At 43.5% G+C, this 1,149,916-nt stretch overlaps 14 protein-coding genes and 6 long non-coding RNA genes across 31 annotated transcripts in view; 10 read left to right on the top strand and 10 right to left on the bottom strand.

The window, feature by feature from the left end:
• Positions 1-36,081, top strand: part of NEB (nebulin) — a 96,706-nt gene extending 60,625 nt beyond the window's left edge. The window contains exons 104-152 of the mRNA XM_085067186.1: positions 857-961; positions 1,228-1,332; positions 2,431-2,535; positions 2,823-2,927; positions 3,517-3,621; positions 3,838-3,942; positions 5,924-6,028; positions 7,703-7,807; positions 7,903-8,010; positions 8,338-8,442; positions 9,054-9,158; positions 9,279-9,383; positions 10,040-10,144; positions 10,233-10,343; positions 10,545-10,655; positions 11,105-11,206; positions 11,322-11,420; positions 11,929-12,027; positions 13,851-13,961; positions 14,110-14,214; positions 15,038-15,142; positions 16,271-16,375; positions 17,122-17,232; positions 17,700-17,810; positions 18,744-18,857; positions 18,973-19,077; positions 19,492-19,596; positions 19,707-19,811; positions 20,594-20,686; positions 21,790-21,882; positions 22,997-23,089; positions 23,568-23,660; positions 24,664-24,756; positions 25,238-25,330; positions 26,171-26,263; positions 27,742-27,834; positions 28,266-28,358; positions 28,697-28,789; positions 29,299-29,391; positions 30,069-30,161; positions 30,915-31,007; positions 31,323-31,415; positions 31,669-31,761; positions 32,104-32,211; positions 32,485-32,668; positions 33,232-33,324; positions 34,239-34,391; positions 34,623-34,732; positions 35,485-36,081. Coding sequence (XP_084923312.1) covers positions 857-961; positions 1,228-1,332; positions 2,431-2,535; positions 2,823-2,927; positions 3,517-3,621; positions 3,838-3,942; positions 5,924-6,028; positions 7,703-7,807; positions 7,903-8,010; positions 8,338-8,442; positions 9,054-9,158; positions 9,279-9,383; positions 10,040-10,144; positions 10,233-10,343; positions 10,545-10,655; positions 11,105-11,206; positions 11,322-11,420; positions 11,929-12,027; positions 13,851-13,961; positions 14,110-14,214; positions 15,038-15,142; positions 16,271-16,375; positions 17,122-17,232; positions 17,700-17,810; positions 18,744-18,857; positions 18,973-19,077; positions 19,492-19,596; positions 19,707-19,811; positions 20,594-20,686; positions 21,790-21,882; positions 22,997-23,089; positions 23,568-23,660; positions 24,664-24,756; positions 25,238-25,330; positions 26,171-26,263; positions 27,742-27,834; positions 28,266-28,358; positions 28,697-28,789; positions 29,299-29,391; positions 30,069-30,161; positions 30,915-31,007; positions 31,323-31,415; positions 31,669-31,761; positions 32,104-32,211; positions 32,485-32,668; positions 33,232-33,324; positions 34,239-34,391; positions 34,623-34,732; positions 35,485-35,658 — 5,184 coding nt within the window. The 3' untranslated portion in view covers positions 35,659-36,081. The remainder of the gene's footprint in view (positions 1-856; positions 962-1,227; positions 1,333-2,430; positions 2,536-2,822; positions 2,928-3,516; positions 3,622-3,837; positions 3,943-5,923; positions 6,029-7,702; positions 7,808-7,902; positions 8,011-8,337; positions 8,443-9,053; positions 9,159-9,278; positions 9,384-10,039; positions 10,145-10,232; positions 10,344-10,544; positions 10,656-11,104; positions 11,207-11,321; positions 11,421-11,928; positions 12,028-13,850; positions 13,962-14,109; positions 14,215-15,037; positions 15,143-16,270; positions 16,376-17,121; positions 17,233-17,699; positions 17,811-18,743; positions 18,858-18,972; positions 19,078-19,491; positions 19,597-19,706; positions 19,812-20,593; positions 20,687-21,789; positions 21,883-22,996; positions 23,090-23,567; positions 23,661-24,663; positions 24,757-25,237; positions 25,331-26,170; positions 26,264-27,741; positions 27,835-28,265; positions 28,359-28,696; positions 28,790-29,298; positions 29,392-30,068; positions 30,162-30,914; positions 31,008-31,322; positions 31,416-31,668; positions 31,762-32,103; positions 32,212-32,484; positions 32,669-33,231; positions 33,325-34,238; positions 34,392-34,622; positions 34,733-35,484) is intronic.
• A 612-nt stretch (positions 36,082-36,693) lies between these two features.
• Positions 36,694-61,766, bottom strand: RIF1 (replication timing regulatory factor 1). Of its 2 annotated transcripts, XM_085067184.1 has the most exons (35): positions 61,536-61,766; positions 60,185-60,263; positions 59,519-59,615; positions 57,971-58,101; positions 57,498-57,592; positions 56,299-56,488; positions 55,534-55,626; positions 55,301-55,439; positions 54,207-54,358; positions 53,490-53,613; positions 52,177-52,350; positions 51,836-51,946; positions 51,532-51,594; positions 50,760-50,860; positions 50,434-50,520; positions 49,721-49,794; positions 49,427-49,607; positions 48,759-48,866; positions 48,364-48,513; positions 47,334-47,433; positions 46,406-46,670; positions 45,402-45,444; positions 44,896-45,098; positions 44,652-44,751; positions 44,203-44,346; positions 43,740-43,882; positions 43,150-43,239; positions 42,989-43,043; positions 39,833-42,415; positions 39,474-39,611; positions 39,137-39,214; positions 38,926-39,041; positions 38,497-38,650; positions 38,128-38,236; positions 36,694-37,849 (listed from the first exon to the last, which is right to left on the bottom strand). In XM_085067184.1, exons 1-35 carry the CDS (start codon positions 61,676-61,678, stop codon positions 37,563-37,565), a joined length of 6,900 nt encoding a protein of 2,299 aa, XP_084923310.1. In that variant the 5' UTR covers positions 61,679-61,766; the 3' UTR covers positions 36,694-37,562. The 2 variants fall into 2 exon arrangements, with proteins under 2 accessions (XP_084923310.1, XP_084923311.1); XM_085067185.1 differs by lacking the exon at positions 39,137-39,214.
• Positions 61,767-63,961: 2,195 nt separating this feature from the next.
• TNFAIP6 (TNF alpha induced protein 6) lies at positions 63,962-75,846 on the bottom strand. The gene is made up of 6 exons (XM_085067182.1): positions 75,293-75,846; positions 70,134-70,271; positions 68,615-68,776; positions 66,441-66,669; positions 65,594-65,634; positions 63,962-65,116 (listed from the first exon to the last, which is right to left on the bottom strand). The coding sequence occupies exons 1-6, from the start codon at positions 75,384-75,386 to the stop codon at positions 64,953-64,955; spliced, it is 828 nt and encodes a 275-aa protein (XP_084923308.1). The 5' UTR covers positions 75,387-75,846; the 3' UTR covers positions 63,962-64,952.
• A 6,753-nt stretch (positions 75,847-82,599) lies between these two features.
• On the bottom strand, positions 82,600-90,083 carry LOC146434961 (uncharacterized). The gene is made up of 2 exons (XR_014853319.1): positions 87,089-90,083; positions 82,600-82,848 (listed from the first exon to the last, which is right to left on the bottom strand). It is a non-coding gene; the product is annotated as an uncharacterized LOC146434961 (long non-coding RNA).
• A 754-nt stretch (positions 90,084-90,837) lies between these two features.
• NMI (N-myc and STAT interactor) lies at positions 90,838-100,282 on the top strand. Of its 4 annotated transcripts, none has more exons than XM_085067181.1 (11): positions 90,838-90,964; positions 91,072-91,190; positions 92,166-92,216; positions 93,567-93,635; positions 93,911-94,048; positions 94,871-94,978; positions 95,469-95,637; positions 96,135-96,241; positions 96,352-96,547; positions 97,142-97,244; positions 98,462-98,599. In XM_085067181.1, the coding sequence occupies exons 3-10, from the start codon at positions 92,172-92,174 to the stop codon at positions 97,231-97,233; spliced, it is 924 nt and encodes a 307-aa protein (XP_084923307.1). In that variant the 5' UTR covers positions 90,838-90,964; positions 91,072-91,190; positions 92,166-92,171; the 3' UTR covers positions 97,234-97,244; positions 98,462-98,599. The 4 variants fall into 4 exon arrangements, with proteins under 4 accessions (XP_084923307.1, XP_084923306.1, XP_084923304.1 ...); XM_085067180.1 differs by having other exon boundaries at positions 90,841-90,964; positions 94,871-94,969; positions 97,138-97,244; positions 98,462-100,282; XM_085067178.1 differs by having other exon boundaries at positions 90,841-90,964; positions 97,138-97,244; positions 98,462-100,282.
• A 551-nt stretch (positions 100,283-100,833) lies between these two features.
• On the top strand, positions 100,834-106,161 carry RBM43 (RNA binding motif protein 43). The gene is made up of 4 exons (XM_085067177.1): positions 100,834-101,206; positions 103,595-103,793; positions 104,349-104,443; positions 104,525-106,161. Exons 1-4 carry the CDS (start codon positions 100,910-100,912, stop codon positions 105,245-105,247), a joined length of 1,314 nt encoding a protein of 437 aa, XP_084923303.1. The 5' UTR covers positions 100,834-100,909; the 3' UTR covers positions 105,248-106,161.
• A 94,583-nt stretch (positions 106,162-200,744) lies between these two features.
• On the top strand, positions 200,745-214,742 carry RND3 (Rho family GTPase 3). 2 transcript variants are annotated; one of them, XM_085067176.1, is made up of 5 exons: positions 200,745-201,109; positions 201,399-201,486; positions 208,514-208,623; positions 209,999-210,133; positions 212,682-214,742. In XM_085067176.1, exons 1-5 carry the CDS (start codon positions 200,960-200,962, stop codon positions 212,931-212,933), a joined length of 735 nt encoding a protein of 244 aa, XP_084923302.1. In that variant the 5' UTR covers positions 200,745-200,959; the 3' UTR covers positions 212,934-214,742. The 2 variants fall into 2 exon arrangements, with proteins under 2 accessions (XP_084923302.1, XP_084923300.1); XM_085067174.1 differs by lacking the exon at positions 212,682-214,742 and adding an exon at positions 212,160-212,660.
• LOC146434958 (uncharacterized) lies at positions 201,493-207,794 on the top strand. The gene is made up of 2 exons (XR_014853559.1): positions 201,493-206,825; positions 206,879-207,794. It is a non-coding gene; the product is annotated as an uncharacterized LOC146434958 (long non-coding RNA).
• An 85,777-nt stretch (positions 214,743-300,519) lies between the features above and the next one.
• MMADHC (metabolism of cobalamin associated D) lies at positions 300,520-308,815 on the top strand. The gene is made up of 8 exons (XM_085067169.1): positions 300,520-300,577; positions 300,891-300,940; positions 302,382-302,526; positions 303,377-303,594; positions 304,592-304,697; positions 305,177-305,307; positions 306,953-307,039; positions 308,508-308,815. Exons 2-8 carry the CDS (start codon positions 300,932-300,934, stop codon positions 308,700-308,702), a joined length of 891 nt encoding a protein of 296 aa, XP_084923295.1. The 5' UTR covers positions 300,520-300,577; positions 300,891-300,931; the 3' UTR covers positions 308,703-308,815.
• Positions 308,816-311,646: 2,831 nt separating this feature from the next.
• On the bottom strand, positions 311,647-343,783 carry LYPD6 (LY6/PLAUR domain containing 6). Of its 3 annotated transcripts, none has more exons than XM_085067172.1 (5): positions 342,898-343,783; positions 319,550-319,698; positions 318,077-318,175; positions 315,492-315,622; positions 311,647-313,549 (listed from the first exon to the last, which is right to left on the bottom strand). In XM_085067172.1, exons 2-5 carry the CDS (start codon positions 319,653-319,655, stop codon positions 313,352-313,354), a joined length of 534 nt encoding a protein of 177 aa, XP_084923298.1. In that variant the 5' UTR covers positions 319,656-319,698; positions 342,898-343,783; the 3' UTR covers positions 311,647-313,351. The 3 variants fall into 3 exon arrangements, with proteins under 3 accessions (XP_084923298.1, XP_084923299.1, XP_084923297.1); XM_085067173.1 differs by lacking the exon at positions 342,898-343,783 and adding an exon at positions 339,397-339,826; XM_085067171.1 differs by lacking the exon at positions 342,898-343,783 and adding an exon at positions 339,384-339,824.
• Positions 343,784-364,569: 20,786 nt separating this feature from the next.
• Positions 364,570-398,294, bottom strand: LYPD6B (LY6/PLAUR domain containing 6B). The gene is made up of 6 exons (XM_085067168.1): positions 398,188-398,294; positions 371,328-371,428; positions 370,039-370,178; positions 368,874-368,972; positions 367,310-367,440; positions 364,570-365,415 (listed from the first exon to the last, which is right to left on the bottom strand). The coding sequence occupies exons 3-6, from the start codon at positions 370,136-370,138 to the stop codon at positions 365,251-365,253; spliced, it is 495 nt and encodes a 164-aa protein (XP_084923294.1). The 5' UTR covers positions 370,139-370,178; positions 371,328-371,428; positions 398,188-398,294; the 3' UTR covers positions 364,570-365,250.
• A 1,908-nt stretch (positions 398,295-400,202) lies between these two features.
• On the bottom strand, positions 400,203-467,891 carry KIF5C (kinesin family member 5C). The gene is made up of 26 exons (XM_085067167.1): positions 467,641-467,891; positions 448,833-448,923; positions 446,100-446,173; positions 440,679-440,783; positions 438,802-438,850; positions 437,495-437,550; positions 436,562-436,649; positions 435,276-435,400; positions 433,374-433,478; positions 432,633-432,781; positions 429,014-429,162; positions 424,227-424,402; positions 422,460-422,528; positions 419,227-419,433; positions 418,300-418,446; positions 415,972-416,160; positions 414,679-414,796; positions 413,943-414,019; positions 412,808-412,917; positions 411,906-412,007; positions 411,310-411,370; positions 411,082-411,153; positions 410,477-410,581; positions 407,934-408,150; positions 406,839-406,952; positions 400,203-404,150 (listed from the first exon to the last, which is right to left on the bottom strand). The coding sequence occupies exons 1-25, from the start codon at positions 467,764-467,766 to the stop codon at positions 406,846-406,848; spliced, it is 2,874 nt and encodes a 957-aa protein (XP_084923293.1). The 5' UTR covers positions 467,767-467,891; the 3' UTR covers positions 400,203-404,150; positions 406,839-406,845.
• A 7,073-nt stretch (positions 467,892-474,964) lies between these two features.
• On the bottom strand, positions 474,965-510,098 carry EPC2 (enhancer of polycomb 2). Its single transcript, XM_085067165.1, has 14 exons — positions 509,681-510,098; positions 496,092-496,251; positions 490,736-490,881; positions 488,117-488,323; positions 487,341-487,489; positions 486,990-487,122; positions 485,878-486,066; positions 485,546-485,635; positions 484,940-485,085; positions 484,511-484,854; positions 480,802-480,938; positions 478,997-479,156; positions 477,577-477,910; positions 474,965-476,287 (listed from the first exon to the last, which is right to left on the bottom strand). Exons 1-14 carry the CDS (start codon positions 509,831-509,833, stop codon positions 476,215-476,217), a joined length of 2,421 nt encoding a protein of 806 aa, XP_084923291.1. The 5' UTR covers positions 509,834-510,098; the 3' UTR covers positions 474,965-476,214.
• On the top strand, positions 509,629-512,293 carry LOC146434951 (uncharacterized). Its single transcript, XR_014853558.1, has 4 exons — positions 509,629-509,752; positions 510,863-510,953; positions 511,504-511,728; positions 511,972-512,293. It is a non-coding gene; the product is annotated as an uncharacterized LOC146434951 (long non-coding RNA).
• A 12,878-nt stretch (positions 512,294-525,171) lies between these two features.
• LOC146434950 (uncharacterized) lies at positions 525,172-529,895 on the top strand. Its single transcript, XR_014853557.1, has 2 exons — positions 525,172-526,477; positions 527,354-529,895. It is a non-coding gene; the product is annotated as an uncharacterized LOC146434950 (long non-coding RNA).
• MBD5 (methyl-CpG binding domain protein 5) lies at positions 529,766-633,363 on the bottom strand. 3 transcript variants are annotated; one of them, XM_085067163.1, is made up of 16 exons: positions 632,844-633,363; positions 591,678-591,775; positions 575,037-575,175; positions 574,229-574,343; positions 572,007-572,193; positions 568,898-568,955; positions 560,374-561,058; positions 556,853-556,955; positions 556,303-556,483; positions 551,956-554,070; positions 543,297-544,280; positions 541,868-542,133; positions 539,053-540,204; positions 534,880-534,953; positions 532,342-532,417; positions 529,766-530,358 (listed from the first exon to the last, which is right to left on the bottom strand). In XM_085067163.1, the coding sequence occupies exons 7-16, from the start codon at positions 560,484-560,486 to the stop codon at positions 530,287-530,289; spliced, it is 5,136 nt and encodes a 1,711-aa protein (XP_084923289.1). In that variant the 5' UTR covers positions 560,487-561,058; positions 568,898-568,955; positions 572,007-572,193; positions 574,229-574,343; positions 575,037-575,175; positions 591,678-591,775; positions 632,844-633,363; the 3' UTR covers positions 529,766-530,286. The 3 variants fall into 3 exon arrangements, with proteins under 3 accessions (XP_084923289.1, XP_084923288.1, XP_084923290.1); XM_085067162.1 differs by lacking the exon at positions 574,229-574,343; XM_085067164.1 differs by lacking the exons at positions 572,007-572,193; positions 574,229-574,343.
• Positions 633,364-633,479: 116 nt separating this feature from the next.
• ORC4 (origin recognition complex subunit 4) lies at positions 633,480-645,632 on the top strand. Its single transcript, XM_085067161.1, has 14 exons — positions 633,480-633,714; positions 634,865-634,936; positions 635,670-635,746; positions 637,240-637,330; positions 638,756-638,831; positions 639,166-639,251; positions 640,386-640,434; positions 640,930-641,081; positions 642,382-642,555; positions 642,928-643,014; positions 643,940-644,048; positions 644,455-644,550; positions 644,633-644,700; positions 644,878-645,632. The coding sequence occupies exons 1-14, from the start codon at positions 633,646-633,648 to the stop codon at positions 645,064-645,066; spliced, it is 1,395 nt and encodes a 464-aa protein (XP_084923287.1). The 5' UTR covers positions 633,480-633,645; the 3' UTR covers positions 645,067-645,632.
• On the bottom strand, positions 645,628-696,284 carry ACVR2A (activin A receptor type 2A). Of its 2 annotated transcripts, XM_085067159.1 has the most exons (12): positions 694,531-696,284; positions 665,463-665,670; positions 663,558-663,667; positions 662,121-662,275; positions 656,273-656,296; positions 652,601-652,744; positions 651,799-651,942; positions 650,983-651,128; positions 650,409-650,523; positions 649,975-650,113; positions 649,600-649,730; positions 645,628-649,103 (listed from the first exon to the last, which is right to left on the bottom strand). In XM_085067159.1, exons 1-12 carry the CDS (start codon positions 694,583-694,585, stop codon positions 648,909-648,911), a joined length of 1,566 nt encoding a protein of 521 aa, XP_084923285.1. In that variant the 5' UTR covers positions 694,586-696,284; the 3' UTR covers positions 645,628-648,908. The 2 variants fall into 2 exon arrangements, with proteins under 2 accessions (XP_084923285.1, XP_084923286.1); XM_085067160.1 differs by lacking the exon at positions 656,273-656,296 and having other exon boundaries at positions 694,531-696,283.
• Positions 696,285-696,465: 181 nt separating this feature from the next.
• Positions 696,466-889,225, top strand: LOC146434945 (uncharacterized). 2 transcript variants are annotated; one of them, XR_014853318.1, is made up of 4 exons: positions 696,466-696,778; positions 697,145-697,246; positions 786,048-786,094; positions 889,122-889,225. It is a non-coding gene; the product is annotated as an uncharacterized LOC146434945 (long non-coding RNA). The 2 variants fall into 2 exon arrangements; XR_014853317.1 differs by lacking the exons at positions 786,048-786,094; positions 889,122-889,225 and adding an exon at positions 707,526-707,930.
• On the bottom strand, positions 794,149-795,549 carry LOC146434946 (uncharacterized). The gene is made up of 3 exons (XR_014853316.1): positions 795,499-795,549; positions 795,209-795,393; positions 794,149-794,707 (listed from the first exon to the last, which is right to left on the bottom strand). It is a non-coding gene; the product is annotated as an uncharacterized LOC146434946 (long non-coding RNA).
• Positions 889,226-1,149,916: the final 260,691 nt, after the last annotated feature.

The raw sequence follows: 1,149,916 nt of genomic DNA, 5'->3' as shown, positions 1-1,149,916 counted from the left end.
CAGAATAAATACAAAGAGGACCTGAGGTGGCTGAAGGGCTTGGGTTGCTTCCTGTATGACACTCCTGACATGGTTCGTGCTCGGGATCTCCGCAAGCTCTGGGTAAGACTTTTCCTCTGGGAACCAAGCATGACAATAATTCATTCATTCCTGTGCATGCAGGAAGTGAAACACGTGAAAATGAGCAAAGAATGGCAGAATTTTGTGCCATGCAGTCAATGAGTTGTTTCAAAGCACGGTTGGGTTGCAGTATAAAATTTCCTTTGTTAATACTGCTTTTCCTTTCCAGTCTAATTACATCTACACAAGTACTGCCAAGAAGCTGTGGCCTAAAGTCAGTGTGGTGTTGGATACTCCTGGATACAGAGCAGTGCAGGAACTAAAAACCCATCTGAGTGAGGTAAATTCTGTTATTTCTGCACAATTTTTTAGCTGGAATTAACTTCTCCCTGTGCTTTTTTCTGGAATAGATGGGATGTTATAAGTGCAAAGCTGTGATTGTGCAGCTTCTAAATAACAGCAGGAGAAATAATTCCTGGACCTTTCTCTTTCCAGCTGGTTTACAGAGCTGCAGGCAACGAGCTGAAGACAAAATACACTTCCATCCTTGATACACCTGACTTGATAAGAGCCAAGACAGGACAAAAGATACAGAGCCAGGTGAAAAATTTGTGCTGTTATAAAACTCAGTCAGGATCCTCCTTAATATATTGTTAAAGTTCAGTAAAAGCTTTCCAGGCCATTTCAAAGCAATGAAATTTGTCTCTACATTGTGAATTTTCAGCTGTATTTTAGAGACATAAAGAAAAGTTTTGTTGAAGTGTATATTGTTTTGATTATTTTCTTCTTGCTGCAGTACTTGTATGTGGAACTTGCCACGAAGGAGAGACCTCACCATCATGCTGATGGTCAGACTCAAGCCTTTACACATGCCAGGAATGTCAAGGATATGATCAGTGAGGTAAAGTCTTGGTTTTTTAATTTGCTACCACTGTGCTGAACTCTTTAGAAGTTTTATTTCTAATTTTAGTGGCAATTTCAAGGCTCAAATCTGTTTGGCCTTAGTTTTTGATTTTCTCTCTTAAGTTCCATGTTTCCTTTGTAAGTTCTGGTAAAATAAGGCATTCTGAAAATATGTTGTAGTATTTTGTAAAATAAGCTTTTTTTTGCAGATTGGCAACTTCTAAAATTGCCATTATAACTCTTTCCTTTTGCTGTCTCTCTTAGAAAAAATATAAAACCCAGTATGAGAAGATGAAGGACAAATACACCCCTGTCCCTGACACCCCAGTGCTGATCAGAGCCAAGAGAGCCTACCTCAATGCCAGTGATGTGAGTACTCCAGGAGCTCTCCCACTGCTGCTTTTCCTTGGATTCCTTTTGGAAATAACAGGAAAAAGATCAATGGGAAGCAACCATGCAAAGTATAGGATAAGTCTGTGGGGATCATAAACATTTGCATGTCCATTTCCATTTGATAATAGGGACATTGATAAGTTTTGATTTGATTCCACTGCAATGCTTCCTTTTTAATTTTTTTTTTCAATTATTATAATTCATTTTCATTTCCCATTGCACTGAAGTGTGGTCTTACAACAAAATGAAAAGAGATTTAAAGTAATTTGCTTTTTCAAGTCTCCAAATAGAGCAGCCTGGAGTGAAATGATTGATGCTGGGGCCATGATAGAATAACTTTTATCAGCATTTTCATCTCAGTTTTGTGTTAGAAGTAAACTGGCCTGTCACTGAGAATGTGTTCATTTTTAAATTCAGAAGTAGATTAGATAGAAAAATTACCTGAGCTGCTGCACAGGAGGTTGTTGAGGTGAAATTGATTTTTTTCTTCAAGCGTGGAATGGTTATTTGTGATTCAAGGCAATGCAAAAGTGCTCATTTGTGAGAGATTTTCCATGTATTTCAGAACCAGCAGGATAGGAAACTACATGAACAGAGCTGGTGTTTTGTTCTAGGGTTATTTAGCCTCACTGCTCTAAGAGTGATTTTTAAATACTGCAGAGGAGCATCCCAGCTCTTCTGCTTGTGGGGATTTCTCCTCTGGGAAAGTCTTTCTCCACAGACTGGGATAATCTTCCTGCTTTCTCCTACGTGAGGACATGGAAAAAGGGATAAGTAGTTTTTTATGGCAGAAGTGCCACTTGTGCTATTCTAGAGAGCAATCCTGTGATACAAGGATGTTTTTTCCTCAGTCTGAATGTGAGTTGGATGAAATTCTCTCTAATTTTCACCAAAAATCTCAGTCAAATTACAACTGTTAGTAAGCAATTGCAGCCTCTTAAAATTCCTCAGGGCTTGCGTTGGGGTGTCAGACAGCAACATATCCCTGGATATGATTCCTGAGAAGTGAGAAGTTTAACTGGAACAATTCTTGGCACATTAATCCCTCCTTTTGGGTGTGTTTTTTCTTCCCAGCTGCGCTACAAAGAAACGTTTGAGAACACCAAGGGCAAATACCACACTGTGAAGGATGCTCTGGACATTGTCTATCACAGGAAGGTCACTGATGACATCAGCAGTGTATGTACAGCATTTTCATTCCTAATCAGTGTTTGTCACTTAATAACCTAGAACAGGCCATTTTTGCTTTTGTTCCATTTAAAAGTGTTGATTCATTAGAAAAATACAGCATTATTAGTGATGATTTCTTCTCTTCTCTGGTATATTGGCTGCTGTTGATGTTACAAATTCATCTCATTTCCACTCCTTTAGTTCTGCTCTTCCAGCAAAAGAAAAAAATTGAACTTTTGTGTGGTCTGGAGTGTTCTCTTAAAATGTTTTACTCAATTCTTCCATTTCCTCCGTAGATCAAATATAAGGAAAATTACATGAGCCAGCTGGGAATCTGGAGATCAATCCCAGACCGTCCTGAGCACTTCCACCACCGCCTGGTCACTGATGCCATCAGCGATGTGAGTGCCAGCAGCTCCTGCAGGGGACAGGCTGAAAGCTGGAGCTCCAAAATGAAACCCAAACAGCTCCTGCAGGGGACAGGCTGAAAGCTGGGCTTCCAAAATGAAACCCAAACAGCTCCTGCAGGGGACAGGCTGAAAGCTGGAGCTCCACAATGAAGGCCAAACAGCTTCTGCAGGGGACAGGCTGAAAGCTGGGCTTCCAAAATGAAGCCCAAACAGCTCCTGCAGGGGACAGGCTGAAAGCTGGGCTTCCAAAATGAAGCCCAAACAGCTCTTGCAGGGGAAGGCTGAAAGCTGGGCTTCCAAAATGAAACCCAAGCCTTCTCCCTCACCAAAGGGAAAAGAGATGAAATACTGGATATACAGTAGCTCCTTAACTTTACAAGATTATTTTTAATTCACACCGATAGCTAATGATAGATTATGTGTGTGAGTAATCTGAGTTCATCACAAAAATATGAGGAACTAATTTATTTCACAATGGAATAATAATGGATGTGACTCTGTTTGCCACACCTTGTGTTGAGGTGCCATTTCAGCACTGATCATCTGCTTAAAACTGAGGCTTTTTACTTCTTTTCTAAAGGTTAAATACAAGGAAGACCTGGAATGGCTCAAAGGCACTGGCTGTTATGTGTGGGACACTCCAAGTTTTGTCCTGGCAGAGAAGAATAAAGTGCTATACAGTGGGGTGAGTCAAACACTCTGAATTGTTGCTGAACCTCTTTTTGATATTTACTCTACATTTACAACGATTTGTTGTTTGTAGAAAAGTTAAACACACAAATACAATAATTCCACCATGGTTTTGCTACAGGTTCTCTCTAAAATCATGTTTTCATTGCCTTCCCCTTCTTTGGATTAACACTGGAATGGTTTTTGTGTGTTTGGTTTTCTTTTGCTCCAGTGTAAGTACAAGGAGGATTTTGAGAAGACCAAGTCCAAGTTCAAATATGTGGCTGACTCTCCAATTAATGAGCATTTTAAATATGCAACTCAGCTGGTGGATGAGGTAAGTAAAGACTTCTGCAGTCTCAAGCTTCAGCAGTAAGTCTGTGAGTAAATACAGAGTTGAAGGTTGTCCTTCTTTATATTTAGGCTTAAAGATGCTTTAAGATCAAACTAAAATCATGAAAGGCAAGGTTGTTGTTTTTCTGAGTATTAAGACAGAACAGGTTTGCAGAGCCTAGAAAGTGAAATTCTCACCTGTTCCATTAATTTTCCATGGCAAAGGAACTTTCCCTCTGCTGAGTGGTAAATAAATGCTTAGATAATGCTGCTGGTGCAGCACTGGAAGCATTGTTGGCTTCCATCTGAAAAAGGTGTAGATAGAATTCCAATTGCTTTCCTAAAACATTGCTAAAATCTTTATTGGTGTAAGGAAGACAGTGGTATGTCTAAAGTTGCCATAGCTTGTTTCATTTCAGTTATTTTACCTTGAATTCTTCCTCTCTACCACACACTTTTTTCCTATTTTCCTCCTTTAGTGCTAAAGAAGTTATTAGTAGTGAAGGGGGTTAATGCAAACCCCTGATTTTAGAATTCAAATCACCACTGCAGTTTGCAGGATTAGTGCTCTACACCCCAGGACAAATTCCATGGAAAACACCAAGTTCTAGGTGATTCCCATCAGCTTAGGGTTGGCATAGCACCCCAAACTCTGATGCTTTTCATTGAAAAAGCAGATATTTAAATTTATATCTTGGTGTTTCATTCTATTTCACCAGCCATTATCTGTCAGTAAGTTTGTTACTGTATTACCTGTTCCAGGTAAGATAAGCTCTTTCAAAAGAAATAACAGAATTTTAATGGAAGATTGTTCAGTCTTCTTATTGTTTAGTTGAGCAAATAAGGAAAAAAATAATATCAGAAACATAAATAGGTAATATATTAGCAATGGGAGCTCCATACATGGAAATGAACTTGCTTAAATATCTTCTGTTATATAAGTGATGTTTTTTTACTAATGTCTCATTGTGTTCTCTTTGGACTCAACTCAGGAATCTGCAATACAGAGTTACTTCTGCAGTTATTTTTCATGAAGCAAGTCAATCATAAAATTGCTTATTGAAGGGATGGAACATAGACAGCCTTTAATTGTAGGCCTTCCAGAAGCAATTTAGAAATGCATTTACCATTTGGAAATAGTCTCTCTTATTTTCTTTTTTTTTAATGATTATTTTAATTTTTAATGTATTTTTCTCTTTTGGACGTGGACTTCAATCCCAGCCTGTAAAGAGGTTAACCCAATGATTTCTCTGTATCTTAACTCTCTCTTGTAACACTGTATTATGCTATTCTGAGCAGAAATTATATAAAGCTGCCTATGAGAAGCTCAAAGATAGGTACAGCGTTATTGTGGATGATCCCAGGAGTCTGCTGGCCAAGTGGGGCAGCACCCTGAGCAGTCAGGTACTGTGGGAGCACCTGGAGCAGCTCTGTGTGCTCCTTTCACACCCAGCAGTGTCACAGCCCTGTGATATTGTCATGTTTCTTCACTCAGTCACTCAATCTCCATCCTGCCACCCAAAAAGGAGTTGTCACTTTTTGTGTGAGCTGCTCTGTTCATCTGTCCTGTATGTATTTCCATTACTGTGCATCAATGGACATCAGAAATCCAATCCCTCTTGAAGCCACTGGAGAGGGTTGTAAAAAAATGCAGAATCAAGCATTTATTTTTTATTACCTCTCTTTTCAAATCTTTTTACTCATTTCTAGACAAAGCAACAGGGACACATTTGCGTTAATCTCTTATTTACTCTCATCTCCCCCCAAAATTAATAATTTCCTTAATGGGAGACTAGGCAATTTTTAAAATATTTACTCTTGACAGTGCTAATAATTCAGATGTAAATTGTATGCACATGTGGATGAATACATACAGCACCTTGCCTAAATCTCTCCACTCTCCAAGTGCCTGGGATCTAGAGCTGTGTCACTGTTCATGTTGTTCATGAGTCTCTCTTGTCCTTGGTTGCCATTTGCATGGACAGAAAAGCTATAAATCCTTTGCCAAGATGCTCCTGCAGCACGGATGCAATGAGATTCTGAGGCCAGATATGCTGACAGCACTCTACAACACATACCTGTGGAGCCAGGTAATCTGCAGAGCTGCTGCTCTAGGACACCTTAGACACCCATTTTAGCTGCTTGGACTTGTCATATTTACTGCTCCTTATATTTCTGTGGATTTCAGACCCCAAAGCTTCCTCAACGTGCTTAATGCTGGCTGTGGTAAAATAAAACAGAATATCTGAAACAGTATTTGCTGTCACTGGGGCATCACTCAGCTCAGGCTGAGCTTGTCCCCATTTTCTCCTTTCATTAGAAATAATTGTTATGCATTTTATGTAATTATGTAAAAAATCAATTTCCCATACATTTCAGATATTGGATGTTAGCTCTTCCTGATATTTCCCTAACCCAGTTCCCATTCTGACACCATTCCTTGGCCTGACCAACTCTGATAACCCAAAATCCTTAATTCAGGAAGAACATGATGGATCTGGCAAGGAAATCACAACATTTATCTGCCACTCTGCCCAGAATGGTGTCAGACACAGGACAGTTATTTCTGATGTCAAATCCCACCTACTGGCAATAACCTCACCTTTTGCAGTGGGAAAAATCATACCTGGTCATGAAAATTATGAATTTCATATAAATTATACACTGGAAATACAACAGTAGCAAACAATTCCATGAGAGGGAGAAGTGTGGAATTCTTTGTTATTGCCTGTGCCAATAGTGACATTCTTCAGTAATAAACCACTGAAGGGCTTTTAAACATCTGTGTTCCATTTTTCTGTGGATTTCCATTATTTCATTAAAAACTCCTTGCAGGTAACTTTAAGTATGTTTGAATTCAAGCAAGAAGTGTCTGACCTGCATGTCCACCCGAGTTCACTTCATGTTATCATTGATTATTTGTTCATCATTTTTCATATTTTGTCTGTCATAGTCCCATTTCAAATGCATGGTTTTGTTTTCTGATAAAGGGTAGAGCATGAAAATTCTTTTTAAAAAATGTTTTAATTTTTTAAATTGTTTTAAATTAAATTAAATTAAATTAACATATAATAAATGTTAAATTTATTTTTTTAATTTAAATTTAAAAAATGTTAAAATTTTTCTAACCTTTCCCAGCTGCCTTTAGGCTTCCTACTGTGAGTTCCCATTCTTGGTGAACAGTTTGTTCTCCCTGAACTCTCTGAAAACAGGTTTAGAAAGGCAGATTTCTTTAAGAAAATTAAGAAAATGAAGAAAAAACGGCAGATTTTCTTTAAGAAAATCATTACCAGGCACAAATCCTGCTGCCAAAGCCTTTAAAATATGCTGGCATTGTGATATATTTGGTGGATGTTTTTATCTTCTGCTGTGTAAAACAATTTACATTTCTCTTCATTCTGATCACAGAATTATTAAGGTTGAAAAAGACCTCAGAGATTGCCAAGTCCAACTTTTGACTGAATATGATGAATATTTAAAAGTTAGATATTGCCCATTATGAAATTAAAAGTCACTGATCTGCCAAGACTGATTTTTTTTAGCTCAATCCTGGAGATTTTAGCTTGAAATAACCATAAAATTGATCAGACAAACAGATAGGCAGCCTTTTTGCAAGGAAGGGATTTGCAGTTCAGCTCGTGGTGCATGTTGGGCTTTCTCTGGCTTTGTGGGAGGGTTTTGGAATTTAATCCATGGCTACAATCCCACCTCTGGAAGAGGTTTTGTCCTGGTCTGTGTGACTGAGAGCCTTTCCCCATCTCCAGATTCAATACAAGAAGGACTATGAGAAGAAGAAAGGCAAATACACCACAGTTCTGGACACTCCAGAATATTTACGAACCACAAAGGTCAACAAAATGATCAGTGATGTAAGTGTGGATCCTTTGGGATAATCACCCCAGGGCATTCCCAACTAACACCAAAGATTCCAAGAAATAATCCTACCTCCAATTTGCCCCTTCAGATTATTTACAAGCTGGAGTACAACAAAGCCAAGCCCAAGGGTTACACCACCATCCAGGACACGCCGATGCTGCTGCATGTGCGCAAGGTCAAGGACAGGATCAGCGATGTGAGTCAATCCTCCTGGGGCATCAAAACCACACCAAAGGAACTTTTTAAAATTGATAGCCAATGTTTATAATTCCTGTATAGTTCCTCCTTTTCCATATTTACTAAATGTCATTAATGGAGGTATAAAATCTTAAAGATTTCAAGGGAAAATCATCGTCTTGTTAGGTCATATTGGCCTGTAAAACTACATCTGCATTCAGTGCTTTTTCAAAAAGATTTTATCTTGACAGGAGCGATTTTAATTAAGCTTTTCATGTTCTGATGGTTTTCTTCTGGATGCTGATATTGTCTTTGTAAACATTTTTCCATCTTTGCCTTTCTTTAGCTGAAATACAAAGAGATGTATGAGAGGAGTAAATCTCGCTGCAACGTCGTGGCAGATTCAGTTCATATTAAAACTCCCAGACATGCCTACAAACTGAACAGCAATGTGAGTTCTGTCCTGCTCATCTTTTCGTTTTATTCTGGAGAGTGTTGGGAACTGGCAGTGGCAGCCACAAGAAATTATTTCCAGTTCCATTGAATTTTTTTGGGCACCGCTTCTAATCCTTATGCTGCTGGAACAAAATGTATTTTAATTGATTTCATACTGAAGTGCTCACTCTGGCAAGTTGTCCTCGAGGTCCTTGGATGTCACACATCCTGTTCTTCTCACTGTCCTGTTTTCCTAGCAAAGACACAACTGTCCCAGGAATTCCCTGTGGTGATGTTTGTGTGGACAAAGCAAGAGATTTATGGGAAACTTCCCTGTATTTTCCATTTTTGGTGCCCAATACTCATTTCAGCAGGAAGGATTTGAAAGTTCTCCCCTTCTCCAAAGTCAGGACATCATTTCAGACCTCCACATTCCTTTTTTCCACCCAGCAGTGGAAAAACTGGAGTGAATTGACTGTGCATGGCCCAGAGGAAAGCCCTAGTCTGATGGAGATGCATTTTCCTACCTCTCCTCACAGCCCAAAAGAGAATTGGCATCTATAAGTCATGTGTAAAGTACTCAGCTTCTAATGAACCCTCTTTTTGTGTGTTTTCCCCTGAAAACAGCTGGGTTATAAGAAGAAATATGAAGAAGCCAAGGCTCACTGGCACCTGATTGCTGACAGACCTGACTTTGTCCAAGCAGCCAAGTCCTCTCTGCAGCAGAGTGATGTAAGAAAATCAGAATTCACTGAATATTCCCCTTTCTCATCTCCCCTGCTCACAATTTGTAAAAAATTAGAGAAGATCTGAGACTCTCTTATTTTGTCTTTTATTTTTTTCTTCCTGCAGTACGAATACAAACTGGACCGGGAATTCCTCAAGGGATGCAAACTCTCTGTCACAGATGATAAAAACACAGTGTTGGCCCTAAATAATGCCATCCTGGCCAGTGATGTAAGTACTGAACTCACTTCTCTCAAGTTCTCTACTACCACTTTACTCCTTACATAACTGTTTTATTGGAAATATAATTGAATTAACAATGAGGCTTTGAACGGTTGTTCCCAGTCTCGCTTCATTATTTGAATTGATCGATTTAATTAACAAATTGACTGAATAAATTTGAATAAATTTGGTCCTGTAAGTGCCACTAGCCCAGTTCATGGATTAAATTAATATTCAAAGTTAACATTGTCCAGACCCCTAGATTCTGTATTCCTGTTATTGAAATGGAGATGTCTGCAGAAAACAACCAAAAAAAGCTGCAGGCATGAATTGGGAATAGCACAAAATACCTTTAATGATAACAACACAAAACATCTTTAATAATAACACAAAATATCTTTAATAATTACTAATATTAATATACTGACTATGTTATGTGTCTTATTAATATACTGAATATGTTAATATTCAGTATATTGATTGCATTCCAAATGAGAGCCACTGGAATGCATGGACTAGGCTGAATTCATCTTGTAAAACATTAAAATACAGGATTTCCTGCAAAAATTTGCACTCACAAACAAACACAACTTTTATAATTTCTTTTTAATCTGCCAGAAGACAAAACTCACATCATTTAAACTGAGATCTTTCCTTCCTGCTAGATAAAATACAAAGAGAAGCACAACAAAGCCCGAGGGACCTACCGGGTTGTTCCAGACACCCCTCAGATCCTGCTGGCTAAGAATGTCAGCTCCCTGGTGTCTGAGGTAAAACATCAGCACTTCTGGATCCATTTTAATTTAATTGATTTCCCTGAACTGCTGGGTTTGAGCTGGTTTTGCCCTGTGCTTGCAGAACAAGTACAAAGAGCAGAGCAAGAAGCAGCTCCCCCATGGCTCTTTCACCACCCTGCCCGAGACAAGGGACACTGTCCATGTGAAGGAGGTGACCAAGAATGTCAGCGAGGTGAGTTCAGACTCAGCTCATCATCCCCAAAGAGGATTTTGCCATCTAAATCCCAAAAGCTGCTGCCCACACCTTTGGGGGATGAGGTGACTCCTCTCTATCCACCTACAGCAGTGTCAAGGAGCTTTTTGCCAAGTTTCAGTGGCATTTCCCTCCATGTGACATTAAAAACTCACACGTGGCCCTTTGTGCTCTTGACAGACAAACTACAAAAAGAAGTTTGTGAAGGAGAAAGGCAAATCCAATTATTCTGTCATGCTGGAGCCTCCTGAAGTGAAACATGCCATGGAAGTTGCTAAAGCCCAGAGTACAGTAAGTTTGCCTTCTTTTTCCAGTAATTGAGTTGGTTATGTAAGCAAATTCAGCTGGAAAAGCCCATCTTTATGGATTTCTGAATGTCCTTCAAGCTTCTGTGTTCAGGTGTATTTTGAAAGATAAAGGTAAAAATATTTACAAATGTAAAATTGCACTGAAATAAAGGGTTTGTGCTTAAATCCCATGGTTGGATTTCAAGTAATCTGGTGCAAATCACATCTGATAATTTTTTCATCCCTTCAGGTACAGACAGAATTTCCCACATTTATTTATTTATTTATTTATAGACAACTGGCAAATCCAGATTCCCAGATCCATTCTTTGTGAATTTATTTCCAAAACAAACCCATGCACTCTCTCAGCGACATTACTGTGTCCTTCACTGATAGAGTCCCCATGAATAAACCTCAGAAATTTCCTTTCTTCTCTCTATTTTCATGGATTAGATTGAATACAAGAAGGATGCCAAGTCCAAACTCCACTACACACCCATAGCAGATCGACCAGATATCAAGAAAGCAACTCAGGCTGCCAAGTTAATCAGCAATGTAAGTGTTTTTAAGTCTTTTGTAGAATCCTTTAGCATTGCTTTCGCTCCAAAATCCAGTAGAATAGTTAAAATGGGGATGTCATCACTCCTAGATGATTTCTTTCTTTCATTAGATTGAGTATAAGAAGCGAGGAGCAGCAGGAGTGGGTGTGACCATGCTGGGACGTCCAGACATCGAGCTAGCCAAGGAGGTGTCCAAACTCACCAGCCAGGTAAGGACAACAGGAAAAGTTGGTGAGACTTCAAAGCAGAGAGAGAAATGAGAGATAAAATTAACTTACAGAGTGATGACATTGTTACAACTGAAATTGTTTCCAGATCAGGGGGAAAGGGAAAGGAAGGGAATGTGGTAAAGTGAAAATGAAATACCAGCACAAGGTATTCATTTGTTACACTTTTCTACTGATTTACTAAATGTCATTAATGGAGGTATAAAATCTTCTTATAATGTTGCTGTGACAAAAATCCTGAAGCTGAAGTGTTTTCCCTGTTCTTTTTAGCTCTTCTGGGTATTGGCTTTACCAGAACCAACCTTTACCTGACTCTTACTTTCCATCTTTTGAACGAACACTCAGTTTCTTTCCAACACTTTCTTTTCCCTTTGCATCTTTCAAAGAATCTTGTGCCAGGGCTTCAATCCATCTTGGTTCTTTGTCCCTCCTCATGTTTTAATTCTGGATTTTTGCCCTTCTGACCTTGCTTTCTTGCTGCTGCTTGTAGGCAGAGTACCTCAAACAACACATGAGAGGCCATGGAGCTGCATCCTATGACACTCCCTGGATGAGAACCTTTAAGAAAGCTAATATGCTAAGTAGTCACGTAAGAGAACTTTAATTAAGTGATATTAATGCCACTGCTGTGCATCTGTGTCTTGCTTGCATAATTATCTTGCAATTCTGCAGCACCACGTGAAGTCTGAAAGGTCTTTCTGTCCTTTGTCATGGTTTTGGAGCTTCCAGGTTTTTTAATGGAGGCTTCCAGTGCACTCACCTAATGTGAAAACTCTCCCTTTTCACTCAAAATCCCTAAAATTTGAGCTGGCATTGTCTGAAATGGCAAAAAAAAAAAGGGAAATATATGTGTAAATATATGTGTAAATATATGTGTATGACCAATCTGAACAACAGTGCTGGTAATTTTCAGTGAACAGTGAGCAGAACTTCATTTTAATTCTTCAGACTTCCATTAAAACTTCATTTAAACTTTAATTAAACTATTATATTGGCTGGAATCTCATACTGGCACAGCAGAATATGACTGAATCAGTCCCACTGAGAAGTGCAGTACTGGTTTGAGGGCTCATTGTTTCTTAGACCTCTTCCCACACCAAAACCTTTGGAAAATAATAAAATCTAGAGCCTGGATTGCCCATCAGACCCACAGACAGGTCTGTGCCATTTCAATTTTGCACATATATTTCCATGGGGAAAAAAAGGGAGATTTTGGTTTTTCCATGTCTGGCTGTGTCTGCTGCATGTAATGTTTGAATGTCCACCAAGGTGTCTCCAGGAAAACCAAGGAACTCCTCAGAAGTTAAAATGATCTACAGGAAAAAGAAGAAATTCTGGCTATTCCCATTCAGTGATGAGATCCTGGTTTTCCACGCTTTTTGCCACTCTGGGTCTTTTCAACATTCCTTGCCAAGACTGTTTTGATTCTGAGAGAAAATGAGCTGCTGGAGGGGCAGTGAGGGAGCAAAGAATGATTGGCATCATCTTTAATTTTTTGGTTTTTTCTCTTGGGCATCTCTTCTCATAAACTTTGTAAAGCTTCATGTCCTGTTTGTTTATCCAGCTGAGTTTTTTTAGTTGGTTTTTGTCTGTCTGGTTTGCTTGCTTTTAATTTTGCGTAGATCTTCCAGCAACTCTTCTTTTGGATTTAAAAAAATTCTCATTCTCAACATCTCTGTGCCTCCAGCCTGGATCTGCTGGATTCTGATGGCTCATATTGTTGTGTTTGACTCTGGCTGATGCTGATGTGGTTTGGAAGTGTTACTAACCCTCTTGTAGAATCTAATTAATTCTTTCTCATTAGCAATTAACTGTGTCACTGGTACCTTTGTGATAATTTCTGTCCTCCTTTATCTCTAACCCAGTCAGAACACACTGTGTGAATAACAATGTAGGGGAAAGTATTTCATGTATTGACATCTTCAGTGCTCTTAAGTCTTGAGGTTGTTTTTAAAGCTCTTACTTCTCTAAAGATTTCTTTTAAACACTCTTCCATATACTTTTATTATATTGTATCTATTATATATATAGTATTTTATATATATAATTTTCTTGTATTTTACTCTTACTATACCTGTTTTTATCTCTTTGTGAAACATCTTAAATCAATGGATTATTCCCATCGAGTGAAAAATTCTTCACCTCCAAGGGTCACAATTTTGACAACACAATTCTCTTGACTGTTTTATTTTTGCAATGAGCAGATGTAACCTGTGCACTGGGAGAAAAATTTCAATAGCTACAGATGTAGATATTCTTTGAAATGTAGATTTTTTTTTTGAAACTGTCTTTATTCCAGTGGATGCCTTCAAGTTCTGCACTTTTGTTCTTCTCCCAGGCAGCCCCACTGAGGGTCTCTGTTTGTGCAGCCAAACAAGGGAGTTCTCTAACACCAGGTTGTTCTCTGTTTAGGTGAAATACAAGGAGAATTTTGCCAAAGAGCTGGGTAAAAAGCCCAAGTACGATTTGAAGGAAGCCAAAATCTACAAGACCCTGAAGGATGCTCACAACATGGCCAGTGAGGTACGTTTGCCTCTCCTTTTCCCAGGAGGGGGAAATCCCAACTTCTTCCCAAGCCTCCTCTGTGCTCTGGGAACATCCCCCAGCCTGGCTGGACCAGCAGGGCCATCTCCTGATGGGTTTGTCCCTGTCCCTGTCCCTGTCCCTGCAGGTGAAGTACAAGGCAGACCTGAAGAAGCTGCACAAACCCGTGACAGACATGAAGGAGTCTCTGCTGATGAACCACGTGCTGAGCACAAGCCAACTCGCCAGTGCTGTAAGCTCAGGGTGATCCCACAGTTCAGCAGTGGGAATTCCTCTTGGAATTCTGGCTGCTAGCTCCTCCTGTAACCATTGCTCCCTGTGTTACCTGTGTGGACATCAGCTGGTAGTGATCTCTTCCTCTGTCTCCTAATGATTCCTCCTTAACCAGTGCCTTCCCCACCTTTGTTCTCTGGGAAGGGAAAGCTTTGTTAGCTGCTAATGTTTTAAACACTCTGATAATTTTTACTGGATTGATTCTTGGGCCCATTTTAACTGAGTGCAGAACTGCTAATATTTTAAACACTCTGATAATTTTTACTGGATTGGTTCTTGATGCCATTTTAACTGAGTGCACTACACTAACAAATACCTTTTTTATATTTTCCCTTTTTTTATTGATTACTATATTTAATTTTTTTACTTTTTATCTGTTTTTTTTTTTTTTTTACTTCATGTTTGTTTAACAACTCCCTATTGCAAATATACATAATTATGCCTAACAAAATAATTGATCATTTTAATGAGAAAAGGCAAAACCCTTTATTGCCTGGTACAGCCTTTTCATGAACCCACTGTGTTTTCTCTTTCTTTTTCTTCTTTTAATCCTGGTTTCGAGACAACCTTTGTTGCAATCCAAATACCCATAAAAAAACATAACTGTTCAATCTTTAACCCCCAATGCCACTTCTAAACTTCTTGGTTTTTGTTTCACTTCTTGCATTTCTAATTCATCTTTGATGTTCCATTGACGTGTTGCTTTGATTGGACCTAAGAAGTAAATTTGCTGAGGGATTTTTTTTTTTTGATTGAGATGATTTTTGACACCTTCCCTTCAGTACCAGTACAAGAAGCAATATGAGAAGAGTAAGGGTCACTACCATGTGGTGCCAGATAATCTTGAGCAGGTTCACCTCAGGGAGGCCTCAGAGCTCCAGAGCCATGTAAGTTGGTCGTGTGTTTGTCGTTATCCCAACTCACTGAGCACCAAATCCTGCCAAAATCATCCCAGTAAATCCTCCAGGCTGGGACATTCCCTGTGCCTCTCTGCCTCACCAACACTGCTAACCTGGGGAAGGAAGCCAGGGGGAAATCCCTGCCCATTTGCAAGTTTATAAAACACTAAATAGACAGATAAAATCTCTGTGTGATTCCTTCATTCCAGAGTCAATCCCAGTTCCCTCTGCTGCACATGGATATTTTTACACAGGATAATACACTTATTATGAGGATCTTTTTCTCCATAGGAACAAAGAACCTGGAAATCACAGAAACTAGGAACTGAAGGAGCTAGGGTTGTTGCTGACAGTGTGTTTCCAATTGCTTTGAGTGATCCAAAGGAGAGCTCTGCTCTCATTTTCTGTATCCAAAATTGCTTTAACCAAAACAGCACCTCCTGCTGCTTTTAAACACATCAGGAGTTTTTCCCTCCTGAATAAAATGCTGAATCACTCCAGAGATTAATATTTATAGTCTGATTTGGTCTTTGATCCTCTCTATTCCAAGTATTTCTTGGCTATAAAGCAATGGAGAAATTACTGCTGGAACACCAAGGGACACAGCTGATTGTTCTGATGCTCTGCACAGAATTCCAGAATGGTTTGGGTTGGAAGGGACATGAAGGATTATCCTGTCCCTGCCATGGGACACCTTCCACTATCCCAAATTGCTCCAGCCTGGCCTTGGACACTTCCAGGGATGTTCAAGGCATGGAAGGGCAAAAAGGTCACACAGCAAAGGAAATGGTTCATCAGGTTGTAGTTAAATTTTAAATCAGTGCTTGTTGCTCCAGTTTGGGATCAGACTCTGACTCAGCCATGGCCACAGCATTTCCTCATTCAGCACTCTGAAAATCTGGATAATGGGATTGGAGCAGGAATTTCTTCATCTTTGTAGACATTTGACTTCCTGGACACCAAATTTTACATTTTCTGGTCAATAATACAGATTTCAGGAAGGCAAACAATATCAGACATTAATTTTTTACCACAGAACTGCTGACAGCAGGCACTTACTACTCAATTAATTAGTTCTATTATTGAGGAAGGTGACTTTCTGTCTTTTCTCCTCAGGTGAAATACAGAGAAAAGTATGAGAAGGAAAAAGGAAAACCCATGTTGGACTTTGAAACTCCCACTTACCTGACTGCAAAGGAGTCTCAGCTCATGCAGAGCGAGGTAAAATCAATACTGACAGACTGAAAAAAATTCAAATTTAATTATTAAACTTTAATGGGGATCTAATAGGCAATTCTACTTCATCTTGTGCATGCTGATAGACTGAGAAATTAAATCAGATTTCTTTGTATTGGTTCATAAATGCTGCATTGAACATTCATGACACTTTCTTGTCATGAAGTGGATTTATCTGGAATTTTTATCAGCTGGTAGTTAAAGAGGCTTAAACAGATCTTTGAGTAAGCAATGTAGTATGAAATTAATTTCACTTTTTCAACATGACACATTGTTTGTGTGTTATCACAGGACACAGAAACTGCCCTACTTTTTTTCTACCTCAAAACTCCATTTTTTGAGAAACTCTTTGATTCCCTGACCCCTTTTCTTGAGCAGCTTTTTTGATGTTTATTTGCAGTATAATCCTGTTCTGGCACAGATGGAGGCTGCAGAGCAGCTCTGAAAGGCCATTAGTCCTTGTGCTCCTCTGAATGTTTTCTCTGCATAGACAAATCAGGAGAAAAATAAAAATAAAAGCAGGATCAGGTTTCATTGGAAAGCAATCAGCTGTTTCACAAATTTTGGTGGAAAGAGGATTTATTGCTTTAGGTGCCCATTTAGCATCAACTAAACATTGATATCCTCCCAGCTTTGCACAGAATGAAAAATATTGTAATAAATATTTTCTATTTTGCTTCTTTTTTCTTTTTTTTTTTTCTTCTTCTTCCTCTTCTTCTTGCTCTCATTAGAAAGAATATAAGAAGGACTTTGAAGAGTCCATGAAGGGCAGGAACCTCACTGGCCTGGAGGTCACACCATCCCTCTTACATGTCAAATACGCCACCAAAATAGCGAGTGAGGTATCAGCTCCTCTGGGCTCCTTCCCTCTGCCTCCTGCAGCAATTCCAGCCTTCCCAGCACCACTTCTTCTTCCCCACTCTCCTTCCCAGCCACACTGAGCATGTTTACATCCATTTTGTGCTGTGAGCTAATTTGCCCTGGACATGTATTCCTTGTCCTTTAACTGTATTCCCATTTCCTGTCCCTCTCTGACTTCCCTCAGCCTAACTGGTTCATATGTGTGTGCCTTGGCAATTTATCTTCCACAATAATCCCTATCTTTTGTTGGAATAGTTCTTCCATAACCCTCTACAAAATTCTTTCTTGTTTTCCTATTTTCTTTTCTTTTTTTTTTTTTTTTCTTTTTGAGCTTTTGGAATTCTTTTTTCTTTCGTTTTCTTTAATTTTTTGCAATGACCTGACAGAGTGTAAAACTCCCTTTGAGTCTGGCTTTGCAGTTTTTTTTCCCCTTCTCTTTCTCCTGCAGAAAGAGTACAGGAAGGATCTGGAGGAAGGAGTCAAAGGGAAAGGACTGACAGCCTTGGAGGAGACTCCAGACATGCTGAGAGCCAAGAATGCAACTCAAATCCTGAACGAGGTATGGAAAAGCTGTTTGGAAAATGCCTGAGTGGATGGAACAGCCCTGTCCTGGGCAGGGACATCTTCCACTGTCCCAGGTTGCTCCAAACCCTGTCCAGCCTGCCCTTGGACACTTCAGGGATCCAGGGGCAGCCACAGCTTCTCTGGGAATTCCAGCCCAGCCCCTCCCCACCCTCCCAGCCAGGAATTCCTAATTCCCAATATGCCATCCAACCCTGTCCTTCCACTGGTGGGAACTTCATCATCCCCTAGAAACTCTTGAGTAGAGAGAAAAAAAGAACATGGATGAGTGGCTAAGGATCAAAATGGACTGTAAAGTGAGCTCTTTCCTAGCATCAGTCACTGTCAGGAATTCAGATGGAGAACAGGAGCTGGGACCAACAGTCACTCCAGGGACTCGTTTAGTTAATTAGTCAAGGGACTAAACCAAGATTTAAATCATGAAGCACATGCTGAAATAATCTGAAATTGTGTAATTTGTGTGCATAATTATGAATTTGTATTAGAGGTATTCCTGGTTTGGGATGGGCACTATTCTTGATTTGGGATGGGTGGTATGCCTAGTTTGGGATTGGTGGTATTCCTAGTTTGAGATTAGTAATATTCTTGGTTTGGGATTGGTGGCATTCCTGGTTTGGGATTGGCTCTATTCCTGCTTTGGGGTTGGCACTGCTCCTGCTTTGGGGCTGGCACTGCCCTGCTTTGGGGTTGGTACTGCCCTGCTTTGGGGTTGGCACTGCCCTGCTTTGGGGTTGACACTGCCATGGTTTGGGGTTGGCACTGCTCCTGGTTTGGGGTTGGCACTGCTCCTGGTTTGGGGTTGGCACTGCCCTGCTTTGGGACTGGCACTGCCCTGCTCCGGGGTGTGTTTGTGCAGCTGCAGTTGTGCAGGTGATGCCATGCCATGCCCCACTCCTGTGTCCCTCTGCAGAAGGAGTACAAGAAAGCCCTGGAGCAGGAAATCCGCGGCAAGGGGCTGACCGAGCTGGCTCTGGAAACACCAGATTTCGTCAGGGCCAAGAATGCCACCGACATCGCCAGCCAGGTCTGTGGGCTTCCCTGAGCCCTTCCTTGGGGAAAACTGGGGTTTTTCTGGATAAACCAGTGCAGCTGTTGTGCAGAGATGCTCGAGGCCCCTAAACGTGAGCTTTGCCCGACAGATCAAATACAAACAATTGGCAGAAATGGAGAAAGCCAACTACACCAGTGTTGTTGATACTCCAGAGATTATTCATGCCCAGCAGGTCAAGAACCTTTCCAGCCAGGTATCTTGAGTGATCCATTAATCCTGCTCACGTGGGAACTGCAGGAAATACTAATTGAGCACCCAAATAACCACCTCACAACCTTCAGGAGATGCCAGGGAGCAAAACTCGCCAGAGTTCTGGAGTTCTACAGCAATAATCAAATTAATTTTACTACTGTATCAAATGACACAATAATTCCTCTTGCTTTGCAAAGCTAATTCTTTTTTAAAGCAGATTCTTCTTACTTTCCTACTCCTTAACAACCTGCTGTCTAAAATAAACCTTGCACAGAGGCATAATCTCAGTTTCTGTCAGGCAGAGAAGAGCTCACCTCTCCAGAAAAACAGGCATTACTCAGCAATCAATAACTCCAGTTTGTTCCTTGCTGCTTTTGTGTTTTTCTATTTTAATCCATTTGGGGTCTCCCATCAGAAAAAATACAAGGAAGATGCAGAGAAGAGCATGCCTTACTACGTGCCTGTGGCTGACACCCCAGAAATGCAGCGAGTCCGAGAGAATCAGAAGAACTTCAGCACAGTAAGTACAGAAATAAATTAAAAACACCCGTATTTTTCTCATTTTTGAAGAAAACTGTGAGTAAATTTGTAGAGCATAAATGTGACATTTGACTTCTCACCTTTTCACAGCTTCAATATCAGTCAGACCTGCAGAACAGTAAAGGGAAAGTCACAGTGGTGCAGGACACCCCAGAAATGCTGAGGGTGAAGGAGAACCAGAAGAATTTCAGCTCGGTATGGTCACCTCTGTCCTCACTTCTCAGCTCAAAAAAATAGAGATTAATACCTCTAATAAAATCACCATTTTTGGTGCTTCTCTCACAGGTGCAGTAGGTTTAGCAGGGATTTACAAAGTGCTTTTCCCTGCTGTTTTTTGGGGTGATTGCCCTCTTTCACATGCACAGCTGTGACAGAGTTAATCCCTCCTGTCATTAAGCTAATTAATATCCATTTTCCCTTGTGTTGTTCCCACGTCAGTCCCTCCCTGTCCTGCTGCCCCTCGTGCTCTGTCTGCTGAGTTGTTGCCCAGTTCTGTGTCCATGGAGTTCCTCAAGTCTCCTTTGGCATTTTGCCTCCTGCACCATTAGCAAAGCTCATGACAAAGTGGAAAATGGTTGCATAAAATAAATTACAGCAAATAATTGTCTTCAATCCTAAAATTAGCCCAGAAATGTTTTGATTGTGGAATTGTGGAATGGCTGGAAGGGACCTAAAGCTCATCTTCTTCCATCCTGCCATGGGCTCCTTCTAGTATCCCAGGAATGTTCTGCTGAAATGTATTTGATAATTTGATTTCTTATACAAATTACTTTCTATTTAAAGTGCATTAAATATGAAAAATCAGCTCTTTCTTTCCACAAATGGTGCTCACTTTGGACACCTTCAGAGAGGCCATGACCAGAGCTGATCCTCTGGATTGGCTTTCAGCTGCTCTGCTGTGTCCAAATCCACTGTCTGGGAGCAAGAATGTTGTGTTTTGGATGCTTAACCTTGTTGTCTTCATTCTGAACGTTAAGATTTTGTATAAAGAAGATATTGGAACTGGAACTACAATTGAAAAGACCCCAGAGATGCAGAGAGTTAAACAAACCCAGGATCATATCAGCTCGGTACACAAGAATTGATTTTTGATACTCACTCTACCACTGCTAATTCAACTTGAAATAATATTTTTTTTTCTATTTTTCTTTTCTTTACATCTTTCTAACAGTGGTTTGGCAATAACCCACCCAGTCCAGGGTGACTTTCTGAAAGTTTTTTCCAACCTCGTTACTTTAACAGTAACCTTTCTAATGATTAACGTTCCATTTCTTACTCACAACCCATTTCTAAACCATGGAAGATCTTGCTGTCGTTTTGATCTCATCCCAGATATAGTTTGGACAGAAAATAAAACCCGTTTAGGTTGGGAGGGATGTGTTGATATCATCTATTTGGAGCAGTTTGCTGTAGGATGAGTTGAGTTTTGAGTATCCCACAGGAGGAAGATTCCACAACCTGTTGCAGGGTGTGACCATCGCCCAGGAAAAAGTGTTTTACTCTGCTCAGACTGAATTTTCTGTTTTTTTTTTTGTTTTTTTGGTTTTTTGTTTATTTTTGTTAGGGTATTTTTGGGGTTTGGTTTTTTTTTTTTGATTTGTGTTGTCCTGCAAACTTCAACATTATCTAAAAGGTCACAGCACTCTAAAATTGGAATAATTAAACCTATTAATTTTACTTCAAAGCTCCTAAACCTCCTCCATGCTTTTTTTTGAGTGCTGATGTCATTTAGTGTCATGCACTAACACTGCTGCCGGTTTGTTCATGCAGGATGTGTCCGAAATGTTCCAAATGTTCTCGTGAAAGGCTTTTTTTGTTGTTATCAAAGCAGAAATGCAATGGCACAGTCACAGCTGAAATGTTGTGTGATGATGATTCCCACCTTTGTGAAACATGAGGGATTCTTACACATCCCAAATTCTCCTGTGGTTGGTAGAAAGGCCAGATAGGATCAGGTTTAAAGGATTTAACAAACCCTTTTAGTTTATTCCCAGTGACTCAACAGCTGATCTGCCTTGTCACAAATCCCTTGGGAAGGTGAGGGGAAGGTGCCGAAATCCATGAGATCCTTTAAGCTTTCCTTCTCCATGAGCTCAGGATAAAGCTCTTCATGCATCCACTGACTCCTTCCCTGCAAATCCTCTTCCCTCCCCTAATCCCTGTGCCTTTGCAGGTGAAGTACAAGGAGAGCATCGGCAAAGGAACTCCCATTCCCGACCTGCCCGAGGTGAAGCGAGTCAAGGAGACCCAGAAGCACATCAGCTCGGTAATTTCCCTGTTTCCTGCCCCATCCATGCCCTGCTCCAGCCTTTTGTTGCTGGCAAAGCTCCAGCTCTCCCAAATCGCTGGGATTTGGAAATCAGGGAATTGAAATACTTGAATTTTACTGGAATTATCCCAGTCGGTCACTTGCTGTGTTCCTTCTGTGATCTTTTCTAAACACAGAGCTAGGAACAAAAATCCCCAAATCCCCCAGGTGATGTGTTACAGTTTGTCTGGGAGAAAAGAGTTCTGTCAGGAAAACAGAACTCTGTGGGGAAGGAAAAAAACATAACCATTGGAGCCTTTTTTGGTGACAATTATAAGGGAAAACAAAACCTTCCCATATCCAGTCAAGTGGAGATTTCACATGTGTTTCACAGCTCACTTTGCACAACAGTTTTTCCAAATGATTCCTCAGTTTTTCTAACCTTTTCCATAGGTTCTTTTCCCTTGCTGGAATTGCTTTATTTGTTTCAATGATATCAAGCAGTGAATTTTTTTTTTTGTTGGTTTGTTTTGGTGCCAGGTTTGTTTTGGTACAAGTATTTTACTATTTTCAAGAAGAGCTGTGAATGCACTTCTCAGTATTCCCACGAGGTTGGGGTTATTCCACAACATCTCCTTTCATGAAAAATACAATTTTTAAAAAATCAAGTAGTTATAAATGAAATTAAACCTCTTAACATGAGTGGCAACTCAGCTATTTTTCTTCCTAGAGATTTAACCCGAAGTAAAGTAGTTGTGCAAACAAACAGGCACAGAATTAAAATTAATAAAGCCCACAATGAAATCTGTGTGCACTGAACAATTTTCTAAAAAGTTGTTTATTAATCCCATAAAGAAATGCTGACTGCCTGAAAAGCAATTCTATTATATTTCCTAAAGTCAGATGAAAAACAAAATGTCCCTCTCAGGGCTGGCTCAGCAGAATATTTAAATTTTTGTCCTTTACATGGAGACCCACTGAAGGTGAATTACTCTGAGGTGGTGACTGTGCTTATAAAGATACTGATGAATGTAAATGATGCCCTTATTTGTGTATAACCCCAGTTTATAATGGCAGTGAGCAGGTCAGGGATGTCCCCAGGGAGGTCTCACCGTGGTGTTGTGTCCCACAGGTGATGTACAAGGAGGAGCTGGGCACAGGCACCCCCACCCCTGTGACCCCCGAAATGCAGCGAGTCAAACGCAACCAGGAGCAGATTAGCTCGGTATTTACACCTGCAGGACTTATAACAACCGGCTGTTGTTATAATCCTGGGCTCATAACACCCTAACCTTGTTCTTCCTCAGGGGGTTAGTCCTGGCTGTGCCCTGGCAGGGTTTTAACTCATTGATCTTCCACTGACTGTGCTTTTGGGGGATTTACACCTTCACCTGCTTTTCTCCTGAGAACAAAACTGCCTGGAAATAACACTGGCATTTCCTGAGCTAAGCTGGGAAGCAGAACATCCCTTTGGAGTTGTGGTGTTTTTTCCCTGAGCCTTCATCTCCTCTCTGCAGTGCCCTATTGACAGAATAATCCAGCAGAATAATCCAGCACAGCCTGTCCTTAATCCTTGCCTCTGGACCGTGTGCCATGATCCCCGAGCGATCCTAACGCTGCCCAGAACGCGCAGAGCAGTGGGATTTGGGGGATCTGGCCTGTGCTCAGCGGGGCTGTTGTGGCAATGCTGTTGTCCCTCGCAGGTGTTGTACAAGGAGGGTTTAGGGGCAGGCACGGCCACGCCGGTGACCCCGGAGATGGAGCGAGTCCGACGGAACCAGGAGCACATCAGCTCGGTACTGAGCGATCAGCCGCACCCTCCTCCCTCCCAACGCCCAACCCAACCCCTCTAACTCCTCCGTGTCACATCCCTGCCATCCCTGGGGAGCTGGGAGCAATCCTTCCTTACTCAAACCACTAAACCTCTGTCAGCATCCCGACTGGTTCCATTTCCCCTCAGTTCAATTCATGCTGTTGTTCCACCCGGGAGATTTCCTCCTCATTGATTAAATCACTGGGGCAGGGCCTTCTTTTACTCCCCAAGGAAATATAAACGGTGGGAATGGTGTCCCTGCTCCTCAGGAGCAGAGCCCACCCTTCCAGCCCTCCAGCCTCAGCTCTGCCCGTAGAAAAGGATTCTGAACCCTTCCTGAGTTCTGGGATCAGGGGATGGTTTGGGCTGGAAGCAGTGAGGTGTCTCTGTTCTGCTGTGCTGGGGCTCTCTGTGTCCCCAGGGGACATTCCCAGCTCGTGGCAGTGAGGGAACATCAGGAACACTCCGTGGAGATGGGAAATTGCTGCAGGAGTGGATTCTTGTCTGTCTACTCCTGACTCATCCACTCCAAGCAGCAGCCTGTCATCCCTTTGTTCTGTACTTCTGTGCTCGTTTGGGACCCATCTGGGCTCCCTCTGCGCCAATCCCACTCGGAATTCAGATCCCTGGGACTCTCAGGGACATTTCCCTGGCCTGGGCTGCCAGCAGCTCCCTCAGCCTGGCTGGAATTCAGAGAGGCAAAGCTGCCACATCTGTGGTTGGAGTGGGGAAAGCCCTTTGCCAGGGAATTTTCAGGTGCCTTGGAATATTGGCCCTGGGGGAGGTGACAGTGACATTCCCTGGTTATTCTTACTGAGGGTTTTTTTACTCAACTTTGACCAAGGCTGGCAAAACTCTATTTTTCCCACTTCACAATTCGCAATATTCAATTCTTTCTCTTCTCTCTCTCTCCTCCCTGTCCTCCTCCTTCCTCCCCTTTCATTTTATTTTATTTATTTGATTTTCCCCCTCCCTGCTGCCCACAGGTGTTGTACAAGGAGGGGCTGGGGGTTGGCACCCCAATTGCTGTCACTCCTGAGATGGAGAGGGTCAAACGCAACCAGGAGAACTTTAGCTCGGTATCTGTTGATCCTTGCAGAAAAACCCAATTCCCTCTAACTATTTAATGCCTGCAAACTATAAATGCTCCCAAATTAACTTAAAAAAACCATCCCCTTTCTGCTATTTTCAAGCATTATATTTTTATACTTTTTTAAAAAAGATTTTTCTTAAAATTTTAACACTCAATGCTTCATATGCATTAATTTTTTGTTCTGAAGTTTAAGCTGTTTTGCACTTTTAAACCTATTTTTAAATAATTTGCTGAATTCCCTTCCTGTAACACTTTGTTTCTCTTTGCAGCCTCTCCAGTCAGTTGGCTGTGCATTCCCAGCTGTTCCTTCCTCTGACTTTATCACAATGAATAACCAATTCATGCTCTCCAATTTCTCCTGCTTTCTAGTACATTTAATGGGCATAAAATTCCATGAATTCCCTCCTTGAAATGCAGAATTTTTTTTAGTGGTTTTGCCTCTTTTTGACTGCCCTGTTGCCCCACAGGTGTTGTACAAGGAGGAGTTGGGGACAGCAACTCCCACCCCTGTCACCCCTGAGATTGAGAGGGTCAAACGCAATCAAGAACACTTTAGCTCGGTATTTTCAATTTCAAAACAAACCAAAAAATCCCTTTTAATCCATTTTTAAATAATCTTAACACCAAAATAATTGATTGACACAAGAACATCCCATTCCTTGTGTTTTGCCATTTTTTCCTCCATAATCACTGACTCATTTTGATTAGATCCATCCCACTAATGATTTTAAATTCCTCATCCCCATCTTTTTCTTGATACATTTTTTTATCTGTTTTTCCTTTTATTAATCACTTCAATCCTTGATTATTGTTTTTTTTTTCCCTGTTTTTCCCATCTATAAAATCAACATGATTTCCTGCCTGCCCCAAATCCATGGCTGTGCCCTGAGCTCTGCTCCCTGACCTGCTGGGATGGTGTGGGATGTGCAAATCAGCTGGAATTGGTGCCTGGACTCCTCCTGAGTGGGATTTGGTGCCTTTTCCTTTAGGAAATGTTTCATGGAGACACTGGAAGTGTTTTGGGGGTGTTGGGATGTGTGGAAAGCTGAGGGAAGTGCCATTAAAAACAGGAGAGCACTAGAAATTATAGATATTTTTTATAATTATAAATATACTCTAAACAAATAATAGAAATATAATAGAATAAAAAATAATGCTATATAAAGAAATATAATATAAATATAATACAAATATATACATATAAATATATAAATATAATTCTATTTATTAGTAATATCCCACCTAAATCCACCCTCCTTCAGCCTCAATCCTACCAAAATTTCAAATTATTTTTTTATTTCTAAGGATCTTTAACCCCAAGCCATGTCAGCCTCCCCTCTGTGCTGCTCTGAGTGCTTTTGGTGCTGCTTTGATTGTGTTTTTTTCCCCACTGCCCACAGGTGTTGTACAAGGAGGAGTTGGGGAGAGCAACTCCCACCCCTGTCACCCCTGACATTGAGAGGGTCAAACGCAACCAAGAACACATTAGCTCGGTATTTTCGTGCATTTCAACAGCAAAACCAAATCCCTCTTAATCTATTTTTAAAATACTTTTTAACCCACAAAACGATATTTTCTTCTTTCCTTATAATTCACTTACCTAAAAAATAATATCCTGGTCCTTCTCAGAATTTTTTTTTCCCTTTATAATTGTTGCTTACATTGTTCTTATTTTTTTTTTTAATTACATCGTTTTAGTAATTGAATTCCACCTTTTGAGTGTGATTGCCTTTTTTTTTAACTCTTAAAACCACCCCGTTTCCCTCATTTAGTCCCAAAAGTCCTGGTTTTTAACCCTCAAAAACCCATCATTTTCCTTATTTAGTGCCAACAATCCTTTTTTTTTAATTCTTAAAAACCCACTCTGTTTCCCTTATTTAGTCCCAAAAGTCCTGTTTTTTAACTCTTAAAAACCCACCCTGTTTTCCTTATTTAGTCCCAAAAGTCCTGGCTTTTAACCCTTAAAACCCCACCATTTTCCTTATTTAGTGCCAACAATCCTTTTTCTTTAATTCTTAAAAACCCACCTTGTTTTCCTTATTTAGTGCCAACAATCCTTTTTTTTTTTAACTCTTAAAAACCCATCCTGTTTTCCTTATTTAGTCCCAAAAGTCCTTTTTTTAACCCTTAAAAATCCACTCTGGTTTCCTTATTTAGTCCCAAAAGTCCTTTTTTTAACCCTTAAAAATCCACTCTATTTACCTTATTTAGTCCCAAAAGTCCTTTTTTTAACCCTTAAAAACCCACCCTGTTTTCCTCATTTAGTCCCAACAATCCTTTTTTTTTAAACTCTTAAACCCTCGCCCTCTGTCCTTATTTATTCCCAACTTCACTTTCGTTCTGTGCAGTGAACTTCTCCCATTTTACTCATTTTACCCACCAGAACTAAACCTTGCCTGGGTGTTCACACTGGGGTGATGCTGTGGGATCTGCTGGGCTGGGAGAGGAACCACAACTACTTTATTTGTTATTCTTTATACTTTACATTTCCGTTTTTACACTTCAACAGCTTCTCCTGCAGGTGCTGAGCAGAGCCTGTGCGGATCAGGATTTCATTCCTCCCTCTCATCCCAAACTTTCTCCCCAAGCAGAGGCTCCGTGTCCCGTTTTATTCCCGTTTTTATTCCCGGTTCATTCCCGTTTTTTCCCGGATTATTCCCTGGTTTATTCCCGATTTATTCACAGTTTTATTCCTGTTTTTTTTTTCTGGTTTATTCCCTGGTTTATTCCCGGTTTTATTCCCGGTTTATTCCCGGTTTTTTCCCGTTTATTCCCGGTTTTATTCCCGGTTTTATTCCCGGTTAATTCCCGTTTAATTCCCTGTTTATTCCCGGTTTATTCCCGTTTTTTCCCGGTTTATTCCCCTTTTTTCCCCGGTTTATTCCCGGTTTTATTCCCTGTTTATTCCCGTTTTTTCCCGTTTATTCCCGGTTCCCCGCTGTCTCTGGCTGACCCCGCGCTGTCCCCGCAGGTTCTGTACCGGGAGCAGCTGGGCTCAGGCACTCCCATCCCTGTCACCCCCGAGCTGGAAAGAGTCAAACGCAACCAGGAGCATCTCAGCTCGGTATTTCCGGAGGAGTTTTCCTTTAACTCCACTCAGCCTTGGTTAAAAACCACAATTCCTCTCCTTCTTCTGTCTAATCAACTCATCAATACATCCTCTCCTCCTCACCGCGTTCTCCTGACCTCCCACTTCTTCCCTGCTGGAATTGTTTACAAATATTTGATGTTCTCCTGACTATTTTAACTGTTTTATTCCCTGTTCCGACTTCCTTTTTGGAATTGTTTACAAATATTTGATGTTCTCGTGACTATTTTAACAGTTTTATTCCCTGTTCCGACTTCCTTTTCCCTTTATCCCTGGGGGTTTTATACACACAGTTCTTTGTTTTTCCCGTGGAAGAGGGAGGGTGTGACTTCCCAGGAGGTTGAAATCTCCCATGCCCCAGGGAATTCGGGATTTCATGGATCTTGAGGTGGTTTCTCGTTGTGCAGGTGTTGTACAAGGAGAATGTGGGGTCAGGAACACCAACTCCTGTCACCCCCGAGCTGGAAAGAGTCAAACGCAACCAGGAGCATCTCAGCTCGGTATTTCCGGAGGAGTTTTCCTTTAACTCCACTCAACCTTGGTTAAAAAACCACAATTCCTCTCCTAATCAACTCATCAACACATCCTCTCCTCCTCACCGCGTTTTCCTGACCGCTCACTTCTTCCCTGATGGAATTATTTACAAATATTTGATGTTCTCCTGGATATTTTAACCGTTTTGTTCCCTTTTCCGACTTCCTTTTCCCTTTATCCCTCGGGGTTTTATGCTCACAGTTCTTTGTTTTTCCCGTGGAAGAGGGAGGGTGTGACTGCCCAGGAGGCTGAGATCTCCCATTCCCCAGGGAATTCTGGATTTCACGGGTTTCTCGTTGTGCAGGTGTTGTACAAGGAGAATGTGGGGTCAGGAACCCCAACTCCTGTCACCCCCGAGATGGAGAGGGTCAAACGCAACCAGGAGATTTGCAGCTCGGTACTTTGCCAAGGGCCAAACTTCCCTCTAACTCTTTAAACGCGGAGTTGTTGAAACCTTTTAACTCTTGAAAAGCACTTTTTAACCGTGTGGAGAAGTGGATTTGTCCCTTGCTCACCCCTCACTCGCGGCTTTCTCAGGTTGAGATGTTAACTTGGTTCAGTTCATCTTGGTTTTTAAGAGTGATTTTAATGTCCTGGTCTAATCCCAAACCCCCTCAACCTCCTCTCCTTTTCTCTGCAGTGCTGACATTTATTTTAGAGCAGTTAATTCGATTTTCTTGGCGTGCTCAGCCCCGCCGGTGGTATTTTGTGCTCTTTGATGCAAAAATACTTACAGAATTTATCACAAATACTTCAAGCCAGGCTGCCAAACTACTCCTCTACTAAAACAGTGCCTAGGACCTGCTTTAAAAACACCCGGGAAAATAAATCCAAGGGAAAAGAACTGTGCAGGGAGAGCTGTTTATTGACTGTCGCTTTCTCTGGCTCCTTTCTCTCGCCCCACAGGTGTTGTATAAAGAAAACATAGGCAAAGCCACCCCCACCCCCGTCACCCCCGAGATGGAGAGAGTCAAACGCAACCAGGAGATCATTAGCTCGGTACTTCCAGCAGGAAAACCATTCCTGAAAACCGGAGTGAAGTGTTTAACCCGACTGGAGCATCAGCGACTTGTGCTTATTAACTCCTCACCGAGTTCCCACCCTGAGCTCACAGAAACCTCACCGGCTGCTCCCTAACGCTGCCCCAGGCAGGGATTTACTAGGAAAAAATCCCTTTTTTCGGGTGGATGGTGCTCTCCTGATTTAATTTTCGTAACCCTTTCTTACCCCAGCTGTGCTTCCCCGCAGTTGATTCCAGCCAGGGCTCATCCCTGCATCCCAGATTAATGGCAAAGCTCCAATTCCTCCTTCTGTGCTCAGCTCTAACTCAGTGCAACGACTCCAAAGCTCTTCTGTCTTCTGCTTTTTGGGGGTTTTTGGGGTTTTTTTTTTTGTGGCTTTTTGTTGGGGTTTTTTGTTTGGCTTTTTTGATTGTTTGTTTGCTTTTTGGTTTTTTGGTGGGTTTTTTGATTGTTTTTGGTTGGTTTTTTTAGTTTGTTTGGTTTTTTTGGTTTTTTGTTTGGTTTTTCTTGTTTGTTTGTTTTTTGGGGTTTTTTTGTTTGTTTCTTTTGGGGTTTTTTTTGTTCGGTTGTTTTTTGGGTTTTGAGTTTGTTTTGTTTTTTGGTTTTTTTTTTTTCCTTTTCAATGACATTTGGATACTCCCTTGTATCCTGTAGGTTTTGTACAAGGAAAATGTGGGGAAGGTGACCCCAACCCCCATCACCCCCGAGATGGAGAGAGTCAAACGCAATCAAGAGATCATTAGCTCGGTACTTCCCAGAGATTTCTGGTTTCCTCTCTGCTTCAGCTTAATCAAGTAACAGCCTAACTCCCACTCAAAGCTGGTTTTCATTTAAAAAGAGGTGTATTTCTTTTTTTCTGCACATTAATTGCTCCTTCTAAACCCAAATTACTGTGGTGTTAATGGTGTGATCCGGAACTTTAGACCTTTTTTTCAGTTTTGTTTGTGAATTTGTGGGTTCTATCCAGACAATCTCAAGAGCCTGGATCCCTTGGAAATCAGGGAATAATGTTTGGGTTGACAGGGATGTAAAACCCATCTCATTCCCTGGGCAGGGACACTTCACAAGTCCAGGTTTTTCAGGGATATTCGGGTTTCTCTCTGTGTTTAGTGTTTCGACTTCCACTGGATTTTCAGGCGGATTTGACTTCAGAGGAAAACACCATCCCTGACACCTTCATTTGGGGCAGAGAGGCAACAAAACTTCCACCTCCCTCCCCAAAAAGGCCAGGAATGGCTTCAAATATGGCTAAAAAAGCAGATAAAGCATTTCTAGAACAGCTCAGTAGGGCCAGAGGCATTCCTGAGCCTCTGGATAGAGCCTGGATAGAGCCTTAACCCCAAACCCAGCTTTCCTCTCTGCTCCTCCTCTTTTCTCACCCCTCCTGGCAGCACTAAACGTTTGCCTTTTTGAACTCTGGTAACCAAATAACAATGAGTGTTGGAAAGATGGTGCTTTGGGGTCATTCCAGCCCTCGGGTCCCTGTTGTGTGTCGTGCAGGTGTTGTACAAAGAGAACGTGGGGCAGGCGACCCCCACTGCTGTCACCCCCGAGATGGAGAGGGTCAAACGCAACCAGGAACACATCAGCTCGGTATTTCCCAGGAAAACGCTTCCCGCACCTCCCCCTGGAGTGCTTAACACCCGAGGATCTCACAGAGCACTTCTGAATAACCTCACTCTGCCTGCTTTTCTTTAACCCTCTAATTTTTTCTTTTTCTTTCCAAAGTCACCTCTTAAAAAGTACTATCACTTTAAAGGATTTTGGAGGTTTTTTTGTGGTTTAACTTGTGAATATTGTTTTCCTGATTTTTCTTCCCCCTTTCCTAACGGCTGGTGTTGAGTCTAAACCCAGTAACACCCAGTTTTTCAGTTTTCCCCCAGTGACTGAGTTCCTTTGTGGTCTTAGGTTGCATACAGGGAAGGTTTAGGGAAAGCCACTCCCAGCCCCGTCACTCCGGAGATGGAAAGAGTCAAGCGGAACCAGGAACAAATCAGCTCGGTACCTTGTGTCAAAAATAACCATCCTGAGCCAAACTCCACCTAATTCAGCCTTATTTTCCCAGTTTTTTATTTTTGCCTATTTTCCCTTCGATTTTTTTTTAATTTTCCTTTTGCCAATAACGTTTCAGCCGCTTTGTTTCCCGAGATCTTTTCCTCCCTGCAGGGCTGATTTTGCTTGAACAATAACCCCAATCCCAGAAAAAGCTGGAATTCTTTCCCCCTGAGCTGTGTCCCTGTGTTTGTGGCTGCAGGTGCTGTACAAGGAGCACATGGCCAAGGGAACTCCAACCCCACTGACCCCGGAGATGGAGAGAGCCAAACGCAACCAGGAGAACATCAGCTCGGTGGGTGCTGCTCAGGGGGAGAAAACAGAGAAAAATATTATTTCAGCCCTAAAATCCTCACTCAGATGGGAGATGTTTGCAAGGGTGAAGTAACCATAGGGGATTTTTTAATACTTCCTGGTGCAATCAAGTGTTTCTGTGATGAATTGTGTTAATTTGGGGGGTTGTAAACAGTGAAATTTCAAATTACTGCCATAATGCTCCATGATACATAAAATCATGGTTCTTCATCAACAGTCTCATAAAAAAATGTATAAAATTCTGAGACTGCCCCTTCTCCAGACCCTTCTTTACCAGCCTGGTGCTCCAGAGGTAAATCCTGTCCTCCTCCTCCCCTGGCAGGTTCTTTACTCCGACAGTTTCCGAAAGCAAGTCCAAGGAAAAGCTGCCTATGTGTTGGATACTCCTGAGATGAGGCGTGTGAGGGAGACCCAGAAACACATCTCCACTGTAAGAGCACTGCAGAGGGGTCCTTCACCTGGGAATAAAATATTCATATTTATATAAATGGGTGGATATAAAAATAATAATATAAAATAATGTAAAAAATAATAATACAAATAATGGCAGCGAGGACAATGTGTCCCACCAGGTTTGGTTATCCGAGCACCAAGTTTGGGCTTAGGCTCCCTCAGGAATGGGAAAGCCAAAGTTTGGGAGTGTTCCCAGCTGGAAATGCCCTGGAGGGAGGCAGGAATCCCACAGCCCCGTTTGGAATTGCAGGTGAAGTACCACGAGGACTTTGAGAAGAGCAAAGGCAGCTTCACGCCTGTGGTCACTGATCCCATCACGGAGCGCGTCAAGAAGAACATGCAGGACTTCAGTGACATCAGCTACAGGGGCATCCAGAGGAGGGTGGTGGAGATGGAGAGGAAACGTGTGGATCAGGACCAGGAGAACCTCACAGGTGAGGCTTCACAAGCACCTGGGGACAGCATTTCCCTGAGCAGAGCTGGAGGAGGGGTTGAATTTTAGCTCAGCCATATCTATTCAAACTCATCATCCCTGGAGATGTTTTCATGAAAGTCCTTTTTGAAAATATTCTCTTGCAGCAGCTGTGAACCACCTGGGACTTGCCTTTATAATGTCACACTGGGTTGATGTTTCTTACTTCTATTTTTAACTTCATGTGTATTAGAGAATAATATGAGAAATGCCTTGCTGTAGATTAATAGCAAAAAAGCCAAATCTGTGCTATAGAATTGAGAAACACTAATTTATAAAATGAGGGTGATTTTTCAAAGAATCCCAGGCTGGTTTGGGTTGGAGGGACCTTAAAGCCCATCTATTCCATGGCAGGGACACCTTCAGTATGCCAGGCTGCTCCAAGCCCTGTCCAGCCTGGCCTTGGGCACTGCTGGGGATCCAGGGCAGAGCACAGCTCCTGCTCTTTGCCCAGCCTGCTGCTCAGGCTCTCCTGGAGCTGCTCAATTCCCAGCCTTGCCTCAGGAAATTCTGCTTCTCCCACAGGACTCCGAGTGTGGAGAACCAACCCAGGCTCTGTCTTTGACTACGACCCTGCCGAGGACAACATCCAGTCCCGCAGTCTGCACATGATCTCAGGTGTGTTCCATGGGGGGAAAAATGGGATTTCAACCCTGCTCAGGTGGGGTTTGGGTGCCAAACAGGGCTGGGAGTTCACAAGTGACACAGGGGACTGAGGAGGAATTGGCTGTAGCTGCTGCTCACCAGCTTGAGTTAGATTCAAAAAAATATATTATTAACATTACTCTGTAAAATGACCCAGCACAGGTGTGAGGAGGATTGTTTATATCCACATATATCCACATATTTTTTATGTGGGTATTATAAATGTATAATGTATATCTATATCTCCACAAATGTATATATCCACATATGTTTATATCTACATATTGTTTAAATACCATGATAAAAAACCTGTGCTTCCTTTTGAAACAACTGTCATGCTGTTCTCAGTGACCTTTCTTTTAGCTCCTCTTTGAGAGGAAAAATACCTGCATAGTAGAAAATGTTGGGGATTGTTCAGAGCTGTGTCAGGAAGAGAAGCAAAGGATAATTAGAACAAAAATGTTGGAAGTAGCCAGGACTAAGGGGAAAGAGGCTGGAGAAAGAATAAAACCACTGAATATTGAAGAGTAGAACTTCAGTGTGGTGCCCATGGAATGCTTAAAAAGCAGTGGGAAATCCCACTGTGGAACCATAAAATTACACTGTGATCATGGAAAAAATGGAGCTTGGCTGGGATTTTGTGAGATGATTCTGGAGAGGGTTCTGTGAGCTCCTGACTGCAAGGGTGGTGACTGTGTGACCCCATGGTGGTGACTGTGTGACCCCAGGGTTGGTGATTGTGAGCCCAGGGTTGGTGACTGTGTGACCCCAGGGGTGGTGGCTGTGTGACTCCAGGGGTGGTGACTGTGTGACCCCATGGTGGTGGCTGTGACCCAGGGTGGTGGCTGACCCAGGGTGGTGACTGTCCTGTGTCCCCGTGTCCCCAGTCCAGGCGCAGCGCCGCAGCAGGGAGCATTCCCGCTCCGCCAGCGCCCTGAGCATCAGCGGCGCTGCCGACGAGAAATCCGAGCCGTCGGAGGGCACTGACCAGCGCCTGTCCTACTACAGCAACGGGGGCTTCTTCACCACCACGGCCACAGGTACAGGGACACCCTGGGGGACACATGGGGACCCTGGCTGCTCATGGTCAGCAGTTCCCAGAGCCAGGAAAAGCCACATCTCCAAAATGCTGAATTGTGCACAACGAGCAGCTGTAAATCTGCATTTTAAAGTGCCTTTGCCCCACCCCAGTGGTGCATCCCTGATCTTTGTCCAGAACAGCTTCATCACAGTCCCATAATAACCCCAAACGCTCTCTCCTCCCTTTGCAGTTGGCTACAAGCAGGTGAAAACCATCGAGTTGCCGCAGCAACGCTCATCCTCGGTGGCCACGCAGCAAACCACGGTGTCCTCGGTCCCTTCCCACCCCTCCACTGCTGGGGTGAGTGTCCCTGACTGATCCTGGGCTCAGGACACAGCCCCGAGGGCATGGGGGGCCTGGGGGGGTCACAGCCCCTGGGACAGATTAATTAGTTGTTATTAATTAATCCAAGACTGAGTTGGTGACATTTCAACCTGCGGGGATGAAGTGCTGTATGGAACCAGGTGATGGTGTGAGAGTGATGAAGTGGGACAGATCCTCCCTTGGGCCTGGAAACTTGGAATTTGCACTTGGAAACTCTGAATGAGCTCTTCTTCCTAATTAACACTTGCAAATTTAGGAATGGGAAGAAATGCTCATTTAGCAACTGGGAATTTACATTCCCAAATTCAGAGACTGACTCTGGAGTAGATACAGAGCAGTGGGAATGGCATTGCCTCCAAAAATTGCTGGGAGGCAACAACTGAAGTTACACCTGGAGCTGCTGCTGCTCCAGTGCACCCTGAGGACACTTGGCTCAGTCAGTGTCACCTGCACCCCCAGGGGTTGTGGCACTCAGGTCACCAAGCTGCTCAGGGAGGGAGAAGCCACAGCCAGGAGATTCAAAGGAGCAGCCAGAGGCTGCAGTGACACCAATTCCCCAGTCGTTGGGATTTGACCATACCCCTGTGTCCCTACAGATGACATTCCAGGCCATGTCAGGGTTGGACCATGTCCCTTCTATCCCATGTCAGGGTTTGATTCTGTCTCTTTCTGTCCCCTCTGTGGCCCCTGGGGTGTGACCCTGTCCCTCCTGTCCCTTGTCCCCACAGAAGACATTCCGGGCCATGTATGACTACACAGCAGCTGACGCAGACGAGGTGTCCTTCAAGGATGGGGACACCATTGTCAACGTGCAGGCCATCGACGAGGGCTGGATGTATGGCACTGTGCAGAGGACAGGCAAGACTGGCATGCTCCCTGCCAACTACGTCGAGGCTGTGTGAGCTCAGCCCTGCGGGGCTGGGACACCTCTGCTCCTGTCCCTCACTGTCCCCTCAGCCATGACACAAAGGAACTGCAGAGCAAAACCCACCTGCCACATTTCAGGTTTGGAAAATGCAGAATCTGCACAATGCAGAATCTCCAACATTCTGTTACTGAACACTAAAACACACATTACTTTATTCACTCTTGCCCCCAGCGAATTTTCTGGGTTATTCTAAAAGGTTTGGATCTTATCACTTCCTTTTCCATATAAGCCACGTTTAAGCTTTGTATTTCAAACCAATTTATCTGGGGACGGAAAAGCAACCACCCTTCTGCTCCTGCTTGCTGAGCTCCCATGAATGTGTTCTGCAACTGTTCTGGGGGCAAAAGCTGTGATTTCTTGTAAATTAGTGATGAATAAAGCTGAGGTTTCTGCAGTATGGATGGAGTCACTGGTGCTGGAAAAGGGAACTGATCCCACAACCAGGAAGGAAGTGGGAAGGATCCAGGTCTGGACAGGTTATTTCACATCTGAACACATCGGTTTTATGCTTCATCTACTGCAGCAGCTGGTGGCAGCCACTTGCCAGGAAAAAAGAGAATAAAAATCACTTACTGTGTCTAAGATAAGCCTAAATCCAAGAGCAGTTGTTAACATCACCCCTGAGGAATTCAGAGGGAATTCCCAGCACAGCCAGCCTGGAAAGGAAATGTCCTTCCCCAGGCAGGATTCAGGACTGCCAGCAGTGGGAGTTGGGATTAACACCTGGAACATCCTTACCTGTTCAGCTCCCTTTAAAAGCAAAACCTCATTTTCAGGAAAGCAGGAAAACCTGCAGAGAGCTGCTCCTGCTGTAGCTCCAAGGCACACAAACACAAGAAAGAATACCAAGTTTTGCTGCTCACATCCCACTCTGTCCTCAAGGACCTTTTCCACCTTCCAGCAGCAGTGAGGATATTCCAAGGTCCCTCCCAGCCTTGGGAATCCAAAGTTGAGGGAAGCTGAAGAGAGAAAAATCTCAAGCTCCAAAGCACGAGGCCATGACCAAGTCTGGGAACTATTTGCTCTTTTATTTGCCCATGTAGAAGTTCCAAAACCACCTGCAGCAGTTCCTTTCAATAAACATCAATCTGGATAGCTACAATATATACAGATCAGAATTCCAGAGGAAAACCTGGCAATTCTGGCTGAAGGTCTCCAAGAAGCAGCAATGCAGTCCATGCAATTAAAACTCCATAAATTATTACCCAACATCTGCTGTGAGTCTATACACAATATACAAAGAGCTCTCATCCAATCCATCCATTTCCCCAGGGAAAAGTCTTTCCACAAGAACTGCTGCCAGTCAAGGACATGGGGCAGAGCCTGGGAGGCTTTGCAGAGTCTCTCTCCTGTACAAACATATTTCCTCAGCACTCCTCAGCGTGAGTTGTACAAAAATACATGGAAAAATAGATCCAGTACAAATCCCAGGTTCCTGCTGTAAGGAATTAAGCCCAGCTTACCTCACATGTGCTGCAAGAGCCACTCTGGCAGAGTTTGAGCAGGAGAGGAGCAGAGCTGCTACTCCAGCTCAGCCCACAGCAAGAGTCTGCAGCAGTAAGAACACTTTGGATTTGAAAAAATAATTTAATTACTCTGTTGGTTTGGTTTTCACAGTCTTTGCTATTGCACAGCTTCGTCAGGTTTTTCTTTCACTGCCTGAAAGAAAGATGCATAGCAATCCCATACAAACACCTCTGCCAGGGAGGAAACAGTCCCACAGATTAGGGGGGAAAAACAACCAAAAAAAGAAAAAAATTTATGTAGGTGTCAAAACCACCTCCTACAGCACGAAATGCAGAGTTTAAGGAGTGAGGAAAACAAGAGGGGGGGAAGTTGTGCCCAACTCCTCCTCAGTGAGCTGTGAGCAGCAGCTCCTCAGAGCCCTGGTGGGGCAGCGACTGGCAGTGACTGCAGAGTCCTCAGGATGAGTGAGAGCATCCCAGTCAGGTCCCCCTGCATCTCCTGCAGCTTCCTCTGCACCTCCAGCAGCTTCCCCTGCAGCTCCAGCAGCTGCCTGGCGGAGTATCCTCGGAGATCTTCAGAGCTCTGCTGGGCAGCCACAGCCTGGAGCTGCCCTGCCACAGCCTGCAGCTGCCCCAGCACATCTGCCAGGGGCTGCTCACTGCTGCTGCTGGTGGGGATGGCAGCAGCATCGACCAGATCTGCAAGGAGGGAAGGAGACAAGTGGAGGGAAATCCGAGCTGAATTCCAGCTGTTTCTGTACAACTTCAAGCAGCCTCCAAGGTGTTTATTCCATGGGATACATTCCCAGCCCTCAGAACTCCACCCTACCCTTCTTCAGGGTGAGTTTTGCAGGGTTTGATTGGAATTGCACAACAAAATTAAACTCAAAAAAAGGATGAGGTGTTCCCACCAGGAGGGAATGAAGACAAGAGAGCAGAACTCTCCAAATTCAAAGCAAAAAGCCACCAGCAGGTACCTGTTGCAAGTTTTTCCTCATCTCCAGAAAGAGATTTATCCTCCACATCATTGGCAGGCTTTTCAGCATCTTCAAGCACCACGTTTTCCTCCAAGGCTCGAGATTTGACCTGGGCAGTTTTTGGGGAGAGAAAACATTTTCAGATCACAAAACCAAAAATTAGATTACACAGTGAGGTATATCTTAGCCTCAAATCAAATCACTATTCCTGTTAATAGTTTAACTCAGTCATCTTCACCTTGAATTCATGCTCCTGAGGCAAGCAGGGATTAGGTTTTAAAGTGCTGTTTTAATGAGGGAAAAAATCCATCATTCCTCCTGCAGTTGATTAGATCAACTGGATTCCTAGATGCTGAAATTCAACTTTACCTGTTGCTCATGGTATCCTTTCAGAGCTCTTTTGACATTGGAGACTTTGGGGGAGCGGATGGGGAGAGTTTTGATTTCTGAAGCTGTCAGAGTGCTCAGGTCTCCCACAGTCTTGATGTTCTTGGCTCGGATGAGCTGCCCCAGGCCTCTGGCACTGCAGCAGGGGAGGGAAAACGGGTTATTCAGAGAACCAGGGGATATCCTGAGCTGGAAGAGACCCACAGGATCAGCAATCCAACTCCTGGCCACCCCTGGTCCAGCTTTTCAGTCATCAAAAAACTCCTTGAAGAATTCCAAAAGTCAAGTCTCTCCCTCACCAAACCAACCCCACTCCTTTGAAAGAATTCTGGCTAAAATTCAGGTTTTGTAGGTTCAGTATGAATTCACTTTCTACTGCAATGTCACCTCCAAAAGCAACGAGGCACTCACCAGATGTTTGATGTGATCTGAGGTAAAATGACATCCACGGGAGCTTTGCAGCCAGCCAAGGCAGGATACACAAATTCTGTAGGGCAAGGCAGAGATTCCTTGGCCATTTCTGTGATCTGGGAGAGCACAGGGAAAGTATTAAATTAACTGTCACACACTGAATACAGGGAAAAAAATATAGAAGAGAAACATGAACCAAAGCACTTCTTACTAAACACTTCTTTGAGCTCTTAAATTTAAGGGTACGAGATCCAGGGGACAGAAATCCTTTGGTTGGAGTGGTAATGTGCTGGATAGAAAAAGAGGAAAAAAATATCTCTCAGGATGGTAGGAATTCAGTCAATAGTAGGAATTCAGTTAATAGTCAGATTTTAGCCCCTGAAACCTCAGAGTGTGCTCAGAGTAACAGAATGAGTCAGTTTTCTTACACTTGTGATCCTCAGCTCTTACAACTGGGTGTAAGTGACTACAAACATGCACTAAAGCCATGCTATTGATGAGAAGTACAGGAATGCTTGGGACACACAGGATATTGGAAGAGAACTTACCTTGACCTGCGTGTTAGAGAGGATTTTAAGACTTCTGGAAGAGGGTGAGGAATGGGATCTGATGACAGGACTCCTCCTGTCAATGTCATCCGCCAGGCCCTCCTGGAAAATGGGATTTGCAAAAGACACTCGACGGATCTGGGGAGGAGAGAAGGTTTTAGAGTGGCAACTAAGTCTGAAGGGAATTAAATCTGAGGAAACAAAAAGGCTCAATATGAAATGAAATCATTAAAGTTTTCTATGTCCTCAGCTTTAGCATGAGGCTTTTCACAACAAAAACCAGTAACTCAACATTTTTGGAGCTATTACAGTTCCCCATCCCAGTTTTGAACCAGGATCACCCAATTCCCATGGAATACCTTATTAGCAGGGGACAGGGAGTCATCCTCCTGGCTCCTTTTGACTCTTCTCTTGAGGATGCTGGTGGAGGGGGAGGCTGAGGGGGACCACGTGCAGCAAGCCTGCAGGCTGGTGGGGCTCTCAGTCACCTGCCTGGAGGATTCACCTTCTGCCTTCAGAGGGGAATCCACACTCCCATTCTCCAAGGCCACGTTTTCAGGCACTTTTATTTCTGTTTCCTCTAGTTCCTCCTTCATCTCCTCATCTGGAGCAACACAGGTTTCCCCTGCAGTGTTCTCAGCTTCTCCTTTCTCCTGATTTTCTTCTAGTTCCTTAATCTCTTCTTCCTCAGGTTTGCTATCAACATTGAGCTCCTTGGGCACCTCTTCCTGCTGTCCATTTTGATTTATTTCCTCCTTTTCTGCAGCTGCTGGTTCCTCCCCTTGGTTCCTTGTGTCCAGGCAGCTCTCCATGGGCTCTTCTGGAACACCCTGAGGCAGAACCTGTTCTGTTTGCTCCTTCTGCTCAGCAGGTTCCTGGATTTCCTCTATGGACTCTGTGGTTTCCCCTGCTGAACACTCTGCATTCTCCTCCCCCACCTCCCTGCTTCCCTGCAGGTTATCCACAGACATCCCCTGGCTCTCCAAGCTGGAGCTGCTGGGCTCCTTGGGAGGGTGCAGTGGAGTGCTCATTGCACAGGGAGCCAGGGACAAGCTCTCCTCCAGATCTGAGGCACCAGAAACATTCTCAGGTGTCTGATCTGGGGTGCTCTGGGGCTCCTCCAGCTCAGGGCCTTTCTCCTTTTTTGTTTCACCCAACTTGGGTTCAGTTACCTGCAGCTTTGGCTTTTTAAAGCAGCAATCACAGCTCTTGATTTTCTTCACCCTTTTGCTTCTCTTGTTCTGACACTCAGGGCTTTGCACAGAGGAAGACTCAGCCCCTGAACCATTTGCTCCTGGCACACAATCCCCAGTGCTGCTTTGCTTCTCCTCCTGTTTCAGCTCCTCTGCTGCTCTCCCATCCTGCTCAGACACACAGGGGCTGCTCAGGGACTCCATGGAAGCATCACCCTTGCTGTGCTCCATGCTGCTGTCCAGTGCAGCAGCTGCATTCTCTGAGCTGCCAGACCCCACAGCTTCTCCAGCAGCTGCAGGAATTCCCTGCTTTTCCAGGCCACACTGCTCAGCCAGCCCTGCAGCACCTGAGCTGATTTCAGGCTCACCTTCACTCACTTCCAGTGGATTGTTACTGTCATTTCCCTGAGGAGACACCTCCTGGCTGCGGCTCCCTGCCTGCCCCTCCTTCAATTTCCCTTCAAGAGAATCACTTCTAGTCCTCATTTTTGTGTGTTTTTTCTTCTTTGCACTTTCCTCCTTGGCCTCAGAGGTGTCACCCTCGGAGTTCTCTATGCTGGACAGCAAACCTTGGGAAGCTCTCCTGGTGTGATACCTCGGGCGCTCCAGCACCTTCTGCCCTGCAGTGCTCAGGCTGTCCTGAGCTTCCCCCTCAGCCCTGGGGGAATCCTCTGCCCTCCTGCCAGCTCTGCTCCCCTCCTCATCCAGGCCCCCGGGAGCAGCAGAGTCCTTGGAGCTCCACTCCTCTGCCACTCTCTCAGCTTGGCTGCTTTCCTTTGTGTTTTCCATTGTTTTCCCAGGAATTCCTTTCTGCTTCTGGGATCCATCATCTTTACCCTGTGACAACTTCTTCTGCCCAGGTTTCTCCTCCTCTTTCCTCCTGTCCCTCTTTGGCAGCCCATCCTCCTTCTCCTGGCTGCCTGAGGAGCTCTCCGCAGTCTCCGAGCGTCTCCTGGAGGAACGCCGCAGCACTTTCTGCTGAGGGGACACCTGTGGCACCTGGCTGTCCCCAGCTGGGGGCTGCTCAGAGCAGGAGCTGCTGTCTGGGGGGGTGTTCTCCTTCGAGTCCATGTCCAGCGCCCGGGCCTTTTCCATTTCCATGATGGCATCCTCGGCTCTTTTGATGTCTATTTCTGTGGAGTGCAGAGCTTGGCGCTGGCTCAGCAGGCTGTGGTCCACATCCTCCACTGCAGAGACAAGCTCAGCACTGCTCTCCATGCTGTCAGAAGCCTGGGATTCCTCTGCCCTGCTCAGCACCTTGGATTTACTCCCTTGCAGCTCCATCCTGCTCTGCCGGCGCGTCACCCTGCGGCCCACGGCGAGCCCTGCCTCAGGCTCCGATTTGACAGCGTTTTTATTTTCCTCCCCAGATTTCTCTGCTTTAGCCTTGCTGCCACTGGTGTTTTCCTGCATGGCTGTCCCAGCAGCACTCCCAGCCAGCTCTGGCCCACAGCTCAGTGGGGCTGGGCTGAAAGGCCTGCTCTCTGCAGCCCCGAATTTCTCCAGGGTGATGAAGGACTGCCGGCGGCTCACGGGCTGAGGGGTGCCCGAGATGATGTCGCTGGAAGCTGAGCTGTTGCTGCCATTTGAGGAGCTCTCCTTCCCTGCTGCTTCCCCAGAACTTGTCTCCAATCCCTCTCCACCTGATGAATCCTCTGGGATCAGCTCAGCTGTCACATATTTTGATTTCTCACTGTTGCAGGTTGGGCTCTTCTCTGTGTGATCTCCTTCACTCTCTGCGTTTTCCTCCTGCCCCAAAAATATGAACAGCAAAATATTTGTCCCATGAATATTCAAATATAGTAAAAAACAACACACCCACAAGGCTTTTCCAGCCACCCTCCCTTCAAATTATTTATCTACTGGTAGCTATAAAAGAAACTTTTTAAAAAGCCATTTAATGCCAAAAAAAAGAACTCCAAAAATGTTTTAAAGTTTCGCCAGAGATAATCAAACAAGTTAACAAACTTGCTGTATTTTACCCAATCTGAGTGGCACTACAGTTCTTATAGCAGCTGCTCAGCCAATTTCCTCTCCAAAAGGAATTTAGGATTTGCAATCTTTACCCCAATAAAATATTTTGGCAGCACAGGACACGAGTGATCACGAGGTGCTCATATAAATCCTCCCAGTTTTGCAATCAAACACCCCATGCTTGGGTCTGTCAGGTATCAATGGCAGAAAGCACAACACAGCAGAACCACTGCAATGGTGTTAAATTCTCTCTCATCTGGTGCTGAGAATGGAAAACAAACCCCAAAAGCTCTCATGTTATGGTGGAAACCCTGATATCTCAACCACCATCAGACAATGGGGAATTACCTGAGGCTTGGCTGCAGTGTCTTCTTTGGCGTTTTCTACAGAAGGTGGAACTTCCCTAAAAGAGAATTCCTGTAATTAGTGCTGTTGCAAAAGAAAACACCTTTAATGAGACACTTTTAATGAGACACCTTTAATGAACAGAGCTGGTCACTTCTACTTACAAGGAATCCTCCTGGCTTTGAGTGTACTGGGAAAAGGAGGTTGTGTCCTGTGATGCATCCAGGTTGTTGTACATGGCAGGAATATCAACCCTGAACAAAACGAGGAATGGGAAGTCAGGCTCTGCTTTGGAATTTATTATCTCCTTCTTTCAAGGCCATTGTTTCCAGCTGCATTAAATCTTTATTTTTGGGGAATAAAGGCTGTGATTGGGATCCCACTGTGCAAAGAATTCATCAGCACTTGATGACAACCCAGAGGAGTTCCTGCCACACAAGTCTTCCCCAAACTTTTCACATCCATGATTTATGAAAAATGACATTTTTATTTCACGCTGCAAGTGAGTCATGAAATAAAAATCTAAACTCAAAATTATCAAACACTGAACAGACTACAGAGACTATTTAATCAGACAGGAAATGCAGCTGCAGGGATAATTTGGCTGCTTTGAAAAAGCTTTAAACTTCACTTTCATGGAAGAACAAGACTCAATTACCTGTGGTAGTGTGAGAAACAGGAATTGAAGTTAAGTCAAGCTCAGCTACTCAATGAATGACATTTCACATTAAGTTTAAAACACTAAATCACAGACCTCTTTGACCTAAGCACTTCTTTTTGATGTTCTGTCAATATTCTTGTTTTCGTTTCTGGAGGAATAAACACAAAATCAACAGATTTCTCCTCTTCCAAAAGCGTCTCACTTGTAGTCTTGGCAGATGGAAATTCCAGTTTCAACTGCAGAAAGATAAAAAACCCAAAGCTTGGGTTAGGAACAAGAGAGAAACCAAAAATGAGGAATTCCTGAAGGACATGACCTGTCCCTGTAACAGATCTGCCAACCCCCAAACCCACCAAGACCCAAATCTGAGGTTTTTATCTGCCACCCAGCCTGATTCCTCCCATAAAACCCAGCAGAGAATTCTGACAGGAGTATTAAATTAGAGTGTGGTGGACAGCCTGAGTTGGAAAGAAATACATTCCAGCATCACCAAACTCATGATTTTGTCCTGGACATGCTGGATTTGATTCCAGGACACCACCTGGGAACACTTTACCTTTGCAGGGGTTACTTGCACACTGCTGGGCTTGTCTTTCCCATCATTTTTTTGGTCACTTGTCTGTGCCAATATTGAATCTCTTTTTTGTCCCATCTTCACTTCCATCCCACTGATCTTTGCATCCAGCTGGGAATTCTCCATCTATCCAAAGGAAAATATACTGAAGCAACTCCAAGCTCACAAAGCCATTCTGTGGTAATTTCTAGAATAGAACATCCCACACTCCCACTTTCCTCCAACTTAAAAAATTACTTCAAGTAAATTGGTAGAACCCAAAATTCACAATGCAGAAAGTGGTAAGAATCAGATCAGATTTTTGACAGTGCTGACCCAGCACAGTTTATTATTCTAAAATTGAATCCAGTGCAGGTCAATCATATTAAAAATCCCAAATCACCTTTCACTCCCTGCTGAACAATTCCCACAAAATCCAACAAAGTATTTACCACGTCAGAGAAGGCACCACTGCACTCCTCAGAGATCTCAATGCTTTCAAAACCAGGCAGCAGCAGAGGGATTTTCTTTTTGGCTTGGCTTAACACAGACCTGCTCAACAAAAAAAAATTGATTTTCAACTTATGGGAGAGGGGAAAAAGTGCATAAAAAGAGCAGCAAATCAGGAGAGAGAGCAAGAATGATACAACTCAACTCTTCTTACACAGATATAAATAACAAACTCCTGTTCCTTACTTTAACTGCTCAGGATAGGTGAGTGAGGAGGTCTTGGCAAAGGTGGAGTTCCAGAGCTGAGCACACTGGTGGCGAATCTGTTTGCTCCTGTGCTGGAAACCCACGCAGAGCACAGGGCTGAGCTGCTGCAGGAGCTCACTGTCCCACGAGCCTGGGCAGTGACACTGCAGGCACTGCAGGATCTCTGCCAGCAGCTTCTCCAGCTTGGGGAGACAACAAAAAACAGGCCTTGGATTGAGACTTTCCAACTTTTTAAAATATCTCCAGTATGTAAATTATAACCTTATTGAACACTTGATTATTGCAGCCTGAATGAACCACTGGAAATGTCACAGCACAGGGAAGTCTAAGTGCTCCTCTTTCCCCTCAAGAAAACAGAATTTAAAAATTAAATCTCTACCCTCATCACATTTAGAACTAGTTGTTTTTTTTTAATACAAGAGGAATGGCAAACTCAGGTGGTCACACATTTTCCCCAAGCCCAGTGATTTCTGTGGCAAATTTACCTTGTTGTTGAGATTGCTGTAGACTTTAGGTACCTCAGGGAGCCTGTGAAAAGAAATGAAATAAATTCATATTTTGCTGCCTCATTTCTCCCAAGCACAAAATTGAACACAAAATCCATTCAAGCACTGCACATTTGTTTTAGTGAGTAACTTGAGGGAATCATTGTGTGAAATGAGCCTCAGTTGGGTGATTAACAATTTCCTAGATTATCCTTTAAATTCCATGGATGCTGATAGGATTTGAAGAGAAATTAATGGGAAAGTCAAGAGTAATTAAAAAGAAAATTAAAGCTTTTCTTATGAATGAATTTTTAATTGCCTTTTTAATGCTCTCCCCAAACACATTTCCCAGGCCCCATAAATATTTGCCTTAAAAAGCTGAATTACCACTAAGCAATTCCATAGAAACAAATATATTCCATATATATAAATCTTTAGGTAAAATCATCCAGAAAAATTTGAGAAACTGCATTTAGTGACTCTTTTTATAAGCCTTTTTCCTCTAAGCTGAAGAGGTTCCCAGATTTTTATTTGCTTCCATATCTTTCTTTAAAAACAGATCCAACTTCTCCCTTTTCAGGGAGAAGTTGATAAAAAAAGCAATGCACAAAAAAAAAAACCCTTTTCCATTTGCACAAATAAACCTAAGGAAAACAATGGTTAGGATAAAATGCACTAAGCTGAGTTTTTCTCATTATTTCCTTCTGCTTAAAAACTTTCAGGATTTGAGTGTACCTCAAGTAATTATAATTTATTTCCTGTAAGATTTCTAGTGGACAGGAACTGCATAAAAACAATTTCCTGCTCATAAATATCTTCTGTGCAGGGAAAATGGACAGCAGGTGGAAACCAAACCTTCCAGCCTCGCAGAGATGCCAAGAGAGTCACTCTGAAGACATAAAAATTTTGAAATGAAGAGCTTTTTTCAAGTCCTGCAAAGCCCTGAGCTCCATCCAAGAGCACACAGAGTTCCCCCAATTCCCAACCATCCTCCAAACACTCACTTGGTTTTTTCATAGAACACTGCCAGGGGCTGGGAAAAAATGGCAAACATGGTGCCAATGACTGAAGGCAGGGAGATGTGGCTGATGATGGAGTGCAGAGCAGCCAGCAGGGGAGAACCCAAGGAGATCAGGGATTCTGAGTGGATTTCTTTGGAGCTCAACTCATGGAAAGAGTTCAGGAGCAGCAGCAGGAGTTTGAAGAGAGAGGCAAGTTTGCCAAGAGGCTCCTTCTTCTTCTTAGCCCAGTCTGTGGGTGTTTGTGGAGCTAAGGTGCCAAAATAAAAAATAAATTAATTTTTCCTCAGGCAATATTGCTTAACACAAAACACAGCTGAACATTGAGTCTACATGAGAGGCAGAACTTTGTTTCCCAAACTGTATCTCTAGAGAAACAGTTGAAAATTTAACTAATTAAACACATTTTTAATGCTTAATTTTCTCCTATCATTACTGGTTTCTATTCTGATTTATATCTATGGCTGGTCAGACTCTGCTTTTTAATGCCTGCTTGAAAATAAACAACAAGCACTCCTCAGATACCACCTGAAACATAAATTCTAGAACAGTGAACAGGAGGGAAAGAGAAATACAAATTTTTATTTATTGATAAGTGAAGTTTATATTGTTTTTCCTCATCAACATTTCCAATTAAAGCATTTCGTTCCTTCAGCAGCCCAACACTACTTTACTAGTTTTACTACTTTACTGCTTCATTTTTTTTACTACTTTAACGAATTCCCATGGGGCAGAGAAATTATATCTTACTGATTAATGCTGTTTTTAAAATTATTTCTTCATCTTTACAGGTTTTAAGTGGGAATAAGAAACAAAACAAAGACTATTTTATATACAATGACCCTAAACTCTCATTTTTAACCAAATCTGGAAGCCACACAGAGAAAACCCCCAAATCCAAGTATTTCCTTACATCTATTTTTTGGCTGGAATTTAGTCCCATAGGGTGCAAAGTTGATGCAATCAACCATGACTGACACAACGTGGGTGAGACCTTCCAGCACTGGAAACATCTGAGGAGCAAACAGAGAGCATCAGGAACACAAATCAACCAGCAGAAATAAAAATCAATCAGCAGCAGAGCTCAAAAGAGCAAAAGTGACAAAAAAATCCATGTTGGGTGTTCAAGACAGCAAAGCAACAGATTGGATGCAATTATTCTTCTAAATAAAGGCAAACTTGCTTTACAAGGAACACTGATATTGCAAGAGAAAAAAAAGTTTCAGTATTTAAAAAGTTTTGAAAGTTACACACTGAACTTTTAAATTGGCTTATTTAGTAATTGATTTTTGAAAGTGATGTTTATCATCAGAATGCAGCAGCATCCAAGGTAAGTTATAATGATGTAATCCTCTACATTCCAGGTTTTCAAATTCCATTTTTTTTTCTAATTTGTTTCTTTCACAGTGTTTTTTCCCAAGTGAACTTTAAGCATGAAGGATTTTATGTCCCAAAGTGGATGTTCAGCCCAGCTCCCCTTGTGGTGTGGCTTTGGGAGGAAACAATTTAGATAATATAAAAGTTTATACAACTTTAGAAACAAAATCTTTACATTTTGGTGTGCAAGGCTGATGGTTCCAAGCCATGTCTCTACTCCTCCCTAATTTCAATGCCTGATTTCTGGTATTTGTGAATCCCACCTGAAGTTACCCCATCTATAAACACATTTCAAATCCCATTTACCACCATGATGACTCTCAGTCATTATTATCAATTAATTAGAAGACAAATCTAAAGTCTGCTTAATTTCTTGAATATTTTAAGCTTTAGAAATAATTTTACTCCCTTCTTTCATTTCTCTACCAACTCCTGCCAGCAAAAAGAATTTCTTACAGCTTCAAGTCTCACCCAAACCACACTACAGAAACACCACATTAGAGTTCACAACCCATTCTTAGATCTAATTTCAAAGAGATCTGCTAAATTATATATTTTATACTCACTACTGGAGTTTCACCTTCTAGCCCAGATAGTATTTTGGCACAAAGTTCTTCACAGCACAGGTTTTCTTCTGCTGTTGCAACCAGAGCAGCACAGCGAGCAAAAGCTCGATAGAGGTCTGACCAAGTGCGCAGCAAGGATTTCAAAGTTGGCTTCAACAACAGGGAGAAAAAGTTTAGAAATGTCAGGATCTGTGCACAGAGGGAAACTTGATTTATGTTTTCTTCTTCTGTCAAAAGTTAGGTGATTGTTTAGGGGTTTAAACTGGAGGTTTAGGTTTTTTAATCCACTGGGTGATGTGGATTTCTACACACCAGTAGAAAAGTCTGCTCTGAGAGTTCTGAGATTTTATAAACCCCACATGGTTTTTAATCAAAATGTATGCATTTGGTGTTACCTGTGGGAATCCCTGAGTGGGGAAAATGTGGGCTACTGGCAGCAACAAAGCACTGTACACAGCACTGAAGTTGTGCTCCAGGGCATCCCCCTGGTTCACCTCGTTAGTCTGCAACAAGAAAGGATTTCTGATTAATGAAGCTGCAAAATTGGGATGACAAATAAGGCTGCTCCTTATCCTCTGTAATAAATACAAACTGCCAGGTTGAGATCAGATATTCTGTTCTTTCAAGAGGATCCTGCTGCAAAAGGCATACAAAGCTCTGCTTCTAAATCCCAAAATAACTTCAGCAATTCCTCCATTAGAATTAATGTATTTCTAGTAAGTAAATGCAAAACCTCCTAAATATTCCAGTTTCTATGGCTTTCATTAGGGCTTCTACTCAAGAAGTCTAACATTAGTGAGAAACTAATTACATCCTGAACTAATCACATCCTGAGCATCCCAATGTGGGATTTATTACATTTTCACACCAAGCACACAAACCCATAGTATTTAAAAGCTATTTTTAACAGCAGGATTATGCCAAGGCTATCTAATTTCACTATCACTTCAAGACAGCTAATTCCTAAAAAACCATTAAGATAAATGCTCAGCACCAAGTTCTCCTGTGGGGTTCTGGGGTTGAGGAGGAGAACCAAAAGGCACTGATGAATGAATGAATTCACCTGATTGATCCACTCAGTCAGAGGATTAACAACAATGCTCCACATCCTCCAGAGATGCTCCTTGTTCTCCACTTGCTTTGCACTCTGGTCAATGACTCCAATCACAGACTCACTGAAAGCCAGGGCAGAGGTTGGACCAGACAGGACATAACCCACCAGGGTTTCCAGGATGACAAAGAATCTAGGCAAGGAAATCGCACAGGTGAGAGATTAATTTTTTTTCGGCTGAAATCAGGAATAAAATAAAACTTCAGTGGTACTTTTTAAGCTCAATACACAGGAAGCTTCACCTACCTCTCATCTGTCACACAGCATTCCAAGAGGTTATTATGGAAAGGCAGCTGGATTAAGAACAAAGCTGGAGTTCCCTTGGAAAAGAAATTGAAGAGGTTAGAAGAACATTGATCCCATGAAATGGATTCTTCACTTACACAAGTATTTATATATTGCACTGAACTCTGTGCCAGAAATTCACAATTAACAGCTGTAAAAACTGGCAATTCTAACACATCAAAATCAAAGTCAGAGGGAAAATGGGAACCTGAAACTGCTGCCAGATCCTGGGAGATCTTTTGGATACTTTCTGTTCAAGTATACCACAAAGATTTCAGGTTTGCTGATGCTTAGAGTATTTAACAAAATGTATTTAGTATCTGCCAATCAAAACTTCAACTGGCAGCACATTCCTTCCTACTCAATCTGCTCCTCTCCAAACAAAAATCCCAAAAATTCAGCACCATTTCAACCTTTTTTCACAGGTTTGGTTTATTTTTTTATTATTTTCTAGATATTTTATCATTTGTTCCTCCCTCCTGATGCAGAACACAGCACGTGACATTCATTAATGAATATCAGCCTTTTTTCTGCAGTAATTTCAGGGTTCAGTTCATTAATTAGAGACATTTAAATTACTCCTCACAACAAAGTCTGCACTCTGGAAGATGAAATAATTTGACTTCCCAACACCCTTCAGCATTAATAAAGTCCCAGAATTAATTCAGACTTACATTTAAAAGATCCATATCAGCAACCTGGTAAGCTGGAGATCCCAATACTTTTGGAGGCAATTCCTTGACAGTGATATCAATGAGGGACTAAGGAGGGGAAAAGAAAAAAAAGAAAAAAAAAACCCATAGATTTTTTTCAGAGGATTTAAATATTTTAAGCAACACCAGAAATAAAAGCAAAATTGAAACAATTCCCTTCAGTAAAAAAACAAACAAATAAAAAAATCCCATCAAGTAGGTCTCCAAACTGGTTTTTTTGAAGCACAGGAGAACCATTTACCCAATTCTGCTGATAAATCTGGAAATGTTTTTAAAGAAAAACTTACCAGGATTTTCTGCACAGGAAGAGAATTTGATGTCACAATCTTTTTTAAGGCCTGGAGTAACATAGTCAGTATTTCTGAGCCTTGCTTTTCTTTCTTATTGCCTGGAATAAAGAACATTTCCAGTTAGAGCAGAATGGTCACTAAGCATCATTCAAACTTTTACTGCAAAAACACAGAAATTCTGGGTATATTTGCAAACATTTATTAAATACTTCAGAGATTCAGGTATCAATTCTGCTCATAACATAACTGAAATTTCCAAGTTGAAATAAAAACCTCCAAGTTTAATTCATAAATGGAAAGACCTTTGTTTCATTAAGGACTTGAATTTTGATACACTAAAAGAAGTTGTGGAATTTTGTATTCATCCAAAAAATGCTCCTTCATTTTCAGATAGATTTTCAAGATAAAAGTTTTCATTATTAAGAATATTCTGGACTGTTAAAGTCTTTACAGCATAATGGACATTTTTAAAATATGAAACAAATTTTCTCTATATTTTAAAGTAAGAAACAACTTTTCTATATCTACATATAGACACTACAGTTTACTATGAAACAGAATTTCACTGAAGAAAAAAAGGCACCAGAGTCAAAAACTTTGAGTAATCCACTCAATGCCTCCATTTCTCAGGCTTTTTTTTCTTTTGAAATTGCTTCAAAACAAAACAAAATTATTGATTCAGACTAAACCCAAGCAATGAAGCATCAACAATTTATGATCTGGTCTTTAAAAAAAAAAATATATATATAAAGAAAATCACACTTTTTACCTGCTTCAATTGCTGTTTTTACATATCCATTTATGTCCTTCCAGATAACATTGAGTGAAGAATCTACAAAGTAACAATGGTTTTGTTCAGTTTGCAATAAAAATAGTCAACAAACTTGCAGCTAAAATACAAATTGTGTTAAAGGACAGATTTTGATCGAAGCCAAAACTGACTCAAGTTTTCAATGCAAGTCAGACAAGCTCTACTCAATAAAACATCAGGGTATTAAACAAACTGCTTATTTCTTTTTTCCCCTTGCCCACTTGTTCCAGAAAATATTTCAATTTCACCACTAAATTCTTACCAGGAACTTCTTTTCCAACTGCAATAAAGCCATCCTGAACAGCATTTATCAGAGTGCTGGCATGCTTACAAAAAAAAGAAGGGCTACTGATCAGTGGGTACTGGAGAGGCTCTACAAGAACAAAAAAACACATATTCCACAAACCTGTTATTCTGCAGTTTACTGGTAAGACAAGCCTTAAAAATAATCAAATATATGTGTACTGGCAGCATTTAAAACTAAGAAAACTCATCTTCAAAACCAACATTTTAAATGTTTAAGGCATTTCATTCCAATACACAAAAATGGAGATGATGCAAATGTTTGAAGTAAATAAATAAATATAGAAATGACTCACATACCTAAACTAAGCACGAGTTTGTTTTGTTTTGCAAAATCTACAACTTGTGGTCCCATGAAGAAGTGGAGCAGCATCTCAATGCCCAGGAGCTGGATGGAAGGGAACAGCACCACTCCTGCTGTGCTGCTGTTCAGGGCTGTCCTCGGGGTCCCTGGGGTGACAAACAGCTGAGCACCTGCAGGAGGGGACAAAAGGCACATTCCAGGGAAAAGGAAGATCCAGCAGAGCAGATCTCCTAGGAAAAGGATAAATAGTGCTGGCTGGAAGGCATCTCTGACAGGAGGGTACCTCAGAGGAGTGGGGTTTGCTACTGCATCAGCAGTTTCAGCATTTTAGCACTGCACAAGGTCTGGAAAGCCAAAAGAAGTGTATTTTAAGCAACAGAAATGATTAAATAGCAGGACAGAAAAATTTGATGAAATTATTATGCTTTCTTCTAATATATTTTAGCTTAAAATTCAACTAATGGCAATTTGCAAAACACGATCTCTGGGTGTTTTCCAAGTACAAATATCTGCTGCAAAGTGCAAACTCTGGGACACCAAACTTGATTTTGGTCACACAAATCTCCATGGAAGCTGTGGTTACACAGTCACCAAACACTTGTTCAGCTCTGCTGCTGGAAAACAATTCCCACTGACAACTTTCACATGGAACACACATGTAAGAGGCTTTGTGCAAAACATTTTGACCAAATCAGCTGTGATCTCACAGGACTAGAATGAACTTTTTAAAGGAGGGAACACAGGAAAATCCCCACATCCAGGACATTCCTGAGGCTCCTGAGCACAGCAGTCTAGAATGGCACAAGCTATGGATTCCAGGCTTCCAAAAAGGGAAGAAAAAGCAGGAGTTCCCCACTGGATATTTAGAAATAATGCTCAAATAATGTGGTTTCACATGCACTTTGAGTACTGAAAACTATTAATGGATCATCTTCACTGGGTAGGTTTAGATGGGATATTGGGAAGGAATTCTTGGCTGGGAGGGTGGGGAGAGGTTGGAATGGAACTCCATGGAACTGAAGGATCTTTAAGGTTCCTCCCAACCAAAAATTTTATCCTATTCAGGCAGAAAACTAAAAATGCTACAGAAATAAAAGGGTAACTACAAACAGCACATATATGAACTCATGAAAAAATAAGTTTTACCCAATATAAATAATTATCTCTAAGTCCTGCAGCAACCACACAGAAAAATCACTGCTTTCAATAATAATTAGAAATGAAAAAGCATAAAGATGATAAACAGAACAGATGTGTCTCTGCATCTGAAACCCAGTTGGATATTTCCATTATTTTGCTGTTTCAGTACCTGGTTTCTGCCCAGGGGTTGCTGAGCCCAGGCTGGGGTTGCTGGGAAGGCGTGAAGGTGTTCCTGGCAGTGCAGCAGCAGCAGGATCCAGGCTCAGGGTACTCTGGATTAATGGGACACAAACCTGCAAAAGGATCACAGCTGTGACACAGCCAAGCCATCAAACACACATTTGGAGTATCACAGACTGGGCTGCTGCTCACAAATCTGAGTTTCTGGGCTTTTATAATGAATTAGAAATGGCTGATTAAACAAAAACCCGTTAGATACAATACAGTTGGATCATCCTAAGAAAATACTTTTCTCCCCCTCTACTCCCCACCCCAAAACTTAATTTACTGAAATTCAGGTGTTGAATAGAAACTTGTTCATTCCAGTTACAACATGAGCAAAAATGAAACACCTGGATCATACTGCTTTCTATCTCCCTCAATATTTATGCTCTTTTCATCAGTTTTGGCAGCTTTTTCCAAGCACACATCTCCTCTGTGAAAGGCCAGAATAAGCCTTAACAGAATGTGCTGTTCCCTGATTGCACTCAGGGGAGATTTTTTACGAATATTTTGGAACTCCAAGCTCCACACAGTCCCAAGTATTCCTTCTATCCCATCTCTAAGTCACACTCCAGTCCAGTTTGGTTCCTTGAGGGAGGGAAGGGGAAGGGGAAGGGGAAGGGGAGACAGGCTGAGGTATCAGGGCTGCTCTCAGCTGCATTACCTGTTCAAAGTTGGAAGGCAGGTGAGATCCCAATCTCATCAGCAAATACCACCACACCTCCAGTTTGGTCAGTGCCAGAGCCTCTGTCCTCACGTGGATGGAGCTCAGGGGCTGCATCAGCAGTTTCAGCCTTTTAGCACTGCACAAGATGTCTGGAAGACCAAAAAAAAGTGTGTTTTAAGCAATATAAATGATTATATCACCAGACAGCAAAATTTGATTAAATCACTGCTTTTTCCTAATATACTTTAGCTTAAAATTCAACTAATGGTAATTTCCAAAACTCAAACACAGCAACCTTTCAGGCTATCTTACTGCTCTAATTATTATCTGGAACAACTCTGGAAAAATCAAGTATTTCTTTTTAATACCAAGACTGAAATTAAATTTTCTCAATCCCAACCTGACCCTGCTTGAGCAAGGAGGTTGGAATAGGTGACCCAAACTGACCCATTCTGGGATTCTGTGAGGAACAGGAAGAAATTCCCTCTTGCTTGCTGTTAGGACCCATCTGCCCCAGGGAAAGGAAAATCAAAGTTTTCTCTTCAGAACACAGACAAGAACAATCAAGGTAAAAAAATACTGTATTTTGACATAGGGTAGACTAAAAACTTGTCAAGGTTTAGGTTACACCTTCGAAACAACTTTTTGTAACACCTCTGGAATCCTGAAGCATTTCCCTTAAACCACAAAGTCCAAAAAAAGATATACAGAAAGTTTTAATCTCTATTGCACTCTCGTTTGGATAATTATAACATTACAAAACACAGTTTAATAATTTCATTCTATTCCTAGCAGAAAAATTAGGATAGAACAAATGAGCAGAAAAATTAAGATAGAACAAATGATCAAACTATCACTTTGCCTTAAAGAAAACAAGAATAAAACCACAAAAAAACCCCAAAAACATAAACATAAAAACCACACAAACAAAAAAAAAAAAAGAAACCCCAAAAGCTGAATTTTAGCTATGTGTACACACCATGTGCATATCCAGTGGTATCTACCACAGCGCTGACCACGAACAGAATATTTTTTTCAGTTATGTGGTGATAGTAGGCAAATCAATTTAGATTATTTTTTTTTAAATCTACCTGGATTGAGAGCAAAATTATCAATGAGGCTCTTCCATGCAATGAAGGCAATTTTCTTCACCACTGGGGAGCCACTGCGAAATCCCAGCTCCTCCAGCTGCAGCAGGGAGTTGATGAAGCTGCCACTGCGATGCAGAGTCTGAGGAGAGGGAAATTCAGAATTAAAGAGATTTTTTGCTGTTCCAAACTCCCTTTTCTTAAAGGATTGGAAAACTTCCTGCCTTTGTGCTTACCTTGCCAAGCAGTCTGACAAACAGGGGCCACAGCTTTAACACGAAGGTCTCGTTTTTCGCGGAGAACAATTTCTGAAGTTCAGAAATTAATTTCTGCAGACAGAAAGAAACACAATTTCTACCAGAAATTTATTTAAAATATTCTAAAAACTACACACTCCTACCGAAGTCTGGAGACACAACCAACATGTTTCTACATCAGAAGGATTTCATTCTGTACCACAGAGCATTTGCTACCACCTGATTCTCCTTTGAGCCGAAATTTATGGTTGTTATTCTGACAGTGCCAACCAACAAATCAAATTTCATTGCCTAAAATATCTGCACTGCCTCTAACTCTAAAGTCAAAACACATTCTGACCCTAAACCCCACCTTTTTTGGGGATTTTTTTGTTTTTGCAGCAGGCAACATGGCAAAATAAATAAGCTAAGTCCGTAATTTTGGCAGTGCAGAGGAACATGAAAAGCTTCATCAAAACCACCAAGGTGCTGCTGCTGGGAAGGATGGGGAATCTCAACAACCATGGAAAATGCTGAATATCCAACACTTTCCTGCCTCCATCTCCACTCTCAGGCCTCCCACCTCTGTCTCACATCCCTTTTGCTGCTGAGCCCACAGGCAGCACCTTTTTGCAGTGCTCTGTATTTGCATTTCCATCCCTTTTTGCCATTAAAACCTCTGCTTTCATGTTGCTGTCAATGCACAGGAAATCAAATTAATTCCCCCCCACCCACCCAACACCCCCCAAATCCTCCTGGACTCACTGTGGTCATCAGATGCTCGGTGACAGCTGCCACTTCCTGCTGCTTCTGCAGGAGCAGTGGCATTCCCATCTCCAGGGCAGTGGCACCTCTTAACTGCACTTTGTGAGCTGAGTGGACAACCAGAGGGATGATCAGCTTTGCCCACCTCACAGCCTCTTCTCCCATCCGGCCTGGGGTTTGCTCCATTAAGCTGTTTCCAAAAAAACCCCAACAAAAATGGGGATTACACATCTCCAACAGGCTGCTCAGGCACTCAAATTATCCTTATATAATATTCCACTTTCAAATCAATTTGCGGTTCAAACCAGATGCCAAAAGTTAAAGAAAATACTTAAAGAAGAGTAAAGATACAAGCTCAATGTAATTACTAACAGAGAAATTCAATTACCACTAAGTAAAGATAAAATTGGAATATTTTAGTTCTGCTGATCAAAACAATGAGCTCTCAGCAATGGTTCTAAAAAGCCACCTTTGGAATTAGACAGGAATCTCAAGAGTATTATGGGAAATGTTGCACTAAAATGTGTTGCCAAGGAAATACTTTTAAATAAATCCCCAAATCATGGCAGAGAATTTCTCAACCAGGCAGGTTCTGGAAAGAAAATGCAAGGACATGGCTTGGGAAGAGAACAGGTGAAACTTGGGAAATAATTCCTAAAAAGCCATTAAAAATGAAAGCAAGGCTTTCATCTGGATATTTTCTGATTTCTGCATCGGAATTGTTGTATTATCAAGGCAATCTTCTGCAATTATAATAACACACAAAGTATTATAAATAATTATAAACAATACACAAAAAATTAGAATAACACCCCAAAAAAGCAGTGCCTAGCAGCTCCCCAGCTCCCATCTGGGCATGATGCCATACCCTATGGAAAATCCCCTTGGATCAGCTGTGTTCCCTCCCAGCTCCAGTGGGGTGAGAAGCTGCCAAGTCCTTGACTTGGAGCAAACACTGCTCAGCAGTGACTAAAACTCCTCTGTTATTATCAGCATTGCTCTCATCCCAAATCCAAACAGCAATCACCAATCGCCTCTAGCTCAGCCAAAACCACGACAACACTGGAGGAAAACAGTCCTTGAAATATTGAACAATTCAAACAGCATTGAAATCCTTTTCCTTTGTATATTTTGGGTTTTGGATGAAGAGTTTCCCCCCCAAAATTCAGGATCACAACTGGATATTGCAGAGCACTCACCGTATAATGACATTAAGTGCTTCATATTCAACCACAGCAGATTGGATTTCTCCTTTAGTCAGGATTGTTTCCAGGGTGGAAAGAATGTTGGACACCTGAGGAAACAAGAGAACACCACAGTGAGCACCTAGATACAAACAATTCCACGAGGAGCTGGAATGATGACATTTCATCTTCCAGGATTGTGTTTGGATTATGCCAGGTCTTGTTTTAAACTGGAATATTCATCATCTTTTTCTCCTGTGCTGTTTCACTGCTTTCTAATAGAATTGCTCACATTGCACTCCCCCCATCAATGAAAGCAGCAATTTCTGGCTCGAGTTTGCCAAGAATTGATGCTTGGCTGTCAGACTTGATAGGAAATAAATTTCAGATTTCAGATTCAAAAGCTACTGAGTGGATGGAGAGTGACCAAGAATTTGCCTCCTCTCCCCAGGAAATGAGGCCAAAAAGAGAAAAGTGGAGAAACTCACCTCCTTCTTAACAATGTCTGGAGGAAATGCCTGCTTGGAGATGACCCAAAGTGCCCGAGTGCGAGTGTTCTTGTCTGAGGATTTCACAGCAGCACTGTTCACTGCTGCCAGCAGCTCCTGGATCTCAGTGGCTGAAAGCAGAGCACACAAACCTTCAAATCACAAATGTTCACCACACTCCAGGTCATTCTGCTCACTTAGCATTGCTCAGGAGCCATTCAGCTACAAGTCCCAATGATTTATTGGCTCAAATGTTATTTTGGAGTAGTTTCTCTCCCAATGAAGTAGCAAAAAACCTGGAATGTGTTTATTTTACACACAGATTTGAATCCACAGAACTAGAAGACAATTTTAGTTAAATACACCAGAGCTAAAGATTAAGTAATCATTCAGAACTTCTTAGATTTCAGGTGAATTTAGCAGCACTTTGGTCAACCTCACTGCTATACTGACATAAATAAATTTATTTTAGGGTTTACAAGAGGCTTTATTATTGAAGGTGGTGATAAAATTGTAACTCATGACATAAAAATGAATAAGGTTAATATAGGACCTGCAACCAACTAGGAACACAGAAGGAGAAATCAAGTCTTCCTTTAAAATTCAAGGATAGTAAGTCTGATTTGTTATAAATTTGCACTCTGTGGGTGAATGATCTCACAATCAGAGAAATATAAGGACAAAGTCACCCCTCTCCCTCAATCTAAAGTACACACAAAGGCACATGAGCTGCTTGTCCTCCCTCCCTCTCCTCTGTTTGCAGGACTTTCTTATTTCTGGAGCCTGACAGACATTCTGTAATAAAATTGACTGGAGTTTATTAACTGGTTAAAAAAAGTGAACTATGAGCAAAGAGAAAGAGACCAAACAGACATTACCAGAGATGCTTCATTTTTACAGGAAATCGGGGAAAATTCTGCACAATAGGGAAGCAAAACACACTGGAAAAATTAAGCAGAAGAACCAAAAAACCCAATTTCTAACAGGAAAAATGCCCCTTCCCCTGCTACCAAAACCCTGTGGTTTTACCTTGAGGCAAAGCCTCGAGTTTTTAGCAACAAAACCTTTTGTAAAAGGGATTTAGCACTTTCTAGGAATGCAGGTCATGAGATTTTGGATTATTTTAGATTAACCTGAAATATTTGAGGTTGGACTAGATGACCTTTAGTGGTCTCTTCCAACTCAAACCACTCCATGATTTGATGGAACAACCAGGAATCTCCAAGTAAAAGCTGGAAAACATGGAAAAGCACTACTGTGCACACCCAAGTCCTACCAATAGGCTCTGCACTCTCTTCCCTCTGTGAACATTTCTTTCTGATCACTAATTCCACACAACTAATTGCTACCAAAGCATTTAATGAAACTAGGAGTCAATGAAAGAGAATTAGTGTAAAAAATATCACCATACTTGTGTACAGTAAGTAACTAATTAACTGATCCCACTGTTGATGTTAGAGACAAAATCTAGTCAAAATTAAAATAAATGCCAAGGAAGACATAAAGAACTCTGATGTATACATTTACACTCCCAGTTTGTTTGCTCACCTGATAATTCAGCTGTGTTATTTGAATTGAAAGTGCAGAATCCCAAGGCCTGCAATGCTGCATTACTGAGCTCCAAGTTTGGACTAGCAATGTGTGCCTGGAAACAAAACCCAAAGCCACAGGATCTCAGGTTATCAGGAATCTCTGCAATTTAGACTGAAGTAAATCCTAAACATCCCCAAGTTCTTCACTTTGGCTACGTATGTTATGTTCTATCACTCGACTCTCCAACTGTTTTTAAACTTCTGAAACAGAAGGAAAAGTTGGCTAAGAACAATCTTTAATCTTTAAAAAACCTTGACATTTACTGCATATTCTGAATAAGGGTTTCTAAGGCAGCCACAACACACATTCTCTTCTGGCTGGAAGATTAGATTTGACTGTGATGCTGCCTGAACAAATCCAAGACCCTACATTTTACTTTTTTTCTACAGGAATTCCTCATCTAATTTGCAAAAAAAAACCCCAAACTCTTCCTGCTCTGTCACTACCCTGCATTCCTATTAAAGGTTGGACTCCATGACCTTGGAGCTTTTCTCCAACCTTAATGATTCTGTGACTCTACAAATGAACTTAAATTTGAGTCTCACAATGCCCACTGACCTTGCCCACCAAAATGTGTATTTGTTCAGTGGAGTGTAGAGAACTGAATGGAAAAGAACACACCTTAAACACCTTGCAGAGTTGAGGGAAATGTTTCCTGACATCTGCAGTGAATGCTTTGCCTTCTTCACCAGTGATGCGACTGTAAGAAGGGAAAATAAACATTATTTACAAGTTAAACACGTTGTAACTGCCTTAAGCTTCCATTTCAGACACACAGCAGTGTATTTTCTTGAAGGAAACATACATAACACTGAAGGAGTTAAAGAGCAAAAACCACCACCACAACATGGTGTGACCCAGCAGTAAAATATTGTGTTACAGTGCAGTGAAAAAGGGAACTGATGACTTCTTCTGTGCTCATAGAACATTTATAAAATGATTTATGACTTTTTGATCAACTTCTACAAAAACATTAAAAGCTGCCAGGCAAACTTTAAATGCCTTGCTGCGAATTAGATAAGCAGAAACACAGGAGCTGAAAAAGCACATTCTTCATAAGCAGCTCCCCAGTGCAGGAAAATCCTGGTTTGCCAAGCAGCAAGGATGACTTTGCTCCGACGTGAGGAACATCCATCCAGGAGAGCTATAATTATCCCATAAAACGTTAGCAGTCAGTTTCTCACAGCAAAACCCAAACCGTAGTTAAATTCAGTCAGCCAGGGACAACCTGAGAAACCTGTTGCTGCTGAATACTTAGATCGGGACTTTTGTTTGCTGTCAGTTATTTCTACAAACCTGCAAAATGGGGTATTTAATACACAGCTACAGCTTTAAAAGTCACTGCAGAATGCAAGGGCAGGAACTCAAGGGAGACACTGGGAGATCTGCCTTTGCACATGATAAACTCAAATGCAAAAGATGCAGCTAAAGGCACAACCTCGTGGGGGGAAAGCACCTTCCAGAAAGAAACGCAGTTAAACCCAAGCCACGATCGCTCCGAAAAACACAACTGAAAACTTCACCCTTCCAATCATAAAGCTGCACGGCAGTTCCTCTGGTTTTTGTCATTAAAAGAAAGTTGTTATTTCCCAACGTTCCCACGCCTGATGATTTCTGGGGAAATGCAGGAGGGGAGGCTCTGGGATGCGCAGACCCTGTGAAGATGCACTCCTTCCTTCCTCCCTCCCTCCTCTTCCTCCATCCACTGTTCCCTCCCTCCCTTCCCTCCTTCCTCCCTCCCCTCCCTCCCCCCAGACCCGCATGTCTCCCGCGGTCTCCCCGCGGCCACGCCGCCCGCAGCTCTGCCTGCCGATCGCAGCCGGGACAGCGCCTCACGGCCCCGATCTCCCTGCCGGGCCCACCGATAGCTCCCCACGCCCGCCCGACCCCGCCGCCCCGAGCCCTCAGGGCCCTCCGAGCCCTCAGGCCGCCCTCTCTCCGCGGGCAGCGTGCGCGTCCCCCCCGCGCTCACCTGACGATGGTGAGGTGCGCGTCCGTCAGCTCCGCCGGCGGGGCGGCGGGGTCCTGCAGGGTGTGGAGCAGCGGGCCGAGGCTGGAGGCGGCGGCAGGCGCGGCGGGCTGGGCAGCGGCGGGCTGGCGGTCGGGAGCGCTCATGGTGGCACCGCCGCGTCCCCCGCTCGGCCGCCCCTCAGCGCCGCGCGCCTCCCGCGCTAAGATGGCGGCGCGCGCGGGCCCGGCGGCGCGCGGGCTGCGGCCAATGGGAGCGCGGCTCGGAGGTTCCCGCGCCCCGCGGCGGCCCCGCCCCTCGCCGCTGATTGGCGGAGGCGCGGCGGGAAGGGCGGGGAGCGGGAGGGGCGGGGCCGGCGGGGCGCTGAGGGCGCTCGGCGCGGTGGGGCCCTGAGCGCGCCAATGGTGGGTTGCCGTGAGGATCACCCATATCCGACCCTCGGCACTGCCCAGACACCCCAACAGTGCCTCCCTGGACATCCATAGGAGAGCTGTCCAAACGCTCCTGCAGCTCTGGCAGCCTCAGGCCGTGCCCATTGCGTGCGGAGCCTGGGCAGTGTCAGACCACCCTCTGCTGGCAGAGCCTTTCCCTATTCCCACCCCAAACATGCCCTCGCACAGCTCCAGCCCTGCCCTGCTCCCGTCCCTGCTCGCAGGGAGCACAGACCCCACTGTCCCTGCGCTGCCCCCCGAGAGCAAGCTGTAAGTCAGCTCACGGCAGTCAAATCCCTAATTAATGACGGAAATTAACCCTACTGCTGGGCTCCAGCTCCATGGGAAGCTGCCGGCACAGCCCGCAATTCCCGGAGCCCCGGGCGGGATGGAGCGATGTGGGCTGCAGGGCTGAAATAGGAAATACCGCCGCCGGCAGCGAACCCAAAATGTGGGGAAAAACCTGGATTTTGGGGACAGAGCCAGCCGGAGCAGTCACTCAACGGGTGAGTCGTTCTGTCACCTGTGTCCTTCCCTGTGTTAAAAATATATCAGGTTAAAAATTTTGTATAACTTTAGTCAAAGGTTCTGTTTGTCTTTACCCCGAGAAATGAAATTTTAAGTTTCTTTCAGGGTATTGTTCTGCCAGATGAAGTCTGATGGACTCAGCATATCAGCAGATTGGGAGTGACCCGAAGATAACCAGAGAGATAAAGGCTATTAACAGAACATCCGCGGGACATCAGTGACTATCACAGACATCCACCCCAGAGCACCTCCAGCAGGGATGGAGACATCTCATCTGGAAAAGAATGATAACAAAAATTGAAGAATGAAAAACCTAATTAGCATCAGAGGCGAGGAAATTCGGATCCAATGGGAAACTGGATGTTTAGACCAATGAACACTGACCCAATGCTTTCCTATGTATTTTTACTGTATAAAATATCTGAAAAATCGCGTAAAAGCTATGTATCCTGGAATGATTCTCTCTGCACAGCCGGGCTGTGTGTGGATGAGATGATTGCTGTGGTACATCCTGGCCAGAACAACATCCTGGCCAGATAATAAAGTAATGCCTTGACTCTCTAACATTAAAATGTTGGAGAGTTTTTGTTTTTCCTGCAGATTCAGTGACACCTGGAGATGCCCAGCGGGAGTGACTGTCCTGGGAAAGGTCTCTTCCCAAAATAGCATCCCGTGGGGATTCCAGGCAGGTATTCCCTGGACACCCCTGGGTCTCATCCCTAGCATTCCAAGACCTGTTGCTTCTCAGGTAAAGAAAGAACAAATACAAAAACAAAATCAAGACCAAACAACAACAAAAGAAGAAAAAAAAACCCCAACCAAAAAAACCAGACCAAACAAAAAAAAAACACCAAAAAAAAAACCCCAAAACCAAACTAACCAAACAAAAAAAAAAAAAACCAAAAAAAAACCAAAAACCCACAAAAAAAACCCCCAAAACAAAAAAATCCACCACACCCCGAGGTCAAAAATAAAATGTTATCAATTCTTCTCGTGCTTTTCCTTATTCTCTTCCCTATGAGCAAGCACTTGCTTGGAAAACGGGAATGGCATTGTACAGCAGGCACTGTGAACACAAGGTGGCAGGATTAAAAAGCACAATTTAGAAAGTTATATCCCATAAATGTGGTGATACAGAACTTGTCTCGTTGGGCTCACACTGAGCACGAATAAAGTCTTGGAAATAGGGGAGAAACTGCAATGCTCTTCTCCAGTGCAGCCAGAAAGCAGGATGATATTCCCAGTGAAATTGCAATAAAAGCTCAAAAAATGAAATAAATTTAAAGAACTGAGAATTAGAAACGATAAAGCAAAGATGGGGCTGATTAGCTTAAGATCTTGTGCAAAACCATTCCTGAGGAATTCAGATGCTGAGGAATACAACTGCTCCTAATGAAATGTAATTCACAGGATAATTCTCAGTAGGCATTAAAGTTCAGCAGATCTGGAGTCAAGAAAACACTCAGCAACCAACTTAAAACTTATTTACTGCTTTAAATAAAGAAAAGGCATCAAAGTCTGGAACGCTCACAGGAAACAAAAACAATTCATTGCAGACCTGGTGTGGTTAAAACAGAGGTAGCTTTAATGCTGCTTCAGTTAAAAACACGTGGAGAAGGATTTCAGTTCCTCAATTTAAACTAGAACAGTCTGAAATCTGTGTAAACAATGAACAACACCTCAGCAGTGTCTTCTGACCATGCTGGTGCTCGGGGAGAAGTTTCTCCTGGTGCTTCATCTCACCAGTTTTGTTCTCATGACGAAGTCATTCATTTAATTTGTGGAATCAGAGAAGTGAAAGGACTTCAGGAACTTTTCTCTGGATGAGGAAACCCTGGCAAAATCCATCCAGCAGTTTCTGATGATCAGACAATAAAATTAAAGTGTTGATTCGATTGATTCTGTGCTCTTCATGCTGCTTCCCAATCTTCACATGGGTGGCTGCCAGGCCATCCACGAGATGAGTTTATGTGTCTTAAAAAAATAAGCTTACTCTAAAGGCCCTTAGAGTTCAAGAAAATCAGTTAATTTAAAAAAGAAATAATGTGCAGAGAAGAGGAAAAAGCAAAGCCACAGTCTAAAAAATAAATATGTGGAAATCAAGGAAAATAAGGAGAGAAGAGCCTGTTAAATTTAAGAATAATTGGAACAGTTGCACAAAAAAGTTCATTCATATGGTGCATGAAATGAGGAGAAGGAGCAATTTATATAGAAAAATAATTCTTTTAAGTCTTTGGTAGCAATGAATTCTTCAGATTTTTACAGTACTTGTATTCTAAAAATAGTTTTCTATTATTCATGTAAGTATATTTTATAATTTATTTCCTAGTGTAGTTTATTAACAAAACATAGAAAAGCCGAAGAGAAAAATTCAGAAAGAGATGAAAAAAATGTCTTATCCGAAGGCACAAATATCTGAATTGAGTCCACTCCAAGACATTTCTGTATTTGGCTACTGGGCTCACATAATACCAAATTTTCCAGCTAGGAAGTTAGTTTTCCCTTGGGCTGTTGCATTCCTGCCATCCCCTGCCCTGGAAGGAGAGTCCATGGTGGTGTATCTGAGCTGAAAACCCCCAGCAGTCACTGAGGCATCCGTCAGGAACTTCAGGGTCATGACATTGCCTGCCACAAGGAAAACAGAAATGAAGGTTATGGGTTTGGGTGGCATCAAAATGGGATGGTTCAGATGGATTTTTTTGGTTTTAAGTTTTTTTTTTTTTCAGATATATTTTTTAGCTCTTTCTTGCTGAGTTTCTGAGATCTTTCCAGCAATCCACTGGGTGTCTCTGATTCCAAGGTGGGAGGATTACAGATCCTGGAAAACCAGGCAGATGTTCATCTCAGTCTGCAGAGCCCAGAGGTTGAGGAAATTTTGCTTTAATGTCCTCTTCAACCCAACCCCTTCCATTTTTCTGTGACTCCAGGAATTCAATTTTTCTATTCTCTTTCTGATGAGTTTCCACACAGAATATCCCTAGACTGTCCCGAGGAACAGAATCCAATCCCAGGGGACAGTACCCTCTAATTAGGCTGATTTACATTTATTTAAAAGCACTTAATTGCCTTTTTGATTTGCTATAAGGAGTGCAAATACATTACCTGTGCTAATGATGTCATCTGGCAACTCATCTCCACAAAACCTGGAAAAACATGGAAAAGGTGAGGATTAAATTATGCAAAACAAGAAAAAAAGCAATTTAACAAGGGGTTAAGGGAGCATGGCCCAAGGCTAAAAAATGAAAAACATTGCAAAAAACCCCCTCAAACATTTAAAATTATCTGTAAAGGCAAACCAGAAGGGCTTTATCCTTGCTTTGCTGTCCATGATTTGCAGAGAGGGTGTGAAAAGTGGCAGGAATTAGGAAATGGTTTCTATCACTTTTTCTGCTTTATTTTTTGTCCCGGAAAATTAAGGTACTTCATACCAAAATATGACTGATAAAGAGTAAGGAAAACTGTAACACTGAAGAAAAGAAAGTGAAAATTAAGCAAAGAAAAAACAATCTAATGAGTGAGGTGAAATATAACTCTTGTTGTGATATTGTTAGAAAATGACTCTGTAGCAGACAGTCACTTAAATATATTTTTGTTGACAGTTTAACATCTTTCTCCTTTTAATTAAAGCAAACACCAAATGCTGTTTGAGGTTGCCTAGAGAATTAGGGGTCCTTCCTAGAGAATTAGGATAAGCAGAGAACTAAAAAGTCTTGCAGCTGTCTTTCATCTAATTTAACAAAGCAGAAAAAGGCAAAGCTCAATTTCCTGACACTCCTAGCAGGTCAGTGTTAATGACATTGAAGTAAATTACCAGGAAAGATAAATCAGGGAATATTGCTACAGCAACTGGGGGCATCTCAGTGGTGCTAATGGGATAAGGTGATAGTGTTCTTCTGAAGGAGGGACAAATTAAACATTAATCTGCATATTAAAGCTGGCTGTGCTTTACCTGCCCACAAAGCCATTGATGTCATCGTAGCTGTCATAAATTTCCAAGAAATCAGCCATGCAAGCAGTGTCATCCTCCACATCAAACTCCAGGAACTGCAGGTGGATCCTCTGGCCATACTTGACTCTGATGTGCCAATAGCAAATCTGATCGTTTTCATACTCGTTTGGGTAGCCTGGTGACTTAAAAACATGCTTGGAATCTGTGAAGACACCACCACACTCCTTTCCTAGGAGAGAAATAAAACCAGAAGGGTTTAAGAATTAATTCTGGCTGTGGTTTGAGTCTTCAGGCACTTTGACCCAGGGGATCTGTGGGAAATCACACAGGAACATGCAGAGGGATAAAGCTTCTCATGTATTCAGGCACTTGGTGAATGCAGCCATTCCTAGCTTTTGGAAGAGGATATTTTGGAAGCAAGAGGTGTGATCCAAAACTCACTGAATTCAGAGGAAAAGCTTTCATTGATTTCAGTGGATTTGGGGCCAGAGCTGTGTGTTTTGTGTAAAAGGCATTTGGGATTTCTGGCTCTGTCAAGCTTTACAGCTGTACTTGCAAGTCACACTGACACTCAGGTTCATCCTTTCTTCTTCAAAAACCTCTTGGAAGTGTGTCTTCTACAAAAAAAGGCTTGTGATCACAGACACAGTGTTGTACTCCTGTTGTTCCTGCAGCTCTTTGCTCCCTTCGGGATAAAAAACACTTCAGGTTTGATTCAGTGGCTCTGTGGACTTTGCCTGACAGTGGTGCTGACCAAGCTGGGGACCTCATCCTGCCTGAATTTGGGGTTTGTCCCAGTTCAGAGCTGGGGAGAGGGAGGTGCTGTGTAAAGGCATTCAGGGCACAGCCCTGGAGCAGCCTGGGGTAGTGGGAGGTGTCCCTGCCATGGCAGGGGTGACACTGGGTGGGATTTAAGGTCCTTCCAACCCAAACCATTCCACGATTCCATCGTTCTGTGACCACTGCCAGGTGGGATGAACACTTCAAACACCCAAACAGATCCACAAGTTCCACCTGTGGCCTCCTGGAGCAGAGCACAGGCTCAGTTCAGTCAGAGCTTTGTCTCTGCTCATGTCCCACCTGCAAACAGCCCTGCCAGCTCCCCAGACCGTGACCACAAATCCTTTCAGAGCTGGAGACTCCTGTCTGTGCAGTTCTGGCTGCTCTGCTTTCCTTTTGTGCTCTGAGCAAGCAGTGTTTGGCCAGCAGCTCCCTCAGGCTCAGAGGAGAGGGCTGATGGAGGAGAAAGTCACATGCAGAGATTCTGAGGGCAGCAGTGATTCTCTCGCAGCTCTCTCTGTGTGAGGAACATCTGGGAATGGCCCCCACCCCACCGAGCTATTTGATGAACACAAACAAGCTCCAGCCCTGGGAGCACAAACAGAATGAGCACAGCTGTGCAGACGTCATGGACAAGGCTGACTCTGCCTCTGCCAGCTAGGGCAGAGCAGCAGCAGAGCCAAGGTCAGCTTTGCTTCCCTCCTCGGTGCCTCCTTGGTGGCTGCTTTTTCCATCTGCCCTGCTAAATGAAGTGACACCGAGCTCAGCTGGGCCAGTGGCCACGGGAATATTGCAGTCACCTGCAGGGCAGGCTGGAGGGAATGGAGACATGGCTCTGCTGAGGTTCTTGTCAGTCATGTTTGAGCTGTGGTCTGCTCTGGAGATACACTTTATCCACTTTTCCCCATCTAGTTACACACAAGGCACTGCTGGGAGCTGCATCTGGTGGGAGTTTCAGTCATAGAATTACAGAATCCCACACTGGTTTGGTTGGAAAGGACCTTGAAGCCCATCCCATCCCATTCCTGCCATGGCAGGTACACTTTCCACTACCTCAGGCTGCTCCAAGCCCTGTCCAGCCCAGCCTTGGACACTTCCAGGGATCCAGGGGCAGCCACAGCTTCTCTGGACACCCTGTGCCAGGGCATCCCCACCCTCAGAGCCACGAATTTCTCCCTAGGAGATGCTCCTAAGAATGCCAGTCCCAGACATGCCACTCCTTTTCATCTTCTATCTTAGCCACAAAAAGGAAAGAATAAGGGTTAACACTAAATTTTGCTGGATACCTGGACAATGGTTCCCATGTGAAACCCCTCAGATTATTCAGATGCAATTTGGGCTAAATGCAAAGCCTCACCCCAAAGAGGACACCCCCAGCAGCTGTTGGCACTCACCGTTGGGGTTGTAGCAGTAGGCATCCCACCTCTCGCTCCTGTTGAGGCGAATCCCATAGTCAACAATCCCAGTCCTGCCAAAGCCACAGTTGGCTCCAGCTTTGACTATGGGATAACCAACTCTGCCCTTGGCCATCCAGCCAGCAGCACACACGTGGAAACCTGTGACAGAGGGCAAACCAGACGTGGATGGGATCAATCCCAGGCAAGAAATGCTGCTTTTTATTCAGCAAAGTCTGATGGCTCAACGAGCTGGGTGTAATTGGCCTGATAGAAATTGAGCTACACGGAAGAATGGGACTTTGAGAGGATAATTTTAAATAGTGAGGATAAAATTGAATTGTGTTCTCCACAATGTGATTACTGGTTCTTCATCTGAAGCCCAAAATCAAATGCAGATGGACTGCACAGTCAGTTTTAAGTGCTCTACCAGCACTTGTAATCAAATTATCCAGTGGATGAGTTTTCCAAGGGTGTTCTTTGTTTCCCTTTTGAAGTCACACAAATTTCCTCAATCACATCTCAAGAGTTCTCAGCATGAAGTTCTAAAAATACATAAAATACTACGGACAAATACTACAGACAGCTAAAATCCCCAAGTATTTGCTTAAAACATTTTTGATTTAAATTTAAATACCTGAAATGCCTCAAGTATTTCATGCCAAACAAAATGATCCCATTAATGCACTTTGTGGCTGAGAACTCAACCCCAACAGCCAAAGAATGCAATGCTGTTCACCCTCTGGTGGAGACCCATCCAGTGTTTTCATGGAGAGGAACTGGAACAAATTTGTGGCATCTTAGGGCTCTGAGCTCCTCAGAAGAAACAAAAGTGCCCTTTTGACATGTGTGCTGCTGCTGGGAGCCAGCTTCTGACTCAACAGCAGAGGGAAAAAAATGTCTCGAGTGAAGGATATTTTCCATTGTTTTCCCAGCGCTCTGAATGAATGAATGAATAAATAACTTATTAGGAACCAACTGGAAATACAGTGGACCCCTCACTCAGCTGCACTTTCACTCCAAGCACAGAACTCATTCCCTTGCAGTGAAAATATTGTGATGGAAACAAAAGGTGTTGGAATGAGTCCAGAGGAGGACATGGAGCTGATCCATGGGCTGGAGCCCCTCTGGAGCCAGGCTGGGAGAGCTGGCAATATTCACCAGGAGAAGGGAAGGATCCAGGGAGAGCTCAGAGCCCCTGGCAGGGCCTAAAGAGGCTCCAGGAGAGCTGCAGAGGGACTGGGGACAAGGGCTGGAGGGACAGGACACAGGGAATGGCTTCCCACTGCCAGAGGGCAGGGATGGATGGGAGATTGGGAATTGGGAATTTTTGGCCATGAGGGTGGTGAGGACCTGCTACTCCTCACTCTCACTTACCAACGGGGCAAACCATCAGCAGCTTAGACAAAAACCCACGGAATTCTCACCTCTCCCAGCCCCAGAGCTCACAACAGACACCAACACCCCACTGCCCACCCCGTGAAGGAGCCCCAGCAGAGTCCCCTGCCCTTTTCCACACCTATTTTCCTCGCTGCCTCCAGCTGCTGGTAGGTGGCCAGGTGTCCTCCCTCGTACTCACACACGGCCTTGGCCTCGGCGTAGGTGAGGCGGTACTTGCCGGAGCGCGACTCGCGGTGATACACGCCGGCCGCTCGCTCTGCGGGACACAGCGGGACAGCGTCAGGGCTCTGCTCTCACCAGCTCCAGCATTCCCCCAGCCCTGTGTGGGACTCACAGCTAGCCTGCCTGTGCTCACTGACATTGCCATGGTGCAAGCAGCTTCGTAGTCGTGAGGAACAGAAGTGAGAAAGCAAAAGGAGACCAGGGAAACAGCTTGGGATGTGACACCTGCGAAAAGGAGTCTGTTGTTCACAGAGTATGTGTGCTAGGAATAGCCCATCCATGATGCTGTACAATAGCTTCATGGCACAAATGTTAGAAAATAGTATAAAAGAGACTTTGTAGTAATAAACAATGGTTATGCCTCCCTTTCTACTTGGCCTGGAGTTGTGTCTTTGTGTGTCGTTCCTGTCTCAAAACAGCACCAGCCCTGCACCTCGGGCTGCTCCTCTTCCACGTGGAGAGGGAAAGTTCAGCTGAGCCTCGTGGGAAGCATCAGGAAAACTCAGCCCTCTCTATCCCAAGGGATATGCTTGCAACCCAATTGTAGGATTTGGTTTGGGAGCAGTTTAGAACAGAGCGAGTCAGTGCTTGGAGAGTTTGTGAACAACAGAAAATCAACAAATGCTGGGAAGGTCTCCCCCGGGATGACTCCGAAGGCAGTCGTTATGGGAACGGTCTGGAGTCAGCATCCCGAGCTCTGTGTATCCTGTCTGACTCGGGGGAAGCTCCTTCTGGATCCCTATAGCAGCATCCTGCTGGCTCCAACTCCAAGAGCCCTTGTAAGATGAATCAGAGCTTTGTTTTGAATCTCCAGAGAAGTGAAATCACAGCTACTTGGATAGAGGAGAGGCAGAAATGAAAGGGGAGAAAAATGTGATATAAAAATATCTGAGCGTGTGTCACAAAGGGCAGGACCAGAACAATTGCTGGCTGACATTTCTGCTGCACAGAAAATTAAAACACTTTCTTCATTATTTTTTTTCTTTACATCTTTTTCAGCATAAAGCAGCTTTCCAAGGAAACCTAGAAACTGCCAGTGCTGCTACAAGTTTTCTAATCTTTGCATGTTGCACTTGTCTGGTGCCATATGTATGGAAATCTGTCTCAGAGGCAATCTGCATATCTAATCTGAACGGGCTTTTTGTTTAGGTCTCACTTATATTTAGCATAATCTGAGAGGAATGGCTGTTTGCAGCTCTCCCCAGCCGACGTGACTGAGAAGAGATGGAAAGCAGGGAGCATTTCTACAGTAGTTGTTTGTAGCAGAAAAATAAAGAATGTATTTTCTAGGGACATGCTTGGAGTCAGTGCTTTTTGGCTGGGTTAGGGTAGTTTTTAAAAAAAGCCACGGTCAGCACTGAGCTGTGGTTAGGAATGGTGAGAGCCCTTAAATAGACACAGGATGACGTTTGCCAGGGTGGTTTTTGGACCTGCAGTCACTGGCCTTGTGCCCAGAGAAATAAATTATGTTGCTGACAGCAGTCTCAGGAGAGGGAGAGCCTCTCTCTGCAGCATCGCTGGGAATGTCACTGGCATGGGCACGAGATAAGAAATACTCCACAGAAAAATCTTCCTGAAGAAGTTCCATGAGCCACAGCAACCCTCAGCTGGGGGATAATGGCACATTCTATTACCAAGCCTCTATTTTAATTAAGGATTTATTCACAGGAAGTATTACTTTTCAGTCACTCGATAGTCTGTCATGTCAAAACTCATGAGAAATCAAGCTAAGTCAGCTTCCAGTGTGTGCAGAGTTGGGGATGCTCTGTTGGATTGGGAATGCTGGACTGTAAAGCTGAGTCCCTCAGTGAGCAGCACAGTGCTGGGCATGGCTGCACCCTCCAGGGACAGCCTGGAATCCACATTTCAGGATTTTCAATCACAATTATTGATTGAATCAATAATTCAGTGCTTTGTTGGATTGGGAATGCTGGACTGTAAAGCTGAGTCCCTCAGTGAGCAGCACAGTGCTGGGCATGGCTGCACCCTCCAGGGACAGCCTGGAATCCACATTATTGATCCCTGCAGGGCACAGGGAAGGGAATGGAAGGTGATTGGGAAATGCTGATTGTATTCCTTGAGCTGTCAGAGCTGTCACTAAAACCTCACTGGTTTTTGTTATTTTTTTCACCTGGCAATATAATTTTCGAATCTTACCCCTCTAAAGGTATTATCCTTTATCCTAGATCCACTTGCTGCTGAAATGTCACTATGGACAGGCACCACATTTCCCAGGATATTGCTGGAAAGATCAGCCCTTCCTGGTGTCTGAAGGGCTGAAACCAACAGCAGCACCCTGCAAGGAGCACCCAGCCTTCCTCTCTTTTATTCCTCTGCAACATAACAAAAGTAGCCTTTGGACAAACAGACCACACACATCTACTCTCCCCAGCTCAGAGATTTGCTGCTGTGCTGCCTCCCTGTGCCTCAGTTAAAGGACACAGCATTCCCTAACAGAATATCCTAATTACCTGATGGGATCTTGCATTGGCAATTTTTGGCAATTTTTCCCCCCCTCCCTCTGAATTCCATGTGGTGCTGTGCAGGCAGATAAACTCCATCATCAAACACAGGCCTGGGTCAGAGCATTGCACTCCTTAGCTCTTCATTTCCATATTTAAGTCCCTGGATACACTTCCATACATATATTCCAAGGAAAATGCCCATGGATTGCTAGTTCTGGAGGTGAGCTCATGGCCGGGTGGGCAAACCTGCAGGAAATGTTGGTTTTTCTGGCAAGCACAAGCACATGCCAGAGAGCCACATGGCTGACAGGACCTGTTTCTCCCAACTCACACTTCCTAAAATGCCTCCTCGGAGCCCAGAGGCAGCAGGATGTGCAAGGACAGTGACCCTCAGCTCAGCCCCAGCAGCAGGAGGTGCTGAGATGAAGCCAAGCTCTTCTGCACACAGGCTGCAAGACATTTGGCCTGATAAAGTACCTGCAATCTGCAGGGAGCAAATGCTAAATGCTAAATAGAGAGGCATATTTCACTTTGAAGCACAGGGTGGCCACGCAGAGCTGCTGGCATGGGTTCTGCCACTCAGAAAACAACACCAAATGGGGTTGGTGCAGCTCCTAAACCCCCCTGACACACGGGGTGGGAATGGCAATGGAATTCTGCACAGAAAACCTGGAAAACCTCCACCTGTGGCACTAAGAACTGGCACTGGAATAATCCTGTGAGCAAATCCGGGCAAGACTGGGCCAAGCCTCTCCTCAGCTGACAATAAACCTTCGGTCATATCGTGCTGGTGTCAAAAATGAGCAACATGAAAATTCCACTCGCCCCAGGAATACATTCCCAGGGAGGTGATGGAGCCAGCTGCAGCAGCACTGGCTGAGGAACAAGAGAGGTTTTGTGACAAGCAAAAAGGTAAAAGCCAGGAGTGTTTGCAGAGTGACAGTAATTCAGGATTTTATAGATATACATGCTAAAGGTTTGTGAAGGGAGAAGGTAAAATGGGAATTTTCCTATGTTTTTTAAATTTGGTGCTTTATCAGAGGAGATAAGCAAAGCTCAGATGTCACTGTTCAGCCCCAGGTTTTATTCCAGGGAGGGATCCTGCTTTTGATGCTCAAGCACAGTGAGGCTGAGATTGGGGTGACTTCTTTTACTATTCAAGTAACTCTTTTATTTTAAATACAAAGAATGAACCAGACGTCTGTGAATTTGCCAGTTTTATCTTCATTTATCTAAGGTGCCACTAAATTCCATCGGGAATTCAATTAACTGCACTTCGAGGTTCATTTCAATAATGTTATTGCTGTGCTTACACAAGATGGTTCATTTCTATTTCGGTTTGTTTATTTAGAGAAAGCCATCAGTTTTCTACCCCCTGGTTTATTTTTATTTACTCTCATGGTAAATGCTCAGAGGTGTAGCCAAACAGGATTTGATTATGCATTCCAATTAGCCCGCAGTTGCTCCATTTTAAAGAATTCAAAATATTTTTCTTCAATTCATGCAACTGCCCAAATGATCACTGCTACCCCAAATTTTTGAAGAGCAGCCGCTCGAGGTGGAGCCTGGAGCTGCCAAGCTGCTCTTCCTTGGAATTCTCCCCACCCTCAGGAACACCCTCAGGAACTGTGGGATGTCCCAAGGTTGAGGGGCAAGGAGAAGTCATTAAAAATGTGCAGCCGAATGGAAAACACCCCAGACCACTTCTGTGCCTCATTTGTGCTCCCGGTGGCTTGCAGGGTCCTCTGAGAGGGGCTGGAGCCACGTGGAGGCTGCAGCAGCTGGCAGAGTGTGACTCCAGCCCCTCCTGAGCCACCTGAGCACAGCCAGCTCCAGGGATTCCTGAAAATCCTTAGGGAAATGCACAACTTTCTATGGGGGATCAAGGATTTGTAAGCATTTATCTGGAAAACAGAGCACCCGGTGCATGCCTTGATTTTGGCATCTTTTGTGAGACTCTACCCTGAAGAAGTTCTCTGTTGAATTGGATAATTATAAAGAGCTATAAAAGAGCCCTCAGAGCTCTTGAAACCCACTTGAGGTACAAGAAATGATTCCCACAGCATTCTTGTCTTGCCCTTCTGAAATCTCTGCACTGCTAAATGATGTGAGCAAACCAATGGCCCAAACACAGCCATTTCTGCACTTTCCCAGAAACCCAGGACATATTATCACCATTATTTCCACACCATTTAGTTTCATATGCAGGACCCCAGGCATGGCAAGTATGTTCATGCAGAAAGTAATTCATTCCCTTGGCAAATGTTTCTTTTCAGGCTCGTTTTCCTTCAAAACAAAGCAACTGTTATTTAATGAATGCAGTTTTCACTTTACCTCCCGCTGCAGGAAAATACATTCAGATGAAATGTTCTGTAATTGCCTTTTCCTGCAGTTCAGCGAAGCTGTAAAAATTGTGAGCTTGTAAAAAGTGACAGGTAAAGTGATTTCAATCAATTTCAGTGCAGGATTTGGCTGCTATCGACACCCAGCTCAGTTCTGTGCTGCTGGATGCTCATCCTTCCCCTGCTGGACAAACTCTCTGACCCTGCAGCAGCAGCAGCACATTTGCGACCGTCAAGTTATTCCTTACCTAACCAAATGGAGTTGTGCAGCACTCCATCCTTGAAGCCCCACGGCCTGGCCTCGTCCCACAGCAGGGCAGAGAAGAAAAGCAGTGCAATCATCTCCTGGGAAGGCAGGCAGGCAGGCAGGCAGTGAGGGGCTGTGGATATTCCCGGGCTGTGGATATCCCGGGGCTGTGGCTATTCCCGGGCTGTGGCTATTCCCGGGCTGTGGATATTCCCAGCTCGCACCCTCCTGGCTCTGCAGCTGGCTCGATGCTGCTGCAACATCTGGGAGGCAGATCTTAAATAGCGAGCTGGGCTGTGAGGTCAGCGCGGCTGCTCCAATTGTGCTGCTGCGGCTCTTACACAATTCATCCCCTGCGCTGCCTGCAGTGGCCCATGTGACTCCCTGCTGGCTCCCCTCCTTCCCAGCCTGGCCAAGAATCCCTTCCATCCTCACTGCTGCGGCACACACGGGCACTTCCCCGGCCAAAGGCGCTCAAATTCCGTGCAATAAAACCAGGAGCCAGACTATCTGCTGAGAGTGTTTCCAGTCACACCATTTATGGGATCCAAGAGATCCCACACACTCCCTCTCATTCTCATTTAAACGTTCTCTCCCTTTATACAGAATTTGGGTTATTTTCACACTAGATTTATTGTCACAAAGGGTTTGTTTTCGCAGCGACCCAATCAATGAAAAGGAGTCGGGAGAATATTTTGCAGTGATTATTTGAATTCCGTTTCCCTGCGAGGGATCTGTAATTGCAAATCAAACTCGCGGATCAGCACAAAACTGCAAGTGTCAAAAGCAGCTGCTCTTTGTTCTGCAAGTGGGAAATCAAGCTCGAAACTTCCCCTCCAAACCACAGTTGAAAATCTGATTCACGGCGTGACAGCTGTCTGCCTGCCTTCCCTTCTGGCTGCAAGTGAATCCTGCAGCTGCTCCTCGCGGGTGAGTGGGAGAGGAGAAAGGGGGGAAGATGAGAGGATGGAAACATGGTCTGGTGCTCCACACTCCCGAGCAGCCCTCGGCAAACCGTGCCCTCCAGCTCTGATAAGAGTGGTTAATCTGTGAGTCAGGAGCTCCAGACAGAGATGTGCTCATGCATGCAAACGATTGAATGAATGAGCTCAAAGACAAGAGAAGGGTGGAGGTGTCTGTGCCACTCACAGATACTTGAACGCAGATGGTTTGTACCACTGAGGAAGGAAGGAAGGCTCTTCATCACCCCAGCGCTGAGTGATGAATGCCTGGCTGCACTCGTTTTCTGCCCTACAGAATCCCAGGATTATTAAGGAAGGAAAAGCCCTCCCAGCCCACGGAATCCAAGCTGTGCCCAATGCCCACCTTGTCCCCAGCCCAGAGCACTGAGTGCCACAGCCAGGAATTCCTTGGACACCTCCAGGGATAAGCACTCCAAACCTGCCTGGGCAGCTCCTTCCAATGCCTTTCCAACAAAAAATTCTTCCTGAATTATTGCCCAATAGATATAAATCAATTTTTTGTTTTGAATGACACCTGATTAAACTTTATTCTGTGAATGGAATAAAGACTGCTATGAAAGGAACAGATTTCTACTGTGGTAGAATTCTATTGCATTCTGAACATTAATCCCCAAGACATTAATACTGAGGTTACCTGGGATGTGAATTGGGAAGGTGGCAGCATAAACCTTTGGGGTGTTTGGCCTGGAACATTCATTTCTCATCAGCTGAATGGCACACAGCCTTTGCTGGTTGGGAGCTGTCACATCTGGAATTTTTTAGGAACCTACAAATGATAAAGAGGAATCAGGGAAGGAGTGGAAACCAAGGGAAAGTGAAAATTCAACAGCAATGTAATTCACTGGTAATCTAAAGAGAGAAATTCTTGATTCAGATGAAGAGAAAGAAGCATGATGTGGCTATGGATGTCTTTCCCTGCACAGGACGCCTTTTCTTTCTGCCATTCCATGTTGATACTGCAATGTGAACTGAGAGTTTAATGATCCCAAGCAGAGCCAGACGTCTGCACCACAGGGGATTTTCTGGCCCGGGGTAGGTGGCTGCCAGTCCCACAAAATCCCGAAAATGTGAGAATAGTGACTTAGTCAGAAGAGCAGGGAGTGCAAAGCAGCTGGGAGATGATTTGTCACACACTGACACACTGAAATTGTTGAGAAAGACACTCTGGCAATCATGGATAAAAAAAGATTCATTACTGAAGTTAACTGCTAATGGTGAAAGGCCTCAGTTGGAAAAAGCAACTTAATAGAAAAAGGACATAAAATAGAAAATAGTGACACTGTTTGACAGTTTCCCTTGATTTGTGCATGGTTTGATGTTTGAATGAATAGAGACTCATGGAATTGTTAAGGTTGGCAAAGACCTCCAAGGGCACCAAGCCCAACCCTCAACCAGCACCACCACGGTCACCATCAACCAATGTCCTCAAGTGCCACATGCACACTTTTTTGAACACTTCCAGGGATGGGGACTCCACCACTTCCTGGGCAGCCCATTCCAGTGCCTGCCAACCCATTCTGTGGAGAAATTTTCCCTAATATTCAAATTAAACCTCCCTTGGTGCAACTTGAGGCCATTTCCACTCATCCTGTCACCTTGTAGCTCTTTGGAAGAACAAGACTGTCTCTTCAAAAGTCCAAGAAATGCAGTGGCTCATGGATCAGAGAATCAGGGAATTACTGAGGCTGTGGGGCAGCAGGAAAGGTCACCCAGTCCTGGAGTCAGGACTCAGATGTCTATTATCATCTCCTCTGAAGAATCCAGCAAGGGAATAAACTTCACCTCTGCCAGGCTGTAACAAACCTCAGCAGCTCCCTGACGAGAGGTGACCTCTTCTCCCAGGGAACAGGGACAGGAGGAGAGGGAACAGCCTCAGGCTGGGCCAGGGGAGGGGCAGGTTGGACATCAGCAGGAATTTCCCCATGGAAAGGATGGTCAGGGATTGGAATTGCCCAGGGAGGTTTGGATTCCCCATCCCTGCAGGTGTCCAAGGCTGTGACACTCAGTGCTCTGGGCTGGGGACAAGGTGGGCATTGGGCACAGCTTGGATGATCCCAGAGGGATTTTCCATCCTCAGCAATCCTGGGACTCCATCAAAAGCCCTGCAGGTTCAGCACATGTTTTATGGTGTACAATGAATATTTTGTAGCGACAATAAAGTCTCACCTCCAGGTCTGCACTCCCCAGGGAGCTGGAAAGGAAAGTTCCCACCTGCAAATCCCAGCAGAACCTCTCACCACCAGGAAGACATTCCACAGCTGGACAGAGGCATCCAGCTGACATTCTTCAGCTCTCTTCCAAGTTTCCCACATTTAAATATATCCCAGACAAATCTTATATGAATTGGAGGGGGAGAGGGGACTTTGTTAACTCTTTCTTAGCTCTTTGCACATTCAGAAATAGTTGGAAAGTTTTTCTCTGGGTTTCAGCAGCACTCAAAATAAACCCTGAAGTTGGAGGTTCCCAAACTGGTGTGAGACCCACAGTGATAAAAGAGAGGAAAAAACCCCGCAGGGGCTTAATGAATGAACCACTGAGGATGAAGGAATTTTTAAAAAAATGTGTGTATGTGGGTCATGAATCTCTTTGCATTAATTTAAATGCTAAGCACCTAAACTTTTCTTTATTCTTCCATTTATACACACAGGGAAAATATTTATAGCTGATTTACAGCTTTTATATTTTGTTTTCCTGTCTTATTATTGGTGGTATAGAATATATTACAATTATATCATTTATGGCTTTGAGAATGATCCCGAGAGCAATCCCAAAAATGATTGATTTAAATGGAAAAAATGCAGTGAAAAGCCTTTCACTGGGAGGTTTTTTTGCAAGAAACTGCAATCTCATTCAGAAAAAAATTACTTGGAGGGAAGTGTAGGAAAAGGAGTGCAGGGAAAGAGGGAGAATGAAGGTTAAGTTTTTCTTATGAGAAAAAACTAAAAATAACTGCTGTGAATTTAATTTACTGATGGAATTTACACAGGGGGAAAGCTGGGAATGGAGGAAGAGCTGTTGAACCTAAAGAGAGGAAAAGTCCAACAACAAAATTATCCCATCCCATCCCATTATCCCATCCCATCCCATCCCAAAGAGTTAAATTTAAGCTGAAAAGCCAAAGAAAATTTCAATAAGTCGAGATAAACTTTTGAACAGCCAAACAAGAAGAACACCAGATTATTCTGGATATTTGAGGAGGAACTTGGACTTGCTGTTCTTTCAAAGACCATTTCCACCTCTCTGATCTTTATCCCAACTTAAACTAATTGGATCTTATTTCAAACTTTTTTTCATAAACTGAGGTACAAGGTCCAAGTTGAAGGGTTGCCCCACACTCCAGGACCTCCATGGAGAACTAAGAACCCTCAAATCCCAACCAAATGCCACATGGCAGAAATAATCATCAGTACCTGAATTACTCCTGATGGAAAATCAAACCTTCCTTCCTCAATACATCTTGTATTAACTCAACCTGTCCTGCTGCAGCTTTAACTTATTTCTTCTTTTTTTCTTCAGCAAAATAACACATTTTTTAATGCCTCTTCATAGCAGGAAAATTATGTTGCAACTCCTATTGTCTCTTGCTTTATGTCTCCTTAAAAACAACCAGGCTGCACTTTTCATCTTTCCTGCAGCTCATATTTTCCGGGCTCTGGGATCATTGCTGCTCCTCTCCCTGCTCCATTCCCAGGTGTCCTGCATCCCTCTGGAAAGGCCATGCCAAGAGCTGAACACGGAAATCCAACAAAATACTCAGCCTGGCAGGGCAGGGCTGAGTCATGTCTGCTCCAGACGATGTTTTGACGTTTTTAGCTGCTGAAATTCCTGTTAAAAACAATGAATTGGGTTTTAAAAACATCTTTTCCACTTGGAGTTACTTGGATAAGGAAATGCTCCGAGTAGGAAAATGGATTTGGAGGGAAAAAATCCCATGGGATTTGGCACCATCTGGAAAAAATCCCACCTGGATTTATCAACCTGCTTTTCCAAGCTTTTGGATTCCTTGTGCTTCAGCGAAAGCCAAAAGTGATGCAGAAATGGTGGTTTTGGGGGAAAGAATTGATGAAATTCTTACATTTATGGTTTGGACTGGCGAGAAAGTCACTATTTATAAATTTACACAGTGGGATTTCTAAGTTTTTCACACATTTGTTGCACTTGAGGAAAGACAGGAGGAATTTCTAATGAATTTCCCCAACTTTTTCTGTCCCTTATGGGCTTTGGATGATGCAATTTGAGAAGAATTCGATAACGTGAGAACTTCTTGGCCAATGATGTTACTATTTATTGTCCCAGGGTTAAGCTAATCTTTCAGAGAGGATTTTCTCCCAGAACTAAATATATTTAAACCTTCTCTCCTTTGCCTTGTAGTCCAATTCTCCTTGAAACCAATTCCCATTTTTATCAGCGACATCAATGAGAGATGAAAATCAACCACTGTGTGCAGCAGTGCTTTGGTTTAAGAACAGCAAACCAAAACCTTCATGTGAAAGCAGAACAAACCCCAAACATTTGGGATTATTAGGAGCAGATGTGAGCAGAGGAGAATGGATTCACTCATAAAAAACCTGAACGTTTGCCAAGCGCAAATATTTGAAATCCTATAGTGAGAGTTGCTCTCAATAAAAAAATATATCTATTTATATATATTGAATAGATATAAAATTACAAATGTCTCGTGGCTGTCCCTCTGTGATTACATGAACAATTACAGAAATGCATCCAAAAAGCACCAAATGTTGTAAACAGAGTGTTTAGCCTGAGATACTGAGGAATAGGTAATGGGGTTGGGGGATGCCAAGACAAACAGACTCCAAGGATTGCCAAGAAACTCCTGAAATTAAAAACAACTTGCAGCTCCAGGCAGGGCAAAGCCAACTGCAACAAATTTTTTGTTTTTTTGGGGGGGTGGTTATGAAAATATTAATATTCAAATGCAGAATTAATGTATGGAAAGAGTCAGATGTACAGAATTTCGGCCTTTAGGAGCACAGGAGGTGTGAGATTTGTTCCTTGGGTATTAAATAGACAGCAAAAATCAGAGATTTAAAAATCACCTCCTTTCATAATATATATTATTTCTTTCTATATATATTATATTTCCAAACAAATACAATATGGTAAATATTTGACATTTGCTGCTGGTGAAATTTCCTTTAGCAGTAAGTCAGGTTTTAAAAACACCTCTTTCACTTAAAATGACTTTGACAAGAAGATGCCTTAAGCAGGAAAATGCATCCAGAATGAAAGCATCCAATGGGATTTGGCAGCCCTAATATAATATATGTTTATACAACATATATTATGGTTTTATATATATATATAAATATAAATATTACTACCTGGCAGATGGATATGAAACATCTGGTATTTACATGGCAGGAATTTTGAAAGCATTTTATATTAATTATTTTCACAGTGGTGAAAGGAAGACTGGAGTCGAATCACTGGTGACCATTCAAGCTGGTGGGGACAAATTTTGGGAAAAAGACTCTCTGTTCAAGCAGTTTGGGGGAATAAATATTCCTGTAATCTCCCATGCTTTAAAAATGGGGAATTCTAAGAAACCCTCCCACGTGTGAAATAGTAGAGATAATTATTCATGCCCACAAAGGCCAGTTAATAACTGCAAGGAATAATTACTTCTGAGAAAGGAATAATAATTCCTTTCACCCCCAAAGCTGTGCACAGGCAGGTAGTGAGTTTTCAGAAGCAAAATATCCCCATGAGTTTGTGCACAAATAATTGAGAAAATTTGGACAGAAAATTTTCACAAATACTTTGGGAAAAATTGGAATTTTTAGCCATCATCGAAGTGTCTCCTGCTCTTCCTGATCAATATTCCTGGTAGAGAGATGAAAATAGGAATTTATTAGCCCCAGGATGGAGCTGGACAGCCCAGCATTCCATCATTCCTCCCTAAACTCTGCATTTTGGAAAAGCTGGAGGGCACTGAACTCCTCAGGTGTTTTATCCACAGCAATCCAGAAGCACCATGGCTGGGAGAGACCTTCAGGATCAAGAGACCTTCAAATCGAGAGACCTTCAAATCAAGAGACCTTCAAGATCAAGAGACCTTCAAGATCAAGAGACCTTCAAATCAAGAGACCCTCAAGAGACCTTCCTCCTGAATCCCAGCGAGATGGATTTGGTGATGAAACACCCAGATTATCTCAGCTCATTGCCCAAAATGTTCCTTTATGTCTGCAACACTCATTTCCTACCCCCTGCCCATGGATTTTCTCTCCTCCCTCCTGCTGTCTGCTCCAGCTGCTGAGGAAATCAACTTGCTGTCTTCTCCTGATGACTCAAGATTTAACCAGCATTTTTAAAATTTTATTTTATTTATTTTTGCATGACGTGAGATATCTCTGTCACCCATTTCCTAACTTCTGTGAAGGGTTAGGCTGTGGATTTCCCTATAATTCCCATCCTGTGGGATCAGGAGAAGCCAGCTGGTGTCTCTGTCATGGCTTTAGAAATGCAATTCCACGATTGCAGCATCCAGCGTGGTGCCGACTCATGTTCTTGGCATTGCCTCCCAATCCTGGAAATTCCTGCTTGCACAGCTTGCCTGGAAATGGGTTTGGAAAGGTATGGGTTTATAAAGGTATGGATTATAAAGGTATGGATTATAAAGGTGTGGATTTATAAAGGTATGGATTCATAAAGGTGTGGATTTATAAATATAGTGATTATAAAGGTATGGATTTATAAAGGTATGGATTCATAAAGGTGTGGATTTATAAATATAGTGATTATAAAGGTATGGATTTATAAAGGTATGATTTATAAAGGCATGGATTATAAAGGTATGGATTTATAAAAGTATGGGTTTATAAAGGTCTGATTTATAAAGGCATGGGTTTATAAAGGTATGGATTATAAAGGTATGGATTATAAAGGTATGGATTTATAAAGATATGGATTATAAAGGTATGGATTTATAAAGGTATGGATTATAAATATTTGGGTTTATAAAGGTGTGGATTTATAAAGGTATGGATTACAAAGGTATGGATTATAAAGGTATGGATTATTCCCTCTTGTCCTGAAATGATGTTTGGGATTTCTCCTCTAGGTGGTCACAATTGGTATCTCTGCTAAGGAATGACCTGCTGGAGGTTTGGGCTTCCAACAGAGGCAAATCCAGCTTTTCAGCCTGGTGGAAAGAGCAAGGAGTAAGTTACTCATTACTTGCTGTGAGTAACTCACACTTTCCTCTTCTAATCATCCTGTGGTTTAGATATTTCTTTATTTCCTGTGCCTGTGAGCCACTGTCTCCTTCCAGGATTATCCATGGGTTTTCATGGAGTTGGGGTTTTTAAAGTCTGTTTTTTAAAACTTGCTTTTTAAAGTCTTTTTGCTCTAATCTTTCTCAATATGAAAAAAAATGGGATATCCTATCCCACACTAACATCTCTCCATTAAAGCAGTTTTTACACGACTGTGGTCTAAACCTGTCCTTTACACATTTATTAAAATTCCCCTTTGCTTTGTCCACACACTTGGCAGTTTGTGACTGATCACATTTCATTTTTCCAGTATTAATTTGTCTTTATTTTTCATGCTCTGCCTGTGCTTCTCCTAATCTGCCAGCTTGAGAGCCATTAGAACACTTCACTCCTAAATAACAACTCCCTCTCAGTGAGATTAATTGAATTGTACAAATACATCCATGAACTTTAAATCAACATCATACACAATGTGTCAAAAATGGATCAAAATAACCCAGCTAATTGCTCTTAAACATTCCCAGTCATTCCCAGGCTTCAGCGGTGTGTGAATGTAAAATGCAAATTCCCTGTTATTTACAAAAGAATTGATTAATATTCCTCTGATATTTATCTTGCCGGACGGTAAATATTATTAAATACTTAATTTACCACTCCAGGCACTGTGGAAAAAATATCAGTAGGATAATAAATGGAAAATGATATTTCTTGCCACTTGAAGATGAAAAGGTAAAAGAAGAACTCTTGCAGATCTCACAAAATAAATAAAAAAGATTCCCTCTCTCAGTGTGAGGAATTTCTAAATAGCACTAAAGTGCCTTAGTGGGATATGAATTGGTATAAATTAAAGATGCATATCAGTGAGTTTACAATTTTAGGCAACCTTTGCACTATCCCAAATCCAGTGTGTTGATTCAAGTGACAAAAGTGGGATTTGCATCCAGGCCAAAAGCAGGATGGAACTTCAGCCTGAATTTAGTATTTTGGAACGAGAAAATAATTTTAAGTCCCTTCCAACCCAAATGGGCCTTAGTGTGACCTTTAAATAGCCAAATCAGCCTCCCAAAAAATTGATAATCAAAGGCTTTCCTTGATAGCATTGCCATAATGGATTACCCTAATGAAAATTAGATTAACTTTGTTTCCTTCTGGTTTATTCCAGTTTTCCTATTTTTTCCATGTCCATGCTCCCATCCTGGTGGGATATGTGTGGGGTTTGATATCCAGTTGTTTAAAAAGCAGATCCAGGTCTCTTCCAGGAACCCCTGAGCAGATTTTCAAAGCTCTCAAGCTGGCAGTGTCATTCCAGAAACTCTGTTCTGTCTCGTCCCTCAATAGTAACAGCTGCATCCCATTAAATAAATCAATATCCCAAATTTAGAGCTGGATGATGAAGCTGGAAAGCTGAATGAATCATCTTTCCCAAAAGCTGGTGATACAGATTTACCAAAATTTACTGTCTGTGGAATATCCTAAGCTTTGATGCAACTGTTGCTGCCATGACACTCATCCCGGGAAAGGTAATTCCTGAGGAATTCTATATATTTCAACATTCTTTCTTTCCGTAACTGCTTTTTATCCAAGTATTTTAAAGTTTTCTCCTCCCTAAAACTTACTTGGTTTTTGTGTGGTGAAATAGTAAAAACACAAATTCATTCACTGGATTTTAAGGCTGTGGATAACAGCATCACAGAAGATATTTAATGTTGAATTAACATGAAACCTGCCAGATCTAAACCGGAGTAGCAAGGATTAGGAGTCACATTTTTAGATTTGGACACAGCAAAGGAACTCCAGCCAGAATCAAAGCCATAAAAAACAGTTTAAAAAATCCTGTAAAAACGAAACAGCTTTTAGGAGTTGGTAACACTTGAAAATGAGCTGAGCTGAGAGTTGTGTCTTTATCCCCAAAAAGTGCTTTATGTGCAAGAGGAAAGGGAGAAATTGAAATGAGAGTGCATTCAAAACAATTAAAACCTGGGTTATTTGGGGGGAAAATGGAGAAAATTAAAAGGGAAAGGAAAAGAGGAAAAGGAGGGAAGGGAAAGGGAAAGGGAAAGGGGAAAAGGAGAGAAGGGAAAGGGAAGTTGGGAAAAAAGGGAAAGGAAAGAAGGGGGGAAAGGAAAAAAGGGAAATGGAAAGGGGAAGGAAAAGGGAAAAAGGGAAAGGAGAAGGAAAAGGGAAAAAGGGAAGGATGGGTTAAGGGGGAAAAGGGAAAGGGAAAGGAAGACAGAAGGGGGTAAAGGGAAAGGTAAAGGAAAAAGGAAAAGGAAGGTTAAAAAAAGGGAAAGGGAAAAAGGAAAAAAGGGAAAGGGAAAGGGGAAAGTGAAAGGGAAAAGGAAAAGGAAGAAAAGAACCCCTGCAATCTCCTCTATTTCCCCTGTCTGCAGAGGTGTCTCCGCGGAGAAGGCAGTGGGATTCGCCCAGCAGGAAGGAATTGCCATCCATCAGTCCTTGGCTTCCACGGAGCCTCCCAGCACAGCCCAGGGCAGAGGGAGGATGTGGAATCTCCCGGGCAGCGCTGGCCATTCCCAGCTCCTGCTCTGCCAAAGCCTTCAGACTGGGGCTGGAGGGAGGTTCTGCATTCCCTAACCACAGGAGCTTTCCATCAGCTCTTGTGGGAGATAAGGTTGGGAATGTCAGTCTATAGGGCAGGAAATCCCAGGGTTTGTTGGGATCTGGGAATGGGGTGAATTAAAGCAGTGGTGTTAATGAACCAACACCAAGACATTCAGTTCTCATTAGCAGCTTCTCAGAAATGACCTCTGTCACCACTCAGGAGTTTTTCCAGGAATGTGTCAAAGCCAAAGCTCCATAATACTGGGATTACTCTCCTTCCTAGAAGTATCTACATGAGCAATTCCCATGTTTTAACTTGCACATATTCACTTTTTAATTTATCTCAGCTGCACCATGGCTTTCTACTTGAGACTTTCTCTTTGCTTGACACTCAGTAAGTGTTTCTTTCAGGAAGAATGGATTGTGTAAGATAATTTTTGGAAATTAAAAAATGGGGGAAATACTACAATTGCTTTCCAAAAACCATTTCTAGAGACTAAGGCAGAAAAATATTATCTTGGTATTCTTCATTCAGAATTATATTCCTTCAGAAATCCTATTGACTATAAAGTTTGGCAAGAAACAGAGAAGACTTTTTTTTTAACAGAACCATGGAATTCCAGACTGGTTTGGGTTAAAAAGGACCTTAAAGCTCATCCAGTGCCATGAGCAGGGACAATTCCACTGTCCCAGGCTGCTCCAAGCCTTGTCCAACCTGGCCTTGGACACTACCAGGGATCCAGGGGCAGCCACAGCTTCTCTGGGAATTCCATCCCAGTCCCTCCCCACTCTCCCAGCCAGGAATTCCTTCCCAAAATCCCATCCATCCCTGCCCTGTGGCAGTTGGAAGCCATTCCCTGTGTCCCACAGAATAATACTTTTGTCAGGCACATCTCCACACCTGCTCTCCTGCTTTCCTTTCTCACTGACATCTCAGCACAAAATGTTCTGCACTTGCAATTTATTCTCCCTCAATAAACCAGTAACCCTCCCTGCTACCTGAAACAAGCATTTCATTACCATGCAGTGATTTTCCAAAGAGCAGGAATGGCATTCAGGCCTGACAATGTGCATCTCAGACGATTCCTTGTGCATTGTTTGCCTTCAAGCAGCCGTGCTGGGAGTGATTCGTGGCGCAGGGCATTGCCTCATAGCACTGCCTCTTGGGACACACAGCCCAGGGAAGCTGGAACATCCCCAACTCCTGCTGGACACGTTTCAGAATCCTTCCTGTGGATTGGCAGAGAGCATTCATTTCATCCTTCTGCTTGTGTTGGAAAGGGAATTGCGCATTTATGTCAGGCAGCTATTTGACAGCTAAACTCAAGGTGCTGCATGTCTCACGTCAGGTCTGTTTTTCTCTTTTTCCTTCCTAGAAAAAAGGGCTGGAAAAAGGACTGGTTTGTGCTGCCTACTCTGCTGGCCCCTTGAAACACCATCTGGAACTTGTGCTGGGGTCCCCTATCTCACATCAGAGGAGACTGAAGCCCTGTCATCCCAAAATAAATTATTCTTCAGCCCCACTGAGCTGACCCTGCTGCATATCAGCCCCCTGGGATGGCACAGGAGAAATGAGCCAGCTAAACCCACCTTTATTCAGGGTTCATTTTGAAGCTGGTTCATATCCCAGTCTGGACTGGCAGGTGGCTCCATGAACACTCAGGAGGCAGGAGAAACAGGGAATTGAAGGAAAGGACAACTTGAGGGATCCACGTGTTCTTGGTGTCTCGTTGGCATCAGGGTCTGGTAACTCCAGATTTTGGGATCTCAGCGGTGAGATGCAGAGCTCTCACCTGATTAATTATTCTTTTTGAAGCAGAAGTTATCACCTACAGATCCTGAGAACACAAGAATTGTAAGATCCCAATCTCCTCCACTGGCATTGCACCACGGACAGAAAGATTTCTTTGCCTGAGGTTTGTATTTGTTTTTTTCCCAGTAACTTAGGAATCACTGAGGATGATATGTGGTCCAGCAGCCATCATTCCCTTTGGGGTAATTCCTGGAGAAAATGCAAAGGATTGGGACTCCTGGGTGGGGAGGTCAAACCCATTTCTCCCAGTTGCTGGAACAGTGCTCTGAGCTGATTGTTCTGGCACAGGAGATCTCTGTGCTCTCACTCAGAATGTGTGAAAAATTAAAGAGCACAGGAGAAAAAGCACTGATAGACAGGAATTGTGATTGTATGCTGCTTGTGTGATAACATGCAGGTCCTTAAAGAAAAAACTGGAAAATTATTTCCTTTTTTCCCAGGCACTGATAAACTACAAAAGCATGGAGCATTTTCCAGACTCTGGAAATCCTGGAGAGGAGCAGGGAAGACACTACTAATTCCCAGGCACCTAATTTCCATTCACTCTCCTCTTTGAATCTGTTTAAAGATTAAAATCTGCAATTTAAAATGTAGAACTTTAAAGTTGCAGATTTAAAACCTGTAACTTTAAAATAACTCAAATTTTCTCCCACTGAATGTAATGCCATGAGATTTTTTACAGTTACTGTCCAGAAACTGAGCTATGCTCAAACAGCTTTGGTGCCAGCAAAGGGCACCTTATGCCTGTAAAACTTCCTCTTTAATCAGAATATTTCTTGCTGTGGATGAGTCCTAATCATCACTTTCTTTTCAACTTACTGGTTATTTTCCAGCTTCCTGGGTTTGTCCAGAAATTTTCAGGCTCTTGAAAAGCAAATTTGGAATCAATGCAGGTGGCTCAGAAAGTTTTAAAGCTTCTTGTATTCCATGCTGTATTTCATTCCTCGATTTTCCCCTTTAGCTGAACTCCTCAGTTATAAAATCCACACTTTTCCCTCTACTCTGCTTCACATGTGGTTAACACCATAAATCCACAACACCCAGAAGTCCATTAAGACATCAACTCCAAGTCAACCCCATTTCAGTAAAGGAACTTGGCCCATTCAGCATCTCCAATAAATTTCCTTTACCAAACAAGCACAAACACATTGTTCAGCTCAAATCCCAAAGCAGGCCATGTAACCAGACTGACGTTGCTCGTTCCCTGGAGTTCAGGGAAATAAAGCTCCTTCAGATCCCAACATGACCACGGTCACTGGAGAGCAGCCCACCACTCTGACATTTGAATCTGAAAATCTGCTGGACTTAGGTCATAGCAGAACCACCTCCTCCTCCCTGGCTACTCCAGCAAACCTCTCCCTTTTACTCATTAGTAACCAGCTTTGTGTTTATAAAGCAGTAGTAAACATTGTTAGCCATTGTCAAGGCAGAAAACAATAATAAAAATAATAACAAGAAACCCTCAAACACAAGGTCAGGGTTTCAGAAAAAAAACCACATGAGGACTTTTGAAGCTGCCATAGCAATCACGGGGTGGGTAAAACTCCTAGTGAATGCAGTGGCATGAGGTGATTTCTATCCAAGCAGGGGGCAACCCAAGATTCCTTTTGTGGCGCCAGTGAAAACAAAAATTCTGAAAGCCTAGAACTGGCTGCTCCTGCACAGACCTCCTCAAGTGTGCACAGAGACCAAGCAATTCCACCGCAGCATTTCGTTCTTATCCAGCTCCATCCGCTCTTCCTGCGAAAGCAGAGTCCACATCTGCGAAGTGACAAAGTCAGCGTTTACTCTTTCCCCAACTATCTGGCATATTTTGAATTTTTGAGGATTAATTTCTTGAACAGTCAGCGCTGTTCGACTGCAACCCATACAAAATCCTTTGGCCAACGCGTACAAGTCTGTTTGCAATTTTGAGGGTAACACTTAAACGATCAGTCAGCTTCGTTTGAAAGGAAATGTGAAAGTAATACACTCCTTTTTTTCCTTGCTCCAGGATATAGACTCCTTCCTTTAGTTATTTACATAAAAACATGGAGTGGTTTGGGTTGGAAGGGACCTTAAATCCCATCCCATTCCATTTCTGCCATGGCAGGGACACCTTACACTGTCCCAGGCTGCTCCAACCTGGCCTTGGACACTGCCAGGGATCCAGGGGCAGCCACAGCTTCTCTGGGAATTCCAGCCCAGCCAGGAATTCCTAATTCCCAATCTCCCATCCATCCCTGCCCTCTGGCAGTGGGAAGCCATTCCCTGCGTCCTGTCCCTCCAGCCCTTGTCCAAAGCTCCTTTCCAGCCTTTTACCCTCCCTGAACGAGAACCCAGCGCTTTCTCCTCCTCACAGTGATCACCGCTGAAATCAAAGTCAGTTTATTTCTCCCAGAAACTTCTTTAGAGGTCACATTTCGGTGGCAACCTGACGCTTGGTTCTCCAGAATTCCTCTATACATTAATTTCTGGGAATGCGGAACCTCCACCCGCAAGGGCTCCTTCTGTCACGGGACGCTTTTTGCCACAGAAGAAAACCGCGTTACTTTTATTACAAGCACCGAATTCCAGAGGGTAATAAACAAATAAATAAATAAATACACAAACAAACTCAGCAGATTCCGCTAGAGGACGCCAGGTTTGTGTCACTTGATTTTACACCCGAGCGCGGCCGGGCCGGGCGAGCAGCGGCTCCGCCGTGAGGCGATGCACGGCTGCCCTCAGCCCGCCCTGAGGGCGCCGCTCCAGCGCCTTTCCCAGCGCCCCGCTCCCTGCCTCTTCCCGGGATTTCCCCTTTTTCTCCACATTTCCACCCCTGGGCTCCCTCAGGGCTCGGCTGAGGGACGGAGCCTCGTCCCTCACGCCGCACGGAGGCAGAGAGAGTGACCTCGCTACGCCGCCAGCTCCCCGGCCGTGTGATGGGGCCGGGCGGCTGCGGCTCCTCCTCCGCGGGCGGAAAGCGAAAGCGAAAGGTGGCGCCGGGAGGTTGTGCAGGCTGTGAGGGGTGTGCAGGGCTCTGAGGAGCCGCGGGGAGCTGCGGGATCCCCGGTCGCTCCCTCCGCCCGTCCCCGGCAGTGCCCGGCGGTCCCGCCCGGCAGGTGAGCGCTGAGGGAAACCCTCTGCTCCCCGCGGCGGAGGAGTCGCCGTGGATAAACCAAGTGAAGCCATTGTTCATTTATGCTTTCACTTTCCTTTCTTTTTTTAGGAAACGGTTCAAAACTCTCTAAATTGTGGCTGCTTGGTCCAGACCAGAGGGCCTTCCGGGATCCATAAGCTCAATTTCAAGCCTCTGAGTGAAACGGGTGGTGTTGGGTGAGAACCAAGGTGAGGATTTTCCAGGTGAGAGAATCAGAGCTGCCTGGACGGCTCGGGAATTTGGGAATCCTGCTGGGATCTCGTGGTCAGACTGTCCGACCTGTGGAGTATCCAACCTAAATCTCAGAGGATCAAACCTTGCCCTGGCAGCCACAGGTTAGATTGGCTTGGGAGCCTCTGCACCTTGGTATCTCCTCCTGGTCAGTGGCCTGGGAACTTCCCCAAGTTCCTTTTCATCTGCCTCAGCAAAATATTGTGGCTACAGATTCCAAATTTTAAGTTACCTGCTGCCTAAAAGTGTTTTCATTTGTGTTAAGAAGGTTTCACAGAATCCCAGACTGGTTTGGGTTGGAAGAGAATTTAAAGCTCATCTCATCCCACCCTTGCCATGGCAGGGACAATTCCACTGTCCCAGGTTGCTCCAAGCCCTCTCCAGCCTGCCCTTGGACACTGCCAGGGATCCAGAGGCAGCCACAGCTTCTCTGGGAATTCCATCCCAGCCAGGAATTCCTAATTCCCAATCTCCTATCCATCCCTGCCCTCTGGCAGTGGGAAGCCATTCCCTGTGTCCTGTCCCTCCAGCCCTTGTCCCAAATCCCTCTGCAGCTCTCCTGGAGCCACTTTAGGCCCTGGCAGGAGCTCTGTGTTCCCGTTTTCTCCAGGCTCTCAAGCACAGAACATACAGGCTGTTCCCATGTGTATCACAGCACAAAAGTATCATAAAGGCAAATACAGAACTACAAGAATAGTGAGGTTGAGTTGGGCACTGCAGAATTCCGCACATCTGTCTCTGGCTTTTATTTCCTAGTAAGGAAGGGGGTTTTAGATATCCAATTTCTATCACGTTTGCTTATAAAATGATACAACATTTGTGTTTAAAGACTCTTTCAGTTCAGCACAGCTTCTGGTATTCCCAATATTCTGTTGCATAAAAAAATCCCCAAACAATACACACAATGTTGTCATTTTTTCCTGTTCCCTCAGGTTTCAATGGATTTTACAAGCCCCCCATTATCTCTTCAAGACAATGGTTTTGTAAGTATTTCCTGATGTGTTGCCTGGGAGTAAAATCTGTATTTGACTGTTGTATCTGACTGAAGGTTTGTGCTACCACTGCTTCTGCTTGTCTCACCTTCTTCCACCCTTTAATACTTGGGATATTCCTGTTTCCACCTCCTGTTTCCATGGGGGGATTCCATTCCAAAGTCTCTGTGTTACACATCCTGTTAAAACTTTCTGTTCTGCCTCTCTTGCTCCTCTGTCTTCGTGGAGGTTTTTTTAGGGGAATTTCCATTTTCCTGGGATTCAGTTCCAGCAGTGCACAAGTGGTTTGGATGGGACTTTCCCTGGCTTTTATTGTGTTTTCCTGGCTATTTTTTTTTCCTTCTTTCAGATTGGAAACTGTTGTGTGAGACCATTTTTTTTAGTAAAAAACAAGTGCACTTTTTCTTAGCAGCTTCCAGCTGTTGGCTCATGCATCCTTCTGCTTTCCTGCACTCAATCCCTGGAGTGAAGGAATATTTTTCCCCTTTTAAGTAAGACCCAGATGGATATTTCCCTGTTGCTTAATTTGAAACTGGACAAAGTAGTGCAAAAAAAGATTTGATATTTTATTGTTTTTAGGAAATACGCAGCATTACCAAGAGAATTGACGAGATTATCTAATTCAGACCTTTTGCATAGATTATCTAATTGAGACCTTTTCCATGCCTAAATTTCATGGTTCCCATTCCAGTTTCATGTAATCTTGAGGAAAAGGGAGGGAGTGTTTCAGCACATTTCTCTGAATTTTTTTTTTAAATTTTATTTTCTGCAGAATGCTGCAGTCACAGAAACAAAACAGAACAGAGATTTTCTCTCTGGGTTTTATCCAGATGTAGTTTCAATGCCTTTATGAACTTCTGTCTTGAATTTCAATTCTAAAATACTTCTTTTATCACCTTCCTTGGTATTACCTTTTATTATCCAATCTCACAGAGCTTGGAAGCTCAAAATCCCATTTTCACTTTTTTTTTTTAATTGACACCTTCTCCTGGAGGAACTTCTGAGAAAGCACAGAGCTAAACATTTGTGGGTTTGAGTGGCTTAGTTCTGTGTGGAAGAACATGGACACAACTTGATTTATTATTTATCTAAATATTATCCTGTGGATTTTAGCAGTTGGATAATTACCAAATAATAATGGCTGGGTAGTAACCCACATTTTTGTAGATTTTTGTCCTGTCCAGAAAACAGACCAATTATTTGGCTCAAGTGATTAATTTTTTTTTTTAGTTTTTTTTAATAGTTTTTTTAAAGTTTTTATTTTTTTTTAATAATTGTTTGGGGTGTCTCCTTTGTTGCCCAAGAGAGGAGAAAACCAGTGTGTTCCTCTTCTCTCTGCAGAGTATGGTACCCCCTGAGCCATCAGAGCAGCAGATGGAAAGACTTAAGGAAGAGCTGAAGATGTGGAAGGCAAGTTCTGTAATGGAATCATGAAAATATGCTGAAAGATAAAGATTAGTCCATCCTTCTAACACCAAATCAACTCCCCCCAGATATAACATGTTTAACTTGCTCTCTATTCTTCAATGCTTTGTGCCTCTGTTCATCCCAGTGGTAACCATGCTTGTGAGTTTAATATTTACCCAAAGTGTTAAAAATAAATATAAAGGTTTACTCAAGGTTTTGTTTGTTCCTGTAGAAATAATAGAAAAAAATTTAAAAATATTTTTCTTTTTGCTATCCAGGAAAGAATTGAAGAGGCTAAAAATAGAAATGCTGACCTTCGTCTCTCCATATACAGTGCTGAGGAAGAGTGTGCTAGAGCAGAGATGAAGCTGAAGGAGCAAGAGAAGCTGCATAAGGACAGAATTACCATCTTTGAGGTATGGAGAAGCTGTTGGTATTTGGGGGGTTGGGAAGGAGGTGTGGATGTGGAAAATGGGAGGAGTATTTCCAGTTTCAATGGCTTTACCAGTGTGCAGATTGTACTGGTGGAATGTTCTGCACATTTTTTTTCCTGCACTTTAGTTTTTCACTGGCAGGCAAAGAAACAGTGCAACAAACCAAGTCTATTTTGGAATAAAAATGAAACCAATCTTCCTCTTCCAAGATTCTCCCCCAGTTCTGAGTTCCAGTTCTGTGTGATGTGGATAAAGCTGAGTGGGTTGATTGCACTGCTTTGGCAACTCCATGTTCTGTGAGAGGTCACAGCACCCAAGGGATCAGCATTTCTTAGGTGCCACTGAGCTGGGCAAGAGGCAGGACCTGTTTGAAGAGGGTTTTTCCTTCTGGAGCTGCTTAATTCCAGAGCCAGTTGGTTCTTTCCCTCAATATTCCACATGCAGTAACAGGAGAAGGTTCCACAGGCTGACAAGGAGGTGCTTGTAAATCACTCACCACAAATTATTTCTTCAAACTATTAAAATGTAATTAGTAACTTGAATACACTCAGGTTGGTGAGAGGTTTTCTGGAAGTTGATTTTGGCTCTTTAATCATAAAAGTTTGGATTTTATACCAAGGGAAGGTCGTTACTTTGTGCCTAAGTAGGATTCATTATGGAGCAAGCATGGAGCAGCTAGGAGGAAGGACAAGAACACGAAGAGGGCAGAGCAGCAGCATGGCAGAAACTGCCCAGATTTGGCTGAAATATATTTCTGTCTTTATTTAAGTGTTTGATTTTGCATTTCTTGTTTTTGGCCTGTAGAAAGAGCTTTTCCTGCTCAACCAAGAAAACGCTGAGCTGAAGAAAGACATTGAAAAGCTCAAAGAAGGACTGGAAGAATACAGTTCCCAGGATAATCCGGTAAAGGAGGTGAAATATTTGTGAATTTATCTTTTAGAGGGGCAGATTTTTATTTTCATAGAAGGTTTTGGGTTAGGAGTGACCTTAAAGCTCATCCAGTTCCAACTCCAGGGACACCTTCTACTATCCCAGGCTGCTCCAAACCCCGTCCAGCCTGGCCTTGGACACTTCCAGGGATCCAGGGGCAGCCACAGCCTCTCTGGAAAACCTGAGCCTCCCCCTGGATTTGTCCCTCCTAGAGTGTGGGGGCAACTTGTTCAGCATTTGAACCTCTACTAATTTCAATTTAAAACAAAGCTGAATGTTTCATTTTCTTACTTTCCCTGGCAAGACAATTTGAAGCAGGCTGAGGATGTGGAAATAAATACAAGAATGTGAGGTACTGAAAGCATGAGAGGAATGGAGAGAAGCAGAAATTTATTAAATGGAAGACACTGGAATAAAAAATATTCATAGCATTGGTAATTTTCAAGTCTTATTTTTCCTCTGTCAATTCTAGAATCAGATTAAAAAGGAGGTGGCAGAAATGAAACTGAGGTTCACTTACCTGGAAGACATGAAGGAGGATTGGTCAGATATGGACACTCACTGTGTTTTTTGGGCATCTACAAAAATCCCCTTCAAACTGAATCACAACCAGGCACTGCTGACTTTTGAAGATGAAAAAGGTATGAGGCATATTTGAAGTATAAAATTCATGTCTCTGACATTTCATCAGGTAGTGGTGTGGCTGTCACCCAAAGATATTTTGCATTAGAGGGGAGAAGTCTTATCTTAATATTTTATACAATAAGCACCTTTGATAGCATAAAAGTTTTACTATTCTCACTCAAAATTTATTTTTAGATATAATATATTATTAATATTTGTTATATTTTAATGTATTATTTATTAATATTTATTGTTTGTTATTAATAAAGTTGTTAGAATATTTTGTCTGTTATTATATTATTTTGCCTACATATAACCACTGAGATTTTATGGAAATGGACATGAATGGTTGGGATCTGGTTGCTTAATTATTTATTTATTTTCTCTCTCTGGTTGCTTAATTATTATTTATTTCTCCTTTACTGATGGAAAAGGAGATTCTGCATAAGAGACTGGGGAATAGTTTTGGCTTTACAATGATTAAACAAAGTTTTTCATATCTGATTTCCCTCAGTTGCCCAGAGACTGACCAAGATGAGCAGACACACTGTGAACCTGGACAACAGAACAGAAACTGTGACAGTGAGGTCTTTTGAACTTGACATGGGATTCCAATTTGAGGTAAACAACTGAAATATGCAGCTGTAAAAATCCGAATTCTTTAACAGTTTTAAGTTCTTTTTTTTTTGGCGTTTTCAGTCACAAAGTGCACAAAAATTTGATATTTTTAGCTCCACGTCACTGTCTCTGGAAAGAAGATCAACGTTTCAGAAATACCTGAGCTTCCCATTCCTGAAGATTGGATGAAAGACAAACTTGAGCTGAATTTCTACAAAACTGAGCAGGCAGGAAGAGGAGGAGAAATAGAAGATGTGACCTACGACAAGGAGTCTGGGACAGCTGTCATCACATTCCTCAGACCTGGAGGTAGAGTTTGGAATATTTTCTTATCCAAATCCAGAACTGTCCATCCTGGGTTCCATTCTGGGTTAACCACTGAGTGTTGCAAATTCTTCCCATGGGGAGTTCAAATAAAGCAGTTTTCCATTACATCCCTTTTTGAGCAAACAGATCACAGCTCATGAGCTTTATTTCCTTCAGAACTTTTTTTGAAAGTTTTTTTTTTCTTTTGCATCGCCAGACACTCATGTTGCAAACAGAAAATGAGGAAATTGTGTTTGATTTTAGCTCCTGTTGCACAACAATGAAGTTAGACAGGCATTCCTATTGCCCAACTGGATGGAATTCCATGATCAGTGGAGCCACATCCACTTAGAGCAGCTGCTTTAGATTGATTTCAGAAGCTTTTGTGGGCATTTCATGATTTTGCCTTTTTGTCTTTTTTTTGGACATGCCAAAGAAACTTTTTGCAGAGTGCACATGAAGAATCTACAAGTGTGCCATCATATATCAGTTTCCACATCCAGAAAGATGAGTCTGTTCTTTGAAATGTTTATAAAATACAGTTTAAATTCTATGAAATCATTAACTCTTCTTTTTCTCATTCTCCATTACAGCAAGCAACAACTTTGTGGGATGTACTAAATACTCCTTCTGTGCAGAGGGAAAGTCCTTCAGGCTTTCTATCTCCCCAAATGTTGCTTTTCACTTGAGAAAGTTTCAGGTAAAAGAATCTACTGCAGGCTGATAGAACAGATAAGTGGGAAACAGGAGATGTGGGCAGAATTTTCCATCCCGAGCCCTGCAGAGGCTTTTGTGTCATGGACTTTGTGGAACTTAACAGCAGCTGTGAGTGTGAAATAGGCTGATGAGCTCATGTTTTGCAGTGTGGAAGCTGTAATTTATTTTTACAGGGTGTGCATGTCTTTTCTTGATCAAATTATCTCAGCACTCCCCACATGCCTGTGTTGGGCAGGAGGGATTTTTTGGGAAGGGGGTTGATCACAGACAGAGTTTTCTGAGGCTCAAAGCACTGTCAGGCTGATCCATTATGAGGATCCCTCAATGAGAGTCCCAGCAGAGACCCAACAAATGGAACATTTTCTCATTCACTCACTGATTTCGTTCACCCAACCCAAACAGTGACTCTGTCACACACAGCTTGCTCATCACATCCTCCCTCCAATTGTCTGCTGCTTTATGAACAGATGCTAATCAAGTCAGTATTGTGTATATAATCAAGCCTTGGTAATTAAGGCATGGGCTGGATGTGTGCAGGACACCCAGCAGAGTCTGTGCAGGTGTGGGGTGTGTCCTGGCAGGGATTTTATGGAGTGGTGCTGTCTGGAGCCATCAGAGATCCCCAAATCCAGCGTGGGTGCATTAAGGAGTGTGGGATGCACCAGTTCAGGAATCCAGGTGGATTCAGAACCATGGAGTCACAGAATATCCTGAGCTGGAAGGACCCACAGGATCACTGATCCAACCCCAGCCCTGCACAGACACCCCAAATCCCACCCTGGGCATCCCTGGCAGTGCTGTCCAAACACTCCTGCAGCTCTGGCAGTGCCCAGCACCCTCTGGGGGAAGAACCTTTTTCTGAGATCCATCCCAGATCTCTCCTGGCACAGCTCCAGCTGTTCTTTCTCTGCTCCTTCCTTGGGAGGAAGCTCCAGACCAGGATGAATCTCCCCTCACTCTCCTCCAACAAACCAAGTGCCCTCAGCTGCTCCTTGTAAGGCTCCTCAGACCCTTCATAGTAATGCATGACAGAAATCAGAATTCCTGCTATTTCCAGTGACAGAAATATCCCCACTATCCAAAACCTTAACCCTGTCAAAGATCCCAGCCATACCTGAGCAAGGAATTTAATTCCCATCTCACTCTGTTCCTTTGAATGCACAGCAGCTGTATAATCCAAGTTTGTTCTTTCCTCCACAGCCATACTGTGGGGTTTCCAAGAAGACCATTCTGCTGAAAGGAATCCCAGAGGTGGAAGAGGATGAAGAAAGTGTGCAGGACATGATTGAAATTCACTTCCAGAAGCCGAGTAACGGTGGTGGGGAGATAGAGAAAATCAAATACAACTCCAAAGGAGAAGCCTATGTTTGTTTTGAGGAGGATACTGGGAATGCAGCCTAGGAAATCATAGGGAACTCAGGAAGTTCTGAGGTTTTGTTCCTTAGAGGCACAGGAATTTATGTAGATAATGTGCTTTAATGTTCTGAAATTGATATTGTAAAAGAGGAATTCCCTGCCTTTCTGATTTGCCTCATGGCACTGATTTTGGATCAAAGTCAGCAAAACTCCCAGCTTGTGTTCCAGATTAGAGGCACAGACAAAGCCTTTATCAACACTTGAAACATAATCTAAGATTTTCTGCCAGTTTGTGTATTTTATACCTTGCAGATTGTAAAGGGCTCCAAAGTGGGATAAGTGTATTATTTCATACATTTTGAATACAAAACCATATTTAATCCCAGCCCAAGCCTCTTCACAGACCTGCTTTGTTGGAGTGCCAGAGCTTCACGAGAGGCTCTGACACAGCTCCAGTCCTGCTGAGGTAGCTGAGTGTCACCAAACTCAACTACCTGAAGGAACCCTGTAATTTCATAAAACCCACGTGATCAAATTAGTGAGAGAATTAAAACACAAAACGGGAGATGCAAAACCATCAGAGTTTTAAGAAATGCCATGGCGTTTGCTGCCTTTAGCTGTTGAGCTTCTGCCAGGTTCATAGTTTATTGTTTAATATTTGTTTCCACAATTAAATTTTTCCTCATCTAAGTTCATGATTTTGGTTATTTTAAACTATTACAGTGAAGGATTGAACTGATGCTTTATCTGCTTTGTAACAATGCTGGGGGAACAGCCTGAGGGATCTGGTGATCCCAGGCTGGTACTGGAGAGAGTTATTTTCCCAGGAGAAATGTTTTTCCTTTTCTGCTGTCATCCTTGGAAAATAAATCCTCCTCTGACTTTGCACTTTTGTCACCCTCAGGAGCTGAAACGGTTTGGCCCCAACAGTGTTAACTCCAAACTAACACGAGCCTGACACTGAAAATAATTTATTTTCTGGGTATTTGACATCTTGGTATGCAGGAAAAGGACAGTGCACTGAGAAAGGCTCTGCAAAAATACCTCAGGGATTATTATTCCAGAGAAACTTGTAATTGGCAGTGGATAAAAGTTGAATATGGAAAATTACAATGCTGCAAACACCACAGTTTATTTTGAATTTGCTGTCGAGTGAGATACATGTGACTGTAGCACCTCTTACTGCTTAGGGCATGCAAAGGCAGGGATTGATTATCTGACCGTTGTGAAATAATAATTAATTCAAACAAAGTACTGAAGAATTTCTGGAGATTGTGCACTTTTGCATGCTCAAAAACTTGGTAAGACCAGACACCTTAAAGAAGGGGGGGAAACCTGAGAAAGGGAAAAAATGTAATGAATTTCAACTGTACCTCACTGATAAGTGTTCAGAAGTAAATCCTAAAAAAAGGAAAAAGTTTAAAATTCTCATAAGGTATCACAGTGTAAGGGAGTAGTGAGAAGCTGCAGGTTTTAAAGCACAGAAAACCAATCTGAGATTTTAACATTTTAAGACAATGTCTGTAAATGTCTTGCTTTTCTCTGATGAATTATGGTTTGTGATGATTATACTGTTACATTTTAAAGCAGCAGTGGTGCTTAAAGTCTGGGAACAGTTTTTAATTATTAAAAATAAGAATACAGCATTTTCAATGTTTTTATAAATGTCAGGGTCCTTTTTCCTTCCTGCTGGAGTGACTTTTCTTGGGATGGCAGTTTGAAGAGCTGGGAGGTTTTTCTACCCACATTCCACACATGGACATTCTCCCAGCTGCAGCTTTCACCCAAACCCTGGTGTTGAGTCAAACCTGGGCTGTTTGAGGCCACGGGGGCTGTGCAGGGACAGCTTTGGGGTGCCACGTGGGTGATATGTGTTATCTGCCATGTGTGTGCTTCGTCATGTGTGTCCCTGTCCATGCATGTCCCTGTCCATGTGTCCCTGTCCATGCGTGTCCCTGTCCATGCATGTCCCTATCCATGTGTGTCGCTGTCCATGTGGGATATTGGGAAGGAATTGTTCCCTGTGAGGGTAGGCAGGCCCTGGCACAGGCTGCCCAGAGAAGCTGTGGCTGTCCGTGCATCCCTGAAGTGTTCCCTGCCCATGTGTGTCCTTTTCCATGTGTGTCCCTGGCCATGTGTGTGTCCCTGTCCATGTGTGTCGCTGTCCATGTGTGTCCCTGTCCGTGTGGGATATTGGAAAGAGCGCCTCGCTGTGAGGGTGGGGAGGCCTTGGCACGGCGTGCCCAGAGAAGCTGTGGCTGCCCCATCCCGGGAAGCGTTCCCTGTCCGTTCATGTCCCTCTCCTCGTGTCCCCATCCATTGATGTCCCTCTCCATCCGTGTCCCTGTCCCTCCCGGCTCGCTCAGCCCGCTGCCAGCCCCGCAGTTCCCGCCGGGCAGGCGGGCCGTGCCGTGCCGTGCCGCGCTGTGTGCCTCACGGCTGGAGGCGGCTCAGGGGAGGTCCCGCCGCTTCCCCGCGCTTTCGCTTTCGTTTCCCCGCCGGGCCGGGCCGGGCCCACCCGGCCCCGATCGCTCCCCCGGTGGCATCTCCTTGCCGGCGAGATCCCGTCCCGTCGGAGCCGCGGCCATGGCAAGTGCCGGGAGCGGGGAAAGCGGGGATTGCGCACCGTGAGGGGAAGGGCCGGGAGGAGCCGGGAGGAGCCGGGAGGAGCCGGGAAAAGGGCAGGGAAAGGGTGGGAAGGGAGTGCGGGGAGACTGGGGACAAGGGATGGAGGGACAGGACACAGGGAATGGCTTCCCGCTGCCAGAGGGAGAGATGGGATCTTGGGAATTAGGAATTCCTGGCTGGGAGGGTGGGGAGGGGCTGAGCTGGAATTCCCAGAGAAGCTGTGGTGCCCCTGGCAGCGTCCAAGGCCAGGCTGGACAGGGTTTGGAGCAGCCATGGCAGGGTGTGGGACGGGATGGCCTTTAAGGTCCTTCTCAGCCCAAACTACTGTGGGATTTGCCAATAAACCCCAGCAGTACCCCCCTGTCCGCGGCTACAGGAACAGCAGAGCTCCTGCCCCATCCTTCCCTCCTGCCCATCCCTCCCTCCTGCCCCATCCTCCTCCTGCCCCATCCCTCCTGCCCCATCCCTCCTGCCCCATCCCTCTCCTGCCCCATCCCTCCTCCTGCCCCATCCCTCCCTCCTGCCCCATCCTTCCTCCTGCCCATCCCTCCTCCTGCCCCATCCCTCTCTCCTGCCCCATCCCTCCCTCCTGCCCCATCCCTCCCTCCTGCCCCACCCCTCTTGCCCCATCCCTCCCTCCTGCCCCATCCCTCCTCCTGCCCCATCCCTCCTGCCCATCCTCCCTCTGCCCATCCTCCTGCCCATCCTCCTCCTGCCCCCCTCCCTCCTGCCCCATCCCTCCTTGCCCCATCCCTCCTGCCCCATCCTCCTGCCCCATCCCTCCTGCTCCATCCCTCCTCCTGCCCCATCCCTCCCTCCTGCCCCATCCCTCCTCCTGCCCCATCCTTCTGCCCCATCCCTCCTGCTCCATCCCTCCTGCCCATCCCTCCCTCCTGCCCCATCCCTCCCTCCTGCCTCATTCCTCCTGCCCCATCCCTCCTGCACCATCCCTCCTGCCCCATCCATCCCTCCTCCTGCCCCATCCCTCCTGCTGCCCCATCCCTCTTCCTGCCCCATCCTTCCCTCCTCCTCCCATAGCACCCATTCCTGCTGGGAGCAGCTGCTCGGCACAGACATGTCTCAGGAGTGATTCAGCACAAACTGTGCTTTCATGGGTTTTTTTTTTCCCCTAACCCCACTAGCAGGCACGAGTGTTGCTCCCAAACACCAGCTGGGAAGGTGTGAGGTGCTGTCTGGCAGCTGAGCTCTCCGGCTGTGCCAGGCGTGAGAAAATCCTGCCTGGATCTTGGAAGCTCCCTGTTTGTATTCCCTCCGTGCTGCCTCATTAGAGAGGGGACTTGCTCTCACACGAACTTCACCACCAGGATAATTGGCTACTGTAATTAATTAAAGCTCCTGGCTCTCCACGTTTGCTGGGGGATAAAAGGAGGTTGCAGAGTCTCGCTGGATTTGCCTCCAGAGCCGTGGTGGTCCCCAGGACTTGGGACAGATGTCACCCCCTCGGCAGCACATTCTGCTTTGGAACTGGAGCTGGGATTGTGTTTTAGGCAGCCCAGGCCCAGAGAAAAAACTGAGAGAAGTTTCAAGAATTCAGATGGAGTGACTGACCTCAAGTACAGTAACTGACAGCTCGTTCCCACGCACGCTGCCGTGCAGACAAACTAAATTTATTTCCTTTCCTCCAAAAAGTCAATGAACTGTTACTAAATTTAGTCAGTGTTCTACAATTTGCAGTGATTTTGCTGTGATATTCCCAGTGAAATGTTACTGTTTATGTCCGTGTAGTAAGAATGGAATGAAAATCTGCTCTTCCTAACAAGACATGGATGCAAATCCTGTTTGGGATGGGGTTTGGGATTGCTGCTGGGGGTTTGGCTCTGATGGAAATCATGTGTGTGGTTGGTTGTTTCATGCACTGCGAGTCTGGGCTGACTGGGATTATGTTCTCCCAATTTAACAATAAATAAATGGAGAGAGATGAGTCAGAGCACAGCCCAAGATCCCAGCTCTCCTGAATTTAACAAAGCATCTGCCCCTTCCACTCTGCAAGGAATCCTTGCTAAGCACCACATGCAGTTGCAGTTTTTCATTCTCTCCAAATTTTGAATATTAAAATTGTAGGAAACCACGTTATCAGTGTGACACTGCACCTTCCAGTTGAGAAACCTCAACTTAGTGCTCGTTTTTGCTGCCCTAAGGAGATTCTGAGAGGGTGGAAATGGCATTTAAAGCCATTTTTTAGTGCTGAGGAAGCCTGGCATGTGCTAAAATCTGATTCAGCAGGATTAATTAACTCCTAAATGCACGTTGCAAAGGGAATGGGAGTCACTGCAGGGATGGGAATGTGGGAGTTAAACTCTGCATTTACCATGTGCCACCTCTGCCCAGGCCACAGGCCAAGCTGCCAGAGCCACCAGGACCATTGTCATCGCTGGTGTCCCAGATGGCCTCCTGCAGGATGAGGTCATGGCTGACATCCTGACCATCCACTTCCAGCGGTCCAGGAACAACGGTGGGGATGTGGAGGAGGTCAAGTATCCCACAGGGAATAAAGGAGTTGCCTACATAACCTTTGAAGACCAAGAAGGTATTTAGATTAAAGTATCAAAGTACAGCCATCCCCCAAAAAGTCAGCCCCAGGAGGCTGATAAATTGTTTACAGGTACTGGGGTTTTATAGAACTTATATCAAAGTACAGCCATCCCCCAAAAAATCAGCCCCAGAAGGCTGATACCAAACCAAATTATTTTAAATTGTTTACAAGTACTGGGGTTTTATAGAACTTATCTAGAGACTGAAGCCTCTCTGCTAATCAGTCCAAGTTTGAGGATTTTATTCCTCCTCGCTGAAGTAATGACTCAGTCATCATGCAAAGCATTATGTTTGTTTTGCAGGAATGAATTTATACAGTGCATAACATATTATTTTGGTAGTCAGGCTTTGGGGAATAAATCTCTGCCAATTAATATGCTGAGACAGACAGGGTTCTGTCTCTCTGAGCAATTTGGAGCAATACATAAAATATTAGGTGAAAATACCGAGTGGCCTGTGTGTGTGTTTGGGAAATGGTTACATGAAGGGTTCCAGCAGGCCAGAGGTGACTGTTTTACTGCTCAACAAGTGAATCTGGGTTTCTTTTTAGTTGTGGAGAATGTTCTGAAGAAGGATCAGCATCTCCTGGAGGACAGGAGGCTGTCCAGGCACTACCCCCTGACCGTGACCCGCTACTGTGACAACGTGAGCTCCTCCCTAATTCACCTAATTATGCTTCCACTGCCTTATTAACCACTCCTTAACCTCTCTCCCTCCAAATTCCAGCCCTTCCTCTGTGTCACATCCATCCTCAACCTGGCTGTCTTCAAAGATCTCTTGGTTTTAGAAGATCTGGTGGAAGAAATGAGAAAGCAGAGCCCGGCTTTGGGCTTTGGGCCTTTGCAGCCTGATGGGCTCATCACTGTCCAAGGCTCCTTCCCAGCACTCCAAGGGCTGAGAGATTTCCTCTTGTCAAAGGCAAAATCCCTCTCTGAGAAGGACAAAAGAGAGGGAAGTGAATCCCAGCAGAGGCTGAGGAGGAGGCTGCAGGAGCACAGAGGTGTCACGGAGGTGAGGAATTCCCTTCAGGATGCACATGGGGAAAAAGAAGTGGTTCTTCTGGACACAGATATCTATCACTACATGAAGCACTTCCATCCCAAAGCATTCCAGGCCAGTGATGTTGTCATTTCTGGGGTCACCAATGGTGACATCACGACAGTGTGTGTGGAGAATGCTGGGGGAAAGGCTGATACTGCACACACACTAAGGGTCAAGAAGAAAATTGAAAATTATTCCATAAAACTCCTTAAGATTTTACATAAGGAAAGGATCTGCTTCAAGGAACATGGCAGAGGTGAGAGGCAGAGATACAAACAGGTCTGTGAAAGACTAAAACCCCTTTACCCTGACGTTTTGATCATTCCTTACGACACCCACATTGATGTTGTAGGAACTGCTTCAGATGTTTTTGAGTTTGCAGAGGAAGTGAGGAGTCACTCCAGGTAGGAAGGGAAGCTCCTGAAGTTGGAATTTCTCATCCAGCTGTGGCCCTGTGGGACTGCAGACCTCCCCCTGTGGCACTGGGATGTCACCTCAGTCCCAATCCCTGGCAGCTCTGCTCAGGAGGGTGACCAAGCCTGGCCCCCCAAACACCAAAGCAAGGTCAGAACAAGAAACCAATGATCTCTGCACTCAGGGAGCAAAGAATTTAAGCCTCTTCTGTCCAGAAACAGCCCCATTTTCCTTCTGTTAGCACACTCAGCTCATCCCAGCTTGCTGTCAGGGACCACACGATGAGAAAAGAGATTTTTTTGAAGCTGGGTGGGCCAGCCTTGGAGCAAACACTGCAGGGAGGTTCTGTGGGGAGTTATGCAAGGAGGTGACCACAGCAGGCAGCAATGGGGACCTTTCCTGTGGCCTTTCTCTGCAGAAGGACCTTCTCACCCTCACAGAGGTGTGCAGAGAAGAGAGCTTTGACACTTGGCAGAGCAAAAATGCACATTAAATGTGCTTGAGACAGAAAATGGCACTGAGAATTCTTCCCTGCATCTTGCCCTGAAACTGGCAAGTTTGTTTGCACAGGAGCAATAATGGGGTTTTTTTTCCAGCTGTAAAGGCTTCTGCAGCATCTCTTGACAGCACATTATTTAGACATGAAAGTATGGCCAGAGGTTTGATGGGAAAATTTGGGGGCATTGAGAGTTTGGAGTCAGATTCTGTTTGTGCAAATCTGTTTCTATATCCATTACAAGGGCACAAAGCCTTTTTTTTTTTTTTTGTTAACCAATTTAGAAAACTGCCTTTATTTTGTGATATCAGTGTGTTTAGAATAGTTTGTCAAAACATACAGAGCTCTTTTGTCTGATGTGAAGGGAAAGTTTTTAGGGGTTTGTGCCATTAAAGGAATGAGTTGGACAAAACATCATGTCTGTGTTATTTTAACCAAATCCCAGGTTTTTGGTTGGGAGCCCAAAACCTGAAGCCCAAGAAATGCTTGAGGTATTTTCTTGTCATGACTGATTAGCCATTGCAATTATGCCAATGAAAGATGTTAAAGCAGTGTGTTAAAAATTACTGTCAGAGCAGCAAGAGGATGAGCTTAAGTGCTTTGCAGGATTGGGAGGAGGGGAGTAATATTTAAAATTTAATCCTTTCCAAGTTCCCCTGTGCACTGGGGGTTCTCCAAGGGGGTCAGGGATGGAGTGGAAGATGGATGCTCTGCAAAACCCCCCCTGGGGCTGCTTTGGGTCATCCCCACAGCACTCAAACAGAGATGGGAAGTTTTTCAACCTTGTCAAAGAGAAAATCCTCTATGAAGGATAATCCTTTAATGAAATTAGTGCTCTTTTCCAATGTCCACACTGAGCTTCCCATCTTTTTTTTTTCCCCAAAGAGCCTATTTTTTTTTTCTGATTCGGAGCTTTGGTATTTCCCCTTTGCTCCACTGGCAAACCAGTGGCACTGGTGTTTGTGTGAGCCCTGACTGGTTGCTGCTGGCTGAGGGTGGTTTTTGAGTCCATTTTGGCAGCAGCACTTCAGGTGTCCTTCAGCTCTGGTTTCCTGCCAAACACCTCATTCTCACCCAACCATTCTCACTCGCGACCTCAAAAACCTTGAAAATCGCAGCTGAAAATCAAATGTTCTCTCTGAATCCTGGCTGGGCTGGAACAGCTCCTCTCCACACTCCCTCTGCAGCCCCCTTGCCCCCACGTCCTTGGCACCCCTTCAGCATTATCCCATTGTTCCCGGGGCTCTCCCATCTGCCGCTCTCATTCCCAGCATGTCAAAGCTTCTGGAGACAAAAAGAGCTTTGCTTGTTTGCTTTGTGGAGAGCCTCGGGAAGAGGCTCTGGGGGTGTCACTGAAACTGCAGGATAAACAAAAACAAAAACCCTCCAACAAGATTTTTAATGTCAGAGAGTCAAGGCATTACTTTATTATCTGGCCAGGATGTTATTCTGGCCAGGATGTACCACAGAAATCATCTCATCCACACACAGCCCGGCTGGGCAGAGAGAATCATTCCATCACACATCATTTTACCCAATTCTTCAGGTATTTTATACAGTAAAAATACACAGAAATGCATTGGGTCAGTGTTCATTGGTGCAGAGCTGAGCAAATCCCCAGTATTCAGTTCCCCATTGGATCTGAATCTCCTCACCAATGATGTTCATTAGATTTTTCATTCTCCAATTCTCCTCTCAGTCCTTTCCTGCCCAGATGTCTTCAGCCCTGCTGGAGGTGCTCTGGGGTAGCTGTTTGTAGATAGCCACTGCTGGCTGCTGATGTTCTGCTGAGAGCTCTTTAGCTTTGGGTTCCTCCAGTCTGCTGATAGCTGAGTCCATCAGACCTGGTAGAACAATGGCCTGGAGAGAAACCTAAAATTCCTTTTTTTGGGGTGAAGACAAACAGAACCTTTTGACTAAAGTTGTACAAAATTTTTAAACTGGTATATTTCCCAGCAGGGATGAGTGGGTGGGGAAAGAGGAGCTGTTGGTTTGGTTTTTTTGGATTTGGTTGGAAAAGCCCCACCTTTAGCACCTGGGATGGCTCCAGGGCAGGGTGGTGGAGAGGGGTCAGCCCAGAGCGTGCTGGAAAAACACAACCAGCCAGAAAACATCACATATCCCTTCCTTCACTGCACAGATTCCACAGAAAACAATGAATATTTAGCTCAAACGCCTCCAATTTGGTCATTGCTGTGAATATTCCAGTAAACACAACCAAACAAATCCGTGTTAGGGTGGTCAGAGACCTGCCAGCTCTGCTTCTCACAGTTATTTTTACAACGAGCAAAGCACTGCTGTCTCTATTCAATTCCACACGGAAAATATTTGTGTGTGTGGGATAATATCTGGGGAAACATTTCAGCTGTTATTCCTGCATCTGCTGATTGACTCAGGACTCTCAGGTTTGCACGTTAATTTGAATAAAGGACTTGCTCAGGAGAACTCAACAAAATATTTGTGCTGTGCCCTCGCTTGCTGCCCTTCCCCAGAAGGGGATATGGAAAAGCTGTAAAAACACAAAGCCTGATTTTGATTTGAGGCACAACTCCTATTGAAAAATCCTAAAAAAAAATAATTTAAAAGGGCAGAAATAGTAGCAGAATTTGAGCCCAGATCCTAGCAGCACCTTGCTACAGTCGGTGGGTAAAACACCTTAAAAACGCCTTAAAAACACCTTAAAAAGGCCTTTAAAACGCCTTAAAACCACGAGGATTTGAGAGACATCCCTCAGCAGGAAAACATTACCCAGTTTGGAGGCCAAAGCAATCTCGCAGCTGTCCGGAGGGGCTGGGGGAGGAATGATTGACTGGAATCCTTCAGCAGCCCTGACACAAAGGGCTGCTCCTGCAGGGCAGCGAGGACAAAGCCTCCCTCGCTCCCCATTGTACCTGAGCGTCTCATTATGCTGCGGGAAGGATGGAAGGAGGTTTTTCCGGGAGCTAAAAGCCCTTCCTGGAGACTTCTTGGCACCGAAGCTGCCCCTGCCACCTCCGGGCTGCACTGGAACTTCGTGTTTTCGTTGCAAGAGCACCAAAGTACAAAAAACCTGTCACATCTCCTGGGAGGTTGTAATCCCACAGGGATATTCTGAAGGAATATGTTTCCCAGAGCCATGTGTTTTATGTAAAATAACCCCTAGAACGCTGTGGAAGAGAAATAAACAGCATTAGTAAGAAATAACTCATTATCTGAGACAAGTTTCACACTAGCAGCTTTATCAGGCCATGCTGGAGGCTCAGAAGCATCAAACCCAGGTGAAAATGGAAATATCTCCCTCAAACCTACTGTGGCTGGTGTTACAGGAGCCATGGCTTCCATCCAGTTTAATTCCAAATAACTCCTTTGGGTTTCTTCCCTTCGATCACTGCAGTTACCAATGAAAGAACCTTTCCCATCCCTCTCTTTTAAATCATCACATGGAAATCACAAGTGGATATTTTACCATTTTCACCCAAACTAGAGGATGGGAGTCTTCCCTGATTTCTGCAGCAGCTGCCTGAAGATAACCAGACAACCTGGCTAAGGGAATAAAAAATAGTCATTAATTTTAATCATGATTTAAAACAAACCAGAAAAATCGAGTTAGACTGCGCAATTGAGAGCTGACAGCACCTGGTCTGCTTGTAGTTAATTTTTCCTTGGTTATAAGAGTTGTAGAACATCTGCTGGAAAACAAATCCCTTTTTCTGCTTTGCCTAACACAGCTTTCCTTTGTCTCCTGACACCCACTAATGACCTTTGAAGAAATCTCCTAAAAGTGACTCAGTTCAAGGAAAACACCATTTTTGCAGCCACCAGAGCAGGGGTGTTCCATTAAAAGCAGTTCCCAGGTGGATTTCCCCTACCCTTTCTGCTCCTGCCTTTGCCACAGGAGCAATGGGGATCAGCACCTGCCACCCAGAATCCCAAAGGAAAAAAAACCCAACAGGATAAAATACTGGAAAAACAAAGTTCTGCTGTGTTTGTCCAGCTGAAATAGTTTCACAGAATATAGTTCCATAGAAATGGGAGCTCTGTCTGAGTCTCAGCTCATCGCTGATGGCACAGGCTGGAGCTGCACATCCCATTCCCCATTCCCTGTTGTGCTCTGGGATCAGCAGGATGATCCCTGCGGCCCAAAGGTGTCCGAAGGCACAGTCAGTCCTTTTCGGGTCATTCTTGGCTCCCAGCTGCCGCTGGGTCCCTCCTCGGGCTGGACACGAGCAGTGCCACCTCCGCTTTTGTCCCCTCCGCTTTTTCCTGCCGCGAGCGGGGAACACAAGAGGGAGCCAGACGCTTTGCAGCCGAAATCCCAAGGTCTGCGCCGGGATCCTGCCCGGCTGCGGCAGGACGGGGTGTCGGGAGCTGATCCTGCTCCATCCCTGAGCTGCTGGAAGGGGAATTCAGCTCTCCTTTCCTTGGAGAAGATCCTGCTCCATCCGTGAGCTGCTGGAAGAGGAGCTCAGCTCCTGTATTTCCTGCAGGAGATCTCAGGAGCAGATCCTGCTCCGTTCCCAGAGCTGCTGGAAGAGGCACTCAGTTTCCCCTTTCACTGGAGGAGAAGAGGAATTCAGGTCCCATTTTTCCTCCAGGAGATGTCGGGAGCAGGTCCTGCTCCATCCCAGAGCTGCTGGAAGAGGAGCTCAGCTCCCTTTGCCTGGAGAAGATGTCGGGAGCAGATCCTGCTCCATCCCTGGGCTGCTGGATCCAAGCTCAGCTCCCATTTCCCTGGAGAAGATGTCGGGAGCAGATCCTGCTCCATACCAGAGCTGCTGAAGCAGACCTCAGTTCCCATTTCCCTGGAGAAGATCTTGGGATCAGATCCTTCCAATCTTTCCTTGCTCAGGATGCTCTCCCAACTCCTCCCCTTCAGGTTCTGTAAAAACAGGATTTCACGCTGGAATCGTGGATGGCTGAGAGGACCAGAAGGCTGTAATTAATCCCCTGTTAACATCATGTAATTAAAGCCTGCTGTAATCAATCCCATGTCAAACCCCATTATTTCATCCCTCAGAGCCAGGTGGGCTCCACCCGGGGCAGGTAGCCCTGGAATGACCACCGTGCTGAGGGAGGAGGGAACTCCCAGCTGGAAGAGCATGGAATGAGATGATCTTAAAGTCCTTTCCACTCTGCTCCCCTCCATCTCCCATCCCTCTGGGATCCCAGCCCACCTGATCCCCTCCGGATCTCTCCAAGCACACGGATTTGGGAGCAGAGACACCTCCAGCTCCCAGCTGCCACCACACTGAGGAATTTAACCCTTCCTGCACACGAGGATTGTCCACCCCTTCTCCCCCAGGTGTGGCTGGGGCTGGACTCAGTGAGCAGCACAGGGTTGATTTCCAGTTTAGACACCCTTAAATAAAAGTGTAAAAATCTTCGCTTCTGTTTTGATGTGGATCATGACGAATTTTTCCTGCCATTGCAACAAAAGCCACTTCTCTCCTTAGTGTTACAAATAGATGTGCTCTGCCTGGCCTGCACTGGGAGCTTGCTGTGCACAAACCAATCATTTCCACCATCATCTGGGTGCTTTTATTTCTTACAGCTGTGGGTACAGCCAGTCCTGAGCAAGTGGAAAGTTTTAATGCCCACTTTGAACCCCACTGAGAGCTTTTCCCCCCTCTGCTGTGTGAACATCACCACGAGTGAAGAGCTTTGGCATTTCTCTCAATTCTCACCATTTACATTCCCCAAACTTTCTGAATAACACGTCGAGAGACTCAAGCATCTGCAGTGCCAACCCAAAAGGGGGAAGGAAGGATTTCTGTGCCTCATTAATCCTGGCACTGACAGGCCTGGAGGGGCTGTGATTGGATTTCCATAGGGGACAGACAGGCCTGGAGGGGAGCGCTGGGATTTGCAGGAATTCCTGCAGGGAATGGGGCTCATTTGGATGCAAAAGGGACACCAACAGTGAGCACAGTCTGACTTGGATATGGCTTAACCTGTGCTTCCAAAAACACGCTTAAAACCACGGCTGGAAATGCTGGTTTTTGGAGGATTTTCCCCTCGTGTGGAGCTGCTGGAGCTCAGCTCCATCAGCCACCGCTGAGATCAAACCAGGGCGAGAGAAACACCGAGCTGAAGGGGGAAACATCAGGAAAACACACAAAACATCAGTATTTAACCCTCCTGAAGTCCGAACAGAACAACTGCATTCATTGTCTGCTCGCTGCTCTTTGCAGCGCTGTCCCCAAAGCGCCTCCATCCCCTCGGCATCCCGGAATCCTCCTCCCCAGGAGCTGCCGAGGGCTCTGAAGGAGCTGCTGGCTCTGTTCTCGTCTCGCCAGCGCTGTTTGCATTCCCGGGAAGCGCTGGCATGGCCCGGGGCTGTGCGCGGCTCTGATGCTGCAGGAGCAGCGCCACTTGTCACCCCCGCCCTGCTTGGGTACCAGCCTGGCCTCGCTGCGCCATAGCATCGGCATCAGGGGCACTTAAAGTCTCGTCATTTGGGGCTTGTTACATTTTAAACTTTTTTTTCAAATTATTTTTTTTTTTTTTCCCCTGTGTTCTCAGTTTTTTTTTCAATGGGAGTAACCTTGAAGAGCTTCCAGACTCGCAGCGCTGCCACGGGAATCTCAGATGGAATACCTAATCAAACGAGAGATCCTCCAGAGTTCTATTTGTCTGAGAATGAGAATAAATCTTGGGTTGGGAGGGACCTTAAAATCCATTTTGTTGCAGCCCTGCCATGGGTAGAACACTTCCCACCACCCCAGCTTGCTCCAAGTCCTCTCCAACATGGCTTTTTCTTATTTTCCCAGAATTTTCCAAGCCATTTCCTTGAATTAACTCTATTTTTGATGAGGATAACCAGCCTCCCCTGCAGGATAATTTCTCCCACTTAGGAACGGGGGATGTGTTGTCTTTTACCTCTGCTCCCTGCTTTTCCCCATTACAACCTGTAATTTAGGCAACTTTGCTAATTCCAGGTGGGAATTCAAGCAGGGCTGCTAGGAGAGGCTGAGAATTCCTTGGAAAACTCAGAGCTCTATGGAGAGGCTGAGAATTCCCTGGAAAACCCAAAGCTCTATGGAGAGGCTGACAATTCCTAACCCAAAAAACAGACAGAAAAGCACAGGACTGTGTTTCTAAATTTCTGGGGAAAAAACCCCTGCATTTTTATATCGTTCAGCTCAATGAAACATATTTTTATTTAGAGTGTGATTTTGTTTTTGCAGCTCTGGTGCAGTTTGAGGGATGGTTTTCCTCCCTTCATGTGGCACATCCATATTTTCACCAATTACTTTGCAAATCATTGGTGTTTCTTAATGGGAAGTTAAGAATTAATGGGCAAAATGCAGCAGAATTGTCAAATATTTCTGCCAAGTGGCTTTTGCAGATCCTTCACTGGTGAATAAATAAAACAGTGATTTTCATTTGTCTTAATGGTTTGCACTGGTGAGCTGAAATAATTCAGCTACTGGGCTGGGCAAACCAGATTTGTGGGAATTTGGGAAATTCCTGGTGATCCATGGAGCAGTTGTGCTCTGCACTGAATTTATGCTTTGGAAAAAATATAGACGTTAAAAAATAAAAATAAATATGGAAAATGAGGAGCAAAATTCCTGACCCCACACAGGTGAGTCCCAGTGTGCCATCGCCCCAAAAGGAGCACAGATCTCATTGAGGTTTGGGGTTTGGGTATCACCAGGAGCTCCTCAGGGATGGAGCAGACACAGGGAAAACTGGAAAATTGGTTGGGAAAAGCAGCTTCCCTCAGGAAATCCCTCCCATGGGATACATCCCCACGAGGTGCAAAAAAATTATAAATTTTATACTGCATAAAAATAAAATTGTACGTTTTCGTATGCAATATACTTCTAGTCCATATATATTACATTTTATGTAATATATTTTATTTTAAAATATATACATATAAATATATAAATATATTATAAACATACATAAATATATTATAAATATACATAAATATATTGATATATATATAGATATATATAAATATAGAAAAATATTTTTACATTTATATGTTGTTATATGTGAAAATTTAATGCTATTATCATAAATATATTATTTCTATTAACTTCCCTCAGTATGAGCAGCACTCTAAGGCTGAGCTCCACACCACTCACCCCACCCAGGAAACCACCTGGATATGCTGCATAAATTCAAATATTTCCACAGGCTGAAAAGGCAGGATTGTCCTGGACAAGGCTGGAAAAATCCCTTCTGGTTTTTGGGAAAACCTGGCAGGGAAAATCTGGTTTTTTTGGTGTTAAAAATGAGATTTTTCAGGAAAACTTGGGGGTTTTTTGGTGCTAAAAATGAGATTTTCAGTTAAAGTCCAGCACTTTAACATGGAATTTGGGCTCCTGGAATAACAGGATTTGGTTTTCCAGGGATGCCAAAGGTTTGCTGCAGCCTCAGGCTGGAAAGTTTGTGTTCCACCTGAATTTTATCCTATTCCTCTGGAGGTATTTCCCATGACAGTCCAGCACTTCACCATGGAATGCCTCAATTGCTTGGAAAAGAGAGCATTTTGTGAAATCAGTGTAAATGTTCTGTGTTTTCACCACTGCCAAAGTATTGGAATTTCTTTGTTATTTCATGGATTGAAAAATGGATGCAAAGAGGGCAAATTGCTGCTCGGGGCTGTGCACTGGATAAATGGGGAGAATAAAAATTGACAATAGCAGAGTGAGGTCAGCCCAGGGAAATATTTATTAGCACTTTGTCAGCCTCAGGGATTGGGGAAGTGCAGATTTGGGACAGCAGACCCCACAGCATGGCTGTGGTCCTAAATCCCCTCTGCTGGGGTCTCTGCTTTGGGAGGTCTGCAGAACACCCCGAAAATTCTGTGCATTCCCAGCTTTTCCACGGAAAAGATGAAAAAGGCTGAAAATTCAACCAATGGAAAACGGTGGCAAATTCCACTGTGGGAATCTGGTGTGGAATTGTGGCATCAAAACCCCCCTGAGGCTGAGACCAGAGGGACTCAACCCCAGCACTGCCAAGGCCACCATGTCCCCAAGTGCCACAGCCACAGGGCTTTGGGATCCTGCAGGGATGGGGACTGCACCCCTGCCTGCCTGGACAAGGATTTTGGGGAATAAATCTTCCCAAATATCCAACCTGGCACAGCTCAAAGCCTGGTTTTGCTGTGTTTGCCAGGATATTTCTGTGCTGAGCTCTGCAGGAATCCTCCTTGCTGGGCTGGGAATTCCATGAGCCCCAGCGGGGTTTGGGCTCAGGGGGAACACCAATTCCAGGGTGAATCCCACATTCCAGCAGAAAGGCACTTCCCACCCTCCCCAACCCCATTAATGACCCCTAATTAATCGTTTTGGAGTTAATGGGATATGGGATCCTCAGGGTGGCACAGCCCAGCTCTGCCCTGAACCAGGAATTGGGATTTTCCAAGGAGCTCCACGAGTGGTGGATCCCAGAAAAGGTGGGAGCACCTGAGGGGTTTTCAGCTCCATGTTGCTCCACCACCTTCTCCACCTCTGGAATTCCCAAATCCCAGGGAACAATCCGGGAGTGTGGATGGCAGAGCATCCTGCCTGTGCCTGAAACCATGGCAACCCTCTGGAAGCATTGCTGGGCTGCTTCATTCGGCCTAAACACTTTCCAGGCATTTTTAAATATTTTTTTAATATTTTTTTCCCCCTCCAGCTATTTTCATATTTTCATTTTGCCGTGGATTTTAATAGGCTGGGCTGAGATCTTTGTCTTTTCCCGCAATTGCATTTTTTTGATGCACTTTTAGGACATTTCTCACTGAAAATCTTTGGGTTGAAAACAACTTGGCTCAGCAGAGCATCACACCTCCATCCTGCCACCTTTCCCAACCTCTGCCAAAGCTCAGGCTGAGGCTGAACCCACAGAGGAGGAGCTGAAGCTTCATTTTCTGGGATAATCCAAGTCCCCCCTCCCTCCCCACTCCAGTCAGGTAATTATTGTTATTAAAGGAAGAGCAGCAAAGCTCAGGCGCTGAGCAGGGAGATGCTTTTTGACTTCTGCAGACACTTCATTTTATTTTTTTTATTTTAAGATTACCCTCCAGAACAAGAGAGCCCATTTAATTCCCAGAGTAATGACTCTCCAGCAGCCCCAGTTCTCCCATTTCCAAGCACATTTAGCTGCCTGATCTCCAGATTGCTGGGAAGACGTCGTCAGGTGCCTGGGCTGAGTGTCAGCAGTAAAAGCTTAATAAGTGACATGCTTTACATTTTTTTGGTGCAATCCAACCTAAAAGCTTCCACTCAGTTCAAATTACCAGAGGTAATTTCAACACAGCTGTCAAGGCTTTTTTTTTTATTATTTTTTTTTCCATTATTTTTTTTTCCTTTCCCTAGAAATGGGAGTTTTTCCCTAATGTGTTTTTGCTGAAGGGACTCGTTTTTGGGATGATTTCTTTGTGTTGAGGTGTTGCCCCTGCATGCTCAGATTCCCCTCTGGGATTTTTCCAGCTCTACAAAGGAAATCCAATCCAAAAAATCCAAAAGGATTGGATATTTGGCTCTGCAGAGACCCAAAACTCCAGGCTCAGTGGCCTTTGCAGCATCATCCTGAAATTGCAGATCCCAATTAAGGCTTTCCTCCACTTCCTAGGTAAGGAAAAGGAATTTGTGTTGCAAGGTGGAATGGCTGGAATTCAACAGGAAGAAGTGTCCTGATGGGATTTTTTTCCCCTCATAAAACCCTTGGGGAAGAAGGCTAGAAAGACACCAATATATTTTAAATTTTTTTTTGGTGAAAATAAACATTCAACCAGGAAAAAGAGGGAAGAGGAAATGTGGGAAGGAAAATTTGGGCTCATGCTCTGTTCCTGCCCAGATGGATTGGAAGAGCTGCTTGGAAAGGTCTCACCTGGAAGGGAGAATTCCCAAAAACCAGGGAAATTCCAGGGAATTCCAATTTGATTTGCCCAGAAATCCTCTTTACTGAGTGCCCTGAGTGCCTCTGTGACAGCAGGATATTGCTGATGGTTAATACTTTATAAACTCCTTTCTCCCAAATATCTTTAATTTCAGCTCGAAGCCTTGGAAGGAAGGAGGGAAAATGGGAATTTTGGTTGTTTTTTTTGGGATTTTTTTTCCCAGCAAAAAGCAGGAGTTCGGGGTGGAGCAGCAGAGCTTTGTCCCACACCCCTGCCTTGGTGATGGCAAAGGCAAACTGATTATTAAACTGATTTCTTGGTCTAAAAATAGAATCCCAGCCATCCCTGCTGGCAGGTGGATAATGCCTGGGATTTGCACGGCTTGACACACAAATGACAGAGCTGAGGATTCAAAACTTTCCACTTTTCTTCTGCTTTAAATGTTTTTTTTTCCCTCTTCACCTTTTAAGCAGCTCTTTCTCCTGCAGTGGAGAAAATCCCACAATTTTCACCAGTGGGATTGATTTTTTTTGGAACCCCCAAAAGAGTTTCCACAGCACCATCCTCCTCCTTTATTTAATTTTTTTGAGAAAAATTATTAATTAAAATAATTAACGAATTACTTTAGTTTAGAAGAAGTTTCCAAACAGCATAAAAGCAGGAGAGGTTAAAAAATAAATTAAAAAATAAGAGCAAGAATAGAAATTTCAATATATATAAGATCAAAACAAGAGGAAAACGTGATGGGAGTGGAATGGATGGAGAGGAAAAGTCTTGAGAGGGTGGGAAATCTCTGTATCCAGGCTCTGTTGGGTTAGAGATTAAAATAAAAGTTATTTAAAGGATCCAGGGAAAAGCAGCTTTTTGAAATTTAGCAGGAATTTAAGATATGTAGGAATTGAACTTGAAAAAAAAAAAAAAAGTATCATTTTCAATACAATTTCCTTGGCCCTGCAATGAGAAATTCAAGAACTGGAAGGATTGGAGATGTAATTTTGTTTAAAACTAAAAAAACATGGAGAATTCCAAATTTAGCAAAGGGAAAACAGAACAGTGATGTTCCCAGAGAAATCCTGGAAAAATCAAAAGGAGGAAGGAATGGGAAAAGTTGGGATTGAGATCCATGGAAAGGCAGCTGGGGAGCAGGATCACTGTAATGAGATTAGCAGTGATTAGAAAACGGAGCAGAAATCTCATTTATTGGGCTCTGACCTCTGCCCTGGGCTGGGCAGGTTAAACCAGGATGGAATTTCTTTGGAGGAATTTTTTTTTTTTGGAGGAATCCTGGCTGGGCTGGAAGGAATTCCTGCATTTCCCGAGGTTTCTGGAGCAGGGATGAGTTAGAAAAAAGGAAACTCAGCCCAAAAAGAAAGGCAACTCAGCCCAAATTCGAAGTTCATGGTGGTCCTGTTGGGGTGGAGGGAATGGGAATAAATTGGGAATAAATATCCTGGGAAGTTTGGGCTCCAGGACATCCTGGAAACTGGGGGAACATGGAATTTGAGTGTCCAGGACATGGAATTTGTCCCTCAGCTCAGGCTGAGGATGCACAGGTGAGGCTGGGAATGTTTCCTGAGGGGATTTTCCACCATGAGAAGATGCAGAAACCTAAAATTTCCTTGGGATGTCTTCTTTTCCCTTTTTTTCCTTTTCTCCCCGCCTTTTACCCCCCTTTTCCCCCCTTTTTTCCCACTTTCCCCCCTTTTTTCTTCCTTTCCCCCCATTTTTCTCATTCCCCTCATTTTTCCCTATTTTCTCTCCCTTTTTCTCCCCCTTTATTCCCCCCTTTGTTCCCCTTTTCCCTCCCTTCCTCCCCTTTTCCTGTTTTCCTCCTTCCCTGCCTTTTCTCCTCTTTCCATCCACTTTTTTCCCCATTTTTCACCCATTTCCCCTCGTTTTTTTCCCCTTTTCCCCTCCTTTTCATCCCTTTTTTGTGCCACCTTTTTCCCCATTTCCCCCTTTTTTCTCCCATTTTTCTCCCTCTTTTTCCCCCTTTCCACCCTCCTTTCCCCCCTTTTTTCTCCCCTTTTTCTCCCCCCTTTCTCCCCCTTTTTCTCCCCTTTCCCCTCCCTTTTCCCCCCCTTTTCCACCCTTTTTTTCCCCCTTTTTCTCCCCTTTTTTCCTCCTTTTTCCCATTGCCTGGCTAATGTTAACATTCACCAACATTTACTGCCAAATGCCCTGGAAAGCAGCAAGAGGCTGAAAAGAGGCTCCTGAGAATAAATAAACTCACCTCCAAGATTTCCTACTGGGGGAAAACTTGGATATTCCAACACTAGAAATTACTTATGCAAGGAAAATTAAAATTCTCCCATCACAATTAGCATATAAAGAACAACAATCAGCCAGTGTGCTGCAAAATGGGTGTTAAATATGTACCAAATATATAAATAGATATAAATATATGCATTTATTATTGTATGCTGAGCAGAGAGCAGGGAGAGTTGGATATTAATAGATTTTTCCCATCCCTATATTTTATTATCCCATAAAAAATAACGACTTTTCCTGGGATAATACCCTGAGTTCTGCTGGCTCTGCCTGAATTAATTGCTAATAAAATACCCAATGGATGAACCAATTACTAAATTAGTAAATTACTGAATTAATTACTAATAAAATACCCAATGAATGAATTACATTTCCAGTGGATATTTCCCATTGCACAGGCTTGGAGCAGGTAGGGCTGGGAAAAACCAGAAAGGATGGAATTTTGGGCAGGAATAACCCAGATCAGGCAGATCCACCTTCCCACCCAGCCTGAGCCCAGTGAGGAATAATTAGGAACTCTCTGCCCATGTGGAAATCTGATTTTATGAGGAATTTCTGGGATTTTAAATATCAGAGTTAAAATCTGATTTTATGAGGAATTTCTGGGATTTTAAATATCAGATCTAATGGGGAAATTCAGTTTATTCCTATAAAATGTGGGATGAGGCTGAAGGACAGGGATCAGCTCAGGTGTCTGGGAACTCCAGTTCCTGGGAAATTCCATTCTCCAGGAGACTCGAGGAATATTGGAATATTTTTACCCCTCATTCCAAACACATCCCAAATGTGCTTTGAAAAACGACCTCCAAAAAATGTGATTTTTGAGGGAAACTCCCATGATTTCAGGAGGATTTCCATGATTTTTCTTTACATCCAACAGCAACGTTGGCTGTGCTCGATTTCTGTAGAAAAGCATATTATGGAGCCATAAAATGACCAGAATTGGGTTGAAAAGCTGAGAAAAGGTGGGGAAAATCAGGTTTTATCCCAGATTTTTTGTGTGCCCAGGTGATGTTCACAGATGGAAGCAGAGGGAGGTGGGATTGGGATCAGGCTGGGAGGGAATTCCGAGCTCAGCCAGGGCTTCAAAGGGAATGGGCTGAGATGGGATGTAAATTCTGCGTTTAATAATTAAGGAGAACAATCTGTAAGCTCAAAGTGCTGCCATGATCAGCCTAATTGCCACTTGCAGAGTGGGAATCCTCAGGGGGAGGATGGGGATTCCAGGAGAAAGGTTGGAAAGGGGAAGGAGAACCAACAGCTTCTGGAGAGATCTTCCTGCACTGGAGGCCTTTTGGTTTATTTAACGTGGAAAATATGAGAGGGAATGGCTTCAGGCTGAAGGGATGTTGATTTAGATGGGAGATTGGGAATTAGGAATTCCTGGCTGGGCTGGAATTCCCAGAGAAGCTGTGGCTGCCCCTGGATCCCTGGCAGTGTCCAAGGGCAGGGTGGACAGGGCTTGGAGCAGCCTGGGATGGTGGAAGGTGCTGGGAATGGAACTGGGTGAGCTTTATTAAGGTCTTTCCAACCCAAATTCCCTGTTCCTGTGAAAACAAGGCTGAATTCCTGAATCACCATCAGCACCAGCCCTTCCTTCCTTCCTTCCTTCCTTCCTTCCTTCCTTCCTTCCTTCCTTCCTTCCTTCCTTCCTTCCTTCCTTCCTTCCTTCCTTCCTTCCTTCCCACAGCTCATCGGAGCAGTGAGGAACAGGGAAACCAAAACAACTCATTCCCACCCAAAATTCCAGCTGATTTTTGTTAACCAAGGTCAACTGGATTTCCCTGCTCTTCCATCCCGTGGCTTTCTCCAGCTCCTGTCCTCATTCCGTGTCCAGCAGGAATTGCAGGCATCATCCCAATCTCTGATCAGCGCTAAAGCAGTTGCTGAGCAACCAGAGAACTTCCCTGCAGCGCAACTTGGGCACAAAATCTGGGATTTGTGGGAAAAGGGGACAGCTTTGGGAAGGGAAAAATATCCATTCCCTGCCTGCCTGGCTGGAGGGTGTGGCTGTCAGGAGTCCAAGCCCTGCTCTTCCCAGCTCTTTGGGGGATGATGCACCTGGAATGAGGGTTAGATCCTCTTGAGGTTCCTGGGAATCCAACCCAGAGTTGACCATGCTTCCTTCTGGAATGATATCCCTTTAATTGGGATTAGTCCTAATTAGTTCTCTATGAGTCCAACCCAGGGTTGACCATGTTTTTCCCAGTTCATTCTGGGATGATACAACTGGAATGGGGATTAGGTCCTCATTAGGTCCATGGGAATCCAACCCAGGGTTGGCCATGTGTTTCCCAGTTCTCTATGGGATGATACAACTGGAATGGGAATTAGGTCCTCATTAGGTCCAACCCAGGGTTGGCCATGTGTTTCCCAGTTCTCTATGGGATGATACAACTGGAATGGGGATTAGGTCCTCATCAGGTCCTTGGGAATCCAACCCAGGGTTGGCCATATGTTTCCCAGTTCCCTCTGGAATTATATCCCTTTAACAGGGATTAAATCCTAATTATGTCTCTGTGAGTTCAAACCAGGGTTTTCCCAGTTCCTTCTGGGATGATATCCCTTTAAAGGGATTAAATCCTAACTATGTCTCTGCAAATCCATCCCAGGGTCTGACCAGTTTCTCCCAGTTCCCTCTAGAATGAAACCATTTAAATGTGGATTTTGTCCCAATCCCCATTCTCAAGAAGCCACAGTGCCATCCAGTGCTGGTGGCACTTTGGATGGCCTCACTCCAGCTGAGCCATAAATTCCTCAAAGGGTGAAACTCGGTGGGAGGGGATGTGCCAACCACTAAACAGCTTTTGGGGCCAGAAAATGGGGAGAATCCCAAGGTTTTGGCAGCTGGGATTGCCATGAGGGTGCTGCTCCTGTGAACTCCAGACAAGGAGCAGAGCAGCTCCCCTCGGTGACAAATCATGTGATGTGACAAAGAGGAAAACTAAACCAACCTCTGCACAGAAATTATTGATCCCTCTGTGCTGTAGGAACATGAATTTTTGGGATTGCTGTGTCTGGGGCTGAAGATTTAGGGATCTGCATGAGGTGGTGCAGGGTTTTGTTTGAGGTGGAGCTCCTCCTGGGACTGCAGGCTGGGATTGACTGCACCTTGCGGCAATAATTTGGGGTTTTTAGCATTCCTTGGTTAATTTATGAGGAGGATTTACGGAGCTCCAGGGACAGGAATTGCCTGGGGAGCACGGAGGGAGGGAAAACCCTGGAGCTGTGGTTATTCTCCATGGGATTGAATGCAGGAATTTTTTTTTTTGCCATCAGACGTTTGCCATCCACAGGTGGAACACTTGGGAAGAAAGAAACCAGATATTCCCATATAATTTCCCATAATTTTAGCACATGGCTAAACCCTGGCATTTGTAGGAATTATTATTTACAATTTTGGAGTTGCCTTTGGAAACCTCCCGGGAATTCCAAGTCCTCCTGATCTTTCTCCTGCCAGCTAAGGCAGCACAGGACTCCACATTGATCCTTCTCTTAATCAAACCTCCGAGTTTAATTAATAAAACCTGGGAGTTTAATTAATTAATAACACAATTCCGAGAGGAGGAGCTCCGTGCTGTGCACGTCAAACCTGCTCAGGGAATTTGGGAATCTCAGGATCAAACCAGCCCTGAGTTCTTCCCAAGCTCTGTGCTAGGAAGGTCCCAACTCCGTGGAAAATTCCCAAATATTAATTGGGATAGGGCTGGGAATGCAGGTGTTTTCCTCCCCTCTGTTCCCAGCCATCCCTCATGAGGCTGCTTGGCTCTTCCCATGTTTTCCTGCTGAATATTCCACATGCAGGGATCCAGCTGGGAGGAGATGTGTCTGAAAATAAAGCAGAATTCCAAAGTTTGGGAAAAGGAAGAGCTCATTCCAAAATCCTTCTGGCTCCTGACCCCCTGCAGGGGTTCAGCACTCAGAGACTGCAGGGAGAAGGGAAGGTTGTAGTTGTTTTGATTAACTACCAGAACTGATCTTTTATATCAATTAATTCTATTTATTTTTTGCTAGTTAGAGAGAGAGATCACAAACCCCTGGCTGTGTTATTCTGCCCTTTCTGAGCACACAGGACTAATCCCAGGAGTTTTGGGAGCTGGGATAGAGCAGCAGGAATGGCAGGGAATGTGCTGCCCGCTGGAGCCTGAGGGTTGGGCATGGAGTTAAAAGGTTGTTTTCACCCTTTCCATGAAGAACAGAATCCTTCCCAATGCCCCTGCATCGATCCTACACCCACAGTGAAATTATAGGATTTTTTAAGGATTAATCTGTCCCTGGGAGTGTGGGGTGGGAGAAAGTGCTCTTTGCTGTGATACTGAATGAAAATAATCAATTAATCTACACTGATGGATTACAGGTTGGCATTTCTGCCAGGAAAAGGATGTCCTGAAAATTCCATAGATCCACTTATCCTCAAAATCCACAGATCCACACACAAACAGTTGGCACCATCTGGGGCAGCCCAGAAGAACCTCTCTGAAGAAAAAGGGAGGAAAATGCTTCCCTTAACTTAAAAAAAATAAAAAAAAATCATTAAAGCTTTTAAAAATCCTTCTGTTCGCTGCTTGTTGTGACAATATTAATTTTTTCCTAGTTTTTCTTCCCCACCACCCCTGAAATTTTGATTATCTGCAAAGCACTTTCTGCAGGCATTGCTGTGGGGTTGAGAAAGCTGCAGAACCTCCAGCTCCAGGCTGATATTTGAGCAGCATCAAGTCCCACCCGGAGCCCTGGCGATGGGTTCCAGATGTTTGCAGCTGTCACGTGGCAGCAGTTGATTTTATGAGTAACAGAGCTCCTCGAGTATCTGATTTTGGCAGCCAGCCCCACTTTTGTCCACAGAGAAACTGCAGGAAGTTAGAAAGTACAGGACAAAGGAGTATTTTTAGCCAACTCAGCTGTGAAGCTGCAGAGGGAGGAGGAGCAGGATGGGGATGTGCTGAGGGCACAAAATGAACATTTTCCTTCCCTTCCCAGTCTCCCAGCAGGGACAGTCCCAGCAGGACTGTTCCTGCAGCAGCTCTGGGGTTTGCTGCTCTCCATGGTGGCTTCACCCTTCTCCTGGCCCTGCCTGTGTGGACACAAGGCAAGCAGGGTGCTGTCCTCATTGCCAGCTCCCAACAGCTTCCTGAGAACCCTTTTGGTGGTTTTCCTGTCAGTGAAGTGACATCTTCTGACAGCAGGGCTGATTTCATGCAGATCCTGGAATTCCAGACTGGTTTGGGCAGATTAAAATCATCCAATCCCATGGGCAGGGACACCTTCCACTGTCCCAGGCTGCTCCAGCCTGGCCTGGGACACTTCCAGGGATCCAGGAGCAGCACAGCTTCTCTGGGAATTCTGTGCCAGGCCCTCTCCACCCTCCCAGCCAGGAATTCCTACCTAATATCTGACTAAATTTCTCCTCTTCCCATTTGAACCCATTGCTCCCTGAATATAATTTGTCCAGAGGCAGAGCAGCTCCTCAGCCGTGTCCTTGTCAGGTGACAAATCACCACAGCTGAAAGGCTGGTCTGGATTCGGGAAGAGGGGTCTGGAATTGATCACTGGGTGGTGAGAAACGGCCTTTTAAGAAATTTATTTATTTATTTATTTATTTATCATTATTATTAATTATTATTACCACTATTATTCTTAATAATAATATAATTTTATTATTCGGTTATTATATGTACTAATATACTATCTATAACTATTCTTATCACTATTATATATAATTATTTTAAAATTATTACATGATACAATATAATGTGATATAATACAATGTGATATAATATAATGTGATATAACATATATAATATAATATAATATAATATAATATAATATAATATAATATAATATAATATGATATGATATGATATATGATATGATATAATAATTATATAATAATATTATTATTGTAATCATCATTATTGTTATTATTGACCACTTTTATTGTATTACACTATATTTTCAATTATTAAACTGGTCTTACATCAACAAAATGTTTAATTTGGCTTCTCCTCCCCATTCCACTGGGATGAGGGGGAAGAGCGAGCAGCTCCGAGGAGTTTCATCTCCAGCTGGGCTTAAAACCAACACATGGTGCTGTCACCTGCCATGGTGGTGGCACCTCGTGTGGTGGTGGCATCTTCTCACAAGGGCACCTTGCATGGCAGTAGCACCTTCTGTCACAGCGACAGCTTGTGGGGTGGTGGCACCTTGAGTGTGGTGGCACTTTCTGTCATGGTGGCACCTTCCATAGTGGTGGTGACTTGTGTGGTGGTGGCATTTTCCATCACGGTGACACCTTACAGGGCGATGGAACCTTGCATTGTGGTAGCACCTTCCATAGTGGTGGCACCTTGAGTGGTGGTGGCATCTTCTCACAGTAGTTCCTTCTATCACGGTGACACTTTGTGTGGTGGTGGCACATTCCACTGAGAGGTTTCTTCTCCCTTGGTGGCACCTTGTGTGGTGGTGACACCTTGAGTAGTGGTGGCATCTTCTCGCAGTAGCTCCTTCCATCACGGTCACACCTTGTGTGGTGGTGGCACCTTCCACTGAGAAGTTTCTTCTCTCTTGGTGACACCTTGTGTGGTGGTGGCACTTTGGTGGTGGCATCTTCTCACAGTAGCCTGTTCCATCATGGTGACACTTTCTGGTGGTAGCTCCTTCCACTTAGGGGGTATCTCCTCCCTTGGTGCCACCCTGTGTGGTGGCATCTCCTCCAGCCTCTGGTGCTTCTCCAGCTCCAGCTCCTGGCTCCAGCTGCGCCTGTCCCCAAGGTGCACCCATGGCCACCAACCCTTCCCTGTCCCACCCATCCCTCATCTCCCTCCCATACCCAGGTGGAAAAACCCCTCAGGGATTCTCTGACAACCCTCAGCCATCACTCCCAGGTGTTCCCACCACCTCCAGGGTGTTTTCTGGACACGTCTGACCACCTCTGGTGGCACCACGCTGGAGAAATCCTCTGTTTGCTGACAAAACCCTCGGCTGACGAGCAGAGTGTCACAGGAGGGGTGATGGCACAACAATCCTTGACAAGCTTGGCAAAAAGCCATCGTGATTATCCAGCCTGAACTCCGTGTAAAACAAGCCTGAGGACTTTTCCATTTGAACCAAAGCTTTAGGTTTGGAAAGGGAAAAAAAAACGAAACCTCTTCAAATCAGAAGATTTCTCAACGGTTGTTTCAGCGCTTAACAACCTGCGCCACTAAAAAGGTGCTTTTAATTCCGATCTGAATTTTTAATCTCGCAGGCAGCGGGTTGGGTGTACTTTCATCTGCCTGGCCAGGGAGCCCTCCATTATCACATTGAAATTCCAGAAGTAATTAGAGGCTGCCAGCCGATCCTCTCTTAACCTTCTGTTCGTTAAGGAAAACAAATTGAGTTCCCGGCGTCTCTCATTATCGGCCGAGCTCCTCCGCCGTCCCCGCGGCTCTGCTCCGAAAATGCTCCCATTTAATGATTTCCAGCGCTGCTGGGGGGTGGCTCCTTCCACCTACAGCATCCCGGGGGTCCTGCTGTGGAAAAACCAGCTCAGTGATTCCCGTGGAAAACAAAGAAACGCCGTGGAATGGTTGGGATTGGAGGGGAACTTAAGGATCCTCAAGTCTGAGCTCCTGGCGTGGGTGCAGCCAGTCAAGGGAAAGCAGGAGCATGTGGCAAAATCTTTATGGATTAGATTGGTGAATGCAGCTTTTCCAGAAGCATGGAGGGCTGGAATGCTCTGGTGTCTCTTGGCATCCTGGCAGGTCTTTGAGCCGTGGGCTGCTCCATGGGAATGGCAGCAATCCAGGGAAAAAGGCAGGACCATGGCAGGGTTGGGTGTGTCCAGCTGGAGGCCTCAAGCTGGGGATAGCTGGGCCACCATTGCTGTCACCTGGGCCACCATCAACAGCACAGAGACACTTCCTGTGCAGATCTCCAGGAATGGGGTCATTATTCCTGGGAAAAGGGGAAGTTTTCCTGCCATTCAGCACCTCTGGGTCACTTGTGGTTGCACCAGGCAGAGATGGATTTATAAAGCAGTGGAGGGAGAGTATTCCTGTTGGATGGGAAACACTGGATCCAGCAAGGAGGAAACAGTGACAGCCAGCCAGGGCTTGTCATCGTTGTCATAGAGACCTGGAATTGCAGCTCTCTCCGGGATTTACATGGATCACTGAATCCCAGAACGGGTTGGGATGGAAGGGGCATCAAGGATTATCCAACTCCACCCTTACCACGGGCAGGGACAGTTCCACTATCCCAGAGTGCTCCAAGCCCCATCCAGCCTGGCCTTGGATATTCCAGGGATGGAGCAGCCACAGTTTCTTTGGGATATAAATCCACAACCCGCAGTTTCTCTGGGATATAAATCCATAATCCATGCCATGGATCACTGGGGCAATCAGGCAACCCTGTCTCCACACGGGAAACAACCTGAAAGCAGGGAATTCACTTGCCCTTTAAATGCAGATGATGTTATTAAACCCAAAATGACTAAAAGCAGGAGAGGAGAGGCATTAAAATGGAAACGAAGCTCTCCGAGCGCTTTGATACGACGATAAAAGCGGAATTTTGATTGCGGCTCTCCCAGCGGTATCTGCCACCAGCACAGGGACCTCGGGGACTGGGAGCTTCAGAACTGCTCCTGGCACACTGGGAATGTGTGGAGTCAGGCCAGGGAGAGGCTGGGCCTTTGTGTTTATTGGGGAATTTAATGAGGATGTTGGAGAGGGGAATTTGCCATCCCTTGCAGAGGATTGCAAGTGGGTTTTCCCATGGATTTGGGGGTTCACAGGGATGTGGGAGGGATGCAAGAGGGTTTATCCCTGATATATTCAGGATTTGAGGTGTTGGTTATCAGAAACCCTGTTCTTATATCCAGACCACACCAGGGAATCATTGCTTGGTTTGGGGAAATTTTCTGTAATTATTATTGCTGTGATTATTAGGATTTACTTTGAGGGTGGTGAGGCTCTGGGATGGAATTCCCAGGGAAGCTGTGGCTGCCTCTGGATCCCTGGAAGTGTCCCAGGCCATGCTGGACAGGGCTTGGAGCAGCCTGGGACGGTGGAATTGTCCCTGATCATGGCAGGGATGGAACTGGATAATCCTTAATTCTCTCCCAACCCAAAGCTCCCCTCACTCACCCAGAAGCAGCCACCAATTTGTGTTGGGAAAGCACAGCAAAGCCAGACCCACGGTGCTGGATCTAAAAATACAGAAAAAAATCAAAAAGCATAAGAAACACCAACAAATCAGGGGAAAATTCAATGTTGGAGAAGAGAAAGCAGAAAAAGCTTTAAGAAAAACATTTCCTCTTGCCAGTAACGCAAACCCCACATTTATTCCCATTGCTGTGTAAATAATATGGATATTTACCAGGTGATTTATGGCAAGGTCTGTCTCCCAGCAAATAAAACCCTGCGATGAGGAGCTGTGATTGCTTGAATTTGCAGTAAATGCGACTCTCCCAGCCCTGCGCCAGCAAACGGCTCAGGGAGCTGCTTAAAGTCCTCATAACCTGAGCCACATCCCATAATTTATACAGTACATATTGGTACAGCGTGTTATAGCAGAGTTTATAATCATTTATTAGGGGAGAAAAAGCTATCGCCATTAATAATTGATTCCTGATAAATAATGGATTAAGAAATGCTGCTTTGATTTAAAGCCCGTGCTGGTAATGTATGCTAAATTCTGGGGCTGTTTGACGGCAATAAATCCAGGGAAATTGGGGATATTTGCATCCAGTTTGCCCATTTCTGCTTTGGAGCTGCGGAGGGCAGGTGGGAACCTGAGGGGAAAGGATGTTTTTTTATGGAATTGCCATGGGAAATGTGGGTTGTGGGGTGGAAACATCAGTTCCTGCAGGTTTTTCACACCTGAATCTCAAGCCCTTCCTACTTTTCCCTTTCACTCTCCACACTGATGTTATTGGGATAAAGCAGAAATGAAGGAGGGAATGTGAGGAAGTGCATTCCACTTTTCCAAAAAGCATCTTTCTGATAAAAATTGATGCTTTAAACATCCCAGATCTCAGGGTCTGTCAGGAAACACTGACAGGGATTTGTCAGCAGAGATCCTGAGTCAGCCCTGGCTTTCCAAAGCCACTTTTCATTCATTCATTCATTTATTAAAAACAATAATCCTCGTTAGTCTGGGAAGCACAGGCTCTGCACAAGCTGCACGAGCAGATGGAGGAATTTAATTCCTTTCAACTCTTGGAATGGTGACAGGTAGGACACGAAACCCAAACCTCCATCTGCTGCTCACACACCTTCACACGAGGCCATGCTGAGGCACAGCTGGGAAATTTGGGATTGCAGGACATTTTTGGGACTGAAAATAGGAAAAAAACAAAGCCTGCAGGTCGTGGTCCACAAGCATCAAGAGAAAATCATGTCACGTGGCAGGACTGGGTCACTGTTTATTCATTATATTAATAATAAAAGGCTTTTTTCCTGTGGCTGACTCTCGTCTCTGTCACAGAATGACATCAGCTTGGGCATTGAAAAGATGTAGAAATCTCTTTGCTGGTTTTCCCTCCTTTTGCCCAAATCCTGGTTGGGATCTAATCCATCCCTGCTGCTGGCTGCAATGCATTAGGCTAAAAAAGCCGAATTTTTATGAGCCATCCCATTGGCCCAGTGTTTGCAGGAGCTTGTCAGTCCCTAAAAGTGTGTTTTTTAAGCATTTGACTGAACCCCTCCTTTCCCAGCCCTCAGTCTCCTGTGGTATTAAAATCTGAGTTTCCTTCCCAATCTCCCCGGGCTGACAAGACTTTAATTTCTAATTTGAAAACTGAGATAACATTTATTCTTGGAAGGGAGGCTTGGCTGTAAGTTTGCTTTGTGCAGAACGAGGAAGGGAAAGGGGGTAAAAATGACTGTTTTCATTCCTGAGACATTTCCCTATAAAACATGGGAACATTTCCTCCTACATTGGCTCAGCTGACGGATGAATTCATCATCTCTGCACTTCCAGAACTTGCAAATTGTGGAATTCCAGACTGCTTTGGTTTGGAAGGGACTTTAAAACCCAGCTAATTCCACCTCCTGCCCTGGGCAGGGACAATTCCACTATCCCAGGCTGCTCCAAGCTCTGTCCAACCTGGCCTTGGATATTTCAGGGATTCAGGGGCAGCCACAGCTTCTCTGGGAATTCCATCCCAGAGCCTCAATTCCTAATTCCCAATCTCCCATCCATCCCTGCCCTCTGGCAGTGGGAAGCCATTCCCTGTGTCCTGTCCCTCCATGCCTTGTCCCAAATCCCTCTCCAGCTCTGCTGCAGCCCTTTAGGTGCAGCACGGGGACGATTTTCATTGAGCTCCCGTTTCCTTTATTAATTTCTAATGGGTAATTTGGGATGCACAAGCACTTGCTGTCAAACCCCAGCCACAGACGCTTCCCTGGCAGGCACTAAATCCCAGCTCCGGGATAATGAAGGGAAAGGGAGCATTTATGGAGCTCTCAGTAAATTTACAGTCCCTCCCGGAGGTTTCTCCTCCTGCTTGATTTAATCCTTTGAACCTCGGAGTGATTCTCTGTGCCAGAATTCCCTGGGGATGGGCGCTGAGGCTGAGGGCACAGGGGCTTCCCAAACCGGGATTTCTGCAGAAATTCCCGACTTTTTCTCCTTTAAAACCTCAGGGAAAGTTCCCTCCCTCGCTCCGTTGTTCTCCGCAGTGCCAGCATCCCTCCCCATCCCGAAATTCCAGCGCTTCCAAACCACAACCAGCTCCTCCTGAGGTCTTCCCCAGCATGATTCCCTGTGCCAGAATTCCCTGGGGATGGACGCTGAGGCTGAGGGCACAGGGGCTTCCCAAACCGGGATTTCTGCAGAAATTCCCGACTTTTTCTCCGTTAAAACATCAGGGAAAGTTCTCTCCCTCGCTCCCGTGCTCTCACAGCGCTCAGCATCCCTCCCCATCCCGAAATTCCAAACTACAACCAGCTCCTCCTGAGGTCTTCCCCAGCATGATTCCTTGTGCCAGAATTCCCTGGGGATGGGCGCTGAGGCTGAGGACACAGCGGCTTCCCAAACCGGGATTTCTGCAGAAATTCCCGACTTTTTCTCAGGGAAAATTCTCTCCCTCCCTCCCGTGCTCTCACAGCGCTCAGCATCCCTCCCCATCCCGAAATTCCAAACCACAAGCAGCTCCCCCTGAGGTCTTCCTCGTGGATTTACAGAGCTTTACGGATTTACAAACAGAGGAAATCTGATCGGGGATCGCAGGACCTGAGAGTGACATTTCCATCGGCAATCAGCTGCCGGGGGTGGCCGGCTGGAGTCACCTCCCCGGGAACATCCCTGGGGACAGCCGGGGCTGTTTGTTCCTGGAATGTTCCTGCCATTGATTTGAGCAGAAACACGAGTCGGTTCATTATCTGTGGCTTTGTTTTGTCGCTCTAATGGCCGGGGCTGCTGTGACCGAGCGCTTTAATGGCTTTCGCATGCCGAAGGTCGCATTTCAAGCGCGGACCACCGGCAGAAAACACAAACTTGTTGCCGCTTTGAGGCTGCGAGAAGCAAAGGAAAGGATGGTTTTTCCCCAGCCCAAGCCCCCGATGTGTTTTTGTGAGCTGGGTTTGTATCAAGAGCGCGTTTTCCTGATGTCACGATGAGAACTGCTCTCGTCCCCGCACAGGTACCTCTAGAAATAATTCGATGTATAACATTTCCACAGCTGTGCTCTGCCAGATGGTTCTGCTTTTTTCTGAAGGCTTCAAGCGACTTCCTTCCTTTGCAGCGGGAAAAGCCAACTCTGTCAAGTGCTATAAACTCATCCTTTCAGGAGCAGACAGGTCCTGGAGACCTGGCTTTGAACCTGGAGGAGAAGAAACTTCCCAGGGATGGAGCAGCCGCGGGATGAGCCCTGAGGAGGGCAGGGAAGTGTGGGAAGGGCTCTGGTCCAGCCCTGTCACATCCAGATGTTGGCAGGTGATGGTGGCAATGGCCACTGCAGGGAGCTGAGCTGCCCTGGACAGCAGGACCCAGCTCTTCGTTAGGGCTGGAACTTGAAAATAATATTATTAATTGGGTAATGGAGGTGGGAAGGATCTGGAGCACCAGGAGAGGCTGAGGGAGCTGGGAAAGGAGCTCAGCCTGGAGAAAAGGGGGATCAGGGGGACCTTGTGGCTCTGTGCAACTGCTGACAGGAGGGGACAGCTGGGGGAGTTGGTTTCTTCCTCTCTCCTTCAGGGAATTCCTGCTTCATAGAATTCCAGAATGGTTTGGGTTGGCAGAGAACTTAAAGCTCATCCAGCCCCATCCCATTCCATGGCAGGGACACCTTCCACTGTCCCAGGCTGCTCCAAGCCCTGTCCAGCCTGGCCTTGGACACTGCCAGGGATCCAGGGGCAGCACAGCTTCTCTGGGAATTCCAGCCCAGGGCCTCAGCACCCTCCCAGGGAAGGATTTCCTCCGAATATCCCATCGAAATCTCCTCTCATTCACTTTAAAACCATTCCCCCTGTCCGGTCACTGTGTAAAAAATCCTTCCCCAGCTCCTCCTGCTGCAGAAGCCTGGCAGGGAAATGTCAGGTTTTTAATGCCAGTTACCTCTGCCATGGCCAGGGATGTACAGGCAGAGCAGAATGACAGAATCACAGAACGACAGAATCACAGAATTACAGAATCACAGAATGACAGAATCACAGAACGACAGAATCACAGAATTACAGAATCACAGAATTACAGAATCACAGAATTACAGAATTGCTGCCACTCGGCCTTGGGTATAAATCCATGTTCTAGCCTCGGCCTGGGATGGGAAGAATGGATTTCCCAGTTTTTCCCCACTGTTCCCTTCCCAGGGTCTGGCTGCTTTCATCACCCCCACTCTGCCAGGCTGTGGGAGCAGAGCCAAGCCAACCTCATCCCATTTCTCTCTCCTCCCCGGAATTCCCTGACAATCCAGCCAGCAAAAGGCCTTTGGAAGGCAGGCAGGAGCTGCAGAGGGGCTGTCCAGCTGCATCCCAGCACCCCAATTCCCGGGATGTGCCCAGTGACCCACGCTGTGCTCTTTCCACCACACTGGCTCCGATTACCTGGGCTGGGAACTGACGACCAGCACTCGGTTTTTAATGCATCCCTGGTTTTTTCCATCCCATCATTCCCATCCCTGCCTCCTAATGGGGTGTAATCCCTGGATAACCTATTTTCTGAAGCTGTCACACACAGCTGCAGGCCCAGGTGCCCTGATAGAGAATTTTTTTGGTTTGTTTTGGTGCTTTTCAGCACTGAGGGTCTCTGTGCTGAGCTCAGGGACCAATTGCCAGTGATAGGATGAGGGGAAATGGAGAAAACCAGGAGAGGCTCAGGTTGGATATTCAGGAAAATTTCTTCACTGAGAGTGGTTAAGCACTAGACCAGGTTGTGCAGGGCAGTGGTGGTGTCACCATCCCTGGAAACATTAAAAACCAAGGAGATGTGGCACTTGGGGACATGATTTAGTGGGTGAAGGTTGGAGGTCTTTTCCAGCCTTAATGATTCTGTGATTCCTCCTGAGTTCCAGCCTGGATTTTTCCTTCAGTCCCACTGAAGATGCTCAGCTCAGAGAGGGAAGGAGCTGAGGGTCCCAGTTTTGTAGGAAATGGGTTGATGCCTTGTGCTGGGGCTGTGCTGTTTCGGGGTCAGCAGATGGGAACCTTTATCTGCTGCCCCCAGCCTGACCCCACAGATATCACACAGTGCCACAGGGATAAATAATTTGTGCACATATGGGATAAATAATTTGTTTTCCTCTTTCCGAACCTCCCAAGACGCACCTTTGAAAGGCTTTTTGTGGTTGCAGGAGGACGGCATGGAAAAATCAAAAAATAGAATAATTTTAAAATAAACTCAGCCACTTCATTGCTCTTTTATCCTCAGTTTATAACCCTCCTGTTTTGCACCAAATTTGTGCTGGGGACACAATGAAAATCTGCAGTAGGGGATAAACTGGAGTGAGCTGAGCTCTGTTCCAGGTCCCTGAGCCTTTAGGGAGGGAACCCCAAAAATCCCTGCAAAGGGCACCCAGACACAGTTCTGCCCTGCCTGTTCCCACCAGCACTGCAGGTTTTCCCGGCTCCAGAGCAGCAGGAATCCAGGATTCTGGATGTTTAATCCTTGCAGAGAATACTCAGTGATTTTGGCAGAGAAATCCCCGTGCCACGGGTGGCACTGGTGTCCCTGCCATGAGGGGTTGGGGACACGGCCCAGAGGTGGCCCTGGCAGTGTTGGGTTCATGGTCAGACTCAATGATCCCAAAGCACTTCTCCAACCTATAGATTAAAAAATTCACAGCTCTACCCATTAATTTGCTTTAACCCTTCAAATGCTGTTTGATGTTTTCCTGTGAAGCCAAAACCACGTGGATTTTGTGGTGGATTCCCAGAGCTGCAGGTATTTCTGGAAGCTCAGGAAGGGGAATTTTCTGCACCTCCCAACTCCCTTTGCCCAACATTCCAGCCTGAAGATGCTCCTGGATGATTCCCCAATCCCAGTGTGGGCAACAATGGGAGCAGGGAGAGCTGGGAATTAGCTCTTTGTTATTCCAGGGAGTTCAGAGGTCAGGGAGGGAAGGGCTGAGCCTGTTCCATGGCAATCTCTCCTCGCGGATCGTTGGCAGGAGGGGTGCAGAGGGCACAGCTGGGCTCAGCTGGAGCTCTGCTGGGGACAGACATGGCCTGGGGGACATGTCCTGCTTTAATGTCACCTGGGCCACGCTGCCTGCTGCCCCCAGCCATCCCCAGCACCCAGCAGGGCATTGACTCTCATCCAGGGCAAACCAGGAATGCCAGCTCTGGACGCGCGACGAGTTCTCTCTTTTTAATTAAACAATCCCGCAGATTATTTAATGATTTACCCCCTGCTTTAACCTCCTGCGAGTGGTGGGAGGGGGCTGGGGATAAATCAAACCCTGGGGCCCCGCGAAACGAATCCCAAATCCCGACATTTGTTTTGACACATCATCTCCTCGCGTGCCGCAGCCGCACCTGGGGCCGCGGGGCTGAGGTCACCAGGCAAAAATGCGAGCGGCCTGCTGGCAAATTGATAGCACATGGCCTCAATCCCTGGGCTCTCGGGCCTAAGTTCAAAAAAATAGAGATATAAAACTCGGCTGATTTACTGGAGCTTTCCTGGACTGCAGTGATTAATGGGCTGATTTACTGGGACCATTTTTTTTTTTTAATGCCGGGGCCGGTACATGAAAATTAAAGGCAGTGCGGAGGAAATGGTGGTCACAAATGCCTTTCTCGTGTTGCTGAGGAGAGGAAAATGGTCTTGTGATGGATAGATTTTGAAATATTCATTTTCTGATTTGTTTCGGCGCCTGTCGCGGACAAGCTCGGCGCTCAACGTTTGAGGGATGCGGTTCCTCGATGGGAGCCAGTCAGCTCCTGTTAAAATTCCCTCTCCAACCAGCCAGAAATGCTTCCAGGCCATGATGGGAAAACACCTCTGAGCCCAGAGCGGAGTGACAGCAGCTGGCACAGCGTCCAGCTGAGTCAGGAATGTCATCCTGGGTGTTTCTGTGATGGATGGGAGATGGAGAGCACGGGATTTGCCTTTGGGGTGTTTATTTGGGATTTGTCTTTGGGGTGTTTCTTTGGGCAGGAATATCCCAGCATGGGGATATTGCAGATGTCCTGAGGGGAGCTGGGTGCACTGTCCTGCTCTGGGGGTGACACCTCTGTCACCAGAGGTCACTGAACCCTCTGTGCAGCACCAGCTTCCCACCTGAGCTTTGCAATGGCTACATCTCAGCTCAGCATCAGGATGAGATCTCACGGGGTTTGTTTTCCAGCTGATCCCAGGGAGGAATTCTTCTCCTCTCAGAGATATGTTGTATTCCTTTCTCGTGGAATCACGGAGTTGTTGAGGTTGGAAAAGCCTTCTCAGACCATCCAACCATTCCCAGCACTGCCAATCCCATCCCCAACCATGTCCCCAAGGGCCACATCCACAAGGCTTTTAAACTCCACCACTGTGCCAGGGCTGGACAGCCTTTCCATGGAGGAATTTTCCCAAAATCCATTCTAACCCTCCTCTGCTGTGTTCAGGACAGGACATGGAGCATGGGAAGCAGCTGGATCTGCCCCTTGGAGCTTGGCTGGGCTGCTCCCACCTTCAGAGCAGGGTGATTCCTCTCACATTTCATGGATGTATTGCAACAGGCAGGATATTTAAATGCTTACAAAAAATAATAAATAATAAATTCTTACACAGCCAGGTTCAGATTCTCCTTAACCCAGCAGAAAAATCCACCTTGATTTCCCAAGCAAAGGGAAGAACACCAAGTTATTAAAAATGAATTTAGGTGAGTAAGGGGTTTGTCTTTTTCCTTTTTTTGCAATGTTGCTGGCTGATCCTGGCAGGGATTTCTCCATTGGAAACGCAGGGAAGAGTTAATTCCCTCAGTTTGGAACATCTATCTGTCATGTGTGGCTGCTCTGTAATTATGACTTTTTCTGCTTCTTAGAAAAAGGTTATTACAAGAGCCTTTTAATCTAAAAGGCCAATTATATTAAAACAGTGGCTTCCATACTTAGATCCCCCTTTACACACACGCTATTGTGTTTGGGATAAATTTAGCAAATTATAGGGAAGCTTGGCTTCGTGGGAGCTTCAAAACACGATCCCTGCCTGCATCAGTGTGAAAACCCTGAGAAAACAGCTCTGGGATTTGTTTAGTGCAGCCAGGAGCCCCAGATTTAGGGATATCATCCAGAACCAGGGGCTCAGCACGCCTGTTTTGCACTGCTGTGTGCTGGAAAAGCTGCTGGCTGAGGGTTTGGGAGATGCTGGGATGAGGAATTTGGAGCTGATGGGTTCAGGTGAGGTCTGCAAGCCGCAGGGAAAGCACCCAAAATGTTCATCCAGGCGTGAAAGCCACGGTGATTCCAAGCCTTGCAACTACTGAAATCCCACCTTTAAAACCTTCCCGAGGTTTTAAATCACCTTTGCACCGTCTGTGAGGGGAAATGCTTTCTTCCCAGTAAAATAATGGTGTTTTCCTGGAGTTGGGATCTTCTGTGAGGGATAATTGGCTTGAAGGACAGGTGAGGGAAGGGGTGGAGTTCAGAGCATCTCCTGGATGGTGGGGATTGATTGCAATTCCCATTGATTCCAAGCACAGCTCCTTGGGAAGGGAGGGGTGCAGACAGCATTCCTGGGTATGGGAATGGGAATTCTGCAGGAAATTTAGGAAAACATCCTCCTGTGGTCCTGTGAGCTCCATCAGTGCCTAATGACTCAGTTTCTCAGACTGGGGTAGGTCATTTGAGAGAATCCCAGAATCCCAGAGTGGTTTGGGTGGGAAGAGACCTTGATTATCCCATTCCATGAGCAGTGATACCTCCCACTGTCCCAGGCTGCTCCAAGCCCTGTCCAGCCTGGCCTTGGACACTGCCAGGGATCCAGGGGCAGCCACAGCTCCAACCAGGTTATCCCATGGGAACCCACAACACTGCTACCCTCAGGAATCACCTGGATTGTGCCAAATTCCCATGGGACACAGAGCACTGAACCCCTTTGGTTGTTTGGGAAGCTTTAGGAGCTCCCACAGCAAAGCTCAGGCTGCTTTATTAACACCGTGCTCATTATTAGGGTCAGAAAGGAAATTGCACCATTTGATTTCAAAGGCTTTGGGTGAGCTGACAGATGATTTGAATTTAGAATCACAGCTTTGGAGTCTGGAGCCCCAAAATTGCCTCCCTTTGCCTTCACCAAGTTGCTGGGTAAAATATTCGCTGCCTACATCTTTTGGTAATGCATTTATTTAATCTCACCCCAGCCAGGGAGGTGTTTTAAGATTGAAATATTCCTTCTCCTCCCAAGTTGTGATAAATATTGATGCAGCATTTCAAACAGGCCGTGCTGTGCTCAGGCAGGTCAGGGTGAGGACTGGAGAGCAGCCAGGACTGCCTTAAAAAACTTCAATAAAAAGCAGCGAGGGCTCCAGAGGGTGAAGGTGAATGGTGAGCACAGGCTGAGTATCCAGTGAGTATCCAGTGAGGATTCCCAGCAGGCAGCCAGGAAAGGCTCCATGCAAATTCTGTTTGACTTTCCATCAGTGCCGTGAATTGGCTTCACAAGATCAAATGGAAATATTGGGAAATGGGAGATATCATAATCTCAGTAGCAAGCCCAAGGCTTTTGTTTCTAATAAATGGCCAAGCTCCTTTAAGCCTGCTAATTAATCTGATGGATCTTTTCAATTTGATCAGCCCCTTCTGTGACATTATTCTTTAATCTGCACGGCTCCAGCTTTCATTAAAAACAAACCCAGTGACAACGAGGTAAAACTGCTCAAAATGCAGCCCCCAGTCTCTGCTGCTCGGGCAGCTCCCTGGAATTGCTTTTCAATGGAAAGCAGCATCCCCTAGGGGTGTCAGAGCTCCTGGAGACTTTAATCAGGGGCTTTACAACTTCCTACAAATCTTGTGTCAGGAGAGAAGGACTTGGTGATGGTCAGGATTTGGGAGAAGTGTCTGTTTTATTCCCAGTTCTTGTTGTTAAATGAAATTATGGCCTCCAGGGCAGGGGGTGACACATTTTAGTGCTTTCTCTAAAGGACATTTGTGGCCCACCTGTGGCCCCAGGAGCAACCTGGCCCAGCAGAAAATGTCCCTGCCCATGGCAGGTTGTGGAAAAAGGTGGGAATTAAGGTCCCTTCCACCCCAAACTGTTCTGGGGTTCCCGAATTCAATGCAGGCATTCCAGCTGGAAACACCAGAGCTGAAATTCAGGGCTCTCCATTCCAGGCTGGAGGTGATGCCATCAGAATTCACAGGCAACCATCAAAGCAGAAGAGAAAAGACAGGAATCCATGCTTTGAAATTGCTTTCCGGGCAGGATTTATTGGCATTTTTTATGAGGGAAGCTGTAAAGGTTCAGTGATTCACGGAGCCTTTCGTGGTCAAAAATGGGGTTTGTGGTTCTTCCTCTCATCAGCCAGGCTCAGGTGATGAATTCTGTCATTCCTGGTCTCCTTTTTGGGATGAATTCTGTCATTCCTGATCCCCTCTGTGGGATGGGACAGCAATGGTGATGTGGGGAGGAGCAGGGTGGCTGTCCCCAAATGTCCTGATGATGCTGACAGTCACTGTCCCTGCCAGCTGCACCAGGAGCTGACTGAAGTCAATTAAGCTCCCGAGTCAATTCAATTAAGGCCACCTTAATTCTGAAAAAAGGCTGTCTACACCGGGCTTTAATGAAGTTTAACTAATCCACTTTGGAAATTAATTCAGATGGAGTTCTCTGAGGGTCCCCAGGTAGGCAGGCTGGGAGGAAGGAAGGACAAGGACATTCCAGAATGAAATTGGTCAAGGTGAGAGGCTTTGGTGGTAGAGGTGAGCCCAGGGCTGCCTGAAGCCCTCAAAAAAGCCAAAATCCACTCAAAGCAGACTGGCAGCTTTTCCTGGGAATTCTTCTCACTGACCAACTGCATTTATGGGGGAAAGGGAGGAAAATCTTCCACAGACCAAGTCCCTGTGTTGCTGAGGAGGTGACACTTGCCAGGGCCACCTCATGCTGCCAGGCCGAAAGCACCTTTCTTCTCCTTTCTCCTTTTTCCTTTTTCCTTCCCCCCCCTCTAAACACCAGACAGGAAATGTCTTGATGTAATATTTAACATGGGGGCCTGAGGGACTCACTGTGATTGAAGACAGGATCTTCATTTTGACAGCTTAATGCATTTTACATGCCGCCGCCGCCGCATCCTCCGATCTGTGCCAAGCAATCCGGGGCTGTGCCTCCTTCCCTAGTCCTTCCATGACATCCAAACCCTGTCCCTCTGCCCTCCTGACCCTTTCCCTTGATGAGCTGCTGCTTGCCTCAAATCTGGCAGGGTTTCTCTGGGTGTAATCTGGTGATAAGGAGGAGGAGAGCCCAAGCAAAGCCAGGTTTTCCTGATAATTCCTTGTGTGACATCTGCTTACAGGATTACTGTGGGAAAAGCCTTGGGATGGAGTGGATTAACCTTATCCATGCTTTGATATGGGCAGTGAGGCATTTGCTGAGGGTGGGTTTGGGGTTCTGGTCAGATCCTCTGGAGATAAGAATGGCAATGATTGGGAAGTTCTCTCACAAAGAGGAATTTGGGGCTGCAGTGATCACAGTGTGTGCGAAGCCTTTGCTCAACAGCTATTGAAGAGAAGGAAATAATTAAATTTCCATGTCTATAAAGAGAATTGACTGAATCTAGGCTAATTTGTCTCATTATTGGGTCGGCTGGGTGAATACATCACACACCTCCCTGGCCATACCTCGGTGTGTGTCTCAGCCTTTGTGTAAGGGCTGCTCCTGGACTCTGTGACAAAACAAACCCCAAAAAAGCCCAAATTCACCTCATAGAAAAATCCTAAAATGGTTTAAGCCCCCTTTAGCCTAAATCATCTGAGCCATTGAAACCTGTCTGTTTGCCTGCTGTAGGAATATTTTGGTGTAGGAAGTGCTGGTCAGGGAGGGAGAACTCCCAAAAATTGCTGGTCTGACATTCATTGTTTTTTCCATGAACACAACCTGGTTTGGGGATTTTGGAGCTGCTGGAGGCAGAGAAGCCCCACAGATCTGTGATGTGGCTGCAGTCAATACTCGGTGAGCAGATCTGAGCCCCCAGCCCCTGTCCCCTGCACAAAGGCACCACTGAAAAGCAGCTGCTGCCGGGGAAGGACCTGGAGCAGGGGAAAAAAAATGTCCCTGCAATCCTCGATGAATAAATCCAATCTATTCCATATAAATCTCTCGTTATAGCCTGTTTTATTGAACCAACTGGAATGTTGCTCCTCTGGAGAGGCTGTGGAGAGCCTTATTTATTAGCACTGCAGCACGAGAGCCTCCCGGTGCCTTTGTCTGCTTTATCTCGCTTGTCACCGTGCAGCTCTGGGCCGCGGTTTTGGGAGGTTTGTCATTCATCCATAAAACCTTTGTTCCTGGGGAATGGGAGGCATCAGCCCTGCTGGTGTTTGCCTGGGGAGGGAGGGTGTGTAGGGCATGGATGGGGGAATTTGGGGGTGAGCTGGTGGGGGTAATCATGTTGGAAAATATAGCAGTTTAAAAATGTTGTATAACTTTACTCAAAGAGTTCTGTTTGTCTTTACCCCGGGAAAAGGAATTTTAGGTTTCTCTCCAGCCCATTGTTCTACCAGGTGAGGTCTGATGGACTCAGCTATCAACAGACTGGAGGAAGCCAAAGCTAAAGAGCTCTCAGCAGAACATCAGCAGCCAGCAGTGGCTATCTACAAACAGCTACCCCAGAGCACCTCCAGCAGGGCTGAAGACATCTGGGCAGGAAAGGACTGAGAGGAGAATTGGAGAATGAAAAATCGAATTAACCTCAGAGGTGAGGAGATTCAGATCCAATGGGAAACTGAATACTGGGGGTTTGCTCAGCTCTGCACCAATGAACACTGACCCAATGCTTTTCTATGTATTTTGGCTGTATAAATATCTGAAAAATTGGGTAAAATGATGTGTGATGGAATGATTCTCTGTGCACAGCCGGGCTGTGTGTGGATGAGATGATTTCTGTGGTACATCCTGGCCAGAACAACATCCTGGCCAGATAACAAAATAATGCCTTGACTCTCTAACACTAAAAATGTTGTTGAAGGGTTTTTTTTCCCCCGTAATTTCGGTGACAATGGTGACTCTCCAGGTGCAGGGATTGGATCCAAAAACAGCATCCAACACCTGGAGCTTGGCAAGGAGAGCTCATCACCACCTCTGTGTCTCTGTGCTCATAAAACCTCACATCCCAGGGGGAATCCTGGTGCATAGACTGCTGTCAGGGGTTGGAACAGCCTGTGGAATCCCTGGAAGTGTCCAATAAATGTGAGGATGTGGCACTTGGGGACAGGGGTTAGTGGTGACCTTGGAATGGTTGGGCTTGGTGGCTTTTCCAGCCTGAATGATTCCATGATTCCACCTCCAGGAAATGGAGCTCTTTTCTCCTCCTGGACGTCCAAAGTGAATTTTCCCTTTGGAGGCCAAGGTGTGACCTGGGAACACCTGGCTGGCAGAAATCCTCTGTCTCCTGGCAAGGTGAATCTTCCTAGGAAGATCTGGGAGCCCAAAATGATCCAACAATTATCCCTCTGGCTGCCAGACAGACCCAGCTCTCCAGTGGTCAGAGGATGTTCCCTCCATGGGCACACAGGAGGTGACAAATCCTGGTTAAACCCTCCAGCACCACCAGCCTTGGAGCTGGGAAAGAATCCAAACCCAGGGAAATTGGAAGGAGAGATGTCCCAAAATCCAGGATTTCCCACCAGGCCCAAACCTTGCTGAAATTCCACCTTCACAGGGAGCACCGGGGATGCTGTGGGAGTCAGCATTCTGGTTTTTATCTCCCTCATCTGCTTGTCCTTCAGGAAGCACAGCCAGGAATGTCAAGGACTGGGAAACACAGAGCAGCCTCTGGCTGTGCTGCTGAACATGATGAACGCAGCAAAACCAGCGCTGACAGCTAAAGCCTTTCACCTGCTGATGCAAAGGTGCAAAGTCCTGGTGTAATCAGGCAAAATAATCAGGCAAAAATTAACATTACAGCCCTTAATGAGGCAAAAATTAATGTTACAGCGCTCTGGCTTTTAAGCATTTTTCCAGAAATCTGTGCTGGATGTTGTTGCTGAGAGCACAGCCTGGGAATATGAGAGGAGATAGACACTTGCTCCAGATTTATATTAGGTTTCCAGCAAACGGAGGGAATATCAGCCTGTCTGACCCGATATTATGTTGATTCCCAAGTAATTACATTTGTTATTTGCAGGATCTGTAGTAAATCGAGTTGTGGCAGTTATGGGGCTGCTTCACAGAAGCAATTTCAGAGATCATTAAATATATCTTACATTGGTTACACATCACATTAACCCCTCCGGCGCCTCCAGACACACGACATCCCCTCAGCAAAGAGGCAATTTGATGGGATTAGATGCCAAAGGCAATGCAATGGAGATAAATTCTGGAAATGCATGCAATTACTGCTGAGTTGTTCACTGTTTCTGTTGTTCACGAGGAAGACATGAGGATTAAAAAGTTTTTGCAAGGCTCAAGCAAACTCCAACCTGATGCTGACATGGGGTGAACAGGATGAGGAGCCTGGGATGGCTCTTCCCATCCTATCCCATTCCAGGATTCACCTCCCTGCCTCAAAAGCAGCAGTGGGAGCAGTGAAAAATAACATTTGAAAAGTCTAACCCTGCTGCCCACCAGCTCCCCCCCAAACTCAACACATTTCTGCTGCCTGTTCAGATTTTAAGATAATTTAAAAATACCCAGGGTGTGTTCAGAGGGTGAAGGGGAACATGAACTGCTGTTTCCTGCAGTTTGGGGAAGTTTGCTGACCACAAAACCCTGGCTGTGCAGAGGCTTCCCTGCTTCCTCCTGCCAGTCCTAGAGGGCTTTTCCAACCTAAACCATCCAATAATTCCATGATATCCTCGTGACAAATATTCAAAGTCTCACCTCATGCAGGTGTGGAAAGGATTGGGGTCCAAACCACCATTAGAGAAACTCTCCCAAGACCTGCTTTGTTTAGTCTGATCGAATTCAGCTCTTGTCCAAGGCAAGGTTTAATGTGATAACACAATTTTGGCCCATCCTTGTGGTTTGCTCAGCCTGGCTGGGCTCTGCTTGCCTCAGGAGCTGTTTTTATTGTTGGGTGCCAGTTTAATCCCCGTTCTCATCAATTGCTGAGGTAACAATGGGATGAGCAGCCTTTTCCTGGGGTCTGGTGAATGTGCCCTGGGATTCCCACTGCAGAAAAATGCTGAATTTCCAGGAGATGCACACAGCTCTGCCAAGCTGAACTTATTGCCAGCCTTGCCCCTCTGATCCCAGGCCTTGGAGTGCCAGGGAAAATAAAATCTCTCTGGTGGCTCCAGTTATTCCATTCTCCCTCATTTGTCCATCATTCCCACCATCTCCTTGAGCTATAAATCCCCAATGGCTACACCAAGCAGGGTTTCCCCCCCCAAAATTAACCCAGACCACGTCTGCTGCCTGCCAGAATGAAGCCACAACCAGTGGGGACATTACTGGGAATTTTTCACAGCTCTGAGGAGGTTTTTTTGTTGCAGTTGGTGACCCTCAGGGCTCTGTGTGGCAGGAGCTCCTTCCCTGCTCCAGGCTGGGTGAGGGATGCCCAGCCCAGCAATGCCATCCATCCTAGCAACACAAACTGAGGCTACAAACACCCAGAAATATCTTCCTTCCCCATTGCAGAGCCTCAGCCTGCAGCAGAAAGGGGAAGTCCTACCCTGGAGACCCAGAATGCCACAGAAACTACAAGAAAATAGGAAATGGGGAGCAGGCAACTCATTTTATTCAGTTTGCTGAACTCATTTTTTGGCAAAACCTCAGGTGTCTCACACCTCCAGCTCTGAGGTATTTGCCAGCCTTTGGGCTGGAAAAATATTCCCCAAACCTGCCAGGTTTTGCTCCCCCCAGCTCTGGGTGTCGGGGTTGGGCACAGCTGGGTGTTGAACAAGCAGAAATTATTTCAAGGTTCCCCTTTACCCTTTTTGAGCCACATCTGGGCTGGGTTTCCATAGCTCCCTCTTTGCTGCATTGCTCACCCTGCAAGATTTAAACAGAAAAACCCCTCGTGGCCATAATTATCTGTACCCAAAAACAGGAGTTTGGAAGGTTTGGGGCATGAGGCAGATTTTAGAGATGCTCTGCACGCTAAAATCCAGCTTTTAACATTTGCTGGGAGATGAGGACCTAAAGGAAATACTGCATTGGAGAGGAGGCAAGGACAAAGAGCAGCTGTGAAATCCTCATTTCTGAGGCTCTTGTCCTGACCCAAAGCAGAGCTGGGGCTGTCCTGTTCCATGGGGTGAGGTCTGCATGCTCAGGTAGTGCCAGTGGGGCTCCAGGGGTGCTAAACTTTGGTGTTTGCATCTTTCCTCCCCTCAAACCCAGGTTCTGATGGCCTTGTCACAGACTGCTGGGCCAGAAGGAAAATCCCAGCTTTAGTCCCAGGTATAATCATGAGCTTCCAGCTCTTGGTCCAACATCAGGAGGATGTGGAGCTGCTGGAGAGTCCAGAGGAAATCATGGAGCTGCTCTGGAGCCAGGCTGGGAGAGCTGGGAATGTTCACCAGGAGAAGGGAAGGATCCAGGGAGAGCTCAGAGCTCCTGCCAGGGCCTGAAGGAGCTCCAGGAGAGCTGCAGAGGGACTGGGGATGAGGGCTGCAGGGACAGGACACAGGGAATGGCTTCCCACTGCCAGAGGGCAGGGATGGATGGGATCTTGGGATAAATCCTTCCCTGTGAGGGTGCTGAGTCCAGGCAGGATGGGCTGAGCTAAATTCACCCCTTGGGGTGCTGAGGCTCTCCTTCCTCATGGCTTTAATTTTGCTTTTCCCCCCTTAACTCTCCTGATGAGGAACATATTCCCAACAATGCCCTCGGAAGGAGCCCTGGGTGATGGAGTGCTGAGGGTGTAATTTGCCTGCTGCTGAGTGTCGTGTTTCAATCCTCGCCGAATTTTGTGCCTATGATTTATGAGTTAATGCTTCCCGTTGTAAATTATATTGAAGAGAAAAAATGAGCCTTATTTTATTTCCCCCCCTGTTTTTAGCAAACTGAATGTTTATGCTTCATGTGCCATCAGGAGGAATAAAGCACTGAGTTTTCCAGACCGTGTTTTCAGCAGGTAAAATGCAATTATTCAGAGCAGGGAGCTCTATTTGATACATGAATAGGGGAAAATGAAAAGGCATTCAAAGGCTGAGCCAAAGCCTCTTTAAATCTTCGGGAGCCTTTTTTTTTTCCTCGGGATTATAGATCCAACCCCCCCAGCCACACAAAGGGCAACGAGATCCACGCTGTTCCTCTCTCCACGGGGCTCTGCCATGGATTTTATCCTTGGAAAATGTTGATTTGGAGTTCCCAGTTTTCCCAGTGTTTTCCCAGTGTTTTCCCAGTGTTTTCTCAGTGTTTTCCCAGTGTTTTCCCAGTGTTTTCCCAGTGTTTTCCCCGTGCCTGTGGGGAGCAGCCAGGGAGCCGCGGTGCACTTTTCCCATCACATTAGTGGGTGTGGGAGCTGTTGTGACATTGTGCTGCGGCTCGTGGAAACACGAGCGCCATCCCGACACCTTCCCGGGAATGTCTCACCCGGCACGACCCTCCCCGCCGGGATCTGCGGTCCCCAGGCTGTCACCTCCCATCCGTCACCTGCCCAGGTGAGCAGGAGCCCCGCGGGACTCAGTGCTCAGGGATGTCCTGGGAGCACCCGGAGCTCTTCCTGCCGGGATCCCGAAAATGCTCCGTGGGTGTTGCAGCTGCTGCACCCTCTGGATTGCAGGAGGTTTCCCAGTCCACGAGACACCCCACTGATCACTTCCACACACATTCCTGAGGGAAGGGAATATGAGGATTGTGGATCCAACTCCTGGCCCTGCCCAGGACACTCCAGTGATCCCACTCTGGCATCCCTGGGAGTGTTTTCCAAATGCTCCTGGAGCTCTGGCAGCCTTGGGAATGCCACCATTCCCTGGGGGAATTCAGTGCCCCAGCAGCCTCTGGGGGAAAAGCCTTTTCCTGAATTCCACAGAATTTTAGCAGGAATTTATCAGTCCATGTCCCAAACTTCAAATCACTCCAAAAGGTGATTCCGACATTCCGCAGCCTCTCCTCTCCATTTCGGATCGAACATGGATGCATCCAACTTTCCTCGAGGGCCTGGAGGTGTCTGCAGTCCTGTCTTCCACTGAGCAGCACCGTGAGCTGCTGAAACCAAATATTCCATGGAAAATGGATTTGTAACGGGATGGAAAATTGGGAGCAGGAGACACAAAGGTCACGGGTGAGCATCTCGTGCTGGAAAACAGAGCCCAGCATGGGCTGAGCCACGGGGTGACAACTGCTCCTCTCATATCTCACCTTTCACCTTTCATAGTTCCCATTTCACCTTTCATATTTCATATTTTGTATTTCATGTCTCATGTTTTAGGTTTCATATTGCATATTGCATACTGCATGTTGCATATTTCATATTTCACATTTCATGTTTTATGTTTCATATTGCATATTGCATGTTGCGTATTTAGTATTTCATATTTGTTTCATGTTTCGTAGTCATTTATTGGGGGCAGAATGAGGGCTCATGGTTTGTCAAACTCATTGGTGTTGCTCTGATATCTAGCTTAGCTCAGTTTTAATTCTCTGAAACATTTCCTGAATTTATGCTGGAAAGCAAAATAAAAATACACCACAAGCGACATCCAGATTTTAAAATGGAATTAAATTTTTTTCCTTTTGCAAAGAAATTGTTTCCTTCCTGGAACTCTTTGCTGGATCCACCAGGAATGGTTAATGGTCTCCACGCAGCTGCAGACTTGACACATTTTCAAGGGAATTCACTGTAAAGCCAGTTTGAAAAATTCCATTGAAATTGTGGATATTTTTACATTTCATTTTGTCTTCCCTGCGGCTATTTGTTTCTGTAGTTGGTTTTGTTTTTTCCCTGCAAACTTCAGGCTGGTTTTTCTGAGAGTGAGCACCAATCCAGATTCTGCAGAAAGGGAGAAAAAAGACATTTTTTCTGATTTCCTTATCCCTCGCCAAGCTCCTTACAGGAATTTTTAACAAGCAGACATAAACTCCGAGTGATCCCACCTTTGTGTTGAATAAAACTACTTGCAGAGCCTTAACTTTAAATATCTCCTATTTGTTTCTGTCACAGAGTTTGAAGATGGTTATAGCCTGGAGAAGTCCATGACCCAATTCAGTCAGAGCAGAGCGGAGCCGAGCAGGAATTGGCCCCGCCATGGCCTCGGCACAAAATCCCACAAGCAGGAAAGTTTGGGGGAAAAATCCTTGTTTTGAAGAGTATTTGTCATGAAGTTCTCGGGGGGGTTTGTACAGACAAAACAATGGAGAGAAGGAAGTAGGGAAAATCCCAGGGGAAGGGGGTGCTGGAGGGAAAGGGGAGAATAATTTGGAAGAGTTTTTCACATCATCACATCCCTGGAAGTGTCCAAGGCCAGGTTGGATGGGGCTTGGAGCAACCTGGGATAGTGGAATTTTGAGGTTTAATGTCCCCTCCATCTCAAACCATTCCATGATTCTGGAATTAAACCACTGGGCTCTCCCACAGCTGATGTGTGAACAAAATTTAATTTTTATTCCTCCCAACATCTTCTCCCTTGCACTTTCAAATGTATTTCCAAGGTGCTGGGTTGGGTTTTCAGGGGACAAGACTTTGTCCCTGTACCTGTGACAAGTGTGAGGAAATCTGGATTTATCCATTTCAAATTCCTGATCCCAAACTCTTTATCCAGGGAAACAAAGCTGCCTTTGCCCAACTCCCATCCCTGCACAACCCGGTGGTAGCAGACGAGACACTCCAGCTAATTAATATTTTATGGGCTGATAGACTTTTTTTTTTTTTTTTTTGCCTCGGCAGCTGGTCTTAAATAAAGACCAATTTGCAGAAGTGTTAATTAACTCTAATTACAAAGCCGTGCATTGTAGCTGCTCCGAGGATTTCCGTCTGGAGAACGACATGGAGCTGCTCAGCCCCTCGTGCCCAGTGAGACGTCACGGCGGCTTTTCCTCAGGATTCCGTGCACGTTCCCAATTCCAAACAAACAGACCAAACAACGGAAAATAGTGAAAATAAATAGTGAAAATAAATAGTGAAAATATTGAAAGCTGGAGAGGGGACAAGGGATGGAGGGACGGGATAAGGGGAAATGGCTTCCCACTGGCAGAGGGCAGGGAGAGATGGGATATTGGGAAGGAATTCCTAGCCAAGAGGGTGAGGAGGCCCTGGGATGGAATTCCCAGAGAAGCTGTGGCTGCCCCTGGATCCCTGGAAGTGTCCAAGGCCAGGCTGGATCACCCTGGGACAGTGGAATTGTCCCATCCATGGCAGGGGTGGAATGGGATGGGATTTCAGGTCCCTTCCACCCCAAACCTTCCATGATTCCAGGGATTTCCCCTGAGCAAACTCAACTCATTGTGCTTCTACACCACAATTAACACAAACTCCCCAATTAACTTCCCCTCACCCCTTTCCCTACCTTTCCATTCCCAACGTTCCCCACCCATCTCCCCATATTCCATGCCCAGATTTGCAGCGCTTCATCCCAAATCCATCCCCGCAGCAGCATCGCGGCGTTAATGAGTTGGAAATCAATTAGCAGCCGCGCCACGCGGCGATGGCGCAATTAGCGCTGTCGCCGGCGATGCCACAGCGGCCGTGTCACTTCCAGCCCTCCCCTGGCTCACAGCGCTGCCACTCTGGATGAGGATGACAATTCCCACTTTCCTGCCGCTGGAAAGCAGCCGAGTGTGGGATTTCCTCTGTGCTGCCTTTAATTGGCAGTGATCGGGCCTGAGTGGGGCTGCGGGGCTTCATTTCCAACTGGTGTTGTCTGAGTGCTTCAAGCCCCTGGGGAGGATGGAAAAAGATGGTTTTACATGGTCCCAGCCAACCTCTGGATGTCCCTTTAAAGTCGGCAATTCTGTGATTTACGTTGAATAAATTATGATCATAATATTTTATATTAGTGTGGGAAATGGTGATGATGGTAATGATGGTGATGATGGGGTTTGGAGCAACCTGGGATGGTGGAAGGTGTCCATGGTGAGGGGTTGGAACTGATGGGCTTTAAGGTCTTTTCTAAACCAAACCATTCTATGATTCTATTACTATTATTATTATTAGCAACATCATCATCATCATCATCGTCATCATTATCATCATTATTACCATTATTTACAGCAACTTTTATACAAATGAGCTGGGAGAAAAGTCACTTTGCAGTTCTACTCGAGGCCATGTAGACACTAAAAATTCAGACTTTGAGCTCCTTTCTTTTTTTGAGCTAACTTTGGGCTACCAGCCCAAATTCTTCTCTCAGCTCCACAGTGCAGTGATGTCCTGGAAAGAAATAAAAGGACGTGTGACAATCTAGGCAAAAAATCCAGTTTGAAAGAGGACGGAGGAGAGGTTTTGGTGTGCTGAAGCGTGTTTCTCCTTAAATTAATTTCCCAATAAATAGATATATTCAGGGCTGTTAAACAGTCGGTCCAGCCGCCTCCACAAAAACCCCTTAGAAACAGCAAAAAAAAAAAAGAATTAAAAAAAAAGCCTTTTGCAGCATTAACTCCTCCAAACAAAACAGCAGCACATTAATAAGCGCCAGGCGTGGGGGTTCCCTATTGAGCAGCATCCCGCATTGGGAGCTGCATTATCCCGCTCATCCCAAATCCCAAACCCGGGATGGGGCAGGTGGGAAGAGCTGCCATTCAGGGAGTGGGTGGCACGGCTCTTAATTAGCCGCGCTGCCAAAAGCAGCCTCCTTTTGTCCATATGCACACGCTGCTTTTCAACTTCCAAAGGGCAATTCAGGAACTGGGAAAGGCCTGGCAAATTAATAATAATGAGCTAATTTCCATGCCATCTGCTAATCGCGCTCCTCGGCGGCGCTTGGCTCCCAAAACAGGAGTTTTTCCCACTCTCCTTCTGTCTCCCAACAGGAAATAATGACATCCAACCCAACTCTTTTGGAAGGGATTTGCTCGGTATTTTGTGCTGCTTCATCAGCACGGAGTCGTTGCACAACCTCCCTTTCCTTGAGGGAAAATTCTCCTCAGGAAACGGAGGGATGGGTTTGGAAATGTGGGGTGGATCCCTGTTCTGTCCTCCTTCCCTAAAGTGACCCTTTTTAAATTGGGGTTGAATTTTGTGAGTTGGGATCTGCAAACAGGAGGTGGAGGTGGTGGGCTGGGATGGAAAGCAGGGTGCTGCATTTATAGGGTGTGGAGACTGCGGCCATAAATGCCAACTGCTGATCCTGAGAGGAGCTGACTTGGCTTCCCGGTGCCTGGAAAGGTCAGGGCCATCCCTGCCGAGGGATGCAGGCAGCTCAGGAGGAGGGAGGAATTATCCAGAGCATCCAACAACCCCTCCTGACCCTCTGAGTCTGTGGCACTGCTGGGATAGTCACAAAATCATGGAATTCCAGCTGGTTTGGGTTGGAAAGGACCTTAAAACTCATCTGGTTCCTCTCCCAATATCTTCCACTATTCCAGGTTGCTCCAACCTGGCCTTGGACGTTTCCAGGAATCCTGGGCAGCCACAGCTTCTCTAGGAAATCCATTCCAGGACCTCCCCACCCTCCCAGCCAGGAATTTCTTCCCAATTTCTAATTTAAATCTCCTCTCTTTCAGTTTAAAACTTGTTCCCCCTTGTCCAGTCACCACCTGCCCACGGAAAAACTCCCTCTCCATATTTCTATGTGCTTCCTTTATTTATTACGATGCAGTGAAATGATGCCTGAACTCCCCAGTGCATTGAGCATCATTCCCATTCCCTGAGGCTCCAAAATCATCTCTTTTCCCACATGGAGCATCAGCTTTGAGTTGAGAAGTTTCCCCATTTGGGCTTGAAACTGGTTTTAGGGCTAGGGCATGACAAAATTCCTGTTGTTCCCAGTTTTTCCAGGGTTTTTCTTTTCCTCCTTTCCTTCCCCTCGCAGCTGCTCACTAATGGGAAGCAGCAATAGGATTTTTCCCTCCTCCCTGACTTATTGCCTGCGTGTGTTTGTAGGCTCAGGATATTACCCTGGGGATCTAGGGATTGGTTTATTCGGTTTATATGGAATTTGGGAGAGCAGGAAACACATTTAACTCCAGTCATCCTGGGAATAGGTCACACAGCCCGTGGAGTCATGAACCTTTCATAACAAATATATGTGGCCAGGTGTGAGGGAAAATGGATTCCATATGTCCAACATGGACCGGGCCAGGAGGAATTTCCTGGAAACCATAAATGGGATGTGTGGCGACTTTCTCCACATCTACGTGAAATTAGGGATAAGCCAAAATTGATCCTTCCCTGCCAATTACAGCCCTGGTTTGATAGGATGAGTTTTGGATTATCTTTTCCAAATGGCTCCCAGTTGTCTGGGCTCTCCTGGAGACGAACCCATGGATTGAAGGACTCCCGGTGCTGCCTTTTCCAAGGGCTTGGGCTGTTCCCTTGATTATCTGCTGGCTGTCATCATGCAGGTGGAAGTGAGGAAGGGTTTGAGGCTCTGTCAGGTTGTTCCAGCATGGAGGAGAAGGTTTGGGAGCCAAACCAGGAGCAGCAGGATACGGTGTGGGAGCTGTGCAGCTCTATCCATGAAAAATGGGGAAAATCCAACAGCTCTTGTGCTTCTAAGCTCAGCTTTTCCCACTAAATATCACTTGTGGCTCCAGCCTGAGAGCTGGGCATGCTCTGCATCCATGTGGGATGAGTTCCTGCCCAGCAGATTTGGGATGTGGGCAGTGGGAAACACCAAAGCAAAGCCTGGATCTGTGGAATCAGCATGGCTGAGGGTTGGATCATTTCCCATGGATTCCAGGAGAGATGTTCCTGAAGAATTCAGCCAGGCTCTCCACGAGGCAAAGGTGGGAAACAGTGCTTGTACCCCCTGAGAATGCCTGAAAAAAATGAAATTGGGATGGGCCAACAGCACTTCCCACTCTGTGGATGCTGCTGGTTTGGGGAGGAGAGCAAATGTCATGGGAGAACCCATGGATATAGGAATAACCACCATGAAAAGATAACTGGGAACAAACTGTGGATTCACTGCTGGATTTATTTCATCTTTAATGAATAAATATCAGGGTTTTTTTTGCAATGGAGTAACTGAGAACTGCCAGGTGAAGAAAACAGGTTTGTAAATAACATCTGAACAACTGGACATGGGGATCTTAAAGGTCCTTGTAAAAACACCATTTCCCCACTTTTTTACTCTGGATTAGTCCTTGCAATGAGCTCTTTGTTGCTTTTGTTTTCCTCTGCCTCACGAGGGGTCTCGATGCAGATCCAGATGTTCAAGTGATGGCCCAGATGTGCTGTGCTCACCTGCAGCCAGCGCTGGGACCCCATGGAGTGATAACATTGTTCCCAGCAACCTCCTGACAAGCAATAAGGGCTTGGATATTTCCCCCGGGAAAGGAGGAACAATGCCAGAGGAAAAAAATAAAGGTTGAGTATAAGTGGTTTCAGGAAAAGGTTATTGACTCACAATTGCCCTGAGGGCTCAGGACGGGGAGGAGGAAGTTTGGGATCCCCAGGGGCTCTGCTTGTCCAGCCCATCCCATCCCATCCCATCCCATCCCATCCCATCCCATCCCATCCCATCCCATCCCACTGGAATCTGGTGCTGGGAAAAATGGGGATTGGGAGGGACCCCACTTTCAGCATTTTCTGTTTGTAAAACCTCACACTGTTTATTTTTTCTATTATTAGCATTAATTACTGTAGAATTTCCCTGTTCTGAGCACTATCCACCCTCCAAAGTGAATTCCAAGAGCTGGCTGGGAAACACTGGCAGCATCCAGCAATTCCAGCAATGCTCCATTCGCCCAGGGAGCTGCCCAGGGAAAGAATTTAGAACTGGGTATTGTTTAGGCTGGAAAAGACCTCCAAGATTATCAAGTCCAACTTCTCCTCCAGCACTGCCAAGGCCACCAAGTGTCACATCCACATGGATTTTAAACAATATGGAGTTTATGCATTAATGTGACACTGGTTGTACTGTGGGGGCTGAATTATTCCCTGCTTGGCACTAAATAAACTACAGAAAAAGGTGGGAATAACCTCAAGGAATTTCTCTTTAAGGATCCAGCACTGGGCACAGAGCCTGAACCAGTTGCAGGCACAGACTGGGATGCTGGACCAGAGAATTCCAGACTGGTTTGGGTGGGAAAGGACCCTAAAGCTCATCCAGTGCCATGGATGGGACACCTTCCACTATCCCAGGACTCCAGCCTGGCCTTGGACACTTCCAGGGATCCAGGGGCAGCCACAGCTTCTCTGGGAAATCCATTCCAGGGCCTCTCCACCCTCACAGGGAACAATTCCTTCCCAATATCCCATCTGAACCCATCCTCCGGCAGCCCTGCTTCTCTTATTTTATTTATTATTTCATTTAAAAGGGAAAACAGCCTCTCTGCTTGTCAGAGCAACTGATATGATATGGAAATATTCACAATATTCCTGCAAAATGTGCTGTTTACCTCGGGCTGCATCTGCAGCTCAGATTCCAACAGTGCCTGTGTCAGCGAGGGTTTTGTTTGGGGCTTTGCAAGGAATTTCCCAAATTTTAATGGCTGAAACCTGTGGAACTGGGATGTTTGGATCATTTATTTTCAAGGGAAGGATCTCCAAGCAGACAAGGAAATAAGTCCAAGGGGAAAGCACAAGGATGGAGTGCAGGGAAAGCTACTCTGGGTTCCTTCCTGGCTCTTCCCTGATCTCTCCAGTTCCAGTCATCCCAGCCGGTTGCAAGAGGGAAATAAACAGATGGGAGAGTTTTTCCACAAAAATGCAAATAGGTTGTAAAAATGTCTGCAAAAATCTAAATACTCAGGGAGAACGTGCCAGTTGGGATGAATGTTTTGACAAGGGAAAGGGAAAGAAAGGAGGAGAAGTTAAATGATGTCAGAAGAGATTGTTTGGGTTTCCCTGATAAAATCCTGCAGCAAGAGATGAAGTTTATTTAATTAAGGCTTTGCACCCTGTTTAATAATATAAGAATCTATACAGAACTAAATTCAGGAGTCAAATTGAAATGGGCTTCAATGCTGCTAAATTAATTTATTTCTTTAACATAAACTAGGGGTTTTTTTGGGAGGAGAGGATTGATTTTCCCAGGAAAACCCAACCATGACGTTCTGGAGTGTTGTCCCCTGCAGAAGGGGGATCTCCAGATATTTCAGTGGTGTTGCAGCTCTGTGAGGGTGTCTGTGGCCAGAAATTCCTACTGGATTTTCCTAGGGAGGAAAACCAAACTGTTTAACTTCCTGGCCTACTTTTGCTTTAACCTTTTCCAAATTATTCTATTTTTCTGGATTTTTTTCCTTCCCCAACCCTAAAATTTAAAGGTCTTTTCCAACCTAAAGGTCCTCTGATTCTCTAATGGAAAAACCTATTTGTAGAGGTGGGGAGGGATTCCCTGTCCTGCTAGGAAAGCCTGTCCAAACTGGGATGTGATCCCAGATCTGCTGGGTTTTGGGATGGGCAATGCCCATGTGAGGAGGAGGTCTGGATGGCTGGAAAACCCTCAAAATCCCTCAGGAGCACAACTGCAGAAGGACAGGGAGAATTCTCAGGCCCAAATGCTCAGCCTGGGCTGAGGGAACTGCTGGAAATATATTCCAATATTTTGACTACAAAACTGGCATTTCTTCCTCCACAGATTTGGGACGTCACCACTGGCCTGGGCAGCTGTGCCAGGGCTGGACAACTTTTTCTATGAAGGAATTTCCCCTAATATCCAACCAACCTGCCCTCCCCTGGCCCAGCCTGAGGCTGTTCCCTCTCCTCCTGTCCCTGTTCCCTGGAGCAGATCCCAAATCCCCCTGGCTGTCCCCTCCTGTCAGGGAATTCCAGAGATGGAAAAGGTCCCTCTGGATCCTCCTTTTCTCCAGGCTGTGCTCCTTTCCCAGATCCCTCAGGAATTCTCCAGCTCCATTCCCTTTCCTCAACTCCTCCAGCCCCTCAAGGTCTCTCTTGCCACAAGAGGGAAATAAAAAATGGGAGAAAACATGAGGGAAAAAAACATTGAGGGAAGTTTGGGGAGGGCTTTTCTGCAGAGATTTTTCCTTTCTGGATCTTCCTTTTCTCCAGGCTGAGCTCCTTTCCCAGATCCCTCAGGAATTCCCCATCTCCGTTCCCTTCCCTGGACTCCTCCAGCCCCTCAGGATCTCTCTTGTCATGAGATGGAAATAAAAAATGGGAGAAAGCATGAGGAAAAAAACATTGAGGGAAGTTTGGGGAGGGCTCTGCTGCTGAGTTTTTCCTTTCTGGATCTTCCTTTTCTCCAGGCTGAGCTCCTTTCCCAGATCCCTCAGGATTCTCCAAGTTGAGCTCCTATCCCAGCTCCCTCAGGATTCTCCAGCACCTTCCCAGGTCCATTGCCTTCCCTGGACTCCTCCAGCCCCTCAGGGTCTCTCTTGCCATGAGGGGAAAATAAAAAAAGTGGGAGAAAATGTGAGGGGAAAAAAGTGAGGGAAGTTTGGGGAGGGATCTACTGCAGAGATTTTTCTTTCTGGATCTTCCTTTTCTCCAAACTTTGCCCTTTCCCAGCTCCCTCAGCCGCTCCTGGTGCTCCAGGCCCTTCCCAGCTCTATTGTCCCTCTCTGGACATGGATCCTCCTATGGATATTTATGACACAATTCCTTTGTTGAGCAGTGATGGCACCAGGATCCTGGTCATGAGGAAGGTGATGATGTCTGGGGCAGCAGATTTTGAAAGGAAAGAGCTGGAATGTGTGAATTTTTCCCTGGATCACCATCCTGAGGCCTGCAGGACCGTCAGGCCCAACTCCCAACCTCCAGCTGGCACAACTGCTATTTTCCCTAAGTGAAAAAACAACAATTCCCTCATAAAATCACATTCTGCTGGGAAAAATAAAAAACCTAAACCAAGCCCACTCATTGCAGGGGAGCAGTCAAAACAATTCTCAGCGCAGATTTCCAAGTCATTATCCCCCGAGGTGACACGGCATGGCAGGCACAGCCCTGTCACAGCGTGCCATCCCCTGCTGCGGCTGATGGGAGGTGACAGCAGGGCTGGGGACAGTCCTGCCCACCCTGGGGACAAACAGGGAGCTCGGGGGGTTCATCCCGTGGAGAAAGGCTGGAATTTCACACTGTCCCCTCCACGCTTTTCCTGGTGGCACTCAGAGCCACAGCTGTGCTTTGGGATATGTGTGTGTGTGCATAAATCCTGATTTTAAAAAATCAGGAGGCAGAGAAATAAATAAAAAATTGGAATGAGGAAGCGCAGCTGATCGCATTTGAATGCCTGGTTTTGCTTGTGTTGGTGGTGCAGGCAGCTGGTGCAGCAGCCCAGGGATGGTGGCGTGACCCACATCCCAAAATCCCACCCTGCAGCACAGTGGGACTGCAGTGAAAGGGAAACCATCGGAAAGAAACTTTGGGAATTCAACTGGGAAAGCTCTTCCAGAATATTGGGAGGGCTCAAATCCCTGCTCTGTGTGTGGAGTTACAGCAAAAATGATGCCAAGGGATCCCAATCTGAGGGCAGCTCTTGGCACTGGTGCTTCCATTCAGAGCAGGAACAATGAATTTGCATCCTAGGAAACAAATGCACTCCACATGCCCTGAAACAAATAAATGGAGATATTCCTTTCTTCCACAGCCAGGAATCTTAATCTTGCTGATAAACAAAGCAGAGAAAAAAAAAGTCTCTCTGAATGTAGGTTTTTTTCTGTGTTTTCTTCAGTCAGAGACCTGAATGCTGAGGAGAAAATAAAGTGAGCTTTGTGTGATAAAGGCAGGGCCTTCCCTTTGGGAGCTGAGACAGTTTTTGTCCTTCCAGCTTTTGGTTTTCCTGCTGGAAAAGCAGCTGGTGGGATAGGGTGGGATGTCCCCATGTCCCCAGGGATGAGGGGAGCTTGGAGGTGTCTGCACAGCATCCCCCAAATCCACTCCAAAGAACCAGCTCTGTCCCCAACACCCAGCAAAGCACTGACTTCAGGATATTTCATCTGCTGTCATTTTCCTCTCATTCCATCATTTGCCTTGAAGTCAGGAAAGATTTCTTTGCTGAAAGGGTGGCTGAGCTTTAGCACAGGGCAGTGGGGGAATCTCCATCCCTGAAAGTGCTCAAAAAACCTATGGATGTGGCAATTCCTGCAGCATTCCAGGATAAATCTCCTCAGGTATCATGAAGGTTTTATTCCCCTTTTATTGGCAGGTGGTTTTCACTTTTTCTTGTGATTGTCCTCATTTCCCAAATTAATTTTTTCCTTTTTTTTTTTTTGCAATTCTTCAAGACTGAGCTACTTCAGACCATGTCCAGTGGCTTTTAGCCCTTTTAATTCTTATTTTCCTCGTGTCACTTTGGGCAGGATGCCACCCACCTTCTGCTGAGCTCTGCTTTGTAATTACAGGGTCAGAAGTTCACCTTCCTACCATTGCTCCTCCCTTTGAAATTCCAGCCGAATTATCCAATTTCTTGACCTGGCAAAAGGAAGGTGCCCACCTAATTATGATCCTGTTTCACTTCCCAGAGATCCTTTGGCCCTCATTACGAGAAACAACAATTTCTAAAATCCTTTCTCAAGTCTAAAGTCCTTTAGCAACTTTTCCCCTCAGGAGAGAAGGTTAAACACAAGTGAGATCTGAGCTGTCCCAACTCAGGGGCAACCCAGAAGTTTTCCTTTCCCACCACCATAAAAAGGGAAGACTAAACCCCCTTCTAATGGAATAAACTTGAATTCTCTCCAAGAAAAGCCTCCATCAAGGGGAACAGATTGCTCCCGAGCTCCTGCGCAAAGCCTGCCTGGATTGCGACAGAGACAGAAATTCCTGGACTGTGGCTCAAGCTTCAATCAGGGAAAAATCCCACTGAACTCGCTGGGAATCTGAGGTCTCAGCTTTGGCCCAGCACTTTTTGGTGGCTGCAGATCCCTCCTGCCCTGAGCTGTGCTGCTGGAAGCTTTCCCTTCTGCTCTCCCACTGCGGGATTTGACGCTGCAGCGTGGAATCAGCCGCATTAAGATGCTCCACGCCAAATTATTTCCTTATTAATTAAACCACAAACTGTTCTGCTGCTTCTCCCTGTTCAGCTGAAGCAGAGCTTGGATTTTTTTCCCCCTGCACATCCCAACTCAGCCTCCTGCTCCAAGGAGCTGGATTTTCTGCTGTGTTTTGGTTTTGGATTATGAGTGATGCTTGGTGTCCCCTCACCCCCAGGGGGGACAGACCCACCAGGCTGGGCCAAGGTCACCTGAGCGTGGCACATCCAGGCCTCTCCATCAAACTGGAACCTCAGGAAAATGGGAATATTTTCTGTTTGGACAGGTGCAATAAATTAATCTCACATCTGGCCGAGCTCAGCCGGGGCTCCGTCAGGCAGGGCCATCCATCAGCACTGGAAACGCAGCATCCTGGGGTCAGGAGAGGCAGGAGCTGCCCCAGCCCTGCTCCAACAGCTCATTTCCAGCCCCACGGAGACGGGAATTCCACCTCCAGGAAGATCCTGGTGTGTGGGGGACAGGAAAATCTCAGTGACCTCGGGTGGGATGAGGACAGGTAGGATTCTGCTCCAGGCAGGGAATGCTCTGGGATTGCGAGGCAGGGAATGCCCCTGGGATAACTGATTTATCCAAAGCATCCTCCCAGCTGGAGGCTCCAGCCTGTGCAATTCCAGCCCAGTGTCAGAGCTGAGGGCCACACAGAGTCCCCCAGAGTCCTGAAGCAGCTGACACCTCCAGGAGAAAGGCAGCCTGGGGCAGTTTTTGTTAAAAACCCAAAAGCATAACCCCTGAGGCAGAGGTTTCACCACCACCCTCCCAATGTCCCGTTGGAATTTGGCTCCAAAGGCTTTTTGGCTCCACAAAATCAGGAGAAAACAGAGGGTTAAAAACACACTCCTTGGATTTTCACGGCCACGTTTGGGACCAGGAATTGCTTTGGAAACGTGGATTTGAACATGTGCTTATCATCAGCTGTGACCCCTTGGAAACCCAGAATAAAAAGCCACAGTAAAATTGCCCTGACCTTTAATTCCCCATTAGAGCCTGCAGTGCTGAGCAATTCCTCCCCAAGCCCGAGGTCTTGAGGGAGGTAAGAACCAGATTCCTTCCTCTCTGCAATCATGGCAAGGAAAAAGGAACAAATAAACAAACAAACAGGAAAGCTGCTCCCAGCTGGAGCGCAGGTCCGGAGGGGGAATCCAGGATTATTTAAAGCTTGGAGAAGTTCCTCCTTCCAGCCACGCTTGCTGGAGGGGAAGTGAGGCCAGTTATTATTAGCTGGAGTGGCTGGAGCTGGGATATCACAGGATATCACCAGGATATTCCCATGGGAGAGGCTGCTCCTCAAAATAGGAATTTTGAAGGGTGTGAGGAGGCTGACTTGTGGCTGGTGGGATCCAGGATCAAATCAAGTTGTGAAGCTGCTGTTAACAGAAGGATGGATCCCAAAAGTGCTGGAAAAACAGTGCAGTGAAAGAATTGTCCTTAAGATCTCATTTTCCTACCCCCTCCCTGCCTTTTTCTCACGATGTCTCTCAAATCTTGATCCTGGACCAGAGCAGCACATGGAATTGTGGATGTTCACCTGGAGAAGGGAAGGATCCAGGAAGAGCTCAGAGCTCCTGCCAGGGCCTAAAGGGGTGCTGGGGACAAGGCATGGAGGGACAGGACACAGGGAATGGCTTCCCACTGCCAGAGGGCAGGGATGGATGGGATACTGGGAATTAGGAATTCCTGGCTGGGCTGGAATTCCCAGAGAAGCTGTGGCTACCCCTGGATCCCTGGAAGTGTCCAAGGCCAGGCTGGAGCACCCTGGGATCATGGAAAGTGTCCCTGCCCATGGCAGAAGAGCTGGAATGAGATGATATTTAAGGTCCCTTCCAACCCCAACCATTCCATGATTCCATGAATCCCAGCCCCAGCTCCATTCCCTGCATGGGGATGGCAGGGTTTGGAGAAGTGATAATTCCTGCTAAAATCCAGCAGGGATGAGCCATCCCCATCCTTTCCTAGATGAGCTGTCAGAGCCCTCCTGGAGCTCCCCATGTCCCACTTCCTGTTTTCCTTTGGGATTCTCTTGTCAGCTCTGTGCCAACATTCCCAAAAAGGTGTCAGGGGCTCCTGGCTGTGCCCAGGAAGACATCCCAATCCCAACCAAGGGATTCTTGGATGGGACTGGGATGGAATCCTGCTGTGCTCCCCGTGGTGGGGGAGTCAATGACTAGATCAGGGAACAACTTCCTCTGGAGGAGACAGATAATTCCCAGAGAGTTTTTTGCCTTTTAAAAAAAGCCATCAATATTTCACAGGCCTGCAGGAAAAAAAGCCTGAATAGTTCCTACCCAGGGAACACGGCGTGAAATCTCAACACCACCAGTGCTATTTTTACATCTTTTTTTTCCATATCGCATAAGTGGCGACTGATTTTCTGCTCCATGGTTAATTTAGACATGGAATAATGGAAATCCAGGAGCACTCATCCGGTTCAAAGGGCCAGAGCAGATAAATAATGGATGTTTACATAACTGCAGTATCAATCTCGGTAACAATGATTTGTAGGAAGGCAGAGGGAATGGGAAGAGCTAGGAAATGCTCCTTGGAGGCAGCAGGAGGGGCTTCGAGCAAAGCATGGCTTTGTGCTGCTCCTTACCCTTGGATAAATCATGGAATGGTTTGGGTTGGAAGGACCTTAAATCCCATCCAGTGCCACCCCTTCCATGGCAGGGACAATCCCACTGTCCCAGGCTGCTCCAAGCCCTGTCCAGCCTGGCCTTGGACACTGCCAGGGATCCAGGGGCACCACAGCTTCTCTGGGAATTCCATTCCAGCCCCTCACCTCCCTCCCAGCCAGGAATTCCTTCCCAAGATCCAAATTAAACCTCCTCTTTCAGTACAATGCCTCATTTTACATGGGGAAGTTTGTACAAATTCTTTTATGGGGATTCTTTTATGGGTATTTGTCAAGCATCACTGAATTCCCATTTCAGTTTTCCTGCATTTCAGAGGTATTCCTGGAGAACACCCTGCACCTTCTTAGCTGGAGCAGAAGGCTTGGGGCTGGAAACAAGAAGTCAAAAAGCAGCTCCTTGATCTGCAGAGCTGGAATGGAATTTGGTCTTCATTCACCAGCAGCTCCAAAGTCTTCCTCACAAACCCACAAATCCATGGGGTTTTTTCACCTGTGCACACCCAGAGAGATCCCCCATGGCAGGGACACCTCCCACCATCCCAGGTTGCTCCAAACCCTGTCCAGCCTGGACTTGGACACTGCCAGGGATCCAGGGGCAGCCACAGCTTCTCTGGACAATCTGCACATCCAAACAAGAAACCCCTTTTCTCCAAGGTCTCTTCTGCCCCAAACCATTCCATGACTCTGTGACTGAATTATCCAGGCACTGCTTATCGCTGACCTGCTGAAGAACACATTGCTTACGATTTATTTTCACCAGAGTTGAAACCACTCTGACTTCCCTCTTTGCCTCCAAAGTTGGAGTTCTGCAATTCTTTTTTTTTTTTTGCAGGAAACCAAATCTGCTAAAACCCCGTGGTGTTTGCATATTTTAATACAGCTGAGCGAGGCGGTTCTGGCCACTTGCTGATGTGAAATGTCAGGGTAGGTGGTTATATAAATGTTATTTTTAGCTGTGATTAAAAAACCACATTCCTTTAATGCTAACACATTTTTTCCCCCCGCCAGCTCGCCGGAATTAAAAGGCTGTTTAGATATTCCAGGATGGGATTGCATTTTGCTCGTGGCATAACAATTGAGGCAGCCTAATTGTGCATATGTTAATGGTTTGTTTTTAGAGAGAACTTCACCGGGCTCCGAGGCTGCTGAGCAATAATTTGGCTTTGCCCTGCACAGACCTTTCCCTATAAAACTCTTTTATGACCTGCACAGCAATCAAGGACTAATGGGTTTTGTCCTGCTCTGCTGTGGGGACCGAGTCAGGTCCCTGCTCCTCCTGTTGGCAGAGAAAAAATTTCATTTGGAATGTTTTATTCAGCTTTAAACCCATTTCGGGGGGATAAAAGAGAATAATAAATAGAAATTTGGTGGGTGGATAGAGCTGCTTGGAGTCTCATGTAGGGGGGTGGAAGGGCAGATCCTGAAATCCAGAGATGGATGGGATGGAGAGGTGGAGGGGCAGATCCTGAAATCCAGAGATGGAGAGGTGGAGTGGAAGATCCTGAAATCCAGAGATGGATGGGTGGAGAGGTGGAAGGGCAGATCCTGAAATCTGGAGATGGATGGGATGGAGGGGCAGATCCTGAAATCCAGAGATGGACAGGATGGAGAGGTGGATCCATGTGAAGCTCATGAGGCTCTGCAAGGTCCTGCCCAAGAGTCAGGGAATCCCAGCACAAATCCAGGCTGGGTGGAGAAGGGATGGAGAGCAACCCTGGGGAGAAGGAGCTGGGGTTGCTGATCAAGCAAAACCTGGATCAGCCTCGACCATGTGAGACCCAGAACCTCTCAAATCCTGGGCTAATCCCAGTGTGGGCAGCAGGAAATTCTGTCCCTCTGTCCCCTCAGGTGACACCCCAGCCCTGGGCCCAGTTGTAGCTGCTGGAGAAAGTCCTGAGAGGCCACAGAGATGCTCCAGGGCAGGAGATTCTCTCTCAGGAGACAAAATGTGAAGCAGCCAGAGCAGCTTTTCTGTGCCCATCACGACTGGGATAATTTCATATTTATCCCCTGTGGAATTCACCCACAGATTTGGAATTTCCTCTCTGTTATTCTGTATTTCGCATTTCCTTGGGGTGTCCTTTCCTGTGGAGAGGCTGAAAAATGCCTATTTTTATTTTTCTCTTTCTCTACTTAATTTTAAGAATTTCTGTGGTTGCTGGACAGGCAAATAAATTGGGATAAATAACTTAACAAGGTGTCAGGAGCCAAGAAATATTCCAATGGCAGTCAGGCCTCTTAGCAATGGAACATCAATTCCCCCCAAACACCAGAGATATTTCTCCTATTTTAGGTGATTTAGGGAAAAATGATGATTAGTTTCTGAGTCCATAATCCATCCTCAGCAGCTTCAGTTAATATTTAAAAATCTTTATGAGTTTAGGGTACTAATTTTGTGATACTCTGTGTGTACTGGGGTGTGATCCACATCCACAGGGTCATTTTCAGTGGGAAAAAAAGAGGAGATAAAGGGATTTATTGCATCTTGAGCACTCATTAAGAAGGGTGTTAATTAGGATGTTAATTAGTGGGGGGTATTTGTGGGATGAGCCTGATTGGCTCAACACACAGAGTGGTCACTGATCTGAGAGGGAATCCAAACCTTTTCCCAGCAGGTGAATTCACTCTTCTTCCATGCCCTGGAATAAAATTGGGATAAATCATGAGGGAATTTGGCCTGCAGAGCCTTGGGGTCACTCAGTCTTTCCCCAACAGGACACTAACAAATATTTACCAGACGCCCTGGAATTTTTTCTGGTCTCACCCAAAGGTTTTTAAAAATTAAGTGGAATTCCTGTTCCAGGCTGGGTGAAACAGAACAAGCCTGGAGGGACTGGTCTGGGCTTTCAGGTGAACGAGGCTTGAAAGGAATTCCTGGAGGGAGAGTTCCATGTTTATGCTTTTATTTTATCCCAGGGAAATGCAAGGGGTGCCTTTGCTTCTCCAAAGTGCTCCAAGCTCCTGGGGCTGTGCTGGCACAAAGTTTATCCCTGCTGGTCCCTGCTTGGGGCTGGGGGAGAATGATCATGGAGTTGTTAATGAAATGAGAGGAATGAAGGTGAATCCAAGGAAAAAGTGTGAGGATGACTGGGACAAACAGCATCTTCAACTCGTAATTAAATTGTAAGGGTGCTGCAAGCTCCCAATCCAGCTGTGCTGTAATGAAATGAGAGAGATGAAGGTAAATCCAGGGAAAAAGAGTGAGGATGACTAGGACAAACAGCACCTTCAGCTCCTAATAAAGTGTGAGGGCGCTGCAATCCAGCTGTACCACTGGAATCTGTCAGCTCATGTCCTCCTCTAAATATTTGGGAATATTTCTGCTCATCCTGCCTTGGAAACACCCCTGGCCAGGCAGGCTGGCCCTGGGCTGAAGGGAGGCAGTGACAGTGACTCTCTCCAGCCAACACATCCCGTTGCCATTGGAGAATGTTTGGGAATTGTCCCTAAATCCCAGCTGGATATTTGGAGCTGACACACCACGTGCTCTGTGTTTGCCTTGGCTGAGCCAGCTGGGATAGCAGCAAGATGCTCTCTGAGGCAGGGCTTTACTTTGGGGCTTTTCCTAATTCCATTTGGGGAAATTTTAGGGAAAATTAGGGAATTTTCCTAATTCCAAGCCCACACTCATCCAGGAGCAAAATTCCTCTCTGTATAATTAGGGAGAAGACAAGGCACCAACGCTGCTTGAAAAAATTAATCTGCCGTGCTGGTGAGAGGAAGGATTAGGCCATTATTGTGGTAAAAATAATTTAAACTCTGAGCTTCAAGCCCAGTGAGAAAGGCAGGAATTCTAATGGGATTTTTCAGTCCAACAGGGGTGGAAAAGCTTCAGGTGACAGGGAAGGGATGCACAGAGGAACTGTTTGAAAAGGGACAAGGGAAGGATGAGAAAAATCGAGGAATACAATTGCAAAGCTTGGGAAGTGTCTTGGCAGAAGGGTTTGGAGCATGGAGGGGCACAAATCAGCTGGGAGGAGTGTGGAGAGAAAAATTAGGAGAGAAATGAAGGAAAAATAAAGGGGTGACAAACCCCCAAAAGGAGATTTTAAACTGAGCTAAGAGGAGAACAAGCAGCTGCTCCAAGGGGAAATCCCAGCCTCTCATTTTTCCCAATTTTCTCCCCATCCCAGCCACAAATGGTGCCCATCGTGGGTGTCACTGGGGTTCACTGGGAGATGCCATGAGCTGCTCTGCAGGGAAAATCCTCCAACCCTTCAGAAAACCATGGAAAAGGAAGGCAAGAACCATCAAAGAAGAATTTTCCCTCCCCTGATGCCTCAGGTGACATTTCCCTCCCCCTGGGCTCGAAGCTAAGGGGCAGACAGTGATTTTCTGACACCTCTGCCTTCCTGTACAACACCAGCCAGCTCTCCCCACCTTTTCCATTATTCCCCTTTTCTCCTGCAGCTTTTCTCATCCCCTGGAAAACCAGGCAGCCTCGTGCTCCTTCAAATCAGGCATTATTGGAGCTCTGCAAATCAAACCCTCTGGCCCTGGCTGGGCTCTTGCAAAACCAGTGGGAGGCTGGGAACCTCCCTGCTCTGGAGAGCTTGTAAAATGTTTGAAAAGGAGAATTATAGTGGAAAAATAAAGCCCTGGATGTACTGAAATAGCCACCCACAGCCTCCCTGAGCACAATAACTGGATGCACTAAGTCATTCCCGAGACAGCTGGGAGAGTTTTCGCTGGGATAACTTGGAGATAAAGGGAAATGATTCAATCACCTGTTTTTTTCTCATCCTGGATGAAACAAAGAGGGGAGAATAATGGTTTGTCCAAATGATGCAGAGAGGATCAGGGGAAATGCTCAGGGTGGCCTGAGATCCATCATTTCCTCCAGGGTGAATCACAGCAAGGCTGGAATATTTTGGGAGAGCCAGAGAGGCAAAAATCCCACTCATGAATTCCTCACATTTGGATACTTCCAACTGTTTTCCAACACTCAGAACTTTCCATACACAAATAATAACAATTCCTGCTGCTCCCTGTTGCTCCCTGCCTCCCCCTGGGCTGGATCATCATTAAAGCATCTTTTGGTTTTCGCCTGCCATTGCCACAGGACTGGGCTGGGATTTGCCAAACCCTGAGCGGGATGGATGAGAGCAAATCAAATAATTGGGATTGAATTCCCAGAAGGAACAAAACACCTTGTAAAGAGCAGTGTCTCACAGGATTTTCCCACATGGAAACAATTCTGTTTAGGGTTTTATCATGATCTGGGTGATGGCATCAAGGCTTTGATGGTGCTGTTTGTCCAGGAGATTCCTCAGCTGGATTTCAGGAATGGTGTGGGGATGGATTTTGGGAGGACATTCCGTGATTTTCCCACATGGAAACAATTCTGTTTAGGGTTTTATCAGTGATGTGGCTGAAGGGATCAAGGCTTTGGTGGTGCTTGGTGCTGTTTGTCCACAAGATTCCTCAGCTGGATTTCAGGAATGGTGTGGGGATGGATTTTGGGATGATATTCCATGATCTCTGCCTGTGGATCCAGACTCTCCTCCTCTCCCCGTCCAGCCTGGAGGAATGTAGGTCTCTGCAGCAGCTGCTCTCTGAAAACGCCTCTGAAACGTCTCATTTCTCACACTTCTGTAAATAGAGAGCTCTTTGCTCCCTTTTCATCCTCGATGAAAAGATCTGTGCAGAGCCAACGTGGGAATGACGTGAGCAGGGCTGGGAGGAGCCTCAGAATTAACTGGAGCTTCTCCCGGGGGTCAACTCCGAATCCCAGCCCGGCCTTGAAAACATTTCTGTCCCAAATTCAGACCTATTTGGGTCAGCTCTGGGGCCTAAATTCTCTGCTTCAAATGACAGACTCTGCTTTTGAGTTATATCTGTCGGGTTTTTGTCTGAACACCAGGGAAAACATGGATTTTTGCAGCATCTTAAACATCAGGAGGGGTTTTTTGGCCGAGCTGCCTCAGTGTGCTGGGATAGAGGACTTGTGGGGGGATGATCCCGTGTTTCCCAGGGATGTTGGGAAAATCACTCACTTTCTAAGTGGAGAGTCCTGCAGACCTAAAATAATTTTTATTTTTAATATCTTTCTTTTTAATATGTTGCCATTCAGGTGCTCTTTAAACCACAGAATCCTCGAATATCCTGAATTGGAATTGGATCCCACAAGGATGGATTCCAACTCTTGGCCCTGTACAGGACAACACCAAAAATCCTTTCATGTTTAATTAATATTTTCCCACCCAAATCCTGTCCTTCCCTTTAGTGCATTCCTGCTTCCCATGGGGCAGCTTTTCCCAACATCCCATCCCAGAAAAAGCTGTGTCTTTAACCTATTTAGCTGCATTTTGTGCTGGAATTCTCTCTAGCTAAGCTGGGACATGATGTGCTTTAACCCAGTTATTTATATAATCACCCAGAACATTGTGTCCCAGAAGAAATTTGGGGTTTTTTTGGGGTCACTCCATAGGATCAAAGACATGGGGCTGTTTAGGGGATGATTTTGGGTGGCAGTGAAGGGAAAAGGATGTCTCATGGGATGTGGAATCAAACCTCTGGCTGGGGGAAAAAGAGCCTCTTCCTCTTCCTCTTCTTCTTCCTCTCCCTCTCCCTCTCCCTCTCCCTCTCCCTCTCCCTCTTCCTCTTCCTCTTCCTCTCACATCTGGCCACAGCTGCAGGATGAAAGCAAATAATTGATTTTTTTTTTAATTGAGCAGATCAATAAAACAGCAATAAATTCTTGTCTTGAAACACCCTCACCACAAGATTCCCAGAATTTGGGCAAATCAATTCTTTTCTTTCACGTCAACCCCAAAATCAGGATCATTTCAGTGTGGAAAATAATTTTTGTTTTATCTCCCCTCTGCACCTTGGACCACTGATGTTTCCCTCCAAGGCAGCAGCTCACGTTCAGAGAGAAAGTGGTTTTAAACAAAGGTTTAAAGATCTTTTCAAAGCCACTGGCACAAAAGCCAGGGTGGCTTTACCTCTGGTCAAACCTCATGGAGCCATTTGTGTGTATTGGTACTCCTGACTTGGGAAAATCGGAAAAAATGAGGAAAAATATTAAAGAGAAAAATTAGGAAAATTAGAGAAATTAGAGAAATAGGAGGAATTTTCACCAGAACCTGCAGCAGGCTCTGGGCACAAGCAGCAGCTCCAAGGATTTGCTGGATCCAAGCTCCAATCCTGCTCCAGGCTCAGGATTTATAAATAAATGAGAGGAGCAAACGGCACAGTCAGATGGACTCAACATCACCAAAAACCTCGAGGTTTATTTTCTCTGAACCTGAACTGCTGGGCTCTGCAAACAGCCCTGACAAAATGGATGGCTCCCCTTGGCTGCTCTCGTTTTTTAGGGTAAAAATAGTGGTTTGGTGTCCTTTTGAACCAGAGGAACATCTGGCTCATCTCTGTGATGCCTTGAGCCAGGGATTTTTTGGATGGGGCAAGAGCCTGCCAGGATTTTCTCCCTCCTCTCCGTGGGAAGCTCTCCCATGTGATGTTGCAGCTCCAGCTCGTTGCCATCTCCTCACCCCTCTGGAGTCTCCTTTCTCGAGCCACGTGATTTATCCTCTCTGCTGCTTGCTTTGACAAAGCTAATCTTTGAGAAATGGTTGAGCAATCAAACTGTCTGGGGCTCATGTGCCTCTCAGGCTCCAAACCTCTTCGGTTTCCAGCTGCTGCCAGGGGTCTCCGGGCCAACTGGAGAGAGCTTAAAGGAAAACAAGAAAAAAAAAACCCCAAAAAAATCCCTTCTCTGTGTCTGGGTCATTTACAGTTATAATATTTCTTAATGAATGTTTTTCTTTGCTCCAGGCTGCACTCCTTAGTGCTGCTGCACCTCTCCTAGCTCTGTGGCTCCAGGCAGAGCTGTCCTGGCTCTGCCCAGCACCAGGAGCTAGGAGGAATTTCTGCTCATTCCCTCCATTAATCCAAGAGTTCTGTCTCTCTGTGTTCTCTGACACCCAGAATCCCCCAAATCCTGGGCTGATCCCAGTGTGGGCAGCTGAAAATGTGGGAATTCTGCCCCACTCAGGTGAGACCCCAGCCCTGAGGCACAGAGAGGATCTGGAGCTGCTGGAGTGAGTCTAGAGGAGACCAGGGAGATGCTCCAAGGGCTGGAAATCCTCTGGAGCCAGGCTGGAGAGCTGGGAATGTTCCCCTGGAGAAGGGAAGGATCCAGGGAGAGCTCAGAGCTCCTGCCAGGGCCTGAAGGAGCTCCAGGAGAGCTGCAGAGGGACTGGGGACAAGGCATGGAGGCACAGGACACAGGGAATGGCTTCCCACTGCCAAAGGGCAGGGATGGATGGGAGATTGGGAAAGGAATTTTTGGCCATGAGGGTGGGGAGGCCCTGGCACAGCATCTCCAGAAAAAAAATCCCAGATTTCTGTGTTCCTCATTCACACACCTTGGAGCTGCTCGGTTTGGGGGGTTTTGGTTCCAAAACAACTTGAGGGAAATCTTTCCCTGGAGTGCACAGCTGATAAAAATCCCCATGGAAGGAGGATTATTTGGGAAAATCATCAGCATTCCCCTGAACACAACATTCCCCTGAATACAACATTCCCCTCCTCAGGCAGCCTCTGCCATCCAAGACAGGGACAACCTTCAAGTTCAGAGGGATCCTGCACACCCCACCCACCCCTTCCCTTTTTTCATGCATTTTCTTTCATTTTTTTTAGAACCAACCTGTTTTTTCTCCCCTTTTCTCTTTGTTATTATTTTCCACTCTGAGCCTTTAATGTTCCCTCACAGTCTCACTCATCCCAGCTGTGGCAGAGGGATGTGAAAGGGTGAACACCTCATTATCCCAAATCCCAGCCCACACAGCGGGAATGGGCAGGATTTACCCCTAAATCCTCCTGACTCCCTGCCCGGGGTCTCTGGGTAAGAAGAGCACAGGAAATTGTTGATTTTAGTGCTCGCTTGAAAAATGTAAACTTTGGGTCTTCTCTTGGCTGTTTGGCCAGGGGGAAGGGATGGGAGGGCTGGGGAGGGAGGTTGGAGGGAAATAAAAGGAGTTTAGTGCCACAGAGCTCCTGGAAAAACCTGGAAAAAAAGGATTCCTGGGATATTCAGTCCCTCAGACCACAATCCCATCCTGGCTCCACATCCCCATCCAAGGGACACACAGACAGGATGGTCCCAATGTCCTCACAGACTGACAGCTGTGCATGGAGAACAGCCAGGAGAAATATCCAGAGTCATTCCCACCAATCCTGGGCTCCTGCCAGGCTGAACAAATCCAGGGAACTCAGAGCTCCACCATGTCCCCGCAGGAGGATCTCCATCCTCTCCTGACCTTCCCATCCTCAGGCTGAGGTCCCCATGTAGGTCGTGTCCACCAATAAAGATTTGCCAAAAATTCTTAACGAATCCTCACATTTTACAGATTAAATCGGGTAAAGTTGGCACAATGAAAATCAAGGGGAGGAAATAAAAGATGTAGGGGGAGGGAATGCATCCAGGGGGATTTGTCTGTGGAGGTGCTTGGAGCTTTTCTCAGCAACAACCTCATCTGCAGGAGTCAAAGCTGGCTTCTGGGGCTAGAATGGGCAGAAGGATAAATGGCATTTGTACATGAAAATGACAGTAGGAATAATAATATTAATTAATAATAATAATAGGAAGAAGGAGAAGGAAAAGGAGAAGGAGAAGGAGAAGGAGAAGGAGAAGGAGAAGGAGAAGGAGAAAGAAGGAGAAGGAGAGAAGAGGAAGAATAAAAAGAAGAAGAAGAAGAAGAAGAAGAAGAAGAAGAAGAAGAAGAAGAAGAAGAAGAAGAAGAAGAAGCATAACCTCAAATATAACATTTTCCCTACTGAATGATGGACAAGGCCATGGAAATAAGAGCACCTCTGCTCTCCAGAGCACAAACAGAGCTCACCTTACCTAAGCTCAGCTCAAAGGCTGCACCTCCAGCAGTGCTGTGATTTAAGGATTGTTTGACCAAAGTCAATATTTCACCCTGACACCAAGTCCTGAGGTGCCACCACTGCTGGGGGACATCCAAGCCCTGAAGCCATTTTTCTGCAAGATTTCCCATGTGTGCATGGAGAATCCCAGGATGACTGAGGTTGGAAAAGCCCTCCAAGGTCATCAAGGTCCCTGATCCCCACCTTGTCCCCAGTGCCACATCCAGGCGTTCCTTGGACACCAAACCTCCCCAGGCAGCTCCAATGCCTGACAGCTCTTCCCATGGAGAAATTCCTCCTGAGAAGAGAGGGAGCAGGACCTGCATCTTCTGCTTCATCTTCTCCTGCTTTCTGTCACTGGTCTGTAGCAAAACCCCAAATGGTAAAAAGTTCATTTGGAGAGGAAAACAAAGCTCTCTTCCCAAAGGCTCGGGAAGCAGCTCCAGAGCCACCCCAGGGACTCCCGGCCTCGCTCAGAATCCCAACAGCTCCCAGGCAACATCTGCAATCCATAATTCTGGCAGGGCAGCCTCCAGCTGGGGGATGTTTCGCTGACCCGCCAGTTGGACCATTCCGACGACTTCCTATTAAAAAAAAATAAATTAAGAAGTGAGTTAAGGTCAAAGCCGAGCGAACGGGGTTTATTTTGCTGGAGAAGGAGCTGGCTGGGCAGGGAATGCAGCTCACTTCCCCCAGCCTCGGGTGGAGATCCCATTGCGACATTGGAAGATATTGTTGTGCAACATCTTCCTTCATTCTCCTGAACTCCAGAAAGGTTATTTTATAACAGCATTCACAATCTGGGGCTCTTTTGTTCTGTTGGGCTTTAAAAAACATCTGAATATTGAATTTAATCTTTTAATATATTCATATTTTAATTTTTTTAAAATTAAATAGCCAGAATTAATTCCTTTCCTCACTTGCTGACTGTCAGCTCTTTCAGCCCTGCCAAAACACTCACGGATTCGAGCAGCAGTTGGATGCATCTCCTGCTTTTTTGGGATTTTATTTAAAGCTTCTTTCCCGGGCAGCTCTCCACACTGGGAAGCATCTCCGGATTCTATAGAATGGTTTGGGTTTGGCCATAAGTTTTGCTTCATGTCTCTTTCCAAACACAGATGTAAATAGGAGGCAAACGGGGGAAATTGCTGAGAGAAAATGTGGTGACACATGGAGGAAGCAGAGAAAAGCTCCCATTATGGATGAGGTTTAAAATTAGATGGGGAATTAGCGAGGAGGAGGCAGAGAGAAAGCTGCTTGAAATATCAGGAAGAGCTTTGGATGGAGATCACATGGAGAATGTGGATTTTGGGAATGAGGAGTGACAAGGAATTGGAGTGGGATGAGAGGTCGATGCCATCTGCAGCAGCTCTGCAGCTCCCACCACCTTCCCAAGGCCCAGGATTATCCTGGAACGTTTGGACAACACCCTCAGGCACGTGGTGGGATTTTGGGGATGTCCTGGGCAGGACTGGATGATCCTTGGAGGTCAATTCCCACTAAATTCCATGATTCCGTAGTACTGTTGGCTCAATCCCCCACTGAGAGGAAGAGTCATGCAGAAAGCAAAGGTTAAATTTCAATGTTTTCCCAACAAAAACCTCCAAATCATCCTCAAAAATCCTCCCCTGCCTTTGGATTCTGAGCTGACCTTGGAATATCAGGAGGAAACGCGGCGGTGGGAGACTCGAGAAGGTTCTGTGGGAGGGATGGAGGGGCAGCTGCACCCCATAAATACCCCGTGCCAGCCCCGCAGCTCTCCCGCTGGAAATCCAACCCCAAATCGCTCCAAAACATTTGTGCAGCCAAGATAAACTCCGGGCAGAGCAGCTCTGATTCCTCCCCGAGGGCACCCGGGCTGCGATCCACGAAATTCACAGAAATTCATCCCGCGGTGGAGTGGAAATTGCAGGGATTCTTCCCGAGCATCCAACATCTGCTCCATGCATTCCCAGCCATCCGGGAAATTTATTAATTGGAAAATTGTCTTGTCGGCAGTGTTTTCACACGGCAGGAGGAGCACATCCCGTCAGATCCACCTGGAATGTTTCACCTCCCGAAATTTAGCGCTGGAAAAACGAGTGGATGCCATCGGCGAGGTCGTTTGGGAATAGAGTGGGAAATAAACCATTCCCGACCTGATCCCACGTGGAATTCAGGCTGGCATCTCACGCCAATGTGAGAAACGGCCTGGGGGGTTTAGGAATGCATGGAAAAATATCTGCTGGTGGGACTGGATGCTAATTAGTGTTCATTAGTGACGGGGAGTGATTAGAGGCAGAGCTGAAACAAACCAACACGGGGATGGTTCCAGGGAAAATGGGGAAAATGAAGGAATTCTGCCGGGTGTTGAGACGGAATGTGGTGCAGAGAAATGCAGAATCCTGGAAAATATTCCGGTGGCCTCTGTGGGTGGTGGAAATGGCTTTGGGGGAGAATTTGGGGGCAAATCCATAATCCCAAGGATTGGGAATCAGTCAGTGCTGGTGATGCTCTGGAGCAGCCTGGAGCTCTGTGAGTCCTGCTGGATTTGGTTTGGGAAAGTTGGGTTGGAAACCCAAACAGATCCCTGGAGTCATCTGGGGGTGAAGCTTTTTTTCCCCCAAAAATTAATTCCTTTTGGTTTAGATGGATTTGGTGCCTTGGTGTGGATGGAACTCCCCAGGGAATCCCAAATTTGGGTCTCTGCAGCTCCAGCTGGAGCCAAGAGCACATCCCACAGCCCTTGGGGACCCAAAGGGCTTCCCAAACACTTTAATGATCTTCTCCATGCAAATCTGATCTCAAATAATTCAGGATATTGCAGAAACCTGAGGATTACCATCCTGCAGCATGGGTGGAACGGGAATATTAACAACAAACTGGGAAAACCTCAACTCTCCCATTCTGACATTGGACAAGAGAATTTATCCCAAAAGACCTCAAAAAACCACAAAACTCCTAAAAATATTCTGGATTAAATCATTGCCCTGTTCATCCCTCAATCCAGGAGCTGAGGGAAGAACCTGGGATTTAGGATTTGTTGTGTATAATTAAAAATCAACCGGAATTAATGCAGTTTTTTTTCCCCTTCTCTCCTCAGCACCACTAAGCTCTGTCTTATCAACAGCCTTAGGCTGCCTTTGGGGTTTGTTTTTTGGAATTTAGGGTTTATCAGGACACCAACACTTCCAAAGTTTTATCCCAAGGTTAAAGCTCATTCTCTTCTCTTGACTTCTTACCATATTAATGTAGCAGCTCTCCCAGAAGGAGTTTAAAGTGTTTTTCCACAGAATTTTTTACGTAATCAGGATTGAGGAGGTCACTGGCCAAGGCGCTGAACTTCGGGATGGGATGGAGGAGTTGTTTGCCTCCCTCTGGATGGAATCCAAGGAAAAGGTCTGGTTGGAGCCCAATATTCTCCTGGCTTTGGTCCAGGGAGGCTCAGGGCACAAATTGGCATCAGAGCAGGACAGAGATGCCCTGGCACAGCAATTTCCCAACTTCCAGCTCTCCAAGCTGCTCCCAAAATCCTGGAAAATGCCAGGAGATCCAAATGAACTCCATGGATTGGAGCAAACACTTCAGCCTGAGTGGACTCTGGTTTGAAACACCAATTTCCTCCTTTTTTAAAGAGAAACAAGTCAAAAGCTTGTCACCCCTTCTGGGCTGCCCTGGCTCACCTCATCTCCGTGGATTTGCTCTCCAGGGATGCTCCTTGAGCTCGGAAAATCTGGGAAAATCTGGGACATTTCTCCCCTCAGATCTGCCCAGGGTGCAAATCCAGCACAAACCAATGGGAAATTCAGCTTTTAGGCAACACTCACTGCAGCTCTCTCTGTGTTTTGTTTTTCCATCATCTATTTATTTATTTATTTATTTATTTCCTTAATTTCCTTTTCCCTGCCTTCCTCTTCCTCCTGTCCTCCTCACTCCCTTCAGCCTGGAAGAGCAGCCTCTTCCTCCCATGGCAATTTCCTCATCCTCATCCCTCTCCTTCCATCTCCTCTGTATTTTACAGACCTTTAAACACTGAAATATCAACATTTAAAAGCTGGAATTCGAGAAATTCACAATAATTTTATATTTTTATGTGACAATAAACTTGTAGATAAAGCTCTGAACCTCAGTGTTGAACTAAACACATTCACAGTCCTATCAAGGACATTTCCCCAAGGTTCTCCCCCTTTTGCAGGGGAAATTCTCCTGGCTGGAATTCCCAGTAAACACTGGTTTGGACAAAAATATTATGGAAGAGAGGGATTTAATATTTAGTCTATTATTTATATTATCATGTATTAAAGGCCATAATAATTTTCTGTTTTTTCAAGCTTGAAATCAAACATATATATATATATATATATAATTATTTTTTAATTAAACAGTTGCAATGGAAGCTTTTTTCCTTTAACCCAAATCCAAATATTTCCAGCGCTTCCCAAGGCCATTTATCCCATTTTCCCACAAGGAATATCCAGGGATTATCCATTGGGATCCAGGGATGGCTCTGATGGTGCTGCTGGATGCTCCTCTTGGTGTTTCTTCCCCTCTGCTCAGAAATATTGCTTTGGGTTTTTTTTGTTTTTTTCGTTTTTTGTTTCTTTTCAATCAGGAAGCTCTTTAGGAGTGGATCAAAATCCCATTTAAATCAGTCCAATTTCCTATTGATTTCAGTTGGATCCCCACTGGAGAATGAGAGGGAAGGGTTTGGATTAAAAGGCTGCTGACCTTTGCAGGCTGATCAATACCAGAAATTCTGATCAATACCAGAGATTCTAATCAATAATAAAAATAAAGTCCCCATATGGACCCTGAGATAAACCTTGGGGTTTCCCTTCCTGCTGCACAAATAACCCTCAGCTCTGAAATAATGAAGGAAAATGAATTAGGGATGTGTTAATTTTGCTTTCTGACCACAGAATCCCACAAGAAGCACCCAAAAATATCCTCCTGCACCACCCAACCCATCTCCAGGTGGGATTGGCCTCCATTCCCAGGAATATATGGATTTATGGCCCTTTTCTCCCTATTTCTGACCCAAATCCCACGAGCAGGGCAGAGATCCTCAGCAGCAAAACCCCACAGCCAAACCTTTAATACCTGTTTTCCCCCAAACCTAAAGCTGTGCTGGGAAATTCATATTAATTCCCAAAAAATAACCCAAACTCTCTGGCTAGAAACCATTTTACCATTAAAAAATGGCTTTTACACTTCTTTAATTCCCATTTCTCCCAAGTTTTACCACCAAAATATAGCTTTTTACCCTCCTTTTATTCCCATTTCTCACTCCTTTTATTCCCATTTCTCACTCCTTTTATTCCCATTTCTCGCGGGGAAACATTTAACACTTTGGCCAAGGGGCAGTTTTGCCTCCACCTCTATATTTTCATACATAAATTTATATATCTGTATTTATATTTGTGTTGCCTCCACCTCTCTATTTACCTATAAAACAAACCTCTCCCAGCTGAACAAGCTGCTGCTATTTGGGATAATAAAACCAAACCTGAGGCCTGATTACATCACCTGCACTTTTTCCTGCTTTTTCCCCTTCTATTTTTTTTTCCCCCTCTCAGAGAACTCATTAAAAAATACCAAAAAAACCAACTTAAAGCCATTTTTCCCATCCTGGGGGAGGAACCCTTGGAAAATTCCAGCTCAGGGATTTCTCCTGGCCCAGGGATTGTGGGATTTTGCTCTTATCCCAGCCATAAATGTAGGGGAAAAGGAGCCCCCCGGGATCAGGGATAATTGGGAATGGGGTAATTGCTCAACTCTCCTCTTCCCCAAGGCAGCTTTTGGATTCTTGCCCGGAGAAATGGATATTAATGGGGTTGGGAGCAATTTTTCTGATATTATCGGGAAAATAGGCTGAGCTTTGAAATGTTTTTTCCTTTCGTCCTGATGGAGCGAAGTGCAGCTGTGGGTCAGGGAGCTGGGGAAGGGCAGGACTGGGATTTGCTGGGGTTTTGGGATTTTCTATGGTTTTGGGACTTGTTCAGTTTTTGGGATTTGCTGTGGTTTTGGGATTTGGTGTTTTTGGGATTTGCTGTGGTTTTGGGATTTGGTGGGTTTGGGATTACTGCATTTTTGGGATTTGCTGTGGTTTTGGGATTTGGTGGGTTTTTGGGATTTGGTCTGGTTTTGGGATTTGGCTGTGGTTTTGGGATTTGCTGTGTTTTTGGGATTGGCTATGGTTTTGGCACTTGCTGTGGTTTTGGGATTTGCTGTGGTTTTGGGATTCGGTGTGGTTTTGGGATTTGATGTGGTTCTGGGTTTGTCTGTGGTTTTGGGATTTGCTGTGTTTTTGGGATTGGCTATGGTTTTGGGATTTGCTGTGGTTTTGGGATTTGCTGTGTTTTTTGGGATTCACTGTGGTTTTGGGATTCGCTGTGCTTTTGGGATTCATTGTGTTTCTGCTATTCACTGTGCTTTTGGGATTTGCTGTGCTTTTGGAATTTGGTGGTTTTGGGATTTGGTGTTTTTGAGATTCACTGTGGTTTTGGGATTTGATGAGTTTGGGACTTGGTGTTTTTGGGACAGCAGGACACACCAGGCATCTGCCAAGGGACATTTTCCTCATGCTGCTGTTTCACCCCACAACTAAACCAGAACCCCAAAAATCCTTGGAGAGCTGAGCTCAATCTGCAGTGTCAGAAATCACAGAATCAGGGAACATTTTGGGTTGGAAAATCCCTTTTCCACAAATTTTGCAGCTCTCAGCACCCTGGGCGGTGGTTTAACACCAAGGATGAATTAAAGGGTGGAACTCCAACAAAACTTGGGAATTTTCTCTTTCGGAAATATTTGCCAGGTTGCTCAGCCATGTTTGTGTCTCTTGTCTCGTCCTTCAGTTTTGGTTGGATAAAGGAGTTTTCTGAGGAGGAAAATGATGGTTTTGGAATCTTCTGCTGGATGACAGGAGGGGCAGTGTCACCCAGAGGCTGAGTCAATCACGGGGCTCTGGGATTTGTAATTAACAGGTGATTATTCCCTCATCCTTCATCTATATTTTATATTTTGCATTTTGAATTATTTTATATTTTGGGTTTCATATTTTATCTTTTTGAATTTCTTATTTTATGTTGCAAATGACATATTTTATGTTTTATATTTTCTATTTGTATTATGTAATTGATGCTTTATACTTTATATTTTGTATTTTATATTACATTTTTTTTAAATTTTACATTCCTTGGACTTTATATTTTATTTAAAAATTTTATATTTTACATTTTCTAATTCATACTTTCTATTTGCTATTCAAGGGTGCTTCTCTGAGTTTCTGTTTCCCTGTCCTTGGGGTGGGAATTTGCTGGGATCTTCTCTGCTCCTGGGACCAAAATCATCCCAAAAGCTCCTCAGGCAGCTTGGAATTCTCCAGATGGATCCAGAGTGGAATCCTGAATCCCTGAATCCCTGAATTCCTGAATCCCTCTGGCAGGAGATGGGGCAGCAATGGGCTGTCCTGTCCTGCCTGCATCCCTCTGAATTCCCAAAGATTTATTGGAAAAACACAGTCAGGAATGGACATTGTGGAATAGACTAGAGTGGATATTAATATTAGTATTATTATAGTATTAATTATATATAATATAAAATGTATAATATATAATATATAGTGTATCATATACAATAGATCATATGTCATATAATGTACATTTATTTATATATATAATATTATATAATATTATTTATATATATATTATGAATATTTATAATAATTAATAATATAATATAATATAACATTAAATTATTATATTATATTAATATATTTTATCTCTATAATAGGTACTGTATACAATATGTGTCATAGATATTATATTATCAATATTATATATTATGTATATTAATAATAATATTAATTATTGCTATTAAAATCCAGTTTTACACAGTAAATCAGTATTTCCACAGGCAATGGGATTGGAGGGTTTGGATCAGGAGCTTTTCATTCCCACCCAAGGGGATCCTTTCCAGCTCTGTTTCTCCATTTCACCCTCATCTCACCCATCCCTGAGGGAGAGGAGATCCAAGCCAGGAAAACTGGGATTTCCCAGCCCTGGAGGTTCTGCCCAACCCCTTCAGCCTTCAGTCTCTTCCATCCCCACAGCAATTTCAATTTATTGGGGAAAAAAACCTTATTCCTGACATTCCTCCTCTCCTGCTGCTTTCCCCACTGTTATTTTGGGTGAAATCAAAGCCTTTCAGAGCTGGGTTTATCATGGCATGAAAGCCACGAATTCCAAAACTGGAAACTCCAACTCAGCTGTGGGGACAGAAAAATGCAGAAATTACAACTCGTTCCTTCCCAAACCCCACGGAGCTCTGGGGGATCTGCATTCCTGCTCTCCCTTCGGAACATCTCAGCTATTTTTGCTGGTTTTACACTCGCTGGTTTGTTAAGGTGTGTTTGGAAAAGCAGATTTTGATTGGCTCCCGTTAATGAGCCCTGCTAATGAAGCTGAGAGGAGCAGAGGGTTTCACTGGGCTTTGCATCTCCATGCAGAAAACCCTTTGGATTGTCCACCTCAGCCCTGTGGGGAGACAGAGGGATGTGGGAAAACATCGCCAGCCAGGGAGAGCTTTGATGTGTGGGGCAGGGAAAACATGGAGTTTGTCTGGGACTCTGAGGAGGTTTGGGTTTTGTGCCAAATTCAGGGAATCTCGGAATGGTTTGGGTTGGGAGAGACCTTAAAGGTCATCCCATTCCAGGAGGGACAATTCCACTGTCCCAGGTTGCTCCAGCCTGGCCTTGGACACTTCCAGGGATCCAGGGGCAGCCACAGCTTCTCTGGGAATTCCAGCCCAGCCAGGAATTCCCAATTCCCAATCTCCCATCCATCCCTGCCCTCTGGCAGTGGGAAGCCATTCCCTGTGTCCTGTCCCTCCAGCCCTTGTCCCCAGTCCCTCTGCAGCTCTCCTGGAGCTCCTTCAGGCCCTGGCAGGAGCTCTGAGCTCTCCCAGGATCCTTCCCTTCTCCAGGGAACATTCCCAGCTCTCCCAGCCTGGCTCCAGCCCTGGGATCATCTCCATGACCTCCTCTGGAATCACTCCAGCATCTCCAATCCTTCTGCAGGGATTTCCAGAGCTCTGCAGGTGGGGCAGAAGGTGAGAATCACTTCCCTCTTTTCCTCTGATCTCATCTGCTGCTGTGGAAAAACATGGGGAAAAAAAGAAATTATTGATCACCAACACATCCCTCAATTTTTTCCCAGCCTCGAAAATCATCCTGTTATTGTGATCCACTAGGACTCAATGCTTGGGATTCTGCTGCAGGAGGAGGAGGGAATTGTCTCAGAAGCCTCACAGACAATTATCCCAATTTCTTGGTGTCGATTTCATCTGCTCCCAGCTGCCCGTGGGAACACAGAGATCCTGGACACCATCCCACCCTCCTGTCCCTCCTCCTGCCCCGTTATCACCCCGGGATCAGATCAGCTGCCTGGCAGCTCCTCAGGTTTTTCTGGTCCAGCCTGAAGCCTCCCAGGTTTCTCGAGGCACCACATCAAACCTGCTGCTGCTCCACCCAGGCTGGGGCAGAGGTGGCTTCCTGGTTTCCCAAGTGGCCACCAAAACAGGGCTGTGGCCTTTGGGACGTGGCTGTGGGATGGTTTGATGGCAGATCTTGAAGGTTCCTGCTGTTCCCACCAGGAGAAATTCGCCTTTGCCTCATATCTGACCCTTCAAAGCCTTCCCAGGCAGCAGCTGGATTTTCTCACGCGTTATTTGCCTGAGATTTTGGTGGGTTAAATGCACCAAATTCCTGGAATCTTTCCTGCACCATTTTTCTGGATCAGAGCTCCATCCAGGTTTGTGAGATCCCTGTGTATCTCCTGGGATCTCTTCATCCCCATGACCAGGCAGGACTCTCCCCCTCCATCGTTCCCAACTGATTCACTCTTCCCATCCAGCTCAAAGCTGCACTGTGAGACCCTGAGTGCTTTATTTCAATCCTTAAGATTCCAAATTGTCCCTGTTCCCCCTTAAATTGGTGCCATCAGCAGATTTGATCAGGAAATTTCAGCAGCAGTCACCCTCTCCACACACATTTTTATATTTTTATGGTCATTAATGAAAATATCAGGTGTTGTTTTCCACGTGGATCAGGAAGGAATTGGCTCCTCTGGTTGTCGCCTGCCCTTGGCTGCATTTGCCATCCCCTCCTTGTCCCTGTGTCCTCCTTTTGCTGATATCCAGACAGATCCAACCTCCTGCATTCCCTTTTACTGACAATCCTGTTATCTTCCAAAGCCAGGCCCAATTATCCTCTGCGTCACCTCTGCTCCACTTTCCAATCATTTCCCATTCACCTCCCCATTTACCAGCTCCTTCCCTCATCCAGTTCCTTAAACAAAGTTGGATTAATCGGCCTTTAATTACCCAATCACCATTTTTAAGTGCCACTATTAGGCAGGCTATTCCCCAATAAAATGAGGAGCAGGGATCAAATTCCCTGTAATTTCCCTCTGCCAAATCACAAAGATAAACCACCCAGAGCCACTCATTTCTGCCCTTCCACATAATACATTTGTGCTTCCTTAAAGCTTTATGGCCATTAAAAGGTCATCAATTAGTGGGAGTAACTCCGGGAACTTTATTAATTTCCTTCCTGGGTGTGGATGAAAAAGGTGAGCTGGATGAAGCCATCGTTTTCCTGGCTGTGCTCCTCAGTTCTGGGAGATTAGATGTCTTTTCTCCTCCTCACAATGCTGCATTTCCTCCTTGCAGCTTGGCGGGGGAAATCCTCAGGAATGAGGGATTCACCTCTGGAATGGGAGGAAATGGAAGGAAATGGATGGAAAATTAAAGGAAAAACGGGATGTCAACATTATCCTGATGTCCATGGAGCCAATTCTGTGGTGCTGCTGGTTGGGACACAGTGAAGGAGCTCTGGATTTCTGATGGATCAGGAGCAGCCCTGGATTCCTGTGGCCTTGAGAGGTGTCCAGGGAGGTGACACTGGTCAGATGTCCTTCAAATCCTCAGGAATGAGGGATTCACATCTAGCCACATGGCTTGGGGTGTGGTTGTCACCCTTTCCAGAGCCTTTTCCAGGTGGCATTCCCAGTTCTGGGTGGTGACTACTGGCTGGGAAGCAGAAAGCCCAGGAATTTCATGGGAGGCCATTCTCTATGGATTAATAAGTGGAGTTTGCATTTTTCTGTGGTTTGGACAAATCCTGAATCCTCCTGAATGCCCAAACCAAACCCAAACGCTGCATTTGCTGCCAAGCTCCAATTCCTGCTCTGATCCTTAGGGAAAAGGAAATCATTGCCTCACCTTCCCAGCAGGTTGCTGCAGGAGCAGATTGACCCCCAGCCGTGTCCTGCTCCGCAGACCCTGCAGGATGACATTTGGGGAAGGGAACTGCAGCAAGTAGGTCAGGTGTGTATTTTAGGACATCCTTCCTGCAGAACGGTTATTTTAAAAAGTGGAATTCCAGGTCAGGGGAGTGGAGGTGAACAGGAGTTGGGAGGAGTTGATTTTTCATCCTTACCCCAAAAAAACCCTTCAGTGAAGAGAACAATGCTGACAGTATCACCTTCAGCAGGGTCACTCCACCCTGGGCTCCCTTCCTGGACTCCACATCTCGCTGGAGTTTGGGTGGGAATGGAGTTGGGACAATTTGGGACAAGCTGAATGGCATGGCACAGGGAGCAGGACCCGAAATGCCACCCCTGCAGTGGTCATTTCAAATATCAGCATGCAGGGAGTGGTTCCAGACCAGGAAAAACTGAATAAATATTGGCTTAGCATGGCTGAATTTGAATTGAAAGGTGAGGCAAACAGAAAGAGCAGCTTTTGGAGGCTGTGGGTGAGGTGTGGACACGCTGGGTTCTCCTCATTCCGTGCATTTTGGCAGCTCTTCCTTCATGCCTTGGGCTCAGGAAGCCCCCAGGAGCACTGGGGGACCTCACATCCCATCATGGGAGTGAATTGGGACTCACAGAGCTGCAAACACCTCGAATTCACTGCTGGAAAGGAGATCCAGGATGGAGGCAGCTGGATTTTGGAGCAATCCCAACCACACCTTCAGTCACGGTGCTGCTCTGGAAGGACGATGCTGAGGAGCTGAGATGTTTTTCCATCGCTCCAGAATGTGTATCCAGGTGTCCCTGGCGCCAGAAACAGGGCAGGAGCTGCCAGGAACATTCCCATGCCCAGATTCCTGAGGATTCACGGGATAAATGACCAAAGGTGGTGCATTCCCAGTGGGTGGCCAACTTCAGGGAGGCTCAGCAGCCACGGAAATGACTCATCCCAATCCAAATATCCTAAAATGCTGCTCCCTCTGTCATCCCCCATCTCAACCCAAATATCCTAAAATGCTGCTCCCTGTGCCATCTCCCATCTCAACCCAAATATCCTAAAATGCTGCTCCCTGTGTCATCCCCCATCTCAACCCAAATATCCTAAAATGCTGCTCCCTGTGTCATCCTCCATCTCAACCCAAATATCCTAAAATGCTGCTCCCTGTGTCATCCCACGTATTTGAAATATCAGCACGCAGGGAATGATTCCTGACCAGGAAAAAACTGAGTAAATATTGGTTTGGAATCACTGAATTTGAATAGAAAGGTGCATTTTCTCGGCTGCAGGCAGCAAGGGTTGCCTCTCTATCCCGTTTTGGATCATCCTCTTCTCTTCCCGGCAGGAATTTGCTGGGCTGGGAAGGGAAGCAGGTTTTCTGCCAGAGCCAGGGCAGCTCCCCAGCTCTGTGGCAGCCTGGGCAGCTCTGGAAAACATTTGGAAGTGGTTTGAAGCACATTGTTGGGATGTTTTGCTCACATCAGTCACCGGCAGAGGTTTTTGCTGGGAATAGGAGGCTCCAGGTTTTCTGTATTTGCATTTTCCTGTAGCTCCGTTTTCCACAGCCTGAATTGCATCCCCACCTCCTTGATCCCCATCCCAAAGGAGCTCGAGGCCCCCCAGGAGTGCCTAACCCACTGCACCCCACCTTTCCTGGCAGCTCTTGGAATATTTCTCAATATTTCTCCTCCCACAACATATACGCGAATAAAATGTACATTTTGTGCAACGCTTAGCTCATGTTTAACTGAGTTTCCGACGCAAAAAAAAAGCTCTGTCAGCATTTCCTCCCTCACATTTCACGAACACACCCTGCCTGAAGTCACTGATTCTCATTTTCTGCCCGGTTTTCCCTCCCAGATGTTTTCCTTCACCTCCTGTGGGGCTGTCCTGGCCAAGGGACCTGGCAGCTCCTGTCCCTGCCAGAGGTGTAATTACATTTTAAAGGCTTCTCATTAAACTTTGCGGCTATTAAAGTTACTTACACAAAGAAAGGAGGCATTAAGTACATTAATAAGAAGGCAAAGCCATCGATTATTGATTCGGGGTTCCTCCAGTGGTGACACAGCAGTGCAGGGACCTCACCCCTGTCCCCTGCCTGTCCCCATTCCCTGCACATCCCTTTCCCGGCGACAAATCCACAGCTTGGGCCACGCGAAGTGCTTGCTAAATACCCTGAAACCATGAAATAAAAGTCCCTCCGGAGCACGAAATATTTATGTTTTATGAGTTCATCCTAAAGGAGGTGGTGAAGATACCGAGGGCATGAATAATCTGGCTGCGGAAAAACACCGCGGGCTGCACAAAAAGAGGGTGGGAAAGGCATTTTCCTTCTCCACCTCTTGGTATTTAAAGAGGGCACTGAGGGCAGGGAGCTCAGATCTCTGTTCTGTGCTCAAGAAATGCAGTTTGAAGTGAATTTCAGCTCAAAAATCGACTGAAATCAACCGGTGGCCCAAGGAGCAGCACAGGGGAAGGGAGGAAATAAATCAGTCAGATCATTTTCTACCCCAAAAAAGTGGGATAGTCAGGAAGAAGGACATCCCTGCTGCCCGGGGCAGTGATGGTGAGGAGTGCTGGGGACGGAGATGAGCTGGAAATGGGGTGGATTTAGGGATGCAGGAGCCAAATCACCCCAGCTGTGTCCCCGCAGCAGGCAGGAGAAGAGATGGTGACCCTTGCCAGGTGTCCCCAAAGCTGGCAGTGCTGAGAAATGATAAGAGAGCAGCCAAAGGGAGATGATAACAGGGCAGAGGATGAGGAGAATCCTCGGGCTGTAAATATGGATGTTAACATTCCTGCTTTTGTCCCGGAAAAGCCTTGGGAGCTCCGAGCAGGCACGGCAGGGTGACAGGGGCACGGCAGGGTGACAGGGGCACGGCAGGGTGACAGGGGCACGGCAGGGTGACAGGGGCACGGCAGGGTGACAGGGGCACGGCAGGGTGACAGGGGCACGGCAGCCACCCTGTCACCCACCCACACCCTCCCCAGCCTATGCCATCCCCCCCTTCTCCACCTCCTCCGCCCACTTTTAGCTCCGCTTTCAAGGATTTTCACGCCAGCCTGGAATAATTTCCCGCTCGGATTATTCCGTTTATAAACACATCGCTCGGGTTTGGTCACACGCAGCTCCTCTCGCTGCGCTTCTCACCCAAACTCATTCAGTCCCCGGGCGGCTGTGAACCCCAAAATCCTCCCGGGACTCAGCTCTGCAGACAAACACGAGGCTAAAAATATCCCCGCGGCTTGTCTCCTCCTCACACAATCACAGCTAGAGCTCCTCGGTGTAACCAGACACATATTTCAAATATCAGCACGCAGGGAGTGGTTCCCGACCAGGAAAAACTGAATAAATATTGGTTTAGCGCCGCTGAATTTGAATAGAAAGGTGAGGCGAGCAGAAAGAGCAGCTTATGGAGGCTGCGGGTGGGGTGTGGACACGCTGGGCTCTCCTCGTTCCGTGCATTTTGGCAGCTCTTCCTTCATGCTTTGGGCACGGGGAGCTCCCAGCAGCTCCAGGTCTTCCTCGTCCCAAGTTGTCCCCCTTGGATTTGCACCAGAACATGAATGGGATCTAATTCAAACAGAAAAAAATTATTTTTCCCTTTATTCCCTGAAATGTGCGAACATTCTGGCTGGTTTTTACCCCTCTTCCCTCTTTTTAGCGCTCCTGGGGCAAGCTGAGCTGTGTGGGAGCCCGGAGGGGCTGGCCTGGGGAAAGCTGAACATATCCAACATTTTGTTATTTCCAGAGCTTTCCCCAGCCCTCCAGAGCGGCGATTTCCACACAGCCAGCAATCCCACGTGGTGGATATTCCGCTTAAAAAAAACAACAACAAACCCCAAAAAAGTTATTTTGGGACAAACTGTGTCTGTGTGGTTTCTCCAGCCCACTTTTGCTGTGTGCAGAGCAGGGAAAAGGCGATGTTTGTACATCTAGGGATCTCCAAGTTTATCATTTTTGCTGGAATTTTGGGATTTTTTTTTTTTTCCATGCAAATCTGCTGTCCCCGCGTTGCTCCTGGAGCATTACGAAACCTGGCGCGGAGCCTGCCGATTTCCTCTCGGTGTTAATGAGCTGTTCCGAGAAAAAAATGGGCTCCGAAGAGTTTCCTGACAAACTCTGGGAAAATTTCACACCGAGGGAGCAGCCGGGGTTGAGCTGGATGTCCCGTGACATGGCCTGGAATGGGACACCGCCATCTCCCAGCTGCCATCCTGCAGGAACGGAACAGGAATTTATCCCGACGAAAGATTCGGGATGTCACAAAAGCCCTGAGGGATGCTTGGCTGGGAGGGTGTGATGAATCGGTTTTTTTGGGATGAAGGCGGGGAGTGTCGCCGATATTGATGCTCCTTTGAGATGCGTTTCAAGCGCTCTCCCAACAATTCCCGGCGGGATTTAACCGCAGGGAATTGCTCCATGTCCGTGTGGGAGAAACCGTGGGAGGACAATAGGATGAGAGGGGCATCGCCTGGGTGGATATTTGATTTTTGGATTGATGATTGAGTTTATTCTTGAGTAGGATTACTCCAAATTGTAAGCCTCATCATCTCTCCCCGGGAATGAAGGCGAGGAATGGCATCTCTGCCCCCTGAAGCTGTGACTTGAGGGATCCACTCCAAGGACATCCTATCCCACAGGACATCCCTGTCCCCGAGAGCTCCCAGCCTTGATTAACCCCCGAGAAGGAGCCAACATGAAGCTGAGCTTTGCCGGCTCGGGAGGAAGCAGCAATGTTTACCAGCTGGTAGGCGAGGATGGGATTCCTTCCAGGAATAAAAAAAGAAAAACGCAAGGAGGAAGGTGAGGCACGTGTTCAGGTCAGGTACTCAGAGTCACGAGCACTTCCTGCCTGTTGACATTCCTGCCACGGCTTTGGGAATTGCCTTTGGCAACTGCCTGGCCTTAAAAAAGAGGAAAACAACACTCGAGTATCCCCCACCTTTCGTTTTCCCTTCCTGGCTCGTGTAACCATAGCAAAGGATCCTCGCTAGCCTGGGAGCTGGAGGATTCCTGCCAACCCCCAGCCACGCTCCTGTTACACCACTCCAGTCTGGAGCTTTCCCATCTTTCTGTCTCCCTAGCTGAGAAAAAACATCAGGGTTTTGCTGCTGGGCACAGAGGCCACGCTTTGCTGCGGTTGGGGAATGATTGCTGCTCCTGGATCCGGCTCATTGATGGGAAAAGGGGAATTGTAGGGAGAGCCCACGCAGGCAGCTGGCAGAACTCGAGCTTACTATGAGAGCAACATATGCTGAGCTGAGTTACGAGACCTTCGAATCACTACGAGTGCTTAAAATATTCCAGAATTTAATTACAAGCCTGTCTGTGCTTTAAACGCATGAATGTGAAATGCAGACTTGGGCTGTGACAAGGGAAATCTTCTTCCATGTGCAGGCAAAAGGCTGGAAGGGAAAATCCTGAGAGGACAGGGAAGTGGGGTGTGTGGAGCCAGGATGTCACCGGGGTGGGTGACATTGGCTGTGCTCTGTGTTAGGGGAGCCAAATGAGAATGGTCACACTGAGGTGTGTGTAAATCATGGAATTCCAGACTGGTTTGGGTTGGAATCTTAAAGCTCATCCCATTCCACCCACTGACATCTCAGGGACACCTTCCACTGTCCCAGGCTGCTCCAAGCCCTGTCCAGCCTGCCCTTGGACACTGCCAGGGATCCAGGGGCAGCCACAGCTTCTCTGGGAATTCCAGCCCAGCCAGGAATTCCCAATTCCCAATATCCCATCTCTCCCTGCCCTCTGGCAGTGGGAAACCATTCCTGTTCTTCCACACTCTTGTAAATCTCAATTATCAAAGACATTTGTGTTGAACCCCTTGAAAAAGTCCTTTATTCCTAAAAACCTTGCCTGTACTTAACAAGTCCCCCCTTTTCTGTCACCTGTCCTGCTCTCCCGTGGTGTTTGTCCCACAGGGGATGAGGATTCATCCCTGACTAAAACAGATTTTCATCTTCCCCCAAGCTGAAAGCCTGGGCTGTTGTGCCTCCAAAAATGAAGATGCACTTCTAACAATGGGGTTATTAACATAATGACAGGAAATTTAGGGATGGGAATTAAATCCCTGCTCTTGCCAATATCCCTGAGGAAGGATCCCTGTGTCCTGGATAGGGAAGGCTACTCATTCCCCAAGGTTTCCTGGCAGGCATCCCACTGGGAATTAGCATTGCAGAGCTATCGTGGCATGAGATAGGAAACCTGCAGGGATATCACACTGATTTCTAGGAGATGATTATTCCTTCCCTACTTTAATTAACAGAGAAATCAAACACATTCTGCGGATTTTCCTAGCAAAGTAACGACTATTTGGTAAGAGGCTTTGATCCACCAACAGGGATGCAGGATTGGACTGGAAAACTGATCTGTGGATTTTCCAAGCAAAGTAATGACTATTTGGTAAGAGGCTTTGATCCACAAACAGGGGTGCAGGATTGGACTGGAAAATTGATCACCAGGAGCCAGAGCATCCTCTCTGTTTATAAGAACTGGGGTGGGAAAATATTCCCAGCCACAGGATTAAGGCTGGAAAAGACCTCCAAGATCAAGTCCAACACTGATGGAGAGGCCAGGGTGAGTCTGAGCAGGAAGCTGAGGGTTTTTAGGACACAAAGCCAGAGCCTCCATTCCCACGTTCGACAGAGAGATATTTGCTGCTCTGCTCCGACTTTCCATCACTCAGCATTCCCAGCACAGCTTCCCTGGCAGAGACAGCACCGAGCTGGAAATCATTTAGCCCCGAGTCACCGAGGAGGTGACAGCCAGCCCAGAAACGAGGTGTGTGGTGTCAGCAGGGGACAGCGCTGCCAGGTAACCCCGCGGTGACTCCTGCCTGGAGCTGCGTCACGGGATTTTCCCGCAGGAAACGCTTTCCATGGCAAGCAGCAGCCACCGCCGCCTTGGGTTTATTTTAAGGCTGGAGAGAAGTCAGAGCTCCAGCTGGGATTGCTCCTCAGGACTCGCCAGGCTTTTTAGCACTTGGACACTTCCAAGCCTCTCAGGATACTCTGTGGTGTTGATAAATTTTGGGAGGAGGCGAGGGAAAATTGTGGGAGTGAGGTTGTGTTCTCTCTGTGTGTCACCTGAATGGGGAACCTCTGGTGTCCCAATGCAAACTTGATGTGCCTGAGGAAACCCTGGGGGCAGTCAGGTCCCTGCTTCAGACATGGGGCTGGAATGGGGAGTTGGGGCTGAAATGGAGATTGGGGCTGAAATGGGGATTTGGGGCTGAAATGGGGATTTGGGATTGAAATGGGGACTTGGGGCTGAAATGGGGATTTGGGACCGACACAGGGATTTGGGGCTGTGAAAGTATTTTGTGGCTGAAACAGGCGTTTGGGGCTGAAAGAGGGATTTGGGGTTGAAACAGGGGTTTGGAGCTGAAAGAGGAATTTGGGGTTGAAACAGGGGGTTGGGGCTGAAATAGTGTTTGGGACTGAAATAGGAATTTGGGGCTGAAATACGGATTTAGGGTTGAAATGGGAATTTGGGGCTGAAACAGGTGTTTGGGGCCAAAATGAGGATTTGGGGCTGAAACAGGGATTTGGGGCTGAAATGGGTATTTGGGGCTGCAACAGAGGTTTGGGGCTGCAAAGGGAATTTGGGGCTGTACGCCCATGTCCTGCCCATGACTCTGGCCAGGAGCTGGGCTCCAGGGTTGGATATCAGCAGTGTTTCCAAAACACCAGGCCCTTCCTGAGGAGCAGAGCCTCAGCCTGACTAACGACTGCTTTAATTAAATCCAGCAATATCATTAACCTGCTGGAGTTCATCAAATTAGTGTTGCAAATGAAAACTGCATTGGCCTCATTTTCAGGAGGCTGTTCCAAGAGGGAAAACAGCGTTTTGCTCCTGAACAGAGTGTTTGGTTTGCTGATAAAACAAAACCTCTTCTTGCCCCCCCTGGAGCTTTGGCTCCGTTTTGTTCTCGACAAAATATTTGCTTTGGCCCTTCCTTGGTTTTTTATTTTGGGTACCAATAGTGAAGGTTTTGCCACGACAGGGAAAGAGGGAGAAATAGGAGGCTTTAAAAAAGGACTTTGAGAGGAGGAGGAGGAGGTGTTGGGATCCTTCCTTGAGCACATAAATCATTTGTGGAGTTCAAAATAGCCCAGCATCTGTGCAGGCTGGAGCTCTGCCAGTGGTTTCCTTATCTCCCTGCCTCGCTCAAGGGTGACTCAGAGCAGAGATGCCGAGGTGCCCACGGCAGAGCTGCTGGGAATGTGCTGATGCCAAGGGCTGCAGGGCTGGGAGGGAGATTCCCACCTGCTGGAGAGGAAGGAAGAGGAGGGATTGGGATAGGGATCCCCCCAGCATCTTGGATCTCAGCCCAGGCCACTTGCCTTGCTGCACTTGGGGGAGAGACTCTTGAATGAACAGTTTGGTGCATTGGTGTTTTGTCTGGTGTCCGGCTGGCTCGGGGACAGGGGATGTCCCTCTGCCCAGTGCTGGTCACAGCTGACTGAAAGCTGGGCTTTTCCCAGGGAAAAACCCATCTCATCCATGGCTCTTCCCCAAAACCTTGAGTTTCTATTCCCCACGAGCAGCATGGGGGGTGTGGTGTATCCTTGCTGCAATCCTGAGGATTTTGAAGGATGAAATTCCCAGTCTGTGTTAAACCCAGCAGGCTGAGATGTGGGAGTTGCTCAGCTTTGGTTCCACATCCCCTGTAATCACTCCCCTCACGCGCTGTGGAAAATTCCCCGTGGTTTTGCAAGGCTGAGTAAGATGAAGGAGTCAGGGAGTAAAAATCCCTTTAGGTGGAAAGATCTGCAAAGGAGAAGCTCCTCCGCTTTTGGCATTGCAGGGGCATCACCAAATCAGGGATTGAGCTGCTCCTGTGAAGGGATCCAGAGGAGCCAGCAATCCAACCTGCCTCCAACAGCAGCTCCTGGGAAGGGATGGGAAGTTTGGGAAGATTCCCATGGATCCAGCCAGCCCCACATTGCTGGAACACAGAGGTCTTAACCCCAGAGATGAAGCAACCTCGTGCCTTTGGAACATTTGGAAGAATTTCCAAGCTGATTTCTCCACCTATGGCCCTGCTGAGCTGGGGGGCAGCTCCACCATCTCCCAAGGCTGTTATCACCCTGTGCAGCCTCCTCACATCTGCTCCAGGCACAGCGAGGGTCCAGCTCCAGCAAATCCTCCTGGTTTTCCAGGAATTGCAGTTGTTTAATGCCAAAGGTTTCTCCACCAGGAGCTGCTGCTCTGCTGCTCGGAGGCTTTGGAGCTGCCAGCCACAAAAGATCCTCTCTCTCCGTGGTGTCCAGGCGTTGAATCCCCAAAATTCACACAGCTGGCAAATCCTCCATCGAGGAAACGTGGAATTCACCAGGCTGGATTCACAGGGCTTTTGGAGAAGTGAGAGATGTGAGCTGGCTTGTCTGGAGCAACCACAAGCTCCAGGTGTGGCTGAACTGGCACCGGAGAAGGGATGCCAACGTGTGGATGCCACCACCCTCCTCACCCAAGCCCAGGGGCTTCCCTGCTCCCACCTTCCAGCAGGATCTCACCCTTTCCCAGCTGCCATTCCTTCTGGAAAACCACTGGAGAATGCCCCAGGTTTTCCTGGGATCTCACCCTTTCCCAGCTGCCATTCCTTCTGGAAAACCACTGAGGAATTCCCCTGGTTTTCCTGGTTTGCACCACGACCCTCTGGCCCAGGATTTGCTGCCTGGATGTTCCCTGCTGAAAAAGATGTGGTGTTGGGATCAGCTCACTGGTGTTTGGAGTCTCCTAGTCCTGGGAATAAAACATGGAATGTGGCAGGCAGAGGGGATGGGAAAGCAGATCTGGAAAGCACCATCTGCTTCCAGCAGCACCCAAGGATCCTTCAGGAAGGACATTTTCCCAGCTGAATCCCAGGCTCCCAGGAGGCTCCAGAGATCTTTGGGAGGTACTGGTGATGAATTCACCCTCCTGCTGCCCTTTTGAGCCTGGGAGCTACTGTGAACCTCAGATAAGGAAAGAGGCACAGAGACATGAACTGGCTTGTCCCTCATCCCGCTGGAAAACTGGCAGGAGAACCAGGAACAGGGCAGGTCTTGCTTCTGCTTGGACCAGAAGGTTCTAGAAAGCTGAACATTCGCCTATTTAAGAGCCTAAAATGAACTTTTAGTTATTGTCAGCCCTCATTGTCATGTTCATTTCCAGAGCAGAAAACTGTTGCAGGACCATCCTTCTCATTCCCCATGTGACATACTTGCAAATTCCCTTTTTTGGGGAGATTTATTGTCCATGCCCTGCTGATTTTCACAGGGATGAAAATGTGGAGCAGTGCTGTGACCCCGAGCAGGGATGGTGACCTCCACTGGCATCCCATTCCCACCAGGAATACCTCCTCAAACCCCCTCAGGAGCACAGGATAATCCTCTCTTCCCACCATTATTTATCAGGCAGCAGGTCAGAAGAGATTCCTGTGCCAGATTTCCCCCCAAAACTGTGAAAACTCTGCACTACTCCAATTAATTTGGAAAACACAGCAGGACAAAAGCCATGTAAGCACGGAGAGAACCAGACCTGGCTTCTGCAGGTATCTCTCTTGATGAGAGGCAATTATATCCTTCTAATTAATTGTTGGCTCATGGCAGTAAAGATCTGACTTGCAGGGACAAGTCAGGAAGAGGGAAGAAGCCCTGGGATGGGAAGCAGCGACGTGGGAGGACGCAGCATTCTTTTCCCACGTCGAGGAGCAGCGGGACGTGTTAATTCAGCTCTGGAATTTCGCTCCCAACCTTTTATGGTGAAAAAATGAGGCTCTCCTTGGACTTTGCAAATACATGTTCCAGCTGAAATCCAAGCTGTGCCTGAAACCCCAGCCAGCAGCCGCTCACCTGGATGTGCTGAGCATGGCATATGCAAAAATTTGGGAATTTTTTCCGCTCCCGGACCGCCCCGTGCGAGCTGATGTCATGGTTTGATCTGAGGACAGGTTCTTAGGGCTCTGTCTTGCCTTCCAGATGAACTGCCTGAGCTGGGTAATTAATTTTTAATGCCTCTGTGGAGGCAATGGGAATTTTGGAGGGATTTGTGCTCATTCCTGCTGCCAGGCTGTTCCTGAAAGCCCAGAAATCCTGGATCTGGCTGATCTGTGGGGTTTGGAGGTGAAGGGATGGAGCAGCAACATCCTGTAGGTTCCCTCCAACCTTTCCAACAACACACATCCCACCAAGCTGGGAATAAAGCAAAGCCCTCACTTTCTGCAGCCTTCCAAGAATTCTGTAATTCCTTCATTCAGTAAATAGCAGGGTAGGGAGAGGAGATTTCCAGCCTTGAATCATTCCTTTGGAAACACCTGACAACAAAACCAGAGCTGGAATTTGTTAGAAGACCAGTTAGGCTCTTGTGAGTCATTTAATTAGAGAGAGGAACTTTCCCTGCCTGTGGAAATCTCGGGGTGGAAAGGGTGTGAAACCTGCTGTGACCAACACTTGCCTAATTAGCCACGCCATGAAGGAAGTCCAGGCCTGTGTGAGATCCATGGATGTTCCCACTTTTCCAGGAAAATCTGCTGAAGTGGGAGAGACCCTCACCATGGCATGGAACCCCCAGATTGCTGATCACCACCACCATCCATCCATCCATCCATCCATCCTGGTGCTTTCCAAGCTCCAGCTCAGAAATTTCTCCTTTTTCCACACACCATCTCAAAGGAAGCAAAGAAACTGAGCAAAGCCTGTGTGGGATCCATGGATGTTCCCACTTTTCCAGGAAAATCTGCTTTAGGAGCTGCTGAAGTAGGAGAAACCCTCATCACAGTGTGGAACTCCCAGATTGCTGATCACCACCACCACCATCCATCCATCCATCCTGGTGCTTTCCAAGCTCCAGCTCCTGGAAATGTCTCCTTTTTCCACACACTATCTCAAAGGAAGCAAAGAAACCGAGCAAAGCTGTGCATTTCATCTTGCTGGCTGCAAGGCAGAGCTGGTGAAAATCCAGGCCAGGGCCCCCGTGACCCAGAAATGTCCTGCTGGACCCGGGGGCTCGGTTTAAATCTCATTTTTGTGCAGCCTCCCTCCGAGAGCTCCGGAGAGCAGCTCCTCCCGAAGCCAATCCCTCGTCAGGGCCGTGCAGGAGCTGCCTCCACAATTTGAGTTAATTAGAAATCTGGGAATCTGGGAGCAAGGGCTTGCTGGAGCAGCTTTTGCTTTTGCAGCGATTGGGAGTTTCCTAAAGAGGAACATTTGCTGTTCTTGTTTTGTAGCTAACCCATTCCTGTGGATCTTGCAGCTCCCAAATCCCAGTAAAATGTTTCTCCCAGAGGATTTCTCCTCTCTGGATTTGCTTTCCAGAAGCTCCAGGCTCTGTCCAATCCTCATTTCTCTGGTTGGCTCTGCTTGGTGCTTTACCCTCATGGATGCCCATGGCCATCCTGCTTTTCCCCCCTGAAATTCCTGAGGTTTTGCTGCAGCTCAGAGCTGGATTAATCCCAGCCTGGCACCCTCCAAGCTAAAACTCCCACAAATTTCACCCACAAATGGTGAAATCCAGCTCAGAACTCATCCCCACAACTTTATGGAGGGAAATGTTGTGCCTGAGGGACAGAAAACAATAAAAAAATCGACGCCTGAGCGCATGAAGAGTTTCAAATGGCTCCCAAAAAAATTCCTGCAATGTTTCCAAGGGTCTGTGCTGCTGTTACTCATTGACCTGGGCAGGAATTACAAATATGTGTGTGCAGCCAGGAAAGCTTTGGGTCACCGAATATTTGAGGCTTGGGCTGGAATGAACGGATGGGGGAGGAGAAACACTCCGAATTTCCTTGGGATAAAAAATCCACCTTGGTGGTGCCGCAGCAGCCAAAAAATGACATTTCTTATTTTGTGCTCTTCAGCAATAATTCCAAGCTGCTTTGCCTTCAGGGAAGCACAGAGGAATGGGTAAGGACATGCAGTACTGACCTAATCCACTGCACTTTTCCCTGGAAGTTGTTCCCAGAGCCTGGGATCAGCCAGAGCTGGGTGAGGAGTGGGGATTACACAACTTCCACTCGTTTTTTCCAGCCCAAAATGGGATTTGAGCAAAAGGGTTTCAAAATTCCTCGTGAAATGAAAGGCACCCTTTGACTAAAGGAAAAAATAATGTTCCAAGTTTATTAGTTTCCTACACATTTCAGAAATTATGTTATAAGTAAATCTTGGAATTGAACATCTCATTAAAAAAACAAAAGGTTAAACCAGAAAGTTGCAAGCTTAGCAGAGAATTTCATCTCAGCAAGCTCCTAATACCAAATTCCACTGAAAACCAAGAAGTTCTGCAAAACAAGCTGCCTTCAGCATATCAATATTTCTGATGGAAAACCATTCTGTCAGAAAATTTTTATGCAGCTCCAGGCTAGAATTCCCTAACAAATACTTTTCCTGTCTCCCCAGCAACTAGCACTGCTGATCCTCTATAAGGAATTTCCATAATTAACCTCCAGGAACCAAAAAGGAAATCTTTTTGTCTGCAGGATATTCTCCAGCAACATCTAGAAATCATTTCACTCCGAGCCAAAGCACAAGAAACTCAATGGGATTTTTCCCATAAATTTCTATGGCTCTTCAGATCTGGTTCAGATCAGAGCTCAGACCCAGATCAATGCATTGCAACTCGGGTGTTCCTTCAAATTCCAGCAGGGCTTTGGGAAATAAAAAACCTCAAAACAATTCTTCCTTGTTGTTGCAATCCAATCCTGTATTGTCATCCAGATTAAGGACTCGCAGGCTTTGATCCCTGTGGATTCAAGTCCTTCCGAAGATGTTTGTGCCGATTTTGCACGAGCCAGGAATGCACAACAGCAGCAGGAATTCAGACAGAATCCTGGGATTCCAGCTGTGGGCCGAGAATGCGGATTTTTGGCTCCTTGTGTGCATTTCTGCTCACTGGAGGCTTTTCCTGCCCCACCATCCCAAGGCAGGGAATGTCCTTGAGCTCCATGTGATTTCATGGATGGCAGAACACCCCCGACGTGCAATTTGTTCTTCCTGCGAGCGCTAACAAATCATAAATATGGAACAGCAGAGCTGGATCTGCACGAGATCCTTGCGCTGTGTTTATCCAGGAGTTCTCCTGGTTAGATGCATTTATCCTGAAGGAATAATTCTGCTGCAGGGAAGGTTTGATCTGAGGAGATTCCCCAGCTGGTGGGATAAGGTCAAACAGACCTTCCAGGCTGCCTGGCTGAACTTGACCCCTTTACAGGAATCTCTTTGTTCCTGAATCCCTGGAATGTCCAAGGCCAGGTTGGACAGGGCTTGGAGCACCCTGGGATAGTGTCATGTTCCTGACATGGCAGGGGAGGAATGGGATGAGTTTTAAAGTCCCTTCCAACCCTAACCGTTCTGGGATTCTAAGAAGTGACCCCAGAGCGTTTCTCTAGCTCCTAAAAGACATTTTTCTACTCCCAAACCATCAAGCTTTACCAGAGGCAGAATTCAGATAAATCTGTGGATAATCCACATAATTTTTGTGGATTTTACAAAGCCTCCTTGGCTGGGTGGTGTGATGGGAAGGGAGTGATCACCTCCCATGTCTCCTCACTTCCCTGCTGCTGCCCTGGACTCCACATGTGCTCCTGGAAAAATCATTTATCCAGCAGATTATCCCTCAGTAAAGGGGAGAGAACATCCCACCTGCGTGTGGATCAACACCTTGGGACAGCCTCTGGATCCAGCCCAGGAGCTGCAGGCACTGCAGGCAGGTTCCCAGGGCTGGCAGCAGAGATGGGATCCCATCCTGCATGTGACTAATATCACCACAGCCAGGATTTTAAACCACCTCGGCCTCTGCCTTAATATCCTGCCTTAATTAAGGGCTTTTAGAAGCATTTGAGCTTTGTGAAAGCTTTGCCCTCAGCTCCTGAAACTTGGAAGAGCTGAGCTTTCTTTCACATCCAAGGCTTAGCACCCAAGGACCTGTCAGTCAGGTGAGGGAGACTCGCTGGTGTCTCGAGCTGATTTTATGGATTTATGCAGTTCCCTCTCAGCACTGGAGTCACAGCCGGATTTCCAAATGCCAAAATAGAGATTATAAGAGTGTCAAGCTTCATTTTGTTTTCACTTCGCAGCTAATTAGCATTGATTTTCATGCCGTTGCTCCTGCATATTATTCCACCGACATCACGGAACGGGAGAGGCTCGTTCTCACCCTGTCACCGTCAATTTTAAACTCTCCTCGGAGCACAAGGACTTTGGGTTTGGCAGCCACAGTTCTGTCCCTCGGCAGGCCTCTGAGCCATCCTTGAACCTGACTTTTCTCGCAGTGAGAATTCCCTACGCCGGCAATGTGGTTTGCGATTTGAAGTCCTAACGGGAAAGTAGCAACGGAGCTCCTTTTCCAACATCTGCATAACGTTAAGGATTGGGAATGATCCGAGGCGGTTCCCCCGCGGGAATTAGCGGGTGATTGTGACCTCGCTGCTTCTCTCCTGTCAAACAGGCCGGCTCGGCTCGGCTCGGGGCATCTCGCGAGGCAGCGGCGAGAAATAATCCCTTTTCATCTGTTAAGAACTGGAATATGACATTGATAAGCCCCGCCGAAGAGATAACAAACGGGTCTGCGTTCAGAAGAACAGCGGCCCTGAACGAGGCAGGGATTACAGAGGTGCAGATGTTCCTCAATAGCTGCTCGTTAAGGTGAAAAAATCGCTCCGAGGGCTCGACGGGTTCAGGGGGAAAAAAAAATTTAAAAATAAAATCAGACGTGATCGTGGAATTAATGACCATCCCCACGTATTCCCACGCTTCCGACACGCAGGAAACGCGCATTTCCTAAGCCGCAAATGTTTGACCTTAAACCTTAATAATGTTCTTTTAATGTGCGTTTAGCTACACACCAGCAGCGAGGAGGAGGGGTGGGATGTGTAAAATCCATGTTTTATGTATATTATTCAATATTTTTCCATGGATGCTTTAGTAGTTGGCATAGCAGGGAGAGAGATCTGGAGGGCAATTTTAGATTTAAATCATTCTGAAACTAAAAGTACTTGTTCTCTGCTGGTTTATTGCAGTCGTAGAAAGTGCTCAGGCAGATTATTTGTGAGGGGAGAGAAATGTATTTTGATATTCCCATGGAATCTTAGATGGGATCAGGAGCCATTACCACGCCAATGCTAGATTGTGTGTGTGTTATTAATATACACATCATGATTTCTGGGATGGAAAGGAGAAACTGTGAAAGGCTCCAATCAGATCTGGGGGAAAATGGGGAATTTGAACGAAGCAAAGCACGAAACTCAGCCCGATAAATCAAAAATCCGGACTGCGTGTGAAAACTCCTGATGGAAACATCAACCCCCACCGCGTTATCCCCGTAGTTATCGAGATGTGGGGAAAGGCATTAAACTTAAGAGTTTGACATGAATAATGGGTTTATGGGGATTAACAGCTCTGGAGCAGCTTCCCCAAGGAATGCCAACGAGCCGGTGGTTTCCAAGGATTGTCCCCAGTGCCCAAAGCACCCCGAAATCCCTGGGGATGGGCTGGGAGATGCTGGCAGCCTCGGGAGAGGAGCAAACCAGCCATGCAGAGATGATATCACCAGGGGCTGCTGATGGAAGCTCTCTGCCCGTGATGAGTAAGGGTTCCTTGGGCGGTAAAGTTTCCACATTCCAAGCATAGCTGGATGTTGGCAGATTTCCCACGGGAGCTGGGGGAGGGGGATGTCTCCTCCAGGACCCCGAGGAGACCAATTCCTCCTCCGAGAAGGAAAGACTAAGGAATTCCAGAGCTCAATCCCACTTTCCTTTGCCCAGGAGGCTGCCATGTGTTCTGGTGTGGAGTGGAGGAAAAGGCAGAAAAACCAGGATTTTCTGCCCTTTGGACAGCACCTGAGAGCATTTACCCGACTGTATTTTTTCCAGATTCATCTCCCGTTCAAATATTGAACAAAAGGGAGAAACTCAGCTTCCTGTGAGCATTCATTTTCCTCACTGCTCATTCCTCCCATTCCACCATGTTTTCCAAAGAGCTTTTAGATGGATGGAGACTGCAAAGGAGCAGCTTTTAATTTAAAAACAAACAAACAAAAAAAAAAATAGAGATGGAAAGCTGTCTGCTCCAACGCCTTGCAAAAAAGGCACACACAGCAAATTTGAGTGTTTTGCACATTGTTTCCAAACAGAAACCGATTCTTTGGAAAATTCATTAGAGATGAGTCATTTGACCAGCGAAATATGTGACACATCGGAACAAACCCCAAGAATATCAGCGCTGAATTTTGAAATGTCATGTTTGGGATTCTCTCGTGTGAGTCAGGGCAACATCTCCCCGTGGTCAAACAGGCACGAGACAGCATCCTTTTTTCAGGATGTTGTCCTTTTTTCAGGATGTTGTTTTAAAACTTGACGGATTGCTCACATTTCAGCCCCGGACTGACACGGGGTGGGTTCATGACCCGGGTGACTCAAGAGATAAGGCCAAGGCCGCACCTTCAGGAAGGCCACCCTGGTGTCCAGCTGCTCTAGGCAAAGCCAGTACGTGATGTTGGAGCCAGGAGAGGTGGGATTTGCTCCAGCCCTGCCTGCTGGCAGCCCCTTTTCCAGGGATTCAGCTGCCACACGGAGCCATGTGGGAAAAGAGAGGAGCACTTGACGAAGATGAGTGCCACGAGCGGCTCACAAACCATCCCTTGTTCAGGGCTCTCCTTTCAGGAGTGATGCTCAATCCTCTGCTGAACCTCAGCCAGCTTTGACTGGGGTTGTGTCCAGGAAGTGAAAAATAGGAGGATGTTGGTGGGGAGGCACTGATGTCTGCTCTGTGGGAGCAGGGACAGGGCAGGGGGAATAGCTGGAGCTGTGTCAGGACATGTTTGGGCTGAGGATCGGGAAAAGATTCTTATTCCCCGGAGAATGGTGGGCACTGCCCAGGCTCTCCAGGGAATGGGCACATTCCCACGGCTGCCAGAGCCCCAGGAGCATCTGGATAACACTCCCAGGAGCGCACAGGGTGGGATTGTTGGGGTGTCTCTGCAGGGCCAGGGCTGGATTGATGATCACTGTGATTCCTTCCTGCTCAGAGTATTCCATGAGTCCGTGCTTCTGTGAGATCCTGACACACTCCTTGTGACTGTATTTTGAGGGAAAAGCCCCTTTGCCCATCATCAGGGGGTAAAGCATCCATCCCTTCTCATCTCTCCTCATATTCCCCCAGCTCTCCTCAGCCTTTTTTAGCCCTTCCTTCTCACCTCATCTCTCATCCCTCCTTATCCCTCCTCATTCCCCTCAGCGCCTCACTCTCCTCATCTCCCCCCAGCATCCCTCATCCCATCCTGAGGCACTGGGCACCCCCCGGACCACCCCCGGAGGCCGCACAGCCGCAAACCCCGCCGTTTCCTTTCCCAGGCCGACATTTTCAGCGAGAATCGATCCGCAAAGCCCTCCTCATGCCCCCATGGCTCTGAGGGCTCCGCGCCCCCCTCACGGCCCCCCCGCCCCGCTGCTCCCGTAGGGGGCGCCCTGCCCCGGCGGCGCGCGGACAGGGGGCGTGGCCCGCGCGGCGGCGGGCGGTGATTGGCGGGCGCGAGGCTATAAATAAGGGCGGGCGGCAGGGGGACAAAGCAGTGAGCGCGGGACCGGCGGGAGGGTGGACGGGCGGCGGCGCCTCCGCGGCTCTGCCTGCTCCACCGCAGCGGCTTCATTGTGTTTTTTTACATTATTTTTGCCTTTTTTTTTTCTCGAGGAACCCGGGTGTGGTTTGTTTTTTTGGGTTTGGTTGTTTTTTTTTTTTTTTTTCCCCGTCTTCTGTTGTGGCCGGCCGGAGGGACTAAAGGGGAGATCAATGAAGGAAAGAAGAGCGAGCCAGAAGTTATCGAGCAAGGCGGTGATGGATCCCAACCAGAACGTGAAGTGCAAGATCGTGGTGGTGGGGGACAGCCAGTGCGGCAAGACCGCGCTGCTCCACGTCTTTGCCAAGGACTGCTTCCCCGAGGTGAGCGGATGGCAGCGGGGCTGGGGTGGGCAGCGGGGCCGGGCTGGGGTGGGCAGCGGGCTGGGCTGGGCAGCGGGGCCGGGCTGGGGTCACGGCGGGCTGGGGTCGGGGGTCGCACTGGGGCTGGGCTGGGGTCACAGCGGGCTGGGGTCGGGGGTCACAGCGGGCCGGGCTGGGGTCACAGCGGGCTGGGGTCGGGGGTCGCAGCGGCTCGGCTCGGCTCAGCTCGGGGGTCGGTGCGGGGCGGCGGCGCTGGGCGCTGGGCTGACCGAGCGCTGTCTCCCGGCAGAGCTACGTGCCCACGGTGTTCGAGAACTACACGGCCAGCTTCGAGATCGACACGCAGCGCATCGAGCTCAGCCTCTGGGACACCTCGGGTGAGCCATGCCGTTCTCGCATCGGGGGGGATCGGGAGGAGCGGCGGCTCTCTCTCGTCGCGTCCTGCCGGGGCTGCTCCTGGCGGCTTTTGGACCAAAAATCCCAGCTATCCTTGGAGGATCTGCTTGGCTGAGGGTGTGGGCAAGGCTCCGGGGAGCGGTTTGTCAGCATTGCAGGGGAATGTGTTCTCACCTGCCTGGCTGGAAGGAGCTTTCTGCCGAGCTCCGGGGGTACCTGAGCTGCTCTGCCGCCTGCAGACCCCGCTCTGCCTTGGAGGAGAGGGAAAAGGTGGTGATGTGCTAATGGTTCATTATTTCAGCTCGCTTTGGAGCTCCTGGTGGCCTCATTAGTGCCTGCTTGGTTTTTTACACAACACACTACTTTTTTTCCTCGGTGTTGTAGAGAGTCTTTAAGGCCAGGAAAGGCTTTTAGGGAAAGCCTTTAGAATTTATCTCCGATTCTCTCGGATGCAGAGGGAGTTATCCTTTCCCCCATCAGGGTTGAAGGTCCTCTTAATTTTTCCAGTTTTCCCTTCAGTGACCGTGCTAGAGAACAGCTCAGACACCTCGGAGGTTGAGGGGTTTGGTGCTTGGCTGGCTCAGCTCACATGTTGAGACAGGAGCTCCCCCAGATCCGCCTGTCGTTGATAATTTGGATAATTGGGCTGCACTCCCAGCCAGGGGGGTGAGTGAGGATGCACCCCAAAATTGCTGCCTCAGTGCTGGGGAGCAGCGTGGGGAGCCAGAGTGGCTGTGCCTCGGGAGAGCTGAGGATGTCCAGGGGGAAATGACACCAGCAACCATTACCAGAGGTGTGGATCAACATCATCTGCAGAGCTGATTGGAAATAACAAAAAAAAACCCGGAGGAACTTGGCAGAGCACACAATCTCTCTCTTGCTCGGGCAGCCTGTGTAGATGGCTCGGGAACGCTGCATTTGGAGCCGGCAGTTTCTCCTCGATGTGACAGCAGTTCTTTTCCCAGGAAGGAAAATGTTAATCCCTGCTTAAAAGAGGAGTTTAGGCGGCGGGTTGGCTTCCCTCTTGCTGTTGAGGAAACGATTCCAAATTCTTGCAACACGATTACTGGGAAAAGGCAGCCTCTGCCCACAACCAGTATCAGCTTTGCTCTGAGCTGAATTTTTTTTTCTTCATCTCATGCCAAGTGAGACTTGCAGATTTCTGGAGTGTGTCTGGTTGGAGCTTTCATGCTGATTACTGAGCTGGCTGGAGCTACGGAGCAAGGGCTCATTAAAAATTAATAGCTATTTTGGAAAATTTTATCTTTATTAAAGCCCAACAACAAGCTGGCAGGTTGGACACGGGAAGGTTTGGAATCTCTATGTCAGAGGCTGGAGACACCCATGGAATGAAATATTCCCTTAGCACTTCAAAAGACAAAAGCAATGGAAGGAAAAAAAAAAAACCAAAAACCACCTGCCAGCCTTTGTCCTGGAACTCAGAGAAAAGGTGGTTGAGTCAGAAGCTTGAGAGATCAAGTGGGTGATTTGTCTGACAGCCCAAGCTGAAGAGGAAACACTTGCAAGATCCAAAGCCTGGTGTTACAAAGCGCTGCTGAGTGGATCCTGTGGCTCTGGGACTCTGGATGTGGAATTTTGTCTCCGTGAACATCCCTTCTCACCCCCTGCAAAAAACCAGCACTGCCCATTCACCCAGTGCAAAATCACAGCAGCAGATAAGAGACAGCAGCAGATAACAGAGTGTTTTAGCCTTATCTGAAAGTCCTGGTAATTTAATTTTTACAAGTCTTTGTCCTGCTCCTTTACTGAGCTGGGAGAGATGTCTGATTGGCATTTTTAAAGCAGGGCTAGATCTAATTAACTTAAAAATACGGCTGATGAACTGCCAGGTCCTGATGGAAGAGCATTGCAACACGGGGGAGGTGATGGCTGCAGTTGTTTGTGGTACTTGAGTATCTCCTGGGAGGGGGGAAAAGATGCTGTTTGATTGAGTTTATTGCACTGTGCTGCAGATACTTCCAAGATGACTCAGTCAGGATTTTGTATCCATCTTTAACTCTCTTCTAACTGGAAGCATTTAACAGCCTTGCCAGTCAGTCCCTTGAATTAAAATTGATAAAAAATTGGATTTTGCAGTGAGTCCTTTGGAAGGAGATATTTCCATTTCCAGCTCTTTTTTGCTCACTGGGAAAATGGGAAGAACTGTGGGAATTGGTTAAAATAGTTGTGTTAGGGTGAGAACAGACCCTGCTGCCAGTTTTGGTTTATAATTCATTCTATACCAACAGTAATAATGTGGTTTTTTTACCAGAAGACCCTTAGGTGTCATGCAGCTGATAGAAAACAGAACATTTTCAAGCTGGCTGTAAATTCGTTGGGGAATTGTTGTTGTATCTTGGATTTGCCCGTAGGAATATGGGGCAAGTAAGAGTGGAATGGGATGGGAAGATTCATTATTCAAACGTCTGCTGGTACTGTCTAGTTCTGCAAGTCATTAGAAGGATTTAAATTAGCCACAGCATTACGGGAAGCACTTGCCAAGTTGAATTTCAATGGGGTTTGGGACTACCAGGCCTCTTTCAAAGCAGGAATGTCTGGTTGCAATCTCACTACACCATAAATTACTGCTCTCTGTGGTAACGTGGGGCAGTCTTGAGCTGCTTGGGAGCTGTGTGCTTGTTGTGTGAGGTGGAATATTAAGTTTTCTCGGGGTTAAAGCTTCATCTTGTTACTTTCAGGGCCGCTGTGAAGAAAAAAATCTGCTTTAGTTGCCTTTATCTACCATCTAATCTGCATTTATCTAGTTTTTTGGCTCCTTCCATTCAAAGTGACTCCTTTGATATTTATATTTCTTGCTAGGACAACAGCAGCTGTGGCTTAGAAATACCATTAATTAGGTGTACATACCTGTGTCTCCCTAAAATGTATTTTAGTTGGTTTTTTTTTTATTGCTTGAACCATAGCTACTCCAGTAAAATAATTCTCAACAGGGCCAGAAATACTTACAACTGCTGGGGATTAGCAAGTAATTAAATCCAGAAGGGCCTTGGAGCTCTAAGTCGAGTTAGTTTTGCTGTGATTTTGACTGTATACAATGTGCTCAGTGTCCATATAGAAACAGAAATTAACTGGAAAGTTTCGTGCTGAAACCTTTCAGTAGAGAACTGAAACTTGGAGGAATTAAAGTTGCTAATTCCCCAAATTCCCTGGCAGTAAGGATTGCAAAGGAAATGCCCAATTGCTGTCTTTGCCTCCCAGTTCTCTTGCTGCTTGGCTGTGTTGAATTCTGTGATTTTCTATGATTTTCTTCCTTTAATTTTCCATCTTAGTCGAGTTTTCCTATTACTTTTACATGGGAATGAATTAGGATTGATAACTGGGAATGCCAAGTCACCTCCCAAAGCTTTCCCTTCGAGGTCTGATCCCACAAAATGCTGTGAATATTGAGATATCTCTGTGCTTGGACATCACCTGCACTAAAAATCCACCTCAGCCACACAAGGCTTTTTTGGGAGCTCAGCAAACCCAGAGCACTGAATCAGCCCCTCGGAGCAGCCAGTGTTTGGTGTGTTTGCTGTGCAGCTGATAATTAGTGAGCCCAAGGCTTTGGGGAGTGAGAATGCTGCTGTTCATCTGCTGTTCTTTCAGCTCACTGGGCTCCAAAAGGCTCCAGAGCCTCATTCCTGATGGCTGCTTGCTGGTGTGTAAATAGGAAAGCCTTGCCTGTCACTGAGCCCTCCTTGCCTGAGGATGTGCAGCTCAACCTGCTGCTGCCTTTGCATCCTCCAGCCAAGCAGCTCTCCCTCATCCAGCACCTTCAAGTAGTGCTAAATCACAAAAAAATTCAAATATCCTTCAGCTTTTAATGATGTCATTCTGTTCTTTATTAAGATAGCAATGTTTAAGCCTGAGCTTGGCATCCCCTGTAGGCCAAACCCAACCATATTGGTGAGGAGGGGTTTCATTTCAGGCTAAAAGCTGAATTTCTGTTGGGCTCTGCGTGAAACATAAGGTTTCAAAAGCAGATCGTTCTTAATGTTGAAAGTATTTCTGGCTGAAATTATGGGAGCTGCCAAACAAATTAAAAAAAGGAGGATTGCAGCTGGACTCAATGTCCAGCACAAAGGATGATAAACTTCAGCCTTATCAGCAACTCCTTGATAAAACCGAAAAACCACCCATGTTGTCCTTGCCAAAAACGTTTTATTTCGCAGGAACAGAATCCCAAACACAAATAGGCTTTTTTTTTTCTCCTCCCCACGAATACCATGGCTCCAATTCCACATTCTCCTTCTGTTTTCGAGGGTTGGCACGGCTTCAAATCTGCAAAGGAACATGAAAAAGAAGGGAGCAGCCTCGCTGGGCTGTGCTGGAGTTGTCTGTTCAGACTTGAGTGAGCCTCATTCCTGACATTCCTGCCTTCTGAGGGTTTCTCTGGGCAAAGGGATGAAAATGCCAGCTTGAATAGGCCTGCACAGTGAGGGCTGCAGCCCCTCTTTATTTGCACAGGAATAAAAGTTTCATTAGTGCTGCTGAATGAGAGCAGGAAATTTCCTTTGTGGGCTCTGCAGCTCCAGGAGTTAAAATGGGCTCTGTTTGTTCTGCTGGGAGAAGAGGTGGGGAATATTCCTCTCCAACCTGCTGAAAGTGCTTGAATTCCAGCTCAGGAGAAATTCAGACAGGAGGGGAAAAAAGGTGGAAAAAAAACCCTCCAAGCCAAGCAGCTCCAGCTGCAGGGGTGGGAAGGAGTCTGAGGGCTGGAGGTGGTGACTGTATATACATAAATACATCTCCTGGACATATATGGGATTCTGCATCCCCACAGCCTGCCGAGTGAGTGAGTGAGCCCATAGGTATGTGTGTGAGGAATGAGTTTCTGGGTGAGGCTGAGCTGAGACTCCTTTCTAGCCAGCAACCATTACAGAGCCTCAATCCTGCCCTCACTTGCTGGAGCTCAGTGCCAGCCAGGCTGTGCTCTGTGTCACCCAGGTGGCTCTTGGTGGCACTTTGTGGCACTTTACTGTATCCAGGATAAAGAACACTCTGGGGCTCCTGGAGAAATCAGCTGGCATTGCAGATCCTCAATCCAGCTAGGCTGTGTTCTGTGTCACCCGGGTGGCTCCTGGTGGCACTTTGCTCTGTCCTCAATCCTGCCCTCACTTGCTGGAGATCTGTGCCAGCCAGGCTGTGTTTCCATGTCACCCGGTTGGCTCTTGGTGGCACTTTGTCCAGGATAAAGAACACCCGGGGCTGCTGGAGAAATCAGCTGGCATTAAAGAATCTCAGTGCCAGCCAGGCTGTGCTCTGTGTCACCCAGGTGGCACTTTGTGGCACTTTGCTCTTGGTGGCACTTTGCTCTGTCCATGATAAAGAACACCCTGGGGCTCCTGGAGAAATCAGCAACCATTAAAGATCCTCAATCCTGCCCTCACTTGCTGGAGCTCAGTGCCAGCCAGGCTGTGCTCTGTGTCACCCAGGTGGCTCTTGGTGGCACTTTGCTCTCTCCAGGATAAAGAACAGCCTGGGGCTCCTGCAGAAATCAGCTGCCCTGGGGCTGCAGGACAGGCTGTAATAGCAGTGCTGAGATAGTGAGGAGTAATTAGCAGCGGGAAATGCTGATGGAGGAGTTAACTCCGGGTCACCTCGCTTCGATTTGTTCCCAACGCGTCGCCGGTGCTGAATTCAGCTGAAATGGGGTGTGAAGAGCCTTTTCTGACAGCTGCCTCTCTGTCGGATTGACAGCATTTACAGAGATGAGCATTCCAATCAAAGCCTTCTCCTTCAACAAATTACCTTCTGCTACCTAGTTTGGTAATGCTTCGCTCCCCATGTGTTAGTCCTCATTTCAAAAACAACATTCCTGGGATTCTTGCCTCCTTCCCGTGCAGGAGAAGCTGGCCAAGTGAAGTCATCTGCGAGTCGTTCACACCATTCCCTGCACGGGCTTGGGCAACAGCCTGAGCTGTCTGTCAGGGAAAAACGGGAGGAATTCCTCTAATCCGGTTAATAAGCTGTGGCCTTGCAGCCAATTAGTTCTGGAGAGCTGGGAAATCGGTGGGATAATTAGCTGATAACCCCCCAAACTCCTGGAAGTTGGGTTCTTGTGGTGTGTGCTCCGTGCTGGGTTTTAGGGTCTGCTGGAGTTTAGTTTTGTGAGGAATATACAGAATTAAGGGTGTGTTATGGCTTAGAAAATGAATTTTAAGTTGCCCAAACCCTTTTGTGCCACTGACCTGGTTTTAAATATCCTTTTAAATCAGCAATCCTCAGGAAGTGAAGCTCAGCACGGCTAAGGCCAAACCAAATGGTTGTTGAGTGACTGCAGCTTCTTAGAAAAAAACAAAGATTGTTTTTTCCTTTTTTTCTCCCCATTAAACCTGTTCCCAGCTTCACCAGATGATTAAAATAAGATTTCTGACTCTGGATGAATTTTAACTCTGCACACCGTGACTGTTGTTAAGGCAAACAGAATATCCCTTCCCAGCCCTGTGAGTAAAACAAACACAAAGAGCAATGCTGTACCTACATCTGTTCCCCCAGATTACCAAACTAGCTTTGATCTTGTTGATAAAAATCTGGTTTATGGGCTAAACATAAACATTTATTGCAAGCTTTATTGGTTTACAGATTAATGAGGCTTTTTGTGACAGATAACTTGCCTGCCTGCCTACAGGAATTGGGATTTTTTCCCTGCTGGAAATCTGTTTCCTGCAACAAGTTCTTTAATTTGAAGCGAGAGTTTCATCTAAAAATTGCCAATGTGACAACTAAAGATGCTTTTTGCGCTTGGAGCTGTTTGTTTTAAATTAACTGCAAGACAAATCAAAACTGAGGAATTTCAAATCTGCTTGGAAAAAGCCTTTTGGAGTGGCAGGATCCTTAAACTTGGGCTGACCTCATTTCCCTCTCGTTCTTGGGATCACCCCCAGCTTTTGGTGGGTGATGGATCACTGCGGGGCCATCGCTGAACTTTCTGAATAAAGCCTGGACGACTGCAGGAAGAGGAAAACAGCAATTAATGAAGATGTTTGTTTGTTTTCCCTGCAGGCTCTCCTTACTACGACAACGTCCGCCCTCTCTCCTACCCGGACTCCGATGCTGTCCTGATCTGCTTTGACATCAGCCGGCCAGAAACCCTGGACAGTGTCCTAAAAAAGGCAAGTATTCCAGCAACCCCTGAGCACAACCCTGCTGGAGAAGCTCATCTTGAAATCCCCGCAGTGCTGCTGTTCCTGCCCTGGAAACTTCCACTTTGTTGCTTTTCATGGAGCGATGAAAGGAGGGTGCTTTGCTTTGAGGTCATTTGTTTGAAAAGGGGGGGGATGTTAATTGGGAGCAAAAACTTGCTCATGGAGCTGAAGTGAATAAATTCTCATTCCTCAGCCCTGAGACAGCAAGGAATGCCGAGGGTGGTGTGAGGTGCTGGAAGGAATTGTCCTTCCCGTGTTCCTATAACAGGATTGGGAAATTCGCTGTGTTGTAGGGATGGTTAGAAATTATCTGCCGAGAGTTTGGACTTTTGCCACGGCCTTACGTAATTTCTGAGCCTGACATCCCGAGGAGCCAGTGACACATGCCTCAGGAAGCCACCAGCAGCCCTTGCAGTGGCACAGCAATGCAGCCCTGCCCCAACCCTTCCCTGAGATCACTGAGCTGAGCTCCAGCACTGCATTTTCATAATCCAACTCGGTGTTTCCAAGGTGCTCCTGCTCCTCTCCCTGCTCCCTGAGCATGACTCAACTGCACACTGGTTTTGGGGCTCGCTGACCTGAAGTTCCTCTTTATTTTTTCTGTAGCTGGGGCCAGTGGTTCTTGTCTCACTGGGATAAAGTGGCTTACAATGCTGTGAATAGCCTGCAGAAAATGCTTTAAAACTATTCTCTCTGTGCCAGAAAGCATCCAGAAGTGTGATTTTTCTGTCCCTGCTATTGTTGGTTATTTAATTCTGCAAGAGATTTTTCTTAATGTGTTTTTAAATCAAATTATAGTGATCATTTGAGGGGTTATGCTGTGAAGTTTTTGGCTTTGAGTTCTCCAGATAACCCTGTAGAAGGGCGAATCCCAATGAATTTATCCCAAATTCTGTTCAAAGGGCTCATTGCTGGTTCACTTTGGGACAGCTTTGTGCAGTTTTTAGGTGTGATTTTGTAGCAATAAACCCACATTTAGCCCTGCTGGTTTTGTGGTTGTAGCAGAGCTGTGTCCCTTGGAGCCACCAAAGGTGGGGACAGCATTCCTGCACCTGGCTGGGGCTGGGTGTGAGAAACAGCAGCTCTGCAAACCTTTGCTCATGCGGGTAAACAATTCATTCCCTCCTGATTAGTAAGCCAGAGGAGCTCAGCAGTGTAGGAGATGGGAAGATTTCACCCTTGGCCAGCTTCTGCTGGAGCTGCTGCCTTCAAAAACCACCTTGGAGGCAAATCCAACCATTACATAATCACTCTTCAGCGTGCAATGTCAGGGTTTGTTAAACCTCTGCTCTCGCCCGTCTCTCCTTCTGATTTAATCACCCCAAAACTTCCCATTTTGCAGTGGAAAGGTGAAATCCAGGAGTTCTGCCCCAACACCAAGATGCTGCTGGTGGGCTGCAAGTCAGACCTGCGCACTGATGTCAGCACCCTGGTGGAGCTCTCCAACCACAGGCAGACCCCTGTGTCCTACGACCAGGTAAGGGCAGCCTCCCTCTTCTCTTTGCCCTCTTTTTCATTTTCTTTGTCCTCTTTTTGTGTCACTAGAACCCTCATGGTGACCAATTTCCCCTCGGGGTTGCTGTGAGTGCAGATTTGCACTTCTAGTAGGGGGTGGAAGTGATTTGGAATAAAGGAAATCCTGCAGCCCCACAACACATCAGAAAATCATCCCTTTAAATATCATAAACTGTTGTCTTCTTGCTTGTAAACTGCTTTTTAGGTGAGTTGTGGAAAAACTTCCTGCTTTTCCATGCCTGCACGCACCAAAAAATGTAACAAAAAGGTGACACATCCTGTTTATTCAGTGACAAATTGGTAAAATTGCTGTCTGCAGACTTCAGATTGCAGTGTGATTCATGTGACTTCAACATCAGGACATTATATTGAAACATAACTTGACCCCAAATCCCTTAAAAATCACCTTGTCCCTCCCTCTGAAGGTGCAGCAAAGCCAGCAGGAATCTTCATTCTTGAGGAGTTCTTTGCCCCTGGGGAAGTGAGAAGTTTGGAGTCAGGCATCAGAGGAGAGAGGAGCTGAGGTGAAAGGGAAAGGAATCAGGTCATGGCAGGGAGCAGGGAAATGGCTCAGGGCTGAACTTCCCTGCATTACTCACTTGTGAGTGATGGCTGGTGGCAGCTGAATCACAGCCTGGTGGCAGATACACCCTGGGGGAGGGACAGTGCCACCTCCAGGGTCACCCCAGGCTCCTCAGCCTGTGCTGGCAGCCAGTTTGGGGTGGTTTATCCCTCGTGTTTTCCATGCCAGCAGCTCCTCCTGTGGGGTTGCTAAGGATGCAGTGTGTTTACACTGGAAAATTGCAATGTGTAATAAAATCACTGAGTCTTTCCAAGAGATGGATCAAAAATCTGCTGGCAGGTGGATATTTTTTTCCCCTGGATTCCCAGCTCAGCCTGTACCCCTGAGGAGCAGCAGTCAGCTGAGCACAAGGTACACAGCTCCTTCTAAAACCCCCTAATCCAGCATGAGATCAGAGCTTTCCCATGGCTCAGGAAGCTCTGGGAGGATCAGGACAGGCTGGTGACACACTGCAGCCTCCCCATTCCAGGGAGTTACACCTGAGCAAACACTGCTGGGGCTCAGCTCAGTGCAGGGCTGAGCTGTTGAACTGTGGGCAGGGCAGCTCCTGCTCCCTTATCAGCCTCTCCCTCTGGGCATTGATAAGGATTGGTGCCATCAGCCTGGCACTGCAGCAGCACCCAGGAGGGGCTGGAGGCAGGCAGGGCCCTGTGTGACAAGTGACACATCAAGGACGTGGTTGGGGTTTCGTAACTTAGTAAAGATTCATCCCTCTGGAAGAAAATTCCCCTGGAACAACTCCCACTTTTTCTCATAATGCTGTATTGTGTGCCAGCAGCAAAATCCTCCACGCAGTGCTGGGCTATTGTCATCTGTCACATGGTGGGTTGTTTGCCTCGTGCTGCTGGAACAAATATCCCTGCTTTGACTTAAAACCAGAAAAGAAGAGCTCCTATAACCCCTCATGTCCCTTTTCCCTTTTTTCCCCTGTTTTTCCCTGTTCCCCTGGCTGGAAGTTGATAAAACTCTCTGCAGCCAGCAGCCCAGAGCTCATTTCCCTGGAAACTTTGCCCTCTTCCAGGGACTCTGCCCCAGCTCAGGGCTGCTGGTTCTTCCCTAAGGCACAGAGTACATTTTCCAGAAATCTGGAAGCTTACCCAGGAGATTTGTGGATACAATTAAGGTGAAACTGCTGACTAGACCCCCCTCAGAGTCTCCTGGCTTTTTGCAGTTTTTTCAATCCCTGAGCTCTCCCAGTTTGTGTTTATCAGCACAGGAGATAATTCTTGGACGCTTATTTATTATATTTATTTACTCCTGGAAGCAAAGCTGTGTTTATTTCCCCAAATCAGCTGCTGGAGTTTTGGGTTTCCCTGGGAAGCAGTGTTGAGCTGGAATTGTGATGTTCACTCAGGCTCTCTGCACAACTTGGTGTTGATCACAAGTTCTTTTTTTTTCCCCTCAGGGTGCAAATATGGCCAAATGGACAAATAAGGGCTCCTGTACCCCCTCATGTCCTTTATCCCTTTTTTTCTCTTTTTTCCCAGTTCCCTATCAGGAAATGGATAAACTCTCCCAGAGCACATTTCCCTGGGAACTTTGCCCTTTCCTGGAGCTGTGGCAGGGCTCTGCTGCTGGTTCTTCCTTAGGGCACAGAGTTTCTCTTTGGAGATTTCAGCCTTCAGTGTGGAATCTGCCAGATTTCCCAGGAGATTTGTGGATACAATTTAAGGTGAAACTGCTGACTAGGTCCCCCTGAGAGTCTCCTGGCTTTTGCAATCCCTGAGCTCCTCTTCTCTCCCAATTTATATTTACCAGCACAGGAGACAAACAAATATCCAAACATCAACTCCTCCTGCAAGCAAATCTCTGCTCATTTTCCCCAAATCTTGGGTTTTTTTGCTGAGCTGGGATTGTGATGCTCCCTCAGGCTCTGTGCACAACTTGCTATTGATCACATGTTTTTTTTTTTTTTCTTTCCCCTCAGGGTGCAAATATGGCCAAACAGATTGGAGCAGCCACATACATCGAATGCTCAGCCTTGCAGTCGGAAAACAGTGTCAGAGACATTTTTCACGTCGCCACCCTGGCGTGTGTGAACAAAACAAACAAAAACGTGAAACGAAACAAATCCCAGAGGGCCACAAAGAGGATTTCACACATGCCTGGCAGGCCAGAACTGTCCACAGTGGCCACGGACTTGAGAAAGGACAAAGCAAAGAGTTGCACGGTGATGTGAAGGAGTTGGGATTTCCTGGAGGAGGAGGAGGAGGAGGAAGAAGAGGATCCAGGAGGGGTTGGAGCTCGATGAAGTCACAGCCACGGGGTGTTTAATGAGGGCTTTGCCAGTGCTTTCATGGAGATTTCTCCTGTTGTGTGAGACTGTTCTGAAGGACTGAGCAGCGCTCTTGAAGAGAGGTGGCATCAGGAATTCCTGTTGAAGACAATGCCAAAAAAATAAAAATAAAAATAATAATAATCAAAGGGAAAACGTTTGAATGTGCTGAGAGAAGAGAGAGTGATTGGGAAAATAACCCTGCAGAGGAGAGATGTCATTGACAGTGCTTGTTTCTTTTAGTAACGCTCTGCTCCTGGATGCTGCCACTTTGATTTCGTTCCATTTAATGGGATTTTTTTTTTAAATGAAGACATTATTAATACACCCTTCTCATTAAGGAACTATCCCCGTGACCTTAGAGTTGGTTTCCCAAAGGATATGATCTCATTTTTTATTTTGTTTTTAGTAGCTGATTGTGAAAATGGATAAGAGGACGCCGAGACCTCTGTGTCACCTGGAGGGAAATTGGGGAAAAGTCTGGAGTTTTGCCTTCCTGATCCACGTTGGGGATGAAGACAACCGTTTGAGGATTCCCAGGATTTCCTTGGAAACGAGATGGATCAAATTTTGGGGGGGAACATCCAGCTCTGAGGGCTGTGCCTCGGCTGCTCCTCGTTGTGGTTGTGCTGTGGAAATGGTGACCAGTCCTGGTGTTCTGTGTGGCTACTTTGCTGTAGGTTCAAGTGGAAGGTGCTGAGAGCTGTGCTGGCAAATGATCCGTGATTTTTTTCCAGCCCTGATCGTTCCTTAAGCCTTACTGCCCACCTGGGGAAGCCCAAAAAATCCCCTGGGCTTCTCCCAGGAGCTGGAGGAGCCCAAAAAAATCCTGGAGAAAGCTGCACACAAGGGGCTGCTCCGGGATGGGGTTCACTGCAATTGTTGGTTGGTGCAAAATAAAATAAAAAAAAAAAGAAATAACCCCCAAAAAATCTGCAAATGAGCCAACAGAGCCTTTTGTGATGCTCCTGCTTTTGGGGCTGAAGAACTGTGAGGCCTTAAGGGGTCCCCAGTGGGAACTGGATCCTGCCCTTAGTTTTAGGATTAACACGAAGTATTCAACCCCAATCCCGAAATGGGGTGAACTGGTTCAGTCCAATCCCTTCCTGCTGGTGTTACACTGAATAAAATCAGCTTTTTTTTCCCCCCATGGTTTGCAACTCTCCCTGACCCGACAAGCTTCTCCCAAAGGAAGGAGACAAAGCTCTGCCCAGGTTGCTTGTTGCTGCTGGAGGACAAGCCTTTCATTCCCGAGGGTGATGCTTCGTTTTTGAAGTGTTAAAAGCTCTGCTCACTTGTGCAAAGGTAAAAGATTAACTCCTAATTAAAGCTCGGTTCTGTGTGTTCCCAGCACTTTGTTTCATCTGAGAAAAGAATTAAAAAACCAAACCCCACTCCCCCATTCTGGTTAGTTCCCACCAAAAAAAAAGACATTTTTGATCACCATAATAAGCTTTTAACTGATGCAACAGTGCTCTTAGGGCAGTATTACAAAATAGCTGGTAAGTGCTTCTTTCTGTATTTAAATATTGTGGAAAAAAAATAAGTTATAACTGTTATAAAGCAGGACATTCATTACTTTTGTTTTTGGTTTTTTTTTTTTAATTGTTGGCGTCACTTTGTATGTTTGGTTAATGTTTCTGCAGTATTTATTAAAATACAATTTTTTTTTTCTTTGAATTAAAAAAAAATGGAATTTTCTTGTAGTGGAAACGGCCTTTGTGTGTTAATTCATTAATAATTGTGGATATTTAATATTATTTAATATTATTATTTATTAATAATTATTAATAATTCATTAATAATTTTGGGGCATAATTGTGCAGAGCTCCAGGAATGGCTGGGATTTGAACAGGAATCTTTCTCTTACAACAGCCTTTGGGGCATTGAATTTTCCACTGTGCTGTGGGTTCTTTCTCTGAGTTGTTCCCCAAAAAATGCCAGAGGAGCAAAGCAAACACCTGGGGGTTGCTTTGCTTTGCCTCCCAAGCTGAATTTCCGAAGATTTTAGGTTGGTTTTGGCTATAAATGCAGCAAAACTCCTTCCCAGCCCTGGCATGTTTGTGCTGCTGGCACCACTGGGACATCCTGCCAAGAGTTGTCCCAAAATAATCTCATTTTGGGCACCAAACCTGCAGCTCAGTCCTTCTCCCCATGGAAATCCAGGCTGGAAAACTTGGAATTTTCTCCCTGTGCTTCTCCATCTCAGAATTCCCAGCTCCTTGGTACAACCCTGGTGGTTCTTTGCCATTCCTAACGACCCAGCAGGTGCTGTAATTAACGAGCGAGGGGTTAATTAATTAATTCCCCTCCCTGCCATTGCCATCTGAAGGTGTCCTGGTTGAGCTTTGCTGTTCCCATCTGTGCCAGGCTGGTGATTGCTGGATTTCAACCCAACTTGTGGGGTCACTGATCCCAAATGCAGTCAGCAGGAACAGATCCATTTCTCCTCCCAGGACCTGGAATTTCTTCCCCTAAAAGATATTTATAATTTTTTTCGGTTTTTTGGCCTCTTTATGCTGGAGGAGCAGCTGGGCCACTCTTCCTCCTGGTGGTGTTTTTGTCTTCATCCCCAACTTCATCCCAACCCTTGTGGTCTCTTCCTGCTTTTCCTGGGATTTTCCACAGCAGGAAATTCTGCGTGGATTTCCTCTCTGAATTTCTGTGTGAAATTCTTCTCTGAGTTGCTGTTTCCAGGCTTCTGGGAAGAATGAGGAATAGTTTAGGACAAGGAAATGTGCCTTCCTGGTGCCTCTGGTGTTACTTTTGAGATTTCCTGGAATTTTGTAGGAATTTTGTGGGAATTTTGTAGGAATTTTTGACCCTTTTGGGGTTTCATGGTGCTCCTCTGTCACTCCCAAGTGTGGTTTCCTCACAACTCAGATGGGGTGGAACAGGAAAATGCTGTTAAAGGACTCAAATCATCTCCAGAAAGGAGAAAAACTCAAATTTACCATGCTGGAGTTGGGCTGTTTGATGGATATTTAGGGTGTTTTTCCACCCACATTGGTGGTGGCTTAAAGCTCTGTGGTTATTTTGGGACTTTTTGGTGGATTTCGATGAATTTGGGGTCAGGTGCTGCCATTTCTTTGCCTCATCCTCATCCCATCCTAAGGGAGGAATTATGTGCTGGAAAGAAGTAATTATTCATTCCAGGATTATTTGGTTTCTCCCTACAAACTTTTTATAACAAAAAAACTTTGTTATAAAGATTTTTCCTGGGAATTCCCCACCTCATCCTTCTCTCGTGCAAACTTTCCTGAAAAAGCCATGGAGAGGTTGGAGTTGGAACAGCAGCTGCTGCCAGTTTGTGAGCTCAGAGTACTTTTTGTATTTTTTTTTTCTAATTTCTGGCACCTCCTTCAACTCCTTCACCTTCCCAGCAGGTCCTAAAGTGCCCAAAATGCCCTTGGAGCCTCAGAATTCTTGGGATCTGGTGCAGGAATGCTGTGCTGGCAAAGGAGGAATGTTCTGCCAAGTGTTTTTAGATGAGCTTGGAGGATGAGGGATGAGGAGAAAAAGTGACCATTTTACTCATTTTACCAGCAAAATGTAAAATACAGAGGTTGGAGGTAGCAGTAACCCCCTGTGGGGTGGAATAAAGGGGATTTCAGTGGATTTGTCATGAAATAATAGTGATAATATTTAATCATATTAAATATTTCCAAGTGGGAGGTCAAGTGCTGCCCTGTGAGCCTGGAGTTGTGGCCTCAGCCAGGGTCACCTGCATTTTTTTGGGAAAAACCCCAAGAAAAGCTTCATCCTCAGCACGAGGAGCCTCGACTTGAGCAAAAACCCGAAATGAAGGAGCAGCAGGATCAATAAACACCATGGTGGCTCCAAGGATTGCAACCCAGGCCAGCAAGGTGGTCCAGGGGGATGCTGATCCACCTGCGAGTGAATCTGCCGTGATCAACAGCCTGGGGCACCTCCAGGGAGGTGGCACATGTCCCCGTGTGACCTCGGGGTTGGGGACAAGGTGACACCGGCCAGGAAAGCGCTGGGAGAGGGAAAGAGGATGGAGCTGTGTGTGAACCTCACCCTTTCCCCTCTCTCTGTGCCTCCATGGCCTGATCTGGAGGGCTGGGAATGTGTCCCTTTCCCTGGAAATGTGTTCCCTCTTCGGGAATGTGTCCCCATCGTCGGGAATGTGTCCCCTTACCCGGAAATGTGTCCCTTTCCCTGGAAATGTGTCCCATCACTGGGAATGTGTCCCCATCGTCGGGAATGTATCCCCTTCTCTGGAATGTGTCCCTTCCCCTGGAAATGTGTCCCTTCTCGGGAATGTGTCCCCTGTTATGTCCCCTCCTCGGGAATGTGTCCTCTTCCCTGGAAATGTGTCCCCATCATTGGGAATGTGTCCCTTCCCCGGAAATGTGTCCCCTCCTAGGGAATATGTCCCCTGGTCGGGAATGTGTCCTCTCGTTGGGAATATGTCCCCTTACCCGGAAATGTGTCCCCATCATTGGGAATGTGTCCCTTTCCCTGGAAATGTGTCCCCATCATCGGGAATGTGTCCCCTCGTCGGGAATGTGTCCCTTCCCAGGAATATGTCCCCCTGCTCGGGAATGTCACCTCTTCCCGGGAATGTGTCCCCTCCTCGGGAACGTGCTGATGCCATCGAACCCCACGATTTCCCAGACAGCTAAAGCACCTCGAGGGGCTGCAGGGCACTTTCTGTCCCCAAGCCCAGCACCTCCTGAGGTGGCTCTGCGCAGTTCCAGGTTTCTCCCAGCAGAGCCACTAACCTCATCCCGGCTGGGTTGGATTCAGGAATTGCCTCAGAGCAGACAGTGAGTCATTCCTCGTCTGGCATGTAGGGAAATCTCCTCCCCGCGAGCTGCGAGTGCGGGGTGGGAGCAGAGTGTGAGTGACGCGGGGATGTGGCACTGCCCTCTGCCCTGCCCTGCCACCCTCTGCTGCTGCCTCACGGGCTTGTGGCTTTTATCTGCTCGGGGGGACTTGGGGTGCTCCTTGTTCTTCTCATGAGGAGTTGGGTGATCTCTGTCCTGCTCAGGAGATGATTTTGTGCTCTCTGTCCTGCTCAGGAGATGATTTTGTGTTCTTTGTCCTTCTCATGAGGTTTTTGGTGCTCCCTGTCCTGCTCAGGAGATGATTTTGTGCTTTCTGTCCTGCTCAGGAGGAGTTTTGGTGCTCTCTGTCCTCAGATGATGTTTTGGTGCTCTTTGTCCTCTCCAGGAGATGTTTGGTGCTCCTTGTCCTTCTCAGGAGAGGTTTTTTTGCTCTTTGTCCTTCTCAGGAGGAGTTAGGTGCTCTTTGTTCTTCTCAGGGGATATTTGGTGCTCTTTGTCCTTCTCAGGAGATATTTGGTGCTCTCTGTGCAGCACAGGAGGTGTTTGGTGCTCTCTGTCCTTCTCTTTAGGTGTTTAGGTGGCTCTTTATCCTTCTCAGGAGTTCGGTGCACTTTGTCCTTCTCATGAGGTGTTTAGGTGTTCTTTGTCCTCATGAGGTGTTTGGTACTCTCTGTCCTTTTCAGGAGATGATTTTGTGCTCTTTGTCCTTCTCAGGAGGTGTTTTGGTGCTCCCTGTCTAGTCCAGGAGATGTTTGGTGCTCTCTGTCCTGGTTTTTTGCCACGATCCACAACAGGGATGGATGGATGGATGGATAGATGATGGATGGATGGATGATGGATGGATGGATGGATGATGGATAGATGATGGATGGATGGATGGATGATGGATGGATGGATGGATGGATGGATGGATGGATGGATGGATGGATCATGGATGGTGGATGGATGGATGGATGGATGATGGATGGATAGATGAAGGATGGATGGATGGATGCATAGATGATGGATGGATGGATGGATCATGGATGGAGGATGGATAGATGGATCATGGATGGTTGGATGGATGGAGCTGCCCCCGGATCCCTGGCAGTGTCCAAGGCCAGGCTGGAGCAGCCAGGGACAGTGGAAGATGTCCCATGGGGTGGCACTGGATGGGTTTAACTATTCCAACCCAAGGCATCCGGTGGCTCCAAAATTCCCTTTCTCCACCTCCATTTTCACAGTTTTGCCCTTCCCCGATAAATCCAGGATCCTCCCCTCGTGCACACCCCCAGAGCTGTCCCTCCACAGCCGAATTTGGGGTGACACCACCGCCCTGCCCCTCCTCTCTGCATTCCCATCTTCACGATCCTTTCCCCTGCATCTGACACAAACAATTCCATCCCAAACCACCCCACCCATGTGCTGCGCCGCTCCGACGGCTTTGTCACTCCTTCCCTTTGTGCCTCCCTCACTGTGACCCCAAATCCTCATTCTGGGGCCTCGTGTGACCCCAAAATCCCCGTGCCGGCTGCTCCTTCCCTCTTGATCCAACACCCACCGGAGAGCACCCCAGAGGGATTTTCCCAGCTTTTGGGAAGCCGCAGGTGGTGTTTGGCGCCTTTCCGGCTACTCTGGGTGGGATGAGGAGGGCAGAGAGTGTTTGGTGTGTTCGATTTGCTCTTCCCTCCCTCTCGGGCAGGCAGGGCAGCGGGCAGGGCTGGCAGGCAGTGCCCGGGCGATGCCAGGGCAGCGGGCAGGGCTGGCAGGCAGTGCCAGGGCAGCGGGCAGGGCTGGCAGGCAGTGCCGGGGCGATGCCAGGGCAGCGGGCAGGGCTGGCAGGCAGTGCCGGGGCGATGCCAGGGCAGCCCAGAAGGCTCAGCTGGTGCTTGCAGCATTGATGTGCAAAGCAGCGAGCCAGGGCAGCGCTTTGGCTCCGAGCTGCCATCCTCTCCAGGCGAGCCCAGCCCGCCCGGGGATGCCGAGCGCTCCCAGCTCCGTTATTAGTTCCAAACGCTGCCGGAGCATCTGCTCCCAACTAGCCCGAAATCGTGTTTAATAACAAGAAAATCCACGGCGGCCAACTCCCTGTCGGGAGGGCTTTAGCCCGAACAAAAGGCCCCGCTAGCCCTGATTTCCATAACAGATGTAGCATGCGATGCATGACAGCCCCGCGCCGGGAGCGCCTTTATTCCCCACGTCTCCATCTGCAAGGAAAGGCCCTTTCAGCGCATTAATTACTCGGCCCGGCCTTTGTGTGGCTGCGGGAGGAAGGGTTTGTGTTTCATGCTACGATGCCCGTGGTAATGGCTTGGGTTGGGGGCGCGGTTTTGGTGGTTTTGTTGTTTTTTGGGGTTTTTTTTTTTTCTAATTTTGGTGGTGAAAGGGAGTTATCCCTCCGTTCACCCATTTCCCCGGGTATGGCAGGGTGGGGAAAACACCAGCGGCTCCCGGCGGGGACAAACTTCTCCTTCCAGGCGGGGCTGGCGCTGGGCTCGGCCGGGAGCCACCAGGGATGATGCTCAGCCTGGAGCGCTCAGGGTGCTGCTGCTGCTCCAGCCTCAAAATCGCCCCAGATCCCTTCAGCCAGGGCAAAACCTGGGTTTGGAGACGCCTGGGGTGGAGGGAGGTGTTTCTGTCCATGGAACTGGATGAGCTTTAAGGTCCCTTCCAACCCAAACTTCAAATTAATAAATGAATTTTCTTTCTCTCTCTTTCTTTCTTTCTTTTTCTTTCTTTCTTTCTTTCTTTCTTTCTTTCTTTCTTTCTTTCTTTCTTTCTTTCTTTCTTTCTTTCTTTCTTTCTTTCTTTCTTCTTTCTTTCTTTCTTTCTTTCTTTCTTTCTTTCTTTCTTTCTTTCTTTCTTTCTTTCTTTCTTTCTTTCTTTCTTTCTCTCTTTCTCTCTTTCTTTCTTTCTTTCTTTCTTTCTTTCTTTCTTTCTTTCTTTCTTTCTTTCTTTCTTTCTTTCTTTCTTTCTTTCTTTCTTTCTTTCTTTCTTTCTTTCTTTCTCTTTCTTTCTCTTTCTTTCTTTCTTTCTTTCTTTCTTTCTTCCTTCTTCCTTCCTTCCTTCCTTCCTTCCTTCCTTCCTTCCTTCCTTCCTTCCTTCCTTTCTTCCTTCCTTCCTTCCTTCCTTCCTTCCTTCCTTCCTTCCTTCCTTCCTTCCTTCCTTCCTTCCTTCCTTCCTTCCTTCCTTCCTTCCTTCCTTCCCATATTCTCTCCCCCCTCTGCCTTCTCCTCACCACCACATTTCCACTGCAGTTTCCAACCATTCCCACCCAGGCTGCCCTTAATCCCCTTTTCCCACATTTTCCTATTTTTTTCCCCAATATATTTTGGTTTCTCGAGCTGCTCTCCATGACTACAGCTCCGAGCAGTCACTTTTTGAAACCCTCGCTGGAGTTCTGAGCGTGAGATTTTTCTGCTCCAGGACTGGATCCCTTCCAGCCTTTCCAAAGCATTTCCAAGATGTTCATATTTTCAGCACTCAGGGATATTAAAAATAATTCTTTTTTTTTTTTTTTAATATAATGGCGGAAATGGAAGAGCAAAAAATCTCAGGATAACTTTGCAGGGATGATTTGTGCTGTTTGCATTTGCAGGGGATTAATCATAACTCTGGTTTTCTCTCACAGCACAGGTTCAGTGGGATCCATCCTGCTCCTTGATGCTCAGCAGGAAAATTTCCAGCTTTTTTTGCTGCTGGAGTACAAAATCCAGAGGACAGCAGACCTTGGGAAATGTCTGGAGCAAAATGATTGGCCGAGGGAGCCTTTGATATATTTATTTTTAAAGGGGATATTCTATCCCTATGTGACATATGTGTGTATATTCATCCCAAATTCAATATATCCATCCCAAAAAAAGTGACAATCCTGGAATTTTCACCCCTGAGGAGAGCAAGGGCAAGAAATTCCCTCTACTCCAATGCTCCACAAAAGAGGCAGACCATAAATCCCAAGAATTCCCATTTTAACAACTTACTGAAGTCTCTCCCAGCACAGCAAAAACCGTGAGGATTTCACTGGGGTATAACTCAGCTCTGTCCAAACGTTCCCCCAGAGCTCCTTGACTTTTTTCCAGTTCCTGGGATGGGAAATCCATGGAATGCTGAGACCACCCCGGAGCAGGGAGCATTGCCCATCCACCTCCTGATGATCCTACCAGCTGGAGCAGGGATTTCCAAAGGCAGGGAATCGGTTCATTCTCCCAAAATTTGGGAATTGGGGAGAAGTGAGGCCATCCCTGGCTGCCTGGGCACAGATGGGAAGAGCTGCAGAACATTTGGGAAGCTTTTCGTGGATTTAAGCAGCAGCTGACTCTGGACATGAGGTTCTGGAAGGAGTCAGACCACAGAAATTCCTGGTTTTCCAGTGAGACAGAGCAAAAAAAGAATGGGAAACAAAAAGAGTGAAGCTTCCCACAAGATCAGCCTTAGAAACTTGAAAGTTGATTTTTTTTTCTAAGATTTTTCCCCCTGAGCAGAGGTTCTGAATTCCCATTAGCAGCTTGCAGAGGGAATTTTTTTTCTCCTGGATTTTGCCTTGCCCAGGAGAACAACTCCCTCCCACCTTCCCAGCTTCATCTCCTTCCAGGCTCTCCCAGGGTTCAGAGCAACCCGGGCAATGGGAGTTGTCCCAGCCCAGGGCAGGGCTTGGAATTCCACTTCATCTCCCTCCCAACCCAACCAGTCTGGGATCCTGAAGGGATTTGGATGTGATTTCTTGGAAAAGATCCTTTCCAGTTGTGTTTTTGACTGGAGCTGGAGCTCTGGAGCCCTGAGTGCTCCTGTGCCAGGCTGAGATGGGAGCAGGGAAATGACATCCCTGATGAAAAACAGATCATATTTGCCTTTATCCCGAATTCCCTGGCTGTTGTTAGCTTGGAAACATCTCCAGAGGCAGCTCGGAATGTATATAAGGAGCCTTTGGAATAAACTCAGCCTTTCACTGGGAATTTGAACATCCTGAGCTAAAGCAGCTCCTTCCCTCTCCCAGCCTGGCCTGGGCTTTTCCCAACCTCCTCATGGCACTTTGGAAAAACTGGGATTTCTTTTCCCAGCTGTTTTGCAGAGATCCTTCTGCACCCTGTGTTATTTATTTTCAGCTCTGGGTGTTTTCCCCGCGGATTTGCAGCATCACAGGGAAGCCAGCCGTGCCTGTGGGATAAACAGATGAAGGGCAGGTCGGGCAGGTCGCTGCCGGAGAGGTGGGAGAGCCGGAGAGGTGCTTTGGGGTTTGGGATGGGCTGGGCGAGCGCCGAGATCAACCCGATAAATTCCAGTTCCCCCACTCCCTCTGGAATCTGTTTTTAGGAGCTGCTGAGATGGGGCTTTTCCTCAGCCCCGGCGAGAAGATAAAAGCTGATTCTGTGCCTTTGCTGCTCCCCAATTAATCATCCGTGATTTTCCAGCAGCTCCTTCCCGTTTGGCATTTCAGCTGCGGGAGCAGAAGGGAAAAGCCAGGCTGGGCTTTAACCCCAAAACGGAGATGGGGTGAGCGGCTGCACCCCTCATCCTCCCCAGGGTGGTAAATCCTCGTCTGGATCCACCGGCAAGCCAGGAATTCCCTCTGGGATGGGGGAGAGACACAATCCCAAACCCACCGGGAATTCCCTCTGGGATGGGCGAGACACACAATCCCAAACCCACCGGCAAACTGGGAATTCCCTCTGGAATGGGGGAGAGGCACAGTCCCAGATCCACTGGAAAACCGGGAATTCCCCCTGGGATGGCAGAGAGGCTCAATTCCAGACCCACCAGGAATTCTCCCTGGGATGGCAGAGAGGCACAATCCCAGACCCACCTGGAATTCCCCCTGGGATGGGAGAGAGGCTCCATCCCACCCCGGCCAGCGCCGGGATGGAGGGATGAGGGACCAGCAGGTGCCAGCGGCTCCCGGGACACCTCTTGGCTCCTTCCTCCAACCTCCCGGGGCTTCAATCCCCATCCCATTCCCGGGATTGCTTCCTCCAGGGGTTATTTCCATGCCAACCCGCCACCAGCCGGAGCTGGAGTGGTTTTGGGGACAAAATTTGGGGAGCGCCCGGGCTGGGGGAGCAGCGGCGCCTGGCACGGCTCGGCTCGGCTCGGCTCGGCTCGGCTCGGCTCGGCTCCCTCCCGCTGTCCCTTTTCCAGCAGCAAGCCGGGAGAGCAGCACGTTTCCCTGCGGACAGATGGCTGCTCGCTGCGATCCCTCCTTCCCAAAGGCTCTGTTTGACATTCCCGGCAGATGAGGCTGCCGTTTGCCCAGCGGTCACCCCGGAGATCAAACAGCCCCCGGCGCGGGTGGGACAGCGGCAGATGTGGGACAGGCAGGGTGGTCCCCGGGAAAAGCGGGATTGGGGTGCCTGCCGGTCCTGGAGCTCCCGGGGAGCCTCTGGGGATGGCTGGAGGTGGAGGGAATTCCCTGGAATAGGAGAGAGATTTGAGGAGAATGCGTTAAATGGGGGAAATGGAAATGGTTGGATGTGTCCTTATGGGAAAATGTATTATTAATTAATGCCATACATGGATTTATAGGATAAACGAATTGCTCTGTAAAGAGCTGGTCTGTGCAAGGTGTCCTTCCCCTCAGAACGGGATGGGCTTGAAGTCCTTTCCATCCCAAACCATCCTGGAATTCTGGGATTCTCCAACGCCGCCCCAACCAGCCTCAGGAACAGCACCAGACAACTATTTAATTATATTTTTCCCGTCATGCAGAAGACAAAGAGGATTTCTAAAGGTGATTTTCAGCTCCAGGGTGTGCAGCTCTGTGTGCTTCTCCAGAGCTGGATGTGCTCCTAGCCTGAGCTGAGGGATCAAAGGGCAGCATTCCCCTAGGAATTCCCCAGCAGGTCACTGCCCGCCGTGACTCGGAATAAACCCAGCGCCGCCACCACTGGCGTTTGGTGGTGAAAACAAACACATCCCGCCGGGTTTGTCATCCTGAAATCTCCAGAGGAATGGAGCTCCGGGAGTTCACTGCCCAGCTCTCCTAAAACAAGGATATTGTGGTCAAAACTGGCTGGGATTTTCTCTGGAAAAGCAGCTCCGAGCCAGGCTGAGCCCCTGGACCAACACTGCCTCACCCCATCCGAAAATTATCAGGAATTTTCCCAATTCCTGTGGGGAATCTCCGAGGATTTGGAGTCGATTCTGGAGCTGTGCATCCTCATGAATTAAGCATGGCGCTGGAAGGGTTCGGCTGCTGCCGAGTCGTTTGTGAAATGAGAGCTGGAAATTAGCGCCGAGCTGTGTAATTCCATCTGCAGCTCCGCGGCTCTGCAGCGCTTTAATGGGCAGATGTCAGGCACGGGCACGGCCAGCGTGCATCTGCCTCTGGAAGCTCCACGAGGAATTAATCCTGATTTATTTCAGCTCCGCAGCAGGGAAAAGCCACCTTCCTGCTGCAAGGGGTGCTGTCCACACTGTTGTCCCAAAAGGATCCCAGTTTGCATTGCCCGATTGCCACGCCATTGGGTCCAATCAATGAGCTAATAAACGAACTCACGAGCGGCTGGAATTAAAGCTGATTTATGCTGCTCTGGCTGGCAGGGTGGATTTCCCTTCTCTCCAGCCCTGCAGCCCATTTTTCTGCTGTTTTTCCCCGGCACAGGTAGGGAGAGCTGCTCCAGCTGGGTTTCCTGGTGGGCTGCACTTCCCAGGGATGTGGAGATCATTTTTATCTCTGTGTTTACTCCTGGTTTACAAAAAAAATCAACATTTCTGGGGCAGCCTGGGCGCCTCCACCCCCCAGGCCTGTGTGTGGCCATGTCCCTGAGAGCATTTGGGAAAACCAGACCTTCCCCATCCGAGCTTTCCCCTAAACATCCCTTTCCAGGCCCAGTTTGGTGATAAATCAGCAGAGCTGAGGCTCTGCTTCCAGCAGCCTCCCGGAGTCATTCCAGACCTTCAGGGATGGGAGGGAAAAAAATCCCTTCCAGGCTTGATTTACTCCCATTAGCAATGCTGCAGGATGTTTTTCCCTGGCACAGCCCACAGGATCATCCTTGCTGCTAAGGAAAACTGGGATAAATCCACCTCCTCCTGCGGCAGGACAATGACAGCAGTGCCACCAGCACCGTGGGACAGCCAGACACATCTCCAGGAGGGAGCTCAGGTTTTACCCTCTGTCACTGTCCTTTATTCCAGGATAATGCTGGATTAGGGAGGTTTGGCACTGGGAGAAGGTTTGGGCTGGGCAGGGGGGATGAGCTGAGCTGGGCTGGAGCTCTGCAGCCCCAGAGAGAGCCAAGAACCTGGATTTGGAGAAAAAAGGATGAGAAGTCTCCTCTGGCTCTGGGAAGAGGCCCAGCAGTGCTTGGCCATGGCTTTGGAGCTCCATTCCTGCTGGGAGCCAGCTTTGGGGAGGATCAGGGAATCAGGACATGGTTTGGGTATCTTTCAAGGTCTTTTGGGGACCTTTCCAGGTCATTTAGGGCCATGGCCAGGGACACTTCCAAGCCCCATCCAGCCTGGGATGGCACCAGGGAGGCACATCCACCATCCTACCCATGCCATGGAGACACTGGCACGGGTGGATGGGCAGCAGCTGGCCTGGGAGGGGGGAAAACTGGGAAAAATGATGATTTCCTAAAAAAAAAATTACTTTTGATGTCCCCCTGCTGCTGTTGGAGGGAAAGGAGTCCTCCAGGTACCTCCAAACTCCTGCTGATCCCCACGGATACACTGCAGGCAGGGAAGGCAAGGATGTTTGTATGGATAAGTGGTTCAGGAAATACCAAAGGGATTTTTAAAGGATTTCTTTGGAAATTTGACCTTTTCTGGGTGATTCCCAGCCTGTCTGAGCTCCTGCAGAGCACTGAAGTGGGGAGGAGAACACAACTCCCTGCATCCCAATCCATGCTGCTCCCATCCCGCTGGGAAAAGAGCAACTGGGAATGTGCAAGGGCAGGCTGGACAGGGCTGGGAGCAAACTGGGATAGTGGGACTGTCCCTGCCATGGCAGGCTGGGATGGGATGATCTTTAATGTCCTTTCCAACCCAAACCATTCCATGATTCCACGAATAATTCCCTGTTTCTCACACAAGGCACCAAGTGCTGCTTTTAAATCCCTCCAGGGCTGAGTTCTCCACCACTTTCCTGGGCAGCTGGAAATGCCTTTTCCAGGAGGAAATTCCCCCAATATCCCACCCGACCCTCCCCTGGCACAACCCCAGGCTGTTCCCTCCTTCCTCATTTTCATGTTCACAGACACACAGAGCACCCACCAATCCCCCACACACCCTCTGAAGGATCGAAACCTCAATATTCCTCTCCTACATTCCCATCCCTCTCTCCCCCTGCATCCCAAATCCCAGTTTGGCACTGGGAAATGAGCTCAGCATTCCCAGCTGGAAAGGCTCTGATCCTCTGGGCATCCAGCACTGCACAGCCTGGCTGGCATCACCTGCGGGGCTCAAGGGCATCACCAAAAAGTCATCGTCCAAAAGTCATTGTCAAAAGGTCATTATCAAAAAGTCCTTATCAAAAGGTCATGATCAAAAAGTCCTTATCAAAAGGTCGTTATCAAAGGCTGATTAATCAGCCAAGGTCGCTCTCAATGGCTGATTAATCAGCCCAGCCAGGCACGCAGCAAAGGCTAACCGAGCTCAGCCCAATCTGTCCCCACCAAGCCGCTCTGATTGCACTCAGCACCTGCTTTAAACCAACCTCATTAATCCCTGCTAATGAACGGGAATCTTCGAGCAAGGACGGAGCAAAGACTCTTCCCTGCGCGGCGTTCATCCACCGGGAGAAGCCATTCCGGGAGGAAATGCTTGGGAATAATTCATAATTGCCGGCGGGGTTTTAATTGGCTTTTCGAAGCAAACAAACAAACAGACAGAGTTGCCTGGGAGGGGGCAGAGGTTGAGCGGTTTCAGGGGGATGTGTTTGGGGTTTTTCCCCTGAGGATTTCTCTGGGAAAGAGAAGGAGGAATGAGAATTCTTTCAGCCTCAACATTCTCTTGCAAATCCTTAGAATTCTCTCTCAGCCAGCCCGAGGAGCAGGGAGGAGCAGGTCCAGGATGGTTCATTCCCTGGTTTCTGACAGGTATCCATCATTCCATCAAACCTAACTCAGCAGGAAAAGAAAAATGGGAATAAAATAGATACTTAGAGTCATCTTCCTTTGGAGTTTCTGTTTTTCATTGGGGTTGGAAGAGACTGTAAGGGACAATTTCCATCATCCCAGGTTGCTCCAAATTCCATCCAGCCTGGCCTTGGACATTCCAGAGATCCAGGGGCATCACAGCTTCTCTGGGAATTCCAGCCCAGCCAGGAATTCCTTCCCAAAATCCCACCTAAATTTCTCCTCTTTTACTTAAATATTCCCCCTGAGGTTCCCCCTGTCCCCAAATCCCACCGGGATGGATTCACTCGGAGCCAGCAGAGCCCCGTGAGCTGTTCTTTTCCTTCCAGTGGGGATTATTTGTCTTCCTCCTTTATTTCACTCCTGCCTAGATATCATAATCCCTCCCAGAGACAGGGATTACAGCAGGGTTGGCAGTGACACCTCGAAAAGGAGCAGAGAGGGGACTGAGTCATGCCAGAGCTCCGGAAAATCCTCCCCACTTGGGAATGGGAAAACCAGAGAGACCAAGCGCTGGTGGAAATATTGCAGGGAGGAATCCTGTGTGTTCTCAGGGAAAGGCTCTGCTGGGTGACCCCTTAGGGCTGGAGGTTCACTCCTTGGAGGAAAAACCTTGTTTTCTCATATTTTTTTGTTTGTTTTTTTGTGGGGTTTTTGTTTGGTTTTGGGGATTTTTTTTGTTTTCTTTTGGTTTTGTGGTTTTTTTTTTGTTGTTGTTGTTGCTGTTCGATTTTTGTGAGGCTTTTTTTGTTGGTTTTCTTTTTTTTGTTGTTGTTGGTTTTGGTTTTTTGTTTGGTTTTTGTTCCTTCAAGGAAAAAAATGACAGTTTTGGATAAAAAGCCAACGCAATCCAAGATTTCCTCACTGCTGGGATAAAACCCCTGTGGCTGTGATGCTCTGGCAGGGAAAGCTCTGGGGATTTGCACATTCCCAGTCTGGCTGTCCGTGGGCAAAGGGCAAAACTCTGCTCTGCATGGCCAGGGAGGAACTGCCTGTGAGTCACCCTGAACTTTGCTTGTTTGCAGGGAAAAACCAGGGAAAAATCAACCTCAACCTGTGCTGAATCATCCCATCCCATTCCCATCCCATTCCCATCCCATTCCCATCCCAGGATGTGTCCTGCTGGAACCACAGGAACAATCCCAGCCTGGAACCTGCAGGAATCTTCTGGATTCCAATCCTCTGGGATTCCAAGCCCTGTCCAGCCTGGCCTTGGACACTGCCAGGGATCCAGGGGCAGCCACAGCTTCTCTGGGAATTCCAGCCCAGCCAGGAATTCCCAATTCCCAATCTCCCATCCATCCCTGCCCTCTGGCAGTGGGAAGCCATTCCCTGTGTCCTGTCCCTCCAGCCCTTGTCCCCAGTCCCTCTGCAGCTCTCCTGGAGCTCCTTCAGGCCCTGGCAGGAGCTCTGAGCTCTCCCTGGATCCTTCCCTTCTCCAGGGGAACATTCCCAGCTCATCTGCTTGGGAGAAAAGACAGGAAAAACATCTGGGGAGATGAATCAAATAATTCAAAATTTCCAAGAAGGCTTCAAATTCCTGCAGGATGCAGCACTGGAATGGGAGGTGAACAAGAGGAATGACATCACCCCAGGTACTCTGCCTCAGAGGATGGGAAAAGCTCCCCAAAATCTCTTTCCCAATGGGAAAACGCTCTGGGAATGGTGCTGAGCTCCGGGAACTCCCCCAGCTCTTCCCTGCCTCCCTCGGGCTGATTCCCACTGATGGAATTCTGCATCATATAATGCAATGGAATTCTGCATCATATAATTCTGCAAATATCTTCCCACCGATGGAATTCTGCACTCCTCAGCCTCCAGGCTGGAATAACCACCCCAGCACGACATTCCCGATAAAAGCTGAGGGAAAACTGCGCTGCCACCTCCTGCGGGGAAAAACTGATAAGCGTCAGGCTGGAAGTGATCATTTCCCAGCAGAAATCCTGGTTTTTCCTGGAATCACAGGTTTTTGAAGGATCCTCTGTGCACAGAGCTTGCCCTGCTCACTTCTCATGAGAGGCAAAGCCTTCTCCAGGGGGTCCAGCTCTGTTTGGATTGGATTTTTTGGGAATGAGGGTGTCTGGCACTCCCAAATCCACCATAAATAGAGACAATTGTGGGATTGCTCCAAGGAACAAACATTTCGCGGCTCTTGTTTGTTCTGTCTCGCTCAGCCGAGCTCCCGAATTCCCAAATTCCCAAACTCCCGAATTCCCAAATTCCCGGGATCTCATGGACACTCGCTCGGCACCACAAAGGCTCCATTCAGGGAGTTCCAAGGAAACAATCCAAGCAAATGTTCCTTTCAAACGCCTCTCCTGATCCCCCAGAAATCAGGGAGCTTTCTCTATTCACGGAATGCTGATAAGGTGAGATATCTCCATCCCTGCTCCGATTTTCAACCGCAGCCTCAAAACCCTCATTTTTCATTTTTTAAAATTTTTTTCCCTGGCGTCTTTTCAGCCTCAATCGGCTCCTAACGAGGCGATGACGGCAGTTCCCTGCTCGCAATTAAAGGGTTTGTCCTTGAGAAGAAGAGTCGGGATCACAGGGATGGGAAGGAGGGGAAAATAAAGCTCTTGGCTCAGGCTTTGGGGCTGCAGCGACATCTCCATATCAATCCCGAGGAATATTTTCTCGTTCTTCAGCCTCTCTGAAAACAAACCATCTCTGGAGAGCTCTTTGCTGGGGTCGGGTGCGGAGCAGAGAAATGGGAATATTCCTTCTCGTTGGGAAGGCTTGGGATGAAGGGTTTGATGTGTTTCCCCAGCGAGCGCTTTGAAGGCTCCAATTTGCAGTGATTTGACAACACTGGAGAGGAAAAGGCCAATGGAGAGAGAATTCGAGGTGGAAATCACAGCAGAGCTGTATTTAAACACCAGAATGGAGTGAAATTGTGGAGAAAAATACCAGGAAATGGGAAACAAACACTTCCATTTGAAGGCAAAAACAGAATAAAAACATTCCGCGGCAATAATTCAACTCTGCTTAACAACAGCAACGTTAGCTGGCAATTCCTTTTATTTACAGGCTGTCCAAGGATCCATAAATCCCGAATTCTCCCCAGCAGCAGCAGCAACATTCCCCCAAATTCTCTGGCAGGTAATGAAGAGGTTGGAGCAATCTGACCCAAATAATTCCAGCCTTTCCCCGGGGATAATGTGTCCTGATAACACCGTGCAGTTCTGCACGGGGAGACATTGCTGCCGAATGAAACCCAATTGATCCCTCGGGGTGATTCCCCAGTGGCGTTCCTGATGGAAAAAAGGATGGGTTTGGGGCAAAAACATTGGATTTTTATATCACATCCCTACCTTGAATTTCAATGGGAGTCCCAGCTGGTGGTGGCTGAGCTGGAGGGTAAGGCTGGAAAAGCTGCTGCAGAAAAAAGAGGAATTTATCCAGGCAGGGCAAAGGTTCAGCCATCGCTAATCAGGAGCTCCCAGCCTCTGGAATTCCCAGCCAGCTGCTCCAGGCTCTGGATGGAGATTTGCAAAGAGCATCTCCAACCCGGCAGGGAAAATCCAGCTTTCCATTTTTGTGAGGTTTAAAAAAAAAACATCCTGAGGGGTTGGAGCATCCCTGGAGCCTTTTCCCGGCGGGATTTTGTGTTCCTAGTTTTGGAGCATCCCTGGAGCCTTTCCCAGCAGGATTTTGTGTTCCCAGTTCTTGGAGCATCCCTGGAGCCTTTTCCAGCAGAATTTTGTGTTCCCAGTTCTTGGAGCATCCCTGGAGCCTTTTCCAGGTGAGATTTTAGGTTCCTAGTTTTGGAGCTCTCCAGGCTCAGCTCAGCTCTGCTGCAGTGCTCCCATTCCATCCCAAAAATTCCAATTAAACGTTGGAATTAATCGGTGCTGAACCTGGCTTGAGGTGTATTTAAACCCTTTTTGTCGGCAAAGCAAAAGGTGCAATTTGATCACAGCATGGAGCTCAGCGTGATTTTCAGGGATTGTTATAAACATATTCATTGGGAATTGAATTCCCCAAGCCAATTCCTGCAGTTTTCCAGGTGCCAGAGGTGAGTTATCCTGGGAAAGCTGTTTGGTCAGCACTGCAGCAGCAGAAGATGCTTGAACAGTTTTAAATGGGAATTCTGGTGGTTTGGGTAAAGAAAAGAATTTCTGCCAAGTTTTCCCAGATCAGAATTCCAAAATTCCCAGGTGTCTCCATCTAGCAGCGGTTTGGGGATTAACCAAATTCTTCTCTGTGCATGTTGGAGTTTTTCCTAATTTCAAGGGTTATTTTTAAATATTGGAGCTGGAAAATAGAGGAGCCCAGGAATGATGTCCCAATAATCTGTTCTCCTCCTCTGTGGGGTTTGGGATTGGTTATAGGGTGGCTGAAAAAATCCAATTTATGGTTCTGGCTGTGTGGGCTAAAGGGGGATATTTAATGCAATTTGATTTAAATCACTTTATAGGAATAAAAACAAAATAGGAATCAAGCTGGAAACATGGAAATAATGGCATTGTTTGGGGTGGCTTTTGGTGCCACAGCAAGGCAACTTCATTATTTTCATTATTATTATTATTATTATTATTATTATTATTTATAATTTTATTATTGTTCTTCTTATTACAGTTATTATTATAGTTATAATAATTAATAATGGTTAATTAATCATTGATTGTATTAATTATTATTTATTTTAATTATTTTATTAATAATATGGTAATATAGTAATATAGTAATATAGTAATATAGTAATATAATAATATAGTAATAATCTCCTGGCAGTCCCAGAGGTGCCTGGGGCTGAGAAATTGTGAATTTTTTGTGTTGGGATTAAACTCTCTCCATCCCCAAAGTGCAAAAATTGTCCGGAAATTCAATCTCAAGACAAGAAGGAAATTTTAATAAATTTTAATAATTTTAATTATTTCACTATCACCCAAATATAATATAAAAGCAGTGAAGCTCAGTGGGTTTGCTCTACCTGGAGCTGCCCAAAGCATCTTTTTTTTCCATCTCAGCCCAGCCTGGGTGGTTTATTCCAGGAAAAAAAATGGGATTTTAGCGGATTTTTAGCTCAGACTGTGACACTCCTTTCCCTCTCACTCCGTTCCCAGCTCGCCAGCAGCAGACAGCAATTTCTCTGAGGAAGTTCAGCTCAGTTCCCACATCCTCCCCGAGCCCTTCTGCCCTAATTAACGGAGGATTGATTAGCTGCGATGGCTTTGCTTGTCCCTTGTCCCTGAAGCTGTGGCCGGACATGGAGCAACTGTCACCTTGGGAGGTCCCACAGCGGGGTGGCCTTTTCCAGGAGGACCCCACACATATTCCCGGAAATTTGGAATATTTTGGGAGGTCTGTGAGCCGAAAGGAACCTAAACCAGCTCATCCCTGAGCTCCTCCATCCCTCAGCCACGGGATGGAAAGTGGGAAATGGTTTTGGAGGAGAGAAATGAAGGTTCTCTCTGGGATTTGTGGGTTGGAGGAGATTAATTTTCCCAGGAAAGCACAAAACCGGTTTGCCAGTGGGATTTTTGGGAGGTGGGAGGGATGAACATTGTGGTTCTGTCATCCAGGTGAAGAGTGGAAAACTTTGCCTGGTAAACTGAGCTTAAATTTGGGCTAAAAACCTCTATTTTAGAGCAAAAATCAGGCAAAAATCCCCTGAGAATTGACCCAACATCTCATGATTGAAGCTGAGTGTGACCAGAACAAGGCAAAATCCCAAATCCAGCCACGAGAATCCCTCATTCCTCCTCCCCAACCCTCCACAGGAGGAATTCCCACGAGCAGCATCCCTCCCAAACCCCACAGGGAGGATTTCCTGGGAAAGGGCAGCCAGGAAACCAAATCCACAAAAACCCCAAAGCTTTAGGATGCTTTGGGAAGGAGCTGCTGACCTTCCCTGGCACTCTGGGCTCAAAGCAGGATTTAGGGAATTTCAAAAGCAAAGCTCCAGCTCCGGGATGGATCATTTTCAACACATTGGGTGACAAATTTGTGTAATGAGCAGCCTGGAAATGGAGAAAAAGGGGATTAAATCCCTGTTTGCCAGGGACAGAGGGGTTTATCAGCCCTTCCCAGCTGAGCCAGGCTTGGATTAAAAACGATCCAAGGGAACAGGGAGTGCTGCAGGCCGGAGATCCTTCCAGGGGAATTGCAAAGAGCATTTCCCAGCCCTTTCCAGGAGAATTAACAGGAATATTTCCAACCCCGAGCAGCTGCAAAGGGCTTTGTCCCAACGAAGGGCCTGAGCAGCTCCAGAATGAGGATAATCATGGAGGGAGGAAATGCAAAAAGGAAATTGCACATCGTGGCACAGCCTGCTTTGCCCCAATCCCACGTTTCTCCAGCTGTGGGGACATTTTCCTCAACACCTCTGAGCTTTTCCAGCCTCACTGGAATTACAGCTCTGCTCCCTCCAGAAATCCAGGGGGAAAACCTACTCTTTCCAATGTTATTTTTGTTTATTTTCACATGGGTCATTCCTGATAAAAACCAGGAATTGGGGCCTGAGCACTTTTTGGGCTCAATTTTTAAGAGCAGAGCACTCCCAGCTCTCTGCATTCCCTGGATTCAGAGCTGTCCAGGCTGTCCAGAGGGACACCAAAAACTGGAGGCTCTAATTAATGACAAATTAATGGATTACCCTCTCAACCCTCAAAGGCTTTATCAGCCCAAGACAATCAACAGAGAGAAAGACATCAAAATACAGGAAAAGGCTGCAGCCCTTTTGCTCTTTGCTCCCCTTCTCCCTTAAAACCGATAAAAAATGAGCCAAAAAATCCCTAAAATTCAGGACCAAAACCCACCCAGGCCTGGCATCTGCTGCTCCCATCTCCAAGAGGAAATTTGCTTTGCAGAAAAAGCGGGAAATGGCCTAAAAGTGCAATATTTACGCAGCCTTGCTCACATCCCTTGTGCCCAGAGCAGCCCAGGCCTGGGGGGATTTTCCTGGCAGGATTTATTGGCTCAGAGTGCAGCAATCCCGGGATATCAGAGCCTGCACAGCATCTCCAGCCCCGACTGCAAACAAAGATGTGATTGTCCCTGTTTGTCTGGGATCATTTACAAACCCACTCCTCGCCCGGAGCTGCAGGAAGAGAAATATTTGTGTTTTGATCAGCGATCTTCCCTTTCTTTTTCTGGGGGGAAAAAACGTGCCAGAGTCGGATGGAGTTGGGGAAGGGCAGGGTTTGAGCTCCTGCCATGGGACAGAGGTGGGGGAGTTAATTAATGCTGGGATTAATGAGGAGTTTTTAGGGAGAAATCCTTCCCTGGGAAGGGGAGGGACTGGGATGGAATTCCCAGAGAAGCTGTGGCTGCCCCTGGATCCCTGGAAGTGTCCCAGGCCAGGCTGGATGGGGTTTGGATCAACCTGGGATAGTGGAAGGTGTCCCTGTCCTTCCACTGGACAATCCTTAATGTCCTTTCCAACCCAAACCTTTTGGGATTCTGGGATTCTCTGAGGTTTCCTAATGAGCTCATCCCTGGTGCACATCCAGGTGGGCAAGAGATGAGATTCTGCACAAGGATTGTGGATGGGAATGGGAATATCCTCCCTTTTCTCCCAAAAAAAGAGAAATTGGATGTCCCACTGCCAGGCCAGGTGTGGCTTTGGGGTCTCAGCTGCTCCACGACACTCTCAGGCACATGGATTGATTTTTTGGGATGTCCTGTGCAGGGCCAGGAGTGGGACTGGATGATTTTCATGGATCCCTTCCATCTCTGAGAATTCTGGGATCCCAGCGTGGGTTTTGGGGGATCTCAGCACACCTGGGTGGCTCTGGCAAACAATGGAGCCACCAAACAATTTCCAGCCCAAAAGCTGGGAAAGCCAACAGGAAAGGAAAGGAAATGAGAGCATTCCCACCACGGGGGGAGAAAATAACTCCTGACAGGAAACATCCTGGAGCTGGAAGAACATTGTCCTTCGGGGGAATTGTTCTCATTCCCACTCACCTTCCACTGCTTCACACCTGGAAAAACAGAGGGCAGAGGATAATGAGGGAATTAATTAGGGAATGGGTTATTAATGGTGGTGAGGAGCTGTTGAGGAATGGAAGCACCACCAGCAATCCCAGGGCTTTGCATCCAGCCAGGAATTCAGGGAGAAATTCCTGCAGAGGTTTGCACGTGGAAAAGTGATGGGAATGTTCACCAGGAGAAGGGAAGGATCCAGGGAGAGCTCAGAGCTCCTGCCAGGGCCTGAAGGAGCTCCAGGAGAGCTGCAGAGGGATTTGGGACAAGACATGGAGGGACAGGACACAGGGAATGGCTTCCCACTGCCAGAGGGCAGGGATGGATGGGAGATTGGGAATTGGGAATTCCTGGCTGGGCTGGAATTCCCAGAGAAGCTGTGGCTGCCCCTGGATCCCTGGAAGTGTCCAAGGCCAGGTTGGAGCACCTGGGACAGTGGAATCGTCCCTGCCATGGCACAGGTGGAATGGGATGGGATTTAAGCTCTTTCCAACCCAAACCATCCCATGATTCCATCATTCCATCATTCCACATTCCACTGGAGCACCTCACAAAGCCCTCAAGTCACCTCTCTCTGGCTCAAGGATTCCCATCCTCTGCACAGGGACACTCCCACTGATGCTCCCAGGCAGTCCCTGCTGCTCTCCCTGCCTTCCCTAAATCAATTCCCACCTGGAGAGAACCTTTCCCATCCTTCCGTGTCCATGAGCTCCTGCCTGCAGGGTATCCTGCTGGGAATTAATCAGAAGCAGTCACAATTAATTAGCCGTGTTCCTTAATCCTGCTCTAAGTCCTTAACCACCCTGTGCTCCACTGGAATTCCAGGAATGTCCTTCTTACTGCTCAGCCCTGACTGCAGGTGAAATTCAGGGAGCAATGTAGGAACAGCATTCCTGGGATCTGTGTTTGTGGGAATGAATCTCTGCTTCCCAAATTCCTATAAAACAGCTTATAAACCCCTGTGCCAACCTTCAGAGCCCACCTGGCTGGGTTTTTCCAAGGTTTTGGCCAATCCTGGGAATACCATGCTCCTCCACCAGCATGTTATTTGAGGTGACCTCTGATTCCACATAACAGAAAAATACATGCAAAACCTCCTTTTCCTGGGATTTCTGGTTTATAACTCCCAGTTTATAGAGCTATATTTTAACTTCACCATTCCTCTCCTGTTATTTGCCCAGCTATTGTGCTGTTTTATTGTGGGATTATTTTCCATGTGAACTCAATTCCGCCTGAGGCTTTTCCTCGTCCAGGTATTTCCCGTGGCTCTGCCCTGAGGAAAACTTCCCTGGATAAACAAGGATTGATTTATTTAACAACATTCACCAGATTTGCTGCACTGCAAACTTGTGGCTTAAAAATCCTGTTGGTTTTTTGCCTGTATTTTTGGGGTTTAAAAAAATTATTTACTATTGATTTACTACTTCATTAATTTTATTTACTATATCAATTACTATTTTAACAATTTATTTGCTATTACTAATTAATAAAATGACTTTTCTGAATTTAATGGGATGATGCTGAGCCCTGGGAAAATCAGCATGGAAAGGTGACTCTGCTCCAGGGATTCTGTGCTCCCACCTGTGCCTGACACAGATTTTTCCCAAAAAATTCCTTCCCACAAACAGCCCAGCTGTTGAAAACCCAGTAAATTCCCAAATCTTTCCCATATGCTCAGGATTGTTGGTATCACGATCCTCATTTCATCCTGAGCGTGGATTTATTAACTCTCCTGCCTAATTACTCCTCAGCCAGGGTGGTTTTCCGAGCTCTCCGGGGGAAAGCAAAGCCCTGGGAATGGCCAGCAGCTCTTCCCAGCTGTGCTCTGTTCCTCCATCCAGATGTGCAAATAAAAGGAAACACTGATGGCAAAGTGCTGTCCTAGCGTGGAGGAAACGAAATAAAAGGAAACAAAATCCAATCAAATGGAAATCACGTCCTGTTTCCCAAACCTCACCCAGGCCCTTCCATCAGCCAGCCCCAAAATCAATATTGGCATTTCAAACCAGGCTTGGTTTGAAGGATTCCTGGCTGGATAAAAGATGGGAAGTTTCTCGGTGCCCTTTGAAGTTGATTTATTTCAATGAGATGCCTGCGAGTGTTCCTTGCGTCTCGTGAGGAAATCCAAGAATTGTGGAGATCATTCCTCAGGTTTAACAGCCTCGTGGTGCTGAAATGTCCCTGCAGAAGGGTGGGAGGTGGGAAAACCCCCAGGAATTTGTGGAGCAGGTGAAATCCACACTGCACCAGGCTCAGCTCTCTAATCCCAACCCTGCAGCCGGGAATGGGAAGCAGGAATATAAAAAGTGGCAGGAAAACATATATAAAAAAAAAATATTAGTGCTGCCTGGGAATGTCAGGAACAAAATCCAGAGGTGGAGGGAAGGAATGGGGCAGGAATCAGCCCTAAAGGGAGCACAGGGATCGTGGAAAACTGGGATCATGGAACACAGGGAAATGAGAATCTGCAGCCCAAAAATAGGATCAGCACCTCCCTGCTGCAGGTTTAGGGATTCCCAACAAACCTGTGGTTTATCACCCCCTGGAAAGGGATTAAATCCCAATTTTCCCCACCCCAGCTGCCTGGGAACCTCACTGTTGGGATGAACGGTGCTGTAATTCCATTCCATGATTATTTCCAGTTCTCCCTTCAAATATTATCCCGCATGGATTTTTATCCCCATGTCCTCTGGAAGCTGCTGGTGGGAAATTCAGGAGGAAAAGGCTGAATTCCCATTCCTGTCCTTCCCCGAGCGGCGCTGGGCAGAGCCTGGCGGAGCGTCCAGCACTGCTGGGTGTTCAACCAGGACATTCCTCCTGGAAAAACCATGGAATTGCCTCGTCCAAGGGGAAAAGGACGCCCAGCAGCTCCAGCCACACCACCAAACCCAGCGATCCCAGCGTTGCCATGGATATCTCCCCAAAATCCTGGGCAAACGAGGCAATTAAACCACCGCAACGCCCCTAATTGCCTGGAACTTTTCCAGCGCGCTCTCCCCACTTTTCCAGAGGGGATTCCCCCCGGCAGCAGCAGCCTTTTCCCCTCATCCTTCCCGGCTTTTGACAGCTCCCTCCCCTCGAGGAGGCCCTAGGATAAATCCAGGTGACAGATGCCGCAATCAACCTGCGGCTAATTAGCGGTGAGCGCAGCGCGCTCGTTCAGGAAACGCCGATGTTCCCAGCAGGACTAACTCCCTGCCTCTAATCCCGGGATTAAATCTGGGGCTCTGAGCCAGGTTTTGATAGCTGGGATGACACCGGGTGGGGGAGAGGAGTCATTCCTGGCGCACCTGAGGATGCTCGGGTGGCACCGCGTGGGTGAGGATGAGGATGGAATGAGGATGAGGATGGAATGAGGATGAGGATGAAGCTCATGGAGCAAAGCGGGACAACACCAAATTCCTGCTCCCCCTGCGGCCTTCGGAACCCCCAAAATCAGGGATGGAGGCAGCACATCCCCACCTTCCAAGGATTTGTGCCCAAAATTAAAATCTGCTGGAGAAAATTCCCCATTCCTGGGCGTGGAAAGGGTTAACCCAAGCTGAGCACCTCTAAAGCACCGGGAAAGGGATTGGAAGTGGAGCGAGGGAAAAAAGCTGGAATTTCCACTCTCTCCCATAGTGTTGGGGAGAAAAGAACCTCTTTTCCTGCAGGATTTATTGGGATTTTAATGAGCATTTCAGGCCCATTCTCTCCCTGCCTTTGAGGCACCTCGTGCTGTACAGTTGTCAGGACATCAAATATTCCAGGCAGCTCATTTGACATGAATTTTGGGATTTTTTTTACATATTTTTCCAAAGGAGGCTTTCATGATCAGAGTTGAGCATCCCTTTAAAGAGCATTGGTGACTCCTGGCTGCTCCTCCTGCCTGCACAGTTCCTCTGGATTTTAGGCTGGAACATCAAAAACGCTGGTGGCACCACAGGAAATACGAGTTATTATCCGAGAAAGCACTGATTAGGGGTGTGAATTTATTAAAACTGGAATTATCCTGGAATGTTTAACATTCAAATCCTAAATTTATGACAGAACCTTCATGAAATTCCCTTTTCTCCCACATCTCCCTCCTGGACAAGGTGGGGGCAGCCAGGAAGAGTTTACCTTGGGACAAAAATTGTTCTCTTTTGGAGGGAATTTTGCTGCAGTGAGTTTGTTTGGGAATGGTTTTGAGGATTTTTACCCATAATGGGATTTGGGATGTACTCCCTGCCTAACTTGAATTCCCTGCTTTTTCCTCACAGCTCCAAAGCTGGAGCACACGGACAAAGAGCATCCTAAATCCATCTGGCGCCATTCTGGTGCTGAAAAATGAAACAAAATTTATTATTTGAGGTTTATTTATGGGTGAAAATGAGATTTTGGGAGAAAGGTTTACCTGGGAATTCCCCCAGGAGGTGGGGAGCAAAGATGGAGGCAGGGATGAGCAGGAAAAGCAGGAGCAGCGCTGAGCTGTGGAATAATTCCTGGATATCCAAGGAAAAAGGAGCTGGAGCTCCCTGGAATCCTGGGAATCCTTGGACAACCCTCGGGAAGGAGAAGGAATTTAGCACTAGAGCAGAATGGGCTCCAAACCCCTCTGGAGGTAAATGCTCCTGGAGGTTTCACCTGGAACATTCCGAGCTTGAATTTGGGGAACAACCAAAGGAATTTTTGGGAGAAGAAATCACCTCCATGAACGAATTCATGGGACACTTCCCACTGTCCCAGCTTGCTCCAAGCCCTGTCCAGCTTTGGCCACTTCCAAGGATCTCAGATTTTTGGGATAAAGCCTCGGTGGGTGATCACCTTCCCCCTCAGCCGGTGTGCAATTAGAGGGAACGGGAAAACGATCTGCTTTCCCAAACAAAAACCTGTTCCCAGTTAGAGGGATCCATGTATCCTGGAAACACGGGATTTGAGGCGCCTTTTCCCGATGTTTATTGATTAATGATTATTATGGGAAAACACGAGCTCCCCTCCACTAATCTTTTGACAGCAGCTGTCCGTCAGAAATAATGATCCTTTTAAAGCTCATGAATAAATAATAATGCAAATCCATCTGACACGGAATCCATCCCGCTTGCCATCCCAGCCTCTGGAATGAGATGCACTTATTTAAAATAATGACTCTACAGCGCTTCCATAATGAGCTGTTCCATGTGTAATCTTCCTGACTTTTCCTTTTTTTTTTGTTTCCCTGGCCTCAGGATCCTTCCTTTCCCGAATTAAAACATTCCATCCCTTCAGATGCTTCTATCCTAAATGCCCCTGACAGTTTTTTCCGGTGGGTTAAGGAGATGAGGGGTGAATTTTCCATGGAGTCAGGGTGTGATGGGCATTAATATTGAGATTTTTTTCATGTTCACCTTGGGTTTTTGGAGATCACTTCGCCTGGAGATACCAGGAAAGAGGGATAAGGTCGCCCTGATCCTCCTTTTCTCCAGGCTGAGCTTTTCCAGCTCCCTCCAACCCTTTTGGTGAGCAGGAAAAGAGAATCCAAGGAACCCAGGGAGAGGCGGAGAGAAGCAATTTTAATAAATATGGGCTCCATTTGTATTTTCCTTTGTATATTCTTCATATTTCCAGGGTAGAAAATGAGAATGGGTTCTCCCCGCAGCTCTGATATTAAAGGAAATATCCTCAGATTTCTCTTTTGGCAGAGCAATTTGGGATAATCTGCGATATCTTCGCGGAGATGGCTGTTAACAACTGCAATTCTTGTGGCTTTCAGTGGAGCTGGGAGTGCTCCTCGTGTCAGCCAAGGAAATCACATCCCGAGCAGCATTGGGAAAATAGCTCGGGAGAACAATTTGTGTCCATGATTTCTTGCCGTTTTTCCTTTTTTTTTCCTCTCCCCCCAATTTTTCAATCGGAGCCTTCGCTGAAATGTTATTATGGAATTCAAACATCATGAGGAATTCACCGCAGAGGAATTGTAGGGAGGCTGCAGTCAAGGAATTTGCTGTGTTTTGGGAAGAGAGCTGCTGGTGGAGTTAGAATCTTTTCTCCCCCCTGGGTTTTAGTTGATATTTGCAGAGATATTGATGGTTGGGTGGTAAGGGGATATCAGCTCCTCCTCTTTCTCCTCCTCTTTCTCCTTCTCCTTCCCTCTCTGGAGCATCCTTTACAAACCCACCTCCAAATCCATGAGATTTTGCCGATTCTGCATTTTCCAGCCAAAAATCAGAGTGGAGAAAAAGACATTCTGTGAGCAGAAAACAAGGAGCCAAAACCCGACACTAACCTCCGAGAGATGGAAATCCAGGATCCAGAGGGAGAAAATATTTTGGGATAACACCAGCAGAATTCCCTCCTCGTTGTTTCAACCAAGGCTTTGACCAAGCCAGATTTCCTTCCTTTGTGTGTCCATTGCTCCCAGCAGGATGATGGGATTCTCCTGATTCCACATTGTCCTGCTCCAGGCATCTCCTGCCTGCTCCCAGCTCTGCATGAGATCCCAAAAGAGGTGGGAAAACAGAAACTCATCCAGATGAAGTCAGTCAGGCTGATACTGGAATTTTCAGAGCATTCCTTGGACTTGGGTCACTCATCCCACCTTGGATTTCCTCGGGATGGTTGTGGGTGGTGTTTGGGATCATCCTTGCAGCAAAGGGAGTGACACCGAGCTTGAATTCCCACAGGAAAATTTTCCTGGAAGCAGAAAGGAAAACTGAACAGCTCTGGCGGCAATTTTCCACCTGGGATGATCCCAAAAATTGGTACTGAGGCAGAGCTGGATTGGGAGTGGGGAGTGAGCAGTTTTCCCAAATTCAGGCTTTGGAGGAGAGATGTCCAACTGTACATTCCCATTCCATCAGAGCTCCGAGGGAAATGAGGAGCTGGATGTGGATGTTCTCCTCCAGCAGCATCCAGAGGGGTGGGAAGGAGCCAGAGTGTCCTGGTGCAGCACCACTAAACTTCCCTTTCCCAGCCGGAGCAGAGCTGGAGCCTCAATCCCACCACTTCCCAGGAGTTTCCCACCCTTCCCAGGCCACCCAAACCATGCCAAAGTAAATCCTCCAAGCTGCCTTTTCCAAGAGAATTCCTCTCCTTATTGCTTGCACATGGCTCCTGCTGGAGAGCTTCCTCCCAACCTCGGGAAAAGAGGCTTTTCCAGCAAATCCCAAAACTCCTGCTCTCACAACCACAGTATAAAGTGCTCAGTCAACATTGGGAATCGTTTACTGAGTCTGGCAGGGATCATTCCCCTTCAGCTGCCTCGCAGCAGGCCAAGGAAAATAAATCAGTTTTTATGGCAAAGGGAATTTCCCTAAAAGCCATAACCCGGGAAGCGACAATGGGGGATTTTTTTTGGAATGGCAAATTTTTAATCCCATCCTCCCCCCAGAAAAAGGGGATTACAAAGGGCTCTTCTGATCCATTGGGATGCATAAATGGGAGCTGACAGTAATCTCCTCCTGCCCGGAGAGCTATAATGGGACACTTTACAAGCAGGGAAAAATTTCAGCTAGAAAGGATTTTCTGAGGAGAAAAAGGAGTAAAAATCCATGAAACTCAGGCTGGAAGAGCATGAATCCGGTTGTGGAGGATCAAAGGGAATTCATGAGACATGACTGCAGCTTTTTGGGGTCTTGGATGAAGGGCAAGGACCCTGGATGGTGAAGAATGAGGCAGCAGAGGCTCTGCACGGGGTACAGAGCCATTCCCTCTCCATGACTCATTCCTTAAAGGAATGAACGGATCTGCATGCTCTCCATGGATTAATTACTCTTTTCCCAATCAGGGAAATGAACCTTGTGCCAGGAAGTCCCAGCAGAGAGGGTTGGAGCATCCCTTGCCATGTAGGAGAATCCAGACCAGGAAAATCTAGAGTTCCCATGGATGGGACATCATGACCCTCCTGATCCCTGGGATTTCCCTCAGCAGGGAAAACCTCCCTGTGCTCCCAATCCATCCCATTCCTTGGTTTTGTGCCTCTGCCAGGAGTCTTGGCATGAAGGGTTTGTTGGAGCTTCCAGAAAATTGAGATTTCATCAGACGTGGGCATTGATGGAATGGGAAAAGTGATCCAAATGAGGGAAGGTGGAAGGAGCCCCTTGAATAAATCACCTTTTTGAACACCATGAATGCTCACATTGTAATCACAGGATGAATCCTGGTCACTGCTACAAAGAAATCCTGGGAATTTAACTTCTCATGGATCATCCCAGGCTTGCAAATCACCCTGCAGAGCCTGTGGTGATTCCTGAATTAATTCCATGGGCTGCTGCCCAGGACTCAGCTCGGCTGCTGAGGTTTGCTATGGATGCTCCAAGCTCTGCCCCAACTTCCAGAGATTCCTTGGGATGGGAAAAACCCAACATCAACTGTCCTGGACACCACAGGGAGCTCCAGGCATGTCCTTCCTGAGGCTGCCCAAAGGTGCTCCAGGGACAGGGAAACCTGGGCAGGGAGAGTTTTAGGGATTTATCCATTTTTTTCAGGGTTGTTTGGTGGGAAATCCCTATGGAACAAAGCCAAGAGCAAAGTCCTCCACGAGGGATTTATGGATGGAGGGAAGTGGTTTAAAGTCCAGATCTTGCTCCCAGAAAACCCACTGTCAGCTCTGGTGGTCACAGGATCCATCTCCACTGTGTCCTGCTCAGGTCATGGAGCTGGAGGTGGGGATCTGTCCCACCAGGAATGCTGAGATCTATCCCTATGTTTTTGAATCAATCCTGATAAAAATTACAGGGAATTTTTGAAGGTTGAAGTTTGGCTGAAGGTTGGCTATTTATCCACGGAAATGCTCCAGGAATCTGGCTGGTCCATGAGCTGGAGAGGTGGCACAGCTGGAGCCACGACCTGGAGCAGTGAAGTGTCCGAAAATCCCCAAAACTCCAGGTTTTTATTGGGATAATGGATGGAGTTGGAGATTTAAGGGAGCAGGGGCAGCATTTTCCCAAATCCCAAGGACAAATGATCCTGTGTGCACTGATGGGATCTCCATCAGCATCATTCCAAGAATCTGAAGGATGCCCAGGAATGCTTTGGTCCAACTTTATCAAACATCTGCCTGTTGGACAATCTTTAAAGCCCAACCCAAACCGTTCCATGATTTCTTTTCCATGGAGATGGACCGTGACAGCAGGGAAGAGCTCTGGGTCTTCTCCAAGTCCAAGCAGCCCATCAGCTCCATGCAAATATTCCCCAGAATCATCCAGATCCAAGGAATGAGCTGATTTTTTAATCATGATGTACATAGATAAATAAACAGAGGGGGAAGAAAAACCCATAATCATTTCAGGCTCCATTAGGGATGGCAAATCAACCTCAGGATTTGCCAAGTGGAAAATAACAATCTTGATAAGGCCAAAAAAAAAAGAAAAATTAAAATTAATTTTCAGCGGCACGAAGTGAATTTGGCAGCAGGGAAAGCCAGGCAGAGTTTAAAGAAATTCCAGAGGAAGGACTTTTGTTAATAAAGGACTTCAGAGGGGTTTATCTGGCTCTTTTTCCTCCAGGCTGCTTGTTGCTGTGTCTAAATTCATGGATTCAGGAATCATTAAATCAGGATATTCAGTCTCCCATAATCAGGGGAACTTCCCAAAAGTGCTGAATCCCACAGGTTGATGCTTGGGCTGGGAAAATGAGGAGCAGCTTCTCCCTCTGATTTCCGAGCAGAGCCACTTCCCTGGCTTCCCTAATTCCAAGTTCACTCAGAGCTGGGATGCTCCAGGGGGGGGTTTTATTATAATTAAACTCTCTGCTTGTGGCCAAGGGCTCTGGGAGAATAATTCTCAAGAAAGCAGGAACAAATCTGCCCAGCTTGTGACAAAAAACCTCTCCATGCTGAGGGACTCCATGAAAATCTGGAGAAGTGTGGGCAGCTCCCATTTAATTCCACATCACAGCTTTTTTTCCAATTACCTTGGACTAATCTCCAATTGAGATCTGGAATTAAAATCACCCAGGATGGAGGAGTTTTAGTTGGGAAGGTCCAGTCATGGTTTCACCTCTTTATTTCACCCCAAATCCTTTTCAGGTCCTTCCACTGCTTTTTGTTCCTCGTTTGCTTTTCCAAAGGGAATTATTTATTAGCAAGAAGTATCCCTGGTGCCCTAATCCCACATTTTCCTTTGGTCTGAGGGATAAATATGAATGGATCTGATTTTCAGCCTGGAAAAGGAGATTTTACCACATGGATGTGATGTATGGCAGATTTTTTTCTGGGAATTGCTCTTCTTGTGGTCCTCTCCATTTCCAAATAATCAGATTTTTGCATTCCCACCAGGAAATCTGTAGGAATTTCAAATCCATCCTGTCTGGACAGCTTTGCAATGTTAACAAAACCCATCCTCACCATTTCCCTGCTTTCCAAGGGAGCCATAATTCCAAACTTGATAGGCAATGAGGATTTTCTGCACACGTGCCTTGGATCGAAATCCACAAAATTTGGTTAAATCCAAGGGGCCTGGTGTGAGGAGAAGGAGAAAAGGACCCCCAGTGCCCTCATCCACAGAAAAGCCACCTCCAGTGACACTCACGCTGTCCCCAGGTGGAGAATGTTTGGCTTGGTCTGGATTCCAAAGAAATAAATTGGATGCGAGGAGAAAAACAGCTTTCCACATCTCATGGGAAAGCAGAAAGTCTGGAGTAATGGATGACCTGCTAAAAATATCCCGTGGCAGCAAATAGAGAGCTGTGTTTGTGTCCCAGCTGCAGGAACGAGGCCTGGAGGCAAATGCTCCCGTTGGGATGGAAAGAAGTTAGGATAATTAGGAATTATAATTAGATATATTCTATATTTTATATATAAATAAAATTATGAATGTTTTCCCCAATTGTGAAATTGTTGTGCCTTCAAACCTCGGGATTTGGCTCCCAGAGGATTCTTTCTTGTGCTCCAAAGTGCCTCCAGGAGGATCCCACGGTGATGCCAAACCACCAGCACCCACCAGAACAGCCATGGAGAATCCCTGGCTTTCCTCTCCCTCCTCACCCTGGCACCACTCAGCCCAGGGACAGAATTTTGGCCGTTTTTTGGTAGCTAAACAGCCCATCTCTATCCACAAAACCCTCAGCTCCTTCCGGGAAGTCGTTTGGATATTCCCGCTGGAATTCTTGCCCAACGGCACATTTGATAATCATCCCCGGGCTCATGGCTCGATGCACCCCTGCCCATCTGCCGGCGTGGCAGCTTGCCCGCTCTCCAGATGGTCCTCGTGATTCACAGGGGCAGAGGTGCCAAAAAAAAAGATGGATTTAGATGACACCGTTAGTGCCACCTCTCCCGCCTTCCCTCGGCGGTGACAGCTCCGACAAATCGGCGCCGCGGCGACGATGAATCCCTCTTAATAAAACGCGGGAATTAGGGATGGAAAGACCTATTAGGTCATTTATTCCAGCTCCTCGCCAGCGCCTGATCAGCACATCAATCTTCCCAAACGCGGATCTCGCCGTGGAAGAGGAAAAGCCAGGCTGCTCCCGGAGATTGGAGCTGCCAGCGAGGCGAGCGGGAATTCAGCTCGTGCCGCGGAGACCCGCGAGGGCCATATGGGGTGTCAAAATGTATCACACGAAAGTTCAGCCTCCAGGCAATCTCCGGGAGAGCAGGCCCGTGACAGACATGGAAAATGTTCCTGCTGAGGGGAGGATCCGAAGGCAACGGCGGGGCGGGAATGCGGGATGTGCAACCGGATAGCTCCGAGTGAGTTGGGAAAAAGGAGCGCAGAAATATCTGGGGATAGAAAAAATGGCTTGGAAAGGGCAGTCAGCTCCGTTTTCCCCTTTTTTGGCCATCAGCCCAGTGGTCTGGCATCGCCCTGAGGTGAGCTCAGTTGGTTGGAGTTAAAATGGCCAAAGTTGTGGGATCCATCCCCATCCAAGGGTTGGACTGGGTGATCCTGGTGGGTCACTTCCAACTCGGAATATTCTGTGATTGTCCTTTAAGATAAATAAATCACAGCTCTAAACATCTGCTGTGGCCAAAACTGAGCCACTCAGTATCTTGCTTGCAAAAACACGACTTTTCTTTCCCCTTGCATTGGGATAACTTCAACACCCTCTGTTTTAAAGCAAAGAATTACCAAAATCTTTTCAAAACTTTGCAAAGCCAACCCAACCCTGATTTCAAGTCTCTTATCAATACAAGAGAAGCAGAAAAACCAAGTGCAGCCCCTTTTCAAGGTGAATATTCCAAGTTCTGCCAAACATTTAGGAAAAGAAAGGGGGAAAATGGCAGAATAAAAGGAGTTCTCCCTAAATATTCCCTTGAACCTGGGATAAAGGTATTTAACAACTCCTTGTATTGCAAAAGACAAAGGTGGGTCCTCTACCAAGTTCTTGGCTTTTCCATGAGCTGGTTTGGGGTTTTTTCCTCATTTTCCCCTCTCTCCTTGATTCCATCATCAATCCCTAAAGTCATGTAAATAACCCACAGAAAAGGCAGCCATTCAGTGGGTGTTTTTCCATGATTTTTCCATCCTGCCTTCCCAGTTTGCAGAAACCACAATCGCTCAATTAACCTAATGAGGTGGATCTTGGAGATTTCCGAGCGCTCGGCTCTTGAAATCCCTGGAATTCCTCTGTCATTTATCTCTATATTGTACCTGGGATGGGAATGATCCTCCTGATTCCTGGTAGATGAGGAAATAAATGCAAATCTGGTGATTTTCCTCTTGACTTTGCAGAAATAGTCCATGGCAGCATTGAAAAGATGAGGCTCTCCTGCTGTTTTACCTTTTTTCTGGAAGTTACTCCAGGCAGGAGGTTAAAAGAACATTGATTTAATTTCTTTTTTTTTTAAGAACTTCTTTGGGAAAGGCTGTGGGAAGACTTTGGAAAGGGCAAATGAGAAGTAGGGACACATTTCGAGGTGATAATTTAAAGTGCTGCCAAATATTTAATTGAAAAAAAACCTTAAAAAGGCAGATTAAAAGAAGTTCTGCCTAAATGTTGCCCTGGAGCTGAGATAAAGGGAATTAATATATTTAGGGAAGCAAGCAGTAAGATTTTGGAAAGGGATAGCTGGTCTTTCATGCCGCAATTAGCCAAAAATCCAGCATAAAAATATCCACGGATAACACAGTTAGGAACAAGCTGCTGTGTTACTGGGTTGCTATTTTTTTTTCCTCTCTTCACTTGAGGGAAGAGGAGAAATTCCTCAGTTTGCTCCAAATAAATCCCCATTAAGATGAGCAACGGAGAGGCCGCGGCTCCCAGCGACCCCGCGGGCTCCGCGTCCCGCCGTTCCCATTCCCGCTGGATGGGGCTGGGAGAGACACCACTTAGAGCAGATAAAGGTGGCAGCACTTGGCCCGTGAAGAATTCACTGCTCAGCGCCGGGAGGATCCCCGCCATGACCCCGCGGTGAGACGGATCCCGCCAGGAAAACATTAGGACACTTTGCTGCCCGCCAGGACAGCACAGATCCATTAAGGATGGAGGGAAATCGCCCTGCCCCGGTGTTCTCTGCCCTGTGGTTATCCCAATCACCACCCCATATCCATTTGGAATACACGCAACGATGGTCCCGGAGCTGCTGAAGTGAGCAGCGCATGGACCACATGGAGCTCCTGCATTTTCCCTTTGTTTTCGAGGATTTTCCCAAAAATTCCCTCCTCAGGCAGCGAGGCGTGGGTGCTGAGTGCTCCGTGCTGAATGGGATGCTCCTCTCCTGGTCTTTTCCTATTTTTTCCGCTGTGTTGCTCCTGGAAGCAGTTTGATCGGAGATGGCAGCCGGTGATCATCAACAAAAGCCGGGAAGGAGGCTGCTCATTTTGTGTCTTGGAGAAGGAAAAAAAAAAGGGAGAGGAGCAGCCTTGTTTCCCTGCTTTCATGAGCAATAAGCAGGAATATCAAAGGGAAGAATGGCAGGTTTCCGAAACAGTGGATAAGAAAGAGATTTAAGGACACAATGGAGCATTGGGTTGGAATTGGAAAGAGCCTCTTTGGTTTCAGGGCCCTCCGGGAGTTGAGGTTTACAGGAACAATTAGAATTGTGCTCAGATAAATAAGGACGGGAAAAGGGAAACGCATCCTATTTTCCAGTCTGCAAAATGAGCTTTTCCTGGGGGGGAAAAAGAGCCAGACTTTAATCTATGGAGAAGAGACAGCAGAAGCTTTTTATCCAAAATTCTGAGATGTTTTCTTTGGCTCTCCAAAATGCAACAATATCAGAGCAGAGATTTTTGGGATGACCACGGACACTCAGCCCCTCCGCATCATTCCATAGGCTATTCCTATATGTAGCTTCTTCCCCATATTTTTCTTTCTTTTTCCCCTTCTTCCTCGCCCAAATCTGCCTTCCCGATGGCAGGATCAGGTGGAATAAAAGATTTTTATACTGGAAGGCAGATCCCAGGACCCTCAGTAGGAGGGATGCAGGGAATATTCTGTAATCCACGGCTGACACCGGTGGGGTGATTAAAGGAATGTTGTCCCTTGATCCTCACCTGTGCTTCGGGAAATATGTGGGATAGAAGATGCTTGTCTTGGAGGTCTTTTCCAACCTCAATGGTTCCGTGATTCCATTCTCTCCAGCCTCTCCTGGAATCCAACCCCAGGACGAGAAATTGGATTTCTCCATGAGAAATCCAATCAGTTTCAAACAGAACCTGGAGGTGCCAAAGGTTTGGGACCACACAGCCCAGACTCCCCAGGGAGAGAAACATTTCCTGCTGCTGGCCAAAATGTTGGATGGGCTTTGTCTTCTGGAGGTGAAAAGAGCACTCAAGATATCTGGAAGTGGCATTTCAGGTGGGCGCCTGGATAAGCAGGATAAAACCCTCCCCATTTCATCCCTCTCCTGCCTATTCCTGCCCAAAAAGCAGGACAAAAGAATCCACCAGTTTTAAAATTCCATTTGGCTTCTGCAAATTCTATTTTTGCCAAACAAGCTCGGTTTTATTCCCGAGCTTTGCTTTCCCTGCTGATCACGAGGCGCAGAAATCAAGGAGAAGAGCGTGAAATGAACTTGAGTCGTTTAAAAGAGCTTGATTGATATGAAGGAAAAACATTTCTCCTTGAATTCACTGAGTGGAGGGAGCTTTTTGAAATCCACACTCCTCGTCAGGAAAACAAGGAATTATGCTCTCATTGAAGCCAGATCCAAAGTCTGGGAAATGACTGAAGTTAGAAAAATGCCAATATTGGATTTTTTGGGGATCCATGGTCGTGTTTCATTAACTCCAACTCTTCCTGCACATGCTGAATGTATTTTCCCAGATTATTTTGTGGCTAACTGGGAGCAAAGTCCACCTCAGCCTGTTGGCTCCACAGGAAAAGGATGTATGACAAAGGAGGGACTTCTGGGGACAATGCCACCTTCCTGAGCTTCCCAGGCTTTTCCAGCCTTCCCAAGCCTTCTGCACTCTGCATCCAAGGGGAAATGGCAGGTGGGGTGTCCTGTTAGGTGATGCCACCTCTCCGTGGGCTCAGGACCATGCCGGGTGATGCCACCTCTCTGTGGGCTCAGGACCATGCCAGGTGATGCCACCTCTCCGTGGGCTCAGGACCATGCCGGGTGATGCCACCCTTGCCTTGGCACCACTACCCGTGGCAGGTTGTCCCTGCACGGCTGGGCTGGCTCAGGCAGGGTGCTGAGATGAAGCCAGATGGCAGCAGCTTTTCCATTCAGCACTCCTGAGTCACAGCCCATTCCCTGGATCCTTGAGAGAAGATGTTTCTTCCCGGTTTTTTATTTAGCATGGAAGCGCTTTGCTGATGAATCCACCCCCGAAACAGCCTCCTACGGTGTTTCTTCCAAGATCTTATTGCCAGGATGGGGAAATGAAGAAGCTTTGCTGGCAGCAGGATTTCCAGCTCCTCGGGGATTGGACGGCGCTTAATTCCCGGGGTTAATTAATGAATGATGATTAGGATCCTTCAGCAGGGCATGAGCACAGGAATGGGACGCCACAGCCGAGACTAGGATCTGCAAACCCACTGGGTCATCCCATGGTCAGCCATGCCAGAGCTCCAGCAAGGCAGGAATGATCTCTGAGCCCTGAAATCCAAATTCTTGGAGGTGACAACTCCATGGAACTCCAGCTTCCAGCCCTGCCGTGCTGTAGCCACTTGGAAACAGCCTTGGAAGCATCCATTCCATGTGGAAACTGCTTGTTGTGCTTGATTTATCCCTTCCTGGATCAATCATTCCAGGGAATATGAGCATTTCCAAGGGAAAATTAACTTCCCTGCGGAAGCACCAGGACGCAAAAGCTGCTACAGACTTTGTCCCTAATTTACTGTAATTCCCACCAGTTTAGCTCAGAACATCCGTGATCCAAGGCTGGGGGGAAGGAAATGTGGTTTTCCTGAGCTCATTGGGTGCAAGGGAAGCAAAAGCAAAGAGGGAAATGCATTTCTTTGGAAAATCCCAGAACCACAACAGCAGCTGTGTTTTCCTCATGGATTCTCCCTTTCTGCCATCCCTGTCCTCCCCTTCTCCCACCAGCCAGGCTCCAATTATCCCAGCCAGGACCCAACTCAAGTGTTGATTTTCAGCCTTCCTAAGTGTCCATAATTCTGGCATGGAAATATTCCCTCAAGGGACCTGTGTGGGATGGAGTTAATTTTTCTGGAGCACTCAGGAATGCCGTGTTAGGAGATGCTGGATTCCAAATGTGCCAGATATTGTTATTATCATCATTATTATTATTATTATTATTATTATTAAATCACCTGGTCCATGCAAGCACCACTGCACCTTCCCAGGGTGGAAAACAGAGCTCTGGGTTGAAATTCCATGTGTTGGAAGCAGCTTTCCCAAAACTGAACATCATCAGCATCGCCCAAGCTTGGTCTGACCAATTTCCTTCTCCGTGAGAGAAGAATGATTAAAACCCAGGATTCAATCAGCTGGAATTGCCCATAAAAACCAGGATATTACCATTTCTACGAGGGAATCATCATGCCAGGGATGTAAAAGCCACAGGCCCTCGTGAAGGATGAATCCACAGCCAGAGCTGCTGCAAACATTAGGAAAATAAAAAGCTCCTTGCTGTTAAGTTTCATTTCAAGGAGCCTGGAATTCCCAGGAAGAGCAGCCACGAGCTGCAGAAACCCTCGTTAAGTGATTTCCAGGGCTGTTTGTTATTTTACCTTTATTTACATGACATTTACAGCGGGGTTTAGATGAAACAGCAGCTCCTTCCATCCGTTTATAAACATTCCTTCCAAGCCGAGGGTGCTTTTCAGTGCTTTTCCAAGGATAGTTGTGATGCAAGGAGAAGAGTTAAAAACTGAGCTTGGCTGCTCTGGTGACAGATGAAAATGTGAGGGGAAAGGGTTTAATCCTGGAGCTTGGAGTAGTTAAAAAGCCAAATAAACCCAGTGGAAAAGCCAGGATGCCCAGCAGGGAGGAGCTGGCTGTAACTCATCCCAATCCCACAGGGTCAACATGCTGCACTTTGCATTTCTCATCCTTTATTACTCAGCCTTTCTCTGCTCGGCTTTTAAGATGATAAAAATTGTGATCAACCGAGGGGAAGCTTTGGGAGAATTTAAATCCTCCACGAGCACCTTTGCACTGCTAAACTGCTGGGAAAAAAAAAACAACCCCAAAAAACCTCTTTTATGTGCTGGATGAAAACACGGAGCTGCAAAAAATAAGAAAAAAAAAAAAAGACCGCAGAAAAAAAGACTTCAGATAAAATTTTAATCATATTTGCAGTAAATCAAGAGCAGTTCTGGGTTGCTCTGAACTTTGTCCCCTTGGGGTTGTTTCAGAATGAAACCATCACATGAGAATCCCTTTAGTGATGACGTGCTTCGCTGGGTTTGGAAGAAAAGGATGCAAAAATCAGGGGGAAAATGGGAATGTGTGGCTCACAAAATTAAATACATGTGGGAAGCATAAAAGGATCAGCCCGAGGAGTGAACTGTGGGCTCAATGATTCCCATAATTGCACAGACCCCAATCGTTCCCATATCCAGACCAGATTTTATCTGGGTTTTTGGGGGATTTTATGGGTTATTCCAACCATCCCAAGCCGTGCAATTAAAAGGGAAAATAAAACCAACACTTTTCCAGCAAATTGCTTCATTGTCAGCTCATTTATGAGGTGAAACAGTGACTTCTTCTCCAATTTCCCAAATCCACCACCAATATTTACCAAGAGCAGATGAAAGAAGTTCAGCCCCTTCAGCGCAGAAAGTGACATTTTTGTAAAGCGATTTAATTGCCAACATTTTCCTTTTACGAGCCACTTTGGGAGACACCTTAAAGGGATTTGTTTTGGGGAATGTGTCGGGTGTTTGATTTCTAAAATAACATTTCATGCCCTCGGCACTCGCGGTGATGAGTCACTTGTCAAACCTTGGCCCACGCGGTGGGTGACTCAGGGAAAAACTGCCAGAGGGGGTTTGGGAAAAAAGGGAAGGGAAAGGGTAGAGGAGGTGGTCAAGTTTAGAGGAGGAGTGGCCTTTTTGAGGCTGGGGGAGCAAAGCAGGATTTGGGGGATGGGAATGTGTTTCCATCCTCTCCTGGGGTTCTTTGTCCACCTACAGCCCCCACAGCCAGGAATTCCCAATTCCCAATCTCCCATCCATCCCTGCCCTCTGGCAGTGGGAAGCCATTCCCTGTGTCCTGTCCCTCCAGCCCTTGTCCCCAGTCCCTCTGCAGCTCTCCTGGAGCTCCTTCAGGCCCTGGCAGGAGCTCTGAGCTCTCCCTGGATCCTTCCCTTCTCCAGGGGAACATTCCCAGCTCTCCCAGCCTCTCTCATTTATGGAGAGAACAAAATAAAAAGGTCAACTGATTCTGGCAGAGCCCAAAAATTCCACGATCCGGATGCAGGAGAAGCCTCTCCAAAGGGACATCCATGCCTTTGGGACTCCCAGTCCTCCTCCTGTTGTCACCGAAACTGCGGGAAAAACAAAAACAAGAACAAAAACAAAAACCCTCCAACAACATTTTAATGTCAGAGAGTCAAGGCATTAGTTTATTATCTGGCCAGGATGTTATTCTGGCCAGGATGTACCACAGAAATCATCTCATCTACACCCAGCCCGGCTGTGCACAGAGAATCATTCCATCACACAGCATTTTACCCAATTTTTCAGGTATTTTATGCAGTCAAAATACATAGAAATGTATTGGGTCAGTGTTCATTGGTGCAGAGCTGAGCAAACCCCCAGGATTCAGTTCCCATTGGATCTGAATCTCCTCACCAATGATGTTCATTAGATTTTTCATTCTCCAATTCTCCTCTCAGTCCTTTCCTGCCCAGATGTCTTCAGCCCTGCTGGAGGTGCTCTGGGGTAGCTGTTTGTAGATAGCCACTGCTGGCTGCTGATGTTCTGCTGAGAGCTCTTTAGCTTTGGGTTCCTCCAGCCTGTTGATAGCTGAGTCCATCAGACCTCACCTGGTAGAACAATGGGCTGGAGAGAAACCTAAAATTCCTTTTTTTGGGGTAAAGACAAGCAGAACCCTTTGACTAAAGTTATATAAAATTTTTAAACTGCTATATTTTCCAACACCATGATCCCAACATCCCACCCTGCCCGGGAAACCTCGGAAACCTTGGGCAGGGGGAGGCTCTGAGGCAGCAGCATCCGTCAACAGCCAATTCATTATCCCAAACCCAGGGAGGATAATGGAACCCGCTGAAATACGGGACCAAAGGCCAAGGTTGGGTTTCCCTGGAAACCAGAGCTTTGTGTTGGCTGACTTTTGTCATTCCCCTCGGTATTCCAGCGCCGTTGGTTTGCCAAGGGAAACGTCGGAGAATTCCCCCCATCCCTCCCTCCCCTCCTTCCCTGCCTTAGGCCGGTGTTTTCTCCATAATTTCCCACTAAAAAGATACCAAATGTTGTCTTTTCCATCATCCCCAAAGTTTTCCCCTTTAATCCTCATCCATTAATTCCCATAGATATCCTTGCCTGCGGAATAAATATCTCCTTGGCTCTTGCCAATCTCCGGGAGAAAAGGAGTGACCCTGTTGGAGCTGGGTTGATAAGGCTGGGATTTATCAGGAGGAACTCCTCCGAGCCTTATTTTCATTTTTCCAGCTGGGGTATAAATCAGGTGGATATCAGGATCCTTCATCCCTCGTGATGGATCTGTCAGCGCCGGGAAGGACAGGGAGATTTGTGTGGATCCATCCTCTCCTGCCCTGCCAGCCCTGTCATCCCTGATGGAAATGTGAGCACACAGAGGGAAGAGCTGGGAAAAAGAGGTGATAAATTGCTTAACCAGACCATTCATACTGTCTGCTCATAATTCCCGGTGTTTTATCTCCGTGTTTTTAAACGCCAAGGGAATTTCAGGGCTTTTTGCACCCCATTCCTTAAGCAAGACGAAGTAATTTTAGTGCCTGAGCTTTGCAGGGAGGAGTGAAAACGAGATGGGCTTCCCAGCAGGATTTTTAATGCTCAACAGCACTTTTCCCCCCACATGGGGACCCTAAAAGCAGCTCCAGGCAGCCAGGAGATGCTCCTACAACCTCTGCTTTATCAAACCCGCTGTGTGCAGCAACTCCTCTCCCCTTGGTGGGAAATAAAGGTGATTTTTGTCCTCTTTTGTGTGGCTAAAGAAGTGCCTCAGGCCCAGGGCTGTGCTCTAATAACAACCAGCCCCAGCCCCACACGCAGCAGGAGAATGGAAAATGGAGATAAAACTGTGTAAACATCAAGCAAGGGATTAAAACATCGCCACATTCGATGGGAAAGCTCCTCAATCTCTTCCAGAAGTTCTCCTGAACTGCTTTATTTTCCATGTTTCGTCTGTTGGCTCTGCCCCCCTGAGCAGAAAGGCAGCTGGAAATCCCACAGACTGCCTGGCTGTGGGGGAATGACATTCCTGCTAGGGCTGGGAAGTGCAGGAAATGTTTAGCATTCGCCGTCCTTCCTCACGGGAAGGAAATTCCTGTTTCTTCTCATCCCGGATGGTTCCGTGCCCTGGGATGAGATCCACCATCCCTTATCAACCACAAATGTTTATCAGCATTGCAACTTGGACTTGATGATGTTAAAGGCCTTTTCCAACCTTAATTCCATGTTTTTAAGTTACCAGGAGGCGAATTGTTTGTGTCTTTATTTGGGGTTATTTTCCAGATTTTGCCTATTTTCCCTCTTTTTCAGGGAGAGGAAAACAGGGATGTTTTCCCACCAGGATTGTTCCAGCCAGGGGACACAGATCCCTCCCTGTGCGCCTCACCCCGCAGAGAGGAGCTCCAAAGACATTCCTGGACAGTCAGAATTCCTCCTGGGACAGGGAAAATCCTTCCAGCTCTGCTGGAAATGCTCAGGCAGGGTGCTGATCCAGAGTTCTCCTCTCCAGCCCTGTGGGGAAAAGAGAAAGAGGTGTAAAGTCACCACTCTGGGGCCACAATGTCCCCAAATTTTGGCACTGGGGAGCTGCTGGGCCCTGTGTGTTTCCCACCAGTGCTGCTGGGCAGGTCTGTGCTGGATTTTCCTGGAATCCCTGGGAAACTGCTGATGGAGGAGGAAAAGCTCAGATCACATGTTTTTTAGGTGTGGCTGTGCTCAGCCAGACCCAGAATCCCATAAGGACCAGGTGGCTCTGGAGCTGAGCAGGACCTGGATTGTCACCCTCTGGGGACATGGCAAGGTCCTGGCAGGGAGTGCTGCCAGCACAGGGGGACAGGGATTCCCTCCAAGGCAGATTTTCCAGGCATGGATGAAGGAGAGGATCCTGCAAGACCAACCTTGCCTTTAATTGCCTCATTGCCTTTCCCTCTCTCCCAGTTTTCCTTTCATGCCTCCTCTGTCATCCTTCCCTCGCTCCTCACATCTCCCCAGGTTGGCTCTCTCTGTTTTCACTGCCATTTCAAATGCCCCAAAGGCTTGGATTTTTATTTCTCCTCCTGCCTTCCCCCGGGAATAACCCCAGGGACTCATCTTTCATTCCCTTCCGAGCCGAGATAAAAGAACAGGGGCGTTAAACCCTCACAAAGCACCCCAAATTCGCTTTGATCTCGACATCAGCGAGTCGTTGTAGGAGCAGAATGGAAACAATCCAGAAATTCGGCTCAGCCAGGAGCAGCTGAAAGGAAGATTTCCAGGATTAATTTTTTTAAAAATTAAGGATTGGGGGAAATTCTGCTTTACAGCGAAGTCGTGCACATGAAGCCATTCCACCTCACCAAATCATTCCTAGTTTTTGTGGTGAGAAAAAGGGGAAAAAGAACCTTAAGTCTTATTTTCCATCCCCAAAATCATGGAGCTGCCTCAAATCCCAGCAGCCTTTCCCAGGGAATTCAGCCCACATTCCTGCATTCCCTGCTCCGGGTGCCCCTCCGGATAACCCCACACTTTGCTCCTAGTCCCCTTCCAAGCCCAGGGAATTTTGTTTTGGTTTAAATGCATCGAAATGGAGGTTTTTTGCCCAGACAGCCTGCGTGGCTCTCATTCCTGTGGTCACCAACAGTACACATTCCTCGAGCTGTTTACACTCCCTGACCAGGGATCTTTTCCTGATTAACCACCAGCAGATTTTGGGGTTTTTGTTTGCCCACAGGCACAGCTGGGGAGAGCAAACAGCAGACCCTGCCGGGAGCTGGGTGGGGAGTTGGGATGATGCACGGCTTGGAGGCTCCTTGTGCTGAGAACGTGGAATCCTGGAATGGTTTTGGCTGGAGAGACCTTAAAGCTCATCCAGTTAAACGGACATTTCCACTATCCCAGGTTGCTCCAAGCCCTGTCCAGCCTGGCCTTGGACACTTCCAGGGATCCAGCAGCATCCACAGCCTCTCCCCCAGAGCCTCCCCACCCTGAGTGTGAAAATCCACGACAATTCTCTTTCGAGCTCTGTTTCAGCGCTGCTCGAAAGGCTCCATGAATTCCTGGGAAACGCCACCTCTGTATCCATCTGGATTCCTCCCCGGTTTGATTCCAGCAGTAATTACCAGGTATTTCCTCAGGCAATCAAGCCTTTATCAGCGGCGGGTGCTTCTGCACGGACAGGCAGATATTAAAGGGCATCGCCTTACAGAAATCAGCATAATGGCTTTTAGTCGCGGCCGGGATTGCTGCCGGAACATCTGGCTGGAGGTGAGCGAATTTAACTGCGCACACTTCGCCTTAATTAGCGCGGCAAACGAGGAACAAGGCTGGGTCAGCGGGTCCGGCGAGCGCTCGCTCTCTGTTTTCATTTAAAGCGCATCGCTCTGTGATAAGAAAAGCAGATAACGATCCAAAGTCGGCCTCTCCTCGCAATGAAAGCTCGTCTGGTTTCAGTCCAAGGAGCTGACCGTGGGTGCATCCCCCCAGCCTTGCATCTTCTCAATGCTCCCTGGTTTTGGGGTGTTTGTGGCACCCTGCGCTGCCACTGAGCCAGAAATCATTGTCATGTAAGAATATTGTGATTTTATATAGGAATAAATCCATCAGCTTTGGACACGCCCCAGACTGCAGCACTAATTTGTGCCTAAATCCACAATGAGGATTAAAACTGGAATAAACAATAATGTACTCGTGCTCAGTGACACCGAGTTCCATTTTGCTGCTGGAGCCGTGGATAAATCAGGATAATTCCATGCAGAATATCCCATTGCCCATGTCCCTCGGGAGCAACGCTGTTGTCTCCATGCCCCTCCTGCCACACACCCTCAGCCTCTCCTCCCTTTTGCCCTGGTTTCATCCGTGAAATCCCAAAATTCCATGGCCTCCCGAGCAACAGGGACAGCGATGAACTGCTGGTCACTCAGGACACCGAGTGACCATGAATGTGACACCGAGTGACCGCGAATGGCTCTGCCCAGCGAGCTCTGCCAACCCCTCATCGATCAGGAACCCTGCACCCCCCAGAGCTGCTGCAAGTGTCTCATCCCATTTTCCCCCTCGCTTGGCTGGCAGACACGCATGGAAGTAACTACGTGTCCAATCCCATTAAATCCCCAGCTGTGCTGCTTGTTATTCCAGCTGGGACTGCGGGCTCTTCTCTGGGGGGCGTGGGCTGGGAAGCTCAGCCTCGGAAAATTGGATTTTAGGAGTCTCATCTGGGTTTATCCCCTGTCATTCCCTGCTGCGGGAGGGAAAGAGGGACAACCTGCTGTCCCACTGTCCAAACTTCTCCAGAGCATTGTAGAATCATGGAAAGGATGGGTTGGAAGACTTTTAAAGGTTGGGTGGGGCTTGGAGCACCCTGGGATAGTGGAGGTGTCCCATCTCATGGAATGGGATGAGCTTTAAGGTCCCTTCCAACCTGAATTTCTCCTGGAGCAACTTGAGGTCATTTCCTCTTTTCCTGAAGTCCTTTCCATCTTTCTGGCGTGGAAGAAACAGAGCTGGGGCCCAAACCCTTCTCTCTGATGGTGAGGAAATTTCGTAGCTAATTCCCAAGGTTTTCAGCCATGTGGGATTACATCCCTGAATTCCTGCCCTGCTGGGCTCAACATGGAATATTTACCCACCAGCCCAGCACTCTCCTAGTCCTGTCCCAGCCCAGCCACTGCCCAGCTTTCCAAAGGAACAGCCGGAGGCTCCAGAGGGAAAATCCAGAATTCCCAGTGTTTCAAAACCTCCAAACATCCATTTGCTCAGGGAAAGGATGCAGGGATGGTGAGCAGGAAGGAGCTGAGGCCCCTGGCTCTGGGTTAGACCCAGCTGGCCCAGCAGAGGTGGGGAGCAGCCTCTGCCTCCTCGGTGATGGATGCACAAATCCCTCCTGCAGTGGGAATGGACGGTGATGGATCAGGGGAGCATTAACCTTGTCATCTGGAATAGGTCAGACGGTGATTTTATCACGTTTTAATCCATATTTTTATCATCCTGAGCCCCTTCTGAAGGGAAGTGTGGAGGTGGGGATGGGTGGGGGGCAGTGGTCAGGAGGGTTGGTGATAATTTTTTAATGCTTGCCTTTCCTGAGTCTTTTTTTTTTTAATTTATTTTTCTTTTTTTTTTTTTTGGAAGCTCCGGCTGTGGGATATGTCTATTTCTCAAGATTTATGCCACCAAATTAGTGATGTATAATTCCTGATGGCCATGAATTCCCGATGTCCTTGAGGGCACAGTGGGTTTAAGGGAAAACAACCACAGGGAGGAAGTTTTTAGGGTTGTTCCACCCAAAAGGATGAACCTTTCTAAAGCACCAAACATCACATTTCCTTTTAGCCCATCTGCAAGAAAATTTGCCCTTCTTCCCTACATCTTCACTGGGAAGGTTTCCCATTTTCACTTCTGTTTTCTATCTCTGTTTTCCATCCCTGTTTTCCATGTCCCTGCTGGATTTTGGATTGTTTTGTCAGGAAGGAAGGAAGGAAGGAAGGAAGTTATTCAATTATTTATATCCATTTTTTTCCCTGATTTTGCTGTCTGGAAGGAATAATTGTGGTCTCAGGTCAGGTTTGGTGGTCAATAATTGTGGTCTCAGGTCCTGAGGAGAGGAGAGGAGAGGAGAGGAGAGGAGAGGAGAGGAGAGGAGAGGAGAGGAGAGAATCCCACCAGAGCTGTTAAAGAGCTGTTGATATCTGCAGAAACTTCAGGCAATTGGGGCTCAGTCCTGGCTCTTCCCATCTGCATTCCAAAGTGAAATGAGCTGAAATTTGCCCTTTTTCACCTCTAATTCCCAGTTTCATTCCCATTCCAGCCTGGCACTGGGATGAGGAGGGCACTGGACCCTCTTGCCCTCAGCTGGAGCTCTCTGGGCATTGAGGTCACAGCAGAGAAACAAAGGTTTTGAACACCTTTGACTGCAGACACAAAATCAGGACAAGTCACTTCCACCTGCTCCATGCTCATCCCAAAAAGTTGGGCCATTTTGAGATTAAATGAATTTCCTGAGTGCAGCGAGGAGGTTTTTTGGGACAACGCTGCACTGGGGTGTATTTATGTCACAGGACTGAATTCTCTGGGATTTAGGGCATCTCCTCCCTGGAGCAGAGCTCTGTGCTCCAAATTCCACCACTTCAACCTCTCCTCAGGCTGTGGAGAAAAGAGGATTTCACCCTCACAGCAGCTAAATCCACCTCAGGGGGGAAAGACACCAGCAGCCTCTTGTCCCAGATGGAATTATCTTGGGAAGCACATTTAACTCAGCCTTTCGCTTTGTTTCAGCTCAGAAATCACTGGTAAAAACATACATTTCCACAGTGCTTATTTTTAGGTTTAATCTGATGCAGAAAGAGGAATTTTCCCCAAAAAATAAAAATCGAGGGAGGGGAAGGTGCAAAATGAATTTCTGAGATGTGGTTGGCTGGATCTGCTGCACCTCTTAATGAGATTTAGGGAGATCAATAGGGTGATACAATATTCCCTGGAACAAATATTCTGAGAGGAAAGTGGGGCAAGGATGGCTGGGGGCTTTTCAAGCTTTTGGATCAGAGTTGCAGAATTAGGAGGAATATCCAGCCTGGAAAAAAAAAATTGAGTTTAAGCTTTCAGTTTCAAAAACCCCAGTATATTCAGGAATTTCACGGGGTGATAAATTGACAGTTCTCTCTGCCTGTGATGATGGCTTTGCTCTGGTTAAGGGATTATTCCCATTTTTCTGGGTGAGCTCAGGATCAGGCACCTTTGGCTTGGATCACACCTGGTTCAACACCAAAAAGGGTGGATTTTCCCCCAAAACTGTGCTGGAGGTTTCCAGTGCCAAACCCTCCTGTCACAGCCACAGGGCTGAAAGAGGAATTCAGCCCTGAAAGCAACACTTCTCTTGGATTCTGAGCCTCGTTCTTTGTTCAGCACACACACTTGGAAATCCTTCCCAAAGTATTGACTGACAAGGATTTTACAGTGTGCTCCAGTGCTTCACAAAACAAACAAAAGAAAAGCTGAATTTATGCCTTTGTGGTTGTTTTGCAGCAGGGATGAGTCAGAGTTTGTGATCATGAGCTGCAGGGTTCTGTTCTGGGGAGATTTCTGGTCCTACTGAGGATGGAGATTTTATTAGCTGGGGCTGAAAATGAATTTTTGAAATGGGTTTGGATTCCTGGATGTGCAAATAAATCCCTGGAAATGTTCATGGTCAGGCTGGACAGGGTTTGGAGCACCTGGGATAGTGGAAGGTGTCCCTGCCCATGAACCTTTCAGATCCCTTCCATCCAAACCATTCCATGGTGATTCCATGATGATTCCATGATGATTCCATGATTATTCCATGTTGATTCCATGGTGATTCCATGATGATTCCACAATGATTCCATGATGATTCCATGATGATTCCATGAGGATTGCATGATGATTCCGTTATGATTCCACAATGATTCCACGGTGATTCCATGAGGATTCCATGAGGATTCCATGATGATTCCATGATGAATCCATGGTGATTCCATGGTGATTCCATGATGATTCCATGTTGATTCCATGGTGATTCCATGATGATTCCAGTTGATTCCAGGATGATTCCATGATGATTCCATGACAATTCCACAATGATTCCATGATGATTCCATGATGATTCCACAGTGATTCCATGGTGATTCCATGACAATTCCATGGTGATTCCACAATGATTCCATGATGATTCCATCCCATCCTGCCCTGCAAGGCCATGACCCACACCTGACTCCTCCTCCTGGCAAACCATCAATGAAATTTGGGTTTTTCTGTTGTCAAAACCCTCACCTGGCAGTGATTGACAGAGAAAACTCCATCCAGGCCCTCCTGCCCATCACTGAGATCAGAATCTCAGCCCATCTGCGGCTTCAGAGCCTTCAGACTCCTGGAACAAAAACATTTTGGGAAAAAACTCCCAAATAAACTATTCCAGAGAGAACTCTGAGGTCACTGTGGGAGCTGTCACACTCAGTTAGCTCCAACATGGATTTAGGATCATTCCAGAGGCTGGGATGAGGGATTTTGCCAGGAGGGATGGATCCTTCCATTTTTTCTTGTGCCTAAATGCAAAGTTCAGCAGGATTTTTTTTAAAAAACCAGCTAACAAAGGTTCCTTTCCATTCCAAAAGGATATGGGAAACATCTAGAGGAGAAATGTAGGATTTTAAAGAGGACATGGCATTAAAAAAATCTGTGTTTTATCCACAGCCTGATGTCTGGCCAAAGGCTCAATCAACTTTTACTCAATTTCATGGAGATTTTGCATTTTTTTCCCATTATTTTCCCGTGATTAGTCTGTGTCCCACCACTGCTCCTGTCTCCAGCTGCCATCTGGGAGCAATTTACATTCTCAGCCTCAGCTGGAATCTTTTTGGGGTCATTCCTTGAAAATAGGAATTCGTTCTGATCCAGGGGAGCTCCAAACGCCTCTCTGCACCATCCAAGTGCCACCAAGCCACAGCCATGCCTTTTTTCCATTATTTATATGAAAAAACTCTGCCACAAACACCCAAATGATGCCAAATTTTTCACTCTTCCATTTTTTTCCCCTCACATATGGTCATAGTTTTTCCATTAAAAAAAAAATAAAAGCATGTCCATAACATTTGCTAAAGTTTAAAAAAAAAAAATCATTGGGAAGTTCTCTTTTTTTGGAAGGAAAACAATGCTCTTGGAAATCTTATTTTAAAACCTGTCATGGCTCGTGTAAGGCTGAAAATATTTGGCTCAGGTTCAAGTGCAATGCAAACAGCTTTGGAAACGTCCAGATTTCGAGCAAAGCAGACATTGCAGCCTCCAGACAGCTCTGGATCCAGAAAATCCTTGGGAACACTTGGGAAAACCCACCCTGGAGACACTGAGCAGCTGTTCTGCCATTCCAGTGGTGAAAAAAAGAAGAATTTTGGACATCTCCTGGCTCCCAAACCATGGGGGTTTGCCTTGTGTTCCAATAATGGATCCATCAAATCCAGCCCTGTTTCTCCCAGGATCTTGGATCCTCAAAACCCCTGGGAGATAAATCCAGAGGAGTCTCTCCTTCAGTTGAGGAATCAAATGCTGGGTGAGTTTCAGGGAAGGGAGATTCCAGTGGGACTGATGCCTGGACAGGCTAATATCAAACAGAGCTGGATGAAATTAGGAGAATAAAAAGCAGATTAATGCATTGAAGGCGTTCCAGGTGCACTCAGGGCAGGCAGAGCCTGCTGGAGAGGCTGCACCCAACATGGACAGCGAGTCACGAGGTTTTCATATTTTATAAGTTCTGTCCATTAACATATGGAGACTTAATCCTCCAATTACACCTTCAGGTGATGATGTTAATTACACCAAGTTTGCTCCTCCAATTCACTGCTGGTTACACATTTCACTGGTTATGTATTTTGGGGCTCTGAGGCAGTGAAGTGTCCTTGGATTTCAAGTTTTAGAGGCATTTTGTCTAACAAGTGCTGGGAACTGAAATTTTAGCACTTTATGTGGAGTCCAGAGACACACATTGAAACTACAGATACACCAAAAATACAGAAGCTAAAAATCCTGAGGCATCAGTGTTGGAAAATGTAAAAAAGTTTAAAAATGTTGTACAACTTTAGTCAAAGGGTTCTGTTTGTCTTTAACCTGGGAAAAGGGATTTTAGGTTTCTCTCCAGCCCATTGCTCTACCAGGTGAGGTCTGAAGGACTCAGCTATCAACAGGCTGGAGAAACCCAAAGCTAAAGAGCTCTCAGCAGAACATCAGCAGCCAGCAGTGGCTATCTACAAACAGCTACCCCAGAGCACCTCCAGCAGGGCTGAAGACATCTGGGCAGGAAAGGACTGAGAGGAGAATTGGAGAATGAAAAATCTAATGAACATCAGAGGTGAGGAGATTCAGATCCAATGGAAACTGAATGCTGGGGGTTTGCTCAGCTCTGCCCCAATGAACACTGACCCAATGCTTTTCTATGTATTTTTACTGTATAAAATATCTGAAAAATTAGTAAAATGATGTATCCTGGAATGATTCTCTGTGCACAGCCGGGCTGTGTGTGGATGAGATGATTTCTGTGGTACATCCTGGCCAGAGCAACATCCTGGCCAGATAATAAAGTAATGCCTTGACTCTCTAACGCTAAAAGTCTTGTTGGAGGGTTTTGGTTTTTCCCTCAGTTTCGGTGACATCAGGACAATCTAAGGAAGGAGAATTCTCTCCAAGGGCTGTTAGGGATGAATCCCACCAAGTTTGGCACTTCCAGCTCCCCAAATACACCTCAAGCAGGGGCAAAGACACTCATCCATAGGTGCCTCTCATCCATAGGTGCCTCACATCCATCGGTGCCTCATTCCAGGTAATTAATTTAATTAATTTAATTGGACAAAGCCCCACGAGCAACAGGCTTTGCAGCGATTCTCCCCAAACCTTCCACGCGGCAGAGCTGGGGCTAATTAACACCTCCTTAATGGCTCCACAAACACCCAACCTGCTGCCGCGAGGAAGAGTTTCACACTTCCCCATCAAATTAGGGCGAAATCGCTCCTAATGAGCGAAAATCAATTAGCGCGACACCCAAATGGATGTATTTGTGCTGTCAGCGAGAGTTATTTGCATAACAGTTTGCGAGGGCAGGGGAGATGCTGGGGATGCTCCTGCTCCTAATGAGGAGCTGCTGCTGGAAAAATTGCTTTTTCCAGGCTCCCGACAGCACCAGCTGGCACTGGGAGCATCGCTGCGTCCAAAAAAACCCCCAAAATTCCAGGTAAATGTGGTCAGGAAGGAATGATCGCATTTTTTTCTGTGCTGGTGGAAGTCCTGGTTTATCCGGACTCGTTTATCCGGAAAGGTGAATTCCTCCTCAGAGGCTCTCCAGGGAGAAATGAACAGCTGAAAATGGTACCTAACAGGCCAAAATAGCTCTTGGAAAATCATCCTTAGTTTTGTGTTGTTGTTAAAAGCTCTAATTAAATTAGAGGAGTGGCTCAGGAGGAAATGGAGCACAGATCGACAGCAAGCGATTTTAATCGGATTTAATTATTTTATTGCTCCTTCAAACATTTCATTGTGATTCTGGTGAATTCCAACGTGGTCTTGACCTTGGATTTAATTGTTTTGGAGCTGTGATTGTCACTAATTCCAATGTGTTTCGATGGAAAAGTCATGGAATCACAGAATCATGGAAGGGTTTGGGGTGAAGGGACCTTAAATCTCATCCCATTCCACCCCTGCCATGGGTGGAATTCCACTATCCCAGGCTGTTCCAAATCCCATCCAACCTGGCCTTGGACACTGCCAGGGATGGGGCAGCCACAGCTTCTCTGGGCAGAAATAGAAATATAAATAATATAAATAATATAAATATAAATAAATATAAAAATATAAATATTAATAAATATAAAAATATAAATACATATAAAAATATAAATATAAATAATATAAATATAAATATAAGAGGAAGAATGACAGAATATGAACTGAACTAACTTCCCCTAAATCTGAAATCTTCAATTCCTCTCAGGCTGCACACACACACACCCCCAACAGCTCCAGCAGGATTTCCCAGCCCATTTTCTCCTTTAAAATCCAACAGCCAATTCTCTAACCTGGGAAAAACCCCCTCAATCCAAGGCAGAACATTTATTTCCCTGCTAAAATAAAATCCAACTGGGAGCTGCGTGGGCAGAGTGATGCTCCGTGATGATCCCGAGCTTTTCACATCCTCAGAGTGTTTTCCAAGGACAATAATAACAGTGTTCACACCAACCCATTAGGCACTCCATTCCCACACTTTTACAATCCCTCTTTTTATTTCAGGCAGGTTATTAAAAGGTGTGGGCATCGGGGAGGAATTTCATCTCAAAAAAAAAGAATAAAAATAAAGCAACGAAACAAACAGCCTCATTTATTTCACGGCCTTGGAAAATACAAATACAGCAGCGAATCCAAAATGCTTTTTATAGCTGGATCTGGCCTGAGGTGTCCCTCAGGTCAGGAGGTGACTTTTAGAGGTTCCTTTAGAGGTTATTTCCAACCCAGACTATTCCATGATTCAAAATCACCTGGAGGTCACACTGGGGAAATTTCTCCAGGAATTTTGTTCTTGAGCTCCTCATTCCTTCAGGATTGCACTTTCTCCCCGATTCTCCGCGGTTTCCTCGGCAAACACCCAATTTTTTGCCCACCGTGGGGTTTGGCTGCTGCGGGATGGGTTTGGGATCAGCTCCAGGCATTCCCGACGTGCTGGGATTGCAGCCTCTCTGCTTAACATAACTTCATGCATTCCCGGGATTCACTTTGCCACCCCCCAGCAATTCCAGCTGCCCTGGCAGCTCCACCATCCCCTCCTCGAGCACATCCATCACTCCTGAGGCACCAGGAGACACAGGAGGGTTTGGATCCCTGGGTATCACCCAGAAACCTGGGAAAAAATCCGTAATATTTTAACTTTCTGCTCTGCTGGGGTCAATCCATTCCTTATATTTGTTTTTTCTCTGGCAGCCACAGGGAGAGCATTTCCTGAAGTGAGAAGCAAATGCAGAGAAGTTTGAAACAGAGGTTTTGGGGAAAACAGAGATGTTGGCATGGGTTGGTTATTTCTGGCAGGAGAAATTTGGGATAAAGAGGACAAAATCTGGGAATTCATGACCAGAGCCACAAATGCAGAAATCCCACACTGGGGAAGGTGGATATCCCAATCCATGACATATCTGCACAGCTTTCTTCACAAGCATGGAAAATTCCTGACATCATCACAGAATTCCCTAAATCACCACAGACAAAATTCCCAGGAGGAGAAGGAGACAGTGCTTGGAGGGAATCCCACAGGAAAAAACGGGGACAAACTTCTCAGCAGGGCCTGCTGTGACAGGACAAGCTGGAACGTTTTAAAATTCAGGATTCAGGTTTATTTGGATTGGATAGGAGAAAGGAGGTTTTCCAGAGAGGTTTGGGAGGATCTGGAGTGGAATTCCCAGAGAAGCTGTGGCTGCCTCAGCCCTGGAAGTGTCCAAGGGCAGAACCTGGAGCACCCTGGGACAGTGGAAGGTGCTCCTGCCCATGGCAGGGATCGGAATTAGAAGCCCTCTAAAGATCCCTTTCAACCCAAACTATTCTGTGAGTTATGACTGTTTGTCCAAGAAATCAAAAATCAATTGCAGCTGCCTGTCAAATTTTATGCAAAAGAAATAAAATTCCATGGAAACAGATCTTCCCTCTGCTTTCACATCACTCCACGGTCTGCTGAGAGCTGCTTTCTCTCTGAAAATAAATGTTCTCGTGTTATATCTGGGCCTGATGTGGAATTTGAGCATCATGAGGGAGATCTTTGGAAGAAATCAGGTTGTAATCTCCTGGGAAGGATGGGAGGCTGCAAGGTCAGCGCATGAACGAGATGGAAACAAATATGAGTGAGAAAGAGGAGAAAATAAATTCCTAAAGGACTGAAAGTGGAAGGATCCCCAGCCTCGTGGGAGAGGGGAGAAGCAGGGAGAAAATATGGGAATGAGGGGCTTGGAAAACCCCATCAGCCTCACAGACACCTCCAAAATTATTTGCGTTTCCAGGCAGAAAAATTGGCAATAACGGGATAAATAACGGGAATAAAGAGCTGCAAAAGAGCTGGAAAAGGCTGTGCTGCCAGAGCCATGAGCTCTGAGAGCTCCGTGGCACAGGAATTACCTGCCACAGTAATTAACGTGTGACTGGGAGGTTCAGCCATCCCCAAAGGATCATTTCCAGGGACAAACCCATGGATCTCAGCTGATTCCCAGCCCAGCGCCGCCCGAGGTGCTGCACAGACACCATGTGCTGGCGAGTAACAGGGGTTTTTTTAGCTTTGCAGGCTTTAAATAGCCCTGGAGGCAGTGAGAACACCCTGGGAAAGCAAAATCCTGCCTGCCTGGTGTCCTCACGGCGCGTGGGGATGCGGGAATGCTGCTGGGAGAGGATTGGCTGCTCGGAGGGAGTTTGTAGAAGCTCCCAGGGGTTTTGCTGGATGCTCTCCTGGCACTGAGCAAGGATGGGCTGGGTGAGCTCATCCTGGTGCTTTGAGGAAGTCCTGTCCTCCTCTGGGCAGCTTTTCCTCAAGGAATGCTCCAGGAGTTATCGTGGATTTGTCACCTAGAGGGGCCTGAAGGAGCTCCAGGAGAGCTGCAGAGGGACTGGGGACAAGGCATGGAGGGACAGGACACAGGGAATGGCTTCCCACTGCCAGAGGGCAGGGATGGATGGGAGATTGGGAATTAGGAATTCCTGGCTGGGCTGGAATTCCCAGAGAAGCTGTGGTGCCCCTGGATCCCTGGCAGTGTCCAAGGCCAGGCTGGACAGGGCTTGGAGCAAACTGGGATGATGGAATTGTCCCTGCCATGGCAGGGGTGGAACTGAATGAGCTTTACAGTCCAACCCAAACCATCCTGTGATTTTGTGATTCCATTCTCCACATTTAATTCCATGTTTGTAGTCTCACCTTTGAGTCACTTTTATGGTTCAAAATAAACCTGAATTACCAACACATGATGCACAAAGGACAAATTTTCCCCTCAGGTTTGGCTCGGTGTGTCATTGTCACTCTCTGATGTCCAGCAGCAGCAGGAGGGGACTGTGGACTCCCCAGGAAATGAATATTCCACAAGCAGTGTCAGCCCTGGCGGGCAGGAGGAGGAAACCCAAACCCTGCTGCCACCCCACACCCCAACCCCTTGGTTATAGGGTAAAGCTGCTTCCTGCCTCCCCAGAGGGAAAAACACAGCTGAGCATCCATGGCTCAAGCAGGAGCAGTGGAGAGCCTGAATCAGAAACCAAATTACAGCAATGAGTGTTTATGTTTGATATCATCCAGTCAAATCTCCCCAAGACACCCTCAAGGAGCTGAGCTGCTGTACTTCCAAACTCCAGCAGGAGCCCAACAGGATGAAACCAAACCTTTCCTCCCTGCTTTCCCAGCCTCTTGGGAAGCACAGCAGCAGCAGCAAAGCCCCTTTGAAATGTCACGGAGCTCCCCAAGACAAATATATCTTTTGTGCAATTTAAACGGCAATCAGGGAGCTGTTTTTTCTGATTAATCTGGGGAAAGTTGGCGGCCGCGGCGGGGGACTGATGAGGCTAATCCGTCAATGTCCTTGAGGATGGGACGGCTGATTGCTCCAAGCCTCTGGAAGTGCATAATGAGGTGGAAGGATGGGGATTGGGGCTGGGATGATCCATCCCTGCTGCTCCGGCCCTTTGGGATGTTGTCACCTCGGCTGTGTCCCCAGGAGGGATTTGGATGAGTTCTCCAAAGGGCGTCGCCGATGGGATTAGGAGTAGGAGAGGTTATCTGAGTCCGTGGGAGATCAGAGCTGGAATTTAGGATATTTGTGTGGTTCTGGCTCTCTGCGTGAGCAGAAATGACCCTAAAGAACCTGGGAATGTGGATATCTCCCCGAGTTTGCAGTGCTCCTGCAGCAGGCACTGCCACGGGCAAGTAACCACAGCTAAACCCATCAACAACTGTCCTTTTCCAGGGAATTTCTACCCTCAGGGGGAGCAGGACAGCGAGCACTGCCCAGGAGGGCACTGGAGAAGCCAAGGTGGGTGGCTCAGCAGCCATCTGAGGGCCAAACCCACATTTCCCTCTCCATCCCAGGAATCCAGGCTCGTCCCTCCCTGGTTTCTCCGTGCTCGGAGAGGGAGCTGTGGGTGTTTGTCAGGCAGAGCAGTCGCCCACTGCATCCCTGCTGAGAAATGAGGAATTTCACGGCTTATTGAGCACTGTGAATCGTCGCAGCAGATAAGACAGGGCCCCAGATTATTTAATTTTTTTTATTTCCCAGCTGTTACACGTTGAGAAATTCCCACCCTGCCTCCAAAGCCACGCTTCCTTTCCTCCTCCCGGCGCTCCAGGCTGGGCTGGATACATCCATGGAGAGGTTGGAATCCCTGCTCTCCACCTCCTGGAGCTCTCCCCACCTCCTGAAATCCAAGGAATCTTTATCCTTTTTCAGGATTTCAGCATTCCCACCGCCCCAGGAGCAGTTGTGCCACTAACAGTGCACCTCCCATGGAGCACAGCTTCCAGAGGGTCTTCCCTTTCAGCATTTCATGCCTGACTCCTCGGGATTTCTCCAGGTGGGATGCAAGGATTGGGACCAGGGTTTCCAGAAGGAAATCGATGCATCTGTGTTGCTTCCCAGAGAGGGGAGAGAAGGAATCGTAATTCAGACAGAGCTAATCCTAATTTTTGCTCCTTATGGAGTAAAATTTTCCTTATGAGCAGCTTTGTCCTGCCCAACTCCCCTCTCCAAAGGGTGGATCAGGCATGTCCAGGCAAAATTCCCTTTTTTGGGCTGCATAAACCAAGAGGAGCTGAAGATCTTCTCCACATCCTGGTGTGACTCTTCCTTCTGCCAAAACCATGTAACATCTCAAATCTGTTCATCAAAAGCTCCACGGAAGTACTAAGGATAATTTCCCACTGGATTAGTTTTTATCCTAAATGTTACAAACGCAGAAACGCAGAGAATGAATGGAAATGGCTCCAGCCACGTTGGATAGAATTTACAATTATTTGAAACAAAACCCCAGTGATAATGACAGCACAGCTAAAGTGATTCCACCTCGTTTTTCCTCAAGGAAACAAAATGTTCCCAGATTCAGGCATCCCTCCTGCTCTGGCAGCACCTGGAAGGTTGGGAAGGGATTAGAAGTGCCCAGTGACCCTGACACAGCTGGGCCACCATTTCCAGCCAAACCATCCCATCGGACTCCTCTTCCAGCCCCTGGATCACATGGATCCTGTGGAGCATCAGCTCCTTCCCTCCAGCCTTTAATGCCATGGATTTTGCAGTTTGGTCGGAGTTGCCCCGGCCAAGGAGGAGGTGGCACACGGAGGAGGTGGCACATGGAGGAGGTGGCACATCCGTGTCGCACAGCGCTGGGAATGCCCTGGGGTGGCACCTGGCCCAGGGCAGGGCACAATTCCAGCCCCGTTTTCCCTGGCAGGGTGGGACACCGGCTGCCAGCATCTCTCGCCATCTGCTCCTCTGCCGCGCCGAGCTATTCCAAGGGAGTTACAAATTTGTAATGACCTGAATATTCCAGCGCTGGCACATTTGTAATTAGTACTCGCTAATTTGCTCTCAGATCTTCCCGTCTCCCGTAAAGCTCAGGCTGCTTTGCAAGACAAACGATCGTTTTCCCTGGAATACCTTTCCTCCCCCTGGATGGCAGAGCAGCCCCAGGGCTCAGCCTGCAGCAGACAGCAACTCTGCCACCTTAGGATGGCTCTGGAAAACTGCAGGAAAAATCCAGCCTGGAATCCCGGCGAGCACTTCTGCATCTTTCATTTTCCATCTTCCATCCTCCACTCTGCATCCTTCATCCTCAGCCCTCCAGTCTCCAACCCCCATCCTGTGTTTTCCACCCTCCACCCTACATCCTCAATCCCCCATTTTCCACCCTCCCTTTCCCATCCTTCATCCTCCACCCTCCATCTTCCACTCTCCACCCTACATCCTCAATCCTCCATTCTCCACCCTACATCCTTTACCTTCCAACCTCCATCCTCCATCCTTCATCTTCCATCGCCCATCCTTGACCCTCCATATCCCAATCTCCATCTCCCAATCTCCATCCTTGGTCCTCCACCCTCCACTCTCCATCTTTGATCCTCCACTCTTGATCCTTCATTTTCCATCTTCCATCCCCTACTCTCCATCCTTCATTTTCCATCTTCCATCCTCTACTCTCCATCCTTCATTTTCCATCTTCCATCCTCTACTCTCCATCCTTCATTTTCCATCTTCCATCCCCTACTCTCCATCTGCCAATCTCCATCTCCCAGTCTCCATCCTCCACTCTTCACCCCTTGCCTTCAATCCTCCATTCTCCACCTTCCATCTTTGTCTTCCATCTTCCATCCTCCATCCTCATCTTCCATCTCCATCCTTGATCCTCCATCCTCCACTCTCAATCCTTCATCTTCCATCTCCCATCCCCTTCCTCCATCTCCCAACCTCTGTCTCCCAATCTCCATCCTCCACTCTCCTTCCTTTGCCTTCAATCCTCCATTCTCTACCTTCCATCTTTGTCTTCCACCTTCCATCCTCCATCCTCATCTTCCATCTCCATCCTCCAGCCCTCCACTCCTCATCCTTCACCCTCCATCTCCATTCTCCACCCTTCACCCTCCACTCTCCATCTTTCATCTTCCACCCTTTTCTTTCTCCTCCACCCTTCATCCTCCATTCCCACAGAATTCCCAACATAGAGCAGGAAGGCAAACCACACCTGGAGAACATTTCCTTCTCACCCTTCCTGTGATGCTGCACATCCCTGTCCTGTTCCCTGCTGCAGATCCTGGCATGGGGTTGTCACACGTGGATTTCCATTCCCCGAGGGAGATCCTTCCAGAAACATCCCAAATGGGAGTTTTGCTCCATGCTGAAGCAGCCATGTTTGAAGGATCATTGGTTCCCCAAGGCACAGAGCTCCTCGTGGCTCTTGGTCCAAGTTCAGTGGGAATGGCCGAAGATCCTGGAGAAATCCCAACCTGAGCACTCAGCCTCAGAAATATGGGTGTCAAAATCCGAAATTTGGCAGGAAAAGCCCATAGCCACATCCCAGGCAGGAACACCCAACTCCTCCCCAGCCCCTCGGTGCTGCCTTTTCCCCAAGTGCAGCTCAGCAGCACAATCCCTGCTCCATAAACCTCCCTCCACCAGGAGAAATCACCTGCTGGCAGCCCAGGAAGGAAAGCTTTTCCCTGGAAAACTCCCCTGGTGTGTCCCCAGGCAGTCACCTCCACAGCTGGCAGCGTCCTCGGAGCTGTAATATTAGAAACAGTTGGAATCGCTCTGTATCCCAGAAATCTGATCCTACGGAGCCACAATTAAGCAGATGAGCCATCAGAAAATATTTAATGCCTGCAACAGGTTTTCCTTCTCAGCCCCGTCAGATAAAGGGATACTGGTGGGAAAATCCAGGGAGGCTGCGGCCGGAGTTCAGCAAAAAGGACTAATGAGAGGGAAAACAATGTTCCTTTTAGGCCTGGGGCTTCAGGAGTCCCAAATTCCCAACATTCGAGCTAACACATCTGAAACGACTTCCCAAGTCCCAGCCCTGAAGTCTGTTTACATTTTGGAGAGCAGCCAAGAGGTGGCTTAACGTGGGTAAGGAATCCGTGTTGAAATAGGATTCCTTCCCGGGGTGTCCCTGGGGCTCCAGCCCTTCTCCATGAGCTGGAGGGAACACGTTTGGCTCTTCCAACCCCCAAACCTGGCTGGTTGTTCATCCCCAGTGTGCCTAAATCCATGGAAAGCCGTGCAGCTCCCACCCTGGGAAGCAGGAATGGTGCTAGGAAGGATGGGAAGCACAGGGAAGCAACACAGCACAGGATCAGGGGATAATTAAGGTTGGAAAAGACCTCTAAAATCTTCGAGTCCAGCCTTTAGCAGAGCCCTTCAGCTCAGGGAAGTGAGGGTGGGGACTGGGCTGTGATCCCAGGGAACAGGGACAGGATAACAGGAAATGGCCTCAGGCTGTGCCAGAGGAGGTCTGGGTTGGTCATAGGGAACATTCCTTCATGGAAAGGTTTGTCCAGCCCTGGCACAGGGTGGAATCCCCATCCCTGCAGGGATTTCAAACCCTGTTTAAAGCGCTTTAAAGGCCTATTTCAAAGTGTGGATGTGACACTTGGGGACACGGGTCAGTGGTGGCATTTGGGGACATGGGTTCATGGTGGCACTTGGGGACACGGGTCAGTGGTGGCACTTGGGGACACAGATCCATGGTGGCCTTGGCAGCACTGGAAATGACTGGACTCAACTTTGGAGAGCTTTTCCAACCCAAAGCATTCCGGGATTTGCTGATTCTCCCATAAGGAAGAGAACGGAGTTACTTCAGGAAGAGAAAATGTGGTTTTTAAGTAAAACAAACAGAAAAGAGCTTCTCCCATCTGCCAATTCCAGCTGAAGGAATTCCTTCCAGTCCTTCTGATTATCCCACATGAGTTAGAGGGAGGAGAACTGATTCCCACAAATCTCATCAGATCCCCCAGACTTAAACAATTGTCACCAACATTTTTTTTTCAGTGCCTCTGCAATCCATATTTCCTTCTCATACATGGAATTTTGTGGGTTTCCAACAGGGAAATTCATGCATTATTCGTGCAGACACTTTATTAAATGTATTTATTTGTTTTTGTCTCGTCTTACGCATTTTCCATCAATGTTTCTCCGAGTGCTCGAAGCTGTTTATAAATGAGAGGACTAAAAGGTTTCTATATTTGCTGTTTGAGGTGCTCATCAAAGATGTTCTGATGTAATAATAATAATAATTTTAAAAAGGAAAATAGAGGAATACAGGTGCATTTCCAGAGTTTCAGGTGGAAAATTGATAGGAAAATATTCCTGTTGGACACCAAACACCACAGTGAGGCTGAAAAACTCAGAGGAGGATAGAGTGAGGTAGGAAATTCCTACCTTAGGACATGGAACTGATACAGAATTCCAAAACCTCATTTTTCAGGGAATTAAATAATCTAATCCATCCCTCTCTCAGGGCAGAATTGCTCTTTATATTTTCAAGAGTGCCCATTAAATAATACAATTAATTAGGGCTGTATGTGAAGATATCCCAGATCCTGGCTTGGGACAGCCAGAAAAAAGGAGGATTTCTCCCTTCCCTCACATTTATTGATCTGATATCACATTAATGGATAAAATATCATATTTATTGATATATCTGAGGTGCAGATGTGCACTCTCCAGTTTCCAGCCCAGAACTGGGAATTTCTGCCCCATTTCTGCCCTGGCTCATTTCAGATTTAAGGGCACCAAATCCTGCAAACAAGGGAAAGATTCCCGTTGGGATTCTCTCTCCCAGCACCACTTTATGCGTCAATCAGAATGTCTGAGATGACCTTCAGTCTGCCTGAACCTTTCCCTGGGGAGCAGGATGAAGAGGAATTTGCATGTCCAACCCTTTTTTTCCCTGACATTTGCTGGCACGTGGCTGGAGCTTCATTAGTCCCACGTTATTTATTTGATCTTCCCGTTTTTATTCCCGCCTTTCATTACCCAATAACCCCGGAAATTATTTGGAAGCCTGCGAGGGGGATCACCCTAAATAACAAACCTGCCACCTGCCCCTCATTATTCTCCCGTTCCTTTATTTTACATAGGCAGAACGGGAGGGGAAAGTAAAAAGGGATGGAAAAAAAAAACCCCACGAGGAACGATGTCACGGAGACAGACGCACATTCCCGCTCCAGCTTTTATCTCCGGGAATGCTGGCAGCCCTCAGACGTCTGAGCAATGTTACAGCACTGCTGGGATCAATAGCTCCCATTAATCTTGCACAGGCTGCCTCCTTCCATGCCCAATCCATGATTCACAGGGAAAAAAACCCACCTTGCACATCCCATCTGCATCCCTGGAATTGTCCAAGGCCAGGTGTGGAGCAAACTGGGACAGTGGAAGGTGTAATCCCTTGGAATTAGACCACCTCGAGGTGCCTTCCAACCGGGTAATTCCATGAAATAAATGGCAAAACCAAACCAGAAATGGAATATTGGGAATTCCGTGGCTGGGAATGGCAGAGCCAGAGCTGGAGCACCACACACCCCCGAGCTAACGGCAGCAATTAGGTTTATGGCTCTCTTTAAGTATTATTAGAAGCGTTATTTAAGGGATGTGCTGCCCTTGGACAGATCCCAAATCCCAGAGGAGAGGAGCTGAGGGGAAAACGCACGGAGCAGAAATGACTTCGTGTCATAATCCGGAGATTTAATGACAAGCAGAGCGCGCGGAAGGAGGAAGGAAAGGGCAGGGTTGTGACACCAAAGCAAAAAGGATCCGAGTAAACAAGCCTGGGATTCTGTGGGAGAAACAAAGCCAAGGAAATACAGGATATTTGCATGGGAATTTTTCCCAAATGCTGAGTTCTTGCTTATGCGCAAAGCTCTCCGCTGGCAACTTCCAAATCAAAATTTAATTGGAAAATCCTTCATGGTTTTAAGATTCCCTGAGGTACAAGGATGGCACAGCTGCTGTGAGCTCTGTCCTGGGAGCTGAACCAGGAGCAGGGATGCATTTCCAACAAGTAGGAATGAGAGAAAGGCAGGGTGAGTGCACTTTAACTGGGAATATTCACCCTGTGAAGGTTTAAATTATATCCACCATAAAGCAGGGAGGGGGCAACATCTACATGAGGCTGTGAGTGGGATTTATGTTCCCTGACACTGCTGGGATGGAGCTCTGGGAAGGGCTGGAGCTCTCATTTTCCTGCTGGTCTGAAAAAAACAGGAGGGAAAAACCCTTTCGAATCCATTCACTCCTCCATTTGCACTGTTAAATTTAAACTTTTTTCCTGAGAAAATGAAGCAGTTCCAGCACGAGTCCTCGATGGCATTTTAGGATTGAACCCAAATATCGGAATCATGGAATTTGGAAATGCTGGAGTGAACTTTACAGGCTGCTTTTCATCCTCCAAAGAGTCCTTGTGTAAGAAATAACACTGGTGGAGCTGATTTTACATTTTCTGGGAGTATTTGATGAAGGAATTTCATGCAGCTCCGCTTGGGAAGACACAAAGACTGTGGTTCCAAGCTCAGTGCATGCTCAGTGCAAAGAGAATTTTCCATCTGCAAGGCAATAAAATGGGAAAATAAATGCCACATCCAGGGAAAAACAAACAGCACAAACACCACAATTCAGCCTCTTTTTTATTTTTTGCAGAGGAAACAGTTATGGGAGCTCTTTTATGGATTGGCTTCAGAACGGAGAGATGTGGAGCAAAGGAGCTCCCAGCCTGGTTTCTCCCACTGACACTGAGTTTTCCATTCTCACTAATTGTCCCTCTTCCTGAAATTTCTGCAAAGCCACTCAATTTGCATATATGCAAATACCACGGGGTGGTTTTCCTGCTGGAGACAGAGCTTTGCCTTGCCTGCATTGGGCCATAAATCCTGGCAAACAGCAGGAGCTGCAGAAAAATGAACAACCAGAACTCCAGAACAGTGAACTAGGAGACGTGTCGATTAATTAATCAATTAATTAATGTGGATTAATTTATTTGAAACAAGGGAAAGGAAGATTTTTAGGCACTGAGCAGCCACCAACCACAAGGGGCTGTTCCTCCCAGGTTATTTCCAGGATGGATAACACCACTCGGAGTCAGGAAAGAGCCTCAATCCCAAATATTCCAAAGGCTGGATTTGCATGGAGCTGGGATTTTATTGTGGGTTTTTGGGATAAGAGTAACAACATCCAAGAGCATCATTCCTGATATCCAAAAGCATCATTCCCAACTTCCAAAGGCACCATTCCTGACATCCAAAGACATAATTCCCAACATGCAAAGCCACTATTCCCAACATCCAAAGGCACCATTCCTGGCTCGGAGCTGCAGCTGAAGCACCAAAACAGGAGCAAGAGGAGCAATTTCATCTGCTAAAATGGTGATTATCATTAGCTGTTGGCTGCATCCAGCAGGAATCTTTTGAACCTCTTTTCCCATTGTTGCCAGGTCTGTGGCTGGGCTATTCCAGAGGCAGGGATGCATCGATCCCGACCCTCATCCTGCATTTCCAACAGACAAAAGGGCTCATTTCACACCCAGCTGGATTCCTTTTATGAAGGAATATTCCTAAACAGGCTCCCTGGAGTCAGCAATGCACCAGGCAAATGGTATTTCTGGGAAAATAAAAGAATTCCCAATATATTTAGGGTTTAAACCTGGGGAAAAGCTATAATCTATCCTGGGCTTTTATTTTAAAAGGACAGCTTTGGAAACCCTTTTGGGAAATCCCACAGCAGCATTTAACAGGAAGATAAATCCCACCCTCAGCCAGCCAGGGCAAACTGGAGGTCGGATTGGAGGATTGGGCTGAAATCCTCCTGTTCCCAGAAATGCCAGAGGCTGCAGGTCCCTCTAAATCCTGGCTCCATCCCATTATCTCATCCCACCATCCCATTCCATCCCATCCTATTATCCCATCCCATCCCATCCCATTATCCCATCCCATCCCATCCCATCCCATCCCATCCCATTATCCCATCCCATTATCCCATCCCATCCCCTCTGCTCTTGGGGAGGTGACTTGGAATCCCATAGGCTGCAGATGACCCAACAACATCTTTGCAATAAAAGTGTATTTCTGATCAAAATTTCCCTGGAAAACGCAAGATAACATCCAAAAATGTTAATTTTTAATTTTTTTTTTTTGCTTCAGACACAGCTCCAGTGTTAACTGAGCAAAGCTGTGAGTGACCAGGGTGACTTTGCCACAGCCCCTGCTCACCCCGAGGTTCCCAACCACATAGGGTCGGGCGGAATGAAAACTCTTCCCGCAAATGCCAGAGGGGAAAATCCAAGTGGGAATTGGTTACGAATGAGAGATTACCACATTTCTGCGGCAATCACAGTGAGACAAACCCAGAAATTCCAAGCCAGCTAGTTTTGGAGGAAGACTGGAGGTGGATAAATCCATCCCAGAAGAGCTCCGGAATACCCGAGCGCTTCCACCAGCACAGGGACGCCGACGGATGCGGAGCAGACGTCACTTTGACATACGAGCAAACCCAACGTGTTGTGATTACAACATCCCGTGAAGCCATAATGAAGGCCTTTATGGCAACAGAGAAAATTGGATTACATTATTCCAGGGCTAAACAGCGCGAAGATTGCGGGGAAGCCGAGAGCATGGAGCGAAACAAGCCACAGGCGGCTCCGGCGGCAGACAAAGACGGGGGTGATTGCAGGGGGGTCTCAAGTGGTTCTGTGCCTTTTGAAATTATAGGGGACAAAGCCAGCAGTGGCAGCAGAGGAAATCACACCTTCATTTTCTCCTGGGCTCTTCAGGCTCCGTTTTACCGTGAGTAATGTGTGTAACTCAGAGGAACTTTGTGCAATCTGCACGGATCTTGGTTTCTGTAAGAATCACGTTTTCCATCGTGGCTTTATTGAGATGAGTGGATCATTCCTGTCACAGTGCAGGTGAGGAATGCTGGAAATTCCCAACACACACCACAACCACCCGAATTCTCTGTCCTTTCAAACACCAAGCCAGTTCTGTAAGAACCAGAATTCCCTGAATTAAAATCCCAAGGGTGCAGGGCAGCTCCATCAAACTCTGCCAGATACCAGAATTCCAGAATTATTTGGGTTGGAAGGGACCTTAAAGCTCATCCCAATCCACCCTCTGACATGACAGGGACAATCCCACTGTCCCAGGCTGCTCCAAGCTCTGTCCAGCCTGGCCTTGGACACTTCCAGGGATCCAGGGGCAGCCACAGCTTCTCTGGGAATTCCATCCCAGGGCCTCCCCACCCTCACAGGGAAGAAATCCTTCCAAAATTAATAAAATTATTATTTTTCCTGAATCTCATACCAAAATGTCCTTGTCTGTGTGTGTGTCCTTGCTCTCAGGGCAGATCCCAAATTCAGAGCCAAACCCATTGATCTCTCTTGGGTCTTTGTCAAAGCCTCGTCAAACCTCACCAGCATTTTGTCAAAAATCCCTCCCAGCCCTTGTCAAAGCCATGGCTGATTTCAAACTGTGCAAAACTCCACTGGGGCACCCTTTTTACAGCAAACCAGCAGAGCAATGGGTATGTTTTAAATAATATCTTCTAAAAAACCCACATTTTATTTATTGCCATGGTCCCTTGGCCTTTTCCTGGCATCCCACCCTGCATCCAGCTGTGCCCAGGGAGAAACCTGGATATGGGAGCCATGAGCCCTCACCATGGTTTGGCTAAAAATCTCACTTTAATCAAACAAAACTATTCTCAAACCACAGAATAAAAACCATCTCACTCCTCAGCTGCACGAGAAATTACCTTCCTAAAACAGGAATATAATTTGTTTCAATAAAGGGGAGTTGGTTCATCCCAGCCCTCCATCCTTTGTTTCCAGGTCGTGTTTTTCCTGTTCCCAGCTGGAGGTTCATCCCTCACTCCCCATCAGAGCTCACAAGGAGGTGTCAGTGCTCTGGAATATTGGTTTTTTCCATGTATTTTCCATCCTCTTTAGCCCTTCATAAAAGGTATGAATGTGTCAAAGCCTCGCCAGGCTGATATTGATTTGCAACACATCGCAAATGTTTCATCTTCGATTCCCTTCACTGAGCAAACAGAGCTGTGCAAAACCTCATTCCTGCTTTGGTTTTGGGGTTTTTTTTTTCCTGTCTGTGTAGAATTAACAAATATCCAGGTTGGAAATAATTCCTGGAACATCTTACCAAAAATACATTAATTTTTCAGTTGGTTATTTCAGATTATTCCAGAGGATGGCTTTGTCACCGTGCAGATTTCAAGATTTTGGTCTGCTGTGTTTTGATTTCAGTTGCTTCCCTAAATGGAATTTATTATTATTATTATTATTATTATTATTATTAATTTCCTTTATTTGGACAAGGAGAGAGGTTTTTTTCTGTGAGGAAAAGGGGCAGAGAATGTGCAAAATTCTCTCCAAGATCTCCTCTTGTGCTTCCCCAGGATCCACTGGAGTCTTCCAGCTCCTCCCCAGTGCTGCATCTCCAAATTCTCAGCCAAAATTTCAAGTCTGTTCTTTCCACTTGCTCCCCTTCTGTGGAGCATAAATTTAGGCATTAATTTAAAATTAGCAGCGCAGTGTTTTTGGGAGGGATGAGATGTGAATTCTGAATTTAGCAGATTCAGAAATGTTCCCTCCTGATGCCTCGTTTCAAAATGACAAAATTGATCCACTTGGGTAAAAAAAAAATAAATCTAAATATCAGTAGGGTTAACTAACCCTAAAATACACCTCCAGATCTCCTCTGGGATATAAGGAAATGGTGTAGGCTGACCCTAAAGACAAAAAAAAAAAAAAAAATTTCACTTGATCTACTTTCTACCAGCTTGCTGATTAATAACTTTAAAAATTCATTTTCCATACTGATTCAGTTCACTTCCAGTATGGGCAAACTTCAGTTACCTGGAAATTTGATTTCTTTAAACATCCACACATTATGAATTTTTCTGGCCCAGCAAAGGTTTTTGGGATATAAACTCCCCCAAAGCCATCAAAGACAGAAAAATAAACCCAGAAGTGCTGATATGAAAGTCAAATAGCTCAGAGTTAATTGTCAAGACCATCAAATCAGAAGTAATATGAGGATATCAAAGTGGAGTCAATGAAAAAACCCAACAATTTATGGGATTGCTGGAAAATCCCAGGGCTGGAGCTGCTGGATCCACACCTGGCACATGTTAAAATCTGTGAATAAAATGGCTCAGTGTGTGGCTGAGCCATCAAAATACCTTCTTTAATATCTAGAAAATGAAGAAAGAGGGAATTTTCTCTTTTCCTCCTCAGCCTGTCCCTGCAGGAGCTCCTGAAGGGAGCAGGGATGAAACCAAGGCTCATTCCCTGCACTGGCCAGGCTGGAATTTGGGATGATGAGCAGAGACCACCAGGAAGGTTTATTCATTCCCAGGGCCTGGAGCTGCTGCCTGGCTCAGAGTATGAGAGTTTGAGGGGAGAATAAGGTTAGATGGGATGTTGGGAATTAGGAATTCCTGGCTGGGAGGGTGGGGAGGGGCTGGAATGGAATTCCCAGAGAAGCTGTGCTGCCCCTGGATCCCTGGAATGTCCAGGGCCAGGCTGGATCAGGCTGGGACAGTGGAATTATCCCTCCCCATGGGGGTTGAGATTTAATATGAGATTTCAGATCCCTTCCAACCCAAATCAGTCAGGAATTCTCTGCTGAAGTTGTCATCCCAGCACCACAAAAACTGGGATGGTCACCCTGCTGTATTCCCACCAAACATCCCTTTTAGGATCCTACATTTCTGTTTTCCTTCCCAGTCCATCCTCCCAGGCTGCAGCAATTCCCAGGCTGGGCTGGAGCTCGGGATAAAGGGCAGCAGATCCCAGAATTTCCACAGGGTTAATTCATTCTGCAATCCTTGTGTGGCACAAAATGACATCAGATCATCCCAATGTACCTCATTGGGAAGAAAATTACATAATTTTCTCTACTCTGCCAGTGCATGTGCTTTGCTCGAGGAAAAAGGGGAAACGGGAAAAGAGATAAAAAAGGGGAAAATGGGCAAAGAGAACTGGAGAAGGTGATAGCTGGAGTGGCAGCAGCAGGCTGGAGAGTGGGTGAATAGATCGGCCACCAGACCTGTGCAATATTAAAAAAACCCCCACAAATAAATATATATTTAAATATATAAAAACAGAAAACAAATATTTTAAATCTATAAAATACATATTTAAAAATAAAAATATAGAATACAGATTCAACATATATAAATATATATAACATAGATCTAAAATATATTAAAATACATTAAAACCTCCCACGAATAAATATATACTAAAATATATAAAACCAGAAAAGAAACATTTTAAATATGTAAAATATGTATTTAAAACCAAAAATATATAGTATAGATTCGACATATAAATATTTATATAGGTATATATAAATATATATATAACATAGAGGTAAAAGATATAAAAATATGTAATATAAAATTAACAAATAGAAAAATAAATAATAGATAAAATACATATATATACATTATATATATTTTTTTTTAAATGAAAGATCATTAGAGCAGGAGGAAATGGGCTTTGAAGTGGTCCCTGATGAGGTTTTCCTTGCTCCTAAGAGAATCCAGATGGATTCCAGGGCAGCATTTTAAAACCACTTTCCAAAATTACCCCCTCCTGTCATTAGGGCACATTATGGTGATACTCTGCAGTTGGGATTTTATGGGGGAATTGATTTCCAAGTGGGATTTTCCTGGGAAATGTTCTCCCTCAGTACCTTAACCCCCACTGTGACATTTCATTCCCTGCCCTACACAATCCCTGAATTTTGCATTTTGCAGAGGATCCATCCTGAGCCAAATCCTGCCTCCTGTCATCCCTGGAAGTTCATTCATCTTGTGCCACAGGAATTGAGAGTGGCCTGAACACTCCTGCTTTCACCCCAAAATGTTCATTCCTGCTTTTCACAGCCGCAGAGAGGAGCAAACCGAGGAAATATCTGCCCTTGGATGCTCCACAAGGAGGGGAATTCAGTGGATTATTAAAGGATTCCCTGAATTTTGCATTTTCCAGGGATTTCCCTGCAGAGCCACGGAGCAGCCAGGCAGGAATTTGGGATTTTTGGATTTGTCTGCAAAGGGAGGGAAGCGCCGTGTTGGATGGTCCAGCCAAGGATGCTGCAGCTGAACCAGTGACACCCAAACAGCCAAATCCAGGATTGGGTTCCTGATGGGAATTTTAAGGAAAACACACAGAGACTCATTGTACCCATAATTAAAACCTGGTTTAATTATAAAAACCAACCCCACCACGAGCATCCCAGCCCTTCTCCCCACCCAAGCAGCTGCAGCAGCTCCTTCCCAGCAGGACAGAGGTCACCAGGCCTTGTTCCCTTTCTTTTCCTTTATTTTTTCCCCCGCAAGATTTGACCTTCAGAAGGCAAATCCTGGGCAACCCTCACAATGAGCGCCTTCCCCCATCCGCGTTAAGTGCCGGGGAAAGCTATCAGGCAAAGAAAATTGATTCCCTTTCAGAGGCAGAGCCAGGGGCGGCGAGGGATTTGATTTCCCTGGAAGGTGATTATATTCCACGCTAACATTATTTAAAGGCTTTTCGATGGAGCTGCACTCCACAACACCTCGTTATGGGGGGAAATCAGCCTAATGATTGCGCTCTGCCAACAGCCACCCCTCTCACCGGGGGCTCTCCTGCCTGCCAGGGATGTTCTCCGCCTGGGAATGAGTGAATCCATCCCAGCAGCCTGGAGAGGACGGGGAAGGGAAGGAGACTGAGCAGGGATTGTCAGAATTTCTGGCTGCGAATCCCGATTTCAAACGCGCGGGGTTTTGTGTTTTCCTGCCGCGGTTTTTAGCGCTACAGAGAGTTTCATTCGTTAAACACGAGTTCTGGGCTGATCTATCCGGAGTTTCCTTCCCATAAGGAACCCGTCAGGAGTTTTGAATGGTCAGGAATGTGGTCATTTATTTCCACACCGCTTCCCTGAGCGTGTGAACAGCACTCACCACCCCTCACACACCTGCAGCTCTGAGACTCCTTTGCATTTGTGGAACTAAACACATTTCTACCAGGGAATTAAGGAACACAGACTTTTTTTCTCAGGCTTAGCCAGGAAAGCTCTTCCAATGTTTTTTTTTTCCCCCTCTTTGAAAAGGCCTTCCAAAAAAATGGAGTTACTTTGGGGTTTATAAAAATAATGGCTGGAAGTGTTTACGTTTTCAGTGAAAACTTTGAATTATAGAATCATGGAATTCTTTGAGGTGGAAGAAAACCTCAAAGCCCATCCAGTTCCACCCCCTGCCATGGGCAGGGACAACTTCTACTATCCCAGGCTGATCCAAACCATTCCAACCTGGCCTTGGACACTTCCAGGGATGCAGGGGCAGCCGCAGAAGAGCTAGGCAGGTTGAAAAACCTTGTTGTCCCCAAAAAAAAAAAAAACATTAAATATATTTTTATCGTAAAAACCTTGAGTTTAATAGATGAATCTGCTCATGAAGGGAAAGATTCCCAGGTGATATCTCCTGTATTTAATAATCTGTGTTCTAACAGCAGAGTGCTCTGCAGCCTGGCAAGAAATGTCAAAAGTTATCAGAGCTGGAACTCAAAACTGAGCCTGGTACAACTGCAGTCAGACTCAGTCCCAACCTTACATTTCCCTAATGTAAACTTTAAGACAAACCAGAGCGATTTCCCCACGAATCAGACACCAGGTCTGGCTCAGCACCCCAGGCTTGCCCTCTTCCCCCTCTCCCAGCCTTCCCAACTGCGAAGGAACTCTGGTTTTCCAAGCTTTTCCCTGCTAATGGAATCCCATTTACTGCAGCCCTGCCTGCATTTACAACGAGCTGGGGGATCATTTCTGCCCAGACGTTGGGACTCGGAGGAGTTGCAGCTCGTAACTCGAAGTTGCCCCTTGCAAAGAGGGTTTAGAGCCCTCAAAGGAACAAATCCAGCATTCTGTGACCCTGCAAAGTCACCTCCCTGCAGACACGGAGCAGTGGGGGATCTCCCATCCCCCAGATCCCAAAATCAAGAGCTTTTCCACCCCCTGAGGCATTGTGGGGCAGAGCTGGCTCTGGTTCTGACACATTCCTACAGATAAATAGGGATTTTTAAACTCCTTTTCCTCCAGTTTGCCATTAGAGTGATTAATGGAAAGAGGGAAAAATGGATAAGGAGAGGAAAAATGGATAAGGAGGGGAGAGGAGAGCAGCATCCTCATCCTGGAGATGGATGAGGTTGGGAAGAGGAGCCAACAGGCCACGCTGAAATCCCATCCCAAATCCACGTTTCATATTTATAGCTGGGATGGAGCACCAGGAGTCTGAATCCCACACAGGGGCTGAATTATTGGGAGTTTTCCCCGCCCTGTCCCCTCCACCTCCAGCAGCAGCAGCAATTCCATATGGAAACATCCCAGCAAAGCAATTTGCCAGTCAGCAGCTGCATTAACCAGGAAATTCCCCCGGGCAGAATTCCTCCATGAGCTGCAGATTCCTTACCAGAGACCCCCAGCCCTCCAACAACTGGATTTTAATAACTTTAATAACCCCAATCCTGCGAGCTCAAGTTAAAGATTAAGTTTGGAGCTTTTATTGGACTTATTTGGGTGCAGGAGGGTTTGGAGTTGTTTTCCCTGTCAGAGTCTTGGCCCTGGGCTTGCAGTTGGATGTTCAACTCAATTTATCCAATTTAACAGTTTTTCCTTCAGTTTTCCAACCGTTCCTAAAGTGCAAATTGGAAGAAAGAGAAACCTGGGGGGTTTATGGGCATTTAAAGTTCATGAGGGGGGAAGTCCCCTCTGAGGAACATGAGTATGGCTGGAGGGACAAATCCACTGGAAATGTCTCCCTCTGGAATGTCACCATCACCCTGCCCTGCTCTCCTGGCACTTCCCAAACCTTGGGAGAATCGAGGAGGTGCTGCCAGCAGCCTCCATGCTCGTTAACACCTCCTTGTTTGTGAGTCTGGCAGCTGCAGGGGTTGGAAGCTCTGCGTGTGGGAGATGTGGGAATTTGGATCTGTCACTGGTGGAAGATGCCTGACCCAACGTGATGGAAGACACCCTGAGTGATGGAAGGTGACCAACCCAACGTGATGGAAGGCACCCAACTCAACCTGATGGAAGATGCTCAACCCAACATGATGGATGATGCCCACCTTAATATGATGGAAGACACTCAATCAACCATGATGGAGGACGTTCAACAAAACATGATGGATGTTGCCCAATCCAACAAAATGGAGGACACCCAAATGTGATTGTAAAGACCCAACCCGACCTGATGGAAAATGCTCAATTCAACACAATGGAAGATGCCCAACGTGATGGAAGATGCCCAACCCAACCTGACAGAAGATGCCCAGCCCAACCTGATAGAAGATGCCTAACACGATGGAAGATGTCCAACATGATGGAAGATGCCCAACCCAATGTGATGGAAGATGCCCAACCCAACGTGATGGAAAACCCAACCACGCTGGCATGGCTGGCCCAGGACAAAGATTTCCTGCTGGGAGAATCAAGGCATGACCAACCCCACTGGGCAGGGCAGTGTGGGCAGAGGAGTTCCCACTGCTGTAGCTGCACTTGTGTGAGAAACTCGTTGTTTCCAGAAGATCTTTTCCTTCCAAGCCTGGTTCCAGTGCCAGAACCGCCTTTATCCCTACAAGGAGAATCATGGAATGGTTTGGGTTGGAAGGGACCTTAAAGCTCACCCCATTCCACCCCTGCCATGGGCAGGGACAATTCCACTATCCCAGGGTGCTCCAAGCCTGGCCTGGAACTTTTCCAGGGATTGGGCAACCACAACCTGATCTATGCCACAAACATTGCCATCTCCAAAGGAATTCTGCCATACAAAACCAGGGAAAGCAAAAGCAAAACTGCAGATTCCCTCTTCTCTAATGTGCACGTGTTGAGTCACAAGTTAATTAATGAGGAGCTCCACGTGAAAACTCCATAACGAGTCTCCAGCTCTCTGAGTCAGACGCCCACAGGTTGGAGGAGGGAAGGAAGAAGGGGAGAAGGGCTTTGCAAAAGGATGCCCTGAGGAGCAGGACCAGGAATGAGGGGCCATGCACCCGTCACATAATTCCCAAGAAAGAGTTATATAGAGCATGATGAGAGATGTCAATGCTTTAAAAAAAAAAAACCAAAACCAAGAAGAAATAAAATGCCAGACGTCTACAAGCAACAATTTGCCAGAAAAAACAAAACAGCTGAGGAGGAGTAATCTGAGCTGCATTATTTTCTCATTTTCTTCATTAATTTTAAATACCAAAACTTACAGCAAGGCAGGCCCTGGAAAAAAAAAAAAAGAAGAAAAAAAGAAGTTTAACTCTTTCTTTTCTGTGTGGATTAAATAGCAGAGATTTTTCTGGTGAAGTCTCCCTTTTTTTGAGAAAGTGGGACTGGAGACAGAGAGCAGAGATGGCTGCTGCAGAAGACCATGACAAGGTGGTTGAACCTGAGGGTTACACCAGCTCAGATCCCATCAGGGGCTCTATCCCAGCTCAGGCACTGCCTCTGGGTGGGGAGATTTGGGAAAAGCCTTAAAATCCTCGGCTGGCAAGGAGGGCAGTGGGCAGCTCTCCCTCCTGTCACAGATATCAGGAGCAGATCGACTTCCTCAGCTCTGTTCTTTGTCCCTGAACACCACAGAGAGGAGTAATCTCCCAAAAAGGGATTTATTCCCAAGCCAACCTGTGAGAAACTCTCTGGTTTGGGATTAAGTGCAGAACCACCCTCCTTCCCTTTCCACTCTCTCCTCTCTACACAACCAGAGTGTCACCACAGTTTGACCAGTAAAACCCCCAATTATTGGAGTTTATTCCTCATTTCTGACAAGTCCTGGGATAGCTGGGCCTGAAGGATTCACCAAGACAGGCATGGAACAAAATGTGATCAGTTAGTGGAGACAGCTTGGAGCAGAGATAAGGAGTTCCTGGAGCACAGCAGAACCTGTCACCTGCTGTGACACCGAGTGACAGCCACCAGGAGTGTTTGAAATGCCTCAAAAGCACCAAATCTGTCAGATGCATCAGGTCCTGCAGCCCCCAGAGCTCCAGGTCCCTCTCCAGCCAAGCACTCAACATCCAGACTTCCAAGTTTATCCCAAAGGGAAAACAATTGCTTTCCAAAGGGTAAACAATTCCTGAAGTTTTTATTGCCAAGGAGCTGCTTCACTGACAACTTGTAGAGGAATTTCTCTTCCCAGCTTTCACCCCAACATGCACCTCCTTCTCCTGCACTTGTGGTGATGAAGACAAGACCTGAATGCCTCAGACAGCAAAAAGCTGCTGCTTTTCATCTCCCTGACAAACACAGGCCAGGCCCCTGTCCCCAAACACTTCTCATCCAGATTCCCTTTCCAAAAAGAGTATTTTACCTCCACAATGGCACAGTGCTCAGAGTTTGGGTTTCTACTCCTGAAACCCAAGCCAGAGGTGCTGCAGGTCAGGGGGTTAGGAGAAATGTGGAGAACTCTGTAACCTCCCTCCCTTCCAGCTCAATGCTCTGCCTGGAGTCACTTTTGGATTAAAATTCAGAAATCATTTCCCAAATAAGAACTGAAGGTTTAGGAGTGCCTATTCCCACGTATTTGGATTTGGCAGTGGAGAGGAACGTGAGCAGCAAGACCCTCGTCCTGCACCCACAGCAACACCTACTGCTGCCTGCTCTGGCTTTCATCCCAACTTCCACTTCTCCCCGCTGACGAAACCAGGATGAGAAAAAGCAGGAAAGAACGATTCCTGTTCGGGATCTGTTACCATAGAAACACTGAAATTAGGAGGGAGAGAAGCCTTTTAACATCCCCCAGTGCCCCCAGTGCCAGCGCAGCAGCCAGGACCAGGCCGGAGCTCCGAGACCTCCTCACAGCCCAGCTGACAAAATGCATTTCCACGGGAATTCCACGGAATTCCAACTTGTGAGCGATCCCAAACGGAGTTCCACGCTGCTGGGATGGAATCCTCTCCCAGTGGCACTGCTTGGCTGTGATGGGCACAAGCCACCCTCCCGCTGCTGCCTCGGGAGCTCTCGGATATATTTAACTGACAAGATGCACAGAAACCGAGCGAGGAGAGCACAGGAGTTATTTGGACAGAGTTCACAGGTTTGCAGTATCCAGATGGAACACTCAGCTCCTCCAAGAACGTGAATATCATCTCTTTTTCCCTTTTTTTTTTTTTTTTTTTTTGGAGCAAATTAATGTGGGCCACCAGCCAGGCTGTGTCAAGAGGAACATTCACATAAGGGAAGCAGTCACAGCACGACCCCTTGTCCCAAAAAAAACCCATCACTGTACTTCCCACTGCTGCTGGATTTATGGATTTAGGGATAACCCAAAGCAGGTTACCACCTCCTACCTGGCAGCAAAACCCAGGGAATCTGCTGGTCCTGGTGTGCTCCATTGCTGGCTGGGAAGAGGGAATTTCATCTTCTCCTGTGGATGCCTGGAAACGAAAACATATGTGCCAAAAAAAAACCCCAAAAAAACAAACCAACCCCGAAGCATTAATGAAAACTGGATGCTACTTCTTGTTACTTTCTAAATTTGAGATATAACAGGAACACCAAAAAATGTGCAAAGGAATGTTCTTGCCTCTCTGCTCAACGACAACAAGCTTTTCCCCGGGAGTTTGCAGCACCATCCCTGCTCCATAAAAACACAATAAAATCACAGGGAGAAACACCAGACGAGATTGACAGAGCAAAACAAGAACAAAGTATAAACCCAGAAGCATCAAGAGTAAGCTCTTAAGTCTCTTCTTCCTAATCTTCCCAATGATCTCCTCCGCTGCTCTGTTTTATTACCTCTCAGAAGGGTTTTAGCTTTAATATAGATTGGAATTACTGGGGAAAGGAAACATTTTAAACATTTAGGCTTCCTAACTCTTTCAAGAGGGGTTTCTTAACCTTTAATCCTCCTTCCTGCACCCGCGGGCCACGCAATATGCGAGGGAAAAGGTCAGGGACGTGGACAAAGGCAGTAATCTGAGTCTAACCCACTTTTCCCCTGCCCAGGCAATCAGCAGTCAGTGCACAGACACACAGCCCTGGTTTTTATGGCTGCTCGGGGCTGCTTGGCTCGGTTTAAACACTGGCAAGTATTTAAAGCACTCCACAGGCATGGCTGGGCAAGGAGAAGGGCTGGGAGGGGTGGAGAGGGGAGCTGGCGGCACAGAGGGTGTAAAACCATCTGATGGTTTGGGGTGGAACCTTAAAGTTCATCCAGTGCCACCTCTGCCACAGGCAGGGACACGTCCCACTACCCCAGGGTGCTCCAAACCCTCTCCAACCTGGCCTTGCACTCCAGGGATTCAGGGGCACCACAGCTGGGTTGTACCTCCAAGAGTTCAGAGCTGGCCAAGCAGTTCCTTGGCTGATGTCGGTTGGTTCTTTCCCCTTTTCCTCACCCCTGGGGTGGTTTTGGGGGTGATCAGTGTGTTCTGATCAGTTCTGCCCTGATGTGCCAACCGCTGGAGCTCCTTGGGAGCAGCAACTGTCACAGCCCTGTCACTGCTGGGGACCGAGGATTTTGGGATGGCTCCTGGCACACAGATCACCTGGATTTTGGGATGGCTCCTCTGGATTTTGGGATGGCTCCTGGCACACGGATCACCTGGATTTTGGGATGGCTCCTGGCATGTAGCTCCTCTGGATTTTGGGATAGCTCCTCTGGATTTTGGATGGCTCCTGGCACACAGCTGGTCTGGATTTTGGGATGGCTCCTGGCACACAGCTGATCTGGATTTTGGGATGGCTCCTGGCACGCAGAGCAAACAGCAGCAGCAAAATCAGCTCCAGATCGCCGCGGGCTGAGCAGCTCGGTGGAAATGCTCAGCGCTGCCACCATAAATATTCAGGAGGTGCCCCGGGGAGCTGTGCCTTCATTTCCTCTGCCCTCTCGCTGGCAGGGTGACAGCCCTGCAGCTCTGGACGCTTCCCCTACATCCTCGGGAAGTGTGGAGGGACAGCAATGCTCGCAGCAGGCGATGATGTGTGACAAAAGAGATGTCACAGCCACCCTGCCTCGGTGACCTTCCCAAATCCACTCGCTTTATCAGCTCCATAGCGTCCAAAGTAACCAGAAATGCCATATTTTCCACGAGTTAATTCACTCCCAAAAAGCTCCCAAAGGAGCAGGGAAATAGGTGCAGCTACGGGTGTACCAAGAGCCAAGCTGAAGTCAGTTTTTTCTGGTGAAAAAAGTGAGCACAGCAGAAAAATAAAAGTTTTAAAAGAGACTCAGCCAAATTGATTCACTCACTAAACGTTCTGCCCCAAGACTTTCTTCCCTCTAACTGATTCACTCCAAAACTTGTTTTATTTTCTAAAACAATATTCAAAATATTGTTTTATTCAGGGTAGAAAGGATGGACAAAGCCCACGAGTCTCCGTTCTTTCTCTTGAGCTGTTCAGGCTTGGCTGGGAGCAGCTGAGCTGGGATTGCTCCCAGGGGATGCTGAGTTTCAGGGTGATGAAATCATGATCTCACCATGATCTCATGGCTCTCCTTGGTCCCCCTGAGGAGAAACCTCTGCTGAGCTCACAGCTCATGTGGTTCATCCCCAGAGCTGGTGATGAGCGACTCTGGAACCCTTGGAGGGAGATGAATAAAGATGTGGATTTGAATATTCAAGTGCACAGAGATGTGTTGATGCTGCCTTTTGTGAGACACACCAGACACTGATTTGTACCTTCTGCCAAAGCTAAACAGCACAAAATGTTGGGTCTGCTGAGTGGAGCTCAAACAAAGCTCTGCATATTCAAGGAAATTGTGTGCATGTTGCTGCATCTCTGGGTTTTCTCTAGTTCACCCACAGGTTTGAAGAAAACATTCATTCCACTCTGTTCACTCCACCTAAATGAACCTGTGGTTGTCAAAGTTGGGCATCTGTCTGGGAGGAAGCTGAAATTTAAAATTAAAAAAAAAAAAATTCAGCAGGGACTCAGCAAAATGGACCAGGAATGATCCCTGCCAAACCACCCCTAATCCCATTTCTTCTGATCAGTATTTGTTTATCCCAGAGGATAATACTGATTTATCCCACAGCTCAGCCCATCACTGACACCGCCGCTTCTCTTTTTTCCAGTCGTTCGGAAGATCCTGACGACTAAAAAATGCAAACAATGTGCACTGAACGAGCTTTTGGCTGCTCTTTGCAGGCTGAAAAGTGAAATGCAGGATGGAAACCCACAGCTTTTCACTTCCATCACACAGACAGGGAATTGCAGCAAACTTCCCTCTCCCTTTGATCATCTCGCAGGTCTCATCTGTTCCTATCACAACTTTTGAAGAGGGATGTCTGATGTTTTCTTCTGAAGCCGACGTGAGAGAGCGAAAAACCTTTATTTTAAGTTACCTTGAGAAAGGAGGAGGTTGACACATGCAAAATGGAGTTTTCAGCTGTTTGTTTGAGTCATTGCAAGGCAAGAAAAGGGATCTGTCAGTGACAAGTCAGGAGGTTGGTTGTTATCCCTGAACTGGTGAAAAAAAGAGAATGTTAAACCCACCGGGAATGTGTTCTTGAAATTCCACTATTTCTTATTCTTCCTGAAGGATGAAGAAGTGTTGAGCCATGGAATGAGGCCAAAAAGGCAAATTAGCAAATTAGGAGCAAGAGTTTGGTGACAGAATGATGTAACAGCACCCAGCCAGGTTTGTCAGCAGAAGGGTTTTGTTCTCCACGGGAAAAATGCTCTCCAAGTTAGGAGGTTTGACTCGAAATAAATGACAAAGCAAAGTGCAGTAATTTGGATAATTATTTCCTTGATGACTCCACCCAAGGCTCCTCTGCAGCAACAATCCATCCCAAGAACCAGGTGGATGCTGGAGAGCCTGGGCAGGGAGTTCACACCTGGATTCTGCCTCCCTCAGTGACTCAGAGGAGGAGATATCTGGGAATTCCTGATATCAGCATCTCCAAATGTCTATTTTTATCCCAGTTTCCCGCAAAGGCATCGGAAAGTCTTCCGTAAATTTTACTGAGCTCTGGATGTGAGTAACAAAAATCCTGAGGAGGTTTTTTGAGAAGGTTTTCTGGACTGATCCCTGAAATTTTGAGACCCACAGAGCTGAGCTGTGATTTGTCCCTGAAGTGTGGGACAAAAAGGGCAGGATTTTAGGATTTTAGGATTTAAGGACTTTAGGCTTTTAGGACTCTAGGATTTTAGGACTTTAGAATTTTGGGATTTTAGGATTTTAGAATTTTAGGATTTTAGGACTTTAGGACTTAAAGATTTTAGGATTTTAGGACTTTAGGCATTTAGGACTTCAGGCTTTTAGGACTTCAGGATTTTAGGATTTTCAGCATCCCTGCTACGGCATGGCAGCATCATGACTGATCTCCCTGAGCTTCCAGCCAGGAGGGTTGGTTGAACTCCATAAATTTGGACAGAAAAAGCCTCCAACCCTCCCGCCTCACACATCAGAGGAGACTCTTTATCACAGCATCCATCAGCCCCTCCGAGTGGGAAGTTCTGGGATTTCTGGTTTCACATTCTGCCAGATGCTGGCTTCTTTCATTCCCTGCCAGACAGGAACAGCCTCATCACTCACAGGCAGCAAAAAGCCATAGAGCTTTTTGGGAGCCGCGCTTCCCACCCGCAAGGGTTAAAAAATATGACCCCAAATACTGAAAAAACAAAAACAATAAATGAGGAATCTGGTGGGATAAGTAGCCCATTAGGCATGGCACTGGGTTTGAGCAGGAATTCTGACTCCTAACGCTTCCCAGATGGGAAAGGCAAGGTTGATCCAAACAGAATCACCCCGTAAAAGGCTGATGTTGATACATTTCTAGGGGAATGTGTCTCCTTAGCTGGCACATCTGGCACACAGGCCCCCAGCCCAGCAGCTGGAATGCCACATTCCAGAGCAGATCCATGGCTCAGCACCACCAGGACTTGGAGCATTCCCAGACTGCCTTAGCCTGGTGTCTTTCCCAGCAGCAGATCCCAGGAGAGATCTCCATGTCCTCCTTGTCCTCTCCATCCAGGAGTTGGGATCTTGGGAAAGGAGAACAGCAACACTTGGGTGCAGTTCTGATAGAAAATGTGCACCAAATTCTGGTCACAATAAACTTATTGTTTATTTCTGGCCTCTGCACTTGGATTTTGGATACCTGAATTCCCTAAATTCCCAGGTTTGGAGTGGGAGTGACACCTCCCAGTGAAAAACATAAATATCTCTGAAAACACCCAACCTGCAGACATTCCCTGTTCCCACAAGCAGCCAGGCCATGCTGGATGTTGCTGATGCCAAATGATTTTTATTTTTCTTTGATATATTTGTAACCTTCCCAGTACTTTTTTTTTTGGGAAAAAAAAGTCCCCTGGGGTGCTGGTGGAAGGGATACCTGGAGGGAAAGGAGTTGGGAATCTCCCCACGTGAGTGAGGAGGAACAGCTCACAATTCCCAGGAAAAATATTCCTCTTTAATTCCTACCAAGGAAATGATAAAGCTTGCAAAGTTCAACTTCTCCATCTTAAACCGAACATTAAAACAACAATAAGAATTGAGATGAATCAATGTCTGCCTCGACCTCAGATCCATTTGGATAATCCCACATCGGGGCTCCTACTGGAAGGATATCCCTGGAAATGGCACATCACGGTTCAGGAAAGTGAATGAGTTTCTCTCTTTGGTAAAAATACAAACTGGGAGGTTACAGACACAGAGGGAGCTGTGCTGGTAGAGGATTCCCTATAAATCCCCGGGAAAGCAGAGCCAGAGCCAGGCAGCTCTCTGGGAAATGGCATTTCCCTCAGGCTGCCCATCGGGATGGACATTCCAGGCCCTGAGGTAAAGGAGGAAATCCCTTTCAGGTCCTCAGCGATCCATCCAGCGGGGAATGTCTTCTCAGAAAGCAAACAAATCACGCAAAGACTTATCTGCTCTAATTGCAGCGCTCACTTAAAAGCCTCTTTTCCCAGTGGTAGCCAGCAAATCTCTGGAAATGCCAGAAGAAAGGGATTGTTCATATAAACACATCCATTTCCAGGGGAAGTTTACTCTTCCTATAGCCAGAGGATGTTTACTTTTGTGGGAAAAGTGCATGTTAAAACCTCCCCTCCCTTCTCCTCCATCCCCGTTTCCCTGGCACTTAGGAACAGACATTCCTCATTCCCGAGCTTTAGCAGGTCAAGGGAAGGGGGATATGGAAGGAAAAATAAATCCAGGGAACGGAGTGGATAAACAAAAAGGCCGAGTGGGAGTTTAGAGCGCAGAAATTCCCCGGCTGGGGCAGCGACAAAGGGTGGCTGAGAGGTGTCAGATCCGCAGGGCAGCCTTGAGGAGATCCTAAATACCCCCTGGAGCTGAGATCCCATTCCCTCCCGGCTCCCTTTGGAATTCCAGCCGGGAATGCGGCTGGCATGCCGGGCTTGCTCCGCGCCCGCCGCGCCGGGAGCGCTCGGTGGAGATGCAAAATCGATGCCAACGATTTCAACTCGGGTTTAACACAGTCCTAATGAAGTTTAATGGGTGCCATTAGGAGAATTGGGAGCGCGGCGCGATCCGTCACTGCACGGGTAAATGAACGATGGGAATAAAGGAGATCTCATTGGTTTTATGACCACTTAACCAGCTGCTGCTGGATCCAAAGGGAAAACCACCAGGGAAATTTCAGGTGAGTCACACCTGGTTAACAGCAGGCTGGAATGGGGATTAAAAGCAGCAAATCCCACATTAAGGACAAAACCCTGGGTTTTGATGTCCAGTCCAACTCCAGGATTTCATCCCAGAGTTTTGAAGCCTCCAGGGATGGAGTTTCCACAGCTTCTCTGGATTCCTGGAAGTGCAGAGAGGAAAGGGCTGAAAATCCACCCTTTGCTTGTCTTAGGCACCAAAGGACCTTCTCAGGAAAGCCTCTGGTTCCTCTGCTTCCAGAGCAGAATGCAGCAAGGCTGGGCATGGAAGGATCCCAGCTCAGCCTTGGAGTTCTTTCAGGCAGAGGATGGAGGTGACTGGGAAAGTTCCCTGTACTTCCCTGTCTCCTCAAGGTCCTGAGGCTCTTCCTGAGCTGCAACCTGTTCAAAGTGCCAGGAATTCCCAATGTCCCATCCATCCCTGCCCTCTGGCAGTGGGAAGCCATTCCCTGTGTCCTGTCCCTCCAGCCCTTGTCCCCAGTCCCTCTGCAGCTCTCCTGGAGCTCCTTTAGGCCCTGGCAGGAGCTCTGAGCTCTCCCTTCTCCAGTTGGACAATCCCAATTCCCTCAGCCTTTCCCTCGATCATCTCCATGTCTCCTCCAGACTCTCCATGTCCTTCCCATGCTGTGGATCCCTGAGGAAAAAGCATCTCAGTAGCAGCAGGAAAACCTGAACTTCAGCTTTCACCTCCAAAACTGCCGAAGGGTTTGGACACAGAGGAGTTTTCCTGAACTGAACCCAGGTGGAATTTTCCAAAAATGCTTTCAAAGGAGGAATTAGGAATCCTGTCGTGTGCTTTCCTTCCTCTCCCTCAAACGGAGAGCAGCAATCTCCGAGGGAAGAATTTAATCAAAGCCAGCTGCTAATTACTTTCCTGACACCAGGGGAGAAGGATGTTGGCATCCGAAAGATCTGGAAGATTTTTCCTTATTAATATTTGATAAATCTGTAATTGGATCGTTTGATTTGGCAGTCTCCTTTGAATAGAAACTTTATTGAAATGAATCTTTATGAATTCAGGCCACAGACTGGAGGGGCTGATAAGTCAGGGATTGATTGGAGTATCTTGAAGTGGCAGCCCTGGAGAGCAGATAAATTGGGATTGCCTAAGGACAAGTCAATACAGGCTGGATGTAATCCAGAGTGTTTCCTATTAGGGGACATAAATTACATTCTGTAAAGAGTTAAAGTTGAATGTCTCTAATTTCTCATCTCGCTCTTTCTTTTTTTTTTGCTGAAGTTCAGAGATTCCACATGAATATTTAATTTAAAAGCAAACGAGAGTTTAGTGTGCTAACATTGAATTAATAAAGGAGTTGAGTGGCATCCAATTGCGAGCAAATGTGCTCACGAAAAAGTCCAAAAATCAAAACTGCAACATTATAGCTACTTAATATATCATATTGTTTAGGAATGGATATCACAATTTCCTCTTGATCCCGATCAAATAAAGCCAAAACTTTATTAAATGCAATAAGGACATTGTAGGGCTGAATATTATTAACATGGACACAAAACCAATGTTTTGCTCTGATTGAACTATTGAAACCTCTGGAACTGGTTTATGTTAATAAATTTCTGCTAATAAACCAGTGGCAAAGCAAAATAAATGTCCAGAAATCTCTGGTTCAGAAGTAAAATAAATTCAAGGCCTCGTGCAGAGTCACTGAGGGATGGGAACGCCCAGTCTTTTATTTGGGAGAGATTAAAATTCCCTTTCCTTAACCAGCAACACCACTTGGAACAGACAGCAAAGAAATGGCAAAAAAAAGAGTCTTAATCCTGATATTCCAAAGTGGTTTGTGATTTCCCTCTGGAGCGGGAGCAACCAGCAAAACAGGACTTGGGGAGGAGCTTTAAAGGGGATTTGGGATTGGCCACCTCTCCCTCAGTATTTTTAATTCCACATTTCAAGAATTGCATTAGTTTTCACAGCACTGCACACCTCCAGAGATCCTGGATTCCATCCCCCTCCGGAATCATGGCTAAAATTTGGAGAGGATGAGAAAGAAGTCAAACACTTTGGACATCTTCACAGAATCCCAGAATTGTTTGGGTTGGAGGAACCTTAAATCCCATCTATTCCACCCCAGCCATGAGCAGGGACAATTCCACCATTCCAGGCTGCTCCAAGCCCTGTCCAACCTGTCCTTGGACACTTCCAGGGATCCAGGAACAGCTACTGGAATTCTCTGGGAATTCCCATGGATAGTGGAGTAAAACCAGGAGTCCTTGCTGGGATCTTCCCAAGCTGCTCCTGCAGCTCTGCCAGCCTTGGGGTGACAATTGCCTGGGGAGCAAAAATAAAAAAGTAAAAAATAAACCCCAAAAACAACTGGGAGGGAAGCCATTGAGGAAGGTTTTTAATGTATTTTTATTATTATTTGTTTTAAGTTATTTCAGGTATTGCCCTGAAGTCACAGTTTAGTGGCAGAGGTGCCACTGATGCTCCTCATTCCCAGTGAACCGCCAGCCTTGTGCCTTCCCTCGGCCAAAACACTGCCTTGCCCCTCAATTCCCAAAAATAATCCCCTTTCCCCCTCAATTCCCAAAAATAATCCCCTTTTCCCCCTCAATTCCCAAAAATAATCCCCTTTCCCCCTCAATTCCCTACAATGACAAACCCCTTTCCCCCTCAATTCCCTACAGTAACAAACCCCTTTTCTCCATTCCTCAACAAAATCCCTTTCCTAAATTCCCTACAATTACAAACCCCTTTCCCCCTCAATTCCCTACAATTACAAACCCCTTTCCCCCTCAATTCCCTACAATAACAAACCCCTTTCCCCCTCTCCATTCTCTTCAATAACAAACCCTCTTTTCCCCTCAATTCCCCACAATTCCAAACCCCTTTCCCCTCTCCATTCCCTACAATAACAACTCCCTTTTTCCCTCAATTGCCCACAATTACAAATCCCCTTTCACCCTCAATTCCCTTCAATTACAAACCCCTCAATTCCCCGCAATTACAAACCCCTTTTCCCCTATTTCTCCCCGTTTTCCCCTCACGGCTCCCCGGGAACGCCTGAGGGATGAGGGCGGTTGGCGCTCCGTGACTGCCCCCTGGTGCCTCCCGCGGGTACTGCAGCACCGCCGCGGCACCCACCGCCACCCTTCGCCGCCCGTCACACGGGGCAACACCGGCTCGGGATCACCCCAGGGACACCTCGGCTCCGCCACAACCGCTCTCAGCCCCATCGCCCCCCTCGGGAGCTCCCCAACCCCGCCGAACCCGCCGGGCCTCGCCGCCATCACCGCTTCCCCTCACAGCCTCCCACCGCCCCGGCCACAGCCCTGAGCAACACAGCGCCGAACTGCGGATTCCTCTCTCTTCCGCGCCGCTCCTATCGAGGTGTCTGCCCATCGATTGGCTCGGCCTGGAGGCGCGCGGCGCGGGCGGGGCGGGGGCGTTCGGGCGCCGCCATTTTGCAGGAAGAGGTGAGGGAGGCTGAGGGTTCCTTCTGCTTCTCCGCTTTCCGCTTTCCTTCTCCCCTTTCCCTTCTCCTGCTCCCCTTTTCCCTTTCCTTCTCCCCTTTTCCCCTCTCCTCCTCCTTTCCCGTCACCTGCCGCTGCCGAGACACCGGGGGAGCTTGGGGGGTGGCCAGGGTGTGAGGAGGTTCGGGACTGGGGAGTCCAGCGCCTTCCTTCCCCTTTCCTCTTCCCTTTCTTCTTCCCTTTCCTATTCCCCTTCCCTTCCCCTTCCTTTTCCTTATCCCCTCTGTTCTCTCTCCTCTTCTCGTCTCTTTTGCAGGGCTATCCGCGCCTGTCAGCGAGGGGAGAGCACCGTCTGCCATGGCCAATGTGAGTGCGGCCGGTGCCTGTGGGTGTCAGAGCAGCGCAATTGAGGATTAAATCGAGTTACGGACGGGTTTGGGTTGGAAGAGACCTTAAAGCTCATCTCATCTCATCTCATCTCATCTCATCTCATCTCATCTCATCCCACCTTGCCATGGCAGGGACAATTCCACTGTCCCAGGCTGCTCCAAGCCCTGTCCAGCCTGGCCTTGGACATTCCAGGGATCCACAGCCTTTTTTGGGAATTCCAGCCCAGCCCCTCTCCACCCTCCCAGCCAGGAATTCCTAAATATCCCCAACCCTGCCTTCCTTCAGTCTGGATATCCCAGGAATAATATAACTGAGGATTAAATACAATTTCCCCGTGTTTTGTAGATTAGTCCTGTGCTCAGCCACAAAGGAATTCTGTGTTTCTCAGCTGATTCCAGGCTGGAGAGGGGAAACAGCTTTATTGATTTTTTTTTTTTTAATTTTTTTTATTGCTCTTGCCACGGAGCATGAATAATTCATGATTTTCTTCCTCGTGCAACGCCAGGTGTGTCAATATTTGCATGAGTGAGCTCAGTCACAGCTGTAATTAGTGACATCTCCCTGCTAAGTGAGGCTGATAATAAGGAAAAATGCTCTTTTTTCTCATAATTACATGGCAGCTGCGATTGTTTACATCTGTTTGTAGCATCATCATGATGCAAAAATTAATTTAAATGGCGATTTTGCATAATGGAGAGAAAAATACTTAAGCGGAATGAGACTTTTGTTGTGTTAAAGGAACCTTTTAAAGCTGCTTTGGAACGAGCCAGCTTCAGGCTTGAGCTGTAAATAATTGATTTAAGTCATCAATTAAATGTCTCTTTAAGCACTCGAGTCTTTATAATTTGGGATCAATTATTTTATATTTACACAGAGGTGCTGCATGAGAAACCTTCCACTGCCTCAGGTCGTGATACTTCAAACATTATTTTATATTAAACATACAAATAGCACCATTTATTCTCTTCTTTTAAAAGCAAATCACTCCTGAAAGTGCTTCTTTTGAAGCAGCCTCTTCCTGTACATATTTAGTGGTAAAATTGCATGAGTTTTTATTTAGAATCAAAGCTGCAGCACTTGAGGAAAATCCTTTTATGTTATTTTCACAAAATAATTTCTATTCCTCACATGAGAACCAAATAACACCCACACTGTGGCAGGTGGGGTTTGTATTTTCCAGTGGTGCTCTTTCAAGTTTTCAGGGCTTTTTCCTCATGTGAGAGGCTTTTCATTAAGTGGTTTTGTGGCTTTTTCTATGCTTGGAATAGCAAAATACAAAAATAACAACAAAACACTTCTAAAAGTTGATGTTAGGGTTGATCTCAATTAAAAATTAAATCTAATCAAGGGAGGATTTCTCTTGTGACCCACAGAGCTGCACTGAAATTATGATTTTTGTGGTTTTTTCTCTTCCCAGGTGCTCTGTAACAGAGCAAGATTGGTCACCTACCTGCCAGGGTTTTATTCCTTGCTCAAAAGAGTTGGGAATGCCAAGGCTTTCTCCACAGCAGGTTCCTCTGGCTCAGATGAGCCCCACGTGGCTGCTGCACCTCCTGATTTATGTAAGGAAAAGCACATTTCTTCCCTTCCCATCCCTGTGCTGGCAGAATTTGGAGATTTCAAAACATGCTTTTGATTCCTTGTGCATTGGTGGTGGTTGTGATCAAATCTGTGTGTGGGAAAGGGCTTTTCCCTTTGCTTTTCCCTTTTTGGTTTTCCCTTCTTTTCTTTGGTTTTCCTTTCCCTCCTTTGGTTTTCCCTCCTTTCCTTTGGTTTTCTCTCCTTTCCTTTGGTTTTCCCTCCTTTCCTTTGGTTTTCTCTCCTTTCCTTTGGTTTTCCCTCCTTTCCTTTGGTTTTCCCTCCTTTCCTTTGGTTTTCCCTCCTTTCCTTTGGTTTTCCCTCCTTTCCTTTGGTTTTCCCTCCTTTCCTTTGGTTTTCCCTCCTTTCCTTTGGTTTTCCCTCCTTTTCTTTGCCTTTCCCTCCTTTTCTTTGCCTTTCCCTCCTTTTCTTTGCCTTTCCCTCCTTTCCTTTGGTTTTTCCTCCTTTCCTTTGGTTTTTCCTCCTTTCCTTTGGTTTTTCCTCCTTTCCTTTGGTTTTTCCTCCTTTCCTTTGGTTTTTCCTCCTTTCCTTTGGTTTTTCCTCCTTTCCTTTGGTTTTCCCTCCTTTCCTTTGGTTTTCCCTCCTTTGGTTTTCCCTCCTTTCCGTTGGTTTTCCCTCCTTTCCGTTGGTTTTCCCTCCTTTTCTTTGCCTTTCCCTCCTTTTCTTTGCCTTTCCTTTCTTTTCTTTGCCTTTCCCTCCTTTCCTTTGCCTTTCCCTCCTTTCCTTTGCCTTTCCCTTCTTTTCTTTGCCTTTCCCTTCTTTGGTTTTCCTGCTTTTTTTGGGATGTGCTGGTTGACCAAAGGCTCTTTGCAGGTCCCAGGACTGTGTGGCCAGACGAGGTGATGGGACCTTTTGGTCCCCAGGACCAGAGGTTCCAGCTGCCTGGCAATATTGGCTTTGACTGCCACCTCCATGGCACTGCTTCCCAGAAGAAATCCCAAACTTCCAAGAGCCTCCCTGATATTTTGGCAGAGCCCTCAGCCAGTGAGAGACATGAGTTTGTCATGGCACAGTACATCAATGAGTTCCAGGTGAGAGCAAACTCCTTCTCTGTTCAACACAACTAATCTTTATTTTCCTCCGAAAAAAAGAATTTTCTGGCTGGTTTGGAAATCTGAACTTTAACTGGGTTGAGCAAGAGGTTACACAGAACCTGCCTGAAGTTGTTTTCTTAGGAGGCAGAAATATTTCAAAATGTTACAGAAGTATTTTGAAATAGCATTTTAGGAAGTGACTTAATGGGAGAACTTTAGTCTCCAAATCTGCTGCTTGCCACGTCTCACCACCTTTTATGAAATGGAATTGAAATTTTCTTCAATGTTTTACTGAATGGAGCTGGATTTGCAAAGTTTGGAAAGTGTTTAGTTCTGAAAACCATGGAATTCACCCAGGAGAAGCAGCAGCCTCACAGTGAGACTGGATTTTGGCAGAGATACATCATTAACAACAAAAATCTTGGTGATTGCCAGCATGATCCCAACATTCCCACAAAAATTCAGTGCTGCTGACTCAGCTTTCCAGGCTCTGAGTTGGTGGAATGCTCAGATTTTGGGAGTTGGTGAGAAAAAAAGTGCTGCATCCTGGATTTTGTGAATGTGGCATTGTATCCCAAAGGGGTCAGAAAACACCAGGATTCTGTTTTCCCTAAAAAAACACCAGAAAATTCACTCAGTGCAAACCAGGTGCTTTTAGAATGAGGTGACATTAATTTTTAATGTTAATATTTTATGGAATGCTTAAAACCATTGTTCAGGCTTACAATTAACCACAATTTCTGTATTGATTCTGCTTTGACATAATGCAGTTCCAATAAAACAGAAAACTGCCTTATTTCTATAAAATAGAAACATTTCTGTGTAGGTTTAAGTAGCACCAATATCTATTTCACTTTCAGCTGAAAAATGTGAACTCTCACTGCAAATCATCTGAAACTGCTCAAGTGTATCTGATCACAAAAACATATTTTGATGTACAGAGTTATTTCTGTTTTACATTAACTGAGAGAATTCCAATTTCCATGGTTTTTAGGGTGCTGATCCTCCCCAGAAGCAGCAAATAAATAATGCTGAAACCTACTTTGAAAATGCCAAGGTGGAATGTGCAGTGCAAGCCTGCCCTGAGCTGCTGAGAAAAGGTGCAGTTTCACTTCATTTGTGGCCAAAAAATTACAGCTTTTATCAAATATAAAAATATTTAAGGAAATGCTCTGTAATTGATACCACAGAATGTGGAATAGAAAAGGTTAATTCAGAGTTAATAATTTTAAAAAAATCTTATTGTATAGAATGGAAATCAAAGCATTGCTGTTGACAATATTTAATATTTCATATCAGATGTAACTTCCAGCTGCTGCTTTAGTGCCAGGTGGATTCTGGAGTTAATTCCCTACCCAAAACCCACTTATCAAACCCTTTGGCACTAAATAAAATACCAATTGGAATCAATGGCAACGTTGGGTTTGTGTTTGTCGTTTTTCTGACTAGGAAATAACTGAAATTAAATTGGAATAAAACTGAATTCAGAAGTGCAATCTGCCTGCACTGTTGCTCTGGGTGAGAGGGGAAGGTCCAAAGGGAAGAGCAGAGCAGACTGTGCTGTTCTCCCACTTTCCAGACTTCCAGTCCCTTTTCCCAGAGGTGAATTCCAACCGTCTGACTGTCCTGACTGTCACCCAGAAGACTAAAAACGACATGACTGTGTGGAGCCAGGAGGTGGAGGATGAGAGAGAGATGCTCTTAGAAAATGTGAGTGCAATCAACTTATTCCTCTTTTATTCCTCTTCTCTCTTTTATTCCTGTTCTCAGGTGCACTTCTGCCTCTGTGATTGTATTTTTAAAGCATTTTGGAGCCAATCCTTTGCTTTTACAAAATGGAGATTTTTTTTTTCCCCCCAGCTTTAGAACTTTTTGACTGCTTTGTGTGAAATGTTTGCTTAGATTCTTCTTTGATTTGTTTGATTAAATTCTTCAGGGTGGGGTGAGCCAAAAGTCTGTTAAAATGTTACAGAGATTAATAAAGGCACTTGATTGTTGTCCTGATCCAGAAACTTATTTTTTTCACTTTATTCCAGTTTTAATCCACTGGATTTTGTGGGATTTCACTGCTGTTTTTATTTTCCTGTGATTTCATTAAGATTCCACTGCAGAATCTGTCTGAGCACTTTTTCTGGTCAAAACTGTAAAAATACATCAATTTCTCTGTGGGTTTTTTTTCCATTCTAATGGATGCTGTTAATTCTTTTATTCTGGATTTCAGTTCTATTGTTCCATCTTAACCTCCTCTTGCTTTTTCACCACTAGAGGTCTCTGAAAATCCCTTTATTTCCCATTTTCCACGCCTTTGGCGTTACCCCACTGAGTGTCGCTGTTCCCTGCTGCCATTCCCCCTTGGCACCTCAAAAAAAGAACATTTCCATCTATTATTTGTAACAATTTCCCCAAACCCAGCATTTTCATCTGCATAGAAATGTCATATTTATGCCTGAAATTAATCCAGGAATGTCCTTTTCAATCATTTCAATGCAAATGCAGCCTCTCTGAAGCAAACCCAAAAAAAAGGAAGCGACATAAAATGACACACAAATTAAAATTCCCTTCGTTTCAATGTTTTCTTCTCTTCGAATTATTTCTGGGCTGTTGCTCTTTGGCGTTGTAATCTGGTCTAATTAGGTGTTAATTGGCATCTTTCTTCCCTGGGCACCTCCCTGTCAGGTCTCATTCAGTCACTGGGGGGTGTGAGGATGGTGAGTGGGACTTTCTGCTCTGAAGGTTACAAACAGCAAATTCCCAGAAAATCTGTTTGTTTTTAGGAGAATTCACCTGAAAAATCATCATTTCAGGGGCTAAATGTGAGGCTGTGCAGCCAAATTGAAATATTTGCATTAATTTAGCTCAAGTGGTTTGTTAATCTCACTCTGAGGGGTTTTTCCAGCACCAGAAGAGATTCTGGATCAGAAATGTCCTAAAATGCTGTTTTCAAGTGGTTTGCTGATATTTGTGATTTAATTTACAATTTGGACAGAATTAATCATCAGAGCCATCAAACCTCAAAATAGAGAATTTCCTGTAAAGGGTAAACTTCCCTCATTTTCAACTAATGCAGAATTTCCTGTGAAGAGTAAATTTCCCTCATTTTGAACTAATACAGAATTTCCTGTAAAGAGTAAATTTCGTTTGTTTTGGACCCTTAAGGGAGTGAAGCTGAATAATGATATCTTTATAAATTTGAAACTATGAGCTGCTGAGGGCACTAATTGTAGAGCAAATCTAATTTTTTTAGCTGCAAGTAAATAAAAGATTTTATCTGTAATAGGTAAAGTTAGGAATAATTCTTTTTGTGCAATAACAACCTCATTTGATACCTTTCTTTTCCCATTTTTTCTCCTTTCAGTTCATTAATGGTGCCAAGGAAATCTGCTATGCAATTTCTTCTGAGGGCTACTGGGCTGATTTCATTGATCCATCCTCAGGACTGGCAGTAAGTTATTGCTCTGTGGGGTTTGCATGGATTCTGGATGGCTGAAATCCAACTTGTTCAGGAGAATTCCTTTCATAAATTCAGATTTATTAAAGCCTGAGCTCCCAAAGTGTGTCAGCTCAGTGCAGGCACAGCACTGTGAGGAAATAAAGTTGGATTTTAGGGAACTGGAGAAGTTTTATTCCCTAAATCCCTTGGTTGCTTTGTGCTCTCCCCAGGTAACTTGGGATCCCTGACACCTGTGGAGGTGAAGGGTTTAAAAAGCCTCTTTGCACTTGTTAATGATCCCTTTGTCCAAAAAAAAAAGAACTTTTTATTCCTATAAAACACTGGGAGCATTGAGGGGGAGATGAATTTTATTCTGAGCTCTGCTAAAGCCATATCATGATTCAAGGTGCTCGTGGCAAAGTTCAGCTTATGGGGTTCTATTTAAAAACACCACAAAAAGGAGGATTTATTGTGTCAACACAGGCAAACAGGATGTTTGTAAGGTGAACAGTGCTGAAAAGCTTCCCAGAAATTCCCTGGATGCAAGGAGTTAGGGATTGAGGGAAGCAGAGTTTTGTCTTCAGACTCCAGGAGTAAAATCCTGGCCAAGAATCAGGAGTGGGTTTGAAGTCAGAAGCTTCCTCCTGAGATAAAAAATCCCTGAATTTTGGGATTTAAGGACATTTTTGCTTTTCAGAGCAACTTCCCTTGTAGGAACTCGTTGCAAAGTGAAATGTTGGAAACTTTTGCTATTTCCTAGAAAGTTTCTCTCATTCCTCCATGTCCTATTTGTGATGTTTGACAGAGGAGTTCTCCCCTTAATCCCTGCAGAGGTAACACAACCTTTCCAAAGCACCTGAGGGTGGAATTCATACCCAAATATTGATATTTGGCATTCCAGTGCCAAAGGAAAACCTTCCAGAGTAAAACTCAACATAAAACTTCCCCAACAGCCTGGCACTGCTAAACTCAGAATACTTCTGAACTTTAAATCCTCACGTGGAAAATCCCTTTTTTTTCATTTCCCCTAAGTTTTTTGGGCCTTACACCAACCATCACCAAACAACTTCTGAATTTTAAATCCTCACGTGGAAAATCCCTTTTTTAAAATTTCCCTGTAGTTTTTTAGGCCTTACACCAACCATCACCAAACAACTTCTGAATTTTAAATCCTCACGTGGAAAGCACTTTTTTTTTTATTTCTCCTCAATTTTTTTGGGCCTTACACCAACCATCACCAAACAACTTCTAAATTGTAAATCCTCATATATAAAACCCTTTTTTTTTTATTTCCCCCTAGTTTTTTGGGCCTTACACCAACCATCACCAAGCAACTTCTAAATTGTAAATCCTCACGTGTAAAACCCTGGTTTTTTTTTATTTCCCCCTAGTTTTTTGGGCCTTACACCAACCATCACCAAACAACTTCTAAATTTTAAATCCTCACGTGTAAAACCCTTTTTTTGTGTGTTTCCCCTAGTTTTTTGGGCCTTACTCCAACCAGCCCCTGTTCGAGACGGACGAGCGCTACCGGCACTTGGGTTTTGCCGTGGATGACCTGGGCTGCTGCAAAGTCATCAGGCACAACCTCTGGGGTACCCACGTGGTGGTGGGGAGCATTTTCACCAACGCCGAGCCCGACAGCCCCATCATGAGGAAACTCAGCGGCAACTGAGGAAACTCCAATCCTCAGTTCTTTGCCTCCTTTGACTTGATGATTCTCCCTCGGCGTTGGTGGGAAATTCCTCACTTCCAAGTGTTCTTAGAGAATAAAGTAGCTCTTATTTATTTGGAGTCTTTTTGGGAATGTGTGTTCAACCACACGTGGCTTGGGATGTGGATTGAGAGCGTTCAGAGCCATGGGAATTCCCAGCTGGGAGTTTCAATGTGGTTATCATTTCCTTTTTTCTGTTTTATCTTCCATTATTGATAATTTTTCACTGTCCGGCATTAGTATTCAAAATCCTGGTGCCACTGAAATTTCCAGCAATTGTGCCATTCCTGAAATTAAGAACTGGCAAAAAAAATAAATTAATGAGTCATAAAATTGTTCTCCCAGAATACAAACTTAATCAAATCTGCAGAACTGGGCTAATCACTCACTTGTTATTGTAAAATAAGAATGAGGTCAACTTTCAGTGGTCTCCAGCTCATCCAGAGACTCCATAAAAAGCCCTTAATTACTCTGGAATTACTCATCTCTTACTGTTTTTTTGTCTTCATGGTGCTTGGGATTTATTTTCTCAGTGTTAGCTAAATATATTTAATTAGTTTATATACCTAAATGTAATTTAAAGTTGCTTTTGTAACTTTCTTAGGTCATTAAATACGTTGTAAAAAAAAAAAGAGATAATAGGGCAATGCTTGGGATATCATCATTGTTTTCCTGCACTTGGATGCAATCTAAACTTGCCTCTGGAATTTGGAAATGTGAAGGGCAATTAGGATCAATTATTGCAATTAGAAAGATGTTTCAACAGGAAGGTTTCAGGCTCTTCAGGTATCCAAAAAACAATCAGATTGATGGGGGGGCAGAAATTCCAAGGCACCTGAAATACCTGGCATTTCAATGCCTTGCAATTTTGCTCCAGGGATGAAGTCATAAAGCAGATTTTAATCTCATCCCAGTCAGTTTTGGAGCCATTTTTTAATGCTCCCCTGTGTGCCAGCTGATGGAACAATGGGAATCCTTCAGGCTTTGCTCCATGGGAAACAGCTCAGTGTGGATGTGGGTTTAGGGATTTGAACTTTATCCCAGTGATATCCAACACCATGGATTTCAGACCTATCCTGGCTGTGTTTCCCTGTTCCCTCCTCGGGGTCTGAGCCAACCCCACCAAAGTTTTTATGGCTTTAGCAGCAGATCCTTGACCAAGTGCCTCTATCCATCCCTGTCATCCCTGCACATCCATGGCTTTGCTGGATCCTGGAGTTGGGAGTGAGGAAAGCTTTCCAAAACAGTGAGTTTTCTCCGTTCCCAATTCCTCCCTGCAGCAGCAATTCCAAAGTTTTCCTGCCCCTCTGCCAATGTCACCCTGGTGCTCTGCCTGGCCTCATTCCAAGGGGGAAGTGCATGGATTTTGGGGCAGGATTGATACCTCTGTCATGGAATTTGTGATTCCAGAGCCTCATCCCTGATCTCTGCTCTCCAGAGAAGTTGTGTTCTTTCCAAGGCTTTTATTGCTTGTTTTTTCCTCATTCTCATCCAGAGGATTAAAGAAGTTGAGAACTGCAGTGTGTTGTGTCTGCTTGTAAAATCCACTCAATTAGCAGGAAACAGAGGCTTCTCACTGAACACTGGTGGAGAACTTTGGAAAAATTGGAAAAATTGTGGAATGCCTCACATACATTGTAAATATCCTGAAGACTTGATGGTTTTTTTTTTCCTTCAGATGTTTTCCTGTGCTTTAGAAAGGCTGGGAGCTGCCAGGTGATTCCTGCTAAGCTTGGGATGCTCATTTTTGAGTCCAGGTTCTTTAAGTTTTGTCCTGGAAAGGACTTTTTCCAATGTTTCCAGGAGTGTTTCCAGTGTTTTCCAGAGTTTCCAGGAGCTACATGTCGCTGAGCACACACACCCAGCAGCTGCTCAGCCTCAACAATCCCGATTGTGTCAGCAGCAAGAATAACTCTGTGTTGGCTTTTCCAGGCCATCCTGCGCCGGGAGAATTCCCTTTGTTTCCCGGGAATTGGGGGAATTCTGCCAGCCTTTGTGGGGAGCTGGGCTTTGCCAGGGGCTGCACGCAGGATGGGTGAGAGGATTTAAGCCAGGCTTGGAGAGGCAAAGCTGGGCTTTGTGCCTTGTTAGCTGAACCAAAGCTTTGCTCCCTGGATGTTGAGCTTAAAACCTCCGAAAACAGAGAGTTTTAGCAGCAAAGCTCAGCTCAGAGCAAACCAAACCTCTGCCTCAAACTGGTTGTCCCCAGCCCTGCCCAGTTTGTCCCAGCACAGAGCTGCAGGGGGGTCTTTGGGGCTGCTCTGAACTCATCCTGCTCTTCCCAGAGGATTCCTTGGAGTTTCATTGCCTCACTTGTGTCTGGGAGATGCTTTTTTGCCTGTGAACACTGTGAAAATTCTCAAATTTAAACTCTCAGTGAGCCCTTGGGTTGCAGACCTGTGTCATATCCCAAAAAAACCTGGAGCTGAAGCATCTCAAACTAAGGAATTTACTCATTTAAGTAGAACTGAAATGGTGAAATGCAGTTAGTTAGTTATTCCCCAGGATTGCTTTGGTGACCTGCAGGAATTCAATATAATCCTCTTTTATTTTCCTCTTTTTATTTTATCCAGGGATCTTTGCTCCCTCTAAGGGAGGAATGTTGTGAGTTTCAAGTCCAGCAATACATAAAATTTGAGGAATATTGGAAAATAGATGTTTGTGGTGAATAGTGAGGTGTAGTCAGTAATCATTCCCATATTTTCCTCCTGTTGAACTCCTGTGGTTATTTGGTACAAATTATTTAATATTGGACACAAGTCTGAGGAGGTTCCTGTTTAATTTGGGATTTCTGGATCCTGTTTTCCCTCTCCTGCTCTGGGAAAACTCCATTTTTCCATAACTCTGCTGCCACATTTAATCTGAGAATGTTTTCATGGCTGGAATTTTATCAGACACCTCACACTGAATATTTAAATCATTTATTTATACAAATGTACATTTACATTTACAAGAGTTAAAAACAATTAGATTTCAACGCAATATCCCACAGAGAGAGCCTGAAAAATAAATATGGAGCAGCTCAGCACTCGGGGAGCTGCCAGAGGAGGGACAGGCTTGGGAGAGGCTGGTGGATTTTTTGGGAATCTCCAGAGCCAGGTGGAACTTGCATAGATTAAAATTCCCCTCTTAATACCAGAGGTGGGTAAGGAAGTCCTGGAAGGACTGAAAAGGCAACAAAATTCCAGGTTTGGCTGGGGGTGAGACCAAAAAATTATAATTTTACATTAATTTTTTTTTAAAAAAAGCAGTGAAAACCAATTTTCACAAGGATGTATGTATATATATATATTTCATATATATATATTTTTTTTTTTTTTTCATAACATCCCCCAGCAAAACACCTAAGGTTTCCAGCCTTTCCTTCCCTGGAGAAATCACCTGGAATTAAGTGAGGAGCAAGAGCTTCTCCTGAACATCCAAGAAACCTCCCTGGAAAATTCAGTCCAAAGGCCACAAACTCAGCATAATGCTTATTTTTTAGATACTCCTTATTTTTTAGAGTATCCCACGTGGATTTTGTGACCTGGGGAGTTCTCCAGGAGTTTTCCTTCATCTGCATTTCCCTGTAACTCCCCCCAGAAAAGCACTTTGAGCCTAAAAATACTGGAATTTGGTAGAGCTCAAGTCGCCTCAGAGCAAGAACAGGAAGAAATTTGCTCCTAAAAGAACAATTTATGACTATTTAAAAAAAATTAATTATAAAACAGTTTAAAGCAAGTCCATGACACCCTGCTTTTATTACTGACTTTGCAAGACAAAGTTGATTCTTTTTTAAAAGCGATGTAAAACATTTATATATTTTTTTTTATATATATATATATCTGATCATTTCTATATTACAGACTTGCAAACCATCCATTTTTCCTCGCAAGATCAGCGTTAGGCATCTTTTCCAACACTTTAAAACCTTCCTCAGTGTACAAAAATAAATATTGCATCCGTGATTTCCAGGCAGAACGAGCACCACAGAGCACCCAAACAGCTGGAGCTGGGAGCAGCCCAGAATCCATGAAAAAAAATAACAACAGGAGTTATCCAGGATCCATTTTCTCTCTCTCAGATTGTGGGGTTGGGGGTTAAAATGGGAAAATATTGGAAATATTCCCTGTGAACCTTTGGGGAATCAGGTGAGCAGCAGCTCTGCTTCCTCCTCCCTCCTCAGGGCTGTGAGATGTGGACCTCAGATCGCCATGGGATGAGGATTTTGGGAATTTCTCTGGTTCAGCAGGTAAATTCCAGCTGTTTTCCGGATGATGGATGTGCTTCTGGATCCTCCCCGTTCTGCTTCCTCGCTGCCAAATTCCTGCTCTGTCCCACGGGAGCAGGAGGTGTGGGAATGCCGCAGAGCCCCCGATTGATTATGTGTTAATTACCGCGTGTTAATGAGATAAACCAGGCTTGGTCCAAGTTAGGCTGCACTCGGTGGCTTTGCCAAACTCACAGGTCTTTTCCAGCCTAAATAACGCCGTGCTTAGCGCAGGATTGTGGGAATCCTTTCCGGGAATTCCTTCAACCACCAGGAGAGATGTGGGAATTTTCCTCCTTCTGGCTGCATCCCCATCCGGAATTATCCAAATCCAGGAGGAATTCCACGTGCCGGGGGTGGCTCAGGGTGGCACTGTCAGTGTCACTGTCGCTGATAGCCAGCGCTGTGCCAGCAGCCCCACGGCCAGCGCTGTCCCCAGGGCGGGAGGGGACAGCGGGGTGGCCGCGCTGGGAGGGGACAGCGTGGAGAACACAGCGTCGGTGGCGTTGCGCGGCAGAGGCAGGTTGCAGATGCTGCCCTCGCAGCACGACGTGCACACCTGGAAAACAGGGAGTGGCAATGGGAATGGGAATGGCGATGGGAATGGGATGGGAATGGGAACGGGAACGGGAATGGCAATGGTGATGGGAATGGGAATGGCGATGGGAATGGGGATGGGAATGGGAATAGCAATGGGAATGGTGATGGGAATGGTGATGGAATGGCGATGGGAATGGTTATGGCAATGGGAATGGGAATGGAATGGGAATGGGAATGGAATGGGAATGGGAATGGAATGGGAATGGGAATGGAATGGGAATGGGAATGGTGATGGTGATGGGGATGACGATGGGAATGGGAAAGGGAATGGGAATGGGAAAGGGAATGGGAATAGCAATGGCAATGGGAATAGCAATGGCAATAGGAAATGGGAATGGCAATGGGAATGGTGATGGGAATGGGAATGGGAATGAACGCCGCACGTTCCGGAAGAAAGGCGTGGGGAAGAGTGGGACATTTGGACATTTGCTGAGGAGCCCACTGGGAATTTTCCTTCCTTTTATCCCTCCCCACCACCTTTTTTTAATGCATCTACTCAGAGTGCAACTCTTTCTCCCTGTTTTTCCTCTTTTTTTTTCTTTCTCCCTTTTTCCCCCCTCCCTTTTCTTTCCTCCCTTCTCTTTTTCTTCCTTTTCCCTCCTCCTTTCTTCTTGTTCCTCCCTTTTTTAATCTTTTCCAAGTGAAACTTCACTTCAGCTGATGCTGATTTACCCCCTGAACCAGTTTTCTGACAGAGTCCAATTATTGTATGAATTATAATTTGTATTATAAATATAATATATATGATATATAATGTATTTTACATATTGTATGATATATATAATATACAATATACATTATATGTTATATATATTATATGAAGTATATATGCTATATATTACATATCATATATTATATGTTGTTCTATATTGGTTTGTATTATATGTTACATCTAATATACTGCATATATAGTTTATATATATAAAATGTATAATATATTGTATATATTCTATAATACATTTATATATAATACATACTGTATATAATACTATATTATATATACTGTATATTATATATAATATAGAGAGAATATATTGTATATATTTTATCATGTACATTATATACTATATATAATATATATATTGTATACTATTATATATTGTTTTACATTATATTTTATAATATATCTACTAGATTGTAAATATTGTATATATGAAATATATAGTATATGATATATCATGCACATTATTTATTATATACTTTACAACATATATTTTATTGTAGATTATATATTGTTCTTTATTTTATACTATATTTTATCTAATATATTAGATATATTATATAGTATAGATATATTATATAGTATATATTACATAATATGTATAACACATTATATATTATACACTATTACGTTATATACTATATGACATTATATACTATATTACATATCCAATAGATATTGTATATTGTATATTATTACAGATCATACTATATCTAACACATTATATATACTGTATATATTAGGTATATAATATTGTACAGATATTTATACATTGTATATATTTTATATATACATTATATATATAATGTATATATATAATGTATATATAAATATATATATACACATTATATATATAACATATATACATATATATACATTATATACATAAACATATATATATACACATAAATATATATATACATTATATATATAATGTGTATATATATAATGTATATATAAATATATATACATTATATATTTATACATATAAATAATATATAAAAATACATTGCCAAATGTGTGTCATATACATAACACGCTAAATATTCTATATTATATACCATATATACTGCATATAACATACACCATATAATATACAGTGTGTGTTTATATCTTGGTTTCCATTCTATATTCCAACATAAACTCTAATTTCCCCAAATTTTCTCTTTGCAAGCCCCACCTTGTACTCCTCGTGCCTGATGTAGGTGCAGCCCGTGCTCAGGCACTCCTCCAGGGACACACAGCGCTTGGTGACAGAAACGCTCTCCCCGCTGGCTTTCATCATGTGCTGGCTGAAGCAGTACCTTGTCCCTGAAAAACATGGAAAACTCTTGGTCTGCCCAATTCCCATCTCCTGGAAATCTAGCAGCAGGAAGAAATAGGAAAGAAGGCATGGATTGTCTTCAAATCTCAGGATTTTTTTTTAAAAATCAGATTTTTTTTTAGTGTATTTATGTATAATGTCACTGAATACACAGCCAGGCTCTGGTGGGATCCCGAGGATTCAAACTGCTCTGGAATTTGGGGATTTGTTAGAGATAAAGCAGTGCTCACCCATGGGATCATCCATGGATAAACATCATCATCATTTGGATAAACATCCCAAATCTTGGGCACTCAGAGTTCTATAGGCATTGTCTTTCAAAAAAAGGGAATATTCACAATCCCTCTATTCCATGTGTATAGGTGGGAAAATATTATATAATATGCAATAAAACTACTTTGAAATAATATTAATTTCATATAATAAATGCTATATAATAAACGTATTTTTCCATATTTATACACACTATAAGAATTATATTTTATATAATAAATTATATATAATATTATATATAATTATCAATTTTCCCACATTTCTCAGTTTATGTATTTCTCAGTTTCCAGGCTTTGGAAATAGCACCAAAACATGGAATGTGTCTGTATTCAATTCACATCCCCAAGGACCTCATCCTTTTTTTCCTCCTTTTCCTCCTTTTTTTCCTCCTCTCTGACATCTGGAAATCCCACCAAAAATTGACAGCAGAATGACTGACAAATGGAATAAGGATTTATAAGAAATTCAGATTTCTTCCCTGCTTTATTCATTAGAGGGAAGCTGGAGGTTTTTCCTCCAAGCACTCTGAGATGGAAACATTGGATTTTGAACACATGAAATGCACCATTGTATATTTATTTTCCAGATTCTACCTCGTTTCTTATCAATTCAGCTCATTATTAATAAAATTATTGCTTTCACAGAGGGAAAAAGGAGATTTCCTTGTGTTTTCCAGCTTTTCCCACCCTAAGGTTTACCCCAAAGGGAAGCACCTCCTGAGTAACATCTCCCAGGATTTTGCTGGAAGTGCAAAATTCCCAGCAAATCTGAGATTTTTTCTCTCTCCTGCTCTGGCACTGAAGCTCTCCTGACTGATCCAACAGGGAATAAATTAAGTTCCCAACACCCCATAACCCTTTTAAGGCTGTTTTATTCCTTCTTCCGTTCTTTTTTGATAGAAAATACTCTGCAATCCTCCTGGAGAGATGGATTTTCCTGGCACAGGGAGCCCAAGCACGGCTGGCTGTCACCTCCTGCAAGGCCACCCACTAAACCCACAATCAGGGATAAAATCCACATTCCCTCCTCCTGTCAAAACAGGGAATATCCGGGAATTTTGGGCTCATCCCATGGCAGACAGCCTGGTGGCTTTTATTGTTGATGCTGTGCTGATTTGAGCTCAAAGGAAGCAAATTCTGAGGCTGATAAAAGGCTGCAAACGCTGTGGGTTTGTCCTTCCAAAATAAATATTTTCCTGAGGGTGAAATCCCAAAACAGCCCAACCAAGTGGGATTTGTCGGGGGTTGTGGATAATTTTAATGTATTGTGAGTGTCTCAGAGAAGTGGGGAAGGAGGGGGAGATTTGGGGATCTCAGCAGTGCCTGGATCTGGTATTGGAGGGTTTGTATTCCAGGGTTTTTCTGGAGTAAATTAATATTCTGGAATAAATTATATTCCAAAATTAATAATATATAATTTTTCTGGAATAAATTACATTCCAGAATTAAGAATATATAATAATATTCCAGGGTTTGTATTCCAGGGTTTTTCTGGGCTTGTTCCCAACTCCAGACCCCAAGGGGAGTGATGAGATCAAATCACTGAAAATAGCAAAATTCCAGCCGTGGCTGCCTGAATGTGGATTTGTGCCTTAGGGGAGGGAAGTGAGCACAGCCAGAACTGCTCCTGTGCTCACCAGTAAGAGAAATAAAACTTTAAAATTCCTCCCTGGGAAGGGTGAGGAGGGGCTGGGATGGAATTCCCAGAGAAGCTGTGGCTGCCCCTGGATCCCTGGCAGTGTCCAAGGAATGATTGGAGCAGCCTGGGATGGTGGGATTATCCCTGCACATGGAATGGGATGGGCTTTAAGGTCCTTCCAACCCAAACCACTCTGGGATTCTATGAAAGCAACATCAGCATGGTTTAATGCCCAGCTGAGCCAGAGGAAAACAGGGAATAGATCAAAGTCCTCAACCTGAAAACAAGGAACACATCAAAGTCTTCAGCTTAACAGGGAATAGATCAAAGTCCTCAGCTTCATCCTCAGCAAGGAGACAGAAAAGCCGAAAGGATTACTCCTATCACCCACACATCTTCCCTGTCAGGGAGGTTTACAACCACCAGAATCCCAATATTCCAGACCTCTGGGAATAGCAGAGCTCAGCCTGGCCCCTGGCAGGGACAGGGGGAGGTGGGTTGGGATCAAACCCCGGGATGAGGCTGCTTACCTCGGGGACAATAAACATCTGGAGCCCAGCGGTTGCACTCGTAATTGTCCGAGGCCTTTTCACAGGTGAAGCACTTAAATCCATGAGGATACGGCGTGGCTGAAGGGAATGGGAAATGGGGAGTTAAAAGGAATGGAAAATGTGGAGTGAAAAAGAATGGCAAACATGGTGTTAAAAGGGATGGGAAACACGGAGTTAAAAGGAATGGGAAACATGGAGTTAAAAGGAATGGATTTAAAATGAACCAATTAATATGGTTCTATGGTGTTTTTCAGGAGAAAACAGCAACATTTGCTCTCTTTAGATCCCTATTTCTCCAAATTTTCCTGTCAGCTTCGGCAGGTTGGTCCTGGTTTGGGAACTCTGTCACCTCCAGCAGAGCAGGAGAGGCACATTTCAGTCCCCATGGACTCATCTCAGCTGTGTTTGCCCAGCCCAGGTGCCCAGTGCTGACTTCAAAGGGAGCTCTTGGAGCAGGGAATGCTCATTCCCCTGGAATTAGAGCTTTATCGGTGCTGATAGCAAAATATCAGATGGATTTCAACACTCTGGGAATTGTCCCAGTCAGGAAAAGAGCTGCTCCTGTTGAAGGCAGACTGATGTTCCCAAAGGGATCAAAACCACTTTGCTGAACCTCCAGCTCTGAACAGCAGCCTTTGTCCTAATTAATTCCTTAATTGCTCTCCTGGCAGCACTTCTGGGGAACATTCAATCTGTCCTCGAGGTGCTGCCACCTTCTGAGAAGCCAAGTGGTGACCAAGTTCCATTTGCCAGTGAACTGAACCTCCACAACACATTTATTAAATTCATCCCTCTCACCCTGGATCTCTAGGTAAGTCGTGGTTATTGTATAAAACAGGAATTTCATCCTGCCTGCACAGAATATAAATTTTCCAGCCACCTCTCACAAAAACTTGGAATTTCTTCCACACCAACTCGGCCCTGTAAGCATGGAGACTGAGCAAACCAGGTCACTCCCAACCCAAACCCTTCCATGATTTCATGTAAAACCCAATTAGAGCTTTTAAAAACTCTTTTGAGGCTGTTTTATTCCTTCTTCCTTTCTTTCTTATAGAAAATGTTACAAAATCATCCTGGAGAGATGGATTTTCCTGGCACAGGAGAAAAAGCAAAACCGACCCCACCATGGTTCAAGAACCAGTGGGAAAAATTAAGGAAATTTTTCTGAATTGGATGGAAATTTTCTGATGGATTTTCAGAAATCCATCTCTGTGAGGAGCAGAGGTGAGATGAAATGTGGTGCAGAGAAATGCAGCACTGGAAAATATTCCAGTGGCCTCTGAGGACCATGGGAATGATACTCAGGAATGGCTTTCGGGTTGGGAATTTGAGTGCAAATCCATAACCTCAAAGCTCAGGATTCCCACAGCTCCAGGCTGCTCCAGAGCATCCCACAGCTCTGGCTGGCGTTTCCCTCATCCTTGTCCCTGTGCCAGGGTGGAGGTCACTTACTGGAGGGGTGGAGGTAGACGATGTCCTTGGCGGTGAAGTCGCGGCTCCGGGTGGCCGGAGAGCGGCCGGACAGCAGCAGGAACAGGAGCAGGGCCGGCCAGGCCATGGCCCGGCCAGGATGTGCTCATGCGGCGGCCGAAAATCCCCACCTGGGCAGAGGCACAGAATCCTGGAATTAACCTTGGAGATCATCCAGCCCAACCCATGACCAACACCCCCTTGGCACCCAGAGTGTGGTGCTGAGTGTCACATGCAGTGTGGATTTTCCTTAAAATTTTCCTCTGTGGATGGTCACTCCAGCCCTGCCCTGGGCAGCCCATTCCAACTGGAATTCCCATTCCAACTGGAATTCCCATTCCATTCCTTCTTTCCATGATGAAACAAAGAACAAAGATGAGCCAAACCAACCCAGGAGAAGCCCAGACATCTCCACAGCCCCAATCCCTGAGCTTTCCACTGCTGGGGTTATTTTGGCATCAACAGCCCTGGAAAAGACCTGGAGAAAAGATTTTGAGTGCCACATCCAGGCTTTCCTTAAAAACCTCCAGGGATGATCACTCCAGCCCTGCCCTGGACAGTCCATTCCAACTGGAATTCCCATTCCAACTGGAATTCCCATTCCATTCCCTCTTTCCATGAGGAAACAGAGAACAAAGATGAGCCAAACCAACCCAGGAGAAGCCCAGACATCTCCACAGCCCCAACCCCTGAGCTTCCCACTGCTGGGGTTATTTTGGCATCAACAGCCCTGGAAAAGACCTGGACAAAGGATTTCCCTGGATTTCCAGAGCAATGGGAAGCTGTCTGGTCTCCCAGGAGGTTGGTGATTCTGCTGACACCTCATCTGAGACTGACTCCTGACTCCTCCTCACTGTCTGGGCCACAGCTCCAAGATCCTGTGAGGTTCCTGCTGATTATATCTCTTTATCTCTTTATTTTTTCCTCTTGGAAAAGCCTCCATCCCAGAGCTGCGGACAAAGTGACCATCGGATTTTCCTTACCCATGCTCCAAAGGGATTTATTCCCTTTATTATTCCATTAATAAACTATCTGGTGTGTTTTTCCCAAGCCCCTGATCGATGGGAAGCAATTTAATTATAACCCTTGTGGTACCATTCCTGAAATCATCCCAACCCAGCAGCTTTCAGGAGCATCCCAATCCCTGCTCCCAGCCTGTGAGGAGCAGACAAGGCTAATACATCATTAACAACACAACTCAGATTATTATAAACACTGAAAAATGATGAAAGTGCCTCAAAAATGGAACGGGATGGGAAAATCCCAAGAGGATGCAGCTGCTGAGCCAGTCAGGAGCCGATGGTTTCCTTTGGAACTCATCCAGAACACACAGGGCTGGGATGGAGTTTTTTCCACCCAGATCAACCAAGAGATCTGCAATACTCAGATATTTCCTATTTTGAAATTATTATAGTTATTATTCAATATTTTTTTATTATTATTTTTTGTTTTGGGGGCTTTTTCCCGGGAAAGATGTGCCAGGGGTGGGTATGTCACCTCCAAATATCTGTCCCACAGCAGAAATCCACCCAGCACAGCAGCACAAGCATTGTCACTGTCCTTGCTGTTATCTGCAAACAGCTGTTTTATTAAAACATGGTGAAATCCATAAAAACAACGAGAGCAAAGGGTAACAAACAGCACGGTGCTTTCAGCTTTGTTGGTTTAACCTTATGAAGAGGAAAATGACAATTTCCATTGGATTTACTCCACGGATGCCTCTTAGCCAAAGGAGAATGAAATCCAGATTAGAAGCGGACGGGAAATAAAACAAACCTCTCCCAGCCACGTGGAAGATGGAAGAAATGGATCCATGTGGGATGTGGAGGGAAAACCCCCAGCCAGGCAGAGCCCACCTGGGTGAGAGGGCCAGGAAAATACATGGAATTGCCTCTTTACACTGCTGAGATAAATGTTAGGAGAAGAGATGGAATTTGGGGATATTTTTTCATCCCAAAAAATACCAGGCAGGTTTTACAAAGATGGCAGCAGTTTGCAGTGAGACTGCTGGGTCTCAGCTGTAATCCTGAGATTTGGGACCAAAAAAATGTGGATTCGCATCCCAAAAAGAGGAGCTTGCCAAGTCTCATCAGCAGCCTGTGATTAACAAGTTACCAACACAAAGGACAAATAGGATCATGGAATCATTAAGGCTGGAAAACACTCCCAATATCATCGAGTCCAATAGGGATATTTTAATTTAAAACACAGCCAGGTTGAAATAACAGCAGGAACGAGACAAGGATTTGTTGGGTTTGCTCATCAGAGCACAAAAAGCTTTTGTTTTTGCAGAACTGATCAAAGCCTTCCGGCTGAGGCCGTTGGGTTTCCCAGTGTCCCTTTTGTGGCTCATCCAGCCCCTCTCCAAATCCCGTGTGTCAGGATGGGAAAAGTGGCTGTTGGAGATCCTGAAAGGGTGGCAGAAACCCTCCAGCTGCTCCCTGAAATATCCACATCGTTCCTCCTGTGACTGCAAAGGCCTTAATTGCCAACTTCTAACGAGTCACAAGAGCTGTGAATGAGCAGAGGATTCACTCCCCCACCTCCGTTTCATCTTTGAAACAGGTTTAATTATGGGCGAAGAATTAACGTTTAAAAATCCTCTGCGTTAGGAAATTATCCAGAGCGAGGCAAGCAGGGCCAGCATTTTAAATTGCAGAATTTAGGGAGCTAGAAAATCCTTACTGAGCAAACACCTGCCACCCTTACTGTCACCGTTTGTCACAACAAGTGTGTCCCACCTGCTCATTCCATGCACACAGGTAGGGTAAAACCAGGAATTTTTGCAAGCATGGAAATTCCCACTGTCAGAAACCCCAAACACTCAATATTCCATGAATATTTTGAGAATGAACACAGGGGTACACATAGTTCTGTCTGTCATGTGTGGCAAATATTCAGTGATGTTTACGTTCATGGTGATATTTCACAGAGAGTGGAGTGGCAGAAATATTTAGAATAAAGGCAATATTCGATACTCAATAATTCAACTAATATTCATTAATTAGATAGAATATTTGAAATTAATTATGTATTAAATCAATGGTCAGCACAATCACTTTCTCTGGCGTTACACTCACAAAGATAAAATGTAAGGAAGGAGATATCTATATATAAATGTATAGGTGGATGCACTGTCTTAAAATCTGCAAACATTTGACAAAAAATTCAGTTTGCTCCCCAAAATGCTACAAAACCATATTTTTCTGCAGTGATGGATTCTGTTCAGGAATCCTATAAGCCCTAAGAAGCTTCACCAAGGGTGTAAAGCATTTTTCTTTTGCTCACAAACCGCTTTTAGTCCACAGCTTCCAGCCAAAACCGCCAAACTTCGTACAAAGCTAAATTTTCAGGAATTATTGCTGGTGCATCACCTCCCACAGGGCTGAACCTCTGCTGGCAGAGCAAACACACAGAATGAGGGCATATTTTTCCCCCTCAGAATCCCCTCAGCTCCTCTCCCAGACACGACTGACACAGAAATCCAGCTCAACCCAACCCTCCCAGCTCCAGCAGCACCTCTGGGGCAGGAAGGCATTCCACTCCCAATCCTCAGCGGGATTATTCCCTCCTGCCCTTTGCCCTGCCATGGTGTTGTGGAAAGGAGCCACTCGAGGCCCCAAGCAGCAGCCTGGTTGCCCGTTTGTCAGCTCTCATTAGGGAGGTGACATGTCGTCCTCGTTGTCACCAGCGCTGGGGACAATGGGAGGTGCCCATCCTCCCGGGAAGGGTTGGAGGGAGGCTGGATAACGATTGGAGCTCTGGTTTGAGGGGAGAAGTGTTGATGGAGGGGACAGTTCCTTTTGAGGGTGGCTTTGTCCCTGCTGTCCCTCTCCAGCTCGGCTGGCTGAACATCACCAAAGCCAAGAGCTGCGGCATCGCCACCTGCAAGTTTGCAGTAAATCAGCATTTCCAGGGGAAAAAAATGGAAGAAAAGGGGAAAAATAAAAGGAGTCAGACGCCAAATCTTGCCGTACAAACACTTGCCCACAGCCAGGCATGGGAGTTCCTGATTTGTGAGTGTTTCTGTGGATCTCCTCTTGCACGGCACAGGCTGTGGTGCTCAGTGCCCTCCCTCTCTCTCCCATGGGAAATGGAGAGTTTCCCTGCTCTCCCTGGATTTCCAGCTCAGCGGGAAGCTGCCTGGTCTCACAGGAGGTTGGTGATTCTGCTGACACTTCATGTCAACCTTCCCCCTCCATCTGCTCCTCACTGTCTGGCCCACACCTCCAACTTCCTACGAGATTCCTACTAACCCCATCCCGCCATTTCCCCTTCCCCTCGGAACAGCCTCCACCTCCAAGCTCCCGAAACCAATCCTTCCTCGAGCGAAATAATCCAGCAGAATCCAGGAAAAGTTGCCTCTCAGCGGGCAGGAGACTTTCTTAGCCCTAAGGCGGCGATCCCAGCATGGCCGGGCAGCGCCATCTGTGAGAAATCGCCAAGACCTCAGCGCCAGCCGCGGGATCCGCGAACTCCGCTGTGCAGGGTCAGCTGGGCCAGCCTGCCCCGCCTTGGGGTGATTATTCCTCATGGAAATGAAGCCATGGGAACTCTGAGGAGGCTGGAAGAGCTGGCCCTGGAGGCATGGCTTTCCCGTCAGGAACTCCTCCTCTCGCACCTCCCCGACATCACTTTCCCACATAACGCCGCGTATTTTCCTCCCGCCTTTCTCCCAGGTCACACAGAGCTAGAGGTTGGACTCTCCATGACCCAATCGACGGCGTTTGGATTAATTTGCATCTCCCTCCAGCTTCCAAACCCCAGCTCTCTGCCCGTGTCATCACTGCCCAAAGACAAATCGGAACGGCAACGGGGCGTTTTCCATCGTAACTCCAAGTATTTTTCCGCTTGCTTTTCTCCCAGGTCGCACAAAGCTGCAGGTTGGAATTTCCATGACTGAATCTACGTTTGGATTAATTTGCATCTCCCTCCAGCTTCCAAAGCCAAGCCTGGTGTCATCTGATTCTCTGCCCGTGTCATCACTGTCCAAAGACAAATCGGAATGGCAACGGAACGTTTTCCATCTGCCAGCTGTGCGGACAGCAATCCCTGGGACTATTTGCAATTTCTCCAGCTTTAATTGCCATTTCCCCCCTTCTCCTTTATCCTGCTCAATCTTTTCCTTTTTGTCTCCACTCTGTTTATTTGTTTTCTTTTGATTCCCACCATGCATGTCAAAAAGTTCATGAACAACACCGGGAATTCTTACGAATTGCCTCCAAATCCAGATTTTTTCCAGGTGCCATTTAGAGGATTTTCTTGGCAGTTGCACCCCAGGAACGGTGAAATGTGTGTCCTGCTCCCCATAAATGTAGGATGCCCTTGTGCCCAGGGAGCCTCTTGCTGAGGGGTTCACTGCCTCTCCTCAATTACAGTAAGCAAGAGTAATTAAACAATCAAACACAATTAGTGCACTAATTGCTCCCAGGAACGTGGCCCATCTAATCGCCTTGCTGCTAATTACAAAGCCTGGAGTTCATTGAGCTAAAAGCCCCTGTCCTGGGGAAGTGAAGGGGGGGACAATATGTTCCCTCTCTCGCCGCCTTCCCTCGGATGCAATTTAAGCTGCAACAGGATGTGATTCTAAGATTATTTTACAGGCAGAGCTTGGCTTCTATTTTCAACCCAAATCACTCGTATTTTCAGTCCCACCAGCAAATCTTTCCTTAGGTCTCTCATCTTTTAATGATCTGGGGTGAAATGTCAGTTCTATTCATCCTCAGGATGGTTTGGCTTCAGATAAACACGGAGGTGGAATAAATACATTTTACTGGAATTTCTAAGACACATATAAATATAATATGAGTAGAATAGAATAGAATACGTATTATATTCATAGGAAAAAAAGGTAATAAAAAATCAGCCAAGCCATGATGTAAGAAAATATAACTTCTGCAAATTAATTGTCCAACTGAGTGGGTGAAATATTCCAAGTCAGACATAATTCATTCCCATTTTACTCCATGAATGTGCTGCATGGACACCACTTTTCTTTCCTTTAAATTACGTGGAATTTTCAAACCTGTGACCATGAACACTTCTGAATCAGCAGGAAAATGGACATGGATGATCCAATAAATCATTTCAAGAGCTGTTCCTGGGGTTTTGCGTGGCCTGCAATAGAGACAGCGAGGGCAGCGAGCCCAGGGGATGTGGAAAATCAGGATTTAGCTCAGTTTGGGAATTTTGGAAGCCTCTCAGACATGGGCTGACCTCAATGCATAGAGAGCCCCCAGACAGCCCGGCTCCACGCAGACAGAGGATAAGGAAACCATGCGTGAGCACAGAAATCCCAGGATTTTCCTGCTAATAAGACACAAAAACTCCCAACCACTGAGTTCCACTGGCCAGGGGGAGGAGGGGGGTTAAATTGTGCCCTAAATAAACATGTAAATTCACTGGGACAACTGGAAGGGCTCCTCTTCCCAAGACAGGGATGAGATTTCTGCGGATGACACATTGCCTTCCTCCTTCTCAGGAAAATCTGTGGCAAAACAGGAAGATATTTCAGGGCAGGGAGGCTGTGACTGCTGGTGCAGGGTTGGGGACAGCACTGGCAGAGGGCAGGGGATGATCTCCTGGGGACAAGAAAAATGAAGTCCCAAGGAGCAGAGTCTCTGCAGGAAGTTAAATTTTGGTGAAGCTCCTTGGGGCAACAGCAGTTGGGATCATCCTGGACCATCTTTCCTGTCCACATTTATAACAAACAAGAGCATCCCAGTCACTGGGAAAAAGGGAAAGAATATTGCAGTGTGGCCAAATGAAATGCAGCCAAAACAACACCAAGGAACGGAGTGAAATCAAAAAACAACACAACGTATTTCATGTATATGGCAAGAGCTGGAAAATTATCTAATGTGCAACCGAGACATGAAACTCATCAAGAAAATACTTTCCTAGTCCATGTTCCAGCTCAGCAGGTATGGAAACAGCATTTTTAACAGAATGGGATGAGTTTTTAAGGTTAAATTTTTATTATGTTAAGAAAATTGGGACAACCTTGAGAGCAGGAGGATCCCCGGTATTTTTAAAGGATCAAAGGAACAGCCGCTGAGGCCAAGGTCATCCTGGGTAAACTCCTGGAGGAGTTTATTTGTGCTACAACACAAATATTTGTGCTGCAACACAACAACAACAGATATTTCAAGCAGTAAAATATTACAAGACAGGGTTGGTGTGGAAAATAGGTCTCCAAACAATGCCATGGTTTTCCAACGGGCAGGATCCGGCTCTGGCTGTGAAAAACTGTTGTGCACAATAATTGGGGGGAGACCAAAAAGCTCCAAACCCTCCTGATTACAAAAATGAGTTCTACCCAATTAACCAAGCGTGCTCGGGCCAAATTAAAACCCAGCTTAGTGACATCTCAAAATCTAATTGGTGAAAAGAGCACCTCCAAAGGATTTTCTTTTTCCCCCTCCCCGAGTCCACACTCAGTATTTTTGTGCCAATAGTATTGATAAGAAACTAGTTGATTAGAGGCTGCCGGGGCCATGAAAGAGGCAGCTTGTCCCTCGTGCGCCAAACTGTGCTTTAATAAAGCCAGACATCAATCTGCACCATTGTGTCCCTGCTGTCCCCATGCCTCTCCCGCGGGATTTGTGACAGTTCCTCCGGGACATCACCCCGCACATTTGCCATGCTAGATTAGGCACCGCGGCACTGCCACGGCTCAGCCCACGGCACCTCGGGAAAACGCGATTGCATTGTTGGGAACTCACCCAGAATTGCAGCTTTTCCCCCTCTGAGGAGCGTTTTGACCCAGCACTGATGGGGCTGTTATTATTCCTTGCCTCTCCTCAATTACGAGATATTAATGAACGCTCTAGTTTTCCCAATTCCCGCTGTAATTCTGGGGTTTTTTCCCCAAATAATTTAACATATGCCTGTAGCGGTTAATGAACACCATGTGTCGTTTTCCCAGCCCTGGACAGGCAGGGATGATGCCATGGAGGAGCTCCATCCCCTGACAGTTCACCCAGAGTTCATCCCATTCTTTATTTCCCGACCCGCACGCGAATTCCCGTTGGTGCAAGGCGCCAAAATCCAGGGAAGCCACGAAAGGAGAGGACATTTCAGAGGACAACACATCAGCTTTGCTCATTCCCAAAGAGCACATCTCAAACCGGGCTGGAGAAGATGCCACGGCAATCCTCAGGGAAATAACTGGGAATTGGGGATGGTTTGGCCATTCCCAGCTGTGCAATTCCAACATCTCCGTAAAATTTAACGACCAACGACCCGAGCCTCGCTCAAGGATCCTTTAGATAAGTACCTCCTTCTCGTTTTTGTCTTGATAAATTGAGAAAAAGTTATCTGTGTGAGTCCAAATCTATCTGAGTCAGATTTCTACATCAGAATAAATAAGATTTTCTTGTTCTGGTTTATCATTTCTGCTGCCGCCCTTTGCTCCATAAGGGCTGCAACAGATTTTGTGGTAAATCTTTTTGAAGAAATTGCCATAATTAGTTATATTTAAACAGCAAAATTCACCTGATTTCATATTTTCTATCCTGTGGCACAAAAATTCAAATATTTTCCTCCAAAAAGCTTCACTCAAAGTTATCTCAATCCAGTTTTAATGCATATTTTGTTTGGTATAAATGACAAAAGCTACATATCATTAAATAATATGAAATAAACCCAAATACAAATTGACGAATTAATGTTCTTTCAGCTGTCTGGTTAATCCAGGGAGTAAACAAATCCTTAATTCACTAAGATTTTCATCAATTTTTCCAGGAAAACAAAACCCAACAGAACCCAAAACAAACCCTCTGCTCCATACGAATTTCCAGTGTTATTTGAATTTAATGGATAATTAATTCCCACTTGTCCTCTCAGAAAAAAACATTTAATTTCTTTATTTTTTTCCTCTTGTTGATTAAAAAAAAAAAAGGCTAATTAAAAGAAATCTCTCATCCCCAGCACGATGAGAAACTGTAAAACACCATCCTTATTTTAGCCTCTGCTCCTGGATGGTTTCAAACTTCCAACTTCCAACACCACAATGAGGGTCTCAGTGGATATTCCTAAAAATGGAAATTTTGGATTGCTCCCTGGTTTTTATCACATCAATGTCCTGGGAAGATGAGCAGTGCAGGAAATTCTCTACCCTTGGCTTGTGCAGAAAGTCACTCTTTTTTTGTGTCATTACAATTTACAAACTGATAAAACACTCTGAATAACTGAATTATTCTAATTTTAATTCATCTGCCTGAAGCTAAAATGTACAATTTTCCTGTTCCATGTTCAGTTCGGAGGAAACTGTTTATAAAGTGAATTAACTGCAGAGAAAACTCCAGGACTAAAGCAGGGATGTTTCATTCCCCCATTTCCTTTTCTATTTAAATTTTCATTCAATTTTTACACGAGTTCTTTACCCTCCATCAATTTTACTGTGTATTTATCACAGAACAAAAAGCATGGGCACAACACAATATTATAAGGAAAAATCCTGTTGTTACATTCCACAGTCACACAGGAAAATATTCCCATGATCCATAATTGTCTGCCAGCAGGTCAGAAAGCTGAGGCATAAATTTAAATGTTCATCATTAGTGAGAGTAAACAGATAATTAAATAAAATTTTGTTTAATAAATAAAATAAATCAAGTTACTGGACAGTTCTGCTAGCAGAAAACCAGGCTCTCACCCTCATGGATTTCTTCCCAAAACAAACCTCATAATTTTTAAGCAATGTCAGAAAAGGATTTTTATGTTGTTGTTTATTCTGTTATTCTGGGGGTTTTTAGGGTCTTTTGCAGTTGTTTATTATTTTTCATCCAATTGTTGCTTTGACAATCCATGAGGATGAAAGCCTGGCTTTCTGCTGGCAGAACTGTTCAGTAAGAACAGTTATTTTATTTAAGACAAAATAACATTTAAATGTAAAACATTTGAACCTAAGCTTTGTACAGTTTTGTTTCCAAATTAAGCGCTAGGCTGACACCATTCTATTTTATTATATTTATTTTTTGAGCTCCCTAATAATTGAGAAAACACCTCCAGAAGGATGGAGGATCCTTGGGAATACCAAAGGATTGCCCTGGATCAGCACAGCCTGTGCAAGATAGAGCAGAGAGCACAACTTCTGGAGCCCAGAACTTTACAGAAGAGAAAAAAAAAATTGAATTATATCAGCTTAGATTAAAGCATGAAGGAAATTTACTCCCTAAAGGCAACAGGCTAACTAGAAAATAGGCTGGAAATTCAAAAATCCCACTGGTCCAAAGGATACCCAGAAACATGTGCAATAAAAGGAATTCCAAATTACTGCCCATGTTGAAAATTACTATTTTGGTATGTCATTATGGCTTCATGAAAACATGAATCAGGCCAATGTCCTGTTGGAGAATGATCCTTTCCAAGGATATTATGGATAAAATGTAGATGACAATATCAACGACCACACTCACCAACAGGGACAGTTTTTGGCACTGAAACACTGATTTTTTTTTTTCCCATGATGTCTAATTATGGAAATATCTCAAACTAACAAGTGAAAAAAATGTACTAGAGAAAGAAATTTTCTTTTTCTTCTTTCTGCAAGCTCGAGGCATTGAGCACTTCCACCTGACTCAGGACTGAGGTCAGCTCTGGTCATACTTGGAAAGGAAGGCCAGGAGTTGGCAGTGCATGGTTATCTATCAAAATATTATAATTTATTGTTTTATCTGGTAGTATATTATTAGAATTATCCTGTATGTTGATATGATAATTCATATTATGATATAAAGCAGTGGAATCCCAGACTGGGTTGGGTTGGAAGGGAATTTAAAGCTCATCCCATCCCACCCCTGCCATGGCAGGGACAATGCCATTGTCCCAAATTGCTCCAAGCCCTGTCCAGCCTGGCCTTGGGCACTGCCAGGGATCCTTTTGGCTTTAAACTGGGAGAGGGCAGGTTGGATGGGATATTGGGAAGAAATCTTTCCCTGAGGTGGTGGTGAGGCCTTGGCAGAGGCTGCACAGGGGAATTCAGCAAAGTTTGCTACTATATTTAAATAAGTGACTCCAAAACCACATGGAAACCAGAAATTCCCAGGAGGAGATGCTTCTCCTGCTCTGTTTGCCTTTAAAGCAGCAGGAAAGCTCCCCTGGCCTCCAAAAATCCCAGCTCCACAGGGAAACTGAGGGCCTATGGGGTGAGAGGAACATCCTCCTGCCAAGGCTGGGTGGGATCAGCTCCCCCAGGACCCTGATCCTGCAGAAAGCTTGGAATTCACCCCAAAATACCCATCTGACACTCCTGGTGGAGCTTTACACATCAGCTCCTAGCTGAGGTCTCAGCTCCAAGCACCACAGTTCCTAAATCCCAACAAATTTGGGCTCCCAAGGCCTGGAGCCCAACCAGAGCAACCCCAGCTCCTGGTGCCGTCAGCAAATCCTTCCTCTCTCATCCAGATCCCTCATCTCCATAAAAACCCTGCACAAATCCAGAAGTGCAGGTTTTTTATAAAAATTTAGCTTTCTGCAGGGCCCAGGCAACCAAAGAGCTCCAGAGCAGCACCAAAGCAGGGAACAGAATCTCCCTGAGCTCCTTATGAAGTCACCAGGAGCAGGAGAAACACCAGGAATTGATTAGAAAAGAGTTTCCCACCTCTGCTCGGGTGTCTGCTGATTCTGTGGTGGCTTTGTTTGCCAGGATCACCTGGCAAAGAGCATTTCATTTAAGAAATTAAAAAATAACAAATGGACGTTTGTACAGTTTGGTTTCAGATTTACAATCCAGGCCTTCTCCTCTAATCAACAGAATTAACAGAGAAGCAGGAAAGGTCTCATCCCTCCACAGGGAATTTGTTTCTTCCACACTTGCATACTCTGAGTCCTAAAATTTTGTACAGAATCGCCATGAAAACTGCTTGCCTCAGAATGCAAAATAATCAGTGGTTGAAGTGTTTGCTTTCTGGTCTTTCAGTAAATAATTAAAAAACCAAAGTAGAATAATAAAAGAAACAAAGGGAAAAATTCCAAGCCCAGGTGGGACAGGGTTTGGAGCAGCTGGGCTAGTGGAAGGTGCAGGTGGCTGGGGGTGGAATGGGATGAGCTTTAAGATCTTTTCTTAGATTTTTTTTCACCCCTCATGGTTACAATTCCATGATAAATCAGCAGATCCCAGCCTGATCTCTCTGGGAGCTCAGGTGGATTTTCAGCCCCAACAGCCACAGAGGGGACAGAGCCAAACCCAGAACTTTCCCTGGGCTTGCTCATCCCTGGGATCCAAATCACAGCCCAGAAAAATTCCTTTTTCTGCCTGAAGCAGAGGAGAAAAAATAAAAAATGTGCTGTACAGCCTTCTCGTGTCTTGGCAGACTTGCAGGTATTTCACATTTTTGATTTATTGTCACGAGCTGGTTTATGGAGCTGCTCTGTGCCAGAGAGATGATGTCACTGAGCTGCAGCTCTGAGTTGCTGCCAGCTGGAGCTGGGATATCAACAGGAGCCAAAATGAGCTTCCTGAGCAAAACTGGGAACAAAAGAGCTTTTTCCCAGGGTTTATAGGAATCTCAATGTCCAGCTCCAGGCACCTTTCCCATCTTATCAGCTCCTGCATGGATCAGAAATCCAGGGTGAGATCTTTGGGATGTCATCATGGATCAGAAATCCAGGGAGAGATCTTTTGGGATGTCATACAGGGATCAGAAATCCAAGTTGGGATCTTTTGGGATGTCATACAGGGATCAGAAATCCAAGTTGGGATCTTTTGGGATGTCACACAGGGATCAGAAATCCAGGGAGAGATCTTTTGGGATGTCACACATGGATTCCAAATCCAGGATGAGCTTTTTTGGGATGTGTCACATGGATCAGAAATCCAGGGTGGGCTTTTTGGGATGTCACACATGGATCAGAAATCCAGGTTGGGCTCTTTTTGGATGTGTCTCTGTGTAAATCAGGGCAGAGACACAGATTCTGGCAGAAGCTCCCAGCTCAGATCTCCCCAGACTTTCCCCACAAGGTGCTCATTTCCCAAAGGTGGAGCACACGGGGTGGGATGGGAGGTCTCACCTGAGTGGGGCAGAGTTCCCACCTGATAACCCAAATCCTCACCCCATTATCCTCAGGTAATATTTCACCCATGAAGGGTTGGGCTGGGGAGATTCATCCCATGGTCAGAGACCTGCTGATGGTGATGTTTCCTTTGAGCAACCTCAGTGCTTCACTTTACAAGTGAGAGGACAAAAAAAAAAAAATCAGGAATTACTGTGTTATCCAGTCAGGTGAGCTGCAGGAGTTTTGAATTGGAAAAGAGCAAGCAGAGATTAAATTTTTTTCACAAAACACTTCAGAATAATGTGAAAAATCCAGCAAATCACAGAGCTCAGACAGATCCCAGAAAGCTGGCCCAGCCTTGCCAGATCTGCTGACAGCTGCTGGAAACACACAGAATCTTTTCAGGACAGATCACCTTGAAAATAATCCTCCCTCGAGAAAGCTTCTGACACCCAACAGCATAAACTGTGCTCAGACCAAGGTGGGGAGAAGAGCACAGTGAGGAAAAAATCGCATGGAAAAGTGATTATAATATGAATGATGGAGTGGTTTGGGTTGGAAGGGAATAATTAATTCCAACCCTTCTCCATGGATGTTGATCAGAGAGAAAAGCTGGAGGTGAACACTGGGATAAGTGAGCCCATTAATCAAGTATTTTAGATCAAGCGAGACAAAACTCAACCCAGTGGTTTGGAATTGCTCTCATTTCCTGAAGGTGCTGCACCCAAACCTGCAGGCAGGGATGGAATCAGCCTCAGAAATGAGGTTTCTGCTGCTAAATCCATCCAACTCTCCTTGGGACCACAAATCCCAGAGGGAATTTGGGTGCCCAGTGCCCACTTCTCGTTTTGCCATCACCTGAATCTGAGAGTTTATGAGATGTCAGAGCCTTTCCTGCCTCCAACAAAAGCCACATTTTACTGGAAGTTATGATATTTTCTACAAGAAATCTACAGATCATCTGTGTGCTAAAGACATCCCCAAAACTCACCCTGTTGGGCAATAAAAGCTCAGTTCCTCTCCCAAGAATCCATTGGGAAGACGCTCCAGTGAGCAGAGAAATCTGAAATTCCTACTCCTTTATATAAAGTTGTACCAACGTATTTGTCCCAAGACATTTTTCCATTCACCAAAGCCACACAAAAGCGTTGCTGCAAGGCTCTAAAACCCTTTTCCCACAGGGTTTTAGCTGTTCCAACTTCCCATAAAACACCCTGTGGATGGACCGTGGATCCAAGGATAAATAACCTTGGACTGAGATTGGAATTGGAATTATCACAACGATGAGCATGGCTATTAATATTGCTCCTGCTTTTGGAACCTCAACATCATTTTTGTGTGGCATCACACAGTTCCCTTCATGTTTTTGGCAGAAAATCCAGGAAAACCCAAAACCTCCTCCCAGCCAAGGAATTCCAATGAAAAACGGGCAAAAGAAGTGACAGACACACAGAGCTGCACACCTTGCAGGGGGACAATTTGGAGCAAAGTCCAAAGCACCCAACCTGTCCTAATCACCTTGAGCTCATTAATTTACAAAGCTTTGGCCCAACCCTCAGGGCTGGCAGATGATCGAGCTCTTAGTTGATGTGATTCAAACTAATCCCCTAAAAGGCATTTAACTCCAGCGAGGAAATCAGGACTTGTCCGTTATTAGAAGTGCTGAAAAGTTTTACTGCCAGCAGACTTTCAAGGTGAGGGGAGAAATGGGGGTTTCCCACCCCAAATCCCACCCCATGGTTCTTCTGGTGTTTTCATCCCCTTTCACTGGAGACAGGGAAAAAAGCAACTTGACCCAGCCTGTGGCGTTGCTTATTTTTCCCTTTTTCATCCTTCAGATCCCATTTTCAGTGTGATTTCCGAGGGAAAGGAGGATTTTGCCAAGTTATACAAGATTCCACTCAGAGCCATGAGGCTGGATGTGGAGGTTGGGAATTTAATGTAATTCCATAATAGGAACATCCTTTGGTTGCCTCAGCCAAGGAAACCCTGCACTTCCACTTGTACCTCACTAAAGACCAAAAAAACAACCCCAAAAATCCCAAAATCCAACAGAGAATGGAAGAAAGAGACACAATTTTTAAGTGTCCCAGTCATGGAAAAAAGTCAAATTACAAACCAGGATAGAACCCAAAGTTGTAAAAAGCAGTTTCCTCAGACATGGAGCTTGTGGTGTCCTTGGAGCCAGGAATGTTGCTGGGAATTTGCTGTTAAACTCAGTCACATTCAATATTTTTATTTTGCCAGTTCCAGAAAATCAAGGCCTCCTCGTCTGAACAGCAAACCAAGCAACTCCAAGTGTTATTACCAGATACAATATTTCAGTGGGTATAAAATTCTATCAAGCAGGTAAATATTCATTCATTTAACAACACTCTTGGTTGCCTCAATTAGAATTTGCTCCATAGAGCAATTCCACAAAAACCACTGAAAAAGCCTTTTTTGAAGACAAAAACCACTGAAAAAACCTTTTTCCCTTTTCCTACTTGAATGTCAGAGCTAAAACAAAGGCAGGAGCTGTTTAAAATCTCTGTTACCTGAGAAAAACTAAGAAAATGATTTAATTAATTTTTTAAATGATGTAAACTGCCCCCAAAATGCTTTGTAACTCTATTTTATGTTTAAACTGTGCATGGCTTGGTAAACACAAGCTGAAAATAACTCAGTAGCAGTGAAACTTCCCCACTTAGACAGCAGCTGATAAAACAACTTTAAAATCTTTTCTATCCTCAAAGACCAACTAACAAATATAGATATTTGTATTTATGTATGTATTTTATACATTTTTATAAAATAAATATTTTAGTTATATTTTATACACTTTTTGTATATTTTTCAATGGATGGACACACCCTTATCATCCAGCAGAGACAGGAGGTAAAATGAAGAGTGAAAAAACAACTTTAAAATCTTTTCCATCCTCAAAGACCAACTAACAAATACAAAGATTTATATTTGTGTACGTATTTTATAGATTTCTGTATTTTATAGATTTCTATAAAATAGATATTTTAGTTATATTTTATATATTTTTGGTATATTTTTTCCATGGATGGAGACAGACTCATCATGCAGCAGAGACAGGAGGTAAAATGAAGACTGATAAAACAACTTTAAAGTATTTTCCATCCTCAAAGACAACTGACAAATACAGAGATTTATATTTGTGTACGTACTTTATGTATTTCTATATTTTACAGATTTCTATAAAATAGCTATTTTAGTTATATTTTATATATTTTCTGTATATTTTTCCATGGATGGAGAGGCACTCATCATCCAGCAGAGCCAGGAGGTAAAATGAGGACGACAAGGCTGCTTAACCTTTCCTTGCTGTGTGAAGAATCCACAACATTTTCACTCCTCACTTCCACCTCCATGAACACCCTAAAAAACTCTCATCCACCCCACAGCCTCCTGGAAAAAAACCTCCCCAAAATCCCAGCCAGCATCCCGAGGCTCCAGCTCTGATTTTTCTGGGTGTTCCCAAAGGTTTATCCCAGCCCGGCGCTCACCGCCGCTGCGCGCCGCTCCACCGCCAGATCCCCAGATCTCCCTGGAGAGCAGGGCTGGAAGCTCCTTAAGAGCATGAGGACATCTCAAGAGATATTAACTCTTAATATCTGCAGACTGGCATCTGCTTCCTCGGCAGTTTAGCCCCAAATGTGTGTCTGGGAAGAAGGAGAGCCCTGGAGGCAGGCGGGGTGGCTGTGAAATCCTGCCCGGCACTGGTTGGGCTTTGGGATCTTGTTGTGGGAAGGGGAGGATGGCAGGAAAACAAAGTCCCTCGGGCTGAGTGTTGGAGGTTGAGAAAGGCTGGTTGTGCACAAAACAGAGAGTTAGGTGGAGGTGGTGGAAATAAAATGTGCAAAAAGAAATTTGACACCATTCAGTATTTAAATATACGCAATGGCGCAAGAGAATAGGCCAAATTGGTCATAAAAACATACTAATATGTTAAAAAAAATCTAAAAAATCTAAGTATTCTATTTTATTTCGTGTATTTAGATTCACCACTAGCCTTGCATGGGGACACTCAAACAAAATCATGAGGTGGGAATTGATACAAATACACGAATCAGCTCTAAACCAAATCCCCATGCACATCGCCTACAAAACCAAAAATAAATTCCACCACATTCCGTATTTAAATATACCCAATGACACAAGAAGATAGGCCAAATTGGTCATAAAAACATACTAATATGGAAAAAAATTTTAAAAAAAGTTCAAATAGTCTATTTTATTTTGTGTATTTAGATTTACCACGAGCCTTACATGGGGACACTCAAACAAAATCACAAGATGGGAATTGACACAAATACACAAACCAACTCTAAACCAACTCCACATGCACATTGCCTACAAAACCAAAAATAAATTCGACCCCATTCAATATTTAAATATACCCAATGGCACAAGAGGATAGGCCAAATTGGTCATAAAAACATACTAATATGTAAAAAAAAATCTAAAAAATTGAAGTATTCTATCTTATTTCATGTATTTAGATTCACCACAAGCCTTACATGGGGACACAAAAAAAATCACGAGGTGGGAATTGATACAAATACACAGATCAACTCTAGACCAACTCCACGTGCACATCACCTCCAAACCCAATATTTTGGGTGTGAATTCATCACTGCCCCTCGGGACTGTGGCCAGGAAAGCCCACGAGACCCCATGACTGGACAGCAGATGCCCAGAGCCAGGGCTGGAGAGGCTCAGATGTCATCAAGGGCTGCCATTCTTCTGGGGACAAGAGCCATTGTTCCCTCGGCCACCAGGGCCCTTTGGGGACACTGCTGAGGCACATCTGCCCGAATTCCGTTTTATTCCGTGCCTTAAAAAATAACCTCTGGAAAGCAACCTGATGGAATTGGCTTCGTTTATTCAAAAATCCCACTGGTTGGTGGGAAACAGTGAGGAAATTAAAACCTGCAGGAGCTGAGGGAGGGAAATCCAGGGGTTGAAATGAGGAATATTTTGGGTTGGTTGTCCTTCTCCTTCCTACCAACTTCATTTTCAGGTGACTTTCCCAACTATTTAGGGAGGAGGAGGATTTAATCAGGAAGTGAATAAATAAATTAATTAATAAAGACTAAGAGCAGCAATTCATGTAAATTCCCGAGAAAAGGTATTTTTGAGGATTTTCTTTAAAACAGCCCCAGGGTGCTTAAAAACCTTATCTAATAAGCTCAAAATTAGGCAAGATTAGAAATGTGCAGCTTTCAGCATTTCTGGATATAAACCACCAGGAAAACACTTTTCCAGAGTCATTTTATTCCCTGCACTACAAACCAATCCTGAATCCAAACAATTTCCTCTGTTAATCCCTTTTTACACTTTTTTTTTCAGCACAGCCCAACCCTAACGAGGGAAAATCCCTCCTGGGGACAAACCCCAGGAATTTTGCAACCTGAAATATTCCCATTTTTCCAGCCAAATCCCTCCAGTATCCCCAGGGATCATCCCAAGCACCTGCCTGCAAGTCAGAATTCGTCTGCACAGCAGCTCAGCAGATGAAAGCACAAAAAAACCCCAAAAAACAAGGGGTTGACTGATAGGAAGTAATGGCAGGCAGAATTCCATGACGGGAATTTATGTAATTCTATTAAAAGCACTTGGAGAGGAAGAGAATTTGAAAAAAAAACACTCAAATTTAAAAAGAATGCACCGAGAATTTGATAAAATCAATGAATACTTGGCATTCGAGGAAGTAAAGGACATAAAAGGAAAACATGATGAAAGACTAATTATAAATAATTCCCCTCATCTCTTCCTATCTTACTTAGCAGTTTATAAAGAATATTTCGCTATTTATATTGAATATTTAGCAATTTGTAGAGAATATTTGGCTATTCACATAGAATACTTAGCAGTTTATATAGAACATTTAGCAATTTTTATGGAATACTGAGCAGTTTATATAGAATATTTAGCTATTTATATTGAATATTTAGCAATTTGTATAGAGTATTTAGCTATTCAGATAGAATATGAATAGCTTATATAGAATAGTTTATATAGACTATTTAGCAATTGATATGGAATATTTGGATACTTATATAGAATATTTAGCTATTCATCTAGAATACTTAGCAGTTTATATAGAACATTTAGCAATTTTTATGGAATACTTAGCAGTTTATACAGAATATTTAGCAGTTTATATAGAATATTTGGCTATTAATATAGAATACTTAGCAGTTTATATAGAACATTTAGCAATTTTTATGGAATACTTAGCAGTTTATACAGAATATTTAGCAGTTTATATAGAATATTTGGCTATTAATATAGAATACTTAGCAGTTTATATAGAACATTTAGCAATTTTTATGGAATACTTAGCAGTTTATACAGAATATTTAGCAGTTTATATAGAATATTTGGCTATTAATATAGAATACTTAGCAGTTTATATAGAACATTTAGCAATTTTTATGGAATACTTAGCAGTTTATACAGAATATTTAGCAGTTTATATAGAATATTTGGCTATTAATATAGAATACTTAGCAGTTTATATAGAATATTTAGCAATTCATATGGAATATTTAGCAATTTATATAGAATATTTAGCAATTTATATAGAATATTTAGCTATTCATATAGAATACTTAGCAGTTTATATAGAACACTTAGCAATTTATATGGAATACTTAGCAGTTTATATAGAATATTTAGCAGTTTATATAGAACATTTAGCAATTTATATGGAATATTGAGCAGTTTATATAGAACATTTAGCAATTTATATAGAATATTTAGCAATTTATATCGAATTAATTGAGCCCCTGGAGCAGCTTACTCAGCAAACACACCGATGGAGCAGCAGGAGGGATATTTTATGTCATCATCCCAAATCCATCCCAACTCTGAGGCTTCCACGGAGGAATTCCCGAGTGTTCCAGCAAAGCCAAGCCCTGGCTGAGTGCATCTGCAGCATCTCTCGGGAGAGAATCCCAGTCTTAACTGCCTGCCCTGGCACTGCTGGCAGCCCAATAAATGGGAATATTGTGGATTCACAGGGAAGGATGGAGAGGGGGCTGAGCTGGGATCACGTAGGCACAAGTGGGCAGTGAACAAATGGCCGTTTATATGGAATTTTTCCCTTTTTTCTAACACGTGCCAAGGGAAAAACCGCGGGTTTACTGGATATACAGATGGCAAAAATAGACATTGACGGGGTTGACAATGGTTTGTTGTCGGTGGTGGAGGATTGCTGCTTCCAGACACACATCTCCAGTGGAAACCCTTCCAGATTTCCACTGCAGGTTTATCCAAACTCGACCAGGGAACAGCCCAAATCGCGGCTCTGGCGGAAAACAATGATTATTTCTGGGAACATATGGCCGCAGAGGGATAAGGGCTCTGCTCCTCTCTGAGTAGGTCACACCACGCCTCAGAGAGCACAGAAAACTCACCGCGGGGAAAATGGGTCTGTGACAGCAAAAAAACCATGGGGAATAACTCACTTTGTAAGAAAAAAGGATTTCTGACAAGTCTTGTCATTCAAAATTAAAAAAAAAATAAAAGGGAATTAAAAATATTTTTTAAAAGTGGTGTAATCATGGGATAGAGTCACACTTTTGTTCTTCTTCTCCCACCCCACCACAAGAAGGGATTGTCTGATGTAAAACACATCCAGAGTGGCAAAGAGCCACCAGAAATCCCACCTTGGCACCTGCTGTGTGCTGCTCCTGCCGAGCCAGGATCTGCTTTCCCAAGGCAGATCCCAATCAGGAATCCAGACAATTCCTCCCAGGGCCCCACCAGCCGCCCCAGGACTAAAATGACAGTTTGTTTTCGGGGTAAATGAGTTCATTCTCACTAAATGGGTGTTCCTGAGCTTTATCCAGGCAGAGCAGCAGCACCACCAGGCACTTCCAGCTCTCCCGGAGCTCTCCATGGATTTCCATGAATTCCCATGGATCTCAGAGCTCAGTGCTTGGATTTCTTGACCCCAAGGACTCTCTCTGCCCATCCCATCACATCAATGCCCTCAGGTCCTAAACAGCACCCTGAGGGATGTCCAGCATTGATTTTAGTGCTCCTTAAACCCCTTCATTCACCCAAGCCGTGAGAAAACGGATTCATCACCAAACCGTGGGATGCAACTTGGGTTTCCATTGGAAAACCCCAACCCTGCTGATGAGCAGAGCTGAAAGCAAATAATTTATTCCATTTCCAAGCTCCTTTGTAACTTATCCTTGACTTTCACACCAGAGAGTGGGAGGAAATCAGCCTGGAGATCAGACAAGCGAGTGCCAGAGAATGGAGCCGGCGGATCGCTGACGCATAAATAAAGTTTTAGATTTACAGGGAACAAATCTCCCACTGTCACTCGGCCAGGAGGGCTTTTCAGATGGTTTTATGTCAGCGCTGGCCTAAAAAAATATTCCAGTGGGAATGGGAAGGGTTGGATTCCCTCCCTGCTGGCACCTCCTGGGGCTGGAGAGAGGCAGTGGGGTTAGACCCGAGGGCAAGCCTGGTTCAATCCTGTCCTTGGTGTTTGCAGAGCTGAGGAGTGGATGGTGGGAAATGTTTTATCCCAGCAGCCCTAATGAGCTAAATTAATTTGGGATCGTTTGTCTCACCGAGGGTTTGTTTTTACCTCGTTTCGCTGCTGAGAAAATGCAGATTTGGGAAAAAAACCTCATCCCTCCCAGAGCTGAACCCTCCTGCTCCCTCCTGCCAGTTCATCACTGCCACGATCAAGGAAAAATATCCGAATCTGCATTTCCCTGCCCTTCCTCCGGCACTGGCTGCAGAGGGAACGGCACCGGATCGTTTCCAGGCTCTGAAATCGGCGGGATTGCGCAGAGCTGGAGGGATGTGGAGCCAGCCTGACCTCCTGACACCGCCAGCCCCAGCTCCTCTATCTCCCTGCGAAACGGCTTTTCCATAGCAATAAAACCAGGGAAAATCCAGCAGGGGTTGTTCTAAAGGTATGTGAATGGCCACACCGGGGATTTCCACCCACTTCCCACTGGGATCTCTGGGATTTACAACAATTCCCACTCCACAACCTCTTTAAAGCAACAAAATAATTTATTTTTACATAGAAAATACATTTACTGTGCCAATTCTGCCCACTGGAAGTTCCCAGTCCCTCAGCCCAGTGGCTGGTGTGGCCTGATAGTGAATCTTAAAGTGATTTTTAAAAAACGAACCACAGCTCCTGACACCAGAAAAATCCATGTGGATTGCACACTATGGATATTCCTGCAGGGAAATTCCTGGACTCCCGCAACTCAGGCAGGTTTTCATACCCACCCATGTCCATTGCCAAGTAAAAATTCCCAAAAACTAAATTATGTGGATATATGAAGGAATTATCCAGCTGAATTTATTGGCAAGTGGTGTAATTTTTTGGGTAGAGAATTTAATAATTATTAAGGAATTGTTCATATTCCCTCCAAGTACAGAGGACTATAGCAGGAATGAGCGCTTACAGTGGCTACAATTGGAAACACAATTCTTTATCCATGAAATTGATTTAATTTTTCATTTAATACAAAGCTAGGCTGGACAGGGCTTGGAGAAACCTGATCCCCTGTGGCAGGGGATGGAATGGGATGAGCTTTGAGGTTCCTTCCTGCCCAAACCATTCCACAGTTTTTTACTGAGCAGCATTTTTAAATTAACAGGGAAGAAGAGCAGGAAGTTGTTTATCAGCAGCACCACGAATTCTCGTTTACTCCCAACCAACATAATTATTCCCTTGGCTGCTACTCGGAAAACAACTTGCGAAGAGCCACATTTCCATAAAGAGGCTCTCAGGAAAAAAATTAAAAATAATAATAATCGCAGTCCCAACCTCCTGCCAAACCCCAGAGCCCCGCTGGGGAGCAGAGCAGGATCAGCCCTGAGAGCCAAAAACACCCGGAGAGCCACAACCTGTGGCTGCGATCCCAAAAAACAGGGAATTTGGGGGGAGAAGGGGGTGTTTGGAAGGGAAGGGAGGGTTCCAAACACGAGGGTTCCAAATACGAGGGTCCCTCCAGCTCCCCCCGGGGCTCATCCCGCTGGTTCTGCTCCTGGAACGGAGCGAGGAGATCCCAAATCCGGCTGGAATCACCGAGCCGGGGCTGAACCAAGGGAAAATACACATTTTCCCTTGAACCCGACCCAGGCACGGGCTGTTCTCCTAAGCACGTGCCAACCCGAGTGACTTCCCGACTGGAGAAAAATGGCTTTTTTCGCTGAAACAATAGCGACAACAATAGGGAAAACAATAGAGAAAACAACAGGGAAAACAATAGGGGGGGAAAGGGGTAGAAAGAAGGGATTTAGGGCTTTGAATAGACACGGGGATGTACCTTTGGAGCTCGTCTTTTCCAGCCGGTGGCTCAGGGGGTTTCCATCGAGCCCGGGGCGGTCGGGGCAGCCCGGGAACCGGGAATTCGGGAACAGGGAGTGCGGGAGCTGGGAATTCGGGAACAGGGAATTCGGGAGCTGGGAATGAGGGAACAGGGAATGAGGGAACAGGGAATGCGGGATCTGGGAATGCGGGAGCTGGAAATTCGGGAACAGGGAATGCTGGAGTCGGGAATTCGGGAGCCAGGGGTGCAGGCTGGGCTCTCGTCCCCGCCAGGAGCGGCTCATGGAAGGGCAGTGCCCGCTCTCCGCTGCTGGGAAGGCGAGATTAGGATCTCCGGCGGGCAGGGAATTGTGCTGAGCTCCGGCTTTCCTTCGTGCTTCATTAAAACGGCGATGCGGCGCTGTTTTAGTTCAGGATGATACGCTCGGATCAGCTCGGTGGTTATCCCGCTCTCTCACACTTTGTTCCAGCGGGGGGATAAAATTAAAAAATCTATGGCTAGCGAAGGATGAATTGAATTAGCGGCCGAAAGGGAGAGGAATCCTGCCAGCCGGGAGCCACCCGAGCACCTCGCCAGCACCATCCACGAGTGAAAGGTGAATCCACAAGCACTCCAATCCCGTGGATTCCCTTATTCCCAGCGGTTTTCCTCCCGGCGGGGCTGGGCTGCTCCTGCCGGGGCTCACCGGAGGATCCCAGCTCCCTGCTCCATCCGGCTGGGAGTGTCTGCCCGGCGCTGAATCACCGCCCGATCCCGGCACAGCCTTCCAGGAAGCTTCACCCAAGCACAGCTCCGGCTGGGAGGCTGCAGGGTTTCATCCGGTGCCAGTTCTCCGGCGGGGTTGGTTATCTCTGCCGCTCGCAGGTTTTCAGGGTGTGATGAGGTTTATGTCTCGGCAGGCTGAGCGCGACAATCCCCGCGTATTCCCAGCCCGTGACATCACACTGCAGCTCGGCTAAGTGGCTTTCAGATAACGAGAGGTGTCCCCTCCCTGCGAATTCCCAGATAAAATATCGGGGGAGGGCAGTGCGCTCGCACGGGCTGAGGTTTAACAGCACCGCCGCATTCATCTCGGGCCATTAATTAGTCATGCAGAAAGTATTCAAAACAGTCTGAGCGGCGATTCATAAAAAAAGCATTACTATGAAATCAGCCCTGGCTGCTCGGGAAGGCAGGAATGCTCTTGGGAGAAGCTCCTCAGCGCAGCTCCCACTGCCATCCTCCCTCCCGGCACTCAAATCGGGAGCTCCACCGGTCTTTCCTGCTCCCTGCTGCTCCCGTTTCCTCCTCCCAGGTTACTGGGAAGAGCATCTCCCAAAGGTGACCTCGCTGAGGCAGCTCTGACCCAGCCAGGGACACTTCTGTCCCCTGCTCAAACCCTGCCACCTGTGTGCTCCTCGGCAGAACCTCATTTGAAATCGTGGAAACATGGAATAGCCTGAGCTGGAAGGGATCCACAGGGATCTTCCAGTCCAGAACAGCCCAAAAATCCTTCCTGACAGCATTCCTGGAGCCTTTCCAGTGTCCCTCCACCCTCTAGGGGAAGAGTCTTTCCCTGAGATTTGCTCTGTTGATATAAATGTTGATCACTTCCTGAAAAGGCTGCAAGGTCTGACCCAAATCTTTAATTAATCTTTAATTAAATAATTAATTCATTACCTTCATGGCATCTTGCAGATGCCCATATTTTCCTGTTAGGGTTACTAGAGCAGAAATATTAATTTTAAAAATTCCCTGGGCTTTTGCATGAAAAATGCTGTAGAATTGAGCACTGAGTCAGGGTCGAGGATTGGGTGGAAATGAACCTTAAAGCTCATCCCCATCCACCCCTGCCACGAGCAAGGACAAATTCCATGATCCCAGGGTGCTCCAGCCTGGCCTTGGACACTCCCAGGGATCCAGGGCAGCCACAGCTTCTCTGGGAATTCCATTCCAGCTCCTCCCCACCCTCACAGGGAACAATTCCTTCCTAAAATCCAATCTAAATCTCTCCTGTTTTGGATTAAGGAAGCATCTCCCTGGGTTTTATCAGGTGGCAGCTGCAGGAGTGGCTGAGGCACAGCAAATATTCGGTGGCTCTCTGCAGAGGGAGGTGGCAGCCAACCAAAAATAGATGGGTGGAGCAAGAAATCTCCTTTTCAGGAGTGCAGACGTGGTTGGAAGAGTGGCACAGACCCTGACCTTGGCTAGCAGAGGGTGGACATCCTCCTGACTCACCTCAGATCATCCGTCAGACCACAAACCCTCACCTGGCACTTGGGATTTAACAGCACACCCCTCAGTATTTCCATATTTATCCCCACAGATGAATAGGAACAGAGTGATGTCTGCTGCTCTCGGTGCCAGTGAATCAATCAATCCCAATGAATCAATCCCAATGAATCAATCCCAGTGAATCAATCCCAATGAATCAATCCCAATGAATCAATCCCAGTGAATCAATCCCAATGAATCAATCCCAGTGAATCATCCCAGTGAATCAATCAATCAATCCCAATCAATCAATCCCAGTGAGTCAATCCCAGTGAATCAATCCCAATTAATCAATCCCAATTAATCAATCCCAGTGAATCAAATCAATCCCAATGAATCAATCCCAATGAATCAATCCCAGTGAATCAATCCCAATGAATCAATCCCAGTGAATCAATCAATCCCAATGAATCAATCCCAGTGAATCAATCCCAGTGAATCATCCCAGTGAATCAATCCCAATGAATCAATCCAGTGAATCAATCCCAATGAATCAATCAATCCCAATGAATCAATCCCAATGAATCAATCCCAATGAATCAATCCCAGTGAATCAATCCCAATGAATCAATCCCAATGAATCAATCCCAGTGAATCAATCCCAATGAATCAATCCAGTGAATCAATCCCAATGAATCAATCCCAATGAATCATCCCAATGAATCAATCCCAATGAATCAATCCCAGTGAATCAATCCCAAAGAATCAATCCCAAAGAATCATCCCAATGAATCAATCCCAATGAATCAATCAATCCCAATGAATCATCCCAATGCATCAATCCCAATGAATCAATCAATCCCAGTGAATCAATCCCAATGAATCAATCCCAATGAATCAATCCCAATGAATCAATCCCAGTGAATCAATCAATCCCAATGAATCAATCCCAGTGAATCATCCCAATGAATCAATCCCAATGAATCAAATCAATCCCAGTGAATCATCCCAGTGAATCAATCCCAGTGAATCAATCCCAATGAATCAATCCCAATGAATCAATCCCAGTGAATCAATCCCAATGAATCAATCCCAATGAATCAATCCCAGTGAATCAATCCCAATGAATCAATCCCAGTGAATCATCCCAGTGAATCAATCAATCAATCCCAATCAATCAATCCCAGTGAGTCAATCCCAGTGAATCAATCCCAATTAATCAATCCCAATTAATCAATCCCAGTGAATCAAATCAATCCCAATGAATCAATCCCAATGAATCAATCCCAGTGAATCAATCCCAATAATCAATCCCAGTGAATCAATCAATCCCAATGAATCAATCCCAGTGAATCAATCCCAGTGAATCATCCCAGTGAATCAATCCCAATGAATCAATCCAGTGAATCAATCCCAATGAATCAATCAATCCCAATGAATCAATCCCAATGAATCAATCCCAATGAATCAATCCCAGTGAATCAATCCCAATGAATCAATCCCAATGAATCAATCCCAGTGAATCAATCCCAATGAATCAATCCAGTGAATCAATCCCAATGAATCAATCCCAATGAATCATCCCAATCAATCAATCCCAATGAATCAATCCCAGTGAATCAATCCCAAAGAATCAATCCCAGTGAATCATCCCAATGAATCAATCCCAATGAATCAATCAATCCCAATGAATCATCCCAATGCATCAATCCCAATGAATCAATCAATCCCAGTGAATCAATCCCAATGAATCAATCCCAATGAATCAATCCCAATGAATCAATCCCAGTGAATCAATCAATCCCAATGAATCAATCCCAGTGAATCATCCCAGTGAATCAATCCCAATGAATCAAATCAATCCCAGTGAATCATCCCAGTGAATCAATCCCAGTGAATCAATCCCAATGAATCAATCCCAATGAATCAATCCCAGTGAATCAATCCCAATGAATCAATCCCAGTGAATCATCCCAGTGAATCAATCCCAATGAATCAATCCCAGTGAATCAATCCCAGTGAATCAATCCCAATGAATCAATCCCAGTGAATCAATCCCAGTGAATCAATCCCAATGAATCAATCCCAATGAATCAATCCCAGTGAATCAATCCCAAAGAATCAATCCCAAAGAATCATCCCAATGAATCAATCCCAATGAATCAATCAATCCCAATGAATCATCCCAATGAATCAATCCCAGTGAATCAATCCCAACAAAACAAGGAGCTTTAGTGGAGGAGAAAAGGAGCAGCAGGAAGACGAAAAGTTTGGCAGGACAGGCAAGAAATCCCAACATGGAACCAGGAATAGAAAAGCCACGATGGCTACAAAAGCAGGGAGATCAGGAGGTCAAAATGTCTCATTCAGTAGGGTTGAGATGAACCAATTGATTCCAGCAGGCTCCATCAGATCCCTAGGATGAGCCTCTCCCTGCCTGGGGGTGCATGTAGGGAATTATTTCCAACACCCTGGGAGCTTTCTGTGCAAAGCCCATTGTGAAAATAACTCCTAAAATCATGTCAGTCACGAAATAAATGGCGAAGGGTTTTAAGGCTCCCATACAGAGGTGAGGATTAGAGGAGTAATTGATGTCAAGCATTTAAAAAAAAGCTGGTAATTCGTTGGGAAAGTAATTTCTCTCTTCTCCTAAGGAGCAGCCGGGTTGAGTTTGAACCCTAGTGTGGATATTTGGGGCAGAATTCACCAGAACAGCCCAGGAAGTGCTGGGGTGACTAAAACTGAGACAAACTGGGCAATCCTGAAGCATCAAAAGCCAGTTATTAACAGCTATTATTAACTCATTAATTAAAAATATCATATGAAATAATGAATGCTCAACATTGGGTCAGAGTCTGAGCCCTGGGGTGGATATTTGGGGTTGAGTTTGAGCCCTGGTGTGGATATTTGGGGCAGAATTCACCAGAACAGCCCAGGAAATTCTGGGGTGACTAAAACTGAGCCAAACTGGGCAATCCTGAAGCATCAAAAGCCAGCTGTTAACAGCTGTTATTAACTCATTAATTAAAAATATCACATGAAATAATGAATGCTCAACATTGGCTCTGTTGATAACCAGTCTGGGGTTGCTCTGCTGAGGGACATTTCCCCTCCAGCACTCTGCCTTTGGGCACCCAGCAAAAATAGATTTAATTGTCACCCCTCTTCAGACACTCCAGGAATGAGCCCCAGTGGTGTTTCACAGCTCAGCCCTTGGCTCCTGAGCCAACTCTCAATGGCTTTTATTCATTCCTGGGTGGGTCATGAACCATCAGCTCATGGCTGGGGAGAGAAAAGCTGATTTTTAGCACAGCTGCTGGCAAGGATTCCTCAAATTCCCCCAAAACACTGGGGGAAGAGCTAAATTGGGACTGTGATCATTTCTGTGCTCACCAGACTCAGTGCAGTCTGGCACAAGGCTGGGCTTTGTGTCTCAGATCAATAATTCTGCTGGTAAATATAGCTTATTAGCTCTATTTATAGCTCAGCACTCACAGCATCAAATAAAACACATTTCTGCCTAAATGAAAATTTGCCATGTCCTTTTTAAAAAAGCTTTCTGCCAGTTTTAATCCCTTTTAAACCTTTGCTGAAGCAAAGAACATCCAGAATTTGGTGGTTTGTGGGAAATCAGTTGTTGCAGCTACCAATGAAGAGGTTAGATTAATTTTCTAAAAAATTTTGGATTTAGACTGAGATTTTGGAGGACAAAGTACTTTTGGGGTTGAGGAATTGGGGCTGGGTGGGGAAGGATTTGGTGGATAAGAGGCTGGATGTGACCTGGCCATGTGTGCTGGAATTCCAGAAATCCTGAAGATTTTTCCAAATTATGACTCTCCAGGTATCCCCTAATTCCTCCAAACTTCAGGAATTGAGGTGTTTGTGTTGACCCCGTGGAGCATCCCCAAAACCCAGCAAGAAAACCCCCAAAATCATCAAAATATTCAAATTTTCATCCAAGACCCACCACCAAAATATTGAGTTTTAACACTCCAAGCTCAAAACTCACTCCCAAAATCCCACCAAATGAACTCCTTTGGGAGAAGATTCCACAACAACACCCCTTGGAGAGAAATTCCAAGCTATTGGGGTTTTATGGGCAAATTGCAAATGTGGGATTGAGGTTCCTGCAAGCCTGAACAGTCCTTGGTTTCAGCTGGAATTAGTGACATAATTAACAACATTTAATAACCTTCAGCAGATACTCAGAGCCAGGAGGAGCAGTTTGAACACTGAATTTTCCAGTCCTGCAGAGGGAATGAAAGGGAAAACCTGTGGTGTTGCTGCTCTCCAGCATTTTCCTGCTTTCCCAGCAGTAAAATTGGAAATATGTTATTAAATCCCAATAATTGAGGAAGAACGGGGATTTGCTGGGAATTCCTGCATCCCTCATTTCACTTCAGGCTGCCTGGTTTGGGGATCACTTGAACAGAGGGAAAAAAATCAGATTAATTATGGATTTTAATTCCATCCAGTTCAACACCCAACCAGCAAAACATCTCGAAAATAAAAGGAGTTCAGCAGTTCAGGAAAATAAAAGGAGTTCAGGAGTTTCCATGAGAATTCCCAAATACAATTCCTCTTGGACATCCCTTTGAGAGAGAATGGGTGATAGAACAAAACACATCCCTAGTTTAATGCAAAAAAAAAATTAGCACCTCAAATATTGAGGTATTTAATACCTCAAATATTGAAAAAAATATAAGAAAATATTCCAGGGAAGGATGAAGCCAAGTTTGCAGGAAGATGCGCAAGTGGAGGAAAGCTGGAAGGAAAAACCAGGAATATTCCAAGGGGAACAGAACCTGGAGAAACAATTCCAGGTTGCCCAGAGAAGCTGTGGAGGTGTTGACCAGGCTGGATGGGGTTGGAGGTTTTGGGGTGTGAGTTTTGTTTGAACAACACCCCACAGTTTATAAACTCCTCTCTCCACCAGCCCATGGAGGAGAAGAGTTCAGCCAACAACCCACAGGGTGTTTTTCCTGCTCTGCCAGGATTTCCTGGGCTGGGGAGAGAATTCCAGAGGCAGGGAGCAAATGTGGAAATTGCAGCCTTTTTGCTGAAGGAAAGAGGCTTCACTGAGGGAGGAATTCGGGATCAGCAGCAGCTGGGAAAAGCATGGAATGAAGAAAAGCGAATAAAAAAATAAATAACATAAAAAAGGAATAAAAAAATAATGAAAATAAGAATAAAAAAAGGAGAATTAGTGGTGTAAAAAGGGGTTAATTTTTTTTTTTTTTTTTTTTTTTGCCAAAGAAGGGAGCCAAACGACAGGAATGAAAGAGCCCCTGAATGCCTCTGATGATCTGCCAGGAGCACCAGGGCTTTAATTCCTCGAGAGAAAACTAACAAGGAGCCTGAGGAGAGGCTGAGCTGGAGGCTTTGCAGAATTCCTGCTGGAAAATCGGGAATGAAGCCAATGGCTGAGTGTCCCTTCCACTCTTCCTCTCCAGTTGGCATGAAAATGTAAACACAGGAGAGTTCCTAAGGGGGTTTTGGACAACTTTTGAGGATTTCTTGCTGGTTTTCCTCTTTCCACCTGGAATTGAAGAACTCCAGCATTAAAATTCATTTAGCATCAACCCCATTTGGGGATGCTCCATCCCTGGAAGTGTCCCCAGCCAGGCTGGATGGGGTTTGGAGCAAGCTGGGATAGTGGGAGGTGTCCCTGGCTATGGCAGATATCTTCATTTTTCCCTGTAATTACATTCCATCAATGGAATTTTTTTTAAGTTTAATTTTAAAAAATAAATTCCAAAAAAATGGGAAAAATCCATTGGGAAATCCTTTACACCTCTTCAGAATTAACAAATTAATGGTCCAAACCGACATCTGTGCTCTCCCTACATTCTCCAAATACACCCCAAACCCCCCTTGCTGATGATGTCAGCTGGCTTTGAAAGCCCACAGCAGATTTATTATTTCCTTTGGAAAAAACCAAAAAAAATGCACTTTGTTCTCCCTGCAGTATCATTCCCATCAGCTCTGGCGTGCCAAAAGAAGCTGCTTTGGGAATGAGCCAAGGAGATGGAGACAATGTGGGGAACTCGGAGCAAACAGCCTGGTTGTGGGCTGGGGGAGAAAATCTCTGTGGGATTTTGGGTTTGCTGAGAGTTAATGAGAAGGTTGGAGAGCCTGAGAGGTCTCATTAGGAGATGTCACTCCAAGAGCCCATCTTTGTTGCCTTCATTTGCCTTTAAGCTGCTCCCAAGCTGGCTGAAAAGGAATCTTTATGAGCCAGGATGAGATAAACTTTGGGAATTGGAATGCAGAGATGGCCTGGGCTGATTGGATGCAGTTATTTCACTCTTGTGGGGAGCTGGGAATGAGACTGAGAGTCACAGAACTGACTGGGACAGAGCTGGAAATGCCCTGCTGTGTTTTCTTCCTGCTGCTCCAGCATTTTTTGGGATGAGCAGAGAGGTCCTGGTTATTGGCAGGGATACAATTCAGTGTCAGTGATCCAGAAATGGATCACCATGGAATTATGGAATGGTTTGGGGTGGAAAGGACCTTAAATCCCATCCCAAACCATCCCATCCCATCCCATCCCATCAACAGGGACATTTCCACCATCCCAGGTTGCTCCAAGCCCTGTCCAGCCTGGCCTTGGACACTGCCAGGGATCCAGGGGCAGCCACAGCTTCTCTGGGAATTCCAGCCCAGCCAGGAATTCCCAATTCCCAATCTCCCATCCACCCCTGCCCTCTGGCACTGGGAAGCCATTCCACCTTGTCCCACCACTCCTTTTATATATATATATATAACATTATATAATACATAAACTATAACATAACAACTTCATTCTTTTTTTCTAAATTAATAGCAATTTCTGGGGAATTTTCCAGCGAGGGCTGTGGCATTACAGCTGTTCCCAGGAATCCTCTAACCCACCAGGTGAGCAGGCAATATTTGAAGGATTTCTAAGGAAGGATAAACACAATTTCTCCTCTCTGTTCCCTCCCCAGACCCCATCAGTGTCCCAGGTGGAGCCGAGCTGTCTGCTCCTCACAGAAACCAGAGGAGCTGGAAAATTGCATCAGAGCAGAGATAATTCCCTCACCTGGGAGAAACAGGGATCCCCAGGAGCAGCAGGAATGTGAGATGAGATGAGATGAAATCTCCCAAAAACCTCCCCGACAGCAAGAAACGCTCCCAAACTGCACAACTCCACTGAAATCTTTCCTGCAAAAATTCTGTTTTCCACCTATTTTTTTTCCCTTGTAATTCACAGCTACCTTTAAAAAATTCTAAATGTGCTCTTGTGTTTCTTCCCAGAGTATTGAAAATTCAGATTGGGTATCTTTGTTCAAATCTTCCCCACAAATACCGAATGGTGAATATGATTTGTTGCTTCCCTGGAAGTGGAACATGGGAGTCAAACCCTTTTTGCACTTTTTCCCGCTGATCATTTTTTTGGCAAATCTTCAAGCTCATTAGCTGCCACTTGAATGATTCTGTTCCTAAAATAGCACAATGGAAACTCATTTTCTCCAGACTATTTTCATCCCAGAAAAATTTTCATCACCAACATGACTGAGTTTCTCGGAAAACAGAGTGGCTGAGAAAATTCCTGTCCAAGGATCATTAATGCTCTGGCAGACAGGAAAAGCTGTGGCTCGGGAGAGCCAAGGATTTAATCAGGAATGGGAATGACATGGAGCTCCCCAGCTCCTCTTCCATGGGAAGAGAATCCCTTCTCAATCCAAATGGGAATTGGGTTCAGTTGGGATTCTCCCAGGCTTAAATTTATATATATATCCCTGGGATGGAATTCCCAGAGAAGCTGTGGCTGCCCCTGGATCCCTGGAAGTGTCCAAGACCAGGTTGGACAGGGGTTTGGAGCAGCCTGGGATGGTGGAAGGTGTGAGTGGATGGGATGGGATGGGATGGGATGGGATGGGATGGGATGGGATGGGATGGGATTTTACCTTTCCCTTCCAACCCAAACCATTCCATGTTTCCAACACGGTTTTGTATTGGGATCCAATCCAATTCAGTCCAGCTGGCAGCTGGAATAGATTCCCTGGAGGGGCAGAAATGCTCTGGTGATCCTGATCTCAGCACTTCCCCAATTCCTTCAACCTCCCTCTGTTCCTCCTGCTTTTCCCCATTTTTCACCTCCCTGTCCTGCTTCCCAGAGCCTCCTGCCCTGCAGCCATCCTCCCACACCATGGATTTAGGACAGGAAAGTGGGAGACAGAGGGAGAGGGGGGTTTAACCAGCAGAGGAAAATCATCAAAGGGAGGAACAAGAAAGAGCAGAGCTCAACCCTCACAGCATCAGAGAAAAGGTCTATAGGGTGGGAGCTGCTCAGCCCACAGACATTTCCTGGCAGAATCACAGGGAAAGTTCCCCAAAGGTTGACAAGGGACAGTCTGTTCTGCCTGCTCACAACAGATTCATGGAATGGTTTGGGTTGGAAAGGACCTTAAATCCCATCCCATTCCACCCTGCCATGGTCAGGAACACCTTCCACCATCCCAGCTGCTCCAAACCCTGTCCAGCCTGGCCTTGGACATTCCAGTGCACCAAAAACTCCTCAAACCAGGCAGCAGTGAATTCCCCAGGATCAGCTGTCCCAGCCCTTTTCCCAGGGATGCAGAGTTTGGAAGTCCTGACTTGTTTTCCCAACACATTAGTGAATAATTTATCTTGTTCATCTGGAAAGCTGAAAGAGATAACTGTCTGGAAGATTGATGGCAGAAACTGGAGGGGGAAGGGGGACACGAAACAGAACTCCTGCAGGAGCAATTTGCTAATGCTGCATGATTAATGGGTGATATTATGTTAGTGGGGGAATTTATGGAAGTTTCCCTTCAAGATTTAGGAGTTAATCCCATTTTCCTGGACCTCCAGTTGGGGAATTTTGAGAGAGTTGTGCCATAATCCAACCCATCCCTGCTCACCCTGGCAGCACCTGCAAATCAAAACTCCTTCCCTCAGTCTGATTTATAGCTGAAGGTTTTGGGGAGCATTGAAAAACCTTTGCTCCAAAAAACCTCCTGCTAATTGCCAAAGATCTGCCAAAGAGGGATTTTTTTCCTCCCCTTTATGCCATAAATTAGGCTACAACCAAACCCCATTTCTGCAAAGGCAATCCCTGTGCAAACCTGGCTTTAAATAAACATCCTGTGGTGAGGAATTGCGTGGGGAAGATGTTCAGGCAAACCCCAAACCTGCCAAAAAAAGGGACTTGTCATCCCCCTGGATTTTTGGACACCAAACCTTCAGGATTCAGCCTGGATTTCCCAGGGTGAGGGAAGGCAAAGGTGGTGTTGTCATCCAGGGGGAAATCAGCAGCTGCAGCTCTGACATCCCAGAAAATCAGATCCCAAATGGGAAGGGGTGGAGGGAAAAGCTGTTTGGAAGCACAAAGGATTAACCCCAACATGCAGTATATCATTAAACACAGAAATATATTTAATATATCTGATTTTCCCTTAGGAAATTTCTTAAGAGCCAGCTGTGGATCTTGCTCCTCTGGAATAAAAATCCTATTTTCCCCCCAAAAAACCCTTTTCCTATCTAGCTGTGGAGCAGATCCCATCCCTGCTCCCCCCAAGCCAGCAGATCAGCCCCTTTAATCATCTCCAGCCTCTTTAAACTCATTTCCAGCCTCGGAGGAGCAGCATGAATAACCCCATTGTTGCCCCTATCAGTGCCCAGCGCTAGGGTTACACACTTTGGGCAATCAGGGATCTCCCCTCCTCACCAGGAGCAGGGCTGCAGGGTTTAAAGTCATCACAGGATAGAAATAAATGCAGGAAAATGGATGTATCCCTGATCAGGGCTAAAAACAGGGATTTGGAGCAGGGAAAACCCAATTTTCTGCACACAGACAGCTTTCCATGGGATTTATCTGCATGATTTTCTCAAGTTGGGGCTAACAGTGGGAATGCTGAGGGAACACAGAGCTGTTGAGGTCTCTGCCATCAATCCCGATGTCCAGCAGCACATTCCTGCTCTCTTCGATTTCAGTGGATAGGGGGGAGAAGCTGAGCAAATTCCATGTAATTGCTGTGCACTCTGGGGCTTTCTTTGCCAGGCAGGTGAGGTGGCAGCAGGGGAGGTGACAGCAGGTGAGGTGACAGCAGCTGCATGCAGCTCTGCCATCCCAGTGCTTCTCCAGCCTTGGGTTAGAACAGAAAAAAATTTAAAAAAATTAAAATTCATCTCCTTCCCAGTGGATTTTCCTTCAGTTTTCAGGCAGGTGAGGTGGCAGCAGGTGAGGTGGCAGGAGCTGCATCCAGCTCTGCCATCCCTGGGGAGCATCCTGCTGCTTCCCCAGCCTTGGGTTAGAACAGGAAAAAAATTTAAAAAATTAAAATTCATCTCCTTCCCAGTGGATTTTCCTGGATTTTCCTGGATTTTGGGGTGGAACTCATGTTTCTGCACAGCTGCTGGTGACAAACCCCAAACCCCACATGAGACAAATCACTGCAGGTTTTGTCTGCCAGGAATTTCGTGTTGCTGCTGGTTCTCCCCTTTGAGCCCAGGCAGGATTAAACACGAATTTCAACCACCCCAAAAGCTGCTCTCAACTCACCTCTGGCAGCTCCAGCAATGAAACCACAGGGATGAACAGAAATTATGATGGTTTTTATTCTCTCTGGGCAACACTTTCAATTTTCCCTCTGATTTACAGACCCTGGACCAGCCTGGAAAGGTAAATTTGGTATTTTTGGGGGGTTTTTTAAGGTTATTGTAAAATATGACCAGCAGCAACTTCAAAATTCAGCCCTGTTTGTTATTGAAATTGAGGAGGATTTTAGCCACTCCCTCCCTTCTCTAGTTTGGAAAGGACATTTTGGTACTGAAATGTCCCAGAAATTAAAATTTTTATGCCAGGAGTTAAACAAAACTGATTTGGTGACAAACATGTCCAGCTTATTGTAGCCCCTGGTTTAATTAAATTAAAAGTTATTAATTTTTTAATCATTAATTTTAAAAATACATATAGTTGATATTTAAAAATCAATATTTACTTTATAAATAGATTATTTCTATATTGTATTTATATATTATTCTCTATTTTATACCCATTATATTTATTTTACATTCTTAGATATACAAGATATCTTATATTTATCTACTTGTCCAAATTATTAACATTTAACATTATTCTTTTAACATTATTAACATTTCAATATTATTCTTCATGAACATTCTAAACACTGCTTACATTTCTATCTTTAAATTACATTAATTAATTGTTAATTAATTAATTACATTAATTAATTGTTAATCATTGCCTTCTAATGGATCCCCTCTGACACACAAATATCCCTTTAGAGAGAGCAAATACAGACAGAATTACACAGAGCAACTGCAGGAAAATAATCAGAATTACCCAAACATCCTCATTTTCCCCAAGAATTGGAATTACCCAAGCAAAACTCACTTTCTGGGTTTTTTCCCCCAAAAATCTTTATGAGGAGAAGCTTTTCCAGAGGTCTAATTGCTCCTTAATCCTAGGGAATATTATGGAATTAAACAGCTGGATTTGGACATCAGTGTAAGATAATGTTTGATGGAATTAGCTCTGCAGAAATCTCATTAAAGGCACCAAAAAAACCCTCATAAAGTCCCCTAAAAGTGGCACAAAATAACACCAGGACTTACAGTTTGGAGAAACAACTGGGATAAAAAAAATATTCTATTATTTTATCTCTAGAGGTATTTCCTGTGAAAAACCAAAGCAAGCCAAGAGAATAAAACAAAACTGGATTTTTTTTTTTCCCTTACAAAATGGTTTTCCTTCCAACCCTCCCGGTTTATTTTCTGAAGTTTGGGGGTTTTTTTGGCAGATGGATCCTTTTGCTGCACGTTGGGAGGGAGAAGGAAACCTGAGAGTTTTTAGCCTGAGGGTCACATGAATTCTTCCCTCTTGGAGAGATGTTGGCCTGCAGCTCTTGGCCAGGGAAAAAAGTAGGATAAAAATCCACGTGTCTTTCAACAATAAAATAGAAAAAAAAAACCACCAAAAAAACCAAATAAAAACAAACAAAAAAAAAACCCCAAAAAACCAACCAACCAACCAAAAAAAACCACACCAAAACCAAAAAAAAACCAAAAAAATCACACGAAAAAACACCAAGAAAAAAACAAAAAATAAAACCCCCAAACCCAGTGAAATCCTGGAATTTTTGCTATCTCCAAAATCATCTGCCAGTGCTGGATCCAGAGAGATTTACAGGGCTGGAGGTCACAGCAGGGAGCTCTGAAATTCCTTGCCTGAGGACAGAGAAATTCCCCAGCAGTGGCAGGAAGCTCCAGGATGATGACAGCTTTGGGTGGCTGGTGACAGATGGGAAACTGTCCTGTTCCCTGGGCAGTGCCAGGGTGGGAATTCCCGCTGGAGAAAGGAATTCCTCTTCATTCCTCTTTTCTGGGATGAAGGTGTCTCTGGGAGCATCACCAGCTGCACCCTCTGCTCCTCCGAGGCAAAAACAGTGTTGGGGAACTGGGATGGGGAACTGGGATCCCAGTGGGAACTGGGATGGGGAACTGGGATCCCAGTGATGACTGGGAAGTGCAAACTCAGATCCCTGTGACAATTGGGATGTGCAACTGGGATCACAGTGGCAATTGGGATGTACAAACTCAGATTCCAGTGGTAACTGGGATGCACAAAGTCAGATCCCAGTGACAACTGGGGTGTGCAAACTCAGATCCCAGTGACAATTGGGATGTGCAACTGGGATCCCAGTCCCAACTGGGATGTGCAACTCAGATCCCAGTGACAACTGGGACTTACAGACTCAGATCCCAGTGATAACTGGGATGTGAAACTTGGATCACAGTGATAATGGGATGTGTAACTGGGATCGCAGTGACAATTGGGATGTACAAACTCAGATCCCATTGATAACTGGGATGTGCAAAGTCAGATCCTAGTGATAACTGGGATGTACAAACTGAGATCCAAATCCTAACTGGGACCTACAAACTCAGATCACAGTCCCAACTGGGATGTACAAACCCACACCTGCCCAAAATTCTCTCCCTCTCCCAGCCAAAATGGTTTCAGGTTCCACCTCCAGCTCCCCCCTGCAATTTCGGGGTGAATCCCTGTGCATTTCCAGTCCCCACCTTGGCTTTTATCCTCTGCTCTAAGGAACATTTCCACAAGTCAAGCTTCCCCATATGTTTTGCCTTTCCTCCCTCGAGATAATTCCCAAATTTCTCTGGGATTGGCTTTTGCAGAGCCTCCCTCTGCCCAGGCTGTGCAGGGACAGCTCAGACCTGCTGCTCCCCACCCTGCCTTGCTCCTTCTCTCCCCATTCTTGCACTTTCCCAATTCTTGCACTTTCCCACTCCTCCTGTTTCAGTAGGATTCCCCTTTTTTCCCACACTTATTTTAGATTATTTTCAGGAGGAAACAAAACTCCCCATGGTCCAGGAGATGACTTTGCTCAGGATAAATGAATCCCAGGATGGTTTGTGTTAAAGGGACCCTAAAGCCCATCCCATTCCAACCCCTGCCATGGCAGGAATGTTTTCCACCTTTTCTGACCCTTGGTTTCCTCAAAGAGTGACCACCTTAGGTCTAGCTTGAGCCTAACCAAAATAATCTTCCCTATTTCCATTAAAAAACTTATATTTCAGTTCTCCTTTAAAGCCCACAGACCCCTCAGGCTTTATTTACAACCACAGGCCTAGACCAACCTTAGATGCAAAAATGTGCATCCAATATTTTTTTCTGGAGATTTTTTAAATTCCCTAGCTGGCCTTGAAGAAGGCCAGATATAATTAATTAATTTAATTGTATTATTTAATACAAATAGGGATTAGGAAAAGTGATTATAAGGAAAACAGAACATTTGAATTAAAAATAGAAAGCCTGGAAAATGAAATGAAATGCCAAAGGTGACATTTCATCTGAACTCCCAAACTTTTCAGGAATGTTCAGAGGGTTTTACCAAGGGGAGATCCCAGCAGCTTTTGGAAATTTAAATCAAAATTTAAATCAAGATTTAAATCAAGAAAATTGAAGCAGAGCTGCTGGAAGCAAAGCAACCTGATGGCCTGGACTCTCCCCAGCTTTAAATATTAATGATATTTTAAAATCCCTTCACATTTTCCTTAAAATGAGGGGAATAAAGGGTAATTGAAGATGTTGGAGCAGCCTGGGATAGTGGGAACTGTCCCTGCCATGGAAAGGGTGGAACAGGACAGGATTTAGGGTCTCTCCCAACCCAAACCACCCTGGGATTTTATCATCTGTTATATCCCAGGATTTTCTGAGTGAAATATTTCCGTTTTAAAACCCAAACATTTCAGCTGCCAAAACCCCCCTGAGCCTCAGAGCTGTGATTTAGAGCCTTCAGTCATTAAAAACTATTAATAGGGGGGAAAAAAAGTGGAATTGCTGCGTGTCAGGAGCCAGCCTGGGGTTTCTGGACATATTTTATGTGACTTCAGCATTTATTTATGGCTGCAGCCACACAGAACAGGCACTGGGGGAAATAATTCACCTGCAGAAGGGAATAAATCCTGAACTGGTGTCACTCAGCTCAGCCCTCTGGCAGGGCTGGGATGTGACATTTTGGGTTTGAGTCTATTGAAGAGAAACCTGGATTAGTTCAGCTTTTAGACCTGGATTATTTCAATTTTTAGACCTGAATTAACCCATCTTTTAAACCTGGATTATTTCAATTTTTAGACCTGAATTAGCCCAACTTTTAGACGTGGATTAATCCAATTTTTAAACCTTGATTAGTCCAATTTTTAAACATGGATTAATCAAATTTTTAGACCTGGATCAGTCCAACTTTTAGACCTGAATTAACCCAACTCTTAAACCTGGATTAGTCCAATTTTTAGACCTGAATTAGTCCAATTTTTAGACCTGAATTAACTCAACTTTTAGACCTGGATTAGTCCAGTTTTTAGACCTCAATTAGTACAATTTTTAGACCTGGATTATTCCAATTTTTAGACTTGGATTAATCCAATTTTTAGACCTGCATTAGTCCAACTTTTAGACATGGATTAATCCAGCTTTTAGACCTGAATTAACTCAATTTTTAGACCTGGATTAGTCCAGTTTTTAGACCTGAATTTGTTCAGCTTTTAGACCTGGATTAATCCAACTTTTAGGCCTGAATTAACTCAATTTTTGGACCTGAATTAGTCGCAGCATTTTCTGGCTGAGCAGAAGGAATCAGAGGGAAGGACATTTCTCTCACTGCCATGGTAATTATGATCAGGTGTTCAACAGAATATTTTAATGGATCTGATTCATTTTTATCGAATTATGTTTAGTTTTACTAACTCTTCACGTGTGGATTAAAGGAAAATTACAACAGTAAATTCATAAATATTGGATTATTCCACTCAGGAAAAATCCAGCTGTGACAGAATAATAAATATACACATATCTATGGATAGAACACATCTAAATATGAGCTTTAGGGTTCCTTCCAACCCCAAATAATCCATTAGGATTCATTGACATTTCCCCATTTTCCACTAGGGAAAACCACCTAGGAAACACCAAAGGAAAACCAAAATTGGGTTCAAGAAAGCCTTTGACACTTGGCCTGCATCAAGGAGTTTAGCCATGAAATTAGAATAAAATATTCCTTGAAATTATAATTAAATTATTTTCTTCTAAAAGCAAACACACAACTTGCCCTTGGACATTTGGATTATTTGGAGTCCTAAATTTCCTTTCAAAATCCTCTGAGGAGACCAAGAACAAGGAGCAAAGGACAATTTGTGGTTTCAAATTAACAGCTGCCACCAAGGACTAAAATTGGCTTTCCTGGAGTAAAATGGAACATTAATTTTGTTATAACTTTCATTTCTATGGTATCTTAGCTAGGAAAAGATCAGAACTGTTTTGCGTATTTAATTTCATTTTTTCAAAAATCCTTCCCACTTCTTCTCGTCCCAAACATCTCCCAACACCATTAATGAGATGGGAGTGAACCATTCACAGGATTTCATTTCATTTCTCTCATCTCTTGCCATTCATGTCCCACTTGCTCCATCCGTGTAAAATATCTTTTTCAAAAAAAAAAGAAAAAAGACAAAAAACCCACAAACCACTCAAAAAAAAGTTTGCAAAAATTCCCCCAGAAAAACCAAACAAATAAAAAAAAAAATCCCAAGAAAAAAACAGCAAAAAAAAAAAAAAAAAGAAAAAAAATTGTTAAAAATTAGAAAAATCCCAAATTACCCCCAAATTGCTCTGTTCTGACCCAAAAACCAAGAGAAAACCATCAATTCCAGGCTGCAGCAATGATGTCCCACTTTGGGGGTTCAGCAGGGAAAACTCATTAACAGAATGTTCTCCATCAAACATTTCCCCAAATTTTGATTTCCTGCCAACGTGAGATTAATTATGGACAATTTCCCTCTGCAGCCAAGGAAAGCTTTTTCTCCCAGCACAGCTCTGGATCAATTCGAGTCACGAATTCCCTATTTTTGAAATATTCCAGGGAATTCCACAACTTCCCAGTGGCCAAACCCATCCCAGGTCCTGTGAAAACCAAATTCCGAAATTTTCAATCACTCAGGAAGGGGAAAAAAATAAAAAAAAAGAATAGTTGGAAGAATTTGAACACCACAAAACTACAATGAAAATTATTTTAGCGATAATTCCGGCAATCACAGTTTGAAAAAAGCAAATAAAATGAAGTTTTCTTTGAAATATCTCTGGGCACAGAGTGTCTCTATCAGGATAAAATACTCTTCCAAAAAGGGAGGGGAAATATTCCCAAAAACATTGCTGGGATAAGGCAAAAAAAGAAATTTAAAAAAAAAAAAAAGGCAAAAAAAGAAATTAAAAAGAAAAAAAAATTTAAATGATGCTGAAGCCAGAGCAGAACCTAATTGAAATTAAGATTTTACCAAGTGATATTTGGCACCACAAACATTGAACACCAGCAGATATTTGAACATTTTTTTATTAAAAGTGCCATTTCTGAAGAAGGTTTCAACCAGTTCCACAGCAGGAAGTAAAACATCCAAACAACACTGAATTATGAAGGATTTATCAGTATTTCAGTTTTAAAAATAAAAATAAACCTTCTATATAGACTGTCCAGTGCAAAGTACATTAAAAAAATCATATTACACATATATAGCAAAAAAATACATTTAACTGCACAAATGGATGGATTTGCCATTATTTATGAATTATTTTCATGTTCAAAGGGCAAAAAAATCATATTATACATATATAGCATAAAATATATTTAACTGCACAAATGGATGGATTTGCCATTGCTCATGAATTATTTTCAGGGAATAAAATCATGGATTTGCAGAAACATCATTTCCAAGGTTTTGGGGTGAGTTTTGGCATCGGAAAATGCCAAAAACATACTGAAATTTCAACATCTGTGAGCTCAAACTGAGACGAAGACATCACTGAAAATTGGTTTTATCAGATTAAAAGTGGAATATATTCAAATTACAACATCTGTGAGCTCAAACTGAGATCGAGACACTGAAAATCTGGTTTAATCCATCCAATAGAATTTTTTAAGTGAGTCTTGCAGACAGAGATCTGAAAATCCAGGAAACCTGGAAATATTGAACATGAAAATTCCGCCATAAATTCAGGTGGGATTTGCTGTACAGTTGTTAATCCTCCCCAAATATGGTGAATTTTAACACTTTTCTCTCAGCACATTTTTCCTACAAAGCCAGCATTTAACATAAAATCCAAGCAGCGTTTTCTGTGGAAAAAAATAAAAATGCAGCGAAGGGAAAAAGGGATATTTTCCCATAAAATGGGAAAAAATGGATTTTCCCATAAAAATGGATATTCCCTGCTAAATTCCCTATTTCCTCTCCCAGTGCCTGTTTGTGCAGCATCACCCCTGGATTAACAGTATTTCCACCTTCAATTCCCTGTTCAAAATAATCCCAAATTTTGCCCTGACAAAGCCATGGATGCATCCAGCTGACTACAACTCTTCCTTAATATTCTCCACGCTTGGAATTCTTTCATTTTAAAAAATAAAAAATCCAACACTGAATCCTTCCACACACCCAGGCTGCATCCTTGAACCTTCAGCTGATTTATTGTGGTTCATCCCAAACAATCCTTTCCCAAAAGCAAAAACATTTGATGAGGTTTAAAATCTTCATTTGAAGGTTTCTTTGCTTTCCAGTGAGGAGAAAGGGGGAAAAAATTGTTCAATCAAGAAAAAAACACAGATTTTCCCTCCTAAAATATCCTTTTTTTGTCGGTGCAGAGAACCTGCATCTCATTTCTCCAGGGTCTCCCTGCCATTCCCAAAAGCTCTGGAATGGCATTTCCAACACAAAAAAGATCAACGTTTATAGGATTTTAATGTAAATTGTTTACAGTAAAGTCCCATAAGGCCATAAGGCACTTGGAGGCCTCGTTGGGATTGCAATGATTATTCCCAGAAATTGGATTTGGGAGCATTTTGCACTTAGAGGCAAAACCAGGGAAAATCCGATGGTGGGAAAGACTTCACTTGGTGAAGGAATTCCCCACGGAGCAGAGAGCAAGCCTGGGAAGGTCTTCCCACTAGCAAAAAAAATCCTTTCATGTGGACAAATCCCTCATGGAGCAGAAGGATGATGTCAATTATGGGATCATCATGGAATTATGGAATGGTTTGGGGTGGAAAGGACCTTAAATCCCATCCCAGTCCATCTCTGCCATGACAGGGACAATTCCACTGTCCAACCTGCCCTTGGACACTTCCAGGGATCCAGGGGCAGCCACAGCTTCTCTGGGAATTCCAGCCCAGCCAGGAATTCCCAATTCCCAATCTCCCATCCATCCCTGCCCTCTGGCAGTGGGAAGCCATTCCCTGTGTCCTGTCCCTCCAGCCCTTGTCCCCAGTCCCTCTCCAGCTCTCCTGGAGCTCCTTCAGGCCCTGGCAGGAGCTCTGAGCTCTCCCTGGATCCTTCCCTTCTCCAGGGGAACATTCCCAGCTCTCCCAGCCTGGATCCAGAGCAGCTCCAGCCCTGCTGGATGGCACAGCCATGGCCACGAGAATCCAGACCCCGAAAAACTCAAAAAAAATCCAGAACTATTTTCCCTCAGCAAGGGAAAAGCATTTCCATCCAATTGTTGTAGCTGCACCATCGCCCATCCAGAAACCACAGGTTGATTTTCACACACTTCTTTCCATTCTAACAGTATTGTAGAGGCAATTTTGGAATGCAAACAAGCCTGGAAATATTTCAAAGCCTTTTTTTTTTTACAGCTAAATAGAGTTAGTGACATAAAATAGCAAATAATGAAGGCAATATTGATGGAAAAGACCCCCAGTTTGTAGTTGCTTGAATTTTTTGGGTGACAGTTCCAAATCTCTTTTTTTTTAGCCAGTTTTAGGGATGCATCCTTCCTGAAAAACATCCATCAGGACAAGGATATTCCTGGGAGAAACCTGTGCAAATCAGGAGAGAACACAGCAGGCTTCCCTCCTTATTTATCCCAAGTGCCCACTTGGAATTTTTAGGATTTTTGTGATTTTAAAATCGTGATAACACCAACATCACACAAATGGTGTTTATCATTTATCAAGGAAATAATCCCTTTGGGGTGGAAGATCAGGAATTCTGCTCTAGCTGCTCAAACAGAATTTTTAGGAATTCTGCATTTCCCACTGCTTTAAAACGGGAGGACGATGCATTTCTCAGAAATAAAAAGATAAAATTCTGTATTATTGCCAGGAGAAATGATAGCTCTGATCAAGCAGGAAAAAAAAAATTTGTTCTCTATGAAAACCAGAGGTATTCTCTATGAAATAAAGATAACAAACCAAAAATCTCCGTGTTCTTTATGCACATAAAAGGTTTAAAACCACTTTCCACCTCTCCACATCGACCACCCAAAGCTCCTTCGGACTGATTGTCACCGTTCTGTCCCAAAAACACGCCAAGCAAATGTGCATTTTTTTCCCCCTCAGAAAACAGGGAATTTTCCTCAGAAAACAGGGAATTACACCAACTTGAGTCCACCCTGCTGCCTGATCCACCAGGGGATTTATTCCAACCCTGATGCCGAGGGAAGAATTCCCCTAAAACACCCAAGGAGTTCGGGATGAGCTTTCCCACCGCGCCCTTCAACTGGCGGTAATTCAGGAATATCAGTGACTTCTCCTTGGAGATCCTGGAGGTTTTGCTGGCTGGGGGCTGTCCCAGGCAGCTGTGTCAGGACAGGGCCATTGTCACCAGTGTCACCAGCAGTGCCACCTGGGGCATTTCCCGGCTGGCCGCGGATGTCCTGCGCGCCTGGAGGACGGCAAAGACGGCGTTGGTGGCGTTGGTGGGAATCTCCACGTTGCAGATCATGCCTTCACAGCAGGAAACACACTCCTGGTGGGAGAAAAGGGTCATTAATTCAGGGGTAATCAATTCAGGGGTCATTAATTCAGGGGTAATCAATTCAGGGGTAATTAATTCGGGGTGGTTAATTCTGAGTGGCTTTAAGACAGAAATGCACATTTCGTGTCGCAAAATTGAGCTGAAGACTCAATTCACTGCCAGCCTGGCCCAGGGGAAAAGGTGAAGCAGATCTGCTAAAAGTCATCCTGAAATCAAATCTATCCAAACTTCCTATCCAAACACATCCAAAATATCAAATATAGCCAAATATATCCAGTTTTCCTGGAGGAACTCATCCCATGGATGTCCCCAGGCTGAGGTGGGTGTCACATCCACTGACACTCTGCATTATTTTGGTAAAAACAGAGCTTCCCCTTCCAACCCAGCAGCTAAAAATATGCACTGGAACCTCTCAGGATTCAGCTTTTTTAAGGTGAGAAATCCTGACTCTACAAACTTCCTTCCCTTTCAATTTTCCCCTCGAGGTTTTGAGGTCAGTGCAGCTCCGTGTGCTGAACCCACACTTGGTTTTGCAGTTTCTGGAGCCACCAAAGCCCTGACACTGCTGATTTCCGGGGAGAATCCAAACCCAATGCTCTTCACTTCACCCCCTTACTGGAAAAACAAGAGAATAAATGAATAAAATGTCAATTTTTGTCTAATCCGAAAGCTCAGCAACTTTTTAAAGATAGAATCTCTGCCCCTGGCTGGGAGTTGGAATGAAATTAGCTTTAAGGTGTTTTCCAACCCAAACCAGGCTGGGATTTTACAATTCTATGGAAGTGCAGCAGGAGGCAGGATGCAGAGTCATATTATTCCCTCAAAACCAGCTGGAATTACTGGGATTTGCTTCAGAAAATGCACAAATCCTTTCATATCTAACACAGATGGATGCTGCCTGCTTTGTTTTTGGGGTCTGAGATTGTTCACGTTAAAAATAACAGAATTAATCTGCACATATTCCTATTTAGGAATTAGTGAATAATATGAAATAATATTCTGACAGGCCAAGCTTGATTAAGAACAAACTTGATGATGAAGAATAAACTGGATTATTAAGAATAAACTCGATTAACAAGAATAAACTTGATTATTCAGAATAAACTTGACTAACAAGAATAAACTTTCCCCCATCATCCCAAGGATGGGAGAAGACACCAGATTCTGCCTTTTCCCATGGAACAAAAGCTCAGCTGTGCCTTGCTTAAGCCCATGGCAAACAGAATCTTGCACAACCTCCCTGAGAGCCCAAATCCTTGCTCTGGGTACACCCCAGAGCAGCCAGGTACTCCCCAGGAGTCACTGCCACCCTGTCCCACCCCAGCAGGAGCAGGGCAGCAGGAACCAGGGCTTGGTCCTGCTTGTCCTGCAGAAATCCCATTGTTCCTCGCCGGAGAGGAGCAGGAAAAACGAGTCCTGGAGTGCTCAGCTCCAGCTCAAGGGTTTCCTTACACCTGGAGTAGGGCAGGAGAAGGGCAGGAGTAGGGCAGGAGCAGGGCAGGAGTAGGACAGGAGCAGAGCAGGAGCAGGGCAGGAGCAGCTCTCTTACACGAGGAGCAGGGCAAGAGTAGGACAGGAGTAGGGCAGGAGCAGCTCTCTTACACCAGGAGTAAGGCAGGAGCAGCTCTCTTACATGAGGAGCAGGGCAGGAGTAGGACAGGAGCAGGGCAGGAGCAGCTCTCTTACACCAGGAGCAGGGCAGGAGCAGGGCAGAAGTAAGGCAGGAGTAGGGCAGGAGCAGGGCAGGAGCAGGTCTCTTACACCAGGAGCAGGGCAGGAGTAGGGCAGGAGCAGCTCTCTTATGCCTGGAGTAGGGCAGGAGTAGGACAGGAGCAGGGCAGGAACAGCTCTCTTACACCAGGAGTAAGGCAGGAGCAGCTCTCACCGTGTGCCCGCTGTCCCCGTGCTGGTGGCACCCGGCCAGGTGGCACTCCTCGCCCGTGGCACATCTCTTGGTGACCGAGGTGCTCTCCCCGCGGGCTGTGAAGAGGTGAACCGTCAGGCAGTACCGAGTGCCTGCAAGGGAAAATCGAGCCGTTCATCTCCAGGAATTTAGGGTTCTAACAGGGTTTCAATTAGGGAAATATTCCCCAAAAATGGCTCTACAAAGCTGACTGTGACTTCATCAAAAGGGCATCTAGCAGGAAATTAATTTGAATTAATCTGAATGGCATTTGAAACTCAACTGACCCTTCAAACCTCCAGAAAGCTGCTTTTATTGAAATGACTAATTAGCAGCAGACTCTAATGGTGTTTTATTTATTTCCTCTCCTCGTTTTGGCAGCACATTCCTGCTCGGTTTCGGATTTGTTTCCTCATTCCTCTGCTTTGCTTCTTCCCCTTTCCCACCATTACTGCCAATGTCACCAGGAAGAAAAACGAGGAACCATGTCCATTTTTTTTCCGTGTTTTATCCTCCTCTCACCCAGGTGTGATCCCCAGCCAGGCAGGTCCTGCTGCTCACAGGGAACCATTAAATGCTGGGATGGGATCCAAAGGGAAGAGGGAAAGGCTCCAGAGGGAATTCTTCAGGTTTTTTTAAGCAACATCTTTAAATTTAACTCCTGGGAAGCATCATTATATTTTTATTTATATCTATATATAATATATATACATATGTGTGTGTATATGTGTATATATATATATATTAAAAAATGTGTATATATATGTATATAAATATGTATATATATACATGGAGAAACATATATAGCTATTAATATTGAGGTATCATTAAGAAATTGGCAAGTATATTAATATTCTTATCATTAAGAAATTGGCAAGTATGTTAATATTCTATACATGGAGAAACATATGTAGTTATGAACATTGATATACTATGAAGAAATTGGTAAGTATATTAATATTCTGTACATGGAGAAATATGCAGTTATGAATATTGATATATTATTAAGAAATCTGGAAGAATATTAATATTCTACACATGGAGAAACATATGGTTATTAATATTAAGATACTATTAAGAAATCCAGAAGAATATTAATATTCTATACATGGAGAAACATATGTAGTTATTAATGTTGATATAGTATTAAGAAATCTGTAAGAATGTTAATATTCTATACATGGAGAAACATATATTTATGAATATTGATACATTATTAAGAAATTGGTAAATATATTAATATTCTATACATGAAAAATATATACAGTTATGAAAATTGATATATTATTAAGAGATCTGTAAGAACATTAATATTATATTTTTATCCATTATATAAAATTGCGAGAGACACAGATAAACAATTTCTCTCCGTTGCTCTGCACTCTGAAATGACCAAAATTCCCCTGTCAGCAGGAACGATCTGACTCAGGCATTAAACTGAGGCTGGCACAGGAATGCCACCCATCAGCCAGCCTGGGGGTGAGTCAGGAAAAGCGAATTTCCATCTCACAAAGGATCTCCCGAGCCCAGCGTTACTCACACTTACTTTCAGGACACCACCTATCCTCAGCCCAGCGGTTGCAGTTGTAGTTGTCCACAGCGTTGTCACAGGTGAAGCACTTGAAGCTGTTGGGGAATGGAGTGGCTTGGGAAGCAGGAAAACACAGTCAGTTGGAAGTGTTGAGGGGAAAAAAAATGAAAATATTCAGAATAATGCTTGCGCAGGCATGTATTTACAAAATTAATTATATATATTTACATCTTTTCGCTGTCAGACAAATAAAACAAGTTTTGCAGAATTTTTTTTTTTGTTTTTTTTTGGTTGTTTTTTTTTCTAGGCCTGAACTTAAAATCTATCCTCGTATTTTCCCTCCCATAACCCAAAATTGTGGTGGGAAAAGGAGGAAAAAAGGAACAATTCATCTCCCTCCTCGTGGAGGTTAAACCCAAACCCACATTTTCCTCTGATGGAAAAACTGCATTTCCTGAGCTCTAACTCGGCAGGAGAAGTCAAACCCTCTAAATGAAGCCATCCAGAGGACTCTTTAAAAAACCTTATTTGCATGATTCAAATGAATTTTTTGGAGGTGCACAGTTCATTAGGTGCACATGTTCCATCCAGCCATTATCCTGGCTGCTTTAATGAGGCAGATAATGCAAATGAAGGGATGGAACACTGCTGATGCCAGATAAGGGGCAAAAAAAAAAAAAAAAGAAAAGGAAAAAAAAGATACCATTAGTGCCAACTGGCTTCACAGGTCCCACGGGGGTTTTAATTACCTTCAGACTGAATTAATTGCACACAGCAACACCTATTCCTTCCCTTACAAAACCCCCAGCAAGATAAAAGCCCCAAAACCACCTGCTCTGGATTATTTACACTGCATAATTTCCTCTGTAGGGAGGCAGAAAAATATCAGAAAAGCCCTTTAAAAACGTCCAAAAACTCATGAACTCTTTAATTTAGCAATGCAGGCGACTTATTTCCATTCTCAGCCAACTTGTAAAATGTTGAGGATAAAGGGCTGTGGGGTGAGAAGCAGAATATTCATTTTCAAAGTTTCTGTGGGACAAACAGGAGCCAAACACCTGAACCCCGAAGGACTGGAAGGATGTGGCGAATAATTCAAATTTCAAGCTGGAATTCCACACGGAAAAGGCTAGAATTCCACCTGGAAAAGGGCAGAATTCCACCAAAAATGCCTACTTACGGTCTGGCGGAGGTCTGACGTTGTGAAAGTTGATGTTCTCAGCTGAAAGCCAATTTCCCGACAGGAGGAAAAACGGGAGAAGGGCTGCGGCCAGCACCATCCTGGGGGTCACTGCTCATGGAAATCCACCCTGCTCAGGCCTGGGGAAGCAACAAAACACATTATTCCCTGGGAATGGGGAGAAGCTGAGGTGGAGGACGAGAAATTCCCTGCGAAATGCAGCCGGGAATGCCAGCGAGCAGCACTGCTGGGAGACACAAAGCTGGGCTGGTGGTGCCTTCTGCTGGCCAGAATTCCTCACACAGGGCTTGGAATTCCAGAAAAAATTCAAGTTCAGGTTATTCCTCCCATCCGTTTGTCCTTCCGAGCAGCGGGAATGTTGAAAATTCCTTGGAAGGATTCCTAGAAATCAACAGGGAGATTGATTTTCCCTGAATTTCCTGAATTTCCTAAATTTCCTGAATTTCCCACTCGGAATAAACAGCACTGAGGAAGGGAAATGAAGAGAAATCTCAATTTCAACACCAATTCCTTAGCTGAGGCAGAGAAATTTAGCTTCAGCTGAGCAACATCATCTGAATTTTAAGTGAATTTTGCACTGTCATGGCATTAAAAAGTAGAAGTGTGAACTCAATTTTATTTCTTTTTCAAGTGGGAAAAAGAAGGTGCCTGGGGATGGCACAGATATTTTGGAGAAGGGCAGGTTGGGAACTTCAGAGGGATAAAATGGAATTACCCAAAAAATCCATTTATTTAGCCCTGCCTGGGTGATCTGCTAAGGCTGTAAAGAACTGAACATTTTTTTCCGGGGTTGATATTTAAATTTCCACACCTCCAGCCCAATCCAGGGAATTGTGGTGAATCCCAGTGACCCTGGAGCTTGGCTGGGATATTAAAAAGCACCATCAGCCTCCCTCCTGCCATGCAAATCCCCAGCAGGACAAACGAGCTGGAGTGGAGCCTCCTGCCGAACCAGAGCCAGAGGCATTCCCTCCAAATTCCCTGGCACACCCTGCCCAGCCTGGAAATGGTGCTCCTCAGCAGAGCAGCGAAATCAAGGAATTTCCCTCTTTTCCCTGTGGTTTTGGATCCGTTTGGATTTTCCCTTTTTCCGACAGAGATGGTTTTGCCAACTGACCGAACGACAGAATGCCGTGAATTGTGAATTTTATTGTGGATTTAACCATCCTGTGTGAGACCTGCTTATGGAATCCTGGCTTTACTTCAGGAGATATTTCAGGAGATATTTCAGGAGATATTTCAGGAGATATTCCAAAGTCACAGCTCACCTCTACTCCCGCTGTACTTCCAGCACAGTTTTCCACAGGATGATCCAGATTTCTTCTGGCTGCAGCCCAGGAGGATCTACAGGAGGATCAAGCAGAAGAATCTGTAGAAAACAAACAGCAACAGATCATCAAAATTCTGTCCTGAAGAAATTAATTAGCATGAAATTAAGGTCAAAATTAGTTTTTTTATAATGAAATATCCAAAGAATCACCTGGACAACACAGGTTGGCTTTGCCTTATTGTTTTGCTCCAGCAGAAATTGAAATTCCCTCTTCCCCTGGGATATCCCAGTGCCATAAAAGAGAAATAAATGACAAAAAGGGAAGGAATGAGGCTCAGTCCATCCCTGAGGATGAGTTTCCTCCTCTTGCCCAGCAAAGCCATTACAGGGTGGGACCAAACTGCACCCCACAAGGGAACATTCCCAACTCCGGAAATATCCCAACTCCCCACACCAGTTACGCCCAAAATAGAAGCCCCAAACCAGCAGCAAGAGAACCTGAGAGAGCAAAGGCAAACCCTCAGCCTCCCAATTAGAGGCTGATGGACAAACAGGTCCTCCCAAGGTGTGGAGTTGATATAATCCTGGAATTCCAAGTAGGCTGCAATTTCCAGAGCCAATTCCCGATCCTCGTTACCCTGTGGCTCTGCACCATCAGGGATCCCATTTTCCTGACTCCAACAGGGCTCCTTAATCCACCCTGGCTGGAGTGATGTTGGAAACAGGATGAGAAGAGCCTTTTTTGTGCCCCAAGCCATCGCCGTCCTTCCTGGATCCCTTGCAAAGCCCTGTGTTTATCCAGGAATCCCAGCATGGTTTGGGTTGGAAGGCACTGCAAAGCTCATCCAGTTCCACCTCCCTTTCAATTCCACACCTCCAGCCTGGCCTGGGACACTTCTGCCCTTGGAATATCTAAATCAACCCTGTTTTGATCCAGGATTTCACCAAATTTCAGTGTCTTTGGAGCAGCTTTGAATTATTTCGATTTCACCGCGCAGGAAGGGAGGGAATTTAAATATTCCAGAGCAGCTTTGAATTATTTTGATTTCACCCCACAGGAAGGGAGGGAATTTAAATATCCCAGTGCACAACATTCCCAAAACTCCTCTCCTCGTCCTGTACTTACTGCTGGCTCAAGGAAACTCTGCCTTTATGGGGAGACTGGGCTGTAATTGGATCTGAAGCACCTGGACAGCAGAGAAAAAGCACAATTCCACTTGTGCCACCTTGCTGCACTTCCAGCCTCTCTCCTTCTCCCTTCCCCCCAATTCCTATCCCTTTCCCAGGACAAAGTTGTGCCAAAAAAGGAAAATTTTTGACAATATAAACACAAAAAACCTGCTTTTTGGCTGGGCAAGGCTCAGTAAATTGACCTCCCAGTTTGATGCTGTCAAAGGTGTCGTTGTTTGCCCAGCAGGCCAATAAATAATGGATGCTGTTTGCCATGGCTTGGTTACACAGCTGCACCACCACGGCGTTCTCCACCCAAAAGGGAAAATATTAGCCCAAAAATTGGCTTTCATATCTCACCCAGAATCTTTCAAAAGCTTATTTTCTCCCCAGCCCCTTATCTCCGTTGCTCTAGCAGATAATATTATCTACCAGCGTGAGCAAATGTTTCATTAAGCCCAATTAGGAGCTCTCATTAACGAAGGGAAAAAAAAACTGTCACAACACGGAAGATTAACTTCTATAAACAAGAGCAAACAGGGAGCTGCAGCTCTCCTGGGGGAGGGAAGACAACCCAAGAGGGAAGGGCTGGTGCTATAAAAAACCCTCTGACTAAAATCCCATTTTGAGAAAACAACCAGGAACACAATGGCTGAACGAATTAATGAATGGATTCCAGCAGGTTGGAAGGTTTTTCTCTCTCTCTCACAGGGTGGGACAGCAAAGTAGGAAGCAGCATCCCTGATTTTAATAAAATTCAAGTCTGTCGACATTGTTTTTCCTGGCAGGGCTGCGGGGAGGATTAGCAGATGGAGCAGCAGATAGGGGATGCAAATGAAAACTTCCTGCTGTCGATTTTCAGGTGCTGCTGGATAATTGCAAAGGCTTCTGTCGAGCTGGTTAAACAGCACTTCAGGACATGAGAGCTCCACGTCCAGAGGGGTTGGATGTTCAGGGCTGAAAACCTAAAAGCTGACGGCACCACGTGGCTCTGCCCCAAATCCCAAGGGCCAGGAGGGAAATTCAAATCAGCTAAAAGGGCAAAAAGAGCTCTGTGGATCTCCCATTCTCAGGTTTTCCTCTGGAGATTATTTAATTCCATCTCAGTGCAAAACTCAGGAGTGAAGAAGTGGATAGAAAAGAAAAAAACCCCAAAAACAAACAAATAAACAAACAAAAAAACCAAAAAACAAAAAAAACCCCACCAAAAACCAACAACAAAAAAACCCAAAAAAACTCCACCAAAACCCAACCAACCAACCAAACCTAAACCAAAAAATTCCCATAATTTCCTTTAGAAAACAAGCAGACACATTAAAAATAAAAAGGGGGAGAAGCAAATATTTTGAAGCATTAACCCTCCTCCCCCCCCCAAAAAAATATTATTACAAATTTGCAAATCTAATTGCAATTGAAATCTGCCCTGCCCCAAATCCCAAAGGTCAGGAAGGAAATTCAGCTAAAAGGGCAAAAAGAGCTCTGTGGATCTCCCATTCTCAGGTTTTCCTCTCGAGACCATTTAATTCCATCCCACTGCAAAACTCAGGGAGTGAAGAAGTGGATGGGAACAAATTTAAAAAAACAAATGATAATTTTCTTCAGAAAATAGGCAGACACATTCAAAATAAAAAGGGAGGGGAGAAGTAAATATTTTGAAAAATTAAACCACCCGAAAATTAATACAGATCTGCAAATTTAAAACTATTTGCAATGGGAGTTTTCCCTTTTCTTCCCCTGCTGAGTTAAGTCTCTAGTTTTTCCCCTTTTTACCTCCCAGCGTGTTGTTATTGGCACAAACCACCCCAGAAAAAATTGGATTTTACACCTCACTGACAGACATGTGCACGGAGCAGCGCTGAACTCATCCCCAGGATTCCAACCATCTCCTCTCTCTGCACCCACAGCCCCACTTGGAACGGAGTTTGGCCTCAATGAGGAGAAATTAGAGAGCTCTTTATGGCAGATCTTGTTCAGGAAAAGCACAGCATGGCTGAGCTCAGGGGCTGATGTTGGCACAGGAGGTGTGTGATGCACCAAACACACAGTTGCTGTGATTTCAGAGAGGAAATAATGTCTGATGGATGAGATAAACCAGGGAAATACCACCAGAGTGAAGGATTTGCAAGGAGAAAACAAGGAAGGAAAGCTGAATTATTCCTTTGACAGCCCAAGCTGGCATTTAGGGTGAAATTCAGAATCCCCCACGGCAGATAGATGGATTTTCCCCATGTGGAAAATCATTTATTCTGCCTAAAGTTCCATTAATGAGATTAAATTTCTGATCCCCTCCTGCCAGTTTTCCACTTCCTCTGAGAACTGCACTTTGCCAAAGCTCTGGATGGCCAAAAGTTGAGATTGGAATGGATTTTCTACCTCCCCTGCAAGTGGTTTAAATCTCTCTCACACCTGTGCAAGACTGGAAATTGGAATTTAATGTGGCTCTGGAGAAAAGAGATTACAGGAATAAGCAGCATTTTTTTTCCCTTCCTTGAGACTTGGCTTAAGAATATTAAATTTATGGAATATTTAGGTTTAACAATATTAAATTTAGGGAATATTTAGGTTTAAGAATATCAAATTTACAGAATATTTTGGTGAATACCTCAGTGGATCTGACCCTTAGTAAACAATGAGGTTGACATGAATGAACACCTAATGTAGGAGAAAAAAATTCTGATTTTCAGTATTTTTCTTCCCCAAGTTTAGCTCCAGCCCACATGGAATAAAAGATCTCTTCAGTTCTGCTCCTATTCAGCAGTAATCCAGAGGGACAAAACAACACTGCTGCAACAAAATCAAGATATTTCTGTGTATTTCTACACACTAACTATTATTAAATGGAAAATGAATGTCTTCAGGTAGCTAAATTCAACCTCAGAAATACCCCTTGTTTTCACTGCCTGACTTTAAAAGCGAAATCTTATTTTCATCCCAAACTCTGAAATCCGGTTTTTAACCCAATGGATGCCATGGAGTTCCATTTCTCATTCCAGACAACAAAACAGGAGGAATTCCAAACAACAGCAGCAGGAATTTACACAATTTCCCCTTCTCCAAGAAATATTATGTTCCCTTTCAAATTCAAATTTAAGATCAAGAGCAGCACAGGAGAGATGTGCTGGCAGTGCTGGCAGGCAGAACTTCATCAAATCCTAAATCCTGCAAAACCTGCTGGAGCCTGGAGTGACCCCATGGGATCAGGGAAATCCAGAGGTGTGAAAGGTCCCAGAAAATTCCTCACAAACCTCCCCGTTCAGCTGGAATTCGGAATTAGGATTTCAGGGACAAGAGCTGAGCTCTTAAACCCAAAAAGCTGCTTTTCCACCCAATTCTGATGTCTGCAGTCATCACCCTTCACTTTACTCCTGGTTGATGCCTCAGCACCTTGGTGGGTTTTTCCAGCTGTTTGGGAAGAATAATGGATAAAAAAAACAAAATAACTGAAAAAACTGAAATAACTGAAATAACTAAAATAACTAAAATAAATAAAATAAATAAAATAACTAAAATAAATAAAATAAATAAAATCAGTTCCCTGTTCTTTCCTCCAGTTTTATTCAGAAGATTTTTCCCAGGACACAGAGGGTTTGGGATTGTGTCTGTGCTGATGGAATCCCACATTTTGTGCTGAAAGGAGATGAGGAAAAGGGAAATTACATTTATTGTGGTCAAGGTCCAAATAAAATATCCTTTACCCTCCTGGAGCTGAACACTTCACCAACTCTCCAGATTTCCTACAGTGACACAACTCCAGAGCCATTCTACTGTGGCAGCACAGATTCTTTCCCATGGGAATTTTTCTCTTCTTCCTCCTGTGTTTTGTAAATAAATAAAGTTTTTGTGTTATTGAAACGGTTTTTTTGGAAGATAGGCAGTCCAAGCCTGGCCAAGTAGCCTGGGGGAGGTTTTGAATTGGTCCAATCTGAACGACCTGTGAAAGTCTATAGAAGTTCTTAAAAGAAATCATAAATTCAGAATTTGTTCACCCAAGAAAGTCTCCTGACCCTTCACTCCGCTAGCAGTCCAACAGCGACATCCTGTTCCTTCCTACAGTTTTATCCAGAAGCTTTTCCCAAGACACAGAGGGTTTGGGATTGTGTCTCTGAAAGTCTATGTCAGTTCTTAAAATAAACAATAAATTCAGAATTGGTTCACCCCAGAAAGTCTCCTGACCCTTCACTCCTCTAGCGGTCCAACAGCGACATTCTACCGTCGTTTTCCCAAAAATAAGGAGATGGTCAAGAATCACGGAATATTCACTCTGGGAAAGGCTTTGAATATCACTGAAACACCCCAGCTCCACCAAAATGCCCTTGTGGCACCAGTTTGGGGCTGGAATTGCACTGGGATTGCAGAAAAACCCCACACAGAGCTGATCCTGGCAGAGTTGAAGGTGTGAAATTTCTCCCTGGCTGATGCTATCTGTGCCTGATGTCTGCAGCAGCTCCCTGTTCCAAGGAAATCCTTGAAATCCCAACAGCAGCAGCTCCTGGAATGCACCAGGAACGGCTGGGAATGTTCCCAGAGGGACACCAGCACTTCCCAGTGCTCCCTCACCCCATCCAGGGTGATGAATGAAGGAAGTTTAAAAGCAAAAATTAAAATTTAAAATTCAAGTTGTGACCAGTGAGGTCTAAATATTGAAACCACAGAGAGGGAACTTGAAGCTGCTCAAGTCATTCCAAGCTCTGGGAATTCCCATTTCTAAGCAATAAACGTGTGAGAATTAAAGTCCTTATTGAAAATGGAACTTTAAAAGCAGATAATATATATGTTATACATATATATTTATATATATGTATTTAAAAGTGATTTTTCAGGTTACGTTTTCATGATTTACATGATGTTTCTGTCTATCAAAAGGACTCCTCAGCATCACAGATAATACATGTTTTTATATATTATATATATTTAAAAGCAGGTGATTTTTCAGGTTACGTTTTCATGATTTACATGATGCTTCTGTTTATCAAAAGGACTCCTCAGCATCTCAAAAGTGAAGTGAGCTGCTGATTAAAAAAGGAAGTTTAAAATCAGTTGTGACCAGTGAGGTCTAAATATTGAACCCACAGAGAGAGAATTCCTGTCCTGAACTCCTCAAGTCATTCCAAGCTCTGGGAATTCCCATTTCTAAGGAATAAACATGTGTGAATTAAAGTCCTTATTGAAAATGGAACTTTAAAAGCAGATAATATATATATTATACATATATATATATATATATATGTATGTATTTAAAAGTGATTTTTCAGGTTACGTTTTCATGATTTACATGATGTTTCTGTTTATCAAAAGGACTCCTCAGCATCACAGATAATACATGTTTTTATATATTATATATTTAGAAACAGGTGATTTTTCTGGTTACGTTTTCACGATTTACATGAAATCTCTTTATCAAATTTTTTTTTCTTCATAAAATTTATCAAATCTGTTTGTCTGCTTTCTGTTTATCAAGAGGACTCCTCAGCATCACAAAAAAGTGATGGAAGCAGGAAAAGAGTGAAAATTCCAATTGCTTCCAAGTCAACACAGCATTTCTTACAGGAACAACTCTCCAGCTGCCAATAAAATCTCCTCATTTTACAGAACCAAATTCCCCAGCCAGTGGGAATCTCCTCCTTCCTCAATGCCAGGCAGAGCTAGAGGAAGCAATAAAGTTTATTACAGGAGAAAAAGAGGTTGGACAGCCTTTTGAAATAAGAGAACTTTCTGCTGCCATTCTGGGCTCTCAGTCATCCACCAAAAATGGGATTTGGGGATTGAAAAGGAGGAGCAGGGAAGGGAAAAATCAGAGCCAACATTCCTGAGCAGCTGCTGTTTAATTATTGGGATGCTGCTCCAGCAAAACCTCCTCGGTGCTTTCAGGAATATTTTAAAATATTCTGAATTTTTTATTTTTTTAGATATATTTCTACAAAGAAATGGATGGAACAGCTCAGGAAATTGTGCATTGGTTGGTCCCTTCCTCTGCCTCTGGTGGAACAGAATTTCACCTTTTAAAATGGAATTTATGAAGATGTGACTTCTCCCTGCCCTGTGTCCCTCCCTCCACCATCTCCCAAAATTTGGGGTTGTTTAAGGGCATTTAATGGAAGAAATGAGGAGATGAAGGATGATGATGATGATGATGATGATGATGATGATGATGATGATGTTGATGTTTCTAATGCAAAATAAAATGAAAATTTAAATACAACAACAAACCCCAGAACAGAGGGAGTTTCCTCCTCTAGTCTTCCCCTATAAATCATGGAATTCCTCCTCTAGTCTTCCCCTATAAATCATGGAATTCCTCCTCTAGGCTTCTCTGGTAAATCATGGAATTCCTCCTCTAGGTTTCCCCTTTAAATCATGGAATTCCAGATGGATTTGGGGTGGGAAGGACCTTAACTCCCATCCTGTCCCACCCCTGCCAAGGGTTCCACCTCCCACCACCCCAGGCTGCTCCAAACCCCATCCCACCTGGCCTTGGACACTTCCAGGCAAATCACACATTTCTACAGAAGAAAAAAAAAATCCAATTTACCAAATTCAAGCACGAAACCAAAACAATTATTACCCCACACACCAACTCCACATCCATCCCTCAGCTCTCCCTACAAAAACCTACAGCAGGATGAATAATAAAACCTATAGGATGGAAGCTATTTGGGGTCTCCAGCTCATCTAGTGGATTTAAGGCACTGAAAGCAAAAATCCCATTATAATATTCATTATTCCAAAGAACTTGGATCACACCCAGCCAACTGCATCACCACAATAAATAACTACGGCAGGAAGGATTTTTAGGTAGAGAAAGAAGAAACTCATTAGCCAAGATGAGAATAAAAAATTCTCCTTTCCCTCACAGGACAAAGCACAAACCTAGAATTAAAAAAAAAAAAAAAAAGGATACTTTGCCTTTTTCAGCCACCTAAGTGTAAAAATACCATTTTTTCCTGGAGAAGAGTGAGGAGATGCTGGAGCAGGGGCAGAATTCCTCCGGCTCTTATCAGACTCTGCACAAACAGCACAAAGTGCTGGGCGAAGATAAACTTCTCCAGCTGCTCAGGGCTGCTGCTGTTATCAAAAATGGGGTCAAAAAGTTAACCCAGCCAGGAGGGTTTTACAGCTGGAGCCCTTGAGAATAAATCCAAATTTGGAGACAAAAAAAGGCACGTGAGAAGTGAGGGAAAGCCAGGAGATAAGGCATGGGAAGGGCTGAACCCAGAGCAGATTAATTAATCCAAATTATCGGAGTCATCGATAAAAAGAGACAAGAAAATTAATTAACTGCTCTACAACCCTCCACAGAAATTATTCCAAAGGCAAAAGGGTAATTATCCTTCGTTTCCAGAGTTATTAGTAATAAGATTTAAATTATCTCAAAGTCAATATCAAGCAGGGGAAAATGTCCATTTATTCCCAGGCTAAAGCTTGGAAAGGCCAAATTTCCCACCTGCAAACATCTCCCATCCAAGGCAAGTCAGCAGCCTTCCCATTTTTCCAATATTTAGGAATAACTGCACACCTTAAACATATTTAATCCATGGCAGAGTGGGAGATGCTTGCTGGCAGCCAGAAATGTTGTGTTTTTATAGACACACGTTGAATTTTACACGTAATAACCTCAAAAAGAGGAGGTTTGTTAAAAAAAAAAAAAGGCACATCTGAAGCACCAGGTATAATTTAAAAATCGAATCTCTAAGATTATATTTTGGGATTATATAAATGGGATTTTGTCCATCCCTAAAGAACAGAAATCACCAGGATTTATCCAACCAGTGAAGGAAAAAGGTCTGACAAAGGAAAGACCACAGGAATTTCCTGCAGAACAGAAGGAAAAACATCCAGATGATGACCACAAGGATCCATATTTACAAACCAGGATGACTTCTGGGTGGGATTTACACCTAGGTGTAAATCAGGTGTAGAGCTGAGCCAAACCCAGCCTCTTTCTCCATTTCCACAGCCATTCTGAATAACCAACTTTACAAGACAATTGGCACCTCCAGCAGCTCCCCTGAGCTGTGACAGCCCGAGGTGCAGCAATCTGGGTCCCTGTTGGATAAATCCCTCCAAGCTGGCAGAAATCCCTGAGCCTGGAATGGCTCCAGAGCCAGCAGAGCTCCGACAGCCTCCCTTTGAACCTGGCCTCGCTTCAAAGGCTTGGGAGCGCGAAAAACAGGGTGGGGTGGAAAAAAAATAATCCCAATTTAATTATAAATGGAGCTGCAGAATCCCATCCACGTGAGAGTCGTCCTGCTTTGTGCCACGAGATCCTGCCGGGCTCGGAAAGCTGCCTGGGACAGGAAAACCTTGGCAAAATCCTCTGGAGAGCAGCAGAGCACGTGAGGAGGATCTGGAATGTTCCTCCTCGCCAAACTGCTGGAACTTTTTGGGTATTTTGCTCCAGGTTGAGGTTCTGGGCTTGGAAGGAGACAGGGAGGTGGAGGTGTGGCTGTGCTTTGCCAAAGTCCAAAAGTTTTCCTGCTTTTCTCACTTGACTGGTGGTTTTTGGGACCATCCATCCTCGTGGGTTTTGGGGTCATCCACCCCTTTTCCCACATTCTCATTATTATTAATTAGCCAGAATGTGAAGGCACAGTTGCCCAGTTGGGAGCTGGGGGTAAAATCCTGCATTTTAAACTTCACATGCAACAGAACACACCTGAAAAAGTCACCCAAAAATCTCCTGGCTGCACATATATAGTATATAATGTATAATGTATAATATGTAAAAATATATTACATACAATATACACTATATTATATATTATATATTATATATTATATATTATATATTATATATTATATATTATATATTATATATTATATATTATATATTATTATATATTACTTTCTACTTTTTTTCTTTTTTTTTTGCCTGGCTGGGTATATCCCTGATGATTTTCCTGACCCCACCAGGGCTGGGCATTTCAGGCAGGAAGAAGTTGGAACACGCCATGGAGTCTGGAAAATCCCAGAGGATTTCCTGGTCACTACCATCTTCTGTCCTTGGAGCAGCTGGAAGCTCCAAGGATTTCCTCAGCTGGAGGAGCTGGAAGCTCCAAGGATTTCCTCAGCTGGAGGAGCTGGAAGCTCCAAGGGTTTGCTCAGCTGGAGGAGGATCCTCATGGTCTCCATGCTTTGTGGGCAGGAAAGAGAGGAGGAAGGAACAAGAGCATGGGTGGAATTCATTGAGGGGGGAAAGGAGGAAGCAGAGAGCAGGGAAATGGCACAAACTCTTTGTTGAGGGATTTTTTCCTCGATTTTTTCCTCATTTTTTAACTGGATCAGTTTCCTTACCAAGTTCATCCCTGCAGATCATCTTCATCTACCAAGCTCATCTTCACCTTAATTCCTGAAGGTGGAGAAAGCAACAATTCCAGCCCCACAACACCTGGGGAATGTGAATCTGAGGGTGAGAAATCATCACCTGCCCCACACAAAACCCCATTGAACGACTATGAAAACCATTAAAAATGGAATTTTTTTCTCCTTTAGGATGGAACTCAATAATTATCACAGCACCCCTGAGAAGAAGGGAGCTCAGCACACAGTGTGTGATAAACTCTTGGAACAATCTGCTGATAAACAAAGGGGGTCTGTCTGGAATCCCTTCGCAATCACACCCTGAGAAACCCCTGAGCACCAAGGAGACACCAACCCTGCCCTTTGTGATTTTCCCAGCCTGCTGAAGGAAGCAGGGAGGCTGATTTTGTGGCCTGGAGCCAAGGGAATTAGTGGATATCCCACACCTGAGGTCACACGCTCCGCGCTCGAAGCTCATCAAGCGCAAATCCTCTCTTCTCCCAGTCGCGCAAATCCCGTCTCGTTTGAAGCCCAGTGCTTAATTGGGTTTTATTTCCAACGAGTGGGGAGGGTTTGATGTAGAAACAGGGAGGATATAATGAGGATTCAAGACGAATTGTTGCCTTTTGGGCAGTGAGAGACACCGCAGGCCTGTTTTATGTGGAGGAAAATGGGTTTTTAATGCTCACTTCAGGCTAACAACTGCTTGGCCCTGGAGAGAACAACTGGAGAAAACCTCATGTATTAAAATAAACAACTTTCTAGTCCTTGATGACAGAGACAATAAACAAGCCCGTGCTCCACATCCATTCCTGACACTTGAAGCGAGTAGAAACTGCAGATTAAAGAATGTGAAAAGTCTTTGGAGGAGAGCTAATCCCTGGGGAAAGATTGCTTTGGGTTTCAAATGTGGAAGCACGTTTGGAAGCAGACAAGTGAAGGAAATAAAGAAGAAAAAAACCTTTTCTCCAAACAGCGTTACCTAGCAAAAGGAACACGTGTTTGGTTGGGTTTGAAAAGTGATGAAAGCACAGTGGAAAATATGTTGAGATTAACAGAAACCAAAAAGAAAACATCAGCAGGTTCAAGTAGGATTGTGCTGGGAGTTTTTTCCAGGAGGTGCTATGCTTGGATTTATGAGAAAAAACAAAACTCTGCTTCAAGCAGGGTCTGAAGCCTTGCACTTGGTGTAAATTAATTTAAAAAGAGGATTTCAGCCTCTCAGATGTCTCTTCTAATTTCCCAGTCTCCATCCAGGCACTGAGATCCATCCACCCTTGGCAACTTCCAGGGAATCCTCCTTTGCACTAAAATGAAATTTCACTACAAATACATTGGCTGGGTCTCACTCTATCACACAATAAGAATCTAATATAAGTTAATTTGTGGCAAAGATTTGCCAGATTTCCCAAACAAAAAGGTTGGCGTTTCGTGGTTTGGGTTGGGCTTTTTTTTCCCTGCTCCAAAAAAATAAGCAGGAGGACATTTAAAATATTTTAATTGCCCCAATTTGTTTCCGTGGCCATAATACAAATTAAGGCATGAAATTCACAACAGAATCCAAAAACACTCCCAATGCTGCCCTTTTTTAAACAGGAAAATACACACAGTTTGATTTACATCTCCCATCCTGTCTCTTCTATCACCTCATCTCTCTCACTGCACTGAGGTCTGTAATTTTCAAATATTGGTCCTTGCTGTTAAAAGAAAAGGCAATAAAATCAAGTTCAGTGCATATTTTATTAGCAGACCTGCTGACAGGCTGAAAATCTGCATCCCATGTCACAGCTCTTGGCCTTTTCAAGTCTGTTTCCATGTCAGGAGCTTAATGAGCAGAAAACCAAACAAGAACTCCAAAGATCAATGTCATTCAACAAAACCTTTTGCCTTTTTTTTTTTTCCCCCAACGTGTGCATTCCTGAGAAGACAATGATGACAGATTGAATGTCAAAACCTTTTACATTTTTTTCTAACCATTTAAATTTTTTTTTTTAACTCTTAAAAATAAGCTTGGAGCTTACGCAATGTGAAAGCCAAAAAAACCTTGAAATAAAAGACACACTTGGCCTTCATCTGAGGCTGATTTAGCAGCTCTTATTTCTTCCACGGGTCTAATCGTATTTTATTTATAGAAACACCTTGCTTTGTTATGTTAAGACAAACATTCAGGTGTTTTATGGTGGTAATTTCTCCAAGGCAGCAAACACAGCGCTGACATAATTCAAGTTAAATGCAGGAAGCCCTAACTCTGGAATTCCCTTCCCAGCATCACTCCTGGCTGCTGTTTGCTCTTGGAAAATCCCTGTCTGGAGAGTTTTGGTCTCCACTGCTCCATAAGCCACGGCTGAGCCTCCATATGCCATGGAAAACGAGACACAATCCCAACATCAGCCGTTTGCTGCTTCTCCGCAGAGCCAATTTCCCAGCACTGAAGTCACAGCGGGAAAGAGGATCTGAAAGGTTTTGAGTTGTTACAAGCCTGAGCAATTAAATCTCACACAAAAACACATTAATGCGTGGCCTAAGAGCCTCTGAGGTGAGGAAAGATTAATAACCTTGGTATTTAACGTCCTAATATAGCTGCAGGCACAGGGAATTTGCTCTGCCTGGTGTGCTCTGGGGGATTGCACTGCACAAGGCATATTCACAGCCTCAGGCTTTGCTGCTCAAATGGAAAATAAATCAAAATTGCAGTTTTTTGAGCGCTGGTCACTGCAATGCCAGGTCATTTCATAAAAAGGTGTTTGGGTGTTTCATTCACAGCCAGGATGTCAAAATGCAGCCAAGAACAACCTGCCAGGCCTTCAGTTTAAGTCCTTCACCACCAACAGAGACTGGGAAAAAAAAACCTCAACCAAACCCAGTGGAGATATTCCTGATATTCCATGGCATTCCTACACCTTAATCCACTATGAGAAATTGTTCCTGGGGTGGGACTTTGGAGAGTGGAGCTGATTTTGATGAGATTACAGGCAATATTCTAGGTGGGAAGTGACCTCCCAGGATCATCAAACCCAACCCTTAAATGAATTATATATATTCTATATTCTATATTCTATATTCTATATTCTATATTCTATATAAATCTATATAAATTCTATACAAATCACTGATGTGATTTGTTTTTAAAGATATGAAACAGCAGTTTTCCCAAGCACCTGATTTTATATCCACAAAAGGAATTAATTTTTTTTAAAAAAATAGGGGGAAAAATCAGAATGATAAATAAGTGCAAACTTCCCATCCATCCTCCCAGCTGCTACCAGAATTACCCAGGCACCTCCAAGCTTTCCATGCTGTAATCACCCGAAATTCAGCTCTCAGGCACACCCAGAGCTGGCAGGTCTGAGCAGCTTCCCAGCCCAATCCCACACGTGTGCTCACAGGCCCTTCTGCAGGGCTCATCCCATGGATCCCCATGGAATTTGGGAATATCCAGCTCTGGTGGGGAGGGAAGAGCTGCTGGAAGGGGCTTTGCCCTCCTGGGAGCTTCACAGAAAGGAGTTAACACTGAGGAGTGGGAGATCCAAGGGAATTCCTGCTGGGATTTGCACCACTGCTGCTCCAAGGAAAGCCTGGGATGGGGTTGTTTATGGCAGGGAGAGCTGGGTGTCTCTGCTGGAGGATGAGATACCTTCAGGGAATGACAAAGGTCACTCCTGCAGGTGGCAGGGGGCCAGAGTGGGAGAGAAAATCACACAGAGAGAGAGAAAAATCAGAGAAAAAAAATCAGAGAAAAAAATCACGCACACACAGAAAAAAATCACACACAGAGAGAAAAAAATCACACATACAGAGAGAGAAAAATCAGCCACAGAAAAAAATCAGAGAAAAAAATCACACACAGCGAAAAGGAATCAGAGAGAAAAAAAAAATCACATGCACAGAGAAAAAAAATCACACACACAGAGAAAAATCATACACAGAAAAAAAAGACGCACACAGAAAAAGAATCACACACAGATAGAAAAAGTCAGAGAAAAAAATCACACACACAGAGAAAATATCACACACACGGAGAAAAAAATCAGAGAAAAAATCACACACACACAGAGAAAATATCACACACACAGAGAAAAAAATCAGAGAAAAAAAATCATACACACACAGAAAAAAAAATCAGAGAAAAAAATCACACACAGAAAAAAAAATCAGAGAGAAAAACATGACATGCACAGAGGAAAAAATCACACACACACAGAAAAAATCCCACGTGCAGAGTGAAAAATCACACACACAAGGACTCACACAGAGCAAGACTCCACACACACAGCAAGACACACACTGAAAGCCCCACTCAGAAGGACTCAGAGATTGACACACACATTCTGAAAAACTCTCCCACAGACAGAAACACAAACTCACACACAGAGGAAGATATACACAGAAAGACCCCATCACACAGAAAAACACACACAGAGACACACAGAAAGATTGACACAGACACATAGAGAAAGATTGACACAGACATAGAGATTGACACAGACACATAGAGAAAGATTGACACACAAGACTCAGAAAGATTCACACAAAACACACACAGACTCCACACTCAATGAATTCACACACAAAGGCTCCACACAACCCAAAAAGCCTTCACACTCACAAACTCACACACTCAATGACTCACAGAGAAAACTCCACACACCCCCAAAAAACTTCACACTCACACAAACTCACACACACAATGACACAATCAGAAAGACTCCATATACACAGAAAAAGACACACAGAAAGGCTCCACACACCCCAAAAACATTACACACTCAAACTCAGATACACAGCGACACACACACAGAAAGATTCACACACGGAGAAAGACTCACAGAAAGGCACCACAGACACAGAAAAAGACACACACAGCCAGAATCACACACACAGAGACTGACACACACACAGAGAAAAGCTCCACACACTCCCAAAAAGACTCCACACTCACACAAACTCACACCAGACTCACACACACAATGACACACTCAGAAAGATTCCACACACACAGAAAAAGACACACACAAAGGCTCCATACATCCCCAAAAAGCCTTCACACTCACAAACTTACACACTCAATGACTCACAGAGAAAACTCCACACACCCCCAAAAACCTTCACACTCACAGCAGACTCACACACACAATGACACACACAGAAAGACCCCATAAACACAGAAAAAGACACACAGAAAAGCTCCACACACCCCAAAAAACCTACACACTCACACACAAACAATGACACAGAAAGACTCCCAGAAAGACACACACACAGAAAGAATTGCACACACAAAACATGCACAGAAAGGCTCCACACACCCCAAAACATTACACACACAAACTCAGATACACAATGACACACAGAGAGAAAGATTCACACACAGAGAAAGACTCACAGACACACAGAAAGGCACCACAGACACAGAAAAAGACACACTCAACCAGAATCACACACACAGAGACTGACACACACACAGAGAAAAGCTCCACACACTCCCAAAAAGACTCCACACTCACACAAACTCACACCAGACTCACACACACAATGACACACTCAGAAAGACTCCACACACACAGAGAAAGACACAGAGACTGACAAACACCCAGAAAGGCTGCACACCCCCCAAAAACCTCCTCACTCCCACCCCAGCATCACCCGGGAGGAGCACAGCCTGCATTCCAGGCTTTGTTTCCCTTATCAAATTCATTTATCCAGTGGCTTTGGCATATAAAACACCTGCATTCTCAGGGAACACCAGGGCCTCTGGAGAAGCAGAAGGAAAGCTATTTCCAAGAGAGCTGTGGTTTTGAAAGCTGTGTTTCCCTCTCCTCCCTCCCCACAGCCCCAGGCAGCTTCCCACAGGTGGAATTTGATAGCTGCGGTGAATTCCCTTCCCTTAGTGAGGAATCCAAAACACTGATTTTAGGGCTCCACGTGGCCTTTCCTGGATTTCACTGTTTTCAGGGCTGCTTTCAAAATTTATGAGGGAGGGTTTTCATGGATTCAGCCGCAGGGGAAGGCTGGATAATCGATGGCTAGCAGAGAGGATTGTTGGAAACACGCAGGGAAAACGCATTTTCCCAAATGACTTCAGGCACTTCTGAGCGTCGGTGACACTGATTAACAATTAACCCTCTTCCAATCAGGCTCAGAAGTTGATTAACTACTGCATCATTGATACAGAAAGGAAACAATTCAGGTAAAGAAACCCAAATAAACAAGAGTTTGAAATTCTCCCAGGAGAAAAGAACTCATTTCTAGGAGTGCAGTTCTTAGAAGAAATCCTGAAGGGATTTCCCCTTATCTCCTTTTCCAGAGAATAAATCCCATATTCCCCACGTTTTACGTCTATCCACACTACAAGCATCCTCCTGCAGTAGTAAAATGAGTAAACCCGAAACTTTCAAAGGAACTTTATAGCTCATTTTATAGATTTCCCTGGCCCTTTGATGAGCTGCCATTCCACAAGACAATCTCAGCTCCGTACCTTTGGTGCTTCTCCTCTCCTCAGCCCCACCCATTTCCAGGTTGTCTGTGGGAACAGCAGGAGCTGGGAATTCGCCAGGAATTCTCCCAGCAGGGAGACAAACCCCACACAAGGACTGGGTTCAGCACCAAATCCATCATGGAGAGAAACAAAATGTGATGGGAATAGGATCTGGGAGAGAAGCCACCGAGGGAATGGTGATCCAGGAAATTTGGGTATTTTTAGTGATGTGGAATAAAGATTGGAGTGAGGGAATTGTTAAGGATGGAAAATCCCTCCAAGAGCATTGATGGATTTTGGGTCCAACCCTCCCCTGGCTGTCCTCTCCTGTCAGGAGTTGTGCAGAGCCACAAGGTCCTCCTGATCCCCCTTTTCTCCAGGCTGAGCTCTTTCCCATCTCCCCCATCTGCTCCCCACAATTTTTGTGCTTTTTGCATTGCTTTATCCCCACATTAATGCAGAAATAAATGAATTTCGCTTCAGCCAGCAGAGCTGAACTGAACCTCCTCCTTCAGCAGCTCCAAAGAAGTCAATTTTCTGCAGGTCTAAAGCTTGAGTTTTGCAGAATCCAGTGGTCACCTTTAAAACTAAAGACAATCCCACTACTATCCCCATCCCAGGGGAGGGAACATTCTCCATCCAGGGATTATGGAACAGCTCCCAGTCCAGCTGTTTCTCCTCTGACTAAAAATCAGGTGCAGGGGCTGACCAAAGAAATGCAAATTTCGTGCACAGCCTGAACCAAATGATCTGGCAAAGTACATGGAGAAAAGATCAAAAAAGCTACATCCACGTGGAGAGATGAAAATGAAAGACACTCGCCACAAGCCACACAATTCCCATTCCTGCCTTTGTTTGGGGGATAATCAAATCCTCCAGGTGCTCAGGACAAAATCCTTGCTTTAAATGCCCAGTCTCAAATGGAAATACATCAGAACTTTAGTCCACGGCTGCAAAGGGAATTATTTTTCAGTTTTCTTCTGCAGAACGATTCTGCAGTGGGCTCCATCCTGGTGGAAGACACTCTACTCACCTGCCTAAATAAATTGACTGCTGTTAATTAATTTTTAACCACTTTTATGCCATATTTCTATGTAAATTGTATATAATTTTTCAATCCACTCTGTGATTTCTCTGGTGTAAAACAAGCAGCACCAAACCCTGACCCTGCTGGCAAACCCCAAACGCTCCAATATCACTTTGTCCAGACAAACTCCGGTGAGAATTCAACCTTACAGTGAAAGCTGGGATTAAAGCAGAGCCTGAAATAAATTCTCTGTGCTTTTGTGTGCTAACTCAGGGACAGGAACAGTGCAGGAGTTGTGCCGTGGCTGCTTTCAGCTGTGTTGACTTTAAAAAGTGTCTGAAGTGCCGAGTTTCAGGTTTCACCTCCTGCATGTGTCCAGACATGTGGTTTAGCACATTATCCCCATACTGGAGCATTTTTTTTTTTTTTATGGGAGCAGGGCAGGAAAAGAGGGCAGTGCAGTGTCAGGGAAGGCAAATCATTAGCTCCCCAGCCACAATGGATTATCTGGAGAAAGGTTGAATAAACTGATAACACTCCTCACTGCACAGCAAGTCCCTCTCGAAGCCAAAGGGGAAATAAAATAAAATAAATAAAGCAGCAAGTGATTTAAATGTGAATTGTGGCACCAACCCCTCACCTGCTGCACTCACAGGGAGACAGGCCAGGATCTTATCTGCTGGTGGTTAACCACAGGCAAGGTTGTAAACATGGATTTAACTGGTTAAGACAATCCTGAAGATTCAGAGATGATCTCAGTTCCCTTTCTTTTGGCAGCTGAGTGTGCAAGTAAAAATTCCTTTTGCAATAATATATTTTTAAAAGAGTTTACAGTGTAATCACTTCCCTGTGATGGTCAAACTACTCACAAAGCCACATGAAAAGTATATCTTTAATAAATATACATTTTGTATCTATCTGGGTATTAACTGAGGGGGAAAAATTGGTTTATATCCACACAGAATAAAGGAAGCTTTGTGTGGGAAGAGAGCTACAAATTGGACTTTCTCATCCTCACAGAGGCGACACCACATCTTTTGGCAGTATTTTTGGGAATATGGTTTTCAAATCCCCAGACCCTAGAAATAACTTTATCTATTTTCAAAAGTCTTCAAGCATCCTCAGAACTCTGCAATTAAAACAGCCAGGTGGAATATCAACACCATCCATAAAATCAGGACAAAAAGCAGTTTAGCAATATAATGTACAACAAGTCTACAAGCACTACTTATTTTCCTCAGTGATTATCCAGAAAGAGCCTGGAATTTTATTGCTGAAGAAGACAAGATAAGGTATGGAAATGATGTGGAAAATGCCTTTGATCAGATCAGATCTGCTGTCCCAGCTGGCTCCAGTCGATGCACAGAACCAAATCCTGATGCAGAAAGACAAATTCTGCTCCTTTCATATGTTACATAACCCCCAAAAAATGCATTTAAAGTACTTCATGTGACTTCAGTTACCCTGTGTGCCTTTTGGTAAAAACAAGAAGAGGAAAGAAACTTCTGTGTGTCAAAAATCCATATCTAATTATTCTCCTTTTTTTAGAGCTTTTAGAGCTATTCTCCTATTTTAGAGCTCGCCCTTGGTGGGCTCACTAAGCTCTGACAGAGAAAAATACATCCTGTGGCAAAAAAATATGTGAGCAAAGGCCTTTTCCTCCTCTCCTGGTAATTTTAAGTGATATATTTTTCTACACCACTGAAATCTGGCTTCAAAGCACAGCAAACAATACTTTGCCACCAGGCAAGCATCATTTGTCAAAGCAGCAGGGCATTTCTGAGCTGGGCTTGGGCAGGGAGGGAGTCAAGGCTGCTCCAGCATTCCCTCAGGAACTCACAATGGCTCTGAGGTTCCCAATCCCAGCACGTAGGAGGTATAAATATAATCCAGGGAGGTATAAAATGGGTATTTGAAGAGTTGGTACAAAACAATCAATGCCACAAGCAGGAATGATTTCGGCTGGCGAGGAGGGAAAGAGCGCCGTGGGATGCAAAGGGATAAAACCAAAAAAACCAACTGAGTTGTGGTTTGGTTCACTACAAGATCCATCCATAAATGGTATAAAATGGTGGTTCTGAAAATATAATCTGCTTAGGGAGCCACAGGGACCATCCTGCACCTCCCCATGAGGAAAGGCTGGGAGAGTTGGGATTGTTCAGCCTGGAGAGGAGAAGCTCTGGGGTGACCTCAGGGTGGCCTTGCAGAGCCTGAAGGAGCTGCAGGAAGGATGGAGAAGGAGGATTTCCAAGGGCTGGAGGGACAGGACACAGGGAATGGCTTCCCAGTGCCAGAGGGCAGGGATGGATGGGAGACTGGGAATTGGGAATTCCTGGCTGGGCTGGAATTCCCAGAGAAGCTGTGGCTGCCCCTGGATCCCTGGAAGTGTCCAAGGCCAGGCTGGAGCAGCCTGGGACAGTGGAATTGTCCCTGCCATGGCAGGGCTGGATGGAATCCTATTTAAGGTCCCAACCCACCCCACTCCTGGGTGGTGAATGCCCCAAATTCCAGGTGGATTCAGCACAGAGTTCACAGTGCCTGAGGCACTCAAGGGAGGCAATGACAGCCCTTCATCTCTGCCTCCTCAAGAGAAAAAAAATGCAGATTTTTAGCTGAATTAGCAGGTTGGTTCGACCAAAAACTTGCTGCTCTGAGTATTTTGCAGCACCTGTAGCACAGAGTGGAGTTTAAAGGACACTCTCAGCCCTGCACCCCAAATCTCTCATTTCCTGTAAGCAGCGAAGGAGAAATCCTCCCTCGTTCCACACATCACTCTCCTGGTCTAATTGTGCTGTAATTATTAACTTCATTTATGGCTTCACAGAAAAGAGATGTTCAAGTCTGTGCAGATCAGCTGTAAATCTGCAGCTCTTTGATACCTCATGAATATTATAAATACTGAATTTAGGGTTTTCTGCACCAGAGATTATTGGTGCCAATGTCAAGTTTTTAGCTGTCGTCTCACAAATCTCTCCCAATGTGGGAATTATTTCAGGGAAGGAAAGGAAAGATGGGAATTTCTGTTTCTGAATAGGATTACTTTGAAGAAATGAAGCCAAATAGTAAATTCTGAAATGTTATAAAGTTAGTTTATATATATAAACTAAAAAAGCTGAAACAAAGAAACAACAAAATGAAACCCACGGGAAAAGTCCTTCCTGAAACTGGAAGAACCTTTCACTTCTGTGCTGTAAATTTTGAGTGTTATCAGACCAGATTGATATCAGGCAGCGTTGCAATCATCTCAGAAAAATAAAATAATTAAGAGGAACAGAAAGCAGCCCCAGGCTGGAATTAGCTCTGCACTGGGAGATTCCCCAGCCCTTATAAAAACTGATATTGCAGAGGAGCAGCTGCAGTGCCAGCATCTCCTAGGTTTGCTTGGACAATCTGCTCTCCTGACTTCTGCACAATTTCTGCTGTTGAGTTTTATTAATAAACTTGAAATTAATTCTCTATGTTCATATCAACACCCTCTGGTTAGACTCTACATCCGTGTGAGGCAGATGAGATGCTCTGAACCCTCCCAAAGTGGGAGGTACCAATCTGAATTTTTTTAATTTTTGACTTGGGGGTTTAGCTTTAAAGGATGGACACCGGACGTGCCCTGGGAGCAAACTCAAATTTTGGAGCACATTCAAATTTTGGAGCACATTCAAATTTTGGAACAAATTCAAATTTTGCAGCCTCCACGTTTCCCTGGACAGCTGGGATCCAGCAGCTGATAATTCTGTGTCCTAAAACAGCAAGAGGGGATTATCCTACAGTCTAAACCAAGGTGGATTGATGCTCCTGTGGTTCCCTTCCAGCTCAGGACATTCCCTGATCCCACAAAATGGATTTCCATAGCTGGAAGAAGGAACATCAACACTCCACACCGAACACATCAAAACTCCTCATATCCAAAGCACCCAAACTCCTCAAGTCCAGCCTCAAATGACATTTCAGCCTGAGCCAAACCCCTGGAAAGAAGATTCCAGGCACTGTGAGGACACACGAGGCTCCTGCCCGCGCCTCTCTCCGAAGCTTTTAGCTCCATTTCAGTCCATTAAGCTGAGCTCTGAATTAGTGCAATTTGCCACAACAGGTTTCTTCACATCAGGACAAAACCGGGGCAGCATTTTTCCCCAAAAAAGGATTAGATGACGCTAAGTGCTCCCGTGTGCATGTTTAGACTGCTGAGCAGGGTAATCAGCAGCCTGCGGGCGAAGATCCCCAGGGCTGGGAGATAATCTGGTGTCTGTCTCTGCTGTTGACGTGGAGAGTGGGGAGGGAGGCTGCAAGTGAGCCCTGGAGCAGCAGATATTCCAGGCTGGGCTGGCAGTTTGCTCCTTCTGACCCCAAATAGCTCCAACCTGTGCTGGGATTTCTGGGATAAAAGATTCCAGGGAGACACCATGGAAGGAATTACGATGATCCCGCTAAAGATGGAATTTCAAGGAGGGGTTTTGCTGGTTGAACTTTGAATAACAGGCAAAAGTTACAGTATCTGGTGTTTAAAGCTGAGGCAAGTCTGCTCCTACAATGTCTCTCAATTCTCAATCTGTATAAACCAAAGTGGGCTGAAGGATTTCAGTCTTAGCTTCCCGAACACTTGGAAATAACAGTGTAATTGGGCTTCAAGGGAGAAAGACATTTCTTTATGGGAAAACAAGGCCATTTTGACATAGCAAAGACAATTATTCTCACAGACACACTAATTGATGGACACAACTAATTAAGAGTGTGAAAACAACCCTATTTCAACATTTTGAGTGAGCAGAATGTCCAATCTGTTTACACACCTGATTTTTCACCCACTTGTTGCAAGCATCCCTTCCCGCTTTGCTGATTAACTCCTGTTATAAAAAAGGCAGGATAGTGAAGGATGAAAATGAAGGATGGAGTGGAGCTTCCTCTGGATTGAGAGCTGGGGAGTGGAAACATTAAACCCAAGAGTCCCCAATTCTCCCTGAGGAGCAGTGAGGGCAGGGCTGTGTCCAACCTGTGTCACCTGTTCAAACTCCAGGGGAATTGCTGGGAACAGGATGAGCTTTGAGGTCACTTCCAACCCAAACCATTCTAGGGTGATTCTTTGGGGTTTTTTTAAACACAAGACCTCAGGTTCTAATCCTTTACTGCCCCACTTCCAGACCTGTAAAGTGGTACCAACAATGGGGTTTGGAAGTTTATTCCAAGCAGGTTTCCCACAACCGTTCAGATTTGTTTGAACATCAAAGCCAAACCCAGACAAAACCCAAATGAACACCATTTTACCCCAGATTTGGTCCAAAGCCAACGCCAGGAACATCAAAAAGCTCCAGGCTTCAGGCAAGAAATCCCAATCTCATTTTGTTGGATTCTGGCTGCTCATGGACACAGCAAGAAAACAAGGAATGCCAACAGTTACCCTGAGCTTTCACTTAAAATCATGGAATCTCAAATGGATTAGGTTAGAAGGGACTTTAAATCCCATTCCATCCATGCCATGTCCATCTTGTTCCAAGCACGGACAGCTTCCACTATCCCAGGCTGCTCCAAACTCTGTCCAGCCTGGCCTGCAGCATTTGGCACTGGGAATAACCATCCTGATGATCAAATATCTGCTGAAATCATGTGAAAAGCCCAGCTGAAACCTCTTCTTTAGACTAAAAGATTCTCCCAGCAATTACTGGAGAAAGACCTGCCAACATCCCATCCATCACTCAATCTGCCCCAATCCTTCAGGAAAGCTGCCACCTGAAATTCCCTCTGAAGTTTCTTGGCGTGGAACTCTCCGAGGTGCCTTTTCACCACTCCTGAACCGTTGGACATGCACCTCATCCTTTGAGGCACACACGGGAATAACCGAAACATTCCTTTCCTTTGAGTCCACAGGATCCAGCCAATGGATCCACAGGAGGGAATTAAAACACTGAGGAAAATAGACTTGAGAAAGAAAGAGGGGAATTTCAGAGGTATCAGAATTCATGCAGCGAAAATATTGAAATTTTAACTTATTTTTCATCACAGCTTGGTTTGGGTTGGAAAGGACCTTAAAGCTCATCTTGTTCTGAGCCCTGCCATGGGAAGGGAATCTTCCATGGGCAGAGAATCTTCCAGTTGGTGATTTCTGCTTTGTAATCCAAGTTTGCAACTCCCGATTTCAGGCAGGGCTCTCCCACGTAATTATCACAACCCTATAAACAAGATAAAAGGAAACATTCCCTCTCTCTTCTCCCACAGCCGAAACTTGGGAAAACGGGAAACCAGGCAGGGATTGGAATAACCTGCCTCAGTCTGAGCTAACAGGGCAGAGGTATCTGTCCTTCAGAGCTCCCAAGGGTGCAGGAAAAGGCGCCTAAAATGGATTTTTTAGGTTTCTCTAAAATGGATTTTTTCCCCTGCAGCACCTCAGGGTGCCAATGGCACAATCTCCCTGACCTGACACCACATTTCCCCACCCTGACTGTGCTTTTTCCCCCTCTTCCTGCAAACCAAGCACCCAGAAGAGGGAATTCCTCCCAAGCTGAAGGATCAGCGGGCAGGATCCATCCCGCGTAAGCCGATTACGGGATTTCCCGAGCTCCTGACGGCGAACATCACCCTGATGTCAAACCTCAGAGACAGAGCCCTGGCAGAGCCCGGCTGGGGCTAAAGGCCTGGAGATTATCCCCTCGGGAAGGGATGTCACTGAGAGGATGTGACCGGCGCGGAGCAGAGCAATTATCACGCTGGGAAGCATTAATTGACTTAAAGCAAGGAAGGCACGGCGGGAAGAGGGAGAGCTCCGGTAAGTGAGTTAATTGCAGGCTGGCTGGAAGGGGAAAAGTCTCACCACGCAAAGGTTGATGAATCACCAAGCTGTGGAACAACCAGGACAACTCCCTTGCTCCGTGCCATAAAACATCCCTCTGCAATTACCTCTGGAATTCACCTGCACTGCAGGTCCAGGGCCTGGCCAGGGACACAGACACACCACGAGGCTTTCAGCTCTGAATTCTTCTCTGAGCTGATCTATGCGTTCTCAAACTTTATTCTTTGTCCTCATAAAATTTATAATCTTGTTGTCTTTTTCTTAAAAACTCATCCAAGCAGACGTGTGACAATGAGGAGGTTCAAAGCCACGCAGGGACCTTGAAAACTTTAAACTCAGAGGTTCAAAACAGAGATATCAGCAGTTCATATGTTATAATTTTAAACGAAAACATGTTTATTGAGGGAAAGTCGACTCATTCTCTGTGCATCTGGGATTGCCAGCAGTGCATTTCTGTTGGAGGCTGCAGCACATGGCTCTGCAACTGCTCTGATCTCTGCCTTTGTGGTTCCCTGCGTTAGCCTCTGACAGACGGGAAATCGCACAATCCCATTTTCCTGAGACTACCCTCAGGAATCAACCAGCTGGGTCTTGCACACCAGCTCTATCTGTGTGAGCCACATGCACTCACCAACCCAGGGGTGTTTTCATTCCCTGCATCAGCAGAGCACCCAGGGCCTCGTGCAGAACGGAGCCCTCGGCGCCCACAATCCCAAACAGCACTGCTGGGTGTTGTTCCGAGGGATTTACAGCCTGATTCAGCACAAGGATATGCAGCTGGATGGAGGGAATAGGTACAACCTGTGTCCATTCTGGGAGGAAACACCACGCTACAGGCAGCACCTCTGCAGCCTGCCAGAGTCAGCCCAGCTCATGTGCTTTCATAGGATCACTGAGTGGCTTGGGTTGGAAGGGATCTTAAAACTCATCCCATTCTACCCCTGCCATGGCAGGGACAATTCCACTGTCCCAAGCTGCTCCAAGCCCATCCAGCCTGGCCTTGGACACTCCCAGGGATCCAGGAGCAGCCACAGCTTCTCCGGGAATTCCAGCCCAGCCCCTCCCCACCCTCCCAGCCAGGAATTCCTTCCCAAAATCCCATCTCTCCCTGCCCTGTGGCAGTTTCAAACCATTCCCTCTCGTCCTGGCACTCCAGGCCCTTATCCAAAATCCCCCTCCAGCCTTCACGGCGGGCAGCTTGTATTTTTCACTGGCAGTTTTTGCTGCGCTGAGTACATTTTTATCGCGCTCTGTCATTTCCTACGGTGAAGCCCCAGTGCTCAAGAGCTCAAGGTTGGCGTCCACACCTGTGGAACACAGAGCCTGGCACTTTTTACAGCTCTATAATCATCAGGAGATGTGCAATAACTGCACTTTTACAAGAGCCCTGTAAAACACGGGCTGTGATTTGGGTCCCAAGCACTTGACGCTGCACACCCAGTGCTTCCCACAGCCTGGTTTTGGGGACACCCTGATTCTGGGGACACCTCCTGCTTTCTGTGTGGCTGGGGACACCTTGATCTAGGTGCCATGTCCTGCTCCCCAAAACCACCAGAGCTGCTGACACCCAGATTTTGGTGCCACCTCCCACTCCCCACAGGGCTGGGGACACCCTGATTCTGGTCCCACCTGCCACCCCCCAAAACCACCAGGGCTGGGGACACCCTATCAGTGCTACCTCTGGCTTCCCACGGGGGGCTGAGGACACCCTGATTTTGTTGCAACCTCCCACTCCCCGTAAGGCTGGGGACACCCAGATTTCGGTGCCACCTCCCGCGCCCCGTGGGGCTGAGGACAGACACTCTGATTTCGGTGCCGCTTCGCCCTCCGGTGGAGCTGGGGACACCCAGATTTCGGTGCCACCTCCTAATTTCGGTGCCACTTCGCCCTCCGCTGGTACTGGGGACACCCTGATTTCGGCGCCACCTCCCGATTTCGGTGTCACCTCCCGCTCCCCGTGAGGCTGGGGACACCCTGATTTCGGTGCCACCTCCTGATTTGGGTGTCACCTCCGTGTCCCCGCTGCCGCCGGGGCTCAGCATCACCTGGGGCGGCAGAGCAGCACCCGCAGCCCCGAGCTCGCCGCGCTCCCCGCTCCCCTTCCCCGCACTCACCCTCCGTGCCGAAACACCGGGACACCGGGACTGCGGGACACCGGGACTGCGGGACAGCGAGACACCGGAGCAGGAGGACACCGGGACACCGGAGCAGCGGGACACCGGAGCAGCAGCACACCGGGACACCGGAGCAGCAGGACAGCGAGGATGTTGGCCCTGGCCGTGCGGGCGGTGCCGGAGGAGGGGCCGGGGCGGAGCGGGCGGCTCGGACATCCCCTGCCCGCCCCCGGGGCGGTGGCACCTGCGGGCAGGGCGGGACCGGGAGACCTGCGGGGAGTCCTGCGGACCTCCCGAACCTCCCGGGGACCCTCGGAGCAGTGACCTCCCCGACACCCCTGCCCCGGGAGCCACCCGTGCAGCCACGAGTTTTCCATCACAGCGCATCGAGCTGACCACCAGGGACCTTGATCCCGAATATCCTCATTTTTGGATAAATACAGCTTCCCTTTGGATCACCTCTGCTCCAAGATAAATGGAAAGTGTTTAAGTGTGAGCTAAGAAGTGTTTGAATCCATAGCGGCAGCCTTGCAGCGAGTCTTTTTCTAGGGATGCAACTCCCATTCCTTTGTTTTCGCTGCGCTCTTGCGAAAGCTGGAGCTTGGAAATGGATACAGTAATTTGTGATGTTTTCATAGAGTTAATTAGCTGCTGCAATCCCACATTCCGAAGACCAAATTGTAGGGATACACTCGCAAACAGTCTGCTCTCTAATTGAGTTCATCCTCCAGGCATGAGCTTTATCGAGGAGATCTTGAAGGGTGAATATTTTTGACTCATGGAAAAAGCTCTGGCACCCTGCAGTGTTTGCCTTCCTCTGCAGGACTATTGGGGAATGGTTGGACTTCCCATCTGCTCTCCTTAACATAAACCATCTACTTTGGAAAGGCTCTTCTTCCCAGGTGGAGCTATCCTCATCCTGCAGGAGCTTCCCAGAGGGTGAGGAAGTGCCTCTTTTGCACTGAAAGCAGCACTTTCCAAAGTTTATTCAAATTTTTAAATAATCGACTCTGAATTTTACTGGACTAATTCCTAAGTCAGCTTGACAGGGTGCAAAAAACCCACATAATCTTCTTTAGGAATCTACTCAGCAGCAAAAAAAGAGAGCAAACTTTTCTACAGAAGCCTTGGAGTGCCCAGAATTTGCATTGCTGAGGAGAAAAGTAATGATTTAATTGAGAAATGCTCAGAGTAATAATTACTGGAAATAAGCTGTTTAAAAAGCTCCCGAGTATGACTTAAGGGAAGTCACAAGGACACAGGAACTTCTACTCCATTACATAAAGCGAGTGGAATATTCCTATAAAAATGGAAATACATGCACAGGGGAAGTGGAAGAGTCTCCCTGTCATCCTCCAGGCTACTGAAAAAGAGGAGGAAGAAGAAATATATCCATAGAGAGGTAGTAGAGAAGATGCAATTATTTATTAAAAAAATTTTAAATTATGCTGCATTCATTCCCCAGTCATTAAAACCTTTTAATTAGTGCCCCTGGATCCCTGGAAGTGTCCAAGGCCAGGCTTGGAGCAGCCTGGGATGGTGGGAGGTGAATATTGAAGGGGTGAATTGGGATGAGCTTTAAGGTCCCTTCCAATCAAACCAGTCTGGGATTCTATCATTTTGTGCATGACTTTCTACAGGTTTAGAAGGCAAATTAAAATCCAGAGCATGGCCTCAGCATGAGTATGGTTCCACTGAATTGGTCATTCATAGAATCCTGGAATATCCTGAGCTGGAAGGACCCACAGGATCACTGATCCAACCCCAGCCCTGCACAGACACCCCAAATCCCACCCTGGGCATCCCTGGCAGTGCTGTCCAAACACTCCTGGAGCTCTGGCAGTTTTAGGAATGTGCCCATTCCCTGGGGAGCCTGGGCAGTGCCAGCACCCTCTGGGGAAGAACCTTTCCCTGAACTCCATCCCAAACCTCCCCTGGCCCCGCTCCAGCCATTCCCAGGCCCTGTCCCTGCTCACTGCTGCTGTCCCGTGTCACACCAGGCCCACACGGCAGAGTTCAGTTCAGTTTTATTTTCCACTGTAACGGATTTCGAATGATACATCATGCAGTCTGCCAGTGTATCCATCCATCTCCGACAGAACTTCAGGACGAAGATAAAAGACTTATCTCCACGGGCTGGGGGGAGGAGGGTTCAGGTCTGCTATCAAGAGTTTAATACAGTTCAGCATCATTTGATGCAATGGCAAAAAAAAAAAAAAATTTCCCCTTGTTACCAGCAAAACGTGTCCACCATTTATTTCTTTTTTTTTCTTTTTTTTTTTTTCTCTTTTTCTCCTAAATTGAACACTACTGTAAAGATACATAGAGCCCAGAGAATACACATCTGCAGTACACGTTACACACTTTACAAACTAGACAGGTATAAATCTACAGAATGCCTCGGCCCCCGTGGCTCCAGCGGGGAGGAGCCGGCGGAGCGGTGTTTCCATCCTGCACAGCGGATGGCGCACGGCGCGGTTCTTACAGGCACGGTGAGGACGAGAGTCAAAGCAAGGGGAGATTCAGATTATCCTGCTCCTTTGTTTGCCTTTTCCCCACCGAGGAGTACTTCAGGCGTGGGTTGGTGAGGTATTTCTCCTCCGGCGATGGGAATCTGATGAGCCCTTTTCCTTTTGGACCTTCATCGCCATTTGGTTCGAACGGTTCTTCGAATAAAAGCGTGTTTGAATTAAAAGCCTTTATTTTGGTGATTTTCGAGCCTTAGGGCAGGGTTAGATGGGATTTTGGGAAGGAATTCCTGGCTGGGAGGGTGGAGAAGCCCTGGAGTGGAATTCCCAGAGCAGCTGTGGCTGCCCCTGGATCCCTGGAAGTGTCCAAGGCCAGGTTGGACAGGGCTTGGAGCAGCCTGGGACAGTGGAAGGTGTCCCTGCCATGGCAGGAGGTGGAATGGATGAGCTTTAAGATCCCTTCCAACCAAACCATTCCATGATTCTATAATTTATAAAGGTTTCAGGAGATAATTTATAAAAATTTCAGGCGATAATTTACAAAGATTTCAGGCAAATGCGCATCTTAGCCCACTAGGCTTTTTAAAGGGAAATCAAATTGTTACTCAAGGTTCTGAGGGCAGGAATTGTCATAGTCAATTTTGTTGGTGACTTATTTTTAAGTTTTCAGTATATTCAGGATAATCCAACTCTCACCCTTGTTGAGTTAAATACAAAACTTAAAAATGCATCAGCCAAGGTCTTGCCAAGCTTAAAACTTTCCTTGCTTTCCAGAAAACAAGTCGATGAAACGTGAACTCAAGGACAAACACAAGATATTTGAACATATCATTAAGAGAAGCTCAAGTGAGCCAGAAATATTTTTTAATTACTAGCAAAAAGAACAATATGCACTTTAGTTCCATCTGAAATCCGTTTTCCATTCGGGAATGGTATTTCCACCCCGATTTGTCCCATGCATGACATTTTTTAGCTGTGAAATTTCATTTGCGCTGTACAAACCACAACTTTAAAAATGAGCTTTGAATAAATAGAACACAACACTCCAAGAGCAAAGAAAGGAAGATGGGGTCAGGAAACAGTGAGAGACAGGTTCTGATCTCTGCAGAGCAGATGTGTGGTTTTCCTTTCCAGATATAAAATGTGAAAGCCTTAAAAATGGTACAAAAGTTGAATATACAACACGCGATACAAACTGAAGTCGCCTAATTAAAATAGGCTTCAAAAATAATTTAAAAAAAATCAATACATAAGCAGAGTATGGTCAACTGAGAATTCATCATTTCCAATTATTAGGTATCTTAGGTATTTGATTTTGAGCATTTTAGCCTAAGGCATCTTTGGGGCATTTCTGAAAGTCCTCCTGCAGTGTTGGTGTAAAAGTGAACTTGGAGGAAAACTTCATCGTTTTTCTGCTGGTGGGACTGACTGGCTGATCAGCACCAGCACGAGGAAGAGATGTCCAGGTTAACTTACCCCTCAGCTGCAGGAAGCTGGCAGAACTGCCCCCCAAAAAATTCCTGGTGACACCTTGAGGAATTCAGACCTTTTAGTTTAGGGAATGCTGAATTTACAAGATAATTCTGCACCAAACTCCGAGAGACGCAACAAAAAGTTTGCCTATGATACAAAATCTCTGACAGCAAATAAACTTGGGATTTTTTTCTAGAACCAAAACAAGAAGATTATTAGTTCCTAGTAGAAACCTCAGCTCTGAGCAGCTGGTCAGATAGCACAGAGTAGTTCTGAGTTAGTGATTTTATTAAAGATTGCATATGGCAAGTTCACAGTTCATTCTTCTGGCAGTGCACATGCACGTAACGAAAGAAAATATAAAACATCAGAAAATACAAAATAAATTAAATACATGCAAATCTGCAACTTCATTAAATAGGTTTAGCAAAATGCTCCCCCAAAATAGTGCAACATTAAAAAACAAAAAACCAAAAAAACAGTTAAATTAAGTCCAACTTTGCAACACCCTAATTTCAGTAGAAAAAAATATCTAAAGTCAACTCACAATCTTCCAAAACGCTCTACGGAACTGAGGAATTCTACACCTACACATTCAGAAATTTAAAAAAAACCCCAATCAATCTCAAATGAAAGAGCAAACGCCTGCAAAAGAAGACCAGAGGGCTACGCTCGGCCGGAGCCTTCCTGGAATCCTGAAGCCTTCCTGGAATCCTGGCTTCCCGGAGTCCCACCTGCCCCAGGAGATGTGGAGGGAGGGAGGAGGAGGAGGAGCAGCACCTTCTGCCTGCCAGCAGAACCTTCCCAGAGCAATTCCAGTGCCCCCTTGCTGGGAAGATGGAAATTTGCTGTCTGAGAGATCCAAGGAAGGCTTTTCCTTACCTCTGGAGCACCAGCGGAGCTTCCATAGGATGATGGACATAGTGGCTTATAAAGACATTCCCTTCCCCTGGCAATGTGCACCTCACATCCCAGCCAAAAATTTCCCAAATTTGGTGTGCAAAGGACAGCTCGAGTGTACAACTCTCACCTCCTTTTGGACTCTTTAAGGAAGGGTTTGGGGGATTTCACTCTCCTTTGTGCCGGTAAGAGACTGTTCCCTCCAGGATCTGAATTCTGGTGTGAACAGATCGGGGTTTGTTTGGGGAAAAGGGGAGGAGGGAGGTGCTTGTCGGATTTTCCAAGGCAAGATTTCCACAGCATTCTGAAAGCCTTCAAAACTTCCTAGGGAACAACTCTCACAAACACGTGGCTAAGCCATCCCACTCCAGGAAAACCCACCACTGCAGGGAGAACTACGAGGAAATAGGAGCTTAATTTTAAAATAGGTCACACAGATAAATTCATGGAACTACCAAACTTCAAATCCTAGGTCTATACTAACAGATTTCTCTGCATCCCGTTTGTTCTTTACCAGGTACTGCAATAAAGGTTATTTTATACAGTCCAAAGATTTTTTTTTTTTAAATCAGGATATTACAAATGGTTCTTTGGGGAAATTTCCTTCCGAAAATGTTAAGCAGTAAAATTAAACCACATAGCAGCACATTTTCATCCCCTAAAAATATAAAATAATATGTATATTATACAGGAAATCAGTCATGACAGAGCACAATCACCTGCCTTTGATGGCACTTGGTCATTGAATAATTAATTCCTTGATGCCAGAAGTCGGGAATTACCGATGCCAACGGAGAACTCGGAAAATAAAAAAGCATCACTGAGTGGAGAAGCCCCAACCTAAGCAGCGCCAAGGGGTCGTGGAATTCGGAGTGGCAGACTCCCTATCACCCTTACTGAGGTGGGAACGTTCCGGACATCGGACAAGGATGTGGAGGAAGGAGCTGAGCTGGACACTTCTGTACACGTGGAGATCCTACGAAGCTCAGAGTACCTGGGAGGGGACGTCGCCGACGGCGGTGGGAAGCGCAGGATGGACAGGACGTGGAGCGGGTTGGAGAGGGGCAAAAAAGAAACTCGTGTGACTTAATGACAGTCCTTAACATGCTAAGTGGAACTGACCTGCCAGAGAGAGCGAGAGAGGGAAGGAGAATTAGCGGGTTTGGGAGATTAGAGAGCAGAGAACCCAAAAGGGATGGGCAGCAACTAATGCAATGAATCTGGAGCCACGTAGAAAAATTAGGGAATTTGGGTTTCACAGACAGAATGAGCCAATTCTGCTGATGGAATTCCCTCTCTGCCACCTGTAGCCTGGCTTTATGTGTCGCCTAAGTACCATATAAAGGTGTAACTTTTTTCCCCCTTTAATCTTTCTTTTCCTTTCATGGGATTTTTCTCTTGGCTGGTCAGATGTGCTGAAGAGCTGGAGAGGGTTTATCTCATGTAATAAGGGAGGAAAGTAACTGCAGCTGAGTTTGAAAATTATAAATCAAAGGGATGAAAAAAACCAAATCCAAACCAATCCTTCTGTTCTCTGTCTCCTGACAGAGATATTTTCCTGATATATATTTATACACATATATAAAATAAGTGTTTACAGAAATAGCTAATATATTTTATATATAATATCATAATAATGCTATAAAAATACACTATATAATTTTATCAGTGCACATAATACAAGCACACTTTATTAAAATCCATGTTTCTTTCTCTTCCATCTGCCGGGTTAATCAATCATAACCACTGACCAATCTAACAGCACTAAGTGTCTTTTATCTTTATGGTGAATAATGAATGAACACCAGATAAATCTCTCCTCGGGAAATGTTGAAATAGGAGCCTCAATTTCATTTCACTGCAGTTAAATGACTATAAAAGAAAGTTTTGTTCTAATTCCAGCTGGATGGAACTGCACCATTCCAAAGCACTTTCTGCAGAGCACAGGAATGTCCCAACAATATTGTGGAAATAATCTGGATGAAGTTTTCCCTGCACAGGTGGTACCTTTACTAACACCCTTACTCAGACCCAGGGTTTCCATCCAGGCAGCTCAGAATTCAGATTACTCAGATACTCCCAATTTTGGCAGCCAAAATAATTGCAATTTGCCAAGAATCTTCTTAACCAAAGGACCAAAACTGAGGAGAACTGACCTTCACTCACTGCCCAGCTTTCCCTGACCACATCTTCCACACTTATTTCTAGATATGAGCAAAGAATCAGGAACATACTGTTTAAATTATTTCATTACAACCTGTAGGACTGCCAGTTGGGTTTCAGATTCTTCCTAGTTTTTTCCACAAGCCCCGAGTCCATAACTTTATCCAGTTTCTCTCAAGATTTTCCATCTTCTTTTTCTCCAGCCTCATTTTCCCTGTTTCTCCTCCGTAACATGGCCTGAACCTGCTCATCTCCACAGCCCCCAAATCTAAACCTCAGCATCCAAAATATCTGGTGGGTATTTTATGATTGCTTTTTCTTGATTTCCACAGCCCTGTCTTGTTATCACAAACCCATCTAGTCTGAAGTGCAGCTATTTTATTAACAATTTTTATTAATCTACAGTCATTCCCTTGCCGTGTGTGACCTGTTTGAGTCTGACACTTCATTTCCCAGCAGCTGGTAAATTAAAGGTGCATTTATTTGAGGCAGGTGGTAGATTTCCCCCCCTCAGAGTAGCTGTTAGGGAAAATGTTTGGAAATCTTTGACAAGGGTCTGTATCCCACCCTTTGCCTGGTCACAGAGGTGGGAATGCAATGAAGCAGATGGACAGAGGCACCTCACTCGTGAGATGGAAAAGCCAATTTCAGAGCAGAACGGACTGATGCACAAAACCACTCAGCAAAGCCTTGCCCTAATTTATCCCCAGAGGAAATATGTTGTTGCTGGAAGCTCTGGGGTTCATGGCAAGCACAATGAGCAGGAACAATCCCCCAGCACAATAACAGCTTGAGTGTGGCGTGATGGATGCTTGGCATGCAAGCCTGACATGAAACATTCCCCAAAAAAAGCTAAAAACACCCAAGAATGCCTCGAGGAAACCACAGACCATGAAGAGAGTCGTGAGACAGAATTAATCCTCAAGAAGGGCAAAAAGCCAGACTTGGAGGGACAACTTTGCTGTCCCCAGGCTGCTTTTCACAGCCACTCGCTGCCATCAAACTCTTGGCACGTCTGTGGCATAAAGTGATCATCTAAAATAATGAAGATATAAAATCTCTCCAATAATGAGCAGTTAAAGAAAGAAATGGGAGGATGGAGTCCATGGAAAAGATGCTGCTCATCTTTTGCTTAGGTGAAACCCTCAAGCCCTTGCAATTAAAATATTTAGATTTTTTTCTTTCACAAAGAAAACTAAGAGTGCAAAGTTTGCCAAATGGTGCCACTCAAATTTGGAGATGTCTGTGCTGCCATTTGCAGCTGCTCTACCCCTATCCCAGGCTGGAATATCACAACATGGAAACACATCCGTGGTGCAGAAAGCAGAAGACGATGCCGGCAGAAGGAACCTCTGGGATTGTATTTTTACTACATGAGTTTCACACCTCTACGTGTGAACTTCGGTCCACATTTATCAGAGCAGTTTTAAAAAAACTTTTAAGTGCTAAGTCATTAAAATAAAACCTCCCCCCAGCAGCTGGCAAAGCCTCTCAAAAGGCACTCAACTAGCGAGTGTTGTAATTATCAGCAAACAACTACTAAAAATAGAAAAAAACCCCACAGTGGGTCTCCTAAAACCAAGGTTGAAATATAAGGGAACCGAGTGATTGGTGGGAGAAGAGATGAGTAAGTTGCTCTGGTCTCACCTCTCGTTTATTTGGTGTTGTGGTAGTAGCTGGAGTTGGACATCCCTCCCCCTCGGATGGCGTGGACGGCCGTCGGAGAAGACGCTGGGTAATGGCCAGGGCGGATGGGCTTGGCTGCAGGGGGAAAAGAGTGACAAAACAGACATTTTAACTTTCACATTTTAGTTTGCCACCTCACCTTCTCCTCCAAGGGAAATCCCATTGTTTCCCAACTTGGAGCTGTGCTTGGCAGAGTGTTTTTGAATCCATCTCTGAGAAACACAGCATTCCCTGCCTCGGCCACCAACAAATACACCCATTTCCTTGGTGGTACATCCATTTTCCTGGTAGCACATCCATTTCCCTGATGGCAGAGCCCTTCCCATGCATGGGATCTGCAAAGATTATGGGCTATCCAACAACAGAGAGAAGTCACTTGGTGGGCAGTGAGGCACCTTTTATATCCAGTTTATATCATTCCAGAAGATGCCAAGACAAAGCCTGGATGGCTCCCTAAAAGAGGAAGCATTCAGCAGGTGACACTTTGTGCTGCCTGATTCTCCCTAAGGATTTAACACCCCAATATTGTCATCTCCATCTAAACCATTATCCTTTAGCAATCCCAATTCATCACTCCAAGAATTGTCCCATCCCTCTGTTGTGTGCACGCGTTAGATTGTGCCTCAGAGATATATCAATATCTGAATACAAAGGGAGAATTTTGGAAATGAAATCACATGGAGGAGTAATGGGGGGGGAGAAAAAAAAAAGAGAAAGGGACAAAGTCCAGAAAGGCAACAAAAGAATGAAAGCAGAGAGGGAGTGTGGGGGGGGTGGGGAGGAGGAGGAAGAAAGTGAGCAACTAATTTAAGGAGACAAGTTTTCAGGTCACCAGCAGGGCACACAAGACCCATTACACCCTTGATTTACCCAGTGAAACAGCAGAGCCTCTTTAACCTCGAGGTGGGGCAGATCCTATGAAAAAGCCAACCCTTTGAAGATTCCTGTGCAGTGGAGGAGAAGCAACCCCTGTGCTTTGCTGCTCTTTAAATCACCCCAGAGCGAGCAGCCTGAGCCTGAAGCACGTGGGCAGCCCTTTTAGCTCCATGTCCTCACCGATCTGGGCGGAGTGTGCTCTCCTGGCCATGTTTTTGGCCCTCACGGCCTCCTTAATGCGATCCACCTCCTGCTGGTAGCGCTTGCGGTCCCTCATGGCGTTCTCCTTGGCCTCCTTCAGTGCACTCTCCAGGGCCTTAACTCTCTCTGCCGTAGCTCGAAGGCGTTTCTCCAGCTTAGGAAGCTCGCAACGAAGATCTGCATTATCACGTACCAGCTGAGGGGAAAGCGGTTCAGAAGGAAAGGAGGTCAGGAGAAAGCTGTGAAAATCCCCTCAGAGAAATGGCGGGAAAAGGTTCCCTCATGAGGAAAGACAAAATTGCTCTCCATGCCTCGTATGCTAAAATTAAACAGGTTTATTCTGGAAATTAATGTGAAAAGCTGATGTTAAAGAGGAATTTAGAATATTCTGAGCTGGAATGGACCCACGAGGGTGAGCAATTCCAGCTCCTCACCCCACACAGGGCACCCCAGCAATCCCAGCCTGTGCCTGAGAGCGTCGGCCAAGCTCAGCTTTCCTCACAAAAATAATTTGTCTGGCTGAGGAGTGATACTCATTTAAATTCTCCAGAGATATTAATTTTCATTGTCCCACAAAACAACAGAGTTTATTCCATCCAACAAAGTTCCACAGAGCTGATCCCGAAGGATGAGGCCTTCAGCAGCACCCTGACAGCGCAGAGCACTCCACAGCCAGATTGGCTGCTCTGCAATTCAGAAACAGCACCAGAAACTCTGTATTTCCTCAGAAATATCCAGGATTTTACGAATCCATGGTCACCTCATTATTTCAAAATAGTAATGCTTAAACATGTCTTACAGACAACACTGGGGATCATCCCAAATTTATAATTTCCAGTGGTTCTGTTGTGTTCACCTGTGTGTTCCCTGCTCAGCCATGTGGGGAAATTGGGAACTTCACTAAGAAATCACTTCTAGATCTGTACCTATAAATATAATGATTATATGCAACTTTAAATCCCTGCACTCCCTCAGTTTAATATGAACCTGAGCGAGGTCTATCAATTATCCAAATAACATCTGACTTCCCAGGCAGCAGTAGCCAAGAGAGGATTGATTTTTAATAAACACAGAACTGATGCAAACGGGCAGAAAATCCAACACCATTTCCACTGAACAGATTAAACCACTGCTGGAAGTCAACAGAAATCTGCTCCAAAGGAGTGACTCTCCCTTTGCTGGAGTGAAAAGTGGATTAACAACCACATTAATAATGCAGCAAAGCAAGAGCATGTCCTGACATTCACATCTTGTTTAACAAGCAGAGCATTTTACACCTGCTGGGCCAGGCTTAGTGCTGGAGAAAAACACAAACAAGCTAAAAAAACATTGTCAAAATGTGCTTTTCTGCAAGTGTTGAGCCCTTGTTGTGTGAAATAGTTATGACACAAAATCCAAGCAGGGTGGTATCAAGTCAAATGTCACTTTTCCCTCTAAGATTTTCTTCTAAGCTGTGGATTCCAAGTTGATTTGGAGTAAATACAAGCTAATGAGAGCTATAAAAATCCATATTTGAAACCCAGCAGATGCATGAAAGGAGTGCAAAAAAAAAGGCAAAATGGTAAAAGAAAAACCACACTGAACATGTCCCAGTTTCCACATTTAGAAAGTAGGTCTTTAAACCATCTGTTCCCTGGGAATCTCAAACCCCCAAACCCTGGCGGACACGTGTCGCAGTCCAGCACTTCCTGCTCTTTTGGCACTTCCACAGGAGGAATTACAGCAAATCTGGGAGTGTGGGTCACTAATGGAGCTTTGGGAGAGTGCAGGGCACAGTGTTATGTCACTGCTCAGAAATGAAATCAAAATAGCTTTAGTGTTTAGTGCTGTGCAACTGAACCGTGGGACACAGCTCCAACATGCTGCCAGAGGAGATTTTAGGGAGAAATTCTTGGCTGGGAGGGTGAGGAGGTCCTGGGATAGAATTCCCAGGGAAGCTGTGGCTGCCCCTGCATCCCTGGAAGTGTCCAAGGCCAGGCTGGACAGAGCTTGGAGCAGCCTGGGATAGTGGAAGGTGTCCCTGCCCATGGCACTGGAAGGGCTTCAATCCCAAATCTGGGATGGTATGAAACTGGAATTCCATGAAGGAGTGAAGACACAGAGATGGACAAACCCAGAAATTACCAACCCCAGCACCCAGGGAGGCAGCAGCCCTTCAGCTGCACAGAAAACCCCAATTGCATTATTTCCATACTCTGCTGGTTGAACCCACTCCAGTCACCTCCAAGGTGCCTCTGAGCAGCTTTAGGCCAGGAATCAGAGCTGGGGATGCACCTTCCATCCAGAAAACAGCTATTTAATGCATTTCTCAGTGCCAAAACAGATCTATTTTCACAGAAAAATAATTCCTTATTTACCACATTCCTAGAAATACAGGGAGTGGGAAGAGCAGCTCTAACGCCAAGGAGTTTAGAGGTACTTTACCTCAGACACTACAGGTTACCTTCCAAAATTACCCTTGTAAACATTCAAAAAGTGCATTTTTGGATGGAGGAAGGGAAGGAGGGAAAGGGAGCCTTTACCTGTTTGTGAACCTTTGTAAGTTGTTCCAGGTTGTTCTCAAGAAAGGAAATTTTCTGCTTCTGCGCAGCACTTCCACCTCCATCATCACTGTCCAGCTCAACACTCTGCACACAGAATTGCAGCACTCAGCAAAGCCAGGCACAGACTCAAGGGGAAGCTCGGCTCTTTGGCACATTTAAGCTCCCCAAAGGCAGAAAATCTTATAGAGTTCCAAATTTAAGAGAAATTATTTTAACTCTTCATTTTATATTTAAGAACCCTCCCTTATATGAAAAATAAGCTATTTTTACTGAATAATTATGGGGGGATCCTGAATAGGAAAATCAAGTTATATTGAAGTATTTCTGAAGCTCATCATCTTTGAGAATTTTGCAGCTGAACTGCACTGGTTGAGTTCATTTCTCTCAACCACCAAAATTTGTCCTGAACAAATTAGGACCAAATAAAAGCTGATAAAGATCAGAACAGCTTTAATCTTCTTCCTCATTGTTACTGGAAAAGACATTATTCCATTTTGTAACAGCATGCACTAAAGGCTTCCAGAAAATCACAAGAACACTGCAAAAAAAGGAGAAGATTTGGGTTCAAAAGAGTAGAGTTTTACTTTTTTAACACGGGTGGTAAGATCCTGGACAAACAGTTTGCGCAGATTGTGAAGAGTCTGAAGCTCTCTTGCCTGGAATAAAAAAAATAAAATAACAATTTAAAAAAAAAAGCAAAAATTACTGGAACATAGGAAGTTCAATGGTGTTTACTCAAAAATTAAAGTACATATCAGCATGGGTATACAGATATAGGGGGAAAAGCTGAATAAAGTGTAATTAAGACCTACCACTGTTTCCTCCAATCCTTTAAGGTCTTCTCTCGCTTGTTCCCTTTTATCATTAAGGAGTCTGGAAAGATCACAACATGGAACACAAATCAATCAATTAATCAATCAATTAAACAGAGGAGAATCCACAGCACATCTGCAGGTGTCAGCAAATTGTAATCTCTAATTATACTTTTGACTGCCCCAAATATCCAAGTTTATCACATGGAAGGGCTCAGCCACCACCTCCATCCAGGAAAGGCTTTTACTTGGACATCTGATGGATTACTTTAAAAAATCCCCAACAAAAACCAACAAAACCCTACCAAAAACCTCCCAACTTCTTTCTTGCTTGTTTTGTTGTGTATTAAGGAATGAGAGGTTTAACACTTGCTGTGATATTTTATAAAATCAAAGCATTAATAAAATCTTTCTAGGCAAGTATCAAAGCCACTGATATAAAAATATAGAATAATTGCTAAACATTTATTAGTAGTTCATGCTGGCTTTGCTACTGAAATGATATTTTCAGTGTGAATATTCCATCCCAAATCCCTCTCTTTAGCACATTTCCCATGAAAGTTCAGGGATACCAGGTCAGGAAACTGTGCACTTACATGAGCTTCTCCAGTTTCATTTCTCTTTCCTGGTCCTCAATTTTTAATTTATCATAATCAGCACTCAGCTTCTCCTGTTCCAGCTGCAGCTTCTGGTTCATACTGGAAGGTGAAAGGAAAAGTCAGCACAGCTCAGCCTGAACCCCAGCAGGAAGGGAGGGGAAATCTCCATGGGCAAAATGGGATTGGGCAGAGAAAAAGTAAAGCTGTAACTCTCTACTGAAAAAACTCTGGAAGAAATGGAGCATAAAGAACCTGAAGGACATTATTTTAAAATATTGGAGAGCTAAATTCAGTGGTTTGTTTCCTTTGCCTTGAAGGACACAAACTGTTGTTGGCATCTTCCTGTCTCACTTCCTCATTTCCCTACAATTAATCTTTGGCCACACAATTAATATGATAACAGAATGCCTAGATTTTAGAAAAAGAAGAACAGAGGAGCAAAACATAACAGAGACACATAGGTGTGTCAGGAGAAAATATAAAAACACGTGAAAATAGGAGCTGTTTGACTCTCAGAAGCTCTGGGGCAGGACTGGTTGCTGGGAGAGGATCTCCAAACCTTCCTGGGGATGTGGTTCAGTGGTGGCTGAACTTGATCACCTTAAAACATTTTCCAACCCAAATGATTCCATGATCCTTTAAAATCCACTCTCCTCCGAGCTCCTCTCACCTACTGACCTGCAGGTGCAACACTACTCTTTCTTTTTAACTCTGTAATTTTATGGCCTCGTTAAAGCTCCCCAATAAAGAATTAGGCACTGTAATCCACCCTGTAAAATAATTACAGGGTTAGCTGCTGCATGTAAGGGCAGAACTTACCCAGAAACATCAATCAAATCTAACAAAACCAACCCAAACTCATCCCAGGACAGAGGAAGGAATGGAGAAGGTGAACATACTCCCTGATTTCATCGATTATTTTCTGCTTCTCTTCGATTTCATCCCTCAGCCTGGACAGCTGCTTCTGGTGGGCTTCCCTGTGACTCTCCATCTGCTGCTCCAGAGCCTTCTGCAAACAAATCCAGGGACACACAGCTCCTTTTTAACCTTTTTCCCTCTAAATGGGAGGGAAAACTATCCAATCCAGTCAGAAATCTGCCTGGCATATCCTGCTGTAATTACAGAATTTTGTGTCTGCTCATCCAAGCATTTAATTCTGTTTTTAGCAATGTATGTACAACAATTTGGACTCATTTTCTTGCAAAAACTACCATGTGAAAACCCAGGGCTTGACCCCAAATGACACTGATTTTATACCAACCCTCTCTTATTTCCCCTATTTATTCACCAAGGAAATACATGGACAGCTCTGCCTGTGACAGAAGTAAAAACCAAACCTCTGAGAATTGTTCATCCACAGCCCTGCTATTGAAATTTTTATTTAAATTTAAATTTTGGGATTAAATATGCCTCAAGCAGCAAGAAAAACTCCATGTTTCTCTTTAGGTTGCTAACAAAAGATTTGCTTTTTTCCTCAGAGCTGTAAGGTACAACCCCTTTAATCACAGCTGCTTTAATCCCTTTACAACTTTTTTAATTTTAGTTTTAATCCCTTTACAACTGCTTTAACTCACTTCAAGTTTTTATAAAGGAAGGAAAAGTTTTGCAACCTATGATCCTCTATCACTCTCCTTGTAAAATTGTATTTTCCTTGACTGCAATTTGCAACCCCATCAGAACAACTCGTTATTGCAAACATTTCTTGGCATTCTAAAGGAAAAATACCAGAAAACAGGTTTATATTTCATTATTATTTGCAGGACATAATCAGAATTCCAGCCAAACTTTGGGGAAATAGCCTCTTTTTAATCAAATTTCTCAGTACCTCAATGACATTAACCCCAGTAGCGTCACTCATTACTGAGCAAATTGACTTTCAGCAGAGCTCCAACAGCAAAAAATCAGTGTAACACAGAGGTGAATCGATGTCATTTCTGACCATGTAAACAGGAAGACAAAATTCCACCCCAGTTATCAGCAGAATGAATGATCCCACCAAGAAATGCTCTCTAAATTCCCATTGTGCCAAAATACCTTCATCTCCTCTGCGTCCTGCAGCCGTGTCAGGTGCTCCTTCTCCTTGTCCTTGAAGCTGACTTCGTGCATTTTTTCTGTTTAAAGGTGGAGAAAGTTGGGAATTAACCACACCATTCCAGCATGACTAAAATCCAGACTTTTTCCAGCCTGTCCCTGGCTGGTTATAACCCCAAAATTCTGCCTTTGCTGGGGGAAATGGTGCCTCCAGGACCGGAGCATTTCTTAGGAGTGGGGTGGGAAAATCAGGAGGTGGAATCAAGATTCTGTCCCAACAATGCAGGAGATGATAAAAAAATGAAAATCTTGTCCCCACCTGCTGCTCCCTCAGTCAGGGAAAATTCCTTTTGCAGAAATCCACAGTGATTTTAAGGCAACAGGTTAAAAATTCACATAAACCAGGAGCTTAGCAAAGCTGCAAGAACTGTTTTGATACCTCCAGCTTTTCCACTTTAAATTAGAAGGGGAAAAGCAAGCAATCCTTAAAATGAAATCATCTGGGAGAGATACAACTTGTGCATACCTAAGGGAGGCAGGGAGTTTGCCAGAGGGACAAGAAAATTTTACATAAATTCTTATCCAAGAATTTTATAGAACATTCAAGATTGATTGGTGCTGTTTGGTAAAGTATCTGTAGGGGTTTTTTTATAATTTTTCCCATCATTCAAACACAAAACTGAGTCTTCCAAGATCCAGTTGGTCAAAGAAATGATGATCAGGAGAACCAAATTTGTACCTTGAGCTCGTAACTTGGCCAGCTCCTCGTTGAGGGAATCCTGGGACTCCTCCAGCTGCCTCCTCTTCTGCTCCATGTTCTGCATGTAGTCTGTCAGGGACTTGATCTTTGCTTCGTGCTTTAGAGACAAGGAACAGCAGTGAGAGGGGAGGAGCACAGCTGTGCTCCAGGAATTCAGGTATTGTCCCACAAAAAGGAGGGGAAATGGAAAAATTTCTGGAGGTGATGCTTGGAGAACACTAATTGTCTGGGACCGAGCTAAGATTCAAGCAGGCTGTGCTTTTAAAGGTCACACTTAAGAGCCCAATTTGGAATTTCAAAGTAATTCCAGATTGTAATTTCAAAATAATTCCAAACTGGAATTTCAAAGTCATTGCAAAACATCCCGGGAAGCTCCTGACTTGGGGTTGAACCAGCAGCAGCAGCTTTTTAGATGGACACCTGACTTCTGAGGTGGCTTTGGGATCTTCAACCTGCAGAAGCTCAGATCCACTCCCCCCAGACATCCTGATGGTTTGGTTCTTGCCAACAACCTTCTGAACTGGAAGGGTGTGAAGTTTGTAGTGAAAACACCCAACATGGAATCAAAATATTCTAATTTGGGGGACAAAAATTAAGATATTGTCAGAATTATTGCATCCTAATTCAAGTTCTGGCCTGTGGTTACCTGTGGTTCACCTTAAAATCCACCTTGGCAGAGAGGGCTGAGCTCTCAGCCATTGCTGCCAGTCCCTGCCACACAGTCAGAGCCTCTCCTACCACCTGGATTTCTATCCTAGAGAGTTTTCCATGTTATTTTGCAGCTTGCTGCCATGTTTTCTTGGCAACACACCGACAGAGCTGATCCGGGGAGCTCCCAGAAGGTTTGGCTAGTAAAAAACACGGTCAGTATTCCTCTTGTCCCCACCTGCTGCTCCCTCAGTCAGGGAAAATCCCTTGTGCAGAAATCCAGAGTGACCTTAAGGCTACAGGTTAAAAATTCCCATAAACCAGGAGTTTAGCAAAGCTAAGGAATTGATGATTTGAGGAATTGCTGGTGAGGAAACCACTCCAGGGAGGAATTCCAGTGCAATTCCACAAACCCCATTTGGAGATCTGCATGACAACGTACGGCATGGGCTGAAAATGTGCTGAAAAAGTGCTGAAAAACACCGAGGGGGAGGAATGAGGGAAGAGAGAGCAAACAAGAGACACAACACTGCAGCACTCAGCAATCCCATTTCTCTCTCCTGGCACAGCCATTCCACGGGGAAGGAAGCTGGGAATGCTGGGGAGAAGGAGGAGCAGCCCCACCTGGGAGATGAGGAGCTGGCAGGCGGCGAGTTCCCTCTCGCTGGCGTTCATCTTCCTGTTGGAGTCCATCTGGGCGCTCTCCAGCTGCTTGCTGCGGTTCACCAGCGACTTCACCTCGCTTTTCATCTTGCTGATGTACAGCCTGGCCATGGTGAACTCCTCCTCGATCACCCCGTTCACATCTGCCAACTGAGCACACGGGCATTGGGATCGGGGACTGGGAGTTGTGCCAGCTGCAGCACCCTGAGGTGTTCCTGCTCTGGGAACTGGGCTGGAGACTTGGCTGGGATTTGGGATGGATTGCCAGGCTAGGTGGCATTTTAGAGACAGAATTTGGAGAGGGATATTAATTCTTGTGGGGAAAATTTTGAGAACTTAAAACTCATGTTTTTAGGACAAAACCTCAAAATCGGAGTCTTTTTATAAAGCAAAGATCACTTGTTATATTAAGGAGACATCTTCTTTTGGAATTTTTGATTTGATTTGCCCTCTTTTCTTGTATGTTTTATATCTGTGTGAAGGGATATCATACAGGTTACCAGGTGTTAGGTTGGATTTTAGGGAAAAGGTTCTTCCCCAGAGGGTGCTGGGCACTGCCCAGGCTCTCCAGGGAATGATCCCATTCCCAAAACCGCCAGAGCTCCAGAAATGTTTGGAAAAACACTCCCAGGGATGGACAGGGTGGGATTGTTGGGGTGTCTGTGCCGGGCCAGGGTTGGATCCATGATCCTGTGGGTCCTTCCAGCTCAGGATATTCCACTGAGGAATATTCCACAGGTTCTCCCTGAGCGAGCACAGAGTTCAACTTATCTGCTTCCCCCCTTTTCCCAGCCCTGCCAAGGGAAAGGAAAAATGTGATGTATTTCCTCCCAAAAATCCTGAAAAATGAGACCTCTTCCAAAACTCTGGCTGCTCTGAAATTAGACCCACTTGGAGAAGATGCTAATTGCCAACAAATTTGAAATTATTCTCCTAAATGCTCCTCGATCTGGCCTTATTTCCACTGACAGCTGTCCCCTGAAGTGCTGACATCTCAGTTCCTACAAAAACTTGGCCTCCATTTGCAAAGATTTGCTTTCCCAGGCTCTGCTCCCACGGCCACCAGAGGCTGCTGTGACATCTCCAAAGGCTGGAGGAACCTGCAGCAGCAGGGGAACAGCAGGGATTGTGTCCTCTGCAGCAGGACAGGCTGGAGCTCCTGCTGACCTCAGGGGACTTTGGCAGGGCAGCAACAAAAGTCAACTAAAAGTAACAAAAATGTATTGCAAAAAATTGTCATATATCTCGAAAAGTAACTTATCCAGTTTTAACTACTGCTATTTTTGAAGTGGTTTTAAATGGACAAAGATGGCAGTTACACCACCAGGGAGATTTGCCAGGTCGTGGAAAGTTTCTGTTGCTGCCATTTAGCAATGACCACACAAATATTTCCTCTGAACTCAGCATTTTGCTCTCCTACAAATGTGACAAAGTGAGCAGCCACCTCCTCTCCTGTGTCCCCAAACCCAAGAGCCACACAGAGGCACATCTCCAAAGCAGGGCTGACCAAAATTTGCATCAACCTTCAAATCAAATACTGACCACGCCAGACGCCAAATCTCACCTATAAAATTTTTTCAAATTCTGGGAATTCTGTGTCATGCCAACCAAAGAAGGAGTTGGGCTGTGTGAGTATGGTTTTGGGGGGAACTCAGACACCCCATTAAGCAGTTCAGTGACTCCCAGATGGGCTTTGGCCCCAAACACTGAGCTGGGAGTAACTGTGGGAACTGTGAGTCTCTCCCAGGCAGACAAAGAGCTCTGCAGTGTCATCCTGTGTGCTCAGCCAGGATTGACACAGCATGTCCTGGGAGAAGGACTAATGGATCCACATATTCCACATCTCCTGATGCTCCAGGGCTGGAGCCAGGCTGGGAGAGCTGGGAATGTTCCCCTGGAGAAGGGAAGGATCCAGGGAGAGCTCAGAGCTCCTGCCAGGGCCTGAAGGAGCTCCAGGAGAGCTGCAGAGGGACTGGGGACAAGGGCTGGAGGGACAGGACACAGGGAATGGCTTCCCACTGCCAGAGGGCAGGGATGGATGGGAGATTGGGAATTGGGAATTCCTGGCTGGGCTGGAATTCCCAGAGAAGCTGTGGCTGCCCCTGGATCCCTGGAATGTCCAAGGCCAGGGTGGAGCAATCTGGGACAGTGGAATTGTCCCTGCCATGGCATGGGATTTGGAACCCAATGAACTTCAAGTCCCTTCCAAGGCAAACCCTGCTGGGATCCCCTGATTCCCTGGAGTGTTTTCCCCGCAGGAGGAGCTGGGGAAGCCCCAAAAGCACTCACTGTTTTCACATCGTTGGTTCCGATGATTCCCCCGATCTCGCCCAGGTCCTTGAGCAGCAGGTTCAGGATTTCCGTCGCTCTCTTCTTCTGGTGGTTACTGAGCTCCTGCAGCTGGCCCAGCTCCCTCTGGGTGGCTGTCAGGGCACTCTGGAAAGGTTCAAAAAAAGAGAATTACCCTCCCCTCTGCAGGTTTGCTGTGGCGTTTTCCCCGTGCCTGCTGGCACAATGTACTGACACATCCACTCCCACCTTGGCATAATCCACTTTCACAACTCACTTGCCACCAAAGGCTACTTTAGATCTATTAAATGTAGCAAATCCGCTAAGGATCTTATTTGCATAATACATCAAAGGAGGTTAATCATGGAGAAATAGGTATAGAGGGATATAAAATTCAATTTTTGCCAATGGATTTCGTGGTAATCTGGTTTACTGAGGGAGATAACAAAGTCTTTAATGAAACAGAGCTGTTAACAACAGCTTCTTAAGTTGGCGTGATGAATTGGGGGAAAAGGATGCTTTAAGCCACTGAACCAATCTTTATTTCCTCAGATCACATGTTTTTCCTTAAGATCAGGACACATCAGCTGAAAAAGCCGATTAATTTTTTTTTCCTGGTTCCTTCCTTGAGATCCCCTTGGCTCCCTGTGAAATCTCTGCTCCGCAGCGCAGAGTCCAGGAAAACACAAAACGCTGCCATTTGCAGAAGGCAGATTTTCACAGCTCTCTTGGCAAAATACAGCTTTTAAATATCCAAAACACCGAATGGCCACTTCTCACATCCAGCTCCTTGCTGCAAGAGCCACAATCTGCCAGCAGCCTCTGAATTACCTTCATTTTGTTGGTTAATTAAGATAGGAAAGAGAGGTTTTTGGGAATGTTTAGGGAGCAAGGAGAGAACCAACACCACCACCAAGTTGCTCTTACACTTTTCTGTGCCAGTTCATCAGCCAGCTGCTCGTTGGTCCTGGTTTTGTCCTCCACTTCCTGGGATTTTTGGTCATAGTTGACAGCCAGCTCTTCCAGGGCTTGGAGAACCTCCTTCACCTCATCCTTGGCTGCTTCGTTCTCGATCTGCAGTCGGGTCAGCTCCTCCTGGATCTTCTCATAATCCCTCCTCGTGGAGGCCAAAAGCTGGGGAGAGATATCACAGCAGCTTTAAGCTTTAAACTCCTTCAAAAGACAGCACAGAAAACGACAAAAAACAGGCAAAAAGGGAAAAACACACATTGTGTGTGCAGCAGGGGAGAAATCCTGGAAGCAGCACCAGTTCCAGCATAAATGCATTTGAAAGAAGCACACAAAAAAAAGAAGCTCAGAACTCCAACATGAAGAAAAATCTTAATCAAATCCTATTATGGCTCAAGACTCAGGCAGAGAAACTTACTCTAAGCAGTATCAGAGCTCCAAAGACATTGTCTGCCCTCAATCCAGTGCTGCAGCTCAGACCAAAAAATACCACCAAGGGAAATGTTTCACCAGAGGCTCAGGGCTTTGAGCTGAGCCAAGGGGAAAAAAGGAAGCCTCTGAGGAAGCCTCAAAGACCTTGTGGCTGCACAGAAATATTCTGATAAGCAAACCTAAGGCGATTATTCTCCGTTATCATCTGAAGGCTGATGCTGAAGATTAGCTGCTCCGATTTGCTGAGGGAAAATATTAATCTCAGAAGAAAACACTGACTTCCCACACACCCCAGTGAGTGTCTCCAAGCTGTAAAACTTATTAAATTTACTCTTTGCACGCTGCTGAGGGAGATGCTGAGGTTTCAGTGAGTGTTAGAGGTCACTGGCTTAGCTCTGTCCCTTGCCCTTGAACTGATGTTCAGTGAGATGGCAAAGCTTTAAAAATTCAGTTGTGGTGTCCTTAGCACAACCCCAGCCCCACCTGCAGCCCTGACTGCAGAATGAGGTGAAAATAAATCCCAGTGACACCTGGCATTTATTGCCAATCCTGTACTTTCAAGAGTAGTAACAAAATCAGCACCTTGACGTGGGGTAAAACCATCAAATAGGGAATTACAGCAGATAAAACCAGTGCAGGAGATATGAGGAGACTTCATGCTCATCCTGACACCAAAGTCTGGACATTCATTCATTCATTCCCTCCTTCCCAAGCAGTATGGATTATGGATTAGCATAATATTGCAGACAGCAGAATAAAACCTTCCCAGCTGAAGGATTTGGGTGGATTTCTCCTATTCTATTCCACCGAGCAGCTGGGTGAGAACACAACCACCCCTCTCCACCAGCCCACCCAAAAAGCAGAGTGGCACAGGAAAAATGGCTTTTTTTTTGGCTCAGAGTGCTCCTGGAAAACAAGAAGCAGGCAGGCAGCTCTGGAGGCTGGCAAGTGCCCAGAGAGGCCCAGAGAGGATTCAGATGTAAGGGAAATTTATCTCCCTGGAAATGCTGCAGCCTCAGAAATGCATTCACATTATGGAAAAAGCCATTGGATTGCCAGAGCCAGGCAGCATGTAAATATTTAACCAACAAAATCGAATCATCTCCCTGCTAACACACAGATGGAACTATTATTTACATTTATTTCAGAGATTTTCTGGGTGAACATCACTGTGCCTTCCAGAAGTGCATCACCTGCAGCATAAACAAGAGGCTTCTTGCTGGTGTTTTGTGGGAAAATGGAGCAAGGCTTGCAAAAGTCACTGAAAAGTCATGAAAATGATGAGCTGGAAAATTCAGAATCCCCCCAAATTCCCACTTTTAGAAGCAGCCAGAGGTGAAAAGGTTCCCCCAAATCAACCTCATCTGCAGCAGGCCTCAGGTTTATAATTAACCTGCTGCCTTAATCAAGCGGAAAAAAGGACTGGTTAATTAGGGGGGAGCAGAGTGAGGCAGCTGCTCGTGCATCAGTGAGCTCATCACATCTCCAGGGCAGAGCAGGGACAGCTGATGTGGGGAAAAAACACCTTGAATAATAAAATATCACCTTCTCCTTCAGAGGGAAGAGCTGGACAAACTCCTGGATGAGTCAGAAAAAGGTTCTGAGCAACATCAGCTGCGGAGATTTCATAACTTGGCAAAGCTGGACCGGGAATTTCCAAAAAAAAAGGGGGAAAAATGACCACAGAAACCTGATTTGTCTTCCAGAGGTGGTTTTGGATCAGGGAGGGTGAGGAATGCTTGTGTCCCAAACTGATAACCCAAAGCAAGGAATGCACATCACCCCAAACCAACTGCGAGGGAAAAAAAAGCCTGAGGTGAGAAAAGCGATGTGAAAAATGGGAGAAGTGAGATGACACAAATCAACTCCTAACAAACACCAGTGAATAAGGGGCTGAGAAGGCACAAAATGCACTTTTGTGTTGGTGCAGTGCAGGGCAATCAAATCAGGCTGAGGCAGGAGGATGAGGAGCTTCATCTTGGAATAAAACAAAGCTGGAGATTCCCCCAGGCAGGACAATTCCCCAGAGGGGGCAGGTGAACTCTGAGTGATGAAGAATATTGTTCAGAAATAGTTTTCTCCCTGATAACACCTTGGAAACCTTTCCTGAGGGTTTAGATGTACAATGAAATCCATTCCTAAAAAAATGTCACAGCAGCATTTGGGGCTCTTGGTGTTCTTGCCTCATTCTGCACCTCCAGAACTCCTCATAAATGGCAGATTAGGGAACAGCTTGGCTGAGTTTAGTGATTCTGTTCCCCATCCCAAACCCCAAAAGCATTCATTTTAGGGACAGAAAAAACAGCAACCAACTGTTCCAAGTGAACAAACCAAGATTTTAAAGCAAATCTGTGGCTGCACCAATAATCAGGTTTTTCCCATCTCACATCTAATTGCCATCTCTCTCTAATTGCCGAAATAACAATAGTAATTGATTTAATACCAGGAAATCTCTAACCCCCTGAGGTCCATATTGCCTGGATACCTGAATGGGTACACTGAAAACCACATTTGGAGTGAAAAATCCTGGCCACACTCCTACCTTGGACCTCCAGCATCACTTCCCAGCAGGAGGGATTGTTATTGTAAGGAGTTTTATCACAAATTAATGAGAATGTGATGAAATTGAAAGTTTCAACCTGGCTGACACCTTTTCCAATTGAATTTTAGCCAGTTCATATGATGTGACAGAATCATTAAACAAGGGGCAAAATGGAAAGGGATTTTTTTAGGTTCATTTATTTATTTTAGTTCCTTACCTCCTCTTGATCCAACATTTGCTGCTTTAGCTTTTCAGCCAGCTGGCTCTGCTGGTTGATTTCATCATCCTGCAATGAAAGAGGGGTGGAGATTTTTAATTTCTTCTCACAGCTCTCCTCTGATGAATTGTATTTTACTTCATTTTATTATTTTATTTTTTTATTTTTATTTTTATTTTATTTTATTTATTTTATTATTATTTTATTTATTTCCCCTTTCTAGAAAAGAAATAAATAAAGCAAAGCAAAGTGGTGTGAGGGGAGAGAAAAATAAACACACACAGAGCTCTGCAGCAGAAGCTGTCAGCAGTGTGCAAATGGTGTATTTGGGGTTTGGGATCCCTGGATTTGGGATCAAATATCTCCTCATTTCCTACAGTGCTGAGCCAAATTATGCTTCCCATGTTTTCCAGGGAAAAACTCAAACCTGCTGCCAGTTCTCCCCAGAATAATTCAGTGGGGAAATAATTCAATGAAGAAAGAATAACTGATTTTTTTTTCCTTTTCCTAATCAATATGTAAAAGCTGGAGATTGCTCCTGGGGATGCAATCAGAGAAAAGCTGTCATTTCTTACAGAAAACTGCTTTTTTTTTCACTGCCCACCAACATTGCAGTGTAGGGAGACCTTGTGAGCACCAAAATCAAGGTTTAAACACAACAATCCCTCTGCATCCACCAACAGCCAAACCTCAACACTAACAGAGACACACTGAGCTTTTTCCTGCTATTTTCCTGCTAATTGCTACTAAAAATTGAAAATTGAGTCTTGACTCCTGATGAAAGCTGCTCTTTTCCTAGAAGCCTTTCTGCTGCTCCCATCCCCAGCGGAAAATGGCTTTTCTGGGCTTTTTTTTTCCCCTCCCCACTTTTCATCCTCCCACAAGCCAAGGCCATTAATGGCTGGAGAAGGGAATTGCTGAGAGCTTTAAGTGCCAGTGATGTCCTTCAAGCTGTGCAAATAAAGAAAGAAATGAGCCACCTGCACTCTGGGCTGTGTGCAGCTCCAGCAACACAAACTGAAGGGAATGGGGATGTAATTTGGTTGCATTTGTTAGCCTTAAAATTCTATTAAATTTTCTAAATGTAATATAATATAATAAATAGAATGTAACATAACATAACAAACATAACATTATATATGGTAGATATAAAATATATCATGTAATGTATATTATATATTATATGTGATATATTGCATATTATATATTATATATTATGTTTTACATTACATTATATTATGTTATATTATCTATATAACATACATAATATATTTTATATATTAAATATAATCATATTAACGTATAAAATATATATAATTATAAAATATAATATGATATAATATATACAATATAATATTATATATGTGATAGATATAAAATATATAATGTAATATATATTATATGTGATATATTATATATATAATATATTATATATTATGTTTTACATTACATTATATTACACTATATTACATTATATTATATATAATGTAAAATATCTATAATATAATAATCCTATTAAATTAAATTTTCCTTAAAATTCTAATACGTGACAAATTGCTGGAATTATTAATTAACTTTCCCCCTTTTTTCCTCTCCCTGGTGACTCCAAGTTTGCTGAGGCATTTCACAGAAATCACCGAGAAAAACAAAAAGCCTAAACTCCAAACAAAAGGGAAACTTAGCTCTGCTATTTCGAATTTTCCAGTTCACAACACTCAACAAACAGACCAAAAAAAACCCCATTTTGGCACAATTTCCCATTCCCACCTTATCATCCAGCTGCCTGTAGAGACTGGAGATCTCCTCCTCGTATTTCTGCTTCTCCTCCGTGGAGATGCTGGCGGCCACGGGGGTGATGTTATCGATGATCGGGGTGTTGTCAAAGGGCTCCAGCTGCTTCTGGTCCTTGGCACTGATCTGCTCGTCCTCGGGCACGGCTTCTCCTGGGGGGACAGAGATCGTGACAATCCCAGATCTGGGGGGTTTGAGGATATTCCCAAAATCTGTAGGAATAGTGCTCAGCTTCTCCTGCGGGGACACAACTCGTGACAATCCCAAATCCCTGGGAATTTGAGGATATTACCAAAATCTGTGGGAATATTTCACAGCTTCTCCTGCAGGGACACAACTTGTGGCAATCCCAAATCTGGGGGGATTTTAGGTTATTCCCAAAATCTGTGGGGATTTTAGGATATTCCTAGGCACTGTAGGAATAGTGCTCAGCTTCTCCTGCAGGGACACAGCTTGTGGCAATCCCAAATCTGTGAGGATTTTAGGATATTTCCAAAATCTGTAGGAATAGTTCACAGCTTCTCCTGCAGGGACACAGCTGGTGACAATCCCAAATCTGGGGGGATTTGAGGATATCCCCAAATCCCTGGGAATTTCAGGATATTCCCAAAATCAGTGGGAATAGTGCACAGCTTCTCCTGCAGGGACACAGCTGGTGACAATCCCAAATCCCTGGGAATGTCTGTGAGTATTTTAGGATATTCCCAGGCACTGTGGGAATAGTGCTCAGGTTCTCCTGCATGGATGCAGCTCGTGACAATCCCAAATCCCTGGGGATTTGAGGATATTCCCAAAATCTGGGGGAATAGTGCTCAGCTTCTCCTGCAGGGACAAAACTCGTGACAATCCCAAATCCCTGGGAATTTTAGGATATTCCTGAAATCTGTAGGAATAGTGCACAGCTTCTCCTGCAGGGACACAGCTTGTGACAATCCCAAATCCCTGGGATTATTATTATATTTTTTTATTATTATATTTATTTATTTTTATTTATTATCTATTTCTTATTAATTATTATTTATTTATTTATTTTATTTATTTATGGTTTTATTTATTTTTATTATATTTTTTATTATTATATTATATTTTTTATTATTATATTTATTTTTTTTATTATTAGTCCCCAAAATCTGTGGGAATAGTGCTCAGCTTCTCCTGCAGGGACAGAGCTGGTGACAATCCCAAATCCCTGGGAATTTTAGGGATTGTCAAGCAACTCCAGTGTGGTTGAGTAAAGCAGAGGATAAATAAGAAATAACAGAGAAACCTCCAGCAGCTGATGAAGCTCCAGTGATTTGCACTCTGTGACAAGCAGGAGTTTTATTACCTTCAAAATATTTTTAAATAACCTTGGGCTTTTAAAATAATTCTTAATGGTCAGGGTTTGCACATTGTCTGTGCTAAAAGCACAACTCAAATTTCCACTCCTTTAACTGGACCAGAGGAAAAAAATCCCCACATCAGGAAGTTTATCCTGATGATGGATGAGGCACTTAGTGACAACTAAAAATATTTTAGGATGTTCCCACTCACTGAGGGACTGAGGGGAGCAAAAAAAAGGGTTTAGTGCCACTGGCAGGGATGTGAATGGCGTGGAAAAGGTGGGGGAATGTGGCTGGAAATGCAAATTCCATCAATTCCATGATGCTGGAAGTCTCTTCCAACCTTCATGATCCCAAAAAAACCAGCAAAAGGTTGAAAATTTGGGTGCTTGTTGGTTTGGAGTTTGGGAAGTTAGTTTTTGGGTTTGTTTTTTTTTTTCCAAATATTCAAAATAAAATAAAAATATTCAATTCAAAATAAAAAATTCGAACTGAGGCTGGTTTGCTAAAATGGTTTGCCAGCATGCCTGATTGGGTTAAAAATTCTTTCATTTGTGTTTCAATGACATTTTAGTAAAAGCACTGAACTCCTGGCTCTCCTTTCACTCCCTCAACAGTCTGGATTAGCTCCATGGATTAACAGAGCAGAGAAAACCCAAAAATCCCAAGAAAACCCAAAAATCCCAAAGTACCTTAAAGCACAATGATTCTCATGCCTGAGGAGCAGAGTTATTTAAAAAATAATAACCCCAAATATAATGACATTTTTCCTTTTCTTAATTAATATCATTAACAATATTAAAATTACTGATGCCTCCTGTGCTCTCTAGACCTGAAATCACATTTAAATCTGGCATTTCAACTGTTTTTCCCATTCAAGGAGGGAAAATTCCTCCAATTCCAGCCTAAAATCTGCTGGCATTCCCCTGTCTCTTCCTCTCTGGATTTCCAGCTCCAGGATGGACCAGGAAGAATAATAATATTCACCTTCTGCCTTGGAAATTAAAGCTCAAAAATCAACTTCCAGAGATTGCCTGTCCAGACCAGACACATTTCCCTAGAAAAAATCCCTTTGCCCAAGGAATATTTCCTTACAGCCATCCCTGACCCACAAACAGCTTTTTTTTTTCCTTTTTCCAGGAAAAGCTCCAATATTTTAACCCCAGAAAGATTTCCTCTTGCCAATTTATCTCAAATATATCCAACCCCAAGAAGGCTGAGGGAAACCCCAAAGCAAAACAAAAAAAGGGCAAGAAAAAGCACAACCAACTAAACAGAGAATTTTTTTTCCAGCTTAAAGCATGAAAAAAGTGGGATTTGAAATCCAAGCAGCATCACCTCCATCGATGCACTTCACTCCAAATATTTTCTGCCCTATTTCTACAGGCTTGATGGTATTTTATATTATTAATCAGGGGAATGTGAATTGATTTTTTTTTTTTTTTGCTGCTGGAATTTACTGGAGCAGAGAAGGAAAGGTGGGTTTGGTCAGAATGTAAACACAGCAATGCTCCTCTGTGGAGAATCCACCAGGAGCATCCCCAAAGGAATTATTTCATTTCCCATTCATTGGATGAGAACCTCCTGCCTGTAAAACACAGAAAAACTGGTGCTGAAATTCAGCTGCAGTGAGAGCTGAGCTCACCCATTCCCTCCTACCCTTCAATTTGGTAGAATAGAAATCCTTAATTCGTGGAATATCATCCAAGATGTGATTTCCCTGACAGTTTTTTTTGTGTGAAAAGCCTCCATCCTTCCACAAGATGGGGTTGCAGGAGGTCAGACAAGAAATCAATAATATTTTCAATGCACTGACTGGGTGACACTGATGGAACAGCAGCACCGAGGGAGGGCAGGAGGAGGAGGGAGATGTTCAGACAAAAGGATCCATCCAGGCTTTCCTAAAGGAAAAAAAAAATGGGAAGGAAAATCTTCAAGGAATGGGAAGGAAATGGTGGCAAACATGGGCAGAAGGAGGGAGAAGAGAGCAGGTTCCAAATCCTCATCTGAGCGTCTCCATAGCAATGGGGCTGTGCTGAGGAGGAGAAATTCCCTGTGTTGAGAAGGAGAAATTCCCTGTGCTGAAAAGGAGAAATTCCTTGTGCTGAGGAGGAGAAATTCCCTGTGCTGAGAAGGAGAAATTCCCTGTGCTGAGAAGGAGAAATTCCCTGTGTTGAGAAGGAGAAATTCCTTGTGCTGGGAAGGAGAAATTCCCTGTGTTGAGAAGGAGAAATTCCCTGTGCAGAGAAGGAGAAATTCCCTGTGCTGAGGAGGAGAAATCCCTGTGCCAGAGTCTCAGGAGAAAAAGGAACAATCAGGAGGCTGCAGCTCCTCTGAAAGGCAAGGCAAGAGCCCAGGGAATGGGAGAGGGAATGCTGAGCATCCATAAAAATCAGGGATTATCCCCCAGGAGGTGAGAAAGCAGAGCTGGCCGTGAAACACAAATTGTGAGTGATCATTAAATCCCAATTTGTTCTTCTCTACACACATCCACCCACAGAGCCTGGAGGACAGGGAATTTACAGAATAAAAATGACTCCAAAGCTGCACTGTTTTCCTGTCAGGGGTTTATTGGGATTTCTGGTCCAAGCAGGATGCAGGGTTTCCTTGGATTTTGGTTTCCTTGGATTTTGGTTTCCTTGGATTTTGGTTTCCTTGGATTCTGGGGCTGTTTGCTGGTTTGGAGGTTGATTTTTTTCAAATGTGAAATAAAAAATTCAAATTCAAACCGAGGCTGGTTTGCTAAAACTATTTGTCAGAATTCCAGGTTAGATAAAAATTTTTAAATCTGCATTTCAATATTCTTTCATCTGTATGTATCCATATTCTTCCTCCTCAACCATCCTACAGCTGACCTTACAACCCACCCTAAACAGCAATTTCCTATGTTTTTAAAGAGAAAATTGGCTGTTCTCAACATAAATTTCATTTAGAAGCCACAGGAGCAGACAAAAGGTGATTCTTCCCATCAGGTGCCACTCCCTGTCATTGTACTAAAGGACTAATTATTCTAATGTGAAACTCAATTATTAAAAAAAACTCCAAATCCCAAGGTCCAGTTACCTCAAAGCACAGTGATTCTCATGCCTGAGGAGCAGAGTTATTTTAAAAAAACCCAAATATAATGACATTTTTCCTTTTCTTCATTAATATCATCAACAATATTAAAATCAGTGATGCCTCCTGTGTTCTCTACACCTGAAATCACATTAATTTTGGCATTTCAACTGCTTCCTCCTGTAAATGGCTGCTGCTTTGCCTGGTTTTTGCTTCTTCACCTTTCACTGTTATTATTATTATCCTGAAATGTGAGTTATACCTGGGTGTGAGCTCAGAATTAGTGACCAACCCCAATTAATTACAATTTAAGGCAGGATTTAAACACACACAACTCAAAACCACGACATAGATCCAGCCCAGCTCCCAATTTCTGGCACCTACCATTCCTCCACCTGTTCAGCTCCAGCTCCAGGTGTTGGATAACATTCTTTAAACTCTTGTTTTTGTCCTTTTCCTTCTCGTATTTCTTCTTCCACTCCTCTGCTGTCAGCTCCAGGTTCACAGACACTGTGTTCTTGATGGTCTTGGCCCTGAAGGACAGAACCTGGGTCAGAAATGAATGGAGAAATCCTGGATTTCCCATCCCTGGGAGTGTCCAGGGCTGGATGGGGAATGGGGGAACCTGGTGGGGAGGGAAGTTCAGGGGAAGGAAAGGAAAGGAAAAGATAAAGGGAAAGGAAAGGGGGAAAGGAAAAGGAAGGGAATTTTCAGGGAAGGAAGTTTCAGGGGGAAAGGGAAGGGAAGGGAAGGAAGGAAAGGGAAGGGAAGGGAAGGAAGGGAAGGGAAGGGAAGGGAAGGGAAGGGAAGGGAAGGGAAGGGAAGGGAAGGGAAGGGAAGGGAAGGGAAGGGAAGGGAAGGGAAGGGAAGGGAAGGGAAGGGAAGGGAAGGGAAGGGAAGGGAAGGGAAGGGAAGGGAAGGGAAGGGAAGGGAAGGGAAGGGAAGGGAGGGGAGGGGAGGGGAAAGGAAAGGAAAGGAAAGGAAAGGAAAGGAAAGGAAAGGAAAGGAAAGGAAAGGAAAGGAAAGGAAGTTTCAGGGAGGTTTCAGGGAAGAGAAAGGAAAAGGGAAAAGGGAAAGGGAAAGGGAAAGGGAAAGGGAAAGGGAAAGGAAAAGGAAAAGGAAAAGGAAAAGGAAAAGGAAAAGGAAAAGGAAAAGGAAAAGGAAAAGGAAAAGGAAAAGGAAGGCACCATCAGGGAATGGGATTAATGGGATCATCCAGGGCTAAGGAAGGGAGGCTGAACTCCTACTAGAGCCTCTGGAATTCCAGGCTCAGGAATTCCTCCCTCCCTAGGCAAAAATATCCCAAATTCCAACCCTTCTACCAGCAACCACCATCACTTTATTACAGTGGAAGTGCTCAGCTCCAGCCAGACCTAACCAACAGTGCCAGGAAATGCAAAGCAAGCAGCAAACAGTGCCCAGCAGCTGCTCCAGCAAATCCACATGGGAAAAAGGAAACCAAAGCAACCGCTGGGAATTAAGGAAGCCTCAGATCTCTGCCCTTCACTGCTCACACACTGAGTCCTTTCAAACTACTCCAGTGTGGTTGAGTAAAGCAGAGGATAAATAAGAAATAACAGATAAACCTCCCAGCAGCTGATAAAGCCCCAGTGATTTGCACTCTGTGACAAGCAGGAATTTTATTACCTTCAAAATACTTTGTAACAACCTTGGGCTTTAAAAATAATTCTTAATGGTCAGGGTTTGTACATTGTCTGTGCTAAAAGCAGAGCTCAAGTTTCCAATCATTTAACTGAACCAGAGGAAAAAAAAATCCCCACATCAGGAAGTTTATCCTGATGATGGATGAGGCACTTAGTGACAACTAAAATTAAAAATCATCTAAAAACACAAGGAAAGATGGAGTGGAGAGACAAAAAGCTGATTCACTACTATCAGAGGAGCACTTGTAGGACTTGATTGGTACAAGAGCTCCTGTGAAGATGGATTGCATCCCTGACATTTATTTTAATGGTGACATAATTTTTTTTTTTTTCCCCAGGAAAAATGGAGGAATCAGCACTCAGCCATGAGTCATGGACCTTCCCTTTCATGCTGTTCCTCAGTCGTGTCACATCAGAAAAATGAGACACCACAACCCCAGAGCCTGGCAAAGAATCCACAGCAGGCAGCAGCATTCCTAAAATCCTGACAAAGATCACTATCACTGATCATCCATGGGCTGCTGTGCAAATCCTCCCCGAGAAATACAAATTATTTCCTTCCTGACAATTAAATATTGTCCATGAGGAACTCCTGCTTCACCCTAAATCCCACCCAAGCTCCCAAATAGCTCCTTATTTTCCCATTCTTGCCATCCTGGTCCTCAGTGAGATCACCTCCAGAATGTTCCTCCTCCTAGGAAATGTTGGATGTTTAGCCAGGATGGGCAGAGTCAGCTGGAAAACCGCTTTGCCCCAAAAAGAAATGCAAATTTCACTGGTTTCTGGGAAGGGGAGTGAAATCTGAAATTGAACTTGCAAGGTGGAGCTCTGAGTTGGTAATTTAATTAATTTCATTGAATTCCTGGGATGGATCATGGGATGATCTGGGCAGGAGGAGTTTGTGTCCTCAATAGCTAAAATTCATGTTCAGCACACAATGGGGAAACAAAACTCCAAAGCAGCTCTTAAATCTGATTTTGTTCTTTTTTTACACTCCAGAAACTCCATGTGTTGGGAAACAACTCATTTTCACACAGAGACAAAGGTATTGGATCCTCCAAACTGTTCCATTCCATTTCAAACAATCCTGACTTGCCAGTAGTTTTCCTTTCTGCTGCTCCACAAATCCAACAAAACGAGTAATTTTCCAAAGGATCCCAGTTCTCCCCAATTACCACCAAAGCAGTAATTACATAATGAGCCTGACCTATTTCTGCAAACCTTCCTAATGCATTTTGTATCATTATTGCAAATAAACATACATGGAAGGGAAATGTTTTTTTCTGGATTCTTCCGTATTTTTTGTCCCTAAATTGTGCAGATCCTCCACACATCAGAGAGTCCACATTTTCAATTTTCCTAATGGCTTAAAGATATTTTTACAACCATAACAACAATCCCTGAGGTGGAATTCGAGGAGAAGACACTTCTTAAAAGCATCATGAGCAGTGTCAGATAAGGCAAAACTGAATTTTTTCCCACCCAAAACTGCCCAGTGCCATTATCTCCCATAAAATTTCAAGGAATTAAGATAATACTTTGTACTTGCTGCAGGAAAACCAGCCAGGGTTTCCAATCAGAGCAGCTGCTGGCCAACAGGAATATTTTCACTTTTTTGAATGGATTAAAGATATTTTTTACACCCATAACAATGATCCCTGAGGTGGAATTCAAGGAGAAAACACCTCTTAAAATTTTTCTGGTGCTACTGGGAATGAAGAGACAACTCCCTGAAGTTCTCCAAGTTTTGAACAGCTCCAGGAACCACAAGTTCTGCATTTCAAACACCTCCTCATCTCTCTCTCTGGGGCATGGAGGGCTTGGGATGTGTGGGAGAAGGGCAGGGATGCATCCAGCTTGATCCCATGGGATTCACCCTGACCCCATGGGATTCACCCTGATCCCATAGAACTCACCCTGACCCCATGGGATTCACCCTGATCCCACAGAAATCACCCTGACCCCATGGGATTCACCCTGATCCTATAGGATTCATCCTGACCCCACAGGACTCATCCTGACCCCATAGGATTTACTCTGACCCCACGGGATTCACCCTGATCCCATAGAATTCACCCTGACCTCATGGCACTCAGCCTGACCCCACAGGATTCACCCTGATCCCACAGGATTCACCCTGATCCCACAGGATTCACCCTGATCCCATGGGATTCACCCTGACCCCACAGGATTCACCTTGACCCCACAGACTCCCCCTGACCCCATGGCACTCCCCCTGATCCCATTGGATTCACCCTGCCCCATAGAACTCACCCTGACCCCATGGGATTCACTCTGATCCCATGGGATCCACGATTTCCCATACCCATGGCACTCACCTCTGGCCGAACATGAGGGTGGATTTGGTCTCAGCCTCGTTGAAGACAGAGGGCGAGCAGCAGATGACGATGGTGGTCCTGCAGTTCCCCCCCAGCGAGTCCTGCAGGATCCTCGTCATTTTGCTGTCCCGGTAGGGAACGTGGGTTTTCTAATCCAACCCGAGGGAGAGACAGGGAGAACTCTTTAGAACCACAGTGACCAGAGAGAACACGAGCCCACAGTGCCAGGAGGAACTATCTGACACACCATTCTGGGCAGAAATTGTCCTGCTTGTGCCAGGATTTGAGAACCACCCAGTGCCACCACTGAGCAGCAATTCCTCCTGCTAAGTGTCACTGCTTTGTGTCGCTGTTGAGCCACTAGCAGAGAAAGGAGCTGGGTTCTCAGTGTGGCAAGAAAAAAGAGCTTTATTATTTTGATTCCAACCTCTATAAATTTTTCAGAGGTCACCCAGATTGGTCAGTCTGAAACCTCCCCCTAGGCCTGATCGGCCAGGCCTGAACTGTCCAAATCTCGAGACACTGTTTTTAATAACATCCAAACTTTATCTTTGTTTATAAAACACAGGAGAAAGTTCTCATGGGAAAGACCTGTGCTAGCCACAGCTTTGTGGCTCTCCAACCAACATTTCCCCCCTCAGCACTGAACCCTCAGCTCCTTTTCCCCCTGAGGATGGCAAAGGAAAAATGAAACAAATAACTAAAAAGCCACTCGTCACCCACCCGGAGAGCATTACTTACAGTTCCCTCTGCCAAGGCTGAGATCACATTGCCCAGGGCAGACAGAGACTTGTTGATGTTTTTAGCTTCATCCAGAACAGCTCCCTCTGCTCCAGTTTTGCTGACCTGCCAAAGAGAGCAGGCAGGAGTCAGGCTGTGCTGAACACCCAGCCAGGCAGAGCTGAGCCTAAAGATGCTCCTGGAGGAGCAAAGCTCAGCTCAGCATCAGCAAGGACAATTTAAATGAACATTTCTCTTAGTGCAAACCTCTCATAATTCCATTTTCCCCCACTTCAAGAGTTGAGTTGTCCCTGATTTTGCAACACTCCACCTAAAGATGCTCCTGGAGGAGCAAAGCTCAGTTTAACTCAGCATCAGTGAGGATTATTTTAAATTAATGTTTCTCTTACTGCTAACCTGTCCTAATTCCATTTTTCCCCCACTCCAAAAGTCAGTTGCCCCTGATTGTGCAGAGCTGTGCCTAAAGATGCTCCTGGAGGAGCAAAGCCCAGCTTAACTCAGCATCAGTGAGGATTATTTTAAATGAATTTATTTCTCTTAGTGCAAACCTCTCATAATTCCATTTTTCCCCCACTCCAAAAGTGAGCTGTCCCTGATTTTGCAACACTCCACCTAAAGATGCTCCTGGAGGAGCAAAGCTCAGCTTAGCATCAGCGAGGACAATTTAAAGTGAACATTTCTCTCAGTGCAAACCTGTCCTAATCCCATTTTTCCCCCACTCCAAAAGTGAGTTGACCCTGATTTTTGATGTGTCTGTGCTCACCTTGGGGAGCATTTCCAAGGCCATTTCCAATTTCCAAGCCCATGCAGACAGGGAGCACCACAGGGATGCTCCCAGTGGCCACAAAATTCACATTTTGCCTTTGTGTTTTCCTTGATATTCCTAAGAATATCAGGACAGATTTTGCCTCTTTTTGCAGGTCAAGAGCTCCACGTGGTGGAAATCAACCCATTTGCAGAGCAAGACAAATGCATTGCATCCTCCAAACTGTTCAATTCTATTTCCCACAGACCTAACTTGCTGGTGATTTTCCTTTGTGCCACAACACAAATCAAGCAAAAGGAGTAATTTCCCAAAGTATCCAAATGCAGGGCAAAGTCAGATATTTTTCTCTATATTCAAACTATCTGGACTGTCACCTAAAAATGTCCCATGGCATGAAAGAAAAATAGCTTTTAAGAAGACAACCTCCCCAGGAAACCCCAATTTCAGGTTTTCTGTACAATGTCCAGCCATAATGAACCACAAAAGTTTATTTTTCAGAGAAGAGGAGTGCCTGGCTAAGCCCTCACTTTGTAACCATCATAAAGAGCTTTTAACTGAACATCTTTATGCAATCACAGCCATTACCGTATGATTAATTACTCTGATGTGTCACTTCTGCATTGTCCCCGTGGGTTAGCATTTAATGTGTCCCAATGAGCAACCCAAAATCCCAATAAACCTGATTTTGAACACTGCAGAAGGCAGCAGAATGAGAATTGGGAAACATTTTTGCATTGCAGCACCGTTCTAGGCCATGACTCTTATAGTAAACAGATAAAAGTGATTTTTCTGGGGTTTATTTTTCTATATGGGAAAGCAGAAATAGTCACCACAATCGAGATTCAGGGAGCTTCAAGCAAACTTGAAAACTGCATTAACTGCTGGTATTTCATTCATTTAATATGTGAAATAATGATAAAAAACCTAGAAACAGGACATGACAATATAAGCAAGTTAAAATATTTAATATGATAAATTATATTAAAATTACATTCCTTTTTCAGCTACACAGATGTAAATGCAAAGGTATATAAAAATACACAGGCTCACTATATAAATTCTTATTTTGGGGGTTTGCATTTCACGCCAATGGTTCTGATCTGCTCCTTTTCTCCAGGAAAAAAATGAGAATTTACCTTCTCACTCCCAGCCAGGTCCACCAGGTAAAGCTTCCCACTGAGCTTCTTCTCAGTCTCCACATTCTCTTGTTTGATGTTAATGAGGAAAATGCTGTGGCTCCTCGAGCTGTGCTCATTCATATCTGCAAACACAGGGCAGAGTTTTGGTTTAAATGCCTTTGACATTTTGTATAAACTCCTTTCAAACCTGGCAAGGAATTCCATCCCACCTGAGCTGGGCCATGGATACCGAAATTCCAAATTCCAAAGAGCCCAGGCAGGTCTTGGTGAAACTCTGAGAGGGAATCTCACACTTAGCAAAATTTTCATCCAAACCACACTATTTAAACTCAAATTTCAATTCAAATTTCACATTTTTATTGCTTATGCAGGTAAAAAAAAAAAAAAGATCCTCTTTCCCCAGGTAAAACAGAGTTACAGTTTCAGCCTTTGCTTATTGGAAGTTTGATTGTAACCATGCTATGCTGGAGGTTTCATAAAGTAGCAAAAAGGAAATACTGAGAGTCGAAAAACCACTTTCTCCCCCAGCAAATTTGGATTTGGGTAATTTTTGTTAAAGGGAATAGCAGGATGGGTGGGAGGAAATGTTACTCAGAATAAATTTCTACCAAAATGATGGGGGGAAAAAAGCAATATAGGATTTAGCAAAGCAAGAAGGCAGAGATAGAGAGGAGAAAGAAGTTACAGAGGGCATGAAAATAAAATAAAATAAAATAAAATTAAATTTAAATTTAAATTCAAAACAGAAATGCAAAAAACCCCAAATATACCCAAAATACCACCCCATCACCAAGAATTGAATTATAAACTGAGGTTCTGGACAAAGGCCCTTTTCTCCCTGTCCTTGCAGCACAACATCACCAAGCTGGGATCCTTTTGGGGTTGAATTCCTGAGGATTTGTTTGCTTTGCCATCCCTGGAACTCAATCCAGGTCGCTGCTCTGCTGGGATAACTTGCAGGAGACAAACAGCAGGGGATTGCAGCCCAAAGGAAAATGTAAACACATCATTTTATCTCCTAATAATCCCAAAATATCTGCAGGCTGAGCACCAGTCCGTGCTGGGATGTTTTATGGAGCAATTCCATTTAACATCACGCCTTAAATTCCGAGCTCAGGGCTGAGAGTCAACGGAAGCTCAGCAGCAGCGAAATGCCACCAAAGTGATTAACTCAAAATATTACAATTTCAGCAGCACGAAATCCTTCCCAAAGTAACCTGGAGACCACCAGGGATCAATAAATCCCCCTGGAAGCACATGGCAGAGAGCCCAGGGACACTCACTGGTGACAGCCACGTGCCGGTTGGCTTTGCCCTCGTCGATGACATCCAGGACTTCCTCGGGGCTGGAGACAAACCGCTCTGTGCAGCCCTGGGGACAGGCGGGAGGCAAGCGGCGATTAGCCATTAGCGCTAATGAACTAAGTAATTAGAGCCATCAGCATCCCCAGGATGGTTAGCCAGGCGATGGAGCTGAACTCCTCGCTGTGACTGTCAGGGAAAGCTGGGAGGTCATTTTTTCCCCCAAGATTAAAGACTCGGTGAAATCCAAACACACAGAATAAAATTTTTGGCAGAAAACATGGAATTATGCGACATATATTCCTGATTTGGGTTGGATTTCACAGCCAAGTCGATTTGTCTCTCTCCAACCACAAGACAAAATGCAAAGTTCTTCTGTCTTAATGCAACAGCACTGAATAAATTATTTTATCGATTTCTTTTCGCTCCTCAGGCTGAGAATAAACAGGAAAATATTATATATATACATTCCTTGGGCTCACATATGTTCACAACGAGAATATTTTATTTCAGGGAGAGCCCAGAAAGTCATTAAAGGAATTCCTAACCCAACCAATCTGTTCTGAACTAGTGCAAAATTCCAGCACCCATGTAGGAAAATATTAAAGAACAAAACTCCTCAAGTTGTTCTCTTTCATATCTGACATGAAAGGGGAAGATGAATACTTAAAATTGAACAGCACACTAACAAAATGGCAACGTTCAAAGTCAGGGAAATACAACAAACATGATTGGAGCCCATTAATATTTCAGGAAACTTGTTTCAATCCAGCAACCAACACAACTTGAACATTCCAGGCTTCAAACAGGGAATTATTTCACCAAACACACCGGATGCAAATGGAAATGTGTAAATAAATGCATGGGGGGGGGGAAGAATGAAAAGCTGGGAAAAAAATTCAATTATTCTTTTACCTTAACATAGGGAACTCTGTTTTTATCTTCATGTACAGCGAGGTTTGTCTTTGACACTGGAGAAAGAGGTGGAGAAAATTAGGAATATTCCAGAGGCAATGAACAATGTGGCAGCTGCAGGCATGACAGACACATCTTGGGGATGGAAATTTGTAAATGAGATCTGCAGTCATCCCCACTCCTCACCAACCTCCAGCATTTCTGACACAAACAAGTTGTTTCCTGCTCTGTCAATCTCCTACCTGTTTATTTCAAGTTAACTCTGGGGCACGAAAGCTTTTGTTCATTGCTTGGGTGAATCACAAAAACACAGATTTAAATGGATTTTGGCAAAGCAGAGGAGACAGGAGAACTGCCTGGAATTCAGAACAGCTCATAGATTTGCAACCATTTCTACATTTTCAGCCATTTCTACATTTTCAGCCATTCCCACATTTTCAGCCATTCCCACATTTTCAGCCATTTCTACATTTTCAGCCATTTCCACATTTTCAGCCATTCCCACATTTTCAGCCATTTCTACATTTTCAGCTATTTCCACTTTTTTAGCCATTTCCACATTTTCAGCCATTTCTACATTTTCAGCTATTTCCACTTTTTCAGCTATTTCCACTTTTTTAGCCATTTCCACATTTTCAGCCATTTCTACATTTTCAGCCATTTCTGCATTTACACATTTCTACATTTTCAGCCATTTCTACATTTTCAGCCATTCCTACATTTTCAGCCATTCCTACATTTCCAGCCATTTCTACATTTTCAGCCATTCCTACATTTCCAGCCATTTCTACATTTTCAGCCATTCCTACATTTCCAGCCATTTCTACATTTTCAGCCATTCCTACATTTACACATTTCTACATTTTCAGCCATTCCTGCCCTCCCACCAATTAACAAAATCCACTTTTATTAACACACAACATACAGCAACAGACACAAAAACTATGCAAGAAGCACATCCTTCCCCACCCAACTCCACCTGACAGGAGCAAGAAATAATTCTAAAACCCTCTCCACGTTTTAAAATCAGTTTTCCTTGCAAAAATCCATTGCCAAGAGAGTCCAGCCCTGCCCTGCAGGCTGTGAAAGGCTCACTGCTCTCTGATTCACCCAAGAAAACTCGAGCACTGCAGGTGAACAGCAGACACATCAGATGATTTAAACTGCAGAATCCTCCTGCTCCCAGCCAGGCACACAGTTTCAATGTAATCCACTCCCAAAGAAAGGAAGTGTTTCCCCCCAGGCTTTGGTTCAGAGCTCTGGATGAAGTCAAAGCACTCAGGCACAGAAAAAACCACAGAACTCACCATCCAGCAGGTCCCTGATTTTGTCCAAATAGATCTCAAAGTAGGAAACCTAATGAAAAAATCACAAATATCACAGATTTAATCGTTTCTGATTTCATGGGTTGCTGGCTCTGGGTTTCCAGCCCTGTCAAAGCAGCGAACTAAAAATAATCCCACCTCCCCCATGGTTTGGGTTACATTTTCAGGGGAGAACATTTGGATCTTGGATGATTTGCAAGCCATTGATCAATCTCCATTGAAAAATCTCCATCGATAAATCTCCATCGGTAAATCTCCATTGCTCAATCTCCATTGATCAATCTCCACTGGTAAATCTCCACTGATCAATCTCCATTAGTAAATCTCCATTCATCAATGATTCATCATTCAAAAAACTTTCAGGCAAATCTTATCTTCTTGGGGTTTTTTTTTGTTTGTTTGGGGGTTTTTTTTGTTTGTTTGTTTTTGGGGTTTTTTTGTTGTTGTTATTTTGTGGGGTTTTTTTGGTAACACAGGCAGAATGGACAAAAATATTGAAGTGAATCAAATCAATCAATCAATCAATCAATCAATCCAGCTCCTGCCCTATCTGTGCAGCTGCATGAGAAGGGTGAGATTTCAGGAATGTAAAGGATTGCACGTTGATTTTCACCCCACAAAAGCAGAGAGCACCTTCACCATGCAATTTCCATCAGCCTGAGCAATTTATATGAAATTAAACTTTTCAGTGAAGCCCATGTGAAGGTTCTGCCTTGAGCCAAATCTCAAGAAGTACATGAAAATGAGGTTTTCTGGAACAAAGAGAGACAATTGTCCTCAAAAAAAAAAAAAATAAAAAAAGAGAAGGAGAATGACTGAATGTATGAATTTCTTAATAAAAGGATATTTGACTCACAGAATCAAAGAGAAATATGTCAGGGGAGGAGAGCCTAACCCTTCCCTAATGAAGCTTTACCCAGATTATTGAGCTGGAACACTACCTGGCCGAATTCTGGCTATCAGTCTGGGTTTTTATATGGATGAGTTCAACTTTCCATGTAACAACTGCTATTAAATACAGATATTTTTTGCTTTTGTGCCTTTCCTTCCCCATTTAAAACTCTCCTCTGGCCCAGCTGATTCCAACACAAAGAGGAGAGACCCAATTCTAAATGGATCCCTATTAGAGAGGGAAAAAAAATTATATTAATTTTGAGTTGGCTCAGCTATCAGCAGAGTGTGACAGTTTGGTTCAAGCCTGGCTGCTGCTGACAGAACATTTCTCCCCCTGACAGCTCCTTGCACAACCACCCTGTCCCTCCCTGCTCTCCAGGCAGCTTTTTTTGGGAGAGATTCATCAGCTCTGGTGGGAAACCAATGGAGCAATTCTGTGCTGGCAGAATGGGATTGATCATGGGGATTTGCTACATTTTGGGATCCCCATCTGTTGGTATGGAATTTGGTAAAGCTTTCCAGAGGAGGGGAGGAGAGCTGTGGGAATTCAGAGGGGTCTCTCCATATTTTACAATCTAAGGTCCCTTGAAGTATTTCCTGGTTTATTTGAAATATTTTTTCTGGCTGTGCCTCATTGCTGAGATTTTCCCAAATGTCCTGCAGCTCTGGGATATTTAGGGTCATAACCAGTGGGGACAAATCTCTGGAGAAGCTGCAGTTAATCTGCGTTTTCCTACCCTAAATATGATCCCAGCAAACCTGAGCTGGACACAAACTCCAAAAAAAATCCCAGCAGCTGCACGAGGTGATTTCTAGGAAATATCCTCACTAATGAATACTGAATTTTGAGTTCTAAAGGGGATGGAGAGAGGAAAAAAACCAACAAATCCACAACATTCCGAGGCAGATTTCCCACAGATTTCCTTCCACCCGACCCATGACATAACTTGTCACTGCACATTTACCTTTATGTGGAACTCCAGGTTCTCATCCATGGAGTAGATGTGATCGAAGATGTCGTGAGCAATCCTGGGGATGATTCCCATCAGCTGAGGGTCGTGCAGCTTTCCCTGCAGACAAAAACCCAACAGCAATCAGCAATTCCTCCTCAGGGAGAGGACAGCAGGGAGATTTGTCTGAAATTCCCTCTTCCAGAGGGTTCCTAGGGATGTTCATTGCTCCATAAACACTGCGGGGATTTGTGGATGGGGATGAAGTTGATGTTAGTGCTCAGAAAAGGTGGCAAAACAAACTTGGAATTCCTCACCCCACAGAGCATCCCCTGGTGCTGCCAGCTCCTTCCCACTGTCACCCTCACCAAACACCCAATTTCCAGCCTGATCCTCCCTGCTCAGCCAGATTTTGGGGGATTTGTCCTTCCCACTGTCACCCACACCAAACACCCAACTTACAGCCTGATTCTCCCTCCCCAGCCAGATTTTGGGGGATTTGTCAGTGATGAGAAGCAATAAAACATCCCATTCCTCCTTCCCACCATGCTGGAGAGCTCAGGGAAGATCTGGGTTGTGGGGATTTGAGGATTCCAGGGAAATATTCCATCCAGAGCTGGCTGGGAGTTGTGCCTTACAAACCCTCCTGTTTCCCCCATTAATTTGCACCACTGTTCCTTCAGGAAATGAATATTAACTCATCCCAACCATTCCCCTGCCTTGCTCTTTTTGGGGAGCAAACACCACCAGCATGGGAAAAAACCCACAAATTTGAGATCAAACCCTTCCCTGGCTGCGTCTCACACCGTATTGCTGTTCCCAAATGTTTCATGGAATTGTTTAAATATTCAGTAAGGAGTCAGGAGTCGAAGATTCCATCAGAACACAGTGTCTGGAATCTCTGACACACCTCTGGAATACAGCTTTGGCCAACTAAAACTGCCCCTGTCAGCACAAAAAGGATTCTTACTCCCAACAGTGGTAGGAGCAATAGGAAAAATATCATTATTTTTTAAAAAATATAGCATGTAACCACACAATTCCCAATCGTGGGAGGTCAGATTTGATCTGCAATTGCTAAAAATTAATTAACACCAACAATTTTTTAGCAAAATAGAAAAAAATCCCACCCACATGCACATGTTTTTTATCAGCATGCGTTTGTCACTGACTAGTGGGTCACACTGACCTGTTTTCCCACTTTTTTCAGCCTTTATTAGCATCCTCAAATCTAGGTTTTTTTAGCCACTGCCTCATTTACCCCAAGCTGGTGAAATGCCTGTGAGTTTCCAGCCCAGGATGAAAGCAATTTCCCACAAAGAACTTCCATCACCTCTCCCTCCACCCCAGCCTGCGTTTACAGCATTTTTGGGGTTTCTGCCCCTGAAGGACATAAACATCTTGAGGGGGGAAAAAAGGGATAAATCAGTTCCACTGCTGCCTGCTTTCCCTATAAAGCAGCACTCAGCTCGAGCTAAACTATGAATATTTAATCTATTTTATACCAATAATATCACCTCTGCAGCAGCAACACCTAAACCCAGAATCACACCCAACATCTTACTCAGCTGCTCCAAAACCAAAACCTCCTTCCCATCCCAGGCAACATTTTATTTCACACTGTGAGAATGGAAAAAAGGGTGATTAAATCAATTAAATCCTCGATGAAGGGGGAATATTTGATATACAATTTTTCTATTTATAAAAACACCTCCCAACACTGTTTTTCTCCCTTCCTCCAGTGACTGCAGCACCATTTCCACACTTTCTCCCTGAAGAAATCCCTGAAATCCCTGAAAATCAACTCCCTGGCTGCTCAGAGAGTTTTCCCTGCGAGGGGAAAGGAGCTTTTCCTGAACTGGGATAAGCAGGGATTTGCTGGGATTCCTTCAGGGAGCTGAAATCCAAACCAAGCTGTGCCTAAACTCCAAAGTACAGCAGAACACAGAATTCCTCAGGCAGCCACAAAACCAGGAAAGCTGCAGCCACACTGTGCCTCTCCCCTGGAGTGGCTTTGGTGGAAAAATCCAGAAAAAAATCCTGAAAATTCGGGAAAATCTGGGGGTGGGGAGGTGGAATCCAGTAAAAATCCAAAGGAGGCTTTGGATTCCTTCTGGCAGCACCAGGTGAATTTATCCCCTAATTCAAGAATTTTTGGGAAGTGACAACTCCTAAATGCATTTAATGAAATCTTCTCCCAAGCCCAGCAAGCGCCACAATAATGATGTTTTTTCTTTCCACTTCTCCCTCAAGCTCAGAGGAGAAATTCAGGTGTAAAACCTGAAATGTGAGGAACACTCAAGCACTGTTTGAATCAGTAAAAATTTCTGGATTTCTATCAAAATTTCACAGAAATTCCGTGGATTTTTGTGAAAACAAGAGGGGGTGGAAATTTAATTTAATCCCATTTTAATTTATGGAATGGTTTGGGTTGGAATGGACCTTAAAGCTCATCTCATTCCAGGGGCAGGAATTCTCCCAGTGAAAAGAAAGAGACCATAAAAAGGAAGGGAACAGCAAGGTAAAGGTGAAGCTAAAAATATTAAAAATAATATAAAAATATTAAAAATACTAAAAATACTAAAAATACTAAAAATATTTAAAATATTAATATTAAAATATTAAAAATTACATTAAAAATAGAAAGAAACCACAAATAACCTCATGGATTCAGCTGTAACTTCACAGAAGGAGTTTGGAGAATTTTGCTGCTGCTGCTGCTGCTGTTGGGGAAACTCCCCCATAGAGTTCTGTGCTCATTAAAGCCTCAGATTTTCATAAAAACACTGATTTCCACACTCAGCCAGAGCAGGTGAAGTGCAGCACTTGAGGCAGGGCTGCTTGCACTCAGGATGTTGCCACAATAACTCCAGTTTCTGGGGACCAAGAACCAACAGCTCTGCCACTGAGTCAAAACCCATCAATTTAACTTATGGCCAAAAAAAAATGTACTTTTTAAAGTTTCCACCTGCCCTTCAGGTGGCAAGGAAAGATCAGCGCCTGTCAGAAACCTTTCCTGGCTGTTTTACAGCCCCAGAACGCCCTGCTGGAGCTGAACACCACCACTGAGAAGCATTTCCCATTCCCCATTTCACAGCAAATCCCCCGTAACAGCTTTACCAAGAGGATTTACTATTTCCCCAACCTCCGACTATTTTTTTTCTCCCCGTCCACAACACCCTGGAGCAACTTTACAAGAGGATGTTAGGCTGAGAGGGGGATTAAAGCTGAATATAGACTGGATTGCACTTGGAAATGACAGCTTTTTCTCTACTGAAGGAGGGGAAGAGCCGTTTCTCCACGGTCATTTCCCTCCTCACTGCTCATAATTCAAAATATCAGTTGGCTGGAGGACATCTGTGGCTAGCACAGGTCTTTCCCATGAGAACTTTCCGCTGTGTTTTATAAACAAAGATAAAGTTTGGATGTTATTAAAAACAGTGTCTCGAGATTTGGACAGTTCAGGCCTGGCCAGTCAGGCCTAGGGGGAGGTTTCAGACTGACCAATCTGGGTGACCTCTGAAAAATCGATGTAAGTTGGAATCAAAATAAAGTGTGGCTAGCACAGGTCTTTCCCATGAGAACTTTCTGCTGTGTTTTATAAACAAAGATAAAGTTTGGATGTTATTAAAAACAGTGTCTCGAGATTTGGGCAGTTCAGGCCTGGCCAGTCGGGCCTACGGGGAGGTTTCTGACTGACCAATCTGAGTGACCTCTTGTCGCTGTTGAGCCGCTAGCAGAGAAAAACCCAGGTTCTCCATGAGGCAAGAAAAATTGCATTTATTATTTTGATTTCCATATATATAGACTTTTCAGAGGTCACCCAGATTGGTCAGTCAGAAACCTCCCCCTAGGCCTAACTGGCCAGGCCTGAACTGTCCAAATCTCGAGACACTCTTTGTAAAACATCCAAACTTTATCTTTGTTTCTAAAACACAGTGGAATGTTCTCATGAGAAAGACCTGTGCTAGCCACAACCTCTGAAAAATCTATATAAGTTGGAATCAAAATAATAAAGCTCTCTTTTCATGCCATGCTGAGAATCTGAGGTTTTCTTCTCTGCTAGTGGCTCAACAGTGACAGGGAAGAGCTGCTTCTCCATGGTCAATTCCCTCCTCGCCGCTGGAAATTCAGAATATCAGCTGGCTGAAGGAGATCTCTCCCAGGCCATGGGGCAGCAGCAGCTCCAGCCCTGCAGACATTTTGATTTAATTACACCCCAGAGCTGCTGGATTACTCAGGGTTGTGCCATCTGGGAGGGCTGAGCCAGAAATTCCCCTCCTGTCTCTCGTCCTCCTCCTCCCAAGGACAGCCTCAGTTAGCCAGCACTCCTTGCATCCTCCAGGAATGCTGCAATTTTCCTCATTTTCCCCATTTTGCCTGTGGCTCCCGTTGTCCTTTCACCTTCAGCTGTGGAGCAAAGCCATGGAATGCTGCTGAAGGCAGGAAAAGGCATTTTTACCTTGCTGATCGTTAATTTTTGGGAAGTGACAACTCCTGAGTGCTTTTAGTTATAATAATAGCTTATAATAATTATTAATTGTAGTAAATAAAAAGCTGAGCTGAGATGCTCCAAGACACAGACAACCAGTTTGGGGAGGAAGAGCCCCAGGAAGGGTTAAATCCTTCAGTGATCCTTCTTTTTTAGCAGGAATATCAAAATCCTTGAATGATCTTCCTTTTTTTTAGCAGGAATATCAAAATCCATGAATGACCCTCCTTTTCTAGCAGGAATATTGAAATATCTTCTACCACAATTTTTATTATTTATTTACTTTATTTATTTTATTTACTTGTTTGTTTGATTTGTTTTCTCATTTGTGTTCTCATCTGTGGATCCACAAATCCCACTCCAATCCTTCCAAACCCAAACATTCCCACCACGGAAAACAAGGACAAACCCCACCTGATAGGTTTGACTTGCCCTTTGCTCCAAATAATTGGGATTTATTTAGATAACTGTGGCTGTAGCTTGGGGTGAAAAAAATCCACCTTGAATGAACTGCTAAAGGAGCTGAACATGCCTAAATCCCTTTTTCCAGGGAGCTCAGAGCTCCAGAGATCTGCCTTGCCATGGGAATTTTTACATGGGATTTTAACACGGGATTTTAACATGGAATTTTTACACGGAATTTTAACGTGGAATTTTTACACGGAATTTTTACATGGAATTTTAACAAAGAATTTTAACGTGGAATTTTAACATGGAATTTTTACATGGAATTTTAAAATGGAATTTTAACATGGAATTTTAACGTGGAATTTTTACATGGAATTTTAAAATGGAATTTTAACTTGGAATTTTTACATGGAATTTTTACATGGAATTTTAACACGGAATTTTTACATGGAATTTTTTCCATGGAATTTTTACATGGAAATTTTTACATGGAATTTTTCTCCTCCCTCCCAACCGGCTTGGTTTGCCCACTGTACCTCCATGGTGTGTGTTTTTCCTGATGAGGTTTGTCCATAAGCAAAGATTGTGCCGTTGTAGCCTTCCAGGACATCTGCAAGGAGGAGGAAAACAATTAAAATTTTCTTTAATGACATCCTCAAGACGAATTAGCAGCAATTTTTAAGTCTTTCCAGTGCTGAAGCTGAATTGGGAAGTAGTTTGGGTATGGGGGAAATGTGGGATATTGAGCTAATTTTAGGCAAAAAAAATCATGATAAGATCTGAATTAAAGATTTGCAGGATTATTGGCATCTCTCTCACTTTATTGGGAGAAAAGTATCTCTGGACATCAAATCTCATCCCATATATCTGTGGAACATGGGAAAGAAAAAGCTGAATTGCACTGAAAACCATCAGGCACCCTGGAGAAAATGATACAAATTCACAGACATTCCTTGTTATAAATCTATTCTATCTTCTGTATATTTCTGATATTATATATATATTTTTATATATATATATATATATATTTTTAATATATATTTTTTATATATATTATATATATTTTTAATATATATTTCTGATATTCTGTTTTCTGTATCACAGTTCGTGGCCTCATTCATTTCCAAGCTTTTTCCAAGATTTTATTATTCATTATTTATTAATTTCCAGAGCAATTTCCAAGCAAAGCAAGAAGAAAGTCAAATGAACAGGAATTCGCTTTATTGAAAATCAGCTTCTCCAAAGGCAGAATTTGATGTCAGAGTCAGATATCAAAATATTGCCTTTGCAGTGGTTAATGCCCAGCAAGCTGGGAGGGTTGGAAACTATTGGTGAGGTTTCCCATCCTCTAAATCTCAATTAAAACAGATTTCCAGGCAAAAAAAAATTGAAAATAATTAAATTCTATTATATATTATGTGTCAGATATATTACATTTACATAAACACACAAATAATCTCCTTATTTGCATCTCCATGCAGGTGCTCCAGACAGGAAGGAAGATTAAATAAGATATATCAGGAAAACACAAAAAGAATCTTGAATTGCAAGAGAATGACAAAGTTAGAGGCAACAATTCCTGTCCTTCTGGAAATGAACATTTTGAATTAATGGAGCATCCTCAGCTGCTGAGAAAAATAGGGACACTGCTTCTCCTTGCTTTGAGGAAACACAGTTTAAAATCATTGGTGATAAATAAAAATTAAATAGATTTAAAAATCCAATTGTACTGCTCCATAAGAGTTCATTGCTACTGTTTCATCTTCCTGTCAAATTCGGTTATATTTTAAAAAAATAGTTTGAATTAAAAACAAAAAAGGAAAAAAAAAAAAGAGGAAAAAATAATTATTATCTGCAGGTGAATGAATGCAAGGTAACAACTCAGCTCACAGCCAAGGGGCAAAATAACCTGATTAATCAACTGTTATGTAAGAAAATTGCTCAGGATTTGCATCAATATTTGCATTTTGCTGGAGGAAGCAGAGATAAGTCATTTTTACCTTCCCAATTAGCAAAAAAATACCTCATCCTATTAAAAAAAAAATTAAAAAACCAGCCCTTTGCATCACCTGCAGTGAAAACAAGTCAGAGGTGTCAGCATTGAGGTTATTTTTGTTGGAAGATTTTCCACCTGAAGTCATTTTTAGACCATCTGTGCACTGAATCCAGAGAGAAACAACCCCACACTGAGCAAAACTCCAGAGGGAGGGGGAAAAAAAATCAGATTAACAAAGGGACTGAACTGAGATCAGGTGGGATTTTTACAAAATTCCCAGAAAAAAAGTAAATCTGAGTGTTTTTTCTCAATTCCTGGCCCAACTCTCCCCACAGCAATTCCCAGTTTTGACCCAAAATCCTCCTCTGCCCCTCCATAGCTGCTTTTTTTTTCATGAAGATGTATAAAACAAATATATTTTTAGCCCTGTATTTCTCTTTTTCACCCAGATTTCCCCAATTCTTCACCCCAGCACCTGAAGCCCAGATTTCCAACCAGAAAAGTCGCTCAGCTCCTGAATGAAAGCCAAAAAATCATCCCCACCACCCAAGAAATCCAAGGAATTTGCTGTAATTCCACGCCCTTCTCCCATCCTCCCCCTCAGTTATCAGATATTCCATGCTCATCCCAGACTGCACAGTCTCACCCTGCATGACAAACTCACTTTTTGTCCCTTATATCCCCAAAAAAACACCCCAATTCCAAAATCCTTGCTCACTTCTGGTACACTGGCTAACTAGAAAAGCATTCTGGGAATGACTTAGTTAAACTAGAGGTGAAAACCAAGTTGGATAATTGTAAACCGATTATTAGAACCAATATTATTGTTATTAGAACTGATTATCAGAACAATCAGTGCTCCCAGTGGGGCTGGTTGGTCACACCTGACGTTCCTGTCTGCTCTGTGGTGTTGGTTAAACACATTTGTTGTTCTCACAAGTGTGGAAACTCAGAACTAGCAGTTTAAAAACCCTGGATTTTTGCAATAAAGTGTCTGTGCCATACAATTGTGGAGCCTCTGTTTGCCCTTAAAAAACACTGCAGAACAACTGCTGCAATTCCTTCAGCTCTTTTGTTGGGTTTTTTTTCCCCCACACAAACAAACCCTTAAAAAAGGGGGTTTTAAAGGGGTTTTTATAAAAAAAGGAAACACTCAGAATTCCTAATTACCAAACTCCCCTCCAGACATCTCCACATTCCTTCTCCAGTCTCTAAGCAGCTCAGGGGGCACAGGGACACATCTCTAGGCACAACACACAAAGCCACCACCTACCTTTGACAATCTGCTTGGCACAGGCATTATAAACTTGCTCCTGCGTTGTGTTCGGGGGTAACACCCTGTCAAAGACGTAGGGCTTCCCTTGCTGCAAACAGAACACAAACCCCATCAGACAAAGAACATTTCCACCCCTTTACAGCCCAATTTCACATCCTGAAATGTAACATTTCCTGCAGAAGGAGCCACTCGGTGAATTGGGCAGGACAGTGTTTTGTGGACTGAAGAGATGTGACATTTTGGGTGCTCCAAACGCAGATTTTCCATTGCTGGCCAATGAAAGGTGGCAGATGTTCCCTGTGTGCTCCCATTTGGGGCAGCAGCTTCCCATGGGGGAGACAAGCAGCTGGAAAAGCAGCAGGGGTTGGATAGTGCCTTCCCATCCTGGGAGTGGAACAGGGAATAGCCATGGAAATATTGGGGGAATCAGCCTGTGAATATTGGGGGAATAATCCTGTGAATATTGGGGGAATAGTCCTGTAAATATTGGGGGAATGATCCTGTAAATATTGGGGGAATAATCCTGTAAATATTGGGGGAATAGTCATCCAAGTATTAGGGGAGTAGCCTAGAAAATGCTGGGGGAACAACCATGTGAATATTGGGGGAATAGCCATTTAAGTATTGGGGGAATAATCCTGTAAATATCGGGGGAATAACCTGGTAAATACTTTGGGAACAGTCATATAAATACTGGGGGAATGGCCATGCAAATATTGTAGGAATAATCAGGTAAATATTGGGGGAATATGCATATAAATATTGGAGCAACAATTCTGTAAATACTAGGGGAATAGCCATATAAATACTGGGGGACTAATCCTGTAAATATCGGGGGAATAATTCTGTAAATATTGGAAGAATAACCTTGTAAATATTGGGGAAATAATCCTGTAAATATCAAGGGAATAACCATGTAAATAGGAAGGGAATAATCCTGTAAATATTGGGGGAACAGCCATGTAAATATTGGGGCAATAATCCCATAAATGTCAAGAGAATAACCCGTAAACCTTTGCGGCAGTTTTGCTGTTCATCCCTGCCGAGCAGTGCAAGCTGTGCAGTGAGCAAAGCCCAGGGCTGAGAGAACCTGAAGTTTGCAGCTGCTGAGCTCTGCTGAGCCCAAGGTGACCCAGAGCAGTCCCAGCACAGCCCCAGCACCCCACTGGCTTCACCTCTATCCTAAACGTGCAAATTGTCACAAAAAACTCAGCCTGGACCCAAACCAGCCAGCCCATCCCAGTCACGTTGCCCTAATTTGTAATTTATTCAGAAATCGTTGTGATTTTCACCCTTAGTGCCCACAAATCCCCTGATGCTGTGTGGGAAGTGCTCCACCATGGTGTCCTGAGTGGGATTGGAGACACCAGGACATCCTGAGTGGGACTGGGGCCACCATGGCTTTCTGAGTGGGACTAGGGGCACCATGGCATCCTGAGTGGGATTGGGGCCACCATGGTTTATTGAGTGGGACTGAGGCCACCATGGCATCCTGAGTGGGATTGGGGTCACCATGACATCCTGAGTGGCACTGGGGCCACCATGGCATTCTGAGTGGGATTAGGGCCACTATGACATCCCAAGTGGCACTGGGGCCACCATGGCTTTTTGAGTGGGATTGGGGCCACCATGACATCCCAAGTGGCACTGGGGCCACCATGGCATCTGAGTGGGATTTGGGGCGCCATGGCATGCTGAGTGGCACTAGGGCCACCATGGCTTTCTGTGTGGCACTGGAGCCACCATGGCACGCTGAGCTCTGTGATTCCCAGGTGACACCACGACTGACATTCCCCACACGGAACCACGGCGCAGCACAACCCGAAAACCTTGATCCCTCCTCGCCACGACTGTAATTGCTTACAAGCCCAACACACATCCCCAGCCCTAAACACAGGGCTGGGTGACACTAAACACAGGCCTGGGTGACACTTCAAAGGCCAATCCACCCTGCTGACAGCAGCTCTGCTCCCCCAGCGCCACATTTACATTTAAAACACCAATCCTGGTGGATGTGCAGCTTCCTCCTCATCTCCCATCAAAGCCCCTGTTGTTCCCCTTTCCCAGACACCACTGACAGGAATTCAAAGCCGAGGAGGTGCAGGGATCCCTGAGTGAGGAGTCAGCAGTGCCACTGCAGCAGTTGTTCCACGTTCTGCTCAATTAACCCTTTTTGTCACGCTTTGATTCCAGTTCAAGAGCATCAGGGGAAAAGCAGGCAGGGAGGGCTTTGCCTGTGGGATGTGCTCCTGGTTCAGCCTGGCGTTTTGGGGTTCCAGGGTGAGAAGGCAATTTCTAAGTGGTTTGGTAGGTAATTTAGCTGGGGATTTGGGTTTGGGGCCACCCAAGCATCTCCTTGTAAGACACGAGGCTGGAGGTGATCCTGATCCCAGCTCTCCCCCATGGCAATCCCATTCCCAGGAAAAAGGAGCCAGCAGCCACCCCAAACTGTGTCTCCCTACATCTTCCACGCCAGACAAAGCTCTGCACTCCCAGGGTGAGCAGGGCTGCCCTGATAGAAACATTCCAGAGCCATTTCTCCAATAGAATTTTCTTTCTCCCCGTTCTGCTCATCCCAAGCTCCAGGCCAAAACCCCATGGATCCACAGCCTCAGACATCCACTTATCCCATTGATTCCCTATTGGCTCTGAGAGCTGTCAGTGCCTCATCCCACCGAGGCAAACCCTGCTCTGCTGCCAAGCCAGCCCTTCCTCAGAGCTCTCCAGGCCTGGAATGTCACAGAGCCTCCAAAAAATCCCAATCCCATCCCAACTGTGCTCCAGGCAGATGAAGAGGCACTGCCTCCCAGTGGGATTTACCTGCCCAGCTGAAAACAGGAGGCAGCAACTCCTAAATGTGCTCCACAGGGCAGGTTTCCTCCTCAGGAGTGGTTTTTTTGGGAAGCTGAAAGGCTGGAAAAGCCATCCCTGATATAAGGAAATAAAGGGATGTGGGAGATCACAGAGCATCTTCACTGACTGCACAGAATGAGAGCAGCTGTGGGGTTTTGGGGAAGGTTTTTGTGCTTCAAATCCACATCCATCCTCATTTTTTGCCCAGGAGTTCCTGGCTGGATCTTGAGAAATGTTTGGATCTTCCCATGTCACCCCATTGCAGCTTCCCAACCCTTCCTCCTGTGCCACACCCCCTCACTGCCACACCCACACAGCTCTGGGGCTTTTTGGTTGTTTGTGTTGTTATCACAATCCCTTCATTCCTGACAGATTTTCCTCCAAGGCAACACAAGCCACATCCACCCTGCAAAGGCAACAGACCCAAAGGGTTTGCCCCAAACCAGAAGGGAGGCAGAGCAATGAAAATCCCCATTTCCAGCTTGTTCCCTTTTCTCCCTATTGTCACATCCAGAAGCTACATAACTGCTTTCACTTTTTTTTTTTTTCCAAATGTAACTCATCCTGCACTAAACACCAAAACCAGGAGGCAATTCAAGGAAGCAACAAACAGCCAGAAATAAAATGTTATTTTCCCACGATTTGATCTGTTCACCTCCATGCATTGTTTTCAAAGTTCCTCGTTCCACGCAGTGTATTATCTCCCATCCATAAATCACATTTCCCTTCCTTCTCCAGCCCCCCTGACAAGCTGCTCCATTAACTGGTGCCACTGCTGGATAATGGCTGGATGAGTGCTCTGATCCACCCCCAAAATTCCTGACAGCCACTGAGATCCTGCTCTGGGCAGCACCAGCAATTCTATTCAGGCATATTGCCACTTATTATCTCACTGCTTTAGCTTCCCATGGAGTTGAAAGGCATTAAAAATAAATAAATAAATAAATAAAGAGAAGATTTCACGAGCACAAAAAGGATGTTCACCATCAATCCCAAATTTACCAAACCCAAGCTCAGAGCAGCACTGCCACCAGAAGCCAATGCAGTCTCAATTAAAGAAATTAAAAAAGAAATTAAAGACAACCAAATACATTTCCTGGTTTAAAATAAATAAATAAAAATAAAATAAAATAAAATAAAATAAAATAAAAATAAATCAAATAAATAAATAAACAAATAAAATAAACAAATAAATAAATAAATAAACCTCAACTCTCCAAAATTCCCCAGAGAGAGGCAATGAGGAGTGCTCAGAGCTGCCTGCTCCGAGTGAGAAGCCCTGATGGAATTTCATGGTGAATCCCCTGTAAGGTTCAGGGTGGATTCCAGCCCTGGGCGTGCAGGTTGTGATGTGATGTGATATGTGATGTGATGTGAGCTGACACCTCACCTTCAGGCAGCTGAATCCACTCCCAGATCCATCCTCCCCCCCAAAAAAACCACCTTATAAAAACCATGGGCAAGGTGAGATGGCTCAGGACGGAATTCCTGGAGCAGCAAGGAAGGAGACAGACAAGGAAATGCTGGATTTCTTTGATTTTGGGGCGATGGGAGGAGGCATTGTAGCCTGAAACCATCCCCCAAAATGAGAGATTCTCGAGCAGACAGCACATCCCAGGGAGCAAAAAAGCCCAGATGCCGGAGGGACACCCTGGAAAGTTTCCCAGAGAAGCTGTGCTGCCCCTGGATCCCTGGAATATCCAAGGCCAGGTTGGAGCAGCCTGGGACAGTGGAATTGTCCCTGCCATGGCAGGGTGGCACTGGATGGGATTTAAGGTCCTTCCACCCCAACCCACTCTGGGATGCTCTGACCCATTCCAGGATGCCACAAGGGTAAAGGATGACCAGGGGAGGACAAAAGCAAGAAAGAGGAGAGATCTGGGTGATTTGGGAGCAGCAAACATCAGAAAAAGGATAAAAGCAACAACTCCAGAACCTCCCCAAAGATTTTTGTCCAGAGCCTTCCCAAAGATTCTTTCTAGACTTTCCCAAAGATTCTTTCCAGAACCTTCCCAAAGATTTTCTCCAGAATCTTCCCAAAGATTTTTCTCCAGAATCTTCCCAAAGATTTTTTCTAGAACCTTCCCAAAGATTTTTACCACAATTTCCCAAAGATTCTTTACAGAACCTTCCCAAAGATTTTTTCCAGAACCTAACCAAAGATTTTTTGCAGAACCTTCCCAAAGATTCTTTCCAGAATCTTCCCAAAGACTTTTCTCCAGAATCTTCCCAAAGATTCTTTCTAGAATTTCCCAAAGATTTTTTTCCAGAACCTTCCCAAAGATTTTTTTCCAGAACCTTCCCAAAGATTCTTTCCAGAACCTTCCCAATGATTTTTTGCAGAGTCTTCCCGAAGATTTTTTCCAGAACCTTCCCGAAGATTTTTTGCAGAGTCTTCCCAAACATTCCTTCCAGAACCTTCCCAAAGATTCTTTCCAGAACCTTCCCAAAGATTCTTCCCAGAACCTTCCCAAAGATTCTTTCCAGAACCTTTCCAAAGATTCTTTCCAGAACCTTCCCCAGCCAGCCCTCCCTGTGGCACTCTGGCATTGTTAGTCGAGGCACGTCCTGCCCAACATGGCAGGTGGAATGAAACATTCCTTCCCTCCAGCTGCAGAGCAGGACTGAAAGCTTTCCCTGCCTTTGAAAACGGAAAAGCCACATTTCCTGAGCGCTGCCTCCACTCCCAAGGGGGATAAATGGCCCTGAAAATTCCCCCTGGAATCACAGAGAACTTTGAAAACTGAAGGAGTTCTTCTCCCCACAGGGATGCTGCAGCCACCAGGTTGTTTTTATTTTGCTGGTGAAGCCCAAGGAATGAACAGGATCCACCTCACTCTCCTGCAGCCATTTATCTCCACTGAGAATCGCAAACGGGGTTGAAAACAAACGGAGGAAATAAAAATATATTAGAAAAACAGCAAAATCCAGCTGTACTGACGAAGGAAACGCTCCTGCCATCCCAATGCATTTTCTCTGTTTGCCCTAGAAAAACATCAGAACATCAGTAAATCACCCCGTGGGTGAAAATGCTGAATATCTGGGTTAAAAAGGATAAGAAAATTTATTCAGAAAAACCCTGAATGCACTACAGAGTCAAACTGAAGCATCACAAAAAAAAAAGTTCTTAAATCTTGGTAATATTCCTCATTATTTTATATTCCTCAATGTTTATTGAAGAATAAAAGAAACCAAGCAGCCCTGGCTGAACAGGCACTGCAGAGCTACTGGAGTCAAAGCCAGCAGTATTTTGGAAGGCTTTTGAATTATTATTATTATTAGAATTGTTTCAATTATTTGTTTTTTTTAAATTTAATTCTTGAATTATTTAATTTATTATTAGAACTTTCGAATTATTATTATTAGAATTGTTTCAATTATTTGGGTTTTTTAAATTTAATTCTTGAATTATTTATGATTAGAACTTTCGAATTATTATTATTAGAATTGTTTCAATTATTTGGGGTTTTTTTAAATGTAATTCTTGAATTATTTAATTTATTATTAGAATTATTTTAGAGCTGTTCTTCCACCTTGACACACAGCCTGGAAATCAGACACTTCCAGAAAGGAGCTGGAAGTATAAAAATCTCCCAAAACAAAGGTAGGTGTTAACAAATCCTCCTGAAAGCATTTTTGCATAGTTCTGACACAGCAAAGCTCAGGACAGCATCCTCTCATTATTATTGACTTGCACTGCTGCAGCCAAGGCACTGCCAGACCCAAAATAATCCAAATTTTCTGCAGTTTTTACCAGGCTCCAGCACTTCCTCTAACCCACCCTACTCCCTTACAGCAGTGGGATGAGAGAATTTGAAAATTTCTTTTGTTTACAAAACAAATTAAGAGTTTAGGGGAAAAAGTCAAGAAAAGGTCTTGGAGATTTTAGGAACAGTTGAGAGTGAGAAGAGAACAAATGGATATTAGGAAAAGTTTCCTCCCAGGAAGAAGAAACTTTCTGGGAAAGAAAAAAGAGTTTTTTCCCCCTTCCCATCCCTGGAGGGACTTAAAATCCATGTGGATGTGGCACTTGGGGACATGGGGACATGGGGAAAGCTTGGCCTTGATGAGCTGAATGTTCTTTTCCAACCCAAAACTTCCATGATTGTCTATTCTGTAAATATTCAATACTTCATAAAAAACTATTGATAAAAACCACTAGGGGTTTTTATCGTTTTTCAGAGAACATGATGGTTTTTCTTTGAACAAAACCAACATTTCCCACCCAGAAAACCATGAAGCAAATCCATCCTGGGGAGCAGCAGAGAGGTCAGGGTGGGGAGAAGCCATGGGTGGAGCAGGGGTTGGGAAATCCCAAAAAAAAACCCAAAAAAACCCAAACAGCTGGAAGTTTCCAAACCAAGCAGTTTGGGTGAAAACCCCAAGAACCTTCAGAAGCCCCAAATCCATCCCAGCAGTGGGATGGATTTCATCTCTGCTAATCTCTGCTCTGCTCCAGGGATCACTGGCAGGTTTCTGGGGTGGCTCAGCAGGTCAGGAATAAATCCTAAAGTGGAGCCAAATCCACCTCATTCCCACCCAAAACCTTCCAAACACCTCCTGCCCCCTGCCTGTTGCACCTCCATCCCTCATTGTCTGGGGAAAATCAAAAACCAGAACTCTGAGTTTTACCCCAAATGCCCAAATCTCACCATTTTGGCACCAAACTCTCCAATCTTCCCTAAGAATTTTGGCACCAAACCCTCCAAACTTCCCTAAGCACAGGCATTTGGGGAGCAGGTAATGACACCAAAAATACACATTTTAATAGTGTTTTTAAAAATAAGGGTTAAATAGGGTTAAATAAAATAAATAAATAATAAATAAAATAAAATAAAATAAAATAAATAAAATAAAATAATAAAATAAAATAATAAAATAAAATAAAATAAAATAAATAAAAAAGCTTAAATAGGAAATTGCTAAGCAGAGACCCCAAAGCAGTTTGGGAAAAATCTGTGTATTCATGGGGATGGTTGCTGCAGTGCAATCCCACCCCAGTTAATACAATTCTATCAGGCAATTAGACAAACAGAGACCAAAAATTCCTCCCAAAAAAAACATCACAAACCAGAATTGCTGCTTCCTCCATTTCTGCATCAGTCAGGAGGAGCACAGAGCATTGAACAATCTGGTTTTGCACCCCTGGTGGGTCAATCCATCACTGATAAATAAAATAAAGCATCAAGAAATTCAGAGTTGCTCACAGCTCGTTCAGAATTTAAGGGGAATTGCAGCTGGATTTGCATTTGGGAGGGAGAATATTGCCAGCAGCTTGTCCCACTGCTGGCCAGGGGGTGTTCCCACTGCAGAAATGGGGACAAAATTGGGATTTCTGACCTGGGCAAACACACTCACACAGCAAACCTTCTCCTGTGAACTCTGTGAGGACACAGAGCTGCAGAGCTGCCTTTCTGAACTGCACTGCTCAGGTTTAATTTGCTTTTTGAGGCTTTTTCATGAGCAAAAATAGCTTTTCTGCCTCCCAAGCCTTGCAGCATCTCAGCAGGGAGATCAGCCCCACTTGGTGCTGAATGATCCCAACCAGGCTGGAATTACCAGCAGTGATGCCATGAGCAGGTTTAGCAGTGCTGATACTCATTTTTTACTCTTCCAGGCATGAGTGAAAGCTCTGCTGCTGCTCCTGACAGGGCAGGACAGGGAGGATGAGGGGACAGCCAGGGCTGGGAGGTGACAGCCCTGTCAACACAGCACCTGCTGGCTCTTATGCAAACCACTGCTCAGAATTCTGATTTTTCCACAGCAGAAACAAAGCCAAACCTGCCAGGCTGGCAGCTGGGAAGGGATAAGGGGTGCAAAATAATCATTAGAGGGATAAAGGGATGCAAAATAATCATTAAGGGGATAAGGGGGTGCAAAATAATTATAAAAAAATCACCCAATAATCATTAAAAGGGTGATTTAATAATCTTTTTTTTAATGAACATCAGCAGTTGTAGTTTCTGATAAGCAACAAGCCATTCTGCAGGGTTCCAGCATCCAGCCATCCTCAGCATTTGGTGTTATTTAACCAAAAAAAACCCAAATAAAACCAAAAATGACACACAGAGCAAGGGATTGCAGGTCCCAGGCACTCAAATGCCTCTCTCCAGGATGACAGGATGATTTGCTCTCAATTCCCACCTCCAGCAGCTCTCACCTTTCAGAGAACCCCAAAAGATTTTCCCCCAAATCAGCCTGAAATGTGCACAGGCAGCTCCCACAGCCCCAAAAATCTGCAATCTCTGGAATTTCAACCTCCAAACCCAAGCACAGCTCAGGGAAAGCAAGGAGTGTTTCCCCTGCACTCCCAGGGATGATGCCTGAGGTCACTGGGAAGCCAAACCCAGGTTTGATCCGCTCCACACAACACCTGGATCCCAAAAAACCCAAACCCAAGCTCTGCTGAGGATGACCAGCAGCACCAGGAGCCATTCTACATTTATTATTTCATTTCACCCTCCTTTTGGTGAAATAAAACACGGATTTTCCATAAAGCACAACGAGGAATGGATCATTTGAAGGAGAACACGACAATCCCACAGTAAAGTGATTTTCTCTGCCCCATCCTGGCACACAAAAAGCCCTAAAAACCCCATCAGGTGTTCCCATTTCCCTCCAGCTCCTCACAGTTCCTCCCAGAACACAAAACCCCACGGCTCCAGGATCACACCAGCCACAGCAATAAATAAATAAATTACCCTTTTTCATGCTGGCAACAGTTCTGTTTGAAATTTCAGATTATTCCATAACACTCAGCAAATCTGTTCTGCACACAAAGCCAGGCACAGAGAGGATAAATCCTCTGCCACCAACACTAGCAAACATTTATTTTTTTTATTTTTTCTCCAGGAAAATGTTTCCCCACGTGCTGCAGTGTAGTGAGATTACACTGGAGAGATTTTTTTGCAGCGCTGAGAGATTTTTTTTGCTTTGAGATTTGTTTGCAGCACTGAACTCTCCTGCCTTGAAGTTCAACTGTGAGAGATGCCAGAAAGGGAGAAATAATCGAGAAAAATAGCAGTTTTTCGCTGGATATTGATGGCTGAGCCAGAAAGGGGTGAGGAAACACAAAAAGCACAAGGAGAGGTTTTAAGAGGAGAAAATAGAGCAAAATGTGAGATAAAAGGGGAGAAGGAATAGAAAAAGAGAGAGGGAGAATAGAAATGTAAAATCAAAGGAGATAAGAGGGGAAAAGAGGAGCTGTAAAAGGACAAACAGAGGATGGATTTGGCAGGGGTGAATTAACAAAAATCCTATTTTTTTTTCCTTTTCTGAGGGGATTTTTGGCCCAAATCCTCCCCAGGTGAGCCATGAGGAATCTCCAAGCCCTGGGCAGCAGCAGCAGCAGAGCCACATCTCCCTGTGGCCTCGCTGGGAGCAGAGCAGGAGGCAGAAAAAGGGATTACAACTGCAGAAAAATCCCACTTTGCTACCAGCCTGGCTAAAAATACTCCCTAACCCAGTTACCCCAATTCCTGATCGCTCTGCTGCTCATCCTCTGTTCAATTGGGGAATAACTGAGCAGCCTGGCTCACTGCTGGGGATCAGAGGTTGTCCTGCTCTGTCCCAGGGTGACTCTGAAATTCAACTTTCACCCCTCAGAACCAGAGGTCTCCAGCTCAGCATTTGTCACAATTCTCTTTTGCTGCCATGGCAACGATTTTTGGGCAAATTCAGGAGTATTTTGTGCTGCAAAAAAAGGTGTGGAAGGCTTTGGGGTTGTTTAATGGGGAATAAAATGTGGTTTTAGTATCAAATCCTCCTGGTGGAAGAGGAATGTTTGACAGCAGCTTCAAAACCACCCCAGATTTTGGAGGTTTGCTTTATTCCCTCAGCCAGGAGAGAGATTTTTTTTATACCAACCAAGGGTATCTCCTGTCCATCATCATAACTGGGCAGTGGAAAAGGAATTCTCTTAGCAGGCAGAGAGAGGTGCTGGGAAAATGAATCACTTTGAGGAAAGATTGCTATTAAATATTGAAGTTTTTGTCTCTGGGCACTCATTTCTCACGGGGGAAAAAAATCCCACATGCCCTGGTGTCAATGAGATTCTGTCTCACAGTCAGAAAATAGGCATTTTCTGCAGGCATCCTTGATATTTTAATGGGAATCTGATATTTTAATGGGAATCCTGAATTTCCAGGATATCCCATCGAAAGCCAAGAAGCAAAGAGGTCCTAAATATTTAGAAATGGATGAATAAAATTGATAAAATGGATAAAACGAATAAAATGGATGAATAAAAGCAGGAATCCATCAGCAATGCCATGCCTGTGACTCCACACCTTTAGGATCCTGAAGGATCCCATTCTGGATATTTTCAGGTGATTTTTTGCTGCTTTGCTTCATTAGGATGATTTAAATACGCAAAGTTTGCTCACTCCAAAATCCAAAAAAAACCTGAATTAAGGAATTTTCCCAGCTCACACAGCCAGCCCTGTGACTCCACATCTTTAGGATCCTGAAGGATCCCATTTTGGATATTTTCAGGTGATTTTTTGCTGCTGTGTTCGCTTTGCTTCGTTAGGATGATTTAAAAATGCAATGTTTGCTCACTCCAAAATAAAAAAAAAAATGAATGAAGGAATTTTCCCAGCTCACAGAGCCATCCCTGTGACTCCACACCTTTAGGATCCTGAAGGATCCCATTGTGGAGATTTTCAGGTGATTTTTTGCTGCTTTGCTTCATTAGGATGATTCAAATACACAAAGTTTGCACACTCCAAAATCAAAAAAAAACTGAATTAAGGACTTTTCCCAGCTCGCAGAGCCAGCCCAGCCAAGCACCATTATCCAGTGTGTACCTTGCAGGGGGAGCTGGAAAAACAAACACTGGCAGCAGCACAGCCAAGTCTGAAGTGTCAAACAACCCCTGAGCAGCTCTGAATCACTTCTCTGCCTCCACACCTGGGATTTCAAAGGGTTTTTAAAGGTTGCAGCAACACCAAACCAGACAGAATGTGGGAAATAAAGAGTCTGAGAGGATTTGGGAGGGAAGATTGAGACAAAACGTGTCAAGCTGCAAGGAACCCAAAAAACCAGCCACAAAAACATCCCTGTGGATGCTGAGAAAAACACAACAAACCACGAGCAAATCCTTGTTTAGAAAGGATCTTTGGAGGGAAATATTCACACAAAATTCAGCTAAAGCAGGCAGAATTTAACCAGAAAGCCTCAGCAGCCAGACAGCGCCAAGGGATTGAAGCTGAGCTGGAAATGGGACCCTGAGGGGTTTTTGGAAATGTCTGGCAGCACCTGGAGACTCCTCAGGCAGCACAGAACGAGGGATTTTGGGAGAAAACAAACCCTGAGTGAGTCATTTTCGTGACAACAGGGAGGAGAGCGAGGATAATACCAAGGTTGTCAGCAGCCATGGTGAAAACTGCCGAGAAAAACGCCATGAAATCATCTTTGCTCCCGAGTTTCCTCACAGAAACTCCTACAGAGAGAAGCAGATCGATGGTGAAGACTTCCCAGTGGTGTTTCACCCTTTATTTTCTGTTTGGGAACAGCTTTGGCTCTCCTGGCACAGTGTGAAACCCTGAAGAGCACAGGGAGCTGTGAGCACAAATCACCCCAGGAGCTTCCCTGATGGACACAATAAAAACCATCGAGAAAAATCATCTCCAGGGCAGCAAAGTGCTCCCAAACCTCCCCAGATAACCCCAAATCTCGCTGCACAGGCTCTTGCCAAAACAAATCCAAGCCCCAAGGGTTGACTGGAGCATCCCAGGGGAAGGAAAAGGACTGGAACCAGGGGAAATGATGCTCAGTGTTTGAAAACATCCCAAAAAAACACCCAGCAGAAGGTAAAAGAAGGGAAAAGACAGTGCAGAGAGGCTTGAAATTGGATTTTCCTGTGCTTTGACAGTTTGTCCTGTTGAAATCCATCAGCTGCATTTGAAGTTTAGAAGGTTTAAGTAGGAATTCTTATTTTTAACAGGATAGATTTGGAGAAAGACACCCAAAGGGGATTGGGAGAAGAGGAAAAAAAATGCCCTGAGAAAACACAAAAGGGAAATTGCCTGGGTGAGGAAATAGGCTTTTGATTTTGAGTAAATCATCTCCCTGGCAGCACCATCGACAAACAGCAGCTATTTTCACACCTGAGCTCTCACAGCTCTCTCAGAAAACACAAAAGCAAACACTGAGCTTCATCCATAAAACCCACATTGATCCCTGCTGGATCATCCTCCCCAGCTCTGCACTCACACCAACCTGGAAAAGCAGAAATGTCCTTTCCAACAGGGAAACAGCTCAGCATTCTGAGGAAAATCCAACAAAACCACTCTGTGCCCACAGAAATGCTTTAAAGCTGGCGAGGATGGGCTGAGCAGATTTTGCTCTGGAATTTATGGTGTGTCCTTGTTTTGGGAACACCTCACAGAATTGGGTCAATCCCAGCAGCATCCCAGGAGCTGAACTGGCTGCCACTCATCCCAAAACCTGGGCTGCTGGGGTTAGGCAAAGGCACAGCAGAAAGGGAGAATATTTATATGAATATTTATATATTTATATATATATTTATATATATATTTATATAAATCCTTATCAACACAGATTTTTTCCCCACTGACACTATGGCAGAGCAATATTGCACATTTGCTTTACTGTGTCAATAAATAAATGTATTTCTCAATATTCAGAACAGTTCCATTTTTCACCAAGACAGAAAGAAGCAGATCTGTAAAAACAGAACCAAACCCCTCCTCAGCCATCTCATCAGGCCATTGATTTTAATCTGAAATCTGATTTTAATCCTGAAAATAAGCATGGAGCACAGGGATGGCCTGAAAAAAACATCCACTTCCTTTAGATGTCAAGCTGGAGAGCAGCTCCCTGAACGGCCACAGCACTTCTTCAGTAAATGGAATTATTTCTTCTGCAGGGAACAGAAAATTCATCCAGACCCAGTGGAACCATCCTGTGTTTGCTTTTTCCCAAGTGATCCACAGGCTTCTGCTTCTTCCTGAGATTCCTAGGGAGCAAAATCACCCCAAAAAAAAATTAAAAAAAATAATAAAAAGCCAGAGCCAGATCTGTCAGTGCTGTGCTGCTGCTGCTCTGGAAATGTCTGAGCTGGAAGCACCAGAGGCACAGGGATGAGCACAGAACATCTCATGGAACAGGGAAAGGCAGCAGCATCCAGAGGATATTCCAGGCTGCAGGAAAATCCTGGAGGAGCAGGAGGGGTGGAGACACTCCTGAAGCAAACAGCTCCCAAAAAAGTGTTTGTCAGCTGCCTGGAGACGCCAATTCCCCAGGAATTCTCAGGTGTTTGTATCCCAGAAGTCCTTCGTGGAAGATTTCAACCAAAACTTGCTCAATCCTCACTGGAAAAAAGCTGGAAAATGCAAATCCTCCACAGGCACTGGGGGTGTGCATTTGGAGGGAGAAGTGGTTTTGGTAAAAATGGCAGGTTTGTTTTTTTTTTTTTAAACTAGCCATTTATCTATTATCCTGAGGATTTTAAAAGTATTCCTTAAGGCCTGTTTTACCCACAGAGTGACACAGAGATCTCGGACAGGAGGGATTGTAAAATGTGCTCTTCACCAGCACTTCACCTGCTGACTCCACTGGCACACATGAAATAAAAGATAAAATATATCCAGACAGTTTAGGGGTGAAAATAAGTGAGAATGTCCCTGCAAGACATTCCAAAAAGCACAGCAACAAAGTATTAAAAATAAAAAAAAAAGGAGAAAAAAAAAAGGAAAAAAAAAAGAAGGATAAACAAACCTACAGCCCTGTAAAGGAATCAGCCATGGATCTTTGCTCTCCTCTCTCTGACAGAATATTCCACGCTGGAAGGACCCCCAAGGATGATCCCACAGGATGATTCCTGCCAGCCCTGCCCAGGAATTCCTTTATCCCTCCATGGAATATGACACTGCAGAGCAGCAGTGACCACAGCAGGGTCAGGTGGTGAGTTTGTTTGCTCTGAGGCTCATTAGTTATTTATGTGGAATATTTCACAGATGAGACAACAGAACTTCCCCGTGTGAGTAAAGCCCAATCCTGGGGGATTTTCCTGCTGACCCCAGAGGTCTCCTGGATTTCCCAGGGCTGGAGCCCCCGGGGGTGGGCAGGGGAAGCTCAGCCTGAGCCTGGGGCTGCAGAGCTCAGCAGCTCTGGCTAAGCCAGGCTTTACAAACCCTGCTGCAGCGCCAGAGCAGCTGACAGCCACAATGGAGAGCCTTTCAGCCCTGCCTGGGAACAACCACCAGCCTCCCCAGCTGGGTTTGGGCTGCTCTGCTTCCCACCAGGAGCTGTTTGGCCCAACAGCCACCCCGGGAGCAGCCCTGAGGAAAAGGAGGGGAAAACACCACAAATTCAAATTCAAATACCACAAATTCAAATAACACAAATTCAAACCCCACAGATTCAAACACCACAGATTCAAATTCAAACCCCACAACCAAATTCCCAAATATTCCACTGGAATATTTGGAAGGATTCTCTGCCATAAAGCCAGATCCCAGCAGGTGCTGAGCCTCTCTGCATCCTCCCTTCCTGGGGTGTTTGGGATCGGAAGCTCCTGGAGGAACAGGACCAAACCAAGTCCAGGAGTTGCCTCCCTCACTCACCCCACAAACAGCTCCAACGGGGAGGGAGCAGCCAGGAAAATACATTTTTTTAGGTCTGTCAGGAACACAATCAATCAGAGTCACCTTGAGCTTGTAGAAGAAAATGAAGCTGCAGCCTGGTGAGGCTGCTGGGCAGCCAGGCGCTAAGGAAGGCCTGGATTCATCCCCTGCTCCTGCCCTGCTGAAAGGGAGATTCACCTCAAAGCATTTCTGTGTTTGAAACTCGATGGCAGAACTGAAACACAGAGGGTTCTGCCTGATTGAAGCAAAGGAAAATTCCAGGTGAGACATTTTCACCTTCCGCACTTCGCCGCGCCTGGAGATGGATGGGAAAAACCAAATAAACACAAATAAACACCCAACTGGGATCCAATCCCAAATCCCAGGGGTTTATCCAGGTCAGGACTCTGCCCTGGGGCTTCCCTGAGGAGCAACTGTGCCCCTCCAAACCCCACGGAGCTCCAGGCACAGCCTGGGGAAACTCAGCCTGAGTGGCTCAACTTTCCCTCTCTGCTGCTCCTTCCCAGAAACACCAAGTCATGATCTGAGATTTGTTTTGCCCAAGGCTCCAGGGAAGTGTAACAGGAGATGACAGTGGGAAATTCAGGAAGAAAGCCTTTTCCCCGTGTTTGTTGGGAAGAAATAAATTGATTCAGACTTACTAGTCAGGGAGAAAAAAAAAATGTTTCCTTTAAATCGGTTTTATTTTTTTTCTTGCACGATGACATAACTCCTCAGGGGGGGAAGTTGATAGTTTTGTTTGGTTTTTTTTAAATTTTAACAGAACCCTCTTCTTTCCAATCCACGGATCAAAAATGAAAGCTGCATTGCAGTGTTTTCAAACGCTATAGTAAAACAACCAAAAAAAAAAAGTGGTTGGTTCTGGTTTATTTTTAATCCTAAGAGCTTTTGAAGACTGAAATCCTTCTTTTCCTAGAAGGAAATCTACTCTGGTGGTTCCTCCCCCAGGATGAGGATTCCTTCCCCCTGCCAGGCACGATTTGTTGGAGCAGAGCAGCCACTCTGAACCAACAAAATCGTAAAAATAATTAATAAAAATAATAAAAATTAAAAAAAAATAAAATCCAGCAGCACTTCCCACTCCTGCTGCAGTTGGATCCACTGGGATCGAGTTCCAGCAGAGCCCTGCCAGCTCTGAGCTGCACACAGAGGACAAAGAACATGGGGAGGATCTGATGTTCTCTTCCCTCCACCGAACCCAACTCCAGCCATTCCCACGGAATTCCAGCTGATGGCTCCTCCTTGGGAATTTGTGTTTGGGGAAATATTGCAATGGCAGATGATCCAAATCCCAAACAACTCCATTTCTGCCTTGCCAAGGGAAAGGCAAAGCTTTTTGCTAGATTTTCAAGATAGCAATAACCTCCCAAAATGAGCTGCCAACCTGAATATCCATAGAAAATACACATTTATATCAACAAATGCACGCCCTTCTCTTGTTTCTCTCTATTTTTGTAAACTTCCACGGCAGGAAATTAACAGTTACTGTAATTTTCCCCCTTTTTCACCTTCACCAAAGGAATGATCTGCTCCCTGCAAGATGCAAAATCCTTTTCTGAAGCATCACAGCTACTGTTTCCCCAGACAACAGATACTTTACAGACAAAGACACATCATGAGTGGGAAAAGAGAATTCTGAACTCCACTTCTCTCAAAAACACAGCAAATCCCGTGAAGGATTTACAGGAGATGCAATTTAATCTGCTTTTAATATGTCTGAGGGTTTATTTATTCCAGGGGGGAGGGGAACTTGCTGACATTTGTTTCTAAACCATCCAATGGCACAGATTAATTTTCCCTCCCAATATTTGCTGGCCAAAGCCAGCCCCCTGCTGCTGAGCAAGATTGATAACCAATTTGATTACTCCATTGTTAACAGGCTGCTGGGGGTGCTGCAGCTTTAACCTTCACGGAAAGACAATTAATTTGGCAGCACAGAGGGCATTTAATGTAAGGAAATAAGAAGGAGCAGCCGTTTATGTTCATAATTCATCGATTTTTTTTTTTCCCTCGCAGCTGTTTTGCAACTTTCAGCAGCGAAGTTTCTGATAGCCTCGTGGGTTTGGCAAGAATTTTTTTAAAAATTTTCCACGGAGCTGTGTTGACAATTAGTTTTAGGGTTTCTTTATCAGTCCACAGCATGGAACATGTTATTGATTTAACCACAGATGAGCAGTAGATGGAATAAAGCAGCGAAGGCCAGGCTGGACATTCAACCAAAAATCTGAGTTCAGGCACACAGCACTGCCCAGGAACCTCGGAGGGGAAAGGGAGAGAGGGGGAAGGGGAGAGAGGTGGAAAGGGAAGGGGACGGGGACAGGGAAAGAGGAGAGAGGGGGAAAGGGGAGTGAGGAAGGGGATGGGGAGAGAGAAAGGGAAAGGGGAGACAGAGGGGGGAAAGGGGACAGAAGAAGGGAAAAGGGGAGATAGAAGGGGAAAGGGGAGAAGGGGAAAAGAAAGGGGAGAGAGAGGGGGAAAGAGGAGAGAGGAAGGGGAAGGGGAGAGAGGGGGAAAGGGAGAGAAGAAGTAAAAGGGGAGAGAGGGGAAAGGGGAGAGAGGAAGGGGAAGGGGAGAGAGGGGGAAAGAGAAGGGAAGGGGAGAGGGTGCGGGGCTGTGCCGAGCCCTGGGAAGGAGCCACATCCCGCACCCTTTGTTCCCGTAAAACCCTCGGAGCAGCCGAGCCCCGCGGACGCGCAGGACTGCCGCGGCCGGGGGATGGCTTGGGGCTCATTTCATCCTTTAAAACGCGGAGGAAAAACCCCCAAGCTCGGGTGGCATCCCGCCGCGGCGCTCGGCGCGGTGCTCTGCGGTGCCGCCCGCTCTGCGGGGATGCTGCGCGGCCGCGGAGCTCCACGGGCGCTGGGGCTGGCTGCGGCTCCGGGCTGGCCCGGGATGGCTCCGGTGGCGGCGGCTGCCGCAGGGGCGCGGCGGAGGCGCGGGGGCAGCGCCGGGCGAGCATGCCCAGTCCCCGGCATGACATCAGCGCCCAGCCCGCGGCGCCCCCGCGGCCCCGAGACCCCCGAGACCCTCCGCGCCGCCGGGGAGCCCCGCGAACCGAGCCCGCTGGGGTGGGGACAGCCCGGCCGGGGGGAGCGGGGACAGCAGCCACCCCCCCATCCCGCTGCGGGAACAATGGAGGGGATGGGATGGGATGGGGGACGGGCGGGAGGGCGCGGGGGGCTCCGGCAGAAGGGGGGACCGCGGGGAGGGATGCTCGCCCCGAGAGGAGGGATGCTCGCCCCGCGCCAGGGATGCTCGCCCCGCGATGAAGGATGCTCGCCCCGCGATGAAGGATGCTCGCCCCACCCGCGGGCTGCGGGCTGCGGCTGCCGCAGACTCACCCCGATGACCACGGTCTCGTCGCCCTTGAATTTGGGGATGAATTTGTCGCCGCGCAGGATCTCGGCCTCGTTGAGGGGCCGGAAGCGGCACATCACCTTGATGCTGCACTCGGCGGGGTCCGCCATGGCGGCGGCCCGGGGCTGCGGGCAGGTGCGGCTGCGGGGCTGGGGCCGCCGGCAGGGCGGGCGGAGCCCCGATCGGAGCCGCTCAGCCCGGCAGGGACACGCCCCGGATCGGCCCCGGCTCGGGCGCGGCTGCGCGGGATGCGCGGGGCGGTGCGGGGCGGTGCGGGATGCGCGGGGCGGTGCGGGATGCGCGGGGCGGTGCGGGATATGCGGGGCGGTGCGGGGCGGTGCGGGATGCGCGGGGCGGTGCGGGGCGGTGGATGCGATGCTACGGGGATGCGCGGGGCGGTGCGGCGCTGCCTCCCCCCGCAGCATCCGCGCAGCGAGGGAGGGATGGGTGGCAGCGACTCTAAAGCCCACCCAGTGCCACCAGTCACACACCTGCCGCTCCCCCAGGCTGCTCCAAGCCCCGACCAGCCTGGCCTTGGGCACTGCCAGGGATGGGAATCCACAATTTCTCTGGGCACCCTGTGCCAGGGCCTCCCCACCCTCACAGGGAAGCATTCCTCCCATCTATCTCAACTAAATTCACTCCTCTTCCCCATGAAGAGTGCCTCTCCAGATTCTTCCAGATCCTGGAAACCTGCAATGGGCTCTCCACACCACCTGCTCCAGCACTCCCAGCCTGTCTCCATGGGGAAGGTGCTCTAGTTCCCCTAGCAGCTTCGTGTTCACCCCCTGGTCTTGCTCCAAGCAAGCCCAACTAGCATCCTTCCCCTCAGCATCCTTCCTCCTCAGCATCCTTCCCCCTCAGCATCCTTCCCCTCTGGCACACACAATATCCATAACCAGGTTAAAGGACGTTTCTTCCAGGAATCTCACTCCATGTCTCATTTCTGGGAGAAGCAGCAGCAGCACCTCTGAGCAGCGCTTTGACCTTGTTGGGTTTGCAAGAAGTTTTGTCACCGTGCAGCCGTGAATCAGCATCTGGGAAAAGCAGCATCTGGAGGCTGTTCCTTCTCATCAGGGGTGCTGTCCTCATCCTCCTTCCCCAAAAATGCTCCTTCCTCACCTGCTGAAAGCACCTGCAACTGTCCCTCCTGTCCCCAGCCCCGGGCCAAGGCTCATTTATTTCCCTGCATTCACATGATCTGAAAGAGTCTAAAATACCACAGGAAGTCTCCTCCTCCTCCTCCTCCTCCATCATTTTTTCCCTACAAGAATCTCCTGCTCAAAGAAGAATCCAGATCCTGTTGATGTCATCTGGGAAGCTGCAGGCCCCAAATTCCTGTTTCCACCAGGGTTTTATTGAATTAGCCTCAGCTGTACAGTTGAGATGAGGGTGGACAACCCTCCAGCATTTTGATGGAAATCTCCCTTTCTCCCAGGTGTTACCTGAGGGGGATGTGAGGAGCAGAATGGCTACAAAGCCTCTCACACCCTCCTTAAAAGCAATTCCATGGGGGAGAGTTAGCAATGTGCAGCATGTGATAAGACATTATTACATAATGGGATTTATTCCCGTGGATTACCAATTATCCCTTTTATTTCTGTTATGTTTCAAGCTTTTACCCTGAATAGCAAATTTGTTAGTCATGACAAGCAGGGGCTTAGTCATAAAAGACAAGGGTTTGGATGAATTAATCCTTATTTTCCTCCATTACTGAGAGCTCATTTTGGAGTGAGATAAGCAAAACTCGATTTTTCTATTCCAGCAGGTATAATCTGCAATCAGGGAGAATGCAGAGATCCATCTTTTCTCAGCAGTGTTGTCCCAAACAATGTGACATTGTCTGGAGTGCAGACAATACTGGATTGTCACCCAGCTGCTATTTTTACTACTTATTTCCAGATTAGGCTAAGCAGCCTGGTGGGAATATTCATTTTCAGGCAGGTTTGGGAGTGATCAGCACCTCCTTGGCTCGGTGATGGAAGGGTGGGATGGACAGTTTGGTGGGAAACAGGAAACATGAAGATACACAAAAGCAGAGCTCAAATAATTGTCTCCTTCCACCTTCATTCATTTCTTTCACTTCTCAGTGAAAACTTGTTTTTCGGCTGTACGTTTATAAGAAATCCACTGAGAGTTGTGTTTTCCTGAGCTTACTCACAGCAGAACACGTGAAAATTTTCTTCCTAGCAGGACCACAGAAGGAAAATCAAGATGCCATCTCCTTTTCCCGCTTTCCCAGCTCTCCAGCCCCACAGTTTAGCTCATCTTGGCAGATCAGATATGCTTTGACAGCAAGTTGTGATTTTTCCTGAGAAATTCTCCAGCAGAGCCAACCTCACTTCACTAAACATCCCAAGATGTCAAGAGTTCTCCAAAAGGAATAACAAATCCCTTCCTCAAGGATTTGGATCAGAAAGGAATGACAATATTCCATTTCTTGGGATCAGAAAGGAATAACAATGTTCCATTTCTTGGGGTCAGAAAGGAATGACAATGTTCCATTTCTTGGGATCAGAAAGGAATGACAAGATTTCATTTCTTGGGATTAGAAAGGAATGACAAGATTCCAGTTATTGGGATCAGAAAGGAATAACAATGTTCCATTTCTTGGGATCAGAAAGGAATGACAAGGTTCCATTTCTCTGCAGGGGAACCAAGCACAGCCAAGCTGCTGAGGCTGCAGGAAAACCAAGGCAGGGACAGAGGACCTGGACAACAGCAGGACACAGATCCTGACAAAGGTGATCCCGCAGAAATCAGGGAACATTTCAGAGCTGGACAACTCCTTCCCCGTGCACAGAGCCCACTGCTCCCTTTCCTTGCTCCGGGAATGGGCTCTGGAGCTGGGGTGGAGCTGCAGGAGAAAGGCACCAAGGTTGAATTTCTGCTGTGTGGAACAATGCAGCGCAAGGAGGAGACACCAGCGCTGGCCAGGGGTGTGAGTTGTCAGCAGGGAGAGCAGCTTTAATGCACATCCCATTGATCCCCGTGCCTCAGCAGCGGCCCGAGGCAGGAAATCTGAGACCTTTGTGTCATCAGGGCTGAGATGTGGCTCAGGGGAAAGGGGTGCTGAAGGATTTCTCCCGGGAGGGGCAAAAAGGGTGAGGATCCCCGCGACAAGAGGCAATTTTAAATGTCACTTGTGGTTAATGTCCCCCAGACGCCAGGAGACACTGAGAGTGCACCAGGGAATGGTTTTGTGAAGGCAGAGCATGGAAGTGTTGAGCGGGAATGAAAATAAATAAAGGCAGGCTGGAGAAGAGGCAAAAATCAGCTGCAAAGTGCTGAGAAAGCAGCCAGGAGGAACTGAGGCTCAGAAATTATCTAATCTGCATCCCCAGGGATCATCAAAGGCACGGGAACATCCACAGCTCAGGAGGGACTGCAGGGACATTTGGCCAGCAGGGGAAAAATTCCACAGCAAAATTCCACAGGATCTGCACCTCTGCCACTCTCGGGGTGATTATTGCAGACACAACACCTTGGATCAGACAGGAAGGGATTTCTTTGGGATCAGGGCTGCCAGGGTTCCTTTCTCACACCTCCACGGAAGTTTGGATGTGGAAATGGAGCACTGGCACTGCAAAATACTCCATGAGGAAGGGTTTGGGCTGTGCTGGCAGGAATTGTTTCTGGTTTGCAAGACACTTCAATATATGCTTGCTTTAAAAAAAAAATATGTTAAGTACACACATAAATCACAATCGTCATATAAATTATTCACCTTATGCACAGTCATATATTTCGTGTTAACCCGCCTAGAAAAAATTTTTTGCTCAAAAAATTTTGAGCAAAAAATTTTTGCTCAAAATAAATAAATCGATTTTACCGCTGCATAAACCAGCAAAATGTTGCAGTTCATTATCGAGTACACCAAGTATTTTTTTCCAAGCTACCATATTTTCATTTGGGTCAATAAATCACCCAAATAAAAGGGTTGTAACTCAGAAAAAAAAATCCGTTGTCTTTACATTCTAGGAAGCTATAAAGCAACCGTAAAAATACTGAAAGGACAGAAAAGCACTAAAAAATACCCAATCCCAAAGCGCAGAGGCTCCGCGGAGCTGCAGAAAGAGTTAAGGAGCATCGCAGGCAGCTGATGCCATCTTCTGGTGTCACTTCAGCCCTGATTTAAAGCCGAGCCGGCCGGGCTCAGCAGCAGCAGGGGAAAGCTGGTATTTTCGGCACGGCTTTGTCCCCAGGGCGGAGCTCCGCGCCGTGCCATCAATTCCGGAGGCACTGGAGCGTCCCGAGCGCTGGTGGCACAGCCAGCACCGGGCTGTCGCCACTGCCAGCCAGCTGCCACCAGCCCGGCCCGGGGAGCCCCAGCGGGGCCACAAGGGTGTTTGCAGTGTCACAGCTGCCATGTGTCGCGCTCAGGTCACTCGCGGCTCTTCTGCTCCATTAGCTGCTCTCCGCTGTCCCCGCGGGATCGTCAGGCACGGCGCGCTGATTTTTGTGACATTCCCAAAGTGAGAACATCTTGCCAGGGAATGATAGCGCGAGGATGGAGGGTTGTGTTCTCCCACCGGACTGAGCCAGCCAGGCTGATTTATCTGTAACAAATTGTTATCTGCCTCAGTTATCACCTCCCTCCTGCCTGAGCTCCTCGCTTGCTCCTTCCACCTCACCCTCCGTGGGGAATTCCACTCGTGCTGGAGCTAAACCAAAGTCTCAAGGACTGAAATCAGGCTGGACTACACAGATTTTATTGCTACTAGTCACAGAAATAATCCAAACTTCAGAACATTGGTAAGGCTGGGAGGGTGGGAGGCCCTGGAATGGAATTCCTAGAGATGTGGCTGCCCCTGGATCCCTGGAATGTCCAAGGCTGGACAGGGTTTGGAGCAAACTGGGATAGTGGAAGATGTCCCTGCCTGTAGCAGAGATGGGTTTTAAAGTCCCTTCCATCCCAAACCACTCCGGGATTCAGAGATTCCAAATGTGATTTGGGTTACTTCAACGTTACTCCCTGCTAGTTTTCAGATTTTAGTCCTATTCCAGCTATATTAATTTATTTTCATTTAAACTGGAGTTACTGGGTGACAATCCACACTGATTAAATGAGTTAAATTCATAGTAAAATTTAACTTACATGTGCTCTTCATTAATTTTTTTTGAGATGACAGCATTTAGAGATACAGGAGGTGACTGAGAAACAAGCAAATCACCAAGAAAACAGGGAATGTACCTTGCAAGTCCCTTTTCCCCATGAAAGGCACTTCAGAAGGAACTGTTCAGCTCAGCTCTCACACTAGCCATGTCATTTTGGGTCCTGGCCCTGCAGCAGGATGGCACAACCCAAGCAGTGCAGGGAGCTCCACACTGCTCACCTCAGGCACTGCTGCTGGGCTCCTGCAGGGAACATTTCTCATGTTTCCCACATAATGAGCTGCTTGGTCAGAACTAATTATCTGCCTTTTCTTCAGATGGAAACACTTGGAACTTCACATGCTGCTGCTCAGGAAAAAATCCCCTCTCCCTCATCAAGTTTACTGCTTTAATTTACAAAGGTTATTCCCCATCTTTGCAATTAAAGGCTGAATGTTGCAAAGCCTCAAAGTAGCAGAAACATGAAGTGAGCTTTGAAACTGTTTCTCTGAAGTGAAATGCAGGGAGCCTGTTGGGAGGACAATTAAACACAAAACCAAAACTCCAGTCAATCCATAAAGGAAGATATATTATTAGAGAAAGAATCATTTTTTAGTACCTGACATTTCAAACTCTGCACATGGCATGAAGTCCAGTAGAAATTGTTGAAGATAAACCAGGATTCCACAACCTTACCTGAATGACATTCCCAAAACACAACAGAAATCCCTATTCCAACCTTACTGCAGAGATGCACAAAAAAAGGGAATTAAAATTGAACAATGCCATATTCTCAACATGTTTGAACAGCACAAACCCACCTCAGCCAGTGGTATTCCCAGCTGGGATCAGAACAAAGTATTTCACAGCAATACTCCCTTTTTTTCTGCTTTTTAATGAAGATTTCCATGGCTTGCAGCATCATCCACCACTCCCCTTTTTCCTGCACTTGAGGCACACAGAAATTCTGCAGATGACTATTCCAGTTCTGCTTCACAGAAAGTTTCATCACCACTAATCCCTTAAATGAAACTCATTCCACATCTGGCACTTACCATCAGAGCCTTGGGAGTTTATGGAATCCTTCTCTGCACCTCACATTTTCCCAGAATCCATTAAAAGTTCGAAGCTCCAGCTAAAGGTTTTTTAAGTAATTAGATGAGGATTAGGTGACACGAAATCAGAGATACACAGCAATCTTGGAGACATCTTCTGGCCAATTTTCCCTGAAAATGATCCACTGGAAATGATCTTTGTAGTGAGAAAGAGTCCACGCTAAGTGTACAGCTTTCCATCTGCAGAGGAAATTACTTCCCATTTTCATTAAGCCTCCAAAGGGTTTTGGGGATGGTAGTGAAGCAAGGTTATTTCTATGTTATCAAGGAGAATAATTTTTTTTTTTTGCAGCCTTGGATTTTCAACAATTCTTTTTAAAAAAAATCATTTATACTTCAGACTCTGTAGGTCAGTCATTCCCTGAAATGAGCCCAGCTCTACAGAAAGCCTGGAAAGACCAGAAAAAGAGGAATTTTTCAGGGAGCAGCAATCAGGTGCCTCTCCTGTGCTGCCACCACCCCTCACCTGACCAAGGCAGTGCCCAGCGTTCCTCTATTCCCAGCAGGAATAATCTATCCTCACCTCTCCCTGCAGACATCATGGAATAAAAAAAATAGAGCATCAGTTAAGCAAAAACCAGGTCATTTTAGACATCTGAGTTTGTGATGAGCTCGCAGGATTTAAAGCTCTCCAAGTGTTTTTAGCTGGCAGAACTTTTAACTCACTCAAAGACAAAGCAGGTTTAAACACAACTTGGATTTAAAGTAGTTCTTTATATGGAAAGCTACGAAGGAAAATACACTGACTGCATGACACAGGCAAAGCATATCTTGATTTTCCTGGGAGGGTGGGTCTGGACTAGACAACATCCCGAGGCTCCTTCCAACTTCAATGGTTCTGTGACTTGTAAGGAATACAGAAACATCCAAATGTGGAGAACAAAACAGCAGAAATTATTCACCCCATTTCTCCAGCAGGGCAAGAAACTCTCATTCCCATTCTCCCAGGTCCCACTAGCAGCCCATCCCAGACTGCAAGCACAGGGAATCACCAATCATCGCAACCTTCTGGAAAAAAAAGTGCATCATGTGGGATCAAAACCACCCTGAGCAGCTGAGCTCTGCTTGCACACTGAAATAACCACATATGCACCATGGCCAGGTTTTGATATGTATTTTTATTTCCCTGCAGTTTTCACTTATCAAGAACAAGTAACAGGGAAAGTTGTCTGAACTAGTGCATAAACAAACATTCGGAAACACCACTACACGTATCTAATGTACAAGAACCGTATAAAAAAAGTCACTAAAACACTACACTACGAAGGTGTCCAACGCTTACAGTCAGACTTTTTCCAACCCGTTACTTGCCTTGTAGCCACAGGAAAACTCTCCAAAATTGAAAAGACAATCTTGCCACAACCCTCCCTCCCTCCCTCCCTCCCTCCCCAGCCCGCCCCCCACCACCTTGGGATGGCTCGATAGCTAGACATCCAATAATGAAATTATTGCAATGATACAGAATGCAATACATACCTGGTAAAATATCCTTTATGTGGTGTGGTACAGTTTGAAAGCCGGTTAAAATACGCAGTCTTCGGATAAAATGGCATCAAGGTGAAAATTTTCTCTGATCTGCACAATTGGATATGTGCCAGATGCATAATTTTCCTAGTCAGTATTTTTTTTTTTTCCTTTCCCTCTCTCCTGTGTAATTATTTTTTATAAACTGGTATTATAAATAGAAATATACATTCAAAATATATGGAAAAGTGAGTTACTACATTAAATTTGCATGTATCGATCCATCCCTTTCCCCTGCACAGTAATAGAAAATACTATTTTGCCTTGAACTTCATATTTGACAGTGAAATGCCACTAAAGTATTTACCAAAAAGTCCATCTAGTCAAATTGTGAAACAAAATGAACCAAGTGAAAACTTTACATTTCCTTTAGAAAAAAATTACAAGAATTTTGTTTCCTAGCTATGAATCTTTAACTTTTTTTTTTAGACACAAAGTTGCATTTATTTGTACAAGATACAAAATGTAAACATGGCAAAATAAATAGTTTAAACAAGTGATGCAGGATCCCATGTCATGCTCATGATCCCATTAAAGAATTATTTTTTAATCCATTCAGTTGCAAATTCAAGTGCAAAAGCATGATGATGAATATCTACTATTCAAGTAACAGAAATAATATTGATGATACAAATAAACTATTTTACAAGGTAGTGATTTTCCCAATTTTACAATATTTACATTGTATATCGACTTAATACACGATATAATTGGAGTCCATTCGGGTCTGTGTGAGTTCTCTGTGATCCACAGAGTGCTGTGGTTTGCACTCAGCTGGAATAGAAAGATGCACACCATGAGCACAGCTGGGGACACTGGTGGAGGTTATGTCACTTCCATGGCCACTGTGGTCTCTGCAATGCCATTCAAGCCCAGGCGTTCTGGTTCATGGTTCTCTCTGCAAGGAACAACATCCCAGTTACACCACAACAGGAGATTTCCTCATAGCTTTCATCATTCCTTTCATATTTTCACACAGCTGTTAGCTGGACCAGGCAGGAAGCTCAGCAAATATTGCTGCAAATTGCAAATATTGCTGCACACACTGCAAATATTATTTAGAAGTAAATACTGGCATTCAACAACTGCTGTTAATCCACAGGGCAGAATTACTGCATTGAACTGTCAATTTCCAGACTGAATTAAGGATAAAAGTACTAAAAGCTCTCCTGAAGGAGCAAAGTCAAGACATACCATGATAATTCAGTATCAGTTATTCTGTTAATGAACCAAGTGGTGGTGTAATCCCCCCTTGTGCTTTAGAACTAGTGCAAGAAACTTTATTTTCTACTCACTTACTAATACCCATTTTTTACTTTTCCAATTCACAAACACAACTTTGCTTTTTTAAACATCACATAATCCACCAAAGACTTCAAACAAAGCCCAAATATTGACATTTTCAGAAAACTTTGCCAGCTGCAAAGCTCCTGGCACTCCTATGAAACATCATTAAAGTATCCTGAAATACCAGCACTGTTCAATGAGAATAAATATCTTAAAGGTTGGACTTGATGATCTTAAAGGTCCCTTCCAACCTAAACAACTATGAATTATGATTTTATATGTAAGATGCAGGTTGTCACTTTTCTGGTTGGTGTTTTACATCAATATGTAACACATCTATCCACATGTAAATATAAAAATAGATGTGTCAGCCTAACTCTTACAATACTGGTACATAACCTTATGGAGAACACGAGGAGAGTTTAACAGAATCTACCTGGAAGTGCTGCATGAGAAGGGACAAGTTAAATGGCTGAAATTCCAACAGAGTAGAAGTTGACCAAAGCTACTGGTGCCTAAAGGCAGTACTCATTGTTTGGGGGGGTTAATCTGCAAAATGAGCTCTTGTGGTTTGCCATGGCCATGCTGAAGGTGCTGAGAAGCCTCTCAGAGGCAGAAACAATTCCCTCTGGTGCAGAGCTGGGCATGGCTCAGGAGGGGACACAGCCTGAAGCTGCACCAGGGCAGGGTCAGGTGGGACACAGGAATTCCACTGGAACTGCCCAGGGAGCTTGGGGAGTCACTGCTGAGGTGGCACTCAGTGCTCTGGGCTGGCAGGGTGGGGACTGGTGCCCAATCCCAGTCCCAAGGCTAGACTCTGTGATTTTGGCCATCCCAACCCAAACAATTCCATGATTCCAAGCACAGCTGCAAGCTGCTGCAGCCCCGTCCCCAACTCACCTTGCTATACTGCTGATGGCACTGCTGGGAGTTACCTTTGGCACTCTGTCCATGCTGGCAGCAACTGTGGCAAGTTTTAAGGCTGTTGGCGAGGGCGCTGAAGTCCTTGTATTGATATGAACATTGACTGGAGACACAACACTGACGTTGTTGAGGTGCACGGCGCTGGGCAGGCAGGAATTGTTCATGGGGAGAGGCTGAGGGCTGCTCGTGCACAAGGCTGGGATTAAGTGGTTTGTGGTGCTGTGGCCAACTGTCCTTACGAGCTGTACTGTTGAGATCCCTGGGCTGGATGATAAAGCCATGTTGGTGGAGTACAAAGTTCTGGAGGTTCCTGGAGGGACAAATGGTGGGTGTTAAAAAATGGGATGTAGAGACAAAGATTAACCTCAAGGGTAATGCTGTGAGTGTGTACTGCATTTATGTCCATATTTTACAGACTCACAAAATGGAAAAATTCATGGCACTCTCCCATGTGTCTGATCTTCCACCCTCAAAGCACTGCCCTCTTGGAAAGGAACTCAGAGAATTACACACAGATCTCTTTCTCTTTGCTGGAACTGCTCCAGTTTATTGATTTTATTCAGCTGTGTTTTTTCTCCCTCTATTCATTTCATATTACCATTAACCCAGCCTGGCAGAAGGTCTATAAAACTAATCACATCATTAACTGCTAAAACAACAAATTACTCTAAAAGCCTCTTCTTTGTCCTGGCAGCCCAAATCCCATCTGCCTCTTGGCATGGTGGAGATGGCACCAGCACAACTGGGGGCACTGAATGCCAATGGCTGCACTTTTGGGGACAAATCCTAAATGCAGTGAAATCTGAGGCTTACAGTGATGTCAGAAGATCTGTCAGTAGAGGTTGGTTAGTAAGGTTTTGGCTGAATGAGTGAGTGAGGTAACAATCAAATAATGAATCAACTTTTCCATTTCCTTCTCGAAGCACTTAATGGTTTAAGCTGTTGATTTATACCTTCATTACACACTCACACAGGTTTTAAAATGCTGTCACTTAGACTTTTGATCAGAACAGATGATCAGAAGATAAAGACTACCAAAGAAAAACAATGCTCTTCCAATGTAACGAGCACTTGGCAGTTTTATATCCGTTTTACCAACACATATTGAACAAGGCTGTCAGGCACAGGGTGGCATTCTTGGGGCTTTTCTGTACAGGGCAAGGAGTTTGACCTTGATGATCCTTGTGGATCCCTTCCAACTCAGGCTACACCAGGATGCAAACCATTGCTCCAAAGTACTTTAGAGAACAACATTTATAACTATCACAACCAATATACTTGATTTCTTTTTGGTTGTTTATTAATATTTCAGGAATCAGCAATAAGATCAGTTGATAGGGAACACCAGTTGACACTCTCAGCTGAGTGCAGAGCAGGATTTCCAAGGGCTGCTCACCTGAAGGCTGGACAACACCGTTGAGATTGTTGTGGCTGGTGTTCTGCTCCTTGGCTCCCTCGCTGCGCCCGGGCGCAGGGGCACTGACCACTGCAGAGGCAGCAAAGTGGGCACTGGCTGAATCCAGGGTTTTGGACATGCAGTCAGAGGTGCTGGAGCCCTGCAGGAAGAGAAGGAGGTTTGTCATAATTAGCTGAGTACAAAATGAAATGGTTTTTAGGATTGCTACAGTGCACAGGTAAAGCTAACAGATAAATACAGCTTCTACATGTGACCTAATGCACCACAACATTTTCTACATGTGACCTAATGCACCCCAACATTGGATATTTCTGTGTCGCCAGACTGATGGGAAGTTGGAAATCAGTGTCCCAAGGAGTGCCGAGCAAGTGCTGCCCAACCCAGCCAGGCCATGGCCAGAGCAGTTCTCAGCACAACAAACCACTTGTGCTTGTGCTGTTCAGCCTGGAGAGCACAAGGCTCTTGGGAGACCTTGGAGATCCTGCCAGGGCCTGAAGGAGCTCCAGGAGAGCTGCAGAGGGACTGGGGACAAGGCATGGAGGGACAGGACACAGGGAATGGCTTCCCACTGCCAGAGGGCAGGGATGGATGGGATATTGGGAATTGGGAATTCCTGGCTGGGCTGGAATTCCCAGAGAAGCTGTGGCTGCCCCTGGATCCCTGGCAGTGTCCAAGGGCAGGCTGGACAGGCTTGGGAGCAGCCTGGGATGGTGGAATTGTCCCTGCCATGGCAGAGATGGAATGGGATGAGCTTTAAAGTCCCTCCCAACCCAAACCACACAGGATTCCCTATGTTTGGAGAAGTTTCCTCTAAGAAAACAACCACATCTTAAATCTCCTTCTCTCTTCTGTCTCCAGGCAGCAAATGCTCTGCAGCAGCAAATCTCAGGGCTGTTCAGTATTGGTGGCACATCCATTCTCAGGCAGTGAGTTGTACCACAGCAAAACTGCTCAGCACATTCTGGAATGCCACTCTGTTAGTCCAGTTTCTACTGGAAAGTCTCAGCTTTCTTACTGGAAAGAACATTAATTCTGCAATTTCAATTTATATGAACTAAGAAAATGACTTTGCACAGAAGCTTGAAGTGTTTTAAAGATCCAAAATTCATTTGTTTTGTTTAAATATTTTGGCATCGTGTCTTTACACTTACAAAAAATGTCATCAGTGTCTGCCAACACAGAATCCCTGATTAATTAAAGTAGAAAACACTGAGGGGAAGGGACAAACAGCATAAGCAATTAGATATAAAATGCTCAAAGTAATATACATTTTCCTAGTAACAGACAGCAGCAACAGCTTTTATATTTTATTGGGAAAAAACTAGCAGAAAACTAAGTGCAATGGAAATGCACATTCTTCTTTTGAAAGGGATTCCAGAGGAAAAATGGGATTTTTTTAGAAGCTAGAATATGCAAATATGCAAAGCTCTCTTTTTCCTCTCAGATGTACCACTTTTTAGTACTCATTGAACATCTGTTCATAACAGAACACATTACCTCAGAAGGTAATTTTAACAAAGACTCTTCAGAGCACTTGTACAAAGGAAGACAAAACCAGTGAAAACAGAGTTGAGAGCACACACTGATATTTTTACACTCTGTGGATGCAGGCAACACATTCAGCTACAAAGTCTCTTAACTTGTAAAATGCAGCAACTTATTAAAAAAACCCTGACCAACGTGTTTTACATTCACTCTAAACTGTACCCCACGAGGTTGCTCAGAGCTGAGCAGCACTGCAAACCCAAAGGAAATGTCAGGACATGGCGAGGTGGGAGAAATACCTGTGCTTTCGGATGTGTCTGTTGGGAGGAATGCTGAGATTGCTGCTTCTGCTGCAGCTGGGCCAGCTGCTGCCTCTGCATCTGCACTAGCTGCTGTTGGTGTGTCTGGAACTGCTCCTCTGTGATGCCCCCTGTGACTACAGGAAAGAAAGGGAGCCACAGTTACACAGCCTGCACGAGACACACGTGTGGACAAGGAGAACAAGGGGGTGAAGACAGCAGAAATCATGGCAGATGCACCCAGAATCTCCATGTATTATGTAAAGGAGAGGTCAAGCTGTGTTTGTTTGTTGTGTTCTTTCATGGAGTCAATTTGTAACAAAAGAATTGGGAGCTTTCGTGGCTCTTAAGCAGTTTCTATCTTTGGTGGGTTTTGTTCCAGTAGCTTTAGGCAAAAGCTTGAGAGAAATGATTTTCCTGGCTTTCAGAAAAGCAGCACAGCCTGAAAATCAGAGCTGAGGACAAAGCAGCCTGGGCTGAGCTGGGCATCTTCTGTCCCAGTGAACACTGGGAGTTGATTTCCCTTCCTGCACTCCAGCACTGTCCCTTTCTCCAACACCACAATGGACACACCTGGCATGGGAGATTTTCTCTGCCAATTATTGTTTGAAATGGAGTAAGAGTTAGGGTGCCACAAAAAGGTTATGTTTGGTTAATGCCACCCCAGTAATCTCACAGTCACAACACATGAAGGGAATGAAGTGAGAAAAGCTGGGTTTGAACTTCTCTCCCTGAAGAGTTGCACACTTGGTAAACTGGAAATACTGACAAGGGTTTAACCTAAGAACTCTTAAGAGCTCTCCTGGGAGCAAGAGAGCAACTAAAGTTAAAGAGCAAGGAGTAACTAAAAGGTTACTCCTCTTGAACTGTAGCACTATTGTAATTTCCAACCTAAGTTTATTTTGCATTTAGCTTTTCTTTGTTCCTCTTGCAGATTCTTACCCAAAATTTAACTCCAACTAAAGTCAGCTCAACCTGCTATACTCCCTCACAAAAAACACATGGCATTGCTGAAGGCAACAGGGCCAAGAACAGCATTATGGAATATGACATTTATTTCTATTTTTAAGCTCTGAGGTAACAAATCCCAGAAAATGTGTTCTGTTTTATAGAAAATTGTTTCAGAACAAGGTTGGATTTCATGTTTTCAATCTCCCTTCCTTCCCAGTTTGTCACAGACCACAAATGGAACATTCCACTACAGGATACAGGAAAGATTACTCCAGAATTAAATATTCCCTTCCTCTGCCTTTCCATGCCTGAATTTCAGGTATTTATTCAGTGGTCAGGCTGAGCTCAGCTGTTCACCTCGTTATAAACCAGCAGATGTTCATTAGCACATTCAATATCATTTGCTTCTGCCAAATCAAACACCTGGAAGGTCCTAGAGAAAAAAAAGAGCAAATTTTCACCAGGTCCCAAGGCAGCCTCTAAGGTCAGAGTTGAGAGCTCTGCAGCTTCCACTGCTGAGCATCAGGGGGATTTTATTTTATTTTATTTTATTTTATTTTATTTTATTTTATCTTATCAGTGCCTGACTGGACTGAAAAACTGCAACACAAAATGGTCAAAAAGTCAATTCAGCTTTCACTTCCAGGCTCCTCTCCTCCTTGGAAAGTTTGGATTATGATGTCACTTCTCTCTGGACTTGAAGGTTTTAATCCAAGATCAGCTTGCAATCTGCCCCAAAAGTGGCATTGCATTAATTACTTCTGTGTTATTTAAGGCTGGGGAAAAAAAATTACCTCTAAAAGGTAAAAGTTTGTTCCACAAGCAAAATCCTTCAGCTGGGAATGTGCAGTTGTCCTCTATCTATGGGACATGCTTTTCCCATTTGCAGCTCTTATAAAATGAGCAAGAGAGTAATTTAGCTTAAAAAAATGGTTCTTGATTCATGCACTCATTAGGTATTTTGAAGGAAAGTCTAGTCACTCAGTTTTTAAATAAAATGAATTCTGTTTTTACAATGCTTTTGAGGAAAATACCCCAGGAAGAGCTGATTTATTAACACAGCAAAAAAATAATACAGAGGTAATTTTAAATATTCTTGTGCACCAAAAATCAAAGCAACTCCCAAACACTCTCTAAAATAAAATAATTTTTTAAAAAAATCACTTAAAGTACTGCCACTGTTTCCTCTGGAGGGAATATCAAACCAGCTGTAAAATCAACTGCTTTCAACAATCACTTCCCAAAGAGAATGACTTCAATAAATGCAGTGCCAGTGCTCATTTAATGCACAACCTTTTTCAAATGTATTCCCTATTTACCAGTGAGAAATCCAACTGCAGTGCCTCTGGCTGGTTCAGTTATTTGGGGAAGAATTCTGCTGTCTATTGTGTGTGATGCTGCTCCAGAACTGCAGGATCTGCTTTGTAATTTCAATCTCTGACAAAAAAGCTCCTCCTCAGCCATAAATTTCATGCATAATGTACTTCAGCTACTGAGGGATTTCCATTTAATTTAAATGGATTCCTCAGATGATGTCTAAAATTATACCACGAGTTTATTACTATTCCTCCAAAAAGTGGCTTAGATCCATCAGATTTGGTTTTACTCGTTTTTCAGCTATTCTTTAACTATTTCTTTAACTCTTCTATTTCCTGCACTTGCTTTAACACCACAGCTCTTGGTGCTTGATCAATAATCACACTTTCTGCCATAGCTGGGACTCCTCAGGCCTTCAAATTCTTTCAAAAAATAATTCTGTAAATGAAATCTGTTCTTTTCCTGCAGCACGAAAATGCTCCTGTGCCAATCTTTTCATGGGAGAGAACAATATAAAGGTTACAGTGACCACACTGAAAAGCTGTAGAAGTATTGGGCTGGGATAAATTTTCTGTGCCTCTGTCAGAACAAGACATTTATGTGTACACAGGGATCCTAGAGATCCATTATTGGAGATTAAATACCCATTCCTGCAGCTTTGAGAGAGATGGAATATTCCACAACCACAGAAATTATGCAATTCAGAGTCTGTCTGTTCTGTTATTTAATTATCCTGGTGCACAACACAGGATGGAGTAGGGATATGCTCAGGTGCTTGCTGTTGTAGGAGATCTCATTTGCTGTATCTCAAATTTTTCAGATTTTTGTAGTAGCATATGATTATGAATCTTTCCTGATTATAAAGAAGTGCCAGTGTTAAAACCTGAGCAATTGCAACTCTACCACGTGATGCAAACACTGCTTAATTTAAGCTTAAATCGATTTTTCATCACTGGATGTTTCCACTGCCAACATTTTCATAATTTTCAGACTTTTTCATGTCTGCTCAGGACACTTAGGAACTTCCTACACTTTGTAGAGTCACAAATGAAAACTGACAAGAGAAATGAGCCACCCCCATCCTCCCCAAGAAACCACCAAAGTTGTGTTTTGCATTCATAACGAGCATTCTCCTACTCTTAAACAAGGTTAGACCAATTAGTGCCATTAAGACTCAATTAGACCAAAGCAATTCTTAATATGAGCAGAATCCCTGCTTTGAATAATGTTAGAATCCAGCACTTCAAAATTCTAATGGGAGCAAAGCAGGAGGAAGAGCACTGCATGTGGGAAGTGTCTGCATGTTTTAGGAAATATAAAATAGTCAGGTTGTATCTGTGGTAGATCCACACCAGTGCTGAAGATCTGATCAGTCCAGCCACGAGGAAAACCCCCAAAACTCAATATCTGAAATCCCAGAAGAAACCAAATCCTTGCCTACCTGATATGCCATTCTTGCTGGTGTTCAATAAAGCTACAGATGGTGCAGAGACTCTTTTATTATTCACAGTCTGCCCTGCTTTCCTTGAGGTACATTCTTCACTATCACTGTCCTGGAGATTGAGTAGCCTGGGCTGAAAACACTGCAGTCGACATGATCTGATATTGCTTAGGATTTCAGGAAGGGACAGTCTGTTTTCACAATGTTTATTGGAAGCATTGGTCCGTGAAAAATTAGAAGAAAAGTCTAAAGTCTGGGAAGAGCTTGAAAAACTGTTCAGCATTTCCGGGTCAATCTGCCTCAAGACAGGATCATGTTCTGTGGATATTCGGTCCATAATAACCCTGATTAAAGAGGAGGAGAACAGTCATTAGTTTTATTATCTAATACTTTGAAGGGGAATGAAGAGTAAAAAGAATCCAACTGTACCTTCCACCCCTGCCAATCCTCCTCCTTGCAAATCCTATACATCTCCTTGGGATTGTAAGGGTTGTAAGGCAATGCCTGAACCTCAGTTTGTCCAATTCTGCCAACTCTGGGCTTTCAGACGAAGAATTCGTTTGGTCCAAACGAGGCTGTGAGGAAAGAAAAGGCCATTTTATACTCCAGGGCAGAACATGTGGTAGTTTATGTTGAGTTAGACAGAACTCCAGTGGCTTCAGTAGTAAAAAAAAACCTCTAAGACAAACATTTAGGCTGTTAAATGACCTGCTTCTAACAGCAACAGAGAAGTAGGGGAAAATGAAAGTAAGAGTTTTCAGTCATCTCAACTTCTTTTGGCAAAGGACTTGAAGACTCTTTTTTCCATTTTCCCCCTTCACAAAGGGAAAAAAGAAAGGAGGATGAATTCTAAGAGGGAAGCTCCAGCTTGGATCCTCTGGAGCCAAGAAGAAAAGGGGATGTTTTTGCAATTGTCTTTGGACTCACCAAAGCATCAAAGCTTTGATGGTGAGAGTGGGAACAGAACTCCAACATTAACACTATGCCAAGCTAAATTTAAAGAAAGCACCAGTAAATCCAACAGCACAATCTTACAGCATAATACTGGCATCCTGCTCTCCTCCTGAAAGCACAAGGTCCATCAGGATCATTTTCTTCTTCTGCTTCTGACACTGGTGAGGGTACCTAGGCCAGAAAACAACATCATTGTCTCGACTGTCACACTGGTATAACTATATTTATTATAAAAGTTTATGTCTGTGCAATATGAACTGCCACAATTATATATCAAAGCACAGCTTGGAAGAAAAGCTGTTCATACAAGGATCTTTTAAATATTTTAAATTCAGAGCTGGGATAAGGCAGACTGGCCCAATGGCAGGTAACTGCAATTTCTGCCTGCTGCACACTGAGATTTTGGTGGTTACCTGTGGGAACTCATCCTCATCAGAGCTGTGGAAGTCATACTGTTTGATGTCACTCTTGCTGAGCACAGGCAAGGGCTCAGCCAGGGGCTGAGGGGTCACCACACACTCCAGCTTGGGCTTCTTCAGGTACTTCTTCTTCTGACGGACAACATCGGACACCTCCTCCTTCAGAGAGGAGTGGTGAGGATGCTGTTTGGGAAAAACAAACAGAAAATCCTCAAAACTAAGGCATGAGAAGAATTGCTTTAAGACAGGACTGCTTGTCTTCCAAAGCCTCTGCAGACATTTGAGACACATCACGCAAAATTTACTGAGTACAATAAACCCCAGAACTTTTCCTCTGATTGCCTTTCCAGGTATTTATTAATAAACAGAGAGCTCTCAAGTCATGACTGCCCATGAGGCTCTTCACTCTGCAATACACTCACTATGTTGTAATTGGAATTCCAATTATTTTCTGAGATCTCATTTTTACACAGCACTTTCAATTTTCTGAACTGCTCAGACATGTTCAAAGGAAACAGTTTAATTTGTTTCCTGTTTCTCACAGAGTTGACACTTTTGAACAGATCTGATGGTATTTGGGTTGGCTAGTTAAGATTTTTCTCACACAAGCCCTCTGCAGTGAGCAGCTCCATCAATATTGAACTGTCCACTTGAACACAAATGTTATTAAACTTCAAAGCTCCTATTTAAAAAGATTATTCCACTTGCAAAATTCTCCATTTGAAGGAGAAGCCAGTGCAGTTTTAGAAAGTGTTTTAAATTTACACTGAATTAACACTCATCAATAACAGCCTGGCTGAAACTAACTCCAGTAATGGAGCTCAGCTTGGGAAGCAGAGGAGAAACAGGAGGAATGCAGAATTCCTGAAGAACTAAGCTTCCAGGGGTTTGTATGGAATTCTGGGACCACTAGGTGTCGCAGGTGCTAAATACAAATTTCCGGAGGTCTTCAACTCTCAGCTTCACCCCCAAGCATTTAACTCCTAATATTTCAGGTTATTTCTTCAGAGATATGCCTGAATTCCGAGTATATCCACAGGAATGATGATCCCAAAGGAATGATGATGCCAATAAGGAGAGACTCACAGCAGGAAAAATAATCTCACCTTAACTTTACATTCTTGAACCTTGTGGTGGTTCCCATTGTGGAGAGATGATGGAGTTGTGCCCAGCTCTTTTTCGGGTCTGTTCAGCTTCACTTCATTGAGGATTTCACCTCCATAATCACCCAAATGGTACCTAAAAAAAACCCAAACAACAGGATTAAAACTATAGTGCTGCATTTCCACTGGGCAATGTTTGAAAGACACAAATCAGTATCTCCCAATTGTATACACAAACCCCTTTTCTTTTAGCTTCTGAAGTTTATGGTGCTCTAATAAATAAATTGTAAGAGATGCTTTCCAAGCCATTTAATGAAAATTTAAAACCTTGCTTTTTATAATCTGCAATATTACCTTTTCTCCACAACTTCCAACGTTAAATGCAACAGCTCCCGTTTGGTTTTCTCCCTCCTCTTAATCATCTCCAAAATTGTTATGGCTCTGCTAAACTCCCTCCTCAATTTCAACATCTTCTCATAAGACGCTTCATCGTTCTTTCGGTTCTGTTGAGAGATGAAACAAATTTTTAGTCAAAAGCAAAAGCCACGAGGCACAAACTACAAAAATAAAGTTACATAATGCTGCTGCAAATGAGGCTCAGGAGCACAATCCAAAGAAGCTTTTCCTAAAGCAGATCCTACTTGGCCAACAAAGCCACAAAAAGCAAACCAACCCAGTTTTAAGAGTAAACTGAGGAGAACTTTTCAGCCATTTCCCCCCATGGTTTGCTCAGATTCCAGATCAACCCAGTGGAAGTTTGTCAGAACAAGGAATTCAAGCCTTGGCTCCTACAGGACTTTCCCCATCTTGATTCCACACACACTAAAGCTGTGCACTTGTACTAAGTTGATGCAAAATGTTGAGTGATTACAGATTTCCTGGTTCAAATGGTACAAATACAAAAACTAAACTATTCTCTCTGTGGCAAACGGAAGATTATTTCCCATTTTCTCACAGAAAGGGAAGCTTCCAACCCAGCAGGTTGTTTGTGGGACAGGCATTGCTCAGATTTTCAGCTCTAAACACAGATGGGCTGTAAATTGTCCCCTACAACATGCCGGATAGGGATCCAAATTACTCCTACCGAGGGAGGAATTTCAAATTTCAAGCAGTACAGCCTGCCAAGTCACCTTTCTGGTCTGCATCTTCTCAGTTCTCCTCCTGAAGGCCACGTAGGGGTCGTTGTTGGTGGAGCCATCCCTCTTCTCCTGCTTGATCTGGGGGATGAGCGAAGGCCCCCGGCAGTTCTTGCGCTTCCTCACCCAGTAGTCATAGACAGCCTTGATCAGGTAGTCATCCTCATTTAGCAGCAGTTTAGCTTCCTGAAGGGTTACAAGCTGCAGGAGAACAGGGAAAAGGTGCAGTTGGGATGGGGGTGCAGGGGAGGCACCACATATTCACACCTCTTGTGTATTTTCTGGAGGAATTTCGTTATTTTCCAGCACCAGAGGAAAGGGATGAAAAAGCATGGATGGAAATTGAAGCCACCACTTGTTGTTCCTGAGTTAAATGCAGAGTTCCCAATTTTACTGAACCAGCATCACCATTTCTTTCATCCAGTGGTGTAGAACTCCACCAATCCCTCATGAAATCTGAAAACACTGTTTGAAACAACTACAAGCACAGGATAGAAAGGACTTACTACAGTCTGCAGGTCATGATTTGGGAATCACTTAATTTGACTGTTTTTCCCTAAAAAAAAAGAAGTTTCTTATTGGTTAACCTTTATTAAAGTGTGATTCTTTGCAGCTGAATGTTGATTGCCCTAGAAGTGAACTTATTTCTTAATTATTTCCCCCCAAAATGTTTACTTTGTCATAGAAAAGGACAATGCCCACCCCTGCTTATTCCAGCCCAGTGGAATAAACTTGTTTGCTAAGTTATTTCAGTAGGTGGTAGTTCTACACAGACCACTTAAAGATAAAAATTAAATCTATGTTCAGCTTTTTATATGGAAATCAGACTCTAAATAAATGTAAAAAACCCACTAAGTAGTACATTAGTTGAACAGGCTCATATAATCTTGAGCCTATTCATTAACTCAAATACTATCTCTAGTATTACTTATGAGTCAGGCAGCACTTCATCTTCCCCATAATATGAAAATATCAACTGAACAATTTAATTTGCAACGTGTCAAACTCAAATCTACTTAAATCTATGTTAGGAGAAGCAAAAAAAAAAGGAAACAACACATTTCAGAAAATTAAGGAAATCCTAAGTGTAACCATGGCTACTCTGGAAGTGTTAATTCCAGACAGAGCAGAATAAAACCTTTGCAATCTATGGCAGAATTAGAAAAGCACTGAACTGTTTTTATAAGAAAGGAAAAAATGCTGCTTGAAAATCATTTCAGTTTTGTTATTTCTTTGCTCCCTGTTTTCTATTAACACACTTCTTAAAAAAACTTAAAATCAACTCTGCCTTGAATACACAGTTAGAGAAGTTAAGCTGACCCTGTGTGCTTGTGTTTGCCTGTAGATGCAGAGTCCTTATATTCTGCTTAAATCAGGTTATCAGAATACCCTGCAGGAATGCCTGGAACCCTCCTTGGCAGGGAAAGCATTCCCAGCAGCATAATTTAATATTCCAGGGGTAAGGCATGTAAAATAGGAATTGGGAGGCAGCCCCAGGTGACACCTGAGAGCACTCAAACCTCACCAGCCACTTCCCTTCCCAAGCTCCAAAATAACCTGCAAGAGTTGCTTGTACCCACAGAGAAAAATCTGTGTTTTCATGACACTTTGTTTTTGAAAAGCATCTTTCAAAGTTAAACTTAACTTTATTACTTCAGCAATGAAAGGTGAAATCAGCATAAGAGTGAATATTGATCATGAAAGTGATCACCAGAATGGCTTGAACTGAAAGCCAAAAAGAAGTGTCTTCATCAAAGCTCTAACAAATCCAAGTACCAGGTGTTCAACAAGAACCATCCCATGTAGTCCCAATTTTTTCCCCTTCATTCCTATTTTCTTAGAGCAGTAAGAAATCTCTACCTTTTCTCAAGTTGCTCTAAGATGGAGAGAATCCAATATTTTGGCTTTTTAACAGACAGCACTGAACTAAATCAGATTAAGGCACTGAGGCAGAGCCACAGATCCCACAATGGATTTTTCACTCCCACAAAGCCTCGTCTCACTGAGAAATAACTCCACCTGTTTCAAACTTGACTTGCACAAACTGATCCCTCAGATGTAGTTTTGGAGGAGTATTTTGGGCTGTAAGACCTTCCTCCAGTCACTGCCCTCCTGGAACACCTCAGGATCTGACAGAGCCACTGGTACCTTTCTCTGTAACAGGAACTTCAACCTTAACCAGTGTTTGGTTCACTGTGCTGTGAAGTTTCTAACCCTCAAAAATCAACTCAAGTCAAATGGCCAGTAGAAACTCAAAGAAAATTTGGGTTCTCATATGTTTACAGCCATTTCCACACCTACTTACAAATGTCTGTAAGCATCACCACAAGCTTGTTCCCTACCAACACGGGGTGAAACAAGCTGTAAGTTGTCCCCTTCTAACACACTGTGGTCAGGAATTACAATTTAAAACCAATCCCTGCAACCCCAAAAGCTCTTTCTCCACCTGTTCTATCTGAAGTTACAAATATTGACATAAGAGACAGCAATGTGATTTCTGTGCAGCTTGCAGACTCACAAACACACTTCTGTTAGTAGGAAATAAAACCAAGCACCCACCCAGAGCCACCCCCCAGGAAAGCAAAACCTCTCCGTGATTTCTTCACACAATACCTGGCTAGAACTGGCTTTTTCGAGTCTGTCAACCATTATTTCAAACTGCAGTGGCTTGATTTCCATCTTCCTGTTCAGCCTGTTCAGTAGGGTCTCATCCTCAGAATCCATATCATAATCTGGCTGCTCATTGTCCAGATTAAAGGCTGCAACACAAGGAATTGAAATGTTGGGTAAGTAACACACTCTGGACACACATCTGCAGTCAGAAATCAAAAATGATTGATTCAATTCCAGACCAGCATTTCTCTGCCAGAACACTCTTTATGCTAAAAGGTTTTCCCATCTAACAGACAGTAGTTAGAAGTTGCTTCCTTATTGTCTTCATCCTCTTATATGAAAGGAATCCACAAAGTTTTCATTTCAAGTGGCTTGAAGGGGTGACAGGTAGAGAACCTTTAATGTATCTTTGCAAAACAAGAGCAAAGATGCTTCTTAATGCTGATATGAAACAGCTCTTCCAGAGTATTGTGGTAATATTATTAACAACTAAGATAATTTTCAAACAAATTCTAGACTTGGAGAAAAAGCATTTACACTGAAGTTCCAATACAATTTCATTTGCCCATTTTTAAAAAGTATCACAAATCTGAAGTGTTAAAATATTTAACAGACTACGCATTTTTTGTTTTATGTAATTGTAGAAATCCTAAACCATGGCTATGGGAATTGTTACTTCTTCTTCAAAACCACCTCAGCTGTAGATGTAGAGCCTGACAATTCCTCCAGACTCTCCAAATAGTCAGTCCTCAGCAAAGCTCATGCCTTTATTACTAATTGTGCTAATTGTTTCCCATACTTGACAAAGTTCCTGGTCCCACTAAAAGCAGAAGAAAGTTCTCATTGAGGTAATACAGCAGAAATGAAATTTTACAACAAATATGAGTAAATTGCATATGACAGGAAGAATTCTTAATAGGAACATTAATTGTACACTTAATAAAACCCTGAAGGGGTGACACACCAAGTACAACACTCCCAATAATTCAATCAGCACTGGATTAACAGCAGTTAATAGGCTTGATGAAACATATTCTATTCTTAATAGACAAACAGCACTACCTTATCTCCATGCTCTAAACTTGTGGCTATGCCAAGTGCTAATTTAAAAACCTCTACTCCTGAGCTGCCCTGCTGCTTTGAGAGCACCTTAAAACCACACCTTGGAAGACCAGGAGTAAAATAAAACCACAAACCTCCCATCTTTCAAGCAAAGATCAGGATTTTGTGTCCCACAGGCAGGTGGTAAGCAGTGTGTTCTTTCCACATCTCGGCCTTACCCAAGACCACTCTCTCTGTGATCCAGTGTGATCAATACATGAGCTAAACCACCAGCAGTATTTATTACTTGATCAGGCATAGAAACTCAGCCAGATGCAGCTGGGAAGGGCTGAAAAGCAGCCCCTCAGCATCTTCAGCTCAAGCTGGTACCTCTCAGAGGAGACACTGCCTGCCTGTACCAACTGTGACAACAGCACTCGGCCGCAAGAGCTCTCTGACCTACCACACACTGCAATAATTCACTGCAGGAGAAATTCATAACAGGCTGTAACTATGTGTCAAGTGGAATTGTTTGCAATATTAATTCAGTAACACAAGTCGCATGGCAAGTTTATTTAAGACACTGTCACTGGGCATGTGACCAAGAGCTCTCTGACAATTAACTGTGTATTAGACTTAAAGTGCAGATTTCAACATCAGATCCTGCCTCTCCAGTGGACTGGAAACCATTCAAGTCCACAAAAGCACTGCTTGTTTGCCCTCAGGCACATGTTGGTCTCACACCACAAAGATGTCAACCTATTGCCTGTCAGTAGATAATTCAATAATCCCCTGTGGACAAAATGTTTCCAGTCACGTTTTCCCAGCCAGAATATCAGTGGGCAGGAGGATCTGTGACAGAGAAGATGTGATGCTGTTCACCTATAAATCGTGAGCAGTACCAGTAAACTTCCCTTCATTTCCACTATGGGAAAAGAAGAATCACTAAAAGGTCTTGAACCATTCAAGTTCCAGAACAAAATCAGACAGGCTTAAGTGAGAGGCAACCAGGAGACACCAAGACTAGAAGGAAAATCCAACCATTCCATCAAAAGGAATCTTAAAACCCCCATCACCCTCAGGAACACACTGTGGATATTAGAGATAGGTCTCCAAGGAGGAAGGCAGGTTACTGCACTGCCAGCACCTAAAGTGACCCCATAGTGCACCTCAGCTGCAAGCAGAGAGTCCCTCCCTCTCTCTGCTCAGTATTTTGAGAAATATTCAAGATGATAAAAGGCATCCAACAGACACTTACCAGTATTACCACATATCAAACAAATCAGTCTCATTTTCTTGAACAAACTCCCATCACTCCTGTGAGAACAGCAGAACCCTTGTCACACAGCCCACTTTTCACAGCTGCCAGCGGTGGTTTCCTGCTATCAGCAATGCTCTGTTTGTCACGACCTGTATTTGTCAATGCAGTTCCCTTGCAAAGAGAGGGGTTTCACATGGATGCTGCAGGTTAATGCCACTGAAAGGATGGAAGCAGTACTGCATTCACCTGTTCCAGTGCAGACAGGATGGCCACAAACTCTCAGCAGCCTGGGGAGCTGTGAGAGCCTCAGGAAATGCAAGGCTACCACTTCTCCTTTGGAGTTCATCAACCCCAAGCTGCCTTGTCACAGCACTGGGACACCCATGGAGATGTCCTCCCTCCCTCAATTTCATCTAGCCCTGCTCCTCAAAGCACACTTTGATCAACATCCGTAATTACCAGCTTTCTTCTTTCCCAAGCACTGAGTGAAATGAAAGTGTTCCAGAAAAAGCCATTTTTCAGCCTGGAGCTGGCCTGCAGCGTGGCAGCTCCCTGGCTCCAAAAGCCATCACAAGACCCAGGTGTTTATGTGCTGTGAGAAGGAACCATCCATCACTTCCTTGTTCTTGTTCTTGCTGCTGCCCTGGCAGCTGGGGGAGCTGCTCATTCAGGCCTGCAGGAGCTGCTGGAGAAGCAGTCCAGCTCCAGTGAGCTGCTCCTGGTCATGGTTTCACAAAAAACCAGAGTCTCAGGCTCCATGGGAACCTCCTGCTAAATCCTGGGATGTTCTCCTGACTCAGGATCAATGTGCTCCAGAACACCTGCATTTCTACAGGGCACTGCTGGACAGGCCTCAGTGATCCCACCTGGGAAGTTTCCTCTAGGAATGCTCAGAACTCACTGGTTTGCTCACTGCTGCTGCAAACACAACATCCCAGTTCCCACCCTCTGCCACTCCACCCACTCCCAGCAATACCTGCCAGAGGGATTTGCTTTTGTTTACTTGAGCTCCCCTAGGAACCGAGTTTATACCAACTTACACAAACGCAATTTGTTTTTCAGCGAAGTTCCATTGAACTGGGTTTAACTGAACTAAATTAACTCATTTCATTGAGCTAACTGAATTAAGGCTGTGGTTCCACACTCATTTGAAGCTGCCACAGGCATGAGTTAGCACTGAAACAAGTGGTTCCTCTGCCTTCCCTCCTCAGCAAACCACAGTGCTGCCACCCTCTTTGCCAACGCCAGCAATCAGGCCTGAGCCAAGGCATCAAGCTGATAATACAGAGGGTCACCTCACCAAAAAGTGAAACACAAGCTTGCTGCCAAAAAGTTCACCTTTTAAGGATGACTGCAGTTCGTTCTTGGAAAATTATTAAGCGTGCTGGAATAATTAGGATAGTTCAAGGTTTTTTCTCTGCATTCAGCTCAACATCAACTGAGTTGGTGCTGCTGAGGTTAATTAATACCTGGAATCAATCTTACTTACAAATTCCAGGCTTTACAAAGAAATTAACTTTTCTCTGCTTGGAACCACTGATCTAAATAAAGGAATGTAAAAAATATTAAAATCTTAGGCTACCAGCATCCCAGCAAAACATAATTTGGCAGCAATAACCACCAGTAAGTATGGATTATAGTATGTGGCCTCCTGGCACTTTCCATCAGTTTACATAACTTCCCTGGCCAAAGTGGGGATTGTTGCTATTTGTGTTTTAAGCATTAAAACAGAATTTCTAAGCACTTTATGTAGCATAAAGCTGCCTTGTATCACACCTACTCCAACCAGAATATGTGGGAAAAATTATCTTGGAGCAGTATCTGATATTTATCTTCAGCTCAAGTACCTTCTGTAATTCTGTCCAGAAAGACTGTGAGTCTCAACAAGACAAAGAAAATGTTGGCATAAAATTTAACATTTGAAGACATGTTTATTAACAGTGTTCACAGTGTTTCTGGCAGTGTCCAACAAAGAACAGAATAAAACACATTCCTCGAGCAGCAGCTTGATTTCAGTTCATTCAGCCTGCCTTGCTTGCAGGTTTATTTCTTTTATTAAGGAGAGAAACAATGCCTTTTAGCTGATTTTTTTCCAATCACCTCTAGGGTCCCTATTGCATCACAGAGGACCTTGAGCACATTTAGTTCCAAAATCTCCTATTTTGTACATAAATGGGAAAAAACTGACACTTCACCATGTTGGTGAGAAATGATGCAAACTTGCAATAATTGAATTGAAGGTTTTGCTACAAAGGTAACTCCTGGGAGAAGTCCAAGTCACAATCCCCTGAACCACATCCTGCAAAGGACAAACAAGATTTCTGTGCCAAGGAACAAGTGAACTGTAAATGTGTCATTTGTCAACAGAACAGCAACCAAAAGAAGAGTTAAAATTAATCCAGAACCCACAAGTTTAGATTAATGAGATCTTGTAAGATATAAGCCAAATTCATGCAGAAGAATACTTCATTTTCTCTATAAAATAAACTCAAGAGTTCCCTACTGAAAAGAATTCTTCAGTTATAGCCAAATTCAGAGAAAAGTGACTGTTACCCAGGACAGCCTGAACTTCAGTGGCAGCACAGCTGCCCTGACCTGCCAGAACTCTTTCATGAGCAGTAGAACAAAGGCTGATTTCATTACAAAAACACTTCTGGTTTATTGATCTCCACTTAGAGAGAATTTTGGAGTTAGCAGGTGAGCAAGACAACCTCTCTCCTGCTCCCTCCATCAGTATAAGCAACTCAGAGGCAGCCAGGAAGGTTCACTTAGTCCTTCTCAGGGCTAGGAAGGAAAAACCCACAAGAAAAAAGGTTGGATCAAGAATCCTGGAAGCCCAAAAACCAACACAGCAGCAAAACCCCACATTCACCAGCAACCTTCAATTCTACTAGAACTTAAAATACTGAAATTTACACATATAAATCCACCTTGGATTTGAGTTCTCCCACCTTCTGCATACTCTAGCAACTTTGTCCTCGAGACAAAGGTCACTCAGGTTAAACAAGGAGGGAATAAACAGCCACCACAACAAGCCCAGTGCTTTTCACTTACGTTGGATGTGAATGAACTGCTTTGGTTGCTTGAACTCTCCTTTGTACAAACGATTGTAGTAGTTGACATTGCTCTCTGCTTCAGGGACTGGGATAACCATGCTCTCCTTCTTTTCTCTGAAAACTTGCTGTGCTGAGATTGCCCGTTGCAAATGGTGTTCCTGCAAGGGGAAAAAGGCAGTTTGTTTAGGTATCAGTGTGCAGAAATGCATACAAAGACAGCCTTTTCTCCCACTGTTTTCCTATAGGATAACAGAGAGGAGGCTTTGCTGGGTTTTGGAGGCCAGCAGGATGTTTGTTCCCAGGATGGTGACAGGATGTGTCCTCCATCATTTAGTGTTCCACTGGTTCCCAACTGATGGGAATCTGAGAGCTGCAGTGAATGAGCTACAAGCAGATGAAGAGAACCCTTTGTTCAGACAACAGCCCACACCTTCCACCAGACTGGGAAAAAGACAAACATTCACACTACGCTAAATAACCTCAGCAGAAAATGAGGGCTGGGGAATGCCAAACCCACCCAAACCTGTCAGCAAGAAAATGTATGCAAGATCAGGCAGATCTTTAAAGGATTATACATTTAAATTATAAATCCTTTAAAGGGTTATAAATTCAAAAGAATAGCAAATTTCATCATTCCTGTCTACCCAGCAATCCTTACTGCTCTGCTTTTAGAAGTTCAGCGAGTTAAGAGCAACAGGAAGAAGAGTTCTCACAGAGTAACACCTGAAAAGCAGGGACTCCCCAAACTGGTATCACTTCATTTTATTCTTATGGGACAGAAGTCACAAATTCCACAGAATCACTTGAGGTGAAGTGAAGATCACAACAAATGCAGCACTTCACAGAGATTTTTTTCACACATAATTTTATTAGTTAACTCAGTGAAACCCATCTACTGCTGCAAGTCAGAGCTAACCTGCAACTTCTCTCTTACAAGACTTTTCATGAATACTCATGTTAAACTTTAAACCACTAAAAGCTTCCCATATTTGAGGGGAGGGAGGATGGCACAGCAGAATATCAACTTGAAATCCCAGCTCAGCTCTGGCACAGATCTGTGTGACCTCACTTTGCCTGTTCCAGGGGCTGCAGGTTATCCTCCAGCCATTCCCACACACCCAACTGCTGGGAAAAGCACTTGTTTGAGGAGGGGAAAAACCACACAAACACACACAAAAAAAGGTTTGCTGCTCTATCTTCCTCCTTTGGCTTTCTAGGGTGCCTCTCCCCAGAGTTTCCACTCCCAGGAGGCCAGGATCAACACCAGGAATGGGAACCTGCCAGCATTCCAGAGCCTGGCTGGCACTGCAGCCTGGCACACACGGCAGTCTGGCACTCACACACTCTGCTACCCACTTGCAAATTCTCTCAAGAACAAGATTTCTTCCTCTTTAACTCTACTGAATGGTATTTTAAAAAAGGGCGAGTGAATGAGAACCTTTAAAAATATGTAAATGCTATTTCACCAATTATCCTCCCTTAAATATTAAGATTTACAGAAACACAAATAAAGCAATTCCTGTAAAATCAGAGCAGCTTTGGGAATCTCCTGCAGCAGATGAAGCAACACTAAATCAATCAGGCTCCCAAGTGAGTGCCATTAGAATTAAGACAAGCATGCAATCCAATAGCTGGTGTGATCTGCCTGAGTTACTCCACACTGAGTAAATCTGTCACTCCACCATTAAAACGTGTCTTGGAGAGCTCTGCAGTGCTGAGTAATTCAACTACATAAAAGCAGTTTCATTACTGGGCTGCTTTCAACTGATGTCCCTGGAGTTGTGTACCAACAGTCAACTCCACAGAGCTGCTGCTAGGAAAGGCTTGATTTGTCCAAAATTCAGAGCACCTTTTGGCTCAGCAGCCCATTGAAGTGTAATTCAGATGAGTAATTCAGATTCTGAGCTGTTGTAACACTGTAGTAAGTGTTACTTACTACTTACAGGAAAGGCTGACAATAGGTGTTAGTACTCATTTCACTATAAAAAGCCTTCAAGCATAACACAGCTTTCAAACAGAGATTGCAGCTTTCAACAGCGCTGCTGTCACTCCTCAAACAGCAGAGCTCCAAGAGACAGATAAGCCATGTAAATTTTAAAATTAGGGGGAAAAAAAAAATCTTTCTGCTGAACATCAAGTTCAGAAAAATTTCAACTTTAACTCCTGAAACAATCCTGCTTAAACAAACTCTGAAGAATTTTCTATGAAACTTAGTCTAATTAATTTGCTTTATTAAACCTAAAAAAGTGTTTTTATGGATAGATTTCTTACCTGGTACACCAAAACACCTTTTTGTCTAGTTTTCACTTTTTCTTATGGTTTTGAAAGACACAGACTGTATTTTAAGCTCCCACTTTGTCCTGCAGTAGGGCAGATCTAAAGGTCTTACACCAAATATCGGGGCATTAGAGCAACCAGTGATGAGAGCAAACAGAACGTGCTGCCATGGGAATAAAAAGGAGTCCCTGACAAAGAGTGATTACTCACTAATTCCTTCAAAAGCACAGCCAGACCTTTCTCTCCAGCATGACTACAAAATTTCAAACAAACACAGCTCGGACTGGGTTATTTCTTCAAGTAACAGCATTAGAAAGATGTAAATGTTTAGTGTGTGCAGCACTGCTGCTTGAGCACATTTACACATTAAACCAGAGCTGTTCTCTGAACTCCTTCAGAGACACTGCAATCCTTCCTTCCATTTTCCCTCAGAAGGGAAAAAAACTGAAATTCCTACAACCCTGCTACCTAAAAATACTCAGCTTTGGCTGCAGGCATTCAGAGCCAGGTTTAAAGTCCAGCTGAGAGCCAGGTACCTTCCCTGCTATTCCTTCATCCCTGAAATATCCCAAATTCACCTTCTCCCTAAACTTTCTATCTGGGAGTTTCTTCACTATGAAAGAGAGTTCAACAATAGTAATAAATCAACAGGTAAGACTGTCCTAAAGTTTATTTTTCTTAAGCTTTAAGGGAAGCAGTGATCACCACTGAATGTTACTTTTTACGTATTTTTCACCAATATCACAGAATCACAGAATGGTTTGGGTTGAAATCATCTAATTCCAGTCCCCTGCCACGAGCAGGGATGCCACCCACTGCACCTACCTCCTTTTATCCCACAAACCAGAGCACTTGGACCCTAAAGATCAATTTGGGTTTTCCTTAACCTTTAAGTCCCCTCTTGCCCCCCACCAAGTCCTCTCTGAGAAACAGTTTATCAAACTTTGAATAACTGTGCCAGTTCTTCGGTTACAGACCCCTAGAAGGCAAATCTTTAGGATTAAATGTACCTGTTCCCTTCTTCATTCCTTAAAACTACACCATACAAGCAAAGCTACAACCCTTTAGAAGGTTGTTTCACTGTTTAAACTCAGCTTTAACCCCACAGCCCTCCATGCAAGTAGGATGGAAGAGAAAAGTGGATTTATCAACAGCTTTTCCTGCCCAAAATAAGCTATTTCTAGGTCAACCCGGAGTCAGCCTTCCAATCTACCTGCACCAAGAATGGAATTAAAGCAAAGAAAACAAGGAAAATGTACTAAAGTCTACATATCTCATTTGTTTAACATTATATTCAAACCGGGAAAATTCAAAAAATACATTTTCATCTTCGATACTGAGATTCAGAGACGAAAAGCACAGAATCATCGTTGGAAATGTGCAGACTCATCTTGCAAAGTCTCAAGCACAGCGAGTAACACCTCTTGACAGCACTCCCAGAAAAAAGTGTCGGGAAGCTCAAAAGCTAATTTGGTCAGAAGCCTCCCTGCCTAGGAAAGCCTCAGCCCCATCTCCTCCCTCTCTGCACACAGACACGTTTTTTATAGAAGATTTCCAAGAGCAAAAGTGTAAACTCAAGTCAAGCAGCAGTTTTTGTTTTCTTCTGCAGTTAACCCTTTCAATCCTACAGAGCTGCTTCCCTTTCTTCCCCCTCCCTGTGCTCTGGGATGGAAAGCAGTGAGCTGAAACGAGGAGTCACATATAGAACAGGAAATCAGCCTGTGCACCACAAAAATTCCCACCCTTGAGAGCTGAAATGCATTCCTTCCAGTTCATTTTGAAAAGCAGGCGTTTTAGTGATTAGCAAAGCTGATAATATGTATTTTTATGCTGATTTGATAAAGACTTTATCCAGTCAGGAATCAGAGCTGTTTCCTCTTGCACAGGGTGTCCCCTTAATCGCATTAGGTATCAAGTAATGCAGGGCACTGGGCAAACCACAAAAACCAAAATACTGAGTGGAAACCAACACACCCAACCCAAGGCTTTCGAAGACAAACTCCTCTCAGCTTCCCTAAGGAGGGGAAGGAAGCTGATGGAAACAAGAAACAGAAGATACACAAGGAAAGGGCTTATAGAACTTCTCAGTTTCACTTTGGGCCATATCAGGTTTTTCCAACATGGTACTCTCCACCCTTACTTAAAAAAAAATAATCACAAGAACCACCTGCCCCACACTTGCCTTCCAAACTGCTGAATTTCGACAACAGGCCAAAAAAATGTCCTAAGGCTCAGCAGCTCTTACTGGCTCAGCAGAGGGAGGCAGGGGAAAGTGCATCAAATTGGGCTGCTCCATCCTAAAAGCTCACAAAAGCCCCTGGAATGGGTGAAATTCCTCCCTGGGAGAGTAGGGAGGAGCTGGGATGGAATTCCCAGAGCAGCTGTGGTGCCCCTGGATCCCTGGCAGTGTCCAAGGGCAGGCTGGATGTGGCTTGGAGCAACCTGGGACGGTGGAAGATGTCCCTGTCATGGCAGGGATGGAATGGGATGGCCTTTAATGTCCCTTCCACCCCAAACCATGCTGGGATTCACTGACTTTTCCATCATTTTCTTTGCTTTCCCCGTTGTTAAATCACTGTAGCTCCCCAAAGCCAAGCCACTGCAGGACTATTTTCCACCCCAACCCCAGGATCACAGCCCATCTCCCGAAGGTTATCTCTGGAATGCTGATCTCAGCTCACCAACCCAGCAGCAGGGCCCCCAACCCCTGCCGAGCCCAGCAGCTCTGTGACACCTCCTGCCCAGGTAAAGACATCTCCAGAGGTGAGGAGATGGGAATCGAAACGAGGGAAAATCCCCTTTGCACCTAAACAATGCCCAGGAATGTCTGCTTTCCCCCTCTGGCAGTTGGCATAAAGCCAGCTGGGAAGCACTTTAGGAAATGAGAGTGGCAATTAGCCCACAGACCCTGAGGAAGGACAGGGACAGTCACAGGAGAACAGACCACAACTGGTTTTGTGTTTCTTTTTGCAGCAACACAGAAAAAAACCCAAAAACCAGGAAAAAAACCTAAAAAACTTTCTCTAACTTTAATTCAGAAAAAGGAAATAATGCATTTTTAACCATCCTGTGTCAAATTGGACATGAAATAACTGTGAGATATTCCAAATATTACCCCAAGTAGGACAGCAGTTATGTGTGAGAACGTGAGCAATCTCTCATCCCTATAAATAACGATTATTCACAATTTATGAACATATGGACACAAAACTGTCACTGTCTATGAAATGTCAAAAAACCCACAGCAAGTAAAAATCTGTATTTTAAAGCTACATTTATTTATTCAAGTTCCCAGTCTACCAAAAGATGAAAATAAACTAATTATTAAAAATAAAATCATTATCACAATGAATTGAATTATTAAAAAAATCCTTTTGGAAAAGCTGTTTCTGGCACTAGATGAGAAATTTCTGTTTACCAGAAGAGTGGGATTTTTTTCCCCAAAAAACCTTTCTGAGAGAATTGTTACAAATAATGTAACATGTAATCCAAAGAGCTCCTTGGGATACACTGGTATCACTCATAAGGTAACAAATCATTCCATGAGGAATTTTGATGATGCCAGTCAAGTATGATGGTAAGGTCTGCACTGATACACAGCAATATTCTCATTTTTCATGTCAGGAACCCCACGATGCATTCTTAAAAAGTGAGATTCCCCAACAATGAGCCTTCCCCTTTATTCAATCCAATATTATCCACAGAACCCAAATCCCATTTGATTCACACATGAACACCTCCATGTGACCATGAGTCACACAAGTGCTCCTTGCAGGGGGAGGAGGAAGAGTCACCAGGAGGGAAAACTGGAAATTCTCTGGAAAATCACAGCACCTCTCCCTCTCTTCTTGCTCTGTGCACTTCACCTCAACCTGTGGGGAACATTAATATCCAGAGTTCTTTTTATTTAACTGAGGTACACACACCTACAGCAGGGAATTTGTACTATATATATATATTTGTACTAAATTTGTACTATATTTGTACTATATAAAAACTATATTTGTACTATAGTTTTTAAACAAATGGTGTTTTCATCACCAAAGGGATGCTACCTGGAGTGCTGAAGACCTGATGAACCACGCAGAAATCTTTCAGTCTATAATTCAAAAACCATGTCAGAGATTGATTCTACAATTTGGACAACTCAGGAAAAGGTTACAGAAATGAAAACACATGTACAGTAGTTGTTAGAAATTAAAATGATTTAACTACAAAATTCCATTTTAAACCAAGTACCTTTAAGTCAGAAAATAGATATATTTTTATTTTTTCAACTTGCTGTAGTATCAGTGTCTCCCTTCATTATCCAGTCCCTGGATACCACTGCAGACACAGAGTGTTTTGTTTATATCCAAGTCTGGCACAGGGAATCCAACATCACCAGGATGCTCCAAAGTAGAAACAGTTTTTGTTATGCAACACAGACTGGTCTAAGATACACCAAGTGTGAGCTGCAGCCAGAGAAATGGCACAAAGCTGAGAAAAACAAATTATAAATTCCAATGTAAACAACAGAAAACAAGCAAGGCAAGGGGGGAGGAAGTGTTTCTGCTGGCTCAGAACTGATCGGTGGATGAACCACTTTGAGTGTCCCTGGGGAGAGGAGAGAGGAGCTTATGATATGGAAAACTGCTGGGAAAATGGCATCTCACCAACTGGAAGAGCCTCACAAGTCAGGCTGAGCAAATTTTCACTTCTTGCAACTGAAGATGACATAAAAATGTCTTGCAGAGGACAATTCTCCCAACAGAGAGGTGTTCAGCACCCAGAGTTGAGAGACCAGAGGTGTAAATGTATTAATTGTAATTAGAATTGCACCGAAGTAAATCAGGGAAATTAAGAATTTCGATTTTTTCCTGCAAATTTCTGCTCCCTTACATTTGCAGCACTTTACCTGCTGTGGACAGGAAGAGTATTTTACCCAATGCCTTCAGCCCCACTATACTGTGATTATAACACATACACAAGCAGGAATTTGTAAAAAGGATTAAACCCCAAAACTTTTAAATAGTATATCCTCAAATATTTATTTCTTTTACTCAGGACCAGTGAACATTAAATACAAACTTATGATAGTCTATACCGATATTACTTTTAGCTTCGTAAAATTATTTTGCTACTTCTTACCCTTGTTTCATGCAGAAATTCAGTTCTAGTTCAATTCTTCTCTACTTGTTACAGAAACTTCAGTTATAGAAATAGATCATCACCACCACTGCCTTTTAGGACACCCAAGGTTTATGTAAATATTAAATGTGTTATTATCTTTCCAGAAGTTTAACTGTTAGAATGATAAACATGCTATGGCACAAACAAGGCATTGTTTATTAGCCCTGTTGACAAAATAAATTACAAATAACCTTTTGAACATCTAGCACCAATCAAAATTATCTTTCTCATGAAAAATAATTAAGAACAGAGGTTACTATAAGCAGATTGAATGTCTGTTGATCTGAATTATTCAAACAGGACATTTCAATTGGTTTCAGTCAAAACAGAAACTGTACCAAGCCACTCAGCTTTGCCAAACAGCAATCTGGCACTCTGTAAATCCAAGGAAGCCCGAGGTGGTTTTTTTCCAAGGTTTCCTTAAATTGAAGGAAAAGGAAAGACTGCTCCCTGCATTTGAGACGTCCGAGAGCTGAGCCGTAGAGCTCGGAGAGGCAGATTGCAAAGTGCTCCCCTAAGCTTTTGTCATGGAATTCCACCTCCTGCCGAGGAACCCTTCCCACAAGGGAAAGTTTCTGCATAATGACCCGAGGTGTGACTCAATTAGCAGCCAGGCAGCTCTCATTGTGCTCGGCAGGGGCAAAGCACCCAAACCCGCCCGGGCAGCTCTGCCAGCCCTGCTCGCTGACCCCGCGCAGCCTCTGGCCTGCAGCAAAAATGCGGCTTTATCTAAATTACCGGCGCGCTGTTAAGATAGGGCTGAACCCATCTAACCTCGGGATGACACCGCTGCTCCGGTCCCATCTCTATCCCCGTGTGCTCCCGGGGAAAGGACAGGATGATCCACTGTCACCCCCCATGATCAAGGCAGACCCCAAAAAGCAGAACATCTCTGCTACCTGCAGCTCAGCTGCTCTGGCTCAGCTCTAGCTTAAAAAGCACACTCAGAGATCAATGACATTCTAAGCTGATATCCCGAGCACTTGGTGCAAGTTTGCTGATAGGTGTTAATGTGATAAGCCCTAATAAACTGCTCGTGAGGTGGAGATTTAAGAGCAAATCTCGGTGGTGTTTAACTTCAGCCACAACAAATTAAACCCGAAGCTCCTCAGTTTAACAGCTCCCCAGTGCTCAGCTGCTCGGGGTTAATTCTGATTCACCAACATCAAACGGGACATTAAACAGGGAGCAGATTCTGCAGGTGAGAGCACAGGAACGATAAAGGATCAGAGCTGAGAACTGAAATAATGGCTGGGAAATGGAACTGAAATGTGCACTTGGGAGAAACATCACTGCACAGTGCAAGGGGAAGATCTCAAACAGAAATGAAGTTCACAATTCTGTGAATAAAGACCACAAACCAGCATTTTGCTGCCCAATACCAAACAATACTTCAGTAATCTCAGTAGTTCCCAAACACTCCCAAAATAAGTAAATAAATACGGCTGCTTAACACAAACTGAGGAATAACTTATCCTGGGAATTGTATTTTCCCAGCAGATAACCCAGCTGATTTTAGTCAAACAAACCCAATTCCTCTCCTAAGCAAAGCACGTTGCCCTGATTTCACCTAGTTTTGCATGGAAATACAATCCTTGGAGTTTCTCACGTAGATTCCCATGAAGTCTCTCAGAAGGATTTCTGTTTTACAGAATATTTGCATGGTTGGAGCTGAAGTTATCCTCTGTTGACCTGCAGTTTTCCACACTGCTGTCCGGGCTGCTTTGTTGTACAAAGCCAAAGCGGTGAGGAACTTTGAGGGTTCAGCCACAGGTTATGAATGCACAGCCCACACACAAACATCCAGTTCAGAGCAGGTTCTGTCCACGTGGGGAGTGATTTATGTGTATTTATGTTTTTAACCCAGAGCTGAGTGCATCACACAGTACCAGGTAGGTACTGCTGATCTGCAGCTTCAGTAAATTCTCACACGTTTGATACTCTCTCAGTTTCCTCTATCAGAGGAAAATACTCATTATGGATATTTTTTGCTGATACAGTTTAACAGGAAAACTAGGACTTGTGCAAAGCTGAAAGCTTCCTGCTTTGAAAGGAGAATGAATGTGCTGTTCCAGGAGCATCACTGGCTCCAGGACACCTCAAAGCCAGATGAGGAGAACTTCAAGTTCCACTGTTACAACAGAATCTGAATGAACTGAGAACTATGCAAGAAGAAAAAAAAAAAAAAAATCAGGTTAACTGCTTCCAGTCAAAATAATGAGAATTGAACGTTGTGTTTAACGATCAGAGGAAGCTCATCCTGAGGTGATCCCTGAAGGGCTGGGAAGGAAAATCCCTTCTCACGGGTACTGTATCAGCATTTCTGCAGCGTCAGACTCTGTCCTTAACTTGCCATTCCTGCACTTTTCCTCTCTAACCTCAGCCCTGTGATGCCATGCCAAGCTGAACTGTAAATGAATGGATGTTCAAACAAGGACTGAGATGAAGGCTCAGATAGCTCTGACCAGGCAATAGTATCACCCATTACCACCACATTTTCAGCTTCCTCACACCTCAGGTAAATTTACTTCCCAGAGCCTCATTACTAAGCAGGATTTCACCTGGCAATGTGCAACTCAGCATTCTCCAGTAAGAGGTATTCAAATAAAAACACAGTTATGTGATAAGAAACAAAACCAGGGCTTATCTGTTCTGCAACTTTCTCCCCTTCCAGTCAAAACAATTCATTAGCATTAGGAAATACAAATCTTACTCATCAGAAAAAAAAACCAAAGTGTCCCTGCTCAGTTTCTGAAGCTTATGAAAGGACACTTTCCTGCTTCTGCTTAACAGTGATCGTTCTCTCACGTGAGTTTAAAAACAAACCCAAACAATTTTCTTCCTCAGGTTTCATTTAGAGTAAATTATAAACATTTGTAATATAAACATGCTACAGAAGAGAAACCTAATTCTTTCACAGCTGGAATCTCCAAGTGAGAGAAATGAGCTGCTGATTTGTGAAACGCTGCGAGTGGATATAAATCTCTGAGATACTCATACAGAAACAGTTCCGGAATATTCACCAGGAATAAATGGACCAAAATCTGCACTTCTGTACGTACAAAAGATCAATCACCAACTAATTAAATCACATGCCTGCACCAGCAAGGCTGGGTTGTAAAGAACAGGGCAGACATGTCACTCAAGCGTTTTAAATCCTGCAAATCTGTAAATAATGATGATTTCCAGTGGAATATATTCCGGAAGATGCTGTGTGACCCCATGACACGCTGTGCTACAAGACCTTTGAGATGCCACCAAGGCTGCCCAGAGGGTGGCACCGGGGGGAGAGCAGCATCCTGGGGCCAGAGGAACATGAGGTTTGTGGCTCTACTGCAAATGGGAAACAGCAGCCACCCTGAGGCTTCAAACAACTTTCACTCTGGAAAAAAAGGCCTTGAGACACTCTAGGAATTGAGATGGCAGAAATGAGTGTGCAGAGATTTGTCTCTCCATCCAAAAAGTCCCTTTCAAAATACATCAAATTGGTCATAGCAGTATTTGCTATGAATCAAAGCTGTTCAGGTATTTCTCAAATATTTAACTACTGTCATCCACAACAGCCATTCCTAGAAGGGCTTTCATATCATTAAAAAACCAAAAAGTACATTAAAGAATTATCTATGTAAAACTGGGAGAAGGACAAGCCATGAATGAAACCATCACCACATGGCAATAATCTGAATAATCTATGAATAGCAGTTTATAATCTTGCCTGGCTGATGCATTTCGCACTATGTTTATATATTGCTTCAGTCATTTCATTTTGAGACTATTACATAATATATCAAACAGAGCCACATGTCAGTTGCAGAGAAAACAAACCTCTCTCACAGAAAAACAACTTTTTAGGACAACACTAAAGTAGTTTTATTGAAGTATAAATCTAATCTTCTTCTCAATCATTAAGCAGCCCATAAGCAGCTTGTTTGCTTAAACTCTTACAGCAGTTTCCCATTAACAAGTTTATTTTAAACATGATTTATCAAAATAACAGTAATTTTAAAAATTAATTTGAATACCAAATGCAAACACAGCACGGCAAGATAGACTTTCAAGACTGAGAAAACCAAATTAGTCTCCAATATTGCTTCATTAGTACCCCAGTGTCATTCATGTTAACTCCAATCCCAGATCCCAGCAGAGTCACTCTTTGGGAATTACTGAAGTTTTGATTACAGTGTATTACACACAGTAAATTAAAAAATAAAACCCCACCATGACAAGACAGAGGATTCCTTTTAATACCAACAGTCAGGTGAGAAAAAGCAATGAGGAGAGCATGGAGTCTCCTCTGACAGCTGTAGCCTCGGAAAAGCCAATCCACAGGCACAGAGGTTTGGCTGAGGCGGAGACACGGATTCATTGAGGAAATTCTGGAGGGTGCATTTACTATCGGCGCTGCAAGTACAGACACATCAGGCGACAGCTCCTGTCTGAGCTTACACAACTCCCAGGAGCACAAAATAAACCTTATTCTCACAGAAAAATGCTCAACCATCAGCAAGACAAAGCACGGCGTTCAGAGGACACCAGAACTGCAGGCAAGCGTTTTCAAAGCTGTCCTACTGCTCACCAAAAACCTCACAAACCTGTATTTACCTCAGCGAATAAAAGCTTTTCCACTCTTTAACATTACAAAAAGAACACACATCTCCATGTTGAACACTGGCTGGTTGATTTGGAAATAACATTTAAAGCTCCAACGCTTCATGCGACACGTCCAGCTGATGCCTCTGCCATGCATTGCACACCAAGCAGCACAAAACATCAGCATTAAATAACTCCAAGCAGCACCGGGGTTGGCTGCAGAACAGGGACACTGTCCCACGTGGGGAGCCAAAGCTGCTCTGTGTCCCCTCGGCGCCACATGTGCACAGCATGTGTGTGTGTGTCAGGTTGTCCCCTCAGCCCCACGAGTGCACAGTGTGTGTCTGTGTGTGTGTCGGGCTTTCCCCTCAGCCCCACGAGTGCACAAGGTGTGTCTGTGTGTGTGTCGGGCTTTCCCCTCAGCCCCACGAGTGCACAAGGTGTGTCTGTGTGTCACACTGTCCCCTCACCCCCACGAGTGCACAGTGTGTGTGTCGGACTGTCCCCTCAGCCCCACGAGTGCACAGTGTGTGTCTGTGTGTCACGCTGTCCCCTCAGCCCCACGAGTGCACAGTGTGTGTACCGAGCGGCGGCACTGACAGCACCACACGCCGCGACACGGAGCTGCCGCCGGGCTCGGGGACAGCCGGCCTGAGGAGAGGGACAGCGCGTCCCGCCGCCGCTGTCGCTGGGAACGGGAGAAGCTGGCCCGCATCCGCTCGTTCCCCGTGGAGTGGCACTGCACAGCACGCTGCACCCAGCACTTTCACGCCGCCACCACCTCCCCGGCTCCAGCCCGAGCGACTTGACAGCCACTCGCAACAGGGCTGGCAGTAGTATCAGCTTTAGTCCACAACGCGCCGAGCACTCCGAGCCGCTCCGGCAGCCCGAGCCGCTCCACCGGGCCGGCATGCCGAGCTCGCTGCAGCACCCCGGCACCCACAGCCGCTCCGGCATCCCGAGCGGCACACTCCGAGCCCGCTCCGGCATCCCGCTCCGAAGCTCCGATACTCCGCTCCACCACTTCGGCACGGCGAGCCGGCAGCCCAAGCCGCTCTGCCGCAACGACATCCCGAGCCGGCCGGGGCAGCCCGAACTGACACCCCGAGCTGACAACCCGAGCTGCCCCGGCACCCCGCGCACGCTCCACCGCTCTGACATCCCGAGCCTGTCCGGCAGCCGGAGCCTGCCCGACAGCCCGCCGCGCTCCGCCGGGCCGGCGCGCCGCTCCGCAGCTCTGACACCGCGCTCCGCCGCTCCGACACGGCGCTCCGCTCCGCGCTCGCCGCGCCGCCGCCGGCCCGTCCCGCCGCGCTCACGCCGAGCTGCCCCCGCTCACCCGCGGCCGGGACGCGCAGCAGAAGATGGCGGACGGCGGCAGGCCCCGCTCGCGGCGCCGGACCGCGGCTTACGCTGCGCCGTTTGCGCAGCGCCCCGCGCGCCCCGCGGCGGAGCGAGCGTAGCGCGCTTGGTGAATACCGGCGGCCGGTTCCCCGTGCGGGGGGTGCCTGTAAACAATGGTGCCCCCCCTGCGCCGCGCTCCCTTACCGATTCTTCCTCCTTCTCCATCCCCGTGGGCATCTGCGGCACGGCCCGGTTGATGGAGACGCAGTCGTTGAGGTCGGGCATGTCCTTGCCGCGGTAGATGGGCAGCGGTTTGGCGGCGTCTAGCGCCCGGGCGCGGAAGGAGAGTTTGCTCATTGTCTCCCCCTCACAATAACACCCCGGGGCCGGGCGGGCGGGGGGGGGGGGGGCCCTTCAGTGCGGCCTCGCCGCCGCCTCCCAGCCGCTCCCGCGCCGCGCCCGCGCCACCATGGAGGGTCCCGCCGCCCCGGCGCAGCTCCCGGCGGGGCCGCCCGTAGCCCACAGCGCACGCCCCGCAGCCCTAGATCCGCGCCGGGCTCGCTCGGTCCGCTCCCTGCGCCATGGCAAACATGGCGGACATTAACCACAGCCGCTCGGCCCTCCCGGCAGCCCGCGCGGCGGGAGCGGCGCTGCGCGCGCAGCCGAGGGCGGGAGGCTGAGGGAGCCTCAGGGAGCCTGAGGGGGGCGGCGGGACCGGGCGGGAGCGGGGAGCGCCGGGCGGCCGGAGTGAGGCACAGCGTCCTGCAGCGTCCCCCCGGGTGACCAGAGTGTGCCCGCAGTGTCTCTGCGATATCCCCTCAGTGTGCCCACAGTGTCCCTGCAATATCCCCTCAGTGTGCCCACACTGTTCCTGCAATGCCCCAGCGGTGCCCCGCCGTGTCCCCGCCGGCTCCCCACAGTGTCCCCGCTGTCCCCCTGCCGTGCCCCCACGGTGTCCCCATAGTCACTCCACAGTGTCCCTATATTGTCCCCACAGTGTCTTCCCAATGTCTCCCCACCACGTCCCCGCGGTGTCCCAGCTGGTGCCTTCTCCTCACACTGTCCCCACTGTGTCCCACATCGTCCCTGCCCTGTCCCCGTAGTGTCCTCCCGTCTCTCCCACAGTGTCCTCACTCTTACCCCTACAGCATCCTCACAGTGTGTCCACAATGTTCCCCTTGTGTCCCCACAGAATCCCCACCATGTCCCCACAATGTCCCCTCAGTGTCCCCACTCTGGGGACAAACCATCAGTTTTCTCACCTCAACTCATTGGTCAATGTGGGTTTAAAGTGTTCCAGCCACGAGAACATCCAGAGGATTGACACAAACCAACACTTCAGAAATAAACTTGTGCCCGTGCAATCATTTTATTTTTTTCCCGCAGAATCACGAAATATTCAGAGTTGGAAGGGACCTCTGGAAACCATCCAGTTCCACCAGGGTCACCTGAAGCAGGTGACACAGAATGCACCCAGGTGGGTTTGGAATGACTCTGGAGACTCCACACTCTCCCTGGGAATTTGTTCCCACGCTCTGCCATCCTTGTGGAAAATTTTTCCTCATGCTGAGGTGTAACTCCCCGTGTTTTAGTTTACTAAACTCCTTCATCACTCTTTCCACCACGAGTGATGTCCTGCAACCTGGAACTAGTAATCCCAAATTCTCACCTGGACAAAGCCTCAGTCCTCTGCCCATCCAGAGTTTCCTGCAGGAGTTGACATTAGCCTGCAAAACCCTTCATCAAAGACCTTTAGTACCTCAAATATCTCCTCACTTTCATTTTATTTTGATGGCCTGAGATCAGGCAGCTGCTTCTCTACCTTCACCTTAGAGCTCTCATAGGAGTTGTTAATGTCACCTTCTGAAATAAACTGAAACTCTTAGTCAAAACTTCACCCTTTGGATCCTGTGACAACTGTACCTAATTTCCATTCATTTTAATTAGAAAAAAAATAGGTTCAGTCTCTGAATTGCTGTATATTTTTAGTTACCTGTTGTGTTTTTTATTTACGTGATTTTGTATAGCAAATACAACTTCTGTTCCTGACAAACACATGATTTACAAAATGAAGAATAAAGAATTGTGTCAGCTAGAGTGAGAGAGAGAGAGAGAAGGAAGATGAAACAAGCACAGGAATACACAAGAGGGAAAAAGAAGCAGCAAGAACATTGTGTTCATCAGCCACGGACCCAAATTAGCCTGGGAAAGAGATCTGGAAATTATATTAACTACTCCTGTGAAAGCATCAGGTAAGTGTTCAGTCATGTGAACAAATGAAGTTTTAAAAATATGAGATAAGGAACAAACAACAAAACTGCATTAGACTGCACTTGTTTATAATTCCCTTAGAATATTTTCATTTCTAATGATAGACAATTCTTGCCTTGGATTAGAATGAGCAGGGAAATATTTTTAAAATGTGTAGTTTCTAAGTTAGAATTTTTAATTTATCACCATTTTGGAAGTGGCCAAACTTTCCACCCCCCAACTAGGTTTGGTGCCCCTAAAGCGATTCGGGATGAATTGGCAGAGCAGAGGGTTGGCATTTCCCAGCAGTGATTGTGACACCCTCGTGCATGAGCTGTACTTTCCACCTGGCTGCCATCACCTGCCGTGTGCTGAGGCACAGGTGACATCCATGTGAGAGCTGAGGTGGCTGCTGGGACAGGCAGCTCCTCCTGAAGGACCTCCCCGAGCATTTAAACCACACCAGGACTTTCTGCTTTTACAAGAAAGAAGCATTTTACACATTGCTGTAAGATTTTTTTTCCCCTTTCAGTCAGCACAGCTGAACAATAGATAATAATAACCTTTTCCCTTTGTGTGCATGTTCTGTTCTTTTTCACTGCTTAAATAAAAAATAAAAAAAAAGTACAAAAATGAAACATATTTACCCTCCAGGTGGCTCTTAGTCCTAAACCCATCCCATTATTTTATTTCTACAAGCAATGCAATTTTTTTTTAAATGATGCCCTGTAGGATACAGAGAGGGGTTTTTTTATGTAGTGATAAAAGCCATTGCACAGAGCTAAACATGGGCAGAACTAAACTTTCAGCTTACATTAGTTTAGCTTTAAGCCAGAACCATCCATCTTTTAAGCACATAATCTGATGTCTTCCTCTTGTAAAATATCATACATTTTCTGAAGAATTTTAGCTGTAAAAAAATTATGAACTGTAACTCACTTGTAGATAAAATAATTTCCTTTTGATGCGCAAATCAAGGAAACAAGGTCTCAAACAAAAATATTTCTTCAATAGTTGAATTCTGACTCATCTTCATAGAGATGATGGCATTGAATATGCACATTTGAACACTGGATAGACCAAAAATCCTCAGATTTTATTTAAACATATAGAGCAGTGGAAATGTAAGAGCTGTATAGGCTCGGGGGCTTTATCACGTCCTTGCTTTTGGTTCTGCTTCTCCATAGTGACATTTAACACAAGGAATCCTTGTTCTCACCGTAGCTGCCTAAGGCCTGGGACATTTCTGGAGGTCGTTTTTGCAGATTTATCCTGTTTATTTGTTGTTTTGTTTTTGGTTTTTGTTTTTCTAATAGTACATATCTCCCAGCATGAATCTTCTCCAAGCAGAAGCATCACTTATGGGTAATAAGCTCTGTGGACATTACTGCAACATGATACAGCATGAGCATGAACTACTTCTTTATTCTGTGTGTTGTTACCTTATAAGTACAACAAGTAGTTAAAAAAAAAACCCTCAAAGAATGTAGAAACAAAGATTCCAGAATTGATAATGTCCCCTGCCAAGGCATGGTGCTGTCCAGCCTTATGGAGTGCCCGAAAAATTAATTCACTGTAGGGTGTTGAAAGAGAATTTTGGAAAATGGGATTTTTAGGGTGCTGATGATTTGACTATAAACACACAAAAATAATCAAGATATTAAAGCCTGCAAAAGAATTGCTTCTGCAGCATGCCAGCTACAGGCTCAGAAGGTGCAGCTGGGAAATGATGCTGACAATCCACACTACCAAATATTCCCAATATCACTGCTCCAGCCATCGTACATCCCGGATCCCAGCCTTGTTACAGAGGGGTTTGATCTCATGTTTAAGCAAATCTTCACTAGAAGGAAGCCTGAAAGTATCCAGGAGGCTGGCTTAGTAACTTCAGCACAAGGGAAAGTGCTGAGCTTTCCAGGAGATCCATGAATGGACTAGGGGAGTCTTTTTAAAGGTTATGAAGTCCTTCTTTCTCCCCGTGTCTGAGAACTCCGATTGAAGTGAAAGGAACCTCTGTCCTATTCATTTCAAAGGGGGTTTTGTCAGGAAAAAAGAGCTTGATCAAAGTAGCCAGTAAGCATGCTTAGTGGCTAATGTTCAGAGTTAATGTATCATTCCCAACCATTTCTATTTCCAATTATTCCAAGGGTTTAAGGAACTGGCAGCCTGCGCATTTTCCCCTCTAAGGTCACCCAAACCTATCAGCCAAAACCCTGAAATCTAGTATGGAATAGCTTCCTGGGAGATTTAAAGCTCTGAATGAAAATTATGAAAGTTGAAAATGGAGTTAAGATCTCAAGCCCAATGCCAAATAAAGCGAAATAAAAGTGCAGCCATGAAAATAGCAGATTCCCTAAATTACAGCAGGAAGGGACTACGATGAAAAGAAGCAGGAAGCTCCTGATTTAAGAGTTTTATATCAAAACTATTTGTGTCAAGAAGTAGGTTTAAAATGAGAGGGAATTGTGCTTTCTGTGTGGAGGTTACCACAGGCATCGGGAGCTCTTTCAAGGAACCTGCTGCAGCTGTTTCCTGTGGTATAAAATCTTGGATTCTGACTCAAAAGATAAATCTACTTTTGACTGTGCCTGGGCTCTTTTACAACACAATTCAACAACGAAGTTAGCAATAATACAGATATGAAACCAGATACATTTGGGTTGGAATTACCAAGTAAAGCCATTAGGCACCTGTAGGAGTGCAGCTCAAAACCACAGAAATGTGGGCTTTTATCACTAAGAAAAAGATAACTTTTCAATGCAGTGACCAGTGAAGAAACCATGATTATGACTGGAACTAAAAAAGTATTGTTAAAATCAGTACATAATAAGGATAGTGTTTATGCCCTTTAACTTTGGAAAATAGAGAAGAGAGATTTACTCGACTGGCATTTAGAAAAAAATAGCAGACAAAACTCATGAAAACCAAGTTTACAAATGTATACAAATTTATCTCCAGATCTCATACCTCAGGAGGCAAACACAAGATAATTTTTTTTAATCAATGTGTTTTGAGGAGCTGGGAACTCCCCAGCTTGTGTCAACAAATTAAAGCAACCCCCATCCTGCAACTTAACACATCAATAAAGTAAGACTCATGGAGCATTGCAAACTGTTTTTATTTTTATTCAGATTTCAGAAGCCAGAGTGAAGGACTTGCCATAAAGGGGATTCTGGAGAACTTTGCCTGAGAAGTGAGAGATGCTCCCTTTCCTTCTCTGAGCTCTGCAGTTCAGCTGGATTTCAGCACAAGGGTAGAAGTGGGGCTGCTTTCTAAAAAGAAATTCTCAGGCAACTGCAAAATCATAAAGTCCCAGAATCCCAGAACGGTTTGGGTTGGAAGGGATTTTAAAGATCATTTAATTCCTACCTCATTCCATGGGCAGGGACACCTTCCACTAGATTAAAGTAAGAAATTAGGAAATACACCAAGTGTAACTTCTATAAAAATAAAAGCCACCTAAAAACCCCCATTAAACCCACCAAGACAATTGCTGTCTTCCTGATTAACAGCCTGGACATAACAATATTTCTAATTGATTCATAATGGCAACATTTTCCCTGCCCACTTTGCTCTGAGGTTGTTGCCATTGCTTTGGCCTGATCTGGAGTGGGAATGTTTAATGCCTCCATAGAGAAAATACCCTTAAAACCCAAAAAATCTCCCTGGTGCTTCTCTCCAGTGGGGTAGAACATTGCAAGAACCATTTCCTGCTGTGCAGAAATAACCCAGGTCTCACTGCTGCAAGCAGTTCTGTCCCAAATTGCTGATGCCAGTCGGAGTCAGGAGATGTTTCCCTAGAAAGGAAGATTTTCCTTTTATCTGACTGTGATGCAAATCAGAGGGAAGTGTCTTGTCACTCTCACGGGAGCAGTGTCATCGTGTGCTCTGTGCTTCCCCCATTTCCCTGCAAAATGGGGCTGAAAGCCATCACAGCAAAACCAGTGTCTCTGGGCAACATCAAGAAACAAAAATATTTGCTGGGCTGCAAGAAGAGTCAAAAGGAAAATGAAAGTGTTTCGTTGGCAGTGAGGAGTGGGGATCATGTTTGCAGTACTCTGTGCACACATTGGTAATAACAAAAGGAAGTTTGGAGCAGTCGTGGTGGTGAGTTATGCAATCAACATGCAGATTTAAAGATGTATTCAAGCTTCACATTCCTGTACTTCCTTGTCAAAGGGTTTTTTTAAAAGAAAATAGCATTAAAAAAAGACACTTTTACTATGCAGACATCAGTCACAGCAAAGCTGATGCAGTATTCCCGGTTCCAAATTGTTATTCATCCCCATTCATTGAGATCTGCTGCTCCATGTACAGTCAGATCTTCATAAATACACAAATGCTCTGGAAGAGCTGCTCCAGGAGAGTCACACCTTCACACCACCTCCTGCTTCCTCAGGAGCAGTGGGAGCCATGCTCAGCTCAGGGATTTCTCCTCAAATAAAGATCCCACAGTGCTCCCTGGACAGAGGGGAAAGGTTTGCACCTTGGCACATCCAGCTGCTTCACTCTTGTCCTTTTGGTTCACACACTCTGTGGAAAGAGGAGCAGCGAGTTTATTTTGGAAGCTGGAGAGGGACTTTGGACAGGGACATGGAGGGACAGGACACAGGGAATGGCTTCCCACTGCCAGAGGGCAGGGTTAGGTGGGATATGGGGCAGGAATTGTTCCCTGGGAGGTTGGGGAGAGCCACAGGCTGTGCAGAGCAGCTGTGGCTGCCTCATCCCTGGAATTGTGCTGTCCTCATGTCCCAGACCAGGTTTGGAGCACAGACAGAGCAGGATCTGCTCATAAAATTCCTCTGAACTTCACTGAGAAAAAAAAGGAAGAAAAGAGTGAGAAGTGGGAACTGAATTGTGGGCACAGGACAGAGCAAACAGGGCAAGAGGGTGAAAGTGAGGGAATGGTGATTCCTTCAAGTCTCAGTTTACACATGAGAACCTTGGAAGCTTGAAAATTAAAATTATAGATTACTCAAGGTAGTGACAGGATGAGGGGACAAAACCTTAAGCTGTGCCAGGGAGGTTTAGGTTGGGCATGAAGAGGAATTTCTTCATGGAAAGGGTGATAGACTGGAAGGACCTACCCAGGGAGGTTTGGAGTCCTCATCCCTGGAGGTGTTTAAGGAAAAACTGGTCATAGGTTGGACTCAATGATTTCAGAGGACTTTTCCAATCAAATAGATTCTGTGATTCTGGAATACCTGTAGAATATCTATGGCTCTCAGGGTACTGCAAACACCCAAATTCCAGAAGCCCAGCTCCTTGGGAAGAGGCAGATTTGTGGAAAACCAATGTAGAGAGGAGCAGGAGCAGCTGAAAACTTCAGAGAGAGCTGAAGAGCTACCCAAACCATTTAGGATCATTTCTGTAGAGCCTGCACAGACATCCCATAGGAAAATCAGGGAATGTCCCAGGCGTGATGGGAATGTCTTACTCTGAAATCCTAAATAATCCTATGGGATTACAAATAAGGACATTGTTGCTTCTGGCTACTCCAGGTACAGGAAAAAAACCTTCTGAGACAAAAGAATGGCTGGGTTTGGTAATGTTTCTGCAGGTACATGAGTTGTGTCACTAATTAATCATTCTTGGAAACAAAGGAGAAATAAAGGAGTGGAAAATAATGCCATTCTATAACCAGAAAATTGCATCAGAATTTCATTCTTCAATTGAAAAAACCACCAGTGCAATAGGTAGGTTTTCAAGGAGCCCAAATTAATCCATTCCCATTTTCCTCCTGAGTGTTCGGTGGTTGGATGTTAATTATTTTCTTTGCACAATTCTCTCTTGATTTTAAACACACAGACATTTTGTGAGCTTTTCCTGGAGTCACAGGTTAATCCTTTCAAGGAAAATGATCCATAAAGCTGCAAGGAATCGTAATCCCAACCTGCCTGGATTACCCAAACTCCATTTGTAAGGCACCAAGTTTGAGCAAACAGTGACCTCATGTCACCTGGGACACATTAAAATATTCTAACTTGGGAAGTTATGGTTCCATGCCCAGCTTTCCTTTCCTGCTGGCACCTCTTTAATAACAGGTTTTGTTCTGCTCCATTACCACTTGGAAAGGGAACAGGTTCTCCCCACGACAGGACAACCACAACAAGGAGCTGTAGGTCTTGGCACACCATGGAGGTATTAATTTCCTGAGCAGCAGCTCCTCAGGCCTCCATTCCGCTGTGGGAGAGGCTTGGTGGTGTTTGAGCAGCACCACTGAAGCTTTTCCTCCTCTGCAGCTCGGGATGGAGGGGAGTTTTTGTCTGCTTCAACACCAGGAGATTGGATGGTCATTTTCCCCACGGATCCTGCTGTGGTTTGGCTGCAATTTGCCAATCTCATTTCTGCATTTGGCCTATTCCCATTCCCTATTCCCTGAACCATCATTCAGGGCATGCTTGGAATGCATTAAATTCCCTTTTTCCCCTCTTTTAGCCCTACCTGGTCTGTCAGCACTTAGAGGGTTCATTTCACTGTGATGTTTCTGGACAAGGCAGGGAGGAGCTGGAGCTATGGATGCATCCAACCAAACTCCTTTTCCATCTGCCATGTGATTGATAATCTATAATTTATTATAATCATCCCCACCTAGTTCCTGCCCTTCCTTTCAATCTCATTTCACTGCTGTTTTTTTCTAACTATTTTAGGAAATGGTTTTATTTATGTTGCCTGTTTTGTGATTAGCTTTCGAATTATAATTTCAGGTAAATTCCTGTTCTCCTCATTCAGGGAAAAAATGGCTCTTTTAACGTAAAGAGCCATATGGTGACAGTTGAAAAAATTCAATGCAAATTTGATATTGGCATAGGAATCAAGAAATGTAAAAAAATCTTTGGGGAAGTTCAAGTTGGTGTCAGCAGTGGCAGAGCAGAGGCTGTGGTGACACCGAGCCGAGTGGGTGGTGGTGGCATCACTACATCCAGGAGGAGTTTGCTACTCCAAAGACTCCCAAAAGCCAATATTTAAAATTAACTTAGAAACAGACTTGAGAAAACAAATTTAATTTCAGGTATGTCCAGCAGTCCCTTTAGGTCAGTTGCTGACAACATAAATTCTTGTTTTAACTCAGAATTGACAGAATTGTTCATTCTCCAATTTTGCTTTGACAAGTTTGCAATATAAATCTTATCTGTATAAATCTTATGTGCAAACTTTCCTGAATGTATTTTAAAAGTCTCTTATTTAAGCAAGTGCTTAATTCAAGCCTGACATGTGATTTGCCAAACAAACTTATGACTAAGGCAACACAGAGTGAGTTCAGTAGGACCAAAATTTGCTCCAGTGTGATTCATCAATGAGTAAGAGTGATGTTATCTGGAGTTTTAATCTAAGCACAGATTTGAATAATGACCTGGATTTTTTTGGAAGAGCAGCAAGCTAAGCAAGAAAAGGGGGGAAAGAAATCTGTAAAGAATTCTGTGCTTGATATCACCGCCTATTTTCAGCTGTATGAGTCAGTGAGCCATCACATGGATTTGCACAGAAATATCAAAGCAAATCCCACTTCAAACCCACACCACTTCCCAATATATACCCTCACTCATCGATCCCAACAAACCAGGGAACGTCTGTTTGTCTGAAATAACAGAGAGCAGGGCTGCAGGAACAATGAACCTTCTGAAAACAAAGCCCCTCATTTTCTGTGAAACTCCTGCCTAGGCTGATTTGCTCAGAAGAAATTGGCAGTCCAAAAGTGCCACTTGCTGAGCTCAATAAGTGGAGCCTTTCTGAAGTGTGCAGAGACCCAGGGAGGGAAATTGTTTTGCAAAATTGCCCCAAAAAAACGGTCTAAAGTGACAGAGATGGCAACATGTGCAAATATTCCTTAATAACAATGATTGAGAGAGCTGCAGCTGCCATGCAAGACGTGAAACCCAACACGTTTCTTCAATATTAGAAGTTTATTGGGATATAAATGTGAGCTGCCTCTGGATCCAGGGGAGAAACATCATTTGTAGAGGTTCATATTATGAGACATGAAGGCAATTACTTACTCGAAGAAAACATAACTCAATCTGTTACAGAATAGTTCTGCTAAGTCCCATCCGAGAGGAAGATGAAGCATTGACAGATTTTCATTTTTATCCAGAATATTCTGCAATGTTTTGCAAGTTGCTGCCAGATGTGAAGTCCTCTGGAAATTAAAAGAAGGATTTAGGCAACATTTTAATGTGATATTCAGAATTGCTACGTTTACATGCCAGAAGATGAGAAAAATAGATTGTTTTGTACTTTTATTTCTTTTATCGACCAGAAAATTGTCTATGCATTTGTTAGTCCTACCACCTTAAGACATCCTACTCTTCTCCAGTCGTTTATGAACTCCTATAACTGAGGATTATTAGGATCTCCCACCATAAGGAGGATTTAGCTGTGAATGAACATGTAAACCAAGAGGAGGAATGGGAAACGACACCAACTTCTCTCATTAGTTGGCAAGGTGGGATTTGTCACAGGCTGGACTGGAGGATCCTGGAAGTCTTTTCCAGCCTCCTGATCCTGGGATTCTGTGACTCTTCCTTGCACAAGTTGAGTTTAACCTTTAGCTGGGGTCCTTCAATGCCAGACAAAGCACAACAGGAGAGTAGGAAATGTTCAAACACTGTGAGAAATTCCCACTTTAGGGAAAGCAGTGCAGGAAAACTCCTGTTGGGAAAGTGCTGGGTGGCAGAGAGGGACATTAAAACTCACCCAGTGCCACCCCTGCCATGGCAGGGACACCTCCCACTGTCCCAGGCTGCTCCAAGCCCTGTCCAACCTGGCCTGGGACACTTCCAGGGATCCAGGGGCAGCACAGCTTCTCTAAGGTCTGGATCAGGGCTCTGTGCTGCAGAAAAGATTCTTCTCAGAACAAAAAGATACTCAAAACCCTTGAAAGATGGGAAATGTGACATATTATTCCAGGACAAAATGGATCATTCCACCCAGGTTGTTTAGGAAGCAGCTGGAGCTGCTGTTTGGAGTTCTGCCATGGGCAGAGTCACCCTCAGTGAGGGGCACATTCCTGCAGGAGCTGGCAGGGCTCTGACACTGCCAGGACTGGGACTACAAATGGCACAAGGAAGTCAATTCCCATCCAGCCATTGCCTCCTTTAGGGACACTGTGGCACAAACCGTGTGGCACAAACTCTACCTTACGTATCTTCTAGTACAGCAATGATAATTTTATCTTCATTTTTTTAATATCAGTATTTTTTATTTTGAAATCCGGTACCATGTACTAATTCTAGTGCTTAATATAAACATTGTGTTAAGAAAATAAAATCGGATTGACTGGAAACGACCAACAAACAGCTGATTCCAACAGGAGCTCTAAGTATGGCTCAGATGGTCTAAAGGTGGTTGGGAGAGAAATAGCCACGTCCTGCTGGGATTGCTGAGATTACTGAGAAATGCTCCTCCTCCTCCTCCTCCTCCTGAGATACCAGGTGGAACAACTCCCCCAATTTGGCAACAAACAGCTGCCCAAATGCCCAAGTGATTGGAGAAACACTCCTGGGAAAGAGCAGAGAGATGTGTGCCTTGCCTGCCCCGATGGAATGGAAGCTGCAAAGGGATGTGATTGCTGGAGTGGAGATGTCAGTGATCACACTGCCACGGGGAGAAGCTGAACAACTCTCTGAGCAGACAAAAACCAGAGCTGAGGTTGGAAATCAGGGCATGATTGCTACTGGGGGGTGATATCCCAATCAGAACAATGGGAGGAAAAAGTCAAATATGCTCTGATGGAGCTTGAAACCTTCCAAGGATTATGCACTGCCCTGCTTGGTGGCACTGGCTGAGGCTTCCCCACAGGCAGAGCTCTTGCACCACTATTTTGGGGCTGGAATTTTTGGTTTTCAGCAAAACCTTTTAGCCTCAGTGGTGCAGCAAACAAACAAGGTCTCCTCCTGGCACCACGAGCCAGAGCTGGTGGGAAAAACTGGGAAAAGCAGTGCAGTGAGATTGAAGGGAGAAATAAATTTCCAAATCTCTTTGGAAGCCTTGGTGGAATGGCAATCCAATTTTCATGGAGCATTTCAGCCCTGACCCAGACGTGTGAGCAGGGAACTACGGCAAGAGTGCTCGGCAGGGTGGGTGGGAACAGAGTAAATTTAGCTGGGTTTGTTTGGAGATCAGACTGTGCTTCTCACACTGCTTAGGAGGTGCTCCAGAAAAGATTCCAAACACCCCCGTGTTTCTGAACTCCCTGAGAAGCTGAATAGGTGCAATTGTCTGCAGGGCTGAGGGAAGAGTTCTCTCAGATGTCAAACGAAAAATACATTGTGGGACTGGAGTTAAAAGTAGCAATTGCTCAGATGAGAAAATTTTAGATTTGTGGTTATTTCCCTGATTGATAGGTCCTGATGCCCTGCTGCAGCACCACCATCAGATGATTGGAAAGAAACCTCACTTTTTAACTTTCCTTTTTCTGAGAAGTGGCAACTTTGAGGCATTTTACTCATTCTTTGGTTCCAGAAACAAGTAGAAAAGGCCATGAACTTCTGATCAGTTGTGCCTTACCAGGGTTTGGTTGTATTGAAGAAGGAAGTAGAAATTAACTCCTTTGAAGATTAAGAGTTGGAAGTTAGGAGGCTTCTAACAGAGGGAATTTTTAAAGAAGTCTCATTCTATCTTTCAAGGATCATTAAAAAAATCCCAAAACATGAGCCACTCCATGGACCTGCTAATGAAAAGCCATTTAATTATTTACAGCTCTGTAACATGCTATTAACCACATTTGGGGAGACTCTGAATGTTATTCATTCAGCTCAGCTGAAAGGTTCTCCAGCAGGGACTCAGGGAGCTTCCCACTGCTGTCTGAGCTGTAGGGATAACCCTGATTTCCCTGCCAATGGGAACAGGTGAGGCTGAAGGAAGGGAGCACAAAAAATATCCTTTTTCCCCTTCCCCAGGGTGGGATTTGTCCCTCCTTGGCCTGGCCCAGCTCCTGCTGAGGAGTCTCCTGGCTCTGCCCAGCTGAAGGAACAAGGACATTTGCTCTTCTTTTGAGATGTTCATCTCCTACAAGTTTTAAGTTCCGAATCAATAACCTATTCCGCTTTCCTTCAGTAAATAATTGTGCCCATTTTGCTGCAGGTCCAGCGATCCTTGGGACACACTGCGTTCACTTTGCTGTTAAATCCATTATTTTATTAGATACTTAAGTCATCCTTACCAGGCAGTTAATAAGAGGGTCCTTGTCAATAGCTAATGGCAACATCTTCCTCTGGCAACTAATTAATGGAAGTGCAGCATTCCCATCCTTTGGAATGTGGCTGTTTAAACCTCATGTTAACAAAGCAGGAGAAATCATCACCAAATATACACAGGTGCTTCGGGGTTTGTTAGGAAATGTCCTTTGGATATTTAGGAATTGCTTAATATTAAATTATCTTTTAAAAAATGAAACTCTTTCAACCTCAGCTCTGGAAGGTGTTTTTAATCACACACAGCTTTCCAACAGAGCTTGACCTTAAATGCAGAGAGCTGTTTTTACAAGGTGATGGGAACATTCCTGCCACGGCAGGGACATCTTCCACTGTCCCAGGCTGCTCCAAGCTCTGTCCAGCCTGGTCTTGGACACTGCCAGGGATCCAGGGGCAGCTACAGCTTCTCTGGGAATTCCAGCCCAGGACCTCCTCACCCTCCCAGGGAAGGATTTTCCCCCAGTTTCCCATCCAATGCTGCCACCCATCAGTTTCCAGCCATTCCCTGCTGTCCCCTCCATTCCCCGCTCCTGTGACACGCAGGATGCAGTGCAGGCACAGCACAGAGAGCTCAGTTCGGGGCACAGACGTGATAACATCTTGTCGTACACATTCCGTAATTAATTTTAATTTCCTTAATTAAGAACGGAGTCTTTTGGGGAAGGAAGATGAAAAAGTTCCTTCATCAACTGACAATGGGCGATTGTTTGCAGCTCCTTATCCTGGAGGCAGCGGGGATAATGGGAGCTATAGAAATCCTTGGACAGATTGATTATATGGATGTGATAGGAATCCCTGGGCACTTGCAGAGTAATGGGCACCTCTAGCTCTTCCCTCACCACTCCCCATCTTCCCGACGAATTCAACACGGAAAATTAAAATTTCTCCGCAAAAGCCAATTTTCATTTGAAGACTCAAAGCTCGGGAAGCTACTGAAGTAGGTATGGATTTAACCCTTGCCAGGAAAATCAACCAAACATGAAATCAAAGGATGGCAGTAGCTGGGGAAATGATGTCATTAAAATTCGAACGTGGAAATTCCCAATACTTTCCCTCGGCATCCATAAAAATAAAATGATAGAAAAGAAATCCGACAGATGTAGCATCATATGGAGTTGCTTAATGGCAACGCTCAGCCTTTCAAAAAAAGATTTACAGCCAGAGTCACTAGTAAAACTTGACATTTGCATTGAATAATTCATCATTTGCTGCTTGCTGGGCTTTGTTGCCTTTCTTTTATTCCTCAGCGATATCAGCTCTGCTCTCAGTGAAGTCAATCACTTCCAACAGATGCAGATATTTTGTTGTTCCTCCCAAAACTCGACTCTGTTTTTAGCTAAACCCACCTTAAATCTGCCCAGGCGAGGACTCCTTGCCTGTCACAGGTTTGATTTGCACCATTACCAGCCTTCAGCCTAATTCCCCCACAAGTATTCCAAGTATTTTAACAAGGATCACATGTGCCTTGGACATGTTTCCATGCCTACTGTGCCTCACACCAGGGCAAACTCCTTCCACCTCCCTCTGCCTGTGGATGCAGGTGAGGAACTGTCTGATCCAAGGATAAAAGGTGTTGGGAGCCACAGCTGGACACAACATCTGGACAGAAATTTGTCCGAGTGGCTGCTAAAGCAGGACTTGATGGGCAATTCTGTGAAAGTCACTGTCCCATTGTTGCTGGTTTTAGGGTTGCAAATACCACACTTGTACTTCCATTAATCTCCTGAAGTTTGTCCAAAATTTTAAAATATATTTAAAATATATATTGTAGTGATTTATTTATTTTCTAACACTTTGCTGTCCATTCTTTATCACTGTCATAACCAAGTAGTAAATGACAAACGTTTATTCCTTCCCAAGATCCCATTTGTTATCTCCTGTTTGTTGTCTTGGTTCATCAAACTCTTCAGACCAAGTCTGGGAACTACAGATTCTCCTTTTGGTCCCAATTAAACAAATGAAGGATAGGATAGGATAGGATAGGATAGGATAGGATAGGATAGGATAGGATAGGATAGGATAGGATAGGATAGGATAGGATAGGATAGGAACAAAGTTTTATTTTTCAGGTGTAATTCTTCACTTTTTTCTCAGAAGCAGAGAGCTCAATCCCATGACTGAGAACAGATAATGACAACCCCCGAAACTTTTTTTTGTTGTTTTTATGACTTTTTCTCTCCCTAGAGAAAAATCATTGAGAGAAGCAAGATTTATTATCTTCTTTTTCACTTCCAGGAAAATAAGATTACTTATTTTCCTGGAAGTGAAAATGAGCTGTATTTCTGCTGGGAGTTTGGAATTGCTTCTCCTTCAAAAAGGCCTCAACTGATTGTGGTTTGATGAGACACAAACTTCTGAAGAGGGATCAAGAAAAGGTCTCTTCTAGAATCCTGCTTTGTGCCTGGAAATTTGGTTCCTCCCAGCACAGACCCTGCAACCCATCCTGATCAGCTGCTATGGGTCCAAGTGAGGCAGAAACCAGCTGGGTAGAAATTCTGTGTTTTTGTGACCCAAAGTATTGATTCTCCCAGATATTTAGGGAATTATCAGTGAAGGACTCCCCACTTACCTGCACCATGGATGTGGCTGGGAAAGCCTTTGTTGTCCCATGCCATTTGTCCCTGGCTCCCAGCCAGTCCCACCCCACAGCTCAGCCCAGGATCACTGATCAGGATCAATTCCTGCCTGGAATGCTGAAACTCCAGCTCAGAGTGCTTTTGCATGGAGGTTCTCTTCCTTGTGCCAACTGTGCCAGTGCTTCCCTGGGATTTTAGATTTTACACAGGAATATGCAAGGCTGCTCCTGCTCTTCCTCCTCTGCCCCACTTCACCCCCTGTAAGTAAAAACCCTTCCCATTTCCCAGCTGTTTTTCCAAAGCAGGAATTTCCAGACAGCACTATTCTAAATATATGTACAGGTTTTTTCCCCAGTTCTAAATCCTACCCCCTTATTTTCCCTCGGGATGACACTCAATTACAGACAAATCCTTATCTCACAGCAGGTAAAAATGGGAGAGATGGAATCTCTCCAGGATCTTCTTTCGCAGGGGAGATTCCAAATCAAACCTCGGATTTTTGAATTATTTTTCTTTTTTTAACAGAACAACAAAAATTGCTTTGAAGTGCTCACAGCTGAGATGGGGCAGACAGAAATGAGGAGTCTGAGCTTCCAGATGCAAAGCCAATGCCAAGTGCCACCATGCCAGGCTAAAGGAGAGGTTTTAACACAGAGCCACAAGAGGCTGGTGGGAATTTTTGGGAGTTGTACACTCAGGCAGCATTTATGAAATCACCACCAAGCCAGCCTGTGAGTCTGGGCAATACTGAAGGACACACATGAGCATGGAACTGCTCTTCACTGGGAATTTCTCTTGGGAGCACAAGGCTCAGCAGACACCAGGAGTGGGGCAGGAATGCTTGGGGTGCTCTGTGGGCTTGGAAATCCCTGCAGCTCCCAGGCTCATGACCTGGGGATAGAAAACTAATTTTTTGTAGGATTTTTTTTTGTTTTTAAGCCTCCAAGTGTTTTTCCACGGTTGATTGAACCCCGATGGGAATGGTGAGTATCGAACTGAAGGATCAGTTTGGTGCTTGGGATTCCTGGAAATCTGCTTGCACCGCTGGGTGTTTTGGGGGAATCCTGGAGGGGTTCAGAGGGCGGGATGGGGCTGGGCTGAGAGCCTGGGCTGTGTGAGCAGCAGCTCCCCAGGCTCCCTGCACTTACCGCATGCTGCCGCGGCCTTCCCGGAGCACACTATGGACAGGCAGTGGGATTTGCAGGCTGAACTGGGAATTTTTTCACCTCTCATGGATTTACTCAACCCCACAACTGTGGGGTGCTATTGGAATTTGCTAGCAGTGCCCGTGGCCCCGTTTAAGAGTGGGCATCCCATCGTGGCATCCAATAATCCGTCGGAAGACAAAGTCCCTGCCCCGAAGAGAACAGCACAGGAACTGTTTTTTCTGGTGATTTAATCATAATATTGACAACTTTATCAAAAATTACAAAACTGATATTAAAAAAATTCTCTAATTCTTAGTAAGACTAGAATGGGTTTTTTTAAAAAATAGAAAAGCACTTTTATGCTACGGCTCTTCTGGAATTCTCACATTACAACCCTACATAGCAAAATACAAACTGTAGCTAAGAAAGGTAATTCAGTCCTAAGGTAATTCAGTCCACCACGAGCCCTCTAATATCTCTAGACCATCAAACTCAGGGACTCCAAAAGGATATCACATGACTTATAAACCTTCTGCAAAGATGATTTCGGAAAGATCTTGGAATTTGAAATTCCTTTTAACCCCTAAAACCTTAGACTGTGAGGATAACAGACCTGGGACATCAGAGGTGGGGTGGGATTTTTTTTTTTTTTTTGCTTTTTGCTTTTTAAAAAATTTTTAAACTATGTGGATATTTATTATTTTTTTGCAGCTGATACCAGCCAGAAGTTGCAAATACGAAGAAAATCCATTGAAAGAAATGAAAATATTTTCGTTCCGTTCCGTTTATGGTGTTCACAAAACGCACCATAACAGAAAGAGGAATATTTCCTTTAATTTGAACGTCATCCGAATGACTCAACCACATCGTCACCCACTTAAGCAAAAGAAAAGCATAATAAATAAATAAATAAATAGAACAAGAATATGCAACACTTTACATCCTCAAGGAATCACGGCGTTCCCTAAATCTACCGAGGTGCTGATCGGCGTCGTGGGCTCGCTGTACTCAGCCACTTTCGGGTGATTGCGCCATGGTAATGACAAATCCAGTGGTGTTCCACTTTCCACAATGGAGTATTTATTTTTTTTTTTGTTTTTTTTCCACCTTTTAAATATAGGAATTCTCTCTTAAATTAGAAAGTAGGCAAAAAGTAGTTTGTTTTTTTGTTTTTTTTTTTAAATTTTCATTTTTTTAAGTCTTCTATTAGAAAAAATAGAGATTTATTAAACAAAAAATAATAAGGTAGAAAGAAGGGTTGGGCCTCCATCAAAAAAGTAGATTATGCTTTAATGCAAAGAGAAAGAAATGGCTCTATGGGCAAAATTCAAGTATGAGTGACCAGTTTTTTAATCGTAAAGTCGGTGCAACATTTCTTAAAATGTTACAACACTGCATGACCTGTAATGCTCACAATATTTACATTAACTGCTTACATGAAACCATAAAAACTCTAAAAGAGAAGAAAAAAAAAAAAAATTCGGTATGGACTGAAACAAACTACTCCTAGCACCCACATCAATGCCATTATTAACCGAGGAGATCAAGTGCACGAAAATACTTTACATAATCTCAGGGATGTAAAGTAAAACAGCAGGGAGGGAGCACAGACCTGACGGCCAAAGGAGACACCAACTCAGCTCTGGACATGGAGCAGAGGGAGGAAGCGAGGGAATCCCGAGGGATGAGGCTCCGGCGCTCGCCCACGACACACGGATGGGGATGGGGATGGGGAAGAGCCAAGGGCCACCGGCGACACGGAGACGCGACGGAAAAACCGCGTGGAGCGAGCGTGGAGACCAACGAACCTACCCCGCGAGGAAGGAGAGCTCCGCAGCCAGGCCCTGCCCCGGCACCGCCAGGACATGCCGCCCTCGGCGAGGGGACAGCGAGCCCGGAGCGAGCCCAGAGGTAGCTGCGAGCCCGGAGAGCCCGGCCGGCAACAGCGTCGTCCTTGGCGCCCGCGGAGCGCAGCGAGAGAGGAGCGCGTCCTGCCGGAGCGCCGAGCGCTGCCAGTCCTCGGCTAGACAGCCACGGGGGCTTCGGGGCTAAAGGAATCTGAGGTAAGCGGTGGTCCCGGACGATGAGGGTGGAGGGAAAGGCTCCACCCCGGGACCGGGAATGGTGAACTGAGAGTAATTTCGGGAAGCCTCGGATGGATGCCGCGGCTTCCGTCACCATCGCCACCGTCCGTGTGAAAAAGAAAAATGAACTCAAATGGAAAGAATGTTGTGCTACACTTCCGTTCGTTAATTTTATAATGGCTCATAGCTTTAGACTTTTAAATCTGTAGTGTATTAATTTTTTTTTTCTACATATGTTTCACATTTCTCACTTAATATAACATAAATAATTTGGTTAATAGATTTAACCTGCGCATTTCAGCCACATTAATATATATAAGAATCTGTTAATGGTATAAATAATTCTTTTTAAATAAAATAAATCTGATATGTTACATAATACTGATAAAAATTACTGTTGCTAATAGTTTTGTAAGCCACCCTTGAATTTTTTTCTGGTTTAATACTGCGAGATGGATTCTGGGATTACTTTTCCCGGCCGCTGCGGAGCGTCGCCCTTTCATCCTACTGCCAAACCAAAGGTAATCAATAGCAATCGATCCTGATCACTCCTGAAAGCAGGGCCTCTGCCCCCTTCCGAGGAAACACCATGTTAATGACGTTAGATAATTGAAGCTAATTAATCTAGGGGGTGGTTGGAGGGGCTCAACGTTACTGGGGGTTTCCACTCTTTAGTTCCTCAGGTGGCTATGAAACTTTTCCTACAGAAATGGTTGACTAAAATAGTCCTTCTACTCTTTTTTTTTTTTTGCCTTTTTAATCGAATCTACAGCATTCTACGTTCAAAGCTAAGTAAATAAAAACGCAACCGAGGGTTGCAGCCTTTGAATTCTTAATTAGAGCTGTGATCCCACATCCCGCTGGGAATCTGCGAGGCTGAGCTCTCCTACAGAGGCCTGAACTGGAGTACAGCACTTCCAGGCAAGGTTCATTCCACACAGACAGTATCAATGAACACTCAGTGGCGTGAAGTGGATGTCATAATTAAGGTATTACATAATCATGCCTTCTCTCTGCTGTTAAATACAAAAACAGCATCTTTTACATTATCATATAAAAGCATTTAGGCTGTATTTTTATTTATCACTTTACACTGGTAGTCTCTTGTATGTGTACTCAATAGAAACCAAAGAATTTTGTACACTATTTTTTGTACAATAAAAGATAAAGTGTGCATTAGGTACGCTTGTACATGACAATATTGTACAATATTTACAGTTCAGATATCACCATGAAATTCTGTATTATCTATATACACAATGAAAATTTCTCAGAAACATTTGGACTATTTCTTATAATCACAATTTTTAGTATTATAGAAAAAAATTTCAGTAATCATCTGACATTGTTACTGCAACCTTTCAAGATTTCTGATTGGCTTATCCAGCAACCTCTATCCCTCCTAATCATCCAAAATCTTGTACCACTGCTCCTCGTGGTGCCCAGCGAGCTTTCTCCACAGAAATATTGATAGACCCACGTCTAGATCAATACCTACAGATAGACTCATGTGCACGTTCACTGTGATAAGTACTGGACCAGTAACAAAGACATTCAATGTTATCTAGAGATCTTCCTCCTCTTGAGTTTTGGAGGCTTCACTTGTCTGTCTCCCTGCGGGATTTGGTGGACCTAAAAATAAGTATATTCACAGGTTAGCAAAGGGTAGTGGTCAAAGGCATCAGAGAGCTCGAGCTGAACCAGTTCTTGGCATTTCACATCTACACAGAATTTAAGGGACTTCAGCAGCTTTGAGGAGCTGGGAGGAAAAGGTTGATTCCTTTGCATCCCAAACCTTGCAGAGAGGCAGCATTGATTGGGAAACACCATCTAGTTAGGGACTGAAATAATCTAATCAGGGACTGAAATCACCTAATTAGGGACTGAAATCACCTAATCAGGGACTGACCCCAAACGGGGCAATAACGATAAACTCTCAGTGAAAAACTTATACATCGGAGTGACCAGAGTGATAAAAAGTGGGAAGAAGTTGGTGAGAAAATGCTGACAACACAGAAAACTGGAGACTCCAACTCAGGGCTGTTCTGAAGGAATGAGGGATGTTCAGCCAACCCTTGCTTGTGTGTTTAACAGGAAACATTCAATTCCGAGCTAATGCTGGGTTGATTTGAGAGCCAAAGTTTGTCATCACTGCTGCTCAGGGAGAAGCAGTGGGAGAGGGAGGAGGAGGAGGAAGGCTGAGCCTGGTGTGGAATTCCACCACCATCTGTCGGCGGCAGCTGCAGCTTCCAGCAGCAGAACTGATCCTTCAGCACTTCCCAGCTCCTTCCCAGCTCTTTCCTGAGCTCTCCAGCCCCTGAAATCCACAGCAGAATTCCCTCTGCTGCACGTGTTTCCCACGTCAGACTGACTGGGGCTGAGCAGCAGGAGCTGAGAAAACTGCAAGGCACTAAACAGAGAGCTGCTGATTCCCCGGGAGTGTTTGCAGGAATGATAATCCCCACGGAAATCAGCTCTGATCCCAAATTTGGTGCCCATAATTAAAATATCCATCAGGAGGCTGCAGGTCCATCAGGCAGTCTGGGTGACAGAACAACCAAAGCAGCAAATCCAACCCCACTTTCTGCTGCTTGCAGTGCCCAGAGCAGGCAGATTCAAAAATCCCTGGATTTACAGGTGGGAAAAGGTGCCAGCAGGATGCTCCAGCCCAAAAACCATCCCACATTTATTTGTTACACACCTACAATCAGCTCCTGCTTTCCTCATCCTTCCCAAGGAAGGAAACTCAAGATTGTTTTAAATCAAAGCTCAAATCTCAGTTTGCAAAATCAGAACTTTCAACGGAAGATTTGAATGGTTATTACTCAGAGCAGCTTTAAAAGCTACTGAACCACTTCTTGAATATTTTTGGTGGTTCTGAAGTCAGCTTGAAGTCTGAAGTTCTTCATTCATATAAATATATTTCCTTTTTTATACTCCAGGAGCTCCCTAAGTGTTACTGTAACTTCCAAGCACTCACATCTTCAGTCCTGAGCACTGAATATCAGCAAAAAACTGTTTTTTCCCTGTGTTCAAACATTTTATGATTATTAATTTGAATAATTAATGACCAAATATAAGACATGGGAGGTCACATGTGCTCTGATCAATTTTTTCTATTTTTAGGTGGGCTGCAATGAAATTACAGCCATATTTTAGATATATAAATGAGGATATTTTATAAACCAAACTTTTTATTGGAAAGATCCTGGAGTTACATAGTAACAGTGTAATTAGTGTGGAAAAAATACTGTTGGGTGTAATATTAGAAACACTATTTTTTTTTCAAACTTACCTTTCATGACAATATCTTTCATTTCTCATGGGGAAAACTTAAATCCAAGAATTTTGCACTCAAAAGAAAGATGCTTTCCAATGTGGTTTCAATGTCTTGCTAGTCAAACTGAGAAACAAATCCTACAACTTTTCCCATTTTTCAGAACCATCAGACATTTGCAAACAGTTTTTAGTGCAGGGGAAATATTGAAAATTCCACATTTTTAAAGAAAAGAGGAGCAAAATCTGTTAGAAAGCCACCCAAAGCAAGCCTCCCTCCAAGGGACACACATGCAGAAACACGGAAAAGGAGAATATTGTGGAGGAAAAGGAACTTACATTCCCAGACATTTTGTCTAGTTCACTCATGGCCTCGTGTATAGCAGCTTCTAAATGGTTATTTAGTTTTCCACTTCTAGGGAGAAAAGATAAAAACCATCAGTAATTCACAGGAACAGAAAAAAACTTTAGAAAAGTCACTAACACAGGAATTCACTGGGATATTCCAACCCTGGGGACTCCCAGGTTGGTGCAGCACGAGGAGGAAGATCAAACCTACAAGAATATTATGGAAAGTTGAGGTTTGTGTTGGGATTACAGAAGAAAAGTTAAATATCCTTCTAACTTCCAATAAATTGTATAGATTATCTCGACTATTGCCAGTTTTACCCTGGAATGACAACACCCCTCAGGCTGCAGGAGATGTGGGCTGAAGGTTTCCTTCTTCCATTCCCAAATGACCCCAAGCCATGGGGCAGCTCTGAACACAGTGCATTTCCCAGGGACAACTTCATGGAATTTCATGGATGTCCACGTGTTCTTTAAGGACTTTTCCCACTTGGACATGATGACAGATCCTACTCTGGAGATGCAGGAATGGGAGCAGCAGGAGGAGGAGGAGAACCATCTCAGTCATGAGGGAAGGAGATGGCAGAGGCAGGTAAGGAAGCACCTTGGATGTCCCACAGAGACACTTCCTATAAAAATCCTTTCCTTTCAACCACAGAATCCTGGAATAGCTTGGGTTGGAAGGGACCTTAAATCTCATCCATCCCACCTGTGCTGTGGGCAGGGACACCTTCCAGTATCCCAGACTGCTCCCAGCCCTGTCCAACCTGGCCTTGGACACTGCCAGGGATCCTCACCCTCCCAGGGAAGGATTTCTCCCCAACATCCCATTGAAATCAACCCTGGAAGTTGGAAAGGAGGTGGAGGTTCATCTTTAGTCCTTCCCTTCCTGGAGTTCTGTCCATCCCTGACCATGGCATGTGTCCCACAGGAGGGACATTGGAGACAGCTGAGCATGGAGGGTGGGGATGGCAATGGAGGGGGAAGCAAAGAAGGGATGTGGCTCCAGTAAGGGAACAGCTGAGCTGAAATGGAACTGAGACAGGAAGAATCCATGGAATTATGGAATGTGAACATAATTTTGAGGGCTTGGATACCAATCCTGCTCTGCTGAGCCAAATCTGGTTCCTCATGGCTTTCCTGGGTGATGAGGACTCCACATACAGCAATTATATCCAGTGTTAAAAATTATATCCAATGTTAAAAATTATATCCAGTGTTAGAAAATTTATCCAGATTAAAAAATCTGGATAAAAATCCAATGCTACATCACCCAGCAGAAAGAAACCCATGAGCTTTGCCAGATAAATCTACAGCAGTATATAGGAAAACCAGGAAATGTCCACTAAAGGTTTTGAACTTGGAAATACGTTGAAATATGGAGAAAAACCTCTGTAAGGGCTGTAAAGCAGCTGTTTGTGGCAGCTTTAACCTCTTTAAATCTGCTCCTGCTGTCCTTGAGTCACTGACTTCACTTCAGGGATGTGAATAAATAACTGGGAAGTTGCCAAAAGCCCTCTGTGTTCCCTTAAAATCCAGGAAGGTATTTTGAGGATGATCTTGGAAAAAACCAGCCACCAACACTGTCTCATTGGCATCAAAATTGCTTCTCTTCAGCCCCGTGGGACATAGAAATAAAAGCAAAGCTCACCCCTTAAAAGGAGAGGAAGAAAGAGAATTATTTAATCCCTTTCAGCCTGGGGTCATCCAGAGCTGACTAAATTCTCACAGATTTAAGGAATATATTTTCCCTGCAACAGCAAATAAGCAGCAGCATCACAGAGCAAACCCAATCACAGCACCATTTCTACTCTGCCATCCTATTTGAGATACCCAGAGGGGTTTTTCCCCCCCAAATTTAGTAATTTTCCTCTTGTTGTCCATCCTGATCCTTCATGTCCCCACATTTGCTGTTCCACAGTTTTTCCCTCCTGGCATTTGTCACCAAAAGCTGTATAAACCCAGCAGCTGCCCCAGGTGTGACCCAGAGCTCTGCTCTGAGCCCTTGGGCTGCTTCAACCCAGCCAGGCTGCACAAACCCTGCAGGTGGAAATAAAGGGAATTTCTCTGCACACAGGCAGAGGGGAGAAGGGCAGGTGTGATTACAGTGTGTTATTTGGTCAGGAGAGCTTGGATGGAATGACTTTTTTTGGTTACAAAGTGTTATTTGGTCAGGAGGGTTTGGATGGAATGACTTTTTTTGGTTACAAGGTGTTTTTTGGTCAGGAGGGTTTGGATGGAATGACTTTTTTTGGTTACAAGGTGTTTTTTGGTCAGGAGGGTTTGGATGGAATGACTTTTTTTGGTTACAAGGTGTTTTTTGGTCAGGAGGGTTTGGATGGAATGACATTTTTAGCAATCCCCAGCAAGCTGTGATGTTTTCCACACGAGATGCACTCAAACCCATCAGATTCTCAGCACCAACCCCAGCAATGGCTCAGAATGAACCCCTCAGGGTGGCTGAGCTCCCCCAAACCAGCAGCAGGGAACAGAAAGGTTGGATTTGGTGGGAAAGAGGGAAGAACTCACTTCCTGTTCCTTTTCCTGGCACGGCTGAACACCTCCAGCCCCTCCGTTAGTGTCTTCAGCTTCTCGGGCTCCACCTGCCAGGGAGGAACAGCAACACCTCGTCAGCCACACTGCAAACCAAACCCCACATTCCCACCTCTCCTGCACTGCATTCCTGGGAATCCCATCAGGAATGCATCCCCAGCAGGGCAGGGATAACACCTGGATCTCCCCAGCCTCCCTCCAGCTCCTGGAATTGCTCAGCAGCATCAACAGAAATGTAAATCTGGGATTTTCGGGGCAATAAAACTGAGGGGAAGAATCTTTTAAATGGTTTTTCTTGGCTTTGTGTCATTCAGATGAACAGGGCTGGTGAGGCCTCAGGCTCTGCACTCACTTTGCCAGATGGATTTTCCACCTGGGATTGCTGATCCCGTTTGGATCCAAAGTGTTCCCAAAGTGTTCTCTAGCTCCTGGGAGAATTCCAGCTCTCTGCTCAACCCCTGGCACAGCCAAATTCATTCCCATGCCACAGGAAACCTTATGAATCCAGGACTCTCCACTAGAGTCCTCCTTATTTCTTTGCCTTAAAATCAGTAATTTTAATGATTTTTTTTATTTTTATTTAGCCATCAGGGATGAATTTGGGCACGTGCTCAAGAGCACTGTGAGTTTAAATTTAAATCTTGAATATATTAAATTTAAGCAATTTCAACCACCAGTTATCCCAGTGTAAACAATACAAGTAGAAAATTAATTATAATATCTCTATAATTTCACTATTTGCATCTCAAAACATGAATTCACTCTATTACTTTGATCTGACTCAGCCCTTTCTGCTGATAAAAGCAACAAAATCAGATATCTATAACACATCAACCTAAAGAAAATGAATGGTTCAATTCCTGTTCCTTTGCTACATCTCACTTGACATTTTCCATAAATACAAATTTATTGAGTGTGTGCCTAGACACAACCTGAAAATGAAGTGGGAATGCAAATTCCCTCCAAACTCAGCTCTCCAACCACTCAATAACTTATATTCACCATGGATCTGATGTGTGGACATGACAAGGTGAAGTGAATCAGTGAGCAGTTGCCAAAATCTCCCAAAACAAGGCCTGAAATTTTACATTTAGCCCAAATTTCCCATGTCTTGAAGTCACATCTGTGCTAAAGAAATGGTGAATTTGCTGCTCCAGGCACTCCCAGGAGTCACTGCTGGAGAAATCTGCACATGGGGAGCTGAGATTTCATTTTTTGTGAAATAAATTCAATTATGCCACAAACTGCAGTGTTTTCCCCTTAAAACCATGTTCACTTTTGATGCAAATATTTCCAAGAATCCCTCACCTCTTTGGATTTTGGAAGAACACAAATGCACAGAAGAAATTGAAAACCTGGGGAGCTTTTTTAAGGACAAACATGAGAAAAAGGGAATTATTCCTATCCATAATAGAAATGTGTGAGTAAGGAACAAATTGCTAAGGGCTGCCAGGAGAGAAACAGCAAAATTCAATGTAAATAATGTTATCAAGAATTAACACCATGTTTGGGAAACAGAGGACTTGTTAAAGTAACAAAACATCTTCGTTTTTGGCATTTTGTGATGGTTATACATCAAAACCACTTTTTCTTGGGGGGAAGAAATATCAAATTGCTACAAAACAGGGTGTGGAAAGACACTCTAACAGAAATAGCAATTAATAATATAATCAATATCAACAGCAGGCCACTGAACACCAAATCACACAGACAGGATAAATCCTTCCTGTTTCACCTGCAGAACCACAAAAACCCAGTTTAACCAGCCCAGTTTAAACCCTGGAAAATCAAATTAAAACAGTATAAAATTCACCATGAAAAGCTCCCACAAAACCATTGACTGCTCTCAAAAACCTTGGTCCACCTAAATTCCTGTTTAGGTGATGAATGTGGATATTAATAAAATTAATTGCTTAATAAGATACACATCCTCTGGTTTGGGATTAGACCCAGACTTGTTTTTTTTTCCTTTTTCTTCCCAGACATTTCTGCTGCACTTCCTTGGTCTCCTTTAATTTCCAGCAGCCAAAAAACAAGGAAAGGAAAATGCAAAATTCCTCCTTCTCCTCCTTGGGAAACACCATTCTCCAAACAGAGCCATTATTCCATTAAATACCTGAATGCCCAAAGTCTTTTAAATGGGAACAAAACCATGAAATAATAAATAATCCAAATTACAGAGAAAGTACAAATCCCAACAGCAAATGAATACAACACAGGAGGGTCACATCTGGTTACACAAAGATTTTTCAAGGATGTTTTAAGGAATCTCTGGAGAAAAGGGAATTTTCAGAAGTGCTGCAGGTGATTCCCACCATGCAGTGGTGCAGAATTCCTGAAGAACATTTGGTTGTCAAGGTTGTTTCTTTCTTGGTTTTCCAGGTGATTTCTTGGTGGTTTTCCAGGTGATTTCTTCTGCTTTGATGTATTTTTTTTTTCCCTGTGCATCCCATCTTTCACCCTCAGCTGCTGCTTTTGGAATGGAATTCACTCTGCACTTCTTGTGGGAGGAATTAGACACACTTCTTTTATTTTGAAATTTAAAAGGATGAAGTGAAAGGTGGGCTGATGCCAGAGGTGATCCATGGTGTGAGAATTCCTCGTGAAGAACTTGGATTGCTCTCCACCTTGATGTGAGAATTCCCAGGCTTTGCTTCCCTGTTTTTTGTGCCACAGGATTTAACATCACACAATTCCCACATGATGCACATAAACCCCACAGCAATAAAAAAGGTTTGCACAAAACCAATGCCACACTCAGGTATCCACAAATTTGGGAGGAAACATGAAATCGCTAAAAAATGCAAATAAAAAATTTCCCCTCTTTACAGAAATTCTAGAAAAGAAACTTTTCCATTCATAGAGATTTGGACACACAGGTTTTGAAGTTAATACATAAAAGCACACTGGGAATGGGAATGATGCTCTTGTGTTCCTGACTCACACAGACAGGGATTTGGACATGGAATTCTTCCAGTTTTGCTTCATCCCTAAGAGTTTGTGATCTTCTCATGTCCTCCACTTCCTAACCTGCCTAACCTTGGGGATCTGAGCTCCCTAAGGGATGATCTTTGAAACACTGTCCTGCTTTGGGCTGGGATGGATGGGATAAACCATGGAAAGCTCTGGAATATTCAGCATTCTCACCTGCCAAGGGAGACTGAAGGTCTCCTGCTCCAGGGGTGAAATCACTGTGGCCAAAGAGCAGCCAGGATTTGCAGCTCCAGGGGGAAAGGGCTGGGATGGAATTCCCACAGGATCCCTGGAAGTGTAGCTTCTTATCCCCTCTCTCCCCTGGATATCTGCCCTTGGCTAAATTTCTTGGAAAGTTACACTTTGGTCCAACCCACTCTCATCATTTCGGAGTGGTTTCATTTCTTTGTGTCACAGACAAACCCTATTTGTTTAAATCTCTCCTTTCTGCTTATGTGTTTTTAAAATTTGTATTTTATAAAATGGCTCTTGAAAATATTTATAGGTAGAAGATGTGAAGCATTTTATAAGAGCTACAAAGATATGAGGTTACACAAGTAGTGGAGACCAGATTTGGGAATATTTGTCATAATAAAATAACCAATAACTCCTTGATAATTGCATTTTCTGTTCATTCCCCATCAAGCACATGATTTGTTGACACACCAAAAAGATTTCAGCATGAAAGGGCAAATTGGAATACTTTCCTTATTACTAAATGATGATCAAAACCTCCTTTAAAGTTGGAAATGTGTGTTCATTTCCTGTGAGGAGAGTGTGTGTCAATCAGCAAGACTTCACTCATTACAGATTCCTCAGTCTGATTAGGCCACTTCTCCTTTTTGCAGTTTCAACACTTTCAGGGATTTCCATATCAGATTCTTTGGACACAGCCAGCAATGGGACTGAACACACCATGGTAGTGAGAACGAGTTTTTGTTAACACCAAAAAATCATTCAGCAAAACCCAAATCTAACCTGTCTGACAGCCCTGGCAGAGCTTTCTCAGGTAACTAAAGGGAAATTCAGCTCTACAACCTACAGCTACGTGCCAAAGCCATTTCTGCTGCTAAAAGAAGAGACAAAACCTAAAACAAAGACAAACTTTTGATAACCATTTGTGTGCCCTTGGCGGGGGAGAGAGAGAGAGAGATGTGCATAGAGATATAAATATACCTTCCCCTCCTCAGCGTTCTGTTGACATGAATTGTGAACCTCTTCTTCTCTGCCAAGTTTCCCAGGCCAGGCAGTCAGTCCTTTGATCTGGCCCCAGACCAAGTCGCCCACGTTAAACGTCCTCGGCCTGTAGTGGATGAGCTCGTGGGAAGAGGGGGAGTCGGGGTTCCGCAGGTCCTCCTCGCTGCTGATGCTCTTAGCATCCGAGGGGCTGGGCACACACCCGTTAATGCTTTTGGCATTGAAATCTCCATTGTAATGGATGTAGTCTTTCACCAAGGAACTTTCCAAGCTGTTGGAGGAACTGGGAGATTGCTCTTCCAGGATCAGCTCTTGTTTGGAAGCGTTGAGCAAGTCCCCGAAGCCCCTGTTCTGCTGCGGGCGGTTCCCGTTGATGTGTGCACATCGTTCCACAGTGTTCTCCAGTCTTTCCTTGAAACTCATCATAGTTCTTTTGTAATTGTTATACCTGAAATTCTCCTCCAGCGTTTTCTCGCTCTGACAGTTCCGCTGGGCCAGCAGGACCTGGTGCTGCTCGCCCTGCAGCAGCGGCAGCGCCGAGACGTTGTTGGGCCTCTCGTGGCAGGGGCTGCCGTGGACGTGGGCCGAGTGCTCCAGGAACTCCTCGCACTTCCACCTGCTCACGTCCCCCCCGGGGCTCTGCTCCCCTTCCCACTGCTTTTTGGGCGTGCTGCAGGCGGCCCCTTTGTAGAACTCGAAGCCGTCCCCTTCCCCGGGCGCCTTGCCGTGCTCCTGGCCCTTGGGGAGCCGCGCCGCCCGGGCGGAGCGCAGCCGCCCCTCGTGCTCGGCGCCGCGGCCATGGCTCAGCGCGTCCCCGATGGAGGCTGTGAAGGCACTCATGGCACTCAGGGCTGGGATGGGGCTCGGCTGCGCGGAGCAGGAGCCGGCCGTGCTGATCACCACCGGCACGCCCTTGCTGGCGGCGTCCACCACCGCCTTGTAGATGGCGTCCACCGAGCTGTCCCCGGGGCTGTCCTTGGCCTGCTGGCCCAGGGAGGGCTCAGCTCTCGGCTGCAGGTCGCACGGCGGCTCCTGGAAGGGAGGCAGGAGCGCACTGGAGCTCTCGGGAAGAGGCGCCATGCCCATCTGCGTGATCATCCTTTTGTTCAGGGCGTCCTCCTGCATCCTCACCTGGGGAAAGGAGAGGCAAAGATGGGAATTGCTGCTGCAGCTCAAGCTGGGTTTCAACACACAAACTCTGTGAGTGTTCATTACAGTGCATTTGCTTTTGTTATGCATCAGTTACAAAGTTTAATGGTGAACAAGAGAAAATTCAAACTCTAATTTAGAGGGAAATAAAATAAAACCACTGTCTCAGACTTTGTGTTGTGGATCACAGTGGGTACCCTTCGTGACACAAACTCCCAAACACTGCTGGGACAACATCATCACCTCTTCCAGAGCCTGTCAGGAATTTCCTCTTCTGACTGAAGCACAACAGGCTCCTGTTTTCTCTCAAGTCCTAAAGAACTTCTCCAAGGTCAACATTTCTGATACAGAGCCACAGGATGGTTGGGTTGAAGGGACCTTAAATCCCATCCAGTGCCACCTCTGCCATGGCAGGGACACCTTCAGTATCCCAGGGTGGTCCAACCTGGCCTTGGACACTTCCAGGGATCCAGGGGCAGCCACAGCTTCTCTGGGAATTCTATTCCAGGGCCTGACCTCCCTCACGTGGAAGAGTTTCTTCCCACTATCTCACCTAAATTTCCCCTCTCTCAGTTTGAACCCAACCCTGTGGGCTCCACTGCCCCATATCCACATCCCCTGTGCTCCAAGCCAGACACTGCACAGCAACCTGGCACCTCCACATCCAACCACCTGAGCTTCTCCTGTTTCCTATTCCTTGTCACATTCACAGGAGGGAACATGATGGCAACAAGAGCACTCCAACAAAAACTCTAAAACACAAGGGGAAAGTATTACAAAAGCCCCAAAACTACCCACCATGACTATTTATATACCTGGGAACGTGACATAAAAAATACTGAGCTAAAGGACCCAAAATTCCTACAAGAGAGGGAACAGACAGAGAGCTGGATTTTCCAGGGAAACTTCTCCACAGCTCATTTTTCCTCTGAAAGGCAGGAAGCACTGCCTGGCACCATCTGCACTCCCATCCTCACAATAGTGAGGAACAACAAATCCCTATTTTCACTCTGGGTTTGTTACCTAGTTTGATACCCAACCTGCACTGGAAATAGTTGTCTGCTATGTGGAGAGCAGGGAAGGCTCATTTTTGCCCAGTTTGTCGTTGTCTACTCACTCCAATCCCTGTTTTTTCAGGCTCTATGATCCATATCACAGCTCTTCCATGCCATTGCAATGGGAATACAAGAGGACTGGTGCCCACTATCACTTATAATAACTGATTAAGTTTCTAATTACTGCAAAGTGCTATCAGTATTTCTTTCTCACTGCTGAATTATTAGAATGGGCTTAATGGGAATTTAGGGTCATTTCTGTGTGCTGGAAAAGAGTTTTGCTAAAATTCTATGGTGATTATCAGCACACAGAGAGGAACTTTTTTTCAATACATGCAGCATTACTCTTTCCAAAGGAAGTAAACCCAATTCCTAGGGAGAAAGGGATAAAATTCAATAACAAATATTCCTGATTTGAAAAATCCATGAGCAGAAAGAATATATATCCTGAAAGAATGTATTGTATACAGTGTCTCTGTAATTATATAAATCAAATTGTCTCAGCAAAGAAACCCAAACTCTGGAGGATGCAACTTCACCTCCTGAGAACCACACACTTGTTTGAACACTAATTTCCTTTTGTTTTCTACCTGGAAGTTCTGGAACAGACACGCCATGGGGTTTGGGTTGTTGGCTGGGCCAGGAATTTGGGGTTGGCCTTGAAAGCCCTGCACGTTCTGGTAGCCCTGGAGAAGGTGCTGCTGCTGCTGTTGCTGCTGCTGCTGCTGTTGTTGTTGTTGTTGCTGTTGCTGCTGCTGCTGCTGATTTGAAGGAAACATCTGATTGTTGTTGAGGAGTGACTGCAGATGACTCAGCTGATGGTTGTTCAGAGCAGTGTTCAGAGATGACACATCCCCTGCAATCCAAGCACAGCCAAACACAAATCAGGAATCCCCTTCTCTCCAGCAAAACTGACTGCCAGGAAAAGCCTCTGGAAAACCACAGTGCTTCCCTGCCATCCTCTAGGAATGCAGATTTTGGCTTTGTCACCTCCACCTGGGCTTGGCTAGAGGTTCCTGACAGGACTCCTGGAGCAGCCAGGTATGGCAGGAGGAGCCTCTGTGGAATTCCAGGCCTTGGAATCTCCCTGGAACAGTGCTGGGGTGGTGAGAGGGATGAGGAGGGGACAGACAGAGAAAGGGAAAACAATTCAAAGCCCCAACAAAATGAGTTTTTCACTAACTGTGAAGGAGAAAAGGCTTTTTGGCTCAGCCATGTCACACAACACTCAAAACTGTTGTTTTACATTCTAGAGTAAACAATGTATGAACATTTCCTATTACTTGGAAATTTCTCTACATGAACATTGTAGCTCTAAAAAAAAATGAACACACTGTTGAACCTGACTTTATCAAATAATGAACTTCAAATACATCCAATTCCTGGTTTGTTTATTTTTAAAAATTAAAATATTTTGTGTTTTCCTGAAAATTTCCACTTGAGGAGTCACTGGTTAGTTGTATTTTTAGCATGGAAGATGCCAAGCAGGGTGGAGTTCACTGTGGCCATTCAGGTCAGGGTGAGGTATTATTTAATTATTATTTAATTATTATTTAATTCCCACCAGAAGTAGATTACATGGACCAAACACAAGAATACCTATTCCACTACATGTTTCTGGTAAAAATAACCAAATAATCATCACCCAGGAGGGAAAACTTTGTATTAAAGGGGTTTTTATAATTTGTTTGGGGATGCTGGTCATTTGTCACCTCCACTAACCCTGTGCTGCCACAGCCACTCCCAGCTGACCCAGGGCTGCTCCTGGCCTGCTACTCCTTGAACAATGAAACAAATCCAATTGATCACACCATTTCCAGGTGGATTCAGCAGGTCTAGGTGGCAGAATTACCAATCCCCAAGATCAGTGTTAAACGCTAAGGAATGCAAGCAGAACGTGCTTGAGATTTCTTACAAGAACAGCTCCGTTTTCTCAAGGAACAAGCTGCAACAAGCAGAATTCTGACAAATAAAAACCAGACTCTGCGCTCTGAGGTGTTATTTCCCTGCAGAACTCACCGAGCAGACCCGTCCCCAGCAGAGGGTTGAGGAGCTGCGGCACCACGGAGCTGTTGACCTTAGCCTGTGCCGGGGCGCTGCCGGCGCTGCTGGGAATGTTCAGCAGGCTCTCTGCCATGGACACCACGGCTGTCCCCCCGGCCAGGGCTGACACCGACAGCGCCGCCACCGCCGAGCTGGTGGTGCTGGTGGTGCTGGTGGCCTGCGAGGAGGTGGCGATGGAGACCTCGGCGTGGCTGCCCGAGCTCAGCACGCCTCCCACCAGCTGCGGGTTCAGCGCCATCAGCGCCGAGGCTCCCGAGGCGGCGGGCAGCAGCAGCGGGTTGGGAGTCGTCTCCGCGCCCGGGAAGCTGGGAATGGGGTTGGGAATGAGGCTCTCCACCCTGCTGCTGTCCGGCAGGGGCTCGGGGGGCAGCTGGGTGACGGAGGGCACGGCGGGGCCCTGCTGCTGCAGCAGGTCAGAGATGGTGACGTTGAAGGATGGCACGGGCAGCATGGCAGCAGCCTGGGCCTGGTTCTGGAGCAGCGCTGCCAGCAGCTGGAAGTGCACCGGCTGCAGGACCTGCCCGTCCACGTCGCCGGAGAGGAAAGCTAAAGCAGCGTTGACATTCGGGTTCAGGAAACCTAAAGGGTTGAGGTTGACCTCGGATTTGCCTTCTCCCGCCGAAGGCTGGAGGATGTTTAGGAGATTCTGGTTGAGGAGGTGTTGCTGATTCACGGGCAGGGAGAGAGGCAGGGAGTTGAGGAGGTTTTGATTCAGAGGATGCGGCAGATTGTTGTTTGAAGAGCTGTTCTGCGGGAAATGGAGCGAGTGTTCGTGGCCGGAGAAGGGGAACTCTGTCCCCATGGGCAGCTGGCCCTGCTGCAGAGGGGTCCCAGCTGCTGTGGTGACAATGACACCGTCCTGGAGCACGGATGTGGTCTTGGTGATGGCAGCCTGGCTGCTGCCGGCGATGGCTATCGATGACGACGGTCCTGAACCCCCTGGAATGGGAAAAGTGGGAATGTTAACAGAGACACCAGGAGGGGCACATGGCACCAGGATCATCCCAACAGGGAAAAAAGGGCTGGGAATCCACACTGGAGGGCTTTAAAAACAGCAACAGATCTGCCCCCAGCTGCTCCGTGCCACGTCCCATCAGAGATAACGGAACTGTGCAGCTCAACTTCCCTGAAAGTTCTTGGAGAGGGGATAGAACAGCATTTAATTCACATATAGTCACTGATTTTCATCAGCAGAAACCCCAAAGCAACCATCATTAATAGCTAGTTATGGACCAGGCTAACTTTAACTTTTAAATTAACCACCAGGAAGAAGGAATGATGGGTGAAAGGCTGATCCATAATCCACTTCCTCCTGTGTTAATTCATCAGCTTTTTAAATTTTAAATTATTATTTAAAGCATTATTTTGGACTCCTGGACTGAAAAATACGTGGCTTGATGATATCTGTGGTAAAATCTAATGAGCAAAATATGTTCTGGCCCAAGTCAGAATGCAACCCCACAAGGATTTGTAAAGGAAAAAATGTAAATTGGGGTGATCTAAAATCCATCACTTGGCATGAAAAGAAAGAGCAACTGGGTAAATTTACCATGAGAAGGCTACAAAGAAAGAGCAATAATCTTTATGATTAAAGCAAAGATATTGCCTTGAACTACACTTTTCTACTTTATTTATTGCAGTTCGCTGGAGAACATTCCAGCATTAAATTTATACACTGCATATATAATGAACTGTGTAATTGTAAGTGGATTTAACAGTGGTTTTGATGTAATAAATAATTTTCCATTCTCAACTGCCCTGCAAATACAGCTCACAGGATGTGAGACTGAAAGGTATCAATAATCAGAAAATATCAATTCCCACTTTTCTAAACAAACACTCCTTGAAAAGGGATTTCCAGCCACACTCAGCAGATAAGAACGGAGTCAAACCTTTACATCCTTTTTTAACTAGAACCACAGTTTTTTAAGTGCTGCAAAGTTGTGACAACTCCAGAAGGTACAAAATGAACCCAGAACACTCTGCACTGCCCTGAAGTCAAGAGAACAAAGCTCATCCCTCTCTCCCACTGCCATTATCACCTTTCAGGGCAGAAATGAAATAATAAAATAACAAAAGGTGAGGGGAGAGCAAAGTGCAACCACAGAGCAGAGGAAATCCTACTCTCTCTGAGTGGGTGAAAAACCTTCTTGCTCGTAAAAATCACATTTTATTTATTTTTAAAAATAAAATCAATATTTAGAGCTAATCCTCCAAGGATTTAAAAACCACGGAAAGTCCCAAAGAACAACCTACAGATTTAAGAAATTCCCAATGGAAGAATCAGCTGTGGATGTGTTGAGGAGCACATGGAGAGAATTTTAATTCAGGCATGAGGAAATTATTCTATTTAGGGAGCTCTCCTGAATATCAAACCTAGTTTGGGTATTTTCCAGTGGACCTCACCCCTGTTTGTAATTTATTTCTGCTCCTGTTTTCCATTCTGCTCAGGCAAATGACCCCATGGAAGAGGATTTGCTGTGCAGCAAATCTCAAAGTTGGAAATTCTCTGCCAGGTTTGGGGGGAAAATAACTCTGTTTTCTGACCCCAATCACCCACAGCTTCTGCAGAGCTGAGAGGCTCAGAGTGCACTCAACACCTTTCTCCAGATTAATTAAGCAATTAATTAATTGCTACTGAGGAAAAAACCCAATCTTGATGGATGCTGAGTAGGAGGAGAAAATGTGTCCTTATTTCAATCCAGACTGGAAGTCTGGGAGTTGAAGAGGAGATGAGCAGCCAGACTTCAGCAGGAAAAGAAAAACCAGACAAATATTCCCTCTCCAGTTTCTGTCCAACCTGACACAGCAGGAGTTGGGCTGGAAAAGTCCTGGATTGGGTTTATTTACAGCAAATTTCTCTCTGGCACCAGAATGAAGTGCCAGAACAAGATCAAAATGGATCAAAATCCCCAAACTCTAAGATTCCCAAAGCTCCAAGACTCCCAAAACTCCAAAACCCCAAAGTTCAAACACTCAAGGGTTTGCTGTCACCACTCCCAGGTTCCAAGGTGAGAGCTGGTAGATTCTGGATGAGAAATTCAGAAGTTGAACACCAAAAGGAAATCCCAACTTGGCTTCCCAGTTCCATAAAAATGTGATATTTTGGACCCTGGAAACTCAAATGTGTAAGCTCAGTAAACAGCAGTTCTTAATAATCAGGAGCTCTTAGGGGTAAAATGGAAGGAGAAAAGCTGAAGGACTAAAAGCCATAAAAGCTCAGGACAAACCCAGATTTGCTGCTCCTGCAGCCACAGGCTCTGCCAAAGGTTCTTCTGCCACTTGTTGGGAAAAATGAACTCTTTGCTATGCAGTGACAAGAAGAAATATCCAGAATGCAGAAAAAGCAGATCTGTTGTTCTTTTAGATGGTCAAAAAATGGTTTGGGAGCAAATAAACAGAATATAATTTTTTTAAATGATTACTGATTTTATTTATGAGCATTTTTCATTCTATTTTCTCTCGAGGTTCATTTTCCTGTGTGGATTTTATCTGTGTTCCTTTTTTAAGGCATTGCTTGACAGGTATTCTTAGGCAAAGACAATGAAATAAATGGATATCATGGAATCAGTTTGTGTTCGAGAAGATTCACTTAAATAAATCAGTGTGGAAGATATTTATCATTAATATCTCAGAATTGTTCTTCCTAACTAGAGATGTACTTTCCTAAAGGATTGCACTTAGAGAGCACCAATTAGAAAATGATCTTGCAAGTGCTACTTTACAACTCATTTCCCTGGGAGAAACTCTCCATTACACATCCCAGTGTTTAAATAGTCTCAGAAATACACTGCTGGAATTTGTGGAATAAAAATAACCACTGAAACAGTATGGATGAAGTACTCAGAGAAGTAAAAGTGAAAAAGAATTTGCTCATTAGCCATTAACACCTGAAACATTCTTAGAACTGAGCACAAATAAATGGTAGAGATTTCATTTCCTTGAGTCTTGCTTTTCAGAGAATCCCAGAATGGTTGTGGTTGAAGGGACCTTAGATATCATCCAGTCACATGACAGGGACAATTCCACTATCCCAGGCTGCTCCAAGCCCTGTCCAACCTGCCCTTGGACACTGCCAGGGATCCAGGGGCAGCCACAGCTTCTCTGGGAATTCCAGCCCAGCCAGGAATTCCCAATTCCCAATCTCCCATCCATCCCTGCCCTCTGGCAGTGGGAAGCCATTCCCTGTCCTGTCCCTCCAGCCCTTGTAAATCATCTCTCTCTGCACATCCAGTAAAACCCCAGCCAGCTTTGTTTGACATTGGATATTTTCTTAACTCCTTTTCTAATAGAGAACCTTGCAAGTTTTGCAAACCCTTGCTGGAATCTCTCCCTGGTCATTCCCTGAACTCCTCACTCAACTCTCCTGGTGAAACTCCAGAGCTCAGGCAGGAGAAATCTGCAGGATCCTCCACAAAGTGGGAGCAGACAGAGTTTCCTGACCCTGAGATGAGGAGGCTGTGAAAGCACAAAGATCATGGATATATTTAATTACTGTCACAGCTCAGAGGGGTTGTGACACCTCAGGGTCACCCAGCCACACCCCAGGGCATCCAGAGCTGCTGCAACACCAGGGAGAAATTGCAATTAATGACAACTTAGAGATAAAACCTCACACTTTGCATTAGTGTTGGGATTGGTCAATTAGTGATTTCCAGAGCCTTCACTTTCCCAGTGAAATCACTGATGGAAAATACAACCTCAGAGTCCTTAAAGATCCCAAACAGTGAGTTCTGCTTTAACTCCCATCCCTTACCTGCACACTTAGAACCAGAAGCAATACATTTTCACAATTACATTCCCCCTTTTCCTTTTGGAATGGAAAACATTGAGATCTTTATCCAATATCTCCTTTATGACGCTGCTTCCAATTCCCAAAAAAACCATAATTCAGCAGTTAAGCACAAACTGCTGCCACTCCTTCTCCTTATCGAGATCCTGCAGCACAGAAATGCCCCCAAATGGACCAATAAATAAAATATCCCCCCAGCCCAGCAGAACCAGTTAAAAACCTAAACTGGCCTCGTCTGCAGCACCCCATGGCCATGGAATGTGCTCTGCTGGGAAATATTTCCCTGCCTGCCCACAATTCCTGTGCACCACGCTCCATGATCACAGGGGGTTTTTCATTTACAACCAAGCAGCTGGAATGTTAGCCCCTAAAAAGCCTGAAACTATGATTAGGACAACATTAGTCCATAAAATTAGGCTTTTTTAAAAAACTTAGTTTTTAAAATTTAATGCCTGACCGAATTTCATTCTTGGCTCTTTTCCTTCTGTGATTTCTGCATTTTCCCAGCGCTGCTGGGTTGAAAATGACTTTGAGGGAAGTGCTGTGATGTGTTCAGCTGTTAGCAGAAAGCAGAGCAGTGTTGGAGCACAAAGCTGTCAAGACAACAGCAAACGAGTGCAGGAGCAGTAATTCAGATTTTCTCACTCACTCTGATCTCTTCCCCACTCACAGCTGTGGCAGATGCATTGCAAATGAAGGAAAACACTTGACTGCGAATTTGGGAAGCTCAAAATTCAATAAAAAGCATGATTTCCTTCAATAATCCCCACTCCTCCCTCTAGCAATGGCTGGGGCTGCCCACTGGTTCCATTTTTCAGATGGTGAGAGCTAAATATGTGTGGGAAATCCCATCGAATTAATTCAGTTTTGCTCTGGAATAATATCTTTAATAAGACTCATCTTTCTGCATTAGTTTACTATCATTTTTTACAAGTCCTCTAACTTTTATCAATATAAATTCCTAGAAAGCTGCATGGCAGGTTAAGCTCTGGTTAACTCCAAGACTGAGAGGTGTTGGCAAATTCCAATTTTAAGAGGTAAAACAACACCAGAAAACCCCAAGCTGTGTCCAAGTGAGCTCTGAACATTTTCCTTATTTGAATAGAAAAATAATCACTTTCCTCTCCCCAAAACAACAAGGGAAAAGAAGGCAGAATGGGAAAAAAATCTTAGCAGGATTTGGATGTTGAATGTTTAACACTCACTGATTTTCTACCCTGTGAATAACATGTTAACAGCAAGAAAAAGGTAAATAAATAAAACCCCAAAATCGCCCAGTGATGCAGTCCCATCCTACAAAAAGAACAAATTCCATCACACTCCCACTGAAAACTACCTGGGAACTAAGGCTATTATCTGTGGAAGAAGAAAACAAGAGCTGCAATAACAAAACTTGGGCCATGTGGTTAAAATATAATTAAAAGCTTAGGCAATAACCAGCTAATTGTGGGGATTCACAGGATTTTTTCTCTCAGGAGCTATTTCTGAGGAGGAGCTGTTCTGAATTGCTGGCACAGGCACAGAAAACAGATTTAGCAATTAAAATACTTAAAAACAAAGGGAAAAACAAGCCACAAGCTGAAATATGAACACAAGAGGTTCCTTTAGACATCTTCCTCAGCTGAACTGCTCTGGAAAATTCAGTGTACAGGGGCTTTCAGCAGCTTCATCCCCAAAATTAACAGGAGAATTCCCAATATTCCTCTTCCCAGTTTTGTTGTGGAGCTGAATGCAGGCTGGCAACTCCCTTTTATTTTAAAAAAGTTATTATTAACACAAAATACTCAACATTGCATGTGAGATGCATGGAAAGAACATTCCCATTCTCCTGGAAATCCAACAGAATTCCCCTCTCTGGATTAAACCTCAGCCCTGTGGCTCCTGTGAGGCCTCAGGCAAGAGGAGAAATTCTACAGAATTTTAGGGGATAACACAACCTGAAATTTTATCCTAGAGAAAAAACCATTCTCCAGCTTTATCATGGATATCCCATAAATAATTCAATGCAGGCTGTGCATTCTGCAAGCACCAAACTGAGGAAACAACTCCTTCAGCAGCACAGAATGGAACATTTCCCAACTTTCCAGCCTTTGCCTACAAGGAACTGATTCTTATCTTTCAGATAAGGAAAAAAGTGTCACTTGAGGCTTTATAATGATTTTGCTTTAATTTTATAATCCATCTCCAGGGGGTTGGGAATGCAGGGCAGAACAGGAGTCCCCAGGTGGTTTATTCATGTATTCCTGTTCCCACAGGGATGAGAACCAAACTGTTGATGCTGGAACTTTTCTTCAGGGCTTTGCCATATTTGTCTTTTTGGGGAGAAATTCAGCCCAGAGATGAGTGGAATTGCAAGCCCAGGCTGTGATTACCCAACACAGGAACACCAAGAACCCCCTGGGAGTGCTGGGAAGCCCAGCCAAGGTGGGACCCAAGGGTTTCCTGCTGCAGGGATTGTGTCCTGTGCTCGGTGGGACAGGGAAACCAACTCTCCAGGCAGTGCCAGACCTTTGTTCTGTGCAGGGAGAGGACAAAGTCTCAGAAAGTGCATCAGGAAGTGCCTCCTGTGTCAGCATGACAAGGCAGAAGAGCCAACCAAGGACTGAGAGCTGCTTCTTGTGACCTCTCCAGGAAAGGAAAAAAATCAGTGGCTTTATCCCAGGGATGGGGACAAAAGTTTCATGGAAAGAACATGGAAAAAACATTCCCATTCTCCCCTTAAAAGTCATTAGAAACCATGACCAGAGTAATATTAGAATGTTATCTTCCTGTAACTCAGCTTTTCTGGAATTCCATTCGATATTTTAAAGGAGGAAGTTCAGGAATACAGCTCAGGTTCTTGCTTGGGTTTATGAGAGACTTGAACCCTTTGGTGTGACCTGGGTTTTCATTCTACTTCAAAAATTGACACCATCTTCCAACACTTTGTTCAACCAGCAATAGTCCATGAAATTCACATTTTTGAGCTGTTTCCCTTCTCTCCTTAAACCCCCTGGAGATGATAACAGCAGCAAACCCATTTCCTCTCCACATCTCCCCTGATGAACAAACCAGGAAATCTCTCCCTGCACTCCTCCAATTCTTCATCCAACCACTTAATTACCACCTCAGTAAAATTATTTCAATAAAAACAAACACAGGCTTGGCATTCCCTCACGCTGGCCCTGAGAAGGGTTATTTTGTACCTTTTGGTGCTAGCAGGATCTGCCCCAGTTTCTGAACCACATCTTTAATGCCAGCAGCAAGGAACTCATGGATCACCCTAATGCACTGCCAGGTGAGCCACAACATTCCAGGGTGGGACCAGCAGGGCAGGCTGCAAAAAACTCCCATTTATTTGGAGAAGTGACAAAAGAGGTGTGGGCATGGCCAGAAGTGCATGGATTTTATTCATGAAGAGTGTGTGGAAGTTAGCAGAAGTAAGAGCTGTCACAGGAAGGAGACCAGGATGGTTTTGTCCAGAAAAAGGGAGATATGTGGGAGATCTGTTTTAGTTTATCATTTTTTTTTCCTTTATATTTTATTTTCCATTACTGGCTTTCAGCATGAAACAGGTGCACTTTGCACCATGCTAAACCCAATCTTAACCAGCAGATGCATAGAAGGACCACCTACAGACATCCCTCATGGGGATACATTTTAGTTTACCACTGTTTTTTTTCCTTTATGTTTTATTTTCGATTATCTGGCTTTCAGCACAGAACAAGTGCACCATGGTAAACCCAAGCTTAACAAGCAGAAGTGTACAAGGACCATCCAAAGACACCCCTGAGGGATTTCCAAGGGCTCCACCACAGGGCAATACCCCGAGGAAGCACCTACCTGCTTCAGGGCTGCTCTGATGACAGCTGCTGTTGGGGATGCCGGGGGCAGAGGCTGCCTGGATCCTGGCCTGAGGTGGGGTGGGATGGAGGGAGTTTCCCAGCGCCACTCCCGCCGGGGGGAGCATGCCGCAGCCCCCGCCAGCCTGCATCTGGTTGAGCAGCCCTGCCAGGTGGTTGGGGGGCGCCGGGCCGGCGGGGGCAAAGCCGGGGGTGCTGTTGGGGCAGTGCAGGCTGTCCCCTCGCAGGGGGAGCCCCGGGGCCAGCGGGGCTGAGCTGCCCGAGCCCAGCGCGGGTTCTGCCAGCCCTCCGGGGCAGGGCAGGGTGCTGCTGGAGCTCCCGCAGCCCGAGGAACTATTGCTGCTGCCGTGGGAGCTCTGACAGCTCATGGACTGCAGGAGCTGCGACATGGAGCTGATGGGGAAGGAGCTTTGAGTTGGCTTTCGTATCAAATCGGGCGCGGCTTTGGGAACCCCGGAGCTGTCCAGCTGCGACTGTCTCAGCAGGCTCAGCACCGTGGTGGTGGGCTGCTTCCTTTTCCTCAGAGGATCCTTCTGCTGAGACATCAGTTTATCTCTCAGTGCTGCCCGGCCGCTCTGGCCCTCCGTGGTGGGGAGGAGCACGTTGGCAGCAGGAGGGAACATGGGATTTAAAGTGCTGTGTCCTTCGGTGCTGCCGCCGCCGGCAACAGGTCCAGAATTGCTACTGCTGTTATTGTTGTTACCAGCAAGTTTATTTTGATTTGCTAGCTGTGCTTTGGCTGCTGCTGAGAGTAAACTGCTTGCTGGAAAAGAGGCAGCGTTGTGCTGGTTCAAGATCTGATTTAAAGGCATTCCCAGCAAACCAGGCTGACTCTTCAAGGAACCGCTTCCAGCCGATGCAGCGGGAAAAACTGCATTGTTGGGAGGATTTAATACATTACTCATTCCAGCAATTAACGGGTTAGGGATGTCCTTGTATTGATTCAGTCCATCGTGCTTGGTGGAAGGGCTGGATGGCATAGATGGCCTCGGTGACCCTATGGTTGACCTGGGGGACCTGGGAGGGACTTTGATCCCGCCGCAGGACGGCTGCGGCCCCACCGGAGGCAGCAGGAAGTTGCCGTGATCGGACGAGGTGGAAGAAGAACGCGATCTTTGGGGAGAAGCCTCGATCCTTCCGATGCCGGACGCCATCATGTGAACGGGGGACGTCACCGGCGAGGGGGACAGGGAGGTGGAAGCCGAGTGCTGAACCCTTTGGACGTGAGCTCCGTGGTTCACGTGGGCGGGTTTGACGGTGGGCAGGGGCAGGTTGCTGGGCAGGGGCACCACGGCGGGGGGCATGCTTACATTCATCACGGGTACCTGAGAGTGGACACTCGAGTGGAACGTGGTGGGGTTCATGATCACGGGGTTCTGGCTCGCCGGCTTGCTGGGAATTGGGTCCAGGATGCCAAGAGGATCCTTCTCGGATGTTAATGGCTTTTTCTGAAGAGCACAAGAAGGCGGTGGAGGGGGCGGGGGAGGGCCTTGGGGGGGTTTATGGTGGAACATCGCTCGCGGTATTTCCATACCGGCCGAGAAGTTGCACAGGGGTTTTTTCATGACCGGGCTCTTGGTGGTCAGCGTGGGGGACAGAGGTATGTTAGTCCTTCCGGCCATGGCACAGGACGACTGAATGGGCGAGCCGTGCAGCATGACCGACGGCGGGGACAGCGGCGTCCTGCTCATGTGGATGGGACTGGAGTTGGGCGCCGCGTGGAAAGCGGGATTGTTCCTCGAGAAGACGTCGGGGCTCCCCAGGGGGTCAGTCCTGGGCGAGATGGAGCCGTCGCCGTAGATCTGCGATCCCGACGAGGCCGGGCTGGGCATGCCGCCGTGACTGCCGCGGTACGGAGACTTCTGCCCCAGTTCATTGCTGCCCAACCTCTGCCTGGGATAGGCAGGGTGGAGCTCTGCTTGCTGGCTTCCAGCCATTTCTTGCACATAAAGCCTACCCATGGCATTAGATGCCCCCATCATCAACTTGAAAGGAGTCTTACATTCCGGCATCACAGAATTTGTAATTCCTTCATGCGATTTATTCCTCACGGACCTTGGAGTTGCTGCTCGGCTGGGAACTACTGGCGTTGCACCTGGTTGGGAAACACAAGCAGTTAGTGTTTGGAAATCTCGTGTCCCACGTTTCAAGGCAAAGCTACTGAGTGGGAAAATATTCCCAGAAGCTCAGGAAGCCTTTGGCTAAACTTTTGCTTCGGCAGAAATAAACTCTCCATCACCCAGCGGCTGCTGGAACGGTGCCTGTTCCCAACTGCACAGTTGGATATTCCATATCCCACATAAATGTGGACTATTTTACACCTTTTTCCTTCCCTTTTGCCTTTTCCAGCCACCACCTCCAGTGTCCTGCATCTCCAGCATCCCTCCCTTGGCAGGAGGAGCAGGATTGCTGCGGCAGGAAAAGGAGCCTCTGGCACCATCTATTGAGGACAGGAGGAACAAAGCCCATCCAGGACTGAGGCTCAATTCCCAGGGAAAAGGTCCTGTCCCAAATGCTGTCCCTGATGAGGGATCCTCAAAGCTTTCTGTTTGTTTTCAGGAGAAAAGCCTTGGGGATGTTTGCACGACATATGAACTTGTCCACAATGGAAAAATGCCCTGTAAATCCAACTTTTGGGATTTTTTTACACCTTCCTACAAGCATAAGACCACTTTCCATCTTTATTTTAAAAGATTTTTTTCAATGTTTTACTTCTCCACAATGGAAAAATTCCCTGTAAATCCCACTTTTGAGGCCACACCTTCCTACAAGCACAAGACCACTTTCCATCTTTATTTAAAAAAGATTTTTTTTTCAATGTTTTACTTCCAGCCTAGAACCACAAGCAGCTCCAAGTCTGGGGGACTTTCTGCCAGTTTTGCTGCTCTGGGAATTTGCAATTCAGCTCGCAGTGCTTGGCATGCAGCCTCTGGATATGCCAAATTCAGCTGGAATTGGGAGTTAAAATTTCTGTTAAAATGAAGTCAGGGGTGCCTTGAAATTCCTCATTTTCCCTTCAGCCTGGTCAGGTGGCACTGACAATCCTGCCTTCAGCCTATCTGCTCCAAGGTGGGAGAAACAAACAATTCTCCTGTCCCAAAACACAACCCAAGTCTCATTTAGAGGACAAAACTAAAGGCTGAGCTGCAAAATAAAATAACTAGGAGAGGCCTCACCTTGAGTGCTGCAAATAAGCAAATGGTCACATATAAATGTGCAAAAATGAAAATATATTTTGGTTACAAAGGGAATTTTCTTCTTTGCTTATGCACAAAATTCTGACCAGCAGTGAAGGTAAGAGCACATAAAAACATAAATTATTTCTGTCATTTTGCTGATTTTTTGAAAGCAGGAATGTAATTTAAGTACTACACATTAAAAAAACTAAGCAGGAAAACGCACAGTAACTTGGGAAATTGCACTGTTTTAGTTAAAAACAAAATTGCACTAAAAAAAGAATTTAACCAATAATTTTAAATCCTGAATTTCAGTGTGAAAATGCAGGGCCACATCAGTACTATGAACAGCACAGGTACCTTAGCATTGTCTACTTATCCAAAAATTTATTATTTCTTGATTTTTCAACAATTTTTCCACTTGGAAGTGGGAAGAGCAATTTTGTCCTGTCCACTGAGATTTGTAATTCTCCTTCAGAATCCTTCCTTGGATCCTTACAAAGTCCCTAATTTTGGGTGAATTGTTGGGTTTGGAGCTGTTTCAGTGCTAACTTTGCTTTACTCAAAGTTTACTCAAAGGCCTCAGGGAGCTCCCCCAGGTTTACAATGAGTTTTGATGTTTTCTGTGGAGAATACCTGTCAACTTCAGCCACCAACAAATTCCCTCATTTTTTTTTGCTGATGGGGATAATTAAAATGCTGATCCAGGTTGGTGGCCAAAAATAATCCTTGAGAAATGACAGTGGAGATCTCCCCTTGCCGTCTATTCTCCTTTACAATACAATTTCCCATTTAGCCAAGTCCTTAGCCACATCCTAATCCCTTCATAATCACTTTATTCTGCTCCTCTAATTTCCCATGTGACAGAATATCAGACATATTACTACAGTTCCAAAAGATGAGAGCTAATGTATTTTCTTTGTCTAGAACAATCTGATATCTTTTCCAAGAAAATCATGCTCTTAGTCTGGGCTGACCTGCTTTTACACTCATTTTCTATCCACCTCCATCTCTGATTACTCCCTTTATTTATTCCTCCAATCTGCTTATTTTTGCACACCAGAGTTAGACTTTCGGGGTGGTTTTGCATAGCAATTATGTGGATAAAAATCAGATTATGACATGATTCTGCATGATTTCATTTGACTCACTTGTTCCACCACCAGGACTAGTTAGAACCAGTGAAGGATGTGGTGCTTCCATGCTTTTGTGAAGTGTAGCCACAGCAATAATTTTCCTTTTGTGAATGCATAGTTTGGTGACATCTTCGTCCGCTTTAACATCTTCAGCAGTTCTCTGCTTCACAGCAGCTCCAGGATCAAAATTAAAGACCTGGCAGGGAAAATTCCAGCGGTTAGAATAATGACTACAGGCAGCAAAGTCACCAAATACACCTCAGTTAGGAATTTGATATGGATTAGAGAGGAATTTTCCTTGTTTCTGGCTGCTTCTGCATTGCCCAAGAGATCCCAGGTCAGGATGTTTGGAAATAAGAAATAAAATGTGAATATATTTAGAATAACTGAGTCAGATCCTCTCCATGAGGATCTGAGGCAGAGGGGAGATGAATTTTGTATTTTATGCTACAACTTTGGGTGGACACCACTGATTTTAGAGACAACCTGAACAGAAATAAAATCACCAGCACGGGTAGCTCACAAATATTATTGCACAGAAAACCAAAATGCTGCTTTGCTTTACCTTGGGAAGAACAAGAGGACATTCTAGGCCACACTTGCACGTTCCATCAGTCAGCAAGTAAGTCTTCACCTGCTCCAAGCAGGATAATAAAGACCCACTGGGACTGTAAAGGAACAGAAATTATGAATATGAGCTCTTTGATAGGTCCTGACTTGTATCTGCTCACAAGGACAGGAGGTAAAATCACATTTCATTCTTTTTTTCATAGGACTTTTTGCTTTTAACCAAGAATTGAGATATGAAAAAAACACCCCAAACACATTTTAAGGAAACAAAACTGTTGCAGCCAGGTCTTTTCATTGCACAAAGTTTGGTTTCAGTCAGGTAAAATTTCGCCCCTCTCACAGAAAATGAGAAATATGACACCAAGGAGCCAGGCCAGGGAGCTCCTGATAAACTGCACTGGGATTTCTCTGACTCCCACCAGAAAATCATTATCTCCACAGCCCAAAATAGGGCACTGGAAACTCTGTTATGGCAAAATCACTAATTCATAAGATGAAAAAAAGTTCTTGTGACCCCAGCCTGAAAGTGCCAGATTGCTCTTTATTGCTGGGCCAGCTGAACTGTTTATCTGGAATAAAACTCTGGTTATTAATGGCAGCTGCAAATAGTCCTAATTCAAACAAAAACAACTCGAGTGGAATAGTTTGGATCAGGAAGACACTCATGACTCAAAATTCCAAGCTGTGATGAACTCTGGTGCTTATGATCCAACATATAAACACCTCATGCTGCACAAGGACCAAGTCACATCTAAAACATCTGCCAGTGACATTTAAAGTTATGCTGACAGCTTAAATAAGTAATTTCTTTGCCAGACATGCCCTGAAATAGTTATTTTTGGGAGAAGTGCTCAGGTTGAGTGTGTGTAGCAGTGACAGTTTGGAGGGTGAGGAAGATGAAAGAGCAATCTAAAAATAAAGGTACAGGTCTGGTGACTGGTCAGGGAGTCAAGGCTTCCCTGGCTGAAATGCTTGGGGAGCAGGGGGAAACTGCTCTTTATTTATTGGAATTAAAGCACAATTAAATCATCCTTTGGATGTTCCCACCTGTCCTGACTGTGCTCAGCCCAGGCAAATCCACACCTGAGGATGTAACTCTCATGGGAGAATCCCAGACTTGCATTTGCTCTGGATCATCCCATCTACACCCCAAACCTCTCCAGACACTTTCTGTGATCCTTAAAATCTCTGTTAAAGGGCATTCCCTGGAATCTGCTCTGGAGTCAGGATGCTGTTTTACTTGCATTGGCTAAAAAAGGCTACTTTTCCTGGGGTATTTTCAGAAAAAGGTGATTTTAAATCACCTCGGTGTGCTGTTTGCCTGGGCAGACACAGCCAGTGCAGGCTGAGGGAGATCCTGCAATCCAAAGGACTCTGCTGACAATCAGTGAGGGTGAAGGAAGCTCAATCCATGGGATCTGTGGCATGTGGGGTCTGCATCCCTCCTGCACACACATGGAGGGTGCTTTGGCCACAAAACCCAACCAAATTGTAAAAAGAACCATTTTTTCCCCATTTCTGCCTTGTTTCTGGGCAGAGCTCTTCTGTGTGCACAAAGTCATCGACACTTCTAGACCACAAAGGCTAATCCACAGCTTCCTTTGTAAGAAATTACCACAAAAGCATGGAATTCCAGACTGGTTTGGGTCAGGAAGGACCTTAAAGATCAGCTGATTCCAGTTCCCACTATCCCAGGCTGCTCCAAACCCTGTCCAGCCTGGCCTTGGCCACCTCAGGGATGATTTAGCTCCTACTCAGCAGCACTGTTTTGCTGAGAAAAGCCCTGTGATTCCACCCAGTGCTTCTCCCAGGTAATGAGAACCAGTTAATGAATGGATTTAATCTTGATTTAATCCAAAGCAACTGCTGACAGCTGACAGGGAAGCGTCTGTGCTTTACAAGGAGGAGCAAACAGAGAGTCTTTATTCAGCTGGGATCATCTATTCCACTTAAATCATGTCAGATCTTAATATATCCACTAATTTTCCCTGGGATAGCTGTGGAGTCAATATTGTTTGACCTTTCCTTGTCTCCATGAGCGCTGGCAGGGCAGGGAGCAGGTTGTGGAAACTCAATCCTGGAGGATTCAGCTGCCCTGTGGATGCTCCATGGCAGGCAGGAGGTTGGATTATTGGAATTCCACCCTTGCCAAGCAGCTTGTCCTGCTCTGTGCCTTGCACCAAAAAGGAATGGAAAGTCATGCTTTGCTTCATCAGAGCATCTCAGAGAAGGTGAGAAGGCAAGCAGAAATTTCACCAAAGAATAAAAAAATAGGCTGGAAAATTTGGGAAGAGAGCAGGAATAACATGAGCTTCCCCAAAGCTGGAGAAAATGTGTAGAACTTGTCAGAGCTGTGGAAAATGAAGTTCAAAAGAAGGTATATAAAAATACCAAGGCATTCTATGTCCTGCTGTCTGGATAGAGAGAATTTTGGGGAAAAAAAACACTAATCCCCAACTTTTTCTTTCCCACCTGAGGCTGAGGCCCAGAGAATTACAGCTGTAATGAGAAATACAAGGGGAAGGTGGTTTCTCTTTGCCATGGCTATCACTGACACGGCTTGGGTTTGATTCTGCTAATTGGGAACACAAACGAGAAATCCTGGAATGCATCTGATCCTTTATGGTGGTTTAGTGTGAAATTGGAGTGTGCTTTGACTCATTAAGGACTTTTGTATTGGTAATACACAAAATGCTGCGAGGGAGTGGAGATTTTAATCATAGAGCAGTGGAATAAATTTAAGGAAATAACAGACAAATAATCACGTAGACTTGTGTGATGCAAACCCAACGTCCCCACATTTTATAAAGCTAACTTTGATCTTTTTTCCAATAACATTTAATTTAGACTCTCTTTGTCTGAACACATTTATTTAATGGCAATTTCAATGCATTTCTTTGTGACCGTTCCAGGGCAGAGCAAAAAAAAAATCCAATAAGCTAAGAAAATAAACAAATAAAGTACCTAAAACTTTGCATTTAGGTTTATATTCCTGGTTTTTTTTTTTTTTCTGCGTGAGAAATGTGATCCATGAAAGTAACTCTTGCTGGAGAACATCAGTGATAGTGAACATAGAACCTTCATGGGTATTAGAAAATGGGTTTGGAGGTGTTCAGTAGTCACACAACTTAAATTTACTTAGAAAAGAATCACAGAATCATAGAATGTTTTGGGTTGGAAGGGATCTAAAGCTCATTCAGCTCCAATCCCTGCCCAGGGACACTTTCCACTGTCCCAGGTGGCTCCAGCCTGGCTTTGCACATTCCCAGGGATCCAGGGGCAGCCACAGCTTCTCTGGGAATTCCATCCCAGCCCCTCCCCACCCTCCCAGCCAGGAATTCCTTCCCAAAATCCCACCTCAATCTTCCCTCCCTCAGCTTCACAGACCATCTCACACTTCCAGAAGAACATTTTCTCCCCGTTTTTGAGCAGAAGAAACGAGCTGAGTCAGCACTTGACCACAAATCCTGGCCAAAGCTGCACCACACACCAGCCCAGCCCCTGAGGTGACCTTACCTGATGTAGAGAACTCCACTTTGGTCCACCCTCCGCTGCCAACCAACGGGAACTTGCACTGCTGGTGGCCCTCCATCCGTGTCCCCTCCGTCACACTCCTTCCCACCATTCATTTTCCTGTTTCTGGTTATGAGTCTTCAGAGATATCAACAGTAAGGTGATATCCTTTTTCTACATGTCATCCTGGCCTCCCAAAGCAGGCCCTGCAGCACAGCTTTCCCCAAATCCTACAAAGTGCACTGGGAGGCTCCAGCTCAGTTTGAAACCAAGTCCTTAAAAGTGGCCATTTTGGTTAATGAGTCACTTTCCCATTATAATCCACATTAAATATGCAATGTTTAACTCCTTATATATTCATAAGGATGAACTATATAGATAAAAATTAGTGCTTCCAACTTGGGAAAATCATAATTCACCAATCCTTTGTTACCTGTCAGAAAGGAGAATGGGGAAAAGGAGGATTTCTAGTTCAACAGCATGATGGCTCCAAGCTTGATGACTGTCTAAGATAACTTGTATTTTGTGAAAGCTCGTCTCATTTTTATAAATATGAGTCAGATCCAATACCTCCAGGTATTACACCCTTTATATGCCACATTCTTTTTGTTTGCTTTTGATCTTCTGCTCACGATCCAAGTTGTCTTCTTGAGTTTCTTTCATGACTCCTTGGCTCCAATCAAACAGCCTGGAAAACACAGAGGTGGGAAAAGAAACACGTGAGACATTCTCTGTAGTTTTTTCAGCCCAGTTCAGTAGCTCAGGAAGATGTTTACAGCTGCAGCCATTCCCAGAGCTTAAAAATCAAACTTTGAGATGTCAGTGGAACCATCAAAATAAGGCTCAGAGCAAACAGAATCTTGCCAGCATTTTCTATTTATATGAGGATACGACTGAGCTACATCTGAAAAGCTACAAGAGTGCAACTGCTGTTAAATAGTTGATGGACAGTTTGGGTGAATTAAGGGATTTCACTGAATATTTTCACATATGCTTCTGTTCAGAACTATCAGCAGATGACTAAATTAATGCCCTTTAAAAATTGTTTAGAAAGCTGAATGAATTTCATGTGAAGGAAGATGCTTCCAGGCTTTGGTAACATCCATAAAAATGCAAACCTCCTGCATTTCGATTGAATTACAATAATCATCTCCCCCCAAAAAATTGTGCAATAAAAAGGGAAAAAGCTAGCAGCATTGATCTCTGAATATCTAAGAAACAATCTGAATATCCTCAGCAATAATTCCCCCTCAGGATGATTTTCCCTCATGACAGAAGTTGTGTCATTCTCCCAAAAAAAAAGAGTTTTTCAAGCTGACCAGGTGAGCCTTAACTCTTGACAGTGGACATTTTATTAAGGTGAGACAAACATGGAATATGTGATTTAAACAGTAAATACACCAGAAAAAAACCCAACAATCCTAAATTCAAATATAGGATGGCACTGATTGCTGTACCAGTAACATCACCAGGAGGTTTTATTTGCCATCAGGTGTCAATCCTGCCTTATTCCCAACACCAACATCATGCCAACATGTTAAAACATAATAAATGTTACAGACCTGACTGATTTTAATAAGAAAAGGGCTTTTTTTTTTTTTCTTGAAACAAGAAATGGAACATAAAAACATTTCTGCAATAACACCACATTACATCTATATTTAACAGTAATAACAGCTCCTTCCTTCAAGACCACTAAAGGAAGACTACAGAGGCGTAAATATAGTCCTGGAAAATGTTCCCTTAAGTACCCTCATGCAGAACATTCTCTTTAGAAGTGCTGCTTAGAAATGTAAAGTTCAAAATGCTCCAAAAAGGGAAAAAAAAACCCTCACCAGGGTATTTCCAAGCAGGCTGTGGATAAAAGGAGCTGGTTGGACAGAACCCCCTGGACCGAAGGGCTGCAATCTAAGGAACACAGAATTGGTCAAAGGTTGGGATCTGAAATCTAAGAATTGGCCAAAGGTTGGGATCTGTGATCTGGGAGGCTTTTCCCAACCTTGATGACTCCTTGATTTCAGATTTCCTGCAGGATGGAGGTTTCTGGAACAGCCTGGCACTGCTCTGCAGGGATTTGGTTCCACTTTGCCAGGATGGAATCCTTGGCCAGCCACAAGTGGGGAAGGGACAAGGAGCCTGAGGAGCTCCTGTTCCCAAAGGTCACAGTGGTGACCTTGTCATGGCTCCTATCAAACCAATCCACCCTTTAATCTCCCAGGCTGCAACACAGAAATAGGATTTGGAGAGCTCTTGGCACTGCTTCAGGGCTTGCTGAGGTTTCCAGTGCAGAAATTTGGGGGTTTGAGTGGTTTTATCCTGATTAAGGAGGGAGCAGATGAGGTTTCATCCAAAGCAGGCCAGAATTCACCTTATTGCTGAAAGCTGCACTGGCATTTTTACTGTAGGTCCCATGGAAGGCTAGAACAGGTAAATAATTTCCCTGCTATTCTGAATTAATTGAGAATTAACCTTCTGCAATGCAATAAAATCAGAAAATATTGGAAACACTGGGAGCACACAGTGCAGGGGAAGTTGCTCATGTCTCAGCCCAGCCTTGCTGTGGCTCATGTTGCTGTTTTAGGGCCATTAGGAGCAAATAATACCCAGCAAATGCTTATTTTTGCAAGGAACAAATTCAAGTAACCTTGTATTTCTCCAGGTTCTGCAGGGCCCTGCCTCAGCTCCCATTCCACCTCCACCACGAGATTATCACCATCTAATCAGATCAACCTTTGTCTGTACTGCACCTGGAGAGAAACAGGGCTGAAAACAGCTAAAAAAGTCACTGAATTGTTTCTTCTGTGGACAGGATTTAAATATTTTTTAGGAAAAAGAGAAGGGATGGGATATTGGGGAGAAATTCCTGCCTGTGAGGATGGGGAGGGCCTGGCAGAGGTGTCCAGAGAAGCTGTGGCTGCTCCTGGATCCCTGGAGGTGTCCAAGGCTGGGTTGGATAGGGCTTGGAGCAGCCTGGGATAGTAGAAGGTGAGGATTAGAGGATCTGGAATTCCATGAATCTAAATTCCATTCCCCTCCAGGAACAAAACCACTTCAACCCCTCATGCCCTAGGCAGGAGCAGTGACCAGAGCTATTCCCAGCTCCCAAATTTCACCTGTTCTGTGGGATTTCCTGTGCTGGGAGGACACCCTGAGGTGCCTGGGTGTGATGAGATCCAGCAAACAGGGCTAATGCTCCCCAGGAGTTTCCTAGGACACCCATAATCCCTGTTTTATAGGGAATGCTCATGGAAGTGAGATGTTTTTCCCTAAAATCCAGCCCAGTTCCATGTGGATTTCCATGAAATGAAGGCCTCAGTCCATGCAGGAACCTCTGCATGTTGTTTAGGCATGAATAGCACAGGTTAAGAGGTGCTCATCCATGTTTTTCCAACAAAAATTCATCACTAAACCACCCACGGAAAGTTCTTGTGTGTTATTGTATTTAATTAATTTAATAACATCAGATAACTCAAACCTCTGCTGGTCCAGAGGTTTACAGCTCAACAGGACAAGAGAAAAAAGCCTCAAGCTGTGCCAGGGGAAGGTCAGGTTGGACATCAGGAGGAATTTCTCCATGGAAAGGGTCGTCAGGCATAGGAACTGCCCAGAAAATGGTGGAATCTCCATCCCTGCAGGTGTCCAAGGAATGCCTGGAGGTGGCACTGAGTGCTCTGGGCTGGGGACAAGGTGGGGATTGTCACAGCTTGGATGGGTTGGGAAGGCTTTTCCAGCCTCAGGGATCCTGGGATTCCAGGCTGCAGAGCCCCCAGTCTCCTGATGTACCACCTGCCCCTTCCCCATCCTGTCTGAAGCACTTTGGACTGGGATGCACAGGAGTTGCATTTTGGAGCAAATCCAAAGCATTCTGGACACTGGAATGTATCCAAAGACCTGATTTCCATCAGCCTATGGAATAAATCCTTCCCCTCTGTAATCTAACAGCTCCAGACAAGTGCTGTTATCTCAGCACCAGGAACACAACTTTCCACATCGAAACCAGTGCCTGCTTTCTTCCCCGTGCCAGCACATGATGTTTGGATTTGTTTGGCAGTCCAGTTCCATTACAATAGCCTTCAAAAGGTTTCACTGGAGAACTATGCAAAACTACACAGAATTCTTCCCCCCTTTAGCCCCCTCGACCCCTTCAACCGCACGGAAAATTTCTCCTTCATTTTCACATGCTGCAAGTGTGGTTTCAATTTTTAACAGGACTCTCACCCCTTTTTGAAATGTTGGATTTCAGGCAGCTTTTTCTGAATATTTGCTTTCACAATTTTTTAGTCAAGTGGGAAATTAGAAAACTTGATACGACGTAAAAAAGAAATTTAAATGAGATGCTAATTGTCTGGATTCCGATCTGTTACATGTGAGATGAGTAATATTTATTTTATTAGTAAGTGGACATTGAGCCAGTCAAGACAAATTTCCACAGGTTGATGTTGCAAATTATGGAATCATGGAATGGTTTGGGTTGGAAAGACCTTAAAGCCCATCCAGTTCCACCTCCAGGGACACCTTCCACCACCCCAGGTTGCTCCAAGCTCTGTCCAACCCTCTGAGTAATCAATCTTTTCCTATTAAAATATAACCTAAATATCTCCACTTCTTCTCCCTTGTCCTCCAATTTTGATGTTCCATTTTTTACTTCCATGAAGTTTTAGGTGCCCAACAATCTCTATGGATCACAAAGAGGCTCCACAAGTCCTGCCTGCCTTTCTGAGGCACAAATCCCATTTTTCCTACCTACAGAATAGCCACATTTTGGATTTGAAGCTTTGCAAACACTTGGAACAAACACCAAACACTGCTTAGAGACACAAATTACAATCTAATTTTCGAGGCTTTCCTTCCTAGCACTGAAAAACCTCCAAAATGAGAAATGCTCTCAAATCACAGTCTTGGGGTTTCAGAACTCATAAGAAATTTCAGCTTCTTAAAAAGCATCACTTTCAAAGCACTCAGCGAAAAGGAGTTTTTATTTAGTTACCACTTGCACATTATTAATCTGTTTAAGTCTATCAAAGCAATTAGCCAGGATTCTCCTGTATCATCTAATTAGATCCAAATGTTGCATCACTTTTTGGGAATGCTCTCCCCGTTGGAAAAGCAGCATTCTCCTGACTAATTAGATCAGTGGTGAATACTTGATGAGCACCTATTTTTAGGGCAGTGATTCAACAAACAAAAGTGCCTCAAGTAGGAAGGAAACCTTCAGTCCTGCAGGGTTCTCTTCCTGGGGTTGAGTCCAGGGCCAGGGAACAGCTGTGCGTGTGATTTACTCATGATTTACTCATGGTATACTCATGATATACACATGATGTGCACATGATATCATGATATACATGCTATACTTATGATCTACTCATGATATACGCATGACATACATGATATACACATTATATCCTCATGATATATAAGTGATATCCTCATGATAAACATGATATTCTTATGATATATGCATGACTTACTCATGATATACACATGAGTTCCTCATGATATACACATGATTTAGTAATGATAAACTCATGATAGACACATGATATAAACATGATCTACTCATGATATACTCATGATATCTACGTGATTTACTCACGATATACACGACATCCTCATGATCTACTCACGCTATGCACATGATTTACTAATGATATACTCATGCTAGACACACGATGTATACATGATATACACATGATATAACCATGGTACACTCATGACTTACTCATGACATACACATGATCCACACGATATACTCATGATATATCTATAACATACTCATGACATACATATTATATACTCATGATACACTCATGACACACACATGATATACTCATGATCTACTCATGATACTCATAACACGATATACTCATGATATACCCATGACACACACATAACACACAGGACATACTCATGACACACACAATATATACTCATGACATACTCATGATATACTCATGATATACTCCAACTTCCAGGCTGCAAACACATCTCACTTGTAAACACAGAGTATTGAGACTATTTTGCCACAACCAGAAAATGGCTCTGCACTGAAAGACTTAATTAAAATGGGAATTTTTAATTGCCCCAGTGCCAGGTCAGTTTGTACCAGTCCAGCCACCTTGGATATTGAGTTATTTCCAACTTTTAAAAGAGTTTTTATGGCTATAACAAGGTTGATGTTCTCTTATTTTATACCACCTTTGACGCTGCGGAATATTTTTTTGATTGGAATTTAAGCACTCTACAAAATGATTCCCTGCAGGTGTCCCAGGAGTTCCTGAATGTGGCACTCAGTGCTCTGGGCTGGTGACAAGGTGGGCACTGGGCACAGCTGGGACTCAGTCTGGGAGGGTTTTTCCAACCTGGATGATTCCCTGGCAGCCATTTGGTTGAATTCACCCATAAACAGCAAAAACCCACATTCTGGGCCACTGTCCTGCTCTTAGGGTGCTGTTAATTAATCAGATAGAAATTTTATATTTCCCACCAATGTCCAGGGAAAAATCAGAATATCCTCAGTTTAGGAGATTGAATTGTGCCAATAAAGCCACCCAAGGGAGCTGGGAAGGAGCAGATTCCTTCAGCAATCCTTATGGAAATCACCAATCCCTGAAACTCCTCCCAGCAGGACTTCTAACTCATCTTCCTCTGCAATTCCCACAGTTGGGAGCAACTCAGGCTGCCAGTTCCAGTGAAAGAATGGATAAAATCATTCCTCTCCAGATACAGAGAATCTCTGAAAAGCTTTGCACAAAAAAATTAAAAAAATATTTTGTTTCTAACCCTCATCCTTGGCCATTCACAATGGATTTAAATCCACCCCATGGAAGGACAGCCAGGAGTTCAGATGCTCTTCCAAGCCTTCCACCACTTTAATTTTTTTCTTTCCAAGGGAAATAGGTCAAAACTGTGCATGTGAGACAGACAGACAGACCTACTTTGTGTCAGCACAGTGACAGCACTGGGATTTTTTATAAAATTCAGGCTAATACTTGGTATTCACCAGAAATCAACTCAGAATGATATCACTGTTATCCAAACCTTTCCTAGGGAATATTATTAAATGGAATATTACTGAGCAATGTGTTAATGAGAAGTGGAGAAAGTTTACATCCACTTTATTTGAGGGGAATTTGGATGAAGAAATGAGGAATTTTCTTTCAATTTTCATGTTTCAGGCTTCCAATAAGCTGATATTATTCAGTCTGGTTCTATAATGCTTTTATAATAAAGATTATATGAATTTGAGGAATCTTTGATGTCCTAAAATATCTAATAAACAGATGCAGAAAATGAGGGGGAAATAACTATTTGTAAAAAGTGTTCAGTTCTTCTGTACATGATTGACATAGAGGTTACTGGGGAAATGGAAATTTGGGAAAATAAAGATTTAATTTAAAAGAAAAAAAAATATTTGAATGGAACTCTTTCAAAACCTGACCATGAAAATCCAATTAAATTTTAGTCAAGCAATTAAAAAATCAGGAAAAAAAATCAGATTCCTGGGAATCTGGGGAAAGGCTCCGAGCCCTGGAGTAACAATTACTGAATAACTCCAGACCTCCATTAATTTTAAGACCAAAAATTAAGCAATAAACGGCAAAAATGGAACCCATCCTCCCATATTTTCAAAGCAGAAATCTCAATAAACAACACAATCAAACACCTGAAGTTGAGGACGAAGCACTAGCTCCATAATTTGAATAATTCAGCCCGAGTTGCTGTGCAAGGCAATGTCAGAACTGCAGCAGGATTGCAAATTAAACCCACAAATTATGCTTTTGTGCCAAAGTAGTAATCATGTGATTGTGCTATTTTTAGACCTTTGGAATTTTTTCTCCAAATGCTCTTTTTTTCCAACTGTTTACTGAATGACGTAGCTCTGCTCAGCAATTTCCCTGGTGAAAATATACTGAAGGTATTAAAAAATATATATATGGGAAGAAGAAAAGAAAATCAGGTCTTCAGACACCTTAATGCAAACCCTCCTGCCTTGTGTGGAATAAATGGAATAATGTTGGAGAGTCTGGATTGCCTCTGGACCCTGGGATGCTACAAATCTGATTAATTAGCAGATAATTACTTACTCATTGAATGTATAAATATTTGGAGAATTTGGCCCCACTATTTTATTTGAGAATTTTCTCTGTTTTCTTAAAAAAAAAAAAAAGGATGAAGAAGTTCAAGGATATTTAAAAAAAAAATCGGTTTTAATCCTTTTAAATGCCAACTATTTCTTTCTTGCTGGAGCAGAGATTTATTAGTTACAAGTTTAATCATTTTTAAATCAATCTCTAGGAGGATTTGTATACCTGACCTTTCCCTTTTTCCTACTCACTCTGCTCTCAGTCAGCTCTTTCCTCAACTCACCATTGGGTTTTAAAATATTCTTGCTCACCCTGCCATGAAAACATCACCTTGGTTTTGTTATTTAAAAGCTATGAAACCACTAAAGCCCACCTAAAATATTTTTACATTTATTAATTAACAGTAGGGCAAGGGATTGGAATAAAACTGAGAAAATCCTGACCTTTTTCCTCATTAAGCTTTAGATTGAAGGTGGGTCTGTTCATCTTGTTCACTCCAAGCTGGAAAAGAATGATAAACAAAGTTAAAAAAAGAAAATAAGTTTAAAAAGTTTTAAAAAAGTTAAAATATGAACAAAGTTAAAAAAGAAAGTTAAAACAGAAAATAAGCAATAGTGAGCAACACACTCCACTTAGAACGGTGAGATTTCAATATTCAATGACTCTTAATTATTTCTTCATATTTATAATCACTCAGAAAGGTTTCTTGGGATATTATTTCTCCTTTGAAACTGTGAAATAACTGTTTCTGCTCCCTATTTTGTTGTGAAACATTCCTTGGAGGGGATTTGCCACCCAAAAATGACGAATTTCTGGTACCTGGTGGTGATGCTCAGCTCTGCCCTGCCAGGCATCCCCGGCTTTGCTGGGAAAAACCTGATTTTCCTGCATGAGAAATACCCCAAAGCAGCCAGAAAAGGTTTGATTCTCTTCAGAAGGAGCTCAACAAAAGGGTGAATCACAGGCAGGCTTGACAAGCATCAGAGAATTCCACCAGCTCATCAAAGCAGGGAAAAGACAAATGAGAGTGAAGCCCAGAGGCAGCCAGAAATTCAAACCATGTGGCCCTTGAAGGAGGCAGAACATCCAAGAGTTGAAGAACAAAGCTCCCAAAAAGATAAGAGCCTGGAAAATGCAGTGTTCATCCCAGCTGAAGGACAATACACACAGCCAGCTCCTAACTTAGAGCTCCAACAGCTCTTTAGTCTCTGAAAATGCCCCAAAAATGGCTCTGGAATTGCCTAGTGGAGGTATTGAGGATGTTGTGCTGCAAAAAGGGAGTTGGTGGGGAAGATGTGGGCAAAGAAGCACTCAGGCAGCTCTTCATCACAACATATGGAACGTTTTTCCTCCAGGTATTTATTGCTCATGTTCCATTTCATCCCCTGGACTCCTGAATCCAAGGAAATCCGTGGGCAACTTCCAAAGGATGCTGAACCCCAACTTCACTCCATTTGAAATAAGAGCTTTTCAAAGCATTTTGTTTAAGAAAATGAAGTTGAGTTTTACTGCACACCTTCAACTGAAGTTTGTTGTTAGGAATAGAAGAAGTTTGCAGGGAAATGAGGCAAAGCTAATCCCAAAATTAACATGACAGAATTAGAGAAAGTGAGGATGTGAATGAAGAGAGATCTCAGCAGAGCAAAACGCTCAGCCCTTGGCCAGTGGGAGGTCAAAATTACATCTGAAAGCTCCTTTTTGGTGTGTCTTAAAAAGTTTCCTGAGAGTTATAGGTAAAATATCCCAGTTTTTCATCCATCCTTGCAGTCAGAGATGAGGTAAAACAAAAAACCCCCTTGGCCTGTTTTTCCATCTATCCTAAATTATACTTTGTGCAAACTGAACTTGCTTTTTTTTTTTTTAACCTACAGAGCAACCCCCACCATTGCTTTGATAAAACCCTCTTATCTCTTTTTTCTGCCCATCCTACAGTGTTCTCTTTTTTCCCTACAATAAACAAACCCAACCCTTTCAGCTGTTCTTGAGGAGCTCTGATTTCTAAATCTGGCACGGGCTGCTTGCTCTGCTTTGCATTCCTCTGGCTAATACCAACTTCAATGGCATTTATTTATTGGCATTTAATAAATAGAAATTAAATATATATATTTTAAAGTGTTGTTTTAATGATAAATAGAGAATAAATATTTTTATATTTTAATTTTTTTTAATTATAAGGACAGGTCCAGTACTGCAAAACACCTCCTGCCTTTGATCTCACCAAGTGCAAACAATGCCAAGGAAATCTGAGATATTTTTAAGGAGTGAGGAGATTCCTAAGGAAGGAGAATCTCAGAATGTTTGGGTTGGAAGTGACCTTAAAGCTCATCTCACTCCACCTTCCACTGTCCCAGGTTGCTCCAAGCTGGCCTTGGACACTTCCAGGGATGGGAAATCCACAATTTCTCTGGGAATTCTGTGCCAGGGCCTCTCCACCCTCACAGGGAAGAGGAGATTGCCCTAAAATTCCACCAAGCAATTTCGGTAGCTCTTGTGGCAGTTCTCCCCAGTCAAAGGGACAGCTCTCTAAAAAAGGATTCCAAATGAGTTGGGAACATCAAGGATTCTGTGGGAATTCTGCACACATCAGTTCAGAGGTGATAAGGCAGAATTCCACATTTCCTCTGAAGAAAAAAAGTGCTGATAAGAATGAAAATATCCTTAAACCCCTTATTTTGACCCAACAAACATTGTTTTTGCACAGCCACTCCAGTGACTCACTAAGATCCCCAACACTCTACTGTAGATCAACATCACTTTATTCAGCAATAAAAACCACACACATTCCTTCAACTGGGCCACTTCAGATTAGGGATCTCTTCAGCCTTTTCTGGAGGGATTTAAAAAAGCTTTGGAGAAATCTTAAAGCTATGGAATTAGCCTGGTATTTATAGCTCCGTTTCCAAGCGTGTTCTTTGAGCTTCCTAGGACGTTCTTTCTCCCCATCTGCTGGTTGTTGACATGGGATAACCTTGCATTTTGATGATGAGAATCTATAAGAATAAGAGCATTTGATTTGATATTGTGCTGGAGAGCTCTGGCTCGGTCTCAGGCAGCTCCACTTTGCTACTACAACATCATGCAGGGCAGGAACGGTGCTGCAGATTTTCCAACACACACAACTGGAGCTCTATTGTTCACTCATGTCAAAATATATTACTCCCAATGGTGACTAATGCTCCATGTGAATCACAGCAGCACAAAATGGTGGTTTTCTCCCCATGCCAATGCTGTGTTTCACATGCTGGTTGAACACAAGCTGGTAAATCGAGGTCAAGAAAGATTTTTTTTTCTTTGTTCTCTTATCAGGAAGGTCCATGTTTGGGTGCACTGTCTACCTTTCACCAAGGTAGGTGGAAAAACTGCTAAACTGTTTGCTTTTCCACTTCAGCACCATCAAATGTTGAAGATTCCTGATCTTCTGCTTATTTTTTTAACGTTGCCTCGAATATTTTCTCTCCAAACTTCGCCGCCGCGGCGTAAAACCACCAAAAAACAACCAAATCAAAAGTTTCTCAGCTCAACAAATACATTGTTTTACTTCAGAATACTCACCTACATTGCTTCTCATGGTCTTGCTTCAAGTTATCTTGGGGATCTTTGAGGCTTTTTTAGAATTCCTGCTGCACTTTGAGCTTGGCTTTAGACAGTCTCCTGTGGTGCTGATGGGCTATGTCCATTGGGGTTGGCTCCTTGCCTCCCTCCACCCCTCATCTGAGGAACTCCTGCACCCCTCTCACATCTGTTGGCAGAATTACAGGATTGCAATTAAAACAACGAGGCAAAGGCTTGAATTGCACTTTTCTTGATTGCTCTGTAAGCCCTTACACAATTACTTTGCAGCAGAAACAAAAAGTCCTGTTTGGTTTGAAGGAATGGCTTTGACTGGAGCTGAAATGCCTTTTGAGTTGTACTGAGCCACACTAAAATCCTCCAAGACAGGAATTTGGGTTTAAAGGGTTGTGATGTACAAAAGGCCTCAGTGGTGGAGAAGGTTCCAGAAGCATCACTGATGAGGTATAAATGAGTTTTGGCTCAGGCAGAGGGCAGTGGGGAACTCGCAGCTGGAAGAGCACCAGTTGGATCATGGAATCCCAGAATGGTTTGGGATGCAAGGAACCCTAAAGATCAGCTGATCCCATTCCCTGCCATGCCAGGGACACCTCCCACCAGTCCAGCTTGCTCCAAGCCCTGCCCAAGCTGCCCTTGGCTCCTCATTCCCTACCATCTGCCTGTTCCTGAGCCAATTCCATCCTCCCCATGCTGCTCCAGAGGCTCAGTGGCTCCAGCCCTGCTTGCCCTGCTGGGATCCCTCTGACCCCACCAGCCAACATTCCCCAACAGCATTCCCAGGACATGGAGATAATTCATTGGATTCTGCTAGAGGTGAGATGGATTGGAGCTCATTAGGTTGAAGGCATATCCCAAAGAGTTAAGAGTTGGGCATCAGATTCACAATTATTGGGGATTTCACAGTTTTTTCAAAATAATTCCTCATTAAAACCAAATGCAACATCGATGATTTTTGAATAGAATATTGAAAGAATTTGTTCTGATTTTCCAATGCCTCTCTGGAATCTCTTTTAAAGCCATTTATCAGCACAGCAAAGGTCTGGGGTGTTGTTCAAACCTTCTCCTGTCACAGAAAACCCTGATACAAAATGGGAATGAAAAATTCCAGATAAGCCCAACAAAAAGGGTACAAACACAAAATGGACAAAGTGCACTGGCTGGGAACCCAAATACAGCATTTCATGTGATTACTAAAATATCTTGGTGAAGTTTAGAAGCAAAAAGACTTTAGAGACACCACTGATTTCATCAGTATCCCAAATTTAACTGAGTTTTCAATTGGTCTTCCCAATTTAAGGGCAAAACTAGGGTCCAGCATTTTGTAACAATGGGTGTTAATGACTCTTGCTTGTCTCAAACTGCATTTAGAATCATTTTTTTCACATGGAAACAATTTAAAAGAAAAATGATTAACTCTGTAAAGTTCTTCCCAATCAGTATCACTTTGAAAATTACACCCTATAAAATTATAAATATATATTTAGATTTTCTTAAGCACTGAGACACAAGAAAACTTCCACATTGAAGCTCTACAGAGCGTTTACCTGTTCTTTCTATTGAGTACTAGCAAGGAACAGAAATTATTGAATATACAGATATTATTGAATGGAAGTACTTCAAAACATGACCATTTAATGCAGGTTATTCACATAATTATGATTTATCTTTACAGCAACAAAACAAATAGAAGGATGGTATAACCTACCATGAAAGAATTTGCATAAAAATATATTTTAGATCATAATTCCACTATGGATCTAACATGCTTCACATAAAATTATTTATTAATCTTTAAACACATTGCAAGGTATTGATAAGAGATATTTTTATGAAGAATTCCCCTGGAGCATAGAATGCTAATCACAGCAACCACTGCAAAACTGTAATTTACTGGAAACAATTCCAATAGATGGATGAAAGAGCCCAAGAATAAAACCTAAGTCAGAGCAGGGCTTAAAAAATCTGGGTCACATGGCCAGAGCTAGGGCTGGAGGAGCAGCAGGGAAAGAAGATTCCTCTAAAGGCCTCAGAAATCTACAGCAAAACATTAGAATAATTCATTTCAATAAAGAACCTGATTTTTTAATTTATCAAAATTAAATAACGGTGATAAATTAATGATAAAATCATCTGTACTGAGTGTATGGTAATGGATTTACACAGTGACTACAGAATTTGGGGTTTTTTTTTTTAATTCCACTCACCTCCCTAACAATAAACTTCCCAAAAAGTTGCAGAAATCCAGTGGGGACTTTATTTCTGGGGAAGACACATCTGTTTTTTCAGAGCCTTTTGCTGTCTCCTTCCTCTGTGAGCTTCCTATTTACATAACAACTCTGTGCTAACAGATTAAAAAAATCCTGTCCCCATCTAATCTCTCCAGATACAAACAATATTCTTCCAACTACAGTAGCTGGTGCATCTAAAATTAAAGATATCTTTTATGAGGAACCATGAAAAATACCAAAAACTGTTATTCCACTAAGAGAAACATAATGAACTTTTTAATTGTGTGCTGTCACAAACGAGTAAAAAAGAGGGTGGCAGACAGCCAGTTCTCTTTTTACTTTAGCTGGGTTTGAAATGCATTTCTCCTAAATCAAACAACTTGATTAGTGGCTGTTTTTCAGGTTATTTTTCTTATTTACCAATCCTCCAAAACCTGATAATTCCAAATTAGAGCCATGGGCTCCATGCAGGAAAATAACAGCAGCAGCTTGGAGAGCTGCTTGGGAGCAGCCAGTTCTGTCTGATTTTCCTTACAGTAATTGGTATTTTTTATTTTGTTAGGTGGAAAAGTCATATGAAATTCTATTTATCAGTTGCATTGTCTTTCATTGCTGAGAAATCCCAGAATGCCAGAGTGGTTTGGGTTGGAAAGGACCTTCAAAATCATCCCATTCCCACCTCTCCCAGTATCCCAGGCTGCTCCAACCTGGACACTTCCAGAGAATGGGAATCCTCAGCTTCCCTGAGCTATCAGAAAGAGAAAAAAATTGAGAATTCACCTACCTGAAATCAGGAAGACTGGTGGGTGTGGATCCCCCAGGGTTTGGTGGATGTCAGAGCTTTTGGGAAGAATTAAAGAAGTGCTGTTTCTTCAAGTGTTTGTGGTTTTTTGCCCCTTTTGTTGCGATGAAGTCTCTTCTTCCTGCAATAAAACACAGGTTGGACTGAAAGGGGATTTGCAGAAAGGCAAATTATTCCTGATTTCCCTCTGGAAGGATCTCTGTCTTCACTGCTCATAAACACAGAATTGGGAGAATTCCCTACAGTCCACAGCAGGGTCCAGGTCTGGCTGTATCCTCCATGGTTTTACACTTGCTGAGGATTTCAGGCTGTAAAAACAAGAGCCCACACAGCTGGAGAAGGGAGAAAAGGACTTGAAATTGAGATATTCTTGAGAGGATCCACCGCAAAACTCCAGAGAACTAAAATAGCAAAAAGACGCCCAGTTTTGCTTATTTATACACACATCTCTTTTTATACACACTCACACCCATGGACTTCTATAGAAATTAATATAAAACCCCCCAAAGTAGCTTAGAACCATTGAAAAGTAGGTTATAGACTTGGAGACTTTATTTTTTTCCCCAAATGCCTTGAAGATTTTCCCCTTAAACCAAAGAGAACTCGGTGACTTGAACAAGTGATGGCGAATCGCAACCTCAGCCTAAGCAAAGCCTGGAATTTAATTTTATTCTTATAACCAGCATGAAAAGTGGGTGAAAATACACATTTTTTGTGCATGGTTATGCTGGGAGTAACCACAGAGCTCGCAGGATTTTCAGGTTTCCCCAATTCAGACTCAATCCTCAGCAGAAAACCTGAAAACTCGAATTACACCAGATTTTTTCCTTACTCCTCCATTCTCCTGGAGTTGGAGGGAATCCCTGAGCAGGGAATTCCTGAGGTGCACAACTCATCCCTGTGCTCCAAGGCTGCTCCCTGTGCCGCTGCTGGCTCAGCTCAGCCAAGGGAGCCGATTTGGGTATTTTCTACTGGATTAGTCTTAACCCAGATCCTTCCCTAATCCCTGGGGCTGCAGGAATGCTGGGGCTGGAGCAGGAAGGAGTGGCACAGGGGCAGGAAGGAGGAATTCCAAGTGGGGAGAGCAGCAGCCACTTGGAGAAATCCAGGAGGTTTGCTCATTTGATTTCTGAGCCTTGCAGCACTGGAAATATCTTCTCGCGGTTCAGGGGAGCATCTCAGTAAATTAATATTTTAAATAAAAGCAATGTTTAGCTGTTTGCAGCTTCCTAATTCTAAATTTGAACTGTTGTAATGGCAAAGAGCAAGGGGAGTGTCTCAAAAACCTGACTAAAGCCACCCTAAAGCTGTTGGGAACAATCACCTCCCCTCCTCACTGATTAGAATTCCCATCCATAATCCGAATATTTGCTAGACAAGGAATCTGGAGAAAACCAAGTTAAAGCAGAACAGATGGCAGAGGAAAAAAGCAGCAGCAGCTATCCCACCTTCCAAAGGTACCTTTGCAGGAACATATGGCTTTTTCCTGGGCTTTTTTGTATGACAACAAGTTGGCCAGAGGAACAGAACTTCAGAAATGAACTGTAACTGCCTAACAACACCAGGGAGCATGTGAAACACAGGAGAGCTCAAAGAAATGCCATGAAAACAGGCAGGTCTTGCTGAGAAGTGGATTCAAAAATCAGCTGTAAGGCTAACAAACTATCACATTTCTTTAAAATACGTGATATGTTGTTACAAATATAAAATTCAGATAAATTTCCTTTATGTGTGTGATATATATATATATATATAAGAGTAACATGCTAACATATTTACTTAACATATGTGATATATAGATAAAAGTAACATTTTTCAAAGGTTTGGCAATGCTGTCATTCGAGTGGCTGTTGTTTTGAGCACATAAGAAGGGACTTTATCTATTTTTTGTGTCTCCTGTTACAGGAGGAAGAAAAAAAAAAAAGGAGTTTTAATTTGCACGAGTTAAAAAATCAGACAGCAGTTTAGTCAATATCTCAATCCTGATATTTCCTCCTATCTCAAGCTGATATTTCCATGGAAAGCCTCTGCCTGCTTTGAACATTCTCCACATTTTATTCAAGTTCATACTCAAGATTTAGACCCAAAAAGTCTGGAGAATAAAAGTCTCTCCCCCAATCACCCATTCCAATTTATTTCAGTTTTGTCAAAACATCTTAGAATTAAAAATTGATGAATAATTTAAGAATTGTTTTCATTCATCTGTAATGCAGCACTTGGAAAACTTGATTTGTTTCCCTCAACCTCTCTGCATACCTGGTGTACAAATATTGCTATTTTCTGCCTCACAATGGAAATGTAATCAACTTTTCTCCTTCGCTGGTCTTTAATTTAATATAGAGATAACTGAGAAACTGATGAGAGCTGAGCTGATAAACACAGAATTTGAGGTCTGTATAATGCCCATTTGTCTTTTCTCCTATTGCTCCCAAACCAAAGTTGCTAAAGGTACACAAGAACGAGTTAGCAAAAAATTTAGGAGTTATTAGCACCAACTGACAAAGAATTGATTTTTTCAATCTCAGAACCCCAGAATGTTTGGCTGAAGGGACTTTCAAGCCCATCCAGTCCCATTTCCTTCCGTGGGCAGGAACATCTTCCACTGGCCTGGAATGCTCAGAGTCTCTCTGTAGTGTCTCTACCTGAGCCTGATCACACAAAATAGAAATATCCCCAAAAAAGTGAAGACATTGGGTAAAATAACCCAAACAGGAGAGAAAAACAATTGTCACAATTGTCACAATTGTCTGCCACCTCACTGTCCCCTTTTCCTGCTGCCCCTCCAGCTGCTCCTCACACTGCTAGAACAAACCTTCTATATGAAACAGTTCACTCAATCCACCAGAATATCTTCATTTCTCTGCTCTGACTCCGTTATTTCTATCAATATATTTGTGCTGAGCCCCAGATCAGAACTTTTTGCATTTCCCCAAAACCACAGCATTACCAACTCTATAATATTTGGATAAATATATCCACAGCATAAGGAGAAGGAAAGGACACCTGGACTTTCAGATGAATTCTTATCCCAAAGCCCCAAACTCATTAGGAGAGAAGAAATTCCATGCAGCAACAGTTTATATTTCTGCCTCATGACACTTTATCATCACATAATAAAGTGTCTTCTTTTAGACATGACATTCTGCCATTGTTTAAAGTGAAAACCTCCCAAAAGAAAACAACGTAAACTTCTCCAAACTGTGCTCCTTCTTATTTAAAAATTCTTGGCACCAAATCTCCATCACTGGCAAATCTTGATTATTTTAAACTCCCTTGCAGGGCAGATGCTGGGAGGAGACTCTGCTCTGGATTCAGGATGCAAATGGTGGCAGAAGAATCATCCTGAAACTGGCAAAGTTGAGAAAATCCAAAATGAATTTGCACAGAGAAGGAATTTCACCCCATTTCCATCCCTGCCTGCTCCAGGCTGCCTCTGTCGTTGTTGCTCCACTTCCTCCAAGTAGTTCTTTCAAAGTGATGCTGCTAATTAGTACAACTAATTGTCCAATTCATTGATAAAAGTATCAGGATGGTGTTGGAATATTCCCTGGGCACAGAACTCCTACAGCAGAATTCAGCTGCTGGATTTCTGATTCTATTCTTGCTGAGGTTAATAGATGGTTTCCCACTGAGTTTTAATATAATTCACATTGGATCACTCCTGAGTCTATATTTATATAAAAATGCCCTACTATTGCAATCTGTTTGATCATTTTAAAAAGATCCATCTTATTTATTCAGAAATAGAGAGCAAAATTCTACCAAAATGAGCTTTCAGAAAGCTTTGAGGGATTTTATGAAGTCTGGTTTTAAGTTTTTCTACGTAAATGGTACTAAAAACTCAAATATTCCTCTGATTTTTAGAAATATGTATCACAACAGCACAAAGGCCAAAAAGAAATGTTAAATATTATTAATGACAAATGTACCAAATGTCACTGGGGAAAAGCAGAGTAAAAACAAGGATTTCAAGGTGTCAAGGTGTTTGACAGCAAGTCAGCAACAGGAATAACTAAACCCAGATTTCTAATGACACAAAAGTAGAAATTGAAGGATTTTCACATCAGCAGAGCACACAGAGGAAAAGGATCTGAGCACAATTTTCATTTGGTTAAACGTAAATTTGCCTTTTTTGTCACAGAATTTTATATAAAGTTTTCTCTATGACCAAAATAAAACCTTTGCAAACCAAAGGAACTTCTAATATACAAGTTGAACACTTGCAATTGCTTGCAAGTTACCTTAAGAATTAAATACTATTAATTTTATAATTAAAATGGAAGTGTAACAACATTACAGCCTCACAATTTTGCATGGCTCTAAGAACAGAGGATTGCAAAATGCCAATTTAATGACTGAATTTTCCCTCCTTCACAGAAACCACAATTAAAGTGTCCCAGTTCCTTCATTCTCAGCCTGTTTTTTCACACTTTCTGGCTTCAGGCATAACAAAAGATGAAATGTCTGACCCCTGAAGTTTTTGTTTCCTCTCCTGTGCTGGCAAACTTCCTTAATTCAAAGGTCTGGCAGGAAGGAGTTAATGGGAGCTTTCAGATGAGAGATTTCATCTCCCAAAAGAGAATCTGAGACATTCATTCAAGGAGAAAAACTCGAAATTCCTCCTGAATTAAGTCAGATTGGAATTGATGGGACAATCAGAACTCGGGGAAAATTGAGAAAATTTCAATCTGCTTTTTTTTGAATGTGGAAATGCGACAACCAAACCTAAACCTGAGACCTAAAATCACCCCAAATGTGAAAACCTGCTTTTGCCCTCCCTTTGGACAAAGGTGATCAACAAATGTGAGGAACAGGATCTTCACTTGAGCAACCAAAGGCTTAGAGAATGTCAACAAAACATGGTCTTGAACATCAAGATAAAATAAAGCCACTCTGGAAATGGCACCAGAGCATTAGAAAATGCTTATTTTAGCTGCTGCTCCATTGCAGAGAACAGATGGAAACATTTCGTTTGGGCGACAAGAATTATTCCTCAATAATTCAATAATTTCTCCCTAATACCAAGACAGCCTGAAAAGCAGGAAGAACATCTTGAATTTTCCATGAACTGAGATCTGTTCAATCTATGGGGCTTTTTTAACACCATCAGTGGTAAGATTTTCAATCAGTTGAGTTTCCTGCTCTGTGGCATCATCCAAAGTTCTGAACAGCCTCATCATATAAATATTATATAATATAAAAACTTGATATTCTGCATTAACAGCTTCAAATAACAATTTGAAAGTCTTTCCTCAGCTCAAGTCCTTGCAGGTAACAGTTAACTGCTACTAAGTGGAAGGACTGAATTAGTAAATCTTAAGTAGGGTTACAAGGAGTCAACACAAGCCAGATACAGGCTTGTGAATTATTTATTTTTTGAACTATAAACATGTCCTCTGCTAAAGCAGCAGAATTCAGAATCTGCTCGTGCAGGTAGATGTTCATTTTGCATACCAGGGCTTCACCACAGAGAGGTGGAAATTTACTCCAGGTAAGAATTTATCCTAAAACTTACAGGAAAATGCAGTAAATGGGCACAGCCAACTAATTTGGGTGGAAGTGCTTGATGGAACCACGGCAGTTTGTGGCAAAATTCATGTGACAGCACAAACTAGCCCTTCTGCTTTATTAATCTAATTAATTGGCTTGGGCCAAACCCCCAATCCCACAAAAAGCCCTGAATTTGTTGCAGCCACACACTGAATGGCAGCCTGGGCCTCTGCAAAAAATGGTTTCAGAGCTGAAAATCAAAAAATGTAGGGAGGAATTCTTGGCTGTGAGGGTGGGGAGGTTTTGGCACAGGTTATTCCATGGATTTCCCATCCCTGGAAGTGTTCAAGGCCAGGTTGGATGGGACTTGGAGAAACTTGGGATAGTGGAATGGAGTGATAGTAGCATGGGATGGGATGGGATTTAAAGTCCTCTCAATCCAAACCATCCTGTGATTCCATTAATTTCTGTACAATTTCTGTACAATCCCTGCACCTCTGGATAAATCCTGCCAAGAATTTGGATAAAAATCCATTTCTGTAGTGTATTTTCCTGGTGTCATTTTTGCACACAGACAACATAAACCCATAAAAACGAACAGAAGTTTGTTTTAAACCTTTCCTTTGGAATTTTGGTGTGATCAGCAGCAGCAGACGACTTGGGAAGGGCCAAGGAGGTAACTGTGGAGTCATCCTGAGCAACACATCCAACACACCTTCACTGCAATGATCTTCTCTGCCCAAAATGCTTCCAGACACAGGCAGGGACTCCAGAGATGGGATTTTGGAAAAGCTGAACCAAACCGAGAAGTTCTTCGCACAGAACGGAAAACAGTTTTTAAAATTCCCCACTATTCCAGAGAAATTCTCTGAAAAAACAGAATCCAGGAAGCTTTTTGGAAGCACAGCAAGAGAATTTAACACGTTGTGCTGCTCTGAAGCTAAGGTCACACATTCTGACATGGTGTTGTGCATGAATTCTGATTCCCCTCAGCATGATGGTGTTTGACATTCATGGGATCATCCCAGGTTAAGGCAAATGGTGAAATGTTGCATCAGGCTGGTTTTTGGGAACTGGGATGGAGGATTGCAGGTATTTTGTTGCGTTGCAAAGGCACCATGTGAACATTTACATGCAGTGACTGTTGTATCCAAGGAAAAGCCATTCAGTGATTTACAGCCACAGCACTCAAGCACCATTATCAGCTTTGAAACCCATCAATTTGATTTTTTTTTTTTCCCTTTTTTCTTGCTTGCTTTTAGCTGGCACTGGCACAAGGAGCTCTGGCACGGGTTGTTTGCAGTTTGTACACATTTCCAACCAGTGTTGATTTCCTGGGACAGATGATTTAGAACTGCCATGTTCCCTTTAACTGAGCAAGATTTGCAACAGCACAAGATTTCTTGTATTTTTAACTGTTGGCCTTCCAGCAGCCAAGAGTGAGGCTCATTTTCTCTTTCCACTAAACACTAAAGTGACTTTTTCTCTGTCAAACCACTGAAAAGCCTAACAGGACTTCCTAGGGACAATGTGTCTCCTCTCCTCTCTATCCCTGGTGGATTTAATGAAGTGCCAGGGATAGAACATAACTCCAGGCTTTGGGTTTGTTCTCTGGAAAGGAACAAAAAGGAACTTCTGGTAGCTTTTGGTGTAACAACAATGCTGAAAATGTAATTTTTTTTTCACACCAAGTGATGCTGCTGCTCCAGGTGCATTCCAAAAGCTGCCAGAGAGCTTTCAACCTTCAGCCCTGTCCTCCTGTCAAAATCCATCCACAGGTACCATATGGGAAACCTACTGAAAGCTGCTAAGAAATTAAACCACCCTATTTAGGTGCTCAACAAATGTCAAAGGGAAAAAGCATCCAGACCCAGGAGATCACCAACATTTGCATTTAAAACCAACCCAAGACCATGCCTGGCAGTGAAAATGGAAATAAAATGTGATTTCTTCTAATGTTCAAAGAGTGCCTTGAAGGCGTTGGACTTTTTAGCTATTTTAGTGCATTTTCTTGAGAAGAACAGATCAGGTTTGTGGTTTTATTGTACTGTTTTGCTTTCTAGTCTTGAAAGCATCAAGAACTTGGCGTTCTGAGCTTTGAGCTTCGCAGAAATATTCTGTGTTTTGTTTTGCTGTCAGGCCTTGAGCTGCTGTGGACAAGGACAAGATGCATTTGGACAAATCCAGATGTGGCACAGGTTGCTTCAGTACTCACATTTGCTGGCCAAACCAAGAATTTAGTAATTTATTACACTCAAATCATCAAGTTGAAGATGTTATGGCAAAATCTACTGAGAAACGAATTCATGTTTATTTTCTCTGGAAGATCTTCACAAGTAAACCTCATGAGAAACATGTTCAACACTCCTCCAAAATCTTTATTTTATGCCTCTTATTCAAGGAAATGAACACCAGGGATGGTTTCAGCATTCAGACAGGGTTTCTAGATGAGTTCAAGGACAGGGAAGAAGAAATTTAACTGGTCTGGGATCTCTGTCCTGGAGCTCATCGTGCAAAACCTGCTGCAAAATTACCTGAAGGTTTGAGAAGCAGAAGAAGGGTCAGGAATTTGGAATGAGAGGCATATCCAGAATGCAGGAATGGAAAACACTTCAGTCACTGCAGAGCAGTGTTGGTGATTCTGTGATTTGGGCATGGAACTGAAATGCTTTTCCAGCCAATTCCCACAGTCAGGACTTCAGGATTCAGCAATTCCAGCTGGACAATCCTCAATCTGTCTGCTTTAAAATCACCTTTTCATCATCACTAAATCACCACATTTAGTTCACTCCCAGAACATGCAGTTCAATCCTAGATTCACATTTTATAAATTTCTATTTCCACCTAAACAAATCCTCTACTCTCATGCCAGTCCAGTAGGTTTTTTTGTATGTTGTGGTTTGAGATTTCTTCCCTCCCTTTTCAGTGAATAGATCCCATTATTGTAAATATTCTGTGAACTTGAATGGAAGCTAAAATTCACTCTGAGGAGCACAACCCTGCTATTCCAACAAGGGAAGAAGAGTCTGTAATCCCTGCAACCTCTCCTTGCCTCCCTTCCCTTCATCCCATTTTTCAAGCTCCCTGCCCAGGCTGAGGGGCTAAAGTGGTTTCAGCTTCTTACACACTTCTTTCTGGATTTAGGGATTGATCCCAGAGGAGGCACTCAGACCCTTCTTTCCTCCCAGCCACAAATGTAATCCCCCTGACCTGAACCCAAAAATCACTTATGGGTTTAGCTCTTCCTCCAGGATTCCTCCATGATGGGAGAGGACAGAGTGCTGGAATTCTCTCAGTCCACACCTGCAGTGCAGCTCTGAATACTCAGAAATGCCATTTTTCCTCCCTCACAATTTGGTGTTTAACTCTGGATTTGGAACAGCACAAGCCTCACCTGAACAAATACTTCAGCCTCTGAAAAATATCTGTTTAACATCTACCACGTTGTCTCTGTCAGCAATTTAGGGATAAAAAAGGCACATCAGGAGTGCAGCTACAAACTGAGCACACTTGATATCAATTTTATGCCAGGGAGCCACAGCAGGAGGACACAGGGCAGTGCTCCTCAGCTGCCTGCTTGGGAGATCATTTCCACACAAATGCTTTGCACAAACTTTTCCCAATTGGCATAATTTTTCCCTTTTGTAAGTAGTGTAAGGAAAGACTAAAGTACTTTGTGTGCAGCTGAGAAGAAAGATGGACTGCAAGAACAAGAAGCAAAAACACAGTTAGGAAGGATTTAATATGTAGAAAACACAGAAAATATTTAATTCCAGATCACAGAATGTTTGAAGTTGGAAAAGATCTCTAAGATCATCAAGATGAGAAGTAGAGGAGTAGTAATTTTATATAAAACCTCAATTTCTGACTTTGACAGGTAATTAATATGCCAAGTGTTTTCTAGGTGCCATGGTGAGCTCAGTGTCACTGCCTGGCTCTGAAACCAGATCAGGGAGCTGAGATCCAGGGAAGCAGAAAGGTGATAGCCTGGGAGCTGCAGGAAGGCAGGGAACAGCCACTGGGCTGTCTTTTGGCTTTTGAAATTCACACAATCCCAGAAGGAATTGGCTTGGAAGCTCATCCAGTGCCACCCCTGCCATGACAGGGACAATTCCATCATCCCAGGCTGCTCCAAGCCTCATCCAGCCTGGCCTGGGACACTTCCAGGGATCCAGGGGCAGCCACAGCTTCTCTGGGAATTCCAGCCCAGCCAGGAATTCCTAATTCCCAATCTCCCATCCATCCCTGCCCTCTGGCAGTGGGAAGCCATTCCCTGTGTCCTGTCCCTCCAGCCCTTGTCCCCAGTCCCTCTGCAGCTCTCCTGGAGCCCCTTTAGGAACTGGAAAGTCACCCCTGAGCTCTTCCTGACTCTCCCTGAGATGCCTAGATAAAAAAAGGATCTTTCTGGGGCAGGAAATCCAAAGCCACCAGGAGCAGCTCCAGAGATGTCAAACACAACCACACAATCCAAGCCCAGTGAGAGTCCAATTCCCACCTTCATTCCAGGACAGCTTTCCCTACAAATATTCCTGCTTGGAGAGCATTTGATCATGGATCAGCCACACTCCCCTCTTCACAAAAGAACCCAAATATAACTCTGTGCATCCACCATGGGCTCTCAGAGTGTTTTTCCAGGTGTGTGATTCCCACCTCCTGCTCCAGCCTCAGCAGCCCATCCTCCTCCCTGTCCCTGCAGCTGCAGCCAGCCTGCTCCCTTCAGAATTAGAAACCAGCTTTTAGTGGGATTGTAGCTCCACATTCCTGCAGCCCCAAATCAAACCTATTCACGGGCAATGTGTAATTGTATGTTTTAAATTTGGTTAGATGGGACCATCATGATAATCTGAGGGCACTGGCCCTCGTGTAGGAACATCTGTGTCCAAGCAGGGACTTGTCCCCTTGTGTGGCTCTATTTTTAGAGGCTTGAAATGTAGTTTAGATCTTACATCATCAAGGAAATGCAATTTAAGACAAATCAGAAAAATCACTTTTATGTGTGGATAAGTTCACGAGCATAATTGCCACTGAAAAGGCATTAGGAAGAAGTTTTTTAGGTACTAAGAACCAGAAAAAACTGAATTATGGAACCACATTTGGTAGGAACCCCCAAATTTTGTAACCTCCGTTTTAAATCCTCACAATCTCCAAAATCTCCAAAAGGAGACATCATAAAAGAGCTGTTTTTTACAGGATTGCAGGTATGAAGGTAGCAGAGCTACCCACAGCCTTAATAACATCCCTGACAGATGGCAAAATCAGCCAAATATTGACAAGGTGGCTTTTTTTTTCCCCAAGTCTCATCACCTAAATCAGAGATTTGCTAACTTGCTTCACTGGAAAACAGAATTTTTGCAGTTTCCTAATAGGAATAGATCTGCAAGGTGTTTAAAGTGCTCTCTCTCCCATCACCAGCTCCCAACAACAGTTTTCCAAGTGATTTAATAACTATTAACTGATCTCAGCATTTCCCTATCATTTTGATCCAACACTCCGAGGTAGTTTACCAGCTTTCTGCACTTTAAATGGAATTACAAGGCAGATACTTGGAATTGTTTAAACCCCCCTGTGTGTGGTGGGTATAGATTGAATTCTATACTCTGAGAACACAATATCAACTGCAAGCTGCTCCATGAGAAGCTCAGGGAACACAAAGAGGATCCTCCAGTCGCAACACCCCCGTGTCAGACTGTTCCTGCCTGCCATTGTGCCTCCTGTCACCTGCTCATTTGCCTACAGGATCTGTCCTCTGCAAATGTCACTTGCTGCCACTCAACTGCTGAAACTGTGCTGCAGATGAAGAGAAAACTTGAGGAAATAATAAAAAAAATAATAATAAAAAAAGATACAGGTCTGAAGCAACATAGGTGTCTGCATTGGAAAAGGTATTAAACTTGCAAATAAAAATTAGCAGTGTGAGAAAAATGCTGTTAGAATTATCTAGGGGAGGTTGGATATACATTATAATGCCTACAATATATGTGAAAGTGGTTTTCCTTTCACCTGTGGCCAGGCTTCCTTCTCCATTGGCTGTTCCCTCGTTGGGCCAGGAATGAAACAAGAATTCACTCCTGGAGCTGCTTCCTCCTGAGCTAGTAATGACCAAATCACACAGGAGATTCCCCAGTGAACTCCCATTTCTGGGGTATAAAAACAAAAGCATTTTGTTTTCTAACATCTGAACAATGAGCACCTCAAACACATTGCTGTCACTATGGAAAATTCCCACTGGGATCACAGGTTTAGTTCCTGGATTAAGGAGATATTTTAACTTTTGATGAGTTTTCCAATGGAAACTTCAGTTTACTTTTCCTTTTTTTTGGTTTTTCTCCACTCTCAGGATGGCAGCAATAAACTGAGGGTGGACTTGGTTGGGTTTATGGTTGAACTCCATGACCTTGAAGGTCTTTTCCAACCCAAATGATTCCATGAATCCTTGCTGAAACCTCACAGGAATGGGATGAATCCTTTGAAGTGATCCCAGCTCAGTCTGGGAGGCTCAGCCAAAGCCAATGTGGGAATTACTGACCAGGAACTTTGGTGAGGATCTTTGCCTCTCATGAATATTTTTCAGGATTGTGGTAAAAAATGAAAATAACTCTGTGTTTCCAGCTCTGGAGCATCACCATGGGTTTTGAGAGGAAGAGAGGCTCTTTTCTTCAGAAACTCAGTGTGAGTTTGATTTTAAAAGCATCTCTGGTTTTAATTTTCAAGCATTTCCCCAGACTGGGATCCTTCTAGGAAAAAGCCAGTTGAGAATCTGAAAAATGATAATACCTTCCTTAACCATTTCAATACATTTTTCACCATGGTAGTGACCCTCCAAGGATGTGAGTTGATAGGAAAGGGGAAAAGAAAACAAAATTGAAGAGCAAAATGAAAAAAAAATTCCCTTCACAACCTTTCAGGCCACCTTAAGGTAAAAAACCCAATTTTTTTTTTTTTAGGTTTTCATTAACAGTTATGTTTTAAATTTGCTACCCTTGAGCTTCTTTTTTTTTTTGTTTTTCAGAAGGAATCATTAAAACAAAAATCAAAGATCTGAGTTCGGTTCGGTGCTTCAACAGAAAAGAATAATTCAGTTTATCTTAAGTACTACACTATACATTCTCCTTTTAAATATTATTTGTAATTAATAAATAATGTCAGGAGCTTTTATCTGTTCTTTTAAAGCAGGAGCACTTTCAGCAAAAAAGATGTGCCTTTGACTTCACAGGAACTTCTGGTGATATTACAGGAAAACCTAAGGATGGAGAAATGTAACATTTTCTAACACCACAGACTGAAATAATCAAAACCCTCAACATTTTCTGGAGATATCCCAAGAACCTCAAAATTTGCTGGAAATACCCAAGTTCCTGGGGCTGTAGGAAGCTAATCTTTAGCTTTGCTGAGAAAAATCAGATATTAAAAAAAAATTACCTGTAACCATTTTGCTGTGAATTTTAAAGAGAGAGGCACTGCAGGATCAGAAAGTTTTACATTACTTAAACATTTAACTTCGAAATTACAACTTAGATCCCTGAGCTTGATGAATTTGGTTACAATAAAAGCAGTGTTGGGAACATTTCCTTTTGTTCAGGGTGCCTGCTGCTCCAATTTTTCAAAATGAAAAGCCTTTGTAGTGGGTGAGTTTTATTTACAATATCTGTGTAAGGAAAAATGCAGAACGTCAGCCCATAATTCAGTTTCAGAAGGAGCAGCTGGAAGAGAAATGGGGATCATGGAAAACAAACTTCTTGCTCTGTGCAAAAAAACTTGGCACAAGTGGTACAAAAATTTCTGCTCAGGCAGAGAAGGACTTATCACATCTATTAAATTTAAACTGTACTTTGAAAATTTGGCTCTGAAATGAAGTTGTGATATTGAAGAGCAACATTATGAAAATGCCTTTTTTTTTTTTTCCCTAAACCCAAACCCTTTAAATAATTTCTGTAGGAAGCAAAAAAAAAAATCAAATTAAGTAGGTCTCCTTTTTTAAATTTCAGAAGGTAGAATTCGTTTCTACCTTGCTTTAGAGAAACCACCTTGGGATTTCACAAAACTCCAAGCCTTTCATATGGAAAGAAGACAGAGCCAGACAGAAAATTGATTGTTCTCAGAAAAACATCAGGCCTTCACAAAAGGCAATTGGGCTCCTTGCTTTTAATGACAATTCAGGAAAAAAAAAAAACCAGGCTGAGGAGGAAAATGATGGAACACAAACCCTCGGAATAAGCCCAACCCAAAGGTTGGGAATGACAGGAGAGCAGGGAGAGAGCAGAGCCAGGGCTCTGAGTGCCTCAGGCTGCAGGAAAACTCAGAAATGCTGGGGTTTGGGGATTGCTGGCATTCCAGGGGTCAGGAATTCCTCACAGACAGCAGGGGGATGGCACAGGGCACTGGATGGGGCTGGCAGTTAGTGCACTGCAGGAGTTTGCCAGGTTTAAAAAGATAAAGAGGTGAACTCCACTCATCCTGCCAGGTGTGCAGGAGCTGCTTGGGGTGGGTTTGATGCTGGATTTGCCCTCAGTGCAAGGGAAACATGGAGATGCTGGAGAGAATCCAGAGGAGGTCATGGAGATGTTCCAGGGCTGGGAGAGCTGGGAATGTTCCCCTGGAGAAGGGAATGACCAGGGAGAGCTCAGAGCTCCTGCCAGGGCCTGAAGGAGCTCCAGGAGAGCTGCAGAGGGACTGGGGACAAGGGCTGGAGGGACAGGACACAGGGAATGGCTTCCCACTGCCAGAGGGCAGGGATGGATGGGAGATTGGGAATTAGGAATTCCTGGCTGGGATGGAATTCCCAGAGAAGCTGTGGCTGCCCCTGGATCCCTGGCAGTGTCCAAGGCCAGGCTGGAGCAGCCTGGGACAGTGGGACTGTCCCTGCCATGGGGACACTGGATGAATTTTCATGTCCCTCCCAACCCAAACCAGCCTGGAACTCTCCAAAACCTGTTGCTGAAAAGCACAACAAAGCAGGAAGGCAAACTGTGAATTCCATCTGCCTGAGCATTACTGAGGACAGAAGATGTGGAACCATGAATTGAACAATTAAAGGCAGAGGATTGCTGGTTAAATTCCATCTATTTAATGGAAGGGTTTCCTATGGAGGAAAATAGCATGTTATCATATAATTAAAGATAATGCACAAGGTCTGAGTGGGTGAGGCAGGGTCAGCAAGGTTTGGAAGTATTGGACTGCACAGGAATGTGGATTCCATCCAGAGAATCTTTTAAAAATAGATCAAATAAATGGAGCAGCAGTGGCTGCAATACCTATGCAACGTGGGCACTTCAGTGAGGGGGGAAAAAAGGGGACAAAATAGAAGCTAAGATGGTGAGAATGAGAACTGAATGTTTTCTTGGATTTCACTGCAGCATCCTGAGGTTTATCCACATGTACATATTAAAACTTTCAGGAAATAACCAGTACAACATGAACCTCAACAGAAAAAAACTACTTTCCCCTGCCCTAGTTTTTCACATAGAAAAGATGTTTTTTCAGAACCCAAACACACACAGACTTCGATAATTATTCCCCCAAAACATTTGGTTTCCCTTTACCAAATGGTGTTAGGTTCCCAGTTTAGAACAAATAAAAACATATGCAAAGGTCTATCCTGGAAGGGAAGAGTGACAACAAAACAAACCCAACCCCTCAATAAGGCAGAGGTATAAATAACCTCTCTCAGCCCTGTTTTGTCTTTTAAATGTAAAAACCTTCCTTCTGAGGGCCAAAACTCCCCCAAAACTAAGGGGAAATGAAAAGGGAAAAGAACTGCCTTCATTTTTTTCCCCTTCATTTTCAAAGACTCTGTAATTGAGACACTTATTTGCCTGGGCTAACAAAGCCCTTCCAAGAATTCTCTATTGATGCTGCTTGAAAATACAGATTATATATAATATATACATATTATATATGTATTATAAAGATTTGCAGAATGAGCCTTTCTCCAGCCAATCCTGACTTGACCAAAAGAAGAAAATTAATCCCAAACACTGAACAAACTTTGCACTTCAATCAGTTTTAACTCTGCTGCATCCCAGGTGGGAAGAGCATCACCTGGACCACAGTATCCTAAGAACAGTGGAGGTTTTATTCCTCAAATTCCCATCCACCAAGAGGCACCCAAATTCAGATTTGTGAACTGAGGAGCTTTTCCATGAATCTCTCCATGCCCTCATTCAAGAGCATTTCACAGGCTGCACTTTGAAAAGCCTCAGCTGGACTTGGTGCCTCCAGAAGTTCAAAACTGGAGCTGCAGCCTCATTTTGGACCTCTCTGCTAAAGCAAAGAAAGGCAAATATGTAAATTCCCAGTGAATTCAAGTGGCCCATTAGGAGCTCAATTATATTCTGAAATGATGTCTTAATTGGTTTGCTCATAGATGAGCTGTACTGCTAACCAAAAATCTACTGCCATAATCAGCACTAAATTTCAGATATTGCCACACATTAAATTAACAACAGATAATGAGTGGGAAAATTAGCTCTATTTCCATAACAGGAAAAAAAAAAATGGTCCCATATTACCTACAGTGTGATGCAGAGTTAGTTTCAAAATAGGAAAATATTATATATAAACAAAACTCTCCTGGATAGCCTCACATTTATTTGGATTGGGAGAGCATTTATTGGTAATAAATAAATAACACAAGCAGAGGAAAGAAATGGCACAAGACACGTTGGATTTGTGCCTTCAGTATTTAATTTAAAGTCACATTTTTAAACTCTATAGAAATCTTCCAGAGATTTACCACTGTTTTACCCTTTTTTCACTTCATTTTTGTCTTTTTACCATAAGTCCAATCTTCAATCACACTTCAGATTTTAAGGTAACACTGATTCTCATCAATACCCCAGAAATAGTGTAAGTGATCTGCAGGTCAAAAACCTCATGAGAAAAGAAGGATCAAGAAAAACATGAAATGCAGGGAAAAAAAGAGAAGCTGAGGAAGGACTCAGATTCCTGAAACTAAAAGGAGGAGAAGCCACTGAGCTTTTCCATGGAGATTATTTTTCACTTTAGCATAAATAAACATTAAAACAAGAAGTTAAAAGTTGGCAGGGCCTCCCAAACTTCAGCTGCTGCTCAATTTTGGAGCACAAAACCAAAATTACTTCTAGCCAAACGCATGAAGTGGATCATCTGAGTTACCTTTGCTGTCTGAAGGGAACAGATTTCAGAGATCTTGCCTGTAAATGAGATAATCTTCACCAGTGCTGCCTCCAGCGACCACCATCGTCAGCAAGGATCTGCAGAACAACACCAGGGCAGGAAATCAGCCAGGAGAGATGCAAATGGGGCTCCAAACCCATTTTAAATTGGATTTATTTATTTACTCAAAAGGCACAATTGTGCATTTCATGCAAGGCATGAATTTAGGAGCTGCTGTTCAAATAAAGAGTTTAAAAATAAAGTTAAGCAGCAGAGATACTACAAGGGAAGGGATTTATCTGCTTGAGGAATTGGATAATTACTCTGCATTAGTGTATTTAAAAATACACCTGACTTGGGGAATTCACTGCTACACCAAAATAACAACAGCAAGGATCCCAGGAGTTGAGATTCAAATTAAATAAACTTACAAATTAGTATTGAAATGTGACACATTATAAGCACTAACAGATTATGAAAAGTCAAACCACCTCCCCAGACTTTGAAATTAAAGGTAACTTTAAGACAAGGTCACTATAAATGCCAGTTATGCTTTTAAAAAATAAAATTATTCAACAATAGAACCACACAGCATCATTTGTTAGTGCTGCTCTCCCATCTCAGCACTGTAACTATGGAAAGATGAATATAAAATCAAAATTACTAGGAAACTATTTGTCTTGTAAACAATTTCCCCTCTTCCTCAGTCAATTCCACTTGGTTTAGACTTTCTCAGGCTATGGAGGAATCCAACTTTGAGCAAAGGAAATTCCCCCTGACTTCCATCACCTGAGAATAAACACCTTTCAAACCAACTTCTCCCACAAAACAGCAACTTCTGGAATATTTACATGGAATATCTACATGGAATATCTACACGGATCCTCTGCTCTTTCTAGAGCTCCCAAAAATGTGAAATCCTTGGAGAGGAAATAACTCCCATCAGTCTCTGCAATCAAACTGCCCAGATCACACCCTAATGATGTTCCCTCTCCTTTTCTCAGGAAATCTAAAAAAGCAATTGGCTGCAACCTTCACCTCCACTCCTGCCCAGCTAGAATTGATGGATTTGAAAACCTTCTGCGTGTGAAAACCTTCCAGACACAAAAAAAAGCCAGGAAAAGCCCTAAAATGCTGCTGTGCAGGCATTGGGAGCAACACTGCCCCAGCAGATCAGTGGGGAATTTCCAGATATGGTTCAAGGTGGGGTTGAGGGGCAGGAGAGGAACAGAAAAAAGTGGATTTTTCATAACTGAAGGCTCAAGGAACACCTGGAAATCAGAGAAGTTTCTGTGAAACTAAAGGTGAAGAAGAAGATCTGGTGATGAGCTGAACATCACCAGAGAACCCAATGTGAGACACCAAATGGTGGTGCTCTGAGGGCCAAGGGACACCTGGTGACAAGGTGGGGATTGGGCACAGCTTGGACCCCAAGACCTCAGAGGGCTTTTCCAGCCCCAAAACCACTAAACCCAAACCCTTAAATCCACACCCTGTGCAGCCAAAACCTACAATTCCTTAGAATCAAGGAGTTGTTAAGGTTGGGAAAATCCTTTAGATCACCAAGTTCAACCAGCAGCACTTTTTGGCAGCTCTGTTGGCTTTGAGGTCCTTTATTTGGTATCTCAGCCAACCCAGTAAATAGGAATAAACTGGAATGGAAGCCAAGGCAGGATCTTTTCAGAATTCTAAAGTTCAATTTCAAGTTCAACACAGAATTTGGATCAGTGGCTCCAAAGAGGAAAGCTCACCTGCTGAAAACTGGAAAACGGACTGAGAACTGGAGTGAAAAATGGCATTTCAAAGGGAAAACACAAAATACAGAGCAACTCTGGGATGAAAATGTAATATTTCATTGAGCCATTTCAAGCAGCTCTTGTTTGGAGGCTCCAGAGTGGTTCAGAGCCTGTGACTTGCCTTCCCTAAAAGTGACTTTGCTCCCATAATTTGGTGTTGAGCTTTTCTATTAACTCTGCTTCAAAAACCCCATTCAGCTTTAATCTCCCCAGATTTTTAAGTGCCACGAGAAGATCCGTATTTTATTTTTCTGCCTGACAAGTAAATCATTCTCACGTTGCCTTTTGTGCTAATAGATGATATTTTTCTGTTTTCCCTGTGAACTGCACAACCACAATCCAGATATTTCAACTCTGCTCCCGCTGCAGATGTTATTTCTGCTCGGATTTAATCATCACCCTCCAAACAGAACAACTGCAATAATTGTTAAGGGTGTCATTAATTTTGTTCTCAAAACCTCTAAGCCTTCTCCAAGGGCTCAGAGCATCACAGCACTGGGGAGACGTTTCTTCTGTGTTTAACCACATCTTTCAAGGGAATCTGCTGGATTTCTTGGGACCTGTTAATTTTGCTGAATGGCACCCAAATGTTTTAATTTTTTTCTTCGTGGGATTTTATGGTCATCACCCTCCTCCATAGGAGGAGTCACTATGATCTCGCCTTCAATTAATGGGGATTTGTTGATGAGATTAAAATGTTTCCTGTTTAAAACCACAGGATTTTATTTCCAGTGTCTGATTCCTGTAAGACATTGGACACAGACACAAATAAAGACAGAGTTCCACAGAATTCCAGGATGGTTTGGGTTGGAAAGGACCTTAAATCCCATCCAGTTCCACAATCCCAGCTTGCTCCAAGCTCCATCCAACAGATCCCCATGGATCCTGAACACCTTTCCTGCTCACCACAGCCCAGCAGTGCCTGGAATTCCTTTGTGCAGCTCTGCAGGTGCTCCCCATTCTTCTTTTCCCATTTGTCTATTTTTCTCATCTCCTCCAGCACCTTATTTTGAATGTTGTTCCTCTAAATATCCCAGAGTATGAAGAGTTGGTTCTACACGATTCTGCATCCCAGTCTGGTGCCAACCCACCAAACATATGTCTCTGCTCAAATGGAAGAATCTGTTGTGATTTCTCTTTTTTTTTTTTTTTTTTTTAATTTCTTCCTGGACTGGGGACAAAACATTTCTTCAGTTACAACCCAACATTTAGGATCTTCTGAGCTACTAAACTTCCCATAAATTTTTGTTAGTTTTTAAAAATTATTCCTGTGCAGCAACTTTGAAGAAGCTGAGCTGTCTGAACACGCGACAGTAATTATGAAATGGTCAACAATTCATTGCTACAGTGAAAGTAATTTGGAAATTCCTGGCTGGGAGGGTGGGGAGGAGCTGGGCTGGAATTCCCAGAGAAGCTGTGCTGCCCCTGGATCCCTGGAAGTGTCCAAGGGCAGGTTGGGCAGGGCTTGGAGCAGCCTGGGACAGTGGGAGGTGGCAGGAGGTGGCACTGGATGAGCTTTAAAGTCCTTTCCAACCCAAACCATTCCAGGATTCCATGAAGATTCTTCAACCTCATGGATGAAAAACATGCCTGAGCTTCCTAGAGCTGTTTAGGAATGACAAAAAAACCTGTCAGCTCCACCAGGTGCAAAACCTCCCCTGGTTTGCTGTTAGATAAGGGAATATTTGGGATGCACCAGCACAGAAACACTCCAAAGCCTCTGCAATCTCCATCAGCTGCTGCCTCTGGGAGGTGTTTGTCTTGATTGGGAGAAAAAATTCCTTCCAGTCACATGAAGATTATTCCACAGCAAGATAAATGCACACAGAAAACAGCAGAAATTTTCGATGCATAACACAATATCTGCGCATAGAGTTAAGAAAATATTTCCTGATTTTTTAAAAATTTTTTTGGTAGTGGCAAATGTTAAGGACCAGCAGATTGGAAACACCCAGAAGGGATTTTTGTTTTTATTTTAACACCTGAGGGGTGCAGGGCAGGATTTTCCTCGGAGCTCAGAATGATTCAGCTCAGCTCCAAAGGCAAAAAAAAAAAAAGAGGAGGAAACCACGTGTGTTTTCCTTGTTTGTGCTCCACACTAAGGCTGAAAAGCTGCCTCAATCTTTCTTTGAAATGAATAGTTTTAAGTGAGAAAGGAATAAACCAGGTCGGCCTGGTTTTGTCAGAGATGAGTGAGTGAGGACTAATGAGATCATATGACAGATGACTCTACTCCAGGATTGTCCTGAGGAAGAATTCCACCCTGCTTCTTGCTGGTATTTATTAAAATAGAATTTTCTAATTACCATCAGTAAACAAATTGATATTTGAACTAAAAGTAGGAAAGCCTCACTGATTTTTGTGATTTAAGGGTTTTTGGGGTTGCTGTGGTGTGGGGCACTGCTTTGTCTCTATATATTCCTATTTAGGTCTAAACCATATATTATATATAAGTAGAATGTACACACATATATAGAATAAACAAATGTGTTTTCTCTACATATACAGACAACAGATACTTTATTTTTTACTACAGGCAAAATCCCAACGCTATCAAAATTTCTGAGAAGCAAAATATTTCTGGAAGAAATGAATTCCCCAACCCTCACCGAGACCCAAACCACATTACAAAGAAATCCCATTTATCTTCCCAACACCAATATCTCCATTTTCTTCCTTTCTGGATTACTTCTAAACACTTTTTTTAGCAGCTAATCTCTCTTTAAAGCTGAGCAGTGTAACAGAGGAGGCCATGGGATGCTGCATGGGGTGGGAATGTTCACCTGGATGGATGGGATGTTGGGAATTAGGAATTCCATGGACTAAGTTCACTTCCAAGAGTCTTGCCTTGGAAATGCAGAGATGGGAAGAATCCCTCATTCACAGAAACTGAACAGGGAAAAGCAAGCTCAGTGCCACGCTAAGGAAATTATCATCCCCAGCAAACTGGGTCACAGGAGTGAGTAGTTTACTAAATATAAACTTTCTTTGTAGTCAGGCAAGCGCTGGCAGAGCAATGAGATTTACTCATATTTCACCCAAGTGCTCTCTGCATTCAGACTAATCCAAATAACCACCAAGTGACCATTCCCACCTCCCTCACCTCTCAGTGATGCAGCAGCAAACCCAAAGCGTCTCAAAACAAGAGGATTTCGACCTTTTCTAATTTATATATCTAAAAGAAACCCTTTGCATCTCCTCCAAGCATCTCCTGCATCCCAACCCAAACTCTCCCAGATGGAATTCACTTCCCCAAGCACGTGGAGGTGACAGAGCCTTACTCCACTCCCAGCAATCCGTGGTGGCACAGTGAGTTTCAGTGACCTCCTCCAATCCCTGCTAGCTTGGTGACACACTTGGAAAGGAGACACAACATTCCTGTCAGCTGTCACCCTGCAAAGAGCCAGAATTCTCCCAAAAATGTGCAAACCTGGAGCAATGAATGGAAGGGGTGAGAACACTCCCCGTGCTGTTTGTTTTTTTGCATGGTGGGGAAAGAAAAGAGAAGAATATTTTTCCAGCCACGCGAGTCTGGCTGTGTTTATAACAGGATGTTCTTCCTCTGCTGTTTGGATGGTTCCAAAAATATTCCCCTCTGGTTTGTGGCAGTGGCTGTCACCCTCCAGGGCAGGCTGTGTCTGTAACAAATCTGCACAGGGAGCTGATGCCACACTCTGATTTTTCCAAACATAGAGCTGAAAACTCGAGGAGCTGAATTGGAGAACTGTGGGTTTAATTTCTGAATGGTTATTTTCTAGCAGTGCTCACATTGCAAACCTGCATGTTGGACTAAAAGTTCTATTTTTGGTGGGTTTGGAGACAACTGCACGCTGACATTTACTATTATGAAATAATTAATGTGGCTGTGCTTTCAAACACTGGAAACCAGAAATGAAACAAAACCTGAAAAGAGGACACTTCACCAAAGATAAAAAACACTGACATCTCTTCAGATACTTCCTTTTAAAAAGGGGAAAAAAATGGCATAGGGTTGAGCCTGGGTTGTTTGAAGAAAGATTTGAAATTAGAAACATTCTGAAGCCCAAAATGTTGTAAATTTCTGAATGTATCAATCTGTGGTTCCACAGCCAAAGGGAAAAAATGCATCTCTTCAGATACATCTCTTGGTTTATTTTCTGGCTTCTTCAAAGGACAGAAAAGGCAATCAAACGCAACAGAAAAATTGTATTAATTGGCTGATCTTAGGACAATTCCTATTCAACAGTATTTTCCTGTTCTTTTGACTGAATTGTAATTATTCAGCATATAATGCAGTTTTACATCACGTTTCAAGCAGTTCCTGCCTGGTTTTGGGCTGCCCTGCCTCTTCTCCTGGATATTTTAATTTATTTAACGGCTATCAATGTTCAAACAGTAAATCTGAGTGTGATTGTAAGCCAAACTATATGGCCATTTCCATGAAATCACAAATATCTTCTTTATTTTTAAGGAAAGAAACCTGAAAGTAAGTCTAGAGAAAGCATTTCTCTGAAATCTGAGAGTAATAATTAACAGGTTTCAGGGGGGTCTTTTCTGCACTTTAATTCCAATATTCAACTAAGAACTCTGTCTGATTTCCCAGACCAAGAAGCATTTTTTGCTCTGTATTTTAACACCTGCAGTTTTACGAAGGATTTCTCTTTTGATGGAACTCCTGGAAACAAATTAATTCATAACTGCCTCCAAATCCCACGAGATTGAACAGAGGAATAACTCTTTGTACAGCAGAGCGTGTTCACCGTCACACTGAAATCTAGTAACAGATTTTCTGTGAGATTAAAATGTTTTTAATCCACGTCTCCCACTTTTCCAGGCCTCCATTCACATACACCTATTACTCCACCTGCTTTCCCTTCATCCTCATTCCATAAGGAACATCCTCTGCATATTCAGCCTTGAAGAATGGCTCATATTTAATATTTTTTTTTCCTTCTCCATTAACATAAGATTGATAGCACTGCCATAATTACAATGCTTTTAAACCAAGCCCCGTACACAAATATCAAATTCTGATTGATTGGAATCAGCAACGAGGAATATAATCTTCCAAAAAACTTCATTCCTTCCTTTGGCCAAACTTAGAGCAGCTGCTCTTTAGCTGATGATTTAGGAGCATCCACAAATGACATCAGGAGCACTTTAGTTACGCCAATCTAATTCAATAAAAAATACCTTGAGAGATGATTGTGTTACTAACAGCAAGGAATTTATCTCCCTTTTCAGCTGCGTGTGCAGCTCATACAGATCAGCCCCTGCAAATCACTCCTGGAAACTTCAGAATCCTCCTTAAATGGAATAATGGACTTTTTCTTAATAGCAAATTTATTTGAAGCCGTGCCTGTATTCCTGCCTTGGTGAAATGGAAGATAAAATCCCATTTCCTCACAGCTTGCTGTGCTGCCTTTTGGAAAAGATGGGACTTTAGGTACATTAAGAAAAAGTATTAGTAGGTTTTTGCCCTTCTATTTTTTATTAAATAAGAAAAAACATAATTCTGGGTGGACTTCATAATTTATTTATTTTTCCCAGCCATTTGCCAGGAGAGCCACAATCAGCACATCCTGGTTTCTGTCACCAGGAATAACCACCAAGGCTGTGTTGGCTTCACTTTCTGAGTATCCTGATGGATCCAGGGGTGCAAAAATCCCAAGAAAGGGAAATTTATGTCTGCATTGCCATAAAACCTCTCAGGGCAGCAAGGAGGAGTTTGAGCCCAAGGATAAAATTGTGGTTTAAATGTAAAAGTTTCCTAGAAGTTCTTCATGTTTTCAAAGATCCTGTAGCTCCTAATGGTTGGTTGGGATAAGTAGGAGACTGGAAATACACATTTCCAGTAAAAATGGAAAAAGAAAAATGCAAAGAACCAAATAAACAATGGCAAACTGAACCCATAGGAGGAGATTTCACAGAACCCATCTGAATCACCTTCCTCCTCCCAATAAAAACACAAAAATCTGTTTTATCTGCACCATTTCTTCAGCCCACAGAACCACCACCACAAAAAGAGGAGAAAACCTTCACGTGGAGAGGGAATGAATGGGCAAGAGGAAGTGGGCAGAACTCTGTCCAACCAGTTTGGCTGCTGGAGAAAAAGGGAAATTATCCTTTTCGTGGTGGTGTTGCCAATTTAACTCACCAGTTTAAACCACCAAAGCAATTTTGACCTGCAAGAATTTTATGCCACGTGAGATAATATTGAAAGTTTTCAAGGAAAGACATGAAAAGCTTTCAAAAGCTTAGCTAAGGAGTATCCATGTTAAAATAATGATATTGTTCCAAACTTTCAGCTATTTATCTCGTTTAAAAGGTTCAGTTTGGGTGGTTTCCTTACCACCCATTGGTGGTTGGCAGACCATAAATATACACCCTTTTTGCTCCTACAGAATGATCCTAATCTCAAATTAAATATTCCACGTCGCTAGAATTGCCATCTAGGTTTTTCTCATGGTAAATGAAGCAACAGCATTCACAGGCATTAAAAAACAAAAAAACCCCACTTATATAAAAGCTTAATTTCTTCCCATATTCCTCTCTTCATCCCACTTCAGCCCAGTTTTTATTCTCATTTTTTTCAACTCATCTAAAACTAAATCCCAAATTACCCCGACATCTCCGTTCCTACAAAGTCCCACTGAAGTCAGTGAAAGAAATCCTTTACTACAAAAAAGAATTCTTCACTATAAATAGAATTCTTTGCTGTGGAGAATTAAACAGTAGAATTCTTTACTAGGGGAAATAAATCCTCCCCTGTGAGGGTGGTGAGGCCCTGGAATGGATTTCCCAGAGATGCTGTGGATCCCTGGCAGTGTCCAAGGCCAGGTTGGATAAGGCTTGGAGCAACCTGGGATGGTGGGAGGTGTCCATGGAAAGGGGTGGAAACCCAAAAACCAGCAAAAAAACCCAAAAAAAGACAAAAACCCAACCCTTTCCCCCAAAAAAGAAAGAAAAAAAGGAAAAAAAGCAGGGTCTTTGTCCCAAACACTTTTTTCCTTGCTTTCTTTGCAAGAGACATCTAAAAAGCCACGAGTGTTGCTGAATGCTCTTCCATGACATTTAGCCTTCATAATCTTTTTCTCCATTTCACTCTTTATTCCCACCATTAATTCCCTTCTCCAGCCTGAGCTTTTCCCTGTTCTCTCCCCTTGTTTACAATTCCAGATCCTCGTCCTGCACATTCCCTTCTCCTCCTCTTTCCATGCCATTCTTCCTTAAGAGAGCAGACAAAGGCACACTCAGGTGGCTTTGATAAATAAGGCAAAGCAGCAGTTGAGGCCCCAAGTAGGAATCCTAAATCATGTGGCTGGAATCCCTCGGAGTGAGAATCCAGGCAGACATGGCTATAAGTCATAAAGCAGTTATATCCCTTGCAGTGCATTGCACTGAGGTCCTAAAATGGGATATTTGTGTCCAGTGCTTGCTCTGTGATCTATGAGCCTCTGCTGCTAAAACTGGAAGAAATCAGGTGTTTATTTCCTGAAATCTCTGATTTTTGGTAGCCTGTGTGCAGCAAATATGAGCAAGCAGAATATCCATGAAATAATCCAACATGAAAATATACACTGGATGTCATCAGGGCAAAAATCTCACACCAAAACCCTCTTCACAGAAAGTCTAAAATGTTTTTGTTGTGCAAAGTTAATACAGAATGAAATGGTTTTGTAGCAAACCAACCTAGGAGAATGGTTATCTGTTTGCAGGTAATCCTGGCCATTCCAAACCAGTGTGATGGCAAGAAATCCAATGGTTAGATGAAGGAAAAAAATAATTAGCACAGAGTAAATGTAACTTTCGGATGGATCAGAAATGATCTATAGATTTCTGCTTTTCACCCTCAACTCCTGTTCCTGCCCTGCACCTCACCCTTCCCCAGCACTAACACAACCTGGAGCATTTTCCTTGCTGTGCTAATTACAATCTGAATTAACTCTTGCTAACACAGAGGCCAACAGGCAGGACTGAGGTGTGTAAATGCTGTAAATCCTGGAGTGGTCAGAGGCCAGAGTGACCCCATGGTGCTGACCTAGGGCAGCACACCTGACCTGCAGCCTCCTGGCTCCTTCATTCCATGGGAAATCTGCATTTCCTGCAGGTTGGGATCACAGAATGCTCTGGAGGTTCCAATCCAACCTCACACTCCAGGGAGGTCCAACTCAACCAGGATGCTGAGGCCATTCTCAATCCAGTCTCACATTTTACAGCCTTTCCAGTGCCCAACAACCTTCCTGGTGATTTAATTTTCCTTCCATCCAGCTGGGATTTCCTTTTCCCCAAGCCTCTCTCTGTGCACCTCCAGGACAAGTCTGCCTCTGCCTTTTCCATACCCTCCAGGAAGAAATGCTCTTCTGTAATTCCCCCTCCCCAGATGACAACCAGCTCAGTACTCTGAATATCAGCAAACCCGCATCTCTATCTCCCATTCATCTTTCTGATAGAAAATGGGCCCCATTTCCCATGGAAATGAAACATAAACATGCAGAAAGACTGTCCACGAGGTGAACAGGCAAAGTTTAATAAATCTCCTTCAATCCAATCAACAGCTCCATTTAGACATTTCAACCACTGCTCACAGCGACTCCACCTTTGCATGCAAACAATTTGCAGTCCAACTGCCAGCTCAGCAGGGGAAGATTTAAATCTGGATTTTCTTGTCCCATAACTTTTCATTTCTTGGTTGTCAAGGCCTGAGATACTCTGAATTCTGTGTACTGCAGGAGCAAGAGATACTGCCAACAAATCTTAATACCTCAGCAGGATTTTCTTTTTTTTCCTTTTGAAACATAAGGAAATATTTTTCAAAGCCAGTTGGGTCCTTTTAGGCAGCTGAGGTCACAGTGTCAGTTGGTTGTTGAGTCACTGCTTTCTGTTAGGAAAAGGCAGATTCCATGCATTCCTTAGGAATTCTACCACTTACTGTAAATAATGCCATCATTTCATCATCATAATCTTTGATTTTAATGTGGTTAGAAGGTAAAGTTGCTTCCTGGGTTAACTTCATGCTGCCTGGACAATTCCCCTTTGCTGCAATAGTAATTTGTTTTCAAAAGCTTTGATGAGATGGATAATTCTTGGAGTATTTTCTACACTTTACCAAGTTTCTAATAGAAGATTCTATCACAAAGCTTCGCTGAATTACCCACAAGAACAGCTCCATTCTTTGCTGAATGGGAATTCCCCACGGGAAACAACCGAGTTGAAAATAGCTCCAGGATGGAAATCTCTCATTTGGCTCCCTGGGTGCTTCACCTGCCTCCTTCCCCATCCCCAGCAGGCACTGAACCACTCCAGGCTCCCTGAGTCCCAGCTAGGATTCCTGAGTCCAATTCCTGAATCCTAAATTCCTCCTCCAGGCTTCTTTGCCAGCCTTTCCCATCACTATTTCCTCAGTGTCTCTAGGACAGTGATTTGCCCAGGATGGGATGTGGATTCCCCTGGATCCCTGGAAGTGTCCAAAGCCAGGTTGGATGAGGCTTGGAGCAGCCTGGTTTTTGTTTATCTTAAAAAAGAGAAGCCTTATTAATTTATTTTTGTTAGTTTTTTCCTCTTTCACCTCCCTCCTCAAGCTTTGCTCTGCAGCCCCAAATCAATCTCTTCTCTCTGATCACAGGTTTTTGGGTTCCTGAAACTTCATGCCCCAAATTAAATCCCATTCTTCACCTCTGTGTTCCATTCATTGATGTGAGTTCTCCTCCTCATCCCTTATTTTATGTCAATAAGAATCTTATAAACGAAAAATCCAACTCCCTCATTTCAGCCTGGCAATAATTCCTCCCATGAGGAACCTCCTGACCTCCTGCACTTCCAGCTCTCCTGTCCAAACTGATTTGATCTTCTGCCTTTCATCTTCTCTCCACTGATCCAGCTGTGCCACAGGTGGGAAAGCTGCACTGAGCTCCATCTCCACTCCTGCACAGACATTATTTATTTCTTTCCATGGAATTTGGGATCCAACTTGGATCAAACAGGCATGGAGCTCTCACTGAAACCACAGACAAGTAGCTGAGGAACAACCAGGACATGATTTTAAATCTAAATTTTACAATTATGTAAGTGTAAAATATTAAAAATATTCAAATATTTGTGTGGTAAAACCATTCTTGTGCAAAGCTTCACTCAAAGCAAGATTTGAGTCACAAACTTCAACCTCAGGGTAATTCAACTACTAGATTTTAAAATCTGGACTATTTCCTCAGTTAAATTCCAACAGCCTTTGAGAAAGAGAAAAAAAACCCCAAAACACCACAGAGCAAAGCCAACACAAAGTTTAGATCCCACAGGGACTATTTTAAATTGAATATTTCCAAGATGCCTCTTTTTGAGGATTTCTTTGCTTAAGAAGTCACAAACTGCTGCAGCATTTGGGAAAAGAAATTCCATTTTCATGCATGTTTAAAATCAATATGAAGAGTAAACACTAAGGTGAGGTCTGATGTACACAGAAATTAGAGTCCACAAAATATAAAGATGACAAATTGTTTGCTACAACTTTTAGGGTGATTATGTGGACTGATAATTGCATTATTTACTATTTTCAGTGATGATATATTTTTGAGTTGTTTAAAATATGTAACTATGCAGATTGTTAACTTGTGCTTGAACTCGTAAATGAGAAAGCAGATTAATGGAAATGAAGACAATATGTATTTATTGGTATTACCTGGTGTATCAAAAAATAGGTGAAAAAGTAACTGAAATGTTGAGAAAATTGCAAAGTGTGTTCACTGTCAAGGCTTTGGGCACAAAGTGAGTACAGAACATTGTATAAATGAGGAAAAAAGTTACAAACAGGCAAGAAAATAGATTACCTAGCAGTGATATTGAGTAGAGAGTGGAAACACAAATGAGTTACAAGTCTAGACAAAGTAACTATTTAGAATATTTATAAAAAGTTCAGAGGCTAAAAGGCAGATTCTCTATAGGCATCAGGTATCTTAAAAATGGGCTTTTAATGAGAAGAAAATGTAGCACCAAAGTGACCAAAGCAGCTCCATAAAAGGCAGGAAAGGAATCACCAGGAAAAAGGCAAACCTTCCCCAAATGCAGAGCATGGAGCAGTTAAAAAAATGCTGAAAATTGGGAATTGTTTGGAAGAACTAAGGAAATTTCAAACCATGAGCTCCAGGGAGAAATTCCCCTTTAAAAGAATCACACATGAAGGAGAAGGAGCTTCTTTCAGGAGAACTTCAAGAGATGCCAAAGTACAATTTCTGCTGCCTTTCCCAAGGAGTTCCATCCCTGAAGGGACACTCCATGGAAAGGACAGCAGGAAACACCCAAAGGGATGCAGCAGAGCCCAGGAATGGCACCTGGGATGGGATAGGATGGATTGGAAATTGAGGAGATCCTTCCCCTGGGAACCCTCTGGGGACACTAGGAATGTGGGTGGCTGAGATCCCAGCCGGAGCTATGGATTCTGTGAGACCTTCAGATTATTTTATTATATTATAAATTATATTATTTATCCACTCTGACACATCTGGCCACTGGAGCATCTCATTCAGCAGTATTTCCCATTGCTCAGCACCAGAGTTGCCTCTTCCTGCACACAACTATCTGAGAATTCCTCAACTAGGGAGCTCAAGAGTCTGCAGTTTAGATAAAAAAGAAGACTTTCACAAAAAAAAAAAAAATCAAGACTAATCATGGCAAGAATCAGCAAGTATTCCTGATTTGCTGGAGAGTTTCTAAGGAGTTGAGAAGGATTTCCTATCAGGAATCTCACATGGCATTATTTACTCACAGAAGGAAATACAAAGGGAAAGAGAAGACCAATCTATGGTCAGTGCAGATGGACTTGATTTAAATTGTATTTCATTGAAATGCAACCTCTCATGCCTGCAAACATCAGAATATACCAATTGATATCAGCATATTCATAACCCAGCACCAAAAATAATGTAATATAGGGAATTATCTTGTGTCTAAAGCTTATTAAATTGCAGAATTCAAAAATTAATCTAAAAACGCTTAGGTTGTTCAAGATTTTTTTACTTTAGTCAATGAAAAATTTAATGAATTAACACATGGATTTCTTCTAAGAAAATAATTGGAATTTGGCAATCAAATTTGTGACTGCCAAAATGTTCTTTCCATTCTGCAGGATTTGTTTTGAAAAGCTACTTAGAAACTGTAAGTTTTCAGGCTGGACCTTCTCTGTTCTGCACCACCACACCTTCAATTCCACCAACACAATATTCTGTTTAACTTCCTAACCTTCAGTCTGGAATACAAAACTTGGCAGCAAAAGGGTTGGTTTTGTTAGTTTGTTTCGTGTGTTTGTATCATTTTTTAAAGTATGGACAAAGTCAGCAGACCATAATATATTTATATATAATCAGAGCCAACATCTTTTCCTAAAACCACAGAATCATTTAGGTTGGAAAAGAACTTTAAGATCATCAAACTCAACATTCCCAGCACAGCCAAGGCCACCACTGTCCCATGTCCCCAAGTGCCACCTCCACAAGGATTTTAATCCCTCCAGGGCTGGAAAGCCTTTTCCATGAAGGAATTTTCCTCAATATCCACCCTAAACCTCCTCTGGTGCAGCTTGAGGCTGTTCCCTCTTGTCCTGTCACTTGTTCCTTGGCAGAAAAGACCAAACACCACCTTTGATTGCTCCAAAATCCTCTAAAGTTGCCACTTTTCAAATGGGAGGAATAATTCATCATATGTGAGGAATTAAGGGCACACTGATTATAAACACCAAACACTGATTCACACCTAGAAAAATGGAAATGTTCATGCAGATGCATCATATACCATTTATTTTGATATTAAACCACAATTAAAATCACTCAACTCAATGAACCACAACAGCATTCATCAATATCTCAAATATATTTTTTTTATCTAAAAAAGGATGGAGCTAAAATTATCCCATCACAATACTATGGGTCAAAACTCAATTTCTGCCCAAGATTCCCTCCTCCCAAATTCATGTGGCTCTGGAAGGACACGAGTGGCTCAGCCTTGGAGAAGGCTGGATGCAGCCCTAGGATTTTAATTACAGATTTTTCCTCTATCATGGAGTGTTTTAATTACTTTCAGCAGACAGTTCAGCAGCAGAACTGAGGTGATATCTGTAGGCTAAATCTCTCCTGGCCTGCTGAGAGCTGACTGGGCAGTCTGCCCTGAGCTGGGATGGATCCTCATTCTGGGAAGGTGGATCCCAACAGGTTGGATTCAACCATCCAGGAATCCTGGAAAATGACCCTTTTTAATGTGCCCAAGCTTGCTGGGGAGAAACTGGAAGAAAATGGAAGATAAAAAAGGTCCAGTGGCTGCACATCATTTATTCACATTATTTTTGATGGGGTTTTTTTAGGGAATGTTGATTTATACATCTATCCTTTAATTAGAGAAAAAAAAAACTTTCTAAATTCTGAGGGTTGTTCCAATTCTATTCCATCTAAACAGGATCCCATTTCAATTTTCCATACTAAATTCCCACATCCCTTTTAGGGCTGCCCAATTAAAGCTGCAGAGAAAGATGAGTGGTTTCAAAATGGAAGGGGAAAAAAACCATTTTTAATGATGTTTCATCATCAGTGATAAATAGAACTACAAAAATACCTGTTTGGGCTACACATTTAATTGAGTAACACTTTCTACTATATATTTTCACCTGTAAGAGTTTGGTTTCTTAAATCAGAAAAAAGGGTTCTTTTTTCTCAGTTTCACTTGATTGAATATAAACTCACAGAAGTCCAGTATATTCTTTCTTTCCTTTTGTGTTTTTTTTTTTTTGTGGTTTTTTTTGGTTTTGTTTGGGGTCTTATTTTGTTTTTTTGTTTATTTGTTTTTTTGGGGGGGTTGTTATTGTTTGTTTGTGTGTTTTTTTTGTTTTCTTTGGGTTTTTTTTTTGTTTGGTTTGGTTTTTCTTTTTTTTTGTTTGGTTTGGTTTTTTTTTTTTTTTTTTGTTTGGTTTGGTTTTTTTTTTTTTTTGGGTTTTTTTGGGTTTTTTTTGTTTGGTTTTTTTTTTTAAATTCACCACTATTCCCTCAAATTCTAACACACAGTGATAACAGAACCATCTCAGCCAAAGTCCTGAATGCTGCGTTGGAGAAGTTCAGGCGCTGGAAAATTTTTAAAGACAGCATTCAAATTCTTAAATAAAGCATCGAAATTCTTAAATGTAGCATTCGAAATCTCAAATATAGCATTGCAATTCTTAAATATAAGCACTAAAATTCTTGAAGGCAGCATTAAAGGCAATTGAAATGAGCATTTCAGTCTGTATTCTCTAACCCGGGGCTATCTGGGCAGGTCAGTCACTTCCAAGGATAACCATGAACTCCCTTTGCAGAGAATTCAGCCAAAGCTCAGTTGTGCATTTAATCCCTGAGTTGCCATCAGCTGCCAGCCAGGCAGCATCCCCACCTGGCCATGAGCCATCTGCCCTCAGCAGAGCCCTTGCTGCACACATCTGCTGCTGGCTGTCCCCAAAAGGCTCCCTGAGCTGCAGCCCCAGGCCAGGGGCAGTGAAGTCACCACAGCCAGGGGACAGCTGGGAAACAGGGAATGGAGGAGGAATTCTGACCTCTCCTGGGATGGGAGGCACTGTGGTTCCTTGGGTGAGAGGAGGGACATTGTCACTGCCTGCTCAGAGATCTTCCCAGCATGGCAGTGACACAGGTTCTGATCCCAAACTGGGGTCATGGGGATGATCCCAGGGCTGGTGCCAGGCTGGAGAGCTGGGAATGTTCCCCTGGAGAAGGGAAGGATCCAGGGAGAGCTCAGAGCTCCTGCCAGGGCCTGAAGGAGCTCCAGGAGAGCTGCAGAGGGACTGGGGACAAGGGCTGGAGGGACAGGACACAGGGAATGGCTTCCCACTGCCAGAGGGCAGGGATGGATGGGAGATTGGGAATTAGGAAATTCTGGCTGGGCTGGAATTCCCAGAGAAGCTGTGGCTGCCCCTGGATCCCTGGAAGTGTCCAAGGCTGGACATGGCTTGGAGCAGCCTGGGACAGTGCAACAAGCCCAGCTAGGGCTGGAACAAAGTGATCTCTAAGATCCCTTCCAACCCAAACCATCCCACAATTCTACAATAATTCTATGATTTAGACTATTTATCCCTGACCAAGTTACCCAGGGCTGGTAGACAAATCTGAACTGTTCACCTCAAACAAGGCACCACACGTATCACTGAGCCTTGTCTTCCTTTCATTTAAAAAAAAAAAAAATCCGCCCCCAACAAACCCCAAACAGATCATGCTGGAACTTCTCTAATTACAAAATCAAACATGAAATTTCTCCTGTGACATTTTCGCTACTTGCAATGATGAACTCCTGCGATACACACGGAGTATGACAGAAAATCATTCTGCAAGTTCACAAGTGATAAGCTCCTACCCACTTTGGCACATCTCAGCTCTGATAGCAGTCAATTTCTCCCTCATTATAAATGGGAAAAGTAAAGATATCACGGAAAGGCCACTTAAAAAGCAAAACAAAATAAAGGAATGCAAATTTCTATTGCGAGTTACACAACTGCCAAGCAATGCTCCTAGCCTGCTGATCTCCTGTTTATCGCTGGCGTGTTCTGCTCTTTGCCTCAGCCACTGCAAACTTCAAAAAGTGTCTTTCAAGAGCTGCCTTTGAATCCTCGCGAGCGTGAGTCAGACATCATTTACATGGCTGCGATTTCCCCGAGCCGCCTGGAAATTACACCACCACCAACCCTGCAGGAAGGCAGCGTGCTCAGGCTGCAATGCTGAGCCCTCTCCCAACAGGAATACATTTCCCATCCTATTAGGAGAGACTCAGAGCTGCCATCAGGCACCTTTCAAGGCACAGATGCACAACCCAGAGCGCTGGGAATAAGGGCTGAGCTGCTGGACCTTTCACCACGGACCATATGCTCCCCTGGCACTCCAACACCTCCTAAACAACCTTTTCCCACACTCGTTTGGTTGAGCCAGGCTGCTCCAAACACACCTCCTTTTTTTCAATTAGCCACCCTTAATGACACGCCGAGAAAAAGGGCTGAGAGCTCCAAACCCAACTCTCACCTCTGCAAGAGACACTCCAACACATCCTGAAAGGTGAACACTGGGAATTAGGAAAAACAGCAAGTCCAGCCCTGTCCCAGCTGCCCTGGGCAGTGGTGGAGTTCCCATCCCTGGAGGGATTTAAAAGCCATGTGGATGTGGCACTTGGTGGCCTTGGAGGTGCTGGGAATGGTTGGACTCGATGGTCTGAGAGGTTTTACCAACCTAAATTGTGATTGTTATTCCACCTCAAGGGCGAATGTTGGGAAGGGATTTGCAGTGTTATCTCTCCCATTAATTCCTCTGAGACTGCAATATTCACTCCTCTTGCCCACTGGGACATCAGGAAGCACCAAAATGAAAGAAAAGCTGTTTGCAAATAATAAAAATCAAAGAGAAAGAGAAAGAGCTTCTGTCCTTCTCAGTGCTGGAGAATGGTTGGACTCCATGGTCTGAGAGGTTTTACCAGACTAAACTCTGATTCTGTTATTTCACCACCAAGGCAAATGTTGGGAAAGGATTTGCAGTGTTATCTCTCCCATTAATTCCTCTGAGATTGCAACATTGTCTCCTCTTGCCCATTAGGACATGGAGAAGCATCAAAATGGAAAGAAAAGCTGTTTGCAAATAATAAACATCAAAGAGAAAGAGAAAGAGCTTCTGTCCTTCTCAGTGCTGGAGAATGGTTGGACTCCATGGTCTGAGAGGCTTTTCAAACCTAAATGATTCTGTTATTCCACCATGGAGGCAAATGTTAGGAAGAGATTTGCAGTGTTATATCTCCCATTAATTCCTCTAAGACTGCAACATTCACTCCTCTTGCCCATTGGGACATCAGGAAGCACCAAAATGGAAAGAAAAGCTGTTTGCAAATAAGAAAAATCAAAGAGAAAGAACTTCTGTCCTTCTCTAAAGGCTCCACAACTCCCAGAATTCCTGGAGATGTGTGGAGATCCAGTGCCCTCCAGGTGAGGTGCAGAAACTGCAGATTCTGATGACAAATCTTTATTTTTAAAAAAAAGCTATTCTCACACTTAGGATAAGAATGCATGATAGTTACCTGTCCAGAGAGGAAACACAAATAAGGGATATTAGCAAAGGATGAGTTGACTCTAAACACCTGAAGAAAGGGCAGAAAAAATGTGGTTTTTTTTATTTTTAAAGCCCAGTTGTGTTCTATTATCTCCTGAAAGGTAACAATGAGCATTGCTCTCAAACCTGGGCAGACTCAAGTTCTTCACTCCTCTGACAAACTCGAAGTCCACTAAAAAATTACCAATTCTCTGTTCATTGGAAAAGTAATGAGATACTTGGGCGATTTTTCTGACCAACCTGTATTTTGGGACTGTTGACTTCACATTTTTATCTTTTTAACTGAGTTCTATTTGTTTATGTACAAACTAACTTTTACTCAAAGATCAAAATTTGGAAGATGTTAAAATAAAAGAATCAGTCTAATTCAGTATCCTGAGAACCAAAACAAGTTTTCATTAATTCATTAATTCATGAAATTTCATTTCATTAATTTCCAGAGATGCTAAATAATCTTATTTGAGACAAATTTTTTAAAAAACTCTGTTGATATCTGGTATTATTTAGACAGCACAGTGACAACCATGAAGAACATTTTGCTTTGAAAGTTTTTTCCTTAGATTTAGATCCCATTAAATAAAAAAATCTCCTGAATGGTCCTCCCTCACTCCTTTTGTAGCACAAAAATGCCAAAGAGCAGCAAAAGTCTCCCTTAGCATTTTTTGCTGTGAATTCCTCTCATGAATTCAGTGATGTGTTTAATTATGGTGCTTAATTATTGCCCAACATCTGAATTCCCCCTGCCCTTTATCAGCCCAATCCCTGCTTGCCCTTTTAGCTCTGCCCAGGTAGCTTCACATGGTGAATTTATTCCATTTATCAGAATTTTAGCCATGAGTTGAAAATATAATGAACCCACCAACCAACATGGGTATAATCCCTGCTACCTCCTGCATCCATTTCAAAATTCCCACTGAATTCATCTACAAATTAATTATTCCCCAGACATGACAAATGGCAATAGGACACACCTACCACAGAAGGCTCTAAAATCTCTTTTATTTGACTACAATTCAGGGCAGAAGCAACATAATCTTATTTTCAGAGACCACAGCAGGAACAGATTTCTAATCCCAACTCTGACACTGACTTGAGCAAGTTATTTAATCTCTCTCAGCTGCCACTTGGCAAATGACATATTTTTGCTTTGCCTCTTAAGCACTATGAGGATGCAGCAATAGATACAGCTTTGAAATCATTAAAAAAAAAAAAATCAAGAAAACCAAAATACCACAAAAGATAAAAAACAAATTAGGTGCTCTGAAGGTATCATCAAATAATTACAGCAAAGGATAACAACCTCAGGATATTCAGAAGGGAAGCTTGTCTTCCTACTCAAAGATTTTTTTCCAAACAGCATAAAAATGGAGATGTTTGTCTTAATTTTCACATTGCCTGAAGAAAAAATAAAAAGAAAAGAAAAATCAAACCCAAAAAAACGACCTTACAATTTTTACCTTACAATTTTTTCCCCCTCTGCTGTTGCTTTGCCACTGGGGGAGGTTTGAAGCAGAAGCAGAATTCTGTTTGCATTGCTGGGAACTCCAGGCTGCACTGGCACACATTGGAAAGGTTATCTTGCAAACCAAAAGAGTTCAAAATTGATCTTTTCAAGCTAATATGTACTCCTGCCTGGCTGGGGCTTATGTTGCACTGTTTCAAAAGAGGCAATGAGCAAGTGGTGCTGCTGAGATTCTGCTCACAGAGCTCCTGCCAATAATCTCCATTCCCTCCTCCCATTTTTTACCTTGCCATGGCTAAGGCATCACCACACAACTCAGCCAAGATGATTTTTTTGTCGTGCAAAGTATCATTTCCATCGTGGCTAATTAAACATGTGACTCCAGCGAAGAATCCAGCTTCCCCCTTTTCCAATATTCCACAAAAATGCTCTCCCAGCACCTCCAGATAATTGATGAGAACTTACAGTCGATTTATTCCGTGTGACGCTGGTAAACAAATTAATGTGGGATTTAATTGCTTTGTCTCCTCAGCTCAGGCTTGCTTTCAGCGATATTTATCTGGAATTATTATCTACAAGGAGAAGAAATTGTAATGGAGCTCACAAAACTGATGGGGGTTTGAAGTTGACAACTGTCACCATTATTAATCTGAATTTCACTTCAGGGGAGAAGAATGCTTGATCAAGTATTTCTGCAAGGAAGGCTGGTTTTCTGCTGTCTCATGTTTCCTGCAGTATTGTACTCACATGCAGGTTTTTTTTTTTTTTCACAGAGTTATTTATTTATTTATTGCATTCATATAAACCACTCTTTTTCTTCCTCTCAAAGCAGATCAGAAACCCAGCTTTAAGCAACATTTTTCCCCCCCCAGTGAAACATAAAATAATCAAATCTCTGCAACACCTGATCTGTAACCAGCTTTGAGAAACGAACAGAACAACTGAAGTAAAAAAAAAATTTCCTTAATCATTATTATATAATTCATACTGCCTCAGCAGTATTAGCAGAGATCATTAAAAAACCCTAAATACAAATATTAGTGTACACAATAGCACTAACCCATCTGGCTTGCATTAGCTAAAGCAAAGTTTGGATGGTGGAGAGCTGAAAAACGATGACAACATGAGCTATGCATTCCTGAAAGACCTATACATTTCCCAAATTCCTATCTGATTGCAACATATCTCACAGGCTCCAGGAATTACACACAAAAAAAAACCTTCTACAGGTATAAACCACCACTCTGACACTGTCTCTGTGCAGCAGCTTCAGCAGGATAAATATAAGTAAATTTGCATATTTAAAATTGAAAATACAAATAAGGAATGAATGTCCCAAACGGGACAGAATTAGCTTTTAAATTCTGATTTTCACCTCCCTATTTTGAGATTTCCAGCAAGAAAATGCATTTAAATCTGGAATTCAAAGTTTATTTTCTTTAAGGAGAAGAAGCCTTGCAGCTCTGGAGGATGGGAAAGGAAGTAGGCAGAAAGAAGGATGTTTGGATATTTGCCACTGTGACTATGAATGACTTCAGTAAACCTTAGTTATTTTGGACTCGACATGTTTTCTCTTTTTAGGACATAATGACCACAGCCTGGAATTACTGTGGATTGGACACGTGGGCATGAGAAATTGCTTGGGAATTGCAGTGGGGAGAAGGGCAGGCAGGGAGATGAGGATCCTGGCCATAAAAAGCAGCCCAGCTCAGCCTTTCAGACACTCACCTATGCTCAGGTAATGGCTGGAATTAAATATTTCATGAACACGCTCATTTGCCAGTTCCTAAACCCAGGGAAGTGCTCCTTGTCCTGCTTGCAAAGCTCAGGAAGAGTCACAGCCATAAACTCCTCGTGTTACCAAAGCAGCAAAGGAGGATTTTGCTCGGATTGAACAGCCTGGATCCCCATTTGTTCTGGGGTGAGGGAGGAAGGGAAGAGGCAGAGAGGAGGAAATCCCCTTTCAGGTGGGGCTGGCTGAGCTGAAGGTGCAATTGTGATGGATGGACAGACAGACCTGACCCAGATTCCCTCTCCCCAGCCAGAGGCAGCACACAGTGAGTGACTCCAGCGTGTCCTAGCCTGTCCCTGCAGCTTTGGGGCTTTTTGTCCCTCAGCCTGCTCCAGTCACATTCCCAGGCCTCAGCTGAGTGGCTGGAGCCCAGCAGGGACACCAGGTCCCCACAGAGGTGCATTTCTGGCCATTTCCAGGCCACCTGAGCACTCAGCTGAGCAGATCTGTCTCCTGAAGGCTCATGGCAGAGCTCTTCTCTTCCCATTTCCTGTACAGACCTGGCTTTGCTCTCCATGAAAAAGCACAAAGTAACTGGCAGCTTTTTCATTTTCCTTTTCTCTCCCATCCCCAGCAATGATGCCATGCACAAAACATGTGAACTCTATTTCCCACTGATGGATTGTGTCCTTCAGGAATGCCAAAATGCTGAAGCTCTTTCCTTAAAGTATTAAAGTGTCTGGGCCTGGAAAGGCAGAGGGAAAGATAAGGAAGGATGAAGCACTCATCTCCATTTGAAGTTTGGTAAGTTTATACAGGGAAAATTAAAATGCAAACTGCTCCTGAAGACATCACTGGGACAAGAATCTCCCAGTTTGCTTGTTCTGTCAACTTAATGCTGCCATGGAAAACCCCAAAATGGGCCTCAGTGTCCATCAGAGACATCCTTACAGAGCCAAGAGCATCCTGCTCTGGGCTTCTTCATCTCCACCTTGGCTGTACTGACTAAACTCTGCATCCAGTGGCATTTTTCCAGCTTCCAAAGGGACTACAGCATGATACCAACCAGCTCCTTTTTAGTTTTTAATTAATAGTGTGGCGATGGTTTCGAATCAGACACACCAGGCAATAAAAAGCAGCTGCCACACCTTGAGTTTCAGAAAAGGTTCTGGCACAAAACTTCCCTGGGTTTACAAACTCAGCTTCCAGATCCACCTGCAGTGTCTGTTTCCTTTCCAAATTGTTGGGGATTTATGACAAATTCATATTTCTGTGTTACAGAGCACTGAAAACAACTGGTGACTGAAAAGTCTTGGTAAGATCCAAATGGATCTTGTCAGGAAATTGTTGATTTTTGAGAGGAGGGGCTCACAGGTGAGCTTCAACAACCTCAGCAACACTGGGCCATGTTGACCAGGCTCTTTTTACTTCATGATGTAAAAAGTCAAGGAATTGGGTTGGAAGTTGGGCTTTGGGTTGGACATGTCATTAAAACCCATCTTGATCCACCTCTGCCAAGGCAGGGACATCTTCCACTGTCCCAGGATGCTCCAACCTGGCCTGGGACACTTCCAGGCATCCAGGGGCAGCCACAGCTTCTCTGGGAATTCCATTCCAGGGCCTCATTATCCTCCCAGCAGGAATTCCTTACCAATAAGGGGTCTAACCCGAGAGGGGCAGAGGGACAATCACCTTCCCTGCAGCCCTGCCCCTCACCCAGCTGGAGCACAGCCCACCAGCAGCTCCCTGCAATTCCCAAAATGCAGCTGGAGAGGATTTTCCCAACACCTTTGCCAGGCCTGACTGACACAGGAAGCAACAAGGAGAGCTAAGCTTGTTTTACCTATGAATTTCCAATCCTACTCCATCCTCTAGCAGGAGCATCAAAACCTTGTAACAGGCACAGAACTTCAGACACAAACAACCTTGTAGAGCTTCTTAAAGAGAATAACACAAATCTGTATCCTGGGCAATAAATGCCAGTGTAGGCTGAAGGGCTTCCATCCTGCTCCTCTGTGGTTTCTAATTCAAGTTCTGAGCTGAAGTCAGATTTTTGTTCTCTCCTGTACTTTCTCAGAACAGGCAACAGCAACTTTCTACCACTTACAATCCCCACACGACTGTTTTGCTGTATCTGAACAGAGCTACCCTTGGCAGGAATGTTTTAATCTGTGGGTGGACACCCAGCCATCATTCTGCACACACATCCTGGTTGCAGAGAACTTTTCCCTTAGGTTTCTTTTGCAGTGAAAAGCTTTGGGTTTTAGAAGGAAAAAAAAAAAAAAATCCAAATTGAGACAAGCTACTTAAATGCCAGCAAAACTTCCTGTACTGAGGAGAAAAAGGCAGAGATGAATAATCTGTCTGTAAATATCCACACATAAAATAGAAAACGTGATACTATCACTCATTCCTGACTGGGACAAATGGAGACACTGTCCAGCTCCACCCCTGAAGTCCAGGAGATGTTTTGGGAGGCCTAAGGTCTGTTATCTTGGATACAAACTACTTCCAGGTCCAGAGCAGCTTCTTAATTAGCTGCTCATCAACTGCTAAACCCACGTGCATCACGTGAGCTTTCATTCTGCACTCACAGCCTCTAAAGGAGGGCAGTTCAGAAAAAAGCACTAATTATTTATGAGTATGGATCCTGTGACTTTTGCAGAACACAACTGTACATTGAAATATTCCTAAATGATACACTGAAATGCTCCGGAGAGATTTCAGACACAGCCACTGCCCCTTCTCCCCTGTGTCCAAAACAGCTGGAAAAAGTCAGAAATTTTTAGAAGCAGATTTCTGTTTTCTCTGGGGGAAGGGGAAAAAAAAAAATCAGTATTATTTCTCCAAAATGCCCTTCACAGATGAACCTAAACTTACACAGTAAGGTAGCAAATTGCTGCCTGCCAAGGTTTAATGCAACATTTTACATCCAGTTTTGAACAACTTACGAGAAAACCCCCACAACAGTGACATTTATCCCAAACTCCCGGATTCATCCCTGCATCCTTGCACTCTGAATTTCACACTGGATGATGAAGGAGCCAGCAGACAACACTCCAGGAGCAGGGAGGCTGCACACCCAGCACTGTCACAGTTTGCTGCAGGAGTAACTTCCAAGGATCAGGAGTTTCCTTGCGAGCAACTGCTCCCTTCCCAGCCAGAGCCAACTCCAACTGCTGCAGCAGCCACTGCACTTGAGTTCCTACACCCAGCTTAGCCCCAGAAAGCCTAAACTTCCAGCCAAAAGTGGAGCTTGCAGCAGCTTGATTGGCAGCTGATGAATTTTGCTAATGAATGGAAATGGAGCTAACCTGATCCACGGCTCGCGGTTGGATTCCCGTTTGGAATATGCCAGGAGTTGCTCTCACAGAGATGCCTCAGCCCAGCCTTGGGATCATCAATAGGTGAAACAAAACCATGGCTGACAGACAGGTGGTTTGGATTAATGATTTTTGCCCAGATGGGGGGGGGTGTGTGTGTAATTTGATATGTTAGAGTACTACAATGGCCAGGATGTTCCAGCTTTTCTCTCTGCTCAGTATTGCCTGAATCTTCTAAAGCTAAAACCTGGCACTGCTCAAAGGAGCATTTTCACCACTTTGCATGATCTGCAACAATCACCATAATGCACCCAAGAACTATTAGGGGTAAAGACAAGTCTATGACTTTGGGAGAAACACCAAAAATATGCATTTTTTACTGAAAACACAGCTCCAGGCTGATCAAACCACTCACCACCACCACAAATGTTTCTAGAAACTGAGGAATCTCTTTTGCAGGGAAATGACAGGTCTGGCTACTCCTCCTCTTCCCATGTCTACTACGAGGAGTTTGAAAGGTTCCTCCTCGATCTCTAAATATAGAGCTGGTGATCAGATTGTGCATGATAGGTTTCTGAGCAGGACAGGATGATTTCAGACTGGAACAGCACAACAAAGCACAGGGTGAGTCCCAGCCCTGCTCTGGGTCCTCCCTAAGGTCACCAACCGTGGGGACACAGCCCAGGAATCCCAGCCTGAAACACAACCAGAAGAGAGGCAGCCAGAGCTGCTGTAATCTTGATTATGATGTGGTAAAAGAGGAGAAGGGACTCCCAGTTTATAAACCATGACATGACATGAGCGGGCAAGCTGGATATCAAAAGTATTCATAAAGCTAATAATGAAATTATTTCCTGATCTTTAGCAACTAAAACGGACTCCCAGCAAGGCAAACAACAAATCTCTAACCACCAGTGGCTTTTAGGAAGTTTGCATTTATTCAAACCCCCTAGAAAACAAACCCCCCAAATGCCCAACCCCCAAACTCGACGTACAGGTCTGGCAAGTATGACAGCATATTTCTGTGAGCTCCCAGCTCCTGTAACCCTAGCACCCTGGTAACTCAATCGTGCCACGCACTCGGTGGTGTCCCAGCAGCCTCTGCCCGGGGGGAACACATCCGGTGCCTCAACCCAGCCAGGATGACCCTGCAGCTTGTGCTCCTCACCAGCTCTGAGGAGCTCCTGCTGCCCAAGCCCAGAGCAGCATCCTGCTCAACTTTTGTTGAGTCTCTGGGGTTGGCTGGAATTCCTGAGCACGGTCGTTTCCTACCCCTTTGTAATCCCCCATAAACAGTTCAATCATTAACAGCATTAACAACCTGTGCAGCACACAACAGACCCTTTATGGCTCTGCTTTGCAGTCTGCCCTCACTGCTTGGGGCTTTTCACCTTCTCTGCTTCTCTTGGTGTCTCAGGGCAGTCCAATCCTTCTTTCATTTGGGGGTGGGGAAGAACCAGAGTATTTTTCAGTTAAAAGATAAAAAGAACGAAAAAATCCACCGCAAAGAAAAGAAGCTCCAATCTTTTTGTTCTGATATTTTGTAAATTTGGTCTGTTTTCCTATATTTATTCTGGCCTTATAATCCAAAATGATCAAAGGATAAATGTTGCTTCACAAGATGCTCCCAACCCCCTACCAAATATTAGATATCACTTACTTAAAAATAGAAACGAAGGTCTAAATTGGTAAATTATATCATTGATCCAGGCCCTTTTATCTGTGCCAGAAAAGCTGTAGGATACATAAATTTAGCAGAAGTCTCAGTGCATAAAAAGTGACTACTCTGGACCCTTTGTAGAATTTGTTCAAGGGCATAATTTTACATCAATTTTTCTTTTCACTGTTTTAACTATGAACTTATCAGTGGAAAAGACACCAGGATATTATCCTACATACCTCTGGTTAGTTTAATGCTTTGTTATTTATTTATTTTTTAATACAATACCATTTTAAGTTTTGGAAGAAGAATCAGGGAGCTGCACCCATCTCATCTCATCACTGAAGGGTTTGCAATAGCAGCATATAAAACAATAAACCAACTCCAAAGTTATGTCCTTGCCACCACAGTGGGATTTCTCCTTCTAGATCTTCACACAAAGCAAAAGTATGACCCTAAAACCACCTGGACCTAACCCCATCCCATCAGAAATGTGTCCATGTCTGGCAGCATTTTCAGATTAATTAAAAAAAATTAAAACAACTATATGCACAAAATGAACCCAGGGAAGCCCATCCTCTCCAAGGCCAGCTTTCCCTCAAGGTACAATTGTTGTGCTCATCATTTCCCAGCCAGGTGCTCAATAAGCTGCATATGGAATGTGAGATGTCTAATAAGTGTCTCCATGACTGCAGAAATGACAACTTCCCAAAACAGAAGGGCTGATTCCCAAACTGCTGCAGCCTGGATCCTGTTCACCTGCTGCCAGCCTGCTGGAGTATTTCTCATTGCTCTGGCTGCACACAGGACAAGTGCAACTCTCCCAGTCAAGCCCCATGCAGGACTAATTTTATAAAATTTTCCCCAGCATTTGTATCTCTGATTTCCCCTCATTCCCGTGGTAGTATCAACCACCAGGCAGGCCAATCCCCTAAAACAAGCAGCAATTTTCTGTGAGAATGACACTGGAGTGAAGGATTGTGCTCAAGTCTCCCACAAGTCCCAACTGGCAGGGACACGACTGCTCCCAGAGGCTCCACCTGCTCGGCTCCTGAGCCACCCACACCCTGCTGGCTCCAGCACCTCCCGAGGCACTGCCAGCTCCACTCCAGGGATGGCAGGACAGCCATGGACCCTGGAATCAGGAATTCTGCAGGGCTGTGGACACATTCCCTGCTGGAGCCAGAGAGATCTGGCTGGGGGATTGGAGGGGTGTGGGTGATGTTCACCTCCAACTCACCTGGCTCAAAGGGCAGAGGGGACAGATCATGGTGTGCTCCCTGGGGCCAAATGACCCCGAAATAATGCCATTAATGCTTCCTATCCCCTTGGAGAGGAGCCAGTTCTCAGCAAAGCTTCCATGGATGCTCAGGGAGAACATCCATGGGGATGGAAATCCCTCAGGATGGGGTGCAAAGCCTCCCTCCCCCGAAACCAAACCTGTGTGTGACGTGTTAAATTACCCCAAGTTATCTGCTGTGTTGACAGAATTTTTCCTTAATGATGAACTCATTCTAAAAAAATAAACAATCCTGTTAAAATGTCTATTGCAAGACAGTAAAATTCACTTTTTAAGCTCAGGGAGAACATCCATGGGGATGGAAATCCCTCAGGATGGGGTGGAAATCCTCCCTGTGGGGTGGAAACCCTCCCGAAACCAAACCTGTGTGGGACGTGTTAAATTACCCCAAGTTATCTGTTGCATTGACATAATTTTTCCTTAATGATGAACTCATTCTAAAAAAAAATAAACAATCCTGTTAAAATGTCTATTGCAAGACAGTAAAATTCACTTTTTAAGCTGTGTGGTCTGAACTCTCTTCCCCTGCAGCTCAAGGACAGCAGAGTAAAACGAGATTTAAAGCAAAGCTACTCCTGAATCAGGCTAAAAAACTGAATTTCCTTCATGCTGGAAGTTCCCTTCCCATCCTGTCCTCCTTAACCTGCCTGCTGCTGAAGATAATCTCTGCCAGGCTTCCCAATTGCTGACACAGGAACCTCGGTGAGCACACTGAACTACTTCCTTTTCTCCTTGAAAAGATTTAATAACCTACAACTTTCTTTCTCTGCCCTACTTGGAGTCTATCGTTTGCTTCCCTCTCGTATCGAATCTGCTAAAATAAAATTTTATAGAGTGTCAATTCAACAAAGGGAAAACTATAAAGTCCGTTCTGACAGCTTCCTTTCTGCAAAAAATTTAATCAAAAAAAAGACAAAAAAAATAAAAAGGGGGAAAAAAAAATCCTTTGCCCTTGAGAAGATGAATTGAATAGCCTTAGGTATTCTACAGCTGTATTTATGAAAAGCTTCTGGACACTAAAAGTCTCTGCAGAAATGGGGAAAGTGTTTTGCCCAGGTCATAAAACTTCTTTTTTTTCATTGCACAGAGAAAAATATGCTGCACTTCACTCTGAGACATCAGCTGACCTCTGTGAAAGGCACCATCCCATCCAGCCCAGAGGGATTATTATTATTATTATGGGATAATAACCCCCAAAACCCCACAAATACACACAGAAAAAATAACTCCTCCCTGAAATCTGAAAAAGAATTGTCTCCAGAAACACACAGTGCTCTGTCCAGACATTCATTAAAATTTTTCTTACCCAAACCATGCTGTTAATGTTTAATATTATACATGACAGCACCAAATCACAGGAAATAATACTAAAAATATATTTAGAAATTATTAGATGAAAGAATAAAAAACTTTTCCACATAGAAAAGTAAAATAAAGTAAAAATCATGTAAAAGTAATGTGAAGCTCCCTGGCTATAAATTAAAATGAAAACAAAGCCAGAACTTTTAAACACTGAACAACTCCATGTCTTTCCCATTTCATACTTTGTACTGGAATGCTGCAGGAATTTATTCTTTTCCTCACTTTTATCCAAAACAGTTCAGTTTGATTTTGAAATTTTGTATTTCAGAGCAGTGAGGAGAACTTGTAACTAGAAAGATTCTGAGAGACCAATTTCATGCAGAACAGGTAATTTCACTTGGTTCAAGTCCCTCCCAGTCTGTCTGATGTCAAAGACTCAATTGACTCGTGTGTTACTATATAAAAACCTAAATAAACCCCCAAATCCTCTCAAATCTGGTTTATAAATTATAACAAATATTAACATATTTTTCATCAGACAGTGAATCATGGGGAAAATGCATAAGTAACTCATTGCTGGGTTGAGGATAATTTCATTTCAGCTCATTGACCAAATCCCTCTTCTTGCTTGTGACAGAACTACAGGAGAATATTTATTTGAAACAATGTTGTGGAGATGTGGTAATGCAGAGGAAAACACAGTGCTTTGGGGATTTTTTTCAATCTTGAATAGGAAAAAAGAATTTAAAAATTAAATTCATTTTTAGGAAGCTCCAGCTAACCAGAGACTACCATAGAATGGTATCAGTAATTTGAATTCCAGTCATCCAATAGAATTTGAATTTAGAAATCAAGTTCTGTCCTGATAGGAGGTCTGCTCATCCTAAATTACCACTTGTCTTTTTTTATTCTTTATCAAACTACATAAAATTATCCCCCGTATTAGGTCCAAAATAATTTTTACAGAAGACAGTGACAAAAAGTTCAAATCCCACGTGATTCCTGTTGTTTTATACATGACAGTAATATCAGGGCTCTGGTTATGATTGGCAAATACCCAGAAAAACCCTGTCCAGTAAAGAGACACAAAATAATTTAGTCAGCCCTTGAATTCAAAGGGATCACAGAGTAATTCTTAGAATGCAGATTGTTTAATGTTTACAAAATCAACACATCTGGCTCCTTCTTCTGCTGAGGTTCCTCCAAAAATTTGCTTCCTGTTTTTATTGAAATACTTAAGCCCTCAAAAGAAACTGAGTTATTCAAGAGAAACCCCTTGCCTCACCAAGGTACAGTGAATTTATTTCATTTAAACCCAGCTTCAACCCATTATCTGAAGGCAGAAAATGCTAAATCATATGAAAGCCCCTGTTCAATAAAAGAAGGGACTTTTCTGGCTGTATTTAAAGGAAGAATGTTTGTCCCTCTATATATAAATTGAGAAACATTTATTCCAAAAAAGAGGAAGATATAAGAAATTTAAAGACTAATTTTCATAATTTTCCTATTTGTTCTAATGGCAAATATGTTTCCTTTTCTTTTTTTTTTTTTTGTGGAATAAATTCCTAAGCCTTAAAACTCTGCAGATAAGAGTTAAAATAAAGAAGTTCAATTCCCTACCAGAATGCATTTGCTCAAGTGTAAAGCTAACAAATGCTAAATTTTTTGGCAAGACGTCTGCATTTCTGAATCATTAGGTAGCCAAACTATTTTTTGATTTTGCTTGCGTGACGTTGGATTAGAATAATCCACACAAAACAGTGGTTTTCCCTGCCTTAGGAATGCTGTGCTTACCCCTGGCCAGCTGATGGAAAAGGATGCAGGAAAATGCAGGGAAGGTTCAGCAAGATCCTCCAAAGCTGCCTGGGATGTGCAGCACTGGATTAGGGCTGTTTACTCAGCAGAGTATCCTCAGTGTAAACACAACACGGGCAAGGCATGCACAGCATTCCAGCCTCCCTTCCCAGGATGGATCCATGTTTTCCTAGGGAAAACTTCAACGAGGATGGGCTGTCCAGGAGAGCTGGGAGCTGTGCAGTGCTGGGAGCAGAACCACAGAGGGACAAAGCAGAATGGGATGAGCTCAAGGCTCCATGGATTTAACTGCCTGCAGATTCCTTGGGGGAATCCAAACATCCAGGCCAAACTCCTCCAGGGTGTTAAAGGATTTCTGTTCCACTGATACAGGTTTTCATCTGAGAGCAGCAGGGCTGGCTGCCCAAGCAGGCCCCATCAGCAGGGCTGCAGCTACTTCCAGCTCTTCCAGCAACAGTGGCAATATTATGGAATTATTTATACACTCACAGGCCTGTTTACTTCCCTTTTCAAATCATTCTGAGGCTGCTGCATGTAAAGGCTGTGATTAAGCAGCACTTTCTGGTTGATACTGTGTGAAAATATTCTTGATACTTGTGGCTCAGCAAGGCTACCAGGTGGGTTTTCCCATCAAGAGTCAACATCTCCCCTTCCCATTATGCTGTGGATCCCAGGGCTGGAGCTGCTCTGGAGCCAGGCTGGGAGAGCTGGGAATGTTCCCCTGGAGAAGGGAAGGATCCAGGGAGAGCTCAGAGCTCCTGCCAGGGCCTAAAGGGGCTCCAGGAGAGCTGGAGAGGGACTGGGGACAAGGGCTGGAGGGACAGGACACAGGGAATGGCTTCCCACTGCCAGAGGGCAGGGATGGATGGGAGATTGGGAATTAGGAATTCCTGGCTGGGCTGGAATTCCCAGAGCAGCTGTGGCTGTCCCTGGATCCCTGGCAGTGTCCAAGGGCAGGCTGGATGTGGCTTGGAGCAGCCTGGGACAGTGGGATTGTCCCTGCCAAGGCAGGGGATGGGATGGGATTTAAGGTCCCTTGCAACCCAAACCACTCCATGGCTCTCTGATCTGCTCCCCTCTGTCTTGGCAAAGTTTACACCCCAACATGGCCCCTTCACCCCAAATTCCCCCCAGTTTTCATTAAACCCTGACTCCCTCTGCACCAACCCAGCCTCCAACCCTTCCCCAATCTGGCTTTGCCTCCATCCCTTCCCTCCCTCCACATCCTCCCTGCACAGCTCCTGACCACCAACCCTCTGCCCAAACGCTGCCTCTTCCTAACGTCTCCCCGCTGGTTTCCTTCCTCCTCCCGCCCCACAAAGCCTCTCCAGCACTTGCAGTTACAATCCTCACCCTCCCCGAGAGCCAAACCCTCTTCCCAAACGTTGAAAGCCACAGAGAACAGCAGGCAGGGTTGGTTATCCACAGGCTGCACCTTGCAGCTCCGGGGAACTCCCCTCTCCTGTACAGCAGCTTCACCATCCTGTGCACCAAAATCGAAATATTTCTGCTCAGTGATGCATCCCCTGAAGTTTGATGGGGTTTCTGTGGGGTTCTGAACTCGCTGCCCTAAAAACACGCAGGGAAATGTCACCAGGGTGAGCACCAGACAAATCCCAGATGGACTCAGAGTTAGTAACTTGGCAGGAATGTCTATTGGGGCACAATAAAGGAGGTGAGTAAAGCAGGAGTAAACACCAGCGAGTCCATGCAAATTGGGGATGGAATAATTACGGATTACACTGCACAGGATTAATGCAGAGATTAAAAGAAGTAGTAATTATTGGCGAATTTTGGATGAACATCCAGGTTCAGAGAACCTAATCCCAAAATCCCACCTGTCTGTGAAGAGCTCTGGAGCAAAGGACAGCCAACTCTAGGCCTTACACTGGGAAATTAAATAAAAACCTCTATAAAAGAGCTTTCTTTCTAGGAACAACTGGAGATGCCCTAAAATACCCTCAATTTAAGGTTCACCATCAGCAATAATTAAGTTTACTTTCACCACCACTATAATGAACATTTTCCTGTATTACATACATATTTTACTACTATCTACCAAAACACAAACTAAAAAACATTTCATTTTTCTCTCTAATAGCTCAGAAACCAGACTACATATACCATCAATAAATTCCACATGAAATACTTTAATTATTTGTACCAGTTAGCAAAAACTGAATATTAACACTTATTTACTGTTTTGTTGAATGCAGTAACATTAAAAATGAGAATAATAAACTTCCAACTGTTCATCTATGGGATAAGTGTGTCTCAGGCTGTTGCATCAAATCCATAACATCAAAAAAACCCCTGGAATAACGTTAAACTCACTTTTATTTAGCATAGATCAATATTTGGAGAAAGTTGATCAATTCTGTTTGATTTTCTTTTTCTTTGAAAAAGAAAAAATTGTAACAACAGGCTCTACAAAGTTGATATATTCCTTCTCTGACAAAACAACAGGTATTACTCTGTTTATTATTATTTAAGAAAAACGATGTTGCTCTTACACATGGGAATCCCTTTAATGCCACGTAAGCTCCTTTTACATAAAATATATTAAAATTAAAACTATTTTCTTTTGATTTTCTGTTGATTTTTCAGTTCCAGGGACATCTCCTAAGTTCTACCTCCCCACGTGTCTGCAGATCCTTAGCAGGACTCTTACATCAGCAGACTTGAGCTACAAAAGATGATTAAGACTGACTCATAACTGAAGTTTTTAGGGAAACCAGCACAGGGAAAAGCCCAGCAAAACCCCAAATCCTGGGAAGAGAGCTCCATGTGAAAGGTGATCCCCCAGGAATCCACAGAGCAGCTGATTAAGGAGCTGCCCAATTTTGGGGAGCATTACTTGGTTACAAGTGTTTGTCCCCCAACACCTTTGTGAAGTTGGAAATCATGAAAAATTCAGATTTAGGGTTTGACCCAGCACCTCAGAAATTGATAAATATTTTAGCAGGCAAAACAGAATAGACCTTAATTTTTTTTTTCCTTAAAGATTTCATATCTAGATTTTTAATAGCAGAGTCTCAAGAGTACAAACACTCGTTAAGTATTTCCAAAAATTAAAATCACCTCCACCACAATTTGTAATATCTCCACTTACTGCCTGATAAACGACCATATTTATCAAAGAAAAAGTGAGATACAACAGCTCCAAGATGTCCTGAGAGCAGCACAACCTCCAGCAGCAGTGCAACATTACAGCCAGGGCACCCTGCACAGATGGACAAGTCATTTTTAGAAATGAATCACGCTGCAAATGATTGGACTAATTTTAAAACAGAGGTGAGGAACCAATAGCCTCCAGCCCAGATATGGTTTGCTTCAGCTGGCCCACAGACACAGCCCTGCTTTATTACTTAATAACACCCAGGCAACTTCAAGGGGAACCACATGGGTTTTAAAAGGCTCCAACAACTCACAGATTTTTAAGGACATGGTCCTTAAACTCAAATGTCGTTCCCAAGTTTCAAGTGTTGCATGAAATTTTTGGTTTGAGGTCATTTTTTAAAAAAACCACGTGAATTGTTGAGTTATTGTCCACTAAATACAGTACCCTGAGCAGGTGGGATTTCACAGCCCTCAGCATTTAAATTACCTTAGCAGGGAAAAGCCAATGGTGCTTTGAGTTTGGACAATATAAAAGTTGTGGTTGAAAGATTTCAAACCTGCTCTGATATTTAGCCCTTATTTAGGACAAAACTTCCACTGAAAACCATGAATATTTGGGACAAGACAGAGTCCCAAACACAGACCTCAGTCTTTCCAAGTGCAAAGCAGCAAAGAACCAGTGACAACAATTTCTGGAGAGAATCACAGGCCACTGTGATTCTCCACTTTAGTTCTTCCTGGAGCTCCCTGATGATGTTGATTTTGAGGCAAGTGAAGGTTCAGCTTTAAGTGAGGTTTGCCTGCCAGAGCCAGGAGCTCCAATGGCATCAGCAAAACAAACCCTCTCACTGCATTCCAGCCTCCCCAGCCCTGCAATTCCTCTGTGACCCAATGTAGGAGGAAAAGGAGTTTTAAACAGCATCTCTAAAAACCAAACCTTTCCTAGCACAGTATGAATGGGGGAAAGTTATATTTTCTAGGGAAAATGACTTTAAGTTTTCACAGTGGGCAATTCCTTGAGAAACATGGGATGAGCCTTCCAGAAACAAATGAAAAGGCAGAAAACTTTCCAATATTTCCCATTCCAAGCAGCCACGCTCAAGAACAACAAGACAACACCACATTGCATCACCAGGCTATGCCAACACATTCACCTCTGAAATCTGATCCAAGCCTCTTCCCCAGAAAGATGACGAGGGAACAACGTATCCCTCTCTGCCCCCAAGCCCCTCCAAGACAAAAGGAAGTTCTGTTCTAAAAAAACAGCTCACTACAGATTCCTGACTACTTTGTTTCTTGAATCAATGATCTCACTTGTTCACTTTTGCAGTGTTTTCTTCCAAAAATAGCAGATTCTAAAGAAATTCTTCTTCTTATCTAGAGGTTGGATGAGAGGAGCCAGCAGGAGTTTTTTGGGTTTTTTCTGTGCTTCTCTTCTAAGTACAGTTAAAATAAATATAATTTGTCTCCTTAAATTGACAGCATGCTTATATAAAAAAATTAAATAGATGCATAAAGCTTCATTGCATCAGTCTTAAAAGTAAAAAAATTAAATTAAATTAAATAGATTAGGGACAAAAACATAAGGCTATGCTTATTATTTTCAATGCTTCAGCTTTAGTCTTACCAAAACACATGAAATTTGTACTCATTCTATTGGGGTTAATCACATATATGTATAGATATATACATATATATAAATATACATGAGGTAGACAGGTAATAGCTTAAAGGATGAAGACAAAACCCAAATGTTCCACATATTTTTATCCAGTCTTTAATTTACCACAACAGATAATCCCAAATAACACGTTGACAATGACCTACCAGAGCTTAAAAATCAAGTCTAAAATTGGCCAAGTGCAATTGAATTTCCATGTTTTTCAACCATTAGGCAGCATGAATGGAAAAATCTGCCTATCTGGATTTATGATATGCAGGCCCAGGTCCTATAAGCCAAATTTTCTCCTAACTGAGGCTGTGTTTGTTTCCTTTGGCAGGGAGCTACAAGGCAACATTATCTTATGCCTTCCTTGATCTAAATGTTGGGAATATCAGCATTTGATCCAACAGGATTTGTTGTGCAAACAATTGACAACTGTTCTGCTTCCCTCACTTGGGAATTTTCCTGAGCGAGGCCAGGCTGGTGATGCTGCAAACCAAGGGCCCTCCTATTTCACATGCTATTTACATTTCAGATTACTCACATGCCAAAATAATTCTGCATTTAATGCCACTGAAAATGTAGACTAAGCAAAAATTATGACAATATGTATTTTTTTTAGCCCAGGCTTCAATTTTACCTTGTATCAGAATAATGAATTAATATATTGCTGCTGTAGTTTTTAGTTATCAGATACTGTGGCGGGATGAGGATTTTAAAAAATATTGCTTGCTTACTTTAAAACATTTTCTGTGGAATAAAAATATATAAAATAAACAGCGCATTGAATTTAACCAGAGTAATAAATGAGAGAATAAAGGTTTGCTTCGAAACATAAAAAAGAAATTTCAAGCATTTTACCATTTCATTTTTAAGCACATTTAAAGCTCCTGAAACAGAATATTAAAAAAAAAATAAATAAAAAAAAAGAAATGGATCTTGGGAATCTCCAGCCTAAAGACCCAACAACTGAAGGCACTCCAGGGTTTGTCCCTTAGTCATTCCCAGGGGAAGGATGGAGGCACTGGAGGTTTTGGGGCTGGAAACACCTGTCAGGCTGCAGCTAAAACGAGATGACCAACTCATGTCACAAAGCTCTATGAATAGCCATGGCAGAGCTCTCCCTGACTGCTGCTGCCCTGGGCCACAGCACAGCACCAGCCTGCAGCTCCAGGGCTCACCAAGCACATCCTGGGAGCCACACTGCACCTCCAAACAGCACTGGAAAGTTCAAATTAGCTCATTTTTACACTTCTTGTAGATGCTCATTTATCTGTTTATATTTATGTGTGTATTTGTGTATGGAGCTAAACTGATTTGCATATGTACTCATACACCTTTTAACATTGTAATCTGATTTGGACAAATTTCACCTTGATTTAAAAATAGTACCAAGTCTGAACTCCTTTCTAGACGATTCATCAAAAAAAAATAGGTATTGCTATAATAAAGGACTTGGAATTTAAGGGAGGAAAGGAGTCAGCACTTCTTAATTTCTTAACTGCTGCTTTTTGTTTTATTCCCTCTTCGTTTAGCTCCAGATACATGGAGAAAAATGAAAGCATCCTGGAAGCTATTTCCAATGCTCTTCCAAAATTTCATCCCTAATACCAGCCTTGGTTCCCGTGCAGGCCCATTTGAAACTGATTGAGCAGTATTATTCCACCTAATAGTTCCAAAAATAAATACAAAGAAAAGCCAATGAGAGCCTGTGGTTTCCAACGTTCAAGTAACTCTTTAAAAGAATAAGCAGGTCCTTAATGACATAAGAGCATTAAAAAGGAAATAAATGTATCCTGTATCTTTTTATTTTGGAAATCAATGGTAATTCTGATTTGCACTTTCACTGGGACAGAACAAGAACCAACACAGGGACAACCAACCAAAACCAACCCCTCAGATAACCCAACAAGCCTGACAGGACAAACAGAATTCCCCACTTCCCCGAAGTTTTGACAGGATTTTTGCAAAGGAAGCTCAGCCACTTTCCAAATTTGCATGCCTGGCCATTAACAGATGAGGCTGAACTGCTTTGTGCACGTGGCCTCTTAAGCCCATAGAGAGACACTGAGACATTAGTGGGGCTCCAGATGGGCACAGGGGCCTCCCACCTGGCCTGTGCTTCCCACAGGGAACATCCACAGGGAGCACTGCCTGCTGAGCCACAAACTCATGTTGCACTGGCAGACCCTATTCCAGCCACTGATCTTCCACAGAGAAGGAATAACCATGAGTAACAGTAGGGGGGGGAAAAAAAAAATAAATCTACTGACAAAGCGAATTAAATAAGCCAGCTGAAACCCAAGGCATTCCATCTTGGAGAGGCTGTTCCTGATGCCAGGATCTCCAGGGCTTTTTAACAAGGAGGAACACTGATCCCTCCACGGCCAAAGAACGAAAAGATTGCAAGTTGTACAAGAAAAGTTCAATTATTGAAGGTATTGCATCATAAAGATTCTCCTCAAACATCCGCCTCCCTAATCCAAACAGAAACCAACTCATCTGTCCACAAAGAAAGAAGGGAAGGTAAAGCAGCAAACTCAACAGAAATATTATTAAAGTCAGGCCTAAACAGCATCTTTATGGCCAGCACAGCCATGGCAGGTCATTGCTAATTCCAAACTATCTGCCCTTAGAGCCTAGGAAGCCACTAACCCAGAATGGAAGAAAATAATTATTAATTTTGACTCCAAAGATAAAGGACTGGAAAATCCGCACAAAGTTTTCCTAGAAGCGATTAGCACTTGTAAATATCTCGGTAATAGTAGCAAAAAGAGCTTAGGAACCCAAATAAATGGAAACTGTGTTGCCTTTTAGTTACAGCTGTTGATAATTCACAATCTTTCCTAGCAGAGGTAGAGGGACTCAATTACTCCAGTTCTTGGAAGGTTGTGAGAGCAGCCAGAAGCCCCAAATTAGCCTGAAACCCCTTTGCTAAGCATTCCTGCAGAAATGCAGGAATTGCCACCCAGAATTCCAGTCCCACCAGTGCTTCCTGCAGACAGACCTTCCCTCCCCAATCCCACCAAATCCTCAGCTCTCCTTCCAGCACAGACTTGGCTGCAGGACTGGAGGCCTATGGAAATGAAGGTTTATCAGGAATTTTATCTCCACGATTTAAAGTAAGAGAAGGCCCTGAATTATTCTGCCCAGCTTCAGAATTCTGTCTGAAATCTGGGTATTTTACTGTGCAACCATAATAAACCAAACCACAGCTATCTTAAAGACTGAAACACAAAGAGATGGTCAAATCCCTGTAATAATTAACGTATCTCATCACTGTAGGCCACGGAATTTGGGGGCAGAGCTGCAGCTTTACACACACAGGGAATGTAATCCTGCAGCCACTATAGGTTTCTGTGTACAGCTGAAAGCAGATCAATGGAATCTCAGGCTGAGAGGAGAAGCACTGTCATGAAATAAAAAAGGAAAATATGTCTTTTACTCTTGGACAGGCTTGGTCCAGCTCCTACCTGTAGTAAACTAAAAGCAGTTGCATGTTTAAATAATTGGCATTTATACACAGATCTGCTGATTTTGGTGATTATTGCCACTGAGGTTTTTTCCCCCCACACGTTTAAACCCAAAGTTATTACAAGCAAAAAGAAAACTAATGGCAAACTATTAGAAAGAACTACAGCTGTGGCTACTACCTCCAACTCTCCATCACAACACTGTCAAGTATCAATCCAACTCTGCTTTTCTCCCATTCCTTCCACCCCACCAAATTACAGCTCTCGCAAACTCTTCCCAGCCTGATCCCAAAACTGCTGCTTCACGCAGGACACGTGTGGACAAATTAGAAATGGGAGATAGCCCAGCATGACAGGAGAGCTCTTTCTTGTGGGCATCCTTCAGCGTGAGGCACAGATGACACACACACTCTGCTGACCACCATTTAACTGGGATGACCCTCTGCAACACACACACACTCATGGCCTACTCCATGGCTCAGCGTTCAGGACTTAATAAACCAAAAATAATAAGCCCAAAGTAAACCAAAGCGCTCCAACCGCCTTTTGGAAATTACAGAGGACATAATTAAGCTCCAGAAATAAGCAGACAACAGCGATTTCAATATAAACATCCTACTTGCGTAGGGGACTCTCTCATTTCAACTCGGTGCTAATGCCCCAACTCTCACTTCTGGATCTTTGCAAACATCTAGAAGGCTTCTCTCAACATTTCCTCGAGTCCAGAATTTAGTTTGACATTTAAAGCCATCACATTTTAACCCGTCTCAGACGTTTTAACACACAACTTTCCCTTGAAGCAGCAGCAAACATGGTCAGATGAGCCCACCAGCAGCACCTGACCAACACCGTGAGCGGGCATGGAGACACTTGGCCTTCCCAGCAGAAAGCCATGGAAAAACACATCCCGACAGACGTATATTTGAACAAAACATTGACCAAATATAGCTGGGCACCGCCGATAACCAGGGGCTGCCACCAGCCACATCCCAACCCTGCGAACACCAAGTCCAGCTCCTGGGCTGTCTATCCCTGGAAGTTCAGCTCGGGAAAGGGTCTTTGTACAAGTGGTCTTTGTACCTTCACCACCGCAGGGGTTTAATAACTCAAACAATAAGTCAAACAACGGCCTGGAACCTGGGGGGCAACGCCGGGGCTGGCTGTTATCCCGGGAAAGCAGCACTTGGGGGACTCGGCCGGGGCTCAGCACCCAGCGCAGCCCCCCGAACTTTGCCCGGCGCCCCCGCCACCGTCGCCCCCTCCCCTGCCGCTCCGGAGGGGCCCAAGGCAGCATCCCCGAGCATCCCCCGACAACAAAGCTGGGGCGGGGGGCGCCGGGAAGGGGCCCGGAGCGGCAGGCGGGCCCCCCCGGGGCAACCGGGGGGTAAACAGGGGGTAAACAAGCGGCCCCCCCGCCCCGCCGCTCCCCCCGCACTCACCTCAGGGCCCCCGGCGCGGGGAGCAAGGCGGAGACGCACACAAAGGGTAATAAAGGGGGAGGAGGAGGAGGGAGCGGCGCTCCGCGGGGCCGCCCCCGAGGGACGGGGGGGTCTCGGTGTGTTTGGGGGGATGTGGCAGGAACTCCCCGGCGGGGCCGCGGGGGGGCAGCGACTCGGGGCCCCCCGCCCCCGCCTGGCGCGGCGCTGCTTCGTGTCCCTTCAGCGGCGCGAACAACCGGCCGTCCCGCCGCCGCCCCCCCCCGCGCTCCTCCTCATCGCCGCCGCCGCTGTCGGGAAGGAGGAGGAGGAGGAGGAGGAGGAGGAGAAGGAGGAGGAGGAGGAGGAGGAAGAGGAGGGCAGGCAGCAGCGGCGGCCGCCACCGCGCATGCGCCCCGGGGGAGCTCGGGAGGCCGCGGGGAGGAAGGGGGGGGGAAACGGGGGGGGGGACGACGACTTCCCACAGCGCCGCGCGCGCCGCTCCCGGAAACGGATCCGGGAGAGGGAGGAAGGAAGTGGCTGAGGGGGAGGAAGAGGGGGAGAGGGACGGGAGGAAGTGACGGGAGAGGGAGAGAGAGAGAGAGAGAGGGAGGGAGGGAGGGAGGGAGGGAAGGAGGGGAGGGAGGGTATGGCGCGGTGACGTGCGGAGGCGGGGCGCGGGGGCCGATGGGAGCGCGCGCGCGGCTGCCCCGCCCTGAGGCGAGGGAGGAGAGGCGGGAAAGCCGTGAGGGCAGAGCGGGCAGGTGGAGCGGTGCGGAGCCCAGCCTGCCGCCTCTGCCCCGCGGGGTGTGCCCGGGAGAGCAGGATGCGCCCTCCCGCCCGCCTTTCGTCTGCTCGGGCTACGGAATCGCTGAGGGAGCCGCGGTTACAGCCGGTGAGCAGGGTAACGGGAGCTGGGGGTTTGGCTTCTGAGGGGAGCGCGCTCGGGTGAGGGAGGAGAGGCGGGGAAACGCAGTGAGGGGAGGCGGGGGGGCGGATAGGTGAGATGGACAGGACTCGCCTCAAGCCTTTTAGGGCTCCCCCATTGCCTCATGGGCTCTCGCAGGATTTTCTCAAAACCCGCCCTCGGTGTCCCGCTATCCTCTCATGGTCCCTCCTCAGCCCTTTGGGGCCTCCCCATTCCCTCATCAGGGTCGTCACAGACTCTCCCAGTCACGGAAAATCCCTCAGAGCCCCCCCGCCATCCCCATTGCTACAGCCCTTCTCCAAGCCCCTCGCAGACCTCTCCATTCCCTCGCCAGGGTATTCACAGACCCTCCTTGCCCCCGCCTCAGAGCCCCCAGCCCCTCAGGATCCACTGAATTCCCTCACAGCCCCTCCAAACCCTCCCCTTTCTGGTTGGGATCACCTCCAGAGCCTCCTCAATAACTCAAATCCCTCCCAGTCCTCTCAGGGCCTATTCTGAATCCCTCTAGAGGCTCTCTAATTCCCTCAGGGTCCCCCAAATCCCCCTCAGAGCCTCCTAATTCCCTCAGGGCCTCTTGAATCCCCCTTACAGCCCATTCAGGTTTCTCAGTCCCATCAAGGCCCCCCAATACCTTCAAGGTCCCCCCAAAACCCCCTCTGGATCTCCCCAAATCCCCTCCGAGACCCCCAATCCACTCAGGACCCCTTCAAGTCCTCTTCAGAGCCAGTTTATCCAGAGAGATGCTGTGGTCATTGTTATAAAGTGCACATTATAAACAAATTATTTCTGTGAGAACTTAATTGTTGTGTCCTAATGTGCTTGTAGCTTGCTTTGCAGAAACAAAGACATTACTTCAAACTATCTAAATCTTCCTAAAGCCAGTGCTGTTTAGCAGATGTGTGAAAACGTGGGTTTAATGTAATCAGAAATGAATGTGAAATGCTTTCAGTGTTTTGGTTCTTTTCCACTATCAAGGTGGACTGGTGTGTCATTGTTAGTTATGAGCAGATATTTGCTACAGTCCTTAAAAATGACCAACATCCAGGTGGAGTTTCTGAGTAGCATTATTTGGCAAGCAATGTTAATTAATATAATCTTTGTGTTCTCTTCTTTAAAGATGAAACCTTCTGCAGTGAGCAAGCGGAAGTCGAGGGAAAGCAATGGAGAAAGTGCTGAGGTCATTTCCCAGGTCACTAACATCTTTATTGAGTACTTTGTTTTCAAGTTGTGGAATTTTTCCATCTTCTGCCATCCCTGTCATTGTGTATTTTTTGCTAGACCATTTATAAGGACTTGTGCAGACATTGGATACAATTTCTGGGGTTGTAAATGGGTTTTGTGTCTATTCTGTATTTCTTTCAGCTTCTCACCTGTTGCTTGCTTCAAGGGTTACAGTAATAATGTAGTAAAGAACTTACAGGATGGCCTTGTGTTTCTTAACTGTGGCAACAGACTTGCATAAATATATTTATAACTATTTAGAATCTTTATCTTCCAGTTTGTAGGGCAAATCAGAACTGTGAGAACCCAGGTGAGTTTTCTAGTAGCAGGATAGCAGCTGCCAAATCAGTTTTTGGTTGGTTTGTTTTTTTTAAACCTTTATTTTTCTGTTTTCCCAAAATCGCTGGTTAAAAACTGCAATGTATCTTGCAGGGAATTACCTCTGGGTCAGTGATTTCTTATATTTTAATCTCTTTTAATTGCTTCTTCTCCTTTATACAATATTCTGTGTCTTTTAACTTTATTCTTGCTTTCAAGATTCCTAGATTGTTGATGGCAGTAAAAATTGATGGATTACAGAATATTTGTAGCGCCACAAAAGTGCATAATTTGCCATTATTTTATTGCTGTAGTTACATTATCGGTAAATTCTGGTGTTTGAAGCCACCAAACATTTCTCCTGTCCTGTGTTACATCTTTAGGTGCAAAAAATTCTCCGTGAAAGATTCTGTCACTACTGTGCTGCTGGCAAACTGTTTGGGCTGGAGCAGCAGTACAGGTGAGTGAGCAGGCTCTGGGATTCAGTAATTTCTGATTTAACTGCAGTACTGACATAATCTGGTGAAGTCAGAATTTTCTGCTTCTCCGTTTTTCTAAATGATACAGGTTTAAAGGAGCTGCAGCTCAGTGCTTCTAAAAGTTATTTGCCTCAGATTTAAAGAGTTTTTATAAAACTGTTCCCTGCTGCTTTTGTCAGGCTCTGCATTTTGGATTTCTTGCTGTTGCTTCACATCTCTACTTCCTGAAACACTTTCTTTTTAAGCCTGAAAGATACTTTCAGTGCATGTTGTAAGACTTTGTGTAATGGCCTGGCCAAGCAGGGTGTTGAATTCTCTTGCTGTGAATCTTTATTTTTGCTTCAGATTTTTTCCTCTTTGTTGGTAAACTGTGTTAAAAGTAAATCTTAAACCTTCTGTGCCAACATCATGTTTTTTGAAGTAGAGATCCATATTTAAAAGAAAGCTACTTTTTGGAGTCATGCAGATGTGGAGGTTAGAGTTAGGAAGAAGGGACTTATTGTGACAATAACATTGTCCCAGTACTGATCACTTTACAGGTGCAGGTGAAATTCTGAAAATAACAAAAGCCGTATCTAAAGAACTTGTTTTAAACAATTAATTTTGTCAAGACTATATGTGGAATTAACTGATGTGAGCAAAAGTTTTCATTAGAAGGAAGGAAGAAACCATTTATTAAAACAGTGTAGTGCACTTTACATGCAGAACTCACAAAGGCATTTTATTGCTGTTGTGAGGAAATGTATTTCTATTATGTCAGTTCTACAAAACAAGCCTCTCCTATTTATACTGGAATTCTGAAAAGCAATTTGGAGGCTGAAATGTGCCACTGGTAGTGAATTCTACTAGAGGGAAAACATAATTAACTCCCCAGCTCTTATTTTTTCCTTCCCAAGATGTATCAGGGGTTGTATCTTGACTGGAGTTGGCTCCCAAGTAGTGAACAAAGCCGCATGTGTTCACTACAGCTGTTCCATGCTGACTCTCTCAGCCCTTCAGAGGCAATTGCAGATGTCAATACTCCATGTTCCAGAAAGCACATCAAATGGTGTGTAAGCATTTGGGAATTGGAGGTGTCAGTAGTTGCTGTAAGCACTTGAGATGTGGTGTGAGGTGAGGAGTCTGTCTGCAGGTAATTTACAGCTGGTGAGGTATAGTGGTAGCACAGAAAGCAATCTATTCCTTAAAGAGAGAAATGATTATTGAACTCTGTCCTTTCATGGTGGAGAATTGCAGAGCTTTATGAATTAGTGATACTCTCAACTTCTGCATGTTTTAATATTTTAAAGCATTTTAAGCGCTCTGATCACTGAGCCCTTTGTACTTTATTGTATTACATTTTGCATGCCCTGAGTGTTGGCTCTCAGAGCAACCCAAAGTGGATCAAGTTGAATTCTTTGATTTTTTTTTTTCCCTGGTTTTGGGGAATGTTGTCAGCTTTGAGGTTTTCAACCTGTTTCTGTTTTCAACCCAGACATTTGCTGGAGCTGCTGAAAAGAACCACAGTGCACGGGGAGAGTAATTCTGCGCTCATTATCGGACCCCGGGGATCGGGGAAAACTGCGGTAGGAACAACTCTTGGAACTTTAAGGGTCCTACAGAACCTCAGTGGTGTCCTGGGAGCTTTGGCAGCTGTTTTCATCCCTGCCTGGTTTTAAACAGAGAATTGCTAATGGTTTACGTAGAAATTCAAAATATTCCAGGGCTTTCTGTGAGCTAATTCTGTTCTGGAATGATATGGAGAAACCTGGTTAACACTTGTGTTTGCAATTAAAACCATGTTCTGATTACTCTTCAATTAACCTGTTACTGGGTCCTCACTGTGAAAATGATGAAAAGGCTTCCAAAAGCTGTAAAAGGAGGAGTCTAAGGGGTGAGTTTCTCCATAGCTGTGTATATGCAGGGAATGGTCAGGGATCTTAATCCTGGAGGAATATTGTTACCTACTGTGAAGCAGAATTTTGTTTGGTGGTTATGGTTTATTAAGTCCAGGTTCGTATTTTAAGGGAATTCCCTTTAGCTGAGGCACGTGAAGGGTTGACCTCTAACTTAAGTGTTTAATACTTCAGTATTATTCAAACACTCAAGTCTTTCATGTTTACATGAATATATAATGTGCCACTTCACCACCAAGTCACTGAAACTCAAAACTGTTTTTATTAGTTGAAGTTTAAATTTGCTTCCAAACCTTTCACATAAGGATAGTGAAGGTAATGAAAATTTGTGGTCCTTTCAGCCAGAATATAATTAGCAAAATCCCATATACAAAATGAATTATTTCCTTATTATACATCAAGTGAAAGATGCTGGAGTCAAGAAAATCATAAGTGTGTATATTTATATATTCATCCACACATATAGGTGGAAGCTGCAATTCCTCAGCTGAGGAAGCCAAAGCAAATAGCAGCTTTTAAATTTTTAAATTTACATTTCACCTACTTATAGATGTTTTGATACAAGTTCCTTTTGGCTCTTACCAGTAACAAGTTCTTGATGGACAGTAAATTGAGGATCCCTAAGTTTTATAAGCAGCAGTTGATTAATCATGTGCAGTTTAATTTTGTCTTCCAGAAGAAAAGAGTAAGCAGGATTTTTAAAAATATTTAAAGCCAAGAGTTTCTTTCTACAGCATCTAAAGAAGCCATGAAGCTGAATATGGCACCATCTCAAGAGCCAAATTCGCTCACATCTCAAATTCATAAAGCTTTCTGATGAAGGCAAAAGCCCAGATATTACCCCAAAAATGAGTGACTCACATACCAGAGTTATTTTTCTTTCTCTCCTAGTTCAGCAGAATGAACAAAAGTAACTGCCACAGTCATGCTGGTGAATGCAAAGTTGTCATTTTGGTATTTTAGTCTGGAAATTACTCAAACATGACACTTAATGAAACTTCACACACTGTTTCCTATCATATAATACCCATATGTACACTTTCCTTGCTGTTACATTAATCTTCTCACAGAAATTCTGTCTTTTTTCTTTTTTAGTTATTAAATCATGTCTTAAAAGACCTCAGGGAAATGAAAGAAGTCAGAGAGAACCTCTTGGAAGTTCACCTGAATGGCAAGTAATAGAGCATTGATCCAGTGTTATGTTATATTCACTTCTGTACATTGTATGTACTGAATAACAGCTTTGCTTTCAGCAGTTCAGTCCAGCCTAAATTATGGACAGGTTTGTCTGTCAGCTCCAAAATGCCTCTCTCTGTATTTCTTTATGTGAACAGAACTTCTGTCCTCTTAGTGACCAAATGAGAGAACTTTTCAGCTACAGAAAACTCCTGTCCAGTCTAATTTTTAAAAAGGCAAAGCCTTGTAAGGCTGGAAGAAGGGAGAAGCTTCTAAGTTCCAAGTGGGAGTGAACTGCCAGTTGTTCATGAAAAATCCTTTTCTTTCAGGGCTTCTGCAGACAAATGACAGAGTGGCCCTGAAGGAGATCACCAGGCAACTGCAGCTGGAAAACGTGGTTGGGGACAAAGTTTTTGTGAGTAACTTCACTTACCCCTCAAAAACCCTTTCCTGGCAAACTGGCTTTGTGGGATGGAGCTTGTTGGGATTGAATGGATTGTGAACTGCCAGCAGTTCCACACAAGTGCTGAAGTTACCTTTGCTGCTTGAGCAATATTAATACATCCTAATAATTTTTTTTTAAACACATCAACTTGTGCCTAACAGAAGGAGGGAAAAAGGAAAGTCTCTCAACAAGCCCCGAAATGAAACAAACTTAAGCATTCCAAAGAAACTTTGTTCTGAGGGGTGGGGAATTTGGAAACATTGTTTTTAACATTTCAAAACAAACAATTAGCAAGTTAACCAACCAAAGAGCAGAATCTTTTAACATATTTGCAACCTTTTCTAGTTCATAGGGAAGTCTAGCCAGGCTTCCTAGAGCTCTCATTTTGCATATAATTTCTATTAAAATGTCTACTTCTGTTGCCCTTTATCCCCACATAAACTGATTGACATTAGTACTGAAACCACTCCCAAACAGAGTGACCAAAGTCCTTTTCAATAAATTTCCCTCATTTTCTGTAACTCACATCCAAAGGGTAAATTGCCTTTTTTGCCTTCTTTGTTTGGGCTTGTAGTCCTCAGTTAATTATTTCTCATCTCACACCTGGAGTGCTGCAGAGTGGGAAAACTCGTGTAACTGGGGCAGGATGGTGACAGCAATTCAGTGTTTTCTGTCATGAAGGTTTGAGGCTTCCATGTGGATAATAAAGTTGCCAGTCAAACCCTGCATCCTGCTCCTTCTCAGTGGAACACCTTGGGTGGCACTTTTTCCATGTGTGTGGCTGGAAAATGAGGATGCAACAGCTATTTAAGGAGAGATAAAGCTACTTGTGAATTTGGCTTATTGCAGGCTTATTCTTCTGATCACTAATTTTTGCCTGTCTGAGGCAGTTTGGGGATTTCAGACTGGAAAAAAGTGGATGAATGCAGAGTTATCCATCATTTTTCTTGTCCTGAGGAGTTTATGGTTATAAAGCATGAAGTAACATTTTCTTAAAAGCATGGTTTTGGAAGGAGATATGGCGTTCATTGCATGTCTGAATTTGTTGTAGTTAAACTATTCTGTCTGCAAATGAATTCTGAAACTTATTTATTCTCTGTCTAGGGCAGTTTTGCTGAAAATCTGGCATTTCTTCTTGAAGCTTTGAGGAAAGGTAAACACTAATAATCCCTGTTCTGAAACTCTCTCTCTGTCACTTGACTGAAAAGCAGAGGTTTTTTTCTTCTACTTTACAGGTGGAAGGAAGAAACTTAGCCCAAGAATGTGTCAGGTTGCAAAAGAATATTAAAAATATGTAATACATATGTAATAATATGTAAAAATACACACACCTGATGTAACTGATGCTGTAAAAGCTTGCTTGTGATGTCAGCTGTGAAGGACAGGTTCTCTTACCAGATTGATGCTCTTAAAAACAGTGGTTTTTAAGGAATTTGGCTGGAGAAGTTTGTCTTGTAGCCAGAAATGCTGCTTGGCAGAACACTACAAAACCTTCCCAGCTTTTCAGTGTATTATTTTTCTTTTTGCTGTTGCACCTGTGGGAAAGGAGGGCTTAGTGAAAAACCAAAAAGCTGTAAATTTGTAACCCCATACTTAATGAAAAGTGCAGTGCTGAAGTTGCCCTACTAACTCTCCAAACTGCTCTCAGGAGATCGAACCAGCAGCTGCCCAGTGCTGTTTGTCCTGGATGAGTTTGATTTGTTTGTGCACCACAAGAATCAGACTCTGCTCTACAACCTCTTTGACATCTCCCAGTCAGCACAGACCCCAGTCACAGTTATTGGCCTCACCTGCAGGCAGGTAAGAAATGCCACTTCCTCAGTCAAAGTTTTTAGCTGGTTTAAAGTGACTTTTATCTTGCTTGGAATGACTTCTCCTTCCCTGGAACCTTCATTTCCTGAGAGACTTTCCTCAGTGATCTATTTTTCTAACTTTTGAATTGGGAAGGAGGATGGGAAAAAAATCATATTTTGTGCTGAGAGCAAACTTCAGGTGCCCAAAGCTTTCAGTTTTACTGCTAAAGGAGCAAACCTACATTTCTAAGGACACACAATTAACATTATTCTGTTGGAGAGGCTCCTGGGCATTCCAGTTTCTTGGTCAGCAGTTGGCAAGAGCAGCCTTGTATTAACACTGTTTAAGTCTCTGTTCTAAGGACAAAGGCATTTTTTAGTAAACACTTCAGTGGGGCACTTTGACTATAAAATGGGTTTAGAATCCATGTTCAATTTCCTGTGGTTTTTACAATGGCATTATATTGAATTGTGGACAGGTTGTGTGTATGCTGTGAAATAATTCCTGGGGAACACTATGGAAACTGGATAAAAATGATGCTGTTTGCACAGTGAACTGTGTTGTGCTGAAGCTGGGTTGTGACAGGAAGAAGAATAATTAAAATCTCCTGTCAAAGCCTGATTTTGGGTTTGACTGGGATTAGGTGATAACCCAGCTGGGCACATCTCTGGAAGTTAATAGAAAAGTTAATTGTTGATTTATTAAGTTACAATCTCTCCTTTAGCATCATCGCTGTGCTGAGTCTGCTGGGCTCCTCACCCATTATTTAGAACTCTTTATCCCCTAATTTTGAGGGTAATTAAAGAAGTGTCTCCAGAGCTGACAGCTGATGTTTCTAAGGGCTTTTTTTTTTTGACTCTTAACTATTTTTTGGGATTTTTAAGCTATATTCTCTCAGGCTGACAAAAAGCACGTGGCCTGTCAGCTGCCAGCCCCGGTGTGACCACACAACAACTTGTCCAGAGCCCTGATAGGCTGAAAGCTTTGATTCAGGCTTAAGTAGCTGAAATATTTCCATAATCTATGGAGAAATTTTGCAGAGTTTCCTAGCAACAAATGATCCTGTGTGATGTGGTGCATCACGTGGGTTGGGACATGCTTGGTAGGATTGCAAGGCACATCAATTAAAATAATCAGCAAAAGCCTTGATACAACACTTAAGTTATGCTACAGCATTTTAAGCTGCAGAATTTAATAATTCTTTCTTTTTTCAGCACACTTTACTTCAGTGATTTGTCTGTACTGTAGCAAAGAAATCATGAAATTCATCTTTTTTAATTACTGTTTTTTTTTTTTTTTCATCAAGGATATCCTGGAGCTCTTGGAGAAGAGAGTAAAGTCAAGGTTCTCTCACAGACAGATATATTTGATGAATTCCTTTGATTTTAAACAATACATTAAGATATTTAAGGAACAGCTTTCTCTTCCTGCTGAATTTCCTGATGAGTCTTTTGCACAGAAGTGGAATAATAACGTTCAGGTATTTAAAGCATCTTACACTTGGTTTTTAATAAAAATTCTAAAGTGAGAGCAGTGTAAAGCTGGTTTGCTTTATACACATAGCCTTTACCAGTAAAAGTGTAAAGCTTTTACCTGAGATTGGCATTTCCTTTTACTGTCTGAGTTTAATATGGAATAAATGAAATTATGATAGAGAATCTTCACTTACTGAAGTCTGGAGGTAAAATTGTCACAGGAGAGATCAAAAAGTTGAGGTTAGCCATGAAAATTGTATTGTCAAGTGTAAGCTGAGCTCTTTAAAAAATTATTTAACTGCTATTTTTCCAGGTGAGGGTGAAATGATGGACTGAGATGGTTAAAATATAAAATAGCACTTTATTGTTTCTTGCAGCATCTCTCAGAGGACAAAGCTGTGCTGGATGTGCTGCAGAAGCTTTTCCACCACACCAAAGACCTTCGCTCGCTGCATTTGCTGCTGGTATGTGTTTGGGTATTTATAAATCACCTCCTTGCTTTGCAGTAATTCATGAGCAGCTCTCGTGGTTTTCAGGTTTTTCAGTTTTCTGTAGCAGTTACCTTGTGGGGATGGAGGGTTCCACTCAGATGGGGCTGAGCTTTTGCTGTTTAACTCCTCCAAGCCTTTCCCTTTGTAAAGTGAAACTGCAGGTGAAGCCCTTTGAAACAATTTTTTCCTTTCTGAGATTCTTTTTGGTTCCTAGTGAATCCTGAACTCTGCCCACACTGAAACTCCTTTTCCTAGCTCTGAGCTGGCAGTGAACTTCCTGCCATCACCACACAGGAGCTGCAGCTCTCTTGGAGGGTTTTTTAAAATTTAGGCTGCCTGTCTGAATGCTGTTTTTGACCACAGTTAATTTCAATGCAGTAACTCTTGTTCTCTGCAGCATTTGCTGAATTCTTCCTTTGCAAAGAGACCTTTTTGCTCTGAAGTCAATTTTCCAGTAAAAGCATATCATGCAGATTCTGGAGGGATGAGTGAGGAGTTCCTGGACAAACTGTGGAGAAGAGAAGGCTCTGGGAAGACCTTGGAGCCTCTTCCAGTGCCTAAAGGGACTCCAGGAGAGCTGCAGAGGGACTGGGATGGAGGGACAGGACACAGGGAATGGCTTCCCACTGCCAGAGGGCAGGGATGGATGGGAGATTGGGAATTGGGAATTCCTGGCTGGGCTGGAATTCCCAGAGAAGCTGTGGCTGCCCCTGGATCCCTGGCAGTGTCCAAGGGCAGGTTGGACAGGGCTTGGAGCAGCCTGGGATGATGGAAGGTGTCCCTGGGTACAAAAGCAGGTTTTGTTGGCAGTGTGACTGGGGGGATTGTGCTGCTGTGCATTCCCAGCAGGAATGGTGGCACTGGGATGCAAGGAGAACTGTGTCCTGCTGTGTTTCAGATGCTGGCACTCAGTGCAGTGACTGTGCACCAGCCCCTGCTCACTGCTGCACACCTGCAGGAGGCCAGCAAGCAGCACAGCACCGACTCCAAGGCTAACATTGTCCACGGTAAAGCTCAGCTTCTCCCCTAAATTCCTTCTGAAAAGCAAGGGAAGTGTCAAGCCCCTCCCTGGAACTGTCCTGGTGGGAGAGATGCTGTGCAGGGATTACCTGTGCCCATGGAGTTTGCTCTGAGCCAGACATGGATACAACAATGCCAACTGCAATCCTTGTATTCCTTGCTTTGTGGTGCAAACTGCCCATTTCTGCACATTCTTGCTTCAAATATGTGGAAAACAAATGTTTAGCTCTTAGGAAGCCTCTCCAATTCTGGAATTTTTTTACATAATAAAGATACAGAAGACAAATGGGTGAGGCCTAGAGCATATGAAAATAGAGGAATAAAGAGTGGGTGAACTGCCTGTGTTTCTGATACGTTTAAGGGAAATATTGGGGTTCTTGTCTTTCCCTCCAGGTTTGTCTGTCCTGGAAATCTGCCTCATCATAGCCATGAAACACTTGAATGAAGTCTACGATGGAGAACCATTCAACTTCCAGATGGTTTACAATGGTGAGAGCAATGCCTGAGCTCCACAAACCCCACATCCCTCCCTTCCCTTTTAACTGCCCTTTGCTTTCCCTCCTGCTGACAGAATTCCAGAAGTTCATCCAGAGGAAGGCACATTCTATGTACAACTTTGAGAAGCCAGTTGTCATGAAGGTGAGCCTGAAATGCTTTTTTTTTTTTTTAACCACAAAGTATTTTCCAGAGCCCAGATTGGGGTGATCAAATGCAGCCCTAGAAAGGAGTGGGGTGTTTTGGGACAGGAATGACACCCTGCTCCTGGCAGGAATGATGTTCCTTTCCACTTCCTCTTTTTTTTTTCCTTTTTCCCAGGCCTTTGAGCACTTGCTGCAGCTGGAGCTGGTGAAGCCCCTGGAGCGGCCGTCGGTCCGTGCGCAGCGCGAATACCTGCTGATGAAGCTGCTGCTGGACAGCAGTCAGATCATGGATGCTCTGCAGGTTTATCCCAACTGCCCCACCGACGTGAAGCAGTGGGCAGCCTCCTCCCTCAGCTGGCTCTGAGCACTGCCTGCTCCAGCACAGCTCCACTCTCCACAACATGGGATGGTTACCCACACCAAGGTGCTCAGCTCAATACATTTTTGGAAGCAGTTCTGCTGCTCCATTTGGGATTTTCTGGCAGCAGGCAGAGCTGTGCCTCACTCACAGCCCAGGGGCTTTAGCTCAGCTCGGTGCCAATCCTCTCACTCTCAGTTCCCACGTGGAGAAGTCCAGGCTCTGGAGTTTCTCCCTGAGTGCTCAGGATCCTGGCTCAGGCCATGCTGCCCTCCCAGCTCTGTTCTGCAGCTCAGACCATCAGCTCAAAGCTCACACTACACTTTTCCTTCTCAAATTTGACTTGACATGGAAAATTTACTCAATTAAATCTTTAATCACAACTCAATTTACCTCATTAAATGTTTAATCCCAACATGCTTCAGCTGCAAAGGGGTATTTTGTGCCAAGTACAAGGTGTAACATCTTTCCATACCCATTTTTTTTTGTTACTAAACTCGAGTTTGGCTCAAGAACTGCTCTAGGACCAGCCCCACATGGTTAAAATAAAGTTTCAGAAGAAGCATGTGCAAGTCAGAGTAGTCACATTTTTTATTTTCCCGCTGGGGAAGAGGGCAGAGTATACATTTGTATTTGTACAATATTTAACAATCACTTTCTTGAGGGCGAGGGGGGGTTGGTTGGTTTGTTGGCACTTGCAGAAAAGCAGCAAGTACCCTTTGACAGTAGTACAACAACCTGTGCCCAAAACACTGACAAATACAAAGAGGAAAGGTAAAGTAATCGCTCACCAAACTCGAGAGGTAACGAAGAGGAGGTGGACTGAAAAAAAACCCAAAATCGAGGGGAAAAGCAAAGCAGTCCTGCTGGTTGAGTATCTGAGGTAACAGATGTTCCATCAAGGATGCTACTGGAGTCGTTTTGCCCATGGATGTGTATTGCAGCTTCCTGTGTTTTGTACCAAGTGTTCCTGATGAACAGAAATGTCTTAAAAAAGGTTAAAAAAGCTGGAAAAAGAGGAGAGGGGGTGACCTTGGTGATTGTGTCAATGCTGATGGGAGCAGGACAAGTCAGCACTGATTACACTAGAGATGTGAGAACTACACCCCTGTGGGTTCTGGGTGATCTCCTGGGACTCCCCAGGAATGGCAGCACTGGTTCAACCCCCTCCAGCAGCTCTGAGCATGTGGGACAGGAGCTTCTCACCTCTCACGTAACAACCCCAGCAGGTGAGGCCAGGTGGGGCTCACGGAGCACTGCAGAGCCTGGGAGCTCCCAGCTGCTGCTCTTCAGGAGCCCAGCACAGCAAGGGACAATGCCAAATCCTCCCTAGCAGCACCTTCCCGGGATTCTGCCCTCCCTCACCATTCTGTTCTGAAGGGAAACAGGAATTCATTCCCAAGGCTCTGGGGGCACAGCTGGAGCACAGCAGCTCGGGGAGATCACACTGCCCAACTGAGAAGCGTTTGGCAGGAGCAGCCTTCTCTGGGTGAAGCTACATGACACTGGTAAATCCCAGGCAGCTGGGAGCGGAACAGGAACTGAGCAGGGATATCCCCCAGGCAGGAGGCACCCCGAGCCCAGGAACTGAGCAGGGAGATCCCCCAGGCAGGAGGCACCCCGAGCCCAGGAACTGAGCAGGGATATCCCCCAGGCAGGAGGCACCCCGAGCCAGGAACTGAGCAGGGATATCCCCCAGGCAGGAGGCACCCCGAGCCAGGAACTGAGCAGGGATATCCCACAGGCAGGAGGCACCCCAAGCCCACGGCAGCTCCATGGCAAGGTCACACACAGCAGGGACTTGGCTACAGCTTCCATTTTTGCATCAGCTTTCCAACAGCACAGAATGAAACCTTCCTGACTCCATTTCTGCCAAGGAAGGATTAAAAGCCCCGAGGTGTCCATGGAGTCCCACTGGGTTGGGATTTGTTCAGAACTCTGCAGTTCTGCTCCTGTCGGGCTCTGGGTGAAGTTTAATTAAAGTGGAGCAAAAATGGAACAAAAGGGAAGCGTCCAGCCAAGAAGAGCCCACCAACTGGAATTCTTTCCCTTTTCCAACAGTGCCACAGCCCTGAGTGGAACATCAGCCCTTCTTCCCTCCCTGCCCAGAGCTGGCCTGGCTCTGCCTTACCCATCACATCCCACTGTTTGTCCCCAGGGATGAAGGTCACAGCTGCAGCCTCCAGCGAGCTCCACCTGCTGCTCCACCTGCTGCTTTCCGGAGACACAGGGTGTGGACACACAACAAGGACAAACACAGCACAGCACAGCTGCCGGCTCTGCGCTCCAGGGGGTCACAACATTTATTTCCCTTGGAATTTGGCATGAAAGATCCAATCACTGGAGTGAGATGGGATTTGGGAGAAGCACTTTGGCACCCAGCTACCAGTCACTGTAATTCCAGCATAAGGAGTGACATCCTGAACTCCAACTCGGAGTTGTGAAGCCATTTCCACGTTTTTCCTCGTTTTTTGCGAGTCTGCGCTATGGACACTGAAATTCCTTTCGTTACCTCGGAATGGTCGTTGCATACTGTGAGCAGAACTAGGTTATCCCTGAACTTTGTACCATTTAGGATGTGGAATCTGTGGCTAGAACTTTGTGTGTGACTCCAGGCTAAACCTGTGGCTCACAGGGAGGGAGCTGCACTCCCCTACGATGGCACCGAGCTTTGTGGGGAGGGAAGTTGCAGATCTCCGCAAGCAGAGGGTGAGGAATTGGGGAAACTGAGCTTCCTGAGGTGATCCTGAAACAGTGACACAGCCCCCACTGGCTGGCGGGACGGGGAACACGCGGCGACCTCGGCACAAACATAAATAGGAAAAAAGACTTTTCTTCAAAAAAATAACAAGAATTCAGAGCTTTCCAGTGTCACAGCTCAGAGAAAATTTAAAAAAAAAAAAAAAAGTCATGCTTAAGGTTTCAAATATTCCTCAGACACAGCAAACCTAAATAGTATTCAGTTAAATAAATGGATGAGATACTCTGGGAAACAGAGGGAAAAGCTTTCAACTAAAAGAGGAAGGAAAATTTTCTTTCAATAAACAGCACTTTTTCTCTTTTATACACAACAAGCGAGTACAAGAAAAGGCTAAAAACACGGCTCTAGGAATGGCCACTTCCTGGGGGCATGAAGCTTTCCCCTTCTTAAATAACACAGGGAATTGGGAATACATCATTTACAAAACACGGAGCGGTTTATTATTCCAATTAGTGTTGTCAATCATAATTTAGCGAGGTGGAACTGAGGTATACCTGGTTGAGGGAGGTTAAGTAATACTTGGAAGCCTCTTTGCTCTATCCCATTGATTACTCTTGTTTCTGTACACGGAACAGCAGCACACGGAACATTCACAAGCTGTGTCGTAGTCGCATTACAATAGTCATTTTATAAACAACAACGAATGCAATAAAAACAAGTTACCCTTTTTTTTTCTTTTTTTTTTTTTGTCGTTTTTAAATCTGAAATGAAATGTTTTTTGATTTAAAAAAAATAACAGTAGTTCATTTAAGGAATTAGTCTCTTCTGACAGGGATTAAGAAATCGGATGTCAGTGTTTAAAACGCTCATTAGCCCGTTCAGGTCCGGATTCTTCATTGTAAGTTCCTTATCAGCACGTGAGGGTTCTCAGTCACGTCCTTCAGGTGTAAGCAGGGAATGCAGAAAGTCTCATGGATCCACGTTGGGGAGGAGGAAGGGCAAAACAAAGGATAAACACCTCTTGGTGATGTTCCAGAGAGACTTACCATCCGTTCTTCCCACCCGGAACAGCGGTGACGCCAGCAGTCCGTGCGCTGTAGCAGCTCCAGTGAAGAGTCCTGTGGTCACAGCATGACCAGTGCAACTATCATAGACTGGATTCTTTGGGAGGAAAGTCAACGTTTGTCACCATTGTGACCACAGTCACGATGTCCTCTGTTGTTATAATGTTAGTGAGTTTTTGCATCTGGATAATCCTCTCCTCCACGCAGCCCGCGGACAGCCGGGCCTCGGCGTCGTGATCCCAGCACTCCTCGATGGTCTCGCACAGCATCGCCATTCCCTGCGGGAAGAACCCAAGGAAAACGTCACACACCACAGCTGCACAGCTAGGAAGCTCAAAGATGGCATCTGCAGGGACACCTGGCAAAGGGGAGCCCTTGTGTCCAGCAGGATGTGGGGCTGGGGTGGGGTGAAGCTGGAGAGTCCTGTGGGGCCTCAGCTCTGCTTTGTTCTGCACTGCTGAACCAACATCTGCTCCACAGTGGGGCAAATCCTGCCCTGCAGGGCTGCAGCCTCACAGTGCTTTACAGATCACTGTAAATCCCTCAGCTAGCAAATAAAAAGGAACTCCAGAGTCTCTTCTTCCACCAAAAAACTGAAAATATCCCTCACTTTCTAATACTGAAGAAAGAGTAGTTTCAGATGAAGAACATTTACAGCCCATTTAACTCCTACTGGAATTATTAATTCCTCCCAAACCCAGCCTGATGCACACTCCAAGGGCTGGACAGAATGTGGGATTCCCACCCCTGCAGCAGCAGTTGGGTCACACTTACAGAGTGTTTCTGCCAGCACTCCCTTAGCACAGGCCTCTTCTTTTTGTGCACCACAACTTCCTGCATGTCCTCCAGGGAGGGGTGCTGGCCAATCTCCTCCTCAAAGGGCAGCATGTACTCATCCACAGGGCCTGCAGAGGGAAACGGGAGTCAAACCACTGATTGGGAAAAGGCAAAGATTGGAATGTTGGGAATGTAGGCCATGATCAAAATCATGGAATGGTTTGGGTTGGCAAGGAGCTTGAAGCCAATCCAGTGCCACCCCTGCCATGGCAGGGACACCTCCCACTATCCCAGGCTGCTCCAAGCCCTGTCCAAGCTGTTCCTGGACACTTGCAGGGCCTCCCTGTCCCCCAGCCCCAGGCTGTCCCTTACCATCAGCAGCTGTGCAGCGTGAGGCCAATTCCCAGAGCACCAATCCCATGGCATACATGTCTATCCTCAGAAATGCATCCCTTTGGAAGTTGATAGCACCTTCGAGTACCTCTGGAGCCATGTACCTGCGAGTGCCCACCTGCAAGAGCACCAGAACACCAACATTGCACCTGCAATCCACCCAGCAAAGGAACCACCCTGCCTGCTGCTAAATGGCATCCCAAAATGAACACAGGCACGCTTATTCCTGGTTTAGGACTAAATCTTGGAAGTTTCATCCCTCAGTTTATGAATGGTAATTGATTAATTAATAAAATACAGCAAAACTTCTTGTCCAATTCCTCCAGTAAGGATAAAAAGGTGGGAGATGCCATGCAATGAGTCTGACCCATTCATCCATTCACCCCCATTCCTGGAAATAAACCAGGATTTACCTGTCCATGGGTGTCTCCTGCAGACTTTCCAGCCTCAAACTTTAAAGCTAGACCGAAATCAGCAATACAAGCTGTGAGGTTGTTTTTCAGCAGCACATTCTTGCTTTTGATGTCCCTTTCAAGTTCAAGAAAAAAAAACCAGAACAAATTAGAGATCAGGAACACAGAATACCAGATAAAATTCTAAGGAAAAAGGAATAGCATAAAACAAGGAACATGGTAGTATGAAAAGCAAAGAAATTATAAAGAAATAGATAAATTGTGGTTACACAACAAATAATAATAATAATAATAAAACCTTGGAGTGCCCTTGCACACCTTTATCCCTATGGGAAAAAGTAATTGGAACTGCAATTTTGTGCTGGTTGTTAACATAAATACAGAAGTATGATGGATATATGGAGATATGGACGATCCATGTGGGATACAGGGATGGAACAAAAATATTGTAATCCAAGCGTGCAGTAAGTGCATCTGGTTTGTTTAAATAGCAGGAAACAAAACCCAACATAGAGACCCAGGAGTTCCTGCAGGATTGCCAGGAAGCAATGAGGCCTGTCCTCCAGGGCTGTACCTGTGGGATATGGCAGGCTTGTGGCCATCCTTGAGGCCCGGGATGTCCTCGTGCAGGTAGGCCAAGCCCCGCGCCATGGTCTGCGCGATGTGGCACAGCTCGTTCCAGGACACCACGTTGGCCTTCAGGAAATCCGTCAGGGATCCCTGCAGGGAAAGCAGGCACAGCTCTCAGCTCAGTCTCATTCACCCAGGGAAAACGTGGAATTCCTGCTGACCTTGGTGGGGAACTTTTGTAGCACCTTTGATTGGCTTTGCTTAGGGACCAACAGCAGTTTCAGGGTGAAAAACACACTTTGAATAAATAGAGATAAAATCATTCAACAACACAGTGTCAGAGTGAAACACACACTCTTGAAGAAATCTAAAGAGATAAAATCAAAATTATTCAGCATAAAACTGAACATATTCTTCATTAATGATATTTGCGTTTCTTCCTCTTGCTGTGACAATGGAATTCATCTGTATCTCTTTATTTTCATTCTAATCAATTAACACGGGTAAACAAAAAAACCCAAACCATCATCTCTATGGGAGTTTATGTATTTTAGGCAGGTTTAGACGGGGGGGACATTCAAAAATACTTTTCTAAAAGGCCAAAATAAAGGTAGAATTCATTTTTGTTCTCTAAAACAACTCCTGCGTTAGTAAAAACCGGTGAGTCTGAAAACTGCAATAAATTCACATCCAGCAAAAAGAGTGAAAACTCCTTTACATTTCCTCCCTCAAGTGCCTCAACTCCACATTTGCACCACAACTGCAGAGCTGAGGAAACCCCACTGAGGAAACCCCCAAAGGTGTGGAGAGGCAGCCCCACCTTCTCGTGGAAGGCAGTGATGAGCCAGAGGTCGACGTCGATGCTGGAGCCGCGCTTCTCGGCGCCGATGAACTGCAGGATGTTGTCGTGCTTCATCCCCGGCAGGCTGTAGATCTCGTACTCGTTCTGCCATGACTGCTTGTCCTGCAAACACAGCAGCACCTCAGGTTAGCCAGCAGGAATGGGAGGGCAAGGCCTGGATCTGGGGGGGTTTGCTTCCAGGGTTTGGGAATGAGGTGTCAAAAAATAGGTGGAGTTTCTGCTGACAGAACAAGGCCTGCAGTGTTTATTCAGTGCGAGGAAACAGTTCTGCACCTCGAGTAGCAGGGGGTGCTTTAATGAATGTAAAACTCATCCCAGGATCACCATGAACATCACTCTGTGTTCTCCAAATTCCTCAATCCATTTAATCCCAGGCACAGCTTTCTGAGGGCACTTGCTGGGCAATAAGTGTTATGGCTCTTAATTGAGGCATGTTTAATTGAACAATCACTTTAGGGTTTGCATTTCAGGACATTCCTTCTAAGTACAATTTAATTTGATTATTAACTGGTCAAGAGGTGGGTGAGAGCTGCTTGAAACTGTGGATGCTGAATATTTTTATGGCTAGAAACACATATTTCATAGGGTTTATGCTTCAATGATGTGTTTACCCCAGTAAAATACTTATTTTAAATAAAGAAAACTCTTCCTGCATCTTTTACACCTCAAAGACAATTCTGTTTGGATTTGCAGAATTACTGGGACAAGAAAAGTTGCTTTAATATGAAAAACAACCCAGTAATCCAAGAGTTCTGCTCACCTGGATAGGGAATATCTTGACTGCAACATATTCATTGAGCAGCTGAGCTTTCCAAACACACCCAAATCTCCCCCTGGCTTTGATCTCCAGGAGCTGCAGAGGCTTCAGACCCATCAAGGGAGATGGTGGGGGAGGCCCAGGATCCTGCAATCAGGTGAAACCATTAATTAGTGTTGTTATTTATTAATGATATTAATTCCTGCCATCCATGACAGCACCCCAAAAAAAAGGATTGTCAACAGGAGACACTGGGATCACCCAGCCAAACCCCAGTGCAGGAATTCCCCAAAATCCAGGCACAAAGCTGAGCCCTTCACTGCAGGGATGGGGAATGGGATTGGCAAACATGCTCAGGAGGGATGGGATACAGCTGGATAAATGGGGGACAGCACTGCAGGAACCAAGGAATAAGGTGATCAGGTGGGAAAACATGGCACAAATGAAGGATAATGTCACCAGCTGGGAAAGCACTGCAGAAATGAAGGAATAATGTCACCAGCTGGGAAAGCACTGCAGAAATTAAGGAATAGTCCAACCAGGTGGGAAAGCATGGCAGAAATTAAGGAATAACATGGTCAGGTGGGAAAAACATGGCAGAAATGAAAGAACAGTCTAATCAGGTGGGAAAACACAGCAGAAATTAAGAAATATTGTAACCAGGTGGGAAAGCATGGCAGGAATATTGTAACCAGGTGGGAAGGCACAGCAGAAGTTAAGGAATAATATGGTCAGGTGAGAAAACACAGCAGAAATTAGGGAATATTGTAACCACATGGGAAGGCACAGCAGAAATAAAGGAATTACATGATCAGGTGGGAAAGCACAGCAGAAATTAGGGAATATTGTAACCAGGTGGGAAAGCACAGCAGAAATTAAGGAACAAAGATAATCAAGCTTTACTTGTTGTGTTTGTTAAGAGCTGGAATTGCAATGAGCCCCTTGGCTGCACGGAAGGTTTTGGGTGTTTGTCTGAGGTGGGGGAGCTTGGAACCTTCCAGAGGCACAGTCTGGGGATCAAACCCCTCCTGCCACACTTCCACTGCTCCCAACTCGGCCAGTTCCTGAAATCCCAGCACTGGCTGGACCCAGAAATGAGCTGCAATTGCACTGCAGAGATCACCTTGTCCAACTGGAGATGTGACAGAGCTTCCCCAGGGCTATCCATGTCCCCACACCCCATATCCACATCCCACACCACAACCTGGGACCATTCCCCTTCCTGGGAAAGGGGAGGTGACAATTTGTTGCACACCCTTGTATTTTCTATTTTTTCTGTATCACAGCATCTGAACAGAACAAGCAGATTCTCAGCTTTATTGCCAGAGTTCTGCTTCTTTCTAGGCTGGGCTCTCCAGCCCTCCATGTGGGATTAGCTTGTCCCTCTATAAAAACCCTGACAATCAACCCTAAAGTTTTCAAAAAGCCTCCAAAACACCCCTTGGCTACTCTAGTCTCCCCAAACAGCCCTGTAAAGCTGTTTTCAGGAGAATGAAAACCACTGGAGGAGTTCCTTCTACAAGAGAGAGGAAAGCACTCAATAAAGAGTTAAATATTTGAGCACTTCCATCAAAACCATAAAATCCTGTGCGGGTTAAAGACACATTTTGGGGCAAACTATGGGGTTAAGAACCCTTTTTACTATGGGGAGAATGGAGGCAAGTGGTGAGAACACAAGTCCTGAGTAGTTTAAGTGCAGGAATAAACACCCACTCTCTGCTTTCTCATAAAACAACAAATAAATCAAAAAGAACAAGTTACAGAGAAAGATTCAGAGCAGAGTAACCTCATTGCACAAATTAATAACTAGAAAAAGAATAAATAATATTTGAAATTCAAATTAGAGGCACACTGCAACGCTGTCCTCAAAAGAGGAGGAAATCCTTTTGTCAATGTGACAGCCACAGGCCCTTGAAGTTGTGACATCAACATTTGCAGCACAGAAAATGAAGTTTGAGAGTGAAGATTTCCCTCCCTTGGTGCCTTTCATTCCCTGCCAAAGCCCTCTTGGAATATTCCAGGCACCAGGGAAAGCAGTGCCCTCAATTTGTAAAAGCCAAACTGTACTAAACAAATATTTGTAAATGCAGTTTGTGATTGTTAGAAGTGAAAGTGGCAACAAGATGTTCAAATTTATCCCCCAAAGCCAAGTCTGATTTAATGAAGTGTTCCAAGTTCAGCATCTCCTGCTCTGTCTAAACCAAGAAATTTGTGGGAAATAACCCCAAATCCCCCTTCCTTCCCACACCCTCCTCCCAATAAACTGCTGGGATTTGGAAGCACCAAATTCTTCCCCAACCATCAGGAAAATCAAAAAATCTCCAAGATTTGCTGAACCAAATTCCAGCATCTCTGCCAAGAGCTGAAGTGGCAGCGAAACCTGGTGTTTCCTAATTTCCCATCAGACCACAGCACTTCCCATACACCCAAATTCCTGATTTCCTAGAAATCCCTGGCACTCCACACCACCTTCCCAGCACTTCCCACAGCCCCTCCTGTGACTCCTGTGTGTTTCCCTTTCCTCAGAGTCAAAACTTCTGCTGTTCCTGAGCACAGCCCAACCCAAACAAATCCCATTCCAAGTGGGAAGCACAATTCCTGCTGTTAGCACAACTAGAAAGAGAAGTTTTCCCTTTTTTTTTTTTCCCCCCCCGATTTTTTTTCTAAATGCCTCGGTTCAAATCAAACTCCCAACCCTGCAGCTCGAGGATCTATTTTTACATTCCCTGCCAATATTCCCAACTCTCCCTGCTCCATGGAGAAATGTTTCAGATTCCAGAGGTCCCGATATTCCCGCGTGGCTTTGGGGCTGAGCTCTGTGGCGCCGAGCACAGAATGCCAGCAGGGAGGGCAGCAGGATAATTTGGGCTTCCACATTGCCACAGCTGTCCAAAAATCCAGGGCCAAATTCCCTATTCCTGCCCCTTCCCTTGGACTGAGTGATGCAGGGAAAATATTCCTTATTTACCTTACAGCATTGGGGTTCCCTAAGTGTCCTCAAGAATGGGGTTTGATATCAGAGAGAAGCTCAGTAATTGTGGAACTCAAATCCATTAAAAGCAGCTCCTTGCAGCCCTGACTGGGATCATTTGAAGGCAAACATGGAACAGACATCCAAGGAACTCTGGGAACTCTTTACAGAGGTACAGTCAGGAAAAGATTTAAATATTTACATTTTTAGATATTTAAACCATTCTGTTTTCTTCTAAATTACCTTTCCAAGGTATTTCAGGTATTAATTAGAGAACTTGAATGATGACAGAAATTGAGCATTTATATTACACCTCAAATCTTAATGGTTCCAATATTCTGTTGATGTTTTCAATATTCCACTGAAAAGCTGAGCAGGAATGACCCAATTTGTGAATTAAGGGGTTCCAGTGACTTGGAGTTTAACACAAATAAAAATAACTGCTGGTCAGTGGGGAAGATGAAGTAGAGACTGAGTAGTGAAGGAGTATTTTTATTTTTCCCAGATTGCAGGTATTGACCCCACCAGCCTCAGCAACTGCAGGGAATTTTAGGAAATCCACGATCCACAGGCTGAAGCTGCATTTTTAAACCACACATGCTGACAGATTGCTTGTCTGAGATACTGAGAAATCCCAATTCAGCCCAAACAACATCTCCCACATCCCCAGAAAGCCCCAGAGCCAGGAACAAACATCCTCTTACCTCAATCATTATATGAAAGGCGTGCTTGCAGAGAGGGAAAAAACACAGGCAAGAGAAATTACTATTTACACCAGCAATGGGATGAAAAAACAGCTTAGAGGAGACAAAGTCAATTATTTGTGAGTTAGTGACAGAAATATTCATGGGGAGAACAAAACTTTCCTGTACCAGTAAGAGATCATTTCAAACAACAAAGAAATCCAGCATGGTTATGTTAGCAAAGGAAAATGGGGAAAACAGGATTCGTGAATAGACAATTAACGAGTTATTTTATAATTACGCCAAGGATGTCCACTGCAGGTGTACAGAGCCGTGTTAGCAGCAGCAGCACAGAAACGTGTGGAACACAAAACTTCCAAAGGTGAAATTCCAATTCCCCGGGATGCAAACTCATTGCCTGCAGTGCTCCATGGTGCCCGCGAGGGGGCAGCGCTGCTCCAGGGAAATGCCCGTTTCTGGAACGGGGAAACTGCCAGTGGGATCACACCTGATAACTAACAGGTTAGTCGGGCTGGCACTGAACTGATCGATACACCCATCGATAGTGGGATCACACCTGATAACTAACAGGTTAGTTAGTCGGGCTGGCACTGAAATGATCGATACACCCATCGATAGTGGGATCACACCTGATAACTAACAGGTTAGTTAGTCGGGCTGGCATTGAACTGATCGATACACCCATCGATAGTGGGATCACACCTGATCAGCTAACAGCCTCGGGCTGGCACTGAACTGATCGATACACCCATCGATAGTGGGATCACACCTGATAACTAACAGGTTAGTTAGTCGGGCTGGCACTGAACTGATCGATAGACCCATCAATAGTGGGATCATACCTGATAACTAACAGCTTTGGGCTGGCACTGAACTGATCAATAAACCCATTGATAGAGGCGGAACTGCAACACTCTGCACCCAGCAGATACTGAGAGTGATAGCAATCACAGTATTAAAGATTCCTTCCAACGATCCCAGGAAAAGTTTACAGACTGTGGAACAAAATCCAGGATAAACTTACATGCCAGGATTTTAATGACCCCCTTGTTTGTGCTGTTTTCATCCCTTTTCCTCAAAAACCTTGGTGTCACCTCAGCAGAGCCATGGAGACACCTCTGTTCCTGTTCCTGCACTTTGGGCTGGGAGGTCCTGGCACAGCATTCCCAAGAAGAAATGGGAATGGCTGCCCCTGGATCCCTGGCAGTGTCCCAGGCCAGGCTGGACAGGGCTGGGATCACCCTGGGACAGTGGGAGGTGTCCCTGCCATGGCAGGGGTGGCACTGACTGAGTTTGAAGTTCCTTTCCAACCCAAACCATTCTGTAATTCCATGACTCACCTCAGCCATCTCCCTTGTCCTTTACACCTGGATGGGATGGATGTTGGAAAAGCAGGAATTCCAACCCATCTCCAGCTGCCATCCCCTTCTCCCCCTGTCCCTTACACCCTCAGCATGCTCCAGAGGCCAGCAGCAGCCTTTCCCTGGGCCTGGGAAGCACCAAGCACACACTTCTCTTTCTCCAAGTAATTAATAACACAGGGGATGGAGGATTCCTTGGAGAATGGATCTATAAATCCTGTAAGAGAGCTTGGAGCATTGGGATCCACCAGGATCTCTCCTCCACCATCAGTCAGAGCAGATCTGGAGTGGAGCAAAACACACCCCAAGGGCCTGAAAGTCCTTTTTTCCAGACCTATTCATTATTGAAGTTCTCCAGCTCCAGAGAATTATGGAAATTCCTCAGCAAGAAGCAGAAATATGTATGAATTCAACCTTTTTTGCTCTGACCATAATGAGAAGCTGCAAAAACGAAGCTCTGAGAAAAGAGTCCTCTCCCAAACCTCTCACTCCTCCCTCGAGGGAGCAGCTTCCCCCAAACACTGATAAATTCCACACAGAGGAATTTAAAAAAGATGTATTTATGCTCATTAACACCTCTGGATTATAAACCAATGTCCTTCCCTTCAGCCCACAGAGCAGCACCTCAGGCTCCCAGCAGAAATCCCAATTGAAGGGTATCAGGCTATAAAAGAAATGCAAATCTGAGCTTTGTGTCAGGAATTAACTCCTGTAAATAAAAACTGGGAGCAGTTAACCCCCCTCAAAACACCTGCCACCTACACAAATGTATACAAACACACTAATTTCTGTTTATGCTGCCTGAAAACCAACTCTGAGAGTTTCATTGCAATATTTGTAACCAATTAGACCAATAAAACCTTAAGTAGTGTGGGTTTTCCCCAAAATTTGGGCTACCCACATCCATGTTCTGAACTGTAAAAGCTGCACTTGGCTTTTGGATATTTGCCACACTAATTCTTCCCTCTGGTGCAGATTTTATACAAATTTAACAGCCCATGGATTCTATCAGGGCAGAAAAAGGACCCAGTTTTGAGCTCTTCACCCACTGCACACTCAGGACTCCTGATTTGCTCTAACTTTCCAACCTCTTTTCCCATTTTCTATAAGCACCTGGCTTCTCCCTGGGTGTATTTTTCAAGTAGCAATTAATCTTCCCAGGTTTGGACTCAATCCTTGCAAAAACATTTCTCCCTTGCATTTTTCTAGTGTTGAAATGTTTCTGTTACAATATCTGTAAAAACAACAACAACAAAGTGGCTTTTGGAAAATCAAAATGGGGAAAACCTGAACACCTGATTTAATTCCTTCATTCTTCAGCAGGAAACTGGGATTTTCCTGGTGTGGAAAGATTTTCTCACAAATTTCAAGTGCATCAGGTCGATTTAGGAATTCCTGTGCTCAGTGATTAAAACCCTGATGCACCTCTGACCCCAGTGAGTCCAAACCATTCAGAAGAAATCCCAAAAATAGGTCATGGAGACAAGAAGGGAATATCAACACATGACTGGCATTTCAAACCCAACCCAAAGCGAAAAAAGCAACTGTGATCCAGTAAAATATTCCCAAGTTGGGCACCCAGGGAAAGTACAAGAGGTTAATGATTTGCTGCAGGGTGGGGATGGGAAATGTGGGGAGCTGTGAGAGCTGCTAATCCCCGAGTGTCACTTGTGGCAGCTCTGCTGGGGAAGGGTGACAGTGGCACCCATCAGTGACAGGGTGGGAACAGCACCTCGGAGCAGCACTGACTGACAGCTCTGGCCACAGCTCAGGGGATGTCAGGAAAAAGGGAGCACAGCAGAGCAGCTCCTGCCATCCTCACTCCTGGGTTTACCGGGAATGGTTGGGGAGAAACCTGAATTACACCTTATTTCAGACCTCAGGGTTTCATTCCTGGTGTAGCCCAGTGAGAATGAACCAGGTCACAGCACTTCTTTCTACATTCAAATACGGAAAATCCAATTATGTTGATAAATTTTATCAGATTTTAGCTGATTTTATGTTTGCTAAATCAAACAGAAATAAGGAGATAGAGCGGTTGTTAAGTGTTTTCCACACACACAGATGTACTCAGCAAACATGGATTTGTTAATAACTCATTTGAGAACACAGAGAGTGACAGATTTGATGGGATTTGACAGCTTTCACTGGATGGTTCCCCACACAGCAGTGAGGCACAGTGAGCAGCACAAACAAGCCAACACTAATTGTCCTTTATGTCTCATTACAGGTTCAAACATTTCTTATGGTGTATTTCTTTTTTTTTTTAATAATATTCCAAACTACTCTCCCTTTTGCTCTCTGATTTTTTATCACTTCTATTCTTTTTGATTTACCGCATTTCCTCATTTTTATCTTTTGCTTATTCTTCATCCATCCTTTAATTTTTTACCAGGGCAGCACCTCAGCACTCCCACTGTTTCTGGGAATAAAGCAAGGAAAAGCAGATAACCTTTATCTCTAACTCACACAGAGCAAACCCTGTTTTTCCTGCTGTACATCCAACCTGTCCATTCCACCGCTGCTACACAGAGATTTAAACCCCAAATCCATTTGCCTACAAACTCCACTCATGCCCCAACTATTAAATACAGTATTAAAAGTTAATAGATTAATTGCACAAATATTTCAGTGTTTATTCGTGGTTATAAAGTTCCCAATACCTTTCCTCCCTTCCTGCTTTCCCTCTCTCCTGTTCCAACCAGCTGTAATCAAATTTAAAGTGGGAACCACTGCTCTGCTGCATATGGGAGAGTGTTTATACACTGGATTTACATAATAATTTCGGGTAGTTTTTCAGGCAGAAGTGGCTTTTCCTGACTTTCCACAAGCCTTAATGCCTGTTCACCACAAGACAGGAAAATGCTGTTGCCCCACAAGCACCAAGGTACACTTATCCCAAAAGATACAATCTGAGCATTAACACAACAGCTGATTACCCTATTTATTAAAAATTTAGGTGCCCATCCTGCACCAAACACAAACCACACAAAGAAAAAACTGCAGCAAAAGGAGGGAGAATCAGAATATAAGTTCTTGATACCTCACACACATTTACCATTCACTTGCTTTTCCATGGCTTTATCCCTGACTTCCTTTCTTTAGGAAGGCAATCCCACGCTGGAATTACCCCCACAATTAGCAGTTATCAATTTGATCTCCCAGCAAAGACCACAGGGTTGATGTGAAGTCCCAGATCCATAAAATGGGAGCTGGATGAACTAATTATGCTGACAGATTGCAGGGAGTCTGAGGAGCTGCAATCCTCTCCGCAAGGACAGCAAACAGACTTTTTTCCTCTAAATTATGTTCTTTTCATTTGGCAACAACATATGTCCACTGCCTCTCCCCAAATTCCTCTTATCTATGACTGCGAAACTGAAACCAAAACACTTGAGTTATCAACCCCAGGCAATCCTGCTTCCTGCAGAACCCTCGAGTCAAGCAGCAGCACTGGAAATATCCCAGGAGCTGCAAGCAGGGAGCACACAGAGATCAATCCTTGGCAATCCCACCCAAAATAACAAGAGTTTTCATTTTAATCACAAATAACATCACTGTTGGAGAGGCTGTGTATTCTGGTCACTGCACTGACTTAGAACCTCAAGTTAGTTCCTACTGCAAAAATCCAAATATTTTCTCTCTTTATTACCACAACCACATTTTCTTCATCTCTTCTGCTTTGGTCTCCAGAATTTCCTGGTTTAACTCTTTCCCTAAAAGCCTCCTGTAATCTCAGTTGGATAACTAAAGGAAGAGGAATTCCAGTATTAGCAGTAATTACAGCTCCAGGATCAGCTGGAGCCTCCCAGCAGCAGGAACTCCACACACAGAGCCACAGAAGGTTTGTTTGGATGTAGCACAACCAGGTTACATTCAAATGTGGAAACCACAACCTCACCATCCTTTTGAAATAAAACACAAACACCCCCAAAACTGAAGCATTTCAAGACAAAACAGAAAATACATCAACAAGAGGAAGATGATGACAGGAATCACAATCCATGAGCTGAGCTATGCTTGACCTGAAGATTTTCTGAACATTCCCTTTAAGTGCACCTGTATCCCAGTTCCATGCTTCCCTAAAAACAGAGATCCTATTTTCTGTACTATTTTCTGTACACCTATATTCTGTATTATTTTCTGTACACCTCAAATGGCCAAGATGAACAAGCAACACCCTTTTTGTTTCCAGCTAAGCATTACAGCTCAGCCCTCAGCACCCCTTCACTGTGTCTTTGCCCTCTGTGATCAGTTTTTCTCCTCCCAAACAAACAGATGCATAAAAACATGAAGTAGTTGCTCATATATTCATCAAAGAATAATTAATAAGGCTGTTTAAGTAAAGCTTAATTCTCTGCTTTAGGGGAGAGCAAGCGTTAGGACCTCAAAACTAGGAGGGCAACAGAGAGCAACCATGAGACAGATCCCCTTCAGGAATTGTTTTGCCATGAAAAAAACCCCCAAATGCTGCAGCAGGGGCTCACCTGGGTGGGAACAAGCACGGGAGGATAGGCCAGCTTGTGATGTCTGTACATCCAGAAGGAGAAGAGCACGATCACTGCAATTCCCATGATAGGCACCAAGGAGTAGAGCAAGGTGTTGAACAGAGGTGGCTTCGGTGTGACAGGATTGGAAGTTGCTGATGGGGGAAAAAAAAAAAAAAGGACACAGATTTTAAGGAACAAAACCAGGCAGTGTTTGAAATGTGCAGCAGGCTGGTTTTCTAGCAGCTCCTGCCATCAGCACAGCAGGCTCCCAGCAGCTGATTAGGCAGCACAAACTAACACTTGGTTAAAAGGCAGCACTTTGGGAAGCATGGGAATAGCTCAGATCCCACATTCACACTCCAGCACGGTGCAATTCTGTGCTTCTAATCCCCACCAGCCCACAGTGTGCAAAGGGTGTTTGTTTTTCCAGGGATTGCAAGAATGCAGCACCCAATGGATGAAAATCCATCGAGGCAGAGGTTTAGCCTCGCACAGGGCAGGAATAACCTGTCAGCACCTCTGTGCTCTGCTGGAAGGAGGAGTTCTCCAGGTGAAGTCACTTCCACATGACCTCAAAAAAGGCTCTGCAGAAGCTGGAGCTGCTTCCAAGGCAGCCACAGCCCCCTGGGGCAAGAGAGGGCTCGTGAGAGGGAAGAATGTCAATTATTGCCTTAGCAGCATCACTGACAAAAATGACAACAATATCTCCTGGGTCAACAAAGGCTATTTTAATCTCCCAGAAAATGTTCTTTCATTTCATAAACAACTTCCTCTGGCTATTTGGTACATGAGACATTTGCTGTTTTCAGCTCAGTTATTAACATCACTTGGTTTTCCAGCAGATTGCTGGCTGGAAGAAGAGAGGCAAGAAAAATCAAATCACCTTTTAGCTGTTGTTTTTTTAAAACAATTGTTTGTTAAGTCTGACTATTTGATTGTCTTTCAGAACCACAGAAAATGCTGAGATGGAAGAACCCACAAGAGAGAAAATTCTTTCCCTCTTTTTAGAGGTTACTGTGTCCATTAACAGAGAAATTTGAGGTCCAAGTGGGTTAAAGAGGATTTTTTGAAGAAAAGGAGCATCCCCAGGCTGGCACAGGGATACAGGGATGAGCTGGCTTTTAGCCCAACAATTTATACACTTACAGGAGCTTAACCATACAATTAATGTAAGATTTAACAGTAACTTCATATCTTAAACCAGCCAATTACTTCAGATTATCCTTCCTTCTCACCCCTGGAAAGAGCTGAAGTGCCTTTTATCGATTTTATAGTAAAGAACCTTTTCCAAGGAGAATAAATGCACCAGCAATTGTTTGGCTCTGCCTGGGAATACAGAGCTCCATGACCCAGGAATCAGAACCCTCTGGCAGGACTTTTGGAAAAGTGTGATCTCCTGAGCAATGTGAAACATTCCCTTCAGGAGGAACTTACGCTGGGTGACCTCCATCTCTGGGAAGTAGAAGAAGCGCTCGTTGCACATGTTGCCCTCACAGCAACAGAAGAACACTTCAGGGCTGTCCTTCTTCTCGATGCAATCATTCCTACAAAAGACAAGAGTCAAATGGTTCTTCATCTTGAGCTGGTTTGCTTTGTCGTTTTTTTTTAATTCCAGAAAAATTACATGCTCATCTTTCAAATTTCCAAAGTGAGCGTCATTAAATCGCCCATGATAACACACTGCCCAAAGAACAGCTAAACCTGAGGAAATAAATTAAAATCTTGATATTTTATATTGTAATGCAATGGCATTAAAACACAAACACATTTTTGCTGTTTTTAAGACAAAGTTAAAGAAAGCCACCAGCAGGACACTGAGGAACAGCTCACAATCTAGATTTAAACAGCACAAACAAGTGATAAAACAGCTGGTGCTTCACCATAAAGCCACAGTACAGGGCTGGAGATAAGTGAGAAGGAGAATTTTTGAACTTTATTACATTTGTAGAAAGAAGTGATAAAATTCCTACAATCTCCCCTGCCTACAGGGTTTATTTCACTCCATGAATTAACTGCAAGAAAAGCTTTTTTATTAATACTCTATTAACAAATAAGCTGGAACTATTCCCATCAGGAAAGAAAAAGCACCAACCAGCCTGACAGCAGAACTGGAAAACCCTGAAGAATCACTGAAGGATTTTAAAGACAGCTGAACATCGTCAAGGAAGTTTTGGGTTCATCTTCAAAAGTTGGGGTTATTTCAAGAGCCAGCTCTTGCTGCTGCCCTGTCCTGTGACTTGCAGAGAACATTTTCTCTTTGATGTCCTCAATGTGCTGCTGTTTGGAGTCATCCCCACGGAACTGCAGTGCAGTCAAACCACCCCACGCTCCAGAGATAAGATTTGGGCTCTTTTGCACAAACACAGCCCTGTGTGTTATTAGCACAAATTGCTTAATGAGGACTTAGAGATACTCAGTTTCCAACTCTTTCCTTACCATCCTTCCCACAGTTGATTTCTTCTTCCAGTTTTTTTTTTTCTTTGCTCAAGGGAGAATTTAATGTCACGATTTTAGGATTTTTTTAGACTGTGGAACTGAGCTTTAAACTGTCATGAAAGCAAAAAAACATCCTGGGGAGCAACTTGATTTGGGAGAAAGGACTGAAGGCTTTTTTCTACCAATTCCACTTTTAAGAAACACAAAGGAAAACTTTTCTAAAATATCGCTGAAATAATTTCTAAATACTTTTAAATGAAGATCTATTTCTTAATTCTCTGCCTTTTCAGACAATACATGTTTTGGACCAATAAAACCCAGTAGAGTATTTAAAAAACTGCAACACCATTGCCTAAGAGAGTCATGACCTTTATTCAGTCAGCATCTAGCAAACCCCAAGTCCTGCTGTTACTGCTCATGGGTACTTTCTAGACCATCTGTTATCAACAAAATAACTGGAAATTTAGTATATTCTTAGAGCTGCCATTGAGCTTTTTAATAAACTGCCAAAATACTTCCTTGGTTTGGTAAATTGCAGACACGAAGTGCTGACTTTCCTACTCCAAAGGCTTTGGAAAAATCAGTGAGAGAATTTTGCAATAATTATATTTGCATTGTTTGGCAATAATGAGGGACTAGAGAATCTATTATTAATGGGCTAAAAAAGAATAAATGAGATACCTGGGTTCTTTTAAGAAGGTAAATCAAGTTACCCTGCAAACAAAACAAAGTACTCACATGAAGTCTGGTCCCCAAATACAAGTGAGCATCTAAAAATAAGATAATTATTCACAGACTCATTTGTCTTAAGCAGTGGTTGCAGAGAGGATGCTGCAGAAATTATGGAGAGGCCAAAGAGTTTCCAATGACAAATAAATTTCAAAAATTCCTAGGAAAACTCACCTGTCATAGCAATTGATGTCATCCAGCCAGCAGCCTTGCTTCACAATTTCAATTGATCCAGAAATATTCTTCCATGTAGCAAAGCAGTGTCGCCTTTTATCTTTATCACCATAGCAGGGCTCGATCCCACTGCGGTTTGTTTTATCCTTTTCCCAGTTAGCGTTGTAGTAGATGCACTCCTGTGTTTCTGATCTGCCCAGGATGGCACCTAGGAGGGGTGGGAAGCACAATTAAATGGAATTCTGAAGGCTCAGCCATATGAACAAATGCAGGGTGTAAAAAATTATCATTTACTGCTTGTACCGATGTGGCCTCTCTCCCCTCTTTTTAATAAAGAGAGAAAACACGTAAAGTTCAGCAGCATTCCGAGTGTTGAAACATAAAACAAAGATCTTCTGCGAAGTCAAACAGTGACTTGCATAACTTAGCGAGATTTGAAGAAATGAAGAACAAGTCATGGCAATACTTCTCCGTGAATAGCAATAGCAGAGAAAATTTAGAATGCTGAGCAGTGAAGATTTAATTAAAATATTTGCCAAACCAGGAGATTTAGCCAGGAAAATTCACCAAAAGGCATTTATGTCTCCTGTTACCTGAGCCAAAAGAGCAGTGAGTTCATCCCAGAAACCCCCAAAAGAGCCAAGAGGTGTTTGGGGACAAGAGAGGCACAGAGCCCCAGGATGGTGTGGGTTGGAAGGGACTTTAAAGAACTTCTAGTGACCATTTAAGAAACCACTCTGGGATTCTGGTGGAGGTAACTTCAGAGTTAATAGCACATGAAGCACCAATCTGGTTTCTGCAAAGGTGAAGGGCTGTTTGAAAGCAAAAGTGTTAACAAAATAAGGGAAGGGAGTAAAAACTGCCTTTTATTTCTGTTTTTTCTCTTGCCAGACACCGCCCGGAGTGTGCCATTAATCTTCACAGAAGCTCCACCATAATAATAATGTTTAACATGTATTAAACCCATGGAGAAACAGAGAGGGAGACAGAGGAGCTGCAGAATCAGAGGATCCACTCAGGAAGGCTCAGGAAATGCCCAAGACTGTTTCTTTGCCTGTATATATTTTATATATCCATACACATAATATTTTCAAGACTGTTACATCACACACCACACTGAAGACCAGAAGAAGAGAACAGATCTCCCACAGCAGTTCTATTGGTATTTATTTGTATCACCTCCTTTACCCACAATAAACCCAACGCTCACAGCCATTCCCATACATCCCGAGGAAATTGAGGATTATCCCCACCTGAGCCTCACTGCAGCCCTGGAAGAGAACCCAGGAGGCCGGAGCTGAGCACAGCACTGCCCATCCTGAGCATCCCACACTGCCTCCTTCCCAAGCTCTGCCTCTGACGCATTCCCAAAATAGGCTGAGGCTGGCATGTTGGGCAGGAGGCTGGCGGATCAATGGGAGAGGGGCAGGAGCCAGCTGGGAGCACTGCGAGAGGCAGCCTGGTAACCATTATATTCCTTGTGCTGCCACGGCCTGACCTTTACAACTCTCAGCTATGGCAAGAAACAGATGAGGCAACAGATTGAACAATTTGGTTCTGTCAGTGCAATAAAGCAGAAGTCCTGGATTTCTCTCACACGTGCCATTGCTTTTCTCCCGCTGCCAAGCCGAGCTTTGAAGGACCACAGACAAGCTCAATTTTATAAAATTCAAACTGCGGTCCAACTAACTTTGCATAAATCTTCTCCTTATTCTTGTCTTCTTTATAGTCAGGTTTTCTTATCCGTTATTTTTTATATCCATCAATGTTCTAATCAGTGACTGGCAGCAGTCACTGTTGGTTTAATGACCTTGGATCTGGCTGGAGTTTCTCACCTGAACAGGCGAGAAACAGGCGACCCTGCAATGGGTCTGGCCAGACTAACCCAGGCTTGGACAGCCCAGGACAAGCCTGCATTAATCTTTCCAAGCAGAAAAGCAGGAACATGGAGGAACTAAGGACAGAGGAGAAGGGGAAACACACGAAGAAGGCAGCCCTGAGCCCATCTGCTTACAACCAGCTCTGCCACCCCCTCCACATGGATGGAGCTCCCAGGGGAGAAGGGCAGCTGGCATTGACAAAAAAGGGAATTTATTAGGCAGAGCAGGTCTCTAATGAAACTGCTGTACTCATTCCGAGTGCACATGGAATTGCCAGGTCCTCACAAACCAATTCCTGAATCTCAAACAGCAAAATGCTGCTGCTGGAAGAAGCCATGAGCTGAACTCCAGCAGTGTCCTATGGATAGAACATGAGGAAACCACACCGGAAAAGCAAAGGACATTAAGCACACACTGGAGTTTGGTTTGGGCACATTAAGCCCCATCTCACTGGATATCTGTGTATTCCCATCGCAGCCCCAGTGCTGCTCTATCCCTCACACTTGTCCATCCACAACAGCTGCACTGAGGGAACAAAACCAACATTTGAACCCCTGAACCACTGGTAATACAGGAAACAGCAGAACGGAGAGCAGTGCAGGGAGCAATTCCATCACAGAGCACATGTGCAGCCTGGAAAACCTCACCTCAGGAGGAGCTGGAAGGACTGGCTGCCATTTCTCAATCACAAAGACTGTGAATGACTGGAAAAAATCTACTGTTTTTTTAATTAAAAAGCTGCAAACAATGAAATCTCTGCACATCTACTATGGACAATTCAAAATGCAATCATTGGGAAAAGTGCTGGATGAAATATTAATTGTCTTTTACAGGTATCACTACATTACACCCAATGGGGGATGAAAAAAGACAGAAACTCTTGGGAGTTCATCATCCAACTTTATCCACTAGACATAGAACTGAGCAGCACAACCCCGTGGGTCTGTAATGCAGGAATGGTTTCCTGCTACTTCATCTGAGATGTGATAACGATCATCTCCCTCATTTTCCAGGGAAGACTTCAACACTTCCCACGTCCTAGCCTCATTCCCAAACCCTGCTTTTGCAGCATGATTAGTTGGTGACACCATGTAAAGACACAGAGGTCAAAGGGAACTCAATCTGTGATCTCTCACTGGTTTGGGAAATGTAACAACATTTTCAAGCTGAAGTCATGAAAATTGATGAAAAGCCTGCAAAGATTAGTTTGACGGTGCCAAGAACTTTTTTTTTTTTGCTAGTCCCTAGAAAACTTGCAATGTATAAAAGAATTAAAGGGTGAAGCTCAGTCTGGCAGATACCTCTGCTTGTAGTAGAAAGGATACTTAAATTGCATTATATTTGAGCTGAATTTGAACTCTTTAAGCACTGAAATACAAGGAGTGGAACAGTTTATTAGAAAAAACCAGCAGAGCAGAGAGGCCTGAAGCACCACAGGGACTGAGTAACTTATAGATAGAATGGCCCATTCACCAAAATATCAGAATTGTAACACGCTGTTCTGGAGGAGCAGAAAAGACCAGAAAATGCAGCATAAATAGAAATAACACCTTGGGAAAAAGAACTTCAGTTGCTGCACAGGTACCTTTTTCAAATACTTGCCCATATGTGTTATTCTATTTGTTTCCACAGTGATCTCAAACACTTTCTAGCCCTACAAATATATCTAAGAACAGACTACAAATATAGACTAAAAAGGCCCAGCTTTGATGTTTCCGCAAGCAGGAAGCAGGATTTTATCATTCTCTATTTTTTCTGATAACACCCAGGGGAATGTTTCTCAAAGGAGGAAGAAAGAAGTTCTTTCCAACCTAATAAAGCAAACTGAGTTCCAAGAGAAAGGACCTATTCTGTCCTCCTTTTACATGCCACGATGTCCCCAAACTTATTTTGTTGATTTTGAGACTAATATTAGTCCTATTATCACTGTTCTCAATGCTCCCAGGTCAAACAAGGACTGTACTTCAGATGAGCTGAGCCAAAGTACATTCATTAAATCCAAACACAGCAGCAATTAACTCAGGCAACGCAAGAACTGGAGAAAAGATAAACAAGGCAGTGAAGTAACAAATCACCTGCACTGCTGCCATGCTGCCCTGTGAAATTTCGACATTTAAGGACTAATCTGATGGCCCACAAAGCTGCTTTCTTTTGCTAAAATAGTATTTAAAAATGAATGAGTTTGCAGCTTGATCAGGGGTAAACTTGGTAAGCTTTAGTGTAGAGTTTTGTATAGCAAGAGCTGCATTATTCTGCAGAATTATAGTGGGGGGAACAACAGGAAATCTGTATTTGCTCAGATATCTCATCATATACTTGGAAAATATTTCAATTTTCTTGCAGTTCACACCTTTTCAAAATGGAAAATTTGTAGGGACGAGCTTGCCATGGAAGTATGAAATTCTGTAGCTGAGATAACACTTCTGAAAAAGAACGAGAGAAGAATCCAGTGCTGGAAAACTGAAGGATGATCAATTCAAAGGCACTAGAGTAGAGTGGAAACTATGGAGGATGCTGGCGTCTAAAAACAAGGAATAGAACTGAGATTGAATTGGGGAAAGGAGAGAGAAATAATATCTGTATTAAAATCTGTTTTAAAAATCCTTGCAGCCCCTGGTTTGCTTGGTGGGCAATAACAAGGAAAACCTCTTTTTTGCCTGAATCTTCTGGACTTACAGTATGGAAAATAATTTTTAGAGTCAGCTGTTCTAACCACTTCATGATGTTATTTTACATACATAGATACATATATATATATTTTACATTTACATCTATATATTTTACATTTATAGATACATCTACATATATAGATACATCTATAGCTTTTATATATATAGCTACATCTTGGTTTTATTTGCATGGGCCTCTTGCTCAAGGAAAAAAAGAAAAGCTGGAATTACTTTTGCAATGTATTCCCTTAGTCTCTCCCAGCAGTCCCACTGTTAGAGGAAATTAATAATGTTGTAATAGGATTTTGTAGAGAACTTCCATTTTCTGCCTTGTACTTCCAAATATCTTATTTAAGCTTGGATTTAAGGAAGTGGGGAAACCCCCAGATCTCTGATGCCCAAGTTTTCCAGAATCCTTTCAGAGCATAGCACGCAGCTGAAAATGGAGAAAAAGGGTCAGTGGCCATCTCTGCTCTTCAGGTAGAAATTCAAGTGCCACTAAGAGCTGGTTACCCCCCAGATAAAGATTGTCATCCTTTGGGAATCTCCAGACACTTGGAGTTAAGTGTTATTTTTCACACTCGCCGACTTCAAGGGAAAGCAGTGAAAGGCAGGCTGATGTTTTCAAGTTCAAACATGCCACTGCCGTCACTGCGAGGTGTGAGCAGCACAGCACCAACACCTCGCAGCCACTGCCTGATGAGCTTTGGAGAGGAAGAAAGCTTGAAAAGATCCTAGAAATTGTTTGGTTTGAGGCACAGCTTTCTGTGCTGCTGGTTTTTGGTCATTGCTGGTCAAATGTCCCCTGCCTGGCACCCATTACAAGACGGGGACAATATTCCACAATTAGAAACACAGGGCTCAACACTGAAAAGTTTAAATTCTACAAGATTTAGATGTTGGGAAAAATAGAATAAGGCTAAAGAGGCACTAATGCTAGAAAAACACAGTTCCCAGTTTGGATTAGCCTCCTCTCCCCAGTGCAAAACCCCAAACACAGAGAGCAATAAGGAAAAACCTCAGGTAGTTTTTTGCCATTAAACAATGACAAAACATGGGGCTCTACTGCACCCTGATTATCCAGGAGGTCTCACCAACACCTGGCTCTGGATGAAGCTCAGGGAAGATGCCCAGGAAGGAGGCAGGGATTCTTTCCCACTGCACACAGCAGTGACACCACTTCCACACAGACTCTTGGAATGCTGTTATTGAACTAAAAAAGAGGCCCTTCAGCATCAGAGGCACCAATTAAACACCTAAATGAACCACCTAAGGACACCCAGGCAGGATCAGGAATTATGAATCGTTCTCAGGGATGAGTCTCATCATGGTGGCAACCAGCAGTATTTCTATTTTGGGAGCTGCCAGGGAGTTTCCCGGGAATGATCTCAGATACCTGTCAGAGCTGTTCCTCTGATCTGAGGATCCCAACCCAGAGGAATCCTGCAGCTCTTCAGATATGGGAAGCTCCTCTCAGTTAACACCCAGCTGTGAATCCCAATGGATTTTGGATCAAAATGATCCTTTTTGGGGTTGGGGTTTGTGGAGGTTCTTCTCTGAGCTGAACTTTGTAAGAACTTCCCAGCTGTGAGCTATGAAACATTTAGAATTTTCTTCAATGGAGGTTTGAATTTCCTGCAGCCTCGTGGAGATGGGAAATTTGAACATATTAATCACTTCATAAAAAAGCATCGGAAAGGCTTCATTTTAGCTGTCAATTTGAGCTGTCTTTAAATTTCCTTCTCTGGTTAGACTCCAAGAGAAGATCAGGAAAGGACATTTTCTCCAGCCCTTCTCCTATTACTGTTTGTTTCACACATCTTCCAGGATCCTGTTCAATACAATTAGTGTCAGTATCTCACCTGGATTTATAAAGAGAAATAAGGAGTGTCCTCTTCGCAGAGGCTGCCTTCTGACCCCCCAAAAACACGCACTGAAGATTTAAGTCAGGCTAATTACAAGAAATTATTCTACCTTTTGCCTCCCAAATCAGGCAAGCACAATGCAAATGTAGCAGTTTGACTGCAAAGCAAACAGAACCACACACCAAGTCAAACAAAAACACAGTCAAGACATCTATGAGGCAAGCATCCAACTCCACATTTGATGTTTCCTCCACATGATATATCCAACCCCCACTTCTTTTTCTGTCTTACAGGACCTTATATAACTATTTAAAAGACAACAGGACCAGTGTGATTCTGCCTTCAAGTCAGCTCTCCAGCAAATCTCTCTGTGGGTGTTGTGTCCCACTCGGTGCTATTGCAAGCAAAAACACCACCCAGTTATCCTACATGTGCTGATCAAGCTTCTTATTTACATTCCAATTCTTTAGCCATCGCTATATTTCTCTTTTTTTTTTTTCTGTGGTTACAACCAAAGCCCCAGTCTAAACATACCTACAACGAGTTGTCTTGTTTTTTTAAAAAAATTTAAAGCATCAGCTGTATCCTTTTCCCTCAGCAAAGCTCCCAAGTGCTGAGCTGCTGGGCAGGAGCTGCAGGGTCAGTGCACATCCAGTGCCCAGCACATCCAGACAGGCTCCAGCTGCCCTTGTCCAGATGGCAGCTGAGCAGGAGAGCCAGCTCCCACATTTGTGTAAACACACCCAGGGATTACCTGCGACCTGCAGCCAAACAGGATAATGTGGAGGGGGAAAAGCAGCACCCAGAGCTGGAAAACTCAAGGCTTTAAATGTTCCTTCTCCATGGAGCTGGAAACCTTCCTGACCCTTCCTTCTTTCAATTCTCCAACTGATTCATGGAGAACCATCACAGTGAGCTCCTGTCTTGATTCCACACAGCCCACAACCCTGGGGTTTTGTTTTTTCATCTCCCCACCTTATTCCACCCCAAGCTCATCCTGCTCACACAGCTTGGCCAGAACTCCAGTCAGGACTTCAGCCATTCCCAAGGATTTCTCTGGAATGGCTGTTGGTTTTGCTGACAGGAAATATTCTTCAGAAGCGTTTTGGGATCAGCTGCATCACTAGCAGATGACATAGGCAGCTCGTGGTGTGTGCTGTGATGCAAGAGCCCAGTTTGAAATGCATTTTGGAGCTGTAGAGCAATCAAAAGTCCGACTGAGCTGGGCAGCCTCAAACAGCTGAACTGGCACAAACAAGTGGAAGTAATTCCCTCCTTCAGCCACTAAACTTAAATAAATGTCAGGCTGCAGCATTACACATCTGAGTAAATACCTATCAGCATAAAAATGCTAATATGTTTGTGACTGCTGAACTCTCTTCCTAGAGCAAAACATCTCCATAACCTCAAACTTTGCTGCATCTGTTTAATTCCATTTCTACTGTCCAGTCCTGTAGAGATCAAATTCCCAACCTTGTCTGCATTGAAAGAATTGTAACATTTGTGTCTTCATTCATGCTCTGAAATCAGTGTTGATTATAGTTAAAAATCCATCAAAACTGCCTCTTTACCTCCAGCTGAAGTGGCTATCACTTGAAATGGATTTTGTGTTTGTCCCCTCTCAGGACAAGCTGCCTCACTCCGCTCCCCGTGCCAGACTGTAATCTGAAGATTAGGTGAAAAATCCCATTTCTAGAGCTCGAAACAACCGTGTTTACAGCCAAAGCACTGCTGCCACAGCCAGCACATCCTCTCCAGAGTCAACTCTGCCAGTTCCCAGCTCCAAAGACAACAGCAGGGCTCAGCTGCAGCCCAACCCTGCCAGCCACCCTGCTCATCCTCGAGGAACATCCTCGGGGCTGCTTAGGAAGGGGACAAAGATGGTTTTTGTCTCAAGTTTCTTATTCTGGATTTGTTTTCCAGAGATCCTGGAAATCCAGAGTCCAGCCACCCAATGGAGTCTTCATTAGGTAAATATTTTCACTCCTAATTTAAATGCTCTTGATAATTTTTAGCCCCCATCATCACCTTTCCCTCTCAAAAGTGAGCTTTCCCTCAAGAAGTGAGAACTGACAGATTTCACTAAAAATCACTATTATAACTGTTTTTATAGAGAATAAATTTAGATATAAGTGACTGATAAACTATAAAAAACATAATTAATTTAAGATTCAGAAGAAGGAAACAGCAATGTCCCAACAAAGCAACTTCTTCATGCACTTCAATATAAAACTGATTTTCTCTTTCATTTGTTCTAATATTTATGGATTCTCACGAAGCAGATCTTGCTATCCACTCATCCTTTAAAAAAAAAAATTAGTAATTGTATCCAGAAAAGCAAGATCGACAACCGAAAGAAGAAATCTGAAAAAGCAGCATTTCAAGATCAAAAGGAGGTTATTAAAGTCAACATAATACACATTAAAACTTAACTCTTTTTGTACTTCTTATCAGAGCTTTAAGAACAACTGACTGGAAATGGGAGCAATTTAAAATTACAATTTTAAAACTCTTTTCAGAGCATAACTCTGTAGTAGGGACTTTAAGAATATGTCCCACATTGGTCACTGAGCACATTTATTGTCATTAAAACATTAAATGCAGCAACTCCTGCAACAGCTGCTTGAAATAAATCAGTTCTGGTCTAACATGAGAATCAAATCAATACAAAAGTAATCCAGGACAGTGAGTTTTATTTCCCTCAGTTTATGTTTCCATGTTTGGTGTTTTTCTTAAGGAAACACCTTATTATATTAGAAAGAATTGCAGTTCAGTTCTAGCAACCGGTAAATGATCTCCCTATACCTTAAAAAATAAAAATGTGGAGGATTTTTATGCATATAAAACCTACCAACACTGAGTAATTTAGGAAAAAAATCCAGCTAAGAAAAGAAAAGACTAAAATATTCTTATTTCTGGTTCTGTATGAAGAACAACAAATCTGATGTCAATCTACACCATCTCATTAAACAGTACAAAAATACCTTTTAGAAACTGCTGGAATTATCTCTCAGTATGAAAAAAAATTAAGACAAGTTTTAAAGGTTTTAAGCATCTAAAAAATTAATAAATCAAATTAAAACTCATTTGGGAACTGTGCAGAGAGGCTTAGAGAAATGCAAGTCAACAGGAGCATCACCGTTTGTTAGGAAAAGTATCCAAAACAACACTAAAAAGCTGCTACTGGGTATTGGTTTTAGCAAATCCCATTTGATCCCTACTGACTGAATTTTGGTCAAACACCCCCTGATTCTACAGCCCACACCTGACACAGCACAATAATCCCAAAGTATTTCAGTTCAGAGCTTGCAAATCAGTGAACAAACTGCCTTCAACTGAGCCAGTTTTGTTTCATTTCACTTGGCTTTGCCTTCCAAACCCATTTGGTACAAAAACGTTCTACCAAAACTGCAGTGTTAACTTCCCAACGTGCTAATTCGGAATATTGAGATAAATTACTGTGATTTGGTTCTGAACTGACTCTCAGGAGGCTCTGCAGATCCCAACCATACCAGAGCTATATTTAGAACAGCAACTCCAGTTCAACCAGTCCATCCGTTCTGTACTGGGTGATGCTTTTAGAACAGCAGCAATCCAGATCTGCTGCTTGAGACTTGCATTCAAATACTTGCTTTTAATTCCTTTTCCCCCTGATGCTGCAGCAACATTCAGGCAAGATTACAGATCTCCAGAATGATAACCGTGTTGTAATATAAAAATATTCATTTTTGCTACAGAACTAAAGAAAAATAATTTTTTTTTTAAAATCACACATCACTGCCAAGTCACAACAAAACCAGAACAGCTTTAGCATTGTGTAAAGATCAGGGAAAAAAAAATTAAGTAATGACAAAATACAGAGCAATGCACAACTCACTGCCTCCTATAATGGATTTCCAAGTGGTTTTTGACAGCTGAATATTATTTAACTTATTGTCTGGTTACTTCTCCACCGTTCTGTGTATTGGATGAGCTCATGGAGCTCTGCTCCCAAACTAGGATTTAAGACACCACTGTGGTCTAGAAGCTACAAATATTTCCTAAACTGTAACCAACAGCCTGGAAATAAAGCACTCAGTGGAGGCAACAAGAAAAATTGAAACAGAAAACAAACCCCATCCACTTTAATATTTAATGGAACTACTCAAAATGTTTTACTGACCGACCAACAAATTGTTTTAGTATTAAAAGGTTTACCTTCACTTCGAGCTTCCCCATAAAATACATCAAGTTCTCAAATCAGCCCTAAGCAATCTTCAACTGATAAACAAGGAAATAAACAGCAAATCTGAATATTTCAGATCTTGGAGAAATCACTTCAGTTGTCCTTGGTGCACACAAGTGAGGAGCTGATCATCTCCCTAAGCAGGCACAGATTTAATAGCTAAACAGAGATTTGAGCAACTCACATCCTTCAGCTCTTGTGCTGAATTTAAAATGGCACCCTGATAAAATGTACTTTATTTGGGTACTTGGCTGTGTTTGACCCTTTTCCAGAGCCTGAAGCAATGCAGCTCAATCCCCTGCAGCTGGGAGGGTGGAAATCAGGAAGAAGAATCTTGCTGGAGCAGAATGCAAAGGATATTAGCAGATCACCAATATCAGAGCTACACCAATGGAGATGAGTGCAGCACAGGATCAAAGCATCCTCCACCTTCCCTCAGATCTGCATCCAGCAGCAGGGGAAAAACCCACCCAGTGCTCACCTGGTTCACTGCCTGGCAGCTTAACTAACATCAGAATCACATTTGCTGCATCTGAAATAACCCAAATGACTCTTTTTGAGTCTTTCAAGAGACAAAATACCCATTTTTGCTCCTTGCTGAACGTATCCAAATGTGTAATTTTGCCAGCATTTAGAGATGATACTGAGTGTCTTTCTCTACAAACAAATACAGATACAAAAAACCAGTTAAGAGACTTTCTGGCATTCAAGAAAGGAAGATGATAAATGTAATACAACCAGTTTTAATCAAGATCAAAGCTGTAGGAGAATGCAGACAGACAGTCTAGACTGCTTTACTTTGAAAGCCTAAGCATATAAAGCAACATCTGCAAAGAACATTAATCACATTTAGTCCACAATCTTATCACCTCCCAAGCAAGCAGAAACAACTTTTACTTAAAAGTCATATGCTTCTATGTGACAAGCATTTTTAATTATCTTTAAATTAGATATTTATCACTGATTACAAAGCTGTTCTGCTCACTTTGAAATAAGCTGATGTAATTTGAAATACACTTGCAGAGTTCCCTGGACAAAAAATGGAATAAAGTATTGGTAAGGAAGCCTGGTGAACAGCAACAACTATTTTACACTGCTGGTGTAAAGTGAGAATTCTCCAAATATTGAATTAAGTCCTGATTTGCTCCTCTGCATTTGAGACCATAACTCAGCAGGCAGCAATAAAGTGCAAGATTTTCTGCACGGTTTTCTTTAGCATTGGGAAATGACTTGAGAATATAAATAATCAGCTTCCGTTCAATTTTCTTTCTATAAAAAAATGTATCTCGCTCCTACATTTTAAAGGGGAATTAAAAATTGGAGATGGTGCATAGCTATGTATAGATATTTTTAACACACATCTTTTGATACAAAAGCAATCTGTTCCTTGTTTACCTTGGTTTATTTTGCTTATGTTCTGGTCCATTTTCATTTATGATTTTGCATACTTGCTAGCAATCATTGCATTTATTTTATTAAAAGCATTGTGCATTGAAGTTTTCCCTTCTGCCAAGGTTTTCATACAATCTACCCTTCAATAAGAGCCTGGCAGAGGCAAACCCACAAAAAAATCCATCATCTTACAACCCTGAGGCAACAGCTGTGAAAATTTACAACGTTATAAACCCACAGAGGCAAAGAACGAAACGGGGAATTTCTGCACTTCTCCAGCAGCTCCTCATCCCACAGGAGAGGTCGGGAAACACAGCAGCAAATCCAAAATTTATGAGTCTTATTCAAAAAATCTCGGTGTTAAATTAAAGTTGAATTAAAGTTCGGAACAGACAGGGTGTGCAGCCTCCCCTGCACCAGGATTGACTGAAAATACAGGTTTTTACAATTTTTACTGATACCTTTCAGCTGGAAATGCTCTCTTTGCAGGCACTGCCGCCCATCCTGCTGCTCCTGGCTCCACATGGACTGAGATTCCTGTCTCTCCACAAATTTGTAGACAAAAAGATGATTCCTGAATGGCTTTTATCCGAATCCTTCCCAATTTGTTGCTTTTGCTGTTGCAATTCCCAGCTGCAGAGCTGAGGTTTTCCAGCAGCAATGCCCACTAACTGATCCCACACTGAAACAGTGGAGATTTCATTGAATTGCCCTGGAAAAGCACCTGGTTTATTTTCCCTGCACAGGCAGCAGCATCCTCCTAAGCTCTGCAGCATTCCTGGAGTGCTGGAATTCATCTGCCTGAGCTATTTAAAGAATTTCCTATCTTTAGGCCTACTGACAACACTTTTTTTATTTTTTAATGTAACTTTAACCTCCCACAAAAAGCAGTTTAACAAAGGGAGACTCTGCACACCTTTTGAGACTCCTACACCTGTGGAAATTGGAGTGCTTAGAGAATATCCTCATATACTATGATTTAAGCTCATTTCTTGGTGTATTTTGTTATTTAACTGGGCACCTCATAGTGCAACACCAAGGCAATCTATTTTCTGGCCAATTGTTCAGTTTGCTTATCTGATCTGTTCCACCATGATTCTTTAAGTTCAAACAAATTACAAGTATTTAGGTAGAGCAGGAAATTTTAAAGTGCTGTAGGCTTTCTCAGAGTGTGGCTATTTATCTTCAAAACCACAGCATTGGTTTGGGCTGCAAAATTTTAATGAGGAAAATTTGACAGAGTAACCAGAACTAGACAGCTGCTTTTAAAATAGCAAATAAAATTCAGTTTCAATCCTAACCCCAGCTACGTGAACTTCCATTTTTATTATCTCATCTCACGGAATGAACCACGTGGCCTAGGAGAAGTAACACTGTGGCTATATAAAGACAAGCCAGGTTCTGACAGTTCTCACTGAACTTTCAGTGGAAACCAGAATTCCAAAGTCCATGGATGAATCAGTCCAGGGATGTTCATGACACAAGAAAACAACACTGCAAACAAAAGCTTTAGGGGGGAAGTACTGCACTTGCCACTACAAGATAATTTGTCTTCTAAATTTAGATAACAATTAAGAAAATGGTATCTAGTGACCTGAAATCTGCAAGGCACTCTAGGATATGATTTTGACCTTCTTGTTCTTATTCAAGAACATATTTAAAGCCAGAACATGAATGCTGTTACTCATTAAAAAGCCTCTTGACACTTTGACAAAGTAACAGCCTTAAATCTGATGATTAAAAATTAAAAATCTGATGATAAAAAAAAGTTGCACGGCAATAAAAGGCTCAAGAGGGCTCCCCAAACATGTTTTCCACATGTACACCCCGTGCCCAGAGGCAATGGGGTGAATCTCTCCTGCCTCTCAAAGATAAGAGGACAAAGATGACTGTGGATATATTGCATTAGTTTATTTGGGAGGGATCTGCCAGAGAGGTGATCTGCTAACATGTCTCCAAAAACACTCCTAGGAAATTACCAGAACATCAGTAGGAGAGGAAAATGACAATTTTTCAGCTATGCTGCACAAAAGCTTACAGAAAAGACATTTAAGTTACAATCCTGCCTATTAATGCCATTCTCCAATAATCACACATTCCCCAGAATTTCCCAGCTACACCTTAAGCCGTGACAGATGTGAAGTGGCTGCTTACAACAATGCAGGATTCCCTAGAAATAGCATTCCTCCCACTCCACATGGAGGCAGGTGAGTGAGTAAGAGGCAAAGAAGGATCTCTCCATGGAATGTATCATGGGTTGGTATTTAGTAATTATGATGAGTTTGGGATCTCACAGCATTTTGGAAAAATCAGAGCAGCCTGGAGTACCTCATGTTAGCCAAGGCTTTGAGCAAGCAGCTACTCAAGGAGTTCTGTTAATGGCACATAGTAAAAAGATGAAGAAACTTTTCAGGGTGAGGGAACTGGAAATTCAGAATCTTAACCTTGAAATTATCAATGCCTGAGTCGTAATACCAGGGGAAATAAAAAATCTGTACTTGAGTACAGGAGTACAAATCACATAAATGAATTTTGATCTATTTTGCTCAAGCAACACTACTGATACAGAGGCAGCAGCAGCAGAGGACTCAAGACATCAAAGCAGCCAGGACACTCAGTTTGGATTAGCCCATATCACTGCAATGTCCCCACTGCCACCGTGCCTAAAGTCACCCAGAGGAAGACAGCTAGAGTGAGCACCGCTGAAGCTGCTGACAGGGGACGTTTCGAGCTCACTGAGTGTGAAGAGCATTCCGACATGAACCCTGCCTGGATCGATCACACAAACTCAGAGGGACAGATTCACTTCCCCAGCTCCCCTGCTCACACCCTGCCCTCGGTGCCCTGCAGGATCCTCCCTGCGGCCAAAGCCAAGGGAACACCAGGGAATCACAAGCGCAGCTACAGTTTAACTCTACAAAAGCAGACGGCGGCCGGAGCTCAGTGAACTTTGCTCGGGCTGACAGCGCTGATTCCACCCTTCCCTCCCTTGGGCCACACCGGCTCTGCTCCAGGCCGAGCACAACCCGGCCAACTCCCTTCCAGCCGAAATCCAGAGCTACACGGGACCAGGGAATCTCCAGAGCAAGGGACACTTGTTTAATGCTGCCTCTGGAAAGTCGCTAAATGCAAACACTGAGGCAACAAATGGTGTCCTGTTTGGTAGGGATGGGAAATAAATGTGTCCAAACACACCGAGTGCTGTGAAGCACTTCGGGATGAAGTTGCCAGTTCAGCACACAAACAGAAGGTTGGCCTAATTTTCATCTGAAAATATCCTTTTGAGGAGAATTGCAAAAGCATCAGACAATATGAGCTGTAGGGTGAACTGAAGGTTTTGGCAGGAGCGTTCAGCAATCAAAAATTATTTGATCTGGAAGTTCCATCCAGACCCAAGTTTAATCACCTCTGAACAAACTATTCCTCCCTGAATTTGTCCATCTGCGAGATCATTTTTTATTTCCACATGTTCTGAAACACTGAGTTCTACAGTTTAATTACCCATCATTAGTAGATGTACTTTTTCTGTTTAAAGTACCTTCATCAATCATTTGGGTGGATTTGATGTGAAGCAGCTGGCCAGCAGGCTGAGCAGGAAGAAAAGACAAGTTCTCAAGGTATTCAGCCCCAAAAGCATCCCTAAATGCATTTCCGTGGTTATCACACAAAGGTAGGATGTTGGCATGGATTGGGATGGAGAAATTATAGGTATTTAGCAGTATCTGGGTTATTCACTTCCAATTCCCAACCTGATTTAAACCACGATGCTTTAAAAGGCAAATCCTTCAAGTGTGATGCTGGGAATTTTTAGAACAGAAAATAACTCAGCAGATTTCAAGTTGTTTATATTTAGTTAAGTTATACATGCACTCATATGGAACCTTTATTCTTAGCTATTGGGGGAAAAAAACAACAACCACAAGAACGCATTTCATTAATAGCAAAATGAAGATTTTTCAGGTATTAAAGGACAGGATGATATTTTTAGGGCTTTATTTTCTTTAAGATAGGAAGCATCGGTGTCATGGGGATTGGTGACTTTCTCAAGAGAAATTCCAAAGTTGTATTTGGAGTCTCTTACCCAGAGAAGTCATAAACACAAGTTTAAGGGCTTCTCCTGCCAGATGTTGTGTTTGATGGAGAAGCGCTTTGCTCACACAGAAACAGGTGTTCCTCTTGTCACAGCTGAGGAATTCACGCAGCAATAAATCCTCCTGGCAGGCCAGAAGAACACCAAAGCTTCACAAATGCAACAAAAAAAATTTATGGGAGAATTCTCATGTCTTGCCTGCTCCAGGTGTTCATCCTGTGGTAGTCAATGAGTGTTTAAATGTGAACACAAACAGTTCTATCAATAAGATCAATAAGGAGAATTTGCCTTTTCAAATGAGAAGAAAAATTGTCTGCTTTGTAATTTATTATTTTGGACTGTTTTGTTTTGTTGGCTGGCTTCTGTTGTTTGTTGTTTTTTTTTTCCCCAGGACAATGATTACCTCCAGACAACCAACACACGACCAGATATTTGGTCAATCAGTGGCCAAACAGCAACAGTGACTCAACTTTCGGTGCAGCACCCTTAGGAGTGGTTTATTCTGTTTATCAGGAGCAGCAGGTCTGGGGTTATGGAGCCCACAGGAGGAATCCCAGCCTTTCCTGAGCTCCCTTCCTTGAAAAGCAAACTGAGCCAAGCCTGACACCTCCCTCCACCCTGCATCTAGTCAGCAGTAGTGTCCCACAGCTCAGGTGGATGTAACATTCCAGCTGCCTTAGTTTCTCCTCTGACACTGTTTATTTAACCACAGCATTATTTATGCAGAGATACCAAGGCTGGCAATGCCCTGAACTTTGGTATCCCACTTCCCTGTACAGTCACAGGAGAAATCCACCACTCCTGACCACAGCGTGTGCAGTTGCCCCAAGCACCTCAGCAGGGAGCACAGAGCACACACACTAATTCCTGCCCACAGAGCTTACATTTCTAGACTCCATGCCTCCATCCAGTCCACCCTTCCCAGGTCTGAGGCCATCTGCTTAGATTACCAGAACTTTTTTAAGGAATTCACATATTTGCCCTCCAGCACAAGGCAGCTATTGGCAATTTCATATAAAAGCTTTAATATTGTACTCCCAGGATATGGATGCCAGGAATGATCAGCCTTGCTAGAGGGAAGGTGGGCACAAAAACCAATGTACATTTAGGTCTCTGCTCTCCAGTGGTGGCAAAGCCACTGCACTGGCCCTGAGCAGGAGCCACCACCTCAAGGAAGGGTTTAGAAATTCTGCTTGATGCAAAAATCAACTTGAGTATCACAGTTGACTGAAAAAGGAAGAGGATGATGGAAATAGAAGCCTGGGCCTTGGAAAACTGGCTTCTCTCTTCCCTAAAAGGAAGGCAGAGCTGGGAGAGATCAAGGCTGGGACAATACCCCAGGTAAGATCCCTCTGTGTTTTTCAAACTGATCTGGTCTTCTAGTCACGCTTTATGCAGCATTTCAGAACACTGCTACTAGGGACCAATTTATCTCCATTTCATTGCCCATGCTTGGATTGCAGCACAGAAGTTATCCTCATGTAGAATTTCAGGGAAGATTAAAAGTAACACGATGTCTGAATAAAACCCAACAACAGCCTGAGGCTGACTTCACACTGCAGTGTAACAAAAGGCTGATGGTTGAGGTGGTTGCCCCAAAGACTTGGTTAACAGCTGAACTCTCAGCACCACAAGCTCATCCAGAGCTTTTCTTTCCCTGCTGACTGGAAGATATTCCTGGTTTGTGGCTTTTGTCAATTCAGTGACTATTTTTAGCTATAATGGCACCGACATGACAAGCTCCTGACAGGTGTCCTGCTTCTTACACACTTCCCTGGCAACTGGAAGATGCTGCTGGGATTGAGAACTCTCAGACCAGATCCTGGCCAGGACTGCTCCACGGCTGTCCAGGTGATAGTAAAAATCCCCAAATCAGCCCTCGTTTGTAAATGGGATTCCTAAGGCTGAGCTAAGTGTTTTGACTCAGTACATTCAGGCATTATCAGTTAGGCTTCTAGATTTAAAGGACATCCCCTACATTCTGCCCTCATCATTTCCACACCTGTAAGTGCTGTTGTCTTCTTGGATCAGATTTTTGCACAAAGTTTTATGCCTACCTACTCAGAATAAATTTCTAAGGACATCTGTAATAAAAATTTGAGGAACACAAATTAGACACTGCTAAGACTACTGTTGCTAATAGTCTTTCCAAACTGCTTTCTAAGCCTGGGATGTAACTGGATTTTGCTGCCCATTGTATCAACCATTGTAGCAGTGATTGTGCCAGTCTGAATCTTTTATTTAGTTCCCACCTCATTGTTGCCAAAGAAACTGTGAGACAGAAGTGAATTTTATCACTTATTCCTCGGAGTGACAGAATAACAGAACAGTTTGAGTTGGAAGTGACCTTAGAGCTCATCTATTCCTGTCCCTGACACGGGCAGGGTCACCTTTCACTAGCCCTGTCCAACCTGGCCTTGGACACTGCCAGGGATCCAGGGGCACCACAGCTTCTCTGGGAATCTGTGCCAAGCCTCCCTGCTGTTCTGCCTGCAAATCTGGACCCCTAGAGAATAATGTGACATGAAGATATCTAAAAAGCAAGGCAACAGGAAAAAAGCCCTACGAGAACAGGCCTGCACTGAGATCCTCAGAAGAACTCTGAAAAAGAAGCAAATTCTTTCTGAAGATGGAGGCCATTAAAAATTATAATTTTTAAGTTGTGCTATTTCCCATTCCTCACCCAATCCATGCACAGCTCCATTCACCACCACTGAGGTGGCATTTTCCCTCCATAATTCACTTCCTAGGACAAACCAGGCAGATTCACTGCCAGCCCTTATTCCAGCCATCCCTTCCCTTGCTCCTTCATCCTTCACCCCAACTCTTGCCTTTGACACTGAGTGCAGAAAGCCCCAGGCTGTTTTTCCCAGTAATTTCTGCTGCTTTAGCAAATTGGATCAGCCCAGCCCAAAGGCCAAGAGCCACGAGGGTTGAGCCCAGAGTAGGAGTGACTTCAGCACGAAATGGGGATGTGGGTGAGGAAGAGGATACAGAGAACAGGAACTGCTGCTCTCCCTGTTCTCCCATCAGTTTTTCTTAAATACCCTAAAGCTGAAATCACCTTTTTGGACGAGTAGAAGGTGGTTAACAGCTTTTTGAAGCTGGCTGAACTGCTGGAGGAGCAACTAAAAATCATGGATGTTGTGGGTTTACTTCTAAACTTTTCATTACTGAACCTCTGTTTCACAATGAAAGAAGATAGTGGGGAGAAGAGTTCAGATGGTCAGCAGATGTTCCCCCATGTTTTGTCAGCATGGAAATATCCCAAAAGTTCATCAAAACGGAATTCCAGCACATATTTTTTCACTCCTACACAAAAAGAAATGAGAACTCATAATTTACCTCTTCTATCCCATTTTGACTTTGAATGAAAGAGCTTCCAACACCAAACTATTTGTGACATTGAGAGAAAAAAAAAAACCAACTGGGATTATTACATTTCAGAGAAATATTTTTGCAAACAAGTTCCTAGAAAATTAATTTGGCTTGATTTGCCATCCGCCCGAATGCTTTTAAGCTACTGGAAAAGTCCAGCTGCACATTGGAGCATCAGGATTTTTCATGAGGGATCCACTCCATTTCCACAGGAATGAAAAGTGGGACCTGTGCTCTCCTGGCTCCCCTGGAAGCTCCTGACCTGAAAGGATGTGATTCACAACTTTTTCAGTTGAAAACTTTCACCGGAAAGCGCAGTTTTCAGAGGTGGTTTCCCAGAGGGGTGGTAAATGCTGAGTTTGGGGCAGGAATGGAAGCAAAACCATCTTGTGGTTTTAAATCACCTTCTCACTAATTAATCACGGTTCCATATCTTGGTTTTAGTACATATATGGCACATAGAAACTCATCAAGAGCTCACTGCTGATCTGTATCATCCTAAATGGGCGAGGTTGGATGAGGCTTAATTTGTTGGGGTCCGTCTGTCCCAATGACACAACCTGATGTAAAATAAAATGTAACCAAGCTATTCCAATTTTTCAAAGCCATTGAAGATAATCTTTTTGACAGGCTTTGTGTTAAATTTAATAAAATTCAATTATCTCCAAGGACAACTTGCAAAACAGACCCTTTCCAAAATTAATGATCAGAGAGTTAAAATGAAAATATTTAACCACGGGTCTTTTCTATGCTACTTTTAAAGCAGCTTTATAAATAAATGATGAAGAATAAATAATCGAAATCTTTATAAAAAGTATAGTTTTTCCAACAATTGTGTGCCATTTTGCAACTTTCACAGCCTAAATGTTTTTCAACCCTGAAACACAGAAATATTTAAAGAAAACTCTCCCATCATGTAATTGCTGTGAGCTAAAGAGAACTATCTGTACCCTCTACTGACAAACACCAGCAAAAATTTCTAAAATTAACAGTTACTGCAAAGTTTAATTTTGTCTTGTACACTCAACACTGTAACTTGACAACAAAATTAAACCACTTCCCTGTTTATGTGGAAATTCCTAGAAGGAAACAGTTTTTCATGTTAGCTTGATAAAACGATTGGTCATATTTAAAAATAGCTTTGAAAAATAGATCAAATTTCAACTTTTGTGCTGATCTTAAAATCCAAGTATTCAAAACCCAGCTGGGAGAATGGAGACCACTCCAATCTTTGTGCAGCATTTAAGGAATGGAGATTAGTGTTATCTAGGTGAGATAAGAGCTCTCAATCAGGAAAAAAAAAAGCCAGGCTTCAGTTACAAATAAAACCCACCTCGAAATCACAAGCTGGTGAGGCACCAAAAGGCAGGAAGCTGCTGAAACACAGCTGAGATCAGCTCTGTGGGCAAGCAGAGATCTGGAGATAGAGGCAGCCTGGGATGGAAGAGAACTGCTGCTGCAGGGAACCATCAGGAGATGGATGTGGAGCTCCACAGCATCCCTCCAGGGCTTCCCCTGGGACCCTCTTTGGTTCACACCTTTCTGGCTGCCTGCAGGAGGTGGTGGAACATCTCAGGGAGTCTGCAGACAATGGCAGGGCAGGGATGTCACTCTGGGCACATGGGAATTTCATGGAATTCAACGAGGTGTCCTGAGCCTCGGGACAAAGCACCCTCTGCACCAGTACAAGGGGGACTGACAGACTGGGTGTCAGCCCTCCCAAAAAGAACCTGCAGGTTTGCTGGACACCACACTAAAAAGCAATTTCAAAGAGGAAATGACCATTTCTATGCAGAGCTGTTATGATGAAGTGACATTAAAACCAGGCAGGCAGCAGATTACAATAACCACCAACTGCTCAGGGCCTGCATCCAAACTGCTCATCCAAGACAGGAATCACCTTTAAACATGAAATAGATCATTTTTCATCTCAAGTGATATATCTACAGTGCAGATCTCAGCAGATCCAGGGACTGATCACTGAGCTTGTCCATCCCAAGCCACCCTCGAGCACATCCCCCTTGCTCAGGGCTCCATGGGATGCTGCTCTGATCCCAAAACAGGTCAGGGGTGGCTTGGGTTTGCTTTTTTGGACTGTTCTTCTCTAAGTGGGACAGTTGCCCTGTTTAAGACAGGAGCTAAGCTGGAAGGCAGTAAATCATGCCAATGTTTTCCCAGCACACTAATGGCACACACTCCACGCTCTCAGGCAGGAGAGGAGGGAATAGTGAAGTGCTGAAGCTGCAGGAATTCTGGTCCAGCCCTGCCTGTGCTGCCTCCTGGCAGTGGCCCTCAGAGCAGGCTTTGTGTCATCTCATTAGACACCACTTGGCACAAGCTACAACACTATCAGGGCTGCACTGGGAGCTGAGCAGGGCTTGTGTTCTCCCCGCAGCCTCATTTCACTGGCAACTCCAGAAAAAAGGCAAAAGAGATAAACCACGGATCGGCTCTAAAACATTCATATCTACAATCAATCATATTAAAAAAATTAGAAACAACCACTGAGTTGCCTTACCCATTTCCATTTTTTCCAGAAAAAACAAACAAACAAGAAAATCCCAAAACAAGCAGAAACAAAACAAAAAACACTGCATGTTATTTCACACTCACAAAAAGTTTGGTATCTTTCAGAAAATATACAAATCATACCCTAAACGTTTTTGAGCACTTTCTCCCTCCTGCATTGCTAAAAGGGATGATGTAGCATCCAACGTGAAAAGTCAACCTGACACAAGAACCTTTGCAATTTCAGTCACAAAAATGAATTATTTTTCTGGTGAAAATCAGATGCATCCCATTTAGGGATGGAAGACACACAAAGAGTTAAAGCTATTGAAAAAGTAACAATTCTGAGCTATACAGATTTTTACCATTTTCAAAATAATTACACAAACATTTTCTAACAACACCTTCAGATTAAAAGGCTTGAGGAACTTTTGAGGTATCAGCTTTACCAGTGTCAATGTTCCGAATTAAAAACGTAATGAGTTAAAAACTTAACTCATTTGCTGCCATTGTTAGAGAAAGTGGAATCTTCCCAAGTGTGAGAACAGCCTCATTTAGGCAAAACCCAAAACCAGATCAAACAGCAATACCTAAAATTTATTGTACTTGCAATATACAATTTTGCTGTAAATGCAAAATACAAGGTTAATTTCCTCAGTTTTAATGTATCTGATGAATATCTCAAAGTTCAGAAAGCAAAAGAATTTGAGACATATTCTTTTCATTTTGGCCAAGATACAGCATTCTTCTTCATTATCTATTCACTAACTATAGAGAATGTTTCCCTCATGTAATTAAAGAGTTATAAAAGCAGAGAAATGTATCTTGGCATTTCTTACATGCCCATCACAGTTAAGAGTACATAGGGGTTTGCTTTTAATTACACTGTCGTTCCAGCATTTTGTATGGAATTACCACCTAATTACAGCTTCATATCAATCCTTAAATAAAGAAGTTATACTTTAACAAAATAAAGAATCTCCAAAGGTGACATGGAGCCATTTAAATTACTTGAATAACTTGTAGCCCTCTTGCCAGCTAATGGTCCCCAACAGCCCATCAGGGCCAAGCAGTGCAGTTTAATAGTTCCTAACCAGCAGCCTTGGTGAGTAACTCAAGAATAACACCGAAATTAATTACAATATTGCACTGACTGCATCCTGAGCGAAACAGATTATTCTGCACCACTTTAACCAGAAACACCAGCAGAGGACAATATTACCAATGCTTTCACAAGGTGTTTTTAGAGTTCTGCAATAATTTCCCCTCCAAACCCAAGGAAACAAGGAGCTGGCAACCCCACAAGTGCTGCTGTTCCCGCAGTGCCTCGGTAAAGTCACCAGGGTTTGGGGTTTCCCAGCACCACTCAGACCTCTGCTGGCACCAACACAATCACAAGAGTGTCCCTTGCTCATTTGCTCCATAACGAAAAGGAATCCCAGCACAGTTCATTAGGAGAACCTCATAAAGCAAGTCCCAACGGCACAGAGGTGAAGAGCCCATCCTGCTCTGACTGTGAGCCTGGAAATGGGATTCATTAATCTGGGAGATCTGAGGAACAGAGATCGAGAAAGAGAAGGCACATTCTTTCATTGAACTACTTGAGAAAGAATCCAGATTTGTGTCCCCACCTCTGGTTAGGTGCTGTCACCAGCAGCACTTCACACCTCCAGCTCCCAGGCTGAGCTGATCCCATCCCAGCAGTGCTGCCTCCAGCTGCTCCTGGCTGCAGCAACGAGTAGTCTTCCCACAAAATCTTCCCTCCTTTCCAAAGGTTTTTCTAATACCTCTAACCACATAACCAAAGATTTATGCCTCCAGTTAATAAGTGAATTGTCTGTTTTTCTTCTTTCCAGTTACAGCTTTTACTAGGAAATACAGAACACCATGAATGTTGACCTTCCTCATCAAGACTTAAAATGGTTGTGAAACCATGACAATAATTATGCAATGGAAAAACCCTTCCCTGCTCTCTTTGCAGGATTTGATGTATCTAATGTACATTTGGGATTCCTGGCCACAAAGATATGCAACGTAAACAGCATGGCAGTAAATATTCCTTTTCTGTGGGATTAAGCCTAAATATGCTCTGCTGTTTGGCACTGTAGTCACAAACTGTTTCTAAGAAAAAACCCTTCACCACCACACAGACAGTGCAGGGAGAGAAGACAAGAGATGCCACAGAAAGTCACTGGCATCCAATAACACTTCAATTCCATATGGAAATAACAGGAAATAAGATGTGCCGAATTTTAAGCACCAAGGCAACAAAAACACATTAAGATTTCATCACGCAAGAACTTGGCTGTAAAATCCGTAATTTTCTTGATCTTTTTAGGGAGTTTTCATTTTCAGGAACATCAGAGAGCTAACAGCTCATGGATGCTACCAACCAGCTCGAGCAGGCATTTGCATTAAGCTGCTTTCAGTTAATTAAGTGGTGGAAATGCATCTCTCCTACACCAAGAAACCTCTTCCACAATCAGATTCCTTGTCAACCTCCCTCTTTTTACAGCCTGGAAAAACTACAAGTGGAGAAGGTTGGAAGAAAAGATAGAATGATGAGGAATGAAAAACATTGGAGGTACTGTTATTTTTATCTTTCCCTAGAACTAATGATACAACAAAAATTAATGTCTTTGGTTAAAAAGAGGGAAAAAAGTATTTGTCTGTCCTCATTTGCAAATCAGCCAAACCCATCTCCTAAGGGATTTTGCCCTCAAATTCCAGAAAGGTAGGAATGGGAAGAAGAAAAAAAAAAATGTTAAAATACTCTCCATTAAACCCAGCTGAAAAGTATTATTCTTGCTAACAGTAATTCTCTCCTTGCAGAAAACAGCTTTTCCCTCACACAGAACACCTGCCCCTCAACTTACACCCAGCATATGCAAACAAACTTCTTTAAGCTTTTTCTTAAGCAAAAGCCTTGTTTCTGCAGGGTAGAGATGCAAATAAACTCATGACAGCAGCATCTCTCCGGAAATGTTTGTAAAGCAGAGTTGTACCAGAACGATGCTCACATGTTCTGATGTTGCATTAGCACAATTACAGCTCTTTTCAGAGCCCAGAAAGATTTAGGGTTTGAAACTGTTAAGTATTAACAGATTACTTAGAAATAGTTAACAGATTTTTTGAGCTGTAATCATTTATAACATCAACCTCTACATAACTCAATCTATGCTTGAAAACAGTATTAAATAGGTTTATTTAATAATACAAGTCCTGCTCTAACTGTAACTTCAGGAGTGCTGGGGTAGTGTCCAATGGTAACATATTTAATATAAAAAATTGTACACTCTGATAAAATGAAGGTATCTTCACTTTAAAAGCAGTACTAAGTCTGAAGTGCTTTATTGCCCTGCCTGTGCAATAAAGTGAATAAAGTGATTAGAGTCCAACCCCAATCATGGACAGTTCACAGGGAACACAGCAGCAGAGACAATTTCACAAACGTTCCCAAACCTTTGGCAGGATTTTCATGGGCTACTGAATTAATAATGAAAGGACAGTAAAAAAAAGACATTACACAGGTAAAATCAAGGGAAAATGCCTCATGTCCCACCTCAATTCCTTCAAAATATCCAACCACTCAGCTTCTAAAGTCATACCATGTAGAGCAGGTTTTTCAGTTCTAGATAGAATTATTTTCTTGGGGGGAGACACAATTTAAAAAATAATTTCTCTGATAATAATCGCTGTAAGACAGGGAAATAATAACTTAAAAATCAGAAAAGAAAACATTCTCCATGCAGTGAAAATACTACTTCAACTACAAAGGTATCCTTGACATGCCACTACCTTCAGCTAAATCACTCAAGACTTTCTGAGTGGCTTGGCAATGATTTGGCATTAGGAGAAGCAGAGAGGACCAACACTTTTCTGATATGGTTCCTTCTGCTCAGGTGATTGTTTGCATGATTTTATTTGAAGTTCTACAAAATACAGGTCTTGTTGCCTGTAGAAGATTGCAGAGCTCCTTTGAAGATGGACCACCCAGGTACCAAAGGCAGAGCAGGTATCTCAGGAGAGATGGTGGGTTGGGAAATAAGGAGGTTGTGAGTAACAAAAGGCACGATGAGATTTAAAACTAAGATTCTGGTTGAAGAAAATCCACTATTTCAGCATCTCCAACACTTTCAGCTGCATGGGGAATATATTCCCAAAATCCCAGAAAATGATGAAAGTGCCCATTCTCTGTCCCTGAAATGTCCAGAAGTGTAGCTCAGCAATCACAAAAACACCAGAACACAACCACACTTCCCCGGGGGAGGGGAGCACACAGATAATATCTAAAGAGAACCTTCTTTGATGAACAAGCTGTTTCAGTCACAAGTTTTCTTGCTAAGCTCCCCTCCAATCTTGCCTCACCTACAGCAGAGGCATAGGAAGCTTGTTCTGAAGTATTTTATTACTGCTTCAGGATCTGCTGTTCCTTCTTAAATCAAATATACACTCAGGTTTATCTCAGAAGTATATTAGAGGGCACATGGAGAACCTTGACCCGGGCACTTGCTTTTCATGTTTAGTTAATATGCATTCATCTCAGCCTCTGGAGTTCCTACAAATGGGTGCAAAGCTACACCCACTTTTAGCCAAGCAGCTACAAACATTTGAAAGCCTAATAACAACACAGATGCTCCTTTTCAAATATCTTAGTCAGAACGGGGAAATATTTTCACTCCCTGAACAAAGATGATTAAACTCACTGGAAATTCCTGTCCATTTGCAGTACATTTACAGGATTTCGTACAGCAGTTTACAGATAGTAAAATAAATTGCTTTGAACCTAAAGAGCACTTCCACACCAACCACGCAGAAAAAACCCACAACATTTTCACCTATTAAAAGAAGCCCGGTATTAATTGGCTATGTAAACATCTGCAGAAAATAGCTGTATTTAAAAATAAATGAACAAATACAGCAAACCAACCCCCTTCCACTCTCTGAAACAGCCTGTGAGGAGCTGGAGCTGCACACCAGAGAGGCAAACCAGGCACCTCCACAGCTGAACTCTAGGATTTCCTCAACCATTGCCAATATTCTGAAATAAAGAACCTGGGCAGATTTTCACACTAAAGACAGGAAAACAAACTTCTGCTGATGATGATGTTAGAACCAATCCAGCAGGTAGGGTTTTAAACTGAAATAAGTCAGTTAAGAAACACTACTCATAAAAAAGCCTGCACTTCAGGCTTAAAATCTTATATAATCTTGTATTTTTTACCATAAACCAAGCAGTTTGCTGTTGAATTTATTTATTTTTAGACCTGCCTAAAATTTTAGAGTGTCTGCAGTCCTGGTGTGAGTAGAAAATAGTATAATAATTGTTAAGTACCGGAACACTTAATGTGTTATACTGGAATAACCACCAAAACAATGTCATTAACATGAGAGGCAGCCCGGATTGCAGGCAGTTTCCTGCTCATTTAGCAAAGATTAATTCTTCACAAGCAAGAGAAACATTCTTTTCACCTTACCAAGGACAACCCGAGCTAGAAATGTTAAAGAAAAGGCGTTCTTTATTGCTTAGCTGTTCTTTTTCTGAAGTCTGATAGGTAATGTCAACAAAAACCACTATTCTGTGCTCTAGGCAAAAGGATCTTAGAGGTGGACGTGGAAGAGAGACAGACATGGAGAGCAGATGGCAGCAAGTCTTTCAGAAACTGTTAGTGAGAGGGGGAAAAAAGTTTCCCTACAAAACATATTGCTGAATTAAGAGGAACGCTGCTGAGCTGCAAAATCAGGCATTAGGAAAAGACGACACACACGTCTCCTACTGCAAGGCAAAAGCTGTCAAAAATGATGTTTTCTTCCAAAAGAAGAATAAAAATGAAACCTCCCGAACAACCTTCTGGCTGTCCTTAGACCGCTGTGTCGTTTCTCGGGTTGGAAGAGGCAGGGTTTTTGGGTTTCTCCCTGGCAGCGCTCGCCATTTCACAGCACATTTAGCGCACACGGCGCGGATCGATAGCACTACAGACACAAGACGAGACTTATCCATTTACTAACCACAGCAAAACGGCCTCTTCAGCAAAATCCTCCACCTCCCAACGCTGAAAATTTAAAAGGCATCTTTACAGGCATCTCATTACTCCCTTCCCCCGGTCACCCGGGGAAGCTGAGCACTTGTCTGGGAGCTTTTAGCCTGATAAACAAGTGTAGCTTTGCACACCCTGCAAGGATGCTAAAAAACCAACACGGAGCACTAAAGACACGTTCCAAACGCAGGCACAGAGTGCCAGGCTGGCTTGTAAACTCCTATTAGGTGCTCACACAGCTCGTAAGAGCGTTTTTTGCGAGACTGATGGAGCTCCAAGCACAAATGGACCAACAGTTGCCCAACCACTGGTTGCTGCCATAACCATTTTCCTCCTGGAGAAGCGTGGGGAAGTCCTCACACCCCGCTCGCTTCCCAGGACTCAGAGCTGCTGTCTGGACCTCAAATTCCGCTGTTTTAAAGAGAAAATTAGTAGATTTGTTTTTCTGCGCTACAAGGGAGCGCCATAATGAGTAGCAAAATACAAATTGCTGTTTAGAAACGGAAAGCCTGGCTTCTCACCGCAGTTCTGTCGGTACATCTCTACAGCACACACCCCTCGCTATCACCAAAGGATGAGCTCAGCCTTTCAGAGCGGCACCTATTCTAAATTAATGAAGCATTAACGAAGGTCGCTATTCGCCAGTGAATAGGAGTAAGGGAGATCAAACCGAAGGAAAGAGCATTTCAGCTGGGCAGCTCTTATTTAAAACCAGCATCCAACACCAATAACTGCGCTGCCAGGTTACTTATGTGACACTAGGTGGTTATGTCTCCACATTTATTCCACACAATTGATTTGAAATCCAAGCGCTGTGCGCTTTTCAAGTACTCACGGTACATAATGTTAAGAATAAACACGAAAGCAGCTCCTGCCTTTGCAGTCGCTGCCATCCACGAACATTTGCCTCTTGAAAAAAAAAAAGGAAGATTTCTCCTCATTCATACAGAGCCAGCCCAAGTTTTCAAATGCTGACCCCAAAGCCTTCCGTTTAACGTGACAAATCCAGGAACATTCACTTACCTGATGAACAAGAGATAAGAAAAACAGCGAACGCCAACTTAGTAGCAGCTCCCATTTTCCAATGCTGTTAAAACATTTAAGTGACTTTAAGTATCCAGTTTTCTGGGTCCTGCAAGCTGGAAAAAAATCTCCCTTCTTGCTGAACCGTTATAAAGCAATTTATAGCAACATTTCTGCAGCAGGTAGTGTTCATAAAACACTAAAAATCAGGTTTGTTGAGACACTGACGACCTCCCCGCGGCTCTTTCTAGAGAGAATCCGGGTTGAGGGAGGGATAAATATATTTGGAACCGTGTTTCAAAACACACGTGTCATTTGGCTTCTGTACAAACGGTGGCAAAATTCAATTCATAAAAGTAATGCTACGAATCCACTTTAAAAAATAAAAAAAAAAAATAAAAACCAAAACGAAGTAAGTCAACGATTAAGCTGCTGAGCACGACGAAGTCTCTGAGTCTCCAAGTGTTTTCTACATCAGGCGCCGTGAAGGATCATCCCTGGTGGGTGCGAGTGTCGGGGGGTCGGATGGGATCAGTCCAGGGCGATGTTTTCGTCCTGCCTCCCCCCCTTCACACCCCGTGTAGTGTTGGGGAGAAAAGCAGCTCCATTCCAGTTCCAAACCTCGGGGCGAAGGGAGGAAGTTTTGTCAGTTTGTCGATGAAGAACTACCTTAAAGACCAGCCACCAGCTACACGTGGGTTTTCTTTAATAAATGCTGAGGGGTTTAGCGTAGCCCAGGAGAGGGGAAAGGGGGAAACAACAGTCTGGGAACAAACAAACCTTCGGGCTCGTCGGGAAGTGGCAAATCTCTAGTCCTTGGGCAGGCAGCGAGAGCAGCGCATCCCCCCGTCTTCGCCGCCCTTCTCCAGCACCAGCACTCCCGAATCCCGGCAAGATTTCCAATTCTTCTAGGAGATTTCCATCCCCTCCCCCCGCGAGAGGCTATATTTGGTATTTAAACACACGAGAGTGGCTGGGGAGGGGGTACCAAAGAAAAAAAAAAAAAAAAAGAAAAAAAAGAAAAAGCAGTATCCAGGCGCTGGGGAGGAGGGTGGTATATTCTTTGTGGCAAAGCCTTGCCGAGAGCCGCGCTGCTCGGGCAGGGAGCGGCTGTGCCTGTCGGCGGGCTGGGCTGGATGGAGCCAGGCTGCTCTCGCCCCTCACGGCTCCTGGCGATCCTCGCTGCTCTCCCCCTCACCGACACATCTCCTGCTCGCCGCCCCGCCGCTGCTCACACCGACACGCCGCACAATCCACCCGCCGAGCTCGATCCGGTTCTTGCCTTTTTTTTTTTTTTTTCTTTTCCTCTTTTTTCTTTTCCTCCCGGGAGCGAGCAGCAGGAGACGGCAGGGGCGGGGAGGCTGAGCCTTCTCCCCGCGCCTCCCACACGGCGGAGCGGGGAGCGATCCCCTCGGCACCCTCTCCCCTAACTCTGACCCCGGCTCGACACTCCGGTCTCCCGGGCGGCGGAGGCAGCGCGGCTCAGCCCAACTTTGTCCCTCCAGCAGTGCAGCTTAGGGGCTGGCGAGGCGAAAAGGCCGAGCCGGGGGATTCTCTCCGGGCGGCGGCGGCCGTGCCTAGAGCCCGCCGAGTGTCGCTGGCAGCGCGGAACAGCCCTCGGTGCCCTGCTGCCGCTGCTCCCCCGTGGTAATCTCATATCTACCCATTCACCCGTGTGGCGTGTGGAGAACCGGCCCAAGATGGCGGCGCCCGGGCGATTGTTTTTGTTTCCTCTCCGCCTCCCCCTCCTTCCCCACGGCCGCGGTGGCGGCCCGGGATTGACAGCGATTTGGCCCAATCACAACGCGGGATTCTCCGGTTGGCCCCGCCCACCCCCGCTCGCCCCTCCTATCGGCGGCGGGGCGGAGCGCGCTCCCCACGCTGGCCCCGCCCCCCGCGGCCCGCGCGCGCCGCCTCACGGGCGCGCTCCCGGCCGCCCTTCCCGCCCCTCAGGGCGCGGCCCCTCCGGCACCGAGCCCCGCTCCGCCCCGACCCCCAGCGCCGCTAATTCACCTTCGCGGGGCTCCTGCCAGGTGCTGGGGGGCTGTGCCGTGCTCCCAGGCTTAGGTGATGGGGGCAAAACGCTGCCGGCGGCCACGCGGTGGGACCTGGCTGGGAGGGCTCACAGCGGTGTAACACAACGGAGTGAGGTGGGGTGCTGCCACGGGGTCAAATGTGGGCCTGCTCCTCCGTGTCACCGCCAGCCCAGCCTGAGAACGTCCCTGAAAATGTCCTACACGTAGTCCAGGTGAGAGCCACGGCTGTGGTGATCCCTGCTGTGGGAATATTCCCCAGGAGCATCACTGCTGCCATGGCATGCAGTCAGGGTCACAGAATGGTTTGGTTTGAAAGGAACTTAAAGCTCATCCATTCCATCCCTGCCATGGCAGGGACACCTTCCACTGTCCCAAGCTGCTCCAAGCTCCATCCAGCCTGGCCTTGGACACTTCCAGAGATCCAGGGGCAGCCACAGCTTCTCTGGGCACCCTGTGCCAGGGCCTGCCCACCCTCACAGGGCAGGATTTGCTTGCAATATCCAATCTGACCCTGCCCTCTTTTAAATTTAAATCCATTCCCCATTGTCCCCTCACTCTTCTCTCCGTGTTTCTGGTAGGCTCCCCCAGGTACAGGAGGCACCTGCAGTGTGTTTAGGGCTCCATCACACCGAGATGCTCCATTAACAGGTGGCTGTGCCTCCCTGCCGTGTCATGTCCAGGTAATTAATTCTGCTGTAATTAACTCCACCGTGCTGGCCACCCTGAAGGACAGGGTGCTCTGGTGGCCAAGCTTCCCAGCACTGGCACCTTGCTCAGCCTCCTCTGAAATCACAGTAAACTTCTGTTTCCTATCACTGTTTGTCCTTTGGCTGCTGTGGACAGGCAGTTCACAGGATTTATCTGGAGTGAGAGAGCTTTTAGAAGCTCCTGAGATGAGGACAGCACTGCTTTGTGCTACAGATGAGAGCAGGACAAAGGGTCTGTGCTCCAGGACATTGGTATAAAGCTGAACTTGTGCTGGGATAGGGAAGGGAGAGAGCAGGATGGATGGATAAGGTCCAGTGTTGTCACCTTTTGGGGATGTGTGTATTGGTGGTACTTTGTGTCCCTGTAGATAAAACACTTTGCACTAAATTATTCCCATTAAGGATGGTGGTTCTGCTCCTTCATGAGTTTGGTGTCACTCCCTACACTTTTTTTTAATAAATAAAATACATCACTTGTCTCTGGATAAAAAGGAATACATGGCTCTTAGATCTGGACATCCATGTGGGAAAGCACAGGGGCCTTAGCGCTGGCCTTTAATCTCTCTATTCTGTAAAGACCTGGAATTGCACAAACAAGTAGTACCAAGTTCTCTGAGGACTGGTTAGGCTGTTCACCAACCCCAGATAGGTATTAATTGATTCCTTTTCAAACTGTTTGGTGGCATGGACTGAGGGTTTTTTTGGGGGGGATTTGAATACTTGATGGTACTACACTGGAAGGAAAATTATCTATATTTCACACATATGAATATACAGCTAAGTCAAGGCTTAGCAACGTTGCCAAGCTCTGCTATCTCACAGATCAGTACTTAGACCTGGTGATCCACCATGGTTCAAACACGAAGAAATTGATCTATTTCAGTTTATTTACTTCTAGCTCTGTGCTTAAGTTCTTAATCAGACATCCTTGGTGTTTCTCTGTCGAGTCCCAGCGCTTCCCAACATTAAATTCATCCAGTGACCATATTTTTTTTTTATGATTTGAAACATCCCAAACGCAAAATAAGATGTCAGGGCTTGTGCACATCTAGAAGCATCAAGACATGTGGCAACACCTTTTATACCATCTTTTATCCAAGTATTTCAGAATGATTTACAAGCGTTAATTAATGTTAAGTGTTACAACACTCCTACTTAATCTGTAGTTTTTAATATTCTTCAATAGCAGAATATTTAAACGTGACCTGTTCTGCAGGTTGTGTTTTCACTTGGCTCAGCTTCTTCACAACGCTGGTCATGTTGCCACATGAGTAGGAAATTACAGCTAAAAATATTGCTGGTGTGTGTGTGAATATATATTTATATATGTACTTCCCATTGCAGGGATTTGGCTTAGTTGTTGGGTTTTTTCCTTTTGCCTACAGAATGTAAATTAAGGTCCATATTCCTATTTCACCGATTGTTTTTGATAAAAATGGAATAAATGTGTCACCTATATAAGGGAATTTGTATGGATGTCATGGCAAGGAGGTGTCTCTTACTCAAGGAGCTTTTTATCCTTAGGCAGGGGTGGGTTTTTTGCTTGCAGGATTTCTGTAGCACAGTAAATCCTTCTGGCCATCCAGGAAATATCACAAACACAGGAATTCTGTTGAGTTACTCTTGTCAATCACCTGTTTATCAGCACTGCAGGAATCACAAGTGGAGTTTATTCCTCCCTTTTCCTTCCCACTTCTGAGGCTGAATGGGAGTCAGTGGTCCATGAATTAGGATGAGAGCTGGTGGCTGGGATCAGGGAGCTCTTAGGGGTTTGCTCCCATTTAATTACACTGAAAAAAGAAGGTAGTTTGGTGCAGATCTTGTACAGACCTCAGGAGAAATTGCCAACCGTTTTTATGAGGTACTTGATGCAGAATGCTTCAAGGGCTTTGGGCTAGGCTGTTGTTTTATTGCTAGTAAAAGGATGAGTTTTATCCTAAGCAGACATATTAAATGTCAGCACAGTTGCTGTCTCCTCTTTATTTTTAAATGTCTTTCTCATGTGAATTTGGGGGGTGTTTCCCTTTTTCACCTTTTGGCTCCTCATTTCTATTTTCCTTTCGCCTCAAACTCCAGATCTCTCTTCCCCCCTTCCGAGATCAATCTGTCTCTGCATTTTTAATGAATCATTTACTGTGACATATGAGCACTGAAGACACAGTGTCAGGGACTTAAGCATCTGTGGAGAGCAGGAGGAGATGAAATGGATGTGATCTTCGCTTCAGTCTTTTGTTCATGTGGGATGGGACTTTGCCTAGAGGCAGCACAAATATAACTTTTCCTTCCAGGGAATAATGAGGAGAATTAAAACCCAGCAATGTCTCATTTTTCTCTCCAGAGCACCGCTAGGAATTGAGGATTTCAGCTGTGCCTTTGCTATTCCCACTCTTAGCACTGAATCAACACAAAACCCAACGTGATAGGAAAGGAGGTTTTGTGCAGGACTCATTCAGAGCACAGAGAGAAGCATTTTTTTAATGTAAAGAGAGAAAAAAGTGGGGTTTGTAATATCAGGAGTGACACCAACAGAGAGAATCCTTGTCATGATCTCTTTCATCTTTCCTTGTGGTCTAAGTCATTCCCCCTTTGAAACTCTGAAGGAAGAGAAGACCCCATTCAGGCACTGTCCTTGCATAACTGAACCAAAAAAGGACCAAAATGGCAAGAAATTAATCTCTCCCAGGGCTGTCCTCCTTACCAGCCAGCTTTGCTTTCCTTTGGGGAAAAGTGCAAGTACTGGATGGCAGCCTAAATTATTTTATTTTAGAAAAGGTAAATAACTGCCTTAAAGTATTTTTACTTTCATGTGCATGATTCATGTGAAACTCATAATATTCCAAAAGAGTTTTAATACAAATTTTCAGTTTTGTTGCTGTGGACAGATAATAAAATTACTAAAAATCATCCACTCTTTTGCATTTTTTCCTCTGTTCCAAAACTATTGATGTACTTTAGAGTTGCATGGGTAGCACAGCTTGAAAACATGAGAGAATGTGGGATTAATTAACCTTTTAAATGCTGATGAACTGAAACGAAATCCAAAGCTTACCTTTGGAATGCTTTTGCCATATAGGTGACCATCAAAATGTTCTTCTTTTATGCTTCAAATCAAACTTAGAAATTTTAGAATTTATTTATTTATTAGAATTTAGAATTGTTGAATGCAGTAAAAGTCAAATACAATCTGAAATCACAGCCCTGTTTTGGTGTTGGGCTAAAGTGAGATAATTTTATTCTCATGGGCAGTGCCAGGATTCGGCATGGATCATATTCTGTAAAGCTGTTTTTGTAGTGAGTTTGTGTGTGTGACAAATTCCCCTTTCAATTAAACACCTGTAGCCTGCAGACCCCACACCACCAGGGATTTTTCCCTGCCTCAAGTTTAAAATCAAACACAGAGATACAAAATATTACAGAAATTAATGCTTTGACACAATGTCCATCAAGTTGTTCCCATAAAGGCTACATTCAACCAAATATTATTTTCCCCTTTTGACCAGTTATCCAGGCTTTTGCTCCCTTAAAACACTTGTGCAGGAGTTTCAAACTGCCTAACCTATTTTCCTGGAGGAGGGAAGGATTTTTCTTTCTAGGATTTGCAGTGTTTTGTCAGAAAAGATCATCCCACTGGAGCTTCTGGTTGCTTTCAGACACCTCCTTGTCTCTTAGGGGCACTTTGTTTGTGTCACAGGGTTTTATCACTGTGGCATTTATCAGCTAAGTTTTCATCCATATTTCACAGCAAAATTGCATTTTCTGCATATTTTTCTATGGTCCTCGTTTGTACTGTAGAATCCCTTTTTTTGGAAGTGCCATGAAGAGTCCAAGCTGAATTCCTAAAATCCCAGTCTGTGCTATGAAAACAAGGTTTTCGAGGTCTGTGTAAAGATTTGCCTTCTCAGAATACACCAAAATTTATATACTCAGTTATAAACTGACTCTGTGTTTCATCACAGAATGCAAAAGTTCTGCAACATTGTCATGTTTTCCATGTTATTTTTGAAGGATTCCTAAAATATGTGACAAGTGTTTGTTGGTTTTTTTGCTACAGCGTCCTGACAGTGATACCAGATTTTAAAGATCTTTTGCACTTCCTTTGAAATGCTTCATACATATATTTGTTGATAAAGATGTAAATATTTTAGACCAACAATTTGTAATTAAATAGTCATAAGAAGTAGGAGTGTGAAGTGGCCAAGCGAGGAGAGATTGTCAGATTGTAAGAGTGTTCAACTGTGTGCTCTTTAGAATTATTGTGTCAATATGACTTTTGGTTCTTTTGAAATACAAATGCATGAATAGATGTAATTATTTCTGGTGTTGTTCAAAACATCCTGGAAGCTTTCTGTAAGGACTGAAGAATGGGATCAGGAGATACTTTGGTAATTTCAAACCTCGATAAGGAGAACATTCCTGGAAATATTTTTTGGTTCAGATCGATGTCACAGAGAAGATGAAGGCTGGGGAAGACAAATGAATGGTTCAACAGATAATAATAAAGTTTCCTGCAGTGTTGTTATAGAATGAGAATGGGAAGTGGAATTCTGGAAGGTTCAGATGGATTGGAGGATGCTGGGATTTAAACATTAGTTACTGGTTTTGCTAAAATGCCAAGAAGTTGAAGCTCCAAAATGTAACTAACTGGCTTCTAAAAAAAGAAAAACGTGGTAACAGGAGTGAAGTATTTATCAAATCATCCCTGGGTATTGCATTTGAAAATTGATCATTTGGGATTTTGCAAGAGGAAGGTGAAGATCCATGGTAATGGACAAACTGCTAATGATATTATGGTTCACTGTGGCTGATAACTGGAGAGAGTAGAACTAACCCTTACAAATATGGCACAAACAGCTGTCCTGCTTCCAGAGGCAGCAGTTTTAGGCTAAAAAAGCCTTTCTGCAAAGGAAAATGATTGGAATATGATTTGAGGCCCAATTCCTTAAAAGAAATGTATCTCCTGTTGTTCCTGCTGTTATCTGAACCCTCTGGTGGAGGCAGTTAGGTGGGAATGGAGCAGGAATCCTGATGAAGTCACAAGTGTGACTCTGGGACAATGGGTGTGAATTGGTCTAAGTCAATGTGTTTTGGTCGCAGCCCATAATCAGTGATTTAGGGATTTCATAATTTCTGCACAGAATTGAAGTAGCATTAAAATAATCCTGCCAACAGCAGCTCAGGCACCCCTTTGTTCCTGTTCACTGTGACAGAAACAATACATCTCCCCAAGTGCTGTAATTCCTGAAAATCTGGCACATTGTGGGTTTCATTGGAAAAAATATGGAAAGTTCCCAAATTTGACCTATTTCAGATCTGAAGAAGTACAGGGCAAATTTCTAGGCTTGGAAGTGTCTCAGGGAACACCTCGTAGGAGGTTCCTTCTTTCTCCATGAGGAGAATCCAGCTGGAACATTTCTCCCTGGTGATTGTGCTCTGACAAGATGGATGGGCTGAGCCATTCCAGGGTGATTTCAAGTTCTGGAAGTTCAAACCCATAATCTTTCTTCTGCAACCAGCAGAACATCCCAGCCTGCTGCTCTCACTCATTTTCCAAGTCACTGGGGAGTTAAATCCTTCACCAGCTTCTACTGCTGAACAGTTTGGGGGTAAATTCACCTATAAAATATTTTATAATAATTCCAATTCAGACATTGGACAGATAATGTTAATATCTAAGATGGCAAAATTCTGTTTACTCCCTAGAGTGAGAAGTTTTCTCAGTTCAGGCTGGTTTAAAATGAAAAAAAAATTAACCCTTTTTTCCCCTTTACATGAACAGCTTTGTACACAGTATCAACCTTTCTAATATAAAGGCTCATTTTTTTTGCCTTGAAATCTTTTAGGCAATGAAAATGTAATTCTAAGGTAATTTTGTAGTGATCCATAGTGCACACACCTATTGTTAGGAGCACCAGGTAATTAACTTCCATGAAGCAGGAATTTTTGTTTCACACAGAGAGTTAGGGAAGCTGAAGGACACACACACGGATAATAGATTTTTTTACACACCTGCCCCAAAACATTGTTTTTTTCTCAAAGTTCATGAGCAGTTTTCACCTCCAGCGAGGTGGAAGGACACAAACACAGTTGTGGAAAACTTGATCAGTGTCCTAAAGCTGTCAGGATCTACACTGAGGGAAGAGAAACGCTCAGAGCCTTGAGCAGCTATTTGGAAGAGAGAAGGTGGGAGCCACAGTGTCTGGCAGTTCAATATCAAGGTGGATTAAGAGCATTAAGGAAGCTTAAACAGCTCCCAGGAGAGACATTCCCATGGGTTTGAAGGCTTATTCCTCTGGAACAGTTGCTTGGCTGCAATTTGGGTGGAAAGATCAGGTTTTTCCTCCTGGAATTGGGCATGGCACTGCTTAGTTTGACTTTTATTTTTGTTAAGGATGCTCCAAGTTTGACTGCTCAGGTCCTGCTGAGTTTTCAGGTTTGGGAAAGCTCGGGCAGCACCCTGTGCTGAGTCTGATGGACATTGCCATGGGAGTTCTCAGGCTAAGGCAAGAGGAAGGAAACAGGCAGTTTTTTCCTCTTGGATTCATGTTTTTATTTTAATGACCTGTTACAAGCAATAGTCCCAATCTATATTGGTTTCCAAGTTTTATTATCATTAAAATATGAGGCAGTTCCCTGAGCCATGAGTGTTTTGTGCTGCTGGAGGGGAGGACTGAGATGTGGATGGATGTTTCATCCATATTATCTGGTGTGGAAGAATCCTGACTGTAGTGAAGATCTGTTGGCAAATATTTAGCAAACAAGTTTCAAAATATTGTAATAAACTTTTTTTTTTTTAAAGCTATTATTTTAAAATCATGGCATGCTGTTATCATTAAAAGCTGTTATGTGAGAGAAAAACTTGGATGAGCACAGTATATAATATATGTCTGTCATATGTTAACAGGTGATTTTTCTTCTATATTATTGGTTTGTTTAAATTCTACTTGAGATTTGTACCAGATAAAGATGTGCTTTTTTGCTGATTTTTTAAAAATTTAACTAGAATGTAATTACAATTTTTTTTCCATTATGAATATCTTCAAATGCTTGGAATAATACTTTTGGTAGAATTTCTATGTCAATATAGAAATGAAGATAAAGTGTTCAGACAAGACTAGAAAATGTAGGATATACTGAGGCACTGAGTTTGGGCTTCCAGGTAAGGACAACAAATATGGATTTGCACACAAAAGTTGGGAAAGTCCAACTTTTTATGAAATTATATAAAACCAGCAATCAAAGTGTCGCTGGCTCATGTTGATATTACAATGAAGTAGTAATGGAAAAACAGGAGTGTCATTTCCAAAGGGATTCTCCTGGTGCTTCAGTTGGATTCTCTGCTATGTCTGGAGCATGACTGGAAAGGTTAAGCAGAAATTTGAAGTTTCCAAGTGGCTCCTGAAGAGAAGGCAAACTGCAGCCTGAGGCTCTGCAGGATGCTGCGATGGCAGCCCAGGCTGGGCTCAGGGAGGTGGGGACAATGCCCCGGGGTGTCCCAGCTTCCTGCCAGGAGCTGCACTGTGAACTTCTGCTGAGCACATTTCTCATGTCCTCATCCATCACCCTGTGATGCAACTGCCTTGGCAATCCGAGTTTTGTCCTTGCTCTTGGAACACTCAGTTACCTCAAGTCTGACATTTTTTTCAAGCTGTTCAGCGATTTCTAAGCTCTCCTGTATTAGGCCCCACTGCCCAGCACATGGCCAGGCCATTTATATGCTTTAACTATTCCTGTGTTGTGGAATGGCATTTGTGGATTATTAGCAGTGTTAGACTATAGCAGCTCTTCAGTTACACTGCTCTGCACTTCCACAAACGCTTTAAGCCAGCATAAGCCAGAGATGCTGCCCTGCCCTGCACAAATGTTCCTGCAGCTGCACATTTAATTGATTGGGGAGCTGATTTGGGTAAAAACCAGCCCAGCCAAGGAGCCAAAGCAAAACATCAGCTCTAAACTGCTTTCTGAACTCCCCTCCTCCCCAGCCTCACCAATATTTATGCTGGCTTGAAGGTCTGCACCTTCCTGGGGCTGAGACCACAACAAGTGTGTGAAGAAAACCAGGAGCTGCTCTTTTGTTGCCAGGGTTGGTTTTGAAAAGGCTCGTGGAATTGCAGTTTAAACTGTGCCTCCTTGTTAAACAGCCAGATATTCTGCAAGAGGATTAATGCTCATATTTTTATGCCCTGACTCCCAAGGCACACCTTGGAGAGAACCCAGGGTGTGACCCTGGACTAATTTTGTCCTAATCACCTGCCTGCCTTTAACCAATTTTCTCTTAAAAACATCGAGTTGTATCCTCTGTGATCCAAACTGTCTCTAAGCAAAACACGTTTCCACACCCTCTAAAATATTTTTCTATCCTCTCACAGCAGATACTTTCTGCATTAGGTAGTTTCAGTCGTATTTACACAACAAAACAACAGAAGGAAAATCCAGGTTTTGGGTGACTTTTGCTTGTCACTGTTACAATCTGAGACTTGGAGTAGCTCATTTGCTACAAAACTCTGCTAAAATAATCTGTGGCTTTCACAAGGGGTTTATCCTTGGATTACAAGAAATTACAGAGTTTTGCTTTTGTCAAATGACATTTATTATGTTGTTGGATGTAGAAGCACAGAACTTTCTTTACAGGGAACAGGCAGTTTGTGGGAATGGGCAGGAAAAGTGACACTTCACCCCTGCTTGATGGGTTTGTTTGTGTTGTTTTTCTTTTAAACACCTGAACAACAATGGAGACATTATTCTGAGTTGTACTGAATAAAACATCACCTCTGGACCTACAAAAGCACTACCAAATAATCCATTTCTTAGCTAATATTGCAGAATTAACTGCACCCAGCCAAGCAAAATTCAGGTGTGGAGTTTACCTCGTGTCATTTAGGAGACATGGGAAAGATAAAGGACTAATTATAGAGGTCGACTGCCAATTCTGTCTAAACTGGAAGTTTCCTCCTCTTCTCAACAGTAACTAGGACACTGTGTTATAAAAATAATCTCACAAAATTCCATGGTGGAATGTTAGGAAGCTCTCAGCGTGAGTCCTGGGTTATGGCTGGTTGTGTGGCACTCACTGAGTTATCCCTCATTTCACTCCAGCTTTGAACGACCAAACTAATTCTGAGATTTTCTCAAATATTCTAGTAGAATGTAGTAGGTGATGAGCAGTAGTAGAAATATTTTAATCTTATAAAATCACAGAATTGTTATGGGTTGGAAAAACTCTCCAAGGTCATTGAGTCCAGCCCTGCCAAGGCCACCACTGCCCAATGTCCCCAAGTGCCACATCCACACAGCTTTGAGATCCCTGCAGGGATGGAGACTCCACCACAGCCTGAAAACATTGCAAATAAAGATTCCTTGAACTCTGTGAATTTCCAATCCATTCTGACAATTCAAGGGTTCTGGCTTTTCTTTCAGTAAGAATTTGCAACTTAAGACTTGCTTTTGGTTATAAAAGCCAAGGAAATCATTGACCAATTTACTGGTTTAAGTTCTGAAAAGTTAAAAATAAAGTTAAAAATAATAGAAAAAAAATTAAGGGGTTTTCTCAAATAATCTGGAAGGCTGCTGCTGGAAAAGCAGTTCAGCAGACTTTGAAATAATGCAGATTAATATTCTTAACTTTTATTTCTGAGCTCTCTGTAATTTTCTCTATCCTCCACTTTATAGCATCTGTATTATTTGCCTTAAAAATGTGAGTGGGATCTTTAAATAAGAGGAAGCTAAAATCATTGACTGTCCCAGTTAAATACTTAAACTGTTCCCTCAAAGAAGTTAGAAAAGTAAAGTGAAAATTTTAAATCTGATGGATAGAAATTCAAATTTTTTAGATTTCCATTTAAAGGAAATTTCTTAAAAACAACATTTAAATTCAGATTAATTTCAGTTCTTTTCTAGTGTAAAAATGTTCAGTAGTATGGAAATTCGCTGAGCTTCAGTTTAGAATGCCTTTAAAGCACAAGGAATGATTATTATCTTTAAAGTAAAGGCTGAGAGTTTTTATTTTAACTCATGTGAAGTTGCATGAAAGGAACCCTGGCTGATTAAATTATTTTAGGATGGAGCTCTTAATTATCAGAAACAACACTTTTAATGAGAAGTCACTCCAAGCACTAAATGTTTATAAATAACAGGTTGGAGAAAATGCTGGAACTCTCCCAGTGCAGAGCTGCAGAGTTCTCAGGGGTTAGGCTGGGACTCAAGTGCTGCTTGGGAACCATCCGTGGAACAAGATGCTAATCTTGTTTTTTTTTAGAAACTTCTGGAAGTTGCAGTGCTGTACCCGAGAGTCTGTGACAGGAATTGCTCCCTGTGCTCCAGAACTGCCGAGTTCTGCACCTTCCTTGCTTCCCTATGTCTGTCATTCACCCGCCCACCTCTCCCGCTGTGCCATGAGCTCCTGTTGATCTGCTTGGCTTTCCCAGGATCCTCCCCTGTGCTGCTCCACAATTGGAATTTCATCCCTGTGGATGCTTAGGAATTAATATCTCCCGAGTTTGCTACTTGGAAGGCAGGATTTTTCAACAGGAGACTTGGCAAGGGATGTGCTATAGCTGCTCTTAACTGTTTAATTAATGCTGTGTTATGTATGCACAGTTTTTTTAGCATCTCCTATTTGGAAACACTGCTTGATATATAGAAATAAAAAGTGTGCACACTCCCTAAGTGATGCACGTTGTTGTGGCTGTGAACTCTGTACGTTTGTAATGTTAAATTTGTCAAAGTTAATGTGTTGAGAAGTAACAAGTTACTTAAGTTAGTTAAATGTCTCTTTCGAGAGGAAAATTACCATAATGGTTACTTTTACTAAAATGCAATTACTGTCATTGTAACAATCAATCATATTTTCCTGGGGAAGGAACTTTTCCTAGTTCTGAATGCATTAAAGTGTAAGATTGCTCTGCTCAGCGTTCAGAAGAACTAGAGAGGCAATAAACTTCTGGGGAGAATCAAGTTCCTCTCAGATGGTTTTCATCCAGAGCATTCCAAAATAGAAATTAACTTCTTAAATGAAACTGAGCCCAGCGACTTGTAAAACACCAACCAAAGCTTTATAAATTTTGAAAGGCTTGAAAAATATTTGAAAAGAGTTTTGTTACAGCTGAGCTTGATTTAAGCCTAAAGCAACAAGTTCCCATCTGCATTTCCCACTTGGCTGCCAGAACCTGGGAAGTTCTTCCCAGAAACTGGGAAAAGAGACCTTAAAGCTCATTCCATTCCATTCCATTCCATTCCATTCCATTCCATCCCATCCCATCCCATCCCATCCCATCCCATCCCATCCCTCTCCATGGTGGTTAAGGACACCTTTTATAGACCAGGTTGCTCCTAACCCCATCCAACCTGGCCTGGGAATTGGGACAGAAATGAGTTCATATAATACTCAACTAGATTTTCATGGCTGTTTCTATAGGGAGTTTGTTCCTTGCACAAAATTCTTTAAGCTGCTCTGTCACAGAGAAGAAATGTTCTTAAATTCTCATAGATGACAAATAATTTTGAGATATCCTATAAAGTACTGGATTGTTTTTTTTAGGCAGTTTTGTCACATGGATTTAAACTCTACACCCATCACTCAAAGCACAATTAATAATCTCATGAATGTTTCGAAGCTTAACAGATTTTTTTCTAGGATAGTGAACTTAGAAGGATTTTTATGATTTCATTTTTTATGTTTGTCTCTCTATAGAAACAAAAATAGCATCTCCATTGCAAAACAACTGCTAGAACATGCACCAGAAGTGTTTTCACACTTTGAGATTCATGTTCATATATGATTCCATTCTGGTAAATAGATTGTGATAAACACATTCATTCCACACATCCCCAGTTTTTGTTGGGTTTGTATTAAGTTTATTTTGCACAAAGAATGACAAAGGTTTCAGTGAGGATATCCAGGCATTGATAATACTGATATTTAGGCAATTTTCTGTTTGAAATATGAATGTAATTTTAATTTCATTAGTTGTGGTTAGTTGAATTAGTGCTGTTAGTGTGTTTTTAATATTTATTTCACTGCATGCTTTTCAAACTCTTCAGTACAAGACAGCGATAGAGTATCTGTGATTTAAATCACAGAATTTCTGTTTAAGTTCATTAAGCTATTTACATTTTCATTAAACTGTATACTTTGGGTTTAAAATTTATTCTTTTGTATGAAGAAGTGTTCTGGCAGGTATCCTGTTGGATTTTGGAGAGATCACTCACCAAACAATATCCTTCTACCTTTTCCTAAAAATTCCTAAAAATCTACCTTTTCCTAAAAATTCCTTTACAAAATGTCTCACTGTTATGGACCACATGGTGATATGAAATACCCTAAAATTTAACCAAATCCCAATTTGTCTGCTCCAAGCCCATTGAAAGACTTTTTACTAGATGAGGACCTTTGTACATACTCTTGGAATTGTTATTTTCAATTCCAGTTGTTAAAACCAATTATTATTGTTATCAGAAGAAGTGTTTATCAAATTCTTCTTGCTAGTGAATGGCTCTCTCCTTTCTACATTTCTATTAAACATTCTCAGCTCAATATATATTTTTTCTATGAATAACTTCCCCCAAGCTGTCGTGTTAGGATTACATTTCATTGCTTCTCCCTTGCAATAAATCGCTGGAATCAATAATCACTGCACTGATACAATCACAGAAGTGATAATATTGTCCTTATGGTGGAAAATGGAGGTTAATACAAACGATGCTCTAATTAGAATTCCAAGCCTGCTTGGCACAGGGTTGATTTCCTTGGCTCCCAGCCTAATCTTGTTACGTTGTTTTTAACTATGAAGAGAGTGGGTTTAAAGATCTCCAGCAGTGCAAATGAGATGAGGGAGTTGTAAAGAGCTTAAAGAATCACAAAAGTGTAACTCCTCCAAAACAAGCGGTGGAACAAACACGGAGGTTAAAAACTTGGCCTGAGCATCCCCAGGTGGGATGAGGAAACTCCCAAAAAACAACTCCAAAATAAAGTTTTGTGGAGTCTAGTGGTGCTGTACCACATGTGGGACAACTCTTTAATTGCATGGTAGGACAGAGGTGTAAACCATTAATAATAGGGTGTATTTTTATTTTTAAAAGCAGAATTATAGTCTAAATACTAAAGAATCCATTTTGACAAATCTATATAACTTTATTATTGTGCAGCCTCTATAGCTCTGCTTAGTAAAAGTCTTTATAGCATTAATTTCCATGAGTTCCAAGACATTTGTATCAAAATTACTGATATCTCTGACTGCTGACACAGGAGATTAAGTCATCTTAATCTTCTATTTGTTTGTTTTATTTGAGAAACAGTTATGCTGCCCCAATATACAATAAAATAACATGCAAAATAAAGCAGAGGGAAGGAATCTTAGCAAAACCCCCTCCCAGCTCTATGAAATCTAGTTCAGGTCTTCTCTGAATAACAGAAATTTTGCTTTTGTGGGCTACCAATTCCTACGTGGTTGTGGAAGTCATCAGAATTTTAAAACACTTTTCCCTCTGGTTGTAATGTGGGTTTTATTCTTTAATTTACACGTTATTCACTTTATGTACATATAGACACATCCATTATATTTACATATACACAAAGTAATTATTTTATATTTTTCCCCTTTTTTGCCTGAAGAATTATCCACATGAGTGACTCAGCTTCTCTTCCAATCAGTTCTCTTGATATCAATGAAGGCCAGTGCTAAATCCAATTTTACTTTTCTCTGTATGAAAAACCAGCTGTAGAGATGAAAAGCACAACATTTCTACAGGCAGAATTTTCTTTTGTGTGGAAAAATAATATAAACTATTTGCATCAGTTCTGTTCACATCTTCAGGAGTTTGAGTGAGATTTTTCATCCCAGTGCTTGACTTTTCATCCTGGAGAATCTTTAAGTGGGAGAACATTCAATGTGTTGGTAAACATATTCTTCCTTAATTTTTTTTAATGTTCTTGTAATTATTTCCACTTTTAACAATCATTCGTTGGGATTCCTTGTGTCTCCTGATCCAACTTGCATTTAATGGATTTAATGCAAGTTCAATTTTGCAAATTCAAGGGAAACTGATGATGAAATTTGAACTTGCAACCCAACAAAACCATCCCTTAATACATAATTTTGCAGATTTCCATGGACTATTCCTTTATCTCTTTGTTGGAAGGATCAAGTTTCTTCCTAGGTAGATTTCCAGCAGAATAAGTAAATCTTTGTCGGTGAGAGGAGCTGCATTTCCTGGGAATTCCCCGCAGATTTCGATCAAATCCAGCCGAGGAAGGCACCGTGAAGCAGGAGCATCTAGAAGGAGGAAAAGTAGGTCAATTGAAATGATCCCTGAGACTGCTCAAGGAGGAGAACTGTGATTTCAGACCTGATCACTTCACACTGGATAACCTTGGAAAGTAAGGCAGGCAGGGTAAAAATACCTCTGCTGCTGTCTGGCGGCTCAGGAGCCGACGGGAATATTCCCAGGAGCTGAGGGAAATGGACTGAGCTGCTAAAATCCTCAACTTCCTTGGGAACAGCACGATAACCCTCTGTGCTCCCCATTGTTTAGTGAAGAGAATAGTGGATTCTATTTGCCAAGGGACTAATTTTTGGCAATTAGGAACTCTTTTCTGTTGAAATTCCTGGATTTTGACATCAGGAGAGGTTTGAGTTGCTGCTGCTCCCTTTATCCAAGGAGCAGAGATCCTGCACTGTGTGTTCCTGCTGTGTCCATAGCCTTTCTTCTGTCAAAACACTGAGCTTTTTCTCTGCCTGCCTTTTTACCTTTTCCTTCTGTCACTCCTACAGTTTATTTTAAACTTTAATTTATACGGAGCTCCTGCTTTCTCTATCAATATCACATCATTATTCTTACCTGATTCTCTTGATAATTTGTTTGCACTGGAATTCTTGGCAGTGAACTAAGAATTTCATTGTCTACCTACTCTCTTTTCTCTTGGAGAGTATAATAGAGTGGGAGGGAGAAGCCTCATGGTAATATTTTTATATTTGAAATGTAGCCACACTTTATATGCTCCTACACATGGTGCTACTTATAGCTAATGAAACAAGTCTCATCTTGTGGTCTAGAGCTTTTCTATTTTGGACTATTTTGTGCTAATTCTACTCATTTCAGCTCCCTCTGATTAATGCTGCTTCTCCTCTCCTCATCTGCCTCCGTGGGATTATTTAGGAAGGGACTATTAGCACTGCCTGGCAAGCACAGCACTAATCCTCAAAACCCCCAAAAATGAGGAAAAGCAAGTGGGATTAATGGGATGGAGCCACAGCTGGGGCATCTCAGTCTCCCACTGGATGGACATGGAGAGGAATTGATCCTTTGGAAGCACAAAACTGCTGCACCCAACAGGTTCTGGGATGTGGTGACACAGAATTTGGTGCTCTCCTCCTCTCCCGTGTTGGAAAGCTCTTGAAATCTCAAAGTTCTCACAATCTTTCCTGTAATAAATCCATCAGTACAACTGCATCCAGTTCATAGTCAATGGTAATTTGAGGAGAAGAAAATCCAGTGTATCTGCTGATCAATTGCTGATTTAATATCATAATTCTATTTTTTTGTTAGGCATCTTTATAAACCACTTCAAGTAAACAATGATGGCATATACAGCAAGTAAATAGAATTTCAAAATAGGTTATCATTGGCAGAACTGATTATTTTTAATCCCTGTGTCTTGTACAAAAGAAAAAAAGATACTTTTACAAGACACCTCGTTTATTATAAAATAAAGATTTTTTTTAATGGCACATCATCCTTTTTCACATCCCTAAGAGATTATTTGTTCTGCCGGGAAAACTCTGTTTTGAAATAAGTTTACTCTTCACTTTCCTTCTCACAGAAACTCTTTCAGCCTATTTTTAGGTTGCTTAGATTCCACAGCAAACTGGGAGTGCTTTGATAATGTCGAAGGATCCCACCTCACCTGAATTCAAAAGCCACAGCAGCAGAAACCTGCTGAGCTCCTTATCTCTCTCAGGCAATTTTGATAGGAAACACAAAGTCACGTGAGCCACACAGATATTGGCAAATCAACTCCAAACCCAGAGCTCTAATTACAAAGTAATTTATTGGGAACAGTCAGGGAAGCATTTAAAAACCTTCATTACAGACCAAATAAAATGTATTTGACTCAGCTATTTTCGGCTGTGATTTCTGCTTAAAATGGGCGAATAGAACAGGAGAGGAAAATTTCAACTCTGAAATATGTACTGCTGGTAGACAGAAATGCTCAGCTGGAAGTTTTTTGCCACTTACAGTCTTCTAGACACATAAAAAAATTTAATGACTAGGAAAGATAAGGTTGTGAAATTTATTTAAGTTGGTTCATTTGAATCAACTGCAAATCATTAAACTTTAAAAAATCATTTTAAGATCAATTTTATTATTGAACCGAGTCTATGATCTTGGAGACTTGTTAAATCCTGAATATTGTTTTTGATAAGCACGAACAGAAATAATTTTAGTGTCTAAATATATTTACACCCATCAAACATCATTCATGAGACCAGTTCCAGTAAAATTGATTGAAACTTGATGGTTTCTGTGAGAACACTTTCAATAGATGTTAGTAAACTATTTGTAAACTTAGTATTAATTCCCTTCCTTTTTTCTTGCTTATTTTACTAATTTCATTATCATAAATAAATTTTAATTTCCTGTAACATATGTGCCAATCTGGAATAAATCCCTCTGTGCATTTTCAAAGTTTACTTCAGTTTATGAATTTGAGCTTTCTGCTCAGGGTTTTTGGAGTCTTTTGTGTCTTGATTTGAAAACACCATTTAATTTTTTTTCCAACAAACTTTTTTTTCTTTTTTCCTTAATGTTTTTCAAGAAAAATCTTTGGAATGAAAAGAAGTTGTAACTTAATAAAACAAGTTTTGATTTTGAGTTTTACAGAAGGACACAATTCCATTAACAACTGAAAAACTCATGACGAAGCTGCATGAAGAGTTTCTTAATCCAATTCTGCCAAAGTGGCTGAGGATAAACTGAATTATTGACATATTGGAAGTGTATTTATCATGTGGGAACTTGGCTCTTTGTGACAGGGATGGATCAGAGAACATTTACCTGGGAAGTTGTGTGACAGAGGGGATGCTGATGGGTTTGAGGGACAATAAATGTGGTAATGCAGGCAGTGATCTTTGAAGCCAGTCAGTCAGCTGAATCCAAAATTTATCTTCTCAGAGGCTGTAATTTGTGCAGTTTGTCTGGATTACCACCCCAGTTGTGCTCACTGCCCAGCTCCACGTGGAATTCACCCAGAGTGCTGCAGGATGTGCCCTGGCCATGGTCAGTCCCTCATTCCAGTGGGAAATCATCTTGCCTCAGCATCTCTCACCTTCCAACTCTGTCAAAAAGGGCTGGAAGGGTTTCCAGATTTCACTGGGAACAGAGAACCTCTCCTGATAGACTCTCACTGCAGTGCAGTGCCACATCCATGGCCAAGTCCTCTCCATCCCTGACAGCATGGAATCATCCAGCTGGGAAAACACCTCCCAGAGCATCAAGTGCAGCCTGTGATCAGTGCCAGCCTCAGCCAAGTGCCATGGCAGTCATTCCTTGCACATCCAGGGTGGTGATTCCCTCACTCCCAGCCCATTCCAGTGCCTGACCACCTTTTCCATGACTGCACTGGGATCATGGTGTGTCTCTGGAGCTGCTTTGGGCTCCTCTAAGCTGCTCTTCAGCATTAAGGATCTGCCCTGCTCTCTGTGCCACACTAAAACAGGACCCCAGCAGAGTTTGGGGTGTTTCTCTGAGTTGCACTGTGTGCTTTGGTGTAAATGAAATATGGAAAGGCAGATCCATTGGGTTTTGCTGGGAATGGCTGATGCCATGGCAGAAACACAGCCCAGGTCAGAGTTATCCTGGTAACTTCAGTAATCTGTATCCTCCTTTCTGAGCAAACCACATTTAGCACTGCAATGAAGCAGCATTTTTGATGTTTATAACTTGTTTAGCAAATCAATTCACTTACAGCTCGCAATTTCCCTGCTTGGTCCTGCTGCTCTCTCCAGAGGTATTGGGATCCCTGGAGTCAGGAGGTGGCAAATCCATTCGTTCTGCTCTTTCCTGGGGCACAGCTGCTCCAGCTTGCTGCTTTTTGCCTGGCTGAGATCTCCTCAGGCCCAGGGGTTGATTTACTGCCCCATGTGCTCCCTGTGGGATTTCTCCACTGGGAATGTGTCCCTGGAGTGACATCCTCCCACTGCTCAGAGTTTACCTGCCTGGAGCTGCTGCTTTCCCCTAATTACAGATCAGGGCATCCTTCTCATGTATGCGAGAGAGAATCTTTTTATAACATTCTACAGCATAAAAAGTCTTTTTATAACTGTTAGACTTTGCATAAGAGGCCTTTGGACCAACATATCACCTGACAGTGCTGTTAGTCACTTGTGAGTGTTGCTTCCCCCCTGTATTTATAAAAGACACAACTTTCAACCGTGTTTTTAGCTGTGATTTTAATTTGCTTTTTAACTGTAACTCATTTTCAGCAACGCTGTGGTTGATTTAAACCAGCCCCGTGGTCTTGCAAAGCTTGGACAGTAACTTGAGATGTCACAGTGAGCACATACAGTGATCGAAATTCTGGAGCAACTGCTCTGTGAGGAGAGATTGAATTCTTGAGGATTTTTCCACTCTGCAATGAGGACACGAAATGCAGAGTTATGGAGGGAGCCTCTGAATTCATGAATAGCGTGGGAAAGGTGCACAGAACATCATTTTTCATCCTTTTTCATATACAAGAAACAGGCAGTATGCAAACGTGGAGTGTTCTTAAATAGCGCGGAATTAAATTTTGGAATGCGCTGCCGCAGGAGATTGCCGAGGCCAAAAGCATGAATAGATTTTTAAATCACCATCAGTGGCTATTGAAGTGAAACAAAAACCCTAAAAACACACACAAAACCACTGCTCAGGGTACAGACTCCTGTTCAGGAAGATCCTAAAGGGCTGATTGCAGGAGCTGGAGGTGTTACAGGCCTTGGTGACACCCCGAGCCGGGAGAATGTGGTGATGAACATCATTCAGCCCCAATTAGGGATCTTGTCAGGGACAAATTCACTTCGGGGTTTCTCTTTATGGCATCACTAGACCCATTGAAAAAAAGGGAATTTCGTTCATAGCAGTCCATAGTGCAAGAAATCTACCTTGGTCTTCAGCTCGGGGGTTTTATTCTCATTTTAAACTTTTCTTTGCCTACTTTACAGTATCCAAAGGGAAATGGCTTGAAGGAGCAGCAGAACTGGGCAGAGATCAGAGATCACAAACAGCACCTCAGAATTCACCCTGGGCTTTCCTTCCTTCAGTCCCACATTATCCTGGGAGGGAATAACACAACAAAGCCTCACACCTCTGATTTTCCTGCTCTCTCGTGGATTGCACTGCCCTGCCCATGATGCCAGGCGTGGAGAAACCCCCCTTGATGGAATTCGCCAACAGGTTGAGCAGTGAAATCCACACTTCAGCTGGGCTCCCCCAGCACTGCTGCCAAAAATAACACAGATAACAGGTGTGGGGAGAGCTGGGCTGTGGAGCCAAATGCTCCACAGCCATCCTTTGTTTTTTCACCAAGTGGGAGTGTTTTTGTGCAGCTCCAGCCCGGGAACACTCGTGGTGCTGCGAATGACTTGTCCAACCCTTTTCATCCCGAGAGTTTTCCCCATTGTGCAAACTCTGACTCACTCTGCGGATGCTGAAGTTCAGCACCTTTGGCACTGAGAGCAGAGGTTGGGTAAGAGTTCAAACTGAGGCTCTGCTGCCCTTGAAATTATTGGGGAATTTATTCTCTTCATCCATTAACGCTGAAATCTGCCAGTGCTTGGCTGGTGAGGGTTTAGTAATCCATAAACTCTGCAGAGCTCCTAACTATTAATAATTATACAAAAAATTTCCAGTGTTTGTTGAAAATTTGTGGTAAATTCATTATTTTTCTGTTGGTTTCTGCCCCTCTGCTGCTGACATCAACCTCCTTGAGGATCCATCCCAGGGATGGATTGACAGAAACATTTGCTCAGTGTTTGTGTTGTACAAGAGATTTCTTTCTGGTGATTTCTTTCTGGTGTCTGTAGGTGAAGGGTGGTGGCTGAACTCGTGTTTGCTGTGTCCAACACAATCCATCACATGTGTTTCACAAGACTTCTCTGTTTTTGGTGATATTAAAAAAAAAAAATGGGCAAGGCTTTGTGCCTCGAGAAATCCTATAAATCAGGATTAAAATCCCTGCTTTTGAGCTGAGTTTTGATATATTCCTGGGCTTGCAATGCAGCTTTTGCTGCCAATCTGAATTCAGTGAAAAACCTGTTTTTTCCATACAAAATCTCATCAAATGATTTACCATTAAAAATGCCCTTTCTTTGCTCCTAGGCAAGAAATCAAGTCTCATTATTTTTCTATTAAAACTTAAGAAAATAGAGTTGTGACCCACTGTGTTTCTCATGAACTGGGAAGGTTTTTTGGTCCATGATTCCAAAGGCTGCTGCAGGAATGTTTCAGTAGATTCTATTCCCTGCTAAGTGATTTTTGGGTGCTGGGTCTGAATAATTAATACAGTCCATTGATACAATTTTGAATGGAGGTGGGAGACCTGAATTTCAATTTTATTTTCTTTCCATGGTTTTTTGTTACTTCCAAACAGCACAGGAACTTTTACAGCTGCTGGTAGTTCTCACTCCTGAGTGCTTTGCTCCCTGTAGTACTTTACTAATCAGGGTGAGATCTCAGTTTAGCCCTTCCCTTTTATCCCTTTACAACAAATGTTTTCATACCTAACAACAGAATTGTCAAAATTTATCAACTTTCAAATTGTTGGACTTCAAAATCTCACCCTAAATGCCATAAATCAGAAACATTTTAACAATATAAAAAGTTCTATGACGCTTTTGCTCCTGGCCTGAGGAAGGGCTTTGGGTCCCAAAATCTATCTCTTCTGTCTGAATTGTATCAGTTGATGTAATTTATATTCTCTTCATTGTAAATTCTGTCCAGCTTTTTTGAATGAGGAATTGAGGGTCACTAAAATCAATAATTATTAGATACAGATGAAAATAGTTAAACAGGAAAATGTCTTTGAACCATTGAGAACCAGCATGATTACTATGAATTATTATTTCATAATATAAATATTCAGGATTATTAAATAAGGGTTAAGAATAGAATATGAAGTCAAGAGCTGTTTTGAGAAATGAGGAAATCAAAGTCCACAGCATCAGTTTTGTTTTTCCAAAGCAATTTTTTTCCAAAGTAAATTTTTTCCAAGGATAACACGTGACAAGACAAGAAGAAATGGCCTCAAGTGTGTCAGGGGAGGTTTAGATTGGATATTAGGGAAAATTTCATTGTGGAAAGGGTTGGAACAGCTCAGGGAAGTGGTGGAGTCAGCATCCCTGGAAGTGTGGAACTTGTGGGTGGAACCTGAGGAGAAGGATGGTGGTGAACACTGTGATGGTTGGATTTGATCACAGAGGTGTTTCCAAGGCTTAACAATTCCAAGATTCCACACTGGAGCCCTCAGAGTCAGGTTTATGGTGGGATTCACCTTGCTGGAGTCATGGAGGGTTTCCCTTTCCTGCCTCCATCCCACTGAGCTCCACCAATCCCACTGAAATCCACTTCCAGCACGGAGACAAATCAAACACCTCACAGTTTTTGTCCTGAGATGTGGCTGGAAAATGCACAAACTCACTGAAAAATGGTACCTAGTGGATACAGAAATGACAAATGTGTGTGCAGGGAGCACACTGAGGGACTCCAGACACACTGAACTACACCCAGAGCTGCTTTTTTGCAGTTTTTAAACCTTTCCATGGTTTCCCTCGATGATTTCCAGGTCGGATTGTTGGTGGATACTGCTGAGCCCACTGAGTGCTGGGACTGCTCCCCCTGGCCCTGAGTCACTCCCAAGCCATTCCCACAGCCCAGATCTCCCTGCAGGCAGCAAACCAACCCCCTGTGCATAGCTGGGGCCAAAATAGCCCCAATATTCTCTTTCTTGCTACTACAGTAGCTCTTAAAAAGCAGGCTGAGATCATAGCAGCCTTTTGGGGTTTGCTGCAGTTTCCTATTTCTTTCGGGCTCTTTTTTAAGCTGGGCTGTCCTTACAGAGTCACTGCAGGGGGCTGTGAGTGCCCAGGAGCCTCGCAGGCACCTGATAACCCTGAACTACATTTTTAGCTTTTTACTGGAGCAGAAGGTTCAGCAGGAACTTGCTGACATTCTTGGGAAGAATCCAGTGCTGGGGTAAGAATGGCGAGTGGCAGAAAGCACTGTTTAATTCATCATCAACAAAGGAATTAATGCCAGTGCCGTTGGTTTTATTTTTAATTCTCTAAGTTCACTGTAAAGAAATCCTGGGAGTTTTTTTTCTTTTACACCAGGTCAGGACCTAACCAGTTGAGCCTCAAGTAGAAATAGCCTGGCAGGTCCCAATAAAGATCTACTGGAAGAAATTTATTTACACTGATGGATGCCTCATGTAGTAAACACTACACTTAGTAGTACGTTAATAGCCTGAGAGTTTGTTTTTATTTGCTGCCATAAATCAACTTGTTGCAGTCCATTTAATATTTCCAATTCCACGTCATTATCCTTTACACACCAACAATTTTGCAGGATATAAGGTGCATTTTGTCAGGTGAGGATTCCAGCTGAATTTCCATGTCCTTGAGTTGCAGATGCCTGTATGTCATGAGATCTTTTATTAAAAAAAAAAATATAGCACACTGCTCCTATGCCAAATATTCTTTTGGAAAGCTATTCTTGCTCCCACCCTCAATAGGAACAAGAAAATACTGCACTAGGAGTTATTTTTAAGTGGCTGGAAATAGCATCCATATTATTTCAAGCCACTGATGTATAAAATCTTTGGAAGAAAAGAACAGCCCCTTGTTTATTGCAGGTTGTTTGTTCACATTTGGTAATTCTTCAGTTTTAGAGAAGTGCCACGTGAGCAGGAATTGCCATCCAAGAGAATTTGTAAGCATCAGTCACTCTCATGTACAAAAAAATGATATAAATGAGAATTACTACTATTTTTCCCATTCCTATTGTGATTAAACAAAACCTTGGCATCCTTAGTTCTTCCACATTGGGGTCTGTTTGTTAAAGCAGCTCTCAAAAAATTGGGGAATCAATCCCACAGAATGATCTTTTCCCTCTATTAACAGGGGTGAATAAGGATTTATGCACAACATATTGGGTTCATTCATTAGAATTTACAGGTGTATAAAATATTACATCAGAAAAGGTTTTGTGCATTAGAGAAATTCAGAATGTGGAAATCACGTCCAACACTAAATAAGTGGGACTGAGTGCCTGAAGAAATTGAGCTTTTTATCCCAGCAACACAATTTATTTATTTTCAGTTCAGACACCTTAGATAGGTATAAATAATTAACGCAAGCCGGAAGTAATTGGTATTTTCTACAACTTTATGCAGGTAGAGCTAGAATTGAACTAAATCCTCAGTATATTTCCAGTGTCACAGTCAGCTTATGACTTCAAAGACAACAGAATTTGTACCATATGTGTCAGGAGTAGCTTGAGAACTTGTAAGATAACATCTTAAATGCACTCACTCTGTGTATTTCACTTTTGAAAATGATATTCTGCAAAAGAGGAGTTTTTGCTGGATGCTGTTATGCTCCTCATTTCGAGTGTAGATGCTCCTGAAAGCATTAAAAATAAATGGTCAACTGCCTTTAGTAATGTTTGCTTGTGAATTTTAATTGATTTTATAGATACTTTCTATCCGTAATTAGCTTCACTACAGCCAGAATTAATTACTTCTACAATAACTAACAAAGGAGTTGGTGGAATTACCCTACATTTGCAATATAAAAAAAACGTGTGAGGAAACATCCAGAATTTCCCTCCTCCAAGAGCAGCCTGTTTATTTGATGGAGAACATTTTTTTTTTCCTTCCCAAACTGTATCTAATCAGATCCTCACAAAGCAATGCCATGCATCCCATGCATGTCCCATAATTCTCTTTGGAGACAGTGCACAGCTGCTGCAGTGAGTATTAGCTGCTTCTTATGGCTTGGTATTTTCTTTCAATAAAAATCCCAGATGGCCCAGTGTCTTTCACACCAGCGTGGTAAATATGAGCCTCCTTCAGGTGAAGAGGTGATGTAAGTCCATATAATTCTGCTTTAAGTGCAAAAATCCCACGTTGAGCTCCATTATTGCCTGTTTTTCTCCAGTCCCTGGAATGGCCAGACTTGATCCAAAGGCAGGAGGGACTGGAAGCTGGAATTGTTGTGCCTTGGGAAGCATCCTGGAGCTGTGGAGATAATGACAGCTCTGGCTGTGCTTGTCAGGGTGACTGTTCAGCTTTGGTTCTGAGTCCTGGCAAGTGCTTGGGGACTCAGAACTCCCAAACTCCAGAGCTCCCAGTTGTTCCCAGTTTGCCTCTGCAGTGCTGCTTTCCCTCTGCTCACATCCTGGGGAGCCAGGGGGAGAATTTCCAGCTTTTCCTGCTGCTTTAGGAGGGTTTGCTGCTCATTTTGGGGTGACAGCACATTGATACCAAACGTCATCACAGATATCTCAGATTCTAAATGAGCTTCTCTGTTGAAAAAGAGCAATTAGGGACAGGAATTCGGTCAGTATTCTGGCTGTGCTTGTCAAGGTGACTGTTCAGCTTTGGTTCTGAGTCCTGGCAAGTGCTTGGGGACTCAGAACTCCCAAACTCCAGAGCTCCCAGTTGTTCCCAGTTTGCCCCTGCAGTGCTGCTTTCCCTCTGCTCACATCCTGGGGAGCCAGGGGGAGAATTTCCAGCTTTTCCTTAGGGCTGCTTAGGAATTTCCAGCATTTTCCATAGGGACTGCTGCTTTAGGAGGGTTTGCTGCTCATTTTGGGATGAAAACACATTGATACCAAACAGCCCCACAGATATCTCAGATTCTAAATGAGCTTCTCTGTTGAAAAAGAGCAATTAGGGACAGGAATTTGGTCAGTATTCCTTTGCACCATGAATTTCCGAGGAATGAGTGGCTGTGGCACTTCTGGCCTGGGTGACAAGGTGGGGATTGTCACCCACTGGGCTCAGTGCTCTTGGAGCTCTTTTCCAAGGATCCTGTGATTCTCCATGGTGGTGTGAGGACACATCCCAATAAAAGGCTGAGATCTTCCAGAGCTCTGTGCAGAACCCACAGGTTTCCATCAGGTTTTCCCATGTGCTGCTGGTTGATTCCAGCTCCATGTCCTTCCAAGTTCAGCAGGAGGATGGAGAAACAGAATCTGCTGAGGACTCAGAGCCAGAGGAACACAGGAGAGGGATGGACAGGAGCACAGATCCTGGTATGGAGCTGGGATTATTGTTAGAATTACTGCTGGTGGATGCCAACTCTGGCTCTGGACAATCTCTCTATTGAACTTTTCAATTATTGCAGAGAATTGGAGAATTTTCCAGCCCCAGAGGTTTGCTGAGAACATTGAGTCCAGCTGACAGGGTAGGACTGTACCTGCCATGTGTTTCCAGGCTGTTGTCCAGGTTGTTTTCCAGGCTGTTTGAAGCACCACGTGCTGAAATTCCACAATTTCCTTTAGGTAGCTTTCTCAGGTCAAACCACCCCAATGCCAAAAGATTTAACAAGTCAAACTTGAAGCTACTTTCTGATTGTACCTTAAATTTCTCCTTTCCTTCTCCTAAGTCAAGTCATTGCCCCACAAAGCCAATGCCAGAACTCCAGGGAGTTAAATACAACTTCAGCACTAATATTGATCCCATTGAAAAATGCACATGCAATCCTCTTTTTCCCCCAATTTTTCAGAGTTGTGTTAAGCTCTGGTGTCGACATCTGAGCTTTTTTCAAAGTTTGAATGATTTTTCATTTGTCCTTGCTCACTTAAATTTTTTATTATTCTTCCACAAATCTTCTGCCATTAATTTAAATCTTTCTGGTCATGACAACCCTCAGCTGGAGTCTCAGCATATGGAAGTTTGTATCACTTCAGCTTTTATTTTCTTGCCAAGCTCAGGTCTCACTCACAGAGCTGCTCTTCACTACTACCTTGGTGAAGGGTTTTATTTATTTTAATTTTTTTTTCATTTTTAATTTATCTTTCATTTTTTCTTATGAAGAAGCATTTCAGATATTTTTTTTTTTGCTGAATTTCTAAGCTGAAGGGTTTTTTCATTCTGTTCTATCAGTTTGCTTTCTCCCTTATTCGTCTTTAAAACTTTTTTTCATTCTTCCTTAAAACTCCAACATCTTCTGAGGGATTTTTTTTCCTCAGACTTAATTTTCATGTTGGTTACTTTTTATTCCAGAACACATCATAAAAGAGCTCAAAATCCAGCCTATTGCCAGTCTTTGTGGAATAGTCTAGACGTAACAGTTCATTACATTTGCTTTAATGACTGTGTTTTGCATTCTCCCTATTAGCACTGCGTGGTTATTTTCAGGCTCTGGGTGTGCACTTGTGGACTCAACAAGGATATGCAGCCTTGATATTGGATGGAAATGCAGGAAACACCAGTGGATGGGGTGGAAAATGAGAATCCTTGGCCCAGTTGTGGATTGGAATATTGTTTAGATGTTGGGAAGGAATTCCTGGCTGGGAGGATGGTGATGCACAGGCTGCTCCTGGCTTATCTAAAAGATAAGGGGACATGGATTTTTTGATAAACACCTAAAAATGCTTAACCACACTCAGCTTTGGCAGTGCCATTGTGCTATTCTGAAATTTTAAATTGAAATTTAGTAATTAGTGGCTCTCTTGTAGCCCCAAATTGAATTTTTAGCTCCAAACTGAATTTTGAAGCAAATCTTTATTTTGGACAAAGTAATGCATTGCTTCTTGGCTTTGAGTTTTGGAGATTTTGTGCTGCACAAAGAGGTTGTCCTGTACATGGTATAATTTAATCTCAGCTTGTACTAAAAGTACAGTTTGTCCAGTTAATGTTGGTCTGCCCCTCATATTTTAATTGGAAGTGAGCTTTAATTTTGATTAGCTCCTTATGCTCCTCTGCACCTGATCGTTTTCCCAGGAAGTTGTTTCCTACTGGGGTTTTAGGTGGATCTTTCCTTCCCTCTCTCCTGCAGCTGCATCCATCTCTGACTGGGCTGTTCATGAACAAACAGTTTGGCAGATCAGGGTTGGGTGGAGCAGTTGAGATCCCAGGAGTTTACAGAAATCCTGCTCAGCTCCAGGCTGGGAAAGAGCCAGAGTGGAGCAGAGTGGAGCTGCTTTGGAAATGTGGAGCTCTGTGCCCAAACTCGTCAGTTCATGGAAGTTGTGTCATTCTCTTCTTTTTCTTCAGGCTTTTGTGTATTCTCTGCAAAAATTCTGGATGCAGAGAACAAGGAAAGTCTCCTAAACTTCCAACCAGCTCAGGAATTTATCCTGCAGAGTCCTTTTCCCTGTGCTGTTTGGACAAATCTTGATGGAATCCATTGAGCCTTTATACAACCCAACCTGAATTTTGGTAATTGCTGGTCAAGCCAGTTCTTATCACCCCGGGCAGCTGACTTTGGAATTTATTTTTGATTTTCTTAACTAGGAATTTTGGGCTCCAGCTTATTTGTGTGCCCCTCTTACCTTGGAATGCTTAGAACCTATTTCTTTTTGGAGCTGGGAACACTGGGCAGCACACAAAGTGTTGCTGATTGTCACCAAATTTTGCTCAAATCTTTGTTATCTTCAAGAAGGAAGGCAAAATCATTAAAAGTAATTATCCACTGCCTGCTACTTGTTAATTACTTGTAAGTTCATTATTTTAGACTACTCTCAGAGTATATCCTGCCTGGACAGTAGCCTACAGGTTCTGAATATAATTTTATTAGTGTCTTTGAAGCAGTCTATTACCTATTTAAAAATACTTCAAAATGTAATTATTTTAATGATTTTTAATCCTACAGGATGCATTGCTAATAATTACTGATATTATAAATTTATTTTATAGTATGGGGTGGAATTTGCCTGACGAGTTTCGGGGGTTTAATTAAAAGTTCTAATGGATTTATTACTAATAGCTTTGAGCTCTATTAACTGGAATGCTAATCACCTTTTCTCCCCAGTATTTTCTGGGGGAGATGTGGGCAATCAGAGAAATGATTCAGTCCCTTTCAACTGGCTGTTGGAATGGGATGATTTACACCTTCCAGAGGAGGCTGAGACTTCTCCTGGATTGTACCATGGAATTGGTGTTGGATAATTGAGGCTCTCACGCAGAATTTGTCTTCTGCAATGAATAATTCCATCAGCCAGGATGTGACAAACTGATGGGGCCTTGCAAAGTGTTCTATTTATCAATATGATCCAAAAGTGACCAAACTCACAGGCAGCTTCTGCCCAGGGAAGGAAACACGGAAAGGATTTGAAATATATGGGAAATGGAGAGGAGAAGGGGAAGAGGGAAGAAAAGCAGAGTTGAGTTGGAAGCAGAAGTTCTCAGGGAGCTTTGGGGTTTAAAGGAGTGGGTCTGCTGGAAGGGGTGCAGGGGGTGGAGAGTGGGAAGCAGGAATTTGGGTGCAATGGAGCAGGATGGGACATTGGGGTTCCTTTGTATTCATTCCTTACGTCTTTAACATCACAATCCTTTCATATCTTACAGTTATTTATCAAATCCATATGGTAGTTAATTTATTAAATAGATCTGTTAGAGCTCTCCTAACATTCCTGCCTGTGTCTGAGTTATTAAACACTCTGTGGTTTCAAGCTGTACAGATAATTTTTGAGCTCTTCCATTGCTGTGCTGGCTTTGCTTATTAAGAGGATGACTTAATTAAACCCTTTCCTCCCAGTAAAATTGTGACATTTGGTCCATTAGAAGGTTTTTAACCAGTTTGGGGGAAAAGAGAAACTGGTACCCAGCTGGGCTGTGTGGATGAGGTGGGAAGGGCAGAGATACTGAGGGAAAGAAAGTTTATTTGGGAAAGGTTGGAAGTCACTGGGCAGCTTTAGATGGACAAAACCAGGGGAGCAGAGCAGTCTGTGGTGCTGCTGAGAAAATCAGGAGTCACTGCAATATTATTCATGCTGGAGATGGGAATTCTGTGGCAGCCTGCAGCCATCTGGTTATAGTCAACATGTCCACTCTTTAAAACATACAATGAACAGAGATCCTACAGCTCTTTCCATTCTTTCACCTCCTGTGCACATTCCCAGGAAAAAGTACTCCCAGAGAAATGCTGGGAATTCGGATATTTCGCCACATTGCGCAAGGAGGATGATTAAAAAAACCCTGACGAACCCAAACAGGCAAAAAATTCCCTTTCTTAAGATATGGTTTGGAGCCTTCTGGTAATGGTGTGGTTTAAAGGAGCCCAGGACATTTAAATGTCTGAATTATATTGAACATTCATAGGAAAAAGAGGCATAAGCATTGTCTTTCTTGGAAAATTGGAGAAGGGGTGAGGCAGTGGAGTTAGCCTGGCTCTTACCTTCCCTGTTTCACTGTAATTGTGGAGTTTTCTTATCACCTCATATCCGAGATTAAGCCCAGAATCTGGATCTGAATTCAGGAATAATTCAGGAATAAACCAAAAAGAAAACAAACAAACAAACAATTCAGGAATACACCAAAAAGAAGGCCCTGCATGAGGTGAGTTCCTAGTGAACACAAGAATTCTGCGGTTAAACATTTCCTGCATGTTGCTCCAAAGCTGCGAGCCAATGGAACAGAAAGTTTGCTCCTGTAAACCAATTTAGTGATTAAAAATGGCACCCTCTGCTCCTCACCTCCATCAGGGCGTCTCGAACTGCTTCGCTGCCTTCTCCAGACAAATGCAAAGTGACATCTCCAAGCACGAGCAGCTATTACTGGCACTCAGGACTTAATGCAGTGACCCCGAGTTCCCTCCGTGACCTTGGCACCAGCAGGGAGATTAGGAGTGGCAGCGTCTCCCTGGCATGTTTATTTCCTTGGAAACAGCCTGCTCGTGGAATTAGAATTGAGCAAAAATATTAAAATTGCGAGCTTAAAAGTCAAACAATTTGGGGAGTTAAAAATGAGACAATTTGCTGTCGTGTCTCGCAGCCAGAAACTACAAACCCCACCTGTCGGGCTGCTGCAGACAATGGGCTGCCTTTTGGGGGGAAATATTTTAGTAAAAAACCACAAAGGTGAGACCAAAGAAACGTGAGGACCTAAGCTGATTCCTTTGGAAACAGCTCCATGCGAAGTTTCCGAGGAATCATTAGAAAATCAAGTTGTGTTCACATGCCTTCAATCTCAGCGCAAGGATTTCTGCAGCTCTCAAGTGCTGCTGCACCACAGAATGTTCTGATTGCACCAACCTCCCCTATGAGTCTCTTTCCAGTAATCAGGAAAGCAAATTTCCTTGGGAGCCAGAGGGAGAAGTGAATTTATAGTTATTCCCTGCCAGCTGCTTTAAAAGCTGCCAGCTAATCTGTTTCCTTGCTTTTTTGTGTGTCAAAGTTGAGATCTATCTTGATTTGAGCTGAATTCTTTGTGGAAAAGCTTGGTGATTGCTGGGGTTTTCCTGTTGGGAAAAAGAAACCCTCGACAGAAAACTTCTGAGCCCATTTTTTATTATCACACCATTTGTAGTGAGTGCTGAAAGAGTGGGAATGGGAGAATTAGTGGGAATTCACTCTGACCATTTGTTCAAGGCACAACAGGCACTGAGGGTTTTGGATTTTAATACAAAAATGAAGTTTTGTTTCACAGTTTTAGCCCATTTTTTGGTGAACAGCAGAATTGTGAGCTGTGCTGTTCTACTTGGTTTATACCTGGTGTAGGTACATTGTAAATTGTCTGGAATATGGATTCAATCAGCTCTGCCAGGATTTCCTTCCCTTCACAGTGTGATCATTCCCAGAGGAATTCTCCCCTCAATCAAGGCTTCATCGAGGTCCTTTGTTTTCACTTCTTGCATAACTTTGCTTCTATTTCTGAGTGTTCTGCCCCATCTTCTTGAATTTTCTTCTGTCCTCACATTCTTATAATCTCTTTTTCTTGCCAGCAGTGCGTTCTCATATGGATATTTCTCCATCTGATATTTCTGGGATTTTCCTGTGGATCCCTGGAAGTATCCCAGGCCAGGTTGGACAGGGCTTGGAACAACCTGGGATAGGGAAAGGTGTCCCTGTCCATGGCAGGGGTGGAACTGGATGGGCTTTAAGGTCCTTTCCAACCCAAACTATTCCAGGATTCTGTGATCCTGCATTTTGTGTGCCAAACAGCTTTCCTTTCTTATAGAAAAGGTGAATTTGGGACAAATTCTGGAAGCCATTGGTGCTTGACAGAGTCAGGAAATACCTATTCCCTTCCCAGTTTGTCCCAGACTTCCTTTAGAATTCAAAAAAAAGGTTTTGTGTCTTTCACTACACAGCAGAGAGAAATAGAAAGGGTTTTTTATAGTGCCTGTTGTTGTATTTAGGAATAATTATTGCAAATATGCAAACAGCAGGAAGGCAAGGATGATAGAAGGCATGGCTTATCTTTCACAGCCTTATCCTCATGGGCAGAGTTTGCAGCAGGAATTTTTTGCAAGGTTAATTTTCAGAGTCTTTATCAGTCGCCAATATCTTGCTCCTAAAAAATGTGTCTTTAAAAATTCCTGGGAAAAAAAAAATCCCAGGTTTCTGCTCAAACTTTTACCTCGAGGTTTTTAAAACAGTTTCAGGGAGTAGGTGGTAAAGTCATTAGCAGATCATAATCACTGCTTTGGTATTTGCTTTAGGAATTCAAAACACAAAGCAATCTGCACAGCATCTCTCAGGATCAGGTGGATTTTCTTTTTGGGATCATTACCTGCATGTGTGGATGTTCCTAATTTTTGATCACATCCTTACAGGTGTACTGTGCTGCTGGCTGGAGGGGACAGCATTTGGAGTGATTTTGGCAATACTTTCAGTTCTGAGTGTGTGGTTTCGGTTTGCTCCACGTCTGAAGCACAGAAAGGATTGTGTGTAACACTGAGTTACACACAATCCTTTGGGAAAAGCTCACAAGGAACCACTCAGTTATTTCAGGCATTTATTAACATCCCTGATTTCTTCAAACTCCACACCAGCAGTGCCTTTCCCAGTGCTGAAATAAATATGGTTTCCTGACTTATTCGACAGGAAATGTGAGAACAGGGAGTGTGAAAAAATTTGGATTATTTTACTTGATAAACTGGGCCTGATTTGACTCCTTTCAATACCAAAACTCTATGTTATTTCAATACCAAAACTCTATGTTAATACTTTAATTGTTGGTTGCAGCATCCAACACTGGATGTGGAAAGAGCTGCTGTTTCAATGATAATATTTAGGAAAAGTGCTGTTGGATATTTCGGAAATCCACTGCTACCCACAAATATCCTGATCCAAACCCTCCTCTGTCAAACCTGTTGTTTTTGAGGTCATGGTTCCAAGTCCTTCCCTTCAGCCTTGGCTCTTGTGCAACTTCCTCCCTGCAAGAGTCAAGGAATTTAACCTTCCCCAGCCCTTTCTGGGCAGAGTTTGCACATCTCCTCACGTCCCCATCAATAATAAAGCACATTTATTCCTCAGCTGACAATTTTTTCGCAGCAGTCACATTCTGAATCGTGGCAGAGGCTTCCAAGGCAGCATTCCTTTTGTTAAAAGCCTCAATCATATCTGGTGTTATTAAGGATGATAATTACCTCTGGAGGGTTAGAGCAGTGCTGCTGCCTCAGAAATTTAAGGTGTGTTTTGCTGCTTCATTCCTGGTTTGATTCGCAGTTGTTTAGGTTTAGGTGTGAAAGTGAGGATTGAAGCTGCAGTGACCCAATTATAGTTATTGAAGCTCTTAAACACCAGTGATTTAAAGATATTTAAAGGCACTTGGTAGCTGGGAAAATGGATATTTTCATTGACAATTCATCACTGCAATCTTCAATGGTCTTCATAAAAATCAACAGTTGGCAATTTTTTAAAAAAATGTGTGAGATTTTTCCTTTCCTGCTCAGGCAGACATTTCAGCCTTGTTCTTTATGGGAGCAATATTCCTAATTAATGATTACAGAACATGTGGGATCACATCCATGCTCCTCTTGACCAGGTGACCTCATCCTCATGGGACAAACCCTTCCTTCAACCTTTTCCTTGACCTGCTCTCCTACTGCAGAGGTTCCCTCTGGGATGGGATTGGATGTGGAACACATGGAACTAATCCCTGCTCCTGCTCATCTCCTCACAGCGTTGCCTTCGCAGGGAATTCTGGTGGTTTAAATGTCACCAGAGTTATTTTACTTCTGATCTTTTCGGGCAAAGCATGCAGTTAATGTGCTTATCCAGCAGGGTTGGCTATTCCATGCATCCAGAGGGACATTCCAGAGGAATAAGGCTGCAGGTTTTAAACTGAGGATGGTTTCATGCTCCAGGCAGCAGGTTGGGTTTCCCAGACGGACATGTAGACTCTCTGGAACCACAGGTCCAGGGCCTGGCAGCCAGCCCTGCCTGGGGACACGTGTGACACTGCTCTGGTCCCCTGTGGGTGGCTCTGCTGCAATCCCACAGTCTCAGGGGGAATAAACACTTCCATCCCCTGCCAGGGGTGGACATTGGCAGCTACTTCCTAAGGCTCTGGAGTTGCTTCAGTTCCTGTTTGAGCAGGGAGAGGAGAGGAGAAACTTTGGCTACTCAGGGTGTTGGAATATACACTCAGAACTTCCCTCCCTTGCCACAAAATCTGGAAAACACTGACAGAAAAGAGAGGGTTTGCCCCAGAACTGAATATCCTTGGGTTGGGAAGAAGAATGTGGAAGTTCAGGTGTTACCTGAGCTCAGCCTGCTCATCGAGGTGGTTGTTGAGCTGCACTTGGTTGTTTGGTGAGGTTTTAATTACAGAAGTTGTGTGTAGAGGTCAAACAGGCAAAAGGAGGCTTTGGGGAGACCTTGTTGAGGTCTTTTTGGACTTAAAGGGGTTGATAAAAAAGGGGGTCCAGGATTTTTTTCCAAAAGCAGGCAGTGCCAGGACACAGGGAATAGCTTCCCACTGCCAGAGGGCAGGAGAGATGGGATTTTGGGAAGGAATTCCTGGTTGGGAGTGTGGGCAGGCCCTGGGATGGAATTCCCAGAGAAGCTGTGGCTGCTCCTGGATCCCTGGCAGTGTTCAAGACCAGGCTGGACAGAGCTTGGAGCAGCCTGGGACAGTGGAAGATTTCCCTGCCTTCCAGGGGATGGGGCTGGATGAGCTTTAAAGTCCCTTCCAACCCAAACCATTCTGGGATTCTTTGAAAAATCCCCTCTGTCCCAATGGAAAACTGCTTGGGAATCCTCAAAAAATGGATACCAGCACCTTGCCAGAGGACCCTTTTTTGAGTAAACATCTTGACAGAGCAATTAATGATCACCTTTGATGAATAGAGTGGGATTCCTGCACTGCCCAGGTGACATTTCACAAACAGCCCAGGAATTGATTTTAACCTCCTTTGCCTAGGAGCTTTGACAGAAAATAGGAAGAACAGTGGGGAATTACAGGGACAGCCCTGTGCTGTGTTTTGGAGGGAAAAGAGGGAGGATTTTCAGGATCACAAAGTGGGAATGCTCCTGGATCCCTGCTCTTTAATGGAATGGCTCCATTCATCCCAGAGCTGATTGCACCCAGGCAGAGCCTGACTGCCTTCATCAGTTCAGTGCCTGAGTGCTGAACAGACAGATTTCCCAGCAATATTTTCATCTAGCAGCTATGCTCCTTTCCAGCAGTGTTTTGACAGACTAAAACAAGACAATATTTTAGCCCTGGCCCATCCCTGGCTGCTGCTGGAACACTGTGAGGAGGATCTGCAGTGTGAAAACTCTTCAAGGCATCACTCACTTCAAATAAAGAGTGAGCTGGAGCTGTCTGAAAGATTGGGACAATTATTATTAAATATATTGGGTAACAATGAGGGAAACCCCCCCCCAAACAGCAGAGATTGTTTAGGATTTCCACACAGGGGATAAAATTGATTTTTTAATTTAATTTTTGGGGTTCTTTATGTATCACAGAGAAGGTTCCTAATCCTGACTGGCACAGTTTTTTGTGTGTATCCTGGAGATAGCTGAAGGTCTGAGTGAGCACTGATGAGTTTGAGCAATGAGTAAATGATTTAAAAAGTGGGTATGTGGCAGCAGCAGCTTTCCAGAGGAGCAGAATTTTAACAACTGTTGCTCTTGTGCAGATGGTGTGAATTTAGCCTCAAAATGCTGTCCCAAGGGCTGAGGTTGATCTCCAAGGCTCTTGGGAAAAATCCTACAGGTTTGCTCTGTGGAGGGATTCTTTCTAATTAGAGTTTTGTTGGAAGTTGGAAGGGAAATGAGAGAAATGAGTTCTGCTGTAGTTTGGTTTGTCAGGATCCAACCTCCCACTGTGAGTCCTCTGTAGGAACTGCAGCAGCATGGCCAGAGCAGGAATGGTGCAAGGAGATGAAACAGCACCAGGTGAGCATTTCTAAATGGACAATGGAATAAAACCGAGTCTGGAATGAAAGAATAATCTCATTTTTGTAAGAGGTGTTTAGCAGCATGGTGTCAATCTTTCCCACTATTCCATAATGGCAGAAATTTAACTGTGATATCCAACTGTGCTCCAAGGGATCCTCAGACATGACCAAGTGGAAGTTCTTGCAGGTCTCCTCACATTCTGAAAAGTTTATTTTATTCTCACAGAAACATTTTGGAGAGAGATTCATGCTAGGGGAGAGAAAAAAAAAAATGGTAATTTTTTAGAAAAAGCAATTTTACCTTTTTTACTAATACAGTAATAATCCAGGCTTTTAGATTATTGCTCCTGCTCTTCGCTGCAATGAAAATTAAACAAACTGCAGCCTAACTAGAACGAGTTGCACAAAAGTAAAAACCTAAGGAGAAGGAAAAGCTATTAAGAGATTTAAGCACACAAGGAACAAGACCTTTTAGAGGAGATTAAAGTGTGTGACAAGCATTAGTATTTCAAGGTGCTGCGATCTCCTCCTGGATTGATGTGCCTCAGAATGAGATGAGGCACATTAAAAAGCTGAAATCATTCAAGCTGGTGTGAGACTGAATAGGAGCAATTACCAAACAGGCAGGCATTAAATAAAATGTGGGATTTTTGGGGAACCTGCAGCACAGGAGCCTCGGTGTGATCAAATACTGAGGCTTTGAGCCTCTGCCTTGAAATACAGACTTCAGGAGAAAACACTTGTTGGGGAAAATGGGAAAAATGGGAAGTTGGGAAGGAAGAGTTCTAATTTGGATGTTGCTGGCTGGCAGTTGGTGTGGTGAGAAAGCATTGCTCATCAAGAGAAAATAATTCAAGTGGTTAATGAGCATTTGAAGGGCAGCAGGTGCAGGTTGGGCTGCTGTAAACCTGCCCAGGTAGCTGTGCTGCTGCTGGGGAGTCAGGAGTGACCCACAGACCCCATTAGGAGGCTTTTTGTGCATTAAAGAGCCTTATTCCCCCATGGCATTAGAGCAGAATCCTCTTAGGCCCCGTTCAAACACTTTGTCTGGGCTCTAAGTCGGGCACAGCAGTTTTCCAGGGGGGTTTAGCCTAAAGAGAGCACAACTGGGATTTAACTGCAAGCCCAGCTTCCCTCTGCTGGGGCTGCCCTGGGATCCAGGGCTGGGGAGCCTCCAAAGTGGGGTGAGAAAGCAGAAAAACCACATTAAAAAGGTGTTTTTGAAGAGTTGGTAACGAAGCACTGAGTTATTGGCAGCGAGAGGAATCACTTTTCTCAGCCTTGTCTCTGTTTCTCCCAGTAATCCCAGAAAAAGCAGATCCTTGGGAGAAGTGGGAGTTTTGCTGCCAGTGGATTGATTTGCTTTCACTGAACTCAGCTAAAGTTTTGTCCCTGAACTAAGGAGGAGGGAACCCAAAGGCCCCAAAATCCTATAAACTCATTAAAAAGATACAAACCTGGGTGTGAATTTGTGTTGAAACTTTGAAAAGAAGAATTTGGTTCATTCCAACTGCTTGAAATGTCACTTATGAAATTAAAGCAAGTGGTTTTGGTGAAATAAATACTTCTAAAGCTTTGAGCTTTTGACTTTCAAAAGTCATTTTTTCTGGTTTTGGTTTCAAACTGAGAAGTATTTCCATAGTTTCAGTCCATATTTCAAAAGGAAATCAGTTCTCAGTGACCTGGGGGATGGATGAAGTTTGTTTCCCACATCTTTTCCCTCACAACTCTCTGTGCACTTTTAATTTTGGGCACCATGGCCAAGTTCATTTTCTTGGTCAAATGTGCCAGAAACTGCCTCAGCAGAAATTGTGCAACATTGTTCTTCACTTGTTCCACCTGAACTTGGAGCTTGGACGTTAAAATCCACTCCTACCCTCACCATTTAATTACTTAATAAAAAAGGGGAAAAAAAAAGAAAATCTTTGTGTGTTTAGTAGGGTTAACTACATATATTTTAGTAGGGTTAACTATATATATTGTGTTATATTTGATTATTATTTCAGCCTGGTGGTTTCCCCAGGGAGCCCAAATAAAACCAGCTCAAGCTGGCAGTGACATTTGAGAGTTCACTACATGCTGTTAATGAGAATTGTGCCCTAAAACTGCCTTTTTTTGGTGGCTACAATTAAAAATATCAGAGAGGCTCTCAGGACATTCATGTGCCTTTAATTGCAGCAGATTTATCGTAGCTGGCTAATCACAGAAACAGCAACAAATTCAGGGCTGCTCAGAGCCCAAGGAGCTCCAGTTTTACCAGAATTATTTATTGAGCAGCCAGAAATGGACATATGAAGGATTTTCCTGCAGGGACTTCTGGATGGTTTTGAATAGGATAGATTTATTAATAATTATTAATAATATCAATTTGTAATTATATATTATTATTTATATTAATCAATCATTTAAAATAGTAGTAACAACAACAAGTACTACAATAATAATAATAATAGTAATAGTAATAGTAATAGCAATAATAATAATAATAATAATAATAATAATAGAAACCCCCCTGAATTAAACACATTTATTTAAAGCTTCACTGAGGAAGTTGCTCATGAGTATCCCATCAACATCTGGAATGTTTTCTTATTTTAGCTAAACTCAGATTACTGAATTTCCCATTTTTTGGTGGTAAATTGAAGTTATAAATTCTCAACCCTAATACAATTTACTGATTAAAAAGTCTAAATCATGAGTCTGACATTCATTTCTGAAGGCTGTTTTGGAAACCTGGGGTGGAATTATTTACGGCATTTGGGTTGCAAATAGAAATGAAGATTTTCTATTTATTAAATAATTCTGTTTTAACGATATTTTCTGGATGCTATACTGATGCTGGACATGGGGTCATGTTAAAATCACATCCTTTTCCTTGACAAGTGGTCTAGAGTCAGATTTTAGTTATATTTTCTCTTAGAAAATACAGAAAATTTGTTCAAACTAGAATTTCTTGCAGGCTTCTTTTCCTGCCCCTTTTAGTAGGAACAACTTTTAATATTTCTCAGAGTTTCACTGCCAGGAGAAGGAATCATTAAGGACTACAAATCCATAAGAAAGTTTTCAAAACATCCGAGATTGATTTTTAGCAAAGTAGCTGATGATAATTTGTATTTTTTTATGTTTCTATGATACATAAACTTTAAATTTTTATGTCGGAAAATTCACCTTTGGAATTATACACAGAATTTTTGTTACTTTTCTTGTTTTTTTTAACTGAACTTCTGGCTCAGCCTCACCTTGGTAATACAGAAAGTTTTGTGTTACACTGCAATACACAAAATTATAAATTATTTTCAAGTCCAGCAAAGGCACTGAAGAGTGGTGAGCAATGATATCGCTGTGGAATTCCAGAACAGCTTCAGGAGATTGTTGTGGTGTTTTTACTCTCATGTTTTATGTAAAAAGATCAAACCATTGCTATTCACATGCAAAGGGAGGAGAACAATTTTCCTCCTCCCAAGCCCCAGAATTACTCCTGGCAATTTTAATGCTTCACCCATGACCTTTCCAAACAGTGCAAGGTTGGTCTTGTTTGTTTTCTTGGGAGTTGCCTTTTTAAAATCAAATATTGCATTTCAGTTACTCTGTACCTGCAGGTTGTATGCAGAGGAAGTTGTAGGAACTTAATAATAATAATATGATATTGATATATGAGTGTTTTATCACTGAAACAGTGATAAGTTTGCCCACCATTCCAAAAAAATAGAGCTGTACATGAACTTCAACTGCAGCCAAAGGGACAAAATGCAAACACAGTGTAAATATAAAATAAAACTAAAAATACTGAGCATTTATTCTGACATATTTCTTTAATTATAGATTAATTTCAGAATCTGAGAAAAAAAAAGAAAAATATGTGTTTGTGTTATTTCCTTGATGTTTGGTTATTTGTTATCGGGTGTTGTTTGTTTGGCAATTTTAGTAGAACTCTTGAAAAAAAACAGAACAAAATCCTGTGTTTGAATCCTGCCTTCCTGCTTTGATCTCCCACGAAGTGAGGAGACAAACTCCCGGAGTTATTATGGAAGTAGGTTGAGGCTGTCTGTGAAATCCGAGAGGAAAACTCCTTCATTCCATAACATGATGTACTAACTGCAGAGGTGTTCCCAAAATACCTGCTATCCAAAGCAGCAATAAATAAATAAATGAACAGAGAAAACTGTAACCACTCCAGGTTTGCTGAGGATGATCCATCTGTGTCTTTCTGGAGTGATTCCCCACATGGATTCTCTACAACCCATTCTCTGTAATTAATAATATTAATATGCTATCCATTAATAATTTTGATTTGGTTTTCTGCAATTATCTCTAATGCCAGCATCTGAATAAAAGTTAGTGTTGTTGGAAAATACCCCTTATTTATATATTAGAGGTTTTAGAGAGAACTTCCAGGCTCCTTGGAGTTGTGAGAGCCAAGGAGATTATCAGGAGCTGCAGATCAGAGCAGGGTTTGGGAGGAACTCAGGAATCCCAAATGCTCCAGGAACAGCCTGGGAAGCGAACTGCCAGCAGAGGAAGAACTCTGGTTTTTAATTCCTTCAGTGCTCAGGGAAAAAGTGTTCCTGTGTTCCTGTAAACAAGCCTGGCTGCAGCAAAGAGGGAGCTGAGAGCTCTTGGGGTGAGGGAAATCCTGACAGCTCCCCAATCTCAGCTCAGCCATAGGTGCTGAAAGGGCAGGAGGGATTTCCATGTGTTCTCAGCTGATTTGGGATTTTATCCTCTCCTGGGGCTCCCTGTGGCACCAAATCCATGCACAGAGGGTGCAGGGAGGGTCTTTTCCCACTGTGGCTCTTGGATCCAAAGCAGTTGGAAGCTGCAGCTGGGACTGCACAGGTCCCACAAGTCCCACAAGTGTCACCCACTTGTGCTGCTCCTGAGCTCTCCTGCTTGGTTTTTGGGATGGTTCCTCCTGGCTGTGGCAGGAACAGCAGTTTGGGTGCTCTGCAGCATTCCAGAGGAGTTCCCTGCAGGATCCCTGAGCTCACAGGGGTGCAGTGAGAGCAGAAATTCCAGAGGAGTTCCCTGCAGGATCTCTGAGCTCACAGGGGTGCAGTGAGAGCAGAAATTCCAGAGGATTTCCCTGCAGGATCTCTGAGCACACAGGGGTGCAGTGAGAGCAGCACATGGAGCTCAGGAGGATGGGATGAAGCCCAGCAGGAGCGGGGCTGGGCTCCCCTCACCCATGGATGCCATGGAGCTGAGGCTGCCAGGGATGCAGGATTGGCTGCTAATCTGTTTAGCCAGGGAAAGTGGAGCACTCCAGAGTTTTCCTGTGGTTATTGGCTCTGCTGGCTGAGCCTAGGACATTCCACACAGCCAGGAGCACCAAACCTGCCTCCCCTGGAGCTCCCCAGGACAGACTCACAAACTGCAGTAACCCAGCTTGGGTGGAAGCACACTTGTGCTTTTGGAAACAAACACATTTTCCAAGCCATTTATTGAATTTAAACTCAAGCTCTTTCCTGGAATCCTCCAGTGCTGTGGCTGAGGTTGTTGGCTCACTCCAATCCATGCAGACCTGTCTTGAGAAGGATCCCATTCCTTGGATCCTGGGGGGACACTTGGCAGGGCTGTTAGAATTCCAGGAGAGGTGGGTGCTGCTCTTGTCTCTCAGCATCTGGAATTTCACACCAAGTCAGTGTTCCCTGCAGAGCCCCTGGCTCTGTCCAGCAGCTGCAGTGGGATCCAAACAGAGCCATGGTGATGAATGACAGGGATCCAGCCTGGAGAAGGCTCCAGGGAAACCTTGGAGCAAATTCCAGTGCCTAAAGGAGCTCCAGGAGAGCTGGAGAGGGACTGGGGACAAGGGCTGGAGGGACAGGACACAGGGAATGGCTTCCCACTGCCAGAGGGCAGGGATGGATGGGAGATTGGGAATTAGGAATTCCTGGCTGGGCTGGAATTCCCAGAGAAGCTGTGGCTGCCCCTGGATCCCTGGCAGTGTCTGAGATCAGGCTGGACAGAGCTTGGAGCAATCTGGGATGATGGAATTGTCCCTACATGTCAGGAGTGGAATTGATGAGCTTTAAATTCCCTTCCCACCCAACCCATTGTGGGATTCAGTGATTCCATGATTCTCCCCTTATTCTCATTTCTGCCTGAAAGGAACTCACATTCCAGAGAAGCACTGTGATAGAACTCGTGTGGAGTAGGAAAGCAGAATGTAGGAAGCTGCAGAATACAGAAAAGCTGAATTATATGAAAAGCTCCAGAGTATAAATTTAAAAACTGTACAAAATCTTTATTTATAGATTTGGGTTTTAGTCATCCAACTCTTTAAGGCTGCAGACAACAAGACAGATGAGATTGCTCTGGGAAAATGCTCCAAACACACCCAGCTCTTTATATATGGCAGATGGCTCTGGAAATGTACACATAACTCTATTTAGGAATTATTTTTATTTGCTACCAATTACTAAATATGTTATTAAGTCACTTTTTTGAAGCCTGGTTTGCAGTTGTTAACCTGAGTGTGCTGAAGCCAGAATGGGAATGTCTGTATTTACTGCAGTTCAGGGGAACTCAAAATCCCAGAATGTTTGGATTGGGAGGAACCTTAAATCCCATCCCATCCCATCCCAGACACCTTCCACCATCCCAGGTTGCTCCAAGCCCTGTCCAACTTGACCTTGGACACTTCCAGGGATGGAGCAGACACAGTTCCATTTTTAATGATTTTTTTTCTTTTAGATATACTTTTATTTTCCTTAATTCTGTCAAAATCCGAGTGCGAATCAGAGATATCAGCCAAGACCAATGAATGGCTGAAAGGAGATGTTTGGTGTCCTGTGACTTAAATATTCCCCAGTGATTTTTAGCAGATCCCACTTTGTTCTCCTGACCAGGAATCTCAATTTTTTACTATTTTCCCTATTGGGATTTTCATATGCAAATACTTTTTGTCTTACTTTCAGGTTCTGTCCTTATTTGTGATGGTGACAATGACATCCTGTCCCCTTTGCAAGGACCACAGCCTTGTGTCTGTGTATTTATTCCCAAAAAACACAGCTCAACCCCTGCTGCTGGAATTTATGGGCACTCCTGGGTTTTTATATAGAGGAAAAAATCTTGGATATAGATCAGTGTGTTTTGAACGAATTGTAAACAGGCACAGCATCTTTTCTAGTAACTGGGGCAGAAATAATGATTCATAAACTTCAGTAAATATGGACTTAGAGGATTTTAAACCTCTCAAGGACTGTTTGTGTCTTTGTGCATTCCTAAATGAACCCCTCACAATATGAAAAAAAGGTGACAAAAAGGTCTGAATTTCATCCTCACCCCTCCAAGTCCCTCTGTACCACTGAAGTGAAAGAAAATTCCAGAGATAAATATTCAAGGAGCAGGCTGACAACGATAATGAAGTTGTGGGCTATGACTGGAGAATAATGACATTTCTTGGAATGGCTGTGTGAGAGAAGAGGCAAAATGTGTCTGGTTGTTGACAGAAAGAACATAAAAGAGATGAGCTTGAGACCAGTAATTTTTTAATATGTACAGCATGGGTGTTTTATAACAAAATAACATTATACTAAGTATTTAAATTAAATCCAAAAAAATACATTATTAGATGAAAAAAACCTCTATCTGATGCCTGAATATTTCTAAATCTTTTCAAATCTTGATTCTCTTCTGTCATCTGTGATGTTTTATGAGAAGGAATTGTCCCTACAGAACAAAAGGGAGTAGAGGAAATGTATTATTTATAAAGGTTGCTCATTATAATGATTCTGGAGAGAAAACATTAACACAGTGAGAGGTCCTGACTGCACTGGATGAGGGAAAGGGCAAGTGGCAGGATGGCAGCTCTGAACTTTGAGCAGCAGCTTCCATTTCAGATTGGTAGTTGGGAACTCTTTGCCTTTTGGAGGACATTTTTGTGCCCAGACCTTGCTCCTGGGGCAGGGAGGGGAGCAGAGCAGAGCTGTGCCCAGGGGAAGGAACTGCTGCACAAAAACATCAGGAAAATGAGGGGAAATTGGTGGCCATAGCCCAGGCCAGGTAGCCAAAAACTGCCCAGGGTGAGGTCACAGCCAGAGGGGAGGGATTGGTGACAAGAGGGACCTGGGTGGGCTGGAGAGCTGAGAGCAGTGAACCTCTGAAGGTCTGAACCTGGGCCAGGGAATCCTGCAAATATCCAGGCTGGGTGGAGAAGGGATAGAGAGCAACCCTGGGGAGCAGGAATTGGGGGTGTTGGTTGAGGAGAAGTTGGACAAGTCCCTGCTGTGCTCTCTGGAGCCAGAAACCCCCAAACCATGGGCTGATCCCAGTGTGGGCAGCAGGAAAGGGGGGAATTCTGCCCCTCTGCCCCACTGAGGTGAGACCCCAACTGCAGAGCTGCTCCAGCCCTGGGGAACAACACAGGGAATGTTCCCCTGGAGAAGGGAAGGATCCAGGGAGAGCTCAGAGCTGCTGCCAGGGCCTGAAGGAGCTCCAGGAGAGCTGCAGAGGGACTGGGGACAAGGGCTGGAGGGACAGGACACAGGGAATGGCTTCCCACTGCCAGAGGGCAGGGATGGATGGGAGATTGGGAATTGGGAATTCCTGGCTGGGCTGGAATTCCCAGAGAAGCTGTGGCTGCCCCTGGATCCCTGGCAGTGTCCAAGGCCAGGCTGGACAGAGCTTGGAGCAGCCTGGGATAGTGAAGATGTCCTTGCCATGGCAGAGTGGAACTGATGATCTCTAAGGTCCTTCCCACCCAAACCATGCTGGGATTGGAATTTGAGGAAGTTGTGCCTCACACCAGTGCTGTGACACAGCACTAACAGGTAGAAGCTTCGTATGACTAATTTAAAGGTTTAAACTCTCTCATTTCCATATAATCAGCGAGGCAGATATTTAAACACAGCAGCTGAGATGTGTGTTAGGATGTTGAGAGATTGTCTGGTTTGGGGAGCAGTTGGCAAACTGCTGTTGAGAGCAATTTTTATCTTTTCAGGAGATTCAATTCTAGTTTGTGCCTTTGGGAAAGGTGTCACTTTCTTGTGTGCTTGTTTTTGTTTGTCATGCTTGCCAAGCTCTGTATCTGTAGTTCAATATTTTTATTAAAAACCAGGTTCAGAAGTAAATTTTACTTTGGCAGTCTGTCATAACCTCTGAAGAATAAAGCATTGGCATTTGCTGTGCAAACAGAACCCCAGAGAAGCCTCCAAATATGACCTCAAACCTCCCTGACTTAAAAAAAATCGACAAGAAAGGAGAGGAGATTCCTCTCCCTCAGTATTTTTACTGCATTCTCCATTAAAAGCATAGCTGGCATTAGATAAAAATTAGCTTAATGAGATCTGCATATCTTATAGCATTTTACCTCCTCGAAGCTGATAAGAGGTTTTCAAGAATAAGCACTGCATGGATCAAAGCTTCAGAAATAAATAATGGGCTGGTTTGGTTGGGTTTTTGTTCCTAATTTGGTAATTTGAGGTCTGAGCTTTCAATGGCCACAACAGAAACAAATCCTTGTGCTGCAGTGACAGAAATCCCCAAAATACCTGGGCTGTGAAGGGTGCTGGGTTGGGCAAAGGGTACTCTGTGTGTCCCACCTGGGCTTTTGGCTTCACCTGGGAGGATCAGCTGTGGCCAGGAGTCACCTGGGAGGGAGGTTTAGAGAAATTTCTGGAGATGGACAAGAGAAATCTCTGGACAAGGGAAGTCCCTGCTCTGGAAGTTGGTGCTTATCTCAGCCTCCATCCCTTGGGATCACCAGCAGACTCAAGTAAAGATCATCCATTCTCTTCTTCTTAAAACAGTCAAAGAATTTAATTTTTTAATTTTTTTTTTTTTGTGAGAACCCAACAGAGCACTCCCCTCTGAAGGGAGTCCTTGGAATGTAAATCCTTCCTTCAAGATCTGCAGGATCTCAAACCCAATTTGAGATCAGAGCTGTGAGGAGTGGATGTGCTGAGCTGCCAAATGCCCTGTGCCAGCCAGGAAGTTGATCCCAAAGGGTGGGAACAAAGAGCCTTGGAGCAGCCTGGGATGGTGGAATTGTCCCTTCCCATGCCAGGGGTGGAACAAGATGAGCTCTAAGGTCCTTTCCAACCCAAACTATTCCATGATTCCGTGACTGAGTGTTGCAGCCGCAGAGCTGGAATGCTCAGGCTGGGGATCCACTTATGGTGTTATCCACATCCAGCTCTTGAAATGTTAAAACAAACAAATAAATTCATTTACAGCTTTCACATGCAGGGCCCATTTTCACGCCCTCAGAAAGCTGGCAGGACTGTACCTTTGAATAAAATTTAGAGGCACATTTGGGTAACGTGACTGAGTGAACAGAAATAGCGTAAAAATGTTTATCCAACTTTTCCTTTGAGTTTTGTAATGCTTATTCAGGCGAGTGGCTGTTTAAAAAAAAACCAACTATTTCTCCTTTTCCTGTCACTTCTGAAATTTGAAATTTCATCCCTTTTCGAAATTTGCGTTTTGAAAATAACACAGTGAAAGAAACGTGAAGGTTTGAAGGAGGAAGGTGAGAGATGAGGCCTCTGAATTGGCACATTTGCTTGCCACACTGGGGACAGGAGGTTTTGGGGTGCCAGGGAAAAGCAGAGCATTCCAAAGGTAGGGAAAATGCCATTCTGTGATGGTGCTCTGAAAAATAACAAAACTTGTTATTTGCATTTTGAAATTTTCAAAATTGGTGTTTCAAAAGTAACGCTGTGAAAGAAAAGTGGAGGTTTGAAGGATGAGGGTGAGAAATGGGGACTCTCTGAACAGGCAAATTTGTTGACCACACTGGGGACAGGAGGTTTTGGGGTCTCAGGAAAAAGCAGAGCATTCCAAAGACATGGAAAATACCATTGTGTGAGCTGGGACGTGTTGGAGAGGTGAGAAGAGTGAGCACAGCAATCTCCTAATGATAATTTCCTTCTTTCACTCCCCAGCTCCACGTGGATTTCTACTGTCATTGAAATGTGCTCATCTCCTAATTGCTGATGATTGACCCTGTTGCTGCATTAATTTCTCTCCTCCATTCCAACACTGAAACAGCTACAAGCAGCCAAACGAGAGCTGAGCACGTTCACATTGCCCAGCAAATGCATCTCTGGTGGAAAGTTTATTTTTCCGTGTGACATCACTGCTCTTCAGGTGCCAGTAATTGTAAACATCCCTTGTTTTCAATTCTCTGTCCCCTTAATCTCGTTAGGAGAATATCAGACGTTAAATCTTTTAAGTAGCATTAGGGAGTGTGCTCATCCATAACATCTGAGAACGGCAGGCAGTTCTTAGCACCCCCTCCTCCAAAAAAGGTTTGCTGTTTTGCAAGTTCCCGGGCTGAAAAAAATGAGATTTGATCCCGGGAGGGCTTTGCTGGCAAAGGTTGTTGTGGCTTGGAGAAGAGTTGGGACTGAAGGGGTAAATTAGGAGAAGGAGATGCAATGGGGCATCCTCTCCTCCTTCCCTTTTCTCTCCCACCTATTTCCACACCCATCCTCGCTACCTTCCCCAACCCAGCCTTGCAGAAAAAAAATATTAATGAATAACTTCTAAAATATGAGTCAAAAGTCTTAGCCTGTCATCTTTCCAGTCATTTCACTGCCTTACTTTGCTGCTGGTTGTTTTTTGCCTTGAAAAGATTGTAGCTACTCCAGGCAAATCTTTGTAAGTTCGTTAAAACAGAGGCTTTTTTAGTTCTGCCATGTGTAATTTTAAAGCTTCTGTCTCTGCAAGTAACAAAAATACCCCTCAAAATGAAACAAAAAACACGAATAAAAATTCTGGATATAATTCTGTGCCAGAGCCAGAGATGAAGAAAGGAACCTGGTGATGGTGAGGGTTGTTCAGAACCCTCCTCAGCCAAACACAGAAAAATACGTTCTTGCTGGTTAAAGAACTTCAAGAAGAAATAAGAACTATGATGATTCCTGCAATTCTCAGGAGGAAAAACTGATCCCAGCTAAGGCTGCAGAGGTTTATCAGCCTCTTGTTCACAGACTGACTTTGTTCTGCCCCATCAGAGATTTCCCCAGTTAGAAAAAAGAAAGTTGATTGTTATAATGTGAACTTTCATTCGACAAATACTATAAAAGACCTTTGATCAAACAAAGACTGAGGGGAAAAAGTTGATTCCCTGTCAAGTTTCCAAGTTCCTTGATGTGAATTTTGTTTTACCCCAAACCCACGGATTCTGTTTTTGTAAAATCCACCCTATTTTCCTAGAAAATGTGTCAAAGACGATTTGATATCGCGGCTGTTTTGCAGAATCAGTTTCAGATGGGAGCTGTTGCCTGTAAAACCACAACCCTCACTGTTGTTCAGAGCATGGCTGACGACTAAAAACCCAAAATTTTGTCTTGCAAAGCCACCTGGCTGCAGTTGATAGTAAAATGCATTGTTAACCCCTTTTCTGTAATATAATTAAAACACTGCTGAGTGATCTGTTTAGTGTGGCCCTGGCAGCACAGCCCTTTGTGTCCCATAATCCTGCCCTTTGTGGAGAGCTGCCCACGGCCAGGGCCGTGAAACCTTGTTTAAAGATTTTCAAATCTCCCTAATCCCTTCCCTGATGAGACACCCAATGCTGAAAGCTGGGGGGAAAGGTCCATCTGTCTTGCAACATATGTGTTTACACTGTCAAATCAGTAAATACAGCAGCGAGCTGCCAGTGCCAAGAATTTCCTTTAGTCATAAACTGAGAGACATTGTTTGGTTATTGTTCCTGGAGTTTACACACAGCCCAGGGATTGGGATTATGAAGCACCCAAAACAGAACTGAATGAGCGCCACAGCAGCCCCAAAACCTGGAAATATTCCCAGTGGGCACTGAAGGGCACTGGGGAGCACAGAGCTGGAGTGGAGGTCTGGTTTCCACACCAAAGCCATTGTTCATTCTGAAATTTGCATGGATGGACAATGGAATATTGGGAATTCCCATTTATACTTCTCCTCATGTGATTTACAGATTGGAGGGAGTAAATCCAGAGGTTAAGGGAGAAGGAAGATCCCAGCCAGCTCCTGGTTACTCCAAGTTAGGTGTCTAAAAGGTGATGCTGTAGGTGTCCTAGGAATAGATCTGTTAAAAGCTGGAGAAATACAGCACAGCAATGCAAGGAGGATGTGGAGCTGCTGGAGAGAGACCAGAGGAGGTCATGGGGATGTTCCAGGGCTGGAGCCAGGCTGGGAGAGCTGGGAATGTTCCCCTGGAGAAGGGAAGGATCCAGGGAGAGCTCAGAGCTCCTGCCAGGGCCTGAAGGAGCTCCAGGAGAGCTGCAGAGGGACTGGGGACAAGGGCTGGAGGGACAGGACACAGGGAATGGCTTCCCACTGCCAGAGGGCAGGGATGGATGGGAGATTGGGAATTGGGAATTCCCAGAGAAGCTGTGGCTGCCCCTGGATCCCTGGCAGTGTCCAAGGGCAGGATGGACAGAGCTTGGAGCAGCCTGGGATAGTGGAAGGTGTCCCTGAACATGGCAGGGGTGGCACTGGATGAGCTTTGAGCTCCTTTCCAGCCTAAACCATTCTGGGATTCTATGAATATCAACAACTATAAATTGAATTCTCTGGCACATTGCATGCTTTAGTTTAAATCTGTTTCTGGTACTGAAAATCATTTCAACTTCCTGTTAAATTTGTATTTCTGCTTAGAAAACTGCCAACACCACCCCCCTTTTTTTTAGATTTTTATTGTTCACTGATGTTTCTGTAACTGCAGCGCCTGGGGAGTGAAGTTACAAAACATGAGCTGCTCTGCAATGTTTTGTTCTGATTTTGAATTAAAAGTGTCCCCTAGATATGGCCATTCAGCTTTAAGAGATAATTTAAGCACCAAGCCACTAAAAAAGAGAAGCTCCTGGCAGCACTGGGATGAAATGGATCCATTTGGCAGGCAGGGGTTTAAGCAAAACATCACTTTTGAAACAGGTAACACCCAAAGGAAAATCTCCAAGTAGGATTTGCAAGAGGGCAACCGGGTAACTTGTGCAGGAAATAATTTCCACGTGTGTGGAGCAGCAGCAGAGGAAACATAAAATATATATTTGAAAAATGAGAAAGGCAGGCAGAGCCTGGCTTATGGGCTGTGCTGAGGTGGAAATCAGTCCTGTAGGCAGTGAGTAAGAGGGAGATTTGGGGAGAGAGAGATGCTGAGTAACTCTGAGAATAATTTTAGTTCCATTTAGGAGCTGCAGGTGATGGGGGAGGATGGTCATGGGGAAGGAGGTGAGCACAGCCCCAAGGAACCACAGCTGCTGTGGATTTTATGCAGAGAGAGCTTCTCAGCACAGGCACAGTCTGGGTGTGAAGGCTTAAAAAATGATTAATATTAATGATGGCATCCATTAACAGTGTTGCTATTGGCTGTGGCAGAGAGAGCAGAGCCTGTGGAGTGTTCATCCCTCATGTAAAACACCTGAAGTTTGCTCCTCTCTGTTCCCAAGGAGATTTGGGGGAGAGAGAGAGAGGCTGAATTCTGGGCGAGCTGGGAAATAAATCCACCTGTGAGTCATTAATACATCAACTTCTGTGTGGACACAGCAGTCAGACCAACACTGCAAAAAAGAGAGAAAAAGGTTCACAGAGCACTTCTGATTGTCAGGAATTCCTCCAAAGCACACGAATCGTTCAGGGAATGTGTGTGTGCTAAGAATGCAGTAATTACAGCCTGGAGAGCAGAATAGGTGAAATCAGGTGAGAAACCCCAGCGAGTGTGTGATTCATGGGGAGTCAGGTGAGTGCTGCAGATGGGTTTGGAGATAGGGCTGAGATCACATCGAGGTGTTCCTGGGTGGAACCAGGAGCTGGGCAGGCTGGGAGTCCCTGTGGGGATGGACAGGAGGAACCTGATCCTTGCCAGAAACTCTGGATATCTGCTCTCTGGGGCTGCTCATCCACCCACCCTTCCGTTTGGACAAAATGCTTGATTGGTTCTGAAACTTGGAAAACTACCTGCTTTACTCCTCAGAAATTCCCTATTAAAGCTGCTCGGAGCTCCTCAGAATTTCATCCTGTTTTATACAAAACTGGAGATCTCATCCAATAGTCCGAAATGGTTTTCTGCTGCCCCAAAAAAATATTTGGGGTGAACAACACTTGCCAGCCGAGAGCAGAGTAAAAATAGCAGAGGGAGGCTGGAAAAGGTGGGAATGCTGATTTTGGAGTGGGCTGGGCCAGGATCCTGCGAGACGAGATTTTCTCGGTTTGCGATTGATTATCCCGGGAGATTAGCAGCAATTGGAGGAGCTGATGTTGCACTGCAGAAACGCTGCCTGGACAGGCAGGGAAAACATTCCCACTCTGGGGGGGTTTCTGGGAAAAGGCACCTAGATAATGGCACTGGAAAAATGGGGATAAGGAAAGTCCTGGGGGGTTTTTCAAACAGAGAGAAAAAAAACCAAATCAGATAATATCTGTTGCACTTGAAAAACAAAGCAAAACACCTGAAAAATTCTAAGAAACGTTTTGTTTTCTGTTTTTACTGTGAATTTCTTATTCTCATCACCAAGAGCTGTGGAAATTACCTGGCTAACTCCTGTCCTGGTGCCATGATTCATTTTTTTTTTTTAGCAGATCCATAAATTGCTGTGTCAAAGCATGAAAAATTTGCTCCATTAGTGCAGGAGAGAGGAGCAACAGGTAGAAAAAACAACGTAAAATCTGATTTAGGTGAAGATCAGTGAGGAGATGATTCTTGGAAAAATTAATGAGAGAAAAGCAACTTTGGGGGGTGTGGAGGATTTCTGATTTCCAGAACATGTGTGGACATCTGGAATGGGTGAAGGGAAGGAGAATAAATCCACCAAGGAACAATTCCTTGTTATCTTTCGAGGCAGAAAGATGAGAACATCTGAGCCAGTGGGTAGCAAAGAATGTCAGTTATGTTCTAATCTAGATTGGTGAATAAAAAGATAATCATCAGTAAATTAGAAGAGGTGTTGAAAGCTCAGTTAATTATAGGAAATGAGGAAATTAGAGTGCTGAGTCTGACTGTTTCTGATTCACTTGTTAATTTAAAAAAAAAAAAAGAGTGGTTAGGGTTTTTTGTCATCTGTACTTTTGGTTCAGGTATGTAGTGATAGCACTGGGGTTTTTAAAATTTGATTTCATTTTTAATAACTCCTCAAATTAGGGTTTTGTCTTTGGCTGAGTGTCATCTGGAGGAGATGGTGGTTTTAATGCATCTCTCTAAGGTCAGGAATTGTTTTCTGTTGCACAGAGCCTGAGCTCCTGCTGACCATGAAGTGCAACACAAAAACTCTGTTGCCTCTTAAATCAGAATCGTTTTCCCCAATGTTTTTAAGACAAAAAATTCAAGTTGTAGCTTGAGATTCTCCACATCTTATTTTTAACTCATGAAATTCAGTGTGTGAGAGGGAGAAGTTTGACCAGAGGTGTATTAAGAAATGTTTTAGCCAAGTTTTCATGTCATAAAGTACACAATTTATTTTTGCATTTACTTTAGGAGTTTTCTTTTCTTAGTTTTTTTTTTACTCTTTCTTTGAGTACTTGCCCAGCACACAGATGCATTTAAATGATCCACAAAGTCCCTTTTGGAACAGAAAGAGATCCCCAGATTTGCCATCACCTCCCAAATTTCTGATTTTTCACCTTTATTCTTGGAAGCAACCTCTTGACATAAAAATAATGAAAAGCTGTGGATTTTTCAGACTCTCTTACGCAATAATTCTGAGTTACCCCAAATCTTCCACGCAGCTTGGAAGTGAGTTGTGAAACCACAGTGGGATGATTGGCCAAGTGACAGAGGATGGAATATTGGCTGCTGGCACAGGAATTGGGTGAAACAGAAATCCAGTGCTCCCCTGGGGCTGCAAAATCAGCAGCAAAGCTTCCCAGGAACTTGGAAAGTGATCTCCTTGTGTTTTTAGGGGACCTTTGCATATGTACACCATTTCCTGAATTTCCAGGGAGGTTCTTTAAATAGCAGCCGTGACAAAGATGATGCCTAAATAAATAATTCCAGATGGTGCAGATATTAAACTGCAATTCTGTTGGAAAGGGCAGCATTGCAACATCTCAGGGCCTCTCTGTGAGTTTATGGATAGAATATTCTCTATATCAGACTCTTCAATCCCTTTTTCCCTTCATATTCTCCATGGCAGGGTTGGAATCACTTTAAGATCTCTTCCAACCCAAATTATTCAAGGATTCTTTGGTTCTGGGAAAGAAAAGATTCAGGAACAGAGGGATTTTTTTTCAGCATTCTGTAGGGTAAACCTCATGCCCAAAGGATAATTAGAATAATTTGACAGGATAAATTGTTTATAATCCTTTGATAAACAGTTTTCAGGTCCAAATTCTATTTTAGCCAGAGTAGCAATTGCAGAAGGTGATATTGTCACAGAAAAAAAGTGGAGAGGAGAAGAAACACGTTCCCAAACTTTGGTGTCAAATGGGTTTTGATCCTCCTCAATTCCTCTTTACTGATATTTTTTGACTTGGGGTCATATTTTGGTCAGCCCAAGACAAGAAGAAAATGTGGATTTTCCTGACTTTCTGCCCTCTGTGAGAGGTTTTCTTTAGTGCAGGTAAAAGGAGTTAAGCAGGTTGTGATCCTCCAGCAGCTCTGATTTTTGGGAAAAATACTGGGGAAAAAACTGTTACCATGGGCAAATACTGGGAAAAATACTCAACCACAGGGCAAAACTTTGCCCCTTGGGGTGAGTGGGATAAAATTTCTGTGGAATTAGGACATGGGGCTGAATTCAGTGGATAAAAACCCACCAGACAGGCCAGAGCTCCTCGCTGTGCTGGGACAGGGAAGGGCAAAACCCCAATCAGCAGAGATCATTGCTCTTGATCAATACAATCATCACTGCTGCTTGTGCAACTCTCCTGCTCCACCAGAGCCAGGATGGGAGAAACCACAGCCAGGGAGACTTTTCCAGAGCTAAACCCACAGGAAATGTCCCTCACTCCATGGTTTGCTCAGGAATATTGGCTATGGGCCACAGGGTTTATTGCCACTCTCAAGTGTGACTGACTGGGACAGAAATAAAGGATATTTCTTATCTGAGGAGTTGTTTCCTCCGTGATGTTTGCTGGGGGTGGGATAGAGCAAATATCACCCTGAATCCTGAATTCCTAGATTCCTAAAACTTGGAAATCCCATGCCAGCAATGCCAATCCCAGCCTGCATATTTTTTCAGACTGGAAAATAAGCAAATGCATTCCTTTTTGAATCTTTTTTTTTTCTTTCTCCCCCTCAACATCGTCTAGGAATCGTGGAACCGCTTTAATTGCCGCGGGGTTATTACCGCGGGTTTGAGCTCAGGTTAATAAAGCAGAAATTGAATAGATACATTAAAAGGTCTGGGAGAGTGGCTGAACGTTCTGGGGAGCTCTGGCATTGACCTCGCTGCACTTAAGGGCTCTGAGTCAGACTCCTGACGCCACAGGCACTGAGAGTGGTGATGCATTTATGCCTCGGGTGTAATTCAGCCTCTCTCCAGCTCTCTGGGCTTTCTGGAGCACTAAGAGTTACTCCAGGCATTGCTTTAGAACAAACTTAAGAGGAGAAAAAAAAAAAAAAGGTATTTTCTAGCTGAAGGTTGTGTAAATTTATTTTCCCCCCCGCAGTTTTATTTATTAGCGGTTAAAATCTCGGTATCAGTTGTTGGTGGATGTTCACTCGCAGCAATCAATAAAAATGGATCAGAGATGAGGAAGGCAGCATCCCTGGAATGATTGATCTTGTTTCCTTCTCCAAAGGCTCTGGATTTTGGCCTCCATCCCGGTGGGCAGGGAGTGTGTGCTGCTTTAGGAGGGGTTGGGTTCATTATGAAACAGGAATGTGATAAAAGTAAAACTTCTGATCCATTCACAGAGTCATGGAATGGTTTGAGTGGGGAGGGAAATTAAAGCTGATCCCATCCCATCCCATCCCTGCCATGATCAGGGACAATTCCACTGTCCCAAACTGCTCCAAGCCCTGTCCAGCCTGGCCTTGGACACTTCCAGGAATCCAGGGGCACCACAGCTTCTCTGGGAATTCCATCCCAGCCCCTCCCCACCCTCCCAGCCAGGAATTCCTTCCCAATGTCCCATGGAAACTTCCTCTCAGTTTGAATCCATTCCCTTTTTCAGTCACTATCTGCCCAAAGTCCCTCTTGATCTCTTTCTAAATCCCCTTCAAGCACTGAAAGGCCAAATTTGAATAAATGTGATCATTTGCATTTTCCCCATGACAAATTTCAAACCAAAAATGTGATTTGCCTTTCATCCAAGGGCTTGGACAACTGGGCTTCACCAGAATTGTCATTCTGGCTGGAGAATTAGCTTCTTCCTGAGGAACTTTTCCTCCTTGAACTTCTGAGTTTTCCCTCTTCCCCATGGGCTGAGTGTGCCTTGCTCAGCTGGACCTGTGAAGGAGCATCGGTCCAGGAATAAAGACATCTCCAATCAGTGGGAATTCCTCCCACATTTTAAATCCTTACAGAAAACTTGAACACCCCAAACTGCCTTAAACTCTGCTTGGCCAAACTGTGATTGTCCAGCTCTCCCTGACCCAGAGCAACAAGTCATATATTTGTAATTATGGTCGGAATCAAGATGTAGATGGGGCTGCAGGGAGAATCAATGATTGCTGCAAGAGTCATTTCCTTGCACAAGGCAATTCAGCCACCCTGAATATTAAGCTCTCCTAATTAAAATGGCATCGTCACCTATGTATTTATGTGTGGAAAAACAAGTTAAGAAACCTCCAGAAAACAAAAACTCGTGGCTTTCTAGTGTCAGTTTCCAAGCAGGAAATCTGGGAAAAAAATAATAGTGAGATATAATGGAGTAAAATTTCATGGATTTGAAGATATAGAAGTGGTTTCAAATATCCTCTAAAAAATTAAATTCAGAGGATATCACTGCTGAAGAGAATCCAAGTAATCACTAAATATTTACCTTGTTGCCAGCCTGAGGTTCTGAACACTCACCCAGACAACAGTGGAGCCAAAGTGGAGCTTCTGTGTTATTCTTTCAGTCTGAGATAGAGTAAGCAAATAACAGGAAAAAGCTCAAATTCTTTGCTTGTTTCTGGAGCTGTTTCCACCAGAAAAGCACAGAACGGAGCAGACTTCTGTTTTTATACCATGGCTATCAGTAATGGGCTAAAAATATGCCTTGTGATTGAAGTGTTAAGTGCTGAATTGATTATTTCTATTAGCATTCACAGCTATTGGGAGTGGATTTATTAAAAGCTCCCTTGCAGCAGCAATCCGGAAACATTTACCAGGATGTGCACTTTTAATGGAATAGCTGAGTTTCACTCCGGGCGAGTGGGAGGGATCAGGGAATGTCAGTGATGATCTGCAGTTGGAAAACCAGGGAAATCCAAAGCAAATGTGCTCTGTGTGGAGTGAGAGGACACAGGGAAGGGAGGCAAAATGACAGAGAGGATGGTTGGATGGGATTTTGGGGAGGAATTCCTGGCTGGGCTGGATTTCCCAGAGAAGCTGTGGCTGCCCCTGGATCCCTGGAATGTCCAAGGGCAGGCTGGACAGAGCTTGGAGCAGCCTGGGACAGTGGAATTATCCTTGCCCATGGAATGGGATGAGCTTTGAGCTCCTTTCCAGCCCCAACCATTCTGGAATTCCATGATTCTCCAAGTGTGTCCCTGTGAAGAGCACTGTGTCCTGGCATGGCATGTGGGTCATTCCATGGTGTCACATCCTGGTGGTTTTCCTGGGATGTCACTGTGGGATTTCTCCATCTCCCCACCTCCCAGTCCGACGTGGGACACCTGACCTGAAATCCCTGAGCTTCCTCCTCTCCCAGAGCCTTGGTGGCTCCAGGCCTGGAGTGCTGGAACTCTGCTCACTCTGTCCTCACCAGACCCAATCCCAAAATTGGTTACCATTATTTCTCTTATTATTTCACCAGGAGAGGCAGAAAGTAAGCAAGAAATCCTACAAATCAAAAGAAAAGCAAGAAATAACAAAATGAGGACACTCAGCCTGCAGACAAGTGTTTATTAATTAAAAGTATTAAAGGAAAAATACCCTCATGCAGATGGAATCTGTCAGTGAAAGCAAACTTACAAGCAGAGATATTAAAGGCAAAAATATGTGCAGAAAGTCTATGTGAAGCAAAGGATCCACGTTCTGGGAGCACTGTTAATTATCTCCATCTTGAAATTCCTTATAGATCCTGCAGATGAAATATAGAAATAGTGCTGAACTTAGACATAAACGTGGGGGGATGAAAACCCCAGCAGTGCTAAGTTTGCTGTAGCGACTGAAGGGAAGGAGATGAGGAGAAGATCCCAGAATCCCAGACTGGTTTGGGTTGGAAAGGATCTAAATTCCATTCCACAATCCCAGATTGTTCCAAACCCTGTCCAGCCTGGCCTTGAACACTGCCAGGAATGGGAATTGCAGATAACTCTGCCCTGGGATGAAGCAATAAGGACAGATATTTGCTTTTAGATCCAGCTAATTTATACAAAATTAAAAATTACTCTCCTCCACTTTCTAATAATGTTGTACACAGCAAATTTGAGTTCAACATATAGAGGTAGGAATTTCTTCCATCCCTGATCCATCAATTCTCTGCTTTTGCATTTGTGAGTCCTTCTTTCCCCCAGCTGTAGCATTCCCACTTGGGAGAATTCACTTTGGAAGTGCCAGATGGAGCACTGATAGGAGGAGATGCTTTTTGTGCCTTTCCTCACTGCAGTTTATCAAGTATTCCATAATTTCCAGAAGGAAAATTGGATATTTTAAACTGGTATTAGGTATGAAATCCTTAGAAGAAGCCAAAGAATGAGCAGAATTTGTGTAGTTGTTTTATATGTGTGATTTTTTATTTGGTTTGGTTTTTAACTCCTCCAAACCCCTGGAATATTCCATCCAGCCCACCAGCTCCTGGGATTCATTCCCTGATATTTGTCTCCTTTTTGGATGGTGAAGGAGCTGAAGATTGTGGATTTATCCCCGGAGTGAGGCATCCTAAAATAGGTGTTCATTTCATCAGTCCCACATCACCCCACAGGAATCTCTTTGTGTTAAATCTCAAAGTTTCGAAACCCCGTTGGGAAAAGGAACCTAGCCTGGGTCCTAATACCTGAGTTTGGAATTCTAAATTCGAAATTTGAAATTCTGAATTTTATATTTTAAATCCTAAATTCTAAGCTCGAAATTTTAAATCCTCATTTCTAAGCTGGAAATTTTCAAATTCTGAATTCTGCCGCATTTCCCAGCTCTCATCAAACTGAATTTTAGGCAAAACTTTCCGTCCTTCCAATGGTAAAAACAAACTCTTAACCACTTTTCCGTGATAAATGACCAAATTCAAAGCAAAGGTGTGCCTTGAAATCTGCTTTATTTCAGAGCCAAGCTGCTGGTGAATTTTGGTTGTGGCACCTCTGGCACTCCTTTCCTTTGCTGGCAAATCCCGTGGGCTCTTTAAGCTCCCTAAGCACCCCATGGGGATATAATCCCGAGAAAAGAGGCTTGGGACAGAGCCAAGAGGGTTTGCCTGGCTCTGTGTCACTCCAGCCGCTGGGAATTCAGCTCCAGGGAACTCCTGCATCCTCCTCTGCCCTTTATGGATTTATCCTGAATCATACAGCAGCAAAAATTGGATAAAAACAATAATTGCAATAATTTGTGCTTTAAAACTATGCAAGTTAGGTTAAAAAAAAAAAAGAAAAAAGGGGCCTTTCTGGCAGAGCTGGTACTTTTAATGAGGTTTACTGATAGTTTTATTCAAATGTGACCTTTGCAGGAATCAAAGTCTAGCAAAAAAACCAGTCCTAAATGCCACTTTATTCTGGTGACACACACTGGTGTCGCTGTATTTTAGGGTCTGTCAGCATTTCCATTATCAACTCCCAGGATTTTTAATTTAACTCTGCTATAAAATCTGTTCAGGACCCGAAGCTCACCCTGTGGTTAGGAGCATGTTAGAGTTTAAAAAAATAAGTGTCTGTTTCTCTCTGTTCTTCCCCTCCTAAAAGGTTTTTGAGAAAAGATTTCTGGTTGAGTCATTCTTTGCTAGCAGGAATTACTGATTCTGCCTGGATAAAAAGCTTTGGGAAGAGTCCTGTGCCCTGAAAAATTCAGTTCAAATGAGTTAGGAGTCAATTTTCCTCCTTTTCATGAGAAATCAAAATGCCATAAAGCTTCTTTCCAGCATTCTTTGTCTCCCTTTAATTCGTGGCACTGCAAGGAAGGAAGGAAGGGGAATTTTATAGGGTTTCATTATGATCACAGAACCTTTGGATGTGGGATATGGGGTTGAAAACAGGTGTGAAAATCTATTTATTGCAGTCCCTGGCAGTCTCAGGGTGACACTGCACTCTGCACTTACATTTAGGGCCTTTTTGGGTTTCCCCTGTGAAGGATGAGCAAGAAATTCCTAAAAAAATCCATATTTGCCATCTTTAGCTTTCTGCTGCTCAGGAATTTCCCATCAATAGGTTGTACTTTGACTTGATTATTGCAGGTTTTCTTCATAAATTTTCTGGTTTTATTTTATGGTTTGTGACAATTTTTCTGTTCTCCATCTTTATAATATCCTTATTTATGTAATACAATCCTAATTAACTGATGTTATATCCCACTCCCAGTTTTCTTTCCTTCCTTTAAATTTTAACTTCACTCAAGGTCTCTGGACTAATTTCTGAATCTCAGTTTTAAGAAAGGACATCAATTTAGGTATTTTTGTTTTGGTTTTTTTTTATTTTGTGTTGTCTTCTCAGTGTTTAAAAGCAAAGCAACCAATGTTTGGGTGGCTTGGTTAAACATTACCTGCCCTATGAAGAGTTTTCTAGCAAATATAAATAAAAAAAATCCCAAATTAATATTATTTCATAGCAGACACTGCCACAAAGCCCAGCTCCAATCTGTACTGATGTATTTTCTCAACCAAGCCTGAAATAAATCCTTCTGGAAATACAGGGAGACATCCCAGAGCCATTGTTACCTACTTCCCTTCACATCTCCCAAAATAAACCAGACTCATTTTCTCTCCCCTTCTGTTTTTCATGAATAAAGTTTCAGAATTAGTGATTTATTAGCAAAAAGGGTCTGAAACCCGTGAAGAGATTCTTCTGTGTGGCTGTATCATTTACTTTGAAATGTTAAGTATATCTATATATAGTGAGCAGGTGGATTTTAATGTCTGTGGATATATATATGTATTTTCCCCCAAATTAGTTTTCCAGCAGCATGTGCTGATTAGAGAAATGACAAGAAAATCTGATGATGACTGAGGAAAGTTTTTCTATAAAGAGAGCATTTCAAGGGCAAGAGCAACTCTCATCCTGGAGCTCTGGGAATTGAGCAGGGAATAATCTCAGCGTGGAATTCACTGCCTGGTGCTGCTCACATTTTGGTAGTTGATATAGGTAACTAATCCCACTCTGATCACTCACTTCTTAGCGAGTGTTTCTCTTTCAAAACGTGGATGTGGCTCCAATTAATACTAATTGGATTTATGGAGGGAAAATACCCTGTGGGACTCTGGGGCTGGGTTGGGGTGAGAGCTGCGTGTTGTGGAATGTGATCACTGCAGAAACATTGCCAAAAATATTCCCACCAAATCCACCCGTTTTTTCTCCTTTTTCTCCTGGTTTGTAGCAAAAAAAGTTATTTGTAAACCAACTTTCTATTGAACAGAGAGTTGGTTTGAGCTTTCTGTTGGAAGTTCAAATTGAACAGAGCGTGGGGTTTGCTCTGTCTGGAGAAAATTTGTCTTTTCTGGAGAAAATATATTGAAATATAAATATAAAAATGAGGTATAAGGTTGTTAAGTGTGCAGTGCCAGTGAGTGAAGGTAAAAAAAGGACATTAAAGGCCAGAGGAAAGAGAATTCCATGGGAAGCTGCACCTTTGAGTAGCTGCTCCTATGTGCAAGGAGCTGTGAGTAGGAGCTGATCAACTGAGGGCTGAGAGCTGCTTGGGATGGGAGCTGGAGCTGCAAGAGGAGAATAAAACCTCTATACTCATCTGCCTTGTGGCTCCTGGTAGCTTATCACCATCATTATTCTACTTTTTCCATGTCCAGTGAAGAAATTTGTATTTTTTGCCTCTCACAGCACACTGACTTTGCCGGTTGTTGTCTTTACAGAAGAGTGGGGGGATTTTCCAGCAAATAAAAGGTGCTTGTGAGCAGCCTGGAGCTGGATTTTCAGCCCAGTCAGCAAGAAAAAGCCTCCCAGCCTGGTTTGCAGCACCGAAATATAGATTATCCAAGGGTCAGGGGCTGCAGTCAGAAATCTGTGGGAGCAAATCTGCATAACCACACCTCGAAATCCCGTGAGCAGCGACTTCCCCAGCTCAGCCACACTTGTTTAGGCTCTCCCACCTTCTGAATGACAAAAAGCAAAACCCAAATATGTGACAGAATACAGGCAGTATTTATAGCTGCTATTGACTGTTGTTGTGGAGGATGGAGATGCATCTCCTTCCCCAACACGTTCCATATGCTGTATGGATCCGTAGGTGGTGTTCCCAGGATCTGTCTATTAACTCAGCTAACAGCAAATGATTTGCTCCTTGTGTTTGTTTACCCAAGCCCAGCTAAACTTGCCTAATGGTGTCATGGGCATTTTAAAATAGCCTTTTGCCTCATTAGACTGCCGGGCTGGGGGAGAGTTGCTCAGAAATGGTTTGTGGTGCCTTGGGGGTTTCCAGGGCCTGACTGGCTTGGAGTGCAAGGAATTGTGGATTCTTAGCTGGAGAGGAAGATTGGACTGGAATTGTCCTCCTGATCCTGATGATGAGGAGATGCCAAGTGCATTGTAGGTGCAATGTTAGGTAGATCATTAATTCCCAATTCTCCTGCTCCTCCACTCCTTCCCTTATTTCCCATCCCTTTCCTTATTTCCCATCCCTGTCTGCAGCCAAATTCCCCATGAGATTGGCCTTTGCCTCCTGCCTCATCTCAGAATTAGCTCTAATTAGAGTTTATTCATCCAGCACTAATGAGGAGGGCAGTGGATCCCACAAATTTCCTCCATGGTGTAGAACAGGAATATCCACCAGACATCCCAAACCTCCTGGAATCCTCACCCTCATCCCAGCAAAGCTGTGATATTCCCATTCCTTGTCTCTGAATCCCTGAGTAGCTTTGGTGGTGTTTCCAGAGCCTTGACAACTCACTGGGAGTGTTTTCGTTCCACTCCTCTCCCAGGAACTTTTCCTCATTTTCAGCTGAGGATTTTCCCATTTTTCCTGTTTTCCTGGGCCAAATGAAGATTGCTTGTTACCACCATGGGAGTTGGGCATTTTAGTGGGTTTAAAATGAAATTTTAACACTTGACTGGACAGGTGCTGGCAGGAGAAAAACCCTTGGATGTGGAAATCAGATGTGATCTTGGGAAAAAGTGATTTTCTGTCTATAAATGGTCTTTTTTGAAATAGAAGTCGTGGCAAAAATGAATAAAATGGATTAAGTATTGCTGGAGTCAACCTTAAAATCCAAACAGAAAAATCTCTAGAGGTCATTGCAGAATGAAGAAAGAATAGAAAAATCTGACATTTTGGACCAACCAGGTTTTAAATGGATGAGATTCCATCAAGGACAGAGGAGATCAATGTTGAGTGGTGGCTGTAGAGCCATCAGAATTCTTTTGTCTTTACTCTGATTTAGATGGAACCTGAGTGCCCAACAGGTTACGCTTGAAATTGGAGTTTTATCTTTTATTTTACAAAATAATCCCAAATTCTAAAGGCAAAGGCGCAGCGAATGGATGTAAAAACACCATGAAGGATCCCTGGAGGTGTCCAAGGAATACCTGGCTGTGGCACTCAGTGCTCTGGGCTGGTGACAAGGTGGGGATTGTCACAGCTTGGACTGGATGATCTTTGAGATCATTTCCAACCCCAATCATTCCACGATTCTCCAATGTCTTTACGTTTCGAAAAATCCCCAGGAAACATCAACAAGAAACAGGATGGGGGTTTAAAACCCTACTGCTTGTTATGAAATATATCACTTTTTTTTTTCTTTTTTGGGTGGTTATTTTCCTCCCAATTATAGTGGGAGCAAAAATAGGCACATCCTTCCATAATTTGGAATCCATGGATGCTTTCGGTTCTGGTGTCGTGAATACAATATAAATGGAGCTCGTTTTCTTTTTTTAGGGACATACAGCTGCAGTTGCTTTTAGATATTCCAAGGCAGTAACCTCTGTAAATGACATTTAAGGAAGACGTCTAAAAATGCCTACTGGAGCCTTGTAAACCAAGAACGAATTTCAGATGTCAGCTAAGGGAGGAAAATGCTGGATGTGGAGCAACTGGAAAGCTTGCAAGGAGAAACTGGGGTTTAAAGCTCAACAGCTGAGGGCAGCTGCTCTTCCATGGGACCAGATAGGAAGATGGAAAAATCTTGGATTAATTGGAGCAGAGCAGAACACTTGTTTTTTTTCCTAATTGAATATGTTCCTTCTTTTTGAGGAGCAATGATCCCAACTTTGAAACATCCTCATTTTTGTGAGGGTTTTGGTGGCATCAGCAGAGCCCAGGCTGGGTTTGTTCTGCTTGTCCAGCAAGGAGATGTCTCCAACCTGGAAATTGGAATTGGACTTTTAAATGTCCCTCCCAATCCAATCCAATCCAATGCAATCCAATGCAATCCATCCCATCCCATGATTCTGTGGGATTTTGGATCTCCTGCAGGGAGGTGAGTGCTGAAGGCTTTTTTCCTGCCTCTGGAAAGAGCAGTTTAAAGCTCAACAGCTGAGGGAACTGCTCTTCCATGGTGCCAGATACAAAAATTAACTGCTCCTGCAAGGAAAAATCTTGTTTTAATTGTAGCAGAGCAGAAAACTTCTGTTTTCCTAACAAATATGCTCCTTCTTTTTGAGGAGCAGCAATCCCAACTTGGAAACATCCTTATTTTTGTGACGGTTTTGGTGGCACCAACAGGGCCCAGGCTGGGTTTGTTCTGCTCATCCAGCAAGGAGTTGTCTCCAATCTGAAAATTTGAGTTAGATTTTTAAATATCCCTCCCAATCCAATCCATCCCATGATTCTGTGGGATTTTGGATCTCCTGCAGGGAGGTAAGTGCTGAAGGCTTTTTTCCTGCCTCTGGGAAGAGCAGGAATATCTCTGAGCTCCTGGTTCTGAGGGAGAAGCTTTGCAGAGACACTCCATCGGCTCAACAGGAGCTGGGAAACTCCCTCATCCTGAGGTTATTCCTCATGGATCCTGTTCTGCTGGCTCTGGTGCCTCTTCATGTGGCTGTGGCAGCAGGGATTGGGGAACTGGCTCCACAATTTCCATCCCTTTGTTCTGCAAAACAGGAATAGATAATGGAGGAGATATGGAGACCCACATGCTTGAGTGTAGCAAGGAGCAAACCAATGGGAAAAATGAATTAGGAGTGTTTTTATTTGCATGATTTCCATTAAGAAAACTTTCTTTTATCCCAAGAAAATGGAGGCTGAGCTGGATTTTGAACGGGGGATATTAAAAGAAGCCTGGTTTGTTTTTTTTGGTTTTTTTTTTTCCCTGCATTCTGACAGGAAGCAGCAAGTGATTGCAGAGCAGAAAACTGTGCTCCACCAAACACATTCCAGCCATTCCTTCACCCACCGAGCTCCTGCCTGGGAAGGGAAAGTGCCAGGGGAGTTGACATCACCCCATCCTGGCTGCAAAAGTCAATAAAGGCACCCAGGGCACCACCAGAACTGCCCTTGGTGTGGCTCTGTGAAGCTCAGGGTGTTTATCCTCAGCTCCCAGGGCAGCCTTTCCAGGCCTAGCAGGGCTGCAGGGGTTGGATCTGGGATGAGAGAGTGAATTCCTTGCTCCCTGTGCAAACAGCACCCTGCCCTTGGATGGAGCACAGGGGGCTGCAGTGGGATCTGGGATTAAACAGCACCTTTTCTCCTTGGCTTGCTTTCCCTGGAGGAGAATGGGATCCTGCAGGAATGCTGTCCAGGAGATCCCAGAGCCAGCAGAGAGGGGAAGGTTCTCCCCAAATCCAGAAGCCTCACTGGAATCCATTGCTGTGCTTCTAAAAACCAGTAATTTCCAGGCTGGATGGTGAGAAGGAATCTCAAGGCTGTCACAATGCAGAATATCTAACATGATTTTAAGGAAATGAATGACAAGTTTGTCATGGAATCCCAGAATAATTGGGATGGAAGGGACTTTAAAGCTCCCTGCTGTGGGCAAGGACACTTTCCACCATCCCAGGCTGCTCCAATCCCTGTCCAACCTGGCTTTGGACACTCCCAGGGATCCACAGGCACCAATTATGGATCCTAGATGCTAATTTATTTTATTTTTTTACTTCCAATGGACATGACTCAGTGCAGACAATTCACCTTTGACCGATGATGGGGACAGGAGATGCCTAAAACACATTTATTTACCTCCTCATGACTTCCACATTTCCTAGAGATCAGTTTGAATCTCTCCCTTTTCCCTGGCGAGATCAAGCCTGCTATTGATCCAACAAATCACCTGGATGCAGAATCTGCTAATTTCTCACTCTAACCTCATCTCCAAGCCCCCTTCCTCAGGCTTCCCTTCCAAAACTTTGCCTTTATTTTCCTTCCCAAGCCCCATCCTCGCCCCAGGCGTTGCTCCCTGGCTCTGTACCTGAGCAGGGCGATGCTCTGAGAGGTGACTGCTCCTGTTGTCAGCTGTGAGGAAGGTTGGAACATTTTCCCTCCGTGGCATCTTTCCCACAGCTGTCATTGCTGTCTGCAAGTTTATTCTCAGCGCAGTGTGAAGCTCTCAGCCCTGCAGAAGGGCAACACTTCCCCTGAAATTGCGAAGACATGAGTTTTATATTCGGTTTGCTCTCGAGCAGAATGGAACTTGTTACCAGGTCCTGTTCCTCCCTTAAATTCGAGGTTGGTGTGTATTGTTCAGGGAATTTTGGGCCAATTTGCTCCGAGAGCTGCATAAATGTGTTTTATTATGCGTCAGGAAAGGTTTTCTGGTTAGAAAATCGTTGCAATGTAGATAATGCACTGCACTGAAGGCCACTCTTCTAAAAATATAGAAATGGTTTTTCTTCATGCAGAAAGCTTGTGTTGTCACACAGACTCATCAGATCCTGAGGGGTAAGGAAGAAATCTTCATTATCCCTGAAAAACAGAGCACTTCCTGAATTCCAGCCCAAACCTGGCTGCACTCACCTCCTGTAAAGAGCACACAGCTCCAGGATTGATCTGGAATGGAGGTTCACATCCACCCTTGTGCTTCAACAGGGATATAAACACCACATCAAGAGCAATAATCTCCCAGAATTATCCTGAAGCACACAGAATGCATTTGGGAGTGGAGCTCAGCGTGGGGAATGCTGCTGGAAACTGGGAATTATCTGAAAGGTTCATCTGGGATAGCAAAACCTTGTGGCTCCACAGACATCAAGGTATCTGCTGGAGAAGTAACCCACATAAGGAAAATATGGAAATAATTGGCAGCGGAACAAACAGCAAAGCATGGAATAAAGAAGAGGGAAGAGGAAGTAACTGGCAGGGAATAGCAGATGAGAATTTCATAGGGAAAGTCAGTGGCATCCTGTGAGTTCCCAGCTTTTCTGGCTGTGGTGGCAGCAGCAGCAGCTCTGGGCTCCCCAGACCAGTGTGGCTCCTTCCTGCTCTGTTTTCCAGGCTGTAAATCAGGACTCAAATCTCGTTCTCCATCTGAATTCCATTGCATAGGAGGATGTTTTTTAGGGAGAAGTCCTTGGCTCTGAGGGAGGTGAGGTTCTGGGATGGAATTCCTAGAGAAGCTGTGGCTGCTCCTGGATCCCTGGAAGTGTCCCAGGCCAGGGACAGGGCTTGGAGCAGCCTGGGATAATGGAAAATGTCCCTGCCATGGCAAAGGTGGGATGGGATGAGCTTTAAGGTTTCTTCCAACCCAATCCCTCCAGTGATTCCATGATTCTATGATTTACTTAACTCATTCTCTCCAAACCCCCTGGGATGGTTCCAGCTCTGCCCCTTGGGCCAGCCATGGATAAGTGCTTGCAGGCTCTAAAATGTCAGATTTTTCACTTTGAACTGCAGGGAAGGGAGAAATATTTTGTAAACATCCAGGTACTTGAAGCAAAAAAGGGATTTATAGTTGCTGATGCAGAAATTTCGGAATAAACAATTGCTAAGGCAGCTGTGAAATTATTTCTCTCCATACAGGGAGAGAAATGAAGCTGAGGGAGCTGGAATTGTCACTGTGTGAAGGAAGCTGGAGCTGTGGTTTCATGAACTGGGGATCAGCTGTTCCCTGCTCCCAGGAGAGCTCTCCAACCCTGCTCTTGTGGGCATCAAAAATTCCAAAAGCAGGAGGTGGAAATTAGTGGATGACAAAAACCAGTTCTTCCAGCCTGGCTCTGGTGCAAAGGGAGCATCAGAGCATGGCAGGTTCAAAAGCAGGTTAGATTTTCCTTCCAAGGAGCAGGAATTCCACTGAAATGGTTGTTTCCCCACCAGGCAGAGGTTCTCCATGCTCAAGGCATCCCAGCCACCGGGTCAGGGAGTGTGGATACTTCCAGTCTTTAAGGGGATGCAAAATCCAGCTGCTGATGGATGCAAATGCTCCAGGCTGGAACAGCTGGAGGAACGAGCAGGACAGGATCTGCTCCTTGCAGCTTCCAACCTGAATTCCTCATCCCATCCCTGCTTTGCTTCCCCACAGGGATCTCCTGGCAGCTCCAAGTTGGTCTCCTTGCTAATTCCCGAGTTCAGGGTTTGTTCCTGAGTGGCTGCAGAGCTCACAAGTTTCCTGGATCATTTCCATCTGGTATTTGGGGCTGACATCACCATTCCTGGAGTGAATTCCTGCTCCTGCCTGGGGCTGACCTCTGACTCTGTGTTGAGTGCTGTGTCCTGGAGTTTGGGAATTCTGCCTCCTGTTCCTGGGAGGAACTACACAGGCAGAAAATTCTCTGATTTCAGGGATTCCTCGGGAATTTGCCATTTGTTGTCCTCTAGGATTTTAAGAGCTGGACTCACTTGATTGGGATTTTGGTTCTCACTGCAGATTCTGCTCTCTCTGGAATCTATTTCTGTCACTGAGATTTGAGAGCTCCTTGGCTCTCTGGTTTTTTTTCCCCTCTCTTTTTAGTGTTCAAATGAATCTGCTGAAGGATGAATCCCTTTCATTCCATAGCTGTGGAATAAGGAACTGATTTGTCTTAATAATTTTTTCTTATGGTAACTCCTACTAAAACCAAACCAACATTTTCTTTTCACTGCTTAGAATTGCACAATTGATATTTATTGCTCAGTTCCTCAGGGAGGATAAGTAACCAGTTCCTAAAAGGACAAGAAAGATGGATGGTTTTGCAGGAATAGCTTTAGAGCAGAAATATTTATTTTTTTATTTGCTAAATCCTACTGTCCTTCAAGTTCAGGGATAATAAGGTCAGACAGGAGACACAGATTCCGTGGAGAAGTTTGTCAAGTTTAGTACAGAACTTGTAATTCCTTCTTTGTTCCCCCATTGGCATTTGAGTAGCAGGACCTGGAGAGGTTAATAATCAATAATAGAGAATTTTCCTGGAGAAAAATATTGGAGGACAGGGCATTGTAGTGGTTGGAATCTGGGCTGGGAATTTAATTTGGTGAATTTATCCAGGCAAGCTATTCAACTTTGGAGTGACTCAGCTTCCCTATTTTGAAGCAGAATTACCAGTAAAACATTAAACCTAGATGTTTTTAATGGGAAATCAAGTTACATTGCTGAAGGTATAAAAAAAAAAAAAAGGGTTCATATCCTGCTTTAAATATAACGATTTTCTCACTTCCAGTAACTTCTGAGGCCATAAAAAAGGCCTGGATTACAACTGAAATGAAATTGATAAAGGACAAAGTGGTGCTTCTAGAAAATAAGAGCGATGGAATGTGCTGATCCAGGGAAAACAGGAAAAATGCTCCATCCAGGATGTCTCAGAAGCAGAAGATCCTCAGAGATCACCAGGGCAGCTAAAGTCTGACCCTCTGCCATCCCAGTGCCTGCAGAGGGAGGGAAGGGAATGAGGTGTTTTCTTTAGCACATTTCATGTGTGGAAGCATCAGGCAGAGTTGAAAGGTCAGGAGTTAATTTTAACTGGAAGCAACTCTTTGGTGGTGGTTAAATAAATCAATGAGCTGAGCTGGGGCAGCCATGTGAATAAAAGTGTTCTGTCCCACGAGGATTCCTGAGGTTTGTCAGAGGTGTTCAAAATGCCCAATCCTTGTAGCAACTCTTGTTTTGCAGTCAGTACAAGGAATCTGTTCTTTGGGCTTTAAAATATTTACAAAGACCTAATGAGGCAGCAACCAAGCTCAGCTCTCTGCTGAAAGAGCGTGCTGTAGGGCCTGAAGGAGGTTGTGGATATATATAACATGGATATATTTACATGTGGAAAAAGAAATCTGTGTGATAAAGGATATTGGGTGGTTTGGAATATAGAGGGAACTGAGTGTGGAACCCTGAGTTGAACTCCAAACTTGTTTTTGAGGCTCATCCTGGTGCAATAATCGAGTGTTCAGGGCTGTATGAACTCAACAATTATTCAAAGCCACTTAATCCGACAAAATATTATCTGTACCAAGGAAAACCAGCCCAGTTTCTTTGTCAGCAGGGCAGTGACCAAGAGATCCGACCAGGGACGGATTTCTGCCCGCCAGACACAGACTTGACAGCATTTGTGGGGAAATAAGCTGCTCTGTTTGCAGACCAGAGCAAAAATCCTTTCTGTACAGCTGGTGAGTTTTTGTTTTTGCAGTCAAAACAGATGCACTGGCTGGGGCAGCCCTTGGGAATGGTTGGCCTTAACCCGTGCTGCAGTCATTTACAATGCACAATTTACCAATTAGTGGGGAATTCTGTTAATAGTCAACTCCTTGCTGTTTAAAAAGGCTGAATCCAGGCCAGCTTTCCGAGGAAAAACTTACCTGCTGTTAGAGCTTTGATGAAGTGAAAGCTCCCCCTAAACAACAATAAAAAAAGCAAACACTCCCCACTCCTTCTACTCCGTGGCCATTAAAACCTGAAGAAAAGGTAAAAAAGAACACGTGCACACTGCTTTACCGTTCTGAGGGAACCCTAAATTTGTGCCAGTGAAACACTCTGAGAATGTGGCTCTTTGTGGCTCTTAGGCACATTCATTCTTCTGCAAGCACTGCCTGTAAATCCAATTTTATAGATTAAAGACTTGTAGCATAATGTAGGCACCTGTCGGTTTATGGCAGCCTAAAAATATCTGCCTGCCCATAACATGTTTTTCAGCAACTTGGAGCATATGTATGTTTTTTGCTACCTTTTTAGCTCTTTTTTTTTCCAGTCCTTGTCTGTCACCTCAGCTTGTTGTGCTGGCTCTAATAGGAATAATAAAGGACATGCTGGATCAGATGCAGTGTGGGCTTGGCATTAGCAGTGAATAATAAAATCAAATATCTCCCCACGCTGCAGGAAGGAGTCAGGCAGCAGAACCAGCACTGCTCAGAGCTGCCAGGGTGGGCTGAACGAGCTGGGGGTGATTGCAGAGATCCTTCTGACTGGGGAACACTCGAGGATTATTCTGGTTTGTCAAGGGTTGGATGAGGAGGAGGCTCTGTGGTGTCAGGGAATGAGGAGATCTCTGAGCATGAGGAGTTGGGATGTTGATTTTGGAGCTCAGAGTTGGTCCAGGAGCTCGGTGTGGAATGCCAGGGGCAGCTCTTCCTCCAGGACATGTCTGAGGGAGCACAGTGAGGTCACCCTGGGGTCTTTGCCCCAGGATTGGTGTCCTGGAAATGGTAAATGCTCTGTGCAAGGGACTGGGGAGCTTGAGATGAATGAATCTAAAAATCATTGCATCACTGAATCACAGAATCCCAGAATGGTTTGGGTTGGAAGGACCTTAAAGCTCATCCACCCCACCCCTGCCATGGCAGGGACATCTCCCACCATCCCAGGCTGCTCCAAACCCTGTCCAGCCTGGCCTTGGACACTGCCAGGGATCCAAGGGCAGCCACAGCTTCTCTGGGAATTCCAGCCCAGCCAGGAGTTCCTAATTCCCAATATTCTCTTTCTTTCAGAAAGAAACCAAACCAGACCTTTTGGACCCTTTTGCTCCTTTCCAAGAAAAGGTCAAACTTGTGACTTGCTCTGAAACAAGTAAGAACCAGTTCCAGATGAGATTCAGGAATCTTAGCACCCCAACCCTCAATCTGACACCCAGAGCAGGAGCTCTGCTTTGGGAATCTCTGTTTTCCTTCCCATCCTCCCTTAACCACATCGAGATTTCTGTCATTTCACTACATATGGTTGAAATGGTTCAATGGTTCCAAAAAACCCTTGGTGGGCTGTGAGACCAGAAGCCCAGCCTGGTAGCTGCTCTTTCCACCAGCCTTGTTTTCTCAGGAGAGCTGGCTGCAGAGCCCTGCCTGTGTTGATGTAACCTCTGCTGCTGCTGGGATGGGGTTGGCTCAGCCTGGAAATGCTGACTCACCCCAGAGTGTTGAACTTGGTTGGACAAAACTCTTAGCAGGGTTTGCAGATAACACAGAGCTTGAAACTTGGACATGGGAGGGAAGAAACAGGAAGGAAATCTGAGCTCTTGGAGGTCAATCTTTTGGTTACATTGGCGTTAAATCAAGAACAGGAGGAGAAAAATTTTGCAACAAGAATCTGAGAGATTTTTTTTTTCCTTTTTTTCCTGGCTTGCCACTTTCTATTTATGGGAACCCAAAATGACCTGGCTTCCTGGGCTGAAAACAGTAGCAAACATATCCTTGATGTCAGCCTGACTTCTACATTTCCAGCCAGTCTCTGCTACACATTTAGGACATTTTTTAGTAGATGGTGTAGTCTGGGAGGTGATTGGATGTGGGACATGTGAAGTACCAGGAGAGACTAATAAAGTCATGGAATTCCAGACTGGTTTGAGTTGGAAAGGACCTTAAAAATCATCCATCCCACCCCTGCCATGGCAGGGACAATTCCACCATCCAGGCTGCTCCAAGCCCTGTCCAGCCTGCCCTTGAACACTTCCAGGGATCCAGGGGCACCACAGCTTCTCTGGGAATTCCAGCCCAGCCAGGAATTCCTAATTCCCAATATCCCATCCATCCCTGTTTCAGTCTGAAATCAATGCTGCTGTCAGTGCTGCCTCTTCCACCCCCAGTAAATCAACATTTGGTGTTTCCCTCATCCTCCCTCTGCCCCTTTTATAAATATTGTCACTCATTCTTTTCCCAGCAATTCCTCCAGGAAGAATGAGGCAGAAATGGTCAGCATGAGAGAGATTAACCAGAGCCATCAGCATTCCAGCTGTTAGTTTTTCTCCCTTGCTTGGCTCTTGCACTAAATTTCATCTAAAAAAGAATCTGTTTTTCTCCCCTGTTCTGTTTTAATGCACTCATACCTGTGCTGAGCTGGTAGGACCCAGGAACAAAGTGATGAGACAGGAGGTGACACTTGGCGCCCATTAAATTTGGGAGAAGGGACCCCAGTGACTGCAGCAGAGCCTCATCCCTGGGAATTTTATTGTTTTTTATTGGGAATTTTCAGTTTCTTGTTGGGGAAAACAGAAGTTTGAGGATGTGTTAACAAAGCCGGGGAATTAAATATTTGTTGTGTTTCTGAAATATGGCATTTAGGAGAAATCCCAGAATCCCAGAATCCCAGAGTGGTTTGGGTTGGAAGTGACTAAAGCTCCTCTCATTCCACCCTGCCATGGGTTGGGACATTTTCCCAGGTTGCTCAGAATGGCACTAGTTCGAAAAAAACCAATTTTTTTTTTGTCTACCAAGTTCTTCCTCAGTCTTTTATCCTGCAAGGCCTGGAAAACTGGGCTTGAATTGTCAGTGTTTGGCTTTGGTCAAAAGGAGCACCATTACAGACAGCACTTAATGGCTCTTCAATAACTCACTAGTGCTAATCTTCTTTGATCACCAGAACCAGGAGCAAAAGGAAAAGTGTCCCCTGTGCCTTTTCCTCATTTTTATATAATATTGAGACTGCAGGGTTCCTATTTTCCTTGCAGTGACTTTTACCAGGTTCACTTTGACTGCTTGCCCTGAGAAGCTTTTTGCTTCTTCTCCCAAATGTCTCTGAAAGGAAAATTTCAGCAAGTTTCTTACAAGTTTAATCAACCCCCCCAGGAGAGAAAAATTCCAATTGAGAGCAGCCTTAGAAAATGGTGGCACCAGTGATTTCTCACCTGGATTTTCCAAAATCTTCTTCCTCAGAGGTTAATCTTAGTCCTCCTCACATCCTTTTGCTTCTGTCTGCTGGGTGTTTGCAGCCTGCTGGATGGTGCAGGAAAGAATTAGGATTCACTGCTGTATTTTTTCTTGTGCACACAAATAATATACATGGGATTATTTATTCATAGGTGTGAGGAAATGCTCTAAGGACTTCAAACAAAAGGAACATTTAAAAAATGCATGAAAAGTGATTGCAGTATTTAGTCCTGCCTTAGACGTGGAGCTTTATTTTTGCTTCCTCTGAACTTTTGGAAAGAATTCTGTTTCTAAAATTGAGCACCTATAGATGTCAGAGGATAACTGGGTATTAAATTGAAATAAATTCCCTCCATTTCTGTGAAGCCTCCACCAGTGATTGAATATTTGCCACTTTTGTGAACATTGAAAAATCTGGAAGAACTGAAGGAGTTTATAAATTTTTTGTGATACTTTTGGTTATCCAAGAGAACTTTACAGACAGAGAATTGACTTTGAATCTCAATCTCTGTGCCACATCAGAGTCACATTTGCACCAGGCAGGGTCAAACACAACTTCATCCTTAGAAGATTTTGGAGTCTTTTGCCTTTTACTGAGCATAACTTGATGCCCAACTTTCTGTCTGAACCAGCAGAAGGAATAAATTTGGAGAAGGGGTTTGAGTAGAGCTGGGACTGAGCTCTGAGCTTGGTGCTGTTCAGTTCTCTGCAGTCAGTCAGACCTTCTTTGCTTCTCTCTGTTCTGCAGTTCAGAGATAAAGCCATTTGAAGGCAAAAGGACTCAAATACTCTCCCAGACACATCAGTTAGGCCCAGCTGGGAAGATCTACTCAGCAAGTGGAGCTCAGGCTCAAATCCCTGTTTCAGCTCCAGGCCTGTCTGGGTCAAAGAGGGAAGGAAGAGTTTTCCTTCTGCAGCTCCATGCACAACCAGCTGGAAATACTCAATTGCAATGTTTTCATTAATTTAAGTGGTGTGGATAAAATAATTTCTTTTATCTGAGAGTTGTATGGATGCATGTGGTGAAAGTTATATTGTTTTTTAGAACAAGAGACTCTAAAGGTCTCTCCAGAGAAAGGCATTGATGCTTCCAATTCTTGTCTCACAGGGAAAAAAAAAGTCTGGGTAATAGGTACCAAAAAGCTTTGCAGGTGATTCCTGTGATAGAGAATATTTCAAATCAGGGATTCTGCAGAGATAATGGCAAATGGGGAGAGTGGAAACAAAGGAAACTAGAATAAGAATTTAAAAGAAACAGAAGTCAGAGGGCTCTTGCATTTGACCTTCTCTGAGTATTTATTATTTCTGAGTGGGTAAGGGTGGGAAAGGGGAAACTGAGGGAGTAGAATGCCTTTTTTTCTCCTGTCCAGAGGCAGGTTTGGCCCAGAGCAGAGTGCTCAGTGGGCTGGTGTGTGCTGATGGCAGCAGGAACAGGGGAGCTCCTCTGCCTGGGGGCAGGAAGTTCCTCACCCACCCTGCTGCATGCCAGGCTGCCCCTTTGTTCCCAGCTGAGGAATTTGCTGCCTGGACCGAGGGCACAATGCCTGGGATAAAATGGGCAGCTCCTGTGGGTGGAGAAGAATGTTTCAAAGGGCTCAACTGAGCCTTCTTCTGGCCTGGGAGTGGGGAAGAGAGAAAAGGGAGAAAGAGAGAGAAGCCAGGCTTGTGCTGCTGCCATGGTGTCACTGTGGCTTGGGGCTGGTTGGGGTTCCTGAGCCAGATGTGCTTGAGATGATGGTAATTTAGAGTCTCTGGTTTTCCATGATCTCACATTTTCACAGGATGGATCACATTAGTTGGATGGTTGGTTTGGTGTAAGGAACATGAATGTTCTTAAGAGGAGAAGAGAAGGCTCTGGGAGGAGTTCTTGCAGCCTTTCAGTTCTTCCAGGGGGACTGCAAGAGAAAAGGGACAGACTTTAGCAGGACCTGTCAAAGGTCACAGGATGAGGGGTAATGGATTTAAACCCAAGGATTTGGGTTGATCCAGATTAGAAATGAGGAGGGAGTTTTTGCCTTGAGGGCAGGGAGGCCCTGGCACAGCTTCCCAGAGAAGCTCCAGATCCCTGGAGTGTCCAAGGCCAGGCTGGACAGGGATTGGAGCAACCTGGGACAGTGGGAGGTGTCCCTGCCATGGCAGGAAATTTGATCTGGATGGCTTTTAAAGATCCTTTCCTATCCAATCTATGATCCCATGGATCATTCCTTGATTTCATTCTGCCTCTGAGGCTGGATCAGTATCAATGCTGCTGGATTAGATACTCCCAAGGCATGGACAAAGCTTGGATCTCATCCTCACCCATCCTGTCCCACTGGAGAGAGCTCCACTGTGCCTCTGTGACCCTGCAGTGGCTGTCACTGTGTCTCCTGGTGGTGACAGTGCCCTGAGGCCTCAGCCAGCCCCACAGCTGGCAGGCTCTGGGCAGGATCAGAGCATTGTTCAGAGCTGTCAGCTGGAGACACCCAGAGATCTCCCTTCTCTGCAAGCCACGCTTGGAAAGCTCAAGGTCTCTGAGTCCTTGGGCTGCTGGCTGTAAACTCCCCCAGAAGCATCCAAGAGCTTCTCCCATCTGCTCCCGGGAAGGGAAATGTGACAATTCACTCTGGGGACAGCCCTGACTCCCTTCATTAGCTTGCTATCAGTCTGATGCTGCTCGTTTTTCCTGGAGCCCCGTGTGGGAGCTGCTGGAGCAGAGCTGGGATGCACTGTCAGCTCAGGGAGCACAGCCAGGTGATGGAAGCTGCTTGGGATGAGCATCCTGCCCTGTGCCCCACAGGTTGTTCCTTTTGGTGGCTTGGAACATGAAACAAGATCCCATTTGTCCTGCTGGAATCCCGAGTGACTCCTGGCTGAGCTCCTGACAGCTCCCTCCCCTCTTGGTTGGTTATTTTTCTGTGTTTACTCCGTGCTGCCGCAGGAATGATCAATAGAAGCCTTGAAGTGGAGCCAGCAGGACTTGCAGGAGCCAGGCTGGAACGACTTCCTACTGCTGAGTGCCAGAATGGTGAATTCCTGACGTTCCTGTCACCTGGACGGGTTTGGTGGCACTTCTGGAGGGGATGGGCTCAGAGGTGATCAGTGGCAATTAATCGCGTTGTGGTGATGCAGAATTCCTGCTATTCCCGATGGAATGGTGGCACCTTGGTGGCACCAAGTGGCTGCCATTCCTTGGTAAAATCCCTGAGGAGATCATCCTTCCGGGTTGGTTTTAGGAGCTTCACAAAAATACCCAAAAAGAAATGCAAAATTTCATTTTTTAATATATCTTTTAATTCAATTTAATTGTTGCCTACTCTAAAAAACCACTAATTTTGTTTTTGAGTCTGTAAAAGGGTAGTAACATTTTAAAAAAAATTAAATTTTTTTCAATTTTGAAGATTCCCTTGGTTTTCCACCCCCCAAACAATGGGGTAAGACCACATATCCTTCCAGAAGCCACGAGCAGAGAGCTCCTCTCAGCAGTGCACTGTGGCTGGGCATGAAATGCTCTGGTTGGGATTTTATGAGCCAAATGTAAATGTGCTTAATGAGACACGAGGGGACTGGGCTGGGGCTGGGGAGAAATGGCTTTTAGCAGCAGATGCAGACAAAAGGATTGGATTTCAGTCCACAAAAAGTCAAAGACACAAAGAAATAGAGGCTGGGGTCCCAAATGGAGGGAGGAGGTGTCAGAAATTTGGAAGGCTGAGCAGCTGTAGCCTGTTTATGCATCTTAATCCATTGTTAGAGAGTTGGAAATTATACGAAAAGCTAGAGGCATTTAAATCCTTTTTCCTTAGAAAAGATCTGCAGTTGACCAAGACAGGCTGCAAAAAGAAATACAGAATTTATCAGGAGGTTTTGGCTTATATGGAATGAACTTAAAATACATGGAAAGATTCTTCTGAGTGGTAGTTGTGGGGAAAACACTCAAAATCCCAGAATGAAAATAAAATCATTGGCATATCTCATGGGATCAGAAGTCTGAAGATTGTCTGAAATCTGCTCTTAACCTACAGCTGAGGATATTCCTGCTATGAAAACTCTTTATTGGCTACCTAGAGAAGCATTTTTCCTCCAAGTGTTGAAAAGTGGAAGGTTTCTGACCTTTAACAACGATGACATTTGATCCTGGTGAAAAAAAAAGGAAGCAAAGAGTAATTATGAAATATTTTTATTGGCTTCAGCAGCAACTCTGCAGTGCAGATGGTTTAAATTACCTACCTCGGGGTTGGAGTGTAAGGCTCAGCTCCATCTCCACACTTTTAATATTTAAAGCAAGGTACTAACTTGCTGGCCTAGATCTTGAAAGCAGCTTAATTGAGCCTTTAAAAGCTGCTAGTTGTTTCTCATTGTACAGAAGTCAACAAAGCCTTTTCCCTCTCCTGTTCCCTGGCAGTGCATTACTCACTCAGACAATGACAGGATGAAGAGAAGGAATTTTTTTTCCCCAGACTGTTCCACCTTTCAGCAGAACATGAGTCCTGATGGAGGCAGTTGGACTCCTTGCCTTGCTGGCTTGGTGACTGAGGGCAAAGTGGGGATCAGGCACTGGTTTGGGTTGGGAGGGACATTTAATCCCATCCAGTGCCACCCCTGCCATGGCAGGGACAATCCCACTGTCCCAGGCTGCTCCAAACCCTGTCCAGCCTGGCCTTGGACACTGCCAGGGATCCAGGGGCAGCCACAGCTTCTCTGGGCACCCTGTGCCTTTTGCCATTGTCACAGGGAAAAACATCTTCCTTAAATCCTCTCCCTCCCACCACAAACCCATCCCACCTTCACTTACTGCTAACCAGGTGCTCTCCTGTTTGCCTCTTTCTTTCCCTTTTTATCCTTCTCCTTCTTTCTCCTCCTCCTCCTCCTCCTCCTCCTCTTCCTCCTTCTCCTTCTCCTTTTCTCCTTCTCCTTCTCCTTCCCCTTCCCCTTCCCCTTCTCCCCTTTTCCTCTCCTCCTTCTCCTCCTTCTCCTCCTTCTCTTTCTTTTTTTTTTTTTTTTTTTTCTCTTTCCTTCTTCTTCTTCTCCTTCTCCTTCTCCTTCTCCTTCTCCTTTTTTTTTCTTTCTCCTCTCCTCCTCCTCCTCCTCCTCTTCCTCCTTCTCCTTCTCCTTTTCTCCTTCTCCTTCTCCTTCCCCTTCCCCTTCCCCTTCTCCCCTTTTCCTCTCCTCCTTCTCCTCCTTCTCCTCCTTCTCTTTCTTTTTTTTCCTTAATATTTTTCTTTTCTTTATTTATTTCTTCAATAAGGCTTTCTTTTGGCTTAATGGATGGATTAGCTTAACAGGCCAAAAGAGTCCCATGGCCCTCTTTGGTGTCTGCCCTGCTGGACAACTTGCTGAAACATTGAACATTTAAGACTTAAATGTAAAAACAGGTCACTGTGGCGCTGCTTTGCTTCAGTTTTCACAGAATCCCAAAACAGTTTGGGTGGGAAAGGACCTTCAAGAGTCTCTTCTCCCAACGTGACACTTTCCAGCTGCTCCCAGCCCTGTCCATCCTGGCTTCTTTAAGCCTGCTGAGGCTGGAGTTGAGGAATTCCCCAGCAGTATCCCTGGGTGTCCCAGGCCAAGCCCTGGGAGCAGTGCTGCTCTAGGACAGAGCTGCCCACAGATCTGCCCAGTGCTTGATGAGCTTCAAGAACAAATCAACAATCAACACCTTCATTTTTCCGTGAAGAGCTGAAGATTCCAAGCACAACCCTTTTTTGATGCCCCAGCTTTCTCCACTCCAGAACTAGCAGGAGAATAAGGAAGGAGCTGAGTTCATGGAAAGCTCCCTGCTGGTGGGTGAGCTTTTCCCCAAAAGTCCCAGCCATGTGTCAGACAAAGCAGAGCAGCGAGGAGGAGTGGGATGGCTCCAGCCAGGCTCACAGATGTGATGAGCTCCCTCCAGACAATCCTTGAAAATTCCCCAAACCTCTGCCAGGACCTGGAGTGAGAGCTGGGAAGTCAGACTGGAGCCACACTTCATCCAAACCCACACAGAGCACTCGGAGCGAAGCACAACTCCAGCTCCCAATTTGGGTCTGTACAGAAAAACTACAATTCTGAAAAGCCTCTGACTGTTGTTTTTCTAACAAGTTAAACAGATGGATTGGAAATAGTATTTACTGTTTATTTCCTCAACATATCAATATGTGAGGAGCCAGTATAAATTACGGTTTGACTGCAAACAAACCAACCCACGCCAAAGCAATAGAGTAAACACTGGTGTATTTTGTTTCAAGTCAATATTATGGGAATTTAGATGGCTGATGTTTCTGTTTTTGCTGGCTATCTCTGACTGGCTGAATTTTCAGCCCTGTAATAGAAAGGAAGAACGATGGTTGAAGATTTTTTTAGGGCAAATTGCCGTGGTGGTTGTTCCACGGAGCGTCAGAAGGTTGTCACTTCAGAAGTCGCAGGCTTTAGCAGTAGAAACAAGATTCTACCTATTTCAGAACTGTCACTTTTTTTTTTTTTTCCCCCATGAGAAGAACAAGTGTGAAGCCGTTGCCAGGTACTCTGATGGTGGGGTTGATGATACAGCAATCTGTTCCTTCCTCTTTTCCCGGCTTGGGCTTCATTTTCTGCGCTGACTTCTTGACCTTTCCGGGAGCGAGTTGAGAGCCCTAAACCAGCAGAAAACCCACGCTGCCAAAACAACAAAAAAAGGTGTTTTCTGCCAGTTTAGTACCCCCAGCTGGCTCGTCTTGAATGAAGGGGATGGAGCTGAGGAGGTTGAGAACGAGGGGATGAAGCACTTTTTGGCAAAACCCATGGAATTGTCTCATCTAGGTTGTGTCCCTGAACTCTGCACACCAAACCCCCCCCAGTGATGCACGTCCAGCTCAGCACAACTCAGCCTGCATGTGATTAATTTAACATCAACGTGATTAATTTAACACGCAGCCCCAGCAAATTAGTGGAGACGTCAGCTCCTGACCAACCTGTCTCGCTGGCCACGTGCTCCCAGCTGCAGCTTCCTAAACGGCATCTCGTGCCAATTGAGCCCAGATGAGATGAGGGAATGTCAAAAGAGTGAATTGGATATACTCCCCGAATTATTCACTTATTTCAACAAACAAGGATCCCACTGATGTAATGTATGACTGGTTTGGATGCTAAAAGCAAATCAAGAGCTGGAATGTACTTACGTGGCTAGACAGTAAATATCTCTGAGTCCTCCTAATCCATTAAATTGCAAGAGTATGTCTGCTTGTCTAAATGGAAGGAGACATCTCTTCTCCCTACCACTGTCATTTACTCCTCTGCTTCCTGCTTCTTTAGCCTTTTTTTTTCCTTTTTCTTTTCTTTTTTTTTTTTAAATAGGGCTCCTTTTGTATGTGTGAAACTACTGCTACTCCTACTGCAGTTTGCTCCTGAAAGCCGAGTGGAAGTGCTGAAGGAATTCTTGTACAATGGATGCAGCTTTTCCTCTGGGAATTGTCGCTCTGTGGAACCTGAGCATGGCCTGAAGCTGGAGGTGAGCTTGAGCCTCACCCTGTGCTTTGTGCTCTGATTTTTGGGGTGTTGGCTGGCACCTCCTTGCCTGGTGTTGCAGATGAACACCCAAATCCAACTGTGAAGTATCATTGGATATTCCAACATTGGATATTCCAACCATATCCCAGTATGCCCAAAGTTCTGTGACAAGGCAGACCCAGAGCTTTTTCGGGGAAACACCTTGTAGGTTGATAAATGTTGGTTTAGCTGAGAGAAATAATCAATTTCAGGATGTTTTAGTCCTCAGAGAAACAATCTTTTCCAGGATGTTTTAGTCCAGTCAGGGAGCTTTGGAAATCTGTCCTAAGGCACAGAGCAGACCTGCTCAGGGTGTCTCAGCAAGGTGAGCTGAGATCAGGATGCCAGAAGAGCTGGAGGTGTCACAGTGTCCGTGTTTTCCAATTTATCTCTCTGTTTTAAATGGACTGGAGATGGAATCAGCTCTCAGGGTGCCCTGGGAATTTATTTTGGGTACAAGAGGAGATGCTGACCATGCAGGGATGGTATGGATGTGTAGTGTTGCTCTCTGCTGTCCACACCGTGGTGTTTGTTCCCAAATGTTGTCCTCTCATGGCTTCAGCTCCTCATCATGGGCATCAAAGGGCAAGAAAATGTCATCCCAATTCCTCCAGTCTTTCACAGAACCCAAGATTTGGAGCTATTGCTGTGAAATCTGTGCTGGGTGATGCTTTCTTCTGGGTGACATTAAAAACTTGCTTGGGATTCAGAAGGTCTTTGTCCTATGGGAATGATGTTCCTGGAAAACTTATCTGATGAAAATGACTGCAGGACATTTCTCCCAAGGGATCCTCAGACCAGCCCTGCAGCCCAGAAGTTCTGTACCTTGCAGAGCTGATGAGAGTGTCCTCATGATCCGAAAATAGCTGATTATGAAGGGCAGAATTGCCTTGACCTTCACCTGATCCCACAAACATGAAAGAAAATCAGACTTTTTCAACAATCCCAAACAACTGAACACAGTTGTGGACGTTTGTCACGACAGAGATAACAGGAAAGAAATCCTCTGCATTTCCCCTAAATTTCCAAACCTCTCAAAGCCCAGAATTCATCCCTCATGGATCTGGTTCCCTCAAAAAAATAAATTATTTATTGATTCAGCCCCAGCACCTGCCTGCTGTTGCAGAGCTGGGGCAGGAAAGGCTCAATGCCATCTCTCTGCCATCTTTAGCATGAGCCCCTCTGTGCTCCTGGCTCCTGGAATTTTTTGCCTCTGGGAGAACAAAATTTGGTTACTTCTTTCCCTGGGTTTTTGTCATCCCTCAGATTTTGGAGGCACTCACCCTCTTTGGCAGAGGCTTTGTGCAATCACCTCTTCTGCTGGGTTGAAATGCCAGGGAGTCCTTAATGCAAACACCCAATTACTCAGCGAGGCAACAGCCAAATTTCAAGTGTGAAGACTTTTTACACCCCCAGTGTTCTAATTTCACATAAATAATAGAAATTGGCCTGCATTCCTTATGCAAAATAATGAATGGGATTGGTGTGTGGTGTTTATTACAGAGCAGAACTCGTGTTTCAATGAGTGACTGAGTTTGGGTGGCAGATACAGGGGGTGTGCATGAACAGGGGGCTGAGAAAACAGAGCAGAGGGACCTTTTACATGACCAGGGGGTGACAAGACAAGGGGGAATAGTTTTAAATTAAAAAGGAGATTTTTATCACATATTGGTAAGAAATTCTTCCCTGTGAGGGAGGTGAGCCCCTGGACAGGTTGCCCAGAGAAGCTGGAAGATCCCTGGAAGTGTCCAAGGCCAGGTTGGACAAGGCTTGGAGCAGCCTGGGACAGTGGGAGGTGTCCCTGCCATGGCAGGGATGGGTTGGGATGCTCTTGGAGGTTCCTTCCAACCCAACCCATCCCATAATTCTGTGGTAGCTGAGTTACAGCTTTGCTGGGTGTGAGCACCATGGTGATCCTGAGCTCCCAGCCTCTCTCCTGCCCTGCAGGAATCTCATTTCCTTCACCACAGCATCACCCTGCTTTGGCACCCAGGATGTGCAAACTTATAGAGCCTGAAAAATAATCAACTTCATTAGACTTTAGGAATTTTGCTTCAGTGTGTTTGAATCGAGGACAGAACTTAAAGGTGAATAATGTCAAGTTTTCCCATCCCCCAGAGTGTGAAGTACCAGCAAGGCAGTTCCCAGATCTGTTGGTTCAATATTTATCCTCCATCTCAGGAGGCCTCGAGTAGAAGATTATTCTGTTGAACTCACAATTGTTCCCTAACTTTCATTAAAATAATTTCCCATTTGCTGGAAGAGCACTTTTGCTATGTTGCACTCCAGCCTGTCCCTGGGACTTTGTCTGAGAACCCCTGAATAATGGGAATTGGTTTGTGTCACAGGAAAGAGGACAATTATTTCAAACCTTCCATTTTCACTGCTGCAAATTAGCAAGTGCTGGGAGCTGCCATGTAATTCCTGCAGCTCTGTGCATTCCAGCTGGACTAATCCCACCAAGATGTGTAAAAAGAATCATGGAACTGAGTGCTGTGTGTGCTCAGGCTGGAAGTGTTGGGTTATTCCCATCTGAAATCCCACTGCAAGCATTCCTGGTTGGTCTCCTGTGAGCTGAGCTGGGCAGGATGGTGGAATTGCCACTTGCAGAGCTGTTAAAGATCCCTTTCAGCCCGTGAGGCACGTGCAGCTGGGAAACTCCTCACTGCCAGCCTTTGAAACAGCAAACTGGCACCTCAGACCACCAAGAAACACCAGGCAATGCTTGCAGCAGTGTGGGCTCTGTGTTTTCCCCTCATTGCTTATGATCCTTTAGGAAATACCTGCCAAGGAGCAGCATTTCCTTTGATGTCACAAACCTTAGACTTTGCCTCCTTTCGTTTGAACGGCCAGGTAATAAAAAATAATAACTTTCCTTGTTGTTTCCCAGCTCAGAATACAGTGCTAAAGTCTTTGTTAGCGAGTTGGAGTCAAGGATTTCTTGCCACTGGTACAAATAGAAAAGAGCAAGCAGGAATTTATTTATAGAGCTCCAGATCCTGCAGAATTCTGAACAACAGATTAAAGGGACTGGTGGTTATTTCATTCTCCAGTGAATGTTTGACTAATTATGAGCTATCTATTTTCCTTCCAAATATCAAAATGGGAGGAAAACAAATGTTTAGCAAACTAAGCCCCGAGTTTATATTTCAAACAAATCTGTGAGGAAATGTGTCTTGCATTCACAGCAGTCTCTGCTCTATTAATCTGTCAGGGGAATCTGGGGAGAGCACGGCAGCACAGGCAGGATAAGTGGAGGTTTTTTAGAAAACTGCCATAAATGTTCTCCAACAGTAAATAAAAATACAGATTTATGTGTTAATCTGCAGCTGCTCCAAACCCAGTTTACCTCGAAAGTGGAAGGCAATGTTTGCTTGTGGTGGTGTGAAAAACCAACCTCACTTTTTCTGCTGCATTTTTGTTTAGCAGCAAAACACAGGGCAATGCCTACAGCTGTAGAAATTTCTATTTTGCATTCAGGTGTTTGTCCATGGCCTCCTGGATCCTGGAAGTGTCCAGGTGGGACAGAGCTTGGAGCACCCTGGGATAGTGGAAGGTGTCCCTTCCATGGAAGGGTGGAATGAAATGATCTTTAAGTTCTCTTCCAACCCCAAACCAGTGTGGAATTCAATGTTTTTTCATGCTAAACTCATAATTCAAAACTCATGGCGGCAGATTTATTTTCACACCATCCCAGGCTGTGTACTTGGCCTCTCTCCTCCCCTCAGCTTCCCAAGGTGACATTTTTGAGGGTGTTTTTCACTCCTGTCCGTGAAAACTCCTAATCTGATGCCCTAAAACCATTCCTGAAGGTCTCACCCAGGAATTATTCCAGGTAGTCCTAAAGAGCTCACCCAGCAGAAAGCCAACTTGCAATACCTTTTCAGGTGACTTAGAGAAGTTCCTTTGCCTGAGTCTCAGGTTCTCCATCTGTTAGAATCAGTGCTTTGTAAAAGTTCTTTAAGATCTGCTGATAAAAACCATTTTTATGCTCTTTTTTTAAAATTTTTTTTGCAGCTGTGAACACTTTTCATGTGAGAATTCCTGTATAGTTACACATGGATTCATCACAAAACTGGCAAAAAAAGGGAAAATATTCCAAAGAGATATGCCTTTTCTTTTTTTTTTTTTTTTCATTGCATTGGTTAGAAAGGATTAGAATCTGATATTTTCAAGAATAAATAAAAATAAAAGGGATTATTTAAGCAGCTCGTGTTCAAAGCCTGCAACTCACAGCGAGCCTGGGTGTTTTGAAGTTTGTAAGGAAATATTCTGAAGCCATTAGGCTGCTGCTGCTGCTTGGAAGCAGAATGGAGACTTAATTAAAGGTTCAAGGGAGAGGAGAGGAAGGTGAGAGTTATAGAACTGTGGGCTGATATTTTTTGAAAAGCATAATCATGTTTTTTTAATATCTGGAGGATTTGTAAAAGTGCAGGTTTGGATGGGAAAACTTCCTTCTTGCTCAGTGCCAGGATTCACCTGCAGCTCCCAGACCCTGGGATTTCCCTCTTCCCAGAACCACATCCTGGTTGCTTTATCCACCAGGTTCATCCTTTCCTGTGGGTATGGAAAGAGTTGGCTTAGTGGGACTGAAAGTGAGCTTTAAATCTTTAATTTTTTTTTGTAGATAACTCTGCAATTCAATCACAAAGGACTTTCATGTGTTTCTTTCCTGTAGATGTGTTCATAGCTGCATTTCCCACCACACAAACATTGCCCTTCACTGGTCTGTATTCAGCTTTATAAATAATTATATTGAAATTATTCTTGGTGCTTAACATGCCCTTCTTTTTCTAGTTGCATTTCTTCTTGCTGGGTGAGTTTGGGGGATTTGTTGTGTGTGGTGTTCGATTATTCTCCCCTCTTTTGACATGGCAACAGTGCCAGAAATAAGGGATTTTGGTCAGAAACCCTTTTTTCAGGGGGAATTCAGGGAACTTTTGCCAAAGCCTCTGATCACAGGGAGCAGATGAGGAAGGAGGGAGGAGGTGCTCAGAAATCCCAGAATCAGAGAATCCTAAAGGTTGGAAAAATCCTAAGATCACTAAATCCAACCATCCCCAGCACTGCCAAGGCCACCACTGCCCCATGTCCCCAAGTGCCACATCCACATGGATTGTAAATCCCTTGGGATGGGGATTCCACCCCTGCCCTGGGCAGCTGGGACAGAGCTGGACAACCCTTTTGGGAAGAAATTGTTCCTAATATTCAAACTAAACCTCCCCTGGCCCAGCCTGAGGCTGTTCCCTCTCCTGCTGTCCCTGTTCCCTGGAGCACAGCCTGACCCCCTGGCTGTCCCCTCCGGTCAGCAGCTGTGCAGAGCCACAAGGTCCCCCTGAGCCTCCTTTGCCCCAGGCTGAGCTCCTTTCCCAGCTCCCTCAGCAGTTTTCCAGCCCCTTCCCAGCTCCATTCCTTTCCCTGGACTCTTCCAGCCCCTCCATGGCCTTCTGTCATGAGATGCCCAAAACTGAGCCCAGGATCTGAGGTGAGGAAGAAGCTCATAGCCAAGATCTACTCCTATAAGTTCATGCATGGAAAAGTTCAGCCACTGGAAATTCATGGAGTTGAGCTTGACCTTGAGCACAGCTTCCAGAGAGGTCATTTTGGATGTGCCAGGGGAATTAAAAAGGTGACACCAGGGTGTTCCAGGGGAAAGGCATGAGCAGGGCTAGGCTATCCCACTGCAGATGGAAATAGGATGGTTTTGGCAGCCTTGGGAAAGCTTTCCTTATTTACTTGGCGCCTCACCCTTCGGAACACTGGGAATTCTGACAATGAGCAGCCCTGCTTTCCTCAGGGCCTTCACCTCCTGCCTCATTGTAAGAATTTCCACCTCCATTTCAAACAAAGCTTTCACTCTTTGGAACTCCAGGAGGAAAACTTGGAGCCGTGGGCCCAGCTGTCGGAGCGCCAGGCACTTGTCACTCGGAATTTCACCGCCTAAATTTGTTTGGGAAAAACGGCATTATTTAGACCTGTCTGGGAAGATCTTCCCTGTTCCTCGGTGCTGCTTTGAGAGCCGAGGTGTCCCTTTGTTTCCACACATGAAACGATGTGTTACTCATCAATTTCTGCCCTCCCCGAGCTGAATCAGTCGGATGGATTTGTGTCTAAGAGCCTCATGACTCTGTTCCTTCCACTTGGGTCAAACGAGACAAATTTTAGCTCCTCAGCGCTCGGCTAAATTTACCCAGCTCTGCACACTCGATTTGGCAAAACCATATGGACTTTTTTGATACATTCCTCAGAGCTCCTCGGGATTCGCTTCCAAAGTCTGTATTCCTGGCTTGTACCCACTGTTCAGTGGGAGGTGTAGAAGAACAACGCCTATTTCAGGCGGAAGGTTTCCTGTCAGTGTTCTTGTCTCGGACCAGCTCTTCCCTGCAGCTCCACAAAGTGTGGAAGGGGCCAGACCTGTCCTCCCACCTCCTCCCACACCTCCCCTGCGTGGGGTTGGGGATCCACTGGATCAGGCTGAGCAGGGATTTTCTCCCCGTCCTTCATGCTGAGCTTCCCAGCGCTGATCACAAATTCCCTGTGCCTCAGGAAATGCAGCTGGAGATACATAGGAGGGCTGGAAGGGGTCTCAGGCCAGCTTTAGCTATTTGTGCCATCACACTTCAGTTTTTGCTGTGGGTTATGGACCTAAAAAAAAAATGGAAAATCCCCTTTTAACCTGTTAGGCAGGATTTCCACAGGAAAAAATGTGTTTGCCAAACGCAAGCTGTGAAGCAGCTGACGGATCAATCCCCAGGGATGTGCCTGAAAGTCATCCTGGGGGATATTAGGAGTTTTAATCCTGTTCCCTGAGCAGTTTGCTCTGGGAATGAGAGCTGGGGATGTCTTGCACTGCCAGCTGAGCTTCCAGTGGGACTGCAGCACGAGCCTGCAGCAAATACCCGAGGTTTTATCCATAAAACTGAGTGCACAGGGCCTGAGAAGGGAAGCTCCAAGAATAATAGGTTCACAGGGAAAAAAAAAAACTATGAACTGTTGCAAAAAATACATTTGAGAACAGCCTTAACCTCCTTTATATTTCAGAAACAACAGCTGCATAAATTGCCTTGTAATTGCTTTGGAGGAATTTTCAAATTTTGAGTAGGTTTGGGTTTTTTTTTCCCTTCTCTCAGTGGGTTTAGGAACAGATGATTTGTACCTGAAAGGAGAGATCTGAAACAGAGGTGTGCTGGAAGGTCTTAGGTTAGAGCAAAGACAACTCCAAAATCAGCTGATGTAAAAACATTACATATTTCTCATGAAATCATCTTTTTCCTCCTGCTCCCCAAACCATGTGATCCCAGAGCTCGACTGCCCTGTGAGGAGCTGAATCAGGGAGCTCAACTGGCAGCAAAAAACTCGCTGTTTTCTGGAGACTTGGTTCTCTGCTGCCTCATTTGCTGCACTGATTCACCACAAAGTGAGGCAGATTCCAAAGGTAGGAGAGGAGTGTGGGCAGCACAGCAAAGGAGGGAGCCAGCAGGACACCTCCTTCCCACTGCAGCTCACCTTTGCAGGGATTTCACTCCGAGAAAAATCTCCTCTTTGTAATTTTAAACTGATTTAAAGCCGTTTTTCAATATTGGGTGGTAGCAGGAATCGGGGAAAATACAAGTGTCTGCATCAGTTCATGGTTCAGATAAGTGTGGAGAGTCAGGCTGGACTCGTGGGGGTTAAAATTTGGATATATTCATATCCAAATAAAATTTGGATCTACTCACACATATTGTGTGCAGGGTTTGTAAGGACAATATAGAGAAATTCACTTTGAAAAATAAAATCGGAATTGTTGGCATTTTTTTCCCAGTAGAAACTATTAACTTAGAATTGAATGCAACATTTTGTTTCACATAAAATATTTTGCTCTGAGCTTCTAAACACTTTCCAAGTTTCATATCTCCTCTGCTCCGCTATAAAATCCAATCTGAACTTGCAAATAGTTTGTTTACTCCAGAATCCTATTTTTTTTTTTTTTTTTTGGAATACAAACCATTCCTTTTCTGCTGCCAGCTATAGCTCCTAGTGCAGCCTCATGGAGCTTGGCCATTTCCCCTCCCAAACACTCCCAGTGAGTCAGGACTGCGGGTGGAACTGGAGTTTTGTCACTGCCAAGAATAAAACCCCACTGCTTTGGAGAGCAGAAAACTTTAAGGGCATCATTTTTTGATCATCAAACCCGAAAAGCTGCGCTTCAGCATTTTGATATTTTTGTATTGCTGACGGTTCTTCGTCTTTGAAATTGAAAATATGCGGCTCAGGCATCAGTTTGAAAGCACCAAGAGCCACCAAAATGCAGACTGTGACATCTCAGGGTGGTCCAGGAGGCCACCAAGGCCCTTGACCACGTTTGGTCACCATGGTGGTTCCAAGAGTTCCTTGGTGGGTTCAAACCCAAAGAAAGCTCCCCCTGCCAAAGATCGTGGAGAAGTTTAGGATCCGGTTGGCTGAACTGACAAATTTTCTGGAAACTCCCCTAAAATCGGAGCTAAAATTATTTCTTTTTGATGCTGAAATCACAGCTGTGACAAATATTCAGCCTTCTCCGTGATTCATGTGCTCTCTGAGAATGGGAAGTGTCAGAGTAGCACAATTTAGTAACTTGTGTTTCCTTCCCCCTACTTCAGCAATTCTAACTCCACACGTTTTCTCTGCAGTGGGATATCGGCAGACCCACCCTTTATTCCCTACCTTTATCCCACTTTTTCCTGCTTCTCCAACCATTCCCTGCTCCCCATTATCAAATATTCAATGTCCTGTAACATGACCAAGCAGGGGGACATTTTGTGCATTAAACACTGCAGAATTAATTTACAATCTCATGTGTTTTTTCACATTATTCTGTTTCAAAACATGCCCCAGTTTTCCTGGAAGGTGTAATTCCCATCTTTCTCTCTCTCTTGGCAGCTGTGAAGTTTCTCTGAACCTGGACACCTCCACCTCCCTGGAGCAAGGTAAGACAATTTTGGGCACCTTCAGAGGTGTTTTGGAGACTCCCAAGTCTCAGTTCTGCTCCTGAGGAATACAAAAAGCAGGGATAATCTCTCTTCTCCCATCATTCCACCTGTCCCTGACATTATTCCTGCACATCTCCCCCTGCTAATAAATCAATTTACAAACTTCTCCTTTTACCGAAGCACCAAGCCCCAGTTTGGTGCACGCTTGAAAGTCACACTTCCCGTCGTTTTTTTGCCTTTTTGGTTCCTTTTAAACCAATTTCGACATCCCAGATTGGTTTCCTGCACGCAGTAATCGTTTCTTTGGTGGTAGGCTTCAGAAAGATTGGTTTCCTGCACGTAAGAGTTGTTTCTTTGGTGATAGGCTTTGGGTTTGTGTTTGAGAAAGAAATCCTGGTGGTCTTCCGTGCAATTAAATTCAAAGTAGCTGTGGGGATCCTGAAATGAAAATATATCTCGCTGCAGAGCTGTCATCCTCACCAATCACCTCATATGAATGCTGGCTGTTCTCTCCTTTGCTAGGAAAATAATGTGTGTTTTAAAGCTGGGATTTTTCTTTTCTCTCTACCCTGGTGCTCGTTAGAAACTTGTAAATGAAACCTCGTTATGGTGAACGGCTGGGAGTTGTATTTAAAACACCTCCTGGTAAAGTGAAAGAATTAACTAAGTAATAAAGTTAAAATGTGAAAATTCAGGGGCCAAAGTGGTAAGGGAGCCACTGGAGCCTTGGCAGGAGCAGCTGAGCACAAGGAAAACATGGAAAATAAACATGGAAAACATGGAAAACATGGAAAACATGGAAAACATGGAAAACATGGAAAACACATCTGGGAAAAGTGGAGATCTGCTTGCACATTGTTCTCCTAGACAAGCTTTGGTTTAATCACTCACCAAACCTGTGTTGTTCAAAGCCATAGGAGATTTTTTAAACTTCCATGCACTCAAGGGATTGTGTGGAATTAGAGGAAATTTTGTTCTCCTGCTTGCAGCAAAGTCATTTCATTCAAGGGGCTGCACTTCAGGAGGAGTGAAATGGAGCTGGTGGTGTTTGACTGAGGGATTAACAAAAAGAACAAATCCGGGGCTGGGTTTGTAGGGAAAGCATCTTGTACGTGACAAGGGCAATGGGAAAGGAATTATTTTGAAAAGGTCAGTTTATAAATGCCTCTCCTCCTGCTAGAATATGGACCAGCTCGATCAGAGATGAAGGATTTGAGGGTTTGTTTTTTACTGGGATGCCTCAGCTCTGTGCTTTGTAGGGTTCTTCTTTGGGAAGGACTTTCAGGAGGGAATTGCCATCCCAGGACTGGCAGCTCTTTGACCCAAGGAGGATCTGACTCCACACTCCCTCATTCCAACCTGGAATTTGAAGCTGCTTGGAACACACGTTATTCTCCATTTGACTTCCCTTTTTTTGGTTATTGAAAGCTGTGTTTTCACATGAATTTTCATGAAAATTGGAGATGAATTTAGATTTTTTAAAGGCGAGCTTTCGAGGCAGCTCACTGTTTTTTTTGTGAGTCAGAACGGGTTGGGAGCTGGTTGGAAGTGGAATGGCTGGGATCACATGGGGCTTTTCAAGGCAAAGATAGCTCCACTTGTTCTGGAGATGCTTTCATGTGGTTTCCAAGGGAAATACTGACTCCTTATAACATTTTTAAAAGAAAGCCAATGTCAAAGTGCCTGGTGGCAAAGTTCCACGGTTTCAGCCCCCAAACTCATCTTTCCAGCTCGAGTAAATACGGGGTGGTGAGGAATAAAACTCCTCTGCAAGAGGTGGGTTGAGCAGGAGGTTTTAAAGGTTGGCAGTTTAATAGAATTGAAAATTTGTTCCCCAGCAGAATCTTGTCTTAGAGAAGGTGGGAAGAATGAACAGGTAGGGTGGAAGGTGAAACTCCAGTGGTTTTTAGTCATGGATTGAGTCAAGGAATTGGGAAGAGCTGGGCTGTGAAATCGTGGAATTGTTTAGGCTGGAAAAGATCTCCAGGAAAAGATCAGGACCTTTCATGGGGCAAATGTGAGCAGAATAACCTCTGGTTCCCATCCAAATCCCACTGCCTATTACAGGGAGAATGTAATTTATTTTTTCATTGATAAACCCCATAAATATTTCAGATTTCACACCAAGGCTCATCACTAGCAATAAACTTTTCCCGTTACACTGGCTAATTGTTCAATGTGTAATGAGCAGATTGAGTAACCCAAATCATCCCCTGGATTATTTGGGATTATTTGGCCCAGTGCTTCAAACTGAGCTCTGGGAATTGTTTTGGCCATTGATGCTTCCAAACAGCATCCAAATAATAACTTAAATGTGGTGGGTTTAACTTCTCACTCTGTTTTCTTCTATCAATCCAAGACACACTTTTTTTGGTGTGTAAATCAGCTTTTTCTCCCATTTTAAACGTTGGGCTCAGCAGTCACTGATACTATTATGACTATTTTGTTTGTGCCAAGCTTTAATACATTTCAGACAAGCTTTTCCCTCTTCAGAGCATCACCAGTGTCCTGTCTGTCAGCTCTGGGTGGGCAGGAATGGCATCTGCTGTGTCTGAGTGTCTGCCTGGCCAGAGGGGCCTGGGGGCACTGATGGGCTCCCAGTGAAGCCTTTTCCCCACTGACAGCACCAATTTGTGTCCTTTGCCAGCCATCAGTTTTCATTAGGCTGAGAGGAAATGATATCTGGGAGATGTCTACCTGGCTTTCTGATTGGGTTAAAATTGGTCCTAAAGTTCTTGGGCCAAGCAGGGATGGACTGTGTGATCCCAGAAAATCTGATCCTTTAGCAATCAAGGCCAAGACTGCTGCATTATAAACTTCTTTTGCTCATGTTTGGTAGATATTTCTATTTCTCTGGTCCATATTTGCTATTTACCCCTTGCTTGCAGTGATATTTTCCATCACCTGAATAGCAGTGCTGGAAAATGAGGAGGAGCAGCAGATTGTGAGAGGAACAGCAGCCATGTGAACATTAATAGGCCTGAATATCAGCAAGGCTACTACATTTGGAAGACATTAGGTAGTTTATGTACTATTTTATGCATGGAGCCTCCTAACAGTTATTTCTCATGGATCTGCAAAATATAAAAGACTTTAGGTTAAAGGAATAATAATGAATCATTTATGAGATATTATCTACGAAGATGGATTGGTTCCATCTGTTGCAGTAATAAAAATAATAATGCCTAGCAATTACATAAATGCTTTACAGGTTTTCAGTGTGCATCACAAACATTAATCTAAGATCTAGCCCATAGCACAGTTTTTAAGAGCTTGTAAAAGGGCTTCAGCTTATACATGCCGGGTTATTTATTTATTTTTAACAAGGAAATTCGTCGTAATAGAGTTTTTAAACTGGTTTAGAAAATTGAGTTGTAGCTCCTCAGTCTAAGGCACTCTGTAGATGGCCACAAAATTAGTTTCTTTTTCCTTCTGTTGGTTGAAGTTGCTGCAAATGTCCAGGAGAAATACAACTTCACAGGCAGGTGTTCATTATCACACAAATGATGGAAAACTCTTCCAGGATGCCTTACTGGCATTATCTTCCAGTTATTTGTTAATCTCATTTTTTTGTGTCTTGGAAGCAGCTCACTGAGGATTTCTGAGGCAGAGAAGAGTCTGACAGTGGTTGTTCCACATTGTTCTATTTCATAGAGGATCTTGCTCCCTGAAAGAAAGAATTTCTTTTGTTCACTGAAGGAAGAAATCAGATATAGGAACAAGTGGTTTCATGCTTTAGATGCAGCCTAATTTAACCAACAGGATGAGTATTAGGTTTAATTTTGTTCTGGTTGGATTTTCATTTGAATTCTAGAAAAAGAAGTGATGATAATTTTAGACAAAAGAATTGTTTGATGTTCTTCCTCCTAGACAGAGGTGAAACAGGCAGGATTTATAGGAAATGCAGTTTAACACAGAATTTTCCCAACTGATATTTTGGCCATGTCTATATGCCTATGAATATATAGATCAATATGCCTTGTTAGCTCTGCTTTCAGTCCATTTGTGAGGTGATTTGGAATTGGCTCTGCAGGGTAACCTGTGACCTTGACAGACAAGGTGCCAGGGGAGCTCGTGCCCTGTAAATCTGTTTATCTGTGCACGTCACTGATAAGACCCAGGCTTTGCAATGGCCCTGCAGTGAACAAGTGACATTAATTCCATTAACTCTGGGCAAAAGCAGGGTTTGTATCGACAGCTGCAACTGGGGGGGTTGTGGATCTTCCCCCACCAAATATTTGCCTTGGAAATATTGAACACTTAGTCCAGAGGATAGAAAGGTTTTGTAATAACTAAACATTCATTTGACGAAACAATATGTAATTTCCTTCGGCGATATTCTGTTAATTCATATCTAATGAGATTAATTAAAACAGGTGGGGGAAAAAACCTCCAGTGTTTCACAGGCAGAGAAAATGCTGGGCTCAGGGTGGTCAGACCTGAGTGCTGAGGATCACTGATGAAACAGAGAAGAGTTTGTTGTCAGTGCTAAGTGCCCCTGGAATCATCCCTGACCTGGAAGGCAGCTCCCTGGTCCCTATCCCATTATCCCATTATCCCATAATCCCACAATGCAGGTTAGTGTTACACTCCAAACTGCACCTGGAGGAAGCTCTGAGCACAGCCAAGTCCCCTTGGCTGGGAATTCCCTGGTGATGCTGGAGGTTCTCTACTCTCAGCCTCTCCAGGGCTTGCCCTGCTCCTCCTGCTCCTCACCTGGACATCCCCCTGGCTGCTCAGCTCCCCTCCAGCCCTGCCTTGGGGGTTTTCACTCTGAGTGACCTTGGGGACACTCAGAGCCCCTCTGAACTGCTGGGTCACAGAATCTTGGGCGGGTCAGGGGCACAGGAGTGTGTCCAGACAGTTCTGGGATATCCCCAGGGAGGGAGAATCCACAGCCTCTCTGGTCTCTGTTCAGTGCTGGTCACTGCCCAGGGACGAAGTTCTTCCCCATGCCCAGGTGGAATTTCCTGGGATCAGATCTGAGCCCTCCCTGCAGCCAGGGACATCCAGGGCTGAGAAGAGGGACAAGATCACTTGGTTCTTTGCTGGATGGCAGTGCCTATTACCAGATTATGGCAAATTCTGCCAAATCATGGCAAAGAGGAATTATTTCTTATAAAACACTTTTCCTTCTCTCCCTCCTCCAAAGCGTGAAGCACACCATGGAAATCCCTTGCTGCCCTCAGCCATTAGGGAACCACAGTGATCCTCCAAGCTGCTCTGGAAACCTGTCCAGAAATTCACCTGAATGCAGGACAGAGCTGCCATGGTGTGAACACTGGGATGTGTTTTTAGTACCACCCTGATCAGAGTTCAATTTCAGAGCTGCTCCTCTCCACTGGCTTTGTTTCATACACCAGGGCATTAGAATAAACACTTTCAAGCTGCTGCTGCACAAGAGCTTTGACAAACCAGCTCCAGCTCCAGCTCCTCCTGCTTTGAGGTGGTTGAGGTGGATCTCCTGGCCCCAGGAACCTGCTTTGCTTTGCTGCCAGAGCTCCCCAGCCCATGGCAGGACTGGCAGGAAGGGAAATGTGCTTCTCTCAGGGCTGGAATCATGGATACAACCCAGCCACATCAGCAATTCAAACCAAGAGGTCATTCTGAACAGGATTAGCTGAGACATCACCTCCTTTCCAACCTCTCCTGGGGATGTTTCACCTCCCAGAGTCAGAAGTCAAAACAGCAAACTGCTGCTCCCCTTGTTGAAAATAACCATCTCCTGCAAAATCCACAGTCAGCCTAGGAAATAATTAGGGTGATATTTATTTCTCTCTGTTCTTTCTCTCCTTAAGGAATGGTAATTATAGTGGAGGATATTGCCCCACAGTTACAAATAACTTGCTGTATTTTCCCGAGAAAATGGGTTTTGGTTGTGGCTACTCAGATGGGAGCTCAGCACGAAACAGGGTTTGAGAACACTGGGAAAAAAACATGAGCTGCTAAATAGCAGTGCTGTTTGTGAGGAATATATAAATAAGTGGCTGTGCTCCCCAGCAGGATGATGCACAGAGCAACACAGAGTCATATATTGGCTTATCTCGTAGTAATGGCTCGATAATTGTGATAACATCAGAAATCACTATCACTCCTCGCTGAGAAATTACTTGTTACCATCCTCTTGTTTAAACACGGCTGGGAGAGTTCTGAAATTATTTTCAGCTCCGTTTGGAGGCTTCCCCTCATTTAACCTTCCGGATTCGACTTATAAAAATAAAAAGCTTAAATTCTTGGTGATACCTTCCCCTGTGCTGAGTTGCCTTTTGTACACCTTCCCAGCTGGGTGTAATATTGAGTGAGTTTTATTTTATCTTTTTAGTGTCTTAGGAAGATCCAGTGCCTTGTCTTGTAAAAAGTGCAGGGGAAAAAAAAAAAAAGGTATTAATGGCTAATAGGAAATAATCTGTGGTTAACACAGCTCATCCTTCCTTTCATGCTCTGTCACGATCTTGCTGCTTTTGAATGTTGGATTATCAAACTGCAGGGTGTGAGGAGATGGAGAAAAATGGTTTGTGAAGTTGTGCCTGAGTGAAGAATTAGCTGCTTTAGGGGAATTTAGTGGAATGAAAAGAAATCCCACCTGGGAGGTACCTGGGGGTCCTCTGCTCCCAAGAGGCCAAAAATATCGAGTGCTCAGCCATACTTTGGAATGTGTTTTCAGCTCCATTTTCCCAAAACTAGACTTCCTCACCACACCCTGACAAAACTCTGGAGATGCTGATGGCCAGCAGAGCCAGAAACCATCCTGGCAATCTGGCTGCTTGCCCTTCCTTTCCTGCCTGCTGCACATTTCTGCACAGGATGGCACGATGGCTGTTGGGAGCACAGCAGCTCCATCAATGGTGTCCTTTATTCCCAACTGAACTGTGGGTTTTATTCCATTCCCTTCATGACAAGGCTCCCCCTGACCCTCACATGACAGCCCCGTGAGCTGCGGTGTGGATCTGCTGGGCAGGAGAAGCCAAAGGAGCCTTTCTTGGGTGGTTTTTTTGGCTGATTTGGATGTGTTTCCCTGCAGGGGAAATCCCACATTCCTGCAGGTCCCACAGAAAACATCTCACCCCATTTCCCATCAGAGAGGCAGCAGCGAGGAGAGAGAGCTGATGGCTTTCTGTGGCTACAATAAATATATCCCACTGCACACTGAAAACATGGAATTCTAGAGCTGCTCCGGGGAGTCAGCAGGATGGAGGGAACTTTGTGAGGAAATTAAATGAACGAGTTGAGAGTAAAACCCCCATTCAGAGGTGTGGGTGTGGGGAGGGACAACTGGAAAGGGTAAAACCAGCTGAAAGGAAGAGAAATATTCCTGCAAAAAAAGGCTCACCGTGTTTTCCGAGCACAAAAGCAGAAACCCACGTCGGGTATATGATTTAATTCACAGAAATCTGATTTTTTTTTGTGCAATTAGGGGCTTTGCTGTGGCGTTAGCAGTGTAAAATGGGATGTTTAAGAGGCTTTGTCACCTGCATGGTTTGTGCCTCCCTCCTGCAGAGCCCCAGCTCATTCTGCTGTTCCACCCTGCTAATTTCTTCATTTCCACTGCGTTTGGTATTTAAATATCTGCCAACTCTCTGAGTTCCAACAAGCATTGGCATGAGTAATGAGTCAAATGTTAGAGCAGCATTATTCTTTGACAGTTCTAAAAGGATTATATAACCTGAATTTTAAATAATATTTTTGAAATGTGTAATTTAAAAGGTCCTCGTGTTCTGTAAATGGTTTAATTTTTCATCCCGTTTAATTGACATCGCAGAAGAATCATTAAGTCGACGATGATTAAAGCAGCACTTTTATGGATCAAACTCTCTTTGGGGAGAAATTTAGTCATCTTGAAAGAGATATAGACATGTATTTGGAGGATGCTGCAGGAGAAGCAGGGGCTGAACAGGCTTTTCAATAAATCTCCTCTAATCTGGAACCTCTTTCCAGTCAACCCAAGGCCACCTCAAGAGTGAACACTGGATATTGTGGGAAAAAACCCTTTTGTGATTTTACAGGATACTTGGGAAGGAGGGATTTATTTCACCCGTGTGGTTTCAGCCCAGTTTGAGGCAGATTTTAAAGAGGTGAGGATGCAACCTAGTTATTAAGTGTATCCTCATGGTGATATTCATTTTCTGTGTAGTAAACTTCTGCTCTCACCAAAATAAATCAGGAATTTTGCTGGGGTTTACGTGGTTGGATTTCAAAAGTGCATCCACGGGACCGCTGCTGTTTTTATTTTGACTAAAAATAATAATATTCAAATCTATGGTAGGTCCTGAAATAGCAAATAGCACCTGGAAGTGTTTTGTCTTTTAATTCTTTCCATTCTTCCTCTTAAACCATGTCTCTATTGGAGTGATTTTTGTTCCTTTTGAAGCTGGATAGACATTATCCCATCATCCCATCCTGTGGAAAAGGGGAATGGTGTCATTACAGACTAACTGGATGAGTTTCACCTCAAATCTTGTCCTACATTCAAATGTGGTTGCCAGATACTTGTGTTTTAAATCATCTCTTGGGGAGTTTCTCTGTAAAATGTGACCTTTACTGAAAATAAAATATGTGAGAAATTCCAAGTTATGGGAGAAATCAGGAGAGTAAATTGTGTAGAAGAAGATCCTGAAAAGGAGAAATAAATGACATCAGGAATGAAGGAATGATAAATACAGAAAAACAAGTATTAAAATATCAGGTCAGGAAATTGTGTTGCTCTAAGAGGTTGGTGATAGCACAGAATTGGGGCAGGATGGGATCCCAAGAAAAACCAAACCTGCAAAGTCAGGAATGTCTCAGAGAAGATAAATAATTGGAGATGGGAGCAGATTGGCTAAGAACAGAATATGTGTCAGCTTGAAAATTCACTCCACATCCGTGTGATGGATTGATAACAACCAAATTTTAAGTTTTAGTCCTTTAAGTTCCCTTATGTGATATCTCTGTTAAAAATCACATTCAGCCTAAACTTAAAAATTCACTAAACCAAAGGTAAAACATTACCAGAGAGAGAAAAAAAGCCATTTTAGAACAGGATTGTGAAACATGAATTTTTCAATGAAAGCAGCTCTAAGTTCTCAAACCTCGCAGTGAAATAATTTAGCAAAAGCTTGGAAAAACTTCTACCTCGTGATGAAAGTGGGAAAAAAATCCCAGGAGTTTGCTCGCCCACATCTCAGTAGCTGAAGGTTTGGCACTAAATATCAAGGGCATTGATGATAAATTTTCCATCCCTAGAGAAGTTTCTGGAGGATTTAATGGTTTCCAGGCCACGTTTGTTCAGCTGGTGCCATTAGCAATAATAGAAGAAACTATAAGAAATAATAAAAAAATAAAAATACGATAAATTGCTAAAAAATGATAAAATTATAATAAAAATAACAAAAATATAAGAAATCATAAGAAAGCAAAATCACTGGCTCCAAACCCAGAGCTAGTCCCAGCTATCCCCACAGAAATGGATAAATCTGGGCTAAATGTCAGCACTTGCAAGGGAAAAAGGCTGATTGCAATTAAAACAAATTAGTCCTTCCCTAAAGATCAGGAATCTGATCCTGCTCATCTCTCCATCCGTGCTGCTCCCACTGAATCACCTTCCCTGCTCCCCATTTCTCCTGAGCTACACTCACCATTTACCCACTTCTCAGAACATCTTCCAAATTTTCATTCATCCCTCTCCACCCTCCAGTTCCTCGGCTGCTCCCACTGGGAGGCTGGAGGGTCACAGCCTGGGGATCATTCCCATGGCAATTCCTGTGGGATTTTCCCCTCCCAGGTGGAGCAGTGGACATTTCAACAGCCCTGTGTGAAGGTTGGAGGATCACATCCATCTGAGCTCCTGCATGGAGATGATTCCCATGGCAGTTCCTGTGGGATTTTCTCCTTCTGGAGATCATTCCCATGGCAATTCCTGTGGGATTTTCCCCTCCCAGGTGGAGCAGTGGACATTTCAACAGCCCATGTGAGGTTGTAGGGTCACAGCCAGCTGAGCTCCTGCATGGACATCATTCCCATGGCAATTCCTGGGGGATTTTCCCCTTCTGGAGATCCTTCCCATGGCAGTTCCTGCAGGATTTTCCCTTCCCACATGGAGCACTGGTCACTTCAGCAACCCTTAGAGTTGCAGTAGGATCCTTCCTCACCTTCCTTACCTCCAGCTCATTCAGCTGAGCAGAATTTGAGGAACCCCAGCAGGAATTTCCTGCATCACAAGCGAGTTGGGAAGCTCAGATAGCAAGGAGAACCCTGAGCTCAACCCCTTTATCTCAGCCCCAGGACCCCAAAGCAAAACCCTTTCCATCAGTGCTCCACTTCTGCTGATCCCCTCAACTTCACTGCTGACTTCCCTGTCAGATGCGTTTGTTTTACGACCCAGGAGCTCAGGCAGCCTCAGCCAAAGCTCCCACAGGCTCTCTGCAGGATCTGATGCTCTGCTGGGCCTTTGCCAAAGCGTCTGCAAGGCGTCTTCCTGTCCTGCTGCTATATGGAGCAGCCTGGCACTCGTGGGAGGGAGGCCAAATGAACCTAAATAGTGCATCAATCCACAAAATCTTAATTGGGACTTCAATTATTGCTTTGGAGGGGAACAGACGAGTCCTTGATAAGATGAGAGGACTTTTTAAGCCTCTTTCCAGGCTGGTATGAATGAGGGGAGGGGATGCAACACGTTGCAGGGCAGGTGAGGGGTAGGATGAATCCTAAATATCTGAGGGAGATTGAGAAAGGCCATTAATGGGTTGCTCTGTTTGTATCATTTTCCTCGTCACTTGAAAAATCCCTTATTTTCCCTGCTGAAGTTTTCCCTCAGTGCAGTTTATTATCTCTTAAAGAAGAGAAAACACCCCTCTCCTCTTTGCAAGAATTTGGGATTCAAGTACCTTTATTTACTCTCCTGTCAATCCTTATCTTTCCTTGTGAGGCTGATAAACTTAAATTTTGAAATGGGTTTTATTTTAACTGCTTAGAGCAAATATAGGGAGCATATAAATACAGAATATTTTAGTGAATGTTTTGCATCCAGGGCAGTTTTGCCCATGTTGGGCATCTTCCCAACCTGGTTCTTGTCTGTCCATGGTATTTGTCTTTCTCTGTAACAAGTCCTTGAATACAATTTCTAAGGTATTTATCTGGCAGAATTCATTGTCAGTATTTTAGGGAGACAGAAAGATTCAATTGGTGGGAAGAGCATTTTAGGATTCAGCCAGTGCTTCCTGAGTCTTGAGTTTCATCACGAAACCACAGCTCCTCACTGCATCTTTGGGGCATAAAACCAACACAAAAACTTAAAAAAAATACTAATAGCAAAACCTGATCAATTCTTTGGAGTCTGCAAACTCCCTTGTCCATCTCAGGGCTTTGGCTGCTGCTCCTGTGGAGCTCCAAGTCCCAAAATCTTGAGCTGTGTGCTGCCATTTCATTGAGCTCTGGTGGCTTCAGGATTCTCCATCCAGGACATGATCCATGTGCTCCCTCCTGCCTCCTGGTGTGGCCTTTCCACGGTAAAACCTCTGGAGGAAACAACTGAAATTCACCTTATCTTAATGGCTCTGATAACGTGGCTACAAGGCCTTGCAGGGGGAAGTGGGAGTTGGGAAAACTCAACCTTGATTGTCGTTGCACTAATTAAACAAGTTTTATGTTCAATCTTTAGTTCCCATTTTACATTGGAGCTGTATTTTGCCGTTAGTAATTTATAATAAACTGCTGCCTTGGAAATTGTTATTAAAGGCATGAATAATATCCTTTTGCTTTCCTTTAAGGTTTGGCAGTGTCCAAAATATTGTCATTGATTCGGGTGCATGATATGCTACTGAAAAATCCAACACCCTTTTTTTCCCCCCTTTCTTTTTGTTTTGATATTTTCTTTAACAGCTCAAGTTTGCTTCTATTTCAGAAAATCTTTATTTTAGCTCTTTGTTGAAAACTCGATCTAAACACTTTCGCTTTAGGATGTATTTTATTATTTTTTTTTTTTAATTCGGCAAAATATTTCCTGGAAGAGGAATTTGGACTACAAGCACATGTGGGATCTGATTTCAGCGTTGTTCAGAAGGAGAAGAGAGGCAGAGCAGGATGAGAGAAATTTGGTGGCTGTTGAGTTCCTGTCTGGCTGGCGCTGGGACATTTTAGCCCTTATCAAAGTTGGGAGAGCAGGGATTGGATCGATGGCTGGCAGAGAGCCCGAAGGTCAGATAAAGTACTTAGGCAGGCAGGATGCCAGGCTAAAGAGATGTCAAGAAAATCAATTAGATCCTAAAGAAAGAGCAGCAAGCTAACTAAAAATCCAATCTTGAAAGGCTCTTGATATTTCGAAGCCAGCTTATTGCTGCTGCTGTATCTCTATCTGGCTAATAAAATTACCTTTGTTAAGCAATTAAAACCAGACTCAGGTCGTGCCAGGTGAGCCCAGAAGTGCATGGGAACACCTGTGTGGGTCCAGAGGAGGCAGAGCTGTGGTGGTGGAGATGAAAAGCAGCAGATTTGGGGGCAGAGCGTGACAAGAGAGGTGATTGAGCTTCCCCCTCCTCCCCATCGATCGCTTCACCCATGTGCTCCTGGCGCAGCTCTTGGAGACTTTCTCCTCCGAGTGGTAATGGAAAAACGTAGACTTGGAGTTTGTCTGCTGGTGCCAGGTAGTTTGCTTAATAAATTATGGCTGGCTGAGGTCAATAAAGAGAAATTCAGAGGGGTGGGTGGGCCTTTTCCTCTCCTCTCCTCTCCTCTCCTCTCCTCTCCTCTCCTCTCCTCTCCTCTCCTCTCCTCTCCTCTCCTCTCCTCTCCTCTCCTCTCCTCTCCCTCTCCTCTCCTCTCCTCTCCTCTCCTCTCCTCTCCTCTCCTCTCCTCTCCTCTCCTCTCCTCTCCTCCTCTCTCTCCTCCACAGAGCTGGGAAGGAGCAGCATTTAAAAATAAATGTAGCCTTTATTTATTAGACTAGCAGCTGGAAAAATGGACATTGTCAGCTTCCAAAGTACAGGATTTCACCTCCCTTGAGCAGGACTGGACATGGCAGTGAAAGGTTTTTGTTGCTGCTATTCATGGGTTCAGAGATGGTTTGGGTTGGAAGGGACCTTAGAGGTCACCCAGTTCCAACCCCAAAGTTCCAACATGCCACCTTCTAGGTCACTTTTGGTGGCATGTTGGTGTCATTAGCAAGGGTTTGTGTTGGCTGAAAAATGCCACTCTTTGCTCTGAGAGGGGTGAGTGCTTCCCACACAGCTTTTGTTATTTGTGTTTTGACTGACAAATCCAAAATCCAGTTTTGGATGTTGTTAACCAAATGCTGGAAACATCCTGGGCTTGGCCTGTCCATCCACGTGGGAATATGTGTATGGACACATCTCCCCCTCACATCACTGGGACAAACTCCCAGAACAGATATCATAATAATAACAATAATAATAAAAATTCCTTTCTTCCTTTTGACCTTATGTGGAGACACAGAATTCAATACATATTAATGAAATCAACAAAACCTGTCTCTACATAATTAATAAGGTTATTTATTTTATTCAGGGCCTTTGCTGGATGACAGAGGAATCAGAATAAGGAAGGGCACAAATAATGACAATAGAAATTTGATGTGTCACTGAGCAAAGGGCTCAGGTTTTCATTTGGTGCTCATTTTTCTGCTCAGATGAGTTTTGTGATAACCTCGACCTACAGTTGCAGCACATGCACCAGGTTTTAATTAATTGGAGCCTTTTTGTTGCCTATGATCTCACAAAAAAAAAAAAAAAAAAAAAAGGAAATCAGGACTTCTCAGAGTTCCTGTCCAAACCCTTGGTCTCCATGCCAGGACAGATCTGTAACATTCTTGTCAGTATTCATTAGGATTATTTCCTTAATCAAGATTTCATTGGCTGGCCTACAAGTGAATCCAGCACCAGAGGATGTGAGATCTTTCACAATTCTAAAATGTTGCATTTTGAAATCTTAAAACCAATAAACAAAATCAAACCATTTCCATGGCTGCCTCCATTGTGACCTGCACTGGACAGCACTTCTCAAACGTCCAAATTGAACATTTATAAATAAAAATGGGATTGAATCTCCCTTCCTATCTGCCTTTCCCAAATATCTGTGTATTTCCCACAGGACCAGCTTTATTTGAATGGGCTTTATTTTTAGGAAGCTGCTGAGGAACTCCACATATTTCCCATCCATATATCCATATATATGTGTGTGTGTGAGCTAAAGAGTGCTGCAAGCAGCAGACAAAATAGTGCTTTTGGAGAGTGATGGCAGTGATGTATGCACAGCAAATTAGGAGGATTTGTGTGAAATCCTTTGTACTATTCTGGTGATCAAATGGAAATCTTTATAGGGAGTGAAATCACCTCTTCTGGGTAATAACCTGGAGCCAAGCCTTCCATGGGAAATAGGGAGAAGGCAGTTAAATTAAAGGTAATGATTTAATTATTAAGGTTCCTTTTTTGAACGTTAGCAGCTACTCTTGTTTTATTCAGACTGATTTGTAAACTTGTGGTTTTTATGAATTTCAGTGGCTCTGAAGGCTTAGGACAGTTTAATCCTGACAGTTTTGATCTCTGCTTCACCCATAAACCCTGGGGAATTCCTGCTGGGCCACGACCACAAGGCAACACTGGGAAATGTGAATTTTTTTTCAGTGTACTCACTTTCCAGCCAGGATATTTTTTTCTCTTCCTGCAAAGAAAACAGGTGCTTGAGGCTTATAAAAATACAACAATGTGGGAAAGTCTGTTCTATCAGTGACAATCTGATTTCATCACCTCCGAGAGGATGCACACATCACTGGGCTCCTGTCAGCTCTTCCACCTGAAGTGCAAGAACTCTCTCCAAGGCAGCCCAGGATTACCAGCAGGAAGTAAACCAGGAGATTACTGCTTGTCTTTGTGGTTTTCCAACTCCTACAGACATCTTGTGCCACTGAGCGTTTGAAAGTTAATTCAGTTTTCCTCGCAATTCTCCGAATTGTTTGGGTGCTTTGGCACAAGAATTCACCAATTAAGAAACAAGCAAAAAAAGACTTTTAAATCAAACTCACCACATTTGTTCAAGTCACTGAAAAGCAGGAAATTACTGTTGCTCTCCAAAAAGCAGCTGTGTGTATACAGTGACATTTTATTTAATGATTGAAATTATAGCATAAATACACATTGTATTACTGGTTATTCTCCTTTGTGTTGCACTGCTGCAGAAGGCCTTGAGCAGAGATGTCAGTTCAACCAGCCAGGCTTTCCCCAGGAGCAGCAGGAGCTCAGACCTTGATGACATTAAGAACCATTAATTGGTTTTTAGGAGCTGATGCTGGAAGAGATTTATATGGACTTTTTGAATCCCTTCATTCCCAGGGCTGGGCTGCTGCTCCCTTGCTGTGACTTTCTGTTGGTGTTTAGCATCAAGGTGAAAAATAATGTTTTAGGAGTTGTAGAATAAAAGAATCAGAATGGTTTGGGTTGGAAAGGACTTTAAAGCTCATCCATTCCATGGCAGGGACAATTCCACTGTCCCAGGTTGCTCCAAGCTCTGTCCAGCCTGGCCTTGGACACTGCCAGGGATCTAGGGACAGCCACAGCTTCTCTGGGAATTCCAGCCCAGCCCCTCAGCACCCTCCCAGGGAAGTATTTCCTCCTAATATCCCATCTAAATCTCTCCACTTTTAATTTAAAGTTGTTCCCCCTTATTTTATCAACACCTGCCCTGTAAAAAACCACCCTCCCTCCTTTTTATAATCCCTCTTGAAGAACAGGAATGTTAATGTTAATGTTAATCTTGCAAGAAAAAAAATAATTCCAGGTTTCTCTGAGAGTGCTGCTCACATCCCTGCTGGTCAGAGAGGTTCTGTGGCTCCTCCAAAAACCCCTTTAGCTGACAGAGTGTTGCAAACTCCACCCCAGGGGAAACAACAGAGGCAGCTGCAACTGCCCTGAACTTTGGTTTATTCCGTGCTGGCAAGTGCCTGAAATTGTGCAAGGATTAATTCCCTTGGGAAAAAAAAATGTGGTTGGACCTGTTGTAGAGTTTCCTGCTCAGGAAGGGATCTGGAGATCTGGAGATGAGGAGGAAAACTCTCAGAATCTCAGCTCTTGGAAGAAGCAGCAATCCAGCTGGAGACTTTTGTCCCTGCAGAGTGCCTGGAGCGAGCTCCTGAATAGCCTGGAAATATAAAAAATAGATGGGGGACATGATTTGAGAGGTGCCTGATGAATAATGGACTGGGAACATGCACTGTGGCATTAAGGGCACGCTGTGTTTTAATTATAGAGAGGATTGTGAATGGTCTAATTATCTGCATGGCTCTTCCAGGGGGAGAATGAACAACCTTGTGCAGGTGGAGGTGGCCAAGCCTGGCTTAGCCTTGGGCTGGAGCAGAGCTGGGAGATGGTGGGAGATGCTCAGGGAAGGACTTGAGGTGACACTCAGTGCTCTGGGCTGGTGACAAGGTGGGGAACCAGTCCTGGTTCTGTTTATTTTAAAGAAGTGGATGCTAAAACTATTAAAATAATAATTATCTCAAAATGAGTATTTAATGCAGACACATGTTGCATCGTGAGGATGGAAATGTTCTAATTGATTTAAGGGCATCTTGTTTATTTTTAAGGTGTTTTACCCTTTGGTTCTGTAAGGTGTTTGAACTTTTTTTGGCTTCATATCCGAAATGCAGAAGGAATCTCTTGCCTATTTTTCAATCTGGAGAGCTCAGAGATGTTACTTGTGGTTAATTTTCCAGCCAAGAGGATTTCAGTCACGTGAGGGAAAATGACACCCATTTTATTCAGTCCATCAGCACTGATAATACACTTGGAGAGAACCATCTGCATTGATGGGATTGTATTTATGTACAACTGCATACAAATCAATTTCTTCTTCCTGAATCCCCACTTGCTGAGATTTTTTAGGGGTATTTGGGATTAATTTTATTGTTCTTCTACGAGATAAGGACCAGTCTGTAATATTGGAAAACAAGAATACATCAGCCTAGCTTTAAAATGCTTCGTTGGTTGGGGATTCAGTGTGAAAACAATCTGAGTTATGTCTTGGAGATGGGCAAGGAAATGATTAAGTGACTCTATTTCTATGCAGATTGGGGCTACGTAATTAAATACCTACTTACAGACAAAAGCAGAGAAGAAATTGCTTCCTCAGTTCAGGGAAAAAAATAATAGGAAGAGCTATAAAATGGTGTGAATAAAGAAATAAATGAGAGCAGTAAATGGCCAGTCAACAGGGTGTTTTGGAATTAGAGAGGGTCAAGCCAACCCAATCTTTTATTCTATTTTTAGTTTTTCTAAGAGTGCAGGTTAGGCTGAAAAAGAGACTGCAATAAACCGAAACTTAAATAAAACATTTGAAGTGGGGCTTGTTTGAAATGTTGATTGAGAACTAGAAATCATTATCTGGCACATATTAAATAAGCTGTGCTGGCAACTGCCTGGTTTCAAAGGGGAGCTTAAAGAGATGATAACTGAGAAATAAATTCCTGCTAAGGGAGACTTTCAGCTTGGTTCTAGATGTTTCTATCAGTGGCCTAGAAGGAAGCAAGAGATCATTACTGAGCATCACTAACCCCCTGGAAAACGGCTTTATAGAGAGAGTATCTATTCTTTACATGGAGAATATGCTGTATTGGATGATGTGTTGTGTTTTTCTAGGAACCAGGAATGCAGGTGGAAAGATCAGGGAACAGCTCTGCAAGAAATTCTAGATAAATGAACATTTGCCCATATGGCCTAAAACTCAGCTAAAGAAACTAAGACCCACTGCCTTGGTCTGGGTCTGGATGTGGCTTTTGAAAAGGTTGTGTTTGAGGTTTGAAATATGGGAAAACTGCCTGGGTTCCTGTGTGTCCTTCATCGGGATGGCAATGGGAAAATCCTGATCTCTCACCCTGCTATCCCTGTTCCTTATCTACCTCCTCATTCCCAGTCCCAGCTGGCTTCACAGAATCCCAGATGGATTTGATTTGGAAGGGACCTTAAAGCTCATCCATCCCACTCCTGCCATGGACACCTCCCATTATCCCAGGCTGCTCCAAGCCCTTCCAACCTGACCTGGAACACTTTACTATCCATTAACAATTTATATTCAAATGGTATGCAGCAACACAGCACTGAAGTGTGGAGAAAACGTTATTTACTCATAGTTTCCCCTCTGTAGTACAAGCACTGAGTAAACAAAACTTTGTGCTCAGGGATTTTCTGGGCATGCCTGTGGCAGGGAGCAGACCCAGCTCTGGCTAGCTGAGCACTGACAGCTCCTTCCTTGGATCCATGGCATTAATTCAGCTGCTTTCCCATGGCTGCTTTGCTCCTGGATGGTTTGATATATTCTGGGAGCTGCCTGCTGAGGCTCTGTGTCTGTATTGTTCTGAGGAGAGCACTGCCAGTCCCAGGGATTGATATCCCTGATTTCAATCCTGATCCAATCCCTGGATGCTGAGCTCTTTTCCATTCTAATTCAGCATCCTGCCTCCCTCCCTCTGGTCAGGGTGCACGGCTTGGAAATTGTTTGTGTTGTGGAATTACCTCCTGACGTTGATGCCCGAGGAAATTATTCCAAAAAACCCTGAAAAATACGGTGCATGCTGCAAGAAATTCAGGGAACTAACAGGATAATGATAACCTTCCAGACAGGCCAGAAGTATGGAAGTCTTTCCAAGGATTTGTGTCATCCAGAGGCAATTGTGTGCTGCTCAGCAGAGATTCCTCCAGGACAGTCCCACTGGGAATTCCAGCAGATTAGCCTATCATCAAGTCATCAGGATCCTGCTAGTTGAATAAACACAGCTGTTGTTTTCCAAGAAATGTGGCAAAGAGCAGCAAGGAAAAAAAAAAGGGACAATTGGTGTTCCTAAATGCCAAGGAAATCAAGCTGGCATTGCTCTGCTCGGGAGAGTTTGGATTTCTGGGAAGCCCTTTTTGCAAGAGAGGAAAACCCAAACCTGTCCCATATCAGAGTGTCACTCATGCCTTTTTTAATTGATGATGGGAATAATTCCCTTCCTTGTTTTTGGCTTGGTTTGTTTTTTTGGTGTGTGGGTTGGTTGCTTTTATTCTTTTAAAAGTTTTGGCTTCTACAACATATTTTACCCCAAAAATAAGCCCACAAGCTGTTTGTTAGTGCAGGAAGACCAATAAAATTCGGGTTTGAATGGAAAAATGGAAAGTTGGGGTTTAAATGATCTTTTAGATGAAAGTTGGGGTTTAAATGATCTGTTGTTTCCTGGGAGCTCCTTGGAGCAGGAGAGGCTCAGTTCAGAGACCTGAGATAGCAGGGAAAGAGATTAATTTGGAAAACAGAGGAAACAGAAGAGTCTTGATGTCATTAGAGGAAGCAAGTGGAGAGAGAATGAGGGAATAATGACATAAAACACCTCTGGTGGTCTCGGGGAAAGTGTCAGCAGGGGATATCAGAGAAAATATGTGCAACTGAGAGGAGCTCATTTCCTCTGCAGGGCTGAGGTGTCTCATCCCTTCCACCTCAGCACATTATTTATTCCCCCTTTCGGCAGGATATGGACAGCAATTTCCTTATTCCTGGCACCTTTTGATATCCAAACTGGAAATCATCCTGCTCTCCCTGCACCTTATGGGAAACACAGTGCGAGGATGGATTTGGCCTAGAAATGAGACCTGAGAAGGTCCTGGAAATGACAAGTGGCAGGATTGTCCCAGTGATGGGAGGAGTGTAGCAAAGTTCTAGCACCCAAAACCCTGGAAAACTTGGTGCTGCCACCTGAGCACTTTTGGGAGACACCAGCAGATGGAATTAAGAAGCTTTTAACAATATTCAAAAGCCAAAGTCTGAAACATATTTTTCGTTTGTGGGTCTTTGTCACAGAGCATATTTGAATGTTCAGCTTGCTAAATAATTAATAAAAGAAATTTTTTTGGTACCATTGTGCCCTAGTCCTGCATGGACTGAGAAGAAGAGGAATTAAAATATTTTCCTTGGACATCACTCAATGGACCTTGCACTGAAAAGTCTCTCTCTTGCTTCTGCTTTCAAGCTTATTAACACAAATTTCCAACTTCTTCATTCCTCATGCCAGAAGAAAAATTTGTCTGTGTGTTTGAGTCCAGACAATCTGGCAAAGTTTATTCAGAGTAAGGATAGGAAACCTGATAGAAAAGGAATGATGGATAGGAAATCTGATAAAAGGAATGATTCATCTTCTGCTGTAGCCACGAGCTGTGGCTTTGTTCCCTCTTTATTTGTGTCACTTCAGGTGGAATATCCTTCCACTGTGGCTCTGTGGAGAGAAGTCCTGCTTGGGAAATGAAATGGAAATTCCTGGGAGATCTTTTCATCTTTTTTTTTTCTGTCGTTGTACATTGTTTGCCCACACTTTTGTGTCTTAATAACAGCAGGAAATGGAATTTGTAAGAATTATTACATGACTGGATGAAGGGAGGACGTAGCAGTCAATAAATTAATTTATTGAGAAAACCCCAAAATATTATCCATGGAATTCCAAAATCAGTAAGCATAATTGAAAGTTATCTGTGACTAGATTTTCACGTGGAATTACTGAGCAAGGATGGCTAAAAAAGGTCATTTTCTTTAGCACATGGATTTTAAACAGAACACAATGTAAAGTGCTTGCAGAATTCCACCGTGGGATCAAATATTTGCGTGCAGCTCCTCAAATTTTGGCTTTGTGGCACAGAACTGACACATGGAGAGAATCCATGGGAATTCTGTGGCCTTTTCTGTCCACCTTATTCCTGAGGGTTCCCTGGGGTGGTTGTTGCATTTCTGACGTGGTGGAGATTTATTGTGGAGCTCTTGGATGTGACGTTCAGCAGCACGAGGAGCCCACCAGTGCCTGGAGGCCTCTGGTGTGTAGAAACTTAGAAATCCATTTTTTGGGACCATTTCTTGCAGGAATTCAATGCCCACGGTATTCCTTCCAGCTTTGCTTTTCCAACTGGAGCTCGCATGGGCACGGGGATGTCTCTCCATCCCAACCTGCACGCTCTGGGCCATCCAATCCCAAACAGAGTCCATGAGAATCCCAACACCAACAATCCAGCATGCAGCAGTGCCATCCCACTCCGGGAGGAAAGGATGGCAAAACGAGTTTGGAAAATATTTGGGGAAATAAGCGAAGTGGTGCACGCCGAGGTAGAGGGAGCCAATTTTGTGAGCCTCGGCTCCAACCGTAATGATGTGATTTAGATTAATTGCAGTGTTTTATTGCTTTGAATTGAAAACAGCAGTTTTATAGGCGAGACAGCAGGTGCAGAATATCTCAAAAGCAAAGATCCAGTTTTTCCTGAATGCTTGCTAAGTAATAAAAATGGGAAAGGAAAACAAGACAGAAAATTCACTACACAAAGTGAGGTTTTTTTCCTAAATTGGAAGTCTTGTGCTCCTCCTCGTCTCACTTGGAGCAATCACAGGTCTCCAGGGAGAGATTTCCATGCTGCCTCACTGTGCACCCTGAGGATTTAGATCCAGGCTGAACTTTGAATAACAGGCTGGTTTGAGCCATTCTGTGGTGCCAACGAGGTTTTTGAGGGGCTGGAGAGCACCTGATTTTGGGGCAAGAGCTGAACAGCAGGACAAGCATTACCACAGGGCTGTGGCTCCAGGACCAAACCATCCAGGGAATCCTGTGGATCCTTATCCCTCACAGAACAGTGCCCAGTATGTTCTACCTTGGGAATATAAAAACATAAAGGTAATTATGAATGAGACACCTTGGAGTCCATCGTTATTTGCAGCTCTCCACCAAAAGGCTGCTGCTTGTTCATTCTGGCTGTGTATGGTGGCTGCAGCCTGTCCTGGGGACACTCTGCTGCTTTCTCCTAAATTAGCCAAGAGTTCTTCACCCTGATGGGATTGAATGCCCAAAGCTGCACGGTGACGGGCTTTTTCTTGGGATAATCATAAGGATGTGGTGCTGTGCAGTGAGACAGCATTTTCCTCAGTCAAAGGCAAAGAGAATGGTTCTGAGGACAAGGGGGGATGACTTCCAAGTGACAAAGAGGAGCTTTAGATGGGATATTAGGAGGAATTCCTGGCTGGGAGGGTGGGGAGGCTCTGGCACAGGGTGTCCAGAGAAGCTGTGCTGCCCCTGGATCCCTGGCAGTGTCCAAGGCCAGGTTGGACATGGCTTGGAGCAGCCTGGGACAGTGGAAGGTGTCCCTGCCATGGCAGGGGTGGCACTGAGTGGGATTTAATATCTCTGCCAACCCAAACATTGTGGAATTCCAGGATAAGCTGAGGGAGTGCTGTGTGGTGAGCTGTAGGTTCCCCAAATCCTTTCCTTGGGAAAGAATGGCTTCACCAGCATTGCCTCTCCCATCTTTTCAGGGTACAGATCTGGAAATCCATTCCAAGTTGGAGCAGGAGAGTCAGAACTGATCCCAAACTTCCAGGGATCTGCTGGAATGGGCTGAGGAAAGCTCTGGGAAGTGCTGCTGTTGGGAGCAGCAGCTCACCTGGGGCAGCTCAGACTCTTCACCTGTGAAATTTGGCATCCCTGGTTGTTACCCACTGTGGTTGGTTTGCCCACCACCTCAGACAGCTCTCATTTTGGTTCAATAAATGAAACAGAGAATGCTTTGTGTTGTACAGGAATTTGCATTTGGAAATGCAAATTCAGCCACAGTAACAAAGGGAAGAAGCATTTGAGGTTCATTTAGGGAGCAGAAACTATAGAGAGACCAAAAGAGAGGGGGAAGCAAGCCTAAATATAAGCAAACAATTTTTATTTTAACTTCCAATGTGATTTTGTCTTTTTTTAACACAAACCATTTTGATTCCTTTTTTCTCTTCATATTGATTTCCAGGTTGGTTTGATATATTTGATAATTGATAAACCAGAATGGTTTGGGATGGAAAGAAATTCAAAGCTTGTCTTTCCCCACCCCTGCCATGGGCAGGGACACCTTCCACTATCCCAGGTTGCTCCAAGCTCTGTCCAACCTGACCTTGGACACTTCCAGGGATCCAGGGGCAGCCACAGCTTCTCTGGGCACCCTGTGCCAGGGCCTCCCCACCCTCACAGGGAGAAATTTCTTCCCAATATCCAACCCAAACCTATCCTGCTTCAGATTAATGCCTTTCCCCATTGTTCTGTCCCTCCATCCCCTGTCCCAAGTCCCTCTCCAGCTCTCTAGGATGTCCTTCAGGCACTGGAAGGGGCTCTAAGTTCTCCCTGGAGATTTTTCTTCTCCAGGCATTAACATTCCTCTGCACAAGTTAAAAAGTTGTCAGATATTGGCCAAAGATTCAGCTCATTAGGTTCAGCCCTGCTGTTGCCACAGGTCAGTCTTTATGCAAACCATTTTAGCTTTCCAGTGAAAGCTTTGGGCTCTTCCCATGCCTGGAAATCCCATCCATGGGGTTTGGAATTTTTGTTTCTCACAGAGGATCAGCTCCATCCCTGCTTTTCACTGGTCCCATCCCTCTGCTCTGCCAGTCAGGTGAGCAGCACCAACCCCCTGTCACTGCATCCCCACAACGGGCTAAAAACCTTTCCCACTTCCAGTTCTTTGCTCTTCACGAGGTTTGGGGTATTACCCAATCCCTCAGTGCCTTTGGGGAGAGACAGCTGGGAAAGGGCAAGCAAAACTCTCCTTTTTTAGTGCTCATTGCATAAGAGAAGCACAGGAAGCAGGGAGAGAGCTCCGAAGAGGAGAGATTTATCCCACACAACACTGCCAACGGAGCACAGTCTGCTAAGGGCACCCAGGGCTCCTTCCTTCCGTGCTATACATAGCTCCTCCTGTCTATAATGGGAGAATTAGGTAATTCTGTGCAGTTTTTGGTATAAAGTATGGTTTGTTTTGTGTAGCTGGTTACTGGGATGGCTGGAAAATGATCTCTCCTTGAGTCGTGACACTGGAATATTTGTTGTGTGAGTGACTGAAGGCTCTGTCCCCATTTGTTGTCCTCATGACCCTGTCCTTCTGCTGGTCCCATTCCCATTTTTAATGTGCTCCCTGGCGTAGCAGCACAGAGAAAGCAGAGTTCACTCATTCAAGGCAGGTTTTGTTGTTTTCCTTTTTCCTGTTTGTAATTTTCTGCTGCCACAGATCAGGTTGTAGTTGTTGGCAGTGATTCATGCAGAGAGGCAGAAGACCCAGATTTTTTGTTTAGCATTTTTCAATATGTTTGGCATTTTAATGTTCTCAAACCACTCTTTAATTTGTTACATCTTGCTCACTCATAATGTACAGCTGGGGAGAGATTGGTACTGTAGAAAAGCTCCCGAGGGCTCCTGGGTGAGGAGTTAGAGACTGGAATGTTTAGGTTATTATGGAGTAATTGGGAGTTGACAGAGGGTCCATTATGTGCCATGAGTTTAAAATGTGAAAAAATATTGCGTTTGACGGAGAAGATTTTTTGTCATTTCTAAATTAGAATCATTGAATGGTTCAGGTTGGAAAAGACCTCTCAGACCGAGTCCAACCATTCCCCCAGCACTGCTGAGGCCACCAGTAACCTGTGTCCCCAAGTGCCACATCCACACATTTTTGAACATTTCCAGGGCTGTGTGACTCCACCACTTCCCTGGGCAACCTGTTCCAGTGCTTTACCACCCTTTCAGAGGTGAAATTTTTCCCAATATCCAATCCAAATTACCATAATTCCACTGACTGCAGCACTTGCAGTGGCTGCAAACCTGTTGTGGTATGCAAATTGGATTTTTAGCCCTACAAATAATGTAGTACTTCCTGCTAGTAAGGAAAAGTCCTCTGCACTTGGGTAAAGGGAGGGATCTCTCTGTGAATTGTGCAAGTTGTGTTTTATTTAAGCTCTGTTTTAGTGAGACTGATAAAAGGCAGTTGGAGGGTGAGGCGATTGGAATGAGCAGAAAAGTGCTGGAGCAGCAGGTAAACCCCATCCTGATTTATTTCTCTGCCCGCAAAGGAAAATATTTAATCTCAGGGTAGATGCCAAGACATCCCAGTCCCTTCAAAGCAGGATAAGATGAATTATGGACAGAAACAAGGAAAGCAGCAAGACTGGAGTTTAACTTCTCCATTTCTCCCCCACCTTCACCTCCCAAACGAACGCATTTTTTTCCCCAAACTCATCCCGCCAAATAAACCTCCCGAGTGGAAAGATCGCTGAGTGTTCGAAACGCCTTTGTCATTCCTTCCGCTTCCCTGTGCCGCCTTCCCCGAGGATCCGAGCGTGAAGCCACCAGGATCTGCGGGAGGAATCATCTCCGCCTGACAGATGGGACTGCGAGGCACAGATGGGGCTCCCTGACTGGAGCAGGGAGGCAAAAGCCCGGCGCGGCGACAGCGCCGAGCCGGGAACATCGCGTCTCTCCCGGATCCTTCCCAGCCCCGATCCGACGCTCCTCACACATGTTGGACACGCAGGAGGAAGGTGGATCCATGTGATTTCCCCTGGGAAGTGTGTGACACCGGTGGGGTGAGGTCCAGAGTCTCGCAAGACGTTCCAACGTCACACAGTTTTTTGTCTTTTTTTTCCTCGGAGAATTTTTGGTCCTCTCGTGGAAGAGCTTCAGATGGTAAAATGTGGATTATTTTCACATGGAATAAAGGAGTCTCCGCCATCCTGCTTGGTCTCTATGGAGTCTCCAGGAGGAGATGGTTGGAGATGAGGGATGTTTCCTTCAGAAGTCTGACTGGGTTCTGGTTGTGCTTGGCAAAAATTGAACTTTGCCTCTCAAATGTTCTGATTTTGTGGAAGTGGTGTGTTTCCCAAATTTTTGCTTGCTGTCTTTTAAATGTGGAGAGAGATACCTTCCTACCAGGCTGGGAGGAAAAATCCATGAAGGCTTTGAAAATCCCAGAAAATGAAGTAATAGGGAATATTTAATTTGGGTATATCTAATGGCACGTATTTAAAGGCAGATAAATCACTTCTGCCTTTCATTAGCAAACAAAAGGAGGTTGTGGATTCCCCATCCCTGGAAGTGTCCAAGGCCAGGTTGGATGGGGTTTGGAGCAACCTGGGATAGTGGAAAGTGTCCTGCCCATGTCAGGGGTGGAAAAATGCAAAGCTGATGATGAGCTTTAAAGTTGAAGTCCGTCCAACCCAAACCACTCTGGGATTCTGTGGTTCTATGAAAATTTCCAGCAAGTTTAAACCTTGTAATAGGTGGTGAAAGGCAAACATTCCTGAGCACACAGTCCCTAGGAAACCCAGGAAATGACACTGTCATCTGTGATTCTCATCCTTTCATTTACTTCCTTGTGCAGGTCAGGTCAGAATTCCTTGTTAAAGGAATGCTCCATCCTTCCTGATGGAGAATTAATCAGGGAAGGGATTAGTGGGTGGTGCCTTGAGCAATTCCTTGGCTGTGAGATGGGCAGGGATCTTCTCCACGAGGGATTATCATTCCATCCTCCTCCCTTGCAGGAGGTGTGTTTGAGCTCAGGAATTCAGTGATTTATTGATTTTATTTTATTTTATTTTTTTGGGTAGCAGTGGTTCTGTGTCGTTTCACCAAACAAACAAGAACCTCTTTGCTCCCGAGCTGAGCTCGGCACGTTGGGATTGAGAGCTCATTTTCTATCGGAGTTGGGAGATATTATTAAACTTTGCATCGCTGTGAATTATGTATCAGTCAGCACATTATCAAAATAGCAACATCTTGAAATACTTATTGAACAAACATGAAAGTAGCGTCTTGGATTACTTAGGAAGCATCTTTACACAGCGAGGAGAAACACAAGCTTTCTGTTTTTCGGGTAATAAAGGGCAAACAGGCTCAATAAATAGCTGCTTTTGGGAAATGTGATTTAATATTCAAGGTAGTCAGCATTCTTGGGGAAAAAATATAATAAAAGAGAGAGAAAGCCTAAAAGCTCAGGGCTCTCCTCTACACAATAACAGAAACCATCAAGGAGCCCATTTGGGATACACTGAAGTTCAGGTTTTGTCAGTCCCAGGGAGGGTTTTTCGTGGCTGGAGGATCTCAGGAAGTTAAAATTCACCAGCAGCTTTGGGAAGTGCTCTGAGTTCATTAAATGAAATGGTGGCGAAATCAGAATATTTTAAACCTCACATTTTCAAAGATTTTTATTCAGCATTTTACACATTTTTCTTAAGCTTTTAGGTCCATTTTTTGTCGCAAAGGCCTCATTTGACATCCTGTGAAGATAATGGAACAACCTAATACCAAACCAAAGGCTGCCAGCGTGAAGCCACACCTCAGCAAACCCCCAGCTGAGTTCTAATGCTGCCCTAATTCCTTAATGATCCTTTTATTCCAACACCTCCAGGCTGTCCAGAAGGAGCTCTCTGCTTGCTGGGCACTCTGCAAGCACAGGAGTAAATGTTCCCTGTCATGCCAGAACATGTGGCTCCTGGGAAGAGGCAGCAGAAGGGAGTATGGAATGGTTTAGGATGGAAAAACCTCCAAGACCATTGAGTCCAAGTGTCCCTCAGTGCTGCCCCATGTCCCCAAGTACCACATCCACATGGCTTTTAAACCCCTCCAGGAATGAGGACTCCACCCCTGCCCTGGGCAGCTTTTCCAATGCCTGATCACCTTTTCCATGAAGAAATTTTCCCTAATATCCAATCTAACCTTTTCTTGGGGCAACTTGAGGCTGTTTTGTTACTTGGGAGAAGAGGCTGAATGCTGTGGAAGAGAAGGAAAAGGAGGGTATCCTCCTCTCTTGAGGGGGACATGGATGGCCTTCTCTGGGATGGCATCTGGGATGGAAAGAGGTATCCAGGAGTAACCTCTTTCCATCCCATTCTTCAGTCCATCCCTTCTTAAAAATGATGAAATTTTGATTAAATTTTCCTATCGTTGCTGTTATCAAAAACCAACAATTTATATTTGTTTCAATGCCATTTGCTGCTCCAGGTGGAGTTTTACTACAGAACTTTACTCAGCCACTGATTGTTTAAATTGACTTTCTTGGGAAAATAAGTGACTGATGAGACAGCCTGATCCCTAGATGTCCCACTAAGTAATAAGATCTCAACAGTCTGAAGGCATTCCCACTGCTGAGACTTTTTGGGATCGCCTCAGCCCTCGCAGTGGTGGAAGCTCAGGCTGCTCTGCAATCCATAAAACCCTTTATCAGGCATCCCTGCATTCCCTGGCACTGCTCTGGCGCCCATCCGAGGGAGGGAATTCTCTTTGTCACTGTAATTATGTCTGAGCTGAGCCTCTGCAAAACAAAGTGATGTCAGGACCAGTCCGTCACGCTTTTCCAGTAAAAATAAATGGGAGAGAATTCCCTTCTGCTTCTTTACAGGCTGGAATAGGCTTGGAAAAAATAAATAAATCGTGGTTTGAGATGATTATTATGGATCCTTGTTTTCTGCAATGCTCCAAAGCACCACCTGTTGCTGAGGTCACTGCTGCCAGAGAAATGCACACCAGCCTGGGTGAGGAGATATCACCAGCCTTGATCCAGCAGGAAAACCACTGGAGACAGAGAATAACCTCAGGATCTGATTTGATTTCACCTCAGGTTTATATGATAGCCTTCATTTTGCAGTTGTGGGGAGCTGAGGGCGACCTGGGCAAACGTGACAGTGCTGCCAACCAATGTCTGAACAAACTCCCTCTGCTAATTGGTGCCCTGTGAGTTTTGCAGCCTGGCAGGCGCTGGGGGAAATGGAGACAAAGCTCTGCTATCATCTGCTGTAAACTGATCTGAGGCTGCTGAGGCACTGGGAGCTCTGCTGATTTATTGTGGCAGCTGAGGGGATGGAATGTGGAATTCTTCGTGGTTTTAATAATTTAGAATGCTGCTCTGACCAGCAGGAGCAAACTGATGTGTGTGAGGTTTTTGGAGAGGTGCTTGGATGGCTGGGGGAGCACAGGGGAGGCTCCTGGAGGGGAGGAACCCCACAGATCCCTGGAGGGCCCTGGAGCTCTACAGCCCTGGGATTGGGCAGCTGGACACACCTCTGGAGTGGCCACTCACCCCACAGTGATGAATGCATCCTAGGGATAAAGTAATCCCCAAATTTGCAGGAATTCCTTCAGTCCTGGCTCATCTCTGCTGCTGTTCTGCCCCTGGACAAGGCACAAATATTCCATCCACCACATCCAGGGATTCACTGACTTTGATCCAAAACCAGCTGCAAACCTCCCCAAACACACATTTCATGGCAGGAATCACTTGTCAGCACCACTTCCTTACCCCCTCGAGATCCTCCTGGTTATCCTCTTGGGAATCACACTGCTCTGACTGGAATGGATGGGATTTATGGACTGGTCTGTACTGGGAAGAGACCCCAGCAACTTCCAAACCTGTTGCAATATGAAAAGGTTGCATATCAAACCTTAAATTGTTTCACTGGGCTCCTAAATACCTAATTCAGCCCTGCTGTGATGACAGAAATTCTGTAAAGAGGGCAAATAGATCCAGAAATATAGAGGGAATTTTCCATAAGCTGGTAGGAATATCAGTGTCTTCTATTGTTTGCAGGCCTTTTGACCTCATAATTGCCAATTAGAAACTGCTGATTTCCTTGTTAATGTTGCCAATAGTAACAACAGGTTATTGCTAAATTATAAGTGTTAATTAGAATCTCTTCCACTGCCCATTAATGTAATTTATATTTTGTGGCTCTCGTTCTTTCCCCTCTTACTTGTGATCAGCAAAAAACATTGTTTAAAATATTGGCTATTCTAGCACAGGTCTCAGTCCATGATCTAATGATAATCATGCTGTCAAAACATTAAGAAAATGTTTAATATTTAACTTTTGTCAATTTTTTTTTGCTCCCATTTGTAAGGCAGCCGAAGAACAATTTGGACTGGCTCTGTTGAAGTTCATCTCTGATTTAGGAACCTCAGAAATATTTGCAAAAAAGAATAACTCCCAAGTGAAGCCCATTGTTCCCCAGATCAACTTCCAGGGAAAGAAAGGAGTGCAAACACAGCTTGCCATTCCACGAGGGGATTTTTTTGTATTCCTGGGTCTCAACTCTTCCCTGAAGCAACAGAAATGGGGGGAAAGGCTCCTGAAGCTTCTTGACATTTGTAAATTCACTCTTATTCATCTTCCCATCTCAGATTTCTCAGCTGGATGACAAATGTGTGTCATGCATGGAGTTCTGTTTTTTAGCCGTCTCCATTTATTGGATGCTCCGGGGTGTTTGGATTCAATTGGAACTTACAGCTTGTCTATGTTTTATTTGCATAATAAGACTCTGAATGACAGAGCAGCTCCAGCCAGACGTGTTGGCTCCAAACGCTGCAATTGAAGCTGGGAGTATTTTGCAAGAGTGAAAAAAGAATGAGAGTGAGAGAAAGAGTCTGATCACGTGTGAGAAAGTTCCAGGAGGGAAACACCATCCTGTGGCAGAAGATTCTTGGGATGATGATTTCCAGGCCAGGCTGGACAGGACTTGGAGCAACCTGGGATAGTGGGAGGTGTGCCTTCCTTGTGGGTTCATTCCCACTCAGGATATTCCATGATTCCATAATTCTGGGATTCCATGGAGTGCCTCTTGCCTTTAAAAACAGAATCAGGCAAAAGGAGAGCCAGAGCTTCCCATCCCAGCCCCAACCCAGGTTTTTGGGGTCTGTGCAGTCCTGCAGCACATCCCCACCCACCTCACCTCCCCTCCTGCCTGTCCAGGTCACACACAGCAGCAGGGGAGAGCCCTTCCCTCAAAAAATCAGCACACCATATGCTCACCCACATATACAGAAATATAATATAAAATATAGCATATAATACAATAGATAGCATTGAACTCAGATAGATGTGGTTTCAACTCACTTGTAGGGCCTGACCTGCCTGTGTGTTAGTCCTGTGTGGACAATATTTTTCTATATATTCAAAAATCCTTCATTTTTCCCCTTGAGAAGCAGTCTGTGGTGATTCAGTCGTGAACCTTTGGAATGCTGGATGTTTCCCCACGGTGCTCCTGAGATCCTGCATGGAATGGGTCCTAAAGTGGTGTTTTGTGTCTTTCCAAACTCAGTTCCTGAGATTCTGTTGAGCAGCAGCTCCAGGTTTGCGTGAGCTAATTGCAGAGACAAAACCCCTGGGTGTAAGTTCCAGCATTAGCTGTTCCATCCTGTGCAGTTCCCTGTTTTATTCCTGTGAAGTTCCCCATTTTTACCCTGTTCTTTCAAGGATGATTCCTGCCTGGAATCATCTCCAAGTGGACATGAGCTGGAAATTGAGACCCCCTGGGTTGGTAATGCAGGAATGTGGCATTAATTTCCCTTTTTCTATGTATTTTTGAATGCATGTCTATAAATATGAACTAGGGAAACACCGTGTGCAGGCATGAAGTTTTGAAGCATCTTTGATATTCCAAGAGTTAACCCAGAGCCAACCAGAGCTTCTGGGTGATGACTTCCAGATTTATTGAGCCGTGCACTTTTATTTCTAAAATGATGCTTTTCAATCCCAGCCAGGTGAGCTCTGCACTCGTGCCATGCTGATAATGGAACCCTTTGTATAAAAACAAGACATCAATAGAATAAAAGATTTTCCTTTGCATTCTCCAATGGCAGAGGTTATTGATTGTAATGGTGGCTGTGTCAGGCAGTGCATTTTTAGATGATTACTTCATACCTCAGGTGATGTGATGCACTGTAAAGATGATGGATGGCGATTTGCACTTCCAGGACCTTCCAAGTGAAGCCTGAATAATCCCTGTGGGGTTTTTTTTTTTCCCCTCACAGCAATTCCAAAACTGTTGGCCTTCTCCTGAAAGAACAAAATCTGCCCAACCACCTCTTAAGTGCTGCCTTGCCCAATTCCTAATAATGACATTTATGTTGCGTTGATTAAATTCCCCCTCGTGCAGCTCCTCCAGGCAGAGCAGTGTGTGAGCAGACATTATGAAGTTAGTAAACACTATAAAGTGTGAAAGCATTTGCTGCAGGAGCTGTAGTCTAAACATTCCAGGAGAAAGCAGGATTCCAGCTCTAGTCTTGGCTTTGCCTCTGAATATGATTGTAACCTTGGGCAAAGCTCTTCAGTTTGCCTCTCCTTAGTTGATTTAATTTGTGTAGCTGGATAATGAGAGTTAGCAAGTCTCATCCCTTTTTTTTTCTGTGCTGGGATGGTGGTGGGGAGAGGGTGGAGGGGATGGCTGGAGGATTGAGAGGGGAAGGCTGGATTCCTCCCTGCTGGATTGACACTGGAAAAGTGAGGCTGAGGCTGAGCCTTTGCTAAGTTGTGCTGCTTGACTCTCTGAGGGTTCTTTGAAGAGGAAAATACGTGTGACACCATGGAGGTGCTGCCATGGACTGAGGCACAGCTCCTTGGAAACCTTGAGGAGAGTAATATCCCCAGGATGAGAGGAAATGGCCTCAGGTTGTGCCATGGGAGGTTTGGATTGGATATTGGGAAAAATCTCCTCACTGAAAGGGTGGTCAGGCATTGGCATAGCTGCCCAGGGAAGAGGTGGGGTGACCACCCCTGTCATTGTTAAAAAAAAGTGTAAATATGTCCCTTTGTGGTGGCCTTGGCAGTGCTGGGGAATGGTGGGAATCAGTGATCTTGGAGGGCTTTTCCAACCTGAGTGATTCCATGGATCTCTGATAATAAATCACCAGGGATTTGCTGAGCTCTGACCCAGCACTTTCACGAAACCTCCTCCCTGGCATAATTTTTAATTTCTCTTGCATTACCACTATTTTCTCCAACAAATCCCGTGAATTCTGACTTTAGGACAAGTCTGCCTCTCTGCTTCCCATCTGGCTTTTTCTCTCAGTTTTCTTGTCCCCACTGGGAGATTCACAGACATTAAAGAAATTAAAGGCTTACTTCATTTCCCAATCCATCTTCCCGGTGTGCAGGGATGAGGACTCCTGCCCAGTCTTGTTTTAAAGAGTGGGGATTAACTGCTTGCTTGGGAGCGTGTTTGAAGCTGAAACCTTTCACTCTCAGGAAGTTGTTCTTCAGATTCAGCCTGAATTATCTCTCTTAATTGAATCACACCACTCCCAGCTATGCCCAGTGAGTTGCACTAAATCTTTCCCTTCCATTCTTTCTGTTTACATCCTTCACGTGTGTGTTGACAGATATATTGCCCACAGGTATTGCTTGGCTTCACTGTGTGTATTTAATTGAAATGCTGCTAATTATTCCTCCCAAATCTACCTCTGTGGCCCCTGCTGTGTTTTTCTTTTACTTTTTCTGTGCCTGGTTTGCAGCAGCTTGTTGGTTAAAATGTGTGTTCGATGCCCAAGTTTTGGGAAAGCCAGAGCAAGGGAAGGAGACCACATCGACATGAACAAATCATTAATTTTCCAAATTCTTGCAGAGCTTTGGTGGCTGTGTGAAATAATTAATCCCACTTGTGTTCTTCTAATCTCCTGGCTTGTCTGTGGGCTGCCATTTGGAGCACTCATGGGCTAAAACCCAAGGCTTCCACTGCAAGATTTCAAAGTGGGTTGGAATCTCTCTCCTGATCCAGTCTGAACCTCTGCCATCCTCCAGCATTCTCCACAGCACCAGCTCCTACATGTTCAGCTCAGTTTTGATCTAATATTCCTCTTTTTCCTCTTTGCCTAGAGGGAGATCCAGAAAGGTTTCCCTACTGCAGCCTAAAGCTAATTAGCAGAAGGCTTCTTTCCTGGCACGGTCCAACCACTCTGAACCTTGCACTGGCTTTGCCCATGGATATCAGAGGGAACGTGGAGAGTTGGGATCAAGGAATTGTGGAGCTCAGCACAGCTCAGCACAGCTTCCCCTGCAGCTCTAGCACATCTCAAAGGCTCACAGGCAGTAAATTAGAAAGGAGTGTACAGGCAGGATGAAAAAATGTTACCAACGCTGATAAGGAAAGAAAAATTAGGGACCAAATGCTCTGGAAGCTCATCCAGTTTGTGTTGATGCTTTGATGCCTTTGGATGTACATGGATGTCTGGGGTGGTTCAAAAGTGCAACCTCTGGCCAGGAAAATGCAGGGAAAGTTCTGTTGCACCAAATAATTGTTTTCCTTACACACTGACATTCAAAGCTCCCAACTCTCTGTAAAACCCACAGCCTGGTATATTACACAGAACAAAATATTATCGACTGGGAAAAAAATATATTTACTGCAGAATAAAGGAATTAATTTGAAGAAATACCTAAGTAAATAACTAAATCCCCAGCTTTTTGTCTAATTTCACTTCGAGAACATTAAAAGCCTCAAGCAAACTCAAAATAATTGTCAGAAATCTCCCACACTTCCCCTCCCTGGCAAATCAGGAGTCGAGTCAAAAAGTTGCGATTTTTTTTGGCCGAATTTCCCAACTCGCCAAGTTCCAGAGCATTCCCAAACTGGCAGCTCCCAGATTTTGGGACCATGCTGTCCTTCTCCTGTACACTTCAGCAAAGCCCAGGAAGGCTCCCTGCCCTCTGTGGGGCTCCAGGGGTTAAAGGAACTGAACTTGTCAAGATATTTTCGCGCTGTCTGGCCGAGTTGTTTGTTGTGCCGTCGCTGCTGCAGGGTATCAGTCACTTTGAAGGAGAGGATGGCCAGGCAGTCCCACAGCCAGACAGTGACTGGCACTGTCACTAAATCATTGTGTCAAGGCTGGGCTTTGCGGCAAGGCGAAGGGAGTTGTGTGATTGTTTGGAAGGAACTGGAGCGTTTGGGATTTATCGGCGCGATGGAATGATCAATTAGGGCTTGTTGATGGCACTGAGCAGGAGTTTGGGCAGGAGATAGCAGACCTGCCTGGCTCTGGGTGGGGTCATGGGCCAGCAGAGCCTCTCTGAGCTTTGAGGGAGCAATGGCACCCTTGGAGCTCTTGGTGCAAAGAAGGGAAGTAAAATGTTTTTCTGTAAACTTGGGAAAGCTGAGAAATTTGGGATTGTTCAGCCTGGAGAAGGGAAGGATCCAGGGAGAGCTCAGAGCTCCTGCCAGGGCCTGAAGGAGCTCCAGGAGAGCTGCAGAGGGACTGGGGACAAGGGCTGGAGGGACAGGACAGGGAATGGCTTCCCAGTGCCAGAGGGCAGGGATGGATGGGAGATTGGGAATTGGGAATTCCTGGCTGGGCTGGAATTCCCAGAGAAGCTGTGGCTGCCCCTGGATCCCTGGCAGTGTCCAAGGCCAGGCTGGACAGGGCTGGGAGCAGCCTGGGACAGTGGAATTGTCCCTGTCATGGCAGGGGTGGGGTGGGATGAGGCTTAAGGTCCTTTCCAACCCAAAGCAGTCTGGGGTTCTATGATTAAAGTTCTGCCTGAGTAGACTCTGCAATTCCACACGCCAAAGAAATCAGGGCAGATCCTTAAAAAATCTTAGATGCTTTACCCTCATGTATATCAAGGTTTAACTTTTTAATTCTTCTCAGGCAAGTCTGTAGCAAAGTACAAACCCGTGGGTTAGCACTTGACCTGCAGATGGCAAAGAGCTTTTCAGTTCTAGGCAGAAAATCTAAAAATCAGAGCTCAGTGCATTCAGAAGTGCAACATTTTTCAGTGATAAAACCAGCTTAAAGAGCCAAACACCTTTGTTAATTTGCAGATAACCTGGTCTGCAAAGAACCTAACAGCATTAAGGGGTCAGAACCTACTTTAAAGACAAAAAGCCTGAGATTTGTTAGGGGTGAAGGAAGAAAGCAATGGAGTTGGATTTTGGTGATCCTTGTGGGAATGTTCCAGTCAGGATATTCCATGATTCCATGAGTGACAGGTCTGGGGAGTGGCTCAGGCCACCCTGATTTCCATCACCCTTGAGCTCACAGATCCCCCTTTCCCTTACAGATAGCTTAAAAAGTGCTGTCTTTCCTTCTGCTGCCTTTTCTTCCATGAGCTCTGCCCCCCAAAACCTGAAAAATCCCCCAACCCAACCCAAAACACCAAAACAATGCCCAGGGAAAAGCCAGCAGGGTGATTCCTGCCCGTGGGAGAAGCCTCAGAAGACACCTGGAAAGCCTCTTTTGTTTTTCCTGCGCTTTTTCTTATCTGAGCCATTCCTCAACCCCATTTCCCTTTCATCTTCTGCTCTTCACCTCAGGTTCCTCCCACCCCCTCTGCTCCTTCCTCAGAGCCTTTCCTTGCCATTGATCTGCAGAGCCATGCCAAGGCATTTTGGCAGGGAAAGGAGGTGCAGATGCTGCGGAGATGGGAGCAGGGAGGATCCTCCTTGGGTAACCCCAGCATGGTAATTGAGGTGCCACTCATCAGTTAATTGAGCTCCAACTCCAAGGCAGAGCCTCCCCTGGCGCCTCCTTTAAATAATTTGGATGTATATCCAGCAAGCCCTGTGTGTTTAATCTTTCCCTGTGTTATTTGTTTATTTATCCTCGGGCTCCCAGCTCCCTGCAGTAAAAAACAGCCACTTCCTGAACGGCAGGTAATATTGAAATATGGAAATGGGGGCTGCTTTTCCTTTCAAATTCATTTGGTATTATTTTCATTTGGGTTTTTTTTCGAAAATAGAAGCAGAAGATTGCTATCGGTGCCTAGGAAAATCTTGTAGTAACTCTGGAGTGGTTGAAGCTAAAATAGGGGATTTTTTGGGGTCAGCAGCCTGAGTTTGCCCTTCTGAGCAGGAAACTTCAGGTGCTGGAAGTGACCAGGGAATTTCTGACAGGCTGTGCTGCACCAACCAAGCTCCCATGACTTACAGCACAACTTGATTGCTCTGGTTTGGTTTCCTGAATGTCAAATTTCAGTTGAGGTATAGAATAATTCCTGCTGATTCTCCACTTCTCCTTCCCATCCCGGAAAAATCCATCTTGGGGCTTTCTGCTGTTGATTCTGCTAATCCATTTGTCATTGCTCAGAGACTCCTGGTTCTGTATGGATTGCTCCTTTGGAGGAGGTGAAATATATTTGTCTTTCTCATTTTGTATCTGAGATACGAATCAGAGACTCAGAGAATCAGAGACTCAGAGAATCAGAGAATCAGAGACTCAGAATCAGAGAATCCCAGACTGTCTGGGTCAGAGGGCACCTTAAAGCTCATTTCTTCCACCCCTGCCATGGCTAGGGACACCTGGGGTGTCCAAGGGTCTGGGTGAGGATGGGTCAGTGGAATTTTCCCCATCAGATGAGGTCTTAACTGTGCACTGAACACTATGCAGAGACACCTGAGCTGCAGGAACAGGCAGGGCTTGGCTGAGATGTGTCAGAGCAGGTCAGGTCAGCCCTGTGGGCTGCCTGGGCTGAAGGAATGTGAATCATTTCTGCAGGAAGAAAACGTCCTGCTTTCTTCCCCTTTGCTTCCTCCCTCCACCTGACCTTCTCTAGCCCTTGTCACATCCTTCTCTTGTGGTTTTAACCTGGCAGAGAATTCTTTTTTGAGTTCTCCACCGGCTCGTGTGCTGACCTGGTTCATGGAGCCATCCAGGGGGCTGCAGGGAAGGGAGGGAAGAGGAGCACTGGGAGTTCTGGGCTTCAGCAGCACAAATCTGCTGGATCAGCTCTGCTCCTCCATCCCTGCAGGACTCCCCAGCTGAGGAAGGAGCAATTCCTGCTTGTTGCTTCTGGGAGCTGAGCTTCAGTGCAAACATTTTGCTGCCTTCTGACGGAGAGTGATTTACACCCAGAGCGGTGGGGGTCTGTGACACCCAGAAAACACCCCAACCTTGTCTTCCTGGAACACAGAATTTGAAACCACAGCACCACAGGAGCAGCTAAAAACTCCTATTCTGTTGCCTCAATAATTTGTTAGAATCTGCGTTGCTGTGAAGTTTGCCAAAGCGCAAAAGGTCTCTGCGCACCTCAACACAACGCTCATCCCCGTCAGCTCCAACATCCACCCGACAGCTCTACCCACAATCATCAAACCTTGGATTTGTTGTCTCGTCGCGCCACTTCCGCTGATTATTTTTACCCTTTTGTCTGCCAGCATCAATAAAAGCAGCAGCTGAGGTTCACAGGCTGTGATGGCAGTGGGGGACATGGGGGCTGGCCGTGGCTCTGCCGCGCAGCTCAGCGCAGTCGTCACCACCAGCACTGGCACGGGCTCTGCGTGTTCAAGCTCTGCTCCATAATTGAGAAGAAGGGGCAGAAATGCCAGAAATGCAGATTGACAAGTGCCCTGGCTCCCGAGTCCTCGAGGATTGTCATGTGGCTGCAATCCTTCACTTTTCTCTTGGTAAACACGGTGTTTTGACATTGGTGGTTTTTGTTTCTGTACCTGTAGAAAAAAAGCTTTACGACTCCATGAACTGAAAAAAATGTAGGTCCCACTCCATGGTCTGCATCAATGGGTGGCAAGACACCTTTCTTTACTGATTAACTTTCCTTACTAATTTTTGTGAAGATTTTTGCTTCTTTTGGCAACATTTAGGACGCAAAAAAAAGTATTTAAGCGGATGGAGGAATTTCTCTTCGGGAGATGCAGAGGTGCCAAATATTTTTAGAAGATCAAATAAACCGGGAGAATAAGTAGCTGGAAAAATCTCATGATTAAGGCAATTGATTGGTAAATGAAAGCCTGGGAACTGAGGGAATGGTGGTATTGGGATTATAAGGAATTTCAGGCTGGGATGGCTGCAGTAACCACCCCAACAGCCCCTGTATGGCCATGTGTGGATCATTACTGCAATTAATCATCCCTAATTAAGGATATAGGAGTCCTTGTGCTCCTCAGCAGTGGGAGGTGCTGGCAGTTCTCCCCATTTCCCTTTGTTTACAGACTTCCAGGAGCAGCATTTGCAAAGTTCCCATTGACAAATCCCCGCTCTGGGTCCGTGGGGCTTCAATCCATCATCAAATAACAGCATCAACATTTTTCCTGGGCTATTATCATCACTTCAGCTGCTGCAGCAATATATCCTGCACCAATAAATCAAGGGGGATCATTTTAGATGGGCAGAAACATAAACAGCAGTTTAAAAAATGTATCTTTTAGCAATCTCCTTTCCTCTTGCTGCCGGTGAGTTTTACGAGGCAAAAATAGGCTCATTTGCTGGGTTTGTCTTCATTTCCTCATTTACACAAAGACAATCTGGTATTTCCCAATTTTTTTTTAACCAGCCGCTCCACGAGCCCCCAAGCTCCCACATCCATTTTTCATTTTCCCTTTGCCTTTTGCTGCTCTCCCCATTTCAGGGAGTGTGGAATGCCGTGGTGGTAGGAAATGGTTGTATTTCCCCAGGCAACAGGTGCTTATCTTCGTGGTTACGACACAAACCTGACAGCCTCTCGCACATCTGACAGCTATTGCAAGGAAATCGGAAACCTCGCTCCCATTTAGTGAGGAATTTACTCTTTTTTCAGGCAGACTGCAGCTGCAACACCTGAATTATGGCACGGTGAGGCTTTGGGTTATAGCTCCCCGTTCTGTTTGCCCATTCCCAGCACAAGCCATGTTTTTATTCTTTACATCACGAGCCTGTTCTCGTTTTCATGAAGGAGTTTTATGTGCTCAGTCCTGCCTTCCCTCCCTCCCTTCCAATCCACGTGCATCGTTAAAGGGGCTTTCTTAATTTCCTGTTTCAGGCTTTCCTCGGAGATTTCTCGTTGTGTTTTCCCTTCCCCACAGCACACCAATGTTCCTGCTGGCTGGAAAGAGCCCTGCTGGTTTGTGCTGCGAGTTGGCAGCTCAGGTGATGACAATTGGCTCCCTCTGCGTGTTCCAGCTGCAGCTCTGGCGGTGCCAGATGGCTCCACACACGTGTAGAGAGCTTGCATTTCATATTCCGGGGTGAGGAATATCCCAGTTGATTGTGGGGTTGGATATTCCATCCCAAATTAACTGTCGTCCTTAGCAATGCAAGGAGGGTTTGAATTTTGTATTCCAGGGTGAAGAATATCCCACTGATTGTGGGGTTGGATATTCCATCCCAAATTAACTGTTGTCCTTTGCAATGCAAGGAGAGTTTGTATTTCATATTCCTGGGTGAAAAATATCCTAATTGATTGTGGGTTTGGTAACTTCCATCCCTTTTCCTTCGCAATACAAGGAAAGTTTACATTTCATATTCCTTCATGAAGAATTTCCTAATTGATTGTGGGGTTGGATAATTCCATCCCAAATGAGCTGGTTTTCTTCACAATGCAAGGAGAGTTTACATTTCTTCTTCCTGGGTGCAGAATATTCCAATTGATTGTGGGGTTGGACATTCCATCCCAAATGAGCCTTCACAAAGCAAGGCTCCTGCTCTGTACCTGGTGTGTCATCCAGGCACCCACCTTGCACAGTTTTAGCAGAATGCCAAAGAATTTGGGCAGAGAATTTAAGTTTGGAGTGTCAGGGTGGCTCGGGAGGGCAGCAGCCTGCAGAGAACTGACTGAGAGCAAAACATTGGCTCTTTGGGTGGCTGAAACTGGTTTCATTACCAAGATAAAACAAGTTGGCAATTGGAGTGATCAACCCAAGAAGGAAAATCTCCATGTCATGCAAAATGAAAGATTTACTTTCATTAATTTTCTATTTTTTGGACTATTTTCTTTAAATAAAAAAAGATACATGCTTTAAAGGTCATTCGCATTCAGGCCAATTATAGAATCAGAGATTCCCAGGTGGCTTTGGGTTGGAAAGGACCTTAAATCCCATCCCACCCCTGCCATGGCAGGGACACCTTCCATTATCCCAGGTTGCTCCAAGCCCTGTCCAACCTGGCCTTGGACACTTCCAGGATGGAGCATCATGACATGAAAACCCATATAATATTTGAGTTAATGTTGAGAAGTGGAGCACCATAAAAAAAAAAAGATCCAAATTCTGTTTTCAGTGCTTTTGCATTCCAGAGGTTTGAGTTGAGAGTAGACAATGAAAAAATTCTTCTTTCCTACTGCCTGAATTTTATCCTAGAAAACAGCCACTCTTCTGATCACCTGTTATTCAGCACTCAAACCTCTGACCTATATTCAAATGAAAAGTATAGAACTGACAAAAAGAAAACAAAATCAGCATTTCTTTCACCCCCCCGAGTAAACTGATTTGACAGCTACATAAAATGATTTAGTTTTTTTATAATTCCAAGTATGGCAGGATTAGCCCTTCATCCTGTTGTTTCAGGATGTCTGCATTAATTATTTCTAGTCCTCTTTAATTCAGCACTAAACTCACATTTTCAGTTCAAGGGACCGGCCCGTTCTTAAATCATGGAAATATTATTCAGAACTAGGTGATACCCACGTGCAGAGCTGCCAAAGTACACTCATTTATTTTTTAACTTCTTTGTCAGCCAGGGAGCGAAACAATCCATGATTTATACGAGGCATTTAATGAATTTCATCCTTTCCCCACTGGAGTTTCAACATTGCTGAGACACGGGCATGAGGAGAGAGAACAACAGCAGAAATCCCTAAGAAATGATCCTTCTGCATTCTGGGATTGTTCTGTTTGTGTGTGCAAGGAATAAACTGCTGCTTTCTTGTTCAAAACCTCAACTGCACAGGGCTGATTAAAGCCCACAGTGCCAAGGAGGGATTTGCTTTCCAGGACAAAACCATCCTTTTGAGGAATATTCCCTGCTGGTCTGCCCATCACCTCCCAGCCCAGCAGGATCCACGTCTAATCCTCTCAAAACTGCCTGTCTTGGTTGGATTTCTGGGGATGCTGAAGAGGAACTTTGTGTAGATGGGAAGTTTAGCAGCTCTGGTTTGAGGAGCTGGGGTTTAGGGGCACAGCTGGAAAGGTCTCTGTGCACATTCCAGGGTGGGATTACTGAGTGACCTCTGAGCAGGGCAATGGTTAAAGTCAATATCCCAATTTGTCCATCATTCCAAAGGTCAATAGCCAGAAATTTGGGACTCTGTGGGTAAGACTGATTTCCCAATGTCTCCAAAAAGCCTCAGTTCATCCAATCTTGTGCTGCTGCACTTCAGAAACTCAAGACTTGCAGTTACCCATCTCCAATCCTTCCCATTTTCACAGCCTGTGATTCCTCATCTTTTATTTGAGGTGGGAGGGGCAGAACTTTCCTAAATTGAGAGCAGCCTGATGGCTTCAAATCTGTGCCACTGCTCCAGCCTGAGTGTGCTCTAGAAAGGATTCTCTTCCAAACTGAGGCTGGGGATAAAGTCCTGCAGGGATGGAAGTTCTCTGGGGGTTTTTGAGTTGACAGAAACTCTCCAGCTGTGGTTTTTAGGACATAGTTCTGGTTCCAAACACCAGCCTGCTCCTGGGGCAGGCAGCTCTGGAATTCTGTAGGATTTCTGTTTGGGAGGTGAAGTGTTATCTCAGGGCAATTTGCAGGGGATGAATACCACAGGGATATTTTCTGCCCAGCTCAGAGGAGTCCCATGGAGGCACAAACTATGCAGATGTTACAAGTGCAGAGGTGTACAACAAATAATAATTAAATCATAATGTTTATCTCAGGTAATAGCCATCCTTAGGATACACCTTGTGCACTTGCATTTGGAATGTGAGATACATCTGTGGCAGAGCAAATCCTGCTTTTTAATGACCTTTTAACATCTTTCCATGGTCTGTTAATTATTGATCAGTATTTTTTGAGGATCCTGGTTAGAAGGGGAAGTTCTGGTGAGCATTGCCCTAAATCCCAAAATCACAACCCACAGATGGGCTTTAAGGTCCCTTCCATCCCAAACCAGTCTAGGATTCTGGGTTTCTATTTAATTGCTTGTCCAGGTAATTATTATAATTACCTGCCCAAAGATACTTTATCCAAATAAATTTCAAACCTGAGATCTAACAAAAATCAATACAAATTAATCCTGAATTTATTTCCTCTCCCCCCCCCAATAGCAGGACAGTGAGCTGTTCTTTGAAATCTAAAAGCAACGGGAGCTGCAGTCCCACATGGAATATTTAAATTAGAATTTGCTTCATACCAAGATGGTTTGCCCTTTGCATTTATTTGTCATCACCCATTCAAAGGCAAAAAAGTATTATGTGTAACCAAAATTGTCATTACACTTGTATTGGCTACTGGAATTTGATGCCAATTTGTATTTTAAGTAATCCAGGATGATAATTACACTTATTGCTTCCCTAACTGCTTAGTTGCTATTCAGGGTAGCTCATGTATATTTTATGTATGTTCTGTATCAGAGCAGACCTTTTGCAAATTGATTCATTTGCATCATTATATCCTTCTTTCAGAAATCTTTTTCTGATCGTGAGGAAAAGACTTCTGCTGGAATCACAGAGATAATTCCTCGAGCTCAGCCTTAGAGCTGGAGAAACTAAAAAAGAAACCAAATAAATCACTATTTTTTTTATTTTTCGTGTTTGAAATGTGACTTTTTGACAGCATCTAGTAGAAAATTTTCATAGAATTATGGTTTGGGTTGGAAGGAGCTTAAAGCCCATCCAGTGCCACCTCCTGTCAGGGACAGGGACACCTTCCACTATCCCAGGCTGCTCCAAGCCCTGTCCAGCCTGGCCTGGGACACTTCCAGGGATCCAGGGGCAGCCACAGCTTCTCTGGGAAAAACTGAATTTTGCTTTTGTTCCTTCACTTGGAAAAAATCAGAAAGAACAAATTATTCAAATTATTTGGCTCTTTTTTATTCTTTTTTTCATATGGAAAGGATCTGCAGCTCTGGGGCAGTGGGGGACATGTGGCTGTCCTGTGCCTTGGAGCATTTCCTTGTCCTCCACCCCTCATCAACCTCCCCCAGCCACTCACTTCCCAAAGACCCTGATTTAAAAAAAATTAACCCTCTGCACAAATCCATTAGAGGGTTCTTTCCCTCCCTCACCTACACTGCAGCTGAAGGGAAGCACAGCTCCTGGATAAGTGACAAATACCATGGCTTTGAAAGGCTGGGATGCTCTGGGCATGCAGGGAGAGAAGAAAGGGGCCAGAGCCTCTGATCAGCAGCTTGGTGCAACACCAACAGAGCAGAGCTGCTGTCTGGTGGCTGCAAAGGGCCAATTCCCTTGTTCTGCCTGTGCACAGGCTGGGGGAGAAGTTCCTCCCACACTGGCAGGGTGACAGCAGCATTCATCTGCAACATCTGAGGGAACCGACTCATTTGATGTTTTGTTTTGAAAAAATTATTGAGGACTGTTTTGTATGCAAAAAGAGTTGGGTGGGTTTTGTTTTTTTTTTTTCTCTGTGCCTCTGAGTCCCAGATAACTGAAATTATGCTTATCAGAGGTACTACATTTAAAGCTGCTTTAAAAGGTGGGGTGACACATGGAGGCAACGTGCAGGGCTTGTCAAGAGTATTATTTTGATTTACTCACTGTAGACATGGGCTGCCAGCAAAGAGTTAATTCCCCCTTTTGCCCTTGTCCTCCTGAAGTAAGATCAAATAAACCCCAAGTGGATATAGCCTAATTTTTTGGCCTATCTCTGATAGGCTAAACCATCTAGCAGATGTTTGGGCAAGGAAGAGGTAACTGAAATGGGCAGCAATAATTTTTCATTTATTTTGGAAAAGCGAAGAAAATGCAGGCAGGACACAAATCCCACACAGTTTAATGTTTCTATTTGTCACAACATGGGAGGGGAAAATGATACTTATTTCTAGGAGTTATTATGGAAAAAATGCCTATCTACATGTCTAGGAATTTTTGAACAACGAGATGGAGTTTCATATTTAAGATCTACCTCTGCTTTGTGTTTTTATCCCAAATTGCACCCTACATGGAACAGCTCCCAACCCAAACATCAGCTCACCCCTTTTCTCAAAGGAACAACTTCTTAATATCTCCTTTGCATGAAATTTTCGGGCCCCTGCCTGGCGTTATTGAGCTCTGCTGATGGTCTTTTGATAGCTCTGCTTTTAATAAGCTGCAGATTATCTCATCTGTGTGTGTACAGCAGCATATTTCAGAGCATAGGTATGGAAGGAGGAAAGTTGGATTGGCAGCACATGAAAGGGAGCTGAAATGCTTCAAAGGGCAGAGAGAGAGAGGCAGGAGGCAGAGAAAAGGCTCTGGTAGGTATTGGGATGAGAAGCTTTTGAAATATAGATAACCTACAGCAGAGAGGAGCTCTGCTCTCCCAGCACTAATAATTACACAGATAAGAGGGTGAAGTGAAAGGAAGCCAGGAGATATGGACAAAGTTCAGGATGAAGCATCCTGGAAAGAAGAAGCCATGGAAATTTTGTTCTGGAAGAAAGTCAGGTGAAGCTCAGGTTGGAAATTGTTGAGAACATGAAGTGTTTGTGACAAACTTGGGGACACAGGGAGATCAACCCCAGCCCTGGGAGTGCTTTTCTGTGACCAGCAGAACTCTGAAAGCCCAGAGGACAGAACCTGAGGAGCAGGGAAGATCCTGAGGTGGAAGGACCATGGAAGTCCAAGCACAGAAATTCCAGAATAATAGAAATGAAAATAAACAGTAGAGAGAAAGTAAAGGCCAAAATTCAAGACAGCAGTTCCCAGCCATGGGAGAATTCAGGGTCCTGGTGATAAAAGAGCCCCAGGGATGATAAAAAGCCCAGGAAGGGTGAGGTGGTTCCTCCCTGCTCAGACTGACAGTGCCACAGCCAGGCTCTCCATTCCAGAAACAATTTGTGACAATAAAACACTTGGCACAGGGAAGGAGAATTCCTCAGTTACTTGAGTTTTTCATCCACTTCAACCAGTGTGTGAAAAAGCCAGCCTGGAGTAGTCACAACAACAGTGAGGATCCTTGTAGGAGGGGAAAAAAACACATAAAAAAATCAATGCACCTACAGAGGAACTGCCTAATAACGAGGAAGATAATTAAAAGGAAATTAAAGGAGCAGCTAAGAGGGGAATATGTTTGTAGGCGGCTTAGATGCTTTAAGGGCAACAACTTATTTTACTACTCAACACAAATATGCACAACATAATTATTTTCAGGAAGATATGCCAAAAAGAAAATATAAACTGACATACAAAGGAGTTATTAGGTTTGGTTTGGGTTGGTTTTTTTTTTTTTTTTAAAGGAAAAAAAAATTCAGCCTCTCAATTTAAAAGCGAAAGGGAAGCCAAGCAGATTCTGAGCACTTACTGGATGTGGAAAAGCTACCAACAAAAAGTTTTTTGAGCAGATCAGAGGCAGGAAGCTTGCCAGGGAAGCAGTCAGGCTGATGGATGATCAAGGCATAACAGGAGCACTAAAGGGAGATAAGGCCATGGATGAGGAGAGAGATGAGTTTGCACTGCTGTTCCCTGCTGGAGCCTGGGGACAGCTCGGGGCTGGAGCTGCACTTTAGTGGGAGCACAAAAGAAATGAAAATCAGAGTATAGTGAGTTGGAAGGAACTCACAAGGATCATCAGTGCAGCTCCTTTCCCTGCACAGACACCCCAACAATCCCACCCTGGCCTGAAAGTGCTGTCCAAGTGCTCCTGGCAGCCTTGGGGCTGTGCCCATTCCCTGGGAGCTTTTCCAGTGCCCAGCCATCCTCTGGGGGAGAACCTTCCCCTGACATCAACCCTAAACCTCCCCTGGCACAGCTCCAGCCATTCCCTGGACCCTGTCCTTGGTCAGCTCCTCTTCCTGTAACTGGGATGAATTCCCCTGAGGCTCCTCTGAGTGTCCTCAGCCCCTCACAGGCCCTTTGCCAGCTTTGTTGCCTTCTTTTGGGCACTCTCCAATAATTTAATCTCTTTCTTATGGTGCTCAAAACTGCACCCAGCACTCCTCTCTGAGGAGAGAGGGACAAAGCAACCAATGATTTCCAAGCAGGAATAGATGTGCAGCCTCTTCCTCAGAGGCATCAGAAGTGCTGCTCCAGTGTTCCATGGGTGATATTCCCAGGATTATATATCCATGAAGGGAATGTAATCCCAGAGATCCTTTGTTTCTTTGTGGTACTCTGTGGCTAGCACAGGTTTTTCTCGTGAGAACATTTTGCTGTGTTTTATAAACAAAGATAAAGTTTGGATGTTTTTGCGAACAAGGTCTCGAGATTTGGGCAGTTCAGGCCTGGCCAATTAGGCCTAGGGGGAGGTTTCTGACTGACCAATCTGAGTGACCTGTGAAAAGTCTATATATATGGAAATCAAAATAATAAAGCTCTCTTTTCTTGCCTTAGAACCTGGGTTTCTATTTCTCTGCTAGCGGCTCAACAGCGACAGTACTCACATCTCCTTTGCTGAGCTCTGGAAACACATGGATATTCCACTCTGGCCCTTTTCTGGTCCTTCCAAGCTGCTCCTTCTGCTTGCTCTGACTTACACAAGATTCACACAACACCAATCCCAGATATGTTGCTGTACAGAAGTCGACTAATCTCTAAAAATGGGCTAAATCCCAAATTAGAATGATTTCAGCAGAGTGAAGCTTAGGAGACAATTGCTATAATTATGCAAATGTAAACAAGTGAAAAGCCTTAACACAATGTATACAAAATAATGATTAAAAGGAATTAACGTTGGGAATTAGCAGAAATTGGGCATTTGTATGTAATAATAGGGCTGGAAGTTAATGATCCAGAGTGAAAGAGTTTTGCCAGTTGATATTAAAGCTTAGATAATCTTTTGTTCAGTAACTTCACACTCGTGTTTGTTTAGGATTGCAGCCCATGCCTGGATCACCATATTGGAATTCCAATCACTCACCAGTTTTTAATTAGACTGTAGAACTGATACGATAATTGTGGCCTGAATTGATTACCAACTGAAGTTTGTGGGATAATTAATAACAAAGTTCTTGAACAGAACACAAATGACATAAAAATAACATAAGCCTTCCCAAGCTGGCATTAATACAGCGTGGTGGTGACCCAGAGCTTTAATTGTCAATATACATTTAAATTCCCTCTGTCCAGCCCAGTGCTTGAAATCTTTACCAGTAGCTGCCAATAAAAGAAAATTTATTTGGTTACTGAGGCTTTTTTCCAGGCTGTGAGGTTTTCAGCTGATCTGCCAAAGCAGTCTGGATTCTGCAGGGCCAAGAATTGATCAGAGTTCTGAGCTTTTTGTGCTCTATTTCTGTTCTGCTTTTACGGCTCCAGGCAGGAGCACAACCCCCAGAATCCCGTAAGGGTGTCTGTGCTTGGTGGGCACTTTGGTGCTCCAGAGTATATTATATAGGATATATTATTCCAGTGTGGAGTATTTGTATGTTTGGGATGTCCCATTGCTCTGGTTGTAGAAGAAGCATTAAACTGGAAATCCTGAAGGATCATTTTTGGGACTGTTACCTGCTGATAATAACAGTGGTGAAACACAGGGTGCCCAGAGAAGCTGTGGCTGCCCCTGGATCCCTGGAAGTGTCCCAGGCCAGGTTGGACAGGGCTTGGAGCAACCTGGGACAGTGGGAGGTGTCCCTGCCCATGGCAGGGGGCTTGGAGCCAGAGGAGCTCTAAAATCCCTTCTAACCCAACCCATTCCATGATTCCATGATTAAACTGAGCATCAGAGCATTGTGGCAGAAAAGGATCTGTCTGGAGCTGTGGCACCCCAGGTGAGGCTGGGGACCTTCTCTGCTCCCCCCTGAGCAAACACACAGCCAAGGACAATCACTGCCCAGCAGAACTTCCAATCCAGAGCCTGTCTGGGGAGGCAGACAGCTTCCTGTGGAATCAGATCTCCTGCACCCCTCCTTTCCTCAGCCAGGGCAGTGCCCTCTGCCCCAGAGCTCTCAGGGAGGAGCCCCACCAGCAGCACTGGCCTTGAGTCACAGCCAGTCCTGGGGTTGGACATGTCCTACCGTGGTGGGACAGCCAGGGAAGCTGGTAATTGTGTGACCCAGCCAGGCTGCCAGCTCTCTGCCACAGCTGAAACCAAAGCTCGTTAAACATAATGAGAGTTGCCTTAAGTGGGAGCTGCTCTGCTTGGGCTCACGTGCTTGCCCAGGAGCTGTGGGATCAGTCAGGCAGCTGATCCTGCTGCAAACTCCTCTTTTATTGCATGTTCCTCTCTGTTTTCTGTCAGGTTTGCATTGAACACATCAGCTCCTGGTCTGTGTTACACAAATGGGAGTGCTGGTGCAAGGAAGGGCAGAGGCTCAAAGCTCATTCTGGAATTAATTCTGGAAAACTGTATTTCTACAGAATTTTTGCGGTGGTGCTCACTATTCTAATAATGAAATGACTCTTCCATCTGAAACTCTTTTTGCTTTATGATATCAAACTGTGTAAGAAATGTCTCAGTTCTTCCTAAAGAGAAAGTTCTTTTTTCACCACAGAGTCTGGTTAGACACAGCAGGGAGTTTATTTGGTTTGGAAATAAATCAAAATGTCAGGATCCATCCAGCAATGCAACAACACCTTTCCTACAACTTCAGCTGAAACCACTGGGAAGTGCAATATTCCCAAGATTTACCTGTAATTCAGGCATACATTTTGGAAAGATGAGACAGGAGGCACTGAACCAGAGAGGTTTGTTTGGGCCTGGAAATCCCTTTAGGGTACAAGGAGGTCCTGAGGTCCTGCTTTGAATATTCATTGGTGACTATCCCATGTATCTGTGAGTTCAGTGATCATTTTTTACCCTTTATTTTTATACACAGCCCAGTTTGGGGGGAGAAAACATGGGAGTAAAGCTCTCACGGTGCTCCCCTCTTTCTCCTCACCCCCTGATAAATCCATGGCTGGGAATGTTCATGTTCTGTGAAGAACACCCAGGTGTCTCTCTGTCATCCTCAGATGGTGCAGCTGATGCCAGAGCCACTGTGCTTTGCATGAAAAAGGTTTTTCCTGGGATTTGTGGCATATTAAAAGGAGATGTGTGACTGCAGAGGTTGGATGCAACGGCAGGAAGACAAACAGGAGGAATCCCTAGGCTTGAGTGTCTACAGAGCTGCATCCTCCCTTCTCCAAAGGCAGGCAAAACCTTTGCAGGGAATATTGGCAACCATTGGAGTTGGACTTGATGATCCTTTGAGTCCCTTCCAGCTCAGGATATTCTCTGATTCCCTGATCTGGCAGAGCAGCCCTGGAGATAATCTCTCTCATTTGGAGCTGTGTGAGCAGCGAGTGCCAGCTCTGGTAGCCGTTGGAAAGGAGCAGGAGATGCTCCATCATTCTGCTCCTTCTTCTGAGGAACAAGTCAGGCTGCTCTCCCAAACCTCAGGCGTGTGCCAGCAATCTTGCAGTGCTCAAAAAAGCCCAGAATGTCCCCAGTCTGAAATTCTCTCCAGCCATGGGTTTCGAAAATCATTTCTAGCCACTATTACTTTTGGGTAACAAGTGATTTTTATTACAAGCTTCAGAAGCAAGTCTCCTCCTCCTCCTATCTGTACAAACAGCTATAAACTGACTGCATTTTAATAACTTTTTTTCCAAGAAGTTACAAGGTATTTCATTAAAATGTCAACTTTTTCTTTCATATATTTTATGATTCTCTTTCTTCCTTCTGCCACAAATATGTTGTTGCCAACATCATCATGACACAGTTTGCTGCCAAGACTATGGGAAGTTAAAAAAGGAAAGGAAAAATGAATTTCTCTCCACTTTTTAGGTAAAATTCTTCCAGCACTAGAGGCTGAGAAAGCAGTCAGAAATATCTGAAGTGCCAAAGACAAATGTTCAGAGTGCCAAAGCGGTGACATGAAAACATGGAAGCAGTACCAGGGACTGATCCTGTGCGAGGATTGATCAGCTGGGGACATTTCCTTTTGCCATTTGTGGATTCCATGGCTGCTCCCAGTGTTTCTGCTCAGATCAGAGCAGCAGGAGTGTGCACAGAGATTGAGCAGAGCCAGTCAGCTCCTGTTGGAAACGAGGTGTCCTTCCCACCAAAGCATCTCCACATGCTGCATAGAATCCTCCCTGTCCTCCTGCAGCCCCCCAGGACTCCTCAGATATATCAACCTGCTGTCACTCAGAAGGTCCCCAAAGCCAGCTCCAGCCAGCTCAAGCCATCTGCTCTTGGCTGGTTTAATGAGGAAGGAGCTGCTTCACCCGGCTTTAACCAGGAATGGGGGAAGGAATGGAATCCCCTCAGTTGTGCCTCTGGGAAGAGCCAGGAGATGTGGCTGTGTTTGCTGCTCAGGTGCCTTAACACCTCGCTAATTAAACCCAGCCTGGCTTAGCACAGGGAGCATCCCTGCAAAGGCCCTCATTTTCAGCCCTTCAGCAGATGGATCCTCACTGGAATTTCCTTATTACCTCTGCTGTCCCAGCCTTGGAGCTGCCGAGTGGCCACAGAGACATTAAATTAGCTTTGTGCCCAGGATTTCTGGACTTCTGCCTCTGCAAATCTCCCTTTCTGAGCATGGAGGGTCCTTGCTGGCATCCTGAACACCTAATTACACTTTTAAAGCATCTTAAAAACTTTCAGATTCTCGAGTGCTAGCCTGAGTGTAATTTCCTGCTCAGCTGGAGAGCAAGGGACAAATGTTATTTCCACTGGTGGTGAACCAGTTGTGGCTTCAGACTTCCCAGCACCACCCCTGGCACTGGAGAGCTCTGGGTTCAGCTGGTTGAGTTTGTTGTTCTTTTTAAACAGCATAAAATCCCTTTCTTGGAATTCGCTCCGCTATGGTGCTGCCCTCACCCTAGAGACCTTCTTTTAAAAGTGATTTAATTTCTTTTGCTCTGCCTTATAGGCCACAACTTGATTTTTCTTGCACTCCTGGGTCTTGCAGCGATTTTTACAGGGGAGGCAAGGAGTTGCTGAATGGAGCTGTTTTGTTTACATTATGTAAAGTTGGGAATCTGCCATCAGAGCAATCCCACGCATCCCATGCAGCGTTGCAGGCACTCAAGGGCGTGGATGGATCAGATAAAAGGAGGTGGAGTTTGCAGCAGAAGGCCATGACTTGCCCAAACGAGTTAATTACACATTCACCGCGTCCCACTTTCCCAATACAGAAACGTTTGTAATTAACAAAAAGCAAAAAAATTAGCGTGTAATTCGGAGTTGGCCTTGGGCTGTTCTGTCACATTCCTGACTCTGGGACTCGGCCGCTGCCTCAGCCACTCTTCCAGCCTGTGATGCAAGCAGCACCCAGCAGAATATCCTGGGAATTTGCCTACACCCACTGCTCTATTTTGGGCTCCCATCTCATGGAAATAATATTGGCAAACATCACTGATATCTTATGGAAATACAATGGATGGAGCAGTAGCATTCGTGGGCTCCTTCCATGGCCAGGTGACCCAGCTGGTAGAGGAGGGAAAGGTTGTGGATGTGCTGGGCTTCAGCACAGCCTTGGAGAGCCTTGGACAGCCTTGGGCAGCATCTGCCATGCAGCCCATGCTCGGACATGGTCACTCTTCCCTGGGTTCAGATCTGGCTGATGACCACGCCCAGGGAGTGGTGGGGAATGGTGCCATATCCAGCTGGTGTTCTGTCACCTGTGGTGTCCCTCAGGGTCAGTGGGCAGCCATGTTTAATACCTTTATGGATGATCTGGGTGAGAGCATCGAGGCACCCTCAGGAAATCTGTGGATGACACCAAGTTGGGTGGGAGAGTTGATCTGCTAAAGGGCAGGAAGCTCTGCAGAGGGATCTGGACAGGCTGGATCCATGGGACAAGGTACAACAGGGCTGAGTGCTGGGTCCTGCCCTTGGGTCACAACAACCCCTGCAGCTCCAGACTGGGCAGAGGGGCTGGAAAGCTAGGAAAGGCCCTGGAGGTGGTGGTGACAGCAGCTGGACATGAGCCCAGGGGTGCCTAGGTGGGCAAGAGGCCAGGGGCCCCTGGGATGTCCCAGCCATGGTGTGACACAGCCCCAGGTCAGTGCCTGTCCCTGTGCTGGCACTGCTGGGACACCTCCAGTGCTGGGGCAGCTCTGGGACCCTCCAGCAAGAGAGATTCTGATGGGCTGGAGGTGTCCAGAGAAGGGAATGGAGCTGGGAAGGGCCTGGAGCACCAGGAGAGGATGTGTGGAGGGAGCTGGGAAAGGAGCTCAGCCTGGGGCAAAGGAGGCTCAGGGGGACCTTGTGGGTTTGCATAACTGCTGACAGGAGGGGACAGCCAGGGGGTCAGGCTGTGCTCCAGGGAACAGGGACAGGAGGAGAGGGAACAGCCTCAGGCTGGGCCAGGGGAGGGGCAGGGTGGACATCAGCAGAAATTTCTCCATGGAAAGTGTGGTCAGGCCTTGGAACTGCCCAGGAAGGTTTGCAGTCCCCATCCCTGCAGGTGTCCATCCAGTGTCTGGCTGTGGCACTCAGTGCTCTGGGCTGGGGACAAGGTGGGGATTGTCACAGCTTGGACTCAATAACCTTGGAGGTCGTTTCCAACCTCAATGATCCTGAGATTCTCTGGAATAGATTTGCAGTGATGTGTGCAATATATAGGACATTAATTTCCCGGGATTGTCTCAGGCAGAGTGTTGCGATTGTGAACTCCATAATGCATATAAAAATCCACATTCCCATACTTTTATTTCCAGCCCCAACAGCCTCCATGTAGACTATTTTCCACGTCACAGGCAGCTGGAGTCAATGACTCTCCCATGTACTTGAGACATCAGCTCTCCCCCGTGGAATATTGATTTCCAGGAAATAATCTTCATGCAGCCATCTTTGCTTAAATATCACATCAAGTTATACCCTTACTCAAAAATGATGCACATTCCTGTCATATTCTGCTGGAAACTGAATGTATTGCTCTGTTTAGCAAAGTGTTTAAACAATAAGGGACCAAAAAATGTACGGATGTCTCCATAGTATGGAACATTTTAGTATTTACGTCCCTGTTACTAAACATGAGTGGAAATTTAATGCTTTTGGAGCAGTTGGAACTGTGAAATAGAGCAAAAAAAGCACAGGGCTGGCAGCTGTTTTAATGCATGGTGAAGCCAGGAAGTTGTTTAGACTGTCTTTGAACTTGGCCAGCACACAGGGACACAGATATCGGTCAGAAAAGGGAGATATTTAAAGATCTATTAGGTCAAGAACACATTTTATGACATCAAATATTTAATATTATCTGAGGAAATAAAAAATCTCATGGAAGGGAAACAAGGTTAAAGCGAAACTTTATGGCTGGTCTCTGGTGCTATTAAAAGAAAATGTTTTCCAGAGTTAAAGGGGATATTTTTCAGCACACGAGTTGTAGACTGTGTTGAACCTTTCTGCCTTGCTGCTTGTGGCTCAGAGATCGGTGTTTGTACCACAGAAAATTTATGAAGAAATACAGAAAATATTTGCTTTTTTTCTAAGGTGATTTTTTTTACTTTAATTTAGAGATGCAGCTCTTCTTTTCTGTAAAAGACTTTGGGATGAACCTTGAGGTTCTGAGCTGTGGGAGGCAACAGATTCCAGTTTTGTGGCAACAGAATCCATCTTCAGCCTCAGATGGATAAAGGAAATGGCATTTCAATTTGGATATCATTTGTCCATGGATATTAATTCTAATATTTTTAACATGAAAGTCTGACTTTAAACCAAATAAAAATACACCCCAAAAAGCTGAATCCAGCATGATGAACCCTCTTTTTCCTCTCAGACAGGGAATTTTTGGGGACCAGTGCAGCTGTTGCAGCAGCCACACATCAAATTATAATATCATTGCTGAGAGAGAAATGCAAAATGAAATGCCATATTTTTGGATTGTTAAGTGTCACTTCAGTGAAATGTACTCATGGCTGAATAGCTCCCGTTCATTTTCTAGGGGTGGTTAAAAATGAGGAAATTGTGACAATTCTTGAACATTTTCAATTGCTTTTCCTTCTGTTGTTCTTGCTGAATGGGGAGAATGCCTTTATATTCGTGTCTTTAAAGGAGAAATATTCTAAATGTTTGGTTTTGCCACCACTTCACCTCTTTTCCCCCCTTTTCTCACATTTGAAGCTGAAAAGAGGAGAAAGTTCAGGATTAGGGAATGAGGACAGAGGGGAAAGCAGGGGGAGAGAGAAAGGGAAGAGCAGAAATGTAGTTTATTCAAAGGGAATGATGAAATGGAAGATTGTGTCTTGAAGATGGATATTTTCAGTGAAAAAGCTTTGCAAAGTCATTCAAAGGATTGAAGGCAAGGGAGGGAATGCTAAATCAAATGTGGTTTTGGTTCTTGCTTCATTCATTCATGCATTCATTCCTTGGTTTTGGGAACTCCTCCTTGTCCTGAGGAGCTCCCTGTCCCTGAGCAGATAAAGCAGGGAAAATATCAGTGGTTTTTGAGAGAATTGGTGCTGATCCATGAAGGAGCTGAAGGCAGAGCTGTGGGGAGATGGACAACTTGGGCTTCCCCAGCAGCAGGATCAGCTCAGGAAAAAGATGGAGGTGAAATAACACAAATATAGGAGAGCTGAACCCAGATCTGAGTCCATCAGGAGAAGGACGTGGAGCTGCTGGAGAGAGCTTAGAGGAGATCATGGAGATGTTCCCAGGGCTGGAGCTGCTCTGGAGCCAGGCTGGAGAGCTGGGAATGTTCCCCTGGAGAAGGGAAGGATCCAGGGAGAGCTCAGAGCTCCTGCCAGGGCCTGAAGGAGCTCCAGGAGAGCTGCAGAGGGACTGGGGACAAGGGCTGGAGGGACAGGACACAGGGAATGGCTTCCCACTGCCAGAGGGCAGGGGTGGATGGGAGATTGGGAATTAGGAATTCCTGGCTGGGCTGGAATTCCCAGAGAAGCTGTGGCTGCCCCTGGATCCCTGGCAGTGTTCAAGGCCAGGCTGGATGTGGCTTGGAGCAGCCTGGGACAATAGAAAGTGTCCCTGCCCTTGGCATGGGGTGGCACTAGATGAGCTTTAAGATCCCTGTCAACCCAAACCATGCTGGGATTCTGTGAAAGAGTAAAAGGCCTAAATTAGATATTTTTGTGTGGCTTCACTGGAGTGAAAGGGAGAAAATAGAAAAAAACCCCAATAAATGATAAATAAATGCCCCAAAATGTCTTTGAAAACACCAACAATCATCTACATAAGAAGGGGAGAGCTGCTTTATTTCAGTCTTTGTTTCAAAGGAGCAAGAGATTCTCTGTCACACCACAGACCGATGGGGCTTTTTAAGATTAAAAATAGCTCAGGAGAAAAGCCATTGAAATGGATTATGGACTGGCTTGTGGAGATGAAACCCAGGGTGTCAGGGAAAGGGATAATTCTGAGTGAGGTGGGAAAACAAGTGGGGTCAGTGCCACAGGCCTTTTTCCTGCTTGCTTGTGAGTGTGGATGACCTTGGCCAAGGAGAAATTTCCAAAGAGGTTTGCACAGCTCTGATCACACCAAGCTGGAGAGAAGCAGCCAAACCCCACCAAGCAGGCAGGGAAGTCAAGAGAGTTGAAGTTAATTATAAAGACGAACAAGCTATTCGTGTCATTCAGCATATGGTCCCGTGGCTTTGAACTATTGGGAAGGAAACTTTATTTAGAGGATATCAGGGATTTCATGGCCATGCTAAAGCATGTTCTGGGTTTAGGAGTCAGGAGCTGACAATCAGATGTGTGGATGTGCTGCTCCGACACGCTCCGTCCTCCGAGATCTTCCGAGGAGAAGCCGAGCTCCAAAGAGTTCCATCAAAAAATAACATTTGGGAAGAACGAAGCGAGCGGGGTGGCGAGATTTTCTGATTCCTTTTTAGGGTTGGAGTGTGTGTTTGGCAGCAAGTGAATGTTCAGTGGCTTAGGGGTGTGATGATGCTCTTTAAAGGGAAGCACTGTGCGATCATGAGGATGGACTTCATCCAGCAGATCGGTGCTGCAAACTTCTGTGACATGGACACGGTCCCAAAACTTTGGCTGCCTTTTCAAAGTCACTCAACTTCTCAGGGCAGCCAGAAGGGGCTGAGCGCTTCCTGAGATGTGTTTGCTCAAGATGTTTACCGAGCTGTCACCCAAAAATGGATCTGGACCCAAATCGTCTGAAGCTCAGGCTCAGGACCAAGTTGAGCTCTGTGACTTGCTGCTTCCTGCTTCTGGTCATTCCACAGGAGATCTTCCCAGGACATCACTGCTCTGGATCAGCACCTGGAATTGGACACAGGAAGGAATGTGTGTGGTAAGAAGTAGTGAAACTTTTTTCAGGCCTTAAATTTGTTTCAGTTTTGGCACGTTTTGCCCAAACCAATTTGTCCATCTCTAATGTGCTGTAAATAGCATTATCCCTTTGTGAAATATGTGATGTTTGTAGAGAAATATGGATAGCCTGGCCTCTGAAATCAATATATTATCCCTTGATATAGCTTTACAAAGTTCATTTCTGTTTGGACACATCTTCAAAGTAAGATGTTGAGTCCATGACTTCACATGCTTTTTAAATTTAAACACAGCCATTGATGTATTGGTGAAAATGTGCAAGCCATGATCTTTATGGATGCCTTTTGGAACACATTTATCACAAATCCTGGGGTTTATTTTCTTGTTTAATTTAGAAAGAGTCTGTAGATTGTCATGGTTTTGGACAAACTGAGCTGCTGAACTAGCTCTTGGTGGCACTGCTTGGTGCTGAGTGACTGCCCAGAGCCCTGTCTGGCAGGAACCAGGGAAATGCATTTGGTTTTTGGAAATATTTTTATTAAGAAATATTTCTAGAGTGGTCATGATCCCCATAGCTCCTGCCCATGGCCCAGGACCCCATTTCAGCCCAGCCTGGGGCTGTCCCTGGCGATGCTGTTGGATTCCATGTCTCCATGTCCCTATCCATCCCAATCCCCACAAAGCTCAGGGCAAATTGCAAAGACAATTCCCATTTCAAAGGTCAGAGCTCCGTGTTTGGCTAAGACAAAATCCAATTTAAGCTGTTTATCTGCTTTTTATTTTTTTAATTTAACTTTTTAACAGTTCTCACAGACATGAGAGAGAAAACAGAGACTCCATGTCAGCCTGCCCTGCAGAGTGAGATGTCACCTACATCTGTTCATCAGAATGGTTTGAAAGTATTTGCACCTAAACTCACAGCTTCTCCAAAACACATGAAACTGAAAGCAGAGAGGTTCTGATGCTTTTTCTTTAATCCTGTGAATCAGAGTCACCTTTAGCTTGTGCCATCAAAGCTGAGTTTAAGATGGTGGAGAGACTGCGTTGACAGCAAAGACTGAATGGATAAAGTAAAAAACTCTTAAATTTTGTGTTTGCCATTTCTTTTTTTTCTTTTTTTTGGCTGTTTAACCCAGGGGATTCTCTTGGGTAGACAAGAAGTCATTAGAAGCTAAACGAAGTTTTCACCTTTGCCAGCAAAACAAAGTCCTGAAGGCTTCAGTCTGAGCAGCCCTGACGAGCCCTAATGTGTCCTGACACTGCTCTGGCTCAGCTGTCCCCTCTCCCCTGCATCCTGCAGACAGTGGCACTGAACTAATGGGAAAAGGCAATGGGACTGAGTTAATGACAAAAGGCAAACTCTCATTCCCTGTGCTGGTGATGGCTGTGGGAGGATGTAGTGACTTTACCCTGAGATGGGGATGCTTTACCTGCAGAGTAGCTTTGCATCCATGTGCAAACACTAATGGGGATGTTCCCACTGCCAGCCAGGAGAGCTTCACCCATCTGGGATGAGATTTAGGGGTCAGGATTCCCATTTCTTTTCCCAGATATGTTATTCCGTTTCTCCATGTGTGCTTTTTTAACGTGGCAAACTGTTCTCTAATTACATGATGAAGGGTTTAGAAATGCTGAAATAAAGCTTAGATCGTAGAATCCTTGAATGGTTTGGGTTGGAAGGGACCTCAAAGCTCCTCTCATTCCTCCCCCTGCCATGGGCAGGGACATCTTCCACTGTCCCAGGTTGCTCCAGGCTGGCTTTGGACACTTCCAGGGATCCAGGGGCACCACAGCTGCTGTGCCAGGGCTTCTCCACCTTCACAGGGAACAATTCCTTCCCAAATCCCATCTAAAGAGTTTGTTTTAGCCTGGTGCTGGATTTTGCTGCACCATGTAGGAGACTCTTCACAAAAGTTTGCCTTGGGCTGTGAGTAAATCCCATAGCTTCATCCCTTCATCCCTTTCTCCAGCAGTAAGTGCTCTGTTAGGAAATTAATTAAGTAGCAGGCATGAAGTATTTTAAATCTTTTGAGAGCATCGCTGTACAGAAAATTCCCCTTTCTTTCCACCTGCACACACAGACAGATTTTTGTTTATACACCAGGGAGTTTCCGTAGCCTCAGGTGCTCCTGGAATTATTTAAAGTCTGAAACAGCCACACCACGAGGTCTTGGGGAGAGGATTTTGGGAGAGGATCTGCTTTTGCTCAGCCTGTGGTGATTTGTGTGATCCCACCAGCAGGAACATGAGTTCTGTCTGCTCTTAGCATGGGCCCAGCTTCCAGGATGGTTGATTTGGAGCTGATGCCTGTGTTGGAGCCGGCAATGTTTGGATGGAAAAATTAGTTATGTCAGCTCAGCCTTAAATCCTGGAACTGTTTTAAATAAACTGTTCTTCTCTTCCTGTAACACTGCCACGTCGGGGCCAAGAAATGGAGTTTGGGACATGGAGGATTTGCTGCAAACTGAATTTATGTTGTTGTTTTTTTTATAAAAAAAATCTCTAGACACTGCAAATACAGTGACTGTTCCAATCAGGATCAACATTAATTTCTTCCTAGCTTTCAAATGTTATAACTACATTTCTCCCGACATGTTGGCATCTGTGTTGGTATTTATAAATTTTTGCATGCTTTGACTGCCATGCAAATCCTTCCAGAAAGTACCCTCTGAGGAGCTGAAGTGAGAGAGAGAGCTCGGCACTCGGAATAACCCTGCCTTGTACAAGATTATTTTGCAATTAAAGTTGTGATGTTTTTATCAAACGGATGCGCAGATAGCGACTCCTTGGCATCAATAACAGATAAAGCTGGGTTTGCATTTACAAGGAAAAGAGCAGTTCTGTTTCTCTGAGCTCTCATAGGAAGCATCAATTCACATTTTAACTGTTTTGAGTTGTTTGCTTACAACCCTGAGAAAGGCTGGTGGTGCAGAGTGGGGCTTTTCCTTGATGATAAAGTTCTCAGGCTGGATCAGGGACAATAATTATCAAGTTATTTAATAGAAGCAAACAGGATTTATGTCTTCTTATTGTTTCTGAGCTGTTGTGCAGTTGGATCTGTCAGTGCCATTGATCTCATGTTGGACTCAGCGGGAGCAAGGGGTGCTCAGTACCTGCCAGCCTCCCTCCCTCTCCTCTCCATGACCTTCTCCTGGTCTATCCAATCCCTCTGGAATGTGCACAGCTGCTGCCCTGGGAGGGACAGAACCTGTTCCATAAACAATCCATGCTCCCAGACCTTGGGATCCGTGGGGAAAGGTCAGTGTTCTGTGCTCCATCCCTCGCTGCAGTCACTTGAGTCAGGATGAAGGTCTCTCCTCTCACGCCTCTGTCACTGGATCATCCCAAGCTGCAGATATTCCCCCTCTCCCCTCCTGTAATCTCCTGGGAGCTGGATGGCATTCCATAAATGTATTTAAACCTCTTTCATTTAAGGATGAAATAGGATCTGGTTATTTTGCTTCCTGACGTGTTCCTCACCACGTGGAGACCTGTGATGGAGAGTGATCTCCCTGCTGAAAAAAGTGACAAAGAAGCAGGGAAAAGTTCTGTTTTTTCCAGGGTAATCAGGAAAAGGGATAATATAGAACAAGGTAAAACTCTCTCTGTGTGTCCATCATCAAGAAAAGACCATCAAGCCCATTCCTTCTTGGAATCCTCTTCTTGCCATTGCTGATCCTGTCCTCTCCTCCCCATCCCAAATAAATTTGCCAAAGCAAAAGGAGGTCTTTTAGTTAGTCCTGCAGATTATCAGCCACAGATTATATAGGTAAACCTCTGAGCTCATCTGCTGAATTCCTAGGATCCAAGAATCCCAGAATCAAGGAATGGTTTGGGTTGGAAGGGATCTTAAAGACCATCTATTTCCACACCCCACAATGAAATCCTGTGCCTGTCAAAATCTCTGGGGATTTTGCTGCTGTTTTCAGAGGAGCTCGGATTTCTCTGCAGGTTTTTGCAGGGCTTTGAAGTTTCCTCGCCAAAAGAACCTGTTTACTCCTGTGTAAATGGAATATCCATCCCTCAGATATTTATCCTGCTGCACTGTCAAACTGCAGCGAGTGTTGGAAGCAACACCAATGCTGAGAGGCCTCAACGTGTTCTCTCTGCTGATTAAAGTTTAAACCAAGTTTACGCTAAAGCAGAGACATTAATGCACGGAAAAGTTGAATATTTCAACCTGAATGCATTTTTCTTTACAGGAAAAAAGGCTGCAAAGAGATAAAGGGAGGTTTCATCACTGTTTGATGTCACCTCCAGTTTGTGGAGTGCCAATGAACTGGTCACATTTCCCACTCTGAACTCTGCTGTCCACTCAACATCCCTCCTGTCCTCCCATTCCCCAGCAAATGTCAGGAACACAGACACTGGGGAAGTTTCTGCTCCTTCCTGTGAAGTTCCTGGCTGCGAGGAGCTCTCCAGGTGCATCCCTGACGAATGTAACCCAGTTGTGCCTGTGGATCTGTCACCACTCCTCTCAGATTGCAGCCTCATACGAGCCCAAAATAGCTCTGCAAAGACATTAGTACATAGCATGTACCTCTCTGCCATATGCTGGGGATAAAGGAATCTAATTGGGCTGCCTTTTTTGCATGTATTATAATGTTTGAGCTTCGCTTCCTGCAAAATAATTCTTTTCGCTTTCAACAGCAACAGCTAAAATATATTTGACTCGGCTTATGCAAACAACCATTCCTGCCCTGCTTTTAGCTTGATTAATGCACTGAAGGAAAAGAGCTCAGAGGAAGATGGAACATAAATCTTAAGCTCATTTTTGGGTTGGCTTTTTAAAAATTTTTTATTAATTAGTTGATTTTAAAAGCTATTTTAATCCCCGCATCAACCCTTCTGCAACGGGTTTGTCATCTGTTGAAATCAGCTCTTCTCTGCTACTGTCACCATCAGAGTTCAGTTTGAATAAATCCCAAAAAAGATCCAGGAGATGTGGATCTGATGCAGAACTCACCTGGTGCTCTGAGCACCCTCCTGACCACTCTCCATGTGCGGCAAAATTTCCAAAATACGGTAAAAAAATCAACTTGCATTTCTTCAGCTGTGCTGCATTTTAAGTGAGTCCTTGGGAGAGAGCCCTGAGTGCCACCAGCAGCAAAATGCAATTTAGCCCTTGCCCAACGTGTGATTATGTCCACTCTGCAGTGTTTGCTCTCCCCATTCAGGCAGGAAAAAAAGCCCTGAGATGGGAGTGATGTGTCAAACCACTCCTCGACAGCACGGCTCGAGGATCAGATTATGCTTTCCAGTTAATCCAGAACACGAAAATCTGTCACAGAATGTTTTCTCAATTCTTTTCTCAGTTATAGCTGTTATTTGAAGAAATGATCAAATATGAGCAGGAAAATCATGAGCAGCATCTGCTTGGAAAATAAGCAGGGACTTAACTATGCCTCGACAGAATCAAATGAGTCTCTCCATGGTTGGCTCTTTAGGCACTGCTGTAGTAAACATGATTAAAATAGCAGAGAAAATGCTGATAGTGCTCGAACAACATCTGAAACAGCTCCTTTATTTCCTCGCTTTTGCTTGGGATGTGTGTGAAGGAGCCACGTGAGGTTTTGTGCTTTGTGGCCACATTTCCATGCCCAGTTGGTGCTGGTGTGGCCATTTGGAGCTGATTTTCAAAACAATTGTACTTTTAATTTTTTTTTTTTAAATTTCCCTGTCTTTTTTTTTGGACTTCATTTGCCAAAGTGAAGCTCTCTCAAAGTTCACTTTGTCTCCCAGCACAGATCTTTCTTCAGTCCTGCTGTACCAATGCTTTCATTTGTGGTATTTTTTAAACAAAACCCAGCAGCAGAAGCTGCTTTGCATCCCACAACTTCCTCATATGTGAAGTTATTGATCAAACAGCATCTCACGGAGGAAAATCAGGATTATTAGCACCTCTGGGGATCTCTGTCCTTATGTGCAGCACTTTTGGAATTCTCCTTCCACCCCATCTGCTCTGAGCTTGCTGGCAAGTGGAAAAGCCAAGCATCTGCATTCCACTTGTTTGTGTTCACATCAAAGGGCTCCAGCGGTCAGAAGTTGTGTCTCTGGTGGAGCTGAATTTGTTATTTTGTTCTGCTCTTTCTCCCTGACGAGCTGCAAGACCGAGGGGAAATAGCTCCAAAATATAATCAGGAATATTTTATATTGTTTGGGTCGTTCCCACTGCACGGTGGGACATTTTAGAGTTTGCTGAAGGGCAGGGAGCTTTCTTTGTCCCATTTGTCACTCATTGCCACCCCCTTTTAAGGATTATTTTGTCAAAAACTGAAAGTTTGGGTGAAGGGAGCAGGAGGTTTTGGTGCAACAACCAAACCCCCAGCAGGAAATTTATGGAGTTGCCAATTTATGGTCATCTAATTGACTTGGAAACAACTGGAATGTTTCTAAATATCCTCCCAAAAAATCAATGGTGACTGCCTTTATTTTGGGCCCGGGGCAGATTGAAATTGAGACAATAAATGAGAGTGTCTCATTCCAAAAGAATGAGAGTTGGCAGCTCTGCATAGGCTTTGCTTTTGGGGCAGGAGGAGGAGGAACAGCCAAGGGCTGAGGTTCCCCCTTCAGCGAGGGTTGGGGAGATTAAATATGTGTCAAATCAGCCTCTGGTTTGATTTTTATATTTTTAAAAAAAAGGCTGAATTCTTCTCAACCCAGGTCCACTGGCGCTGGATAGAAATGAAGTACTGCTGACAAAGCCCTAGAAAAGGGGAAAAAACCAGCAAAACCCCCACTGTTTCACACAAAACCCCTTCGAAAATTTACATGTGTGTAAAACATTTGGAGATGCTCTATTTTCAGTCATAATTAGCTAAAAATTCCTGGAACTACCGCTGTTTCAGATAAGTATATTTTTATTTTTGTGACCATTTAACACACCTAAACTGTGAGCTGGGTGCAAACAGCCCAGAAAACCACGGAGCGAGGGAATTTGGGAATTTTATTGCCCTGTTGGCTCCGGTAACATCGATCCCGCCGCGCTCCAGGAGCCTTTAATGCCATCCTGCCAAACAATATTTCAACCCAGCAACAGATGCAGGTCCCCCGACTCCCCGGCACGTTCCCCCATCCACATGATCCCTTTTGAAGTGCTCCTGGTGCTGGAGGTGGAATGTGTTTGGTATGAGCTGGAAATGGAAATAGCCGCGCAAACAGGGGGACAGATGGCAAAATCCCAGTTGGAACGCGGGACCGCGGAGTGGCCGCGGTTTGTTTTCACTGCGGGGCAGACAGCAGACACTGAGCGTCTGCACAACAGCTGGGGAAAGTCGTTCCAGAACTTTCCAGGAGCAGGGAGAGCTTGCATGGGTTGGGGGAGGCTTTACCTGGGTGATTTCTCATGTGAGAGAAGTTTGAGACTTCACGGGAAAGGAAGGAAATTTGGGGATGAATGGAAATCTCTGCGATGTTTGTGTGGTTTTTCCAGCGTTCTGAGGAATGCAGAGCACAAGTGGAGCTTCATCAAGGAAAGATGTTGGGTTTTTAATGCCAGGGAGATTTTTCATTTTCTGAAAGTTGAACAATGCGTTTTCTTCAGGGAGGTTTAAAATTTTCTTTTGTTTTGTTTTGTATTAAAAGTATTTTTAATAAGGGGCTGGAAAAATGATGTGCTCTCATGTGAGTCCAAGCCAGCAATCTTTGCAAACGTTTGAAGTGATTTCTTGAGTTTTTAAACCAATTTTTCTCTCTTGAAATGAAACATAAACACACAAGAATGTACTAACTAGAGTATTACCAGAATTAAGGAAATGATCCAAGTGCCTTTTCTCTTTAAGTACCAAACACAATTAATAACTGAAGCAATATTTAAGTGTGTGCTGGATGTTGTGCTTTCCTTTTTCCTCTGCTTTTTCCATGCCATGTTGGACTCAGACTTGATTTACTCACATCCCTTAAACCTGATGGCAAATTTTGTTTGGAAACAATCTCAAGCTGAAACTCCCAGTGTCCAGCATTGCCCTGCATCCCCTACATCTGCTCCACTTTTCCTGCATCTTTGCATCCTGCCAAATTCCCCGAGTGCATTATTTTGGCTCTCAGTCGTTGCCTTCCCCACCCAAGGCCAAAAGAACAGCAGATTGTGTTTCAGATCACCATGACAAGAGTCCCAAATGTGCCATTTCACGTAAGCCATGGAAATGAGGCTGCTAGGAGGCTTTGGAAAAGTTAGTTTTTTTTTTAAAAAAAATCTCAGAGTACTTGGATTTAATTGAAAACTGAATTCCTAAGGGGGGACACTGAGTGGGGCTGTAGAAAATTGACTTTTTTTAATGGAATGTGGCTTGGCTGCAAAACGTGTTCACACTGGTGTGGGTCTGAGTGATGTTGTCAGTGCGTGCACGTGTGTGCAGAGGGGTTTGATAGATAGATCTGTTTATAGAACATATTTAATCCTGGGCTTCTTACATTTTAATCACTGAGGTCTTGGTCTGTTTCCCAATGCAGAGAAAAACTTGTTCATCAACTCAGGGGAAAAATAGATTCAGATTTGTGAACTTTGTTAATCACAAAGTGTGATCTGGATGCTTTTTCGTCCTGTAGTGGGGAAAGAAGGGGTTATATGGGAATCCTGAGTTTATTGAAGTGAAGAAATTATTTCAAGCCCACAGCAAAGTTTTGAATAGGAAAGAAGTGAAGCAAATCCCAGGAATAGGAAAAATTACGGACAGCACAGGGCTATCTTCATTTTATCCAGGTTGGTGATCACAATCTCCGTTATTCTTCACGATACAGAAAAAGTGTGAGCCTTTCTAATTATAGATAAATCATGTCATTACTTCCTTTCCATGATATTTGGTCTGCTAGGCTCGTTTTATCATACATTAGGAAAGCCTTTTTTTCCACTGTGATAAGAACAGCCTCCAGAAGGTGGTTTGAAAAACCCCCAAAGCCACATGCAAGTCTTGCTCTTGACTGATTCATTCTGCTCATTGTTCCTGTGTAAAATTCCCTCAGGAGACATGGCCAGGTCAGACCTGATGGTGGGAAAGAGCCCAGCTTGACAAAGGCTGTTCTCTTCTCCTGCATTCCCAAACCAGGGATGTTTTTTCAGGGAGAGCCAGGCTGGGAGCTCCTATTCAACCCTTCACCCATGGGATCTGGCAGGCTGTTCCCAGGGTCACTGTTTCCTAGGAATCCCCATCCCAGAATTATGGGTTTTTTGCATTCTTTGTTCCCAGAATACCCAAAATTGCATTGTGCTGCCCTGAATGCTGTTTGCTCATGCCAAGGGAGTCACTCGAGGCTGGATCAATGACCCACTTGTTCGTTTGGTGTGGTGAGGATGTTCAACTGACTAAATATTAATGAACCTGGTGAAGTTTGTGTGCAATGAACTTTGCCGTGATACCCTTGGGGAAACGTGGCTCAGAACACAAGAAATTCCCTGTCCCTGCAGCTTGGGGAGGGGTTTGGAGTGACAGAGAAATATTGTTTTCTGCTTAGGGCAGAATCCCAGAGAAATAACCTTTATCTCCCACGTGCTGCTGCTTGGCTGTGTTTGGAAAAGCGATGTGAGAATCACTCCTTGCATGATGAGAGAGGAATAAAATGAGGAATAGGGGTTGAAATGACACATCCAAGATGAAGAATTCTGTAAGTGGTGAGGTCCAAACGTGCTGTTGTGGCTGCTTGCTCTCATTCTGTGCCCAGAAACTGCTTGAATTCAAACAAAGCTCAGCAGAAAGGTGAAAGCTCTGGAGAACAGGAGCCTGATAAGGATCCCACAGTGGCTTGGGATGGAAGGGACCTTAAAGATCACCCAGTGCCACCTCTGCCATGGCAGGGACACCTCCCAGTATCCCAGAGTGCTCCAAGCCCTGTCCAGCCTGGCCTTGGACACTTCCAGGGATCCAGGGGCAGCCACAGCTTCTCTGGGAATTCCATTCCAGCCAGGAATTCCTAATTCCCAATATCCCATCTCTCCCTGCCCTCTGGCAGTGGGAAGCCATTCCCTGTGCCCTTTTCACTCCAGGCACTTTTAAATTGTCTCTCTCCATTTTTTCTGTTGGTTCCTTCAGGTTCTGGAAGGCCACAATGATGTCACCCCAAAGCCTCTCTTCTCCAGGCTGAACTGTCCCAATCCCCTCAGCTTTTCCCCATGAAACACAAAAGAGGAGCAAAGCAGGGATGCCCCATGGCCAACATTACCAAGGGGCTGGAAATATGTAAAAATTCTGCCTCAGCTTCACCTGCAAAGCTCCATTATTAGGAAAAAAAAAATACTGAAGCCAAATAACACAACTTCCATGTGGAGCTTCACCTTGGAGAAAGCATGGAGCAACCCCAAAGTTCCATAGACTGAATTTGAAGTAGTCTGAGAACAATCTGCCCTGAAGCAGATCTAAGTTACACCAAACTGTCAAGCCAAGTTGCTCAGAAGACCAAACTACAGATGAGTGTAAATCGACTTGGAGTTCAGTGGGACTCAAAAAAAAAAGAAAAAAGAAAAAAAAAGAGGAAAAGTGGCAAAAAGATTCCGAGCCAACAGCAAAAAGGAGACATGTGCCTGGAGAACTGAACTCTCCCCGAGCCTCCTCCTTGAGTGGTTTTGCACAGATGCAGAGCAAAGCCCCGGAGCTGTGGCAGGAACAGATGCAGAGCATGTTTTATAAGCCTTGAAGGACTTCTCTGCTGAGCCTGATGGCTGTGCAGCTGCACCTGCATCTGCAGCCCGGGACTCCTGCAGAACATCCCATCCCAACAGCCCCTCTGGGGCTCTGCCTGGTGCCTCAAATCCTTGGGAAGACACCTGTGCAGCAGGAAAAGGAATTGTGGGGATGTGAGAAACTGTGTTGGGAGGGTGGGGGCTAAATTTAGCCTTTCAAAGTAGATTTGAAGCAGGGAAAATGCTTCACTTGGTGGGGGAAGATGGAATATTGGAGAACATCACACCAAGCTCCAGGTGGCTGTGATGTTTGAAACAGAATAACCTAAATCCCCAAAAATTCAGCCTGATGGGAAGACTGGCAGCAGCTGCCACCAGTCTCAGAGTTGGGGGAAAGGCACAAGAAAATATACATCCAGTTTTGCCCTGCAACCTTGGCATCCCTGGAGATCTGGGAAAAGGCTGCCCAGAGAAGCTGTGGCTGCCCCTGGATCCCTGGAAGTGTCCAAGGCCAGGCTGGACAGGGATTGGGACACCCTGGGACAGTGGGAGGTGGCAGGAGGTGGCACTGGCTGAGCTCTCTCCCAACCCAACCCACTCTGGGATTCTGTGATAAACTAAGTCAGCCTTGGCAATTCTTTCCATTCTGCTCAGGCATGCAAAGCAATTAATTAGTTAATTAACTATTGCAGAGTTCCTGACAGAGTTGATTAACGATGTCAAAAGCAGAGCTGGATGAAAACCTGGCAGGATTTTACCTTGTGACAGGTAAATTGGTGGAGCTGCAGCCCTGGCAGTGCTGGGGCAGCAGAGGGTGTGCAGTGCTCCTCTCCTTCTCCTCCTTCTCCTGAGGAATTATTTTACAGATTTCTGTGCAGATCCAATCCCTCTGGAGCTGTGCTGCTCCGTGGATATCCCAAAGTTGTCCCTGCTTTGGTTTTGCAGCTCTCCTGGTGGGTTGCAAATTGTTGTAGATAAATGGTTGCATTTGTTTTCTCCTCACCCTGTGTCCAACCACCTGCTTTCCTGGGCTGCTGCAGGAGCTTGTAAAACACTCCACACTCCATGGATTTTTGAACTGGAGCCCATCAGCATGGCAGAACAAATTTGGAGCTAATTTCACAGTGGCACAGGTTGCCAGCAAGGACCATTAATTAAAGAAATCTTTCCTCTGTCATCTGTAATAATCCTGATTAAAGGTTTCCCCTTCTAGATCTCTCAGATACACTCTGTGTATGAACTTGCATGGTCTGAAGCAGAGCTTAGAAAAACATTTGAGGTTTTTCACCTTTGAAAAACTCCTCTGAGCTAAGACCCACCTTCAAACTCGGTGACATTAATGATTTCAGGGAAGCAGGAGCCACAGTGATGCACACACTGGTATTTACCCCCAAGTCCTTGTTGCCTCACAGGGTTGTTTTCCAGGTGAAATGTAATTTGGAACATCACAACATTAATAATATCTATTAAGAGAGCTGAGGACTGCTGGGCTATAAATCAGGAGTTAATATAGATACACTTATTAGTTCCATATGACCAAAAATAAAGCATATTTTCATTATTTATCTACCTGAGGGTTTGTTATTTCTAAAAGCGTGAAAACTGGGATGGTTTTGAGTGAGGATTTGATCCTGCTGTGCTAAACCAGATCTAATTGATAAAGCATTGGAAGGTTTGCAGTTCCCATCCCTGGAGGTGTCTAAGGAATTCCTGGCTGTGGCACTCAGTGCTCTGGGCTGCGGACAAGGTGGGGATTGTCACAGTTTGGACTCCATGGCTTTTTAAAACCCAAATGATTCCATGATTCTGTGGCTCTGCAATTGTCAGCTGCAGCACAAATAAATGGGATTGTAGGAATGAACCTTAGATCCCCAAGTTTGGAAGATTTTCCCTGTGCCTCTGAGCTGTTTTAGCCATGGACATGAATGATCAGTGCATGTTTATTCACATTTCTCGTGGCAGAAAGGAGGTTTTCCTCAAGTGAGCTTTTGCTGAGCACTATTTGACTTTATTCTTCTCATTTCCATCTTTTTGTGTTTATTCCCATTGGAAAGGACCTCCTTGGAGCCTGCAGAGCACCAGAGATGAGATTTTATTGTATTTCAAACATGATTTCTGTTAACATCTGCTAAATTTAAAAAAAAAATCTTCTCGATTTCACTTTCATCATTCTTCTCCCTGCCTTTCTAAACACTTTTACCTCCAATTGCTATTACAAGGCAGATTTTTCATCTCATGACACCTCAAAAGGGAAATTCCTATTTCTTAAACAAAATAATGAACTGCCTTTCACATCACCCAAGAATATAGGAATTTTGTGTCGCTGAAGGACATGGGTTGGTGGTGGGCTTGGCAGTGCTGGGTTACATTGAACTCAAAGGGCTTTTCCAACCTAAAAGATTCAATGTTTCTGCAGCTCTAAATGTAAACAGGAGATACATTTCTAAATGTTGCTTTCATGCATATTTTAAGCAGTTGGGAATTTAAGGCTGGACCATCATTTAATTATTTTTTTGCTGTTTGACACCCTCAGTCTGTACTTTCAGCAAACCTCATTAAGATATTTTAATTTGCCTTTATAAGTTCCATCTATCCACAGCCTATGAATGTCTATTAAAGCCTACTGATGTCTGTAAATGTCCATGATGGCTAATAATGTGTCTATTAAATCCCAGTGCTATCTAATAGTGGAAAGAGGTTGTTCTGAGAGGCAAAGTGGGTGTTTGAATGTCCACATTTATCAGAGGCTGTCGAGACTGATAAGATGGGAGTGTTGGTGATGACTCTTTGTGTGGCTCAGGGGACATCACATTTGTTGACCTGAATTGATGCAGAACCCCAAAAAACTCGTGCTGAACTCAGGGATTTTATTCCCTATGCCAGACTCAACCCATGCATCGAAGGCAGTGAAAGATCTGCTTTATATTTGCATAAGTTGTATTTAATTTCTCTCTGTGGGGACCTCAGCTCACAACCAAAGTGATCCCTTGTCACAGGATTCTCCATCCCTGACCTCACTGATATTTTTCAGGGAGATATTCCCACTGTGTTTTCCTTAGCTGGACAGATCTGGTGATGCTCCCTGCCCTGAGCTGCAGGTTCAGCAGGGTCTCTCAGACCCCTCAGAGTTCACAAACCCCATTTTTCTGAGGCACAACTTCCTCTGAGAGCCAAAGCTGGGGAAGCTGAGCATCCTCAGAGCACTCCATTCCCCTGAAGGAGCACAAACTCGCTGCCCTGCTTTGCAGGAAGCTTCTCACTTCCACAAAGTTCAGCCAAACTCCTCCTCATCTCCTGACAGCTCTTGTGGCTCCAAATCAAATCACTCCTTATCTCCTTCCGTTCCTCTAATTCCACTTTTCTCCTTCTCCTGACACACTCGTTTTGGCAGAGGAGCACACTCTGCCAGTTTGCCATCTGGTGCTTCTCCTCTTGTACGGCGTCACTCCGCTGAAGAGACTTTCCAGTGCACTTCAGAAACTTGTTTTAGCTCTCCCCATCTCTTGCAGGATTTGTCCACTCCTCTCCAAATTACCTCTCGCCGCTTTCCCGATGCGTCTTGAGGACCCTAAATTGAGGTATTTTATGGGAGTGCTGAACATACTGCAGCTATTTTGTCCTGCTGCGCCTCGGCGCAAATCTGCGACGGTTTTTCTAAAAACAAAAATCATTTGAATTCACTAAAAATGTATATTCTGCCTGTCCTTGTAGAATGTAAAGATTCCTGCGGAGTAACAGCCACAATTGGATGCGTGCTCCAATTGCAGCTCCCTGCTGGAGAAAACTGTGTGTTTTTATATACAGTGACTAAATGCAAACACTCGCACATTTAGAATTACTTATTTTACTCCAAAGCTTCGAACAAAAGCCTTCTAATCAACAAGGTGCTCTTAATTTCATGTCTGTTGTTTCAGCAGACTAAATAAAGCCCTGCCAGTAAATATTTGTGATCGAATCGCTTTTAGAAATGCATTTTTTTGGGTCTGATTTCTCTTATTCTTTGATAGACACTTAAATAAAATAAGCATATAGCATCGACTTCTGCTCTGTTACATTTATGCAACGAATTAAAAAGAAAAGTATAAAACAGAACAGAAATGGCCTCATTATATAAAATTTGCTGGCCCATTATCTATAATTTGCTTAAATCTTTTGAGACGGAGTTACAGGTCTCACACAGCCACGACTGCAGCAGCTCCATAGCTTCGAAAGTACATTTTCCTGTGTTAGTTTTTATTCACTAGTTAATATGCTTTAACATTTTCTACCAAATGTCTTGTCTAAACTATTTTTAAAAGAGCTCACATTCTGCTACCAAAAGTCTAGTTCAATATTGCAGCGAAACCCAGGAAATCTGGAGACACATTTGACATCCTGAACTGCGAAGCTCTTCCTTTGTGCTCCTCGTGGCTGTGCAGCCTCAGTGCCCTATAATGGGGACCAATTTAAAGGAGAGATTATTATCATTTTTCCAGCCCCATGAATTCACAGGATTCCTCGTGTGAATGAAGAAAGAAAATAGTCAAGCCAAATTCTCCTTGTGTTCGAAGTCTCGAAGATAAAACAAATGCTGCTGAACATAAGGTTTTAAGGCCAAATCCAAAAAAGGATTTAGCAGTGAGGCAGACTTCAGTGCCTAAATCCAAAACTGCACGACCAAAATATCGTCAGCTCGGCTGCGGAAGTAATGAAACTGTCCTGGCCGTCCCCCTACACTCCGAAATTTCGCTGGTTTTCAGCTTCCCCGAGTGCCCAGCTGCCTCAGCCTGATGGAGAGGGATGTCTGGCTCCCTCTGGAAGGCAGAAAGGAAGAGGAATGGCTCGTGGATCCTGGAGCACATCCTCCCACATGCTGGCAGGCTCGGGACCCCGCAGGATTCTGTTGTTGGAATTCATTTTCCCAAATGTTTTGGGTGGAACTGGTAGTGGTGCTCCCTTCTCCCCACCCGACAGCCGGGCTTCTGGAGAGGTTTGGGCAGGAACAGTTTGTTGTCACCTTCATGGAGGTCACCATGCATTGTCCATCTCTTGAGGAAAAGCAGAGAAAGTCCTCCCAGCCCCAGGCTGGTGGTACAGGGATTTGGAGATCCTGCTGTGAGGGGGCTTTGAGCTGCCTTTGCCTTTCATGGAATCCCAGAGTGGTTTGGGTTGGAAGAGACCTTAAATCTCATCCATTTCCAATCTCTCTGCCATGGGCAGGGACACTTCCACTATCCCAGGCTGCTCCAAGGCACATCCAGCCTGGCCTTGGACACTGCCAGGGCCTCACCACCCTCACAGGGAGGAATTTCTCCCTCGTGTCCCATCTAAACCTTCTCTCTGTCGGTGTGAAGCCATTCCCCCTTGTCCTGGCACTCCAGGGTCATTGAAATTGTCACCCTCCATCTTCATTGTCAACTCCCTTCAGGTACTGGAACACCAGAACTAGGTCACCCCAGCTCCTTCTCTTCCCCAGGCTGAACAATCCCAATTCCCTCCGTGTTTTCTCAAGGCTAAGAAGGACAGGAATTTGGAGGATTTCCACATCTTCGTCACAAGTAGAGGATGTGATGACCTGGTTGTTACTTTAAAAGTGTTAATTTTTGCTACCTCCCCAAATGCTGTGGCCAGAAGTTGTGTCCTTGCCATCGTCTCTGACGTCTCTGAGAATCTGCAGGATTTCAAAAAAGCAAAGTTTATCCCTGTTATGCTGAAATGTCCTTATTGTTACTGGGAGAAAGCAGTGCTAATGTGTGAGAAATATCTGATTCATTTCCAAAGATGTTTCTGATTTGGGAAAGAAACCATTGGGAGGTTGTGCATTCCAAAGGAACTCAGGATAGGAATTTCTGAGTCTTTGGTATTCTCTTTAGTTTCCTCAAGAATTCAATAGGGATTTTCTTTAAAATGCTCTCGCAGTGGTGCTGATTGATTTCCTGTCAGATTTATGGATTGTACAGTGGCAGCAGGAAGAGATTTCTCCCAAAGGATATAATTTGTTATCAGAAACTCGGAGTTTGTTGGACTTCTGATTAAAGAAGGAACGGAATTTGGGATTGCTGCACCTTCCAAGTGTGATGTGCTGACGTTTCAACATCTGGATGTTGCACTTTTACTCTTTGAGTACCAGATTATGTCTCTATTACTGGAAAGAAGTTCTTTTTTGCGGTGTGATTTCCAAGAGAAGGCAGAAGTAAAATGCCAGTTTGGAACACAAGTGTTTATTTTCAGTGGATCCACTTTTAACAATACTCTAATCAACAAGGTGGTCCTAATTTCAGGTCTGTTATTTCAGTAGCCATGAGAAAAAGCTCTTCACATCCCATTAGGAGGATCCTTCATAAGGAATTCCACAGCAAATATTAGCCTAATTTTTTTTTAAGCGATGGGTTCATATTATAGAATAAAATCTTTAATGAGCTCAAGGGAGCTTCAGTTCAAGCCTGCATCTGATTTTTAAGCATTAAAACTGTCTCTTCAACACCAAATACAAACCTCTGAGGAGATGTTGCTGTGCTCAGTACCTGAGCCTGTCTTCAGAGTGGCTTTTGCTGCCTTAAATTTGTGTCCTACAGCCGTTTCCAGCAGATCCAGCTGCAGGACATTAAAAACCTTGCAGTGGAAATGGTGGGAATGCTTCATCCAAAGACAGAGATAAAAGCAAACGAGATCAAAATGGAATCAGATCCTTCCTGACGTGGGCTTGCACCGAGTGACTGATTTGCATTTTGTCAGCCCGGCTTTTTCAAGAGCCTGAAACACTTCTGGCCACGAGAGACTGGGTTTGATATCCAGCAAGGCTGGATTCCTTCAAGGCTTTGGGGCCTCGTCGTGTGGTAAATGAGAGAACATCCATTGACTTCAGCTGGAATGGGATCAAGCCCTTTAGACATGCAATGAAACGTCTCTCTAAAGCCTATGAACTTGAGCCCGGTATTTATCGAGCCTGTGTCATATTATATGTTGAAATCAGGCAACAATTGTGTTTTCACATGGCTTTGGCAAGAAACCAGGAGGGACTCGGGGACTTCACTGGCTTTCTCATGGAGAGAAGCTGGAGGAAATATTTTTACAGCACCCTGTAGGGAGAAACTTGGTGGTTTGCTCCCTGTTGTCTCCGGTGTTCCTTGCCATGGTGCTCAGCCCTACAGAGGCTCTTCTCCCATTTCTTTGTAGTTTATATATTTACCAGTATTTATGGGAGGAAAGACCTTTCAGTTCCTCCAGGATTGCAGTAAATCGATCAGGCTGAGCCACTGCTCCTCCATCAGCTCCTGTGCTCTGTGGTGAAATATCCCAGGACGTGTGTTAAGAGGTTTTACTGGTAGGGATGTGTGATTGCTTTCTGTGCACTGCTGAAATGAATTGTTGAGTCTCGTTTAACTCAAATACACATTTTCTCACACTGGTCTTGGATAAATTTAGTCTGGGGATCAACAATGCTGAAAAAAAGAGAGAGAAAACTGGTATTTCCCCCAATATTTTCATGATGTTAAATGTGCCATTAAAATGGTGAGAATTAGGAGATGGACCTAATGGACTGTAATAATACATAATCCATCCCTGCAAGATTATCTCTGTATTCACAGGATTGTCACAGTCATATGCAAGTCATCCACTGAGATCACTGTAATCAGCCCACTGTCAGTGTTTCTTTTCATTTCCAAATGCATGTCCCGGGTCTGTCTCCATCTGCTTTGGCCAAACACTGAGGCGTTTAACAGCTGAAAGATAACATCTTCTGATAGGGTTTATCATCAAACCCGTTCCTTGTTTGTTTGGATGTTATCTCCTGCGAGATTGATAAAGCATTCAAAACCTATGCAGAATATAAATTACGAGAAGAGGCATTTGAACGTTCCAGCAGCTGGCTCAGTGCTGGCCTCGGTGGGGATGTTTGCAGACTTTTGGGGTGCAGAGGCTGAGAAGGGCCCCAGCAGCTCCTGGGACAGACGATGACATTCCTGAAGTGTTTTGAACTTAGGCTGTTTTGTGTCATTGTCTCTGAGTTTTGCAACAGCAGCGAACCAGTGGAGGAAGGGAAAGTGTGGGAACACGAGCAACAATGGTTGTCTGAACGCTTCCAAAAGGCCTGGAGGCAAATTCTATTAATTAAAAGAAATAGGAAACTCCGTGGGTCTGGACTTCCATGGGAGTTTCAGTGTGTGGGGCAGATGCTTTGGTGCAGGGCTGCTCTGGGGTTGGCCATGGGCCAGGATTGCTCTGATTTCCCTACTCTGGCTCCCAGGGCTCAGCTCGGGGCTCAGTGCTGTGTCCTGCCTTATTCTTGGGCCTGTGGCTCTGTGTCCTACAGGGCTGTGGCCTACAGAGGTGTTGTGTCCTACAGAGGTGTTGTGTCCTACAGGGCTGTGTCCTACAGGGGTGTTTTGTCCTAAAGAGGCTGTGTCCTATAGATGGGCTCTGTCTTACAGGGTCTGTATCCTGAGAGCTGTGTTCTACAGGGTTGTGTCCTACAGGTGCTCTATCCTACAGGGCTGTGTCCTACAGACCTGTTGTGTCCTACAGAGCTGTTGTGTCCTACACAGCTCCCCTGCCCCACCAGCTTTCCTGCAGCCCTCCCAGCCCTTTGAGATGGAGATTTCCAGCTGGTTCCCCAAGGCTCCCCGAGAGCAGGAAATCTCTGCCGTGTCTCTTTTCCTGGTAGCAGCAGGCTTATCTCAGGAGGCTGTGGGTCACGGGATGAGGCTCTCCCAGACCTGCAGTGATGCTGGGGAGGATCAGGGATGTCACTCTAGGAACCCCCAGCTTGTTTTTCCTCTGAAAAAGCCTCACTCTGCAATCAGGGAGCTCTCAGGTATCCTGCCCTCTCCGCTCCCCTCCTGCGCCTCCTCCCGGCACCAGAAGTTCCGGAGAAGGTATTTTTATAGCCTACATTGTCAACGTGCTCCTAAAATTTGGCTGTCCCTTTCCTGCCATATGTCCCTGGCAACTTGCTGACGCTGAAGCAAGCCCCCCTGACAGCCAGCACAGAAGCTGTCAATCACGGCCACATCCATCCAGTCACTTGACAGGCCCCGGGGACCACCTGCTCATGGGAATGACTTCTTTCCCTCAGCCCCCAAAAGCTGTGCCCGACCAAACACCTGCTCTTTCCTGGATCCCTAACTCCTGCCACATTTCTGTGCTCTGCCTTCCATCACCTAGAAGGAAAATCAAAATCCAGGGACTACCTGTCAGTGGTAATAATGGGCATAAAGGGGAACAGCTTAAGCAACGTGTGGTTCTTGTTGATCTTCTTGGCATGACTTGCGTGAGCACTGAGTTTCTCATTCCAAAGTCACTTCCAGCTCCTCTCTGAAATTAGATTTTCAATTTGGTGGCATCCTGTGTGTTTGTGAGCTCCCGAAGTTTGCACAAGGATCTGGCTGTTCTTCGTAGTCTCAAAGAGTTGCTACAAAGAACCGTGGAACTTTCGGTGGAAAAAGACCGTGAAAATGGTAAATGTTGCTGCAAGGTGCTATTATTGCCACTGATATTTCAATTTATTTATTGTTTGTGTTTGGCTTGTATTTCAGGGCCCGAGTCTTTGGTTTCACTCAGATCCAAGAATAGCTGCCTCTGTCTCTGAAGAGAGAAGCTCTTTGTTTCAGGGGTGGCTTCAGACAGGAAGTTTCACTTGGGTGGCAAGAGCTGGTCCAACAACTCTATTTTTAGGTTGATAAAAAAATTAAGCAGAAACCAAAAATAGCCAGATATGGAGCAGATTTGCTACATTGCAGCATAAAATACCTGCTGCTGAAAATGTAATGAGAAAACACCCATAAATTATAGGGGTGACAAATGGCTTGTCCCTACCATGTCTTCTCCAGCTGGTGTGGAAACTGTCTTTTTCTCCCTTTTTCCCACTGCTTGAGGACAGGAGCTGGTAGAAAATGGCTCTTTTTGTTTGCTGTGTGAGGTAACTGGCAGTTTAGTGACATGAACTGGCTTGGGGAGAGGTCAGAGTGGCTGGAGGGATGCAGTGGGGACATGGAGCTGGTGACAGCATGGGGCAGCAGGACTGTCCATTCCTGCTGGACTTGCTCATGAGACATCTAGATAACATCTTCTGAAGCAAGAAATGGTGGCCTTATGGGTCAGTGCCAAAACATCCCAAATCTCACCTGAATCTAGTCCATAGAACAGCACCTGGATTAATCTAACCCAATTTAGCAACTGCAGATTTTAATTCATGGGCACAAGTCCCTCACTCTGATGATCAGAACAGGAGTTGGGTTGCAAGTGCTGTGCAGGGGAAATGGGGAAGTTGCACTTGAGAATTATCTACAGCCTCCTCAAAAACAGATTGAAAAAACCTTTACTGAGTCCCCTTTATTTATTTAAGTAGCAATCTATATTTACCAGCAGGTTTCACCAATAGAATAGCAAAGATATCAAAGAGCTCTTGTATATTTGGCTTTTCAGATTACCAACAATCTTTCTGTTTGTTCTGTCTATTCACTAATTGGCCTTTTCCAGTTCCATCCAGACAGAGAACTTTCTGGTTCCTTTTTCAGGCTCTGAGTTCTGCTGCAGCCGTTGGTGTTTTGACTTTCTCTTGTGGGCGACTTAAATCTTTATGGGAAGAAGTGCAAATTATTGAAGATATTTCCAGTTGCCTTTAAAGTCTGATTTGGAAACACTGTTTTGATTTACTGACCAATGGGAAAATGTCTGATGCAATTTCAGAGGTCTTAAATCTTTTGTTTCTAATTATGATTTTTTTTTTTTTTTGCTTTAATATATATTCCTTGGCATTTTTTAAAATTGTTTTCCTGATCAGAGGTCAGATGGAAATGGAATGATGTTATCAGAAGCAGCTAGAGCATAACTGAGTACAAATGTGCAGGTTTAGGAGGAACATTAATTTGATTAATTCTTGAAAACAAAAAATAGAGGAGAAAGTGTAACATTGATTAGATGGGTTTAAGGAGAAAATTAAAGACTTGAATTATAACTAGATTTAAATTATAGCTAGCATTAAAGGGCATGAGCATTAATGGTTACTTAGGAAAAAAAGGTGCCTCCTTTCTTCTTCCCAATTGTATTTTTTGATCATTTTATACTAAAACAATACAACCTCTCTAGCACATTTTGTTCCAGTTTTTAAAGGTCACCACATTTACACTTTAAGTAAATCAAGATGCAGGGAATGATGTACCCTGGCCAAATATTTTCACCACTATAAAAAAGGCATTAAAACCCCAACTTTTTGGTCTCTTATTTTAATAATGATTTTTTTTTAAGAAAGGATGGAAAGCCTCAGCAGTGCCCCCAAGATCTGTTGGCTCCTTCAGTTTCATTATGGTTTCCCATGTGATGCTTCCATCTCTCCATGCTTTGGTGTGGTGAGCCCATGGTCCTGTATCCTGGGAATATCCTGATTTCCACGGGAATATCCTGATTTCCATGGGAATATCCTGATTTCCATGGGAATATCTGCACTTCTTCTGCCTTATCTCCTTGGCCTGGGGCTGGGCAGCCACCCGGCTCCTCTGCAGAGCCTTCAGGAGCTGCTGGAGCCACCCTGGGCTGAGGCACATTAGCCATGGTTGGTCATGAGCCCCTCAGCTCTTGGAGGGTGGGAAACACAGCTCTGTGTGATTTTGGTGCCAAATTGAAAGTTTTGAATAGGAAGGAGAGCACCAAGGAGGCTGGGGGAGGATCTGCTCACTATCCACAGCTCCTCAAAGGGAGGTTCTAGCCAGGTGGGGTTGGGCTCTGCTCTGGAGGAACAAACCACAGGAGAAGAGGAAAACACCTCAAGTTGCTCCAGAGAGGATTTAGGTTGGATGTTGGGAAAATTTCTTCATGGAAATGGCTGCCCAGCCCTGTCCCAGCTGCCCAGCCCTGTCCCCACCCCCAGAGGGATTTCAAAGCCATTGGATGTGGCACCTGGGGACATGGGGCAGTGGTGGCCTTGGCAGTGCTGGGGAATGGTTGGACTGGATGATCTTCAAGATGTTTCCTGCCCTAAAAACCTCCAGGTTTCCATGCTGGAATGTACAAAAGTAGCCTCACTCTAACCTACTCAAGCTGCTTTCATGCCATGCAGTCCTTGTGCATCATCAGTTTCTTGCCCTGGTAAAATTCCTGCTTTGCCATTTCCTTTGGTAAGGCCACAGGTTTGTCCTGGTTTCCCTTGTTTTTATCTTTCCTGACCTACTTTTCCTGCTGCAGACCCAGTGCATACGAAGGCGAGCAGAGCTAGGATTCAGTTCTGACTCAAGCAGCCAGAATGAAAAAAAAAAAAAAAAAAAAATTAGCTGTAAAAAATCTGGCTGCCAAATCTTTGTTGTTTAGTAATGCGTGACTTGGAAAGAATCCAGACCTGGAGTAAGTTTGCACGGCTCATATTAAAAAAAAAAAAACCAACCCAACACCAACCCTCTGCTTCTTTCCCTCTCGTCTGATTTCATCTGGAAATTACCAAGATGCCATAAATATGAGAACCTCCAGCCCCAAATTTCAGAGGCACTGCTGGGAGCAGAGCTGCTCTGAAGGGAAACTTGATCTTGCAGCAGCAGAAAGGGGGTTGGATTTATATTTAGTGCCTCGCATACTTGCTCAGTGATTAGAGCCTTTCCCATTTTCTGGCATGGGGGAAATGGTATGTTAAGACAGGATATAATCCTTTCACACTCCGCAGGCAATGTCACAGTGTGATGTTGGCACCGTGTTAGGCTTCCTTAACCCTACAACATGTTGCATATTCCCTCTTGGCAGTGCTTTCCAGGCTCCAGGCAGTAACCCAGGAGTAATCTTATTACCTATATCCAACTGGATCGACATGGAACGGGGTGCTGAGAGAAACACAGTTGCAGTCGTTTGAGATTCAATTAAAAACTGTTGGTTCAGTCATTGCTGGGAGTCTGGAGCAGCTTTCTTCAGCCTCCTCTTGGAACTGAGAGCTTTCATTGAGGATTTTCTGAAATAACAAACATAAACTGCTGGTGTGCCTTCAGTGCTCGAGTTGCATCTGAAATGCCTTTTGCAACGTGTTTTGCAGACAAATGAGAGCAATATCCTTATTTATCTGTACAATTCATGCTGCTTGGAGTTCTCGTTCCCACCAAATTGGTCAAAAGGGTTGTATTTTGGAGAAGATATGCAGCTTGCACAGGTATTTCTTTACTAGATCTCTGCATGGTTATATCCCTTCCCTGCTGCACAGCACAGAATCAAACCTTAAAATCATTAGGCTGGAAAAGACCTCCAAGATCTTCAAGTCCAACCTTTGACCAAAAGGTCCTCAACCTTGTCTCAGGAAAAAAAAAAAATCCTGGAAAACCAGAGGATTTTATCAACAACAGCCACTGAAGCAAAATAGATAATTTGTTTACAACAGAGATGTTTATTCTCTTGCACTTTTACACTCCACACATTTATTTATAAGAGAGAAAAACAGCAGAGAAATTGGATGTAAATATTTTGGCTGGTGGACCTTGGTGCTGATATTAACATTGTACAGGACTAATTTTAAAAGACAAACCATAAATATCTCTATATATTTATATATATACACACGTTTCGTACCAAGTTATGTAGGAGGAAAAGTCAAACCTCTTCTCCCCAGCATTTCACAGCCCTTAGGTGCACAATTTCATCAAAGTCATCTCAAAACCATTTTTTTTTTGCTGCCCAAAACTATTCCAGTCCATTTCTCCCTCCCTGTTATTTTTAGTGTATTAGTAAATGAAAGGAACTGGTCAAACCTTATGAGTCACCAAGATTTTCAGATATTTGCCAGTGTATTTTGCAAGATTTCTGCTGCTCTAATCAACCACAGAAAAGCAAAGTGTAGCTTCTTGAGCTATAAGGACAAATTTCAGTGATATATCTGTTAAAGAATGGTAGGGAAAAGGACAAAAGACATTTCTAGACTTTTGGCTCTCCTTGGGTTTCCCTGCTGATGTCAATAGCAGCAGGGAAAGCTGTAAATCACATCCCAGCTCTTTTTTTGTGTGCTCCTCAACCACATTCCTGCCACCAGCGTGCTGCTCACGTCAACAAATAATAGCTCAGATTAATTAAAATGGATAATTGCAGTCGAAATGATGATTTATTTGTGTTTGAAAACACATTCTTTAAAATAATCCTGAGGTTTAAAGGTTTGTTGTTGGGTTTTTTGCCCCCAGTCTGGTGTGGCTCCTACAGGGTGCATGGTTTGAATGCTCTGATAGGAAGTTTCATGTGGGAATGGAACATAAATGTGGTGTTTCCCCAGTGAGATGAGAGGAGATTTCAGGTTTTACACAGCCCTGGGAGAGGCACTCAGAAGGCTTTTCCAATTAAATGATTCTGTGGTTCTGCTTATAGTGGTTGCACCCATATAATCAAGTATAACTTAAAAATGAACAGCACAGAAACTTGGAAGTTGAACTGGTGAAATTGTTTGCCCTGTTTGTTTGCATCATTCTAATAAATAACTTCCTGTTCCTCCTGTGAATCAGGAATATCAACAAAACTCTGCTCCCTGGGTACCCACATATCAATTATTTCCATTGAGAAATCTTTTTCTAGACGTTCTAACCCCAAATAAGCTGCTCTTTAGGGTCATGTGTATTTTTATTATTAGTGGGATGGCAGACCACGAGTGCAGAACCTGAATTTATAATGTTTGGGACTGAATTTCTGAGTCTGAGGTGAAAATTAGCTCCTTGTCACACAGGTCTGTCAGTCCATTTCAGTATCCAGCCATTGGATTCTCCCCTCTTTCCCCAAAATTCAGGTTTTTCGTGGCCAAATTTATCCTTTGATGTTGGAGCAAAGGCTGGAAGGTCTGCTAGACACAGGGAAGTTTTATAAAGTACATATATAGAACCAGCAGTGGTGTAAATCAGAATAATCTCCATCTTCATAAAATATGAACCAGCGACTCCAGGACAGTTAATTTCTGTATCAAACCATGGACATTTTCCCTTCCCACTTCCAAGTTTACTTTGGTGAAGTTTCAACGTTTTGGGCATGCTGAATGTTAGGAAACCTGTGTTTCCAGCAGGCCTGGCTGGAGCTTTGGGCTTTGATGAACAAACACCTCCAGGCTTGTTTGGAAAAGCCTCTGTGGTGACCACAGACACCTCACTGGTGCTGGCATTTGTCTGCTTGGGACCTCAGCCAGCCTCGATGGGAGCAGCATTTGTGCAACATCTCAGAAGGGAGAGATTCATTTATTTTATCCAAAAAACCAGAGCCTGCAAGGGAGGGGGAGAGCCCAAAGCACGACTGCAAAGCTCAGCCGTGCCTGAGAACAGATTTGTTCCCCCTTGGAGATTGGGTTTGGAGTAAAGCACTCCCTGGGCTCTCTCCCCTGCTTGCCAGATGTGGTTTGCCTGTGTTTCAGAGCACTAATTGTGTCCCAGCTGGGCTGTTTTATGGCTGGGTCTGTACCTGTGGCTAAACAATTCAGGATTCCATGGTGCCTCTGGAGAGAAGGGAGGGACAGGGAGGTGGCAGGAGAGCGCTGGCCCTGGGGAAACAGCAGGACCTGTTATCCCTCACTAACCTCCTGAGCATTAATACCTGCCAAACAGATGTTGTAAACACCCTGCCCAGACTCCCAGCACATGTTTCCCTGCTCCAAAGGCCCCTTTTAATGCTGCTGCCATTGCTAATCTAAATCTGTTATGGGGAGAAGGATTATTGCCCTCTGCTGCTGGGAGTGGGGGGAGAATTCCCAACGAGCACCCAGGGCTTAGGGTTTCTGTTCAGCTGGGAAACCAGCTCGTTTGGCTGCTTGGGTTTTGCAGGGAGCAGAGAAAATGAGGGTTTGGGAAGGTGTGGCATCCTGGGCACATGGTAAAGGTACAGATCCAGGGTTTTACCCCAGGATCCTGTGCATGGCAGTTGAAGGAGATGTCTTTTTCCTTGACCTTACCCCTTCAAGGGGTGCCCTGTGTGTTTTAGTCCCACTGATTCTCCCAGCTCTAAGCCCATCCCACTGCCTGGGTTTGGTTTAAGCTGATAAATACAGACATGTGGCTCATCAGCTACTGGAGCTCCTGTCCTGGTGTGTGGAAACCTGAGTTAGGAATTTCCTGAGAGCTGCTACACCTCAGACCAAAGAAACAGAATTCATTGTAGAGGCAAAATATTCCAGGTGTTGCTGGAGGATTATTCCAGGTGTTCTCCAGCAGTGCCCAGAGAGGCCTGGTGATGCAATGATGCATTGCAGAAAAGATCCCTTTTGTATCGAGAGAATTGTTCTCAAAACTCTCAGGTTGGGTCTGTGTGAGTCTCTGGGGAATGGGAAATCTAAATTTATTTTTAAGGAAGGAAAAAGACAATAAGAAAGACTTGAAGCACGAATTTGTGTGGAGTGGTTGAGAATTGTGTGTGTTTGGTTTTAATATCTATCAGAAGAGACAAGGCTTTTGCAACAGGATGTTTTGTGTAGGACTGTTTGGGCTTGGAATTACTGTTGAACAGCCAGATCCATACAGCCAATCCCCAAACTCCCCAAAACCTGGGGCTGTGCTGGAAACAGGAGCAAAGCCAGCAGACAAGTAAAGATGGTGATTTATATGAGAGGTGAAAAATCATCCCTGAAGGTCTCACCTTGGAAAAAACCCACCAATTTCTGCTCCCTCGTGCTGCTGCCTGGCCCCAGAGAGGAAAGCTGTAATCCATTTTGAAAAGGAGGGAGCTCAAGGCTGCCTGTGTTGCATTATTGAAGAGGAGACGTTGGGTCATTACTAATGCAGAGAATCACCCAGACCTTTGCTCTTTGGTTAAACATGCAGATCCTGGAGAGGAGATTACAGCAGGATAAAGTGCAATATTTTCCAGACTTAAGTGAGCTCAGGTTGAAAAACTGCATTAAAAATCCCCTGAAAATGTGAAAGGCGCTTCTTGCTCCTGCCAAGCTGAAGTGCTGGCATTAGGTTTGTGAGGTTAACCTTGGTTAAAAAAGGTCCTTTCTGGGGGGGCAGAGGAAGGAGGGAGATGCTGCAGGCTCTGTGCTTTTTCCTCAAACTCTCCTGGTTCTTGGAAACAGGGTCAGGAGTCCTCCAGCTGCTCCAAGCACAGTTCCAGGCACTGCTTGCTGACAGGGACTTATTGGTCACAGCTGCCCCTGGCCTCAGGGAGGAGAAATGTGAAATATTCACAGAGAGCAGGGCCTGGCCAGCTGGGAGCAGAGCAGTGCTGAGGCAGAAGTGGGACTCAGCTTTGGGTTCTGCTTCTTCCTGCATCCAAAACCCACCCAGCCTCCCCAGAAAAGTGAGGATGGAGAATCTTTGTGGCTAGCACAGGTCTTTCCCATGAGAATTTTTCTCCTGTGTTTTATAAACAAAGATAAAGTTTGGATGTTATTAAAATCAGTGTCTCAAGATTTGGACAGTTCAGGCCTGGCCAGTCAGGCCTAGGGGGAGGTTTCTGACTGACCAGTCTGGGTGACCTCTGAAAAATCTGTATAAGTTGGAATCAAAATAAAGTGTGGCTAGCACAGGTCTTTCCCATGAGAACTTTCTCCTGTGTTTTATAAACAAAGATAAAGTTTGGATGTTATTAAAAACAGTGTCTGGAGATTTGGACAGTTCAGGCCTGGCCAGTCAGGCCTAGGGGGAGGTTTCTGACTGACCAATCTGGGTGACCTCTGAAAAGTCTATATAAGTTGGGATCAAAACAATAAAGCTCTTTTTTCTTGCCACACTGAGAATCCGGGTCTTTTTCTCTGCTAGCGGCTCAACAGTGACAAATCTTAGGATCACTGAGGTTGGAAAAGCCCTTCCAAGATCGAGTCCATTGCTCCTCCAGCACTGCCAAGGCCACCTCTAAGCAATGTCCCCAAGTGCCACATCCCCACAGCTTTTAAACCCCCCAGGGATGGGGAATTGTTTCCAAGGAGCAACAAAATTTTTCCTTTCCCAGCAGAGCTCAGGGCCTTGAGCTGGCAGGTGAAAATCCAGGAGATTGAGGATATTTTCCTGCAGTTTTCCAGGATTTTCCCGGGGAATGGGAGCTGTAATTAGAGGCAGCACATCCCCCAGCTCCACACTCAGGCCGTCGTCTCGGAGCAGTTGCAACTCTGAGACGTTCCCAGACAAATGGAAACAGAGTGTGCTCACCCAGATGGATAAAAAACCCTCTGGTAATGACAGACAAACTGTGGAGCAGGACAGGAATGTCATGCATGATCAGGTATTTCAGCTCGAGCATTTAGGTTTTTTTTTAATTTTTTTTATTTTCCCTTCAAGTCTTTGGGGAAGGTGGGTTCAGCAGCTCAAGAAAAGAGATGCCAGAGTTTCTGACAAGTTAATTAAGCTTTCACTTCTGAGTATTATATGTACAGCGAAGAAAAGAAACTTAATTGTCTTTGCAGTGCCTGACAAACCCCAAGAAAAATGCCTGCATATTTTCTCAGTTTTGTCTCTATTTTTGATACTTATTCAGTGTGAGCATTATACTTTCATGGCTTTAATTAAAAGCCAAGATTTGGAAGCTTCTCAAATGGTAGTTTTGGTACGGAGATGTGTGCATTTAAAGAAATATTTATGTGAAATCTAAAGCCTAAAGGGGAGGAGAGAGGCTTGAAAATGGATCAGCTGCCTCCCTTTATATCTTTTGTCCACCTCCCTTCTACCTCCTGGTGTTCCAGGTGACTTGGGAAGAGGAGGGAATGCTGCTTTGTCCACTTCCAGGGATTTATGAGCTCTGAGTCCTCACACAAACATGAAAAGCAGTTCTGCCTCTGTTAAACCCCAAATTTCTCAAAATGTTTCTATTTTAATTATTCCAAGCAGTACATAAGCAAATTTCAGGTTTCTAAGTATCTTCATAAACAATTCCTGGAAGATATATATGGCAGGAGAAGAGGAAATGGCCTTAAGTGAGGCTAGGGGAGGTTTAATTGGGATATTAGGAAAAATTTATAAATTGAAAAGGCTGTCCAGTCCTGGCACAACTGCCCAGAGCAGTGGTGGAGTCCCCATCCCTAAAAAATATTTAAAAAATATGGATATGTGGCACTTGGGGACGTGGGGCAGTGGTGGCCTTGGCAGTGCTGGGGAACAGTTGGACTCAATAATCTTAAGGGCTTTTCCAACCTTAATGATTCCATGATCTATGATTCTGTATTATTTTTTCATCTCCAGCCATTCTGCCCTTTGCTGTGAGAGTTGTTAAAATATAGTTGCTATAAAACCGAGAGTGGCACAGAGAACATGAATAATGAATGATTATTCACTATTTCATGATAATTCAATAATGAAAGAACTGAAATGATAAGGGAGCTGGGTAAAAAGAAATAAAAGGATTGCTTATTCATAGAATCCTGAGCTGGAAGGGCTCCACAAGGATCCAGCTCCTGGATTTTAGGAGGGCAGTGGAAATCAGCAGCTCTTGAAAGGGTTACACAGAACTGGAGGCACAAATTTATTTGTGGCTGCTAAACCTAACAGGGTGCAATTATTTAATTGATGAACTCGTGTCAGTGCTTAGCACAGGCCATTTGCCATCAGTGTGACTCTGAAGGGAAGCTGTGAAAATGGGTAAATATATAAATATCAACCTGCTGCTGGAGGTGTTTGCCAGAGAAGGGGAAGGGAGTGAGCAGGCAGAGTTTCTTCCCAACTCCTAGTGAGATTTTCCTTGGACAGTTGTTCCTGGAAATCCATTTGCAAGCTGCTGCATTAAATGGTATTTCAATCTCGAAACTTACTGGAAATCCAGTTATCAACTGGAAATCCAGTTACCAACCCTAGGAGAGAGATAGAGATCTAAGGCATGATGAGCAGGTTTGGCTGAGCACAGAAATAGCAGAGGCTGATTTAAGGGAGTGTTTCTCTGTGTGTGTGTGAGCAGAGCTGCTCCAGGCAGGAGGAAGAGTTGACTATTTATTTATTTCATTACTCAGCTCTGCCAAGGCCTAGAAATCAGATTTTCAAGCTGGAAACTGAATCCTAGAACGAGATTTTTTTTAAAAAAAATAATATTTCTCTCTCTCCTCTATTTTTTTTGGGTGTTTTTATTTCTTATTTTTCAATTTCTAGAATAAAATATTTATCCAGCAAGCTGCCTGGGCAGCACACGAGCTTTTCCTTCTTGCAATCTTCTGTTTCAAGCACCACCTAATGGCATCGGTGCACAGTGCAGAGCATCCCTGCATCCCACATCCCCGGATCCCGAATCCCACATCCCTGCTGCTGCCTGCTCCGAGCAGGAGAAAGCTGCACAACTTCACAGACCAAATCCCAGCCCAGAGTGGAATATCTGGAGGGAGCTGGAGTTGGTTTTCACAGCCTATCTCAGCCCCAAATGCCCAGGATATTTGGATTTCACCGTGGAAATGCATTATCCCACAAAGTCAGCATTCACCAGCACAGGCAGAGCAGCTCCAATGATTTGCTGATGGAAACAGGGAACTTTTAACTCTTTAAAACTTCTATACCGTGTTTTCACCTCGTATTTCTCCCCCCATTTTTCAGGAAGGGAGCCCAGAGCAGGAGCGCTGCTCACCTTGGCTGCCCCTAGAAGGAGCTTTTTGCATCATTAAAAGATATCAGATGTGCTCCTCCCGTGCCACAGGCGCAGCTCCAGATCCTTTGATAAGGCAAACATGCAGAGCAGAGACTTGTATCAATAATTAATTTCCTTTAATCCCGAGTTTCTGGGGAGCCTGGGAATGTGGCTTTCCCAATAGCCCACTGGAGCAGCTGTCGAGGAGCCAAGGTTTTGTGCAAAGCAAGTAGGCAAATGACCCTGCAGGAGCAGCTCCTATCAGATTGATACCTCCCAAACCCATCGGGATTGCTGCACGTCAGCACTTGGGAACAAAGCAGGGTTTAATCAGAAACTCCTGCAGCAGCTTCGCTTTTGACCTTTGTGATAATTCTCCGTGCTTAGAAAATGCCATTTCTTTACTCTCCCGTCGCTTTTCCATCCTTTCCTCTCCCCCTCTGTTGCTTTTTTCTCACTTAATTTGTTTTTTCGAGCATGATCTTGTGGCTGCCAGACCTCCTGATGCTGCTGGGAGTCTGGTCATGTATGGGATCCTTCCCAAAGCCATCGTGGTCAGAGCTGTGGCACGAAAGGACACGTCCAGCCCTCGCTGGTATGAAAGAGAATCTGAAAATATAAACCCCAGCAGTAAAAAAAAGTGTTCTTTTCAAACTGCCTCCTGCTCTGGGAGTTCAAGAGCTGGCTCTGGTTTCTAAATCTCTGAGGCTGGCACAGAGACCTGAGCTCTGATCTCAGGGTCTTTGATATTGCCTGAAAACTGAAGCATGGAAGGGAAAAAGGTGTAGAGGTCACAAAGCTGGTGTGTGACACACAGGAATTAGCCTGGAACATCCCAGGACAAGCCCAGGCCAGGAGCTGCAGGGCTGGAAAAGCTCTTTGCTTCCTCTCTCTGCCTCCTCCTGCTCTTGTCCAAAGGCACTGAATTCCCAGAGTTGGCAATCAGGAATTGATGATCAATAGTGCTGCAGGGATTTGCCTCTGGAAGCAGCAGGTTTCCAGTTGGGGTTCGTTAGGAAGGAGATTTCACCCTCCAATTAACCTTTGCTCTATACAGTTCTCTTCTTGTGCAACCTTTGTTACTGTAAATCAGAGATGCTGGACCATGAGCTTGAAATGATATGTATTTAAAAAAAAAAATGAAGTAATTAATTCCACATGACAGTGAGTTTCCTGAGCAGACAGGGTGTGGGAGACAGTTTGTACATCCCCTACTTCTTGCAGCTCCCAACATGAGTTATGGGCCAGCTGTGAAGCAGAAGAAAGTGGGGATTTTAAACGGAAATTCTGATGTCTTTTTATCTTTTTGCCTAATCCAGTGGCACAATCACATTAAAAGCACACAGGGTGGGATCAGCTCCTGTTTTGGTGTCATGGAGCTCCAGCCTGGTTTGGGCTGGAAAGGACTTTAAAGCTCATCCAGTGCCACCCCCTGCCATGGCAGGGACACCTTGTACTTGTCCTTGTCCCAGGCTGCTCCAAGCTCTGTCCAACCTGGCCTTGGACACTGCCAGGGATCCAGGGGCAGCCACAGATGCTCTGGGAATTCCAGCCCAGCCAGGAATTCCCAATTCCCAATCTCCCATCCATCCCTGCCCTCTGGCAGTGGGAAGCCATTCCCTGTGTCCTGTCCCTCCAGCCCTTGCCCCCAGTCCCTCTGCAGCTCTCCTGGAGCTCCTTCAGGCCCTGGCAGGAGCTCTGAGCTCTCCCTGGATCCTTCCCTTCTCCAGGGGAACATTCCCAGCTCTCCAGCCTGGCTCCAGAGCAGCTCCAGCCCTCAGAGCATCCTTATAAAGGAAGTCCAGAACTCCACATCTTGTTTTCCATCTCTGCTCAGAGCTGTCAAAGTTGCTTCTGGAATGGCACAAATCCAACAAAGCCTCTGCTCCATAGCCTGCTCCTCAGCTTCTCAAACAGCAGCTTCATCCCAGGACATGAGGGGATTAAAAGGTGTAATTATTTTATATAAAATGTACTGCAGCTCTGAGGGTGTAAGTGGTGCAGCTTGAGTTCCAGGGTGGACAGAGCTGCTGCCCATGGGATGTGTCCATGGGGCTGCTGGGTGCCTTGGATCCCAGCAGGGACCAGACCCCAATGCCTGGGGCAGCCTCTGGATGTGCTCAGATGCACTCTGGAGGGACCTGCAGGAATTTCAGCCCAAACTGGATGGTGCTTCCTGAGATTTCTGTCCTTCCAGCAGAAGTTCCTGGTGAGAGGGGTTGTTCTGGGGTAACTCAATTACCCTATGCCAAAGGCAGGTGTCACACTTTGGTGGTCCCTGTGGGTCCCTCCCAGCTCAGGATATCCTGGGACACTTTGCATGAAGTAACATTTTCACTTTTGAAAAGGACTTCAGAACCAAAACGCTGAGGCTGCAAGTGCAGGAACTGTGCAGTTTTACCAGAAGAAATGCACATTTTTCAGATGATCATTTCCCACACTTATTTATAAAAAAATAGCATGGCCTTCTAATCACAAATTAGTTTTACAACAAATGCAGTGCAAATTATTTTTTCCAGTGCGCTTGGAAGCTGCAGGAGTTTTGTTCAAAGAGAACAGAGCTACCTGAGCAGGGACATTCATCCCTGTGCTTTTCCTGGAGACCTGAATACCCTGTGTTTAGTCTCTCTGGCAGTAACTTATTTTTAAGAGGTTAAGGGCTCATTAAGATAAGATGGAGTGAAAGATGGAACACGTTGGAAAGGAACTTTATCCATAAACTAATTTAGAGCTCAGTCACATGGCAGGCAGGCCCAGCTTTGCTCACACAGCACACGATAATGACACGTTTCAGGATTGCAGCTGAGAACAAATCTGACAGATCTGTGCACCATGCAGTCGCGTTTGCTAATGTTGGTTTTAAAACAGGAAAAATAAAAAAAAAAATCGATCCCACTTGGAAATGTTTCCTTGGGAAAGCTGTGAATGTGTCTCAGGATTGCCTGGTAATGGCTGTGGGCATGCAGGCAGCAGGAGCTGCTGGTTGTGGCCTGATTCATCTGCTGGGGACAATTCCTGGTGCTGCTCCAGCTCTGGGTCAGCTCTGCTGGATGATCCCAGCATGGACACTTCTGTCAGGCTTCCAAGGGGGAGTAAGGACATGGAGAATCCAGAACTTGTTTGGAGATCAGGCAGAAGCACCTGCAGCTCCTTCTGAGTGTGTCCAGGGAGGGGAGCAGAGTTGGGAAGGGGCTGGAGAACTGCTGAGGGAGCTGGAAAGGAGCTGAGCCTGGAGAAAAGGGGATCAGGGGGACCTTGTGGCTCTGCACAGCTCCTGACAGGAGGGGACAGCCAGGGGGTCAGGCTGTGCTCCAGGGAACAAGGACAGCAGGAGAGGGAACAGCCTCAGGCTGGGCCAGGGGAGGTGTAGTTGGAATATTAGGAACAATTTCTTCCCAAAAGGGTTGTCCAGCTCTGTCCCAGCTGCCCAGGGCAGTGTTCAGTCCCCATCCCTGCAGGGATTTAAACTCATGTGGATGTGGCACTTGGGTACATGGGGCAGTGGTGGCCTTGGCAGTGCTGGGGATGGTTGGACTCAATGATCTTTGGAATCTTTTCCAACCTTAACAATTCCATGATTCTGTGGTTCTACCTGCAGATAGAGATAAGGGTATTGCTTAGGGCTCAGGAGTTCTTTTGTCACAACTGGTGTAGGACACTCCAAAGTGCCACCTCTCCCTGTGTCCCCAATGCCCCTGAAGGTGCCCTCCCTGCACCCCACCCCTTTCCTGGGGATGATGAGGTGTGTCTGGCAAAACTCTCTCTCCGAGGGGATTTGGAACATGCTCACTCCAAGTCTGAATTTGATCATGTCTTGCTGTGCTGCAAGACATCTGTTTGAGGGGGTTTTTGGAGAGGACTCTGAGATTGCTTCCCACAGTGATGAGTGAAGGGAGAGAAGCTTCCATAGGTGTTCTGCTGGCTGAGTTCCTGCTGGAACAATTATTTCAGTGCTTCTGGGATTTCATTATGGTGTGTAATTAGTGAAGGTGTCAGGGAAATTTGAGCCTGGGGTAAGCAGGATTTTATCACTTTAGATCTTCATAAATCGATATTCCGAGGTTTGGAATGGGCTTTGAGGTGTGGGTCTGAGCTGGGGCACAGCAGCAACCCTGGGTCTGTTCCTTGGAGAAAAAGGCAAAATAACTCCAAGGAGGGAGCAGAACTCCCTTTCCATGCTTTATAACCATCACACATTAAGAATTCACACGCTGACAGCTCAAACAGCTCCGCCAAATTGGGACAGCTGGGTATGTGTCCAACCCCTGTGATCCTTCCTCCTGTCTCTAGTTCACTTCTTAAAATACAGGTTTACGTAACAGGTCACAGTTTTTGGTTGGTTTTTGGTGGTTTTTTCTTTTTTTTTTCCCAAAAAGTTCCTAAATCTTTCTAACTTATCGGAGAGGTTTCTGAACTTCCAGAATATCTCCAGATAAATTATGCAGATCGAAGGGTGAAGAGATTGCTCTGAACTCACACATTTCTCTGGTACCAGGGGGAGTTTCTACACAAATCCTCTCAGGGAATCACTGCAGAGCTGGGCCTGGGAGTTAATCAACTTTGCAAAACACAATTCCTCTTCAAAACAAAGGAAACAAAACTCTCCTCTTCTGCTTTTCTATTTTCCTGCCAGTGTTTCAATTTTCTTCCCTTCCAGGGAATTAATTTTGCTAGAGCTAAATGCAACACCTCCTCTGGAATGCCAAGCAGAGGGGGAATACTGCAGCACGTTTTCAGCTTGAAAACAAAATAATTGCTTTAAAAATAGCCTTATAGTTCTTCATTTTATGACGTGCTCTCTTTAGACTTGATAATCATCCTTTCTTGTACTCGAGATACCTTCCCTCCCCACACCCACTCCCTCCTATCCCCCGAAATTCGGGAGGAATGGCAGAAGATCTCTCTGGCAGCTTTATTTCCAACACCAGCACAGGAGATGCAGGCAGCCAATCTTCAAAAGGGTTTTGGGGGGAGAGGTTTTTAACATTTTTAATGAGGTTTTAATCTCTTTTAGAACCATTTTAGTCTCTGCAGCCACATTTGGGTGATTTCTCCAGTGACCACAGGAGTTTGCAACTCCTGGAGAGAACAGTGGGGAAGCAGCAGATCCATAGGATCAGCCACGTGTGGTTTTCTGTTGGGGCCTTTAAAAATGGGCATTTCCATTTAAAACAACAAACCCCAAACACCAGCTGCTCCCCGTGGGTGCAGAGGTGTGGGGAGCTGGGAATGAAAGGAACACGAACCACTCGGAGGGATGCGATCAGATAATAAAAAATAAAGAGTTTTGGCTGCAGCCGAGCTGACAGTTTAGAGCTAAACTTTCTCCAGCATACCTCAGGAATGACAAACGGGCAGAGCAGGTGGAAACAAATCCATCCAGCTGCCACAGCCGAGGGGGAGTTGGAAGGAGCCTGGATGCAGCAGGTTCCTGCACGTCGCGCGGAGAGCGACTCCTTCCCATCGCGGCGTTGAAAAGCCCGTATTTTCTTAATGCCTTTTTAATGAAAAAAAAAAAGATCAGATGCAGGAGAAGTTTGCCATTCCTTCTGATTTTAGCTGGAATGTTTTTTGGTTATGTGAGAGCTGCTTGTAGTGCTGGGCAATTCAGGAAGAGAGGAGGCCCACTTGGAAAAAATCTGGTTGGGGAAGGTAAAGGCTTTTGTTTGGCTCTGAATGACTTTTGCGAAGGGAGTTCATTCTTTACATTCTGTTCTTTGTTGTGGCTCTGCTGAGCTAGGAGTAAACAAAACACTTAATGCCCATTTCTGTGTAGGATTTGATGAGGATGACGTGCGGAGTTTGAAGGGAAAGTTGCAGCTTTTTTGGGGGGAATATATAAAAACAAGCCTTGGAAAGGGGCGAATTCTTCCTGCTGAAACGCTGGGGAAGAGCAGATTGTGCAAGAGTTCTCGAAAAGATAAAAAAGGAGGGGGATCAGTAATGATTCTGTGTGTTTGCTGTCTTGAGAAACAGGCTGGGAATGAACTGTTCCCTGCTCCGGGCTCTTGTTAAACAAACCCTTCTCCCGGATATTTTCAACCCACTTTCCACAGAAACTTTCCCATCCTACTCAAGAGCATCAAAATCCAAAAGAAGGGTGAGGGTGGCACTGTGAATTTGAAATCGTGTGAAATATTGAGAATAATTTCGGCGAATTATTAACTTTTCTCTAATTCCTGGCCTGTCCTTCCTCCTGGCACAGAGAGCAGAGCTTGAAGAAACACATCCTTGTTTTTCCCCTGGATTTCTTGTGGAGGTGATTCCCATTTCCCTCCTGCAGGAAATCACCCCTAGTCTCAGCTCCCCACGAGAATCAGGTGCTGTGATCATGAAAATCTATTGCAATTTGCAATTTGCTTTCTCCCTCAAAAATCAGAGGCATCAAAAGACAGAGGGAGGGTTATTTTGGGAGTCCAGAGAATTTTCCTTCCCCTCCATTTCTTGCTGTGAACAATAACCTGAAGGCTTCCCATGAAAATTTTTGGTGGATTATTCCAACTCTTAAAGATGTTATAGAAACCTCATGGAAATTAAACTTTTTTTCAGGGGAGGATGTCTGTTCTTCAAAATTGTAAATAATATTTCGTTGGTCTTATAAAGACTCTGAGTTTTGCTCAGAAAAAAATCTGTATTTTTTTCCCAGCAGAAGCTTCTGGGTTGGGAATGAGAAGTGTGGCCTTGAGATCTGGTGATTAAAGGGAGCTTTAAATGTTTGAAACATTTCTCACATGAAAAGTCTGTAGAGGGAGAACAGTTAATATCACAATTAACCTTTGTTAAAAGGCCTGTGATATTCCATTCTATTTTATTTGATCAAATCTATTATAGTGGATATATAATATAATAAATACACTTAATATAATATCGTATCTATTTTTCTGGTGCAATAAATCCAAGTTAGAGCCATAGATCACTACAGGAGGAACATCAGAAAAACAACCATAAGATATTAAGCTGAGCTTTTGTTACCTGATTTTGGGCCTTATTTAAATCTGGTCAGAAATTTCCAAGTATCAAAGCACAATAATTTCCAGTATTGATGGAGGGGTCCCTTGCAGTGAAATCCAAAATAAACTAGAAACACATCTATAAAATAAACTAGAGAAATAAACCAGAGAAATAAACTAGAACGCATCTATGGAATGATGCACTGAAATACTGAAGAGAAAAAGGAATTTTTTTCTAGGATAAACACTGATTCAGTGTCAATCCCATATAAGCAGAGCTGAGGGAACCGAGCTGAGCAATTCCAGCACTTTGCAGAGTCACAAAACTCAACAGGAGACTCAGGAGAACCAGCACTGGGAGCCCAGGAGAGCTCCAGGAAAAACCTTTGGAATGACAACAACAACAACAACAACAAAAAAAGCAGGAGGAGAGTTCAGCGTCAAGCTGGCAGAATCTCCAGTGTCATCTGGAAAATGAGCTCATCTGGCAGTGCCTGCTGCCAATCCCCACACTTCCCTGCCTTCACAAGTCCCGGGTGTGCAGCTGGGAGCCCATGGAATCTCAGCACTGCGCACTGGCAGCGCAGGAATTCGTCAGGAGGCTTTGCCATCCCGGGAATAGCGGCGCAGAGCTGGGGTTGTCCCTGTTGGATGGGCTCGGGACAGTCTGAGGGTGCTGAGCAGGGAATTTGGGATGGACTGGAGGGAAAGGAGCTGAACCACAGTATTTTCTTACTGGTTTGCGTTTATAGCTGGGTTTTTGAGAGATGTTTGATTGTGACTGGACACTCACTGTGAAAAATAGTTGGATATAAATATCTATATCTGTCGCTGTTGAGCCGCTAGCAGAGAAAAAGACCCGGATTCTCAGCGTGGCACGAAAAAGAGAGATTTATTATTTGATTCCAACTTATATAGATTTTTCAGAGGTCACCCAGATTGGTCAGTCAGAAACCTCCCCCTAGGCCTGATTGGCCAGGCCTGAACTGTCCAAATCTCCAGACACTGTTTTTAATAACATCCAAACTTTATCTTTGTTTATAAAACACAGGAAAAATTCTCATGGGAAAGACCTGTGCTAGCCATAGATATCCATCCCTGGACGTGCCCAAGGCCAGGCTGGACAATCTGGGATAATGGAAGGTGTTCCTGCCTATGCCCAGAAATGAGATGAGCTTTAGGGTTCCTTCCAACCCAAACCATTCCATGATTCTGTGATGATTTTATGTTGAAATAGGGCAACACCGTCCACTGACATCATCATTATTTTATAATCTTTGCTTTTTTCTGTCGAGCTCTAAGAGTCTCTTATTTCCCACCATGCAATACCTGAATGCCAAAATCTTCTTGGTCTATTACTTAATTGATCTATTACTTAATTGATCTATCACTCAATTACTCTATTACTCAATTACTCTATTACTCAATTACTCAAAAATCAATTTATTTTAAAAAATGTTATTTAAACATGCTAAAAATACAACAGCAATGATTTTTCATGTGCATAATTTTCTTTTTTTTTTTTTTTTTTCATTTCTAGACCTGTGAAAAGTAAGGAAGCAAAAATGTCTGTTTAAGGTAGTTTGCTGAAGATCATGTAGGAAATCTCATTTTTAGCAACGGTCTGTGGACTGATGTCTCTTTAACGGAGTATTCGAGAAATTCTGGGCAAAATTGTGCCTTAAAGGCACAGCTCTGAAGTGATAGCTGCGTGGAAGAAAGAGAGACCTAAGAACAAAAAAAGTCTTTTTCGTTTGGAGTTCACTTTGTAATATCTGGGAAGCACATTTTGCAGTGGGAAGGCTGCCAAAAGCCTGGCTGTGTAGTAAATAAACATTTTGGGGAAAAGCTGGCTGAGAGAAGATGGCTGGGGACAGAAGATCCTGAATTTCTCTTTATTCCTTTATTTGTTCACTTTAACTCTGCCCTTGTGTAGGCACCTGTATCTGTGGGGTGGATGATGGGGAGGTTCATCCTCCTGCATCCCTGGAGTGCCCAAGGCCAGGCTGGATGGGTTTGGAGCACTGTGGGACAGTGGAAGTGTCCCTGCCCATGGCAGGGGTGGAACTGGATGGGATTTAAGGTCTCTCCAACCCAAACCTTTCTGTTTAAATCTAATTAAGCAATATCCTGCCATGGCTGGAGGTGCTGAGCCTTCCTGCTCTGCAATGTGGTCTGCAGGAGTCTCATCCCTCATGGGGACATTGGGGTGTTGCTGTCCCCTCCTCACACCCAGATCCTGCCAAGGGGGATCTGCTTTGGGAGTGGAATTGTCACACACAAAGCAGAAAAATGTGAGTTTGAGGTTAATGGGTTCACAAAACGTGCCTTGGGAGGGGTCAGACCCCAATATCTGCTGTGCTCTGAGGATATTTGGGATTCTGATGACCAAAGGAGGATGCCAGCAGCTCTTCCCTGGCTTGTGCTCTGGGCTGAACTAAGATCAATAACTTCCCTTGGTTTGATCAAGTTGTGCCTCACGGTGATTGATTCCCCTTGGCAAAGCTCCTCATGAAATAACTGCTGGAATTTGATTGCTTCCTGCATCACACCCACTTTGGGAAGCACAGAGTTCCTCTGAGGGCTGTCCTGGAGGATTCTCAGCCCAGCACATGCACAGATTTAGAGCTGGGTTTTCCCAGTCTCTCCCAATCCGAGGCTGCTGGGAGCTGCTGGGATTATTCATCCTGAGCTGAAATCCCTGCAGTGCCTGGGAATAGCAGAGCCACACCAAGTCCAGGTGGAGCTGGATCTGATTTCACTTTCCCCACCAGCTCAGGGGGAAATAAAGCTAAAATCCTTGTGCTGGCCATAAGTAAATAAATAAACAAGCTGGGAGGTTCAAGTATGTGTGGCATCCTGCTTTCCCTGAGCAGTGTAAACAAACAAAGCAGCTTTTTTCCCCCCCTCCTTCTGCAAAACTTTGCCAATTGATACTGGAGTAGGAATATTAACACATGCCCGCTCCAAAATGTGATACCCTTTGGGGTCTTGGAGATGAATTCCTCTGAAGTGCTTTTTCTTCGGCTGCCTGACAAGGTTTTTGGCTCCACTTCAGTCTGGTAAGGAGACAGCTGCTCAACTTCTGACACAAATGAAGAAAATTGATGAGATGCCATCTCCAAAATTCCCTTTTTTCCTGGCAGGCGCTTCTAGGCTGAGTGCTAGGAGTCACTCAAAGGTTTGGGAGGGTTTTTTTTAACCTCAGTTAAGGCAGGATTTGGGTTTGCTTTGTTGGCTGGGCTGTTTCTAATAACGCTGAACAAATGCATAGAAACTGAATCTTTGGGCACATAAACAAGGATCACAGAATTTACACTTCCACTTACACAGCTTGTTTGCTGTTGGCTACTGAATGATATCCATGGGTTTGCATAATCCTGAGCAATTTATTTCTCTCTGTTTGCGGTGGAAATGCAGGGGACAGAATCTCCAGGGAGGAGCTCTGTAAGGAGGGATCTTCTTGGGGTGTTTCTGTGGGTCTGGGATATTTCTGGGCTATTTCTTTTAGGAGGGCAGAGATGTGTTTGTGTGACCAAGAGGAATCATGGCAGCAGCTCCCAGAATTTTCCCACTGTGATATTCCTCTGTCCCTCTGTAGGGTGGGAGAGCCTGGAGATGCTCTCAGGATTTTGAAGGCTGCTAGTTACAGGGAAAATGTGTTTATTTTTCAGCTGAGCACAAAGGAAACTCCTCTCATTGTGCTTCCCTGCCGTGGTTTTCCTGCTCCTCAGGGTAACACAAACTACATTTTCCAAGTTGCTCCTCTTGAACTATTTCCTCAGAGTTTCATCCACAAAAGACCTCAGCTGTGCAAAGTGCACCTTCAGTCCTGTCTGGCTAAACAGTATTAAATTTATTGCTCTGCTATCCTGCTACATTAGAAATAAACCCCTGTGCTAGTCCAGCTTTAGTCTTTATGTCACTTCACGATTATCTTTATTGTGGCAAGGGGCTTGGGTTTGACACACAGTTTGCTGTTCCTTTTTAAACCTCCCTGGAAAAGCAAGCAAGGAAAGCTCTGCATAATGCACATGACATATGCTGCCTGTCTCTCAGAGGGAGCTGAAGAACCTGACAGCAGTTTGCATTTTTGGAGCTGCAGAAAGAGAGGCAGGAAACTTCAGGCAGGAGTTTTTGGGACTTGGAGGTCAGACCAAGAGGAAGAGCTCGGAGAGGCTCAGCAGAGATGGGAATTGGGTGGAGAACAGAGGATGAGCCCAGAGCTGGCCTGAAATGAAATATAATCCAGCTGATGTCACTGTAAGTTCATAAAGACACCATTTTCCTTGGGCTGGTAAAACTTGTGTCCCATTTGGCAAACCTATGAGAATCTCCTGGTTTTCCATGTGGGGAAATGCCAATAAAGGTTCTGGTCATGGCAGGAAGTGATGGCTCTGTGCTCACCTGAGCTCTCTGTGCCTTAATAGAGGTGGAATTACTAATTAACATCAATTTTCATTCCTCTCTGCTGTTGTTACTTAGCATTCCCTGAAGTCTTGGGGGAGTTGGGTGATTCCACTGCACTAGCTGGAAGTGGAACATACAATAGTAAAAATGCCTTATTTCTTTTAATTAGGTAAAAAATGCCTTAACCAAATATCATAGAACCATGGAATGGTTTGGGTTGGAAGGAAGCTGAAAGTTCATCTCATCCCATCCCTGCCATGGCAGGGACACCTTCCATTGTCCCACGCTGTCCAGCCTTGCCTTGGACACTTCTAGGGATCCAGGAGCACCACAGCTTCTCTGGGAATTCCATTCCAGCCCCTCCCCACCCTCAGGAGCAATTTCTTCCCAACATCAAATGCTACATTGAAGCTTGGCTGCTATTAAAGTATTCTGTGAAGGTAACCAAACACAGCCTGATGAAGAAAATTAAATAACAAATGCAACGAGGTTTGTTCATTTGTTTGTTTTTTTAACGAAAATAAATGAACTCACAAGAACCAAATAGCCCCAAACCCCATTTTCACTTCCTTTCTTCATTGCAAACTGCTGAGAGGCACAACCAGAACTGCCTCTTTGCTGAGGAATTTTTGGATGAAGGCTCCATCACCTCCTGGAATGGCTTTTGGAGGTGGCAGCTCCGTGCCAAGGAGGGCTGAGGGGACACTGCTGTCCCTCCCTGCCTCATCCCAGCCGCACCAACTCTGCATCCATTGGTGACTGAGGTGGGATATTCTTGGATTGTATTAACCTCAAGTCAGTTTTGATGTTTTCATCTCAAACAAGTCCATTTTTGTTGTTGTTGGTGTTGTGAGGATCTGTTTTTTGTCCAGCTGAGCTTCCCCAGAGCAGAGGGCTCAGCCTGGAGCTCGTGCAGGTGGGAGCTCAGGACTCGTGCGGCAGAATTCACCTTTTTTAAAATATTCCCCCAGCTCCTTTGTCTCTTGGCAACTGCAAAAATAACTCCATCAAGAATAAACCTGCAAACAAGGGCGAAAAAGCAGAGCTGTGTGAAGACATGAAATACACTCGTTTAAATAGTGCTGGAAAGCTATTTCCTCCCCCTGTACCCTTCCAAGGCTGGAATGATGTGCTCTGATTCTTAAACACGAATCCTGACTTGCATAAATTCAGAGATTTCATCTGTGCAGAGCTGCAAATTGCTGGGATAGTAATACCTGGATATTTTATGGCACATCCTTAAGTCAATAGGCAAAAGGGTTCTGAATAAAAGCCTTAAAATTACCTCATGAATTATTAACTCTTCCCTATATTACCTTTGAATTATAAAAGCCTGGAAAACTAGGAAGGAGAATTGAAAAGCATCAATCTCAGGTTCTTTAGAAACGTAATACTGATCATTTGAGCAGTGTACAAATCTTTTATTAAGGATAAAGAGGAAGCCATACTTTTTTATTAACTCGAGGATATGTTCAATCCATATGATTAAAAATCTCATTACTAACTCAAGGCAGGGAAGTGATTTATTGCTGAAACAAAATAGGAGGTGTATTGCTGCCCAAAGCTGTATTTATGGTGAAAAAAACCTCTCAATTTTTCATCTCCTTTTCTGGGTTAGGTATTTCTAAGGGTGGATTGGGTTTTCCTGGGAATGATGGGCTTTCACTCCAGCCTGCAGCTGAAACACTGCTGCCTTAAGAGGGAAAGCCTAAAGTAAATTTATAGGTACCAAGAGATACATTTTTCCCTCTAGTAAATTCAGCTGGAGCAAATGATTTTGTCTGATTAGGTAATAGGATGTGCAGGAAAAAAAAAAATCAGGATTTTATACATAGTTACCATTCAAGTGGAGCTAATTCTGTAAAGCCAGTGTAGGTATTTTAGGGATTCTTCGTGTGCCACATATACTAATATTTCTTGAGCACTGTAGTAGGGATGTACTGTTCTAAAGGAGCCCTTGAAGTCTCATTTTACAATGATAAAAATATGATCAATCCAATGACATTTTTTTCCAGAAATACCACCCTACTTAGGGAGATATGTCTGCAGAACACAGATAATATTTTTGTCCTGCTCTACCTGAAGCAGGTCAAATATTTTGTGTTGTGTCAGGCAGCTTGATGGGTGCCTTGTACCCAATATCTTAAACATTGAATTACGCCCAGCATAACTTCCAGGACTATTTATATTCCACCCTACAATGTAAAACGGAGATAATACCGAATTTATTTACGTCACAGCAGATGTGGAGAAACTGGGTTAGCCACACTTGCATATAAAGACAAGGCATTAAATGGTGCCATCAATTCCTGCAAGCCAGCAGAAATAGAAATTTTCCCCTTCCTGATCACCATACCTGGATGGCTCCCAAGGCTGGGCGCTAGTTTTGCACATCCCACAGGAAGTTTGGATTCTCTCCTGCGCCGTGGGTGGAAGATGCTGGGTATTATGGTGACAGGTGCAATAGGTATTGAAACGTAAACCTTTCGCTGCTCCTGGGGAACATATTGCCAGTCCTGGGCTCTGCTCCAGAGCAGTGTTTTGGGAGAAATTACAGATCTTGAGGTAGAGAAACAGTTCTGGAAATAGGTTGCCTGCAAAAAGCTGGCAGCTTTTCAGCTGTTCGGAATGTTAGGAGTGGGGAAGATGGAGCTGGAGCAGGGGGAGGAGGGAGGCTTGGGGAGCAGTTAGAGGGGAATGGTGGATTGGGAAGATGTGGGAGAGATGTGGTGCTCAGATCTGGTCACTCATGGGGGTTCCTGTGATGGCAAACCGTGATAAATGGGTTTGTTGGGCACCTTTACTCATCTCTCTTGCTGTATTTCCCTCTGGATTCTGGGTTTGGTGCTTGACCGACTTCCTGTTCTACCCTCCAACCTCAAAACTTTAATAAAATATAGCCAAGGTGTGAGAGTGTCTGCAGTTTCTTGATATAAAACTGTCCTGATGATCTCAGGAGAGACCCATTGTGTGTGTGAGGTGGAAAAGTGCTGATGGACCTGAGGGCACTTTTTCCAGAGGGGTGGGTGGAAAAGCTGCTTTCTAGTGGGAATCATGAAATCCCAGAATGTTTGGGTTGAAAGAGACCTTCAAGATCACCCAGTTCCAGCTGTGGACACCTCTCAGGTTGCTCCAAGCCCTGTCCAACCTGCCTTGGACAATTCCAACGATCCACAGGCAGCCACAGCTTCTCTGGAATGTCTGAAGGAGGATGTCTTCAGCTTCCAGAAAGACCAAACAATTCCAGGGCGATGTCAGCAGGCACAGCACTCTGTGTGTCCCTTTGGGTGGTTTGCAGTAGATCTGCTGTGTGAATTTGCATGGAAAGCCTTGAATGTCCCATGTAAATGTGTCTTTAGCTTGAGAAGTTCTGGGATATCAGGAATTAGAGGTGGGGTTCATCTTCTGCCGTGTGACTTTGTTAGGAAGAGCAGAACAAGAAAAATGCCACCAAACCATCTTTTGAAAAACCTCCCTTAAATCTATCTCCAAAGTGGCTTTTGTTGTCACAGTTTTGGCAGTTGAGGGAGGCTCCTCAAGAGAACAAGAACTTGTTTTCTCCGGAAAATATGCTTTTCTTTCTTTTTTTTCTCCTCTATTTGCACATAAGTGTTGTTATGTTTTCATTCCCATCTGGAAGGTACAATCTCCCTCGGAAATCTGTGTGTCATAGCTGTATGAAACAGCGCCGAAGTAGGTGATAATGAGCACATTCAACATCTGATGGTGATTAACTAGGGGCTTTTAAAATCCTGCTTTCTCACCTGGAGGAATTTGTGTCTGTAAATCCATTGGATGTTGATGTCTACCCAGCCTGGATCTTTCAGGATTCCTCAAGCTTTTAAAGGACGGTGTTTTAGGTTGGGTTGGGAATGTCATGTCCATGTTTTTCTGCTTAAGGAGGCACCTTGGAGACCCTCAGCACCAATTTTTTGGATGCTGCTGTTGCATGTCAGTGCTCACTAATACAAACTTAGCTTGGGCTATTCCTTCTGTCATGTTGAGAATGAAAAAAACATTAATTAGACCACATGAATTTAAAAAATATATTCTAATGGATATGTTAAATGGGATGACTGCTCACTTTGGAGCTGATACGGGTTTTGTCTTTCAGGAATATGCTCGGCAAGTCACAGATATTTGCCCAAATCCCTGCAATCTGGATTTCATCTGCCAGGCCCTGATTCTTCTCTCCATAAATCCTCGGTGAGTTTGCATTTGTGCTTTGGCTCGAGTTTTCCTTTCCTGTGCTGTAACTGCGACGTGAATTTATCGCGAAGGTTATCGGAAAATCCGGTTTGGAAAATCCGAGGGAAAGACAACAGCTTGAAAAAGGATTGGGAAAAATCACAGAGCTAAACAGGCACCCAAATAGTCTGTCTAACAACTATCAAAGTGATAAGTTTGGATTAGGGTCTAATTTACAGCTTCTATATATTGTAACTTTTCCCGCGGAACACCAAGTCGATGTCAATGATTTGACATTGCTTTCAAAAAGTACAATTACAGTATATTCCACAGCAGAGTAACGTTTCACAGGAGCCCTTTGTTAGGCTTGGCAATAAGTTTGACACAGCTTGGTTCAGAGCTGAGTATTTCACTTTTTTTTTCCCTCCAAAACATCGTTCAATAAGATGCTCAGAAGACAAAAAGTGCTTCTATCAAAGCTATTTAATTGTGTTTATTTGTGTTTTAGTGCTTGCCTGTATTTTATGTAGAGAGATTGGGAAGAATGAAAAGTTTTCCAGGTCGAGGCTGGAATATGTGCCAGACCTGGAGAGGTGCATCTCTGCTAGGTGTGTGATAACTCCACAAACCCCACAAATACCCTGAAAACAGAGCTGTGAAGAAGAGCGTGGTGTTGAAAGGGGATTAAAATGTGTATTTTTGTGAACGTTTGCGTCGTGTGCGAACAGATCCCGTCAGATGTGCCCTCCTTGTGGGGAGAGCTGCGCCCTGGGAGAAAGGCTCTTTGTTCAGCCTGTACCTGGTGGCTTCTCAAATATCCCCGTGGCTTTTCAGGCTGGGCTTGTGTCTTGGAATGAACCCTGGGGCTGTGGATGGCTCTCAATTTAACCTCATCCCATGCCAGCACAACTCCTTCCTGAAACCAGGGCAGGGAAAAGCAAAGACTGACACAGAAAATATAGATAATGTATATATAATCCTGTGTTATAGTGGATGCTTTCTGCCCTGTTCAGCACCCCAAGTGTGCCTTTTGGGTTACAACCACACATTCTGTTTTATAAATGAAGTGTGGGGCCATGAAGTGCCTTATCCTGACTGGGGCCATGGCAAAATAAAGGTTTTGTTTTAAAAAAAAAACACTTAAATATGGAAATCAGGCCTCCTATGGAGAGTTTAAGCAGATCAGGCAGGTAACTCCTGATATTTCTAATGGAAAACCTTACACCTTCAACTCCTGAAGGCTAAACCTGCTCCAACCCAGCCCTGGTGATTAATGTGCTGGAAATACTCCCAGTATCTTCTGCCAGCTGATGTTCTCGGGTGGTTTGTGGATGTAAGGATTTGTGTGGTATTCCAGATTCTCCTGACAGACAGCACCTTTTCCCTCTCCAGTTTAATACTGGGAATAGAAGGATGGTGAGAGCTGTATTTTAATTCCTTTATTATGGTGAGTGTCTGGCAGGAGGCATTTTAGGAATTTTTAGGATTCTCTGGTCCTTTTGGATTTTCTACCCTAAAAGTGATACCATGCTTTGACAGATGGTGTCAGCTTCGCCACAGATCTAAGATGTTTGCAAGACGATATTTGCTTGAAAATACAAATTCTGGGGACAAAACAGTGAAAACAAAAAATAATAACCTCTGTTAATGCTGTCTGCAGTCATAAACTCTGATTTATTTGCTGTTATTTCCTAATTATTTCCCCCCAGTTTTCAGCTCTCTGGGATTGGTGTCTGTCATTAACTGGCTCTGAAAAACATTTGCTAGGATGCTTCAGGAACAAAGATCCCAACCTTGCTGTGATTTACTTCCGTGGAATTAGGTGATTCCTTCAAATTCCCTCAGTGGCCTTGCTTTGGTGTCAAGGTGCTAAACAGGAGCTTAATGAGGTAATTATAATTAATATTACATGGGGGTTTTGAGCCCTCAGGCAGGAGTCTCAGCACTGTGGTCTAACTCTTGATTTAAGGGAACATCTTGAATGCATTATTTACATCAGATATTAGACCTGCTGTGCCAGGGACTGAGAGCCAGGGGATTTATTAGCACCAGATCTATTTATTTGGAGGGAATTCCATCTAATGAGTGAAGCTACAAAATCAGTTTGGAAATAAATAGATGTTAATGTCAGATAAATGATAGATAAGTTCAGCTTGGCTCCTGGAGAGATCAGAGCAAATGCTCTGCTGGAGATTTCATGTTAATTCAGGGATATTTTAGGATACCATCCCCAGTCTCATGACACATTGGGCTTCTGGAGTTTCATTGCAGAGATCTTCTGGATTTTGAGATATTTCAGCTCCTCCTGTGTTTAGTGAAATACATTTGGCTCTCTTCATGTCTGAGTGGCTTCCAAAGCTTTAACCCATTCTGTTCCTTGATGAGGCAAACAGCTGTGGCTGTGGGATGGGATGGGCAAGATGATCCTCAGGTGCAGCTCTGAGATCAAATGGGCATTATTGAGTCCAGCTGAAAAAACCCTCATTATTCTGCAGGTCCCCAAAAGTCCTTCTGTGTAAGGAGATACTGGTTTGATCTCATTTTAAACATCCATTTTTGAAAATATTGAACATCTATGAAGTTCTGTGGTTTTCCTGTAAATATTTGGTGTTATTCCTGCTGATATTATGGGCAGTTTTTGAGGTAAGTCTAAGGAAGTTTTTCTCTGCAGCTCCTGGCAGGAGGTTGTGGCAAGGTGGGCTCAGCCTTTTCTCCCAGGCAACCAGTGATAGGAGAAACTTTGGGAGAAAAATTTAGGAGAAATATTTCCAAAGGGGAGTATTTTCACCAGGGGAGGTCTGGGTTGGATATTAGGAGAACTTTTTTTCTCTGGAAGAGTGGTCAAGCACTGGAACTGAGGTTGCTCAGGGAAGTGGTGGAGTCACCATCCCTGGAAGTCTTCCAAAAATGAGAAGGTGTGGTGGGTGATGTGGTTTAGTGGGAATTGGGCTGCTTAGTCAAAGCTTGGACTTGATGATCTTGGAGGTCTTTTCCAACCTTAATGACTCTGTGATATCCAAATGGATCAAGAAGTGTAATAACTGAAGGAAATATGGGAAAAGCCTGAATGTGGCAATGCTGAATCCTGATCTGGAAGGTGCCACAAGTGCTGCATGAGCACCTTGTAAATTCTGGATCTGGGGCTTGTGGGATGGCTTGCCTGTGGATTAAGATTTCCAGAAATGTAAGTGTTTGGTTCCCCTGAAATATTGGCACTTAGGGTTTTCTCTCTCTCCCTCCCATGGACAGACATCTGCAGTTTTCCCTGGAGGTGTGAGGAGAGTGGAATGAGCAAAATTAGGCTTCATATTTTGCTGGTGTTGCTGTGTTTGTGCCAAGAGTGAAAAATTCATGCCTCCAGGTGACATCAGTGTGCAGAAAAGAACAGTCTGGGCTGTGGCTGCAGCTCTCCTGACCCAGGAATTCACCTGCTTGGCTCATGTTCCTAAAACTGATGTCCCAAACCAGCAGGGAAACTCCTTCCTGAAGCACCTGCTGCTCCAACCCTAGGGCTCTGACACAGGAGGACACAGGGACTTCCTCCTGCAGGTGAGGCACAGTTTACACTGTAAGGGTATTTTCTATAAGTGCTGCAGGTGAATTTAGTGGAAAATAGAGTTCTGCTGATATTGCTGCTCTTTGCTGTGATAATGCTGCTGAGGGCAGGGATTCCTTGTTCCGAAAACGTTGGTGGGTTTTTGGGAATTCAAAGTAGCTTAATTCCATAAAGGAGAAGACAACTTGTGCATCATCTCTGTCCTGTGCCCTGGTCCTCCATGAACCCCATGGATCTGTAGGTTTTGGGGTGAATATACTGTTCTGTGGTGAGATACAACATCAGGCAGCCTTGGTAAGGATTTTGATAAATAACTCGTGTGAATACAATCCGGGTCAAAGCAATTCTCCTTCTGCTTCTGCTTAGCCCTTGAATTTATTATTATTTTTCTAAAGATCCATCTCTTCCCAGCCCATGGGGGAGTGCTGCAGCTAAGCAGGATTGATGGTTCACTTCCCACCCACCCCAGTTTAATTAGGCTGTTCCTATTTCCTGCCCCTCATTACACCACCCTGCTCCCCGACACAGCCCTGGAAACAAATTATTAGCAAAGCACAGAGGAATACAAGCTGCTAATTTGTTGTGGTCTCTGCTGGAAAATTGCAGCTGTACATATTGCTTTTTGAAGTATTTTCTGTGGCCTGACACAGGGCTTGGTTATCTAACTGTTGCTTTTCAGGGGAGAAAGCTTTGGCTGTGTTATTAATTGTGCCTAACTGTGTATGTAAAAATGATATTATCCATTCCTCTTAGGACAGCCAGAGGGGTTCAGGTGGATGCAGATCAGGAGGGCTCTTGTATTCCATGACTGCACATGTGTCCCTGCAGCCATGAGGGAAAACAGGAGAGTTTTTAACAGAGATGAACCAGCACATGTTAAATTCTGGTGCTGAGAACACAAATTGTGATTTCAGTGTGTGTCAGCTGGCTGAGTGAACCCCCAGGTCAGGGCAATGCAGCAATACAGAATTCTGGCAGGGTTTGGTTTGCCAGGAGGAAAAAAATAAACACAACAGCAGCAACAGGAGAAGAAATGAGTTCTGTTTGTGCCTTTCTGGTTTAGGATTTAAGAGCAGCAAGTGGAACAAATTCACAGCTGTGTGATGGGTTGGGAGCAGTGGAGTGGAAGTAGCCACAGTCACAGGAGGGTGGCAAAGGCTGGGAAACAGCCAAGGGGAGACCCTGCTAAAGGGCTTAAACCTCATTTAGGTCCCTGAAACTGTCGGTCCATGGGAGTTACAGATCCTAACACCACATTTAAATTTTCCCTTTGAAAGTTGACCTTCTTGTCATTAAATAGTGTGAAATATTCATAGCAGTGACCCGAAGTTTATTGGTTTATCCTCGTTACAAATGCACACTTCATTCATTAACTGTGTGGGTTTTGGGATGCTTTCTGGGGGAGGAAGAGGGTTTATTCTGAATTAACAGCACCACCCTCCTCCCTCAATTTTCTGTTTCTATACCATGAGGTTTTGTGGTGTTTATTATTTTGTAAGGTTTGGCATTCCTTGAATTTGAGAAAAAAACTGCAGACAACAACATCCAAGCTGGCCTTGAATAGTTCCAGGGATGGGGAATCCACCATTTCTCTGGGCAACATCTTCTGTTCAGTAGGAGATAATATTGATACTGGAATTTGGGTTTGAATAGGGTTGTATTTCATGTTGAGCAAAAATCTGCTTTGGAAGGGTATTTGTCAAGCCTGACAAAATCAAACCTGTGTGTGTGGAAGGTGGGCTGGGGAAAACTCAGTTCTTGAGCTAAAAAAACAAAGTTCTGGACCAGACCATGACCTGTTTTGAATGAGTATTAATATCACTATTTCTGTGCTCTCCTAATGAGTCATGCAGGGAGAGCAGGATCTCAGATTCAGCCTGAGATTCTCCAGCTCGAGATAAGGAGTAAAAACAGCACAGGAATTTACAGGAAGGGAGGGGATGATGTTTAAACATTGCTCCATCCTTCCTAGAGTGCTGGAAACGGCAGCTGAGATGAAAGCAGGTCATCTCTTGTGAGTGATTTCACAATATCCCAGTTCCTGTGACCCTGTGAGATGGGGAAAGTCAGCTGCTGGCACGAGGCTGAGGAGAGAGCATTTCGAAAGGACTTTGTTTGCACAGAGGATGTTCTTCGAGAGCCTCCCAGCTCGTGCTGTTTACAAAAAAATCCCTTTTCTCCAGAAATGTGAGTCAGCCAAAGTGTGGTTTGAAGCTCCAGGGCTGGATCCCTTCCTGGTGTGTGTAGGACGGAGGGGAGCCAACCCCACAGGCTGCAGGATTTCATCCCTGAGAGGCTGCTGGGATGGTTCTCCTTCCTGTGACTTCTGTCCTGGGTCGTTCTGGGGGAGCTGATTAGCTGCTTCTGGAGGGTTGTGGCCTCAGAGGACATTGTGAACAGAAGAAATACAACCATTTCCTGCAGGGAAGGAATTCTCTCTGTGCTGTGACAAGCCAAATAATAACAACCACCTTAGTGACTGACCAGATTTATGTTTGCTGACCTTCCCACCTGTTTTTGTGCTAAAAAAATATGAGTAAGAGGTTTTCTGGCTCCCCATGCAGGTGGATGTGGGACTGAGCTGCTCCCAACACCACTGGGGCTTCTTTTTCTCAGGTGTGGAACACCCAGAAATGTTTCCCCTTTTGCAGGGGGACTTTCCATCTTGGAGGATTTGAGGGGAGATCCATCAGCTGGTCTTGAGTTAATTAGTTAATAATAGTTAAGCTATCCCTGTGAGGTGGGAAGCCTCTGGCAGAGGTCTTTAGGTCTTCTTGGTCTTTAGAACAACATCACCTTCCAGAAACTTTGTGAACAAACTCAGAAGTTGCTGTGTTCTAGATCTGCAGTCATGGCAAACAATAGCATTAGGGGGAAAAAATAGCAGGAGGGATAAATTTTTCATTTTAAATTATACCCAGCTTTCTTAAAGCAAATTAAATTGCACTTAACCAAAGAATACAGATAACAGTATTAAGCACAATAGAACATTTTAATTACTAAGAAAAACAAATGTCCGTGTCTGCAGCTGTAATTAAGGGAGAGCTGTATTTGCTGAGCATTAGTGTGACTTGTATGTCTGAGATACAGTAATTGGCCCAATCCATCAGGTGCTTCAGACCTGACATCCTGGGCTTGGAGAGGCTGTGTGGGAAGGCAGGGATGGGGTGAGGCTGTTTGCTGGGGCACAGCAGCCCAGCTTGGGAGTTCCAGCTGTGCTCCAGGAAAGTGTCCTGGGAGCCTTGAGCTCGCTGGAAGCTCCAGGGGTGTGCTGTGCCTTCAGGGGCTCCTGAGCTCCAGGGGTGTGCTGTGCCTTCAGGGGCTCCTGAGCTCCAGGGGTGTGCAGTGCCTTCAGGGGCTCCTGAGCTCCAGGGGTGTGCTGTGCTTTCAGGGGCTCCTGAGCTCCAGGGGTGTGCTGTGCCTTCAGGGGTTCCTGCTGGTGAAGCTCTATCTGTAGTCTGACATCCTCTGCTGTGGGATGGAGGATGTGGGGGATCAGGAGATATCATGGGGATGGGAGGCAAAGCAATGCTTTGCTGGAATTCTGTGCTCCCAGTCAGGGAAAGGGGTTTGGGAAGGAGGAGACTGAGGAGAGGATGGAGGAGAGGGAATGGCTTCAAGTGAAACCAGGAGAGGTTTAGGTTGGATGTTAGGGAAAATTTATCAATGGAAAGGGTTGTCCAGCCCTGTCCCAGCTGCCATGTGATTTCAAAGCCATGTGGATGTGGCTCTTGGGGACATGTGGCAGTGGTGGCCTTGGAATGGTTGGACTGGATGATCTTAAAGTTGTTTTCCAACCTTAATGATTTGGTCAGTTCTGTGGAACAGGAACTTCAGGATGCAGAAGGTGCAGAGGGAAACCTTCAGGAATGAATGGGAAGAGCCTAAGAAGGAAGAGGCCACTCACATTTCCCAGATTTAATCCTTGCACTGTTCCCTCCTCCAGTTCAGGATGCCCAGTGACAGTAACACAGTCCTCAGATATGGAAAGGGCTGGGCAGAGAAAAGAAACAATTTCTTCTCCATGCCCCTTGTGTAGAACATGAGTAATGATAGCAAAAGTCACAGCAGGGGAGAGCTGGTTAAAAACGAGGGAGCTGTTTTTAATATTGAGGTAGTTAATTACTGGAATTAATTCCCTGTGGAGATTGTGGAAAGTTCTTCTGTGGCGTTCTCAGGATGGCATGGGAGGAAATCTTCCTGAGGAGCTCCATGGTGGAGCTTGTTCCATCCTTGGAGGAAGAGGATGGCAATGAGCCATGGCATCTTGGCCACCTCATCCAGCCCGATCCCTGCCACCCCAGGGTGGGCAGATCCTGCTGTTTGAGGGGATGTGGGGAAGGCAGGAATCCATCCTGGGATGGCCTGGGGTGTCTCTCGTGGGCAGGCAGTGGAACTGGTGAAATGGGCTGCTCAGTGACCTCTCAGAGGGAAACAAATCCAGGCAGGAAATGATTCCTGGAGGTGGAACCACCTCCCAGTCTGGTATAGGGTTAAAATATGTATGATGAGCTACTGCAGACTTGGAATCCCAGAATAGTTTGGGTTGAAAAGAAACTCAAAGCTTATCCAGTTCCACCCCCTGCCATGGGGAACCTTCCACTCTCCCAGCTTGCTCCAAGCCCCATCCAACCTGACCTGCATCAATCATCTTGAATTCATTTCCAGGCAGAATTTTCCTCTGACCAGAATTGCCAGTGGTATAGTTTTGTCCACAAAACCCACCAAAATGTAGGGAACAACCTCTCCTGACACATCACTTTGCCCTGTTTTGGGGCTGCAGGTGGGGAGAGAGCAGAGACATTTCTTACCCTGCAGATCTGCTCCTCCTGCTGTGGCCTTTCAGTTGTCAGGAAAGTGGGAGAGCTTTGTGAGGAAAACTGCTGGTTAATGGTTAATTCCTGGGTTTGAATGCACATTCCAGAGATGCCAGTGCTGATGTATTTGAGCAATAAAATCCAACCGGTGGTTGCAGCACTCCTGGTGTGGTGTCACAGCGCACAGGGGGAGGAATGAGTGACTTTGGGGACTGGGGAGCTCTAAATCCACTGCCTGCTCTGAGGAGATGGACTTTGAGTTAAAAAATCAGAAAAAAAAAAAAGCAAGAACAGGTAGAACTGTCAGTTTACTGGATGTCGCTGGCAGAAATATGATTTACTTGGCAGCCAGTGAGAAAACACTCTTTATGCAGAAGTGCCAGTAAGATTTGTATTGCAGGAACAATAAATTATAGTTATTATATAACCAGGTGATAGATTTGATCACCTGATGCTGAAATATCTACCTAAGCAGTTCTGTGCATGAAGCTGTGTGTTGGATTTGAAGCACTTTCACACAGGAAGTTCCTAAATAAGTTTAAAATCACCTTAAGAATTCAGAACTGTGTGCATCCAGATGTGCTCTGTGCAACCCTTCAAACAACAAAACAAAAACGGGTTTTTGCTTTTCCTTCTGGCCATTGGAAATGACAATTCTAGGGTCCCTGATAATTTTAAAGGAAGTGAATCTAAGCAGGTTTCATACCCACCAAATGCAAGATTTAGTGGTAAAAATAATTCTGTTTTGTATGGAAGAAACCTAAAGGAACTAAGGAAAAGTCTGGAGTGTAAGAGTGATCAAATAGTTAATAAAATCATGGAGTTACGGAGTGGTTTGGGCTGGAAAAAACCTTAAAGCTCTTCCCATTCCACCCCTGCCATGGCAGGACACCTTCCACTGTCCCAGGCTGCTCCAAGCCCCAATGTCCACCCTGGCCTTGGACATTCCAGGGATCCAGGGGCAGCCACAGCTTCTCTGGGAATTCCAGCCCAGCCAGGAATTCCCAATTCCCAATCTCCCATCCATCCCTGCCCTCTGGCAGTGGGAAGCCATTCCCTGTGTCCTGTCCCTCCAGCCCTTGTCCCCAGTCCCTCTGCAGCTCTCCTGGAGCTCCTTTAGGCCCTAGCAGGAGCTCTGAGCTCTCCCTGGATCCTTCCCTTCTCCAGGGGAACATTCCCAGCTCTCCCAGCCTGTGTTCTTAGAAAAGCTTCCATGGATGATCCTGAGGAAAATGAAACTTTCACTGCCATTCCAAGAGGCCTGAGGCAGAAGCAGCATTTCCTGTGGGGATGTACCTGAGCAGATTTTCCAAAAGGCAATAACTGGGAAGATGAAGGAGGACAAACCTTTGCATTTTCGTTGTGTTTTTGGTAACAGGCAGAGATTGGAGATCCACAAGGAGCTGTGAGGAAGGCAGAGGAGAGCAGAGCAAAGGGCTCAGCTCCCAGTGGGATTTGCTTCCTAATCCTCCCTTCAGGACTGGGGAAAATTCCCTGGTTTTCCAGCTGGGTTAAACATCATACTCTGGTGTACATGTCTTGATTTACTTTTATTTTCACTGACTCTCTGCTTTCACTTCGAAACTTCTTGATTTTCCTGAGCTCAAAGAGAGCTGGCAGCTGTCTTAGGCCATCACCCTGAGCCATGGGAATCTGGATGATTCATTAACCTCTGAAGAGAGAGCTCAAAGCTTGAAACCCTTTTCAGGCTCAGTAAAAGACATGGATTAGGGGGATCTTGGTTTCCATCTCCCAGAGATGCCAAATTCCCTTCTCCTCTGCTGTGGTTCTTATGCCACCCTTCAGCATTGTGCATTCAGTGACATGACTGATATTTGTCAAGTGTGGCCTGTCCTTTTGGGGCTCTGCAGGCACAGATATCTACATTGTTTTGACTGGCTCTTTTAGGGCTTTTTAATGCAAATATACTTCCCTGTGGCTGTTTGAGGTACCAGGTAAAACAGCGTGGGGCAGAGTGGGATTTGGCCTGGAGAGCATTTTACTTCCAGAAAAAGAGTTTATTTCACTCTGGGTTAATTCCTAGAAAAACTTATTTTACAGAAGGAATCTGCTTTCACTATGTAAGGAACTCATGGCTGTGGTGGCAAATGTTGGGGTCAGAGCCAGGGGGTGCTGAGAGCCCTCTGGCTGCATTTGGTGGATTTTTATTCCAGATTCTTCTGGTGCCTTGGGAGAGCTCCCTGTGCCAGGGCACTGAAGGTTTTCCTGGGATGTGTCCTTTGCTTCTTCTTCATAAAATCCCAGAATGGTTTGGGTTGTCCAATGGGCAAGGACACCTTCCACTATCCCAAGCTACTCCAAGCTCTGTCCAACCTGGCCTTGGACACTTCCAGGGATCCAGGGGCAGCCACAGATTCTCTGGGAATTCCAGCCCAGCCAGGAATTCCTAATTCCCAAGATCCCATCCATCCCAATGTTTGCCTTCTCCAGGTGAACATTCCCAGCTCTCCCAGCATTTCCTCATAGGAAAAGAAGCAGAAATCCATTCCCACAGCATGAAGCAAATCTCAGGCGTAAGGAAAGGCTCTTCAAATCCCCTCTCCTGGTCAGAACCAAACCCAGAGTGTGGCTGTACCCCCAAAAACGCTGTTGATCAGAGAAAGAAAACCTGTGAAAAATTAAAACTGCTCCTCAGATGTGTAATCCCTGCACAGAAAGGTGTCACTAACACTGAGAATCTTTTCCCAGGATACTTTCTGGCACTCCTGCTATTTTATTCCCCTGCTAATAAGAGCACCACGAGCACCACCCAGACTTTACACATCCCATCTCTCGTTCCCTGGTTAATTTATGGTCCCTGACCTCTCTGCAGCTCTCGTGAACCACAGGATGACTTCATGTGCCTCCTGTGCCCATCCTTTCTGTGAGTTCAGCATCTCTCTAATAATCAGGCCCTATAATTTGGTTTGCTCCATTCATTGATTGCCCCAAATATGATTTTGCAAGGCGAAGTTCCCCGAGTCATAACTACAGAAATGACAGGCAGTACTTTCTGTAATCTCCATATTTGACGCATGAAAGAAGGCCAAATTCCTGTTTGAATAAACAACATAATAAGGTTATTGAGAATAAGACCATTACTATATAAAATTATGTCTAAGTGGCAGATATAATTAACATTGGATTGTAATTACACTAATTACAAGTCACATTAAGATACTCCAGTAATGACAAAGTGAGCACCCTATAATTGAATGGAATAAGCAGGGAAACATGCTGCTCACACTAATTACCTAAATGAGCTAATATGTCTTCAGAGTGACAGTCATGCTCAGTGTTATTACACAGGCAAGACAATTTTGTGAGTTTAAAAAAAAATCTAATTTCCTTCCTTCCTTCTCTTCAGGACCCATTTCAAATCATCAGCAGCTTCAGAATTTCTCTCTTGAGCCAAAAATAGAGAGATCCCACAGTTCAGCCCTTTGCTGATTTTCTTCGACAAAGGACAATTTTCAGGGTTACACTGAGATTTTTGATGTGTTCCTGCTGCTGCCAAAGTGAAATTGGGCTTGTTCTGCCTTTCTTGGTGGGTTTCTTTGGCAAAGTCAATCCTCTGTGATTTTTTTTTTTTTCAACTTGTCTAAATTTGAAGCAAACAAAATAATGTAACTTAAGCTCAGCGTGCTCTGCGACATAAAATGGACTTACTTTGTTGGCTCCAGAGTAACAAATATGGCTTAGAACAGTCTGGCTCCAGTTGTGCCCTTGAGAGTGGTAAAATTTGAATTATTCAAGGCAATTAGTGGAAGCATTGCCGTGGAACTCAAATTTCAGCTCAAGCTTCTAAGAATAAAAAACTAATATAAGAACAGGAATTCTCCATATTGTGGGGAAAAAAAAAAAAAAAAAGCACATTACTTTTCCTTTAAACACCTCCAGCTGTCTGGGGCTCGGAGCTGGGAGGAAAAACAACCTAACAGACAATTTAACAATCAAAAATAGTTCGCGAAGAATTAACAAACGCGAGCCAATGCGCTTCATCAGATTGTCTGCGCTTCCAACTTATCTGAATGAGGAATTAGAATTATTTTTTGCTTGCTGGGTGGTTTGATTCTCAGGGCCCAACGAGTCCCATTCTTTTGGTGATAGCCAAAAATCCCAAGCATATGGTTGCCGAGCCACATTTGTGAGTGTTGTTGTTTATTTTTAGCCCGGGGCGTAGGAGGTTCGCTCGGGGAGCAACTCGGTGCCAGCACTTTGATGAACTCTCTTCCTGTCACCAGGAAAAGAGTGTTTTGGGCTCTTTGGGAAGCATCTGAGAGAGGATGAGGAGGCAGCTGAGTGGGAGGGTGTCCTCAAATGTAAAGAGACGTCAAAGCTGCTGATGAAAAATGCGATGTTGGGGTGGCTGGGAGGCACATCCTCCCCTGCTGGGAGCTGAGAGGGGAAAAATGAGAGATGGAGACTTGCAAGCTTAGGTCAGGGGAAGAAAAAACCAAGGAAATTAGGTGATTTGTGGTTTAAAAAAGGATGGATTCATCCTGGGTTTTGAGTTGAAGAAGTAAGGGAGATTTGCTGTGGGTCTGTCCTTGGAGGAGCTGAAGGAATCCCAAGGGAGAGAGGAAATCTGGAAGAGAGAGGGAAGGGATGCCAGAGAGGGATGGCAAAGCAGCACCAGGGAGCTTTGAAGAAAAGGAGGAAGAGGGAGATAAAACAAGGAAAAAATGGAGATAAAAAAATAGAAAAAAAGGAGAAGAAAGGATGGAAAAAGAGGATCATCAATGGGAACATCAGACATTTTTAGATGCAGAGGCCAACTACAGGTTTGTGCTAAGAGGGGAAAGGAGAGGAGAGAAAAATATGAAGGGAATGTACAAGGAAGAAAAAAAAGAGGGATGATGAGGAGGATCAGGACAGGGGCTCAAATAGGATTCAGCCAGTGAAGGAACAGGAGTGTGTGAGGAGAAAAAGTAAAAATCTCTCTTTGTCTTGGCTTTAGAGGCTGCAGAGAATCAGTTCAACTCCAGACAACTGCTCTAGACAGTGGAAGTTTGATTTGGCTCACAAAGAGTCAGCAGTTCCAACCATCCTTTGCTATCCTTGCAGCTTTTAAAAGGAAATAAAGGATAAAATCCTAGCTCTGCTAAAAACCTTTCATCTGAACTCCACCTGGGTCTTGTGTTCCTCACAGAGATCCATGCAGGGTCCTGGTGAATTGTAAAAACATGGAAATCCTTCCTTGGGAGATATAGAAATGTCAAACTTGACGTGGCATTAGCAATCCCATTCTCTATGATAACATAGAGAAAAAAGAAATAAATTGATATCTGAATTTATCCCAGCAGAGAGGTTGGTTGATTAATCTGTGTCCTGATGAAGAGATGTGTTTTGCAACTGTCTAGAAAAGTGTCATTGCTCGTATTAACAAATGAATGAAAAAATGTTGCTAAAATATAAAAGTACTTTTTAAAAAAAAACCACCTCCAGTAGCAAAAGTTTATTTTTTTAAAATTGAAAGCATTATCCAGAAAAAGTTACCTGAGAATTCGAATTCCAGAGAAAATTGTGGTTTAAATTCAGAAAAACCATCAAATGAATAATTTTAACAGATTCTCAGCTCTTCTTAAACAGATGACTGTGTGTTTGCAACTGAATGTTTGATAAATGAAAAGAGACAAAATGTTCTACTTTTCAGCACATTTTTACCCACAGCTGGTGCACAGACTGAGGCTCAGTGTATGTTGCTTTAGCCGTGATTTTTCAACTCGAGGTTTACTATATTTAGCTCCACATATATTTAGAATTGATGGAAGTAAATTTCGTTAACTTTGGGAAATGGTACTGAGCTGGACTTTGGGGCAGCTGAGAAAATATCAGGAGTGATAATTCCTGATATTTTTAACTCCATGCTGCTGGGAATTAGCAGCTCCAGGGATCCCATCTGAGGTTTTTATATATTTGCACCCCAAAGGTATTTGGCTGTTTATTAGGATTATTCATATTTGAGGAATATTGTGCACGTCTGGGAAAAATAAGAATACCTGGGGATTTGCTGCAGCATTTTTAATAGCAGTTAACGTGGGGGAAAAGTGTTTAATTTGGCAGAAACTTTGGGTTTGTGTTTTCCTGAATGGCTGTGTGCCCAAGTGGGGTGAGAATAAAAGGCCATTCCATATTCCCACTCCTGGCCAGGAGCTGTGACCATGCTCAGCTGCTGGAACATTCCATGAGGAATTCCCAACATGCTTCATTCCATGTGGATGTTTTAGACATTCCCTGCTGAACATATTCTTAACTTTTACAGCACAGCCTGTGCAATTTTTTCATCATTTTATGAAAATGTTTTTTCATAATATTTTCATTATTTTGATAATATTTTTATAATTTTTCAGCACATTCTGCTGAGAAATTTGGGGCCGGGCAGAAGTTTTTTTATAAAATGGGACAAAATGTAAGCTTTCAAAAAATGAGTGGAATTTTGTGCTATGGTTAATTGACATGGTGGTATCCAGTTGAAAGTTGGACAAAATGATCTTGGAAACCTTTCCCAACCTTAATGACTGGAAGATTTCCATGAACTGATTGTGTTCAAGTTCTGCTGTTGATATTGGTAACCTCTCTCAGTTTGCTAAATCCTTTGCAAGTCTGAGCTTAGGAAAATGTTAAGATAAAACTGTGGAATAAAAATGCTGTTTGAGTGACTATAAAATCACCAACTCCAGGCTCTCCCCATGCTAATCGAAACCCCAGAGTTAATTCAGTTGTTATTTAGCACAGCAATTCCTTCAGATCAGCAGAAACACAGTTCTCAGCCACTCCAGATAAATAACAATCAGGGAAAAAGGAATGATTTATTCCAACTGGATTATATCAGCACAAGGCTGCTGCAGTGGAGAGGGGAAATTGCAGGCTGGGCAGCACAGCAAAGGTTGGAATATCCCCCTGGGTTGTATCAGCATTTGCTGCAGGTTTTTCCCTTTCTTTTCCCAGGGAACAAGGGACAGGATATGAGGGAATTCCTGAAGTTGCTCCAGAGGAGGTTCAGGTTGGATATTAGAGAGAATTTCTCCACAGAAATAATGATTACACTAACACTGGCACGTGGTTTATTGGCCATGGTGGTATCCAGTTGGTGCTTGAATTTAATCATCTTGGAGGTCTTTTCCAGCCTCAGTGATTCCATAATTCCATGATTCTCCTCAGGGATCTCAGCCTGGGCAAACCCTTGCTGTGCTGGAGTGAATCAAGGTGGCAAAGATTTGCATATGAATTTATTTATTTATTATAATACCAATAATAATCCTCTCAGTTTGCCCTGAAATTAAACACCTCCAGTAAGTCACTTCTTTCACACAATACAAATATTTACGATTTGTGAGGAATATGATATCCAAGGGAGGATCAGACTGCCCTGGTCAGTGTGGAAAAGGAGACATCTGAGAATGGGGGACTGGGGGATTGGGTTTGCTTAGGAGAACAGAGAGCCTTTGGCCATACAAAACCACCCCAAATCCCTCAGAAGGCCAGCTTTTGTTATATTAGAGAAGGTGGTGAGTCCCTAAAGCTCTGTGGGATGGCAGAAATGGGAACAGTGGAAGGTGTCTGGACAGCCCTGTTTGCACTGAGACATTTCAGTGCCTCTTTGGGGTGACTGAGCCTGGAATTCTGTGTTCCTCAGCCAAAGAGGAGGTTAATATTGCCTTGCTGATGGATGTGGGATCCTGGGAGAAGCACAGATCTCCTGTCCTTGGAATTCCAGCTGCTTCCCAGCCAGCAGGACTGTCCATCATCACTCCCCAGCAGCAGCAGCAGCTTGGGATGCATGGAAAAGGCTAAAAAAAATTGGTTTGAGCCACAGAGGATCCAATGGAGTTGGTGCATCTCCACCCTTGCAGAGCCACCACAGCTCGGGGTTTATTTGGAATAAACCTCACTCAGGTTTTAGGGTGAGCAGAGAGGATCCATCTGGTGATTTTACATCTCATGGACTAGGAGAGGCACTCAGCTGACAGCTTTTATAGCTCTGTTGTCTCAAAATCTGAAAACACTGAAAGTTTTTCATTTGGGGGCAATACTGCTCAGGAAACAGCCCAGACTAGGAATCCATATGAGGAGCAATTACTGCCCAGTTTGGTGATGGATTGAGCACCAGTCCAATTGAGCAATTTTACATTTTACATTTGATAACAATAAATGGCTCTGTGATTAAAGCATCCAGGGTTGTGTCTCAGGTTTACAGGAAGCAGCGACTGAATTAGTTCACTTAATTCTCCTCCAACTCACCCAGCTCTCCCAGGAGGAGGTTGAAGCTTTTCTGCCAGGCTTGAACTTGAATCTTGGTAAATTTGGATAAAAAAGCCAAGCAGGATTCCTAATTCACTGTTTCCTTCTCAATCTGGAAGCAAAAATAATCCCTTTTCTCCTCCCCACCCCATACAATACTTGGTCTGCTTAGTGCCACTTGTTTATTCCTGTAAGTCATTCATATGCTGCTTTTTAAAAAAATATAAATTGACCAGGAAGAGAAATATTCCCAGTGTGGTTTGTCTCTTAAAACTATTTAATGTAGAAATGTTAAAATATCATAAAAGCTGCTAAAATGACTTCACTTTTGCACCGTATCTGTGTGTAATGAATCAGCTGAGGTACTAAAAGCAATTTGGAATGCAAATATGGACCTTGCCAAATTGATAGATATTGGAAAGTCTCTATTAGGAGTTAAAAGCATCCAGCCTGTTGCCAAAACCAGCTCTACTCTTAATAAAAACAATTCATTTGCAGAAAATAGGAGGAAATTGGACAAGGTCTTTAAAAAAAAAAATTAAAAACGACAATATTGCTTATTAGAACCAGTTATTAAAACTTTAGAAACTGCAAACTGAAAATAGATGAGCTGAGGTGACTCCTGCTGCAGATGAACTTGGGAAGAAAAGGGTGGTTTTTTGTGCTCTTTTTGCATTTATTCCGTGGGAAATGAATGTAACTTATCAGCCATCAGACTTGGAGTAAAGGTGATGGCCAGGGGTTTGAGCCTTTTCTTACTCCTAATTTTTTTTTGTGGTGAAAATTACATGTTTCACATCTTTTTCATCCTGTCTTCTTTTTTCCTGGGAAAAAGGTGGATTTAAGGCTGAAAACATGGCAAATCCCAGAGCAGCATCCCTGAGGAAGGAAAGCTGAGACGGTCTTTGTTGAGAATGTGATTTCCATTTAGCCCATTGACCGTTTTGTTTGGTTTTATTAAAAAAAAAAAAAATCAAAAATATTTTAAATAATAGCTTCCCTCTCTTGCCCCAGAGCTGGAGAACTCCAGAACTGTTCCAGGTTACTGAACCCGAGAGGACAGAAATTTTATTGCATCTTTTCCTGAAGCTCTGGAAAATTCCTTGTGGAATAAGTATTTAAGACACATCTTGTTTGTTTTTCAGTGACCCAAGACAGGCACATCTCAAAACTTCAGTAATTTCATCTTTTCCATTTGCATTCTGCTGAAATTCCACAGAAGCCTGAAATTTTAGCAGGACACTAATGCTCTTTCTAGCTTTTTTTAATTCCTCCAATTGTCCTCCTGGATTAAGGATGGAATTAAATCAACACAAAGCTTTGGCCAGTCTGGCTACTGGTCTGTGTTGCAGTCTCGTGTCACAGCATGGCTTTAAAGCCATAATTGAGAATTTTCAGTTATTTTAAACTTTTATTTAAAGGCACAGAACGGTGATGTGGCGCAGCTAAGTTTTGCCCTCAGCTATGGATTTTCTGAAGTCAATTCCTGCCTTCTCCATTCCTGTTTTGGCAGATTTATGACTAAGGAATACAATTTTCCATGTTGACCGTGAAGGAATTGTGTGGCTGGTGCCTCCCAGGCCATGGTTAGGGGTTGCTGGTTCTACAGAAAAATCAGTATTCAGCTATTTATGGCTAATTTCTTCCCAATTCCTAAAACTCTTCCTTGCTGACAGTTTAAAAACTTGCTTTCTGTAATTTATGTCATCACCGAGGCTCGTGTCGGAAGAAATGTGTTTGGATTCTGCGCTAAATGCAGGAGCTGGGTTTGTGTTGCTAAACCAGGAATAACATTTGTGCTCAATGAGCCTCCAGCTGAATGCATTGTAGTCGTATTTGGGACCCTCCAAAAGCCACAGGGGCAAATTTCAAATTGAAAGTACTTTCGGGATAGAGGCTGTCAAAAATAGCTCTGTCAAAGCCATCCAGCGTTAGTCTAATGAAATGAGACCATAAATTATGTCAGTGGGAAGTGAAAAGTCAGGAGTTCTGCAGCAGAAAATGGGACTGGCAGCATCGTCCTCTCTGCCAGGTGATAAAGTTTCTTAATTACAGCCCCAGCTGGAATGAGAAGTCTTTGGGAATTGGACTGGGTTCATGCAAGCACTTACATTATCAGGAAGTATAAATAGTTTATTTATTCATAGGGCAGCCACCAGCTCCTTGCTGCAGCTTCTTGATGGACACTTGTGTTGCCTCAATCCACTCAGAATTCCAAATAGTTCTTCTGTGCGAGAGCTTGACGGCAAAAGCGCCGTAATTTAATTTAGCACAATGTCTTTAAAAACAATGATGTTTGTTTTTTTTTTTAAATGAATATTTTATATGTTGTGTTTAATTAAAATAAAAGTCTGCTACTGATCTAGGAGACGCAAAACAGACTCGAGTTCGTATTTATGAAGTGTAACAATATTGGCAAGGAACAACTTATCTTGTTTATGAGACATTCCTCCCATTACTGCTCCAGATTGCAGACGTTTTATTGCTGAGCTTTCCATGGTTTACAATTCAACAAATGGAGCGAAACTGTCAGCATGGAAATAAGGCTGTAAGTGTAGGTTTGGAGGAGTTGGGTTTTTGAGGGGAGTATTTACAGATCACAAGGGTTTCTGGTAAATGCTGAGCTCCAGTTTTCTTGGGTTTGAATCCCTGTAGAGGCAGAGCAGCCCTGGGGAGCACTGAGAATCATGGAGTTGTTGAGGCTGGAAAAACCTCTCAGACCATTGAGTCCAACTGCCAAGGCCACCACTGCCCCATGTCCCCAAGTGCCACATCCACATGGGTTTTAAAACCCTTGGGATGGGGATTCCACCCCTGCCCTGGGCAGCTGGGACAGAGCTGGACAGCCCTTTTGGGAAGAAATTGTTCCTAATATTCCAACTAAACCTCCCCTGGCCCAGCCTGAGGCTGTTCCCTCTCCTGCTGTCCCTGTTCCCTGGAGCACAGCCTGACCCCCCGGCTGTCCCCTCCTGTCAGCAGTTGTGCAGAGCCACAAGGTCCCCCTGATCCCCTTTGCTCCAGGCTGAGCTCCTTTCCAGCTCCCTCAGCTGCTCCTGATCAGAACTTGTGCTCTTCCAAATACAACAGGGAAATTTTGGCTTTTGTTTCCACTATGACACATTTCAACCTGGCCTTGGACACTTCCAGGGATCCAGGGGCAGCCACAGCTCCTCAGGGAATTCCATCCCAGACCTTCCCAGCCAAGAATTCCTTCCCAATATCCCACCTAACCCTGCCCTCTATCACTGTGAATCCTTTCCCCCTTGTCATTACATTCCTCTGTACAAAGCCCCTCTCCAGCTCTTTTGTTGGCCCCTTCAGGTACTGAACCACTTTGCTCTAATTAATGACAGCACACCCAGATCAAAGCCCAACCCCAAACTTTTATATTTGCCACGTGCAGCCATGGAGTTGCACATCTTTCCAGGATCCTCATTAGCGTGGAGGATCTGTACCTCAATAATATTAATAATAGCACTGCGAGCTGCACACTCTGCTGGGGAAGATGTAATTAATTAAAGCAAAGCCCTCGTGATGCCAGCAGATCATTCCCATTTTTCATGTGAGAAAGGGTGAGGTGAGCAGAGGTATGGATGTGCCATGGATGTGCCAGAGGTACTGGAAAAACAGTGATGGCAATTCATGGCATTCTCCTTCTAGACAGGGAATCAATTCAAACTCTTGGTGGTCAAACAGGTCAGCTCACTCCTCTTTCAGGGGTAGATTTCCTTGAGAAAATTGTGTTCCTTCCTATCCCCACTTATTCAATGGACACACAAAAAATAGGAACACAACTGAATGAATTCAGCCACCAAGAGGCACAAAACCCAGAGCAGCTCCCATGCAGGACTTGTTTTTTGAGACCTTCTGCCTCTCTTCTCCTCTCCATTCCATCCTGAGTGTGCTCCCCACTGCCAGATTTCTTCTGAGGTTTTACAGACGACTCCAAATCCAGAGATTCATTATCCTCTTACTCATTTTTTCACACAACAATATTTTGACCAGTTTAATCATCTGCATGGAGAGTGTGGAAGTCTTGGCAGCTACTTGGCATACTTAGATAGATTCCCAAAAAGACCAGATACGCTTCTGAAATGTTGGAGAAGGAGAGAGGAGATGTAATTTGCTTATTAATCATGTAGGAGAACAGACAGAGGAATGTCTCTGCTCCTCACTTATTTCTCTCCCTCTTTCCTCAAATCCTTTCTTGTCTGAATATCCAGATGACTTTGGGATAAAAATCCTTGCATTATTGTTCTGTGTGCAGTTGGCTCCATGTTGTCTTTAGAAAAGCAAAATGAGCTCCTTAAATGTCGTGCTTAGTTATTCTATGGGTTTTTTGTGGCTTCTAATAGAGTCATGTCAGTGCTGTTTCTAAATTTATATAATTTTAAGTCTGAACAGTGTGAGTTTTAAGTGCATAAGTGATCAACAGCTCTTTAGCAAGATTATTTTTTTCTTCCCTTTTTCCTTGAAAAAAAAAAGTGAACTGTGCCCTCAGGCAAGCGCTGTGACCTTTATCTTCATTGCCCATTGGTCACTGCTGCTCTTTTAACACTTCATACTTAAAATTTCCAGTATTTTTTTTGCTGAGATAAACACGACTGCTTCAGACAGTTGGATTCTTCTGGGTGGTAAATCCACGAGAAATCCAGGCTGTATTAGACGAAGTCAAATGCCTTTTCCGTGTGAAATGGGAGGCGGTGTGAAATAACACAGCATGCACAAAGCTACTATTATGTGTTCTCTGATGTCTACACAGACAGACAAGTATCAGTGCAGAGAGTGATTATTCCAACATATTTCAAATCCATATGTTTATTCCTCCTTCCTCACAAGATGGCAGCTTGCATGGGATGAAAAAAAAAAAAAAAGTGCAATAGGCTCAGATCCGTTGCTGTGTGAAAGGAGGAAGGTTCTGGAACAGGAGTGATCTTAATGTTGGCCTGGATTGGACTGAACCTGTTCTTCTTTCTTGAGAAATCTTCAGGTTTGGGTGTTGTAGGTTTAGAAATGTCCAGAGTGGAGTTCTGGAGAAGGGATTGACCAGTGGGTCATGGCATCCAGCTGGAAAATATAGAGGAAAAAAAAAGAGATGAGACATTTGCAATGACTGACAGCTGCTGTGTTATTCCTGGCTTTTCATTCCAAGGAGTTTCTTACTGAAGCAGATAGAAAAGTACAGAGCTCTGTGCTGGGATCTGCAGCCTGTCCTAGGCTGGGCTCCCTGGTGTCAGGCCGTGCAGAAGGAATGGAGGAATTCAGAGGGAATGGGACATGCCTGGAGCAAAATTATTTTTGTAGGGGCAGAAGAAATTTAGGCAATCATGGAATAGTTTGGGTTGGAGAGACCTTAAAGCTCACCTGATTCCACCCCTGCCATGGCAGGGACATCTCCCACTGTCCCAGGCTGCTCCAAGCCTCATCCAACCTGGCCTTGGACACTGCCAGGGTTATCTCAGTTCCAAGGCTAACACATCACACACTTAATCTCATTTATGACACTGCTAATGCCTCACATAAATGCTGTACCTGCTGAAAGATTTGTGGGGCCACAGAGGAGATAAGAAGTTTTTTGCTCTCCATTCCTTCAGGCATGGTGCTTGTTTGCTCTTCAATGGGAAGTTTCCCCCAAACCCAGCTCTTCTGGATTTAACAAACTTTAGCAAAGATGTAGGGGAGAATTTCAAAGCTCTTGTTTGCTGCGAGATTTTACAAAAGAAACAATCCAGTCCCTCTTAATTTGTCAGAAGTTCTTTGATTATTTCTGAATATCCCACCTGGAATCCATAATTCGATTGCAATCCTGGCCTCCCTCCCAGCAACCAGTAAGAAAAATATTACTCCAAATTCTGATAGTTAGACATGGCCTCCTCTTTTTTTTTTTTTCCCTTTTTTCTTTCTTTTTTTTTTTTTTTTTTGAGGGACTGGTGTGTAAATTTATCATTGCATTTCATTCCTCTCCTGTTTCTCTTTGTGGGTTTGTTCTTTTCTTTTTTACAATGAAATTCAACTTGTGCTTTCAGATGTTTCTGGCATTTTTTGAGGTTCACAATCCTCTGCAGATGATGCAACAGAAAACAATGATAATTCTGTTAAACATTACCTGAGCTCTGTATGCTCACATTTTGTGTCTCTCACCTGCAGCACCTTTGGGGCAGTTTTTATTCCCAGATCCAGGAGCACCACATGGTGCCCAGGAACATTTTGGACCTGAAGACCATTAAGTTTGTCCCTGGAAGCTTTTAGCTCTAATCTCAGCTTTGGATGGCTCAGAATGAAAAGGGAGGATGGGGAGCTTTTCTTCCCTCCCCTCCTTCCCACCACTTCTTGTGGAAACACTAAATTTCCTCCCAGGCTTTATCCCAGGGCTTTTATCCCTTTCTCCTCCCTCTCCCACCTCACCTCCCTCCTGCTGATCCCACAGCTCTGGCAAACACACTCCAGCCACAACCCCCATTTCCCCTGCCTGTCCTTTGCCTGTGCCTGTGCCTCCTGTCAGGGTGGCTTTTTGTGGCATTAAAGGCATTGCAGGGACCTATTTTCATTCCCAGCCCCGCCATCCATCTGAAGCCGCCTCGCTTGTACGGCGGCTGCTCCAAGTGCAGGAGCAAAAAAGGCTTTTACGTAGGAAAAGCTCCAGAAGAAAGGTCTCAAGAGCTGGGAAAGCTGTTCTGCTTCCCTGGCACGGGCAGTCGCTTCCCCTGAGCTCAGCTCAGGCTGCTGGCAGCCTGTTGAGCTCGGTGGTGCTGAGCTCAGTCCCATTATGTGGGTAATTATTTACTAAAAGTGCTCTTTGTCTTGCTAAGTCACAGATGCCAAGTTACAGTTCCATCTGCAGTCGTGATCCTGTCTTTGTGGATGTTCTGAAGTACTGAGAGCAGATAAATTATTTGGATAATTTTATTTTATTTTTGATTTTCATGTTTCAGTAACATAAATGGTGACCTAACCAAATAGGTGACCACAAAACTGCAGTCAAAGTTTACAAATTCAGCTGGTGCAAACACAAAATATTTGTTGAGGGGAAAAAACCTTGAAAAGTCATTTTAAACGTTTGGGAAAAGTTAAATTTGTCTCTGACTGGCTGTCCAGAATGATCCATGCTCAGGGTAATATTTACATATTTATATGGGTAGGGATGGGTGGCATCACTGGCAGGGGTTGGAATGAGGTGAGCTTTAAGGTCCCTTCATCCCAAACCATTTGGGATTCTATGATCCCAAATGAAGATAATAATAATAATAATAATGAAAAATCCACTTTCTTCTGTCAGCAACACTTGCACGTGTGCTGAAGGCACTGTAACAGGCTGTCATGCTTTCTAATGACTGTAATTCATCATGGGAAGCCATCAGCTTGGAAATAAAATATTGCTCTGTAGCGTGGAGATTGATGGCTGTGGCCTGTTTATTGATTGCACTGGAAAAATGAAAAAAAAAAGGGGGAAAAATTTATTTTTTTGAAAGCTGGTAGCACCAGGATAACTGATTTGAAATCTGCCATTTTCCTTTTTTTTTACAGTTCTCTATCATGTGGCTGCAACATGGAAAGAGACAGAAAATATGGTGTTATTGTGCAAAAGCCAACTTCATATTATTTTCTTTCCATATGTTTTTCAGTGCATTAAATATTTAAAACAGTGTCATCACTCCTCAAAAAATGAATATACCTGTCACTCACCCCTATTAGTCTTAGGTGTTGAAGAGCCCTGAATTCTGTAATAAAACCTTGCTGAAATAAGAGCAAAGCTGATTGAACGAAGCATGGAGCAGGACAGTGTGATTTTTTTCCCCTAAATAAATCAGATGATTTCTGATTTTCTCAATTCTGCTTATTTAGTTGGACTGGAGGCCAGCAGGTTCCTGATTCCTGAAGTTCATGGTGTCTGTGGTGAGGAGAGAATGAGCCCTTAATAAAATAAGAAGGAGAGGTCCTGAGGCTGGAGGAAAGGTCAGTGAATTGCAGAATCTCAGGATCACTGAGGTTGGAAAAGACCTCCAAGGTCATAGAGTCCAAGCTGTGACAATCCCCACCTTGTCCCCAGCCCAGAACACTGAGTGACACCTCCAGGTGTTCCTTGGACACCTCCAGGGATGGGAACTCCACCATCTCCTAATACCTGACAGCCCTTTCCATGAGGAAATTCCTCCTGATGTCCAACCTGACCCTCCCCTGGCACAGCTTGAGGCAGTTTCCTGTAGGATAGCTCAGTGAGACCTCAAATTAAATAAAAATTAGGGTTGAAGGTGATCCACCACTGGAGTGGATGCTACAGAATGGACTAAGAGATCCACGGATGGATTTGGCACAGTGTGGGTCTCTCCTCTACCTTATTTAGGAACAGCAATTGAGAAGGGTTTCCGTAAATCTGAGTCACAATTATTGTGGATCAAATCGTGTGCATTCTATACATCCAAGTGACTTCCAAATTGAGAAGTTTGGTTTGATTCCCAGCAGGGTAGCCATGGTTACATCCACCCCAAAGTCATCTCCACTCTGGAAAAAAAAAATATATGACCTTAATGTCTTTTTGTGAAAGTAGGAAAGCACAGAGACATTTCCAAGTATCTGTATTTGTTAAATTCCAAATTGCCTTTCTAAAAATACAGTTGTGAACTCCTTGGGAATTAGAAGGGAGACATCTATTTTGGAAGGCACATTTTAAAGCAATTTTAGGCTGAAGTGAGGCCTAAAATTCTGGCCTTTTGTTCTTGTTATGGAGACAGAGGGAATGAAAACCCAGTGGTCATCGTTTACAGTGATCAAAATAAAGAATATTTTCTGATCTTCCTTCCAGTTCCACTTGAGCTTTTAGTGATTTTAGTGGAACTCAGCATCTTCCTTCTCAAAGTCAAGGACCAAACTCTGTCCCATTAATCCCATTGTATTTTGGGGAGCCAGTTAGCAGAGAATTTGTTCCAGGCTGCTCTAGCTCTAACAGCAGACTCAGATGTGGTTTAGAGGGTTTTGATCTTTTAATTCTTGCTTGCCTCCATATTTGGAAATGATTAAATAGCTGAAGAATAAGAAAGCAAATGAACATCAGTGTTTTTCTGGAGAAGAGGAGGCTCAGGGAGAACCTCACTGATCTCTACAGCCCTGACAGGAAGGTGGGGTGAGGTTGAGGTTGACCTCTTCTGTCCTGTCCCAGGTGAAAGGACGAGAGGAAATGGCCTCAGATTTCACCAGGGGACGTTCAGGTGAGATAGCAGGAAGAAAATATCCCCTGCAGGTGTGGTCAGGCATTGGAATAATTTGCCCAGGGAGGTGGTGGAGTCACCACCCCTGGAAGTGCTCAGGAGGTGCCTGGATGTGGCCCTTGGGGATGTAGTGCATCCCACCCACCCCACACAGATAGAGGTGTTACTCTGCTGAGTTCCAAAAATATTTGAGTTAAAAATAAACAAATCCAACATGCCCAGTCAAGGATTTGTTCTGAGCAGCACCTACAGCTCCCAGGGTTTTTTTCCATTTTAATTTTGTTTTCGCTCTACAAAGAGGAGCCTTTGTTTGCACTCAGGAGGAGCACCTGTGGAATCTTTAAACATTTTCGGGCATGTTTGAAAAGCTCAGCCTTGTGGTAAAGATTTAATCTATCAAAGTGGTATAAATAATGTAGACATAGCCTTAGGTGTCACTTCTTCCCCTTGCAGGTCGGAAAAGAACAGAAGCATTGCTCTGGTGCATTTTAAAATATTGCTCAGGCAGAGCAGTGACAGATCCTGGGCTGGCCTTGAATTAGGGGTGTCTATTTATTGCTGATTATTTATAAAGGACAAAACCACTCCTACAAACCACCAGGATCCAGACCAACATAAACAGCAAAATAGTGGCTTTAAAAAAAAAAACAAACCAAAGAAGTCACATATATAGCTCTGAAGGTTTTGCTTTTCAAGTAATTAAAAAGAATTACTCAGCAGAGGTTAATTGATTTATGTATGACAGCTGACGTGGTGCTTGATGAATGTCTCTTGAAAACTAAATCTCCAAGACAAAGCCACCTTTTTGTAAGATTTTAGTAAAAATACCTGCAGTGTGCAATGCGAAATGCCCTTGCAGAATTCCAAAATCAACATGTTTTGCCAAAAGTCTGTTTTCACAACAGAATCCAGGAAAACAGCTGCAGGTTTTGGAATGGATGTGCTCCAGAGTGAGCTCACAGATCCTGTGAGGTTCCCCTGGTCCTGGAGAGGTCATTCATTAACAGAAAAAAATAACTCCAAAACTTTCCTGCCCATTTTAATTAAATATCTACATTTTCTGTCATGTCTAAAAGTTGTCTTTTAGCCTGGACGATGATCTATTGGGAAATCAGACGAATTTAATAGGTGTAAGCTGAATTTTTTCATGCAGTATTGTATGCATTGTACTTTGATTCAGAAAGATGTTTTCTACTACAGAAAAAATGATTGGGAAAGGTGATAATTTATGGCTGAATGTTTCAAATTAAAGTGCAGCCAATGAAGGGCTTTACTGGTTGGGATGTACAACTGATGAGGTGCTTCGTGTGTAGCTCCTTTTACAGGATGGCATCTCCTTCCCTGAAATCTGAACGTGAGAAAAGTTCATTTTATAACGCAAAGATTAGAGTTGAAAAAGTCATATTTATCCGTTGCTGCCTCAGACATCCCGAGCTGCATAAATATCCTGCTTTGTGGTTTGCCAGGTATTTGTCCCAATGCAAAAGTGCAGCCCCCAAACTGGGAAAAACATTTGAAAAATGGGTTTGGGGAGAGCTTTGGGTTGCTGGGAATCAGCGCTGGTTTGTGGAGGTGTTGGGGTCTCTCCTTGGGTTCTTTCCCAGGGCAAAAGGTCCCCAAAGGTGGGTGGGATGGAGGGGAAGCTGTGCTTGGAAGGAATTTGGGGCAAATCCCTAGGATTGTGCTCCCGTTCCCAACTCGTGTTCCCAGACAGAACCGGAGCAGAGCGAGCAGAACGCTGACACTGCCCCATGTACCCAACAGAACTGCAGTCCCAGCCTGAACTGACACCTGCTCCTCCTGGGATTTAGCTTTCCAGGGGAGCTCAGCCTGCAAGGGTGTTGCTGTCATGCCTTGTTCCCATCACCTCTGGGGTGTTGGAGAGGTGGCTCTGGAGGCTCTGCTCCGCAGTGACAAGTGTGCCCAACAGGAATTTCTCCATCTCACCCCGTGGCACAGAGCCACCTCACCTCACTCACTGCACCTCTCACTCCTGAAGGTTCCAAAGGTTCAAATAACCAGTGAGGATTCAGAAAATGTGAGGCTGAAACTTTGATCCTTGGGGGAGATCCTTGGGAACCCGTGTGAGATTGGACCCGAATGACAGCGGCGTCTGGCGTGTGCAGTGTTGGATGTGCCCATTTCACAGTCTGAGTTGCCACAAATACTCTCAGCACCTGCAGGAGGAGGGTTTGGTGGTTTGAAAGCCGTGAGGAATAAGAAGCAAGGAAGGGAAGGAGCTGATCTCCAGCCCAGTGTTGTTGTCATGCATTCAGCAGGTGCTGCTTTGTCTGTCCTGGAGTCTTGGATTAAATCTTTGAAAGCTTTCAGGCAGATCATCAGTGGTGTGGAAAGATGTGAGAGGGGAAAGAGAACAGAAAAAACAGTGGTTTTCTGCTTCCAGATCTGTGTATAAGAAAGAAAACAACTGTTCTGCAGCTTATTGGGTACATCCATCACTGAGGGACATGGCACAGCTGGGGATGTGGGGAAATGTGTGCATTGCACAGAATCCTGGGATCACAGAGGCTGGAAAACCCTCTGAGCCCATCGAGTCCAACAATCCCCAGCACTGCTAAGGCCACCACTGACCCTTGTCCCCAGGTGCCACAAGCCCATGAAATCCCTCCAGGGATGGGAACTCCCCCACTGCCCTAGGACAAGGCTTGGCCATCCTTCCAGTGAATAAATTTTCCCAGTATTGAACCAAAACCTCCTCTAGTGCAACTTGAGGCCATTTCCTCTTGTCCTGCTCTTTATTCCCTGTGAGCAGAGCCTGATCTCCATCTGGCTCCACCCTGCTGTCAGGAGTTGTTGGGAGCAATAAAGTCCCACCTGAGCCTCCTTTTCTCCAGCCTAACACCCTCAGCTGCTCCCCATCAGCCTTGTGCTCCAATTACCTCCTGCCTTGGATACATCCCATCCCTAAATGGCCTGGGCAGGGGCTTGGGTGGTTTTTTAGGGAAAGCAAAGTGAGGAAGCAAAGCCTGTTGGGAGCTCTGTGTGTTTGGAACTTAAATTTATTACTGGTCTTGCTGCAATTGCTGGAATCACTCAACTTTGCTGTTGCAAACAAAAGTCAGGGAGGTGTTGCTCTATTAGTAGGGAAAAATCCAGAGTGAGGAGTGAGCTACAGAGATGTACAACAGAAAGATCTGGAGGTGATTAATGTAAAATATTGGGTGATTTTGGTGTGGAAAGACTTAAACAGAAAGTAGTAGGTTAAAGAAAATAACAGAAAAATATCTGAGGTCCCAACCTGTTGCACTAAAATGATTTTGGAGTCAAAGCCAAAGGTTGACAGCAGTCCTGGTGCTTGATGTCCTCTCCATGGTCCTTCTGGTGTGAACTTCTTCTCTTTGAGGTGCAACTACAGAAAGGTTGTTTCCTTTAGCTTTTAGGGATTAATCGAACCTTACAGTCAGTGTATCTCATCTCTGCCTGTGAAAATTAATTTTATCACATCTCCTGGTTTTTACTTGTGGGAATGAGGCTGGAAAGTTCCTGTGTTCCTGTCCCACCATGCCAAAGTTCTACACTGGAAACTCTCACTGCCTCCAGATTTCATATTTCAGCTACTGGCTTTGTAGAGATGAAAAACTTCCACCACCCTGTAAAGTACTCCCTCTTAAACCTTCTAATTCCTATAAAGTTTTCTGATTCCTGAAAACTTTTCTAACTCTCTTTTGGTTTTACATGCCAAGGACTGATTTTTTTAGAGGGAGGTATTAAAAACCAGAGGGAAAAAAAAAAGTCATATTAACTTTCAGGTACAAAAACTAATTAGCCCAAGAATTTCAATTTTCATAGTGGCAAGTCATACTAAATTAGCTTTCCTGTGGGAAAAAGAAAAGTTCAATTAAAACAAAAGACCTGTGTGGAAGAGATTCTGCAAACTATTTCAAGTTCCGTTTTCAGATGGGTGAAAAATTAACAGGGATATTAAGATTTTATTCAGGTCTGCGTTTTAAGAAACTCTAAGTTGTACCAGAGAGCAGAAGATAAATAGAGTCAGTTCTGCATGACTTCTGATATAAAAACTAATAGGATGGAAAATTACTTTGAAGTAGGAGAAGTGGTTTGATATTAGATAATTAACAGTGCTTAGTTGGAGTTCTGTAACAGCTGAGTGACAACAAGGATGTTCTCTGTCTATAACCTGAGAGCAAAGGCTCTTCTTGACAGAAGTGATTTAAAAACTTTTTTTTTTTTGCTTTAGATATTTCCTCCTGTTCCTTGTAGTGTTGAGTGCCCAAATATCATGGTGCTGCTCAGATCCCATCTCAGGGTTTGATACAACTGCCCAGATTCATCCCATTTATCCTGGAAAACCTCTGGAGAACAGAAATTCGTAGTGGTTTTGGTCCTGACTTCTCCTGTGAGGACAAGAGAATAATTCCTGAGGTCCACATAGCCTGATTTAGTCCTTACAGTCTCAAAACTTTAAAAAAAAAAAAAAAAATTAGCTCATTTAGTCTGGATTAAGTCACCTTTCCACATGGGCATGACCTCAGGTGGATGAAGTTTCCCAGGGTATCTGGAAATGCAGTGGGAGATGTTATGTGGGGAGAGCAAAGTCTTCACAGAAACACAACAGTTGGGAGTTGTTGGGAGCAAATCACAGTGAAAATATCAAGGGGTAGCTGATTTTCCTTTTTCTTGCTTTTTTCCCCCCAGATGCTGGGTGTCAGGAAGACATCAGGAGTTCGTTGGTTTCCTTTTGGAGCTGTTGATTAAGTAATTTTCCCTCTTATTTTTGGCTTAATTTGGAATAATTGTCATGACTTCTGAAGGCTCAGCTACCTCGTTGTGTTATTTTAGTTTAACCATTTACTGCACTTCACTTTCCCTTTGGCCAAACCCCCTGCAGGGACTTACTTTGGGTTGGGTGATAGGGTTGGGTCATTAATCCAGAGAAATTTGCTTCCATGCTTGAATCCAAGAAAAACGATGCTGTTCTGGATGTATGGAAATTAGGGAAAAGTCATGGAATTCCAGTGGTGGAGTTGGATCTCCATGGGGGAGATCCTATCTTTGCTCTATCCCCACAATCCCATGGATGGATGGGCAGGAAGCTGAATAATGGGAAAATACCTTTGCAAGAAATCAAGAACTCCTTGAGGAGATAAAGACAATGGAAGAGAACAGGGAATACATTCTGGAAAATCCTAAAGGCTGAGCTGGCAAGGAAGGGGTTTCAAAAGGCAACAGGAAACAAGGAGAAAATAGTGAGAAGGATTTTCCAAGTGGGACTTTCTGGATCAATCTCTGTGCTTCTCTCTCTAACAGCTCTCAGCCCTGAGCTAATCAGAGAAATTAGAAATTTAAAATGCTTTGCCAAGGCCTCTCTCAGAGCAAGACTTTGGTGGAGACTTTGTTTTCCCCAGGAATGCCCAGAGCTCTGCCTGGCTTTAGCACGGCTGAGCCTAAATTAACATTCCATTTGGGCTGCTTTGCAGACACAATCTCTCTGTAACTGGAGCTTTATCCCTGCAGCTGGCGTGGCAAGTGCCACAGAGACATGAGGCCATTGCTGCCACACAAATATTTTCTTTTTCCACGCTCACCCTTTGAAGGGATCACACACAACAAGGTTTGGGAAAAAGTTGTACAGGAGAAGAGGCAACATTTCAAAATTCCTCCTTTTTTCCTCTCAATGGTTACTTTCTCTTTTATTGGGAAGGTTAAAAAAGCAAGTTCCTTTTGCAAGTAACTAGTGAAAAAAATATGATTTAGTAAGTATTTAGCACTCGGGTTTGCAAAATACAATTAATATAGATTTTCTGTTCAGAGTGCTCCCCAGCAAGAACAAATCTCCCCTGAAAACCTCCTCTATAGAATAAATATCACTTCTATGTGACAAACTCCTGAATTAAGTAATCCTTGGATGTTGAAAGATCACAACAGAGCTGGAACAAAAGGGAAAAGTCTGACTGAAAAAGCAAATCATTCAAATGTGCCTGGCAAAGGGTATCCAGGGTTTGCTGTCTTGAGGGTTTTCACCCATCACTCAGGCTGCTGTCACTGTCTGCAGCAAACAAAAGCCTTCAGTCTTGCAGGGTACAGCTAGAGATTGTCTTCTTCTCACCAGGGCAGGTATGAGTGGGAAACAATCTGTGTCCTCCCATTCTGGTCAGGAATTTGGGGATTCACAGGGAAGTTCCTGTGCTTGGGAATGAAGTTCGAGACCAGCAGGTTTCCAGTTCTAAAGGGGCTCCAGGAGAGCTGCAGAGGGACTGGGGACAAGGGCTGGAGGGACAGGACACAGGGAATGGCTTCCCATTGCCAGAGGGCAGGGATGGATGGGAGATTGGGAATTAGGAATTCCTGGCTGGGCTGGAATTCCCAGAGAAGCTGTGGCTGCCCCTGGATCCCTGGCAATGTCCAAGGGCGGGCTGGACAGAGCTTGGAGCAGCCTGGGACAGTGGAAGGTTTTCCTGCCCCTTGGACAACCCAAACCAAATGGGAAACCTTGAGAGGTTTGTTTTATGATGCCCAAATCTTTGTCCTGTGGATTTGCTGCATTGGTGATTTGTAGACCCTTTTTTTTTTCCTTTTCCTTCTTTATCCTAACCCTTTCCTTGTATGGTCATCTGACTATGACTTCTTGGAATTCAAATTTGGGTTCTGGTTCTTTATCATAAAGGAAAAGGAAAATATAAACCAAAGTATGCCATACAGGCAGCTCTTCTGGTTTGACTTTTAGTCCTAATAGTCTCATCTAAGGTATGAATTCACTTGTACTGATTTTAGCCCGTTGCTGTTGAACCCTCAAAATACAAAGGAAATGAGAATTCATGCTCCTGCTGCTTGGAAATGTAGCTATTGTGAATTTTACGAAATAGCTGGCTATAATTTTAGAGCATTAAGATAATTTACTAGGCCTATCTACCAGCGCTAAAATAGAAATATCTTTAAATTTTCTCAGTATTTTACTCTTTTAGACACCTTTTTACTCTTGTCTTTCAATACTCAGTGTTTTCAGTCAGTTTCTATTGCATTTGTGTAACATTACTGTGGTTGGTCTGGAAATGTCACAATTATTTGGGTATAAGAATTGGATCAGTTTATTAGAAAAAAAAATGAAATTAGTAGTGATGTTTGCTTTTAATAAAAATTTAGGAGTTAAAATTCTCATAAACCACCAGGGAAATTTATATCAAGTTAATTATCCCACCCCTACCAGCTTTCAAAATCCCAGAGAATACGTGGATTCAGATGAGAGTTTTATAACTCATGTTCAAATTTTGCTCAAGTTTTGATGAAGGAAATGTTCAGCTTTTTTTTGTGTACTCCCTCTAGTGCTGAAGGTGCTGCATGGCTGAAAAAACAAACAGAGATTTGGCTTCACCAACCCAGGGAAAGAATTAATGCCATCTCTTATTTCTTTGTTGTTTTATTTCTTTTTGGTTTTGCTCTTGTGGGAAGTCAAGCCCGTTTGAGCTGGTGGTAAATGTGTTTTGTGACCAGCTGTGCTTGAAAAATGAGGGTTAAGTTGGGTTTAAAGACGAAATTGTTTCAAAATTTGCCAAGTGCAGAAGAACAACGAGAAAAAACCTCTGCTGTGGATCAGTGCCGGATCATTAGACAAAATTATTGGTACCTGAGTTAATCCTATATTCAGGCATCTATTTGTTGCAGTTCCTTGCAGCCACGTTTAAACTGGGGCTGGAAAGAAAGACCTGGATGAAAGCAACTCGGATTTTTCAGTTACATAAAACTCTGAAAGGCTTTTACAAATTGCTTCTGTGTGGGAGGCAGCTTGCTGCAAAGCTGTCACTTGAAACTTTATCAATCAGAAGACAGTGCTGGTTTTAATTATGTAGATTTTCAAAGTAAAATAACTTTTTTTTTTTTTTTTCCCTCCCCTTGCCTGAAAATGTAGAACAGAGTCAGGTGAGATCTGGAACAATCTGAAAGATTTTTGAAGAGTTTGCTGGGCTTAATTGAAACAGCTTCAAAAAAGCTGGCTTTTATGAAGTGCACTAGAGCCGAAGCGTTTTTAGCTTTCTTCTTTTTAAAAGAAAGACCCCTTTTTCTCCTTGCACATTGTGCAAATTGTCACTAACTTCTAATTATCTCCCTCTCCAGCCACGGCGCCCATCTCAGCGCTGTGAAGATCTCCACTCTGCGTTTTTCTGGCCTCATTTTGGCGCCTTGAGCCCCAAAATAATGCCATGGGGTAGGTTTTTGTGTCGGCCGAGGCGCGGCGGGGGCAGCGAGCGCTGGGCTCTTCGCACAGCTCTGACAAATCCCTCCTGCCAGTGACACTTTGCTGCTGTCACCAGACAGGTAGAATCCCTGCAGACAATCCTGGCGTTGGCTGGGACAGCTCCAGAGCTCCCAGAGATGCCGTGGAGCCGGGGAGAAACAACAAGCTGGATTTTATGCTGCTCTAGCAGGAGAGACGGTGGGAAAGGAACGTGAATTAATCATGAACACTCCATTTTGCTAATGTGTTTGGTGATGGGGGAGAGAGACAGACTGAGCGCTTCCTTTTGCTCTTTTCCTTTTTGGGTTGTTTGACTTCATTAGGAGCTGGAGTTTGCTGTTTGCTCTCACTCTGGGAAGCAGGCAGCACTAACATGTCATGCCGTGGTGACGGATTTGTTCTCCAAACCCTCTTCTCCAGGGTTTATTGTGCAACACAGTTGGCACCACTACCTGTTGAAATTGGATAAAATCATGGTTTCTACCAGAATAAAAAAAAGCACTTAGGCTCTGATTTCTGCTGGTTTTGACGCCGGTTTCTTCTTTTCCCAATTTTCACATCATCTTTCTTAATTGCCTCTCCTCTGGCAGTGCTGTCCTTTTTCTCAGCCTGGTGCTTGTAGGTTGTCTGAGAAATCCTCCCAGTGTTCACCACCCAGCGTGGGGGAGCTGAGCTCTGCATGGAAGAGCTGGTGATAAAAATGATGGATTTTGCAGCTCTCCTGGGCTCTTTCAAAGGCGTGGTGACCCAGAGCTCGGCTGGGACAGGTCACAGGTCCTCACCCCTGACTCTTTGCAGATTCCCTTTGTGAGCTTCCATTGCCTTTGCTGTGTCCTTTTTCCTCCTCAGCCCAGTCAGCTTTCCGGCCACTTCCCTTCCCCCTGCTGCTTTGTCTTCTCCTCCAGCTCTGCTTTAAATCACCCTGTATTTTTGGATTCCACACCTCCGAGGCTGTGACCTCCTCGGTGAACTTGAAGAATGGGTTTTTCTGTGGCTTGGAGTCTCTCAGGGTCACAATTGCTGCCTCTGTCTGCCAGTGGAGCACATCAAAGTCAACTGTCCCTGTTTTTGGCATTTGGACTTGGAGCCAAAAACAGAAATGTGGCTGTATTTTTGGGAATTTATGTCTCCCAACCCCTGGGTTCTTTTAGGTCACTCAGACAAAAGTGCCAACTGCTGTGCATGTGCTTTGTTATCCCTCTACTGCCCAAACCCCTGGCTCAGCAATAAAATTAATCAGGAGTGTTGCAGATGTGGAGGATGATCCCCAAAGAGATTCCCACAGTGCCAGAGATCCCAATCTCCATCTCTGCCCTTCCCTTTGTGCTCTGAGACCTCTGGGTGCAAAGACACTCCAGGAGAAGCTCATCTGAACGTTGCCCTCCTGTTCTCAGGTGTCACAGAAGTCCCTGACCCCAGCCATGTGATCACAGGGGAAAAGGGAAGCTCAGCTGAGCTCTGCACCACCCTGAGGCTGAGGAGAAGTTCTCAGAGGAGCTCTGGAGCAGCACGTGGAGCTTGTGGCCCCTTGAGGATCCAGTTTGGGAATTCCCACGTGGCCCTTGGTGTCCCAGAGCAGTGGTGCTGCTGCAGGAACCACAGCCAGGAGCTCCTCTGGGTGACAGTGGCAGAGTCATTTAGGTTGGAAAAGCCCTCTGAGGTCAGAGTCCAACCATTCCCAGGGCTGCTGAGGTCACCACTGGATTATGTCCCCAAGTCCACATGGCTTTGAAATCCCTCTGGTGATGGGGACTCCATTACCTTGGGAATCCTGTTCCAAGCTTGACCACCATTTCCATGAAGAAATGTTCCCCAACACCAAACCTGAACCTCCCCTGTCCCAACCTGGGGCCATTTCCTTGTGTGTCATCCCTTCCTGGCTGTGAGAAGAGTCTGACCCCAACCTCCTTACTGCTCTTCCAACTCCAACAAAATTTGAGGGAGAGATTAATCTTTGAGCCTGTTTTTGCTTTCTGAGCCCAGGGAGGGATGGATGTTCTTACAGCACTTCAGAAATCCACGTTGAACCCAAATTCCACTCCCTTGTTTACTTGCCTATGAATTATCCCTGGAAATTACCTAAATTTATTTGTAACTAGTTGAGCATCTTGTGATTCATAGGTGTCTTCCCAGTAGTACTGCAGTAGATGGTTACTCACATCTAGCAAAGCCTCCAAATTTTATTTTCAAGCTGCAGGCTGTGAAGTGGGATTGACAGTTGCTGAAATTTATGGCATTTGTAGTTGTAAAAAAGAAAATGTATTTGAAGTAGCACCCAACTGTGTTTGGATTATAGGTTATACACCCAGAGCACTTCTGACATTTCTGCACCACCCCAAATGGAGAAGGAAGGGGAGAAATCACCATTTAAAGGTTTGGGTCTGAAAGAAGGGGGTCTAGAAGTTGGCAGAATCTGCTCTTAAAATTCTCTCACCTCATCTAGGAAAATGGGGTGATTTAAAATGCCACTCTGAGATTGACATGAAAATTTGAAGCCTGTATCAGCGACTGTTATGTAAATGGTTCTTGAAAAGTCTCTGGATCATTTACTCAGAGGTGTATTTAAAGGAGGAAATGACTTATTCATACATTGTTTCATGAACTCATACTGTGATTTTTTTTTTTCCCCAAGCTACTTGAAAGGAAGCTCAAAGGATTATAAGAGAGCAGAAAGCCACATGGTAAACAAGGGCAGTGGAGTGGGGATGGAGGTGACAGGAAAACAAAGCCTGGCAATAAATACTGAACAAACAACTGAGACAACAAAACAAGCTGAATTAAATTGCTGCACCGAGTCTTGGCTTGAGATCTTTTTGCTGGGAATGCCAGAAATTCTTTCAGGATTTTGACTTGCAAGCGAATTAACGCTTCCAGGGAAGATGCTCTGATAATATCCACCTGTCCCAGGCATTGCTCTGGGGTTAACTCTTGCTTAGGAAGGATTCTGGTCTTTTTATAGGGTATTGAGTGCTTTTAATCCTTGAGAAATGATTATTTTTTCTATCCAGGAGGGCATTAGGAAGGACCAATCTGGGCAGCTGGGATACCTCAGCCCTGTGACCATCTGATTACCTGGGGAGGAGAGACCAACACAAAGATCCTTCCCATAATATCACTGCTGACCCCAGGTTCCACAATAATGCATTTGTGATTTGATTTATTCTTTCTAGAAATCTTTTTAATATGTCTTTATTGCTTCTGATTTAATTAATCCCTTTCCAGCTCTTCTCTATCTGGGTTGCTCTGTTTATCCATCAGCTCATGCAGCCGCAAGGTTATTGTAGCTCAGAGGAGTTTTGTGTGTTTTGTACCTCTGGTTAGCAGGGTTTCTGTTGGTTTTTTAATACCTTCTTAATGCCCATATTCTCCAGGTCTGTGGGAAACATCAAACCATCTCTTTTAAAAGTATCTTGGTAGAGAAATCCTCATAAAGCAAACCCAGATTGCTGTAATTGCCCCATTTGTGTCTCAGGTATTTGTGTCCATGGCAGAAAGGCACCATGGAATATGTTCCATTGGCTATTTCTGCTCCTCTGGAACTGCAATTGAAGTGTTAAACTCACCATGGGCTTTTCTTAAGGCTCAGATTAATTTCTGAGTTAATAGACACAAGCACCATCTCTAATTTTACATTTGGGCTTAACTTTTGAGTACACTTTTCCTCTTTGTTCCCAAATTATTTTACTGCTAATTAATCATTGCAGATCAGTTTGACTGGATGGACAATAAAGTCTGGAAAGGGCTAAATCTTGACTGCAATGAAAATATGTCTTTATATCTGATGGAGCAAACGCCTGCAGGGAATAGATTTAATTCAGCAAGGAAGGCTTTTCAAAAGCTTTTGTCTTCTGCCCTCTCTCAGACAAATTTTGGCACAAAAAGAGGGTTCTGCAGCTCAGGATGATCAATAACTTGACTGCCTTTCCTGAGGCTCCTTCAGGCTGGGTTTTAATTTGGTGCCTTTCTGGAATCTGTGCAAACCCTGCCAGAATCACAGAATCATTTAAGGATACAAAACTCCCCAAGATCCTCAGGTCCAACCTTTGGCCAAAGCTCTCCATGCCTGACCACTATTTCAGTGAACAAATTTTTAGTAATATCCAATCCTAGCACAACTTGAGAGAGGAACTTGGTCTGGAAAGAAGAAGAGTTTCCAGCGAGGATGGCTTTGGCTTTGTGCAGGTTTGGAGAAGATCAGTTTGTTCTGCTGTTGGGAGCTCTGACCCTCAGGGAGAGTCTGCCTGCCTCTCCTTCAGCTTGTGAAAAATATTACATTTCAGAGATCCCTGGGTGCTGCTGTTGGGATATTGTCAATTTTATCTGAATTTCACCTGACAATGAAAATTTCCCAGGATGTCAGGGTGACTCTGAAATGCTGATACCTTGTGGATACAAATTGGAATTAAACCCTGCTGGCTACAGCTGCTGCTGTCGAGATAGAGAATAACACTGATAAATTTAATGTGGAACTTCCACACTTGCATTTTTATTTGATCTCGGGGTGTCTAACTCCAGTTTGGATGTAGAGCTGCAGAAACCTTCGAGATTGGGTCATTCACACTCATTAATGGCTTTGAATGAATAAACCAGAGTGCATGTATTTGCCACAGCCATGGAAGGAGAATGATGGCTCAGACCTCCTTGGCTTTAATGTCTCTGTGTTCAGCTCTCTCTGGACTTGAAGACAAAGGTGAATATTCAGGGTCATAAAAGTAGAGAGGTATCAGGGACTTTCTCCTATTTATCTTTGCCAGTTGTACAGAAAAGACACGTTTGGGCTGAAAACTCCTCTGTGCAGTGCAGTGATTGATTGGGTTATATTGGGAGTCGTTATTTTTCATCAAATACAACTCAAAGGCTGATTTGTGAACTATGAAAGTCTGTTTGCTCAGTGCCCCTTTTCTGGGGCTGATTTAGAAGTGTCCTTGGAGGGATCCTGTTGTTTTTTGCCTCCCTCAGAGCTATCTGCAGTGAGCTGGGGAGGAGAAGGGCACCCTGAGCCTCCCTAGCTGGAGTCAAACAAAGATTTACTCAATGCACACACTATGATTGGATTTTGTGGCATTCCATGCGTGAGCCAAACAAGAGAAATCTTGTGTTTGAAAGATCAGTTTGTGGCAGCAGGAAGAACTTAGTCATGGAACTTGGGAGTTGCAGGAGGCAGAAAAGCAGGAAAATGGTGCACGGGGAAACTGAGCTTAAATCAAGGCGTTGTGGTCAAGATTTAATCCTTGTTTTTCAGCAGAGAAAAAAATGTGTAACTCAAACACTGAAGAGAGTACACTTATAAATCTGAATAATAAATCAAGCATGTGTTTAGGCAAAGACATTGCTTGAGTCCCTCTTGAAATACATATCTGTGGTATTTCTTGCTCAAGTTAGGAAATCAGAACTTCAGGACAGTAAAAACAAAATCCTCCTCTTGGCTCCACAAGGTAATAACTCACCCAGTCCATCTCCATGTGATCCACACATGTTAGAGGCAGATAAATCAAGTGATGATAAGAGTTATTAGTTGCCCACATAAAAGAGCTTGGGCCTGACCTCATGCTGGTGGAAGGGATGATCAAACCCGAGTGGAGTTTGCAGGGAAGGGGGCAAGAAAAATCCCTTTTCATGTGTCTGCCCAGAAGTGTTTTGCCCTTGCCTCTCCTGCCATCAGCTGTTTGTCTTTATGCAGGGTGTGGGAAAAGCAGAATTAAACCAATTCCTTGTTTTGCTGCTCTGCATTGAGTCCCTTCAAAGCCTGGTGAATGACCATCCTACCTTTCCTCTGGATCAAAGCTTTTTTATTCAGTGTCGCCAAACAGCTGATTATCTTTGGGTCCTTTTTAATTTGCTGCAAGTGAATATTTCGTTAGGATTGAGATTTGGCAGTGAAGCAGAAGCTGATCTGGACTCTCTGTTTCTTGCTCTGTACATTGAGGTAAAAAAGCAATAGATGTGCCTTGAGGTTTCAAATCCCACAACTCTGTATTTTCTTTCTATTTCATTGGACTGTATCAGTGATTCACTTCTTATTTTCATTTGCTGTTCAGAAAGTGAAAACACCTAAGTGAATGCACATATAAACCTCACTAATTCTGATAGGCAGCTTAATAAATAAAATAATAAACCCTATATTTTTCAGTGCCACCATCACTCTGAGATCTGAAATGCCGAACAATTTAGAGGCAAAACAAGCTGCATCCTTTATCCTGAGATTTTTGTGTGCAGTAGCCCCAAATCCTCCCTGCTCTGAGGAGCCTTTTTGTGCACACAATCACGGCTTTTAGGTATTTAGATATTCAAAGTACCTTCTGTGCAGAAGCAGCAGAGATCAGGGCCTAATGGGACAAGAAGCAGAAGAAAGAGCTCATTGTCAGGAGGTAATAACTCCTTGTCATTCTCCGTGGGAGGCTGGTGGAGGTTAAAAAAATTGGGAAAGATTGTTGCTAAGCACTTGCCATATCATGTCTTGGTTAACCAGGATAGCCTGGTTTTAAGATCTCCTCTCCAGCAAGTTTTAAATAACTGTCCTGCAGCCTTTTGCTGGAAAGTGGAGCTGAATTTACTTAGGCAATCTTTTGAGATAAACAGATATATCTAAGTATTAAAAATAGAGTATTGTCTGACCTCTCTGCGACCCTTCTGGAATATTTTGTCCTCGTATTAATATTGTCTCATTAGTATTTAATATTTATCAGGTTTGTTGCTTTTGAGCCTCTTGATATTGAGCAGCACATTGCTGCAATTGATCTGAACCCCCATTTTTCTGTAAATTACCCTCATGGGGGTGTGAGAGGGAACACTTTGGGGTGGCAGTGTGGCCATTCCTCATCAATTCATCACTGGCTGGTCACTATTTATTCTTCCTTCACCTCCACCATGGCACCAGGAAAACTCCTTCCCCAGCCCCAAACCTTATCAAAACCCCTCCTGCAGCTGAAAGCCTGGCGATTGCCCTCTGAAACCAGCGAGGCTCTTTGACATTTGTTCCTTGGCTGATCTGTTTGAGAAATCTTACATAAACCCCGGCAGGGGAGCTGCCAATTCCCGCACGTTGGAGGAGAGCTGCTGCCTTATTTGGAGAGGTTTGCTCCTACTCGGGGCCACAGCAGTGGTTTCCAAACGCCTCTGGTATTTGATGACTGTGGCATAACTTTGGAGGTCTTTGTGTGCTTTCTGCTCCTCCTTTCAGCTGTTTTGGGTGGCAGGCGGGGAGAGTCCTTCTCCTTGCTGCCTTTGGATGGAGGGGAGTGAGGGGTTTGTTCTATCCCAGAAACAACCTGTAGAAAACCCCAAAATTAAACCACATCCTTCTTTCTTTTTACCTGTTTCTTGTTGTTGTTTTGCTGAGGAATAGAAAACGGAAATATGAGAATTTTTCTGAGTTTCTGGTGGACATCAAGGGTCCTGCTGAGCTTTGAGAAGGTCCCTCACCCTGACCTCTCAGCAGCAGGGCTGAGTCCTTGGCACGGGGTGACCCTGCTGTGGTGTGGTGCACGGGGTCCCTGGGGACAAGGATCCCTGTCCAGGGAAGGGAACAGAGCTGAGGAAGGGCTGGAGCTCCAGGAGTGGCTGAGGAAGCTCAGCCTGGAGCAAAGGGGATCAGGGGGACCTTGTGGCTCTGCACAGCTGCTGACAGGAGGGGACAGCCGGGGGGTCAGGCTGTGCTCCAGGGAACAGGGACAGGAGGAGAGGGAACAGCCTCAGGCTGGGCCAGGGGAGGTTTAGTTGGAATATTAGGGACAATTTCTTCCCAAAAGTATTGTCCAGCCCTGTTCCAGCTGCCCAGGGCAGTGTTCAGTCCCCATCCCTGGAGGGATTTCAAAGCCCTGTGGATGTGGCACTTGGGGCCATGGGGCAGAGGTGGCCTTGGCAGTGCTGGGGATGGTTGGACTCAATGATCTTAAAGATCTTTTTCATTTCAGTCCATGATTCTATGGCCATCAGGGTCACTGAGGCAGTGGTGTGAGGCCACATTTGGGGGATGGACCTGAGCTTCCTTCCATGGTCACTGCAATCAGTGGGTCAGGTGCAGAAATGTCAGTAATTAATCACTTTTGTGGTCTGGGGTGGTGCTGCCAATGCTCTAATGGGGGAGACTTCAGAAACACATTGGAAAAGAGGCTAAAAAATCCCTTTCCTCTGTATAAAATCAGTGCACCCTCTGCATGATCCTTTCCTCACTTTACCTATTTTTTTCCCTCCTTTTATTCCACAAACTGTTTGTTTAGAACAACAGTGTGTTACTGTTTCTCTGGAATTTATTTGTTGCCATCTCCAGAGTTGGTTTTACATGTTTAATTTTATTATGTTCATGAGGCAACGTTGGCAGGAACGGCGCTATAAAAAGCCTTCATTTCATGGAGTGGTACAAACATGTTTTCAGCTGAATTGATGACACTGAATATAAAACACTTCTCATTTGCTCTTCCCCTTAAGGTTTGTTTAATGAACTAAAGTTTTTCTTATTACTTAAGAGGTGCAGTTCTTTCTACCCATCCAGAAAGGATCCAAAGCATAATGTGCATTTATAGCTGCTTTCTCTTGGAAATAACCTACTTAGGGAACTTTTCTCTGTGAATCTTGGGGTGTTATGGAAATTCCTCCACTCTCCTTTTTCTTACTGTTTCTCCTTGAACTTTGAACTCTTTATTGTGAATAAAAATGGTTATAAAGGAGGAGATCTGTATGAAGAAGCCAATTGGGAAGGTATCAAAATTTGAATGTAAATATATGTTTATATTTAGGGAACTAATGTGAGATAATTTTTGGGATTGAGACCACCCTTTTTGGTTGCATTGACACAGCCTGTGAACAGCCATGATTTATTGAATTTACATGTAATATATCTCCCTGGCAGTGGGGCTATATTAATTAAAGTGCTCATTACTGTTTATGATCTGATATTTGCAGGAGGCACTTCCTGAGGGGATTCATAAGGGCTGGGAAGGAAACACACACATTTCCAATGCTGGTTTCCATGCACTGCTGTCTGGAGGCTCAGAGTGGTCCTGTCTCCATCCAGGACTCATCTTAACACTTAATTAATTTTCTTCTGGGGCCATCCAGGTGTGCCAGGTCTCGTGGGGAGCTGGGAAGGAGAAGAGGGGGAAGGAAAGCAGAGCCTGCAGTGAGATAATCTCTGCTGTTTCCCCATGCACAGGTGTGGACATGCAGGTAATGCTTCATCAAGGGCTTGATCTCCTGCCCACTGCTTCAGCTGACCTGGAAATTAATGTAAATATTAAAAAGAGTTAGAACAAGCTGTTGAATAAAATAGTGCCTTAGATCCTCACTGGTGTAACTCTTCATCCTCTTAAAAAAAAAAGCTTAGCTCCTTTTCCCACCACTCATTTATTGACATTTAGCTCCATCTGGGACAGTGTCAGTTTGGGCAGAAATCAATCATTTCTCCAGCTCCCCCCACACCTGAAAAGCAAATTAAAGCCACCAAGCTCAGAGTGCCATGGCACAGCAGTGATGGGCACTGTGAGAAGAGACACCACACGCCTGGCTGAGCATCTGATAGACATGGCAGACTTGGAAGAGAAACTTTTGGAGCCAATGACTTATCAAAGCCTGTCAGAATAATCATTTTTTCCCCCCCCCAATTTCAGTCAATTGCTGCCTGACAATTGAAAAGCAGGGATTCAGAGTGTTCACCCACGCTGGTGCCTGATCCCCAGTGCTCTGCAGCCATATCCTTGGAATAAAAAGGAAAAGTACACATATGAAGCACCAACTGGAGTTTGTTAAACATGGAGCATATGTGTTATTTAGCTTTGGAACAGGGTGAGGTTATGAAGCTATTCTTGGGAAAGGAGACAAATAAATTTCCTGTGCGTCCAAATAATTTGTAACAAATAGATTCATGGGAAGCTTGCGGGGAGATGGGGAATGATGGTGATGAAAAAGCCCTGAAATTCAGCTTCCAACTGGAGCCTCTCCACCCTGAAGTGATGGAATTCAGGCAGTTTTAGGGATGGGATTAAACACAGGGCAAGCTAATGGTTGGTAACGGATTTTAATTTATTTTTGATGGGCTTTGCACTCGCCTGAGTATGACTGGAAATCAGACTTCCAGTTCTCACCAACATTTCCGAGTCTGAACTCAGGATTACTCAGTGAGGAGTGAATTCCAGGTTAATCATGTCCAGTGTGAGCTCAGAATTCCACTGAAGTATCTTGGTCTAGGCTCACCTGTCCACGTGATCCTCCAAATTGATGGCAGAACCCAGAATGCAACATGAATTCAGTTTTTATTGTGTGAGAGGGGGGGAAAAGAAGATGCCAAAGTTTGCCCCCAACCCAAATACTGTACAGTGCATATCAAATGAGATCTGAACATCAGTGATTACATTTTTAGTAGGATGAGTGTTCTGACTGAAATGCAGCAATCTGTCACTTGGCCTTTCTGTGACATTCAGTGCATTGAAATTACCAGGCAAAGATTGCTTTTTGACATGCTAAATTAACTACGTTGGAAATTGGAGCTTTATCATGGCTGCTAATTGTTACAGGGAGAGGGAAGAGTTGTTTGTCTTTCCTATTCTGAGCAGGCTATTCAGACAGCAATTAATAAAAAATAAACAAAATAAAGATATTTTCCAAAAGGGTCATCTTTGTAAGCAATAGAATTGGTTGTTTGAGAGAAACCACTTTTACTCTGAGCTGTGGCAGTGCTGAACACTTTCCCTTCAGTTCCAGCCTAACAATAATTAGGGTTTATTGTAAGGAGATGGAAGACCTGACAACTCCATTAAAAGGTGGAGAAAAACTGATTTAAAAGAGCATTTTAGAGATTTAGAAGTTTTGGTTCTCCATGAATGACGGTGTTTCACTCCTAAGTTTTTTTTCTCTTGGTGTTGTGTCTTCAGATATGCAAAAATCCAACTTAACCTAAAGCTAAATGATGGTGCTTCATATGCTTTGCAAAATCTGCTGCAATCACAACCCTTATGTGTTACAAAAAATTGAAAAATGCTTTGTGTAATTATGTTTTCTTTAGAATGGGCAATATTTTGTTTGCTTTCTACTGATTTCACCAAATGCAATTTTTGTTTCTAAGAGATAAATGATAAATCCTTGTAAATTGTGGCAGGTGAAGGTACTGGGACCCTCAGTGTAAAGTTGAGATGTTTCAGGTCTGAAATTCTGTATACTCAAGCAATCATTATCTACAAATGTCAACAAATCCATTTATTTTTAGCTCCCAGACAAACAGGAGTTTGGACAAATGTGTAAATGAAATTTCTGGAGGCTTCTAGTTGGTAGTTCAGTATCTACATCACTGACCTTATGGGGAAAGACAGATTTCATTGATATTTATCAGTTACCTGAGAGGTCTCCAACCGTGGATTCCTGTTCCTAGGTGTGAGAGATGAATTCCTGGGCCTTATGCTAAGCAAATACTTGGAGAAATACTCAGCTGGTCTGTGTGGGAGAGTAACAGAATCAGAGAATCTTCAGTCCCAGAATGGTTTGGGTTGGAAGGGACCTTAAAACTCATCCCATCCCACCCCTGCCATGGCAGGGACACCTCCCACTATCCCAGGTTGCTCCAAGCCCTGTCCAGCCTGGCCTTGGACACTTCCAGAGGTGTGGTGAAATTAAGAAAGGATGGAATGAAACAATCCCTGTCCATGAGGTCTATTAAGCCTACTTTTACATTTCCTGAAGATTTACCAGAGTGCATGAGATAGCTTACACGACACTGAGCATTTTGGGTTTGGCACTGATTTCAGGACCAAGGGGTGACATTTTAGGCTGTCCTTGCCCCTGGGTGTTTATGTGCACAGCCAGGGTTTGCTGGCACTCTGCAGCCCCAGGTGAGCAGCGTGGGCAGAGCAGAGTCTCAGCCCTGCACGTGGAGCTGTGAGCAGAACACTCTGTGGGCAGCTTGCCATTGCCAGGCAGAGTGAGATGAATGGGAGCATCACCTGCTTTGCTCCTGACAGGATGGGAGTGCATGAATTAGGGGAGGCTCTGCTCATTCATCCTGCTCCTGCTCGGGGAAACAGTTTCAGGAACCCACAGCAGCTCAGCATCAGTTCATGGAGTTTTGGTCCAGGAGGTTTGCCAGTCCCACTGCCATCCTGGGAGCACATCCTGACCAAAGGCAGGGAAAACACAGCCTGAGATTTGTGTGCTCACCACACAGGCCTGGATAAATCTGCTCAGGCTCTATTTGCATCCAAGGGAATAACTCTGAGGGTTATTCAGTCACAGGGATTCAGTGGGATGGTGCGAGCAGCATCCCTTCCCAGCCCGTGTGGTCAGGGATGGGCTGTGTGGTTCCAGCTTCCTGCAGAGCTCCTGCTGGGATTGATAGTCTGGCAAGACTTGATGTGATGACAATGTGTTTAATGGCTGATTTGGAAAAATGGGAATTGTATCTTTTAGGAAACCATGAGGATGTTTCTTTGTCTGTACTTTTTCAATATCTTTTTTGGGGAGAAAAGGAGCTTAAGGCACTGAGAGCTTGATCCAAACACTGTAATCCAATGAGTGTGAGGAGGGAAGGGGCATGGCTGATCCAGGGAAAGCTTTGTTTTCCATTCCTTCTCCTGCATGCAGTGCTGCCTTCACAAGATGATAAAGAACACCTAAATATCTGCAGGCCTGCAGCACCATTCCTGCCAGGTGCTTGTCTTCTTTGGGCTCTGCAGGGATGGAGGTATGGAGCTCCCATTTCCAAATCTGCTCCCTCTGGGCATGGTGGGGGAAAGCCAGAAGTTGGAGATGCCCCTGGAAGTGTCCAAGGTCAGGCTTGGAGCAACCTGGGATAGTGAGAGGGGTCCCTGGCAGTGGGGTGAAAGAGATGAGCTTTAAGGTCCCTTCCAGCCCAAATCATTCCAGGATTCCATGATTATTACTCATCAATAAAGACACTAAATAAATGCAATATTGTTTATGAATTAGGAAATTAGTGGTGTCACAGGGGTGGCAGAATGCATGGAGTGAAGAATGGAGGAGCAAAGCAGTCCTGTCCCTTTATCCCAAGGATTGCAGCTCTTCTAATTTCAGACTGGGCTGGTTAATGCAAGTAAAGAGAGCAAATGAGACCCCTTGTGAGGAGGACCCAGTGCACTGTCAAACTTCTCCCATTTCCTGGTAATTAGTGGCTAATTAGAGGCCATGGGGCTGCTCCCCTCCTGTTCCACTATCCACGTTTATACACAGGGATTGAAATCCTGATTGAAACTGGCTGTAGGTGGAGGTTGTGTCTCAGAAGTTTTATCTTGAAGCTTTTGGGTCATGTGGCCTTGTAAGAAGTGAGAGACTGAGGACAGGTTTGTAATAACGTTCCCTAATATTTTGGCTTGCGGTGTGAAGACACCTTGTTGAGATAATTGTTATAATTAGAGTTTGTACAACACTGAAAGTGATGCAGGAGCTGATCGTGGGATCTTCTGCAGTGGAAGTGGAAGAGGATTGCAGGAAAGCACCATTGTTTAAGTCTTGAACTGAACATTGGACATTAGGAAAGAGTGGATTTTTAGGCTGTGGGGAGCTCATCCAGCTCCCTTTGCTGCTCGGGGTGTTTTAGGCTGGAATTACAATTCCCTTTTCCATGGAAACCCCTGGTCATGGTCAGTGCATGACAGCAGCAGGGAGGGGAGGATAACAACTTCAATTTGACTTATTTAAATTGTGACTAAATATTGTAATGTTTCTTTGGGGTGAAAAACCCCCTTGGCTGCTTTAGCCCCTGCTTGGTAATGAATTATGTCAGAATAGGTTGGTGGGAGACATTTGGGTTTTGTGGTTCAAGCCCTTTGTGGAGATACTTCAAAATACTCACCGGGGGACAGAGACATAATTTATGGGGCAAAATAGAAAAGTTTTATGTCTCTCACATTTCCAGGCTCAGCTTTGTCTTACTCTTCGCCTGTGAATTTGACTGATATTCTTATCATCTTGGTTTTCAGACAGAAATAATGCATTTCTCTGTTATAACTATAAAATTCCTCTGTGTTAGAGTATAAAAGAGAATAGTGTAAAAATGTACTTTTTCCTCCCCAGTTGAGAATTTTGTCTTCCCAGCTCTCCCGAAGGCTTGGCTGGCAGGGTTTGGGGTTTGTGCTGCACCAGGGACTGTGGGTTTTGCTGTCCCCAGGACCCTCAGGGTCCTCCCTGCTTTGGTTTCGTGGCCCCTAAAAATGGGAATTTTTGAGGACAGGGCTCCCTCGCGTGGTGGCTCCACACAAACCTCAGCTGCTTCCTCTGCAAGGAAAACCCAAAATTCCCTATTTTTTCACTCCAAGAAGTGCAGTTTTCACACAGGTGTGTGCGGATCTCTCCAAATGCTGGAAAGACTGAGAAAAGAGTAAAAACATCACTGAGCTCTTCTGTTCATTCCAACCCAAACCATTCTGGGATTATAACCCCCCAAAAAATCACAGAGTTTTTTATTATACAGAATTCCAGAGAACTTCAAGCTAATCAATAGTAAGTGTTTAAAGAATTTATTTTTACTTCGTGAAATTTTACCTCTTCCTGAGTCTCCAGATTAGATTTTGACATAAACTTGTAGAAAATATAAAGCAGGTTATTAATATGGTGGTGCAGGAAAATCAGTGCTCCTGATGAAAATCAGTGTGCTCAGAATAGGACAAAATTTGGCAATCAACTGCTGTTGCTTTATGAATATTAATTAATTGCATCAGCATATATCTAGTATATGTAGTATGGATATATAGTATATATATATACACACTATATATGAACTGATAATACATTACATACATTTAAATAAAATATATTTTATATATTATTTATAATGCATTAAATCTTTCTATATAAATATATATAGAAAATATATATTTAATGTATCAATCAGTTCAGCTTGAAAACTTTGGCTGTGGTTATCCATGTGCACCTTCCTGATGTCAAACTTAGGTCTTCTCAGTGTCCATTGCTTAGGACACTTCCATTTTCTGCAGTGGAATTTTTTCCTTAAAATTCAGCTGCTGAGCTCATCTCTCTTCATTATTCAGTAGCAATTAGTCCTGCTTTAAAAGCTGAATTTCCATGGAGTTTAGCCTAGATGAGGCACAAAGAGAGGAGGGAATTGTCATCCTCATCTCACTGTTTCGGTTTTTATCATCAACGTTTTTTTTAATTGTATGTATTTTCTTCTTTTGAGAGGTTACCTTTTCCTCTCTCCTAACTCCACAAGTTTTAAAACTACATTTGCATTAAAAAGTATTGGACTGGAAGTATTTAATTAAGATTTTTTTATTTCAATTCAGTCCCAGGTGTTTCACTGATCAATTCGAAGCCTCTTTTTTTCTCTCTATGAACATCCAATTAAATGCTCAGTTGTAGATACTCAGCCCTCCTCCTGAGCTGATCCTTTTGGGGTGTGGTGTTCCAAGCATCCTCCTCAAGTTTGGAATTCTGGAATGGTTTGGGACCTTAAAGGGACCCTAAAGCTCATCTTGCTCCAGCCATGGGCAGGGACACCTTCTGCTATCCCAACTTGTCACAGAAGCCATCACATTCCCAAAATATTGGCTGGATGAAGTCAAATCTGCTTTTAGGGATCATGGCTGTGAAAAACCAGATTTTCCACATGTAGGGAAGCACCAAAAAAAAAAAAAACAAACAACAACAAAAAAACCCCAAAACCCAAAAACCAAAAAAACAAAACAAAACAAACCACCACCCAAAACCCCCCCCCAAAAAAAACAAACCAAAACCCCAAAACCTTATTTTTATTGATTTGCAGGTAAATTCACAACACTGGAATTGTTTTCTATCTTCTTTTCTGCTGAAAATTATTCAGGGAGGAAGCTGAGCTCCTAACTCTGAGCTCAGGACTGGTTTTGTCTTCTTTCTCTTGCCATGGGAGCGTGGAGAGGTTGCAGAGATGAGACCCAGCATGCTCCAAATGTCCCCAGAGAGCATCTGTGCCGTGGTACTCAAGGCCAGGGATCACTCCTGAGACAGATGCCTTTGCAGGCACAGACGTATGTGTTTCTGCTTTATTAAAAAAAAAAAAGAAAAATTAAAATATATTACAAAAAAAAAAAAAAAAATCCACCAAAACTCTTGCGGTTTAGACAGCTGGTCTGGCAGTTGGCAATGTGAAGGCCTATTAAAATATTTATGCTATTTGTTATTTAACTTCATTTGTGTTTTTTTTTTTTTTTTCCCGGAGAATTTGGAAATGGGCTGATTAAATAAATCCGCGTGAGGCCGCGCGGGTCGGGCGTGACGAGTATTGGCAGGAATCTGGGAGCACTGGCAGCACAGGGGGCTAATATCCTGTCTTTCACTCTCCCGCAATCCCGCCGCTCTGTTTGCCTTCGGAGCGAGAGGAGGTGCTAATAAATACGCTGAAAATATTTTCACACTCCTGCTGGGTGGAATTTTGATGTGGAGCTGGGGCACAAAGGGCTGGCTCCGCGGAAACTTGGGAGTTTTGGTGACAAGGCTCCCTTTGACTCAGCCCCAGCAGCGGAAAGCGACGTTAAAAACGACACCCCCCACCTCAAGGTTTCGGGGATTTGTTATTTTGGGTCCTCGCGGAAATCACTGTGTAGGTTTTAACGAGGGATCCAACTTCTGAAAGTTCTCAGCTGTTCAAAACCCTGATGCCTCAGAGGCTGGGCAAGTTTCAAGTATCGTTTAAATTGTTTTCCAACAGGGAGCAGCTCTCGTGGGAATGCAGAGTGGGTATTTTGATTGGAGAAAAGTAACAATAAAATTGGGTTTAGCATCCTTAGGGAATTATGGTCACAGAATCCCAGGACCATCCAGGCTGGAAAAGATCTCCAAGGTCATTGACTCCAACCTTTCTCCAGCACTGCCAAGGCCACCACTGCCCCATGTCCCCAAGTGCCACAACCACACGGCTTTGAAATCCCCCTGGGGATGGGAACTCCACCCCTGCCATGGCCAGCTGGGCCAGGGCTGGACAAAACCATTGAAAGAAGAAATTTTCCCTAGTATCCAATCTAAACCTCCCCATGCCATTTCCTCATGCCCTAGGTAGCAAACCTGACCTCACCACTTGAAAATTTACAAAAGGGAGAGTTTAAAAGTCAGAGGAAGGGAATCCATGTGTCCACTCTGGGTAAAAATTGAACTAATTGGATTTTTTCTTGTGTTTGGGGAGCCCACGTTGGATGTGAACATCCTCATGATTTACAGGGGATAGGGCTCTCCATATACAGCAGAAAAATGGGAAAAATTCATGGTGGAATGGCAATAAAAAATGTGATTTCCGATAATGAAAATCAAAAGATCTGATCATCAACAATGTCCAAGTTTCAAAACATAAAAAGAGGAATGATGAGCATGAAAGAGGGGAAAAAGAGAATAATGAAGTCCCAAAATTGCTTCTTTTCCAGTGCCTCACTGGAAAAAAAACCTTCCTTGAAAAATGATGAAAATTTATTCAAAACTAATGATTGTTTAATCAATATTTGGTATCAATATGGATACTTCCTAAATCCCAATACTGGTTTCACTGGGTTTTGTTCAACCTTTGGCTTTGGACAACCAAGGGTGCTGGGAAAGCTTCAGAGCTGAGCCCAGGAGGTCAAAGGCAGGCTGTGCTCAGAGGTGGTGACAGAGCCTCAGCAAATGGTGCCAGACATGTGGAGATCGAATTAGTGAAGCTTGGGCTCGTGTTAACCACAGATAACACGGTGTGAAATCATCTAATTAGGGAAAATCCCCAGATATTCTGGGAAACACAGAGGAGCAGACTGGAAGGGAGGCAATGCCAGTGGTCAAGGAGGTGAGTTTGGAGTCTCCACAGCCTCGTGTTGCTGCTGGAGGAGTGAGGAAAAGCGTGAATTGTGTTCCCTGGTGGGCTGCAGTGCTGCTGGATCTGCTCCTTTTGGAGAGCTGCTGTTTAAAGCTCATCTTTATTAGGGCTTTTACACCACGGCAAGTTGTTACTGAACTTTTATTTTAAGCTTGAGAGTCTCTAGCTTGTTCTCACAGCAAGCTGTTTCCCAGACTCACATCTATTTCCCCCGGAATTTGTGCAGAGCCCTTTTTTTGGGAGCTGAGCTGCTTGGTGAGGTTTGCTCTAGCAGCCCCTTGGATGGGTTGGTCCCAACAATATTTGCCACTAAAATCTGGTTTGAATTCCAGCAGCAGGGAGAGCTCTTCCTTCTTGCTCTTTCCTCCCTCTATTAATTTTAAATCCTAGAATCCTTGAATTGTAGAATCCTAGGATAGTTTGGGTTGGAAAGGATTTACTCACAGTGTAAAGATACTGAAAATAATCTGGAGACACTTATAGCAAATGTAAATCTTTACTTGTTGGTGATTTTAGTGGAGCTGCATTTCCTACCTCTTCATCCCTTTTGCTCCTGTGAAGTTTGGAAAAGCAATTTAGAGCCTGAAGATCTCTCAGCATTTTTAAGGGTTCTCTTGAATCTTCCTTAATTACTTGAGGTCATTTGAACCCACAGTAACTAATTGAAGGCAGAGTGGATGCAAAACCATTACCTGGCTTGTAATTTTTGTTATCCTAATATTTAACATTTGTATTTTTGCCTTTGTTATTAATTCCCTTTAGAACAGTTATCTTTAAAATATTAAGACCATTTATATGTTTTCCTTTTATGCATAAGGGATAGAGGAATTGGGAGGGCTGATGGCTGAGCTGGTTGGGGAAAGAAGAATTGCACTTTTCCTTGTACCTCAAAAGAAAACCCTCTGATATTTTTAATTGTTGCAATTTAATTGATATTTGCCTTTTGCCAAATGACTGAGGAGAACGGTGGCCTGAAAAGGGGTTGATTTGGTGAAAAAAACGAGCAGAAAATCTGATGATGCATGGCCCTGACAATGCCTGTCTGTGTAAGGCAGCGCGATGTGTGTCAGCAATTCCTCCTCAAATCCGCCAATATAAAGGCTGAAAGATTCTCTCCTGATCCCATGTGCTGCATAATTCACTTTCAGGATCTAAAAATAAAGCCAGGCTCTTTACAACACTGTGCACATGCTGGAGTGGAGTAAACACGTGTTCAATCTGTTCCGAGTTGTCTGATTAAAATACTCGCGGTGTGAAGGAAGGAGGCAGGAGGGGCACAGCCCAGCATTTCAGAGAGCAGAGAGGTGTTGAAATGCCCTTGAAAATTAAAGCTGTGGAGGCTGTGCATGTTAAAATTATTAGGGTTCACGTGGGTGCAAAGATGTTGACAAGTTGAACTTGAAATTTCTTGCAAGCGTGGCCTTAAATAAATTCGGATTAAATCAGCAACAGGAGGTGAAACTGTGTTTGATGAAATTGTCTGGCAAATTGGTTTTAAGTCTGGAATTTCATTTTCCAAACAGAGCACTGTGGAGAGGGCAGCAACAAGCAAAAATGAGCTGCAAGTTATTTCACCGTTCGGGGAGACAAGAGGCTCTTTATAGTTCTGCTCTAAAGCCTAATTTTTAGGACCTGCATAAATAGAATTTAATCCACCAACTGATTTGGAGAGGGTCATCCATCAATATTTAATTTGGTAAGAAAGAAAAGGCTTTAAAGTAATAAATGTAGTTCATGAATCAGATGCACCGTTGGGTTCCATTATTAAATGCAGATGGATAATATCGGTGGCCTCGTGTTTGTTATTTTAATAATTCTAATTAACTTCTGGTAATTGTGGTGGACCTGCTGCCAACTATCCCGGCTAGGATCATTACTCAGGGTTATTATTTTCTGTAGACAGTCAGCCAGTGAATAGAGGAAGTTTTATGGTGAACTAAACTTAAATAGCACAAGAAGGTTTTCTTGTTGAAGAAAAATGCCTCGTGTTGAACTTCATCATGATCTGTCTGTGTTTAAGAGCTGTGGAGAGATCCAGGCAATCTTTAGGGTAATGCAGTCATTTCCAAACCCCCTATAAACAATATTTCACCCTCTCTGCTTGACTGGGGATGATGAGTGAGATATGTGTGGAGAAGGAGAAGCTTTCTCCCTCACAATTAGCCTTCTCCTCTCGTCTCTGTCTCTTTATGGTCCCACACTCCATTTTTCATGGTTGTAATGGTGACAAACCAGGACACTCCAGCCTGAGCTGCTGCAAACACAGAGGTAGAAAATGAACCCACTGATGGATGCAAATCCTTCACTTATCCCAAAGACACTTCAATGCCCAAGAATTCCATTGGATTACTTAGCTCCTTGTGAAGAAGAATCTGTGAAATGAGCCTGTGGTTTTGTCTTTCCCCTTGGTAGCCTGGGAGGTTTCTCCCACACTGGAGATGGCTCTCAGAACCAGTTTTCCACGTCTGGATTAGGTCTTTCTGCAGCTACAAAAATTCTGCCCCATTTCAGCTGGGGAAGTGCCACAGGTTGCAGTTTCCCATCAAAGGTGTGCTCCGTGCAGGAGAGAAAATCCCATAATGTTATGACATCCAATTAATTGCAAACATCCTCTGGCAAGACCTGAAACCTGGTGCTGGGATAAGGAAAAAACACTTTTCTAGCAGTTTAACATGTGAGTGGATTTAAAGGACAGATATTGTCTGTTTTAAATTTGGAAATAGAAAATTTTGAAAGGAAATGGAATTAATCCCCTAAGTGTGTTTGGAGCGAAATTGAAAACTAAAATAAAAGGGAAACTCAGAATGGATTTAGGGAGTTTTTGTGACACCCCACTAGTACAAAGCCAGCTCTCCTCTGATGGAGTCATTGGCACTGAAGGATAGTGCCCATTAATTAAAATAACTGCTAATTCCTCCTGCCAGCTGCACTTCCTTCAAAGCACACTGTGCTGGGAGAGAGCTACTGAGCCCTTCTGAGCCTCATCTCCAATCTGCCCACCAAAACATTCACAGAAATATTTGGGGAATCTTCAAAGTGTTTCACTTCTTTGGAGTGGATCCTGGAGATGATTTGCTGTCCTTTGAAAATGCCATGAGTTTCTGGATGGCAATGGAAAAAAACAGAACTCCCACCTCCCCAGGATCTGTCCCTTTCTTCCTGCCCATCCCGCCAGCGACTGCAAACTCACAACCTGTGGAATCCTCAAACGAAATTAATCCCGAGTGGTTTGATCTCATTTTCTGTGTATTGCCTACTGCAATTTGGGCTCTTAATTTGTTTTTGCAAACGAGGAATTTGATTTCCTGCTATCAATGAGTGTCTGCCTGTCGGAGGGCTCCAAGCATGACTGGCATAATGAAAAGTCTTTCTTGCACTGGAGTTGGAACTTTGTGTATTAAGAACTTCCCTCCGTCTAATAACGAAGATCAGACAGCAGATCTTCCTGTTCCTTGCCTCCAAGTTGTAGCTAATCTTTATCATCAAAGGGAATAAGAATGATCCTCATCAGGGTACAGCAAGAGTAGAAAAAATAGGTGGAAAATTTAGAAAATGGCAAATCTCAGTAATTTTCTTCTTTCGGCTCACTGTAAGATCCAGGAGTTTAAAGTTCTGTTGCTAAAGAAATTTTTGTGACCTGTTAGGGGGTTTCTTTTGGTTGGTGGGAATAGATGTGGGTGGATCTTGAGCTTCTTGAAATATAGATCTGGTTTGTTGTTTAAAAAGGGTTCATATCAGACCTACAATGGAATTCTGCTTTTGAGTTGGTGGGGAAAACACAAAACAAAACATGATATCCTCAGTTGTTCTAAGCAGGTGGGAGAGTTATTCTGAGTGGATTTTTAGTTGTCCAGGTAAAGTTTGTTTTGTTGTCAGGTGCAGTGAAATTATCCTTTTCTCCTCCATAGTGGGAGTAACACCCTCATCCTTGGGGGCTGCTTTTGGTCCCTGTGTGTAAAAATGCTGCTTCTGAGTTCAAACTGCAGACAGATGGGAGTCATCCCCAGAATTTTCAGCTTGGAAAACCCCTTGAAGGCCATCAAGCCCAACCATGAACCCAGCACTGCCCAGCCCATCCCAAACCACCTCCCCAAGTGCCACAAACAAACACAACTCAACGAGCTTCTCAAATTTCCAGCAGTTCACCCTCACAACACTTTATTTTTTTAATTTTTTTTTAATCTACATCTCAATTACATAGTGGGATGTTCTTTTTTTTAAAAAAAAACCTTGTTTGTTATTAAGATATAAATCTACTTATTTTAGTCGTGTAGAGCACGGCGGCGTAATGCAATACAAGAAGATTACAAGCTGATGGTGAGATGTTAATAACAGTAACACAAAACATTAAGGCAAGTGACATTTACATAAGTATCTTGATCTTAATACATGTAATTTACATATGAAAATTTAATCACCATAGAGATAAACAGCTGCAATGTTTAATTAAACTCTCCACACAAAATCAGCCTGCAAGAAGTAGTTTGTCACTGCTAATTTATCACAATTCTCATAAGTATTCTTTAAAATAAAAATGCAAAATAAATGACTCTTATTGATAATTTAACTTCTGGTTACTTTATCGTATTCTCAACAGGCTTTGATGATACAATTACAATATGAAGATTCCAGGCTCATTTTCTCACCATTTAGGAGACAAAACATAAATACAGGGAGAACAAATGTATTTGTTTACAGACTGAAGGGTCAGCAGCGTGGCAGCGCTGGAGCACAATTTAGGCAAATTTAATGCTGTGATAAGTTATGTGTAATGAAGGCCTGGGAGTCTCTCTCCGTGGGGCTGTTGGAGGAGGAAACAATTAGAGGTGAAAATTAATGCTGGAATTATCCCGCGGTCGGAATGGGCTCCGTATCCCTCGCTAAACCACAGATTTTGGGAATCAGAGATGTGCTGACATTCAGGAGTTCTTGAAGCCCAGCCTTTGCTCCCAGCGATGAGTTTTAAAGCCAAACAAAGCGTTTAGCGCCTTGAAAGAAATGATTTCCATGCCTTTCCGGGGGATTCTGCAAGAAAATTAAAATTAGAAGGTTGGCTGAATCCTCTTCACAGCCCTGACGGCAAAAAAAGAGCTTTTTGGGAACTTCGGGGTAGGTGGATAACAGCAAAAAAAAAAAAGATTTTGGGAGCGTCAGGGTAGGTGGGAATGGAGAACAGATATTTAACATTTAGTACCTGAAAATACATATTTTTAGGCGTGAAAGTTATTCTCTCCCCAGAAGAACAAACTGCATAATGAGGTTGTGTCAGATGCAGCTTCTGCATATGCTGAGAATTTATATATTGTTTCTATATAAATTTGCTGAATTTCCTATCCCATGGCAACCCCAGGGCTCTGGGGAACCTTGGTCTGCATTTGGAAAATTCACTTTTGTGGACCCATGGAAAAAAGATGACTCTTGGAAAATCCTATTTTTGCCTCGGGTTTAGATTTTGCTCTATTTATTGCTCATATCTCTTTTAGTGTAAGTTTTGTTTAAGGCAATGATAATTTAAGGTTATTTTTATGCCTGAAGATGATACCCAGATCACAGAGAACAAGTAGGGTTATTTGGTCCTGGGTTAAAAAATCCTTATTCTCAATTATGAACCTATTTAATTAAAGCAAAACTGGGTTAAATTCAGCTTTTTATTTAGAAATGAACCTTGTAGGAGAGTTAGATGTGAGGGGAAAAAAAAACAAACTAAGAACTAGAAATTAGGTCTCACTATAACAATAAATCAATAACAAGCTGAAAAAAAATCAATTTAAAGCAATGCAATTTTTTGTTTATTTGTTTTATTCTGAATTTGAATTTTGCCATGTAGTTGGAAATAAAAATGAAGAAATGGATATATTAGCAAATAAAAATCATGGGAGAGAGGGAAAGGTTTTCCTCTCAGTGATGTTCTCCTTCACAAAACCCACACAAGGAATAGCCTCATTTCTTAATTAAAGAGGAAATATTCTCAATATTAGGAAAACATTATTTCACCTTTGATTTTGGTGTGGTTTGAATATGTTGGTGGCAGTTGATCCTAAGTGGCAATTTCCTGGCTCTGCTATGAATTTCTCTGTGTTATAATTCAAATGTTCATTATTTGAGCTAGAACAGAGAGATTTAGACAGTGTCCCAGCAATTCCAGTATTTGTGTCCAACAAAAAAAGTGGAATGAAGATTTGGGAATTCTGTATTCCCAACATTTAAAACTCCAGGTTAGGACTGTTTGGTGAGAAACATTAAGTCTGTAGGTACAGAATCTGTCAGTGCTAAGAGCTGCTAATAAAAATGGAATTTTGAATATATTTATATTTGTATATGTATAGTTGGAAAGATATAATTGCAGTCAGAAAAAAAAGGTGCAAATCTTCACAAAAATAACATTTTCCACTATTGTTTTGCATTCAATACAAGTGCATATATTTCATGTTATCACCTGGGTGTGTTTGTAAAGTTTCTTAATTCAGTGATTTGGGCTGTCTTTGGTTTATTACTGTCAGTCAATTGAATAAAATTGTCTGTTCCTCTGAGTTTTTTGGAGCTCATTACCCTCCATAACTCAGAAAAATAGAGACCCACTCTGTAAGATCTGCTTGCTGGACTTCCAGCATCTATTCCAGTAGAAAAAAATGTCCAATTCCAAGTAGAATTGAACAGTGATATTCCCCACACCCTAAAATTATTTTTTCCATAATACTTTTTACTTTTTTATTTTCCATAATATTTCAGGGTTTTGTTGTTTGTTTATTTGGTTGGGGTTTTTTTTCTTTCTCTTTTTTTTTTTTTTTTAGCCATATCCTTATCTCTTTTCTAGATACCCATTTCTTCAAAGTTCTTTGCCAGTGCATGGCAGGAATGTCTATTTTTCCCTTTTGCAGGACTGCAAGGTGAGGTCCTTCTGCACTTCAACCACTGTCAAGCACTATTTTAATTCCATTTTGGAGACCCATTTGGATTCAAGTCATCCCCCCACACCCAAGCTAGCCTGTTTGGAAAGTCTTTATTTAGATTGTTGTTGGTGATGTGCTAATTGTGCATTTTTAATGCCTTGTTGAGGTAGGGGATGTTTTTCCATATGGGGACATGGAATTTCTCCTGCTGGGCTGCTGATGGATGTAGAGAGAGAGACAGTTTAACCAAACCCACCCATCAGGTTTATGGTTGGACTCAAAGTCTTTTCCATCCTAAAGGATTCCATGACCCCATGAGCCATTTGGAAAGCCAAAAGGTATCAGCCTACAGGGGATCATTTAGGATTTAGGGTCTCCATCATCCTACCAAACCAGGTCCAGTTGCACCAATCCATGAGATAATGATGACCCAGGAACAGATATTTTAGATTATTTTTGGTTTCTTGCCTCGTGGTTGTGCAGAATGGTGCTGGGCTGGACTGGAGGATGCTGTGAGAAGGGACTGTGGGAGGTGAGTGAGAGAGAATGTCCTTTGGCTTTCCAAATGGATCAGGGGGTCATGAAATCCTTTAGGATGGAGAAGACTTTGAGTCCAACCATAAAGCTGAAAGGTGGGTTTTGTTAAATGTGCTGTGGAAAGACTCTGCAGGCAGGATGCCAATTTCCAAATATAAAATACATCCCCCTGGAGAGTGGTGTGGGGTTTGAGGGCTTGGTTTTGGGGTGTGAGGGACCTCAGTCCCTGCTCCTTCCTCTTCCTTGCTGGCAAGTGCCTTCTGTGAGTATTAACGACCTGTGTGCTGCTCTCATCCACACCCTGAGCTGGAAACATCCCTGCAGCTCCAGTGGATCCCATAAAATCCCCTCTGGAGCAGGGTGGAGGCTGCCCTGACAGACAGACAGACGAGCTGCCACTGCTGCTGAGCAGAGCCAGGGATGCCCAGCAGGACATTCCCTTCTCCTTGGCGCGGGAAATGCATTGCTTTGGGAAACCTCTTGAACCACACAGGCTCAGTTTGTCCATCCGTTATCCCTGCAGATCCCATGTAATCCTGGAAATTCAGCTCTACAATCCCACAGCACCCTTTGCCTTGCCCTGCAGACCCCAGGCTGATGGGGTCACCCCTCCTTGTCCCTGCCCTTCTGGTGGCACTGTTAAAGTCACATCTCTATCTGCTTAAGAGAGGCCTTTCTGCTGGCTGTGGATGAATTAACTGCTGTGTCGATTAGATTTACAAAATCTTTCAGGATAAAAGTATTAAGGAAATACAGAATGATTAAAATCCAGCTCTACTAAAAATGCAGCATCCCTTGTATTTCCTCCTCTGGCTGGGAAACCAGTGACATTAATAAAGCAGTGGAGCAGGAGTCAGCAAGGAGATGATTTTCTTGTGTTTTTCAAGTGACAAAGCATGAGACAAAGTCTGGAAGGGTTGGACTATCAAGGACTGTCTGCTTTAACTACGATCTCCATCATGCTGGCTATAAATCTTGGTGCCAGCAGCATAAACATAAATTGAAGCCATGATTATAATGCTAACCCACTTTATTTATCTGCAAAATCCGCTCACGCTCCCGGTGTAAGTGTAGATTTTCTCCTGTGAGAAGTGATCGGTCCCTTGGGACATCTCTTCTCCCTGTCCCTTGATGATGTCACTGAGTGGCTGATTAGCTGCTGACACATGAAATTATGGGGGATCAGGAAGGTTAATGAAAGGCTTCTCTCTCCAGCCATGCCCATGCACTGTCTCCCTCTCTCCTTGGCTTTGGGTGGTTTGGTGACCTCGGTGACAAAGTCAAGAGGGAAAACACACACTATCATAGCAGTGCAGCCTAATCAGTGCTTCTCCGTTAATATCTAATTATTTAATAAAGGGGTGATGAATTATTTGTGGCCCTGAGTTTCTCCAATGAGGGCTGCTCGGCTGTCCCCGCAGTGCTGTCATTGATTAGCTCTGTCATGTTGAATATATTTTTGCCCATGTGATTTGCATAGGAAATCCTGGTTTGTGCTGAAGGCAGAGGGTTTGTCATTCCCAGGAAGAACGTGGGGTTGTGCTGGAGTCACCAGGAGGACAGAGTGGCTTGGGAAGGTCCAGAGGGATTGTTTGTGTCCTCAGGGGTGCTGGCTGGAGGTCATTTTGGAGAGGTGGCACTGCTGGGAGGGTTTGATTCCTGAAATTCCTCTGGGCTCTTCCCAAATACCATACAGCAGGAATATCTGGTGTTGAACTGCTGATGTTACAGTTCCCCATCTCCATCTCCATGTCCACAGACTGGATTTTCAAGGAACACCTTTCCTTTGTCCTCACAGAATGTTGTGAGTTCAGAGAGACCCACAAAGATCATCAAGTCCAACTCCTGGCCCTGCATGGGACAACCCCAAAATCACACATCTGAGGATGCTGTCAGGTCCAACTATGCCTTTTCCAATTTTCTTTCTCTCCCCTGGCCTCTGCCTATGATTGCAGCCACGGGGAGCTGAGGGTATTTGTACCTATTAATTTGCATCATCCTCCTTTAAGGACTCAGCTTAGAAAAGATTTTCTGAGTTAGCACGAGCCTGACCTTAACATATGTCATGCTTTCCACAGGGTGGGTGAAGATTATTTCCTTATTAATTACTCTGCTTTCTCTGTTGCACCCAGTTCCCCCTGCTCCTTCCTCTTTTGGGTTCCCTTTGTATCGAACTCCAACCATTTTGGGCTTTTATCTTCCTGTGGAAAACAACAAAAAAAGGAATGGTGGAAAATTTGTTTTATTGAAAGACTGGTTCACAATATAAATTTATAAATTTATTTCCAAATATGAGCGCAGCTTTGGCTGCTCCATTCCTGGAAGTGTTCAAGGCATGAAAAATGCAATTTTCAATTCTGGGTGCTCAAGGGGTGGTGATGGAGGATGGCAACGTTGGTGTCACAAACCTTGAGTTCAGGGTGTGAGCCAGAGGAAACCACAGATATTTTCAGGGACCAAAACAGTTCCACAACGGACAGCTTTCTATTTCTCATTGCTTTTTATTTTGCCTGTGCTTGTTTCAGACCTGCTGTAGAGCAGCTCCAGAAGCACTTGGCTGTGTTTCTGAGTGTGATTGAAACAGGAGAGATCCACAGCCCTGCTGAAGGTGGATAAAGGTGATAAAGGTGGATTTTTTTGCTAGGAGGAGGACGTGGAGTCACTCCCTGATTTCTAAATCCGTGGCAAACACAGCCTTTGGCTCAGGGGCAGCACAGCCTCCCTGGAGTCAGCTTTTGCCAGGAGGGATAATTTAGAGAGGAGAAAATGCCTCCTGCACTTGGGCTCCAGGCAGGACTTTGTGCCATGGAGAAATGCTCCAGAGGTGCCACCTGGAAAGTGGGACTGGGGAATGTTAAAAACTGCTTGGCCACTTGCTTTTGGCTCAACATTTGGTCCTGTAGCACCTTGGCGTATTATTTCAAATGTAATTCAAATAATAAGGCTTAAATATTTTAAGTGTAATAGTATGAACAAGTAAAGTCCCAATAAAATAGGAGCAAATATTTTTCTGCTTGTCATTTATGACAGAGACATAAAAGCAGTTTTATTTTATTTTATTTTTAAATTTTAATTTATATTGTATACGTTTTTTAAATTTTATTTTTTATTTCTAAATAAAAAGCCCTTGGAAAATGAAGCAATGGTTTTAAAAGTTGACATCTTTAGCATCAACCCTTTCTCCATGTCCCATCTTGTGTGCTTGGGATGGAGAGTTTGGAGCAGGATGTTCACAAAATTTCCATAGATAAAGTGCTTTTCCTTGTGCTGTTTCAGTCACCCTGAAATAACACTCACAAATATCAAGTCCAAGTTCTCAATATCCTGGGCTCACACCCTTCAGTTCCTGACAGGAACAATGTGACAGGGTTCCTAAATATTTCTAAATATTCTGGTTTTTCGCAGCATCCTGAATTAAGAACACGAGATGATTTAGGCTTGAAGCTTCTAGGGAAGAGATAATTGTCCTTTTGTTATTATAATAGATCACAATAAACTCAGTTTGCACTCCTGCAATGGGGAGTTTTCTAGCTGGAGGAGTGTACAATACTTCTTTTACACTGTTATCAAATGGCATCATAGAACAGCAAAAAGCATCTCATTTTCTAGGCTGTTTCTTTTGCATATCCTCTTCGAATTGATAAATATTTGTATTCAAATCTGGGTTTCTGTTTGGACCTTCAGCCACACCAATGATCCAGTGAGTATCACCTGATCTTAAAAGAGCTGATTTTTGTGTGTGCAAAGGTTTTCCTGCCTGACTTTGCACAAACAAACTTACAGCTCTGGATCAGAAACAAATATTAGTGCATGCAAATGGCATTTGAACTGCCATTTCTGTGCGAAAATACCAGCATATTGATGTTAAAATAGGTCCTGTATCTCTCAGTACCTGTGGAATCTGGCATGCAGCTGAAATAATTCTCTATAAACCCCTGTGATCCTCTGCACATTTTCATAAAAAAATACTTCTGGATTGCTCAAAGAAAAAACTTACGGAACTTGATATTATCAGAAAAGCTCTGCCTTTACCCACATGTTATGGATTTAAGCTGAAAAAAAGTAGATTTAGATGGGATATTGAGAAGAAGAGGGTGGGGAGGAGCTGGGATGGAATTCCCAGAGAAGCTGTGGCTGCCCCTGGATCCCTGGCAGTGACCAAGGCCAGGCTGGACATTGGGGCTTGGAGCAGTTTGGGATAGTGGAAGGTGTTCCTGCCATGGTAGAGGGTTGGAAGATGAACTTTAAGGTTTTTCCACCCCAAACCACTCTGGGATTCCATGGTTCTACAAACCTTTTAACTTTCCCCACTCTCTGTGGCACATTTGAAGGGCAGGACAGATCAGCCCTCTCCTGTTCCATTGCCCAGAATGGTGGTTGATTTAAAAAAAAAGAGACAAAAAAAAAAAAGATTTACACAGATTTTGTGCCCCAATTAGCACTGCTAATTGGGGCACACAAGCAAATTGCACTCTACCCTGTGGAGATTGTCAGGCAGTCAACCAGATCACTGAGTCACCGAGAGCGTGACTCCAACCCTGAGTTACGACTTAATCAGGTGCAAAATCCGAGGAGGTCCCTCCAGGAAGGACAAAGTCCTCTGCTGGGTATCAATGAGAGAAGCTGCTCCAGGGTTTTTGCTTCATTTTAATCTTTTTTTTCTTCTTTTTTTTTTTTTTTTTTTTTTTTTAAAGGCCAGAGTTTAAAATAAAACTGTGGATAGTTGGGAAGGAGAGTGCTGGTAGTTCAGCATTTTAAATTAAAAGAGGGTTGGTTTAGGTTAGAGACAAGGAAGTTTTTGCATTGAGGGTGGTGAAACACTGGCAAAAGTTGCCCAGAGAAGCTGTGGCTGTCCCTGGATCCCTGGAAGTGTCCAAGACCAGGTTGGATGGGGCTTGGAGCAACCTGGAAGAAGTCTGGAAACAAATCTTGAGTTAATTTGGTTTTGCAGGTGCATTTTTTGACCTGTCAGGTATCCCAAAAGGTCAGTGTTGAGAGAGGGAAATGCTGCCCATCCCTTTCCTGGGGGAAGAGATCTGAAAAGTCCTTGGGCCATTTGGCTCCGTGGGGTAAAATATTGTTCCATATTTTGTTGTGCCATGGAAAGCACAAGAGTCAAGTTAGGTAGATCCATCCTGCTGCAGGTGGAGAAAGAAAAATAAGTTTCTATCACTGCCACACAATTATTATTTATTTAAAAAACATGATGAAGTCAGTCAAATGTTTTCTGGTTTTTCCACCATGGAGTGATCTCCATATACTTACAGAATGGAGGTATCTTCTCCAATATGCAGATAAGGGAATCTAATCCAAAAGCCCTGTCTCAAAAATCATGTCTGAATCCTGTAGCACAAAGAACAGCCAGACCTTCACCACTAAATCCAGTGTGGAAAATTCCATCCTCTTTCCCAGCTCCAGGCAATGGGCAGCAGTGTCCATTTCAAAGTCTTTTTGGGGCGTTGGAATCCCTTTTGATAAGATGGGGAAAAGTTGGGCATTCAAAGGTGTATTTAGGTGTGGATGTTTTTGCTGTTTGAAGGAAAAAAATGGACCAGGCATTTTGAAAAGGAGAACATGGAATCAGGGAATGGTTTGGGTTGGAAAAGCTCTAAGATCACTAAATCCAACCATCCCCAGCACAGCCAAGGCCACCACTGCCCCATGTCCCCAAGTGCCACATCCACATGGCTTTGAAATCCCTCTGGGGATGAGGACTCCACCCCTGCCCTGGGCAGCTGTCAAGGGCTGGACAAACCTTTCCATGAAGAAGTTTTCCCTTATATCCAGTCTTTTCCTAATATCTCCATCTCCTTGAGGTCATTTTCTCCTTTCCTATTGCTTGTATCAGTGATTCACTGACTCAGAATTTGGTTTTGTCCATTTTTAGAGGGTGTGGTATTACAAGCCACAACACACATGAATGCACATAACGGGATAAATAATGCCATATTTACCACGAGATGGATACATTACTGATTAAATATTTTAATCCCTAGTTTTTGATATCATTGTGGCTTGTTGTAAGTCATTAAATCCACTAGATGGTGGTAAAGACCATCGACTTTAACCTCCCGCAGCAAGAAAATAAAATAAAGAAGTGAAAAAAGTTAGGAGTACATAAAAACCCCAAATCCAACCTCAACCCCCTGCCTGAAAACCTATATTTGCCTCTCTGTGGTGTATATTGCAACCAAGAGCAAGCATGAGAGAGCAGTGATGCTTTTGGGCAGCATTATCAAGTAAAGAGGAGCTCCCCAAATTAAACTGTTTTGTCAGGATAAATATCGACTCAGATGATTATGAATCATTGTGGCAAGTTTTAATGCAGATCAGAACCTAAATTAATCCTTCTCCAACTCATGGATCGTGGCTCTCCTTTGCCTCGGAAACAAATGAATAGTAAACAATATTTTGGCAATATTTAGGTTAATCATGTAGAACTGATTACTCAAGAAGAATGCTATTATCATTTAGCCAATTTCTCCCCTGCTCTGTGACAAATGAAAATTAATGCTGCTGTTTTTAAGATATCAAATGGGTCATGATTTTAAGAAAAATGATTACCCCTAAAGACAACTGATAATGATGGCTAAAGGCAAGGAGATCCGAGCAAGTTAGCAACATCCATAATTCCCTCAGTAAATTCAGTGGAAAAGCAAACAGAGCTTAGTGTGTTGGGTGGCTAAACAGGCAGCACTTAAGGTGTTTTTTGCTGGGTCTTTCTGTTGTTGTTTAAAGTGTAACATCCCCCATTAATTATTAGTTAGTCAGTTCCCATTAAAACGGGCATGATTGATGGTTTTCCCCACAGTAAGTAGCCGAGAGCAGATTTCTGGAGTTGAGTACTGCGTGCTTTTGGTGGAGATGTAATAATTTATGTTCCAGGACTGGTTATTCTTGTTGGTGAGGAGTTGCTGAGTGGATCTTTGCTCCCTCAGTGCTGATAAAGAAACGTTTCGTGGTGAGCAGTAGAGGTGATGTGATGAAAAATGCTGCAGGCATTTGCAACAAGTGAGGGGTGAGAAATCCAACCAAAACAGGGCATTTAGGCTCTTCAGGAAAAGAAAATGTTCCTCATTCCGGACAGATGTGTTTTATATCATGGGGCTGTCTTGAAATTAGGCCATGCAAAGGGGTGTTGAAGAGATGTTAAACAGGTATGATTTTATCTCCCATCATCATTCCCAATTCCCTCGTGGGGAGAGCTGATCCCTGTGTGCCTCAGGGCAGGGCTGCAGTCACTCCAGAGCTTGGACTTGCTGCCTGCACCTCTCCTGTGGCCATGGGAAATGTTACTCTACTTTCCCCACAAAATAATTTTTTTTTAATTTGAAAATAATTTTTTTAAATTTAAAAATAATTTTTAAAATTTTTTTTTAATTTAAAAATGATTTCTTTTGCAGAACCAGGAAAAAAAAAAGCCCAGCCCAGTTCTTCCTCTGTAACTTGTCCATCTTTGGGAGTGATTAATGGACATTCTGGAATCTCTGTGTGAGCTTCCCAATGGAGACAGTGCACAAAGTGATTTCAAACAACATTCCCACACTTGCTCTAAATATTTTCTCATTTTTTAAAAATTACACTGCACTCTGTAGTTTTACCATATCCTATATACTGATTATCAGAACAAAACTTACTGGTACCCAGGGAGGGCACTTGGGAAGGTTAATATTTCTAAAAGGAGCAGTTCTGAAACACATTCTAAAAGGAATGTTCCAGTAAAGGAACATTCATAGAGCAGTGCCAAGATCCCAGTTTCTTTGGGGGATTGTTCCTGGCAAAGTTTCCTTTGCGAGTTACTCGGGGATGGAGCAAAGGTTTGTTTTCTGGGGACGTATTTGCCTTAGTTTAAAATGAAGACAAGAGAAGGCTTCAGGGAGACCTCAGAGCCTCTTCCAGGGCCTAAAGGAGCTCCAGGAGAGCTGGAGAGGGACTGGGGACAAGGGGTGGAGGGACAGGACACAGGGAATGGCTTTAAGCTGAATTAGGGTGGATTTAGATCCAATATTGGGAAGAAATTGTTGGCTGTGGGGTTGGTGAGGCCCTGGCAAGGGTTCAAGGCCAGGTTGGAGCAGCCTGGGACAGTGGAAGGTGTCCCTGCCCATGTCAGGGTGGCACCAGATGGGCTTTTCACCTTCTCCCTCATCAATGGAGTGTCCCTTTTGAACATCCAGCCCTATCTGATGTTTCTGGGTCTTTTACTGAAGTTGTGTCAATGGCAACGAAAGAGAAAAATCTTGGTGAGGAAACAATTGGTCATAAATATTGTGAAGAAAGTTTGGGTATGATTTCATTCATTCATTTTTTCCATGGGGAAAAAGCCATAAGAGTAAAGGGGTTTCAAAGCAAAAGTCATGTCAGATTTCACTGTCAGATTCTTGCTTTGGGGAGCAAATCCTACAGATGTGTGGCTGCAGTGGGAGGGCAGAGGGTGTCGCTGGGAGCCCCAGAAGGAGCAGAGCTCTCCCAAACCAGCAGCCACCATGTCCAGGTGGGGTGAGATGAACCTTGGAGCCACAGCAGAAGCAGGGAAAGAGGTTGGGTTTTGCCCAGAAAAGGGCATGGCACTGCAAATGTGGGCAAAAAATAGATAGAAATATATGAAGGAAAAGGAGAGATGACGGAAAGCTGCTGTGAGCAGTACAAAGGCTTTTGGGCAATAAAGTAACTCAAAAAGATCTCATTAGTCCATTTAATGGGACAAATCCCATAATTATACATATATATATACCATCCAAACAGAGTTACAATTTTTAATTTAAAATATTTTGTTGCTATTAGTGTATGTTTTCTGGTAGTGTTGTAATGCCAGATTTTTCCAGGCTGTTTTTTCAATCAAGAAAGAGTTTCTTGAAGTATTTGCTCCTCTTCTATATTGCAGAAGCCAGGTAACCCTGAGAAAGCAGCAACTGATCTTCCCATCCTTGCAATGCCTGGAGGAATGACTGAGGTTTTCCTCTTCCAGGAAATATTTACAAGTTCCAGTTAATCTGCCAGACTTCAGTTGATGACAATTTCTAGATCGTGTCCTACCTCTGTGTTGTCACTGAAAGTGCAAAGTGGCTCCCAAGCCCACAGATTTTCAAAGGGAGTTTTGGAAAATGCACCTTGAGATTTCCTTACTGAGCCAGTCTGTTTTTGCAGACTAACTCTACTCCTAAATATGAAAATTAGAGCATTGCTGGTATCACTTCACCAGCAAGGGCTGATTTTAGTTAGCACTGAACCAGTTAAAAGAGAAGCAAAGTATTTCTTTAACCAACTCTAGCTCCACTCAGGCCTAAATTATTATTTTTTCTCCAGAAACGGGCATTTTAATGTGTCACTTTTCAGTTCCAGCTCAATAAACAACCATTTATTTACAATTTTAAAGCAATCTTCAGCCTAGTCAGGTAAGAATTATTTCAAAAGAATAAAAACATTTTCATTTCCCATCACTGCCAAAAATGAAAAGAACATGAGTTATGAGTCTTGCTGTGTTGTCTTAAGTTGATTACTATGGAATGATTAAAAAACTAGCTGTGCTGTCATAGCAGAGGAGTACATTATAAGTGTAATAACAGTTTAGGGATACAATCCATCAATGCCGTACTTGGGAGAAGAAAAAAAAAGTTGATCTATTTCTTTGGTCATCATTTTCAGCATATTAGATGACAAATAATTGTACGTTCATCAATAACAATAGATTAAAGTTGAAATGATTTATTGCCATTCCGCCGTGGGATGATGGAGCGCCGGGTCACTCGAGCAGGGATGGGGTCTGTATTTAATTTTCACGGGTCTCTTGGCAGGAATAATAGACAGAGGGGAAACCACCTGAAACAAGGTAGATCAAAGTTGGTGACAAGTGATTTGTGGGTTTGCTCTGCGGGAGTGGAGGTGGAAAATCTTGGACTTGGTGATCCTAAACCTTAGCGGTTTGGTGATCCTAAACCTTTCCAACCCTAGTGGTTCTGTGATCCCAAACCAGCCCAACAGCCTCCCAAGAAAATCCTCAATGCCACCCCTGAGGTCAGGCCGGTTCAGGAGGAGAAAATGATCTTGGAAACTTCTTTTTGATGTGAAAATTCTTCCATGAAGCGTTTTTATTTACTCTTAAAATAACAGCGGAGGGAGAACAGCACCATTTATCAATTACAGCACCATCTTGGTGCTCCTGTGAAAAAACAGAGGATGTTCATTCGGAGAGGAGCAATACCAAGTTTTAAAGTCTAACTTACTTATTTTCCTGAATACTTTCTCTGAACAAAGTTTGTGTACAAATCTGACAATAAAGTTCTCTCCTTCAGAGTAATGCCATGGCAAAAGATTTGTGAGGAGACATTTTCTAAACTGGAATTGGCCATTTCACCACCATCCCTGTAGGAATGGCTGGGATCTGATGACCCTGTGGCTCTCCCTGATTTCCTACCTGCTCCCATGTTTTTCCTGGAGTTAGTTGCTCGAAACTGGGAGAATTTCTGTGTTGTCTCTTGCTGAAGAGTTTCCAGTTTCCATCACTCCAAGAAAACCTGTAGGGCATAATTCATTTGTGGATATCCCTCAGCTGCAGCTTTTACAAGGAAATAGTGAGATTTCAGTTGAGCAAAATGTTTGGAGGTCTTAAGCATTGATGCAATTTTCATGAAACAGAAACTCTGCCTAAAAGAAGATAGATTTGAGCTCAGATTAAATTTAAAATGATTTCTCCTCTTGTACTGATTTGAGGAGGAGGCAGCTTTCATTGGCAAGCATTAAAGATATTTAGGAATTTTCTCTGCATTTATGGTGTGGAACTACCACCAAACACAATGGTAAGAGGAGAGACTAACAAGAGTCAAGGTCTCTCTCCCTCATAAACCAATAATGAAAAAAACCAAACCTGTTTTGATAACATTTGTAATTACGGAATTCCAAAACGATAATTTTCTTCATGAAATGAGAGGGAGGAGAGACATCATGTTTTGGTGATATTGAAATGATATTACAGCTGGGAAGAATTCAGGAGCACTCTGTGCAGCTTGTACTGCCTAAAACTTAGGACAGGTGTTAAAAATACTGACCAATTTAAAGTCCATTAGAATTTCCTTAATTAGAAAGTCTCTAAAATGCTCCTGGATATATATTTTTTGTATTTATTTTTTAGGATATTCATAAGCTTGTCTTAATGCCGTTGATAATTTTATACCCGAAATTTGGGAATTCAGCACTGGCTGGCTCAGAGATAATTTTGTAATAATAATAATAATAATAGTAATAATTATTTAATGGGCTAAGACAGCTTCCTTAAGAAAATTCGTTGCCTGCCTAAATCATCTCTTTCACGGTGTTTGTAATTTTTAAAGCAGCTCCAATACATGACAATTCTCTCACAGCATGGGATAGGAGGAGTAACCACTTTACTTTAGGGCAGCAAATGAATCCACATGATTTTTCCAGCTGAAACTCCTTGGACATGAATTTCCACTCTGTCTCTCTGGGAGGCACAGGCAGAACCTGCACACATTCATGCCATTAAAAGTTAGAAGGAGTTGTTTGGGGTCTTTAAACCACAGAAATCTCTGGATTCCCACTCCTATCCAAGCCCTACCTGCCAAGGAGCTGCTGAGAGCAAGTGACACGAACAGCAAACCAGTTTTAATTTTCTGTCCAGTCAAATCTTAGTATTTCACACTCAATTCTCCTTCCTCAGTAATCTCAATAATTTCCCACCTTGCTCATGATGAATATCTTGCCAGTTCCTACTCAGTCCTTCCACTTTACACAACCTAATTAAAGAAAACATTCCATGATTGCCTATTTTTCCTCATGCATGACAACCTATTATTTTTTCTACCACCTGATTAGGGCTTTATTATCCTTGGATTTAGATTGATTTGCTGGGCACTTTAATAAAACACTACTTAGTTTGATTTAAAGGGCTACAGGTTTCAGTCACTCATAGAATTACTCCTCTAAGTAACTCACATTCCAAGTACTTTGTGGTGTCCATGAAAGGGGATTTGAGCCTAAAACAAATGAGGATCACAGGTGGTTTTTCCAGTTGTGTGTGTTGTTAATATTCCTGTTGTAAGCAGCCAGGAGAGGACGTTTTGCAATATAATTTGTCAAGGGTGATAAATCTGTTTCATCATTTCTGTCAAGAATGGATCCCGTGTATTAAAACTACCATAAATATTTTCTCAAGATAAACCAAAACTTTCATATGATTAAATAATAATACATTTATGATGACAAATTGCATTTACTGTGTGTTATCTGAAATGCAAGACAAAATTAGGTAGTTAAAGTTCAAATGGATGGAGATCAGTTTTGATTTAAAATCAAAGGAATTTTATTAAGCAAATGAGATTTTCATCGTTATTTTGTTATATCTACCAGTCTCTTCTTTCAGAAATATTACTTATGAGCTTAGATAATGATTTAAAAAAAAAAAAACCACCACAAGTGAGTTTATTTTACAGCAAAATTTAGCTCAGTGAAAAAGTTCAGGAATAGTTAAATCCATGGTTATTCCTATCACTTTTCTGATAGTTTCCAGAGTTAGGAAGGTGAGGAATGTCTCTGCTGTCCCCTGTACCCCCTCAGTGCAGCCATGCTTTGGGGTCACTCTTGTCACACCTTATTTGATTATTTCTGGTCATTTGGATATTTTTTCCAGAGCACTTTCACCACTTTCTGAGGACTGAAGGTGCAGCTCTGTCTCCTGGGGCTCCTCTCCCAAATAGGTGTGCAGGATTTTGGGAAGCACAGAGGGTTTTGCTGCATCCTCTCCAAAGGCTCAGTGTGACAAAACAGATGCCTGGAGGTGAATATTGGCTTTTCTCTTGGTTTTGCAAATCTGTCTGCTTCAGCTTTTCCTACTCCATGCTTTCTTTGGAGGATGCTTTCCTTGAATGGAATGACGATTCTCCAGTTAAAAATGTCTGCAGGGGAGTTGGCACCAAATCCTCATGTTTTTGGGTTTACTTCAACTTGTAGGAGATGTGCAGTGTAGGACACTTTGGCTTAGGAGCTTGGTGGCCCCTTGGACCACTGAGTCCCCCTCTGGCACCCCAAAATGAGGACATGGAGCTGCTGGAGTGAATCCAGGGGAAGCCATGGAGCTACTCCAGGGCTGGAGCCAGGCTGGGAGAGCTGGGAATGTTCCCCTGGAGAAGGGAAGGATCCAGGGAGAGCTCAGAGCTCCTGCCAGGGCCTGAAGGAGCTCCAGGAGAGCTAGAGAGGGACTGGGGACAAGGGCTGGAGGGACAGGACACAGGGAATGGCTTCCCACTGCCAGAAGGCAGGGATAGATGGGAGATTGGGAATTAGGAATTCCTGGCTGGGCTGGAATTCCCAGAGAAGCTGTGGCTGCCCCTGGATCCCACACCTGCAGATGGACAACAGCTCTGGGAGCTCTGGAAAATCTTGGATGCACTGCAGCATTTCAGAGCTTGCTTTGAGGGAATCATGTGAAAACCTCATTTTGCCTCCACATGCTGTGAAAATGCTTCGTCCTCCTGGTTTGGGATTGCTCCAGCAATGGAATAGCATTAATTCCTTACTAGGAAATGGAATAAATGGGATTCCTGACTGGGAAATGGGATAAATGGGATTCCTTCCTGGGAAATGGGATAAATGGGGTTCCTGACTGGGAAATGGGATAAAAGCAGCCACAGTCTCCCTGTGATACATAAAATCCTGGAGGAGCCAGGTGTGCCTGGATGTACCTTATCCTCCTGATCATCGCAGTAAATCACTTCATATAATTAGTCATCTGCTTAAGTTTAATCACTTTTGCATCTGGTGAGCTGGATGAGCTTCCTTGAAGGGGAAATAACTTTTTTCTGTGGCCAGCTAATTTCCTTGGATTTTGAGTCCTTTAAGGTGTGGAGAAGAAGGGGTGATGTTTGCATGGAGGAGTCTGCAGAGACAATTACAATGAAAATAAACAAAAGGATCACATAAAAGCCAAGTTGGAGTGCTGAAGAGACTTAATAGCTATAAACTGGTAGCTATTAGCTTCTAATTACTCTCAAATAATTACTGAATAGAATAGTAAATGTTATTAGCTTACTTGAATATTCAACATAAAACATTGCTTCCGACAATAATTTACTGTTTCTTCAGGTTTAATATAAACACGTGTAAAACCGGGCTGCTTCATAAACATCTGCAATAAATGAAATTATTCTGATGGTTCTGTGGAGGAGACCTGTGCACTGCAGGCCATGGAATTATGGGATCATGGAGGATGGAAAAGACATCCAAGCTCATATTCCCTGCTTGTGTTGGAGTTAAAATACTCATCCATTTTCTGTAGAAGCAGATTTAAGCACTAAAAGAGAAATCAAAAATCCCAAACCAAGATGAAAATAGGAGTTAGATGTAACTATGGGTCTGATTTGCAGAATTAGTGGTCTAATTTATATTCTAATAATATTAGAATTATCTTCATTATTCATTCATCGTATTAATCCTTATATTCATCATCATCTTTGGAGAGTTTTTACATATCTCTGCCCTCTGCAACTGACTTGAGACCCCATTTTTCCCCATTTTTACCCTGGAAACCCTGGAAACCCTGAAGAAAAAGGGTTTGGGTTTTGATGTTTGTCACTGAAAAAACTCCAAAACCCCCCTGTCTGGAAAGGCTCTTGTAGCAGACAGATTCTGGCCTCTGAAGTTATTTTAAAAGTGGGCAGATCGAAAATCTACATTTAAATTTCATACATTGTATATTCATAACCCAGTCGTCCCTTCAGCGCTGGATAAATGCAACATTTCAGTGCTCCACCATTTTTAAACTTCATCGTTGAAGATAATCACCCCAAAACATAATAACAACATCATCCAACTACAAGAAAATACGTTTGAAATGTCCTTTTTTTTTTATTGTGCCATAAGATAGCGCTTCCAAAATCCCAAACTGAATTGCTTTTTCAGCAGATAAGCATCAAAAACTACATTTCCTGCTTTCGGGGAAGGTGCAATAAGGTGCTCTATCAGTGTAATAGTTCCCAATGATATGCTCTAGTAGTATTTTGATGAATTACATGATTATAGCTAAAATGAACACTTTCATCATGCCTGAATTAATAATGGCGGTATGATTTGGCGAGTACTCCTGCGGTGTTCTTTAGCTCATCACTTCAGAAGACAGAGTTTCCTAGCCCATCCTTTGTCTCGGGGAAACACAGGGATCCTTCAGTGCTGAGAACACAGGGAGCAGGAGGAATGTGACAGCTTTAAAAGCGAAAAGGAAACGGATGCTCGCTTACCTTGCCGAGCTCATCGGGATTTAATCGCTTTATTTTTCACTGCCTTATTCTGGTGTCTGAGACACCTATGACTGTGTCAAAAAGGGAAAATTGGGGTTTTTTTTGTGTGTGTGTGTGTGAGAGAGAAAAGGTTTGGTGAGTTTTATGGCAAACATTTGTTGTAGGAAGGTGGGGTTGGATTCTTCTCCCAGGCAGACAGAGACGGGAAAAGAGGAGTTGTCCCCTCGAGCTGCACAAGGGGAGGGTCAGGTTGGACATCAGGAGGAATTTCTTCACTGAAAATGTTGTTAAATATTGGCAGGAGCTGCCCAGGGAGGTTTGCAGTCCCCATCCCTGTGGGTGTCCAGGGAATGCCTGGAGGTTGCACTCAGTGCTCTGGGCTGGGGAAAAGGTGGGGATTTGGCACAGCTTGGACTCAATGGTTTTGGTTTTTTTCTTTTGCAACCCAAATGATTCTATGATTCTATAAAATGCTGTGTTTCCAAATGATTTTGAAGACACTATAAAAACGTAATTTTCATATTTTTTTTTTTACTGTAGATCTTGGGTGATCAGGATGTTCGTTTCTGTGTGTTCCATGTCAGCCAACAACTGATGATTCCCCAGTGTTGGAGAGAAGCTTTGGATTGGTGTGACCATTCCAGGCTCCTTGGGGTGTCCAGCCATGTCCACGAAAATTTCCCACACTGAGGATTCCACAATTTTGTGCAAATGTGCACTGCATTGAGAAAAACCTGCTCTGCTGATGCTGTTTAGTATTATTTGCCAGGTGATAAATGAAGGCTCTCAGTCTTTACAGCTGTCACCTAATCCCTTTAATGAACATTAATTTTACTGGAAATAACAAGAATAATAACCAACCTGCTGTAGAGAAGAAATGTCAACTTTTGCAGGCTATTGTAAAAGATGGTGAGGCACAGCACAGCACAAACATCTGGAGCAGATGTGTCTGTAATTAGGACCCACTTGGTGGTTATTCTGTGTTCACTGGCCTTTGGGGGGGACCTGTGAGGTTACAGATCATTCTGGGGCACTGAACTGCAAGACAGGACTGGCTGGGGCAAGAGCTCCCTCTCTGTTTTCCTGAGTGCTTTTTGCCCATGGAATTTCTTGCTCTTGGTTAATTATTATTTGTATCAAATAGGAATTTAATGCCTTGAAATACTTCAGGGCTGCTGATGTGGAAAGCCAAGGGAACATGAGCACAGCTTTCCTGAGCACAAGTTATAGGAAAAGTAAAATTTGGAGCAGATGACATTACAAGACTTAAGACATGATAGAATCATGGAATGGTTTGGGTTGGAAAGAATCTTAAACCTCATGTATTCCACCCCCTGCCATGGCAGAGACACCTTCCACTGTCCCAGACTGCTCCAAGCCCTGTCCAGCCTGGCCTTGGACACTTGCAGGGATCCAGGGACACCACAGCTTCTCTGGGAATTCCAGCCCAGCCCCTCCCCACCCTCCCAGCCAGGAATTACTTCCCAATATCCAAGCAGGTGACCTCAAACGAGAGCAGAAGAAGATGAACTCAAGAGAACCTTTTCTCTCTTTCCTCAGAGCTTCTACAAATCTCAGTGCAAGTGGCTTCTGCCTTCTCCTGGGGGAGGCACGTAGGTAAATATCATGGAAACTGCACAATCACATTTGCGTCCTCACAAACCAAGTGATTTAACTGCTTTTTTAAGGTTTCAGTGCACAATATATTATTTTTTTGGCACTCTAACAGTGTAAAATCTGTTAATAGCCTGCGTGTTGAGACACAGTCCCTGTTTAGCTCCTGTTATGAGGAAACAAATTGTAATTCTTAATTGAATTCTCCTATGGAACTACCAGCATTATAAATTACAATGTCACTGGAATAAGAGGGGGGAAAGCCCTTTTTACAAGCCTCAAGATGATAATTTATAAATAAAGTAAAACCAAGAAGCCTTAACGAAAAATCCCCACGGAATCTGACATTAATAGCCTTTACTTTTAATCTGATACAATAAATCTTGCAGCCATGTATCCACAACAGAAATAACAGAAACCAGGCCAAGCTGGAGGAGATATGGGGGAGTTGAAGAGAAACATTCTCTTTCTTTAATTCAAAGTGTATGGTGATTTTCTGGTATTTCAGAGTCAAAAAGTCATCGCTGCCAAGTTGCTGCCAATCACTTTGCTCCAAAGAGAGAGGATTTTTGGTTGGATTCTTTGCCTAAAAGCTTCCAGACCCACATGTCCTTTGGAATTTTCAATATTCAGTTTGAGAGTTTGTCTTCTGGCCCCACTGCTGTAATTAGAGGGGAATCTCAGATTTTTATCTGCCTTGTGAGCTGTATTGGTTTAAAGGGAAATCTGAATGTTCGAGACCAGTTATTTTTATAATATTATGAATTTTTGAGTGGGATTTTTTTAAATGGAGCAAGGATACTGTCAGAAATTTGTCCAGAGAGAGGATACAGTAAATGGTGACCAAGAAGAGAGTGCAAAGGGTGGTGCCCTGTGACATTTGTCCCAAGGGATGAAGCACATTTATCCATTCCATGTCACACACCAGTGATGGGAATTAAGGATTTTCCATTGGAAATAATGGAAAAATCTGGAAATTGTGATAAAAATCAGGACAGATTTGCTTCTTTATTTGTCTACTTTGAGGGTGTCACTAAGAGTATTGAGATTGGGACTGATTTGCTCTGCAGTGATCAGGGCCTGGATTTCACATTTATTTTTTCAGAGACCAGTAGCATTTTGTCCAATCTTGGTTTTGTTTTTTTTTTTTAAGTCTTAAATTTATTGAAGAGAAATTCTACCTTCTCTTGGGGGTTTCTTTTCATTGCAAATGGTATGAAAAAGCATGGGGTATGCAGAGATCTCTAGTGTAAATGGTATGTAAAAGCACAAAGTAGGTACAGATTTCCAGTGTTTCCAGCCATGCTGAGGCTTTTTTTTTTTTTGTGAATAATTTTTAATAACAGCAGCAGCAAAGTGGCAGCCTCAAGTCTCCTCCTAAACCAGGGCAAACTGAGAAAACCACAAAATCAGAGGCTGCCTTGACTCGTGCTTTCTGGAATGCAAAAACGTCTGACCAAAATCGCATTAACTGTAAAAGAATTGTTAAAAAAAAAGAGAATTTCCTTGTTTTTCCAGCACTGCCAGGAGCAAGCAACCACTCCATTGTCATCACTGGGCTGAAATTGCCCACTGAGCCCAGAGATCATCCCAGCCCTTAAACCATGGGCTGTGTCAGGGCACTGAGCAGAACCATCAGCCTAAAACTCCATCAGTGCTCCTCAAACACTCTTTTTTAGGTCAGGCAGATGCAGTTCATCCCAAATATTTCTCTGGACAGCCACCTTGTTTGAAATCTGGACGTTTCCCATGTGCTGCATCTGATGATGATTTTTTTTTTTGTTTTAAAAAGCAATACAAGCAATAATCTGAAGCTCGCTTATGAGGCCTGCATAAAATGCTGTCTAACAACCAAGTACAGTAAATTAAACATGATACTCATTACATAAATACAATTATATTTATCAGCCTTTTATAACCACACAAAGCATTTACCAGTAAGAGTTATTTTGGAGTAGATAATTCCCAATTAACTTTTACTACTTTATTTTTGCTAATTTAGTTAGAGTTAATTTTTCAAATAAAATAATAAAAAAAAAAAAGCTGTATCAAATGGCATCTCTAACTATTACACTGGAGATGAGATATAATTAAAATGTTATGTATATGGAATTGCAGCTGATGGGAACCTCGGCTTAAACTCTTATTTTTGTCTTTATTTGATTGTTGCCTGCACAGAGAACATGATTGAATTGCAAGATGGCTGTGTGCCCACAGTGCCAGGATTTGGAGACAGAAAGGAAGAGCTTGGAAGGAAAATTACCTGGAAAACCAAGCAGGTTGAGGTATGACCTTAAATGTGCTTAGGAATCCCAGGAAAGTCCTTCTCTGATAATATAAATTTTTCTGCAATGCTGTTCATATCTGTGGGGTTGGGAATACTGGAATTCCACAGCTCTGTGGTGGGAATGACAGTGGTGGATAAGTGCCTTTCTGCTCTGTGGGGCTAGTGGAGCTCATACATGAATATCTGTTTTATCTGTTTTAAATTTTTTTATCTGTTGATAAAATTATTCACCTGTTAATAAAATTATTCACCTGTTCAAAACACTTGAGATTCCTCTGCCCAGTTTGTCCCCAAACTGAGCATCACCCAAAGCTTGGGAATGTCAGCTCTACACCAGGGAATGTCCTCGTGTCTCAGGCCAGGCTCTGTCTAAAATTGCCACCAAAACCCAAAGTTCAAGAGCAGCACCACTTGGGAGAGGTGTTCTTCCCAGTTTTTGAAGCCCTTTCCAGTTCCTTGTCTTCCCAAGGATGGTGGTGAGTGACAGAGTCTCTCTTGGGATGAGGAATACTCAGAGAATCATTGACATTCCAATTTTGTACTTTTTAAAGAAATCCTTCAAAGTAAAATGAAGGACAAATCTGAGAATCCTCCCAGCCTACATTTTGCTTTCCTGGTTTTCACTTTGTCTTGAAACATAAGACTTAAAATGTTCAGCTGGGATTGAGGGCATTGGGTTTATCCATTGGAATCCTACTGGAGACATCCATGTCGTCATTTTCCTGTCCCTAAAAGAGGAATAGTCCAACTGTCCTCCCAAAGATTCCACCCCTGTGCTGACAGCTGTTTGCCACTGGTGTGGTTTTACAAATTCCAGCTGAGGACCTTGCAGGGGCTCTGGGGGTCTCCACACCCTGGAATATTGGGAAGATGTGATTTTCACAGGGAGAGGTGAGCTGGGAACCGCAGGACATCATTAAACCGAACCTCTCTTGATTTCGCCCGCCGCCGCTAATTAAAACCCAAAGGCGAGGCTGCTAATTGCGCTCAGGACAATGTGATTTGAAAATAAAGGCAATGTGAACTCGGAGCGTTCCGCGGCGCTGGGAGCCAGGAATTAATGTATTCCAGCCGGGAAGGGGGGCTTGGCTGGCAGTAAATATCAGCTCTTTCTGAAGGCGAGGACAGTCACAGCCCCACTGTTCATTACTTTGGATGTGTCACATTTGCCACTGTGACAAGATGTATTACGGACGAGGAGTTTTACAGATGGAGAGAAATATCCATGTAGGTTGTTTATTTGATTTTTTTCAATATTTTTTATTTTTTTCTTTTCCGCACTACCCCGTCCAACCTTGGGATAATGGAATTATTTTATGCCTTTTGCACTATCATCAGGCTCTGGATGGCTGCACAAAGGCCACTGGCAACAGAATAAGATGGCTGTAAAAAAATGCAAAAAATTGGGATAGGGGGAAAAAAAAAAGGTACATCCAATAACTTGCCCTTAAATTTAAAAGGAACTAAATGAGGAACTTCTGGACAATTTATCTTGCTGTTTACAGATAACAAGTCACTTTGTTTTTATGTGCTCAGTCTAGTATTCCATAATTTATTTGAAAGAAGATGAGAAATAATGTAGATAAATGATGAAGTGTCAGGGTCTGACGCTCTTAAATGAAGCTATTATGGTCAAAGAGAAAACGTAAAACCTGCGGCTCATTATGAGAGCGTTCTACTTGTCAGTTAAGTGAAAAGGCCTGGAATGATTTCCAGTTTATTTGTCATTGCAGTTATTAAAGCTGTCTTTTTGGTGCCATGAAAATGAATTGAAGACTTTATTCGAAGTAAATTTGTACTAAAGCTTTCAGATGTATCTTATGTGAGTTCAGTGAGGCAAGAAAACAGCTTAAAAGCTGAAATATTACAAGAAGGCAACTACTGAAGTCCTGAAACACACAAGAATATAAAGTCTGAGGAAGTTACGCAAATAAATGAAGTATCTCATCTCTTGGGAAATAAAGCTTAGTTTGACTATATTGTACACTTAGACAAAGAAATCAGCCCTTGTTAGTGGCAGCAAAATATTGTCTTTCACAGCCTTGTGCTTGGTGCTTACTTTTATATCAGGCTATTAATTTTGGGACCAGATTATCAGAGAAGTGGGGATTCTCTGCTCCAGAGCTCCTTTGGAAATGCAGTCTCTGAGTCAAAGAGGAGATGGGGAATCCATGGCAAGATTAGGCTTTTTATGGCCATCCTTGTGGTGAGACTCAGTGGTCTCAGGGGTCTTTTTTTCAAACCCTGATGATGCTCTGGTCCCAGTGTGGGTCAAAGCAGGCCAAAATATGAGAGATAACAGGGCTGGGGAGAGGAGAAGCACTCGGGAGATGTCTCTTCCTGATAGAACAACCAGAGCAGCACATGTGATTACGTGGGATGGGAGATACCAATGACATGTTCATTCCTCTGGAAACAGGCTTAAAATACTTAAACCTTGTGCAGCTGGGGGGCTCACAGTGAAATGTTGGCCTGAAATCCAGCCAGCCCTGCCACTGAGGTGGTCATTGACACTCCTTTTATTGCCATCCCCTCTTCAGATCGTTCCTGCAGAACTGTAAATCCCCAATTTACGAAGAGACGATTGATAGGTTTATTTTATTCCATTCTCTTCCTCTGGATCTCCTTTCCAGCAGTCATGTTCCCCACTACCGCTTCAGATTTGCCAAGACAAATTAGTGCAGTTCTACTGGGCTTGGACTGTCCAAAAGGAAATTAAGAGTCTTTTTTTATTTGAAATTGAAAGCTGTAGGAGCACTAAACTGAATGCTTAACTCCAAGCTCCAGCAGTCTTAGAGCAGTATAGTTGACACTTTATTGCAGATATTACAAATGTTATGACATGTCTTCAGGGTCAAGTTAAAAACAAAAAGGGTTCCACATTCTCATCAGAAGTAATCTGTCAGTTTTGTCATCAGATATTATAGCAGCCCTCAGTAGCAGTGTCACAGTCAAGGGTTTATCAGGCTCGGTGGTAGATGTATACATACTCTGATTTCCAGGGGTTTATATCTGCAATAAAAATTCCCTCTGGGCTAAAACTTGGCATTCACAGCCCAAAGGGATTTTTTTAATTAAAAAAAAGTATCAGTGAAGGTTTTCTTGAACGATAAGAGCGCACAAAACCCAAATCTATTCTGCATTTTAAAAATACTTTAAATCTTTTAAACTGGCAGACTTCAAATATTTAAGCAGCCAACTCTCTTTACATAAGAGACCATTAAAAAGGACATCCCAGGAAGGGGATAGGTGGCGGAGCAGACAAGTGCTTTGTGCTCATCACGAGTATAAGTGTTGAGCATTTGATGAGATGTATAATTAGCCACACATTTCTGAAGCTCTCGGTGTCTCTTCCCATTGAAAGTGCGCATGAGGGAATTAGGATGTCTGATGCACAAATATAAATCACTTCTCCCTCGCCACCCCCTGACTTGGTCCTGCAGGACGGGGCTGATATGGCGTAAGCTGCTCGGATCAAGGCAGCCCCTCTGACATCCATGGCACATCTGCTCCCTGGAGAAACGCAGGACTTCCTTCCCTGCAGTTTTCCTCCTCTTTCCTGTGTGGAAGCAGCTGGAATGCAGGGATATTTAGAGGGAAAATAACACAAACAGAAATACCCATGCAAATGATGGTTGAGACCGTTGACCCCCAGACACTGTGGAGCTTCTCTTTGAAAAAATAAGAGCAACGTGTTTGATACAGAGAGATTTGTGCTAAAACATGGTGAAAGATCATCTCTGAGCACTTTAAAAATTCCATCTTTACTCAGGGAGTGGTGAGGCCCTGGCACAAATTTCCTGGAAGTGTCCAAGGCCACGTTGGACAGGGCTTGGAGCAACCTGGGATAGTGAAAAGTGTCCCTGCCCATGGCAGAGGGTGGAGTGGGATGGTCTTTAACCTTCAACCCAAACCCTTCTGGGATTCCATAACTGAAGCCTTCAGCTGAATCCCAAGCCCAGACTTTATGTGCAAATACTTTGTGGAACAGAGAGTTGAGTTCTGCAGGTCCCACCTGGTTTTATTTACAACCTGTGGCTCAGGGGCAGGGACAGCAAACACGGGGTGTTAAAGAGTCACTGGGGCTCTCCATAAAATCCCAGTAAAGCAGCAGAGAACAAGCCCTGCTGTGTCACAGGAAATAGGGGAACATGACTGTGGTTTGTGTTTTCAGCTCATATTTTAATTTGTTTGACTTCCCAGGGGGAAAATAAAGGAATGTGAGTAAAGAAAACCAGCCCTGGGGGGGTTCGCTGCCCTGTCCATGGGGAAATTGTCCTCAAAAAACCTGCACATGGTCCTTTACTGCTCCTGTGGAGGCACAGCTAAGACTTTCCATTGGAAAATTGAGTGGATTTCAAAGATGCTTCTTATTCTCCCTGTCGGAATTCTCCATATGGGGATTCAGGTTGAGTTGGCACCATCCCTTTGCCCCCAGGAGCTGCTTCTGGGAGTCACCAAGAAACTGGCTGGAAATGGGATTGGTGCCCAGGATGCTCTCATTTGGGGGTGCTTTATTGCGTATTTTTATTTTTATTTATTTTTATTTTTATTTTATTTTTATTATTTTTTTCATGTCTGGTGGTCATCAGCCTCCACCACAATTTGATTTATTCACCTGTCCAGAATCCCAGGATCATTTGTGGGTGCTGGATGTGGCTGGGGGTAGTTTGGTATATTTTCACTGACAACCTCATTCCTACCTGCCTGTGGCACAAATTCCCCTAATTCTGGGTGACATCTGCCTACTGACTGCCATTAGATCCCTGGAAACACCTAATATTCCCTAAATCTTCCTGAGAAGTTTTCTGGATCAGACAGAGCAAGACTGATAATGACAACTTTGAAGTCCTTTACTGGGCTGTGAGGCTGATGGGATGGAAGAAGGAGGAATTGTCTCAAGGGAAGCAAATGGTTTCAGTAAAGGACCATAAATGCAAATCTAAGTACTCTTTTTAGTAATGCTGGTCTATTATTACAGCCTAAAGGAAGTTCATTTAATTAATAATTAAGCACTTCAAGTTACTCTTAGTGTGAATTTTATTGTCAGAAAGGGCTAGGAATTTGTTTTATGATGCAGCTGCAAGTGAGAGGTGACAGCAGCATAAAAAAGGCAAAACTTCTTCCAATATTATATACCAAAACCCACCAAAATAATATACCAAAAAATACCAAAGTCGCACACCAAAAACCCCCAAAATCCTGTGTTTTGGGAAGTTCCAGCAAGTCCAGTGTGCTGATTAAAGACAGAGAGAAAAAGCAAAATCCACATGAGATCTGGTAACAACCACCACAGTTCCTCTTTGCTTTCACGGGACAGCACAGAGGTGATAATTAAATTTCAGAGAATTCCCTGCTTACCAAACTCCTGATGGCTCCTGATATTTGTGGTTTTTTCTCCATGCTCATGTTTTCTCCTCCTGTGTTGTCTGGGTATTTTGGTTCATGACTTTATTCAGTTTTCTCTTTAATCCCTGATTTAACTTGGCTCAGTACCTCTTTGGTATTTAGTATTTATACCTCTTTGGTATTTGGTATTTCGTTTTTACCCATGTGACTCACAGGGAAATTCCATCACACATCTCTGTGTAGGTGTAAACAGTTGTGCCTTCACAGTGCAGAAAGGGAAAAATATTAATTTATATTAATTAATTGTATTTTAATGAAAATATATTAATTTCTGAGGATGATTGGTATCTACCCATCTGGATGAATATTCTTAACTGTAAACCCATATTCATAAATATTAAATATTCACATACTCTAATTAATTTTAATTAATAAATCATAATATATTTTTATTATTGTTATACAAAGAAGTGCTAAAAGATGCATAAAACTTGTGTTTCTCAGGCTTTTTTTGCTGCATGGGGCTGTGAAAATCTGGTTTTGGGGAGCTGAGCACCAACTCTCACTGCTGTGCTCTCTGATTGATCCAAGGAATGGGAAGATTTGGGTTGAGTTCTCGTGAGCTGTGAGGCCATGAGCAGTCTGACTGCACAAAATTAACAACCCACATGCTGAGGATCAGGGTCAAGGAGAGTTTTTTATTTTATTCCATGATGTCATCACAGATGGGACATAACAAGTTGTTTTGTTGTTTTTATTCTTAGCCCGTGCAGGTGAATAAAAGCAGAACAGGAGCAGTTATTTCACAGGAGGAAAATGTTCTGAGTAATAGTTCTGAGTAAAGGAATAAAAATATGGGTAGAATCATAGAATATCCTGAGTTGGAATGGACTCTTTAAGGATCATGGAAGTTCAACTCCTGGCCCTGCATAAGGCAGCCCCAAGAATTCCACCAATAATAAATTCTAAGAATTCTAATGAATTATGATAGCAAAATTTTGAGTTTTTCACTACCAAAATAGCCAAGGGTAATATAATGTGGATGGAGCCTTGCATCCTCCTCTCTAATAGATGTTACTTAGTGTTGGTTTTTTTGGGGGTCTTTGGGGTGGCTTTTTGGGAAGGTGGAAGAAGCTGCTATTCCGAGGATAATTTCCCCTGTCTGGTCTTTCTCAGACATCCCTTTGGTTCATCCTTTCTCACCAATTCTATTGCCTGTGTGCACAGGCATTATTCAAAATAGAAGTAAAAGTCCTACTGAAGAATTTCTTACCTTTGAAAGTTTGAAAGTTCCTTCTCTACAACCTTTCTTAGCATTGAAAATGTAATTAGTGAAATAGGCAGCATGGTCTTGTATCTATAGGGAAATATTTTTAGGATGTAAAATGCAGTAATTTTTGCAATAAGGTTTGGAAAACTCTAAGATAAAATTTGAAGTTAATTTTCCAGGTAAAATTTCAAGACAGGACACATTCAAAATTTAATTTTCTTACAGGAGTATTTCCACGGAGAAGGGGATTTACATCACGCAGATAACATTGTGAAGCAGGTAAATGATCTCATTAGTGATTTCACGTAAAAATACTTTGTTATTTCTGTGCACTGAGTGGAGCCCCAGTGGCGCTGGCTGCCCTAAAAAATACCAAATTAATGGGGTGAACCCCAGTAAAAACCAGTCCCAGACACATCCACCTCCCAACGACGGGAAGGAGTGAACGATAAAAATCGGTGACATTTGACTGTTGCTGATTTATCTCTAATTCAGGCTGCTTTGCTTAACGTAACTTCACCGCAGCAGAGTATTTGCTCAAGCCCTGAGCTGACAAGAACAGAGCACCGACCATTATTCCTGCAGGAGAGTCAGGGGGTTGAGCCATCCATTCTGCAATTCCTTGAATTCCCAGAGCTTTTCACGCGGCTTCCTCAAGGACAGCGCTCATGTCTGAGCCGCGGCGGTGACAGATGGGATACAACGTGTCATGTGATGGATAACGCCGGAGCCACAGTACTTAATCCTTCTAATACTAATAGCAGCATTATCATAGAGATTTATGAGAATGTCAGTTCCAAGTTCCCAGTTCCATTCATGGGTTTTTAAAACTTCAGCTGCAAAAAACATGCATCCATCCCATTAATTCTAATTATCATGGTTCATCTTCTCAGCAGTTTTGTACTCCGGAACCTTTCAGTGCAAATTAACGTACCAAAAAAGTGTATTAATTAATATTTGTAGCTTTTAATTTCTGCGAGAGTGTTGTCTGGAAGCAGCTGGCAGTACAGGGCCGCTGCTATTGAATCTTTGCCAAACAAGTGCAGATGTAATTTTGTTATCTCTTGCTTAGTCATTTACGCAAATTAATTTGAACAATTAGCCTTTTACTGGTCCTTCATGAATCATGCAAAAGGGATCTGCCAAAAAATTGCTACTTGACAGAAAAGAATTGGTTAACATTGTAAATCTTCCAAAAAGGTATGACTGTGTTTGGGATAAAAAAGAACTTCGGGAAAAATCTTAGTGATTTAAATTTTTTTTGTATGCCTTATCTAAACCACTTTACATTTGATTATTGCTGGAGAACAAAAATTCTGAAAGAAGAATAAGCAGCAGAAATTTGAGAACTTGTTTTGGGTGAATACCAAAAAAGTGAAGTTCCTTGCCTGGATGTTGCCTTGAGTTCACTGCCTGCAGAGCTGTGCTGAGGTGCTGCAGAGAGGAGGTTGGTGTTGAGGTCACTCCAAAAAGAACAAATTTACTCATTATTTGAAAAAAACACCTAAATCTTTCATTTCTTTGGACATCAATGTAATGGAAGTCCGTTACCTCACCCCAATGTCTCTTGTCTTGGTGAAAGAGGCCTCCACATAAGAGCCAAAACTTGTATTTAACTGATGTGGAGAATCTCAACTCCTCTGTGAAGGCTGGGTTTGAACAACAGCAAACTCAGATCTTTCACTGCTCTTTTCTTAAATATCAAACTCATTTTTCATCAGATAACCTAGATAATCAAACTTACCAGCAGACAGTGCCATCCAGAGACTTTGAGTAATGCTGTCAATGGAAATCTGTCTCAATTGATGTTATTGTAAATACTCACTTTCTTTCTTTTCCCGAACAGTTTTACTTATAGCCTTTCAGATTAAATTGTATTGCACAAATCTGAGTTTTGTGATAGATATTCCCAATTCACAGCCAAGTTAATTGTTACCTGACCCTCTGATTTCACTACTGAGGCAGTTCTTGCAGTTTTGGAATGTACCTGGATGTGCTGTAATGTTCTCAAGGTGAATTAAATGAAAACTAATGGTCTGCTGCATCCAGAACCAAGGGAATGGGTTGATATAGTAATAATAATAATAATAATAATTATAATTATAATAATAATAAATATCCATAATGATAATATTGATATATTTTTTAAAAAATTACAGTTTTGTCCATCTCCTCACCCATCTCGACAGGATGATCAATCCTGCAGAACAGGTAAAGTTTTTCCTGTGGCAGTACCAGGACCCTCCTGCTTTTGCCTGAAGTTTAGTCTGCAGCTGTGGAAACAACTTCAGAATTGAATATTTCTTTTGTGGCAACCACACTCGAGCTCCAAAAAGCTCTGACTCTCTGTTAGCTGAGCCAGGCAGCCCCGTGCAAATTCCATCACTCCGGCAGGGTAAGGTAGGGGTCCCTTTCCCTCTAATTGTTTTTTCCAAGCTGCGATTTCACAGCCTGTATTGTTATTTCCATTTGTCCATTTGATTGTGGAGAGAAGAGACCAGATGTTGTGTGACAAATCATAGCTATTTGCAATCTGTTGGAATTCTTATAAATTGTACCGGGGATCATTTTCTGATAACTGATCCTGCAATCACTTGTGCACGTGCATCACTTAGAGCACGAGATGTCCTATTGAAGATTGTGGATCTATTCATGTGCCTCAATTAAGCACACACCACGGGCATTTTGTGGGGATGTTTGCGGTGGGAAATACGCGGATATTCGGAAAACGCCCGTTCGATTCACCGTCGCGTCAATTTCCATCTCATCAAGCCACACGTTATTGTTGCACCGTAAAACTTGAAATCAGCTCGTGGCTGTTATTATAATTAGGATATGTAGGGCTCAAAATTTGGCTGAAGTTTACCCTGCGGCAGAGTGATCCAATTTTGTTTACTAAATCGTAATTCGCAACGAATAGTTCCTTCAGGAAAGTGCATCCAGCCCAGCCCTGTTATCCATCTGTTTTTAGGGGCTGTGGCTAATCACACAAGTGGTCTCTCACTGCCACACTGAGAAGAATGAAGTTAGTTCCTCTGTAATTGAAAGTATCAGTAGTAAACTTGGCTGGAGCTTGATTAATGGTATATTAAAATCAGAGTCTTCGTGGTGAGTGCTGGATAAGGAGTTTTGGGCAAATTACTTGGTTACTGGGAAACCTTTAAATTTTAATCATGGAGACACTTCAGCATCATTAGGAACTGAAAAAGACAATGGGCGCTGGGAGGAAGTTATGTGAATTGATGTGCTTTTCAATCTCTTCTTCTGTGGGGCTGTTGAGTGATGCATGGGCTGCAATCGAGGATCCTCTTGCTCCCCATGCCCCTGATTGCTGTTGTTATAATTTAGTATTATCCAGTTCTTTATGATCACGGAAATCAGATGAGTTACTTGAAAAAGATGGAAGGTTTTAGCATAAGAAAATGTGGTTTAAGAGCCTGGTTTGTCTCTGCTGTTTGGCTCAATATGGGGGGAGGCTGAGCCTTGTGTTTAGAATGAGTGGAAATAGCAAAACAGTCCATTTTACACACATTTATTGTTTAATGTGATAATAATATGTATCTCAAACATACATTTGCACCCCCCTTTGAGATCCATTCTTGCCTAGAGAGCCATGCATGCCTGTGACATGTATGGCTTCATGTGGTACCTATGGTTATCTGTATTTATTATCTATATTTATTGTCTATATTTGTTAGCTATATTTATCAGCTATATATTTATCCACATTTATAGGGCTGTGAGGTGCTGCAATAGCACTTTATGAGGATCCACGTGGCATGTAAACCTCTCTCCTGGGTTTACAGGAGAGATCCAATCGAAAATCCAATTCAAAGAGTGCCAATAAAACTGCTGCACTCAACCCCTCACGTTTTTTGGTCCTGCCTGGGGTTTTTAAGCAGCTCTGAGGATGTCAGGCTCTCTTCTCCAATGTCATGGAATAGAGAAGAAATACTCAACATACTATCGAATTCTCCAGCTTTTCCAGGGAAGCATACAATGGAATTTGGTTTGACCACTGTAATTTAAAATAATGTTTTTACCTCCTTTACTCCTGTTGGAGAACTTTTCACCTGCCTAAAGATGTCATTTACACACATTCTTTTAATAATCTGAATTTATCTGTAGCCTTTTCTAGTGATTTCAAGTAGTTTTAGCCAAGTCTTCATTCATTTTACAGGCCGAAATAAATGACTTTGTTCCATTCTCATTACTTAAGACAGGTTGGACTTTTTCCTGAGTAAAACTTTTTCACATTTTGATGAATTTTCCTCCTGTCTGTGAAGAGCCTGCAGCACTAGGCAATCCCAACATGGTGCTTGTAGAATAGTGGGAATATTCCCTATTTCTAATGAGAATATTATTCTTTCTCCGTCATAAGATGTACCCACAATTTGTGTTCATGGGGGTCTTGTATCATTTGTTTATAGTCAGCATATCCTGAAATCTTCACCTTCTACTTCCATTTCCAAAAACAAGCTCAGAAACACCAATTATTCACTCCTAAATACCTGAAGCTGGAGTTTGGTGTCACTAAATGTTATCCTACTTCTGTCATTGAAGTCCCCAGATCATTTCACTTACCTGTCGCCTGATATTCCTCAGGGTTGGCTCTGCCTTCCAAATTCATGTCAGGAAAAAACAATGTAATTGGTGTACTAGCATCCTCTGTCAAACTAATTACCAAATTTGTTAAATCAGATCAGTTCTGACACCTGAACAATGTAGGATTAACAGCCATTTGTCCAAAGTCACTTTGGAGTGCTGTGAAGGAAAAGGTCTAAATCCCAGTGGGTTCTCCTGAGGAACATCCATTTTCTTTCTAAAGAGAAATATACACTAGGAATTTTTAGGCTGGGAAAACTGGTTTATTTCTAGCAAAGACAGAGCTTGCTGCCACAAAATATTTGCAGAGAAAGAAACTCCTTTCTGTAATATCTGCACCAGTCATTATGGAGAAGCTCTTTGGGAATGATCCTCACTCATTTGGGATGGAGGAATCCCAAATCCAAGCTGTTGGCCTTAGAAAGGCACAGTAATCATCTACAAGGAGATCTTTCCCTGGGAATATCCCATTCACCCATTCACTGGGTTTCTTCTTGATGCAGATTAAAAATATTTTTACAATGAAGGAAATTTCCATGAAGGAGGATACTATTTGCCATCCCAAATAGCCACAGGCTGGAATTCTGGCCACAGAAAACAAACTGCCAGACCAAAATCTGAGAGGAAGAGACATATCCCAGCATGGTGAGTTGTGCTTTTTTATTTTTTCTTTCTTCTTTTAATAGATAATGTGTACTCAAGAATTGAGAATATTAGAACAAGTCCTAAGGGGGTTATAGATTTAATGGAAGGGGATGAAGTTGTTGTGGGAATGCATCGTTTATTAAATTTTCTCATTCAGATGTTTATTGTATGATTTATGGTGACTTAAGCTTATTACATGCCCCTTTTTAATTTGTCATGTAATGATTGTGCACATGTGTACAACCAATTAATATATCCAGAACAGATAAAAATACTGGGAGAAGCCACTCTGATCAACTAACTGACCTTTGTTTACAGTGCAAAACTTCAATTTCACCAGTATCAGGTCATTCCATATCTCTATATCTATAGAATATAGAAATATGGTATGTGCAGAACATATTTCACAAATATTTTTGTAGTTCAGGGTTTTAAAGGTAGCACTGTGTCGTTTAATTTTCCATGTTATCTCCCTCTTCATTACTATTGTTATTATTAATAATAATGACATTATTATCGTAATTTATTTCAATTATTTATCTGGTTTTATCAAACCCGCAGGTTTTTCCAGTTCTCCTCCCCATCCCGTGGAGAAGGAGGGAGCCAGTGGCTCTGTGGGATTTAGTTGCTGGCTGAGGTTAAACCACGACAATCTCTCTCTCTCAATTTCTTTGTCTTCCTTTGTCACCACATCACTGGGAGAGGAGAGGAATCAGGGGAAAAAAAAAATTTGATTAAAGATCCATCACGAATTAATGAACAAAAGTGCAATCCTGGCACTTCATGCTAGAATGGAACATTTTAAAAAATCACGAAGTGAGACATAAGAACACTAGAAAAGTTTGGATTGGGGCATAAAAAATTCTTTGGAAGACTGTGTGCTAATCAACAGCAAATGTAAGAATCCCTCAGGCTGAAAGGGCAGTGAGTGACTATTTTTTACATCAGAGTTTTTCAATCAGCATTTTCGGAACGTGGTTCCTCATTATGATAACGATGATGGGATTAATTATCACCACGAGAACAAGTGATAATGGCACTTTGAACTGTGTTTGTCACCACATGACACAGGCTACTGCTTGTTTTTACATTCCCAGGATAGAGGTGCTGGCTTTGGCACTGGAAAAGGCCCAGGAGGACAAACACCAACCTGGAAATGTCCTTACCTGGTTACACTAGGATATCACCAGGAAAATAATTGGAATTAGTCCTTGGGGTTAACGTTCAGCTGCAGCCAATGCTTTAAACATGAGGTGCAAGTGAAAGTATGAGATTGCTTTCTAAGAAATAATTCTACATCAGCCAAATTTCCAAAATTTGTAAAAAAAAAATTATCAAGTTTTGAAAGTTTGTTTTAGTCCAGGCTGGAGAGGAACATAACCCAGAGAGATGGGAAAAAGCAAGTGAGGGCATTTGTCATTTTTCACCTCTCACTTCTCACCCCTGGGAACAAATCCCTGAGCCCCAGAACATTTCCCTGCAGCAGGAGCAGTGTGGAGTACCTGGCAGAGCCAAACTCTGACAATATTGGGTATTTTCCATTCGTGAGCTGCATCCAGTGAATATTTTAGGGAAATATTTAAACAAAAAGTGAAAATATATCGAGATATGGCAGGCCACTAAGAGTTATTGGTAATTGGAAATTTTTGGTGCAATCTGGCCTTAGCATGGGATGTCCAGATTTACAGTCAAACTGTTCCTAAGTCACAACATGAAAAATTCTGAAAAAAAAGGTAATTTCTGATTCTCCTGCATATCCTGGATGAATTTTCTCCCCCTCAAAAAATTAATTGGACTTTTTTTGCGTAAAGTTTTAATCTTTATCTGCTACTTATGTGACTTCCAGAAGCCATTTTTTGTCTGAAGGTCTTCCTATTTGTTGCAATTTGTTTTCACATAAATGGCTGCCCATGTGGAAGAATGTGCTCTGGAAGTTTTTCCTTGTAATTAAATTAATTCAGGGGACATGTAAGCAGCTCCTGGTGCTCTTTAGCTTCTCTTACTCTAGTAACTAATTAATGTATAACTGACACACACGTCCTCAGCTTTCATAATGTTATCCGATTAATAAGCAATAACCACCTCAGTAAATCAAAATTAAATGCCTACTTATGGCACTGAGTTTAGAACCCTCCTGCCTAGAGACTTTCCATGGATTGATTCATTAAATATTTCATTGACAGATGAAAAGCAGGGGGAAAAAAACTCTCGTGAGCAGCTTTGCCTTTTGTTTTGTAGGTAAAGTTTGACACTGTGGGTTCATTGAAAAGTCCTAGAAAGTGTCTTGGGTGGCTGGAAAAACAGCTTAAGGTGGGGATGGGTTGTGATCCAGGCAGTGCTGGAGAGGGAAAAAGTGATCCCAGAGCAATAAATCACTCCCTGAATTTATGAGCCCATTTTGTGGGTAATTAATGCCCTGCTGGAGCTACCCAAAATCCAGCTGGTGGTTCCATGAAAGGTACTGGAAGCTTGATGAAGGGTGGAGGAATAAAACATCTCCAAGAGGCTGGAAGAAGAGAGGGGCAGACTTCTTCTGCAGAGGAAAATGCTTCTGGAGGAGAAATTGAAGCACTTAATTCCCAAGAAAATTCACTAAATCCTGCTTTTCCCATGGATCTCCCAGCCAGCAATGCCAAAATGAGATGAAAACCCTCAGTTTTAGGTCACAGATGGAAGTTCAGAAGAAGCACTTTTCAAACTATTCCTTTTTAGAGGGAAGCTTTCCTTTCCAGCTATACCAAACCATTTTGGCTACTTCCTGATGCTTAATAAAAAATGTATTTATTATTTAACAAATATGTTTTTCCCTGGTGCAACGAAAGTCCCAACAGAAAGATACACATTCAGGATTATACTATTATTTTTTAGAACTACATTTCTCACGAACTTGCAGATGTACAGCCAGGTTCACCACTTAAATTTGCTACTGCAGGATTTTTCACAAGGTCCTGTTCAGATTTTTTTGCCATTTTATATTCATTAAGCTCTAGCAGACCTTGCACAAAAGTGTTGATGACATGGAGATATCTTGAAAAATGAAGGCCAAATGTGCAGCATGGTGAGTTCCTGAAGCTCTGGGTGGGTAAGTGAAGGAATGTGTGGGATTGGGAAGGCAGAGGGTTAATATTATATCTTACTTCAGGAATAGAAATGGTCTGATACAGAAAATTAGGAGTAATTACATGATAGATGATAGTTCTTTACCCTTAAAATGTAACAAGTTAGAAAGATCTTTATTTTTTTTTTAATTGCTCTGGTTTGTAATGTCTTTTTGACTTGGGTTTTATTTACAGTCTACTTTCTATATTTGGTATTTTTACCTGGTGTTGAAGGCTATTCATTATGAAATAGAATAAAATCAGTGAAACAGAATATGCAAATTGCATTTCAGTTCATGCTGAGCCGCTGCTTACGATAAACTTTTTAATAACAAAATGTTTTTGCTCTGAGCTTACTTCAACACTAAGGAGTTTTTGGCTGTAAAAAAGCTATTCTAAAGGCCAGAATCTAGCACAATAATTTTTTTTTTTTCTACTTTACAGTGAAACTTCATCTTTTTGTCATTGCGTTAACCTGAAAACCATCAAGATACATCTTCGTTTTCCTTTCAGCTCCTTTCCCCAGTCATTCCTTTTTAACTCGTTCCTCCAACAGTCTGTTTCAAGCAACACCAGTGACAGCAAAACCTATGAGGGCTTTCAAATTCAATAACCAGGCCTGGAAAGGAGGCATCCCTCATCTCAGCCTCAGCTGAGTAACTGCAGATCCTTAACGTTCCCCTCCACACTGGAGGTCTTGGGAGCCATCAATCTGCTGCAGATCTGCTGACAGCTCCCCGTGGTTCCGTGGTGTCTGAGCTGTGCTGAGCTGCTCCAGGAGCTCTGAGATCAGCGGCACGGCCGTGAATTATGAGCACAGGGGTGAGGATTCTGCCCCTGCAGCTCTGGACACACGTGTTGGGCAGCTCTGGGCATGTGGGAGAGCTCTGGGGGAGTGGAATAGCTTTGGTGTTATTCTCTGTCTACCCAAGGCTGGGAAATGCTGGGTGGGAGGATGGAATTGCAAGTGCCCTGTTCGCCACAAGGGAAATGGAAAGGGTTTTTGAGGTTTTGTGGGATATGGCTGAGATTTGGACCTGTGTGTCCTCTACCTCATCCTCCTAAAACCCCCATCACACTTTTCTGCATTCTCATTTTCCTGATGTGGGAATCTCAGGATCATTGAGGTTGGGAAAGACCTCCAAGGTGAGTGACTCCAACCTGTGCCCAATGCCCACCTTGTCCCCAGCCCAGAGCACTCAGTGCCACATCCAGACCTTCCTTGGACACCTCCAGGGATGGGCACTCCAAACCTCCCTGGGCAGCTCCTGCCAATGCTGAACAACCCTTTCCTTGTAGAAATTCCTTCTGGAGATGGTTTGAAGCAATTGCTCTGTGGGTTGTTTCTGGGTCTTGCACTGAGCTCTGTGTTTTCACCAGGATCATTTCTGTGTCACCTCTGCCTCTCCCTTCCTCCTGAACAGCTTTCTGCTCAGCTCACAGACCACCTGCAAAGACACAGGAATTGGAATCAAGTTTTTGTATTACAAAAAATGAAGTTTCCTTATTTTTCAGTTTGGACGATCTCTCCTTCATTGTTCCTCTAAATTAGTTTTTAACCATGTGCACAATAATTGTAACAATCATACAATTGGTACCATAACTTATAACAATGTTACAATAATTTCCTCATATAACATTTCTATTTTTAACTATGCCAGAGGAAGCTGAGTGCTCACAGTAGACAGATTATATGAATACATTGTGATTGTTGATGTGTCCCATTTTTTCCTGGACCTGACGAATGTTTTCCTTACAACTATGTGAAGGGGGTGCATCCTGATGTTTCTCATAGTAAAGACTAAAGGCAGGAGTTCAAGGCTTTGTGAGTCAGTTAAATACCCAAACAGCACCAAAATGTAGTTGGATTTGGGTATTTCAACCTCTTCAACTAATTTCTTTTGCCTGAAGAATTACGGCACAAACCAATAATTTCTGCCAGATAGGAATAATTCTTGGGTTCAATAGAGACTTTCTTTCCTTTTTTTTCTTTTTTTTCCTTTTCCTTTTCCTTTTCCTTTTCCTTTTCCTTTTCCTTTTCCTTTTCCTTTTCCTTTTCCTTTTCCTTTTTTTCCTTTTATCCCTTTCCCCCTTCCCCCTTTCCCTTTCCCTTTCCCTTTCCCTTTCCCTTTCCCTTTCCCTTTCCCTTTCCCCTTTCCCTTTCCCTTTCCCTTTCCCCTTTCCCCTTTCCACTTCCCCTCTTCCCAATCTACTTTCCCCTTTCCCCTTTCCATCTCCTTTGCCTTCCCTGTCTTTGCTCTGTGTTTGGTCACAAAATGCACTTTATTTCCAGCTGCCCTGCACCTTTGTCCCACTCCAGCAAACCCTTGGCACTTTGGGCCAAACCCTTCCAGCCTCAGACCCAGAGCCTCTCACATTTCCTCCACACAAGCCAAGGATGATTTTCCATCCTCTGCGAGGTCGTGTGGACGCCGAGTGGCTCTGATATGCTAATGGCATTCCCCAGCTCAGTGGAGCTTCCCCAGCAGCAGCTAGGCTGTGCGAGTGACACGGTGGCACTGCAGGAAGGCTGGTGTGACCCCAGCCTGCTGTTGCCTCTCCGCGATACCTTTGGGCAAAGCCGCTCAACCGCAGCGCAAACAACTCGCTCCAAGACTGGGGTGAGCTCTGTTTGCTGCATAATCCTCCCTAATGCTCTATTTTTCCTTCCTTGAGAAAAGATTAAAGAAGAGAATTACGTTGGAACTGGTGGAGGCATGATCCATGCTCCCTTGATTATATGGAAACATTAAAATATCATCAGCATGTTAATTTTATCAACTGAACTGGATGAGATTTATTCCTCTCTCTTATCTATTGCATTAGGCTGGAAATACAATTTATTCTGATGGTGGGAATGTCAGACAGAGAGACCAAAAACATCTGGACATCTTAATATGAGACAAATTTTCTAGGATGTACATTGACCCTTTAAAATTAATTCTGCTAATAAAGAGGCAGGAATTTCATGGCCTATTCCTCTTCCCAAATCGAGCCTCAGCTCTTTCTTGGGGTAAACCAGGTAGATGCAATGAAGGTTCTTTTGAGGGCTTATGGTTCACATGTGGTGCCTTAGTGAGAATGAAATACAATAGGTTATTAAATATAAAAAATTAAATATGAAAATTAAATATAAAAATTAAGCATAAACATAAATATAAATATATAAAAATAATATAAATAATGTAAATAATATAAATAACATAAATATAAACATATATATAAATAAGTATAAATATGAATATGAATACAAATATAAATATAAATAAGTGTAAATATAAATATGAATCACACAACATCAGATAAAATCCAGGCATTGCAAACTACAGGATTAATAAAAAACAGTGAAAATTCTCCTGGAAAAACAATGCATGTTAAATATTCTCCAGGTCTGCATTTGTTCATTTTCTTTCTAAACATATAAAATCATCATTAACTAAAGCCAGCTCTAAAGAAAACCCCAAAAAACAACTCCTTGCTCACTGAAAGATAGTTTTCATTAAAAAAAATATTCTCATATTACACCATACAGATTATCCCAGAACCTTCTCACCCCATGGAGGAGGGTGAGTGACATTTCTCCTGTGACATTTGGGGTCCTTGTCCTGGGAAGCTCATGGAAGCACAGACACACCTGCGGCTCTGTGCCAGCCTGGCATGCTCTGATTCCCATTTTCCTGGGAGCACAGAGGAGAAAAGCCGAGCAGAGATCCCTGATTCAAAGCATCCCTTCCAGACTGCTCCGGGATGCTGCGTTTCCACGTGGCTTTCCCTGGAAGTTCCAGCCTCGCCCCTAGCAATAACTTGATAATTGTTCTGGGAAGAGACTCAGCGCTGCTATCTTATGCACAAGTAAACAGGCATCTATAAGATTAAGAATTATACGCCAGGGCTTTGACACAACCATCCGTTATGCCAGATGCAAATAATTTATTCTTTGTCAGTTCAAATACACGGCCCCGTTTGGATGGCTGAGATTTATACTGGCACCAAAACCTAGCGTGGTGTTATTTCAGCGGGGTGTCAAAACCACGGAGATGCAGCTCAGATGACCCCAAAAAGAGGGAGAAAAACGTTATTTATATTTTCTGAGGGTAGCTCATCACTGTTATGCAGGAATAGGTGACGTAATAACGTATCCTTGTTGTGGGATGATGTGTGGGGAGGCCCTGGCTGCTCCTGGATCCCTGGAATGTCCAAGGCCAGGTTGGATGGAGCTTGGAGCAGCCTGGGATGGTGGAAGGTGTTGGGAGCAGAACAAGATGAGTTTTAAGATTCCTTCCAACCCAAACCATTCTGTTATTCTGTAATTCTATGTGTCCTCCTTGACATGGAATCATGGAATTGTTTAGTTTGGAAAGGACTCTCCCTCCCAGTCTCCTGAACAGTTTGGGTTTTCCAAAGCAAAGCAAAGCATGTAGAGAAGGAGCCTGAGTGAAATTAAACTGCAGTTCTGCCAAGATGAAGCTGGCTTGGTGCTCAGCTTGCTCAGGATGCTCAGAGGGTGATCAGGTGTTTCCTTAGCTTTGAAAAATGAGGGAAGTGGAGATGTTCAGCCAAGATTTATCCACTGGTGAGGCACCTCCAGTGCTGGGGTCAGTTCTGAACCCTCCAAAAAGAGAGACCTGGAGGTGCTGGAGAGTGTCCAGGGAAGGGAATGGAGCTGGGGAGGGTCTGGAGCCCCAGGAGAGGCTGAGGGAGCTGGGAAAGGAGCTCAGCCTGGAGAAAAGGGGATCAGGAGAACCTTGTGGAGGTCAGGACAGCCAGGGGGTCAGGCTGTGCTCCAGGGAGCAGGACAGGAGGAGAGGAAACAGCCTCATGCTGGGCCAGGGGAGGGGCAGGGTGGCCACCAGGAAGAGTTTCTCCATGGAAAGGGTGGTCAGAATTGGAATTGCCCAGAGAGGAGGTGGAGGAAAGACTGGAGGTGCCCAAGGAATTCCTGGATGTGCACTCAGTGCTGGGCTGGGGACAAGATGGGGATTGGTCACAGACTGGACTTTGTGGTCTGGGAGGTTTTTTCCAACCTCAAAGATTCCATGATTCTGTGAACAACTTTATGCAAAGTAAAGCTAAACACATCTCCAAGATGAAATGGCACCTTAAACATTGAGCTAAACCTTGGTGAGACCATCAAAAAATTTGTTCCTATGCCATCAGCTGACAATTCCGCTCCTTTTGCAGGAGTTCAGCTCACAGGGATTTTCTGGACAACAGAAAAAGTGGAATTTGAGCCACACATCCTGAGCCGAGTTCATAACAGCCCCCATTTCCAATAACCAAACCAGCAGTGACAGTGATATATGGCTTTTTTTATGAGACCTGATAACTGATGGATATGTGATCTTATAAATGCTTAGACAAACTAATGCACATAATTATATTTTCCATTTGAAGTCTATTGCTCGGCATTCTAATACAATATCATTAGTCGGAATGGCCACAATGATACAGCTTGGGCAGTTTGTCACAGTAATTACGGGGTGATTATTTTTGACTGGAATAAAGATTTCAGTTTTAGTATGGTAGAAGGCATAATCACAAATTAGAAACAGTCTCAGAATAAAGAAATATCAGGGAGAGGGACTTTAAATATGGATTATAGCGCAATTGTGAAACAATTTCTTTAAAGAAGTGCACTCATTTGGCTGAAAGTGTGGCTACTTTTAGGTTCATAGCAAGTTCCTTCCCAAAAGGATGAAAATTACCTAATTAACAGTTCCTGTGTGTATGGTTTTTATAAAAGGGAAAATCTGGGCATCATAAGGGAGGCTTGACTTATAATTTACATAACTGCTAAAACGGGCTTTGTTTTTTCCATCGACAAAAAAATACATCATTTGTCTCCACCATGTTCAGGAGGGTTGATTAAAGTAGACACTGTCCTCACATCTGTATTGAAAACTGTATTAATCAATTGATTAATCACGAGGCATTAATCAAAATCTTCCTTAAGTGTTTTACTTTTGGAGCAAGCTCTTAGTATTTTCTATCAGATTCCTTTTAAGGTGTCCATTATAAAGATTAAATTTGGGTGGTGAATATTGAGGGGTTGAAGCCCACGTGGCTTTCCCCTTGAAGGTCACAGCCATTGCTCATTAGTGTTACTTTTAATGGGATAAGAAGCAAAAGTTTTTAATATGTGACTACATCAATTAATCAAACCCACATTTGATTTCCTTTCCATTAAGCAGAAATTTCTGGTGAAATAAAACTTTGAATACTTCAGGCTATGCTTAAAAATATTCCATGAATTTAAGGAATTTGAGCTGTGCATGCAGATATAATGAACTGATAAACTAACTATAGTTGCTGTTGTTTTAAAATATTTTGCTTTACAAATATTCATTGAAAGGTGTCCTGGACAGTTTCCATTTTGGTTATATTTAAAGAATCTCATTTCCCCATATAGTGAATGAGTGTTAAACTTCAGACCATGGTCATGAAGCTTTTTAGAACAAGAAAAGTTATTTTTGAGTTCTCAGTGTATCCAAGTGATCCACAGAGGAGCTTTGCAAGGAAGCTGATCATCTGAGAATTCCACTTTGTTTGTTTTTCCTCATTCCTGTTTGGTTTTCGTCTGAAACATTAAATATCAGTGCTCCAGTAAATGTACTTCAGGAGGCATCAATTGCAGCACAAAAGAAAACCACTGATTACACATCTCTTCATGTGCAGGAAAATGTGTTTTCATCTCCCAATCCCTCTGTAAGTGATTCTTTAAAAGAGATTTACTGAATCCTCGTTGTGGCTGCTCTTAGGACAGGCTGGAAACACCTATTTTCCTACTGACTGCTTTTTCCACAGGGGGAAAGAAATTCATAGGGGAAACACCAAACCCAAGCATATGCTATTTGTATTTATTTGGATTTTAAAGTACACCAAAAAAATGTGCATCTGGCATTCCCATCACCTCTGGCAAAAGTTTAAAGAAACAAGAAATCAAAGCAGAGCAAATTAAATCCTGCAGCCACTTCCCTTTGCCTGAAGAAGCTGCCTGAAAAAAAAAAAAATTCCAGTGTATTTTTTTAGGTACTCCTAGATGCAGAGATTGCCAACTACTGATTTTACAGTGCTTCTAAGCACTCGTTTTCGGGGGATGAGTTCAAGTTGAACAAAGTACAGACAGAGCTCTATTAAGGGATATTTAAAATATCAAGGGATATTTAATGATTTGAACAATAAAAACCCCCAAGGCTGGGCAGCCTCAGTACTCCCTGTTGCTGCTGAGCCTAAAGGGGAAACCTTGAAATTTGGCAGGCAAAGATCTCAGGAGAGCCTCAGGAAGCTCATCCCAAAGCAGGGATGGGACTGGGAACACCTGAGTGGAGGCAGAGCTTTCAAAGCAGCACTTCCCATCAGATGATGATGTTATAATTCCCAAAATCACCTTTGATGTGTGCTGACTGCATACAGCAGCAGAGTTATTCTGCCCTGCAAAGCCATTAAAATCCATGGAAAATTTTGTGTGCCTTTAAAAATGATCCTGGGCTGCTTGTCCTGTAAGGATGTGAGAGAGAAAAGTGTGCTCCAGGTCTTGAAATAATCAACAATTTGGAAACAAATTCCAACCTGTGCTGCTCTTCCACAGCTGGGTCCTGCTTGGGTTTGGCTCTGGGTGGTGGAGGTTGGTTGCCTTCAGCAGGAAAGGGAATGCAATCTGCAGAATTCCCAGTTGTCCTTCCTCACACAACTATATCCCAGGAATAAATTTGTGGTGGATTCGTTTGGGGAGGATCACCTTCACACTGAGCAGCCTTGGAAAACGTGGGATGGGGTTTAGGAATTCCTGCTGGATGATTTCTCTCTAAAACAGTTTCCTTTTGAACAGAATGATGTTCAACAGTCCCTCAGTTTGGATTAAGGAGAACATTGATCCTGTGGCACCAGCCTGGTGGATTTATCAGTGGTTTATTACCACTGATGGCTTTTTGTTGTTGGTTTGGTTTGGTTTGATTTTATGGACATGTGATCCAGAGAAAGAAGGCATTGAAACATTTGAATTATTGTAATATACATAATATAAAAGTATACTATTTATAAAAGATGTACTGTAAATATAAGAATAATATTCTATAGGATTATTGAATCACAGAATCCTAAACGGTTTGGGTTGGAAGGGACCTTAAAGCCAATCCTGTTCCACCCCTGTCATGGCAGGGACACCTTCCACTATCCCAGGTTGCTACAAACACCATCCAACGTGGCCTTAAACACTTGGAAAATAAAATATTTAGTATTTAATACCTAATAATACAATTGTATATACTAATTATTATTAATACTGCTGCATGAAGCATTATATTATATTCACACAAATAAAAACATAATGTGGAAATAGATAACATAATTAAACCAATTATCATTTGTCAGTAGCACCTACAGGCTGTTTTATGTGAGAACATTCTCTGGGGGTTGCAAATGTATTTCTGTGGGTTTTCAAGAAAATGGAATTTCCCTAAAATTTTGTCCTGAATTAAATTTTCATGTTTTGCCATGGATTATACATTTTCCCTTTCTCCCTTTCTTTCTCCTTTCCTTCTTTTCTCCTTACCTTTCTTTCCCTTTTCCCTTTTCCCTTTTCCCTTTTCCCTTTTCCCTTTTCCTTTCTTTTCCCTTCCTCCCATTGGAACTTAACATGGCTTATAAATTTCCAGATGATCACATTACTTTAAAAACATTTTTTTCTGTGTATATTGCCAAGAAAGTAATACATTTTCTAATCATCTTATTTGATAAATGTTTTTCTCCTATGCATGAGGCAGTGTCTGCGCAAATGGAATATTTTCACATTGCCAGGTGACTTCTATGCAGGAATTTTCAGGAGAGGAGCTCCATGAGCTGCTCTGGATGTTTTTTAAGGAATTTTGGCCATGGAGTTGGAAAGGTTTTCCAGTAAAGCTGAGGCCACCTGAGCCTGGGGCTGAGACTCATTTTTCCTGCAGAAATGTGACTGAAATCTGGATCAGACCCTAGGCTGAGTGGTTGTCCTGTCCTTCAAAGCATCAACAAAAGCTTAGTTTGGGATTTTTAAAAAATATTTATGTTTAGTTCAGTTTTTCCAGGACAGCCTGAGGCTGATGTTCCCAGGGAGCTGAGTGTCCTTTCAGAAATAGTCACAGCAGCTTTCACAGTGGCTGCTCTTCCCAAAAGAGCAGAGAAATGCTGCTGGAACAGCCTGGAAGAGGGTAGAGGAGAGAGAGTTGGACAGGAAATGCTGCTTGGGAAAGGTTTAATTATCATAGAATTCCAGAACGGTTTGGGTGGAAAAGGACCTTAAATCCCATCCTATTCCACCTCTGCCATGGGCAGGGACACCTTCCACTGTCCCAGGTTGCTCCAAGCCCTGTCCAACCTGTTCTTGGACATTCCAGGGATCCAGGGGCACCACAGCTTCTCTGAGCACTCTGTGCCAGGCCTGCCCACCCTCATCATAAAAAATTCCTCCTAATATCCCATCTAACCCTCCAGTTTAATGAAATGCTTTTTTCCAAAGATGACCATTATATGGAAATTTTTACACATCTCTCCAGGTGGGCTGTGACATCTCTTCCAAGTTAAGTCTGGAATACTTCACACACCTGTGTTAACAGAATGGCCTCTGCATAAAAATCAGTGTAAAGGTAATTTCAATTTCTGTCCTGCACAGAAAATCCTGTCTTGAAGTGTTTTGTGCATGGAAGCAAAAGGAAGAACTAGAGAAATAGGGCATAGAAAAATCACCCCACAATGATAAGAAACTCTTAAACATTCTTACAAATAATCTGTTTTTAGGGCTGTTCAGGGTTATGTGAATTTAGGGTGTAACCACAGCAGTAATACAAGATGAGGAACCTTCCTGCTCCTGCTGTGCCTTTTTTCTCCAACATCTGGATGAGCACAGCAATTCCTCTGGATTTACTGCTATTATTACTATTAGTATATATTTGCTGTTGTCATTATTATTATTATTAAATTTAAAATCATAGAGGGTTTTTTTTACCATTTAAGTTTAAAAATAAATATATTTTTCGGTGTCCTGTTTCAGCATGGAACATCTTTCGAACGCCAAATTATCAAGCCTTGGAAATGAACAGTACAATAAAAAAAGAATTTAAAAATGCCACTTTAATAATGGAATTTGAACTGTCAGAGGAATTCTGGAGCTGCTCTGTGTTCTATCCCTGTTCCCCTCCTGCTGCTCCTTACTGGCAAATGTGCCTCGATTGTTCAAACCCCCCAATCTCTGCACGTCGATGGCACATTTTTGTTATTGCAGAAAGCCTACATTTGACCTTTCTTTGTAATTGTGACACCAGTTGAATTCTGCTTTGGTTCATGGCAATTTACTCCATCCTTGGAGAGTTCACTAGTTAATTATTGCCAAGTGAATTTTTAATTTGCTCCGATGATTACATTGGTGAATACAGTCATTAGCGGGAAATTTATTTTAGGAATTGGCACTAGAGGGAGCTAAGTAATTGTATCATTTATGGATCTGGGAAGGGGAAAAAAAAAAAAAAGAACATTCATTAAAAACTTGCTTTTTTTCCGAACCTGCTGATTTTACAAATATGGCAGCAATGCCTCAGCAAATTAGAAGTGATAATGAATTAGTTAATTTTCCTTGCTGAAAACTGCTAGGCTCAGATTATTAAGTTACTGTAGTTTCTGTTTTACCAGCCACCAGCCAGTAAATTAGGATTTCTAGGACTCTTTGGGGAGGGGGAATTTTTGTAACTATTATCCTTGTTTATCATTATTTTGGTCTTAACAGAATTAAAATGCTCACAGATCCCCTCCTGAAGCATCAGTTTGCTCCCAGATGCATTCCAGGATGGATGGTCCTGTCGGATGCTGCAGCTCCAGGAGAGGAGGTGCTGGCAGAGCACAGCCTGGAGCCTTCCTGGGCCTGGACACAAAACACTGCATTTTCCAGCCCAAATTCCGCTGAAATCAGTGGAATCCCATTTTAATTTAGTGGCAAATCACTCTGAATGTTTGCTTTAGTGCTCACTTTTATTTTAGTGGAGCTGCTGGAGAGAGACCAGAGGAGGTCATGGAGCTGCTGAAGGGCTGGGAGAGCTGGGAATGTTCCCCTGGAGAAGGGAAGGAGCCAGGGAGAGCTCAGAGCTCCTGCCAGGGCCTGAAGGAGCTCCAGGAGAGCTGCAGAGGGACTGGGGACAAGGGCTGGAGGGACAGGACACAGGGAATGGCTTCCCAGTGCCAGAGGGCAGGGATGGATGGGATCTTGGGAATTAGGAATTCCTGGCTGGGCTGGAATTCCCAGAGAAGCTGTGGCTGCCCCTGGATCCCTGGAAGTGTCCAAGGCTGGGCTGGACAGGGCTTGGAGCAGCCTGGGACAGTGGAATTGTCCCTGCCATGGCAGGAGGTGGCACTGGGTGAGCTTTAAGATCCTTTCCAACCAAAACCAGTCTGGAATTCCATGATTTTCACAGCTCCCAGAGCAGCTCCATGCTGGATCCCTTCTGGAATGTGCACATCCTCATCCCACAGCCTGACAGGGGAGCAGGTTTGGCTGTGGCTCAGAATGTTCCAGAACAATCCCTAAACTGCTGTTCTGCTCGTGCTCCACTGCCCTATCCACCTGGAGAAATTGGGAAATTTTAATGTGACACAAACTATATGCAGGAAATATCCAAATCCATATTCAAGGGCTGATGCTTCCTTTCTTAAAAAAAAAAAAAAAAGTGCACCCACTAAACAGAAAATAATGTAGAGAGATAATTAAATTAAATGGAAATCCTGGATCCAAGATGGAGCAACTGCCCTGGATTATTAGATAAGGGTGAGAAATCTTTGACTTTAGCATGAAACATCTCTGACAAAAATTCCTGAAATGTGGTGGTTTTCTGAGCCTCCACCTGTGAGTGTTTATGTCATTTCCCCCCAGTTTCATCCTCTATTCAGGCCCTGGAAAGGCACCAACACTCCCACAGCCCCACCTGGGAGCTCTGCTGGTTTCACCTGCTGACCATCAGTGCCACTGCTTTTCAGTGAATCCATTTTCCTGGTGGTTTTTTTCTGGATGAAGGTGTGGGATTAGCCTGTTGGACACAAGGACATGTCCTCCTTTATCAACTCATAGAGTTAGGTGCAATCAGAGGCATAAATGAGGATAATATTGTGTTCTTTCTAAATATTTTTATGCTTCCTTGTATTTTTTTCCCCGTGGTATTTTAAAGATGTTCTCCACCTGCAGTGCTGAATGATTATGGGTATTTGCCATTCCTTCTTCACTTATGAAATCTAGATATATTTTACTTTGAATGCCTTTACCAAATTCTTTATTTCTGTGTGCTCTAATCCCTGCCACTGCCCACAAACCTTTCCTGCTGTAGTTGCCTAAAGTTCCTAGATGAAAACTCTCTGTGCTTTGCAAAGCATTTTCCCAGTGCAACCTCCTGTGAAATCCTATGGAGAGCAAACACTGCTTTTGACACTAAAAGTGTTGTTCAATGGCTTAAATTAATATAAAGAATAATATTTTCAACCCAGGGCAATTCTCTCTTCTCCCTTTTGTGCCATCCATGTGTGTGGGCAATGGGAAAAACGATTTGAAGTTCTGGTGGGGTTGGTTTGTTCCCCCAGTGACTTTATCCATCCTTGGCTGTGACAAGAACCTTCTGGGGTGGGAAGTGTGGATGAGATTTAGCAGTTTGATAGTGCTGTGCCATAACTGGGGCTCAGAACCAACACAGATTCTTTCTATTCCTAATAAAGTGGTTTAGGCTAGGAAATATCCAGCTATTTCTGGCTTTTCAAAGCAGTGCCAAAAGGGTGGGAATTTAGAGTGGAGTAAAACCCCTTCCAGGAAGGGCAGAGCTTGAGGCATCTCTGCTGTTTCCAGAAGAGTTTATTTTTTAATCCCATTGATTCAACTCTATTCTGCACCAAAAATCTGTGCTCTGAAGGTCAGAGATTGTAGGCAGTAGGGTTTTTGTGAGTGTCTGGGAAAACTTTGTAGCTCCACATGCACTTCATGCATTTCTTTCCAAATTTCGTTGGAAATGAGGGAACCTTGTAGCAGATTTCTTTTGGCTAATTTTTTCTTAAAGAATATCTCTGATAGACATTAAACCTCTGGATCCCTAGCAGTGTCCAAGGCTAGGCTGGACAGGGTTTGGAGCAACCTGGGATAGTGGAATTGTCCCTGTTGTGGCAGAGGTGGAATGAGGACATTAAAATCCCTTCAACTCAAACCATCCCATGATTCTGTGCCATGCAAGGATATGCAGTGCTAGAAAAATCATGTTTTCCCCCTGGTTTTATTAATCAAGAGCACAGGGAAGAGTTGTGAAAACTTATTCACCTTTGACATAACTGTGAGCTGACATCAGGGCCATGGAGGTTCCTCTTGGAGGAGATCCATCCTCGTGGTCTGTAAAAAAAAAGCCAAACAGATTCTCTGGGTTCTAAGCATGGAGGATTTGGAAGGATTTTGAAGTAGATAAAAATAAAATATTTCTTTCCACAAGAGATATTGATTTCATATCAATTCTGCCAGAATAGAGAAATAAAAGAGAGTTATACTGCTCAGCCTGTTGGAGCCCTCTGGTCACAGTTTTTCTGTCCCCAAAGCAGGACAGGTTTTTATTGCTCTAAAGCCTGGGAACACAGAGCCTAATGTTGTTTCAGTCCATAAGGAATGGACTTTTATTTCATTTTATGTAATTAATCAGTGCTCTGAGTGTCCCATCCTGCCTGGGAGGAGCAGCCTTAACTTCCAGAGTGTAATCTCAGTATTTTCCTTCAAATCCTCCCTTAAAGCAGTTTTTTTCCTGCCTTCCTGAAGTGGTTAGGGAAACTTCATAAAGGCACTTTCTCCTTTTCCTTTTTCCTTTCAGGATAGGCTGAGATTCTGGGGCACAAGATGGCAGCAGAAGGAAAATTTGCTCTCGCCAGAAATACCTGACTTGTCTAAACTGCAAAAATCTGGCAGCCCTGGCTCAGGTTTTTAAAATTATTTGAGCAGATTTAATGTAACTTCTTACTAAGAGAGCATCACTTGAACATCGAAAAAATCCCCTTCTTCTTTCAAAGCCTTGGTGATTCTTAAAAAATCCCAAACAAGGGAAAAGTTTTTGTTTTTTTTTTTTGCTAAAACTTCTTTTTAACGAATATTTTTGCTGGTTCCTCTATTTCCCTCCTTTCCCACTTATTTATTTTCAGTGACAGGAGATTCAGACTTTTTAAGATGTTAATTAGCTTTTTTTTTTGTCACAAATATCTTATGTGTTCCTTTAGTAGGTACTTGTCAGGGCAGTGTGTGTTCCAAAACCAAAGCCAAATTATAACAAATTAAACCTTTCTGTGCTGAATGTGGGAATTCTAGTCCCTGAATTTATTTTTTTACTAGAAATTGCAGCTTTGGTAGAGCCTTTGTCTTCACTGGGAAAAGAAATGGAGGTTTTTAGATCCTGAAATTAGAAATACCCAACACATTTTGGGGTTTTTAGTATTGCAGAGGTTATTCTACCACATTAGGAGTTGGGAAAATCTCAGGGAGGATTTACATTTGTCTCTCCAGAGTTCTCCTTGTTTTGGCTTCTTGATCCTCATACTTTTGGAGACAATTTCCTGATATTTGATATTTGCCATTCTGTGCTTTGGAGAAATGATGCTCTGCACACTCACTTCGTGTGCTCTCCAAGAGGTCTTTCTGAGCAAAGAAAATGTACCAAAAATACCCTTTAGAAGTGAATTTCCAAGGTGTGCTGCTCTTGGGGAAATTATTTTGCGTCAGCATTGCTTTCTGGAGCTAATCAACAAATCCCACAGACCGTGGAGAATATCTTTGGATGCCCATCCATGCAGTTGTGGTAAAAATGTAAAAGCCAGACACACAAATTCGTAATTTTCTTTGTTTTTACTACCCTGGGACCATCTGCAGTGGCCCAAAAAATAAATATATGATGGCCAAGGCACAGCTCTGGGCATGAGATTGGCCACTGAGGGCTGCAGCTGTAAAAACTTTGGTGGTGTCAGAAAGGACTTGTGACACTCTGAGGGTTGGTGTGAACAGCCTGTGGGAGTTTTATGGAACATATTGCAGGATAACAAAGTTCTTGACTCTAAGCTCACACTAACCTCTTGTTTCACTTAATTCCTTTTTAGCCATTATCTAAAAGAGAGTGATTTATTGCACCTTTTCACGCCTGCAAAGTCTCCTTGCCTTGTTTGGCTGCAGTTTTTTCCCCACATAAAATAAACTAAAAAAAATATTCAAACAAAAAAACTCCAAATAAACAAGGGTGACCCATATTCACATTTAATTTTATAATACTGAGTTATTTCTGATTCCCTCTTCTGAAGATGGAATTTTTCTTATTGATTAAAAGGCTTGGGGTGTTTCTGGGCATATTTTAATTCCTGTTGCCTTCTGGTTTGCCAACAGATAGATGTGAAAGAGATTCTCCAGGTGGTAATGGAGAGCTTGAAAGAAGTCAGATCCAGTTGTCAGTATATTTTTCCATGAGTTTTTAGATAATATAAATAAAATATAGATTTATATATAATATATATGTTATATATATAAATATTATATATATATATACAGCTGCAGAAGGATTGCATTGATGTTTTACTGGATTGGGCTCCATGATCCTGAGGAGTTTCTTCCAACTCTGCATTTTCTGTGCTTCTGTGATTTATTTCTGTTCTTTCCCTTAACCCAAAGGGATTTTTCTGGTGAGGAAATAAGTTTGGGAAATAATTGTTGGTAACTTCTGATTATTGGTGTAATTTCCTACCCAACATTTGATTTTTTTAAAAATTTTTTAAAATTTATTTTTATTTTTCTATTTGTGTGTTTGTTTGTTTTTTCATTTTTTGTTTGTTTTGCTCCCCAGCTTTAAGGCATAAACTGCTCACTCCCTTAGGATTTATTTGGGTTCCAGCAGCACAGTCTCTGCTGTAACAGTGATGGGAATGTCCAGGGATCAGATATGAGTCTTGGCAGTTTTCTGCGTCAATTATTATTTTGTGTATCAATTATTATATTATTATTTAATGCTAAATCGTTTATTATTAATAAGTAATTATTTACATGTTACAAATGTCTAATTGATATTATTTATATAATATCAATGATACATTTTTAACATGTATTACCAGTTTTTCTTTACCCATTTGTCTCCAAAAACTGTGTTTGTGTGTAACACATATAAAAATGATATCTCTCCATATCTAAAAGCTCTCAAATATTTGAGATCTCAGGAAAGACTGAGCTGTTTGGAATAGTTAATTTTCACCTGAATCAAATTGAGTATAATGCAGAATTTGGTGTTGTTCAGCTAAAGGAAGGAATTAATTAATTTCCATGCCGATCTCCATTTCCCATGATGAGACACCTTGACTTTTTGCTCTGTTTGGTGCAGTCAAAGGGAGGCAGAACCTGAATTTCAGAGAGATTTCTTCTCATTTGAGTGAATTTGACCCTAAAAAACATCATTTTCCAACCCTTCGTGGAGCTGGGATGCCACTCATGGCTGTGGGGTGATGGAAATCCAGGAATTCCCTCCATTGTCCCCCAGAGAACAGGAAAAGCACAGTCATTAGGAGAGCTGCTTTTTTTTGGGAAAATGCTAAAATAACAATCTCCCCACGTAATCAACAACACCTTCAGCCAGCCAGCTAATTGTCATTTATCTCCAAGGCTGGGGCAGTGCTGCATTATTAAAGATGTGCATGTTCTTCTCAGCCCCCATTGTCTAACAGCTAATTACTGCTGAGATGAACTCGATTCCACATTAAGATCTGCACATCAAATAAATCTGAAACTTGAACTCGAGGTAGTTGCTGGATATATCTCAATTTAAAATGAAAGGTTGGAAATCCTTTCCTCTCAGTGGCTGGAGGAAACTGCATGGCAAAGAGTTCTTCTGCCACAATTTCACTGAAAAGCAGAGTGTTTTGGGGTTTTTTTGGTTTTTTTGGTTTTTTTTTCCAAACTAAAATGGGAAAAAAAGGGGAAAAAAAAGCTTTTTCTGCCTCTTTCCAGTTGATGCTCCATGTTGTGACACGTCATGCAAAACTGCATCTGTTATGCTGCAGGAGGAACATAAGAGAGGCTCAGTGACATGAGGAATCACAACACGAGGGAACAGCAGGAACTCTGCAAGCTCAACAGTTCCCTTGTCACTAACCCCAGCCCTGGGAGGAACGAGGTATGGAACTGAGCTTCCAGCTCCACTCAATCCAGCTTTTTTCCCCTAATTCCTTTTCCCACTCATTCCTAACCCAACCAAGCCGTTTCCACAGGGGAAAAACTCTGTGTAAGTCAGAAATGCCAAAGCCAAGGGAAGTTTTGCCCCAGTGGAGACCCCAGGATCAGACCTGGGAGGTTTTCCCGCCTGGGAAGTAGAAAATAGACTCAGATTAAGCGAGCAGACTTGTTATTTGACAGTTTATAAAATATTTTAGTATCTTTTTGGCAGTAGCAGTTTGAATGTTGGCAAATGTACACGTTGCTTGCAGTTACAAAACCTTGTAATGAGTATTTTCCACTGTAATAGCAGCGAGCTGAAATTTGGATAAACCACTTAGACTTGTGAACTCTGACATGCCTGGTAACTATGTCTTTGCAAAAGAATTTTGTCAAGTATTGGAGCTCCTACTAATAGCACATCCATCTTTCTGCACACTATAAATCTTAAGAAAATTTCTATTACTCTGCAATTTGTCTGGCTTATGCTATTTATTAGCCATTTTATTCTGCTGCTTTAAGAAGTAATGTGATGTTCATTTTATTGCTGGTTCAATAAATTGTTAATTATAATGCAGTGATTGCTGCTGACGTGATTTAAAAGCCACATTAGCACTATAGCATTAAGTTTTAACTATTTTACCCTTCAATTCCCTGTTTATACAACAGTAAAAGGAAAATAGCCTCGGACTAATTTAAAAAATGAAGGTACTTGTATCTATTGATCACATGATATACTAGAAACTTTTGTTGTTTTTTGGGATTTTTTTTTTTTCAAAAGGTTACATTCGGGTCTAAAAAAGAAAATGCACCAGCTGAGCACAGTCTTACTGTTCAGCAAAAAGTGGTCTTAAAGCAAGATTAACCCCAAAGTTAAATTAACAGAATTACTTAGTTAAATTAGGACAATTGGCCTAATAGATTAAAGGAACAAAATACCCAGATAAATCATAATCATTTTATAGTTATGTGTAGCTTTTGGTGCCCATTTTGTGTAACAATGGAGCAGAAAGGAGGCTGAGATTGGAAATTGTTCCGATTTTTCTCCAAGAATGTTGTAAATGGGATTGGGGGAAAATCTCCATTTTGCTGATTTGAAGTAAAATCTAATTGCTGCAAGTCTAATGATCCATCCTTGGCTGAGCAAGGATAGAGAACTGACTCTGCTCCAGAAGCCACACTCAAATGTTGGGCATAACCATGGAATTCTGAGCCTGGAGAGGCTGGGGACACTTGCTGCCTCTTGGAAACATCAGACATGGTGATTTTGGGTGAAAATATTTACTTTTCTTCATTATAACTTGTGATTTTTTTTTTTTCTTAATTGAGCAAAATACACTAACAGAAAAATAGGGGATAAAATTAGAACAACTATGGAAACTGGTGCACAAAATAATATTTGTGTATACACATATATATTTAATATCCATAAAAATATGTACAAATGGATCTAAGTCATCCTGTAAATCACACCCCACCACCAAAACTGAAGTGCAGCTCTCAAAGACTGGAAGGTAGAGTGCATTAATTAAAAAAAAAACTCTTTAAATGTGCAGAGGAATGTAAATTTTAACTGTTCCCATATGGATGTGCTGCCCCTGCCATGGAGCCATCCCATCCCACAGGGAATGCTCACCAGCCCTGCTGCCAGGTGCTCAGATTTTCAGGCTGCAGCATCTCTGGTTGAAGAATCACGTGAGTCCTGGGCAGGGTTAATTCGTAATTAATAATACAAAGAATTAAAAGCAAAAATAGGAAGCTGTGGTTATGAGAAACTGCCTGGTTTGAGGTTCCCAGCTCATCCCTCCTCCAGATTTTGTTGGGAGATCTAGTGCTAGACAAGCCAATAAATCACAGCAAAAAGGCTTTCCTTGCTAGTCAGAGATTTGTTGAAATGCATTGAACACCTAAACCCTTCAGAGAATCCTAGAAGGGAGAAATTTCACCTTTAGATGTTGATTTGAATTTAAAAATCTGCCTAGAACAGATCTGCTGACTCCTTACCTATGTCAGGAATAGTTATTAACTTGATGTCACCTGTTTTAAAGGTGAGCTCTAGAGCTGACAGTGCTTCTGCTGCGAGCAAAGAGCTTAAATTATTTTCTTGAAGAAAAAATATTTTCCCAAAAGGGATTATTTTCTGCCAGAAGAGTGTATTTAAAAAAAAAAACAAACACAAACACCCAAACTTAATGATAAATGAATAAAAACCCCAAACCAGCAGTCTACCCCACACCTAAAATTTGACAAATCCTAACTTATTTTGATTAATATTAATTTCTTTGATTAATATCACTTATTTTGATGAATCCTAACCTTTTCTATACAACCACCCCTAATTTTATTTGCATTTAAGGATCTGCTTTCATTAACAGGATGGGTCTTGGCAGTGGTCATGGTAAAAATTACAGAAATAAGGGAAAGTTTGGCAGCCAGCTGGCTCATAGATTTCAGGCTTTGGGAGCAAAGATCTGAGCTAAAGGGACTGATAAAGCTTATGGAGCTGTCAAAATATACTTAAAATCCTATACTTGACTTAGTACTACATGGCATTCCAATAAAAGAAATTAGGACATAAAAAATGACTGTGGCCCATATTAAGCAGATTTAAAAGTGGTAAACTAATTGAAAAAAAAAGTAATGGGGATGTTTTCAGCAAAATTTTTCCATTTCCATGGAATGAGTAATGACCTGGGGAAAAAAAAAAACTTTTAAAGCTTGCAGATCACACAAGAACGAGGGGAGTGATAAATAAGGAAAGGGAGTAGGAATTTGTAGCAAATCCAGATTATTTTGGAAGAGAGAGACGGGTTTTCAGGTAGAGCTTCCCAGGCAGCTTTGTGCTCCATCAGGAAGCTCTGAGGAGATGGTGGGGAAGGGAATAGTGCTGCAAACCCAAGATAAAATCAGCCTCTGAGCTTTCTTGGGGAGTGAGAATTTCCCCTCGTGGTTTTCCAGGGTGGTGAGAGGCTCTGCCCTGGGGCAGCAGGGTTGGGATTGGGGATGCTCAGAGACTTTAGCTGATTCCAAGGTGGCTCAGGTCCTCAGCATCTCCTGTGGCTGAGCATCCCAGCTCGACTTCCAGGCTCTCCAGGATTTTACATTCCAAGATATTCTGTGTTAAAGCCTTGTTTTAAAATTGCACTTTTGCGAAGGCTGCTGGAAATTGAAAAATTCAGATCAATTCTCTTTCTCTACCAGAGTCAAACAGGAGATTTTTGGGGCAGGAGGCTCTGCTTATGATGCTTTCAGTGAAATTCCCAGCCTGGAATTCGTCCCCATCCCAATTAATTAATACAAATTACACGAGGGAATGGATAAGTGGGGGGACAGCCCTGCTCTGGAGGAAGGTTGGAACTAAATGGGCATTAAGGTTCCTTCCAACCCAAATTATTCTGTTATTCCCTACATTATTTAATCCTAAATACAGGAGAAAAAGGAGACCTGGCTGATGAAAACTCCAGGAATTCACAGCTCAGCTGTGCACAGAGTTGCCCTGTGTGGAAAGCTGAGCAGCCTGTAAAGGAGGTAGAAAGGAAACAATGAAAAAGGTAAACTGAAAAACAACCCCACAAGTTAACTGGAAACATTCCATGTAGGAAACTCCATCAGGAGAATCAGGAGAGTGGGGCTGAAGTTGATAAAGCCACCATGACTTGTGGCTGCTGCAGCTTTTGAAAAGTGTTCAAACTGTGACTTTGGAAATGCCAATTTACTGCTGGCTCTAAACAGGATGTAAAAAGTTCTCCACGAAGCCATAAGAGAAAAAGAAACTTCTAATGAACTGTGAAACCAGATGCTTTATGCTGGAGAAGCCCATTCTGCAGCCTGCATATGATTATTTTGTTTTGGGGAATGCTGCAGTGTGCTTGGTAATTTCAAATGGAGATGCAGGCACTGTTTGTACCCCCAAGAGTTTGTGCTGGGAGGAATATTCCTGTTTGTGGGTGGAGATGGAGGTGAGGATACATCCAACAGAAGCTGATTTATAATAAATAAGTTTATTTTTTCGGGCTGGAACAACAGTTTAATGTAGAAACTTCCTATTGGGTATTTTTTGGGGGTAACATTCACCTCCCATCTCTTATAGAGAGGGTTGAGTACCCTGCAGATGGTGCACAAGGGGTTTGGGCACCAAGAGGCTTCTGATGGGAGCTGAGGGAAAAAATCATGGATGGTCATCCCAGATATCCTAAAAACACTCTGGGCTGGACTGAAATCAGGATATTTTTCTCCTGGAAACACTCAGGGTCTGCCTGCAGGAGTTGTTGTGAGAAGCTGAAGCAAAGCAACATTAACAGTGAATGGTTTTGTGCATGAGTATCAAATTAATTTTGCTTATGAGAACCTTTCTGATCCTTAAAAATTTTGAGGAAGAAAAGAATGTAAAAAAAAAATGTTTGTCTTTGCTTTTATGCTGAAACATCATTAGACCATAACTGAGATTTTTGTGGGATGTAGGAATTATTTGCTACCTAATCATGTATCTAAAATAATATAAAAAAATAAGGAGAACTAATTTAATGCTGACTCTATTGGTGAGCTGGTAGAATTGTGAAGACCCGAGGTTCAGATAAATCCTAAATTAGAAAAAAAAAAAGGGGGCTACATGTATTGAATTATCTGCACAAAGTAGCAAAAGTGAGATACAGAAATAAGTTCTGATTAATAAGACAAAGGGAAATGGTGCAAAACAGATGGCATCCCATTTTGCCTTATGATTATGTATGATGTCATTACAAAACACTGGGATTTTTGTGTTAGGTGATTAGAGACCAAATTACCAGCTCAACTTTTTCTAAACTTCAGCTTAATCGATAGAATTTCACATCCCAGGAGCAGTGAACTCCAACAAGCAGTTCCTGAAGAAAATGCTCCAATGGGGAGTAGAAAGAGGGATTTAAACCAAAACTTAAGACATTTTTCAGATTTATCCACCAGATTCTGATTTCCTAAGTCACTTCTGATGTGTAACTTTTGTCATTGTACATGTTACAAAAATATTGAAGAGATTTCCTCAATTTCTTGATAAAAATTCCAGTAGATTGGAGGATTTGCTTTCCAGTAGGAAGCTGGTTTGAGGAAGGTAGAAAGAAGACAGATTATATGGTGTGCATAGAAATAACAGATGAAATCGAAATATAATGGCCTAAATATAATGGTATAGAAATCTAAATATAATGTTACAGAAAAAATTCACCATTTTTTAAAGTTTGTAACGGGTGGGGAAAATTAGGAAGGAGACAATGTTCAGCACTGACTGAAAAGTGGAATGTGTTGGGCAAGCAGGAAAAAGTCTCAAAGCAAGTTTTGAGGATGGATGGATGGAGAGCCTGATCTGAAGGAGGTCTGCATTCAAGTGCCAAGGATTTCTCCTGGTGCCAAAACTTTGGGTTGATTGCAGGAACACAGACAGAGAAATCGCCCAGGCAAGAGGGACAAGGTTAAAGAAATGATGATGGGAGGGTTTGAAGCATCCAAGCCTATTTTTGATTTTGCTGCAGCAGGATTATTTGCTTTCCTTGCTGTACTTGAGCACTGGGCATTTCTATTTCTGGAAATGCCCCGAGACCGTCATTCAGACTATTTCAAAACTCAGGAAAATTTCCTGGGTGGTTTTCAGTTTGCATTGCAGTTCCTCTTGTCTCTTCCTTCCCAGATCACTCTGATGGAAAGCAATAGATCCTGGAGATAAATTCATGTGTAATCTTTGTGGGAATTAAGAGTTGTTTGTCCTTTGACCAAAACTACTTCATCCACAGCTTCTCATCTTCATATTAATCTTTGGTTTAAATTAGGACAGGGAGAATGTTCCCTAGCAAGATTTTTTTATTTTTCCCCCCAGCATCATCTGAAATATCAGAGGAGGGAAAGTTTACTCTTCAGGCATTGAGATGCCTGGTGCCAGTTTGGTTTAGTATTTTAGTGTAATTTACTCATTCTGTTCAGTTCTCATCCAGATTTTAATTTGTCTCTTGTTTCATATTAATAAATGTTTACTTTGACATGTGTGATATTTGTCAAATGAAAACAGGCATAAAGAGAGAACATTATTTTGCATTCTTGAGTTCCTTGTTTTAAAATACTCTTGAATTCTAGATGCCTAAAATTTCAGGAAAAAGAAAAGTGAAAAATAGGAGTATTGAACTTGTTTCGTTTTCAGGTGAAGTCAAAATGGTGAAATATTCTCCCATGGTAATGACAAAGTCAGAATTAACAATACAAGAGGGAAAAGCACAGATATTGCAGGAAACAGAGCTGGGAGGCAGAATCAGCTGTGCCCAAATCCTTCATGACACATCCTTGTCTAGCTGGCTCTTTACATCTCCCCTGATGGAGTTTCCACAACCTCTGTAGGCTCTTTTTTTTGTTAATGTCTAATCAAAATCTCCTTCTCAGCACTTCCAGCCTGTTACTATTTATCCTTTTTGAAGTGGACACAGAGAGCAAATTCTTTGCAGCTACCACCCATCTCTGTACAAACTTATCTCTGCTGATCCTCCCCTTTGGTCAAACCAGCTCACTTAGCATCAGTTCTGTACAGATCATGTTTTCCAGCCTTTTGTTTCTCATCTCAAGAAGTTAAGGCAGGGGGAGAATTACTGGATGGAATATTATGTAAAAATGAGCAGTGCTTGAGCTGGGTGAATGTTCAAGCCATGAACAGTAATAATTAGAAATATAATAATTAGAAATATAATGAATATAATAATTAGAAATGGGTTCTGATATTTGGGATTGGGTTCTGGGGTTGTGATTATTTATTTTTGTTATCCTTTGCCATGAAAAAGTGGGTCCAACATCATCCCACTGTCTGTGCTTGTGTGGAATGGGAGAGGACTATTGTGAAACTGAGAACAGCCTTTCATCCTTAAATCTGCTGATTTTATCAGCAAACTCAGTGCTGAATCACGTAACATTTAAAATATCTTTATTAAGATAATTTGAAATAAATATTTTTAATTTAAAGTGGTTTTGAAGAAGGAAAAATGCTTTCACCTCAGAGCTTGGTCTTTGGCTTGGAAAGGTATAAAATTCAGGACATTTTCCCCTTTCCCTTATTTTGTTTTTTCCTGACACGTTGTGCATGGAACCACCACCAGTGGGTGAGAGCCACATCCTAAAGGCTTTGGGAGCCTAAAATTTGTGGGATTTGACCACTTTGTTTAAAAATGAAAGCAGAGAATCATTGAGTAAGCTGAACTGGGAGGAACCCATGAGGGTTGTGGAAGTCCAGCTCTGCACAGGACACCTCAGCTATCCCACCTTGTGCCTGAAAGTGTTCATGGCAGAAAATTTGTGTTGCTCTTTCATATCTAAGACACAGTGAATGTAAAAGAAAAAAAACAAAACAACACAAAAACCACAAAAAAAAACCCCAAAAAACCCAAACCAAAACAAACAAAAAAACCACAACAAAAAACCCCCGAAACAACCCACACCTCCCCAAAAAAACCCCAAAAACCAAACCTCAAAAATTCCTTGCCAATTTTTTTGCATGCTTAAAGAAAAATAATAGTTGAATTCCTTTCACATATACTAACCCCAGAAAAATTAATTTGTGCATGTGGGATTTTTTTCTCTCTCTCACATTTTCAGTGCTAGAAAGAAAATTAAGTCCTTTTGATTTTGTGTTTATATAATACACAAAGTTATACATTTAAGTTACCAGATAAGCAATTAGGTATTTATTGAGCTGAATTTGAGAGATTTGCTAAATGTTTGCATTAAAATCAGGAATTTGTTTTGGTTTTATAATCAAAGTTCCCTGTTTTGTTCCCCATCTCTTTTTGGCCATCAATTTCCTATTTAACTTTAGGTTTTTCCCGTTTTTATGGACTCTAACAATTGCATCACTGCATCTTGTACCAAGAGTGTCCATCTAAGACTGACTGTGTCCCATTTTTGGAAAAATCCTGGGCGTCTTGCAAAAATTCGCGTAAAGAAAAAGCCAGAAAGTTCTTCTGTTTTATTTTTTCAAACTGCAGCCTTCTGTCCCTCGAGAAATGTGCTTTTTGAGTGAGGAAGCCAAGCTTCTGGGACACAAAGGCCCCGAAGGACATTGCCAGGCTGGCAGGAGCAGATTTTGACTTCCCAACTGTGGGCAAATCCCTCTCCTGATGCCAGAGGACTGTCCCCCCTCTCCACAGTCAACATGGCTTAAAACTGCATCCTCAAAGATCTGTTTACTCATCACTTTAGCCTTCCTTGAGCGTGCCCAAGTCAAAAATAGATGATCCCCCTGGACAGGATTTGCCTTATCTGACTTGTGGTGTTGGGAAGGCAGAGTTCCAGCTGCCCTGGGAGCTGGGAGAGCCATGGGCACCCCTGGAGCAGCTTCTGCTGAGCTTTCCTCTCCTCCTCCCAGCTCTGCCTCCAAAAGGAGGAGATCTCTGTTTGCTCCCTTGTTTTAAAGCAGATTTTCAGACCTGGGCTGGGTCAATGGCTGAACCTGAATGCACAAGCAGAACCCAAATTTGGGGCAATTTTGTCAGGATTCAGGAGGCAATGGCAGTGTGTTGGAGGTTTCCCACCCAAAAGATGAGTTTAATATTCCATTTTCCATGTCCTTGCAATCAGGATGACAAATAAGAACATAGGAAATCAAAGGCAGCTTTTAGCCACAAATGTCACCAGAATTTATCAATAAACACAGTTCAGTGAAGTTCTTATTTGAGATATAATTTCTCAAATTATATGAGAAATTGATATGAATATTTGTTATTCATATAATATATTATTCATATTATATGAATAATATGATATGGTGCAAAAAGAGCTTTGCCTTAGGAAGAGAACCACAAACCCAGGCTGAAGCTAAAGGCAGTACCTGGTTTCAGAGAAAACACTTTTTGGATAGAATCATTAAGATCTCTTTCAACTCAGCCATCAGCCATTTATCACATGACTGTAATATGGTTCTTTGTTCTGATTTTTAGGACAGTTTTCAGGTAGTGAAAGGAATGAACCCCTTTGTCACATCACCCTCTAATTTCAGTGCCTTCAGGAGAGTCAGCTTGATTTGTTTATTCCCAATTAACAACATATTTCATGATTGTTCTTAGAATGCAATTACTTCAATTGGGTGCTAAAAACCAAATGTTTTTTGCTAAAACATTGCCGGGAAAAATGCCTATGGAAAGCTTGTCAAAGTGTCAGTGACCCGCCAGGGCTGGTCCATTCATCACAAATGGCTTTGTTAACACACAGCCTCACCAGCACTTAGACTGAATGCTCTGCTCCAAGCCTGACAATGGGAGATAAATACTTGATAAGACGTCTATTGTCATTATTTATCATTGCAACGCGCAGGAAAAGCGTGATAAAACATTCTCTGGGTGTTAGGAGGTAGCCTGGTGTCACCAGGGCCACCCAGGTGGCTGGCAGGAGAGCTGCTGGGTGGAGGGATTGGAGGAGGAAGAGGAGGGAGATGGAGAGGTGTTGTTGTTGAACTGCTAGCAGAGAGAAGAAGTTCAGGTTCTAAGCGTGGCATCAAGAAGAAACTTTATTATTTAATTCCAACTTATATAGACTTTTCAAAGGTCACCCAGATTGGTCAGTTCGAAACCTCCCCCTAGGCCTGATTGGCCAGGCCTGAACTGTCCATATCTCGAGAAACTGTTTTAATAACATCTAAACTTTATCTTTGTTTATAAAACACAGGAAGAAGAGAGAAAGAATTCTCACGGGAAAGGTCTGTGCTAGCCACAGAGAGGGGAGAGGGAGAAGGAGGTGATGGAGAGGGAAAAGGAGAGAAGAGGGAGAGGAAAAAGGGGAGAAGATGCAGAGGGAAAAGGAGAGAAGAGGAAGAAGAGGGAGAGTCTAAGTGAGACAGTGTGACATTGAGGGGAGAAGGAGAGGCTGGGGGAGCTGGGTTCATCCTAAATCTTTGTATAACCAAGAGGAAAGCGTGTGAGGGGTGAGAGAAAAGATTTAGGAGTGTTTTTTGACACATTAGTTTTGAACGGTCCTGGAACAATCCTGCTCCATGCTGGTGCCACTCTGCTCCAGCTCAGTAGGGCATTGCTGCCAGAAATACACCCTGGAGCCTCAGGAAGCAAAATTCAGGTGCTGTTTGGTCAGAAAGACAAACATTTGACTTCTCTTTCCTACTTCCATGGCAGCTGTTTCTTATTCCTCGTGTGAGACGCTGCACCAAAGCACTCCTCTTCTCCAGAGGAAAAATCCCTGCTATTATAATTTTTTCATTACAGCTTAAACATTTTCAGTTTTAAAAGAGAAGGAAGATAAAGATAATTTGGTAGATCTGATTTCTGATGCATTCTGTTCAGTGTTATGTAGCCACATTTTTTTCCGTGGGAAATTTGATGCATTACTTTAAGTTAACTACATACAAGAGAATACTAAATAAATTCACTTTATGTGCTTCCCTAATTAGTTTTCAGTCATGTAATTCTCTTCAATACGGAGCTGAGAAATCCCCAAGTCTACCTTGATGTAGTTAGTGTCACATACGCTGATCATGTGAAATTGAATTTGAATTTACTACTAATATTTAAACACGAAAGCTGACTTGAACCGTATTTCCCCCTTGGATAGAGATGTCACTGCTCCCTGTAATGAGCAGCATTATGTTGAATACTTAAGCCAAGAACAACCAAGTTACAGGAGTGGGGCATTAATCTTGGAGAACTGTGGAATTTCGTGCTTTACACAGTGCAGTGTCTCCTCATTGCTTCTTACACTTTAATTACTTGAGGATTTTGCAGTGTGTATTGCTTGGGCATATTTTGGGAAGATGGAGTGGGAATATGGAGATTTCCAGGATCTCTTGGATAGCTGAGCAAAGTGACTGTGAGCACAAACCTGTGTTATTTTTTGTCCATCACCTTCAGCTGTTGGATTTAAGAAGTCCAACAAATTTCTGTGCAGATTTCCCTGACTTTGCCCCCAGATCTGAGGATGTGCATGGTGTCCTGCCAGTCCCACATTTGGGGCATAGGGAGAAGCTGAGGGTGGGTTTGGCACCACATTGCTCCTTCCAACTATTCCACAACCCTTAATTAATTAAAATCTAAAAGCTCAGTGTCTCGCTGGTCTCTCCTTTACCTGGGAGGAATCTGAGGCTTTGGGGAGTCTGGCAGAAAGTATTTTCAAAGATTGAGCAGATCAAAATACTTCCAGGGTTTCTTTCTGCTGTCTGTGGTGTGCTGTGGTCAGAGACATGGGACAGGTACTGCTGAACTCACCCCTGTGGCCTAATTTTTTTCATTAACTCCTTCCCTGAGTGGCTACAAACACCTGGATGACTTTAAAATATTTTGCAGTACTTGTTATCACTCAGTGGATTTCGAGGAAGTAATACCCAATTACCTGCAGAAGTGCAATGAAAACAACCCACAATACATTGAAAATGGAATTTTGTGTGTTCTTGTAGCCATTTCTTCGTGCTTTCTACAAATCCATCCAGATCCTTTATTTACTTATCATTGGGGTGTGGCAAATTTGCTCCTAAACACATTGGATTTGCTTTTCTGCTTAAAGACTGTTAATATGTTGTTTCTAAACTAATTTTCTGAACCAGCACAAGATTAAAAATTCTTCTTTGCATAAGGAATCATTAAAAAGTGGCAAAAAAGCACTGATAAATGAATGGGTTGTGACCCATTTGTGAAAATTTCTATACATTGATTTAGAGTTTGTTGCAAAACAGCCTTTTGGGTGATTCTTATCACTCCTTAAAGGAGGAGTTTGGTCAAAATCAGGTACCAATTTTGTTATTTTTTTTAACAGAGGAGTGATCTCTGAATGCAGAGTTGCATCTTTCTGTATCAGGCTAGCTGTCTGCAAGGAGAACCCAGAAATTTGGGTGGTGAAGTTGCTTTTTACAGTCTTAGAATGGGAGAACTTCTCTTGCTGCTGTTTTCTCAACAGCAGTTGTGCTGTGGTGTCTGCAGGAGGAGGATTACACTGCATCTGGCAAAGGAAATTACGGATTAACATGTGCATTATGGAGGAGAAACATTACAGGAAAACTGTCATTTGTATTTTACAAGGAAATAATCCTTTAAGTCTCTTAGGGCTGCAATAACTCCTCCGTTTTACTCCCCTTTTGGAATACCCTGTGAATCCTCGTGTCAGCATTAGTAACAAACAAAACAAAGCTCAGAAGAATCTGGATTTTTTCAACCAGAAAGGTCAGTGCTAGAGAAGAGATTTTAGACAATGTTCCAGAGCTACCAAAGGAGCTCCCACGCAGTCAGACCTGGGATTTTGGGAGTATTCCAGGTGCTGAGGAGGATGTGGATATATCCAGCTGCCTTTCTCCCTTCCCACAGTGAAAACGTGGAGTGATGCCCTGCAGAAGGGCTCAATGACTTCCCAAAACCTGAAGGAATCTGGCTTAGAGGTCACAGGCTCAATCTGCAATTTGGATTGTTAATATTGCCCAGGAGGTGCATTGCTGGAGGTTGGGGAGGATTTTAGATGCATCAAAATCCCTGCTAATTGCTGCTCTCCTTGGCTCCTGCACTGGTTCACCCCTCCCAAATCATGGTTAAACTCAATGATTTTAGAGATGTTTTCCAACCTTAAAGATTCTGTGAAATCATGGTTGGGATCAACCACCCTAAAGGTCTTTTCCAACCTCAGTGATCCGAAGGCTCTTTGTTGCTGCCCTGAACTGCTCTGGTTTGCAGTGAGAAGGTCCTGTGGCACCCAACTTTGTAGATCTGCCTAATAATTGATTTTCTTCCCTAGCATTGGATTAAAGAATTTTAATCTGCAGTCATTAAGCAAGGGTGGGAACTGATAGAAACAACCTTGTGCAGCTGCCTTGCTGGAACCATCCAGAGTTCCTGCTCCAAACTGTCTCATCCCTATGGATGGGGAATGCTGCACCTTGGGGTGAACCATCCAGCCATTCCCTCCGTGGGATTTGCCTTTGCTCTTCCCCAAAGGTCTTGGAATCATCTTCCAACTCCAATCTGTGCACTGAACTGCTGGCGCCACTCTGACAATCAAAATATCTGCTGCTCTCTGATGGTCAGAGGGTCACTCTGTGATGTGTTGGGGGGAAAACAATTCCTCAGAGTCCCCAAAAGCAGCTGTGTGACCCCAGGCTTGATTGAGGAATGCCAAGAACCCAATGAACGTTTTAATGTTGACTCCAAAGCTCTGCCCAGCTTGGAGAGGTTGGGTTTACATGAGGTTATGGCAGCTGCTCACTCTGCCCTCGAGGTTGTCACCTCCTTCAGGGCCAAACACCCAACTGGAGGAGAATTCTGAGGGAAAACCAGCAGCTGGATCAGGCCAGGGATCTAAATTTCCACATTTTGGGGGAATGTTGACCTTGGCCATGGAGGTGTGACAAAAACACAACATGACACGGCAGGGTGTTTTTCTCACTTGGGAATTCTGTCCTCTCCCTACTGGAATTTTCACTTCAAACAATAATCTGTAGGTTTTTTACCAACCTCTGCATCTACTTTTTTTTTTTTTAGGGTTTTTTTTTTTTGCCTTCTTTTCCTTTTAAAGAATTCCTTGCTGTCTCTTTTCCAGCCTCCCAAGAAACAGTTAAGTGCCTGAACCTCAAAGGTTTGAGCACTTCTACAAACAACAGTCGCAGGGAGGAAAATTAACGGTTTTCTGTTAATGACTCATATTAGTCCTCTTTGGTGGTCCGAAGCGATGGATTCGATATTTTTTTTATTTTTATTTTTTTCCCCCCATTTCTTCCACATGCCTGTCATCGGGCTGCTTTTCTGATTGCTAGTTTTGTTGTTAAAAATGTCACTCTCTTTATTCGCCCTTCTCCCCATAGAATCTTTAAAACTAAACGCAGGAAAAGTGGAATATACCTGTCATTTAGACCAGCTAGAACAAAGGTTGATAGAAAATACATTCCTAGTTTGAAGAGGCTTCCCTGCTGATTTTGTTTATCAGAAAATGGCAAGTTTTGTTCCTAATGGACTGAAATTTAAATAAAATCTGACTCTGGAAATAAAAGCAGCCATTATGACAAAATAAAATTATATATTTTATAGGAGAAATTGAATTAAAATGCTAGTTTCCTTTGGTTAAATTCTTTTACATAAGGAAATGAATAAACGAGAGAGAGTGAAATAGAATGAGATAGAAAGCTGATTGTTGAAGTAAGCTTTTTAAAAATCAATAATCTCTTGTAATTTATATTTTTGAAAAAACTTTGAACAGACTTCCATACGATATCTTGAATTATAGCTACATTTCCATGTTTCCTTTCATTAGAAGTTGAACTGGGGGTTAAATAGAGTTTCCCCCCTGGGACTTCAGGTTCTTATCGGGCTGTGGCTTTGGACTACAGCCTTTGAAAAAAAGCAAAGCCTCTCCAGAACCTGAGTTATTGGAACAATTTTATTTATTAACATTTATTAAATAATTGTTTTTTTTAGAGTCAGGTTATTTTACATGCAAGGATGGGAATTTGACTCTGAGGGGAGGTGATGGAGCCAAGTCAGGGTGGGGGAAGATGATGGTTGGGAGCAATCTACCTGTTGGAGACTCAGCTTCCTAGGAAATATTTCATCTCAATTCAAGTGGTTTAAGACTCAGGTCCAAAAAATAGTGTTAGAACTAAAATCGACCTTTCTGTACACAAATGTGTGCTCTCAGCAATTTGTCAACCTTAGCACAGAATGCTTGGGAGGGATCTTTGCCCTCCTCACAGGTGGAGGGATTGTCCAGATTTCCTGTGGCACTGGATTCCCTAAAAATAAATGGCTGGTTTTAGCATAGGCAAATAAAGCAGTTTATAAACCCTAACCTATTAATGAAATAATTTTAAAGGGAAGGCAAGGGTTGTACGAAGCTGTTGTAATAAAATTTAAAATGCATTCAAAGGCAGGTCATGACTCTAATTTTCAAATTTCCCTCCACGAGCAGAAGGTGCTTATGGATGAAAGGTTAGTGCTTCTAGATATTCCCCCTGGCTCCTAGGTGAGACTGCATGGGAAAGGAAGTCCTGGCTTATTGCAAATCTTAATTCTAATTTTCAAAAAATCAAAGATCCAAAAATACATTGATGGATTTTCCTCTGTTCCCCCCAGTTATGACCCTTTCCCACTTGCAGTGTTTCCTACTGGGGGGGAGGCTAAGGGAGGTCTAACAGCACCACAATGATGGTTTCTGCTCTTTTTCTTGGTAGGCTGGGAAGAAACACATATTTCCATGAGACTTTGGTTTCCCAATGTGAAAAATGGCAGCCATGTGGCCTGGATGTGACTGGAATGGCATCCTTAATCCCACCAGGGATCTCTGCCACCCCTGAGTGTCAGCAGGGTTATAATTATTGTCTTCTTTCAACAGCAGCTGGGGAGATCTGCTAGCAGATGTTTTAAAAGTGCTTTGAAGACAAAAATATCTAAATATTATTATTATTGTTATTATTATTAATGTCCACAGTGATTGCTGTGATCACACAGTGCCCTTCTGACATGTCCCTAATGACAAAATATCCTGTGGGCTCTGAAGGGTTGGAAGCAATTCCTCTGCCCCACAGGAATGTGTAAGGATCACATTTGGGGCAAAACTTGGTGCTGGCATGGCTTCAGACCTGCCCTTCCTGGTGTTTTTTGGGAGGATGGAAATCCCTGGGGGTTTTTTTCCCCACATATTTCCCATCCAGTGTGCCAGTGGGATGTCAGGGCTGTGGGATGGCACTGCTCACACCTCCACACCAGAGGCTGCTCAATCCTTGCTCCAGTGAGGAAATGTGGAGTGAATCAAGGAAATTACTGCAAACACACTGATTCCTGATTTCCTGATTCCTGCAATAACATCACAAAGGATTCTAATACTTAATTTTTCTCCCCTTTTTTTTTCTCCCACTTTACCAAGGTTGTGGTTTAACAATTGGTTTAGCTCTTTCATTTCCAAATGAAGCCTAAGCCAAACTTGAGCAAAATTAGCTTACCAGGTCTGTGGTTAGGCACCCAAATGGAAAGGGTTTGATGTTTCCCATGCACCCTTAATGGGCTTCACCCAGCACCCACCGAAATGAGCAGGTGTGAGAGAACATTCCACCTTTCCAGCTCCTGTCTCATGGTCAGAATAAAGGGTTTCAAGCCTGATTTTAGCAGATTGAGCTGGAGGATTTTGGTTGTTTCTGGCTAGCAGTTGATGTGGTAAAACTCTGCTCCCTGAGAAATGAAATTCACTATGATTTAATGGAGGATTTGTCTGCAAGGGATGGATGTGTGACATGGGGCTGTACCTGTAGGTGTTTTCAGGGATTACTGGCTGGGTGCAGGAGTAACAGCTCTGAAATCTGTTTTTATGCTCTGTTGGATGCTGGAAAATGCTCTTTTTCCTGGAGGCAGAGGGAACTGCCATGGCTGATCCTATTCCATCCCAGCAGGGCAGGGTCTGAAGCAAAGAGCCAAGAGCACTGGGGCTGTGCAGAGGCTGCCCCCAAACAGGGACCATTGTGCTCTGGAGAGCAGTGGGAGCAAGGCAAGGATCAGTACAGCTGTGCATCCTCAGCTGGAGACAGGGGAGATCAGTCATGGCATCTTATGCTTGGTTTTGTAGGAGATTGATACAGATACATGGACCAAACGAGAGATCAAGGGTTTGTCCAGCTGTGCACTTTTGCCAGATGTGTAGGATCTGGGCTGGGATGATTTTGAAGGATAATTGCTGGAAGTCAGCTTTGACAAAACCAGCCCAGTTTTCAAAGTTGTTGCTCAGCCCTGAGGACATTGCTTGTGCAGAAGTGGGAGTGTTCCTGTTTGGTGAAGGACAGGAAGGTCCTCATCTGCTGTGCTGGGACACCGAGAGATTCACGCTTCCCTCTGAAGCTCTAAATCATTTGAAACCCTTCAAAAGCATTCTCTGGCCTCTTGTGCAAGGGTAATCAAAGCTGGAGGAGTTGTTTATGTCCTCCTTTTTCGAGCTGCTCACCCCCCTTGGAGATGACACAACCCTGAGGAGCTACGACTGCCCTTGAGCAGCTCCTGAGTGTGGGTTTGGTGATCAGGAGATACAAAACTCCCTCTAAAGTTTGTGGGCAAAGTCTGAGCACTGACAAAGAGTTCCCAGAAAATAAATTTCTTGTGCTAATCCTACTAATTCATCATCAGGTTTTCTTCTTTTCAAGCAAACCTGCACAGGCTGAACCCACTTGTAACACCCCCAGCGAATACACAGGCTGTGTTTTAACTCTCTCATCGAGCAGGGCTCACTTTCTTCTTCCCCACTTGTCTTTTTCTTATAAATTATTATTATTTTATATTTGATTACATTCCATTATATCTGATTCTTACCAGAATTAAGCTCTCCTCTCTGAAATGAAACCTCAGCAAGCCTGGAGGGTTTTGGCAAAAGTAACCTCAGGCTTGTTTGTCGAGATGGTTTTGCCAAGCCCACACAGCTCTAATTACGTCTTTTCACTGGCCTGGTTCAAACTATCCTCTTTCCAAAGTCTTTTGTGTGTTATTCAGAAATACATTGTTACAATGAGCACAGTATGTTTAGAATAAGTTTAATTGGATTTGGTAGCCAAGCAAGTGTACGTTTTTATTCGAGGTACCGACGGCTTCCAGTGGAGATAATATTTATACAGTGGTCCAGAATTGTTTGCATTGAGGAGAATAAATAAAATGAATAATATCCAAACAAGATAATTAAAATGTCAATTACAAAGTACCTTTAATTTGCTCTGGCTTTTGATTTGCATATTCCTTCCTTTACTTTGAAGACAAAGAAAAATACACTCGATACTAAATTTCCAACTCTCAAATGCATCATGTAATATTATATATTGGCAATATATCCTTTTTGCACTCTATTTACAATAAGATTGCAGAAGAACACCCATATTTGCATCTTGGGCCATTTTTTTTAGCACACAAACATTTTCTGTCTGGCTTGGTCAGATGTTGACTTTCATTTTTGTTAGATCACAGTGTTGTGGAAAAGAAACATTCCTCAAACCAAACCTAAACAACACAGAGAGAAATCCTTAAAGTTGTATGGAGTGCAGGCTGTGATGGACAGGTAGTTGTGGAAAATGGCTTTGATTTGCTGCTGACATGTCTTTCTGTAGGTATCCATATTTTTATTTTTTTTAATCAACATTTAACAAAATAAACTGTACTGTTGTTATATATACATATAAAAGATATCTTACCCTAAAGAAGTGGACTTAGAGAAACTATAAGACTCTTTAAATTTAAAAAAAAACCTTTGTGAACCTGTTGCTCGTTACCTACCTGGAGTTTTGTCTTTGTTTCCAACACAGTCAACACTTACAAAAATGTGCAATCTTGCAATACCTGGAGCTACATTTGTCTTTTGAACCAGCAAATGCTTTCTCGTGATTCCTAAAAATGGCCGTTTTTAAACAGGTTGGACATTTTCTGTCTCTTTATTTTGTTGTTGTTTTGGTAAACCTGAGATTTCCACTCTTACCACTCCTATACCAGGAATTAGTTGTCGTCCATAATTATTGCTCTCCATTTTGATCTTCTGTGTGGGTACTTGGCAAAATCTGTTGGGACTGCTCGAGATGAAAGGGTTGCTATGCAAATAGGAAATCTTACTCCCTGGTATTTGTCACCAGTTGCAAAGCACAGATTTGAAATGAGCAGTTGTGTGGCATCCTAAGTAAATAGGGATGCTGGGCTAACACAGCCTGTGGGTCTCCGAGACAAGTGGGAAAAGCAAGTTAAGCTTTTTATTTTTATAATAGTTATTGCTGCTCTCGTTTTCTTTTTTTTTTTATTATTTTTTTTTCCTGGCGGGCTTTGTTAAGCAGATCTTTATTCCCACAGACTGAAACGTACTCCTCTTTCTTTTTCCTTGAAAATTAAAAGCTTCTACCTTAAAGAAGTGAATGATACATTATCTGCTGTCTCTAAATTGAACCCATTTGGAGCTATTTGCATCCTGTAGAAACCTACAGCTGAGTGCTGTGCTCAGAGGTGTAATGACTGGTTGTCACAACACGCTGGAGGTGGCCCCATAACAAAATGATCCCCTGTCAATCCCCTCGCAGGAAATGCTCTGGCAACCTGTAATTCAGCCTCAGTATTAACATCCTGCCTGGGTTTTGTTAAATAGCACTTTCTAGGAAGTAGATCTGCTGAACTTGTGCTTAATAATGTTTTAAGGGGAATATTTGATGGAAGTTTTAGAAAGCATCGCATGGGGTTAACAGTGATTTGTCATTTGTTTCTAATTAAAGGACTTAATCTCTTATCACTAGAACAGCCTATTTTTTTAATACTAAAGGCACAGATGTGAATAGAAACATATTAATGAGATGTCATACTACACAGTCATTTAGTGTTTTGTTTAACTTAAACATAGCAGAAAATGGGCATCCAAGTAGACACATGTAATGACATTGAGATAGAATTCTAATTCCCTGCATTTGCATAACCTTTAGCAGCTTCCACCTTGCTGTGGTTATCCTACACCCCAAAGCAGTTTGTTATAGCAGTGAAAAGGTCTGAAATCACACCATGACATTGTTTCCCTGTCTGAGGGGCTGTTGTTGGCTTTAAACCAAACATGGCCCTATTTGACTTTATTGGTTCCTCTTAAGGCAAAAAAAAAGTGTGTCCAGGTTGTCAGTCATGGCAGTTCTTGCAAAGTGATGAGGAACAAGGACTGACCAGTGATTCCAGGTACATGGCAACCACTCTAAATATCTAAAAACTCGGAAAAAGTGGCATGAAATAGTCAGAGAATCATAAAATCACTGAGGCTGGCAAAGCTCTCCAAGGTCATCGAGTCCAATCTGTGACCAAATGCCACCTTGTCACATCCAGTTGTTCCTTGGAAACTTCCCATTTGCATGAGTAAACCTTTTCATGTGGGTAGGAAAGGTCTCTATGCATTAATTTAGTTATTTAAACCTTGAATGTACTTAAACCCACATTTGAAAAATATTTGGACCACTGTGCCTGTTTCCCTTAGTGCTTTCCTTTGTATTTTTGTAGTGGGAGACAAATTCTGACAGGTTACATCCCTTCCTTTATGATTATTTCTTTTGGCTGGGGTTGTTATGAAACTTAAGGCTGTTCTTCCACAATTCCAAATTTCCCCCTTTCCTCACCTGCATCAAAAGTTTTCACTAAAAATGAATGCAAAAATTCAATGCAAAGCCCAGCCTAAACAGTAAGAATTAAGAACAACTGCAGAGCAAAATCAGATTGTTTCAACATGCAGAGTTTTTTTTTTCAGGTGGCTCTAACCTTTGGCTGTTGCTCACAGTCAAGGACAGCTGATTACTAGAGGACTCCATGAATGTTTCCTGGCACTAATGAAACATCCACTGAGAGAAAAGGACAGAAATGGTTTTATTTAGACAAACATTCTCCTTTTGTGAAAATGTTCTCTTTTGCTTAATGGAAAAATTGTGATGCAAGTGAGAATATTTCAATTTTTTGCACTGGCTGTCAAATACAACAGAACTGGATGGCCTCAAAAGTTAATAAAAAAATAATTGAAAATTTGAGTGCTTATGTGCAGTGGCTAAGGAGAAAAATTGGATTCAGTTTTGGAGATAAGACCTTTGGTGTTCAGTCTTTGGTTTTCTCATTTCAGTCATTCACAGGTTTTGATGTTGAGTGAAACTCTAAGGGTTGCACCCCGAAATGCAAACCAAATCCAGGGGTCAGTTTGGCTTTTCCATTTCGCCTGTGCATATTGGGTGCTCAGGAATGTTATGATGGCAGAACACTCCTTTTATCAGGGATATTCACATATCTAGCAAGGAAAATGTTGTGCACTTTCAGGATCAAAATGAGAGGTGAGCTGGATTGCAAGGATTTCACATCTAGAGAACAAAACCTAATTTTTACCAGCTAGAATGTGAATTACTGAGCCTCTATCTTCTCCTTTTCCCATAAACCAGCAGAATAAAGCCCAGGCAGCACAAATGTGTGCAGAGCTGCCCCAACCTCTCCATCCAGCCCAAGGTTTGTGTCTGATGGAGAGTCCTGCTCCTTTCAAGGGTCCAGAGAAAGTTTCAGCCCAGAGTTTGCTCAGCATTTCTGTTCCCCTTTCTGCCCTCTGTAAAAGTTTGAAAAGGGCTCATAAATGGCAAGAAGGCAGTTTGTATACAGGAAATGTAGCCTGGCAATAAAAGCCTGTTTTGAAGTACACTACATGGTTTCTGAATAAATATTTCTTTAATGCATGTAATTACCGGATCAGCAGAATAAATGTGGTCATGTCCTTGTAATTAATACATTGTCAAAAGTTCATTTAAGTATAATAATTTCACAGCAAAACTGCTGCCTATGTAGTTTGTGCGATAATTTGTTAAATTAAGTGCAATAAATATAAAATTATTGGTAGATATATATTTTTTAAGTTCTTATTCATTACAACACGCTATCTAATAAACTTAAAAGGATTTTTTTTTTTCATTAAAAGAAAACCCACTAAAAAATAAAACTATTCAAATGATGTTTTTCTTCTTTTTGCTAAAGGAATTTTCAAGCAGCACCGCTAAGTACCGCAGCTGCAATTGGCAAATATTTAGTTAAGAATTGTGTAATCAAGTTGGCAAAGGCTTGAAGATCCAGTGAGGAATGCACAGAGAAAGATGCCTGTTTATCCATTGTAGAAAAGCAAAATGTTTATCCCCTGGATTTGGTGTCAGACTCTCCCAGTTTTACCCAGAGCAGATTACAGGGCTGGGTTAAATGTTACAGCTGTGCTGAGGCTTTAGCAGTGGGAGAGTGCTGTTCTTGACTTTTGGATCTTTGGAATAATTCTGAAAATAAGCATTCTGATTCTTCACTGCCAGAGTGGGGACTTTTGTTTGGTGACTTGTTTTGTGATGTCCAGGGAATCAGAGGCTGTGGAGAAGTGATGTGAACGTGGATACTGGTGGAGGCTATGGGCAGGCTATCTAGAAATATCAATTTGTTCTCAATCAGGGTCTGTATTAATTACTAAGAGGTTAAACATTGGAGTCCTCAGCCCCAGAGGTGCCCAAGGAATGCTTGGATGTGGCACTCAGTGCTCTGGGCTGGGGACAAGGTGGGGATCAGGCACAGCTTGGGCTCCATGGTCTTGGAGGTCTTTTCCAACCTAAATAATTCTATGGTGATGTCCTCAAAGCCTGGCCAGAGATTAGTTTCTCCATTGACACACATATGATGAATTCATGTTAAAAAATAGAACTGGGATTCAACTCTGTGGTTTCTAAATTTGTGCTTAATTGGTGCTCACAAGACCACACTTTTCCCATATGATGTAACCCATAGAATGACTACTGGAGTTTATAATGTTCCTAGTCAAATTCTTCAATTATCCAGGCAGCAGAAGCTTTTTAATCTATTTGTGAAGGGAGAAAAGCAGAAGTTTTTTTAATTTCTCACTGAAATTTCCTAAAGTTGGTTATCCTATCAGAGCTCAGCGTGTAGGGCAGTATTGAATGAATAAGAAGAAATTGGTGTTTTTTCAGCTGGAGTTGGAACCAACCCAAACCAGCCAACCCACCAAACCTGGCTGGATGAGCAGGCTGAGAGAGGGCAGCAGTTAATGGGTGGGTTGAGTTCTAACCCCAGGAATGTCTGTGAGAACTGATAGAACCTGCAGGGTCCTTTTTTTGTGATAACATCATCAGTGACCTGAGGAGGCCACGGTGGGCACTCTCAATGTGTTTGCAGAATTTGCTGCATCCCCAGTTTTTATAATGAGGGTGGGGAGGCCCTGGCACAGGGTGTCCAGAGAAGCTGTGGTGCCCCTGGATCCCTGGCAGTGTCCAAGGCCAGGTTGGACAGGGCTTGGAGCAGCCTGGGATTGTAGAAGGTGTCCCTGCCCATGGGAAGAGAGTTTTAATGTTCCTTCCGAACCCAAACCATTCAATTCCTCCCCTCTGTGATGCTGGGCTGTTGGAGCAGGGATGAGGCCAGGAGGATGAGGGCTGTGGTCATCTCCCTTTGCTCAGCACTTGGTGTTGAGGAGGATGATGGACAACCAGCAAAACTCCGAAAGGTGGAGTTCCACACTGTGCTCCTGGAAGAACTTTTTCCACATGAGGGTAACCAAGGGGGCAGGAGTTTTTCCAGAGATGCCATTTCCATCCCTGGAGATTTTTTGGGAATCAGTGCTCAGCAGCCAGGTTGGACCCCAGAGCAGACCCTGCTCAGGCTGGACATCATGGCACAGTCCTCCCAAATTTTTCTCCGACCCCATGGACGTGAGGAAACCCTCAAAAAAATCCCAATCCCTACATCTGAGCCACACTTTGTCTGCTTTGACTTACGCAGGAGGAGCAAATTGCAATATGTAATGAGAATTCCAAACGCTCCCTGGTGTCTGTCAGCTCCATCCTGCACGGAACCCACAGAACACTGAATTTCAGCGCAAGCAGCTCCGTTTGCTCCAACGAGATATAAATGTTCCTTGACCTCAAGCACAGGTCACGGAGCACCAACGACATCTTGTAATTAAGCTAAAAGATTCATTGACAAACACCGTTCGAGTGGCGCGATTTCGATGGTTACAAGAAACCATAAAAAATGTTGTGATCCTGCAGGGAAATTGGCTCCAGTGGGTCTATTTTATATCTTGAGACATTGTGTGCAGCAAGAGTAAAGCCATGCTGCTCATAAACAGTGGAACATTAATTATGTACATTTAATTTTATGTAACTTGGGGAAAACATGAGAAAAATTCATGTGTTGTAAATGTCATCTTCTTTTTTTTCTTTTTCCCTGAGGGATTTTCTATTATTATTTTATGATGATAAAATAAGGTGTTCTGATTTACTCTCAAAATAATTTTTATATTTATTTTTAAGTATTTCAGTAATATTGAGTCAATAGAGATGATATCAGGAAATCTATGAACTATAATGAATTTTATTTACATTTTTATTATAGCACTAACTTCACATCAATTCCCTTCAAGTGTACAGTCAAAAAAAAATGTGCAAATCATCTCCTTTTAGCAAAACTACCCGAAACATCCCAATCACTTTTGTAATGAATTTTTTATTGCAGTGTTTGAAAATATTTACATCTAGACAAAATGTTCATCAAACGAGGACATATTCTGGGAGAACAGGGAAAAGGGAGTAATATAAGGGGAATATTGGGTGGTGAGATCTGGTCCTTGACTCCAAACCTTTTTTTTTGGAAAATGTTAGTATCTATACAGTAAGATGAATATCCCTCAGCAAAGAGAGAAGTTCCAGAATTTCTTCTGCAGCACAGGGCCAGTAGATGAATCTACTCTTTAATCTTTCCCTTTATAATTGTGCTTCAGGTTTGTCATGAGTGTATTGAATGGGATTGACAGAGGTTCATGGGCTCACAGACTGGTTTGGGTTGGAGGGACCCTAAAGCCCATCCAGTCCCATCCTCTGCCATGGGCAGGGACACCTCCCACTGTCCCAGCCTGCTCCAAGCCCTGTCCAGCCTGGCCTTGGACAGTGCCAGGGATCCAGGAGGATCACAGCTTCTCTGGGCAACCTGTGCCAGGTTCCCCTCACAGAGAAGAAATTTTTCCTAATAATCTAAACATCTTTCAATTAAAAGCCATTAAATGTTCTCAGTCTGAAATCACCCTCACTGAGACGCTTTAAGAGCTAGCTCCTGTCGGAATGAGCCAACTCTGTCTTCCCAAGTGCTTTTAACAAAATTCCTGATGAAATGACTGTTCTGTTGCCTGAGAGGAGTTTTGAGGGTGGGTGGACAGCAGTCAATTGTCAGAAAAGTTTTGGGACTCAGTGTTCCAGAGCAATTAATGTAGTGATTGTGTGTTGGAACCTGGGAGGAAAATGGCATTTCTGGCAGGGAGGACGGGAAGGGCTCAGCCACCTCCAAACCAGTGTCACTTCATTTGGAAGCTCTGGTGGCACAACGGATGGCGTTTGTTTAAGGCAGCCATCTGGTCAGCACGGGAATATAATGCACCATATTGCATCCCCAATAACATTTAAAGTGTTTGCAATCCCAATAAACTTTTAACTTTGGAAACACATGCACAGGGGTCAGCTCCTTACTGCTGTTGGAGGGAAAATCAGGTTCACATAGTGGCTGAATAATTCCATTTCCAAAAGCTGCAAAGTTGACAGCCAAAAATAAAAAGGCAGGCCAGGAGTGGCCAGAACTCATGGAAACCTCTGGTAGTTGTTTCCCAAATTTATTTTATTCATCCTACCAATACAGCTTGGGGCTGGGCTGATGGATTGGGTCACTGGGAGCTGCAAGGTGTGGAACTCACTAGGTGTTTCCTCAGGAGGAGATGGCTGGAGGTTTTTTGGAAACTTTCTTCTCATAACTTTTTTCTTTCTTTCTGCTATCACTTTTTTTTTTTTATTTCCCCATGTGCATTCTTCACTCAGTGGATTTTATACTGTGAGGGTGGGGAAGCCCTGGCACAGTGTGCCCAGAGGGGCTGTGGCTGCCACATTTCTGGAAATGTTCCAGCTTGGGTTGGACAGAAATTGGAGCAGCCTGGGATAGTTGAAGATGTCCCTGCCATGGCAGGGGGTGGAATGAGAAGAGCTTTAAGGTCCTTTCCAACGCAAACCATTCTGGGATTCCATGGATGAAGAGATGAAGCATTCCTTGTTCAGCTTCTATTTTTGGCAAAACAACAGAAACGATGGAAGAGCAAATAATTTCACCTGTTGAGTCCTCTGCTTTTCCTCTTCTGTCCCATTCCATTCCAATGCTGATGTCCATGACTATTTGCATGTTTTATCTGAGCTCATCTCTGTATCCTTTGGTGTCGTGTGGCTGCTCTGCTCTGGCTGTGGCTACCCAGGACAAAGACCCTTTCTTTGGATTTATTACAGACCAGAAAGAAATGGATTTTCTTCCAGACATCCATATCAATCCAGAACTGCTGAAATATTGGATTGTGTCAATTTTTCCCCAAATCCAAGTCTGAATTCTCTCTCGCTCCTATAGCACCAGGCATCTGCACTGAATGGACATTTTTACAACTATGTCATTGTATAGTAGTAGGATTGTGTTTCATAAAGTAGCAACAAAGATTTTCCCTCTTCTCACCCATATCATGCTTTTGTCTGGATATTCCAGTGTCACTTTTAGGACAGAACCCCATTAATATAATATGCCAGCTACTTCTGTCAAGGCATTGATATATGTCATTAGCACAATGGAAATAAATTCAAATTCATACGTTGCATGTCACACACTGAGTTTTATCTTGACCTCCTAAGGTGAGAGACAGATGTTTTCCATTGGCAATGCTTTGGTTATTTGTTTAGACTTGTCAAATGCACATCTGAAACCCACCTATATAAAACTGGAATATGGGCTGCATTTTAAGTGAAACCAGGGAAAAATATGCAGACTTTGAGAGATGAGGGGGAAAAAAAACCTGCAGCAAGCACCAGGATATGGGAGTGAATAAGCATAATAGATCAGAATAAGGCCCTAAATCAATTTTATTTTCACAGTTCTAGCATCATAAAAAGTGGGTGGCAGTAAACCAATTATTATGCAACTTAATGAACTAATTAGGAAAATCAGAGCAATAATGGTACTGGTACTGACTGATCTGAATATAAAAAGTAGAATTAAGTTCTCAGTATTGAATTTTTCAATACAAAGGATTGTATAATAACTTTTAAAGCATTTTGAGTTTGGGAGGAAGGAGGCTGCATCTGTAGTTGCTGTGGGTACCCAAATGATCACAGCTCTGAACTCTCTGGGTATGCTCACTCCTGCACAGCTTTAAAAACAAAACCAAGTGAGGAACAGGCCATTAAAAGCTCTGTTTGCATTTATGTGTCCCTAAATGCTGCTGAAATGCTGGTGTGTGCTGTCAGGAGGCTCTTAAATACCCTGAGCATGGCTTGGGTGGCTCAAGCCCTGTGCCCTGGGACTGCTGCACAAACCCAACCCCTGGCTTCAGCTTTCACAGCAGTGGGATTTGCACCAGGCTGAGTGCACAGGAACAGAAGAAAATAATCACAAAAGCACAGCTTCTCTGCCTTAATATTGGTGTTGTTAGCACATGCTATGCTTTAAACTGTTCAAAGCCTCGCACAATATTGTTCGTGTTGACAGAAGTTATAAATATGTTGGTATCAGAGCAGTATTTCTCATTATACCTCTGAGATTATGTATGAGTGTTTCGAGACGTTGAATAGTTTGTTGATTTTCTTTCTTTGCTCCATTTCTGACTGCACGTATTTGATAATATGATGTGTGATTATGGGCCTAAACCTTTTCTCTTTAACATCAGTGACAAGGTTCCTTTTGCCTTCAGTGCCGAAATTGAAATGAGCCCTCATAAATTCCTCCATCATTGCCTTGCTCTTGTGAAACGCCCTGTAGTGTTTTCATTGATTTGTAGCATATTTTTAAAAATATTTTATTTTATATACAATTATAGCATAGGGGTTCTTTGCTGATTTTCTTATAATTCCATGTCTGCTCTTATAATTCCATGGTTGGCAAATTTTGCTGCTGTTCCATTTGTAGATGGCACGTGGTGATTTTTTGTAATGGTTTTCATGGTATTTGGATATGGTATTTTTTTCCAGGAAGGAGCTGTCTGGGCCATGAGCGTTTCATCCCAAAGGAAAAATGGAGGTTCTCCCCAAAATATTTTCATGGATAAACACAAGCGAGAAGAGAAAACGATTTCTGCTCTCCGCGATCCAAACAATCAATGTAGAAGAGTTTTGTTTATTTTCCTGGTCAAAAAGCCACTGTCAGAGTACATTTAAAACAAATGGGGAGATGGGAGGGGCAAATGGCCTTAAAGCAAGTGTATCACATCCAATACTTTTTAAAAAAGAGAAGGAGCCCAGGCCAGCACGTTAAAAATGAGCATTTCCAATACAATTTGTCACCCATGCATAAATCTTGCTGACATTTTCAGTCACTTTAATAGCCTTCCCATTTTATAAATCAGTATGAACTTGCACAGTTGCAAAAAGTGTGTATTTTGAACATCTCATTTGCATACTTTACCAAAAGCCAATGAGGCAGTGGAAGCAACACTGGTGATCATAATAAGTGTTTGGGAAAAGGCAGAAAGATCACTAATGGTTTGCCTTTAGGGATTTCTGTACTCCATAGGGGACGAAAATGAGAAATATTTTTCAAACAGCAGGGGTAAAGGTTTTAAAACTAGAAACACATGGAGTGATAAAAATGTTAGTGCCACAGGGCGCATAGCAGGAAAAATTTACAATGTAAAAACTGTAATTTCAGCATTAGGAAGTAATAATCGTGTTTCATCATTGTTATTAAAGCATGACCCTTAAAGTCACATAAATTAGATATAACTTTCTAGAGAAGTGTATTAATCTTCAATGGAAAATATTAGGAAAGTTTATTATCATATGAAGATCAGAAGAAACTGGGTTTTATTAAAAAAAATGAAGTGAAACTTGGTAGGGTTTTTAATTTATATATTTATTTTTTAATAAATCTCCAGCATTTTGAACCAGCAGACTGGCTGGTATTTACTCAATGCAAAGTGCACTGACCAGCCTTGCTCTGCAAACCAACAACAGTTGCATGAGAGGAAACACAACCAACAATTAAATAATGAACTGAGCAAATCCAGGGAGTTCTGAGCATGGGCATAAACAGTTTCTATTTGGGTCAACAGAGCCATCTTGGTGATGATGCCAAATACATCCAAATGATTCATGAGGAACATTGCAGTTTTGGGAAAAAAAGTAAAATTGCAGCCCTAAGTACCACAAGAATATCCACTGGGAGACTTGAAATGGGACCAGTTAGCCAAGGTGTGTAATCATTGATGCAGGGAGTTCCCATCCTGCCTAGAAAGTGCAATTTTATGAGGACCTCAGTATTTCCCATCAGTGCTCTTCAACAAGGTCACCTCCCCTGCAAGAACTTTTGGTAAAATTATTTCCTGAAATCGAGGACTCTGTTAGCCCTGGGTGGGTGTGAACTCCTCATTATCCTCCCTGCAATAGGGTGGGAGTGGAGCTGCTGGAATTGGTGAACCACTGGAATAGATTCATCCAGGATAAATAGCATTTATTGCCTTCCTGGCTCCAAAATCCCAAAGCGTTTCCCGAAGTGAAGTGCTCCTGGTAGGAATTCAGCACTTTGTGTTGAAGTTCACAGGAGCTGCCCAGGTGATAACAACAATATTTTTATAGTTTTATCTTGAAATTTCTTGTTTTCAGTTTAAAAAGCTAACTGCTAGCATTGACAGACTGGGTGTTCTTTTAAAGAAAATTTAATTTTAACAAGGAATGGAATAGTATCATCAAAAAAGCCATTTTGACATCCTGCAAGGCAAACAGACAAGCATGGGACGGTTGTTTGGGACACTGGATGTGTCCTGGGTCAGAGCACCAAGGATGTGCCTCCAGAGCAGAATTCAGCCAATTCACTGCTCAGTCAGCAGAGAGAAATCATTAAAAAAACAATAATAGAGAGAAAGTCCTTTATGCATCCCTCACATTCAGTGCCCCCATTATTACGACCCAAATCTTGATTTCCTCTCGTTCTGTGTTTCCTTTTTCTCTCTCCACACAGATCACCTGCAAGAGGGAGAGATCCACAGCTCATTCAGAAGAGCAGACAACCTCTTCTCAACGTAATCCGCAGCTTGATTTGTGGGCAGTCACTCTCCAGAGAAGAATAAAATCTTCCCCGAGTGCTCCAAACACAGGAATGTTATGCATAAGGAGGGTATCATTATTATCTCTCCTTCCAGCTGTGTTCTGATGTGAAAATGGCTGTAGCTGTTGTTTTTTCTGTCCTTTCCTGCCAGTCCCTCAGGCAGTTTATGATGCTCATGCATAGCCAAAGATTAGGCATCGTGCTTCTCTCTGCAATTGGAGCTAACAAGACAAACTTGCCCAAATGGGAATAATTTTTTTTTCTTCCAGGATGCTTTTCCTGTTTGCGTGGGGAATGATTGGAAGATTTCCATCGGTGGCAGAAATTGTCATTTTCCAAAGCAGAAAAATGTCATTTTTTTAATTTTGTAAAAAATTACCTGTTCTCTAATACCAAAAGTTTATTTTATGAGTCAATGTGTTGTAAACACCTGCTACTGCAATGGCACTGGTGGAAAGAGAATTCATCCTTTTCTCAGTGAAAAGGGAAATATTCTAGATCTTCATCTGGAATTCTCCCTCTGCAGTTGCAACGTCGTTGGTTGCAGTCTGCTTCTAGAATAGTGATATGTAGAAGAGAATTAAAATAATAATAAAAATCCTTGTGTGTAATAGATTTGTGTATATTTTTAGAATTCCAGAGTAAACTCGTGGCGCAGAGTTCAGTGATGAACTGCAGTGATTTTAAGAATTTTTGATGGCACTTTCCAAGGGTGTCTGTCCATGGATGGGATTAAAATGTGGCCCAGCTTTGGAGATCAGGAGAGTTTTAATTTCCTAAATATAAACCGCATCACTCACACTGCAAAAGAGTTGTACAATTGACACATGAAGTGTTTCCAATACAAAGTTCACTGTAGTTCTGTACATTTGGTGTTTGGCATGAAGAAATTTCAGTCTTTTCCTCTGGAAATTGAGTTTCATTTTATAAAAACTCTGCAGTAACTCAGATGTTAGTTAGTAAGAATTAGTACATTTCCTTGTAGCTATTTAGTTTATTTACAGGAGATGCAACCTGTAGTCTAGACTATGTGTTCTAACAGTTGTGTTTTTCAGGAACTGAAACATCTAAGAGCAAATCTAATATTTACAACTTCAACCACTTAAATAAATAATTTGGTGTGGTAACATTTGGGAATTGGTGAAAAATTGGGGGAATTATGGTATAGCTATAGGACCAGCTAGAGCAAAAATATGTTGGAGTGCAATAAAAGGAGGACAGACAGGCTGGAAGAAAACTGGGGGAGATTATCAAAGATTAGACTTAAAACTTTTTTTATGCAGTATTTTCATGGATGATCTTTCACACAACAAAATAATTGACTTCTTTTTTTTACAGACAAAGTTTAAAACCAGAACTAATTCAAATTTGAGGAAGAAATAGCCCATGCTGAACCAGTTTATATGAGATTAAATTTAGCACCGTTGAAATTTAGCTGCCAGTGAAAGAAATTTCCTATGAACTGGAAGTCCTCAACACAGAAAAACAGAGGGGAAAAAAAGGATTTGATTGCACCAGGGTGTTAACAAATGATTGAGATCTACCAATACAAAACTATTATGAAAAAGATTAGACACGAGCAGAGATATTTCCAGAAGGAAAGATAATATAATTCTACAAGGCTTTTGTAATTTATTTTTCTCTCTCCAACAGCGGTGTTGTTTAATTTTCTTGTAATTTCTTTCTTCTTTCCCCTGGTTCTGTGGGATCAGTTTCCCTTATTGCATCCATTCTTTGGCATGAATTTACTGTAAGTACACTCCGAGTGATTACAGCTTATGACATATGTAACTTTACAGGTCCTAAAAATAAAATTAGGGATCTGAAATAACCCCTCCAATCCAAGAGGAGTTATGCAAAGGCAGAGCTTTTACTCTGAGTGGAAACATGACAGTTTCTGGATTTCTCTGGAATGTCAGGCAAATATCTCAATGTCAGAGACATGTCCTGACTTTCCCTGGGGAAAAAAAAAATAAAAATTCTGCTATTCTTTTGCCTTTGGCTGCTGGAGATGAAATGAGGATTTGGAGCTCTTACATGATGTGAGCTATTCCAAGGGAAGCTCCTGCTAGCAGCTGGGTGCATCCTGCAGTGAAGGGTCTCTGGAAGGGAATTTTTCCTGCTGAGGCAGAAGATTTACACCGAGGAGATCCTGACCAGCATCTCCTGGACAGTGAAGCAGCAAGAGAAGTGTCTGGCATGGGTTTGGACAGAGAAAATTGGGGTGTGATGAAGAATCCTGGGCTGCAGGTCACACTCTGATCCCCAGGGATCCTTTGTCAGAGGGCATTCACAGGCATGGGCAGAAGGAAATAATCAAATTTAGGTTTTTTTAAAATACTTCTGACCCCTTCTCAAAACCACCAAAGCAACCACCCCCTCCCCAAACCCCATCAAACAGGCTGAAATGTGCTCTCAAGTGAAATCCACTAATTTAGATTTGTTTTCTCACTTTTTCTCCATAAAGTCTATTAATTCCTCAGTATATTCTCTTTAAATAAGTCTCAGTAATCTTGTTTTTCCAAGGTCAGGCAATCAGTCAGTAGTGGGCAGTCAACATCCATGGAAAACCCTACAATAATAACAGTCATCCTCTAAATAACAAACTGCTTCGTATGCCTGATAGAAGGAAATAAATTTTGAGAGTGATTTCAGTATCAAGTGATTGAGCTGTTTATTGAATAAACCAGAAGTGAAACACATTATTAAAAGTTATGAAAAAATAACTGTAGAATGCCAGTCAAAACATGGTATTTTGCCACGCTACTTAAATTCAGCAGCCTTTTTCCCCCATGAAATATATTTTCCCTGTGAGTTTTTAAGTAAATATTTTCCTGGGAAATTATGAAGTGTATATTGCTTAGGAAAATCTAGTCTTGAATAAAATGCATTTGGCTGCACAATTTTTTGGTGGTAGAAAGGGTGTGGTAATAGTCCCTACGGAGCCTAAAATATACAAATGGTTTGGGTTTTGCCTAATTTCCAGTTTTCACAGTTTTGATAAGCAGAAAATATTTTTTTTTTAATTGTGCTTTGCTCTGATACAAAATTAACACCTTTGGAATTGAAAAGTCTGTGCTTCACACAAACCATGGGAAACATCCACATCAGCAGAGCTACTCCAGGGCACAGTAAAGAGGAAGTAGATGGAGGATTCAGGAGGGTTCTCTGTAGCTGGAGGTAGAGAAATGTGGTTGAAATCATCCCCCAAATTCCTGGGTGTGCAAAATACTCACAGCTGGGAAGAAAATATAAAGGTCAAATTCAGAAATACATTCAGAAAATAAATTCTGGAATATTAACGGGTTGAATTCTGTGCTACTCTGTGCTGGTTTGACCCAGTGTCACCAGATTCAGGCATTGTCCAGTAGGAAAACAATTTCTAGTAAATGTTGGCTCTATTTTCAGCCAGCTAAACATGCAATGAACCAGTTGTTGATCCTTTTTTTTCTACAGGTTTTAGGTAAATGACTCGTATTCCATCAAAATTATGATCAGCTGATAGTTGAAATCACTCATTCAGATTAATGTTCTGACTCAAATCCCGTATTTTTGGCAAAATATTACGGGAGATATAAGAATGTCACATTCCAGGTGTACCAACCACCCCTTTTGCTGGTGGTGTGAAGATCAATAGAGCTTTGAAGAGTAAAATATTTCTGTATGCAGAGAATATGTTACCTGTAATTGCACAATCAACTTTTGTAAAACTCTGGGCTGATTTTCTGTGGCACCAAACTGTAGATCTCACCCATTTTACATTGTGCATCACCTTCTGCTGAGCTAAAGCATAACCTCTTAAAAAAAATAGTGTTAAATTTGGTTTAAAGACCTGAAGGGAAGATGATGCATATGAATTGTTGCTGTGATTAGTTATTAGAGAACTGTGTTGTGTTTCTGCTCTGGAGAAACAGAGTGCATTTGTATTTACCGATGTTTGCAGCAATTTGTGCCATTTCTCTAATAGTGACTGAACTTCCAATCTTCCTTCTGGCTGTGGCACAGTTTACCCTTTGCAGGAGATAACTAAGAAGGATTTCATTTAATAAGTAAATTCCTTCAAGAACAAACCTTCAAAAAATTTCAGAAATGTCTTTTTAAACCTTTCCCAGATTTGTGACCTCAAAGCAATAAACAGAGGGACAGAAGAGGACAAATTTTCCTGCCTGGTTCTTCTGAAGATGGAAGAATGGTGGATGTGAGCTACCTGTGCAGCAAGGTAAGACCTGGGCCAGACCTGGGCAAGAGAAGGTTTTGGTAGCATAAAAGTGTTTAATTTGAGCTTTGATATTATCTCAGTGCCTGAATACTGTTTCATTTTGTGTGCTGGAAGTTGCAGTATTCAGCCTGTCCCTCTTTGTGTGTCTGATTTGCTGCTCGAAGCACCAAAAACCAGGATGGCTGCAGGATGGAGATTCCATTGGCTACTCTAGGGTGGATTTTGGAGCACAGGCAGAGTGGTGAAGGTGGGAATTCTGGTAGGGGGAAGCTTGTTAATCAGGAGTGGTGTGAAACTTGTTTTTTGGCTGGTCAGGATTGTGAGGCAGTCATGGTTAAAGGGGTAAAGGGGTTTTAACTTGGTATTTTAACAGGATCTTGGGTGTACAGCTGCTCAAAGGTGGAGCCGAGATGTACACATGTATAATGTGTATACAATTTTTATAGACTTTGCAAATTAATATATCTGTCTAGAATCCCCAGTAAGAAACTTAATAAATGAAGTAATGTCCTTCCACTCTAAAGAATTTCCCCCAAAATGAGGCTAGAGCCCAGTTTACAAAATATATTCCAGACAGAAAGTTTCAACCAAGGTTGAAACCTCGAGGTTTTGATAGCATAGAGCTCTCTGGCTTCCCACTGAGGATATTTGGTCTTTCTGCCTTGCAGAACCCCAAAACTAAGCTCAAATATCAGAGTACCAAAATTCCAAGCATGTGGGCTAAGGGTACAGCGAATATATAAAGGCTACAGAAATATATAAAAGGGTACCGAAAGATATGAAAGGGTGTGGAAAATATATAAAAGGTTATCTAAAATGGAAAGGAAAAAATCATCAGGCATCCATAGCAGTGAGGCAAAGGCTTTGGGAAGGAGCAAGGAGAGCGTAAAGCAAGGAAAGCCAGCGGTCGATGTCGCGATATCCCGCTGGGGCTGGAATTTGGGTGGCGAGGGCTTGGGAACCCCAAAAGCTGCAGGCAGCCCCGAAAAAGGAGTGCCCTGCTGGAGGGGCTGAGCAGAGGGAGAGCAGCTGTGGCTGCTGGCACACGGAGCTGCCGACCCTCGCAGATGAGGTTGGCACAGGACTGCAGGAACGAGGCCGCGGCGATGCTAACGAGGCTGAATTGATCTGCATATATTACAGAGCAGCACCACAATGCTTGCATAATCACAGGGCTGGAAAGTAGGTCCAGGGGAACACCTTGACTTCCCCAGGAAATGAGGAGGCAGCTGCGAGTGGTTTTTTGGCAGAAAAGTGCTTCTGCTGTTGAGAATTGTCGGCCTGGCATTGTCTGCTCGGTGTTGCCCCACCAAGAGATTTAGTGGTCTGTGTTGTGGAACTGGAAGAAAACTCCTGCTTGAAAAATGATGCTACAACACCAACACCATAAATGTGCTATGGAAAATTGCTTTGAAGGAATAGAGAAAAATGTGGAGCATTTATTTTGTAAATGGGAAATTATCTCTCCCTCCCCGATATAAGATGAGATCGCTGATCAAGAGGAGTCTTATAGATTTAAAATATGTTTCTCTAGGAAAATATGAATGCTCTCTGGAGACATTTGGACACTATTTTGAGTGACAGTGTTGAAGTTGCAGAAAGCTTGAAAGGAAAAGAAAATGGAGAGAAATGAAAAAGAAAGAAGAAGAAAATAGGGGAAAAATTTAAAGAAGAACAGAAGCAAAAGGAGAAAAGGAAATATATCAGCCCTTTTTTACAATAAAGAACAAACCACAATCAGGACTTGCTGATAAGCTGTAAACTTCTGTATTCTGCATTTCCTTAGGCAACCACACTTGTCCTCCATAAGGATTGTTTCAGCAAATCCTGCTGTTGGGAGAGGGAGAGCAGGACATTTTAGCAATCCCAAAAGTGCAAGCTCAGTCCTGCACTTGGTGAAGTGCATAATGGAAAGTGATGCCTTTGGAGAAAGCACCCTGTAATGCAAGGAGACAAATCACTGATTTGGAATTGATATGTTCCTTGTACTCGATATGCTCATTTATATGCAAGGAATTTGTTTGATCCCAAATTCAGGAATTTAACCAAACAGGCAGATAATTATATGGTCATCAAGTGAAGAAATGGGGGAAAAAAAACCCCATCAAGATCCCTGTTGCAGAAAACAAGGCTGTAAATTAGGGAACAAGTGACGAATCCTGAAGAGGAGAGGAATTTCCTGAATAAATTCCTACTACAGGCATGCAACTTGTTGTAACATTGAGGTTGTGCTTGTGCAAGGAGGAGTGAGGAAATTGGAGCTGCAGAGAGAAAAGTCAGCATTAAGGCTGAACCCTGCCCTTCTAATCTGTAAAATGAATTTATTTTCATTTTTCCACTCGCGCAATGCATATGCCAATGCAAATCACAGAGCGTTAGCAACGCAAACAATATTAAGGCATTGAAATATAGAGAGCTTAGATTTTATTTGGTTTTCAGCACTCACTGAATGATAACAATGTACAGCTCCCTCCTCTCACACACACACTTTTGTTTGCCTGCTGTGTTTTGTTTTTTTAGTGTGAATTCTTTTTTATTTCAGGTTTTAATTGCTAGTTCCGTAGTTAATATATTTATATTTGTATTCAATATATAGTTTAATTTATAGCTATAAAATATCCAACATTTTTTAAAGGGACATATAAAATAACCAACAAAAAATTCCAAGGTCACTCATCTCTTCCTAGGGTTTTTGAATAATATGTGTTGGCTACTTTTGAGACTAATTTTCAAACCCTCAGGAAGCATTTTAAAGTATTTCAGCTGAGCAAGAATCTCAGGGTCAGGAACAGTCTGTAGGATTTGAATCCAAAAGGGCTCAGGTGATAATGCTTTCGATTTATTTTACGTCCTTTTTTTCTTTTTTTTTTTTTTTTAGGAAGTTTATTGTAAAATTTTAAGTTTTTATAGATAACTCAAAATTGACTAAATATTGCCTGTATACTTAATAAAATATAAACATATCTGAAAATTAGTATTTCACAGTGTGTGATAGACAAACAGCACTCAGGATCTTGCTCAAAACTGATGAAACATATTTTATACGAATACTAATTATAAATGGTGAGTAGAAAGAGGTTGTGCATGTAATATGTAAAATTATAAACATAAACAGTATAGAAAGAATTTATACTTATTTATACTTGAAAGAATTGACTGGATCAAATGCCATTTTTTGAGATCATATGTTATAAAATAATTTTTTTTCTATTTTTTATATAAATATATATAATAATTATATTTTTGAGATTATATGTTATAAAAACTGTCAATATGAGTTCAAACATTATCTTGTTCATATGTGGATCATTTTAATTTCCATTATTTTAACTCCATGACAACCCATCAGATTTTTGGCAAAGCCTATCTATTGAAAAGTTTATGGTTGGGATATTGAAAATACATTAGAAACATAAGTAAATGAATTTTTTTGTTGTTTTTACCTCTTTTTTTTTTTGTCTCTGAAACTGAAAGAATGAGAATTTCATGCACTGAAAGAAGCAGAACTCCCTACCAAGTTTGATGGCCACAACTGTAAAATCTGTGGGAAATTTTAGTGATCAGAAATTTAACCAAAAAGACGAGAACTTGGAGTGTCACTTTCTCCACATCAATTCATTTCGAGCACAAGAGAGATGCAGCGTGACTCAGATCATTAAATGGAAATGTTTGGAATAGTCCACAAAATGCATTTCACTCAGGTTGGTTTTTTTTTCCCCCCTAAATACCGAGGATGCATTAAGATAATTGCAATAAAGTAATTAGACTTTCCCCTAAAAACGACTTGTCTACAAGTGGTTTAATAGATTAAGGATTTTAAAGGGGCTGGAGAGAACCAGTTACAGTAATCAGAGAAGAAAAAGTGCTGAAGGTATCATGAAGGCTCATAATTAAACTGAAGCTTACAGCTCAATTAAACTGGAGCATCATTATGCATAAAACATCAGCAGGCACCAAGAGTCCAATAAAAAGAGATGGGATCCATGTGAGCAGCTAAAAGGTAAGGCAGGACATGGATTGGACCAGATAAAGTCAAGGAAAAGTGTGAATAAAATTGGAATTGAATATAATCTAAGCCAGGTCTTGACTTTGGAGTCCAATAAAAAGAGAGTCCAATAAAAAAGAGATGGGATCCATGTGAGCAGCTAAAAGGTAAGGCAGGACATGGACTGGACCAGGTAAAGTCAAGAAAAAATGTGAATAAAATTGGAGTTATAATCTAAGCCAGGTCTTGACTTTGGAGGCACAGGAGCTGCAAGGCGTAAGGCTGAGCTCAGTTTTGTGCAAACCACAGCAGATGGGTTTTGAAGAGGGGAAATCCAGGAGTGATTTATCTGGTAGGCACAGGACAGGCCATGCTGAGAAATATTTTGTGAGAACATCCAATCCTGTGCAGAATTCCTTCTATTTACACACCAACATCCCCACCTTAGATGGGATTTTGGTTTCACTTTTATAGCTCCATGGTTTGGCAGTGCTTCCCCCTTCAGGAGCCCTAGAATCACATAACTCCTTTGTCAATATGTGGCAAAAACTTCATAAATAAGCAGTAATGGAGCCATCAAGCTCCACTGGATTGGGAGTGAACTTCCAAGCTCTTTGTCCTCTCCTGGCAGCAGTTGGTTTGTGTTAAATAATGTGCACCTTCCAAAATATTTTCTTTTACCTATCCCAAGGGAGCTGATGGCTCAAACCCAACAAATCTGTTGTGAAAAGTTTTGTAGCAGAGTAGGTCATGCCTTGAATCAAAAGCTCACGGGATTGTATTTAGAAATTTTCAAGTTTTTCTTTCAGTTAAGAGCCTTGTTTTAACCTTTTTAAACCTGCAGCAGTCAAATAATTAAAATAATGTGGAATTCCTATCAGTGTAACAATGCTAGGAGAACCACATCAGTCAAAACTGGTGTGCCAAAAACTCTGGGATTTTACAGGCAAAAGAAATGTGCTGCAAAAAGAAAGTACCATAAGAAAAAATTTCATGGGAAAGTAGATTTTGGTGCTCTTCTCCAAAATTGCAATGAAAAATGTCATTGCAATTTCAACCAAAAAAATTAGGAGCAAATTGATTGTGCAATCTGTGTTTCTGTAACGGGAAATTTAAGATGGTCAATGCTGGGAGAAGCACTGTGGGAATTTGAGGTTGAAAAATATCACAGGAAGAATGAAGAGATCCTGGCATGAAAGGTTTTACACAGTTCTTTTAGGATTCACAGTTATTAATAAACTATTATATTTAGGTGTTCTTGCTCTTTTTATTTGCAGCTCTGTATGGTTTAATATTCTTCCTTTCCTCTGTGGTGTCCTCTGGATTGGCACCTGCAGGAACCTCCAGGCTCCTTTTGGAGAAATCTGATATTAGGAAGAAAATATCCTTATTTAACATAGAGGTAGTAAGAAATCTCTAGGTGAGAGGTTTGGAAGTCCAAGTGCCAACAAATTTCAGATCCAAACTCTTCCCTTACAAATACAATAATTGTAAACTCCTATTGCCTTCCTAGGGAGTACCTTGTAGAGTTTATTGAACATTATTTGTGTAAAAGCTTTTAGTCAGCAGTCAAATTATTACTTAATACCAATTTTAAAGAAGTTTCATCTGGAAAAGTTTCCAGGTACCAGATGGAGCTTGTGATGCAAAGGGAGTTACACTAAAAATTGAAGGAGTTGTGCCATGGCTCAGGGGTGGATCTGAATGTGAGTCTCCTGCATCCTGACTGAATAATAAAATAAAATAAAATTAAAAAAAAAGAAAAAAGAAAAAAGAAGAAATAAAAACTATCCCCAGTTTTGGAATATTCCCCAGGACATTCTCTTTTCAGGAGCAGACAGAGAGGTGAATTCAGTTGGTAGCTCATAACTCCAAGCAATATCCAGTCAGAGAGGTGGTATTTCACAGAATCCCATAATCTGAGCATTTCTTTGACCATATCTTAATTAGTGACCATTTCTATGACCATGCCTTAATTTTATTTGTGTTTACAGTGAAATGAGGATGCTCCAGTGTTAATTGAGAAGGGTCTATCAGGCCATGTAGAAATACCTTCCTAATTTAGTCCTCCAGTGTGGGTTAACTGGGCACTGATGGCTCTGCACTGTGTGCCCACCTCCCTGCTCTCTGCTAAATGTGAATTTAGCATAACTCACAAAGAGTGCAGGATAAACCAATTTCAATTTGTCCTGCCTGGTTAGTTCCTGTGAGGCAAATTGGTGCTCTTTGATGGTATTTAGATTTTATTGTGAAATCAACAGCTAAGTGTACATTCTGCATTAGCCCAAACAGCATGTTTGTTCCTGCTCAGGACCTTAAGTATTATTTTTGTTATTATACTTGTTAGAGCGTTGTTATATTACACTAAATAACATTAGCTAAAATTGTAATTACAATCATTATATTCTTATTGTATTATATTGTGATAATACGATCACAATGTTGCAGCATTATCGGTGATGGTGGTGCTGATAAACGAGCAATTCTCCAAATCCTTTGTGCAGCTGAACCCACGGCAGGAGCATGATGGGATAAAGGCTTCCATGTCTGCACTGACAGCAGCCCAAGGAGGAAAGATCCCAAATTTTGGACTCCAAAGCCAACCCATAAAAATTGGGATGCACAGGAAAACAGATCTGAAGGTCCTGAAGAAAGGACTTTGTTTTTAGGGCCACTAAAAACAAAGGCTGAGGTGCTCAGAGCATCCCCCAAGGCAATATATTGGTGTTAAATCGACTCACCTTTGCGTTTTTTAGGTCAATTTGCACCTTTTGTTCTGCAAACTTTGAGTTAGTGAAGGTGAAGAGAAAACCCCAAGAGAAAATACTGTTACTGAAAGCTGCAGGTCAAGAATTTGAACCATGTCTTGTCATTAGATCCTTGATACAAACCTGTATGTTCAACAAAACAGTTTTATGTCCACACAGACAAATCTTTTCAGCTTGACATGTTTTACTCGAGTCCTTTATTTCCAACTTAAAAAAATACGTGGGATATTAAATATATAAAATAATTTAAAGGGTTTGCTAAGGCAACAAAACAGGTGAATTTGTGAATTCCATCACCTGTTCCTTCCTAGGGTGTTCAGTGGGATAACAAACGTTTAGACCATAATATTTCAGTGGCCCAAGTGAATGAACAAGCAATGAGGAGAACAATATTTCATCTCGAGGCTTTTTTTACTCTGTCCCAAAAGATACTGTTAGCGGCGTGCAAAAAAATTGTATTATACCAAAATTGTATAAAAATAAATTCCCTCCCCCCAAGCCAATAGGTATTGTTTTACAGCTGGGAGACAGAAAACATATTGGTTGAAAACATTACAATATTTAAAAACCACATGGAGTTGTAAAAATTGGAATGAGTCCTCTAAATCTTCTATAAAATGGTTAATCAGTTGATCCTTAACAACTGCTATGTACAGTACAGAGAGCTTATAATTCACAAATGCAGGTTCAAGCAGTGTTCCCCAAGGATGGGGAGAACAGATTGAAACACTGAAAAGAAAGGGGAAGGAGACAGAAGGAAAGAAATAATTAAATAAAAATGTCAAATTCTTCATTGGCTTTTATTTTTTTTTTTTTATTTTGCGTTTTCCCAACTATTGTTCTCTGTCTCTTAACCCTGAAAAAAAATTTATGTTCTCTCACTCTTGATGGAAAGAATCAGTTGCAATATATTTTTGAATACTAATTATTAAACTTGCTGTTTTTTCATCTCTTCTAAGAAATCTGCTATATTTTGCAAAATTTAAAGCCAAAGGCTCGCTCGTAACACAAGAAAGGGAAGATATATTTATTTTTTTTTCTGTTTAATGACAGTCTAACAATAGTCCCACAACTCACCAGTGCATTCCAAAAATTTCATGCTGTCATCATAAAAATCTGACTGCAGCAGAATCTGTCTGGCACTAGACAGAGCCCTAATGACCCTAAACTCACATACGATCCCTGGTGATCAGAGGAAGAAAAATACGGTAAAAATAGAGAAATATGTAAACTGCTTAAGTGACAGAAAAATATCCTCCCGAGAATGTCATTCATTTTTTTTTCCTGTCTTTCACAACTGTCGGAGGTACCAGGTCTCTGAACTTGTCTTTTGTGTTGTTTAGCAGGAAGCATTGGAGAATTTTCCAGTCGCTTGGAAAGTAAAATCAGTGCTGAAGTCGGGTTGTTCCCCCATTCCTGCATTTCCAGCAGCACATTCCCACTATTTAAACTATTTAGGAAGAGCAACTAAACCATCTCCACTTTTACAAACGCTGGGAGTGTAGAATTTCTCCCTCCACACTTCTGTTTCCAAGGGTTCATTTAATGAGGAATTATGTTACAGCACAAACCAATAAGCAAGGTTTTACTTGAACAGAGAAATCGTGGAATATTTAAAAAAAATGTATATTTTATATACAATATAAATAAACATATATAACATAAAATAAACATTTATATTGAAAAAATATATTTTTTTGGTACTTGCTTTTCCCCTGGTTTTTTTCCTGTTATACAAAATAGCTCAATTTTAATTCTGATTGATTTCTAATGTTTCTATAAATTAAGCAGGGAGGAATTTATAGGATTCTTCGAAAGTTCAAAAGCCTTCCAGAGAAATTATGCTGAAGAAATAAAGAATTTAATAGAGTTTGATATATATTTGCCATATTGTGTGACATTTGATGTTTTTACCTCCAGCTTTTGAAATCAGCCTGATAGTAGAGTTTTCCTTCTGTCTCTCTCGACGGTAGAGATAAGACTGAAAATATGAATCAGAAATGCGCTGACCCCAAAAGAAATGAGAAATATCAGTGTAGTGTTGCTTTGAATAAATTACAGGCACTTTAAAGCCATTTGGTGTTTAATTCATTATGGTTTTGAGTGTTAGCAGTTAGCAGGAGTCTCTCTGTGCTCTGCTGTGTTTAGCTTTGCTACAACAATGTGTTTTGCACATTATTGTGAACCCATTGATTCCCCTCTGATTGGGTCTTCTATTTTTTGGGTTGGGGTCTGAGTACCATGATTTTTTCTAGGTCTTCCTCTTCCTCTCATGGGAATTCCTGAGGAAACATTTGGCTTTTATAGAGTGTTTTTGAGGTGGACAAAGTCAAACTTCCTTACAAATGGCGTAGGTTGATCAATCAGAGAATCCTGGAATGATTTATTTGGGAGGGAACTTAAAGCTCATCCAGTTTCCACCCTCAGCCAGCAAGGTGTGCTCCCAGCAAAAAGTGGTTTCTTCCCATGTAAATGGATATCTCAGCACACCAGGAGCTTGGAGAATGAGGAATTCTGTTATATAAAAACCTAATTAAAGCCACAAGAAACCCCTGGAAGTGTCCAAGGCCAGGCTGGATGGGGCTTGGAGTGACTTGGGATAGTGGAAACTGTCCCTGCCCATGGTAGGAATGAGATGGGCTTTGAGTTCCTTCCCAGCTCAAACCATTCCAGGGTGTGGAATTCTGCACTCCCAGAGTGCTGAGGCTCACGTCAGCATTGCTGATCCCAATCCCTCCTGTTCCAGTTGTACACATCCTCATGTTTATTTGGAAGTTTATAGGCCTTTGTCCACATCCCTGTGGTATTTAATGCCTTGCAAATCTTAACAAATCAAGGTTCCCAGCATCCTGAGAGGCATTGTCAGGAAAGCTTCATCTAAATACTTTAATCTCTCTTCTCGCAGTAGAACTTTCACTTCCCTTACACACATCCTTTATGTTGGTTGAACTTGTATTTATGGGTCTAAGTTTTCTTAAACCCAAACAAAACAGTAATTTATCTACTTTATTTCTTTCAAAATGGTGTTCTTAAAGTACATCTTGCAGATAGATTATCTGTCCCTCACAGCAAAGCCTCACAATGGGAGTCTAATAATTGCTCTTTTTCTAATTTCACTAAATGAGTTATAATTATTTTACGTCTGTTTTATGGTGTCGGAATAGTATTAACCTAAGCTCTAATTATAATATAGCTTTCAAAGAAATGTATGGACACTAAATTGATGGACTGCCAGCTTATGTAGGAACATCCCATAAAGCAGATATACAGCTGATGGTTTAAGGCATAGCATGTTAAAATTCAGGGGCACAACTTGTTCATGAATAAGTAACAGGGTGTAAATCCATTGACTATTTTTTTTTCAGGGGATCAAACAGAGAAGGGCACGATTAATACTTGTCAAAGTGCAAGTACAGTTGAAGTTGGATGTTATTTACACCAGTAGGATTGGGAGAACCAAGCAGAGCCTGGCAGTCAGGTTAGTCAACACTGCCATGGCAATGATGGGTATTTTACCTGTTTTCTTTTGGTTTTCCCTGTCTTGGAGCATTGTGGGTGCTCCTGCCACAAATGAACCTCTTGTTTTTCATGGACACAGCCATTCTTTCAAATGTCTTGCAATTCACTTATTGCCAGAGGTGATTGAAGGTTAAAATGTTTAGAATCAGAGTTTTTAACATCTCTGTGTGCTCTACAGAGCCTCTGCCTACCCTGCTAATGTGACATCTGACTTGCTTGCTCATCTCAAAGTAGAAAATCAGACATATTTGGGCATTTATCAGCTTTTCACTGGGCAGATCAGCAAAGAGTTGCCATTTGGGCCTAAATCCTTGGAGGTGACTTTCAGTGTGGTTTTGCCTTTGACAACACTGACTTTGTGCTGCTCGTGTGAAGCATCCCTGGAAGTGCTCAAAACAGGCAGAGATGGGGGATTTTTGATTTAGTCAAGTGGTAATGTTCAGCCAAATGTTGGACTTGATGATCCTGGAGGTCTTTTCCAGCCTGAGTTAAGATTCCAGTTTACACAGCCAGCAGAAGGATGCCCAACCACCCTCCAGCCCCCAAACCAGGCACACCAAGAAATTATTGACAGTTTCCTCCCCACAGAGGTGATCCTTCTCATTTGGAGCCCCTGACTCTATCTGACACCCATTCACCCCAGACTGAGATTTTAGAGGTTGGGTGCAGATTTGCAGTTGAAAAGTGCTGCTTGAATGAGCTTCAGACTAAACAAATTAGATGTGTAAAACACACCTGGCTCTTATCTCCCTCACAGCTAAACCTTGGACTATGAGAACTAAATAAAACCTACGAGCCATTTCCTGGCCACTATGGCAGATTTCCCCTGAAGTTTATTTTTTAAGCCTCAGTGTCTGTTTCTTAATTACTTAAAGGTCCGTGGATTCATTCTGTTGTATGAAATTTGATATAAATTGTTTACCAGACTTAAGGGGGTGAGGAGATTATGCACTTTCTTATTTTTAATATTTCTCCCTCCTATCAGTTTTGGCCAGACAGAAATTTCAAGCAACAGTTCTTGGAAAACATATGGAGATCAGCCTGGGAATTTTGCAAGGTAAGGAACTGTCCATGATGCCAGGATGTCTGGCTGCTGCTTCTGCTGAGCAGCTCTGCATCCTTTATATTTTGAAATTATTCTATTGTAACCATTTTCCATTCAGTTTAGTTTGGCAATATATCCTTGTTTCTAAAGGTGTCTACACTTATTTGACTAGAGAAAATATTTACTTTTCTAAAGGGCAGCTTAACCTTTGTTTAAATTTGAGGTGAGCAAAAGGGCATTGTAATTATCTGCTGTATTATTTGTGTCACATCTGAGTTACTATGAAGGCTCAACAGGCATTGCCCTTTATTAGGAAACTGCTTAACAAAACCCAATATAACAGCAGGTTTTGCATCCAGCAAATATTTTATTGAACCAAAGGCTTGTCCAGGAAACCTGGACTCTGAGAACATTCAAGTGGCAGAAAGCTTTCCCAGGGGGTGGGATAGAGATGGGTGGTTTGTTATGGCAGCTGTAGCCACTTTATTTCAAATATGTTGCAGTCAGGTAAAGGGAAAATATGAGTTCAGTGCTTCCTGATAAAGAGCTTCAGGGTGGAAAACTCAGTAGTGATGGAGGCTTTATAGCCAAGGTGGATTCACATGTATATCCCACTGCTTTCCCATAATATTCCCAAAATATAACTTCCCCACAACTAACTTGAGAGGTAAGGAAGAAGCAAAACTCATTATGGTTGTAATTTGTAACTAAAAGTCACCCAGGATGTTTCAATCACACTTCCAGGTAGGAGCTTTGATTTGTCCTGCAAAAGGCAGTTTGTGGCTGCAGGAGGAAGCTCCATCCCCGTGGGCAGCAGGGATGGCTGTGGGACTCAGCCAGAGGAAATGGAATTCCCAGAGGGGAAAGCTGAGATCACCCTCTAGTTTTGTTGCTAGTGATTTGTTGCAGTGTTTTCTGGTCTAATTCCTGTTTCTTAGAATCACCACAGAATCCCAGAATAGTTTGGGTTGGAAGGGACCTTAAAGCTCATCCAGTTCCTCCCTTTTTTCTGAGATGTTACATTCCATAAATAAAGCTGCTGCCTCTACCTTGATGGGAAGTTGTGATCCGGTGAATAGTTAATTGCTAATCTCATTTGAGACAAAGATATAAATGCCTTTGCTGCCAGAATTGTCATTTAAGCAGAGCAAACAAGAATTTAAGTATCCTTAGATTCATATGTCAGGTTAAGGACTGAAAGAGTTTCAGCAGATAGGGTGAAAAATGAACATTAAAGGAGCCTTCAGGAGCCAAAACCCCACTGGGAATTTATATGGATTCACAAGCAGTACAGGAATCAGCATTCAATAATAAGAAGTTACATTGTGATAAAGTAAAAAGGAAGTTCTTTAAATGGATAAAAGAAATTACCAAAGACAGACTCACATGTTTTTCCCAGGTAGGAGCCTTGCTTGTGTCAGTAACTGATCCTGCTCTCCTACAGAGATTCATGTGGATGCAGTTGGGATTATTTCAGAAAAGAAACTGGAATTTGGTCAAGGCAGGCTGGTGACTCCTTGGTTAGCTGGGAATGCACCAGCTAATCCTGGATGACAGACAAGCTGCTGCTCCCAACAAAAATCCATGTTCCCAGCAGGACCCCACCTGCTCCTGCAGTAGAGATGCTCTGAAGAGCAGAGTGTACGTAGAGATCCAGCCCAAATTTAAAGTCAAGAAAGTTTGTGTGAATCTCTTGATTGGAAAACATTCCAGAAGCAGCTTATTGTGATGGACTGCGTGTAAATAATCAGGACCTCCCAGGCTACTCCCAAGATAAAGCACCATGGCTGGGAAGGGTTATTGCTTCATCCCATCACTCAGATGGTTTTATATCTTCATGGCAAAGCAGCAAATATATATGGGCTTGGAGGAGCTTGATCCATGGCATGCTCAGAGCATGGTTTTTGTGTTTGTGTGTATTTATGGTCACTCACTAAAGGAGTGGTGACCTTTTGATAGATTAATATAAAGTACTCCAGATACAGTGGCACAAGGAAAATGACTTTGACAGTGAATCCACTTGTTAGTGCTGGAGTTGCTGTGCAAGTGCAGGAAAAGAGAGTCCTTCAGCTCAAAAATCTGTCCTAAAAATCAGCCTGGCCACCAGTGTACAGCACTACCCTGAGTCAAGCACAGTTTTATATCGAGTCAGCCCTGTCTTCCCAGCAAATAGAGTTCTTTTGTCTTTCGCTCAACAAGTTCCTTTTAACCTCATCCCTGTAAAAACATCAAAGAGAAGACAGAGGTGGTGGGAGACATGCAGGGCAGGATTGCACAGACCTCAAGGGGTCAGGTGAGAGGATTGCTCCGTGGAAAGCTGATGTGAGCACAGGGAAGCAGAGGGACATCTCTGTGACCTCCCAGCAGGGGCCAAGGCTGGGTTGGTGAAGGTGCCCCGCGGGGAAGACGAGCCGATGGAGCACCAGGGCTTTGTTGTTCGACAGAAAACACGATGGGCTCAGCTGGAAACCATACCATTTCTTCCCCTCGCTGAGGATAAAGTCAGGTTTCTAACAACACCAAAGGCTTCGAGGACATTTTCGAAAGAGCTGCCTGAGACAGAAGTCTCGGATCAGGAGTCGTCTTGTAAAAATCCTGGGGAGTGTTGTTAACCCTCGGAGCGCGTTTGGGGATGTGTCAATCTTCCAGGGATACTGCTCCTGCCAGGAAATCATAATTTATTGAGGTCAGCGGGTTAATGGGCTGGACTATGTGCTACCAATTGGTAGACATAAAATATATTTAGTCCTGTGACAAACCTAAAAGGTTTTCAATAGAGGGAGGCTTGCAATAAAATGTGTGATGAGTCGTTCTATTATTTTTCTCCCAGAGAGTTTTTTTCTTTCAAAGATAAAGGAAAAAGAGGGAAAGTTGATGTTTAAAATAAAATTAAAAAAAAAAAAAAAAGCTGGGTAGCTGTTATGTTACAGATGTGCATTTTATAGTTTAATAATTTTTGCGTGAAAAAGCAGTTGGGGTTCTAAGCAGACATGATGTAGAGCAATTTAAAATTAATAGAGCACTTCAAATTTTTAGGAGCACTTTAAGTTAGAAGTGATCTTGGTATTGGGCAGGCTCGGTGTATAAAGACGTAAAATTATGCAAGAGTTCCAGATATACAGGAACATATTGGCATAAAGGCAAACACTAATTCAGCAGATTTGGACAAAACAGATCAGTTAAAATTCAGCAAAACAAAAATCCAAACAACAAAATTTGTCTTACTCTGTTCTTTCACTATAATTACTCAGCTTCCATTGTTCTGTTATTTTACAAACCCAGTACGAGATGGAATGAAGAATCACAGATAAAAATATGAAGTGAAAAATGCAGAAATTCCGCTTTTGCCTGCATGTCCTCCTGTGGACTGAGCATCCCTCCCAGGGGATGCAGATTATGGCTCAGCAGTGTGGATTTCCTCCTGTCTTTCCTAGGTGGAAGAGCTGGGTGAGGCACAAGGAGACAAGCTTGTTATTGAGTCTCTCCAAGGCCACAGGGGCAAGGCTGAGCTAATAAATTCTCTTTTCAAGTAAGTGAATGCTGGTGCTGCCTCATGCCCTCAGCCTCACACTACCTTTTCTGGATGTTGTACAACTGCAGGAATTTTATTCCTTAGCACAGATGGCTTTTTTATTGGGTCAAGTTGGACTGGGCTTTTGGTTTGCTGTTCGCTTCGTGGGTGTGGGGTTTTGTTTGTTTGAAATTATTACTGTACCATCAGCAGCATCCACTCAGGTGGAAACAAATGGAATAAGTGGAGATTTGAATGTAAAAAAAAATGTGGGAATGTGGAGTTTAGGGGACATTGGTTAGTGGCGGATTTGGCAGAACCAGGGTAACTGTTGGATTTGATGATCTTAGAATGTTTTTCCAAATGGAACAATTCTGTGATTCCAAGATTTCATGCAGGATTGCTCAGTTTGCCAGAGTCTGCTGTGATCTGTGTGAAACCTCCCTGCAGCAGCCTGTGGGGTCCTCTGGTGAACAGGGACACATTTTTCCTAATCCTTTCTTTGCCAAGCGACTAATGAAAAAGCATAACCCTAATTTTATTAATAAAAAAAAATCTATTCCAAAAATCCACAGGTATAAGGATATAATCTTTAATGGGTTTGCAGCAGCCCTCCACCAACTGGTGCACCCGATAAACACCTGGATACACAGATTTTAGGCTCTTTAAACATTGTATTGCATCAGAGAGATCAAGTAAGTTTGACTACAGCCTCCCAAATAAGTTTCTTCCTGCAGAATTCCTGTGAGTGATTTAGTGTGTAACCAGATATTTTGGCACTCCCAAGAAATTAAAGATAATGTATTACGTGTGTCTTTCATGCCTGCTTCGTTATCCTTTTGTATTGATTTGCGTTGTTTGCCATTTTGACATACACTTTTTTATATTATTAAATGATGTTTTTGTGATAACGCCTGGATGTTTGTATCCCATTGGATAAGGCTTGCTGGAAACGTGATAATGAAAAATGCGATCCCTCCCTCCAAGCCCTGTTCCCTCTACATTTATTAGAGTTGCATACATTAAAATGTTGTGGAATTTTTCAATGCCTGTCTGTACATACAGACAGTCATGTCTACATCAGAGGAAAAAATCCTCTGTATTTTTATAGATGTGCCAGCCAGCAATGTTTTATACAAGTAACATAAAACATGTAAAATTTAATAAAGAATATATATGTTTCTTTCAATCTATCCCCTATATTTCTGTGTATGTGGCATGATTTTATGAGCTAAACTCTAGTGCATAATTTGAAAAAAAATCTATATGGAATGGCAAAGAAATTTTCCCAATGTGTTTTGTTTTATACGTGCAATATAAAGACATAATTTTGCAATTGCATACTTTGTTTTTATAATTTATAATAAAATTTACAAAAAGATTTTCAAAGCAAATGGTTTCCAATCAAGGACTTGGGTTTATAGCTGAAGCAAAGGAAGAGACCAGAGGTTCTCTCCTCCCACAGAACTGGGAAGTGTTTTATTATCCAAAGTCACACAAAAAAATATATTCTCCATTACAGACCTTGAAATTAGTGACTTTTCCCCTTCCTCTCCACTCCAAAATGAATTGGTAAAAGTTTTGTGGAAAATCTTAAAGCAAAGGAAAACTTTAAACCAAGGTCAGTCTTCTCCTGCAGTGTCAACAGCGGTCGCTCAAACTGGGGACAGCGGGAAATCCAAAGGGGGTTTAAAAAATAAAATAATTATTACGCATGTCCCTTGCCTTCTGACACGAATTTCCTTGCAAAAAGCAAGTCATTTAACCGTGGTGGTTTACAGGACTGAAGTATTTCTTCACGAAATGGGGGAAAACAATCCAAGAGCGAGGATGGGCTCTCCTCTTTGCGTGATAACTCCGCGGAACGCCGGAGCCAGGATTAACTGACAGCAGCAAGGGCTGATTTACAGAAACCACATGAGGAGTTCCTGAGCACAGCCCAGATAACAAAAATATTATCGCCCTTGTTTACAGTGAAGGCAGTCAGTTTATTACTCAGAGTGCTTCATTATGTAGAAAAGATGCCAGCGATAGGCTCCCCGTCAAAATAAACAGGCAGAAAGTGTTCCACATACACAGTTTGGAGAGAACGGTTACTTTTCTATTTATTTAATAATTGACCATAAATGGAGTCAAAGTGCAAAGGGAAAAAAAAAAAAAAAACCCTAAAAAAAGCAGCGCACTAAGGGCTTTTTGAAAGATTGATAAATAATGTGGAATCTCAATTAGGCTTTAGAAGGAATGCAGATATTAAAAATTTGGTCAAGAATCTAATTAGCTGGAGGTAATTAAACAGTCTCACACGGGGTCATTAATCTTTTCCACAGACCTTTGATGTTTTGCACACTGTCTTCTAGTCATTAATAAAATTCATAACACTCCTCTTTGTGGTGTTTTATCATCGTGTTTTTCTCTGTAAGAGCATAGAGCAAGTGTCATTGTATCACAAGGGCCTTACTTTAGTTAATTTCTTTTTTTTCTGCTTGTTAGACTTAACTCTTTCTTGAACCAAGTGTTGCCAATCTACACCAGAAGTTTTAAGACAGATTTTAAATCCTTTTTTTGCCGTTCCCCGCAGTTTTCAAAATCTGTATATTGAGAAATAGAGCGTTCTGATGCATCTGGTCAATTAACAAAGTTTTTTTTCAATTTGAGCTCATCTGTCCAGTGCTTAACTTTGCAACCTGGTTCATTTATTATTCACAGGAAGGACAGAAAAAAGTATTTTATTTTGGTTTCCTCCTTTAACTTCAGTTTCTCTTGATGGCAAGTCCCTTGGAGACATAACCTGTAGCATGTGGTTAATTTTAGTGGCGTAACCAGAGAGCTCTTGAGGATGGGGCTGTGATAGAAGTGAGGAATAATTATGAAAAAAAAAAAAAACCCTAAGTAAAATGGAAATTTGTCGAACGTGACTGATTTTATGTACAGTCTCAGTACAGTGCTTCAATAATGCAGTATCCTGACATATTTCAAAGACAAACTGTGCTCAAGAATAGCTGGATTTAAAAGGCAAGGAAGCTACAAAGGACGCCTTTGGAAGATAGAGAGATCTGATTTCTATTACAAATATTAATATCCACACCTATATAGCCTCTGAGTGTGTTGTGTTGTGTATTTATGGCTGTTTGTATGACAAGACCTACATTTATGAGCTGTTGTGTGGAATTGTGTGAGTAAGTACAAATAGAGGGAGATGCAAAGGGTTTGTTAATGAAATGTTTGTCTCTGGACAGAGACATTTCGCATTACAGGCGAATTTATTTCTGAAACAGACAAATCCACTGTTTCACGTTATTATTTGTGGGGTTTGTATTTTGGTCAGAGCTGTTTCAGGGATTTTTTTCGTGGCAAGAAGGTGTTGAGTCTTTACAGGGTGTAGATACTGAGGTAAAACTCCAGGTAAAAGAGCAGAGATTACAATATCTGCTTAAAAATGTGCATCTTCCCTTTCTGTACAACAAGTGAAGAGGTGCAAAACGCTCCTTAAATGCTGTTATAAATGGCAACAACTGCAAACATTGGTGGGGATCATTTGGGTGGTTTTATGACTGATTTGCACAGCAGATTTGTGCCTAAAAATGGGCGATCTTACAAGCTGTTTTAAAAAGAAATCACACTTGATAGCCTTTCAGGAGTAAGAGGAATTAATGAGAGGCAGGAATGAAAATCTCTGGGAGCTTACAGTCATCCAGAGCAATCATATTGTGAACTTGTGAGTGTTGTTTTCTTCATCTCATATTTCCTGCCCTTGCATATTTGGCTGATAAGTCTCTGCCTCTACTTGTAGCTGCTGCTGCTTTTTGCAGCATCTCCTATTAAGTTCAGATCCAAAATGCAGCAGAAGTCTGCACAGACCAGTAAAAAAAAAAAAAAATAAAATGCACAGCTACAAGGCTTTGGGTAAAAAAAAATACAGTCTCTTTCTCTGCTGAATTTCACATAGAAAATGTTATGTGTCATTTTCTCGGAGGAAGGAAGCGATTGCAGTTATTTTATTTCCACATTACTGAGCAAAAAATGTTTTCCTCTAAAAATATCAACCCAACAGCAGAATATTTTGCAGAGTGCTCCACTTAGAAGTGAGTGGGAGACGGGCAGCAAGGATTGTTCTCTTTTGTGTTTACTTGTAATTTATAAACAAGCTCTGGCAGTTTTGGGTTTTTTTTTTGGTTTTTTTTTCCCTGAAAACATGAGGAAGACAATTTTTATGCTTCTTACCCAGATTAAAAAATAGTTTCTTTTCTGTTTAAGACTATTTTTATGGCTGGAAAATCGACAGACACCTTTAAAAGCTGAAATGATGAAAACTGAGCAGTTGCTAAGAGAAAGTCCTGCTAAAACTGCCTTTCCTCTCTTTTTTATTTTTTTCTTTCCTTCCCCTTAATGCTCATGCATTTTCAGTGACTAATTAACTTTTCAAAAGGACTTCATCTTTGGTGATTTGACCTCGCTTTCTTTTACAGTGTGAGCCACCCAATAACCTCAGGAGTTCCACCAGGAAAACAAAGGATGGATGATCACGTCCCTGTTACTTCCAAAGCAAACAGAGAATAAAATCCCACAACAAGCAAACCAAACCGAGCAGAGCTCCAAGGCAGCCAAAGTTCTGCTTTTTTAACGCGAGAAATACGCTAAAACAACCCAAAGAGCCTCGGAAAAAAAGGTTATTTCAATGATAATTTTTAAGTAAATTGCAGCTGTCACCTCGTGACCTCTTTCCAAGTGATGGTAATGAGATCCATAGGTGATTTCAACTACTTAATAATAATGAGATTGATACAGGGAACGCTCAGATTGGCAACAATCTGATAATTGTGTGAGCAGGAAGAACTAGCCCTCCCTGGTGGTTTGAAAACATAGCTGAGATTTGAGGAGCTGTGCAGAGCTCTTATTTAATCTGAGCAATTCTATAATGATGTGAAAAGGTAAGTGTTTTTGATTTAGTGATGTCTATATTTCAAGAGACAAGATGTTGATGATAAAGGAAAGGGGAAAAAATAAAAAGGCAAAAGATGAATGGCTGGTTTCTGGAGACATCTTTTGGCTTAATATCTAACACCATGTATGTCTGTGTGCATTTCCCTCAGTTTTCCCACTAGGAAAATGGAATACTAATTAGATTTTGATTACAGGCAGTTTTTAAAGTGTGGAAGGCACACTCACATTTTTTTTTTTCTATTAAATTCTCTTTTAATAGCTGGACACAGGGCTTTGAATTTGATGTGCTATCAGGGCTGATCAGCTGGAAAGAAACCATGTACAAGTTACTTAAGAACATGTACTTTTTTTTTTCCCCTGTGATCAAAATTGCCTGGGAACTTCCTGGTGATGAATAACAACCCCAATGAAACCCTTCTTTGGAAAATGGATGATTTTTGATATTTTTTGACATATTCACGGCTTAAAGGTTAACAGACGAAGATAAAATTCTTTGCTGTAGAAACCATGGAGTTTGAGATTTCTATTAAAACTTATTGGGCTTTATATGGATAAAGAACTGTAAAGATCAGTGTTAAAATGTGAAATACAACTTAGAGTTGTCCAGGCGTGAATGAAAGTCGCCGTGACGAAGTTCAGCACTGAGTGAAGATGCTGCAGGTTCACCTTTTTCAATCCCCTTTTGTCCTCCTGAGGAATCAGGAGAGATGGAGAGACCTGGATGAGTTCTCATCACTCCCTTGACCAACAAATGCAACTGAATTTTGTTGATGCAGAGCAAGAAATATATAAATATATATAAATATATAAAATTCCTGAGCACAGATGCAATTTTTTAATATTCTAAATCCATTTTAGATACTGCGCTGCCACTTCAGACTGGTTTTGGGGTGAAAAAAAATTGTAATCTTAAAAGAAGTGCTGCTGAATTTGCATTTATCAGGGTGAAATTTATCAGTTTAGAAAGCAGTCCAAAATGCTGAAAGCATTTATTTTGTATACATGGACTGTATTAGACATCTTTTAACTTTAGGGAGAAATGTTGAAAAAAAAAAAAAGATGGAGGAGTTTTTCATGTAGATGCGATAACTTTACAGAAATGAAATTATTTTATAGCAATAAGATGTTATAAAATGTGTACTATGGCTGAAAAAAAATAATCAGCCAATGGATGACTTAATAGGGGTTCATGTAATGCCAAATTTTAAAGGAATGCATTGTCTGACAGCAACTGGTCTGAGTCAGACCTCATCTTCAGAAAGAAAGCAGTTCCTCAATAACGTGACTTTAAAAACCTCCAGCGAAAAGTTTCCCTGGGAAGTCTATAAATATCAATTAGGATGTCCATTAGATCGCATCAAATATTTCCTTTCACTCATCTGAACCTTCCCCAGGCTCAGTTCCGTGCGGTTTTTTATGGATCCCTGCATGGAAGCTCCGCTGTGAAAAATGAGGAGACAAAGGTGTAAATCTTTGGAGGTTCAGTGCCACCTCCAGCTTCCCCGTGAGGTGTAAGGTCACCCCACAAGCAGCTGGGCAGGGAGGAAATTCAGGCTCTGGAGCCATTATATCATTTCCTCCTCTGCTTCCTCTCCGCTCCTTCTGCCAGAAAATGGCTAATAATGGGCTATTTGCATAGGGCAGGAGGAGAAGGCAGGCTGAGGATGGGATTTAATGCTGAATTTCCCCGCTAAATGTAGTTATAAAAACCGGACTAAAGAGGGCAGGAGATACTCTATTTAAAAAAGAAATGCAGGCAAGCAGACAGTAAAACTCCACGGGGAAACAATAATATATATTTCAGTATATAATAAAGTGATTTATTTTCAATAAAATCTGTAAAACTGCTTTAGTTACTTTGACACCTTGATTAACTGGAGTTTCAAAGATATTTGTGTGCGTGTGAACCTTCTTCATACCAACAGTCCCGAATACTTTATTGCATCTGCTATTGAATATGTATGTTTTAAAAGCATTTGCTCCACTGTAGTTTTACTGGATGTCAGGGACAAAATAGATTAATATTAGACCTCAGCCAGAAAGCATTTCTGTGGCAGCACATGAAATGTAGCACTCTCCACTGCCGACGCTCTCCCTGACTTATTCCCGGGGATGCTTTACCCAGAGCTCTGGGCTCCGGGAGAGATTTATTTCCTCTAAAATCACTGATTACCATTATAAAACCCTAAAAAGTTTGCAGCCGTTGAGGAAATTTCAGAGCTGGCTGTAGCGGGAGTAAAAGGATTAGAGAAGGGAGGATGCATTGTGTGTGCAGGGTGAGAGGGATCTTCCTATGGGCTCCACGTTAGGGACTGGAAAACTTTATTCCTTGTCCCCTGCACCCCACAAAGCAGCACAGCACCGATAAACAGGTTATGTTGCATCTTCCAAAGGTTCCAGGGTTTTTTTCCCCAAAGCCTCTCTGGGGGATTTTGGGGGATTTCAATGACCTCACCCCCGAAGGATGTGCAGCAAATACTTTCTCCTACACTCGAGCGCAGCGGGGAAAATTTCCATCAGGAGGAAATCCTAGCATTGAGAAAGGCTTTTTTTCCCTTTCCTTCACACATGCAGGCTTGGTGAGAGGCTGTGCTTCCAGAGGGTGGAGGAGCCTGTGGGAAAGGGTTTTCTTCTGCCTTCTCCTGCCCAGCTCAGGGGTAACCCAGGTGAATGACTTGTGTCCTGCAGGGAATCTTTGGCTTTGAGCTGGATGGGAATGGCATTGCAGGGATGTGGGAGATATGAGAATCGTCACCAGGATGTTCTCTGCCTGCTCTTTTGGAGCTCTTCTCTCTGTACAAACACAGGAATATAGAGAGCAGAGGATCCCAGAGTGGTTTGGGTCGGAAAGGACCTGAAAATCCATCCTATCCCACCCCTGCCATGGGCAGGGACAATTCCACCATCCCAGGCTGCTCCAAGCTCTGTCCAGCCTGCCCTTGGACACTGCCAGGGATCCAGGGGCAGCCACAGCTTCTCTGGGAATTCCAGCCCAGCCAGGAATTCCTAATTCCCAATCTCCCATCCATCCCTGCCCTCTGGCAGTGGGAAGCCATTTCCTGTGTCCTGTCCCTCCATCCCTTGTCCCCAGTCCCTCTGCAGCTCTCTTGGAGCTCCTTCAGGCCCTGGCAGGAGCTCTGAGATCTCCAGGACACTTCTTTCCTCCAGGCCGAGCAGCCCATATTTTTTGGGAAGGGATGGCTCTAGCAGGACTGAGGGGTGTCAGCTGGGTCTAGACCCCACCAGAAGCTGAGTCTCTCCTCATTCCTGTGCTTATATAATATGGAATCTTTCCAGGAATTTCCTGGTGTTGGATATGACCAAGTAACACACAAGCATGGATTTAAATTCTGCAGTTAAATACAGTTCTAGTTTGATTTCTCTTGTCCACCCTGTGTACAGTCACAGACTGTATCTTATCGGGAAAAAAAATTATAGGATGGATTTATTTTTTTTTAATATCTACCTAATTTCTACATGTTTTATATATAAATAATTACTATTAAAATAATAAAAATCACACAAGTTTTCATGAAGTTTTTTTCTTGGAGAAGAAGTAGGATTTATTTAAAAATTATTCAAACCCCAACACCTCCAAGAATGTTGAAAATTTGCTGTCTTGTGTATATTGACAAGCTGAGTGGTTTGTTTCTACTTGAACCCACCAGAAGTTTGTTGCTGTTGTTGGTTAAGTGCTTCCAGTGTGTTCATCTCAGACAGTATTAACATGGAATAAACAAGACCTCACTGAAGGTTTAGAGAAACAGCAATATTTATGTGTTCAGAGCTCATTTTAAATAAAGACCCTCTTTTGCGGATCTCAGAAGAACAGAAAATCAGGACCACAGGTTTTCACTGTTTAACAGTGTTGGTTTTTTTTTTCCCTATTTTTTAACTCCTTAAGTTTTTAGGTTATTCCAGCACCAAACCAACCAGTAAAAGCCACATTCTTTGAGCACAGAAAGATTAGGAGCTTGTCTGGGGAAGAAAGTCCAAGAATAAACAAAGGTTGCACGATTCCCTTGGGAAAACACTAAAGTTCCATGCCATGTGTGAAATGTTCTTGCAAACCTCCCAATGTTGGGTTAAATTTCATATGCTCTGTGACACTTTTGTGAATGTATCACCACATAAAGCTGAGAGAGGAGAGACTCCAAAACTGTACAGACAACTATGCATAAAAAGAGCATTAATAACTTCCTGGACTTTTGTTTTTTCCAAGGTTGGTGATAATTTACTCCACAGAATTAAGGCTTTTTTCTTTTTTTTTTTTCCTTAAGTTGTCAGAATGCTAAAACGAAAAGTATGCAAAATTATTCTGGTTTGAGATGTAAATTGTGCTGCCAGAAGGATGGGTGATGTGTGTAATGGAAGAATTAGGTCTCTTAGACTAAAGCAGATTCTGGTAAACCATAAAATATGTAAGGAGTCTGTGGCCAATGCTGGATTTGCTGAAACGAATATAAATGTGAGGAGCACCTGATGGTGTGATAACTGCTGCTGATAAAGTTGTGCATTTCCATGGACAGACAATTCCCAGCTGCACAAACTCACTGGATCTTGGGATCAACACTGCTCAGGGTGTCCACACTCCCAATGAAGGATTTTTACTTTTTTTGCCACAATTTTCTAGTGGCCAGCCCTGTCCCAGCTGCTCAGGGCAATGGTGGAATCCCCATCTCTTGAGGGATTTCCAGTCCATGAGGATGTGGCTTTGGGGACATGTGGCCTTGGCAGCACTGGGGAATAATTGGACTTGGTAATAAACCTTAATCTGAATTCTTGGGCTGTGAGCACCACAAGAAAATCACTGTTCACCACCTGAATGATGTGCAGGAGGCATTTCCCTTTTTGCTCTGGGGAAATAGCAGCCAGGAAGTATTTTTTAACTTTTGTAGCAAAATACAGTAAAGCTCAAGCTTCTCTTATCAAGCATTGAATAAATTCTTTTAGTCTGTGTTTATATCTGTGACACACACACATATATATATAACTATACACAGAGATGTGTACAGAACCTAACTCTGAACTTTCCTTCATTTGCTTTTCCCAAAGGCTCTGGAGAGTTTGTTTGCCATCATCAGGATTTTCTCAGATTTGGGTTGAGTTCACCTCTCGCGTATTTGTAAACTGAAAAATAAAGTTACTGCAGAGCCTGTTTGACAAACTCCTTTTGTTAGGGGCAATATCATGGCTTATAAAGTTTATTTCCAAGAAATGGAGACGTGGCAGTGTTTGTGCCCACAGACTGAAACCAAGTTTCCTTCTTTTTTTGGCATAGAGAAGCTCAGGTTTAGTGTCCTCAAGATGCATAAATTATGCAGGTTTGACCAGAGAGCTCTAAAGAATTGGCACCCAGGCCTGCCATTTATGGATGATTTCATCTTACTGTCACATCTTCTCAAAACTTAGTCTCTAGCACAGCTTTAGAGCTCTCAAGGTGTTAAAATTTGCTTTCTGCTCCTGCAGGAAGACAGAACCTTGCTAGGATGGCAGGAGCAGGCAGCTGGGTGATGTGTCAGCTCTCTGACCCAGTTTAGCTTTCCTTTGCACCACTTCCCCATGTGGAAGTGGCTGGGGAAGAGTTCTTTTAAAATCAAAATGTTGGTTTATTCCCTTTATCCAGAGTTCACAGGCTTTCCCAGTTTTTGCAGTATTAGGCAATGCAGCCCATTTTTAACATCCATGCTATAGCACTCATGGCAGATCTATTTTGCTGGTTTTCTGGTAGAATTTGAGCTCCTTCAACCTCATATTCTCAGATTTCTCCCTCTGCAGCATTTTTGATAGCCCACATTTCAGGGCTGGCCTGTCCCTTCTTAGTCACCTTGCAAACAGAGTAGCCTCATCCAGGTGATAATTTCAAATTGTTTTGTGGAGGATTAATTAAATCTGCAGTTCTCCATTGAGGTGGGATTCCTACTCACTTTGGGGTGTTTTATTCAAACTCTCCTTACTTATTCTTTTAAACCTTTTTGCTATCAATTCTGTTTCCATATTTATGTGAAGTGCCAACACCAGCCAAATGCTGATTTTATGCAGCAGTTTCATGTTTGTGCTCCTTGTCTTTCCTACCTGAAATGTCTTACACAAATGAAGTTCCTCTCATCACTTTATCAATTAAGAGTGACTTTATCACCTTTTTGTTTTTTTTTCTTTTTACCCTGGCCTGCACTACCTATGGATTAATAGCCATTTAAACATTTATCTGTTTTTTTCTGAATTTGCAGAGCCTTTCAATTCCCACCAGCCCATCCAGCTCCTATGTCCTTCTAACCCATCTCTTTAATTTCTTTTTCTTGTTTTTAGAATGGTGGGTTGTTCATCCATCACTTCATGCCTGCACTACAGTTTTCCTGTATTTTTCCCCACTTTGCACCCTTTTGCAGAAAATTTCCAAGATCTCCACTCCACCAGGGTTTGCAAATCCATTCCCAAGGAAACCAGAAGTTTATAACTGCAGGATATCTGTGTCTGCCCTTCCCTGAGAGCTTCTAAAATTGTTGGGCAATTTTAGCCTCTAAGGGTCATAATGTTATTAATTCTCTGCAGATGTAATGAAGGTGTGCACTTGGGTGAGAGGGACAGAATCAAATTAGAGAGGAAAAGCTTGGGTTAGGCAACCTCACATCCCACCAGATCCCATGATGGAGATGATCCCTGTTCCTTTTGCATTCCTTATACACTGTCCAGATTGTTACAGATATCAGAGATAATACATACATTTATATACAATTACATAAATTCATATGCAATTATACAGCTTAGAAAATTACACTGGCAATTCTTTTTATTTAATCTTTTTTTCCCTCTAAATTTATTGCACAGAGCAAATGTTTGCTGTAAACTGAATAAGGAAAGGCCTGAAAAAAAGCACTCAGACAAACAAATGCTGCATCACTACAAAGTTAAAACTGTCCATAGTTCCTAAAGTCAAAACCCCCGAATTTCTGATTTTTGATATTCTTTAGGCAGCTTGTGGGTGAGAGAAGGGCAGAGACAGGCAGAGAGAGAAAAGAGAAAGGGTCTTACTGCTGCAGTCCTTCCCGAGTTCAAACCCCTCGTAATTAAGTGTTAATTTTTCTTAAATTAGGAATTATTAAAAACCTGTGGCCAGGGTTGTAATGTGAGCTGATCCAAACGGGAGGCTCTGCTTTGGAAGCACTGCGGAATGAATTGCAATCTCAACAAAGTAAATGGCTGGTAAATACATGGAGTAATTGGGTATCAGTGGGAGCTGTTGTGCACACACTGCTCAGGCCCCTCTGTAGCTGCAAAATCGGGCTGTCATTCTCAGATCTGATTATTACAACCTGTTTTTTTTTAAAAAAGTCTGCAAAGCACGGGAAACTCACAGCTCAGAGCACAAGCCAGGAGAGAGGCAGGTTGAGAACATTTTTCTTTAGGTAAACTCTTCTATTATAGCTCATTTCAAGGTTTGGGGATCTCTCTAGGAAACACCCAGCAGTGGTCACTGGCAGGGAGAAGGTGCAGCTCTGACCTGGTGGGGTTGTACCTTTGGCATTTTGCAATGTGGGTTTGCAAGGCTTCCTCGTTACGGAGGAGAAACTGCTAAATAGATTTTAAGTTAAAGCAGACAAATACTTAGACAGCCTACAAAGTAATAGGGGAAAGAGCAGATTCTAGCCTTGCTTAAATTCAAGCAGCTCATTAGCATTAATAGGGCTGCATGTGTAACTGATAGCAAAATTTGGTTAGTAAACCTTGAAGGACTTCAGCTTAAAACCAGATTTTTATGTACAGGCCAGGAAAAAAAAAAAACCAGCTGAAACTGATAAAATGCAATTTATGCCACCATAACAACAGTGCCTAGGAGTAAAATGTTGGGATTTTTCCCCCCTTCAAGTGGGTAAAGATTGTTCCCAGACTGAAGCCTTCATCGCAAGCCAACTTTTAACTGCAAGAGAAATGTCTGAACTGGTGAGTTAAGCCTTGCAGACCTTTTTTTTTTTTTTTTTTGATGTTGAAAATGTTATGGTGAAGTCATATGGTGCAAAAACCACCGTGGTAAGGAGAGGCTTTGTTAGTATGGTGTCTGCAAACTTGGGAAGTGCAATCATTTCTATTGTAGTTTGACTTTCCTCTTAAATATATTTTGGAATATCAGGGGTTTCACTGCAGGAAGGTATCAGACCTTATGAATTACCTCCATAAAGAGGAAAGTCTCAATTTTAACATTACTCTCCTAAAAGGATTTAGGGGATGAATAGATCAGATACTAGGAAAAAACATGAAAAAGTTGACCAGGGAAGTTGGTGGAGTCCAGGAGGGATTTAAAAGCCATGTGGATGTGGCACTTGGGGACATGGATGGATGGTGGCCTTGGCAGTGCTGGGGAATTGTTGGATTTGAAGGTCTTGGAAGACTTTTCCAACCTAAATGATTCTATTTTGATTCTATGGAAATGTCAACATTTCTGAGCTTCAAAGAATTTTAGGAATTGTCCTTTGTGCTTCCACCTCAAACACAAACAAACCTGATTGCCATTTTCACCTTAGGGCAGGTCTGGTCAGAAATATTTCCATTCGTGGCTGGGGAAGTCATCATTTTAAATATCAGAAGTCGTGTGCAGTCACAGAGTGGAGAAACCATAATAAAAGAACTGTAGTCCAAAAATACACTTTTATTCCAGAGGGTGGGACTCACAAAACCTGTGAAGTTTTGTCTTTCCCAGTTTTGTGTACTCAAACACAACTTTTCAGCTCTTTCAGGCAGCACCTTGCACTATCTACACTCAGAAATGACACTAATTCAAAACTTGGTGACACCCAGCACAGGGTGTTATTAGTGTTACCCAATCAGCTGCTTAAAAAAGTCACAAAATCTCAGTTAAAACAAGGAAAATGGCTTGAAAAAGTCTGCTTGAAAAAGTCACAAAATCATCTGCTTGAAAAAGTCACAAAATCATCTGCTTGAAAAAGTCACAAAATCTCAATTAAAACAAGGAAAATGGCTTTTTTTTAAAGTTTTTTTTTCCTGTGAGCAATAAAACCCAGGTACTTCAGCAAAGCAAGACAACTCAAGAGCTGATGAATAAATAATACCAGGGGATGAATAATTCAAATGTAGTGTCAGATGCCTTGAACAATCTTTATCCTTGAAACAATAAGATGTGACCATGTGCAGTTTGTGTGCCAGACAGAGAGGGTGGAGGATTAAAACCCTAAAATTCCACAAGACGTTGAGGAACATCCCAGGCAGCACTTTTCAGGAATCAAGAGCACCAAACTCCTGAAGTTAAGGAAGGCCAGATGGCTTTTCCTGCTCTTCCCAGGTTGTTGTGCTTTATCTCAGCTGCTGAGGATGGAGGAAAATGCTGTTGGGTGAAGCTGATTTAGGCATTTCAGCCATGCAGGGAATTGTGGGAACTTAAATTCCAGCTGATACAGAGGTGGGAAAAAGTTTTTCCCTGTTTTTCTCCTTCAAAGAGAGTTTGGGCAGTTTCACAAGCTAAAGGAGCCTTTAGCCACTCTTTCCTTTATTTAATATTCCCCATTAATGCTGTTCCTTCAGGTGGTTTTGGTGATTGAAAATCCAGGCTCAGGGAGCCTTTCTGCAAACTCTCCTCCCTGGGTCTGTGGTGTCCTCACTGCTCTCCAGAGCTGCCACCACCACAGGCAGGTGGCTCCTCTGCAGGGACAAATCCTGGTGTCCTCAGTAAGCCTCGTGCCAAGGGGTGGCTTTGGAGAAATGGGGAGTTTGGCTTCACTCAGAAAAAGGAGAGAAAGCAAGAGGTGCTCTCATAATTTTCATTATCTGCTTTCTGATTGGGAACTCTTTGTTATTTCAATAGTTGTGTTTATTTTGTTGGTTTTTGGTTTTTTGAAATATAAGTGGAGGATCTTTTGAAAACACCCACAAGGAAAACGCTTCCCACTTGATCTTTGCACACTGCTCTTCACCTCTCCAGTTCTGGATAGAGGATTAAGGGGAAAATCAACTCGAAAAGGTGTATATGGCATTATAGAGTTAGGGGAAAAAAAGATAATAAACTTCAGAGGAGCATGGAAATATTCCTGAAACTGGAATTGCTGGATTTTTACCAGGTGAAATCCAAGGCTTGTCATGTTTCAGTTCTCCCAGTTCAACAGTGCAGGATTTTCTACTTTGTAGGATCACACCCAAATCTGCTCCTTGATTTCTTCCTGTGATACTGAAATCTATAACTTATACATTTCTTGGCCAAGCATCCTGGTATTCAATTAATCCTCAATTAATTTTAATTCTTGATGTGACGTGAAGTTTGCAAAATTTGTGGGGCCGAAAAAAGTGTGATGTGATGCCTTTTTTTTTTTTTTAAACTTCTGCAAAAATGCAAATTAAAATTCTCCCTGTGTAATTACCAAGTGGATGAAAACACAGAAACTTTAGTGAAATTGTGTGTGCCTTGGGGCTCTGTTCCTCCACTGAAGATCCAAGGATCCCTTGATGCACAAGTTGTATTATCTCAGATCACAGTGGTTACTGGAGATCTTAACCAAGTGATTCATCAGGGCTCCAAAACCAGCTGCTCTCCTCTGTTTCACAGAAGCAAAATACCAAAATTAAACACCCCAGACCAAAAAAAAAAAAAAAAGAGAAAGTCACACAAGGAGAGAGCTCATGGGCAGGTTTTGCTCTGATGCTGTTCTATTTCAGGGGCTAATTTGCTGTTTTCTTCTTTTAAGGAAAATTAATAATTCTTCTATCAATAATGTCGCTTTACCTATTATCCCTTACAAAAATTTCTCTCCTCTTGTGGCAAGTTCTTTGGAGCAGTGGTTTGAGTTTTGATGGAGGGATGGTGTCAGAGGATTGTTTCAGTCTTATTTCATTCAGAATGAGGATTTTCCATGGAATTCAACACAAATCCTCAGAGCAGGAGTGTTTTAAGCTGAAATTACCTGCCCAGGCTAATCATCTGCAAGGTGGGATCCTGGTAGGGATGGATGGAGCCTCAAAACCCCCTGGATACATCTAAAACACCCAAATGTGCCTCACCCAAAACTCTCCTCCCTTCCCTCTTCCCCTGCCCAAACCCAAACTCTGATATTTTAAATATTTAAACACCACAGAGAGGTAAATCTTCTGAACAACACAAGGAGAATTAAGCAGGCAACTTCTCAGGGTAATAACAGAAAGTTTTGTAGCTAATTCTCTCCACATACTGTGCAGAAAATGAATCCCATAAAATACAAATAACTTCTCCCCGAGCACCTGTAGCTTCTTGCTAATATTTAAAATTTATTTACATTTCATTTAAAGAAATTTTAAAATTGCAGCACGAGCTCTGTGTGCTTGAATGTCCATACTGCTCCTGGCAAAGGAGTGGCTGTGGAATAAAGTGCAAAGGTAAATAATAAATCATTTTTTTCTGGAAATTTTGACAGTGTCTCCTGCAGTATCCTCACTGTTTTCAGCCTGGGATGGTTAAAAACAAGAATCTAAAGGCAGCTGAAAATAGTCCTAAATAGTTCAAGTTCAAAGTAAGCCAAAGAGCAAAAACCTGGAAGAAGAAAAAAGTGGTTTTGGTGTTGGTTTAGGAGGTGCAAGCACAAAACCCTTAAATCCAGGTCTTTTTAATGAACATCCATGGGTTTCTTGTGTTGCTATCCATTGGATTCCATTTTGTGCTTGACTTTTCCAAAATTCAGGCTGTGTGGAGGTGCTGTGCAGTTCATGTGATTTAGTCTTGCTGCTAGGATCAGCTGAGTTAAGCTCTTCAAGGCAAGGCAGTGCTCAAGGCATCTCTGCTGTTTCCCAAAGAGTTGATTTCTTAATTCATTGATTTGACTTTTTTCTGTACCAAGAATCTGTGCTGTGAAGGTCAGGAGGGAGCAGGAGCAGAGGGAGGAACTTCATCCTTTCCATTTTATTCGCAGTATCCAAATGTCTGGGAAAACTTTGTAGCTCTGTGTCTTCTTCATGCATTTCTTTCCAAATTGCCTTTGGAAACGAGGGAATCTCGTAGCATCTTTTGCTTTGCTTAATTTTTCTTTAAGGAAAACCTCCTCATAGACATTGAATCTTATTTTTGGATGGGGTTTGGAGGTCAGGCTGGACAGGGTTTGGAGCAGCCTGGGATAGTGGAAGGTGTCCCTGCCATGGCAGGGGGTGGAACTGGATGATCTTCAAGGTTCTTTCCAACCCAAATTATTCTGTGATTCTGAGCTCTCCTTTACCTGTGAGTAAAGTGTGTGTAAAGAACATGCAGAACAATGCAACAAATCACTAAATCACCGAGGTTTGTGCTCACAGCACACCAGCACTGTCCCCACGAAGTGACAAAATGGCTCATGGCGTTGCAGGCTCAGTTTTAATCTTGCCCAGGGTAAGGTAGGCTCGTGCTATTTTATTTGACCCTTCTTTCATGTTGCCTTCAGTGCTGTGCTACAGAACCAACCCAATCTAATTCAATTCACCACTACTTTACCCTTCAGTCACAGCAAACCTACAGTGAGCACACAAAGGCCACTGTGATGGTATCTTCTTTGATCTTCAGCTTGCTCAATCTACTTCCTACTGTGCTGGCTCACAATTTCATTTTAATAGTTAAGTAGTTTGGACATCATTAAAAGAACTGTGTCTGGAGGCAGTGATATGGCACTGATCAGTTTGTCAAGTAATTCCATTAAAAAAAGTTCACAGCTCTGTCCTGATATGATGTAGAGAAAATGTCTCATTAAAAACAACTTTTGTAAAATACTTTCACCCATTTCAAGTTAAAAAAAAAATGAGGATAATTTCTGGAGACTCGCTCTTTCCAGTCTAATACATCATCTTCTTTTAATCTCCACTACTTCCTGCCTTTTTTTTTTTCCTAGCAATTATTAATAATTTTGTTGCTCTGCCTAATTTTCATAAGTGGGCTCAAATATATTTTTGGAAGCTGTGCTAACGACGGCCTGGGTTATGATTTGGGCTAAATGCCTGTTCAACATGAAAGTGGGGTCAAACTCCAGCCTCCCAGCCCTGGGCAGGATTAAACCCCATTCCTCCCAAACTGGGTAAATTCAGTGTGTTCTGTAGCCTCACTCCATGGCTGTGCCCACAGAAGGAGCTAGTAAATGAATTAATGAGTTAAATTTAAATGAATTAATCCCAGAATCCCTCTAAATCCATGCCTCATCCACCATCTCAATCCATACAATTCCCTGAGATTCTCCCTCCAAGAGCCACAAAATTTCTTGCTTACTCACACTACGGACTGACTTCAAAATTCACATAAATATTCTCAACCTACAAGATTTCTTTACATATTTTGATTTTTTTTTTCAAGTGATCTTCCTGTCTCAACCCTTATATAAGTGGCAACAAGGTGCTACTATGCTGGTGAATTATTTCTCTTCATGCCTGGGATTTGAATAAGTCAACCTGGACATAATGAGCAGTTTTTTGAGGCAGATCCCACTATCTCTTTATCAAATCTCAAGAGATCCCTTACCTATTGCCTGTTCTTTGTTGAGGGGTGGATTATTTGTTTATTTCTTTTAAATTCTAGAAAATTTGGCGTGTTGGCTCCACTCTTACCCTTTGTATTTCTTGATAAATGAATTAATTCTCAAGTATTACATATATACATATATATATTACATATATAAATCGAGCAAGTAGTTTTTGATAATCTGAGCGGTGAGAGGGCTAAGAAGTGGTTCCAAAATGCAGATTACAGTCCCTGGATGGCAGCAGCCTGGGCAGGATGAGATGCTGGCTGACGTGAGGAGGTGTAGAGGTTCAGGAGCAGCCGGTTTGATCCCCCTGGAGAAAGGAGAGCAGCAGAAGGGGACACAGAGTAGCTCCAAACCAATTTGCCTGAAGATGTGTCACTCTGCTTTATGCTTCTGCATCTGCATTGGGACTTCAACCTGTCTCTTGCATTAGCTGAGGATTTCGCAGACAAGGGTATGCTGGGAGTGAAAAAGGTGATCTGTAGGCGCTGATGTTTGGTTTTCAGGAGGTTGTTTTGTCTTAAAATGTCACTTTCAGGCAGAAATTTAATCTGCACGTTGGTATTAACATCCTGGTTATTCTAATTTTCACCTGGTGCACAGCTATAACTGGGATTATATTCAGTATATATTCAATATTGTAATCTGAGCTCATCTGAAGGCAAACTGCTGCCAGTGCTGCCTGCATGGATGGTGAGGTTCACTTTTGATGGCATTAAAATCAGTTGAATCTCTGCATCCACATTTGCTGATAGAGCTCCTTTGCCAGCTGGAAAAAAAAATAGATCTGAGAGTGTTTAAATAAAGTATGAACAATTTATGTCCTGCAAAGCCAAATAGAACTAATAGATGTTAAAACAAATGGAAGAATACAATCAAAGGTGCTGGTCTGCGGTGTTGGTTTTGTTTTCTCAAGAAGTCCTTTTAAAAATTCCTTTTAAAAAAAAACTGTAATAGATCCTCAGCTTTATAATTCTGATCTGTCTGAGCAGGTATGCTCCACCTGCAAGGATAGGAAATAATTTTCAATGCATAAATGAAAATGTGACTCTCCAATTTCCCACCCTGAGGAAGACAAAAAAAAAAAAAAAAAAGAAGAAGCGAGACAAACCCACAGAGAATACCTCGAGCCCTGGTATCTCTTAAAATAACAGATGAAAAAAGAAATTTGAAAGCAAAACAAAGAGATAAAGAAGCATCAGCCGCTCAAACCCCTTAGGTATTCTACCTTCCAGTGTGCACCATCTGACTGACACACTTCTCCATATGCTGAGGAGGAGAAAGAACTATTCCCAGCTAACCCACAATTATGCCTTCATTATTTCTTTTTAATCTCCTCAGAGCTCCCATAGGGCCTCATATTTGGTTAGATGAATGTCCCTGCAACAGCCCAACTCCGAAAGCTCGGCGAGTCTCCGCGCAAAACTTTCATGTTACGCTTCGTGCAAATTCAGTCCGCAGCTATTTTTATCTTCCCCTCACTCTCTTTTTTCATCCCGTCATTAAATAAATGATTTTCAGGGCTGCTTTCAGTCTCTCTTATGGCGCTGAAGGATTTGTTAGGACGGAATAGGAGTAAGAGACATCTCAGTAATAATTTTCTTTTTCCCAGCGGCGCTTTTAGAGGTATTTATATTTAGATTTTTTTTTTTTTTTTTTTTAAAGATGAGTTGATTTTTAGATGTAAAGCAGGATTTGGACCACTTATGTAATTCTGTGCCAAAAAATCCCTGGATTTCACTGGAAAAAAACTGTGTGACCTATTAGTCATGTCGAACACACTTTCCATATTTCCCACTCTGCTCCATGCAGATCTAACAGAGATAAAAGGATATAAACAAAGATAAGTATTTTTGCCTACCTATTCTGTCTGTAAAGTTATTTCGCTTGGGGGCCCAAAGTACGAGCAGTGTAGTATTAATATGGTGAAATTGCTACAATTATGTTGTACTCCCACATTACCTTTGATGTGATATTTTGCAAATTGTTCTGCGCAGAACTATTTTGCTATGGTTACATTGTAAATGTCATTTTGTGATGAGATACTTGGAGATGTATATAATGACTTATAATAAACTTTATGGAAGAATCATAAATAAGAGATTAAAATCTTATATATTGTAATGGGATTTTTTTTTTTTTTGCATCCTTTTTCTGTACCACCTGTCCTGGTTGCTTGGATTTGAGCATTATCTTTGTTTTGTGATTCAGAGTTTACTTGGTGAACTTGGTGCTGAAGGAAGGTGATGGAAGGACAGGGTTGGCTTTTGTCACTTCATGTCCTTGATTTTTGTGCTCCTGCTGGGGGTTTTCAAGGGTTGGGCAAACCAGTAAAACACTCAAGTCTTCCTTTGACTTCCAGATTATTATTTTTGGTTGTTAAATCCATCAGCTTCTGTGTCTGGATCTCAGCTTCTGCCAGGGTTCTAAGCAAAGCCCAGTTAGAATCTAATGTTTTCTGTTGTGTGGGGGGCAAGAAAATGAATTAATAACTTAGATTTTGTAACTTTAAGGTATCCTCTTTGTAGTTCCAGACAGAGGAGTTAGGATTAAAGCATTGATCTCTGCAGGTTCTTACCAGGTCCAGGAGAGTTATCTTCTTACTCCCTGTTCATTTTGAATATAAAACAATAAAAATGCAGGAACTGAATCCCCAAACGACACTTTGCATCGAGAAACACAAAAACCCAAACACACCGAAATATGGGGAGTATTGACTGGAATAATTGTGCGTGAGGAAGAAAATGAAAAAAAATTTTTAAAAAAAAAAAAAGAGCAACAATTACAGTCTACTGAAAAGACCACATTTCTGCATTTCCAGAAACTTAAAGAAGAAATCAAAACCACATTTGTGGTTTTACTGCTAACTGGAAGCAGGAGAGTATCACTTCTCTGGAGAAGGGTCAGACAGAACCTTTTAGTGTGGCTTGCGGATGAAGGCTGCAGAAATCCACTTAATGGGCTGAGAAAGAGGGTGTTGAAAATAGATCCGCGAATGATAATTTGAAAAAGAAGTTGCCAGTCCCAATAACTTTCTGAAGCCCACATCTTGGAAAGCATTTCTGCTATTTTTGGAGCATGATGAAGTCCATCAAAAAGTGCAATCAGCTCGGAAGGCAATAAAATAAAAATCAGGTTTGCAATTATGGTCTGGTTAAAATCTTCAAAAAGTGGGGAAAGTTTCTCCATGAGACAGGGAATTTATAATGGCTTTTGTAATGGAAGATGTCAGTAGCTATTGGTAATCTTTGTATTTCATTAAGAGTAATTGTCTCAAGGTGTTTTATTGCGCTGTCCTTAGTAAAAATTTTATTTCATTTTTTTCCAAGTGCATTAAAGCCCTTAATTCAAGTGTTTAAAGGACATTTGGTTCCCTTAGATACATACTGAAAGAATTAAAGAGAAGTCAATAAAATCAAGATGTGTTTATCAGGCCATAAAACTACACTAAGCATCTCATGGAATGCTGCTAATGAGGAAGGAATCCCAATCAGTCAAATTTAAAAACTCACCATCCCAGGACACTGAGCCACAAAGTCCAATTATGGGGCAGCATTTGCCAATTTATTTTTTTTCCTGGTGCTTTGAAAGTCCCCCAGGTCTGTCTTGCTGTGTTGCTCATGGTTTCTGGCACTCCTGTGCTTGCCAGGTGGGGTTTTCCCTGGCAAAATAAGAAAATAAAAGCTAGGAGAAGGCAGCTCCATCCCAGCAATTTGCTGCCCACCAGGTTTTTGCACCTCTTCCTCTCTCTGCCTCCTCCTGCTGATGTGCTGAGGAGGTGCTGGTGTGGAGTCATCCTGGAATTTCAGGTTTGGACAAGCAGGGAATTATCCAGGTTGGAGGTGGTGTAGGCTGGCAGAAAGGGTGGTGTTTTATGCTTGTAAACCCCTATGAGGTGTCCATTTAAAATATGTGTCACAGCACCCCTGGGTCCTGCCTTGCTGCTGTCCCCAGTTCCCTCTGAGGATGGGATATTGTCATTATTCCCAGGATAACGTTGGATGTGACCATGGCCAGTGGGTTTTGTGGGTTACAGCATCCTTTGGAAAGGCAGACTTGGAAATCCAGCATTCAGTGTGTGTGGATTTTGACACCTTTGCCGAGGTTTGGGTTTTTTTTGGTGAGGATGTCAATCCAGCAATCACTTCTCTCACAAGTTCATTCTTACCCCCAGGCTTAGTCTCTTAAGGACACACTGTGAACTGATGCTTAATTAACCACCTGCCTCCCCAATAAGAGCTCATCCAGAGCAATCCTGAAGGGGCTCCTGATGGAGGAAAACCCATTTTTTAATTATAATAACTAATTTTATATTGTTTCAACACTCTCTGTGCCACAGGCAGGGTGGGGGAATGGCATCTCAGTGAGTTTTTAGTTTAAGATTCAGGTGTTGGAGATGAAAGTTAACTTTGAAGGAGTTAACTAAGACATGCCAAGTGAGTAAAATCACATCAGTTTTTAAATGATTATATTTTTTTTCTTTGTGATGAAGCAAGATCGCCTTAAAATTTACAAGCCAAAGCCTGAGCCAGAGAGCCACGATCTGTGGACTTTAAACCCAAACTCTTGGCTGTTGCTCCAACTCAAGCTCCCCTCAGTTTGTTTAAAGCTGAAGTGCTCCAGATTGAATGGCCACGGCAAAATTAACTTTTCACACCTGGCAGTGGAATAGATTTAATGAAATTTCTGTTTAAAGTTGTGATATTACAAACTGGCATCAAGTGAATCCTCTGTTAGGTGGAAAATATAATCTGGAGGAGCTGAATTTTGGGGCACAGACATCACTCAGCAGAAGGGAATGAACACATATGAATTATAACTCCAGATAATTATGCCACTTTTTCAGCCTAAATACCTTGGAATCTGCAAAGCCAGCTCATAGACAAAGGGGACACCAGCAAAACTCCCCGCAATAGATTTCTCCCTTCACAATGACAGCAACATCTCTCTCAATATTCCTCAGCTAATGAAGGAATAGATCTGCTGCGAAGTTCCTAGGAGGCTCATTTTCTTGAGTACAGTAGTAAAAGTTAGCTGATGAATGACCTAAACTGCTTAATGCTTCTGCTTATAACTTCTGAGCAGCAAGGCGTAGCTGGGAGAGAGCTGAAGGAGTTATCCTCGGGAGGCCCCAGTGTCCTTGTAGGTTGTCAGAGTCAATGAGCCAGGTTTATTTCAAATGGCTCCTTAAATGAACATTTATTTTGTGCCAGTAACACGTTTTTGATTAACAGCTCCTTTTGACTAATTTGCTTCCCCAAAACAGCCCAATAAAGGACTCGTTTAAAACATAATTAAAAGCATGTTATTGCTAGTAGTTAATACTGATTAAAACAGGCATTAAGACAATTATCGTTGAAGGGAAGTAAGCACCCTGTAGTCAGGATAGAATCCGTTCTTACAGTTTTTATGCATTGCATACACAAGTGGGCTGCCTGCCAAATATGCAGGAGTTCTTATTCTGCGCAGAATTGCATCAAAATTTGAGTCCAATTAATTTTTTTCTTAATGGACAAGCAGCCTGATGATATTTGCGTTGGGTGTTTGGATTTGGGATTTTCGAGCTCAATTCAAAACTTGAATTTTGAAGTTCAAGTTGCCACTTTTTCTGGCCTGGTTGCCCAATTGGCTAATAAGAAAAAGGTATCCCTGTTACTGTGCCTTGTGATGGAACTCTAAAAAATGGGATTTCTTAACTGGCCTTCGGTTTTTGCATCTTTATTTTTGGGGCTCTGCAGCTTCACACTGTAAATTAATTGAGGATTGTTTTAAAATTAAAAAACAAAACATGACCAAATTATTGACTGCCAAAGGTGGGAATTATTTTAGCTGCAGACAAGGAAGGGAGTTGGAAAATTTTGGAGTTTTAATGTTTAGTGGTGGTATTTTTGTATTTATTTGGCTGCAATTTTGTGGATTTTTGTTTGTTCAGGTTTTTTTAGGTTTTTTTACTTTGCTTTTCTTTTTATGTGTTTTGGAGTATTTTGGGAATTTTTTTTTGTAGCTGAGTGCATAGGTTTTGCTTCAAATATGTCCTGAACTCCTCAGAAAATTCCCCTAGAAATAATGTCATGTTCTTCTTATTAAAATAATGGAATATTTTCCATCAGAGTGAAAAATTAAGGCTAACTTTTTAAGATCAAGGGCTTTAATTATGACCCTGTAGCTTTATATACAATAATTATATCAAAAGAAAACATGAAAATGTGGTTTTCACCACTTAAAATTTTTATGTGAAAATTCAACTTGTCGTTTAACACTTGCAGTTCTGTTTTGAACATCTTAATTCCTTCAATTCTCAGCTGCAGTCTGCATTATGCTTTGTAGCATAGAAAAATGTAAATTCCCTGTAATTCAGTTTAACTTAACAAATTTCTAAGAATGGATGAAGACTTCTGAGGTTATTTTTGAGTTATTTCATCTGTAGTGTAAATTTTGAGGGATTTCAACTAAGGAGTTGCTTTCAGCATTGATTTCAGCATTTTCTGCCTTACCTCAATGTAGTGTTAATATTGGAGAACAACCAAAATTATTATATGAGTCCTTAAAAACAGACTCAGGGAAATTTTGTTCATATTTCCAAATGTGCATTTGATTATGTCCAGGTTTATTTTTAATTGTTTTATTAAAAAAGGAAATTAAAACATATTAAAAGTTATTTGGAGGAGGGTTTTACGCCTTTGTCTGCAGAGGTTTTCACAGTAATATCAGCTAAAAAAAAGAGAATGTTTTCTGTTTTCCTCACAATTTTAGCATTATTAGGAGCAGAAGGAAAAGCCACATCTTCTCTGGGCAGCCTGTGCCAGGGCCTCACCACCCTCACAGGAAAAAATTAATTTCTTCTCAATATCTCATCTAAACCTCCTCTTTTCCAGTTTAAAACCATCCCCTCTTCCTTAATCCAACCCACACAAACCCAGAGATGTCTTTGCAAAAAACTTGATCCTATTCCACTGTAGAACCTCAATGCCCTTCCTGGTCATGTGGTGGAAAGAGAAATCCACCCTGTTGAAGAGGAAAAAAAAATATAACTATGACTTTGCATATAATTAAAATCTCATAAATATCTTTTGCCCTCCCCTTCTACTTCTGAAAATATCAGATGTGGATGTAATCCTCTCAGGGGAGCCAATATCTCTCTGTTTATCTGTTTTAATTAAACTGTTTGTTAATTCTTGGGGATAAAGAAGGGGAAAGAAAAAAAAATTATTCAGCTCCTATAGTTTAATGGATTTTTAACAATGACAGATTGAAAAGCAGCAAAAAATAAATAATGCAGTTGTTAAAACTAATAATGTAACAAAGGTAAAAAGACATCCCTGTAGGCCAGGAGAAGTATTAACACAAACAGACAAATCCCAACAACCCCACAATCAAAGAGTAGTCAGCTTTCTTGTTTTCCCACTAGATGGTCTGACAATTAGTAGCCCATTTGCAAGAACATCTGAGGAGTGTGGGGCAGGAATGGAGGAGAAGAATCCCAAGGATTTGAAATTGTAGCAAATACGAGTTAGTTGGGGACTAAATGTGAAATTTGGAGGTTTGATAGTAAATTCTAAATGAGGGGTTTCTATAGCCCTTGCAAATGGCCCTGGTGAGAAGAGGAGAAGTGAGGAAGGGAAAAGGGGCAGAAAGAAATAATTTGAGCTTTTGGGGAGAAATGGTTTCAGCAGAGTGCAGAGGTGAGGTGATTTCTGTGGGTAAGGGAGACATTGATATGGATCCACAGACATGGATTTATCACCAGAACAGAGAGCTGGAGATCTGCAGAGCTCCTTCTGCCCTTCCCATGGGATAAGGAGGACAACTCCAGGAGTGAAAGGAATGAGAAAAGACACAACTTTTCACAGGGAATAGAAAAAGTACAGTAAGCTTTTCTGTTTCCTAAGAGCTGTGGAGGCAGGAAAAGCCAAGAGAGTGGAGATGTTTTCAAAGAGGGGATGAGTTTGTTGGCCTGAGGAGCTGTGTGGGATGGAGGTGGCTGTGTCCCTGGGTGGCAGAGGGACAAATCCTCCTCCTGAGGGCTGCCTGGATGTCAGAGAGAACCAAGCAGGACTGGCAGGGGGTGGGACATGGGTACAAATGTCTCCACTCACACCAGGAGGCTCCTGAGAGCAGCAGGAGTGGCAAGTACCAGTCAGGTCCCAAAGCTGCCAGGATCATTGTAGGGATGAGAGACAATTGGGCAAAATTTTCTGCAAATGGCTTGAATCAGATAAAATAAAGCCCACAAGCAAGGATGGGGAGAGACAGTGGAGAGGAAACCTTTCTACTTCAGCCCTGCCTGCCCCAGTCACTTTGAGCTTTCTCCATTTGAAAGGGAAATATCTAATTTTATTCAAATAAAGCCTGGCTTTCTTGTGTTGAAAAGGCTTTTGGTCTTTGGGGATCTCGCTGTAGGTGATGGCTTCAGCAGATCCACTTCAAAGCTTTGGCGGATTCAGTGTCCTATCAGAGCAGACACTAATTAGTGAAGCTGTGGTCCCAATTCCTGTGGGACACAACCCAACAGATACAATAGCATTATTCCAGAGTTAGCCCACTAAACCAAGGGAGTAAACCTGCATAGGCAGAACTGCATGGCAAATTTCCAGTCAATTCCAGTAAATATAAGTTTGGGACTTAATGAAGAGATTGGGAAAAACAAAAAACTTTCGGTTATTCTAGGGTTGGAAAGAAAAAGATCTGGAGTTCTTTTGTATCAGAAGGAGAAGAAAACGTTTGCTTAACAGCTCACAGTGTATGGGAATAATAAGGCATTCTTGCATTTGCTCAGAGTAAAAGAAAGCAGGAGATGTATAATGTGTGTATATAAACATATAAAAAGGGGATTTCTCACTTGTATACAGAAGTGGAGGGAAAAAAAAATGAGTAATATGTGAGAGGAAACAGGTGGGCAAAAATGGTACACAGTAGAATAAACTCATTATTTGCCATTTTGAATGTGTGGTATTATTGCTGATGTCAGATGCATTTAGCATTTGCTAGTCTATTAGGAGAGATAATGAAGAGCATCTGTCTCAAACCTTCCAAACAGAAACAGAAAGCTCTGAAAGTTTGTGCTTTGATACCTTTGCTTCCCCAGCACTCAGCAAGCCGTTGCATTTTGAAATGGTTGAGATGTCCTTGCTGTGGCAAGACTTCCCAGCTCCTTGCAGGCTAATAAGGAGATGGATTTGTTGATACATTTTGGGAGGAGAGAGAGAGTTTGGAAGGAGAAATTGGATGCTGAGCTTTTGTTGTGATAGCTCTAAGACTCTGTATTTTGGCTTCGAGTTCTAAGACTCCATTTGAAGGAGGGGAAAAAAAAGGAGAGAAACCAGCAGAAATGATTCAGGTGTCAAACAAAAGTCTCTTCCAAGAATAAGATTTATTTCACTCTGTAACCCTTTGCCAGAAGTTTGTGTTTTTGGGAAATGAAAATTTCTGTCTTGGTGGTATTAGTAAAGCAAAACCAGCTGAGCACATTCAAACAATGGACAGAGTATGTCTCTGCTAATTTTGAATTTTCTGGCTTTTGTCACTGTGTGTCACAACCATAATTATTATTTAAACACAGAGGTGAACTGCAAAACAGAAATGAAACTTTAGCTGAGAAATGCTGCATGAAAGAGAAGTTCCTGCTAAGTTGTGCAAAACTCCAGCCCAGCTCCATGTTTTAATTTATCCTTGTTTAAAGTTCTGCATCTGCCATCTGCAATTACCCTGGTGCAATGAGAATATCCCAATGAAATGTTTATTTACCAGCAAAAAGTGAGTTTACATGGTGGTTATTGCGGAATTTGGGCACTTCCCGAGGTTGAATGAGCAGGGAATTACTGTCTTGGCAGAGCCTGTGGTGCTCACCTGAGAGCATGGGGCAATGCCAGGTATATTTCCTGCTGTCTTCCAGCTGGCAGATCACTTCTTCCAGTCGATGTGGAGCACAGTTTTGTGTTTCTCTAGCCTGGACAACTTCACATTTTAACTAAATAGTAGTAGAGTGTGGGGTTTTTTTAAAATGCAGCAGAATAACCCACCTATAACTCCATATTAAAAAAAAATAATCGATAGAAATAACACCTTCTCTCTAAAAGTGGTAATTTGGGATAATAAAACTGTGCAGCTGTCTTCACATTGGCTTTCTGACACAGCCAGGTTTGGTGTTGGTCCTTGAAAAATCTTATGCATGTGTTTAAAGCCAAGGTTAAATTGAAGTGAATATTTTCATTTGATGTGCTACACTGGGATGAAATAACTCTTATTTTTGCTTTTCACCCATAAACAGGTGTGATGATTTGCTGCTGATAGTTTTTGTATATTTTATTAGAAGCATTAGGGGAAGACCAATGGAAAGTGTGAAGCAGGGAATCATATCACCTCCCAAACCCACACTCATACCTACACAGTTATAAAAAGATAAAGAGAATTTTAAAACTAGGTATATTTAACTTTTTTTTATATTTTAATTTTTTTGGTGCGGTTTTTGTGGGTGGTTTTTTGTTCGTTTTGTTTGTTTGGGGTTTTTTTTTTGGCAGCAATTTTTCTGCTGATTTCTCAAGCAGAGCTCAACTAAACATTTGAGAGTCCTGGCCTGAGTTTGGTACTTAACCTGGGACATGTAGGGTCACTTTTGTGTACAAACAGTGGGGTTTGTGATGGATTAAACATGTGATCTCCTTCAGGAATCACCAAATAATGACATGAGGCACCTTCCTTAGCTGGACAATAGTCTGATCTTTGGATAGTTTTGTAAAAGCTATTCTTACCTTTTTGTCCATGCAAACAGTTCTTATGTCTGTCTTTGGAAAGACTGTTTTATCTGGTGCACGTGTTCAAATAAGGTTTTAAATGTTATAAACCAGAACCCTGCATAATGACAAAAATTTCTATTGGTAACAGTAGGCAATGTGATATGAAGTCATTGATGTTCATACGCTCTGAATCTCTGCTGTATTTCCTTTTTCCCCCCTCTGGAACAAACTAAAAAGGCTTTGGCAAAGCAGGACCTTACAACATCAAACTCCACCGAAGGCAGATTTCCACAAAGTGCTTGCACAGCACAGAAAGTTTAAACTCTGGCACCGAGACAGGTTTGTGTGGTGCAGAAGAATTCTTATATTCCAATGTTTCTATCTTACAAGCCTTTCTGTGTCAAACTCTAAGTGGAATTGACTGTTTATCCCAGTTGATTTTGACTAGTGACGCCTTCCAGGTTGGAGGGCGCTCCCTTCTCTCTGTTTCCCATCAGCACTCCTTGACTACTGGCATGTGGTGCCAATTTGTTCCTTCTGTACAGAGAAGAAAAGAAGTTTGGATTTAATTTTAAGCCTTGACACGAGGTTTAATTTGCTAAAAAGGGGAGCTGTGCCATTGTAAATCTTGGAGGAGACACCAAGGTTGCAAAAATTGTCAGCCCAATCTGTTTTGAGCACCATTTCAGGCGTTCTATTAAAGGAACAATATTCCTTTTTCACAGCTTGTTCAGCTGTGTCAAACCACACAGGTTAGCGTGGGGCTGGCTATTTATTGTACTTTTTATTGCTTTCTGATCAAGTTTTTATGCCAGGAGGGAAATTTATGTGCCGGAAATGATTTATCAATACTGCAGATGGGAGGGAAAAAAGTTGTTATTTTTCAGGTGAGTAAAGCACAAAGCACTGCAACACAAGGCTTTGCCAGAGAGACTCATAGAAAGAATAAAATCACTTTCCTATTAAAATCTCCCAGAATTACAATCACATTTTGGTTCTGCTATCATCCTTTTGAAAGGAAAATTCTGGTTGAACGTGATGTTGGCACTCAAGCCCTCGGATTATTGGTGTTGAGTCAGACCACACTCAGCTCTAAAGGCTCTTTGGCCTCGTGTGTCAATTCTGATCTTGCCTAGGATGATGTAAATTGTCCCTCTGCCTTCACTGCTTGTATTGCAGAGGAGGAGAGGCTTTAGCATGGAGCTCCACATCTCTGCTGACAACGTGAATTTGGTCATTGACTTCGGGTCAGGGTTTCAGCCTCTGTCCTAATTCTTTGTAAATGTTTCCTGAGCCATGATGATATTACCAGGGAAGGGCAGTATGACGTGATGGGATTTGGTAAATATTTATTAAAGCTAGTCTGGTTTTTAAAAAAAATAATCATTTGGAGCTGGTTAAAACTCAGAAATTTCAAAGTATACCAGCAAAGCTAAGATACATTAATGTATACTAAACCCTGCACAGTATCTTGCTTCAGAGCTTTTTTATTTTGCTTTTTAAGAAATGGATGTCTGACCCAATAGTTCATTTATGCTCATCCGTCACAGAAGTCCTTTTTATTTCTTGGATTAAGTGCTACAGACCTAATAAATCATCGCTGCTCTTCTGGCACCATCCCAGCTCATGTTGTCAATCTGGGCAATGTGCGTGTGTAATGTTTTAAATTCTGCAAACCAGCAAGTTTTTGTTAACTTTAACTCTGTGGATTATAGGGAAAAGAGGAGAAATGAGAGGTGTGCCACGAGCTGCACAATTTATCAAAAACATTGGTTTTGGGCATTTGGCATGAAACGGGACCTGGTTCTAAATTTCCAATGGATTTTTTTTTTTAAAACAAAACAAACATTGCTAAACCCTTTGCCAAAACAGAAGGGAATGTGGATCCCATTTTCTCCTTGCATGAGAAACCAGGTGGAATTGGGGAGGGTGGGAAGCACAGATGTGTCCCTGGGGGAGCATGTGGGGCAGCAGAAAGTGTGCAATTCTCATGTGGGCAATTCAAATATCATCTCTTGCAACCCTGAGCACAAGCATTTTGATTTTTCCCTGACTTTAGCCCATGCTCTACGTTGTACATCACATCCCTGTGCCAGATGATGGGATTTATGGAGAGGAGGTGTTGGGTGCCTTGCAGGAAGCTCTGTAGCCAACTTATCCATGCACAGCTCCTGATGTATCAGCTCTGCCTCCCAGATATTTTTCTCCTGGTTTTCCTAGCAGGATGGTTACTCCTGAAGGTGAGGGAGGAGTGTAGTTAGATCCTCCTCCCCAGTTACTCTTCCTGCTGCTCTCCAACTCCCTAGTGGGAAGATCCAATTAACCCTTTGGCCACTCAGAGTCAGAAATCCTGATTTCAGAGTTGCAGCTCTCACTGGCGTTCTGACAGTTCTGATGGATTTAAGGAGATTGTTTTAATCACACACAACAAATAACATTTGTAAACCATGTGCCACATGTAAAATTTAACCTGAATTTATGGTGTCCTGCAACACTTCAGAGAAGAAGATGGATGCTGTGATTCATCACCTTTCTAGAGCTGTTGACCACAAGATTCTTTTTGCTCATGACCATCATGTGTTTATTAAATCTGAGGATGGCACCATGGATTTCAGTGCACAGAGGGGTCTGTATCCAGCTGATCTAGAAACCAGCCTCAGATCTGAGTCTGAGCAAACCCTGTGGCATCTGCTGCTGAAAACAGCCTGCTGACCCCAGGCCAGCCCTCCCTCAACGCCAGGCACGGGATTTAAGTCAGCTGCTGAAATCCAGCTGGAGCCCTGGGAGTGCTCACCTCCCACTGCTCACCAGCAGCAGGAGATGCTGAGAGAGGGGAAGTTTCTCCTGGGAGGAGATCTCTCCGAGCTTCCTTCTCCTCCCAGTTGTGATAATATTTCCATTTAGGGCAAGGCAACGACTCTGTTTGGGTCTGGAGTGATCTGCAAGGTCTCGTGATGAAACAAAATGTTGTTTACCTGCAACAAACAGAGAGAGAAATCCTCTCCCACGTGACTCCTGGGAATGTCTCAGGCATCCATCCATCCTCTGTTGGTCCACACAGACAAATTGCATCCAGAGGCATGCAGTGTTTGTGCAATTAATCAAGCCCTTTCTGAAGCCAGCATCATTTGGAAAGATGACCATTTATAGAAGATTTGTTGTTTGCTGACCGCAGTTACAATTATCTATGAGAGCAGATAGGTCAGATTTATTTAAGTTGCTTTTTTTGGTAAAAGCAGTATATTCTGTTAAAATTGGCCAGCGAAAAGATTTGTTTCCACGTGGGTGTGTATTTCAACGCTGTGGAAAAATGGTTATTTCATAAGCTTGAGCATCAATCTTTGGATTTACACAAATTTAAAATTATATTCCTAAGAGTTTGTAGCGGCAGCCAAGAGTTATTTTCTGGTTATTAATCTTTCTCCCCTGTCCAAAACCATCCCCAAACTTTGTTTAGCTGTACAGTCTCTTCAGACTGTTGATTGTACTGCGCCGGGGCTGAGAATGTTTGAGTTTATGTAACCAGTCCCTCTGTTTAAATTCCAATGACAGATCTTTTCATTTTGTTTACAGCCAAATAACAATGCAAACGTGTCACAGCCGTGGTGTGCGGCCATCGAAAAGGCCACTCACCACATTGATTTCTCGATCTTATCCTCTTCAAAACTTATTAAAAGCATTTCATTGTTGTGTGCCGGCTATTAGTGAGCAAAAGTAAGCTTTCCTTATTTACACAAGGATGATGGCCAGTCGCTCTGTCTTGTGGGTTATTAGTTGTTTGGTTCATCACAAAGCTGTGTTATTCCAGCCTAGTTGTAGTTTGCAGCTAAGCAGAAAAGCCCCACATGGCACGACGGAGAAATGTTTCCCTGCAAACCCAAATACTTCAATAAAATCATATCTTTAATCTGTTTATAGCCTTGCAATATTGAAATTGCTCGCATGGCTTTGATTATAAACTTTTGCGTCGACATGTTCGCGCTGGAGTATTCGGTAATGCGAACGTCAATGCCAGGCAGCTTTCTGGGCATAATTAATGCTAAGTGATAATTTGCAAGTGAATTCGTGGAGTCTCTTCTGGGTTTTCCATCTGGTCCTTATCATGCAAAGATGTCCAGTCAGCAGTGTTCAAGTTGTTCACAAAATTCTTCCCCAACATCTCCAGGCACGGAAAACTCTCGTTCTGGCCTCTATAAGGTTTCCTAATCTTCCTAACTTCTTTTTGCTCTTCAGGAAACTATAACAACTTCCAGTTGCTGTAATATAATTAATTTTAGTGTTTTCCTAGGATTTTAAAAGATTTTTGAGGTAGGCTAATGACGCAAGCTTAGCTCAGGGTCTATTTTTACCTACTGCAAAAAACCAGCTCATATCCTAAAAGCCTTTTCAGAAATTCCTCAGCCTCTGTCTAAAATCTGGTTGAGTATTTTCCTTTCACTGCTTTGCCTGTGGTGTGGAGCACTGAGCAGCTATCCAGGAACGAAGTTCCTCTTGTGCTTTTCTCTGTGTCCAGCCTGAATTCAGGGACAATATCCAAGTCAAGATTAAGAGTTCTCCTTCATTTACCTTCCTACTGTCCTGAGCAGCCTTGCTCCTCATCCACTTACTGTTTTTCTAGGATTAATATGGTACCTTGAACTTTTAATTTGTATAACTGTATTTAATTCCATTTATATTAATCTGATCAATGCCAATGATACATTTATTGGAAATATTGCCACCTTTCTGAGTATGGATGATACCCAGTAATTTTTGTATCATCAGCAAAATTCATTTACAAGAGATTTTCATGGTTCTAACAGGGTTGACTGTCACCATCTTGCAAAAATATTAACTATCTAAATGGCCTTTTTTTTCAGAAATAAAACTGTATAGGGGTGGCATATGTTTAAGATTGCCTGGATAAATTTGTTTTTTTCTTTTTTTTTTTTCCTTCTCACTTAGAAATTTTTCATTCTACATGAAATTCAGTGAGTTAAACACATTTGTTAAGGATTTATGTATATTAACTACCTGGGAAAAGCAGTAGATCTATATTGTCCCCTGGACATCTGGAAATTCTGGGAATGTCATCTGCAAAGAACAAGAGCAGTGGGGTTGTTATCCCAGGAAGTGTCCAAGCAAACAGCAGCTGCATGGTCAGGAATCATGAGTTTATAGACCATGTCCAAAGCAGTGTGTGCACACAGATTCCTTTTGGGAAATACTGATGGACTGGGTGACAACCATTGCTTCCTCCACTCTGCATGTTCACAGAATCTCAGAATAATTTGTTTTGGGCTGGGAGGGAGCTTAAAGCTCAACCCACCCATGGGCAGGGACATCTTCCATCATCCCAGGCTGCTCCAAGCTCCATCCAACCTAGCCTTGGACACTGCCAGGGATCCAGGGGCAGCCACAGCTTCTCTGGAATTTGTGCCAGTGAAACATCTCTGGGTGCAGTTTTTTCTGTCAATAAGAATCTCCACAGAGGTGAACTCTGCCCTCGTGCTGAGATGGAGACCAGGTGCCAGATGGATGGAATGAAAAACGAGGGGCAGGGCTGTGGAGGTGGCACACGGAGCAAAAATTCGATGAGGGGACTGGAAAAACTTGTCTTGCGTGGATGTCATCAAATTCCTTCAGCTACTGGCCAACAGATGATTTTGTGCATCACCATTACATGAAAAAATATTTGCAAAGGAGCCAAAAATCTGTTAAGTGAACTTGCAGGAAGTGAGGAAGGATATGGCAAAGAGTTTGAATAAAACACCCAGGAAACAAACTTCTCAGATTTCCAAGAAACACTTTTTCTTTGGAAAGAAAACATAAAACCCCCTGATTTTCTGAACAAATGCATGTGAAGTGTGAGTGACTAAAGGATTAGTTCTTCCCCTGCATAAACCCAGCATGAAATACCCAAATTCTCAATTATATGAACTGCTTGGCACCTGAGAATGCTTAATAGTTATTGGAAGGGGAAAATGTGTAGCAGAACTATCAGGCCAAGAGAAATCCCATTCACATGCCTGAGAAAACTTGGGGCAACGTCTCGAAAGGAAAGTTTTGGAAAAGCTCTGGTAAGAAAACAGAAGCTGTGAATCATGCCATGTGGTATTAAAGAATTTAGAGAGCACACTGAGAAGTTCCATATCAATGCTTTTTCTTAAATATATTCAACAAAGGGCCTATTTCCCTTCAACACTTTCAAATTTCGACTTTCTCTCCCTTCTGCTTTTTAGCAGAAGAACTACTCAAAAAAAAGAAGAAAACTTGCACAGTTATAGCTTTTACTGTAAAATCCCTGGATTTCTTGCCTTTTAGTTTTTCTGCTTTTCAATTGGTTTAGAGAGAATTTTAAAGTTACAGCCTGAAAAGGGAATATTAAAAGAAAGAGATTATAAAAGCAATTGTAAGGAAAGTTTGGGAACTCATAACTTGGAACTCTTGTAAGAGCTACAGCAGGGCTGCATATCAGAACATGTCATTTTGTTCTCCTACAGCGCTCCAAAGTGGGAAAAAGAACTTATTGGATCTTTGATTTCTTATCAGTGCTTTGCTGATCCATCAGTACAAAAATGTTTCCAATAATAAAATGGCTCAAGAAAGGAATTCAGACTCTCGCATTCCTTGAAGTTTAGAAACTGATTCTCTGACCAGTTTAGCTTGAATTTCAATTAATATTTGTTGAATCTTGCATGTCTGGTAGTGTAAATCAGTTAAGGAAGATGCTTTGGGATTTATTGCTTCGTCTGATTTCTTGGAATAGTCCAGGGCATTGGGATGAGTTGCCTGGAGCAGGCTGAGTATGGGAATTCTCCAAATCTAGTTTGTGTTTTTTCCTGCTCCTGATCAAAGCTCATTGACAGGTTTTGTTGCTTTTTCATGTGCTTGTTTGCTTAGGTTTTTTTTTAATATATAATAGAAAATTATTAAAATGAACCTGGGTTGTACAGGGGTGAAATGGATCATTCTGAGGCCATTCTTGTCTTGAAATATTGTAAGGGAGCAGAGCACACAAGAAGAGCAGCCCCAGCCTTCAGACTGATCAACTCTGTCTCACTCGTGATCTATCTGTTTCTTTTGCAGTGTTTATTTAGTTTGCATTTCTCTTGTAAGATCCAATGGGATCTTTGAAACAAACGCTCAGATGGTGGATTAATGAAATTAATGACAAAAATTTGTGTTTGCATAGAGCAGGTTTTTGTTCATTAGATACACAAAGCCCTGTGTCAGTATAACAGATCATTTCAGAAAAAGTGCCCAAAAATTTTGTTTTACTGTGTACAGAAAGAAAATTGTCTATATTTTGATTTTAGTAATATAACAAATATCCAGGATAAACTACCATTTGAGGAAAGCTACATTTTAACCTCTCTGGCTTTTCATCTGCTGTAATAGATGGGAATTTTCACTTCTTCTCTATCCCCTCAATTGAATGCTGTAAAACCTGTTAGTGGCACTGAAGATTATATGAGTGCTTCTATAGAGAAATTCAGGCTGTATTTTACTTACCCGAAATTGTTAGAAATGTTGTCACATTTTCAGTTTGCTCTGACCTGGGACATGGGGACCTCAGAGCTCTTCCCAGCCCAGGTCTCTTCAGTGTGACACAATCAGAATATCAAAAAATGTCATTGACAGGAGGATCAAATTAATTATAATTAACATTATTAGGAAAAAAAATAATTTAGATTGAAGTTTCATGAGCTGTTCCTCATGTCACTTGTCGCTCAACAGCTCTGATAAGGAAAAACAATATTCCAGGTTGTTACATTAAAACATTTTAAATAGTGCCCTGCATAACACTCCCTTTTTATATAACACATTTTTCAATTTCCTTCTCTCCTTCTATGTGTTCTTTCCTCTCACTTTCTTGGTGTACCAGTTTAAAAATACAAACTGCGTAAGCTGACTTCTTCTTGCTTGTGGGGCTTTTATTAGAAGGGGTTCACAAGTGAATTTTATTAGGGTAGAAATCTGTAAAGTTTGTGACATATTAAACTGTGTGCAAACTGCATCTTTTTTTGTCATAAAAGACTGGTGCATTTTTCTCAATAGAATATTTAGAAAATAAAAGCACAGCTTAATTTTATTCTTAAGCAGGTTTAATTGAGTAATGATGCTGAACTTCACTGCAATATATTGTATATCCCAAATTGTCCATTTTTAGTAGTGATTTTTATCAGGCAAGACTTTTTCTTTAAATTCCTGCAGATTTGTATGACTTTAATTATATATTTGGCTATATCCAGAAGTTATTGAAAGTATCTGGTTTTCCCCTCAAAGATTTACTGAATTATATTTTCCTTTTGCGTCGCATTAAATGACAGCAGATACAACAAATGAGGGCTGCAGTCTGAATCATTAATTAATTATTACAATAAAAGGAGTTTCTTATTTCTGCAGTGGTTTAGTGTTGCCCTGTGTTGTGGGATTACTGATTTATTGAAACATTATTAAGCTTTCCATAAGGAATTCAGGCTATTTTATTTTTTTCCCACTGTGAATTAATGGAAAAATAAGTGTACAAGAAAAAAACCACAAACCCTACATATGTGTGTGTTGAAAGACTAAGAAATTGGTTAAAATTCTGCTGCAGTTCATTAAAAGGAGAATTTTAGGCAGACTAAACTATGTTGGCAGTCACTCATTATTCCCTTTCTCCTCGATGCTGATTCTGGTGTCTGTGTTTTCCTCCAGGCTGAAGCTTTGCAAATATATTTTCTGTTTTAGGGGTGGATAAATTAAAGTAGAGATTATTCAAGCTAATTGTATTGATAATTTTATTAACCAGGACCAGGGTGGGAACTTCTGGCATAACTACAATTTAATCCTAGTGTGTATTTAAATAGAGAAATGTTATTAATTTATAGTAGCATAGATCATTGCAACGTGATAGACAGCAGCAGTTTTTGCTTTACTTTTTGTGTTTGGCAAGTTTTTTCTCTCTGCATATTGTAGTGGTGTGTTTTTTGTTTGTGCAACACTTTGTAATACTGATAAAAGAAATATCAACTTCAAGGTCTCTGAGCACATCCTGTGCTGCTTTGGTCTATTAAATTACATTATTGGGCTCTCCACAAAAAAGCTGAAGTTTTCTCCTTGTCACTGATATTGTAGACAGAAACTTAATGTGCACCAAACAATTAAAACTGAGATGTTTATAATATCTAAATTATGTTATTCCTCTAAGCATTAAACTTTGTTGCCTTGTGAAGCTGCTCTGTCTGCAGTTGCTGACTCTCCCACCAAAGGGTTTGGCAGTACCTTCTGGCCACAGAGCACTTCTGGAATTATAAAATATATTGGGCCCATTTCTCCTTTCCCCTCAATGGGCAAAGCTTAACAAGACCAAAGCCTGCTGGACAAATAAAAAGAACTAAAGAGTTGAAAGAATTTGCAGAAAAGGCAGTTTCAGGCTTCTTTAACAACCCACAGATGCCAAAAGGCACAATAAGGAGGAGATTCATATCAACAATGTGACAGATACCTTTTATTCTACACTGATGCTGCCAGAAAAAGAGATTTAATATGGGCTCTCCTACCACTCTCTGCCATCTCATTTAGGCGTCCAGGTGACTCAGTAATGCACCCCAGGAAAATTTATCTTCTCAGAATCTGTAATTTTCTGACCCAGGAAAATGTATTGTGCTGGAAAAGGGCTGAGGAGAAGCAGAGCTTGTCAGTGTTTTTTTTCCAGTGTGTGGAAATCACAGGAGCAGCAGCATTATAATGTTGTGTGTTTGGCTTTTGAGAGCTTTGCAAGCTTGTTTGCACTTTTCTCCTTGGATGAGACATAAAAGGCAGGATATTTCGTAGTATTTATTCATTCAAAGGCTTTAGAGCAAAGAATTCTTCACTCTAATAGCTGAGATTATAATGCATTCTCTGGGAATTTGTTTTTATCTGGAAATCAGTGGGGAGAATGTCCAACCCATTTTTTGGGTTCTTCTCACTGAGCTGGTCATTTCCCTCCATTCCAGGCTCTCAATAATCCCTTTTTATGGGATAATTTCTACAGATCTTTTCTCTTTTCCAAATGCTTGAAATTGTACTGATTTTCCAGCTCATCCAGGTGTGCTGACCCTCAAACCAGCACAAAAAGAACTTCTTGGATATAATTAGGGCATAACACAACTCTTTTCTTTCTAAATTAATCCTCAGTTCTTGAAAAGTATTTGGTTGTTTTCCAGGGACGTAAGGAGATGATCACTGTCATTACCAGAGGAATGATTTGCAGGATCTGTTGAGGAGTGCAGGAATTGGGGAAGAGAGGTGTTGGCAAATTCCTTGGGATGCACCTAAAACATCTCTTTTCAAACAGTTTTCCTTGAAAAAACACTCCTAGAATGAGAAAAAATTGCATGTCTGAAAGGTTATGCTTTGGAGCAGAGCAGTTTGCAAGCAAGAAAGTACTCTAGATTTAATAGATAATGATATAAATCAGAATTAAGATTTATTGCTTATCATGCTACAGACATACATATGTAAAGATATATAAAAAATTGTGGCTTAGGAAATACTTTTTAAGAAAAGGAGTCACCAAAAAGCTTTAAATTCTCAAATCTGAAAGGGAAATCTGTGTTCTCATTTCTCTTTAACTGGGATAGAAAGACTCCAAAAATTTGGACAAAGTTTCAGAAAAAATCCATGAAGCAGAATTAAACACTAAATACAATTCCAGCCTTTAAAAGTAAAATATATATATCTTTCAATTATCAGTTTACATAGTCTCAGAATTTATTTCTGGCTGTTTCCATCAGGGCTAGGTTTGTATTCTGATATTTTGACAAAGGGAAAAGGTTAAAATGCCTTTGAATTTAAATAGACAAACAAACTGATGCTGCAATAGCGAAAACTCTCTTGTCTGTCTGAGGACACTTCAGAGGAGATATTCCTACATGTTGTTGTCTCACATTTAAGGATTTTAGAAGGATTTTCTATTTTTCTTTGGGTTATCATTGAACCTTTTCTCATGGGCATCACTGATCCATGATTCCCAGACCAGGTAGGATGGGGGAAATCTCTTTTTTGTCAGACTTTCATCCCAATGTCCATGTTAAAGATTACTGCAGAGTGGGCAGGGAGTTTCTTTAGGCTGAAAGATGAAATTCAAATATAATTTTTGAGTTTGTTTGCACTCCTGTGGGTCCCACGTTCCTGAGCATCCCAGCACATGGAGCTTGTTGCCATGGTTGGGTGTCAGCTCCTGGAAAAACAGTTATTATATGGGAAATGCACTCTTCTTTCAAACTTATCTCTGCAGCCCTGTTTAATAAATGATGTGTTCATGATCTTTTAACATCAGTAACAATTTGTTAGTCATATTACAGCGCAGAAGAGAGAGACTGGGAAGTTATCTGAACCCTTTTAAAACTTAAATTAGCCACCATAAAGTGCAGAATAAAATTATAAAGACTTTCTTGTAATACAAAATTCATAGAGACAAAACTCTAATTTCCTGATGGATATATGATATTAATGTAACGGATACCTCAGTGTAGTTAAATTGCATTAAATGGTTATTAATGCTTGAATAAACTTCAAGGAAGTGGGTACTGGTTGAAATGGGATAATATTTTGTTCTGCTAAATTATACGTTAATTGGTATTTCCTCTCTTGTAAAAGGACCTAAAGGGCTTAATAAAATATGTGGTAGAAACATTAGTTTTTCTTCTTGAGATGTTAAGTCTGGAGCTTAACCGGAAACATTTCAAATCATTCCCAGAAAATCCATCGGCACTGGCGATGACATGGCTTACAGGACTTCCCAAAATAAATAATTATGGCTTTCAGTCAGGAATATCCAGCAGGGAAGGCGAAGAAAAGCTACGAGTGGCTTATTTGCTGTTTTATTTTTATATTTGAAACTACACTTTGCTTAGGTGTAGGGAATTGCTTTAAGGGAAATACTGTGGATAATGAAGGCTCTTGGCATGGGGCTGAGAGAACAGAGGAGGGGAACAGGAAAGGAGTTCAATGCCAACCTCTGGATAATTCAAATCAGCAAATCAGGAGATTGTTTAAGAAAATGTCATTGAATATTGGAAATTTCCAGAAGTGATTTTTACTCCTTTGTAAAACTGCTTATTCCTTGTGGTGTCAGAACTGACCAGAATTGTTGTTTGAGGACTAAGTGTGACATTCCTACATGGAAATATCATATATGGATACTCTTTCATTTTAGGAAGGAAAAGACAGAAACCCCTCCCTCCTTATGAATATATGTATTTCTATCTATATCTATCTATATCTATCTATATCTATCTATCTATCTATCTATCTATCATCTATCTATCTATCATCTATCTATCTATCCATCTATCATTTATCTCTCTCTCTCTATATATATATATGTAGATATTATGGATAATCTTCCACTCACTTGTACATTCAATAATACTGTGCTTAATAATTACTGAAAATGCGATATTTCAAACTTTTCTTCTGGAAGAACTTTAGTTAATGGACAACTGAATACCTACAGAAAACTACTTACAACAACAAAATTAAGTAAAATTATTTCCTTTAGGACAGAGGAGCTGGTGAGGATGCCTCAGGCTCTTGCTTTACAAGAGCCATTGATATTTTCATTTCATTGTTGGGTTTCCCAAGGTGGATGTGCAAGGTTATATTTTCTCTGATCCTCCTCATGTTAAAGTCACACCCTGTCTTGAAGTGTTCCTCATAAATATTTTATTTTTCAGGCGATATTTTCTGGGAAACACAAACTGGGAAATTCTTTTTGTGTAACTTAAAGCAAATCACTGGGAAGGAATGAGGTTAGCCAAAGTTTTTGAGCTCTGTGGTTTGTCTTAGGAGAAAAACCCAATAGTGGAATCAGATACTTTTGATGCAACATAAATACTTCCATATTTACAAAGAATGGGCAAGTTCCCATTTCCTGATTTTCGAAGGAATCATATAGGAGACAGTGCTTTTGTTTCCAGCCAAGTGTGATCCCTTTCACAGATTTAATTCAGAGTCTGGCTACGACTGTTGCTCTCCCTGTGCCTTGTCTTTTCTCAGCTTCCCTTCTCTTTCTGTTTATTTTCCTCCAAGGCACATTTTAGACAATCCCAGAGTGGTTTGGGTTGGAAGAGACCTTAAATATCATCCCATTCCACCCCTGCCATGGTAGGGACACCTTCCACCATCCCAGGTTGCTCCAAGCTCTGTCCAACCTGGCCTTGGACATTTCCAGGGATCCAGGGGCAGAACTGACTGGAAACAAAAACTATTTTATAAAAGCCAGGTGCTGCAAAGACCTTATTGCAAACTCTGTGCTGCCTTGTCAGAGGGAATTTGGGTAATTTCTGGCTGAATATAACTTTTCAGGGTGATTGATCATGGAAGAATAAAGCTATTGACTGAAGAAACTTCTCTGAGGGGGAAAAAACCCTCAAACAGCATTTTCTTCTGTTTATTTTAAATTCTGCCCATCCTTACCTGGTGCTAGGGGAGCACCTGGCCCTTCGGGGGATGGTTTAGGGCTGCACTGGGCTGTGTTGGGTTTATGATTAGTCTTGATGATCTTGAGGGTCTTTTCCAAACTCCACCATTCCCAACGAGTCCATGGCCTCTCCCACGGGGTTTGTAATTTCCCTGGGGCAGCACAGGGTGTTGGGAAACCTTTGTGTGCAGTGAGAGCAAAAACCCTGAGGGACTCAGCATTTCTGCAGATGAAGATCCCCAGAGATGAAGGAGCTTCACCCCGTTTTTGGCTGGCAAAGAGCAGATGGTGCAGCAAAGCTGAGTGTGAGGGAGACCTTGTGCTGTTCCCTGCTGCTGCCTAAATTCATTTCTGAAGGAATTTTTTTTTTTTTTCTTTCTGAAAACCACAAAAAGAATCAAGGCAAAGTAGTTTTATCCTTAGAAAATATATATTTTTTTAAATGAGAGAGAAAAGGAGAACTTGAAAGGGATGATACCTCTTATGGTATTCTGAGGGGTGTGAGGTTGTATCCCTGTTTTATGGGGCATTGCTGGTGTTTTTGAGGAGCAAACTGCTGTTTTGGCATATTTTTACCATTTTCTCCAGAGCAGAGGCAGCTCAGAGCTAAGTCCTGCTCCGCCAGGGAGGAATGATTTATTGGATGATCTCCCTGAGCTCCCAGCCTTTTCCTTCCCATCTTCAATACCCTGCACAAGAATGGAAACACTTCATAGGCTTCATCTTAATAGGGACTCCCCCACTCCAAAACAAGATCTTTATCCAAAGATTTTAATTAATTGCAAAAGTTAAAAATAAATCGTGCTGGAGTACCATTGATAATCCTCCTAGGCTGGCTTTCATTCATGTTAATGTGTAATACAGCCACAGTAAGATTTAATTTTAACCATAATTATAAAAGTTTGAAATTAAATCTTACTAGGGATGTGTTCTCCATTAATATGGACAAAAACTGATCTGGGAGGATTATTATGGGGGACACAAGAAAGATTTAATTTTTAACTTTTATAATTAATTCAAAAATGTGATAAAGGATTTTGTTTCAGGGGAGGGGGGAGTGCTCTCCAGACCACTAAGACATCCCAGCAGTCTTTCAGAGCCATCTTAATTACAGCCACAAAGAATTATTTGTTAGAGAACAGTGGTCAGGAGCTCAAACTGCTTCTTTTATCCAGAAATAAATGGGCAGACACTTGGAAACTTTCACTGAATAAAGGACTGCAGTTGGTGAGGAAAGAAGATCATATATATATATATATATATGCATATATATTTATATTTTTGTGTTTATATGTGCAAATACATGGTCACATGGAGGTAGAAATGCACATTTATATAAAAATGGATATATATATGTGAATGTACATCTATTTTATTAATAAATGTGTATGTACTCATGTAAAACTTTTAACAAAAATGCATTTTTTCTTCTCTTCTTTTCTAATGCTTTATATAGACGCATTGACACATGTACCTGAACATATGGATAGGAATTTTTCCCATTAAAAAGGAGTTACTGCAATGGGAGAAAAGGAAGATTAATAGAAACCATTTCTTCCAATGGATACACTTGCATGTGGCTGCACTGAATTTTGGGGTATTTGTCATGCTGCAGAGTGGGCAGAAATCGAGGAAATTCACTGAACATTTTCTACAGAGGATCAGGTTGTGATAAAATTAAAGACGTATGAAAACAATTAAAAGGAGAGAAGTATTAATTTCACAGGTACATGCTTAGGAATCAGTTTTGGCTTTAAATCTGCTCTTCTCTGAAGTACCAAACCTCGATGGTTTCATGTTCACTTCGTGTTTGTGATTCCACATCAAACACACAATTTTCCAGTGCAGAGGAGTTGGATTTTTGAGTCCAGCTCATGGTCACACTCTTTTCTTTTTATTGCTCTTTTTTTTTTTTTTGCCTCCAGTGTTGAAATTTTAGCATTCAGTCTGAAATTTCAAGTAGATTCTTTCCATATGATACCAAGAAATAGGATTTAGTGGTGAGTCTTGGTGAGGATGCTCAGAGTTCAGAGCCAGGCTTAAATCCTTATCCTGACAGTTCCTCATCTGCTGGGGTTCAGTTCTAATTGTTTTGGGTTGTTTTTTATTTTTTTTAAGATGGTAATTCTTTGTATTTAATTAAGTACATTTTATTGTAGTATGAATAATAACAGTATTTTATTATTATTAGTGCTATTTTAGTTTTGAGAGTTGGGGTTTTTTGCATTGTCCCATAAATCTTGCCAAGTTTATTTAATAACAAAATAGAAAAATAATTACAACATTTTTGAGCTACTTTTTATAAAATCGCTAAAATTTTGGAAGCCTGAAAAACAATACTCCAAAAAGGGTAAAACAGGGAAAGTATAGATATTTTTGCGAGCTTCTGCATCTTTGTAAATAAATATCAAGCTAGTCAGACCCTTTCTCCTCCACTTGATATTTTTATAAAATATTTCTGTACTTTTGTCTCCCCCTTTATTATAAAAGTAAAATCTGAAGAACTCCAGAATATCATCTATTTCTTCATTCAATGTGATGTTTAATGTAGGGTTGGGTTTTTGGTTATTTCTTTTTCATTGATATTGTGGGGCTTTTTATGAGCATTTTCTTTCCTTCTTTATTGTCCTCTCTGCTAGTAATCAGGTTTGGACCACACTGTAAAACACATTATTATGAAATTTTGTCGTTGTAAAGGGCAGATTCTTCCTGCATTAGCACAATAACCACTCCTTGCTGTAATTTACTTTACTAAATGGCCCCAAGTAAGTAAAGAGCAATGTGCAAAAATTATAGTTACAAATCCTTTCTTTTTAGTATTATTTGTGACAAACAGCTGCTATCCTTTGCAAAAGCTTTAGGAACAATAATGATAATAAAATCAATCTCGAGGAAAATGCTTTTTCCCCCCTTTTCTCTCTTACAAGGAACATTTTGTATTCTGTTCGAGGCTGTTGGAATGTTCAGACAATTTGATATAAATGGGCAAAGCCATGGAGTTGTCCTGGGTCTGGTCCATAATTAGTGTTTATATCAGGAATAGTATTAATAGGAGGAAATGTTGAAAAATAAGTGTATTCTCAGGGTAGGTTTTCCTCCCAGAACTAAATATCTGAGGAAAACTTGTTTTCATAACCATTTACCACTATACTCACTAAAATTCCTGTGCTGAATGAATGAAAATTGGAGATATTTAATATGTTCTGAGAACCCGAAAGTTCTGAAATAGATAATAACAAGTTTTCCGTTTGTGAAAAAGGCATTGAACAGGGAGTGTTATAAATTATGGAGGATACTTAAAAACTGTGGCAACTCCATTGTTATTGTATTTTAGTTGACATATTATTCACTCCTCTGGTGGCAGAACAAATTTAACAATGTGCAACTCTTTCCTCTCTTCTTCAAAATTCCTGAATGTCCAAGAATCTTCCGAATAACAACTGAAACATTTCATAAAAATATACATAAAAACCTCATGAATATTGAAGTCTGTGCATGCCAATGGAGATATTTTAGGTAATAATTGATTATTTAAATTAAAATATGTTTTATGTGGTGCATACATTTGGCTGCCTGGCAGAAAGGAAATGGTGGTGATTTCAAAAAGCTCCCAACCTTGTCAGAAAACACCAAAGTGCTTCTAAATCTTTAGTATAAAAAAAAAAAAAAAGAGTAAAAGATATTTTATTACAGGGTCTCCCCTTCAGTCTCTGGCTTTGAGCCAAAGCACACTATGAAGTAACAGTTGGAAATGACCCTCACTCCTTCCACTCTGTCCTTTCTTTGCCTTGGCTTAAAATTAATCACATTAAAAAAAAATAATAACATGGCAGACATTTCGTGGTCAACCCCGATTTTCACTCACGCCGTGGCTCTTTGCCAGTGTCTGATGTGACATCAGAGAGATGTCCCCGTGCTGGTGGGACCTGGGATGGGATCCATGATGGATTAAACAATGAGTATGAAATTGGCAGTGCCAAAAGGAGGACTGATTGGATATCTGCCATGCCAACCTCCCCACTCTTGCTGGGGTGCTGTGGCTAGCACAGGTCTTTCCCATGAGAATTTCCTCCTGTGTTTTATAAACAAAGATAAAGTTTGGATGTTATTAAAAACAGTGTCTCGAGATTTGGACAGTTCAGGCCTGGCCAATCAGGCCTAGGGGGTGGTTTCTGACTGACCAATCTGGGTGACCTCTGAAAAGTCTATATAAGCTGGAATCAAAATAATAAATCTCTCTTTTCATGCCACGCTGAGAATCCGGGTATTTTTCTCTGCTAGAGGCTCAACAGCGGCAGGGTCATGTCTTCCCAATGCCTTCTCATCATTTCCAATAGAATATCCTGATGTTCATCAAGGATTTCTCATCATTTCCAGTAGAATATCCTGATGTTCATCAAGGATTTCTCATCATTTCCAATAGAATATCCTGATGTTCAGCAAGGATTTATGGAAACCTACAGGAGCCTCTCCGTGGATATGTTCTGTGCTTAATACAACAGGCAAGGGATTTCTAATATGACATTTTCCTTACCAAAAAAAGTCTTTAAAATAGATTCCTCCCCCCCCTCATATCCAGAAGATAGGACAATGCTCAGCTGAACATTAGGTCATTTTAATGATAATATTAGGTGCTAGATAAGCTTAAAATATACCATGGCCTGCAAAAGCCCTCAGCTAATCAGTGCATGGGCTGAGTTGTTTTCAACTTGTTTATCCTTGATTGGTTCTAAGAATGACATATTGCATTTCCAAACTCCCAGGGGACCCTTTGGGTATGAACTGTCCTTCACATTTTCACTTATCCAGCCCAACATTCCCTTTCCCATCGTGTCTCCTTGGCTTTCAGCTCCTCCAGTACTCAGCAGAAATGTTCTCTGTCAAGCACAGCCAGGAGTTATCATACCCCTGAGGAAAGCTGAGCATTCGTGTTCCCACCAAGTCCTTCCCCCTTTCCCAGTGGTGCTGAAGTGAGGATTTCTTCCCAGCTGTTACTCCTTCTTTCCCTATTCCTCAGCACCAGGTTTGAGATTTCTGCCTCTTGACCCAATTCATCTTCTCTCCAGGAAAAACAAGTGGGGTACCTGGAAAATTCAGTTTTCTTTTCTGTGTGTTGGAGTATTCTCTCCATCTTGCACGTTTTGTCAAAGGGAAGGAAAAGAATTTTTTTAAATAATAAAAAATATATTTCTGCAAAACTGAAGGATTGTAAAGCATTTTTTAACTTGGCCATGTCACGACTTTGTTACATGAGTTCTGCATTTCTGTACATGTATAATTTTCTATACTTATCTTTGTGCCTATTTTCCCTGAGATAGGTAAATCTACTTTTCCAAGAGATTGATTTAGGTAAAACATCCTCTTATTTTGCATTACCATGTAAAAAAAGAACAATTACTTCTACCACCACAATGCTGCAGTTATTCCTCTTCTAAAAAATCAGTTTTGCAGCACAGTTTGCTTCCAAGTCTGCTTTATACATAGAAACAGATTTTTTGGGATACCTTCAAAGGTTTTTTTTCCTACTTTTCCCACCTCTCCTCAACACTAGGGAGATGTTTTTGGGACACCCAGTGAAACTCAGTGATGTATCTGGTAACAATCTAAATTGTGATTAGCCAATGGAATTCTGCATTTCCATTAAGGCTGAAGCCCAGTGTCCCTGAGATTTATATCCCTGAATCTCCCAATTGATTTATAACCTGGTAATCCTTTTATCCCCATTTATATGCAGCCTAACTTGACGTAAGTGCTCGAATGTCTCCATTAATCGAATTCAAGAGTGTTGGACTGAGAAACTGGAGCAAAAACTTTTAGGGCCTACTGTAAATACCCTTTTTGTCAGGGGAAGGCAGGAGGCAATATGCCCTTGAGTTGAGCTTTATGTAAATGGAGGAGAAAAAAAAATAATCTAACACCTATTAATTCTATATACAAAGGTTGGGGGTTTTAAAAATAAAAATATATTAAAATAATTTTTTTCATTGTGAACACAGCACCATTCCTCAGTGGATTGCAGTGTTATAGGGAGAGATCCATGTGGATTACCTGGTTCCTGGTGCAGAGATAACAATCCAGGTCCCAACACCAATACAGTGATTTTGTAGGGCTGTTCAAACCATTGGAGTCACCAGGAATGAGGTATCCAGATTTTGAAAAACATCACTGGAAACCACTTTCTACTTGCTTTAAGTGCTGGAACGTGTCTGCTGCTGTTAAAAACAAGGAACTTTTCCTTCCTTTCAAACCATGCAATATTAACATTTCCCTTGTTGTGGAGCACACAGGCGTGAAGTCCCAGCACTGCTAATTTTAATTATGTGATGGGAAATTTAGTGGTTGCAGCAGCTCTGCATTATTAGTGCTCCTTCAGCGTGGATGTAGGAACGAGATGAAAACCTCCCTTACAAGCAAATCTGTGGAGTTTCTCTGAAACCTTTCCACAACCTTTCTTTGCCACGTCTGCAGAGGGTAGGAGAGCCCCAAGCTACACTTAAATCAAATCTGTGGCACAGCAAACCAAGGAGCTATTAAAATATATTTATTATTCATTATTAGTAAATTGCCTGCGTGTGGTTTAGTGGAGAGTGGCAAACTTACAGTTTTGTTGACTCGTTGAAAGTCTTTGGTGTGGTGTCCTGCAAACCCCAAATTTGTATTTATAGCATTAATTTTAAAGCTCCATTTCAGCAATTCCAGCTGAGTATTCCATGGAAAAGATGCAGAACGAAGGTAAATGTTGCAGTGTGCTGGAAATCTGCTGGTGGAAAACACCACTGTGTACCTTGAGACTTCATGTGCTGTTGGGATAAGAGCCTGATTTAACCCAGAAATTTACAGGTGAGACTGTGGAAGATAATGTGTGCCACCACTGAAGATGTGTTAATAAATTATAATTCTGAATGCTGCATGCATCCCAATCGCCTCTTTAGTAAATACTTAACACGTTAAAGCCTGCCAGAAAATCAGATGAAATGAAACCAATTTAATTCCTTAATTTGTGTTATGTTATGCAATACTACATCATGTTGGGGGCCATAGGAACAAGGAATTGATATTTTCTGAAGTCGATCTCCTGTTTCTCAGCACTTTGTTCATGTGCTGCTTCTCCCTTCAGGGACAGAATGATTAGAAAACTTTCCATCTTTTGGGTGTAATCTCATTTTGCGCCGTGGGAGGAAAGGAGGTGGAAATAAAAAAGGAGGGACATCATTCCTGGCCTCCTTTCTCATCATGAAGTAACTTTATTGCCAGAATAATTCTAAAAACTGGCATTAAATTCCAAGAACTAACATTAAATTGTAATATTTAATGCTAAAATTCAATGTTTGCCCATCACAAAGCTGCTTAAATTTTACTGTGAGCACCTCAGATGATGAAGTTGTTTAAGATGAAAGATGCACATGAACGTGCACAGTGTTATTCAGGAAATATCTAGAAATAAAACCAACTGACCTCAAGCCATGAGGGGGAAATGTTCCTCTGCCCACTGCATGTGTGGGCTGAGCAGAAAGGCTGGGAGGAATCTGAGAATTGTGATGGTCAGCAGCAACAGCATCATCAAAAAAAGCTAATTAGTCTGAAGAGTGTCCAGGAAAAGGTCTTTATTAACAGTTTTGAAAAGAAAATTCCATGAAATTTAGAGAGCTGCTTGAAGAACAACCTACTTGTGAACATTTAAAAAATCCTTAGTGATTTTCTGAATTTTGAATTAAACCGAATATGGTCTATAAAATTCTTGAGAATTTAATTCTGAAGAAAAGAAAGATATTTTAATGCAAGAACTTTAAATTTGGTGATCTCCCCTGCAGAGGAGGGGAATGGGACCTGCTGTGGGTCTCAGCAAACAAAGTGAGAAAGGAAAATTATCTTGAGCCCTGCTAATGACCTGGAATGATCCTTTGGTGGTTGGGTTCAGCTCCTGGAGGGAAATACCAAAAACTATATATTGGGTATCTGATATAACCTTATAATAAATCAAAAAGTTTTGTTTCTTTTTTTTTTTCTGAGTGAATCCAAAAAGAATTTTTCTAGTTCTGCCTAAAGGGAAAAGAATTGACATTCCAATACCCTGGACAAAATTAAAATAAAAAAAATTTAAAAAAAAGAAATTGAAAAGGATTTAAATATTACCTTAATTTTCCGAGAGCACTTTTAATATGCTTTGCTGATCCTAAACCCATCCTGGTGACTACTTTAATGACTCATAATTTGGTTTTCTAGTTGCTAAAAGAAGCCAAAGTCAAAAGAAGAACTGTCTTCTGTGTTTTGGCTGCGCGCTGTATAAAATAATTGACTGTCTGCTGAAAAACTGTCTTGTCATATTTTGTAATAAAATAATATTTTTTGTGCATAACTTGACCTGTCCTAGTGAGTTATGCTGCTCATTGTTTCATAGTAACAATTTCCAATGGGATTTTAATAATACTCTTGCTTTGCCATCTTGTGCCATGTAAGCTGTTACATTCAATTTGTGAGAAAAATATTCAGGTATAAAACTGGATAATCTGTATCCCTTTAGAATCAAGAAGTCACTTTGCCAAAATATTTTAACACATGAAATTGCTTCTTAAGAGATGTTTGCTATGATAAAACGACAGAAAACTACATTTCCATTATAATTATAACTGACTAGTGGTGCTAAGTTTTTATAATTTAAAGGTATTCTCAAATCTGACAGCTCTTCCATGTTGAATTATGCATTTCTGGCTCTTAAATAGTTCTGCTGGCATGAGACAGCTGAGATGAAGTTGTCTTTCTAAAATAATTGCTCCATGGAGCATCCATTATACCTTCAGAAAAAATGTATTACTTGACTTCTACAAATTATAGACTAGCCTATAATGGGTATTTTTGACAGCTATTAGCTTTAAAAAAAAAAAACCTGAACAGTAAAATGAGTATTGATATCACTCTGCCGTGTCTTGCATGTTAATACCAACCTTTTCTGTGCTCCTTTTCTAAAGCATGATGTAATCATTAATTACAATAATATTGATGTAATTGCACTCATCCTGAGCTCCCTCCTGTAATAGCAACGTGTGATTTTTTTTTTTTTTTAACAGTAGTACTCAATCCATATTTCCTCTTCTTGGAAAAAGGAAAAAAAAATAGGCTCAAGGAGAAAATCCTGTGCTGTGTTTTGACATCATCAATGCTCAGGATGAGCAGATCTGGGAATTGAGTGGAGGGTTGGACTTTCTTGAATTTCTTGAATTATTGTGGTGTGGCTGTTGGCTGATCCCAGACACCGCACCTGCCAAAGTCCTGCAAGAGGAGACATCATGAAAAGAGGTTTGAACCTCCTTTTTTTTGGATGTTCAAATACCTCCAACAGATATTTCTGCCTGCAGCAGCCACCTGAGCTCCTGTATTTACCCCTTCATGATGGATTTGCAGTTTCAGATCCAACAGTAGTGACTCATCAGTTCACAAAGTGTTCAAAGAGGAGTTTCTGGGACAGGGAGAAGAGAAAAACCCACTGAACCTACCCAATAACAGGAGATTTTGTATTTTAAGTATACATTTATCATATTTTATTCCATAGGCTTGTATCTAGAAAGTGGTATAGCCAAACTATAACAACACTATTGTATGAAAAAACATAATTACAGCTGAGTCTATTAATTTGCAGCAGTGTTAACCACAAAAATAAGGGATTGGCCAAGATTTTCTGCTCTGTGGCCATTGCCCATCACTCCTGTGGGATGGAACAGCCAGACTGGGGCTGATCCACATTTCTGGTTATTTGTATATTTGGTGCTGAGTGAGAAGTGCTTGTCTGGGAGGCTCCAGGATCTATTGGTGTGGGGAGAGAGGAGGGAGCAGAAGAGATGGCTGGGGAGGATTATTTCTGCCCTAGAACTATTCTGACAGTGGCTAGATGATGCTACCAAGTGCTAAATCCTTTCCTGCAGCTTCCTGGGAAAAGACTTCCCTGGGAAAGAGAAACTTGGAGCAAAGGGTGAAATCTGATTAATTGAGCTGCTGTGTGAATCAAGGAGAAATTCACTACTGGGTTCATTTTTTCTTAGGTGCTGAGAACATTGAACTTCCTTAAAAATTCAAATTATCTTGGTAAGGATAACAAGAGAGGTGAGGATGTGTAATTTGAGTTCCAGTGATGCACAGGGGCAGCTGAACAGGAATGAAGGATAAACTTGTGGTTGGACCTGCAGCTCCTTCCAGTGCCTTTGCCTTGTCACTATTTCAAGTGTCCAAATTCATGGAGAGCAGCAAGGGAAAAAGAACCAAATTTCCTTTTCAAAGCCAGTATTTCCCTTCTCCTCAAATCACTCCACATATTTTGAAATAAAGTGAACGTCACAATCAGAAGCATTGACAACTGTAGAAGTTTTCAGAGTTGAAGAAATTCCAGGAATTCCACCATAATCTCACACAAGCAGACAGAACGTTGCTGTAATCAGTGGAACACCAACTATATTTAGAAGCACTGCAATTATTACATAATACATCATGCAGACCCTCTAGAGATGGTATTACCAGAGATTATGGGCTACTTTGGAAAGCCATTAAGGACCTATTAGTTGCCCAACTGGTCCATCCATAATGTTCAGTAATGTCCTCTCTGGAGCATTATTTTCTTACCACATGATATCTGTACAGGGGAATTTAGGCTTTCAACTCAGGACAGTTGGGAGAAAAAGTAGCCTTGACATCTTGGCTATTTTATAATTAATATCTTTATTATACTTTTGACCCGAGTTTTACAATTGTTGGAGGAATAAATCAATGTATCTGTGGAGATTTATATATTATTTTGTTTTGCTTTTTTTTCCTCGCTCCCCATGAGGTAATTTCTGAAGTAAAAACCAGAATGTGTATTCCCATGTTAATGGAAATCTGCTGGACTAAATATAAAATAGATAACAAGTTCAGGATTTGGCACAGGTTTGTGAACTGGAAAAAAAATTGGAGTAGAATCATCAAACCACTCTTTTGTCAGCAGGAATGGTTGAAAGGTTATCAACTCTGAACACATAATGCAGAAAACTTGATTACAAATTTGAGAAAAGTAATATCATTGTTTTAGAGCCATAAGCCAATATCCTGTTACATGAGAAGCTGCAGAAGAACAGTCCACAGCTGAATAAATGGTGACTGCTGCAGCTTTTTAAAAAAAATCTGGGTTTTTAAAATTTAAACCCATTAAAAATTATATAAAAATGAAAGAATTTGCACTTATAAAGTAATACTTTTCAGCATTTTTGGTATTTGTGAAGAGATTTTGTGCAACCTGATCTTTTGGTAGATCAGAAACCTTTTGATTCTCATTCCATTCTCTTATCTGAGCACGAGAAATTTTGGATTCAGTTGTGAGAGTTTCTGGAGTGGTTCAGGTGACATCCTAAATGCCGTTTTCAGGTGACATGGATCTGATTTCACTTGTAGTCACTCACTCAATGTCTGATTCCATTTTGAATATGTGCAGCAAATTTTTACTGCTTGCAAAGCAGGTTTCTGCAGAAGGATGTTCTTTAAGTCTTCCTGGGAAGGAGACTCATGGAATGGAGGAATAGCTGAGGATATAAATGCATCCATGAATCAATTTTTATACTTTGCATGCTGCTGATATAAAATAATAGAGAATCATTAATGTTATTATGGTTTTGAATGTTGCACATAATTTTGCATCTACTTTGCAAAAGAACAAATGGCTGCATACAGTGAAAATCAGTGAAAATCAATGAAAATCCAGCACCAAAAGCTTTTCCAGGCACAGAATATTAATTTTAGGAATGGTATCAAATGCCATTAATGAGGAAAAGTGCACGGATTTTAAAGTTTGCTTTATTCTTTGCTGTAGGTGTAAAATCAGGGCTGTTCTAGACCAAGTGAGCTGTCAAATCCTTTAATCCTGGGATAGCAGAGTGTATTTGGTGTGTGTCTGAGATTTTCCCTGGTCTGCACAGCAGCTCCGAGGTAGTGTGTGGGATGCAGCTTGTCACCATTTTATTACCTAAAAAAAAAAATAATCAAGAAATGTCTGATTAAGTCAGGGAAAAGTTACTGCATTATTAAAGTGGGTGAATCATTTTTTTTTTGTTTCGCTTTCCTATGGTTTGTCAAATTTATAAAATATTATATTTCTCTTCAGCTAGAGTTACATACTGTGTAGCTCAGAGATAATCCCTATGGTCTTGGCATATGTTACTTAATTGTCTCAGAAGGAAATACCATAAATACCATGCTGTCATCTCCCATGGGCATTTGCTCATCTGTCACAGTGGGAGCTCCAGACTGGGTGAGGTGCTCTAAGACATTTCTTAAACTATGTAAATCACAGCCATTTCTCCTTCCTACTTCTTCCCAAATGGTCAATTATGTATAAACATGTGTTAATAAAAATTTTGCTTCTTTTGCCTCCGAGGTACACACCCAGAAAGCTGAGTATGATAAACCATAAAATGCCATTATTGTGTGATTCAACCTACCACATAAATTACTGCTTTAAAATGCCAGCGTGGATGGGCAAGTCTGGGCCCAAAGTAGCAGCAAAACAGCAAAACAAAACCATCAATAAAAGTCATTAAAGAAACAGGAGAAGGTTTCTCTCCCTCTCTTTTAAGGAGACTGGTTTACATCTACCTGTGGAGAGAAAAGCAATTAGAAGATGATGCTGAAAGTGTGCTAAAGGCTATTTAACACATTTGCTGCTTAATGACCTCTGCACAGGTTCTGCTGCCGTGAGAGACACAAAACAGCCCAGGTCCAAGGGATGCAGGCAACTGGAGTGGAAATTGGTACAAACAGATAACAGAAAAACAGCCAAAAAGTGCCCTGTGTGTGGCTGAGTCTGTGATTAACCAGGGAACCCCACGAGGTGCAAGGAAAACACTTTATATCACAATAATCCACGGTTTTGATGCGGTTTTAGTCTTCACACAGCTCCATGTCAAGCATCTCTTATTTATCAGACACTTTTCTCCCACTGTAAATCACTCCTGGGCTGGGCTGGCACAGGTCATCCTGGGCATTTTGAAACAGCACCTCTGCTTGAATTTACACTCATCCATATTTAGTATACAGCCAGTCAATAAGGTATTAAAACTGATACCACCTTATTGATTAATGTTCCTTAAATATCTTAATGGCGAAACATTTCTGATGTTCTGAGAAATTAGATCAGCCACATGTGCTGCTGCTCTCGCCATGGGGAGTCTGGAAATGGTGTTGGGTCAATTTGTGGACAATTTTATATTATTATTATTTATTTCTGAGATGAATAGTACTTGAGAAACAGGTGTCTATAAGCCAAATATCTTCAGAGCAACTCCTCAAGACATAATTTAAGAGGAAAGGAGAGGAAGATATTGCAGAGAAATAGTGCAAAACTTGGTCTGAAAATCACTGACGAGAACTGAGGTTGAGTCATTTTCAGGAAAAATGGGGCTGTGATAATTCTCTGAGTGAAGAGATACTTTCTATAGTTTTTGTTCAAAACAGAAGGTTTGAGCTGTAAAATTCTGATTTAAAAGTGGGGGCTAGGGAGAGATGGAATAAGGATGTGCCACTGCCTTGGAATGGAGTCCTTTTCCCAAACCTCCAGTGCAGATCTGACAGCCTGAACTTGTAGGAAATCCTCTTTCTTCCCATTCCCCAACAACAGCAGCTCCACTCTGAATTCAGGCTGCTCTGTTGGGGGTTGCTCTCTTTTACCAGAGCCCTTAGAAAACTTCCACCATGCAAATGAGTTTTTCTACCAGAGTGCTTTCATTTGGAAGGGTGGGGGGGATTTGAAGAGAAGTAATTTAATTTTTTATTTCCCATTCATATTGCATGGCTTAACAAGCATCGATGTTTTATTCTTTATTTTGTGGTAAGAGCTCTGTGAGATGAAGTAAAAAGGATAACTGGCTGGAATTGTTGTTTTGGGGTTTTTTTTTTAAATGTTATGGGTTTTTTTGGTCATACTCAGAGGGTCAAATAGATAATGAATTATGATGATTTTTTTAGGTTTCTCCTTAAAATAAAAAAACCTCAATGTAATATGAGGCATTTGACTTTATTGCCATTCATCAAAACTGGCTTTTGGCAGCATTTTATCACCACCCAACTCATTGGCATATAAAAAACCCAATCCATGTGCAGTTCTGTGAAGCAGGGAGGGAAATGTGATGGGAAGGTCTCTTACATCACTTGAGCAAGTTTTTTTTTATTTTTTTATTTTCCAACCCAATAAAATCGTAGCGGCGCCATTCAGGTTTCTGTAGCTAAAGGCCATCGTAAACCCCTGTTTTCATGGGGTTGTAGATCGTTACTGAGCCATTAAAACCTAAACTACCTTTAAAACTGGTGTTTTGTGGAGGGCTCGGCTCAGGAAGGGGAATGTGTGGCATATTTTTAAATTAGGTGAAATATTTGTCGGTTAAAAAGGTCAAGCAGCTAATATTTATTTACACCGCTCAGTTTTAAGAAAATCGCATCTTAGTGTTTGAGCCTCGATACACAAGGAGTCTTTAAAAGTACCCATTTGCCTATTTTTGCTCCCAAAATCTAGTTTTGTGGGAAGACATTAACTTAATGGCAAGATTTATTGTGTCCTGATTGCACAGAGACATGAGCTTATGCACAGTTTTATAGACTTGGAAGAGAACCAGGGATGCAGGAAAGCTCCATCCATCCTTGCTGCTGGTGTGGGGCTGGAGAAGGAAATACCCAGCAGATTTCCTTCTGTGATGCACCACTAATATCTGCCACGATGGTAAAAATAAATTGCCGTAATTTCATTGCAAAGCCATGATTTGGTTTGTTTGAGTGTCTGCAGAGAGCAGAGAGAAGATCCTTCAGGTCTGTAATGCTGTTTTCCGAATGTCCTTCTGAATGTGGAACTTTTTTCTCCATCATTTTGTAGGATCTCAGAAAATCTTCTTCTATAACCTACATGATTATAAGCCTTCAAAATGCAGTTGGTATTGTAGTGCAAGCTAGATCTTTTCTTGGGAACTAGGAGAGGTGCTGTATTTACAATGGGGGGAGCAAACATCTCCAGAATTTTATTGTGGCTCAGTGATGTAAAATTATTAAACAGGATTGTTTGAACACAATGTTTTCCATGGGTGTTTCATGTCAAAAAGCCTGTGTAATTTTAATTTTCCTTTTTAGTCATCTGCCCTTACTTGGGATGATGAGGTGAGAGGGTGAAACAAGCTGGAGGACACAGGAGAGGATGGAAGAACCTGTGATGGAAGCTCAGCCTTGCTTTGCTGAGCACTGTGGGACAAATGGAGCTCTGTGTGAAGAACCTACAAAAGTCCTACTGCTGGAGATTTTGTTGTGGGGCCAAAAAAAAGCACAAGGTCCCTCTCCCCAAAGTCTGCTTGGAAAACTTTAAAACCCCCTCAGCTCGGTGTAAATAAACAGCAAAGCTCAGAAACGGCGTGATTTCAATTTTATGCTTTTTAAAACTCCACCTCAGCGCTTATTTCAGTGATTCCTGCAGCGCTGGGTTTAGCAGAGGGTGGTTTGGGGCTGTGGGACTTTGCCATGGGAAGTTACTGTTGGCTGGGAGAGAGCAGGAGAGCTGGGCAATGGGGATGTGAGAGGAGCCCAGCACAGGCTGCAGCACACGTGGAAGGAGAGTGACAACTAAAAATGCGCAAAAGCTCCGTTTCTCCCCATTCCTCCCCACGTTTCAGCTGCTGAGGCTGAATTTGCAATTGTCACGCATAACCGGCAGGATGAGGCAGGATTGTGTTGCATGTTAAAAGAAAAATATTTATTTCCAAGCGCTTTCTTTTCGTTTTTCTCGCCTCGCAGATAGGGTAGGTCTGTTTGCAGCTGCAAAAAGGCAGAATTTAGCACTCAACGTTAGCAAGGTACTGGGGATGCTCGAGGGGCTGGGGAGAGATGAAATGCCGTTTGTGGAACTCCACCTGACTAGTAAATATGGTTTATTGTGTGCCTTTGTCCAGCAGCTCCTTATTTCTCCTAAATAACCTCACAATTGCACAATTTCAAGAAAAATCAGCTTCCCTACCTCAGAAAGATGCATGGATATCTTATATATACACACACACATATATACATATATATTTTAATTTTTTTCCCTGCTAAAGCCCCTATAGAAGTACATTAATACACTTGAAGAATACTAAAAATGCACCACATTTTCAGAGGAGCTCTCATTATTCCAGGATGAGTTAGCCTATCCGAATTAGATATACATTAGCAAAGGGATTTGGGTAGACATGTCTATATGGATTAAACAGAGCTGCACTTTGCTTTCCTGAGGTTTTTTTTTTTCTTTTTTTTTCCCCCTCCCCTCTTCTTCCCTCCTCTCCTCAATCATAATGAGAGGTGATTGCATTTATTTGGGCAAAATCCAAGCTGAACCCAGCCGAGGATATTTTCAGAGTTATCCTTTTTAGATATTTGCCATATCAACCAAGATCTGTTTTTAGGCCCAGTTATTTAAGGCTGCCTTAAAGACTAATGAAATAGAGTGTGATGGATGTTCCCCCCCATTTCAGGGACTTTAAAGTAAGTTACTTTCAGAAATAGAGAGAAAAAACCCCAACCCTATAATCTTCAAGCCCCGCTTTGCTCCTACTTTTCCAGATCATACATTTATTTTCAGTAGGAAGATGCTCTGTGTAATGTATATGTTAATCTGCCAAAGAAAAGGAGTTACTTCTGAATTTTCCTAACTAAGGAGAGATTTGTAACCAAAGAGGCAGGCTAGAAAAGCACTTTAAAAATACTGCAATTTATTTTTTTTCTCTTGGAAAGGTAAGATTTTCCAGGTGCCTAAGTGAATTTGGAGCAGAATTGGGAATCTTCCCCCAGTTTGTGCCTTTTGAGAGATGACATTCGGTATTATTCCCATTTTGTCACTGTCTTCTTTGCAAAGCCAGATATATTTAGGCTTTGAAACCTGAAATCCTGCTTTGTGTGCTCTGGAGATTATAATTTTTAAAATTTTCATTATTTTTACAACACAGTGTACTAAGAATGTAGCCTGAGATCAATTTCTCAATTTTTAGGTAATTTTTATGTTATAGTTTTAGCATGACCCACATATATTTAGGAGATTTGTTTGTCAATAACATTATACAGTTATTTTATGAAAAGCCCCTGAAAGTAATCAGTTATTAGAAGTGACATCCCTTAAGAAAAAAAAAAAAGATTCTGTGATCTTATGTTTTTAAATTATGATATAATACACTTTAAATTTTTTGGCTCACATACTTAGCTTAGAATGATATACAAATCCAGTATTTCTTTTTAAGATCATTTGTCCTTCTTTATTTAAGCTGTGCTTCCATTTTTACATTTCTATTTCCTTATTTTTATAGAAAACCAACCTTTTTTAATAGTTAAAAATATGGTGCATATTTAAAATTGAGTGAGTCCAGTGGTTTCGAGGATCTTTTTTAGTGTTCATTTGTATTTCAGTGGTTTGACAATTGTTCTGTCTCTTCTGTTCAAGTGCAAGCATTACCTATCAGGCAGAAACATCTTCATGTAATGCAACCAAAAACATAATGGAATGATTGCTAACTTTGCAGAGCAGAAAGTAAATAAGGATGACACTGGAAAGGCCTAATTTACACCTGAAGAGGGCTTAAAAGTGAGGGGAAAAAAAAATTATGTCAGTTCTGGGTCTTCAGTTCAACTGCATATTCATAGAGAGGAAACGCTGCTCAAAGGAGGTTTAAGAATGTGAATTGAAAGGTTATGAAATTCAGATTTGCATCTAAAATTCATGGTGTTGTTCCTCGCTGTAGCAGAGATGTTGTAACAAGGAGTGATGTTACTCACAGGGCTGCGTCTGGAGAATAAACCCAAGTGGAATTCCTTGGGAGAACCATTTTATCCAATTGTTATAACTCCTCAGCCTGCAACAAAATTCAGGCTGCGTTTTGTAGGTTCTTCTGAAATGGCTGTTTTTTTATTAGCAATTTGTGCAATTTGTGAATTTCTCCATTTTAAACCACCACTTCCATATTGTCCTCCTCAGTTAAGAGACCTAAAACTAAATGTTTCTTCCTCACAGCCTGAAAACTTTACGAACCACGTCAGAGGAATAAAATGATATTTTAATAAGAAAACCGAGGAGTGCATTAAAAAATTGTTCATTAAGATGAATTCGAGTTATATTTTAATTTTTTTTCTGGAGATGGAGCATTGTCCGGGTGAGGAGGAGTGGAGAAAGTTTTCAATCCATGCAGAGGATTTTCCCAGCTTCAGGAAAGTTGGTGCAACACCAGGAGGGATGGAAATATCAGCATTTAGACACTCACTTGTCTTTTTCTCAGGCAGCACGGTGCTGAGGAGGAGCTGCAGCCTCCATGTCCTCCATATGTCTGTCTGGGAGTTTGGTGAAAATTTGATTCTGAGTATGAAAACTTCCCAGGTTTATTCCCGTGTAAAGTTTTGATTTCCACATCTTGGCATTTTCAGTCGTTTTGCTGGAAAAATCTTTATGCACTTAACGCAAAAAGAAGGAAAACAGTGATGCAGAGACTGATTCATTTAATACCTTTTTTTTTTCCTTTTCTTCACATGCAAGGAGCCTTATTTGATGAAATTCAGCCCACAGTGTTCAAGAAACTGTCTGCATTTTTTAACTATTTTTGTCTGTCGCTGAAAGAGTCGTGGTGGGTGTTGCAAGTGCAAAGTCAGTGCAGATTCTGCCATGGAAATGGAGAGAAAGGAGGGAGAAATAGAAATAAAATCACAATTGCACAAATTAAATATTTAGTTGCATGAGAGGAATTATCCATCTGGACAATAATGCTCTAGAAAAACTAACTACTTTCAGACTTCTTGTTTTCTGCAGTATCTAAGCACTCAGATTTATTTTCCTTTTCAGATTTTCTGTGCTCAGTGTTGAACACAAATTTCCATTAATTTGGGATAGAATCATAGAACCATTAAGTTTGGAAAAGACCCTTTGTTGAGTTCAACCATTAACTTAAACCTGCAACTTTATTTTCAAACAGAAGTCCTCTGGTGGAGAAAGCAGCTAAGCCCACCAATCAAACATTCAAAATTCTAATCACAATATGAGTCCTCATAGTTATAATTAATCTTTCCTCATTTAACATTTTTATCAACACTTTCTTAAGCAGCTTCACATCCCTATGTGCAAACAAATACTGTTATGTCTACCTTAATGTCTTTTATGTCTTAAAAAATCTAAAAAATAATTCAGATTGAATATTTAGGGATAAACTTTGGGACGCTGCAATATAAAGTCTTAACTTTTATATTCTGAATTCCAACTCTTTCTCTTCTAAACACATTTACTCCTTGTCAGCCTAAACTAAATATTCCCTTAGCAGAGGCCTCAAGAGGCAGTTTTTGGTGCAAAGTGCATTGATTTCAGCCTTCTTGCTGGAACCAATTTATTTCTGGTTGCAAGTAGTTCTTGTATTCAAATATTGGGTGTAGATTGCCTTAGTTAGCAGACTTTGTCAAGAAATGCTCCATAAAGTAGTGTTAATCATTATTCCGCCTTCGTTTCGCCACATATTTAATTTACAATAGATTAATGCAATGACTTCATTGCAGGTATTTAGAGTAGATTAGTAAATTCATTTGTGCTGATTGAGGCCACATTGATTTGTGATGATTGGTTCCACGGAATATACATCTGACCTGAGAAATAGAACTGTGCCAGGGCTGTCTTCCTGCTATAATTGTATGGGCTTCTTCATTGGGTTATGTGGACATTATTGCAATTGAGCTAAAATAGGTCTGTTTTTCACTGTGCACAATTTAGTCATGCATCAATACATTTTTAATTAAAAGTGTATGACAGGTACAATAGTAGAGTACTCCAAATAATTTTCTAAAGCAGGCCCTTCCCTCAAAGACAAGTAATCAGAATCTGTCTCAGTTCCTCAGGGGAATGTATGATTTTTTATTAAGATATGTGATTAAGCGTCTAAAAACTTTACGCTAAATTGTCAGATTCTGGTTGTAAGCGCCGTACTGAGAATAGTTCAAGTTTCTAATAGCAAAGTGAGGCATTCTTCTTGACAGGAGAGGAGGAGCTCCCTGGACAGCTTGATTAGCTCATTTTGTAGCAATTGGCACCATTTGGATCACCTGGGTGGCTGATGGACCCAGGAATGGAGCTCTCCTCCCAAGGTCGGTGGGACAACTCTGCAAAAAAATTGTTCTTTCTCCTCAATTTCCTTACCTAACACCATCTAAGGAACTTGGAGAGGAGAATGTTTCATGTCAAAACATGAGGAATCATGAGAAGTTGATTCATGAGACCTACAAATGGTGTCCAAGGCCAGGTTGGACAGGGCTTGGAGCAACCTGGGATGGTGGAATTGTCCCTGCTATGGCAGGGGTGGAATTGTGTCACATGTAAGGACCCTTCCAACCCAAACCATGCTGGGATTCTGTAACTCTCGTGGGGCAGCTTGTGATCTACCTCAGTAATGCAAATAGCTGTTGAAGGATTTTCCCACTGAAATGACATTAAGAGGGTTTTATCAGGATGTAAATGAGTTATGATGATAAAAAAGCTTTAACAGCCATTTGTCTTGCTCTGGCTTAAATACCAGAGCTGATGCTAGGACCTGGAAAGTTCCAGAGTGTCCTGGAAAGTGTCTGTGTGGCTGTAATGTAGGAATAAGTAAAAATAAATGTGATTCTGTGTCCATGCTACCCCCTTGTCTGGGTTGTCATCACAGTCATGGTGGAAATCTCGTAGAAAACAAAATGAAAGGGAAATATTAATTTTGAATGGTAGAGGATGTATGCCTATATAAGAGGAGAAATTATAAGACTTGGGCACCCAGAATAGAAAAAAAGGTTAATTAAAAGTGCAATATTTTCCCTTATTTTATTGAACGGATTTAAAAAATCCTCAAAAGCTTTTTTTTTAAGGCAAACCCAAAAATCTCTATCCAGATTCATTGCTCCAGTAAAAGTGAAAAAAAAAAGCACAAAGCTGCCTATTTATCATTTCTCCAGTTAACATTTTCTACAGTTTCCTCTTACTATTTTGCCAGACAAAGACAAAGTGATGAGTGTAATTTCTGTGTCCTGATATTTGGGCAAATTATGGTTCTGGTTGTGTGAGAGGTGTAGAAAAGCTGTAGATACTCTCACTGCCCACATAATATTTCTCTGGTTCTGAGAGTTTAACGAGAGCACCCTGGAGGATTTTCCCTGGTTTGGTAGATGAAGGGTCATGGGTTTGATTTTTACATGAATTTCAGCACGATACCCTTATTCAGATCCACCCAATTTTCCTTATTTCCTTTTGTTTTCCCCATTTAACAACCACCACACTTGCAAGAATGTTGCCACCACTTCCTCTGGCTAACAGAGGCAATTGGGGTTTCACCTGCTCTGTGCACCAAAACAGGCTTGGCCAGCAAAAGGTGGTGATGTTGTTTTTCTGTTTTTCCTGTGCTGAGAATTTCAGGACTAAAGTCATTCACATCTTCTGCTTGTCCTTGTTCCCAGATAACACTGTGGTGTTTTTCAGATAAATTAAGTTGGTACCAATTTTGGAAGAGTTAAAGGCCAGGTTGGGTGAAGATCTGAGCAAGGAGGTCTAGAGGAAGGTTCCCTGCCCATGGCAGAGGATTGGAATGAGAGGAACTTTAAGGTCCCCCCAACCCAAATAATTCCATGATTCTCTGATTAGACTGTTCTAATTATCTTTCCTGTAGACACTGTGGTCTGGAAGACCACAAGAAACACGACCAGCTGTGATTTGTAACTGATTTAAAAAGCCTTCTCCTGTCTGTAATTATGCCATGGTGACTGAGGGTAGAGAATACAACATCCTTAAAAAATCACTTTCCACTTAGCTAAGTGTATAAACTCTATCACTCATTAATAGTAAATTAGTGGATGATTTTTGCAGGAAGTCATTAGAGTGCACACTTGAGGTTTTGGGTGGCAGACATTGCCATGCATGTCTGGATTGTTAAAAATTCTTTCATTCCCATAGCTCTCAAATCAGACTTTCTCAAGTAGGATCTTAAAAAAACCCCAAAAATCCAAATGAAACACTTTGAATTATGACTTTTGCATTGTTGTTATTTGTTTCCTCACAGAAATGGAAGTTAAAAATCACTGCCAGGCTAAATGAAATATTTGACTTTGTTTTCCTTCGGTTTTCTGCATTAAAAATATTTCACTTTGAAACTCTATTTTTATAGGTTATCAGGAGTTATTTTCCTTATTTGCTTCCTAACAGTAACTCCCACTTAACACAATTTTTTTTTTTAATTCCAGAATATGTTCTCTTTAGTTCAGAGATAGGAAGTGCAGAGTGCGACTCCTTTCTGCTCCTAGTTATGCTGTTGTAGTTACACTTGAAGCACAAAATATTTGGGCAGGATGTCCTCCCTCTTTTTCTTTTTTTCCCTTGTGCATCACACTGGGAAAAACATGGAAAACTCGTTTTCAGTTTCACTCTGTGTGTTTCCACCTGCATGCCCCACCTCAGAGAACAAATAAATCCCCAAAACTCTGATCTGAATTTATCAGAGAACTCTCGCATCAGCTTGGAGAAATCATGTAACCTCCCCACGTCTCTCTGAGATGAAGATAACACATTATTTCTCTCCCTTTTTCTTGGTTTGACTGCAAATTTCTCAAGGCAGGGCTGCCCGGGCTGTGTCTGTGCAGAGAACGTTGCACAATGAATTGGAAGTTGGGCTCCGGGCACATCAGCATTACTACAATGCAGATTAATATATTTTTTCACCTCTTTCATTTCTTTAAAGAAGATACAATCTACCTCTGCTTGAGCTCTGCCTGAGGTATGAAATAAGTGTAAAAGTTCACGTTTTTAGCAGCAAGATGTTTCTTAATTAGAGCTCTTCTTATCTGTCGACTTCTTTTAACCATTTAGATTTAAATTCAGGCAGGGTCTCCAATATGCCATATTCTTTTAATTTCCCCCCCCCACTATTAGTGTATCTAAATTATGTGCATTTCTTTGTGGGTTGCTGTGCAATAATTCTTCCTCCCAACTAATAATGGCCAAGGGAAGATGGAAAGGTACATTCTGCTCCTGATGTGATGAATATTAATTTGGTGCAGAGCAAACAAGATCTGTGCTTGCAGGAGAACTTTGCCCATGACTTTCTGGAACGGAGATAGATTTTCCACAGAAACCTCTAAACATGAAAGGACACCCCCCCCCAGAGATCCAAGAAAACCCCTAATTAAATGAATTAGAACACAGGGCCTACAAAATTATGTTTCTGCTCTGCCACAGCAGAGTTCCCAACCCTGGGGACATCGTGGAGCCAGTGATCAGAAGTATAAATGAACTCTGACTCTGATAACTTCGAGTCCTAACAGAGAAAGAACGGTGGAAAGTTTGCCAGAGAGGCCCCAGAGATAACAGTCAGGATTATATAATGTGAATATATATAGGACAAAAAACTACAGCGATTTTCTCCCGCGGGATGACAGCTTCAGCTCGGGATGTGGCTTCAGTAAAATTTGCTGCCATTTGGAGACAAAAAATAATGACTGCTGGCCAAATCTGGACCCTTGCATCGAGCCTGCCTGGACGGGGATTTGCAGGGATGCTGCTTGCAGGAGGCAGAAGCACATCAGAGCTGCTTTGTAGATATTGCTAAGCCCCTTAGTTCTCTCCGAAATAGGGGATTTGGAGTAGGGAATCCTTGGAATTGACACATTAATTTTCTCCTGTCCGTGTCCTGTGCTCAAACTTCTGCTTGGGAAATGGGGAGATCATTGCTTTTCTTCCTCTTCGTGGGTCCAGGGTATTCCTGCTCTGACACTGGACAGGAGATTAGCTTTGGAAAAATATAACAAATCAGAACTGACCTATTACAAAATTAAATAATTTATTCAAATTTTATTAGAGGATTTTTCTGTGAAAGATTTAGAGTTTTTTACAGCTATTTAAATTATGCTAAAAACACAACACGTGTTAAAATATATCCCCAAATATATCCTGGGTTGACTGTTCCTTAGCACTGCAGAAGTATTAAAAAGAAATCAGTCCTTTTCTGACACTGAAAACTTCTTGGAGTCAGTCTGCCAAGTTTAGGGGCAAATTTTATCCTTGGATGTGCATCCTGGCTTGTTGTCATGCTAACCTGGAGGTCTGCAGCATGCACAGAAATCCAGAGGACTCTTTATTTTGAATGTTACTTACAAAGCCCGTGAAAATCTGACATTCATCAAAAGCTACGGCTTGGCCATGCTGAACATTTGCTTTGTTGTAGGGGAGAGTGGTCACTAATCCTTGATTGTCTTCTGAATTATTTGAGGACTTAACTATAGTTAAAATGTGACCTGAAACCAATGCCTTTAAGGGAGACGAAATTGCTTCGCTGCCACAGAAATACCAGTACAAGTCAAGAAAATCAGTTGCTTTCTCTAATCTCCTTTCCTTTGGAAACTTTGCTAATGAGATCAATTCCAGAGACAGTTGCCTTGATCCACAATGGTAAAAGTCCTTCTGTCGGCAGCTAAATAAAGCAGGATAACCTGAAGCTGTGTTAGGAATTGGGAGCCTAATGTGAGGTGAACAGACAACCTGGCTTTGCTGCGGCAATACCGAGCCCTGAGCGTGTCAGATTTGGTTTGACTGCTGAAAATGGCCTGTAACTGTGCTTTTACCAGAGCATCCTTCCCTCCTGTCCTCCTGCAAACGGGGAGCTTTGGCCTTCATCGACATGACGTGTGCCTCAGATGTGCTCCCAGCTGATTTCCTAACTCGGGGGAGGTGGGAGGAAAGAAAGAGGTGAAAAATATTCCCTTCAGCTCCATCTGTAGGGGCTCAGCTGAAAAATAAAATCTTTGAGCATATTGAGTGCTAATTGTCCACTCAATACCTTTCTGGGAGCTGTACGATCAGCATGTATTTCTTTTAGAAATAAGACATTTTGTTCAAGGTAGAAAAAACCTGAAAAAATTCCAGGCAGACCTCCTGTTTTCCTAGGCTAAAATTGGGAGTGGGAATGTATTTTGGAGGTTGAATTGAATGATTCTATTAATCCCTGGTAAATCAGAGGGAATGTGGCTCCTGGATTTTGCCCCACACAAGCCTTCTGAGTTATTGGAGCACTGCTGGAAGGTGCAAGAGGTGCATGGAGAATAAACTGGGATTATGGCTCTGGGCATCTGTTTGGGCGGCCAGAGGTTTTGTGGTTAGGTCAAATCTAACGGGTTCTGGAAAAGTGAAAACTAGGACATCTTTTCATTAGCAATTTTGAAAATTTTTTAAATGAAAATTTCCTGAGTTACAAGGAAGCAGCATTAAGGATGTTGATTGTGATTTTCTCTACTAGCACGCCCTTCATAACAATAAAGGTAACTTAATATAGCTTTTATAAAAAGGTTTTCATAGTGAGTGGGCAAAAGAATGCAAAGTCTTAATGGTGTCATTCTTACCCACTTCTATCATATAATTCTGTAAAAAAATTTAGAATTTACTTACTCTGCATGTTTGCAATTCCAAGTGAAAAAGGTGGGTTTTTAGTTTCTGGATGTTTTTTTTTTTCCTGTGTCTCATTAATGACTTTTACCTCATTAGGAAATCCTTTAAAATGCTTGGATTGCTATCCTGAAGAATTAAGTCTTCCATTTATCGACAGGACATGTGCAGCTTTGGCAAGAGGGGCGTAAATCCCCCACTGCTTCCTGTCAATGGTTTTCTGTCTCGCTGGGGAGAAGCACATCCAGAGAGGATTGCTCAGGCTGTGCCAACACCCTGACTCTGACCTGATTCACCAGGAGAGTTAGCAAGAAGGGGGAAAGAGGTTTCATGATCTCAAGGAATATATTTCCTTTGTTTTAATGGATCAGGGTATGTTCCATGACCTTTTTTTTCTTCTTTAGTGGATTTTTTTTCTCAGCTCTGTTGCATATTTTAGAAATTCAGCTACTGTGAGGTGACAGTGCCAATATTTTTGAGGTGTTCCTTGATGGCCAAGAAGATCTAAACAGGAATAATTTACTCATTTTGGAGCTGGTCAGGCAATAAAATAGTAACAGCTTGTGTCCTAGTCTTTGTAAAAAGGGAAATACACCTAAATGCAAATTTAATACAATCAAAAGCTCATACAGAATTTTGGGCCACATTCTTGGCCATTGTTAGTTGTCACTGGCAACTTCAAGCCTGTAAAGTTCTAAGGATGCAAATCCTTTGAGCATCAGTTTAAAATGCCTCTAATTCCAACAACCCCAGGGTTCAAGGATGTTCATGGCTGACATTAAGCCCCAGATGATTTAAGCAGTTCTGGGGAATTTCTGCACCCCAATAAATTAATCACCAGTGCATTAGCTGAGGAAAGGAGAAGATTTCCCAGGAAAATTCCCAAGAAAATTTCTGCAGCTGAAATGGTCTCTCTGCTCTTGCCCATTATTTGGTTTTGATTATTGATTTTCTACTCTAAACACCGAGCTCAGTGTTTTCCTCTTGCCTCCTTCCATGGAAGTAGAGGCTGACACAAAAAAAAAAATCCCCATGAATTCTGATGAATAGTTGATTGGTAAAGAATGCAAAAGATTTAGGGGGAAGAAATTACCTAATTAAGGCAAAACAAGCTGATTTAAGTGGTAAAACTCATGTTTATTACACCAGGCTCTAGGATTTAGTAATTTCTTTAAACCACCTTTAAAACCAACATTTATTTGCACAGACCTTTGGGGACAAAGACTCCATCGGCCTGAACTGTACTAAAATTTGGGAAAGCAAGCAGAGATATTTGTGGAGAAAGGGCAGCAGCTGAGAACAGCCTGAGACATTTTTGCCATGTGGGGTCTGAGATCCTGGGATGTAAATTTTGCTCTCTCGGAATTAAACTGGAACAACCCCAGGCTCAGCTCTGGAACTCTGCACAAGGGTGCAAATGAGTTATTTGGTCACGGGGCCAAAGGACAGTTATTTTGTACTAATAAAGCTTTATTATATTGATCTGCAGGGGACAGCATAAGTCCCCAAATTTGCACGTCCTGAATGTCCATATTTCTGAATTCAAATGTGTATTGGAGGAAAATACCCATAAGCAGAAGAGAGGATAATTGGCATCATAAGAGTTAATAAATTTGTTTGTTGATAATTGGAAAGACATTTATTATAAGTCCAGAGGTTCCATTTTGCCGTAAATTCAGGCTTATTTTGTTCCTGTCAGATAGGAGCTCACGTATTATTACATGACAGACCTTTGAGTAAAATGATACATTTTCCTCCAGATCAGGCTGTCTGGCCTCAGCAAGTTTATTCAGGCAGTGGAAATCCCTTATTAAATACATTTTTCAAAACTTCCTGCAGTACTGTTTATTTATAGATTACAGGGGAGATAATCAGTGCTTTCCACTCATATTCGCTTAGTTCTTCCTAATGATACCTAGTCACACTCAGTCATGGTCATGCATACTCTGTTCCACTCACAGTAAATTCCATTCACAGTAAATTTGAATTCACACTTCATAGTCAATCATTTAACTCATTCACATCAGTCACACTGAATCAATACTCCCTCGCTCCCTTTTTTTTTTTTTATTTTTTTCAATGCTCATTCCTTTCCTTTCACATTTACTCTTAAACATCTGCAATCATCCTCGTTTGCTTGGTGTCTCTGCTCAGAGCAAGAACGTGGCTGTCATTAATGGTAAACCCTCTGCAGCTCAGAAATTAAAAGGGTTATTGCAGGGCCAGAGGAGAGCTGGAGAATCACAGGTGATGCTCAAATTTCTTGCTGAGGGCAACAAACCAGAGGTGATGTCGTGCTCCTTATTTTTGGGGTGGGAATGTCACCCACGGGAGTTTGTTGCCTCATTACACACAGAGTAACCTCAAGTGGGAGTTGGATCCCTCAGCCCCAGGTTGTGTTGGTCACCCTGGGAAGGCACAACAATTAGGCAGAGTTGATGCTGCCTTTATTTATTTTTTTTTTCCAATTTAATTTGAGTCTAAACCAAGGTGAAATACTGTGAAAGCAGGATGGGAGGCTAAGGATGTTGCCGTGGTCAGAAATCACGGAAATGAGTCGTGTGGTGAGTAGAACAGGGTTTATTTAATAAATAGGATTTTACAGAAATTTGTAGTTGCCAACTCTTTTGCCTCCATGGTACATCCCAAACCTGGCTCAGGACACAATAATCCCACAGCCCTGTTCAGGTAGGCTTGGTTCAGTGTCTCTGCTCTCAGGGAGATGTTTCCTGCAGGACTGAACAGAGGACAAAAGGGATTATAGATATATTTGGGCCTTCTTTACCTTCCAGATGGCATCAGGCAACTATTTTTCTGGGAAGGCTTTGATGTCAAAATGCTGAAGATACCTTAAAGCTCTAAATTGTCCACAGAGTATTACAGCACGGAAGTCACCAGGAAGATATCCTGGTTTTAAGGGCTGGGATGTGCAAGAATATTACTGCAGGTATTTTTGCCAAGTATTGAGTTTACTGATTAGGAAGATATTTTCTTTTATTTTTTTCTCCTTTATATATGTCTATATCAATAATTGAACAGCTGAAAAAAAATAGAAAGAAGTAGCGTTTAACCCAAGGACACCACTCTAGTCCTATTGAAGACTAAATTTTACATATGAACCCACAAAAATAGTGAGTAATGAGAAAAAAAGGGCAAGGAGGAAGGATAAAGATTTTGAGGGAATTGCTGGAGAAGTATTGGTGGACAAATCCTTGGTGTGCAAAGCCTTTCCTGGCACTCATGAGCACTCCAAAAGGAGGAGAGAGAAGCCAGCCTTACTCACAGCATATTGTGACTTCCAGGGCAAGGAAAAAGAAATTATTGCATTGAATTAATAGCCCTGTGTTTGGGGACAAAAGAGCACATCCCATGAGACGCAGAAGGATCGTATCTATCATCTTGAGATTGGCCTAGGAGGAGAAAAAGTACATTTGATGGACTATTATCCTAATTTCTATCCTGAAAATCATGGGGTTTGGACAGTGGAGCATCAGCTGTTACCTCGGAGTCGCAAACCTGAAGTAAAAGGCTGTAACTGGGTTCTTCTTTTCTTTATTTTTTTTTTTTTTGTTCTGTTATTTATCCTTAAGAAAGAAAGAAAACAAGACAATTACATGCTCTGAGGAGTCACAATAATCAATGGCAGAAGGCAGCAGGGAAATGGGTCTGGAGAGATGAGGGCTGAAGGGAAGGAAGACGATGCTTTGAGGAAAAACAGATTTTGGGGATGAGCAGCAAAGCCCTACAAGACACCAGGTATGGGGGGCATGACAGAAAGGTTCAGATGGCACCAAATTAACATTTTCAGGGCAGGATAAGACTGCAGAGTTAACAGTGGAGGATCACTTTGTGTGATCACCAAGGTGTTTTTGTGGCCCTTTTTTTGCTGTCTTGGTAAATTTGTCCCCTGAGGTGAGCAAGCAAGAGTTGATCCACAAGCAAAAAGCAGTGGGCAACTTCCATAATGCCTTTCACCCACACCAAAAATATTCTTTTCACCCTCCAGTTTTGTTTTGTTTCAAAATTTGGGGTTTTTTTTAGCCACACAGTCCTTAAACAAAGATTTCTGTGTCAATTAGTGGGGTGCATTTGGACTTTGGTCCCCCAGCGTGTGCTCAGCAGATGTTCACAGAAAAGCAAAGTTTACCCAAACATTTCTGAGGTTGGAGTTTGTATATACAGCCTCTCTCTTTTCTTTCCAAAGGGTACCATATTAACAATTCTTTTCTCGCCAGTATAAATATTTTTACTGCAATTAACTGCATAATGGTGCAACACAGATATTTGAAGAGGGTGTACTTATCCACTCCAATTTGAGTCATCCCTTTTCGGTAGCACCCACCCCTGATGTATCAGCAATCAACTCCATTTTTATTGAAAAAAACATCTAAATATGGGAATAATTCCCTAACCTGTTTATTTTGAAAAGTGGTTTGCCTTCTAACAACACGGCCACAGCGAACATCTATTAGCTTTGCTCTACTTTGTTTTTCCTCTATTTTTTTCTGAGTCACTCTTTGATTTTCAAAACATTTTGGTCATCCACAGACTCCAAGTCTCCTTCCAGGAGAAACACTGAAGCATCAAGTGCATCTCTCCTGCCTTTTAAAATTACCCTTCAGGGCAGTGCACACACAGAGTGACCCTGGCTTTTGACAAACCTTTGCAGAACAAAATGTAACAAGCCCTGTGTATTTTGAGCAGCATTTTCTATTCTGACAGAGACAGCTCGGTAGCATTTGATGTCTGCTTGCTGGTCATAGATAATGGTGCATCTTGGGACCATTGTCATCCCTGTCAATAAGACGGCCTGGGGGGACGTTCAACAAAGCTACCTTTTGATTCACCGTTTTCCCTTCCTTCCCAAGACATTTGTAAGCCTGTGGTCAGCTAGGTCACTTTATTTCATCCTGATGTGCCTTGATAATAGCATCATGTCTGACAAAAAATTTTGACAGACCGTCGATGTGTGTTTCTTTGGTTCCTGGGCTGTTTTCTATGCCTCCTCAATGTCAAGCAAGCTTTGAAAGCTACTGATTATGTTTGTTTGGACTGAATTTGACAAGATTCCTATTCTTTGAAGCAATTAAGCTCCTGAGGATGGATCTTGGGATTTGAGCTAATTTTTTTAGCAGCGTTAGGAAGCAACCAGAGCACATCCTATGCTCTGGCTTTTTTCTGTTGTTTCAAGGTTGTGCTTTCATTATACCTTCAGAAATACCTCAACCCAAAGGAAACTTTTAAGCTTTAGAAGAAAATCAAAAAGGAAAAAAAGAGGAATGTGCAGCTTGAAGCTAAAAGTTTTGCCTATGTATAGATGTATTTTATCAGAAAATGATGAGTTTGGCAAGTTCAGGTGGAGAAATCTCTGCAGAATTTAACTGTTCTGAGGCCACACGAGCTGTCCACTCACAGAATAGATTTTAGAAGCAAATCTATGCTTATGAAGAGATGTCAAATACAATATTTTGCTCAACTGACCACAGATAACAGCTCACAGCCTGGCTTGCTTGCTGTTTAAATTAGTTGCAGGCAATTTAGCGTATTACAAACGGGAATTAGCAGCATTTTTAGTTTTATCAGTTAGCTAAATTGTTAAATGGTGTTGCTGGAGTTCAGCAAAGCATCTCCAGAGCTACACAACCATTTTTTTTTTTGGCAGTCACAGATGGAAGTTTGCATCCTGCCCCTGTAGAAGTGGGCATGAAGCACACACACGTTTAATTGGGTGAGGGCTTTTCTTTTTTCCTTTGGCAAACAAAGATGAATTTATCACCGTTCATGTAATACTAAAAAAAGGCAAATGGTAATTTCCTGACACAGAAAAGGAAAAACAAAAAAGGCCTTTCTGCTTTGTGCTGTTTTAAGGTATTTTGTTGCCTTTAAATTTGTTTAACTTGAAGTCTTTATCCTTTAATACTGCATAGTAGAAAAGACCTTCTGTTTTGTAAATAACCACTAGGGAAAAATCACCTTTTTTCATATTTGAAAACATTTAAGATCCCACCTTATGAATGGAAATCTGGAGGTGCCTGGAAGTTTCTCAGAGTCTGACACCAGCTGGACAGAGATTTTTGTCTTTATGCCATGGAGAAGCTTCAGGATTGTCATGACCACCCAAAATGAACTGGAATAAGAGACTTTTGAAGCTCAGCTCTCCATTTTTTCTCAGGAATCACCAATGAAAGGAAATAAATCTGAGTTTCAATCACAAAGATGGAGTCACCAGCTGCCATTCAGGCTTTACCCACACCTGCAGCACATTCCTGTGCTCCTTCCCACCAACATTCCAAAATCCAGCTTCCTGGGCTGCTCACCTTCCACCATGGCTCTGCCACTGACCTCTCAGTGGAGCAAAATTCCCAAGCCTCAGTTTCCCTTGAGATGGAAGCAGCTTGTAAGTATTAATCTCCTTTTCAAAGGGATTTGATATCTCTTGTTGAGAGCAATGCAGTGGGTTTTTACAAATGTAAACCAGACTGTTTTCTTTTTTATTAGAATTTGTGTTTAATTTTAATATTATGACTGAAATGACAGCCTCTCATTTTCATACATTTCTGCCTTCATTTCCAGTTATTATTTAGGTTATATTACCTTCAAAACATGTTTTTATGGAGTTATAATGGCTATGGATGAAAATGCAGCTAATAGTTACCTACTGCAAATTTATGCATTTTTCTTGCTCATAACCTATCAAAATTGCAAATTTTCCCAAGGAATTCATCTCCTTTTGCTTTTTGGCCAGGATCTTCCCTTTCTCTCCTACATTCTGAGTCAGGATAACAACTTCTGTCCACGAAATTCCCCCGAAGCCACACCTGAAGGCCTCCAAAGAAATACTGGGATGTGGAAGAACAGATTGGTTTTGTTTTCTTTTCACTGGTGGTTTTTTTTACAGGAATACAGCATTTCCCTGGAATTATTACCAATGCTTTTCTGGCTTTCATATTCAGTGCCTTTCTGTCAGGCTATCTATAGTTCTTGAGGGCAGTATTGTCTAGTTATTCTTTCATATTAAATGATTGGGTTATTACTTTTACGTCTTTAGAATATTTCATTTTACTGATTTCTCCATATTAAAAAGATGATAAATTATAGCAGCTATTAAGGGCCCAATCCTGAATTCTTAATGCAGTCATTTCCATTAAAGTTCCCCCCGACATAGATTTATATGGAATCTGATAAATTTCTGCTTGGCAAATTCCTAGAGAAACTACAGAAACCTGAATTAAATTAGCCTGTTAAAATAATCAACATGAGCCCAATCTGGTCAAGTAAGGGGGAGATGAGTGTGTTCTGTCCATTGCAGGACAGGAGTTAATGACTAATTATTAAGAGATGGGAAAAGTGCAGTGGGATTTCCAGGCACATGAGGGATTTAGGACTGAACCCTATTTTTGCTTTAAGTCTTGCTCATCCTCAGGGGTTTTTTTCCTCATATTTCTAATCTATTTTCCTCTAGTATGACAAAAACCTAGAAAGATTAATTTCTCTATTAATGACGATTCTGGAATAGTGTAGGACCCAGAATGGTTCCTCCTTGGATGGGGTTGGAGCACAGGGGGTGTGGATCCAGTGGTCATGCTGATTTTGGGTTCCTTGAGATGGACCTGGAGATCATCAGCACCAAAATGAGCTTTTCCATGACTGATGAAGGGTCTCACTTTGGCCTGCAAAGACATCTTCTGGCGAATTCAAAACCAACAATTCAGTGCTCTTGCTTTTTGGAGAAAACCTTCCCAAGCCAACAAATGGATGAACCTCCAGAATCTGAGTTTGAGCAAATTTTTTTCATACAATTACAAATGAGTAAATTAATGAGCGAAATAATACCCCCTATCACTTCCTCCTTGAGATGCAATAATGGTGTGATACCACTGAGGTAAAAATCCCTAATTTTTTTAATAGATCCTTTCTTATGACATGGTGAATAGTTTGGTTTTTTTTTTTCCAAGTAAAGATCAACACAAAATGCAGTCCTATCAATTTTCAGATGATTCAAATGCAAAGCATGGGTAACAAATGCTGAAGCCTCTATTTGTGCTATAAACACTTTGGAAAAAAGGAAATACATCTCATGAACCTCCCAAAGTTCATTTCAATTTGTGTTGTCCAACCATGTGGAGAATGGCTCTTGCTCTATGTGAGTTTCTATGTAACAAAATGTTCTTTTCTAATTCCCTCTCACAATTTTTTGGTGACACAAAGTTTTCAGCCATAACTTTGTATTTTAAATTACACTTCAATCAGTCCTCACTGGAAGATATAATAAATTATGTATTTAACCCAACAAAGCTTCTACCTATATTTAGTAGACTACTGTAATATTTCTCTTTTTCAATGTTATATCTTTATTGGACTATCTTATTTTTTAAAAATATCATGATTTTTTTTCCCAAAAAAACAAATTCTGTGTCCTTTGGACCTAACTCTAAGCAATTTTGATCAGTTATCCTTATTCTCCCTCTTGATTTTCAGTGTTTAAAGTTATGAACTTTCTCAATCTGCTCTGACCTTTTTATTGTCATTTATTTCCCAGGAAATTTTCAGATGTTTCATAATAAATTGGCGACTTAAAACCCATCAGGACACAACACTGGGGACAAAAGTGGATGAATTCCAAACTTTCATGGGTAACAGTGTGCTGTAATTAATACTAGAAAACTAACAGAAAGACAGGAGATATAATTGCGCATGATCCATTTTTAAATAAATGCTTTAATTTTAAATATTTAAAAAAACCCCAAACAATTAATAAAATAAGTGCTTGTTTGGCCTAAACTCCATTTTTTACCCAATTTTTCCTGTCTAGCTACTGAAGTGAGGAACAAATTCTTTCCTGATCTCTAGATATAAACATTCCTTCCATTTCATGTTCTTTAACTTTGCTTCAGAAGAAACAAAGCACAAAGGTAGACTTACCAGATTGTCAGTTTAATGAAGTACTTAATTTAACATAGGCTTCCTAGAAGGAGCTAAATTTCAAGAAGAAAGAAAAAGTCCCCTCTAGACTAATAATTGTCTATGGCAGGAAAACTCTTGGCAGTGGAATTAGGGATTTATCTTGAGTTGGAATGAATTTTCTCTGTCAATTGGCATCTGAAAAAAATTCAGCAGGGAGGGTTAAGTGACTCAATAGTTCTCAAATGACTGAAACAAATGGATACTTTAATGAAAATCTTTTGAATGTCACTCAAAATTCAGTCCCTGGCGTGGTGGCTCAGATTTTATGATACTGTATATATGTGGTGCTGGATTTTTGTTTTTTCCTTTCAATCTGAGCTGAATTTGAGGTTTTGTTTCATAAAACTACATCCCATCTCTATTTAGCTTGCTTTGATCGGTTCCAAATGTTGACCATATTTTTGGTGAGTTTAGGAAGAACTTCATCAACTATTAGGTCTAAACCAAGGGTGGCTCTTACATTATAATTTTAATTAATTAACAGGGTCTCTGAGTTATGAAATATCCTTCACTCACAGTACAAGTCATCAGAATGAACTGGTTGAAATGTAGTTTTCAACCATCCTGGGCTTTTATAGGGTATTAGTTTGGGGGAAAAAATGTGTACTCTATGGTTTACTTTGGCCTGACAGTGTTTATCCTGTATGTTTGTAGAAATAAACAGGAAAACCCTTAAACACTAACAATCCTATTTGATTCTTGATGCCTCTTGGCAACTAATCACAACAACTCCTTGGTGAGGTCCAGTGTATGACATGTAAATATTTGACAGGAAGGTAAAATATAGATATCTGAGCCCCTTATATATTTAATGATCCCAAACAATTTCTTGGACAATAATAGGCAAATAGCAAAATGTCACTTGTTTGGAAGAGGGGAGGAAAAAAAAAAATCCGTGAACAAGCTGTTCCTTTCTTACATTTGCAGTTATTTTTCCTGTAGTAGCTTTTACATGTTGTTAATTAATATGAAGGCTAAACCCACTTCATTTTAGTGCTCCATTTATTTAGCAAGGCCAGGTGTAGTTTTCTGTTTGAATTTTTTTCAGGATGAAGGTTTCTCTGAGAATTCCTGTGATTTCTTTGCTATGTTTCTCACCAGAAGCTCTGTCAGCAGCTCAGAACCCTCTTTTCACCACCACCAATTCCACCTCTCATTCTGATGTTGGGCAGTCCAGGTTCAAGCTCTCTCTTTGCTCTGTGACACTGAAAATGTTGCCTAAAACCAGTTCTGATGGTTACCTGCAGAATTTTACCCTATCCCTAATTATTTTGCTTTTATTTTAAGTAATATATCTTTTCTGTGGTCTCAGCACTTTCACACACCCATTGTCATGCCCTAAGTCTGTCTTCTCAATAACACTTGACAATCTTATCTATTTGCACTTTGAATATATTTAGAGATTGAAAAATTGCAAGGTATTTTGTCTTTTACCTGCCTGTTGAGAAAAAATTTGTATATTCCATCTATCTTAACCTTCTGTTACCTTAAATTTTGTTCTTCCCCTTTCCCCCTTTGCCTGGTCTGACACTCTGCAGAGTCACAGGATCATTTGGGTTGGAAAAGACCTCTAAGATCATCAAATCCAAGTTGTGATCACTCCCTGTCATCTAGATCATGATTCTCCCACAGCTGCTCATGGCTTTTGGAAAATTTCTAATATTGATTGACATGGAATGGGAAAGCTGAAAAATTCAGGTTTGTGGCCTTAATTATCCTCATATCCATTAGTTATATTCTGCCACTGTGGAAGTTTCTCACAATTTTCTGCTCACCCAATGACTTGAAGTAGCAAATCCTCTCCTCGGTATCAGAATTCACAAGGATTTGCTTGTGCTTTAAAAAAATATGTGGTTGTCCATGAAGAATTTGTTGGAAATTATTCTTCAGATACTCAGTGGGAATTATAAAAATGAGTGATAATGTGAGATCAAAACGAAAACTTTCAACAGAGTGGAGTTTCTTAAGGAAAAAAAAAACAAAGCAATTGGAAGGAAAAGGCTGATGTGTTTGAAGCCACAGCTAATGCAATAAGAAAAAAAAAAAATTAAAAAAACTCTTTGAAAGCTTCGGTTCAGAACTGCATGAAGCCCAACAAAAAATTATAATATGGAGAGTAGGAATTGTTGGATAATTACACTGACAATCTAGAAAACAAGCTTAGCAAACGAGGTTTGTGCCTCGTTGAGGAGTGCTGAGGGATGAGAGGTTTTTCTGGGAATTTCTCCCCACCCCTATTTTGTCTCTGTTTTTTACGCTGCGTTTTGAAGCTGTGAGGAACGTGTAAATCAGCTGTGACTGTCATTTGCTTTGAAACGCTGCAAAATTTGTTTCATTAAGGCTTTCAGAGCAGCCTCGGCCAGGAAGCCTTCCCAATAGAAACTTTGATTTGTATTATTTTTTGGTGGCTTTATTTTTTTTTCCCTTCCTAAAGGTTACTGCCTCTGTTGGTTTAACGGTGTTTATGTGATCCCATAATAAGTGTTATCACTTTGTATAATTATTATGGGTGATTAATCCGGTTCACACTTGAAAGCTGTGGGTTTTTTTTTTTTAATTTTTTTTCATTTTTAACCGGAGGGTATGTCTTTAAGCCTTTGTGTTGTTCACTTATAATGATAGCTGACAAGAGTTATCATAAAGAGGGAGGAGGATGGAAACTGGAATTAACTGTCGGGTGAAGGAAGATTTCTGGGAATTTTTGTTTGGGTTAGGATATTCTAGAGTAATTCTGGAGAAAAATGGGGGATGCAATGTGTCAAATGATTACTTGATATATTGCATGGATTTCTGTAGCCATCAGGTTATGCAAGAGTTTGGAAGAATGTGCATTGTTTGAATTTTTCATTGTCCTTTTGGACAGATTCAACCTGTGTTAAATAGGACACTTAAAGAAACCTCAACTTTTTAACGTTTTAACCTTTTAACTAGTGTGAATTATTACCAGCATGTCAGACGGGGGTTTTGTATGATTGGAGGGGATTTAGGACCTAAGATGGCAGGAGCTGGGATAGAAGAATATTTTTTTTTTTAGGCTGAATGGATTCGCATCTGAGTCTATTCTCCAAGGAAAAGTTTGACATTCTCACAACGTTCTCCTTTAAAAATCATGGTAATAGTACATTGTTATTGCAAATTTTGTACATCTTTGTTACTGAGGATGGAATATCTGTATATTAGTGAAATATCAGAAATCCCATTGTGTCCAAAACCTCTCCACATGCACAATAATTGTTGGACACATCGAATGTGTCAACATTCTCAAACTTCACCAACAAATTTTAATGCTTAAATTGGCTACAAATAATGCACTTTATAACAAATCATCCCTTGCTTTCTGAGAACTGAATTCCACCTGTTTTGCAATTCCAGGTTTTAGTTTTCAGTCTCTGGAAGTGATTTGGGAATTGAGATTTTTTTTTTTTATTTGTGAAGCTGTAATTGCTGCAAAATTTAAAACTGGCATTTGCATTACTTGTTATCATTGTAGAAAACTGGATTTATTGATATTTGAATCTGTACTATAGATGATGTGACTCTTCCATTTAGAATTGTGAACAAGCATGAGCACCCCAAATGCAGATCAGCTTCCAGACAAGCCAACAGTGAGAGAATGCCTTTGCAAACACTGATATGTTCTTAACTGGTTAGAAATTGAAAGGAATATCTCTAAGAATTATAACGTATATTCGGGATAAATATTATTATTTATATATGGATATATGGACATATATGGATATATAACATATATTCAGGATATATTTTATTATTTATATATGGATATATGGATATATATGGATATATAACATACATTTAGGATATATGTTATTATGCTGCTGTTTTATTAAAATACATTTTTATGCCCTTTTTAATATATATAACACCTTCATATTGACTTCAGATGTCGAGCAATTTAAAATAACATTTACAACTTTAAAAGCTTGTTAAAATTCTCTAGACCTCTCCAGAGTTTCCATACTCCAGGAGCCTGAACTATTATAAAATGCATTAAGGGAGATATCCCCTACATTAATGAACAATCAATATTTCATATATAATTGTTTCATATGTAACTGTAGGTAAAAATAGCTAATCCCCACAACCAGATTAAACCAATTAACTTGGAGTGTGTGGTTTTCAAAAGGGCTCTGGATATTGAAGCACAGAGCCAACAATGTGATGAAGTGAGAGAGAAATACATTTGTATTTCCTTGAAGAAACATTTATTTCAAAGGTGGCTATAATATTAAATATTAGTTAGGCGGGAAAAAAAAGAGTTTTAAGCAGGAGATATAGCAGAAGTGTATGAAAAATGTAGAAAACTTTTTCTGGCATTTTAAATGCAATTTTAAAATATGCATCAGTCCCATGGTTGTCTGGCATTGATTCCATGAATCCCCTTGTGGGTGTAGATTATTCATTGCACTTTCAGAAGAAATTCTGTCCCAGGTAGGGAAGTCTTTGATTTGGACAGAAAAGGTATTGAGTCCCTAATATCTATAACATTTGTGGTCTCCACTGCACAGAAAACCATCAAACTTAAATTATAAAATTCTTTCAACTCAGAACACGTTTAACATTGATTTATCAAGCTTAGCAACCTTACCACCTTCTTAGGCATAAGGTAAAGAAATGCAAGAAGAAGGAAAAATGCTAGTAATCAACATATTTCTATTTCAAGACATTACTGGCTTCAATTATTGCAGTCTATTAAACATGAAAAATTTCCCCAATTTTTTACACAGCTTCTATTTTGCTATTCTCACAGGACAATGAAAAGATTAGCTAAAATCTGAAAAGAAATTTCACAGTTTTGAATTGGAGGGTGTAACGCTCACAGCACTTCTATCTAATTATAGTAAAGGTTAGTCCATAATAGGGAGGCTGTTAAATGAACATTTGTAATGTTTGTTATTAGTGAGAGCTGATCCTCAAAAAGGTAAGGAATGGAGATCAGAGAATCCATAGAATCCCAGCTGGGTTTGGGTTGGAAGGGACCTTAAAGTTCATCCTATCCCACCCCTGCCATGGCAGAGACAATTCCACCATCCCAGGTTGCTCCAAGCCCTGTCCAGCCTGGCCTTGGACACTGCCAGGGATCCAGGGGCAGCCACAGCTTCTCTGGGAATTCCAGCCCAGCCAGGAATTCCCAATTCCCAATCTCCCATCCATCCCTGCCCTCTGGCAGTGGGAAGCCATTCCCTGTGTCCTGTCCCTCCATCCCTTGTCCCCAGTCCCTCTGCAGCTCTCCTGGAGCTCCTTCAGGCCCTGGCAGGAGCTCTGAGCTCTCCCTGGATCCTTCCCTTCTCCAGGGGAACATTCCCAGCTCTCCCAGCCTGGCTCCAGAGCAACTCCAGCCCTTGGCCTCCTCTGGACTCTCTCCAACAGGTCAACATCCTTCTTGTGTTGGGAAATGTTTAGTTTAATCTTCCCTGACCTTGCAGAGCTGTTGGAAAACTCCTCTAATCAGCCATGTGTGATCCATTTCTAGGCTTTAACTGCAACAATGCTGAGATTGTACCATTTTCTGACCCATGTGCCTGAGGAGTTGGTAAATCTTCACTTCCTTGATAGAAGTTGTCAAACCCTATCTCATTCAGTTTTCATCCTGGACAGAGGATATAAGTTTTGAATCACAGCCTGTCTTATTAGTGGCTGACCATAAAAACGAACTCTTTATAAGCACTAACTTTTGTTGTTATGCCAAGATCAAAACCACAAACACAGGTTGGGGTGATGTGAATGTTTCTTCTCCCGTTGCCTATCAAGCAGAAACTAAATCCAGCAAAAACATTTCACGTGCTCCTCAAGCAACTCGCTAATTCCAAATGATGCATCAATAACACAATCATGGCTGCCTTTTCTTAGAAATATGGTTATCTGTTCCACACTCAAAATATGCACATGGAGCAATTTCATCTGTGAGAACTTGGGAAAATTATATTAATCATCATAACTGAGTACAGCTTCTTTCTCAGCGTGAGTCATAAATATCTTTGAGCATTAAACCTCTTTACAATAACATTAATTTAATCTATAAGAGGACACTGCGTGCAATAAATTCCATTTACAAATCTGAGTGGGCAATGGAGAGAAAGCCCTAGCTTACTTTTTTAATTTATTTTTTTTAATATGTTGGAGATTGGGAAACAATGCCCCAAAAGAAGTTTCCCTCAGCCTGAAATGCATAGGACTAGGGAAGGAAAACAGAGCTTCCTGATTGATTTGCCTCTGTGCTATTGCTTAGTTTGCTGCCAGTCAGAAGCTTATATAGCTTAAAAGATTGTTATTGATTGTTCAATTTGGTGTTCATATATTTAAATTTTATTCAGGTTAGAGTGATGTTGAAAATTGGGGTCCACATGCTAGATTGCCAGCACAGTGGTTGACAACACAAACGTTAAAATACAATAATCCTTGTAGTATAAAATGGCCATTGACAGTCTAATTTCCATTTTGTGGTTTATGGCCTCTACTGAATATCTGATAATGTAATTATGCTTCAGTAAAGAATGAATCCTCTCTGGTAAACTGAGCTGTGTATGCAATGCCAATGTGAATTAAATAAAGTGACATCAAAGCTCAGTCAGGGCTTATTTTAGGAGCACATTTTTAAACATTTACTATGGTTTGTTTTACAGTAATGCCAGGGAGCAGATTTATGGCTGTTAGCATATTCATGTTGAAGAAATGTGTTACTTCATTCTTTATTTTAGCCCAGGAGAGCAAACAAAACAGCTCCAGTAAAAGTGAATGCTGCTCTGTGGCTTAGGTATGAAAGTTTTCAGATGATGCCACCACCACCCTCCCTGAGCAGCACGGAAAGGGAAGTGGCAGCTGTGCAGCCGGGAAATTAAAATGTAAAGAAAACTCCCCCAAATTATTTATGTGCCCCACAAATGAGACAACATTTGTTTCTTGGCAATAGGTTCACCATCAGCTTTACTGCTTGGCTCTTTTGCTGCTGGGTTTGTAAATGTATAGGAATATACAATATGATCCTACGGTTAAAGAATTTCCTCCTTTTAAATTCCAGTTGTCAGGTTATGTTATGCTGTTTATAATGTGGTGAATTATGTTCTGTCCTATCCCATTCACTGCTAGCATAATGCAACTTAACATCAGGCTGCATAACAGAATATGACAGTTAAAATTTAAAAGTACCCTCATTGTATTTTTGAATTGAATACTCGACTCTGTGATTTAAAGATGGACTGGCATCTTGACTCCAGAAACAAGTAATGTTACTTGAATGCATTTTTTTCCCCTTAATATATTTGCATTGCCGTTTTGACCTTCTTTCCAAGAGGAAAAAAAATAACCCTAAGCAACTGGCATGTATTGACATTGGGTATTGAAAAGTTAGTGTGATGTTGCAGACATGTTTAGAGGAACTTCTGAAATCATGGATTTGATGAGATAGACTGAATCAGAATGTCACTTTATCATGTAAACAGCAGGGAGAGAGCCAAGCCTCACATGTGGATTTTAAATGTCCCAAAGCATTAGTATTACAGACGCAGGGCCTGGTTCCACCCGCGATAAAGAGAGGTGTCAGATCACATCATGGTTTATCCTTCCAGCCTCGCGAGGATCCGTGCTGTACAACATGGATTTACAGCACTTTGACACATCCTTTGGGACCTGTCAATGGTTCAGGGGTCAAAGGTGAGTTCCTCCATCTCACCTGCTCTTTTCTGATCGCCAGAGCTGTTGGCCAGTAAGGACACCTTTGGATTTTCCTCATACATGTACCAATAGAAATAATTTGCTGTTGCACCTCAATTCCCTCTGCTTTTCATCTCAATGTGCTTTGCTTTCAGTGCTCTCAGAGTCCATTTGCAGAGCCTCACCTTCCTCACCCTCCAGCCAGGGCAAACCCAAACTTGGGGCAAACCCACAGGAGAGGAGCAGCTCCCCCAGAAACTTGGGAAAGAGTAGGGACATGGAACAGGACTGGATAAAAACACAAGCACATTAAACACAGGTATCACCCTACATGCCCATCCCTGGCCTGGCTCTTCCCTTTCTAAGGTGAAACATGCATTTGACTCCTTGGGTAAATAAAACGTCTTTGGAAGGAGAGGATGGAGGTAGAGCATGTGCAAAGGCTTGGCTGGTTGCGAGGCAATGTCCATTGTAAACTACACATGTTCATATGAAGGTGTATTTAATATTATTTTCTTTTCATTCACTTCAGGAGTGTCTCTCCTGTGTTACTCTTGGGTTGGTAACTTCTCATGTGAGAATCATCACAGAATCATAAAATTCCAGAATGATTTGGTTTGGAAGGGACCTTAAAGCCCATCCCACCCCCTGCCATGGGCAGGGAAACCTCCCACCATCCCAGGTTGCTCCAAGCCCTGTCCAGCCTGGCCTTGGACACTTCCAGGGATCCAGGGTCAGCCACAGCTTCTCTGGGCACTCTGTGCCAGGGTCTCCCCACCATCATAGGGAAGGATTTTTTCCTAATATCTAATTTAACCCTGCCTTCTTTCAGATGAGAAAGAGCAGGTTTAAAAAGAGCCGAGATGAATGCGTTTAGATTGCAGACAGTGGAGGTAGCCAGTGAGACAGTATTAGTCAGCATGTTTGTGGTTTAGTCACTGTTATAAGCATTAAAAATATTATTTATTATTATTTATTACTTATGCAACACCCACACACTGTTCAAGACATTTAACAAACCACATAAAAGGCAGGGCTGCACCGCAGAGCGATTGTTGGATGGATTTTAGGTGTGACAGATTGCTATTAGCTACTTGTTTGTGTTTCTTTGTGCTGAAAAAATTCCTAAAGGTCCCAGCCAAGGAGACCTCAGCTATGCTTGGCACTGTTCAAGCACACCATTAGAGAAAATGGTCTCTAGGTAGGGAAAAATCCAGGTTTTCCATGGTGATGTCAGGAGCTGCTCAGAGAGCATCTTGCATGAGTTTCTGTCTCAGTGAAAGCAATAGCAGGGGTGAAACTACACCAGGGTAAAGGTGTTTGTGAAGCTGTTGGATGTTCTCAGCTGGTTTTTTCCACCACAATTGTGGTTTCTGCTCTAAGTCCTGGCTCTGTGTACATGGAGTTTGACGTGTCACCTCTGCATGGTGTCCATGTGTCACCAGCAGACTCTAAAATCCAAATTTAAGACATAAATCCCAGGTAAACCTGTAGTATAACTTTTTTCATGAGGCCAGATACTCACCTAAGTTGTAGCTGAGGGTCTCAATGTTTTATTACTGGCTTTGCCCAAGACTTTTTCTTTGTGCAATCCTAAGCACATGTAAAGTGCTGACAGCTTTTGGCAGCCCAAACAATATCAGCTCTCTGGTTTGGCCCTGTCTATGTCCAGCATCTTATGGATGTAGTTTCCTGGCACAGAATTAATAAATGTCACCCAACACTGGTTTATTTCTTTGCTCTTGAACTGTTCGTTGGCTCTTTGAAATAATTTCTCCAAGGTATTGAGGCTGCTTTTCCTACCTCACACTGTGAGCTCTTCATGCCTGCTTAAAATCTCTTCCCAAGCAGGGTTATCCATTAAAAGCTTGTACCTCCTTCTGGATGTTGGGGTTTTCCTTTACAGGAGTTGTTTGTCACAGCAGACATGTTCCTATTTTCTTTAGATGTTGGACTTTTTATAATGTAGCATTTTCACCTCAGTCCTTTTTATACTTCGTGTTCCCCAAAATCTTGACAACGCTGTAGGGATATTCACACTGCACATTTCACCCTGGCCTTGGTGCTTCCTTTGCAAACTTTAACCCCTTAGAAGGGATTAATTAGGAATGTTTGTCTCAGGGCACAACCATAATTTCATCAACATCCAGGATTTAGTGAGAACCTCAGGATTGGGAAGGAGTTTGGCTCTCAGTTTTGGATCAGTCACCACTCCTTTGTGATTTCATATTACTTTGTCCCTTCTGTTTTCTGAAGTATCAATTTTCCTTTTTCATAACACTTCTTGAATATCCTTTCAGAGTAAGGTTTTTCTGTCTAAATATTAAAAACATCCACAAGTTGAGAATCAGCTTTTGTCATGAAAAATATATATAGAGAGAAAGAGTTACGTTTGTTTGTTGGCACCCCTTGCTTGGAGAGAGTGAAACACTCCTTAAATATTTTCCAGCTGTCCTCTAGATATTCAGTGTCTAAACTTTAGGGCTTTTAGCTGCTCTACTCTCTGCTTCTCAACATTTCTGTGCCCTTTGAGGGTGAGGGATCACCTAGACCATCCCTGAGCTTGGCTGTGGCTGGGAGGCTCCAGCCATCCACCTTGGCATGATGAGCTGATAAAAGCCAGGCTTGCTCACAGTTGCAGTTTCTCACACACCACTTGGTGCTTTTTAAAGAAAATTTGCACAGCAAAAGCATTCAGTGGCAAGGGATGGGGCAGTGGGAACTAGAGGAATATGTGGTAAAAAAGACAGGCTATGTGGAATATGGAGGTTTGACTTTGTTCTAACTGTCTTGTAAGACATAATCCAGCTTTGTGTTTGCTTTTTAAAATTGTTGATTTATTTATTTATAATTTGAAATTCTACTGGACACGGATATCCAGTACCTGAACATTTAAAGAATGAATGGGTTTGAAAAAGTATGTGCAACAGGGGGAGTCACCACCCTGGAAATGTTCAGAAAACCAAGTAGATGTGGTACTTTGAGGTACTGCTTAGTGGGTGTGGTGCTATCTTGGTCAAAGGTTGAACTGGACGATTTTGGAGGTCTTTTCAAACCTCAGTAATTCCATGATTCTTTGAGAAACTGAATGTTTTCCCTAGTAATTTTCCTTTTCTTTTCCTCCCTGTCAGAAGTCTTGTCCTGTTTACTAACACTGCATAGAGGTTTATGAACCTTACAGGTGAGACTCCTCATGCAGCTGTCCTAAAAAATGAGAAAGATATATTTTTATATTGCATTTTAGTTGCACTTAAGCACTTAATCAAAGTTCTGTTATTGGAAGATGAATACCACTAGAATTGGGCTTTTCAGGTGTAACCTGGGTTGGGTTTGTCAGCACAGGTAACTTGTATTCCATCTGCTCCCAAATATTAGCACCCAAAAAGGCTCTTAGAGAGAGAGAAGCATCACTTTAAATTCCTGTTTTAACTGTTTGTCATATAAATTCAGTTTTTAGATAATCCCTTAGTGCAATAATTCCTTATTATGCATATGGAAAAGCATCTATTAAAGGCGTTTTTAACTTTCTGGGTAGAGTTTCTTTATCTGTATTTTACAGTACAGTGAAAAGTAATTAATTCATTCCTAGATATATAACATATGGATAATTTTTATGGATTTATGGCACATTTTAGGGGATGTGAAAATGCTGCAATTATTTTAAAAGTAATGCAATAGAAATTCAGGGTTGGTTCATAGATTTATGACTGGATTATATTTTCCACAGCCAACTGCCAAACATGGAGTAGATAAAATCTATGTTTCTTTTTGTCCAGTCTACCAATTTTATCCCATCTCTGGTTTACATTGCCACATAACTACAAATAAATATCCTGAATTTGACTTATATATAAATTGGAAATTTTGTGAAATGTATTAACCCTCAGAAAATAGTTCAGGGTATTTAATTAGTGAAGAAAAACATACTGCACACAAAATGTCAGCAGAAATTACAGTAATAATCTGTCTTTCAAAACACTATTAATTGCAGTTGATATTTAACCATACATTCCCCCCCCAAAAAAAAAAAAAAAAAAGAGGTGGACCCAGCTCAATTATTGGCTTGAGGAAACTCAGATCTGAGTAGAGGCGCCAGTCTGTGGAAGTAGAGGAGTATTTATTCCATGGGTAATTTTAAATCTATGGTTTAGTTTTAGTTTTTAGGTCTAGGTACTAACTCTGACACAAAGCTTTTTCTAGTCATCACACATTTGTAAGCCTTCCTTGAGTAACAGGGTGTATTTTGACACACAGAAAGTTATTTTTTATCATCATAATCTCATGGAATCACAAATGGTTTGGGTTGGAAGGGACATTAAAAATTATCCAGTTCCATCCCCTGCCATGGGCAGGGACACCTTCCACTAGACCAGGTTTCTCCAAGCCTTGAACACTTCCAGGGATGAGGCACCAACAACTTCCCTGGGCAGCATATGGTGTTTCTGCTGAAATTACTAAAATATGGACTGAAACTCTTGTCTAAATTTAAAGAATTGACTCGATCACGTAATCCTTGAAAAATCACACCATCATCGCTCATTAACAGCCCTGTATGGATCTAAGCCTTCCAGATTTATTCTCTCCTGCTTTGAAGGCCAGTAACTTTACTGACATATTAACGTTCTAGCTGTGAATAGAATATCTCATTCTGCTTGAAGGATAGTTCCCTTGATCCATTAAATAAATACAACATGCAGGGGGGGGAAAAGGGTGTTAGACTGATATGCAAGAGCCACCATCACAGATTTATGGTGTAAGGGAGTAAAAGGAAGTGATATGGCTGGGAAAAGAGAAATGAAACGACACTTATGGGCACTAAATCCTCCAGAACTGAAAAATATCAGCCATTTGTGTTTAGAACACCCAGTATCTTGTATAAATGGATTTTCATCGATACATCAGGTGGTTTCTGAGGGTTACACCAAAATATGCCATTTCTGCCGAGGCGTAAGCTGAGAATTTGGTTGTGCTCTAGTTGGAGTCGAAGGCTGGGAGCTTTCCCCCATATTTTGCCCTCATCCTCACTGCCCTGGCTGGTGTGGTTTTGCCACCAGCTTGGCAGCCCTGTGCTCAGAGTGAGGACTTTCCCCTCACTCCTCCGTAAGTCACAATCCCAGAGGAACTCGTTCTCCGGAGTTTGCGATGCATCTTGGGTGAGCAGCTCGACACAGCCCTCATTTAACTGACTCCGAGGCTTATGCGCCGATGATTTCTGCTGGTAAAGTGTTATAATTGGATTATTGAAGTATTAGGTAAATTCAGTCGGATTTGCTGTTTGAAGTGGAAATACAAAAAATGCTGGGATGCTATTACTGTTTTGTCATACCTATTAACAACAGATCCCAGTGTTGCAGCAACAACAGATTTGCTTTTGACTGTTTGGACTTTCCAATGTGTAAATTTAGATAATTTAGGTGGGGAAGTTGGCAGATGCCTGTGACCTCCACGGAGCCTGTTGGGTCACTTTTTTAAGAGCCTAGCTTTTATTATTTGAAATTTCTCTGACAACATTGCTGTGTGATGTATTTCCTAGAACAGAAACGCGTTGTGGCTAAACTTGGAGTGGGTAGCAACAAAATGATAGAATTCAGCATATTTTACAAAATATAAAGTCTGATTGGCCTTATGACTGTAATTCCTGGTTGCCCAGGTAAAAGAATAAAGCAAAACCTTCCAATGTTATAAAGTAATTTTAAACATGTAATGTATATAAATTTGTCTGTCAGTCTTCATCATTCTTTATAAAGCCCTCATTCTTTATCATTCTTCATAAAAATCCTTAATTCAAAAGAAGCAACCTGTGACATAAACAGATATTTGGCCAAATCCATACAACAAGTGGCAACCATGTCTACTCTGTGTTTTAAATTATATATTTAATGTTTTGCAGGTAACATTTCCAAATGACCAACGTTTGCTGAGACTTGAGGGTTTTTTAGGTGTTTTTGAGAAATGTACATTGAAGCATGAATTAGATTAATGATTGTTTGGGTTTAATACAAATCTGGTTTTACCTAATCTGTGATGTTCAGGTTTGAATGTGAAGCACCATGGCATCACTTCCAGTTTTCAGTGCTTAAATCCCTGTATTTGTTTCTTCTTTTTATATTAACATTATTTGTCCTCATTCATAAAACCATACCCTTTGAACAGCTTGGAAGCAAATCTCAATGCTGCCCAAGCAGATCACCAGAGAGCTGCGTGTCAGAGATGCTTTGAAACAGCAGTTACAAATATCCCAAAAAAAACCCTACAGGCAATTTAGATCCAGATGCAAACTGCTCAGGTCTTTCAGTATAAAACACAGCATGGGGCAAAGCATCCCATGTGTTCCAATGTGTGCAAAATCCTGATAATGATTTATTCTATCAAGGACTGCAACCTATGTTTCCCAGGTGACCACGAGCAAATGTAACCTGATTGTTAAACAAGCTCCCTCACCTAATAAATGTGCTTTATTTGATGTGGAAAGCTCAGGGAGGAGGTTTGAGGGGGTCAGTCCCAGCAGTCAGATTCTTTCATGGAGATATCGGGCCTGGAGGTTTAAGCTCAGGTATTGCCCTTTTCCAGGAGCTGTCCTAAACTTTGGGATGCTGTAGATAAGAGGTCAGCAGATGTTGTTTTTCCTGAGGTCTGATCTCCTAAATTTGCTACACAACTGCTTCTTGGATCAGAGCATGTTGTTACCTGCTGTGAAACTCTCACTAAGACTTGGGGGTTTTGTTACATTAAGTTTGTTGCTCACAGCTCGTGGCACCAGGGAAGAAGCACATGGAGATAAAAAAATGGATTTAATTTTCTGGAGTGGTTTGAAAAGGCAATATTAAAAAAGAAAAAAATCACGGAGTGGTTTGTGTTGGAAAAACCCTTTAGGCTCATCTCATCTCATCTCAATCTCATCTCATCTCATCCCACCCTGTGCCATGGGCAGGGACACCTTCCTCTAGAGGTTGATCCAAGTCCCATCCAACCTGGCCTGGAACTCTTCCACTTGTTAATCACAAATTGTTTTGCTCCTGTCTCACTTTTTGTCACTGTTATGTAAATACATGATCAAAAATATAAAAGTAGAGGTCTGAGGAGGAAAAGTTGCTCCATATCTTAGGAGAACACGGAGAGTATCGACAATTGATGAAATTTCCTTTGGACCATAATGTAAAATTCAGATGCACAACTTCTGTCCAGGTCTGGGTTGGGTGTCCTTCTATGGGATTTGGCAGCCTGGAGGAACTTGGGACATTGTAGGGCTGAGGATGCAGCAGCTGAAGATGTCATTGTCTCAAACCATTGTTCCACCAATCCATGAGATGAATCTGGTGAGTCTCATGTCCTGACTCTGGTGTTTTCAGGCTCTCTGGTTTTTAAAACAAAGCCATCCCCATTAAACTGTTCTTTGAGAAAAAAAATACTTTTGCCAGTTTCTTGTTTCTAATAATTTCCCATTGCATTTAAAAATTTTAAAAGATACACACACACACTGAGTCTGGTCCACATTACAGACTAATACTCTGCATAAGTTCTTTATGAAGTTTTAGTTTGTTGGATTTTTTTTGTTATTATTCTTTTCAAATTAAACAAGTGCTAAAAAAAGCCTCCTTGTTTTTAATGCAAACCCTTAAAAAAACCCAAACAAAAAGTCTTTGGAGAGAACTTTCAGTGCCTTATTTTAGCCTGTGGCTGGTTTTCACAGCTAAGTTACACCAGCAGCACTGGAAGTGCTGGCAGAACTTGAACTCCAGCAAGGTTAGTGGGCATCACTCTAAACCCATAAATCTGGTGTAAGCACACAAAATCAAATTTAGACTAAAAATATTCTATGAAACATCTTAAATGTATTTAAGGTTGACAGTAATTGTTGCATTGGTAAAGACCCAGAGTGTTCTCAGAAATAGTGACGAGGAGAAACAAAAAAGTCAAATTACCTGAGACAATTTCTGTACACCTGCCCCCTTCATCTGAATAAATCTGACACCAGATTTCAGAATCTGAAAATGAGGAATTAGAAAGCATCCAGATATCACTCAAATTGGCTATGAAAAGATTAGAGACTTTAAAAAATATTGATAAACATCGGAATCAGACGAAATACATCCAAGAGAGCCAAAGGAAGTAAGAAGGGAAATTGGAGACTCTATTAGAAATTTCAGATCCTTGAAGGCTGGTGAAATTTAATAAAGGAATTATTTAAAATTGGTCCAGGGACATGTGGGGAAAGAACATATCGCTGGTACAAACTCTGGAGAATGTCCTAGTTAATATTTTAAGGAATCAAATGAAAGGTACACTGGGACAAGTACTGCCCGATTAGAGCAAGCAAATTTAATTTTTGGGGGTGGAGGGGGAAGTCCTCAAGTCTGACAGATCTGCTGGAATCCTTCACTGCTATTATTTCTGCCAGGAGAGACAAGGCATTGCAACAGACATCCTATACTTACATTTTCAGACATCCTCTGACAGGGTTTCCTACTAGAGGTTAATGTTAAATTGTGCAGCCTCAGAATGAGTGGAAAGTTGAGTTTAATGGATTTGAAATTGGCTAAAAAACACAAAACAAAGTGTGGCACACCAGCAATCACTGGACCCTGTACCAGCCGGGAGGGTGAGTGGTGGGATATATTAGAAATTATCTGGGTCCACAGAGGTTTATGTTAAAAATTACAGGGTGCTGCATAATATTGAAAGCAACTTTTCAAATTTCGTTGATTGCGTTAAATTGCAGGGAAATATAACTGATGAGAAACAACGACATAAAACTGTTCTATAAAATCATCTCCTTTTACTATCAATGTTCAAAATTATATGACAGAGTCTTCAGGGCAAGTGGAAATTGGCCATTTTTGTGCTGTAAATATTGCATCAAAGGAAAGTTAACAGACCTCGGAGTTTGCACTGAATGTTTTCAGGGTATCAGATAACTCTACCATTGAAATTCCAGAAAATTTTACGTGGGAATAAAACTTCCTAGTCCAAAAGAAACTAAATATGTAGCACCTTTAACATAGATGATTGATTAACAGTGAAATTGTGAAATTTGGCTGAAAGAAGAAAGAGAGGCAGTCTGTGGACATACAGCAGTTAATTCATTTATGAGCTCATTAATCCACAATAGAGTTGGGAAAATAATTAATTTGTTCTGTTTCAGGTGAGACTACAAAAAATAGCAGAAACCTGAGAAGGTTCAATTTAAATAGGAATCAAAAGGAACTTTTTGGCATAAAAGGGGAAAAAAAGGATTAATAAAAATTGCTGAAAATTTTTTTGCTATTAAAACCTGAAGTCAGCTGATATAGTTGACCAAGGTGAAATGTTTAGATTAGTTTTGAATTATTTAACATTTTAATCTACTCTGAATCCATTTCTTTTCAAATTTCACTTCAAAACTAAACCCCCAGCAGCTCCACTTTGAAAGCGTCAAAACAAACCACGTCATTTCTGAAGCACATTTTATTTCAAACAAATATTGGAAAAAAAAAAATCTCCTTCTTGTGGTCCTTTTTATCAGATGAGATCTGAATTTGTGATTAGATTACTTCCCAGAATTTTTATTTCTTTTGTGTGAAATGTATTAGTAATTAGAGAAAAACTTCATCCACTCTACTTGAGGAGAGGGGGGGACAAGAAAACAACATCTTTTAGCTGATAGGCAAATAAAAAGGACCCTGTTTGAAAGCAAGTTTGAGTTCTGAGTGATTTCACAGCCTGTGATCTGAGATAAATTACACCCTTTCCCAGGTTTTAATACACCAATTGAAGCCTTTCAGAGCTGCCAGTTGCCCTCATTCAGGATGGATCCATCAAACATTGAGTCAGCCTCAGCCTGATTCTGCATCTTCCCCTCACTACTTGTAGTCAAAAAAATATTTAAACATGAAAATTTTAGGCAAGCTTCGCTGGTGCCTGTGTGTGAGACAAGCTGTAATAAAACAGGAGGTAGGTCTCAAAGAAAAAGTTTTACTTTATCAAATTTTGAGGGCAGTATTAACTGTGTTGATAACTCGGAGATAGGAGAATTTAAAAAGTGCAGTTGTGTTTCTTTTGCTTTTTTTAAAGACTTTTTTTTTTTTTTTGTTAAATTCATGGGCCTATCCTGCCAAATGTTCCTCTGAAAACGATAACAAAAGTTCCATTCCTGGAACGAATTGTTTCTACAAACCATGATCCCAGAAACACAAACATGGATAAATGGTCCCATTTTAACTTTGAATGCGGTATAACTTACTGAAAACAATCTGACAGTCTGCCAGCTTGCCTTCAACAATGGCACAGTACCAAAACTGAGATTTACAGCAGAGAAAAGCATCACATTTTAGAAATAATTTCTCAACTGGAAAGGTAAGAGTGGAAAAAAAAATCCCCACCAAATAACAGCAGAAAGAGGAGGCAGGAGAAGAAGTGAGTGGTGTCTCCTGCAACATCTTCTGGGTGGAGTTGTGTGTCCAGGAGCACCTGGAAAGGGGAGAAGGTGGCACTGATGGCAAGAGCCACGGGTTGGGATTGTGTCCCCTGCACAGTGGCCATGAGCACTTACTAGAAAGCATCATTGAAACTGTGGGATAGTAGACTCATAGGATATCCCGAGCTGGGAGGGATCCACAAGGATCATCAAAATTCAACTGCTGTGTCTTATGTTGCTACAAAGAAGCCGTTAGGTCACTACCCAGCCAGCTTTTAGTTGGCAGAATTTACTAAATATTTACATTGTGACTTGAAAGACCTTTCTCTCCCAGTCTCTTCCTCCTCCCCAAATTCCTGCTCCATCTGAAACACTTTTCAATTTGGGGATCAATACATTTTTATGAAATCCTTTGTCATTGACACAAAAATATGTTTTTATGAAAAAAAACCCTGAGAACATTTCTGACTTGACTGGCTCATAGAGAGAAGTAGATAAAGCTGCAGTTCATGCACTGTAAAGTGTGGTTTATTGTCTTGTTATTCAGAATGAAAAAGAAAAAATAATAAAGACATTGATAATCTATTTCTAGTTCTCATGAACTCTTTACAGGAGTACAACCCCATCACGTCAGAGTTCAAGTACACAAATAATAATATTAGTCAGAATATTCACTCCCAAAGCAATTTTAACACCATTCAAAATATAATCCTTCTATGCAATATACCTCATTTAACAACCATTAGTGCCTTTTCCATCTCAGATCTCGTGTACCCAGTAATGATTTATTTTTACCCATTGTTTGAGCTGATTTCATTCCACCAATGGACCTGTACTAATCATGGGGAGTGCAATATGCAATGTGAGCTTGCCAGATATTTTTTAACTTTCGTCACCACACAATTTACAGCAGAAGGGATTAGACTCAGCATTAATGAAAATTAAGGAAAAGTTAATGAAAATAATGAAAATCAAGGAAGAATTAGCAGGGACCACTGGAGATCTGATCTAACTCAGTCCTGTACTGCAAGGGAGCCTACAAAGAAGTCTAGATAGACTCTTCACCAGGAACTATAGTGAGAGGACAAGAGGCAATGGTTTCCCACTGAGAGTAGGTTCAGATTCAGTGTTAGGAAAAAATTCTTCCCTGTGAAGGTGGTGAGGCCCTGGCACAGCTGCCCAGAGAATCTGTTCCTGCTCCATCCCTGGAAGTGTCCAAGGCCAGGTTGGACAGATGTTGTAGCAACCCAGGATGGGCACAATGACATGAACTTTAAGGTTCCTTTCGACCCATTTCTCTCTTTCAATCCATTTCTCTTTTTATATGAGGTCATTGAACCTATTCTGTCCCAGGGATACACGTGCCAGTTAAATGCACCCATTCATGAAGAAATGCCCATGGAAATTTTTAAGGAATATTTTTATTTTCTATCAATGGTTAATAAATCCTCCTAGAAGAATTTTAGGATGGCTATACTAATACTTTTTACATCATGTTGCTGTAATATTAATGGTTAAACTCCACTTGGAATCCCAAATGTTTTCCATAACAATGAAAACACCTCATTTCCATCTCTCCATCCTCAAACTTTTTACAGGTACTGCGATGGGTGCCATCTGCACGAGGAACTGGTGTCTTTTCCCTCCCGAGATTGATAGGTACCACCATATGGTAGATAGGATGCTCAACTTTGCAACACCGAAGGCTTTTCTGGCAACTTTCCAGGAGCTTGAGGGCCACACCTAATTTGCATGCACATTTACATACAATTTTTATTTTAGATAAATGCACACAGGATGGTTCGGTGAACTCGTGTGGCTTTCTCCTTGATAGATGTTCTGGCATTATTTGTTGTTTGAGCTCCTCAGCAATAAAATAGCTGGAGTTGAATCCACCCTGCAATTAATATTATTTATTGATGCTATTGCTGTGCTCAGGGTAAGGAAGCAGAATCAGATCTTGAAGAGCTTCTCTAATTAGTCAAAGAAAGTTCCTTGACATACTTTACACCAGGTGATTAGAAAACATTCCAATTTCAAAATTCTGTGATTGTTGGTTTGGGGTTTTTTTCCCAGAAAACACATTTTCATCATCTTTTCAAGACAAGTGTGGATGTAAAAGATATAACAGAAACAACAAGCATTAGCCCCAAATAAGTACCCACTCTGTGTGTGGATTGGGCACCTCTGACCTCAGCCTAAAGTAGTTTTCTCTGAGGGCCAAAAGATTTTGTGTTTGCCCAGCTGTGATGACTTAGTTACCATTTTAACCATGTTTTACCAAATTATTAATCCTTCCACTAGGCTCCAGAAAAGGCTTATGGATAGATAAAATTCCCTTTTCAACTTGGGTTTCTGAAAATCTCCCAGGAAGGATGGTGATGTCCTCAATTTTCCCGTGTTGTGGAACATTGGGATTGCCATAGGCGTTCTCAAGATAATTTATGTCTTCCTGGTTGTATCTGGTCTCTTTGTAGAGCTCAGGATTCCAGTACTTTCCTTCTAGTGGGAGAGTTCTTAGCAATAATATGGCATTAAAAATAAAATCACCTTCAGAGTGAGAATAAATATCTCTAAGTAGGTGAAAATCAATGTGAGGGACTGCTGAGAGAGAGACTGGGTCCTTCAACTCACTGCTGCTGAAGATGCAGCTATCCATTCATGACCCTCCTCCTCTCAAACTCAGAGAGAGTTTATTGGTGTTAGATTTCACCACAGAAATTCATCAACAAAATTACTGTATTGATCCTGGTTTATATTTGAATGTATAGTCTCATTCAAAGCTATTTTTTTTTTCAGGTCTAAGATAATGCTAAAGGACTTCATTTTGTTTGTGCTTTAATGAATTTTTCCTAAATAGCAAAGTTGCAGCAGTTGCTTGAGCAGGTATCTGGCTCTGGGGCTCTGCTTTAAATGTACCTCATTATTTGAATGGATTTATTATTTACTAGAAAAAAAATCAAAACTCTCATGGTTGGGAATCTCATACCTCTGCTAGTCCCTCTGGGAGAAAAGATTAAAGTTGATGCATTTGGATGTGAGGTTGAAGTTGTAGAAATGTTATACAAGGCTACAGGAAATGGGAATGATGTAGAAATATTTGATTTCACCAGTGAGTTTTCAGTGGTTCTTGGGTACTGTAACCCCCAAACAGGTGGCAGGATGGTGTTTTGTTAGGATAAGGATAGAGTAACTGAGAGTTTGGCAGGAATTTTGGGAGGAATTTGGAGGCTGGAACATTTTGGGGACCTGATCAGAGGCCAGGCTCAGATTTATAGGCACAATCAAATCCTATGAGGGAAATTGAATTTTAAACGTGTTATCAAGAAAATTGGTGTGCTTAGAAATGGCCGGAGGAGAAGCTGAGGATGGGAGGAGTGAGAGATTTCAGTGTTTTGGACATCCTTCTAATTCTTTGGTATGAATAGCAATATGATTGATGCAGCAATAACTGCAGTGCTGCAGGGATTTGATACCCAGAGGGAATCAATTAACTGGATTTTGGATATTGGAGCGTTATGACCTTTGCTTAGATCATAATGTTGACAAGTAGGAGCAAATGGAAGAATATGAGTCTTTTCTGATTGTAATTGACTGGAGATATTGAGAGCAAGGTGGAGATCCAGATTTGCAGACAATGGCAAGGATGGCTGGAGAACAGGAAGTCAGCCTTATTCAGAACTCACCTTGAGATGGTAGGAGAGGAAAAGCAAATTTAGAAGCAGCTCCTTTGCACTCTTTAGTGGTCAAATTGCATCTATCTTACATCTTCGTTAGTGATTTACAGGTGAGTGATGCTGTGGCTTGCTGCAGAGTGACACTGAGTCAGGATTTATTTATTATTTTATTTTATTATCCAATCTCCTTGCATGGAGGTGTGAAGGGGAGCTGTTGTCAGTGCTCCAAAGTGTCCTTTGCTGCTGCTCACTGGTGGAGTGGGAAGATAAGAGAGTCTTGGTGGACTTTCCAGGGCTGGAAATGGAAAAAAAAAGGGATTTATTTAGGTATATTATGGCAATGGGCTAATAGATGGCTGAGCCAACTCAGAATCAACTGAGCAGTGCAGTTAGTGGCCAATTAATAGGGTGGAGATGATGAAAGCACAGCTGGTGTGGCCATTGAACATGGAAGGAGAAAAGTTCAGCAATAATTCTGCTGTTTAGCAGTCAGTCTTGATGATCTTGGAGGTCTTTTCCAACCTTAAAAGTTCTAAAAGTAATGGAGAATATTAGAGAAGGGAGTGAGGAGAAGCAGTAGATCTCAGGCATGAAGAAGGAAGAGGTTTTCAGTGCAGGTTGAAAAACATAGTGATTGGAAAAAAAAGGTTCATGCTAAATATTTTTCGTCCATTATTTATTTATTGTTCTAAAGCAGACAACTGGTAAACTCAGAGTTCTAAAAGCTGGATTTCTCAAAAGATTGCAACTTGTCTTTTATAGAGTTTTACATTGGAACGAGTAGACTTGTATCTTACCTATCTAAAAGCATTCTTCTTATTTCTTTTTCTTTACAATCATGCCAGGCTGATGATTTTCCTTTGACTGCTTTTCTCTGGCTGAATTAGGATTGTGTGGTCAGGTAGCCTTTTCCTTTTCTCAGACTAACTCTAAATTAGATAAAGACAGACAGCTCTGGCCTTCACACAGTGTTTTCCTGCTGATCTCTGCATTTTCCTTCTTCCAGCTCATCTGCTGGTGAATATTCCTGGTCCTTCTATATTTCTAAAAGTCTTAATTTTTACTGGAGAAGCTCCATATCTGAGGAATGAAGAATGACAGGTTTCATGGCAGCTTTTTTGGAGAGCCTGGAGATGGAGGATTAGACTCGTGTAAGCCATTGACACACTGAGGGAGTTACAAAGAAAAAGACAGATTTAGTTGCATGACTAAGTTCCCTAAAACAAGAAATAGTTTTGGGAAAAGTAGTAAAGAAGATGTTGAAATAAATTATGCATAGTCTCACAATTTGGTTTAACATCTGAATTGTTCATTCTGCTGAATATTTTTTCTTTAGTTTTCCTAATTTCTTTATTTGGATTTTCTTATCCTCCTATTACTAATTGTCAGTATCCATAATACTCATCTGGGTGACTTTTCCTGATCCCAGGCAAGAGTTCTTTCATTCTTCCTTTCCACTGGACTCACTGGGTTCTCCTGCCCAGTGTTCTCCACCTTTAAACTCAGCTTCTTTGGGATACAGCCACAGATAAAAGAAATTACTTAAGAGTATGGTTGAATTTTAACAAATGGTATGTGTAGTTTAAATTTTTTATAATTTTTATTTGGGAACTTTTGTTGAGATTCCCATGATTATATTTGTGGGAATTTTTCTTTTTTTTTTTTTACCATGGTCACCATGAAAGCCTTTGAGCAAGGAGTTTCAGAAAACATGTTGCTTCTAAACTTATTTTGCTCAAATTTCCAAACAATTCACTTTCAATATTACGTTAAGCATTGTCATGTATTTTCAGCTACCTCACTCCACTGGAAAAAAATTAAATAATTTAAGTCTACCTCTAAATTTGGCTAAAAGTTTAAATTAGACCAATTAGATTGTGACCCCATTTTTCTCAAAATGTCTTTGTTTTTCAAGGTGCTCCACAAAATTTTAAACTTCATAACACTGAATATTCCAGGAAGACGCTTTGAAGGTGTTTTGAATTCAACAACCATCTCTTACAGTTTTAATATCAATCTCTTACAGTTTTAATATCAATCAAGGTTTATTCTTTCCTCCAAGAGAAAGGGCAGCCTGGTTGTTTTGATTCCTTTCAACTTTTTTCCAGTCTGTGCTTTGATAACAATTAAGAAAAGGAGAGGAATATTTTCCTTTCGGTTTTTTGAGGAAACAGTCCCTTTCCTTGCGAGGAATGAAAATAGCAATGTTTGTTACATAAATTCAGTTGGAACAATCATGCCACCTGCAGTCGTGACTCTGAATGAAGTCGTCTGTTTTTGGCTTCCCAAAGAACTCCAAAGTCCCCATGGGAAATACCTCTTCCCCAAAATACATAAAATCCAGGGGAAAATTTGTGAAAGCAAACAGAAATTAGTAAAGTAATCCATATGGGATGAGCTGTATTCCAATTTTGTGTGTTGTGCTTTTCAAGGAGTTTTTTTATCAATTAGAAATGAGAGCTGGTACTTCCAAAATATTTTGTTCTGAGATGAGAAGAATGATTCAGGAAGTTTCTCCATCCCTTGCAGTGTCCAAGGCCAGGTGGGACAGGGCTTGGAGCAACCTGGGATGGTAGAAAGTGTCCCTGCAATGGCAAGGGACAGGAACTGGATGGTGTTTAAGGTCCTTTCCAACACAAACCATTCCATAAATTCCAACCAACACAATATCAGAGCCTGGTAAAAGGACATGGAAAAGAAGAATGAAACCAAACCTCAAGGTGTAGGGCTTTGTTTGATTTCAGCTAAATGTTGTTGCTCATTAAGGTTGAATTCCTGGCAGCTGCACTGCACAGAGAGAGTAAAAGTACGAAACAATTACAGAAGAACCAATAAAATAAAAAGCCCTTTTGAGCAATGACAGCATTCAATAATTGTGTC

Source organism: Lichenostomus cassidix, chromosome 7 (genome assembly GCF_008360975.1).
Source record: "Lichenostomus cassidix isolate B80296 chromosome 7, HeHo_3.0, whole genome shotgun sequence".
NCBI classification, from domain to species: Eukaryota; Metazoa; Chordata; class Aves; order Passeriformes; family Meliphagidae; genus Lichenostomus; species Lichenostomus cassidix.
The sequence above is the reverse complement of the archived record's forward strand: the minus strand, read 5'-3'. Positions and strand labels throughout refer to the sequence as shown.

Excerpts from the sequence above, each read along its gene's own strand:
- LYPD6 (XM_085067172.1), bottom strand. The coding sequence starts at position 319,655 with ATGGCCTGGCCGGCCCTGCTCCTGTTCCTGCTGCTGTCCGGCCGCTCT. Across the intron at positions 318,176-319,549 it reads CGTCTACCTCCACCCCTCCA|CCACGCCGTATCCTCATGGA; the intron begins GTAAGTGACCTC and ends CATTCCCTTCAG. Across the intron at positions 315,623-318,076 it reads AGATGTTTATTGTCCCCGAG|GGACAAGGTACTGCTTCAGC; the intron begins GTAAGCAGCCTC and ends CATGTTTTTCAG.
- RIF1 (XM_085067184.1), bottom strand. The coding sequence starts at position 61,678 with ATGAGCGCTCCCGACCGCCAGCCCGCCGCTGCCCAGCCCGCCGCGCCT. Across the intron at positions 53,614-54,206 it reads TGCCTTCCAACTTTGAACAG|GTTTGTGTCCCATTAATCCA; the intron begins GTAATGCAGCTG and ends ATCCTTTTGCAG. Across the intron at positions 52,351-53,489 it reads AACCCCTGGGCAGAAACCAG|GTGCTCAGCTGTTTGTCACC; the intron begins GTACTGAAACAG and ends CCCCTCCTGCAG.
- TNFAIP6 (XM_085067182.1), bottom strand. The coding sequence starts at position 75,386 with ATGATTGCACTGCTTTTCTTCTCTGCCCTGCTGTGGGACGAGGCCAGG. Across the intron at positions 68,777-70,133 it reads GGAGGCAGCGAGGAAAATAG|GTTTCCACGTGTGTGCTGCT; the intron begins GTGTGGAAAAGG and ends CCTCTGTCACAG. Across the intron at positions 66,670-68,614 it reads CTACTGCTACAACCCCAACG|GAAAGGAGTGTGGTGGTGTC; the intron begins GTGAGTGCCAAC and ends TTTCTCTCCTAG.
- ORC4 (XM_085067161.1), top strand. The coding sequence starts at position 633,646 with ATGCGCCCTCCCGCCCGCCTTTCGTCTGCTCGGGCTACGGAATCGCTG. Across the intron at positions 634,937-635,669 it reads GTGCTGAGGTCATTTCCCAG|GTGCAAAAAATTCTCCGTGA; the intron begins GTCACTAACATC and ends TTACATCTTTAG. Across the intron at positions 638,832-639,165 it reads CTTGGAAGTTCACCTGAATG|GGCTTCTGCAGACAAATGAC; the intron begins GCAAGTAATAGA and ends CTTTTCTTTCAG.
- LYPD6B (XM_085067168.1), bottom strand. The coding sequence starts at position 370,138 with ATGGTGCTGGCCGCAGCCCTTCTCCCGTTTTTCCTCCTGTCGGGAAAT. Across the intron at positions 368,973-370,038 it reads CGTCAGACCTCCGCCAGACC|CCACTCCATTCCCCAACAGC; the intron begins GTAAGTAGGCAT and ends CTGCTTCCCAAG. Across the intron at positions 365,416-367,309 it reads ACGGGGACAGCGGGCACACG|GAGTGTGTTTCCTGCTGTGA; the intron begins GTGAGAGCTGCT and ends TTCTCCCACCAG.
- EPC2 (XM_085067165.1), bottom strand. The coding sequence starts at position 509,833 with ATGAGCAAACTCTCCTTCCGCGCCCGGGCGCTAGACGCCGCCAAACCG. Across the intron at positions 490,882-496,091 it reads GCAGTTCATTCACATCCAAC|CCTTTAATCTGGACAATGAG; the intron begins GTAAGTGAAAAG and ends CTTGTGTTGCAG. Across the intron at positions 487,123-487,340 it reads TTGGAAGTTGTGGAGAAAAG|GTACCATTTGGGTGATTATG; the intron begins GTAATATTGCAG and ends GGTTTTTTTTAG.
- RBM43 (XM_085067177.1), top strand. The coding sequence starts at position 100,910 with ATGTCCCTCTCCTCGTGTCCCCATCCATTGATGTCCCTCTCCATCCGT. Across the intron at positions 101,207-103,594 it reads CCGTCGGAGCCGCGGCCATG|GCCACAGGCCAAGCTGCCAG; the intron begins GCAAGTGCCGGG and ends ACCTCTGCCCAG. Across the intron at positions 103,794-104,348 it reads AACCTTTGAAGACCAAGAAG|TTGTGGAGAATGTTCTGAAG; the intron begins GTATTTAGATTA and ends GTTTCTTTTTAG.
- ACVR2A (XM_085067159.1), bottom strand. The coding sequence starts at position 694,585 with ATGGGAGCTGCTACTAAGTTGGCGTTCGCTGTTTTTCTTATCTCTTGT. Across the intron at positions 663,668-665,462 it reads GACATCAATTGCTATGACAG|GAATGATTGCATCGAGAAGA; the intron begins GTGAGTTTTCCT and ends TGTCTTTTGTAG. Across the intron at positions 651,943-652,600 it reads TCAAGATATTCCCTATCCAG|GACAAGCAGTCATGGCAGAA; the intron begins GTGAGCAGAACT and ends CTGTGTTTGCAG.
- RND3 (XM_085067174.1), top strand. The coding sequence starts at position 200,960 with ATGAAGGAAAGAAGAGCGAGCCAGAAGTTATCGAGCAAGGCGGTGATG. Across the intron at positions 208,624-209,998 it reads TGGACAGTGTCCTAAAAAAG|TGGAAAGGTGAAATCCAGGA; the intron begins GCAAGTATTCCA and ends CCCATTTTGCAG. Across the intron at positions 210,134-212,159 it reads CCCCTGTGTCCTACGACCAG|GGTGCAAATATGGCCAAATG; the intron begins GTAAGGGCAGCC and ends TTTTCCCCTCAG.
- NMI (XM_085067178.1), top strand. The coding sequence starts at position 92,172 with ATGGATTTTACAAGCCCCCCATTATCTCTTCAAGACAATGGTTTT. Across the intron at positions 94,979-95,468 it reads AGGATAATCCGGTAAAGGAG|AATCAGATTAAAAAGGAGGT; the intron begins GTGAAATATTTG and ends TGTCAATTCTAG. Across the intron at positions 97,245-98,461 it reads TTCACTTGAGAAAGTTTCAG|CCATACTGTGGGGTTTCCAA; the intron begins GTAAAAGAATCT and ends TTTCCTCCACAG.
- MMADHC (XM_085067169.1), top strand. Across the intron at positions 304,698-305,176 it reads CCCTGAGCTGCTGAGAAAAG|ACTTCCAGTCCCTTTTCCCA; the intron begins GTGCAGTTTCAC and ends CCCACTTTCCAG. Across the intron at positions 307,040-308,507 it reads ATCCATCCTCAGGACTGGCA|TTTTTTGGGCCTTACTCCAA; the intron begins GTAAGTTATTGC and ends TGTTTCCCCTAG.
- KIF5C (XM_085067167.1), bottom strand. The coding sequence starts at position 467,766 with ATGGCGGACCCCGCCGAGTGCAGCATCAAGGTGATGTGCCGCTTCCGG. Across the intron at positions 438,851-440,678 it reads ACCTGGAGTTCCACATAAAG|GTTTCCTACTTTGAGATCTA; the intron begins GTAAATGTGCAG and ends TTTTTTCATTAG. Across the intron at positions 422,529-424,226 it reads ACAGGCAGCTGGATGATAAG|GATGATGAAATCAACCAGCA; the intron begins GTGGGAATGGGA and ends CTTTCATTGCAG.
- MBD5 (XM_085067163.1), bottom strand. The coding sequence starts at position 560,486 with ATGAATGGTGGGAAGGAGTGTGACGGAGGGGACACGGATGGAGGGCCA. Across the intron at positions 556,484-556,852 it reads GTCCTCTTGTTCTTCCCAAG|GTCTTTAATTTTGATCCTGG; the intron begins GTAAAGCAAAGC and ends TTTCCCTGCCAG. Across the intron at positions 540,205-541,867 it reads GTCTGTTCCAGAACTTCCAG|GTGAGGATGCAGGAGGACGC; the intron begins GTAGAAAACAAA and ends TCCTTTCCCCAG.